This window comes from Choloepus didactylus, chromosome 2 (assembly GCF_015220235.1).
Source record: "Choloepus didactylus isolate mChoDid1 chromosome 2, mChoDid1.pri, whole genome shotgun sequence".
In the NCBI taxonomy this organism is placed as follows: domain Eukaryota; kingdom Metazoa; phylum Chordata; class Mammalia; order Pilosa; family Megalonychidae; genus Choloepus; species Choloepus didactylus.
This window is the reverse complement of record NC_051308.1, coordinates 207,281,112-208,211,236: the sequence shown is the minus strand read 5'-3', so window position 1 is coordinate 208,211,236 and position 930,125 is coordinate 207,281,112. Positions and strand designations below refer to the sequence as shown.

General features: G+C 45.9%; 3 protein-coding genes and 3 pseudogenes across 7 annotated transcripts; 3 read left to right on the top strand and 3 right to left on the bottom strand.

Annotated features, from left to right (window-relative positions):
• Window positions 1-134,082: 134,082 nt before the first annotated feature.
• FOXO6 (forkhead box O6) lies at window positions 134,083-155,116 on the top strand. The gene is made up of 2 exons (XM_037817483.1): window positions 134,083-134,953; window positions 152,975-155,116. The coding sequence occupies exons 1-2, from the start codon at window positions 134,540-134,542 to the stop codon at window positions 154,238-154,240; spliced, it is 1,680 nt and encodes a 559-aa protein (XP_037673411.1). The 5' UTR covers window positions 134,083-134,539; the 3' UTR covers window positions 154,241-155,116.
• A 95,558-nt stretch (window positions 155,117-250,674) lies between these two features.
• EDN2 (endothelin 2) lies at window positions 250,675-256,179 on the bottom strand. The gene is made up of 5 exons (XM_037817472.1): window positions 256,008-256,179; window positions 255,511-255,667; window positions 253,951-254,073; window positions 252,968-253,066; window positions 250,675-251,363 (listed from the first exon to the last, which is right to left on the bottom strand). Exons 1-5 carry the CDS (start codon window positions 256,069-256,071, stop codon window positions 251,270-251,272), a joined length of 537 nt encoding a protein of 178 aa, XP_037673400.1. The 5' UTR covers window positions 256,072-256,179; the 3' UTR covers window positions 250,675-251,269.
• A 21,703-nt stretch (window positions 256,180-277,882) lies between these two features.
• On the bottom strand, window positions 277,883-786,557 carry HIVEP3 (HIVEP zinc finger 3). Of its 5 annotated transcripts, none has more exons than XM_037827530.1 (9): window positions 786,460-786,557; window positions 678,025-678,135; window positions 388,618-388,816; window positions 338,154-343,737; window positions 334,131-334,276; window positions 296,454-296,629; window positions 289,958-290,044; window positions 283,698-284,608; window positions 277,883-282,603 (listed from the first exon to the last, which is right to left on the bottom strand). In XM_037827530.1, exons 4-9 carry the CDS (start codon window positions 343,209-343,211, stop codon window positions 281,842-281,844), a joined length of 7,140 nt encoding a protein of 2,379 aa, XP_037683458.1. In that variant the 5' UTR covers window positions 343,212-343,737; window positions 388,618-388,816; window positions 678,025-678,135; window positions 786,460-786,557; the 3' UTR covers window positions 277,883-281,841. The 5 variants fall into 5 exon arrangements, with proteins under 5 accessions (XP_037683458.1, XP_037683457.1, XP_037683460.1 ...); XM_037827529.1 differs by lacking the exon at window positions 786,460-786,557 and adding an exon at window positions 688,844-688,945; XM_037827532.1 differs by lacking the exons at window positions 678,025-678,135; window positions 786,460-786,557 and adding an exon at window positions 469,770-469,784.
• LOC119527476 lies at window positions 603,329-604,321 on the top strand (annotated as a pseudogene).
• Window positions 786,558-801,446: 14,889 nt separating the features above from the next.
• Window positions 801,447-801,503, bottom strand: LOC119528334 (annotated as a pseudogene).
• A 113,152-nt stretch (window positions 801,504-914,655) lies between these two features.
• On the top strand, window positions 914,656-929,680 carry LOC119514178 (annotated as a pseudogene).
• Window positions 929,681-930,125: the final 445 nt, after the last annotated feature.

Genomic DNA, 930,125 nt, shown 5'->3' with positions numbered 1-930,125 from the left:
CTATTTTAACAGAGAAAAAACGGAAGCTCAGAGAGGTGAAGTTACTTGTCCAAAGTCACCCAGCTAGCAAATGAGTGGCATTTCATCTCCAGCCTGGATGACTTCCAAGCCAGTACTCTGTCTGAGCAGGGAGTGGTCAGCTCTGTAAAGTTGGGTCAAAGGAGACATCCCAGAGTCAGACACATTCAAGTTGGCTCTTGAAAGAGTTTGCAAGGGAGAAGCTAATTCCAGGCAAAGGGAAGGAAGTGTGCAAAGGTACACAGGCATGATACCATATGGCTGGTAAATAATGAGCTGTGGCTGGGGTGTGGGAGACCTCTGGATAAGGTGATGATGATGCTGAAGTTAGAGAGGGAAAGGAAGCCAGAATATGGAAAGAGGCCCTTGTTTTCAAAGTGTGGTCCTGGGACCTCTGGGTGTCCCTGAGATTCTTTCAGAGGTCAGCTCAAAATTATTCTCATCATCATAATAAATATTATTTGCTATCTCATTCTCTCAGTGTACAGTGAAGTTTTTGATAGGATATAAAACATATGATACTGCAACAAGATTAAATGCAGAAACATTTTTTACAATCCAGCTGCCTTCTAAGTCAGATGTTAAAGAGATTTGCACTGTTGTAAAACACCACTCTTCTCATTAATTTTTTGTTTTAGAAAATACCATTATTTTTTCATTAAAAATATGTTTATGCTAACCTAATTGGTTTATGATTGCAATTTTAAAATGAATTAATAAATTTTAAATTTTTTATGTTTTAGTTTCTAGTTTGGTAAGCATCAATAAATATAAAAAGCTCTTCAAGGTCCTCAATAATTTTTGAGCTTGGAAAGGGGTCCTGAGACCAAAAGGTTTACAAATGCCTACTATAGGCAATAAGAAGCTGTTGAAGAATTTTAAGCAGGGAAATGACTTCTGCAGATGTGCATTTCAGAAAGAGCTTTCAAAACCCAAGCTAGATGCTTTATTGCTTTCAACAACTTGATGATATGGGAATGTGATTATCTCAATTTTATGGAGGAAAAAACTGAAACCAGAGAAGTTAAGGCTAACTCCATAGCTCATAATCAGTGATCGCATTCTATTGCCACTGCAGCTGGCCTTGGTGCTTCATCCCAGGACAATCCCTCAGACCCTTGCACAGAGAATGACAATCTGATGTAATTATTCTAATAAACTTGGATTATTTACCTTCTTGGTTTTAGAAGATTAGAAGCAAGTATAAAGGACAAAGACATAATGATATCAAGAGGAGTTGCAGCTGACAACCAGAAACTTTAAGAACCCATGAACCCCCAAAGCATAGCATTCTGGTGCCACTTATTAAGGAGGAATATAGTCCTTCAACCTTCAATAACCCAATAATGATGTTGGCTGATTGTTCTTTAAAATGCTGGATACAGTTGTTGAAAGGGATAAGCTCAAGGCATCAAGTTTGCCGCTCAAGCACCATATGAAGGACATTAAAATTTCTATGTGTGCCCTGATGGAAACTCTAATTTCTTGTAGCTGTAGACTTGAGATTTCTGAAAACCAGATACAGAGTCTCTGCGTGAGTGGCTGAATTACAACATAAACTGAATTCCCAATCTTGCAGGGTGTCTGCTGTTATAGTGAGGGCATTGATTGGGAAGGAATGGGATCCTAAAAATTGAACTAGGAATATATAGGCTGATAATGATGATGGTGGGGACGTTGAAACCCTAGATTCTGCTGAGTCTTTGCCAGATAAACCTGTAATGGTCTTCCCTGAGGAATCAGCTATCTGGCCTCCATCTGAAGAGATTAACCCTGCTCTGCTAGATAAACCTGCAACTGCCTCCCTTAAGCAAACAGACCTCACACCTCTGTTTGAAGAGATTAACCCTTTTTCACCAGAAGAAACTCTAATGGAATGCCCCGAAATCATTGACTGGGAAGACACTGCTAATTCCTCCCATTACCCACGCCTACCACCCCTCTTTTCTTCCAGACCTATAACTAGACTGAAGTCCCAACAGGCCTTGAAAGAGACAAAGTGTGACCAATGAGGAGGTCCACTACACTCCAAAAGAACTGCATGAGTTTTCCAATTTATATAGACACAAATCAGGGGATATATTTGGGAATGGATATTAAGGGTGTGTGATAATCGTGGAAGGAACATAAAGTTTTATCAGGCTGAATTTACTGATATGGGCACACTAAACAGAGATTCTGGATTCAGTGTTGAAGCTCGAGGGGTTACAAAGGGCTGTAACAGTTTGTTCAGGTGGTTGACTAAAACATGGACCAAAAAGTGGTCTACCTTGCCTGAAGTCAAAATGCCAGAACTGCCTGGTATGATGTAGATGAGGGGATCCAAAGGCTTAGAGAGATTGGAATGTTAGAGTGGATTTATCATGTAAGATCCGCTCACCCATCCTAAGTGTGTCCACCTTTCACCAGGACTGTGAGGTATAAATTGTGAGAGCAGCCCCATCATCCCTGAAGAGCTCTGTGATCACTCTTCTCTGCAGGTCAGATATTACTGTGAGAACTGCTGCCACTGAACTTGGATCCTTAAACACTGTGGGATGATTGGATCCCAGGTTGTCAAGATTCAAGTGGCAGCACTTAATTGCCAAAGATAAGGCAGGTATGGCTACCGTAATGGACAGCAGCGTCAAGGCAGTAATCAGAATAGTCTGACTTGCAGACACCTATGGCATTGACTAGTTGATCATGCGTTACTTAGAAGTGAAATAGATGGGCTACTAAATTCTTACTTGATCTGTATAAGCAGAAAAGTTCTAGGTAAAGTGAACAAAAGTCTGACGTGAGTCACAAAAACAGACTGATGGCCCCTCAATCAGTTTCCAGAATTGAGACATTTTACAGACCCAGAACTCCTTGAATGAATGGAAGGCCAGGTCTCCTTGGGGAAGGACGCTGCTACACTGCCAAAAATTTATACTGTTACTTATTCCATGCCTTCCCCAAAAAGACATATGGCCTTTTACCAAGATGATTGCATTGAGAAAAGGGGAATAATCAGACAAGTTGGGGATTATTAGACACTGGCTTGAAAACTGGCATTAATTTCAGGAGACCCAAAATGTCACTGTGGTCCACCCATCAAAATAGGGTCTTTTGGAGGTCAAGAGATCAATGGAGTTTTAGCTCAGGTCTTTCTCACAGTGGGCCCAGTGGGTCCCCAGACCAATTCTGTGGTTATTTCCCCAGTTCCAGAATGCATAATTGTAATAGACATGCTCAGCAACTGAAAGAATCCCCACATTAGTTCCCTGTCTTGTGGAGTGAGGGTTATTATGGTAGGAAAAGTCAAGTGGAAGCCACTAGAGCTGCCTCTACCTAACAAAATACTAAACCAAAAGTAACTCTGCATTCCTGGAGGATGCAGGGTTGGTGATTACCACCATATCCCCATTCAATTCTCCTATTTGGCCTGTGCAGGAAAAAGATGTGTCTTGGAGGATGACACTGGATTATCAGAAACTTAACCAGGTGGTGACTCCAATAGCAGCTGCTGTTCCAGAGGTGGTATCATTACTTGAGAAAATTGAAACATCCCCTGGTACCTATTTTGCAGCTATTGATCTAGCAAATGCTTTTTCCTGTTTAGAATGCCTTTTACCTGTTTGTAAATACCACCAGAAGCAGTTTGCTTTCAGCTGGTAAGGCCAGTAATATACCTTTACTTTCCTGCCTCAAGAGTATGTCAACTTTCCAGCCCTATGTGATAATATAGCCTGCAGGGGCCTTGATCATATCTCCCACAAGACATCACATTGGTCCATTATATTGTTGACATTATGCTGATTGGACCTAGTGAGCACAAAGTAGCAACTACTCTAGACTTATTGGTAAGGCATTTGCGTGTCAGAGGGTGGGAAATACATTCAACAAAAATTCAGCAGCCTTCCACCTTAGTGAAATTTCTAGGGGTCCAATGGTGTGGGACATGTTGCCATATCCTTTCTAAGGTGAAGGATAAGCTGTTGCATCTGATCCCTACTACATTCAAAAAAAAGAGGCCCAACATTTAAGTTGGCCTCTTTGGATTTTGGAGAGAGCATATTCCTCATTTGGGTGTGCTACTCCAACCCATTTACCAAGTGACCTAAAAGACTGCTAGTTTTTAGTGGGGACCAGAACAAGAGGAGGCTCTGCAACAGTTCCAGGCTGCTGTGCAAGCTACTCTGCCACTTGGGCCATATGACCAGCAGATCCAATGGTGCTGGAAGTGTCAGTGGTGAATAGGGATGCTGTCTGGAGCCTTTGGCAAGACCCTATAGGAGAATCACAGAGAAGATCCTCAGGTTTGGAAGAAAGCCCTGCCATCCTTTGCAGATTACTCTCCTTTTGAGAAACAGCTTTTAGCTTGCTAGTGGGCCTTAATAGAGACTGAACATTTAACCATTGGTTTCCAAGTTACAAGGAGATCAGACCTGCCCATCATAAATTGGATATTGTCTGACCATAAAGTTGGGTGTACACAACAACACTCCCTCATAAAATGAAAATGGTATGTACAAGATCAGGCTCCTCAGGTCTTGAAACACAAGTTAGGCGAGAAGCGGTCCAAATGCCCATGCCCCCTTGTCCTGCCGTGTTACCTTCTCTTTCCCAACCTGCAGCCAAGGCCTCTTGGGGAGTTCCCTATGATCAGTTGACTGAGAAAGAGAAAATTTGGGTCTAGTTTATAGATGGTTCTGCACAATACACAACTACCACCTGTTCCAGCTTGCTAAAGCTACTGTTATGCAAAATACCAGAAATTTATTGACTTTTATAAAGGGGATTTATTAGGTTACAAATAACCTATGTTCTAAGGCCATAAAAGTGTCCAAACTAAGGCATCAACAAGAGGATACCTTCACTGAAAGAAGGCCAATGGTGTCCAAAACACTTGTCGGCTGGAAAGCAACAAGGCTGGCATATGCTGGTCTTTTGCTTCCAGGTTGTGTTTCAAAATGGCTTTCTCAGAAATGTCTCTGGGCTTCTGTCTCTCTTAGCTTCTCTCAGCTCTCTGCTTGGTTCTCCTGGGGCATGTTTCTCTAAGCATCTGGGAGTCCTCTCTTAGCTTCTCTGGGGCAAACTCTGGGCTTCATCTCTTAGCATAGCATCTCCAAACATCTTTCTGTCTGTGGCTCCCAAGCATCTGGGTCTGTGTCGGCTCTTGGCTTCTCCTGGGGACAAACTCTGGATTACATTTCTTAGTTTCTCTCCAAAATGTCACTCTCAGCTTCTCTTAAGGACTACAGAATAGGCGGGGTCACATATCCATGGAAATGATCTAATCAAAAGGTCTTACCTACAGTTGGGTGGGTCACATCTCTATAGAAACAACCTAATCAAATGTCCCACCCTAATCAAAAGACTAATAAGTCTGCCTCCGCAAGATTGCATTAAAGAACATGGCTTTTGTGGGGGACATAATAGATCCAAACCAGCACACCATCCAAAAGTGGACGCCTGCAACACTCTAGTCCCTTTCTGGGATATCCTTGAAGGACAGTGGTGAAGGGAAATCATCCAAGTTGGTAGAATTTTGAGCAGTGCACTAGTTGTTCATTTTGCTTGGAAGGAGAAAAGCCTGGGGGTGCATTGGTATACTGATTCTTGTGGGCTATGGCCAGTGGTTTGGCTGGATGGTCAGGGACTTGGAAAGAACATGATTGGAAAATTGGCAGCAAAGAGTTCATGGGTAGACCTTTCTGGGTGAAAAGCTCATCCAGAATGCTCACCAGATGGTGACTTCCCCAGAATAGGATTTTAATAATCAAGTGGGTAGGATGACCCATTCTGTGGATACCAGTCAACATCTTTCCCCAGCCACTCCTGTCATTGCCCAATGGGCTCATGAACAAAGTGGTCATGGTGGTAGGGATGGAGGTTATGCATGGGCTCAGCAACGTGGACTTCCACTCACCAAGGCTGACCTGGCCACAGCCACTGCTGAGTGTCCCATCTGCCAGCAGCAGATACCAACACTCAGTCCCTGATATGCCACCATTCCCTGAGGTGATCCGCTTGCTACCTGATGGCAGGTTGATTTCATTGGACTCTTCCATCATGGAAATGGCAGCATTTTGTTCTAACTGGAATAGACACATACTCTGAATACAGATTTGCCTTCCATGCATGCAATGCTTCTGCCAAAACTACCATCCAGGGATGAATGCCTTATCCACCATCATATATTCAACACAGCATTTCTTCTGATTAAGGAACCCGCTTCACAGCAAATGAAGTGTGAGAATGGGTACATGCTCATGGAATTCACTTACTATGTTGTGTATCATCCTGAAGCAGCTGGATTGATAGAATGGTGGAATGGCCTTTTGAAGACTCAATTATGATAACAACTGGCTGACAATATCTTGCAGGGCGGGGCAATGTTCTCTAGGAGGCTGTATATGTTCTAAATCAGAACTCATTCTATGGTGCTGTTTCTCCCATAGCCAGCATTCATGGGTCTAGGAATCTAGGGGTAGAAATGGGAGTGCCTTACTATTATCCCTAGTGATCCACTAGAAAAATTTTTGCTTCCTATCCCTACAAACTAAAGCTCTGCTGGTCTACAGGTTTTAGTTCCAAAAGGAGGAGTGCTTCCACAAAGTTACATAACAATGATTCCATTGAACTGGAGGTTAAGACTGCCATCTGGCCACTTTGGACTCCTCGTTCCTCTGAATCAACAGGCAAAGGAGGGAATTACTATACTAGCTGGGGTGATTGATCCTGATAATCAGGGGGAAATAGGACTACTACACAGTTTGCTTGGAATACAGGAGGGCATCTCTTATTACAACCATGTCCTGTGATTAAAGTCAATGGAAAATTGCAACAACCCATTTCAGGCAGAACTACCAATGGCCCATGAACTTCAGGAAAGAAGGTTTGGATCACCCCACTATGTAAACAACCATGGCTAGCTGAGGTGCTTGCTAATGGTAAAGGGAAGAATAGGTAGTAGAAGGTAGTTTAAAAACTAGCCATGACTATGTGACCAGTTGCAGAAATGAGGATGAAATAGTTATGAGTATTTCTTCCTGGTTTTGTTATGAATATTTATATATATATATATATATAAAGCAAATATCTTTGTTTTCTTCCTTATCTTATCCCCTTATCTTATAAAAATAAGTTTATTAGCTTTGGGTCATAGTATTTAAGTTATAATATATCAAGTTTAAGAGTGAATATTACCCAAGGACTTGCATCTTCTTCTGGGAATAAGGTTAGAGCATTTCTGGTTGTACTTAGGACAGATGAATTATGTTAGGTGAAAGTATGACTGTTACTGTTTTATTTAGAGATTAAGTATGGCTTAAAGAGCTGTATATGGTTGCCAAGTTGACACCACATAGACTGCGATGGTTAAGTTACATGTCAACTTGGCTCAGTTATGGAGTCCTAACAAGCAAATCTGATTGTTACTGTGAGGCTATTTTCATGGATTTAAATCATTAGTCAGTTGATCCTATCCATGGCTGGTTACATGTACTATCAACAAAAGAGATTGCCTTCAGCAATGAGAGAAATCTTATCCAATCAGTTGAAGGCTTTAAAGGGAGAATTAATGATTTCAGCAGTCAGAAAGAATTTCTATCTCTGCTTCAGCTTGCCAGCTTCTCCTGGGGAATTAACTGAAACCTTCATCAGAATTCCTAACTTGCAGCCTGCCCTATGGAACTTGGACTTGCTGATCCCTATGGTTGTGTGAGCCAATTCATATAATAAATCTCTTAATATTTATATTACATAATATGTATATATAATATGTGCCAATTCATATAATAAATCTCTTAATATTTATATTATATAATATGTATATATATGTGTATATAATATATGTATCCTGTCCGTTCTGTTTCTCTGCTATACCCTAATATAGATTTATTCCTACATTTGCTGAAGAAGTCAAAAGTGTGCAAATTTTCTTTTGGATCTCTGCTTCTTTTTCGGAGCCAGCTCAAAACTTCTCTGACACTTCTCAGAATGAAGCTTGAGTGTGGAGAGTTGTAACTGTCGGTTAAGAACCCTGAGTGGGGTGTAGGGTGAGCAGAGGATGTGCCTGAGTGGAGGGGTGGAGGGGGTAGGTGTGGGGAGCAGAAGTTCGGTCTTTGTCAGGCTCTTGCCATTTCCTCTGCCTTGGATCTTCTCCTCAGTCTCTTCCTCTACATTCTGTGCCTCCTTGTGTCCCAATGCAAACACCATCTCCTCTAAGAAGCTCTTCTCCACCCTCTAAACCAACTTTGATCTCTTCCAACTCTGAGTTCCCCAGAGATCACCATCTGACACTTTCCAATGGCTTTATCACAGATATCTGTTTTAATCTATATCTTTTCTGAATCCTGCACACATTATATCCTTGGTTAATGTTTTAAGTTTAATAGAAATCAATTTGTCTTGAATACTCTGCTTAGAACTTGGAGAAACAGGGCCATGATGCTTGATCAACCTGACTAGCATTCCTGTAAACATGGTGGACAGATTGTAAATTATAATGTCTTTTTGCTCAGTTATGCCAGAGACAGATGAGACAGGAACTTAGAGTTCATCTAGTCCTTATTTTACTAGTGAGGCCAGAGAGGGGCAGTAACTTTTTCAAGGTCACACAGTGAACTAATGGGCAGAAATCATTTATGTACAGGGTTTACTACAGTCCTTAACGTGCGACAGGCACTAAATGATCCCATCTTGTCTTCCCAGACTCATATTCCTTCACTCCCCTTCTTGAACTTTAATCAAATACCAAACTGCTTGTACTTCTTCCCACATGTTGTTTCTTCCTCTTTGTTGTTTGAGGCTCTCCTCATACCTGAAACATTTTCTCCTCTTTCTTGTTTTTCCTCCCCACATTACCTGGTTAATTCTTACTCATCAATTAAGATCTCCTTCCCCAAGAAACTTCCTCTGAAAACTTTTCTCCATCCTCACCCCAAGAGGGGTTAAATGGCCCTTCTCTTGCTCTCCTAGTAGGCTGGCTTACCGTTTCCTCATGGCACTGACTAAGTCATGTGCCTATCATTTGATTATGAACCTGACCTTAGGTTCCAGGAGGTTGAAACTCTCTTATTACATCCTCAGCACCTCCCACTATGCCCTGAACACATCAGCAGATGTATGTGGAGTTAATGTGCACAGGGGGGCCTCTCAGTCCCAAACCACCAAGAGAGGTAGCCTCCTTAGTGTCTATCTTGAAAGTCAAGCACACTGGCTGCTCAGGTTCTGATGGTGAATACTTTGCAAAGAAGCGCTAAGCCCCAAACCTCATTGTTTATCCAAGAAGCTTCTTCTGCTCTTGCTCCTTTTGCAAAATATCAAATAAAAATAGTTGTGGGAAGCTATGTGGCTGAGAAATACCAGGCTCTGAGTTCCTCAATAGAGTATTTTTGCTAGCATGTTGGTCCTTCTAATCCAACCTGACTTTTCTCTGTGTTTGGTTTCATATCCTTTGAAAGATACTGATTCTTTTTTGTCCTCAGTTGTCCCTAAGTCTGTCACTAGGTAGTAACTGGGGGAAGAAAACACTTGGCATCAGTTGATATAAAAATGATCTAGAGGTGCTAACTGGTCACATGCTTCATTTGTGTCCTGGGATTTTGACTTTAAGCTAACTTATTCTCGAAGTGCCTTACAGATGTTTGTTGTCCTAATCTATAAAATGAGAGAATTAACATTTACCTCACCAGGTAAATGTCTGCCAGGTAGACAGACATTCCTGGCACATAGTAATAGCTAAAGAAATGTTATGTCTAAATCACAGTTGTAATCTTCTCACCTTGTTCTGCTGAGGTAAGACTTCCTCTGTTTAGGCATCATATTTTAAAAGAGGGTTGTTGATAAATTATCACCCAGAAGCAAATAACCAAGATGGTAATGAATCTGGAAATCAGATTTTATGAGAAACAGCTGAAGGAGCTAGGAATATTTAGCCTAGAGAAGAGGTAAGTAGGAGTAGGGTGGGATAGGGCAAGGCCTTTGAGAGATCATCAAATAATTGAAGGGCTATCATTTGGAAAAGGATTACCCTTAGTTCTATTCCAAAGTATTTATGGAAACATCTATTATGTGCCAGGAACCAGGCATGCAAAAATACATAAAATACAATCCCTGTCTTTGAGGATCTCAGACCGCAAAGGATCATCACAATGCAAAAGAGGTTATTACAGAAGTATGTACAATGTGCTGGGGAAAAGCAGAGAAGAGTTAACTCTGCTGGGAGAGATGGGTGAGGCTTCACCAAGGAGGTGAAATTTGAGTGGACGTTAAGGGGAAAGTAGGACAAGGGGCAGAGTAAGAGGGAAGGGCACTTGCTCTGAGCAAAAGCATGGCATGTGCTTAGGTAGAAAGTGTGCTCATGGGGGACCTAGGAGCGCTGGGAGAGTGGAGGGAAGTGAGCTTGCAAAGTCCACATGGGACCAGATTGTCAAGGGCCTTGGATATTAAGCTAAAAAGTATGGACTGTTTACCTTGAGTGGGGATTGAAGAGCCTTCAAAGGCATTTAAACAGGGGATTTTTATTTTGAAAGGAAAGCTCTAGCACAGTGTGCAGAAAAGGCAATACTGAAGAGAGAAGGCAGGAGGCAAAGGCATCTTGGCATATGGAAAGAGTAACCTATGGGCTCAAAGCTTCCACTTAATTTGGGTGATCCTGAGCACATTGTTTAAACTCTCTGAACTTTTTTTTTCATCTATAAATCGGGAAATAATGACATCTACTTTATAGAGATGTTTTAAGAATCAAATGAGGTAATATATCCAAGCATCTCACATGTGCCTGTTGCACAACTTATTAAGTATAAGTTAGCACCATTTCCTTCTTTCCCTTTCTTTTCATGGACAGATTAGAAAGAGAGACAGAGTTCTGCTTCATGAAACTTGGAATGAGTCAGGGCCAAGCAATGCAATAAATTCCCCTGGAGGAATGAACACATCACTGGATATGTTCAAGAAGGTTATTCCTCTGGTAGAAAGAGAGTTGAACCAGATAAACCTCTAAAATCCCTTTCTTGGTCTAAGATCCTATGATTCTGTCACCTCCAGGGCCCATGTACCAAGGAGATGGTCAAGAACCTGAGGTATGACACAATCTTTTAGCATTGGCCTTGTTGAAAGCAGCCAGTTAAACCCAAAGGAACCAAATATTCAATGAGCATCTATTACTGAAGTGTACAATTGAAAAGACGCTTTCTAAACATGTAACGATCCCAAAGGGAGTAACCGTAGTACAGGAGAAAGAACACTGGATATTCGCTTAGAGGCCTAGATATTCCAGTGTCAGAAATTAAAGATTTTACTGTATGGTTGTTATGGATTTGGCTTGTGTCCCCCAAAGAGACATGTTGAAGTCTTAACCTCTGGTCCTGTGATTGTAAACTTACTTATAAATAGGAACTTTGAAGACGTTATTAGTTAAGGCAAGAACAAACTGAATTAGGGTGAGCAGAGAAAATCTGGACAAAGTATGAGAGACAGAGTGAGTGAGAGAGCCATATGATGGAGGTGGAGATTGAGTTGTGCCACAAGCCAAGAGACATGAAGGATTGACCTCCACTGCCAGAACCCTTCAGACTCCAGAGAAAGCATGGCTCTTCTGACGCCTCGATTTGGACTTCTGGCTTCCAGACCCATGGGACAGTACACTTCTGTTGTTAAAGCCAACTAGTCTTTGTTACAGCAGCCCTGGCAAGCAAAGATGATGGTCTTGGACAGGTCATTCCCCATGCCTCGGCCTCACTTTCTCCATCCAGAAAATGTGGAGGTCAGATCTCTGAGGAGTCTTCTATTACTAACATTCTAGAATTCTGGGAGTTTAGATTATTAAGATCATGAGATTATGGATGTAAAAAACGTTAGCAGATTCCAAGGGTTCCCACAGCAACGATATCACACACAGGTTATACATATGTCACAATTTAACAGCATTGAACTCCATCTAAAATATATTTCAAAATGTGTCACATGCACTGGGAGTCAGTCTTACTTGACATTTTTCTTAGAATCAGAATTTTGGAATTCTGTGCATTTCAATTCTCGGCATTAATTTAGCTGCAAATTGGATTATTTCATATTTCTGGTTGAGAGAGAAGGCACTTTCTCCAGAATGGCAAAGAAATAAAAATGTCAGTCATTTGTCACAGGAGGAAGAGATTGTTTTATATCCACGTTAACTCCAGGGTCTTGACACTGCCTTTCCTGGGAGGAGACAAAAATGTAGACTAGCTGCTGGGACAGCCCTGCTTTTGTACATGCTGTTACCTGTGCCTGGAATGTTCTCCTGGCCAACTCCTTTGCCTTCTATGTTTTAAGCCTTCCCCCTTCTCTGTTTGATAGCACTAACCCCTCCATTCACTATGTACTTTATATAAACATCTGTTATTGCATCAATCATAGGGCATGTTAATCATTGCTTGCATGACTACTAATTCTCTGCCAGTGAGTAAGGAGCACAGCACTAACATTTGTTGAGCACCTGCAACATGCCAGCACATATACCATCTCTTTTCAACTTCACAGCGATGCTTGTGGAGTAGATATTGCTATCCCCTGTTTAGCTGAGGAAACTGAGGGTCAGAGAAGTTAAATAACTCGTTCAAGATCATATAGCTAGTAAGTAACCGAGTCTGAATTTGAGTCAGGTTTTTAATGGTTCCAGAGCCCATGTGATTTCTATCATTCATGCCCCCTTTCATGTCTTGTTCATCTCTGTAATCTGAACCCCTAGAAATAGGCCCAGACTCGGGTACACATCAATTATGATTGTTCAACTGTAGTCCAGTTCTGTCCAATCAATCACTAAAGATTTACTGAATGAAGCAAAGTGCTGGCAGAGCTACAAAGAACACTATAACTGGGTGGGGATCAAGCTAGCCTTTCCTTGACTTGCAATGAACTTCTGGAGACATCTGCTTTGACATAAATACTCTCATTGGCCTTGTTGGTGTCTCATCTCAGCAGGAGAGGCTGTGATCTTCTCTTGACAGGGCTGGAAGGCAGGACAGCCTTCTTTAAACCAAATTAGTTTCATGTCAGAAAGACATGTTTTAAGATCCCAGTGTCATATGAGATACAGACCTAATAAATAGCTATCACGCATATGAAAAGGGCTATATTCGAGTCTGTATAAGATGCTAAGAGAACACAATGGTGGGGGGGTGATTAAATCTGCCTACAGGAATTAAGGTAGCATTTGATCTGGGAATCAAAGGATAAGTAGTTTTGCTTGTCTGTCTGCTTGTTTTTTTTCTAGACATATAAAGAGAAGGATATTCCCAGAGGAAAATATGCACAGGAGAGAGAGACTGCCAGGAAGCAGCAAATAGTTCTCTGTGAGGGAACATGGGCTACCAGGAGGTGAGGCCAAAAAAGCTTGATTGGGCCAGACAGTCAATGGGCCTTGAATGTCATACCAAAGGATTTGGATTATTTTATGGTCATTCAAAGACATTCCAATGTTCACTGAACTCTAGCTTGAAAGTGTCACCTAAACTTCTGTCTTCTTGCCCCTAAGTCGTGACAATAAGCAGAGAGAAAAGCAATAGAGTAAGGTGGAAATTGGAGGTGAGAAGGTCTGGATTCTAGTTTCTGCTATATACTTATTGGTGACTGTATTAATCAGGGTTCTCTAGGAAAACAGAACTGACAGGAAATAAATACATACATATGTATATATTATGTAAATATTATGAGTTTTTTTTTTAAAGAATTGGCTCACATGACTGTGGGGATGGGCAAGTACAAATTCTGTAGGGCAGTTTGCAAAGCTGGGAACTCCCATGAAGGTTTTCAATGAATTTCCCAGGAGAACCTGGCTGGCTGAAGTAGAGATGGAAATTCTCCCTTCTGATTGCTAAAAACATCACTTCTCCTTTTAAGGCCTTCAATTGATTGGATGAGGCTTCTCTCATTGCTGACAGCCATCTCCTCAGTTGATTGTAGATGTAATCAGCCTTAGATGCAGTTAACTTACTGATGATTTAAATCCTTGAAATATCCTCACAGTAACAATCAGGCCAGTGCTTGCTTGACCAAACAATGGACACTATAATTTAGCCAAGATAACACATGAACTTAACCATCATATTCCACTCCTTGGCACCCATAAACCATACTTAATCTCTAAATAAATCTCTAAATAAAAACAGTAACAGTCATATTTTCACTTAATAGTAGTCAACTCTCCTGTAGACAATTGGAAACACACTAGCTTTCTCCAGAATAGGGTGCAAGTCTTGGGTAATATTTACTCTTAAACTTGATATCCTATAACTTAAATAGTGTAGCATGAAGTTAGTACAACTTACGTAAAATGATAAGGGGATAAGACAGGGAAGAAAACAAAGATTTTTGCTTTATGTATATATATAAACATACTCAAAACAAGGAAGAAATATTCATAACCATTGTAATTCTCACTTCTGTAACTAGTCACATGGTCATAGCTTCTAATTATAACTACCACCTTCTACTACCTATTCCATATTCCCTTTATCCTCAGCAAGCACCTCAGCTGGCCATGGTTCTTTGAATGCTTCTTTATTCCTGAAGTTTTTGGTCCATTGATAGTCCTTCCTGTAATGGGTTGTTGCAGTTTTCCATTGACTTTAATCACAGGGCATGGTAGTACTAAGAGATGCCCTAGGGGATCTCCTGTATTACAGTGAACTCTTCTTTAATCCCTTTGTGTATTAGCAGTCCTATTTCCCCTTGATAATCAGGATCAGTCACCCCTGTCGTACAGCCACTCCCTCCTTTTCCTATTGATTCAGAGGCGTGAAGAGTCCAAAGTGGCCGGATGGCAGTCTTAATTCCCATTCATTGAAATCACTGTTGTTTCTCCTGGTGGAAGCACTCCTCCTTTTGGAACTAAGACTTGTAGACCAGCAGAGCTTAAGGATGAAGGGACCTAAGTCTAGTAAATCACTAGGGGTAATAGTGAGTGGTGCCACTCCCATTTCCACTCCTTGATTCCTGGACTAGTGAGTCCTGGCTATGGGTAAAACAGCACCATATAGTGGACTCTCTCTGACTTAGACATGTATAGCCTCCCGGAGAACTATGCCCCAACCATTCCACTGTTCTATTAATCCAGCTGGCTCAGGATGATAAGAAACATGGTAAGACCAGTGAATTCCATGACCATGTGCCCATTTCCAAACTTCATTTTCTGTGAAGTGGGTTCCTTGATCAGAAGGCATGCTGCATGGAATACCATGACATGGATGAGATATTCTGCAAGACCACAAATGGTAGTTTTAGCAGAAACTTTGCATGTAGGAGAAGTCAAATCCATATTCAGAATGTGTCTATTCTAGTTAGAACAAAATGCTTCTCCTTCCAATGTAATCAACCTGCCACCAGGTAGTAAGCTGATAACCTCAGGAAATGGTGCCATATCAGGGACTGAGTGTTAGACTCTGCGTGCTCAGCAGTGGCTGTGACCAGGTCAGCCTTGGTGAGTGGAAGTCCATGTTGCTGAGCCCATGCATAACCTCCATCCCTGGCCACTTTTCTCATGAGACCATTGGGCATTGACAGGAGTGGCTGGGGAAAGAAATTGACTGGTATCCACAAAACGGGTCATCCTATCCACTTGATTATTGAAATCTTCCTCTGCTGAAGTCACCCTCTGGTGAGCATTCATATGGGATACAAATATCCTCATATTTTTTGCCCACTTAGAAGGTCTAGACACATACTTCTGCCCAAGATCTCTTTGTCACCAATTTTCCAATCATGTTCCTTCCAAGTCCCTGACCAGCCAGCCAAACCATGGTGACCCATGAATCAGTATATGAATGCATCTCTGGCCATTTCTCCTTCCAAGCAAAATGAACAAACAGGAATAGTGCTCAAAGTTCTGCCCCCGAGGGGATTTCACATCACTACTGTCCTTCAGGAATGTCCCAGAAAGGGGCTATAGGGCTACAACTGTCTACTTTCAGGTGGTACCTGTATATCTTGCAGAACCATCTGTAAATCAAGCCCATGTTTTCTCTTCCTCAGTCAATTGATCATAAGGAATTCCCCAAGATGCCATAGCTGTGGGCTGGAAAAGAGAAGGTAATATGGCAGGAGTAGGGGCCATGGGCATTTGTGCCACTTCTTCATGTAACCTACTTGTGCCTTCAGAGCCTACTTGAGCCCTATTTCATATATACCACTTCCATTTTATGATGGAGTGCTGCTGTGCACGCCCAACTTTATGGCTTGGCATGTCTGACAGCACACAGTTCATGATGGGCAACTCAGGTCTCATGGTAACTTAGTGACCCATGGATGAGTGTTCGGTCTCTGCTAAAGCCCAGTTGCAGGCCAAAATCTGTTTCTCTAAAGGAGAGTAGTTATCTGCAGAGGATGGCAGGGCTTTGCTCCAAAATCCTAAGGGTATTCTCTGTGACTATCCTTGTCCCAGTTTGCTAATGCTGCCATTATGCAAAATACCAGAAATGGATTGGCTTTTATAAAGGGGGTTTATTTGATTACAAATTCAGTCTGAAGGCCATGAAAATGTCCAAATTAAGGTATCAACACAAGTATACTTTCACTGAAGGAAGGCCAATGGTGTCCGGAAAACTGTTAGCTGGGAAGGCATGTAGCTGGCATCTGATTGCTCCCAGGTTGCGTTTTAAATGGTGTTCTCTAAAATGTCAGCTTCAGCTTTCAATGACCATCTTCAAAATGTCTTTCTAAACTGTGGCTCACAGTGAGCTCCTCCTGTCTGAGTTTTTATAGGGCTCCAGTAAACTAATCAAGACCCATGCTGAATGGCTGTGGCCACACCTCCATGGAAATGATCTATTCAGAATTATCACCTGCAGTTGAGTGGGTCATATCCCCATAGAAACATCCAATCAAAAGGTCATACCCTAATCAAAAAGACTAATCAATCTGCCCCCACAAGATTGCATCAAAGAACATGGCTTTTTCTGGGAGACATAATATTTACAAACCAGCACAATCCTATAGGGGTCTGTCAAAGGCTCCAGGCAGTGTCTCTATTTGCCACTGACACTTCCAGCACCATTGGATCTGCTGAATCATATGGCCCAAGTGGCAGAGCAGCTTGCACAGCAGCCTGGACCTGTTACAGAGCCTCCTCTTGTTCTAGTCCCCACTCAAAAGTAGAACATTTTTGGGTCACTCAGTAAATGGATCAGAGTAGTACACCCAAATGAGGAATATGTTATCTCCAAAATCCAAAGAGGCCAACTAGGTATTGTGCCTCTTTTTTGGTTGTAGGATGGGCCAGATGCAGTATCTTATCCTTCACCTTGGAAGGGATATCTCGACATGCCCCACACCACTGGACCTATAGAAATTTCACTTGAGGTGGAAGGCCCCTGTATTTTTCTTGAATTTATCTCCCATCCTCTGACATGTAAATGCCTTACCAATAAGTCTGGAGTAGTTGTTACTTCTTGCTCACTAGGTCCAATCAACATTAGGTCATCAATATAATGGACCAATGTTATATCTTTTGGGAGGGAGGGATGGCCATGGTACCAGTGGACTAGACTGTGACATAGGACTGGTGAGGTAGGACAGTGGAGGTTTATTGCTGACCTTGCCAACTGAAAGCAAACTGTTTCTGGTGGTCTTTACTAATGGAAATTGATTTAAAAAAATTTTTTTTAAAGCATTTGCTAGAGCAATAGTTGCATATCAGGTATGTGTTTATTTGCTCAAGCAATGATACCACACATGAAACAGCAGCTGCTATTGCAGTCACTACCTGGTTAAATTTATGGTAATCCACTGTCATCCTCCAAGATCCATCTATTTTCTACACAGGCCAAATGGGGATGTGGTGGGAATCACCACCCTTACATCTTCAAGTCCTCAGTGGTGGCATTATTCTCTGCAATTCTTCCAGGAATCCGGTATTGCTTTTGATTTACTATTTTACTAGGTAGGGGCAGTTCTAGTGGCTTCCACTTTGCTTTTCCTACCATAATAATCCTCATTCCACAAACTAAGAGCCAGTCTGGGGATTCTACCAGTTGCTGAGTAGTTTCTTCCAATTACGCATCCTAAAACTAGGGAAATAACAACAGAATGGATCTGCAGACCTCCTAGAACCACTGGAGATGGACCTCAGCTAAAACGCCATTGATCACCTGACCTCCACAAGCCCCTACTCTCACTCATGGACCATCGTGACTGTGCTGGTTTGAATGTATTATGTCCCCCAGAAAAAAACATATTCTTTGATGTAGTCTTGTGGGGCAGACGTTTTGGTGCTGATTAGATTTGCATGGAAATGTGCCCCACTCAACTGTAGGTGATAACTCTGATGGGATATTTCCATGGAGGCATGGCCCCACCTATTCAGGATGGGCCTTGATCAGTGGAGCCATATAAATGAGCTGACAGGCAGAGGAAACTCAGTGCAGCTGTGAGTGACATCTTGAAGAGGAGCTACAGCCAAGAGCGACACTTTGAAGAAAGCACAGGAGCTGCAGATGAGAGACAGTGTGAAGACAGCCGTTGAAAGCAGGCTCTTGCTCCAGAGAAGCTGCGAGAGGACAAATATCCCAAGTGCAACTAAGAGTGACATTTTTGAGGATCTGCAGCCTAGAGAGGAACGTCCTGAGAGAAAGCCATTTTGAAACCAGAACTTTGGAGCAGATGCCAGCCTTGTGCCTTCCCAGCTAACAGAGGTTTCCCGGACGCCATTGGCCATCCTCCAGTGAAGGTACCCGATTGCTGATGTGTTACCTTGGACACTTTATGGCCTTAAGACTGTAACTGTGTAACCAAATAAACCCACTTTTATAAAAACCAATCCATCTCTGGTGTTTTGCATTCTGGCAGCATTTACAAACTAGAACAGTGACATTTTGGGTCTCCTGGAATTAATGTCACTTTTATTTTTTTTTTTTCATTTTTATTGAGATTGTTCAGATACCATACAATTATCCAGAGATCCAAAGTGTACAATCACTTGCCCCTGGGTACCCTCATACAGCTGTGCATCCATCACACTTAATTTTTGTTCAATTTTTAGAAACTTTTCATTACTCCAGACAAGAAATAAAGTGAAAGATGAAAAAAGAAAAAAGAAAAGGAAACTCTAATCCTCCCCTATCCCTAACCAACCCCCCTCAATTGTTGACTCGTAGTATTGATATAGTACATTTGTTACTGTTTATGAAAAAAATGTTGAAATACTACTAACTGTAGTATATAGTTTGTAATAGGTATATAGTTCTTCCCTATATGCCCCTCTATTGTTAACTTCTAATTGTATTGTCATTCATTTGTTCTGGTTCATGGAAGCGATTTCTAGTGTTTGTACAGTTGACCATGGACATTGCCCACCATAGGGTTCAGTTTTATACATTCCCATCTTTTGACCTCCAACTTTCCTTCTGGTGACATATATGACTCTGAGCTTCCCCTTTCCACCTCATTCACACACCATTCGGCGCTGTTAGTTATTCTCACATCTTGCTACCAACACCCCTGTTCATTTCCAAACATTTAAGTTCATCCTAATTGAACATTCTGCTCATACTAAGCAACCACTCCCCATTCTTAAGCCTCATCCTGTATCTTGGTACCTTATATTTCATGTCTATGAGTTTACGTATTATAATTAATTCCTATCAGTGAGACCCTGCAATAATTGTTCTTATGTGTCTGGCTTATTTCACTCAGTATATTGCCCTCGAGGTTTTGTCATCAACCCATTTTTTTTTTTAATATGGTTTTGTTCACTCACCATACATTCCATCCCAAGTAAATAATCAATGGTTCTCTGCATGGTCATACATTTATGTGTTCACCACCTTCACCACTATCTATATAAGGGGATCTACATTTCTTCCACAAGGGAGGAGGGAGAATCAAAGAAGGTAGAGAGACAAAAGAAAGAGGAAAAAAAATGACAGCTAGGAAGCAGCAAAAGGAAAAATAACCTTAAATGAAAGTAGAATAAAGAATCAGACAACACCACCAATGTCAAGTGTCTAACATGCCTCCCCTATCCCCCCCCCTTATCTGCATTTACCTTGGTGTATCACCTTTGTTACATTAAAAGAAGCATAATACAATGATTCTATTAGTTACAGTCTCTAGTTTATGCTGATTGCATCCCTCCCCCAATGCCTCTCCATTTTTAACACCTTGCAAGGTTGACATTTGCTTGTTCTCCCTCGTAAAAGAACATATTTGTACATTTTATCACAATTGTTGAATACTCTAGATTTCACCAAGTTACACAGTCCCAGTCTTTATCTTTCCTCCTTTCTTGTGGTGTCTCACATGCTCCCCACCTTCCTCTCTAAACCGTATTCATAGTTACCTTTGTTCAGTGTACTTACATTGATGTGCTACCATCTCCCAAAATTGTGTTCCAAACCACGCACTCCTGTCTTCTATCACCCTGTAGTGCTCCCTTTAGTATTTCCTGTAGGGCAGGTGTCTTGTTCACAAAGTCTCTCATCATCTGTTTGTCAGAAAATATTTTGAGCTCTCCCTCATATCTGAAGGACAGTTTTGCTGGATATAGGATTCTTGGTTGGCAGTTTTTCTCTTTCACAATCTTAAATATATCACACCACTTCCTTCTTGCCTCCATGGTTTCTGCTGAGAGATCCGCACATAGTCTTCTTAAGCTTCCTTTGTATGTAATGGATCGCTTTTCTCTTGCTGCTTTCAGGATTCTCTCTTTGTCTTTGACATTTGATAATCCGATTATTAAGTGTCTTGGCGTAGGCCTATTCATATCTCTTCTGTTTGGAGTATGCTGTGCTTCTTGGATCTGTACTTTTATGTCTTTCATAAGAGATGGGAAATTTTCATTAATTATTTCCTCTATTATTGCTTCTGCCCCTGTTCTAGTTTGCTAATGCTGCAGAACGCAAAACACCAGAGATGGATAGGCTTTTATAAAACAGGGGTTTATTTTGCTACGCAGTTACAGTCTTAAGGCCTTAAAGTGTCCAAGGTAATTGGGTACCTTCACTGGAGGATGGCCAACGGTGTCCGGAAAACCTCTGCTAGCTAGGAAGGCAGCTGGCGTCTGCTCCAAAGCTCTGGCCTCAAAATGGCTTTCTCCCAGGACGTTCCTCTCTAGCAAGCTTGCTCCTCTTCAAAACATCACTCACAGCTGCACTCAGTGAGTTCCCTCTCTCTGAGTCAGCTCATTTATATGGCTCCACTGATCAAGGCCCACCCCGAATGGGCGGGGCCATGCCTCCATGGGAATATCTCATCAAAATCATCACCCACAGCTGGGTGGGGCACACTCCAAGCAAATCTAACCAGCATCAAAATGTCTGCCCCACAAGACTACAAAGACAATGGCATTTGGGGGACACAACACATTCAAACCGGCACAGCCCCCTTTCCCTTCTCTTCTCCTTCTGGGACACCAATAATATGTACATTATTGTACTTTGTTTCATCCTTGAGTTCCCGGAGACGTTGCTCATATTTTTTCATTCTTTTCTCCATCTGCTCCTTTGCGTGTAGGCTTTCAGGTGTTTTGTTCTCCAGTTCCTGAGTGTTTTCTTCTGCCTCTTGAGATCTGCTGTTGTATGTTTCCATTGTGTCTTTCATCTCTTGTGTTGTGCCTTTCATTTCCATAGAATTCTACTAGTTGTTTTTTTGAACTTTTGATTTCTGCCGTATATATGCCCAGTGTTTCCTTTACAGCCTCTATCTCTTTTGCAATATCTTCTCTAAACTTTTTGATTTGAATTAGCATTAGTTGTTTAAATTCCTGTATCTCAGTCGTTTGTTCCTTTGACTGGGCCATAACTTTGTTTTTCTTAGTGTAGGTTGTAATTTTCTGTTGTCTAGGCATGGTTTCCTTGGTTATCCAAATCAGGTTTTCCCAGACCAGAACAGGCTCAGGTCCCAGAGGGAAGAAATATTCAGTATCTTGTTTCCCTGCGGGTGTGTCTTAGAAAATTGCTGCACCCTTTGATGCCTCAGGTCACTGTGCTTTTCTGCCCAGCAGGTGATGCCTATTAGCCTATAATTCTTGACTGGTGTGAGGAGGTATGGCTGTGTTCCCCCAGGCTCTGGGGTCTGGTTCTGAATGGAAAGGGCCCCACCCCTTTCCTCCTAGAGAAGACAGAACCCCCAGGTGGAGGTCATTAGCATTTCTATGGTATTGCTTTCTGCTTGTGCTGTCTCCACCCTTCCCAGAGTCACAGCCCTGGAAACTGAATATGACTGGGGCTTTCTCCACTGAGCTGAAAAAGAAACAGATAGTGCCCTTCAGACCCAGTCCAAGGCAACCCTCCGGCTCTCCAAGGTCAGTCATCACCCAAAGCCTCTGTCTGCTTTTTGGGGATGCGTACCTGTAGTGAGCAGTTCACACTCGCTACTTAAAACCCCAGTTGGAGCTCAGCTGAGCTATATTCGCTTGCTGGGAGAGAGCTTCTCTCTGGCACCACGAGGCTTTGCAGCTCGGGCTATGGGGGAGGAGGTCTCACGACTTGGATCCGCAGGTTTTACTTACAGATTTTATACTGTGTTCTCGGGCATTCCTCCCAATTCAGGTTGGTGTATGATGAGTGGATGGTCTCGTTTGTCCCCCCACAGTTATACTGGATTATTTACTAGTTGTTTCTGGTTTTTTGTAGTTGTTCCAGGGGGACTACTTAGCTTCCACTCCTCTCTATGCCGCCATCTTGCCTTAATGTCACTTTTAAACTGGTGTCTAATAATTATCTGATCATTTCCTTTTCCCCAATGCACAGTTAGCCTGCTAAAATGCAGTAGGTCTCTTTGGGGGAAGGCTAGAAGGAAGATTAACAGTATAAATTCTTGTCAGTGTAACAGGATCCTTTCTCAAGGGGACCTGGCATTCCCCTCATTCAAGAGGCTCTGTGTCTTCAAATGCTTTCAAGTCTGGGAATTGATTAAGGGGCTGTGACTCTCTGTTTTTGTAATTCAAGTTAGACTTTCATTTACTTGACATAGAATTTTTCTTCTTACACACATCAAGTAAGAAATTTAGTAGACCACCTACCTATTTCACTTTTAGGCATCCTATGATTTACTAGCCAATGCCATAGGTTTCTGCAAGTCAGACTAATACTGCTTTGGCACCGCTGTCCATTATGGTAGCCACACGCACCTTGTCTTTGTAGATTAATTGCTGCCACTTGGCTTCTGACACTCCAGGATCCAATCATCCCCATTGTGTTTAAGCAGTTCAGTGGCAGCAGTTCCCACAGTAACATCTGACCTACAGAGAAGAGTAACCACAGAACTCTTCACAGATGAAGGAGTTAGTCTCACAAATTTATCCGCACAGTCCTGGTGACTGGTGTGTCCTGTGGACGTACTTGGGATGGGTGAGTGGGTCTTACATGATATTCCAATCTCTAGCATTCCAGTCTCTCTAAACCTTTGGATCCCCCCATCTACATCACACCAGGACAATTCTGGCACTTCAACTTCAGGCAATATAGGCCATCTTTTGGTCCATGCTTTAGTCAACCACCTGAACAAACTGTTACAGCCCTTTGTAACTCCTCGAACTTCAATGCTGAATCCAGAATCTCTGCTTAGTGTGCCCATATCAATAAATTCAGCCTGATACAACTTTGTTCCTTCCACCATTATTCCCCACCCTCAATATCCGTTCCCACATATATTCCTCTGTTTTCTGTCTATGTAAATTGGAAAAATCATGCAGTTCTTTTGGAGTATCATGCACCTCCTCATGGGTCACACTTTGCACCTCATCTTTTGGGGCCTGTTGAGACTTCAGTCTAGTTATAGGTCTGGAAGAAAGGAGGTGTGGAGGGGGGTCATGAAAATGATTAGAAGTATCTTACAAGCCGGCTAACTCAGGGCATTCCATTGCAGTTTCATCTGCTGAAATAGGATTAATCTCTTCAGGCAGAAGTGAAGGCTGTTTCCTCAGCGGAGGTGGTTACAGGTTTACTGGCACAGCAGGGTTAATCTCTTCAAGTGGAGGTTGAATGGCTATTCCTCCAGGCAGACTGGAGATTGGGTGGCTGATTCCTCAGGGCAGATCATGTCAGGTTTATCTGGCAGAGACTCAGTAGAATCTAGGGTTTAGAAGTCCCCACGATTATTTTATCAACCCATATGTCCCCATACTAATTTTCAGGATACCATTCCTTTCCAATCAGTGCCACAGCAGACACCCTGTAAGATTGGGAACTTAATTTATATTGTAATTCAGCCACTTGCACAATGAGACTCTGTCTGTTTTTCAGAAATCTCAAGTCTGTGGCTACATGAAATAAAATTTTCTTTCAAGGCAAACATAGAAACTTTCATGTCCTTCATGTGGTGCCTAAGTTGGGAATTTGAAGCCTTAAGCTCATCCCTTTCTTTTACAACTGTATCCAGAGTATTTAGAAACAACGAACCAACATCATTATACTTTTTAACTCCATAAAACTCTGAAGATATCAAAAACACTCACCCAGAGCTTTGTCTTTTATAAGCATTTGAGTAGTCATATACACTGGTGATATTTTGTGTATCATATTGCCGACTCATTCCATGGACTATCAGTGCCATCTTGATTGTTGTAAATAGACTCATTAGTGCTTTTGGATCTAATGAGGTTAGAGAACCAATTCCCCAAACCCCAGAACCAACTCAGAATCTCATCCTTAAGATTCTGTTTCTCAAAATCCATTCCTGGTACCAAAATTTGCATTAGTCAGGGTTCTCTAGGGAAACATAACTGACAGTTTACATACACACACATATATAAAATATATACACACACATATATAAAATATATATGGTGGAAATATGAGATTTTTTTTTATAGGACTTGGCTTACGCAACTGTGGGGATAGGCAAGTCCAAATTTTGTAGGACAGGTTACAAGTAGGGAACTCCAATGAAGGTTTTCAATGAATTCCCCGGAAGAAGCTGGCAGGCTAAAGTAGAGATGGAAATTCTTCCTTCTGACTGCCAAAAATCACCTCTTCTTTTAAGGCCTTCAACTGATTAGGTGAGACTTCTCTCATTGTTGAAGGCAACCTCCCCAGTGGATTGTAATCAGCTGTAGATGCAATCCACTTACTGATGATCTAAATCTATGAAATACCCTCACAGTAACAATCAGGCCAGTGCTTGCTTGACCAAACAACTGGACACCATCACTTGGCCAAGCTGCCACATGAACTTAACAATCATGTTGACCTTGAGTAATAAACTCAATCTCTCTAGGCTTCAATTTTCTCCTACATAAAGTGAAATGGTTAGGCATGATTTCTCAGAGCTCTACTATCCCCAAAGTCTGTGTCTACCAACTTCACAGGAAAATCCTTCACAAAGTTCATCTGAGCTCCTGTGGCAGACAGATCCTCCTCTTGAGTGTGAGTGGACCCCCGACTTTTAATGGATGGAATATAGCAAAGGTGATGGGATGGATGGAACGTAGGTGATTATGTGTGCGTTATTGCATGGTCGTGTTACATAAGATTATAGTGGCTCTCTTGCTGGAGTCTCCCTGTTGCTCTCTTGCAGCCTTTGAAGAAGAAGGCTGCCATGTTGCACGATGCCTATGTTGGGAAGCCCACATAGCTAGGAACTGGAGGCAGCCTCTAACCGAACGCCATGCAATGGAACGTCCTCACTCTGCAACTGCAAGGAACTGAATTCTGCCAACAACTTGAGTGAGCATGAGAGTGGATCCTTCCCCATTCAAGCCTCAGATGAGACAGCAGCCCTGGAGAACACCTTGATTGCAGCCCTGTGAGACCCAGACAGAGGACCCAACTCGGCTGGGCCCGGCCTTCTGACCATAGACCCTGTGGGAGAGTAAATGTGTGCTATTTTAAGTCTCTGGGTTTGTGGAATTCTGTTAAGCCTCAATAGATGACTAATATAGTTCCCTAGCCTAACACTTGAAACTCCTGACCCAAGCCCATGCCATCTGTCTGTGACTAATCCCAGAACTGTATCTTTGTGTATCTCTGTGTAGGTGGCTTTATCTGTCTATAGCCACATGTAAATCATACATTCCTGTTCAATAACAGACCTGTAGGGCACATACAGAGATGGGTGAGCCCAGAACCTGTTCTGAGGTGCCTAAAGCCAGTGAGGGTAACAATCCCATGATACTTGATTTGAGGCAGGCCCACTTGCAAAGCTGGGATGGCTGAGGAAATAAATGTGTATTTAGCATTATATAAATGAGTTTGCTTTCCTAGCATTTTCTCATTTGATTCTTACAAATCTCTAAGGTGGATGCTAGTTTTATAGAGGATCTGGCAACTTGCCTTATAACCCACATTTAGTATGTATCAGATCCAGGACTCTAACCCAGTTCTTCTGACTTTAAATCATTTGGATAAGTAGAAATTGGTTAGACCAAAAAATAACAATAATAATAATAATTTAAAAATAAAAAAAGAAGACGAAGAAGACATTATTGGGACAACAGAAAAATTAGAAAATGGACAGTATGCTTCATATCAATGTTAAATTTCTGGAACTTGATAGCTGTACTTAAGGTGGTTACATAGTGAGTGTCTCTGTTCTCAGGAAATGTACCTTCAAGTGTTAAGAGTTGGAGGCTCATGATATATACAACCTACTCTCAATGTTTGGATAATAGGCAGATAGAAAGAATGATACAATAAATGTTGTAAAATGCTAAAATTTGGTAAATCTGGATATCTGGGTGGAGCTATATTGGAGTTCTATGTATTGTTTTTGTATTATTTTTGCAACTTTCCTGTAAATTTAAAGATATTTCAAAATAAAAAGTTTTTTTTTATTTTTTTATTTTTGTTTTCGTTTTTTAAAAACGAATTGACTACACATTTCCTGTGTGTTAATAGGCTTACTGGGACTTCTCGTGGGCAGACTCACCTAGAAATCTCTAGAAGTCCACACGGGTGGAATTGTATCTGATTCCAATGTCCACACACCGAGAGCTCTCTGCCATCCCCTCATGTGTAAAGGAAAGAAGATAGAAGCAGAGCTGGGCCCGTCTTCAATAACCCTCGCTGAGCACACAATGAGCACTCAAGAAATTGAGGCTGAATTGCATTTTCTTTGGCTGAACTTTGCCTTATGTCTAAGGTGTCATTCAATATGACAGTGACGATATAGAACAGGGATACTCGAACTCAGGAACCAAAAGAATCATCTGAGGAGACCTACTGAAATGCAAAATCTAGGGTTCTACCTCCAGAGGTTCTGATTCACAGGTCTAGGGAACATTTCTAACAAACCCTTGAGATTATTCTGACACAAGTAAATCACAGATTGCACAGATTTCACTGGCAAAATCACAGCCAAGCCAAGATGAGGAACACTGCCTGTACTCAGAAAGGAGCCCTTTCTAAACATATCCCCACTAAGGTTTATAATTCTTTCCCTTTGGGGAGGGAGGAAACCAGTGGTGTGGTGGTAAATGTTTAACAACTGGTTTTCTGGGGGAAACCAAACAAATAGACGAATCTCTGATTTGAAGCATTTGACAAAATCTATGGCATAAATAGTCACACCATGGCTGATATCGAACTACCAACCGCATGTCACTGAACACTGAGCTGGAAGAGATGTGCTCCATCAGCTTGTGCAAGACAGTAGGAGCCAGCCCAGCAACCACTAGAGGGAGGGCAAAGTGGAGGGGGACTTGCATCCCTGGGCCCCAGTTTCCCCACTTATAAAATGAGAATTCACGACGAGCTTTGGATCACTGATAGATTATGCTTTACTCACAACTGATTATTAGGCTTTACCCAAGGGCTGTGGGATCAGAGGGGACTGCATAGAGCTGGCCTGGTTCCAAGGCCCTCAATTACAGGGGGATCCAGCAGGCCCAGCTCTGCTTTATTCTCTCTCTGTCTCCCTGAGCAGAGGGCAGAGGAGCTCACAGTTGGGAGCAAAAAGCAGGGGCTTGCAACTTGAAAGGTGAAATCACTGCCCTCCCCCCTACGTGGGATCAGACACCCAGGGAAGTGAATCTCCCTGGCAACGTGGAATATGACTCCCAGGGAGGAATGTAGACCTGGCACCGTGGGACGGAGAACATCTTCTTGACCAAAAGGGGGATGTGAAAGGAAATGAAATAAGCTTCAGTGGCAGAGAGATTCCAAAAGGAGCCGAGAGGTCACTCTGGTGGGCACTCTTATGCACACTTTAGACACCCCTTTTTAGGTTCTAAAGAATTGGGGTAGCTGGTGGTGGATACCTGAAACTATCAAACTACAACCCAGAACCCATGAATCTCGAAGACAGTTGTATAAAAATGTAGCTTATGAGGGGTGACAATGGGATTGGGAAAGCCATAAGGACCAAACACCACTTTGTCTAGTTTATGGATGGATGTGTAGAAAAGTAGGGGAAGGAAACAAACAGACAAAGGTACCCAGTGTTCTTTTTTACTTCAATTGCTCTTTTTCACTCTAATTATTATTCTTGTTATTTTTGTGTGTGTGCTAATGAAGGTGTCAGGGATTGATTTAGGTGATGAATGTACAACTATGTAATGGTACTGTAAACAATCGAAAGTACAATTTGTTTTGTATGACTGCGTGGTATGTGAATATATCTCAATAAAATGATGATTTAAAAAAAAAAAAAAAAAAAAAAAAAAAAAAAAAAAAAAAAAAAAAGCAGGGGCTTGGGAGTCAGTCCGAACACTTAACCAAACTTCTGTGTGCCTCAGTTTCCCAATCTGTAAACTGGGGGGGAAATAATACTGTACCTACCCCACAGAGAAGTTGTGAGGATTGAGTGAGACAAATCCCTGGCACGTAGTAAGATTTGCGTAAATATTAATCTCTCTTCTCCATTTCTTGTCCTGCCCGTGGGATAATTCCCCAAGTTTTATTAGAGTCTAGATAGAACAAGGGACCAATTTCATTCATAAGCAGAGTAGTAAGTCACCTATTCTGTGTAATTTGAGGGAAAGAACATACACCCCCTGTGCCAGTTTGAATTTATTGTGTCCCCCAAACGCCATTATCTCTGATGTAGTCTTGTGGGGCAGACGTTTTGGTGCTGATTAGATTTGCTTGGAATGTGCCCCACCCAGCTGTGGGTGATGACTCTGATGAGATATTCCCATGGAGGCATGGCCCCACCCATTTAGGGTGGGCCTTGATCAGTGGAGCCATATAAATGAGCTGACTCAAAGAGAAGGAGCTCATTGTGCAGCTGTGAGTGACGTTTTGAAGAGGAGCAAGCTTGCTAGAGAGGAACGTCCTGGGAGAAAGCCATTTTGAAACCAGAACTCTGGAGCAGACGCCAGCCTTGTGCCTTCCCAGCTAACAGAGGTTTTCCGGACGCCATTGGCCATCCTCCCGTGAAGGTACCCGATTACTGATGTGTTACCTTGGACGCTTTATGGCCTTAAGACTGTAACCGTGTAGCCAGATAAACCCCCTTTTTATAAAAGCCAATCCATCTCTGGTGTTTTGCATTCTGCAGCATTAGCAAACTAGAACACCCCCCAATATATGTATGTGTATGTGTGTATGTTTATATGTGTGTAGGTTTACATGTATGTAGGTTTATGTGTATTGTGTAGGTTTATGTGTGTGTGTGGAGGTTTATATGCATGTGTGTAGGTTTATGTGTGTATAGGTTTACATGTGTGTGTGTAGGTTTATGTGTGTGTGTGTGTAAGTTTACATGTGTGTATGTAGGTTTATATGTGTGTGTGTGTGTGTGTGTAGGCTTATATGCATGTGTGTAGGTTCACATGTGTGTAGGTTCACCTGTGTGTGTAGGTTCACATGTGTGTATGTAGGTTTACATGGGTGTGTGTAGGTTCACATGTGTTTGTGTGTGTGTAGGTTCACGTGTGTGTGTGTATCCTTCACTATTCTCTCATGGTGACTGAACTTTCACCATTTACACTGTTGTCAATTCCTCATAGCAGAAAAGACCACCAGGAACACACCTGTAGTCAACAAAGCCAGGTTTACTACCTGCTGCACCTGGGCTCCTCTGAAAGCCTGAGTTAGGAGGGGGCCTTATAAGATTTGGACTTGTCAGATGGTTTGTGGGGAAGAGTTCAAGGAAGTGGGGGTTTGTGCTGGGTTAGATGCTATGAGAAAGCAAAGGCAGGTATGTGATTAGATTTCTTAACAGTTTGTACCCAAGTCAGGGAAGAATAGAGTTGAACTTAGGCTGTAAATGGTAAAGAAGCCACTGTCACTTACGTTGACTGGGAGAGGGGATGTTTGGTCACTTTTGTGACTTTTCACAGTGTTCATGTGTGTGTATGTGTGTGTGTGTGTTCAGATGTGATTATGGAGTGGTATTTTCTTTTGTTTCCTTGCATCACAATTTTAGCAACCTTGTCTCCGTTTGGCAGGGGAACACCATGGCCCACCCGTGAGTGCCAGGCCAGCCAACAGCGACAGGGCTGCTGCTTTCTTTCTCATCTTACTCATTCACAAAAACATTTATTGTTGTCTTTTAGGCACGATCACACATTTTGTCTCATTTAATCCTCACAACAACTCTGTGAAGGAAAATTATCTCCACTTAGTGGTTGAGGAAACAGACTGAGAGATGAGTGACTTTCTCAAAATCTCCCAGTTTGTTTTTTTTTTTTAAAGGTAGAATGTGCACTCAAATGCAGGAACCCCCCCCCCCCCCGCCCCCCCCGGCTCCAAGTCTCGGGCTCTTTCTATTACGTTTCTCCACAAGGAGGGAGTCCCTAGGGACGCTGCCTTAGTTTGCAGGGCTGCTGTGACAAATGGCACACAGTGGGTTAGGCTTACGCAGGAATTTACTGTCTCACAGTTTTGGAGAGTAGAATCCAACATCAAGGTCCTGGCAGGGCTGTCTTTCTCCCATGGTCTGTAGCATTCCGGAGGCTCCCTGTCTTGGGGCCATCTCTCTCTCCTTGTGTTTGCTCCTCTGATTCCTGCTGACCTCTGGCTCCTACTGACCTTGTCTGAATTTCCTTTGCTTATAGGGATTCCAGTCATTGGATTAAGGGCCACCTTGATTCAGTTTGGCTTCATCTAAACAGGATCTTCATATTATATAACCATTAATAACCTCTTTGAAGGTCCTGTTTACAAATGCATTCACTCCCATAGGACTCAGGGTTAGGACTTGAACATGTCTTTTGTGCAGGACACGATCCAATCCCAACAGAGGCCAAGGACTACCCTACGTCCTCTCTTGCTAGGAAGAGATTGCTGTTTTGGGCAGGTCAGACCCACCCTGCCTGAGGCCTTGGCAACTCAAAGTGAATCCTTGGTGCACTGGGCTAGGCACGTGGTTGGCTTTCCTTCAGCACATGGTTTGTATAATTGAGAAAGCAGCCATCTGGGTTCTTATTCCCATACCTGCCAGTAACTCCTGATGTGACCTCAACAAGTCAGTGCCCCTCCTTGGGCCTCAGTGTCTTTGCCTAATGATCTAAGAGCCCATGAACTCAGGAAATCTACAAGTAAATATTTGTTGAAAGAATGAATGAATGGGTTTGTGCTGGTTTGGATGTATTATGTCCCCCAAAATGCCATGTTCTTTAATGCAGTCTTGTGGGGGCAGACGTATTATGTTGATTAGGTTGGAATCTTTGGATTAGGTTGTTTCCATAGAGATGTGACCCACCCAACTGTAGGTGATAACTCTGATTGGATAGTTTCCATGGAGGTATGGCCCCACCCATTCAGCATGGGTCTTACTTAAATCACTGGAGTACTTAAAAAGAGCCACACAGGCCCAGATGCCAGCTGCAGCCAAGAGAGAGGCTTTGAAGAATGCACAGGAGCTGAGGGTGGAGCTGGAACACAACCTGGGATCGGCAGATGCCAGCCACGTGCCTTCCCAGCCAACAGAGGTTTTCCAGATGCCATTGGCCTTCCTTGGGTGAAGGTGTACTTGTGTTGATGCCTTCATTGGGACGTTTTCATGGCCTTAAGACTGTAACTTTGTAACCAAATAAACCCCCTTTATAAAAGCCAATCCGTTTCTGGTGTTTTGCCTAACAGCAGCATTAGCAAACCGGAACAGGTTTCTAACCAGAAATGAATTTTCTGTCCAATCAGGTTTTATAGTCCGTATTTTGTTTCTTCTGTCTTTCTCCTCTTTCTGCTTTGGCTTGTTCCATTCTTTACCATCCTGTCTCTGATGCTCTCCCAGGCCTCCTTAGCCATTCCCAGAGCTCCCTTGTGCTCTCTTGGCCCAGTGGCCCAGCGGCAGGGCCAACATAGCTGCATCTCCCAGCAGCTCTGAGGCCAGCAGCTCAGGCCTCATTTTCAGCTGCTCCTGCCACAGTCTGTTGCCACTTCCAACAACCATTCCCAGCATTTGCCTCCAGAGGCTCTATCTCATCCCTGCCCAAACTCCCTGAGCCAGAAGTCCCTCAGTCAGGCCCCTAGTGGGGCTGGGCGCTGCCTAGGAAATGATCCAGTCCAACCTCCCCAGGCCCAGAAAAGAGGCACAATTTGCCCAGAGTCACACATACAGCAACCTAGCACAAGTGAAGAACAGAATCCAGGTATCTTGGTTTCTGGTGACACCTTTATCTTCTGGGAAAAACCAGTTTTAATTTGAATTTGAACATCAGGCATATTGATTCCACACACATTTGTTGACACCGTTTGCTATGCTAGGTCTTCCATGCCTGGTTCTGGAGACACAAAGAAGAATAAAACACTTTCTCTGCCTATAGAAAATTCCAGTCAAGTGTGGGAGACAAATAAGTAAAGAGATAATTGCATCACAGTGCTGGATAGCTAAGTAAACAAAATGCTGCAGGAGGATGTGGGGGGTAAGCAAATAACTTCCAGGGATGAGGAGAAGGTCATGATGTTTGAGTTGGGTTTTGAAGTATGGATAGGAGTTCACCAAGCAGAGAGAGAGAGAGAGTGGGTGTGGGGTAAAAGAACATTGCAGGCAGGGGTAACTCTTTAATTTGTAGGAAGGCACAGAGTCATTGAAGAGTGTGGCAGAAGTCTCCCAGTATGCAGCAGTGATGCAGGGAAAGAAAATTGCCCTGGATTAAGAAGGATTTAGATTCTGATTCCAACTCTGCCACAGAATCACTGGGTGCCTTTAAGCAGATCACTTAGTCTCTTTGTGTCTCAAGTACTTCTTCCTCTCTCTAGGAAGACACCCATAAGGCCTTACTTACACTGGCCATAGGGCTATTTAAATTAAAATTAATTAAAATTTAAAATTCAGTACCTCAGTCACCCCAGTCACATTTCAAGTCTTCAAAAGCTACTTGTAGTTAGCAGCTACCATACTGGACAGCACCAATACTGAATACTTCCATTATCTCAGAAAGTTCTACTGAACAGTGCTGCTCTAGAGATCTATGAGTCTAAGAGAGGAATGGATTTGTCCTATCTCATAGGAAGGTCTCCATCCTCCCCACCTACCTGTTCAGTACGAGATCCCAAAGAATAGGATGGAGAGGATGCACCATTCTGTTGCCCAGGTCTGCTTTCCACCCACACGATGACCTAAGAAAGGAAAGGGGTTCCTTTGTCCCTTTGTCAGTACACACTATTCTCTGATTTAGCAATGTGAAAAAATATAGTTCCTGACCCATAACTGGTGCCCTAATAAATGTTCAGGTAGTCCAATCCCCAGGTTTACAAATGAGGAAACTGAGGTTCTGAGTAGCCCAATTGACAACCTAGGTGTCTAAATTTCCAAGCTATCTTGAATGTTGGAATTTCTGTTGTAATAGTGGTGTGTGGGCCTCATTCTGTCTTATGCATTTCAGTTTTCATTTAAGTTGTAATCCAGGTGATCCTATGAGGAACCTTGAATGGCAGTCTATACGACCTTTAGTGTCCACCTTATCTGTGATTACATGTACCACTGTGTCACGGAGCTTGAAGGAATTAACTAATGGAAAATCTCATGTGTAATGCACAAGACCTTCATGTGACCTCACTCAGAAGGTTAACAAGATGAACAAAGTACTAGGATGAATTAACATTTTTAAAAAACAAACAAATTTATCACCTACTCTGTATAAAGCCCTGATTTAAGAGTGTTTCATAGATAACACAACAACCCTATGAGGCAGGGAGGTGAGCACTCTCACTGTACCCATTTTACAGACAGGGAATTGTAGGCCAGGATAAGCAACTTGCCCAAGGTCTCACAGCTGTTGAGTGGCAATCTGGAGCTCAGAGTTTGTGGTCTAAGAGTCCAGGCTCTTAACCTCCAACTCTACCTTTATAACTTCGCAGGTTTTGCATGTCAGGGCTTTGGTGAGCCTGGGAAGCCCTCGAGTCCAATCCCCTTCTTTTACCCATGGGAATCTGAGACCAGAGGGGCATTGGCTACCCACGGTCACTCAGCATGTCTATAGCAGAGCTTGAGCCTGAGTGTGGGCCTGTGGGCCTCTTGACCCCCGCTCAGAGTTCTCTTTGTGTCACTATTTTTAAAAGAGCCAAAACTCATAAATAAAATGGCCCAGTGCGCATCTTCTAGTCGGTGCCCAACTTTTGCTGGATGCTTTTGTGGGAAACACTTTCACAGGGAAAACCTAGACTCAAACCTCACCTCAGCTGCTCACTAGTGACCCTAGTGAGTCACTTTTTAGTCCCAGCTGCAATTTCTACAGATGAAGACTAAGGATATAATTGTCTTAAGGATGAAATGTTATGAGGTGACCTGGGAGGAGCCTTTCAGAGCCCCTAGCACAAAATAATCACTCAAGAAATAGGAGAGGATTCTGGATGTAGAGGCAGGACTGACAAACAAGGGAGGCTTGGTGGACAGCAGGACAACACTGACCCGCCGTGCTGGGGGGCCGGACAGTGATTGTGAGGATGTTAATGTGTCCCCACTTGGCAATGGAGCGCTTAACCTTGAAGTGATTCACCCAGGGGAAGGCTGGCCGGCAGGAACCCAGACTGGTCACGAGGTGGCGCTGGTGACCCACCAGGGACCTGAGAGAGCCCAGTTAGGTTTTCTGAAGTCACAGCCTGGAGCACAGGGCGACCAGCAGGTTCGCTCTGGTTGCTTGTGGGACACCGGCTAGGAGACTGACAGTCAGGGTGCTCTGCCCAGGAAAGAAGGATAAACGAGACTTTCTCACTCCCTACCGCATGCAGTCTTCACAGCCACCCTGTCGGGTATTATCTCGGTTTTACCCATAAGGCACTTTGACTCACGGAGATTATAGAAATAATCTCCCCAAGTGATACAACTATTAAGAAGTGGACCCAGGATTTGAATTCAGGCCCACTGACTCCAAAGTCCATGCTCTTCCCAGGAAAATATACTTCTTTCACCTAGTGGAATCACCGTTGACAGAGGCTGAACAGGTTATAATTGAGGGAATACCCGAAATGGAACACAGATTAAAATGGCTTCCTCCCCTGCTCCCTCTCTAGACCAGTTCCCCATCTATTTTTCACCTGGTCCATTGCAATAGCCTCCTAACCCAGTTCCCTGCTTCCATTCTTCCCCTAGGATCTGTTCTCCAGAGATCTTTTTAAAATGAAAACTACCTCACGTTATTCCTCAGCTCAGAACCTTCCAATGGCTTCCTAGCCCACTTAGAACAAAATTTGGACTTCTCACCATGACCTACAAGCCTTGGCGTGCTGGAAAATGTTTATCAACAGCTCTTGGGGATGGGGGCACAGATTTGTGGCATTTGCTAATTGTGGTTTACACTTCTCCTCCGTGGCTGATTTGAACCTGGAGTTAGGAAGGGATGCATACAGTCGGTGCTCTGGTCTGCACTGGCTGCAGCACTCTGCTGCGCTGAGGCCTCACAGCAGGATCTGGCCCCAGACTACTTCTCCAACCAAGTTTCTTACCCTCCTCTCCCGGCTCACTGCGCTCAATCACTGACCTTGTTTCTGGAATGTAACAAGACATATCTACTTCAGGACCTTGGCACTTGCTGTTCTCTCGGGAATGTTCTTCCCCAAGATGGTGCCATGATTTGCTGCATTACTTCAAATCTCTGCTCAAACAATTTGCCTGAGAAATACCATCCCTCCACCCTCCACGGCTTTTATCCCCTTACTCTGCTTGGTTTTTCTCTAATGGCATCAATCATCACCTGATAATAAATCATAGACTTATTTATACTTATATGTCTTGGTCACCATTTTATTCTCACCCTTAAGTTGGGCCTGGCTCACAGATGGCACTCAATAAATATTTGTTGAATTAGTAAATGAATAATTATCTTTCTGTTAAACATAATGACTTTACAGGGCTTTTATGCAATCTCTTTATCATTGAGATACTGTAGTTTCATTAGAACACATCTAGTTGTGACTTTTATTCTGTTCAGCATTAAGTATGCACTTTGACTCTGAGCTCTCATGCCTTTCTTTAATTCTGGGAAATTCTCAGCCATTATTCCTTTAATCTTGCTTCTCTTGCATTCCTTCTGTCCTCCTGGAACTCCTACGTAGCAGTCTGTCAATCTATACTTCACTTCTCTTACCTACTTGGGGCAGAGACTCCCAGATGTCCCCCAGTATCCATTCTCCCTTTTTTCCTTAGTAGTGGAGTCTCCAACCTCTAGTTAGGCACATGGCTGCTTGGGATCAAGAAGACACTTCTCAGAATTCCTTTCAGCTAGAGAAGGATTATAACTGAGGTCTGGACAAAGGTATAGAAGCATTAAGAGTCTTGTGGAGCTTCTTGGATCTGTCTTTAAAGGAAGAGAGTATGCTATTCTTTGACCTTTCTTCCTGCTATCTGGTAAATGCATGAAATGACTGGAGCTGGTACTGCCTTCTTCAACCATAAAGTGGAAGCCATATGCTGAGGTTGGCAGACAGCCAGATAGAAGGAACCCGGGTCCTGATGACTTTCTGAGTTTGCCCTATTAGCCTTAAACCTCCTAAAGTTGGACAACCCTGTAGAGTTAAATGAACTTGTATCTTGCTTAAGCCATGGTTATTTTTCTGTCTGTCTTTGGGTTTCCTAAAAGCAGACCCTGAGATAAGGATTTAGATGCAAGTAGTTTATTTGGAGGTGATCCAAGGAAGCACACTGAAGGAGTGTGGAAGTGAGAAAGGGAAGGGAGGAAAACCAAACAAGGATTTGATCATGACAGGTTACTGCTGTGGGTGACTGAGGGCCAATCCCACCATGGGAACTGGGAGAGACTATGGAAACAGGCTGCATAACTGTCCCACCAAGGGGCGGGGAAGCTGGGAAGCTTATCCACAAACTAAAGTCTCTTGCCGGTTGAGGGTCTTTTCTGGGGCTCATCCCCAGTACTCCGCCTGCCCCTTGTGCAAGCCAAGAAGGCTCCTGAGGCCAGGGGATACCCTTGGGCAGTCACAAGGTGCTGTCCTGTCCTCCCATACTGAGCCTGGTGGGCTGAGCACTGAGGGTGTCTGCAACCTGTCTGTTGCATTAGAACCTCCTCTAATTCTTATACCACCCTTTTCCGTAACTTCTCTTTATCTCTTTGCTTACCCTGGATGAATTCCCGAGTTCTCACTTCCAAAGAATTAATCCTATCTTTTACTGTGTCCAATCTAGATTTATTCTGTCTCCTCAGTTTATTTCAATAACCATGTTTCTCACATCCAGTTGTTCTGGATGGCTGTTGTTTCATTTCTGTCTGTTTTTTATTTGTAATCTATTATTCAGTTTATATGGATAGATGTTGTATTAGTCAGGGTTCTCTAGGGAAACAGAAACCAACAAGAGATAGCCATAAATATTATGAGATTTTATAAAAGTGTCTCACGCAACTGAGGGGATGCATGAGTCCAAATTCCATAGGGCAGGTTGCAAGCTGGCAACTCTGATGAAGGTTTTTGATGAATTCCCTGGGAGAAGCTGGCTGGCTGCAGTAAAGATGAAAGTTCTCTCTTCTGACTGCTGAAGTCATCACTTCTCCTTTTAAAGCTGTCAACCGACTGGGTTAAACGGCTTTCATTGCTGAAGACACCCTCCTTAGTTGATTGCAGATGTGTTTAGTCATAAACGCAATTAACTTACTGATGACTTAAGTCCATGAAATGTCCTTGCAGTAACAGTTAGGCCAGTGCTTGCTTGACCAGACTACTGGACACCATCACCTGGCCAAGTTGAAACATGAATCTAACCATTGTAGATGTTATTTCTGATTTTACTTGAAGATCCCAAACATTTATTTTGAAGTTGTTTTCAGATATTTCTATTATTTTTGTCTTGTCTGGAGTGAATTTATTTCCCCAATTATTGATTTTGTTGGCTGTCTTTGTTAGCATTAACTTTCCTTGTGCAGGTTTTGGAATCTTAGTTCGTAAGTTTTTCTTAAGTGGGATTAATTTTTCTCTATGTACTTAACCCTCTCTGCCTAGTGGTTTGATGGTGTCTCCCTGGACTCCTGGGACCTAATCCAGAGCCAGGTTTTATGCTGGTGGCTCAAGGCTCTCATCCTGTAACGGTGGTGGGAATTTTGCATGTCCAGTCCCTGACCTCACACGGGGCTCCTTTAGTTCCTCACACCCTGAGGGAGTCCAATTCCTGCCTATTTTACCTGCTCTAACCCCAGAGCCCCGCAGACCCCTATCTTCAACCCTGCTCAGTCCCTTGTGTTTCTGTTGCATGTCTGATCCATAAAGAGGCTTATCCAGGTTTTGAGCATAGCTATTACTGACTTTAATTTGTCTTTTGATATCTTTGCTATGAATTTGATGCATGAGGATGGGACTCAAAACATGAACTTCCAACACCATCCTGACTAGAAGTTTCTGGACCCTTTGAATCTCTCCAGGGGAGGCACTCTCTGCCTGTGGACAGGTCTCTGTCCTGCAGCCAGGCATGTAGATATGGGAAAATAAAGACTCTGCCTTCCTGGATGCTCCTGTTTTCTTCCCAAGAAGAAACATGCACGGGAGGACCCGAAGCGCCCCCTGAGTAAAGCATTTCGGTGCCTCGTGTCCACCCAGCCTTCCGGTTCATTGCGTCCAGACTCTCCCAAGTCATTCCATCACTGGGCTTCCTGCCAGCACTCCACCTCAAAGGTCTTCACTGATGTGGGGCTTTTGGTGTTCGCAGCCATATCTGCATTTCAACAAGGGACTCATAAAGATGTTTTTGTCTTTAAAATGTACAGGAATGGAATTCAAATGGCAGAATGACAGGCTGTGTGTGGGGTTGATTGGCTGGGTCACAGAGACATCACACCTGGCTGGCCGGGAGAGCTTTATGACGACAGGAGCTGTCCAACAAGGGAGTGGGCTGCTGTCACTGGGGGAACTCAAGCAGGGGACGGCTGACCCTCCACTGGGTGCCGGGTGGGGCCGTGAATGGAGGGGTCTTAAAGCAGGAGGGAGGATTCTGGGAGAAGCACAGGAGCTGGTGCCACACAAGCACTCCAGAAACTGGAAAGTGTCACTAATGTTGTGATTGCTCTAAGAATCTACACTGCTTCTCTGAAAACCAGCCCGATCCCCCATACTGATGTGTGGCCTCCAACCTGAGGGCACATCTTTCCCCTTCTGTGGGCTGCACCTGTGAATGAAATGTTTGGACCCAAACCTAGTGGTTTTCAGAGTCTCCAAGAGTAGACCTCAGAGGAGGGGTGATGCAGGAGCTTTCCCACTGTTCCCAAGAGCCCAGCATCCTCAGTCCCCTGCATGTCCCCCCAGCTGTGTGACCCATTCTGAACAGATGACCCCACCTGCCAGTATTACTGCACTTCAAAACTGCATGCTCCTTAGTGTTTTATAGTTACCATAGCAGGAAGATTTATCTTCACTTTTTACAATTTAAAAGTACTAATGGAATTACTACTTTTTATTTGTTTTAAAGCCATAGCATTTTTCTCCCAATACTACCACATTTTAAATGTATTTAACACTTACTCTAAAAGATAAATTTAACTTCAGAAAGGATCTTCTCTGAGAAAAAAAATGGATATTTTGTCCCTACTGTGGTGGGGCTCAAAAACTTTTATAGCATGATCAGTGGAATTTAAGGGATGCTCCTAAGGGCCCTTTCATGATAACCTCCCTTATGGGTCTTGGCAGGAGAAGGAAGTTTCCTTGCAGGCCAGTGCACCTGCCACAGCTAATGGGTGCTGTGAAAAAGGAAGGTACTTTATATCTATTGAGCATTGTGTGCTTTACAAGTGCTATTTAATTTAATCAGTGTAGCAGATCAAATGAGCCCAAAGAAGTGAAGTGATCTGCCCAAAGTAACACAGTAAGGAAGAGGCAGGTGAACTTTCCACTCAGCCATGCCCTTTCCAAATCCACCAGTTGGCTCTTGTCCAGTCTTTTATTCATAAGACTGATTTTTGCTTAAGTTAGCATTTCTTTGTGGATTATTAGCCTTTAGCTAATGACCTTTTGCCCTTACTATTTTAATTTTCATCTGTGTGGCACTCAACATATTTAGGATAAATTTTCTGATTATAAGAACAATCTGTGATTGGGCATGCTGGGGACCAAGATGGTGGTGTGAGATGCACCAGGGTGCTGCTTCCCCACAGAATCTTTGAACAATTACCAAAAACTGGTAGAGCCATCTTCCTCAAAACTCTGGAAAACAGTTAAGGGATTGCAATAATTGGATGAGTGCCAAATCAAGAAAATGAAGCTTTGAAAACAGTAGGAGATGCTCTCGGCTCCCTTGCTGGCCTTCACCCAATCCCTCCCTGGCCTGTTAAGGAGCTGGCCTGTGTTCCCATTATGGGTCTCTGGCCTTACTCTGGAGGGAGCAGAGGAACCGCTACGTGTATGCTGGGCTGCCTGTAGGTCAGTGCCAATCTATCGGGTTGCAGCCTGAAAGATTGAACCAGGAAACTCAGGTGGCAGTTTGAAAGACTGAACCAGGAAACATGTCTCTGGCTCCCCATCCCAGAACTCCCCTTCAGGGAGAAGCAGCTTTCAGACAGCTAAAGCAGTATGAAAATCAATTAAGTTGAAATGGCCTGGGCAAGGGATTGCTGGCTTTAAGATACACAACAGAGCACAGGGTGAGGGGGGTGTCTATTTTATATGGATTCCTGTCAACAGGGGAATTCCTAAGGCTGTGAGCAAGCACAAGCCCAGTACAAGATGCAGGCTCAGAAAAGACAGAGGGACCCTGCACTCACCTTACTTTTGTCTCAGGCTTATCTTGATAGGAAGGCTAAACTCTGAAGGAGAGCACCAGCCAAGGCAGAGCTAATTTGCAAAGACTGTGAAAGGTGTTTTTTATAACATTGGTTTGTTTTTGTTAGCTGCTGGCACTCAAGGAAATCTCTGTCATATCACTAACTGGACATAAATTTAAGACATAGACAGCTCAGGGACTTAATCTCAGAGTTAACGCATTAAAATATTAAATGTACAGTGTGAAACAAAATATTAGAGGACAAAGAAAGAAACAGGAAATGATGGCCCTTCCAAAGGAACAAGATTAAAATTCAGAAACCATCAATGAAAGAAATAAAACTTTAGACACAGTGGGCAAAAGCTTTTAAAAAAAATGATCCTCAATATGCTCAAGGAGATAAAATGAAACATGGATAAAACACTGAAGGATATAAGGAAAACAATAAATGAACAATATGAGAATATCAGTAAAGAGAGAAAAAGCTTAAAAAGGAACTGTGCCAGTTTGAATGTATTATATCCCCCAAAATGTCATTATCTTTGATGTAATCTTGTGTGGGCAGACATATTAGTGTTGATTAGATAGTAGTTCTTTGATCCATGGAGATGTGACCTACCCAACTGTGGGTAATAACTCTGACTGGATAATTTCCTTGGAGTGTGGCCCTGCCCATTCAGCATGGACCTTGATTAGTTCACTGGAGCCCTTTACATCTCAGACAGAAGGAGCAAGCTTGACACAGACAAGAGGGACACTTTGAAGAATGCACGGAAGCTGGGAGAGTAGCTGAGATGAGAGACAGTTTGAAGATGGCCATTGAAAGCAGACTCTTGCTCTGGAGAAGCTAAGAGAGGATGCCCCAAGAGCAATCGAGAGTGACATTTTGAAGAGGAGCTGTGGTTTAGAGAGGAGCGTCCTGGGAGAAAGCCATTTTGAAGCTAGAACTTGGAGCAGTTGCCAGCCACGTGCCTTTCCAGCTAACAGAGGTTTTCTGGATGCCATTGGCCATCCTTCAGTGAAGGTAGCCAATTGTTCATGTGTTACAATGGACAATTTATGGCCTTAAGACTGTAACTGTGCAACCAAGTAATTCCCTTTATAAAAGCCGATCAATTTCCTGGTGTTTTGCAAAAAGGCAGCATTGGCAAACTGGAACAGGAACCAAACAGAAATACTGGAGTTGAAGACCACAATACAAACAAAAAATTTCCTAGAGGGAGCTGGCAGAAGAAAGAATCAGTGAATTCAAAGACAAGAAAATTGAAATGATTCCAACTGAGGAGCAGAAGGAAAAATGAAGTAAGAAAGTGAACAGAGCCTAAAAGACCTGTGGGACCACCAAACAAGCACACAGTATACATATTATGGGAGTCCCAGAAGAAAGAAAGAGGCAAAGGAATATTCAAAGAAATAATGGCAGAAAACTTCCCAAATGTAATGAAAGTCATGAATATGCACATTCAAGAAGCCCAAGAAACCCCAAACAATAAAAATTTGAAGAGAACCATGCCCAGACACATAGTAGTCAAACTGAAATTTCAAGGACAAGGAGATAGTTCTGAAAGCTGCAAGAGAAGAGCAACATGTTATGTACAAGGGAACCCCCAAAAGATTAAGTGCTGATTTCTATCAGAAACAATGGAGGCAAGAAGGCAGTGGGGTGAATTATCTAAAATGTAGAAAGACAATAATTACCAACCAAGAATTTCATATCCAATGAGAATGTCTTTCAAAAAAGATAAAGAGAAACTAAGGGAGTTCATCACAACTAGACCTGGTGTACAAGCAATGTGAAAGGGAGTGCTACAGATTGAAAGGAAAGGACATCAGACACTGGATCTAAGAGGCATAAAGAAATAAAGACCTCCAGTAAAGGTAACCATTCTAGTGATTAAAAATGGCAGAACTATTGTATGGTATGTTTTGGTATGAAACTCCACTTTTTACTTCTTACATGTTCTCAAATGGAAAGGCCTAAACATAATGTTAAATCTATGGTTTTGGACACATAATGTATAAAGATATAATTTGTAACAAGTACAACAAAAAGGTGGGGAACAGGAGGGAAGGGAACAGTGTTTGTGTATGCTCTTGAAGTTAAGTTGGTATCAAATCAGTGGTGATTGTTACAGTTGGAGGATGTTAAACTTAAGCCCTATGGTAATCATAAAGAAAATACCTGAAAAATATATACAGAAGGAGATAAGAAGGGACTCAAAATCAATATGCAAATAGGCATTAACAGAAGAACTGAGGGATGAAAAATGTATAAGACTTACAAAACCAAATAGCAAAATGACAGATGAAAGTCCTGTATTATCAATAGTTTCTTTAAATGTAAATGGATAAAACTATCCAGTCAAAAGGCAGAGATTGGCAAAATGGATAAAAAAGCATGACCCAGCTATATGCTGTTTACAGGAGACTCACCTTTAGTTCAAAGAACATGTTAATTGAAAGTGAAAAGATGAAAAGAATATACCATGCAAATAGTAACACAAAGAGAGGTAGCTAAACTAATATAAGAGAAAATAGACTTTAAGTGAAAAACTGTTATGAGGGATAAAGTAGGTCACTATATACTGAAAAGAGGATCAATTCAACAAGAAGACATAACAATTATAAATATATGCGCACCTACTGGCAGATCCCAAAGTTACATGAAGCAAATATTGACAGATTTTCAGGGAGAAATAGATAATTCTACATTAATAGTAGGAAACTTCAATAAAATACTTTCAATAATGGTTAAAATATCTAGACAGAAGATTAATAAGGAAGTAGAATGCTAGAATGATACTGCAAACCAACTAGACCTAACAGACATATATAGAACACCTCACCTAATAGCAACAGAATACACAATCTTCTCTAGTGCATATGGGTTATTCTCTCAAGGATAGACCATACGTTAGGTCACAAAACAGGTTTCAATACATTTTTAAATATTGAAATCATACAGTGTATCTTTTCCAGTTAAATGGAATGAAGCTACCAATCAATGACAGAGGGAAAACAGGAAAATTCACAATATCTTCAAACTAACAACACATTCACACAATCAATGGGTCCAAAAAGAAATCACAAGGGAAATTAGGATACATCTTAAGGCAGATGAAAATGAAAACACAAACATACCCAGATTTACAGAATGCTGTAAAGGCAGTGCTGAGAGGGAAATTTATAGCTCTAACTCTAACCTCACAACTGGAAGATCCAGAAAAAGAAAAGGAAACTAAACCCAAAGCAAGCAGAAAGAAGGAACTAAAAAAATTAGAGCAAAGATAAATGAAATAGAGAATAAAGAAACTATAGAGAGAATTAAAAAAATCAAAAGTTGGTTCTTTGAAAAGGTCAAGAAAATTGACAAAGCTTTATATAAATTGACAAAGAAAAAAAAGAGTGAGGATGCACATAACTAAAATCAGAAATGAAAGGGGAACTTTACTACCGACCCAACAGAAATAACATTATAGGAGGATACTATGAACAACTCTATGCCAACAAATTAGATAACCTAGATGAAATGGATACATTCCTAGAAACACACAAACAACCTATGTTGACTCAAGAAGAAATATAAGATCTAAAAAGATCAATAACAAGTAAAGACATTGAATCAGTATTCAAAAACCTCCCAAAAAAGAAAAGCCTAGCACCAAATGGCTTCACTGGTGAATTTTACCAAACATTCCAAGAAGAATTAACACTAATCCTGCTCAAACTCTTCCCAAAAATTGAAGATGAGGGAACGCTCTCTAACTCATTCTATCAGGCCAACATCACCCTCATATCAAAGCCTGATAAAGATATCACAAGAAAAGAAAAGTACAGACCAATTTCTCCAATGAATATAGATGCAAAAATCCTCAAAAAATACTAACAAATTGAATCCAACTGCACTTTAATAGAATTAGACACCATGATCAAGTGGGATTTATCCCAGGTATGCAAGTGTTTCAGCATAAGAAAATCAATTAATGTAATACAGCACATTAACAAAACGAAGGGGAAAAACCACATGATCATCTCAGTTGATGCAGAAAAGGCATGTGACAAAATCCAGCTTGATAAAAACACTTAGAAAACTAGGAATAGAGGGAAAGTTTCTTAACATAATAAATGACACACATGAAAAAACTACAGCTATCATTATATTCAATAGTGAAAGACCAAAAGCTTCCCCTCTAAGGTCAGGCACAAGACAATGATGCCCACTGTCACTACTGTTTCTCAACATTGTACTGGAAGTTCTAGCCAGAGCAATTATATGAGAAAAATAAATAAAAGGCATCCAAATGGGAAAGGAGGAAGTAAAATTTACCTATATGCAGATGACAAGATCCTATTTATAGACAATCCTGAAAAATCCCCAACAAAGCTACTAGAGTTGATAAATTCAGCAAAGTGGCAAAGTACAAGATCCACACAAAAAAATAAGTAGTGTCTCTTATACTAGTAGTAAACCACCTGAAGATGAAATCAAGGGGAAGAGACCCATTTACAAGAGCAAATAAAAGAATCAAATACCTAAGAATAAACTTAACCAAGGATATAAAGGACTTGTATGGGAAACTACAAAACATTGCCAAAAGAAATCAAAGAAGATCTAAATAAATGGAAGGACATTCTGTGTTCATGATTGGAAGATTAAATATCTTTAAGATGTCAGTTTTAACCAAAGTGATTTACAGATTCAGTGCAATTGCAATCAAAATCCCAACAGTCTTTTTTTGAGAAATGAGAAATGCAATCATTAAATTTATGAGTGGTAAGGGACCCCAGATAACAAAAAACATCTTCAAAAAGAAGAACAAAGTTAGAGGACTCACACTTTCCAATATTAAAATGTACTACAAAACTACAGTAATCAAAATAGCATGGTATTTGCTCAAGGACAGACACATAGACCAGTGGAATTGCATTGAGAGTTTGGAAATAAAACCTCACATCTATGTCTAATCGATTTTTTCCATTTTTTTATTGAGATCTATTCACATACCATACAGTCATCCAAAGTGTACAATCAATTGTTCACAGTACCATCAAATAGTTGTGCATTCATCACCACAATTTCTGGAGATTTCCACTATTCCAAAAAAAAAGAAGAAGAAAAATAAAAATAGAAGTAAAAAAGAACATCGAAAACATCCCATACCTCCCACCCCACCCCCATTGTTCATTTAATTTTTGTCCCATTTTTCTACTCATCTGTCTATACACTGGATAAAGGGAATGTGAGCCACAGAGTTTTCTCAAACACATGGTTGTACTGTGTAGGCTACATAGTTATACAATCATCTTCAAGAATAAAGGCTACTGACTTGCAGTTCAACAGTTTCAGGTATTTCCTTTTAGCTATCCCAGTACACTAAAAACTACAAAGGGATATCTATATAACTCTAAATGATTTTCGATAAGGGGGCAAAGATCACTCAATTGGGAAAGAAAATCCTCTTCAACAAAAGGTGCTGGAAAAACTGGATATCCGCATGGAAAACAATGAAAGTGGAATGCTACATCACACCATATACAAAAATTAACTAAAAATGAATGAAAGACCTAAATATAAGAATCAGGAGTATAAAACACCTAGAAGGAAACATAAAGAAGCATCTTTAGGACCTTGTGTTAGGCAATGATTTCTTAGACTTTACACGGGAAGCATGAGCAACGAAATAAAAAAATAGATAAATGGGACTTCATCAAAATTATAAAAATTTTTGTGCATCAAAATACTTCATCATGAAGGTGAAAAAGACAACCCACTGAATGGGAGAAAATATTTGGAAAACATATCTGATAAGGATTTAATATTCAGAATGTATAAAGAAATCCTACAACTCAACAACAAAAAGACCAACAACCCAATTTTTAAAATGGGCAAAAGACTTGAATAGACATTTCTCCAAAAAAGATATACAAATGGCCATGAAAAGATGTTCAACATCATTAGCCATTAGGGAAATGCAAATCAAAGTCACAATAGATACCATTTCACACCCACTAGAATGGCCACTATACAAAAAGTGAAAAATAACAAGTATTGGAGAGGATGTAGAGTAACAGGAACACTTTGTTCATTGTACATGGGAATGTGAAATGATACAACTGCTGTGGAAAACAGTTTGATGGTTCCTCAGGTATAGAATATGACTCACTGATCCTACTTCCAGGTATATACCCAAAAGTATTGAAAGCAGGGACTCAAACAAATATTTGCACATTGATGTTCATAGTAGCATTATTCACAATTGCCAAAAGATAGAAGCAACCCAAGTGTCCATCAACAGACGAATGAATAAACAAAGTGTGGTATAGACTTACAAGGGAATGTCATTCAGCCTTAGAAAGGGATGAAGTTCTGACACATGTGACAACATGGATGAGCCTTAAAGACATTGTGTTAAGTGAAGTAAGACAGACACAAAGGACAAATATTATATGATATGAAATAATTAGAATAAGCAAATTCTTAAAGTCAGAAACTAGAATACAGGGTATTGGGGGAAGTTCATGCTTAACTGGTACAGAGTTTCTGTTTGGGGTGATGCAAAAGTTTTGATAATGGATGGTGGTGATGGTAGCACAACATTTGAATGTAATTAACACCACTGAATTACATATTTGAATGTGTTTAAAAGGGGAAATTTTAGGTTGTATACATGTTACTAGAATAATTTTTTTTAAAAAAAAAAAACAAAGCATAGGACTATACAACAGAAACTGTGAACCCTAATGTAAACTGTGGACTGTAGTTAATAGTGCAATTTTAATATTGTTCTTTCAATTGTGACAAATATACATACTAATGCAAATTGTTAATAATAGGGAAAACTGCGTATGTGAGGGGTGTATATAGGAACTCTGTATTTTCTGCATTTTTCTGTAAACTTGCAACTTCCCTAATAAAAATAAATAAAAATTAAATTACACATAAAAAATGTGATCTGCTTTTTGTTGTTGTTTACTTTTTATTCTGAAATAATTATAGATTCATAGGATGTTGCAAAAATAGTACAGAGAGGTACCATGACCCTTCACACAATTTCCCCTAATGGTTCCATATCAAAACCAGGAAACTGACATGGTTACCATGTGTGTATATAGTTGTGTCATTTTATCACATGTGTAGATTCATGTAACCACTGCTGCAGTCAAGATTCAGCATTATTCTGTCACCACAAAGATCTCCCTGGGTCCACCCCTCTATAGTCACAGCCATCCCCTTCTCTCCCACGTTCCTAAACCCTGGCAACCGGTAAGCTGTTCTCCATCTCTTCAATTTTGTCATTTTGTGACTGTTATGTAAATAGACCCGTATAGTATGTGACCTCTTGCGACTGGCTTTATTTCCTAAAGCATGAAGCCCTTGAGATCCATTCAAGTTGTTCCACGTATTAAAAATTAGTTACATTTTATTGTTAAGTAGCATTCCATGGATGATCAGTTTCTTAAAAACTTGGCAATACAGAAAATAAACAGAAAAATAAAGAAAAAGAAATCCCAAGTCCCCAGATTGGAGGGAAGGGGGGCTCCTGGTTTCCTTTCTGTTCGGACAAGGACTGGCTTAGGCCCTGGTTCTCTCTGGGGCTGACCCTCTGCAGACCCCATTGCAAATACAGAGAGAAGACCAGGCCCTTCGCCCCAGGCCCCACTGCTCCCTCTGTGCTCCCTCTTGGAGGCTCCCTCTGGCTGCTGCCGACTCTCTCTTTGCATCTATGCCTCTTTTTTTCTTTCCCCACTCTTTCTCCTAGCCCTGCGTGTCTCCATCTGTCTGTCTGAGTCAGGCTCTCTCTTTTTCTCAAACCACAAAATATGGCTAAATGCAATTTCCATTGAGTGCAAAATCTTGTGTCTGTGTTTCATTATTCTGTCTGGATTTGTACATGTTTTCAATTGCATAATTCCCCTCCTTCCTCATTTTCTCCCCAAGACTTTCTCCCACATAATACGAGCATTTGGGGGCCAGCTTTTGACAGTTCTGCCTTTGAATGCTGTGAAAAGTAGAGCGAGTGCCTCTTTCAGTCCTGCACCACCAGGGAAGCTTGGTTAGCAAGTTCCTTGGGGCTCCTGCAGAGCTTGGTCCCTTACACCAGTCCTGGGGGAGGGAGTGGCCTTTTACCAGCTCCCGAGAAAGCCAGAGCTTTGCAGGCAGCACTCACCTCGAAAGAGTTCAAAGACCATTCCGGTGGCTGCCTCAAGACCTTCATCCCCACTGATGCCACAGCATCTGGTCCAAACCCTCCTGTCTGCTTTTTCCAGGCCCTTGAACCTCTAAACCAACCCTATTCATTCATTTACTCTTTCTTTCATATACACCTGAGCAATATGGATTATTGCTCCCACAGCCAGTACAGTTTTAAAACAGGGTTGATAGAAAATAACTTAAATATCCAACATATATTTAAATAGTAAAATATATTGTGAGATGTCCTTTAGGATCAAATATTTCAAAGTCATTAAAATCACGATTTGGAGGCTTCAGAATGGAAAATATTCTTGACTTACGGTTAGGATCCTAATTACATAAAAATACATAGGCACGGAGAAATGGCTTAAAGACTCTAAGGTGTTAGTTCTTTTTTCTGGATTGTGGGATTATAGATGACTTTACATTTTTTTTCTTAATGTTCACAATAAGCATGTTTTATCTTTATAATCAGAAACAAATATGCATTATTAAAACCCAATGAACTCTGCTGAATGAAAAGTCATTTCTACAGCTCTTCACCCAAGTAGTGTTCCGAGGATGCAGCACCTCCCCTACTCCCAAATTTCCATAGGGAGGGCAGACCACTATCCAGGCACCTCTCGTTGAGCTCTGGCTCCTGCCAATGTGCTGGCTGGGTGGAAAGCCATACTCTGAATTGCAGCTGCGTGGCTGCCCTGTCCCTGCTCCTTGGCTGTGTTTTCAAATGGAGTTTGCAGAGTGGGCAGGTCTCTGCATCTGTGCACTGCGCTTCTGAAGCCAGGTCCTGCCCTGCTCTCCTGATGCAGTATCCTCAGCCCTCCGAGGCTATTGCGTCAGAGTAGAAGAGATGATCCCGCACCCCTGCCCCTGGCCCTGCACACCCAGCACACACCCTTCACACGAGAGCATTTTGACCCCTGCTGGGAACTAGAGGGGACACCTGCCTTCCAGACGGTATGCATACGCGTAGGACCCAGAGCTCCCCGGTTCCGACTCAGTTGCTGGAAGGAGCACAGGGTTCTGGAAGCCTCGACTCTGCCATTAGCTCCTGACTGAGAGAAGGGAACCAACCATCCCATTTGCTGTATGGAAAGTCACACACTGAGTCTGGGGCATATTTTTTTGACAGAGGGATTTTTGAGCTAGATCTGAGTGCCAGCGGCGGTCTGTGGCTCAGCTGCCTCAGTAATGATTGGGTGCTGGGATCTGCAGCTCATCTGCCTTGGTTCGAATCCCAGCTCCACCACCTTGGGCAAGTTTCTTTCCCTCTCCGTGCCTCAATTTCCTCATCTGAAAAGTGGAGTAACAATAGCACCTACTTCATAGGGTCCCTGTGAGGATTAAACGAGCTGCTGCATGTAAAGTCCTGAGAGCAGTGCCTGTTCCAAAGTAGCCCACAGTGAGTGTTAGCTATTATTCTCATTATTCTGCAATGTGTTCATGGGAAAGGGAAGGCAGGATATTCAACACTGGGGCTCTCCCAGCAAAGCCCAGATGTAAGTCTGTGTGATGAATGCCAAATGAGGATTACCAATAAAAAGCCCTGCCTCAAATCCATTCCTGAGCGAGGTGGAGTGTGAGGAATTACAGGCCCCCACCGTGAGCAGGAAAAGTGGGGGAGGGCCACACAGAAGGGCACAGCCTGCTCTTGGCTTTGAAGGGGGCTAGGCCAGGGAGGACAAGAGCAGTGGAGTACAGTGGAGGCCTGTTGTACAGGGGTCCATGGGTGGGGTTGCCACAGGGGATCTTTTGAGTCCATTCCTGGGGTGCCGGCCCTTTTACGGGTGGTCTCTCCTCACCACCACCCTGAAGGATGTGGAAACAAAGGCTGGGGTTGGGGAGGAGCTCAGGACCACGGCCCGGCCCGGGAGGGCTGGAGCCCAGATGGGAATCCCGGGCTGTGCAGTCCACAGGACACCTCTGCTCTGGCCTTCCCCAGAGCCATGGCCAGGTGGGGAACCCTGAGGCCTCAGAGGGGACCCCTAGCTGCAGGGAAGAGGGAGAGACTGAGGGAACCCCAGCGCCAGGTGTGCGAGAGACCCAGTGGGCCCCTGGGCGGCCATGTGGGAAAGAGCAGAAAGTAGGTCAGTCCTGCAGGAGACAGAGCAGGAAATTAATGAGTGCGAGGCTGGAGCTGGAGTAGTCACCTTCCAGGAGGACTTGGAAGGAAGGGACGCCGTCTCCTGGGGAGAGGTTGGGGGGTCAGAAGAGGGGCCCCGAGCAGGGTTGGGGAGGGAAGGTCTGGGCTAACTGCCCTCTCTCCTCGCCCTGGGCCTTGCAGGAGCATGGGTGGGCCAGGGTGGGGAAAGGGGAGAGTACAAGGTCTCGGGCCCTGCAGACCTCAGCCCTATGAGGGCAGGGACCGTTTGTTTTCTTTACCACTGGCTGATACTCGGACCCTCGGGCAGTGCTCCCAATGGGCTTTTCTGAGTGCCTTTTATGGGCCCCTTCCTACATGCACATAAATATTAGAGTCTATTTCATAATGGCATTGGTAGAAAGACAAATATATTAAGATGACATATTAAAGTATTTTCTTTGACCTGAAAGTTCACTTTTCCCCCTTCTGATTTTAGAAGCATTAAAACATTTTTGTGGGCCCCTAAAAGTACTGTGAGCCCAAGGTGCTGTGCCTGCTGCACCTGACGGCTGAGGAGGAATTTGCTTGGCTGCCGAGTCAGGGAAAGGCATCCGCAGGTAGAGGGAAGAGCACGTGCAATGACAGGGAGGGGTGAGGGTGCCGGCAAATCCTAGGAAAAGCAAATTGTCCCAAGGGGTGGGGCAGTAGGTGTCTGCAGAGTTTTGCAGGAGATGGAATAGAAAAAGTTGGGTGTAGGCGAGGACACACATGGCCTTGAACGCCTTGCTGAGGAGTTTAAACCACACCAGAGGTTCTGGAATGGAGTCGCCAGGTCTCTGGTGAGAAGGGCAGACTCCTGGACCTCAATTCCAGAGGCTCTGCCAGGAACAGTGACAGGTGCTTGCTAAAGTCCAGCTCTGCAGACTCCCCCTCACTGGCTAGGACGAGGCCGGAGTGGAGATGTGGGGAGCAGCAGTGAGAATCCTGTTGGCTCCCATGTTCTCCCCACAGTGCAATATGGAGCGCCTTTGGCTTCCCCTAGAACTGCTTCTCAAAAGACTTTTGATCCCTGAATAGGTGGGGCATGGGGTGGTTTGGTGAAAAGGCTGTGGGCTTTGGTAGGAGATGGATGTGGGCTCAAACCCCAGAGACACCACTGATGAGCTGTGAGCCTCAGCTTCTTTACCACTATAGGATGCAGCCCCTCCTCTGAGGGCTGTTGTGAGGATTGATCGGGATTATGCACAATGCTAGGACAGGACTGCAGGCACAGCAGGGTCTCCAGCAGGGGTAACAGTGTGAGATGCATTTGTTCCACCAGGGCTCTACCAGGTGCTGGAGCTTCTGGTGAGCACCGGGGATGGGCCAATGAGCACTGCAGAAGGAGCCCTGCTCTCAAGTTGCTGCTTCTTTAACCTGCATGTTTTCCTGGATCATCATCTTGTGCAGGCCCATTGCTCACTAGGACCATCCTCCCAGTTAGCCATGGTTTGGCCGAGGCCATGATAAACAGAGATTCTTAGGAAGTCATCCTCTCCCGCCAGGGCCTTGAAACTCAGGATGCTCGGACAGGAGCCAGCTGACCTGTCACCTTCAGTAGTAAGATTTCCTCACGTCTGCTCAGCACTTTTCTCATCCTGACACAAGTCCCTTGGGGGGCAGGTCAGGGACTGTGACTCGGCTTTCAGGTGGGGAAGGGAGGTGACCTGACTCAATCAAGGGCACGCAGAGTGAGTGCTGAGCTAAGACATGAACCCACATTGGTCTGATTCCAAAGCCCAGTGCCCCCTCGGCTGCATGGTGCTGCCTCTGAGAACAGGTGGGAGTTGGGGGCAGAGCTGGGGGACTGCGAACCTAAGGGAGATGTGGCACCACAGGCAAAGGTGACTCGAGTCCCCTTCTCCTGGGGACATCCTCTGACCCTCCAACCCAGTAGGCCCTGCCAATGAGAAGCCCGGTGAGATGTGCCGGGTCGCGTCAGGGATTTTAAATCATGGATCCCCAGGGCCCAGGTGGAGCCCAGGTTTTCTGCTCTGGCCTTCATCCGTTCAGTGGGCAAACACTTATGGCTGTCTACACTGGGCTCTGGCATGGAGTGCTCTTCCCACCATTGGAAGCTCATAGCCTGGGACAGGGTTTCTCCACTTGGGCACTGTGGACACGATGGATAATTCTTGAAGGAGGCAGGGGGGGGGCATGCATTGTAGGGTGTGTAGTAGCATCCCCAGCCTCTACCCACTAGATGCCAGGAACATCCCCCCAGTTGTGACAACCAAAAATGTCTCCAGATATTGCCAGATGTTCCTGGCAGGGGAGGGAGGAAACAAAATTGCCCCTTGTTGAGAACAACTGGTTTGGGGGAGACAGGCATATCAACCAGTTATATGGATATCATGTGCTGGGAGCTGTGATGTCATCAGTAAACATGGGAGCTGTGTGGGCACAGAAGAGGGGAGTGGGCAGGATAGAGGAGGCTTTTGGGGAACCGCACCTGGCAGCAGGAAGGCCACGGCTACACAGCACTTTCCCAGTGGGGTTGGGATTCCAACCCAGGATCCCTGTGCCCTGCTCCAAGGCTTCCTCTCAGATACCTCACTGGTTCTCTCCAAGCCCATCCACCCTCCTCGGGGCCCCAGGCAGGAGTGCCTTCTCTCCTGGGAAGCTGGCCATCCCGGGTTGAGCAGTCTGGCTTTCTCATGGTCTTGTCACAGAGTAGGTGCCCAGTAAGCTTTCATTCATGTTCGGCAAGGCTCTTCTCGTCCCCTGCGATAGCCCTCGGAAAGCTGACTGGGCGGCCACTTAAGGACTGCACTTATGCTAAGAACAATACTTCAGCTGAGTGCTTCTGTGTGAGTACTTCCAGGGCCCCCACTCCACGGAAGCCACAGTGTGGAAGGAAAAGCTCTGCAGCTTCTGAGCCTGCACACCGGCTTCTCCTGGCATTACCCCAACCAGCCGGGGAATCCAGACACAAGCCCTCCATTCTGCAGAGCCTCTGCTTCCTCATCCATAAGGTGGGCACAGCCACCCCCTCTGGTCTCCTCACAGTGTCCTGGGGATCATACTGAATATTTCATGGGAAAATATTTTATAAACGGAAAAGCTTATGTGTTCTTTATTTTTCAAGTTTTCGGGAGGTATTGGGGGTCAGTGTTCCTGCCTGTTCTTTCTTTTAAAAATTATGATTGTGAATAGTCATCCACACATTTAACAAATATTTATTAAGCCCTACTATGTGCCAAGTACTCAGCAGGGGACACATCAAGTGGGAGCCGGACAATAAACAAGGAAGCAAATTAGATAGAGGAGGTTAGATGGTGATAAATGCTAAAGGAGAAAAGAATTGTGTGGGGAATTGGAGTTGAAATTTTACCCAATTCTTAAAGGTGGTATTTGAGTAAAAACAGGCAGTGAAGGAGAAGTTTATGTAAATGTCATTCTAGGCGGAGGGGGCCACAAAGACCACCCTGGGGTGTTTCAGGACAGCAAGCAGGCCAGGGTGGGGGTGGTAGTGGAGAAGGGGTCAGTGAGGTCACGGAGGTGAGGGGAAGGCAGGTCCCACGTGGCCCTGAGGACTTTGGCTGTGGGAACTTCAGCTCTGACTGAGCTGGGCTGCCAGCGGGGGTTCTGAGTAGAGGAGTGACAGGATCAGGATCTGACTTACTTCTAACAGGATCATACTGGCAGCTGTGTGGAGAACAGACTTACTGAGACCAACCACATGTCAATTGTTTCATGCACTTTGTTGTCAAACCTCCCAAGAACCCAGTAAGAAAGCTAATTCTGCTGAGCAGGTGGTTCCGGGACTTCCTCAGCTGGGCTGGGCTGGGCTGGGATCCACGGCTAAGCCCTTGACAGAGCCAGGGCTTGAACCCCAGTCTCTCAGGTCCCAAGCCCTGATATTTCCACTGCGCCATCCAGCCCATTCCCATGGCCATACCCCATCCCACCCTAAATCGTTAGTGAAACAAGCAAAATAAGTTTCACAGCAAGTTAAGGTTATTTTTGCCCCACTAAAGAGTGGTTGTTGAAGACTTACTTATCTATTAACTGTCACTCCACCACAGAGATGCCCTTGGAATAGCAAAAGAAAAGAAAAGAAAAGAAAAAATTAGCTAGAATCAGGAGGCCTGAGTTCTTTTAGTGCGTACCTGGCTACATCGTTTCTGCTTGATCACCTCAGTTTCCCCTTTCTTAAAATCCCTGACCGGCCCTTCTCAAGGTGGCAGTGAGCACACACGAGACAGATGGGGATCAATCCGGTGGAGGAGTCAGCCCCAAGAACCAACCTTTCTCCTGTACCAAGCTGCAGGGGAGGCTGAGCGCCCCTAGGTGGCGCAGTGTTTCAAGGCTGAGTTCCCCGCAGCTGCCCCTGAACCAGGTAGGAAGATATGGGGGAGACTGAGGGTCAAAGATAGGAGTGGAAATGAATGAAGTGTGAGTTTGAAGTAAAATTCGTAGCCGGTGGCCCCCGCTGTTCCTCCAATGGGCAACGTGGGACCCTGGGGGTTGCAGCTCTCTGGACTGTGGGGTGAGGGCCAGGGGTGTATTCACTGCAATGTCCACTCTCTTTCAGACGAGGAGGCTGAAGGCCAGAGAAGAGCAGCTTTTCCCGCCACCCCGGGAGTCAGGGACGTAGCTGCTCTCCAGCTGGTCTCTCTGCTGATTAAATGCTCCCTGGTAGGAGGCACGTGGTGCCACCCCCTTGCTTTTGGTGCATTTCTCCTAAAGGGTGGCCTTCCCTCCTCCCAGTGTTTTTCCTGAACTTGCCCTCCTTCCCATGCCTCCACGGCTGCTCTCAGGACAGGCCGGGAGAGCAGTCATCTGCTCCTTATATAAAGGGCTGTTTTTCTGGGCAGTGGATGTGCACTGGCCAAGGGTCAGGAGACCTGGCTGGGGCACGTGGCTCTTCTCATTCTTATCTGCAAAGTGGAGGGAGGCGGGGGTGGGAGAGAAGGAGTGGGCTGGGTTGGGTATCGCCAAAGTCAGTTTCTAGTTTGGACATTCTGAGTTGCACTTGAAGCTCTACTTTTTGTCCATCAGGAAACAGGTGGGGACGGGGAAGGCTTCAGTTTTCTCATTAAAAAGAACCTGGGGTGGGGGGGGGCAGGTACTGGAAGATGTGTTGTTCTGGCTCTGACATTGCAGCTTGGCAAGGAGGGCCGAACCATCCCCTCTGAGCTGCCAACACAGGATGACCCACACCCCCCATCCCAGGAGGCCCGGAGCTGCTCTGCTTGGCCTCCAAAGAGGCTGCATGAAGTGGAAGTGCCAAGACTGGCCTCCTTCCGAGCTGGCTTCTGAGCCACCGGAGGAGAAGCTTTTCCTCCACCCTTGCAGAGCCGAAACCCATCTGCACATCCAGAGGGTGTTCCTTCCTGGGCTTGATTACTAACAGTCTGCCTCCTTGGCCAGACGAGCCTCTCAGTGACCTTGGGCTCTTTCCAAAATCAAATCCTCCTTCAAAGGAAGCAGGAGATTGGTCACCACTGAAGAAATTCGGAGAATGACAGCTGGAGGAAAGGGTCCAAGGGGAAGGGAAGAAAACACCCACTTACTGTCAGCGAGCCATGTGCTCGGCACTGTGTAGCACGGCCCCTTCCCACATATTAACTCGTTTAATCCCATCAACCACCAACGATGTACTATAATCCTATTTTCAGAGGAGGAACTGTCAAGGATCTGAGCTATTTCCCTCACAGTTGCACAGCCAGCGAGCGAATGGCAGAGCCAGGGTTTGAGCCGGGTCTCTGACTCCAGAGCTGCACCTCCCCACTCAGCCACACTGAGGCAGGGAGGGATGACAGTACACAGGTCAGCAAGCTGGGCTTCTGGCTCCTGCTTTGCCACTGAAGGGTTGTGACGACTAACACTGGATAGGCCTTTATACTTTCAAAGTGATAACTGTCCAGTATCTTATTTGATGCTCAGATTAGCTCATTGCACAGATGAAGAAACTGAGGCTCACATAAGTGACTTGCCCAGTTGGGGTCACACAGTGACTGCGCCGGCTTTGAACCAGGTCTTTTGACCACAGAGCCTGTGTGGTTCACAAATAAAGCTGATTCCTCAACAAGACAAGCCTCTTTTCTTGCATTCACTTTTCTAGTCTGTGAACATAATTAGTTTATTTAGATTACATTAGTAGGCAATCAGTAGTTCCCAGGCTTTTTATTTCCAACGAAATTGGGGGATCCATAGAGTTTGGCAACTTAAAATTTTTCCAAGTTAAAAACAAGAGAATATTTTCCCTTCAAAACATTAAGAGGATATAATCTCAGAGTAGTGGGGAGGGAAATAAAAGTAACCAAGGACAGCTAATTCCTCTTAGGAATTAGCTAAGCTGCGTTTAGCAGAACACCTTGATGAGCCATTGTGGTGGTACCAATAGCTGTCACAGCCTGGCCGGAGTGGGCCCGGAGGGAGATGGAACTAGAATAACTCTCTGCAAAGGAAAGGATTCGGAATTGAGGGCTCGGAAGGGTGAGCAAGCTAGTGAAGTGAAGAGGAGAGCCTGTAAGAAGTAGTCTCAAGACAGAGCAGGAGATTAGGGGCCCAGAGACAACCTGTGAATGTTCCCCAGGCGGGAGGCAGAGAATGACCAAAGGACCTTAAGAAGAGGAAGGCCCAGTGTCCGGTTTTGACTGGCAGGTGTCAGCTTCCCTGGTGTTAGCCATCCCCCTCCTTGGCCCTCCTTGCCCAGGTGGAATGTCAGAGCCAGAACAACACATCATCCAGTCCACTCCCCCAGGTTTTCATCTCCAAAGTGCCCTTCCACTCTGCAGGAACTCAATGACCGGAACCTTGGCAGTGCAGCTTCTTGGTTAGGCATCACGGGGGCTTGGAGGACTTGAGTTTCAGACCTCGTTTGACCAGTTAGAGGAAAGTTCCATGAGTTCTCTAAGCTTCAGTTTTCTTATCTACCAGATGGATATAATCTTCCTTACTTCAGAGGTTGATAAGAAGGAAAAGAGAGACCATGGACTTAGCACTGCACCTGGATTCAAGCCCTTAATAAATAGCTACTTAGCTGCCTATTAACCATGGCTTTTCAGATAGTCACAATTTTACAAAATCCAGTGCAGGATCAGACAAGAGTATAATCTGGAAGCAGAGGGAGTGGGTGGGGCATCAGATTTGACGGCTCTCCCCCACCCTCTTAGTCCTTCCTGCCTGCAGGGCTGAGTGCCGTCTATGCCTGAGGATTTGCTCCCTTGGAAATGAGAGTATCTGCTTCCAGGGCTGAGCCGAGAGGGCAGGGCTCCCACCAAGGACAGGCTGAGGGCTGGGAGAAGAGGGTGGGACACACAGAAGAGGAGGGGGTGACTAGGAGGAGATGTGAAGAGGAAGGAAAGGCGCTGCCAGAGACTGACAGTCAGCCACAGAAGCAGAGAATGTGTGTGTGTGTGTGGGGGGGCATGTGTGTGTGTTGGCACACGTGCATGAATAGGTGATCAAGTTTATGGGCACATGTGTGCATCAGGTAGCAGGTGCATATGGCGTATGTGCGTGGGAGCAGCTGCGTATGAATGAGTGCGTGAACCAGTCACCGTGTGAGCATGTCAGTGCATGACGCTGCACGTGAGCGGCTGGCAGCGCATGTGTGTGTACGAGTGTGAAAGAAGCTCATATGCACGTGAGCCTTGAGTAAGCTTGGGCGTGCTGGGCTAGAGTGTGGGGTTGACTTTGTAGCTCTCCGAGTGAGTGTGAGAAGAGGCGGCTTCTATCCTGTAAGAGTATCTGGGCAGGGCTCCGGCGAAAATTGTGCCCCTGACACATGGGATGCATAAAAGGAGGGCCCTTTTGCAGCCTCCTTTGGGAGCCCCTGACTCCCCACCCTACCTACACCAACTGTCTCCCCTCCTGGTAGGTATCAGCATGGCTAGCACCACTGTCCGATGCCTTTTTAGCAGCGGCTGCTGGCCTCAAGAGTGGGGTGGGGAGGAGAAAGGAAGGACTGGGAGCAGGGTGGGGGGGAATGACCGACGTCCTAGCCCCAACCCTTAGTGCTGCCAGGGAAACATCCTCTTCCCACCCACCCCCACCCCCATCACTGTGATTCCTGCTGTGAGGGAGAGAGGAGCCCTCCGTTTCCATGGCAACAGAGCAGCCCTGCTTCTCAGCCTGAGCCCAGGCTCCTCTGAGCCATGGAAGGAGTGGGAAGAAAGCCCCTCCTCAGCCTCCTCAGGCTGTTGAGACCCCTCCAGGTGCCCTCTACATATGCCCCGGACCCCAAATACCCACCTCGGTCCTCTGGAGCTTGTGACCCCACTGGGACTCTCGAAGTGCACACCCGCCCCCACCACCGCTCCCGGGGACTGGGGATCTATCTTGTTTGCAAAGGAAGGACCAGATCTGAGCATGAGCTCTGGAGACGGTAGGATGGGGTTGAATTCTGGTCTTTGCCTATAAAACGGTACTAACATCTCTACCTCTCAGGGTCCACGTGAGTAGCAAATAAAAAAGTGCTTGCGGAAGTACAGTGTAAATTTGGGGTGTGGGAGCGGAATGTGTGGTCCAGGCTCTCTCACACATCATTGGTGGAACGTAAACCAGCCCAGGCTCTTTGAAGAGGCAGCCTCCCTCCCACGACGCCCACTTCTACTTCTCCCTCCCATAGAAACACCCGGGCTCAGAGATGCACATACGAGAGTGTTCATCACAGGGTGCTCTCCCATGGTGAAATATCAGAAGCAGCTTCAATGTCCGTGAGCAGAGAAGTGGTTAAATAAATCATGGCACATCCATAGTCTTCCAGTGCTTACAAAGGAGAGTCTAGGTGTGCTGACATGGCGCAACTCCTAAGACGTACTGCTAAGTGGGAAACTCAAGTTGAAGAATAGGTAGCATCTGATCCCATCTACTAAACATTATTTTTAACATAAGAGCACACGTAAGGATGTGAATCCATGGAAGGGGCTGCCGTGGTCAGGCCTGAGGATTGGCAGTGGTTACTGTGAGGGGGAGTGGAATTGGGGAGGGGAGTGGTGAAGCAAACTTTGACATTTTCCTCTATATATCTCCGAACTGTTGGCCTATTTTATGGCAAATGCAGTCAAGATTATAGATAGTCATGTACCAAATCATAGATATATATAAACACTAATTTAAAAGTTACATGTCACTATTGCTATAGTTGAGGAGAAAACATACAGAAGCCAATCAGAGAACAGGACAAAAGAGTCCAGAATCCAGTTCCAGAGAAGTTCAGGGGAGAGGGGCAGGGAGGGGGGTGAGCTGGGTCTTAAGAGACGGGGAGCAGAGGGGAAGGCAGTCTGAGCATGGGTGGGAGCTCCAGGGAGCACAGCCCTGCAGCAGGGGAAGGAGCAGGGGATTTGGCATCCGATGACTAGGTTCTGATTCCCATCTTGGCCAGCCCTGATGCCGTGATCCTTGGTAAATCCATTATCAGTTTCCTCATTGTAAATCCAGCACGTAGATACACACCTCAATTAATTGTCATGAAGATTGTTTAACATCAGTATCCAGGAAACTGTAAAGTGTTGCGTAGATATGAGTTATGACTGTCCGTTTCTTCCAGGGTACAACAAGAAGACAGGTGTGGCTGTGTGCCACGTCTTGGGAAACCTGGTCAACCCTTGGCTAGTTTGGCCAGGTCAGGGCTCACACAAGGTGGGAGGAGATATGGACCCAGCATGCATTCCTAAGCAAGGAAAGGAAGGAAAGATCTCAAAATGACTGAAATCTTTATTTGGAATCCACACTATGCCAATCATGAGCTAGATATCTTAATGTGTTATTGAGTCTTCACAGGTACTTTGCAAGGTGAGTGTTATTGTGCCTAATTTACATGTGGGGAAACAAACTCAGAGAAATCCAATTCATTCTTTCATTTGGTAAACACTGATTGAACCACTCCCATGGCAGACACTGTTCTAGTTGCTGAGTGAGTGGAAAGTCCCTGCCCTCATGGAGCTTACGGTCCCATGGGAGAGATGGATAATAAAACAAATACAAGATGTAATGTCCAGTGGTGATGTGTGCTACGAAGAAAATAAGGCCAAGTAAGGAAATTGAGAGTGTCAGGCGGTGGTAGAACAGGTAGGTCACTCTCACTTTTTTAGAAATTATTATTATTAATTGTAATTTTTATTGAGTTAATTCACATGCAGTTGTAAGAAATAACACAGAGAGATCCCTTGTATACTTTGCCCAGTTTCCCACAATGGTAACATTTTCCAAAACTAGAGTATAAAATGACCATCAGGATATTGACATTGATACGAGCCACAGATCTTATCCAGATTTCCTGAGTTTTACTTACACTCCTTAGTGTGTGTGTAAAGTTCTATACGATTTTATCACCTGTGTAGGTTCACGTATACACAGGCAACATTTCCGTCACCACCAGGCTCCCTCTTTTATGTCCACACCCACTTTCCTCTCGCTCCCACACTCTCCCTGACTCCTTGCAACCACGATCTAGCCTCCATTTCTATAATTTTGTCCCTTCAAGAATGTTAGATGAATGGAGCCATACAATATGCAACCTTTTGGGATTGGCTTCTTTGTTTTTCATTTTGACTTTTGAGCAGGGAACCGAATGAAGCGGTCCCGTGACCATTCTGAGCAGAGGCAGTAGCCTGAGCAGAGGCCCTCGGTGGAGCCTTCTTGTAGTCAAGGGGCGGCAAGCAGGCAGGTGTGGCTGTGGTGCAGCAAGCAAAGAAGAGGGTGGGTGAAGCTGGAGAAAAGCGAGGGGCATGGGTGTATGGATTGCATGGGGCTTTGGAGGTCAAAGCAAGGACTAGGATTTAATTCTATATGTGTTGGGCAGCCCTTGGAGTGGTTTAACCAAGAAAGCAATGTGATCTAAGATTTATGTTTTAAACGGATCACTATGGCCACTGAACATAGAATAGACCGCAGAGGTATCAATTGGAGCAGAGGAGTTAATTAGGAAGCTATTGTATGAATCTAGATGAGAGGAGAAAGACGTCTTAGACCACAGTGGCAGCCGTGGAAGTGGTAAGCAGCAGTCAGATTTGAAATACATTTTAAAAAGAGAACCAACAGAGTCTGCTGTTGGATTGGATATGGGGTATGAGAGAAAGGGGAGGAGTAAAAGATGACTCTAAGACTTTGGGGCCTGAGCAACTAGGTAAATGTCGAGCCAATTACTGAGATGGGGGAAGATGCGGGAGGAGCAGGTTTGGGAAGAGATGGGTTTCATTTTAATTTTGAGATGCCTTTAGACATCTAAATGGAGACGTCAAGTAGGTAGTTGGATATATGAGATGGGAGTTCAGGGAAGGTCAGGACTGAAGATATAAATTGGGAAGTTGTCAGCATATAAGTGTTGTTCAGAGCTACGGGATGGGATGAGATCACCCAGAGAGAGAATATAGATGGAGGAGAGACGAGGTCCCTTGCTGCTTCAGCATATGCAGATCTAAAAGAGGAGAAAGACCCAGAAGATTTGCCTGGTATTGCCCTGGCAGAGGTTCTCCTTCTGTTGGGCTCCAAGCGGGGAGCCATTGAATAGAGCAGTGGTTCTCAGAATCATCCAGAAGGCTTGTTAGAACACAGGCTGCTGGGTCCATTCCCAGTAGGTCTGGGGAGGGGGCCTAAAAATTACATTTTCTAAAGTTGTCAGGTGATGCTGCTGCTGCTGGTCTGGAGACCACACTTTAAGGACCACTGGTCTGGGGGGAGGGAGGTAGAGTGTTGCAGCAAGAGCATAGGATTTGGACTCGGGTAGGCCTGGTTTTAAATCCAGGCTCTACCACTAACTTGCTGTGTGATCTTGGGCAAGACAGTGCCTGTTCCTGAGCCTCAGTGTCCATATCTGTAAAATGGGACCAACAATATCTATTATTCAGGGTTATTGTGAAAGTCACAAGTTCACATGTTCAGCTTCTGCATCAAGACTAGACCAGCTGGGGTTCAGGAAATGTGTTCTCTCTCCTCGGCGTAAGTGCTGGGGCAGACAGGAGTGGGCCTGGGACTCTGCCTACTCAATGGCTCTAGGTGGTCAGCACTTGGGGAGACTGACCTTCATTTTGATACCTCGCCCTGGATCTCCTGGAAAGAGGCTATGCACCGAGGGCCGCCTGACCCCTGGGCTCCTGCTGTCCTCTAAGCCCTTCTGCCCACCCACTTTTCCTCAATCTCCACTCTGCCAACAAAGGACCCTTCCTCGCCCACTTCTTGGAGAGTTCTTCTTGGCCCTTCATCTGCAGCTGTCTTCAGTGGCTGCTGCCTTCCCCCTCCCATCAGCTTGTCACTCAGCTCCCCAAAAAAGGGAGTTTGACCTGACAGCAAAAGTCTGTCCTGCATTCAGACAGCCAAGGGCATGGAGGCCAGGGACAGGGTCAGGCTGTCAATCCATGGCCCAGAGAAATGGTGGTAGTGCTGACCACCTAAGGTTAAACGGGGAGCACGAAAGAGCATGTGAGAAAGCACCAGATTTGTAGTAGGTATGTGATGCATGCTCATTTCTTTTCTTCCTTCTCTCTACTCTTTCCTCACCTCATGCCAAGGGCCTCCATCTCCCCTGGCTGCAGAACCAGCTCAGGCCCTGGATGCGCTGGGAGGCGGCTGTGTCTTCCTCTCCCCACTCTCCTGCCCCCGTGGCTATTTAATGCTGTTAACAATGGATTCATTAACTGGGATTAATCTCGTATACCAGCTCTCTATCCCCTTGGCTATTAATCACTCACTTCATTAACAGGACAGCATTAGCCAACCTGGGAGCTGAGACATGGCGCCCATACCAAGTACCTCTGTCTGCACCTTCTCAGCTGTCCTCCCCACTGGCCCGTCTCCTCGGAGCCCTCTGTTTCTGGCCCTGTTTCTGCCTCAGTTGGGCAGAGTGTGTGCATCTCTGTCCCCATGTTTCCCACTGTGGACTTGACTCTGACACCTTCTCAGTGCCTCTTTCTTTCTCCTCTCAATCCAGGGCCTAACGCAGAGTAGGTTCTCGTTGGAGGCTGGCTGAACAAAGTGCTGAGAGAGACAAGTAAGGAGATGCCAATTCCAGAAGGCTCATTTTTTAAAATTGCTTTTTCTGTTTACAGTGATAATATATGCTCACTGTAGAAAATCCAAACAAGAGAAAGAAAGAAGGGAGAAAATAAAAATTCCCTGAAATCCCCACCATCTCAAGATAATAACCTTTAGCGTTTTGGCGAGCATCCTTTCAGATCTTGAGTGATATATATATAATTTTACCTAAATGGGATCATACTATGCATGCTTTTTTGCAGCCTGCTTTTCCACTCAACAATATGTTGTCGAAATCTTTCCATATCAGTGAATATAAATATACATCATACTTTTTAATGGTTGCATAGCATTCTGTTTTATGAAGTAACATAATGGAGTCAACGGCTCTCCTATCGGTGGACATTTATGTTGTTCTCATTGTTCCACTGATACAGTCGACGTAGAGAGCAACATCTTTGTACATACGCCTCCATGCACTTGCCTAATTCATTCCTTAAGAGTCCCAGGAGTGGAATTTATAGGAAAAAGGACTTGCACAGTTAACAGTTTGGTACAGTACAGTGTAGTGGTTAAAATAGTGAACTCTGAAGCCAGATGCCTGGAATTCAAGACTATTTCTTGCCACTTCTTAGCAAAGTGACCTTGGGAAAGCTATGTAACCTCTCTGGGCTTTGTTTCCTCATCTGCAAAATGGGATAATCGAAGGAGTTACCTCATGGGATTGCTGTTGGATTAAATGATTAAAACATTACATGAAAAGTACTTAGAACAATGCCTGGTACGTAGAAGTGCCACGTGTAATGGCTACTGTTATGGGAACGGAAACATTGAAACTGCTTACACATCTCTCCCACAGCAGTGAGGGAGAGAGTCCCTCTGCTTACACCATTGCCAACGATACATACCCTTGTCAGTTTTTAAAAACCTTTGCCCACTTGACAGGTGACATTTGCTATCTCTTTTTTATTTGCGTCTCTTTGATTAGCATTGCACTGGAACATATTTTGAGTTCTTATTGAGCACCCACATTTCCTTTGTGAGTCGTCTGATCACATTCTTCACCTATTTTCTATTGGAGTAATTGTCTTTTTTGTTATTTGTGGGACCTCTTTTGTACATCAGAGATAGTGTCCCTAATGTTTTTCTACTTCATCCTGCCTTTCATTCTTAGTTATTTACTTTTGTCCTTCATAAGTATTTGATTTTTACGTAGCTAAGCTCTCAAGTTTTTCCTTTATAACTTTTGAATTTCATGTTATTCTTAGAGAAGCCTCTTTGCTTTTAAATAATACAGGTAGTCAACTTTGTTTAGTACTTGCGTGGTTTCACTTTTTTACTCTTTACGTCTTTTATTCCCTTTGAATTTATTTTTGGGTAAAGAGTGAAGCATGAATCCAGCTTTATTGTTTCCTAAATGGTAGGTGCACTTGTCCGGCATCTTTGTTTAGTCCATCTTCCCAGACTGAGGACCAGAGAGGGAACAAGGGTAAAGCAATAGTGTTCTAGTGGGTGCCCATAGGTCAAAAGAGCAGTTCTGAATAGGATCCCCCAGCCAGAGTCTGCTGGCAGCTGACTGCTGACTGCTGGGACACCCCTCTTCGCTGTGGTCCTGCCCCCCGTTAATGAGCAGAGGTGGGATGCTAGAGGGACAGAGCCAGACCCCATTATTAGCAGACCCCCTCCCAGAAGACTCAACATGCACAGGAGGGCCTGGTCCCCAGCTCTCCGCAGCTAAGAAGAAAATCCCTCCTTCTTGATTTGGAGTCAACAGCAAGCCGCTTGTAACATTGGATCTTTGTCAGCCTCCCCTATGCTGCCCTCATCATCCACTCCATCTCCACCAAAATATATAGCTACCCACCCCATCTTCTTCATCTGCACTGCCACTGTCCCAGCACTAAGCATTGGACCCAAGGCTGGCTCAGGGACCGCTCCTCAGGAAGGCAGCCCCACAGCCCCTGCAGTCTGTATGTATGTTTGGGGGCTGGGAAGGAGTAGGCAGGGTGATGGGGGCAGTAGCGTACAGGTTGTCTGTGCATGATGAAGCCTGGATTTTCACCGTCTGTGCCTACGTCCCAGGTTCAGGCTACTGGGGTCTGTTTTGCCAGCCTGTTTAAGGCAGTTGAGTTTGACTGTGCTCTAGGCACACAGAGGGGTTTGTCCTGGAATTCCTTGGACATGGGCTCAGCACAGGGGATCCTGGAAGATGGAGAGGCCATGGAAGCATCTTTGTGGTCCACTCTGCAGCCCTTCTCTGCCCTGTGCAACAGAGTCCTTGCCTGGCCTCCAATCCCCACCCCCATCCCTAGCTCATGGAGGCAGCTTGGCTCTGGGGCCAGGAGGATTTGAGCCAGCAATATTCCAGGCTGGGCAGTCACCCCGTGGGCACTGAGGGTGAGTTATGGTCCCAGAGCCCATGGAGCAGGCACAAATCACAAGGCTGTCGGGAACGGGGGAAACGCAATGCCTGCCCTCCTCCCCCAGCAGGATTGATGGCCCGGGTCCTGGGTCTGGGTTCAAGATGATTGGATTTTACGATGCTTCATCCCCCCAGCAGGCTCCTGTGAAAAGCGCAGCACCCAGGACCCCGCGTGTGTGAGGGTGTGGATGTGTTCATTATCACACACGACTCGCTGCGGCTATGCAGGACAGTGAGTTTCTGCATAACTCTCTGTCTGATTCTGATTATATTTTTGTGTGACTGTCAGGCCTCTGAATTTGGGGTGAGCTTTGTAGGAGTGTGAGTTTTGTATTCTGGGGCTGAGCATGGCTGTTCACGAGCGTGCATTTTTGTGGCACTGTGGGGTCCTCTGAGCTTTGTGGGTGGCTGTATGACAGTGTGCATGTGTCTGCTGGAGAATGAGTCGGGGTCTCGAGTTGGTGTTTCTGGATGGCTAATGAGGCTGCAAACCAAAAATGGGGAAATAAGAGGGTGGAAGGATGGTGTTGGGTGTGATGGGTTTGAGGTCCTGGTGGAACATCAAGTGGAGAAAACTGTCAGGAAAGCAGGTCTGGGGCTCAGAGAAGAACAAAGGGCAGGGAAGGCCTTGGCTCAGGCTGCCTCCCAAGTGCTTTCAGATGACGATGCTCAGCCTCTTATCAGGAGGATGTGGCATTTGGCTGGAACGAGGCAAACAGGCACACACACATGTCTGAAGACCAAAGGATACATGCTGTGTGAATCCCAGCTGGACAGAGTTCAGTGGGAAATTTCCGAGGGTGACTGGGATGGAATAAAATGTGCCCAGTGGTGAGAGTCAGGGGAAAATTCCTGGCAGAGGTGACTATTCAGTGGAATGCAGAGGCAAGAGGAGACTGTTCTGGCTTTAGAGGTGGAGGAGAGCAACAGATTCTCAGGCACTCAAGACTCAGGCAGGGACAACAAACCATTTTGTTGATAACAAGCTCCTAGAAAGCAGGGCCTGTTGTTCATTCATTGCAGCATTTCCAGCACCTGCTGCAGGAGATGGTGATCTGTAGGTTGAACTTACTTGAATTGAGCGGACTTGGAGTCAAAGTCTGAACCATTATAATGGGGGAGCGACCAGGTGGTTTACTGAAGGAGAACTTTGAAATCCACACAAGATGCTGGGTGAGGATTGATGGGAGGGGGCAACAGGTGTTAAGTGTCTGAAGGGGGTACCCAACTCCACCCAACTCCAACTGGGTTCACCTTCCCCATGCCATGCATGTTTCTTATCCAAACAGGACTCTGCACACTTGCTTCCTCCATGACCTAACTCCCAAGCTCTTGGTCCTAAACTACCATCTTGCAATCTCCTTCCTCTTTGCCTCCTGATCAGCCTAAGCCCTGCCTGACGTGGCTACAACCTTGCCAGACTCAACGTGTAGATCTACATCTGCCTATTCTTTTACTGAATGAGCCAGGGGCAGACAAAGGGTGGGCCTAGCTGAAGAACACCGAGGACTTGGGCAGAGTCTGTTTCTGTCAAGATATGAGGACATGGATGCAATGCACAGAAGCGACATGTTGTAGCGGAGGGATCCGGGGTTTCAGACATGGCCAAAAGTCTGAAGTGAGATTACTGGAGGCTAGAGGGAAAGAGGGCACTAAGATATGGTGCCATAACCAGAGCACCAACAAAGTGAGTTTCCTGACAGGTAAGGGGAGCACTGTGATGGGGAATCTCAGAGTACGTGATATACAGAGGTGCATATGGACAAGAGTCAGTCTCAGAGGCTCAGGCAGTGGGCAGTGGGGTCTTCAATCAGAAGTACAGGATACTTTTGGATAATAGAAACAGGAGTCCTCCAACTCAGTGGCCTTAAATGATAAGGAAATGCATTATCCACATATCAGAAAGTCCCTTTAGACAGGAAGGATAAATCCCTATTTGATTAATACAGCAGCTCAATGATATCATCAAGGATCCAGGTTTCTCACTATCTTTCTGTCTGCTATGCCATCCTGAGTGTGACGACTTTGTCCTCAGGATGTTTGCCTCATGATCCCAAAAGGGCTGCCTGCAATCCAGACGTCTTGTTCAGGTACCACTACATTATAGTGAAAGCCAAGAACATTCTCCTCTGGGTGTGTGTCTCTCTTTTTTTATTGAGATGAAATTCACATAACATAAAATTAGCCACTTTAAAGTGTATAATGCAGTGGCATTTAGTATATTCACAGAGCACCTCTATCTAGTTCCAAAATATTTTTACAACCCTAGAGCAGACACCATACTCATTAAGCTGTCACTCCCATTTTCCCTAGCCCCTGGCAACCACTAATCTGCTGTCTCTTATCAATTTACTTATTCTGAATATTTCATAAAAATGAAAGCATACAATATGTGACCTTTTGTGTCTGGCTTCTTTCACTTAGCGTAATGTTTTTGAGGCTCATCTAAAATTGTAGCATATATCAGTACTTCAATCCTTTTATGGCAGAATAATATTCTCTTGCATGGATATACCACATTTTGTTTCTCCATCCATCAGTTGGTGGACATTTGGGTTGTTTCCACCTTTTGGCTATTGTGAATTGTGCTGCCATGAGTGTTGGTGTGGGAATATTTGAGTACCTATTTTCAATTCTTTGGGGTATAACCCTAGAAGTGGAATTCCTGAGTTATATGATAATTCTATGTTTAAACTTTTTGAGGAACAACCAAACTGTTTTCCATAGGGGTTGTACTATTTTACATTCCTATTAGCAATGTATGAGGATTCCAATTTCCCCCAAATCTTTGCCAATACTTGCTATTTTCCTCTTTTTAAAAAAATTAGAGCCATCCCAATTGGTGTGAAAGGTATCCGATTGTGGTTTTGATTTGCATTTCCCTAATGACTAATGATGTTGAGCATCTTTTCATGGGCTTATTGACCATCTGTATATCTTCTTTGAAGAAATGGCTATCCAAGTCCTTTGCCCATTTTTAAAATAAGTTGCCTGTCTTGTTGAGTTGTAAAGGTTTTTATATATTTTGGACATATATATGGAGACATATATATATATATATCTATACATATGATTTGCAAATATAGTCTCCCATTCTATAGGTTGTCTTTTCAATTTCTTAGTAGTGGCTTTTGATGCACCGGGGTTTTTCATTTTCCTGGATGTCTCTTTAAGATAGAGGAAACCTTTCCCTGGCCCTCCACCTCCCCAGTCAGACTTCTCCTCACAAGCTGTGCCTAACCTGGTCATCGGTAGGGGGAGCAAGATCTCCAACACTGACTCATGCCGGTTAGGATCCTCTCCTGGGCCAGAGCTGGGGTCACTGCTCTGAGCATAGGTCCTGCAGAGGAAGGAAAAATTTTGAACACAACCAGACTCCTGTTTGGAGTGAGGCGGTGGATGTTGGGTGGGCAATGAACTGTCTCCGCTCCATCAGGCCTCCACCAGTGCCAGAGGGTGGTGGGTGCAAGACAAAGCTGAAAACAAGTTCACAAGCAAGAGCTCACATTAGGAGACTGAATCTAGGATCAGTTATTTGAGATTAGGCCTCGTGTCCCAATGGCAACATTAGATAGGTCGAAACACTAATCGAAAACGCATCGCTTTCTCTCCCTCAGTACTTCCCATGCTCACTTAAAATGCTTTAATCATTTCCTATGGACCAAAATCCCTCCAAAGGCCTGCAGGGCCCTACATGATCTGGCGTCTGCTTTTTAAGCCTCCTCTGGAGTTCTACTCTTTCTTCTTGCATACGCAGTGCTCTTTCCTGCCTCAGGACCTTTGCACTTGCTATTCCCCCAATCCTTGAAAAGCTCTTTGCCCTTTTAATCCCACCTCTTTCACTTCACTCTTAGGTTAGATCCCTCCCTTTGCTGTACATTCCCATAGTTTCCTACAGTCTCTTTGATGCTGATAGGGAACTTAACATTACTTGTTGTCTATTTATCCCATAGACTGAAGACACATGTCAAGTGTTTTACATTCCCAGCTGCTAAAACAAATACCACACAATGGGTTGGCTTAACAACAGTAGTTTATTGGCTCATGGATTCAGAGGCTAGAAGGCTTGCTTCCTCCTGGAGCTGGTATCTTCTGGCTGGCTGGCAATCTTTGGGGTTTCTTGGCTTCTGTGTCACAAGGCACTGCACATGGCGATATCATCTCCTTTTTCTTCTGAGTTCTGTTGACTTCTAGCTTCTGGCTGCTCCCCATGGCTTCTTTCTGTGCTCAATTTCCTCTGTGCATAAGGACTTCAGCCATTTTGGATTAAGGCCGACGCTCATTCAGTGGGGCACACCTTAACTGATAACATCTTCGAAGTCCCTATTTGCAAATGGGTTCCCACCCACAAGACCAGGGGTTGGGATCTGAACAGGCCTTTTGTGGAGACCTGATTCAATCCCCAACAGCAAGGAAATTGTTTATCTTACTGTACACTGTGCTTTCCTGGCTAGTGCTTGGATACAGTAGACATTTTTTTTTTAATTAGAAAAGTTGTATGTTTACAGAAAAATCATGCAGAAAATACATATTACCCATATTGCCTATGTTCCCATATTACCTATGGAGTTTTACCTATTATTGACACTTTGTTTTAGTGTGGTAACTTTGTTACAATTGATGAAACAATACTATTATAACTGTACTGTTAACTGCAGTCCATAGTTTACATTAGGGTTTACTGTTTTTGTTGTACAGTCCTGTTCCAGTTTGCTAATGCTGCCTTTTTTTCAAAATACCAGAAATGGATTGGCTTTTATACAGAGGGCTTATTTGGTTACACAGTTACAGTCTTAAGTGTCCAAGGTAAGGCCTCAACAACAGGGTACCTTCACTGAAGGATGGCTTTTGGCATCTGGAAAACCTTTGTTAGCTCAGAAGGCATGTGGCTAGTGTCTGATTGCTCCCAGGTTGCATTTCAAAATGGCATTCTCCAAAATGTAGCTCTTGGGGCATTTTGTCCTCTTAGCTGCAGCTCTTCTTCAAAATGTCACTCTCAGTTGCTCTCCAAAATGTCACTCATAGCTGCTCTGCGTCTGGGCCCATGTGGCACTTTTTAAAGTATTCCAGTGATCCAATAAAGACCTACCCTGAATGGGTGGGGCAACACCTCCATGGAAATAATCCAATGAAAGGTCTTGCCCACAGCTGATTGAGTCACATCTCCATGGAAACACTGAACCAATAGGTTCCAACTAATCAATACTAATACATCTGCCCCCAAAAGATTGCATTAAAGAATATGGCTTTTTCTGGGGGACATACTATATGCAAATCAGCACAGTCCTATGGGTTTTAAAAAAAATTTTATTCTAGTAATATACATACAACCTAAAATTTCCCCTTTTAGCCATATTCAAATATATAATTCAATGGTGTCAACTACATTCACCATGTTGTGCTACCATCACCACATCCATTACCAAAACTCTTCCATCATCCCAAACAGAATTAATTAAGCATTAATTCCCCATTCCCTATCCCCACCCTGGCCCCTGGTAATCTGTGTTTGTTTCTGACTGAGAATTTGCTTATTTTAATTATTTCATATAAGTGAGCTCTTAAAATTTTTGTCCTTTTGTGGCTTATTTCACCCAACATATCTTCAAGTTTCACCCATGTTGCTGCATGCATCAGAACTTCATTCTTTTTTATGGCTGGACAATATTCCTTGTATGTATACCCCCTTTTTTTTTTCCATTCATCAGTTGAGGGACACTTGGGTTGCTTCCGTCTTTTACACAGTAGACATATGATAAATATTTGTTGAATGAATGAATGAATCCCTGCAGCCAGGGGCAGGCTTAGTCCCAAGCTTTAGGCAGGACTGAGGGGCAGGAGAGTGATGAGGAACCAGGTCTCCTGGAAGCCCCTGGTGGTTTCTTAGCACAGAAGGGACATGGTCAGTAAGGCCCAGGGACAGTGAGGACACCCATGCACAGGAGGGCTAAGGAGGCCAGCCAGGACCCTGTGATCATCATCAAAGCACCAGGTTCTAGCCACAGGAAGCAGGGACTGGAGAATCAGTCAACTTTACAGAAACAAGATGGGCTGGGATGGTGAGTACTGGGGACAACAGCTTTGAGTGCTGGTGTCAGAGAACTGGTGCAAAATGAGGGTGAGGATGGCAGGGTTCCATTCAATTTGGCAGAGTGAGACTCTTCAGGTCTCCATCCCCCCAGAGAAGCTTTGAACAACCAGCAAGAACTGAAAGAAGCATCTTTCTCAAAGCTCCAGAAAACAGTTAAAGGACTGCAGTAACAGGATGGGCAGTGAGCACTGAATCAAGAAAAAGACCACTTACAGGACTTAGGAGCTCCTGGTGCCCTGGCTGGCCCCGCCTCCACCCTCACTGGCTCAGCACATAGCCAACCAGTACTCCTGGTACAGATCCCTGGTCGTGGTTCTGGAGGGAGCAGAGTGGATACTGGGAGCATGTATGTCTGGCCCAATCTGTTTGGTGGTGGTCCCATAACTTGCTCTGCATATAGAAGGAAGCTCACAGAACTCCCCTACAGAAAACTGTGGGTGAGCAGTCAAGTCGTGCTGTCTGGGGCAAGGGATTGCTGGCTGTAGGACACACAGTGCAGTGTGAAGGACTGTGAGGAAGCTGTTTCCTAGGGACAAGGGTACATTTGTATCCATGTAAACAGGGGCATTCCTGGGGCCCCATGTGCATGTCCAAGACAAGACACATGCACAGAAAGAATCAGGGAAGCCCTATGCTTTGGCCTGGAGCTATTCTCTAAACTCATTGTGTGGATAAGCCCTGATGGAGAGCATGCCCACAGGTCAATCTGCAAAAACTGGGAAGCAATTTTTCCTTCTTCATTTTTTCTTTTTTTTTTGTTATTTCCTGGCAATCAAGGAAAACTCTGTCACAACACTGGCTGGATAAAAGCTTAAGCAACAGATGCCTCAGACTAAATTCCAGTGATAACACATTAAAGTAGTAAAATGTCCAAATTTCAAACCTACAAAGAAACAGGAAGTGATGGCCCAGGCTGAAGATAAAGCATTAGAAACCATCAATGAGGAGGACCAAACCTGGGACATACCAGACAAAGGCTTTAAAAAAATGATCCTAAATATGCTCAAAGTGCTGAAGGAAAACATGGACAAAGAACTAAAGGAAATCAGGGAAAGGTTAGATGAACACAAAGAGAATATCAAAATAGAGATAGAAATTGTGAAAAGGAACCAAACAGAGCTGAAGACCATAGTAATAGAAATTAAAAATTCCCTAGAGGGGTTTAACTGCAGATTGGAACTGGCAGAAAAAAAGAACCAGGGAGCTTGAAGATAAGACTATTAAAACCATTCAGTCTGGGAACAGAAAGGAGAAAGAATGAAGAAAAGTGAACAAAGCCTGAGGAACCTATGAGATATCATCAAGCTTACCAATATATGCATTGTGGGAGTCTCAGGAGGAGAAGAAAGAGAAAAAGAGGCAGAGACAATATCCAAAGAAATAATTATTGAAAACTTCCCAAATTAACGAAAGACATGAAAATGTACATCCAAGATGCTCGATGAACTCCAAACAGGATTAATCCAAATAGACCCGGGCTGCAGCATATTATAATCAAACCTGCTAAATGCCAAAGATAAAGAGAATTCCAATAGCCACAAGAGAGAAGCAATGTGTCATGTCCAAGGGAGTTTCAATAAGACTGAGTGCTAATTTCTCATCAGAAACCATGGAGGCAAGAAGGCAGTGGGATGACACATTTAAAGTGCAGAAAGCAAAAAAATTACCTACCAAGAATTCTATATCTGGCAAAACTGTCTTTCAAAACTGAGGGACAGATTGAGTCCTTCCCAAATAAACAAAAGCTGAGGGATTTGTCACCACTAGACTGGCCCTACAGGAGATGCTAAAGAGAGTTCTGCAGGTTGAAAGGAAAAGACAGTAGACAATAGATTGAAACCGCATGAAGAAACAAAAATCTTTGGAGAGGTAATAACAAGGGTAAAGATAAATGCCTGTACTATTGTATTTTTGGTTTGTAACTCCATTTTTTACTCCCTACAGGATCTAAAAGGCAAATGTATAAAATGTAAATGCATGGTTTTGGACTGATATGTACAAATGTACATATGTACAAATATGTAATTTGTGACAAGAACTACATAAAGGTGGGGAACAGAGAGGTATAGAAACGTAGCTTTTGTATACTATTGAAGTTAAGTAAGTATCAAAGCAAATGAGATTGTTACACATTTAGGATGTTAAATTTAAGCCCCAAGGTAACAACAAAGAAAATATCACAGAATATGCAAGCTCACAGAGACAGAAACTACAGTACAGGTTGCCTGGGGTGGGGGCAGGGGGGATGACGAGTTAACGCATAATGAGAGTAGGGTTTGGGGAGACAGGGAAGTTTTAGTAATGGAAGGTGGTGAGATAGTACAACACTGTGAGGGTATTGCAATATTGTGAATGTGATTAACCCCACTGAATAGTGTGCTTGTGAGTGGTTGAGATGGGAAAGCTTATGTTGTATATATGTTTCTACAATTAAAAAAAAAAAGAAAGAACAACTAAAGAGACAATGATAATTAAATGCAATACATGATCCTGGATGAGATCTGGCAAGGGAGAAGATAAGGCTCAAAGGGACATTATTGGGACACAGGAAGAAACTGGAATATAGACTGTAAGTTTTATATCAATGTTAAATTCCTTGAACTTCATAACTGCACTTAAGGGGGTTACATAAGTGTATGACAGCATTAAGTGTTCAAGGAGCAAGATGTATACAGCCTACACTCAAGAGTTCAGAAAATGGATTGATAATAAATAGGTAGATAGATAAATAGATATAGTTGGCTAGATAGATAAATACAGATAGATAAAGGGATGGATTGATAGATCAATGTATAGATAGAATGATATGGAAATGTGGCAAAATGTTAAAATTGGTGGATCTGGGTGGGGTAGGGATATGTTGGAATTCTTTGTATGAGTTTTGTTTTATGTTTGAAAGTATTTCAAAATAAAAAGTTTTTTTTAAAAAAATGAGGATGGTAACAGTATCTATCTTACAGGGGTATTAGGAAGACTAAATGAGATGAGATGAGTAAATAACTGAGTCTAGTGTTTGTAGGTTCCCAGCAAATAATTAATATTTGACTTTGCCATTATCAACTTTTATGCCTAATGATTTATTGACCCCTGACCCCATCCCAAGCTGGCTCTGATTAGTCCTACTCTGGTGGTTTGAAGCTGTTATTTGCCCCAGAAAAGGCCATTTTCTTTTAATCCATTCCTGTGATTGTAGACCTGTTGTAGGTGAGACCTTTTGGTTAGGTTATTTCAATTGAGATGTGACCCACCACATTTAAGGTGGGTCTTAATCCTTTTACTGGAGTCCTTTTTGAGAGGATAAAAGACAGAAAAAGCCCAAAGAAGCTAAGAGTTGAAACCAAGAGATGCTCACAGAAAAAGCTCCAGAGAAGCTGAGAGGAAGCCACTGAAACCAGAAGCTAAAAGAAATGAAACCTGGGAGAGAAGGACCAGTAGATGACAGTCATGTGCCTTTCCATGTGACAGAGGTGTCCCAGATGCCAGCGGCCTTTCTTCAGAGAAGGTATCATCCTGTTAATGCCCAAATTGGGACATTTTCATGGCCTTTGAACTGTAAGTTTGTAAGCTAATAAATCCTTATTGTTAAAAGCCAGCCCATTTCTTTTCATATTACATTTCATCAGCTTCAGCAAACCAAAACACCTACTCTTTCTCATCCCACCAAGAACTCCCAGCATGCCATGCACCAGGGATGTGCTCTCTATAACACTTAACCTTCTTGAGCCTCTATTTCTTCCATTATATGGGAGCAATAATTCCTACCTCATTTAGCTGACATAAGGGTTAAATAAGACAACATATTTTAAGGTGCTTTAGAAACAGTAAATGACTGTGAACATGTAAGGAATTATTGTTTGTATTATTTTTTGGAGTTGGGCTCGTTCCTGGACCTGGCATCTGCTTTGACTTTCCCAGTTCCTGTTTCTTGCTCAGTCTCTGTTTTCTTGTAGCCACCCACTATTCTGGCACTGACAGTGTAAGGATAGAAGATGACTTCCAGGGAGTTTGAATGTAGCAGGAAAGGAATAGAATAACCAGCAGCCCTCTCCCTGGTTCCATGACTCAGGGAAGATCCCACCAACTTTCCAAGTCAGACAGACCCCAAACCTAGGCATTATCCATGCACCAGTTATCTATTGCAAAGCACTCCAAAACTTAGTGACATTAAATAATAATTTATTATTATCTCTCATGGTTCTGAGGGCTCACTGGACTCTGATGGGTCAAAGTCAGAGGACAACTGGGGCTAGAGTTATTTGAAGGCTTGATGGGACTAAACATTCCAGATGGCTTCTTTTACTCACTTGCCTTGTTCCTGAGTTGGAAGGGCTGGAACAGATGGGGACTGGCCAGACATCTCTCTCTGCTCAGCCTCTCTCCATGGCTACCTTGGGCTTTTCATAGCATGGTGATCTCAGCTTAGCTGGACTTTTTCATGGCAGCTGACTTCTCCCAGAGTGAGAATTCCAAGGGATCAAGCTGGGAGCTACATGCTTCTTCTGACCTGACCTAGGAAGTCATTTTTTTTTGCCACTTGTGTTGTGTTTTATTGCTTATCCAGGACAGCCCAGATTTGGTGTGGGAAGGGACTAAACAAGCACATGGATGCCGGAAGGTGTGGTTCATTGGGGAGCAATCTTCGGAGACAGCTAGCATGATCCTAGTTTAGTGGTTGGGACTCTGCTTTGTGTAACCCCCTCAAAGATCAAGGCTGGGAGGGGAGGGAGATGACAGTGAAGGAAATAGCCCTCCAACCCTCACTTCAGCCCAAAGACTTTCCAACTTTATTGAATATTTTGGACTTTTGCAAAGAATTTAATTCAACAGCATTAATCATTAGGGAAATATAAAATAAAACCACAATGAGATATCACCACATACCTATTAGAATGGTCAGAGTAATAATTTAAAAGAACCTGATAATACCAAGTGCTGAGGAGAATGAAACCAACTGGAACTTGGAAATATTACTGGTGGGACTGCAAAATGGTACAGCCACTTTGGAGAATGCTTTGGCAGTTTCTTATAAAGTTAAAATCATACACTTAACCATACAACTCAGCAATCTTCTCGGATATTTACCCAAGAAGAATGGAACCATATTATCTACACAAAGACCTATACACAAATGTCCCTAGCAGCTTTGTTCATAATATCCCCAAGCTGAAAAAAATTCAAATGTCTACCAACTGGTGAAAAGAATAAATTGACTCAATGGGACTACCGATACACACAACTATATGGATGAATCTCGAAAGCGTTATGCTGAGTTGGAGGCCCAGACATAAAGGGTTACATACTATATTCCATCATGACGATCTGCAAAAGGCAAAACTACAGTGTCAGAAAACAGATCCGCAGTTACGAGGGGCTGCCGGAGACGGGGACGGATTGACAGCAAAAGGCATAGGGAACGCTTGATTGTAGTGCTGGTTAAGCGACTATATCCACTTGTCAAAACTCATCACACTGTATACCTAAAAAGGGCCGAATTTTACTAAATATAAACCATATACTTCCGAAGCAAACAAATTTGAAAATCACTACCAGAGACCTCTTTTTCTCCCTCAGCTCCCTTCACATCTGACCAATCACCGAGCCCTTCCCGGAACTGCTTCCGGTTTCCATTGCACCTGCGCTCTAGACCAGTCGTCCACCCAGTCCCCGCACCTTCACACGCGCGGGTCCCTCTTCAGGGGATACTGTTCCCCATTCATTGCCTGAATAACTGATTTATACTTCAGGCTTCCAGTTAAATCTTATTTTCCCGAAGAAAGGATCACCCCTCTCCACCAATCTAAATGACCTTTTACTTGCATGTAACACATTGTGCTTTTAAGCCCCCTAAAGATAAAGGATGGGGAAAATGTCTGTTTTGTTCACCTTTCATACAGAATCAGCACTTAAGTTGTTGAGTGAATCAATAAAGGTGGGGACGATGTCCACATCTTCCTCTATACAGTTTTATATTACATGAATTTGTTTTGCACAAGGGTGCACTACTTTTTGCATTTTCATTTATTTGTAAGCTACTTGTTAAAATTCAAAAGATTCAAAAGGAAAAAGACTCATACACACACACACAGAGCTTTTAAAATAAAGATAAAGATCTGCCTTTCCCTACTGGTAGAGAGAAATCTCACTCATTCTTTTTTTTAAAAAATACTTTTAATTGGGAAATTTCCAAAATACACAAAATAGAATAGTTTAATGAACTTCTATATATGTCCATCACCCAACTTCAATAAACAAGATCATATTAAAGTCTCTTGCCATTATTCATTCTTTTTAATAGCTTTGTAATATTCCGGAGTATGGCTATACTGCTTAAAAAATTTTTTTATTGTGGTAACATATATACAACATTAATTTTCCCATCTTAACTTTTAAGTACACAATCCAGAGGCATTAATTACATTCACAATGTTATGCTACCTTCACCACCAGGCACTACCAAAACCTTTTCATGGTCCCAAACAGAACTCTGCACCCACTAAGCACCCCTCCTGGTGGCTATGTCATTTTTAAACATTATTTAAACATTTCTGGGCATTCAGGGATCCCTGCTCCCCAGTGTTTCCCTATTTTGAATGCTACATTATACATTGGCATGCCTGTTTGGGGATTTCTGAAGGATGGACTCCTAGAAATGGAACGGTTGGGAAAAAGGGCATGTGTATTTTAGATATAGACAATTTCTATCCTATTGCTTTACCAAAAATATTTATGCAAATACATATTGTTGTCACAGTGTGCCCACACCTTTACTGGATGACATCAATGTTGCTGTTTTCACCATGCATATGAAATGCTATTTCACTATCTTAATTTTCATTCCATGCGTTATTACTGATATGGCATATATAATTATTAGCTATGTGTACATCTTGTACCATAAATTCCTGGTTATATCCTTTGCCCATTTTTATGGGGCTATGTGTTTTTGTCTTATTGATTTGTAGGAACTCCTTATGTATGTATGATATGGAAATAATCAGTTTGAAAGTTATAAATAACTTTTGGGGTGATGGATAAATTCATTCTTGATTGTGGTGATGATTTCACAGGTGTATACTTATGTCAAAACTCATCAAATTGTACACTTTAAATATGTGCAGTTTATTGTATGTCAATCATGCCTCAATAAAGCTGTTTTTTAAAAAAGTTATATAATTTACAATACAAATATTTTCTCCCATTTCTGCTTTTACTTTAAACTTTATTTTTTTTTGTCACATAGAAGTTTTATATTTATATGTCAATTATTTATATTCTGGGGTTATTTTAGCTGTGTGAACTTAGGCAAGTTACCTAACCTCTCTGTTCCTCAGTTTTCTTATGTAAAACGAGGATAGGAGCACTTACTGCCTAGGGTTGTTATGAGGATTAAATTAATTAATACACATGAAAAGTTTCTTAGTATGGTACCCAGCATGGGACATTATACAATAAATTTTAACTACTACTGTTGTTTGGGATCTCACATCTTAATTAGGAAAACCTTATCCATCTCAATATTATAAGAATGGTCTTCTTTAATTTCTTCTAATACTTATATAGTTTTTAATGTTTAGATCTTTTAATCCATTTAAAAGTTACTCTTGTAGATGGTGTGAGGCAGGGCAAAAAATAAAAATTGTATTATTTTCCTAGGGCATAGACTGCTGTTCTGATGTGATTTATTGCATAATCCAACCCTTCTGCATTAATCTGAAATATCATCTGACTTAAATAGTATTTCTCATGTACCAAGGAGTCTGTTTCTGAACTCTAATTGGGTGCTTTGCTCTATATGTTTATTCCTATGCTAATATGCTCCACTATTAAATTGTAATAGCTTCTCTTCTACTCTAATTCTATCATATCCTGGTGATTTCAACATTCAGAAAGATAATTTTTTCAGTACTTTGGTCTCTTGGTTCCTTGACCTCCTCTTCTGCTATGGTCTGGTCCTTCACCCTACCTCATCCAACTCACTGCCATGCTGTTGCCATAGACTGATCGTGACCAACAACGCCGACCTCGTATCACTACCTCTAGTCTTTCCAGCTCCTCTTGTTTCTCTGCTCTAACAATTCTTCACCCCACTGGGACCTACAATCTATTGACCCTTCTATCTTTTCACTGCCCTTGCTTTCCACCTTACCCAGCTTGCATCACATGGTTCGGCATCATAACTCCCTCACACACTCTCTCAATTCCCTCGCCACTCACTCACTTCAACATACTCGCCTGGGCAACACTGAACCCTGACTAACTCTGGTTCTCCAGATGCTCCCTGATTTTCCCATGCAACTGAATGTGTCTGGAGAAAAACACAAGACAGGCTGATGGAACTCACTTTCAATCCATGGCCAGCAATCTCAAGTGGACTCTTGGCATTGCAGGTAAAGTGACTGTCCCGCATCCCTTCATTCTCCCACTTAACACCTCTCCAAAGACTTGAGCAGGCACTTCATGGAAGACAATATCCAAATGGACATTAAATGTATGAAAAGGTGCTCAACTTTATTAATCATCAGGGGAATGACAGTTAAAACCATGGCACACCCATCAGAATGACTAAAGTTAGGAAGAGTTATGACAGTACCAGATGTTGACAAGGATGTGCAACAAGGATCACCCTGCTGGTGGGAGTGTTAATTAGTACAACCACTTTGGAAAACTACTTTGCAATATCTACTAAAGCCAAACACCTTTGCCTGTGATCCCGCAATGCCATGCATAGTCTATACCAAATAGAAATGTGTTCAGCTGGGCACCATAAGACAGGTTCAAACATATTCATAGCAACATTAAATATGGTAGCCCAAGCAGTAAGCAATCCAAATACCCATTCATCAAGCACAGAATGGATAAACACATTATGTAATAGTCATACGAGGTATTTTAGTTTCCTAGGACTGCTGTAAAAAATTACCACAAACTGGGTGGCTTAAAACAACTGAAATTTACTCTCTCCAAAATCAAAGTGTCCGCAGGGCCATGTTCCCTCTGAAGGCTCTAGGGAAAAATCCTTTCTTGCCTCTTCCTAGTTTCTGGTGGTTGCTGGCAATTCTTGATGTTCCTTGGTGTTTCGGTTTGTTAAAGCTGCCAAAATGCAATATACTAGAAATGGATTGGCTTTTACAATGGGGGTTTATTAGTTCACAAATTTACAGTTCTAAAGACCATGAAAATGTCCCCATTAAGGCACCAAGAGGTGGCTACCATCCCGAGGAAAGGCCGATTGTACCCAGAGTTCCTCTGTCACATGGGCAGGCACATGGCCGTCATCTGCTAAACCTTCTCTATAGGGTGTAGCTTCTGGTTTCGGTGGCTTTCTCCAAAATGTCTCTGGGCTTCTGTCTTAGCTCCTCTTTTAGCTTCTCCTGGGGACAAACTCTGGATTACATCTTAGCTTCTCTCCAAAATGTCTCTCAGGTTCTCGAGCTCTCTCTCTCCATGAGCTCTCTTAAAGGACTCCAGTAAAGGATTGACCCACCTTATATGGACGGGTCACATCTCTATGGAAACAACCCAATCAGAAGGTCCTACTCACAATAGGTCTGTCCCCACAAAAGCGGATTAAAAGAACATAGTCTTTTATGGGGTACATAACAGATCCAAACGAGCACACTTGGCTTGTAGTTGCATCCTTCCAATTTCTGTCTCCATCTTCACACAGCCTTCTTCCCTCTGTGTGTGTTTTATTCTGTGTGTCCAAATCTCCCTCTCCTTTATCTTACAGAGACAGCAGTCATTGGATTAAGGACCCACTCTAATCCAGTATGACCTCATCTTAATGAGATCATATCTGCAAAGACCCTATTTCCAAATAAGGTGTAGGTACCAGGGGTAAGGACTCAAACACATCTTTTTGGGGGACACAATTTAACACATTATACACAGGAATACTATACCAATGAAAATGAAGGAACTGTTACCACATACAACTTCTCACAAATGATGCTGGGCAAAAGAAGTCATCGTGTATAATTTTACTATTTAAGTTTCAAAAGCAGGTAAAGCTAATTTATGGTTAGTTTAATGGGTACCTTTGAGGGGAAAGGAATGGGTAATGACTAGGAGGGGGCATAAAGAGGCTTCTGGAATGCTGGAAATATTCTCTTTCCTGATCTATGTAGTGGTCACACGGATGTGTGAACTTATGAAAGTTTATTGACTTGTACATGCATAAATTGTGCACCCTTTTTTACGTATGGTATACCTCAATAAAAAATTGTGATCTATGTGTGCATGCATGTGTATATATGTGGTGTATGTGTGTATAGTCCTCTTTTGACCCCACTTTCATTTCCAGTTACTATACTATTTCTCTTCTTCACTTTATAGCAAAACTCAAAAAAAAAAAATTGTTTACCATCTCCAAGTTTTTGTTCCCAATATTTTCCTGAAATTTGCTCACCAGTGTCTTCCATGTTGCAAAATCCAGCAGTCAATCTCACTGTACTTGACCTGCCAGCAGGGTTCCATACCTTTGGCCCTTCTCTCTGGCACACCTCCTTCACCTGGCTTCTAGGGCACTGCTCTTCAGATTCTCCTCCTGACTGTCCGGCCACTCTTCTCGGGCTCCTTTACCGGTTCCTCTTCATCTCCCTGAACTCTAAATGTCAGTAGGCCCCAGGGTTCAGTTCGTGGATCTCTTCATTTTCTATCTGTACCTACTCCATTGTCTATCAATGTCCATAGACTTCTCAGCGTTTTACCACCTACACATTAATGACTCCCAAATTGAAATCTGCGTCTTGGATAACTTTCCTGAGAGGCCTAGTAAATCCAACTACCAACCTGATGTATTCACTTGGATGTTTAACCCTCAAGTTAACAAACTCCTCATCTTCTCCCCTCCCCTCAAGTCTGCACCTTCTTAGTAAGCTACAACTCGATTCTTTCACTCACTCAGGTCAAATATCTTGTAGTAATCTTCGACCCCTCTCTTTGTCTTACTTCCTACATCCAATCTATAAGCAAGCCGTTTGGCTCTATCACTTCTCATCACCTCCAAAACTATTACTTTACAGCAAGCTACCTTCATTTCTCAGCTGGATCATTACATTAGTGCCCTAAGAGCTCTCCTTGTTTCTGCCCCTGCTTCCTCCTTTCAGCTAGGACCCAACCAGAAAAACAGGAACCACTCCAGGAAGGAATTTCATACTGGAAATTGGTTACGCAAGCGAAAGAAGAACTGAGAAGTCAAATGCGGGACAGTGAGGCGGCCCAGAGAGTACCAATGGCAGGAAGCCGAGGCCACCCCTAGGCTGTAGAGGTGTAGTGAAAAGGGGGTGTTGCCTGTACCTGGGGGTGGGTGCAGAGTTACCCTGGAAGGAGCTGGAACCAAAGTGGGCCTGTTGGACAGGAACTGGAGCCCCCGAGGAGAGGTAACCTCGGCCAGCGATGCCACCCACACTACAGAGAAGAGGGAACCAGAACTGGGCTTCTCCCTTCCTCCTCCGGTCCTCCGCTCTACCAGGGCCTCTAGCAACAGATCCTGCCAGATGGCAGATGATGCAGGATCCCTGGAAACAGCTGCGGGTCACTTCCCTGCGCTAGGGAGCAAAGCAGGGGACGGCGAGGAATGGATCCCAGACAAGCCAAGGGCCAGCTCACCCCCACCCCCACAGTCTATTCTTGCCCAGGACAGATCCAGGCCTTGTGTGGCCTAGAGCATACACAATTAGAGGGGCCCTCATTAAGAAAAAATGAAAAGATGCAAAGAACTAAATTAGGTATGAAAGTGAGTATTTAATCTGAACCAGAAAAGAAATCACTGCAAATTACAAAAATGTAAAAAGCTGATAGATACCATAAACACCTGACATAAACCAGCAAAACAACACAGTTTTTAAAATTAATTAATTGCCTGCAATACCTCAATATTACCTTTTTCCCCTATATTCTTTTGGTTTCATAGTCTTTGATCACCTCTTCATATGACAAGATTCTATAATAAAATGTTTTACAGAAAGAATACAAAGGTCTTCACTACCATGATTGATTATTTTATTATTATTACTATAAATAGTGTAGAATAGTTTCTTTGCCTTCCCAACTGGTTGGCAAAGTCAAGTCAATTTTTATAATTGTCAAATCTGGGAAATTGCTCTCAAGCTTTGTTCATATAGGAGCTGTAAGATTTCGGGGCCTTTCAAGTTTACTTGTGCAGTGACTAATGTTAAAATAATTCTGTGAGCTGACAACACTCAATTAACCAGTTCATCACTGACGGCTTCACATCACGATCCTGGGTAAGTTGGCACGGTGGGTGGGGAGAGGGTCCCTGGAAGCCATTCCTGCTGCAGGTCAGCTAGTAACATCTCACTCATACATGGAAAGAACCGTGAGCCACATAGGTATATCCCACTGGACTTGAACTAAATGTATCCCCAATCAATTTTTCCTAGTTGGATCCTCCAAAATGTCCACGGCCACTCTAGCACCAAGAGGAGGTGCTGTAGAAGAAAAAACAGGAAAGAGATCAGGCAGTCTTAACCAATTGTGGCTCAAAAATCCTTTTGCATATTTTACACAAGATATGAACATATTGCTGGGGCCATAGGAGGAATTCTGAAGTTTAAGCTTCATTGGCTTTATGGTCAATTCACCCGTCTTCCACTCAGCAGACAGAGTGGTCCTTTTAAAATGGAAGTGGAGTTCTGTGCCCCTTTGCTCTAAACTTTCAAAAGACTCCGTCTCAATCAGAGCCAAAGTCAAATTCCTTGTAATCACAGACAAGGCCTTGCGTGAGCTGGCCTCACCCTACCTGCCCCCCTTGACCCTGTCTCCTGGGCCTCTGGCTCCCACAGCTCAACCACACTGGGTTTTTGACTGTTCCTCTAGCATTTCCCTCTATCTGCAACTCTATTTGGTTTGTACCCTCACTTCCCTCAGGTCTTTGTTCAAATACGACCTTTTGTATTAGTTTCCTATTGCTGCTATACCAAATTACCACCAATGTAGTGGCTTAAAACACCACAAACTTTTTCTCTCACAGTTCTGGAGGTCAGAATTCTCAAATGGGTTGGCAGAGCTGCGTTGTTTCTGGGGGTTCTAGGAAGAATCCGTGTCCTTACTGTTTCCAGCTTCTAGAGGGTACCTGCATTCTTTGGCTCACAGCCACTTCTGCTTCTGCTTCGGACCTCTGCTTCTGTCCTTGCAGAGAAGAGTCCTTCTCTGACTCTGACTCTACTGTCTCCTGGTTTCCCTTACAAGGATCCTTGTGGTTATACCAGATAATCCAGGATAATCTCCCCCATCTCACAATCCTTAACTTCATCACGTCTGCAAAGTCCCATTTGCCAGGTAAGGTAACATATTCACAGGTTCTGGGGTCTAGGATATGCACACCTTTGGGGGACCATTATTCTGCCTTCCACACCTCCTCAGTAAGACCCTTTCTGACCTTCCCTTTAAAATGTGGGTCAGAGTGGGCTTGTCTTGTCCCCACTTTGAAAGTGCTCCCTGTGGTTCACTGTTATGTGTGATGTTGTTGCAGTAGAGACCTGCATTAGTCAGGGTTCAATCAGAGAAACAGAACCACTAGGTGGTATACATTAAGGGACTTATTGCAGGGAATTGATTTATGTCATTGTGAAGGCTGGCTAGGCAAGCCCAAAATCCATAGGGCAGGCCATCAGGAAGGGCAGACTGGAACTTGGGCATGAGCTAGAGGCTGCTTGTGCACAGTTGAGTCTTCTTCTGGGAAGTCTCAGTTCTGCTCTTAAAGCCTTTCAAATGATCGAATCAGACCCACCCAGATTATCTAGGATTACGACTTTAGGATTAAGGACTTTAATCCCACATCTATAAAATACCTTCTCAGCAACACCTAGATGAATGTTTTATTGAATAATTAGATATGGCCACCCAGCCAAGTTGACACATAAAACTGACCATCACAGGACTCTATCTAGTTAATGTAACTTTTTACAGATTTTTGTCATCTAAAGAGATGACCATTTAGCTTTCTTTCACCAGTGTACCACTCTAGTAAATTAATTAATAGAGTTTAGTTCATAATGTTGAAGTCTATGTTTGATTTTGGGGATGAAGCCTATTTGGTCATGATTTGTTAATCTTGTAATGCACAGCTAGATTAAATTTTCTACCATTTGGTATACGATTTTTACATCGATGTAATTGTGACTGGGTTATACTTTCTTGTGTGTGTTATCTTTGTTCAACTTTAGTATATCAGGGTTATTGGCTTCAGGTGAAAATGATGGAAACTCAAACTCAGCAGACTTAAGCGCTGGTTCAGAGAGCGGAAAGCTGTAGGTGAAAGGCATGTGTCAGGTATGGCTTCATTTGGGGCTCAAATGCTGAAGTCAGGGTTCATTTTCTCTCTGTCTCTTGGTTCTGCTTTCCCCTTGGGTCAGCTTTAGTCTCAGGCTCCACATGGCAGCCAAATGGCTGCTCCAAGGGCAACTTCTTACCAGAAGTCCTTACAACACTCTCTTGTGTCTCGTTGTCCTTAACGGAGTCACATGCCCGTTCTGAATCACTGGCAGTGGTTGGGAAAAAGCAAAGTTTGATGAGGCCTGTGGGTGCAGCCCTGGAACCAGGGTTGAGGGCTCCCCGCTGTGTCCCCTGAGAAAATCAGGGTGTGGTTACTAGAAGAATGAATGAACACTGGGAAGCAAAAAACAACAGATGCTCACTCTAGTTATGCTAGCCCAACAGAACGGGTTGGGAAGTTTTCCATCTTTCTTTCATGCTCTAAAACAGTTTAAATAACAGAAGCTATTTGTTCCTTGAAGGTCTGATGTAACTCACCCTTAAATCCATTCTGGGATTGATGCCATTTTTAGAAGTCAATCTCTGATGACCTGGTTTCTTCTATGGATCTTTGCATTTTTACCTCTTCTTGGGCCATCAAAGGAAAAAATAAATGAAAGAACTTGCATTTGGTTTTATTTATCAAGTCTACATTTGTTTCCCATTTCATCATTTTCTACTTTTATCTCTATTAATTCCTTCTTTCTATAGATTTTCTTTTCTGGTTTTCCTTTTCTTAGCTGCTTGGATTCAATTCTCTTTCCTGTTTTCCAGGAAATGTGTTCAAGGATATACATTTTTCTATAAATACTGCAATGGCCTTGACAATTGATTTCATTAATGGTGCTCTTAGTGTCATTCATTCATAAATAATCTGTGGTTTCAATTTTGAGTTTCTCTTTAATCCGAGACTTATGTAGAATGGTGTTTTTAAGTTTCCAAGTGGCTGGACTTTGTGTTGTTGTTGGGTTGTTTTGCTATCCTTTTTTTGTTGATTCTAGGTGAGAGAACATAGCCTATGTGATTTCTATATTTTGGAATTAAGATTTTACTTGCAGCAAATTTTAATGAATGGCAAATTTTTGTAAATATACCATAGATATTAAAAAAGAATGTGCAAATGCACATTCTCAGTTCATGAAATTTTCATAAATAAATCTCTTATATCAAACACCTAAATTATATTATTCAAATTCTCTTCTAACTTTATTTATTTTTGTTTACTTTATTAATTTCTGGAACAGCACATAAAAACCTTTAACTATCATTGGAAATTTGAAAATTTCTCCTTGTGGTTCTAAAAATACTTCTTTCTATATTTGACACTCTGTTGTTTAGCACATAAATTTACCTGATGGTTATCTTGTCTTGGAATACTGTACCTTTATAAATATAAAGTATTTTTCTTTGTTCCATGTAGTTCTTTTTATTTTGAATTCTATTTAATCTGATGTTAATATTTCTAGGACCTCATTTTCTCATTTTGTTAGCATATATTCCTTTTCCATTCTTTTATTTGTAATATTTTCTGTATTATTTTGGCTTACATGTGACACTTTAAAATAACCAAATTGTGTATGAACATGTGTATAGTTACGTATGTATGTATGTAATTGAGGGTCCCCCTCCCCACCCCCAGTTCTGAGAGCCTCTATATTTTAATAGGACAGTGTAACCCATTTACATATATTATGATTACTAATGTGTTTGAACTTCCTTCTGTTTTTTGTTTGATCATGTTTTCTTTATTCCTATCTTTTTCTCTATTTGTTGGCAAGTTACATGTATTATTTACATTTTTCTAGGGCCTTAAATTCTTAATAAATTTATTTAAATACTTTTTTCTTACAAGAGTATCTCAAACCTCTTCCTGCCTCCCATATTTTGTTGAAATTTTAGTTCCAAATTATTATTTTACTTCGTTCCTATACTTTTAAAATGAATAGTCCTTAGTAATTGTATGAAACTTAATGTATACATTACCATTTATTATTCAGACTCTTGGACATCTACTGGTTTCTTTTTACTGTTTAAAATGTCTTAATCCAGAGACACTCTTTCTTGAATTCCATATCTTTTTTTTTCAGAAGGGGTGAATGAGTGGTAAATTTTCCTTGTTCATGCTTATTTGAAAATATCTTTAGTTTGTGTAGAATTCCTGGTTCAAACTACCTGGAAGCACTGAGGATTTTGTCTTTATTTTGAAATTTAGAAATCTCACCAGGATGTGCATCTTTTTCAAGTTTTTGCTTAGCACTTGGTGGGTCATTTTATGGTCCAAGGACTCAGATCTTTCTCTACCTCTGAAAATATTTTTAATTAGTTTTTTTTTTAATTATTTCACTACCTTTAGTCTCTCTGTTATCTCAGTCTAGGATTTCCATAAGATAAATATTGGGTCTTGTGTTTTCTGATATTTTATATCTCTTTGTATGTTTGCCCTACCTTCTAGGGTATTTCCTATACTTTACAGATCATTAGTGTAGTCTTGAGCCACATCCATTCTATTACTCACTGTTTGTTTCTTCAAAAATCATAATTTTAATTTTCAAGACTTATTTCTTCTTTTTTGATTGCTTCTTTCCCACAGCAGTCTACTCTTATTTTATAAAAGCAAATTTCTTCTGGACCTCTCTGAGTATATAACCTAGAAGTCTTTGAAGGTTTTCCTACATTATCTTCATTTCCTCAGGGATGAGGGAATGGTTTTTCATCTTGTTCTTTCTTATACTCAAATATCAAAAATCTTATGCCTCAAATATCAAATGATCCTCAAAAATCTGATGGTCATTTCAGATTTATAAATTTAAAACGAGGTTGATTAATTTATTTAGGAGACGGGGTGATGTTCTTTCACAGCTGTGTGCACTTGCTTTCCCTTGCAAGGAGGGTATCTGTGAACAGTGCAAGTGGGAGAGTGGGTGGGGCTTGTTCACTGCAGGCTTCTCCTTAGGAAAAGTGAGGGGACAGTGCACAGGTAGAATGGGAGCCCTCATGATTGCCAAAGTAAGGAAGACTTTGTTCTGTGTGGAGCACTCTAATATATTTCACTCATGAGCAGGACTATCTTACTGTCTTTGCTTCCCCCTTCTCCCACTCCTCACATCCGTTTCAGAGATTCTTAACACCTTCATGATCCTCCTTCCTGTATCAGTTATCTATTGCTACCTAACAAAACACCCTGTGTTGGTTAGGCTCATGTGTCAGCTTGGCCAGGTGATGGTGCCCAGTTGTCTGGTCAAGCAAGCATTGGCCTATCTGTTGCTGCAAGGACATTTTCTAGACTTAAATCATCAGTACATTGATTGCATCTGTGACTGATTACACTTGCTAAGGGGAGTGTCTTCCACAACGAGAGACATTTGATCTAATCAGTGGAAGGCTTTTAAGGGGGAGGTGATAGCTTCAGCAGTTTGAAAAGAGAACCTTACTTTCTACTTTAGTCAGCCAGCCTCTCCTGGGGAATTCATTGAAGACCTTAGTTGGAGTGCTAGCTCGGAGTCTGCCCTATGGAATTTGGACTCAAGCATCCCCACAGTTGTGTGAGACACTTTTATAAAATCTTATATTTACAGATATCTCCTGTTGGTTCTGTTTCCCTAGAGAACCCTGACTAATATACACCCCAAAACTTAGTGTCTTAAAGCACCCATGATGTATTATTTGTCATGATTCTCTGGGTTCCTGGGCTCATTCTTCTGCTCCATATGGCATGGGTTGGGTTCACTCATGTAGCTTCACTTGCCTGGCAGCTGGGCTGCATTGGAAGGCTCAAGAAAGCTTCACTCACGTGTCTGGGACCTTGGCGTTGACTCTCAGATGGGACATCTATTTCTCCACCAGGTGACCTCTTTCTCCACATCATTTCTTATCCTCCAGAGCTTCTTTCTCTACGAAGATGGGATGGAATTCCTTACAGCATGGCAGCTGGGTTCCAAGAGGGAGCATTTCAAGAGGACAAGCCCCAGTGTGCAAGTAAACTTATCCAGCCTCTGCTAGTATCAGGTTCGCTAATATCCCATTGGCCAAAGCAATTACATTGCCAAGCTTAGAGTCCACGTGCCAGAGACTCCACAAGGAGTGAGAGGTGTGGTTCATTGGGGGCTGCCAATGTAGCAGTTTGTCACATGCCCTAAGGCAGGTCTTTCATTTTTGTTTAGAAAGCAGTCCAGCAGCCTTCAATACCAGGGACAAAAGTCACAGCCAGCTATTCTATATATGTTGGGAGACGAAGGGGCTGTCTAGCCCATTTGCTTATGTAGTAGTTCTTTACTGGATGGTTGCACCATGTCTTTCCTGCTCCTTGTACGTGGAGTTTCCCCAAAGTTCTGTTGGAAAGAATGGTTTACTCTCTTCAGCCAGTGCCTTCTGTGATAATTTAAACATTCTGGCTTTCTCCATAAATCTGATTCTGTCTACTCTTTACCTTCTGTAAAGACTTCAAATTTTTCTGGTCTACTGATGTCATAATTTCTAGTTTTCTTGGACTGATATAGATGTAGTCTTTTCACATATCTATCATTTCAATGAAATTTAATGACAGAAGGAAAAGAAATTTTATGTGCTTCATACACCCCTTGTTCCAGTTTGCTAATGCTGCCTTTATGCAAAATACCAGAAATGGATTCACTTATATAAAGGGGGTTTATTTGGTTACACCGTAACAGTCTTAAGGCCATAAAGTGTCCAAGGTAATGCGTCAATAATCGGGTACCTTCACTGGTGAATGGTCAGTGGTGTCTGGAAAACCTCTGTTAGCTGGGAAGGCACATGGCTGGTGTCTGCTCTGGAGTTCTGGTTTCAAAATGACTTTCTCCTGAGACGTTCCTCTCTAGGCTTCAGCTTCTCTCCAAAATGTTACTCTCAGTTGCTCTTGGGGTATTTGTCCTCTCTTAGCTTCTCCAGAGCAAAAGTCTGCTTTCAAAGGCTGTCTCCAAAATGTCTCCATAAGCTTCAGCTCCTCTCTCAGCTCCTGTGCATTCTTCAAAGTGTCCCTCTTGGCTGTAGCAAGCTTGCTCCTTCTGTCTGAGCTTATATAGGGCTCCAGTATACCAATCAAGGCCCACGCTGAATGGGTGTGGCCACACCTCCATGGAAATTATCCAATTAGAGTCATCACCCACAGTTGGGTGGGGCACATCTCCATGGAAACACTCAAAGAATCACAATCTAATCAACACTGATACTTCTGCCCACACAAGATTACATCAAAGATAATGGCGTTTTGGGGGACATAACACATTCAAACCAGCACAGGGGTTTATTTGGTTACAGAGTCATAGTCCTAAGGCCATAAAAGTGTCCAAACAAAGGCATCAACAGTAGGGTACTTTCACTGAAGAACACGGAGGGTATCCAGAAAACCTCTGTCATCTGGGAAGGCATGTGGCCGGTGTCTGCTCCAGGGTTCTGGTTTCAAAATGGCTTTCTCCCAGGATGTTCTTCTCTAGGATCTGGGGGTGTTCCCTTTGTTTCTCCCAAGCTAAATATGGACTAGCAAAAGTCTGCTTTCAGTGATGGTCTCCAAAATGTCTCTTGGCTGCCGCTAGTGTCTGGGCCTGTGTGGCTCTTTATTTTTTTTTTTTTTAATTAAATTCAGTTTTATTGAGATATGTTCACATACCATACAATCATCCATGGTGTACACTCAACTGTTCACAGTACCATCATACAGTTATGCATTTATCACCCCAATCTATTTTTGAACATTTTACTTACACCTGAAAGAATTTGAATAAGAATAAGAAATAAAAGTTAAAAAGAACACCCAAATCATCCCCCCCATACCACCATATTTTTCATTTAGTTTTTGTCCCCATTTTTCTACTCATCCATCCATACACTAGATAAAGGGAGTGCGGTCCACAAGGTTTTCACAATCACACAGTCACACAGTGTAAGCTACATTCTTATACAATTGTCTTCAAGAGTCCAGGCTACTGGGTTGGAGTTTGATAGTTTCAGTTATTTATTTCTAGCTATTCCAACACATTAAAACCTAAAAAGGGTTAACTAGAGTGCGTAAGAGTGTCCAACAGAGTGACCTCTTGACTCCATTTGGAATCTCTCAACCAGTGAAACTTGATTTCATTTCATTTCACATCCCCCTTTTGGTCAAGATGTTCTCAATCCCACAATGCCGGGTCCAGATTCATCTCCAGGAGTCATATCCTGTGTTGCCAGGGAGATTTACACCCCTGGGAGTCAGGTCCCACGTAGGGGGGAGGACAGTGAGTTCACCCGCCAAGTTGGCTTAGAGAGAGAGAGAGGGCCACATCTGAGCAACAAAGAGGTACTCAAGGGGAGACTCTTAGGCACACTTACAAGCAGGTTTAGTCTCTCCTTTGTAGTAATGAGATTCATAAGGGCAAGGCCCAAGATAGAAGGCTCAGCACACCAAACTGTCAGGCCTCAATGCTTGTGAGAACATCAGCAACAATCCAGGTGAGGAAGTTCAACACTTCTGCATTTTCCGCCAGCTCCTCAGGGGGGCCCTGCATATGTATTTTTATTCTCTGCCCAAATTACTTTGGGGTGTGTTGCTATGTCACTCTAACCTATACAAGCCTACCATATCTTACTTCCTATTCAAAGCTCCATGTAATTATGGTGTTTGAACAAACTGACTGTAGAAGTTATATTGTTTAGAAAATATAGATCCTGCACCAACTAAACACACGGAAGTTGAAGTTTTAAAACAGTCAGTTTTGACCTTTACCCTTTGGCCTGATTTGCCCTAGTTTTAACCAGATCTACTTCATTCATATCTCTAATTGAAATCTGGGCTCTTTTTCAGCTTTTTTTTTTTTGAAAGTTGCTGTATGCACTAATACTGACATTCATATCTGCCGAACTCTATTTCAGGTGTCACACAGATACCCAACGTTCCAGAGACTGATCAGGTTATACACAAAGGGATCAACATCTCAGAGTTTGGAGATATGTGTGGCTCTTTTTAAAGTACTCCAGTAAACTAACCTAGACACATGCTAAATAGGGGCCATACCTCCATGGAAATAATCTAATCAAAATTATCACCTACAGTTGGGTGAGTCACATCTCCATGGAAACAACCTAATCCAAATATCCCACAAGATTGGATTAAAACATGTCTTTTGAAGGGACATAATATATCCAAACAGGCACACCCTTCCTTGAATTACAAGAATAAGCAAAAAAATTAAAGGTATATTTAAAAAAAATGAGGAAAAGAAAATGGTGAGATTCCTCTCACTACAGGTGTGTGCTCACATGATAGGAATGCTGAAGCGAGGTGGTGGTTAGAGTAGGTGACATGTTTAGGTTTTGCCAGTTCTGAGATGCTGGGGATGCTGTAGCGTCAGCCCCCCCTCCCTCAGGAAATGCAGGCTGGTGGGGTTAAGCTGATCATTCTGATCCCAGCACCTGCCAGGAACTGAGACCATTGGAGCTGGCTTTTTTGGTCATCTAGCCCAGAATCCTCATTTTGGTTAAAGTGACAAGTCTTGGAGACGGGAACGAAGGCCACCCAGCAAAGCAGCCGCAGAGCCCGGGGTTGAACCTGGGCCTCCTGGCTCCAAATCCTGAGGCATTGCCATGCCACCCACTTTCCTGTGTCTGTCCCAGTCTGCACTTCCCAGCTCCCCTTGGAGGAGCCCAGCACCTCACCACCCCGAGAGGCCCCGGGCAATACCCTGCCTCAGGCTACCCAGAGATGAAGGATTTGCGGCTGGAGTTGCCCTGAATGAGACAGATGTCTGTCTGGTCCCTCCTCCTGAAAGGGATTATTTGAGCAGGAGATGACAGCCCTGTTTGGATCATAGATTCTCCTCCCTCCAGCACCCTCTCTCTCCCCTTCGGTTATCTATTTACCTATCTATTTACGTGAGCTTTTTTTTTTCCCTTTCCCAATGAATTACTTCTGCAAGGCAGTAAAATGTTATGTATTTGCAAGGCCCATAATCTTTAAAAGCCCGGTGATGCCAGCTCCAGACAGCAGCGAGCTCCCTCCAGTATGTTAATAGATAGTATTAGGGCAATAATGAAAACACTTGAGACAAGTAAGCTCCTATCAAAAGCTGAGTAATAGGGCTTCGCCGAGTGAATCACAATGCAGAAGAGATTAAGACGTCTGCTGTTGTGCAGTGTCTATTCAGACTAACAGCTGCTCCGTTTCTGATTAAAATGGGGTTGGGGAGACCTTTTCCAGCAAGTCCCCTTCTTATCCTACATCGCCCTCACCCTTCCCACCTCCACCTCCACGCACATTTTCACTTAGCCACAGCCATTCATGAACACACACACACTCACACGAACACAGAATAGAGTCACAAACACATGTAGCATCATTGCACACACACACACACGGCCACAGTCGCACACTCAGCCATCTCCCCTCAGCCACGTTCAGGCATGGCCCCAAACGTGCAGCACCCTCCTCGCACATGCAGACACGGTCACACATGTTACACAGCCACATTCGTACATCAGAGCACACACATGCACACACGATCACATCTTCACATGCAGGGCACAGTCACCCACGGAACCAGCCTCACACACACTCGCAGACTCAGCCAGTCTCACACGCGCATTAAATTACAGTCTGTCACAGACATAGACTCACGTGCATTAAATTGCAATCTGTCACAAATACGCTCTCACATACGGTCACAACCAGATACTCGGAGACAGCCTAACCAGAGTCACAAACGCACACACACCTGTCTGGTCATGTCCACACACAGCCCTACGAAGGCTTTTCTGCTGAGGGTTGCACTTGCACATTCATTTATGATCCCAGTTAGTCATATACACACAGACTGTCACAAACACTCCTACACACATGCAGCCATAGTCATAAATATTCACATGTGGTCACGTGTGGTCCAGTCACATGGGAAGTAATGCTTTTCCATACGGACAGCCATGGGCAGCCTTTTACACAGGCACAGAGCCAGTGTGCACGCCTGCAAACCCCTAGCCACCAATGTCCATGTAGGACAAATCACTAATATAACTGGACACACTGCCTCAGACACAAACGCTCACATCAGCGACACAGGCAGAGACACTTCCTGCACACCCCTCCAGAGAGTGATACAAGGTACAAAACTTGACTACAAGCCCCAATGTGGCCTCTGAGCCAGTTGAGCAGCCCCATGAGAAGGAAAGTCTTCAGGGGACAGGCATCAAGTTCTCCATTCTCCAATCCCTGAAAGGTGGTATCGTGAAAGGGAAAAAGGAATGTTCTCTGTGGAACCTAAGAGTAGAGAGGTCTGAGCTTGAGTGGAACTGCAGGTGTGGGCTTAGGAGAAACCAGAGCCATTTCAGAATAAGAATTTAAAAGGTAGTGAGTGCCCCATCAGTAGAGATGTGCAAGTGGAGGCTGACAGTCACTTGGCAAAGAGGAAGAGGAGGGACTCCTGCACTGAGAAGGTGAAGTTGATGCCCTAAAGATCCATCACTACCCTGAGGTTCTCCTCCCAGCTCCTGTCTCTATCTGTGACCCCCTTTTCCTACTCCAGCTCTCCAGTTAGGAGAAGCCATGGGTCCTGACCTTGTGCTTCTCTCCCTTTGCATGATGTCTCTTCCAAGCGCATCTTTAAGCTGATGATTCCAATCTCTTTTCTCTAAACCTCTGAGACCTTAACTCCAGGCTCAGGGGAAAATGCAGGCCTCAGTAACCTGGGGAATTATTTAGAGAATAAACCACCATCTTAAACCAAGCGATCTTGTAGGACCTTAAGAGACTGACTTAGATGTCTCCTGAATGGAAGGAAGCTGGGTCACGGAGCCGGGAGCCCCAGCTCTAGGTCTCTCCCAGGCAGCTGGTCCCGGGGCAGGCTGTGGGGTGGAAGGAGACTAGGGACTTCCTGCTCTAGGCTGTAAGTAGTGGCTATTACTTTCCCCCCAGCCTCGTCTCCTGGAGTGTCCATCTTGACCCTGAGGGTCATCTCCCTACTCCCTTTTCCCCAGCAGACCACTCCCTCACACCACATGCCTTTGCTCCTGCTCACTCCTCCATGCCTTCCCCTAGCCCCCATGCCAATATCTGCACTTGTCAAAAAGCCACCCACTCAGCAAGAATGCATGATATTCAGGAATCAGCCTCAGAACCCCTCGGCTAGAATCACTCCTTCTCCCTTCTGTGCTCCCACACCCCGGTGTTTTTCTCTGCTAGAACATGGACCATCTGCCTTTCATCCCAGGGGCTGGGTCAAGCAGAGTGGGCATGTTGCTCAAGGAGATGGGGCAGGAGGGGGCCAGAGCTGAGTGGAGAGGTCAAGTCGCTAGGAAAGAGAACGGGCTCCTTGTAGAGCAGAGCCAGGGCATTGTTGGGAAAATGAGTCTCAGGTGCAATTATGCTGAAAATATGGGGGCTGGGGATTGAGTCCAAAGCAGCTGGCTACAGTGGGGTCCATTGCCTGAGGTTGCCTGGAGTGGAGGGGCTTGTTATGTAGCCACAAAAGTCAGGATCCAGAGATACCCCATACAAAGGAAGCAGGACTGAGACAGGACTGGCATGGGAGCAGGGTCAGGACAAACCAAACGTACCTTAGATGCTGGCCAGGTGCTCTGTTGGGGACTGCAGCTCACCTTTATGGGCCTGTAGGTTTCCATAAAGAGTCAGTGTTTAAGTGACTCCAAGAGTCCTATCCAGACAATGAGGCCAAAAACAGGAGAGTCAAGAAATGAGATCAGAAGCCAGAGACCCAAAACCAAGATGGTCCAGAAGAGTCCTTCAAAGGTAAGGTAACTTTCGTTTCATGGGGTCCAGTAGGATCTGGATTCCAGGGCCTTGTCTGGGAGCTTCACAGAGTCACAAAAGGTGATCACTTACCACTCTCTATCTTGCACTGGGGTTTTCCATCCACTTGCTTCTCTCCCCATTGGACAGGGAGTTTCTCTAGGAAAGATCATGTTTCATGCCTTTGGGGTTCTCCCCTCCGTGCACAGAGCCTGGCATGCAATGCTTTCTCAGCAACTGGCTTTTGTGTCATTTGAATTCTGCCTCTGACTCTGCAAACTGTGATCTGGACTCAACCTTCAGGTTCTGCCTGACTCCCAGCTTCCAGAGCCCTCCTCTCCCCACAGCTTCAATGACCTGATTCAACTGCAGAGCCACCACCCACCCATCCACCCCCCCGCCCCCCAGTTCTGAGGACCAATCCTGCTGATCTGAGGCTGGAGGGGTTTAGGGGCTCCAACCTTTGGACGCTTGACCCTAAGTCTCCTTGACTGCTGCTGAACTGGCATTGCCTTGTTCTCATCCAGGCGGCCAGATCCTGCTTCTGTTGATGGAGTTTCAGCTTTATTCCCTGTTTATCCAGTCAACAAATACTTACTCCACATTGTCATTGGCCAATCTTTAATCTTTATCATACTTGAGCTGTCATCACCCTTAATGCAGCTGATCACTTCCTCCTCCTTAAAACAGTTTCTTCATTCAGCTCCTCCACTCCACTGGTACTCCACTGGCCTGGAAACTCCCCTTCCTGACTCCATCTCCGTCTCCATTGTTGGTTCCTTCTCATCTCCCCAACTTCTTAATGTCACTGTGCTCCAAGGTGCAGCCCTTGTACTCGCTCTCCTCTCTGTCTGCCCTTACTTCCCAAGGGATCTCCTCCGAGCTCATGGCTTGAGGCAGTATTTATATGCCAGTGGCTCTCAAATGTATTGCTTCAGCCTGGGCTTCTGCCCTGAATGCCAGACTTGCACATCCACCTGCTCGCTCAACATTTCCACTGGATGCCGGATGTCTTTTAGGCATGTTTCCACCTGGATGTCTATTAGGCATCTCAAACTTAAAATCAGCTCCTTATTTTACCCCCCCCATCTTCTCTCTCCTCAGCCACCTCCACCTTGATAAATGGTGACTCCCCAGATGTTAACTCTTTCACTTGCTCAGACCAAAGAACCACAGTCATCAATTCATCCTCAAACACAGTACAAGCCTCTACCATCTTTTGCCCAGATAACAGAAAAGGCCTCCTAACTGGGTTTCCTGCTTTTGTCTTTGCCCTCATCTCTGACCAGCCTCAGATTTGAGGCTCTGGCCGCTCTTGCCCAGTTCTGTCATGCCAGCCCTAGAGTGATGGCCTTGACACATCAGTGCCTCCGCCTTTCCCTTATGCCATCCCTGACCCCTTGTCCCCATAAGCCTGGATCCTGTTCCTACCATATTGGACCTCCTGATGGTGATGTCAGCTGAGATGCTATGCAGACAACTCTTCTGTCCCTGGCTACCTTGTGTCTTCTGTCTGTCCTCTGTCACTGCAGTCCCACCAGCATTTTTGTGCCCACACTTAACAGTCCTGAGCAAAGGAAGATCAGGCCTAAATCTAGTCCCTTTGGCCAATACCTTGGGACCAAGGGCCTGCCAGGAGCCCAAGGGCATAGGAATGGGGGGCACCAAGAGGTTGGAGCACTTATTTTGTGCTAGGCTCAGTATGAATAATTTCCCTTTTCTGTAGGTGAGGGAAAGGAGAAAAGAAAAGAGAAATCACTTGACCACAGCTACACAGCAAGTTGGGGAACCCAGGTCCCCTGACCCCAATGCTTTTGCTTCTTTCTCCCCCATGATCCCCTGGGTGCCTTTTTAGAGCTGGAAGGATCTTCAGAGATCAAGTCACCTTTCTCTTCACCCTCCCAACTTCCACTTCCCATTTGCAGAAGGAGGAACTGAAACCCCAAGATGGGAAGTGACTTTCCCAAGGTCACAGAGGGACTCAGTGACTAAGCAGAGGAGACCCCAGGTCTCTAGATTCTGCAGTCCCCCAGCGGACCCAGAGGCAAGAGGGGCACACACCCTAAGGCCAGACCCTCTCTCAACATGGCTCAGATCCCAACTCCCAAACTGAGGTCCACAGCCCTAAATAGAACAAGAAGTGCTGCCTCCCTTCCGAGGGAGGGGGAGACAGCTGCAGCAGTTGTGGCGGGCGGAGAGAAATTTCCCCTTTCTGGAGATTGGATCAGTCACTCTCAGAATTGATGGCAACGGCTTCATCACGAAGATCTAATGCTTTAATTATGTTGTGACATGACCTGACACGGGGGTGGCATTTGATGGATTCTCTGGTGTCATCAGCATGGCCCTGACATAGGAAAGTGGCAGAAGGCAGGGGGTGGGGGAAGAGAAAGGGCTCCCAGTGAGGGATGTGTCCTCCCAGGGCCCCCTCCACCTTCCCCTGCTCCCCCTCTTCCAGAGCAGTTCTTAGAGGCAGCGGGGACTCAAGAGAGGAGGGGGACAGGCTTCTGTGCAGGAGGGGGTTGATGGACTGGTTCCGGAGGGGTCCAGGATGAGTGTGCATACATGCTGTGTATGTGTACACATGCATGTGCCTAGATAGACAGGGGCATGTCCGAGCAGGCGAATGGATTCAGATCTATGCCATGAAAGCAACAGCTGAACTGTCTGGCCTGCAGAGAAGATCTGGGGGTGGACGGGTGGGCAGGGCACCCAATTGGTCTGCAAGTCTTGAGGCTGTCATGAGGCAGCAGAAGCAGGAATACTCATGAGGCCTGGGAGGGTAGAGCTGGGACCGTCAGAGGTAACCTCCAGGGAGCCAGGCTTGGCTCCACGTGGTGAGGGCTGCCTGGTGATGGCACGGGCAGCCCTCGGAGGCCATGAGCAACCTGTCACTGTACAGGGCTGATGGGGCTGAGGGGGAGAGATTCCGCCGTTGGTGGACACTGGAAGTTTATGACTAATGGCCCCCAGGGCTGTGATTCCATGGATCTGTGAGTGAGCTGCCTGCGCAGAGCTTTGCAGTGCCCTTGCTGTGACAAGAGTGAAAATGGAGCTGCTCCCTGCCGGCCCAAGCCCTTTGCCAGGATGCTGGCATTGGCAGCCCCTCCTCTGTTCGCTGTTCCCAAGCCCATCAGGGTCCAGGGAGGCCCCCTCCTGGTCTGGCCAAAGTGAGAGAAGATGCTGGAAGGGTCCTGTTGGTATGGACCTTGCTGGGGCCAGACACTGCACTAGTCCCTTCTCGTGCAGTGTCTCAAGAAGCCAGTCTGTGCCCACAGCTCTCACTGACTCTGATGTCCTCCCCTTTCCTCTGCTCCGCACAGCCTCTGCCAGCAGTGGTGGTCAGCAGCCCAGAGTGGGGGAAAAGCGCACCAGCAGGCATCTGGGGGCTGGGATCTGGTTCCAACTGTCTCCGTCGTCAGTCCTGGATTCTTGGGGAAATCAGAGCCAGAGACATAAGGGGCTAGAAGAGTCTTTCCAGCTCTGTTCAATACCATCCTCCTCCTTTTTCCACCCCACCCCACCCACATGGTGTAGAAGGGGAAACTGAGGCCCTGAGAGGAGGAGGGATGAGCCCAGGATCACCCAGCGGATTAGCACAGGAGCCAGAATTACAACCAGGCTCTGACTCCGGGTCAAGGCTTGACCGCATCTGTCCCAGGGATCAGAGCTGCTGAGGCCAGGCATGGTTAGGAAAGGCTTCCGGGGGAGCCCTGAGCTTCTGCTGGAAAGATGAGTTAAGGAAAGGCCTACCAGAAGGGAAACTCCCAAAGCCTTGGGGGTGTGTCACAGCCTGGAGAAAGCTTGGCTTGGGATATCCAGCCCTAAATCCACCCAGTCCCAGCCTCAGTAAAGGACGTAGAAGGCCTGACCCTGCTGTGACTTAGAGATGTTGAGGTGGGGAGAAAGCTGGGGCTAACCTTTGGCTCTTTCCTAAAATACCTTGCCTGTCTGGATGCTCAGAAAGGATGCTTGTGGAAGACTTGAGAACAAGAAGGACAGCACACGTGAACGTGCACAGAAGCATGTGTTCTCCCATGTCTCGGTGTGACTGCATATTCCATGTGACCATGGGGCCGTGAGATTCCTGGGTGTAGCTGTGTACCCCTGCTGGGGTGACCGTTACCCAGGGCTTAACTGCAACTGTGTATTGTTGGGTGTCTCTGTGTGAAGGTATCCCCAGGGGTAGCTCAATCTGTCCGGGCTGGTGTGGATGCCTGTTCCCATCTGAGTGTCCCTGGGTGTAGCCAGGTGTGCCAGCCTGAGTGTGTGTCTGGACATGGCTGTGTTTTTTAGTGAAGGTAGCTCCGGGCACAGCAATGGTTCCCCGCATAGCTGTGTGCCTTGGTGTAGCCACATTGGTGCAGAATTTAGGGGCCCTGCTTGAGATTGTCTCTGGGGTAGCTGTGTCCAGGTAACTCTGGGGCCTGGGCTCTGGGCTGCTGGGCTCTTTAGCAGGTGGCCCCACATCACAAGGGCGCACTGTGCAACTTCTTAAACCATCACTGCCAGTTGGTTTCCAATGTCTGGGCAGGGTACAGGTCCGTGGGCTGGAAACTGGGGCCCAGACCACCTCAGGCAGGCCCAGCCACCTCCTCCTCTCATTTTCTGCCCCAGGAAGAAGGAAAAGGATGTCATTAAAATCCTCTCTAGTAAGTCTTATGGGAAGAGCCCAGAGTTATCTCTTCCTACTGCCCCATTTGACCAATGGGGAAACTGAGGTTATGATGGGAAGTAACCTGGGTCAGATGCAAGGCCAAGATAGTATCCCATCCCTGAAATAAAGTTAAGGACACCAAATGCGCTGGGACAGAGCTAAGCGAACAAATACCAAAGTGCAGACCTCACTTTACAATTTCAGACACGGGCCTTAAAGTGTCCCACTGACTGACGGGTGGTGCTGCCTATTGGGAATGCCCTGGCCGTGGAGCTGAGTATGAGGTTCTGGTCCTGACTCCATCCCTTATGTGATATGTGATCCTGAGTCATGCATTGCCCTTCTCTGGACCTCATTTTCCCATCTGTCCACTGAGAGAATTGACCTGCTTTTCTTCAAGCCCCCTTTTTCCAGCTTCCAGGCGATGGGGGTCAGTGCAATATGGGGTGAGTGTGGCCCAGAGAGGAGAAGCAGTGTACTTGGGCTCACACTGTGAATTGGTGGCAGAGTCAGGATGAGAAGGAAGCCAAGCCTTTGACCCCTTGCCTTTGTCCCCTCGTTCCACCCCAGCAGTGGCTGCCATCCTCTCTCTGGGTCCAGAAGTGTCCAGAGTCTCATGGAAACAAACCCTTTGTCTTCCCCAAAGCCGTCCTGCCATCTCCTGAGGTCACCTGCTTCTCATGTCCATGCCAGACAGGACCCGTGCTGGGCACTGGCCTCTCCATTCCCTTATTTAGTCCAGTTTACAGGTGAGGAAACTGAGGCAAAATGATGTAGTGAAGAACTAATAATGAATATGGTTTTTTGAGCCTTCCCTGACTGAATGCAAGACCCTGCGCTGGGCACTCACTGAGGTGAGCAGAGGAGACCAGTCCAGCCTCCAAAATGTCTCCCCAAATAGTGCCAGGACCTGCACAGGATCTGCCAGCCTGATTTAGATGGCAATTTGCATACAATTTACCCAGAAAGCTGCACTGCAAAAAAATATAATTACTTTTTTTAATATTCTCGCTCTGATGTGAATGCTTACCGCCCAGTAATGAATTACTTGCTTAATGAAGATAAACCTGAATTGGAGATGCACTCCGGAGGGCTGCTGGAGCTGCCAACTTGATGCCATCGTTTGCAGCTGTTAATCTCTGAAACTGATGCCCTTGGTGGTGGGACCGTACATCGAGGGGGAAGTCTATGAGTTCCGTAGCCTTGGTGGAGTCACTTAGACACCCTGTGTCTCAGTTCCTCATCTATAACCAGGGTATTGGGATGGGGCAGAATCATAGAAACATGAGGATGGGATGGATCTTTATTCAAGAATGATTGCATATCTATGAGTCAGGTGAGGTCCAGAGAGGAGCTGTGATTTATTCAAAGACACACAGGAACCGAGGGGCTTCTGCACTGGAACTAGCAGCCACATCCTCACTCCCAGGTGCTGCACTTGGGTCCCTTCTCCTAAACAGCCTCTGAGTTGCCTTCCAGCTTCTGGTGATGGAAGATGGAGCCAGGCTGGAGTGGGACCTCGGTGTGGGTGGGTGTGGTCACTGGAAACTCTGTCCAGTCTTTTACCAGATGCTGGACATTTCTGGGGACCCATCAGAGCAGACTCAACACTAAACCCAGGTTAGGACTGTGGGGTCCAGGGCAAAATGTTCACAATTTAGTAAATAATTATTGATCATCATCTGTGACCAAGTACTGTTCTAGGCACTAGGGACACAGCCATGAGTAAGCTCAGCAAGGTCCCCAGCAGCACAGACCTGAAATGCTAGGAAGGCATGGACAGCACATGGAGATACTGAGTGAGTTAAACAAAAAGGATAATGTCCAAGAGCAAGAAATGCTATAAATATTTTTTAATGGGTAATATGATAGCGAGTAATTGAGGGGCCTATTTTGACAGGCTAAGAAGGTGGCATCTGGGCTGAAATCTAAATAACACTAAGGAGTCATCCCTATAAATATCAGGGAGGCGGCTCCAAGTGAGATCAGAGAGGGTGGTGGGAGTCGGGTCATAAAGCGCCTTCCCGTCTGTGGAAGAGAATTTTATTCTAAGTACAAGGCGGAGCCACTGGGGATTTTAATAAGGGGAGTAATATGATTTATTGACGTTTTAAAAGATTGTTCTATAAGAAGAAACAGAAAATCCAAATAGCTCTATATATTTTAAAGAAACTGAATTTATAAAGAAGACTCCTGCCACCCAGATGATTTCACTGGTGAATTCCACCAAATATTTAAGGAATAAATAATATCAAGCTTACTCTTTCAGCAAATTGAGGAGAAGGGAACATACCCCAATTCATTTCAGGAGCCCAACACAACCCTTTTTCTGATTATTTATTTCTGCACGACTAACTATCCCTAAACTTGGCTTCAAACAACAATTTTATTATTATATCTCATGATTCTGTGGCTCAGAAATTGGAACAGGTCACAGTGGAGATGGCTCATCTCTGCTCCCCCGTGTCTGGGGCCCAGTGACTCACATGTCTGGGGAATGTAACTTTTGGAAGCCAGCTGGGCATCTTTCTCTCCCCTCCACGTGGCCCTCGGCTGGCCTTGGATTCCTTACGGCCTGCTGGCCTCGGGGTACACGGCAGCTCAGGGCTCTGAGTGGAAGTATTTCGAGAAGCCCGGGAAGGGGCCGCAAAGCTTCTTATGGTCTAATCTCAGAAGTCCACTTCCACGGGTCAAGCTAGTCACTAAGACTAGCGCGGACTCAAAGAGAAGGAAGTTAGACTCAACCATTCGATGAGAGAGTGGCAGAGAATTTGTTTCCATCTTGAATCTGATGCCAAAACCTGACAAAAACATTGCAAGAGAAGAAAATGGTAGCTCGATATCTCTCATGAACAAAGATGAAAAATCCTTGACAGAACATTATCAAAGCAAGTCCAGCAATAAATAAAAAGGACAAAGCATTATTACTAAGTGGGATATATTCTAGGGATGCAAAGTTTAACATTCAAAAAAATGACCAATTTAATTCTCCATATTAACAGAATAAATGAGAAACCATTTGATCATCTTAATAGATGCAGAGAAAACATGTGACAAAATTCAACACTCATTCATGATATACACACTGGTGCCGCCCCTTACCCCCAACTCCGGAACTCTCAGCTCACTAAGAATAGAAGGGAATTTCCTCAGCCTGATAAAGGGCATCTATTGAAAACTTACAGCTATTGCTATCCTTAATGGTGAAAGAATGAATGCTTTTCTCTTAAGTTCAGGAATAAGGTAAAGATGCTTGCTCTCATCACTTTTATCCAATATTATACTGGAAGGCCTAACCAGTTCAATAATGCAAGGCAAGGAAATAAAAAAGTGTAAAGACAGATAAGGAAAAAATAAAACTGCCTTTATTTGAAGACAACATAATTGTTTATGTAGAAAATCCTGACGTCCTTAAAACAACTACCGGAACTAATAAGGCAATTGAACAAATTGGCAGGATGCGAGGTCAATATACAAAAGTCAGTAGTATTTCTGTATATTAGTGGCAAACAATTCAAAAATGAAATTTTAAAAAGTCATCTATTATAGCATGAGAAAACACAAAATACTTATAAATAAAATTACCCAAAGACATGGAAGACCTGTACAATGAAAAGTACAAAATATTGTTGAGATAAATTAAGGAAGACCTGTCTCAATGGACAGATAGACGATGTTCACAGTTTGTTTGGAAGAGTCAATATTGTTAAGATGTCCGTTATGCCTAAATTGATCTATGGATTCAAAGCAATCTCAATCAAAAAGCCCAGCAAGAACTTTTGTTGTTGAAACTGACAAGCTGATTCTAAAATTAACATGAAAATGTAAAAGAATTTGAATAGCCAGTACAATCTTGACAAAGGACAAAGTTGGAGAATTCACACTTCCTGGTTCCAAGACATAAAGCTACAGTAATCAAAATCATGTAGTATTGGTAGAAGGATAGACAAAAAGATCAGTGGAATTGAATAGCAGTTCAGAAGTAGACTCACCCACATCTGGTTAATTGATTTTTGGTAAACATGCTAAGGCAATCCAATGGGGAAAGGAAGTCTTTCAATAAAAGTGGCTGGAAAAACTCAATAGATACACAGGAAAACATGAACCTTAACCCCTACCTCACACCACACACAAAAATTAATTCACTACCTGAACATAAAACTGAAACTATGAAGTTTCTAGAAGAAAACGTAGGACAATATCTTCATGATCTTGGGATAAGCAAAGATTTATTGGATGAGACACAAGAAGCACTAACCACAGGCAATACATACATCTGACAAACACCTGGTGTTCAGAATATGTCATCAGCACCTTGATTAGGGTGCTGGTGACAGGGTGTATACACTTGTACATTTCATTGTAAGTACATTTTTCATGTCAATTAAAAACTGCATTTCTGACTGCTGAGTGAGTCGGGAAGGAGTAAAAGTAGAAGCTGCAAGACTGGTTCGGTTGTCCTTAGTGCAGTTTCTATGAGAGGTGATAGGAGCTTAGGCTAGGGGGAAAGTTGAGATGGAGGAAAATGAAGGTTTTGGGATATATTTTGGAGATAGAGGCAATGAGACTTGCTGATGGTTGTAGATGACGGGTGAGGGAAAGAGAAGAGTCCGGTGTGATTTGGGCTTGTGCAATTGGGTAATGATGGTGTCCTTCACTGAGATGAGAAAAATCGCTGGTTTGAAGCGAGGGGGATCAAGTCTCTGGTTTATGTTTATGAAGTTTGAGAGACCCATGAGGCCAGTCCGGGGAGGTGTCGTGGAGACAGTTGACTATGTGTGTTTGGAGTTCTGGGGAGACATCAGGACCAGAGATATAAGTTTTGGAGTCAGCAAATAGATGATGTTTAAAGCCACAGGACCGCATGGGTTCACCTAGCCAGGGAGGACAGATGGAAGAGAAAAGAGGGCCAAGAATTGTTTCCTAGGGTACTCTGACTTTCAGTGGGGAGAAAAAGGAGTGGAGTGTAGCACAGGAGCCAGGGAAAGAGAGGTAGGAGGACAACCAGGAGAGTGAGGTACCCTGAAAGGCATGGGAGTGGGGCAGGGGAGACCAGCGGACGTGGAGGGGGACTAAGCCCGGTGTCTTCTATGTGCTGGCACTCTCTTAGGAGTGTCACATGTGCTCCCTCAGAACAACACCGTGCCGTGGGTGTTGCTGTTCCCATTGCACGGATGGTAACACCAAGACCCAGATGGGGGTGACACACCCACATCATAGTACAGGAAGCAGAGAGCCTGGATTTGCAGTCAGACCTGTTTTGCAATTCTTTCCACCACCCCCATGCTGTTACCTTCTGCCGGTGCCTCCAGCAGGGGGTGCAGGATTGGGGGAGGGAACTACTTAACTATCCTCTCATCTGTAAAATATGCCCCTTTCAGGATTATGAGGATAATCCTTGTAATCCGGTGCTTAGCCAGGTGGGCCCTCGGTAAACAATGACGAGTGTTGCTCTGTGAGCATTGTACCACGGAGTCCAGGGGACAAGGAGCCCAAGCTGGGAAACAAGTGAGGGTGTGGGGTAGGCTTCTAGGAGGAGGGACAGGGGAGCTGAGGACTCAGCTGAGCCGTGATCAAGTTTCCACTGGCTCAGGGGGAAAACGATCAAACGAAGGACAATGTGATGGGTTTAATGTAAAGCTAAATGTGTTCAATGTAAAGGATTACTCTTTATTCTGGGATTATGTCCTTCTACTTTATTGCTATGAAAGCATCCTCTTTATAAAACAGTGGTGGAGAGAGGACGGTAGTTGCATTTTAAATATCCTCACTAATGAGATGAAAACTTGGCAACCTCTGTCATGCCCCAAACTTTCTTCTGAAGCTTTTAACTGGTTCAAAACTCAAGAATACGAGAGACCACGGACAGCTGTAGCAGAGAGGGTGCTCTCCACAGAGGAAAGTGCAAGGGCAAAGCCAAAGATGCAGAGAAAAGCTCCGTGTGCTCTGGAACTGCAGGTAAGTAGTAAGAGCAGCAAGAGCAGATGTTGGCTTAGGCTTCCAGTGGGTCTGAAGAAGGAACCAGGGGGTGAAGTCCTGGGTGCTGGCGGGTCACCCTGCTGAAGCCCTACTCTCGGCCTTGCAGGTGCCCAGCCTGGCAGGGGAACTCCCTCCCGGCTAACAAGCTCCCCAGGGCACGCCCATGACCGTGTGTGCCTGTGCATGTGTGTGTGTGTGCATCCTTGGAGGCCAGGGAAGGAGGCCAGGGGTGGGGAAGCATTAAAGACTGAAGGGTCTTTGCCCAAGATGTCTCAAAGGTAGAGGGAGACACACAGGATGAAAATAGAGGCTAGGAAAGACAGTATGGGGGAAAGGAAGGAAGACCCCAGGACTGTCTGAGTGTGGGGAGCAGTGTCTGCATGTCTGGCCTATGTATGTGTGTGTGTGTGTGTGTGTGTGTGTCCCTGCAGTCATGTGTGCCTGGGTGTGAGTACATGAGCATCCTGAATAGTGTGCCCCTGTCTCTAGGTTATCAGTGTGGGGGGAATATCTCTGCTGCAGTGTTGGGCTTTGGCCTGGGTTGTATGTCCAGTGCACCTTGGGGTGCTTTGTGTGCTGCTGCTGCGTGCTGGGAGGGGATAGGTGAGGTGGGTGGGAGGTCCTGCACTGTGCAACCCTGCGTGTGCCTGCACGTCCTTGGTCTGCGTCTGCTGAGCACGCTTATGTCTGTGCTGTGCGTGTCTATATACCGTGTAGGGAGCTCATGTTATGGGTGTGTTGGGGGTGTTGAGTGTGTGTCGGGGCTCAGAGCTCAGCCTCTCACCTCCCCTGATCTGATAATCCAGGCTGCAATTCCCATTTCTTTTCATGTTGTCTGTCTGTCCCAGGCCTGTCTGTCTCTGACTCTGACCAAGATCAGGGCTTTTGTACATGACACTTGGGGATGGAGATGGGGGGAGGACAAAAGTCCTTGAGCCCCTCCCCTACCACTCTCCCAGCCCCTCATGAGTCTGGGGACCCCTCATGCTCAGGGTCCTGGTTTGCCTTCAGCTGGGAGAGGCCTTGTAGGTTGGGGGCAGCCCTAACACCTTCCAAACCGCTGCTCCCAATGTGGTTTGGTCCTTGGATGCCTAGGTGTGCCTCTCCGCTCCACCCCTCCCCCATCTCTGCCTCCTTTTAGGGGCTTCTCTCAGACTCCAGCCCCCTCTTCCACCCTTCCCAGCAGCCTCAGGCCCATCCTCCAGGTCTTCTCCACATTCAGGCTTTTGGGAGGGGCCTGGAGTCCTGGGAGCAAGCGTGTCCCCACTGCCCTGCCCTTGCCACTTGGCTTCTTGTCCCATGCCCCAGGCCTTCCAGGGAAGGCTCAGCAGAGAGAAAAAAAATGGGGTATGTGTGGGAGGGCGAGTGTGGGTGTGAGTGGCGGGCTTCCTCTGAAGTGTGTGTCTGTAAGTGAGCAAATGGGTGTGCAGCGTCAGAGAGCCGGGGAAAGTGCCAATGTATGAGGCGTGTGCAGGACAGAGACAGACTCTGTGGGCAAGTGCATGGGTGGGGGGGGTGTGGTCACCGGTGTTGTGGAGTCACACCATTCACCAGGCAGGATGCTAAGGACTTCCGCAGATGGCCTCATTTAATAAGTGTGACAGTGCTTGGGGTGGGGGGAAATGGGATGGTGGTCAAGAGGCTGCTGCCCGGAAGATCCTGGCCGTGTCCCCTCACCCCATCCCAGACCGTGGGCCGGGGAGCAGCCTCTTAGAACTTCACGGGAGGAGGGAACAGGCCATCCCCCAGGTTCTTGCCCACCTCCCTGCCTCTCCCAGGACAGAGGACTCCTGTTTCCTTCCCCTGGGAGGGCTTAGTACCCACTCAGTCCCCCTTCCCTGGCAGAGGGTGAGGCTGACCCTGGGAGATGTCTGTACAGTGGATTGGGCTGGTGCTCACTCTGCAAATCGCACGTGGATGAAATGAGAACCCCCAGGCTCAATTTGAGCAGCCAAGGCCCAGCTCCCAGAAATGGAGGAAGTGATGGCTGGAGGGTCCCCCAGGTTACCCAGCATGTGGGAGCGGGTTCAGGGCTCCCGTGCCTCACCCACGGTGTCCACCCCTTGCTTTACCACACTCAAACTTATCACTGAGTTTTAGGTGAGTTAGTACCTGACTGAGGGTGCTTAGAAGTGAGGCCTGGGGTCCCTCATCTTCCAGGTAGTAACGATGCAGGGGCTTGCAGCAAGAATGCTATGGATTCCCGGAGGAAGAGTGAAGGGGAAGGAAGGAAAGAAGGGAGGGAGGGAGTGGGGAAGAAAGGGAGATCAGGGGCATGAAGAAAATCCCTCCTATGCACCAACTACTCGACGGGGGCAGAACAGTTACTCAGACACATTACAGAAGTTTCAGAGGACCCTGAGTGGTCACAGTGGGGAGGGCTTCCAGGAGGAGGCGGGCCTGGGCCCTGAAGCATGGAAAGACTGCTGTAGTGAGGGGCTGGGAGGAAGGGCTCCAGGCTGTGTCAAGTGTGCTTGGGGGTCAAGTGCAGGTCCAAAAGAGCACATCAGCTCCACTCCTTATATAATTGTAAGAGTAACAGGAGCTATTATTATTGGGCATTTTCAGAAAAATGCTGATATTATCACTTACTGAACATTTTTTGGAAAATACCATTTCACACATGAGGAAACTGAGGCTTACAAAGGCAAAGTCACTCACCCACACAGCAACAAGGCTGGTATTTGAACCCAGGTTTCTGCCTTCGAGTCTCGTGCATTGACCCACTTATGTTACATTGCCTCCCAAGTCTCACTCCCTCCTAAGACCCCGAAGTATGTGGAACCACCATATCCCTGGCACTCGGGCTCAAAATCTCAGGCATCATTCATGTCCCCTTCCACCACCCATCACTTCCAGGCCGGCACTAGATCCTAAGTGTCCTTCTCCTTTGGGCTGGAATCAGACAGATCTGGATTCAAATCCCAGCTCTATCACTTATCAGCTGTGTGACCTTGGGCAAGTCACTCAGCCTCTCTGTGTTTCAGTTTTCTGTATTGTACAGAAGGGAAGTGAACACACATATAGGATTGCTATGAGAATTCAACAAGTTGATGCATGTGATGCACTCAGCACAATGTCTGGCTGAATAGGCACTTGGGAAATGTGAGCTGTTTTTATTTCTACTGAATGACATGCCTCCCAAGATCAAAGCTGTCCTGCACAAGAAACTTGTCACTCCCTGCCTCACAACTTGAAGCCCAAGAAGGTGGAGCATCTTTCTTATTTAGGTCTTTGCTCATGTTTCCTGTCTTCCTGCCTGGGACACTGTCCACATTCTCTCCTCTCCTCCCCTGAAGACTCCCTACCCATCATCTAAAACTCAGCCAGGGCATCGCCGCTTCCAAGAAGGCTTCCTGGGTAGGCTTGCACCTCCTCTGGGTTCCCACAGCCCACCGTGCTGATTCCCATCATGGCACAGTCCACATCTAAAAATTGTCTTTTAATACACCTGTCTCCCCTGCTGGGGTGGATACCTGTTTTGATCTAGACTTCTCTCTTCTGATAATAGCATCTTCCTCACTTAGGAGAAACGTCACCCCCAGCGCCACTCCCGCCCCCCACTCCCTGAGCTCTGGTGGAGCATCAAATGACAGTACCTGCTTCTTGCCGTAAGGATGAGCATGTGACTCAAGCAGAGCCAACCGGAGTCCCTCCTGGAGATTTTTATCTATGGATGCTGGGTAGAAAATGCTTCTCTTCCCTCTGGGATCCAGGATGACGTGCACCTGGATCTTTCTGTGGCCGTGCTCCATTCTCCTACCACCATGAAGGAAGTTCATCTGCAGGGGACAGAACCTATACCCAGAAGAAGCACCTACTAAGGCCATGTCTTTATTTTAATATCACCACATATTTTTATTTTATTATTTACCCATTATTGTTTTGTATAAGCAACAAATTTAAATCATTCAAAAATCAAAATAATATACAAAACTGTGCAATAAGAAGGCTCGGTTTTATCCCTATTCCTGTCAACCCCCTGTAACCATATCCCACCAAATGGGTAATCACTTTAAAAAATTTCTTGAGGATTTCTTATGGAAACCATCAGGAGATGGTAAGAAATGTATTCTTATTTCTCCCTCTTTCTTAAAAGAAAACCAGAATACTATATATACTGTTCTGCACATTGTTTTCACTTGACAATATAGCCTGGAGTACTTTACAAAAAGTAGTTTGTGAACTTCCTCTTTTTTATTTACAGCTGCATAATATCCCATTGTGTAGATAAACTACACAGTTCCTAATAATGAGTACCAGAGTTATTTTCAATCTTTTGCTATTATAAACAATGTTGCAATGAAAAGGCTTTGCATACATCAGTTTATGTGCATATAAGGGTATCTGTAGACTTACCAATAAAAAGACAAATAACCCAATTGAAAAAATGAGCAAAGGATTTGAACAGACATTTCTTCAAAGAAGATATGCAAATGGCCAACAGACACATGAAAAGAAGCCCACCATTATTAGCCATTAGGGAAATGAAAATCAAAACCACAATGAGAGACCACTTCCTATCCATTAGGGTGGCTATAGTTTAAAAGACAGACAATAACAAATGTTGGTGAGGATGGAGAGAAATAGAAATTGGAACCCTGCTACATTGCTGATGGAAATGTGAAATGGTGCAGCCACTTTGGAAAACAGTTTAGAAATAACATCTTGGAAATGTTAAGCATGAGTTTTATATAACCCAGCAATTCCACTCCTAGGTATATACAAAAGAGAAAGGAAATCTTATGTCCACACAAAAACTTGTACCTGAATGTTCATAGCAGCATTATTTATAATAGCTTAAAAGTGGAAATAACTCAAATGTACATCAGCTGATGAATGTATAAATGTGTGATACATCCATACAATGGGATATTTTTCAGCAGTGCAAAGGAATGAAGTACTTACACATGCTGCAACATGGATGAGCTTGAATGTATTATGCTAAGTGAAAGAAGCCAATCACAAAAGACCACATATTTTATGATAACATATATTAAAAGTCTAGAATAGGCATATCTGTCCATTAGGCAGATCTGTGAAAGCAGGTTAGTGGTTGCCTAGGGCTGACTGGGGGTGGGGGTGGGGAGAAAGATGGGGAGTGACCGCTAAAGGGTATGGATTTTCTTAGCAGTATATGTAGTAGAAATTCCCAGAGATGAGAATCTTGGTTCACAAGGTAAATGCATTTTAAATTTTGGTAAATATTAACAAATTTGGCTCAAAGGGGATTATAAAATTTTTCCCTCCCATCAGGTGCAAGGCAGGTGTCTTATCTCCATTTTACATGAGGAAACTGAGGCATGGACAATCCAGGGTCACATAGTTAATAATACCCAAGCTATAACTGAAATCAGAACTGTTGGACTCCAGAACTTTTGCTCTGCTGCATCCTACTTATTTGGTACTTTTCCAACAATCATTAGATCTTTTCAGGCAAGAAAACAAACAAAAAAACAGCTTTTGGTTGCATTGATTTTCTCTGTCATTTTACTGTTTTCCATTTCATTGATTCCTGTTTTGATCTTTATAATTTCTTTTCCTCTGCTGATTTGGGTTTAATCACTCTTGTTTTTCTAGTTTTTAAGGTGGAAGTTGATGATGCTGATATGATATCTTTCTTCTTTTCTAATATGGGTGTTAAGTGCTATTAATTTCCCCCAAGTGCTGCTTTAGCGGCATCCCGCTAATTGTTTTATGTTGTGTTTTCATTTTAATTCAGTTCAAAATACTTTCTAATGTCCCATTTGATTTCTTCTTTGACCCATGGGTTATTTAGAAGTGTCTTATTTGGTCTCCAAATATTTGGGGATTTTCTAGATATATTTTTGTTATCAAATTCTAACTTAATTTCATTCTGGTTGGAGAACACACTTTGACTCATTTTAAATTTATTGAAACTTGTTTTATGACCAAGAATATAGTCTTTCTTGATAAATTTTTAATGTGCACTTAAAATGTATATTCTAGTGTTGTTGAGTGAAATGTTTTATAAATGTGAATTAGGTTATATTGGTTGATAGTATGGTTCATATACTATATCTGTGATAATTTTTTTGTCTATTTGTTCTATCAATTATTGAGAAAGGAAAATTGAAATATATCCAACTATACTTGTGAATTTGTCTATCTTTCATTGTAGTTCTGTCAGTTTTTCCTTAATGTATTTTTGAAGCTCTATTGTTAGCTGTATAAACATTTAAGATATCTATTTCTTCTGGATGCACTGAACCTCATTATCATTATAAAATTACTGCCTTTCTTAATATTCTTTGCTTGAAGTCTACTGTGCTTATATTAATATACTCATTCCAGAATTCTTTTGATTAATGTTAGCATGGTTTATCTTTATTCATTGCTTTACTTTAAACCTATTTGTGTCTTTATGTTTAAGATTCTTTTGTAGGTAATACATAAATGAATCATGCTTTGGATAAACAATCTGACAACCTCAGCCTTTTAATTGTGGTGTTTAGACCATTTATATTTAGTGTGATTATTGATAAGATTAGGTGTAAATCTACTTTGATGCTTTTTGTTTCCCTTTTATCCCATCTGTTCATTGTTCTCCTATCCCTTTTCCCTGCTTTTTTGTGCATGATTTCATTTTATCTCCTTTGGTGTCATTAGCTATAACTTTTATTTTAGTGTTTATAGTACACATCTTTAACTTATCCCAGTCTGCCTTTGAGTAATATTTACCACTTCACATATAGAATAGGACCCATACAATAATATGCTTCCATTTCCCCCTCCTGGCCTTTATGCTACTGTTGTCATATATATTACTTCCACATATGTTATAAATACCAGAATACATTGTTATAACTTTTGCTTTACCCAGTCAATTATCTTCAAAAGATATTTCAAAAATGGAGGAACAGTGTTTGATATTTACCCACCTAATTACCTTTTCCAGTGATTTTCATTCCTTTGTGTAGATCCAGATTTCCATCTGATACTATTTTTCTTCTACTTTGAGTACTTTCTTTAATGTTTCCTGTAGTACAGGAATGCTAGTGATGAATTCTTTCAGTATTTTATTTTGGAAAACATCTTTATTTCACCTTTGTTTATGAAAGATATTATCGCTGGGTATATAATTCTAGACAGTTTTAATAATTTTTTTATAAATTTATATTCTATATTTTGAAGATGTTGGCCCACTGTCTTCTGGCTTGAATTGTTCCAAAGAGAATTCTGCTGTCATTTTATCTTTGTTCCTTTGTATGTAATATTCTTTTTTTCTCTGGATACTTTTCAGATTTTCTCTTTATCACCAGTTTTAAGCAATTTTATTATGAGGTGTCTTGGTGAAGTTTTATTCATGTTTTTTATACTGGATGTTCATTGAGCTTTTTGAATATGTGGCTTATATTTATAGTTTTTATCAAATTTGGCAAAAAAGGCCATTATTTCTTCAAATATTTTTCTGTCTGCCCTTCGCCTCCTTTGGAGGCTCCAATACATGTATATTAGGCTGATCAAAGTTGTCCCACAGTTCACTGATGCTCTGTTCATTTATTTTGAATTGTTTTTTTCTGTTTCATTTTGGATAGTTTCTATTGCTACATCTTCAAATTTACTAATTGTTTTTTCTGTGTTGTCAAATCTGTTCTTAATACCATACAGCGTATTTTCTTGTCTCAGACATTGCATTTGTCATCTCTAGAAGTTCAGTTGGGGTTTTTTTTCCCCCAGCCTCTATGTAATACACTCAATCTTCCCTCTAGCCTCTTGAACATATGGAAAATAGTTACAATAATTGTTCTAATGTCCTTATCTACTAATTCTATCATCTGTGTCATTTTTGGGTCTGTTTCTATTGATTGATTTTCTCCTCATTGTGGTTGTATTTTCCTGCTTCTTTGCATGCCTGTTAGTTTTTGGTTGGATGCCACACCATGAATTTTGCTTTGCTCTGTGTGTGCTGTCTATTTTGGTATTCCTATAAACATTCTTGAACTTTCTTATGGGCTGAAACTTAATTATTTTAAGGCTTGGTTTATAGCTTTGTTAGGCAGGACCAGAGCAGCCTGTAGTTTAGGGCTGATTTTCACCACTACTAGTGCAATACCCTTCTGATGCCCCATGATGTACGAAATTTTCCGCTCTGGTTGGTGGGGACACAAACCATTCCAGATTCTGTGTGAGCTTCTGAGATAGTCTCCTTTACTCCTTTGGGCTGATTCTTTCCACAGCTTTGGGTAGTTTCCTCACATGCAAGTTCTACCCAATACTCATCTGAAGACTTGAGGAGAATCCTCTACAGATATTTGAAACTCTCTTTCCATGAAGCTTTCTCCCCTCCATTTCTGTGCCCTGTGAATTGTAATCACTTTAGCCTCTCAAGACTCCCAGCTCTGTCTCCTCAACTCAGGGAGACAGCTGGGCTCTGCCTGGGATCCTCTCCCTGTGCTGCAGCCTAGAAACTCTCCCCAGGCAGAAGCTGGCAATTGTAGGACTCACCTCATTAGCTTCTCTTCTCTCAGGGATTGCTGTTTTGTGCTGCCTGGTGTCCAATGTCTGAAAACTGTTGTTTCATATATTTTATCCAAGTTTTTCCATTGCTTCATGCCAGAGGGTAAATCCAGTTTCTGTTATTTCACTTTCCTAGAAGCCCCGTAACGACATTTTCACATTTAATTGAATGATTGTCTTGTACAGTAGACATGACTATCCCCTTTTATAGATTAGGAAAATTGAGGCTTGGAGATTAAGTTGTATAGTAGAGTTGAGAGACAGTATAATGTAACAGATAAAAAGATGGATTATTTTCTGGGTTTGACTCTCAGATTCCCCACTTATTAGCTGTATGGCCTTGGGCAAGTTACTTAACCTCTCTGTTTCCATTTCTTTGTGTTTAAGAATGGGGATAATAATAATAAATATTACCTTATAGGGTTGTTGTGAGTATTAAATGAGTTACTATATAACTGCATAATTACTATTAGAGTATTAGATGTTATTATTGGGGTAGAGTAGTTAAAAATCTAGAGTTGGGTGACAGGCAGGCCCACTCTAAATTCCAGCTCCCTCACTTACTTCCTGTGGAAACTTGGCCACGTGAATCAGTCACAGTTCAATCAGAGCAGCAGAACCAGTAGGAGATTCTAACCAGAAACAACAAAGAAAGAGAACTCTGGGAAACGTAGTTCAGCTGAGCCTGGTCGACACAGTACAAAGTCCCATGCCACACTACTTCACTGCTCTGAGAGTCCCTTTCCTCATCTGTGAGATGGGATAATAATATCCCTCCTTGGATTAAATGAGATAATGCACATGATGCACTTGACACTTTGGCTTAGGGTGGGGTTCAATAAATGGTTCCCACCATGGCTGCCCAGGATCCACAGCTAATAACTGGCAGAGGCGCACTCTGAGCCCACGGATGTTGTCTCCAAAGCCGGTTGCTCTTCCCACTGTACCGCCTTGCCTTCCCATGCCGGGCCTGGGAGGGTGGCAATGAGTAAGACAGTCCCTGCCCACAAGGATCCCGTGGTTCCGTGGGGGGCTAGCCAGGGCCACAAATAGACATAATATAAGGAGGGCAGTCACGGAGACCGGCTCTGAGCTGGATTCCCCCGTTTGCTGCACACTGCTGGACAGCTTACCTTCATGATCACATTTAGTCCTCACAATTAAAGAATGCGCTAGACATTGTGATTATCCTCATATTACAGATGAGGGGCCTGAGACCCAGAGAGATTAAATCACTTGCCCGAGGTCACAGAACAAGCAAGAAGAGGCAGAGACCCCAAGCCCCCGGAAGTGACTGGAATGCCAGTAGAAGCTGCAGCCTGGGGTCTGTCCTGGGGCAGCTTCTGGAAGGGGGGACTGCCCAGAGCTCAGAAGCCCAGGCTGGCTCCAGAGCCCCTCCCGGGCTTGCCCCTGCGCCCGTGTCTGCCCGTGGGCGGCGGGTGCGGTGGTGGCTGCAGTGCCGGTGGTGGTGGTGGCAGCGGCAGCAGGGAGACAGTCACACCTCGCTGTTTTGTAAACTGTTTCTCACAGCTTGTTTGTTCCGGGTTAGGGCTGGAGCGGCACCGTATGGAAGTGTGACTCATTGTTTAATGTGGCAGCTCATTAGCAGAGCTTGTTGCTGCCTCTGATTTCTCTGCTCTCGCTAATTGGAGAGCCCAGTGGGGCCCTGGCTTCCCATGAAGAGTGAGCCCAGCTGCCCAGGGCGCCGGCTGGCCCTTGCCCCTTCTGGCTCCCTGCGGAGGACACCCCATGCCAGTGGGCACTGGTATCAGCCAGACCGGGTTCAAATCCCAGCTCATCCTAGCTGTGTCACCTTGGGCAAGGCACTCCTCCTCTCTGAGCCTCAGTTTCTCTATCCACCTAATGGGGACAATAGTACCTATCTTATCAGGGTGGGTGAGGGGAATAATAACAAGATGTGTAAAGTTCCAGGCCAATGCCCAGGACGAAGTAGCTGCTCAATAAGCAGTTATTGTAGTGTCCCGACCTGAAGCAGTCACGGCACAAGGACATTTCCCACTGTAAGTAATCTAACAACATTTCTTCCTTGAATGCTTAACCCCACCTAAGGCACATCTAGTGACCCATGTCCCAGAAAAGGCGGCAGGGCCAGTTCTGGAAGCCTCTGGCCTTTGCTTGAGTGGGAGTCTGCTGTCCGGGATCACAGCTTTCCTCTTTGAGGCCACATAGAACACATCTGCTCTCTCTGCCCCAGGACTGGCCCTTGGTATTTGCAGACAGTGATCACATCCCCTCTGCGAGACTTCTCTCCAGGATCACGCCCAGTTTCTTCAATGTCCCCTTACCTGACATGGTTTAGGGGGCGCTGAGAACAGCCCCACTGGACCGAGATGTCAGTAGTGCCCCCTGGAGTTGTGCGATGCTTACGGCCCTCAAAGTCCCTTCCCCATCCTCCTCACTCTCTCTGGATATTCTTCTCTTTGCCAAGTTTCTTCTTGAAATGTGGGGTCTAGATTTCAATTCAGTCCTGCTCGGCACAAGGTAGGGCAGCCCTATCTTCTCCCATATTGGAGACCTGGTCTGTCTCAAAGCAATATAATATGAGCCACATAAGTAACTTTAAATTTTCTAATAGCCACCTTAATAAAAGTGAAAGGAAATAAGGAACATTAACTTAAAAATAAATTTTATTTAACCCAGTATATCCAAAATATTATCACTTCAGCATATAATCAATATAAAAATCAATATATGCATGAGATATTTTAAACTCTTTTTTTAAATACAAAAATCTTCTAAATTCAGTGTATATTTTACACTTGCAGCACATCTAATTTTGGACTAGCCACATTTCAAGTACTCGATAACCACATGTGGTTAGAAGCGACTGTGTGGGACAGTGCAGTTTAGACTCCCAAATTCTGTGAACGTGGTCTGCACTGGCTTTGGTGTTGTGGCTGACATATCACCCTGATACAGGAAGAAAGAATATTCTAGCACCTGAGGGGCAGGACCTCTGGCTGTTAGGAGATCTGGGTTTGAGTCTTGGTCCCATCACCAGCTCACTATATGTGACCTTGGACAACTCCCTGCTCCTCTCCAGGCCTCAGTTTCCTCATCTGAGAAATACGAGGTGACAGGAAGAGGGACGCACCTGCTCCATGCCAAGAACTCCAAGGGGCACTCTTCCCGCGTTCTCTTTTGTATTCCTTGGGAAAGCCCCATGGTGAGGAAACCCAGCTCAGAGAGATCTGACCCGAAAACCCTCTCCAGAGGCCTGTGGAGTCATCTACCTGGTGGGCTGCTTGCTCCTGCCTTCCTGGCCCCCACCGACCCCAGTGGGGCTCAGTGTCAGGCAAGCAGCCCCCAAGCCTAGCCCTGTCCTTGTGTGACTCCTCCCCTCCAACCACAGGCACAGGACAGGTGACTGGTGTTTGAAGGTGTGTTTGCAGGTGGCAGTCTGCGAGATGGAAACGCCTCCGTGGCTCCCATCATCTGGTCTGTCCCTCCAGAGCTGCCCCCACAGGGTGGGTGGTCGGTGGGTGGTCAGGAAGGCAAGCACTGGCCCCTCTCCTGTGCCTGTTCCTGCTGTGCCAGGCCATACTGGAGTAAAACCCAGAGGTCACAGGGCCCCAGGCTCCCTCCCTCCGTCTGCTTCCTCCCCAACTCCTCTTCCTGACCCCAGTCTCACATGGAGGGTGAGCCTGGAGCCCCAAATGCTTACCTTCCAGTCCCATAGCCATCACTCGTTACCTGCGGGACTTTGAGCTAACCACCGCTCTTCACTGCGCCTCAGTCTCTGTGTCTGGAAAAGGGGAGAATTCCGCCTTCCTTGTGAGGTTGGTGGGAATAGGGACCTAGATAGTGAATTGAGCGTGTCTCACCCGGCATCTGGAATCTATTAGCCTTTGAGTAAATGTTAAGTGTGACTGGGTCTTTACAAGTCATTTGAAGAACAACTTAACCCTACTCTCCTCAACCAAATGATGATTCTCCTGAACCTTAATGTGGAGCGAACACAGTCACTGATCCAACAGGCCTGGGTTAGGTTCTGGCTCTGGGGACTTGGGTGAGTCGCCTCATCTCCCCGAGCCCATTTTCTCAGCTGCAGGACAGCACTGAGCATACCTGCTGTTGTTGGATGATGATACCACAGGATTGTTGATGGATGATGATGCCACAACAACAGCAACAACAACAATAATAATATCAGACCTAAGGGTGGGGCCAGGGCCTGGCCTCACCACTACCCACCCTCGTGGACGGCTCTGGAGTGAGTCCAGGACGCTGGGCACATGAAGACGTTTCCTGCTAGTGGGCTGCCACCTGCAAACACACCCAAAACCCTGCCGTCACCTGTTACCTGTTGCTGTGGGTGTGGGGAATGGGGGTGGGATGGGTAGGAGGGTGTCACTGTGAGGAGGGGGCAAGCTTAGGGGTCCATGTGCCTGAAACTGGGTCCCCGTGTAACTCTGTGCAGGCAGCAGCTGCCTCCTGGGCAGGGTCTGGGTTTCGGCCGGGACAACCTGAGGATGAGAGATCTCAGAGCAAGGAGCTGGCCTGAGTGTTCCCAGAGCCAGCTGGACACCCATGGATGTCCCCAGGAGGAACAGCGGCTGCATGCTCAGCTCAGCTGGAGCACAGTCGAGTGAATTCCTGGATTTAGACTATCAAAAGAAACAAAAGGCAGGAAAGAACCAGTATTCATCAAGGGCCTACTCTGTGCCAGGTGCTTCATTACCACATCTTCACCTGTGAAATGGGTTGATGAAAAAATACTACCAACGTGTCAGGGTTCCGCAAGGATCAAGAGAGAGCCAGGAATCACCTAGCACGGAGGCTGCCCTCGGTAAGCCCTGGGTAAATGATAGCCAGTACTGTTATCAGACCTGGCTTCGCTGAGCCATCACAAGAAGCAGTGGAAGCATTGGTGGATGGGTTCGGTTTGAGGTGCCTGCTGGCCAACCAGGGAAGATGTCCACTCGGAAGGCAGTCCATACACAGTCTGGAGCTCTGGGAAGAGGTCTGGGCAGGAGATGTGAATTTGGGAGTTCTTGGCACAGTGGTGGTGGACCCATGGGAGAGGCTAAGATCCTGGCAGTGATGAGAGCGTGAAAAGAGCGGAGTTGCCAAAGAGGGATGCTGGAGGATGCTGCATGTCAGGGGTTGCTGAGCAAGGGCAGGCTGCAGAGGATTCTGGGGAGGAGCATCCAGCGAGCTAGGAAAGGTGGACTCATGAAAGCCAAGAGAAGAGAGTGGTTAAAGAAGTTGCTGGTAAACAGTTCAAATGTTACATGCCTGTCAGGAAAGCCAAGGCTTTAAAAGCATGTATTATTGCATCTGCTTTCTCAGACCTCTGCAGGTCAAAGAGTGGGGCAGCCGCTGCCCCCCGCTTGTGCACTACCAGCCCCAGCAAGAGGGAAGCCAACCCCAGAAGTGCACGCAAGAACTCCTGGTCAGTCAGGGGCCCTCAGAATGGAGGCCAAGGCCCTGGAGGAGGAGGAAGGGGAGTGGGAAGGAGCTGAACTTCTCTGCATGAGCCCCCGGCAACAGCCCCGAGCCTCAGCTTCCTCATCTGTGGAAAGGGGATAATATTCAAACTCTGTAACGAGGATTGTAAGAATCAGATGACATCTTTTTATACGATGCCTGATACGCACTGGACGCTCAACAAAGGTCGTGCTCACTGCTCTTTATTATAACATAAAAATGTATGTCCCTAATGATGATCCTGAATCATCAAGAAAAAAGTTAAATTCCGGTCAGTCTCCTCTTTTGGGGAGCACAGGGAAGGGTGTAGTAGCCTTTAGAAAGATTCAGATTAGAAGTCATGTCTGTATATTTATCAAAGATATGTCTGGGGTGCCCCAGCATGATGGCCAAGCTTCCCTCCAGCCCCAGAGAGCCCTTCCCAGAGACAGATGGTGGTGTGGGGCTCCGCTGGCCATGCAGAGGACAGCGGGGAGCCCGCCTGGCCAGGCTAGGAAGGCCCAGATGGCCGGGGGAACGGGAAGAAAGCAGCGGTGCACACAGTTACAGAGGAGCCTGGGCTGAGGGTTCCGTTTAGGAGAGAAGGTTAAATTGTTCTTAAAATGACTTGTGAAGACCCAGTTACAATGAACATTTACTCAAAGTACTGGGCAAGACATTTTCACATGTATTGTCTCAGTTCTTAGTCTTCATTCCCACCTTGGGAAGAATGTGGAATTCTCCCCTTTTTTGAGACCCAGAAACTGAGGCTCAGTCAACAGCAGTGGTTAGCTCAAAGTCCCATAGGTAATGGGTGATGACTAAGGGACTGGAAGGCAAGGCTTTGGGGCTCCAAGCTCATCCTCCAGGTGGAAGAGGAGTTGGGGAGGAAGCAGACGGAGGGAGGGAGCCTGGGGCCCTGTGACCTCTGGGTTTTACTCCAATATGTCCTGGCACAGCAGGAACAGGCACAGGAGGGGGGCCAGGGCTTGCCTTCCTGACCACCCACCCACTGACCACCCACTGTGTGGGGGCAGCTCTGGAGGGACAGACCAGATGATGGGAGCCACGGAGGCGTTTCCATCTAGCAGACTGCCACCTGCAAACACACCTTCAAACACCAGTCACCTGTCCTGTGCCTGTGGTTGGAGGGGAGGAGTCACACAAGGACAGGGCTAGGCTTGGGGGCTGCTTGCCCAACACTGAGCCCACTGGGATCCGTGGGGGCCAGGAAGACAGGTGCAAGCAGCCCACCTGCTATATGCCTGGGGTTTTATTCTAATATGTTCTGGTAGAGCAGGAACAGGCACAACCAACTTTTGTTTTTTTTGGTAAGGAAACTGAGGCTCAGAGAAATGTAGTAACTTGTTAGAGGTAACACAGCTGGAAAGTGGGGATGCTGGTGTTCCACTTGAATCTGTCTGACTCTTTGCCCTCTGCAGCACTCTACACCGTGGTTGCCAACGCCACCCCACCCTCCCCTTCTTGTCTCTTCTCCCTGCCATAGTCTGAGGTCCTTTAGGAGCCCAGGAGCCTGCTTTTCACAGGCAAAATAAACTTGGGCCCTTATATCTTACAACCCCTAATAGTGCCAGGCAAGTATTGTCGGGTATTTTTACAACAAATTAAAAATAATAAAAGAAAAAGGGAAGATTTGCTAGAATGACTGTCTTCAAGTAAACATTTTAATGGCTGAATGAGCCTCCCAAGAAGATTCTAGTTGGAAAGCCCAGGACTTGGTGAAAAGCAGTGCAGTAGCCTGAACTCTTTATGTCCATTTTCCCAGGACAGGCCTGATATGCACCAAAGGGTAGGAAGAGATGGAGTCTTATGGGTGGGCAGTGGGCAAGGTTCCAGGAGCCCAGGGGATCAGGGTTAGGTGAAGCGGCCTCCTGCAATGGGGGTGTGGGGTGTGCGTGTGATTGACGGCCCCTCTGGAGCCCAGGAGCCACCACAGCTGCCTGAGCCTCATCCCTGAGCTCTGGAGGAGAGGCTAGATGCGGAAGAGTGCGTCTATCAGCTCTGATAGGTGCAGGGAGCTGTGAATGGGAAGTCGGATTTGGTGAGTCTGTACAGGCTGGGGTGAAATCGTGACACACCCCAGAGTGATATGGGCTGAGAGTAAAACTGTATTTGCGGGATCCCCCGAGGAGCTGGGGAGAAATTTCCCCACCTGGGCTATTGCTGATTTGCCGGCAAACATCGAGGACTGCCAATTCAGTGGGCCTGAGCCCTCCATTTGGGGGTTTCCCTTGTAAGGCTTGTTGCTGCAAGGGAGAGGCTAAGCCCACTTATAATCGTGCCTAGGAGTCCCCCCCAGAGAGCCTCTCTGTTGCTCAGATGTGGCCCCCTCTCTCTCTCTAAGCCCACTCGGCAGGTGAACTCACTGCCTTCCTCCCTCCATGGGCCGTGACTCCCAGGGGTGTAAATCTCCCTGGCAATGCAGGATATGACTCCCAGGGATGAATCTGGACCCAGTATCGTGGGATTGAGAGGAACTTCTTGACCAAAAGAGGGAAGAGAGATGAAACAAAATAAGGTTCCTGTGGCTGAGAGATTTCGAATGGAGTCGAGAGGTCACTCTGGAGGGTGTTCTTATGCACTATATAGATATCACTTTTTAGTCTTTAGTGTGTTGGAATGGCTAGAGGGAAACACATGGAACTGTCAAACAGCAACCCAGTGACCTTGATTCTTGAAGACAAATGTATAACTATGTAGCTTGCACAGTGTGGCTGTGTGATTGTGAAAACCTTATGGCTCACACTCCCTTTATCCAGTGTATGGACAGATGAGTGGGAAGTTCCTCCCAGAACTTTTTATACATGTGCACACACACACATATACACAAATGCACATGCATATATAATGCACATGTATAGTGGTTACAGCAACGTCGTATTACGGCCATCTTTCTGGGTTTGCACATAGAGGTCTCCCTCATTCCTTTGAGGAGCTGCATACCTCTTCTCTGTGTGGTTGTGCCACAACATAATCTCCTGATGGCCTTCAGTGGTTTCCTATCACAGTTATGACTGTCACTTTTTGAGTGCCTGTCATGTGCATGTCACTGTAGGAGGCCCTTTATGTACATATCTTTATGAATATGTCACTTTTATTCTTGGATTCTTCATGCTTGGCATACAATAGGTGCTTAGGAAATCATCTGAAGACCCAGCTTGCAAAAGCTTCACCTTCGTGAGAGGGAAACGGATTCCCTTCCCCTGTCGCCTCCTGCCTCCCATTTGGGTCCTGGGCTGGGCCTGGGAGAGAGATGAGTAAGACAAAGGCCCCCGTGGTGGAGGAACTCACAAACTAGTGGGGTAGGCAGATGTGGGAGCAGATAATTACAGCAGAGTGAGGAGAACAAAGAAACACACCCAAGGAACAGGGGCGGAATGACTGCTAGACCCAAAGGAGTCCTGGGAGAGTCTCAGAGGAGGCGGCAGCTCAGCTGAGTTTCAAAGGCTATTGGGAGTTTGTCGGGCACGTGAGGGAGATGACTTGGTTCCATCCTTGCCCTACATGTGACTTCCCGCATCTGTGCTTCTTCCCTATTCATCATTTGTGCCATGCTCGCTTCCAAAAAGGGATTTGGGGTAGATCCTAACTTTTATAAAATGATACATACAATAGGACCATTAAGTAAGTAAAAGGAACAAGAGTTTTATAATGAAAAGGAAAGGAGAATGAACCATACACCTAAACTGAGATTAGTCACTGCCGCTGAAAACAGTAGGCAGAAAGGGCTGCACCAACTGCAGTGTGGGGACAAGGAGCCCATCCAGCCCCACCAGCAGAGCTCATGCCCCTCCCCTCTGCACTTGACCTTTGCTTTGTTTACTGTGTTTATGGGTCAGTTGTGTATTTGGCCCATCAGTGTTTTGAATTGACCCTTATAATTCTGGTTTATTCGTCTGACTAAATTGGATGGCGAGGTTGTGGAACCAGCAGTGTTGGAGAAGCTGCTATGGGCCTCTCCTTTACATCTACCCCACTCTGTGACATGCACAGAGGAGAAACTGAGGCTCAGAGGCATTAGGTGAAATGCCAGCAGGGCCAGCCTTGGGGCCCATATCTCCTGACCCCAGCACAGCAGGTGTCTGTGCAGGCAGCAGCTGCCTCCTGGGCAGGATCTGGGCTTCGGCTGGGACAGACCCGAGGATGAGAGATCTCAGAGCAAGGAGCTGGCCTGGGTGTTCACAGAGCCAGCTGGACACCCACAGATGTCCCCAGGAGGAACAGGGGCTGTGTGCGTAGCTAAGCTCGAGCACAGTCGATTGGACTTCTGAATTTAGACTACCAAAAGAAACAAAAGCCAGGGAAAGAACCAGCACTCATCAAGTGCCTATTCCGTGCCAGGCACTTCGTTACCACATCTTCTTCTGTGAAATGGGTTGACAATGAAATAATACAACCTATCAGGATTCCATAAGGATCAAGTGAGAACCATGGAATCACCTAGCATGGAGGCTGCACTTTGCTAGGTCTTGATAAATATTATTGTTAGAAGTTTACCATGATCATCATCATCATCATCATCATCATCATCCTCATCCTCACAACAACCCTGTGAAGTAGGTATTCTCAATGCCATCTGTGCCAGTTTGAATGTATTATGTCCCCCAAAACGTCATTATCTTTGATGTAATCTTGTGTGGGTAGACATATCAGTGTTGATTAGATCGTAATTCTTTGAGTGTTTCCATGGAGATGTGATCCACCCAACTATGGGTGATGACTCTGATTGGATAGTTTCCATTGAGGTGTGGCCCCACCCATTCAGCATGGGCTTTGATTAGTTTACTAGAGCACTATATAAGCTCAGACAGAAGGAGCAAGCTTACTACAGCCAAGAGGGACACTTTGAAGAATGCACAGGAGCTGAGAGAGGAGCTGCAGTTTACAGTGACATTTTTGAGACAGCCTTTGAAAGCAGACTTTTGCTCCGGAGAAGCTAAGAGAGGACAAACGCCCCAAGAGCAACTGAGAGTGACATTTTGGAGAGAAGCTGAAGCCTAGAGAGGAACGTCCTGGGAGAAAGCCATTTTGAAACCAGAACTCCGGAGCAGATGCCAGCCACGTGCCTTCCCAGCTAATGGAGGTTTTCCGGACACCACTTGCCATCCTCCAGTGAAGGTACCCAATTGTTGATGCATTACCTTGGACACCTTATGGCCTCAAGACTGTAACTGTGTATCCAAATAAACCCCCTTTTATAAAAGCCAATCCATTTCTGGTGTTTTGCATTCTGGCGGCATTAGCAAACTAGAACACCATCTTACAGCTAAGAAACCTGGGGCTCAAGGAGATGAAGTGATTTGCCCAAGTCAGAATTCTAACCCAGGCCCATTGGGCCCAATTCTCTCTCCATGTTAAGGGACAGGGACGAGGAGATAAAATGAAGATTTGTGACAAGCATGCAGAAGGCAGACAGGTTTGGGGTGGCAAGTGATTTGGCCCTTCTGTTAGTTTAGGGGGCCTCCAAATGGCAGCTGCAGAAGGACCATGGGTATAAATGCTGGCCTGGGCTTGGAACTGAGTTGTGACCACTGTGATGGGGACAAACTTGGGCCAGCTTTAGCACCCGGCAGAGTAGTAGACAAATGGATGCAAAACAGGCTGGGGGATGGGCCCAGGTGCCAAGTCATGGGGCAGGGGCAGGCCAGTGACTGGACAATCTCTTGCCACTCAGGTGATCGGAACTTAGGGTAGAATGACATGGTTCACATGGATGACATTTTTGGCTTTTCCTCACCTAGTCTAACCCAGGTTTTAAATTGAAATTGAGTCAAGAAGTTGGGGTGTTGGCAGAGTGTTTCATAGAACATTTTGGGGAGCAGATGGCACATCCCTGCTGCCCTGTCAGTCACCCTTGGCCTGGGCAGCCTGGGCCACCATCACCTGGCACTGCCCTTCTTGTGGGGCAGAAACCAGGTGAGAGAAAGCATCTGTGGTGGTGAAAGCCTCAGCTTTGGGGTGGGAAAACCCTGGCTCAGATCCTAACTCTGTGACCTCACACAGGAAATTCATTTCACTTCTCTGAGACTCCTCTTAGCCTTGGTTTCCCCATCTGCAAAACAGGAACAGTGCTGACAACTCCAGGATTAATGAGCAGCAGCCCTAGCAGGCATCTCGAACACTTGGCCTCCTCCCTCTTCTCCTTGCCACCTGGTCGCTCCAATGATCCTGACTCCCTGGGGACCACAGCCCCTCCAACAAGATTCCCCCTGCCATGGGGTCCTGACACAGAGGCTGAGGAGGTGACACTCACCAATCTCCTGGGGGACACAGGGTGAGGCTGGGCTTTGGGCCAGAGAAACACTCACAAGTCCTCGGAGGTTTCCAGAGCTCCTTCCCCACCACCCTCTCTGCTTCCATTCTCCTACCTGCTCTAGGGGGTAGGTGTTGCAATCTCCATTTGGCTGGTGGGGAAACTGAGGGCAGGTCTGGGACAACACAGCGAGTCCCTGAAGGGGCTGGCCCTTGCTGCCTCCCTCCACAGTCACCTGCTGTCCAGCATTGGGGCTGGGGCCGCCCAGGGCGAGAAGCAGCAAACCCAAGGTGCCCTATGGGTGGGGTCTGGGACCCCTCGCAGGCAGAGGCCTGCCACCTTAGGAAAGTCTGCTGCCTCCAGCAGGCCTCCTAGCGCACTAGGTACACCTGGTGAGAGAGGGCAGTTGGAAGAGCAAAGCTTCCCGTAGCAACCCCACTTTCTTTCCTTTGACTCTTTCTCCTCACATGTCCAGTCATGGTTGCTCTTTAGAGTTCTAAACTAATTTAACATTTTGCAAGGAAGTCTCAGGGCTGAGCAAAAATTAGCTTCCGATGGAACCTTAGAGACTGTCTGCTCCAGGACCCAACCCATTTGACTGATCAGAAAACGGAGCCCTCTGAAAGGAGAAGTGACTTTGCCAAGAGCAGAGCCAGTAGCAGAATGGAGGTCTCCTGACTTCCACCCTGATGTTCTGGTAGCATCCTTGGTTCAGAGAGATGACAGGCCCTGGGGTCAGGACAGTCCAGAGCAGAGGCCACAGGGCTAGGCAGGGCAGTGAGGTCATGGTGAGATGCTGGTTTTTATTCCGTCAGGCACTGCTGTCAAGTCCTCACTCCACCGTTTCCCTGCCATGACCCCGGGAGGTCACTTCACAGGGGAAGAAGTGAGGCCCAGGGAAGTCCCAAGCCAAACATAGCTTCTAATTTAAGGAGGCTGAGTTTGACCCTGCACCTGCCTGTCTCCAAATCCTACACCTTTTCCATTACGCCTCCTTCCTGTGTACAGTAAGAGGGGTGCTTTGCAGGTACTAGGGCCCCCAGGTGTGGTAATGCTGGTAATTTAGTATCAGGGCAAACCTGAGGCAGAAGAGAAGGATGAAGGGAACACACATTTGTTTGGCGTTTAACCTGTGCTCAGCACCTCACATGTGTGAGCCTGATCACCACCCCAAACAACCACACCACAAAGTACAGCCATCCTCATTTTACAGATGAGGAAACAGGCTCAGAGAAGGGAAGTGATTTGCTCCGAAGCTCATCTCCCCCCTCCTCCTGGATACTATTCAGGAGCAAATTCAGACTTCAGTTTGAGTCCTGATTACTGACTTCCCGTCTCTGAGTCTCACTTTCCTCATCCAGAAAATGGCAATAGTTGGGTCTGCCTCTCAGATGGTTGTGAGAATGAAATGAATTCATTCATTCATTCATCCATTCAAAAAATATTTATTGAATGCCTCCTCAGTGCCAGCACCTGCTCTAGACCCTGGGGACAAGATGGGCAAGTCTCTCACTCCTGACGAGCCAGGTTCTTCTCGATAACTAACTCCTGTCGGGTGCTCCGCAGGGGCTGGCACTTAGTAAGTGCTCAATAAAACACATGATGCTATGAACATGGGATTGAGTGGGACGAAGTGCAGAACAAGCCTGGCCTGCAAGAGGAGCTCCCTCAGGTGCTTCTTCTCTCCCACCATCTGTGGTGCTAAAGCTGTTTGGCCCAGGAGGAGACAAAGTCCTTAGGGCCCGGACCCCATGTCCTTGGGCACCCAGCAGTCACTGGTCCAAGTCAGCAGAACTCGGCCCCAGGCAGAACGGCCCTCTTCTCACGAGGGCCCTCCACTACTGCGCTGCACCCCACCCCACCCCCCCAGCCATGCCACCTCAGTTCAACCTCACCTGCTCCCTGACACTGTCCTTGGGCCAGGCCTAAACTGGCCCTGGAGGCTCTTCCAGCTGTCCTGAGGTCCCCTCTGGTTTCTGCAGACGCTCCCCTTTTCCTCCTCTGGAGGCCGTGTCTGGGCACCAGTCCCCACCCCCTTCCAGAGACATCCCCAGACATCACCCCTGTGCTATTCTTTTTTCCTGACAACCATGGCATCAAATGTCAACCAGGCTCTGCTCAGCACCAGGCAGGGGGCATGATATCTGTGGTTTAGGAGAGGGTCCTCTTCAGTCCCTCTACATGGGGCTAGGAATGTTTGCCCATGGTCTGGCTCTCCTCCCAACTCACCGTGTCTCCTCGAGCAAACCTCGTTCTTGCTATACCTGGGTTTCTCTGAGCCATCCAGGGAGGCGGCCCTGCCCTCACCCCTCACCAGGGTGGCATGAGGATTAGGGGACATAGGTGGAACCCTCCAGGCAAGTGGCAGTGGCCTTCCCTGAGAGGGTATACCCATAGGTGGGCTCTGAAAAGGGGTTCCTTGGGGGAGCAGAGTAGTGTCCATCAGGCCTCAGAGAACCCTGTCCTGCCCTCACTTGCCCTGAGTGAGCTGGGAGAGCTGGCACCGAGCGCTGGAGAAGCGGGGTTTGGTGGCGGCAGTGGCACAGCAGGGGCTATTCTGAGAGCTGGGAGGGGCTGGGGAGCTGAGACTGGAGGAGGGGAAGCAGCCCAGGAAGAGGCAGCCTTGTGGGCGGCTGTGGGGCGGGGGTGGTGGTGGTGGGTGCTCGACATTGGGAGGGGGGTGGTGGATGGAGATATGGTGGTGTGCACTGGGATCTTTTCAGGTGTACACATGCATACTGTGTGATAAGGGTGTGAGTGAGAGAGTGTGCGAGCACTGGAATGGGAGCGGGTTTAAGGGCCCGGGAAGGTGAGAAGGGAGAGGCTGGTTTGTGAGCAGGGATGAGTGTGGGAGGGGCAGGGAGGGTACATGGGAGCCTGAGAGTGTGCGTGGGGGAGAGGAGGCCAATGGTCTGTGTAAGGGGTTCACAAGTATAGGGGACTTGCGTAAGTGTGTATACGGGTGAGCTGGTGGGTGGGACATGAGTGTGAGAGCAGGTGGGGACTATGTGAGTTCAGAGAGCAGGCAGGGAAGCTGGGTAAGAAACAACACCATCAACAATAATAATGGATAGCATTTACTGAGCCCTGACTCTGGGCTTGGTGCTGACATGCATAATCTGATTTAATTCTCCCGCATTCTATGAAGGGACGGCTATTATGATACCCATTTATAGATGAGGAAGCAGTTAAGTCATTTGTCCATACTCTTAACACTATGTCATATGGCCTCGTAAAGAATGTGTGAGCAGGGTTGAGCAGGGCTCAGGCTACTAGTGAAAAAGAATGAATAGCAGAGTGTGCTTGTGGGTGTGAATTTTGGTGTGTGGTGGCGGTGGTGGGGTAAGGGCTGAGTGTGCCAGACTTGGGTCCCAGAGGAGAATTCTGAGGGCATCTCTGCCAACCTGGCTTCCCAGCCCTGTAGTGGCATCTCAAGGGTTCGAGCAGCCTGTGCCAGGGCCCCCAGCTAAGGACACCTCCTAACTCCGGCATGGCCCTCAGCAGGCTCCCGTCGCACAGCTCAGGCTGGGCCAGCGGCCAAGCTGGCAGGAGACTTGCCTGGTTTCCAGGGTATCTGAGGGGGCATCCCCCAGTGTGTGCTCCCCAGGCAGGGAAGGCATATGAGAAATGTGGGAGGGGGTCAGTCAGTGATTTCAGTCCCCTTGTGACTCTAAACAGAACCACATGGAGGGTGTGTGTGCGCAGCACATGGGTGTATATATGGGGAGGGGGGACAGCCAAGCGTTCCCATGCCCACCCCCTCTGTCAGGATGTAACACAGGCAGATGCTATGCCTGGATTCTGCAAGCTGGGCCTGCTCCCACCCTGGGGGGTGAGGAGGGGCCCTTCCAACTCCACCCCCAGCCTTACCCTCACCCTTTGCCCTACTCCTCGGGACCTAAGCTGGAAGGAAGGAATTCTTCCTGGGAAAGGAGGGCCATCTCCTGTGGGCAGTGCCCAGAAAACTCCGCACCTCCTGGCCTGCAAGTCTCAGTCTCCAGCCTCTCCAGGAGGGAGGTACTGGCTGGGTGAGAGGGTCGGGAGCTTGGGATTCTAGTCCTGGCTATGCCATCTGGGAAGATCACCTCCCCACTCTGGGCCTGTCTCCTCAATGGCCAAATAGAAATGTTGTGCTAAAGCCACACAAGGTGAGGCTGGCAGAGCAGCAAGTGGTCTGGGCAAGCAGAGAGCAGACACAACACTCCCAAGTGTTGGGAGTTGGGGGTTAGAGAAGGTGTCAGGGAAAAACTGACACGTGAGCTGAGCTTTGAAGAAAGGGAGAATCTCAGATGAAGGCCTTGGGGAAGGGAAATGGTGTTCGAGGCAGAGGGGACACCCTGAGCAGAGGCTGGGGTGGTAGCTGGAAGCCTCACCTAGCACACTGTGAGGTGAGGTCACAGGCTGCCTGACCTCTCAGCCAGCCTCCCCCTTCTGGGGCTGTGGGATGATCTGATTAACCTCTGACTCCTCCACCAGCCTAGGCAGAAGGGATTTCATCTGCCTCAGTCGCTTCTCTCTCTCTCTAGTGTCCCCTGAGTGCCCGGTTCATCAGAGGTGCTCAAGGAACACCTGACAAATGATGGAGAAGCACCCTCCCCAAACACCATGAACTTTGGGGCAAGGGCTTGTTCTAACAGCCCCTGCAAGGCCCTCCCAGGGACTCTAAAAGAGTGGTTCTTAAAGTGTGCATCACATGAGAACTTCTTAGAAATGCCAAGTCTCAGGCTCCAACCAAGACCTACTGAATCAGAATAGGGGCCCAGTGATCTGTTTTAACAAGCCCTCCAAGTGATTCTGCTGCGATGTAAACTTTGAGAACTGCTGCTCTAAAACTACGCCCACAGGCCCCATAAGAGCCTACAGAAAACCTGTTAGCATGGAAAAGTTAGAACTGTAGCAAAGCCTGGCCTAGAACCCAGCTATTCTTGACCCTTTCCCTCTCCCCAGCCCAGTCAAGGGCACAAAGAAGAGGGAAGTCGATCATCAGCCCCTTCGTCTTTCTGGAATGAAGACTTGGAAACGCCAACAGTTTAGAAGAAGGGGGAGGAGCATTCCTCCCGGGGATTGAAGGCGGGTCCAGTACTCTAAGCCCCGCCCCATTCTCGTTGCCCCGGGAAACCCCGGGTTGTAACAATAACCCGCTGACGCGCTTCTGGGCGGGATCCTGTCGAGTCCATGGGCGGGGCAGCCCTGCCGCGGACCAATGGAAGCTCTCGGGTCCCGCCCCTGCGTCCTCCCAAAGCGAGCGCCGACCAGGGGGCGGGGTCGGCGTCCACCGCTCCTCCCCTGCTCTGTAGGCGGCGCTGTTGCGCTCAGGGGCTGCGGGGGATTCGCTCAGAGCTGCGAGCTGCGAGCTGCGAGCTGCGCGTCCCCATCCCCAGCCTGCGGGCGGGATACCCCGGCAGGCAGAGGATTCCGCGGCCGCGGTCGTGCACGCCCCGCCCCCTCCTGCGCCGGGCCCGCCCCCTCCCCGTCCCCCGCCCATCCCGAGGTGCAGCCGGCGCTGAGCGCGGCGGGCGCGGGAGCTGGCGCTGGAGCCGGAGCGGCGGCGGCGGCATTCACGGGGCGGCGGCGGCGCGAGCTCCGGCACGGGCTCGGGCTCCGGCATGGTGCAATCCGGCCTTGTCCCGGGAGAGCGGGGCCCGCGCGCGGGGCCAGCGCCCGGGGAGCGGCGGCAGCGGTGGTGGCGGTGGTGGCTGCAGGCGCAGGCAGGCGGCAGGTGCTAGGAGCGGGGCTGGGCGAGGTGTGTGCCCGCTGGGCTCCGGGGCCGCCGCCCCCTCACTCCCTCTGTCTTTCCCTCCCTTCGTGCTCTCTAGCGCGTCCAACCCCCTGCCTCCGCGCTCCGGCCCATGGCGCCCCGCGGTTGAGCCGGCGCCGCCAGGGACCCCTCCCGCGGACCTCCCCGGGGCGCGCAGATCCCGGAGCCGCCCGCCCACCCTCCGCGGAGCCGCCCTCCCCTCCTTGCCGGAGCCGGGCGGGACCATGGCTGCGAAGCTGCGAGCGCATCAGGTGGACGTGGATCCGGACTTCGCGCCGCAGAGCCGGCCGCGCTCGTGTACCTGGCCCCTGCCGCATCCCGACTTGGCCGGCGACGAGGACGGAGCGCTGGGCGCAGGGGTGGCCGAGGGCGCCGAGGACTGCGGGCCGGAGCGCCGGGCGACAGCCCCGGCGATGGCCCCAGCGCCGCCGCTGGGCGCGGAGGTCGGACCTCTGCGGAAAGCGAAGAGCTCCCGGCGGAACGCGTGGGGGAACCTGTCCTACGCCGACCTCATCACCAAAGCCATTGAGAGCGCCCCGGACAAGCGGCTCACGCTCTCGCAGATCTACGACTGGATGGTCCGCTACGTGCCCTACTTCAAGGATAAAGGCGACAGCAACAGCTCGGCCGGCTGGAAGGTGGGGACGTCCGGCTGGGTGGGGTGGGGAGCTGGGAACTACGGTTGGGGCTTCTAGGGGGCTGCTATGTGCGCCTGGACGCGGGGCGAACCGTCGGGGGGTGGGGGCTCTGGGGTGTCCCCAAGGGTCATTGAGTGTGCGCCCAGGGCACAGGGCCGGCCGGCGGACGTGTGGAGGCGTGCTGGGAGCAGTTGTGTGCGTGCCCTGGATGCTGGGTGGGAGGTCTGGCAGGGCGACAAGGGATTGCCGCTTTGAGGCGCCCCCGAGGCACTCTGGTCAGGTAACGAGGCATTCTGGTCAGATAACACCTCCACCCCGTCTTGGGGCATGGCAGAGCAACCCATGCCCACCAGGCCCCTACCCCCCTGAGTTCGCTTTGTGTTACTCTTATTTTACCATGCCACTAGGGCACCCTCCTGAAAGAGCTGGAATAACGACTTGGGGCTGATGGCTGCTTTCTCTCCCACATCTCTCCCACTGCCCTTCCTGGAGCTGACCCCAGATGGGGGTTGCAACCCTGGGCCCACAGTTCTTATTGTGGTGCCAGTTCACCATAGGGCACCAGCCAACCTGAGGTGGGGGAACTGTCAGGTGACTTGGGAAGCTCTGAGTTCTCCTTTTACCTGGATCAGCATAAGTGGTGGTGGAGATGGTGACCCTCCCTGGTCTGAGGGCTGAGTGTGGAGGGCTGGGGCTCTGTCCTGACCCACCCCCAGGCTGCCTGTCTTCCACTTCCCTGGCTTTCCAAGCTCAGAAGCATTTGTGGGTGGGGGAGGGGGGGGAGCCCCCAGAGAGGCCTCAGTGTCAGCCACTGGGAAGGGGGGAGTTAGCTTGGGAGAGGGCATGGGCTTGACTGGATGGTAGCCTCTAGATCCAGCTCCTCCTCTGGCCATCTTACTGGCAAATAGGATAGTTAGTGTCTTGAGGGGAGAGGAGGTTGTGGCGGGGAGGGGGGGGGGTCTGCCTAAGGGGTGAGCTGTCAGGGAAGAGCTGACAGGGGGTGTGCTGTCAGGCTCCCTCTGGGGGAGGGGGCCTCTGTGAGGGAGGCATGCCTATAGGGAAGGAGGACTTGTGCCATGCAGTGGGAGCAGACAGGGGCAGAGGAGGGAGGTGTGCCAGTGGGAGGCACGAGGCTTGCGGACATGGACAGCTCTGTGCACTCCCAGTGGCTGTGGTGGAGGGGCCATGGTGTCTGACTTGGTTGCCCATGGCTCTCAGTCCTCCAGCTGGCAGTTTCTCTGTCTCCATGAGGGGCCCAGACTGGAGGAGGTGTCCCCTTCAGTTCAGCCCCCACCAGAACATTTATTCCTCCCATGCGTGCCCTGCCCTTGGGCTTTGCTCCCACCTTCTTCTCTGCTCCCTATGCCCTGTCCCACCTTCCACCTCTCCATGTAGAAATATTCCCTGTTCTCAGGGCACAAAGTTCCTTCCTCCAGGAAGCCTCCAACCCTCTTTGGCTAGTTTAGGAGTCCCCCTTCTCTTGCCCTCTCCCTGCCTGCCTTGGGTCTTAGTCATTTGTGTCCTGTCGCATTTCCCCGCCCTGCCCCCACCTTTGGAAGGCACTGGCAGTGTTGTAGCCATCTCTGCACCCACAGCACCCATCATAGAGCCCGGCATCAAGAAGCCACCAGGGCATGTCTGGTGAAAGGCGACTGAGGGACTTGCGCATTGGCTGTGGAGACAAGAAACGGAGGCTTGTGTTTTGTGGAGGATGCAGAGGGTGCTGAGGCAGGGGAGAGTCCTGTGGTCCAGTTTTAGGCCAAGAGGGCTTCCTGCAGGAGGTGGAGCTCCAGTTGGATTGGAGGGGACTGAGGAAGATGGAAGGATGGGACATGAGGCTGGAAGTGGGGAGAGGGCTGCAGGTCATCGAGGGTCTCGGGGCCAAGCTCTGTGCCAGGCGCTTTCACACATCTCCTTTCAAGCTCTCAGCAGCTTCTGAGGTGGGTTTACAGAGGAGGGCACTGAGTGGCGGAGTGAACTGCCCAAGGTCACATATCAGTAGTTGGGAAATCTGGACTTCAGTCTAGGTGTATCTCCCTCCAGGGCCCAGGCTCTCTCTTTAGCTGTCAAATGCCCCACAGAAGTGCCGGAATAGTGTCCTGCTGGCATCTGGGAGGGGGGGCACTGGCGGCTTTTGAAACAGGGGCAGATATAAATCTTAGCATGTGATTGGGATAATTGGTAATAACTCAGTCCCATGGGTTCATTTCTCAAACCGTGAGACTGAGGCCCATGAAGGGGATGGGACTGTGCCCAGGTCCTTGGTGAGTGGCACGCCCTGGTTGAGGGCCCAGCTCTCCTGCCTGCCCATTGGATGCAGCTTCTGCTGTACCATGCCGCTGGGGACACACTGGTTCTCCCCAAGCCTGGGCTCAGGAAGGAAGGAGCCCTGGGAGGCTTGGTCCTGGCCTAGGGCATTGGAGAGGGAGCCTGGATTCCTGACCTAGGCCCAGGCAGAGACCCCCCAGGCACTGGAGGAGGGCTGTTCAGAGGGGCCTCTGGTCTGCCCTATCCTGTCCCCTCAGTGGCTGTGCTCATCCTACCCCACCCCCACCCAGCTCCCCAGGGGCCCTCCTTCCCCTCTCATTCCTGGGGCTGCCCGCCTTGACTTCCATTCTCCCATCCCCAGTCAGCCCCTCCAGGGGCCTGGTGGAGGGGCCATCTTGACTCCCAGCCAACCTCAGGTCGACAGGGGCTGTGGCACACAGGTGCCGGGGCTGGGGCCAGGGCCCATTGTTCCTTCCTCCCTCCTTCCCCACACCAGGAGTGTTGCACTTGGATCCCTGGGGTGTGCCCAGCCCTGTGTTCGGTAGGGTGGGAGTCGGGGGGCAAAGGGGAAGGCACTGGACCTACCTCAAGGCTGTGTCATCCATCAGCCAGCTCCACACCCAGCCCTGGGTTTTATAGGCAGGAAGGGCTGGGGGTGAGGGTAGGGTTGGGGGCTGTGGGTTAGATCCCCTGGGAAGTCAGGGGAGTCCTCACAGAGGAGGTGGCATGTGATCTGGGCCTTCCTGGGGAGGGTTGAATTTGTGAGAAAGTCTTCTAGGGTGTTGACTGCATATGCAAAGGTGGGGAGGTGGAAATGTGCGTTTTGGATTGGGGGGGGGGGAGCAGTTTTGATGTGCCAGGCTGGAGCAAGAGCTTCCAGGGCTGGTGGGGAGGTGGCGTAGGAAGGGCGGAGGGGGCTGGATCAGGAGGAGAAAAAGTGCTTGGCCTTTGCCCTGTGGTCTGGGCTATGATGTGGGGAGGCCTTCAGGTGATGCTGTGAAGAGGAACTGGAGGAGGTAAGACCAAGGCGGGCTCAGGGCACCCAAACCAGAGAGGCTAAGAGGCTGGTAGTGCACCCCTCTGGGCAGGGCATCTCCAGGCCTAGGAAGAGGGCTTGGACAGGAGGTTTCCCTCTCTCTGCCGTGTCCCAGGAGTGTGGCTGGCTATCTGGGTGGGGCCTCCCACTGCCTCCCAGATGCTCCAGCCCCACCTTCCCTAGTCCCAGACTCTCCTCTGGGAAGCCTTCCAGGCTGCTCTGGGTCCTGGCGCTCCTTCCACTTAGTGCCTGTGGAGTTGTCCTGCCTGCTTTTGTGTTTCCTGGCTGCCAGCTCCACTGGGAGCTCCCAGGCCAGGCCTGAGCACCTCCCATTCCTGTCCCCAAGCCTGATCTTTGGGAGGAGTGCAGTGGATGAGGACTTCCTTCTCCCTCAGGAGCTGGAGCAGCCTGGCAGTTGAGGTGTGGAACCAGGAGGGGTGGTGCTACCCCCATCTGGCCCAGGCCCTGGCCCAGTAGGTCCCAGGTGGGGTGGGGAGTGGAAGAGAGGGGCTAGTCTGGCAGGCCAGGGGGGCCCTGCTGCAGCCCTGGCTGAGTGTCGGGTGGGAGCATAGGGGACTCTCCCTTCCTCCCCCCAGCCTGCTCCAGCAGGGCTCCCCTCCCCTCCTCCTTTGTCCTCCGGGGATCCCCAGCCCCAGGGGCTGGGGGGTGGCAGGAGGAGGCGGTGTGAGCCCGGGGCTGAGGGGTGTCCTCACCCCCCTCGCTGCACGAGCCGGGGGCTGGCAGCTGCCCGCCTCCTGGGCACGAGCCCGTGCCAGCCGCTCCTGGCACAGTTGCTGGCACGCCCGGCAGACTCCCACGGCCACCTGCTCACACCCACCCACGAGCGCTGGCGCGCTGCGGGCCCTTCCGGCTTCCCGGGCGTCCCGGCGCCCCTCCCTCGCTGCGTGCTCCGGCGCCCCCACCCCAGTCCTCAGATCCCGATGGATCCCCCTGGCTCCCAGCCGGCTTCGCGGCCCCGGCCCCCTCCCCCAACTCCCACCCCGCAACTTGGGGAGCTCCGGAGGCGGGGCTGCCGGGGGCCCCTTGGGCTAGCTGTGTCGCGGGGGAAGGGGGGCGGGCCAGGAGGCAGACAGACAGACCGACAGACAGGGTGAGGGCCCCGCCTGCCACCTGGCGCCGCTCCAGCGGGACGATGGCGGGCAGCGTCGTGCCAGGCGGTAATTGCAGACAGACTAATTTAAAGAGATGAGACGGTTATTTTTAACTCGCGTTAAGGTAATGAACGGCGCGGGTGTTTTGCGGGTTCGAAAGTTCAGCGCCCCCTCAGCCCCTACTTTCTGGGGTCGGGGGCCCCTTTTCTGCACGCCCTGAGCTCCAGCTTTAGGACTGACTAGACGGGGGAGGGGAGGTTGGCCAGGAGGGGGTTCCCACTTACCCAGAACCAGCTACTAGCCAGGTGCACGTCCCGAAAATCCTCACCATAGTCCTGCGAGGTGAGTCTTAGCAACCCTGTTTTGCAGGTGGGGAACCCGACTTGAGAGAGGAAGTGACTTGCCTTGCCCTGGGGTCATGTGCCCAGGAAGTGGCAGACCTGGGAATTAAACCCTCTTCTGACCCCAATGCTCAAGCTCTTCCTATGCCATTGGATAGGACTGAGTGAGAAGCTAGAGGAAGGGGCTTGTATATGGACTCGGAAAGGGTAGGAGCTTGTTCCTGGTAGCCCACCTTCTGTCTTTGAGTGGCAGCTGGCTATGGTACTATGTGGGACCCCATGGGCTGTGGAAGCCCCTTTGAGTTTTATGAGGGGTGAGGGGTGATCATGGATTGTGTATGTGGATATGAGCCTCTGAGATGTGGGTGTATCAGCTAGAACAAGGGGAGCCCCTTCTCACCTCACCATCTCCCCCACCCTGCAGCTGACTCACTGGCACTCCCTCCCTACTTCCAGCTTGTGTACCTTCCTCCCAACTTGGGGGCGGGTACCTGGGAAACAGGAGAGGGCTGGGCTGGCATACCTCCACTGGGACCCATCCCCTCCACCTCCAAATCAGAGTGGTCCCTAGGGGAACTGGGGAGTCATGGAACCCAGCACCCCCTTCCACACCTCCATCTGCAGCTCAAACCCCCTCGCACTGACTCCCAGTGACTGAGAGCTCACAACCTCTGGGATAGCCTATTCTATTGCTAGGCAGGTCTTCACGCTGTTAGAACTCGCTTCTTTTTCCAGAACAGTGGCCCATCACCCTGGAGCACTACTCAGGGTTGCCCACCTCTGCCCTTTGGAGTCAGCTGGAGCTGCGGGGTCAAGAGTGAGTAAGGAAGTGGCCAGAGCACTTGTCTGGAAACCTGATCAATGTGTGAGCAAAGCTCTCTCCCACTCTGTGTCCAGAGGGCTTAACTCACAGTCTCTATTCCTTTGGGGGCTGTGACTTACAAGACATCTGGTTCCATGAGCCACCAGGGTTCACTGGGACAGAGGACACACGGTACTGAGAGGACGTCTCACGGGTGGAAGTGGGGAAGTGCAGGTGTGGATGGAGTCGAATTTGGGACTTCTGCCTAGAGATGCCTGTCCTGCCCCTGGCGGTATCCAGGTGGCAGACACACTCTGGGCACAATGAAGGAAGTGTTCCTAGCAGTTCCAGCTGGTCCCCAAAATAGGCAGATGGGGGGAGCAGGGTGCTGGGTGGGCATTAGCTGGGGCTCTGGGGCCTGGTAGGGTGCTCAGGGGGGACAGCTGGATCTGGAGCACCCCCCTCCTCCTGGCACCCTGGTTTCCATGGAAACCAACTCCTGTTTGGGAGGGTTTGGCTGTTTGCTGCCTTTCCCCACCCCCCAACCCATATGTGGAGGTGGGAGGGGGGCCAGGTGGCGTGTGGGGGAGGGGCCTCCCACACCCTCCCCCCAAGGCTTCCACTTTGCAGAGAAACCTTTCTGGTCTCTAAGAGGGGTGCCTCTTGCGGGAAGGGAAACAAGAATTAACATCTAGGCCCTAGGCAGTCAGTTGAGCACTTCACATAAATTCTCTCATTTAATCCTCCCTGCGTCCTGCCAGGAATGTGTTAATAGCCCCATTTTGCAGTTGAGGAAATGGAGGATCAGAAAAATGAAGTCACTGGGCCCAGGTGGCCTAGCTGGCAGGATCTGGGCAGATCCTGGATTTAGATGCAGACCTGTTTCTACCATGTTTTACTATCTCCCAATGCCCGTGCTGTCCCAGCTCCACACACCAGCCAGCCCTTTGGCCCCAAGGCACTGTCCTGCTCCAGAACTCTCCAGAGCTCCTTCATTCTTCCAGGAGTCAGCCGAACCCAAACCTCTCTGTCTGGACCCCTGGGCCCTCCGCTGGCTCTATCCAGGTCCTGCCCTCCCTCCCACTTTCCCTCCCTGCTGCCTCTGATCTCAGGCTGCCTGCACAATCCCACCTTCACACCTGACACCCACACCCACTGCCATTGTCACACGCTCACCAAGGCCTGATCCCTCGGGACACCCTGCAGAATCTCGGTGATGCTCAGGTGGTTTGAACAAAGATCCACCTCCCAGATGATTCTGGAACTCAGTGTGTCCTCTCAAGAATTCCTGCCTTAGATCCTTAGTTGTTCTCCAGCCTAGCTTATTATCAGTCACCTAGAAGCTTTTAAATACAGGTTCCCAGGGCCCATCTCAGACCCCCATATCAGACTCTCAGCGGGTGGGCTCAGGAATCTGTATTTGGACAGGTATATCTGGTGATGGGTCAGATTCTGAACCGATGCATTAGATCATGGCTTTTCAGCCTCCTGGTTGTCATTCTTGTTCTCTGACTCCACCCAGGGTGCAACAGCTCCTTCTCCAAGCAGGCTGCCCACATCGAGCCCACTGCTTTCCTGCTCATCTGTTTTGGGTCCTCACAGAGATTCCACCCCCATGGGGTCAACTCCAAGGGACTGAGGCCCTACCCCCAACACATGCATCTCCCCCCACCCACTACCATGCTGTATAAGACATGGATGGAGAGAACGGAGCCAGCAGCCGGGCTGAGGTGCTTTGCCATTGGGAGCGTTTGGCCGCAGGAGGGAGGGAAAAAGTCAGTGTAAATACTCAGCAGGCCTCTGGAATGGAATGGTGAGGAGCATAAAACTCTGATAGCTCCCCATCTGGTAGAGGGGACAGGAGGAGCTTGTGTACGGCCCAGTGCTGTTCTTATAGGATCTAGTCCTGGGACCTTCCAGCCTCATCTCACACCTTCTGTCTTCTGACCCATGCTTTAGCCACACTGAACTGTTCCAGCTCAGGATTCACATTTCCATGTTCCATTACATACCTGTCTTCATTTAACCCTCACAGCAGCCCTGTGAAGCTGGTACTTTTATTATCCCCATTTTGCAGATGAGGAAATTAAGGCCAAGAGAAATAAAGTGACTTTCACAGTGTCCCTCTGTGAGGGACAGAAATGAAACCTCCCAGGGCTGACTCCACTGTAGCCCAGTGCTCTGGTCCAGCCTTTCCGAGCTCCCTGCCTTCCCTTGGAGTGCTATCCCACAGCTTCCAACCTGGGAAGTGGCCCAGGGGTCCCAGGCTCCTTTCCCTGCAGAGCTTCCTGAGGACAGGCCAACCAGCTTGATGTCCCCCTGATCTGCACGCTGACGGCAGCTGTCTCCACTTGCTTTCATCACTGGACACCTACTGTGTATGGCATGCAGTGCTGGTCAGAGAGGAGCCAAACTGAGGTAGCTGCAGGTCAAGTTTGGGAGATAAGATGAGGATGAGGATGCCCGATTCTCATTCAGGATGGAAACTGTTTGGGGTCATGAGGGAAGGCCAGGTAATAAGCTATGGTATTTCAGGTGGGGGAAACTCACAAAGACAGGAGGTCAGACCCTCAGGGCTCTTTGGGGAGTCCCTAGGGTCTGTGCTGGCCAGAGCCTGGCAGGAGTTGTGTCAGGGGAAATAAGCAGGAGCCTGATGGTGAGAAGCCTTGGATGCCAAGCCAAGGAGGTGGCACTCAAGCCATGGGGGATGGGGAGTAACATGAGCAGAAGGCTCACTCTAGGGTGGTGTGGAGGGTGGTCAGGAGGGAGAGACTGGCCTAGGTCCCCGGTGTGGGCCAGGTACTGGGGTCCAGGGGAGAAGATAAGCCTGAGATAGGGTAGAGGCCCAAAGAGTCTGGGATGCAAGGCCTGGCTCCCACCCTTCGTCCAGAGGTGCCTTGCAGCACCCTTTGGAGCTTTGAGAATCTCTGAGGTGGGGCAGGGTAATGTGGGTAGGGACTTGAGTCTTGGAGACCAACAGGAGGGGCAGACCCTGGCTCCACCACTCATCCCTGGGTGGCTTTGGACAATTGAGCCTCAGTTTCCTCCCCTACAAAATGGGATAATAACGGGACTTATGCCTGAGATTTGTTGTGGGGATTACAGAAGAAATGCATGTCAAGTCTCCAGGAAATCTTGTCAGGGATTATTACTGTTACCCGTTCTTCTGGGAAAGGAACCTCCCACGTGCCGTGTAGGGGATTCGGGGCCCTGAGCCCTGAGAGATGCTGAATTCTCTGTGTGTGTGTGGGGGGGGGGAGGGGGGTTGGTGGGGGTCATCCTTCTTCTCATGCCACCACCCTCCCCAGTCCTCGAGGTGTCAGACGTTCAGCATGTTCACGCTCCATCCCGCCCTTAGTTTGACCCACCGCTTTCCAGCCTATTAGAGCCTTTCCTTCCAACCACTTGTTAAACCACTTGTGCCCAGGGCCTTGGGAGGCAAGCGGGGCAGATTTTAGTCTCCCCGTTTTTGTTTTTCCACATGAAGGAAATGACTCGCTCAGGGTCACACTGGAACCCAGGGCTGCCTGCCTCCTTGCCACCCCCCCACCCGGCTGACTGGGTGATCTTGGGCAAAGCCCGATCCTCCCTGGCTCTGAGTCATTTCTAGAGATCCCAGTTCCCTCCTCCCAACGCTCTGGGAAGCCTCCTCCTCCCCCTCCTCCCCTCCCCCTGTCCTCAGCTGGCCTCGCCTCCTCTTGTAACCTGAGCGGAGGCCGTGGGGGAAGGGGCTTGCCCTCTGCCAGAGGCACCTGCCAGCTGAGCAGATGTGTGGGATGGAGGCCCCCAGGAGGGGATTGCAGACTCTTAGCCCGGTAAGGCCGGGGCTGGGGCAAGGCCACTCGGCTGCAACACACCCAACCCTCTGGCCTCTGCCCCTGGGGCTTACCCCAGCACTTGTTCATTTTTCTGTGGACATTCATGGCACTCCAACAGTGTCCTGCCAGGATCTCCAGGAGGTGACATGTGGCAGATGAGGGCTGGTGTGCCCCGGTCTGGGTGGGCTGCCCTGGGCTCCTGGAGTCCCTTGGCATGGGGACAGAGGGCCAAGGGCAGCCCCTGGGGACGAGGCCAATGTCTGTGCGGGTGGCCATGCCCCTGGGAGAGCAGATGGCTCTCTTGGCGCCGTGCCCACTCCTCTTCTCCCCCCCCAGGAGCCAGCCTGCAGGGCTGGGGCACAGCTGCTGGGCCCTCCCCAGAGTCTGGCCCAGGGCAGGGCCGGGTGAGGTCACTGCAGCTGCTCCCAGGGCCCGGGGCAGGGATGTGGGGAGGTGCTGCCTGCAGAGGGAGGGAGGGAGAGACAGACAGAGGGATCTGAAGGGCTTTGCACTTAGGGATCCCATTTAATCCTGGACAAGGGAGGGAGGGGTCTGTGGAGGGGCGGTTGAGCCAGTGTGGCTAGCCCTCGACTCCCACCCTGGGCCCACTCTGGATTCTCTGGTCAGGAGGAAAAGCCAAGGGCCCTAGGTACAGATTCATGTGCCACCACTTGGAGTTGCGTGTGAGCAAGTCAGATGGTCTCTTGGAAGCTTAGTTTGTCATCTGTAAAATGGGGATGATAAAACAGCTCAGAGGGTTGCTACAAAGATGTAACAAGATGATAATTACTGAATGCCCAGCACTGTGCCTGTTACATGGTACATGTTCAATAAATGGTAGTTCCTTCCTTTTACTTTGCAGAATTCTCTCAAGGAGCTAGACAGTGCTGAGGAAAAGCAGAGAAGATGACAGAAGCAACAGGAGCTGCAGGGAAACCAAGAGGGAGGCAGTCCAGGCAGGGCCTTGGTGGGGAGTAGGCAGGACTTAGAGCCCTGGCCGGAGGTTTTGCTGAACCGACACTGCCCAGAAATGCCAGGCCCGAGGGGTTCCCGGCTGCCAAGGGCTCCATCCTATGAGTTAAGAGTTCACAGACAGACACATACATGATTATACTACGGCTTGCAGTTAGATCTTTGGGGTAGCACTGAGGTAGGAGCAGCTGTGTATCTTTGAGGGTGCTGAGGGGGCCAGGAAGACACCGCAGAGCTGGCCTTGATGAAGGAGCAGGAACTTGTTGAGCAAAGAGAGGAGAAGGGCGAAGGAAACAGAGTGTGCAAAGGCACAGAGGTGTAAGACATCTGGGGTGGTTGGAGCCCAGGTGGGTGTAAGGTACGAGGGGTGATGAGGCTAGAGGGCATCAGTGGGCTCCTGAATGTCAGTTTAGAGCTGAACCTGAGCCCATGGGTGATGAGGTGCCATGGGCTTTTGAGCAGAACTGAGCTTGGACTTGAATTACTGGTTTTTCTGCTGCCCAGGCTAGATGTGTGGGCTCTGCCCTCTCTTGGGCGGGGATGAGGTGGGGTGGTGCCAGGTTCTGACCCTTGACCTGACACCTTACTCTGGATATTTGGTTCCTCCAGGTCCCTGGTTGTCTTACTTCTGTCCCACTGCTGACTCCTAGCCCACTCACCGTTGCCATCTGTGGCTCCCACCTGCCCCCACTGCCAGGAAGCTGGAAGCAAACACCCTAGCTTTGCCCCAGGTGGCAGGGCAGGTGACCCCACTGGGGAGTTAGTGACTCTGTCTGAGACAGGTATGCTCCGAAACAGAGGGGTTGAAAGTCTTGACATCTGGAATCTCATCCAGGTTCCATCCCTCCCCGTGGATGTGGAGATTGTTATGCCCTTTTATAGGGTAGGCCCAAGGTCACCTGATGAAATTGGGATTCCAACCCCTGCCCTTGCCATTCCTTCATGCAGGGAGGGAGAAAAGGAGGGAGAGAGAAATAAGAGGCAAGGAGAGGATCAGAGCTCTCACCACAGCCCTGCAGAGTGGCCTCTGCTCTGGGGAGGATGAAGGGAGGAGCTGGACTGTCATCTGGTAGGGGCAGGTGGGGACAGCTTCCCAAGGGAGGGAGGGACTGGGTCAGCGATGGAACCTGGACGGGCATCCACACCCAGCCTTGGGCTAGGAGGGGTGGATCCTGGACCCAGGACTGAACATGGGAGGGCCCTAGAGGCCACCCAGGTGCCAGGGAGGTCAGGAGGTGGCACGGGTTATTGGGGGAGTGGGGACAGCACAAGACTTTGGCCTCCTGTCTCTGATGAAAACCAAAAATCTCAGGCTTAAGAACAAGGCAGGGATTGTCACCAGGGTGGCAGCAGGGCAGAGTGGCCCCAGCCACCCTGGCATGGTGGGAAGAACCCCAGCTTTGGAATTCAACAGCCCTGGGATCCAGACCTGGCTTCACCCCTTCCCGGCTGCATGTCCTCGGGAAAGACATCAAACCCACCGGAGCCTCAGTTTCCCCCCTTCATAAAAGAGCAATACCTACTCGCAGGGTGGTTATCAGGATTAAAAGGAGAGATGTCTCTAAAGAATCTTGTAGTAGGTGGTGCCCTGCAGTATTGAGGCACATGCCGATGGTGTGCTGGAGATGGCTTGCACTGGCTCACGAGAGCCCACTGTGCACATTTCTTCCCAATTCTGCAGTCAGCGACATCATGCTGGCAGCTTGGAATCATCTACGGTGGGAGAATCTACACCATGGAAATCAGCAAGCGCTATGAATCGGGTGATATTTTATTTACCCCCTGCAGAGTTGGTTGATAAACATTTACCAGCAGATCACTGAATGTGCTCCAGAATGGGTAACCCCCCTCCCCACCCCAGGATCATAGAATAAGAAGATGGCACAGAGAGCATAGGAGCCCAAGTCCTTGATCCATCCTGTTGGCCCTCTGTAGCTCCAGTGGGGACCAAACAGGACATTGTGGAGCACTGGCTGGGCCATACAACCTAGAACTCAGAGTCCATGGGCCCGTGTGTGCCTGGGGAGACAGGACATCATCAGGCAGCTCTCTCTAGGGAGGGGACAGCGAGTGGTGGGATGGCCCTCTCTTCTCTTCACCCTCCCTCTCCTTACTAGCCCCATTCCCACCCCGCCAAGAGATTGGGTGGGCCCTGGCTGGAGAAGTAAGATTGGATGAGGTTGAGCTGTCAGAGAATGAGGCTGTTCCGGGAGGAGAAATGAGGTTGTACTAGAAGATAAACGAGGTGTACTGCCAGGGAACGAGGTAGTACTTGGAGGAAAGGTGAGGCTGCATTATGAGATAAATGAGGTTGTACTGTCAGGGAATGAAGTGTGCTTGTAGGAGAGATGACGTCCTGCTGGATCAGTCAGGTTGCACCGTCAGAGAACACAGCCACGCCACGGGAGGAAGGCGAGGCTCTGCCTTAAAGGATAAATGAGGGTGTCCTGCTGGATAAATGAGGGGGCCCGTCAGGTGAATGGAGTGCTGTTAGCAAATGAGGTTGTACTTCCTGGATAAATGGGACTGGTGTGCTGGATAAATGGGGTTGTGCCGTCAGATGAATGCATTACTGCTCGAGGGCAAAGGGTGTCCTGGGAATAGATGAGGGTGCCCTGCTGGAGGGATGAGCTGCTACTGCCGGCTGGATCAGACCCTGTCCTCGAGGGAGGCACTGTCAGCAGGGACGAGCCTATTCTGTCCCCGCTGGGAATCCTGGAGTCTTCTAGCCTCGGTGGTACAGGAAGTGAGAGGCCTTGGCCCCAGCAAAGCCAGCTTGGATGGGTAGCCCTAGGTTGCCCAAGTCTATGTAGGGAGCAGGGTGGGGGCTGAGGTTGGCAGCTGCGTTGTTCAGCCTGTAAGCCCTTCTTTTCCTCTCACTGAAGTCCTTTACTCCCCTCTGCGTTCCCTCTGTGGATCCGACTGTTCCTGATTTTCTCCACTTCACCGCCCGTCTCTCATTGGGTCCTGGGCTTCCCACCCAGTGTGGATAAGCCCCTGTTGTGAACCAGCCTCTCTGCCTAGTCCCATTTAATTCTCCCTGAAATACAGGATTTCCCACCTTTCCTGACGTCTTTCCTTCCTCCCTCCCTCCTTCCCTCTTTCCTTTCTTCCTCCCTTCCTCTCTCTCTTCCACTCACTCACTCATTCATTCAACAAACATTCATTAAGTGCCTAGTATGTACCAAACACATGGGAATACAGTAAGCCAAGTGAACAAAAATCCCTTCCCTCATGGAACTTATATTCTAACAGGAAGGAAGCCAGACAAATAAATCATAAAACACAGAAGATAAGTAAATTGTATATTAATTTAGAAAATGATCATTGCTTTAGAAAAATTTAGAGTAGGGTAAGGGAGCCAGGAAATGCCAGGGAAGAGGAGCAGTTTTAAAAAGAGTGGTCAGGATGGGCCTCATGGCAAAAGGGGACATCCGAACAAAGACTTGAAGGAGGTGGGAGATCCATGTGGGTATCCTCGAGATAAAGGCCCCCAGGTGGGGCTGGGCCTGGCAGGTGCGAGGGGGGCGGGTCTGGGGGCCTTGTGAGCTATGGCCAGGCCTTTGTTCTTTACTCTGGGGGAGACTGGGGTTCTGCACAGGATCGGATAAGACCCGAGTCATTCGAAAGGATCTCTCTGGCTGCTCCTTAGAGGACTGCAGGGAAGTCAGGATGGAAGCAAGAAGCCGATGGAGGAAATGGAGGGTGAAAGCATCTTGCCCCAGGTCCGTCCAGTTCATCAGTGTTAGAGCCTAAACTGGGATGTAGATGCAATACCAGAGTCAACGCACTTTCCCCTGGGTGGCGAGGCCCCAGGGGGCTAGCAGAGTTGGGTGGGATGTAACCCTCTGCCTCTCCACTCTGCCCACAGATGGTCCCCATGACACCCAAATCCAGGAGGTCCTACGTCCCCTGGGAACTTGCACCAGGACTGGATGTAGGTGTGGGGAGGCACGAGGCACCAGATGCCAGGCCCGGCTCTGGGCGCCAGGGGAGCCTGGGCATGCCGGGGCCGTGGCCGTGGTGGCAGGTTGCTAGGCGACCCTGAAAGGGAGCCCTGGATACTGCTGCCTGGCAGAGGCGTCTCCCTCCTCTGCCTCCCTCACCTCCTCCGTGGCCTCTGGGCGCTTGCCACTGCATCTTGGCTGAGAGCTCTGATTGGTTCCAGGTGCCTGGGCCCTGAGGACCCAGATGGGGCTGCAGGGCCTGGGCTACACTCAGGGGGCCCTGGTGCACAGCTGTTGCAGAGCCTGGCTCAGGCGACAGTGGCTTAGGTCCTCGCCCAGCTCTGACCCACTGCCCTGGCACCCTGCTAAGCCTCGACTTCCCCATCCACCCAGCCTACAAAATCCCTTGTCCAAGTGCCTTGGTTTCTATGAGGGGTGTGTGGGCAGGACTCCCCGCCCAACTCCACCCCTCTATCACGGCTCTTCTCTGACCTGTTTTACACCCAAGTTTCATATTAGATTCCATTTACAAAGAGAGTTCTACTACTTAAAAAAAAAGTTTGAAAATCCCTGGACTGGTTTATTTCCAGTATTTTCAGTGTCAAAATGAAAAGGCCCCCAGAGTCCAAGCGGCCCATCCCTATCTGTTTACTTGTAGGAAAACTGACCCAGAGTTGGGGGGAGGCGTGCCCCTAGTCAGGCTTGGGGACAGCAAAACAGCACCAGGCGGGGAGTTAGGAGGCCTGAGCTCACATCCCTTCTCTGCCACCAGGTCCTGGCTGACCTCAGCAAGTCTTTTTTTTTACCCTGGGTCAGGCCAGCTATGGCTCAAATTCCCAGGCTGGGCAGAGGGTAGAGGGGGTAGGTTGCAAAGCTTCATAGGCTTGGAGCATGTGTTCTTGGGTGGTAATCTAAAACATTACTTTTATATGCAGAAAATTTGGATATATTATGAAGTGCAATGCAAAATTCCTTTGAGTTTTAAAAAGGAAGCACGAGACTTGTAAGAAATTTCAGCCTTGCAACAATTGCCTACGACCATGCCCCCAGCCTTGCCATGCTGCCAGCTTCTGGGGATGGTTTCCATGGAAAGTTCGAAAAGCACTGGAGGACTGCCTTCCTAAGATTCTTTGGCAATTCTCTGACTCATTTCCTTCTCCCGGGGTGGAATGTGATGTCCTTTAGACTCAGAGTAACACCTACCTGAAATTAATACCTGGCTCAATCACTTAATAAGCTGTGTGACCTTGGCAACTTACTTAACCTCTCTCAGCCTCACCTCATTTGACAGGGATCCAATCCGTGCCCTGTATGGGGTTTGATATAATGATTACATGAGATAAGTGCTTCTGGTGCCTTGGGCTGAATAGGCAGGTACTGAGTAGGTGCTAGTATCTGGCAGTGTCTTTCCTCCTTCCCCTCCAGTGTTCAGAAGCAGGCTGGTACATGGTGACATTTACAAAAAGGTGTTGCCTGACTGACCTCCAGCCTGGGAGGCAGGGAGATGGAGCCTCCCAAAAGCTAGACAGTCCCATGGGGGAGGAAAACCCTTGAGGCCTCTGAGCACAGGTGTTGGGGAGGGGCTGGGGAGCCAGGTGCACAGTGGGGATGGGGGTATCTACTTGAGGGAAAACCATTCCCTCGGGCTCCAGCTCCCCGCCTCTCAGGACCCCAGAAGCCAGGTAGGGCGACTCTGGGAGGGGACTTCTAGCCTCAGGTGTTGCCTCTGAAGGCCAGAAAGTGCCAGAAACAGTGAGCCTGGGAGCCCGAAGACACAGGTCAGAGCTGGGGGTGAGGAGTGAGTGTGCCCTGAGCAGCAGAGGGGACTCCCCCAGTTGGAGATGGGTTGAAAAGGTGGAGGAGAAAGAATCTGCACAGAGTAGCAGTCACCAGTGTGCCTGGGTGACTAACCAGCTAAGAGCAAGTCCGTGAGCTGGGCAGACCTGGAGTGGTACGTGGCACCACTGCTGACCAGCTGTGGGATTCTGGGTAAGTTACATCACCCTCTGGGCCTCTGTTCCTGGGTATGAAATGGGGTGATGCCAATTTCACAAGAGTTGTTCGTGCCTAGCAAGTGACATCCAGGCATGATATTAACAAGATGGAGACTAGTAGGTCTGTTGAGTGATCTAAGAGGTGAGATCTTCTGGCCAGACCAAGGGATTCAACCAACGTTCATGAGCATCTGGCATGTTTACCAAACACCTCCACACACGTTATCTTATTTAATGATCCTACAGCCTGTGAGGTGGTTACTGAATATATCCCCATTTTTTGGAGCAGTTCCGCAAGGCTCAGGGAGATTGCGTAAATAGCCCATGGACACAAAGCTAGGTGGTTGACGAGCCAGCATCTGCCCAGCCCTTCTGATACCAAAGCCCATGGTATTTCCACTGCAGTACCTGAGCCAGGAGGTCAAGGCCGTTAGGTGACAGGTCCAGCAGACGTTCTACTCCAGGGTCCTGTGGTCAGCTAGGTGCATGGAGCTCTGGACTCCGCTGCTTTCTTAATGTCCCAAGGGCAGGCCTGGCAAAAGGAGGCAGTGACTTGGGGAGTGGGAGACTGGCCCAGCTAAAACAGATGAGAGGATCTGTGCAGGGGTGGCAAAGAGTAAGCTCAGGGAGGTACTGAGGGGCAGCAGAAAGGGCTGTGCAGCCTCAGGCAAGCCACCTCACCTCCGTGATCCTCGGTTTTCTTATCTGTCAATGGGGGTTATGCCACCTACTTTGTGGGGATCTTGTGATGGTTCCACCAGCTAAAGGAAAGGGTTTTGAGGATGGAGCTCCTCTGCAGCAGATGGGCCTGGAGGGAAAGGCAGACTGCAGGTCTAAGGGCAGGCTGGAGAGCTGGGCTGGCCCCAAGGTGGCCACTGAGCAGAGACGGGGTCTGAGGATGCCATGGCCAGTGGATGTCCTTTGAGGGGCTTGGTGGGAGCCAAGGCTTGTGTGCAGTTCACAGGAGCTTGAGGGGCTGGGGGGGGGGTTCTCTGAAGAGTCTCAGGCTTATACCCACCTTGGGGACCCCCAGTCTATGTCCTGCTTTCTCTGGGCAGGCTCTCCCAGCAAAGGGTTAACAGTCTGCTCTACCTGCAGTTGCATTTTAAAGACATGAAATTAAAGCAGGTAATTTATTCTCCCCACATACGAAAGAGCAATTAGTTCTAAACAGGGCTTAATCAGTCACCACGAGATTGATTTCTGGAGCCCTGGGTTTTCGGGCTCCTGGCACCATGCCAGGCTGGGGAGGGAGGGGTGGCTGACAGATGAGCCACAGCGGCATGAGCCCTTATATAATCTGCTGGAGGGCACTGGCAGCCTGGCCAGCCTGGGGAGGGGTTTGGCTGAGGAGGACAGAGGGTGTCCAGCTCCCCTGCTACAGGCCCCAGTGGTCTGCAGGGTTCAGCTTGGCCCATGGGGAAGGCTGGGCTCAGAGCTCCAGCCCTACTCTCTGGGAAGTGTCTCTTGGCGGTGGGGGTGCCGCGGTCCTGGGGTACAGAATGAGTATTCTGGGTTTGTCAAACCTGGTACTTACACCTGTTCCTTCTCTCTGCCCATGCCCCCCTTACCCCATTCACTCTTTCATCTTCCCTATTTCCTTCCCCATCCCCTTTCTGGGTCTTCTTTTCTCCATTTTTTCCCCTTCCCCTTTCTGTCCCTCCCTCCCTCTTTCCCCACGGCCTCCCTGCTTCCCACTACCCCCTTCCCTGTCCTTGCCTCCAACCGCAGAACTCCATCCGGCACAACCTGTCTCTGCACACCCGTTTCATCCGCGTGCAGAACGAGGGCACAGGCAAGAGCTCATGGTGGATGCTGAACCCCGAGGGCGGCAAGACAGGCAAGACCCCGCGGCGCAGGGCCGTGTCCATGGACAACGGGGCCAAGTTCCTGCGCATCAAAGGCAAGGCAAGCAAGAAGAAGCAGCTGCAGGCACCAGAGCGGAGCCCCGACGACAGCCCCCCGGGCGTGCCAGTCCCAGGGCCTGCGCCCGCTGCGGCCAAGTGGGCCGCTAGCCCAGCCTCACACGCTAGCGACGACTACGAGGCGTGGGCCGACTTTTGCGGCGGCGGGCGACCCCTGCTCGGGGAGGCGGCAGAGTTGGAGGACGACGAGGCCCTAGAGGCCCTGGCGCCTTCGTCGCCGCTTATGTACCCGAGCCCGGCGAGCGCGCTGTCGCCTGCGCTGGGTGCGCGCTGCCCCGGGGAGCTGCCCCGCCTGGCGGAGCTCGGAGGCCCAATGGGCCTGCACGGCGGCAGTGGCGCGGGGCTGCCCGAGGCCCTGCTGGACGGCGCGCAGGACGCTTATGGGCCGCGGGCCCGCGCCGGAGCGCCCGCCTACTTCGGCGGCTGCAAGGGCGGCGCCTACGGCGGGAGCGGGGGCTTCGGGCCACCAGCGCTGAGCGTGCTGCGCCGCCTGCCCATGCAGACCATCCAGGAGAACAAGCAGGCCAGCTTTGCGCCGGCCGCTGCACCCTTCCGCCCGGGAGCGTTACCCGCGCTGCTGCCGCCGCCGCCGCCCGCGCCGAGGCCCGGCCCGGTGCTGGGCGTCCCGGGGGAGCTGGCGCTGGCGGGCGCGGCCGCTGCCTACCCCGGCAAGGGGGCGACCCCGTACGCAACGCCGGCGCCCTCGCGCAGTGCCTTAGCCCACCCCATCAGCCTTATGACGCTGCCCGGCGAGGCGGGCGCAGCGGGCCTGGCACCGCCCGGCCACGCGGCCGCCTTCGGGGGCCCACCCGGCGGCCTCCTGCTGGACGCGCTGCCCGGGCCGTACGCGGCCGCAGCCGCCGGGCCGCTGGGCGCTGCTCCCGACCGCTTTCCGGCCGACCTGGACCTCGACATGTTCAGTGGGAGCCTCGAGTGCGACGTGGAGTCCATCATCCTCAACGACTTCATGGACAGTGACGAAATGGACTTCAACTTCGACTCGGCCCTGCCTCCGCCGCCGCCGGGCCTGGCCGGGGCTCCGCCCCCCAACCAGAGCTGGGTGCCAGGCTGAGGGTCGCCTCCCCACGCCCGTGGTGCCCCGGCCCCGCCCTCACGGGGCCTCTGTCTTCCCATCCCGATCCCCGGGTCCCCATCCCCGATTCCAGCCCCACAGCAGGATCTAGGAGGCAGCACAGCCCTGCTAGAGACATCCCTCAGCAGTTGACCGCCGAGGGAAGCGGTAGGGAGGGGCTGGGGCACCTCACCGTTCCCGCCCCAACTCCTCAGACCCGCTCCTCTTCCTCCTGGGGCAGGAAGCGCGGGAAAGGCGGCTGCGTACCGGGCTGGGTAGGAGCGGAGAAGAGCAACGTGGGCCGCCTGGTGTGGCCGCCGGTCGGAGAAGCGAACCAGGAGATGGGGCGGGGTGGCGTCTCCGAATCTTCGGTTTCCTTTGCTGGGCCCTCGCCCTGACGGACTGCCCACTCCAAATTCCCCTCTGATTCCCAACCGACACTGTTTCCCACCGGTCTTCACCTCGCTTATCTCAGGCCAGCAACTCTCCCGAAAACACAACTACTCACTGGCCACCCACCCTGAACAGCCCTTCTTTACCCCTAGTCCATCCTACCCCCACCCCGCCCCCCAGGTTCAGCCGCTCCCTCCCTCCGGACCTAGCTCTTGCCCTCCTCGTCGGAGTCAATCCCTCTTTCTTCCTCCTGTCACCCCAGTACTGTGTCAGCCTCTCCAGCGGGTTTCAGCTCCGGATCCACCCTACCTCCCGACACCCCCTTTTCCAAGCCAATCCTGACTCCTCTCTCCCATATTTATAAGTGTCCGGTCGGGGCGGGCGGTGGGCGCGGCGTCCCCGGCGCGTATCGTAGGCAGTGTACCGTGGCCGTGCCGTCAGCGTGTGCGTGTGTGCCGTGTCGAGGCCGTGTAGAGTGCATTGTACAGCATATTTTCATGAATAAAATTGTTTTAAATATTTCCCGCGCCTAGGGCTAGCAGGAGGAAGATGATTGGCAGGGATTGTGGGGGAGGGCGTCCCCGTGCCTGAGCCCCCAGTATGGCTTTGTGTCTGGGTTTCAGCCTTGCCTGATGCCTGTCTGCTCCGCACACATTGGTTAGGCACCTACTGCGTCTCAGAAGCTGGGGAGGTGCCTGTGTGGAGCTCTGCACCTGGAGCTGTGAACACGTGCAGGCAGGAAGTTTCCAGCCTGGGGAATTTCCGTCCTCCGAAGAGACTGGGAGAACAGGCACAGATATTTGTTGAGAACCAGGTAGTGCCAGGCCACGTGTTAGATACGATTTTTTGTTCCCATTGCACAGATGGGGGGAAAAAAAAACAGGGTCAGAGAGGGGAAAATGGCTCGGGAAGGCTGCCCGGGTAGTGGGAAAGAGAGGCAGGCCTTTGAAGGCTCACAGACTTGAATTTGATTTGAATTCATTCCCTGCAGTTTACCAGCTGTGTGCCCTTGGACAGGTTATTGAATCTCCATAGCTTTGCTCCCCTCCTTTGGACAACGGAATAGGAGCCCCATCTCCTAGATTCCATGTAAGGAGTAAATGAGAGGAGGTATGTGAAGTGTGCAGCACAGGTCCTGTACATACACATTCATTCATTGCCGTTCATTCAAGGAACATTCATGAGCACCTCCTGTGTGCCCGGTCTTGTGGCAGTCATTAGGGATGCCACAGACTCAATCTGTGCCCTCAAGGAACTTAGAGGCTCATGGGGTGGGTGGGCATAGATGAGTAAACGGGCGATTTCAGATCAGAGCTGTGATGAAAGAAGGAGCCCCGGGAGCTGCTGTGGGAGTGAATGATGGGGCAGCACCCATCCAGGCCTTGAAGAGACATTAGGGAAGGTGCCTGGAGGGGGCACTGTCTCAGCTAAGCCTTGAAGGATGAGTCGGTGTTGGGAAGGGGAGGGATTCAGCCATAGGAAATGGCATATTCAAAGACTCAGAGGCAAGCATGTGGGCTCCAGAACCAAAAGCAATTTAGGGTGGCTAAAGCTCAGAGATCAAAAGATTACTGATGGCAGGGAGGCGAGTGGATCAGGCGAGGAAGAGTGGGGAGGAAGACCAGTGAGTGAGTGAGTGCAGAGACCATGCCAGTGATGCTGGAGCACTGCTGGCAGTGGGGTTGGAGGAGCAGGTGAGTTCAGTATATTTTGGAGGAAGACTCGTTAGGACTTGGTTGTGGATTGGACGTGGAGGAGAGGGAGAGGGAAGAGTCAACTGATGCCTGTTTTCTGGCTTGGGCACCTGGGCAGACAGGGCCATTCCCTGAGACGAGGAAGGTCGAGTCAGGAGTAGCCCTGGGGAAGATGGTGTGCTCAGCTTCAGACAAGCTGGATTTGAGTTACAGCTGATGGGAACCCCTCAGGATGGGAGTGGGGCTGTGCTCAGTGGGCACCATGCATATACTGTATGAATGGTTTTCCCTGGATTAGGTGACATGGTGGCCTGGAGATGTCCAGCTGGATAGTGGGGTCAGAAGCCCAGGAGGACATGCGGGCTGGAGAGGGAGAACAGGAACACAGGTTGTCATGGAGGTGTTGGGAGTGGCTGGAGTTGGGGGAGGGGGTGAAGAATGGGAAGAGAAGGGGACCCTGTTCTGCTCTTATGAGCACTTTAGAGGTCTGGCACAAGAAGAGGAACCCACTGGCTCAGAAGGAGCAGTTGAAGGGAAGATGGAGTTTGGGAAAGAGCGTGGTCCTAGAAAGGAATGGCCAGGGTTTTCCAGTGCCCACTCTTGCCCTTACCTCCTGGAGCCTTACTTTCTTGGTCTGAAAGAGGGGTCAGTAGCACCTATCTCACAGATTTGTTTTGAGGAGCAAATAGGATTGGAATTATTTGCTGAGGTCACACTACTAGCAAGGAGCAGAGCCAGGGTTCTTGCCCCCTGACTGATGCCTCAATGGGCAGGCTCTTTCATGACCCCCACTACCTCTTGGGAGATGGCTGTGCTCATAGGCATGAAGGAGCATCCCTGAGCCAGCAGGGCCCACAGTTTCTTGGCTCAGAGCTGGGGGACTGAGACTTCACTGGAGGGTTGTGGTGGGTGTCCCAACTGGGTGGGGAGCACATAGAGGCTGACTGTCTCTCCCTGGAACAGATGCCCTGGCCTTACCCCATAACCAGACTCTGGGACAGCCCAGCTGGGTCTGGGCTCCACATGGGCTGATGGAGGGTGGGCCACTGGTGTGTGTGTGCGGGTCTGTGTGTGTCCATGTGGCCCCATATGCATCTGACTGAGTGGGCATGCATGCGTGTGTGTGTGTGTGTGTGTGTCTGTGTGCATGCTGGGAGATGGGGCAGGCTGGATATCTGCTGGGGTCTCCCTGTCCGAGTGTTCACATGTCTGTGTGTGGGGTGAGAATGACAGTATCCCTGTCTCCGAGTGTGTATACACGTGCATCTGGGGCTGTGGAGTCCATGCCCGTGCGTGTCGTTTTCCCTGTCTGCACATGTGTGCTCCATGCCTTCCTCTCTGGGTGTGTCTGCCTGTCTTGGCTCATGCCCCTCTCTCCGGATGCACCGGAGCTGGTGGTCCCCTGCCAGGAGCGTCCTCTGGATTGCTCTGCTTTTGGAGGGGAAGGGAGGTCTGCTCATGGCAGGGAGCAGTGAGTCCACCCCACTGACTGAGTTCTGCCCAGCTCGGTCCAGTGGTAATTCCAGAGACAGCTTCTGTCCTGCTGGGCCTGATCAGGAGAGAAGCGGGCAGCACCCCTGCAGCTGGGGGTCTGCAAGCTGCCCTTCACCGCCAGCCCTGGAGCCCAGCAGACGCACCCCCCTCCATGCCCACTCCCTGGGAGGCGTCTGACACATGATTTATTCATAAAAAGCCATTATTTGTGCCAAAGAAGAACCGAGCTGCTCGCTTTTTAAGTGCTGATAATGCTCTCAGCCTCCTCCCCTCTCCTCCCCTCTCCTCCTCTCTCCTTCCCTCCCATCTTCTCTCTCATCTCCTCTCACCTCTTTTGGACTTCCCATCCTCTCTCCTGCTCCCTTTTCTTTCCCCCTTCTCCTCCCATATTCCTCGCTCTTCCTTGATTTTTCTCCCTATATCTCCTCTTCTCCCTATTTCTTCATTCTTCTCTCCTCTCTCCTCCCCCACTCACCTCCCTGCTTCCTCTCTCTAGCCTATAATTCCGGGAGTGAGGCAGGATCAGGAGGGCTCAGATCCAATTGCCCGGATCAGGAAGGCCAACCCCAGGCCTGGAACCCAGGAGCCCACCCCTCCACACCTCAGCCTTTAACTCTTCAGGACCAGGGGTAGGTTGGGAGGAGTGAGAGCAGGCTGAGAAAGGTGGGGTGGGGGGTCTTTGGCAGCTGTCCCAACCAGCTCCCCCTCTGCAGAAGGGTGTGACACCAGCACCCCATTATTAGCACCAGTCTCCTAGACTTCCTAATAAACCTTCAATCTTAGTAAAAACAGTGGGCTTGTTATGCAAATGCAGCTTCAAGGCCAGTCCTCTAGGCTCCCTTTTCCCCCAGATTGCAGCCCCCCTGCCACATATAGAAATGTTAGAGCCACCATTAGTCATTATTTGACCCCCTGTCTCAGAGATAGGAGGCAGCCCCCAATGAGTCTGTTCACAAATGTAAAGATAGACATGGCCGTACACAAGGTTCTTAGAAGCAGACACTGCAGATCTCTGTGTACACACAGACTCAGCCAGGTCCCCTCCACATATGTGTGTGTGGCGTCATGCTTACCTGTGCACACATGAACACACACACATACCCAAAGAGCCATGCACACAGCCACACATACTCAAGCAGATGGAGAGCCGTTCCTCACCCCTTTCCGGAGCGTTCCTCCCCTGGGCACCTGCAGCTGGGCCTGAAACTCTTTCCCCATTTTGTCCACGCATAAGCCAGACACCTGTTCGTTTGCTCACTCATTCGTTCATTCCCTCCATCAGCTTTGCTTTTGCAACCCCTCTGTGCCAGGCCTTTTGCTGGGAACTGGGGTGGCAGAGATGAACGTGATTGGGCCAGAGGGAGGAGGGCTGCAGCAGAGGGGGCATTGCAGGCCCCCCTCCAGCCTTGGGCTGGGGGTTGGGGGCCCAGCAGGCGAGGGGTTAAGTCATTTGGCATCCGGAGCCAGAGCCATTAGGCCTCCTAATTATGAAATTATCGAGGTCCTCAGGTGACTGCTAATTTCACACACACTGTTCCTCTCACGGCTAATGAACGCCCGCAGAACCCACGCCTTGTCTTTCCTGCTGAACGGTGACCTGCAGTTAATGAGCTCAGGAAGGCAGACAGGCCGCCGGCTGGGTGGGTGGGGCGCCAGGCCTGAGGAGGGGGCCGCTCGCCTCTCCTGCCCCAACTGGCTCCCCTTGCTGGCTGCCAGCCCCAGCGAAGAGACTTCAGGGCCAAAGCCCAGCCCGCAGTTTCTGCAGGCCCAGGCTAGGCCAGGGGCTCCTGGGAGCAAGGGGAGGGACACAGGGTTGGGGAGAGCTTTGGGTCATAGGATCCTCCCAGGAGCCTGGGGGCAGGGATGAAATGTAAATGGTGGAACCTCAAGAGGTGGAGGGGGGTCCCGTCTGCTTGATTCTGGAATCATATTAAGGGCAGGGGAGTTGGGGGTGGATGACAGCTTAAGGGGGGGAGTTGGTGGTGGTGGGCTCAGTCATGCCCTGATGCTGGAGATGGCGATGACTTTGGATGATGGTGGAAATGTCAACTGGTGAGGTTGAGATGCTGCTGCTGCTGCTGCTGGTTGTGATTTTTATTAATTTTTTTTAAATTAAAAAGTAACAAAAAACATCCTGCAAAATATGAAGGAAAAGAAAAAAAGTAGCCGGGAATGGTTGTGATCCCAGGTGGGTGCACAGGGCAGGAGCCCAGGTCAAGAAGTCATCTTCCCTCAGGTGGGGACACAGTGGACCCCCCAGGCTGACCACCATAGGCTTGAAGGCCCTCTGACCTGCCTGGAAATGACTCTGCCCCTGGCCCATGCTTCACCAGCCGGGTCAATGCCAATTGAGTGGCCGGTGGAGAATGAGGGGTTTAAGGGAATGAGATTCATGGGCTGGGGTGCAAGGGGCCTCTGTTCTAGCATTTTTCTGCCTCATGGCCTTAAGCAAGCCCCTTTCCTTCTCTGAGCCTCAGCTTCTTGGTAAGTAAATGAGAGAATTAGACTAGACTGAGTTTTTCAATCTGTGTTTAAAGAAGGGACCAAGCTGGTCCCCTTGGGGGGTTGCCCACCCTCACCTGGTATCCCCCATCAGGGACCCTCCCCAGGAGGCAGACTCCCCAGACTGGGGGCAGGTAAAGAATACCCTTGGCTCACAGGTTTGTATATTTGTGATTGGGGTGCCCAAAGGTGCCCCTGACTCCATCCTCTTGAATCTTCAACTTCTCCCTCAGGAATAAGAGGGACATCCTAGCTTCTACCAGCCGGCATTGTAGGATGCATCCTCTGACAGTGAGTTCCTGCTCTGCCACCAGTTCACACTGCTTCTGCACCTTGGTTTCCCACCTGCCAAAGGTAGGTAATAAAAGTGTGAACTCACTTTGTCATCAAAGATCTCAGAGGTTGTAGCCATCACTATGTGACTCAAGACTGACCCAGGCCATTCCCACGGATGGTTCCTGTTTTTTCCCCAATCCTCTTACAGGCCACTAGCTCCATGTGGAGGTCAGGGAAAAGTGCCTGCACTGTGGGTGTGCCCAGGAAGGAGGGCGGGATAGGGAGGGTGGGGAAGATCTGCCCCACCAGCACAGTGGGACGTGCTCCTGCAACCTAGCACATTCCTGCTACTCCGTGTGTATTATTCCATTTGATCCACACACAATATGAGGTATATGCTTTTATTATCTCCATTTTATGATGAGAAAACTGCAGGTCAGAGAGGTCAACTGATGAGCCCAAAGTCACACAGCTAGAAAATGGCAGAGCTGGGCCTCGTGCTGTATACAAACACTCAAGACATGTATCCCCATGTACACATATACACCCGTACTGGAGAGCCACTCATCTCCACATCCTGCAGGCGTGCACACAAATGCACGTCTTCTCTCCCCACTGCATATACATACAAGTCCACACACCCACAGATGCAGTCAGATGTGTATATGTACCTTGTTAGCAGACTAGCAAAAATTTACAGGTTCATGCCTACAAGCAGATAGCCACACAAAACATACAAAGCACATGTGTGCATGCATAAACACATGTAAGCACCATGACATGCACACAGATAATCTCCTCAGAAAAGTGTGCAGACATAAAAGTATACCCCCCATGTGCATAGATGTTTAGTGTTCACCCATGCATATGCACTGACAAGCAAACACATAGATACACAAGAAATACCCACAAAGAAGCATTTATATGCACATGTCCATATACATATACCTGTACAGGCACATGTATGCGAAGCAAGGCCCATGAGTTCTCTCCCATGAGCACACAGGCATACACACACTGTGCACATGCACATAGGTGCACAGGCCCAGGCACCCTGGTTCGGTGAGGTGAGCAGCCTTCCTCTACAGTGGGTGTGATGGATGGACCTGCATCCTAAGTGACTATCAAAGTGTCGTGGTGTGTGAGGCGCAAACACCAATTAGTGGGGCCTTTGAAAGCATCGGCTCGTTAGAGGAGAAGCAGAACAGGCTGGAATTGGCATAAAACACGGAGCTATTTAACTATCACCGGCGGGGGTGTGTGAGCTGTGGAAAGGCCTTTGGGCAGATCTCCCCCCTCCGCTCTGCACTTGTTAGCGGAGAAGGACCCTCACAAGGGGCCTTGGCAGGCTGCTTTGATGCTCCTTGAAAGTGGGGGGTGGGGGGGCAGCCTCCTGCCAGTGCTGGGGTGGCATGGAGCGAGCGGGGGCTGCGCCAACTGGCGATCAATTTCATGCACATCGTAAACCTAAGTGCTTTCTGGAGAGTCAGGCAGATTGCACATAAAGTCCCCCTTCTGTCCCTAGCACACGGGTGGGCGGGTGAGGCAGAGGCTCCCCCTGGCAGACAGACCCCCACCAAGCTGCAGGAGACCTGAGTAACCTGGTCCCCCATAGGAGAGATCCGTGGGGACAAGGGAGTTCTCTCAGGTGGGCTGGCATTTCTGGGGTCAGCTGGAGAGGTGGACAGTGCACGAACCCTGGAGTCTGCCATACTCTGCTACCTGCTGGCTGAATGACTGTGGGCAGTCAGCTTCTCTGAGCCTTGGTTTCTTCATCTGTAAAATGGGTTAATATAAGAATCAAATAAGTTTATGTCTGTGGCACGATGTGTCACAGAACTCAAGGAACCTATGAGTACAAATGTGGTCACATTTACATTTATTGTTATCTAGGCCCCGAATCCCCACATGCTAACTGCAGGACCATGGACCCCTCCCCACAAATTATCATCTGTTTCTGAAAGGCTCCGGAGGGGGATCTCACAAGGGCCCACAATTCTGTCTTTCAGTCCTGGCACCCACCCTTTCCTCCATCCTCTTCCTGCCCAAGCTCCTGTTCTTGAACATCTGCTGCCCTTGAACGTGCTCAGAGAAGCTGCCCCACCATCCCTCCCATCATGAACAAGAGGTCAAGGAGGTGGCCTCTGGATGTTCCCCAAATCCCCTGCCCTCGGGCCACCCGGGCAGTTCTGGGCTCTGCATCAAGGCCAGGGTGGTGGGAGGGTGCTGTGCTCCTGCTCAGCTCTGTGCCTCTGCCATCAGGGCCCCAAGGAACTATGCTGGTGCAAATCGTCGCTCAAAGACACAAAATCAGTCCCTTCAGCTCCTGCTTCTAACCCTGGCCAGGGCCTGTACTGTGGAAGGGTTGAGAGCAATCCTGAGCCAAACTGGCCAGATTCAAATCCTGGCTTTGCTACTTATAAGTCACATGATATTGGGCAACTTATTTACCTTACCTCTGCCTCAGTTTTGTCATCTGTAGAATGGGGATGATGATGTCCACCTGAAAGGGCCCTTGTTCCGAGAAATAAATGAATAAATGTAAGTGAAGTGCCCAGAGCAGTGTCTACCACATCACAGCATGATGTGGATGTTTCCTAATATTAGGGGTTTTATTATAACCATTGGCCTGTTTCTCCTTGGCCCCTTTTCAGACCCCCAGTTCTTCCTCTTATAGCCACAAAACCAAAATCTCCATATTTGTCAAAACAGAAGTGGGAGTGGGGGATAGGACAAGGCTACCACAATTCACAACTCCAGGGGGAGACTTCCACATTATAATCTTTGTCAGTGCTCCCCCTAGAATTGTGCAGTACCCAACCTGAGCAGCTGGACATAGCTATCTCCTTTTCTCTCTGATAGCATGGAGCGTTGCCCAGCCAGAACATCTCATAGGCAGGCATTTCGCAATGAGCCTGGCATGCAGTAAGCACCCAGCAACTTTTGATGAGTCTAACTTTGCCAGGCCCAGTGCTGGACTTTACATAATTAATGCCCACATACAATCTGTCAGAAGTGGATGATTCTTATCAGTCTGCAATTGAGGAAGATAATGCTCAGAGAGGGTTGTATTAGTCAGGATAGGAGAAACTATGCTGTGTAACAAACAACCCCAAACGTCAGTGGATGAACACAGCAAAAGTTTATTGCTTGCTTATGCAAAGTCTGCTGGAGGTCCAGGCACCTCTCCAGAGCTGCTGTCCTTCATAGGTGACTCAGCTTTCCACATTGCTTTAATCTTGAGGATCTATCATCTCAAAAGGGCCTTCTTGGTTGCTGCAGCAAGTGGAAGGTCATGCACCAGCTCTTCTATACTTTGGTCAAGAAATGACTGTTTCACCTCTGCCTGAAGCTCATTGGCCAGGAGCAGTCATGTGGCTCACTTAGCAATCAGGGAGCTGGGAAATAAAGGGTTCTGGATACTCAGGAGGAAGGGTGGAGGTGACTCTGGTGCATGCCTAGGCATGGACCAGATAAGACGGGCTCTAGGAGCTTAGGGTGAGAGGAGGTCCTGTCACCTGGGGCAGAGAGGAGAGGCTTGCTGGAGAGGGGGCGAGATGGATTTAGACAGGCAGAGAGGAGGGAGAGAGCATTCCATGTGAGCACAGAGAGTGAGTAAATGCTTAGAACTAGAAAAGCAAGCAAAGCATAAGATGCCTCCAAGGAACAATGAGCAAGTCTGTCTAGGGAGGATGGAGAAAGAGAAATATTTCAGAGGTACAACTGATGAATCTTCAGTCGATCATTATCCCCTGTGTGAATGTGGTGGGGAGAAGGGGGCTCTGGTTTGACTCCTAGGTTTCTGGCTTGGGAAACTGGCTGATGAAGGTGCCAGGCACATTAGGGAGCCCAAGAGGAGGAGCAGCAGGGCGTGGGGTCAGAAGGAACACTTGACTTGGGCCAGGCTGGGTTTGAGATACCCGTGGAACATCTAGGGAGGGACCCAGGAAGCAGTGCAAAGTCAGGTACCAGGGCCAGGAGAAAGAGCTGGGCTGATGCTGAAGATGAGAGGGCTGTAGGCACACAGGTGGTTTCTGAAGCCTTGGGCAGGGGGGATGAAGCTGCTCAGGGGTCCTGGAAGGGAGAGTGGAGAAGGGGCCTGGGACAGAGCTCAGAGAGCAGTCCTGTGAGGCCAGGGCAGAGGAGGAGTCCATGAAGGTGCCAGGCAGAGGGGTGGGTAGAGTCATGCCAGGAGGAGTCGTGGAAGTAAGAGAGAGCCAAGAAGAAAAAAGTCAATGTTGCCTGACGCTGGCAGATCCAGGTGGTGCGTGACCATGAGATTTAGTAGCAAGAAGGTTGCTGATGACCTTGGTGAAGATGGTTGGATTGTTTTTAGGGCATGATGGACAACGAAGACAGACTGGAGCGAGCCAAGGAGCTCTACGCCATGAAGTATAGAGATGAAGTGTAGGTAGCTCTCCCAGGAGCTTCCTCTAGAGGGCAAGGAGAGGGATGGCCATGGGTGGAAGAGGTTCAGCAGCCAAGAGAGAGTATTTTTTTAAGCATTTTTTATTGTTATTTTCTAAGAGGGGAGAGACTTGAATGTGTCGACAGCTGATGGGAAGGAGCCAGGAAGGAGGGAGGTGTCGGGGGTTTAGGAGGAGGGGAGCACCTGATTCAGGGGATCCCTGAGGAGTGGGGGGCAGAGAGAGGAATCTAGGACTGGGGGGCAGGGGCAGCCTTGGAGAAGGAGACAGAGAATTATAAACTAGAGGCTGAGGCTAGAGGGCCCCAGGGAGACAGAGGGGGTGTATGTTGGGATGGAGTGAGGGAGTGGGTGTAAGACACAGAGAAAGAGAAGGGCTGGGGGGTAGAGGAACGGGACTGAAGACACAGGCAGAGAAAGAGGTGGAGAGGCACACGGAGAGATAATCAGAGAAACAGAGACTCCAAGGAGAGAGGGAGAGAGAAGAACAGAGGACTGAAAGTCTGGGCGAGGCCCACAAGACCGGACCCCTCAGGAGCGGGTCAGGGCCTGGGAGTGACCGTGGAAAGAATGTGTGGTTTCCTCAGGGAACCCTGACACAGCCCAGAGCTCGGATCCTCCCCCAAATCCGACTAGCGCCCAGCCCAGCGATGGCCCTGAGTGTCACCATGTTGGTGCCCAGGACCCCTGCTTCCTGTGGCCCAGGGGCTTGAGAAGCCCTTCCTCCATTCCAGGGCCACCAGCCACGCCCCGCAGAGCCGGGTCCTGGGCAGAGGGGGCCTGGTCATCACGGGGCAGCCCACCTCTGGGCACCTAATGGGCGTTTGGCCCTGAGTGTGGACAGGTCCTGAGGGAGTCTGGGGTTGCAGCCAGGCCTCTGCCCCACACCCTTCCCTGGCCCCAGCCCCAGGCCCAAATCGCCCCCCTGGGGCCTGGGCCACCCTGACATTCACCTAATTGTCTTCCCGCTTTGATGAGTGGCTCCGCGGAGGCGCCGCCACGGATCAAATTAAATGTGAGCGAAGCAGGCAGTCCCTGTGATGAGACGATGAGACTGGAAATAGCACATTTACTTAGCCCATCGTGGGGGCTGGAGACCCAGACCCAGAGAGGGAGACCCGGGGACACAGGGAGAGACTGAGGGAGTCAGAGACAGAGAGATGGGGGTGCAGGAGAGAGAGACACCACAGGGGCGCCATCCACCAACGCCCTGTCACTGTTGTGGAATGAAGGGTGGGGCCGGCAAGGGAGTCCAAGCAACACAGGCAGAGGCTCCTTCCTCTGCTGGGCAGGTATCCTCCCTGCCTGGCCCTGGAGCCCAAGATGCAGCTGAGCGCCCCTCCCACCCCAGACTCCCAGCTGGGTCTCCAAGCCGCTCCCCTCACCCCATCCCAGACCCCACAGCTGGGCTGCAGCTACTGCCCTCCGCAGGGCCCGTGGGTGTGGCCATGAGCTTCCCCTCAGTTCACTTGGGGACATCCTGGCCAGCCCCTCCTGGTGGTAAGAGAGGGTGCTGGCCTGGGGAGACAGTGTGTGAGTGTGTGTGATGTGTGTGCAAATGTGACAGTGAGAGTGTGACCACGGAGCCCATGGGGGGCTTTCTGCAGGTGTATTGGCTGTCACTAGACCCGAGCACTCAGAGGACATCAGTGAGCTGTGCCTTCCCTCTCCTCAATGTGGAGGTGGCCCAAGGGTCCTGGGGTGGCCCAGAGGCTCCCACCTGCGGGCGCCTGGTCTGTGTGTGTGACAAGCGAGGTGCTGGCTTCCGAGTCCGAGTGGCTTTGCCAACAGCCCCTCCCACCCTCGATAGCATGTTACCAGGTGCAAGGCATTGTCACAGCCTCAAAATACCTCTGCGCGGTAGCCATTGTCACTCTCCCCACTCTACAGGGGAGAAGGGTTAGGTTCTGAGAGGAAGGGGAAGTGGCCTGGCCAGCTAGAAGGAGACAGCCCAGACCTAAACCCAGGACTGTTGTCAAGCCCAGTCCTTCTCTGCTCTGTCTTCTGTCCATCTCTCTGGATCTCTGGGGCCCCTGACAAAGGCTGGGACTGGTGGGGCCAGAGGACTCACCATGGAGCTCTAGTACCTAGTGGGGTTTGATAGATACATATTCAGCCCTTCTTTCAGCTCTGTAAACCTTCCAGGAACACGGCCCCACCCCCCTTCAGCTTCGAGGATCTGAGCTGGGCACTTGGGGGGTTATTACCAACAGCTCCGGCGTTTGCTGAGCGCTGGTGTGTGCTGGGCATGGAGCCACGCCCTTTACATGTGCCTCATTGGACCCTCGCTGCAACCCTATGTGGTAGGTGCTGTCATCTCATTTGACAGATGTTGAAACTGAGTCTCACAGGGATCAGGGAGAGGCATTTTGTTAAGGGTTTGCACACAGACAGTTTGGGGTCAGTCCCTCTTTCTCCAAGACTCCCCTCCCTGTGACACAGCAACAGACCTAGATGTCCAGGGAGGCAGAAGTGTGCGGGAGGAGAGGCTTCCCATATGCAAGCATGTGCGCTTGCACGTCCATGCAGACGCGTGTGAGCAGGTGCACCCTGGCCGTGAGCTTGGTGCCAGGGACCCAGGATACGGGGAAATGTGGGACAGGTTACCCTGAGCCAGTCTCCATTAGATGCTTTCCCCACCTCATCTCATCGGCTCCTCGCAACTCTACTGCCTGGTGATTATTATTCCCCCATTTCCAGAATGAGCAAGCAGAGGCTCAAAAATGGGGTGATAGCAAGTTAGCATCAGAGCTGGTACCGGGACCCAAGGTTCTGATTCTGGACTCTTTCCAGCACTCCTAGGCCCAGCAGGGCCTGCCCTTTCCTTTCCCCTTCCCAGTGGCGCCGAGGGGGCCCCCAGGGGAACTAGGCCCGGGAAAGGGCCTGTTGGCTCCACTCAAAGCCCTTCCCCCTCACCCATGGGGTCCAGGGCAGCTTTTACTGGGAAAATAATTAGAAACCTAATTCTTATTTCTCCCACTCCGCTAATTGTCTGTGGACAATTTGATTGTAACAGTCGTCGCTGAAGCAGAAAAACCACCTTATTTCTGCCAGACATCCTCCCTGCAATTAACACCAGCAACTGCTTCAGACTCCTCTCACCTGCAGAGACCCAGGGCCCCTGAGGTGCCCTCACCTCTCTGCCACCAGCTCTGGCCAGGGCACGCCTGGGGATGAGGGCCCGGCTTGGGGGCTTGGGGCAGGAGTGGGTGTCCTGGTACCTACAGGGCAAGGTTGGCAGAGAGAGAGAGAGAGAGAGAATGCATATGAATATTTGAGCATTTGGGGAAGAGGAGGAGGATGGAAGGATGGAGATTCGGGAGCCAGACCCAAGGAGAGGCAGAGCTGAGGGGGCCTGACCCAGGGCAGTGAAAGATGGAGGGAGAAGGGAAGACAAAAGAAGAGAGAAAGGGCCCAATGGGGGCCCTGATGGAGGCGGCAGGAGCCAGGGCCTCCAGCCCAGACTGTCCCTCTGCTCAGGCAGGGACACCCCTTTTGTGAGACAAAACCAGACAGTGTGTTTAGTTGCTGGCTGCCGAGGGCTCCCCAGAGAGCCCAGCCCCCTGTGGGATGTGGCTGATTAAGAAAGGAGGGAGAGGGGAGGGGGACAGGAGGGTATGGGGGATGGTGAAGGGGATGGATCCAGGGACCCAGCAAGCCTGGGGAGGGGGACAGGACTGAGGAATGAGACAGCAGAAGCCGCACACTCAGGGAATGACCTGTTGATTGATCAGAGCCGTGATGCTCCCCTTTCCCACTGCCACCCTCCCCTCCCCAGGAGCACAGCCCCTCTCTGGGCCAGGTTCCCTTTCTTTCTACCCAGGTCTCCCCAGCTATCATCTTATCTCCCTGCTCTGGTCTCTCTCCAGACCCCCCATCTCGGGCCCTGCCCCACCCTGTCCCCATCTCTCCCTTCCTGGGACAGGGCTCTGGCAGCGGGTGGCTGTGGGAACCCCGATCCCACACTTGGGGTGCAGGCTGAAGCTTCCAGTGGTTCCCTTTGCCGTGGCTGAGGCCGGGCACAGGGGCCAGGAGGGAGGGCCTACTGGCCGGGTTGGCCCCAACCCGGGCGCTCTGGCCTGCTGCTCTCAGAGCCAGCCCAGGGCTTCCACCCCAGCACGGGTGCCTGTGGGGAGGCTCCCCAGGGCGCTCACTGCAGGGAGGCAGGGGGAGGCAGGGGGCGGCAGCCCAGCCTCACCTCCTGGGGTCCCTGAGCAGCCTCCTCTGCCCTCACCCCAGTGCTGCCAAGTGCCTGGCCAGGGCTCTGCGCCAGCCGGCTCCTCCTTGGCCGAGGGTCCAGGAGGGAGAGTGGGGGGCGGCCAGTGGAGGGCAGGCGGTGATGTGGGGGGGCCTGGGGCCGGCACAGGGGTGGGAGAGCCAGAGAAAGAGAAAGGCGAGCCTCATCCCAGAGCCTCTTCCGCCGCCCCTTCCCTCGGCGGGTTCTCAGCCCTCCCCACTACCCCCCTCCCAGGCTTGTCAGGGGAAGAGGGGGGTGCCGGGGGCTCCTGTCAGTCTGGAGCTGGAGAGCTCCCTGAGCTTCATTAACATGCAAATTAGCAAGTTCTGACTGGCTGTGGCAGCGGCGGGCAGCCACCCCTCCCCAGCCCCATGAGTGTGTGTGTGTGTGTGTGTGTGTGTGTGTGTTCTTGTGTGTGTCATCTGCAGCAGGGTTGGGAGAGGGGGGAGCAGCTCTCATTGCCCTGGACTCCACAGACACAGTGCATGTGTGTCTCACACACACACATTATACAGACATATCCACCCACACACATGATACACACGTGCATACAGAGATGTACATTCACGCACACACATACACATGCTGTGCACACCAGGCATACAGACACTCCTGGGTGCAGCCAGCCAGCCACATAGTTGTATAGTTTTAGGGACCACACTGTCACCCACAGACGCACAATCACACAAATGGCATCATGTACATGCACACATGACTTCACAAAGTTCCCTTCTCCCCTTGCAACCTCACAGTATTTCACACAGTTCCGCACAGGGACAGACCCACAAACACACCGGCACCCACACAGCCACACACATGCACTCGCAGCCCGGTCATTCACACAAAATCACACACACACGCTGCAGCTTGAAAGCCGTCTGTCCAGCTAGAGGTAAGCCCGGAGCAGAGGCTCCACACTGCCTTTCTGGTGCTGTGGGCTGAGGGGGCCCACCACAGGCCCAGGGGGGCACCCACCACCGCCTGGAATCCCGCCCACCCATATCTCCCTCCTTCCCTGGGCTCCGGGGTCTCACTCGGCCCCTCGAGGCTGATTCCTTTACTCTCTGGCCCCTGTGCAGGAACCCACCCTGCATCTCCTTCATCCAGCAGATGTGGGCTCAACTTCCAGTCATCACCTCCCCCGGGAAGCCTGCCCTGGTTCTCCCTGGCTGGATGTCCCTTGATAACGACCTCCATTATGCTAGATTGAAGTTGCCTGTTGCTGTGACTGCCTCCACCAGGATGTGAGCTCTAGGAGGACGGCGTCAGCCAGTCTTGTTTATTGCCCTGTCCCCAGTGCTCAGCTCACTCACTCCCTTACCCATCCACGCTGGTTTCCACGGCAGGGTGGAGCAGGAGCCGGCAGTGAGGAGAACACCAATAGCTAATATTTAAGTGGCCTTTGCCTTGTGCCAGGCCAGATATACAACAACCCTAGGAGAGAGTTTCTATTATGATTGCAATAATGCTACAGATGAGGAAACCAAGGCACAGAGAGGTTAAGGAGCCTGACCAAGGTCACCCAGCCTATAAGTGTCAGACAGAACTGGGATCTGAACCTGGCTGGCCAGCTCTGGAGCCTGTCCAGCCCTGCACATGCTCTTCCCCAGGACACCCGGCAGGAGCTCGGAGGGTCTGGGGCAGTCACAGGATGGGGAAGAGGGTGTGGGAAGCCCAGGTGGGGGGTGTGTGGTGCAGGGCAGCAGGAGAAGTTCCCTGTGACAAGGAAGGCGGGCTCTAGGCATCTCAGAGGACCCTCAGAAGAGGGGCTGTGCTCACTCACCACCTGTCAGGGAATCTCTGGGTCAGGGTTGGGGAGATCAAGCAGGGCACTCCCATTTTAAAGAGGGTTTGACTGAGGCCAAAGAAGTCCCAAGTCAAACTTTTGCTGAGCACTCTCATTCAGGTTATCTCCTTTAATCCTCACGGCAGCCAAGTGAGGTAGGCGCTCTATTAGCTCCATATTACAGGTGAGCAAAGTGAGGCTCAGCAGATGGGAGGCATGCCCGGGTCTGTGTGGTGGACGTCTGTGGCTCATTTTCAGGGCACCGTTTCTTCCCCTATGCTAACCCAGCATTCTGAATGGGAGCTGCCATCTCTCATAGACCCCAACCTCCTGGGCAATGCTGATTGGGTCAGAGATGGACACGTGGCTCGAACTGGGCCAATCAGAGCCCTGGCTTGGGACTTTTGACCCTGGAGTTTTCAGCATGAGGGAAGGGAAGGCTGCAAACACACTGAGGGGACGGGAGGGAGGTCTGGTAATAACCTGCCTGCCATAGGGCAGCTTGGGGCTGCCGCACCGCCTCAGCTTGCTGGGTGGTCTCCAGCTGGTTCCGTCTAGCTCCTCCTTGCTCAAGTCTCTCTCCCAACCCTCCGTCACCCCTCTGTCTCAACCAGGGGACTTACGAGTGTCCTGGGCAGTGAAAAGGGGCAGGATGGCACTGTGCCCGTTCCAGAAAGGTGCTGAGCCAAGTCTCGGGGCACAGACAGCCCCACTCCTGCTGGAGGACCCACGGGTAAATGGCCGGCTGCAGTCACTAAGTGGTAATCTCATACTGCCCAAGGCCAGGGCCCTTGTCTGCTTGTTCCCTGTGCCCAGGAGAGAAGTGCTTGGCATACGTGGAATGAATGAATGAAGGAAGGAGCTGACATCTGTCTCTGGCCCTGGCTGGGCACAGAGCTTGCTCACCAGCGTGGAGTGAGCATGGCCACACTTGGTTCCCATGTGGCTCCCTGGCTCTGGTAACCGCTGCTGCCTGTGGGCAGGGCTCGGTGGGTGGCCGTCTCTGCTGACCTGTCCTCTCTCACCCCTTTCACCACTCCTTTCTGTGAGGTCTTTTATCCAGTCTGGCATGTGGGGGTGTGCAGGTCTGTCAATGCAAGCTGCATCCTTTTTTTTTTTTTTTTTGTCTTAACTTCAAAGAGCATCTTTTGAACATAAAAGGCCAAGGGTATATCTCTTTTGTTTCTCTTGTTCTGCAGTGACCCCTCTCCCCTGATGCAGGGGTGACCCCCGGTGTCACCACATAGGGCCAAGCAGACTATGAATGAGTTTACAATGCAGTGGCCCAAGCCTGTAGCCCAGCTACCTGGGTGGTGGTGAAAGGGCCTTGGGAACAAGTGAAGCCCCCGACAACGGTCAATGGGAGAAAGAGTGGCCTGTTGATTCATTCAAGATGTCGTCAGGCCACCTTCATCCTTACCAACCAACATGTCAGCCAGTGAGCTGGGACTTGAACCCAGGGCTCCTGACAAACAACCAAGACATCCAGGCCCCCATAGTTTTCCTTTCTGAATTCTCCAGAGAGAATCCTAGCATTAACCATTCTCTTCTGAGTTTGGGAGTTGTCAGGGCTGACTGACCATGGCCTGAGGCTCCCTGCCCTGATCCCTGGGCACCTGCCTTTCCAGCCCCGGTGTGGGCCCCAAGGGGGGCTTCGTGTAACCCATTCCTCCCAGGGTTAAGGCCTCTCCCGTTCAGGCCTCTTTGAGCCACGAGAGGGCCCCGGCTCCCTGGAGGGAGATTAGAGGGCCAGGCCTGCCCTGTGGGCCAGAGCCCCTGACTATCCTTCCAGACTGACCTGAGTTCTGCCGAGGTGGAACAGAGGCACCCGGCTTCCTGGCTCCAATTCCTCGGCTTGGCAGCCACCACCGGCATTTGGCACCGACCAGGCAGGAAGGAGCACAGCAGCCAGCTTGGGGGCTCCAGGGGCAAGCAGGGCCTGCAAGCCAAGGCAGCCCTTCCCAGCCCTGGAAGCAAAGGGTTAACAGACTGGGGAAGGAGGGAGCGGCAGTCCTTTGGCTAAGCAGCCTTGTTAATTGATTCCCTCATTCCCATTTGTTCCTGCTAAAGAGAGACAGATGAGAGGGAGCCCGCCAGGCCCGTCTTGGCACCCGGCAGCTTGGCTGGGCACAGCTGTGCTCGTGGCTCTGGTGGCTCTGCAGGGGGAGGGGCTGGTCACAGTGGAGGTGAGGAGAGGGGGCGGCCCACAGCGCTTCTGAGAGCACAGATCTTTTCTTTCGCCTTGTGATACCGCTTTGATCTTTTGGCCTGGGCTGTCACTCCCTCCCCGCACCTCTAGTCTGGGAGCTGACACCGGGGACTCACAGAGAGGCCCTGCCAGCAGGAGACCCATGCCAGCTTTCTGCCTGGAGGAGGGTCAGCTGTGGCCTGTGCAGTCCAGACTGTGTCTTTATGAGGCAGGCTGAGGTCCATGGCACAAACCGGCATCGTCACCCTGGCACGGGCTCTGTCCGAATCCCCTGGCCCTGATCTGCTTGGGACTCAACTGTTTTAGCTGTTGCCACCTTGTTTTCTTCTCAGCCAATGGATGCTTTGGATTGTGCCGGGCGAGGGCTCTGCCGGGTTCCCCTCAGAAAATGGAGTTTGAATGTCACAGTGAGGTCAAGCATGGAGAACCCTGAATTCAAATCCTGGGTCTGTCACTTGCTAGCTGCATGATTAAAGCAAGATATTTTTACCTCTTAAAGTCTCAGTTTCCCAGGTGTGAGAGCATCTGTCTATGGTAGATTGCAAAAGGAGCCACGATTCTCCAACCTGTGGCAATATGACCTTGCAGCTTCTCCCATCAAAAAGTAGAGTCTAGTTTCCCCTCCCCCATGAGTCTGGGATGGCTTTGTGACTTACTTTGGCCAACAGAATGTGGCAGAAGTGACATCAGGCTGGTCTGAGCCTAAGCCTTGAAAGACCTTGCCCGCTTTTACTTGTCCTCTTGGAACCCTACACAGCTGCTGTGTGGACGGGCCTGGGCTCTCCTGCTGGATGGAGAGACACGTGGCTCAGTCACCCCCATTGCCCAGATGACAGCCAGCCAACCCCCAGAAGTAGAGCCACTTAACTGCCTGGCAGCTGACTGCAGTTGCGTGTGAGCTCAGCCAAGACCAGAAGGACAGCCCAGCCGAATTTCCAAACCATAGAATCATAAGCTTAATAAGTGCTTGTGCTTTTCAGCCATAAAAGTGGTGTGATTTGTTACACAGCAAAAGCTAACTGCTACATTATCTTGAATCGTTGTATGGATTAAATGACATAATGTAAGTACGGTTCCAGTAAGCTGAGTGCCCAGCACAGAGCAGGTGATCAGCAAGTAGAGCTTCAATTAATGTTGTCCAGGGTGATGTAATTGACCACAAACTAAAGACTCCTGCATCTGAACCCCTCCATACACCTCCTCTATAGTAGTAATGAAAATCATAATTAATATTACTGAGCACTTACCAAGTGCTCGCAGGCATTTTACAAGCCTTATCTCATATAATCTTCATTTGATCTCAGGAGAGAGGTGCTCTCAGTCACGTTATTTCATTTTACACATTCACCATTTAAAATCTGAACAAACTGGGGCTTGGAGACATGAAATCAGACTTGCCCAAGGTCACACAGGTTAGTGAGTGGCAGAGACCCTTCAACTCTTAAATGAGCAATTGGCTATTTCCTACCTTTGTTTGTCTGCTTTCCCAGGTCAGCTTCCATCTGCAGGTCCTATCCTGGCACCCCCAGTCCCTGGGGAAGGGTCTTTCTCAAACTTTTACCAGACATCACAATTAGGCTCAGTTACGTCTCCACTGAACACCTGAGAGCTCGGGCACTGCTCTTCTGGCCTCCCCCATACACAGGCAACAAACCGTCAGGAACCTCAGTTTTCCCTCAGCCTGCACAAGGATTTTCAGTCTCTGCTCTCACTGGATGCCTTTTGGGGCCAAGGACTTTTCTCTGGCTGCCCCTCCTGGGCCTCCAAATGCCAACTACTGTTTTTCAATCCTTTGTAAACCTTTCCTTTTCCTCCAGGTTCCCTTCCATGTCTCTGGTCAGGAATTCTGCTGACACCCGTGCTGTGTTAGGGACATTGGGGGCATTATCTGCTCAGCACCCTTCCCTTCCTGGGAACCATAGCCCTTCCCCAACCCTGCGGCCCAGTGGCCATAGTCTGAGCAGCCATGTTCCCAGAGAACCCCGCCTCTGGCCATAGGTGATTGGTCCAAGGGTGGCACATGATTCAAGCTCAGCCAATGAACGCTCTCCATGTTTTTGAACTGGAAATGAGAGTCAGCTTTCTTGACAGCTATAAAGATACAAACACAATTATGAGTGGATGTGGTCATGAATTTTTCTTATTTTATTTTTCCTGCTTTAGACTAATTTCACTGGTTTTGTATGCGAATATTTTTTAGAATGGTAAATCACTTTTTTAAATATAAGTGCTTCTTGGGTAGACTTTTCCCTCCTCACAAGCTATACATTTTCATATTTCTTCACATTTTTAGGCCAAAGATAGCCAAGCAAGCCCTACTGAAGAGAAAAATAAATAAAGAAAATGGGATTCTTCCTTTAAAACAAATCTGGAGCCGTCTGGGGAAGAAGCAGGGTCTGCAGTTGGGGTGCGTGAGCTGGCAGTGAAGAGGAGAGAGAGTGGAGGGGATCCTGCAGCACCTCCAACCCAGCCGCTCTCCCGGCCTTTCCTGTGGATTAGTTCCTTGGCTTCTGAGAGTCAACAAATCCCTCTTTGTGCCTATGGGAGCCTGAGTTGTGTTTCTGTCACTTACCACCCTGAGTTCTGACTGAAGACCCCGGCCATGTAGCCTCTGGACCCTCTTTCTGGAGGGGCTGGGGCAAGCCCCTTAGGGAAAGAGGAAGAGAAGGTGGCGTGCACCAAATGGTGGTCATTCCCCCCTTGGGAGCCCCCGGGGGTTTCAATCCCATCTTTACAGATGATTCACAGCCAATCAGAAAATGGCACCCCCAAAGGACCACACACTCAACCGGAGACCTCACCATCCACCCCAGGATCATTAAAGGATCCTGGAAATTCCAGCTCTCCAGATTATCTCGAATCTGACCCCTTCTCTCCATCTCCATGGCTGCTGCCCCTGTTCATGCCATCTCCATCTCAGCCCTGGAATTCTGCATCTGCCTCCAGACAATCCCCTCCCCACATGGTAGCAAAAGTGTCCTTAGCAGGGAAATGGAAATCAGATCACCTCGCCTCTTTACTTAAAGCTCCCATGGCTTTCCACTTCCCATTGCATTTTTGGTAGAAAATCATCAGGCTCCCGAGGCCACATCTGCCCTGCTGCAGCCATGGTGGACTTCCTCCTGCCCCCTGGAGAGTCCAGTTCTTTCTCATCAGGTAGAAACAATGAGCTGAACTAAAATGTCATCTCCTCAGGGAGTTCGTCCTGAGCATCCTTCCTAAAATGGGTCCTTGCCCCAGTTGCTCTGCACCCAAGTCCCTTGTTTGTATTATTCACAGCATATTGGGTTCTAGGGCTACCATAATAAAGTACCACAAACTGGGAGCTGTAAAGCAATAGTAATTTATGGGCTCGCGGTTCTGGAGGCCAGACATCCAAAATCAACACTCCAGCAGGGCCATGTGGGGAGAATCCTTCCCTGTCTCTTCTAACTTCTAGCGTTTTCCGGCAACTCTTGGTGTTCCTTGACTTGTAGCTCTTCAGTGTCTACCGCCTCCGTCTCCACACAGCTTTCTCTCATTATGTGTAAATGTCCACGTTTCCTTTTCTCGTAAAGACACCAGCTGTACTGGGTCTGGGCCCTCATCCTCCGGTTTGGCCCCATTTTACTCATCACATCTTCAAAGATCCCATTTCCAAATGAGGTTATGGGCACGAGAACCGGGGTTAGGACATGAGTGTATCTTTCGGTGAGACACAATTCAGTCGATAACGTACAGAATCATCACAACTGAGTGACTGCATTTGTCTTTCTGTGCACTTGTTTTGGGTCTGCCCCTTCCACTGGTATGTGAGCTCTGTGAGGACAGGAAACGGTCTGCCTCGTTCACTCCTGGCACTTGGCGCTAACACGGTGCTTGGTAAATAAATGGTTCGATAAATAGTTATGAAATGACTGAGTGGACTGTTCAATCCAGTAAGGGACGTAGTAGTATCCTCATTCTATGGAACAGAAAGTTGGGGCTGGCACAGAGCCAGCAAATGGCAGAATTGGGACTGAAGTTCAAGCTTGGGTGAGGACAGAGCCTTTGTGCTTTCCAAAATAGCCACTATGTGTGTCGCGTTTGAATTTACCAAGCAAGTCCGTCCATGCCCATTATTTTATTCCATCTCTACCACCCAGTCCATTCTCCCAATTTTATAAATGAGGAAATGGGGGTTTGAGAGGACTCAGGGCTGGTCCACGGAGCCCTGCCTCTGCTAGGGATTGCCAGAGCCTCCTGGGTTTCCGGGGCCCCTGAACCCGTCCTGGCAGGAGGGATTCAGCCTGCGCTCCTCCTGCCCAGCTGGGCTCCCTGCCCACGGGGGCACCACCTCCCTCCACCCCCGTGCAGGCCTCTCGCCTGTGTCTGTCATGTCAAGTTCAAGTGATTCATGTGGCAGCAGCTCATGGTCTGCCTGTCGGCACGTCAGCTAGCCTTGGTTACCATGACAACGGGATGCAAGGCACCAGGGCATCAGTGGGCTGTGGCTCTCGGAGGGGCAGTGCCACGGATGAGGGAGGGAGGCTGGTTTCTTCCTCCTGTGGGAAGCTTGGCAAGGGCTGGAGCCACCGGGGGCTGGGCGGCCCCTCCCCGTCTCTGTGCCTTGGCATTTCCTTCCTGCCATCTGTGCTGGGAGCTGGGGGAGGGGCTGAGTTCCATCCCTGGTGGGAAGGGGCTGGGAGCAGATGGGCAGGAGGAACAGCCCTTCCCAACTGGGATAGGCCCCCACTCCCAAGTTCTAAAAACTCTCTTCCAGCATCCCCTCCCCTGTCCCTCCGGCCACCTCTAGCTGCCTCCTCACCACAGCCCTCCTCTCCTTGGCACAAATGGAGAAGTTCAAACCCCCATTCAACCAGAAAACTGGTGTCTGGACTTGGAGGAGAACGCGGGGTGCTAATTTCCAGGGAGGGATCCTGAGGGAACTACCCTGCCACATTCTGGTGCTCAGCTAGGACCTTTACTCTTTCATCTCCATCACTCTTCTCAGCAACACTGTGGGCTCGGTATTATCACATCGATTTTACAGAGGGGAGAGCCGAGGTTCAGAAATGTGGGGTGACATGCCCCAAATCAGCCAGCTGGAAAGGGGTAGAACCAGGATTCAAACCAAGGTCCACCTGGCTCCCAACTCGGTTCTTGCCAGAACCCGGGCTGCAGCCCCAGAGTGGAAGGGATTCCTCCCTGCCCAGCCCCTCCGTCAGATCAGCTCATCCCTGCCAGAGGGTTGACAGCTGGGGGCTGAGCTTGGGGAAAGAACACTGGCCTGGGAGTCGGGACACCTGGGTTCGGGTCTTGGCTCTACAGCTGGCTGTGAGAACTTGGCAGGTCTCTGCCCTGTTCCCGGCCACAGCCCCTTTGTCCAAGACCCACCAGGAAGTTGGCATGAAGGTGCCTTTCAACAGCAGATGGGGCTGTTGTGGCCTGTCATAGGGAGAGGGTTGGGGCTGGGCCTGGGATGGGTGATAGGGATAGCATGTGGCCAAAGAAGGGGCCTGAGTTAGTAGGAGGAGCAGAGGCTCACTCTCATAACCGGACGTTCAAATGGGACTTCACCTATTTTGGAATTACTTCTGAGAGCAACGGGCACCAAGAACCTGCACACTCTAAATCAAGATGTAGCTGTCTTCAGGCCTTGCAAGGTGGGTGAACCCAAGCTGGTTCTGTGACCCCTGTCGCCCACTTCCACACTGCATAAAGGGAGGTAGGAGTGACAAGGGTGGGGCAGGGGGAGATGGGTAGTGAGGTTTCCTTTGTCCAAAGTGCTTGATGTGGGGAGAGCTGGGGTGTGCCCCCTCCTCCCACCTTAAGTTGGATGATGGGAGTCATGCTTCAGGAGAAACACTTGGAAGAGCTGACATGTGTCCCCTAGAATTCGGGTGGGCACAGTGGTGGAGGCCTGTCCCTCACTTGGAAAGAGTCTAGAAGGGGGCGGTGACTTGAAGCAGAGAGAAGGCTACAGGGGAGCATCCTCACTTCCTGTTGGCAAGCCCAGCTTCTCCTGGGGGTTGGAGTAACTGTAACAAGGCATACCTCTTGGAGTCTGAGTGGGGTGCACCCCCAGAAGCAGGAGCTGGGGGGTAGGGGGTGTCGTGAGCTATCAGCTGCCATCACCTTTGCCCATGTCAGGGAGATGCTGGTTGAAGGAACCTAGTGAGGGGGTCTCCAGGGGTCTCACAAGACTTGCTCCATTAGAAGAACTCTCAGCTCCAATCTTTCTGAAGGACAAAGCCCCTCCACCCCCATCTCAGGTTTCTTAGCATGGGTCTGGCCTGAATTAGAGAGGGAAAGGAAGAATCTTTAGATTGAATGGGGGAAAGAAGTTTTGACTAGACTAGATCAGGGTTTTGACTCATAAAAATGAGAACGGTGATGCCTGAAAGTGTTCAGAAAAGGTATGGCATCTGCCTCTGAGATGGTCCAGAGGTGGGGAAACACCAGAGCAAGGTCTGAAAGCCAGTGCTGAGAATCAAGTGTTTCTTTCTTTTGACCCTACCTGTTCTAGTCATTTCAGTAAACAGTTCCCTTTGGCTGGTGTCCCAAGGTGGGTGGTGATTTAATCCCACTGCAGGCTCCTTTTCTTCTCCCTGCCCCCATCCCCTCCCTGGCCTCAGCGTAAATTGGGAAGGGATTCCCAGGTGGTGGTTGCTCTCCCTGTCCTGTCCTCTGGCACCTGCAAGCCTCCTTCCCACCCTCCCCTCCTTTCTCCCACCAGCCCAGCCCCCGATGCAGGAGCCCAGAGCCCCTCATCTCAGCTGCTCCTCCAAGCCTGCTGTGCTCTGGGACTTCCCTCATTTATCTTCTCGCCCTACTCATTCTAAAGCTGATTTTGGGTTCTTGGAACTGAGTTCTTCACTGGAACCGGGGCAGGACTAGTTCCACTATCCTCAATTGCATCAATAAATCTATTGGTCTAACATCCTCTGTTACAGAAAAGGAAATTGAGGCTCAGGAAAGCAAGACTTGCCCAAGGTCATAAAACAACCCCTGGCAGAGACAACTCAGTATCTAGGCCTTCAATGACCTAGTCCTGGGCTGAAGGGAGGACGTGGTGCTCCAAGGAGATGCAGCTGAACAGGTTCATGGCCGGTCCCACTTGCCACTGCTCCCTGGCCTGCAAAAGCCCATCCAGAGGGATCAAAAAGGACAGAGGACTAGAAAGATCCCTTCTCATAGGACCCCAGGCCCAATTCTGATTGACAGAGGTATCAGTGCCCAGCAGCTACCCATTCCCCCTGACTGTTCTGCCCCCACACCTAGCCCTGAGATTCAGTGGGCCACTGAGACCCTCTAGAGCTGGCTGTCAGAACAGCTGCTGCCATGGGCATCTTCAGTTCCTACTACTGTAGATTCCAGCGAGGTGGGATTGAAAAAGTGTCGATTCTGAAGTTAGACCTAAGTTCAAGTGCTGTCTCTATTAATTAGTAGCTGTGTGTCCTTGGGCAAGTCACACTACCTCTCTGAGCCTCAGTTCTCTCATACATAAAAGAGAGCGATACACTGGGATTCAGTGTGAGAATAATGAGATCGTGTTTGGAAGCACGTCTCCCAGGTCTGGCCTGCCAGGCTGCTTCCCTTCCCAGCAGAGAGCCCCACTGCTTGAGTCGGACTTCTCCCTTGAACAATAGGGTCGACGTCCCGTGTGCTGGCCCCATTTGTGCTTCCCCTGACCACGCTGCAGGAAGCCCCCGAGTCACCCCATCTATTCTTAAACTTCTTTTTCTCCCTCCATCCACCATTTCCATCCTTTTATCCCCCTCCTCCCTTTTCAGAAATGACATAATTAGGGGGATTTAATGTTCTGCCGCTGAAATCTTCATTTTCTTGGGTAATTTCCACTATTTCATAAAGGAATAATTAATTGCATTGTCTTTAATCAATTGTTTTACAAATCCAGCAGCGGGAGGAATTCTCCCACCATCCCCGCAGCTGCTTTCCCCTCCTGGGTGAGGTGCCAGCTCATGCCAGTGAGAGAGCTTGACTGCCAGAGCTGGGGGCTGGGGAGGTGACGACTGCAGAGTAGGGGACCCACAGCGACCCAGCTCCCTGGGGGAGGGAGCATGGGTGGTTGGGAACACATCTGGCAGCTATGCCGGGAGGACCCACCATGGGGCAGGCCCAGGAAGGTGCTGTTCACCTGCGAGCTTGGGATGCCCACAGCAGGTCAGGTAGGGAGGATTGGTTCTGTGTGGCAAAGGTGGAAACAGGCTCAGAGAGGGTCACAGGATGGAGGTGGAGAGGGTACTTTGAATGAGGACCCTCCGGCTCTGGGACTCAAGAGAGAGAAGATGAGACCCAGAAAGGGAGGGACTGCCTAAGGCAGAGGTAGAAAGTGATGGTAATAACTGCTGATGCTTCTACAAGACTCACAAATTGCTGGGCCCTGTTCTAAGCACTTTAGCATTACAATAACCCTGGGAGGTGGGCACACAGATGAGGAAACTGAGGCCCAGAGAGGCTAAGTGGAATGCCCAAGGCCACACAGAGTAGAGTGGAGCTGGGCCTTGGTCTCAGGCATGCTGTCTCTAGAAGCTGTGTGTTTATCCACTAATGACACTAGCCTGAGACATCATCCCACCTCATTCAAGAAAGTCCACATCCTGCCCTGACTGACAAGTGACAATACGATGTGCTTCCTCTCTGAATGCACCCCCCCTGCCCCACCACTCGCTCCGGCTCAAGGCGCCAGCCCAATCTTTTCCTCTCACGTGCCTCAGAGCATTTGCTGCTGCTGTTCTCTCTGCCTTGTATGCTGTTCCTGCTGCATCGCCCCTGACCTCATTGACATCTCTGCTCAAATGTCAGCTCCTCAGAGGGACTCTCCCTGACTCCCTTACCTAAAATAGCACAGCCGTTCCCCATCTCCTTACACTCCTTTATTCATCCCAACCAGTGGTGGGCAGGAGTGCTCTCCACCAAACACTCCCTGTTCCCTGTACACTTGCTTGTGGGAAATGAGATGGAATAGATGTGTCCTGCTTCCCTCCCTGAGCAGGGGCTGGGGGCTTTGGGAGGGAGTATGCAGTTAGCCTTGCTCCCTTTCTGTGGCAGCTGGGGATGGAGTGTCCGTCAGCCTGGGTACCAGCTGAGGGCAGCGTAGAGCAGAGTGCCTGCTGGGCTCACACGCAGCGTGAGTGGGAAATAACTCTTGGGGGTCCTTTGCTGCAGCAGCATAACTCAGCCTGTTCTGAGAGCTGCATCACTGGATAGGCGGTTACTCATGTGTGTGTCTCTCTTGCTAGAATGTAAGCTCCTTGAGAACAGGGACTTGGTTGTGTTCACTGCTGGCATCCCCAGTGCCTGGTACATTGCCTGGTACATAGTGGGGGATCAGTGATGTTTGTTGAATGAATGAATGAAGATCATGTTCCCTTGGGCACCACTTTAGAATTTACTAAGTTCTAACCTATGTATTATTTTCTTTTATCTTCTCTATAGCCCCATGATGTAGAGAATATCCCCATTTTACAGATTCTGGAACTGACACCCGAAAGGGTTAGTTGAGTTGCTCCTTGAGATGCAGCCAGTTAATGGTGGAGAGGGGACTAGAGCCCACGTCCCTGAGTCCAGTGCATGCCATCCTTTCCCCATCCATTTGAACTACCCCTTCTCCCCTCCCCAGTGGAACTCTTCCCTTCCCATCTCAAGCCAGGCATTTTGCCTCTGCCTACAACTCCCATATCCGGAGCACAGCAGAGGATGCAAGGGCATTGCAAAGCCCCTGCCTTAAAGTGCTTGCCACACTTCCCACAGGAGAGGCACTCCCACGTCTCAGTCTGGAATCCTGACTCTTCCTTTCTATGTGGCTTCATCAAGCTTTGTTTTCCTTCCTTCGGGGGATCAAAAGTAACAAATTAGAAAGGTAATACTGGCATACTGGCCCAGCAACACTCCAAGATGGGAAGATCCCCCAACCTTGCAAAAGCTCAAAGGACACAGACATTGGGGCCATTTAGTGTGGGGCTAAGACGAGGGTTCTAGATCCTTCAGAAAAGGAGGGAGCATCACTATACTGTAGCCCAGATGTTAATTAAGTTTCATTCCATAGGCTGTTTAACACGGGCAGGTTACTTGATCTCTCAAGGCCTGAGGTCCCTCATCTATTGGTTGATCTCCAAGGATCCTTCTGAAAAGCTCTGCAACTGTGTTGACACAAATCATAGTGGATGAGAATAGGTGGGTCTTAACAAATTAGTAAGAGGTTCCTAGGCAAAGACAAGGAGGAATCTAGGTACAGAGAATAGTGTGGGCAAAGGCATGGGGTTGTGAAACTCCTGTGTTCAGAGAATTTCAGCCGATTCAGTATCAGTGGAACATTAGATTTGAGGCAATTTTGAGTAAAGCTAGAGATGAGGATGGAGAAGTAACGAAGCAGATGATAAAAGGCTTCAGTGCCAGCCTAAAGGATTTGGACCTTATCCTGTAGGCAACAGGGCAGCCATAGAAGGTTATTGAGCAGGTGAGCAATGTGGTAAGATCTATGTTTTAGAAAGCTCCCCCCTCTCCCTCAGCCAATGTGGAAGCTGGATTGGAGGTGGTGGTGGCAAGGATGGAGACAAGGAAACGAGGGAAGTGCTGCTGCAATAGGTGACAGTGGGGTGGCCTGAGCTAGGGCAGGGCACAAGGGCATGGCCAGGAGCAGGAGGATTCCAGAAGTATGCTGGAGATAAAATTGACCAGGTCTTCTCAGTGATTGGACACTGGGGATAAGGAAGGCGCTAAGGCGCACCCAGGATTCTGCCTTCGGTTCTGGAGGAAGTGGGTGGTACCGACTGAGTGTGGATTTGGAGACATGATAGAGGAGTCCTTTGTGGTGGGGTGAAAACAATGAGCCCCCACTGAGCTAAGCTGACTTCAACATGGAAGACATCAACACAGAGGCTCTTCTGAAAGGCCAATGGATCAGTCTATTGGGGGAGGCAAGAAGGGGTGGAAGCTGGGAAGTGTATTTGTTTTCTATTTCTGTGGAACAATTTACCCCCAAACCCATCAGCTTAAAACAGTAAACATTGATGAGCTCACACAGCTTCTGTGGCTCAGGAATCTGGGATTGACTTGCCGGATCATTCTGGCTCAGGGTCTTTCATGGGTCAAGATATTGGCCAGGGCTGGTCCTCTGGGGGCCTGACTGGGGCTGAAGGATTTGCGTCTGAGGTGGCACACTCACCGGCCCGGCCCGTCTGTGCTGGCTGCTGGCAGGCGGCCTCATTTCCTCTCTACAGGGCTGCTTGAGTGTCCTCACAAGATGGCTGCCGGCTTCCCCAGAGACCCAAGAGAAAGCAAGGAAGGAGCTACACTTTGTTTTAATGACATAGCCTTGGAAGTCACACTGACATTTTTGTGATATCCTATCCTTCACACAAGGCAGTCCTATTTGACGTGGGAGGGTTGTGAATTCCAGAAAGTGACAAGCGCTGAGGGCCTTCTTCCTCTGGAAGGAGAGAGAGCATCCTTTTCATTGCCTTGTTTTCTAGATGAGGAAGCCGAGGCTCACAGTGGGGCAGGGACTTGTCCAGGGCCACAGAGCAAGTTTGGGCCGGGGCCAGGGCTGGAAGCTGAGTCTACAGGGGCCTGGTTGCTGGGGAAGGGAGGCTTCTTTCCTGGAAGGCCTGGAGGGAGGAGGAGAGGCCCTCTGGAGGCAGATGGGAGGCACTTAGCACAGCAGGGAAGGGCAGGGGGGCTGCGAACCCCCCTGAGAGCCGGCCAAGTGGGGGAACCTCCCTCCCCAACCTGCCCCTGGTGGATGCACAATAAACAGGGCTGCTTCTGCCAGAGGAGGGCACGGACCCCTACCCTCTCCACTCCTTTCGTGCAGGGTACGAAATGCTTGCTCATCTCTCCACCCTTCGGTTATTCAACAGGGATTTACCAAAAACCTACGATGTGCCTGGAATCTCTACGGCCCATGTTGGACATACACAGACAAACGTGGTCCCTTGACCTCATGCATGAAGCTTGCAGTCTTGTGGGGGAGACCACAAGGGAGCAAATAAAGTCCTAAAGAAATACATAAACACACTGTGAAACATGCCTTGGAGGAACCCAGTTTAGGGATCAGGGAAGATTCTCTGAGGCTGTGACCTTTAGGTCTAGAACTGATGAGGTCAGGCAGGCAAAGAGTTTAGGGTGAGGGGAAGCGGAGAGAGCACCCCAGGTGGGGGGATCAGAGTATACAGAGTCTTCGAGGAGGGGCAAACCTTAGGGCTGATGAGAATTCAGGAGAGCCAGTGTGAGCTGAGCTCCGTGATTGGAGGGAGAGGGAAGGAGGGTGCCAGTGTGGAGAGAGAGGACAGGGGCAGACCTGGCAGGGCTTGGCCATTCTCATCCATCTGAGGGCCATGTGAAACGTGCCAGTGTGGCTCTGGAAAGGCAGCATGTGGGGAGCTGCTTTGTAGACTGGACTGTCACCAAGGTGGCCCTGAGCAAGACCCTGGACCCCAAAGGATGGGCTGGCAGCACTCGTGGAAGGCGAAGACAAGCTGGGTTAACCAGGAGGCCGCTGGTGGGAGCAGGAGACAAAGAAATGAGAAAGCCCAAGGAGTTTGGGCCCCCAGGAGCTGAGCAGAGCTCAGCAGGGAGGAGACTGAAACATTCCAGAATCCCAGGATTCTAGGTCTCCCCCAGGTAGGGGAGAGGACTGAGCTAAGCTAGCTCTGCCGCTGACCTGCTGTGTGACCTCAAGGAAGCCCCTTTCCCTCTCTGAGCCCCAGTTCCCTTGCCTGTCAAATTTGCATTAAAATACTACCTCGCAGGGAATTGTCAGGATCAAATTGGGTGATGGATAGGCAAGGCCTTTATTGACTGGATTTGGGGTCCATTGTTACCAAGGATCCCTGCCCAGGAAAAGGCCCCCTCCCTCTGCTGGGTAGGCACTGGCCTGGGAGCTCATTAGTCCAATGCTGTGGTGCCCCCAGGCCAGCTGAGAGCAGACAGGGGCTGCTGTGCCAGGGGGCCCTGGGGTTAAGTGGGAGCTAAGAGGATTAGAGGGTCCAGTGATCAGCTCCCATTCCCACTGCTGCCTCCAGCCGGGGCTGCCTGGCCACAGGCCTGCGGGGCCTCCAAGTAGGAGTCAGAGAGCAGCAGAGGCTGAGAGGGAAAGAGGGCAAGACGGAGTCACAGAGGGGGAAGGAGGAGCTCAGGAGCCAGGAAGATCCACCTGCTGGCCACACACACACACATGCGGACACAGGACACATGTACACAATCACACACATGCAGACATGCACACCCAAGCAACCTACACACACACACACACACGTGTACATGCACTTTACACGTATGTAAAAACATACTTGTTGACATAAGCACACCTGCAGACATGCAACACATGTGAACACGTGTGCACACTCAGCACGTGTGTACATATGCACAGCATAAGCACACATAAACATAAGTGCACTCATGCACACATGCATGCACATGCACACACGCCTGCTTATGCATGTAATACAAGTGCACAGCACGTACGCACACATGCACACAATAGGCCAGGCCACCTCCTCTGCCACCCCGCCGCGCTCTCCCACAGTCTCTCATGCACTGTCAGAGACCCAAGGCTCCCACAACCTCAGGCCTGAACCCACCTCCGACATCCCATAGCCACACATCAGTCACATGCTCAGCCCAGTGACAGGCACAGTGTCACATAGCCAGAGAATGCTTGAGCCGGGGTTTGAACTCATTTTAAGGCTGTGCCTGCATGGGGGCCAGGAGACAAAGTGGCATGAGGTGAAGCAAGGAGCTCCAGAGGGCCACAGCACCTGGGGAGAGGGAGCACGGATGATCTGGGTAGAAAGAGACATCTCACACCTGGCCCAGAATTGCCCGGACATATGCCTGGCCTGTGGTCTCCCCCAGTTGGCACCCCACACTGACCCCATCTGACATCCCATTTTGTTCTCTCTCCTTTCAGCTCCCTGGACCCAACTCCTGAGACCCAGACAGGGAGCTTCACGCCAAAGGCCCGGAGACCCAGGAAACGAATCTGGGAGGCTCCTGACCAGCCTGACTCGGTGCCTGGTGGAGGGAGGATGGAAAGGGGCCGGCCGTGGAGGACCTGCTGGGGAGCCTGGAGCAATGCTGACCATTCTCATCTCACTGAATTTTGAAGTGGAACGTTGAGGGGTCTGCAGGGTTCAGGGGACCCGGATGGGAGAAGGCTGCCCTTGACCACAGGTCTGTCTGTCTCCCACGTAGCTGTGGGCCTGGCTTGGAAGAGACCGAGGCCAAATGGCCCAGGCACAGCTGCCAACTGTAGTCCGCCTCCCCCCGACACTGCCTCAGCTGACCCCGCCAAGGCCCGAGGTGATGGGAAGATGGATGCAGGCTTGGAGCAGGGCTGGGGTAAGGGGCTTTGCACCGGACTCCTGGCCACAGGTGCTGGAGCCCCAGAATATCCTGAAGACACCAGGCCTGCCTGAGCTTTAGGGGTGGGGATGTTCTTAGATCTCCCCCAAGAGGCAGCTCCAGGGCAGGGTCTGCTAGGGGCGCCTGGCCAGCTGGGCAGCCGGAGATTTACAGCCGAGACCAGGATCCAGCCTGAAGGTGGCACAGGCTAAATGGAAGCACGGGCTCGAGGCTTCCTCACCTGGCGCCCAAGCCAGGCCCAGGAGCTGGGGTGGGTGGGGCATCCGGGAGGAGCCCTGGCCCACTCCCCCTCCCCAGGGGGGTCTCTGGGTTTTACAAGGCACTGAGGCCTGGAAGCTAAAAGCAAGAGCTCTGGAAATCTCCTGCCTGGGGCCAAGCAACAGCTCCACCATTCCTAACAGAGGGAGCTTGGGCAAAGGCTCAGCTCCGTGCCTCAGTTTCTTTACCTGTAAAGTGGGGATAATGGTTGTACTGTACCATAGGACCTTGGGAGGGTTCAGTTACTGGCTAAGGTGCCTGGACTAGTACCTGGGCAGCGAGTTGCTCTTGCCTGAGGCCCCACAGCTGAGCAGAGACTTGTGGGTGCAGCTCTGCTTGGGCCTGAGGTTTCTGCCTCCTCGTGTCCAGCTGAGTGCATGGGTGGGGGTGAGGGCGGTTCCGGGTAGCCCCTTCCCCAGAGGCTGCTCTGAATCAGACTTGGCCCAGCTCAGTGGCACAAAGGAGGCAGGCCAGGGCCAACTGGGGGGCTGAGGGATGGGCTCAGGGATGGAGCTCCCTGCCCCCAACTTCCACATCTTCATCTTCCCCAATGGCCCTGTGAAACAGGTACTGCTGTCATCCTTGTTTAAGGATGAGACCCTTGAGACTCAGAGCAGAGAAGGGACTTCCCTGGGTCACACACCCTGTAAAGGGCAGGTTGAAATTTGAATCAGGCCTCTCTGCAACCTGAAGCCAAGCCTGGGAGTTCAGTGTTTCTCAAGAGAACACCGGCCCTGTGGCCTGGGACAGGGCAGGGTGCCATGAGCTCCCGGCAAACGGCAGGCACTCACCAAGGGTGAATTCCCTCTGCCTTTACCTTCTCCTTGCTGCCCAGGCTGCACAGGGTCCTGTAGGATGCCAGGCCGAGGCCTGCCCGGGCTGGGTGGGGTGGCAGCAGTGGGAGGGCCAGGGTGAGCCCCAGGTGAGCCCCCAGCCCCACCCTGGAGGTGGCTCCAGAGACAGGCTGGGACCCTGTGGCCTCCTCTCCTAGCAACAAGGCCCTGGGGACCCTGTCTGTCTGCCTCAGGTGCCCCGGGGAGCCCTGCTCGACCGCCACCCCCAAGGGGTGGTGTCTGGATGGCAAGCCCTGCCAGGGGTGGGGAGGCGGGACAGAAGGGCGAGGGCGAAAGTCCCAGCTGGGGGCTGTGGGGGTGCCCCTTGCTCCAACCTGGGGTGAAGCTGCTGAGGGCCCCCACCTCTCCCTGCTTGCCAGCTCCCTTCCTTTCTGGATCAGAGTCTCATCTCTCTCTCTGAGCCTCCCTTCTCTCCCTTTCTCTTTTCCTACTACCGTCTGTCTTTTAATTCTGTCTCCCTTCCTTCTCTCTCTCTCCATTTTCCATCTCAGCTTCTTGAGGCTGCCTCTGTTCTCTCTCCTCTCGGTTCTCTCTTGCTTGCTCCCTGTTTTCTCTCAGGGTTCTGTCCCTCTGTCTTTCCTGTCCATGCTTCTCTCTGTGTCTCTCTCTATTCCATGCATTTTTCTTCTGTCTTTGCAATGTCTCTCCCACATCTCTCTTCTGTGCCGCTCTGTCTCCCCCACTGTTTTCTGACTGTCCCTCTCCATGCACACCCAGCTGCCTCTCCATCCCTCCATCCCTGACATCCCCTCGCCATCAGGCTTGCTTCTTTCCCAGTCCATCTCCCCACTGGCCCAGGAGCTTTGGGGTGTGTATGGGCACTGGCTCCCCAGCCCTGGTTGTGTGTGTGTGTGTGTGTGTGTGTGTGTATGTCACACCATGGGGTGCTCAGTGGGGCAGTCACTGAATGGGGAGACCAGAGTTCACCCTGTGACCTGCAGCTGGCTTCTCCCCCTCCCAGACCTCAGTTTCCCCATCTGTTGAATGGGGCTAATGGCCCAGGTGGGATGCTCCATGTGCCCCGTGGGCTGCTGTTTGTCACAGGCTGTGATAGAATGGGACTGCATGTCAGGCCTAGAGGGCATGGGGCATCTTCTGGAGAAGGGGCTGAACGGGTAGCCGGCTTTCCACCCTCCCTGCTGGCGGGTCTGTGGCTGGCACTGCCTCCCTCTTGTGACTGGCCTCGCCTGGGCAAGCTGAGTCAGGCCTTGGCGCACCTGGGTGGCTTTGGCTGCATGGTGGCGCCCTCTGGTGGCACTAGGTAGGCACCGCTGCCACACTCCATTCCCCCACCCCACCCCACCCACCTGGATGGACCCCTGGGTGGACTCCAGCGCCCTGCTGAGCCATGAACTCTGGGACACCGCTAGGAGCCAAGCTCCACTGAGCACTTGCTATGTGCCAAGTGCTCTTCCAACTGTTTACGTGCCTTGTCTCATTTGATCATCACCCTACCCTACGATTATCTCCATCCTACAGATGAGAAAACTGAGGCTCGGGCAGCCTGACTCCAGAGCTGGCACTCTTAACCACTGCTTCTAAAACACCTCCCACCAGCTGCCTACAATTCCCCCGCCAATGATGACTCATTCTCTGGGGTGATTTTTTTGTCTAAACAAATGTGTATTTACACATACTTTGGGCAGGAAACATCAGAGCCAAAGGACCCCATAGAATCCACCTAGGCTTTTACAGATAGGGAAACTGAGGCCCAGGTGGGTGTATGGTAGAGCTGATCTACCTTTCTTCTCAGCTCGGGTCCCGAGCTGGCTGTCAAGGAGCCCAGCGTCTGTGAGTCTGTGTTGAAACAGGGACGTGGGACACAGTATAACCAGTGCCGCCCTCTGGGATGCAAGAGGCCACAGGGGGTGGGGGCTGGGGGCATTCAGGCAGGACCTATGGAGACACTGGCAGACTCTAGAATTCCAGGAGGAGTTGAAAACTTCAAGGATTTGGGAGTGCTTGGGGATCTCTGGGCATCCTGTCTCTGGAAAGAACCCCTCTACTCCCAAAGTGGCAGGAGTCCAGCAAATCCACTGAGGACATGGATGTAGGACACCTGTTAAATACACAGGTGCCCAGGCCCTAGCTCTGGGAGATCTGAAAGGGTGCCCCCAAATATTTTACATTTTCACAAGTTCCCCAGGGGATCCTGACATTGTCAGGATGCAGACTAGTAGTTGGAAATCATAACTTGAGATTCTTTCCAACCCTTGCTTCTGTGATTCCAGAATCCTGAGATTCTCTGGGTTGGAAAAGTCATTTCAGCTCATGGCCCACCCTCTCTCTTCTTTGACAGCAGAGAAACCAAGTCCCAGAAAGGACAAGTGACCTGCCTGTGGCCTCACAGCCAGCTTGCAGCCAGAGCTGGAATTGGAACTGAGTCCGGGCTGCCAGGCCAGGCTCCCGGCCCCTGCGGGGCTGACTGTCATGCTTCAGGAATCCCAGCTGTCAACGGCTGCTGGAGAGGTGGGCGGGGCCTGCCGGCGAGTGCGCTGAGCCTGGCAGCCATGGGCGGGCCTCACCCGGGCCCCGCCCACCCTGCCGATGCCCCAGGTGTTCAGGATTGGTAGGAGGTCACCCGGGCTGTTGGCTGCTGGGGCTCAGGCCCACCTCGTGCCCCAGCAGCTCAGATTGGAGCCCCGTAGGGTGGGGGCTCTGCTGAACTACCCGCCGCGCCTCATTAGGATGCAGGTGGCACAGGCAGAGTCAGCAAGGCCACCAGAGAACAGAGTGCAGGGAGGGAGCCCACGGCCAGCCGGGGCACCCCCCAGGACCCCTTCTGGCTCCAGCTCTCTGACCAGGGAATTGCCTGCTCTTGGCCTCCCCCTGCCCTGGCACCCTCCCCACCAACCCTCCCTTCCCTTTCTTCTCCTCCTTCCCTTTTTGAACCCTCTCTCTTCCTTTCCCTGCCTTTGGGATGCCCGCAGGCCTACTACCCTTCCTCTTGACTCCTTTGGAGCCAGGCAGACTTGATTTGAACCCCGGCTCTGTGACCTTGGACAAATTGTCTAACCCTTCTGAGCATCAGTTCATTATCTGCAGTTATTGTCAGGGGTGGGCTGGGAGGCTCTTTAAAATGTCTAATGGGGGTTGAGTATTTACTCTGTGCCAGGCACTGTGCATGTTTTTACACGAGTTATTTCATTAATCTCCATAGACAGCTACCATCATCATCCCCACCTTACAGAGGAGAAAACTGAGGCATAGAGACAGGGCACAGGCCTGCTCCTGTTTGCTCAGCTCTTAAGTGCAGACCCAGGCTCTGGGGTTTCCAGATCTGTGCTCTTTGTCAGGCAGTTGGGGAATAGGGGAGTAGGGCAGTGCCACAGGTTGGGTGTGGTCTCACTGGGCAGGGGCACAACCAGGTATAGGAGTTACAATCCTAGTTTTGGAGCCAGGCCTCAGTCTTCTCATCTGTAAAATGGGGGAAGGGATGACCATCCCTGGGGGTGGTCATGATTAGTTAAAAGGGTGATGCCTTAGACAGAATCTAGCCTCCCACCCTCTTGCCCCTGCCCAGAGCATAAGTTTTTGGTGGACGTGGAACATGACTCTGCCTTATGGAGACAATTACTTACACAGCAAATGTTGGTGAATTTAACCCCTGTTTTTTCTGTGGCCACTATTACACGTCCCGAGATCTCTACCCAGCGGATGAAAATGGCTTCACACACAACTTTAAGTACCCCTCCCCCCACCCCCCGCAAGGACCTGAGTCTAGTTCTCCATGTGTAAGGCATGGTATCCCCTTCTACAGAAGAAGAAACAGAGGTTCCCAGTGGGGCCCAGGCTTGCCCCAAATCATGCAACCCAGGGGAAGCAGAAGCCCCTTCCCTCCTCATTCCACATGGCCTCCCTGCAGGGCCTTCTCGGTTCTTTGGAGGCAGGGCAAGGCTGGCTCTCTCCCCTCAGCAGAGGCCTGAATTAGCATTCCGAAGCGCACCCGCCCAAGTTGCCATTATGTGGTTGGGTAGATTCACATCTGTAGGGTCTAATTCACCCTAACTGACCCTGCAGGGAAGCTTCCAAACTCCTGGGTTTTTATGGCTTCTTAGAGTTTTATTTTTGCTTTGGAAAACTTGCATTTATGCCCAACTTGCAGGGTTATCAATCGATGCTGCTCTGGCTGATGTAGGACAAAACGGCTGGCGGGCTCCCCCACGTGGCCGGGCCCTGGGACTGGGCATCTCCCAACAACTCCATCCTACAAATGAGGCAACTGAGATGCAGGAAGGATCGTCGTGACAAATGGGTGCTGGCATTTATTGGGCACTTACCGTATGTTGTGCTCTGTGCCGTGTGTTTCATAAGCATTAAGTCAAATTGTCTGAGGTCTGACCCAAGCCCAGCTTGGCCAGAAATAGGAGGTTCAGGGCAGAGCCCATGCGTGCACTTTGGTTATGGTGAGTCTGAGGTTCTTGTGGGATATTCAGGAAAGAGAGAGCTTGGTTGAGCTTACCAGCTGGTCCACCTGGAGCAAGCTGGTCAGCCTCTCTGGGCCTCAGTGCCCCATCAGTAAAGTGGGTGTAATAGTACCTGACTTGTGTTGTTAGGATTCCATGAGTTATATGGGGGTGGGTCACCGATGTTTGGGAGGTGAGGAGATATGTGGGTTTCGGGCCTGGTGATGGTGGGTTTGGAGTCATCAGCACGTTAGAAGGAGCAAACACCCAAGAGAGGTGTGGAAGGAACTAGCAGGCCTGAGAGAGAGCCCCATTGTCCAGAGACCAGGGATGGGCAGAGGGGCCCTCTAGGGGAACGAGGGGCATCCAGAGAGGGGAGGAAGGCCAGCAGGGTGCAGGGTCACAGGGCCCAGAGCTGAGGCTGCAGGAAGGAGAGGGGCCTGCAGCCCCGTGGCCTCCTGCTATTGGGTCCAGGCAAGAACTGGAAAGCGCTCACTGGATGTGGCCACGAGCTTCTTAGTGACTCAGTTGGAAGAGCTTTGATGGAGCACGGGGTGGGCTGGGGTGGGCTGAGCCAGCGGGTAGCAGGCAAGGAGGAGGAGATGGGGTATAAAAGCAACTCTGCAAGAAGGATCTCAGGGAAGGGGGGAAGAAAGATGGCACCTGGGGGACTTGAGGATCAAAGGAGGGCTTTTAGAAGCTTGCTAACAAGAGGTAAGCATGTTTGTAGGTGGAGGGGAAGAAGGGAGGAGAGACGAGTGGGAAGATGGAGTCCAGGGCCCAGGGAGCAGACGGCTCCTCAGAAGAGGGTCGGCTGGTTTGTCCCAAGTTGGGGCTTTGGAGCATGGGGTGGGAGACTTGGGGTCCAGGCTGCACAGAAGAGCACCCGGGAGGAGGAGAAAGGGTGGTGCGAGGAGGTCAAAGAGCCTAGCTAGGGGAGGGAAAGCCAGGCCCCAGCGGCAAGAATGGAGGGTGGTGGGCAGAGAGGCTGACACTGGGTGGGAGGAAGTATCCGTGGCAGTCTGTCCTGGGTGAGAACGACACGTGCTGCGGGGCCTGGTGTGGAGGGCCTGGCCAAGGGGAGTAGGGGGAGAGAAGATTGTTGGTGATGAGGGGCCGCAGAACAGCCAGGCAGGGGTTTGGCTGCGTCATTGGGGTCCCGGGGACTCTAGGATGAAGGCAGGATGTGGGATGGTGAAATCAGGTCTCCAGGTCTTTGGGGAATGGGTATGAAGGGAGGGGAGGGCAGGCTGGGGTGGGGGGTGGGGGGAGGCAGCTGGCTGATGGAGGGAGGGAGGGGGCCCCAAAGTGGAGGAGGGATGTCTCAGCTTGTATGCTGGTGGGTCTTCCCATTTTTGAATTCTAGAGTCAGAACCTTGGGCTAATGATGGAATCGTGTTAGAATTCTTTATTCATGGGATCCCTGGCCCAGACCTCTGGAGAGGGCAGCTCCTCCCAGAGCAGCTCAGGGCAGGAAGCCCCCTTACAGGAGTTGTTTGACAGAGACACCACCTCTTGTCTAGTGTGGCCTTAAATTGGCCACTGCACCTTGATTTTCCCTCCTAATCTCTGGGATTATGCCCTCAAGCTCTTGGGAGAGTAGCCCATGCAGATCACTGTGCAGAGTGAGCCTCATTAGAGGCGAATTAAGATCTAAAGATCTTGGGACCACCCCTGGGGCCTGTGGGGCCTGCAGACACCTTCCTGCCAGCTTCTGCTCCCGTTGGCACAGGTGCTGCCACGGCGCCTTCCCACCGCCCTCCCAGGCTCCTCCAGGCCCACTCCTGGCAGCCACTGGTGGAGAGAGGCGGCTGCCTTGGCACAAGTCTAGGAGCCCCACAAAGTGCCCCAAGGAGGCTAGGAGGGGCAGGAGTGCCTCCCTTCCAGGGCAGAGGCTCTCAGGGGTGGCTGTCAGGTCCCCCAGGGGCACCCAGGCATGGACACAAGCACCAGGCTGGACTCTGGGCTGGCAGCACAGAGGGCAGCAGGCCCAGACCCAGCCGGTGCCCCGTGCCCCATGTCCGGCCTTGGGCTCTGTGCAGCCTCCAGGCTGTGACCTCCAGGGCCGGCCTAGTGGCTCAACACCTAGTGGGTGTTGCTGCTATAACGTCCACCCCTCACCCCCACAGACCCTCCAGAGGCAGCCAGGGGCACCCATCCAGAGAGAAGGGGCTGGAAAGCTGGTGGTGAGCCTTTGTGGCCTCACTCTGACCCCAGATGACCCCTAGATCACCCCTCCATGATGTCATGATGACGATGACCTGCTGCTCTGACCTGAGTCTGGCTTCAGCAGTAGTCAACGGGGACCCAGCTGGGGATGGCCTGGATATGACCCCCACCCAGTGAGCCTACCCCCATTCTCTCCCTGCCACACCTGGCCAGCTTCTCCCAACTCAGGTAGCTCCCGCTGGGTCCAGAATGAGAAGCCCTAGAGGGCCAGGTGTGCAGGCCCCAGAGGAGGGGAGTGTGCAGGTGATGACCAGCACACCCACAGGACCCTCTCCCAGATCCTTCTAAACCTCTCCGGGGTTGAGCTCCCTTCCCAAGTGCCCGATTGCTCAGGGTAAGGCCCACACCTCCCTGCATGGCTCCCGGGGCTGCTGGGTGAGACAGCCCCACCCCACGTGCTCCCCGGCCCGGCTGCTCTGGCCTCACTGTTGCTCCACCACCACCCAGCTTCCACTTCAGGGCTGCCACACATGTGGGGCGCCCTGCCTGGGACACCCTTCCTTCCTTCTGCTCTGCTTTTTCCTTGGAGATTCAGCTCAGGGGTTTCCTCTCCTTAGATCACCCCTGACACCCCCAGCTGGCTAGGGGCCCCTTCCTGGAGGGACTCCTCTGCACCTTTGCCCTCCTCCTTAGTGTGCGGTCTATGGGTTAGGCCTGGAGCTAACTTGCCTCTGCGATGAGAAACTGTGCCCGGGGCTGGGTCAGCTGCAGCTGCCTGAGGTCCTGGGGCCCTTCCTGGGGCCGCTTCTCCTCCAGGAAAACCAGTCTCCCCAGAGGAGTGGTATGGCGGGGAGATGCTCCTGCTACAGGCTGTGTGGCCTCTGGCAAGTTGCTTAACCTCTCTTATGCCTTATGGCTTCACCTGTAGTCAGAGGATAATGGCCCTTCACAGGTGTGTGTAAAGCGATGAAGTTAAGGTGTATAAAGCACTGAAAGTAAAGCTTGGCACATGCTAAGAGCTTTTTGTTACTTATGAGCATTATTACTTGGCGCTTTCCAGAGAAGGGCTCTGCTCTCTGTGGCCACAGGGTCCTGTAGGGGGCTGGGCAGGGCTTTTCAGCAGCCTGTACAGGGCGGACAGGTGGGGAGGGAGAGTGTGGGGGGAGGAATAACCCGATCCTCAGTTACCAGCCGTGTAACTGGGGCAAACTGCTGAGTCAGTCAGAGCTACTTTCTTTATAGGTAAACTACCTACTAATACTACATTCAACTTGCTCATTCATGTGTTTATTCAGCAAACATTTGCTGAAGTCAGACAGTGTTGCTGACAGATAAAAAGAGGTTAAGTGTGGGCAGGGGCCTTGCCAGGGGTGGGACCCCAGGGGCCACGGCCCCCGCGTGCCCACCCTAAGGTTCTGCCCAGCTCAGCCCGTCCCTTCCCAGGCGCTGAGCCCCACTCACAGGCCTCCGCGCCTGGGCTCCCTGCAGGGTGAAGCTCGGGCGCCCTCTCGTGGCTACGGCCCTCAGCACACTACCCTTTGCTGGGACCAGAAAAATCCCCCCAATCCTGGGTGGTCAGAGTGGAGGCAGTCCTGGGGTCCACTGCCTGCCCCCGCCCCCCCCCAGACTGCCTGAGGAACCTGAGGCCCTACAAGAGCTGCAACTTGTCCCAGGCCACACTGCAATTTGGGGGGTGGGGGGTGGGGGTGGCTGGCCTCTAGTCCCTAGCCTCGGGTCCTCATCTTTGGGGGGTGGGCCCTACCCATCCCCTCCCCTGCTAACCACTCTCCCAGAAGCTGCCTCTTCCTGGCAGGACACCCGGGGCAGCCTGGGCCAGCATGCCCGCTAGCTCGTGGGCAGGCCCTGGAAACCAACGGCTGGTGTGAGTGGGCGTTTGGAGGCACTGCCAGGCCTGGGCACTCACCAGCTTGCAGCCTGCACCCCCCACCCCAGGCGGCCCTTCCCAGAGGTTTCAGTGCCTCCTGGGCTCCCCTCTGCAGGGCCAGAGTGTCTCAGGCGCAGCTGCCCCCTTGGGGTGCTGTCTGATCTTGGCAGGTGCACACTCCCTCGGAGCCTCAGGCTCCTTCCCATTTTCCAGGGAAAACGGGTCTTGCTCTTTCTTCTTAGGCTCAGGCTAAGTCAGACTGTGCTGCTGGGCAGTGGGGGAAGTGGGGTTTGGGTAAAACTTCTGAGTGAAGATGGACCAACTTGGGGCTCCCTCTGACCCTTAGCCCATCTTGGGCACAGATGCTAGAGGGCGGTGCTGTGTGTATTTGTGTGTACTTCTCCATGTGACCACATCCCTGCATGCCCATCTACAGGGATTCATGCTTCATTCTTTCTTTCATGCATTCGTTCATTCATTCATCAAATGTGATGAGGCACTTATGCCAGGTCCTGTTAACTGAAAAGCTCACAGGTAGAGATGGATCAGAAAGGACAAATGTAGAAGGGGCTCTAAGGGGGGCCGCAGGATGCCAGAGGGCCAGCTGGACGGTCAGAGAAGGCTTGTGACATCCAAGGTGAGTGTTGAGAGGCAAGTGGGAGAGGCAAGTTAGCCAGGCATACCAGTACCATTCAGTGCAGACCTACTGCGCACCGGGCACCGAGCCAAAGCCGTCCATGGGTATCTCACTAAGTCCTCATGTCTGCAGGTCATTGGTGTCCTGTGTCTCACGAAAGAAAGGACTCAGAGAGGCGCAGTGACTGATCTGAGGGCACACGGTTCCCACATGGCCCACCCAAGATTCAGACCCAGATCTGGCTGACCCCTGAAGCTGTAGTTGACATTGTTTCTCGGGGTTCAGTGTGGTGGGCAGGCCAAGGCAGGGCGCCACAAAGGCTGGGTTATGGAGGGCAGTGGTGGGGGGGAGTGGGGTGGGGTGAGTGACCTGGTGAGATTTGAATTTTGGAAAGATCTCTCTTGACAGCTAAAGTGACATGTGTGTATGTGTGTGTGTTGGTGGCGAGAGCATGCAGAGCAGGGAAACTGGTGACCAGAGCTTGGTAGGAATCCAGAGGGGTGATGGTGGTGGCCTGGATTCTGGTGGGACAGAGAGCATTTAGGAAATGGATGGACTCAGAGGGTTTAGGAGGGGGCTTCAGCAAGGCTGGGTGGAGGCTGGATGCGGGGGGTGAGGATGAAGGAGGCGGCAGGGTCTGGCTTGGGAACCTCGGTGGTTGGGGGTGGGGGGGGTGAGCATTCTCTGAGATGGGAAAGTCAGGCTGGCGGAGGCAGTGAGTTCAGCCTTGCACTTGACACCCGGGGCAGAGCTCCTGCTCGCTGGGTGTTCTGTGTCCCCCTCTGAGCTGATGCATGCATATGTGCACCCATCCTCCCCCAGGGTGCCTGGCTGGTGGCTGATGGAGACTCAAGAAGGTCTGGGGGGCAGTGGCTGCTTCCCGTGTGGGCAGCCCTGGGGGCCATCCTACCAAACACCCAGCTCCCGTCAAGCTCCCTGAGGGGCATGGGCCCCAACTCTGGGGGTGGTGGTCTTGGCCTCCCAGAGTGGACAGATGCCCACCTCCCTCGGAGTCTAGACCTCATCCCGCCTATTCTCTTCTTCCAGCATTCAGTGCAGCCCTTTCCTGCAACCTGGAATTCCCACCTGATGTCTACCCTGGGTCCCTCTGGCTAGGTTGTAAGTTGCTGGCACCTCAATTTCTTCCACATGGGGAGAAGGCCAGGCGGGTCCCCTGCCGGCGTTTTGAGGGGACTCAGCTCTGTCTCCTCCCAGCTGGGAACACCCCTCTTTCAAGCCTCTTTAAGTATTCCCTCCCTTGTGAGCACTGCCGAGTGGGCCCCACCGTATTTGCTGGGTGATCTTGTGCTCCTTCTGGTCCCCTGAGTCTTGGTTTCCTTATCTGTCCAATGGGATTAGAGAAGCCCCACCTGGCAGAGCTGAGGTGGGGCAGGTCCCTAAATCAAGGGAGGGACACATTCTTCAGACTACGGGGGTGGGGGTCCCTCCTGTCATTGACCCTCCCTGCAGTGTGGGGGTGTGGGGGGGCTGTCAGAAGACTCTGTGGGCCCTTGCTTTGTGTGTGTGTGGGGGGCTTCCTGGCAGGCTGCCAGCAGCTCTTCCAGGCTAATTAAATTTTTTGAAGCAGCTGTGGAGGGTGGATTAACGAGCAATTGGCTGTGGAGCTATGATCAGTGCCAGTCCCGGCCCCCACCCTGGCGCCCGGCAGCTCCGGAAACGCCAGGAAGCCCAGGCCTCCCTCCTAGGGCTGGGCAGCCAGTGCCAGGATGGGCAATTGCCCTACACTGGGCACCTGCCTGGGCCAGGCCAGGGCCCGCTGTCCTGTCTCACTCTGTCCCACGTCCTGGAGCCCCTCCCACAGCCCACTCCCACCTCTAGGCAGGAAGGGGACAAGGGGTGGCCCTACTTACTGGGTCAAAGCTGAGGCTCACAGAGGGCAGGCTTGGAGCCCAGACTTCCCAGCAGCAGCAGGGACCCCAGGCTCCTCCCAGGCCACCCCAGCTCTTTGCTCTGGGGGACAGGCCAGGTTGGGTCCCCAGCATTCCTGTGCATCTTAAGCTGCAATAAAAATGCTGAGCACTTGGCCACAGCTGGCTTTGCTCCCAGAGGGAGTGGCTGGGATTCTTGTGCCCATTTAACAGATGACAAGGGGTGCCAGAACAGCCAGAGTCACACAGTGAGGTGGGGAGGAGTGGGAGGGTCTGGGAGCCCATCTCCTGCCTCCCCTGCAAACTGGGCCGTCAGCAAATGCCAGTTAGGCCTTCTGTTGGGCAGATGGGGACAGAGGGCCAGGTCAGTCTTGGAGGAATGGCTTCTGCCACCTCTCCAGTCCTCAGGTTCCCTTTCCATAAAATGAGAGTGAGGAGAATACCCATTTTGGAAGGTGGTTATGAGAAGTCACATAAAATAGCTGCCATGGAGGAAATGGTCCTTAAAGAGTATCACCTAGCAAATGTGTCCCTCATGTTTCAGGAACCTTCTTACACGCCTGCCTGCTTAGGTCTCCCTGTGGTCCTTGGCTGAGGCAGTTGAGGGGAGCCCCCTCGCCTCTGACTCTGGGGAAATGGAGGAGGGGCGGCTGCTGTGGCCAAGGCTGGGTGGGCTTGGGCAAGTCTCTGCTCCCTGGGGGAAGGGGACATTGGTAGGTGGCTGCTGTGATGTCAGGGCAGGTCCCACTCTGTGTCTAGCTTCTGGCAGGGGCTGGGGCCGAGGAGATGCCAGGGCTGGGGCATGTGTTGGGCAGGGGGCTCCTTGGGGAATTGTTGCCCCAGCCCACACCCACGTACGGGTACTTCTGGCATCTTCACAGCATCCCCCTGTGGGCACCCCCCACCACATGCATGCCCCACCCCCCCAGGGGCAACTGCCCACACCTGCCACACACGGATACCTACTGCCACGTGAATGCTCCCAGCCACATACGTCTTCACATTTGCACACGCACCAACACACACGTACCACACAGGCCCACACACATGCCCACAGCCACTCACACATCCACACAAGTGTGTCCACTTTACACATCCCTGTCAGCCTGTGTATGCCCACGCACCACCACGCCCCTCAGCCATGAGTGCACACGTGCATGGGTGTGCACACGCCCACTGCTGGTGTGCGGGAAGGGGGTGGGAGGGGGCGGCATGCTCACTGTGGGAGCTCTTTCACCCTGGGAGGGGCACCGGCAAATTGAACGCACAGTCACACTCCCGGCCCGCCCTTCCCCTCCCTTGTGGACTCCTGATCCCACCCCCGGCCTGCGCTGCCTTTTATCCTTACTGTCCCAGCTGTCTTCCTGGAGCACCGTCAGTGGTTAGTGGAGCACCACAGGGGGGCAGACAATTCCAGACACATCCTCTCCTTCGCTATACCTGAGGCAGCTTGGGAAGGTGGCTCCACCTCTGGAGCCAGCAAATTTATCAGCTATGTGATCTGGGGCAAGTGACAACCTCTCTGAGCCTCTGTTTCCCGTTTGTAATATGTGAGCAACAACAGTACCCACTTTGGGAAAAGAAAGAAGGAGGTTGTAGGTAATGCACACAGTAGGTGCTCACTGAATGTGCTTGGCACTCTGTCCTACCCCACAGAGAAGAAAGTGCAGCTCTGAGAGGTGAAGGGATAAGGCACTCCTGGCACACAGTAGGTGCTCAACACTGGTCCTTTCTCTTCGGTTCTTAGAAGCGGTAGACCTAGGACTCAAGCCCAGGCCTTCTGATTCTCTGTCCAGTGGTCTTGCCCCTACTTTGAGCTGCATTTAGGAAGCTTCTACTGGGACAGCCTCATCTTTCACCCTAGCAGCTGTCACAGGGCCTGTTACATAAGGGATCAATAAGTGGGCATATCATGAACTCGTCATTCCCTCCATGGAGAGGCAGAGGAGTAGAGCAGAGGAGTCTCCAGTCTCTCTCTGGATCTGAGTCTGAATCCTGGACTTACCCCCCTTTCTGAGGTATAACATTTTGGCCTCTGAACTGGAAGTAGGCAGCGTTGAGAAAGCTGATCCACTACAGCTCAAACCCAATTCTTGGTTTTCTCCAGAATTTAGTCTCCTTCTCCCAAATCTTTCTGCAGAAGTATAGACTCCCCCTCTCCACAACTTCCCCTTCATGATCTGCAGGAGAAAGGAAAATTACATAAAATGAGCATCTACTGTGTGCCTGGTGATTTCTAATAGCCCTGGGAGGCAGCAACCAGAGCTCGCATTTTACAGACGAGGAACTTGAGGTTCGGAGAGGCAGACACACTTGTCCAAGGACACACATCTGGGAATGATGAAATCGAGGATGGACCCCAGTGCTGGGCACCCCCAGGATCCCGGGGATGGGAATTGGAGTTCTGTGGAACTTGGTGCCCATGTGTTCTGTAGAGCCAGAAAGAGGCTTTGGCTTCTTGGAAGAAGAGACTGTATCACCCAGAGCTGCCCCGGAGGCCTAATTCACAGGGAGTGAGTTCCCCTTGGTGAGGACACCAACAACTTGCAAAGCAAGTCACCATGCAGCTCCCTGCAGTTTATAGTGCTGTTTGCCAGCCTCAATAGACCTATTTGCTTCCCAGCAACTTTGCGAGGCAGAAATCCTTCTCAGCCCCAGTTACCCATGCAGAAAGGAAGGCAGAGAAGTCAGAGGAAGGCTTTGGGACAGAGCGGGATAGGAAGCTAACATAGTCATTATAACAACATGCCGACTGCCTACAGTGATGTAGCCAACACTGGGCCAAGAGCGTTATGTGCATAATTTCATTTAACATTTGCAACAACCCTAGAAAAGTGGGTGGCATTATTATCTCCATTCTACAGGTGATAATAAGGAAACTAGCTCAGAGAGGTTAAGTAAGTTGCCCAAGGCCACACAGCTAGTCAGTGGCAGAGTTGGCCCAGTGATAAATCTCCAATCTCCAACTGAGGGGGCTGCTGCAAATAGGCAAGCAGGGCCAGGAGCCCATTTCCCCAGGGGCTCCTAGTCCTCTTTCCACGACGACTGGGGCAACACCCTATCCTCATGGTCCTTGAGCAGAGGGAAAATTCTCCCCAGGAATGTCCTCTAACCATTTCAAGGACAGAGAATGCGGCCCACTCCCAGGTGGAGGCTAGGAGAACAGCTGGCTGGGGGTGCTGGCTGGGGGTCCAGCCTGTGGCTGCCTCTGGCTTGCACGGGTGCAGGTTGACCCTTTAAAGAGGACCTTTGGATCTAAAGCCTTCATCTCTGTCCTCCAATCCGACCCGCCACCCCACCTCTGAAAAACGACCCTAAGGAAACATTTCAGAATTCGGGAAACACTTTTGGCACACAGGTATTGGTCGTCTGTTTATTTAGAACAGCAGAAAATGGAAGCACAGAGATTGCAACCACAGAGCAGCCTCTCAGCAGAGAAGGAACTTAGAATGAAAGGCAAATGCTCACAAAATCTTAAATGTACCAAGCAGGGGACAAGGGAGCACATTCTAAAGCACCCGGGGAAACAAAGGCATGAAAGCAAAGCACCAGAACGTGAAAAGCACTTGCGGTGAGATGGCGTTGTATAGTTTTTCTTTTGTTTTGTGTGCGTGTATTTTCCAAACTTTATTTAATGAGTATTAATTTTATGGGGGGGTTGGGGAGACACACACACACACAGAGTCCATCATTTTATGTAACTAAAACTGCTTATCAGGATGCAAACGAGAACCAAGCAAGTCGCCCTGGTGGGGGTGCAGCTTTTCCACCTGTCGGATCCTGCAGGGCAGAGAGCCATTTAATTTCCTAATGCTGCCCTTCTTGGAGGAACAGTGGACATCTTGGTGAAAAATGATGAGCCAGGGTTGCCAGAAATTCTTTCCAAAGCACTTGCAGCCTTACCTCAGGCTTGGCTGTGGGCGTCTTGGCAGTTCTCTCCATATGTGACTCTTCGTCGTTCTCTCCAGAGCGCAGAATTCTTTTTTCATTTTTTTTTCCATGGAAGCACAGTCCCACCTGCGGGAACTGTGGTGCAGGCTGGGAAAAGGTGAGCCATGTATGTGGCATTTTATTTGGCTGATGCCCGTGTTCATGTGAAGGCAACTCAGCTCCTCCCATGGGCTTGACCAGGGAATTTCATTATACTTTGTGCACCTCGGGTCTGGGAGCCCCTTCCAAGTCAGGCCACCTCCAACATCCTGTGTGTCTAGCAGAACCCAAAAGCCACAGAGACCAAGGAAGGAGCCCAGAGTAGCCCCTGGCCCCTGCTTCTGCCTCCCCAGGGCCTGTGCCTGGGTCTCTGGTGCCCTCAGATACTATTTCTCCCCAGCCGGGGTTGAGGCCGGGAGAGAAGAACGAGGGCATCAGAAAGACCTCTCAGGTGGGCTCCTGTAGCCCCAGCCCTGGATGGAGACCAGACTTCCGAGAAGTTAGAGGATCCTTCAGCAGTCATCTCCTGCCCTGGTTGTGGGAGCCAAGCCTGGAGACTCCCTGGAGAGGGAAGCCTGCAGAGGGGTGGGCAAGTGGAACTAAGAAGAACAGAGAAGCCCTGTGTCCACACTTACTTAACTCCTACTCCCATTTTAAGGAGGGGGGCGGAAACTGAGGCTCAGCATGGGAATTACCCAAGGTCATCTGATCTGCAGCAGAGCCAGGATTATTACCCAGGACGTTAGGCTTCCCAGGGAGAGGTCCAGGATGCTCAGAGAGAATTCCTCACCACTGGGAAGTATTTTTCTAGAGGCCCCTTTTGGTCCCGGGTGGACCCCTTGCAGAGAAGGAATCATTAATCTCTTCCAAGGTTGTGTGTGCTGGGAAGAGCACAGGCTCTGGAGAGTCTGACTTGTACTGTGGATCTTGGGCAAGACACTTAACTTCTCCAGACCTTTCCTTCTTTGTAGCCAGGGAACTAATACAAACCTCGACAGGGTTAGTTTAAAGCAGAGAGAATTTCCTTAGAAAGGGGAAAGAGAAATTTCACAAGTAATCACTAAAACTGCCCCTTATACCCTCCTAACAGGCCCAGGGTGCTCATTATGTAAGTGGGAACTTGAGGCTAAGTGGGTGGCAATGGCTACCCAAGATCACCAGACACTAAGTAGCAAAGCCTGGGTGTGAACCCAAGTCTCATTGGCTCCTCACTGAGAGCAGTGGCCTTCACCAGGGAGAGGGCACTGGAATGGGAGCCAGCCTGGCTTTGTCCTTGCCCACTCCTTGACCTTGAGCCTTTACCTTGCTGAGCCACAGTTCACCTTACCTGTGGCAATGGCAGGGCCTTGTGTGTGCACCTGGGGGGTCAAGCACCAGACCTGGCATCAGGAGGTTTCAACCCATGTTAGAGGGGGGCTGGGGGCTGGTGCCAGAAGGGACAGAGATGGCACAATGGGGGGCGGCACAATGACAGGCAGTGCCTGGCTTCACCTGGCTATCTGGTGCACCCCTATCCAGGACTGGGGGGCAGGACAAGTGTATCTTCTCAGACCCTGAAACCTCCATGCCTGATATAGAGCCTGGCTCGAGGCAGGTGCCTGATAAATGTTCACTGAGCAAGTGAAGCCAACCTGGAAGTGCCCAAGGCCCCCACCCCCATCCCTGGTACTTGCCTGGCTCCGTGTCCCTGCAGCCGCCCTCTTCCCACGGCTGGAAGTTTTCCTCCTGCTCTGAAGACTTGGTGCTGGCATAAGCTGGGTACCAGACCCAACTGCGTGGGAAGGTAAGGGGCCCTGGGTCAGTGGCTTGGGGGGGCGTGGACATCCAGCCAAGCTGGCCCTGACGTCTGAACTCCTGCTTTGTTTTTCCTGAAGGACTTCCTCCATTTATTGAGCACTTACTATGTGCTAGGCGCCGTGCCTCACCTGCATTATCTCATTCACGCCTCACAACCTGTGGGGGAAGGACTCTGGGCATCTCCATGATTCAGAGGTGGAAACTGCAACTCAGAGGGGAAAGGACTTGGCCAAGGTCACAGAGAGAGTAGCAGTTAGGATTCAAATCCGAGTCCGTCCTCCAGGACTCTGAAGCTTGTGCACAACGTCATTCTGGGTTCCATGTGCGGGGGTTGTGCACTGATGACCGGGTCTGGGGAGTGGATGCCCGTTCTCCTCCCTGCTCCAGGGTCTGTGCTTGCCTTGGTAACCTCCAGACCCATCTCAGGGCCGGGCAGTTTCCTGCTGGACCCCGGCCCAATTTCTATTGTGCCGGCGCCCCCTGCTGGTCTGGGCTACTCAGCCTTGGCCCTGGGCCCCTGGAGCCTCCCTCCCTCCCTCCAGATCTGCCTCCTCCTGGCTCTCCTCTGGGTGTGCCCAGCCCGACCTTCCCATCCCCCCACCCCACCCCCCAAGATCCAAGGATTCACAGCTTAGCTGCTCCAGGCTGGGTCCCAGCCACCCCGCGTTCCCGGATCACGTGATTCCCGTTCCCTCCCGGACCCAATGTGACCACATCCTAGCTGACTGCCCCTCCTCTCGCCCCTTTTCACCCCTCCCTGCAGGCCTGCCCTGAGGGGGTGCTGGGGGGAGGTGAGGAGGGGCCTGGAGGCGAGGCTGCCCCTGCGCACCGGGGGCTCTCCTTGGCCCCCTCCACCAGCAGCTCACTGAACCCTTTCCAGCCTTAAGACAGGGCAAGCTTGGATTTTGGAGCCCAACACTCCTGGGTTCCCTTCTTTACTCTGCTGCCACTAACTCACCGTGTGACTCTCTTTTCTCCTTCCCTCTGTCCCCTGAACTGTAAAATGGGGACAGCAGTAACCCCTTTCAGCTGCAAAGGGCTCGCCCGAGGACTTGGCACAAAATTGGGGTCAGTACGTGTCTGTGCAATGGATGGAGGGGACAGGGAATCAGTGGCCTTGACTGTGAGGACCACGGCTCCTGCTCACCTCCAGGCGGCCTTCCTGGCCTTTCCTAGCCAGGTAACAACTCCCCTGCAGGGTAACCCAGCTGAGGTTCCACCAGGGGCCCACCTGAGGCTGGTGAGCTTCCCGTGGCCTGAGCTGCATAAATAGTTCCTGGTCCGGTTTGCAACTCTGGGCCCAGCTCAGGCCTTGGGGCAGCTTAGAGCAGGAAAAGTGCAGGGAGTGCCTCACGAGTCCACAGATCAGGTTCCAGTTCTGGTTCTGCCGGGTCCTCACCTTGAACTCCAGGCAAAAGGTTTTGCATCATCTGAACCTCAATATCCTCTTCTGGAAAATGGGAGTGATTCAACCTGCCCTGTTAAAGGAGCTTGCAGAGCAGGTCTTGGGCACCTTAAACTCAGCATATCTCCCCCCATCTGCCCATCTGAGTGGCCGCCCCTGCTCTTGTCTCATGGCACAATCTAGGTGGGGGGTGAAGGAGTCAAGACCCCTCTCTCTCCCTCTTCCCCTACCCCAGCCTTCCCGCTCCTGGGACAGTCCCTCCTCACGCAACTCTGGTGTCTCCTTCTGCAGATCCCACAGTCACTCACTCTGTTCTACCCTGTCCTCCACACAGCAGCCAGTGAGCTTTACCAGACACAAGTGCTGCAACTTTCACCAAAAAATCCTGCAGGGCATCCCAGTGCTGGTAGGACAAAGACCAAATGCCTTGGCTAGAAGCAGCGTCTGGGCCTGTGACCTCCTCCACTGGTTCTCTGGCCACCTTCCCTCACTCTGAGTGCCAGCCATCTGGGACTTCTTTTCCTGGCCTTTGTGCATGCCATTCCCTGTGTCCAGAATGCTCCCCCCCACCCCACCTCATCTTCTAGCTGCTGCCCACCCACCCTCCAGACCTCAACCCAGGCACCGCAGCTTCACACATACCCTTCCCGGGCCCGGCTGGGTAAAGGGCCTCTGCAAAAGCTGCTGCCAGCCCGGGCCTCTCCTTGGGGCCCTTTTCTTGGTTTTTCATTGCATCTGTTTTCAGGGGATCTCATGAGGGTTCTCTGTCCCCATAGACTGCAGGTGCCCTGAGGGCGGGGCTGTGTCTGCCTGCCTGCCGTGGTATCCCCATCTGCAAGAAAGTAGATGCTCGATGAACATGGTCATGCCCTCCTCGAACCCCCTGTGGCCCTCAGTCCGCATCCTGGGTTTACGGATGCTGATGCCCAGGCTGATGGTAAATGAGCCCATGACGCAGGGGGCAGAACCTTAGTCTGAGGTTTGGGAGTCCTGAGTTCTAGTCCTGGTTCTTCTGTGTGACCCTGGGAAAATCACCTCCCTTCTCTGAGTCTATTTCCTCCCTAGGGGCTGTGTTATGAGAGGCCAGAGTGGTCCCTTCCCACGAGACTGGTTCAGGAAAACTTCCTGGAGGAGACAGGACCTGGGCAGGGCCTTGAGAGGGCTGAGTTGGGTGGAACAGCATGGGAAAGGGATTCCCGGGGGGAGGCACAGCGTGCAGGAAGCTGGGAACGGGCATGGCCTGTGGATCGTATGTATAGCTGGACTGGGTGTAGGGGGACAGAGCCTGGTGAGAAGGGAGCTTAAAGAGAAGGCAGGGTGGGGAGCAGGGGCTCGACGCCCACTCCCAAAGTCCTCTGGAGCCCCCAAATGAGTAGGACCTTAGTACCTTCCCTGAGAAGGGGTGGTCCAGCCTGAAAGCCCCTTACCAGCAGGGCCCCTTAATTACCCACCCACCTAGCACCTCTTGCTTCTGGCATGGGCTCATTTCCGGCTCTCCAGAGCCATGCTGTTGACAGCCCCTGTGGTCTGCCTATAACTGGCTCCCTCATCAGATGGCAAGAAGGACGCATCCTCTGGGAGAATCAGAGGCTCCTGCCTGACGCCCTCCATCGCCACCCGGGAACGCCAGGCCCCACCCAGGCCCCCTCCGCATCCCCCGAAGCTCTACCCAGTCTAGAGTCTTGCATCTGGCTCTGCCGTCTCTTGCCCCCTGGTGCCCCTGCCACCCCCCAGCTCCACACACTGCACCCCAAAGCTGGCTCTTTGGTGTGGCTTGGGGCTGAAGCACTGTCAGCCTTGTGCCAAGGTGAGAGCCTGGTTCCTGGGGTGAGGATGAGGGTGGGGGCAGGTATCCCAGGTGTGTGTGGGGGGGTGGGTGGAGAGGCTGGGGTGCACGTGCAGGCTGCAGCAGGCTGTGTTTGCAGAGCTAAGATTGGAATGGGCAGGAACTTGCTGCCAGAGACCACCAGAGTCCCTGAAACAGAGGGGTCTGGGGAGCAGGGGTCTCACTTGACAAACCCAGCCTGCCTAGGAGATCCGGCATCCAAGCAGAGGACAGAGATGAGGGTGGGTGAGACCAGCCAAGTGTGTATGTGGGCGTCCACTCTTCAACCCCGCTTGGACCCACCTCCCCCTGCTTCCCTACGTCCCTCCAAAATTCCAAAATTCCAAGTTCGTCCTCACTTGGGGCCTTTCGCACCTGCTTCTCCCTCTGCCTGGACCCCTTCTTTGCCCGGAACTTGCCATGACTGTGTCCTCGGGGCCTTCCCTGACCACCTTCCCCAACTCACACACATCTCATCACTCCGTTTTATTTTCTTTCTAGTGCTGTAGCTGTGTGAAGCGATTGTGTTCACTTGTTTGTTTATCTCCCCCACTAGATTATAAGTTCCGTAAGAGCAGGAACTGTGCGACTTGTTTGCAGTATCTCCCCAGGTGCTAGTCCAGTGCCTGATGCAGAGTCTCTGCTCAATAAATATTGGGGCCCCATGTTCTGGCCTGTAAGTCGAGATAATTTGTCTTTCCTCAATGCTGTTGCATATGCAAGTCTTTCTGCCTGAAATGCCCTTCCCCAGGTTTTCCCTGGAAAAATGGCTTCAACGCTCAGCTCAAACAGACAGGGAGAAAGTTGACCTGAGAGTTCTCCCACAAATGCAGTGGTAATAAAAAGACAAACCTCTTGTCAAGTCTGTGCATATTTCTGCTGCTAGGAAGTTTTTTACCTATCGAGTTACCTGCTGCATTATTAGAGAAGCACTATCGGAAAGCTCTTCCTTCTTTTCTGAGCGCTGGTGTGCTTCCTGAGCTCTGCAAAATCAGTCTCTGGGGAGAGGGGCGTGAAGGAGGTGGAAGGGTGGGGAGCAGAGATGGGGGAGCTGAGCAGACTCTGGTTGCGGCAGGAAGTTGGTAACTGTGGTTGCCCAATAATGGAGGAGGCCGACTCGGCAGGTGGTGAGCTCCCTGCCAGTGGAGGTACGTGCTTCCAACCGGCCCTCTCCCTGTCTCTTAGCTTCTGTCAGGAAGAAGTATACCCCTCCCCATGTCCCTCCCATGCAGGGTTCAGTAGATTGCCCAGAGCAAGTTTCTCTTTGGGTCTAACTTCAAAGTATCTTTCTGCCCCTGGTGTCAGGTTGGGGCAGATGACCCTCAGACAGTCGTGGCGCAGCTGCTCAGGGCTGACACTGGTGTGCTGGTGACAGAGGGGCTCTTCGGGGACACTGGGCAGCTCTCCCTGAGCTGAATCCAGAAGGATGAGGGGACATGGAACACACAAAGAGTAGGGGGAGAGAGAACAGGAAAGTGTGTCTCAGGCTGAGAGAGGGAAAGAGAGAGACAGGAGAGAGGCATATTTATTGCATGGATAGTTCTTTTTATCTGGGGTGTAACAACAACGACAATTGTTCAAGTTTGAGGGTGCACTATATGCTCAAGTCTCATTGAATCCCTCAACAGTCTTAATTTTACAGACAGGGAAACTGAGACCAGAGAGGGGAAAGGCCTGCTAGGGTCATAGCCTGTCAGCGCCCCTCCTGCCCAGCTCCTCCACGGACTGGACTTTTCGTTTGTTGTCTGGCCTATGTGAGGCTGGGGGTCTGACCCCAGCCCTTGCTATCCTTGCCCCCTGCCACCCTCCCCCACAAGCATGCACAGGAGGCTCATTTTCAGCAGCTGCTTATCAGTGGCGGCTGAGAGCCCCTGCGTGTCTAAGCTTGGAGGGACCTCATGGGTTCCTGGGCTGCCTCCTCGCTGCGCAGAGAAGGGAGGGCAGGGCTGGGACCAGCAGCCAGGCCTCTCAGCTGCTCACTGTGTCTGCTCTGTGGCCAGCCCAGGGCTGGACCCTTTATGCGTTCTCTCATTGAGGCTTCAACACAGCCTTAGTTTTCTTTTTTTTTTTAATTATTATTTTTTATTTTACTTGTTTATTTGTAGTTTTTATTTTAATTTTTTGTTTTTTCACCTCAGCCTTTGAAGGAGACATTGCTACCCTGTTTGACAGATGCAGAAACCAAGGCCCAGACAGAGTTTGCTCAGCTAGTGCCTGGCATACTACGGTGGTGGGACCTGAGCTGAGGTCTCTGACTCCTGAGCACCAGCACTTACATGTGCATGCCCCTTGACAGTTTATAAAGCACTTCTCAACTCCTTTAGCTCATTCATTCTTTCATCCAACGAATATCTGTTGGGCCCACAGTAATTTTTTTTTCATGCATTTTTCTAGGGAAACAGCATGAAGTCTTTGAGCTCATACAGCTTACAATCTGACGGAAGAACAGACGTTATTGGTATAATTCACAAGCAAATGTTTCATTGCACATTGAGCCATGACAGAAAGGATGCTGTGGGAGCACAGCACCTCAGCAAGGCTGGAAGTATGCCAGTGTCCCCATTTTCCAGATGGTGAAACTGAGGCCTAGAGAAGTTCAGTGATCTGCCCAAGACCACACAGCTGGGGCAAATCACGTGGTCGAGCTGGGACTCCAGCCTGGGGTCGGCCACTTCTAATTTAGTGCCGGTTCCACTACCCAACAAAACCCATAACAGAGAGCAACCACCACAAACTTCCCTTGCCTTCGGACTGCACGCGTGCACGCACACACAGTCTCTATGACAGAAAGAGTTACCTAAGGCTCAGGGTCGGTGCGGGATTATTTGTGGTGGAAAAGAGAAGCCAGCAGAGATAGCAGAGAGGCAGTTCCAAGTCCATTGTCCCTGTGGCAAGGTCTTCTTTTGTCACGTTGGGGTCTGCCTGCTTCTGCACAGATTCTGTGAACTCCCTGATGCTTGTCCAATACACTTACTTGCAGCCTGAGTTAACCAGAGTTTCTTTCTGCTGTTTGCGAACAACAACCCTGATTAGTACAGATATTGGTGCTGTAATTGGGGTGCGGGCTAAGAACCTCAGGGAATCATGGGAATCTGGTATTTGTTATTGGCCTAGTTAGGGTGAAGGCAGGGAAATAGCCAGCTAGTGTTAAGGGATGGGACCCAGACCCTCATGGCACCCAGTGCTGAAAGAGCTAATTAAAGTTTCCCACGTGGTCATCTAAAATGAAGCACCCATTGAGTGCAAGATTTCAAAAGCCTGAACAGCTGGTGCCATAGAACAGCAAAAAGGCAGGAAACCCCAAGTACTATGGGTTGGAATGTCTGTTTTTAATGGCCATGGATAGCTTAAAGAAAGAAAATAGCAAATATAATCTCTAGAGACTGAGCTCAACTCACGGACCAAAACTTGGGAACTTTCTGGGATGGGAAAAAGATCTTATCTGTTACAGAGACAAGGCTGAAACAGCCAAAAACCAGATACTTGGTTTGTTCTTGTGGGCTGCTGAATTACAACATGAGCAGAATTCATAACCTTTGCAGAGTTCTTACATAAATTTTAAGGAATTAATTCAGAAAAAGTGAGAATTGAGAGTCAGAATACAAGAGGATGTTAAGTACAGATTCAGACTCCCAAATCCATAAGCTCTCCCATCGTAACCAAAGCTGGCCCTTCTCCCTTGTTGGACGGGGCTGTTTCAGCCTTAGTTGAAGCCCGTGAAACTGCTTGCCTAGGGATTTATCTCACAAGGGGAAATCAACACTTCTCATCTTGCTTCCCGGCTCAGATGAGATCAGATTCCAGTATGTTCCCGGGGACCAATTATAAGGTCAAACCCTGGAGAAGGCTTACACCCTGAAAGGATTACCAGACCTTGCTAATTTATACTGACAAAATTCTGGGGAACACATGTGGGGATGAATTCTCAGAAGGAATATCATTTTAGATCTGGATGAATTTCCTGATGTTGATGAGTCTGTCTGGATTCAATGTTCAGGTTTGAGGAGTTGAGAGAAATTTATTGATATAAGAAATTCAGAAGAAAAACCAAAGTGTCCTGGCACCCCAAACTCTGACCTCTAAAGAGAAAAAACAGTCGTTGATGAGGGGAGTGCTGACCTTGAAAAAGCCTCCTCGTGGCTGCTCTCCGTGGACCAGGCCTGCTGGCAGAGGTTGCCATGGTGGAATGGACCCCTGGATTTTGGTGGGAAGAGGGGATCCTGGTGTGATGAAGCCATGTAGCAGCACTTAAAGGTCAGAGGTTAGGTGGGTGTCATGACCTTGAAAGGAGTGGAGCCTTCTGGTAATCTGAATGGTCCAAACTTCAGGATTTGTGTTTTTGTTTTTTTTTTTTGGAAATGGTTCATGATCATGGGTTTAAGCCCAAAAGAGATGGTTATCCCACTAAGATTCTATTTATTTATGTAGTAAAAAAAGTATATTCATGAATAGAAGATGACCCAAACCATTACGATAGAAAATTTTCAGACCCTTACCCAGTCAGTATGCACAACCAGAGGCCCTTCAATAAAGGGGGACTGGGTACACTTCAGGAAACACTATGCAACAATATCACTAGCTAATTCCTTGAAGCTTCTCTCAGTTTCCCACAAAGGAACCGGTGGCCATGTTCTAGGGTAATTGTGTATTGGCAAAGATCCAGGATCTTTTGAGTCTTGTTAGATACTAGCCCCAAACCTAATACTAGTTCCTAAAAATCCAGAGCACCCCTGAGATTTACCTATTAGAGTGGGGGTCTACGGGGATCAGATGATAAATGGAATGCTGATCTGAGTCTGCTCCGTGGAAGTAATTCCCCAGGTTCTAAGTGTATAGTTAAAACAGATGCCCTCAGGATTGGCAGATTTACTGCACTGGCTCCCTGACCCATGCAACAGTGACAGGCCAAATGAAAGCCACTCTAGTTTCAACTCAATCAAAATAATAAGTCAAGAGCAATAGCACATCTTTGGATGAATCACAGAGCTTAAAGCTACCATCAAAGACAGATGCAGAGGTGGTGATCCCCACTCCATTTAACTGTCGAGTCTAGCCAGAACATAAGACAGATGAGTCCTGAAAACTGAAAATGGATTAGTATAAATAATCAGGTGGTGATTTTGGTTACAGTTCCTCAACGTTCCAAATTTGATCTCATGACCGGAACAAATTAATGCAGACCTGACACAACGCAGAGAATATTTTCTTTCCTCTATTCTAGTAAACAGAGCACATCCAAAGTACTTTGGTTTCTCATGTCAGGGACAGCAGTATACCTTCCATCTTGCCTCAGGGCTGTGCCTCCTCTTCAATTCTGTGCTACACGTGGAAACTTGCTCATTTCATCATTCCAGAGGACATCACCCTGGTCCAGTACATTGATGACATCAGGCTGATAGGACCTGGAGATCATAAAATGTCAGGGATCTTGAAATACAAATGTGTTTTACATAAGGTGGGAGGTGGGGTGCAGAACAGCCCATGAAAATATGGCAGATCCAGTTAGTTTTCTGGGAACTAGTAATCTGTTCAAAATGAGGGCAAATTATTAAACTTTGTATCCACAAACACTAAGAAAGAGGTATACCACCTTCTGGGCTATTTTATATTTTATATACATTTGTATATACTGCTCCAACCTATTACCTGAGTGATCAAAAATGCCAAAGGAAGAGATGTTATTTGGTATAAAATCTATATTTTTTGTAGCATGCTATATAATTTAACTTGTATGGTCAGTTTATTCAAACACCGTAATAACATGCAACCTTGAATAGGGGGTGAGATCTGGTTGGTTTGTACAGGTTAGCTTGAAACCCCAATATATCCCAGAGTAATTTGGGCCGAGAATAAAAAGTATTTGCAAAGCCCCTTTGAGGCACTGGGGGAAAATGTGGAAATATTAAACTTCCCCACCTGGGGAATTCCTGATATTCTCACAAGAATTGGGGACTACCAGTTTAGTAGGCTGAGCCCTTGATCTTGGGGCTTGCCCTTCTGAAGCTTGTTACTGCAAAGGAGAGGCTAAGCTGACTTATAATTGTGCCTAAGAGTCACCCCCAGAGAACTCTTTTGTTGCTCAGATGTGGCGTCTCTCTCTAAGCCAACTCGGCAGGTGAACTCACTGCCCTCCCCTCTATGTGGTACATGACTCCCAGGGGTATAAATCTCCCTGGCAATGCAGGATATGACTCCCAGAGATGAGCCTGGGCCCTGCATCATAGGATCAAGAAAGACTTCTGGACCAAAACGGGGAAGAGAAATGAAACAAAAAAAAAATTTCAGTGGCTGGGAGATTTCAAATGGAGTTGAGAAGAGATCATTCTGGAGGTTATTCTTATACATTATATAGATAAAACCTTTTTAGTTTTTAGTTTATTAGAATAGCTAGAAGGAAATACCTGAGACTGCTGAACTGCAATCCAGTACCCTCGATTCTTGAAGACGATCATATAACTATATAGCTTATACGGTGTGACCATGTAATTGTGAAAGCCTTGTGGATCACACTCCCTTTATCCAGTGTATGGACAGATGAGTAGAAAAATGGGGACAAAAAGGAAATGAATAATGGGGGTGGGGAGAGAAGGAGTATGGGAGGTTTGGGGTATTCTTTTTTACTTTTATTTTTAGTCTTATTTTTGTTTTTTGGAGTAATGAAAATGTTCAAAAAATGAACTACATGATGATACTGTGTACAGTTGATTATACACTGTGGGTGATTATATGGTATATGAATATATCTCAGTAAAATTTCATTTTAAAATTGCTGCTGGCTTTGAATAGGGTCAGAGCTAGTTATGACTTTAAGCCACATTCTTATCTTAGCAATAGACTCAATGGTGCTTGAGGTGTCTGTGGCACATTGTGATGCTGTATGGAGCTTCTGGCAAGACCAGATAGGAGAATCACAGTAGCGGTCTCTCAGGGTTTGGAGCAAAGTCATGCCTTCCTTGGCAAATAACTATTTGCCTTTTGAGAAACAGTTCCTGGCTTGCCCCTTGGCACCGAGAGAGACTAAACACCTGACCAACAAATGCAGGGGCAATTATTTAATCCAAGATACCTGCCGTGTTATCTGATCCAGCCATTAAATAGAGCATGCCTATGACCACTGCTTCACCAAGTGGAAATGGTACAAATGGGCCTGGACCTGAGCAGGCCCTGAAAGCACAACTATGTTACATGGGCAGGTGGCTCACACTTCCAGCATGTTCTATCTTTCTCAATCTACATTTATTTTTTCATGGGGGTTCCCTATAACCAGCACAGCGAGGTGGAAAAATTCTCTGAGCTGGGTTTACAAATGACTCTGTATGACTTGCTGGCACCAGCTGGACATGGGATGCTATCAAATTATGGCCCCACTTAAAGGTATCTCAGAGGGAGAGAATGAGATTCTTCCAGTGGCTGTACTGTGAGTGGTATACCTTATTGTCTTTGTCTAGAAGAAGGGAAGTCTTAAATTATACAATGATTCATGGTGAGTAGCTAATGATTTGACCAGATGGGCAGGGACTCAGACTAGACAGGATTAAAGGATTGGTGAAAAGGAAGCTTGGGGAAGAGGCGTGAGATTGGACTCAGAATAGACTCAGAATCATAAGCATGTTTATGTCCTATGAGAGCGCTCAGCAAAGGCTCCTGAAGACCCTGGAAGGCTCTTAATGAACAGGTGGACAAGAGCACCAGCCCTGTGGATGTCAGTTAGTCTTTTTCCCCAACCACCACAGTGCTTGCTCAGCAAACAAAGTGGCCATGAATGTCACCTGGTGGTAGATAGATGACAGCTGACTCTTCATGTCCCTTTCATGGAAGAGGGTAGTGATTTGTCCTCCCTGGAATAGTCATTTATTCTGGATTTGGATTTGCTTGCCCTGCCTGCTGTAATTCTGCCACTAGCACCATCTGTAGACTCACTGAATGCTTTTCCACCATCATGGTATCCCATGCAATGTTACTTTAGACTAAGGAATTTATTTTATAGAATAAGAAGTGAGTCAATGGACTGAAGTCAATTGGATCCATTGGTCATACCAGGTACTCCATTTCCCAGAAGCAGCTGGAGTTATAGAATTATGGAATGACCTAATGAAGAACTTAGTTCTAGAGCCAGGTGGAAGAAAAAGAAAACACTACGTGGATGGATGCCATATACACTCTGAGTCTGCTACCTACATATGGTGCTATTCCTCCCACAGCTGGAGAACATGGCTAGGGGGTTTAGAAGTGTTAGAACCCAAAGAAGGAATGCTTCTACCCGAGGATGTCAGAATATTTACATTGCACTGGAAGTCGAGAATGACAGCTGGCCATTTATAACTCCTTATGCCACTGGGTGAACTAGCCAAAAAGGGGAGTTATGATTTGTGTGGGGTTATTGATCCTGACTATCAAGAGAAAATTGGCTTTCTGGTACTCAGTGGGAGCAGGGAGTAATAGAGTAATGGGGATGGAAACTGTCTGAGGCTGGAAGTTAACTGAAGACCACTCTAGCCCTAGATGGGCAGAACCTTCAAGATCTCAGGTCCATAGCAATGGCTGCTTGGGGATTCTTTCTGGGTGAAGGATCCTGGCTGGGGGAGAAAGACGTTAATAAATACCAACTCTGATCTCTCGATCAGCAGCGGAGGGGGCTTGTGTGGCATTTATCTGTACTTGCTCTTCCCCCCCCGTCATTTATATGTTAATATATTTTTTACCTAGTGCTTTTCAATCTGTAATACTCATACAAATCATCTTGTTAAAATACAGATTCTGAATCAGGAGGTCTGGGGAGAGGCCTGAGAGTCTGCATTTCTAAACAGTCTTTCCTGACCTCTTAACAAAAAGTCCTCCTCTCCAAGCCATTCTCTTCCTAATTACCCTGCCTCCCTTCCTTCATGGCAGTGATCATTATCTGTGATGATTCATTCATTTATTTATTCACTCGTTAATTGCCTGCTTCCTGCACTGCAAGTAAGTTGCATGACAGAAGAGACCTTGAGTTTCTTGTTCATTTCTATATTCCCAGCACCTAGGACAGCATGTATCACAGCGTTGGGACTCCATAAATGCATGCAACCACTTGCATTCCTGTGTATATCTAGAAACACACACATGCACATGTAAGGGTACACACACACGCATAGGCACACATGAGACACATTAGACATAATTAGAAACACACACACGAGTGAATATAGATTCATGTGAACAAATACACAACTACGTGATGCACATACATACCCACACATACAAAAACTCATATAAACACGTGCTTCCCCCAGGAAATTCAGGCATCAAAGCCCACAAAGCCCATGGTGACTTTACCCATCCGTGCAGGGACTGGCAAGGCCCTTCCTGGTTGCTTTCCAATCCCTGCAGGTGGTCAGAGTTTTCCCAACAAGGGCATAGAAAGAGCTCAGGGCTTGGATGCCCCCTGCCCCACTTTCCTCGCCAGAAGCAGCCCTGCTGAGCGTCCCCACTCTGGACCTGCGTTCGTGCTGCTGGATGTGGGACATGTCCTCCCTCCCAGCCGTCCGGAAGGCAGGGCCTGTGTCTCCTCCTCCCCAGTGCTGGCCCGGCACAGCATGGACACGCAGTAGGTTCTCAGTCTGCAGAGGGGAAGCCTGAGGCCAGAGGGGGGTGGCGTCTTGTCCACGAGGCTCACAAAGGCGCCAAGCACCAGCCGGGCTGTGGGTGACTGTTACTGTGGCTCGAGGCCCGGGGGCCTGCTCCTGCCTGCCCGAGCCCAGGCCCCTCACTAGAGGAAGGGGTTGTAGCTGCTGCCCAAACCCCAGTTTATTTTGTTTGCAATTATCTGGCCAGGAGGCCGAGAAGCTGCTAGGAGCAAGTTTCGGCAGACAGACCTACGTGTCTCCTATAGATGCTGTTCCTGATAATCCCCCAGGAAACCTTGCAGCCTCACCTCCTCCTTGGAAACAACCTTCTCAACTTGTCTGCTCTGGGTCCCTGAGTGGCCTCAATCCAGGCCCAGCAGTCTTCCTCTCCCCACTGCGGAGTCCTCTCCGTACCTGCCCAAGGGGTGGCCAGGTTCTCCTTGTACTACAGGGGCCGGGAACTCACCCCCCAAAGGAGCCCAGTTCCTTCCAACCACGGGGAGTCCTGCTTTGGTTTAGTGACTCCTCTTTTGGTCCCTCCCACCCTACCTGCTCCTTTTGCTCTAGAACAGCCACCCAGAGTTCATGAAACAGGGCGTGGGTCTTCCTGGAATCTCCTTAACACCTTCATGACCATTTCTAGATATTTGATTCCATCCAGACAGGACATACGTTCAAGTTCCCATTATTTAATCATTCATTCAAAAAATATTCATTGAGTTTCCACTATGTGTTCAATGCTGTGCTGAGCCCTGGGCAACAATGGTGAGCAGACAGGTGGTGGACTTGCCCGCGTGGAGCACACGGTCTCCCAAGAGAGACAGAACAAAGGTAATTTTAAACATATGAGTAAGAACTATTATAAGTTATGATAGATTATAAGACAGGAAGAAATATTGTCCTGATGTATATAAAATAATGGGGTGAAACCCACTGTTAGTTCTGTAAATCAGAGTTCTCTTTGAGGACGAGTTTAAGCTGGGATCCAAAGGATAATAAAGAGCCACCAAGCAAAGGGCAGGGGGAAGGGCATCCAGGCAGAGGGAACAGCCCTTGCAAAAGCTCTGAGGTGGGAAGCAGCTTGGGTATCATCTCTTTTCCTTCTCATTTGTCAGCATAATGTCCATTTCTCCTCCCCTACCCTGATTAGAAAGGGCCTCCCTGCCCTGCCCGGGGTGTACACAGAGCCCTACAGAGCGGTCATTAGTCCAGCAGCATAGCACCTGGTAAGAGATGACCCTTGCTTGGCTCTTAACCTTGCAAGGTACTGAAAAGAGAAGATTCTAATCTGTAGGTTCAACACTTACTAGCTATGTGAACATGTACATGATTTCTAACTTCTTGGCATCTCAATTTCCTCAAACATTTAATGGGCAAAATTGGTTGTGCCTTCCTTGAAGGGCTGTTGGGAGAAGCCAATGAAATAGTCAAACTCCATACACGTGTAACCAGAATCACCTACCTCACCAGCTTGGCAGTGTTAGTCATGAATCTCTTAATTTTCCAGTTATTTGCTCGATAACCACCTGGACAACTTAGTGGGACTCCAATACTTCCTGGTTGAAGCCACTTCCTTCCCTGTCCAAACCAATCCAGGAGGTTTCTCTGTTCACAGGAGAGAATCCTGCCTCCCATGTTGGCAGAGAGAAACAAGAGTTCCCATCTGCCCGTCAGTGTCACTGCTTCTGCTGCAACCACCTGGTGCCGCTGTTGAAGACACCTTTGTGTGGGCCTTTGTGGTGGCACCTGTGCTCTGTGATCTCCACGTGTTGGCTCCAAGGCTATGGCTTTCTTAGACTTGGCCTTTGGCCCCAAAGCACAACCCACCATGTCAGGCCAAGAAAGTCTTCTAGCCTCTTCCACATGCGAAACCAGAAGCAACCCTCCTTACCAATACCCCAGACTCTGACCTGAGCCAGGGCATTATTTCAGACCCTCCCTTCACTCACGGAGAGTTGGGTGGGTACTTGGTTTCTTTTCTAGACAATGGACTCTCCCACTCTATAAGAGATGAACATGGAGGAGGCTTGATCCCTAAGAAGAGACCAATGTCTCAGAGACCAGTTCTGCAAATGGAAGGAGGGTGAGCTGGGGCGTGAGAAGCCTTTGTCAGGTCACAATAAATCCCATCACACCCTTCTCCAGAACCACAGGAACCTTGCTGCTTTGTGTTTGTGGAGCGAAGAGGGACATGCCTCCTACTCCACTCCCTGGACAAGGAAGGGCTGCTCCAAGGCACACTTCTGTTTGTACTTCAGCAGAGAAATAGCTGGCAATTCCTCTTACCTCCCCAGCCCAAGCTGAACGCCTTCTTTCCAGGCATCTTCCCATTTCATCCTCACAACCCATCCTGTGAAGAAGGAGCTGTTGCAAGGATTGAAGGGAATGATGCATGATTTGGGCTGAGAAGACAGTGGCTGCTTCATAAATGATGGAGGCTACTATTGTTGCTATTCTCTGAATGCAGACTGGGTCCCCCCTCAGCACCCCAAACCATCTTAGGCCCCTCACTTAAAGATTGCTTGGGATCTGCTTTCCTGCTGCAATGCAAACTGCTCTCAAGGGGAGGAAAGAGCTGCCCTTTAATGCCTCCCTAAGCCAGTGGATGAAGCACTGCCCTCCCCCTCCAGTGTTCACCCTGACCCCTCCAGATGGGCCAACCAGGTGAGTCCAGCATAGGGAGAGGAAAGGGTAGCAGGGGAAGTGGCAGCAGGAAGGAGGGGCACAAGCAGGCCTTGCACCTGGCAGGCAGGTAGGCAGGTGGGGCCCCTGGGCTAAGGAGAAGGGAGAGCATCAGTGCCTTGCCTACCGGGCCCCAAGCTCCTCATCCCTGCTGGTTCTAGGCTATGTACACAGTCGGCCTGGCCACTGTCCCTGCCTCCCTGGAGGGGCAGCGAGCCAAGGCCATGACCCATCTTTAGCCATGCCACCCTCAGCGGGAGGAGACCCACCCATGAGCATTCAGCCTGCTGACGACAGGCCCGGCGTGACGATGTGGCATGAGCCTCCAAAGTTGAGCCCTTCAAATCAAAGTGGGTGACCATCTCTGAGTCCAGGGGATATGTGAGCAGCCTCCTTTCGGTTCTCTGAAAAATGCCATTCGTCAGAAGGGGTAGAGAGGAAAGCACTAATTTGCTGTTTGGCTCAGCCAAGTCGGCCACCTCCATAGGCCAAGACGTCCTCCCTGCAAAATGGCCTTTGAGTTTCCTTCTGGCTCTAACATTCAATGGTACACTAATAACAGCCAACCTTCCGAGCTCTTATCTAATTAAATCCTCTGGAGCTGTACTAATATTATCCCCCACTTTGGGGTAAACGAAACTGCAGAAAGGATAAGTGAAAGGCCCAAGGCCCCCAACTGGACTGTGGCAAAGCCCGGACTCGAACTCTTGACTCTGAGTGTGGAGTCCCACCCATGTGACCCCTCTGCTATGATATCCCTGCCCACCTTGCAGTGTTGAGATTACCTACCAAGCCAGGGCTGGTCCCGGGCTACACTTCTGCTGATGAGAATTGTTCCATCGTCCCTTGTTCTGGCTTTGTGCTCTGTGGCTTTAAGAAAACTTCTCCTCTCTTCCTGCTGTAGTTTCTGAAGAAACTGGCCAAGCTGGCTGGAATTGCCTGCCAAAAGGACTCCGTGTGAGAATGTCAAGCAGGCTCTTGTCTAAGAAGGAGATGTGTGTGTGTGGAGGGGAGGGGCCGGAGGGTAATTAGGGCAATCTCTCCTAGGGGGAACGTGCCTCCTTCTTGGGGCAAGATGGCAGGCCCATCTGTCAACAAGTCTTCCTCGTCTCCCTTCTCCCCGTTGGCCACCATGGGGGGTAGAGGGATGTCGGGAGCCCAGAGTGCCCTCCCAGGTCCGAGTGCTGTGTCGTGGGCACCCCATTTCTGCCCTCCCTCCCTGTCCCCCTCCACCCTCCATACCCTGGAGCTCAAATCCTGTTAGGAGAGATAAGATTTATATACTCGAAAGTGAAGGAACAATGAGATGCTTTGTGCCAAGTGTGTGGTCTGTCTACTCATTAATAAGCATTTATTGGGTCTTCTCTGGGCCAGGCACTGAGCTAGGCAGCGGGGTACAGAGCTGAAAGAGACAGAGCCTTCTTCTTCACACAGGCCTGCCGGGCTTGTGTCAACCAGCCAGGGCCAGGCTAGAGCAAAGGAGGCTCAAATGCTTCGTGGGAGCACGTAGTAGGTGCTCAGCACTGAGCTTAATACTGCTCTTGGATTTCCTTATTTAATCCTTAGAAAATTCTGTGAGGTGGGTATTAGTACTGCTTCCACATTACATGAGAGGAATCGGAGGCTTAGCAGAGGTTTGTAAAACTTGTCCACAGTCCGTTAGCTTCTACTCGATGGAGGTGGACATGCATCTGACCACCACAGCTTTCAAGCAGAGGCCTTTTGTGTGGAACTGAGGAGAGGGCAGGCTTCAGCCTGAGGGGGCCACGGAAGGCTTTTCAGAAGAAAGGGCCTGTGGGCTGGTCCTGAAGGAGGAGCAGGAGTTTGTCCTGGAGGGAGGTGGGCCAAGGGCCACGCGAGAGGAGAATGTCTGGGGCATAGGGGTGTGGCATGTTTGGGGGGTGGGAAGGGTTAGAGGGGGCAGGGGTGCCGTTTCTGTGGGTGCCCAGGGTGTCAGCTGGGGCTGGACTGTGAAGGACTCCAAGTGCCTGGCGATTTCATCCTGGGGACAGTGGGGGGCGCTTGGAGGGACAGTGAGTAGGGGCTCCCTCAGTCCAGAGGGGGCTGAGTTGTGTGGCCAGGGAGCGGCCTCAGCACCGAGGGTGGAGGGCTGGAGGTGGCGATTGTGGCTCCAAGAGCATGAAAGAGGGAGGACGGGGGATGGTCAGAGCAAAGGGGCGGAGGTGGGAGATGCCCCGGTCCAGCTGGGTGAGGGCATGCAAGGAGAGGGAGCATGGGAAACATAGGCATGGCCCTTGAGTTCTGAGCTGGAGCAGCCGGTGTGCTCTGCTCTGCGTGGACAGGGTGTGACCCCAGGCGGGGGGGCCCTGGGCTGCCATGTGCCAGCCAGTGCCGCTGTAGGAAGAGCAGGCAGAGGGCCCCTGGCCTGCCTGGAATTTCAAGTCCAGGAGCCGAGAGAGACATGAACCAAACAACCACGGGCACTCACAGAAAACTGCAAACAACTTAGCAGCTGATGGAAAGCCCAGGGAGTCTGGGGGGAAATGTGGGAAGTGGCCCTTGGCCTGATCCCTTAGGGATGGGGGTGGGTGGGGGGAGCAGGCGGGGAAGAGTATTCCAGGCAGAGGATATGGCCAGAGCAAAGCCTCAGAGGCAGGAGGAAATGTGGTTAATTGACTGAAAAGCAAGTAGGCCGGGGGCTGGAGCTCAAAGAGCCAGGGGGAGGATGGTACAAGATGCCAAACATTTGGGAGGTTTATTGAAGAACAGTCGGAAGATGGTGAAGAGTTTTAAAAAGGAAAATGACACAATATATGTGTTCTGGCTGCCGTAAGGAGATTGAGTTGCAGTAGGTAAGTGTGGCTGGGAGATCCAGTTAGGAGGCTGCTACAGACACCCCGGGGAGAGGTGGGAGTTCTGGATTCAGGTCAGAGGAGCAGAAGCCAGAAGGCACGAAGGGACTGTACAGACATTTGGAAGGTGGACTCAGCAGAACTGATTGGTGTGGAGGGGTTAGGAAGGGGCCGGCTTGAACGGTGGGGTGGGTGGTGGGGCCCTTTATGGAAACGGGGCTCTCGAGGGGAAGCAGGATTTAAGAGAGAGACTGATCAGTGTGAGGTGCCTAGGAAACACCCAAGAGGGGCTCAGAAGGCAGGTCTGGGATGGAAATGTGGATCCAAGAATCACTGACCGGAGATGGAAATTCAATCCATGGGAATGCCTCAGGAAAGAGCCTGGGAGGAGAAGAGGGCCTGGGTCTGAACGCTGATGCTTGGTTGCAGGAGGAGCTGACCAGGGAGACTGAGAAGTCGCTGGCAGGGTAGTGGGGAAAAACCTAGAAGGGGTGTCAGAAAACCCGTAGGATAGGGAGTCAGCAGGTGAAATGACGCAGAAGGATCAGGCGGTCGAGGACTAGGGGCGCTGCGTGCAATGGAGGCCCCTGGGGGCCCGAGCAAGAGCCTTTTGGTGGAGGGGGGAGGGGGGCAGACACGGCCTCATGGGTTGAGGAGTGGACGGTGGGACCTGGAGATCCCCTGCCGAGAGAGGGGCCTGAAGGAGGAGGAGAGGACCGCGGCCTCGTTAGAGGGGAAGAGAGCAGAAGGCTTGATTTGTTTGCTCCTTGGTTAATTGTAGGATGGGAGGAATTGGGCCTGTTTAAGGGCTGAGGGGAGGGAGCCATCAGGAGCGAGAGGTTCCAGTTTTATTTCACAGAGTAGACCCTTTTGTTCTTGAGGCTAAAAACAAAAACATCCAGCAGAACCCTGGGAGGAAAAGCATTTGGCTTGTTAGATAAGCAGGGAAAAGGCAAGCCAGCAATTGCCCTTTGGCTCCTCCCAAGAAGGTCAGAGAAAGGTCTCTTGGGGCTGGAGAAGGGAAGGGAGCCAGGGGGCTGCAGGGCAGTGGAGGGCTACAGCTGACGTTGACCAGGCAGAGGAGAGGGGCGCCATCTCCAAAGGCACACAGGAGTATCAAAGGGGGATGTTAAAAGTGAGAGCAGACAATAAAGGTTCTTATTAATAACAAAGCCAAGGTTTTCTCTCTGCATAATTTGGAACTACCCTATTTAAAGTTTGGTGTTTGAACTTGAACTTGACTCTTAGGGGTGGCATCCTATAGGGGAAGAGCTCTAGCTTGGGAGGCAGGAGAACTGCATTCAGTTCTAGCTCTGCCATTAAATGGCTTTAGGGACGTGAGCCTCAGTTTCCCTATATTCAAATTGGGGTGGAGGTGAGTGTTTCTGAGACTTTCAGGTGAAGTTGTGGCTTGGCAACCGTGCTTTCTGCTGGTGGCTGGGGGCTTAGGAAGTGTGTTTGCTGTGTGAGACTGCAAGATGTGACAGTGGCACTGAGGATGACGGTACTGATTCGAGCTCATGGAGGCCACCACTCTGATTGGGGCAGACGCACAAGTCGCCTGTCCTAGGAGAAAGACATGCCCCCTGGCCAGGCCCCTCATTTGATCTCAAGTCTGTGCAGGGGCAAGGACCAAACTGGGCCTGACAGGCCAGATCAGGACTGGGATGAGCAGGGTGGGTGGGGAAGGTGAGAGTCGGGGTGGGGGCAGAGAGGGAGCAGTGGGATGTGAGGTCAGAGGCCACATCGAGGAGGCTCTGAAGGACAAGTCAAGGATCTGAACTGAAGCCTGCAGACATGGGAGCCATGGAAGCTTGGGGAGGAAGTGTCAGTGAACCAGTAGCAGGACCCAAACCAGACAGGTGGAGATGAGGCTGGAGTCCAGCAACAAAGGAAGGCATCAGTAAATCCGGAGGGAATTTGGGGATGAGTTGGATTGGGGAAGGAACAGAAGGGCTGGCCTGAGGGAGGTATTGGCCTCCCCAAGTCTGAAGCTGGGCTGCCCACCGCCTTGGGAAGAGGAGGGAATCTGACCCGGCCAGCTCCAGCTCTGAGCCCATCAGAGAGATGGGTTGGGACGTGTCTCTGTGGGATTTTGTTGTCTGTTTGCAAACTGATCTCCTGCCTTTGGCTGCAGCTGGGAGCTTGCGAAAGCCCTAACCTGCCCTGTCTCAGCCTCACTGGGCCTCTCTGTCTCCTTGCCTCCTGGGAGGCTAAGGGTGGGGTGGGGGGTGGTCATCTGGCCTCCTTCCCCAACTTTGGGCCTCAGCACCAAGGACCATGTCTACCTCCCTGCCTCCTGTCCTCCAGGCTTGTCCTGGGCTCAGCCTCCCATGGGGCCCATGATGCCACATCGGAGTGTTCCCTGCAGCCAGCCCATCTATTCAGGAATCAAGGATTGGGCATCGCTGAGGCCCACCCTTAAACAAGCACGTTCATGTCCATTACCCACTTCATGCTCCTCCAAACTTGTGAGCTGGGCAGCTGAGCCAGAAGGCCAAGGCCCGGGCCCACAGCTGGTTGTAGAGGTTCTGCGTCAGGACTGGAGAGGGGACTGAGAGATTGGGCTCCTGGGTCCCAACCCTGGCTCTGACATCGTTCACTGTGGGACCCTGGATGAGTCCCTTCTCCCCTCTGGGGAGTGGGGCAGGATGAGGAAGGGGCCACAAATGAACTAGATCCTTTATTCAGCGAGCAAACAACCCTTGACCCCTTCTACATGCCCGGCCTGAGCTGGGGGCTGGGGCAGTGCGGGGAGACCCACCCTCAGACCACTGTGACCTTGGGAACCTGGCAGACTCAGTCACAGCCGCAGCTTCTAAAGGCCCAAATGGCTAATAAAGGGCATCCTTTCTGCCAGCCTGGGACTCCGGGAAAACATGAGGCCTCGAGACCCTCTCAAGGCCCTCTCGAGGCTCTTTTCTCTCCTCCCTACTCTCTCTCCCCACCCCCACTCCCCACCATCCCATAAAGATAACTCTCTTCTCCCCCAGCCTGGGTGATTTTTTCCTCTTTCATACTCCTCTAGCTCTTTACTGTGTAAATCAACTCAGTGGTAGAATCTCCCCCCTTTCAGCCTCTTTCTTTGTGCTATTCTGCTTCATCACCAAGGACCAGGCATCTCTTCAGAGGGCAGGCAGGAGTGGGAGAAACTGCAGGCCAAGGGGCAGACACCCCATGCCCCCAGCTGCAGGTGGAGGGACCCAGGGCGTGGCATTACCCCGAGGTGCCAGGTGCTGGGGGGGAGGGGTGGGGATTCTCGGCGACCTCCTGCTCTGAGCCTGGATTCCTCGCCAAAGGGCCTCCTGCCTTCCCTGAGCCCCAGGCCCAGCCCCACCCTCCCCATGCTCCCAGGCTCCCAGGCCAGCCCCCCAGACCAGCCTGTGATGAGGGAGCCCCAGACAGGGACTAGGGTCCTGAAAAGCAGAAAACTCAGACCTCAGGGTCCCTAACTCAGAACAGCAGAGAAGGAAAGAGCTTCTAGTGGGTGCCTCTGCCCTTCCCCCACTTCTAGGTGGGGAAACTGAGGCCCAGACAGGAGAGGCATGTGTCAGCTGACACTGGAAGCCAGTCCTCCCAACCCCAGAGCTTCTTTCCATAGTATAATGCTGTCTCAATGATATCATCAATTATTATTATTATTGTCTTTCTGGTTGTCATTGTCACCACTGCTTATGTGGTGACACTGTTATTGGACAGACACTCATTTGATCCTCCCTGCAACCACCATGTGAAATAGACACATCATTGCCCATTTTACAGAGGCTGAATGATCTGTCCAAGGTTTCCTAATCAGTAGGTGGCGGTGTTGCCAGTCAAACCCCAGTTCTCTTGCTCATCAGCTGTGTGGCCTTGTGGGAGTCACTTACCCTTTCTGGGTCTTAGCTTCCTTTCCTGTAGAACAGAGCCCCCCATTTTTACATCAGGGTGGCTGTGGACAGGCCTAACAGCACTGCTGGTGCCCCTGCACAAGCTGTGTGCCCTTAGCAAATCTCTCACCCTCTCTGAACTCTGAAGCCTTGGCTAGGAATGAGGAAAGCAACACCCCCTTCACAGTGTGGGTGTGGAGACTGTGAGAGAGTGTTCTGGCAAAGAGCTGGTGCTCAATAAACCACAACATATCTGAAGCTGCCTAATTTCTAAGGTGAGTAGGTTGCTTACATAACCACTGCCTGGGTTGGACACGGGGGTTGTGCCTGATTATCTGCCTTATTGTAAATAAAGCAAACATCTTTTTGGCTCTCTTAAGTCCCCAGGGGATTGATTGCTACATGGGTCAAAGGGCAAGGGCACTTTTGCAAGTCAGCAGCTTTCCTTCATGAGCAGGGCTCTGGAGTCAGGTAGACCGCTGTGTGACTCTCCATGGGGCCACTTCCTAGTCCGCGGCCTTGGGCAAGTGATTCACCATTCAGGTTGCTGCCCAAGACGAAGGGGGCACTTACAAGCTCTGGTCCGTCCCCAGTTAATGGGTAGGAAAACATTGTGTGAGGTGAGGAGCAGCCTGATCAAGGTCACAGTCGGTTTGCCGTTGGTGGCCCAGATATTTTTGGAGCCTGGCTCAGCCTCTCCTCCCGGAGGCCCTCCCAGATCCAAGCCAGGGCTGGAATTGAGATGAGGTGAAAGCTATGGTGACCCAAGACCTGTCTATCTAGGTAGCAGATGCGGATGCTGAGGGAGGTGAGGGAAAGGCGGGGGGGGAGCATTGGATGAAAGTTCCAGATGATTCCGCATCTAAATAAAGCCTGGCTGGCCCCTGGCCGTTCCCTCTCCCACCTCCACGCCTTGGCTCCTGCTGTTTCCTTCACCCAGAAGCTCTCCCTGCCACTCTGCCTTGGATCGCAGTGACTTCGGTGCATCACCTTCTCACCCATGGGGCTGTGAACTCGAGGACAGGGGCAGAGCCTCCTTCATCTCTTTCCCCAGGGCCCAGCACCCTTAAGGAATGTTGATTGAATGGAATGAACTTGGGGAATTTCAGAACTGGTCAGGACCAAACTTTTTATTTTCTAACAGGGAAATGGAAGTGCCAAAGGGGGGTGAACCCTGCTCAAGACCACGCAGTCTGTCCATTCATTTGTTTCTTGTGGGCCTACTAAGTGCTCAGCATGAGCTAAGTGCTTGGCCAGGAAGCCTTGAGGGTTGACAGAAGGAACACAGGACTGGGGATCAAAAGGCGCCAGCTCGAGTCGATTCACTGCCACTTGTTTGCTGGGACCTTGGACCTTTTATGGCCCCTCTGTGGACCTCACTTCTCCTACCTGTGAAATGGGCATGATAACCCTACCTACCTTCTGAGGCTGGAGTGAGGAGGGATTGAAGACACTGTGCCAGGGTTCTTGACAGATGTAACAGTGGCCACGGGCCCTGGCAGGGTGGGGGCTCCCAGGAGAGAGACAGCTGGGTCAAGTCTGGAGTCATTTCCCCTCTGAGCCTCAGTTCCTCCTCTATGAACTGTCACCTCTCTAGAGAGGCCTTCCCTGAGCACTTTATCCAAAGTGGCCTTCCCCTGCCTACACCCCATCCGTGTGTCCGTTTCTTCCATAGCCCTCATCACAAGTAGACTTTATATTGGTTTGTTTGATCATTTTTTATTCTGTATCATCCCCCTCCAGAATGTAAGCTCTACAAGGGCAGAGAGTTTTGTCTGTTTTGTTCCCTGCTGTACCCACAGGATCTAGCACAGTACTGGCACACAGTGGGCACTCAATACATGTTTGTTGAATCAAAGAATGGATGAATAAATGAAAGCAATGGAGTCGGCAATTCCAACCTCCCAAGGGCATTTGGAGATAAAAGGAGACAAGATTTTCATGCTCCCAGTCAGTGATGTTGGAGCTGCTGTGACAATCCTGGAGACAAATTTTGCAGCTGCCTCCTGGGAAGCTGGGAAAGAGGCTGTGGGCAGGAGAGCTCAGCAGCTCTCACAGTGGCAGCTTCCACTTCCTGGCTCGAGCTGGGCCCTCTAATTGCTCCCATCTCCTTGGCAGCCTCAGCCTCCATGTAACGAGTTTGCTCTAAGACAAAGGGCCTCTGTTGCTGGGATCTGCCTCCTGCCCATCCACTGCACAGCCGGACACACAGAGGTCCCTGATGCCAAACTCCACTTCTGTAACGAGGGAGCCCAAGTCTCCCAATAGGCAGGGGCACAGAGCAGAGTGGAAGAAGAATTTGCCCAGAAGTGTGAAGTTCTGGGTCCAAGTCCCAGCTCTCCCCCAACAGCAGGTGATGTAGGTGACCATGGAATGTCATGACAAGAGCATGGCTCCTGGAGCCAGACTGCCTGGCTGTGTGACCTTGGGCAGGTTGCATATCACATTAATTCTCAATTGCCTCATTTGTAATGCAGGAATAGATTATGTGAAATAAGGGTTGTAGAATATGCAACACAGCTCCTGGCAGGTATGAAGAGCTACTACAATCGTTGGGGACTGCCTTTTGATCCAGGGTCCTCAGTCTGTTCATCTGTTAAATCAGGGCTTTTCATCCTTAACACTATTGACATTTTGAACTGGAGAATTCTTTGGCCTGTGCATCATAGAATGTTTAGCAGCTTCCCTGGCCTCTACCCACCCAATTGCAAAGTTTCCTATCACATTCTGGAATTTGCTTCAGGAACCCCAAATGCTCCCCACCTCCCCACCCCCCGCCCATGGTCTGAATCATTATAGAACAACCCCTGACTGAAAAACACCCACCTACAAGTGCTCCCCTCCGCCCCCCTCCACCACCACTGAATAACTGCCCCAGACTTGGGGCCCCCAGTGCATCAGGCTGCAGGTGGTGAGTCTGAAGGCAGAAGTGATGATGGTGACTTCTTCGCGGAGAGATGCCAGCAGCTAAATTGTACAAAAACTGCACCAGAACTCAGCCCTGAGCACACTGGAAACTCCTTGAAATGTGCCCCATAGCATTCACCAGAAGTCTCCAGTTTCCTTAGAATACACAGGGCCACCTGCCCATTTCCCTTGCACCCCACTCTGCTCTGCATCCTATTATGGTCCCCACCCCAGACTCAACCAAGTCCCTCTCCTCAGCCCCTCCCTCTCCCTGAAGTTTCCTGAGCTCCCTGCATCCACCAGCCACTGTGCCTTCATTCATGCTGTCCTCTGCCCTGGGTGCCCTGTCTCCATTGTCCACCTCCTCCCAGCCCAGCTCAGAGACTGCCTACTTCTGAGGTTCTCCCAGATCACTCTCATCAGCACGGCTCTGCCCTGCCCCAGCCTCCAGAGCCAACCCTGAGCTCAGCGCCCTGCCAGAACACATGTCTGCCCAGCATGGCGTGGAGTTTATTTATGAGGCTGTCTGTCTGCCCCCAGTCCCGGGAGCCCCAGGGCATGGCCTGGTCTGATTCATTGCCCAGCGTGGGGTCTGGCCAGCATCAGGGAGCGTGTGCCGAGCAGCAGTGACGTGAGTTGGCTCTGGAAGGAGGCATCGTGAGGTCTGGTTGGCACGGCACATGGGCCCAGGGGTGTGGAGTGGTGGGCATTTGCCAGTGCCAGCTGCTGGAGAAGGCTGGGAACCCTTTTCACTCTCCCTCCTTCACAAGCTCACTCGGCCTTCCCTCCCTCCCTCCTTCCCTCTCAGTCACTGACTCATTCACTAGATAACTTCTTCTCTCACTCATTCATGCATCTGCTTGCTACTTCACAGACCCATTCACTGATGCAGGAGTGCATTCATTCATTCACTCCTTTATTCATTCACTCATTTCTTCACTTTCTCCTTTATTTATCCAACATGTATTTCTTTAGCTGTGATATTATACTTAGTTCTGCCCTCCTGAGAAGCCCGGAAGACCAAGAGATAAATTGGTGCCTGGCCCAGCTCGGAAGACTTTCTATTCAGGAGTGGCAGGAGGTGGGGGTAGAGCACAGAAATATCAACAAATAACTGAAGTACAGAGTGCAAGGAATATGCAATGTGATTGCAGAGCAATCTGGGCAGGCTTCACAGAGGAGGTGACATTTCAGCAGGGCCTTGGAGATTAAGAAATCACAGGTAAGGGCTGCAGAGGCTGGGCTTGGAGCTCAGGCTGGGGAAGGGGGGGAAGGAAGATGAGAAAGCTGGAGAAGAGACAAGTTACATAGGGCTTGGGGACTGCTTGGCTGGGTGACTGGTTGGGAAGAGGGTAGGGCAAGAAATGTGCCAATTCCTATCATTTATCCAGAAATGCCAATTCTTCAAATATATGTTCAATGCCTGCTATGTGCTGGGTAGTGTCTTAGGGGCTGGAGATACAAGAACCAGACAGACAAAGCCCTGCCCTCATAGAGCTGACGTTCAAGTATGGGGAGACAGACAACCAAAAACATGAATAAAATACGTAGTGCTGGATGGTGAGATGTGCTGTTAGGAGCCACAGAGCAGTGGATGGCATGCTGAGCAGTGTGCTCAGGGGCGGTCTCCTGGAGAAGCAGTAAGCAGTGCTCGCGAGCCGTGCCGGTGTCCAAGGTGAGGGGGTCCCAGCAGCTCTATCCAGCCTTACTTCATCCAGCTGAGCATGCCGCCTGCTTGTTGCAGGTGAGGATTGACGCCAGCATAACCTCATCCCTAGCCGGCCTGGGGCTGAGCACACAGCAGCTATGCAGCCTGGGGCAGCCCCCACCAGGACTCTACCAGCTGCCTGGGGCAGCGAACAGGGCCTTCATCTCTGAACTCAGGCACATTTGGCTTCCCTGGGGGCCAGGAAGCAGCACAGGGGTAACAGGGGCCCTGCATGCTTTGGGGCAGCTACTGCCCATCCAGGCAGATCTCAGGGTTGGATAAGGGGGTTCAGGGGGCCTTCAGGGTTCTGGGCATTCACGGAAGATGGGGTCTTCCAGTGGGAGCCCAGCCCTGCAGGGAGGCAGGTGAGCATGGGAAAAACAGGGTGAAAGAGGCAGCCCCGCCCCTCAGGCCTCGCCTTCCAGGTCCATCCCCACTCCCAAGCAGGGGCAGCAGGGGGAGTGTTGAGGTTCCCTATACTAGCCTTGCTGAGAGTGGAGATTCCTGAAGGTGTCCCATGTGGGGCCTTCTGGGGGTCCACACTGAAGCTTTACTTGATCCTGGAGCTAGAGGCTCTGGAGAGGGACACAGTCTGGGGACCAGGCTCAGGTACCATGTCCAGGGTGGGGAGAGAGGTCAGGAGGGGGTCAGCACTGGGATTTCTCCTGGGCAGGGGCAGAGGCTACTTCCACCAAGGGAATGTCCCAAGAAGTGGTCACTGGGACTTCTAATAATTTCGAAGCTCTTCTTCCAGATTTTTGTAGGAATGCTAGTGTAATATGAATAATTTCTTTGCAATCTAGTAATGGGCATTTTCTTTCATGCTTCCTTGTATGAGATTTTCCTCCTCTTCAGCCAGAAACATCCTTCTGTCTCTGGGAGAATTAATATGGCTAGACCAATACTATAAAGAAGAATAAAGGAAAATGTTCAGTTAGCCTTTGACTTCCAAAATAGGATCCCAAAGTCCATAGCAAGACAATAATCCTGAAAGATGGCTTTGTTGAGTGACATATCAGCTAGGATGCTTTGGGCTGCAAGTAACATTAAGTCCAATACAAACAGGCTTAGGCAACCAGATGTCCAGAGGTAGGTTAAGCTTCAGGGCTGGCTTATCCAGGAACTCTGGCCCCATTTCTTTGCATTTCCCTTGGCTTTGCCCTCCTCTAAAGGGTGGCTTCATCCATGGACTGGCTTCCCTCAGATTTGTCAAATATCTGGGTTATACATTTGCCAGCAGGGACTCAGAGGAAGGGAGAGAGTGTCTCTTCTGGTGGATCCTTCTGAAGAGCAAGGAAGTAATTTTCCCAGAAGCTCCCAGCAAGTCTTTCCTTGTATCTTGGCTTGCGTCACCTGCCCATTCCTGTGGCCAGGAGGTGTCTTCACTAGTCGAGCTTCCTGGACCAAAAGCCATGGCAAGCGTGGTGAGATCCCATTAAACTAGTCAGAGCTACCCCCAGAGCTGAGGTTGGGGTCAGTGTTCCCTGAAGCAAATGGATGATATGAGGGTGGGGTAGATTTTAGAATGAAAAGTTGTTTATTTTTAAGAAGGGAGAATGGGGAAATAGAAGGTGGGAAGAGGATCAACACCATCTACTGTATGAGAGAGATAAAGAAGATCTCTCTGTTCCCAAAGCTTTCCTGCAGATATCAAAAAAAAATCTCAGAGGACAGAACATGGAGTTTGACTTGAAGCTACAGGCTGAGAGAATTTAGGGTGTGGTGTAAGGGAAGTTCCTACCCAGCTTGGGAGGCAGTGGCAGTCCTTCGACTTAAGAGGAGCCACCAAGTAACTGGAGAAACAGATTTGGAAGAGGCAAGAGTGGGGTGAGCAGGCTGCTTGAGGGACACAGTGCTCAACCCTTCCCTCTGAGCCCCAACCTGGGGAGGGGTCCTGGAGAAGATAGAAACCCCAGGTGGAGGCTTCTGCCCCACTTCCCTTCTGGAATTCTCTGGGAAGCTTCCTCGAGGGATGCCCAGTCTATACCCACAGCAGAGTGGAAAGGGTGGCATGGGGTGTGCGTCATGTTTCCTAGGACTGCCATAACAAATTATGGCAGCAGGAATTACAACAGAAATTCATTCTCTCCTGATTCTGGGGGCCAGAAGTCTAAAATCGGGGTATCAGCAGTCTGCATTCCCTCCCAAGGCTCTAGAGGACAGGCAATCCATTCTTTGCCTCTTCCAGCTTCAGTGGGTTTACAGCATTCCGTGTGGCTGCATCACTCCAATCCCTTCCTCTGTCCTTTCACGGTCTTCTCCATTTCTCTGCCTTCTATTCTATGTCAAATCTTCCTCTCCCTTTCTCTCATAAGGATACTTGTCATTGGATTCAGGGTCCACCTGATAATCCAGGGTGATCTCACTTGAGATCCTTAATAATATCTACAGAGACCCCTTTTCCAAATCACATGCACAGATTTTGGGGGTTAGGATTTGAACATATCTTTTTGGGGGTTCACCCTTCTACCCACTACAGGGGGTTTAGGTAGACAGAAGGCCTGAGATGGTGCCCCCCAGTCCCACTTGCCTTTCGCGTGGTGATGCTCCAATTTCCCAGTACGCCAACGATGGGAAGGCACAGAAGGCCACTGAGAGCTCAGGTCTGTCTCTTGCTGGTCAGAACCCTGGACAGGTGCCCAATGACACTGAAAGCCCAGCCAGATCCTAGGGAAGTCTCTCCTGAGGAGGACCCTGGTCAGCCTGGCACCTCTGCAGCTGTCCTTGCTCAAATCAGAATAGGTCCTGGGTTCCACCTGCTGCAAAGGTGGCGGCAGCTAGGACAGAGGCTGAGGCTCGGAGACCAACAGAATGAGATACCCCAATGGGAGGAATACACAAGGCCTGGGGGACCCTTCCCTGATGCCATGAGGCCACGCAGCTTCCAGCTCCTAGATCCTGTCTTGGAAGACACTTGGGAGGCAGAAACGGCTCCGATACCGACCTGAAATTTACACCAACTGACTCTTCCCCCAAAAGAGATCATTTTCAACTGAAACGGATTAAGTTACATTTAATTAATAAGCTTATTTCTCTCCCTTTTCCCTCAGAGCTAACTGTATAAATGATAAGGCTGCTACACATGATAGGACTGCTAGGTTGTTGTTTTTTTTTTCCAGTGTGCTATGTTAATTTGAAAACTGCTTTTATTACTTCATATATTACAGACATATTTTTATGACAGTTCATTTTAGAGCTCCCTTACTTTAAAAAAGTTCACATACTATAATTTATTTAACCAGACCTCTATTGATGGCCATTTGGGTTGTTTGTTGAATTTAAGTGAATTAGCAAGTGAATCAGTTGAACAGTGTACAACAATGCCCATTCATGCTAGGGTTGCAAAAATGAAATCGTTTCTTTCCTTTCTCTCTGAATCTATATGACTCTGCCCCCAAATCTCAGCATGTGAAAAAGTAATGAAATGATAATGCAATTGTTGGTCAGTAAAATGGGCTGCAGCCCTTCCCAGCTTCCAGAGCACACAGCCCCTCCAGTGTGGGTAACACTCTGACCTCTTGAACAAGAACTGCTGGCAGCGTTCTCTCTCTTTCGCATTAGCCAATTGTTACTTGTCAAAGAAGGGTGGCAGGAGATGGAACTTTGCCTCAGTCCTGATAAGCTTCTGGTTGCAATGGCCCTTTAAAAGAAACTTCCTGCATATTTCAGAGTATCTCTGAGATATGAAGGTGCAGAAAGGGCTGGCTGTGCCCTCACCTTGTGTCATAATCAGAGCCCTTTAGTCTGCAAGTGACGGAAGCCTTGATCAAACATAAGCAGAGCGGGAAATGCGCTGGCTTGTGTAAATGGGAAGTCTTGGAGCTTCAGACGTGGCTGTATCCGGTTGCTTAATTGATGCCATTGGGGCTCTCTCTCTCCATCTCTCAGCTCTGCCTGCCTGTCTTTGTTTTCTTGGAAAATTTTCTCTATGTGACACAAAATGACCAGCAGCCCACAATTCCAGAGAAGGGAGGAGTTTCTGGAAGGCTCTAGCAACATTCCCAGGAAAGAGTCCTATAGTCCTGCTTTGGGTCTGGTGTTCATCCTTGAGTCGATCACTGTGCCTGGGAGACGGCTACTCTGGTTGGCCAGGTCTGACTCCAGAGTCCATCCGTCCTCCCCATTCCCTGACCCCCCACCCCTGCCCAGGTGCATGGGGAGGCTGCTCCACCTGAACCACCTGGATGGAGCAGGATCAGTGGGGGAGACACAGCTTTCCAAAGACAGGTGTGCTGGACTGCAAACAGGTGTCCACTCAGCCTGGCCTCTGTCCAGGTTACACCCCTGTCTGCAGAGAAGACGCTGGCTATTTGGATGCAGAATTGGATATGGTGGAACGCCAAGCAGATTAGCTATACAGAGCCTCCCGATCCTGCTCAGACCTGTCTTAGGTTCCCACTTCCCAGTCACCCCTCAGGCCCAAACAGTGGTGGTGGGACTTTGCCCAGTGCAGCCCACGCCCCTGGGCCCAGCCTTCCCCTGACCCTCAGACTTCATCATGCAAGCTCCGCAGACTGTGCAAACATAAATTCTTTAACGTACGAGAAGACCCCAGAGGAGACACACAGGTTGAACTCAGTTGCCATGAAGTTAAATGCTAAGTGGTCCCTTCTCAGCATTTCAGGACACCCTCTACCTTAGGTCAAAGTCCTTTGTCCAGGTTCAAAAGTTGATTGTGGTGATGAATGCACAACTATATGATGGCACTGTGAACAATTGATTGTACACTGTGGATGATTGTGTGGTATGTGAATACATCTCAGTAAAACTGAATTAAAAAGAAAAGTCCTTTGTCTAGGCTCATCCCCTTGGGTCAGTCCCTGACTCCCTTGCTATGGCTGGGCCTCAAGGGGAGACAGCAGCGTCTGCTGACCTGGGAACACTGGCCCCTTGGTCCTTGCTCTCTGTCCCAGAACCTCACCCTAGCTTGGAGCCTCTCTGCTGGGATTGGTTTCTGGGTCCCCTGGCTGCAGGAAGCGTTCTTGGATTTGGGGGTGCTTGCTGTGCCAGCTGTGGGATTGGGGACAGTCAGAGGAGCTGGACTGGGGACAGGCAGAAGACAGCATTCTGGGATGGTTTTAGGGATGTAGCCCGGCTCAGGCTTCTGAGCAGGTAAGCGGTGTTTGGGCACAGAAGGAAGAGCACCAGGCTGTTCTGGGGACAAGGAATAGATTGGGGTACCCTCTCCAGCAAGCTGCCCATCTGACCTTCATGGTGGCATGTCTGCTTGTCTCTCCTCAGCCTTGCGTCCCTCCCCATCCCTGGGTTGCTCACCAGGCTGGATAACACGGCTCCTACCTCGTGGCCTTTGTCCTCCATACCTTGGTCCATGCTGTTAGTGGGCAGGCCCTCTCCTGCTGGCCAGTCCACACCCGTCCTTCAAAATCCAGCTCCACCTGAGTATCGACTTAGCGAAAGTGAAAATCCAGCAGTCAGTAGCGTGTGAGATGCTGTAGCAGTGTGCTCCTTGTGTGGCTGGTGCCCACAGCGCTGCAGCCTGAGGGTTTCCCCCGGAGCCTGGGGTTAGCACCCTCCCCACCCCTAGAAAGCTCTTAACCCACAGCTGATGGGAGCCGCTGTATAAAAACCCCAGGTCCCTTGCTCCTTGGGTGGGTTAGCTCTGAGGGGTATTGTTTACATGGTTTCCCAGAGTCTCCCTGTGGGATTAAGCTCCAGATTCCAAAGGTTGCTTGATAACACACCCTTTGCTGCCCTGCTCCCCTTCTTTGTCTCACTTCCTTACTCCCCTTTAGGTATTTCCTAGGATCACCTGCCAAGTAAACTGCTTGCCTTCGAATCCGTATCTCAGGATCTATCCTAGGGGAAACCAAAACTGAGACAGGTGCTCCATTTCATTAGTCACAGGGAAATGCAAATTAAAACCACAATGTGATACCACTTTGCACTCATCAGAATGGCTGAAATGAAAAAAATTGACCACCTGAGTGTTGGTGAGGATACGACACATTGGAACTCTTATATTCAGTGATGGAAATATAAATTAGTAAAATCACTTTGGAAAACTTTTTCAGTATCTAACAAAGCTGAGGATACATTTATCCTATGGCCTAGCAGCTTTACTCTGAAGTATACATCCAACAGAAATATATATATATATATATATATATATATATATATATTCACCAAAAACCAAGTGCAAGAATGTTCAAAGCAGTGCTCTTCATAATAGCTCAAACTGGAAACAACCCAAACTACATCAACAGTGGTGATGGAATACTATACAGCAGCGAAAAAGGACACACTTCTGTTACATGCAATGATATGGGTGAATCTCAAAAATATAATGTTACACAAAAGCAGCCAGACATAAAAGAATGAATATTGTAAGATTAAATTTTATATTGAGTTCAGCATACTATTCATACAGAAAAGTGTACAAATCGCAAAGGCACAGCTTGATGAACTTTTACAAACTGCAAAGACTCATGTAGCTTGCACCTGGATCAAGAAACAAAGCACACCTATTACCCCATAATCAAACTCTCTGCTTCCCCAGGGGAAACCACCATCCTCACTTCTAACACCATAGCTTAGTTTTGCTTGTGTTAAAACTATATATAAATGGAATATTATGGTATATACTCTTTACTTTATATATTTTGTTTGTGAGATCATTCATATTGTTTTGTGTGGTTGTAGTTCAATGTATATATTTCTTCTACTAGTTCCTGGGCTTTTGGGTAGTCTTCAGTTTGGAGCAATTATAGATAGTGCTGATATGAAAATTATGGAACATAGTTAGGCATTTCTTCTGAGTATATAGCCAGAAGTGGAATTGCTGGTCCATTTTGTGTTTTGGTTTAATTTTGTACCTTCTACCTGTCTTTTCATGCCTACCCCTTCTGCAGTCCTGATCCCCCCCCTTTCAGGAAAGTCTCTGAAAACATGAAACATAAAACAAAACAGAATTGCATTCCCTCCACATCCAGGCACTCATCCTAAGAGAACACAGAAAGATTTCTTACAAAGATGCTCCAAGACTGATTACAAAGACTGTATTTATTTGTAGAGAAAGATCAGAGATAATCTAAGTGTCCAATAACAGGGGATAAGTTAAAAAAGAGATAGTACAGTCATGTTCTGGAATACTATGCAGTCATTTAAAATGATGTGATTGAAGACTCTTTGGGGATATGTTTAAAACAGTGTAAAACAGTATGGTCCAACAATTGCAAAAAAGCAACCATATGTGTATCTGTATATAATAAAAACAAAACAGATGCAAATATACTAGCCTATTAGGGATTATATCTGGGGGTGGGAACATGGGCAATTTCTTTGTACTTCTAAAAAAATTTTCTACAATTTCTATAGGGAACATGTATTATTTTATAATTAGAAAAAAGTACAAGAATATTTTAAATCTTCCAATGTCTTTCCATCACACAGAGAGTAAAATCCAAACTCCTTCTCCTGACTTGTGGGGCTGTAGTTGCTGCCAACCCTTCTCCCACCCTCATGGCTGTCTCTCTCATGCACCATATGCTTGCATGATCAGACCCTGTCTACCTCAGGTCCTTTGTGCTGGCTGCTCCCTCCTTTTGGAATACTCTCCCCACCCCATCCACTTCACCACTTTTGCATGGCTGGCTCCTTCTGATCCTTCAGAGCTCAAACCTCCTCAGAGAGGCCTTTTGACCACCCACTCTAAATTACCCTGCCCCCAGGCCCTGTCATCAGCCTTATTTTGGCTCTCTTGTTTCCTTGCTCGTTTATTTACTATTTGCCTAATATCTCTCTCTCCCCGCTAGAATGTGAATTCCCCGAGAGCAAAGCCCCTGGCCATGCTGCTCAGCAGTGTCTCCCCAGTGTCTCAGCATATGCTTAATGGATGTGTGTTGAATGGATGGAGGGTTGGGAGGGGTCAACACGGAGGGAGGGGAAAAGTGGAGGGAGGGAAGGAGGAAGGGAGAGAAGTGGTGCACAGAGAGCACTGGACTGAACTAAGCAAGCCTGGGTTTCCCTCCTGAGCCTCAGTTTCCCTGGTGGCTGCTACATGCCTGCTTACCCAGGTGCCATGAGGCTCCAAGAGCTTCTCAAGGGAGTATGATCTGGCCATGTCCCTTTAAACTCCTGGCTCAGCTCCCTGTCGCATTCCTGGCAGAGACCAAAGGTCTCCCAGAGCAGGGCTCATGGGCCAGCTGCAGGAATCGGGGCAGTGGGTGAACCCTGGGTCAGGGCTGGGCCAGCCAAGGCTGGGCCAAGGACGGCAAAGGCTGGAATGGACAGGTCACGACCCCGCCAGGGGGTGGCTGCAGAGGGGTCCAAGTGCCCCAGGTGGGGTCCAGACAGGGTATTTGATAAACTTTTCTGCAGAAGGGAGGGAAGCGAGGGTGTGGCCGTGGACACTGAGATAAACCACCCCTCTGGTTGGCTGTGCTCACACCCACGCCCTCTCTGCCCTCAGCTCACATGTGCACAGCCCTGCTCCTCGGGATTGCTCAGAATCCACTGAGCTGCAGCTGACCCTGACATTCTCGTGGCCTCTCTGAGATGGGTTCTTTTGGCTACTCAGGCACATACCTGCTGCCCCCCTGTCTTAGGTGGGGGTTCCCAGAAACAGCAGACCTGGGATTTGAGGGCAAAGTGTTTATTCGCCAGGTGATTCCAGGAGGTGCCACAAGGTATCTGGGAAAGTGAGCCGGGGAAGGGAGCCAGTGCAGGCGAGTTAATGAGCAATGGGTGGGCAACGGAGGCAGCCCCACTGAGACCCTCCAGGAGATGGTGCGGGACACCCCTCAAAGTTTTCCCACCCAAGGCGTGAGGAAGCCAGGGCATTTCTCCGGGCACTTTTAGCAGCTGTAGGGCAAAACCACCGCCTGCGGGACCCCCGGTGAGGAAGGTGGGTGGGATGCTACCAGAGGGAAGGAGCCTGGTGAGGGCTTGAGGGCACAGCCTTCCCCAGGCTGTTTCGATGTCGATACAATGGGAATAAAACTACTGCTTACCTCCAAGGCGTGTGGCCAGGCCCAAACACGATAAGGCCTGGAATGGCCTGGGGCGGTGCCCAGTACCCGGGCGGGGCTGATAAATGGTGCTTTCCCTTCCTTCCACCTGGGCAAGGATCAGGCTGACTCACCTGCTCTCGGGGCACCCAGCGACCTGCTGTCTGTACCAAACATTGCTGTTCACAGAGCACTTTCTCTCCCTCCCCCTCCCAAGTGGGCTCTGGGGACCCAGGAATGCCCCGACCCTGCCCTTGGCCCCTGGAGCTTACAGTCCAGTCAGGAAGACAGAAAAAGGTGTGGCCAAATGGTGACAGGTGAGTAGAAGTTTCTGGGTCGGAACAAGGGCATGGAGGCACTGCCTCGAGCTCACTCTCAGAGTGTGTGACAGCCTGGGGCTTGGAGAGAAATTGATCTCCAGGATCTCCTGGTGGTGAGCAGAGAGAGGTGGGCAGATGTCAGGGCTTGTATTTTGAGCTTCCTTGCAACAGAAGCCCCAGGTAGTTCTGATAACCCACCCGTGGTATAGATGTGGAAGTGGAGGCTGAGTCTCGTACAGGTGTCATCAGAGCAGGGGCTGGGCCTGCCGTGTCCTGATTCCCAGGCCAGGGCTCTGTCTGAAACACTCACTGCCCCGCCCCACCCAAGCAGGAGGTGGGGCTCCTGGGCCCAGGGCAATGCTCTCCCTGGGAATGGGGTGGCCTTCAGGGTGAGCAGCCTCGGAAACTGAGGCAGGTTCTCTCTCTCTGGCTCCTCTCCCCCTTTCTCTTTCTGACCCGGTACACACCCAGCACCACTTACCCAGATCTCGAACAGCTACCCGGAGGTTGGGGGTGGGAAATCCTCTGCTTCTCATGCTTTTCTTCAAATTCCATAGGAATTGTGCACCTATAATATACCCATATTTGTTTTAAAAATACATAGTGTTTATAATGACCTATTAGCTAAGATAATTAATTAGTTAAAATGATTGATTCTCCCCAAATCTACATGTCAATAACCAAGAAGTGCAGAGTTTATACAGTGACATAATCCCTCTGTTTGTTTCTCAGTGTGAGTAGGGGAGAGCGGGCCAGGCCAGGTGGGTGGGGCCCTGCGGGAGACGTCCTGGCTCCCAGGCCCCAGGCAGCATCTCCAGGGGTGTTCCATCCCTCCCCGGTGCAAATGCACACCTGCGTGTGCGCACATCTGCAGAGAGTCACAGTACAGTATTTCCATACACAGCTATGCCCATGTGCAAACTCAAGTACCTCTAGAGTTGCTTGTGAGTGCACACCCCCATTGCACACACACAATCTGCCTTTATGCACACTTCGTATACATATTCATACACATACTCAAACACACACCCGCGTGCATGCTCATGTCACTCATGTGCATCCAATCACCTGCATTGCATGTCCCATAGGTATACATGCATTCTCACGCATGCACACTTATGTAGGCACATGCACATGCACACATCTGCAGAGCCACAGCTCAGCAAGGATACACATTTCAGGGGTACCCACAGTCACACACACATGTCCGTGGTAACATACACAGGAACACTCAAGTGCGGGTTGTGTGTGAAGTCCCACTCCCTGAGACACAGACCCACAAGCACGTGGACATGCCACAGTGCCCCCAGTTGCACATCCAGGGGCACATTTTGCACATAGGCCTACACTTTAATGCACCTGAGCCAGGTGAGACTCCAGTGGGCGAAACTCAGCCTGCTGTGTCAGAGTCAGAGGGAGCAAGTCTCTGAGGAACCACCCCCAGATTCCTGGCCCCAAGTGGGGTAGGTGCGCTCCCTTCCTCTGCCCTCCCTGCCCCTCGCCTGCCCCCAGCCTGCCACCGCCCAGGAGGAGCTGTCCTCCCACCGTGGGAGTAATTAATCATCGTGGCATGTGGGGAAGCTCTGGAGGGATCAGATTCTGCATCAACTCCCTGAGAGGAATGTCCCCAGCCCAGCAGCCGATGCCAAGCTTGGAGCCCCGAGGGAACAATGGCCTGCCCAGATCCACCCAGCAAATCTGGTCAGAGGCAAGGCCAGGATCCAGCCTTCTGCAAAAGGCCAGTGTGGCCACAGGTGGACAGGGAACCAGGCTCCCCCTCTCTAAAATGCCTTCAGATTCAGATGCCTAAAGTGCACACGAACTCCAGAGATGATGCTGTCTTCAAAAGTCCTTCCCCAAAAGCACTTACTATGGGACAGTGGGGTCAGCTGAGGAAGAAAACTGGCCAGCCCCTCTTCTGTCCCCAACCTCCCTGGGGGGCCAAATCACAGGGGCCGGACCAAGACACTGAGGGCAAATGCCAGCTACCTAAGGACAGACCTGTGGCTGAACAGCATCCTGGATACGAGGACTGAACGGCCCTAGAGGGCCTCTCTGGACCACTGGGGGGGTGGGGAGGGGCATGGGTGGCTCTCTAGTCCCTGCGTCCTCTTCAACCAGGGTGGCAACAAGTTTCTCTTTCTCACATGTTTAATTCCATGCAAAGAAATGTTTTTCCCATCAGACCATCAAACAATTAGAGACCAACAAAACCCTGGTGCAGGAAGGCACGTGAGGAAAAGGGCACTGTCACCCATGGTGGTAAGAGTGCAAACAGGAACCATATTTCTGATGGGATATTTAAAATGTGTTTGTCCCTTGATCCAGCGAGTCCGCTTCTGACAATCTGTCCGGTAGTAATACTTAGACATGTGGATAGAGGTGGATAAGCAAGGTGTTTGCTGCAGAATTGTTTATGAAGACAATAAATGGAGGCCATCCAAATGGCATCAGTAGACGTGTGATTAAACAGACAAAGTCCTGTCTGTGCTGGAGAAGCTGTTAAAAATACGATGAAGGTGGATCCAGATTACTGGTCTGGAAAAGTGTCTGTGGTGCTGGGAAAGCTGATCGTAGAACTGTGAGACTCTGTTTCCATTTTGGGATTTAAATTGCCTCTAAAATTTAGATGCAAGACATATACCTGAATCCATAGAAAAAGGCTACATGCTACTATCTTTGGAGTAGGGAGGCAGGAAGGACCTTAATTTTTTTTATTATAGATACTCCTGTATTTTTTCCAAGGTTTTTAGCCACTACCTTTTGTTCATATACTGTATTGCCTTTATAATTTAGAAAAGAAAGTGTTAGGATTTTCACTCCCATTATTAATAGATGGATGCCAGAGGAGGCAGAGACCTGCCTCAAAACCCATGTCGGCCAGGGCTGGCCTGGCCTGGAGCTTGACTTTGACACCACCCAAGGACCCTTCCTCTGCTGCCCAGCGGCAGGGCTTTGGGGCCCCAGACAGGGGCCATGTGGGGATGGGTGGAGAACGGGGCTCTGGGCTGCAGGTTGTTGATGCTGAGCAGAGGGGCGGGGCCAGCTGGGTGAGGGGAGATGCCCTCGTTCCTGGGAGGATCACTTGCATGCTGAGATGGCAACTCCCCACCACTGGGGGTCCTGGCACTCCTGCCCTGGCTTGAGTCTCCTGGCTGTGCCAACTGCAGAGATGCTGCTTGAAGCGCCTCCTTTTGCTCGGAGCCCACTGGGTGCCGCTGCTGGTGCAGTTTGGTTGGTGTGCTGACTGGCTCTATCTCCCTTTGAGGAGGCAGTGTGGCTCAGTGGTGATGGCCATCCTCTCCGGAGCCAGACTCCTGGGGCAGAGCCCAGCACTGCTGTTCACTAGCTGAGCAACCTTGGATGAGTTGGTTAACCTCTCTGCGCCTCCGTCTCTTTATCTATTTGATGATACTAATAGCATCTCCTCATAGGGTCATTGAGGGTTCAGCTAAAGTGCTTAGACCAAATGTAGAAACCCAAGTGTCCATCAACAGGTGAAAGAGTAAACAAAATGTGGTATACTCATACAATGGAAAATTATTCAGCCATAAAAAGGGAATGAAGTACTGACACATGCTACAACATGGATGAAACTTGACGACATCATGCTCTGTGAAAGAAACCAGACACAAAAGGCCACACGTTGTACAACTCCATTTATATGAAATGTCCAGAAAAGGCAAATCCATAGAGACAGAAAGTAGACAAGTGCTTGCCAAGACTAGGAGATGGGGAGTGACTGCTTAATATGTTACAGGCTTTCTTTTTGGGGCGATGAAAATGTTCCGCAATTAGAGAATGGATATACTAAAATTTGTGAATATACTAAAAACCACTGAATTGTACACTTTTAAAGGATAAATTTTGTAGTATGTGGATTATATCTCAATTTAAAAATAGCAAAAAAAAAAGAGAGATTAAGAATGAATATAAAAATGTGTGTGTGTATACCACACAGTGTTATTTTATTTGTGGGAAATTGACCAAACTTATATATGCACCTATGGGGTAAAAAATGTATTATGGTACAGCCTTATGATGATATATTATATAGCTGCAAATAAAATCCTGTTTGGGAAAATTACAAAAATAAAAGTCAAGTGCTCACGATAGTGCCCGACACATATGAAGTACTGTTAGTGCCAGCTGTTACTAGTGAACCACGGAACAACCCTGTGAGGTCAGGACTCTCCTCCCCATTTGGCAGAAGAGGAGACTGAGGCTCAGAGAGGAGACCTGAGGGGGTGGCACTGCCCCCTTCTGATCTGCTACCAGGGCAGCTTTGAGCCTTGGCATCTGGCCAGGCTGGGTGCCCGTCCTGGCTCTGGCTCCCCGCCACTCTGTACCTCTGTTGTCTTATCTATGGAGTGGGAATAATAGGATGCTAGGGAGGATTCTCTGAGCATGTGCAGCCCAGGGTGAGGCCCAGCTGGTGGTGCCGTTACTGTGCCTTCATGGGGCCCAGGTGGCAGAACTGGGACCAAGCGGGTAGAGACCCCAGGAACACTTCCTGCAGCCTGTCCCGCCTGGAGGGGTGAGCCAGCACCCCTGGGGAACCCAGGAAAGGGCGAGTCAAGCAGAGGCCAGGTGTGTGTCCTTTCTCCCTGGGGGTCCTTTCTCTGCCTCCTTGGGGCCTCAGTGTCCCCCTCAGAGCCAGTCCAGCATGGTGGGTATGATGAACACACTCCTGGGGCCAGCTTCCCTACTGTTGCTTATTTTTTTTTTCTTGAAATTGAACCAGTTTAATAAGAATATTATTTTTCACCTGCTGTTGCCTTTTGATGGCATGACCTTGGGCAGGGAGGCTCACCTCTTTAAGCCTCAGTTTCCTTATCTGGAAAACAGAGATAATAGCAGTAGCCACCTCATGTGGGGATTAAAGAAGAGGTGAGTACAGTGTGCTTAGCACAGGGCCCAACACACTGGAATCCCTCAAGGCCCGTTGGCTGATATATTACTCTTAATGCTTTATGAGCCACTGAAGGGGGCTTGGGGACACGTGCGTGCCTGAGGCAGGGGGCTGGCCCCATGAGCCCCTGCCCCCTGGTGCAGTCCCCTCACTCCCTTCAGCTCCAAATGATCGACAGGCTGGGCCGGTGGCGTCCTGGCAGGCCTGTCCTGGCAGCTGCTCCCACAAGGCGAGGCCCGCTGAGCGGCAGCGAATTAATTAGGCCGCATTCTTCTTCCAAGGCTCCCGGCGGGCCTGCACACAGCCCCCTTCCGAGCCGCCGAGGGCTCTTGGCTCGGCTCCCCAGCAGGCCAAGGCGAGGCCCGACTCTGCTCCCCGCTCTGAGGGGCTGGGAGGGCCCTCCTGAGCTGGAAGCAATGGCTGGGGAGGGGCCCGAGGCCAGCTCCCGTCCTGGCTCTCCCCCATCGCTCAAGTTCAAATTCCTGGTCCTGACATTGGATGCCATTCCCAGCCTGGCCCCTGCCGATCGGGCCAGCTGCCTCTCCCTGGACTCCTCCTGTCCCGGGCGGACACCACGCACCATTCCCCATTCCCCCGCTTGTGACGCCAGCAGGTGCCACCCCCACTCCGCCCTCCTCTCGGACCCACCAGCTGGAAGGGCAGCTCACAGCATGTGCCCGCCCCTGTCACTTTACTCTGCCCGGGCCTGTCTTCCCTGCCAGCCTATCAGACTTGTGGACAGCAAGTGTGGTTTGATCCGGAGGTGTGGAGCACTGGTGGAGGGCATTTCGGGTGTGTGCACATTTCACTGGGAGACGTCTTCTGAGGCTGGTGTGTGTGTGTGTGTGTGTGTGTGTGTGTGTGTCACCTGCTGCAGGTCTCCCTGGCCTGTAGCCGACCCTCCCGTGCCAGGTGCTCAGGGCTTGATCTGGTTGGTGCTCAGGAGGGCCCTGCCCATTCCTGCCTGTCCCCATTTCCTGCCTTTCTCATGCCCACTCCTTCTTGTGCTCCTTTCAAGGCGTACAAGAGAGAATAGCTTCTTCCCTGCCACGAGCCTTCACTTATGCTGCTCCCTCTGCCCAGTACACTCTTCTTCTACCCCCTTCTTCACTTGAATGACTCTTCAGAGCTTGTCCTAGATGTCACCTCTTCCAGAAAGCCACCCTGGGCTGCTCATCCCCAGGGACTCCATCCCAGTGTGGATGTCCCCTCCCAGAAAGATAGGGTAACTTAGAAATTAAAAGTCCAAGGTTTAAATCCCAGCTCAGCCCTTACTGGCTGTGTGACCTTGAGCAAGTTATGTAACCCCTCTGTGCCTCAGTTTCTTCATACATAAAATGGGAACAACAAGGCTAAGACCTGCTGCATAATGTTGGTGTAAGGAATCAAGGAGTTAAAGTGTATAAAGTAGTTGGTAAGCACTCAATAAAGGTTAGCTATTATTTCTATCAGAGACTTTAACAGCCTGTTTGCTTGAACAGCTCTTCCACTGGCTGGTGAGGGCAGGGGCCATATCTGGCCTGTGCACAGGAATTGCTTAGAGATGCTTATTCATAATTGCCGAATGAATGGACGGCCACATTCCAATGGTTTACTGCCCTGATAGGCAAATGAGTTCTCTGAACTGAAAACCTGGTTTCTATCTCTAATCAGAGAGCGAGAGAAGGAGAGACGAGCTGATTCCTGAGGGTCCTTTCCTGGGGCATAATTGAGCCAGGGATGGGGGGCAAGGCAGGCCAGAGAGGGAAAGGGGTGGTCTCCAGCCTCACCATGCTACATGCACCTCCAGGCTGCGTGGGCCCAGGAGTCCTGTAAATCGGGGTCCTGTGCCCCCTTCTGCCCTTTCTTCTATCAAAAGGAATACAAAATGTAACTCAAGAAGCCTTGAAAAATATTTACTGAAAAGACAGAAAAAGGTGAGATTTTGTCCCACAAAACCCAGACAGACTTCCTAAAACGTAGACACCTTTGTTCCAGAAGCGGGCTCGGACCTCGGGTACATACAACCACCTGATCCTGCAAATTCCTCATCCCGTGAAGAGAGGAGGAGCAGGGCCAGACCCCTAATGTGCAGGGCCCCAGCCAGAGGCCACCAGTGTCCCCAGTGTCCCCCTGCCTTCCCCTGCTGCCTGGGCCTCCTCTCCTCCCCTTACCCAACCCCACTGCTTACTCATTTGGGTCACTGTGTCTGAATGCTGACCGGGGCCACTGGCAGTGAATGGCCTGCCTCCGCCAGGCCTCCGTCCCACCTGTGGTCCTGGGATTGCCTCCCTCTGACCTGGCCACTGGCTGTTTGCATCCCCTAGGAAGCCTATGGGGCTCCAAGGGGGCAGGACCATTTTGAATGGGCTGCAGGGCTGGCCCTATGTCACAGAGGTGCTCTGTGCCTGTGGGCTTTGGGTACCTGGCTGGGCAGACCCCGTTACACCCATCCTTGCCCTCTGGCTGCACCGTGGTTCCCTCAGAGCCGGCAGAGGCTTTGCTTCCCTGCCTCCTGTCTCCTCGTGCGCCCTGAGCACTGGTGGCATCTTCCCATAGCCCAGCTCTGACCCGGTCCCTCCCCTGCTTGCAGACCTTTCCTGGCTCCCTGTGGCCCACCAGAGAAAGGCCAGGCTCCTTCGCTTGGCCTTCGAGGCCTCTCCGGCTTCATCGCCCAAGGTTCTCCTGTCACCAGGCTCTGGCCCATGGGGTCTTCCGTGAGAACCTCTTGTGTCACCCCCACTTCTGTTCCTTCACCCTTCCTGTTCCCCCAGCCTGGAATTCGCCCCCTATTTTCTCTTTGAGACTTACTCATCACTCGAGGTTGTAGGAACACCACCTTTGTCCAGGAGACCTTCCCTGACCGACCCCCATCCCCGCCCTGCCGGCTGACCCCAATCTCTCCCCACCTTCAGCTCTGTCCCCTTTGTCCCACTCCCTACACTATCACCCTCGACCTGATGAACGGCCTCCGCCTCCTACTGGGCCCTGGGCTGAGCTCGGAACCGCGACTTACCCGCTTAATGCTCACACCAGCCCTGTGAGGTAGGGACTATTAATTTCCCACTTTATGGATGAAAAAGCTGAGGCTCAGAGGAGAATATCTGTCCAGCATCCCACTGCTGGCAGGGGTGGTCCATGAATTCCATCAGTCAATATCTATCACATACAGACGTATCATATGCTCTGGACCCAGAGTGCCTGGGGTGCCACCACTTACTCCCTGTGGACCTCAGGCACATCGCTTGCCTTCTCTGTGCATCAGTTTCCTCATCTATCAAATGGGAATAATGGAAGTACCTATGTCGTAAAGTTGATGTGAGCATGAAATGAGTTCATCTGCATAAAGTGCCAGCACACAGTGGGAGCTCAATACATGTCCACTGTTATTGTTATTCTTTCATGGGGGGTAGGGGGAGTTAGGGCCGGCTGCACGGGCAAGGCAGTATTAGAACAGGGCATCAAAAATTATTTCTCAGTCCACGAGTCACAACCTGCCTCTCCCAGTACGGCCCAGCCACGGGGAAAGGCCCAGTTGCCCTCAGGGGGATTTGTCGGGGTGGAGGCCATGGGCTCAGGTTGCTGCCCTGCTGTGGGTCCTCCAGGGACCCAGATGGGCTGTTTCTGGGGCCTTTGCAGGAGGGGCCACCCCAGTCCTGGGACTCTGGGCCGCTGCTGCCAGAGATGCATCGAACCCCACTCCAGCAGGCCCCATCCATGGCCCAAGGTGGGGGGCAAGGCCAACACCAGGCTGTGCCCTCCCTACCTCCAGTACTGATCATTGACCACCAGGGCTGCACACAGCCTCAGAATCCATCTGGCCCCAGCCCTCACTGGATAGATTTGCACCAGGCCCCATGGCCAAGCCCCTGGCAGGACAGGGGGGCAAGAACAGAAATGAGTCTCAGCACCCCCACATTCTCAACTCCTCCCAAACACGTCTTGGGAAAGGCTTGGACACAGGGTTCTGGATGGGTGGGAACGTAGGTTCTGGAATCCTGGACGTCAAAGCTGCAAATGACTGCCAGGCCTGTGACAGGCAAAGCTCAGAGAGGGCAAGTTAGCAGCCAGAGATGCCCAGCAAGGGTGGGGAATGGGACCCAGGGTCCAGCTACCCGCCCCAGGCCCTTTCTTTCCTTTCCTGTATCCCCCTAACTTCTAAGCGGCTCCTTTCTGAGAGGGGCTTCCCCACTCCTCCCTCAGCCAACATGAAATACCAGATACCATCTCATTATTTATTACAAATAAAGTTCGCAGTTAATAACTGAGAGTCTAAAAAATACATTAAAATAAATAATTGGACTTCTCATTGTTCTTATAGAAAATAAGTTATATACAGACAGATGAAGCACAGCAGACCCTTACCACTAGGAGTGTCCCAGGGACTTTGGGCAGGGAGAACCGGAGAGGACAGATGGCAGCCAGCCAGGACACCAGGCCTTGCGGAGGCCACGTCCAGCCCCCAGGGCTGGCTGAGGTGTGAGCGTCCACCTGCTGCACAGTGGCTCCCGATGGCCAGGAACACCCTTGGGGCTTGGCCTCCAGCTTCACGCACTCCCCAAGCAGTTCTTTCCAGCAGGGCTGTGGGCCAGGAGCCAGGAATCCGCTCTGAAGTCTGGGGGCTGAGGGTTTTCCTGGGCAGCGTGAGGGCACAGAGCTGCCTTGAGGGGTGCTCCCGCACCACGGCGAGGAGCCCAGAGCTTGCATCAATCCCTGCAAGAGGGTCCGACTTGCCGGGACCATGGTCCCATCCCCAGGAAACAGGTAGAGGGTCTTCCACAGGCCCAGGTGGCCGCTCTCCTCCCGTCTCCACATGGGCTTCCTTCCCAACGTTCCTCCAGTTCCCAGCACTATCTCTTCCTCCTCTTAGAGTGCGTGGGCCTGGGCTCCCTCGTCACCTCTTGCTGTCGCCTGGCAAAGTGCATCTTGGCTGCAGAAATATCCCTGGGAATCAAGAAAGGTCAACTTAGCATCTCAGGAGACATGGATTGTCCATGAGCTCCCTGTGTGGGGCAGGGGTAACGGGGACTGGAACCTTCGTCCTGACTCTGGGGTCATGCCTGCCCTGGGGTCGGATGGTGGCCTCTGCTGACCCAGGAAATGAAGTCTGCACCTGAAGGGCAGGCCAGACCAGGCCTGGATGCTTCCCTGCCACAGGGGCTTTGGCCAAGCTGATGCTCAACAGCATCCACTGGCTCAGAACAGCCCAGCAGATCTCCCATGACCTGCCTCCCCACCTCCATCCCTCAGCTTATGACTTGCCTTCCACTTCAGTCTCTATACCTTTCCCCTCACCCAAACTCCACTCATTAAAGTACCACCCATTCGTCACAGTCCAGCTCAAGGCTGCCCTTTCTGGCTGGCCCGGACAAAGTGGATCCTGGGCTGCCCTTTGAACTTGGCTGGGACTCGGGCTAGGACCCTTGCATCATCTGGGTGTCACCCACGTCCTGGCTGATAGAGTTCTAACCTGGGAACCTGCTGGCTCATTTCTGTTCCCAGCTCCAGGAACTTGGGCAAGTGTCTCAACCTCCCTAAGACCCTTTCTCAGTCTGTAAAATAAAAGCAGGCGACCTGCCTTAACTGGTGTGAGGGGTGGGGCTGCAAGGTCAGCGAGGCAAGCTCTTGGCATGCTATGAAGTGCCGTGCATTTGCACAGCCTTATCTTGATTTCTTTCATCCGAAGACAGTTTCTAAGTATATGCTGGGTCCGGACCATCCCACCTTTCTGCCTTTTCTTCTATTTTTCTGCATCACCTCAAAGATGGGAGCTGCTGAGGGGCAGGGCTGGGCCCTGGCACTCCCCAACCCAAGGAGCCATCAGTAATAGAAATAAAAATGGCCAACAGTTCAGAGCTGCCCCTGAGTGCCAGGCACTGCTTCATATACATCTACCCATTTAATCCTTGCAACCATTCCTGAGCTGGATAGCACCGCTGTTCCCATTTCGAAATTAGGAAACTGAAGCACAGAGAAGTTAAGTGGCATGTCCAAGGTCACAAAGCTTGCTTGTGGTAGGGCCGCTCAAATCAGACAGCGCTGGTTCCTGAGGCTGTCTGTTTCACCAATACATGACACAGCTAGATGCCAGGTTTCTGTTCTCGAGTTAGTCTGATTGACATGAATGTGTTCACAGACTTCTACTGTGTGCCAAGCCTCACACTGAGTCATGCTGAGGCCACCGGGAGGAGATCCAGTCTGGGGAAAGAGGGAGGCAGAAGACTGGGCAGCTCACCCCTCCAGACCCCGGCGGGTGGCAGGTGCTTGATTCAGACAGTCCGAATGAAGCCGTGATCTTTCCACAGTCATGAACCTTCAAACGCTCCTTACTCTCTAAGAAAGTCCACGGTAACCAAGAGAGCATAGTGATTAAAAGTGTAGACTCTGGATTCATTCAGCCTGATGCCACCGACTGCTGTGTGACCCTGGGCAAGGGGCTTTACCTCTCTGAGCCTCGGTTCTCTGGGCTTCCCAGTGGGAACCTAATCCTGCCACATGACAGGGGCCAGGCATACAGGCGGCGCTCAGTTGGTTTGGGCGCGCCTTACCTCAGCCGCTGGAGGAGCTCCCCTGGGGTGGCCCCTGCCTTGCCAGCCTGGAACGTGTCTGCAGGGGACCCGCTGCCAGGGACTGCCACAGCTTCAGCCCTGAATGAAAGATGTTAGAGCCTGAGTGAGGGGCTGTCCGGGGCCCCACAGCCACCTGGCTGCAGGCCCAGCCCAGCCCCCACCACACCCCCCATCCGCCCTCAGGAGCAGATCCATTTCCAACCCCGTGCACCTGGCATCCTTCCTTTCCCAGGTGGGGTGGGGATCGAGGAAAACTGAGCTACCGGGAATGTATTCTTAGCCTCAGAAAAAGGCAGGTGGGTGGCCAGCCTTCCCAGAATCTGGCCACCTGCACCCCAGTGAGGCCCTCTTCAGGGGAAACTGAGGCAGGGGTGGAGCCCCGGCTCGAGTACCAGAGGAGGAGTTTCTCATAAACCATCATAGGAACTGGAGCTCTGCTTTTCCCAAATGCTCCAAGCAGAGGAGGGAAGGAAAAAAGCTCCCCCCCCCTTTTACAGCTGGGAAAACTGAGGCCCAGGGCAGGTAAGGGGCTTGGCAAAGGATGCCGACAACTCTGTAAAAACTGTGGGATTGTGCCATGGCCTCCCAATTCCAGATGTTGTTTCTCCAAAGAGCAAGCTCCAAAGTCCCCTGGGCCTCAGATCAGAATCCAAATCCAGGTGGACTCGGTCAGACAGACCGAGGCTGAGATCCCAGCTTTTCTTCTGACTAGCGGTGTGGCCTGACAGGACATGTCCTGTTCTGTCTCTGGGCCTGAGCTGCCTCCACTGTCACCAGGGGAGAGTCCCTCCTGCCCAGGAGTGAGGGGCTCAGGGTGGACCGCCCAACGACCTGGGGCAGCCTGGGACCCTGCGCGTCCCCCACTTGGCTCCTCTGCTGGGTCTCCTGGATGACACGCTCCCCAGGGCAGATCCAGGCTAGAGCACCTGCCCCTGAGCCCTGCAGGCTGGGGGCCCACCTACCACAGCCTTCGATGGCAGAAGGTGGCACAGGCGGGGTCCCTGGCACTGTTGCACTCGCAGCGGCTTGGCAGGGAGCGGCGCCGGCGTCTTGGCGGGTTTCCCAGGCCGTAAGGAGCTGTCTGTCTGTGGGTGGGCAGCCAGCAAGGTAGTGGTGGAAGGTGGAGGGAGGGAGACAGAAAGAGAGAGAAAAGAGATTAGATAAACTATTACCGTGGGTAAGCAGCGACCATCCGCACTGCATGCTGCCACGGCCACCCAGGCCACCAGGATACTAGCCCCTGACCTCAGGAAGCCCTGCCACTGACAGCAAGGTCCTCCACAGGTGCTGGCAGCCCCGGACAAAACCCCTTCCTCCTGGGCTCCTGTCCCCCAGGTTCAGCTCAGACAGAGTTCCCAGCCTAGGGTAGAGGCAGGCTTTGGAAATTGTGGTCCCACCTCGGCTGGGATCTAGGGAGTTTCTCCAACCCCTCTCCCCTCCCTGACAGGACCTCAAGCTGATAGAGCCAGGCTGGTCCCCCTGGATTTCTATGAATGCCCGGGAGGAAGGGAGGAAACACCCCATGTCACAGCAGTGAGCACCCAGGCTCGCAGGGAAGCTGCCCATGCCAGTCACCCACTTGCTTGGAGAGGCAACCAACGTGCCTCGGGATTTTAGCTTTAAAATATTGTGTGGGGGTGGGGTTGGAGTGCGGTGTGCAGCGTCATCAGGTAGAATTGATTTCCGATTCAGAGTCTGCCCAAGGCAGACAGCGGGCAGGGCAGGGGACTTGTGGCCGCCAGCCCAGCACCTCGGGTCACAGAGCTAATTTTAGACAATGTGGTTGGAGCTGTAATGACAAGGAGGTCCACCCAGCACGCAGGGACTGGCAGGGTTCCCACCCTGAGCAAGTGTTTGGATGGGGATTAGCTCCACACACGCTTACGTGCTGGGCTTCTCTTGCCTTTTGCAATTTGGGGAAGGAAAAAAAAAAAACAAAAACACACACAGAAACTTCAACTTGAGGTATGCAGAGGCCCCGAGGCAGCCCGGGTGCCGGCAGAGCAGACAGCACTGAGCTCCCATCCTGGCTCCACCAGGTGACACAGGGCAGGCTCCTCATCTGTCATTTGGGGACAGTAGCTGCCTGCTGGGGCAGGTGGGGGGCTCAAGAGATGATGGTGCACGTGCAGTACTTGGCACAGGGCCTGTCTAAGTCAAGACTGAGCTGTCATTTATCACATCATTCTTGGAGGACAATGAGGAGGCAGCACGGCCACCCGAGTTGGAGCTCTGCCATCCATGGATCTCGGATGGAGTCTCCACCCTACCTTCCTGTGTGATCCTGGGGAAAGCACCTAACCTCTCTGAGTCTCAGTGCCCTGATCTGGAAAATGGGGTCAACACTTTCTAACCAGGCGATTGTGAAAATCCGCAGGTCGGCCCCCAAGTGCTGTCGGCTCCCAAGTGCTATCAGTCCAACACCCCCATTTGGAGTCCTAAGGAGAGCTGTACTGTGCCAGCGGCCCCCACCAGGGCTCCCATCCCTAGCAGCTCCCGCCTGGCTCCCCAAGGCAACTCACCCTGGAGTGTTCACCCAGATGATGTCTAGGTGGCAGAAGTAGACGCACTCCTTGTCCAGCCAGGAGCTGCAGGAGCAACGCCGAGGCCGCAGGTGGGTGCCTCGGGCATGGGGTAGGGGCACGGGCTGCTCCGGGGCTGCAGGGGCTTGGCCCTTCCCTGCGTGCACAGGAGGGTGAGAGAGGCGGAGAGGTGGGTCAGGGCCCCTGGGATGGCCCGCGGTAGGGGCGATGGGCCGTGCCCCTCCTCTTGCATAATCGAGGAAGTTGGCACTGTCTCTGCTCAGAAGCTCTGCTCCCGGGGGAAGCCCTGAGCAGCTGTGTGGGAAGGGCCAGCCGCTGCCCCGTGCCTGCTGCACCTCTGCACTGGGGAGCACAGCGCCACTGGGACCCTGCCCCTGTATGCCCCCAGCTGGCTGAGGGGTCACCGCAGCCCCGGGGAGAGACGCCGATGAACTGCCCCAGGGGCTGCAGCGGCGGGCGAGGTCAGGGCGGCTCACCTTCGTGCAGGGCCACGAGCAGGGCTAGGGCGACGGAGCACCAGGCGGTGGGCACAGCAACCATGGCGGCGGCGAGGCACGAGGCTGGCGTGGAGCAGGGAGCGCCTGTTGCCAGTGTCCTGCTGCCCAGCCGAGCCTGGAGCTCAGTGACTCGGTGCCCTGTGTGGCGCCTCTTATAATACCAGGCACCCCGCCCCGCCCCTGCGCGTCCAGCCCTGCCTCACTGCACCGGCGGGCTGCGAGCCAGGGACACCGCCTCCTCCCCAGGCGCCTGGCCCGCCCCGGCCTCCTTGGGGTGGGGTGGGGGTGGGGGGAGAAGTGGAGGGAGGCCCGGTTCCTCCCACAGCACTACGCACACCTCTGGGAATCCTGGCTTTCCTGCAGCTTCCAGGGGCCCCACGCAGCTCCACTGGACTCTCTCCAGTCACCCCCAAAGTACCCCAGGACCTCTCCCCATTCTCCCTGTGGTTGTTCTACAGGTCTTGCCCAGAGCTGAGAGTTCAGGGTGGGGAAGATCCCATGAGCAAAACCTTCCCCGCTCCTTGGAGAAGCCCCTGTGGGCCTGCCTGCCCACTGCCAACAGGGCTGGGGACGCCCCTTCTGTAGGGTGGGAGGTGAAAGGCTTGCTCAGTGCTGTGTGGCCTTGGGCGAGTCAGAGCCCTCTCTGGACTTGCTCCCCCAGTGAAGGACGCAGCTCACGCCTCTGACCAGCCTGGAGCTGCCTCATCATCTCCTTGCCCATGAACTGTCCCTTCCTTCCCCGGCCTAGGGCCTGGGGGCAGGAGTCCTCCTAGTCCCTTCTGGAAGCCATTCAGGCTCCCAGTCATGGCCAAGGACCTCCCTCCTGGGCCTCCGTTTCCTCGTGTGTAAAAGGAAGGCAATATAGGGGTGGGGATTCTTAACCTGTTTGCCTCATAGGCTCCCTTCAGACTGAAGAGTTGGCTTTAGTGACCTTTCCAGAAAGATGCCTGCGTGGGCACATGCACAAAGTGGTCTCCAGGCTTGGACACGACAGGATGTCTCGGTCCACCTCTGTGGCTACTTTCTGTAAAGACGGTGAGGGGGCGGGCTCCCTGGGGGCCGGCATTCTGCTCCCAGCCCCTCCGTTGGCCCAGAAGCCCCGCTGTGTGGGGGACAAGAGAGGGGTGCACCGGGTGCCGAGCTGAGCAGCTCTTGGAGCTGGCAGCTGCCTTCCGTCCCCGCCCGGGCTGGGCTCACAGTCCACCTCCCGCCTGGCATCTTCAGGGACCCTTCCTCCAGCCACAACAGGAAAAGCCCACTCATTCCTCTGCATCCCCAGCCTGTGGCCCTTACGCTTGCCTGAGTCACGATGTTCTCTGCCTTATCTCCCTGACAACCACGAGGACAGAACACCAGGGCATCCTCACACTCCAGCCAGCCCAGCACGCAGTAGGAGCCCTATGAATATTCTCTGAGGGAGGGGGAGTGGCTTCGAATTATAGAAATTAGGTCTGCAGGGACCAAGGCTGCCCAAGTTTTAGTTCCTATACTCAGCAGCTCTTTTGTCATTAGATATTTATGGGAGGCAAACAGATAACCACAGATAGGCAATTTTGCTTCTCCCTAGGGCATGCGCAGAGCATGCACGTGTGTGCACTTGCACGTGTGTGTATTCTGAGTTCCTGGCAAAGTCTGGCAAAAGCTAATGGAAGGGGATACCCGGTTGGCGTTGTCTTCCTTCCCCCAGGCTGGGCCAGGCTGCAGTGGAAGCAGGATCAAACATTTCCTGGATGCCCACTGTGTGCTCAGTGCACTGTCAACTCCTCCTCACCGCCACGCCACGAGGCAGCCCTTATCATCCGGGCATCAGCTCCGTGACGGCCCAAGAGGAAGGAGGAGCTCAGAGCGGAGCTGCCCCAGCCAAGGTCCTGCGGCAGGGGGACAGCAGAGCCAGCCTTAGAACCACAGTCTTGCTCTCAAGCAAACCACGGTGGCTCCCTACGCAGTGCTCGCTGCCCTCCCCTGCACTGCACCTCTCTAAGAATTCAGAAGAGTATTTCTGGAATGAGGTGAGCAATGCCCCCAGTCATTTCTATCAGCCTCCTAGAGAATATAAATGTGGAATCAAGCAGGGATGGGTGAGGGGGTGGTGGATGGAGAATTCAAACTACTGAACCATGAAGAGAAGAAAGAAGAAAAAGCAGGTCAGCGAGGAGCAGGAGGGGGTTGGGGTGGGGAGGAAAACCAACAGGGAGGCAGATAAAGGCAGGTAGAGAGAGAGAGGGAGAACAAGGAAGCTGCCCCTAGCGAGAAAGAAAGAATTCGGATTTGAGAAAGTAGAAGAGAAAGACCAGAGGGAGTGAGAGTGAAGGTTCTAAGGCGTCTAATCTTTACACAAATGCAAAATGCCTGCGCGGGACAATAGGGAACTAGAGGCTCCGAGTCTGGGAAACATAATAGAAGAATTAAATGGACCCGGAGACAGGATCACTCCCCGGTGTGAAAGGATGACGACGACAGGGCAAGGGCGGCTGGCCGGGCCCTGCAGGGTCAGCGCGGGAGCTGCAGCTTGTAGGGCTCCGGTTTCCCTCTCTCCTGCCCTCAGCTGGAGCTGGAGCAAACAGGGCTCCTGTGAAATGGAGAGGCCTGCCCCAGGAACCTGAGTGAGCCCAAGTCTTATGGGATGAAATCATTCCGGGAACAGCGCTACCCCACTGGCAAGAGTTGGTTTCCAGGTAGAGAAAATTAAGCTGAGTTAAAAATAGCCAGGGCCACCTGCCCCACCCCACTCCCCACTCCCCAGCTCTCTCAGCCTGTATGGTCCTCTGGGTCCTGACAGTCTTTTCCGCCCCTCCTGGCCACCCTGGCTGCACTGTCCCTGGGCCTTCCTCACGGGTTTGGCCGCACACCCCTTTCCCTCCTAAGGTGACCTGGCTGCAGGCCCCTCTGTCCCCACAGCTCTGACTTTCACCAACTGCCCCACCAGCTATTCTGCTGCACCCCCAACCCCGACAAGGCCCTGCTACCTGCCTGGATTTGTAAAGGCTGTGGAGAGAGGGGTAGGAATTCACCAAAGTTTCACATTGTCAGAATTTAGAGGGAATTGTTTTGCACACAAAATAAAGTGGCCCCCTAATGCTTAGTACCAGTCCAATCCAAGAAGGAGAGATTTGGGGGAGGCAAGACTGGCAGAAGAGGGCAGTTTTGGTGTATTTCTGGGTGAGAAACTGCTCTTCTAGAAATCCTTTCCAGTCTTCACCCCCAAGAGGTCCCAAGAGGAGGAGCAAGTTGTTCAAAACATGTGAGGGGCTGGGCATGTTCTTTTGGCCACTGAGCAAACCCTGCCCCTCCCTGCACACCAGGGAAGCTCTCCCAGGGGTCCAAGCTGAGCCTGAGGTCCTGGGTCCATTTGGGAGAGGCTTTCAGGAAGCCCCCATCAGGAAGGCTGGGGCACTGGGACAGGGCTAGGCCATCTCCCCATGTACCCCACAGCTCCCTCTAAGACCCAGGTACTAAGAGTAAAGAGGATCCCTCAGAGCCACTATCCAGCAGACGTGGACTTTGAGGATGGAGAGTGAATAGCAGTATGACCAAGTGACCAACAGGGCAGGGATGGGCTGCAGCAGGTGCCTGGGGTCACAGTCAAGGTCCTGGACCAGGAGACTTCAGCTGGGCTCTGCCCTTCGTGCCGTGCAGACTTGGGCAAATCCTATCCACTCCTTGACCTTAGTTTCCCACCTTCCCGCTGACGGCTGCAGACCCTCTCAGCTCTGACAGCCTATGATATTGAGAATCAGCCTGACCTGAGTTTTAAAAAAACAAAACCCAGATGTAAGCCCTGCAGACTTTGTGGCTGCCTCGCTCCTGCTCTCACCTCTGGAAAACCAGTCATTTCCCAGCCACCACCCGGCCCCACCAGGTTTCAGGACATTCTGTCTGCAGCCCTTATGGAAGGGACACGCGTCTTGACTGCAGGCACATTGCATGCAGGTGGCTTAGCAGAGTGTGCAGATGAGAAGAGGGGCTGGCCAGGGAGAGATGTCAGGAACCTGCAGGGAATGGGGGGCGACAGAGGGCTTGGCCCTGGAGCCCGCCTGGGCTGGGGGGCTTAGGGGCTGAGGGGCCTCAGACATTCCTGTCCCAGTTGTCACCAAAGCTGTGGGTAAGGGGCTGTCCTCATTCAGGCCTGGGCCCCTCAGCCTTAGGGCCTCTTTCTGGTGGGTGGCCTGGGCCTCGGCCATTGGCCACAACTCTCTCTGAGCCAGCAGGGCCTGCCGCCACCCACGCCACTGTCCCCTTGCTGGGTCCCTACAAGGGCAGCCTTGGGCCTCTGGACCAGCTCCCCACAGAGGACATCCCTTATAACTCTCCTCCTCCCTCCTCCTCAGCCCATTTGTTAAGATTTATATCTCCCACATAAACTGTACTTTTAAAGGAAGAATTCACGTGCCCTGCTTGTTACCGATCTAAGGATAATCAGGACAGTGTTGGCGAGGACCGGGAAACTGCTGGAACTTCAGCCGGGAGCAGATATTGTGCAGTCAGGGTACCCTTGTCAAGAGGCCACGTGAGTCTTGCTGGGCTGCTTGAAATAAGTCAGGGACTCGGTGTCGCAGGATGGAAATCTCTGGACTCCAAGTTTTTGAGTTACCCCCCAAATGGTAAGGAACTCATTCCCTACTTCGTCTTTTTGGGTTGTGGGGTACACAAACATTTATTGAGCACTTAATATTTTCCAAGCGCTGTGTTATTCTCTCAACTGTCACAACACAACTATGACGTAGGTACTGTAATTCCTCCCCATTCCATAAATGAGGAAACTGAGGCTCAGAGAGAGTAAATGACTTGCTCAATGTCAGATGGCCTTGAACCCAAAGTGCCTCCAATGTGCTGCCCATTACCAACTCCCATTCCTTTGAGGGCCCTTCCTGTAGCCACCATTCTCCAGGGACACCTCCTTCCTCTTACAAGGCAGAGAACCCTATGCAGCACGGGAGAGTGGGGAGCCCAGGAGCAGAGGTAGGTTCCTACCTGTGTCCATGAGGGACCTCAATCCCAAAACAAAAACAGCACACAGCCCATGTCTATGAGGCCAGTGGCTGAGGCATGGTAAGAGCTCTTAGGTGGGCATGGACTGTCCATTCTTATCTCACTGGCTCCTACAATAGACTACGCTCATAACTCTCACTTTACAGGTGAGGTCCTGAAGAAAGTGACTTTCTCAGGGTCACACAATGAGTAAGAGCCAGACCTAGAAATTTTTTCCATATACTCATCTGGTATGGGGCCAAAAGTCTGCAGCCAAGTCTATCCAATGATCCTCTCATCTATCCATCTCCCATCTGTCCATTCATAACCCATCCAGCTACCCACCCATCAGTCCAATCATCCATCCATCCATCCATTCATCCGTCCATCCTTCCACTCATCCTTCCATCCTTCTATCTGTCCTTCCTCCCATCTATCCATCCACCCATTATCTAACTTTCTATCATCCTTCTATCCATCCTTCTACCCAACCAATCTCCCATGCCTCATTTATCCTCCATGAGAGGAGGTTGGAGAGATTGGAAAGGTCAAATCTTGAGGGCTTTGAAAAGCACATTATGCTTGTCTTGGAGACATTATTTGGTTATCCCGGTGAGAGGTGAGTCTCCCCACTGAGATGATGAGCTCATTGAGACATGTTTTCTTCTGGAATCCCCATCCCAGGGCCTGGCTCAAGCCTGGCACATGGTCCATGCCAAATGTTAGAATGACAATGAATACAACAAGGTGACTTTTTCTGCCCAGCCCCTTTTCCTGCCTGATACTATCTTCAAAATGCTCTGATGATGAAGACTTATGATAATCTTTAAGAAAAAAATCAGAGAGGCAGTCAGAGATGGAAGGGCCCTTGGTCTCTACCCAGATGAGGAAACCGAGGTTTCCCTGCCTGGCCTGGATCCTAGAAACCTGGGATCCCTGGACTCTTTTCTCTCTGAGGCCTGGGCCCCTGCATTCAGAGGGGCTGGAACCCCACCTTCTCCTCCATCCCACCGTCACCACCAGCCAAGACATGCCACTGGTATTTTTTCAGAGTCACACCCACGCTGTTGCCTAGAACCCATGTTTTTAAAGGCGTGCCTGGTGCCCCACCAGAAGGCCGCCTTTCCCCTCTGGGAAGAGGTGAGCTACCAGGAGGCCGGGCCATGCCAGAGGACAGCACTTCATTCTAGAATTAAGTGTCAGCTAAAAATAAATGCCCCATGAGTGGATCATCAGGGTAGTTTGGTGCCCAGCAGGCAGGTGAAGTTTCCCACTGTGATTTCAGGCTGGACAGAGGTGTGTCTGGGATACCTCCTTGCCTAAAGGCCTTGGCCTTCCTGTCTAGCTCCTGGGAATCCTGAGCCATGAATGGCCCAGGAGCTGTATAACTGGGCTCTGGCGGGCAGGGTGGTCAAGAGCTGAAGCCGCTGTCTGGGGCGGGCTCAGGGTGTGGGGGTGAGTCAGGGGCCAGCCTCCCCCTGGAATCCCTAGGGCTTGACAGATCCAGCCACCAGCTTCAAAGCCCTGTGACTCAGGCCCAAATCCCTCACCCATCCCCTAAGGACAAGTGTCCAACACTGTGCCAAGCCAGACATAGTGCGGGGCGGGGGTTGACCAGCTTGGGGCCTGGCTCTGTTGCTCAGTAGCCACGTGACCCCAGAAACATCACGGTTTAACTTTCCTGAATGTCAGTTGCCACATCTGTCAAAGGCATCTAAGAAGAAAAATCCCACCTCTCAGCTGCTGGGAGGCTTTATGGGAGAGACAATGGAAGGCTTGGCCCGTGTCCTGGCACCAAGAGGGCCCCGATGGCCAGCTTTCCATCCTCCCTTCCTCACCTGGGCTGTGGAGTGTACATGGGCCTCATGGTGAGGACACTCTTCTGGAGAGGAGAGTGTGTGTGTTTGTGGGTGTGTGTGTGCGTGCATGTGACAGGGATACTGCCATCCTCATGCCACAGGCCAGAGACCCATGAGTGAGTGCCTCTTCCACTACCATGGACTGCACAGTTCCTCCAAGAGCTAGCAGCTCCCCTCACCCAAGCCATAATGCCATAGCATACAGGAAATGCGTTGAGATCTCGGAGGCTTCTGGGTCAAAGCCACCTTCCTATAAAACCAGGCTTCAGCTGGAAGTGTGCGGCTAGGACCTGGCCTAGCAGCAGGATTAAGCATCCTGCCAAGCCCAAGTGCCCACCCCTGTATCTGGCCCACTTGGCATCTTTCTACCTTCAACCCACCAGTGCCATCCTGGGTGCCCAAGGCTTTAGCCCACCAGGCCACAGTGCTTGCCACCCCCTGAAACCACTGCAGACTTTCTTGCATCCATGGCCCTGTGCAAGCTGGGGCCTCCCCCCGAATGCCACCCTCTTCTATTCTCTACTTGATTTATTCTGCCCATTCCTCAAGGCCTAGCCTACATGTTACCTGTCCCAGGAAGTCTTCCCAAGTCCATCCAAGACATGAGACATAAACTTGCTCTCAATGCCCATAAGGCTCTTGTTTATAGCCACCTCTGGCCAGGCTCTATCTTGCCTCTAAGACCAGGCCACCACTGGGGCTCAGATTATGGCTTCAGGCTGAGCTAGGTTTGTACCTGAGGTCCATCTCTCACTACATGTGCTCTTTCCTCCTTCAAGCTTCAAGCCCCAGTTTCCTTGTCTACAAAATGGGTATAACCATGGCAACAGGACCGGTGAAGATGAAAGGAGCAAGAGCTTACTTGGTGGTGGTCCTTATTATTATCGATTACACCTAATTTAATCTTTACAGCAATCACCTCTGAGGCACATCAACATGTCCATTTTGCAGATGGAACCTTATACTTAGAGAGGTTGGTGGCTTGACTAGTTATTAAGTGGTGGAGTTGGGGTTCAAACCCAGGTCTGTCGGACTCCAGGGCTGGTGCCATTTCTACTACCCCCTCCTGTCTTCCCCCATGTGACCTCCTCCATCCCCCTTTCCCACAGCCAGATTGCATACTCACCAAATCCATGCTGAGTTACTAATGGGAAAGTCAGTTAAGTTTGCCTCCTGGTGTCCATCCTTCCTCAAGTGCCCCCAACCCAGGCCCACCAGGTCCCCCTCAGCCCCAGGAGCTGGCCCCGGAGCATAACAGGGTAAAACACAGACAGACTTCAGGGCTGGTCGCAGCTCAGAGTGCTCTGTACTGAGTTCCAAGGAAAACACTGGTGGCAGGTGGAAACCTGTTGCTAAATGAGTTTGGGAAACTGGGTTTCCAGCAGGGCTTCCGAGAGCCTTCGGTGGGCAGTTGTGCTCTGGGAGTCTCCCGGGGGGCCCTCTCCGAGACTGGAAAATGAAGGTGCCTTGGGTCCAGGGAGGCGGCTCCCAGGTTGGGAAAAGGGGGACATAGAATTGCAGGCGTGGGTTCAGCTGCCCGCTGAGTGGCCGCAGTCAAGCACCTTCACCTGTCTGAGCGTTGGTGCCACCATCCACGAAACGGGGTGGCACTGTGGGTGCCCTGGAAACTGTGAGGTATGAGGACAGCTGTGCCCCAGAAAGACCTCTTCCGAGAGCCTTCTGGATTTCCCAGAAGTCTGGGGCTCGGCCTGCAGAGGGTGCTCCGGAGCTTCCATGCCCAGAAGCCTTGCCCTGACAGGACTTCCGCATCAGTGGAAGAGCTTGACCATCTACTCTCCATCTCATTATCCCCCAAACCTGGGCCTACTCTGCACCCAGCACTTCTAGAATTAATCACAGCTACCATTTACTGAGCCCTTACCAAAGGCCAGACAATGTGCAAAACACTTTACGGATATTATCACATTTCATCGTCATAGCAGGAGGGCACTCATTATTATTCTCCTTTTACAGATGAGGAACCTGAGGCTCAGAGAGGTGCAGTGGTTTGCTCAAGGTCACACAGCCACTGGATCTTAGCTCTGCCGGCCTCAGGGCCTGAGTCTTAACCACCATCCTGGCATATATGATGCCATGTAGAACCCTCACGGGATGCAGCTTATTATTATTATTATTATTACCCGTTTTTCAGATGGGGAAACTGAAAAGGTCACCCGCTAGCAAGGGAGAGCTGGCATTTGAACCCAGGGACAGTCTGAGCCCTTGGCCTGAGTGCTCAACCTCAATGCTGGATTTTCCTGTCAGGGGCAGAGAGTCTCACAGGCAGCTTCTGAGGGTGGATCTCAGGGCCTGAGTCTGAGAGCAGCAGGAAAACTCCCCCTATCCCTCAGCCTGGGCTCTGGGCTGTTAGCCTGGGGGAGAGGAGTAGCCTCTTTACGCACAGAGCAGTGTGCTGGGGTGATGAGGTGAGCGGTGACTCAGGGTGGGAGGCCCTGAGCTGGCGGGCCGGCAGTGGGGGCAGCTCAGGCCAGGCCGGGCTACCACTGGGGTTCCCTGGGAGGAGGAGGTTTGGGTAAGACAAGGGCTGAGTCACAACAGCGAGATGGGACAGGGAACTGGGATGGCCCGATGACCTCACACTTTCATCTGGGCCTGGCAAGGAGCCGCCGGCCCAGGCGGGCCTGGTGGGCCCATCCTGGTGGACAGGCCCGCCCCCTCCTCAGCTGCCCACAGCCATGGGGTGTCTGTGAGACCAGAGGGTCTCCCTTCAGGCTCCCAGAGGCCTAGTGTTGTTGGAACCCCCAAACACTGCCAGACTGGGGAGGCAGCTGGTACTGGGGACAGAGTGAGCGTGAATCTCACCCTACCATCTAGGTTGTGTGAACTGGGGCAAGCAATGCCAGCTCTTGGAGCTTTGGCTTCTCCTCCTTACTACGGATTCATGTGAGAATCCCACGAGCCAATGATTCCTGTCGAAGCTCTGGCACACTGCTGGAACTCGGGGAGCAGGAGGAGCAGGGGGCAGCCATCACCAGCCAGGAGCCCACCAGAGAACGGAGGGGCTACAACAGATCGGCCCGAACTCCCCTGGTTGCAGCTCTACCTTCACACACCAGTGTCCTGGCTATTGGCTGTGTGGCCTTGGATGAGGAAATAACAGCCCAGCATCTCAGGAGGAGATGCAGGATGGTACTGTGGGGTTTCTAGAAGTTACCACCACCTTCTTAGGCCAGGTATTGGGGAGAAGGAGAGCAGGACCACTTCCTCTGCCCCCCACCCCCCGCAACCATGCTTGCTGAGAAGACACCCCTGACAAACTTGTGAAATCACCGCCTGCCCCCAGCCCCCACCTCACCACTCCCCAAGGCTGGTACAGAGAGGGTGAGGGTTACCCAAGGCCACACAGCAGTCAGCCCAATGGATCCCCCATTCAAGGGGAGGGGCCTTTATCTCCCCAGATAAGAGGCCCTGAGTGGGCCTGGAAGGCCTCATGGCCTCAGATTTGGGTGAAGCCCAGGGGGTGGGTGGTGGGTGGGGGGAAGGGAGAGGCAGAGCTGGGCTGGCTCAGGCTGACCAGCAGAAAGCAACTACTTCTCCTGGTACCTCCTTGGCCTGAGTCAGCCAGGGGCTGTGGCGGCTTCTGAGTTCATTGCCTACCCACCCTCCAGCCACCCACCCTTGGAACCCAGGCCTCGGGCACAAGGGAGGGCCATAATAATGACCTGGTGATAATGACAGCCGTGTGGGGAGCTGTGCCCATGTGCCAAGCACTCTTCCTGCCTTCATTCATTTGAGCCTCTAAACAGCCCTGGGAAGCCGGCAGGGCAGAGCCTGGGAGAGAGGTTCAGAGAGGATGTGTAGAGTGCCCAAGGTCCCACAGCCAGGAAGAGGAAGAGACCATGTGCTGAACCCTGCTCTGTTGGTGGGCCGGGGTCGAGGTCTGTGGGTCCCAGTCCAGCTGGGGTTTGGGAGAGGGGCCCCAAAGGCATTGGTATTTGCTTGGGACAGGGAGCTGGGAGCAAGGAGGGCCTGCGAGCGAAGGCTCTCAGCCTAGGGACATGTGTGCTCTGTGTCTGCCTCTGTCCTGGCCAAAAGGGAGGGAAAGAGAAGGAGCTGCAGGGTCCAGAGAAGCAAGTGCTGTCTCTGCCTGGAGGGTCGGGAGGACTTCCTAGCAGAGGAGACCTTTGAACCAACCCCTGAAGGCTGAGAAAGCCTTCCAGGCAGAGGGAACAGCACAGGTAAAAGCCAGGAGGCCTGAAAGAGCACGGAGTATCCTGGCAGCTAGAGGATAAGGCTGGAGGGACTCAGTGGTGGACAGGAAGTTGGAAGCCAGCCCATAAGGGCCCTGAATGCCATGCTGAGGTGCTGACCTTCTCCTGAAGTCAAAGGAGAATCAGCAGGTGGGGGTGGGAGCAGGGGCCTCAAATGCTGTGGGCAGCCCAGGCCAGGTGGGTCTCAAACCAGCCCTGGCTGGCGATGGAGGGAAGGCTGTCAGAAGAGCCCCAGGCAGGTGACATCACAGCCTAAGGAAGCGCTGCCTCTCTGTTCCTACAGGTGAGAACAAGGGCACCCCAGGCCACCTCATTCCTGCAAACCCAGAGCAGGCACCTGACCTTGGCACCCCACAGCTCCAAAGAGCCCCACATTCTCTGAAAGCAGGCTGCAATGGGGAAAGAGGCCAGCCCTGGCAGAGGGATGCTGGGCATGGACCCTCCGACTGCCTCATTTTCCAGGCTCCTTGGGGTGCAGGCAGCTCAGCGCTCCCCAGTCTCCTGGCTGTCCTAAAGAGGAACATCCTAGTATAGGTCGGCCTGGCTGGGGACCCCAGACTTAGCCCGGCCCCTCTCTGGACTTTGGTGTGGTCCTGGGATGACCCCAGGCCGTTGAGGACCAAGGTTTGTTGAATCCTTTCTGCCTTTTTCCTCTTCCGCCTTACTTAGATGTTCACTTGTAATTTCCCCCAATAAGCCTGAAGGGTGCTTTCTGGCTGGCACCCACCTAAAGGGGAGGCTTAAAGAGGTGAAGTGGTGCATCCCGGGGGCTCCGCTTATCCGGTCTCAGCCACCAAGGCGAAGGGGGTGAGGGGTGCACCCCTGAGTGTCAGACATTGGGCTGCACACTGCCACCCAGGGGATGCCTGCAGATTCTGGAACCTCAGAACCCGGGTTCAAATCCTAGTTCTGCCACCTCTTGCTACATGACCTTAAGCAAGTCTGTGTGCGTGCCTCGGTGCCTCCATTTGCCTATCTGTAAAATGGAGATAATAATAAGTCCCTTCCTCACAGGGCTGGTCTGAAGCACAGAAGAGATAACCCACTCCCCCCTGGCACGCGGCGATGCCGGATCTCAGCTATCTTAATGCTTGCAAAAGCGGGATCACCTCCCCTTGGCTTTTGGGGAAACTGAGGCTGAGACAGCAATGCCTTTCGGCTGTGAGTCACTCCCTCAGCCCGCCCACCTGCGCTCTGCTCATCTGCCCTAGCCCCCACCCGTGGGCCCGCCGCCTGACCCTCCCCACCCATCGCGGGGGTCGGCCGGGAGCCCCTCCACTCTCCCTCTTCATGCCTGTTTTGGGAAATCCTCAGGCCGAAGCCCGGGGCCGATCGCCAGGCGGCCGCGGCGAGCGTGGAGCCGGTGAGCAAGAGACAGAGGCCGCGCTCGGCCCGCCCTCATCTCGCGACCAATTTTGGGCAAAGCGGCGGCGGCGGCGCGCTACGTGCCGGCCGTGAGTCAGCGCGCAGGAATGCGCAGGACGCTTTGTTCCTCGCTGTGCGGACGAACGTGCCGGGGCCGGGGCGGGGCGCGGGCGGGGCCTGACATCACCGCGCGGCCACGTGCGCCCCCCGCCGCGGCTGCCTGGGCCCGGCTGGTGGGGCACGGAGTCCCCTGGAGGACCCCGCTGGCCCAGCCGGAAGCCCGACCCCCTCCTCGAGCCTCAGTGGCTCTCGCTCTCCAGGGTCCTGGCGGCCCGAGTCCCCAGCGTGGGTCACGGAAATAACGCCCAGGAGGAGGAAGGCAGCTCCCTGCGAGGGCCGGGGGACCGACTGAGACCTGGCCCGGCCTTGGCAGGGCCCCAGGGCTGCCACGGGACCCTCTTTGGGGCTGGTGACCCGTCTCTACACCTGGGCTGCTATGTGAGAGGGCAGCCGGGCATGAAGTCCGCCTCCAAGCCCTGCCTTCAGCTTGCCCCAAGTCACCCCCTCCCTGGCCTGGGTCTGTCTGCCACAAGTGGGGTGACTCTGCTGTCTTGCTCTTCCCCAGAGTTTTGTGGGTAATAAGGTCTCAAGCTTAGAAGTGCTTTGGGAAAGGAGGGTAGGGTCCTTGAGAAGTCTTTGAAAACTACAGAGGGCAACATTGTGACCTTTTGTCACTTTTCTGGATCTTTCTAAATATGATGCCATCTAATGCTCAGAACAACCCACTGTGGTGGGCATTTCCACAAGGGCGCCCTGAGAGATGAAGCCATCTGCCCCAGCTCCCCCAGCTAGTACCTGGCAGAGTGGTTGGGAACCCGGGACAGTTTGACCGGGCCCTCCTTTTTCCAAAATGGTGCGGACCCTCCCTCCTGGGCTAGAGTGGCTGCTGGGTATGGCTGACGTGGCCGGTCCTGCAAGTGGAAAGTCCTGAGACTGCACTTTGGGCCGCTCTGAGGAGCAGTGGTGAGAATCCCTCCTGCCCTCTGGGGCCTTGGGCATGTCGTTTGCCACTTGGGTCCTTCTGTGACTGCACTTTCTTCACCTGGAGATCCCATTTTCACTTCCTCACTCCCTGGGCCCAGAAACTGAGTGTCTAAGGCTGTCAAGAGGACCCGGAGGGGGCAGGCAGCGGCCAGTGGGGCTGCAGGGAAGGGCCTCTGGATGGAATAGTTTCATGCACTCCCTCCCTTCCCGCTGCCTTCCTCCAAGAGCTCCCTGGCCCCAGGGCAGAGGACCCATAGTCCCACCCAGCAGACAGACAGGACTGGTTCCAGTGGGCCTGGAGGCTTTTACAGGAGGCCTCCTGCATCAGCCTGGGCCACAGGGACTCTGCAACTTCCTTGCCAACCTGGCCTCTGGCTTAGTCTACTCTGGAACTCTCTGGCTTCTGTCTTTCTTACGCTGTACACTCTCTAGGGGAAAAGAGGTGATGACCTCTCCCCACTCCAAGGCTGACCTTGCAGAAGCTTAGTTCCCACTTTCGAGCCCACCCTCTCTTGGTATTCCGACATGGCTCCCACCCAACCTCAGCTGTCAAAAGAGGCCCAAGCTGCCAGCTGGCTCTCAACCTGGCCTCTTCCCTGCGTGGTGATCTTACTGATAGGTAGCATGGCCGAAGCCTGGAGAAGGTTGATGCTGTAGGCCCCACCTGCCACCCTCCAAGGGCCTCTCTCCCAACTGATGTCAGAAGGCACTGCATTTGGGACCACCATCTGTGCCTTCCACCATCGATGTTTAGGCCTCGATTGCAAACCTCTCCACCAGCCTGTGAAATGCACACCTCAGTGGGAGACCTTATGGCTCCGCTTGGTGGGTAGATGCTGGCTCTGGAGTCAGATAGCACTGGGACCTCGGCAAGGCCACACCACCTCTCTGCATCTCAGAGTCCTCCTCTGCAGATGGAGAACAGGCTCCACTTTGTGAGCATTCAGGGAGTTAGGGGATGTGAACACCTTAGCACACAGAGGCTGCCAGCTGGCATGAATACCACTGTCACCCCCACTGGAAAACCTCAAGTGACTTCCACATCATCTCCATCATCTAACTCCCTTTGCCTTGAGTCAGTGACGGCAGTCCTCCTCCTGCAGATCTCTGTGGTCACAGATTCCTCGGGTTCCCCCGTGGGAAGGACTACCCTGTCTGGCCCTTCATAGCTCAGACCAGGCCACTGCAGCCCAGAAAGAGACAGGGCCCTGGCCTGGCCCACAGAGCAAGACTGGGAAGGAAGAACCCACCTGTGCCCCAGGTGGGGGCCAGTGGTCTCTGACCCCCTTTGGCCTCCAAGTCCCAGGAGGACACGGGGTGACAGGAGAGACTGGGGTGAACAAGTGTCTGCACGTGCCCCTCCTCTCTGCACAATTCCTGGCACCCGAGGGCCCCACCTCCGCCTGGCACGCCTGCCCGAATTCCTGCCCATGTGGTTTCCTCTCGGCCTCTCCCTCACGTCCGCTGGCAGAGCATCCCCAGATGTCTGCATTCCTCTGCCGTGAAGACCTTGGGGCCAGGCCTGGCTGGGACACCCCTGAGTGTGGGAGCGTGTGGTCTGGCCAGGATGTGCAGGGACGCACCTGCAGGCACCTGTCTCTCTGTGCCCAGAAATGGGTGTGCAGATGTGTGCATGGCTATACCCCCAAGTGTCTGCACCCCCGCGTGGACATGTGTGAGTGCCTGGAGGGGTATGTGGGGGGGGGATTGTGTAGGGGGAACATATGGCTCCCCAGGGGACCAATGGGCCAATGGGCAGGGACCTGCCCTCATGCCTGGATGGAGCTGTGCATGTCTCTCATACCTGAGGACCCTTGTCTTGTGAGGGTCATGGGCCAGTGGCTCAATATCCTCAGCCTGGGACTCAGCCTGTGGCCACCGTGAAGCTGGAGGAAGCAAGAGAAGGGGGTCGGGATGAGCCAGTTTGCTGGGCCGAGCTGGACACTGTCCATATATTCCCCTATTCAACCCTCCTCCCAGTCCCAGGAGGGAGTGAGCAGGGAGGGATGTGCTCTCCATTTGTGGTGCAAAGTGGACCAGTCACTTGCCCAAGGTCGCACAGCCTGTAAGTGGTGGAGCTGGGTTCAAATCCACGTCTGCCTGACTCTGTCAAGCAGGGCAGGGAGGTGGGGGAGCTGCTGCAAGGTCCACAGAATAGCAGAGACCTGCCCATTTCTGGGCCAGGTGTTCCCCTGCAAGGCGGGAGCCCCAAGCTGCTCTCCTGGGTCCCTTGTATCCCAGACCCCACTTTCTTCAGCTGGGTAATAATTAACATGCAGATAGCATTTGCTCTATGCCAGGCCCCACTGCAAGTGCTTTGCATGTAGTAACTCATTTAATCTCACCAATAGCTTAGGAGACAGAGGCTATTATCCCCATTTTCAAGATAAGGAAACTGATGCACAGATAGGTTAAGTAACTTGCCCAAAGTTGCACAGCTGACAAATGGCAAAGCTGGGATGTGAGCCCATGCATTCTGGCTCCAGGGTCTGTATGTATAACCCTCCACAAGCTGCTCCAGCTGACATCTCCTCAGGCAGGGGACCCGGCCTCACCCCCTTTCTGCTAGGTGGTCCCCAACTCCATCCTACATGCAGGCACAAGGAAGTTGAGGGCAGGATGCACCAGCCCCCTGCCTCACAGATGGGGAGACTGAGTCTGGATAGTGGAGTGCCTGGGACTGAAAAGGGGACTCCTAACCTCCAGCCCTGCTCTGGCTTTTCTGGCTCCTGGTTTGCTATGTGACTTCAGGCAAGTACCCTGCTCTTGCTGGGCCTCAGTTTCTGTCCCACCCCCAGAGGCTGCAGCATCCTAGGAAGGGCTGCCCTGGAGTTTCCAGGTGGGGAGTCCTGGGAGGAGGCGGGGCAGCCTGGCAGCGGGCACCATGTGGGCAGGCGGGTGAAGGTGAGGCTGGGCCAGGTTCAGAAGCAGGTTTTCCCAGGCTGCCTCTGAGTAATCCTGTGTCTATATTTATCTCCTTTCTTGGGTGAGCAAACAGAGCCTGATGCCAGCCGGGTTCGCCACCCCCCTTGCCGGCACGTTTCTCTCACCTGCCAGGTGGCCCTGGAGAGTACCACAGTCTTGGCCCCAGTTTCACTTGAACCACATAGGACAGACAAGGATGCTCGAACCCAGTGGCTTCCATGACTAATCTAATTGTCGGTGGTGGCTGGGGAATCTCCAAACCTGGTAGCTGTACACGTTGGCAGCTGTGACAACAGCCTGGGGAATGTTGGTGCACTGGGGGCCTGCGAAAGACCTACCCTGCCTTTTATTCTTCCACTGACACTTTGGTCTAAATGGCAACCCCTTTCAGGGTCTGAAATTCACAGAAGTGCAAGTCTACTTGGTGCAATAGTTTAGTGTTACAGGCATCTTGACCTTGGGCAAATAACCTCTTTGTTGACTCAGTTTTCCTGCCTGCAAAATGGGGCATTGGAAGTGTAATGGGGAGAAATGTGATGAAGGTGATAGATGGCAATGGCCTGCTGGGAGGGATCCCAACTACAGTGATGCTGGGCGCACACAAGATCCACAAGGGGACATATAGGGACATGGCTCTCACATGCATGCACATGCTTACAGGCACCCCTAATTCTGAGAGGTGCATGCAGTGCTAGATGCAAGATGTATTAGATAGGTTGCAACTGAGACCTGGGGGAGAGCCCAAAAGGGGTTGGGACCAGATACTAACTTTGCAGATGCCTTTCCCAGAGGTGGAGGGGGCAGGACAGGTGGCCAGTCAGGCTACACGGGTGATGGAGACAGAAGGGCCTTGTCAAGAGATGACTTAGCCTGGACCAGGCCCAGGATCCATGGGCGCTGACCCTAGCCTGGGTCCCTGCTGCTGGCCAGGCCCCTGCCCTGACTCTGGCCTCTACCCTGGCTGTGCCACCTCCCTGACCTTGGAGAGCCCTGGGCTTGGTGCACGTGCGCCGTGGCCCTGCCTGCTCCCAGGCTGGATTAGGCAGAGTCCGAGGACGTGCTGGGCGGGCAGGCCCAGGGGCGGGGTGGGTGCTGGCTCTGGGGCTGCCCTGTGCCGGCTTGGGACTGGGCCACAGCAAAGCCTTGTATGGCTCTGGCAGGGTAGCCCGGTCGGCGGCACCCATTGGATGAGCTGGCACTCCCAGCCGGGGCTGCCCGGGCTCCATGCCACGGTAACCAGAGCTGCCGGGAGCTGGTGGATTAGCATGTCGGCCTGCCCGCCTGCCTGCCCACCACCAGAGCTGCTCTTTTCCTTTCCTAAAAAGGCAGAGCCAGGTGGCTGGGGAGGAGAGACGGGCAGTTGAACTCAGGGCTTGGTTAGAGGGGCAGTGGGCGGGGTGGTGCAGGTGGCTCCACTGCAGATTCGGGAATCCTAGCCCTGGCCGTATGCCAGGCTCTTCCCGGCTCTGGACATCGGTTTTCTCATCTGTAGAAGGGGCGGTTGGCAGCTGGGTCTCCCTGAGGTGGTTGAGGTCTGGGTGGGATTGGGGGATGTCTCTGCTGGAGCTCCCCCTTGACTCAGGTTCCAGGGATGCTCAGTAGCAAAGAGGCCCAGATTCTCTTTCCATAGGAAGCTAACCATTTCCCAAATGTGGGGACCTGGTTTCAAATCTCGGCCCTGCCACTTACCACTTTGTGACCTTGGGTAAGTGTCAGTACCTCACTGAGCTGCAGTCTTCTTCCTCTCTAAAAGGAGATGAAGTGAGAAGTCCCCTCTCTCTAAAAGGTGAGAAGTCCCCTCCTTCCAGGGTCTCACGAGCGAATGCCCGTGACAAGCCCCATGCAGTGTCCCAGGCTGCACCCCTTCAGCTGCCCTCTGTCCTCCCCCCAACTCTTCCTCCTTCCTGCTTTTCTCTCCTTCCCAAGTTCCTCTCTGCTCCCTGACTGGCCTGGTCTTCGGAAGTCATCCTGCCTGCAGTGGCCTGTCCCTGGGAATCTCCAGGTCAGAGTATGGTCTCCAGGTTCTGAGCCCAGTGTGGACCCAGTCTTAGGAGTGAGGGCAGAACCCATCTTCTGCAGATGCAGACACCCTTGGATTGGAACCCAGATGGCTTGGTTGAGGCCTCAGCTGTGGTGGACACGGGCCAAAGCCCTCCTGCGGCTCTGGGTCAGACGTAGCTGGGGTCAGTGGCCCTGCCACTCACCCACGGTGTGATCTTGGGCTCTACCCTTCATCTATAAATAGGGGGTGTGCAGCTCTGTCCCTTCCCACTCCAAAAGGGAAAGTGCCTCATGAACTCTAGAGAGCAGCCAGAGGGGCCTTTTGGCCAGCAATGGCATGACTGACCAGTGGACCTTGGGTCCCATGGCCTGAGGCAGGGGTGACGGCTCCTTCCAAGTTCATGTGCACTTTGCAGGCTCTCAAGGGCTGGCACCAGCTCTGGTGTCTGCTGGTCGGTCCTGCTGCCTGCAGCCTACGGCACGGGGACTCAATGCCACTACCAGATGGCCCTGCCAAGAAGCCAGTTGGCTGCTGGAGAGAGGCCTAGCCCAGGCCTGCCCTGCCCCACCTGGTCCCTGGGGAAGAAGCTGAGCAGTCCCAGAGCAGGGAAGGGAGGGACTTGGAGGGTTCCCTGAGTCAGACGAGCACTCTGGTCTGCTTGAATGAGCGGTGTGCCTTCGGCTGCTAAGGACTCCTTTGGGCCTCTGTCCTCTCCCACTGGGCTACTGCAAGGACTTCAGCTAGGGTTTGTAAGATGCTGGACACGGGGCCTGGCAATACTATTGCACTTCTTCTCGGGCTCTTTGGGGCTCCGGCATGTGCCCTTTCCCACCGACCCAGGCTAAAACCTGGGCTCTCCGCAAAGACTTGCGCCCCAGGCAGCTCCCCTGGGGGCTCCGCATCCATCTATGTCCCATGATTCTGATGGCAGACGGCATTTTGCTCCCCAGAACTTCTTCCAGTCCATTATTTTTTTCTCCTCCAGTAGAAAGAGAGTATCTTTGAGGCCTACGCCGCAGGCCCTGTGCCCCTCTCCTTCCCCATGGCAGACAACTGTGCATCTCCTGGGCACTTCCAGTTCTGAGAAGTCCTGGCCTTGTGTGGTTGTCATTAGGGCTGTTTACAAATATTCCAGTTCTCTTCCATTAGTCAAGGCCATGTGGCTTGCTTTGGGCAATGCAATCTGAATGAAAGGGACGTGGTTGTTTACAGGTAGAAACATGTAAATGCTGGTGCAAGGGCCCACAGTACTTTCCTTTTCTATGCCTCTGTGGTCATGGTGGCATGGGGAGGGAGATCAGCCTGGGTCTCCGAGTGACGAGAATGGGTAGAAGTCCCCAATGACCCCCACTGGACGTGTAGCGAGAGTAAGAAATACACCTTTGTTGCATTTAGCCATTGAGTTTCTGGGGTTGCTTGTTTCTGCAGCATAACAGAACAGATACACCCTGGCTCATGACCCAGGTCTCCGCAAGCCTGCGGTTATCGGGGATGACCGCTGTGGCCACTGTACAGCCCACTCAGTACCCGGGGCCCTCGGTTCCCAGCCTCTTCAGCTCTGGTCGCGTTCTCTTCCACTGCACCCCAGCCACCCATGGTGGTTGGCACCATCTTCATCTGGAACTGTGTCACCTCTGGAATAAGGAGCTAAGAAGAACGGTCTTTTCTTCCCCGCTTTCATGCAACCCACCCAGGCACGTCACTGCTTCTTTCTCTGCATCAGCCACCCCTCTTTGCTTCCTCCCCAGCCTGTGGATTCGGCAGCCCAGAATCCACCCCTCCACTTGCCAATACCCTCAGCTCCTGTACCCCAATGTCCTTTTGACCCACAGCCTGGCAAAAGCACCTCCCTGGATGAATCTAACTGGCCACCTTCTCCACGCCCACCGCCTGGCTGCCGAGGGCTGCTGGAGAAAACCGTGCAGTTGTGCAGATGCACGGCAGCTGGCCCCCGGGGCCGTGCAGGCCGCCGTCCTTGTTCCCTGGTCAGCTCTGTCTCCTGCTGCCCACAGGGCTCATTCCAGCCTCCTCAAGTCCCTGCAGCCCCCTCATGCTGCAACTTCATCCTCCTGTCTCAGCAGGTGGCCTCCTTCTCTATTTGTCCAACCGGAAGGCCGTCAACCATCTGCCACCACACGGACACACCGGCTTCATCTGCACCTCTCCCCTTCCCCTTCTCTCGGGGCAAAACGGGAGGGATCTGCGTCTCCTCTCGACCAAGCCAGGCTTGATTCTCACTTCCCTTCCTCCATTTCCGGGCTCTACTCCATGATTATTTTCCTCCACCTCTCTCTCTCTGCTGGCTCCTGCCCATCAGCCCATCAAACCCCTCCAGCCTTCCTTTCCCGGACCCCATGCCCCTCTCCAGCGACTGCCCTGGTCCTCCTTGCCCTCCACCGGCCAGGACCCTAGGAAGGTACCCGCATCCGCCATGCCCACTGCCCTCTTCTCCTCACTCATCCACCACCACCATCTGCTTCTGCCGCTGCTCAGCACTCAGCAGCGTCTCCGTGTACCGGACACTGTGCTACGCCAGCTTCTCCCGGAATCAGCAACTGATCACCCACTTGGATGCTAAACCCGGCAGGCTTTCCCCGATTCTTACCTCTCAATATCTGGGCAGCATTTGACCATGACGGCCCCTCCTGGCTGTCCATCGACCTCTGTCTGCTCCTTCTCACAGCTTTCCTGCCCTCCTCCCGGCCCTTAGGAGTTTTCCAGGAAAGAGCTCCTGGATGACTCAGACTCCCTCTGGACTAGAGCTTTTCTTCTCTTCCGCCCCAGAAGCAATTATGGCCACTGTGATTGAGTAATTAATTACATCTTTATTTGTTTAATGACTGCCTCTCCTGTTAGAATGTAAGCTCTTCAAAGGCGAGACTTGTCTCTTGCTCACAGCTGTAGCTCAACAACTGGCCCATCGCTGGTGCTTAATAAATCATTGCTGAATACAAAAGACAGGGGCCTTTTATGCAAAAAGGTCTGTCTCTTTCACCCTTGTATCCCCAGCACCAAGGCCTGCTCATCACTCAAGCTCAGAAATGATTTGTTGTGGGCTTACAGTGTTCCAGGCTCCATTAGCCACTCTGCCTATACCACCTCACAACAGCCCTTATGGATATACAGATTATTACTCTCTACTTTACTGATTTGGGAATGGAGGCACAGAGAGGTTGGGTAACTTGCCCAAGGTCACACAGCCAGTAAATGTCCATGGCAGGATGTGAATCCAGGTCTCATCCCAAAACACATCGCAGAGTATCTGGTGCTTCCTTGCTAGGCCTGGAAGGGAGGGGCCACAGCATCCCGGGCTGTGTGACTGTGGCCTGATCACTTGCCCTCTCTGGGTCTGGTTCCTCCATAGTAAAATGAGGACTTGGGACGTCAGGTGTCCCTCCAGCTCTGACATTCTGCAACCCTCAAGAAAAACCATGAGCCAGGCAAGCAGGGCTATGTTGGGATTTTAAAATTTATTCCAATGTGCTGTTTTTTTTAAAAAATATCCTCAGGCTGAACACTCAGCCAGAGCTGTAATAAAGGCAATTATTATACTTGTAAAAACTTCTCATTCACAGTACAGATGTAATTTACAACAAAAGTCACACACATCAATACTGAGCATTTTTTTCCTTTTGTACGTCATACTCTGTGCTTTAGACCTGCATGGATTTTTGTTGATTATTATTAATTTTTTTTGCACTGATATATATCTTACCGACATTGCAAGATGCAAGTGTAGAAACTGGAGTTTAAATAAAATTACAGGCAAAACTACCCCATCCCAGTGTGGTTGCTGTACATATCTACAATACGGTTTTGGAATGTATTGCCATTTAAGAACATAGAAACTTTCCACAGACAATTTCACATACAGAATACATACACCTTTTAGAAAAAAAAGGCAAATATTTATCTTACAGAGAGTGCGTATCTTACATTTGCCTATATATTCTTTTCTTTTTCTTTTCTTTTTTTACACTAGAGTTAGTAAAGTGATTGTAAGTGCCGAAGCGGTTTTCTAATGGAAAGCAGACTGGGTTCACGACACAGAAGCAGGATTTGTGGAACAGGCCTTCAGAAACTTCCTCCCCACAGGTCAATAATGCAGAATAGCTCCAGGGATGGCTGCTCAGCCAGGACTTTTGCTTTAGGGAGGATCTCCCTGGAGAAAGGACTAGAGAGAAATCCAGTGCAGATATATTGCTTGTTCCTCTTCGAGAAGAATGGGGTGAGAGTGGAGCAGCGGCTAGAGGGATCTGGAAGCTAATTCTTTCAGACTTTTTCTGACAGAGGGAGGCAGAGGGACTTCCGGGTCTGGAAGTTGAAGATTTATGGAGACAAGCAGCTTGCTACTGTCAGATTCCTGGAGGAACTTTGTGGTTGTACCCAGAGTGGAAGCCGTGGGGTGGGTGGACAGGAAGGGGCAGTGGGGGGTGGGAAGGGTGCCTTCGGGAGGGGGGTAAGGAACAGGATATGAACCCTGGATAACCCCGAGTTTGCCAGTGGTTAGGGGTATCCAGGATGGTAGGCCCGGGGATGGGGTAGGGTGGGCAAGTAGCTTGGAATCCCCAACAGAAGGCGAGTTGGTAACTTCAGCAAGTTATTCCTCCTCTGCTACCAGCACCCAAGGACCAGAGCTAGCCTCTACCAAGGAATGGCCATTCTGCATCCTTGCACATTTTCAGCAGAGCACGTTAACAGGTATCCATGCCAACAAATTAGCACTGCTTTCTCCATTGCCTCCCTTGGCAGGGGCAATGCTGTCACAGACAAGATGGAAACATGGAAACAGTTGGGAGCAGGGCATGGGGGTCCAGGGCAGGTGGAGGGGTGAGAGCCTTTTTCCAAATTACGAAGTTGTGAGCTTGGGCTGGGGGTTCTGTGCTCAGCGGAGTGGGAATAGGGTCTGGCAGGGGGTGGTTAGAGCTGTGCCCAGTGACACACATCCCATACTGGTGGCATTGATTCCATCCCCCTGGGGCAGCAGCCTGTGGGCCAGATTCTGTCCCCATCATTCAGAAATGGGTCTCCAATGACTTCTGGTCTAGTTACCTTCCCTCTGCCTGTGCCCGATGTGCCTGAGCTACTGGTGGGGAGCCTCCCCTGCTGGCCACCCTGTCCCCTACCAGGTTCCCTGGGGCAGGATACCTTTGGTGGGTGGGCTGTCTGAGTATAGGGGTACTGAAGCCCAGGAGGGCTGGGGGCACAGGGGAGGAGGGGCATGGTCACCCCAAAAGTCAGGGTGCTAGCCCAGCAGAGCCCCTCATCTGCTGGGCTGGGACTGGAAGGACTTGCCCAGAAAAGTTTCAAAGCTGGGCTGAAGCAATGCCCCTTTATCTAGCGCCCAGCCCTCAGCCCTTGAAGTCTTGAGCAGCCCCACAGCTTAGGGCTGAAAGGCGGGGGGCAGGGGGTGAGGAAAGCCCAGGCCTGTGCTGGACCAGGACCCAGGTTCCTTTCTGCTTCCTCCCAGGCCCAAACGGTGTCCATAGGGTCAAAGCCAGTTGGCTGGCCTTCTCCCATGATGAGTGAGAGAGTCCAGGAATTCTGGAACATGGAGGACTCCCAATTTTCTGGCTCCAGGGAGGCCCTTCCCATTGTCCCCTTCTTGTCTTAGCTCTGAGCCAGGTCAGAGGAGAAGGAACAAGGTGGTCTGGCTGAAAGCTGGCCCTGTAGCTGGTCTGACCATCAGAAAGGGCCAAGCAGGGACAGGGCCTGAATGGGAGGGGGATGAAGAAATCACGGTCAAGCCCGGAGGGTGCACGGAAGCGTCTCAACCCTCCTCCTCCTGTGCCCATCTCAGCAACTTGAATATAAGGCTGGCCTGCGGGCCAAGGGCCGGGTGAGGAGCACCCTGCTCTGTAAGTGGGAGAGCGCCCTGCCTGGAAGGCCACAGATGTTGCCCCTCGCTGCGCCGCCTCCCCCTTCCCCTTGCAGAAATGAAAGAAAATCATTTCTGGAAGGTTGGAAGAAAACTCCTCTCTTCTAGGGTGGGGCAAAAATGTTGGAGTTCAGGTTCCATCTTTTCAACTTGGGATTTTAATTTTTGGTCATGTTATTTTTCTGACAAAGCAGCTTTTTTGTCACCCCAGGAAATGCAGTGCAGCTTCTTGAAGCTGGAGATGGGGAGGAGGAAGGAGGCACTGGCTTGCATGGATTGCTTTGGAGAAGAATTTAAATGACTTAGGACAATTCAAAAATACTGTGGGTAAAGAGAGGGTGGGGAAAGTATCAGACACTGTCGTCTCTAGATTCCTTATGCATCTTTAAAAGCGGTTTTGCCAACAAACAGGTCCAGACAGTTTCCCGCGTCACAGTTTTGGGTATTTCCTCCGGGCTGGTGGAGGACCAATGGTGGGGGGTGGGGGGCTGGGAGGGAACACCCCCTGCTACAAGGGTCCAGAGCTGTGCCCAAGCACTGGAAAAGCCCAACCACGAAGAAAATAGGGCCCCCTGCACCCCAGGGACCAAATGTGAAGCAAAACCCAAGCCGCGGCCTCAGAGCGGAGGGGCTGGGCCCTGTCACATCCGCCCTCTGGGGGGGTGTGAGGACAGGGAGGGCAGGCTGGGGGTGGGACCAGGAGAGCAGGGCCTAGGTCAGGTGCTCAGGAGCCAGGAGGTGGTTGGTCAGGGGCTCCTTTCCCAGCCCAGGGGGTAGGGGTGGGGGTGCAGAGGGGAGGTGCTGGGGGGTGTCCATGGGTCAACTGTCAGGTGGGCCAGGACTCAGACCCCCTGGCAGCCCTGGGGGATCCAGCTCCTACCTTACCTTCCACCTGTCCCTATTTTTTGTTATTCAAACCTGGGAAAAATGACCTATTTTCCTTTTCTTGGAAAAAAAAGTGCAAATGATGAAAAGGTGAGTTTTCTGGGCCTCACGGCCTGTGTTTGTGTCCCTCTGCCTTGGGCCACTAGTTGGGGTGGGATAAAGAGGCAATAAATAGGAACCATAAACATCTGTACATAGGAGCATTTGTGTTTACACTTAATTATATATTTTTAAAAGTTTCTTGTAATTTTCTCCCCCTCAGTGCAACCCCTCTCCCTCAGCAAATGGCCTCCTCTTGCCAAGACTTGGGGTGGAGGGTGGCTGCTGACGTCAGTTGCAGAGGGTGAGGTTCCACCTAAACCCCTTCCCCCAAAAAGCACAAAATATTCACAGCCTCAAACTCCTCGTGGGTTATTTTTTTTTTTTATGTGTGTGTGTGTGTTGTTTTGTTTCTTTTCAAGCAACGAAAGGTATAGAAAAGGCACAGGTAACTGCATACATGGAAAGATAACAGACGGGGGTCTGAGCAGAAGCTGCTTGGACAGATGGACAGATGGGAAAGGGAGCCCGTGAGAGCAAGATGATTCGAGGAAGTCGGCTGGAAACGTCTGTTGCCCCACACCGGGAGCCAGAAGCTGAAGCGGTCGGAGAAAGGCTAAGTGCTTGGGGTGCCCCTGTCCTCGGGCTGGTCTGGAGGTGCCCCCGGCCCTGTACTTCCTGAGGGCTTGGGGGAGCCCTGGCCGGTTCTGGGCTCCCCAGAAAGGTTCCTCCTCCGGGCTGGGAAGCGGGGAGAGGCCTCGGCCAGGCAGCCCACGGAGCTGCTGCGGTCCAGTGGCGGGGCCGGGGAGGCCCTGGGGCTGGCGAAAGCGCGCGGTGACTCCGCGCTCCAGGGCTGCTGGGCCCGGCGGCCCTGTGGAGGGGGCCAGGGCAAGGCCTCGGGCGGGGTGCAGGGGCTGTCCGTGGGCGTGGGCTCCCAGTCGGGAGGTCGGCCCCGGCCCCCGCTCGTCCTCTCCCTCTCCTTGGGGTAGTCCCTGCCCGCCAGCTCCGAGGAGAGTGTGAACTTGGAGACCTTAGCCACGGGGGACACGGAGGCGGACGAGCTCTCGGTGGGACTCCAGCGGCCTCGCTCCTGGGCCTCCCGGGCCCCTGTCAGGTCGCTGCCACCCCCTGAGAAGCCACTGACCCAGGCTCCGGGGGCCCCCGGCCGGGCCTGCACCATCTGGATCCCGCCGATGGGAATCAAAGGGCACGGGGGGCGGGTCAAGCCCTGGGAGTGCAGGGGCAGGTGGCTGAAGATGTTCTCCTCTGTCCGGGCTGGGCCGTGGCCATGGAGGTCATGGGCGGTGGGGCAGGGCCGGGAGCAGAAAGGATGAGCAGGGCCAGGTGAGCAGGATGGACTTCGGGGCTCGGCCTTCTGCTGGGGACAGAAAACAAGGCAAGGGAAGGCGAGGGTTACACACTGGGCACGTGGAGAAGCTGAGGCCCGCCGAGGGGTGGGCGTGTGCCCGAGATCCCAGGGCAAGGCAGGCAGTGCGGGGCCAGACTCCCTGCCCACGGTGCCGCCCGCCCCTGGCTGCTCTGAGAGGAGCAGGCCACCCCAAGCCCTATGGCGACCCTGGGCACACTCGGGCCACACGTCTGTCTCTGGGGGGTGCCCTGGGGCGGTGGTGCCCTGTCACGGGCCATCCATGAGCCCGGTCCTCTATCTCGGCTCTGCTGCCTCTCTGGTTCCTAACTGTCTGGATGTAGGCCCCCTTGAGGCCCTTGTTCCCCTCTCAGAACCAGGAATTTTAATGTTAACCCCCAAATTAAAAATCAAGGAGAGATTCCTTGATCGGTGCTTCTCAAGGGCTAGGATCTGAGTGATGGTGTTGGAGCCACTGGTGGTGAACGAGGGTGTTGGGTCATGAGGATGTGGGGACAGGAAGGGCGCTGGAGGGAAGAGGCAGGCTGACGCTGCTGGGGGTGGCGATACTGGCGGTGACGGGTGGTGGTGGAGCAGTGGTGGCGCTGGCCTGGCGACCATGCTAATGAACTGACAACGCTGCTCACAGCGCTGGGGATGGCAGCAGTGATGTTGGGGTGCAACGATGGCAGGGGTGGCAGTGATGTGCTGATGGCTTGACAGGGATGGCGTTTGTTGGCGGTGGTGTCTCTGAGGGTGCTGGTGACCGTCACGGTTGAGATGGTGATGGTTTTGGTTAAGCTCGGCCATCTGACCTTCTCTGCTGGGGCTGGGGTAGGGAGGGGAGCTGCACACTTATTTATAGCCACATCTGAGGCCACACCATTCGGAAGCAGTAGAACCTGGGCTGTCTGGCTAGAGAACCCATTCCCTGCTGCTTCTGAAGCTAAAGTAAAATAAGTGGTGTGAGGCCCCCAGCCCAGTGCCTGGGCAGATGTTTGCTACATTTTCACACTCTGCCAACTGGTAGGAGCTCCTGAAGGCCAGATGCCATCACCCCACCCCAGGGGAGAATGGGCCCCGTCGCCACAGTGGCAGGTACTCACCCACGGGGAGGTGTAGGTCTCAGGGCTTCTGCCCAGAAGCTTGTGAGGTAGAGGCGTGGGTGGGAAGAGAAGCCACGGGGCCAGTGCCGAGCCTGGGCCACGCTCGCCCGCCGAGGAGCTGCCCGGCCCCACCAAGGCCCACTTCCCTGGCAGCGCTGACCATGGTGGTGACTCGGCCTGACCCGGAGACCGTCTCCTGGTGGGCGAGTATCTGGGGGGGCCTGGGTCCGTGGAGCCCTCGTGTTCGAGGGGCAGATGCGCTCGTGGGGGCAGTTCTCTTTCCAAGGGGCGGGGGCTGAGAGGAGACAGCTCGAGTCTTGGAGACCCACAAGGGAGAGGGTCCATCTGGGTGCCAGGCGGGCTTGGGGCTGAGGCCTGGGGTTCTTGGGCCGGTGAATATCGCTGGGGGGACGAGTCGTTTTTGGTTAGTGATTGTTGGTGAGCAAGTGGTGGGTGGGTGCCCGCTTCTTTGCTTGGAGACCACGGCCTCCTCAGGGACATGGCCTTGGAGCTTGAGGCCCCTGTGTCCCTCTCTGTGGAGCCCGAAGGGACCGGTCCCAGCTGGGGGAGACACAGGATGCTCTGGCTGGATGTGGAGCAACCACCAGCTGCCAAGTGCTCAGCTTCTGAGACCGAGCTGCCCCGCACAGCCTGGCCACCAGGGGTGGCCCCCAGGGGCTGAGGACCCAGACCGGGCGAGGAGCCAGCCTGCAGCGGGGCTGGCGGACCAGGCACGGGTGCCTCCGAGGATGGTCCAGTCGGCTCGTCCTGGCTCTCCTCCTCGTCCTCGTCCTCATCTTCATCGAGGTCCGAGTCGGAGTCTGAGTCCTCCAGGTCTGAAAACTGGTGCTCCTCCACGGCCTCTGAGCCCTCTCGCCCCTCCGAGTCCTGGAACGGGTCGTCACTGGTTCCTGAGGGGCACACACAGGAGACACGGGGGTCACGGTTGGGCCCTGGGGCTACTCTGGCCCCACAGCAGCCCCTCACTATGTCCCAGTTTCCTCGACTGCAAACTGGGCCTAATCGCCATGGCCATGACGGGAGATTGTTGGGACAATCGAGTGACATACAGAGATGGGAACACTTTGTAAATGATAACAGGGAACAAGAATTACATTGTATCTCCTGCGTGCCAGGTGCAGTTCTAAGGGCTGCCTGTGTATTAATTCTTTCAGTCCTCACAATCCCTTGGAGGTCAGTATTATTCTCATCCCCATGTTACGGATGAAGAAACTGAGGTATAGAGAAATTAAGTAAATGACCAAGTAAGGGAAGTAGCAGGGCTGATAAGACAGCCTTTTTCTTTTCCATTAGTAGAGTTCAGTGAATTCAGAGTATTTTGTGGCTCCACCATGAGGCAAGTGATGCCACCTTGCTGGGCCTCGGTCTATTCCTTTGTCAAATGAAATGTGATAGTCTCACCTCTCAGGGTTTGCTAGGAGGAGCACACGGGGCTCCGGGAATTCTGATTGCTATTAACACGTTAGTGATCTATTATTCTGGGTCACACAGCAGCCACGCTGGCCAGGCCAGCAGCGTGGAGGCCCCGTTAGGCTAAACATACATCCACTGCTGTGGCCAGGCTGGGGCTAGCTGGTCCATTGGCATTTGGCAGCTGGCAGGACCTGGGCCCCTGCGGGTCTCCAGCTAAGCTGGCAACAGGTGGCAGAGGGGAGTGGGGCTCTGAAATACCAGCTTCCTGGTCCAGCCTCCCCTGGGGCTGCCCCAACCACCAGGTCACCTCTAACAAGTCACAGCTCTTGTGAGGAAGCTCTGCTAACGTCTGGCCCATGTGGCAGTTTCCTGGGTGGTTGGGACCTGCCAGCCCATCTCCAGGCTGAGCTGTTGTGAACCGTGTTTCTGGCCTGCAGAGTGAGGGCTGGTGACAAATGGGCTGAGGGGCTGGCCACTGCCACCCCCACTCCTTACCAAGAAAGCTGGACACACAGCTGACCCAGGCGCTGATGTGAGCAGGCTTCTAAACCCCATTGGGCCCAGCTGCTAGAAAGCCCAACATTTATTAAGAGAATTCATGACCTGATGAAAAGTGGGTATTCAGTAGGATGAAGGTCAAAAGCTATGGCGTGGACCTGGGGCTGGAAAGTGAAGGGCAGTTTGCAGGGGTAAGGGCAGGGCCTCCTGGCAGCTGGGAGCAGAATAATAGAGGGATTGGGATGGGGAGTCAGGACAAAAACCCCTGTGCATTTTCCCCCAGGCATTCACTTCCCTGGCCCAAGGCTGGGGGTGGGGGTGGAGGGGGTGGAGTGGGGGTGGGGTTATGGGTCCCTGGAGCTCATCTAGCCCCTCTCCCTAATTTACATATGGTGAAATCCAGGCACAGAGGAGGCAGATGCTTGCCCAAGATCACCCAGCAAGCTAGCGGCTGAGTCAGGACTAAAGTTTCCAACCTTTGCATTATCACACTGCCAGTTTAAAAACGACTTTGACACATCAAGAAGCAGGCAATGATCTCGCTTCGAATCCTGGCTCCACTACTTTCCTGCTATGTGATGCTGGATGACTTACTTAGTTCTCTCTGTGTTCAGTTTCCTCATCAGTAAAGTAGGGCTAATAGTACTATGTTATGTGGCATTTAGCACAGGCCTGACCCATGGTAAGTGCTCGATAAGCCTTAGTGATCATCTCGAGCTGCCACTGCTACGATCTCAGCGGGGAGGCATTGCAAGTATTTTGCAGATGGGCCTCAGAGGGGCAGCCTGCTAGTGAGTGAATGTTAGACCAAAAAGGAAGTCAAGCCAAGGGTCCCCTGCCCACAGGAGGGCTCACCAGATCTCCGCATTCCTCCACCCCCCTACCCCGCCTCAAGTCGCTGTCTGGCCAATGCTGGGATCACAGCTAAACTCAACAAAGCTGGCGGCTCCGAGTCCTGGGACCGGGAAGGTTGACGGCACCGGATCGCGGGGTGGGGGTGGGGGTGCTGCTGCGATCCCGCCACACGGTGGCGCCGGTGTTCGGCCTCATCACCACAAGGGCGGACCGCGGCGTTAGGAAGGAGTCGCTCCGTCCTTCCAAGCTGTCCTCCCACATCTCCACTTTGGGTCTAACAGACACGAACCCTTGATGCTCCCCCTCAAATTCTTCTCATTTTGGAAAATGGAAACCTTTCCGGTTTCTTAGGCCATAAGCCTCGGAGTCATCCCTGGCTCCTTTTTCTCTCATGTCCCTCCCCGCCTTAGGGTAGTTCTACAAAAACCTGCCGACTCTGATCCAGAGTCCCGCCACTTCTCGCCACCTCCGCCGATCCCGCCCCTCCAAACCAGCGTGCAGGCATCTGCCTGGATCGCCGCTTCCACCGCTGCCCCCTCCTGGCCGTTCTCCACACAGAGCCAGAGTCATCCTTTCAAAACAGTAAGTCTGAGGACGTCCCTGCTCTGCCCACCTCCCTCGGACCTTCAGGACCCGGTAGGATCTGACCTCCTCTCCCGCACTCAGCCCCTTCTCTCGGTGGCTCCAGCCCAGCCCTCCAAGCACGGGGCCTCCCGGGAATCCCGCCCCTGCTGTTCCCTGCACCTGCAGTGCTCCGACCCCAGGCACCACCTGGCTCCCCCACTCCTCGCTTCCTTCTGTTCATCTAACCCTCTCTAACATCCCCTCCTCACATGCCCCAGCCCCTCACTTGGTTTTCTGTCCTTTCATACATTTGCTCCATACTTACCACCCCTGCCATATTCCACATTTGTTCTTTACCCATTTCCCCTTCTAAAATGCAAACTTCCCGAGGGTAGGAGCCATGTTTTGTTCACTGCCCTATCTCCAGTACCTAGAAAAGAGCCCGGAACAGGGTTACTGCTCAGTAATTATTTCTGGAATGAATGCACTGAATTTCAACCTCACCAAAGGTGGGATGATCATCCTTATTTGCCCGGGGGGGGGGGCGGGGAATGAGGCTGGCAGAGACACAGGGACCTGGCCAGGGTCTCTCAGCAGGCTCTGGTATGGTGCCAGCTGGGAACTCCCGACTCACACCCAGGGGAGCTCTGGGTCAACTCAGGCTCCCCCAAGCATTAAGGTGGCATGGAGCCAGGGGTTTTGTGTGACCTTGAACACATAGCCCTTTTCCTCCACTTAAAATAGGGCAATGAAGCTTCTACCACCAGGAGGACTCAATGAGACAATGCGTGATGTGCAATCGTGAGAAGCATGTAGTCCCGCATCCTAGCTTTGGGGGCATAGCTTCAAGTTCCTTGTATTCTGTTCAACACAGGTGGTTTATGTCAGCTAAGACGAATTGCAGTTTGACTCCTCTTTTCTAAGACTGCAAATGCATTCCCAAATCAGAAAAACAATGACAGAATCACACATACACAGGCACACGAATGTGTGCCTTTGTCACACTGTAATTCCTGTCCTGACTTCACAACACCTGGTGAAATGTTTGCCAGATGCAGGGGGAATGCCTTCCACCTCCCCCAGCCTAGCCATCCACCTACCTGCCAAAGCCCCTCTGGCTCTTACCCAGATGCCGAGGCCCGCTGCCTTTGACTCATCTTACTCCCATCCCCTCTCTTCTCAAACACTGCCTCTAAGATGCTCCTCGGTGACAAGAGGACCGGGCTGGGGTGTGGGGATGGGATGGGGGCCCCCAGCTGTGGAAGGCGCAGTCTGCCCGAGGCCGAGTGTGCAGGTGTGAGTGTGAGTGGGGTGTCTGGGGCTGGCCCTGGCCAGGGGATGGGATCCCTGTCTTCTCCTCCCCACCCTGCGTTTTGGGGGTTGGCGCTTGCTGCCCTTGCTCCTCTGCCCTTGGGGTGTTTCCCTGTATCACCTGGGCTCAGAAGAAAAAGAACTCGGCAGTACGCAGGAGAGAACAGGGATTAAGAGTTGGCAGCATGGGTTCCAGGTCCCCTTTGTCACTTCCTGGCAGTGAGATCTCAGGGAGGTCATGTGTAAACAGGGACAGTGTCCCTGACTGCCTCACAGAGCTGTCGAGAGGGTCCTGAGGGATGGGGAAGCAGCACTGGGGCTGGGAGAGGGGCCTGTCAGCAGCTCTGTGGGAGTGGGAGGACCTCTGGGCCAGCCCTATGGGTCCACAAGGCAGGAGACCTCACTAAAGAAAGACCTGGTTTTAGGAGGGGGACAGGGGACGGAAGGGAATGAATGGGGGAGAGAGGGGCTGAGAAACCAGGATGCAGACAGTGGCAGCAACCTCTGACTTCCCACACAACATGGTGATGCACTGCACACCCACAGGGGGCTCTGCACACCCGTGCAGACACAGGGGCTCACCCTGAGGATTCTAAACACACACAGGAAGTAATACGCACCTTTGCACACATAGGTGGCTCACCCTGAGGGCTCTGAGCATCCTCAGGGGACTCTGCACATGTGTGCACACAAAGGTGACTCACCTGAAGGCTCTGCACACCCAGCCCTGCTCTTTCTAGAATGATCCCGAGACCTCGGTGAACAAGTTTTGCAGAATCCAAGACCCTGAAAGCCTTGTCTCACAAGTACAAGGAAACGGACACCCAGAAAGCCCCCAAAGCCCCCACAGTAAGCTGGACCCCATGTGATTTTCAGTCTTGGCTCTCTTGCCACCTCTTTGGCACCCAGCTCCCAGTCCCTGGAAATCACATGGCTGGGAAACAAGGAATGTGGTCTCCAGTCCCCACCTCTGCCTCCAATGAGCTGTGTGGTCTTGGTGGAGCTACCTGCCTCCCGAGCCGCAGCTCCCTCGTGCACCAGAGCTGCTGCGGGAGGTGCCACCTGACTGCTCCCAGTCAGGGGCAGAGCAGGAGCTCTGGAGAGGGCTAGGCTTCCAATTTCAGTTCTGCTTCTTTCTGAGCTGTGTGACCCTGGGTACGTCACTTAATCTCTCTGGCCTCATCTGTAAAATGGAGCTTATGTACCTCACAGGGTCAATGTAAGGAGATGCTGAGATAACTCATGGCACAGGTTCAGAACATGCCTGACACCCAGTGGGGTCCAATCAATATTGGCTCTAATTACTCACATATTAATTTAGTCCACACCCCCTGGGTTCCGGCCACTCCACCTGCAGGGCAGAGCGTAATGCACCAAGCTATAGCTGCACGGCCCATTCCACAAGTGCATGGGGAGTGGGGTGATCATTCTGTGAAAGTAACCTTTTTCATCGTCTCTGGAAAGAAGGATATGGAAGAGGGGGAAGAAGGGGCAAAGGAGGTGGAGCAGAGGCTAGGAGGAGAGAAAAGAAGGGTAGGAGGAGAGGGGAGAGGTGGAGGAAAGGAGGAGGAGGAGTGAGAGGATTGGCAACTTGTTACCTTCTTCGGCTTCCAGCTCCGCCAGCACCCCCGTCTCTTGGCACTTTTTGCTGTGGGCCTTTGACTTCATGTGCTTAGTCAGATTCCCTGGAAAGAAACGAGAACGGACTCAGGACTTGGGGCCAGGGCAGACCTGGGGCCTCACGGAGGCAGCACCTGGCTGGCGCTGGCAGGCGGTTGTTTCTCAGAGCAGTGGAGACCCCGCCTGCTGCAGGGGGTGAGCAGGGGCTGGGAATACCTCTGCCTTGTTGCTCAGGCTACGATGTGCAGCCATAGCCGCGATTCAAGGCGGGACATGGGAGCTGGGTTGGGTGGGCATGGGGCTGTGAGGGGCAGAGGGTATAATGAGGAAGTGAGATGCTGGTTAATAAACAAACATAAAAGAAATTAAAAGACAACTCAAGTGCAATAGGTTTATCCCTGCTTCTGATTGAACTCTGGGCCCAGGAGCTTGTGACACTCATTAGCTAGGACTGTTGGCTGTCCCAAGTGCGGGCATGCCATGGGGGCTCCCGGTAACCAACATAATGGTAGGTGCTGATACTTTTCTGCTGAGGATGCTTCTAGAGCAGCCCATAGGGCAGATAATTAGGGTTTGGGAAGAGGACCCAGGACAAAGTTACTATTAGGAATGGAGAAAGGGCAGAAGCTGAGGGAAGGGAAGTGTGGTGGACAGGGACGTGGGAGCCAGAAGGCTGGGGCCCGAGGCCTGGCTTCCTTAGAGAAACTGTGCCCCTTTGCTGGGCCTTGGTTTCCCCAGGCCTACATTCAGTGCAGACACAGGAGGTGGATGGTATAGAGAAGGCTGGGGCCAATGATCTGCCTGCAAAGCCCTCGGAGGGGGCACTGATGCTGCCCCAAGTCATCAGTCCATCCCGAAAGGCAGCTCTGTGGAATCAGGGGAGCAGTAACAATTGTGTGTTCCCCATGTGTGCACAGCACCTCCCAGGGCACAAAGCTCTGTGGGCAGGGGGCATCCGAGGAAGTGGAGGCAGAGCACGCCCAGGCTGCTCCCAGAAGAACACAGTCCTATGATGTGCTCACTGTGGCTCTAGGAATTGCTGTATTTCCTTATGGTTGTTCACATGATAAATCATAAATTCACAGAGTTCAGTGTTGTCTCAATCTTATTAATTAATAAGTTTGAGTGGATGGATGGAAGAATGGACAAATGTGAGGCTCCTGGACTGGATGCATAGAAAGATGGATGGATGGGTGGGTAGATGGATGGGTAAGTGGGTGAAAGTAAATATGGAGTGTAGAAAGAACAGGAAGAGGATGGACAGATGGATGAGAGAGTGGATGAGTGGATAAACTGATGGACAGAGAGCTGGGGAATAGATGAGCAGATAAAAAATAAATGGGAGGATGGATGGACAATGGGTCATTCAAGATGGGAGGATGGAAAAATGGATGAATGGGAGTATGGCTGGTTGGATGGACGAATGGATGCAGGCATATATAAATGTATGGGAGAACAGACAGGAGGGTAAGTGAATGGGAAGATGGATGGAAGGATGGATGAATGGGAGGACACATGGGAGAATGGGAGGGATATATAGGATGAATGAGAAAAGACACGGGAAGATATATAGATAGGAAGTCAAATAATCAGATGAGAGGATGGGAGGAATGGATAAACGGGAGGATGGATGGGTGAATGGGTAGAGAGCCCATGGATGAGCCAAGGGGTGATTTTTAATCATTCTGAGAATTTTAAGGATCCCTTAGGGTTTTGCTGAGAGGCTAAAAGCTGGCAGTCCCTGAAGTGTGCAGGTCAAGGGACGGAAGGGGAGCTGGATTCTTTCCTCTTTCCTACCCTTGTTCCTAGTGCATGACTCTATCCATCTCAACCCAGATTTTCCTCCTATAAGTGGAGGGAAACCTGGATCCTCTACTCCCAGCCAAAGGTGAGCAGAGCCATAGATTCCGAAGTCATCTTGGATCCAGAGGGTCCCCAGATGTCCACATCCAGCCTGGCAGACTCTGTCCTCACTGTCCTGAACAGGCAAAGCGTGAACAGGACAGTGAGGAGGTGGAAAAAGGCAGCTAGTATTGTCCATGAACCAGAGATACCAACTGTCCCCTAAAGTTCTGGGACCAGGCCCACCCTCCCTTGTCAACTCCAGGCCACAGAGGATGCTGAACACTGCTCATTCTGGCTGTATCACACATCACACACCCTCTACCCGGAATGGTTAGTTCTCTTTTCAACCAAGTTTGGTGCAAGTGCACAATGGGTACACAGTATCCATGTGGGACAGTGTTCTTCTCACCACAGAAGCAAAGTGTTGGACAGAACCCCAGAGACCAACTAATCCAACCCCAATCAGGCCCAGTTTTTTCCCTCCTCCTGATGCACTCTGGGGCCAGGTGGGGCCAGGTGCTGGTGGTGTCATCGGACAAGACTGTTGGCTGACTCAGGTGCTTAGATGCCACGGGAGGGCGCCAGTTAACCAAGTTGGTGAACCAAGTAGCCGAAAGCCACCCTGCTAGTTAGCACAAAGTCCATCTAGAACTGTCTAGAATCAGGACTCCAGGCCTTGCTTGCCCCGTACTCTGACAGAATGGATCAAGGATGGTTCGGGAGCTGGACAACCTTGGGCTTGAGTTTGGGCTCTACCTCTTGCTAGCTGTGTGCTCTAGGCAAGTTTCTAAACCTTCTGAGCCCCAGTTTCTGCCACTGTACAATAATACCTACCTCGCGGGGACGCTGGGAGGGTCTGATGAGATGATGCATGTAAGTGGCAGCAGAGTGTGCTGGTAGAGAGCAGACACCCCTCACAGGGTGCCTGCCTGCCAGCCTCTCCATGGGGCCTCCCCACCAATCACTTTCCCCAGCCCCTGTGGTCTCTGTGCCACACGCCATGCTGGTTGTGGAGGAGAGAGATGCTAAGATGATGCTCATGATGAAAATGACTTTACCCTTTCAATCTGGGCCTCAGGGAGCTCTCAGGAGCTCCCCAAAGGCCTGTTGCTCCTCTGCCCCACCCCTGGAGGCAGCAGGGTTGGGGAGTCTGAGGTGATTATGACTTGGCCTTGTCGGGGCTGCTGTGAGTTCCAGGAGCAGACCCTGGATGAGCAGCCCTGAGTTTTAGTCCTGGCTCCATCCGTGACCTCCTGCTCCAGGCTTGCTCCTCTGTGAAATGAAGGAGGCAAACCAAAAGGTTGCCGGCACCTTTTCCAGCCTGGAAATCCTTTCCCTGGCAAGGGGCAGAACCTCACCTTGTCAAGCCAAGTTCACAGCTTCTCACAGTCACCCCAGAGACTCACCAAAAGCCTGGCAGTCCCAGAATGAAGAAGGAAAGTCAAGCAGATGGAAAATGATGGGAATCTGGAAGAGAGACTGAGCCCCCTCAAGAGCATCTGCCAAGAACCTGTCTGCCTCGTTCAACTTTGACCAACTGCCGTCTCCCCCAATGCTGCCGGCCTTATGGACACAAGGCCTGCCCACAGCTGCCATCTCTATCCCCGGGGCGATCGGCACAAGGGTCTGTACACGGCACAGCCACCCCTCTGGCCTCTGGGAACCATCTGAGAAGAGAAAACAACAGGACATCCCGGCAGGCCTTTCCCAGTTCCACCCACTGAAACACTCCTCAGCTAACTCCCAGAGGCCTGAGCTGCCGCCATAGCGTCTGACACAGAGACGGAGACACAGACAAGCAGACAGAGACAGACAGAAAGGACTCCCCAGGCAAGGGTGCAGCCAGGTGATGGGAGGGCCACAAAGCCCCCCAGGCCCAGCCTCAGCTCTCAGGCAGCCTGGCTCAGGCCAGAGCTCAAGAGTGAGTACGAGGGGAGGGAGGAAGTAACAGCTGGCAGATGGGCAGACAGATCACCTGTGAGAGGAGGGTGGCCTGTGCTATCTGAGCTGGTGGCTGAAAGGGCTCACCACTCCAAGAAGACTCATGGTTCCAGAGAGAAATGAGGTGCTGCAGCATCCTGCCCCTTCCACTCCCTTGCCAACAGAGAGACAGCTAAGAGGAGGCTTTCACTAATTCAACCTACACCTGCCACCCATCCTCAACCCAACCCCTCTCTGCCAGCCACAGAGCTTGAGATTCCACTATTTTGGGTTCATTCACTGCTATGGCTCTTAAAGGCTTTTATCTTCTGGAAGCCCCTATGCACATTCAAGAAAGAGCTCAGCACACTCTTTGATCCCTGCTTAGAGCAGAGCCTCGTGGGACCGGCCTTCTGGACAACATGGGAAAGCCTTCACATGGGGCGCTGGGACTGTGTCATACCCCAGGGAACATGGAGGATGTTTAGTCCCTCTGCTCAGGTTACATACTCTGGACCCTGCAGGGCTCTGTCCTGGCACCATCAGATGCAGGGAAGGGACTGCAGAGAGCCTTGGTGTGGCTTCCGGTGAAGGAATCTTCTGGCAAATGGGTGTTCCCACCAGAGACCCAAGCCTCTTTCAGACCTGGTAAAATGGGCAAGGCAGATGGAATTGAGTGGGGACGCCTTGGGGGAGACTGCCTGGGCTGGGCACTCAGCCAGGATGGACTTTTCCAGTCTCACATGGCAGGGTGACGGCTCTCGGAGGCCGTGGGTGGCCTGGGGCTGTGTGCTGGGCACCAGCTGTGCCTCACGTATCCTCGACCCACAAGCTTGTCTGTCTGGGCTGGGAGGCTCTCTGAGGGCCTGGGCAACTTGTGACGAGAAAGGAACAGCACGGTCCCCTGGGCACACACTGGGAACAGGGCCAGCCTTTGTCATCCCCTCCAGAAAAGATGGAGAGCTGCTTGCAGAGAGGAAGACAATGGGGATTTTGACTAGGAGGCAGGAGGATGCTAGCTACAGCTCTACATCTTTTCTCTCAGAGTCACTTTCTTCATCTTCAAGGGGGCTTGTACAAGAGCTTTTCAGCCTTCAGAGATGACGACAGGGTTATTTAAATTGTCACTCAATTATTCCCACCTCTCTCTTCCACAAAGTCCTAAGACCAGAGGAAGTGAGGGTGGAGGGGACACCCGGGAAACAGAGCCATGACCTCATCTGACACATGCTGGGCCAAGCTGCCTTGCAGAGTTCCAGGGCTTGGGATGCTAGTGACGCATCCCTGGGAAGGTGTGAGGGCCCTTGGCCTCTCCATCTCTCCAGCCACCCTTTGTGACACCACTTATGTGACACCAAGAGAGGAGAGGATCAAGGAAAAGGAAGCAGGACTGTGGGTGTCTCCACCCAAACTAAAACCTTGGCAGGAAACTCTGAGCTCAACACGAGCAGGTTGGTGAGAAGACAGAAGAGGGCAAGGGGCCAGTTAACAGGGTCAGGAGATCAGAAATGGGAAAATGGTCAGAGAGGAGGCCACAGAGGCCGGGGATGTGACAAATTCACCCCCTAACCCAGCCCAGAGAAAATGGAAAGGGCCAGGCAGCACAAGGATGGGGGACTTCACTGGGGTCCTTCCCAAAGTGGCTACTCAACCTAACAACAGAAGGAAGGACAACGAGCGGCAAAGCAGAAGTTTGCCCTTGAGTTCCATCCACTGAGAAACCCATGTCTCCTGTGGGGCCTGCATGGAGGCTCCTGACTTGCTTAAAGAGAAGACAGGACCCTCGTCCCCAATCCATGATCCAGGAATCTGCAAAGCGCTAGAGGCTAAAGCCACCAGGATGCCAAGGGTACCGGGTCTCCCTTCTCAAGCACCTCATCAGCTTAGCTACCAAGAAGCAGGGAGCAAGCAGCAAATGTCTTCTCTGCCAGGCCTGCAGGAGCAGCCAATGGAATTAGCAGAGGGGGAAAGCTCAAGCCAAGGATCTCATGGGACTCAGCCTCATCGGTCCAAACCAGGGTCCTAGGTGGCTGCAGGGGCCAGGCCACTGCCACTTCCCATCACAACTTCTGGGACACATTCCCTCATGGCTGGGCCTTCTTCCTTCCACAGGTATTGCCAAAGCCTGTCCTGACACTGATGTGGGGCATGGCAGGGGCAGGAATGGCACGGCTGGCAGTCCAGAGGGGCAAGAAGGCCTGTGCCGGGAGCTGCAGAGAAGCCGGGCGGAGCAGGGGTATGGTCGGACTGGCGAGGTGGGTGGAGGCAGAGGCGGACGCTGGCATGAGGAGTGACGATGCGAGTGTGTTAAGTGGCTGGGAGTGGAATGGATTTCCAAATGTGAGAGTGGCAGTGATACATGTGGAGGCTGCAGTTCGTCCGATCAGTGGACAAACGGCTAAGGAGACATGCACAAGGAAGGGGTGAAGGAAAATGCAAAACCAGGACCTGGCTCAAGAGTGCTGCCAGGTGGGGCAGAAGCTCACAGGCGCAGCGGCTGTGCGTGGCATCTGAGAGGCTGGGTGGGAGCAGCCAGGGGACGCTGCGGCCCAGTCCGGAGCTGGCTGCTCTGCCACTGGGTGCCGAGTTGGGTAGGAACCCAGGCAGCAGGGTGCTCCAGGCCCCAGGCAAAGAGCTCTGTGCTGGGGCTCCCAGAGGGGAGCTCCCAGCAGTGGGCAGGGGCAGGCGCCCCAGCTGACTGTCTCTTACCTTTGGTTTTAAAAGCAAAGTGACAGTGCTTGCACACATAGGGCCGGACGTCAGTGTGGGTGCGGATGTGTTTCTTCAGCATGCTGGGCTTCTTGCAGCGAATTCCACACTCCTCACAAACATATTTCCCTCGGCCGCGGCCTCGCACATATACATACTCTTCGTTTGATTTGTACCTATGAGCAACAGGCGTCATGGTAAAGGAAAAAAAAAGGAGGAGAAGAGGCAGGTTCCCGCCTCGGCGGATGCACGCGCGTCCTGGCTTCATCCAGCCCTTGGCGGACATCGGGAGTGGAGGATGCGGAGCCAGAGAGAACCACGGACCCTGCGCCTGCCCTGTTCCCCCGTACAGGAAGGGCTGCCGCTTCCTTTCCCCTCAGAGGCAGCAGACATGGGTGCTTCCTGCCCGGGAGGGAGAAGCCCCAGATGCCCGGATAGCCTCCTTTCCAGAGCCAGTCGCTCTAGGCCAACAGTAACGCAAGGAAAATAACAACAACAACAGCTCTAGCAGCTTCCATTTACCAAGGGCTTCTCTGCTCTGTGCCGGGCACTTTGCCCAAACTAAGCCACAATAGCCTCATGAGGTGAGGATCGTAAGAACTGGAGGTTCAGAGAGGGCAAGAGACTTGCCCGAGAGCCCATGGCCAGAAATGACAGAACTGGGCCCAGAACCTGCCTGTCCCAAAGCCTGTCCACCGACCATGAGGGGCAAGAAGTGCTAAAACGGTCTGCCAGGAAGCCACCCAGACACTTGTGTGAGCAGAGACAACAGGAGATAATAGGACCACCATCATTTCCTGTCCTAGGGAGATGGGAAACCAGGAACCCTGTGCTTTCTCCTTCACCCCCTTCTCCAGCCAAGCCGGAAGCTCTTCAGGACCCAGACTTGCAGCTGCCTCAACTTTCATCGGCTTCTGGGGATCAGCAGGGATCAGAGCACAAAGTGCCAACAGCTCTCAGGGACCTCCTGGGGCAGCCATGCACCTGCTGGGCCTCCGTGCTGCCAAATTGGGATGCTCTTATTTCCACACTTAGAAGGAAACTCATGAGTCCCACGAGGCTCTGTGGGATCAGCATGCAGACTGTTTTGTTGGCTTAAGGCCCTCAACGTGTACGTCTCCAGATGGGGGTGGGGAGACTATGGTGGGCAACGGGGCCAAGGGAGGGAATCCTGGCAAACTTCCAGGAGAAGACGCTGTCTCACCCTCAGGGCCTTGGTGGGGTGGGCTGGCATGGGGGCTTGGGAGGGAGTCTGGCCCTTTGGCCTTTGGAGCAGACCCCAGAATGCCCAGCAGGAGCCCTGCTCATGCCCCTCCCTTGCATGGTGCACCAGGGAGGCAGGCACCAACTCATCCCTGCCCAAGGGGTCTGGCTGAATGCCAGGGGCGGCACAGAAGGGGAGGGCAGTGGCCGGGGGAGATAAGGAAGTGACAAGGGGCACTCGTCCTGCTCTGCTGGGGTCTTCAGGTTGCAGCTGAGGGGAGTCACAGGGTGGGCATGAAAGAGAGGACTTGAGGGAGCAAGCAACTGTCACCCCTCCCAGTGCCCTCCCCAGACACACACAGACCTATTGGACCAGAGCCTACAGGTACTAGCAGACCCTATTTTTTGCCACCTCCGATTTGGCTGACACCTCTCAGCGTCTAAGACTGCTTTGTCTTCACTTTTCAGACCCTGACCACCCCATCTGGGGCAACGCGTCATCTTGTGTTCAAGGGGAGAAACTGCAGGCCGTGGTGGCCGAGGAGAAAGGACCTGGCTTTGCTCTTATCCCACAGGAGATCTGCCTCCCACGGGACAGCGGTTCACCCCCATGTAGTAGGCTCCTCGGCCCCAAACCAGCTACCAACACCCATGTTTTAATTCCTATGCCCCTCTGTCCCACTGGAGACCCAGTCTCCGGGTGAAGACAGGCTGAGAAGGGGTGCTCTTTTCCCAGCCGGAAGACAGAAGAGAGAATGGTTCGGTCTCTCTGAGCTGGAGGCTCTGCCACCACCTGCACACCAGCTTCAACTGAGCGGGTCCGTGACTACCCCCAACCACCAACTACCTGGAATCCTTCCACATTTGCCTTCCCTCACCCTCACTGCTGCAGGGGGTGATGTGAGGTCACTCCCCACGCAGGCCCACGGCCACTCTGACTTTTACCACATCTTGCTTTGCTCTATGCTCAAGCCAATGCAGAAGCCAAGCACTAGGGTCCGCCTACCTCGGCTGCTCTCAGAGCCTTTCGTTTCTCCTCCATATCAAGCTTAAATGGCAAATGGTCTTCCCAAATGGAGAGAGAAAAAGGGAGAGAGAGAGAGAGAGAAGGAGAGAAGCACCTGTCCCTGCACACACTCACTGCATGAACACTTCGTGCTGACCGAGGTCTCCTTTGCACCTTCCCTCTCCTGGATTCCCAGGGGCCTGCAGCACTGCAGACAGACAGAAGTGCCATCTTTCTCCACCCAGCCCTTCCTGAAAGGCTGCCAGCTCTGGGGTGGAACCTTGCAGGTGTTGACAGCTGCAGGGAAATGCCTGATAAAGAGCCAGAGCAGGAAACCTGAAAGCCCCGGTGGGGCCCATGGGTGCTGCTGCCAAGGTCTGCTACCCACCCCACTCCTGCACCCGCGGCTGCCCTTTGGAGGCCTATGCCACAGGCTGCTCTTTACCCGGGGAAGAAGGGATCGATCACTGAGGCTGCCAGCCAGCCAGCCAGCGACAGGCCTGGGCCACCGCTAACTCACGGCTCCCAGGACTGGGAGAGATTTCTCTGAGCCCCACTGCTTGCCTGTCATCTGTTATCCTGATAAGCCAGGGGTGTCAACCAGTCTGGAAAAATAAGAAATTAAAAAAAAAAAAAAAAGACTTTTGGTTTTGTTCTTAAAGAAAAAGAGCTCTTTTTGTGGATTCCGGACTGTCTTAGCTGGAGGGACCTTGAGATCAGACAGCCTGATTGCCCCAGGCTAAGGCTGTGACCTGCCCAAGGTCACATAGCCAGAGGACTCTGGCAGAGCAGGGCTGGATCTCAGGTCTCCGGATTAGTGGCTGCAGCACCGGGGCTCTCAGACCCCAGCCTGGAAGCCCCTTTCTGTCCTGCTGCCTCGGGTTGGGAGCTGAGCGAGATGGCTGGGAGGGGTGCGAGATGCCTGGCTCCTCCTGTACAGCTCTGTTTTCATTCCTATGCTGCAGCCCTAGGACTCCTGGTCTCAGAGGAAAAGAAATAGATCCTCAAATTACCCCTTGCTTGGGAGGGTCCAGTTATCCTCATTTCACAGAGAAGGAAACTGACGGTCAGAGAGGCTGTCTTGCCCAAAGACACAAGGCAGTTAGAAAGTGGTGATGGTGGTCTGAGCACGACATGGTCTGATCTAGTTTGAGGTCCTCTCCTGCCTTGGCTGCTTCTCCTCCAGTCCCACTGCTGGTGCTGACTCTGGACAATAAGTACCAGGCCCCTTGGGTTGTGGCTCCAGATTCTTCTGAGGCATTTCTAATACCCTAGGAATTAAATGGCATCTCTGGCAAGATGATGGATGAGGCTATTGTTCCTGGACCCTAAATAAGACAAAGACCAGCAAAGAAGCTGCTCTGTATGGCAGTGAGCTCCCAGTCACTAGCACTTGACCCAACGGCTAGAGGAACAGCCTGGAAGACCCTGTGGCAGGCAGGGGGTTAATGATGATCATGTGCCTGTGAGAAGGTGCTTGACATGGATTAAGATTTATTCCTGTAACAACACTGTAAATGGAGATTTACTCCTCAGGACAGAGGACAAAAGAGAGGCTCAGGGAACTAGAGGGGGGTGGGCTGGCCACGCAATTGAGCAAAGCCAAGGAGATGAAAGAGGGGAGTGGTGGGTCCTGTGGTGACTGAGAAGGCAGGGCACAGTCCCTCTCTGCAGGGGGCTGTGGTTGCTCCCTCCAGCCAGCCACGTGCTGCATGGGATTGTCATATCTACCAGTTTTTCAAGGAAACCATAAATTGAAATTTAAAAAGAAAACTAATGCAATTAGCAAACCCTCATATAGCTCTTACTTGGTGCCAAGCACCATTTTAAAAACTTCTTAAACTCATTTAATCTGCACAGCAGCCCTATGAGACAGGGACTCTAAATCTTCCCTATTTACACAGTAGAAAATGGTGTCACAGAGAGGTTAAGTAACCTGCCCAAGGTCACACAGCCAGTAAGTTAACTGAGCCAGAGTTTGAACCCAGGTCCATCTGGCTACAAAGTCCATGTGCTCAACTGCAATGCAATTCTGACTAAGGTGTGAAATTGCCTATTAAAACACCACCACCACCACCACTGTATAAGCCAATGAAATATGAGGCGAGGCGGATCAGCCCAGAGCTCAAGTTGGTGTTGTGCAGCCAGTAGGACATCCAGCTAGTAGGAGCTGCCCGACCTGCAGGCCCATGACTTTTCTCTCCAGCATACTGCATTTTTCTCTTAAATGGGGGGATAAACCCAATGGCCTCCAAGTTACCTTCCTGGTCTGAGCTTCTATGAGGCTAGTCTGCATTTACATCATTGACTTGTCCATCTATTAATAATATTTTATTATAAAACCCTCAATTCCCCTACAAATTCAGATATTTTAGAGATTGCCAGATTTCTGACTTTATTATTATCTTGTTTCCAAATATGTTTTTCCCCCAGGAGAGTGCAGCTTGGATTTAATCATGCAGAGCAAGAGGCAGATGTGATGAGAAATGCACACGCTGTGGCTTTGAGGCCCGCTTTCATGGGCAGCCTGTGGAGCAAGGCGCAGGGTTGGTGCCCAGCGGTCACAGTGCCCTGGGAGTTCTGGCCACAGGCAACCAGCTGGCTTGGCTGCAGTGACATGCTGCTCCCTCACTGGAGCTCAAAAAGGAAGGGACGTCTATGGGAAGAGGAGCAAGTGCCAGGTGGTACAGCTACTGAGCTGTGAATCTGCTAAAAATACTCAGTTGCCAAGAGGTAGGAAACACACCCTTTGGGGGAAAATGAACTGGGGGAGCTGGGCTGTGGGTCACTGGGGAAGTTCACACAGGGTTCTGGACCCATCCCAGATTCTCCTTTTGTCAGGGTTCTGCAGGAATTAAATCACATCACAACACGCAGGGTGGGGGGGCATCTAATGCACCATCCAGGGACAGCCTGGCCATGCCAGGAATTCCACAGCATGCATGTAATACAGGCCCCGGCCCAGCTCTTGCCAGCAGAGTCTCTATTTTAAGCAGCGTTAACTGTAAGCAGGATTCTGTGTATTTACTCAACACCTCGGAGCCAGAAATTCAAAGCTAACCAAGACTCTGACCTTGATCTCCAGTGTGAATAACAGGTACTTAAAAGATCATAAAACAAGGAGAGAGAAACAGAAATACAGACAGTGTACAAAGTGCCATGAAAGAGCAGAGGAGGAGCCATGGGCTGGGTCTTTGGTGGCTTTTGCAGAAGAAATGCCTTTTCATCCGGGTCTTACTGGATGAGCAGGGTCTGAGCTGCTCATACTCAGGTTTTGTGAGCTCTGTCTGGGTGCAGTATTGAGGCGGGCCTGGAGGCTGGAGAGGGGCTGCTATGACCGTACAGAGCAGGGCAGAGGCGAGGGCAGAGGGAAAGAGCAGAAAATTCTAGAGCCTTCATGGGCTGTCAGACTGAGAGGGGGAGGTCAGACACCTTCTCTTACACCTTCCAGACGGAGCCGAGCCCCGGCCCGTTTTGCAGGCTTGCTACTGAGAAATGGCATTTGCACTATTTCCTTGATTGTACTTCGTGAGTTTTTCATGCTCGGACACGTCAGCTCCCAGCATCGGCTGCTGGGAAGAAAGCAGCAGCTCAGGGGTCTGACACCCAGCGCGGCTCCAAGAACAGGAAGTACCTTTATGCTAAAGAATTTGCGTAGATAAGCGCAGATGCTCTGGAGCGACTTTGCAATGACTGAGTGCAGATGCCTCAGAACCACCAAGCAAGCACCAAGCCCGGGCTGCAGCCAGGGCCCTGCTTCCGACCAGACCTGCGACGAGGGTGGGGAGCGAGACAGGAAGCCAGAAGCGGGGCCCCTCGTGTTCCGAGAAGTGAAACTGCCAGAGGAGCGGACCCGTTTAAACATGGCCACTGGGTGGAGTTGCTCCAGCCTTCAGCAGCCCCCCGGCTTTAGAACAGGGGCTTTCAAACTGTGCTCCGGATTCCTGGAGAGTGGGAGCTGAGCAGTGGGGTTCTGGGACCCTCCTCCCCAGCTCCATATTGAGCTGTTTTTCAGACTGGGCATCTGCATAAACTTAACTCTGTAAAAGACAGTTCTGTGAATTTAACACAATGGGGAAGTTACTGTTAGAGAGGATTTGTGCTGAAAGGTCCTTAAAGTGTCTGACTACCAGGGTGGGAGGGGCCTCCAGCATCCGTGGAGTTGGTCCTTTCCAGGGGTGTCTGGGCCACACCCTCTCACCTGTGCAAACACTTCTGGCACCCGGGGACTCAGTTTCCCAGGCAGCTCCTGCCCCGCTCTGGGCAGCTCTCCCACTATTGAGCTGAAATTATCAACCTGTGCTTCCCCCCAGAGTCTAAGTTCTGGTGGTCCCACTCCTCTTCCCAGGACAGGCCCCCCAAAACACTGCTCCACTAGGGGCCTCTCTCCTCCAAGCCCAACATTTCCATCTCTTCCAAACAATTCTGCATGACACAGATTTCTGATTCCTCCCGGTATGTCCACCCCCTCCTGGACCCCTCTAGGTTGTCCTTAAGGTGGGGCAGACTACAGCAGCCGGGGGCTTGCAGGGAGGCTGGACCCAGCCCAGCCTGAAGGAGGACCACAGTCTCCTCTCTCTCATGCTCTTCCAGCCCCACTTCCTCATTTCCCAGGCAGGAAACAGGCCGGGAACGGGGAACTGACCAGACCCTGGCTGGGACTCGGTGGTTGGTGCTCTGCACCACGCATTAGGCCAGAGCTGGGAGGGCCACGGGCCTCTCACCCCGAGCTCACAACTGCCAGCACTTGCTGTATGCCAGGCTCTATGCCAAGTCCTTACTATACAATGTCTGTTCTAATCTTTGTTAACATTCATGAATACGTGTCTTATTCCTTCCTGAAAAGCACCCTCTAAAGAAAGCCAACCAGGACTAGAGGTGCATTCTTTTATCGTGGAAAAAGATGTAGATCTCATTTGTTGAGTGCTTACGCTGGGGTAGGTGCTTTTTAAAAAGGATTATGTCATGGGAGCCTCGGCACAATCCCACAGGACAGCCCTGGGTGCGAGTAGCAGGAGATGAGGTTGGATGGCTGTCTTGAGGTTGGCTTGAGAAAAGCCGCGGGTTCCAGGCTCAAAAGCTCGGCCTGTATCGTGCAGGCCGTGAGGGCTGGGGAAAGTGTTCAGTCAGAGGTGGAGTTTGGGGAGCGGTGCTCTGGAGCCAGCCCTTTGGGGCTGCGTGGGGCTAGTTGGAATCTCAGTGGACACAGCACCCAACTGGTGCTCCAGGCACAAACAACCTGTAGGTGAGTGGGTTAGAAACCGGGAAGACTGCAGCTGGAGCTTAGGAGTGAGGTGACTTGTCTGTGGTCACAGAGCTACCAGATGCTGGAGCTGGGACCCGCCTGGCTCAATTCTGAGCAGCAGGGTGCAGATGTGGAGGATATGGGGGGCATGGAGTCAGGCTGCCCAGGTTCAACTCTGGCTTCTTTATTCCCACCAGCTGTGTTCCTGGGAAAGCAGTTGGCTCATGGAGGGGGTGGGGTGTGGGAGTGGGGGTGACCACCCAGAGCAGCTAGCGTTCGCTGTGGCTACTGTGGTGCAGTTTTATTACTGCACCTCCTAGCTATTATTCCAAGGCTGAGCCACCCCTTGCAACAACAGCCCTGTTCCTCAAAACCTCTCTATACAAAGGGGATTTCCCCACCCAAAGCCGGCTTTCAAGCTGTTTAAGGATGTCTGCTGCACGGCCTTTTGTGGGAGGAACACTCCTTTTTGTGAGCCCAATGGCTGTCCCTTGGGTGACTGGAGAGCCTTCTCTCCCTGTCCCCCAGAGCTGCTCCGAGTCAGGCCTTCTCAGCAGACAGCCCTGCCCTCGCCCAGGTCTCAGACATGCAACAGGACACCCACGTCCTTTAGTCTCCTTGCCTGTAAAATGGGGGTGTGTGTGTGTTTCCTAGATCAGTGTTGTTAATTTAAGAGATGCTAATAGATGCGAATCCACAAAAGGAGGTTTAAAACAATTCACAGAGGCAGAAAGCAGAATAGTGGTTACTAGGGATGATGGGAGGGGGGAATGGGGAGTTATTGTTCAGTGATCTTGAGTTTTGGTTTAGGATGATGAAAACAGTCTGCAAATAGATAGTGGTGAAAGTTACACAGTATTGTCAGTGTACCTAATGTCACAGAATTGTCCCCTTAAAATGGCTAAAATGATTTTTATGTTAGGTATATTTTATCACAATTAAAAGTAAACTAAAAAAATAAAAATAAATTAAAAAATAAAAGCTTGGGAATTGATGTTAGACAAGGTTAAATGGGTTCCTTTAAGATGGGAATTCTCAGAGCCTTTATTCTGTTGTTATGTGCTGTGACTCTTCAAGAGGGTAACACAATATAAAGCATTTTCCAAACTCATCTGACTGTGGATTGCCCCTTCCTTTTGATGGCAAATCTTTCATGACTACTGTTCCAGAAAACTCTGGGACACCCTCAGGAGGTCTGAGACCACATACTGCCTTTCCTCCTTGCATAGGCTTTTATTTCCTGCCTAGTAGGGATACAGCACCTCCTCCCCCCTTCTATAGTATAGCCCCCTGTGCTTCTCTGTGACAGCAATGATGAAAGTCTTCAGTAATGCCTATTGATGAGGATTTCCTGCTGGAGTGGGCAGCCTCGAGGGAAGTTCTGTTTACCCTGTAGCCTTGGGGCCAAGCACAGGGATCGCACAGGCCCCATGTACAGGAGAGGCTCACATCCTTCTAGAAACATGCATCTATGTATGCTAATGACATGCCTCAAGTGCCGTCCACTGGAGGTGTTCATCCACCTCCCAACACCTCCACGTGGGTGTCCTGAGGCCCCACACGCTCAGTGTGGCCAAAACCGAACTCCTGAGCTTCTGCACAAATCCCAGTTTCCTCAGAGAGCACTGGACTCGAGGAACGCACCAGCCTGAAACCCGAGTCCCCCTTGCTTCCCACAGGCTCATTCCCCTTCTCCCTCATTTTGCTCTCTGCCGTCAGCCCCACCCCTGGCCGGAGCCCCTCAGTCTTGATCTCTGCGGTGGCCTCCTAATTGGCCTCCCCACAGCCTCCCTTGCCCTCTCCTCACCCATCTCAGCACGGCAGCCAGAGCTGCTCTTAACCCGTCCTGCTGATCACGTTGTTCGCCTGCCTAAAGCCCTGGGATGGCTTTCTAGGGCCCTCAGAACCAAGGGCCTGGGAGGTAGCCTGGGCCCTGTCCCTGAGCCCCCTCCACTCCTCTTCTCTCCTCTCCCCTGCTCCCCCTCACCCTCCAGGCTCCAGCCATCTGGGTTTCCTTCAGGTCGCCAGCCTGGGATTGTTCTCCCTCCCTCCCCACCCTTTGGTTAAGTCCCAATCCTACAGTTTTGGCTTCCTTTCCTAGGGGCAGTGTAGCATAGCAGTAAAGAGGGTCGGGCTCAGGAACCAGAATTCCTGAGGCTGAAATCAGGCTCCATTCCTTATTAGCAGTATGACCTTGGGCAGGTCACTGAACCTCTTGTGCCTCAGTTTCTTCATCTATAAAATGGGCACAATGTCCTATTTCTTGATCTGGAGGTAACTGGGTGTAATCACACGTGCGTGTCTACTCTATCGTAGCTCATGGAGCTGTACATTATGATTTGGATTTTTTTTTGTATTATATGTTTCAATTAAAAACTTATTAAAATATTAGTATGCACTCACCAGGTTGTTGTGAGGTTAACTTAAATAGTATGTCATATGCTAAGAACAGGGCCTAGCATGTAGTAGGGGTTCAGTCAATATTCACTGTACCTAGGATTTTCCTTGGTAGCACTCATCAGTTAGATTTGTTCTTCGGTGGTGTAAGGAAAACCAACTGCCCCAGTTTGGATAGGCTGAGAAGCTTGGAGTGTCCCCAACACCCAACTTAAACGTGAAGTCAATGGTTTAGTGCTAAGACCTTGGTACAACCAGTTGGCCCTGCAATGTACGGACCAGCTGACAGAAGTCATGACGGAGGCTCTCCACCGCCTTCCTCCTCCCCAGGCGTGGCCAAGTGTGTGGAGGAATCCAAAACACGATGATGGGGATACAGACGCTGTTGGAAACTTTCCAAGACCACAGCCAAGGGAACTAAGAACCCCTCAGGATCCCCCGGATGATGACGACGAGGACCATGTCCATGCCTGTCAACCACTGCCCCCATTTCTCCTGATCAGAATCTTGTCCCCCCAAAAGGTCAATATTCTGATGAAGAAGTAGAAGAGGAGTAGCAAGGGAAGGGGAAGATGATGAGGATTACACGGGTGCAGATGAAGAAGAGGCTGAGGGTGAGGAGGGTTGTCCTATAACGGCAATATCGCAGGGAGGCAGAGGAAGGGGACAATGCTGAAGAACGAATTTCCACGATGAAGATGGAACTGCTGACTTGCAATGTGACACCTTTCAGCATCCAATCTTTGACACTGAATACACAGCTGAAGATTTGGCATCAGTTCCCCCTATGACCTATGAGCCATGTGACAGGGAGCTTGTACCATTCTTATACATCAGCTGTCCACACAAAAGTGCTTTTGAAATGGAAAACAGTTTTAGAAGAAATTCTGGTTTAAGAATACAGGGATTTGATGATTTGCAATTGGAAAACAAAAACAAATGAAAAAACAAGACTCCCCTGGTGAATGGTGGACTGGACCATGCAAGCTTTCCATGAACCAGTAGCCCTTCATCCACCCATCGCCTGAAATGCCTGACTGCTCCAATCTGGGGCCAAGTTCATGTCCAGAATGTGGGGCTTTAGGAGTCCTGGCACAGCCGCCTGCAGGAGGGGTGGGTGGATGATTTGAGCTTCTGCTGGCTGACCATGTCTCAACTTCCCTTCATTCAATGCTTTTCAAATTTGGACAGTTCTCAGGATGACAGAACATTTCTCAGAGAGGTTGGCAGGGTGAGGAATGTGGCCATTAGACCTGTATGGCCAGTGGGCTTATACATTAGACCAGACATGAGGGGTGTCACTGCTGGCTCAGCTACCCTTCAGAAATGCCATTTCTATGGAATCTTGTGTGGATGAAAAGATGTAATGACCAGTTAGTGGAGAACACTTCACCCGCTCCCAGGCACAGTGACCTAGCTGCTGGATATGAGAGTGAGAGGGAAGCTGCTACAGACGTGCATTTTCCAGAATCCCCAAATGTAAGTGAAGGGGAAATAGGGAAGCTGTTGACTTCTGTGAACCTCACTGACTGGGAACTGTACCTCATACAATGTCCAGTCTCCTGCCCAGTCTTTGTCACACTCTTGTCTCACCTTTTGGTGAGAGCTGGTTACCTTATTTTGGGAAGTGGATCATGTACCCCACAAAAGACATGTTCTACTTTTAACTCACAATCCTGTAGGTTCTCTGAAGATGTTATTAGCTAAGGCGCGGCCAAACTGAATCAGGAGGGCCTTAGTCTATATGACTGGAAGCCTTATAAAGAGAGGAAATGTGGATGAAGTCAGAGAAAGCCCAAAGTCAGTGAAAACCAGACGTAAGGACAGAGAGATTGCCATGTGACAGGAGGCGGAGATGCAAGCCAGGAACCCCAAGGATTGTGGCAAGCCAGCACCAGAAGGCTACAGACTTTGGGGAGAATGCGTTGCCAGTGCTGTGATTCTGGACATCTAGTCTCCCAAACTATGAGCCATCAATTCCTGTTGTTAAGCCAACCATTGTGTTTGGTATTTGTCATAGCAGCTCTGGCAAACTAAGACATCTTGCTTCTGTTACTCCAGTAACAAGTGCTCACCCTGGTGCTGCAAGCCACAAAAGATGTTTTAAGGTTTCTGACAGCCACAGGTGGGTCTTTATTTCCTGTTGGAGTATGAAGCAACATCTTTGCTCATCTTAAGTCACCTGCATGCTGAAGATGGAGAGGAAGGTGCTGATCTGACAGTGTTGTAGTTGATGACCCAACCCAACTATCCAGCCATCTTCTGCACTGGACAGGCAATGAAGAAACTGACCATTCAGACCTCTGGGGAATCCTTCAAAATCTCTAACTGATTACTTTAAATCCTGTCAACTGATGGATAGGATGATGGGGTGGTCAAGAGAGGGGTCCCAGTTCTCCCCTGGCTCCCTCTGAAGCCATCATACACATATATCTACTTGTTTCCACACTGGAGTGTCTGGTGAGACTTTGTGAAGGTTTTCTTGCCCATAACAAATTTAGAAACCACTGAACCAGATGATCTCTAACATTCCTAAAACTTTCCAGAAATCCCTATAATTGGGGAACCCTGGGAATTTCTGAGGGGAGGGCATGTCCATGACTGGTCTGCAAGAACGATGCTGGGGGCTGTGGAATAACATCATAGTTGGCTTCCTTGGAGCCCAGGGCATGGCTGGTTCACACCCTCTCTGCCGAGGCCAAGCCTCTGGAGCTCTGGTGAGATTATTTAATGCTCCAGATGGACAAGAAACAAGACTCAGGAGAAGCACTGGCCCTGGCACACAGGAAGGCCAGCTGGGATCCACGGTGTCCTCAGAGGTCAGCACACAGGATAGGCACAAAGACCTTGGCCTTGGGCAAGAGCCCAGGCCTTGGGCAAGTCCCTTCCCTCACTCAGTCCTTAGTTTCTGCCTCTGTAAAATGGGTCTCTTCCAGCTATTATGGAGTTGAATCAGGTTCAATCCTCCTTATTTTGCATATAAGGAAACTCAGCAAAAGTGAGTCAAGTGATATGTTCAGGGTCTCAGCAGGTCAGAAAGTTGAGTCAGATCTGGAGCTTAAAAGGCCTCCTGAATTCTCATTCACTGCTTTTTCTCCTGTGCTGTGTTATCTCTTGGTATCAACTCTGGGCACACAGTGCTGCTCCTGCAAAAACACCATTCCCCCATTCCACTTCTCAAGCCCCAACCAAGAAAAATGTTGCTTCCTCTAAGAAGTGCCTCTGACCCCATACCCCATCAGTTGAGGTGATGCTTCTTCCTCTGAAATCCCAAAAACCACGTGCCAAGGTGGTCACTGGTGGGTCCTTGCTGCCATGCTTCTGTATCCCTGATACCCATCTCTGGCCAGATCTGGGTGGGCTCAGGAAGCACTGACCACATTGTACCCTAGTAGGTGACAGGAGTAGTAAAAATCCTACAAACCCAAATATCTGTGATCCTTAAGCATTTGCAAAGCATCCTCCCAATCACACAACTTCATTTATTCCTTACTATAAATCTGCGAGGTGGCTAATATCTTTCCTATGAGGAAATCTTTTTCAGGTGAGGAAACAAAGGCTCAGAGAGGTTAAGTAACTTGCCCAAGGTCACACAGCCAGAAAGCAGCAGAGGAAGGAATACCAATCTCCCACTGCTCCTCTTGGGGTTAAATATCCTTCTGTCATGGCTGGAGGAGATGCTGCTGGTGGGAAGAATGTTCTTCAGAGTATGGAAAGGAAAATCTCCCCACTGCAAATCCCATTTGCTGCCATGAACCCCTGGGAAGCACTGTCATCATGCGTATCTACAAGCATTTACTGCGGCCTGCTCCGGGCCTGGCCCTGGAATATGGAGAGGCAGGAACAGGTTCCACCAGGGATTTGCCATGTAAGAGGCTGTTTGAAAGTCAGAAGAAACAGAAAGCAGAGGACCCCAGTTAATGGCAGTGGGGCATGGAGGACAGAACACAAGATTTGGAGCCAGACAGGGCTGAGTGTGAATCCCAGCTCTGCTCCTCACTCAGAGCGACTCTGGGCAAGTTCTTTTGCCTCTTTGAGCCTCAAATCCTTCATTTGTAAAATGGGTATACATATCTACATAGCAGGGGTTAGAAATTATATGTGTGAAGTACCTAGTTCAGGACTTAGGGCACAGTACCCTCAATAAACAATGGCTGATGGGGACGGAGGGAAGTAGGACCTGGGGGGCTGGCAGCAGGGTCAGGGCTGGGGGGCTGGAGAGGATGGGGCTCAGCCAGGGAGTGGGGGGAGGCGGGTGGGACTGAAGCATGCCTTCACATGGAGGGTGTCTCCCTTGGCCAGTTGCTGAGCTGCAACCGGGCTCCCATGGGGGACTGAAAGCAGAAAGCAGGAAGCATTCTTTTCAACAGGCTGAGAGCTCATGGAGAAGGGTTGTAGAGACTATAAAAGCAGCTCTCAAGAGGGTGTGACTATCCTCTCAGAACAGACACATCAAAATGGTTTTTAAGTAAGGAGACCCAGGCACTGGGGAGCCTGGTTTGCCCTCTGAGGCCTTGAGGCCTGGCAGGGTCAACGAGGAGGGCGAAACCTAGAGAGGGTGAGTGCCTTGCCCAAGGCCGCACAGCCATCGCCAGCAGAGCCAGGACTGGAAGCCAAGACGCCTGCCTCCTCAAGCGGGGCTGGTGCCAGTGGGCATGACCTTGCTGCAAATGCCCACACGCTCCCCACACACTTCCTGCACCAGGCCTCGTGCCCAGTAAAGAACTGAGTCAACACCCAGTGTCTCCAGAAAGCCTGAGGGCAATTCTCCAAGAGCTGGATGAAGTGTCACTTACAAATGCCGTTTAAAGCATGTGCAGTGCCTTTCAGAGCCACCGGTGGCAAGAAGCCCACCCTATGGCCAGCGTTAAGTCCAGATGAGCTGCAGATTCACTTCTAAAGGATGGAAGAGAACAGATCCTGCTAACGTGTATCACAGATCTACTCCAAGCTTGCTGAGCGTGACGGCAGAGACTGAAGTCTCTGTTAGTTTCCCAACTTCACAACAACCTTCAGCAGTAGAGCTGTTGATCACTATTCATGGACGGAGAAGCTGAGGTCAGACAGGCACCACGACTTGCCCTCAGCCACACAGCCAGAAAGGAGGCAACTGCTGCCACATCATGCCCCAGAGCATTCTGACTGGGTCCACAGCTGACATTTTAAAATTTACTAAGTTACATGTTTTAAACCATATATGGACTTTATGACATGTGTTTTGCCTGCCTGTGGGCTCTGAAGTTGGCCATCAGGTAAGCAGCTATTTGACACAAATAGAAAATATTAAATGTCAAGATGTGGTAAACTAATGGGTCCTGGGGGCAGTGGTGGGGTAGGGGGAGGTCAGGGAGGCCTCATGATCTGGGGGCACAGGCCCAGGCTTGGCAGGACAGGGAGGTTGTGGGCATTCGGAGACGGAGGGGAGGAGAGGGCCCTCCACATGGAGGGAACAGCACGGGCAAAGGCACGGAGGCAGAAAAGCCTGGGATGTATGGATGAAAAAGTTTGGAAGCAGCAGAGGGAGAAGCCTGGGGAGGTGGTCTGGGGCCCAATCATCCATAGGGGTGCCGTGGATGGAACTGGGAGCCAGAGAAGGTTCTTTGTGAGCCAGGCCTTGGGCCAACCTTATGGTGGAGTTGTAAGGGTACCAGGCTTCGGGGATTTATAAAAGAGCCAAAAATGTTGGAGCATTTATGTTTTTCAATCATTTTCATTTATTCATTCCCACTCTCCTGTCCCCAAAATGAGATGAACGATATGGCCTCTTCCATTTGCGGAAAAGGGACAGAGGTCCTTCCTCCACAGCCCACTGATACCTGTGACCCAATCCCAGGATCACAAGCCCCTCCTAGGTCTGCCCACCTCTCCTCTCTGGCTGCTCTCTCACTGCTTCCTTCCTTCCCCATTCCAGCTTCACCACCTGCTCCTTCAAGGTGCTAATACTCTGGCCAGCCTGCAGCCTTTGCCCTTGCTAATTCCATCTGGAATAATCCTACCCATTCCCAACCTCCCTGAGCCTTTGCTAACTGCCACTTCTCCTCAGACCTCAGCTCAAGTGCCATGTCCTTTCTGAGCCCTCCCTGGCCCTCCTGCTCAATGACCTCATGTGCAAAGCCATCAAGGAAGGGCCAAAATGGGAGCTGTGGGACTCATCATGCAAGCTAACATGTATTGAGCACTTACTGTGTACCAGCACTGTGCTGGGCCCTAGACATGCAGCCACTCTTTTTTTAATCCTCAAAACAACCCTATAGCTTGGTGACTATTATTCTCCCCACTTTGCTGATGAGCCAAGGGAGGCCCGGAGGACATAGGCAAGCAGGTGGTGGAGCATGTACTTAAACCCGGGTGGTCTGGCTCCAGAGCCAGGCTCCTGACCCCTGCCCCATCCTGCCTTTATCTAGCCTGGGGAATTGCCAGCTTCCCTCCAGGAACTCTCTAATTCCATCTCCATGTATCTGTGCTAGTTCCATGCTGCTCGGGGCTGCAGGTGTGTAAGTCCATTGTCTCATTCAATCCTCCCCTCACCTGGCAGCACCGATAGACACCCTCCAGATGAGGAGCCAACACGGATGGGCTGAGCACCTTGCTCCAAACCACACTGCCCACGAGGGCAGAGCCAGAGTCCAGGCCTAGTGAGTTTTCCATGAGATCACAGAAGATGATGCAGACCAGAGCGCCCAGTTCCAGCCATCTGCTGCCCCTCTCCCTGTTGTTGCTACGTCCCAGCATTCTGGAAGTGATCATCCCATGAACTGCAGGAAAGCCTGTGGTGACACTCCTGGGGAAACGCTCCCGGGTGGTGGGGGCTGTCTGAGGATCCACTGCAGGGATCCGTGCCTCCTGCGATCTGGGAGTCTCCGAGTGGTGGAAAGAGGAACTGGCAGTCAGAGGCATTCACGGTCCTGCAGCTCCTGGGGATGGTGGTCTGCATGAGGTGGGGGGCCACGGGAAGACACCCCCACTTCAGCCTCATCCTAAGTATACCCACAGTCATGAAATCTCAGGTTTCACAGTTTGTTGTATTTTCCTTACACACATTAAAATAAAACTGAAGTAAGAAACATTTATCCAAGTGCCACCTAACTTCGCCCCAGAGGTGTGCTTCACAGCCTCTGGGAGAATCTCCCGGATAACTGCCAACAAGCCCTATCACAAACCTTCTATTAACCAAGTCCAGGTGCCCAGGGGTCCAGGGAGGGAAGGAGACACGGGATGGACTCCTGAAAGGATGGAGCTGATTTCCTAAGCATGGTGTGCATGCACATGGGCACCTCTGCAGGTGACGTGGAGGCTTGAGTGGTGCCAGCAGAAGTGTGGACAGGGTGTTGACTGGGTAGTAGCACAGCGCTCGGGGCTTTATTCACACAACCACCCTGAGAGGTAGTGATTATTCCCCCCATTCTGCAGATGAGAAGACCGAGGTCCAGAGAATTTAAGCTATTGGACCAAAGCTTACAGGTAGGAAGTGACAGAGGCAGGACTGGGACATCCATCAAACCTCAAAGCCCCCTGGGTGGACTCTACTTGCTGCTTCTGCCCACCAGGGACAAAGGAGGTCAGCTGCAGGGGAAGTGGGGACTGGCAGGTACCGGGCGGAGCTCAGCTTCAGCAGGGACATAGGCAGGGTCTGTGAGCCTGGGGACTGAAAATTTAGGGGTGCTCAGGTCAGGAATCTGGGCTGGGGGTGGGGGTGGTTGGGAAGAGGCAAGGAAAAGGGCAGGAAGCGGGACGAGGCTTGGGGAGCACTGGGCCTGGAGTCCTGACCACCAGGGACAGGGAGCCAGCGGCCTTGGGAAGTGGGCCGGGCAGGGAGGGAGGCGCCTTGCCAAGTGCTCATGCGCCTGGCTGTGGGCTCTGTAATGGGTGGGGAGGGAGGGAGGCACAGCCAGGCCTACAGGTGGAAGCAAGCGGGTGCCCTGGCTGGACCAGGAGGACGGGAGTGGGATGTCGGGCAATTCCTGATGCAAAAACATGCTTCTGTGTTTCTCCCACACCTGAAACATCAGTAACTCCCATCGGCTCTACTTTCAAAACATATTCAGAATCTGACTCCTTTCACCACCTCCATGGTTACCACCCTGCTCCCAGCCACCACCGTGCCTTCCTTGGTTATGGGCACAGCCTCCTAAATGCTTCACCTTTGTCCCCTTCACTGTGTTCTCAACCCAGCAGTCACATGATCCTTTTAAAATGCAAGGCAGACCCTTCACTCTACTGCTCAAAACCTCCCCATCTCACTGAAAGCAAAGGCCCAAGTCCTCACAAGGGCTGCCAAGGCCCTGCGTGACCCACACACTCTCCACCACCCCTGCCGCCCATCGCACCTCCTCCCACGCCCCCACTCCCCCTGCTCCAGCCACCAGTTCCTTTGCTGTCCTTCAACCCCCAAGGCAGCTCTTGCCTTAGGGCCTTCCCACCCACAGCTCCCTCTGCCCCTGACACAGGTCCTCAAGCTGTCAGTGTGACTTGCTACCTCGTCTCCTCACCCTGGGGCTTTATACAAATGTCACCTGCTCAGTGAGGGCTTCCTTGCCCTAAATTGCAATACCTCTTCCCAAAACTCCACATCTCCCTTCTCTGCCTTATTCTTTCCCTTAGCACTTATCAGTAAGCATACTAGATATATTTACTGTCTACCTACTCCCACTGGAATTTAACCTCCGTACAGGAAAAACTTTTCATCTGCTTTGTTCATTGTAATACCCCCAAAGCCTAGAACAGTGACATTCAATAAACATCTAATTAATGAAAAAATAAACCATGCAAGGCATCTGCATCGTGTGCCGGGTGTTGGGCACCGAGACCCATCGGCCCAGGTCCCTGCCTCCAAGAGTGACAGCTGGGAGGAGGCAAGAGGACACAGTGATACATGGCAATGCGTTCTGACGACCAGGGCACGAGATCAGAGGAGCCCAGAAGTGGGAGGGCTGACGCTGGCAGAGGGGCTGGGTGTGGTGTGGAGAGGGGCCAGGGCAGCTTCCCAGAGCAGGAGGAAACTCCCCCGGGCCTGGCAGTGTTTGCCAGGTGGACAATGGGGCCCGGATACCTGGAGGGACCACACAGGTGACAGCACTGCAGGCGCTGCGGAAGGGAGACACAGGCGCTGGGAGCACTTCGGCCCGGCTGCCGCTTGTTAGGAGAGGGTGGGCTGGGGCCCAGGTACCTCGCCTCTCCTGAGCTGAAACGGGGGGACTTGCTTGAAGCAGTTACCCCAGGTTTGGTTTGGCCTCTGGGGGATGAGGACAGCAGGGGCACAGCGAGGTCAGGCATGACGAGAGCTAACCCTGAAAGGCTGACCCCCCTCCACCGACAGAATAAACCCCCTTAACAGTCACAGGAACCATGAAGTGGTACCATCGCCATCCCTGCTTTATAAAAGAAGTTGAGGTGACATGAAAAGGGGTGAGGAAGTTGCCTGAGACCCAGTTAGTGGCAGAGCTGGGATTTGAACCCAGAACGTCTGTTTCTTCCTTGGGCCTCTATTTCTTCCTATACTTAAGGAGAGGGGGTAGGATCCCCCACCCCCATGGGTACTCAGCAGGTGGGGGGCAGGCAGGGTGAGGAGAGCATGCCCGGGCCACTGTGAGGGCCAGGCCTGTCTGCAGAGCCTGCTGGAACCCCAACCACCTCCTTGCCTTCCAGCCTTCCTGCAGAGACCCAGAGCTTCCCTCTCATCCAGGTGTCTCACTGTTCCACTTTTAGAGGGAAGTGTGTGGAGGCTGTGCTGGCTCCTCCCACTAGCCCCAGCCCAACACCCGGAACCCACAGGAGCCCAGCTTGCTGCTTTCAGTGGGCTGTCCACGGCGGAGAGGGCACACCGGGCAGAGGAGGCCCAAGGAAGGGAGAAAGGTACCCCCTTTGGTGAGGTTTTGAGCAAGCAATGATGCCCCGTCCCTGCTGGACCCCAGGCAAAGCCCCACTCCCTTGGCAGCAGCCTTCCCTGAGCCTCAGGTAGGGGCCCGGACTTCAGGGGTCCATCCAGGACCGTTTGCCCCTAGAGGGGGAGGGAAGGGAGCCTGGACCAGTGAGGGGCATCCAAGGGACCATGCCCTGCCTTTTTCTGCAGCAACCAGACCCCATGGAGACCCTGCCGGAGTCCAGGCTGGGAACCTCCTCCTGGGTAGGGGATGCAGCCGGCTCAAGGTCAGGTCACTGCTGCCTTCTTCTAACCCTATGGGAACCCCTGGGTCACTTCTGAGCCCGGGGAACACTCCACCCCTGCCCACTTCCACCCATGACCCATCAAGCTGCTCCAACCCACAGGGCTCTTCCCTCTCCAACGCTGACCTCAGAGGAAGACACAAGACCCCGGCTGACCTCTTTGGAGCCGTCCTCCTCCTTGGAAGGGTTTTAGCACTCACTGCAATGTGTGAAAAAACAGGGGCAAGGGAGTGCCAACACCAGTAAGTTACAAACCACAGGGAAGTCACAGGGTTTTTAGAGTCTAGCCCTGAACTCTCAAGCTAAGCAGTCCCAGCAATTTCTGAGGGGAGGCTTGGGGTGATGAGGGTTTGGGGCAGCCCAACTGCTAGATCTGCTGATGCTCTGAAAGTCTACAGAAACACAGCTCTTCCTCTTTGCTAGGGGATGGCTCCCCTCCCTTCCCAGCCAGTCTGTGTCCACCCTGGACCCTGCTAGGGGAAATGAACTTTCCTCCCCAAACCCTAAAGATTTGGCCCCAGGCTCCGGGCTGAACAGCACTGATCTTGCAGACAAGCCTCCCTCATCCTCCAGGTCATTGCCAGCTGCCTCCATTCCCTGCCGCCTTCCCTGGGGAGCAGACTTGCCTGGAAGTCCCTGGAAGCCCTGTGCGGCCTTCTGGCTGGCTGCCCTCTGGCCTCAGTTTGCAAGACACACTTGCCAGCAGGTTAAAAGGCCTCGCTCAGAGCCTGGCTTCTCCCCCAGGCGCCTTAGGCTCGTTTTGGCTCCTGTGTCCTCCTTGTCTGCTGCCACCATGTCTCTGGGGGCCTGTCTGGCCTGCCTGCCCCACTCTGCCCATGAACCAAACGCAACCTGCCTTCTGCTGGCTGCAGTGCCCAGGCACATGCCTCCCCCAGTTCTCCAGCCTGCCTTTCTTTGGTCTGCAAGCCACCCGTGGTGACAGTGGACACCAGTCCACAGCCCAGACCCAGAATCCTGCTTTGGAGTTCAGGCGACTCTTTCTCCTTCGGGTTGCAGCAATGCCTTTAAACTTCCTGTTTTGGCCTTGGTCAACTCAACTCGTCCAGAAATCTGCCTGGCCGGCTCTGTCTCTTTTCATCTCTTTCCTCAATCCCTGGCTTCCCTGGTCCCTTTTCTTCTCAGCCTTACTGAGAGCCAGACCCCAACTGACCTCTTTGGGGCTCTCCTCCTCCTTGGAAGGGTTTGAACACTCACTGCGATGGGTGCACTCCATCATTAACATGCTATGTGAACGCCTCTGGGAGCCATTGCCTCACTGGCAAAGTGAGAAGTTTGGAGATGATTTCTAGGGGCTCTCTTTTTAATAACAGCAGAATTTTACTGAGAAATTATATGCCAAGCACTATAAGCACTTTACAGGTAGCCTCTTAATTAATCCTCTCAAAAATCCTTTGAGATTCAAACACTGTTATCATTTCCATCTTATAGACGAGGAAACTGAGGCACAGAGAAGTTGCATGACTTACTCAAGATCAGACATCCACTCTGATAGATTCCAACGCAGGCAGTCTGCTTGAGTTGAAACCCTTACACTCTACCACAAAGTGCGTGTAGAAGTATGAGAGGTTGGGGGATCCAAGGAATTGACCCTTTACTTGAAGAGGCAATCATGTAAGAATATTGATTATTCATGGCAGAAGAAGATGTAAGTTACTACATGCCAGGCACTGTGCCAAGTGCATTATATATGAACATTAATTCATCTCATCCTCAATAACTTTGTGAAACAGGTGCTAATATTATTCTCATTTTCCAGATGAGAAGACTGAGGCATAGAGGGGTTAAGCGACTTTCTAATTGGCGGTAGAGCCAGGATTTGATCCCAGGCCTGGCTCATGCCAAGGTCATTCTTTTATCACCATGCTCTACTGCTAAACCAAGATACATGCTACGTTCAGAGGGCAGGGAGCAAGAGACACCTCTAATCCATCCTGATTGGCAACAGGGTCAGAGATGGAGTGTGTCAGGCTCTAAACAAGTGTTTCTTAGGTATGATTCTATTTAACATTCGTGACAATCCCAGGGGGGGCCCCTCCACATCCAGAGTGGAGAGAGGCGCCCCAGAAGGACCAGTTAGCAGCACTGATGGCACGGAGATCGGCTTGTGCAGGGCAGCAGGGTAGGGCCAAGGTGTCAAGCAGCTGTGGGGTGGGACAGAGGGTGAGGTCCTGGAGGGGGTCAGTGCCTCCCAAGGATGGGCTTTCACCCTGTGGACAGCAGGGAGATGCTGATATTCATGGGGTTCCCCACCCACCACAGACCACAGCTGGGGACCCCTCCTACAAGAGACTTCAGACCCTGGGGGGAAAGTAACTTTCCCCTCACTTTCTCAGGTCTCTGGGGCAAGAAGACCCTCTGGAGACTTGGCATCCTATGGTGGTTTGGAGTTGTATGTACCCCAGAAAAACATGTTTTTAAACCTAACTCATTCCTGTGAGTGTGAACACTTGTCAGTAGGACCTTTTGATGAGGTTACTTCAGTTAAGATGTGGCTCACCTCAAGCAGGATGGGTCTTAATCCTATTGCTGGAGTCCTTTATAAGTGGAATGAAATTCAGACAGAGAGAAAGCCACAGAAGGACCAACCAGACACTGAACATCAACAAAACCCGGAAGAGAAGGGAGAGACCAGGAGGTGCCTCGATGTGCATTGCCATATGATGAACTAAGGACCAAGGACCGCTGGCAGCCGGCCCCAGAATGCCGCAGTCTTCGGGAAGAAACCACTGCCTTGATGATACCTTGATTTGGACTTCCTTTTAGCCTCAAAACCATGAGCAAATAAATTCCAATTATTTAAGCTGAACCACTCCATTGTATTTGCTTGAGCAGCCCAGGAAATTAAAACACATCCCCTTTGCCCTCCTCCTCCTCCTCCTCTTACCTGCGTGTGTTCAGGCAAGTCAAGACCCAACTCTGGGCTCCAGAAGGAAATAATTCCCAACCAATTCCTCACTCAGGTGAGGGCAAACTGCCACAGGCTCCTCCCCAGGTAGGGGCACCCTACAGATGAGCTTGGATCAGCACATCTGAACTCCAGAAAACACAAGCTTCTTAAACAGCCTGCACGCCTCCCTCTGCCTGGCCTTTTCCTGCAGACTCTCTCTGAGCAACATCTTCTCTCGGTATTCAGGCAGAGCTCAGCTGTTCCAGAGCTGAACCAGCTCACAGGCTGATAAGGGCTAGAAAGACCCTACATGTCACATAGCATGACAGTCAGCAACGGTTCCATCCAAACCACATGGCCAGTGTTTATTTTAGGGATGAGAAACTGAGGCTCACAAAAAGCAAAGTAACTGCTCAAGGTCATGGTGCTGGTAATGGCAAGATCAGCACTCAAACCCTAGTCCTCTCAGTCCAAAGCCCAAGCCCTTTTCCCACATTTACAAATGTAATTTCCCACAATTACAAATGAGGAATTGGAGTCCCAGAGAGGGAACATGATTTGCCTGAAGTCTCCCGATCCAGGGCTCACACCAAATTACAGCCCTCCTTGCAAGAGACCTCATTTCAAACAATGCCCAAAGATGGGAAAGACAAAAGTTTCCTGTGATTTTCAGCTAATAAAATTCAAGTGGACCGACTGCTCATCTCCATTATCAGACACTTGATCCGCCCAACAATTCATATGCCATTTTTCTTTTTTTTGTTTTCTTTTTTACTGTTCATGGATCAACCTAGCCAGTTGGATCTCCAACTTGTTCCCCTCTGATGTGTTGTCCACACCCAGTCAGCAAAGTCACCCCCTGGCTTACAGCCTTCAGCAGCTCTCTACAGCCCAGACAGAAGGACCACCTCATCCTGGAGAAAATCAGAATCATACTGGTGGAGGGAAGGGGAGAAGGAAGAAAGGAAGATGGCAGGAGGGAAAGACTGGTGAAGGAGGAAGGAAGCAGGGAAGGAAATGTCACTCTTGTTGAGCACTTCCTATATGCTGGCTTGGGAAAAACAAATCCGTATTATCTTACTATTTAGTTTTCACAAGGAGCCTGTAAAGTAGATACCATCACCCCTATTTTTAGATGAAGAAACTGAGGTTCAGAGAGTGAAGGGCTTGCCAAGTAATTGCTAGAGGCTGGGCTAGAATCAGACTCTTAGTCCAAAGCCAAAGTCTTTCCATTTTTAGAATTTCTAGCACACTGTCACTTTCCCATGTGCTCCTTTGAGAGGTTCAGGGTGGTGCCACAGGGACCCCTAGGGCCTATGAGGGAGGCTGGGGGGGGGGGGTCTGTGGAGGCCTGTGGGAGCCTGGAGGCAAGGCTGACAATGGAGACTTCCTTGAAGAGTTCTTTGGAAGAATGAGTTCCAGGGGAAAAAAAATAATTGGAAACCACCTAAAACTCTTTTATTAAAGATGGTGAGGGAAACATTCTTCCCTTTCTTTTCTTTCTTTTTTCTTTTATTTTTTTTGCACAATAAAGACACAAAGAAGAGGAGAATGGGAGAGAAATTGACAATAAAATTTTCCAAGCTGGAAAGGGAGGGATGGGTGGAAAAGACTCTGCAGAACCAACAAAATGGAATCCTAAGTCAGCAGTGGGGAAAGCTGAGAACCAACATGATTTACACCCCAGCAGTCCTCAAAGACTCAGGAGGTGGAAATGGGGAGGAACCAAAATGAGGACGACTAGGTGAAAGTCTAGTTAGAAGCAGTCAGACTCCCATCCCCTCCTCAGCTCCTGCAGTCCAGGAGACCCTTTCCTCATCCCAGCAAAAGCCTGGAGGTTTATTCTCTGTGAATGGTGAAAAGGGGGGCCTTGGAAAGAGTCCGCCAGGCAAGCTGAAGGCAGGGCAGAGCACCCATAAAGAAATGAGAGGGTGAAGTGAACGAATGTATGACATGGGATGCTGAGACACCCTCCCTCTCCCACCTATTTCCTCTACTTGGCTCCCAGAATATGGGGAGTGAGCCCCTCAACCCCCAGGCAGGAGGCTGGAAGAGTCCTCATGGGGAATCTGCCCAAGAAGAAGGACCTAAAGTCACGTGCCATTGAAGACCCACCAGGGAAAGAGCCCAAGATGGTCAGCGAGAGAGAAGCTCACTGCCAACGAGCCTCATGCTTACCCAGACCTTCCAATCATGTTTGAGCCTCCCACTCTGAAACAGAAGAAAACCCCAAAGGGCAATGGAAACTGAGAAAGAAGAACAAAACAAACATGGATAAAGGGACCTGAGGAAAACAAACCATGCAGAAAAGAAAACCAAACAAACAAACAAACAACCCAACTAACATTAATAGCCTCACAGAGAGATAAGACAGGCTACTAGTAAAAGGAACATTAAGGGGAAAAAAATGAGCTCTTTAAAATTAAAAATGTTACAACTGAAATGAAAAACTCAACAGAATGGCTGGAAGACAGATAGGGGGAAGTGCCCAGAAAGCAGAACAAAAGGCATAGCGATGGAAAATCTACAGAAAGGTATGAAAGTTAGAGGAAGAAGCCAGGTCCGGCCCTTGAATAACAGTTGTTCCAGAGAGAGAGGAGAGAAAAAACAGAAGAGAGGAAATCATTGAAGAAACAATTCAGGAAAAATTCTGAAAGCAGAAGTTCCTGAGTTGCCAGAGTGAAAGGGCCACTGAATGAGGAAAACTGACACATGCCAAGATCCATCGCTGTGAAAATTCACAACTTAGGGGCAAAGAGAAAGTCACAGAGAATGGCTGAGGAATCAGATTAGATTTGGAAGTTTTAATAGCAACCCAGGGGGCCAGAGGAAAATGGAGCAAGGCCTTCAAAACTCTAAAGGACAATAATTTCCACCCCAGGATTCTACACTTCAATCAACTGTGCAGGCAGAATAAAGATGTTTTGAACATTTTCAGACATGCAAAGTGTCAAAAAATTTGCCTCTCATGTACCCCTTCTCAAGACGCTACACAAGAATGTGCTCCATGAAAATGAGGAAGTAGAACAAAGAGAAGGAAGGCATAAGGCCCCAGAAACAGATCTAACTAGGAGGCAAAGAGAGAGCCCAGGACGGCAGGCAGCTGTACTCCAGGCAGCTCAGGACAGACTGCCTCAGCAAGAAGGAATTTACAGTCCCCTCAATAACTGGAGGGCATATTTTGGTGAGGTAAGAATCTGGGTGCTGAGTTAGTAATAAATATATAGAAAACTAAGAAAGTAAAAAGATAACACACAACTATTGTTCACAGCAAAAACAGAAAGATCAAACAGGAAAGAAAAGTAACACCTGTGGTGGTTTGAAGTTGTATGTAGCCCAGAAAAACATGTTCGTAAATCTAATCCATTCTTGCAGGTGTGCCCACTGTAAGTAGGACCTTTTGATGAGGTTACTTCTGTTAGACCAATCAGGATGGGTCTTCAGGATGGGTCTTAATCCTATCGCTGGAGTCCTTTATAAGCAGAATGAAATTCAGACAAAGAAGAACACAGAGGAATTGAGAAGGCAAATATCAACGAAACCCGGAAGAGGAGGGAGAAGACCAGGAGACGTTGCCGGGAATCACCGGCAGCCTGCCCCAGAATGCCACAGTCTTTCAGAAGAAAGCATGTGATGATGCTTTGATTTGGACTTTTTCCCAGCCTCAAACTGTGAGTGAATAAATTCACATTGTTTAACCCAACCCATTTCATGGTATTTGCTTGAGTAGCCCAGGCAGCTAAAACACCACAGTTATCATGTGACTCAGCTGTGACTTCTGTAGGACACAACTCCAATGAGAGGATCGGAGAATTAGGTGTGTGTGTGTGATGTTAAAGTGGAAAGACCTGTGGGTCAAAAGATACAGTTTAAAGCTGAGAGACCAAGTAGCAGCAACCCAAATACATTATTTGGCAATAGGGAGGTAAATATCAAGATAATCAGTCATAAGAAATGAGTTATTGCTTCTGGGGGAAAAAGGAAGGGTACTGCTGATTTCCATAACAAAACTTGTGGAAATATATGACATGTCAAATATTGTGCCCATGTAACTTTGATAAAAACATGAGCTGAGAGAAAGAAAGCACATATAGGAGAGCTCGAAGAGGTTCCTCCTCCTGCTGGAGAGAGAGGGAGAAGCCAGTTTCCTCCAGGGCACCTGGCCTGATTCCCCAGGATACTGTCCAGGCCCCAGAGGTCCCTGCAACCTGTGTCCACTGTGTGCTAGGGGTGAGGACGCCACTCTCCCCACCTTCTCCCTCAAGGCAGAGCCCCGTGTGGTGCTACATCCCTAACAAGAAACCAAAGGCAGCGACTGTGATGAAAAATGGCTTCTCCTTTAAATTTTAATAGGATGCAATTAGGTCTTCCCTTCTGGTCCTTAGGGCTGGGCAGGGCTCTGGCCCAGCACACTCCAGACACTCCGTCTGCCCGGCAATCAATATGTCTTTTTTCTATTCCATTTTGCTTTTCATGCTTTATTATTATTTTTTTTTTATTGCCCATGACTTGGGTTTCGTTGTGACATAATTGGCTTTGTCTAATGTCTGAAGTGAGTGTTCCCCAGGAAGTTAAGTACTCAGAAAAAGGATGCTAGGCCAGCACAGAAAGTCAACCTAACTAGACTATTTCATATCTGATATTTTATTTGGGGGATAATCTCAATGAAGGAATAATACTTCCAAGACTCTAAGTGGTTTCCTGGGAAGAGCAATTCCCTCTTCCTGTTTTCAAAACAGCCATCCACGAATCTACTGTTGAAGACCTTGAGCCTCACAGGTGGCTTGGAATGGTGAAAAGAGGTCTGGATTGGGGCGATCAGACGAGAGAACCCTTCCCCATTCCTACTCCCAAATCATCAATTCTGTCAGCATGGCAACCAGCATCTTTCTTTCCTCCTGTACTACAAGAGAATTGTTTCCTTCTCATCAGTGCTTTGGACCTTGCACATTCTCCAGGACTTTGCTCCTGCATGCTGCCCCTTCTCTCCCAGATGTCATCCATCATCCTTGCTTCTAAATCATTCTAGCAGCACACACATATGCACAAGGGTCTCTTGGGCTCAACAGCAACCTACACCATCCCTGACCCCCTCCAGCTACTACTACCTCTAGCTTCCCCACCTCAATCCACAGCCAGCTTCTTAGGACAAAAATTTACACCTGCTGTCTCCACTCTTCGTTGCAACCTATGCTATCTGGACTCCATCTCTTCCTGTGCCTTGAAACAGCTCCCATCAAGGTCACCAGTGACCTCCACATGGCCACATCCAATGGACACTTGCCTGTCCTTGCCTTCCTGAGCCTCTGAGCAGTACTTGGCACAGCTGACTGCTTCCTCCTTCTTGAACACTCTCTGCTCTTAGCTTCTAGGACCTCATATTTTGCAGGGTTTCCTTCTATTCCTCTGGCTATTCCTTTTCAAACTTTTGCAGCTTTCTCTCCACCTGCCCTTTAAATGTTGGTGCATCCCAGGACTCAGTCCTGGATGTCCTTTTCTTTTCTCTCTTCACTATCTCCCTGGTGGGTGAGCCCACCTAGTCCCCTAGCCCTAAATACTATCTATGAACTGACAACTCCAAAATGTGTATTTCCAGCTTAAGCCAGTCCTCTAAGTGCCAAGCTCATATATCCAATTGCCTCCCTGAACATCTTGACATGGATGAATGACTGGCATCTCAAAGTTAAGAAGTATCCCACAGTTTTGACCTCATTTCTCCAAACCTGGTTCTTATTCCCCTCTCCCATCCCTCCCCATCTTAGTAAATGACACCACTATCTAGCTGTCCATTAAGCCAAGAATTTGATAGTCATTCTTGTTTCCAACCTTTTCTCTCTCTTTCCCCAATTTATCGTAAGTCCTATAGCTCCATTCCTCATCTTCACTCCCCTTTCCCTTGTCTAAGCCACTGGATATATCACCTGAACCCTCCAATATTTTGTCCTTTCTTCCCCAAGTCCAGGTCACGTTCCCCACAAGAGATGGAGTAATAGGATTTGGCGGCATAAAGAGAAGGAGAACAAATCCTGTGTGGGCTGACGTGATGGTGGTTGGACAATTCACTCCCCACCCTACCAGGGCCATGCTCAGAGCTGCCATGTCTGCACTGCCAGGAGAGCCTGAGAATTAAAGAGAGATCAAGGCACTGAGTCTCAGGAAGAAGACAAGGCCCTGGCAGCCTGGAGTTACCCAGGGAGAAGAGCAGGCCACCCATCCAGAGCTGGGGGCCTGGGACTAATCCTCTCTGGCCTCTAGAACACAAAGATTCTGTTCAGAGCAGGCACTGGCCTGGGAGCTGGCAGCCCATGAGCCATCTCTTTTGGCATTACACATTTCATTTTTACATTTAACACTTGCAGGGCAGAATGGCCAGCAAGCAAGTGACCTTGGCTCCTGACTCCAGAAGCTCATCCATAACTGAGGCCACCTGACTTTACTCCCCCAGACCATGCCTGGAGTTTGGGTGATGAGTCTTTCCCAGCCTGGTGTGGTCCCAACTCTGAGTCCTTGCTCCTTCCTGAGACCCTGGGCCTTGATCCTGCTTTCAGGTTCTAAGAGCCATTGAGCCCAGGAACCTGCCCCCTCACCAAAGTCCGAGTCAATCCTGACCAGGTTAGAGGACAAGTCCTTCATTTAGTGAACATTCTTGATCACTGTGTGCAAGGCATTATTCTACAGACCCAGGAATACAGCAATGAACAAAACACATTCCTGTCCTCTCACAGAGCTTACATTCTGGTGGGGGAGACAAATAGAAACAAATAAACTAGCAAATGAGTAGAGAAATGTAAAGCAGAGAAAAGGGGGATAGGAAATGCCAGAGGAGGGTGTAATGTCATTCATTGTCTTAGTTTCCTAGTCCATAAAACAAATACCATACAATGGGTCGGCTTAATAACAGGGTTTTATTGGTTCATGGTTTCAGAGGCTAGAAGGCCTGTTTCCTCCGGTAGGTATCTTCTGGCTGGCCGGCAATCTTGGGTTCCTTGGCTATAATGTCACACGGCAATGCACATGGTGGTTTCTTCTCCTTTCTCTTCTGGTTTCTCTTCTCTTCTCTTCTGGTTTCTATTGACTTCTAGCTTCTGGCTGCTCCCCATGGCTTCTCCCTCTGTGTCCAATTTCCTTTGCTTATAAAGACTTCAGTATGGGCACACTTTAACTCATAACATCTTCAAAGTTCCTATTTACAAATGGGGTTCCCACCCACAGGAATGGATTAAGATGAAGAAGATATTTTTCTCGGGTACGTAATTCAATCCCCAACAGTAGTATTGGATAGTCTGGGAAGGCTGCCGTGACAGGGTGACTGAGGGAAGTGAGGGGCCATGGTACTCTCTGGAAGAGTGTTCTCAGCAAAGGCCCTCAGGAAGCAAAATGCCTGAGAAACAGTGAAGAGGCCACTGTGGCTGGAGCACAGGGAGCAAGGGGGAGGGGGGTGGGCACAAGGTCAGGCAAGAGCTGGGCCAGCTCATGCAGGGCTTTGCAGGCCCCGTGCAAGCCACGGAGAGTGCCGAGCGGATGGGGGACACGGTCTGCTGACATTTAGCAGGATCACGCTGGTGACTAGGTTGAGAATACACTGTAGTGGGAAAGACCGGAAGCAGGAGATTGGGCAGGAGGACACTGGGATGTTCTAGATGAGAGATAGTGGTGGCTTGGCCCAAGAGGTCAGAGAAAAATGGGCAGATTTTGGATATGGTCTCCAGGTTGAGTTGATGTGATTTGTTAATGGATGCAAGACAGGGAAGTTTTGGGCCTGAGTATTTGCAAAACATGAAGGTGCCTGGGCAGTGCAGAGTGTTCATCTTGCTTAACTGAATGAGTGACTTTTCTTCCCTCCTTCAAAAGCCCCTCCCCACTTAAATCTTTGGCCACTTAAAAGACTTCCAAAGAGACATTTAGCAAATGCGTGGAGATGTACAGTTTGTATGCCTATGTTGTATATTTCATAACCTCTACCCTTCAAACTTTTAGTATTATTTATTTTTCTTTTTGGTTTCTAGAGTGGCTTACCTAAGGACTTTCTACTTCATTTCTATCCAAAAGCCCCAGCTTCTCACTATTTAATTGGTATTAATTAGTTTGCTCCCCAATAACTATACCGAAGACATAATTCAACATAATCTTTAATCTTTTGCTGGGGTTTACAGCGAGATGGGAAGAGGCAGAGTAGACATATAGGCCAAAAAATATGTTACACTTCTGGGTTTTAAAGTCCAAGAAGAAATGGATGTGTGTAAAACTATGAGAAATTAACATAACCTCTACATTTAAAAAAATAAAACTATTCTTTCCAAGCTATTATTTCATGAAAATATATTACTCCAACATATACAGAAAGTTTTCAAAATAAAGACACACCATAAAACAACATGGGTTGAGTATCCTGCATGAACAATTAGACTTGAATAAAAATAAAGATAACTATGAGAAATGAAAACACCTTAAATAGAAAAGCTCGAATGTTAAAAACATAACCTACTGAATGAAATAAACTTTAAAAATAATTTCTTTAACAAAAGTCTAGAAATGTCCTTTGAGTCATGGTAGTTCCACAGTATCTGTGGTGTTTGTATGAAGGATGAACTCATTGGACGTCTAGGTAGACCGTCATGGAGACAGCTAGATACCCAACATAGAGGTCAGCGCAGAAGTCCACCTGGAGAGCTGAGTCTGGGAGTCATCAGCCTATAGATGTATACAGATCTGCACGATGGCAATAGGGCCACCTTGGGAATGAGTTTAGACCAAGAAGAGAGGAGGACCAGGGACTGGACCCCGGGGGCCCTAATATTTAGAGATGGGGGAGATGATGGGGAATCACCAAAGATGATGAGATGGTATAGCCAGCAAAGGAGGAGGAGTCAAGACAGATGGACAAAGTGTTCCAAGGAGGAGGGAGATCAACTGTGTCAAATACTACTGACAGATCGGGAAAGAATAGAAGTGACCACCGAATTCTGCAAGATGGAGATCACTGCTGACCATGCTAAGAGCAGCTTCTGAATGTGGTGAGGCCAAGGGCCTGCCTCTAATAGGTCTAAGAGAGGATAGGAGGAAAGACATACAGGTAAGCAAGTACAGACAACTCTGTATGAGTTTTTCTTTAAAGGAAAGCATAAATACCTGGTGATCTAGGCCCTTTGGTCAAAGGAGTGTTTTTTAAGGTGGGAAACCTTAAATTCAGATATGTTAATTTTGATGGTCCAGGAGAGAGGCAACAGCTGGAGTGATGGAGTAATTGAGAAAGGATGGGATCTGATGCTCTCCAAGAGCAACACAGATGATAAAGATGATATTTGTCTGCTCAGCAGCTGAATCCTGCAGCTGGCAGGGGCTGCTGTGGGCTCCTGCTGAAGGTCTAATAGGCTAGGAGGGCTGCCCTGGGCAACCCTGTGCTCATGAGTCATCCTACCCCACCCTCACTGCCCAGCCTACAGCTGGGTTTCTAGTTTACTGCTTTGCACTCTAGTTTTAAGTTGAAGTTGGGCTGCCTCTCTAAACCGAGCCACCCCTTGGATCCTGTCCTTGGCCCCTGCCCTTGGCCACCTCTCTGAGCAGCCCCCCATGCAAGCTGAGCCTGGTCTCCCTGGATCTCACCGCCTGAGGTTATCATTCCCTGCAGACCCAATGCACTGACTCCTCCCCACACTGGCTTGGGTGAGTTCCTGTCAATTCCAGTCTCTTCCTCTTCCATCCCAGCCCACGGAGCTGAGCTCCCAGCTTTCTGTGCAACAAGTGAACTCGAGTTAGGACAATATAGCCATTACCCTCAAGGAACAATATAATTTTGAATGTGTGAAAACATTCTTTAACAAAAGAGCCCTCTAAAACAAGCGGGGCAGATGCATGGGTGCTAGGTGAGAGACTCAACATGCTCGTGACGGGCACTCCCAGAAGGCTGCCTGGAAAATGCAGGATTTATTCAGATGTGGATGTGATGGGTAATGCAGAGAGGGGACTGTGTGCCAGGAAATTGATGCAATCAATATGGATGGATGCATAGTGTGTGCAATGCATCACCCTAGGACCCAAGTCAAGTGGAGACATGCAGGGAGACAGGAATGAATTTTAGCACCAGTGCTATGACAGAAGTAACACAAAGAACCACAGAGCGTGGAAGGACCTGGGAGGTTCATTAGGGGAGGGGAGCTGGGTACTGGCCTTTGGATGTGGGAAGGATTTGGCAGTGGGCTGGGCCTATCAGGCAGCAGAAGGTGAAATGCAATGGGAACTGGTCAGACAGTGGTGCCAGGATGGTCAGGCGAATTTAAAGTGGATCCTACAGGTAAGGCGGCCCATAGAAGGCTCTAGAGCAGAGGTGAGACACAGGCAGAACCAATGTTTTAAGATACTCAGTGGAACTAATAAGAAAGGCCAGGAGAGAGGAAGACCAGAGGAGAGGCAGAGAGAGTGAAAAGAGTCAACATCTGAGTCACTGACTACTTTGTATGGACAGCAGAATTTGGGGATGTATTGAAAGGGGGAGAATCAGGAGAGAAGAGGGCATCCAAGATGACACTAAGGCTTTGAGTGTGAAGGACTAAAGGATGGTGGCTGCTTCATCTGAAGTCTGGATGTGGAAGGAGGGGCTGTTGGTGGGGAGTGGGGAGGGCTTGGTTAGCAGAGGCTGAGTTTGAGGTGCCACAGGTCTCCCAGGCAAAGATGCCCAGCAGGCATCAGAAGTGAGGGTCTGGAGGTCAGGAGTGAGGTCCTAGCTGGAGACCCAGATACAGTATCCTTGGGCACAATGATGAGGTTTGAAACCAAGGGGATAGATGTCATCAGCAAGGGAGAAAGCTCAAGGCAAGAAAAAATGAATTCACCTGACCTGGTACATGAGTTGCCATCATCCAGGAATGGCCAATCAATCTGCCTTTCCTCTCTGCCTGTCGGCTTCTCACCTGTCCTCCCGGGCCTAGCCCCACCCTCTCTGGGAAGCCCTCCCTGCTGTGAGCTTCTCAGCCTGGGCCTTGTGCTGCCACCTGAACCAGTCCCCAAGCCTTTGGATCACTGATATATTCTGGCACAGGGCACTCATGAAGCACTGAGTAAATAAATCTTTTCTGATGGGTTGATTGATTGTTGAATTGGAGTCAAGAATAGTAAGGAGAACATTAATGATAAAATAACTCAAGAATGTTGGAATTACACAGCATCTACTCTTTTTTTGTCTGGCATACTGACTTATTATGAAATAGATCTATGTGTATCAGCACATATATATGTCAAAAACATTTGTTGAATAAAAATGACAAGTTGTAGACACCATGGTAAACTACTAGCGTAGTAGTTAGCACCATCTCAAGTATTTTTGATTCTCCCAGGCACAAGGTAGGATGATCACATTTCCCTGCTCCTTCAAAGTTAGGTGAAGCTACGTGATTTGCTCTGGCCAATGAAATGTGGGCAGCAGCTTTTGGATGGAAGCTTTATGAGCCAGTGCACAAGTCACCATCTTCCCTTCTTCCTCTCCTGGCCTACACTGGCTGGATCCTTCAGTGACTCCGATGAACTGGACCTCATAGCAGACCCTTGCTAAACACGTACTGGAGTGAAATCTAAACATTCAACGTGTCTTAAACAGGAAGAATATGAAGAATAAATGACCCTAAGGCAAAACCTCAGTGACTGCAGGTGGGTGTGCCTGAAGATATATTCAATGTTTCCAGGTGGGGGGCACCCTTGGCATTTTGAGCAAGACAAGCTGCGGCTGTATGGAAAGTTGGCATCCTTGGTACCATCCATGAAATGCCAGAGGTGCCCCAGTTATGTGACAACTCCAAACACCCTGAATTTCCAAACACCCCTGGGGATGACACCAGCCCCCAGAGGACCATGAATGTAGAAGGATCAGTAGAAGGGGGTGGGGAGACAGTAGGGGCCCAGGTGAGGCTGATGGGTGACACCACAGAAATTCCCTGTCAAATTGGATGCAACAAATGGAAAAGAGCAAGAAAATCCTGGAGGGAGAGTAAAGGGATGGATATAATAGCGATAAAATGCGCCAATTTCCTTTTGTCCAGCACGTGTGAACAGGGTCTCATGGGACCCTGTGCCAGTTTGAATGTATTATGTCCCCCCAAATGCCATTATCTTTGATGTAATCTTGTGTGGGAAGACATATCAGTGTGTTGATTAGATTGTAATTCTTTGAGTGTTTCTGAGGAGATGCGCCCCACCCAACTGTGGGTGATGACTCTGACTGGATAATTTTCGTGGAGGTGTTGGCCCACCTATTCAGGGTGGGTCTAAATTAAATCACTGGAGCCATATCAATGAGCTGACAAACAGAAGGAACTCAGCGCAGCTGAGAGTGACATTCTGAAGAGGAGCTACAGCCAAGAGGGACACTTCGAAGAAAGCACAGGAGCTGCAGATGAGAGACATTTTGAAGACGGCCGTTGAAAGCAGACTCTTCCTCCGGAGAAGCTAAGAGAGGACAAATACCCCAAGAGCAACTAAGAGTGACATTTTTGAGGAACTGCAGCCTAGAGAGGAACATCCTGGGAGAAAGCCATTTTGAAACCAGAACTTGGGAGCAGATGCCCCCCACGTGCCTTCCCAGCTAACAGAGGTTTTCTGCACACCATTGGCCATCCTCCAGTGAAGGTACACAACTGCTGATGCCTTACATTGGACACTTTGTGGTCTTAAGACTGTAACTGTGTAACCAAATAAACCCCCTTTTATAAAAGCCAATCCATTTTTGGTGTTTTGCATTCTGGCAGCGTTAGCAAACCAGAACAGACCCTCTGATAAAACCCCCATTTTACAGAGGAAGAAATTGGGGTCGTAGAGGTGGAAGGACTGCCTAAGGCTGAACACAGGCCAGTGCGAGAGTTACTCTAGAGTGGGGACGACAGATGTCAAAGAGAAGGGGGTTCAGGCACAGAGTGGGTGGAACCAAGTGTCAGGCTGGCTGGGCTGGTGTCATGGGGTGGGGAGGATGGCGGCTGAGGCCCAGGCTCCCTGAGAATGGTGGACCAGGAAGAGGACAGGACCTGTGTGGGAGGGGTGGAGGGGCTCGGCGGAACCTTTCACCCCTCCGTGGAGGGCAGACCACCTCGGCTCAGCCGTCCAGCAGACAGCCTGAGCTATCTATGAAGGAGAACAGGGCAGGCTCCTGCCGGCTGTCTTCCCAAGGCTCAGGTTTCCAGGGGAACAGGTGCCACAGAAAGCAGTGGAGGAGACAGAGGAGAGGGGAGGGGTCTGAAGGGTCTGATGCAGTGAGGAGGGAGAGGTTAGAGGAAGGAGCAGCCCCCTCCACCTGAGAGCCACAGGGATTCCACCCCCCTTGGCTGTAACTGGTGTGAGGATTTGGCTGCATGAGCATTCGCTAACCAGCAGGGTCTCCAGTCTCAGAGGAGAAGCGAACCCGACCTCCTGCACATACAGGATGCTGCAAAGGGGCAGGGTCCTTGCACATCAGCGAACTCAGCAGCCCGTCGGAGCCCACAGGCAGTTCTTGAAGCAAGAGGGAGGAAGAAAACTCGCTGTGACAAGAAGCACCAATGCTGCGCCGAAGTCTTTGTGTGGCCTTGGAAAGGACCCAAGGACATGAGAACACAAGGACACACGAGGGCGCTCTAACCAAGTACAGGAGGAAACGGTCTGTTCCCAAAGGAACAAGAGGCAGCATTGCCTCTTTGGTCCAGCGTTTCTCAACTGATGCTTCTTCTCTGGGGGAAAGTGTCCCCTCCTGGTCACTGGGACAGCTGACTCCCCATGTTTCCAAGTGCCCCTTCCCTAAGAGGCCCTGCTGGTCAGTGCCACCAGAGGCTGCAGATGGGTGGCCTTGGGGAGCTCAGCAGCCTCTGCTCCCCCGTGCCTCCCACTTTCATCCTGAGGGTTAGGGACCTGCAGTGTATGGAGAACTGGAGGCTCTAATGGCAGCCCAGAGCTGGCCTGTGCTCGTGGGGAAGGTCTCCTCAGGAGGGAGGTTTTCCTCCACACCCTCTCAGGGCTGTGTGGGATGAGGGCCACACCGATCACACCAGGGACACAGACACGGGACCCTGAGACAGACACTCGGATCCCAGGGAGCAAACACAGGGCCACATTGAACACAGCTTGCACAAAACTTCCACAAAGCGAGTCTGAAACAAGACACCCTTCTGGAGCTCAGAGTCCCCCAATCTGTAAGGTTCCCGAAGACAAGCAGCGACGATGGGTGAATAACCAGGGGTGATATTCCAAATGTCCAACCACTCATGGGCGTTCCAGGCGGAACGGAGGCCAGCACACCCAGCTGGCATGTGCTGTGGGCCGTGAGCCCTGCTGCTGGCCCCGGAGGCAGAGCCTGAACCCCACCACGGGAAACCAGGGACAGAGGCCTGGGAAAAGACATGCCAAGGTGGCCGCTTGGGCAACACAGAGGTGACATCATGGGGAACACACGGCAAGGCAAACAGCAGCCTGGAGAGGACCTGGGAGACTTGCCATCGACCCCAAGGCAGGGATGAGGAACAAGTCAGGGTCCCAGATGACTCCAGATCCTCAGTGAACATCCAGTGTCCCCCACTCCACAAGGAGCCCAGCGTTCTTACACACAGAGGCAGCCTGTGAGCCCCACGAAGGGGGCGTCTGCCTAAGGGCATCACCAGAACCACAGGGTGCCCTGTGGGCCTGGCCTTGCCGAGGAGACACTGGCCACCTCCGGACACGGCCAGTACTCCCTGTAGGCTGCTGGCCGGGGGCGAGCTGTTATTTCACAGGAAGCAGAAACTGAAAACCAAACGTGATTCTTACCCTCCTTCGAAGATTTTGATCCTCGCCGGCTCCCCTCTCTTGGAGGCGGGAGCGTCCTCCTCCGGCTCCCCTCGCTGCTCCTCTTCCTTCTCCACTCTAGCTGTATCTTTCTGGCCTTCCGGGGAAACCAGCGAAGGGAGGTGAACCTGGCCCACCGCAGGAAGGACAACAGCATCGCTGGTTAAATGTTTGTTGTCAATGCGACCGCAGTGCTAACGATTACACCTTACGTGGTACTGCACGCTTACACAGGTTAGCTCATTTCACCTTCACACCGCCCCGCGAAGAGGTGTGATTAACCCCACTTCACGGAAACAAGGACACGGATATCCAGAGAGCTGAAGTCCCTTATCCAAGGTCACACGGTTAGCCGGGGGCTCTGTCAGGGTCTTTCCAGTTGACCTACCCACACCGTACCCTCTTCGTCTTTTACACTACACTGGGGGCTCCTGCAGACAGGCCTTATCTTGGTCTCTTTGGTCACCTCAGCACCTGAAATAGGGCCTGTCTCAGAAGACTCTGCCTTTGGAGAGTAATGGTCCAATTTTCTTTTATGAATCAGAAAACTGAGGCCCAGAGGCTCCCAAGGTCCCCTGCTGCCAGGATCTGGCCTGGGTCCTGGTACCAGGCTGGTTCCAAAGGCTGGGAGCCAGGCTGAAGGTCCTGACCAATGGGAGTCCCAGCACCAAGGATGGAGGGGGTCGAGTCTGAGTTAGGCTGTTTCTGGGCAGGACTGATGACAGGGATGCAGCCAGGGTGTGTGGTTCTGAGCTGTCTGTCTATAGGAGCCCATTCTTTGCACAGAGCCATGGGCCTCTGTGGTGAGAGCTGGCCTTGACTGCCTGCCTCCTGGGCATCTTCCATCATCCCAACACATATCCTCTAGACCCTCACGATGATGGTGAGGGACCAGCAGTGCCGGGAGTGAGGTTCATATCCTACTTCCTGCCACTATCACTACAGCCACGAGAAACCGTATTGCTTCCAGACTGCGGGAAAGCAACCACCTCTCCTGGTGCTGCCTAAGAACCACAGCCCCCTCCCTGGCTGCCACACCTGTCCTTCAAGGATGGGGTGGGGCTGAGCAGAAAGGCACCTGGTTGGAGATCAGGGGATCTGAGTTCCAGCACAAGGCAGGCCACTGTGTACACGCTCCACCACATGGGTTATTCACCTCTTTGGGTCAGGGTCTGAGGGGGTGATTAGATGACCTTGAAGAGCAATTCCAGGGCCAGCATTCTATGACTCAGTGACCCCCAATGATCTCTTCAGAATTAGGGGTGGGGAGGGGAAGCAAAGCGAGGGTCTGGACTGCTGCTTTGCCAGATTTTCAGCAAAACCTCTGGATTTCCAGAGGACAACTGTTTCCACTCCCATCCCAGCCTGTGACCTGGGCAATCCATGGAATGGCCAATGGGCCTCCCACAGGCTGGCTGGATGACTTCTCCCCTGCAGCCAGCTGTGAGGTCTGGGCCAAGCTGGAGAAGGTTGGTTTTGGTGTCAACCAGCCACTTTACCAGGAAACACAGTGTTAGAATTGAGCAGGGACACCAACAATCCACTCTGGCTTTTAATCATAATCATAATTATAATTATATTCATAATCATAACCAGAGTATAGCTAAAAATTTACTGAGTGCCAATGTGCCAAGCACTGTTCTAAGCACATGTTGCATATTTCAGCTCATTTAATTACTGCCACAGCCCTAAGAGTTAAGTATTGTTATCATCCCAATTTTACAGAAGAGGAAACCAAGGCACAGAGAGGTTACATAACTGGCCTCAAGGTCATACAGCTAGTAAGTGGGGTAGTGCAGCTTGACACCTGGGCAACTTGGCACCAGAGTCTTGGTTCTTACTCTCTTTGCAATGGTGCTGTGTGGTTGTGAAAATGATCCCTGAAGAGATATAAAGGAAAGAGAAACCTGGGGAATGGAACTGGTTGCAAAGTGGACTCTTACACTTACACAGGAAAAAATATCTGTGACCAATCTCAGACATGATAGGGTGGCCCAGACCTGCAGGGAGATGGTGATGAAGAGCTTCAAAACAGAGAATGGAAGCTACAAGATGAGAAATATCAGCTCAGAGGTGAGAGAGAGAGAGAGAGAGAGAGAGAGAGGGAGAGAGAGATGTGATTAAAGAAAAGCATCAAGCTGTGAACAATGCAGTTATAATAACATACCGGGTTGGTGCACTTCTGGCGGGAAACACACCAGTGAATCAAACAGAATGTTCCAAGAAACAGTTTGAGAGTTTCAGATCATTTTAGGAAAGCAGCATTTCTAAACAAATGATCACCAAATGCATATTAACTCTTCCTTTTTCTTAAATGGCCTATTCAGTTTTCAGTCATTAGAAGAGAGAGGCAGTCCAGATCATCTGAAAGGACTTTTGGGTGAGAACTGGTTTTGAATCCAGGCTCTGCCACTGACTGTGTGGCCCTGTACTTTGGTTTCCTCATCCATGAAATGGTGATATTGCACCCTAACTTTCAAGGTGGTCATGAGGATTAAAGTTGTGCACAGCATGTACCCAAGAAGTTATAAGTATGGATATAATCACAATAGCATCTTGGGATTAACCATAGCCATTAAGAGACACTGGAGAGCAAGTCAGACATGATGTTTATGGCAAAAGTGGAAATATCATCTAGGAATGTCTGCAGATTGACCAAAACATTTAGTGAATAAATTTGGAAAACAGTTCTGTGCAAAATATCCAGCCACGCTAAGGACAAATTCAATGCACAAAATTCACTAGAGGATAAAAGAGGAGGTTATGAATGTATGGGAAGTTACAGAACACAGTTTTGCTCAATTATGTACAATATGAGTTTAGAGGATGATGCCTGATTTGATCAAAACATCTGGTCTGAAGACATACCCAATAGACATCTTTAAATTTGAAGTAATCTTTTAAGGTTTTCCTTCTTCAAATACTTTAAAGGAGAAAAACCGAAAGACTCTTTGGAGCCAGATAGATCTGGGTTCAAATTCGGGATTTGTTAATCTCTTGCCATATGACCTTGGTTTCTGACAGCCTCTGACCCTCAGTTACCTCATCTGTAGAAGGGAGATTGTACCAGCTACATCACAGATAGAGGCAAGCATTGACTGGATTGCAGGGCCCAGCACTGTGCCTGGCACAGTGCATCTGCTCAATAAACAAGACCAATTGTTAATCCACAAATGCCAAGTCAACATAACACATCTTGGCATGAATCCTTAGCTGGCCTTGTCAGGGTTGGAGGTGTCTTTTGTCTGAAACAAAGTTAGAATTAATGAATTTCAAACTTGCTGAGCTTATAAAGCAAGTAACTGACTCATTTTATAGTTTCTGATGCAGGCTCAGGTCAGAAGAAAGGAAGGAGTAAATATCAGTCCTTGCTGAGGGCCTGGTACTACCACACAGCACAGATGGGTCAAGCTGTGAGTAATAACATCACCTACTGGTAAAGAAGGATACTGCAACCCAGTTCTATTTGCTATCCTAAATACTCACAGCAAAGAAGGAAGGAATATTTCAGGAGTTGTTTATGTCAAATTCTAGAATCTCTGGAAATGGGAAGATTTTAACCGGTACTAGAGAACAGAAATAGCAGATATAGGGAAGAAGAAAGGCAGGAAAGGATGAACAGGACAGGAAAACCATATGATGAAAGAATGGCATAATGTTCAAATACTCAGTCAAGTTTTTCCAACTCAGTCTTCTGGATAATCACTTTCTTCCTCATGAAGATTGTATTTTTGATTTTATGAAAGAAGCAATGTAATAGAAAAGCAGAATCATTTGATAGCTAACTTTATTGAAAAGTGTCCATTCCAATGTTCTGAGAGACATACTGACAAAGAAACCCAATAAACATGTTTACTTGTAAGGTGATCAGTTACAGCTGCCAGAGAGGAAATTCGCCACCTCATTTGGCTCTAGTTTAACAAATGGGACTTCAGAAAAGTGACCTTAAAAGCTCAGCAAGGGCTTTAACAATTAGTGATGGAAAAAAGGCTGGACTTAACTTACCTCTGTCATGCGGGGCTTGTGGGAGCTGGATGGCACAAGCCTTCCTGCCTCAGGATGCGGAGCTGTGGCCATGGTGTATGTCTCTTTGCTCACCTTCTGCTTAGACCTCAGGAGGGACAAAGCAGCTTTAGTGGAAACCCCCGGAAGGTTGGGGTTGTACAAACTTATGCACCAACCAGCGTAAACAGAGGACCTCCTATCTGCATGCTGGATGTGATTTGGCTTAATGTAGTTTAAATAGCACCAACTGACATTAGTGGTCGTGTGGAGGCTGGGGAACTGCAGTACCTTCTTTGAGTCCGTACCTTCTTGTGACTTGGCTGGTCTGGGCGACGTTTCTGACAGAGGCAGCAAGCTGGAAGGCGTCTGTAGAGGGAGGTCAGGTTGTTCCTTGGAATCTTCTTTCTTCACACTTATTGCAGGTAACCCTCTTCGGTGAGGTTTGCCAGATGGCTGGGCATATTCTTTCAAAGTTTCTGAGCTTGGGGCTGTCACATGGGGCGATGTGGGGTGAGGAAGGGGAGGAATTTCCTTTGGGTCAGATGGATCTGAGGACAGGCTGGACAGTATTTCTAGCTCCCTCCTGCCCTGGCCCTGGCCTCCTAAGTGGGATTTCTCCGACCTCTTCCCATCTTCGATGCTTGTAAGCCCCACACTGCACGGTTTTACCAGCTCAAGTTTTTCATCTGCTTTGGAAGCCTCCTCTTCCTTCACCCTTTTTTGCTGTTGGGTTTCCATGGTAAGTTCAAGACTGCCAGCTGGTGAAAGGACACGTTTGCTTCCCCCCGCTGTTGATGAACTCCCCTCCAGGCTCAAGACACTCTCTGATGACAGGGGAGTGCCTTTTCTTTCCGGTAATGCCACAGGCACTCTCAGGTATGGAGTCGGGAAACCTCTGCTTTGTTCTTCACTTACCCCAGCCAGTCCAGGCCCAATTTCATACACATCTGCCCTACACACAGTCGTTCCTTTGGATGAGGGTTCCTCAAACTTGGGAAGAGCCACAGTTGCTGAGCTGCCTTGGGACTGGGTGACCAAGATCTGGGAGAGGGTGGTGTACATCGCACTCCCATAGGATGGCATGTTGGTCTGGATGCGGACAGGCACGACCAGGGACACCATAGTGTCTGGATAGGTGGGTAGGGCCAGTGGAGGGGCTGATGTGGGTGCTGCAGAGCTGGCTGGGGGGACCACAGGGGGCACCTGGATGTCACTGCTGTACTCTGTGCTGGGGGAGAGGCCAGCAGTTCCTGAAGCCAGCGGGGCCATGCTGGTTTTGATCTGGGACAGACGGCTGTCCACATCACTGGGGAGCTGAAGAGCAAACTGGGATTGCAGAGGCAGAAAAAACCCAGAAGAGAGTGCTGAGGAGGCAGGGTATGGCATGGGGAGAAATGAAGGGGGCTGCCGGAAGGGGATGTTGGCTGGGTGAGGCACAGGCTGGGGGAGGTGGAGCTGGCCTGGGTGCAGAACAGCAGGCTGGAGAGGAAGTGGTGGGGCTGGAAATAAGGAGGGAGGAAGAGGAGGCACAGAGTACGGTGAGTAGAGGAGGCTGGACATGGCCTGGGTAGAGAAGAATTCCGAAGACTGCCCTGGCTCATGCTGCAAGAGGTTCTGGAAGGAGAAAAGGGAGACAGGTGGGGGCAGATATGGTTTCTCATGCAGGGATTGCTGGGCAATGGGGTGGTGGAACACTTGCAGTGCTTCTGTGTAGGGTGGAGTAGATCCCAGTGGGGGCCTGTCCTGCACCTGGCTCTTGCCTCCTGGGTGCCCGCTGTGGGAGGTGGCCGTAGAGGAAAGCTGGGGCAACAAGCTTTTCTTAGAGGGCTGACTGGATGAGGGCTGTGGCTCCTCACCCTCATGTCTTCCCTTGGGGGTGGCCTCTGGCTCCATCTCGGGAGGTCTGCTCAGAGAGGCCTGTCTCACCAAGAAGCATTTTCTTCTCTCTGCTGGGGGTGCCGGGGCCGGTGGAGCCACGGCGGCCGGCACAGAAGGGCCTGTCAAGGACAAGCTGCCATAGTCGAATGATTTGCTGCGTGTTTCAGTCTTTGGGGAGGAATGGGACACGTTGGGGCTTTGCTCTGAGGCTGACCTCCGCATCTCTCGGGAGTGTGAGTGGTGGCTGGGGACGGTCAGCATGTGGGTGCCCAGAGGTTTGGGGCGCGTGTCGGACGAGGGCCCGGGGGCCTCGGCTTTTCCATGGTCTTCCCTCTCAAATGAGGCCGAACGGCTGGACTCGCTCAGGGAGATACTGCTCTCCTGGCTTGGGCTGCGAGTCAGAGACACGGTGGACTCAAAGCTAGACTCCCCCGACGACTGGGCCATCTCTGCCAGTCGCAGCCTCTTCTTCTTGGGTGGCAGCTTCTCGGCCGGGAGCTGGGCAAGAGTTTGGCTGCGCTGGGGCCACTGGAACTCCTCCGTCTTCTCGGGTTCTTTAGGGGGTGGCTCAGGCTCTGTGTCTGGCCGGTCGGGCTCCTCGGTCACCAGGATCTCTGGAACCTGTATGTTGGGCTGGCGGACCAACTTGGGCTGCAGGGAATGAGCTGAACGTCCGTGTGGGGCAGGAGGGGGTGATGAGAACTGGGCCAGAGACTTGTCTTCCCCTTCTAAGCCACTGGGCTGCTCTAGAGAGTCGGATTTCTCAAAGGAGCTGGTGTGCTGGATGACAGAGATTTCTTTGGACGTTGTTCTCCTCTCCTTCCCTGATTCAGAACTGGACCCTGGCTTGGGAGTCCTGGGCTGGAAGCTCATGGATCCCTCCAATGAGGGCATTGATTTGCTTGGTTCTGCTGGTGACTTGGTGGACTCCAGGGGAAGGTTCCGAGCAGCATCTGATGGCCCGGTGCTGCCAAACTGACTTTTTGCAGACTCAAAGGTAGGTGGCTCTTCCTCATCCCCGAGGCTTTTCTCTTTCCGCCTCTTTCTCAGTGGAGTAAGTTCCAAGGTGGTCCCCAGTTTATAATGCATCATCTGGGACCACGGCTCGTGCTCAGCCTGACTCTTTTTTGTTTCTGAAGGCATGTGAGCACCTGCAGAGACAGGCTTTGTGATCTGAAGCTCTGAGCAATAGTATTTCTTATGGGCTTCATAGTTATCCCTTTTCTTGTACCGAGCACCACATATGTTACATTCATAGATCACCCCTTTTATTTTCAAACCCTTCTTGGTCTTTTTGGTCAGTTCACTTTCCTTGGGTTCAGATTCTTCGGCAGGTTTGGAGGCTGCATCTTTGCTACTTGGTCCAGCCTCCTCGGCACTGTACTCCCCTCCCAAAGGCAGTTCAATGGCCGGCTGGCGTTTCAGCATCCGGGGGTGGGAGGTAAACACTTGACTGCGGCTCAGGGCATCGGGGTCGGTGATATGGTCGTCAAAGGAGTAGCTACCTCGGAAGGTGTGGTGGGGGGTACTGATAGTGCAGGCGGCAGAAGGCATTGAGTGGCTTCTCAGGAGAGGCACGGGAGGGGTGGTACTGGGGGGGTGCTGGAGGCTCAGCAGTGATTGTTCGGGCTTCATCTTCTCACTGTGGGATGACAGTGGCTCCCGGTAGAGGCTGGATTTGGGAGACTCCATGCTGCTGCGCCTCGACAGCGAGCTTCTCCTGGGCTTCACGCTGTCTATCTCGCTGGTGTCCACCACGGCCTCGTTGATGGTGATGAGCTTGGTGATGTGCTCGATGACCTGGGTCCGGGGTACGGACAAAGGCACCAGGCTGGGCTTGTCTTCGGTGGACAGGGGCAGAAGGGGCTGGGTCGAGGTGGCCGTCAGCATGGCGGTCCGTTGCCCAATCCGCCCACACTTGCCAAAGATGATCTCAGCATAGGACTTGGCATTGGTGTTTGGGGGACTGACCTGCTGCTCAGAGCTCTCGGAGCGGGAGAAGTACCCAGACTCAGTGCTCCCTTTGCTACCTGGGCTCAGAAACGACTGCTCGTCGATCACCTTTTTCCTCTCACTTAAGCGGAGGGCCAACTTCTGCTTTATTGTGTGGGTGTCTTCGGGTTTCTGGCTCAGGGGGTGCTCGGATGAGGGTTCTGCGAATGGAGTGGGGTCCTCGAGTGACTGGGATGTGCTGGACTGGGACAAGGAGCATCGCTCGTGGCTGGACCCGTGGCTCCCAGAGCTGTACAAACTGCTGGACAGGAGGGGGTGCTTAGGCCTGGGAGAGAGCTCTGCAGGGTGACTGGACATGGCCCCTGTCTCCTCCTCTGAATCCGTGCTTTCTCCCTCAGTGGGCTCCTCAAACTCTTCCCCAGGGATCCTCTCCACCTCCAGGCCTGGGGGATACATCTCACTGCCCATTCCCGAGGCCAGGCCTGCTTTGATGCGGTGGGCATGGGACTTCCTGTGCTTGTAGAGGTTACTCTTGGTTTTGAAGGAGAAGCCACAGGGACCGCAGGGGTAGGGCCTCTCGCCTGTGTGTGAGCGGATGTGTTTCTGGAGCACGCTGGGCTTGGCGCAGGGCCGGCTGCAGTACTGGCAGATGTACTTGCCCGGCTTCTGTGGTTTCTTCTCCTTCTTGTGTGCCTCTTCTGTGGGCTTCAAGGAGACCTGGGAGGGACGGGGCACAAAGACTTTGGGGATGCCAGGCAGGTCCTCAGGGGGGATGAGAGAAGCATGAGAAGGGAGGAGCTGGCCCTGAGGATGGAGCCCAGGGGTGACAAAGGAGCCTGATGGTCCAGGTCTCATGGGGTCGACCAGCTGCCAGGTGGACCCCTCCAGGAGATGCTCAGGTTTGCCGGGCGACATGAATGCTGGTGTCAGAGGGTGCTGTGGAAGCTGCGAAATGTGGACAGACGCTTCAATGGAGGACCTCTTTGGGGGCTTCTGTTGCTGGCCCGTTTTCTCCTGAGAGCCTTCCCGAAGAACCGATGAGGGGCCTGGGAAGGGCTGTGGGGCTCGGAGCTCTTGGAGGGGGCTTTCTTGGGTGGCAGCAGTGCCGCTGCTTGGATGTGGGGCACTGGATGAAACACTGGTCTGAATGGCCTCTCCTTTGGTCAGCCGCTTCCGGGGACTTCCTTCAGCCTTCTTGGTGCCCTTGGCACTTTGTTCAGGATCCATGACCTCCAGAGAAACTTCAGATGCTATTCAGGGAGGGTTGGGGCAGGCTGCATTTATGAATAATCCAAATGTCCCAAGGAGGCGCCTGACTTTGGCCACATTGGTCACGAGCTGCAGAAGCCCAAAGACAGCTTTGGGAGTTTTTTTTTTGCAAGTGTCACTGGCTGTGAGTAGACTCAGAGCAGGTCATCAGGGTCCAAACTATTCATATTGGTGAGGCATGCCCTCTACTTTGCAGACAGAAAATGCACCACGGCTTTCTGCCTGAATGTCTGTCTTGAATACGTCATGAAGGATGTCAATATTGCCATTGTATTATTCCACTTGGCAGTGGCAGGTGACCCCACGAGTCCCCTGTGTGCTATGTGAACTGTTGGAGGTTGGAGACGTCCGTGTCCACGGCCCAGTCATCCCTGGTCCTGGCAAAAGTGAAGCCACACTGGATGCTGAGGGTGGCTCCGTCCCAGCCTCTTCTCCCCTTTAGTCCCGTGTTGGCGATCAACAGCCACAGAGAAGTCAGGCTCTTCTACAGTGACAGGAGCAAAGGAACACACACAGACACACACACAAAAGAGAAGAGAGAGTTACTGCCATTCGCCCACAGCCTGGGCAACTCCGACTCAGTGTCAAACCTGGTTGACATCCCTAAAGGCTTCACCAGGGAGCTCAATGAGAAACCCATGGTCCCCAGCTCCACCTGCCCAGATGCCTCCAATCTTTTGCTCACCTGCTTTCAGAATGGCATTTGGGTGACTTGAATGTCAACTATGGCTCTGAGGACGGTGGCTGTCTGGAGCATCTGGAGCAGAAGGCCGGGGTGGGGGCAGGGGGTTCTAGGAACTACAGGGCAGTTAGAGGCAGGGGGTCCCAGTCTCTGCTCTGCAACTGACCCGAAGTGGGTGTGAGGCACTGTATGCCTCAACTGCCTAATCTATAAAATGGATAACAATTACTACCCTAATGGTGCCTGAGGGCTGCAGTGGAGTTCAATGAGATAATGGACGTAGATGACGCTCAGAAGATTAACAAGTCTATAGGACTGAAACAATTTTCTCTCAAATGGCAGGACCTCTCAGACACTGTGACATGCTTTGGAGGGGCAGGTGGTTTTGTCTACGAGCTAAAAATTATACTCTCTATGTTTACTTCCTTTGTGCGTTTCTTTTTCATCTCGGTTCTACCAAGGATTCAAGGTAACTTACGATAAAATCGTATTTATAAAATAGTGACAAACTATAATTAAATATAAGACAACTGTAAGCAAGAATAACAAATCAGAACAAAAGAAAATAAAAGTAAGGCAGGAAGTTAGAATTGGAGGGAGAAAAAGCCAATCATAAGGACCTAAAGTGTTTCTTAGCTCAACTATATATTTACATCTGCGCTTCCTGGCAGCTAAGGAGAAAAGGGGGATGTGGTCCATTACAGAGTCCTTACAGCCAGAGAGGAAGAAACATCTATGTTCCTTGAGGGAAGCAAAGGGTCTCTTGAGAACTCTCTCATGTGGTGTTTCCAACAGGGACAGTGAATGATGCAAGAGAAGGATATTTTCAATGACATCCCTCCAGCATATGAAGGGATTGTTTCTCGTTTGTTTGTTTTGTCAATGGAAGTTCAGGGAATTAATACCAAAACACAACTCAGCAAAGGCTGCTCTTTGAGAGGTCAAAGGTTTCCTCCTGAGAGGGTGGTCAAGGAACAACCCACAGGCAGAGAAGCCATGTTCCCAAAGGAGGCTGAGTGTAGGGGAGGCAGGGAGATGTCATTTCATCATATCACAGCCAACAGAGTGACCACAGAAGATATCATCCAAACTGGGACACTCTTGAGAGGGAAAGGGGGCACTACTAGTAATTATGGTGGAACAACATGAATAAACCAGCACTGGCCCAAGCAAACTGGGACACATGGTCACGCTTGCAATCAATAGTTACCCTGTGACCCAAACTAGGTACAAGCGCTAACTATCTCTGGGAGTCTTGTATAAATTTTTGCTCTTTCACCTTTACTATAAGGACTGAAATTATACCATGGACTTGAAGAAGGATTCTTAGAGACTGTTTATCTAGTCCAATCCCCTAGGACTGATGAAAGGATGGAGGCTTTGAAAGTTGAGGGCTGCAGCAACTTGTGCCTCCTGACCCCCAGGCCAGTGCTCACCCCCTTCCTCAATAACCTTTCTATGGCTTCTGGGCCACAAAGGGCAATGCAGCGTTTGGCTCCCTGGTCTATGGAAGCACTGTCTTGCCCCCAAAGGACGCTGCTGTATCCACAGCAAGTGAGTGGGACTGGGTATCTGGAGTGGGAAGAGCAAAGTAGGATTTTTGACTTATGTCGTAACCTTGATGTTGCTGCTGGAAAGGAGAAATGGGGAGCCTGGTGAAGGTGGTGAAGACCATCCCGGTGGCATTACCCAGGCCCTGCTTGTCCAAGCTACGCTGGGCAGGAGGGGTGGGACATCTGAGAATCAGATACCTTGGACATCCTCTGCAGTGCAGATGGAGAGCTAGTCTCTGTGCTTGTCTGGGACTCCCAGGCCTGGCTTCACCTCTGTGGGGGAGAGGCCCTTGGGTGCTGTGTATGGATAATTAAGGGCTGACTATACTTACTGTTTCTATTGACCCTTTCACGCAAGGATCTGAAAACCCCCAAATGCTACTTAGTGGTAGACTTTGCTTCTATGATGTATGCACAGGGCCCTGCGGCATGACTGGGTGGTGAAATTATGAGACTCAGGGGTAGTCATTTGGCTAGTGAGGGGCCTACATTGCTGAGTCCCACACTTCTCCCTTCAGTGAGCCACGAGGGTTTCCCAGGGGCAGGCAGGGAGGCACCCAGTGGCTGGGATTTGGTGCACTTCCCAGGGCCAGGTGGAAGGGACAGGGTGGAGGAGGGAGACAGTCAGGGGACTGTTGTGTCGGCAGGTGTCTCACTGAGCCAGCACTGCTTGTCTAGGGCTGGCATCCCACCTACACCTGTGAGCCCCAGGAACAAAAGGGCCCCCTGCCTGCACCCTCTGAGGGGAGAGCAACAAGGACACATCTGGTTGTCAGTTGTCCAGAGCAGAGAAGACGGGGGAGCCGGAAGGCCCACCCCTTTGTTCTACATACAGGGCATCTGAGTGACAGTGGGGAATGACCAGCCCAAGGCCACCCTGGTCCTTGGACTTCTGGGCCAGGGCTCTCTGCTACCCTGCTCGACCATGCCAGGTCTGAGGTTCTTAATACAAGGGGCAGTAGGAGAGGCAGCTGGGATCATGGGTGCAGAGATTAGGAGCAAACCTACAAGACCTGTTTCTAATCACCATGGCCAATGACTCTAAGAAAAGGACCCTTTTCTACCTTCTGTGGTTATGAGCATATGTGTGAAACTTCAATATAAAAGTGAAGTGGCAGAAAAAGACTCTTCTCCAGGGAACTGGTGATGGCACCTACAAAAGTCACCAGAGAAATGGGGTCAGAGCTGGAGAGTTTCCTAGATGGGTCCCAGGAGCTGGACTAACAGGGGCCTGAGCCTCCAGCCACAGGGAGGACAGTTGTCCTCTGTTGAGGACAGAATGACTGAGGTCCATGTGGGCTGCCACTGAGGCCACAGCCACAAGAGAGCCCTGGCTTAGCAATCAGCTTAGAATCATGGGGAGAACCTGAGCTTCATCATCCAATTGGTTTACATGTCTGACAACTCAGCTCCCACTTCCCAGAAGCTTCCATATGTTTGGCTGTTAGAACAGCTCAACAGGGAACACAGCTGGGACTGGAGTCATGAAGGCCTTGGGAGTGGGAAGGGATGGAGGAGCCAACAGGGCAAGGCGGCCTGAAGCCCTGATGCCAAAGACACCTGCATCCAAGGAGCCAGGACAGCATGGCTGTAGCCCAGAGTGGACACCCCAGAAGACTTTACCAGAATGTAAACAATTCTACCAGCCTGGCAGGAGGCCAGCTTGAATGCACTTTGTGTTGTAGACTGAGGGGCGAGGACCACCAGCCAAGTTAGACCAGGCTGAGTCAAAATGGGGATACAGGGCCTGATGCCCGGGGGCTTAAGTTAGGTCAATCTCCCCAGACTTACGGAGTTTAATAAAGTTTTACTCTGCTTGTAAACTAGTTACACACACACACACATACCCACACACACACCCCAACACACCAAAATCTGGTTAAAATTTTACTGACAGTAATAAAACATATTGATCTCAAAATGCCAGGAAAGCAAGACTTCCTCCTTCCTTCAATAACTGGGAACCCAGGACAAAAGCTCACAAAGGGAGTTAAGCAGTCAGTATTCTCACTTAACTAACCAACAGCAAAACCAATGGCCCTTCTAACAATCTGTGTGCCCTTCTGTTTGTATGTGAAATGGAGCAGAATTCCTAACCTGCAAAGAAAAGTAAAAGTGGCTATGGGCTCTGATGATAGTGAGATGGTCTAAGATGTGAGAATGCGGATTTGGAGACCACCAAGAAGAAGTGGTCAGAGAGTCATAGAAGGAAGTATGGACAAAGAGGGGGCCCAGACTGAGGGTGGACAGAGGCTCTGGCTGGGAACGGGGAACCTGGCAGAGATGGAAAATTTCTCCCACTAGCCATTCCCCTTGCTTCTTTCAGTAATAGAAGCCTCCCTGAGCTTTAGTTGCATCTATGGCCACCCAGCTATAGTTCCTAGACTCCTTTGCTGCCAGTTCTGGCCAACTTCTATATCATGCCCAGAAAAAAAAAAAAAAAAAAGCATTTGCCGTCCACTTGCCCATTTTCTTGGAAAGGATTGTGGTTGTGGTTGTGGTGAGCCAACCCTGACTACACAGATGAGGACATCACTCCAAGAAATGGTGGGACAAGAAGACCGGACAACCTGTGAAGCAAAGCCACCGACCTCCTGGACTGCCTACCAGTGTGAATTCTACCCAAGAGAGAAATAAATCTTCTTTCTTGTTAGGCCAGTTATTTGGTCCTTCTTGGAGCAGCTGAACAGATATGCTAATTCACACAGGGGATTAGAGAGTAATGGTGGCCCCTGGGAGGTTGAAGAGAGCTTGACACAAGCCCAGGCCTGGGGAAGCTGGGACACAGGGTCAAGTATCAATACAGACAGGGGTGTTAGGCCTGAAGGACAAGACGGGCACTTGCAGCAAAGCAAGAGTCCAGGCCCTAAACCCACACACAGAGCCTCAGAGCACAGGGATGCAGAAGGAAGCTTCTGGAGGCCGACAGCCTGCTTTTGAACCCTGGCTTACCCACCTCCTAACTGGAAATTCTTGGAACCTCTCTGAGCCTCAATCTCCCCATCTGTAACACGGGGGAAATAAAAGTACCAAGTGTGGATTAGATTGAGTTAATTCCTATAAAGGGTTTAGTGTGGACCCAGCATGCAGGAAACATTCAAGAAATAGCAGCCACCATTATTTTTAGGGCAAATATTTCTGTGTGAGGGGCTGTCATGCCTTGTGGAAAGAGCACTGGCCTGGGTTCTAACCTTGCCTCTGTTGCTTTTCGGCTTACAGATTGTCATGAGGATTGAATGAGGTTGTCATGTATGTAAAGTGGCATGCGGTAGGCACTTAATAAATAAGAGCAGAAGTTGAACCTGGAAGTCAAAGCAGAGCCTCCAAAGAAATTAACTTGATGCTGTACTACCCTACTATTGGCGTAGGCTAAGTTCCCCCACACAAGGGAGACGTTGGCTCCCAAGCTGGGCAGGGGGTTGGCCTACACAAGCGAGCCAGCCATGGAGACAGGAATATAGGCAGGAGCTGAGGTGGTTTCAGGCCTGGTGGATCTGTCCTTGTGGGACACTCTTCAGCTTGAATGCTTCATAACAACCCTAGACGAGATGCAACTCGTGTGGGTCAAAGCACTGCCACCCTTGTACGAGGCTTTCCCAGTCAATTGGTCCATGTCCCTGCCTCAGTGGCTGACACACTGGATGGCTCTCACTGAGGCTGGATATTTTGGAGCCTCCAATATACCTCTTGGTGACTGGGTTTTGGTGAAATAATGACTAGTCAGTGAGGCCCAAGGCAGAGCAGCTCTTTCCTGAAGGTCCTGAATTCTAGCTTCAGTTACTGCCGAATGGAAGAGTCACACAAGTGTAGTCCTCACCTTGAACTCACAGCACTTACGGACCGATTACCTCATTGGATTCTGAAAGGAAACTGAGGCCCAGGGAAGAAGCATGACTTGCCCAAGACAGCCAGGTGGAAAGTTTTCAGTTCAAATTGAGGAAAATTCCTGAGTCTGATTCTCTGTTTGGGGGTATTTCTCCTGAACAGCAGGTGCTGCCTGGCCCTGATTCAGCATCCCCTGGGGCCTGGCTTCACCCTCCGCAGGAACAGGCAGATCCAGGCTGCAGCAAGGACAGTGAGGGGGGTCCCTGGGGGAAGTGAGGAGGCTCTGTACTTGGGTCTCCTCACCAAGGCTGTGCTGCCTCCCAGGGCCCACTCCACCTTTGTCTGGGGTCTATGGGTTTCCTCCAGCAAAGGAAAAGCAAAGAGGCCTGAAGTCACTTTGGCTGCCCTGGAATACAGAAACCTGCTGCAGAGAGGCCTGGAACACAGCTGTGCTATGTGACCCTTGGCAAGTCACTTCCTTCTCTGGGCCTCAGTTTTCCCTCCTGTAAGATGAAGAGATGGGCTCAATAATCTCGAAGGTCACTTCCAGCTTTAGAAATTCTGGATTTAGGATTCTAAGACAAGGTAGAGGTGGGTAGACTGTGAAAAACATGGGTCAAGTTCCTGTTTCTCTCCAGCCAGTGGAATTATTGATCTTAAGCTGGGGAAGAATCCCACAGGGCAAATTAAGCCTCAAATCATGGTCAGGTCTTGGTCAAAGTGATTATATATCATGGGGTATGTGCTGATCTTCGTAAAATGCAAACCCCCAATGGGACTGGCTGATAGGTGAATTGGCAAGGTCTACCCCGGCCCCCCATGGTTCTGTTGGCTACTCCAGGGGGAGGGCTAGGGAAGGAAACTGTGCCAGCCTCGGCTACAGTTGCCAACGCCAAGCGACCCTGCAGATGATGAGGCACTGCCTTTCCCTCGGCCAGATGCTGGACTCACCTGCAGGATTCTGACCTCACAGAGGTCGGGGTCACCCACAGCCGCTGACCTATCAGCTACCAGGGGTGTTCCGGGCAGAGCAACCTGCCTCTGCCTGGGGATCTGTGTGCGTCCCTGCTCTCCAGAGCCGCCGCACAGAGCCCAGGCCTCCCGGACGTGGGACCCCTGGTCTGATCTGCCAACTCTCTCCCTGACTTTCATCCCCCCACCTACTCCCTACCATTTATCAATCTCCAAGTCTGGTTATTTCTGCCTCCTACATCTCCTCCGTGCACCATCCCAGGGACTTTGTCCAGACCTGTAGTTCCAAAGACTGCTACAGAACAGAAATGTTGGGTGCTTTCTCCTTCTTTAAAATTGTTTTTAATGAAAAGTTACTTGAAAGATTTTAAACCATTATAGAATTGCACTGCCCCCTACTCTCTCTCTCTGCATTCCCCAGTTCCCCAACTCCTCCTCCTCAAAGGAGCTACAGTTAGTTTTATATGTCCTTCCCGACACCCTAATGCATTTATGTAAATATGTGTGCATATACTGGGTTTTCTATATAAATGAAGAAAATATATCATACATCCCGATCAATGACTTTTGTTTTATTTTTTTAAACCTAAGTTGCATGGACATCTAGGTTCACCTTACTCTTTCTGGGGGCAGCAAAGAATTCCATTTTGGGTGTACTCTAAGCCATCCAGTCCCTTATTGATGGATATCAATAAGGGACTATTGTTTCTATTCCAAGAAATGCTACAAAGAAAATCCTTTGCATACTTGTTGGAGTATACCCACAGGATACAGTTCTTAAAGGGGAAATGCTTGGTCAGAGGGAATATTTCTTTAAGCTTCTGAATGGTACTAACAAATAGTTCTTTCATCAAAGGACCAATATACACTCCCACTAATAGTCTATAGGACTGTCTTCCCAAACCCCTGCCCACCTGGAATAAAGCCAATCTCTTTAATATTTACTAATATGAAAGGCAAAATGGGTGTATTAGTTTCCAATTACTGCTGTAACAAAGTACCATAAATTTTAATGGCTTAAAACAATACACACTTATTATCTGAAAGTTCTGGAAGTCAGAAGGCCAAATCACTGGGCTAAGATATCAAGGTATCAGCAGGGATACATTCCTTTCTGGAGGCTCTAGGGGAGAACCTGTTTCCTTGTCTTTTCCAGCTTCTAGAGGCTGACTGCATTCCTTGGTTTGTGGCCTCCTCCTCCATCTTCAAGCCAGCTACGGCTGACCACGTCCTTCTCTCATGGCATCACGCTGACACTCATGCACCCACCTCCCTCTTTCATTTATAAGGATTATGGCGATTACATTGGCTCCACGCAGATAATCCAGAATAATCTCCCCATCTCAAGATCCTTAGCTTAATTCACATCTGCAAAATCTCTTTTGCCATATAAGGTAACATACTCACAGGTTTGGGAAATTAGGACATAGACCTCTTTGGGGGGCATTCTTGTCCTACCACAACAGTATCTTATTTTAAAAAATCCAGATTTCTTGACCTCTAGTGAGGTACAGCATCTTTGCATAACTTACTACCCAATTACATTTATTCATCTGGGAATTCTAGTTCATATCCTTTGACTATGCTCCTATTGGATTATTTTCTTATTGATTTATATAAACTCTTTTTTGGGGGGTCATTAAGCATAAATATATATATATATATATATAAATATAATATAATATTTTCTCATTTATCTTTAACCTTGTAGTACAGAAAATTTTTGGTTCCATATGTTCAAATGTATCATCAGTCTTTCTCTTTATGACTTTTAGATTTCATGTCCAAGATTATCTTTTAAAATGTCATCCTATTTTCTTCCAACTCTTCTGCGATTTCTTTATTTTCCTCCCTCCCTGTCTCCTCCCTCCCCTTCCATTTCCATCTTGGTTCCATCTGGTATTTATTTTGGTGTAAAGAGTGAGGGAAAGATATAGCTTTATTTTTTCCAATGTAGTTAGCAAGTTGTCCTAACAACAATTATTAAATAGTCTATCCCCTCACCTGAAATGTTCTAGGGGTCTTCTAAAAGCAGAGATTCTAGCTCCATTCCAGAGCCACTGAAATAGAATCTCTAGGAATAGGGACCCAGAATCCATATTTTTACAAAATTCTCCAAGTACATCTGACATACACTTTCTTATCAATAGCCCAGCATTTCAGAAAACTGACAAAACTCCTTTCACTGCCTTCTGTCGTCTCCTTGCCTCTAGGTTCCCAACTTCCCCCTACTCAATCCTACCATTTACTGTGGAGAGAGACATCTCCAACTGCCAACTTCACTGGGGATTTCCTTTTGTCAAGAACTCTCCAATAGCACCCCATGGCAGAGAGTTTCAGCCGATGGCATTTCACTCCCAATCTAATCACCAGCCTCTTCTCTCCCCACCATACACTTACACTTTGCATCAACTCTGACCAACGTGCCCCCGAACTCTCTGCCTTTATACACTGTTTTCCTTGTGCATGGATTGCCTTCCTACCCCACTTTCCCAGCTTGCCCTTCATATCCTAGTTCAGATCATCCCTTTCTATCCTCCATCCCCGCTCCCTGCCCTGTGTCTTGCTCCAGGGCAGGGGACAGCATAGACAATGCACTGGTATGGCCCTGAGGGCTGTTAAAATACTAAAACGCTTTCATACCAGTTGGTATATAGGCATTTCCCCAAGTCTCCTCCCAGTGCTCCTACCCTCTTCTGGAACCCCTGTAGACATCCCTACAGTCCAGCAACCAAACAGTTAACATCTGGCCCTGCAAAGGTCTGATACGTCTGGAATGCCTTTCAGAGCAATTCTCCTTGAGAAACCAGCTGAGTGTGTACATGTGTGTGTGTGCGTGTGTGTGTGTGGTGGGGGGTTGAAGGGCTCCATCCTCTCTGGTTGTCTGCATTCCCTCCTCTCTTACTCAGGTTCATGCAGGCCTGGAGAAGGTTATCTCCCTTGGGAATACAGAGTGTTTCCTGTGAGCCCATTGGGGGACTGAGCCAGCTCCAGTGCTAGGGGTTCCCTGAACTGAGGAACAGGCTGAATAAGTCTGGAGACTAATTCCCAGAGGAGTCAGGAAAGCTTCTAGGAGGAAAAAGGTATATTTGAGTGGGCCTTGAGAAATGAGAAAAGTTGGTTAGGTTTGGAAGAAAGGGACTCTGGTCTAGGTGGAAGGTACAACTAATGCGAAGCAGAGGAAGCTGGAATGTGGTCAAAGGGAATGTTGAGTTTGCTACCTTGTCCTGGGCCAGGGCTTTGGGGCCCCCAGGCTCAGAGTGTCCAGGCAGTGGCCGCATCACATTGGGGGACATGCTGGGCATCTGGTGGAGTCTCCATCCATGCCCTCCTAGGCCCTAGAATGACAGGGAGAAGCAAAACAGATCTAACAGAGCTGAGGTCAGTGACTGACCCTCAGAAAGCAGGCAGAAGGCAGACTCTGTCCCATGGGGTAGGCAGGGGCACGCTGCTGGGCTAGACCTGACTCTTGGGGAAAACCCCCCACCCCACTGACCTGGACTCATTCATAGAAAACAGGCCCAACCTAGGATGAGATGGACCATCTGCAGTGGAGAAGGAGTTTTCCACTAATTCAGCAGGGCAAAGAGTGCTGCTTCCCTGGGAAGCCCAGCATGTCTGTGCTTGGGCCAGGCCTGTGACTTAACCATCAGCATCTTCCTCGCTAACTTGTCTCTCCCTGAACTGGGCAGGGGCTGGGCCTTATTCGTCTTTATAATCCCAGTGCCTTGCACAGGACTGAGGACTGAGTAAAACATTGAAGACATTTAGAAAGATACTCAAACACACACCTATCATGCACTAGAACTATGATGAACATGAACACATTGCTCCTCACAAATGCTCCCTTTTTGCAGATGAGGGAACTGAGGCTCAAAGAGGTGAAGCTAATTTCTTCGAATCATATAAGAAAGGGCAGAGCCAGCATCTGAACCCCAAGCACAGGCCAATGCCTGGGAAACCCCCCAGGGCCCTGACCTTGGTCAAACGGCCCAGATGGATTCCATCTTCCTTCACTGTGCCCCGGGGCCTCCAGGAAGTTCCCCCTGGTTAACGGCAGCCACCTCCCCTGGCACCAAAGTCTCGCCCTCATGTGCAAATCACCCTGTGTGGCTGTGTTAACCTCAGGGCTGTTTCTTGACAAATGCTTTCTTTACCCCCAACAGTGAGTGATGCGTTATTCACTGTGGTGGAGGCTCCCGAATCATTTCCCAGGGATGTCCGTGGTCTCCATGTTCCCACATTTCCTCTTTCTCCTTCCCAATCCCAAGACCCAGACAGGGCCTGGAATTTCTGTACACTGGTCAAAAAGCAAATTCTATTCATAGAAAAGAAAAAGTTAGGAATCCTGGGTGAGTTATACCTTGCTGGTGCCTGTCTTCCTGTTAGAGCCAAGGATTAATGCAGAACTGACATCACTAGCAACATCCCCATGGGAAGCAGGAGCACATTTCATAGTCAAGACCAGGCCAAGATGCAGCCAGAGCCCCACTCCGCCAGACTTGCAGAAGCTCAGGCTTACGCCTGATTATCTGTGGTTGTGATAACTCAAGCGAAGGTGGTTTAAACCTATGTCCTGTGTCTGAACCAAATAACTGAGCTCTTACTCTGTTGGGGCTGCAATTAGTGCATCACACAAATTAGCTCTTTTATTCCACACAATAACACTATCAGGCAGGTACTGTTATCATCCCCAGCTTACAGATGAGGAAACCAAGGCATGAAATCACACCACCAGTAAGTGGCAGAGCCGGAGCCTGAACCCAGGCCACCTGTGGTGGAGACCCTCAAGACAGCAGAGGCCACACAAACCTCGAAAGGACTCAGCTTAGATTCGAATCACAGTCCTAATACTTTGGGCCACCAAACACTGTTCCCAGCAGCCTTCATATCCATGATTTGGGCTGCACTTAAGAGCATTTATTTTTTTTTTAACCCAGAAAAGAATCTACAGTGGTTAAGTCTTGCTCGCCCTGAGACTAAAAATGAACTGAGATCAGGGACTGGAGCCTCTCATCAATGGCCTGGCGACACCCATGTGCTTGTGCTTTATTATCTACTAAGCTATCTATTGCTAAATTTCTGGGGATCTATTCATCTATCCGTCTTGCCATTTACTCATACCCGCTTTGATTAAAAGAGGATTAAAAGAGGATTCTGGACACCCATGAGAACCAGGTGAGCCTCAAATGGTCCTGGAAGTGCTTCTGGGTTAAAGAGCTTAAGGAAGAACAAATCCTGAAATGAGAGTCGGGCAGGGGCAGGCAGACTCATTTTCTGGCAACTGGGTTCTGACAGTCTCTCATCAATGCTGTCCAAGAAAGACATGATGGCATTTTGTTTCTATACACACAAGTGACATGGAGCAGAAGACACCTACCTTCCTATCCACACCTAACTATACCTGCTTCTACCTGCACTTCCCTACCTACAAATTTCCTAGGTAGTTTAGTTCTTTCTATCTACTATGAAGGGCAACATACAGAACACATTATCCCACATACACAGTAGAATAAACTATAGAATAAGGACAAATGACCAGAGAGACTAGGTAAAATATACAGTGTATTCCAACTGTGGATAGTGGCAAAAGTGGGGCCTGCCTGTGGTCTCCACCGTTCTTGCCCACATTGCAAGATGGACACAACTGTCCTAGTCATGATATAGCCGTTTTGATGATCACACTGAAATGCATTTCTCATTAATTCACTGAATCTGCAAGCATTAATTAGCTCTTTTCTATGCTACGCTACTATTATGAAAACAGACATAAATTATAGACCTTACATAAAACTAAGAAATCAAGACAGTGTGGGATAGACACAAGGAGAGAGAGAAAAATGAATACAGAATAAAGAACAGACCTCCACAAACACAGTCATCTGACTTCTGACCAGCTGTTACTACAGTTCAATGGGGAAATGATGGTCTTTTCAATGCATGTTACTGAAGCAATTGTATATCTATAAGGAAAAATGAATCTTGACTCCTACCTCACATTACACTCAAAAATTAATCTGTAATGATGACAGACCTAAGTATGAAAGATAAAACAATAAAGTTTCCAGAAAAAAACATAAGAAAATACTTTCATGCTTTGGAGTCAACAAAGATTTCTTCACAGTTCACAAAAAGCACTAACTATAAAAGAAAAGACTGATTATGTTAGTCCTCATTAAAATTTAAAACTTCCATTCATCAGAAGATACAAATAATAGAGTAAAAAGACAAACCACGGACTGGGAGCAGATATCTGCAACATATACTTGAGAAAGGACTCATATCCAGTGTATATAGAGAATTCCTACAAATCAGTAAGGAAAAGGTGGACAACCCAATAAAAAATGGCAGGGGATTTGAATAGGCATCAAAAAAAGAGATTATTCAAATGGTCAATAAGCATATGAAAAGGTGCTCAACAGCCTTACTCATTAGGGAAATAATTTTAAATTAAGTTTAATACACACCAAAACAACTAAAACCAAACAAAACAAACTGATCATACCAAGTGTTGGCAAAAATGTGGAACAACCGGAAGGAACTCTTGTACATTGTTAGCAGAAAGGTAAAGAGATACAGTCATTTGGAAAATTAATTGGCAGAATCTTCTAAAGCCAAACACACACCTACTCTGTGACCCATAAATTCCACTCCTAAGAATATATCCTACAGAAATACGTACGTATATCAGCCCCCAAACACAAGACCTTTCATTGCAGCTTTTTTCATAATTGAAAAAAAAAAAACAAAGAAAACAACAACAAAAAAACTGGAAATGACCCAAATGCCAACAACAAATGGAATGGATAAACCGTGGTACAGTTGTAAAAATGACTGCACAGTAATAAAAGAACAAAGTGCTGTTATAGACAACAATATGGATGAATCTCAAAGATGTAATAGTACACGAAAGACATCAGACTATATACTGTACTCTCTCCCCCAACTTTCTTCCACACCTTCTCACAACTTTTGATAATTATATAGTCTTGGTTGTTTTGACAGTTGCCTCAAAATCTTCAAATATATTTAAATGCCATTTCCTGGTTTGTCCACTTCAGACGGTACCTATTTATTTCCTGCCATGAACAGTGAAGAAATTCATACACATTCCCTTCTCTTCTCCTCCCTTCCCTGTCCACCTCCAAATTTTTGTTAGTTATATATTATTACTTTTACATTTCAAGGTACATAACATTTGCATTCTCTTCTATATTACAATTATATCTAAGCTATAGGTTAATTCTAAAAATTGAATTTAGTAAACATATGATTGTGAAAATATCATTCCTTAAGGAACCAATCAGTGTGACTGAACTGAGAAAAGGAAATGTAATCCCACATTAATGAAATGGTGTCACCTCTTCCATGAGTCAAGGACCAATCAATCTTCCTTCAATGTTTTTATGGCTTCCTTCATGTCTTCCTGAATTCTATGTCATCATCTTTTTTGGATTCCTTTTTTTTTTTTAATTGACAGAAATGACTCCAGGAAGTTTTTTGTTATTTTCTTTCAGAAGATATAGGTGTCTGAATGATAAACTTTCTGAACTCCTGCATATAAAAAAAAGTCTTTATTTTGCTTTCAAAGTTTGATGAGTATAGAATTCTTATTTCAAAATCACTGCCTTCCAGAATTTTTTAATCTTTTTTTAATTACAGTAGTTGTCGGTTTACAGAACAATCATTTACAAAATACAGTATTCCTGTATGCCACCCTACTATTAACACCTTGATTTGGTGTGGTGCATTTGTTATAATTGATGAAAAACATTTTATAATTAATTACAGTCCATGGTTTAACTTAGGTTTCACTGTGTTGTGCAGTTCAATGAATTTTTTAAAAAATTTTTATTGTAGTACCATATATACAAAAAATTTCCCTTTTAACAACATTCAAATATATAATTAAGTGCTGTTAATTATGTTCACAATGTTGTGCTACCTTCATCACCATCCACTACCAAAACTTTTCCATTGTCTCAAATAGAAACTCTGTACTTTTTAAGCCTTAACTACTATTCTCTACCTGCACCTTATTCCCTGATACCTACATTCTAGATTCTGACTCTGTGAGTTTGTTTATTCTATTTATTTCATATCAGTGAGATCATACAATTTTTATCTTTTGGTGTCTGGCTTATTTCACTCAAACATGGATGTCTTCAAGCTTCATCCATGTTGTTGCATGTACAGAACTTCATTCCTTTTTATGGCTGATTAACAATCCATCGTATGTATATACCACATTTTGTGTATCCATTTATTGGTTGATGGACACTTGGGTTGCTTCCACCTTTTGACAACTGTGAATAATGCCACTAAGAACATTTGTGTGCAGATACCTGTTTGAGTCCCTGCTTTCAATTCTTTGGGATATATGTCTAGAATGGGATTGCCAGGTCATATGGTAATTTGATACTTAACTTTCTGAGCAACTGCCAAACTATCTTCCACAGTGATTGCACCATATAACATTTCCACCAGCAAAGAATGAGTGTTCCTATTTCTCCACATCCTCTCCCATACTTGTAATTTTCCATTTTTTAAATAGTAGCCATTCTAGTGGGTGTGAAATGTTATCTCATTGTGATGACTGGTTCAATCACTTTACTGGGTCATTATGGTTTTGATTTGCATTTCCCTAATGGCTAGTGATGTTGAGCATCTTTTTATGTGCTTTTTTGTCCATTTGTGTATCTTCTTTGGAGAAACGTCTATTCAAGTCTTTTTGCCAATGTTTATCTTTCTGTTGTTGAGTTTAAGGATTTCATTACATATCTGGGATACTGAACCCTTATCAGTTATGTGGTTTCCAAATATTTTCTCCCATTGTGTAGCTTGTCATTTTACTTTCATGATAAAGCCTTTGAGATGCAAAAGTTTTTACTTGAGGGGGTTCCATGTATCTATTTTTTCTTTTGTTGCTTATGCTTTGGGTGTAAAGTCTAAGAAACCACTGCCTAACACAAGGTCTTGAAGATGTTTCCCTACATTATCTCCAGGAGTTTTAGAGTTCTGTTTTCTATCTTTAGGTCTTTAATCCATTTTGAATAGTTTTTCTACATGGTATGAGGTAAGGGTTCACCTTCATTCTTTTGCAAATGGAGATCCAGTTTTCTTTGCATCATTTGTTGACTATTCTTTCCCACTTGAGTGGTCTTTGATCCTCTGTCAAAAATCAGTTGGCCATAAATGTGAGGGTTGATTTCTGAGCCCCCAGTTCAATTCCATTCATTCATGTGTCTGTTCTTGTGCCAGTACCATGGTGTTTTGATTACTGTGACTTTGTAATAAGTTTTAAGATTGGGAAGTGTGAGTCCTCTAACTTTGTTCTTCTTTGCAAAATATCTTTGGCTACTTGGGGCCCTTACCTTTCCATATACATTTTATGGTTGGCTTCTCCATTTCTGCAAAGAAGGTTGTTGGAATTCTGATTGGGATTGCATTGAATCCATAAATTGCTTTGGGTAGAACTGACATCTTAACAATATTTAGTCTTCCAATCCATCAATATGTGTCCTTCCATTTATTGAGGTCTTCGTTGATTTCTTTTAGCAACATCTTGTAGTTTTCTGTGTACAAGTCCTTTACATTCCTTGGTTAGATTTATTCCTAGATTTGATTATTTCAGTTCCTATTGTAAATGGAATTTTCTTCTTGAATAGTTATCCTGATTGTTCATTACTAGATTACAGAATCACTACTAATTTTTGGGTGTTGTTCTTTTACCCTGCCATTTTGCTGAGTTTATGTATTAGATCTAGGAGCTTTATTGTGGATTTTTCTGAATTTTCAATATATAGGATCATGTCAGCTACAAATAGGGAAAGCTTTACTGCTTCCTTTCCAATTTGGATGCTTTTTGTTTCTTTTTCTTGCCTAATTGCTCTGGCTAGAACTTCCAGTACAATGTTGAATAACATGGTGACTGTGTGTATCCTTGTCTTGTTCCTGATCTTAGGGGGAAAGCTTTCAGTCTTTCACAATTAAGTATGACATTAGTTATATAGGTTTTTCATTTTTGCCCTTTATTGTGTTTAGGGAGTTTCCTTTTATTCCTAGTTTTCTAAGTGTTTTATCAAGAAGGGGTGCTGGATTTTGTCAAATGCCTTTTCTGTAACATTTGAGATGATCTTGTGGCTTTCTTCCCTTCATTCTGCTAATGCACTGTATTACGTTAACTAATTTCTTATGTTGAACCACCCTTGCCTGCCTGTGATAAATTCCTCTTGATCGTGGTGTATAATTCTTTTAACGTGCTGCAGGATTTTGTTGAGGATTTTTGTGTCTACATTCATAAGAAATATTGGTCTGTAATTTTCTTTTCTAGTGGTATCTTTTCCTGGCTTTGGTATGAGGGTGATTTTGGCCTCTAAGAATAAATTAGGGATTGTTCACTCCTCTTCACTTTTTTTGGAAGAGTTTGAGCAAGACTGTTGTTAATTCTTCTTGTAATGTTTGGTAGAAGCCCTATGAAGCCATATGGCCCTGGGCTTTTCTTTGTTGGTAAGTTTTTGATGACTGGTTCAATCACTTTACTAGGTATTAGTTTGTTGAGATCTTCTGTTTCTTCTTGAGTCGGTGTAGGTAATTTGCGCATTTCTAGGAATTTGTCCATTTCATCCAGGTTATTTAATTTGTTGGCATGGAGTTGTTCATAGTATCCTCTTACAGTTCTTTTTATTTCAGTGGGGTCAGCAGTATGTCCCCCTTTACATTTCTGATTTTAGTCATTTGTGTCTTCTCTTTTAACCTTTGTAAGTCTAGCTAAAGGTTTGTCAATTTGATCTTTTCAAAAAACCAACTTTTGGTTTTGTTGATTCTGTCCACTTCACGTTTCTTCACTCTAATCTTTGTTATTTCCCTTGGCTTTAGTTTGCTCTTTTTTACCTAGTTCTTCCAGTATCAAATCAGGATTACGATTTGAAATCTTTCTTTTTTAACATAAGCATTTAGTGCTATAAATTTCCCTATCAGCACTGCCTTTGCTGCATCCCATAAGTTTTGGTATGTTGTATTTTCATTTTCACTTGCCTCAAGATATTTCCTAATTTCCTTTGTGATTTCCTCTTTAACTCATTGGTTGTTTAAGAGTACGGTGTTTAATTTCCTCATATTTGTGAATTTTCCACTTCTTCCTCTGTCATTGATTTTTACCTTCATTCTATTTTGGTTAGAGAAGATACATTGTGTGATTTCAATATTTTTGAATTTATTGAGACTTATTTCATGACCAAACATACGGTCTATTCTGGAGAATGATACACGTGCACTCGAGAAGAACGTTTGTTCTGTTGTTGTTGGGTTAAGTGTTCTTTATACAGGTTAGGTCTAGTTGGTTTAGAGTATTGTTAAAATCTTGTATTTCCTTATTGATTTTTTGCCTAGATGTTCTATCCAGTATTGAAAGTGGTATATAAAAGTCTCCTACTGTTAATGTAGAACTATCATGTTCTTCACATCAATTTCTCCCTTCAAATCTGTCAGTTTTTGCTTTATATATTTTGGGGCTCTGCTATTAGATGCTGTGCCGGTTTGAGTGTATTGTGTCCCCCAAATGCCATTATCTTTGTGGTCTTGTGTGGGGCAGAAGTTTTGGTGCTGGTTAGATTTGCTTGGAGTGTGCCCCACCCAGCTGTGGGAGATAATTTTGATGAGATGTTCCCATGGAGGCGTGGCCCCGCCCATTCGGGGTGGGCCTTGATTGGTGGAGCTATATAAATGAGCTGACTCAAAGAGAGAAAAGAGAGTGCAGCTGGTAGTGATGTTTTGAAGAGAAGCAAGCTTGCTAGAAAGGAACGTCCTGGGAGAAAGCCGTTTTGAGGCCGAAGCTTTGGAGCAGATGCCAGCTGCCTTCCTAGCTAACAGAGGTTTTCCGGAGGCCATTGGCCATCCTCCGGTGAAGGTGCCCGGTTGCTGATGTGTTGCCTTGGACGCTTTGTGGCCTTAAGACTGTAACTGTGTAGCGAAATAAACCCCCATTTTATAAAAGCCTATCCATCTCTGGTGTTTTGCATTCTGCAGCATTAGGAAACTAAGACAGATGCATATGTATCTATAATTGTTATGTTTTCTTGTTGACTTTACCCCTTTGTCCTCTGTAACTGTTTTTGATGTTTTCTGGATTTTTATCCTCCTCTTTTGGATGACCAATCATTTCATGTTTCTTTGTTTGTCTTGTGATCTTTTGGTGCACACTGCACATTTTAATACTTTAAAATGTTTACTCTGGGATTCATTCCCTCAGATATTTGTTTCTTGATTTTCTATCCAGCTGATAATATGACCAAGATTTTCTTGAGTGTTAACCCTCTTATTAGGAAGGTCTGTCTAAGGTGAATGCAAAGTGCAGGGTTTTCCCTGTCTTTTCTAGGCCTGCGTCTAGTCCTGGGCTTGTGATTGCTAGTGGCCTTAGGAGTTCTCCTGTAGTCAGGAGTTTGAATACCCCCTCTACTTCCCAGATACAGACCTTCTCTCTCTCCTGGGTGTTCCACTGCTAGACTCAAAGCAGCTAAGCCTTTGCCTATCCATCTACCTCAATTGTTTCTTATACTGCTTTTGTTGTCTCAAGCTCCCTTTGCCTAGATGGCAAAATCTGGGAGTGGGACACACTGGAGATGAGTTACTCAAATCAGTCTTTCCCAGCTGGAACAAGGCCAGGGACCTACAAAGGGAGTGCCAGTAGTCTCCAAGCTGCACTGAAGAGGGGGAAGAGCAAGAGTCCAGGAAGTGCTTAGGCGCATCTTCCCACAGCTGCCCAAAGTGGCACTTTCTTGAACTGCTCAGCAAATGCAGCCCTTCAATTGTCCTCTGCAGCTCTGTGGAAGCATATTGTCTTTAAGTCTCCTCTGTTGCCTTTGCCCAGGGCAAGTTGGTACAATGGCCACCCTCAGAGTGGTCCCCAGAGATCCGAAGTAACTAATCATAAGCTGTCATCAGCAATCGGCCCATGCCTACCCTGGATATTGGGGAAGTGGATTTTTATGTCCCTTGATGGCCCCAGCAAGCTACAGCAGGGCCAGACCCCACTAATGCTAAGAGTGGGGGATGGGCAGAGAGAGCAATTAACTGTTATTTACTGTAATTTACCAGTATTTACTGCAATTTACCAGCCTCTTCCTCCCACTCTTCCCTGGATGCTGTACAGTGTTGTACTGGACTTTGGAGTTGTGAAATAGTTGATTCAGACAGTTCCTGCCTGAATAACAGTTGTTCTGGTGGAGGGACTGATTTCATGAGCTTCCTGCTGGGCCATCTTCCCACAATCCTCTCCTGTTCTCCAGAACTTCGAAAGCATTGCTCCACAGTCTTGGCATCTTGGATTTCTGATGAGAAATTCTGATGTAAGTTTTGATTCTTGTTACATCTCTCTGGAAGCTTTTTGTTTTTATCATTGATGTTCTGAAATCTCATTCGAATGTCACTAATTCTGTCTTAATTCAGAGTGCTCATTCAATTTTAAATCTGTGGGTGTTTCAACTCAGGAAGAATTTCTTTTGTTATATTTGATTATTTCTCCCCCTCCATTGTCAGTGGTCTGTGTTTCTACATCTCCTAGCTGATGGGGGCTGGATCTTAACTTTTTCTCTTTGACTTTTTTCTCTATATTCTGGGAGAGTTTCTTGGTTTTAACTTCCAGACCACCAACTTGGTCTTCATCCATATCCATTGCATCATTCAGTTCATCCACTGAATTTTTTTTCAAAAATCCAATTTTTATTTTCAATAATTCTTTCTTTTTCTCTGATTGCTCCATCTTCATAGCAACCCATTCCTTCTATTAAATGAAACAACCTCTTCATTATTACTCATGATACTAAGAATGACTTATTTTAGGATTCTTTTATATATGAACTGTTTCCTTTGGAGTGAGCTCCCCCTCTTTCTCATCATCCATAGAAAACCATACTATTGGTTTCCTTTAAGTTTTTGGTAATTCTGTTTGTCCATACAATTTAAGAAAAAGAGCTTATGTTGTAAAGTATATGTGTCAGGATATGGGCTCCTGATACTATAACAAGGACCCAAAAGTAACAGTGGCTTATATAAGACAGAAGTTTATTTCTCTCCTGTGTACCAGTTTGAGTGTCGGTAGCTCTGGGCTGATATGGTGGCTTCCATCCCCCATTATCATGTCCACAACCTAGTCAGCAGAAAAGAGAAAATGAAGGCAGGACTGGGAGTTGTACATACCGCTTCAATTCATACTAGATAGGGCCACACCTAGCTGCTAGGAAGGCCAGGAAATGTAATCTTCAGCTGGGTGGTCAAGTGCCCTGCTAAAATTTCCATCACTATAGAAGAAAGAAAACTGGTGAAATAGCTAACTGTATAGGGCTTCCTGTGAAGTTTTAGTCTATTTCTCCAATAGGTTATTCCTTGAATGTGATGGTAGAAGCTATGGGAAAGTTCTTTATAAAAGGGTTAAGCAGTAGGATAACAAGCTTCTGTGTAAGGATTGTGGACAAGAAGCTGGCCAGGGGATGCTAGCAAATGTTAAAAGAAGGGCTTTACTCCGTGGGTGGGCATAGTGGTATACTATACCCCTGGGCAGAGCCAGCAACACGTTCCTGCTCGCTCCCTGCCCCGCACTGAGTCTGCTGGGGAGGTTTGGAACTCCCTCAATTTGGCTGAGAGAGAGAGAGAGAGAGAGAGAGAGAGAGAGAGAGAGAGAGAGGCTGCCTGCCTCTTGATGTACAAAGTGGTGGGTGGGTGTGGGTGGGTGGGGCTGTCAAACTGAACTTGCTCTTCTGAAGAGTTCTAGAAGGGAGAACCCTGGCAGACCATTCCTGTTCTTTGTTTTATTGACTCTCAACTTGAACCATGCATGGTTTTTAATAGGACAGAAATTGTTCTGACCTCTGGGGTCATGAGCTGCAGTGTTTTCTGCTTTGATTTCTATGCTATGCAATCCTGTGGACTTTCTATCTTACTAAAATTTATCAACATTTCTGGTCCGCAGACACATCCTTTATTGTTTTCCAATATTATGATGATGTCATCCTTTTAAAAACAGCTTTCTATGCCATTGTCATTGTAACAATTCCTAAGGAAGAAGTGGAGGTGGACACTTATGCTCCAGCAGTTAGAAAATCTGTGAGTTCATGACCAGTTGGCAGAGAGGCCAATGCCCTTCACGGGATGGGGACACACCAGAAGGGAAGATGGGCCCTTCCTACTGAGGGGCATCATTTTATAACTAGTGGTCTCTACCTTGTGCAGCCGGCCCTAATGCTCCCAATGCTAGGCCCTTCAGGGGCAGCAGTCAATGACCTGACTGCCTGAGACGCCTACAGGCCACTGTCTGTACACCTGGTGGGTGGCTTTCATTCTCTCCCTGCCTCTGGGGAGAGCTTTTAGAGGTAGCTGATGAACCAACACTTGTATCGTGCCATGCACAGCTGCAGAGAGCCAATGCGCTGTCTACACTACACGTGCCAGGAGAAAGGAGCTTCATTCTATCGTCCAGAGGCAGTGCAAAGCCTATTTGCAATCCATAATCTCCTCCCCATCACTCCCCTTCTTAAAACCTTCAGGATCCCCACATATTTAGACTCCAAGGTGTGGCACTGAAGGTCCTTTCCAATGGGGTTCCTGCCGGCATCTCCAGCCTCGCTTCTCCCCCTTTCCCTCTCAACTCATGTGTTCCAGCAGAACGACGCTGTGGAATTCTCAGAAGACATGCTGTTTCCATCATCCAAAATGCCCTTTCCCTCACAGGTTCATGGCAAACTTCTCATTGTCCTTCAAACCAACCCCAGACATCGAATTCTCTAGCAGGCTTTTCATCATCCGCTCACATTCACTCAAACACCTCTGTACCCTAGACGTGTTGCTGCTATTACATGTCTTACACCACACTGTAGTTTATTTGTTTCCAGGCTTTTCTCCCCTAAGGAGCATGTCTCAATCATCATTATATCCCCAGCACCTTGCCCAGTTGGCAGGCACACAGATGGTGCTTAATAATTCATGTTTGTCAAAGGGTGGATGAGAACAGGGGGACAAGGCTGGTGGGTAGAGGGAGGAAAGTTCAGGTCAAACCCTAGAAATGGACCCTAAGAGAGGCCAGAGAAAGATGAAATAACTAATTTCTAAAAACCGAGATTTAGGACGGTGGGCTATCGTTCCTGAAAACCCATCACCAAAGGAACAGCTGCCTCCGGATGTGCCCCCAAGTGGCCCACTGACCTCCATGAGTTCAGCTCAGGAGAGGACTGCTTGGGCCGGTCCACTCTCACGCCAGCCTCCTCAACCCCACTCAGAGAGCTCAGTTTAATTCAACAAATACTTACTGGATTCTGACCACAGTTTCTCAGTTTAATTCAACAAATACTGAATTCTGACCACAATTTCTCGTCAGGAATTCCCACTTTGCATTCTGATCTGGGTCTTCCTTCTCTGACAACACTGGGCTTTAGAAGCACTTTAGGAATGCACTGAAACAGTTCTCAACCTTCTTAAACTTGGGCCCTGCACAAAGCTCTCTCACTCTATCCTAACCAAGCAAGAAGTTGTCTGGTGTGATTTTCCGAGGTTGCACTACAAAAAATAGGCTCGTCTAATGTACATGTCCCTTTCTTCCTCCAAACTAGGTGATTTTGAAAAATCAGCCCCAGCAGAAGGCCATGGGGTGAAGGTGTGGGGCAGGAGGGAGACCCCTTTGAAAATCACTGTTCTGTGTTTCCCAAAGCTCCAAGTACAGGTTGCTCGTCACCCAATGCATTCTGAACAAATGAATGAGTGAATAACTTAACGAATGAATAGACAAATGCTAAGTTGAATGAATTATAATGTACTCCAAATTCCTCCTTATAGAACAGGCTCAAGCAAAGTACAATCAATTCAAGAAAAAGGAAAATAAGCCAGAAGAAAGGATAAGTTGTACATTGATAACAGGACTAGTGGTTTAAGAAAGATGAATCAAACTTCTGTCAGTCCTTAATAATTATAAAAATAACAATAATAATACCTTACATTGGTTCAATTATTCATAGCTCACCAAAGGCTTTCATAGTCACCATCTCATTTAATTTTACTTAAGTTCTTTCTTGTAGAAACAATCTACTGTTTATGGTTCCATTTCCCCCCTTAGACTGTAAACACATCTGAACAGCTCATCACAATTGAAAAGTTTCTCAAACCAGCTGAGAAGGGCCTTAGCATCCTCATTTTGCAGACAAGGGCACAGCCGTTCAGTGAGGTTGGGTGACTCCACCAATCACCAAGCTGGAGAGCAGCCGGGTGGGATCCACGGCCCGGGCCTCTTGCTCTCAGCCTGATGCTTCTCGAGAATACCTTGCTTCCTGGGTCTGAGCCCAGCATCTGGCTCATTTCTATATTCCCACCCTGTCCTCAGCCCTGACAAATACTTTGTAGATGCGAAAACCGAATCCATGAAGGCCTCAAGCTGCTCTCCTAAGCGCCTCCCTCCAGTGCACTGTGATGCCAGTCCCCGCCTCCACCCCGCTCTCTGCAGCCGAGGAGGGCAGGGCTGGGACTTGGGGAGCTGAAATCCTGGTGCCTCTTCCCTCCACCCGGACCCTCAGAAGCCATGCCAGAGAAAGGGGGAATTGAAATTCACATTTCTTGTTTGTTGAGCAGAAATGCGGCAGCTGTGCTAGTTGCTGTCCCAGCCGGGTCAGGCAGGGTTAATGCAGCGCCTCCTCTCAGGAAGTGGCCCAGGGAGGCTCTGAGGCACCTGGGAAGGAGAACAACGGGAATGCCCTGGGGAGGACCCAGCGCAGGGCAGCAGGAGTGCTGGGCTGTGAGTCAGCCTCTGAGGCAAGCCACACGCCGGTTTCATCTCCCTGGATGCCAGGCAGGGCACAGCCCTGCTCCACTGCCTGCAGGGTCTCCCCATCCCTTCCCCCAAACTCCAAATCCTTCTCACATGCCATGTTCCTCTCCCAATGGGTTTCCCAATAGGTTCTGGCCCAAGCAAGTGGTATCTCTTTCCCTTTCTGCTCCAGGTCACTCACTCACCACTCCCCTCTATCTTGGCAACGACAGCTGCCAATTCTTGATTGCTCACTATGGGGTCCATGGAGGCTGGGCCTGTTTCATTTCATATTGGTTCTTCCACTGTATTTTTTCACATGTTCATCTCTCCAGCTACAGATTTTAGAGGTTAGGGACTGTGTTTTAATTATCTTCATGTCCTCTGTGCCTGACACATAATAGGTACTCATGGGTGTTTGTGAATGAATGATAGGTACTTGTGGGTGTTTGTGAATGAATGGAATGAAGTTTTAATTGTAAAAATCTTTAATAGATAAAAAAAATCAACCTAAATCCTTTCTGGAAAAGAGGGGTGTATTAATTTCTGGAACTATGGACTGTACTAATCAGTTAATGAATATAACTTTCTAAATTTTGAGAGTTGTCCATAAATGTCACTTTTGGAACCTGCTGTATTAGACAATGTCTAGTCATTTGCTTTTTTTTAAAAAAAATTAAGACATAATTCACACACATAAAATTCACCCTCTTAAAAAGTTACATTTCAGTGTAACTTCACCATTATCTAGTTCCAGAACATTTTCATCAACCCAAAAAAGAAACTGTTTTAGCAGTCACTCCTCATTGTCCCTCTCTCTATCCCACAGCAAACACTAATCTGCTTTCTGTATCTATGAATTTGCAGCATGTGGCCTTTTGTGTCTGGCTTCTTTCACTTAGCATAATGTTTTGTTGTCAATTGCTTTTAAAATATTGGTATTTCATGGTGTTTCTTGAAGCACACCGAGTGCCAGGAGTTTCTGGGGTCATAATGCCTGGGCAATCACACTGGTTGGAACCAGCCCCTGTGAGCCTTCAGGACAGCATGGAGTCCAGCAGCAGACACACAGGACTGGGCAGTGTGGGGGCGTCAGATGGGAAAGCGTAGTCACAGCCATAGCTATGGGCAGTGTGGGGCAGAAGCAGAACCAGAACGGTTAGGAACCAATTGTGGGCATGGGGAGTGCGCTTGGAAAGTTCCGGGAGCCTGGGACACCTGCAGTGCACTTGGGAGAGCCCCAGGGAGCAGCTCCTGTAAACCCGATTCTCCAGTGGAGAGGGAGAGGAGGCAAGGCCCTGGGTCCAAAGGGAGAGTCTCATTTCTGACATGGTCTTAAAGTTCAGCAGGGGGGTGCGGGTCCCCCAGGACTTGCTTGGTTCAGATCCAGGGGTGTAGAAACAGGCAGTGGCCATCTCACTTGCTTTTTCACTCTGTTTGTCTAACTTAGTCATCCTTTCATCAAGAAATCCCAACAGGCTGAGAAGAGCCAAGGGTGCTCACTCACGTGCCGTTTGTATACAAATCGACTGGTTAATTAATTAATTAATTCTCCTGGTTTATTCTGCAATTTTAACTTGCTTTATTCTACAGAGGGTCTGAGGCGGTTTATAAGAAATACATAAAATAAAATAGTAGCCTGAATTAAAATGGAAAAATAAACCTGGGGGAATGAAAAACATAAGGTCTAGACCAGAACAGGGAGAAGAATACGGATAAGTAGTCTAGAAGGTCCCACGTGGTGGTGATTTGGGGGCTTTGAATTCAGCTCATGGCTTCCTGGTAGTCAAAGGAAGAAGGACAATACAGTTAGTTGGACATTCTCAGGGTCCTGACAAACAGACCAGCTCCTCAGGAAAAGCAGAGCGATTCTTGGCATTTGGTTCTGAAAGGAATTTCTCTCTTCGTGTTTTGCAGCAGGGAGCCTGTCATTCAGTTTGTCCCCAAATACTCCAGGGCCTCTGACGTGCCAGCTCTGGGCTCAGCTGGCTCAGTTCCTCCGGAGCCTAAGAATGCAAGGGGGTCCCCTCCTTTAGGTCATTAGCTTTTGTTTGGGAAATGCTAGGCCACTGGGTGACCCCCATTATAGATTTTGCCAGAAATACATACCATCTGTACTGTTATTTACATAATATTTTAATTTAAATTGACTTGAATTTGACTTGTTTAAACATAGCCTCATCCTTAGCAATAGGAATCATGGGTGTAACTGCTAATGCTATGGTTTTATCGGATTAAACAAATTACTACTGAAAAAGAATTTTGTCCATGTTCCTCCTAACATGCTCTAGTAGTGTTTTATGTTGTGCACTTGGGAAATAAGCCCCCCACTGCTTATTATGGATGGTAAAGTGCCAGCCTTTCCCAGAGATGAGGGTTTTCCCAGCCATCTTCTCCATCTGATGGAGTGATGGGAGAAGTTCCCTGGGCAAACCCTGGTGCATGCTTCCCTATAGACCATATAATTGTATATCTAGGGAAGGCTCTTAGCATTCAGTTTTCAGTTCACATTTGACAGACGAGGACAATGAGGCCCAGGAAGGAGGAGGGACTTGCTCAGGATCATGAAACTAGTGACAGAACCGGGTGTCAAGACTCCCCACCATGGGCAGGTGAACATTTAGACATACCAAAGACTTGAGCTCCTTGACTCGCACCAGGAAGGAGTCTAACGGGAAAGAACCACCTGCAGTAAAGGATCTGCATCTTCCCCAACTCCAGTTCAAACCCCATGAGGACCATGTCTGCGTTATTCACCAGGGTAAGCCTGGGGCCCAGCAAGTGCTCAGGAAACAACTGCGGACTGTTAACACCAAGTTCAGGACTGTGTCACCTCTGCAAGGGAGGGAGGGAGCTGCAATTGTGGAGGCTAGGCAGGGGAGCAGGGGCTTCCACTGTATTTGCTGGAGTCTCGTTAAGCTGAGTAGTGGGCTCACCAAAGTTTGTTATGTTATTCTCTACAGTACTTTGGTTTAAATATTTAAAAAGTTTTAAATATATCTGTTGGAGACATGAATAAATCCAGGATTGCTTTAACTAGTGCGTTTTTTCTCTCTCAGTCCCATCTCAAATGATTCTGTCCAAAGTGGAAGAAATGGCTCTGATTTCCAGGACGGGTACTCCCCAGCTGGGAGTCTTCCCGGCCTGTCACTTCTCTCTCCACTTCCAAAGCCTGTGGCACTTGGGGACGAATTTGAGCATAACTGGTTGACTGGGGCCCTGTCCAGCTCAAACTGGGGCCTGGCATCATTGACGTGGTTCATACAAGCCTGGCCTGGGAGGATACTTGGAGACCCCCAGTGGAACTGTGGGGTGCCTCTGATGAGTGCTACATCAGGATAATGAATGTTTCCAAGAAACCAGCCTTCAACCAATGTCTTTGTTGCCCACCTACCAAGGGGTAAGTCTCAGCATATACATTTTGTAAAAAACAGAATGTCTTATTGTCAAATGTCAAGCTAAGACATACTTTGAGATTGCTAAAATGGACCCATGAAGTCTCAGAATCTCAGGGTTGGAAGAAACCTTCAAGGGTTCGACCCAAGCTCCCATACAAGACACAAAGCCTCCCCTAAGGGATGGCTTTCAGGTCACTCACTACCTGGAACAGCAAGCTCTCTCTCTCTCTTTTTTTTTTTACTTTTTTTACTTAGGGGGTGATGGAAAAAGGTATTTTTTTTTTTTTTTAATAAAAATGGAATCACCCTCGATGTGTAGAAAAGTAGGGGAAGCAAACAAACAGACAAAGGTACCTAGTGTTCTTTTTTACTTCAATTGCTCTTTTTCACTCTAATTATTATTCTTGTTATTTTTGTGTGTGTGCTAATGAAGGTGTCAGGGATTGATTTAGGTGATGAATGTACAACTATGTAATGGTACTGTAAACAATCGAAAGTACAATTTGTTTTGTATGACTGCGTGGTATGTGAATATATCTCAATAAAATGATGATTAAAAAAAAAAAAAATGGAATCACCCTATGTACATTTCTCTGCAACCTGCTTTTCTCATGGACAATCCTTCTAGGTCAAAGACTAACATTTTTTTGAGCAGTTAGCATAGACCAGGCACTGCTGTAAGCATCTCACAGGCATCAACTCAGTTATTCCTCCTAACAAGCCTAGAGGGCAGGCACTATTATAATCCCTACTTTACCAAAGAGGAGACTGAGGGTCAGAGAGGTCATGTAATATAACCTTTAAGTGGTGGGATCCCAATCTGAACCCTGGCAGTCTGTCTCCAGACCCTATGTCCCTAGCCACTGTACTGTACTGCCTTTCTAAACAGAGTAGGATCTGTCTCATTCTTTTAAACAGCTGAATGATGGGCCATGGTTAGGATATAACACCTTTTGAACTTTTGTTGAGTTTCCATATTGCTTCTAATTTTTTGTCACTACAATTTTGCAATAAACATCCTTTGTACACATATCTTTGCAGACTGGTGCTATTGTTCCATAGGCCGGATTCCCAGAACTGGGACCACTGGGTCAAAGGGTATGTGTGTTTTGGGTTGAAATCGCTATGGGGCCTATTGTTTGTGCATCTTCCTGATGATGAGACATGTGATTTTCACTTAGTGGTTTTGATTCTGTCCCAAAGACCATGCAGAACACTTCTGACCCTTTTCTCCAGGATAACCCTTGTGATGGTTGGGGACAGAGACTCTGCCTCTCAAGAATTCTCTTCCCCAGCTCTTTCAAATGTTCCTCTGACAACAAGGTTTCATGACCCCTAGGGCTGGTCTAGATCCGGGTGACCCAGCCTATGCCCCTTAATCCCCATTGAAAGACACCATGGAGAGGGAAGTGTCTTGTCTCATGTTAACAGTGAAGAACCAGGTAGGTAGAGAGCAGAGGTCTTATTCTCAGCTCTCCCATATCACATACCTGCCTTCCCAGGAAAGAGGCCCTTTGTAAGATATTAAAAACCAGCCTAATTCTAACCCCACAGAGTAAGAAAATGGTACTCATTCTTCAATCAGGGAAGATGCCAATACTTTTGGAGCTGGACAGACCTGGGAGCATCTTCTAGTTCAACGCCTTATTTGACAAAGGAGCCCTGGAGGGAAATGACCAACCCAAGATCACGCATTGGGTGGGTGGTGATGTTTTCCCAAGCAGGAGCAGGGGCACTGGGGAGCACGTTTCTCCCGCTCTCTTTGCCTCTGGTTCCTAGGAACCGTCTTACTAGAAAGGCGCAGTGTAAATATTTTGCTAAGCAGCCAAGAGAGGAAACTTACCCAGGCTGAGCTGCCCTGTGCTGGGCGCTGGCCACAGACACAATGCTCAATGAGGGCCATTATCTGGGAAGGGAAGGCTGTTTGTTCCGCTGCGGGACGGTGCCAGAGCCCGGAGCCACCAGGCTTGCCACTCTGGCTGCCACACAGTAGAGTATCCTTGCGCTCAGCAGACTCTGCGGTTATGCAATGCTGGGCCAGGAGGTTAACTCTCCCCGGACAGGAGCCAAGCCTTGTTCCTTCCTGCCTCAGCATGTCCATCTGAAAACGCTCAAAATTGAGGACCTCGGTATTTGCAGAAAAATGCTCTGGCCCTAAACCTGCTGGTTTCTTCCAAAGGGTGTAGCATTGGGATATTGGTGTGTCCCATCCCAGTAGCCCCTGGAACCGTCCTCCCAAACCCCTGTGCTCCTTCCAGCCACCGTGCCTCAGGCATTGCTCACAGGCATTGCTATTCTGCCTCCCCGCCTTTGCTCCAGCCGTTCCCTCCACCTGGCATGCCCCTTTCCCCCTTCTTTCTCTCTCAGTTGTCTGGTCTAAATCCTTCTTCTAAAGTTCAAGTTCCTCTCCACCACTTCAAAGTCTTCCCTGACCACCCCAGCTCCCAGTGAACTGAACTGAATGGTGAGTTTTCAAGCTGCAAGGATCTTGGAAAGTATTTATCCAATGCCTCATTTCCAGATGAAGAAACTGAGGCTCAGAGAGGTTGACTTGCCTAAAAGAGCAGAGTGAGTGGGTAGAAGTGTCAATAGGATTCCTCCTCTAAACTCCTTCTCTTACACCCCACATCCCATCTGGTGGCAAATGATATTAGCTTGGCCTTCAAGCTACATCCAGGAGCCGAACCCTGCCCACCGTCATCACAGCTACCACCCTGGTCTGTGCTGCACCCTCCCCCTGCTTGGGCAACAATGCCAGCCTCTTAGCTGGTCTTGCTTCTTCGTTGCAATCCCCATGTGGCAGCCAGGAAGAGCCTTTTGGAACATTCGTCAGACCAGGCCACTCCTTTGCTCTCATCAACAATGGCTTTCCGATAACCTGCCCACTCTCCTCCTACGTTTCCCCTCCAATGTCACCTTTCCTATTAGGGCTACCCTGACCACCTGATTTAAAAATCCCAACAACCTGTCAACCCCCCCAGCACCCTCTATTTCTTTCCTGATTGTCACCTTATCACATATTCTATATTTCACTGCTTTATATGTTTGTCTATTTTCCCCTACAGGAATGTAAACTCCAAAAGGGCAGGAATTTTTGTGTGCTTTGTCACCTATAACAGTGCCTGGCACCCTGTCTAGGAGGGGCTGGTTTTAAGGACTATCTGCTTCTTTGAGGATGGATGGTGATGGTGGTGGTGGTAGAGGTGCCGCCGTGGCATAGTCAGGGTGTTAGAGGGGGAAGGGGACGAGCTTGGTGGCTCATGCAGGGTCAATGGGAGGAGGAACTCTGAAGGCAGGAGGCCAGGTGGAGGCTGCCACAGATGCTATATTCTTAGGGGCTTAGGAAGGAAGTTTACAGACACCTGGGCCTTAGCACCCCACCCGAGGCAGAGGCTGGTCAGACTGGGCTGCCATGGGAACCCAGGTCACTCCCCAGATGGGCCACACTTTGCTTTTAGGCACCCTGAATTTACAAGTCCAGGATTCTGTATTTTATTTTAAAGCTCCCCAGATTTGGAGGCCTTGGCTGAGATCTTTTGCAAAGAGCTTTATTCCCAATAATAAATACCTGCTGAATGAATAGAAGAGAGAGATGGAAGGAAAGGGGAAGATACGCTAAGATAGGCAGAAGAGAGGATGATGGAGGTTCAGGGATAACAAAATGATCCCAAGAAAAGATGCCAAACAGAGCTCAAACCAAGACAGAATGGCAGGGCTTGTCCTGACAGGTGGGAACAGGCAGTTCTCGTTTTCACTCGCTCTCCCCACACCTGCAGCTACACTGGCTGTGAGCACAAATCTCAAGCAAACAGAAACTCGTGATTTCCATTTTATTTTGACAGACAGTCTTATTTACCCATGGCACAATTTATTTTAGGTTGGCTGGCTTTATTGTAAAGAGGAACCTGAACTAAGTTACCTAGGTGAAAGGCTACGCAAAAAAAATTTTTTTCCTTCTTCGTACATCCCTGCCCCCATCCTGATGCTGCTCTTGCGTCTCTGAGCACTTGTTCTCCAATTCTTTTACCTGAGCCTTTTCTTCCTCCTCCTATATATGTGTGCTCATTCCTCAAGCTTTGGTCCTGACCCCCCTACTCATCTCTCTCTGCCACTCTCTCTTTGGGCTCCTTAATGGCTTCCACACTACACACATCACCTGCCCTGCCCTGAGCTCTCTCCGATCTTGCATTTCAGCTGCTGCACATCTTGGCTTGGCTGCCCTGCTGGCCTCTTAAATTCATCCTTTCTCCCCCTCTGCCTCTGGTACTATCCTCCTCCTAAACCACCAGCCTGGCAACTTCAGAGGCACCTCTGAACCCTGCCACGCACCCATCCATCGCCCCTTATTTGTTCGGCAAGGACTGACTGAGCATGCTCGGTGCATTGCACTGCACTGGACTAGGGACACTCACCAAGCCTGCCCTCCTCCCTCTGCTGTACCTGTGCCCCACCCCCAGGCCCCGAGATTGTGAGAAGCCTGCTGCAGAACTAGTCAGTCCCAGATCTGCAAGGAATATGCAGTGCGACTTGCTGTTTTAGTTTCCTAGCTGCTAAAACAAATACCACACAACAGTTGGCTTAAATAACAGGAATTTATTGGCTCAGGTTTTGTGGCTCAGAGAAGTCCAAAACTGAGGCAATAGCATGGTGATACTTTCTCCCCAAAGACTGTGTGACATTCTGGGGCTGACTGCTGGTGATCCTTGGTCCTTGGCTTTTCTGTCACCTGGCAATGCATATAGCATCAAATACTTCATTCTCTTCTGGGTACCATTGATTTCCAGCTTCTGGCTGCTCCCCATGGTTTCTCATCCCATGCCAAATTTCCTCTGCTTAAAAGGACTTCAGCGATATTGGATTAAGGCCCACTCTCATTCAGTTTGGGGACACCTTAACTCATAACATCTTCAAAGATCCTACTTACAAGGGATTCACACCCACAGGACCAGGGGTTTTGACGTGAATATGTCTTTTGTGGGGGATATGATTCAATCCCCAACTGCCTACCCTGTGGACCCCCAAAAGACATTTTCTTCCCACATGCAAAACACATTCATTCCATCACAACATCCCCAAAGTCTTAAGCTATTTTAGAACAATGCTAAGTACAAAGTCTCATCAAAATCAGTTTTGGGTGTGGTCCATCCTGGGGCAAAACTCCTCTGTCTGATGGACCTATGAAACCCAGAAAACAAGTTATCTGCTTCCAGTATACAATGGAGGGTCAGGCATGGAATAAACATTCATCTTCCAAAAAGGAGAAACCGGAAAGAAAACAGGGTCCCAAACAGTTCCAAAACCCAGTTGGGCAAACTCTATTAGATTTCAAGGTCTGAGAGTCAGCTACGGATCAAAGTTTGTCCTCCAGGCCTGATGGAGTGGCAGCCCCTCTACTTCCAAGCCCTTGTGCAGCAGCCATGCTCTCCTGAACACTGGGGTGAAGGCCCCATCTTCTCTGCACGTTGGAATGGGGCCAGGCTCTTCACAAATGCTGGGGACTGGCCCCACTATCTCCAAGCACTGGAGTGGTGACACATTCCCTGAACAATGGGGCGCAAGGTCCACACTCCCCAGCCACTAGGGCAGATGGCTGCCCCCTCCAAGCGCAGGGGTGCACGTGCCCTTTCCTGGGTGGACCTGCTCTCTTGGCCTGAGGAGATCCTTTCAGTCCAGACCTTGGCTTCCCTGGTTCTGCCCTTGAAGTCATTCTTCAATTCATCCCTTCTTTGTCCCTTTCAGTCCAGACTGGCAGTGGTTTTGCTCATGCCAATTTTGCCAAAAGCTTGTTGGCTTTATGTGCATTTCAAGTGGTTCCAAACAGTCAGACAGTAGAACTTTCCACAGATCCTTCCTGGATAACTGCATTTCCAAACCTGACTTCCACGGAAGTGGCTAGCTGGATCCATGCTTGGCCACACCTTCTGTACCTGAGGGTTGTTCAGTTAAGCCCTCACATGGAGCCCTGTTCTCTGGGCTACTGGTCCTGGTCAGAGGACACTATCTGGACAGGCTCAGAATTTTCAAAATCATTAATTGCTAGTTCCTTTGTAAGCTGCAAGGAGAAGCCAGGATGTACCTTCCACACTTAACTTGGAAACCTCCTCTGCTAAGTATCCAACTTCATGCCTGTGCCAGTTTGAATGTATTATGTCCCCCCAAACACCATTATCTTTGATGTAATCTTGTGTGGGCAGACATTATCAGTGTTGATTAGATTGTAATTCTTTGAGTGTTTCTTTGGAATGCGCCCCACCCAGCTGTGGGTGATGACTCTGGATAATTTCCATGGAGGTGCTGCTCCGCCCATTTGGGGTGGGTCTAAGTTGATCAGTGGAGTCATATAAATGAGCTGACATAACAGAAGGAACTCAGTGCAGCTGTGAGTGACATTCTGAAGAGGAGCTACAGCCAAGAGGGACACTTTGAAGAAAGCACAGGAGCTGCAGATGAGAGACAGTTTGAAGACGGCTGTTGAAAGCAGACTCTTGCTCTGGAGAAGCTAAGAGAGGACAAATACTCCAAATACAACTAAGAGTGACATTTTTGAGGAACTGCAGCCTAGTGAGGAACATCCTGGGAGAAAGCCATTTTGAAACCAGAACTTTGGAGCAGACGCTAGCCATGTGCCTTCCCAGCTAACAGGTTTCCCGGACACCATTGGCCATCCTTCAGTGAAGGTACCTGACTGCTGATGTGTTACCTTGGACACTTTACAGCCTTAAGACTGTAACTGTGTAACCAAATAAACCCCCTTTTATAAAAGCTAATCCATCTCTGGTGTTTTGCATTCCAATAGCATTAGCAAACTAGAACAATGCCTTACAAGTTCCACTTTCAATCTGACATCAGAACACAATTTTGCCAAGTTCTCTGCTACTTTATAGCAAGGTTCACCTTTCCTCCAGTTTCTAATAACACATTATTTCCTTCTAAGTCCTCATCAGAGGAAACTTTAACATCCAAATTTCTACCAACAGTCTCTTGAAAGCAATCTAAACTTTTTCTATCAAGCACCTCACAATTCTTCCAGCCTCTACCCATTACTCAATTCCAAAGCCATTTCCATATTTTCAGGTATTTATCAGCAGCACCTCACTTTCTGGAACCAAAAACTCTAGTTTTCTAACTGTTGAAACAAATACCATACAATGCACTGGCTTAAACCATGGGAATTAATTGGCTCATAGTCCTGAGGCTAGGAGACGTCCAACATCGAGACCTCGGCAAGGCGATACTTCTTCTCAAAGACTGTGGCATTCTGGGGCTGGCTGCAACCATCCTTGGTCCTTGGCTTTTCCATCACATGGCAATGCACATGGCAGCATCTTCTCTTTGTCTTTCAAGTTCCACTGATTTCCAGTTTCTACTGCTCCTCGTTGCTTCTCTTTTGTGTCCAATTCCCTTTGCTTACAAGGATTTCAACCATATTGGATTTAAGCGTACACTCATTCAGTTTGGCAGCACCTTAACTAATAACATCTTCAAAAGGGTTCATACCCACAGGATCAGGGGTTGGGACCTGAACATGATGTCTTTTGTGGGGGACGTGATTCAACCCCAACACTTTGCCATGTCTGAGCTTGAGTGTTCTTATCTGCTGTTTGAGAGGATTATTCATTCCTGCCCCACCTCTCTCCAGCCTGATGAAGACTTATGATCATCATCCCCAGCCATGTTGCAGCCTTTTTCCTCTTACAGACCTTGGCCTTAACCCCCGTGGCCTTGTGGCCTCTAGCCTGGGACAGGGCCCTGGAATCTGCATTTTAAAGATACATTCCAGGTAATTCTGATGCAAGGGCAAGAAGGGGGTGTTGTGGACCTCACTTGGAGAAATTCTGGCTTGTGGGATAAAGTCCAAACTCCCTTACCAAGCACCCCATCACTGATCAGACCCTAGCCCCCCTTTCCAGGTGTGGGCGCCATCAGTCTTCCTCTGAGAAAGCCCTCAGCTGTAGTCAGGCCAGTCTGACCACTCACTGCCCCAAACCCAGAACCTAGGCTGCTCTTCTCTTGCCTTTGTCTTTCCCTCCCTCAACTCAAATGCTTTCTCCTTCCTCTCTAAAGCTCAGAGCTTGATACCCCCAGCACATGGATTGTCATTTCTTGCCTGGGTTGCTGGCTAACTTTTCACCAGCTCACGTCCCAGCTTCTTAACTAGACTTTCTAACCAAACTTTCTAACCAGACTGTGAGCTCCCTGCAGATCTTTGTGGTCAACTCAACACATGCTTATTCAGCCCCTACAAAACCTACATGGGCCTCCTACTGGGCACTGGGGTTACAGAGGAGGAAAGCAGAATACCTGCCTAGAAGGGCGCTCCCCTCCAAGGGGAGAGATGACACTTGCACACTTGATCGGAGTAGAAATAAAGATGGGGTGCCACAGAATCCCAGAGAAAGGGTTCCTAATGTCATGGGGAGAGGGGCAGCAGGGGGCAGGGAAGGAAAATCCAGAAAGAAGGAAAATCCAGAGAGAAGGAACAGCATGTGCAAAGGGGTAAAGTGTGAGGAGCACAGAACAGAAGGGGGGAGGGGGCAAAGGGATGGAGACCATGGGACGGGGGCTGGATTGGGAATGCTGAGCTAAAGGGCTGGGCTCCTCCTGTACGGGTGGGGTTGGCAAATCCAGCTTGCTGCCTCTTTTTATACATAAAGTGTTATTGGAATACAGCCACACCTATTTTTATGGCTGCTTTCGTGCTTCACCAGCACTGCTGAGTAGTTTGCAACAGAGACTGTATGGCCTGCAAAGCTTAAAATATTTACTGTCTTGTCCTTTACAGAGAAGTCTACCGATCCCTGCCATAGGCAGTGGGAAGTCATGGGCAGATTTTAAGCAGGGGAAAGCATTGTCAGATATGTGTTTCACCTTTCTATCACTCTGGGACAGTGGAACAGATAAGCCTGCAGGAAGGGAGAGTGGTTAAGAGGCTGGTACAACTGCCCAGGTGGGAGATGGATACCAACAACACTGCTTTATCTGGTAAGAAAATTACTGTGAGACTGCTATGTGCTCACCCCGGGCTAAGCCCTTTACATATATTCCCTTACTTAGTGTGAACAGCCACAGCGGGGAATAGGGAGTGTTGTTATTCCCAACACAGAGGAGGCACAGAGAGGTGAAGTAGCTTGCTTAAGGTCACACAGCATGGCCGAGCCAGGATGCAAACCCAGGTGGTCTAAACTTGAGCTGGGCTCTTCACTGAGCTGGGGGCCCTCAGTGCCAAGCTCAAGGTCTTTGGAGTAGAGCATATTTGCTTGTTGACAGATCCCTTTGAGCGGCCCTGAGAATTCACAGAACATGAGCCCTCTAAAGGAGAAAATCTACCCAGAGCTGAGCCAGGCAGGAAGTGGGAGGCAGGAGTGTGGCTATTTTGGAGAAGCGACATGAAAAACCACCAAACTTCCTACCTGTCCCGTTTTGCTCCCATCTGTCCATGGAAACAAGGCTGCCCCTCTCTTAGATAAAAAGGTGTTTTCCCCACACAGAAGCTCTGCCTCTGGTGGTAGGAGAGAGAACACTAAGCTTAGCACATTTTTGCTATTTTTAAAGGACTATATAAACAAACAGGGGTATATAAATAAGAAAAAAATGAGGTCATCCTTTTAAAATCTAAAAATGTTCTTTTTCTATGGGGTGAGCAGCAAAACCTCAGAAAGGATTGGTACTTTTTTATGCCCTTGGGGCCTTCTTTAGCCCACAGCCTCTTAGAGACACCAGGCCTGCCCCTCCCTTTGCTGCCCGCAATGAGGGGTCTCAGGTAGACCTGGGAGCTGCACGACTCCAGCTACCCCCTCCAGGGGCCATCTGCCCCCAGCCAGGTAACTCCCAAATGCTGCACCAGGCTCACAACACCCTCTTCCTGCACAAACCCTGGCTTGGCATTCTGACCCAGCTCAGAACTCCCACCATTGCTCTCCCTTCTCCCCTGCCCCACATCTTTATCTGCCAATGTGCCAGAAAGGCCATTGCATTTGTATGCCAAGTAGAAGCATTTGTATGTACCCTCCACCCTTTCTCTGCACGCATTTTTATCTTTGCCCATGTTCTTCTGGACCTCTTCTCCCAAGTTTATGGTTGGAAGTCATTAATGCAGTCCCAGAGAGCTGTTTTTAGGTCATCAACAAATGTTAGGTGGAATCTCAAGCTTTGGCAAAAGCTCACATGGCCTCTCTGTTTCCTGAGAACTTTTTCCACTACTGACTCCACTCACCTCCCCGTGACCCTCACCTGCCACTGACAGCATCCTCTTACTTCTCTCCTCCACCATCTTCCACTACTTCCTCCTCTGCTTCCCTAACCCCAGCTCTTAGCATCCTTGGCATCAGCTATACTTAAGCCACAATATTTGCTAAAGGGGTGGTTTTCAAATTGTGTTCTATGGAGGTGTCAGAGGTTCTTCAAACATTATATGAGAAATTTATTCTAAAAATAGTTTGACTATTATTAAAACCATCATGAAAAATGGACGTGCACATTCAAACGTGTTCTAGGGCACGTTGTAATACATTGAGTACAACCCACTGTGCTATAGGCTAATTTGGTTTGTTCAGACCTGGAGTTAGGTCTGGGTAGGTCTTGAACTTCTGTATTGAAATACGTCCTCAATTAGAAATACTGGAGTTCATTACTGGTCTTTTGTTGTTGCTGTTGCTGTTTTAGTTTACTCTTATGTAAAACTGAACAAGCAAGTATACTCCAAAACTCTCAAAAGGACAATGCATTACATGGATTATCACAAAAATATCATAAACAATTGTGGTGCTTCTTGTCTGACTCATGTTAGTGATAAGAAGGAATTCGAGCAGTTGTTTGATATTGTCAGTGATTCAAACCAGACTTTCCTTCTACTCCCCTCCAAATACCCAGATAACTATCAAAGACCATCCTTTGGTTGCAAAGCATGCTGTTAAAAATCTGTTGCCACTTACATCATCTTATTGATGTCATTTAGAATTTTCTTAATACAGCTCAACCAAGCCAAGCAATACAAAAACAAAACAGGAATATTGGATTTTGCAGCTAATAGAGCAACACAGTGGTCATCTAGAACAGAGGTCAAGGTCAGCAAACCTGGCAAAGGACCAAATAGTAAATATTTTTTTGTTTTGAGGGACAGATGGTCTCTTTTACAACTACTTAACTCAGCCATTACAGCAGGGAAGTGACCAGAGATAATATGTAAACAAATGGCATGGCTGTTTCAATAAAACTTTATTTACAAAAGAGGTAGCAGGGCTTCATTTGCCTAATCCTATTTTAAAATCTCAGGTTTCAATGTCCACCTGTACCAAGGCAGTGTCATTGTGCTATTTATTAGTGAACTTTGATAATAAATAAATGTTAATAATTTAAACTTAATTATTTAATATGTAATAATGTGTATTACTAAATGTGTATTAATGAACTACCACTTTAACCTGTTTTATATATTTGTTTTCCATGTAAGATTTCACTTTCAAAAATAGCTTCTAAGACTATAAAAGTTTGAAAGCTACTAGTACAGAGAGTTTGCTGTGGAGAAAATGCTTTCACATTCGTTTTCAAAATAGATTTGTCACTCATTCAGAAATTGCATTTATTCTGGTTGCGACTACATTTTTTATGGGGTTGATCCCATTCAAGACAGACTAAAAATTTCAAAGGTAGAAGGAGACCTGGAAGTTAACTAGTAACTGCCTACCTTCTGCAGCATTGCTAGGTTATCCCTACCCTGCCTGGATTTCTCTAGCACCATCAGAAGGGATATGTGCAACTCCCACGTTACTTGCTGGGCCAGTCTCCATCCATCTGCCCCCCTGCTCCACTCTCTGCTCCCCTCTCTGTCCCAGAGGCTGGCATTTAAGGCACAGAATACCTTGCTCTTGAGCTTCTGGTTGGCTTTGGCCAGTGGAAAGCACTGGCAGAATTTGGGAGGGTGGAGGAAAGCGATGTGGTAGGATTTATTTCTCCCACTCCCTCCCTGCTTGGCCATGGTTCTGACACTGGCTGCTTCCCTCAATAGCCACAGGAGCTGTGGGGCTACCCCTCTCCCAGGACTCCAGCTCTCACCAGCTCTGATGATGCCAGCCCCACCACCACACCTGCCACACAGGCCTAAGGGTGGTAATGGTTTCCTGCTGTTTCAGATCCATGAGACTTTTACCTCCCCTTGTTGGGTGCCTTAACCATGCCTTCACTACTTTAAATAGTTGCTTTAAAAAATCACTTTCATAAAACCCTTTTGAGAGTGTGCTTTGTTTCCTGCCTGGGTCCCAAATGATGATTGCTTAATAGGAAATCATTTGCCTGTTGCTCCTTTCTTTCCCCCTTTTCTAGAGCAACCCAGCTCCAGCTATGGAGATGAGGACCCTAGGGGAGGGCAGAACCACTCCATGGAAGGAAATGGGTCTCTGAATGAGCTTGTGGAACAGAACTGTCCACCAACTGCTCACTCCTGGACTCTGATGTGAGATGAAAATTAAATTCCATGTTATCTAAGTCACCATAGTTTGTGGGTCTTCTTGTTACAGTAGCGTGAGTCACACCCTAACTGATACCACCTAAAATTGCCACAGCTGTTTGCATAGCACTAGCCACTGCCAGCTTATGTCTTCAAAACATCAAGCCCTCAAGCCCTGTGCTTGATCAAATGATTTTTTTTTTTAACCAACTCAAGGTCTTTACATCTCATTCCTTCTGTCTAGTCTGGGCTGTGGAGAGCTTTCTAACCTGATTTTTGCCACCCCATGTGTCATCTTTCCCTCAGAGAACCCTACCTCTATCTCCCACCATGGTTGGCAAGCCCTGAGGACCGTGGCTCTGCTCTCCATGCTTCCCCTCCAGCCACCAAAGGGATGTGGCTTAGATGTGAATCTCGTGTTATTCCAGCCCTCTGCAAGTCCTGGATGGCTCTCCACTGCCCCCAGGACCTGGGGGACTTCAAGGTCTGTTCCCACCCTTCTCCAATCTAGTTTGTGGCCAGTCCCTCAGACTCACACTGCAACTTCCCACTTCAATCAAATGAGTGACTTGGAATTCCCTGAGTGTGCCATGAAGCTCACAGCTCCATGACTTTCCCTATCCTGTTCCCATTTCTTGGAATGCCCTTCCCAAAAAAATCCAGCTCAGAAGTCACCCCTTGCCTCACTGGTTTGCTGGAGCCAATTCATACTGGCTCACAAAAGGTACTTGTTAGCATCTCTTCTCAGATCTGTGTTCAGTGACATCATATTGGTAAATGAAATAGACCGTGGTAGGAACATTTACACCATGAGAAGTGGCAAGCACTCTCAAGAAGATTTTCCTGCCCCCAGAGAGTCAGTCATTAAACATTTACTGACAACCACTACCCTCTCCCACCTACCCGCACAGATAGTTAATCTCTCCCTTCAGAAACACCTCCTTTTCTTGACTCTGTACCTGTAGCTGCACTTGCCACATGGCACTTATGTCTGCCAATGTGCTCATATCCGTACTAGGCTGTGGGCACCCAGGAGCTGCACCTCACACAGAACCTGGCACAAAAAAGACATTGATCAGTGAAGGCGTGGATGAACTAACAAATGGAACTGTCCATTCTGGCTCAACTTCCTGACAGCTGGGTAACCCTGAGCATGTTTGCTAACTCTTCTGAGCTTCAATTCTCTCTCCTGTAAATAAACCTGAGAATAAAACACACATCAAACCTGGGTTGCACTTTTCCCTCTAAAGGCTGCTTAGGGTAGTGGTTACAAGCATGGACTCTGGTGCCTGGTTCAAATCCTGGCTCTGCTAGTTACAAACCATCTACCCTTGGCCAAGTTACAAACCATCTACCCTTGGCTTGTTGTAAGGATTAGGTGGATTCATACATGTAACACCCTTAGAGTAGAACTGAGTTTGTATTTGGTAAATGCTAGGGATTATAGACATTTATTTAGCCTGCGGTCAAATCTTCTCTTACTATTCCCCTGAAAACTCCCCCAGTCTGAGGCTAGTCTCCTCTGATGGCCTTCATTTCATGCCAATGTTGCCGCACACAGATATTCTACAACTTCCTCATTACAGACCTGCCTGGGAATCAGTGGGAAATAGGAGAGCTAGCTCCCCTTCCCAGCTCTGCTATTAGTTTGCAGTATGAGAAGAGAAAAGTTTAATGCTTCTCTCTGGGTCAGCTTCTTTTCCCACACATCAAGAGGGCTGAATTCAGATGACCTCAAAAGTCCAGTCTAGTGCACACAAGCCACGATTCTAGTCACTCCAACTCCTCCCATACTTGGGAGAGATGCAACTCTAGACTCTCCCCTCTCATCAGGCTCAGTTAAAGAAAGTTTTCATGCCTGGAAATTTGCTATTTGAGAAGGCAGTGCATTTGTAGGAAATACTTTGTTGTTTTGCCAAACCTGCTCTGATGCTCTTCTGGGCACCTGTAACTGATGCAGCCTCTCCAGGTCCATGATCTAGAGCTCAATTCTTTATGGTGGGTAAAAGGAAATAACAGACCCTTCTGAATCTTTTGCCCTAAAGATAAAGAGCCTCCTGGGAGAAGGGGAAATAGAGAGGGAGAGTAAGAGAAAGATGACTTTTATCAAGGACCTCCTATGTGAGAGGCTGTGCACAGGTGCTCATTTATGTGTGTCCTCTCACTGAAGAGCAGGACAACCCTCTGGCATACGTGTCATTATTGCAGATGAGAAAACTGAAGCTCAAGGGGGTTAGGGAAAGTTCCGGAGTCAGGCCTGGAAGCCAGACCTCCCTGACTGGCAAGTCGTCATTCCTCCTGTGACGGGGAACAAGCAACTTCCCAACAAACACCAGACACCCAGGGAGACCAGAGCCTTAGCTGGACCTCCCTCCCAACTCCTGGGACAGGGCAAATCACCGTCCCTCTTCAGTGGGTGGCCTCGTCTGGGGCTCTCTGGGGCCCAGGCCACTGAGGGCTATGACTCCAAGCCTCCTTGCCCTCAAATAATTCCAAACACAGCTGTCCCAAGCCCCATATAGTGTTAAATGGCCTTCCCACTCTCTTTAGCACAGGGGAGTCTGCAATACCCCTGAAGGGTGGCATGCTGCCAGCTCCTGCCTGGCACACCTGCCAGCCTGGAACCTGAGCCCTAACCTCACTCCAGTGTCATATATTCCAGCCCCATCCCTAAGGCCAGGGGAGGCTATGCCAACAATGGGCTGTGATCGCCTGAGCACTCCAGCACTGAGTCAGCCCCTATTAATCACAGATGCCTTTATTCCCCAGGGAGAGCAGGGGAAGGGGTGGGGGCCAGATTTCTTGCTGGAACTGACAGCTCATTTCTCTCCGGGCAAGTCCAATCCTCTGCAGATCCTGCCATGTAGCTGGCGGAACCCACATGGACAAAAAGAGGTTGGGAGTGAAGTAGGAGAGGGGTGAATGCCAGGTCTGGGGAGGATTCCCCTGCCTGCACCACCCATGACAGTTCCCCCAGCCCTCTGCCTGCACCCCTTAGAAGTTTCTGTTTCTGGTTAGTTGAAACATCTATTGCACACTCAGCTGTATAAATCCAGAGTCTGCTCTGAGACTGCTCTGGAGGAGATCCATAAACATCTAACTGACATGTGCAGAACGAAACAAAAACTAAATTCAAGCGCCAGGATGTGCCCCAGGATGCCAAGGAAGAGACCCATTCATTATAGTGCTATTGATTCCTATTAAAATGCAGACCCCTGGGGGAGGGGTCATGCTCCAAGCTGTTTCAGCCTTTCTTCAGGAGGAGGAGAAAGTGCTGAGTCTTTTGTACACCAAGTCTCTGCCCCTTACTAGCTGTGTGACTGTCTTTAAATTATGAACTTCTCTGTTCTCAGGTTCCTTATCTGTACTAAAGTTTGGCTGGGGGGACTGTGAAGGATTCAGTCCTGTCCATAAGTGTCAGTCCCCACGTGCAGCAAGTGTCAGTCCACTTCATGTCACCATGACTCTTTAGAACTCACTGGTACCAGATGACAGAGTACAGGGGGCAGGGTGACTGCATGAGTCAAAAGAAGGCTCATGTTTGGGGAGCCCTTGCTTTGTGCCTGGCAAGTTCTGGGGGCCCTATCTATCTTATCTATCCATCCATCCATCCATCTCTTCACAGCAACCCTTTGAGGTAGGTACCATTGCTAGTCCCATTTTATAAGTGAGAAAAATGAGGAACTTGCCTCCTAAGGTTACAAAACCAGTCAGTACCTGAGATGGGGTTTGAATCTGGGCAGATTCAGAGCCTATATTATTAAACCTACACCAAACTTCCCCACCTCAAAATGATGCTCAAATGCCCAGTTCTTTTTCTTTGGAATTCAGGGAATGATTCCCCCAGCTCCACTGCAGAAACCTGGTCAAGGCCTGGGGGGGTGGCAGAGCCCCAGCCACCCACCGTCCAGTCAGCTACAGTGATGGACAGTGAGAAAACTCTTGAATTCATCAGACTCAAAACACAGACTCCTGTGGCCTCACCTCTGAGAGTCTGGTTCAGATGGTATGGGGTGGGCTAGAAAGCTACTTTTTCTTTTTTCTGTTATCAGGCACCTTTCCCCCGCCCTGGGTGATTTCAATGCACTCCATCCACAACCAGACCAAACATCCAAGGACTGATTACTGACCTAGAGAGCTCCTGGCAATCTCATACATATTATTTCCAAACCAGTAAATTTCAATCTTGACTGTACATTAGAATTATCTGAAGGGCCAATAATAATAATAATAATAATACCAATTCGATCAGTATCTCTGGTGCTGGAACCCTGGTGTCTGAATTTTCAGAAGGTGATTCTAACGTGCAGCCAGAGCTGAGAACCACTACTCCAAGCCCCGAGCCCCTTCCCTTCTTCAATAGCAGGGAGTTCCTTGAAGAGATGCTGCTCTGTCTTTAATGCCTGCTCTACGTTGCTGGCAGTGGGTGGGGGTGCCAGGGACAGAATGGAATCTGAGGAATCGGGGGGACAGGACTGCAGTTCAGGCAGCAGCAGCATGGGGCAGAGCACTAGCGCTGACACTCAAACTGTACACTCCTGCACCCAACAGACCCAAGGACTTCCAGCATAGCTTTCACAGGGTCTCAAGAGAGGTCATCATCATCATCATCATCACCAGAATTTTAAGAGGAAGAACACAGACACGCTCATGCAGGAAAGACCAAAACAGCACCCCAGCAAGGATTTTTGGTGACAGCCTATTTTTTACCTGTGCTGAAGGCACCACTTTCGATGACCAAAACTAAAACGCTCTTCTCTCTGAAAACCAGCACTCATGTCCACTCCTGCCGTTGCTGCCCGTTCCTTACACGTTGCTCTTCCCTCTGGAGGGGAGAGCTTGCCTGGCCAGTATCTCTTAAGGCTTCTCCATGAACGAAGTCAAGACTTCTGGGTCTGTGCCTCCGATCCTGCAGGGGAGGGGGGAAAGCATGGTCAAAGTGGAGCCGGCACTCGTCAGCTGCTTCACACACAGAAAAATCCCTGCCTGATCCCAGGAGCCCAAGCTTCCAACCCCTCCCCAAGCTGCCTTTCTTGGTGTGGGCCCAGATCCTCATGCCCTCCTGGGGGAGACGGCTGGTGGCATGGGGCCCGGGTGCCTACCACGCTCTCCCTTGCACCCGACACTGAACTTGGCTGAGCCACTATTTCTTCCCCTGTGTGGTAGGCAGAATTCTAAGACAGCCCCAAGATTTCCTGTCCCCTTGGTGTATGCATCCTGCAAATTCCTCAGGACAGTGAATGTTATGATCAGGTTATGCTATGTGGCACAACTGACCTTCAAATAGGGAGATTATCTGGATGGGCCTGATGTAATTACATGAGCCTTTGGAAAAAGAGCTTCCTCTGGCTGCTGACAGATGAGGAAGTCAGAGAGAGATGAAACACACGAAAGATTGGACATACTGCTGCTGGCTTGAAGACGGAGGAAGCCACATGGAAAGGACCTGAGAGCTGCCTCAAGGAGCCGGGAACAACCCCTGGGTGACAACCAACAAGGGGGATCCTAGTCCTTCCACCACAAGGTACTGGATTCTGTCAACTACCTGAATGAGCCCAGAAGCAGATTTTCCCTTAGATCTCCAGACGAGAACTCAGTCTAGCTGATACCTTGATTTCAGCCCTGCGCAGAGAACCCAGCCACACCGAACCAGACTTCTGACCTCTAGAACTGTGAGCTAATAATGGGCATTGCTTTAAGCCACTAAGTTTGGGGTAAGTTGTTACATACCAATAGAAAACTAATACAGCCTGTAAAAACTATGGCTATGAGGGCATGGATGAGAACTAAGTGCATTAATAGGCATAAGAACACATTGTAGTCACCAAATCGCTAAACAAAACAGGACTTTCAGGCCAGGGGGGAGTCCTGGTTCCAGGCTCAACAAGGACTACTGAATGAAAGAGTGAGCACAGTTTTAATTAACCCACTTACAGGCTGTTGTAAGGACCAAATGACATACAGATGAAAGTGCTTCCTAAACTAGAAAGTCTGAGCTGTTTTTAGTCGAGGATGACATGACACGTCACCACCCACGCTGCTCTCTTTGCACTGGGCTCTGGTTTGTCCGCCCGTGGCCGTGTGGGGTAGTGGCTGAGAACAAGGCTTCTGGGGCTTCAAGTCCTGTCTCTTCCACTTATTACCTCTGTGGCTTTGGAAAGTTGCTGAGCCTGGTGATGCCTGAAAAATGGGGCTAATAATGGCAACTGTCTTCTAGGGTTTCAATGAGTCAGTCCACTTAAATGGCTCAGAACAATACCTGGCACATGGTATGAGTCGTACAACTGTCATGAATATTGTCCCAGACTGGAACCTGATAATCTAGGTCCAGAGTAAGCAGAACTGGAGCAGTGTCACTGTCCTTGTTTGGCGCATCATACTTCTTACCAAAAAGCCCTGGAACAGTGTTTTGGCAACCATATTGCATTGCTGATTCCTGTGGATTTTAGAGCAACTGAAGAAGCCCCTGTGCTGTCCCCTCCCCCACCACACCTGCTGCTGGTAAATCCGAACCCCAGGCAGCACATGGTGTGGCTGGCCTTGGCCGTGGCTCCAGTCTATTTTAATAAAAATGGCTGTCTTCTATTCCTCCCAGCGTAGAAACACCGGTTTCTTAGCACTTGCTATTCTACAAATATAATGCACAATTTCCCACTTCCAAGCCTCTGCTCATGCAGTTTCTACTGCTTGGAATGCTACCCTCCACCCCAACAACCAGTGGTGTTGGCCTAATCCTGCCCATCCTCCTTCAAGAGGCCCAACTAGCTCCTCCACAACTGGATGCAAGTTCTGCCTCCCCAGATGCCCCAGAGCACAGCTGCGGGCCTGTCCTAAGATAAATAACAGTGCCTGGTGTCAACAGGGATTCTACGAGTTGTAACGCCCTGCTAGACCACACACACCTGGGGAGGGTCAGTCTGACTCATCAGCCACCCTAGAGCCCGCCCTTGTGTCTCACAAGCCAGTGAAGAACGATTCTCTTTAGAACCTGGTTGTGTTGTTCATTTAGCAGTTATGCATTCACGGCCTATTTTGGGTCATTCCTAGTGGTAGGTGCCAAGGGCCACGTGCCACAGATAAAAGACAGCAAAGATTCAGTCCTCCTCTTCAAGGGGATCATATGAGTGGGGGGAGAGGGGCAAGGAATCAAAGAAATGCCTGACAGTGTTACAGGTTCTGAGTTACTACATGGTGAAGGCATAAAGAAAAGAGTGGTCAAATCAGATGCTGTTTGAGCATGGGGGTGGTGGGAAAAGGGGGGAGAGGAATGGAGGAGGGGTAGAGAGATGGTATTTTAAACTGAGGAGGCAGTTTTTAAGTAAAAACGGGACACCCCCAAATGTCCCACAGTGTTCATAAATTGCACACGGTCCCTGTGGCTGGGGGGCAGTGAGCGCGAAAGAAGTTAGAGCTGGGTAGGGGCAAGGCCATGGAGGATTTGATAGATGTAGCCTGGACTTGATCTTGCAAGCCGGGTGAGGTCACGGAATCGTTTTAATCAGTGAGGTAATGCAGTCCGGACGAGTGCGCTGAAGAGAGGAGGGCTTGGAAGGAGAGCGGCGCCGCGCTGCGCATGCGGAAGCGAAGCCCGCCTGGCTGGGCGCGGCTCCCGGCATCCTCAGCGGCACGTCCGCCCGCCGGGCCCATACACCTGCGAGCGGCTCACCGGGAGAATGTTACACACGCAGTCTGAGGTCCCAGACGCATCCGATCCCGTAGGTTTACCTCTTGCCCCCTCAAAGAAAAGGGGAGATGTACAAAGTAACAGATCCATGGTAGCACCAGCTGGCCAGAAACTGAGGAAAAGCAGATGAGTGGGAGTGACAGAAAATCTAATCAGAGCTAAGCTGACTTCGCCGAACACAGGCAGGGAAAGGACCACTTGCAAGAGGCAGCAGGAGCTGGGGCAAGGGCACGCTGGATGGAATTCCTGAAATCCACGGATGAAGAGTGAATCCTCCAGATTTCCAAAGATCCCCCACCCCTCATGCTGAGAACAGAAACCACCTACCCCCTACTCCTGCAGCTTACAGTCTTCATTAGCATAACTTCATTCCAGGAGACTATTGCTGGGCAAATGGGTTGATTGTTCATTACAGAAACTTCCCGAAGGATCCATCAACTCTTCAATCAATACAGTTAGATTCTTTGAACCCCTTGCCTCACCTCAAAAATCCTCACCACAGTTTCCACCAGTCCTGGACTACTGTGTTGTGAACCTCGTGCAATCTTAAATTCCTGCATTGAAAGACCTGTCTTAAAAGAAACTTCTAGTCCTCAACAAATGCTGACCCTACCTCCCTTCTCTGAGATACTGCCAAAGCTCTGTGGTGGTGTCCTCCCTTATGCAGGTGAACAATAAAATCAGCTTTGTTTTATCAACAGCTTGTGTTGCTGATATTTAGGGAGCTGGCATTTGACAGCCTCTACAGAAATTTTGAGAATCAAGTTGACATTGGACTCAATATCTGAATCATTAATGTTAGAAGGCAATGGAACAAAGACCAAAGAGCTCTGAGGACAAAGAGTTGAAACCCTGAGACCCTTTACTAAGCCAAGTCTCAAAGCAAAAGAGAGAAGTACTAAAATAGTATTCCAGTTGCCTATCTTTTCTTTAAAAAAATTACCCCAGCACACAGAAACTGTATCAGAATAAGTAATTCAAGAAAGGGCAAGATAGGATAAACAAGAAACTGGAGAACCATAAAACCAGTAAATTGTACAGTCAAATCTAAATAAATGTCAATAATGATGAAATGTGTTAATAACGATGGTCATGTTTTATTGGGGAATTGGATCCCATTTAATTCTTGACATTAATTGAGAAATATGGGTTCCTTTTTTTTTTTTTAATAAATATAAGGGTAACCATTTCTAGAAGGAAAATAAGATGTAGATCTTCTTAAACACACTGTGTATGGGGGGAGCAAAGAAAATTCAATCCAACAAGAACTAGGAAAGGAAACACCAAACAAGAAAGAAGAAAGGATAATAAATAGAAGACATAAGATGGCAAATGGAAGACCAAACATATGGGTGAATGCAATAATGTGAATATTTAAATTTACCCTATTTTTAGAAAAGAGACCAGGTTGAGTCTCTTATTTGGGAGTAACATACTTAAAACAAATAGACAAAGAAAGGTTGAAATCAAAGAAATGAGGAAAAAAAACATAGGTAAAATGCTAAAAAAGAAAAAAAAGAACACAGGAAAGTCAATGTTAACCTCGGACAAAATGCAGAAACATCAAATAGATAAAATGGGGCATTTTATATTGCTAAAAAGTCTATTTCTTCAAGAAGACACACAATTCATGAAACTTTACTCTCACTCTGAGTAAGAGAACCTCAAAATATATAGGAAATAATACATTCTTAGAATCACAAGAAGGTAAAAAAGGAACAGTAAAAGTCTTGAACACATTACTCAAAATTTGATGGTACAAGTTACCCCCCCCCCAGAAATATAAAGGATATTTAATATAGAGGTTAGAGATATAGTTAATATACTATTTATATATAGTCAAGAAAGAGAGAAAACACTTTTTTCCAAATGTCTTTGTAATAGACTGCAAGAAAATCTCAAATCCCAAAAGGTACAACTTATATAGACCACAGTCTCAGATCTCCAGCAACAGAGTTGGAAATTAACAAGTACCAAACAATAAAAATAAATAGGTAAGCTATGAACATGGCAACTCAAAACTATTTTTTAAAAAAGTAACTCGGATCAGAGAGGATAGCAAAACTGAAATTATAGAATAGTTGTAAGTGTACAACATTGAGAACCACGTTTCAAAATCTGTGGAATATGATCAAAGCTGCATTTCGATGAACATACAAACCCTAAATGCCTTTATTATAAGATGAAAAAAGATCAAAACTAAATGAATTAAGCATCTAAGCCAAGAAGCTGAAAAAGAATTAACCAAAATACCCTAGAAGAATGGATGAAGTTGAAAACAAAAATAACTGAATTAGAAAAAGACAGCAACCACACCAGAAGCAACATAAAGCTGCAAACTGGTTCTCTGAGAAGATTAACAAAATGGACAAACTTCTGGCAAGTCTGACCGGTAGCAAAGAGCAAAATTAAAATAAGTAGTAAGAAGGGGATGTGAACGTATATATGAAAAAATTTTTAAAACTTAGAATTCTACACGTAACTTTAGGAATTTGAAAACTGCAAATTTTCTAGAGAAAATTACAAATTGCAAAACTGACTAAACAGGAGGGAGAATGCTTAAACAGACCAATAACTATAGAAGAAACAGAAAAGGCTGTCAAAGATGGAATTCCAAATTAGTAGAGAAAGAATGGATTATTTAAATAAAAGAGCTAGGACAATTGGCTTGCTGCCTATTCATTCAATGGACATTTACTAAGTGCCTACTACGTGTTAAACTTTGTTCTAGGCATTCAGGATTTAGCAGTGAACGAAACAGAAAAGGTCCTTACAGAGCTGAAAGTCTAGCCAGGGAAGAAGGCCAATAAACAAACAAGTAGGCAAAAGAAAAGAAATAGTAGGGCAAACGGTGATAAGTGTCATGAAGAAAATTAAGCCACAAAGCAGGATATAGAGTAGGGGAAGGTGGAGAATATTTTTTTAAATAGGGTACTTGTACCATACACACACAAGAATGAATATGGATATCTTTAATAAACATGAAATATAAATAAATCCATAAAAAGTACCAGAACTATTAGAATATTTGTATAATTTAGTGTTGGGAAATGGCCTTCAAAGCACAAACCTTAGTGTGCTTAATGGAAAAGATTAATAAATTTGACTACATAAAAATATTAGGTGCTACATATAACAAAATGTCCCAAACAACCTGGTTAAGAAATAAATGACAGAATGCTTAAAATTATTTGCAACATACATAAAAAAGGGTTAATAACCATAATATGTAATAAGCAATCACAAAACAATAAGAAAATATAAATGCCAATAAATTGGAGAGAGGAAATGGACAGAACATAATTCAAGAAATAAAAATATCCAATAAAGATAGAAAAAGATGCTAGTCCTCATTAATGATTAAAGATATAGAAGTTAAAAGTCAATATCACTTTTCCCCGCTTGATTTGCAAAGACAAATTGATGGCCACCGTTAGTGTTGGAGAGGAGTATTCAAAAATGACTTCTCAAACACTGCTGGTAGGATATAGATTAGGGGAAGCTTCTTATACTATCTACCAAAATTGAGATTGACCTAGCAGCTTGACAAGTGTACACACACACACATGCACAAATACACACACATCTTCATGGACAAACATATACACAAATGCACACATACATTTTTAACAGTGAAGATGGAAACAACCTTACTTTTCATCAGCAGGGAATTGGTTTAATAAGTAAATGATGATAAATCTACCCAATGGAATAGTATAAGGCCAATAACTGTTCTTAATTAAAAATAAATATACACTCCTGCCAATAGTAGAGGTTCATTGTGACTTTATGAATTGGTACTTTGGCGCTTTGCATAGGTGATCTCCCTTTCTCCTCACAGCCCGCTGTACAGGAGGCACCCCCACCACCCCTATTTCTCACATGAGACTTAGAAAGGCTAAGAGACCTGACAGATGGTAAACCTCACTCTGGCTCCAGAGCCCTTAATACTTAATGCTTAACTGGAAACCTTCCAGTGTACAAACATTTCCTCTCAACCGGATGGTGTGAAAGAGCGGGAAAGAAAAATCACAGACACACACATATCTGTGTAGCTGTGCATTCTAGAAAGGACCTGGAGGATAACTGCCAAATGGTCAACATGCCCTGGGATGGGGTTTGGAACACGCATTTCCTTTTTTATACATTTCTATGCTGTTTCCATTATTTTCTTTTAACAATAAACATGTATCACTTTAATAATTTTAAAACCATAACTTTAAAATGATGTAAAAAATGTCTTCTATTTTGAATAGCAAAGGGTCCCCTGGGGGAAGAGGGGCCCACCTGCAAGGTGTTGCCCACCCTGGACAGGAAGGACCAGGGCCAGCTCCAAAGCATCTGGCCAGCCTAAAACCACAAGGAGGAAGGGGCATCCTCTCCCCCACCTCCCTCCCCATGGAAGCCTCACAGCACAGGCTCTCTGCTGGCAGGTGCAGGGTGCCCCACACCCGGCCTGGGTACAGGGGGCTGGCATCACTGCAGGGGAAGTTCACTCGATGAAGGGATAACACCCCACCCCGCCCCTGACACACACACACACTCAGATGCCTGGCAGGGGTCGGCCTACACAGCAGTTATGGTGATGCCTTGAGTGGGTCACAGCACAGCTGCTTTCCAAGGGCTGCTGAGGAAGCCAGTGGGGCCTTTGAGCAACTCCACTGGGCAGGATAAGGCTGGCCCGGAGGCCTCTGGCCCTCCCTAACACACACATGCCTGCCCCTTTATTGGGCACTGTGAATGGGACATGTGCAGACTGACAGGGCTGACACACGGGAAAGCTGAGTTCGATCTGTTTAAAGCAGGGAATTGTGGGGTGAATCTTTCTATTTGATTTCTGCTGTTGATCAATAAGAAAATACAAAAATCCAAGATATTGGGACACTATGACAGAATTACATGGAAGAATCTTGGTGGATCATGCTGGGATACTTGACAGTTGGGAGGGGAAACAGAAATACTGCATTGCCTCGTTTACTCAATGCCAGGATAAGCAGTGTGGCCCGATACAGAGACATTCAGCTCTAACATCAGAAGGAGCTGGGTTTGGACCCTGATTTTACCCATTAGCTGTGCAACCTCAACCAAATTACTAAACTTCTCTGAGCCCCATTTCCTTGTGAGTAAAAAGTGAAAAACATCACCTCTCCAGGTTTGCTGTGCGGAACAAATGGACTTGGTTCACAGGAGGCACTCAATAAATGTCCGTGCCCTTCTTCAATTATGATCAGAGAACTAATGGTCTCTGGTTCCTCTGTTTGTCAAGCTCTCCTTCTGGCTCCTGTTTTGGGGTTGGTGCTGTGAGGTTTCCAGCCTCCTTCCCTGTGGTCAGGTTTTGGGTACTCACTTTCCTTGCCTTCAGCAGCCCCTGCAACCCCTGCATCTGATTGTCCAGTTCTCATCTGCTGGGGCAGGGACTCCAGATGGGTAAGCTTACTGGAAATGCATCCAAAGGAAAAGTTACCAGGCGCTAAGCAAGGCTAGAGGTACTCACCTTTGCTTCCAGGGCATATGCTTTAATCTGCAAACAATGACACATGCATCTGGCAGCTCAGAGGCTGCTTCTGAATCCTTCCTAGTTCCTGGCTGTGTTCTGCAGACGTGAGGCTGCTCACTCACGGGGCAGCTGAACTTGTGGATTAGTGAGGTGTCCCAAACAAGGAGAATTGCAGAGAAAGGCAACAATACTCAGGGTCTTTGATATGGACAAGGCATGTTTTGAGAACACCTAGGAAATGTTTTTCCAGTCAAGGCAGGGTTTTAAAAATAGAGGATGGTGATGCATTTCCATTGTATTAAGGATAGAAAAGGAGGAACTTAAAGTGTAGGGTAATGGATTCCATTTAGTGATAGGCAGAAATATTCTGACCCACAAACTCTGGATTGGAATTAAAAGAAATATTCATGATTTTTAGGCCCTGCAGGCAAGGGGAAAGGAGAACTACATGGTGTGTGGAGGGCACCCAGTCTGATATTCTGTGAGAATAATGGAGCGGCAGGAGGAGGAGGTGCAGACAAAACCTGAGCAGCTGCACTTTGAGGTGGAGGTGAGAACTGCCAGGCCTCAGACAAGGGGTAGAGGAGCTGCTTCCTGCAGTGCCAGGCCACACCTTGTGGCTGTCCTTTCTTACCGGAAGTGCCCCAGAGCTGGGCTCTCCCCACAGGGGCACAGGGGCACAGAGAGGACATTTCTCCTCTCCAGGGCAACAACAAAAAAATGGACCGACCCACATTTGGGGTCCAGCTGCACCTCCCAGAGTGACCTTCAACATCATGCTCCCCACCACTGGGCTAGACTCCAAAGTGCCAAGGTGAAGAAGATCTGGTCCCTGCCCTGAGGGTGGTACAGATCTAGTAGGGAAGATGGGCTAGAAAATCAGTGATTTTCCCAAGGAGCTCCAAACTCAAGATGCTTCCCTCCAAGAAAGTCCATAGCATCTCCTCACTTTGCAGAGACACAAGCAGAGGTAGGGAACGACACCAACTGTGACTGGGTGCCTACCACAGGCCAATGCTGTCCCTATATTATCTCACCTCGCACTGAGGTTTGAGGCAGGCACCATCGTCACCATCTGACAGCGGAGGAAACCAAGGCTTAGGAAACCTAGAGAGAGATGGGCAAGGTTGCACAGCAGAAAGATAGCTGAGGCTCTGGAGTTAGATTAAACTGGACCCTAGTCTCTGTGGCTGTGTGGCCTCAGGCAAGTCATTTAGCATCGCCCAGGCTCAGTTTCCTGATCTCTAAAATGGAAGCAATAGCGCATATGCTGGGTCACTGTTAGAATTAAAAGAGATAATACAGAGTCATCTTTCCCAAAAATGACCTTCTCCTTCTTCCTCATTTAGTTACTTCTCATCTCTTAGCTTTCCTTATTAGTTACAATTATTTTGTCATCTAAAATGAGAAGACGCTAGAACCCAAAGCAGGACTGCTGCAACCTATTCATGAGGAAGGACACAAAAAAGAAAGGCTGGCCAAGACCCCTGGGAGGGCCCAGGATGGCATAACCTCAGCCACCGACCCAAAACGGCGCCCACAGAGACGACTGAAACACAGGATGTGTATTTTTGGAGGGAGAATTGCTTTCTGCCCCCTCACGGCTGCCTCCTTGGCTAAGGAGGGGAAGCCTGGTGACACAGGGCCCTCCCGCGACCCAGCCAAGCTTCAGTTGGAGATTCCATCTCACCCTGCCTCTCGCCCAGGGCTACCTTCACCCCCTCCCACCAGTTTGAAGTTTCAGTCAGACAGAAAAGGATGTGCCAAAAGAAGTTGTTTGCTACAGAGCCCACTTGGACTTTGTGGCTGTGTGACTAGTACCTTTTTCCATAGAAAGTTTCCATTGCATCAGTTATTTACATTGTCACCATCTATATGTAGGCTCTGGTTTCGAATCGGTGAACCAAATCAGGCCCTCTAGGGCCCTCTGCGATTTACAGGGGTGAGGAGAGCCTGTTTCCACCTCTGGGGGACCTGTGGCCCCGGTCAGTTCTCAGGGCCAGCCAGCCCACAATGTCCAAACCTGGCAGGGCCACCGTTAATCTCCTTAATCTGCTCACTCCCTGGGTGCATCCCTTTTTAGAGTGACATTTAAGAGCACAAACTCCCGGGTTCGAATTCTGTCTCCTCGACTTCCTAACCATGTGATGACCCTGGGCAAGTTATATATTTGGCATCTCTGAGCCTCAGTGAATTAATCTGTAAAATGGGAATGATAGTAGCATCTCCTGGCTGGGTTTTGGGGAGGGCTCAATCAGCTAATCCACATAAAGTGCTTAGAACAACGCCTGATCCAAGTCTCAAGAAATGTCAAAAACTGTGGGGTGAACTCTCTCTCGCCACTGTACTTGCTCAGATCCCCATGCCCATCCCCTCACCTGGACCAATCAACAATGGCGTCTGAATTGTCCTCCGGAGCTCATCCCCTCTGTAAGGCCAGATAAACAATCTTGATGCCCAGCTCACATCATGAACTCCCCGTCCCAAATCCTCTGTGGTTTTCCCATGAAGTCTGAACTCAGGATCTCCTTCACCTTCATAAATATGCCTGATTGCCTCAAACAAAAATGCTCCCTATAAGCCCCTGCTCTTGCCAAACTAACACACTCAAGAGTTTTCATGCTTCTGTGCATGAAATGGAATGCTCTTCTCCAGTTCACTGTGGCCAAATGCAGTCCACATCCGTCTCTCTGAGCCTAGCTCATCTGCCACCTCCTCCACGAAGCCCTCCATGAACCCACCCTCTCCAGCCAGAAATGGTCTCTCATTCAGGTCATTTACAGCATTTGGTCTTTTCATTGCTGCTTATCTTCTCTACCCCATATGTTAGGAATATTATACAATATAAATGCTTGCCAGCATCAGTCTAACCACACGTTCTTTGAAGACAGGATCTGGGCGTATATGATTCATCTCCGTTTCACTCACAGAGACTTCAATGTCATTGGTGACAATAAAATACTGATTGAGTGAATAAACACTGAGTTCTCTAAATTTACTACCCCTGGCTGATAGAGGAAAATATCTGTGGGTGTGTTGGTAACGATGAATCAACGGCCCAACAGCGTCCACACAGTCTTCTTGGTTCTCCTTGAGGGAATCAGCAGACTGGGTGTCAGCCAGGGACTGGGACCCCAAGGGGTCATATCTCCTACTCCTGCCCCCAAGGTTCCACTGCTGATCCTGCTCTCCTGAGTCACAGGTGAGCAGCCCACAGTCCAGAGCACCAGGCAGCCTGTCCAGGGTCAGATGTTGGACCTCAGCACAGGAGCCCTGCGAGAGGGCCAGGAGCCATCCTCGCTGCCCCACCTTGCACATGGCGCCAGAGCCTCAGTGAACTGAGGCCTCTCAGGCCCATTAGCTCCTCTCCACCCCACGGCCACCGTCTTGGCCGGGGCTCCATCATCTCTTGCCTGGATTGCCCACCTCCCCCTAGGTCTGGTGATCTCCCCTCACCCCCAGGGTCTACCCTCCATCCTGCAGAGAGAGGTATTTCTACATCACAGCTCTGATGATGCTCCTGGGCTCCTCAACCACTTCTGGCGCTTGCTGACTGCTATCAGGAATCCAAATCCCTTAGGGAGGTATTGGAGGCTCTTCTCCCTGTGGCCCTTGGGGCCCTCCCAGCCTTGTCTGTCTCCTGACACTCTCCTTCACCCATTGCCCCTCAACCACCTTGTGATATCTGGTCACAGAACCTTCTTCGTGGGCTACAAACCCTTAGTTCACATGGTCCCAGTCTCAGGAAGGTCTTCCCTCTGCTTTTCTGCTGGGCAAACTCCCACCCTTTAAAGCCAGCTTAACTTCCTCCTCCTGGGTAGCTCTAGCCACTTCTCTTCTCCCCCATTAGAGAACTCCCTTCTCTAATGCTCCTAACTGTCCATACAGAGCTTTACTAGCATAGCACGCTGTGATATTTAGCCTCCTGCATGTCTGTCTTCCTTGCCAGGCATCGATGCCTTAAAGGCAAGGACAACATGTATGGTCCATGCGCCCCCAGTGCTTGTTAGCATGGTGCTTGATATGGAGCAGGCCCTCGACAAAAGCACTTTGAATGAATGAATGAATGGCAATGAATTAATATACCACCACTGGCCTGCCTTCTAGGGCATTGCCCCTACCAACACTACCACATTCAGGAACTCACTTTCCAGGACCAAACAGCAGGCTCATTTGTTGAACTAGACCATAGGGTCTTCCTAGGGTACCTGCCATCTCCCGTGTGTGCTGCAAACAGCCTAAAACCTGCAGGGCAGGTGTTTGCCTTTGTGGTGGCAGCTGGACCTGGGCTCCTAGAGGTTGGCTGAGGCTTTGGGCAACCCCAGAAGAGGAATGTGGAGGACGTTCCACCTCAGGCCACCCTGTACCAAGATCTTCCATGTTATTGCCTGCCCTCCTGCCACCCCTGCTCACCTCTGACCCCTATATCCAAGGTTTGCCCACCTTCCTGTCCTCTTACTCCTTATCTGGGCCACCCCCTGTTTCCCTATCACTAACTATCATTCTTTAAACAGCTAACCTCACAGAACTATGGGGGCAGTATGTGAGGTGGGGGGTGAGGATGGGCAGGACCTGGGGTCGGACCCCAGCTCTGCCATTAACTGACCCAGTGACTGAGAACAAATCACATTCCCCTGTTGACTTCAGTTTCCCCTTCTGTCAAACCAAAAACCTGAACAAGCACATCTCTAAGGGCCTTTCTGCTCTAACATGCTAGGACTCTTGTGTCAAGAGATTCACTTATTTACCAGCCAGAATAATTCTTCCTACATAAAAACATAAAAACCCAGAGAGAACCACATGTCTTTCTCTGTTCCATCTGAAAGCCAGGATGGGTCTCTAACTCTGGGAATGTAAGTTAGATCCCATTTTGATCCCTGAAAGAATGTCCCCATTTGGTGGCAATTTCTAGATCCTTATAGAAGGATATAGAAGAAAAAAGACGTTTCTGTCTTTTTAAAAAATTTTAACAATTGGATGAACTAGATCTTTATCACTCCTATTTCACAGATGAAGCGAGGTGGGGCTTGCCCAAAGCTCCCCAGCAGGTGTGCGGGAGAAGTGAAACTGGCCCCCAGGATATTACACTGAGCTGCCTCAGGTGCTCTGTCCAGGTGCCGGCCTCACCCAACAGCCAAGCAGGATACAACACTCATCTCTCTATGTGTTTCCACGAGCCTTCTTCATGCATGTAGAAACACCCAGAAAGCTATGGTCCCCTGCTCACAGTCACACAGTGAGCTGATGGGAGGGTGCATACCTAACTCCTATAACCCAGGCTCCTTCAAGGCCCAGTATTCCAGAGAAGAGGCAATGCTGGAGAGGGGGATTTGGTCCAGATGCAGAGGCTTTATTTCTGAAGATTCTAGCTCCTCCAAGCCTTTGAACCTAATCCAGGGCACAGAAAGCTCTGTCCTCCAAGACACAGCAAAACCTCATTCCTCCTGGCCTCTCAGGCCCTGTTGGCTGCAGGACTCCTCCTCCATCAGATAGGGGCTGACTTCATGTGATCTGACCATTGAACAGGAAGGGAGAGAAGGAGAGGGCCTGGCACCTTGGAAGAAAAAGAACCCGGGCTGCAATTCTGGGCTGTTTTCCAGCTTGGCTCTCCCAGTTGGTGCCCATGGCCTTCTTCTGCTACTTAAAGGTTTCATGTCACATCGGTCCTGTCTTCCAAATTATACTGTAAACACCTTTATGGGAGGCCCCACAGTAGGAATTCTATACGCACTTGTGTAGTATACAACCTGCACAACCATTCACAACCCATGGCTTCTGACCTCTGTGGAGCATTTATCACCATTGTAATTAAATAATTGGCATAATTACTTATTCTGTCCACACAGAATCTAAATTCTTTGGCAGAGGCCAAGCCCAGTTTATCTTGTCCTCAAGCTATAGCCCAGCTCCTATTACAGTATTAACACAGAATAGACACTCAGTTATCATGTGTTGGATTAATAAACTTATTTGGCCACTCACTCATGCATTCACGTATTTGAAGAAAAATGGACCCAGCCTTGGAGTTGAAGGTGAGAGACCTGTGTTCTACTCCCAGCTCTACCTCTAATTCCTTTGGGGGTGCCCTTGGGTAAGGCATTTCTACTCTCTAGGCCTCGGTTTCCTTATCTATAAAAAGGAGCATGGGGTTCCCAGACCTCTAAGATTCTTTTCAGCTTTCCAGGCTGCACTTTCTGCCTTGCACTTGCCAGACCTGAGGGCAAGTACCTCCTTAAATTTTGCACCCTCAGTGCCCCACTTGCTTCACCCTAGTCCCAGTTCTGGTTTCCCTGTTTTCTCCAGGTTTCACCCAGGGCGAGGCATATGAAGAGTGCTCAGTAAAGCAAGGGGAGAAGGGTGTCCAGGCGGAGTGGATGACACATGCCACAGTGGGGAGAGGAGTCCTTACTCCTGGACTGTATCTCTGGGAGAGAAAAATAAGTGACGACGACGACACTCACTCCTGCACAGCTGTGTTTTCAAAGGGCTTTTATGTCCAGTCTTATGATGAGGAAGGAGGAAAATGATCTGCCCAAGATCAGAGTTACTAAGTACCAGAGGCAGTACCAAAACCCTGGGTTCAAGTCTAGACTTTCCCAGCACACGGCCAAAGCATGACTCCTCTGCACGTGGGCACAACTGACTTTGGCTGGCAGAATCCACTCATTCTACACATTTCCCTGGTGTGTGGCCTTATTCCTCTTCTCACACTGCTTTCACTTGGATGTACGTGTGTATGAGGAGTAGCATGCTGGCCGTTAAAACACAAACACCAACGCAAGGTTACAAGAGTAACAGATACCCCATGAGTGGCATAAATGAAGCACCAGAAGAAGATGAAGCCACTTAGAGGGGACTGGACAGGGGATCTGGAAGAATAGGAGGGCTGATGGAGGGAGATGGGGGTGGGGGCAGTGCAGGCTGAGGAGACAGTGTCTGCAGGAGACCCTGCTCAGAGTCTAGAGAGCCATGTGGTCACTGAGAGGCAGACAGGTCACTTCTCTACTTGTAGAGCCACCTGACCAGTGGGGACCCGTGCCGGAAAGGATCAGACTGGGAGAAAACAAAAGAACATGCTTACAACCTTCCTCCCCTTCTGGAGCCCTCCGAGGACCTCTCTCCATCGTGGTCTCAGCTTCCCTGCTGGACTGCATGTATTGGCTTCCTGAGACTGCTGTGACAGAAGTCCACAAATGGGGTGGCTGAAGACAACACACACTTATTATCTTACAGTTCTGAGGATCAGAAGTCCAAAATGGGTCTCGCTGAGCTAAAACCAAGAGGTTGGCATGGCTGTGTTCCTTCTGGAGGCTCTAGGGGAGCTCCTAGAGTGTGCCCACATTCCTCGGCTCACAGCCCCCTTCCCTCGTCAAAGCCAGCAGTGGGCAGCTGAGCCTTTCTCGTGTCGCACTGCTCTGACACTCACTCCCCTGCCTCCCTCTTCCACGTGTAAGGGCCCTTGCGATTACATAGCCCACCCAGATAATCTGGATAATCTCCTTATTTTAAGGTCAACTGATTAGCAACCTTAATTCCATGTGCTCCCATAATTCCTCTTTGCCACACAACATGACATGCTCACAGTTTCAGGGATTAGGATGTGGGCATCTTCGGGATGCCATGATTCTGACGACCACGCCATGTGAAATTCATCCCCTCCACACAGGAGAGCGGGCGGGTAAGGGGAGAGACAGACAGGCAGACACACGCTCACATCCCGCCACCTCCAGCAGCAGCAGCTTCCTGGCTGCCTGCTTAATATACAGCACCCTTGGAAAACACACGTTTCCACCCTGAACCTGGCACACGCAGTTTCCACAGTGACTGCAGAAGCAGGAGCCAAGCCAGAAATAACCCCACTGAGCTGGAAAACATCCCGGTGCTCCACTCGCCCTCACATACTCCGCTCTCCCTGTCATTGTGGCACCGTAGGCAGGGGAGGTTCCGGAGGGTTCTGAGTTGGAGGCCATTCCAGGGCTTGGTGAGGGCTTGGAGGACTTGGCTCCAGGTGGGGGAATGCGCGGGTGGGGGTGGGGCATGGCTCTGCCTGCAGGGCTGTAGCTGGGCTGGACCAGGCACTGGCCCCTCTGGGAGCTTGGAGGGACTTCTTCACCCTCGGCCTCACCACCTGTGAGCTGCAGGTCCTTACCCGGTTCTAAGCGCTACTTCTCTGACCTCTCGCTCTGATCTTGACACCTCCTGGGTTCTCTGGGATGCAACTGTGCTGTGCCCCAGGCCGGGGACCACAGAGGGAGGCTGCCAGAGGTCCATCCTCGGAAGCCCAGCTGGGCCTTCCGGGCCTGCTCTGCCTTCTGGGAAGCCCCCAGTTTAAAGCCCATCTCCTCCAAAAGCTCCCTTCACCTCCCAGGGAGTTTTCTTCCTAGAACAAGATCTCACCCTGTAGGGACTAAACAATTTGAAGAAATCTGTAGACCAACAAATGCCCAGGCCTCACCTTCCATGCCACTCCCTCATATGACACTGTGCCTCTATGGTCCTGGGAAACTGCCTCCAAGACTGTGGAGTTTCTCATGTTTTATATCCTGTTCTATTACAGGAAAACAAGAATTCACAGTTTTCAACCACCTTCTACACACTAGGCACCGTGCTAAGTATTTTACATGCACTAATTCATTTAATTCTCATGGTAACTTAATTATTGTCATCTCCATTTTTATAGATTAGAAACAGACTCAGAGAAGGGAAACGAGTTGCCCAAGGTCACACAACTAGAAAGCGGTAGAGCCCAGACAGGACCCTGTCGGCCGGACTCTGAAGTCTGAGGCTGCTAGTGACTGTGTCACATTAGGGGCTGAGGGGTAGCAGCCAGATGATAAATGCTAAATGAAATGTTTCCAACTTGCCTCCTAGGAAGCCCTGAGCACCTTAAGATGTCTCCAATTTTCTCTCTTTGTAGATATCAGGATTCAATGTAAAATTTTACTTGAGTTAAAAAAAAAAGTGGGGGGAGGGGTCCACTATTTAAAAAGTTTGGGAATGCTCAATTGCGACTACGGTTCATTAATTTTCTTTTGGTATGGTAAGAGTATATTGGAAGGAATGAAGTTATTTCAGGATATTTGTTTTTCCCATTGTTTTGCTTTGTTTTGTTTGGAAATGTTTTTTATTTGATAAATAAAGTAATTAAAAAAATAAATTAAAAAAGTTTAGAAGTCACTGACTATAGGCAACCCCCTCCCCCCATCACTGCACTGATGGCAAGATCAAGGTTCTGAGAGGGGCAGTGACTTTCCCAACAGCAAGGCCTCAGACCCCAACACCAGGGCACTCCACTCATTTTTTCCACTCCTTGAGGGAAAATCCATTTTGGCTTCCACTTGGTCCTTTGCATTGCTTGGTATAGAATTTAGAATCAGATGTGTGTGTGGGTCCCGGTTCCTGCTTTTACAGTGCTGCATCCTTGAAGGCTTGGCAGTTAAAACCCTCGGAGCCTCTATTTCCTTGTCTGTAAATAGGACCTGTGTGAAATTAACTAGAGAAGGCGCAGAAACATATTTTGTATCAGGGTTGTGAGCCATAAAAGCATGATCACGAACCACGGTGCTGGGCCCTCAGGGGCTGCACCCTGGGTGTGATGGAAAGAGCCTTACATTGAGAATTAAAAGCCCCATGTGGAGTTCGGCTCTGCTGCACACCACACGTGGCCTTGAGCCGCCCACTGGCTTCTTGAGTCTTACTCTTGGAGATAAAAATGTCTCCCATAAGGGGTTGGTATGAGTTTGAAATGAGATAACATGGTAATTCTGGAGACCTAAGAATCCCTTGGGCTGCTAGTTAAAAATACCAAATCCCAGGCCCCCCTTATCCTGCTGTCTGACTCTACAGATGTGGGGTTGAGCCCAGGAATCTGTATTTTTCCACCTCTCCTTGCCCCCACCATAATTCTACTGCAGGTAGTCAACAGACCACAGTTGGAGAAATCAGTCTAGTACACGCTCAATATGTTTGTTAAAAGGATGAATCCTTGAACATCTGTTGAGCTGCACATGGCTGCTGGGAGACAGGGGGCTGGAGGAAATAAGTAATTTTCTCCAAATACATTTCCTGTCAAGACCAAATGAGGGGAATCAGGTTGGGACTTCTAGGACTGGGAAGATGATGCAATAACAGCTTCCTTCTCCAAGGAGCAGAGCATGGCCTCTTCTCATTAGAAGGGCAGAGACCTGGCTGGGGAGGGTCATGCCTTACGGCTCAGGATGAGATGGGAGGGGCGCTCCACAGAGTCCCCTGGGAACCAGGTCCAGACCCCATGCTCTTCAGTGTCTTCACGAAGACAAGGAAGAAGGAACTGAAAATATGCTCACTAAATCTGCATCTGGCACTCAGTTTGGCAGAGTTGCCAAAATTCTGTAAGACTGGAATTAAATTAGCAAACTGGAAGTCAAATGATTTGAAGCAGACACGATGGAATTCATCAGGGCCAGGTGGAAGCCGGTGGGGGAAGGGAAGCAGGAAAGCCCCCATCCCCGGGGTGGGAAAGCTTGGCTGTGAAGGGAAACAGCAGAGAAACAAACTGAGCAGAACTGGCCCAGATGATAAGATTTTGCCCTCGGTGGTGGTAAAGACAGCCCCATTCGGTGAGGTGTTGAGGGGCTCCTTCCCACAGACAGGAGAGAGGCTGGGCAGCAGTCAGTAAGTGGATGGTGGCCCTTTCTAAGAGGGCCAGGGAGAAAGGACCCATGAGACTGGGCTACTAGAAAATGAGACAGGGTGAGTTTTCTAGACTGGGGGCCCTGTGAGGGCAGGCATAGGGTGGCATACATAGCCCTTATTTGTGTCGTCATGGCTGCAACTGTCATTGTCTGCTTATTGAGCTCTTAGTTTGGAAACAAAAACACTGAGGTGGACAGGATGGGAGGTGATGCAGAGTCTGGAGGAAGGAAGAGGGATAGAAGCACTTACTGAGCACTCACTAAGTATCAGGCACCGTGTTAGATATTTTGCAAGCATTATCTGTTTAATCTTTACAATAAGCCTGTATTATAGAGGTTATAATTCTTGTCTTCATTTTCTTAAGCACTTATTTATTTATTTATTTATCTATTTATTTATTTATTTTTGCTTAAACTTTTTTTAAGATATAGAAATATTTAAAATACAGAACATACAAGCCCTTCTTCACCCTTCTGAAGCCTACTCTGCAGAGGTAACTACCACTAAGTGCTCTTTGGGTATGTTCCCAGGCTGTTTCCATAAGCACAGAGACATATCATTGTTTAGCTTTTTTCTGTACAAAATAAATAAATAAATAAATAAATAATGGAACCATAGTAAACAAATCACACAGAAACCTTTTTTCAGTTAAGAATATGTTGTAAACATCTTCCCATGTCAGGATCTGTAGATTCACCTCCTTTTTAAATGGCCACAGTCTTCCAAGGTACGAATGCACCATAATTTACTTAAGCATTGTCACTGTTGGACAGGGAGGCCATTTCCAATTTTTCCCTATTTCCATGCTACGAGAGGAACACCCATGAATGTGTATCTTTGCACATATGTTTTTCTATAGCTGGGGAAATGCTGGACCAAATTAGGTATGTGCATATATAATTTTCATAGATACCACGTACGCTCCCAAGTCCCCTTGACCTTTGCTAGCACTAGATCTTCTTCTTTTTTTTTTTACATTTTTGTCAGTCTGATAGCCCAAAAAAGTCTCATTTTAATTCACAATTCTTTAGTTTTTGGTAACTATAGAGAAGTATTTATGGACCATTTTGCATCTGCGGGTTACCTGTTTATATCTTTTGCATATTTGTTTTTTAACCTGGCTGTTTTGTTTTGTTAGTTGCTAGAATTCTTTCCGTAAATAATAAGGATAGCTACCATGTAGTTTTCTATGCATTAAGCATGGTTCTAGGCTCCCCACAAGCTTTAAGGCATTGTATCAAAACCCTAAGAGCCAGGTGGTAACATCTGCCTCAGTGTACAGCTCAGAAAGGGGGGCTTGAAGACCTCAGGTAGCTTATAGTCAGATGCAGGACAGTGGATGAGCCAGTTACTTCATCCTCACATGATGTTTCTGAAGCCCCTTCTCCCCCATCTATCCCACACAGAAAAAAAATGATCCCTTAATTTTTCTCTCTTCTGTTATTTATGCTTTACTTTATTTGTGGAGTCTTTAAGAGAGTAATTGTTCTCAGATACTAGGTAAGGAAACTGAAGTTCAGTTTCTGGTGAGAAGCAATCATAAAATGGCACTGCACCCTGTACCTTGGCTGGGACACCTGACATGCCAGGGGACACATGTGGAGGAAAAAGGAGCAGAACTTAGGTCGGGGCAGGGTTTAGGCCAGGGGTAACAGCCAGGGAAGGAGGGAGCTGAGGCAGGGCTTTACACAGCAGGCCAGGCACTTCACAGGCTCTGCCCTGGGAGCATCAGGGAGTCGCTTAAGGTCCCGAGCAGGGAGTGGGGTGCAGATCAGCCTAGGCAAGAAAAATCATCAAACCAAAGAGGGTTTTCACCTCCCTGGGCATTACCACTAATGGGGCACATGGACAGGGAAGATGCCCACCCTTCCATGTCACATACACCCATATATATGGAAGTGCTGGGAGATCCCTCTTGCAAAAGCCACGTTTGACAAAGGCGGAGTTTTAGACTTCAGTGGGGTTATTTAGGGAAGTTCTTTTTTAGCTCCTAAAACATGAATGCCCCACGTGGGTTTCTGGGTTACAGACACACTACTGATTTGTCACAAGGGCTCGGTCACCCTCATTATCATGGCTTGTCTCAAAGAACACACACAATACTTGTCTCCCATGAACACAGCATGTGGCGGGGGGGGAGATTATTTGCATGCAATTTTTCTTCTGAGAAAAAAGAAATTAAGTTGACAAAATCGGAAAAATATGAGAAACTGACATGTTAAAACTATCATGAACAGACAAGCTTTAGAGTCACTATTAGCCTCCATTTAATTTTACTCAGCTTTGACCTCAGAAAACTTTAGTGTTTTCTAAAATGTTTGTCTATGTTTTTAATTTAGTCCAGTTATTCCCTAAATTAAAAAAAAAAAACAAAAACAAAGGTGGGGGGATCATTCAAGCTTGAGAAGCTACATATTATATCCACCTCTACACACACACACACACACACACACACACACTCAGGTTTTTTTGGAGATACCCACTGCACGTTTTCATATTAAAGGCTCTGAGAAGTCCTGCAGTATACAAGCCTTTAAACTTTCCCAAATGTACTTGGTTATAGGACTTTTTTTTTTTCTCCCTATAATGCTTCTTTACATCCCATGGCACTTATGTTTTGCAGAACACATCATGGGAAATGCCAGACTTCTTTATTTCACAAGATCAGAGCTTTAGAATAAAGAACTCATCTTGAAGTAGCTATCCTACTCTTTTCAATATTAAATGCTTTCTAATAGACCCAGGGTGATGGGTTCTTGTGCACAGGAGCATCTTTTGCCCCTCCCATAGTTCAGGGTGACACCAAATGTCTGCATGCCAAGTTGACATGTGGAGTGGCCACAAGCCCTCCGGAACACAGTCAGGAGGCCAGGCCCCCCAGGTAGGCTAAGCTGTGTCAACTGGCAGCTGCATGGGGAGCTTGGACCAATCACTTGGTCTAGGCTCAGTGGTTGTCAGCTAGAGGGTCCCCAGAGACTCACGCAAGCCAACTCACTTGTTTCGTGAAGGCAACATGGCAGGGCAGAGACCAAACCTCAGAATCCCTTGACCCCCCAGGTCTCTTTCCTTCATTCCATGAGACACCCCCCCAGGCCTAACTGTTTTCTACTGGAAAAGAAAACCAGGTTATCTCTCAAGACCTTCCCAGCTCTCAATTCTGTTCTCACTACCTCACACCAACTCCTTTGGGGCCGTGAGTCACTACAATTCATTAAGTCACATGATAGAGTTCTACAAATAAAACTAGTGTTCCATCTTGTCTGCTGTGGCATCAAGTGAAAATGAGTTGGTGAACTTTCGTCAAATGTAAAGGGCATATCTGGTATGGTCTGTCTTAAAATACAGGCTTTACGGCAACTGGGAATTCACTTTGGGTGGGGGGTTCCCAGAAGAGATACCTCCAAGAGAAATTCCTCCTCCAACGTGTTTATAGGCATTGGTTTATAATTTTGCTCCTCACACAGGCAACTCTATGTAGCAGGCTTGGGGTGAGGAGCAACAGCAGGGGTTCATTTACTTAATGATCCTTTATGACTTTCTGACTTTCCTAAGTAACCCTGAGGAAGCCAGCTAGTCGGAGTGTGTGCAGGTTTATTGTTTGTTTTTCATTTTCATTGTGCAGTAATTTTGGATTGACAGAAAAGTTGCAAAGTTAGAACAGAGAATTCCTGTAGTCCCTTCACCCAGCAACCCCTGATGTTAACATCTCACATAACCACAGTACATTTGTCAACGCTAAGAAATTAACATTGGTCTGTGACTATTAACTAACTGCAGACTTTATTCATATGTTTCCAATTTCTCCACTAATGCCCTATTTCTGTTCCAGGATCCAATCCAGGATCCCGCACTGCATTTAATCATCACGTCTCCCGAGTCTACGGATTTATTTATGTTTTCAAGAACTAGATACGTATCTCTACTGCATGCAAGGTGGGTTGCGGCTGCCCTGCAGGAACAGTGTCTGGGTGGCACCAGAGTCTGGGTTCGAGTGTCCATTCTGCCCCTTGCCGTGACATGGTCCTTGGCTTGTTGCTCTACTCTCTAGACCCCAGATTCCTTGTCTATCCCATGGAGAGTCTCCCTTGTAAGAGGGTTGAAGGAGACAGTGTATGTGGACAGGCATTTTGAAGTCTTCAGGCCCTACCCAGTCATTGGTCACTGTTATTATTCAGCGTAGCTGCAACAACTATCACAAAATAGACGAGGTATCCTGTGCCTAAAGCAGGACAGCCCAGAGTCGGAGCTGCCTGCTTGAGGTGGCCAGCTCAGCCAGAAAAAGAGGTTTCCAAAGCCCTTCTCTTCCCCATAAGGGGGAAAAATATCTCCTTAAATGACTCTATTCAAATCTATGCTTCCTTCAAGGCTCTACTCAAAAGTCACCTGATTAGCGAAACCTTCCCTGAGCAGCCTGCATTCTCTTATCTAATCCTTCCCCTGGGTGCTCCCTAACACCTCATTCGGCTTTATCTTTCTCCATGGTACTTAACCCCCTTTGACATGGTACCTACTTAGGGTCATGATCTGCCTACCTCCGCTGGCTCATAAGCTCCATGTGGGCGCTGGTTGTTGTCGGCTTTGCTCACTGCTATGTCTCAGTGCCCAGATGAGCGACTGGCCTCTTGCCTCCAACCTGGTAACCCAAAAGCAACGCTCTACACCCAAGCATACTACGGATCTCAAATGAGAGAAGAGCTATTTGGGAAACAGGTGGCTTGGAGCCTTTGGGGACTTCTTTAAGAAAAAAAGAACAATGCCCTTCTTTTAACTTAATTTAATGCTGCTAATGTTCCTTCCCCTGCCTCCTCTCCCATGAGTGGCTCTGACAATTAGAAACCACAGTCTCCTCCTTGTCCAGAGCCTGTCTGCTGGCCTCTCCGCATAATCAATCCCAAAAGAGCCCAGGCTAGAGAAAGCCGGTGAAATCCCCACTCCACTAATGTGTGCACTCACTCTGCACTTACACAGCTCAGGTCCACAGCCTTCTCAGAGCAGGAAGAAACCAATGGCCCTGCAGGTGAGGACACTGAGGTCCAGAGAGGGGAGGGAATGGCAAAGGACACACAGCGACTCAGTGGCAGATCCAGGAACAGAACTCAGGACTCTTGGCTCTGCACCCTGGGTCCTCAGTGGGCTGAAATTGCTGTCAGGGGCTCACATTTCACCACAAAGCATGGGCTTATTGATTTGAGCTCCAGGCTGGCTGCCTGCCCACACCTGACCATTCCTGGTACTTGATGAGCTTGGGCAGTGATGGGTCGAGATGACTCTCCAAAAGCAGCAATGTGCAGGAGAGCAGAGGCAAGAGCCAGACGGAAAATAAATGGGAAGCTGAATTTGTTGAGGGTCAGGTACTTTATATTATCATCTCACCTAACTCTCATAGTGCCCTGCAATGGTGTTAGAACCACATTTTATAAGTGAGAAAAAGGAAACAGTGAAATGAAACACTGCCCCAAATCACAAAGTGGCAGAGCCAGCATCAGAGATGAGTTCCTCCTGGTTCCAAAGCCCTAGTTCTCTCTGCCTGACCACTCAGTCAGTGACTCAGAAACCTAGAAGGGCACTCCAGGGAGTGGGGAACCCTAAAACAACAAAATACCCCTCCAGTGACATAGCCAGAATAATCCCATTCTAGAGACGGAAAACTGAGACTCGGAAAAGAAACCCAACTTGCCGGTGGCCACGTGCTAGTGGATGGTTGGATTTGCCAGACTGAGTTTCTGAGGACCCAGGCTCCCTCCTAGTGCTTGGCTCAGAGATGACAGGAAGGGCTCAATCCTCTGTTGATGAACAAATGAATGAAAGACAGAGCAAGGCTCAAAGTGTAACTTCCTCAGACTCCCACAAGTCGGGGGTTTATCCTCAGCCCCCAACTGCCCCACATGCTCACTGGTCTCAGGAAGACGAGGCTGAAATAGGTGAGGAGGCCCAGACTGAACCCACCACACACCTCCAAACCTCATTGCCCTCTCCCTGAGCCCACTGCCCCTTCAGAAGTGTGGAAAGTGAAGCTGACCCCGTCCCCATTCAGCCCTTAGCTCTCTCCCAGAGCCAGGGAGACGGGGGAGCTGGTAATTCCTTGGCCTGAGGATTGCTGTTTATAACATGCAGTGTTCCCTTCTCTCAAAATGCTGGTGTTTAGGGCAATTTTATTGACCTCTTTAGTAACAGCCAACTGACAAATATCACAGTTGTTTTTATTCTCACTGTTGATTTTTCATAACAATTGAAGATGTTTATTGCTTATTGTTCACCCACTACATACCAGACAGAAATGTCCAAGAAGACATCTGAAATAGGCAGTCTCCTGTCTCCTGTAATCCATACAGCCACCCGCAGCTAAGCAGGAGCATTCCCTATTACAGATGAGGAAGCCGAGGATTAGGAGATAGCTAGAAAGCAGGACACACACACTCAGGGCTTGGAGCTCCATCATTTGTACTCCTGCCATGTGGCTGCCGTGGGGATGGGCCTGGGGTGAGGAGGCTAGGGCCGCAGCCAAGGGCGGATGGAAACGACAGGCAGACGGGAGGCCTGTCAGACTTCCTGGGCATCCCGCTGGCTGGGCTTCTCATCCCAGGCCATGCATCTCACAGCCAGGCACTTTCTCTACATGCCCAAATGCGAGCCAGGCAGTCTGGGATGGAACTCAGAACTCTTCTGTGAAAAGCCCTCAGGTGATTGCAATGGGCATTGCTGGTTAAGAACCACTGCTCTTAATTCTCGGGAGATTTTCTCACATCTACACCCTCTTCTGGAAGACTCCAAAAACGTTTCTAAGGAAATTCATTCATTGGTTTACAAAGGATATCATGCTTCAGAACCCCTGCAACCTTATAGTTCTAGGATTCCCAGCAAAGCAACAATAATTCTGGTCATTCACAAATAGGGTGTGAAAGTTTGTCTTTATTAACCAGGGACATTATTCTCAAACAGTGGGATGTTTTTGAAAGGACTATGGAGCCCCAAATCCTAGCTCTGCCCTTTACCAACTGTGCAACCTTAGGCAAATGAATTCAACAAAATAATCATTAAAAGCTTACTACGTGCCCCTCAACCCTGGGCTGGGGTAACTGGGGACGCAGTAGTGGATTAAAGTCTTCTCTTAGCTCTGGGGTCCTCACCTGGCAAATGGGAGCCAACAGTCAGTAAGTGCCTACCTCACACCAGGCCCTTTGACAGGCACGTTCTCGCTTCCCGGCCAAGAGCCTCAGGAGGTAGGTTCTCATGTAATCCTCCTTTGCAGTTGAGGAAGAGGAGGCTCAGGGGAGGTAAAGTGGCTTGGATGAGCCCACAGCAGTGTGTGGCCATCGTCTGAGCTCTCCCCCCACCCTGAGCTTTTGGGTTGGGGATGTAGCATCCCCCACCCCCCACCTCCGGCAGATTATTCCACAGAGCCAACAGGAAAATAGGAGAGAGTGCTCTGTGGCCGATCAAGAACTGCACAGATGTATTACATCATGGTTATTAATAATGGAAGCATCACAACTAATTCACAATCACTCCAGATGGACCACCTGAATTGTCACAAACCTCCTGCAAACACAGCATCAAATTCTGTAATGGTAGAGTTGGGAGAAGCCTGAGAAGTCCAATCCTTTCCTCATTTACAGGGGTGGAGGACGGCCAAGATGGGGGGAGCAGCCCCTGTGACAGCAGAAGCTGTCCTTCCCTGCCTCCCCAACCCAAAAGCCCAGGACACTCCCAGTTTGGCTTTTTTGAACCCAGAAGATAATTAGGTCCTAGATAAGGCACCAGCAATTACTCCTTCAAAGGCCTGCTGACTGGGAATCTGCAGTGAATTCCACAGTCCCTCAGCCCAGCTCATTCCTGCCACAGGGCCTTTGTGTCTGCTGTTCTTCTGCCTGAAATATTTTTTCCCCCAAATTTTTGCACAGTTGTCACTTTGTCATTATTCAGGTCTAGAAAGAAATGTCAACTCTCAGAGAGGCCTCTCTGATCTCCGTCTTTAGCTTCCCCATTCCTCCCTGGCATTCGCCATCACACTGCCTTATGTGAGTTCCTTTATAGTGTGTACTGCTATTTAACATTATCCTGTTCATTACTTTTTATTATCTCTCTTCCCACTGGAATGCAAGCTCCATGAACAAAGGATTAAGTAGTTTTCACTGCTGCAATCCCTAGAACAATCCCTAGGACCCAGCAGGCACTCAGCAAACATGCTCCGAGAATCCTCCTTGATAGTGACCTGGGTCACAGCCATCCTCGCAGCCAGCAGACACTCACTCACTCACTCACTCATTCAATAAATCCTTGCCGAACCTCTCCTCTGAGCCAGGATTCCAATGAAACAAGTGAGACAAAGTCCTTTCCCTCGCAAAGCTCTAAGAGTTGATTAAAACAAACACGGTAGTCAAAGCCAGAGCTGTTGCAGTCCCTCCCACCATGTGGAACCAAACAGTAGCTGACAAGAAAATGGCAGAAATTGGGAAACCCTGAGGAAATGCAGCACCTGGCTCTGGAAGGGTTTCCTACCTGTTCGATATTCTCCATGGGGAGCTAGCGCCAGGCACTCCCACCAACTCTAGGGATGGGGGACAAGAAGACATGCCCCTTACGATGAGTGTCTTCTGGCTGTACAGGCCTAAAGGTTGGCAGGATGGATGTGTGTGAGAGAGAGCATGTAGAAGCAGGTGTGTAAATGTAAGAGCAGGTTTGTGTGTGTGTGAGTGTACAGGAGCTAGTTTGTGAGTGGGTGTATGTGTGTGAAAGTGTACAAGTGCACGTGGGGGGTGGGTAGGGGGAGATAGTTCTGGCGCTAGTCTGAGCTCTTCATCACAGGTTCCACAGCTGGTTGAACTTTACATGCTAACGTTCCAAAAGCAAATGGCACATAGCAAATACTCAATCATCATTTTAATTGGTTCTTCATTCAACAAGTCATTTAAACTTTTTATATTTTTCAATATATTCTGCAGGGTGTCCACATAAAGCAGCAAGATTGGTTCCAGAAGAGAATTCTCAACTTCTGGATGTTACTGACTGGGGTGACAGCACTGGATAGGGAGACTGAGTGCTGGCCCCTATTTTACCACTAGCTAGTGGGTGATCCTCAACCACTGTTTAGCTGTGTGATCTCAGACAAGCCATTTAACCTCTCTGGGCTTTTGCTTACTCTTCATTCAACTGGGCAGTAAGAACTTAGCTCTCAAAGTTTGTTTCCAACTCCATAACACCACTTGAGCTCTATCGGTAGTCCCTGGAGCGCGTTTCCTCGGAGAACAAACATATACGCTTGAAAAGGGCTCCTGGTTTGACAAAGTTAAACAGATTCCTTTACTGCAGGACTTCTCAGAGCCTTTAACTTCCCAATATGGATTGTGATTTAACAGAAAGGTAATAAAGCTTTCAGAATTTGCCAGACTTACATGAACAGGGAAACCTTTCTATGTGGAGCAGTTTTGAAAACTAACGCTCCATGGAACATACTTTGGGAAATCTGCTAGCAGGTACACAGAACATTTATTAATGCCTTTTTTTTTCTTCAAATGACAGACCAGAGACGGTGTTTAGTCTCTCTAAGTCACAGAGCAGAGCCATGTCAAATACAAGCCTAGAAATCATCCAAACCTCAGTAAATGGCATGTGCACATGGCTTTACATTTCCAAACATTTTTACTCACTTGATCTCTGACTACAGTCCTTAGGACCCTCATCTCCATTTTTCAAATGATAAAACGCAGCCTGAAAGGGATTAAGGAATCTGCCCAGGGCCACAGTGTGATGGACCCATAACTTGGCTCTATCAGTGTCTCCTACGTCCTTGATCAAACACTCAATAATTACATTATATACACATATATATTTTTTATAGATAAACAATTGTGGTCATGGTGAACAATGTCCCTTGCAAGATGCTGTGAGGCTGATGCTACCTGCACCTGTTCTGAAGTCACCCCCACTGGTGTCTGGAGCCCAGGCACCCAGCACTGGTTGGGGAGGTGTGGGAGAAGGTGCCAGGCGAAATACCCACAGAGCTGCTCTGTCAATACCCAGGCTGTGAGGCTCGGAGCAGCTCCCTGCACCACACCCTCCCTGACCATGCCAGGTACAACCTCCCTAGGCTTGTATCCCCTGTGCCAGGTGCCCTCTATTACTCTGCAAGGGGGGGGGGGGGCGGGGAGAAGCCAGAGCAGTGCTAGTTTAACTCACTCAGAATGAGCCGGAGGAGCCCAAGACTGGTCGGCTTTGACAGTCTGAAAGTGCCACCGCCTCCAGGGGGAAGCGTGACTGGGGCTGCCAAACCCATTCAGCAGTTCCCACCGAGTGTGCCTGAGCGGGTATGAGAGTATGAGGGGTGAGCGGCGTGGCGGGGTGAAGGTCTGCGCCGGGTACAGGAGGCTGGGTACGACAACGGCGAAGGAGGCTGTGCCAGGCACGAGTGTGCGAGAGAAGTGTGTGAACGCGGGAACGCTTGTGTCATCCTAAGTGACAGAAGTAGTGTCTGGGAAACGCAGGCGGAGAGCGTGTGCACCGGCCAACCCCAGGCTGCGATGGAATAGCCCCCCCACCCCCGCCCCCCGTGCACCAAGGGTCCGGGGAGTTGACGTCTAGGCGCTCCTGCACCGGCGCCCAGCCCTGTCCCACCGGCCTGGCGCCCGCCAGTCCCTCCCCTCCCGGCCCCAGCCAGGACTGCCAGCCCGCTCGGCGGTGCCCGCTCCAGGGGCTGCCAGGCCGCAGCGGGGAGGCGGCACGCGGAGCGCTCACTCCTTACCTGCCGGGCGGCGGCGGCTCCGCTCCTCCCGGCTGGGCTGCGCCGCGCTGGACTGGGCTGCGCTGGGCTGCGCGCCCGGCCTCCGCGCGGCTCGGCAGCGCCCGCTCGCTCGGCTCCTCCCGGCTCGGCTCCGCCCGGCGGTGCCCCGGGCGCTTGCTGGCGGCCCACGCGGCGCGGGGTGGGCGCGGGGCGGGCTTGCGGGCCGGCGCTGGCGGCGGGCGCGGCTCCCGGTCGCCCCGCGGCCGCTTGGAAGCTCCTTATTTGGGCAGTGATGTCAGGGGAAGTCGCAGAGGCCAGACCACCCACTTCTTTCCATTCACTCCCCAGAGTTTCCTGTCGTTGAGCCTGGGGGACCCCGCCGCTCGCCCCGGGCGCCTCTCCGACCCGCTCGGCCTCGACTTGCCCGGCTTCGCTGCCGGGCGCTGGGTCGTCTCTGTCAGCCCGGCTGAGAACCCTCCGCGGCGGGGGTCACGGTGGGACCGGGGTGCGGCGGCTGCGCGGCTGCCGGCGGGGGGGGGGGGTGCTCCTCGTCTGGGGAATCCCCGGCTCCCCGCGGTCGCGGGAGGGGGCTGCGCGGCGGCCTCTTCGGTGACAGGCCGTGCCACTCCGGGCGCCGCCCCTCTCTCCGCGCCCGCTCCGGCTCCCGCGCTGTCATTTCCTCCCCGGCCCTCCGGGGAGGGCAGTCAGGGAAGCCCCGGTCGCCGCCGCCGGACCCGCCGCTTGGCGCCCCGCCTCAACCGCACCCGGGACCGGCGGACGTCCATCGCCTTCCCCAAAGTGCTTGAACCCCGCCTTCCTCCCCAGGGCCAGCCCTGCTCCGGGAAGCCCGAGCATACCAAGGCGGGAATCCGCCTTAGAGCGCGCTGGGCGGGGCGGGCCTGCCCGGGGCCTCCCTGGGCTCTGGCCAACGGTGGGGGGTGGTACGGGGGCACCCGGGGCTTCCCAATGGCCTGACTTTACCAGAAGCTGCTGGATCCCAGGAGTCGGGGCCTGAGTCACAATGGTCTAAGCTCTGGCCAAGCCAGAACTCGCACTGGGGTAAGCCCCTAACCAGGCCCCCACCCTCTGCTTTCCCAGGGAAGGGAGGAGAAGCCAGACTGAGATCCCATCCTTATCTGTATTTTACAGATGCACACACTGAGGCCCCAAAGGTCAGGTGATTTGCCTGTGGTCACACTCTGCCACCGCAGAACCAGGGCTGACCCTGAGTTTGGCAGACTCCAGGCCTGGCCTGTGCTGTCAGGGAACAGCCTAAGGGGGAGATTATGGAGCCTGCTGCCAACGAGGACTAGAGTGACGGAAGCTATACCTAGGGTACAAAATTGAAGGAGTTACTCAGATCATGCAAGCGTGAGGACCCACAGGGTAACTAACCACTAAGCTGGCCAGGGCTTCCAGGAGGGCTCCTGCCTTCCCCTGGCTCCGAATCATGGCCTTGAATTCAACCTGCCTGCCTCAAGGAGTGGGTTTCTACTGAGCAGAGGCTGTCTGGGCCCAGGGCACAAGGCTAGTGGCCCTAGGGATTTCTGTGCCTTTTCCATACAACAGCTCTGAGCAGAGCCCCAAGCTCCCTCCACAGCCAAGTCAGATCAAACAGATCCCTTCCCAGACTGTGGGCTTTAATGGAGGGCACCTTGACTCCCTAAGGGGCTCCATACTCCTAGGTGCCGGGGTTGAGGCTGCCGAGGCTCTAGAGATTGCAGGGAGTGAAGGGAGGTTTTACTACAGCTGGGTGTGGGTCTGCACACTCCCATGCATGCCACTGCACACCCACTGACAATGCCAGTTGCCAGGCCTCCCAGCTGTTCTGTAGACCAACCCCCACCTCCACCCCCACCCCCAGTCTACCCTATCTTCTGTCAGCTCCCAGAACCCAATCTCAGTGGTAACTGGGGCATCTCTGCTCTGACAAAGCCCCAAAGGGAAGGGCCTTGCTCCCTGATCAGGCATGCAAGGAGCCACTGACCAGCTGCATTTCCTACCGCTCAGTCGGACTTGCCCTTTGCCAGCCTGCTCCATCTGTCCTGAGGGGGTGACTTTTTGCAATTCACACAGAGGTTCAAAGGAAGGCCTTGCCCCTGCCCCAGGCTGAGTGGCTCCTCCCCTTTGAGAGATGATCCTGCCCCAGAAAGCCTTCCTCACTTCCCAAAGGAATTAATCAACTTCCTGTGCTGTCACAGGCAGCTTGATAGACAACCACCACCCCAAACTGTACTCAGTTGCAGGGGTAGGGGGTGGGGGTCACCTCCCCCACCTCCAGATTGGGAACTGTAGGGCGCTTTCCATCTTGATCCTTTTCTCCTCCCAGGAATGATAACTACAAATGTTTGTCAAGTGAATGAATGAATCCTGGGAGGCAAATTCCAAAAGCAAACTGACCACAGGAATGGCAGGGAATGGCAGAATTATCCAACTCAGAGCCATGGCTGAGTTTCCCTGGCTGGGGGCTGGGTGGCTGGGATGGAAGGCGGGTTCTTAGTTAGACTGGACTGGATGTTCCAGAGGTTGGGCCAAGGCACCTTTCCTGGAATGGCTGCCTGCTGAGGCTCTCTCCTCGGACTGCTCCTTTGCTCCAACTTTCCATAGCCTAGGATTTCTCTCACCAACTCCTTTCTCTAGGCCAACTCCTCTGAAGCCCCCAGGCTGTCTAGGACAGCCCCACTCCAATCCTCAGACACACATTAAAAGGGAGAAAGAAAGGGATGAATGAAAGTGCAATTTTTCCAGCAACTTCACTGTGCCAGATGCAGTTATACTTGATTCCCCCTGAGCCCTCCAAAGGCCCTGCTTTTCATCTCTCAACCACACAGGCCCTGTCCCGCTGTGGCCATCCTCCAGGCTAGGAGTGTTGGCCTGGGAATTCTCACCTAGCTCCTCCCAGAACCAAAGTCACCTGGCCTCCACCTCCAGACTCAGCCATCACCCCAATTCTGATGGCAATTCCTACTTCAAACCAGGAGGTCTTGAGGGCTCAGGCCTCAGAGCTCCAGGCTGGTCACAGGGTGGGGGCAGGCAGTCCTGCCTTGAGGCTAGCTGCCTGAGTCCCAACTGCATCTTTCCCACCCTGCAGCTGGATGAACCCCAGCTCAGAAGGCAGGTGATGCCAGGTGCCAGTTCCTTCCTATCAGCCCCATCCCCTGCAGGTAACTGGGCCAACTCTTGAGAAATTCCCAGAGCTTCACCCTGGGGGCCTTCCCGCATTCCTTCATTCCTCAAACATGAATCAGGTACCTTCCCTGTGCTGGGAACATACAGCATACAGACCTGTATTCTAGGAGCTCCGTCACAGAATGGAAACTGATAGGTGAATAGATCATCCAATGCAGCCTAGTAAAGGCTACACAGCTGTTTGCCAAGCCTGGGGATCAGGGACTGGGGAAGGTACACAGCAAGTGGAGGGAGAAGTGAGGAAGATGAGAGTCATTTTACTTCTGGGGCTACAATTCGGTAAAACCATGGTCCAGGTGTCCCAGGCTGGAATGCTGAATGATTGTTTCCATGGAAACGTCACAGACTCACATACATTCACACACACAGGGCTTGGTTCTGCTGTAAAGCCAGCTGTAGAGACTTCACAGGCTAAAAGAGATTGAAGCCGAGGGTGGGGTTGGCATCTGATCTGCCATCTAGAAGACTGTCTCTCAGAAATTTCGTTTCCAGCTCCTAAAAACCAAATTAGAGATACACTTTTGGAACACACTATGGTGCTTGAGGAGCTGGGGCTGCTATACTGTTCTTGGGAGAGCTTTCAAGGTGGAGCTGAGCAACCTGCACCGGGGGCCCTCCAGGTTAGTTATTTATGTTTAAGTCTTATACTTAGTTGTGGATCATTGCCCAACTTATTCCCAACCCCTATGTCCCTTCTATCCCCCTGGCTGTAGATATAAGTCCCTGGATACCGATGCCTTGTGTTTTACTGTTTACTTGTGTGTGTGTGTGTGTGTGTGTGTGTGTGTGTGTGTGTGTGTGCATATGTTTGTGGTGGGAACTCTCTCCATGGATCCGTTGCACAAGAAGCTTCAGACCTTACTCCTAACCTAGGTAACCATTTCCCTTGTGTGACAGAGACCTGGAGACGCTTACAGTTTATGGAACTCACCTCCTGGGGTTCCAGCAGACTCAGGCCCAGCCTCTCTCCCCAGCCTGAGGACCATTTCCAGTTTCCTGACTCAGTCAGGCACTTACTTCATCCTTTGCCTTATGCTGTGGGTGACAGCACAGGACTCAGAGCCACACATCGTGGGTTCAGACCCCAGCTCCATGCTTAGTAGCTGTGTGACCTGGGGCATGTTACTGGGTGTTGCTGGTCTTGACTTCCTCATCTCACAGGGTTGCTGTGAAAACTTAACAAGATAGTGCCATAGAGCCCTTGATAGGGTACGCAGCACATAGTAAGTGCTCAATAAACTGCAGCAATTATTACTTTGTTCCCATATTGTGACTTCAGTATATTACCCCAGAATCTTCCCCCTCCTGTGCTGCTTATTTTCATTTATGGGGGCACACATCATTCCAAACCCGAAGCCACAATCCCTCTTCTATCTCTGCTGCTCCTGTCCAGGCTACCATCATCCCCCAGTTACAACAGCTTTCTCCCTGGTCTCCTTGCCCAGCCTCCCCCGCCAATCCATTCTCTACACAGGTAGAACTCGCTAAAACAAATTCAGCTGGGTCCCTCCCAGCTAAACCAATCCTGCCTGTTAGTGTCTTCAATAACGGAGCCTCAGTTCAAGTTCAAACCCCGCTTCTTCTGCACCATCCCATTCACCCTGTGCTCCCACCATACAGAATCTCTCACTGTTCCCGAACTTGCCAAGTTTTCCAGGCCAGCTCTGAGGCCACTTCCTTAGTAAAAACTTTCGCAGCCCCCCAGCTGGCTTTGGCTCTGTGAGCCCCCAGCATTGGCACAGACTGTCCTGGCTTGTGCCTCACCATGTGCAGTAGTTTATTCACGTATGTGCATCTCTGTGCATAACCATGTGTTAGCTTCAAGAACGACACAGGTGTTCAGAGCTGCCTAGACAAACCACTGCCCCTCCAGCCATCCAGGTCTAGTAAACAACTACATGAGGCCAGTTGGTCTCAAGCCCACTGGCTAATTTTCCCCAAACAGCAAAAGCATCCTCCCTTCCTACACTTCTGACTGAGAGTTTGGCCCAGCCTGAGCCTTTCTGGCTTTTCACCATGTTTCTGGGGACTCCCATAGGGCCCAGGGGACCCCAGGTGGGGAGGGCGGGGCTCTGGGTTCCAGGAAATCAGAAGATTAGTCAAGTCACACTCCCTTGGCAGCTGCAAGAACAGGTTTTCCCCAAGCCAAGGGAACAACTTGCAAGATCACCACCAACAATAAATTTACTGTGCACCAGGCCCTGAGCTCGCCGAGGGGAGGTGGAGCAGCAGAGCATCAACTTCTAAGGCTTGAATTAAGACAGATCTGGGTTCAGGTCTTTGCTCTGACACATCCTAGCTGCTCAGCAACCAGGAGTCTTAGTTTTCAGAGCTGTAAAATGGGGAGTTTAACACATCTCAGAGAAAAGTTTCAAAGACTAAATGAGAGTTGATGAAATTAAAGGCAATAATGCATTTTAAGTGTTAAGAACAGAAGCTGGCATGCTGTAGATGCTAAATAAAAGATGTCCTCCTTGCACTCCAGCTCTTTGGGAGATATTACGATGAATAAGATTTAGTCCTTGCCAATAGCTCATAAAATGAGGGAAGGGGGGAAATAAGGATTAAATCATACCCCATAAACATGAAGACAAGGTAAAGAGTAACAGGTAGGTATGACAAGGAAAAGAGTTCCAGGAACAGTACAAGGGAAAGGGAAATTCTGGGACAGCCTTGAAATCTTCTCCCCTCGTTTGACTTTCATTCAACCATGATTGATACCACCCCTGTGGCCAGCCCAGGGTGAGGGGCTGGGGTGGGAAAGGGTGGTGGAGGACAGGAAGGGATCCCACAGCAAGAGAAATGAGGCTCCTGCCTGCACTCTGGTTTCAGAGAGGCTTTGCACGCTTTGGAAAATAACTATGATGGAAGTGAATAAAAGAATTGAGTGACACAGAAGACACAGAAAGGGAAGGAAAGATGCATAAGGGAAGGGTGAGGGTTGGAGTGAAGGCTACTTTTAGGAGCTTTCATCCAGTAACAACAAAGGGGTCTAGAAATGCTCTTGTCCCACTTCCACCCTCAAGGCAGGAGGTGAGAACTCCGATCCCTCCATCCCTTGGCCTTGGGGACTCCCACATGGAATCCCGCCCAGGGAAGGGCCTGGCCCTGGGCAGACAGCTCATAGTCCCTAAACACGACATGAATTTTCATCCTCCATGCCTTTGCTAATGCTGCTCCTTCTACCTGGGATGCCTTTCCTTAGCCTCCTGTCCACCTGGGCCTCCATCCCTTCATCTCCCCCAACAACTCACCTGAACTACTTCACAAACTCCTCCTATAAGTTCCCCTTCAAATGTCATGTTTTCCTTATTTTTTTTCCTGACCAACCCCTACCCTCAGCAAAATTAAATACCCCCTTCCTCAATGCTCCCGTAACTTCCTTTGCATACACCATTGAAACATGTATCACATGATAGTAAAGTATTTATGTTTAACACCCCCACTAGGTTGGGAGAGCTCTGAGGGGTCTATGGCCAGCACCGAGGAAGGGCCCAGTAAACAGGGCGCCTGGGAAAGCTTTCTCCCCGAGCTGCCCATAGCTGTGCAGTATGGTGGCCTTTCTCTCTGCCTGGGAATGTAGATGAAGCCCCCATTGATCCCTTTAGGCACTTAACACCCATCAGCAGCCGCCAGCCTTCCAGCCTGAAAATAACCCCTCTGAGGGCTGTCTGCCTCCAGGCCTTCCTGCGAGTATTTTCCGCGGCTTTAGCCACCCCTGGCCCCAGACCTCTGACGGGGAGGATGAGCACCCATCACTGGCCTGGGGCAGCGGCTCCCTCTGGGAATCACTTAGAGAGGTGTGGGTTAGGGAAGCTTGGGAGCAGGGGCAATGTCTGCCCGGGCAGGCAGGAAGGGCTGGGAGCCTGGGGGAGGAAGGAAGGCGTGTGGGTTTGATGGCTGGACTGTCTGGGGTCTGGGCTGGGCAGTGAAGGGTCAACAGTTTGAAGATGGGAGGAAAGCTCAGGCATGAATTCCCTTGGAGCTCAGGAGGGCCCCAAAGTCTTTTCTTTGGAGCTCTGCTTCTCCAGGAAGTCTCTGACATAGGTGGGCATGTCCCACCTCCTCACATCTGGAGGAGCCCACTCATCTGGGAGTGCCTCTTGGCAAGATGGGCACTGGTGTCACTCCTCTGGGGACCCCTAGCACCCAGTAGGAGTCCAGCACCTAGTAGGTGCTCAACGATGCTGTGTGAACAACCGGATGCCTCACGCTTATTTGGGCAGCCCTTCAGAGGTTGGGGCACAACCACACCCATGCCCTCCTCTCACCTCCCAGGCTCTGTGAAAGGCAAGACAGGGACAGTCAGCCCCCCTGGTGAGCAGAGGCCCAGGGAGGCCAGAGGCAGTGCTGGCAGCAGTGCCCCCGTTTCCTGGACATGGGCTTCCTCTGGAGGAGCCGTGACCAGTGTCTAGCAAAGGCAGGTTGCCGCCCAGGCCCAGGTACCTATACCTCCTCTGACTTCATACAGTCTTTGGCACACGTTCTGTGGATACCCACTATGGGCCAGGGACTACAAGTTCTAGGGACTACAAGTCTATCAGTGAAAAAAATGGACAAATATCCCTGTCCCGTGGAGCTTATGTTCTAGAGGGAAGAGACAGACCATAAACAAGAAACATAAATAAGCGAATTATATATTGGGCGATATGGACTATGGATATAAAGGAGAACAGCGTAAGGAGGTCAGGAGTACAGGGGTGGGAGGTGAGTCACAAATCTAAATAGGGTAGTTAGAGTAAGCCTCATAGAGAAGGTGGCATGTGAGCAAACACTTGAAGCAGATGAGGAGGGAAGCCACGCAGGGATCCAGGGAAAGCCCTCACCGGCAAAGGGAGCGGCCCGTGCACAGGCCCTGCTGGGGGAGCCAGCCTGGCATATTCCGGAGGGTCCTGCAGACCACTGCAACAGCTGCAGCATTAGGCGAGATGAATGAGGGCTGTGATTGTGGGCTCGGCTCGCACAACAGACCTCCAACGGGTGCCACTCTTCCCAGAGCGCAGGGCCCAGCTTGGGCAGGCCATGAAAGGGCCAGACAATGCCTGCATGGAGGAGGGAATGGCAGAGAAACGAGAGGCGGGAAGAGATTTTCCTTGGTGACCATCTCCCTCGGCTGCAGCCTGACACCCCCGCTCCTTTATGTCACCCCCAAGGGCCTGTTTCCTTGCTGCCTGAATTTGGAGTCGGGCTCCAGACCTGCTTGGAAGCTAATGGGCTGGGTGATAGTGGACAGGTTGTTTAAACCTCCCAGGGGTCGTCCAGCGGAGAACCCAAGGGTTCTCCTGCCTGCACCTCTATAGTCCCCTCTCAGGGTGAAGCATGACGGGCAGGCCGTGGCGCCCTGGGCCCGCAGCTGGCTGTCATCCTGGCTCCACGGCCTCAGCAGGAAGGCAGGGCTCTGCTTTGCCTCCTCCACACACTGACAGATGTAAGAAGCGGATCAGCTCCGGCAGCCTAGATGAAGTCGCAGGCAGCAGCCTAATTTTAGATTGAGCATCTGCTCTCCGGTCCCAGAGACGTGGCTGTGTCTGGGATTCGCTCCGTCTGGAATTGTCAGTGAAACAAATCCTGTTCTGCAGGCACAGACGCTGGTGGTGTCCAGATCTGAGCTGGCCAACGGCCCCTGCAGTGGGAAGGTCCCTCTGGGAGCTGTACCACCCCTGACATCACCATGTCCCCCTAATGGTCTCTCACCTTCTGTATCAGGCCCATGACCCCTCCCACCCTCCTGGCCACCCTGGCCACTGGATCCTTGCCTGGACCCCCAATTCCCAGGGGCAATACCCTCCTTCATCCCTCTGGACTCAGCTTCTCTGTCCTGGTGCTGCTGTCTCAGAATCCTCAAGAACGATCTGCCCGTCTGTCTGGTGTGCTCAGCTCTGCCCCCGTGGATCATAAGGAAGGCTCCATTTGTGAAGGGCCAACTTTAATCTCTCAGTTAAGGGCTTTACACACATCATGTTACTTAATTCTCCCAACAACTTTCAAGGTGTTTATTATTTATCCCATCTCACAGGGGAGGAAAGGTGGGTTCGATGAGGTTAACTCACCCTTGGCCACATGGCCAGGAAGTGGTGAAGCTGGGGTACAGACCTGGCCTGTCTATTCTTCATTCTCCCACCAGGCTCCCCACAGCCAGCCCTGAGGCAGGACCCGAGCTGGTGTCTGTGGCAGAGGAATCAAGGCCTCTGGTCACTTTTTGGGGGGGAAGTGGGGAAACTGGAAGAGGAGGAGGCCTGGCCCAGGGCCCCCATCTTGATGCTCTTGAGAAAGAAGGAGTTAAAAGCTTATGTAAAGGGATTTGCAAATAGATCCTACAAAACAACATTTGGATGATTTAAATGTTAAGGAATCAGAACCATATGGATTAAATGTCCCTGGCGTTACGTATGGTTTTTTTAAAAATTAGAAGGAAGTATACTGGGAACACACACACATATAAAATATGTAAGGCCAAACCTCATTTTTAGCTTTGTGGACATGGAGTTATTTGAAAAATACGACACAGCATTCATCCGACTTCTCCCAGGCTGGCCTCCCCGCCCCCTCCCCAGCTTTGTCTTCTCCCCCACCAAGTGGGGCTGGGCTCCCTCCCCAGGGGCCCAGCGGAGAAAGACTTCCCAGAGCTGCAGGCCTGCTGCTCTAACCACAGGACAGAGTGCAGCTGGGTCAGGAACGGTGGGGTCTCTCAGATAGGTGGCCTCCGGTGGAAGGGGACAGTGGGAGAATTTGAGTTTCCTAAGAGGGCCCTTTAAGTACTTTAAAGAGTAGATGTTGAGTAGCTTGAGGGAGGCAGATGCTTTTCAGGCCTAACACTTATTGGTTCGTAAATTGCTTTTGCACCCCACTCATTTGTCCCAGCCACCTTGGGAGGAAGGGGTGTCACCACCCCCCACCCTTCACAGAAGGGGAAGCTGAGGCTCAGAGGGCTGGGTCTCTGCACAGCTAGCAGGCTGTGACCACACAGCCTCAGCTTTTCCCACCATACTTCATGGCGTAAAGCAGACCAAAAAAGTACGCATGTGTCCGCTTTCTTTAAATCTGAACGTTCACCAAAAAAAAAACAAAAACATAAAACAAAAAACAAACAAAAACAAAACAAAACAAAAAACAAATAAAAATGATTGGATTATCTCCTCAATGTAGAAGGTTTATGTATCTGGCAGGGTGTTTTGGGGACTCCCAATATACAAATAAATCAGGTTTGTTGCAGATGGCGTTGAGCATGGGCAAAGAGTGTGTAATTCTATTTGGGAAAATCCAGACTATTAGAAATTGCCTGGTCAAGCTCTGGCAGGAAAAAGAAAGGATGAGAACTGAGAGTTGCTCTGTGCCAGGTAGCATGTGGCATGCCAGGTACATGGCATCTCACTGAGCCCTTGTTCCTGCCTATACAGAAGGTGGAGATGGAAACAGCTCAGAGAGCTTAGGGGCTGTTCACGAGAGCACAGGGTTTCTAACGCCGGCTTCTCTGGCTCCAAAGCCAGTGCACTTTCCCTAAACCAGGTTGGCTGGGCCAACCTTCCCCAAAGGTGGCTGTGGCTCAGCCAGAAGCAGGGTTATCAGGGGAATTAAATGCAACACAGACATAAACCCAGGCCCTGCGCCAGGAGGGCTGGCGCCGAGTCTGTCTTGTGTGTCCATCTATCCCCAGTGTCTAGTCCGGTGCCCAACAATTGTTAAATGATCATTAAACAACTCGATGTTCGAAGAGGAAGGAGGCATCCGGGAACGGTTACTCTCTCCCTTCTCTCTGCTCTGCCCCTCACTCATGCCATAGCTTTGTGGACACAAATGAAGGCCATCCCACTGAAGCATTTGTCCTGGTGGCATTTCATCCTGTACCCTGGGACCCATACTTTTAGCCTGTCCAGAGCTCTCCGGGTTCTGATTTTGAGCCTGGGATATTTCCAGAGCACAGAAACTCTCAGGGCAGGAACTGGGGAAAAGAGGAAAAAAGGCCACAGGAATGGGGGCAGAGAGGGTGTGAGATGGCCTTGGCCTAGCTCCCAGCTCTGGAACTTCCTCCCTGTCCTGTGCCCAGGACCACTCCAAAGAATGGACATCAGATCTGACCACCGTGTTTCTTATAATGGCCCATTTACAAGTCTCCCTATGTCTAGTATCGCCCCACGCCTATGGGCCACAGGCCACCAGGAAAGTCCTCACATTGGAATCAGATTGTCATCTTTCAAATCAAGAACCTCTAATGAGTGCCTTTGCCTTCAGCCTTTCCCAACAAAAGAGTCCATGGTCAAACACGGTGGGAAGAAACTGCCTACTACACAGAGTTCTTAGAGATTCCCACTGTACATCTGCAGTTGAAAAACCCTCAGAAGGCTGGTCAAGAAAACAGCTCTTCTTTAACCCATGCTTACTGGAACAGAACAAGAACTTTCCCCTCCTCCCAGTACAGTCCCCATCCTCTGCACTCAATTTCCAGGCACACAGAATTCTTAGAATGCAAGCCACGTATAGCTGAGGAGACCTCTCTGAGGCATTCTCGTGGCTTCTGATTTACAGAACCCATCCTTCAGTGGGTGTCCCTGTCTCCAACCAGCACCCAGAGTTTAACCTGCACCCCCATGGGCCCAAGCTCGTCCTGCCTGAATCCTCTAGTGGCTTTCTACTGCTTTTAAGACAAAGATCAAATTCCTTTCCGTGGTCTCCAAGGCCTTTACTGGCCCTGCCCACCCCTCCTGCCTCATCTCCCCTTCAATCCGCTTGAGTCACAGGGGCCTTCTTCAGTTCCGCTTTGCCTCAAGGCCTTTGCACATGTGGTGTCCTTTGCTTGGACCACTCTTCCTGTACATTCCTCCTTATCTAGCTAACTCCTTTCCAACCTGCGGATTTCATCCTGAATGTCGTTTCCTTAGGGAAGCCCTCCCTGACCCCTTCCAACCAAACTGCGCCCTCAGTTATACACTCCCACAGTATATCTCTTTAGAGCCCATCAATTATCCACATTTGTGTCATCTTTTTTTTTTTGCATCTAATCTTTTGTCTGATGACTATGTCCCCTTAGTGAAATATAAGCTCCGTGATTAGGGGAATCTAACACAGTAGCTGGCCCCCAGTGGGCTCTTTGTGAATGCTGAGCTTTTTGATCAGAATCCTGGTCACACTGCAATGTTCTTACTGATGTGCTGTCTCCACTCGCAGCCTGCTGAGCCCTGGGAAGGCAAGGAGAGTGTACCGTTCATCCGTGAGTTCCCTGCACCTGGCTTAGGATGGGGTTCAAACTCAGCACTCAGTTAAAGCCTAGAGGAGGCTAAAGTGGGCAGGAGTTTTGGGTGAGTCAACAGAGAGTGGAATAAGGGATCAAGCTCTGCTGCTGAGAGCTTTGATACAGTTAATGTCACGGAGCCAAAGTGACACTGAAAGTCCTGGGGGCTGGGAACAGCTGGGGAAATGCCAATGAGTGCCACACATCACCCCCTCCCACCCCACCAGCTGTCAATCAGGTTTTCTCAGCGTCCCCAAGAGACCTGGGGTGGGGCCAGAGATGCCGGAAAGGTCACGGTCACCTTGATTTCCTCCTCCAGCAGGATGAGGTGGAAGAACAGGGGACTCAGACTGCAGACTCGATGGTCTCGGAAATTCATTGCGAGAACATAACAAGGGCACCGAATGCTTTTGAGCCTCAGTTTCCTCATCTGTGAGGTTGAAGGGATGAGTCGTTAGAAAATGACATGTCATATTAACATTGACTGAGCTTTTCACCCAATCCTAGGGTAATGGACAGCATTGCCTATTGTCTGTCAGGTATCCTCTCTTACTGCTCTTCAGGTAACAGTATCTCAGGGATCCAGACTCCCCAGCTCCAATCATGCTTCAGATGGGGCTGCTCATCACAGCACCCCACCACCCTGACCACAGCAGTGGGCAGGCCACCAGCTGTCCAGCCAGTCACAATAGCTCATGTGATCTGAGCCAATCAGTGCAGCTCCCTGGGATTTTTCACACTGTTACAGCTGGGAGGAAAGGATTCTTTTCTATTTGGGTCACTAGCTGGGATGGTGAAGGCCAGGAGCCACCAGGGACCCATGGCCCTTCTCTACTCCCTACAGGCACTTGGTGATGCTGTGTGGAGGGAGAAGCTCCAAGGCAGCAGATGAGACTGAGATCAATCCAAAAAAGAGCAAAGGTAAGAAGTGTAAGGAAAATAAGGGTCTGATAAGGGTCTGAGACCTGATTACAACACATCAGCTTCTGAATCTAACCATGCCTGAGGTCCAGCCACCCATGCATCCTAGTAAAATGAGACAACGGGACAAAACTCAAGCTCTCTCTCTCTGTCTCACTCTCAGTTTTCTTAAACCAGTTGGAATTAGGCAGCATCTGAAAGACTACTGCCCAATATATCCAAGTTGCAAAGTCATCCCACAGTACTAAATAAATAATCTCTGGAAGGGCAGTGGTAATGAAAATGAACATGCACAGAACCATGCCCTAGTCTAACATGCCTCATGTGTGTTATTATGTTTAATCCTTGTGACAAGCCTATGAGGTAATAGAGAAATATAATGGTGTGAGGGAAGACAAGGGACACTAGAACAGGAAATTAAAGACCTCAAAGCTTGTCTCCGCCACTCACCAGCTGTGCAATGTTCAACAGGTTTCTTAACTTCTCTGCGCTTACCTTCCCTTCTCTTTAAAATGAGGTAGTGATGGCTACCTCAAAGGCTGCCATGAGGGATGATGAGATAAAATAGATGCAAGAGACTAGCAGGGTTCCTAGCAGGGTTCCATTTATTAAAGAAAGCCTTAATAAATGTTAACTAAGCCTGTTAAATCTAAAAGGCTTTTCTAGAAAGATAGTTCTGTATGTCTTGTTTCTATGAATTAGTGTTGACCGTGGGTAAAAGAGGGGAGGAATGTGTGACTACCTCCCAGGAAAAGTTCAATATCGGGTTCATGTCCGCCGTTGGCTAGGCAACTGCGACTCTCCGGTGGAGTAAGGCTGACCGAGTGGGTCTGCTTCCCTGCTCTTCTGGCAGTCACGTGAGCCCACAGGGATGGCAGCTCCAGCTGAGCGGTGATGGGTCGCCAGGGCAAGGTGCCCCAGTTTACTGTTTCCAGATGGGCCTCTGTTGCTTCCAGATCCCCTGGACAGTGTTGAAAGGAAGGGCCAGGACTCTGCCAAAGCTGAACTTGAACCTGAGTCCCCACCTAATGGGTTGTTGGCTTTGCTGGGGTGAGGCGAGGGCAGGCCCCTCTGTGCTGGGCTCTCTGGAAAGCTGGACAGTGTGTGTTGCCTGCCAAAGAGCAATTCTGAAAACTGCTGCTCTGAATAATTATTTTGGTTCCATTTTGCAATGTGGCTGTGGGGGAGATTTCCATCGAGTGCGGTCTGCAAGGCGATTCTCATCCGTTGTTTACTCTCTGCAATCCCCACAGCCTGTTCCTGGCAGGCATCTGTGTCTGCTGCACTCCTGGGCCACTGGGACCTGGAGGCTCTGCTCCAGAGAGAGGCTGAGCAGCCCGGCCCCTTCGTTGGGGGCCTGATTGTGACAACCCATTAGGCAGCTGGCCACCAGACCCACAGGGCCTCCCCACACCCCAGCTCAACCTTGCCCTCCTTAGCCAGCCCTGGCCAAGGCTAATGCTGTTAGGAACCCCACTCCCACCAAGTGGGAGGAGACTGTAATTAGTCGAGCTGCTCTTGGCTAGGGGATCAGAATTCCTGCAGGACTGCAGAAGCTGCCTTGTCCATTTCCTCTTCCCAGGGGTTGCCTCCTGCTTCCACTCCTCTCTACGCACCGGCCTCTTGGCTGGAGCTGCAACCACACTGCAGGCAATATTCAGCCTGAGCAGGACCACTGTCTCCCACCTCTTGAGAGAGACCCATCCCCATGGTGCCTCCAGGTTACAGTGATGGAGACAATGGCCCTACCTCCTTGAGGCCAGGTGCCCAGTGCTGCCAAGGCTCCACATTCAGATTATACAGCCCCCAGCCAAGAGGCCAGACCCAATCTCAAAGAGGAGTTAGTTTGAGGTGGGGGCCTCAAGCATGCAGCCAAACAGGCTCACCCCAGATTTTCCAGGAGAGATGGATCAGGGGGAGCCAGGTCTGGTGATCAAGACAGAAACAGCAAAAAGAAACAGCCAAACATCCTGATGATGTTTCCAGGCTTGGAATTCTGTGCTTGCAGGATGGGACCCATGGTCAGAGAAGAAGCTGCCCCCTGGGGGTGGACCACAGGATCCTGGGCAACGGAAGCTCTTATCACAGATGGGCATTTAGAACATTAAAGACCCTTGTGGTGGTGGAGGCTGGACAAACTTTGTTTTTCCTCTCATTGTTTCTCACCTCCCCCAAGTCACTCCCCAAGTTCTTTAGTCTTGCTTCCAATTCTGTTGGATCCTAGAGTTTCTATGATGTAGGCCTTCTGGGACCCCGATTTTATGGGTGAGGGAGCTGAAGCTCCAGGAGGCTGAGGTTCATGGTCAGGGTTACAGAGCAGGGTGGGGCAGAATCGGGAGCTGTACTCTTTTGACCGAACCCAAGTCCAGGACACCACACCCGCTTCTGAACATAGCAAAAGCAGATCCCAGCTCTCCAACTGGGTGCCTGGAATTCTTTTGCCTTCCTGTACCTGCAATGGAAGCTGCTGGTCCCTCCCCACCCTCTGCTAGTGGCCCCGAGACCAGCTGCATGCAACGGGGTGTGGCTGAGACGACTGTCCTTGTCTTTGGAATGGAGGGCAGCTGAACAGCTCACAAGGCCCTGAAGTCTATGTGGCTCCACTGGCACCACGTGGATGAGGAGCCTCAGCCGTTCCCCCCCGAGCTCCAGCCTAGGCATGGGAGGATGTGGGCAACCCAGGTCCAGCCAGGGCTAGACTGTATTTCCTCACCATAAGCCATGTGCCCTGTGGGTGTCCTGGGCTTGCCTCTGCTCACCTGCCGTGGTTGTCTTCTAGTGTCTTTGTGGGGATGGGGTGTCTATCTGGGGCTCTGTCTCGAGCCAGTCCTTCTGCCGTAATCAGAACTTCAGGCCCAGCTGGCTTTGCTAAGGGTCTGCACCTGTCTGACCCCACAGCTGCTCCCTCCAAGGGCCAGGCCCTGTGCCCCTTACCCACCAGCATCTGAGTCTGGATCCTGCCATGAAGGGGAGATCAGCCAGGACTGCTGGGCCCCTTCTAAGAGACACTGGCTGTCACAGCCAAAGCACACACTGGTCCCCTGGGATGTCCACGCAGGCCCAGACAGCCAAGGCTATGACGCAGTCACTTCTCTGTGGGCCATCTTGGGGACCAAGTCAAAGACTGGGCCACTCTCCTCAAGCCAAGCTGCTGAGACCCCCAGACTGCATCAGTGTTGAGCATGTCCATGGTGACAAAGGGGTCACTCTGGCCTTGCCATACACTCTAATTCCCTTCTCCCTTCCAAACTCCAGCAGGCTAGCACCCAGACTGCCAAAAGGATGGGAAGGATTGGGGGCAGGAAGCTACCCCCAGGGATATGATTTACAGGGTCTCACTGCAGAGTCCAGCTCAGCCTGGCTCAGCCTATAGGCCCAAATCCATATTCCAAACTGTTTCTCCTTGGACTGACTGATGGACAGGCCTCCTGTCCCAGCCTGTGGAGAAGGATTGTCTTTTCTGCTGGTGCTGATGGTACACTCACACTTCTGCCCAGAAACTGCTCTGCACCACCTCATTCTCACGCTAGTTCCCCTACCCCCTGGAGGGCATCCCAAATTTTTTAAAGACAGTATGTGGAGTAGAAATCAAAAAGAAGGAACACTTCATAGACGTGTGCCTTTTATGGAAATAATCACAGCAACCAATAATTACACACTCACTGTGTCAAGCTCTAGGATAAGCATTTACCATGTATTTAAACCCCACAATAATAATCCCAGGAAGCAGCAATAATATTATTCCCACTTTACAGATGGGGAAGCTTGAGGCTTAGAGTCTGTTTTACTCTAAAGCCCTCATCATTTCCCAGAAGTCTAAAATGTGACATGCTCTCTTTCCAGCCAGCTGTCCTGGATGTGCCCAGCTTGCAGAAAGGGGCAGTTAGTTTATGCACCACAGAAGACAAGGCTCCCTGGCACCGTGTTCTTTCATTGTCACAATGCACACAACATGCGTCCTCTGGGCTGGTAGGTGCAGAGCTGGCCTGTGCTACCCCCTACAAACACACCAGCCTCCAGAGATCATCCTCTCAGGAAGAGCAGGTGCTCCAGCTGGCTGCAGGGACCTGAGGGTGGTAGGAGCCGGGAGAGAGACCGTGTGCCCAGCTGCATGTGAGTTCTCTTGCCATCACCTTGTGACAGGTGTGCCCTCCCCCCTGAAGTGGACTGTCTGCCCCTGCTGGGATGTTCCTTCTGACTACCTGCAGATCCCGATTCATTTGCAAATCAACTCGAAGCTCACCTCTGGGAATGGTGAAGCCCTGCTAAGACACAGCCCTCCCCATCAGATGCTCTCCCAGACGACAATTTCCCAGGCTATTACATAATCAAGGGAGCCCAGCCTCCATCAGCCAGGCCTTTAATTGGAAAGCTCTTTCCCAAGGGCCTCTGGGATATAACTCGTGCCAGCCCAGGCCCTGTCACCTCTCAGCTCCCTCTGTGGTCTTGCGCACACATGCGCACACACAAACTGTCACAGGCACACGTCCATTCCCTGGTGTGCAGGAGCAGCTGAGTCCGCATCTTTGGTCCACGCCATGGGCCACACCCAGCGGCTTACATGCTTTGTGCTCCATGGGAACTACACTGCCCTGATTGTTTCAGGAACCGTCGCCACTGGGAAGTCCTCTCCGACCACCTTGAGGGAAGGGACCAAGTCTGTTTGTCCCTGTGCCTCCAGACCTCGAATTGGCTCAGCCCTGAGTGGGCACCAGGATGTGTTGATGGAATGGGTTTGTGAATCCAGGAAAACAGCCCAGTGAATGTCTTAAGGTTAGCATCTTGGAAAGCTCTGCAAAAGCAGCCTTCCAGACTTCCCAGAAACATCACAAAATGTTAGCTTTAGAAAGACCTGAGAAGTAAATGCATGTTTCCAAGAGGAAACTGAAACCTGGCAGAGGACAGGTGGTCCCTAAGGGATGCAGAACCTGTTAGTGGCAGAGCCAAGGACTCAGCCCAAGCACCCCTAGCCTTCTCCGCTATCATGCTGCCTCTGAACCTCAGTAACAGGCTTCGGAAGAACACTCGGGTCAGCTCTGGGAAATTCATTTCCATCCCTTCCAATAGATGCTGATAGAGCATCCAGCACCCTCCACGCTCTAGACTTGGCCTAGGGACACAAATGCCACCAAGCCATAGTCCTGGTTGTCAAGAAGCTATGCAGACATGTACCTAAACAACTGCAAAGTAGGATGAAAAGGAAATCACAGAAACGTGTACAGAGTTCAGAGGTGTTCCGAGGGAGATGACAGAGGTCTGGGAGATGTCGTGGAGGAAGTGACATGCAGACTGGGTCTTGAATGAGACGGACAAAGTTGGAGATGGGAAAAGTGGGGAAGTGGTGGTCCAGATACAGAGAAATGTGCAAAGACACAAAAAAAATGAAATAATACAGCAAGATGGGGAACTACAGAAGCCAAGAGAAAAGGCCAAAACCCAAAGAAGAGGAGGGAACCTGCACTTTGAGGCTAGGGCAGTGGGCAAGGCCACATTAAGAAGGACCTTGAAAGCCACACTAAGTCAATTGGACTTCAGCTTGTAGGTGGAGAACCTTATAATTAGAGTCCATGTGCCCTATAACCCTCTTCCTCTGTAGTGTCACCACCCCAAGAGTGGTAGGAGGCACAAATGGATGCCATTGACACCCACTCTATTTTCTACACAGGCAATCCCCTGAGCCCTAAAACAAACTCTCCTTAACTCACTGGAACTCCTCTAAACCACTGACATCCTTGGATCTTAGAGCTGGAGCTGTCAAATGCTAAGAATTGACAATTGCAGAAATGATTTCATATTAACTTCAGAATATGGTGTCATTAGGGATAAGTCTTACAAGCAGGTTTGGAACTTTGCATTGCAAAAAAGCTCTTCTGGGGTATGAGTGAATGAAAGAGTGACTGCATGGCCCAGGGCTGGAAGTGTTCACGGTTGGAAGCTGGGAGAAGGCCCAAGTTGGCTGTGCATTGTTCTACAAGATTATACCTGCACCTGGAATAACAGGGCATCTATTAGAGACCCTCGCCAAAGTCCAGTACTCATTAAAAACTCAGGCAGACAGAACATAGGGGGCTGGGCAGAGGATGGCACTGAATGTCAAAGAATATTGCCTAAATTAGCGGAGGTTTAGGGCTTGAAGGCAGCCCTTCGTGGAGGCTGCCCCTCGAGGCCAGGCCCATTCCAGCCAGATGGAGGATCTGCCCCTCCACTGCCCTCCTGGTCCTATCACCTGTTGGTGACAATGAAGACCCTTGTAAGAACTCAGCAAGTTGCATGGGAGCACAGGGGTGTTTCTCTAGAGCCAGAGCAACTTAAATCCTAATTGGTTACTGGTCAAGTGGACGTTTGTTCTAAATTGTCTTCCAGGAAGCACTGCCTTCTGAAAAGCCCTTAACCTGACCTTGGAGACCTAGTACAAATGTGGAAACTGAGCCCTGGCAAGGGGAAGTGGCTGACCAAGGGTCATGCAGTGAGGGGGATTCGTGGCTCTCCATCTCACTGCCCTGACTTCCTGGAGGTGACTCAGCAAGACAGTCAGCGCGGGAAGGAAGTGGGAAAGGGAAGCCCAGCCTGCTAGATTCCAGGTCACCACTTTTTTAGTCCAAAGCCACCAACCACCTTGGCCATGCAGCTCTGCCCAATGCTCATGACCTCCCAGCCCTTCCTTCCCAAGGCCACAGCTGCTGACCATTTCCTCCAAGGTCAGGGTCGCTTGGCCTCTCCAGGGTCCCCCGGGGCTCCCTGCCTACACTCCCATGGCACTTCTCTCCTGCTGAGGCTGGGGAGGGGTCACCTCCTTAAACTTGGCAAGTGGCCAAGCCTGGGTGGGCCAAAGGTTCATAAATGAAATGAGATGAGGCCTTGCGCTTAATCACTAGGGCTCTGGAGCCAGTTTTCAGTTTTCATTACTATGAGCTATGGGTGCTTCAGTTAACCTCCCTGAAATTCAGTTTCCTTGATCCATAAAATGAGGAAAGAGAATCTACTTTGTAGGTTGCTTGGAGGATTAAATGAGACAATACACATAAAGCCTGCTACAACCTAAGCACTTAATTAACATTGGCTCTTGTCATCACTTACTTTGCTAGGTATGTTTGCAAGCATCATCCCATTTAATCCTCATGACAACCCTACAAATTAATATTGTTGTTCTCATTTAACTGATGAGAAACCAGAAGCGCATGGAGGAGAGGCTTCTTGCCAAGGGCACACATCTAATGACTGGTAGAGGCAGGATTTGAACCTGGCCCAGTCTGACTGCAGAGTCCAAGCACTTCCCATCAGCTACAGAACCTTCTCTTGCCACTACGTGATTGTGTACCAGCTTTGGCCCTGCCTGCTGCATACCTGTGTGGGCAGGGCCTGTCCCCTCTCCCTGGACTCTTGTCCTGGCTCTTCAACTTTCGGGGAGCAAGACTTGGAGTCTCTAAGCCTCAGTTGTCCCTTCTGTACAGTGGAAAATTGTAACCAGCCTTCTTTACAGAGGAACAAATGAGATGGTAGGTACGAAGCAGCTCTGCAAACCGCTATGTGCTTTTGAATACAAGGTGCTACTTCTGAACCCAAAACTACTATTGGGACTGGGATTGGTGCAGCCTGAAGCTCAGGGATCCAGGTGGACCAAGGCCTGCGGAAGCATCTGCCTCAGCCACCACAGGAAATGCCACAACCTCCCATAGTCCAGGGCCTTCCAAACACCGAGAGCAGCTCTCTGAGAGCAGAGAGTTGGTGGGGAGGTGTGGGGGTGGGGGTGGGAGTGTGTGGATGAGGGGGACATACAAGTCATTGCTTACTTGCCTGGGTTGTAACTTCCTTAAGGGAAAAGCCAGGCTCCCAGTACATACCTTGGATGGACGGTCGTCTACCACCCCCTCCAGTCCCACCAACCTCCCGATGGCTCACCAAGGGCACCACACTGCTTCGTCCAGGCCCTGCTCCAGCGCCTGAGGCCTCCCTGACTCCCGAGGTGGAAGAGACCATCCTCACGTCCCGCCTCATACATCATATTCCCAGTTTCTACCTTGAATCCTTTTTCGGAACAAGGCAAGGGATTGAATAAATAAATATACCAACGATTTTGCTTTCTGTCCATTTCTTTTGCTGGGTTGTAAGCTTCCTAAAGGCATGCTGTGTATTATTCATCTTTGTAATTCTCAATAGCCAGCACCGGGCACCTTGGGGGTTTGTAGTGTGGGCCTCTCTCCATCTGTGCAGTCAGTGCCTGCCTCGCTGTCTCCCATGCTCCCCATACTTCCGCAGGCTGGGTGAGTGTTAGAATGATGGGTCACAGTGGGAAAATGGGCGCAATGGTCTCTCCCACGAGCAAGCTAACTGGCTAATGCCTTTGGAGGTTGCCTCAAGTCATGGCTGTCCTGATGCCTTCTGGGCCCCTTTTTTCAAAGAGTGAAGTCACCGTTTAAAGAATCTCCAAAGAAGTGAGTTGATCGCAAGATACCTAATGGGGCAGAGGTGAGGAGTAGGAATAGATCAGAAGTCTGCTAAAGTTCTCTTCTCTTCTCCCTTACTTTGCTTCTGATGTGTTTACATGCCTGGCTGCTTCCAGGACATATCAAACATTGCCTGATCAGGATACAGTGTTTCTGTCTACTTTATTTACTGGGTCCATGCACAAACCCAGCCTCTTGTGTGACTCAAGAAACCCTGTACGAAGGCAGGGGTGGGGGTGGAAACAGAGAGCAGAAGTTTCTGAGACCCCAGAACCCCAGAAGTAATTCCAACTGATCTGAGTCTCTTGTTCTTATCTGTGAAAAGGAAGAATAAAACTTGTCTTGCAGAATTATTACAGGATCACATGAGATTATAGTATAAAAAAACAACTAGCCCAGAGCATGGTAAGAATTGATTCATTCATTGCACAAATGTTCATTTAGCTTCTACTGTTCTAGCATGGGGGAGACTTCAGTGAATAATATATAGACAATGGTGCATTAGATGGTAGTTAGTGCTATCAAGAAAAGCAAGTAGAACACAATATGGCAGTTCCTCAGAAAGTTAAATATAGAAGTATCGTATGACCCAGCAATTCCACTTCTAGGTATACACCCAAAGAAAGTGAAAGCAGGGTCTCAAACAGATACTTGCACACCAATGTTTATAGCAGCATTATTAGCAATAACCAAAAGGTGGAAACAACCCAAGCGTCCATCAACAAATGAATGGATAAACAAAATGTGGTACATTCATACAATGGAATATTATTTGGCCACAAGAAAGAATCATATTTGGAGACATGCTGCAACATGGAAGGACCTTAAAAACATGATGCTCAGCAAAATAAGCCAGGTACATAAAGATAAATATTGTATGATATCACTTATAAGAGATGACCAGAAATAGCAAATTTGCAGAGACAGAAAGCAGATCAGAGGTTAACAGGGGTAAAGAAGGGAGAGTCTTTGGGGAGGGGAACCCACATAGGTGTACTTAAATCTACAAGTTTAATAACTCATTACTCTGGAAATTTCAAAGGTACATTTTTTTTTTTTTACTTAAACTATAAACATTTATTATCTCACAGTTTCTGTGGGTCAAGGATTTGGGAATAGTTAGCTGGGCATAAACACATAAATAAAAAGAAAGCAAGCTGTCTAAACAGAACTTCTAGATCAAATACCTGGAAGAACTTTGATTCTATCCTCAGAACAACTAAGATGGGAGGGAAAAAGCCACCTCTCCAGCAACTCTTAGGGGATGGGTGAACGCCCATGGCAAGAACAAAATGTGCTGGTCTGAATGTATTATGTCTCCCAAAACGTCATTATCTTTGATGTAATCTTGTGTGGGCAGACATATTGGTGTTGATTAGATTGTAATTCTTTGAGTGTTTCCCTGGAGATGCACCCCACCCAACTGTGGGTGATGACTCTGATTGGATAATTTCCATGGAGGTGTTACCCTACCCACTCACGGTGGGTTTAAATTAAATCACTGGAGCCATATAAATGAGCTTACAAACAGAAGGAACTCAGTGCAGCTGAGAGTGATATTTTGAAGAGGAGCTACAGCCAAGAGGGACACTTTGAAGAACGCACAGAAGCTGAGAGAGTAGCTGCAGATGAGAGACAGTCTGAAGACGGCCATTGAAAGCAGACTCTTGCTCCAGAGAAGCTAAGAGAGGACAAACAGCCCAAGAGCAACTAAGAGTGACATTTTTGAGGAACTGCAGCCTAGAGAGGAATGTCCTGGGAGAAAGCCATTTTGAAACCAGAACTTGGGAACAGACACCAGCCACGTGCCTTCCCAGCTAACAGAGGTTTTCTGGACGCCATTGGCCATCCTCCAGTGAAGGTACCTGATTGTTGATGTGTTACCTTGGACACTTTATGGCCTTAAGACTGTAACTGTAACCAAATAACCCCCCCTTTTATAAAAGCCAATCCATCACTGGTGTTTTGCATCCTGGCAGCATTAGCAAACTAGAACACAAACATTACAATAGTATTTTAAATCATAAAATTTAACAGCAGTGACAAAAAAAAGAAAGAGAAGCAAAACAGGGAAATGGGAGAGAGAGTGGGGGTGGTGGCAGTAGGAGATGTAGCAAATGCAAACAGGGGCCAGAGAAGCCTTCACTAAGAAGGGGATATATAAGTAAAGACCCAAAGGAAGGGAGGGCCTGGGCAATGTTCCTATGTTTCCCAGCAGAGGAAACAGTAGTGCAAAGGCCCTGAGGTCAGAGTGTGGGAAACAATATGGCGGCCAGAGAAAATGGGGTCTGAGAAGTCATTGGTAGCCACATCACCAGGGCTGTGAAAGCAACTGTAAAACCCAGGGCCTCTACTCAGAGACAGGAAGCCACTAGAGGCTTTCCAGCCAGCGGTTGATAAATAATTTGACTTTTGTTGCTGCTCAATAAACTTTAGCCTTCCCTTCCCTTCAAAGCCTTATTCAATACCTAGACCTCCACAACTCCAGCCCATATGTTCTTTCCTTTTTCATGTTTCTTCCAGCTTTCTGATACACCCACACTAGGAGGGCCTTCTGGTGTGTCTGTGCCAAGCACAGACTGGAAAGGAGCCTCCCAGAGAGGCTGTGGTGGGAAGAGAGGGAAGCGGAGCGGTGTCTTAGGTTGGGGTCCTGCTCCCTCCCTGGTGGGTCCGGCTCACCTGTGGTGTGAGCACACTGTGGGTGTTAGTGGTGCTGGGGACATGGGCAGAGGCCCTGGTGCTGTCTCCTCCTCTGAGACAGCTCAGTGCAGAACTGGGAATTTCACTTGGCATTCCCTCCCCCTACTTGTCTCCCGAAAGGTGAAACTGTTTGTTTTAAGATAAAACAAGTCCCATCTCCATCCATGGTTCTTAATCTTTTTTGGGTCACATGCTCCTCTGAGTATCTGCTGAAAGCTGTGAGCTATTGCCTCAAAAATATCCACAGGACACACACTCACGTCTTTATAATTTCACAGCTTTCACAGATCCCCCGAAAACTCAGTGAAGAAACTGTTATCTATGCCAATGATTCCCCAATCTCTAGCTCCAGCTGAATGAATGAATGAATGAATGAATGAAGAAATGGACAAATGAAGAATAAAGAGGCTGCATGCAGATGGAGGAACGACAGAGGAGGAACTGGACAGACGGATGCACCTGCCTCGGGGCACCAGGATTCCTGCTGGTGCCTCCTGAAGCCTGTGAAGAAGGCAACTGGGATGTAACGTGGTCAGGCCTCATTTGAAGGGCCTCCTCTCCATGGCCAAAGCTCCCATCCATTGCTCTCTTTCAACCCCTTTGAGTGACTGTCTTTCTAAAAGCTATCACACTTTCCTGCCTTTTCAGGGTTCCCTGAACAAGATAGGACCTTTGACTCTGGGGCAACAACATGAATATAAATTCAGCCACATAAAAGCCAGGAATCTCTTTTTCTTTTGTCATTTAGCTGAGCCGGCTGAAGTCCAGGGCCCCTTACAGCAGTCCCTGCCCATCTCAGGGCTCCTGCTGTGTCCCAGGTATCCTGCCTCCCCATTCATCTTATTTTTCTATTTCATCTCGTGAGAAGATTGAAAGAACTTTTAGCTCATTCTTATAGTCACACCTCTCACTGTTAAGTTTTTAACATAATCCTGTTCACTTCCAATCACTGAAGGGAAACCTTCAGACATGATAGGTGGTGAGGGAGGAGCTATGCCCAAACATGTCCCGGCCCCACAGTGCTCTTCAGATAGAGTGGAGCTGTGCCAGTTTGCATGTATTATGTCCCCCCAAATGCCATGTTCTTTAACGCAATCTCGTGGGGGCAGACTTATTAGTGTTGATTAGGTTGGAACCTACTGATTGAGCGTTTCCATGGAGATGTGACTCAGTCAACTGTGGGCAAGACCTTTGATTGGGTAATTTCCACAGAGGTGTTACCCCACCTATTCAGGGTGGGTCTTAATTAAGTCACTGGAGCCATATAAAAGAGCTGACAAACAGAAGGAACTCAGAGCAGCTGCAGCCAAGAGAGACACTTTGAAGAACTCACAGGAGCTGAGAGAGGAGCTGGAACACAACCTGGGATCAGCAGACACCAGCCATGTGCCTTCCCAGCTAACAGAGGTTTTCCAGATGCCATTGGCCTTTCTTCATTGCAGGTATACTTGTGTTGATACCTTCATTTGGACAATTTTCTTGACCTTCAGACTGTAACTTTGTAACCAAATAAACCCCCTTTATAAAAGCCAATCCATTTCTGGTGTTTTGCATGATGGCAGCATTAGCAAACCAGAACAGGAGCCTCCAGGGCCCCAGGGATGCAGCTCCTGATGCCTCTCCAGCCTTATCTGATCACTTTCCCCCTCCTCAGCCCCCACACTCCAGCCACCCTGAGCTGAGAGTTCCCCAAGGGCCCTGCTGTTGCCACCTCAGTAGGTTTGCATGTGTTGATTCTGTCTGGAACAGACATCCACCTGCTCACCTTACAAGAAAGCTCGCATCTCCCAAACCTCACCTCCCAACCTCCCCCAGAGACTGTTTCCTTCCTTTGTGAACCCTGTGTCCCCACCTCAACTACAGCACTTACTACGTTGTACTTCTAACTTCTTATTTTGAATCTTTTTTGGGGGAACAAAGTAAGAGTTTAAAAATACTTAGAATTATTTATTTAGGTGTTCATTTCATGGGCTGTGTTTCCCTAGCAAACAGCGCAGGGCACGTATTGAGGTTTCAGAACCTACTTGTTGATAAAAGTTTCCTTGGTAGGGTTCTTCTCTCTTGGCCCTTACTGTGGTAACCCTTCCTCCCTGCTGCAGGGTCTTCCCTCCCTCTGCTCTCCTTGCCCTTCCTGTCTAATCTGCTGGGAACCTGTTTGAGGTGTGTGTAAACTATGAGGAAATGGGCACTGAGGGACTCTTTCAGGAACAAGTGAACTGACGTATGTGTTTGGCGGTGGTACCTCAAGGTAGGGCTGCCCTGGTGCCCTCGTGCTTTCTGGGATCTGGGTGGGTGAGGTCACGGGATGGGAAACTTCCTCTGCCAAGTTGTCATAGTAACCATGACTTTCAATTTCATGCCAGAGCGTCCCTGAGAGGCAAGACCCACCAAGGGGTGGGGGCGGAGTGGTAGGAATCCATCAGAAGCTCCGGACCTTGTCCTCCCTTACCCCTTCCTTGGCTCCCTACTGGTGTACATGCTCCAGGTAGATGCTGTTATGTGTGGACATCTGAGTAGAAACTGCTTAAAATAGCCACCCAATTTATTTCAGGGAGCAGCTGAATATGCATGAAGCTATTTTAGAAGAGATGTCCTTGGCCCAGCCAATCCAAATGCCATTCTTTCCCTTGGAAGCGCCAAGAGAAACTGAATGGGGCCTTTCTTAGTCTTTCCCGCTGGGCCGGGGACTTTCGTGAGCCGCAAAAGCAACACCCCGGCTGGTGCTGGCCTTGCAGCCTTGTCAACTCTGCCTCCTGAGTCTGTGGTCACAGATGCTCCTGGCCAGACTGCCCAGCCTTTCAGAGTCCTCTGATGCCTTGGCAGCCTTCAGTAAATGTGCTACCACCCAGTCTGCCTTGGGTGTCAGGGTCTTAGAGTCTTAAGGATTTCCATTTCTTCATTTATTCATTCAATATACTTTTTTTGATAGATAACATTTGTAGGATTGTACTGGGTGCTGGGAACACAAACTCATCAGAGCAGAGAGGAGAAACAGGCCAGTAGAGAGAATGGCCAGAGGCCTCCAAATTAGAGGCGAGGACTGGGGTGCTGGGAGATCAGGGGAAGGAGCCCTTGTTCTGCCTGATGGCTTGAGAAAGAAGACGGCTTTTGAGCTGAGCTTTGGGGGATGAGTAGACGGTCCATGAAGTTTGGGGAAGAATGGTAGGCTCAAGGAGAGGGGGTGGTTGAGTTTGGCTAGGTCTGGGATGGCTTGGTAAGGGTGAATCTGAGAGGAAGCAAGAAGCGAAGGGGAGCCAGGCTGAGCAGGGCCTTGTGTGCTTGGTTAGTGACAGCCCCCTACCCCTTCCATGAGCTCACAGCACTTGTTGCACCCCAGTCTAGACTGGAAGTGCCTTGGGGTCAGGGGCCTGGTCAGATCCTCCTGGGCAGCTCCACTGTCCAGTGCAGGCTAGGCACCAAGCAGGCATGCACAGAAGGCTGGTTGAAAGCATGGACTCTGGAGCCACACTGCCTGGGTTCAAATCTGGGCTCTGTCTCTTACAAGCCATGACCTTGGGCAAGTTATCTGACCTCTCTTTGCCTCAGTTTTCTCCTCTGTAAAGTGGGGATAATAACTGTACCAATCATACAGAGCTTTTAATGAGAGGTATGTGAATGAACATATTTAAAGGGCTTGCAAGTCTGGCATGTAGCAGGAACTCTGTAAATGTGTTAGATGTTTTTATTATTCCAAAGAGTTTGGGTTTTATCTTGATAATGGAATGCCATCAGTGACAAGCTTCTCTTTCTAAAATAAAATTATACATGTTCACTGTAAAAAGTTAAAGCAGTATAAGGAAAAAGGAAAAATATCACCTTCAATCCTGACTCTCAGGTAATAACCAATAATATGACCATCCTTTTAGATTTTTTTCTAGAAATACAGATGCATACTTTTATGTAACTGGGAATGTACTCACCATCCTCTTTCGACACCAGCTTTTAATGTACATTAATATGTCAAAGGCATCTTTCCACATCCATAAATACAGGTCTTTAGTTGGCTGCACCCCTATGTGAATCCCTTCAATTATTTAATCAATGGTTCCCTATTGATGGACATTTGGGTTGTTTCTCATTCATTATTATAAATAATGCTATGATGAACACCCTTATTGGGAAAAATAAAATAATAAAATCACTAACATGTATTCAGCATTTACTATGGGCCCAGGCCTCTGCTAAAAGTTTTGTAAGTATTATTTATTTCAGCTTACAACACACTTATGAAGGTGGCACTACATTATGCCCCCACTTTGCAAATGAAGAGTTTGATGCTTCCAGATGTGAAGTCATTTTTCCAGGGTCACGTAGCTTAAAACCAGGTTCCTCTAACCTTTGATTCCACACTCTTAACCAGTGTGCTCTGCCATCTTCTTACACATAGAACGGTGGGTACAGTTTGATTGTGTCCTTAGAGTATCTGCTTTGAAGTGGACTACTGAGATGAAGGGCATGCAAATTTCAAAATATGGGTACATACTGTTGAATCTCCCCTGCAGAAAATGTGTATCAACTCACAATCCACTAATAGTGCTTGAGTACACCTGTTTCCCATTCTTCATCTCCCCAAGTATCCTCATTCTTTGAAATAAGCCAAAAAAGTACATCTTGATTCTTTTGACTGCCGCTGATTACCCTTCAAATGTTTATTATCCCCTGTATTCATCTTTTGTGAATTGCTTGTTCATATCCTCTGACTATTTTTCTACTGGGAATATGTCTTTATCTACTTCATTTATAAGAGCTCCTTGTATAATAGTGCTATTAAACCTGTCTCCATCATACACATGTTGGAAATACTTTTCTTAGTTTGTTATCATCCTTTAACCTTGATTATTGTGGGGAGTTTTTGTTTGTTTGTTTGTTTTTTGCCCATGGGTTTTTAAATTATTGTCTTTCATGATTTTTGCATTTGGTTTCATACTTAAGAAGGCATTCTCCCATCTCAAGATGACAAAAATATCCTCTCATTGTTTTATTTCTAGTATGGTTATGGTTTCATGTTTTTGTTACCTGGAATTTATTTTGGTACAAGGACTGAGGTATGAATCTAGTTTTATTCTCTGTATGTGTTTTTTCCACAAATAGTTCGCCGGTTGTCTTTATAACAGGCAAGGAATCATCAGTCTTTTCATTTCTAATTCTAAATATCATGCTTTCATATAATAAATTCCCATGTACAATTAATTATACCTACTTCTGGGCTCTCTGTTCCATTCCATCGAGCCACAGGTCTATTCCTCTACCGACACAGTTTTTTTCTAGGCTATTTGTCCATGTTTATTTTTAAGCGGTGTTTTATAATAATTTTATGTAAAAATTTTGTTGGGATTTTGATTAGGATTTCACTACATTTACAGACCAATTCATAAAACCTTCTTAGGTTTATTTTTGGATATTTTATAACTTATTTCTTTGGAGAACAGGGCCTTTTTCCTTTATGCTTTCTAACAGGCTCATTTTGGTACCAACTTCTTCATGGAACCTTTTCCAACCAACCCTGCAGGAAGTGTTCACCCACTGCCCCAACTCTGTGTCTTTCCCATGTCACTTCTTGCCTTTTCACTTTGAATAACAATTGTTGGTTAGACTGTGGGCTCCACGAAGGTCCCTGTTTGGCCTGTTCGTGTATCTCCTGCCACACCTGGCAGGTGGTCAAGGCCCTGGAGATAGTTGTAGAATGAATGAATGAGTGAACAAATGAAAGACAGCCTCCTGGAAATTTGACTGTGAAGTGAAATATATCTACCAGGAAATGGGCTTTCATTAGAAAACAAGATATTTGTCCTTGGCTAAATCCCCAGTGCTTCTCCCCCAGCGATCACCCCTGACCCCCACCAAATAGCCCAGGCATTTCTCAAGGAGGCTCCCAGAGCTGATGGCCCCCCAGATGAAGGAACACAGGCATTTACCGTGTCCACCTCTGGGCTAGACATTTTGAAAGCATTTTCCCATAAAATACAACCCTGAAAGGCTGGTATCACTAATCACTGGTCTCATGTTACAGATGACACCGAGGCTCAGGGAGCTGGAGCCCTTCACTAAGAAGTGGAAGGACTGGTTGGAGCCAAGGCTGTGGGCCTCCCAAGGCCTTGTGTCTTCAAACAATGGCATCCAGATTCCAAGGCCCCGGAGGCTGAGGGACTATAGGGAGAGGAGCCCCATATGGAGATGTTGACCAGGACCATATACCCTGCTCCAGGGCCTCACCAAGCCAAGAGAATTCCCAGAAAACTTAAGTCTTCCCCCAGAGCAGCATGTGATGCCTATGAATTGTTCCTGAAGAGCACTGGACTTGTGTCAAAGGAGCCACTGTCAGGGTAGGAAACCTACAACACAGGCCGTATTGTCACCATGGGCCTGGGGAAATGGATCACAGGTGGAGTTGGAAGACTTGTCTTGGGAGGGTGGCAGGTATGCCCTCCGTCTTCCTCCTCCCAGCCTGCCCCATATCATTGCTTCTGGACCTGCCCTGCAGTTCCCTTCCAGGAGTCCAGCCAAGCAGCCACCTCCTTATTGGGCTTGCAGCTGCTGGGCAAGCCTCGGCCTATTTCTAAGCCTGGATTCAAGCTCAGGTTTCTTAGGAAGGACATGGATGGGGGCCAATAGATTTATTGGGTTTGACACGGTGTCTGGCCCAGTGAAGGCCCTAGGGACATGGAGTTGGGTAACACCTGGGGCTCCTGTCTTGTGGAGCTCCATTCTAGTCAAAAGACAACTTGTAAAGAAACTTCCCCACCCCTATATAAGTGTCACACCAGAGATATCTAAGTGCCGCGAGAACCCAGAGAGGGGTGAGTCAGCAGGTTGTGTGCTGTCACAGTGGGGACATGAGGGACGTGAGCTTGATGTTGGGGGAAAACGGGAGACTCTTTTGGAGCCAGAGTCTTCCATGACTAGACTTGTGCTTTAGAAATAGGTCAACTTGTTATATTTATTTTCAATAAACATGTATGATTTTTAAGGTGAAAATTAAAGTGTTTCCATTTTTGAAAAGCAATAGCAAACATAAGGAAACAGAACAGAGGAATATGAACTTGGGGAGCCCCTTACCCATATGGCTCTGATGAACAGAAAGAGCTTGGACTTGGAGAGAGAGCAAGAACCACGTTCACAGTCAATCCCTGCCACCAACTTGCTGTGTGACCTCGAGCAATTTACTTCCCCATTTCAACCTCAGTTCCCCTGTCTGTAAAATAGGAATACTGCCACGTAATACATACAGCTGTCATGAGGTCAAAATGAGATATAAAAGGACACTGATGTTCACAGTGGCATTATTCATAATTACCAAAAGATGGAAGCAACCCAAGTGCCCATCAACCGATGACTGGATAAATAAAATGTGGTATACACACACAGTAAAATATTATTCAGCTGCAAAAAGGAACGAAGTTCTGATACATGCAACAACATGGATGAACCTTGAAGACATCATGTTGAGTGAAATAAGCCAGACACAAAGGACAAATATTGTATGAACTCACTGATATGAAATAATTAGAATAAACAAACTCATGGAGTCAGAATCTAGAATATAGGTTACTAAGGGAAGGGATGGGGTGGCAACAGGGAGTTAAGGCTTAAAATGTACATAGTTTCTATTTGCGACGATGGAAAATTTGAGTAATGGGTGGTGGTGACGGCAGCACAACATTGTGAACATAATTGCTGAATTATATATTTGAATGAGGTTAAAAGGGGGACATTTTAGGATGTATATATGTTACTAGAATAAAAATTCTTTTAAAAATCAATGGAACTGCACAAAACAAACAGCGAACCCTAAGTTAAACCATGGACTATAGTTAATAGTGCAATTATAAATTTGTGCTTCTCATCAATTGTAACCAATGAACCACACCAATGCCAGGTGTTAATAGGGTGGTATATGGGAATCCTGTATTTTATGTACTATTATTCTGCAAAACCACAACTCCCCTAACAAAAAAAAACAGTGAAAAAAAGGACATTGTACCTTGTACATAACTGACAAATATAAAGCTTTAAGTGAAGCTCTAGAAGGCTCTTTCACACACCTGAGGACATTTCAGACACCCTTAAGCCTCGCTGCAAACACCACCACCCGGCAATTTCTCAGGAAGTCTCTCTCAGCTGTTCCAGCTCAAATCAAAGCCTGTCCTGTACAAACACGGCCCCGTCCAGAGAAGCAATTGCCCGTGTGTTTGGCGGGCCACCTGCCCGCCAGGTCCGCCTGCTGGGCCGTGAACGTCAACAACGGCCCCTTCCTGGTGGAAGAAGGAACAGGGAGCCGGCTTGTTCTCCGAGAGCAGAGCGCTGGCGGGCGACGAGGAACATTTTGAGGTGGGACGCTGCTTCCTACACTGTTGGCAGCTGTCTACATAAGGCGTCCATTATGTGCGGACCCCGAGGCCAGTGGGCCCAGCTGGAGGAGCTAAGCTAAAATTAGTGTGAAATGTGCACCCGCCAGAGACACGGAATATTCGAGGGTCAGATGCCCCCAGCCGCCCACGCAGGAGTGGGGGAGAGGGGCTCCAAGCAGCTGCAGCAGCTGCTCCTCCACTTCCCCACCCAGAGGCCTGGCTAAATACCCCACATAGCCCAGCTCCAGTTACCAGATAGAGTGCAGATGATACCAAATATACATACTTTTAAAAATCAGTGTATGTGCATGGAAAAAGATGGGAGAGGAATTCATTAAATATCCCAGAGCCATCTCAGACACAAATGTGACTTTTCTTTTCCTGCATTTTCCCAACTTTTCTCAATAAATATGTATTATTTTTGTAATCAGAAGAAAATGCAATAAATGGTACTGTAAATTGTATAATTATATTCAGTACAATTTAATATATACATTAAATTTATAAAGATGATTAAATTATGTCTACTTATAGGCATTTAATGTACATGTATATATATAAATGTGTTTACATATATTTGGTCCCGTGGTATTGGCAGCTTTAAACCCTAGAATGTTAACGCTGGCTGTGCATACTCCCAGCCCTCATTTTATGGAGGAAACTGAGGCCCCAGAAGCAAAGCAGGAAGCTGAGAACCTACTTTTCACCAATCCTGGTGCTCTAATGGAGTTTCCCCATACTTTACTCCATTTAATTCTGTAACTTTTATTCCTCCTTTACGGAGATGGAAACTGAGGTACAGAGAAGTGAATTGACTCACCCAAAGGGCACCCAGCTAGGCTAAAGCCCAACCCCAGCTTTCCATCCTCAGCCCAGTGAGCTTGACTAAAAGAAGGGTCTTTGAAAATCTGTTCCCTGAAGGCTTAACCATTCAAAAAGCAACCATGTGCGGGAGCAAGTTTTGAATTGCCTTTCCTGAGCCGCTCCTGGGTGGGCCACACCCTCCTCGCCTCTGGGAGCTTGTGATCTTGTCAGATCTGACCGTGGAAGACTTTGAGGGCACAAGGCTGAGGAAAGCAGGTGCAAACAGTGATGAGGAGACACAAAGGGCACTGTGGCCTTCCCTCCCTGAGGTGGGCCAGGGTGGCTGGGGAAAGCTTGCAGGGGAAGGTGGGCAGGTGCCAGGTCTCTGGAATGGGGAGGGCAAGCCATTCAGTCTCTCCTTCTCTGGGATCCACCTGCCCTTCATGTCATGTGCCAGGCTCCTGACCCTGGCAATGCTCGGTGGCAATCCCAGGGGCTCTGGCCTGCCTGGAGTGGTCATCTCTTTTAGGGCTCAATTCACTCATGCATTTGTGCATCCTTGTTCTTGAACAAATTTTTGAGTGCCCACTATGTGCTAGAGCAAGACAGACATGGTTCTGACCCTGTTGGTGCCTATTGTGCTTCCACAGAGGCTAGGCAGGGTCATTAGGACATGGATTTTGGGGTCAGACTGCCTGGGTTACAACCTGTGTGTGCTTAGGCCAGTTACTCAGCCTCTCTGAGCCTCAGTTCTCCTCATCTGTAAAGGAGGACAATAGCATCTACTTGATAGAGTTGTTATGAGGCTGGAGTGTTAAATACAGAGAAAGCTCCTAGAACAGAGCGTGGCACATAGTAAGGGCTTAGTAATTGTTAGTGATTTTAATTATTCTTATCACTTAGTCTGGTTCCAAGATTCCTTAGGATGCCCCCCTGCCCCTGCCTCTGGCTACGTTAGCTGCTCCCTCCTCTACGGTCCCACCCTCCACTGGAGCAGCTGTGACCCTGCAGCACGCGCTCCGAGGGCCATCAGCCTCCCTCTCTGTACTGTGGGGCAGGGACTGAGTTTTATTCATCTCTACTCCAGCTCCTAGCACAAATGCAGTAACATCTCCAGGACTAGTTCAGAGTTCGCAGGTACCATGTGCTCTCAACCCCTCAAGCCTAAGAAGCTTCCCGTTGCCTTGGCAATAGAGGTTGTGTATCTGGCCTCATCACAGAGTTCATCAATGTTCCTCTGAAAATGTGGGGCCCAACCCTGGATATGACCCTCCAGATGGCATCTGAGCTGACAAGGAGGATGGGTACTAAGCTTCCTTGAATGCTTTTCTGGATGCTTCTCCTGAACCACCAGTTAAGTAATCATAAATCCCAGCTACTGATATGCTGGACCTACTATCCTCCCACCCCTGCTTCCAACACACCGGTTTCCCACGTCTATGCCTGTGCACCTGCCAGTCCCTCTGCCTGGAATGCCCCCTCCTTCCCTTCGTGCACTCCTCCCGATCTGACAAATTCCTACTGACCTTCCCAGGGCCAGCTCACAGGTACTCCCCTCCACAATGCTTTTCCCAATCACAGCTCCCTGCAGAATTTATCGCTCCCTCTCTCCTGCACTTCTGTTTCTTGCATATGCTTCTGCTGCTACCTTTTATCACACTGCATTGCCATTCCTTTGTTTACGTGTCCCTCCTGGAGAAGGGACCGTCTTATTCCCGCCCGTTCCACCAGTGTCCACCTGTTCCCAGAACAATGAGGGTGTCAGGAAAATTCTGTTAAATTGAATTTCTCAAAGAAAAGTCAAGTGAATTGCCCTGGCTTCCTGCTAGGGCATGGGTGCTAACTGCTCATGCCACCCTTTGAACCACAAACTCGCAGGTGTTTCTAGGCCACCGCTCGCTGCACGATAGGAATGTGAGTTGGCAGAGGAGCACGGGATGTCAGTGGCTTCCATAGGACAGTGTGGCAGGTCTCCCCCATGGGCTACTGCATTTGATTCTGGCGCCACCGTAGAAGGAGGCATTTTAGAGATGAAGACCCTGAGTTGCAGACCAGTTAGAGGTTCTCCCCAGAGTGCCAGGGCAGGGCTGGAGTCCCGCTTTCTCAGCTCCAGAGCCTGCTCTTTCTACCACCCCTTGAGACAACAAATGTGGGAGTGTTCTGAGTTCTGCCAAGAGAGGAAACTGTAAAACTATAAAATTGCCAAGTATTTCCCACCACAAGGAAAATGACTCGAGGGCAGGAGCCACCTTGTTATTATTTGGTGGGGAGGAAAGGGGCCTTACTAACAACACCGGCTCCTTACAGGGTCGCTCCCATGGGGGCGGTGGCCTATTGTTCCGCAGGGGCAGCAGGAGAGGTGGAGAGCCGGGAAGGGGGCAGGAGGAAGCGGTGTGCGATGGGAGGCCAAGCAGCCCCGCTCCTGGCAGGCAGGACCCCAGATCTGCTGTGGAATCTCTGCATCTTGGGAGGCGGGAAGGACTGCAGCGAGGTCTCTGAGCTGTGAGCCTCCCAGGCCACAGATGCTTCAGCAAGGGGTGTTCTGCCTGCAGTGCAGCTCCAGTAGGTTCTAAGGAGAGGACCTCCAACAGAGTGCACGGCCTCTGTCCCCTGCCCTCTCTCAGCAGCACAGAGCTGACCATCTCCCTTCCCTGACCTTATAGGATTCAGTCCGGGCTCCTTGGCCTGGTATTCAAAGTCCTGCCTCATTTCTACCTACTCCTTTTCTTGTGCCCTATGCCCCAGGCACTCTGCCTTTGCACTTGCTGCCTGTCAGCCTAAGAAAGCCCTTCTTCTATACCTGGTGAGCTTCTATTCATCCCTCAAAGGCCAGTTCAAATGGCACCTGCCAAGTTACATCTTCCCTGAACCATCTCCATATCTGAAACCGACAGAAGAGACTCTTCTTGCCTTCACAGGTTTTGATGTACTGTGGATATTTGTCCATCCCTCTCCTCCATCAGACTGGAAGTTACTGATTTAGAGCAATGCCATGCTTTATTCATGTCTGAGCACAGAGAATAGGGCACTGCAGACAACAAAATATGCTCAGATGGTCAGGTCTCGCCTCAGTTTTCCTACCCAGAATTTTGCTCCCAAGGACTTCTACATCTCACTCTGGAAATGATCAAGACCCTGTTCTTACCTTCAAGGGATGTAGTGTGGTGGGGGAGAGACCTTGGAAACCAATGATTAAACCCTGGGAGGGGCAAGCAATGGGGACATATAAGCAAGAAAGAGGTACTATGTGGCAGGAGGACCCAGAGAAAGAGCACCCTGACCCAGCTACAGCTGGCTGAGTGAGTGGTCAGGGGAGACTCCCCAGAGAAGGACACCTGGGAGCCAAGACCTAAGGCCCACAGTTTCCCACTGGTCCAGAGAGAAGGGCAGAGAGAGGACCCAAAGGAAGAATGTGGGTGAAAGCAAGGAAGTGTGGAACTCTGCTCCATTCAGCAACCTTGCAGGACTGAAGGCAGGGTGTGAGTGGGGGTGTGTGTGGGGTGGGTGGGGTGCAAGTGTGTGTGTATGTGTGTGTGTTGGAGGGAAGCAGGTGGTAGAGATGGATCTGGTGAGGGCAGAGCTGGGGCACAGAGGACCCTTCCAGGTCCAGTCCCACCTGCCTTTAGCTTCCTGCTAGTCCTCGGCCTCCTGGACACCCAAGTTCCCAGCATCCTTTGCTGCTGAGCCGACCAAGCAATGTCATGGGCCTCAGGAGCCTCCTGGGCCAGGTCTCCAGGCTGAGGAGGCAGGGGTGGACAGACACTCTCAGGCCCACCCTCGGACTGCCTGGAGACAGGATGGCCCTCCTCCCAGGGAGGCTTCTGGGCCCCTGAGGAGGCACTGAGCCTGGCCAGACTCAGGAAAGGGCATGGAGGCAGGTCTGGAACAGGGTGTTGGCTCCCTCTGAGCTCACTGCTCCTGTCCATGCTAGCGGGTCTCACCTGAGCTGTGAAGTCTGAGAGTGTTCTGGCTTTGGGGGTAGCCTCCCGGGTGCCCGACAGCTCAAAATGCTAGACAAATGGCCCACTGACGGCTCTCCAGGCATCCTCTCCTTCCGGCCTGCCCTGCACTCCCTCCTGTTCTACCTAGGCCTTACTGTTGGAATAACCTGGTCTCTGACCTTGCTTTGCTCCTCACCAAGCTTGATCTTCACACTCCACGTTGTGTGGTAGGTGCTGCCTGAGCTCTTAGCTTGAGACTGGCAGCCTCTAGTGATCCTGGGGTGCTGCCCAGGAGAGAGCAGGCCTGGGGCTGGTGACTGTCAGTGTCTGGGTTTGACTTCAAAATAGCCCCTTCCCCAAATGCACACACACACACACACACACACACACACACACACACACACACACACACACACACACACACGGCACTCACACACACACACACGGCACTCACACAGCCCAGCCCAGGCACTCCATGGAGCAACCAAGCAGGGGACTGAGTACAGTCCGGGGGATATGGCATACAGCTGCAGTGCTTTCCCCCACCTCCACTCCCCACCCCATCCCATGACCTTTGCCAGAACTTGGAACCTTGGCTTGAGGCCTGCCCACTTCACTGAGCCCCACTCCCTCACTTTGAAGACAAGGAAACAGAGCCCCAGAAAGGAAGGTGCATGCTGGAGATTTTCCTGAGCAGTAAAGGCAGAGATGGGGTTGGAATCACTTTCCTGGCTTCCCTCCCAGGGCTCTCCCTCCACGTATGCTGCCGCCTGCAGAAATGCCAGCTGCGGGACGCTAGACATTTGGGTGCCTTTTTCCTGAAATATCGGGATAATGTGGGGCTCTGTCCTGCCCAAGGCTGAGGCCATCCCTACCTACTTTCTGGCCGTGCAACACAGCCCAGGGGCCTTTGGGATGTGCCCAGACTGCTCCCTGTTCTGTGGTGTGGGAGAGAGATGGGGGAAGTTTACCTGCTAAAAGCCAGCCGTGTTCTCATGGCAGAGATGTGCCAGAGATTTCTAAGAGCTTGGAGGACTGTGCTGGAAGGAGGCTTGTGAGAAGTAGAGAACGTGAGAATATTATACCACTGCCATCTGTCAACTTTCATTTGAGTTGGAAAATGCATCCAAAAATGGTGAGGACAGCCTTTCTGAGAGCAGCCTGTCAGCCAAGTCCTAGCTACCACCCCTTCCCCAACAAGGTCATCAAAGGTCAAGATCAGGGGCCCGGGGATGGAACCAGTGCCCATAACCCATTCACAGAGCTGGAAGCCACCAACCTCTGCTGAATCCCAGGCCTTCAATTACTGCTCTCGGACTGAGAAAATCTCACTTCCCAGCACCCCTTCGTGAAAGCACCCCCTCCTGGGCTCTCTGAACCCTGTTCATCATCATTCATTCATTCTTTCATCATTCATTCACTTATGCATATCACAGCCATTAGAGGAAGGCTTTCAGACTTCCTGAAATCACTGAGTATGACAGCTCAGGTCTGGTAAGAAAGTTACCTGTAGACTCAGGACACATGCCACAGGCTTCCAATCTCCAGATGGTTTCCTCCCTCCTCTGAGCAAGCTCTCTGTGCCAGACACTGGCAAAGCATTTTAAAAAAGGCTGTGCAGGATGGCACGGTGCTTCCCAGCCATTTCAGCACAAGGACCCCTTTCTATGAGAAAATATTTCTCAAAACTCCTACCCATGGTAACGGTACACTTAGTATCTTCTTGTTTGTAAAATAAACAAACCACAACAGGAAAGTTACAATGAACATAATAATGCTTTTCAATTAACTTGTATTTTAGTAATCACAGCACCACCACCGTATATTGAATACTCATTCCAGACAAGTTCTTTGTGCCTCCTGGGCTTAAGGCTTTGATTCCTTGGAGATCCAATTATTCAGTATTCACTCAACAAATACTTACGGCGCTTTTCTGGGCTGCTTGGCCCCATGGCACACAGGTTAGGGATCCTGAAAGCGTGGGAAGAACAGGGCTGTGCAGTGAGGCTGCTCAAGTTCACCTGGGCTGTGGGCCGTCAGGTGGGCCGCTCAGCCCTGCTCCAGCTCAGTGATGGAGGTGATAATGTTGACATTGGCAAGTGGTTGTGGGGATTAAAGGAGATTGTAGAAAGCACCCAGGTCAGGACCTGACCCAAAGCAGAAGCCCAATGAATGGGTGCCAGAGGATTACAAGCATCATCACCATTATCAAAGACACCATCATCACCATCATCAACTTTCTCTCCATCATCACCATCACCATCATCAGACACATCATCAGCACCACCCTCATCCTGCACCCCTTCTCTTTCTGACCCCTGAGAGGCCTATCCCCACATCTCTTAGAATGCACGGTAGCTTCTATCTTGTAATAGAATTGTTTATATCCACACCTCTCTCAGGTTCATGCCCAGCTCCGCAGCTTCAGAGCTGTGTGAATTTGGATAAGTTAACTGGTCTGAATCTGCCTCCTCCTATGTAAAATGGGGGTCAAAGTTTCAGTAATTCATGTAATTTTGTAATGACTAAATGAAATAATGTATATAAAAACTGAGCACAATATCTAGCATATGGCAAGTGCAGGTTATTGCTGTTTATTGTTGTTATTATTATTATTATAACCATTTCCCCTCCTAGCCTGTGAGCCCGAGGGCATAAACCATTCCAAATTCATCTCTGTCTCCCTCAAAGCCCGGCACAAGGCCTGTCTCAGCACAGACATTAATAAATGGTTGCTAAGGCAGTCTTGGAGGCTTGCACAAAATCAGATGCAAAACAACTCAAGGGACAGGAGTGGGGGACGTGGCCAGGGATGGAGAGCCTTGCTGGGACCCGGCAAGGCCCTAGCAGATCTCCTGAAGGGAGCCACTCACCACCCAGGGAGCCAACCTGAGGCCTGCTAGGAGCATTCATTCATTCACTCATCAAACTGACATCAAATTTTCCCTTCAGTCCAATAACAAATGCTTGCCCAGTGCTTTTTTTTTTTTTTTTTTTTCCTATTTTGAAATCTCTTTTCCATCTGGTACCTCATTTAGTCTCTGCAAAAATCCTTGGAAGCAGATAGAATAGGTACTGACAATCCGCTTTGTAAATAAAGAAATGGAGGCTCAGAGAGGTAGCCAGCTGTGCCAAAGGGTGCACAGCAGTCAAGGCCATGGTGGAAAGTGAACTGAGGTCCTGTTTGCAACCTTGACTCCTTCCCACTGGCCCTGTGATGTCAAGCACTTAAACAATCCAGGATCATTCATTCTCACTGTCTAGTTTGCTTCTCAGCAAACAAAGCTGAGTTAAATTAATTTTGGTGTTACTGTAACTGCCTTTTGGAAAAGAAAGACTGTAAGTTCCATGAGGGTGGGGACTATGAGAGGCAGGAGACTGTGGGGGCAGTTAAATACACGGGTTCTGATCCCAGACTGCCTGAATTCAAATACTGGTTCTGACATTTGTTGGTCATGGGGCCTTGGGAAAATCACCTATCCCCTCTGTGTCTCAATTTCTTCACCCAGAAAGAAAGGATAAGAATAATATCTATCTATGGGGTTGTGGTGAGGATTAAGTGAGTTAATGCATGTAAAGAATAGTACCTGGCCCATAGCAAGGGCTGGTTGTAATTATTATTCGTGACACATGCCCTGCACTTGGCACAGGCTTGGCACATGAAAGACCCTTAGTAAGCATTTGTTGGATGGATGAATGGATGAAATAAAGAGGTAAATGCCTATACTTCAAGTATAGATGAGCAAGGCAAAAGGGTAGCTGGAGCTCCAGCCCCAAGGAATCCAGGGTCCGCTGTTCCTTTCTCACAGCCAAGTCCAGGAGGGAGGAGATTTGTCATTTCAGGACTCAAAACCCTTCTTCTTTCTCCAAGCTGTTTCATATCCATGGAGGGGCAGTTAATATGGCCAGTGATTAAGACACTTTAATTCAAATCCTCACTCTTTCATTCTGTTGCTCACTGGCTGTATGTTTAACCTCCCTGTACCTGCCTCAGTTTCTTCATCTGTAAAATGGGGATGCGTGTATTTACCTTGGAAAGGATGTTGGGTGGAGTAAATACCATATGGAGGAGATAAAGCTTCCTGCACCTGGCCTGGCCCAGGTGATAGCGACAATGAACCTAACAAGGTCTCCCATGGCTTACCCTGAGGAAACTCACCCTCTGGGCTAGGACTGTGCTAAGTGTTGCTTCCACCACACCCTCCCTCTACCAGGGACACAGCTTGTTAGGGTGGCCTGAGCTCCACCCTCCAGGCCAAAAGGGTGCTGTCACAAAAGGCAAATTCTCTCTCTGGCCCCAGCACAGATGGAACTCCACAAAGACAATGCAGCTGCTTGGGAAATGGCCCCCTGGGAAGGGCGTTCTCCAGAGAATCCACTTGGAGAATTCCTCCCAAATGCCAGTGCCAGTAACTAACAGCCGGTGTGCAGCTGCCTTTGAGTCAGTCCCAGTTCCGGCAGCGGCTGCAGAACCCTCCTATGCTCAGTTTTCCTGGCCAAGACCCTGAGGCTGGCAGACCATCCTGCTTATGGGAAGGAACGAACATCTACTGAGCCAGAAACTTTACATTCCTTGTCTCATTTGATTTTCACAATGAGCCTGCAGCAGGCACCCTGATCTTGCCACGCACCAGCTGTGAGACTGGACAAATTATTTAGCTGCCCTGTGCCTCAGTTTCCTCATCTGTGAGTACACCGTAGATATCCTCATTCATTTGATCCATTTTGCAGAGAAAGGAGCTAAGCCATGGAGAGGGAAGAGCACTGTCCAAGATCATACAACCAACAAGTGACAACCCTGGAGCTACTGGGCTTCAAGTTTCCATTCATTCATTCATTCATTTGCCCATCAATTATTTATGCACTGGGTAATGGGTCCATACTCTATCCCTCTTTTCTGTCAGTCTTAATATCTATGTCCTATCATTTCTCAGACCCTAGCATTCAAGTCAATCAACTTTAAAAAGACACATGGAGCCTTTCACATGTGCCAGCCACTGTGCAAGGCACTGGTAAAAAGGATGATGTTGAATTGCCTGTGCAGTTGAATTTAATATCCCCTTTACAGATAACAAAAGGGGCAATTCAAGGAGATGAAACAATTTGAGCAAATGCATCCAGATGGAGAAATAACAGAGCCTAGGTGGTAGCCTGGATCTGTCTGACCCCGAAACCCATTTCCTCCCCTTCCCACCACGTTGCTCCCAGCTCCGCAGAGTGCTCTCATCTCTCCTCCCCGGCCTGGCCCACATGAGGTCCGTGTCCACCCCTCACAGGCCATTGCCCATCAGAGAAGGAAGCCGTCAGCCTTGCTGGCCAGAGCCACCTGGACCCCCAGAAAGCTGCTCCTTCCTGGCTCTACCCATTCCATGAACTTGACCCCTGGATGACAGATCTATAAAAACCAGAACTATTTGCTTATACCTTGCCTACTTCCAGAAAGGACACAAGGAAGAATAAAGGATAAAAGTGCAGACCAAGGTTCAAAACATTGGACAAAAGCAAAATCCAGATGCAAAGGAGCAGGGGAGGCTAGAAGTCAATGTTTTGACGGACAATGACCAGTGTCCACAGGGTTTGGGAAATGGACAATCTGACAGCACTGCTGATAGAGTACAATTTGGCGGAATGCTTTTAGAAGGCAGTTTCACAGCATGTATCAAGAACTTTGCCTCGCAAGTATCCATACTTTTGGGCATAGTCATCCCAATTCCCAGGATATATTCTAAGGGGAAAACTTTTCTGAGAAAATTCCATGCAACATTATTTACACTACCGAAACACCAAAAACTGAAAGCAAATCTAAGTGCTAACATCTGGAAATGGCTAATACACCTTTGAAAAGTAGGGTACATGTACACCAGGGGTTGACAAACTAAGGCTGGCAGGGCAATTGTGATCCACGGCCAGTTTTTGTAAATACAGTTTTATGGGCCACATCCATTCATTTACATATTATCTACGGCTTCTATTGCATGACAATGGCAAAGCTGAGTAGTTGGAACAGAGACCATTTGGCCCGAGAAGCCTAAAAATATTTACTACCAGGCCACTTTCAGAAAAAGCTTACAGACCACTAATCTACATGATGGAATATTATGTGACTATTAAGAATGATGTGATAACATAAAACATTTTCAATATCAGGTAGAGAAAAGCAAGTTACAAAGCTATGTATACATATATATACATTCATTTAAAAAAAAAGACAAACAAAAACACATGAAAACCAGACATTAAAAAAACCCGGTAAGAAACAGATGAAAATACTAAATTTTTTTGAGAGTAGAAGTGCAGTGGATTGTTTTTTGTTTTTGTTTTTTATAGGTGTCTTTATTTTCTAATTCTTAAGAAATACACAAGCATTTCATAATGGAAAACATAAACATGTTTTAAAGAAAGATGCCTACCTGAATATCTTAGCTCTGGGCATCCTGGTAGCCAAGACAAAGAGTAAAACAAGATGGAGTAAAACAAGATAGAGTTCAGGGCAACCAGGCCAACTATAGCCCCTGCCAGTTCAAGGGGATTAATGAGAGTCTGGCTGCCTTGGCCAAGTTAGGCTCATTGGAGGGACACTGCTAGAATGGAGCAGGGGAGGTAGGGACTTACAGAGACTTTAGGTCATGAAGCAATTGTCATCAGGAGCTGAGAGAGCCGAGTGAGTTTCTAAGCCAATCTGAGTCCAACAGTGTGCAAGTGATCCTAGTGCCTGGGAGTATAGCCCCGCTCAAGGCCAAAGGGACAGCAGCTGGACCAACTCTCCTCCCTCCATCTTGTTCTTCATGCATTAGCCAGGAGACTGGGTGTTCCCTCCTGCTGCATTTCTCATCTGCACACTCTGCTCCTTCAGACCTCCTAACTCCCCCTTTTCTAACACTGAACATATTCCAGAAACAGTCCCTAGAGGTCATCTTCAGGTTGGAAAGATCCTAGGAGGTCATCTTGTCTACCACCTTCATGTGACCAAAAGGGCAACAGAGGCAGGGGGAAGAGCAGGGACATGCTATTAACCTGCTGTGCGACTGTGGGCAGTCAACATAATCTCCAAGGTCATGCCAGCCCTGACAGTCCATGGTTCTGCTTCAAAAAACGGTAAATTAATTCTTCAGAGCCACATGGAATGGCCTTTGACACAAAGTCCCAAGACAGGGTCTGACTCTCCTCCCCCGCACCCCTCTTCTTCTGAAAGCTGGGCTCCCGGCACTCACATGCAAGCTCAGTCCTGCCCTTGCTCGCGGACCCATTCTCCCTCTAACAATAAGGGAGCATCTAAGGGGCATCCAGTTCAGACTTTCTTGCCCCAATATTGTGACTGTTTCTAGAAATTGTGCCCCATATGCCTTGTTCCAAACCCCAGCACCCACCTTGTTCCTTGGTCCTGGTTCACCACACTCCATACCCCAAGCCGCAATGCCTGGGACTGTGCAGCAGTGGAAATGACATGATGGACAGCAGCTAAGAGCTAAATGCCAGGTACGCCTTGAAGCATTTTACACGGATTACTTTATTGAATCCCAAACAGTGCAAACAGGTAGTTGCTATAATTACTCCCATTTTATAGACAAGGAAGCTGAAGCCCAGAGAAATTAAGCAGCTCGCCAAAGCTAATGAGTGACAGTGCCTGGGGGCTCCCCTGACAACCCTATGTCAACCTGTTTCTCTCTGGGCTCTGCTGCTGTGGGTCTGGCACTTCCACTGCCAACCCCAGGGCTGGCCATCCAGTGCCTGCCATGCCTCAGTGGCAAGGCTGGTCTCAAGTTCCTGGCATCTGTCTTTGCTCCCCCTGCCCCCCAGCACTTCAGGCTTCTGTCCTGATGGTGATGCCACATCCTCAGGACCAGAAGGAACAGGCAGGGTGTGGGGAGGCCAAGCCAAGGCAGAAGACCAGAAATCAAGCCTGGCTGTTGGCAAACGTCGACCCCATGACAGCATCTATGAGGTGGGCTCCTGTCCCTGCTCCCTCACTGGCAGCTGCTGGGCTATAGCTTCAGGGGCGGATGCCAGCCAACTCATTCACCATCCAGGGGACAGTGGCACAGTGGGAAAGGTTTGGGGTTTGGGACCAGAATCTCCTGCATTAAAATCCTAGCTCTGCCCCTGAGAAGCTCTCTGATCTTAAGGCTTCTCCACAGGGCAGGGGGGCTGCTCTGAGCCTCAGACTCCCCAGCTATAAAAGAGGGCTAGTAAGATCCATGTTACCAGCCTCTGCAATGACTATGTGAAACACCTCATCAAGTGCCTGGCTCTCAGGGAAGGTCACTTCCCTTTCGTCCCCTTTACTCAACAGCTCCTGCTGCACCTGGTTGCTGACTGTCTCCTGATGTCGGAGACAAGCTCTCGGAGCCGAGTAGCCGGGGCTGGTGTGACCAGTGCCAATGATGCCCACCACGTGGGCTGGCAGGGACTGGAGCACACTTGGCACACTGGAGATAAATACAGGGTCCAGGCACCTGATTCCAAACAACAGGCTATTCTGGGGATGTAATTGCTCATCAAGGGGAAGGCAGGCTCTGGGCAGTGACCAACCCTGGAGGGTCTGGACAAGTGTCAGAGCAGCAAACAGTGGAGCAAACACACCAAGGTGCACGTGCAGAGCCACCAGCCAACGGGTTATGAAACCCAGAATATCCCCGAGGGAGGGTGCTTAAAAAGCCTCTAGGGGGATCAGCAACTCAGGGTAAAAATGGGGAAACGGAGGCTCAGGGATGGGAGTGCTTTTATTCACTGCTCCAATCAAGGTGCCTCCAGCACCAATTCGAGGCCAGGTTCTGTGCCGGGCCCTGGGGACCTCACAGTGTGTGGAGGAGACAGATGTGACACATGCAGTTGCAGTGTCTTGTGACAAGTGCAGGGGGAAGCACAGATAGGGGCTGTGGGAGCATGGAGGAGGCTCATCCTTAATGATGTGACTCATTCATTCAGTAAATATGCACTCAGTGCTTATGTGTGTCGGGCACTATTCAGGTGCTAGAAACGCAGCCATGAACAAAGCCCAGTCCCTGCCTGTGTGGGGTTTACATTTCATGGGGAGAAAGGCAACAACAGATGAATGAAGAGGTGTAAGTGCAAGAAAGCGGATGGTGCCCCCCACCCCATCCCATAACTGGTCTGTGTTTTAGGTAGATGGTCAGGATTGATGCTAATGATGACAAATTAACTTTAGCACATGAGGTAGATGGGATGATGAGTGCTCTGCCCCTGTAAGTGACGAGGGGAAACCAAGGCCCTAAGAAGACCTGGCTCAGGGGTCATGGAGAACCAGCAACAGAGCCAGGTGCTGCCCCAGTTCTGTTGCACAGGTCCGAACTGATCCCCTGCACATCACACAAGCTCCTCTCCCCACTGCACCATCCCTACTTCCATCTTCCCCAGGGGAAAAAGCAGCACCAGGTGTCTCTGCCAGGCTGGGTGCCAGAGCCAGGCCCCTTCAGCCATCGCCTCCCGGCTTGCCACTCACCCACACTGGCATCGGGCCACAGAGACTGATTGCCAGAGCCTTGGTCGTTCAGACCCAGCAGGCTTGCTCCTGCCCTTCTCCAGCCTCCACCGACGTGGGAACTTTGGTGTCAGACACATGCTCCCTACACTTCTGAGCTGTGTGACCTTGACAAGTTCGGCAGAGCATCTGTCAAAACTGGATTAAATAGAGGATGGTGTTAAATGCCCACAAGAGCCTGTGGCCCCCGGAGGGCTGGACAAGCACAGGACACCTTCCCTCCTTCCATGGCCTCCTCCCACCCCACGTCTGGCCCCCTGGCCTGCAGCATCGTTCCCAAAGCTCTCGCAGCCACCCCGAGAGCACTCGTTTTCTTTCCCCTTGTCTGCTGTTGGGCCTGAGCAAGACCGCCAGCTCCCCAAGAGCAGCTGCGGGCTCCTACATGTCACCCCACCCACGTGGGGCTCAGCCAGAGAGGCACACTCAGTTGCTGCTCAATAAATGTTCCCCGATGCAGCTTCCAGCCAGGAAAGTTGAACTCAAAGAGTAATGGGGAAGGTAGAGCTCTGGATTGAGTCAGCTTCTTTACCAGCTGAATGACACTGGGCATTGTAAATGGGGATGGTAATTGGTGCTCAAGGATCTGCAAAATTACATGGTGGTTTTAATATTATTGTTTCCTTTTGGAATCATAGGTTGAGATAAGAGTTTATTCAATTTGTAACCTGGTACTTCAATCCTTCCCACAGCTTCCTGCCCAAGGATGTCCTGTCACTAGGTGAACTCTCCAATGACAGGGAACTCACTACCTGCTGGCAGCCAAGGCCCTGTTTTGACTGCTTCTGAGCATTAGAAATTATCTTATTTGTTGCTTTAAACCTGCCTTGCTGAGCTCTGGAATGCAGAGAAAGGAGTGGGTGAGGGGCTGGGAGAGGTGCAAGAAGATGGTGAGAGCAAAGAGCACCTGGTAAATATGCCCCTGTCACTGGAGCAGAGAGCTCTACTCCACAGGCCAACAGCTCTCCTTCCCAGATGAGCTCCCACTAATGGTGCCTTCTCTGCTCCTCGCTTCAACCAGCTCAGCCCTTCCAGAAGACACCCTGCACGGCTGCCTCCTGCCTAGGGCTGCTCAGCAGCCGGGCTGCGGGGGCCTGGGTTCTTGAGCCCTGATGTATGATTTATGACTCTGATGAGCTCACCAGCTCAGGGAGGGAGGGTGATCCGAGGGGAGGCCGGAGGAAGGCTGGTTATGGATTTTAACCCTATGATGTTACTGGCTGGGAATTTAACATCAATAATTCAAGACGGCAGGGGGAGGGAGTGAGAAAAAGGAGAAAGAGAGAGGGCGGTAAGGATGGAGGCAAAGGGAGAAAAAAAGGAAGGAATGGAGGAGGGGAAGAAGAAAGGAAAATAAGCAAAATGCATTTACTGGGTGCTTCACATGTGCCACCAGGCGGGCACCTTCACCTCTTGGCTCACTTAGGCCTCACTGCAGTCTGTGAGGCAGACACTGTCACCACCATTGACTGGATAAGACTGAGGCTTTGAGAAGAAAAGCAAAGGTTTCCAGGGCACAAAGGGGTTTGAATGCAGGTCATCTGATTCCAGAACTCAGGGTCTTTCTAGCTTCGCTCTGGGCGCGTAGCCAGCTCAAGGAACAGAGAGGGTCCCCACCAGCCTCAGAACACCCAGTCCCCAGCTCTATGGGGAGCTGTTTCTCACCCTGGGGACTGCCGTGTGGTGAGATGAGTTTAAAGGGCTTTACCCCTGGGAGAGAAACCAGACATTGGCCTTCTGGACAGCACCAGAACTTTGTTGCTGGAGCTGAAAAAATTAACTGCTATATTTAAAAGCATTGTTCGGTTGCTATGGCAACAGAGGGGCTAAGAATAATGTAAAAAGAAGATGATATGCCAGGTTGTCACTGGCAACCCAATTTTAAGGGTGTGTGTATGTGTTTTAAAAGTGGGGGGAGAGGTGGTGAGGTTCAAACTGCCCTCCCCAGCCCCCTCTGGCACCATCTGGCCCAGCCTAGCGACATCGTCCAAGACACAACCAGGCCTGGGATCTCACTGGGATCGAGGGGAGACGCTGTATCCTGGCCCTGAGTCTATAGATAAAGATGGCTCTCCATTCCCTAACTGCTGTCCCCTCCTGACAGCCCCCCACCACCCAGGCAGCTTCTCTCAGCTGCAGAACCCCAGCCGGAGGCAACTCTCAAACAGATGGCCCCAAAATAGCATCTTCTCTCAAACTGGGAGCTTTCAGCCAGCCTGGCAGACACTCCAGGGACCACCAGGGAAAGCAGAAGGTCAGGAGAGAAGAGCAGGAGACGGATTTATTGATCCTCAGTCCGGATGTCAGGGCTGGTAGGCGGCGTGGGGCAGACCTGGCCACAGGGCGGCCGCCACTCTCTGAGGGGTCCTGGAGGGAAACACCGGGTCTGACCTGGGCCTGAAGCTTGGGCCTGGGTGACTGGAGGGGACCCATGGTGGGCCTGAGGAGGGAAGGGAAGGTGGAGGAGACCCGTGGCCCATGGGATGCCAGCCAGCAGCTTGTTAGGGCTGAGATGGCAGCACCCATAGCAGATACAGGAAGAACCCGGTGGCAACAAAGACAAACAAACAAAAGCCCAAAGCAGTTTTGGAAACAGGCCTGTTATCTTAACCCCTGTCACTGCTGTGTGATAGGGAGGGAAGCTTTGAAATCAGTCGGGCCAGATGGGTCCCCATCCCAGATCGCTCACCTGGTGCTGTGTGACCCTGAGTAGGGCCCTGAGCATCTCTGGGCCTCCATCCTACCACCTGGAATATGACAATGACTCTCAGGACCTCAGGACTGAGGTAGGGCTTCAATAAACTCAAGTCTGTAAAGTGTCAGACCTGGCACAACGGATACACTCAATTACAGCACCATCCATGCAGAGAAGCCTTGACTTCAGCACTTGCCCACATCAGGCTGATACTGAAGGTCATGGATGCACTTGCACAAATAAACAAGGGATGAGATGCAGCTGGGAGGTGCCAAACTCCAGAGATGGGCAGCAAGGGGCCCCAAAGTAGCTGAATGCATGTGGAGGGGTCAGGGAATTCTGAAGGAAGAGGTGACATTTGAGCCAGATCATGGAGAATGAGGACGAGAGGGAGAGGGAAAGGAATTCCAGGCAGAGAGAATAACTTGAGCAAAGGAGGGGAGGTGGGAAAACACATGGAGGGTCTGAGAGCAGGTGACAGGTTGCTAGGTCAGAACCTGCCAGCAAGGAGGGGTCACTGGACCAGAGAAATGATCAGATCTGTGTTCCAGAAAGATCTCCATGAGGCTCTGTAGGAAAGGTGAATGGACCAGGTGAACTTGGAGGCAGGGAGGCCTGTGGGAAGGTTAATGCAAGAATCCAGGATAGAGGTAGAGGGGCTCTCTCTCCACCCCTGTCTAATCAGGCTTCCTATAGGCTGGGGGCACCCACCATGCCCAGAAGTAGCTACATCTTGATTCCAAGCATCCCCTAGAAGTGAGCAAGTCCAGGAGCGCTGGAGAGGCCCAGACACAGGAGATGCTTCATGGATGGGTACAGTCAAGGAAGGCTTCCTGGAAGAGGAGCAGTGGGGGGACATTCTGGGCAGATGGCATGGCACCAGTAAAGCTTGGAGAGGGGACTGGTCATGGCACACTGGGGAAATGGTGTGTGGACCCTGCTGCAGCTGAGTGTTCCTGCAGCAGAGTTAGGAGGAAGAGGGTTGGAGACTGGGCAGGGCCAGGACATGGAGGGCCAGGAATTCCAGGCTGAGGGGCTGCATTCTCCTGTGAACTGTGAAGAGCTGCAGGGGAGCCGAGAGGGACAGGATGGGGAGAGGTGAGCCAAGCAGTTTTAGGAAGTCAGGGGGGGGCAGATGTTCAAGGCCTCCCCCTGCTCCCTCACTCGCAGGCTCATGGTGCTGGCTGCTGGAGGAGGCAGGGCTGGGGGCCAGGCAGTCACTGGGTCCACACATATTGATGGAGTGAGTGCCTACTGAGTACCAGGCTCTGGCTGGGTGGGGCCCTGGCTACAGCAGGGCATACCCAGACAGAAGCATCAGTCTTGCTGGTGAAGATCAGAGAACACGGGGCTCACAGGACTCCAGGACCCTAGAACCTGTGGTCATGATCTTGGAATCCCAGAATCAAAATGATGGAATCTTAGCATCAGAGAACTCAGAATCACACACACACAACTTCTCAGGCTAGGAACAATTGGCAGAGCCCTTCCACAGCATCTGGTCCATTTTAGAGATGAAGTCTCACCTGTGGCTGCTGGCGGCAGGCTCCAGGTCCCTAGGCCAGTGGGATGTTTGCAGGCAGTGGGGCTGAGCATGGGCTTTGGGGCCAGACAACTGGGTGTGGATCTGCACTCCCTGGTTGCTGGGTCCTGGAATCTTTCCGAGCTTCAGTCTCCTCATCTGTAAAATGGTACAGATGTGGTACCCACTCACCCGGTGGTTATGAGGACTAAAGTAATACAAGTAAAGTACTTAGCATGGTAAGTCATCCCAAATGTCTGCTGTTGTTGTAATTAATAGTGACATTTCATGGAACTTGTATCTGTCCTTGTAGGTGACAGTGATTGGACCCTGCTGGGATCTCAACAGCTGATCCACCTCGGTCACAGGCCTAGTGTCCCCCAAGAGGGTCTGGCCGGGTGTGTTAGATGACGGGGAATAAGGGTTATTTCACTATCACCTTGAAACAGAAACATGGTGTGCTCAGCCTGGCAGGAATCCTCTCCCTGCCCTCTTCTATCCTCCTCTCCCCAATCCTCCCCTCTCTTCTCTGTCTCTCTCTCTTACACACACACACACACACACACACACACACACACACACACACATGGGCATGAGCTGAGCTGCAGCTATGGCCATAAGTCCTTGACCCAGCCAAGGTAGTGGGGGTTGAGGTGTGGGTGTAACCCTCCCCTCCCCCTTGGCTGGGCTAAAGCAAGACTTAATGGGACCAGCGCCTACCCATATGACGGAGGGCAAGACCCCACTCCTGCCCTCACAGAGCCCTTGGCCAAGTGGGCCTGATAAGAAACACACTTGGTGAGAAACAAAGGCCAGACAGCTGCAATGGAAGGCCCTGAGTGTGCTGCAGCGGCTAACTACAAAGTCTGCACAAAGGGCCACCAGGCAACCTAGAGGGCTTCCTGGAGAAGGAGGAGCTTTGAAGGATGCAAAGGATTTGGCCAAAGAGACTTCATTGCTGAGTACGTAAACAGCGTTCTAAGTGGAAAACAAAACAAAACCAAAAACGGTGAAAGCCAAGGCTCCGATGTTGGAGCGTTTAGGGTGTAGGACAACAGTGAGATTCCATTTAAGCTAGAAGTGAGACGGGTCAGGGAGGTAGAGCAAGAAGTCCTTTTGCTCCCAATTTTCCTCTTACCTTAAACAAATAGTAATTTCATTTATATGACTTAGTCACCTAACAAAACTTGAGACAGCCAAAAAGAGTCATTTTTCCTTCCTGTGCCTCAATTTTCCCATTTCCCTAATGGGTGTACCCCTGACATGGGAGGGAGACTGCCCCCGAGCTGACGTTCCTGACCAATGGGCAGTCATGAGTCAGTCTACACTGCCCAGTGAGGCCTGTGCATGTTGCCAACTTCCCCATCCCCACCACCAAGTCTTAGTCTCACCTGATAGCCGCAGTAACAGAGAGGGGTCGCTGAGTGACCAGACTTGGGAGAGAGAAGTCCAGCTATGACACACAGAGCCCTTCCCTCAGTGTTGCCTCAACCTCACACGACTGGTGTCCCCACCAACACTGGGGGAACCAAGCCTTGAAGAGGTTTGGTGTGTTGTCTGAGTCCTATGCCTGGTTAAGTACTGCATGACCGCATGACTCCAGACCCCCCAACCCTCACCCCACCCAAGTCTGTCTCTTGTCCTAAGTTGCACAGGCCAAGAATAGAAGCTGAGAGGGGAAGTGATTTCTTCCCAGTCACACAAGAACTCAGGGCTTGGAGGGTGGCTGGGACCCAGCCTCTGAGACAGTAGACCCTGGCTCTGGTTTCAACCAAGTGTACCTTCCTATTCCTCCCCTGCCTCCCTCCAACACCCTTGCAAACCTCCATCTATGGCCCAGACACTGAACAGTCTTCAGAGGAGCCAGGGAACTCCAAAATCAGTAAGCTGAACCTGATGAATTCCTGATGCCACTGCTGAGCAGGCCCCTGGGGTTGCTCCCCCAGGCCCCAGACATCAACTCTTGAAGGAACTAAAGAAGAAGAAGAAGGGAGATGTTGTAGTTTTCTCCACTGGGATGTCCCACAAATGGGATAGTTTATTCACAGGATTATTCCATCTGGACACACCTAGAACAGCTAGAAAAAAACATGTTCGTCCAGTCCTGGCTCATCCAGTTCAAGCACTGAATATCCTCCATTATTATTCCACCCTTTCAAAGCCTGTTATACGCAATTCCTATGCGAGATGTAGAGGGAGCTGCAGGCAGCACTGAACCAGGCTCTGATGTCACGAAGCTCAGAAGCTGGGACAAAAAACGCAGGTAGGCACACAGGTAAATTAAAAATGCTGATAGCAAATATTTATATAATCCTTTTCCAGTGCCAGGCACAGTTCTAGGTTTTTACCTACATGAACTCATTTAACACTTTCAACAATACCATGAGGGAAGTACCATTATATGGTCTACTATACAGGTGGAGAAACTGAGGCAAGGGGCATTGTGTAACTTAGCCACCATCACTCTGTTCACAGGAGCAGCACTGGGAATGGCGCCCAGGCAGTTGGCACCTGAGTCCGTGCTCCTGCCCCTACGTTATGCTGGCCCTTGGAGCAGAGATGTGTCCTCTGACAGAGGTGTTTTTGGATAGCATGGAGGTTGGTGTGCTTACCTTGATCAGTTGAAAGGGGGAAATGGAAGTTTTCCATGCCTGAACTGAGCTCTCAACGATAAAGAAACCCCATCGCTTCCGAAGACGAATGAAGCCAGCAGTGAACGTGCCAAGGGCCACCTGTGCCCCAGCAACCCCTACCTTCCCCACCCTGACCCAGGTCACTTTCTCTCTCCTGTAAGCTCCCGGGGCTCCCGGCTTGTTCCTCCTTTGCAGTGTGGACCACAGTGTGCCAGGCACCAGCTACAGGCTTCTCTGACCCTCCCTCTAGGGACAGAGCCCTTGTCTCACTCCCCATCACCACTCTGACATCTCCAGCTCCTAGCACAGGCCTGGTATGTGGCTCGTGCTTGTGAAATATTTGTTGAGTTGACATGGATTTTCTACAGATGTCACGGCTGGCCCTGACAGGACCATGAGATTGGTGAAAAGACTTTGGCCTTCTCTTTCTTTTTCTCTCCTTCCCTCCTTCCCTTCCTTACTCCTTTCTTTTCTTCCTTCCACTTCCAGTGGGTATTTACTGAGTTTCCACTACATGTAGTAGCTGGGATACAGCAGGAAATAAAACACAATCTCTATTCTCCAGGAACTCACAGTCTAGTGAGGAGACAGACAAGCAAAAGCACAATTGCAATGTGACAAGTCCTGGCATAGGATGAGTCCCAGGGGGCTGAGAGAATTTCAGCCTTAGCTGGGGTGGGAACAGTCAAGGGAGGCTTCCCGGAAGTGGCACGTAAATTGAGATCTGAATATTAAGGAAGAATTAGCCCAAGTGTATGTGTGTGTGTCTGTGTGTGCTCATGCACATGTGTGTGTTGTGTGTATGTGTGCATGCAGGATAAAGGGAGGGAGGTTAAGCCTAAAGCTTTCTAGGAAGAGGAAATCACATGTGCAAGTGCCTGGAGGCAAGGGAACTGCACCACATTCCAGGATGGCTGCAGCGCAGAGCTGGAGAGGGAAGGGGAAAAGTGCTGAGACCACATTCCAAGGGACTTTGCAAGTCACTCTAAAGGAATTTGGCATTTAACCCTGGAGGACACAGGATTTCATGCAGGAGGATGATGTGGACAGATTTACGTTTTAGAAACATCAACCTGGTGAATTATGGAGAATAGACCGGAGAGGGTGCAGTGTCGTGGTGGCAGTTAGAAGCAGCTATAGTACTCAGTTAAGACAAGACCGTTAGTGGGCGTGGGGGCGGGGGGCAGAAGGGGACACATCAGACAGATTTTGAGTCAATAGGACCTGATTGCCTTGGATGGGGGTGTGCGTTAAAGATGAAGACTGAGTATGGGGCCTCCCATCCCTTTCTGGGACCCTGCCTCTCTTCTGCCACCATCTTCAGCCTCACACCATCTCTGTAACTGGAAGTCATGAAATTCTTGAGGGAACTCCAAGAAATATTGAACTTCTGTTTCCATCACTTGAACTAGGAACGATTTTGCTAGCAGAAAATGCACCTGCACCATGAAACCATAACCATACACACTTCCCACCATAAAAATATGCTGAAAAACTCAGCAGAATTGGCTGATTCTGCTATTTCTCATTAATATTTGTTTGCTACTCGTACATTTCATTTTATTGCTTGTGAACACTCATTTGCAGTCAAGCAGTAGCAGGTGCCAAGAGCCTAAGAGAATCCAATGTGAGAAAAAAACACAAAATTGAGATAATTATAAGTAATAATTTTGCTATTTACTGCAAATTGGGAAGAGACAGATATCAATTTAGTTTAGCAGTGGAGCATCTCAGGCACAGCCTTCAAAGCACGCGGTGAAGCAACCCTATAGGTTTCTGCTGGTTGAGGTTGGAAAGAATCGATTAACTAGCTCATGCCAAGAAATAAATGACCAACAGAGTATTTCAACCCCTTCTGGAGATACTAGCAGCTTGGTTTTAGAGAAAGAGAGTAAGTAGGTTTTTTCCAATTTCCTTCAAAAGTCATCACCTGCTTGTATACCCAGAGAATATAGCCTTTAGTTTCTCCTGGGACCACAAAAGCCTCAGGGGCAGCCTAAATATGAATCTTCCTCCCCAGATCACCAAGGAATGACTTCAGGGGGCTTTAACAGCCCCCTCTACCACCATCTGCTGTTGCCGGTCGAAGTCACTCCAGATAAGGAAACACAACATCTAGGTAAAAAGTGAGCTTACTCTGCGAGTGCAGTTTCAAGATAATCTCTCACCCCAACCTCTGCTTGTTTCTACCCCCACCAAAATGCTCCTCCTTTTAGAAGAACTGGAAAGTCTGGTTCCTCTCGGGAGAAGGGGGCTGGCCTTCATATATACTGCCTAGGACCACATGGACAATTGGATGTGCTTTTGTTCCTGAGCTACTATTGCTGCCAACTAAAAGTGAATAGAAATGCTCACCACAGAACACCATCCTGCAGATGGAAAAATTGAGGCCCAGAGAACAGAGACTCGCCCTGGATCACACATTCAGGAGGCCCCTGTATATCCTTCTGACCTTCTGAGACATAAGATGACTGCTCTGAGCTGATGTTACGGTCTGGGAGCAAGACATGGGTGAGGGGGAGCAAAGGCAGGACAGTGGATATGAAGCATTAAGGCATCCACTGTCGTGTAAAGAATTTGGACATCTGAGCTCCAGTCCCAGCTCACACATGCCCTGTGCAAACCTGAGCAAGTTACTTAACCTCTCTAGTTTCAGGTGGCAAATCTGTACAAAGTATCTCCTCTGTCCTGGAGTCAAAAGTGGGGACACAGGATCATCTCCAAGGCTTTCTCTGGTTTTAACCAATTCCAGTCTTTGATTATGGGGATGTCTAACAGGTGATAAAGAAACAGAAGAAATGACTGTTTTTATCTGTATTAGAGAGATGCATTAATTTTTCTGATGATCATTCAATTTTGTTTTATTCTACTTTTAAAGACCAAGCATCTATGAGGACAAGGGAGAGATGGTTGGATTTGTGAGTTCTAAGTGGAGATGCAGACACCTGCCTGCCTTGAGGTTGCCAGTTGAGGCTATAAGCTCCGTTCTAGGTGGGACACTCTGTTCCTTTGTCAAGAGTGGCCCCAGGCCCAGACCAGCTGCTTCAAAAACTCAGGCTGGGCTGGGAGTCAGAATGGGGCCCGACAGAAGCTAAGTGGGTCCTCACACCAAGAAAAGGGAGAGCACGGTCATCTTCCACCTGCCCCTTTACAATGCTGATCTACCAAGCCTTTCCTATCCAAAATCACAGACCAACCCAAAGAAAGGGTGGGCCAGCTGTTTCCCCAGTTTACAGAGGAGGAAACTGAGGTTCAGGGAAGTTAGGTGATTTTCCCAAAGTCCCACGGCAAGGGAATGAGAAAGGCAGAACTGAAACCCCAGGCTTGACCCCTTCTACCAGACTGTGGAACCATCTCTGCATGAAACAGCAGATGCTAAGCAGGATGTGAAAGAGCATCCCCAGACCAAGGATGCTTCAAGAGAGCAGAAATGCAGCCGTGGGGTCTCTAACCTGGTGCCACCTATGGGATTGGTGCCTCCCTTTCCCTGCTATGAGCTTCTCCCAGTCACAGAGACAAGATGACGGTTCCTTACAAGGAGAAGCTGTCGAGACACAAGAGGGCAGAGGCATCTCTTTTTGCTGAGGCCCAGAAGAGATGCCGGATTTTCGCAGTGCGTATGGACCTGCCTGATGCAGCAGCAAAGGGAAAACTGAGACTCTCTCTGAGCTGTCCAAAGCCCACACTATTGTCTGCCACTGATGGCACCTGCTCCTTCCAAGAAGGACGGCGGCAGCCTGGATGAAAGGCCCAGATACACTCGACCAATACATAAAGCCAAGAAGCCAGAATCCACAGGGAATTGCACAGGAAGTGGGGGTCAGCAGTTCCCTTCCCATTCCCCCAATAGCTCCCCAAAGACAGGTAAGATAGGTGCTACTGGAGCTCCATTATGGGTTCAGCAACCTTGGAAGACAGGTGTTTTGTCCTCAACTTAGGAGGAGACAGTGTCTTAAAGAGACTAGGTAACCTGTCTTGGGCTTATTTTAAGACCTGGCTCTGTAAATTTTGGACACCTTGCCCACCTTATATCAAACATATAGACATGCACTCATATCACTATACTGAATATAATTTTTTGCTCAAAAAGTATGAATTTTAAAAATAATTCACTCTTGAAATTATCTGTTGTAATTTGTAGGATTAACTATTGATACGGATTTCTCCAGCAATCACTAGCTATAATCAGGAATCTTTGCAAGACAAAGCACTCTAATCTCCAAATGGAGCACTGATATTTTACCAAAAAGAAAAAAATCAAGCAATTAATAAATCTTGACTACATTAACTGAACATTAAATTTCAATTAATAGTTTTCAAATTTTTGAATGCAAACTTTTTCTTTGCATGTCTCAAACATTTTTGTAAGCCCTTGAGAAGCTCATGAGCCCACAGGGTCTCCTGGGTAACTGGACCCGCTCAGCTGGTGGGAGGGTGGGTGGGATCCCAACAGTTGCTGATTCCAAAACCAGGACTCTCTCCTCCATTGTCAGTGGCCTCCAGGAGACAAGGCCACTTTCTCCAAGCTGCAAGAAAGAAATTGCCAAATAGAATCCAGCAGATGACACAACTTAGAAGAGGTCAGGGAATGATGTCCTTTGAGCAACTGTTGAAGACTTTTTGGAAGTTTGGTGTTGAACAAGTACAATGGCAATAGGTGACATTTGTCAGTGTTTACAACATGTAAACACATTGTACATCAGCTCATATCAGCCTACAGTTGCCTCCTTTTGGGGATGAGGAAACTGGAGCTCAGAGTGCTTAGGAAACTCCCAATGTCACACAGATAGCAAGTGGCCAAGCCAGGATTTGAACTGGGGGAGTCAGGCTCCAGAGTGCAGGATCATAACCACTCTGCCCTACTACCTCGCAGGCTGGAACAGCAGGATCTGGGAAGTCTAGAGAGGCCTGATTGCAATATTCAGACATCTGGAACAATGGGGAGAAGAGACAAGTCCTTTGGGGATGGCCAAAGATAGAGGGTGAAAGCAAAGGCAGGCAGGTCTCAGTTGCCTAGAAAGAACTTTCCAGCGATCAGAGATCTTTAGCAGTGGAGCGGGCTGCCTTGGACAGTACTGAGCCCCTTGCCATTGACAGTCTGCTAGAAAATGCTGGAGGTCTCTGTGCTAGGGATGGTAGAGGGACTCCCCACTCTGGGGAGAGGCCAGAGGCCTCTTATTACTCTAGGGGGCATAACTGATCATCTCCTCCTTTCTCAGACCCAACTCCATGCTGGCTCAGTACAGGGGGCACAGATGGCAATTTCTGCCTCTGGCCAGACGTGGGGCCCAGTGAAACTGTCTTGGACAGGAGACGATTACAGGAGTTGGAGACTGAACTCAGAGACAGGTCCTGGAGACACCAGAACTGACGCACTTGTTATAGTTCAGTTATTATTTGCAGAAGTCATGTTCCATCAGGTCACGGTGAACACTGAATTCAAAACCCTGGGCCATTGCTCTTAGGGGAAATACAGGGTTAGAGTCACAAGAGCCTCTGGTCACAAAATTTTCATCAGCTAATCAATGCACAACCTTGTTTCATGTGTGTTTCTGTTTAAAGACACCTTATTTAATATATATTGCTGATTCATTAACACTGAACTCATGGCCAGCAGCATTCTAACTCGTGCCTGAATGACGCTCACCTAACGCATGCATTTTCTCTGTTAAGCACATCATGGCCTTGTTGTGCACCAGACAGCACCTCAGCACTATGTTTGGGGACCATTTTAAACAGCAAAATTAACAGCAACAAGTACAAAAATGTAAAAAACACGGCACTAAGTATAGCACAAAAAGGACACTTCTTTACAGTATGAGAGCTGAAACAAGAAGGCAGGGTGTCACCTTGTTTGACCTCAGCTGGGAACGTGCTTGTCAGGTGACTCAAGTTCTTCGCCACGCTACTCATGTCTGCAAATGACTGTGAGAATGCTGATTTGAGAGCTACAAGTAAGTTTTAGCGAGTGGGCGAATTTGCAAATACGGAAGCCACGAATAGGGAGGACTGACTGTATTTCAGCTTTCCGTGTGCAGTCTCATTTTCTCCTCGTGCCCTCGGAGGATGAGAGTCCTATTCCTGTTTCACAGACAAGACGGCGGCCAAGAGGGCGAAGTCGATTGCCCCAGGCCACACGGAGAGCCTGGGGACTGTCACCGTGGCTCCTGGGGGGACCTGAGCGCTGCCTCTGCTTTCCGCCCCTGACCCGGCCAGTGGGCTGCTGGGGATCCCAGGGCAGGGGCAGGGACTCAGGGCTGAACACAAAGGTCAGGGGTGCGGGCGGAGTGGGGGAGACACTGACAGACGGAAGTGAAAGTGGCTTTGATAAAAAGGAACGAGGGAAGAAAAGCAGAAACTAAAACAAGTGACAAAGAAAACGAGAGTGTCCAGAGGAAGTGGCCGAGGGGCGCGGCGCCGCCGGAGGAATCCCCCGCAGACCGGTGTTTCCTCTCGGCTCCCGGGGCTGACGCCGGCGAGGGACCAGCTGACCACTGCGCCGTCACCCCGGGTCAGGGACGGCCCGCGCAGCTTTGGCAAAGGAGGCTCCGCCCTGCCAGCCAGGGGAGGAGGAGCACCGGACGCGGAGCCTGAAGCCCCGGGCTGGAGTCCCGTCGGCCACTTCCTCTGGGTGGTTCAGAGACGTTTACTAGACCTTGCTGGGCCTTGATTTCCTCTCTATAAGGTGGGGATAACCAACCTTGAGCCCGCAACATGGCTGGAAGGCGTCCAGAGGCACAGCCCCATGCTGGGTAAATGGCACCCGGCAGGCCCTGGCCAGTGCCTAACAGGTGTGCCTTGGGGGTGAAGGAAGGCCCTGTGCCCAGAGCTGCAGGATGCATGTCCGGGATTCCTGGGGGAGCGGGAGAGGAAGTATCCACTGTCTTAGTCCTTGAACACGTATTTATCCTACACCTACTATGCTTTTTAGACCCTAGGAATAAAAGGCTGACCAAGGCCCAGTCATATTCCCAATTATGAGCTCTGCACACAGACTCCCAGCTCCTTATCCTAGCTTTCTCACTTGGTAGCTATGTGACCCCAGGCAAGTGACTTGGCCTCTCTGAGCCCCTTCCCTATCTGTACCTCCTAGTGTTGTGAGGATTAAATGAGGCCATGTGTGTAAAGCTCTCAGAACAGAGCCAGGCACACATTCACCAGCCTCAGTCCAGCACACACCCAGCCTTGCCAGGATGGGGATACTCTACTGGAGCATGACCAGGTAGTAATGACAGATGACACAAAGGGCTGGGGAGACACAGTGTCGGGCAGGGATGTAGGGCTGGCCCTGCCAAGTCATCAGGAACAAGCAAGAGTCTGTAAAATGGAAAAGGGCAAGAGGCAAAGGATAGTCCAAAGGGAACAGCATGACAAACGGCTGGAGGCAGGGCAGAGGGGGAAGTGTTTGGGAGCAGCAGGTGATGGATGAGGCCAGGCTTGTCCTTGTAGGTGGCGAGCTTTCTAAGTCCCCCTGAAGCTTTCAAACAGGCCCTGGAAGTGATGCAGGAATGCCACTAGGGATGCTGTTGCCAGCCCTGGACTGCAGGGCTGGCTTCTAGGGCTGGCTTCTCCAGCCACACCTGTGCTGGGGCTGTGACTGCCTCCACATGGACCTGGAGAATTCCCTGAGGGGTAGGCATGGCTCTCTGAGTTGGTCTGGCTTGGCAATCCGGGTCTCGAGTGAGGGCAGCTGCTGCAGTGATGGTGTCACAAGGCACAGTCTGGCTCACGGGGAGGGCAGAAGGGGGTTTCTCTGACAGGCATTTGCTCAGTGCCAAGGACCTTGTTTGCATAGAGGGTAGCTGCTGCTCAGAGACCATAACCCCTGCCCACGGCCTCCATGTGGCAGCAGTCTCGTTCTCAGTCATGGCCCCCCACGCTGACTGGGGGTTACCCAGGCTGCCCCGGCCATGTGGTACCCCCACAGCCATCCAGAAACAGCCAGAAATCAGACCACCAGCTTCATCATCCTCAGGGCTACTGCTCACTTGCCCAAGCCTCAGTGTTTCCATCTGTAAAGTGGGGACAATAACCATACACCCCGGGATGGTGGGGGGAATGAAATGAGATCTTGAAGGGAACGTATTTCCTGGTGAGCTCAGCACACAGAAGGTGATCAGGAATTGGCAGCCCTCTTCCCTTCCTTGCCCATCTACTTCCTACATTGCATCTGAAGGAGCAGGCAGACCTGGGACCACTTTTATCCCTCACGTCAGCTGTGTGACTTCAGGCAACTCACCCAACTCTCTCTACAGTAGCTTACTTATTTGCAAAATGAGGAATAATCCAAGCTAGCATTGGCTTTCAGGAAAAAGGAGGCACTTGGCAAAGCTTGCCCTCACTGCCCCATCCTCTCATTCCACCTCCATGTACCATGTACTTCCCAGGACTCTGAACCCCACCTTCCTAAACTTGCTCATAGAAAAGGACCTGATACTAGTCATTTACCTTTTAGTCTGAATGAGCTCCCAGGGACTTTAGATCTGGAAAGTTCTTAGAGGAACTCTAATATACTCTCTCCCAACCTCCCATCCATCTTACAAAAGGAGAAAGTGAGGTGAAGAGAGGGAGAAGGGCCCTGACTGAGGTCACCAGCTTGTAAGAACGAACCGGGGCTGGGCTTGAGACCAAGGCCTCCTGATCCAATCTGTGGTCCTTGGCAGCTCACGATCACTGTTTCCACTCCCTGGGTTATTTCAATTTAACTACAGGCCACCCAGCCTAATCTCTAATTCCGCACTGAAAGGTGCAAGGCACTGGGAGAGCAGAAAAGAAAAAAAGGTGTGCTTTTGCTCTCCACGTGTAATCACATGTACATGAACTTCCAGCCTCCCTTTCACCCACCACCCTTCCTGAGCTTCACACCACCTGGGGAGGGAGGGCGGCAGAGGGCTGGGCAGGGATTATTGTGACTATTTTCCAGATGAGGGCCCTAAGGCTGAGAGAGGGGAAGTGACCAGTCTAAGGTCCTGTAACCAGTCAGAGCCCCTCAGGAGAAGAGGTAGGTCCCCTCCTGCTCAGAATTCCCCTCTCTCCACTTGGGGGAGGCTTTGTCTAAGGCCTCAGGAGCTCAGAAGTTTTAGTTCAAGGAGGACTCAGCACTGAGGGAGCACCAGGAGCCTGGGCTCTACCCTACCTTGCCGTGACCTTGGGCAGGCTGCTTCCTGAGTCTCCTCCCCTGCAGAACAGATGAGCTGATGCCTCAGCCTGCCCCCCCGCCACACACACCCTTGGATGGGCCAGGACCATACAGTTCCAGTGTCCCTGGCATCGGTGCTGCTGGCTCCACCCTGCTCTAAAAGCCTTGCCCAGAGAGCCAGCTCTCCGCAAAGGCACTCCCTCCTGGGGGCAGAGCCAGGCCTGATGATGCTAGGACAGACCTGGGGCAGGGGACACGCTGGGCCACCAGGAGGCTGCAGTGAATGCTGCAAACGAATGCACCAGGGATGTCAGGGTATAATCCATTTGAATGGCTTTCTCATGCTCTCTGCCTGTTAATAATGCATGGGCAGCCAGTGCAGGGCCCATCGCAGGCCCAGGTGGCATTAGGAGGCCTCTAATGGTCCTGATTATCCGGGGAAGGCTCCCAAGTGGGATGCGGGCGGTATGCGTGGGAATCCAGGATTCCGGGCACTCAGACCCCACAGGTGGGAGGTTGGGAGAGGGGGCTGGGGAGGGCGGGTAAGAGGACAGCTTCTATAAATCAGAGCACCATTCAGGGGATCCAATGGGGTGAGCTGAGGCTTCCTGCAGGGGGCTGGGGTGTGTTCAAGAAAAGAAGCAAGGACCCAACCACCATAGAGAGGTTCCAAAGAAAGTAGGGAGTTCTATAAACTCAGGACGGAAAGGAACCCTGTTAAAATCTTCCCTCTGTAGCATCTCTGCTCAGTAGCTCTGTAGTGAGTACTTGTACACCTCTAGAGACACAGTGTTCACTACCTCCTAGAAAAGCATGTTCCTTCTTCGAACAGGTTTGACTGCTAGAAAACAGATGCAATTGTCTACAACGGTCAAGAGAAAAAGTATTGATTGAATGAGTAGGGTGGATAAAGGGGCCAATGTGTGAGCCAGAGGTCCTGGGTTCTAATACTGAAGATTCTCCTTGTCCTCAAGCAACTCCAGGCTGCCAGCCTGGCCAGCTTTCACAGTCCACCATGGTGGTAAAACCCTGCCAACCCCCTGAGCCCCCTCCAGGGCCCTGGTGAGCCTCTGTGAACCCTGCAGCTCCATACTTAGCAGTCAGGAAAATCAGCCCACACGGTAGATGCCTGTGGTGACCAGACTCCAAGATGCCTCCCAATGGTTCATTCACATCTCTCCCAGACCGAATGGAGCTGACCTGTGTCACCTGTAGGACAGTGTAGAAATGACGAGTGTGACTTTCCAGGCTAAGTAGAAACAAGACAATGCAGCTTCCTCCATGCTCTTTAACGGATCCCTCTCTCTGGAGCTGGGGGGGTGAAGTGGCAGCTGCCATACCACGAGGACACTTGAGCAGCCTGTAGAGATGCCCCCATTGGGAGGAACTGAAGCCCCCTGCCAACAGCCAGCATTGCCAGGCACGGGAGCGGGCGCCTTGGAAGCAGACCTTCCAGCCCCAGTCGAGACTTGGGATGACCACAGCCCTGGCCAACTTGTTGGCTGCAACCTCATGCACACCTCAAGCCAGAACTGCCCAGCTAAGTCACTTCTGCATTCCTGACTCTCAAAATTGCCTAAGATTTTTAGCTGATTTTTAGGGGGTAATTAATTACAAGCAGTAGATTAAAAAAATCATACTCAGTAAATATTGGTCAGACCAGTGAACGACTCTAACGGCCAAGAGCATTTCTCTGCCTAAAGGCCCAGGACTGAGCCGGGCACTCTGAGGGTGCAGGTGGGATATAGAAGAAACATCAGAGGCAGTCCTGGTCCTCTAGCAGGCCCAAGGCTTGAGGCAGAGCCCAAAGGCAATAAACAGCAGGAGTGATGGGAGAATTTTGGATAGGGCTGAACTATGCGGAGGAGATGAGGATGGATTTCAGAGAGTGGGGACTGGATGCCAGGGCAGGACTTGAACTGGGCCATAGAAAACAGGGAGGACTGGGAGAGGAAATGTTTACCCAGTGGCTCTTACTTTGGCTGTGGTTTCCTCAGCAGTACCCCCTGAGATAGGTGCTATTATCATCCTTATTCTGTGGCTACAGAAACTGAGCTTAAGCAATGTGCCCAAGGTCACAGAAGGATCTGGGGTTTGAACCAGGGAGCAGAATACTAGCAGAGGGCAGTGTTAAAGAGGCTTAAGGGGACAAAGCCCCCAGCAATGGGAGAGAGGAAATAAGGGGGTCAGGGAGGGCAGGCGAAGGGAAAGCAAGGTAAAGGCAGCTCAGAGCGGCGCACGAGGGAAGGGATGACAGGAGTGGGGGACTAACAGGTTTGTTCCCAAGCTCACCCTCACCTCCCAGCCTGAGCCCTACTTGTCTGCCAGGATGCCCTCCGTGTTGCATGGGCGGACCAATTCCCTTACAGATCTCTGCTCATTCCCTGTCACACAGGATTTGGACCATGAAGCTTACTCTTCCTTTGGCTTCTTTCTTTGGATCTCCAGAACCAGGTTCTCCTGCTCAGGCCTGTCTGCCCATTAACAGAACTCTCAAGCCCTGCAAATTACACTGTCCAGAGACCTGACTTTCCCAGAAAGCCACTGCTGGAGTTCAGTGGAGCCTGGGGTGTGCAGGAGGATACTGGACACCCAGGCTTCCAGCCCACACAGAAGGCAAGAGCTCCTCCAGGCTGCCTAGTCCCCAGGGTCTGGTTCACCTGTGTCCCCAGGACCCAGCCCTGGATCTGGTCAAGGGCAGGTGCTCAACATGTGTTCACGGAATGAACAAAATGGCAGAAGCAAAGCTGTATCCTACAAACACAGAGCAGCAGAGCTTATTGGGAATCCACATGGAGGAAATGTCACAGCATTGAATTTTCATGTCAGTCCCTGATAATCCAGACCTTTTCTGTCATAACCATCAGGGACTGCTGCATTGGGACAACTGGCCATAAGTGGCTGTGTCCACCAAGTGGTGGAATGGGGGTGGCGGGAGAGGATGAGAACACAAGTAGAGGAAGAGCAAGGGATGGGGATGTCCTTGGATTCTGAAACCCAACTTCTGACAGTCAACTGTCTAACTCCCAGGTGCTAAGTGGTAATTACTGTAAAAAGCAAAGAGCCTGGCTGTATAAAATGGAGATTCTGCTCAAGGCCTTACCCTGTCTTGCCAGGCCTCACAACCCCTTTCACATCCTAGCTCTCAGGAAGGGCCCTCAGAGCCCCATCCAGCCCTTCCCTGTACTCAAGAGGAAACTAAGGCCCAGTCAGGGGCAAAGACCCTCAAAGGTCACTGAGAGTTGGTGGCGGAGTCAGAACTGGAAGCCGGGACTCCTATCTCCTACTTAGTCACTCACCTAACATGGACTGTGCTGGCCCTGGGGGCCCAAGATGCCTCGGCCTCAGCCTCCACCCTGGGAGACAAGCCTGTCCCTGGGAGTTTGGAAACTGTGGGATAAGTAACTTGGGAGGGGTGGGCACTGCTAGGCAGAGGGGTTGGGAAGGCTTCACCAGAAGGGAAGCTTAAGCTGCCACCGGAAGGACTGGTAGAACACGGCCAGACGGGGAGGTGGCAGTTATTCTCAGTAGAGGACATAGAAATGGCCAAGGCTTGGGGCAGGTCTCCCTGGCTGCTCACTCCGCCCCGTACCACCTCTCTGCACCCTCTCAACATCCTACATTGGACACCAGGCTAGTCCTCCTCCTAGGCCACACCTTTGCCCCTGAGGCCTCAGTCCCTCGTTTCCCCACTTTCTCTTGACCCTCGGCCCCCTCTCCACCACCTGGCACAGGGCATCTGGCTCTCAGTGGCTGCAGAATTCACATCCCCACCCACTCTCCAAGCTCACATACTTCACTCTCTGGCCTATGTTCCTTCCTGCCTTGCAGCTACAAAAGGTATGGTTTTGCCACTGTTGCCTCCCAGCTCTGTTCTCTGGGCCCCAGATTCCACTGCAGCTACCCCTCGCCTCCCCCTCAGCCCCCACCTCCCCTGCCATGCCCTTTCCAGACAGTGAGCAGAGGCTGTACCAATTGGCCTGGCATGCCCGCTGGTCTCCCATGCAGTGGTGAGGGGGAGGCATCCTTGGCCTCAGAGACAATGAGTTGGAATCGAGGCTGCACACCTTATACAAGCCAGTTAACCTCTATGAGCTTCGGTTTTTGCATTTGAAAAATGAAGGCGATGCTACCTCCCTCACAGGTGGTGTTAACGAGCTGGCTGGCATGCACATGGCACAGTGTTTGGCCCAGAGAAGGTGAACGATAAACATTTGTTTGGTCAATGTACAAAGAGAAGGGTATTGGCAAGTGTATCCATCCATCCCCTCCTGTGTTCAGGTCCCAGCCCAGTGCTGGACAGTGGGTGGGCACTAATCTGATGACTGATTACTTGTTGCCACTGGAAGGTGGTAAGCAGGGGAGTTATGGGCCGTATCTGTGATTGTGAAAGAGCCCTCATGCCCCCAGAGTGGAAGGCAGTCTGGGAAGGAGGCTGCAGAAGCCGGGAGACTAGGAAGGAGGCAGCCGCCAGTCTCCAAAGGAGGGAGGTGCAGGCCTCATGGAGGCCGGCAGGTGGGGTCAGCAACAGGAAGTCTTAGGAACAGAGTCAATGGCCCCTCACCCCCCTGGATTAGGAGGAGGGTTGAGGGCAGGGAGAGAATAGAGAAAACAGGTCCCTGATGTGGGTGCCTGGGTAGCTGCTGATGCCACCGGGTGAGGTCTGGAATGCAGAAGAAAAAGCCACTTTAGCGCAGGAGGCTGTGGCAGTAAGAGATGAAATGATGCATTTGGTTTTGGGGGTGTTGAGAGGGGTGCTCACAGAGCCTTCAGGGTGGGTTGTATCCCCAATGTACCCCTTCTCCAGTGTGAAGACATTGCCCCACCCCTTGCTCTCATAGCAACAAGGACATTAGTGAATAGCTTGCTAGGACTATGAGCTCTTCCAAGCACTTTTTGTGCTTTAACACATTTAAACCTCCAACAACCCTTTGCGGTAGGTAATATTATTATCTTCACTTTACAGATGTGAATTCTGGGGCCCAGAGGGTCAGGTCATTTGTCCGACAAGTTTCCAATGAAGCAGACACTGGAGTCGGTTGCAAAAAACTTCTATGAGGAACCTATTGAACGGGAAACTTCTGTGTATTTATAAACACCCGCGACAGTGTCTGGAACATGGTAATGATCCGTCAATGTTTGCTCTGATGGTGACGATGGTGAGAAAGATGACGGTGGCCAAGGAGGAGGAGGATGGTGATGAGGATTCATGTCTATGGTTTAACCCAATCCATTTGACCACGTCAGGAGGAAAGCATTCGTGTTGCCCTAACTATGAGGAAATCGAACCACAGTGATGTAGCAGGTCATGCCCACCAGCTTCGGCCCAGGCTTGCTCGCTCTCTAAAATAGGAGCCTCAGGCCAGGCCCTCCCTGCACCCCTCCCCCACATTTTCAATCTCCTGTCCCTCTGCCTTTTCTCCCCAAGGGGCTGGCATGCTGGGGCTCTCTTTCCAGCCCCGTAATTGGGGACCCAGCCACTGTCAGAGACTTAAACCCATCTCCCCTTCCTTCTCCGGCGACACAAGGCGAGCTCCGTGACAGGCGGCTGAAGGAAGTCTGCGCCTCTCCCCAGCCACCCACATGCCATCTAAATTCACCGTCAGACAAAGCCATCTCTTTGTCTTGGCGCCTCCCTCCCTCCCTGCCATTCATGCACGCGGAGATTTCATTTCCAGTAAGTGGAGACTGGAGAGAGAAGAAAGCAAGCAGGAGAGGGTGAAAACAAAAAAAATAGATAGGAGGGGGGGAAAAACAAGACAACAGCACTGAATCAGGTCCAAGACTTTGCCCCACTGTCAAAGTGACAACTCGTTCAAAACTGATGTGTAGGCTGTGTGGGGAGACGGCCGCCTCGGAAGAGCCCCCGTTTCTGTGTTCAATGAGGCAGCATCCACGGCCGGGGCCCACACTGGGTGCCCAGGAGCCAATGGTTACCACTTTGGCCCTCCGCTCTCCCACCTAGGAAGCAATCAGAGTCTTCCAAGGTTCTGAGCCCACCCTGCTTAGAAGCAAGGGGTGCCCACACTGAGCGCCTCCACAGCAGTGGTTCCAGGGAAATGGAAAAGAGTCCACCATCCAGTTTCCAGCTGGGTCCCCCACAGTGTTCAACGCACCTCTCCCTGCTGCAGAACCTTGGAAAGTGCCTCCCTGTGGATGAGATAACAGGCCAAGGGCAAATGCTCAGGCCCCTGCACGGATCTGATGAGCCAAGAAAGGGTGGGGTTCCAGAGACAGCAAGGCTCCCTGGCTTTGGAGAAAGGGAAGGAGGCTCACTGCCCACCCAGCTCCTTCTCACCCAGGGAAATAGGGCTCTCCAGGTAACACTGTGTTGTTTACACAAGGGTCTTGAGAGAACTAGCCTCTCTGGGCCTTGGCTTTCTCATCTGTGAAATCAGGGGGCTGAACTACATGCCACCCTTCCTTGCCCCAAGTATCTTGTGAGCATTTACTAAAGGCAGAGGCAGTGCTCAGATCTAGCAAACACCCAGTGAGTCCCAGACCCTGCACTGGACGCCAGGGTGGAAGACAGGGAGATGACCATGTAGGTGGTCTAAAGGAGGAAACAGACTGAAAGCAGTGGTCCACACCCTTGAGAAGGGTGTGATAACTGCTGGGACAGAGGCATGAGACTTCGAGGGAAGTGTGGCAGGACCAGCAGGAGGCCCGGCTCTTTCTCCTCACAGAGGGTGGACATGGCTGGCCGAGCGAGGCCCTCTGCCCTTCCCAGTGACGATTCCTCCTGGCCCCAGCTGCCCTCCCTTCTCAGACCCTGGCACCCCCCAACACCACCCAGCCTCCAGGCACCAGCCACAAACCTAGTGCAGCTTTCTATACCCCTTCCTTTATCAGGTGGGAAACACGGCCCCTCCTTCCCAGCTCACCAGTGGGGAGCACAGATGTTGGGATCAGAGTGGTCTGGGTTCCCAGCCCAGCCGTGCCACTCACGAGCTCTGTAGGCACAGGCAAGCTGCCCGGTTTCCTCATCTGCAGAGTGGGGTGATGAGCAACAACTGGCAGAGTTGTCTGGAGGATGAGCCAAGGCAATATCTGCAGGGCGGTGCCGAGCACGGAGCCGTGGCCCACATTCCCACAGTTCCCGCTGACTGCGATGCCTTCCCGCAGCCCCACTTTTCTTCACTGACTCCGCCATCCCTCCTATCTCAGATGAGACCCATACTTCTTCCATAAAGGGTTCCTGACTCTCCAAGACTGGGCTAGATGCATCAACGTGTCCCCAAAAGGCCAGGAACATAACCCTGTTGTTGGACTTCTCGTCCTGGGCTCCAATGGTCCCTGGACTCATTTGTCCCCCACTAGCCTCTGAGCACCTTAAAACAAGTCTCGTTTGAAGCACCTCATCTGCTCCTTAGAAGAAACGGAGGCTCAGAAAGGTTAAATGACATATTTTTGGGAAAGGGAGCTTTTCATGGGAAATGGCTCTCCAGTTGGTGAGGCTCCGTGGCCCTCAGATATAAGTAGAGTCTTTAACCTGTGTTGGCACAGCCCACACGCCAGGCCCCGGGCTGGAACCTTTCCTTCCCCTGCTCTCTGTGTGTCACTGTAATTCTGTGAAGAAGAAGAAGGATCTGGACCCATGCCCAGGCTCACCAAGGACCAGTGCTCAGGTGTGGGATTGGCCCAAGGCCACCGATGGTAACAACTGAAACCCAAACCTGGCTTTGGCCACCTGCTGGGAGTTCAGGGCCCTCTCTCACCTTGCTGGGCCTGGGCCCAGGTCAGGTACTGCCAATGGAAGGGACGTCCCATTTGGAGCAGGCCTGCTCCAGGCCTTTGTCCCCAGGAAAAACAGGCCAGGAAGAGCAAGTGCTGCTGGAGGATGTGGGAGCAGGGCCTTCCAACATTGCTATGGCATCCCCCAAGACATGCAAACACACTGCACAGGCCTCACAGACTTCGGCCAAGCCCTCAGACTGTGCAGAAATCGCAGGCACTTTGTTGGACCAGCCCCTGGGAACCACTAACATCCCAGGTTTCTCAAGCCAGGTGGGGGTCCTAGGCATTGTGCCAGGGGTAGGTACATGGTGTATTGTCTCACAGCATCAATTATACCTGGAGTATTGGAGAGAAAACTATTTTTTTTTAATTTTAAAACAAAATGTAATGTTTAAGAAGAAATGCAAAACTTCAAAGAAATTGATTTACCCTCTGCCATGGAAAGGTTTGAGAAGTCCTGAGCTAGCTGAACCCTCTCACAAATAAGAGAAAGAAACTGGAGCCCTGAGGTGTCTGGCAACTTGCTCCGGGTCATGGAGCCCCCCGGCTCACAGCTCCTGGCCTGGGCCCTGGTGGACACTCACCAACACGCCCAGGCTGAGAGCAGCAGCTCTGCCTTCTAATGGCCCCGAGTCCAGTCCAGGCTCCACCACTCACTGACTGCACTGCCCTGGGTTGGTTAAATCTCTTTTCTGAGCCTTAGTTTCCTCATTAGTAAAGTGGGGTAATGATTATGGCAGAACGTGAGCCGATGCTGCAGGGACTTGTAGGCGCGCTATGAATGCCCAGCGTCCCTGCCCGCCCCCATCCCTCAGAACAGGGTTAAGAAACCATGATCAGAAAATGCCCACATCAGCACGGAGGTCCCTGCAGAGGTGGGTTCCAGAGTCTTTTCTCCATTTGTAACGAACCACAGCACTGTTAGACCACAACATTTCATGAAGTTCCCCAAATAGATCATCCCTATGATGAAACTCTGCTTGGAATAAGCTCATGGCTACCCAAAGCCCGAAATCCCTCTGCCGCCCATCGCTCCTCATAGAGGAAACAGAAATGCCTGAAAACAGAACCCAAATCAATGCCCCAACTTGCGGCCGCAAAGTGTGGCACTGCCCAAGGAGCCAGCACCGCCCCTACCTCCGCGCAGCCTCCACCGGCTGGGGCTTTCCGGGCAGACTGGAGTAGGATTTCGACATGCCGAGCTGGAGGTCACATGCACAGAGCAGCCGGTGGCCAAAGGGGAACTCCAGGAAGCTGAGCTGTTTCAGAGAAGTCCTTGGAGCTGGGCGCACTTGGGCAGGCACCGAGTGAGGTCAGCGAAGTGCCGCTGTCTTAGGACAGGTGGCGGCCACCAGCCTGACTTGCCCAGGGAGTGAGGCCAGTCTCAGAGGGCCACTCCCGCCAGGAGCAGAGGCAACAGACAGCACCAGCGAAAGTGACGCCACTGTCCTAGTTCGAGTGACTGCTACTGAACTCTGGGCATCCATAACTTTCCTTTCAGATGAGGACAACTCCCATCATCTGCCTCTCTAGGAAGGAAGTCTGGGCTTCTCGAGACCTACCCCCATCCAAGCAACCCCACCCAAATCCAACTAATGTTTATAAAACATTTCTCAACCACTGACTCCTGAGTGCTCACACATGACCCTGGAGAGGCAGACAGGAGAATTACAGATGAGAAAAACTAAGGCCCTCCAGGGGTAAGAGCTGGGGCCAAGCCTCAAGCCCAGGCTCCCAGCACACCACCCCGGCTTGTTTCAGGAGAGAGAGCACCAGCCACAGCATCATGGCAGCAATGCCGTGTTTTCACATGACAGCAACTCAAATGTTTCCAAAGTGCTTTCCCCAATATACAGCCCTTTACCATCCACAACCATGGTGCAAGTGGGAAATTGCCTATTCCCAATTTAGAGATGAGAAGATAGGATCAGAGGGGTAAAGGAGCTTGCTAAAGTCACACAGTCAAGAAGTGGTGGATTCAGGACTCAAATCTAGGTTCTTCAATTCCAAGCCCTGTACTCTGTCCACAGAACCATGCCACTGGCTAGTAGGTGGGATGAAGAAGTGGGCACTGGTGACAGAGGGCTCCCCCTTCCTCCCGTGCTCCTGGGCTCCAAGGCCCTGAGTCTCTTTTCTTTGATGACTGCTCTGCCTCCAAAACCATCGAGAAAGCAACTGTCTGCATCACAAGGTCTGCTCAGGCTCCTTGGCCTCCCTGCAGCCCTGCTATTGTCCCTCACACCTTGTGAACATGTGGCAGTTCAGAGAAGGGGAACCTACCTGGGTAAGCTCAGTCATGTTCTGGAATGGCAGTGCCCACTCCTCTCTCCACCCTTGGCAGGGCAAGTCCACGACAGCATTTTGGGTGCAAAGAGTGAGGAAGATGGCAAAAACTAACATGTACCAAGAGCCTGGCTCTGAACAAGGCCTTCTTTTGATTTATTTGTTCATACTGCAAATGTTTAATAAGCACCCCCATTGCTCAGGCGCTGGGCTAGGGACTCCCACATTTCCACATTTCCCTTCATTCTTTCCTACAACCAGCACACGGGGAGCCCTGGCTCAATGCCCACCGCCACAGCAGATGCTGAGGAGGCAGAGAGGTAGGCAAAAGGAGACCGGAGCACTGCACTGCACTGTGACCCCAGGCAGACCTCGTGCTCTTACTGGATCTTGGGCTCCCCATCTCTGAGACTTATGAAGGGCTCACTTTCAGTGCCCATGAAGCAACCTTCAGGTGGGCAGAAGCACACCCGGTGAGGGCAGCCAGGCCCACAGTGGGGCAGAAGAAGCAGGGCACTGGCTGGGAGTGAGGGCTCGGTCCCCCTGTGCCCTGAGCCCTCAGTCCCCCCATGCCCTGCCATAGGGTGGAGCTTTCTTCTCCTCTCATCAGACCCAGCCAGAGAGGGTAAGAGGGGAAGAAGGGTGGCTGTTCCCTGGGCTCTCACCATGTGCTGGCCCCAGACAAGAGTTTTCACATGTTATCTTGTCTAATTGTTGAGACAACTCAGCGAGGTAAAGACTGGGGCTCAGAGAGGGAAAGTGACTTGCCCCAGACCACACAGCTAGGGCAGAGAGCAGCTGCCAGATCTGTTTGACTTCGAAGAAAGAAGGCAAGCCACCTCTTCCCCTTCCTTCTTCCTTGTCCTGCCAGCATCGCCGCCTCGTCTCCCTCCTCCTCCCCTGAGCTAAAACGTGTTAGACAGTCACAGAGAGGAGCACCGGAACGACAAGAGTCAGGGGAAGGGGCACCCGCCTACTCCCCCGCCCCTGCGTTCTCCCAGCACCGTCTGGGCCTGAGCTGTCTTTCCATGGTAAGGGCTTGCTCTCCCACCGTCCTGACCTATCCCCACGCTCCCACCCGCCCCTGCCGCAGTGACTAAGGGCCCTGTTGCTGACTAAGCTGCCCTCTCTGGGCTCCACAACGGAAACAACCCGGGGTCCTTCCTCTTTAATCCTCACCCCCGTCTCTTCGTCCTGGGGCCTCTCGCCAGGCCTTGCATTGCACAGAGAGATAACCCACAACACAGGGGAGTCCCTGAGGCTGCAGCCACGTGGATCTGCAGCCTAAAGAATGTTGCCCTATTTGTTTCTCTCTGAGCTGTCGGGGGATTAGTTGGGAGTGTGGTGACAATCTGGTTTTGATTTCCAGCTCAGCCACCAACTGTGTGACCTCGGGCACGTTGCTGCACCTATCTGAGCAACCTAAACTGCCTGAATTACGAAGTGCATAAAACTAAAAGCCACAATGTCTGTAGAATGCCAGACACAGAGCAGGTGTGCCGCAAGTCTTAGCTCTTCCCTTCAACTGTCCAAGATGAACTCAGAGGACTGAGGGCCAGGGCATCTGTTTATGTTGTTCTGCCAAGAAAAATGATAGGAAATGCTCTCCAGTTCTTGATTTGTGGCAAGATAAACAAAAGCTTTTTTAGAATTGATCTACTTGTAATTTAGCCCTTAATTCTATACCATCATGAATTAGTCTCTGAATATATCCAGTTTCCATAACCAGAAGTTCCATGTGGGGCTGGTACCAAATCTTATCTGTCCATCCATCTGTTCTCCATCCATCCATCCATCCATCTGTCTGTCCATATATCCATCTATTCTTCCATCTGTCTTTTCAACCATCAATTATTCCACCCAGTCATCCATCTATCCATCCATTCATCCATCCATTCACCCAACATTAACTGAATATCCATCTGTCTATCCATCTATCCGTCCATCAATGTCTGTCCATTCATCCAGTCTCCCATCTGTCTGTCTGACCATCCATCTATCCATCCACACATCCATCCATCCATCCTGCCACCATCCATCCATTTGCCCAACATTTATTGAATGTCTACCATATGCCAGTCACAGCAGGGCTCTGAACGAAAAAGACACGATGTGAAACTTCAAAAACTTACACATTCCCCAATGCTTTTGGCTCAGACACACACCACAGGTGGTGAAAGACCACTCTTCCATTGGTTGGATATGGAGAGAAAGAGGGCTGCCTCCGTGTCTAGTGTCTGGCTTGCTTAACATGGCCTTCCTCTGTTCCACTTGCAAGTCCCCTGACGAGTGACTTTCACATGAATAAGTATTCCTAATGAGCAGGATATTCCCTATAAGGGCAGAGGTTTCACTAAAGAACACATCGCTGAAGCACACACACACATTCACCCATACACACACCCACATACACACTTGCCATTGGATGGCGTGACCAGAATGCCTGGAGGCAAGCACTGTGAGGGGCTATACAGCTCACCTTCTCATTACTCTCTCTTCTCTCCCCCTTGGGTCAGCACAATGCTTTACACATAGGAAACCTCTCAGCCTTCAGCTTGTCTCCCACTATCATATCACCTTGATTTATTTCAGCAAAGCACCCCTCACTGCTGCAATTTACAGCTTTGGTATTTATCTGAGAGGCAGTGTGATGGAGTGGTCAAGAGTTCGGTCTCTGAAGCCAGGCTCCCAGGGTTCAAATCCATTGCTCTGACCTTTGACTTTGTATAAGCTGCTGAACATCTCTTTGCCTCAGTTTCACTATCTGTAAAATGGGGATCAATAACAGAACTGATTTCATGTGGTTGTTAAGAGGATTAAATGAGAGTGTATTGTTTCTAATGGGGTACAATACCATGTCCTGCAGTGCCATTTTAAACTGCAAGTGGGTATTTTGGGGTCCCAGTTGACTGAGGTGGGGCATGAGGAAGAGTGCCACTGACAGCAAGGGGCAGGAGCCAGAGATGCTAAATCTTGCAACATGCCACACATCCTGCCCAACAAAGGACTGTGCCTCAAAATGCCAGCTGTACCCCCACTGAGAAACTCTTTGAAAAGTGCTTCAAAAGGGCCTGGCACATGGTCGATACCCACCAAATGTGCTCTGTGACTTGTTTACTGCCCTCCCCTCCCCCTCCCCCATGTAAGCTCCATAAGAGCAGGAAATGACCTTGTCTGTCTCGTTCAGTGCTGCTAATTCTCCAGCACCTAGGACATGGCCTGGAAAATGAATGAAGGAATGAATGAACAAATGAATGATGGGACATGCTCAGTGATCGGTGAGTGGCTGTTTGGTGAAACATGCCAGTTCCAGTCATAAGTGTGTGCTGAGTAGCTCCAATCCACAGGACAAGGGGAGATGGCTGAGGAGCAGCTGCTCCTCTCTGAACATCCACTCCCACCAATCCTTCAAAGCCTCCTGCATGCCTCAGTCTCCCAGAAGCCTCCCCTGAGTCTTCTGGAGATGACCCCTGGGGGCTGGTCATCTGTCCTTCACTGGTGAACACTGTCTGACTCATAAAGACTTCCCTCTTCCACCTTTCCAGAATGTGGGTAGGATCCACCATGCTTCCTTCTCTGCTCCTGGCACAGGGAACCTGGTGCTGAGTGGGGCTCAGCAGATATCTGAGTGGTTGCATTTTTCTCCTCTTCCTTGCACCCATGCAAATAGGCACTGTCAAAAAAGTGTGGGCAAACCTGATCAGCATTGTGCTTAGGGAACAGAAGGGGAAGGGGCAAGGGGGGCAGGGGCTGAAGGCTCTGAGCAAAAGAGGATTAACCAAAAGACTCCATTTCAACCCTTGTCAAACATCCTGCCATCCTGGATCACTTTTCCTCCCTGGTAGCATGGAGAATCCTTCCCTAATGCCTGGAGCACAGAGGGCAGCCAGCTTTTTGAAATGTATGTCGCCAAACCTTCACTAAGCATCTTCTGTGTACAGGGGAAGAGTTAAATCAAACCAGGCCCCTGATGCTGGAGGTTCACAATCTTTGGGGAAACAGACATGTACCAAGTAAGGCCATCATTGGGGTATACTGGGTCAGACAGGATGTAGAAGCTTTAGGAGATTGTCAGAGAGGACTGAGTTCCTGACATGCCTTAGAAGCTATGTTTTGGAGTTAAACGTCTAATAGAAGCTTATGTTCTTGAATTTAGCTCTTTTTTTTTTTTTTTTTTTTTTTTTTTTTTTTTTTTTTTGCTTTGTTTTGTGCTTGGTTTTTATTTTTATTTTATTTTATTTTTTTGCTTTTCTGCTCATTAGTGGTATTGGGTATTGAAACATGTCCCCAACAAGAGGCATGTTCAGGTCACAACCTTTGGTGCTATGGGTTGAATCATTTGTAAACAGGCCCTTCAAAGATGTTATGAGTTAAGGTGCACCCAAACCAAACGAAGGGCCTTACTTCAATATGGTTGAAGTCCTTATAAGTAAGGAAATGGGATAGAGAAGAGGGAAGCCACAGGGAGCAGCCAGGAGCTGGAGGTCAACGGAACTCAGAGGAGAAAGGAGAAGATGTTGCCATGAGCATTCCCATACGACAGAAAAGTCAAGGAACCCCAGAGACAGCCAGCCAGCCGACCCCAGCAGAAAGAAAGCCTCCTAGCCTCTGAAAACATGAGCCAATAAATTTCTCTTGTTAATCCACCTTCTTGTATGGTATTTGTTTTAGCAGCCGGGAAATGAAAATACCTAGTAAGACTCTGGTCAAGCATGGTTTTAAAGGGTGCATTTGGTTAAGGAGTGAGAAGACTGTGCTCTCATGGAGCTAAATTCCCACATATACATCCCTAACCCATCTGGTGCTGCCAGATGCTGTGAGAGAAACCCAGCTTTGTTCGAGAATAGCAGGGGTGGAGGAGGCGGGGTGGAGGGGGACGGACGGCCAGGGAAGACCTCACTGATCATTTGCCATGTGAGTTGAGGCCTAAAGGAAGTGAAGGAGCCAGATGTATGGATATGGGGAAAAGAGCCAGTTTCATGAATCGTGGTTCTGGAAGATGCTTCATGGCCAAAAAGTTCTTCCTTAAGTCTAACGTAATTCTATCATGTGTCAATACAGCCCCTTTCTTCACCCCATTGAAGAGAGGGAGCACAGAGGGCCCACCTCCTGGATACCACCAAGGTGAAGTTCTCAAACTTTCCACCGAAGAAACCCTAAGGGGGCAGAACACTGAAAGGTCCAGGGACATTGACCGAAGCAGTCCCCACAAGCACAAAATGTCTTTAATTTTGTGTTTTAACATCCATGCACATATAAAATCCTACTCTGCAGTCTTTCCATGCATAAATATGCACGTGTATAGCCATGTGATGAGATATGCATGTGCCCAATTCAGCTGAAGCTGGGCCAAGTCTATGCTGTGCTTCCACTGGCCTCTGGCCCTGGGGACACAGACACCAGCATTCAAGAAGCTCAGGGCAAAGGAAATGCCTGGACTGGGGTTCTAATCAGGATCTGGGATAGACACACCACACGTCTGTCCTTGAACAAAGGAACTGCTACAGCTCTTGGTTCCACCTTTCCTGGTAGCTCACGTCCCTGAAGACTGTGGTGGAGAGCAGGACAATGTGCATCAATAGAAGCCTGGGATTGGGGGTGTGGGGACATGGAGAGAACATTCTGGCCAGAGGCTCTCTCTTATCCACTGAAGGAAACACAACAACCCCCCGAGAAGGAGGATGGGAAATGGCTTCACCAGCCTCCCAGCCAGGACTTGAAAACCACCAATAGCGTCTAGAAGATCTGGTGCCCGGCATGGTGCTTGGCACATGGCAATCCTCAATAAATATTTATTGAATGAATGAATGCTGAATGAATGGCTTAATCACAAACAACTAATGGAGGACCTCTGGCTTAGATCATTCTAAGGTCCTTTTGGGCCCTAAAATGGCAATTTGAGGAGGCTACACAACTCTTCCGTTCCCACACCAATAACTTGATGGACTGCCTGCTGGCCCCATGCTTCCCCTCTGTGCCTAATGCAGTAAAAAGAGCCATAGATTATAAACCACTAATGTATTTAGACAGAAAATCTTCCAGACAAACAACAATGATAATGGCTACCAAATGCCTGGGCCCCTACTAGTCCCTCACATTGATTGCCCGTTCACTCCTCACGCCAACTTTCTATCACCCCATATTCAGATCAGGAACCTGAGGCTTCCCAAAGTCACAGGGGTGCCGAGGAAATGGGGCCCAGGACTGTGCTCTGAAGCTCTCGCTTTTTCTTCTGCATGTGGCCATCTGGGGAAAGGGCTATTAGCTCCCCATCCTGTTCCAAACTCCTTGTCCCGCTCCTCCTGCTAAGAAAAGGGCAAGGGACTTGGTGTTATTTATCCCCCTGGGCATGGGAAAGCGATGCATGGAGGTGCAGGGTCCCGGCTGGACAGTGGTGGGCTCCTGATTTAGGGTGTCTGTCCCTAGGTTGCCAGGACCTACGAAGCGTCTTGTGTGGGGAGCCTTATCCATGGGGTGATGGCACCAGCAAATCAACCCCACCAGGTCTGTAGCGAGCACTTCCCAGGCCCCCTCAACATTTCCTGACATGCCAGCCTGACCTCGGTGGACAGCACTGCATCTTAGCTGCTGGACCATGCTCTGCCTGTGTGCACAGAGGGCCGGACGGCCTGGGAATTAACGTCCCCCCATCCCAGGGCCAGCTGGTAACTACTGGCTTTTGGATGAGAGGTATGATGTGCTGCTCCCTTGCCCCTTGGCCAGGATAACTCGGAGGTATTTGTTCAGTGCCATTTTCCAGAGTCCCCAAGAGGATTGCACTTCAGTCATCTACTGTGGCCACCAGCTTGACAACACACCCTCTACCCTGTTGTACTCTCTCCTCTCCTCCCTGTGTTCTGTGCATTTCTGGGGAGCCCAAACTAAGACAAGATCCCAGTGACTGTGGCCTGGAGGATATGGAGAGGATAGGGAGAGAGACAGGAATGGAGCCAACGTGCAGAGAGAAGACAAGATGCACTCCAGACCATGTGGGGCCCAAGAGCTGCTTGGTGTCTCAGTTTCCTAGCACTGCTGTAACAAAGTACCACCAACCCGTGGCTTACAGTCACAAAATTTATTGTCTCACAGTTTCAGAGGCCAGAAGTCCAAACTCAGGGTGTCATGGAGGCCCGTTGACACTCAGGGTGTCAGCCATGCTGGCCATGCTTCAATCCAAGTCTGTAGGGAAGAGACTGTTCCATGCCTCTTCTAGCTTCTGGTGGCTTCCTGGCAAGATCTCTCCTCTTTCTCTGTCTCTCTGTGTCCAATTTCCTGCTCTTTTACAGACACCAGTCATATTGGGTTAGGGCTCACCCCAATACAGTTTGGCCTCATTTTAACAAATAACAAATCCAGAGATCCTATTTCCAAATAGGATCACATTCACAGGACCGGGGGTTAGGACTTGGACTTAGGATTTTGTGGCACACAATTCAATCCATAACAGGTGGTTCTGGTGCTGCCCGGTGCCAACTCTCGTCCACTATTTCATCACTCTACAGGCCTCTAATCACCCCTGCCCCCAGCTTCTGCTGTGCTGTAGATGAGTCTCTGTTTCTGAATAGTATCCCTTGCCTGGGCTGACCCACAGAAAGCCAGGCAGGGCCAGCTTACAACCAGGCTGTGGAGAGCCATGGGGGAGCCCGGGGGAGCCACGGCTGGAAGGGCTGCCCAGGGCCAGGGAGTACGCTCATCACAGGGTGCTGTCACCTCTCGACCCTCCAAAATGAGCACTCTGGCTCCCATTTTGTAGATGAGGAAACAGACGAGTCCAGCCTGTAAGAGGCAGCAACAGGATGTGAACTCAAGCCTGTCTGATTTAAAGGTCAAACACTTGCCACAGAAAGAAGGAAGAAAGGAGGGAAAGATAATAGGTCAAACAGAAATATACAGTCCTCAGGGTTAGGAAGAAGGGAGGCGAGGGAGGGGAGAAAGGAGAAGACGAAAGGGGGAAGCACCTCTGCAGCTCCTGGGGCTGCCAGCCCTGCTTCTTGGGAACCCAGGACCAAAGAAGGGGAGGAGACACTGGACCGGGGCAGGCACTGGACCCTGAGGACACACTGGGCCATGCGGACCCCAGAGGCACTGCGACAGGGCGCCCCCAGCTCCCGGACCTGACTCCGCCAGCTCTGACCCTCTCCCACCATGGCGGCAGTGACCCAGGACCTAGCCTGGCAGCTGACCACTCCAAAGCCACCGGCAACTTCCACCCACATTTCTGGCAGGACGATGAGGAAAGGAGAAAGAATCTTTTTTTTCCTTCTGATTATAAAAATAGCATCTACCGTGAAAATTTCAGAAAGTACAGAGAGAAAATGAAAATTACTCATAATATTAGCCCCAAAATTGCCCCAAAACTGCCACTGTTCCCATGTGGGTGCTCTTCCTGCTAGACCCTTTTCTATGCACAAATGCAGTTTGGTTTCAGTTTTTACATCTACTAGATGTACTGCTTTTTTCATTTATCCATACATTGTCAGTGCCTTTCTGAGCCACTGAATGTGCACCAATGTCACCATTTTTAATGGCTGCATAGTATTGTGCTGTGTGGATCCATCACATTTAATAGAAATAATCCCCTAATGACAGACAGACTGGTATGGGTTGAATTGCATCACCCTGAGAAGCATAGTTGCAAGTCCTCATCCCCAGTGCCTGTGAAGATGGCTTTATTTGGAAACAGGGTCTTTGCAGATGAGATCAAGTTACGACAGGTCACGCTGGGGGGAGTAGGCCCCAGTCCAATATGAGTGGTGTTCCTACACGAGGGTGAGAGGAGATACTGAGGCAGACACGGGCAGAAGCCACGCGAAGGCGAACGCAGGTACCGGAGTAAAGCAGCTACAGGCCACAATAAGGGCAGCTCACATTTATCGAGCACTCATTACAAGACAGGTACTGTTCCAAGTGCTATAGTTATATTAATCTTCACGCCAACTCTATGGTGTTGATGCTGTTCCCATCATCGTTATACAAAGGTGACACTAAGCTCAGAGAGGTCACACAGCTGACCTTGCAGGTGACATTGCTGGGATCTGAACCCAGCAGCCTCCTCCTGAGCCAGGGCTATTAGTCAGAATGCCCCGCTCCCTCTGCCAACTACCACCCACCAGCTGTGTCCCCTGTGCAGCTTAGTTAGCCTCTGCAAGACTTAGTTTGCTCCTCTGTGCTAAGAGGATAATGCTAGTCTCTCACCCGGCTGCTGAGGGATGTAAGTGGACGGACATACACGGGGACATCGGACACACTGCTCAGCACTCCACAGGGCCCACGGTGGGCTGGTTCCTCTCTCCTGAGAGAGGCAGAGCCAGGGTCAGTAAAGGAGGTCCAGCTGCTCCCAAAGGAAGCTGGATGCTCACATCAGTCAGCACAGACTTGCCCTTCTCTTTTCCACTCAGATTAGAGACAGAACAACAGGCCTTGATTTTCAGGCCCAAGAGGGACTTCTTCCAACTCTCCAACAAATTCCTGACAGAAAATGTTCACCACCTGGAAGGTGTGGGTTAAAATGAGGCTTGGCTGGAATGTGTGATTTCAGACCTGGCACTCCCAGTAGAACAGACCAGCACCCTGGCATCGCCGGCTGCCTCCCAGCCCTCTCTCTGAGGCCCTCTCACTTCCCCCAGGGTGGTTCAGCAAAGGCAAAAGGAGGGATTCCTGACTCAAAGGTTCTCGCTGGGCTTCAGGGGCTCTCTGTAAGCTCTGAAACTTCGAAACTTTATGACTAATTACGTGTTTTGTGTGTGTGAGAGAGGGAGAGGGAGATGGGGGAGGGGAGGGGGAGGGGGGAATGAATGAATGAATGAACGAACAGATAAAAATATTTCTAGGGACAAGGCCCATAACTTCGACATAGTCTCCCTGAGGTTTGGATTTTCCCCAAGGAATGGCATTACAGAAACCAGTCCTGCTGGGATGGCAGGGCTCACCTCTGTCCCCTACAGCCGCATTGGCCATCTGATCTAGGACAAGGCCTCTCACCCCTCTGGCCCCCGTTTCCCCATCGGCAAAATGAAGAAGGTGCACTTGTGATTGGCTTTCAGCCTGTGCTCTATGGAGCTCCCAGAGGGCCCCAGGGAATACTGGTGGCACGAGGGCGAGCGGGGCTCAGGGCCCATCTCCCTCCAACCAGTGCAGCTCCAGCTTTCATAGAACCTGCGTAAGATGCTACTTGAATACAGGCCCAAAATAAAACAAAACCCTGGCTCAGATGATTCCTCAGTCCCTTCTGGCTCGTGAAGTCTCACCTTTGATCAGCTCAGAACCAGTTGCTCTGGTTCTTTAATTCCTACAGGTGGTCCAGCCTCGTGGTGAAGAGCCAGATGCCAGGGTGAAATACTGGTTCTTCCATTTCTGAAGTGACACGACTGTAAGCATCTTCCTACACCCTCTAGCCTGCTTCCTCAACTCTAAACTGTACATAACAGAAGTACCTACCTCAGAGGGCCATGGTGAGGATTGAACACATTAATAAATCTAAAACACCTCAGCAGATACACAGCAAGCGCTTATATGTGTTAACAGCTATTTTTTGTCACAGCTTCTAGCTTGAGGCCTCAAATGGGAAAGTTAATAAGTGGCAGCTGAATAAACGAGGGAGTGAAGGAATGAATTTCCATAGTCTAGAATTCCTTTAATTGAATCTCTGTGTAAGCACCTCCCAAAGCATAAGGCCAGCTTAAGTGTGCACACCTATCGCCTGGGAACATTGTTAAAATGCAGATTCTGTTCAGCAGGCCTGGGGTGGGTGAAGTCTCCGAATTTTTAACAAGTTCCCAGGTGAGGCCAGGGCATGGACCACGCTTGGAGTAGCCATACTTTGGTCCGTCTGCTACTGGTCACATTCTTCAGCTTGCAGGCTTTCCACCTGCAGTTAGCAAACCACTCAGAACCCTGGAAAACATCCGTACCTCATGTGGAATCATGCCCAGAGCACCCTCGTGCAGGGTTCTCAGGAACTGGCATGGGAGTCGGTGTGAAACCCTGAGTTTATGTCCAGGCTCAACCCGCATGATCTTGGGCAAGTCCCTTAGCCTCTCCGGGGCTCAGTCCCCTCATTTGTAAAGTGAGAACAGTAACACTCTCCATGCCCAGCTTACAGATCCGCTGTAAGGATAAAACGGGATCAGAGATGGGACCCTCCAGGGGTGAGGGGCCATGATTACCAGGCAGGCTTCATTTCCAAGTTCTCGTTTGCACCCCTTGAATTCTTTCTCAGAGGGAAACTAACACGCATTGTGTTTTGCATAATGGTATGTAAGGGGAGAGAGAGGAAGTCAAGCCTGCTAAATTTAGCAAGTGCTTACGCCCCCTCACCTAGGGCTCAGCCCACGCATTTCACCATGAGTAGGTGCCTTTCTATATTTAACTTCTGCATGCACCTTCCACTTGTACTCTGACACTGAAAACCCCAGGAGGATGTGGTGAGGATGGAAGGGAAGTTCAAAAAATGTGAGCAGGGGCTGACATCATGTGAGGCACCATCTGTACCTTCAGGTGTGTGTTCTTCAGGGAAGACACCGGAAAGCTTTCTTCAACTTCTCCCCCTTTCCTCCTCTTGGCCAGAGACCATGCTGCCCCGCAATAGCCGATGCCTTTGAGACAGTGGCACTGAGTGGAGAGTAAGCAGACCACTGGGCAGTCTAGAAGAACTAGAAGAAGTCACAGCAGGTCAGAAGTTTTCAAATGTGCCAGGCACGGTGCTAGGCCCATCCACAAATGTCACATTTGATCCACACCAAAACCTCCTATGATTGGTATCATTGTCATTCTCCAGGTGAGCAAGTAGAGACCAAAAGAGATAAAGGGAGTTGCCCACAGCTGGTGATGGGTGGAGAACCCAGGTCAGTTTCCTGTCTATGCTCTGAATCCATACTGTGCTTGACTTCTCAACTTGACCTCCTCTCCAGGAGGCTCTTGGGAGGCTATGGAATCAAATCTCACCTATGCCATCATTCAGGGGTCTTGAGTTAGCTACTTCCCTTCTCAGGGTCTCAATGTCCTCATCTGTAAGACAAACCCACTGGGCTGGTTTTCTGTTTCATTTCTGAATGTCTTTTTGATGACACCAGAATCTGATGCCAGAGTTGGTGACAAAGAATCAGGCGGTCAGTCAAGTCTCCAACTCTCAACCACAAGGTGACCTCTACCCCATGCGCATCTTCTGGTCAGCACACATGGATTTGGTAGCCATCACAGGTGGAGACCACTTAATCACCCACTAGTTCTTCGGGGGAACTTGAATGGAAGCCTCTATGCTGAGCAGTTCCACAGGCACTGGGGAGAGTGAAATGAATGGTGGTCCCTGCACCAGGATATCCAGCCAATAGGGGAGCAAGACCAGGGAAGGGATCTGGTCCCCACGATGTGGTCAATGCAGCGATGGAGATCGCAGGGGCCCAGAGGCTGAAGGGGATGGGGAAGAGAACAAGTGGGAGAGAGACAAAACGGGCATCAATACTCAGGGCCAGTAGTTCTCAAAGTGTGGTTGACCTGAAGCATCAACATGCTGGGAACCTATTAAAAATGCAAATTCTTGGGCCCCATTCCAGACCTATTGAATCAGCAATCTGTGTTTCAACAACTCCTCCAGGTGATTCACTGGTCTAGGGCAGGCCCGCGGAAGAACTCAAAACTCAAAAACTGTCAGCTTCATAGATCCTGTTCTGAGCTTGGCTAGGAAAAGTAATAATTCGGGAAAGTGGTTTAGGAAGAAAAATCTCTCTATTTCTGCCACTGGATGGCCCAAGTGCTCTCCTTACAATGTGAGGACTCCTGTACATGCCACACCTGGACACACAGCCCGTCTCAGCAGGGATCTGCTGCTGACATCTTTGGGCTCTGCTCTCGGCTTTTATCAAAAATGCTTACAAAGAAAATGCCACAAGAAGACCTTCTCTGAATTGTAAAATGGTTGTTTTCTATTAAGTTACGCAAAGTTCCTTCCATAAAAACTCACAAGAGAATACAGTGGCAAGTAACAACTTGGCAAAGACTTTCTAAAAATAATAAAATCCATTGTCACTGAATATAGAGGGGAAAAGACAGTCACACACTTCTTTAAGCATGTAAATTCATACTACCTTTCTGGAGAAATAACTGTCAAAAGGTATTAAAAGTGTACATCCCTTGGACCTAGCAATTCAATTTTAGAAATTACTCCTAAGGAAATAATCATGACTGTGAATGAACAGTTCACTTTAAGGGAATTTATGTTAGAATCATTTGTTACAAAAATTGGAAACAACCTAAATGATTAAAATAAGGGGTTGATTCCCAGGTAGCTATCATTCATTCATTTATCCATTCATTCATCAGATATTTGTTAAATAGTTAATATGTGCCAGGCAGAGTCTTAGATGCAAGTGGTACAGCAGTAAGTAAATAATGGAGGGAAGGGACAACCAGTCAACAAATAAGCAAGTATAACATACATACTATGTCAGTTGTTGACTGGTGCTATGAGGGAACAAAGGGGGTTCTGGGATGGGGGGGTTGTTCCAATTTGGAATAGGGCAAAGGTGAAGGAGTGAGCTACACTGATATCTGGTTAAGGCATTTCAGACAGAAGGAAACAGCAAACGAGACCAGAGCACACAGCACCCTGGGCGAGTCTGAGGAAGAACAAGGAGGCCACTGTGGATAATGCAGATGACGGATCAGAGTCTGGGGGACATGGGGACCAAGGCCACGCAGGACCTTGCAGGCCATTCAGGAACTTAGGCTTTTCCCCTGGGCGAGAAGGGAGAGTTTTGCTCAGAGGAGGGGCAGAGTCTGATCATGCTTTAATCTCATCCCTCTGGCTTCTGAGTTGAGAACAGAATCAAGGGCACAAGTGCAGAAGTAGGGACCCTGTTAGGAGTCCATTGCAATAATCCTTGCCAGAGATGGTAGTGGCACAATCCGGGTTGTTAACAATGGAGGTGGGAGTGGTCATCTTTTGACCATTTTTTGAAGGTGTATTTGGGCCTGGTGCCTTTGAGGATGACCAGCTTTTCTGCAGAGGGATGCTTACTTGGAGGTGAGCCTGCATAGCTGACTGAATGGATGACGTCATCTCCAGAAACCCAGGTGAACAAGAGCAAGCAAAGCAAGGGATGTGCAATGCCTTCAGAGGGGAAAAAAACAAAGTAAAAGATGCCACACAAACCTGTATGCTTCCTCTGTTGGAAATTTATGAAATTTTAAATGTGAAACTTCATACCACGAGGATACTAAACTTTTATAGTCCAGATCTGGGGCACTGGCTGCCTGCATAGAGTCAAAGGGTGATGACAGGCAAGCAAAGAAATGCAAATTAAAATAAGGATGTGACATAATTTTTCAGTTATCAGATAGGCAAAGATTTAAAAAGAATGATAATATCCAGTGCTGGTGTGGGTGTATGGAAACAGCACTCCCATGCAATGTGAGCGGAAGCTTAAGTCAGTAGCACCTTTTGAGGAGAGTTTGGCAATATGCTATGAAAAGCCTTTAAAAAGTACATGCCAAAGGAACTAGAATAGTGTAAACAATTTGGAAAAAGAAAAGTGAGAAGAATCACTCTCTGATTTTAAGACTTACATAGTCACAGTAATTAAAACTACCTGGTATTGGCAGAGGATTAGATATATAGATCCATGGAACAGAGTAGAGAACCCAGAAATAGGTCCACATAAGTATGGTAAGCTGATTGTTTTTCTTTATTAGAGAAGTTGTGGGTTTACAAAACAATCATGCATAAAATACAGGGATCCCATATACCACCCTATTATTAACACATTGCATTGGTGTGGTACATTTGTTACAGTTGATAGCACATTTTAATAATCGTACTATTAAGCATAGTCCAGGGTTTAACGTAACTTAGGGTTCACTGTGTAGTGAAGTTCTATGGATTTTTTTTTTAATTTTTATTCTGTTACTGTATATACAATCTAATATTACCCCTTTTAATCACATTCAGATACATATTTCAGTGCTGTTAATTGCAATCACAGTGTTGTGCTACCATCACTACTGTCCATTAACAAAACATTTCCATCATTCTAAATAGGACCTGTACATTTTAAGCCTTAATTTCCCATTCCCTATCCCTACCCCATCCCGTGGTAACCTATAGTCTAGATTCTGACTCTTCAGCTGATTTTTGATGAATTTTACAAAAGCAATTCAATGTGGGAAGAATAGTCTTTTCAATAAATGCTGTGGGAGCAATTGGCTATTCACAGGCAAACAATAAACCTCCACCTAAACCTCACACTTAACACAAAAATTAGCTCAAAACAGAGCACAGATTTACACATAAAATGTAAAACTATAAAATCTTTAGAAGAAAACATAACAGAACATTTTGGGGATCAAGAACTTGAAGAGTTTTTAGATATGACACCAAGGCACAGTCCATAAAAGAAAAAAAAAATCACCAAACTGGACTTCATCAAAACTAAAAACTTTTGCTCTCCAAAGACCTTGCTAAGAGAATGAAAAGACAAGCTATAGACTGGGAGAAAATACTTGCAGACCACATATCTGACAAAGGACTCTATAAAGAACTCTTGAAACTCAACAACAACAAAATAACCCCCCAAACAATCCAGTTAGAAAATGGGTAAAAGATATGAACAAACATTTCACTGAACTGGATATAAGGATGGCAAATAAGCACACAAAAAAATGTTCAATGTCATCAACAATTAGGGAAATGCAAATTAAAACCACAATGAGATAGCACTACGTCCCTATTAAAACAGCTAAAATAAAAACATAGTGACAAGAAAAAATGCTGGCAAGGATGTGGAGAAACTGGATCACTCATGCATTACTGGTGGGAATGTAAAATGGTACAAACACACTGGACAATAGCTTGGCAGTTTCTTAGAAAATTAACCATACACTTACTGTACAACCTGTCAATCACACTCCTGGGTATTTATCTCAGAGAAATGCAAACTTATGACCACATAAAAACCTATATACAAATGTTCATAGAAGTCTTATTTATAAAAGTCAAAAACTGGAAACGACCAAAAAATCCTACAACAGGTGAATAAACTCTGGTACAACCGTACTTAGGAAGAAAAAGGGACTATTGATTCATGCAACGAGTTGGGTGGATATCAAGGGCATTATGCTGAGTAAAGAAAGTCAATATCAAAAGTTCACATCAAGTATGACTGAAAAGTGTAACATCCCTGAATGACCAAATTGTAGAAATGGAGAACATATTAGTGGTTGCCATAAGTTAGAAATAGTCAGAGGGAGGGGAAGTGGGTGTGGAAGCATGAAAGAGGTCTTCAGGAGTGATGGAATATTTCTGCATCTCAATTTTGATGGTGGTTACATGAATCTACACATGATAAAATGACAAAGAACAAAAGACACATGATACCAATGTCAATTTCCTGGTTGTAATATTGTTCTATAGTTATATAAGATGCAGCCACTGGGGAAAACTGGGTGAAGGGCACACAGGGCCTCTCTGTGCTATCTTTTACAACTTCCTATGACTCTATCATTATTTCAAAATAAAAAGTTTTTATAAAAAGGATTTATCATGAGAACAGGAAAAAAAGGTGCATGCCCTTTGACACCAAAATTCTACTTTTAGGAATTTATCCTAAGGTAATACCAAAAAGTCCTCAGAGATTAATAGATAAAGATGATCATTTCAAAGCTGCTTATAATAGTGAAAAATTAGAACTAAGTTTTATAAGCCCATAATTAGTTAAAGACATTAAGTAAATGTATTCAGTAGAATCCTATACAATCATTAAAACGATGATGTAGATCCACATTTATTGATATGGAAAGAAATTCACAATATACTGCTAAAAGGAAAAGATCACTTAGAAGTAGCACATGATTTTTTTTTAATATTTATACAAATGTATAGACTGTAAGCTCCATGAGGGCAGACCTTCTTGTCTGTGTTACTCACTTGGGTAGCCCTAGCTCCTCGAACAGTGCCTAGCACAGAGTAGGCACTCAATAAATATTTGTCAAATGAAAACAATGTACATGCATATACATACATAGATACACACACATATATATATTCACAGGAAAAAGTTTAGAAAATACAATAAGATATTAATAAAGGTTATCCTGCAGTAGAGGACTTTGGGTTGACAGATTACATCCCCTTCAGTTTATTTGTGTTTTCTACTTTTTATTAATAATCATGTATTGTTTATGGGCTATAGGTTTTAAATGTAAGTAAACAATTGCAAAGTGAGGAATGTTGTGGGGAGCCCTGCAGCCTGAACTGGGCAAAGCTGGGGTTGATACAGCTGGACCACACGAAACCAAGGCCCACCCCTCCCCACCTTCTCTCCTCCTCTCTCTAGGCTTCCCTGCTGGGACCCTTTCTTCTCACATGGGCACATGTGGCACAACCTGACCCCTGGAGTACTCCTTCCTCTAGGAATGAGCAGCCTTTAGTAATAATTTCTGCACGTTCATCTCTCCTGCTAGAACATGAGCTCCTGGGAGTGCTGACGTGTGACCGGCTTGTTCTTTTTGTGCATCTTCTCCAGGGCATATCACAGAGCCCATTATATAGAAGGTAATCAATAAATGCTTATTGATTAAATAAATGAAAGAAAGAATTCCTTTCAGCTGGGGCATTGGCTCCTGGGGCTGATCATGGATGGGGTGCCTGGGACTTGTGGGTCTCCTCTCCCACAGCTGGACCTGGAACATGCCAGAATTCTCCCCGAGTGCCTCCCTCCAGTTCTGCAGTCTTGCAGTCTGGCAAACAGCCTTGTCCAAGCTTCAGGAACCAGTAGGGAGCAGAGCAGAGCAGTGACAGGGACCAGCCACCTAGGCCCCCCCAACCTTCCCCTGCCTGCTTGCAGCTCAGCTCAGAAGATGGTGAAGGGCAGGCATGGATCCTCCTCCCATGGCCTACAACTCTGCCCCATCTGCCTCCCCACTTCACCTCTCCTCTCAACTGTAGGCCATGCTCAGCTCCCTTCTCTTTGCTGGAAATAAAGGATGTTCTGGGAGGAAGTGTACAGTACATGGCCAGACATAGAGGCACAGAGGTCTGCCACTCTGGCTACAGAAGTGGTATGACAGGGGCTGCACTAAGCTGAGTGAGAACCAGGTTACAGTGTGTGTCTGTGTGTACATGTGTGTGCGCATATGTGTGTGTGTGTGTGTATGGGGGCTGGCTGGAGCCTTTAATGGAGGCTGCTTCCCCTTCCCAGACCTCAGCTCAGTGTGCAAGACACAGCCTGGTCTGGGTACCTGGGTCTTCAGGCCTGTGGGGAGAGGGGGACAGGAGGATTGGGGTGCAGGGCTTCCTGACAGTGTGAACACTAACACGCCAACCAGATACCACGTGCAGAGAAGTGCTCACATTAGCTATTGACACAGTCACCTTGGGCAAGTTCCTTCCCTTGGGCTTTAGTTTCCTAGCAGTCAAATAACAGGGGTGTCAGAGACCCTCTCTTTCACATTGTGTTAGCATCTTTGCCAAGAGCCGCCTGTGTTGGGTGAGATGCACACTCCAGGGGACAACACTGCTGACAGCTGCTCCACGGCCCTGAGGCCTCTGATCCCGAGGATGTGGGCTGGTGTCTGAAGACAGCCTGGGATCCCAGGGCAGCCACCCTGCCCAGCTGCTGTCCCCAGAGGTCCCCAGAACCCTTGCCCAACCACCATGCTTGATCTGGTTTGCTGGGCCCTTTCCAAGCTGGCGGGCAGCAGCAGCCATCCCAAGAGCTCCCGCTCTACCATTCCCAGCTAGATGCCCTCAGCTCTGTGAACAGCCCCAACTTTACTGTCCCCTTGCAGCCCACACATCCTTTTATCATTAGACTGACCAGTGATCTCCAAAATGTGGCATACACACAGTTCTTGGATATGGGAAGAAAACACCAGAGCTTCTATTTCTGTTTACTTATATCACATCCTTCTGTAAATTTCTATTTTTGTGTGTCTTAGAATGTACAAGATATATTAGTACAATGGTTCAATTTATAAATAAATAAAATATGTATATGTTGGGATGTGTTCTCAAAAAATGAGAGGAGTATGCAATGAAGAAAGTTTGGAAACCATCTCAGGGGGGGTAAGATACAGCCATTGATAATTATAACTCAATTCTGGGTGACAAATGTTATAATAAAGGTTACATACTCTGGACGTTCAGGAAAGGATGTGATCACTACCAAGAGAAGTGAGAAGCAGCATCAGGGAAGGCTTCATGGAAGAGGTGGCTTTGGGGCTGGGTCTTAAAGCACAGGATGTGGCCACGTGGCCATGGCAGAAAGCCACCCCCCCACCCCGCCCCCCACCCCAGCAGAGGACACTGCCTGGGCAAAGGCTCAGAGGTCAGAAAGCACTCAGCAGGCACTGGGGGCCCAGAGCCTTGGTCTGGGTTATATATGGGAAAATCAGTAGGAGATGAGGCGGGAAGAGTGGGCTGAGGACAAATGATAGAGCGGGAGCTCTGAATACTGAGCAGGGAATGGACACGAAATGAGGAAAACAATGGAGAGCCAATGGAGGTTTCTGAGCAGGGAAGAGGCATGACCTGACTAGGTTTTGGGAACTGTCATCTGGAAGGGGAGTGTAAGATCGGTTGGAGTGGGCAGAACTGGAGGAGACTGATAACCAGTGGGAAAGGTGGAAGGTGATAGCCATAGCTCAGGCAAGACAGCCTGAACTAAACCAGAAGACGGGAGAAAGAAAGGAAGGAGGCAGGTGTAAGAACCACTATAGAAGCATATTTGAGTGAATGCTCTAAATGACTGGACAAGGTGGGGGGAAACTGAGGGCAGAAGGAGCAGAGATCAACTCAGACTTGAATGTCAAGTGAGCACAGGACATGACAGCAGATGGCGTTATTGTTGAAAGAAAATTCAGGAGAAATATTGCCTTGGTTGTTGTTTCAGTTTGTTAATGCTGCCGTTATGCAAAGTACCAGAAATAGATTGGCTTTTATATAGGGGGTTTATTTGGTTACAAATTTACAGTCCTAAGGCCACAAAAGTGTCCAGACTGAGGCATCAACAAGATGATACCTTCACTGAAAAATGGCCAATGGCATCCAGAACACCTCTGTCAGCTGGAAAGGCATGTGGCTGACATCTGCTGTTCCTTTGTTCCTGGGATGTGTTTCAAAAGCTTAGCATCTCCAAATGTCCTTCTGTCTACATCTCCTAGCATCAAAAAGCATCTTGGTCTCTCCCAAAGTCTCTCTCAGCTGCTCTGAGCTCCTTCTGTTTGCCAGCTCTTCATAGGACTCCAGTGATTAAATTAAGACCACCATGAATTGGTGGGGTCCATATCTCCATGGCAATAATTTAATCAAATGGTTTGCCCAACAAGATTGGATTAAAAGATCATGGCTTTGTGGGAGACATGATATATCCAAACTGGCACAGTTGTCTAGAAATGCTAACTAGAAGGTCTGGGTTGCTAGACTGGTTGTATAAAGGAGGTAAATTCTCCAAGGGCTAAAACTTTTTGTCTGAACTTCTTTGATGGAAATAGGTCTTCATCTTCATTCTACAAATATTCTTTGCATGTGTGCCTCCTCTGGGAAAGGCACAGAGCAGGCACTGAGGCTGTAGAGAGGAACAAGAAATGCTCCTGTCCTCAGGGGCTCCCAGTTGAGTGGAGAGATGGCCACAATCTATAGTCTAAGGGGCTCTAACAGAAGTAATTACAAATGCTCCAGAGGCTGTCACAGAGGTGATGCTTTACACGTGTCCCTGGCTCAGCAGACAGGAGTCTTCTTCTGACAGCAATCCCAATGTTTCTTCATGACTCAGGGTCATCATAATCATAGGTGTAGGTGGAATATGACAGTGGCTGAATCTGTATGTGTACCTGGGTGCCTATGGCCTTGATTTTTTGGATAACTCCACATCATCAGTGTATTTCTTACCCTCTGCCAAGCAAACCAAACTCAGAATGTACACTGCCATGGCTCTTGGATTTTGCAAACCTGTCTATTTTTACCCCCGAGTTTCTTTGACATCCCTTTGTTTATTTCTGGATGTAGGGAGTTGCTAGAAATTGGGGGGTGGGGGTGGGGTGTGTTCATTCCAGGCTTCTGAGTACTGGATAACCATGACTGAACATTTCAACTTATTTTAATTTATTCTCTTTTTCTTCCCCACCCCACCAGCCTTGTTTCTTTTTCAGGCTTCCTCATCTCCCCAGTCATTTATAATCCCCTTTTCCCTCAGTCTATGAAATTGGTCCTTTCTTACCCTTGAGTTCTTCTTCTGCTATAAGGTCTCCCCAGTGAGAGGGGTCTCCAGGATCTAACCCATGGTTCATTTGACGTTGCTTAACTCTGACATGTCCTGAAATCTGGCATGGTGGAAACAGCACAAGCCTTCAAGTCAGTCCAAAACCACACTGCCCCACCCCTACCAGCTGAGTGTCCTTGAGCAGCTCTCTGAACCTAAGAGCCCTGAAGAATGTCTGGTTCTTTATCCCATTCTTTGTTTTGGAGTTAACATTTAGCATCAATTAATTTTATATTTTGAGTCTCAAGTACTATATTGGTAGATTTAAGGCAAGACGCAAACTGAAATTGGACTTTTAGCCCTAAAACACAGTGAGGCTCTCAGACCACCCTATGTAAAATTGGAACCCCACCCCTTCCAGTCCCCCTTCCCTGCTTTCCCAACAGCATCTCCCCCCATAGGACATATTTTGTTTTGTGTATTGACAATTTCTCTCATTAGAATGCAAGCTTCATGAAGGTAGAGAGTTTTGTCTATTTGTTCGCTGCTATATCTTCAGCGCCTTGAACAGTTCCGTTTGCATAGTAGACCTCTGATAAACATTTACTGATGGATGAATAAAAGATGGTTGTCATGGGGCTGTTTGGAAATTCAATGAGATCACATCTGTAGGGTGCCTGGCACATACTGGGTGTTCAAGAACATCAATCCCCTCCCTCTTTCCCTCCTTCAGCTTGATGGTTTTCAGTGTCCAGATGTCACAGGATGTGGCATGTGGGCAGCAAGAAGCTCATGTTATGGCATTTCTTCCGCTGGTAGGGGTGGGGGTGGAGAAGTGTCTTGTCTGGGGTTGCCTTCTCCTTCTTTCTCCCTGGCTTGTCTCTCTGAGCTGACCCTGACCCACAGTGACTGAAGTATACATCCTGGACTGACAACAGCCTGCCCTCCCTTGCCCTGCCTGCTCCTCTAAGGGGCCCCTCGGCCAGGTCCAGGTGAGCCCAGGGCCTGAGCAATCCTGACCGAGGCAGGCCTGGTCTGCATTCACCAGCTTTAGCCTCACTAGGAGCTAAGACCTAGAAAGATGCTATCTGAAGAGGGGGTTCGTGCAGGCCTAGAGTTAATTCAGTGGTTCTCAATTGGATATTATTTTGCTCCCCTCTACCCCACCTAGGGACATTTGACAATATCTGGAGATATTTTGGTTTTCACGTTTAGGGGCTGCCACCAGCATCTAGTGGGTAGAGGCTGAGGATGCACGAAACATCTTAAAATGCCCAGTACAGCCCCCCTCACCCCCAACAAAGAATTACCTGGCCCAAAATGTCACTAGCCCTGAGGTTGAGGTCTACACGGCTCTCACGCAAGCTCTGTGGACTTCCAGACTTTCCATCCTGACACCCTCATCTCATCAAGTACTTTGGTATCCTCATGCACCCTCATCCATCTCCTGCTGACAGTCCTTCCTCCAGACCCCAAATTCCCTTCAAGACGTTCTACTCGGTTACACCACGTTCTACTGAACTAGGAGCAAAGCTCTGTGCTGCATGTTGAAGAGGACACAGAAATAAAGCAGACAAGTTCTTCTACCCCTCAAGAAGTTCTGGTTTCATGGGGAGAGTGAATGTTTAACAAAGGGATTACAGTAAAGTGGGCTGCTGGCCTCAAAGGATACACATGGGCCTGTGTGCCTGGAAGCCCCCAGAGGAGATGACACTTTACATTGGTCCCCAACCTGTGTAAAATGAGGAGTGTGGGCCCTGCCAGGTCTGCTGCTCAAGGATTCCATGGTCCTCCCGTATCCTGTGAATGGTTCTTGTCTCTCTTCCTTCTCTTACAGAATCCCACCCTTCCCCTTGGCTCTGTCCTAGGACCTGTGGACTCTTGAGCTTTCATTTCTGCTGTGCTTCCCAGAGCTGAAGGAATCGTCCTTCCAAACACCTTAAACGAAGCACACTGCCTGACTCCACTCCTTCCTCACTTCATTCTTTCATTCATTCAGTCAACATACATTCATGGAGTTCTCACTGTGTGTCAGGAGCCCAAGAGCAGCCAGAATCACAGATTTCCCAGCTAGCAGGATTTGTCTACCCTTAGTGTGGGGCTCTTTCCACTAAACTGTTTGTCAGGCTGAGTTTGCTCAGGATTCATTATTGCCTCATTCTTCTTAGCTCAGGCTCTGTTCCTTATCACAATCTTTCACCCCCATGAGGGCATTCTAAGTAGAAGATAGCAAGCATCATTCATTCTTACTTTATAGGTGGAAAAACTGAGGTCAAAAGACTAAAAAATTGCCTCCCAGGCCTGGCTCTTAGCCATGTTACTCTTTTTCACTTCAAGCTCACCCTGCCTGATATAGACCTCCTTTGGAGATCAGTTATCCATTCTAACAATCAGTATATTTGCAGAACTATAAAAATGTCAGTGCCGGAATTGATCTCGGCAGTCAAGGCATCCAACTCCCATTTACAGATCATTGTTAATCATCTTCCCTTCTTGCTAAGTGAAAGCTCCCTTCTTAGGGATAAGAGGAACTACTCTTGAGGGGCCAGGAGGAAACCCACCCATCCAGAAAAAGGAACTGTCTTCTCCTATAAGCTGAAGAGGGGCTCTTTCTGGGAGTTGGCAGAGAGGAAGCCAAGTTTTTGGAAGCTGAGTTTTTTGTATTTTCTTTTTTGTTTTGCCTGCACTGGTCCAAATTTAGTTTAAATATTTCACTGGAAGTCTAAAATCCATCCTGTTGGCTTTGCTGGACCTGACCAGAGAGGTCCCGGTGAAATCTGATCTCTGAGCTCAGGGCTCCTCCTCAGGGCCTGGCGCCAACGGTGTGGTCAGGCATCCAGAGGTCTCCCCGAGAAGCTCCTCATTCCAGCCTTACAGGAAAGTGTGTCCTTGTGATGTTACAAAGTCTTTTTGGTCGCATGTCCATTCTGCCCAAGAAGCACTTGGTCACAGTGTTGCAAGGCAAGCCTGTTCTGATCAATATCTCTCAGTATCATGGCCCCCAAGTGGCTGAAAATTGCAAGAATCATTTGTCAGTCCCTGAAAAGAGTCTAAAAAGCTAGGCCACAAGAATCAGCCTTTACATTTGGAAAGTATATTCTCACTCCCCAACGCACATGCATCTCCTCGGTTCATTTGGTCAACCCCATGAGGTGGGCAGTGTCTCAGGGTTTCTGTTCAATTGAAAAAGGGGTCTTGTAATATTCAATCAGAAAGCAACTTTATTCTTATCACCCACTATCCTGTTAAATGTGTCCTGAAGAGCTAGCTATTCTCTGACCTTTGGAAGAGATCTAGGGCACATCCCTTGACTTTTCTGGTAACTCTTGGGTAATTAGAAGTCTTCTAGGAACAGGGTTCTTTGGAGAAATGGCTGATTCTAGGGCTGGGGCACTGAAAACACTAGATGAGCCTGAAGCATCTTGCAGTGCTAGAAAGTATGAAAATGTTCTCCCTTCCCTCCCCCCCAAAAAAAACAGAAAAGAAAAGAAGGAAGGGAGGGAGGGGGGAAGGAAGGTGGAGAGAGATAGAGAGGACGGAGCATGTCAAAAGGATACAGAAGCCAACCTGAAAGAGCTCCCGATAGCCAAAGCTGGGACACTTTGATGACACAATAAATAAGGATAGTATTGTATTACAACTCAAAGAATAAAGTAAATATCATGAGTTCATACTGATATAAACAACATGTTGAATAAATAAATAAATGGAGAAGGGATAACTCTTCCTTACAGAAGAACTACAAATAAGAAGTATAAAAGGAATGAGGAAAACAGAAAATCATTGTTAGAACACCGAAGAAATAATTGCTGCAGGCAATTTGATGAATGCTAAAAATAGTGGGTAAAACTTTAAGAAGAAACAGGATATTTGCATAGCCTCAAAGTATCTCCCCCAAATATTTTTAAATTACTGTGGTGGTTTCAACATATGTCCAAAAATTACTTGCTACTCCTCCCTCCAGGAGGTGAAGCTTAATCTTCTCCCCTTGAGTGTGGGTTGGATGACATGACTTGCTTCTAATTAAGAGAGTACAGAGAGGGGAAATAATAATTTCATAGTGGAGAAACCTGGCAGACACTACCTTAATCAAGTGACCAAGGTTAACATAGCAAGTAATGTTACACTGATACGAATTATCCCCTGGGACAATGTGATGTGATTTTTCCCTCAAATCCATCATCACAGTCTAATCATTAGAAAGCATTAGCAAACCCAAATTGAACCAAACTCCACTTTGTCTAGTTTATGGATGGATGTGTAGAAAAGTAGGGGAAGCAAACAAACAGACAAAGGTACCCAGTGTTCTTTTTTACTTCAATTGCTCTTTTTCACTCTAATTATTATTCTTGTTATTTTTGTGTGTGTGCTAATGAAGGTGTCAGGGATTGATTTAGGTGATGAATGTACAACTATGTAATGGTACTGTAAACAATCGAAAGTACAATTTGTTTTGTATGACTGCGTGGTATGTGAATATATCTCAATAAAATGATGATTAAAAAAAAAAGTTAATTACAAAAAAAAAAAAAAAAAAAAAAAAAACCCAAATTGAGGGAAATTTTACAAAATGCCAGATGACCAGGCCTCAAAAGTGCAAAATCAAAGACAAAGAAAGACCGAGAAACAATCACAGAATGGGGGAGACTAAGGAGATATGACAAATGACAACTAAATGCAATATGGGATCCTGTATTGGATCCTGGAACAGAAAAAGCACATTAGTGGAAAAACTGGAGAAATCAGAATAAAGTCTGTAGTTTACTAATGGTATTGTACCAATGTTAATTTGTTAGTTTTAACAAACATACCATGGTTATGTGAGTGTTAGGGCAGGCTGGGGTAGGGTATTCTGGAACTCTCTAGGGTGATATCATTCCTAAGGGGGCAAAAATTGATTTTAGGGTGGTAAGAATATCTTAGATATTACAATGGTTTGTGACCTCTTAAAGGGCTATAGTGTGTAAACAAATATGCAGCATATCTGTAGTATTAAAATTTCATTGGGGGAGCAATTAGAAATAAATATCTAAAAAGGTTCTGGGGGTAGGGGGACAATAACAGGGAAAAAAGGTACTATCTTTGCAATTTTCTGTAGATATAAGATTATCTCAAAATTTAAAAAATTAAAGAATGTTTCTAATAGTTGGTCTTGAAAGCCTTACAAGTATACACACACACACACACACAGAGACAAGATCCTCTGGTCACCTGTACCCATAAAACAGTTTGAGTTAAGTAATTAATAAGGCCAACCTGGAATAATAATAGAAGAAAAATAAACTTCAACAAAATTAAAACTTCTCCCCTCTAGCTCAGGCCTGTTTCAAGCCATGGATGATGGGAAAGCAGTTTTGGTTGCCATCTTCTTGTTTCCCTGCTCAGTGTGTCTATCCCTCCTTGATGGGCTGCCTCTGGCTCCTTCACAGTTTTGGCAGAAGATGGCTGAAGAGGTAAAGAACCAAGAAGGGTAGTGTTTGATCCTTCCTGGAGCTGAAGGTGCTTCTTTCTGGGCTTGGCAGTATTTAAAGCTGACTCTTCTTCTCTAGGGGCTTGACCGTGCTTCTTCGCAATGCCCACCCATCACCAGGAGCCTCATCCTGCAGTCTGCCGCCATGAGTGATGCTATCCCAGGCAGGCCACAGGCGACCCCCAGTTCTCAGCGGTCCAGTTCCACACTGTGCTCCCTGTTGGAGTCCCATCACTCCTGTAGGCAGTACTCTTGGGGGAAGCCACTACAAATAACTCCAGGCTTGTGCATTCCCTCTCTGCCAATGTCTGGACCCCAGGAAATCCACACCTGGGCATGAACAAGGAAACATTTAGCTCCATTTGCCCTTGGCATCCTCCGTCTTTTAATTATGAGGGGAATCCTGCTGACAGGAGGGTGAGAGATGGGATGAACCTGGGTCCTTATGCCTTGTTGGGCCATAAATCAACCAACCTGAAAGGCTGCTCTACTTCCTACTGGGTGACAGCGTATATTTCTATATGTTTAAACCAGTTCAAGGTGGTCTTTCTGTTACTTGCAGCCAAACGCATCACAGCTCTTGAAGCTAATCCCATGATGTGCAGGAGAGGTGGAAGGGAAAAAAAACAATGAACAATGGAAAATAAAAGAATAAAGAAGGAGGGGGATGACAGCCAGCAGAAGTGAAATACATCAGAAATGACAGTGAAGAAAGGGTAGGAACAGTGATGGGAATGATTTCAGTAAACCAATACAGAAACCAGTGACAACAGAGAATAAAAATAATATTTATCTGAGTACTTACTATGTACCAGGAACTGCTGTGAACACTTTATAGGCATTGCTTACTTGCCTCATAGATCGGTGCATTTTATGGAGTTGACAGGAAACAGAGGTTCATATAATCAGTAATCATTGGAGTTGGGTCAGAAACTCCGGCTATAGTACGATCAGGTTCAGAAGTAGATTCATTAAACACCTATTATTAGGCCAGATGCTGGGCTGGGTACTTCACTCACATTACCCCATCTCATCCAGCTTTGTAAGGTAGTGACTGTTTCCCCCCAGATAAAGAAACTGGGACACCTAAGGATAAAGTGACTTGCTAGGTGACTGATGGAGGTAAGCCCAGAACCCATATCTCACGATTCCTAGTTTAACACTCCTTCCACTTAGCAAGCTATCTCTCCTCATCTGCAGGGACATGAATAGAGATATAACACAGGGCTGACCTGCAGCTTGAATGAACTGGAACGACTACTCTGGTGGTTAAAATACTGAAACACTTCTGCACCACTTGGTCACCAACCACAGCTCTGAGCATCCTCAAACATTGCCCCGGCACAATCCAGCATCTAAAGGGGTACCCACGGTCCCCAGGATGCTGCTCTGGTGCTCTGGCTTTGACCAGTTGTTACAGACTTTAAATGGTGTCCCTGACCATCATACATTTCTTTGGTGCTTTGTTCTTTCCTAACCACTCCCATAGTCATTACCTCCTCTGAGGTGCTGATGAGAAAGCTGAGGCCCAATGAAGGCAAAAGCTGTCCAAGATTTCATAGCTAGAAAATGGTTGAGCCCGGCCCAAGCCTAAGTCCTTTGACTCTCGGTCAAGCTCTTTCTCCATTATATGGCCTTTGGTCACTTAAGTAGAAAATTTTACACAATATAGAGATCAATATTTAAGCTAGATTAAATGAGCAAAATATCACAGATCAGGGATGAGTCATTGTGAAAGATTTATTAGTGAAAGACAAAATCAATTGTAAAGATTCAGTAGGCCTGGAATTTAACCAAAAGGCAAAGAGCTCATTAAAGAAAAAGGTGATTGTGGCAGATTAAATTAATATTCCCAATTATTTGCTCCCTCCTTACAATTGGATTCTACATTCCCAACCCCCTCCCATTGTCATGTGACCTGCTTGAGTATCCTAGGAGCATCTGTTTCTGCCTCCTTGGCTTTGGGCTTTGTGACATGATTCCCCATGAGATGAGAGGAGATTGCTGGGTCTGAGCAGTAGCCTTTCATACAATTGTGAGGTTCAGCTTGGCTACTCTTGAGCCTACCTTTTGCAACAAGAGAATAACATGTCTCAGGGTTGGGTCCCAGAAGAGGAACCATATGGAGCCCTTCAGAACCCAGAGATGGCACAGTTCTCATGTAAACTGAGTGAAAAATAAATGTTTATTGTTGTACATCATTAATACATTGGGGATGTTTGTCACTGTAGCATAAGCTGACTAATACATTGAGAGAAACAAACACTTTGAACATTAGGAGAATAAAATTGAATTGAGTTTTACACTAAAGGTCTATAACTTCTAATTGAATATCATTTTGTGGGAGAGAATTTAGGCACATAACAAGCCCTCAGTAGATATTTTGATTTGCTAGAAATACTTTTATATAAACTTTTTCCAAAAGACATGTAATCAATAAGACATGGTCCATACAAATCTCAGGGGGTTCTTTGTAGATTATTCAGAAATAGAAAAGAAATCACATCTTGCCCAATAAAAGTCAGTACTAATTCAGTTCAAAAAGTGATTAAATAATACATTTTAGAGTAAGAAGGGATCTTAGGAGCACAGCACATGACAGATCATTGGGAATTTTCACAGGTATCTTTAACTACTATTTTAGCATCACATCACATTCTGTTTTCTAGTGTTGAAGCATGAATGCCTTGAAACAATCTCTTTCTCTTTCTCTCTCTCCCCCCTCCCCCTCTCCTCCTCTCCTTCTCCCTCTCCCTCCCTCCTTCCCTCTATCCATCATTATCCATCCACCCAGCCAGCCAGCCATCATTTCAGTGGCACATATAAAACTGAGGCAAAACAGAGTCACTTAAAAGGAGCTTGAGACATTATGTTAATCTTAGCAGAGTTGTTGGCTTCAGAATCTAAATGAAACTCTCAAGTCAGCAAAAACAGCCTGGTATGTCTTCTTTCAGATGACCTCAAGATGCTATGAGGATGATGAAAGGTCTTGATAGTTGAGCTTCTGAGATGGAGATTGTATGATTTTATGATTTCACTGTGTCACAAAATAAGCTGCTTTGCTGCTGACATCAACCCATCAAAAAGGTCAACTACTCTTTACTATGCAGGCAACCCAAAGTCCCAGGGTTCTACCTGCTCAGCGATGCAAAGTTCCCTAGAACCGCCCCAGGAGTTAAATGCCCCAGCACCCATTTATATGCTTTCACTGTCAGTGATGAATAGATCAGTGAAGATCTAGAACAACGGGAAATCTACAAACATTTTCACTTCCTACAACTGAACAATAATGGTAAAGGAATGAACCTCCTGGCATTTAAACAAAGCCCTCAGTCAGGATGTAGACAAAAGCAAATAGTCTTCCCCAGCAGGCTCTGCTCACGGGGACCACAATAGGAAATCAAAGGCAAGAAACCTTTGTTCTTATCATCAAGAAATGATGTTCTTATCATTGATGCATGGGGCCCTGAACTTAATCACCTGCCATGTGTCCATGGAGGAAAATCAAACTGCCTTTCCTGGAGACAGGCTCTGAATTCAGCTGCACAGACATCTCCTGGGCATGTCCTTTGTGTCCAGGACCCATGGACCTTGTCCACACTGAGACTGTTTAGAGAGCAATGGTGTGTGTGCATGGGGGACAGGGTCAGGATGACTGGGTCATGAGGATTCTCCTTCCACTGCTTGTTCCTAGGTCCATCTTTGGTTCTGTCTGCCTGCCCATATATGAAAGGTGGCTCTGTCCATAAGCAGGTAAAGAAGATGAGGCTGCAGATGAATTAGTGACACCCATTCAGGTTGGTGCTAGCTATTGGAGTCCCCCCTTCACTTTACCCAGACTTCTTTGTTTCATGACAGGATTCAGGGTTAGGAGCATGAGACTGCGGCTTTTGTCTGAGTTCAGTAAAAACAGTGTTTCCCTCTTTGTTTCTGACTTTTTTGTTCATTTTGGAGAGCTTCAGAGAAGGGAGTTTCAGAAGCAAGCACTCACTCTACCTTCTTTCTAGAACCGCTTTCAGCTGCTTTAAAATATTTAATGACCAGCTGCTCTCTCTCCCTTCCTTTCTCCCTCTTCCTTATCCCAGACCTGCATCGTGAATGTATTGGGAGGTAGACACAGAACGTTCGTTGTTCTTCATCTCTGAGGACACTGAGGGGCAGGGAGGTTAAGGGGCCTGCCCGGGCCACACAGATATTGAGCAGCAGCACTGGGACTCCAGCCCAGGGCTCCAACTCCCAGTTCAGGGTGTCTTCCCCTGTGTTTCTCCCTGAGTGGGCAGGAGGGCTGCAGGAGCAAAGAGGCCCCAGCTCAGGCTGGGCAGCCTGCCAGCCTTGGTGCAGAGGCCCATCTGGGGCTCTCCCGGCAGCTCTCCTCGGCCAGCAAACAGGAAGCTCCAAATGCTGGGCTGTAGCCCAGAGGGAAAGGAAAGGGGCTTCTCTATGCTTCTGATTGTCCCCATGACTGCCCAGGAACAAAGCAAGGCCTCAGCGCTGCCTCCTGCCACCAGTCTCCGCCCAGCTGTTCTGGCCTCGTGGTCCCAGCTCTTTGGCCTGCCTGCAGGAACACCAGGCATTTGTCAGTTTTCAGAATGGTGGCCATGTGCTGAGGGCTCTCTCCGCCCCCCCGGGGTCCAGGCTGAGAGGGGCAGGCTACAGACCCTCTTTCAAATCCCCAAACCCATCGCACAGTGAAGCCAAATCCCTAGTCCATGATATTTCACTATGTCATAACCTAATACTTCACTGGTGAAGTTTATACCCTTTCCTGGTCCCAATTAAGTTAATATGACAGACAAAAGTTCAAATGTGTTTACTTTACACTATTGCAGAGGAAAGAACTGAGGGGTAAAGGCCAAGTCAGCTCCATTATTAGACCTCACCAAATCTCAACATTGTCACCGGCAATTGGGAACAGCAATTGCTAACTATAAAAGCCAACATCCGCCGTGGGCTTCTCTGTGTTAGACACCACATGGACCGCGCATTCAATCCTCACAACAATCCACCCTGCCCAGCTCCCTGCCCCCTGTGAAGATACCAGATGACGGACAGGGAATCACCCCAAACAGCAATGTGCACCCTGGCTACCGCATGTGTCGTGCAGGGCTCAGGTGAACCTACCATGTCACACATTCAACAAATCCCTTTGTTCAACAGGTAGAACGAACAGAGAGAACCAAAGCAGGGAGACAAAAAGACTTGGTGGCAGAGACTCAGAGTTCCAAAGCAGGGGTAAGGGAACTGACCACCAGCACACTCTGTGTAGACAACACACGGAGGAGAGAGTCAGGGTGGCCATGTGGGTGGGGGCTGGGCCGGATCACAGCCACAGGTCTGGCTGCATCAAGGCCATCACCCAGCTGCCAAGAGGAGGGCATGTGCCAAAGGGAGAATCAGGTGCTGAAAGCCAGCACCAAGGGGGAGCAGCAGTCCAGGAAATGCCAGGAAGACTTAGCTGAATACAGCCAAGTCAGACCTGAGCCAGGCGATGGCTAAGCCAGGAGCAGGGCAGGGGGCAGGGGCAGTTCTGAGACTGAGTTGTGAGTTGGTTGTGCAGCTTATTCTGTTCCACGTCCGTCTTAATGTGGCTATGGCCAGGGACCACCTCCGACCACTCCAGGCCAAAGCCGGCCCCTCCGACTTCCCTGGAAGAAGCTCTGGGGGAAGGATAGGGTGGGTTCTTCCCCCAGGACAGCACAGAGCTCAAAGCAGATCAGAGAGTAGAAGCAGATGCAGAAAGGACCTGGAAATGAATGCCACCTGACCTGAGGAAGGTCCACCCGATTCTGTCTGGGGCTCAGGAGTCTGAGCAGCCCAGATCAGCAACCAGGTCAATTCTGCACGTGTTCATCTAGCAGCTTCTCACAAGCCAGGAGGAGCGCTGGGTTAAGTCAGGCAAGGAAGGTAGCATGGGGCCGATTCCTGAGACAAAACCAGGAGCACTCTCCCCCGAGACCACACAAGACAAGCGTCTCAGCAAGGAAAGAATGCCGGCTGACTGAGCTCCACTGACATTTGAATGAAGATCAGGAATAACAAAAACTGAGAATTTTAATTAATTTTAATTAATTCTTGCTTCCCCATTGTTCGTAATTTTGTTAACATCTCTGGATCTCCCAGTGGTGACTGGCAGTAAAATCTCTTAAAACAAAAAAGGGTTGTGTAGCAGGTGGAGAAATTTCATTTGGCTTTACAGCTGGCCTGAGGAAGGAGAGGAACCGGCTGCATGCATTTGGGTAAATGAGGACTTTGCTTTCCTTTTCCATAAACTCAGAGCTTGGACTAGACCCGGCCTAAGGAGCCCTGACACTGTCCAGGTGAAGAGGCTGGGGAAGTGATCATCAGGGAGGCATATCGCGCTGTCCAAGTTAGAAACCCCAGTCACTCTCCACTCCTCCCTCCTCTCATTCCACGCTAAACCAAAATGTCATTTCTTAATTAGCTCCATACCCAGCTCAATAAATGGTTGTTAAAATGAAACACACCCACCACATCCAAGTGGCTTCCGGGTTTTGTCTGTTCTACGTCCTGAATAACTGCATGTTTTCCATTCAGCAGCCTTCATTCAGACTCCCTTTATTTCAAAGGCTGCGATCTCCAGCCTCCTTGCTGCTGTCTTTCTCACTCTAAGGCCATCTTTCACACCGCCACAGAATGATCTCTTCCACCTCTTAAAACTCCTTAAAGTTTCCCTAAAGCTTATCAGTGGTTCCCAGGGTCAATGGCCTATGGAAGGGTGTGCTAGCCCTTCTTGATGGGCCCCTGCTTCTGCCCTCCAGCCCCGTCTCGCCTGCTCTCCAACGGCCTCCTTGCCTGAAGCCAGCCCCACTACTTGCAGATTAGAAAGGAACCAAGAGTTTTCTTACTTCTGAAACATTTGCACATGTTGGCCTTCGACTGTAATGCCCTTCTGTCACTTGTCATCCTTCATGACTGCAGTTCTGTTGTCACCTCCTCCGAGCAGCCTTCCTGCTCTGACATCTCTGGGTTGAGCTAAGCACCTCCCCAGCCCCCGTTCCGCACAGACCTCTATCGCAGCTCTCCTCCTGTGCTGCAAGTACCGCCAGTCTCCCTCCCCTAACTCAGGCGCCAAGAAGGTCCTGTGCATCTGAATCTCCCCAGTATCAAGAACAGTATAAGCACAAAGAGGAGCTCAATGACTATTGAATGGATGAATGAACGAATGAGGAGTTAATCATGAGAACTCTTTGGAGACTTTGGAAGGAATTTAAGAGATTAAATAATCAGGTCAGAACCAAAGAGTCTGGAGGTTGGGTTGGGACAAGGGTGGCCTCCCTCTCCATCTGTCACTCCCCTTTGGACCAGCAGAAGATCTTCACAGTGCACCTGAGCCGTGGTTTTCAAGCCTGGACCTCCCAAGCCAAATTGAAACTTTGGTGTTGCAGCTGAATCTTAATCAGCATTTGTCTTCAGGGGCCCTGTCTAGTTCTCCTGGGAGTCCAATATAGAATAACAGGAAAGAAGCATGGGAGAAAAAAGTTAAGCCCTCTGGCTGAGACTGCCATGGGCTAGATTTTTGTTGGGAGTGAGTGCTGGGGACAGGAAGAGCAGTGAGAAGCCAGTGTAGGGAGGCAGAAAGGATCCATTCCATATTCATTCCCCAAGTGAGCCACACACTTCGGAAGCAACGCATTAAAGAGATGAATCATACGCTGAGTCAAAGAGAGGAGGTTGCCGGGTTGTAAATCAGAGAGTAGCTTTTATTTGTCAGAATGCTACAATAAATAACATCGCCATGTGCCACTTAACAAAAGGAGAGTGGGAGGGAGAGAAGCCGGGCAATGTGGGCCGGGAGGGGCTCGCAGAGTGGCATGTGAGGAGGTGGGGGGCAGTCTTGCAGCTACCGGGTGCTTTTGGGACACTCTCTCCAGTCACCGGGATACTTCATGCTCCCTAACACATATACATGCATGCACACACACAGGATTATCTCTCTCCCAGCTTCCTGAGAGCACTGGGTCTTGAGAAAAACATGAAAACAGCTGGAGATGGAGGAGACGTTCAGGGCCCTCTACTTCCCCATTTTATTAGTACAGCAGGCAGCCTTGCTGGAGATGATACTTTTGGGTGTTTTCTTCAGAAGGAAGCTGACAGAAAGCCCCCAGAGCCCCTCTTAGAATGGGGGGAAAGGAAAGGTCCCCAGAATCGATGCAGGTCACTGTTGCTGGAGTGGTCAGGGCAGGGTAAATGGTCATGCCCAGAATCAAGGAAGGAAGCTCTTCCCAAAGGAGTACAGGGCAGGACATGAAACTCACTTTCTGGGGAAGGATATAAAGTCAGGCCCTTTGGGTTTCTAGAGCTTAAAAATAAAATGCTGCCTAGCCTTGCAGGGATCAGGCTGGGGGTGAAGGTTGGGGATTCTGGGTCCACAGAGGGGCAGACAGACATGTGGCCTAATGGGGCCACATTGCCCCAGGCAACCCGTAGCCTGTGGAGGCAGCTGAGCTTCCAGAGAGCACTGTTCCCAAGGCAAAGCCGAGGACCCTGCCCTTCCACGACCCTCCCTACCTCGTGGGCTGCTACTGAAAAGGGGGCTCCAGGCCCAAGGGCTGCATTGTCCAGTGTGGAAGCCACTAGCCACATTTGGCCACTGAAATGTGGCTGGTCCAAATTGAGATTTTCTCTAAAGGTAAAGGAATAACTGGATTTAAAAGAGTACAAAAAAAGAATGTAAAATACCTTACTAATTTTTTATATTGATTATATGGTGAAATGATAATATTTTGGATATAACATGCTAAGTAAAATATATTATTAAAATTAATTTCTTTTTACTGTTCGAAATGTGGCTTCCAGAAATTTAGAAGAATACATGTGGTTGACATTTGCGGTTCACATTCTGTGCTGCTCGACAGGAATCCTTGGACTCCGAACAGGGAGGGCCACTGTTCCTAACTTGCTGCTCTTATCCCTAGGTGGGTAGGAAGCTTAACCTTATGCACTCTGGAGATGTTCTGGGGTACAGCAGATGCACCCCAAACTGTGGGGGGCTGGGACAGGCAAACCGGTTACACAAATAATGGACAAAAGCTCTGAGAGCTTCAATGACTTGCTCCAGCAAATTAATGACAAGAGCTCAGCTAGAATCAAGTTCATAAATTCTACTGTATTCTTCTTACTGACACATCACAGTTTACATAGAAAACGTTCTTTTGGAATTATTAGTCATTCTAGTGAGGGTGCCCCAAACAAGTTTCTTATTAGAGTGTAAATTTTTACATTTTTTTGTTTCTTTCTAGCAGGTAATTTAATAATCTCTATCCAAACCCTGGAGCCAAAATAAAACTGGACCTGAATGCCTGTCTTGGCAGGGTGACACATCCAAAAGAAACACACCTAGTTCCTCAAAGTTTTAAAAAATACTGTTGATTCTTGACTGAGGTCTCCTGAGAAGGCAGCAAAGGGAAATTACCTTCCACAAGTCACAGCCAAGCTTCCAAAACACCTTTAGACATCACTCTCTCTTCTACAAGTACCACTCCACAGGGCAGCTGCTCAAATCACTCTCCCCCTCCTCAAACTTGCCCCAACTTCCTTCTTCCATTCTCTCCCCTTTTTGGCCAAGCTCTTCTAAGCCCCCTCTCCCTCTGGGATCTCTTCTCTTCTTTCCAGACCTCCAGGCCCCTCTGTATACGGATCAGTTCAGCGTTTCTCGACTGCTTTCAGTTCTCTCTGCCTCTCACCTGCACGAAAGCACAAGAGGACTAAAACTGGCTAAGCAGGCAAGGAACGGGGTGTGTGTGTATGTCACATTCAGAATTTTACATACGTTGAGCAAGTAATTCCACTTCTAGGAATCTAGAATAGATCAACAGATCAATAGAGCAACAGATGTAAACTCTTTATACAAAGATGTTTATCATTTATAATATCGAAATGTTGGAAACAACCTCAACCATGGAGTAGTAGTTAAATAAACTGTGAACATCTATAAATCGAAATATTAGGAGGACACTAAAACTTTTGCTTTTGAAAAATATTTATTGACATGGAAATTGCCCATGATAACATTAAATGGAGGGAAAAACAGAATATAAAGTAGTAAACAATTTTGTTTTAATTTATATATGTACTCAGAAGAATGCTTCTCTGGGGCCAACTACTTCCAGCTTTTTGCAGCCTTCTTGGTTCAGTAAGAACCCAGGAGAAGGCAACTGAATAGCATGAAGTCAAGAGACTTTTTTGAGGGAGTATCAAGGTGTCACCTCCTTTTGCTTGTCGTGTGTTGATGAAATGGAGGTCACATGGAATCCAGGGGCCCAGCCCAGCCCCAAACTGCCCAGGGTTTCCTATCAGCATCCAGGAGGAGCTGGGAGAGAGCATCTGGCTTCAGGCCAAGACACATCTCTTTTGCTATAGACATCAGAGGGTTCTACTCCCAGAACTGGGGAGGCATCAAACCCGATTTTGCAGATGCGAACATTACTTAGAAGGAGATACACGGTGGAAGGGGAGCTTGCTTCGAAGGCTGACCTAGGATTGAGGACAGGTGCAGGTGCCAAATGTTGCCCTCACTAAGCCCCAAGCATTCAAGTGTAAAATTACGTTGCCAACACCTACCTCATGAGGGTGTTGGGAGATTTAAAGAGGAAAGCAGACAGCACGGGAGGGGCAGCGAGAGCTTGCCGGGCAGCCCAAGTGTGGATCTTGGCTCAGCCCTCACCACCTGTGGCCGGGGCAGGTTACCTGGCCTCACAGTGCCTCAGTTTCCTCAGCTAGAAAATGGAGCAATAATGGTACTTAGAGTTTTGCTGAGTAGATTAGTATTTAGTATTAGTATTTCCAGTAGATGAAAACTATGTCAAAAACATCTGGCACACACTAGGTACTCAGTAAATGAGAGTCCCATCTCTCCCCCCTTCCCCTTCTAATCTCCCTGAAGGACTTTTCTGACCCCATCCTCTGCTCAGGGCCTGCTCTCCCTTCTCAGCCCAGCCTTCAGGCTGCTAATTTAAAATCCTCTTTAATCCCTATTTTACATGCCCGTCCATTTCTAGTTGGCTGCTTTTACTCTAGACCAGGAGTTTGCAAACTATAGCTCAAGGGCCAAATTCCACCTGTCACCTATCTTTGTAAATAAATTTTATTGGAACACAGCTGAGCTCTTTCATTTACGCATGGTCCATGGCTGTTCCGGCACTAGGATGGCAGAGCAGAGTGGTTGTGACAGAGACTTTATGGCCACAAAGCCTAAAGCATTTACTTACCTGGTCCTTCTTTACAGAAACAGTTTGCAAACCCCTGCTCTAAATCAACATTGTGCAATGGAAATGTAAGCACTTAGGTAATCTTCTAGTAGCCCCATTAAAAAAGGAAAGAGAAAAGGTGAAGTTAATTTTAATAATATATGTCATTTAACTTAATCAATACATCCAAAACATTTTCATTTTATCAAGTAATCAATATAAAAAGTTATTAATGAGCTACAAAACAACAATATGGGAAATGTAGTCCTAAAACAGTAACGTTGTGTTTAATGGGAAATTATTTCACACTGCTTTAGTTTTAAAATTGAGATAAATTAAAATTAAAAATGCAGGTCCTTGGGCACAATAACTGCATTTCAAGTAGCTCCCATATGGGACAGAATAGATCTGGACTATAATCCCCTCCCCTCATAAACTTATACCTCCCCCATCCCCTGCCAGACCAGCTTTTCTGTGGCTCCATTCATATGGGAGGTAATTTACAAACCAGGAGGGAAGAATTTTTGGTGAGGAACAGGGCAGAGGAGGTAGTGGGAGAAATGAGTAAGGAGAGAGAGAGATGTCCCAGGTCCCCTGGCCCATCTGGAGCCCCTGTGGAGAGAGACAGCAGAGAAAGAAGCTGAGGGGGCTCCTCAAGGGGGGCTCTGTATGACGTAGGGTCCAAGCAGAGCTGATTTGGGGATCAGGTGAAAATGACGAAATGTCAACCCTCCCCTCCTCCCTTCCCGGGCCCCTCTGTCCACAGTCCAGACGGCTCAGGTGTGGAGGAACAGAGGCCCTGAGGCCATCCAAATGGAATCCCTGGTAAGGTGTGGCCACTAGTGCTCACCTGACAGGTGGTAGCCAGAGTGAAGCTCCTTGGGACAGCTGCAGGAGTGGCAGAGGTGCATAAGGGGGAGCCAGAGCAGACAGGGTGGAAGTGAGTGGATGCCCATGGCAAGACCACAGCTAATGGGGAGGGGGGGCGGTGTTTGCAGGCATGTGTGAGACCCCTTTGAGAGTTCCTGAAAATTACCAGGAGATGATTTGGGCTGCATCCAGATGAACAGAGACTCAGAGAGGCAAAGGTCTGCCCCAGGCCAGCAGCCAGTAACCCGTAGCCGAAGATGTAGCCCTGGTCAGTGCCAGAGGCCCACTGCAGAGAAGGTTGCAATGGCCTGAGCTGTGCAAGGGAATGGCCGGGCTGCTCCACTCCCCAACTCCTAGCTAGGATCAAAGCACAATGGATCCTTGGTGTGCAATGCTTTCTGGGGCCTGACCAAATGCATATGTCACAGGGCAGCACAGGTTAATCATGAGGCATCCTGCTAGCAATGGAGCCCTGCAGTCCAGCTAACGAGTGTCCTGGGCACACAGTTTTCTCCATACTGTTCTTCAACCAGTGGGCAAAATTTGGAAAAAGCTGGGAATGCTGTGAATCATTCTGCTAGAAATGAATGCCTAATGGAATACAGAAAACTCTAAATAAGTGGATATGAACTTGCCCAAGGAAAGGAGAGCCACGTCAGCCAGCTGCACCATTCTCCTCAGTCTCAACTTGTTTGTCAACTGAACCCGCCTTCTTTCCTCAGAATCAGAATCCCACACCCCCTGCCAACCCGTTTCTTCTCCTGTGAGTGGTCCCTCCCAGCTCCAGGGAGCTGCCTTGCCTCCCTGCTCCCAGCCCTCCCTTCACTCCCCTCACCCCCTCCCAGTGACCGTGGCAAGGACACTCCTCAGGCCCCTTCCCCTGCCCTGGGCCGGGGTCATGCCGGCTAGCACACCTCACCATGGCAGCTGCAGAATCCCCAGTCACCTCTTCTGCAGCTGCGGGATTCATCACAGAATTGCCAGGACTTGCCCTGAGTGTCCCAAAGTCGGCAGTAGTGCCAGCTGGGTCACAAGATTGTTTTAAGTGGATCTAGCTGTATGGTCCTGGGCATGCTGTGTAATCTCTCTGGGCTTCAGTTTCCCCATCTGCAAAATGGGGAAAATAAAGGACCTGCCTCATAAAGTTACTGCGAAGGTGAAATAAGTTTCTGAATGTACAGTGCTCAGGAAAGTGCTCAGTACACGGTAAGTTAAACACTCATTAGCTATTATTATTGATATGCTGACAAACTATAGCATTGTGTTGGTAGTTATGAGTTTATTTTAATGTGAATCAGAGAAAAAATATAATCAAATCAAATCAGGTGAGTTTCTTTTTTTCCTTCCTCCAAGCCCCTGATTGTACAAACCTTATTGTTTAGGTCAAAGCTGAGTATAAGCAAACAAACAGAATTAAAACAATTTTAAAATATTTAAATATTTAAAGAAGAATTTAAGTAATAGTATAGGTGCTGGGTTATTGTGGTGGGAATTGGGAAGGTGGCCAACAACAGAGCATTTGGGAAAAATCGATCTAGACTGAACCTTCCAGTTCACTGAGTAAGGAACTAAACAGGAAGTAAGCGGCTGGGACGTTAGTCACCAGTGGAATCAGATCTTTGGCCTCTCACCCCCCAGCCCATATTCTGTCCTCCTAGTCATGCTGTCTCCATAAATGACTCATCAAGGCTTCATATGAATAAGTACATGGGGAAGAAGCTCATGAATACGTGACTTGTCACCAGAGAGAATCACCCATGACGTCCAGGTCAAATCCCATGCCAGATGAGACAAAATAACCCTGGGGAGTGTAAGTCTGCCTCAGGGTCAGACTCGACTGGTGGAACTGACTTCCTTTGGCTCTGCCACTTCCTAACCGTGTGACCTTGTGTGTTCATATCTGCAAAAAGAGATAATAAGAGGCAAGCCTGGCACATAGTAGGTGCTCAGTAAAAGTGGGTTTCTTTTTGTCCTTCCTCCAAGAGCAAGAACAAGCACCCCCTGCCAGAGAGAAGACCTGTTGGCTATGGGAGAATCCACAGTTAGGAAACCCTCTGTCTTAGAGTTCACATCACTCCCCAACCACAAAATCTTCAGTGGCTCCCTGTTGTTCCCCTTGGCAAGTCTCTAGGCTTGGCCTGCGTTTGGTGGCTCACAATGTGGCCACTTCCCACCAAGCCAACTTCATTTCCCTGATCCCCAACCCCATCCTCCATCCAGGACGTCTCATTCCCCCACGCTGCCCCATGAACAAGACACACCCACTCTGACCCCTGACCCCTATTCTTTCCCCACACCAGGCTTCAGAAAACTCAGATTCGATTAACCATCCCCCTTTCCCCCAAAAGTCCCTCCATGAGTCACCCTTTCCTGTAGAATAAAGTCCAATTCCCTATCACAGCCTTCAGGGCCCCTCATGGTCTGACCCATCCTACCTCTCAGAATCATCCTTAACCCCTTCCCATCAGACAGACACACACGCACACACACACAGTCTACACACAAGCCAGCCAGCCCACTTACTACTCCCCCAATAGCTCACACCGCCATGCCTTTGCCCCTACTCTTCCTTGTCCCTATAATGCACTACTCCCTTTCTTTGCTGGGCAAATTCCTTCTGGCCTTTTAACACCTTACTGAACTGGTGCTCCACTAAGGAGACTCATTGAAAGGGATACAGATGGCTGCATGGCCCTTCCGCCTTTTTCCTGTTCCTTTACATAAAATGGATGTGATGGCTGGTGCTCCAGTGACTATCTTGGAACACAAGGCGGTCTTCATGGTGAAGCCATGCTCTGTGCATGGAGAGGCAGAAAGAGAAGGAGCCCAGGACACTGCTGATATTGTGGAGCTGCCATATACCAGTCCTAGGCTGGCTAACTTTGGTTCTTTTGTGAGAAAGGAAAATAAACCCTTATGTGATTAAGCCAGTTACTTTAGTTTGCATGCGCATGTGTGTGCGTATGTGGGGGGGGGGGTTATTGTTATATGCAGAGATTCAAATCCTATCCAATATAACCAGCATATAAGCCATTTCCTGATTTGGCTCATACTCACATCTCCAGCCACTCATTTCCTCTCCCCACCCCCAAACCTCATGCTTCAAACCTACTAATTTATTTATGGTTCCCTCAATGCACCATGTATCTCTCAGGTATTGTACCCTCTGCCCTCTCCTCCATGCTCCTCCTCTGACCACCTGGAACAACTGCTCAGTTTTCCAGACCCAGCTCGAGGGACACCTCCATGAAGCTTTCCAGACACACCAAATACCCCCACCAGGCAGAAGTAACCACTCCTTCTGCTCTGTGTGTCCCAAATGTCCATTGTGTGGAGCTGCTAACCTGTCATGCTTTACTATCAGTCCACGGCTCCCAGGTCCTGGGTTGCTTCAGGCAGGAGCTATGTCATTCATCTTTGTCTCTGGCATCTAGCCCAGGCCCTGGCAACACTGGGTATAAATGAAGTTATTCAAGGAACATTGGAAACTGAGGCAGTAGCTTCATCTTCTTGGGCCAGGGAGGCTGGCCGAGGAGGCAGATCATGTCCTCAGGAGAGGATGGGGGCTCAAGCAGGTCAACAGGGCCTGCTCTCAGGCACACTGTACCCCAGGAGGCCCCAGGAACTGCCTATTGAGTGGCTGAATGAATGTGTAACTCAGTCCTCCTTCCAGCTTCCCTGGTGCTCACAGAAACCCTCCTCGGGGGCTCTGACTTCCACCAGGCTTGGCCCTGTCCATCACCATCTGCCCCTCTCCAGTTCCCTTCCCCTGCCATACTGAGGAGACACTTGTGCCCCAAGGCAGGAGGCTCTCTAAGCCAAGGGAGAGACACCCAGTCGCTGCCATCCTGAAACCGCCCTCCCAGCACCCACAGACTGCGAGGCGCATGGAAGCAGCTGCTGCGAGGAAAAGAGCGGGAGGAGACGGAAACGAGGAGAGCGGGCAGGAGCTGGCCTAGCTGGGGCCTTCCTTCCCGCAGCACCTTGGCTTAAAGAGAAAGGCCATCTCTTATGGTGATTAAAGCTCACCAAGGAAGTCCCCTCCAGCTTCATCGCATACACTGAGAAGCGTCTGACAGAAAATAGAGAAAAGTGGGGAGAACGACTAGAACTGTACAGTGAAATGAAAAGTAACTCATGGTAGCTGTGTTTGAATGTGTTTCTTGACTCTCCCGGAGCACTGCAAGGAGAGAAGCTGTGTCCTTGGAGGTCAGGGAGATGAGTAGAGGGCAGAGGAGGAGGCTCAGGGAAACCTGGGCTCTGCCTCTCCAGATGTGGCTGAATGGCTGGACTGTTGCCCCCGGAAGCTAATGGTGGGTGGAAAGTAAAGGAGGAGGATTTCAGTTCAACCTAAGGAAGAACTTCCCAAACATCAGAAATGCCCAAACTAGAGTGGGCTGTCCTGGGATGTTCTGCCGTGAGTACCTCGAAGTCACTGGACGTGCCCAGAAATGTGTCCCCATGGGGACCTCAAGTTCTGGCCCCTTGGGACCTGCCACCTTCTGAGGCTTCCCAGGGCGTCTGCACGATCCGCTCCCCAATGGCCAATAGCTCCTGACACCTTGGCCTGCTTGCTGGCCTTCGTCTGCCTCATCAGGGAGGCTCCCTGTCTGCAGAGTGGCCCTCCTAGGGGCTCGAGCATGATGCTTTGACTGCTTTAAAGGTCCTTCTCGTAATCTGGCTCACTACACTCCTCTGCCCATTTCCTGTATGTCAGCGTCCTATGACTGGTGTATGAAAGTTCCTGTGGATCATGCCCAGGGGACAGAGAGGCTGACCTGCTGGGGGCACCATTAGGGCAAATGGAGGGGGCAGTGATGAGCTGTGGAAGGACAGCCAGGGCAGGGAGGCTCAAGTGTCCACTTGCATTTCTGGTCATAAGCGTTCATTAATTCATTCATTAAAAAATATAAATTGAGCACCTACTATGTGCTAGGCACAATTCCAGACATAAAAAAAAGGGAAAAACAAAGGTGATCAGATAAAACTGGGGGAAACTGAGTTTGCTGAAATGGAATGGGTTTCTATCACTGTGACTCCCCCAGAGGGGGTTTTAGCATATAGGGCTTTTGAGTAAGAAACAATAGAGTCAAAAATTTAGAAAACAGAGAAAGCAAAAAGAAAAAAAAGTAAAAATCACTTGTAATCCCACCACTCCCAAATTACTCTTATAAAGATTTTGGAGTTTGCCCTTTTAATCTTTTTATATTCAGTTATAAACTTTCTCCTATATTTACCTTTCTGTATATGCCTTCTTTTCTCACTTATTATATCAGAAATATCTTTTCATGTCATTAAACAATATTCTACAATACCATTTTTATTTGCTACATGTTACGTGACTGTATAGATGTACTAGAACTTACAGAACCACATTCTGCTATATTTGAATTGTTTCTAGTTTTTCACTATCGCAAACAATGTTGTGAAGAGCATCCTTCTAGGTAATATTTTTCCACATCTGTGATTATTTTATTAGTATAAATTCCTGAAAGGGGAACTTATGAAAGTGTACAACTATTTGGTACACAAATTTCCTCTGGAAATTTGCCTCAACTTATTCTCTTACCAGGAGTCGTTTACAGTGCTCGGGTCCCTGTACTCTGCCCAACACTATGAGTATTAGCTTTTATATTAAAAAAAAAAAGTTTGCCAATTCCACTGGTAAAAACACCATCTCATTATTTTAACTTGCATTTATTATTATTATTCATGAAATAGAACATTTTCATGTTTATTGGGCTTCTGTATTTCTTTTGGGGATTGCCTATTTAAGCTGGGGAAGAATTTTAACTTTTAATTTTGAGATAATATTAGATTTACAGAAAAACTGTGAAGACAATACAGAGTTCTCATATCCGCTCCACCCAGGTTCCCTAATGTTAACACCTTACATAAATATGGTGCATTAATCAAAACTAAGAAATCGACTTACGTACAATACTGTTAACTAAACTGCAGACTTATTTGGATTTCACCAGTTTTTTTCACCGATGTCCTCCCTTTTCCTGTTTCAGGAACCAGTCCAAGGTTCCACATTGTACTTAGCTATCGCACCTCTTAGCCTCCTCTGATCTGTGACAGCTTCTTGACATTTCCTTGTCTTTCATGACCATGATACTTTTGAAGCACACTGGCCAGGTATTTCGTAAAATGTCCCTCAATTTGGGCTTCTCTAATGGTTTCTCATGATAGTTATGGATTTGGGCAAAGAATGACCCAGAGGTGAATTCTCCTCCTTGTATCTTATCAAGGGGTGCATGGGATCCACATGGCTTATCCCTTGGTTAAGGGGGTGTCTGCTGGGTTTCTCCACTGTGAAGTGACTATTCTTCCCTTTCCACTCTATTCTTTGGAAGTGAGTCACTAAGTCCAACTTACACACAAGGGGAAAGGATTTAAGCTCCACCTGCTGAAGGGGGAGTAGCTACATACATTACCTGGGCTTCTTCTATAAGGAAGATTTGTCCCATCTTCCCCATTCATTCATTTGATCAATCCTTGCTTTATAACAGTATGGACTCATGGATTCTTGGGTTATAATCTGACACTGTCACTATTCATTTGGTCATTCAAACCGTCCCAGCTTTGGCTGTCACGGGCTCTTTCAGGTTGGCTCCTGTGTCCTTTAGACACGCCCCCATTTTCTTTTTTAGCACTTCCTCACTTTCCGGAACTACAACGTGCTTCAGGCTCATCTTGTATTTTCTGTGCCTCAGCCCTAGAATCAGCCATTTCTCCAAGGAGCCCTGGTTCCTTTTATTGGAAAATGACATTTGGAAACAGAGAATTGGGCTAGGAAACGTGTGGGCACTAACTCACGCATGTATGCACATCTATATTTCTCTATCTGTACATATATTAAAAGAACCTGAGTTCAAACTGATATCTCTGACTTGAACCCAGTACCACAGAGTTCATTCTAGTCTTCCTGAGGGGAAAATATTTTAACCCCCTAAAGCACTTCTGAATACTCTCTGTAGTTTCCATTTCCCACCTCATTCTTCTCCATGAGCAAATATCAATCAGAGAGAGCGCTGGTCTTCCTGATTGACCCCACTGTCACCTGCAGGAACCACAGAGCAACCCAGGAGAACCCCAACCTGGGCTGCAGGGGCCTGGGAAAAGCGGCAGAGGACAGAGAACAGGCCAAGGCAGCCCTGCCCAGGGGTCAAATCCCAGCTCCACCACCCACTTTGCCTCCTGACAAATTCATTTCCTGTAAAATTATGGATTAAACTGCATGATGTGTAAGGTCTGGTATATTATGATTCACCGAAAGCACTACATCAATGTTATTTGAGTGACTGAGTGACAGTGGGTTAAGAAGGGGGATTGGGAGACACTGTGGCCTCTTCCTAGTTCAGATCCATGATCCATCGTGGACCATCTTGGGAGGGTGATTTAACCTCTCCAGACCTCAGCAGTTTGTTTTTTCTTCTTGGTACTTTTTCTGAATTTTATGCTATTTTGTACTTAATAAAAGAAAACAATTATGTTTTTAAAAAACACAACAGCATATACCAACCTCTTCCCTAAAAGTTACATAACTAAGTGCTTCGTAGGCTTGCACTGCGGCCCAAGTGTGCTCAAATGGGTAAAAACACATACAGTGAGTGCCTGGCATACCATAGATACTCCGTAGGTCTTGCTTTCTTTCCTCTTTCCTTTCTCTCTCTCACTGATCACTCCAGAAGCTACATTGTGAAACAGGTGAAAAAAAGTCTTCCTCTTCATTTTCCTCCTTGTGTGGGCAGGGATGGCGGAACCAAAATAAATCTCTGCCACCTGAGTCCCTTTCTTTGCAACCCAGAGTCCTCCCACCCAGTGGCCTCCTGTTGTGGTGATCTCTTTGTAGGAACATTCTCTGGAGGTGCACGGAGACCCCACTCACCAAGGCGAAATGCATCCCAGACCCTCATGAGGCCTGAGCTGAGGCTCCAGGCTCCTCTTGCTCAGTTTTAAGCCCGGCCCGGCGATGGCACTCTCCCCTTCGTCCTCATGATCTGTACTGCACACACTTAGAGCTCAGGGTCTGGAGCCTCCCAGCCAGCAAAGCCAAGCCAAGCACCCCAAGCTCCAGGCTATCAGTCTCCAGCACAGCGGTCCCGGCTTAAATTCTGTTTCTCTGGCCAAGATGAATTCCTCTGGGAAACTTTTCCCTCCCCCTCCTCTGAAAAGAGGGAAGAAAGGGGATTATTTAAATCATATGCTTCTTTTCATTTAATAAAAATTAAAGAGAACTTCCCAGAAGGAGGAGGGAAGAAATTTTGGGCTTCTAGAACCTCAAGAATGCAGAGATGTTCAATTATGGCAGCAAAGTTCACGAGTCTGGGAAAACTTACTATTTTCAGCAAAAGTCAAAGGGAATTGAGGGATTGTTGTGAAAACAAGTGTAGAAAAGGGGTCAGATGTTTGAGTTGGTTAAAAACAATTAGTATTTTGTCAGAGAACTCACTTCTCACATGAATGGCATTCCTTTCTGCCCATGCCCTCTTCAAAGAAATAAGGTGCTTTACTCTTGTAACATCCTGTAGGGCTGGGTTACATCTGCTTTGGGGTTGGTATGGAGAAATTCCACCCTTTCTAACCCCACAGACAGAGAACATTTAGCAAACCCTACCTGGAGCACCACTTCAGCCTCCCTATTGGTTTCCTGGCCTAAATTTCTTTAATGCAGGACTTCTCAGAGCCTTTAATACCCTAATGATCTTCTAAGAGAAGAAAACATAACAATATTCACAATTTCCCAAACTTATTTGGTCATGGAACCCTTTATTCGAGGGACATATATTAATATGTCTCAGGCCACTAGAGTTCCAGACACCCAGTTTGGAAAACCCTGGCCTATAGGATTCAATCTCAACTCCTCAGTAGGCACTCAAGGCCTTCCATTGCCTAGCTTCTGCCTCCCTTACCAGATTCATTTTCTGCTTCCCTCCCTTACTTTCCCCAGCCTGCACACTTGAACTGTCTGTGGCTCCCTAAACAGGTTGTCTTATTTCAAGCTTCAGTGCCTTTGCATATGCTGTTCCCTCACTCTGGAATACCTTTCCCTATTGTCCCCCAGGATCAACCAACTCTGTTAAATGTCTCCAGTCCCTTTAGGCGGACACAGATGCACCAGCCTTGATATTCTTGTAGTGCCTGGCCTGTGCCTGTTAACCTTTCCCTGGACTATAAATGCGTGGTTCTAGCCCAGGATTCTTGTTCAATCGTGGCCTAATTCTTCAGCTTCCCACCAATTCCAAGAGAACCCATTTCCCTTTAATATATTTCTTCTTCTTTTTATAAAGTTAGCAAGAATTTGTTTCTGTTGCTTATGATCAAAAAACCCTAACAACTAAAACAAGGAAGAAGAGTAAAAACATTTGTAGTCCAAGAAACACATTTGTAAATGACAAAAACATTCAGGTCTGTTGTCTTAGAGGGAAGCAATGCTCAGAAGACTCCAGAAAAAAGTTCAGCATGACTTGAGTAGTGCTAAGGAATCGTACACCATCATAACTGGGATCCTGAGAAAGCTCTTTGGGAAATGCAGAGGCTCTACACCTGTAAGGGGTTGCTCATGCTAATCAAGAGGGTGGGTGCCCACCTTCCTTAGAACCTGCTATCACCAGCTTCAGTCTGCAAACAGCCTCTTCCTGAGCTTTGGGGCTGGCAGGGACCAGAGCATCAATCTCTGGCCTCCTTGAACATGCCAAATTCAGAATGCTTCCTTACATTTCACAAAGATTTCCAAAAGAAAGATTTTACCTTCCAAAGCAAATAAAGATGGGTTTAGCAGAACATTGCTAAATAGCCCCCGGACCATTTCAACATGACTTTGCCACTCCTTTTGTCAAGGATTGGAGTTTTTTTCCCCTCCCCTTGAATGTGGCTGGCCTTGATTTTTGCCTTAGCCCAAAGAATGCAGTGCTAGTTCTGGCTTAGACCTTAAGAGGCCTGAAAGCTTCCATTTTCACATTCTCAGAACCCTGAGACCACTATGCTGTGGAAGATGACCTACTGGAAGACGAGAGCCCACTCATAGGGGAACCGAGGTGCTCCAGCCAAGAGCCAGCACCAAGACCCAGGCATGTGACTGAGGCTCTACAGACCTCCCAGGACAGCCCAGCCACCCGCTGAATGCAGCTGCACGAGTGCACCCTGCCAAGATCACCAGAGAACCAACAAGCCAGAATTGTGAGGAATAATAAGACATCGTTTTAAGTGACTAAGTTTTGGGGTGGTTTTTTAAACAACAATAGATAACTGAAACGGAAAGGAAAGCCCAAAACCCAGCAGGGAGCTCAAATGCAGCCAGCCATGAGGACTTGGGAGAGAAAATGCAGAAGCAAGGCTGGTGCTGCTTTCACAAAATCTGCAATGTACCTGGAGTACCAGGAACCCAAGCCACGAGGTGCCTCCTATCCGGAGAGATGACAGGCCCAGAGGGACAGGGTGGGCTTCAGCTGCGAGTGTGCCCTTTCCATCCTTCCCATGAGGTCCCAGCCAGGACCTACCCTGAGACAAAGGAAAGAATTAACTACCTACCTACTAACCTAACGACTGTCCCTCTCTTCCTTCTACAGTATCAGTCCCTGCACCATGACTGTGGGGAGGACAAACTAAAAATTATACTTAATGCTATCTCCATGCTCAAGGAGTTTATAATTAGTGAGTAGAGTTAACTGAAGTCACAAAGAACTTAAGGCACAAAGAACAATGAAGGCAGGTCAGGAGAGAGGCAGTGTAACCAGGGGCCTATTAGGGCTTGGAGGAAGGAGAAGATGTGAAGCTCCTTGGTAGAGGGCCAGGTGTTCTGAGCACTAAGAAAGAGAGGTCTTCAGCAGGAAGAAATGGGGCAAGGATATCATCAAAGGAAGAGAGAATAGGAAGGAGGTAGCAAAGTACTGAGCACTGTCAGAAAGCAAAAGCCCACATCCCCTCCCCAGGAAATTATTCCCCTCAATCTGGTCTCCCTCCCCTACTCTTGAAAGCCCACCCAGGTGATACCATGTCGGCCTGTGGGTCTTCACCTCCCTCTATTATCCTGTTCTCAGAGCTTGGCTGAATAAACCTGGAAAACAATACTTGAGAAGAGCTGGAGAAGAGCTGTTAAGACTGATGGGTGCTCCTGGGTGGTGACTCCAGCCTTGGGAGTTTACAGACTCCTGCAAGAAATTAGTGATACTTTTAGCATCTGTTGATTGAAAAAATATACACATTAAAATAGGTGTCAGTTCCCCTAACAATAGTTTCTTCAGGGTTCCAGGAGCAGGTGAAATTCACTGTCAGAGAGAATAATCATCAAATAAAACAAACCTACAGTTTTAGAAGAACCTTCATTGTTATAACCCAAAAAGACAATGGGAGAATTTTAGGTTCTGGAATGGGTATGTGAAGGAGCAATGGGGGAAGACAGAACCCTAAGACCCAGAGGTCCAGCTTGGACATCACTGTCCAGCTTCTCTGAGAAAGAGGCAATATTTCTGGATGTAAACCCAAATGGCTGGCTGGGCTGGGCTTTCGTAGCTCCAAGTTCAAACTCTGTCAGATGCCAGCCTGGTGTCATTTCCCTGCCAGTTTAGAAAGCCTCTAAGGCAGTTTGGAAGATTAGCGGCAGTTAGAAACCACTAATTAGCTAAGTTTCTGATTTTGCTACTAACTAGCTCTGCAAGCTTTTGCCTTTTTGAGCGTCAATAAAAAGGTGATAAGGGTGGGGGAGCAGGGAGAGGAATGTTGAAGGCACCATCAAAAAGCCAAAATTCTGAGCAAATAACCTTAGTCAACTTACTATTTCTGAGCCTTTGTCTCATCTTCTGTAAAATGGGGATATTATATAAGCATTAAATGAGAAAAGAGCTGTAAAAATGGCAACCACATAGTAAGTACTGATTATGTGAGTTTTTCTCTCTTCCTCCTTCACGTCCTTCCAAAGATAGATGGCTCTTTTGTCCAAGTCCCTAATTGCTCCGAGCCTCTACTTTGTTCCTGGAGTGTGAAAAATCCCGTTTGTGACATGAAGCTAGTCTTGCCAGAGGGGTGCACTGCAAAGCTGAGTGTGGTGACTCAAACATGCTTGGGTGTCCCAGGAAGTAGCTGGCAGGGTGCCCCTACTCCTTGCCCCTGGCAATCCTGGTTCCTCTTTGGTCCCTGCATAGAAAGGAACTGGCCCAAGGCAGAAGGACAGGCCTCTGTTGGTGAGGCCTGCCTCCCTTCGTGCCAGGCCAGAGCCATGGCAGGCACAGACAGAGACAGCCATCCATTTTGCAACAAACAGGAAACCAGTTCACCAGCCTCAAAAATAGAACAGACAAAAAACCCCAAAATACAAGGCTCTGATGGCAGGGCAGCTCAGGTTTCTCAGATTGCTTCCTTACAGCCGAAAGAGACAGAGAGAGAGAGAGAGGGAGGGAGAGGGAGGGAGAGAGAGAAAGGAGGAGTAAGAGGAGGAGGGGAGGGAGGGAGAGAGAGAGAATTTTCTTCGTGCAAGATAAAGTCTTATGATGTCTTTATAAAGGTGATCAGTCTCTGGGAGCCAAGACCAGGAGGCAGCTCAGCCAATCAGGCTTCTGGCACTGCTGAGGCCCCAAGCACCTCAGTCTCCAACCTAGCTACAGATGGTTCCAACCACAAGCCCTGGCCCCTGTCTTGTCCTAACCATTAAATAAGGCTGGCCCCGCAGCTCTGCCAAATGGGTCTCCCACACCCTAGCATTGCCCTTCCTGGACCCCAGCCCCTCATGCACTGCCAATCACCCCACTGATCCCTTCCATGGTACCCAGAGGCCCCAGTGAGTTGCCCCACCCAAGACCCATGCCAATAATAAGCCTACAGAAGTACCCTCCACTGAACCCCTGATAAAGACACAGAGGTGGGCCCCTAGGACTTGGCTGGTCCGTCTGCCAGATGTACTGTTCTTTGCCTGGTGCACTCCCCTCAGAAGCAATCACATGAGAATTTCATGGTTATTGCAGTGCTGCTGCCAAGGAGGCTGCCCTCTACATCACAGTGTCCCCTTGTTGAGGGGCCAGTTGAAAGCTGTACATATCCTGGGCTCCTGCTTTATTTTTATTCTATGGGCACGAGGACTAGGAACTGTCAACCTGATCATGTTTCCTTTTTCCTTTCCTAAGAAACTTAACACCAAATTTGTTAATCACCTCCAGCAGTTTTATGCCCTAACCTGTCCAGGGCTTTATATTAGTTTCTTTCATTTATTTTCCTTGTGCCTGATTTCCTCATTAACTTTTATTTTATCCTCATGTAGAAAGTCTGCACCATTTCAAATTTTATTTGGAATAAGGTAGGGTATACACAAGTGAGCCAGCAACTCCTATTTACTCCATAAAACCGATTTCAATTGCCCCCATCTCTGATTCTCTTTGACCCCTCCCTGCAGGGAAGGCACATGGCTGGCATCTGCTGGTCCTTCTCTCCTGGGTTCTGGTTTCAATGGCTCTCTCCAAAATGTCTCTGGGCTCCTGTGTGCATTTTTCTCTCTCTTATCCTCATAAAGGACCCCAGTAAAGGGATTAAGACCCACCCTGAATGGGCTGGATCACATCTCAATTGAACAAAAGGTCCCACCCATAATAGGCCTGCCCCCAGACCTGGGTGATTCCCTCCCAGGTGGTCCTCTGTTTGTGCCTTCCTGGATTAGCACTCATCCACAGTTCCGTATGTCTGTTTTCATGACTCTCTCTCCCCACTATTAGAATAGAAGGTCCTTGGGTGAGCGGGGAACGTTCATTGAGTGCTCACCCTCTGCCAGGCTTTGTACCCAGTGCTTCAAATACATCAGCTTGTTTAATCCTCAAGACCACCCTGCCAGGTATGCATGACCTTCCCAATTTACAACTGAAGAAACTGAGGCTCAGCAATGCACAGTGCCTTATCCGAGGCCACATGCTAATGAGTGACAGAATTGGCTCCAAACCCTGGTGTCCTAACCCGAGTCTTGGGTTCCCCTCCCTAAGGTGACTCAAGATATGAAGAAGAGCCTTTGCATGAAAGGAAGGAAGAGAGAAAATAAAAAAGAGAAAAGGAAATTAGGTCTCCTTAGAGTATCAAATAATTTACCATATACATCAAACCCATCTGTACCACTGATGCATTTAAAATATTGCCTGATTTATAAAACTCCACTCTCTTTCTTCAACTAACTAAAAAAACGTACAAGCATTTAATTGCAATTCCCTCATGGTTAGCCTCTGTGCTAGTGTGGAGCTGTTATGTACCCCACGAAAGGTCATGTTCTTTTAATTCATCCCTGTGCGGGCAGACCTATTATGGGTGGGACCTTTTGTTCAATTGAAGTGTGATCCAGCCCATTCAGGGTGGGTCTTAATCCCTTTACTGGGGTCCTTTATGAGGATAAGAGAGAGAAAAATGCACACAGGAGCCCAGAGACATTTTGGAGAGAGCCATTGAAACCAGAACCCAGGAGAGAAGGACCAGCAGATGCCAGCCACGTGCCTTCCCATGTGACAGAGGAACCCGGATGCCAGCAGCCTTTCCTCAGAGAAGGTATTTGCCTCTTGATGCCTTAATTTGGACATTTTCTTGGCCTTAGAATTCTAACTTGTAACTTAATAAATCCCTATTGTTAAAAGCCAATCCATTTTCTGCAATATTGCATTTCAGCAGCTTTAGCAAACTGAAACAGCCTCCAATAGTCTGGTGAGAGAAAATAAATTAGAGAACTTAACTCTTCACATCCATGAATGTTTTAGACAACCCCTACCCCACACACATTTTGAAATTCTGGGAGGTGGTTACAGAGTAAAATGGAATTAGATAAGTGCTAATTCTGAAAGAAGCTCCCTGAAGAAAGCAAGGCCAACTTTCCTGGTGAGTAAGTGCACATAAAACCATGGGGCCATTCATGCCCCAGTCTAATAGTGTCCAGACAAAAAAATACATAAAAGCAATTTAAATATTTAATGCTTCAATAGGGAACCTAATTGGCCAAATACCTTCAAATTAAAACGCCTGCTGGATATATACCAGCACACTTCCATCCAACTAGAGAGACGGAATGACAGTGGGCTTAAAAGTCGGTCCAAATCCTGTTTCTGCCACTTACGGGCTGTCTGACCTTGGGCAAGTACTGTAACATCTCTCTATCCCTCAGTTAACACACCTGAACCATGGGGATGAGAACAGGACCACCTCCTAGTGCTGCAGTGAGGATAGGTCTGGCCTGGGGGAATGCTCAATAAATCACTACCTCCCAGGCAGGAGTGGCCATAAGCAAGAGATGGAATCTTCCTTCCGGACCTTGTGCTCCTTCAACTTAAACTGAGAGGAAGAGTTGGGGAAATAAGAGAACAGGACCTAAGATGTGAGTAGGAGGGAAAGAAAAGGGCTTTCACCTATTCCTCAAGAGCCCCAATATATATCATCATCTGTTTGAGAATCTGACCTGTTTCTCTCTTAGGACACTTTATATTTTGTGTTCTGGTTGCATTCTGTGTATGTGTGTGTGTGCGCGTGTGTGTGCGCATGTGCCTCTGCCCTGTAAAGCTGTGAGCGCCTCTAGGTGCTATGCCTGGTTCACCCAACAGCCCCCCACCATCTGGCATGTGGTTGGGATCAGTAAGTGTTTGTTAAGTGAATACATGAGAGTAGCAGCAGAGGCTCTCTCAGTGCTGACAGCATGGTCTGGCAGAGTTCAAAGACTCTGGACCCTCATAGCTATGGGGAGGCTCTGAAGTCAGAGAGGACCGATAAGGAATTCCAGCTTCAGCCACCCATCAGCCAGGTGACCTGGAGTCAATTATTTATTCTTTCTGAGCCTCCATTTACTCATAAATTTGAGTACAAAACATCACCCAGCAGGGTAAAGATCTAGCCCCATGTCTGGTATAAAGCAGGCCCCTAACACATTTGGTCTGGTCTGTGTCCCATTGTCCTTATCCCCATCTGTAGGAACCTGGACCAAACTGGTCATTACTCAGGAGGGGAAACCATGAGTGGCTGGTGCCACCTGTCTCAGTCGAGATTCCCAGACTCCAGGTGGCAGAGTGGGCTTCAGGCATAGCTGTTAACAAGACTCCCAATCTCCAAGCCTTGACACGACAGGACCTCCCAGCCTTCAAATCAGCCCACTCTCCACCTTGTCCATCTTCTGCTCTGGCTGCTAGTCACTTCTCTGAAATACCAATCTAAGCCTGCCACTCTCTGCTTCATCCAACAGGAGCCACTGGATGAAACCCAAGGTGCTTCCTGACTGGACCTTGCCTACCCCTGCTCCTTCCATCTGAACAACTTCATAGACCCAGCCAACCTGTCTCCCTCCTGCCTGGCTTTGCCTGGGCTGTTCCCTCTCCCTGACATGCTTCTCCATGCTGTCTCCCTTGGTCTCCCCAGTGAACAACTCTCCACTCAAGATTCAGCTCAAATGTTACCCCTTCTTGGCACCCCTCTCTAACCACCATCCACATCATTTTGAACCCACTTCTACTCCCCGTGCCCCTCTACCAGTGCATCTTACACACATCTGTCTTCAGTAGCATGTTTCACCTTACACTGCTGATACTGATTCATTTATCTGCCTCCTTTAGTCACTGAGCTTTGTGACTAAAGCCTTGTTCTTCTCTGGGTCCCCAGCTCCTAGCATAAAGCCTGGTACATAGTAGGTACCTCCAAAATATCGGTTCTATTTGTACTCCCAGCCAGATAAGGCCTCTAGAGCCTGCCCCTTCCTCCCTTCCCGAAGATGTCAGAGACTCTGGCTGCTCCCCTTTCTTCTCCTACCCAATACCCTTTCTCGCCCATTAAGACTCCTCTCTGCCTAGGTCAACCGTCAGCCTTCATACTCACCCAGAGTGACTGACCTGACCATGCAGAGAGGGACAGATGAACTAAAGATTTCCTCAGCATTGTCTATGTGCCCATCCCTCCACCCCTTTCCAAGAGAATGGTTTTAAGATGCTTTGGGGGCTCAATGGCCTGGGATTGAGCCTCTGCTACACTACTTACCTTCTTTTAAACCTTGGGCAAATAACCCCAGGAGCCTCAGTTACCTAACGTGTAAAGTAGGGTAAGAGTTGTACCTGTCTCACAAGGTTGTAATGAGACTGTGAAGTGCCATCCCAGCACTTGCCCATAGCCAGGGGTCATGAGGGGTGGGCAGCTGTTGTCATAGCTTCATTAAGAGTAAAAGCTGAGCAGGAAGGGGCACCTCTGTGCTTTCCCTCTGGGTATTTCACTGAGGGAGATGTGCCAGGGCAGGGCAAAGATGAAGCCAGCAGGACCTCTCAGGCTTGATTCAGTCTCCAGAGGGAAGGGACATCTCAGGAGGACCCTGGTGGGGTAGAAGTCTCCCAGCTCAACACCTTCCCTCATTACCCAAGAAAGGTTCAGCCCAACAGGACCCAAACTATGATGTGCTTGCCACCCCTACCCCCACAACTCCCAGGGGGACAGGATGAGTCATCATTAGGTCACTCGGTCAATAAGTGAGCAACTGGGGCTGCCAGGACTCAATTTCCTCTTCCTCCCAACCCATCCCACCCCCCTCCAGTTCTCCTCCCACTCACTACCCCCACTTTCCTGTGCTCTGATGTGGGAGGAATATTGCCCGTTGACATGTTTCAAAATTAAAACTTGAGCACATTTAGTTCTCCTGTGGTAAAGCATGGCTGAGTCAAGCAAAGAACACAGCTCCCAGAACCCTCCATCCTGCAGCTTCAGGGCCAGCTCACCCCTACTCCTCACCCCAGTATTTAATGACCCTGGGATCATTAAACTATCTGCCAGCCCTGGGCTAGACAAGAAAATATAAAAAGGGGAGGGGAGAAGGGAGGGGAAGGCAAACATACATTTACTCCCATCACGTGTTAGATCCCAAGAACTCAAGGGAGGAGTGAGAAGAAGGGAGATCAGAAATCAGCATATATTAACCTCTCTGAGGTGCTTGGCCCCTTGCTAGGTACAGGGGCACAGAGGTGGAGAGAGACGGAGGAAAGAAACCTTCACACAGACTCAATTATGGGCAAGACACCCAATCTCTACAGTAAGACTGCAAGGTGGTTATTCTCATGTATAAAGATGAGAGATAAGAGGGCAGGAATGGGAGGTGATTTTCCCAGTGTCTCACCTCCAGCAAGTTGTGAGCCAGAATGCAAATACAGGTCTGCCTGTCTCCATCACAGCTGATGACAGAGGCACACTTGAAAGCAAATCACTGTAGCACAATGTGAAAAGGGTTAACATTGTCCAGTAAAAAATGCCTTGGGAGTCAAAAGAATTGCTGATTAACCCTGTCTGGGGGAGGAGGAATGCAGGAAGCTTTCACGATGGTGGTGATGTACAGCCTGGGACTCGAATGGTGTGTATGTAGGAATAAGTCAGGAAGTCAAGGGGTCGAATAGCAGGAGTAAAGGCATGGAGATATCCAGCATGTTGGGGTGGGGTGGGGATCACAGAGCCACAAGGCTCCAGCCATGGGTGACTGTGGGGTTGCAGAATAGGCATCCAACGGTCCTTTGTCTCTTCCATATAACTCAGACCCCAGGAGTCACTTCTATTCCCAGATAATTAGATTTATAACATGATAATAACATTGAATACTTACAGGCATTTACTATGTACTAGGTACAGCCCTAAGCACTTTACAAATATTGCCCCATTTAATTCTCAGCAACCCCACGATGTAAGTACTGTTATTATCCCCACTTTATGCAAAGAAACTAGGCCCAAAGAGGCTAAGCAACCTGTCCAAGGCATACACGCTACTAGGAAATAGTAGGGCTGGGGTACAAACCGCAGCAGGCACCTCTAGAGTGTGTGCTCTCCAAACCACTCTTCTTTGCTGCCTCTGTAGTCAATAAAACGCCTTCCCCGCTCCCTAACTCATTTGGCTCTGCCAGGCTGACCCTCTCGACTCAGCTCCAGGTGCCTCTCCTGCAGGGCTGTGGCTTGTCCTCCCTCTGGGTGTCCCATTGCACCTACCCTGGAGTGGCTCAGGGGCTGCCTTGGTAAAGGAATTTGACTGACGCGTGATGACCTACAGATTCCAGTGGGAGAAAGCCCTGGTCGCTGTCCAGTTCAGGCTCGGAACCAACAATTTGTTGGCTTAATCAGGCAGATGCAGAAAGGTGTTGTCACAGTGGTGAGGTTTCTATTCCAGGCGGCTGGGCCATAATTAAATGTCCTGACCTGCCTACCTCCAATTACTGCAAAAGAGCTGTTTTCTCAGGCCTGTTAACTACCAATTATAGAAACTTCCAGTGAAATTCCAAATCACTTAGTAAAGGTCACTTCCTTTATTTATTTCTTGGATTTGGGAGTAGAAATGGGATGGAATTATTACCCAAATTACAAGTGACATCCATTGTTTAAAAAAGGTTTATCCAAATAGGCAATATGGAGCAAGCTGCGCAGTCCATATTCCTTTTAAGTCATTGTTATAAGGCTCCCGTTTATGGGAGTCTACTATGTGCCAGGCATTACTACAGGGGCTTCACGTACATTATATGAATTAATTCCTCCAACAAACCAGAGCAATACACATTCTTATTTCCATTTTGTTAGAGGAATAAACCGAGGGTCAAAAAAGTAATGTAACCTTGCCAAGGTCACACAGCTGACCTCAAGGATTCAGGATATATAGCCAGATCTGTCTGCCTCTGAATGCCAGCCCTCATTAGAGTAGGTGGTCTCAAGCAAAGAGACATTATTTGGGGTTTAGAACAGGGCTGGTTATGAGCTGTGCAAGGGGATCTGAGAAGTCCTAAAATATCCCCTTGCCCTGGCCCATCCCTGAGGGCTCGGGTGAGGCCTGGGTTTCTTTCTGCTCCCTTGCAGCCTCTGGGATGGTCACCAAGTTATGGCAAAAACACTCCACCATGGATGACTTGGACAGCTTTTTACATTGACAAGAGACACTTGGAACTGTTTGAGAACAGTGAAGATCTGCAACAGAAAGGGCTGGTGGCAGAGACACGGTCCACATGCCACCACTCACCACGATGCACGCGGCAGCCATCCCTAATCAACCGTGTCCCTCCTACTGAACTCAGCCGCAGCCTCAGTCTCCTTCCCAATACAGGCTTGTCTCCTCCAATGTACTGAACTGGCCCAGCAGAAGAAAAACATTCCCTCTCTCTTAGTCTTATGGTGACCATATTCCTTACATGCAAAATTCAGATGTATGTTTTGGCTGAAGACTAGTTTCCTGATTTATGAATTATATTATTTTTACAAAAATATAAAATCAGCTCATACTCAAACATTTAAGAAAACACTTCTAAGAAACAGAATCAAAGTGCTTACAATCAGAATTGTCCCTGAAAATCTAGGGCATATGGTTACTATAGTTGACCATGGGTGCCTCCCTTAGGTCTGCACAGAGAAGACACTCAATAAATACATGGGGAACAAATGAATAGGAGGAAGATGAGATGGAATAAAAGAGGAAACGGAGGGACCCTGAGGGTAAACTCAGTTGACATCACATGTTACCAGAGTTCAGACCCGGCTGGGGACTTTCCTGAAACCATGAATTAATTTTTAAAAGGTGCCATGTTCCAGAAGAGAAATACCCAAACAATATGCCAGTCTGATGGGAAAGAGCAGTGTACATGCACATACCAGAAGCATATGGGTGCATTGTTCCAAATCGCAGTCAGGTTTTATATCAAACTTCATCAGGCTCCAGTATTCAGGGCCAGAAGCCAACCAGGAACATTTCAAAGCCAGGCCCCCTTTTGTGTCTCAGAGTCCCGTGGTCCCCATCAAAAACTGGATTGATTGGTTAATTGGAGAAATTTGCATATCCATGAGACAGCAAAACTGCTACTCAGCTTGTCCCAGTTCTTGGGTTCTGACTCCCGGCAGCAATAACCTTTTCAATTTCTTATTTCAAATAACCAAGGCACCTCCACAAAAGCAAAACTCCACAACCACCTTTGTGACAGAGCCTACTAGTTTACTCTAGGATCGGTACAATGACCTCTCCTGGGTATCAGGAGGACTCCATCCAGGGGGAATGCAGATACCAAATCTCTAACCTGTGACCATTTGCTCCTCATCGGCCATCGCCCCCTCCCTGGGACTCCACCTACAAGGAGAAGCACCAGCCTTTGCAATCGATGCCCACAGCAGGTAGTGGCTGATGCCACGCGAATCCCCTCCCCTCAGCGGGCTTCGGCCTCAGGCTGAACAAGTTGCCTGGGCTCAGCCTCTTGGAGTCCTTGGAGCTCTCCAAGGTACTGACCCTCATTCCAGGCTGGGTTTCTAAAAACAGTGGTGAGCAGTGATTATTCAGTTATACATATACACACAAATATATACACATACCACACAGATGACTACATTCTTTAAAAAAGAATTAATTTAAAAAATTTAGTTCCATTGTTATACTATGTGTATCTCATAGAAAAAAAAGAGACACTTTGAGAAGCAGCTTTCTAACTTTCTACCCCCTATTTCTATAGTGAGTCTTTCGGGGAGCCAGGAGGCCTATGTGGTCCTTGGATCAGACATTTGCCTATAATGGTTGCAAAGACTTCAAGTTCATCAAGTTCTCAATCCCCTGGATCTTGCCTCTCCTATATGTTGTCCTTGTACACCTCTCAATCCCTCTCTATCAACTCCAGATTCTTAAAATGCTCCCTTTTCAGCCATTCAGGGCAGTATAATTGTTTATTGACCTGTTTTCCTTTCCTGCTGGTCTAAGTCCTCCAAAGGCTAGATCCTTCTTTGAACTTGCTGCAGGGGTCCTCAATTAGTGTTTACTGCCTAGTGGTGAGATAATAAGTAACCTCTGGCTGGGACCCCATCTCTGATGTCCTTGGCTTGCCCACTTCTCGCTGGCCCACTTCTGACTGCCAGCCAGCCTCCTGATGGTGGGGACGGTGGCCTGCACTGGCCTTCCACTCAGCATGGGCATCACTGGAAACTTCAGGAGCATTGTGTGTGTTTATTTTGTGTGTGTGCATTTACTGTTTTCCTTAGAAGAGTCTGGTAGTGACTCTGAGTTATATTTTCCACCTTACCCCCCCAAAAAATAACAACAATGGATGGTTCCTTGAACACAATTAGGCACTATTCTAAGTATTTACATGCATTTTCCTTATTAACCAACAAGTCTACAAGGAAGGTGCTGGCATTATCCCCTTTTTACAGACACTGAAGCAGACACAGATTATGTGACTCACCCAAGGTCACCTGCTGGTCAGTGAGAGACCCAGAACACAGGCTGGGTCCTCCTAAGTCCCCTGCTCTTTTTTTTTTTTTTTAATATTCATTTTATTGAGATATATTCATCCTTCCCATGATGCTGGGTCTACGTTCCTCCCCAGCAGTCATATTCCACGTTGCCAGGGAGATTCACTCCCCTGGGTGTCTGATCCCACGTAGGGGGGAGGGCTGTGATTTCACCTGCCAAGTTGGCTTAGCTAGAGTGAGAGGGCCGCATATGAGCAACAAAGAGGCATTTGGGAGGAGGCTCTTAAGCACAATTATAGGGAGGCCTAGCCTCTCCTTTGTAGCAACAGTCTTCCCAAGGGCAAGTCCTGTGGTAGAGGGCTCAGCCCATCAAACCACCAGTCCCCTATGTCTGTGAGCACATTAAGGCCCCTGCTGTTAGCACTGTGCTGTTCCAACTGAGCTAAGAGAGACAGAGCACTATGGGATGATGGCAAAAATCAGGAGAAGTTTGTGAAGAAGGAGTTTGGAGGCAGAAATTTAGGAAAAAAAGATGAGTCCTCCTTTTAGGGACATAGTAAATTCCTTAGAAAGGGGTAATGCTCAGAAAATAGCAGCTATTATAGACATGAAGACAGGCCCTTATCTAATTCCAAAATGTCATGTAATTTAGATCTGGCAAAATCTCCTTATTTTAAAGATGAGCAAGGAGATGCCCAAATGCCCAAGTTACAAAGAAGAGCTGCCCAGAGGCACCACTTTAAAAAGACAGCTAGGTATTCAGTCAAACTATCTTTACAATGTTATAAAGAACCCCCAAGATGATAGTTTAATAAGCAAAACAATCCATGTCATTAAACTATTTGCTGTCTTAAGACATAAATAGTAGTACACACTACAAGAGTTTGTAGAACTGCCAAATCACAACCATCTATCCTCAAGGGGGAGCCAGAGTCAGCCCTTGTCTTTAAATAAGGGCCATTTCCACACAAACTTACAAAAGAAACGCAAAAGTGAAACTTTCTCGGCTTGAAATGGGCAGGTGTTGTATAAGATGTCATGGATTTGGAATAAATAGAGGATAAGTCTGGCTGGGAAAATGTCCAAATTATAGACAATATTCAGCAGCTTTCTTTCATCCCATCTGTAATGGTTGACCACATCTGTATTATTCCCATGTGGACACCTCATTTTAAGAGCCATAGTGACAATTGCATCCAGGGAAGGGACATTAGCAAATACCAAGACTGCTGGGAGAACCTGCGGCCGCTCAGTCCAGAAAAGACAGGCCACTGGGCTGAGATTCCACCTCTCAAACATTTTCTCCATCTGTGAAATGGAAGGGGTCTCATCTCCCTTGGAGACAGATGAGAAAAAGCAGTAGAGAATCTCTGCTCTACAAAGACAGCCCACTATAGCATTAAGCGGGGGCCCAGTCCTCCTTTGGTGCACAAAGAGCGGAGAAGTATTTTGTACCTGGATAAACCCAGTCATGCTTACATGCACCTGTGCTCTGTGGGACCTTAGAGACTCTTAGAGAAACCTTAATTCTCTCCAGCTCCTAGTCCGATTTAGAGATGAGGACTCTGAGGTTCACGATTCCACAGGCTAGTAAGAAATAGAAGTGGGACTTGAACTCAGTCATCCAGCCCTCCCCTCCCCCATCTCGCAGCACTCTTTACATTGGGTCTAAAGTGTTTGATGTGCTACCCTTTGACGCATTTCCTGTCTTTCTGGTGACCCCAAGGCAGTACTGGCATGGCAGCCTGAAGAGTTATTCACACATCTGTTAGGCAAACACCACCAGCTGGTCTCCTCCCAAACACGCTAGGCCAGATCCAGCCACACTGAGGGAGACTGGAAGACTATGACCCCACTTGCTCTCTTCCAGTTGTCTCTTTCTAGCCATTATCAGAAGTGCAAGTTTTCTCCCCAGGACCACGTTGAATAGAAATTGCTGTAGACATCGCCTCTCTGCCACTGGCCGTAGGGAACACATCTTCTAGGCCAAAGTAGAAGCCTTAGAGTCACAGAGCCATCAAGTAGGAAGGGCCATAAGAAGTCAAGAAGTCACCTCTGAGCCAGTGCATGCCAGCCAATTAAATAATTCTAACACACAAGAGACCACTAACGTAGAGAAGTTGAGGGACCTACCCCGTGCTACAAAACACTTTCCATTTAATTCCAGGTCAAAGTAGCAGAGCCTAAATGCTGGATCTTTCACAGCCAGCCTCTCACACAAAAGGCATGTCTACAAAGTACCCATGACAGTGTAAGACCCACAGTCCCAGCAAAACATCTCGTGGAGGAGATAGCATGTTCTTCCCCAACTATTCAGCATGGAGGCCTGGGCCTCCTAAGGGATGTTCTGGGGCTCCAGTGACTACCTGCTGCTATCCACAGCAGCCCACAACACAGCTCTTTCTAAAATCTCAGCCCCCTGCCCGCCCCGTACAGAGCCTAACCTCCAATGGCAGGGACTTTATTTCTGGAAGTTCTTGACCTTCAGTGCTGTTAGTTCTGCTGTTTGAGAGAAATCCTAAGAAGACACTGAATAATCAGAGCCAAGAAGATGGATACTCTTTATTTTGGCATGGATGAAATTCAAGCCCCAATATGTCATGTCTGTGACGTCTGTGGCAAGCTGGCTTCTGACCACAGAGGTTGGAGAAGTGTGAGCATTACTCAGTCAGCACTAAACAGACATTTATATGGCATGACTTCTTGCCCACATGGCCAGGGCTGGAGTGCAGAGCTGCAAGGAGGATGAATGACATGATGATAGCCTCTGTCCTCTCCCCATCCTGCATCAAACTTTTATTTCACACATAATGTATTTATTATCTCAGTCTATCCTCACAAACATCATAGTGGTTAGTGTACTCCCATTTCACAGAGAAGGAAATGTAGGCCCAGAAGGGTTAAGGGAATTACCTACCATCACACAGCTAAGAAGATGCAGAACCAGAACTTGAACTCAGATCTTCCTTCTCCAAGGCCAGTGCCTCTTATCCTCATTACAGCCATGGAGCTTATATAACTTGGGTGATATATTTTTTTCAAACTATGTTTCACAGTCAAGATTTGGCCTAAAATATGCTTCACTCAATCTCCAGTGCCTTCCACAGCAAGCCAATCTTATTATTAATTTCCCACCACTCCCTATGGCACCCTCAACCAGAAGCTCTAGTATGCATTAATGTGTTTCAGTTCCAGAAATACTTATTGTACCGGTTTATATATATTATGTCCCCCAGAAAAAGCCATGTTCTTTGATGCAATCTTGCGGCGACAGACATATTAGTGGGGATTAAGTTCAAACATATGGATTAGGGTGTTTCTGTGGAGATGCACCCCACCAAACTGTGGGTGATGACTCTGATTGGATAATTTTCGTGGAGGTGTTGGCCCACCCATTCAGGGTGGGTCTAAATTAAATCACTGGAGCCATATCAATGAGCTGACAAACAGAAGGAACTCAGTGCAGCTGCGAGTGACATTTTGAAGAGGAGCTACAGCCAAGAGGGACACTTTGAAGAACACACAGGAACTGAGAAAGGAGCTGCAGATGAGAGACAGTTTAAAGACAGCTGTTGAAAGCAGAGTTTTGCTCTGGAGAAGGTAAGAGAGGAAAAACGCCCCAAGGGCAACTAAGAGTGACATTTTTGAGGAACTGCAGCCTAGAGAGGAATGTCCTGGGAGAAAGCCATTTTGAAAGCAGAACTTTGGAGCAGATGCCAACCACATGCCTTCCCAGCTAACAGAGGTTTTCTGGACACCATTGGCCATCCTCCAGTAAAGGTACCCGATTGTTGATGTGTTACCTTGGACACTTTATGGCCTTAAGACTGTGACTGTGTAACCAAATAAACCCCCTTTATAAAAGCCAATCCATTTCTGGTGCTTTGCATTCTGGCAGCATTAGCAAACTAGAACATGTATGTTTCAATTCCATAGGCATTTTAGATACCAAATAAGTTAGTTTTCCCATTTTGAAATGGAGGGTTGCTTCTTCTTTCAGTAGATCTATTTAATCAATTTGCTCATTGATTCAAAAGCATTTATTGAGTATGTAATGATATAATACACTGCTCTGAGTTCTGGGTATACAGCCATGATCAGGACACATAAAGCCCTGCTAAGATAGAACTTATATCCTAGTGGAGAAGACAGAAACAAACAAGTAAACAAATAATTTCAGGTAATAAGTGCTATGAAGAAAAAAACAACAGGTTGACTTGGGGGCAAAAAGAGGTGACATTTGACCTGATACCTAAACAGTGAGAAGAAGGCAGCCACATAAAGATCAAGAGGAAGAAGGTCTAGGCCAAAGGAACAATAGGTGCTAAGACCCTGGGGTGGGAAGGACCTTGGCCAGTGTTAATGGACTGAGAACGCTCAAGGGAAAGCAGTGGAAGGTGAGGTAGGCCAATTCACGCAAGGCCTTGTAGACCAAGGGAAGGCATTTGGATCTTATTCTAGGTACGTATGGAATGTGACTCTAAAATTTAGAAGTAAAATTTCCTTCAGAAGTTAACCACTAAAACCCCACAGACCATTGATGTAAATTAGTCCCCTGTTGGTACTTACAGTGAGTACCCAAAGACTGTGGAGCACCCCAGACTAATCAAAGGTGGTCGTGGAAGCAGGGACAGAAATACTAAGTGCACACCTCTCAATTGTGTTACACCTTGTTTGGAGAAAGATGAGAACAGAAGGGTTATTGGCTCAGAAGTACACGTTAAAAACGCCACGTAGAGAGGCAAATACTGGCAGTGCCTATTCAAGTGCTGTCAAGAGAAGGGAGGTTTTGAGAAAATGTTCATGCCCAATGGAAGAACTGCTCCAAGCTTTCTTAGCTGAGAAGCATTCTTAAGACCATTAATTCCCCATGGGCTGATTTCTCATTTACTAAGCATCCTTCATTTATGTTGCTTTTCTATAGGAAGAGAATGTACTGATCCTGTTTATAAAGGAATAATTTGGCATTCTGGGTTAAACATATGAAGACGTCACTAAGAATTTGGGTAATACCAATCCACTTTGGAGTCAGATTCTCCTCTTTAAACCCAGACAAAATCAATGCTATGACCTGAAGGCTGAGGACCAGTCCGCAGACCCCCATAAATTCATCAAGGTGAAGTTCACCTGAGGGGTTGCAGCTGACGAGCAAAGCCACTTGCTCTTCTCTCATTACATGCCTTCCTGAAACTACAAGCATTTTCTCATTCTAGAATTCTGGTAAACTAAAATGACTGACCCCTGGCCTCAAGCTGATTACACTTGGGCTGATAAAACTACAAATGACAAATTAGAGATCGATGGTGATCGGTGTGTTATCAAGGGATAATTGGTGCAAAGGCTGCTGACAGCTTTTCTTGGACAAGGAGAGATCCATCAGAACAGACAAGTGGGCCCTGAGAGATAAGGGTTTTCATTTATCAAGCCTAAGAATGAGTATTATCATGTAGCTCACGTGGTCCTGACCTTCAAACATGAAGAGTCACGCTTTTACGTTTCTATGTAAGTGAACATACTTCTTTACCACGGCTAATGTGATGATCAGATATCATTTTATGGGTCACTAAAATGATCTACATTTACGTGAAAGCTGTTTTTTTTTTTACATAGTAGTACCAATTTTAATAGCCAAGTCGGCAATCCCTTGATACTGTACCCTACTTCCCATATTTGAGACATGGGGGTAGAGATGGCCATCTTTAAGTTCACTCTCCAGCGTAGCATTTTTCCCACTAGTCTAGCTCCTATCCCAGCACACAGCACTGTGCATTGTGAGAGGAATTTTACAGATGCAGCTTTTCTACCGAGGGAGGGGGAATCTATATTTATTGAGTATTTACTAAGGACTAGGTTCTAGTATAATTTAGTTTAATTCTGGTGGCATTTAATTCTTAGAACAACCCTGTAAGATGGGTATTCATATCTCCCTTACACAGATAAGGATATTAAGGGTCAAAAACATGAAGTAATTTGTCCACCCGTCTCACAACTAGAAAGTGTCAGAACTGGAATGTGAACCCAGGTCAGCCTAACTCCCAAATTCCTAATCTTTTTCCACTCCAGCCTCTCAGGAGCTCCCATTCTCAGGCACAAAACACACATAAACATAACAAGGAAGAAAAGTTAATCCCAACATTTAACAGAAATCCTGGTCTTATGCAACTTTTCCCTCGTGGCATAATCGGGGTGGAGTACAAGGAAGGCAGCCACAGGAGTTGGCCACCCAAGCCCAGACATTTTTCTTATTTCAGAACCAACCCAGAAGGAAAATTTCTACCTAATAACAACTAATAACATCCACCTCTGCAGCACATCATAAGATGTGTTTTCATGTGCAGTCTTCCAACAGCCACATGAGAAAGACAGAGTAGAAACGTATATCCTAACCATGCCAACCTACTCCATCTTGCCATGCCCTTGCCCTGTAGAAGCACATCCATTTCTATCCTTCCAGATTTGGCTCAATTATCAACTCCTGTAAGAGGTCTTCACCGACCAGCTCCATCCCCATTTACACCAAATTAATCATCTCTCCTAAGCACATCTTTCTCACACTCACCGCACTGTATGCATCTGATAGATTATACGCCTGCCCTCTACAAAACTGTGAGCAAATTAAGGACGGGGATTATGTCATTTGCTGTTGATTTGTTGGTGCTCACCACAGCACTTATCAAAGAGCAGGCATTTATTGAATGCTACTTAATGAATCCACTGCTGGCAGAGTGTGCTGGTTTGGAACTATTACGTACCCCAGAAAATGCTATGTTCTTTTAATTCATTCTTTTGGGTGCAGACCTATTGTTGGGTGGGGACTTTTGATTAGGTTGTTTCCATGGAGATGTAACCCAGCCCATTCAGGCTGGGTCTGAATCCTTTACTGGAGTCCTTTAAGACAGTTCACAGAGAGAAGAGCTTAGAAAGAAAATGGCCCCGGGAGAAGCAAGAAGGACCCACAGAAACAGAGAGCCATTTTGAAACGAGGGCCCAGGAGAGAAGGACCAGCAGACGTCACCCTGTGCCTTTGCATGTGACAGAGGAAGCCTGGATGCCCGCAGCCTTTCCTCACAGAAGGTATCTTCCTATTGATGCCTTAATTTGGACATTTTCATAGCCTTAGAACTGTAAATTTGTTAACTAATAAAACCCCATGGAAAAAGCTAACCCATTTCTGGTATGTTGCATTCTGGCAGCTTTAGCACTAAAACACTGAAAAACATTTTATTGCCACTGCTGATTAATGGCAAAGCTGAGATTATGTCCAGGCCTCAGACCACATTTTTAGCCATGAAGAATGGTCATAGCAGTAGCTGGGTCAGGACAAATGTGATGGAAACATCAGAGGGACAATAATTCTGGATGGCGGAAAGTGGTGCTGGAGAAAGGAGGCTGGATCAGAGGAATTGTAATGAAGTCCAATACAGCAGGGAATAAAGGATGGGGTAGACATAGGGCAGGATTTGGCAGAAAACAGGGCAGAAGTGAGTCAGGGGTAAATTACCTAAGGTTCCTTATGTGGGATGCTGGAGAAATGAGGACACTGCCCGCTGAGAAGTCAAGGCTGAGCAGGTAACATGGAGAGACAGGAGAAACTTTGCAATATTCAGCTTGGGTTGTCAGTGGGCTCCTCAGGTCTCCAAAAGGACCTGAGGTTCAATGCTCCATTTAGGCAGATGCTTAGCATCTGATAATTAAAACAAGGATGGTGATAGTTATCCCATGCTAAGGGAAATGAGAGCTCTCAGCATCTCCAGAAAAGGCCTTTTAAAAATCGTGCATCCTTATCCCTTAAGCATCAACTTGGATTCTGCAGCCCTAGCACAATCCTTGCTAGTACAGTTTCTGGGGCTGCACTTCACCTTCTTTTCCAAATACCCAAATGCTGCCTTGACTGAGAGGGGAGCGTCCACCTTTGGATAAGTGAGAGGATGGGCTCTGGAAGGAGACTGGCCTAGGTTTCAGTCCTGATTCTGCACTTTAGGGCTGAAGGGCCAATCCCACTGGCCAAAGGACACCAGAGCAAAGTTACAGACACATGTCTATAAAAACAAGTTATCTATAACATAACATGACTAAGTCTATACTCAAGAAGATATGTGATGTCTAAGCACAACAGGAGTTCAATTTCTAGAATACACAAGGAACTCCTAAGAACCAATCAGAAAAGAACAGGAAACAAAATAGAAAAATGGCAAAGCATATGCACAGGCAACATACGGAAAGGGAAATCCAAATGGATAACAGTGCATTAAGAGACTCCCAAATTTACTAGTAATCAGAAAAACACCAAAATTTTTAAAAATGAGATACCATTAATCCCCTCACATTGTAATTATTGATAATAGCTGTACTGATGAGTATGTAGGGAAATGGAAATCTTCATGCACCCCTTGTGGGAGTGTACATGAGTGAAGCCATTCTAGAAAACAATCTTGCAGTACTTAGTTTAAATAAGTATTTATCTTCCTTGTTATCCAGAAAGTTCATTCCCAGGTATAAATCCCAGAGAAATGTTCACACCGTTCAGTAAGGGATCATTTATGAAGATATTCATTGGTGCTTCTCATAGTGGGGAATGGGAGGGAACTAAGTGTCCAAGGCTAGGGAAAAGGATAAGGATGCACATCACTGGAATACCATGCAGCAGTCAGAAGCAATGAGCCAGGTGGACAATCACATGGAGACATCTTAACACATAATATTGTACGAGAAAAGAACACAGCTAGTGGTAGATAACATTATTACCTTTCACATCTAGGTATTCACATCTAGCATACTAGCTGATGTACTGTGGGTAGTTAATAAATATTAAGTTCTCGTTTCCTTGAACATTCCCAGCTCTCCCGCTTCTTTTGCACCCCTCCTCTACCCCCTCCATACAGAACCCCTCTACTTCCTTACAGATCTAGTCTAGATCTCACCATGGTGAGCTTTTCAATGTCTCCAGGGTAGTTTAAATATTCTTGCCTAAAGGTGAAGGAGATGTGTTAAGTGATTCTGGGGCAAACTTAAGTCTAGAAAAATGAGTTTTAAAATTCAGAACCAATGAAATCTTATCCTGAAATTCCAGGGCCTTGTGAAAGAAAGAGTGTGGAGCTGATGGGCCAGAACTATTATTACCTCCATTTTATAGATGAGGAAACAGAAGCACAAAGAAAATTTAAATAACTTACCCTAAGGTACTCACTAATAAATTGTAGAACAGGTATTAAAACTCAGGCAGCTAGAATGCAGAGCGCACATTCTGGTTTTGTTTTCTGTTTGTGTGTGTGTGATGAAATCTTTCAAATATAAAGAAATGTACAGAGACTAATAAAAACAACACATTGTGCCCATCTCCCAGCTCTATCCAGTCCTTTTCCATTTAACCAAAGAGCAATTTCATTCTGAATAGTGTTTATTTGTTCCTTCTGTCATTTATCCCCTCCTTAGTCTGTCTTGCTAAAGGATTCTTTATCTTTTGTTTTCTGATTAGTTGCTCTTCTCTATTGTTTATTTCCTATTTTATTAATTTTCATTCTGATTTTTAACATTTTCTTTCTTCTACTTTTTTGTTCTTTTTCTTGAATTGAATTTTTAGTCTTTTTTATTTTCAAATATAAATATTTACAGCTATACAGTTTCCTCCCAGAATTGCTTTTAGCCATTTTCCACTAGTTTTGAAATGGTGTATTTTCATTATCATTCGATCCAAATATATAATTTCCACTAGGATTTCTTCTTTGATTCATTAATTATTTAGAAGAATCTTTTAGCTCTAACATATACAGGGTTGCCTATCTTTTAATTATTGATTTGTGATTTAATTGCTTTGTGGTTAGAGATACGAATGCCATTGATTTTTCTGTTTTAATTGAAGTTTTCTAGATCCTTTTTTGTAAATGTACATGTGTGATTGAAAAGAATAGGTACTCTTGGCATATGCAGCACCAAGATGGTGATGTAAGATGCTCAGGGTGATGTTCTTCCACAGAATCTTTGAACAACTGGCAAAAACTGGCAAAAACTGGCAGAGACATTTTCCTCAAAACACCAGAAAAAGGTTAAACTAGGCAAGTGCTGAATAAAGAAAATGCAGCTTTAAAAATGGTAGGAGAAACTCATGGTTTCTCTGGCCCCTCCATCACGTCCTCTCTGATACGGTGTGGCACTGGCCCATGCCCTCATTGTGGGTCCTTGGCCCTGTTCTAAAGGGAGCAGAGCAACCCATATGCGAATATTGGGGTGCCTGTATGTAGGTGCCAATCCATCAGGTGGCAGCCTGAAATAATGAACCAGGAAAGCCTGGCTTGCCCTCTCAGAACTTGCCCCGAAGGCAGAAGTAGTTGCGGGTAGCTAAATCCGTGTGAGAAACAATTAAGTCAAAGCAGGCTGGGGCAAAGGATTACCATCTTTAAGAATATAACAGAGCACTGGGTGGAGGGTAGGGGTATGAGGGTCTATTTTATAAAGAGTAGAGGGAACATTCTGAATGCTGCAAATGGGGGAATTCCTAAGGCCACAAGTAAGCACAAACCCAGGACAAGAAGCAGGTTCAGAAAAAACAGAGAGGACCCTTCACTTCGCATTTGCCACAGGCTGATCTTCTTGCTAGCAGTTATCTCTGAAGGAAAGCACTAGCCAATACAGAACTAATTATCAAAGACTGTTATAGGTGTTTTATGCATTGGTTTGTTTGTTTCTGTTAGCTTCTGGCACTCAAGGAAATCTCTGTCTTATCACTAGCTAGATACAAACTTAAAGAATAGAAAGCTCAGGGACTAAATCTCAGAATTAACATTTTAAAATATCAAAATGTACAGTGTGAAACAAAAGATTAAAAGACAAAAAAAGAAACAGGAAATGATGGCACATCAAAGAGAACAAGATAAAAATCTAGAAAGTATCAATGAAGAAGACCCAAATGTGTACTTACTTTTCAATACATTCAAGGAGATAAAGGAAAACATGGAGAAAGAACCAAAGCATACCAGGAAAACAATGAACAGTTTGAGAATCTCAATAAAGAGAGAGAAATCAATCAAATAAACCAAACAGAAATACTGGAGTTGAAAAGCATAACTGAAATGAAAAATTCCCTAGAGGGAAACAGACTGGAGCTGCAGAAGAAAGAATCAGTGAACTCAAAGGCAAGAAAATTGAAATGATTCAGGATGAGGAGTAGAAAGGAAAAAGAATGAAAACTAGTGAACAGAGCCTAAGAGACCTGTGGGACACCATCAAGTGTACCAATATAAGCATTCTGGGAGACCCAGAAGGAGAAGAAAGAGAGAAAGGGAAAAGAAGGAATATTTAAAGAAATAATGGCAGTAAACTTCCCAAATTGAATGAAAGATATGAATATACACATTCAAGAATCCCAACAAAACACAAACAGGATAAACTTGAAGAGAAACAAATATAAAAGCACAGTAGTCAAACTGTTGAATGCAAAGGACAAGGAAAGAGTACTGAAAGCAGCAATGGGAAAGCAACACATTTGTACAAGGCAGCGCCAATAAGATTAAGTGCTGATTTCTCATCAAAAACCATCGATGTAAGAAGGCAGCAGGAAGAAATATTTAAAGTGCTGAAAGAAAACAATTGCCAACCAAGAATTTTATATTCAGTGGGACTGTCTTTTAAAAATGACAGACGAGCAACCAAAGAACAAATAGACAAATGGGATCTCCTCAAAATTAAACACTTTTGTACATCAAAGGACTTTGTCAGAAAAGTAAAAAGGCAACCTACACAATGGGAGTTGATATTTGGAAACCACATATCAGATAAGGGTTTAATATCCCGAATATATAAAGGAATCCTGCATCTCAATAACAGAAGGACAAACAATCCAATTTAAAAATGGGCAAAAGACATGAACAGACATTTTTCTGAAGAGGAAATACAAATGGCTCAAAAGCATATGAAAAAATGCTCAACTTCACTGGCTATTAAGGAAATGCAAATCAAAACCACAATGAGATATCATCTCACACCTACCAGAATGGCCATTATCCAAAAAACAGAAAATGACAAGTGCTGGAGAGGATGTGGAGAAAGAGGCACACTTACTCATTGTTGGTGGGAATGTAGAATGGTGCAACCACTCTGGAAGACAGTATGGAGGTTCCTCAGGAAGCTAAATATAGATTTGCCATATGACCCAGCTATTCCATTGCTGGGTATATACTCAGAGGAACTGAAACTTAAGACACAAACAGACATTTGTAAACCAATGTTTATTGCAGCATTATTCACAATTGCTAAGAGATGGAAACAGCCCAAATGTCCATCAAAGGACGAGTGGATAAACAAACTGTGGTATATACACATGATGGAATATTATGCAGCTGTAAGACAGAACAAAGACATGGATTATGTAATAATGTGGATGAACCTTGAGGACATTATGTTGAGTGAAGTTAACCAGAAACAAAAGGACAGATTCTGTATGGTCTCACTAATATGAACAGACATTAATGAACAAACTTTGGGAGTTAAAAGTTGACAACACAGGCGACCAGGAGATAGAAAGAGGGCAGAGATCAGCCATTTGATGCTGAAGGACTACAGAATGTTTAGGATTGATTGCATAGATCCAGAAATAGATAGCATAATACTGTGTGATGGTAGCACGGTATTGTAAGTACACTGAACAAAGATGTCTGTGAGTAAAGCTGAAAGAGGTGGGATAGGAGAATGTATGACACCAGAGGTAAAGATAGATGATAAAGACTGGGACTGTATAACTTGGCAGAAACTGGAGTGGCCAATGACTGTTACTAAATACACAAATATAAAAATGTTTTTGCATGTGGGAAAGCAAATGAATGTCAACCATGTAGAAATTTGAAAAAGGGATGGTATTCAGGAAAAAACATAATCAAAGCAAACTGGAGTCTATGGTCAACAGTAACATTGTAATATACCTCCATTAAATGTAACAAAGGCAATATGCCAATGCTAAATGTATATGAGAGGGGGATATAGGGGAGTAATACGGGATTCTTGGTAGTGGTGTTATTTGCTGTCCTTAGCAAATGTTATTGTATGACATAACATACAATAAACATGTTATTGTATGACATGTTATTTTTCTTTTTATCATTTTTTCTTATTGCTAAAAAAAAAAACAATTTTTCTTGTAGTAATCAGTATGTTTAAGTGCTGATTGTGGTGATAAATGTACAACTTTATGATGATACCATGAACAACTGATTGTACACTGTGGATAAATGTATGGTATGTGAATATAACTCTATAATTGTAGGAAAATATATATATAGGAGTAAAAGTGTTGGAAAAAACATGGTGAGAGGGATGATGCCTCACCAATATGGACTAACTACAATGTGTAAACTCAGAATTGAATCTTAGAACATAGCCTAACGTGAACACAATAATTGTAATAGTCCCTAGATTGTAAGCTCTTACAGCAGGTAACTCTATCCCTGAATTGTAAGGCCTATCTCTAAACTTTGAGATGCTGATCCCCTAGTGTATAACCTGATTGGTCTCTGGAACAATGCATATCTCTGAGACACCTGAAACTCAGAGCTAGAGCTCGGCAGATATGAATGTCAGTATTAGTGCATACAGCCACTGTCAAAAAAAACAAAAAAGCTGAAAAAGAGCCCAGACTTCAATTAGTGATATGAATGAAGCAGGTCTGGTTAAGACCAGGGCAAGCCAGGCCAAAGGATAAAGGTTGAAACTGATTGTGTTTTAAAACTTCAACTTTCATATGAGACCAAGGGAATAGATATCTATTTGGTACAGGATCTAAATTTTCTAAATGGTACAACTCTACAGTCGATTTGTTCAAACACCACAATTGCATGGAACTTTGAATAGGAAGTGAGATACGGTAGGTTAGTATAGGCTGGAGTGAAATAGTGACACATCCTAGAGTAATTTGGGCAGATAATAAAAAATATATTTACAGCCTCTCCCTCCCCAGCCCCGAGGATCTGGGGAAAGGTGTGGATGTGTTGGACATCCTCACCTGGACTGGTGTTGATGTTGTCACAAACATTGGGACTGGCGGTTTGATGTGCTGAGCCCTCGAGCATGGGACTTGCCCTTATGAAGCTCAGAAGCTCATTACCACAAAGAAGAGTCTAAAGTTGTACGTAATGGTGCCTAAGAGTCTCCCCCTGAGTACCTCTTTGTTGCTCAGATGTGGCCCTCTCTCTCTCTAACTGAGCCATCTTGACAGGTGAACTCGCTGTCCTCCTCCCTACATGGGACCTGACCCCAGGGGTGTAAATCTCCTTGGCAACACAGAGTATGATCCCGGGGATGAATGTGGACCTGGCATCGTGGGACTGAGAGTATCTTCTTGACCAAAGGGGGGATGCAAAATGAGACAAAATAGTTTCAGTGGCTGAGAGATTCCAAATGGAGTCGAGAGGTCACTCTGGTGGACATTCTTATGCACTATATAGATAACACCTCTTAGGCTTTAATGTATTGGAATAGCTAGAAGTAAATACCTGAAACTACCAAACTCCAACCCAGCAGTCTGGACTCCTGAAGATAATTATGTAATAATGTAGATTACAAGGGGTGACAGTGTGATTGTGAAGACCTTGTGGATCACACCCTCTTTATCTAGTGTATGGATGAGTGGAGGAATGGGGATAAAAACTAAAGGACAAATGGGGTGGGATGGGGGGATGATTTGGGTGTTCTTTTTTCCCTTTTATTTTTTATTCTTGTTCTGGTTCTTTCTGATGTAAGGAAAATGTTCAGAGATAGATTGTGGTGATGAACGCATAACTATGTTATCATACTGTGGACAGTGGATTGTATATCATGGATGATTGTATGGTGTGTGAATGTATTTCAGTAAAACTGAATTTAATAAAAAAAATTGATTGTGGTGATGAATGCACAATTATATAACGGTACTGTGAACAATTGATTGTACACTTTGAATGACTGTAGAGTATGTGAATAAAACAGAATTTTAAATAAAACCTCAAACAAAGAAAAGACCAGGACAGATGGCTTCTCTGGTGAATTGTACCAAGCATTCCAAGAAAAATTAACACCAATCCTGATCAAACTCTCTCAAAAAACTGAACAAGAGGGAACACTTTATCACGTATTTTATGAGGTCGACATCACACTAATACCAAAGCCAGATAAAGATACCACAAGAAAAGAAAATTATAGACTGTTCTAGTTTGCTAATGCTGTGGAATGCAAAACACCAGAGATGGATTGGCTTTTATAAAAAGGGGGTTTATTTGGCTATACAGTTACAGTCTTAAGGCCATAAAGTGTCCAAGGTAACACATCAGCAATCGGGTACCTTCACTGGAGGATGGCCAATGGCGTCCGGAAAACCTCTGTTAGCTGGGAAGGCATGTGGCTGGCATCTGCTCCAAAGTTCTGGTTTCAAAATGGCTTTCTCCCAGGATGTTCCTCTCTAGCAAGCTTGCTCCTCTTCAAAACGTCACTTACAGCTGCACTGAGTTCCTTCTCTTTGAGTCAGCTCATTTATATGGCTCCACCGGTCAAGGCCCACCCTGAATGGGTGGGGCCACGCCTCCATGGAAATATCCCATCAATTATTGTCTACAGTTGGGTGGGGCGCATCTCATGCAAACAACCTAATCCAAACGTTCTAACTTAATCCCCACTATTATGTCTGCCCCACAAGATTGCATCAAAGAATATGGCTTTTTCTGGGGGACATAATACATTCAAACTGGCACATAGACCAACATCCATTATGACTATAGATACAAAAAGCCTCACCAAAATACAAGCAAACCAAATCCAACAGCACATTAAAAAAATTATACACCATAACCAAGTGGGATTTATTCTAGATGTGCAAGGGTGGTTCAATATAAGAAAATCAATTAATGTAACACACCACATAAATAGAAAGAATAGGGGAAAACACATGATCATCTCAATTGAAACAGAAAAGGCATTTTGACAAAATCTAGCACTCTTTGATAAAAACACTTAGGAAACTAGGAATAGAAAGAGACTTCTTCAACATGATAAAGAGAATAGATGAAATACCCTCAGCTTACATCATACGCAACAGCAAAAGGCTGAAAGCTTTCCCCCTCTTTTACTTTCATGGCTGATGAAGCAAATACCATGTAATGGGTTGGCTTAAACAATGAGAATTTATTGCCTCACAGTTTTGATGTTAGAAGTCCAAAATCAAGATGTCTTGAAGACCATGCTCTCTCCCAGAAGACTGTGGCATTCTGGGGCTGGCTGCCAGCAATCCTTGGTCCTTGGCCTTTCTGTTACATGGCAATGCACATGGCAGTCTCTACTGGTTTCTCTTTTCTCTTCTGAATTCTGTTGACTTCCAGCTTCTGCCTGCTCCCTGTGGCTTGCTTTATCTCTTTCTCTGTGGCCTTCCCTTTAAGGCCTGTAGTAACAGGATTAAAACCCATCCTGCTTCAGTTGGGCCACATCTTAACTGAAGTTACCTCATCAAAAGGTCCTATTTAAAAGGGTTCACACCTACAGAAACAGATTAAGTTTAAGAACATGTTTTTTCCTGAGTGCATAGTTACCACATCCCCTAAGATTAGGAACAAAACAAGGACGTCCACTGTCACCTCAGTCATTCAGTAATGTACTGGAAGTTCTAGCCAGAGCAGTTAGGCTAGAAAAAGATAAAAAAGGCACCTAAATTAGAAAGCAAGAAGTAAAACTTTCCCTATTTCCAGATAACCTGATCAAATATACAAAAAACCCTTAAAAATCCACAACAAAGCTAATAGCACTAATAAAAGAATCCAATAAAGTGGCAAGGCACATGATCAACATGCAAAAATCAGTAGTGTGTCTATACACTAGCAATGAACAATCTGAAGAGAAAATCAATTTTTAAAAACTCCATTTACAATAATCACTAAAAGAATAAAATATCTAGGAGTAAATTTAACCAAGGATGTAAAGAACTTGCACATATAAAACTACAAAACATTGCTGAAAGAAATTAAAGAAGACCTAAATAAATTGAAGGACATTCTTGGTTCATGTATTGAAAGACTAAATATTGTTAGGATGTCAATTCTACCCAAAGCAATTTACAGATTCAATACAATCTGGCCCCCTACCTCACACCATATTCAAAAATTAACTCAAAATGGATCAAAGACCTAAATATAAGAATCAAAACTATACAAATCCTAGAAGATAATGTAGGGACGCATCTTCAGTACCTTGTGTTAAGAAATAGTTTCTTAGACATTATACCAAAATCACAAGTAAGAAAAGAAAAAATAGATAAATAGGACTTCATCAAAGTTAAAAACCTTTGCACATCAAAGGACTTCTTCACAAAAGTAAAATGAAAATCTACAGAATGGGAGAAAATATTTGGAAACTATATGTCTGATAAGGGTTCATTAGCAAGAATATGTAAAGAAATTCTACAGCTCAACAACAACATGACAAAAAACTCAATTAAAAAATGCACAAAAGGCTTGACTAGACATTTCTCCAAAGAAGATATACAAATGGCAAACAAGCACATGAAAAGATGCTCAGTATCATTAGCCATTAGGGAAATAGAAACAAAAACCATGATGAGAAACTATTTCACACCCACTAGAATGGCTACTATTTTTTAAAAAATGAATAGTAACAAGTGTTGGACAGGATGTGTAGAAATAGGAACACCTGTTCCTTGTTGGTGGGAATGTAAAATGGTGCAGCTGCTGTGGAAAACAGTTTGGTGGTTCCTGAAAAAGTTAAGTAAAAAAATTAACATATGACCTGGCAACCCTACTTCTAGGTAAAATACCCAAAAGAATTGAAAGCAGGACTCAAACAGGTATTTGCACACTGATGGTATCATTCAACATTGACAAAAGATTTTAGCAATCCAAGTGTCCATGAACAGATGAATAGATAAACAAAATGTGGTATATGCATACAATGGAATTTTATTCAGTCATAAAATGATGTGAAGTTATGATACAAGCAACAACTTGAATTAAACTTGAAGACATCATGTTGAACAAAATAAGCCAGAAACAAAAGGTCAAATACTATACGATCTCAGTGATATAAAATAATTAGAATAAGCAAATCCACAGATTCGAGAAGTAGAATACAAGTTACCTCGGGCCAGGATGGAGGTAGGGAATGGGGAATTACTGCTTAATTGGTTTCTGTTTGGGGTGAAGGAAAAATTTTGGCAATAGATGGTGGTGATGGTAGCACAACCTTGTGAATGTAATTAACACCACTAAATTATATATTTGAATGTGGTTAGAAGAGGAAATTTTAGGTGGAATATATATTATTAGAATATTTTTTAAAAACCAGGATTGTACAACAGAAACAGTGAACCCTAATGTAAACTAGGGACTATAGTTAATAGTATAATTATAATAATATTGCTTCACCAATTGTAACATACTTACTACATTAAGGCAAAGTGTTAATAATAGGAAAAACTATGTATGTTGGCGGGGGTGCATGTGGGAACTCGGTATTTTCTCCATGATTTTTCTGTAAACCTACAACTTCTCTAATAAATTTTGTTTTAAAGGAATATGCTCTCTTTAATTGTTACAGCAGGATTTTGTAGAAATCCTTTAGCTCATAGGTCAGGAAAGTTTCTATAAAGGCTTAAAGAGTAAATATTTTGGGTTTTGCTGGCCATATAGTCTTTGTCATATAGTCTCTGTCACAGCTACTCAACTCTGCTTTTGTAGTACAAAAGCAGTCATGGCCAATAGTAAATGAATGAATGAATGAATGAATGAATGAATGTAGCTGTGTCCCAATAAAGCTTTGTTTACACAAACAAGAGATGGGCTGAAGTTAGCCCGCAGTCCATAATTTGCCTTCTGCTGAGGTCAACTTGTTAACTGTGTTATTGAAATATTCTCTATCTCTTAAAATCTTTTTGTCTGATTGATCCATCAGTTATGTAGAGAGTTATATTTAAATTTCTCTTTATGAAAAGGAATCTGTCCATTCCTCCTTGTCATTCTGCAAATTTGATGTATTATGAACTTATGTTATTAAGTACAAACAAGGTCAGAACTGCAATAGCTTCATGTATCCTTTTATCACTATGCACTGACCTTTTTCATTCCCTGGGTGACCACAGGCTCCAGTTTGCCTGGCATAGTCCTACTTAATATATTTTGCCCTCACAGGTCTTATTATCAGCTCCCCTTTTAACTTTGAAAAGAGTCCTCATGTATACAACAGATTACATGGTCATTTATTTTATTCCTTAACAATACTTTTTGTTTACAGGCTATTCTCTGATAATAATATAATAATACGGCTTTCTTTTGGTAGTATTTGGTAAATAGCCATCCATTTAAATTCAAACTTTTTAAATATTTATTTTATATTTACTTGCCCCATGAATTTTCTACTCTTTTTCAGAGAACAGACAATCCTGTGGTCACTTTAAGTCACACTACAAAATATATACTTAAAAATTAGGCCTGTCTGGTTCTAGATATCAATCCGTTTACGTCAGTTCCATTATGTATTTTGTTCACTGCTGAATCTACCCAGTTTTGACCAATTCCAGCCACAGAGTATGCACTCAATAAACATTTATTGCATGCACAAACACTTGAGTCTTCATTTCAAGCCATCTTCTATGCTCAGATAGACAGAGGGCAAGTGTTTTCTCCCTCCCTAGCTAGGGCTGTATTTTCTCTGTGATTTTTCCATAAACCTACAACTTCTCTAATAATGTTTTTTTAAAAAAAGAATATGCTCTCTTTAATTTTTAGAGCAGGATTTTGTGTAATTCCTTTAGGTCATAGGCCAGGAAACTTTCTATAAGGGCCCAAAGAGTAAATAGTGGGAAATTGGTCGTCAGGGAAGGGGGACATGGTCAGCTTCTTTTTTCCTTTCACCCTTTCATCCCCAGTTTACTAAGCAGGCTTCAGGCCCCTGAAGGGTTGCAGAACTGAGAGGGAGGTGGAAGCTGTGCAGTAACTGACTGATAATGCTGCAGGCAGGCTTTCCACTCTCTGGGCCCGGCAGAAGTTAAAACTGCCTCCAGCTTCAGGGTGGGCCCTTCTAGGTGCAAATCCCTCGAAACAGAGGAAAGATTCTATCCCTCTGATTGCCTGACTCCCTCAGCCCCTGGTCCTCCAGAGCGCCACATAGCAGGGGTTCGCCCTTTCTTCTCAGTCTAGCTCAGGCTCCCTTCTGACCTTCTCTCTGCCTGGTCTACCATGAAAATTATCGTGCCACCTCTGCCTTGCTGTACTGGGGACATATGTACTTCCCAAACACTGTCCTCTACTCTTGCTGCCTGCCAGAGGTCACTTTATCTCTTCAGGCCTGCGTCAGAGCATGATACCTCCCAGCTGCAGGAAATAAAGCCAAGTCCTCTGTGTAGTCCAAAGAGGTCCGCCCTCCCACCCCAGCACCACACACTGTAAGTGGAACTGAGAGGTTAGACCCACGCACCTCTCTATCCTTAGGGGATTGGACTTCAGGGACTCGCCAAAAAACCTCCTCCCAATATCTCCTCTTCAAAATTCTCACCCAGATCCCTTTTTACATACTGGATCTGGCTGATGAGTCTCAAAGTCATGGAAATGGTTTTCAAATACTTTCCTTGTGAATTCTGCATTTTGATCTAGCACCTTATTTTGAAAGTGGCCTATAATTATATCTTGGTGACTCAGTCAAAACTTCAATTTAGCATTCTGTTTTAATTGTACATCCGAATACTTCTTCATATTCCTTAACCTTAACATTTTTAAATGTACATTTAAAGTTTGAAGTTAGTTCTATTATTATGCTGAATATTGCCAGAACTTTAGAATGTTTAAATGCCATAAAAACCCTCTTTCATCCTAAAATGATCGTTGTTCAATAGTTCTACCTGGTTTTCATATCTTAAAATCTGTCACTCTCACTGTTTCAAGTAGTGAATGCTTATTAATATTCATTCACATGTTTACCAGTTGCCTAGCTCATTGTTTTCCTTTCTTCATTGCCTCTGGGTTCAACTTCTTTATTCCTGAAGATTATTCTGTGGTTTTCTTTATTTTTGTTCTTATTCTTGAATGACAAGTTGGCTAGGTATAAATTCTATGTCAGCAGTTAACTTGTTCTCATTGATTTAAAGTATACTGATATGGAGGGGCATCTATTGTTGTGATGTCTGTGTCTATGTAATCATTTTTCCTTTGCAGATAATGTTTTCTCTCTAGCTATTTTTGAGATCTCTCTTTGTCTTTGGTATCCTGCAGCTTCAACACAATATGCATGTGTATTAGTCAGGGTTCTCTAGGGAAACAGAATCAATGAGAGGTGTCTCTGACTATCAAATTGTAAAAGTGACTCACACAACTGTGGGTATGCATGAGTCCAAATTCTGTAGAGCAGTCAGCAAACTGTCAACTCCAAGGAAGATGTCCATTGAACAACTCAGGAAACGAACCGGCAACTTTGACGAACTCCTCAGGAAATGAACTGGGATCTTTGACGAATGTGTTCGATGAATTCCTCAGGAAACGAACCAGCAACTTCGATGTACTCCTCAGGAAATGCTTCACTGGGCAGCCGAAGAAGAAGTAAAGGTCCTCTATCTGTCTTGCTTATAAGTCTTCAAATGATTAATTGGATTAAATCCAGCCAATTGCATTCTCTCATTGTGGAAGGCACGCCTTTGGTGAGTCATCAGTCACAGCTGCAGTCAATTGACTGATGATTTAATAAACCAGCCTGTTGGTTTATTAACCAGCCACAAACGTCCTCACAGCAATTGTTAGGCCAGTGTTTGCTTGACCAGACAGCTGAGTATTGTCACCTGGCCAAGTTGACACATGAACCTAACCATCACAGCATGGTATGTCTTCTTTTTTTTTTTTAACAGATGCAGAACTCTTAGCTCTATTCATCAGCCTGCTGAACTGTTCCTTTTTCAGAGACATAGATACTGTCCAAATATTGTCTTATTTGCTGATTTTTAGCTGTTGTGGCTTCCTGAATCAAAGCAGCTAAATTTGATGCAAGTTCAATGTCATTTCCTTCAGGAATTAATTCATCTTTCTGGGCTTGAGATACTTTACAAGCAATACCTGGCCTCATCTGAACCCTGGAGATGTATTTTTCACCCAAGAAATTTCAGATTTCAACCAGAGACCCACTCTCCTGAATAACGACTTCAATAGAGAAGTGAGCATATGCAGACCTCATATTGTAAAAGAAGCCTTGTGTTATGCCCTTGATACTGTTCTGAGCCTAACTACAGATAGTGCAAACTGTAGCCAGCTCCTTTCTATTTCCCCACCATTGGTCATGTCAAAGCTCCTTCTTTTTCTTCCCAAGAAGTCTGATTTTAAATTGATGTGACTGAAGTCCCTCCTCAGGGTTTCTCTGGGACCCTTCACAATAACAGTGTGTCCCTTCAGTATCATGTCAACATTTTCTGGAATATCGACAGTCTGGTTGCTGAAAATGGTCTTCTTGCAGTAGATGTGGCAAAGAGCTGCATAGTATAGCCTTAATTTCATGTATTCTGGTTGGGGATTATCATGATTCCTCCATCTACAGATTCATGTCTTCAATTACTAAAAATTCTCACCCATTATTATTTGTATATTGCTTATTATCCCTTCTCTCAAGTCTCTCCTTTTGGAATTCTTTTCAGACATATCCTGATCAGTCTCCTTTCTTTCATATGTTCATTCCTGTGTACTACATTTTTGGCATTTTCCTTAGTTCCACCTTCTAGTTTACTAATTTTTTTTGCTTCTGTGTCTAACAAGATGTTTAACCAATCCACTGATTTTTTTTCATTTTTTTATCTTCATTTTATTGAGATATATTCACATACCACGCAGTCATACAAAACAAATTGCACTTTCGATTGTTCACAGTACCATTACATAGTTGTACATTCATCACCTAAATCAATCCCTGACACCTTCATTAGCACACACACAAAAATAACTAGAATAATTAGAGGGAAAAAGAGCAATTGAAGTAAAAAAGAACACTGGGTACCTTTGTCTGTTTGTTTCCTTCCCCTATTTTTCTACTCATCCATCCATAAACTAGACAAAGTGGAGTGTGGTCCTTATGGCTTTCCCAATCCCATTGTCACCCCTCATAAGCTACATTTTTATACAACTGTCTTCGAGATTCATGGGTTCTGGGTTGTAGTTTGATAGTTTCAGGTATCCATCACCAGCTACCCCAATTCTTTAGAACCTAAAAAGGGTTGTCTGAAGTGTGCATAAGAGTGCCCACCAGAGTGACCTCTCGGCTCCCCCTGGAATCTCTCTGCCACTGAAGCTTATTTCATTTCCTTTCACATCCCCCTTTTGGTCAAGAAGATGTTCTCTGTCCCACGATGCCAGGTCTACATTCCTCCCCGGGAGTCATATTCCACGTTGCCAGGGAGATTCACTCCCCTGGGTGTCTGATCCCACGTAGGGGGGAGGGCAGTGATTTCACCTTTCAAGTTGGCTTAGCCAGAGACAGAGGGCCACATCTGAGCAACAAAGAGGCATTCAGGAGGAGGCTCTTAGGCACAATTATAGGGAGGCCTAGCCTCTCCTTTGCAGCAACCGTCTTCCCAAGGGTAAAACCTGTGGTAGAGGGCTCAACCCATCAAACCACCACTCCCCTATGTCTGTGGTCATGTTAGCAACCATCGAGGTGGGGTAGGCCAATACCCCTGCATTCTCCACAGGCTCCTCAAGGGGGCACTACATACTTTTTTCCTTGTTTTTCTTTTTTTTTTTTTAACTTTCCTTTCTTTTTTAAATCAACTGTATGAAAACAAAAAATTAAAAAAAAAAAACAACATACAATAAAAGAACATTTCAAAGAGACCATAACAAGGGAGTAAGAAAAAGACAACTAACTTAAGATAACTGCTTAACTTCCAACCTGTTCCTACTTTACCCCAAGAAAGTTACCTAATATAGCAACATTTCTGTGAACTTGTTCCTACTATATCCATCAGAAATTAACAGACCATAGTCATTCCTGGGCATCCCCAGAACATTAAATAGCTTACCTGTTCTTCTTGGATTATTGTTCCCCCTTCCTTAATTGCTCTCTCTTGCTAGTTCCCCTACATTCTACATTATAAACCATCTGTTTCACATTTTTCAAAGTTCACATTAGTGGTAGCATATAATATTTCTCTTTTTGTGCCTGGCTTATTTCGCTCAGCATTATGTCTTCAAGGTTCATCCATGTTGTCATGTGTTTCACGAGGTCGTTCCTTCTTACTGCCGTGTAGTATTCCATCGTGTGTATATACCACATTTTATTTATCCACTCATCTGTTGAAGGACATTTGGGTTGTTTCCATCTCTTAGCAATTGTGAATAATGCTGCTATGAACATTGGCGTGCAGATATCTGTTCATGTCACTGCTTTCCGACCTTCCGCGTATATACCGAGAAGTGCAATCGCTGGATCGAATGATAACTCTATATCTAGTTTTCTAAGGAACTGCCAGACTGACTTCCAGAGTGGCTGAACCATTATACAGTCCCACCAACAATGAATAAGAGTTCCAATTTCTCCACATCCCCTCCAGCATTTGTAGTTTCCTGTTTGTTTAATGGCAGCCATTCTAATTGGTGTGACATGGTATCTCATTGTGGTCTTAATTTGCATCTCTCTAATAGCTAGTGAAGCTGAACATTTTTTCATGTGTTTCTTGGCCATTTGTATTTCCTCTTCAGAGAACTGTCCTTTCATATCTTTTGCCCATTTTATAATTGGGCTGTCTGTACTATTGTCATTGAGTTGTAGGATTTCTTTATACATGCAAGATATCAGTCTTTTGTCAGATACATGGTTTCCAAAAATTTTTTCCCATTGAGTTGGCTGCCTCTTTACCTTTTTGAGAAATTCCTTTGAGGTGCAGAAACTTCTAAGCTTGAGGAGTTCCCATTTATCTATTTTTTCTTTTTGTTGCTTGTGCTTTGGGTGTAAAGTCTAGGAAGTGGCCGCCTAATACAAGGTCTTGAAGATGTTTTCCTACATTATCTTCCAGGAGTTTTATGGTACTTTCTTTTATATTGAGATCTTTCATCCATTTTGAGTTAATTTTTGTGTAGGGGGTGAGGTAGGGGTCCTCTTTCATTCTTTTGGATATGGATATCCAACTCTCCCAGCCCCATTTGTTGAAAAGACCATTATGACTCAGTTCACTGACTTTGGGGGCCTTATCAAAGATCAGTCGGCCATAGATCTGAGGGTCTATCTCTGAATTCTCAATTCGATTCCATTGATCTATATGTCTATCTTTGTGCCAGTACCATGCTGTTTTGGCAACTGTGGCTTTATAATAAGCTTCAAAGTCAGGGAGTGTAAGTCCTCCCACTTGGTTTTTCTTTTTTAGAGTGTCTTTAGCAATTTGAGGCATCTTCCCTTTCCAAATAAATTTGATAACTAGCTTTTCCAAGTCTGCAAAGTAGGTTGTTGGAATTTTGATTGGGATTGCACTGAATCTGTAGATGAGTTTGGGTAGAATTGACATCTTAATGACATTTAGTCTTCCTATCCATGAACATGGAATATTTTTCCATCTTTTAAGGTCCCCTTCTATTTCTTTTAGTAGAGTTATGTAGTTTTCTTTGTATAGGTCTTTTACATCTTTGGTTAAGTTTATTCCTAGGTACTTGATTTTTTTAGTTGCTATTGCAAATGCTATCTTTTTCTTGAGTGTCTCTTCAGTTTGTTAATTTCTAGCATATAGAGACATTACTGACTTATGTGCATTAATCTTGTATCCCGCTGCTTTGCTAAATTTGTTTATTAGCTCTAGTAGCTGTATCGTCGATTTCTCAGGGTTTTCTAGATATAAGATCATATCATCTGCAAACAATGACAGTTTTACTTCTTCTTTTCCAATTTGGATGCCTTTTATTTCTTTGTCTTGCCGGATTGCCCTGGCTAGCACTTCCAGCACAATGTTGAATAACAGTGGTGACAGCGGGCATCCTTGTCTTGTTCCTGATCTTAGAGGGAAGGCTTTCAGTCTCTCACCATTGAGTACTATGCTGGCTGTGGGTTTTTCATATATGCTCTTTATCATGTTGAGGAAGTTTCCTTCAATTCCTACCTTTTGAAGTGTTTTTATCAAAAACGGATGTTGGATTTGTCAAATGCTTTTTCAGCATCTATTGAGATGATCAATTGATTTTTCCCTTTTGACTTGTTAATGTGTTGTAATACATTGATTGATTTTCTTATGTTGAACCATCCTTGCATGCCTGGAATGAACCCCACTTGGTCATGGTGTATGATTTTTTTAATGTGTCTTTGGATTTGATTTGCAAGTATTTTGTTGAGGATTTATGCATCTATATTCATTAGGGAGATTGGCCGGTAGTTTTCCTTTTTTGTAGCATCTTTGCCTGGTTTTGGTATTAGATTGATGTTAGCTTCATAAAATGAGTTAGGTAGTGTTCCATTTTTTTCAATGTTTTGAAAGAGTTTGAGTAAGATTGGTGTCAGTTCTTTCTGGAAAGTTTGGTAGAATTCCCCTGTGAAGCCATCTGGCCCTGGGCATTTATTTGTGGGAAGATTTTTGATGACTGATTGGATCTCTTTGCTTGTGATGGGTTGGTTGAGGTCTTCTGTTTCTTCTCTGGTCAGTCTAGGTTGTTCATATGTTTCCAGGAAATTGTCCATTTCCTCTACATTATCCAGTTTGTTGCCATACAGTTGTTCATAGTATCCTCTTATAATTTTTTTAATTTCTTCAGGATCTGCAGTTATGTCACCTTTTTCATTCATTATTTTGTTTATATGGGTCTTCTCTCTTTTTGATTTTGTCAGTCTAGCTAGGGGGTTGTCAATCTTGTTGATCTTCTCAAAGAACCAACTTTTGGTGATATTTATCCTCTCTATTGTTTTTTTGTTCTCTATGTCATTTATTTCTTCTTTAATCCTTGTTATTTCTTTTCTTCTACTTGGTTTAGGATTGGTTTGCTGTTCATTTTCTAGCTTCTTCAGTTGATCCATTAGTTCTTTGATTTTGGCTCTTTCTTCCTTTTTCATATATATGCGTTTAGTGCTATAAATTTCCCCCTCAGCACTGCTTTTGCTGCATCCCATAGGTTTTGGTATGTTGTGTTCTCATTTTCATTCGTCTCTATATATTTAGCAATTTCTCTTGCTATTTCTTCGTTAACCCACTGATTGTTTAGGAGTGTGTTGTTTAACCTCCAGGTATTTGTGAATTTTCTAAGTCTCTGATGGTTATTGACTTCTAATTGTATTCCACTGTGGTCAGAGAATGTGCTTTGAATAATTTCAATCTTTTTAAATTTATTGAGGCTTGTTTTATGTCCCAGCATATGATCTATTCTGGAGAAAGTTCCATGAGCACTAGAAAAGTACGTGTATCCTGGTGATTTGGGATGTAATGTCCTGTATATGTCTGTTAAATCTAATTCATTTATCAGATTGTTTAGGTTTTCAATTTCCTTATTGGTCTTCTGTCTGGTTGATCTATCTATAGGAGAGAGTGATGTGTTGAAGTCTCCCACAATTATTGTGGAAACATCAATTGCTTCCTTTAGTTTTGCCAGTGCTTCCCTCATGTATTTTGTGGCACCTTGATTGGGTGCATAGACATTTACGATTGTTATTTCTTCTTGTTGAATTGCCCCTTTTATTAGTATGTAGTGGCCTTCTTTGTCTCTCAAAACATCCCTGCATTTAAAGTCTATTTTATCTGAGATTAATATTGCTACACCTGCTTTCTTTTGGCTGTAGCTTGCATGAAATATTTTTTTCCATCCTTTCACTTTCAGTTTCTTTCTGTCCCTGTGTCTAAGATGAGTCTCTTGTATGCAACATATTGATGGTACATTTTTTTTGATCCATTCTGAGAATCTGTATCTTTTAATTGGGGAGTTTAATCCATTTACATTCAACGTTATAACCGTGAAGGCATTTCTTGAATCAGCCATCTTACCCTTTGGTTTATGTTTGTCATATTTTTCCCCTCTGTCTATTAATATCCTTTATTGTACCCATACCGACTCTCTTTAGTACTGAACCTTTCTCCAAGTCTCTCTGTCCTTTCTTTGTTTCTCTGTCTGTAGGGCTCCCTTTAGTATCTCCAGTAGGGCAGGTCTCTTGTTAGCAAATTCTGTCAGCATTTGTTTGTCTGTGAAAAATTTAAGCTCTCCCTCAAATTTGAAGGAGAGCTTTGGTGGATAAAGTATTCTTGGCTGGAAATTTTTCTCACTCAGAATTTTAAATATATCGTGCCACTGCCTTCTCGCCTCCATGGTGGCTGCTGAGTAGTCACTACTTAGTCTTATGCTGTTTCCTTTGTATGTGCTGAATTGCTTTTCTCTTGCTGCTTTCAGAACTTGCTCCTTCTCTTCTGTGTTTGACAGTGTGATCAGAATATGTCTCAGAGTGGGTTTATTTGGATTTATTCTATTTGGAGTTCGCTGAGCATTTATGATTTGTGTATTTATGTTGTTTAGAAGATTTGGGAAGTTTTCGCCAACAATTTCTTTGAATACTCTTCCTAGACCTTTACCCTTTTCTTCCCCTTCTGGGACACCAATGAGTCTTATATTTGGACGTTTCATATTATCTATCATATCCCTGAGGTCCATTTCGATTTTTTCAATTTTTTTCCCCATTCTTTCTTTTATGCTTTCATTTTCCATTCTGTCATCTTCCAGGTCACTGATTTGTTGTTCAACTTCCTCTAGTCTTGTACTATGAGTGTCCAGAATCTTTTTAATTTGGTCAACAATTTCTTTAATTTCCATAAGATCATCCATTTTTTTTATTTAGTCTTGCAATGTCTTCTTTCTGCTCTTCTAGGGTCTTCTTGATATCCTTTGTATCCCGTACTAAGGTCTCATTGTTCATCTTTAGTTCTTGAGTAGCTGCTCTAGGTGCTGTGTCTCTTCTGATCTTTTGATTTGGGTGCTTGGGCTTGGGTTATCCATATCGTCTGGTTTTTTCATATCCTTTATAATTTTCTGTTGTTTTTGGCCTCTTGGCATTTGCTGAACTTGATAGAGTTCTTTTAGGATTTGTAGACCAATTGAAGTCCTTATCTCTAATTTATCAGATCTACAGCTTCGTGGAGTACACTTTCTCTAACTAACCAGCAGGTGGCGTCCACGAACCACCTGTTCTCCACAAGCCAGTTCCCCCCTGTTTTGCCTTTGTGGTGAGTGGGGGAGTGAGTCTTGTGGGGTCCAATTGGTGTACCAAGCTTGCGTGTGTAGTTGATGTTGCCTGCCCTGTATATGGGGCGTGTTTCTGGGCTGTCAGGGAGGGGGGGTGGCTCTAACAATCAAATCTCCCTGGTGATCCTAGAGTTTTAAATCTGCTGCAATAGTCTAATCCTTCAGTTCAGTCCTGCCACAGTTTGTCTCTGCCACTGACCCACAAGTCCCTGGTATTGGCGTATGGCTGCTGAGACTTGCAAGTGGGCCCCTCTTCCAGGCTGTGCACCCCGGGTCCTCTGTTGAGGGATGACTGTGCTATGTCACAGGTGAGTGCCATCCCCCCAGGGCAGTTCTGGGCTGCTGGGCTGTGTAGGGAGGCTCACAGTCTGCTGAAGTGATGACTGAATGGGGCTTTGTTAATTCACACTGCTCCACCTTCTCAACTCTGGGACAATCAGCTGAGGTTGCAGGGAAGGCTAATGTCCACGCCCAGTTTTGTGGTGTGTGCCTGTTATTTGAAGCGCTTCCGTCACACTGGGTTGTCTGGGGCAGCTCTGGGCTATGGGGCTGGTGATGGGCAGGAGTGTTTCCTATCCACCAGGATGATGGCTGTGAGTGGACACCCCCTTTTTCTTGGGAAGTTGTGGTGTTTAGTGAATTTTCTCAGCCACTGGATTATTGCCTTTTGTCTCAGAGCTCTCTTAGTTCTGCTCTTGTCTTGACCTGCCCAAATTGCAAGTCTTTGAAGCTTTCTGTATTGGGCTTCTTAGAGTAATTGTTTTAGAAAAAGAAAAAAAGGATTAAAAAAAAGGGCCGTCCTCAGAGATCTAATGGGCTATTGAAATGCTAAGAGACAAAGCAATTAGGGCCATTAAGGAAAGGTCCACAGGGCAGAGAGATCAGCTTTTCTTCGGGATTTGCATATGAGCCTCAGGGCCTGAGCTCTGCCCTTCCCCTTTCTATGTTCACCAGAACTCCAAAAATCCTCTGCTTTTCGTTTGGAGTTTTTCGTGTTGTTTTTTTCTATGCCTGTCTCCTCTCTGGCTGGGCTGGCTGCTCTGAGATTCTCTGGTGTCTGGTCTCAGTCTATCTATGGTTGGAGTTTGGATCAGTAGAATGAGTTTCTGATAAGGGCTGCCACTGCAGTTCTCCCTTCTCCTTCCCGGAGCTGACAGCCCCTCCTCCCACGGGACTGAGCCTGGCAGGGAGGGGTGCGGGTTCCCTGGCCACAAAAACTTACAGATTTCGCTGATCTCAGCAGTTCCACGTTTTAATGAGTGTTGTATGAAGTATGCCCAAAGTCAGATTGCTCTGTGGTGTCCAGTCCACGCAGTTGCTGGCTTTCTACCTACTTTCCTGGAGGAGTAACTAAAACATACAGCTCACCAGTCCGCCATCTTGCCCCACCTCCTCTCCACTGATTTTTAAAATTAATAATAGTTCCCAATACAAAATCACTGGCTGGGCTTCTGGTATAGCTGACTAAGTTATTATCGGATTGACCCTTCTGCAGATAACAAGTGTAAATTCTGGAAAAAATACAAAAAACAATTACCAAAAGTCATTGGAGGGAGACAGAAAAAGATGGCAGCATAGAGAGGAGTAGAAGCTAGTCTGTCCCCCTGGAACAACTAGTAAACAATGAGGAACAACTAGTATATAATCTGGAATAACTGTGGGGGGACAAATGTGACTGTCCACTCATCATACACCAACCTGAATTGGGAGGCATGCTCAAGATCACATCATAAAATCTGTAAGTAAAAACTGCGGATCCAAACAGGGAGCCCCCTCTCCCCACAGCCCGAACTGCAAAGCCTCACTGTGCTAGAGAGCAGCACCCTCCAAGCAAGCGAATATAGCTCAGCTGAGCTCCAACTGGAGTTTTAATTAACAAAGTGGACTGCTCACTACAAGCTATGAATCCTCAACAAGTAGACAGAGGCTTTTGGTAACAACTGACCTTGGAGAGCTGGAGGGTAGCCGTGGACTGGCCCTGAAGGGGGCTTTCTGTCCCTGTTTCAGCTCAGTGGAGAAAGCCTCAGCTGTTTTCAGTTCCCAGTGCTCAGACCCAGACAAGGATGGAGATAGCACAGGCAGAGAAACTATTCAAATGCTATGACCTCTCCCTAGGGGGTGTATTTTCCCTAAGAGGAAAGAGGTGGCACCCAGCTCTACTACCCACCTTCCATTCAGAACCAGAACCCAGAGCCTGGGGGAAAACAGCCATGAGCCACACCTCCTTATACCAATCTGGAGCTATAGGCTGACAGGCACCACCTGCTGGGCGGAAAAGCACAGTGATTTGAGGCCTCATAGGGTGTACCAATCTTCTAAGACACCCTCAGGAAAACCAGATACTATTCTCTCCTTCCAAGATCTGAGCCTGTTCTGGACTTGGAAAACCTGATTGGGGTAACCAAAGAAACCAGATGCCTAGACAATAGAAAACTACAACCTACACTAACAAAAATGAAGTTATGGCCCAGTCAAAGGAAAAAACTTACACTTCAACTGAGATACAGGAATTTAAACAACTAATATTAAATCAATTCAAAAAGTTTAGGGAGGATATGGCAAAAGAGATGAAGCATATAATGAAAACACTGGGTGTACGTGCGGTAGAAATTGAAAGCTCAAAAAAACAACTAGTAGAATCTATGGAAATGAAAGGCACAACACAAGAGATGAAAGACACAATGGAGACATACAACAGCAGATCTCAAGAGGCAGAAGAAAACACTCAGGAACTGGAGAACAAGGCACCTGAAAACCTACACACAAAAGAACAGATAGAGAAAAGAATGGAAAAATATGAGCAACGTCACCAGGAACTTAAGAACAAAATGAAATGTGGGAATGTATGTATCATTGGTGTCCCAGAAGGAGAAGAGACGGGAAAAGGAGCAGAAGCAATAATAGAGGAAATAATCAATGAAAATTTCCCATCTCTTATGAAAGATGTAAAATTAAGTATCTAAGAAGTTCAGCATACTCCAAACAGAATAGATCTGAATAGGCCTATGCCAAGACACTTAAAAATCAGATTATCAAATGTCATAGATAGAGAATCCTGAAAGCAGCAAGAGAAAAGCAATCCATCACATACAAAGGAAGCTTGATAAGACTATGTGCGGATTTCTCAATAGAAACCACGGAGGCAAGAAGGAAGTGGGGTAATATATTTAAGATACTGAAAGAGAAAAACCACGAACCAAGAATCCTATATCTGGCAAAACTGCCTTTCAAATATGAGGGAGAACTTAAAATATTCTCTGACAAACAGACAATGACAGAGTTTGTGAACAAGATATCTGCTCTACAGGAAACCCTAAAGGAAGCATTGCAGACAGGAAAAGATAGGAGAGAGGTTTGGAAAACAATTTTGGGAGATAGTAGCACAGCAATGTAAGTACACTGAATAAAGATGACTGTGAGCATGGTTGAAAGAGGAAGGTTAGGACTATGTGGGACACCAGAACAAAAGATGAAAGATAAAGACAGGGACTGTATAACTCAGTGAAACCTAGGGTGCTCTACAATTGTAATAAAAGGTACAAATATGTTTTTACATGAGGAGGAACAAATTAACGTCAACATTGCAAGATGTTAAAAACAGGGTGGGATTGGGGGGAAAATACAATCAAAGCAAACTAGAGTCTATAATTAACAGAAACATTGCATTATGCTTCCTTTAATGTAACAAAGGCAATATACCAAAGCTAAATGTGTATGGGCGGGGGGTGACATAGGGGAAGGGTATGGGACTCCTGGCATTGGGATATTGTCTGACTCTTTATTCTACTTTAGTTTAATGCTATCTTTCCTTTTGTTGCTTTTTAGCTGTCATGTTGTTTTTTTCTCTCTGTCTTTCTTTTGTCCCTCTACCTTCTTTGACTCTTCCTCCTTCTTTGTGGAAGAAACGGAGATGTCCTTTGTGCTGGTTTGAATGTATTATGTCCCCCAAAACGCTGTTATCTTTGACGTAATCTTCTGTAGGCAGACATATCAGTGTTGATTAGATTGCAATTATTTGAGGGTTTCCGTGGAGATGCGCCCCACCCAACTGTGGAAGATGACTCTGATCGGATAATTTCCATGGAGATGTTACCCCACCCATTCAGGGTGGGTCTAAATTAAATCACTGGAGTCATATAAATGAGCTGAGAAACAGAAGGAACTCAGTGCAGCTGAGAGTAACATTTTGAAGAGGAGCTACAGCCAAAAGGGACACTTTGAAGAATACACTGAAACTGAGAGAGGAGTTTCAGCTTACAGAGACATTTTGGAGATGGCCTTTGAAAGCAGACTTCTGCTCTGGAGAAGCTAAGAGAGGGAAATGCCCCAAGAGCAATTAAGAGTGACATTTTTGAGGAGCTGAGGCCTAGAGAGGAACATCCTGGGAGAAAGCCATTTTGAAACCAGAACTTGGAGCAGACGCTGGCCACGTGACTTCCCAGCTAACAGAGGTTTTCCAGACACCATTGGCCATCCTCCAGTGAAGGTACCCAATGGCTGATGTGTTATCTTGGATGCTTTATGGCCTTAAGACTGTAACTGTGTAACCAAATAAACCCCCTTTTATAAAGGACAATCCATTTCTGGTGTTTTGCATTCTGGCAGCATTAGCAAACTAGAACATCCTTATATAGTTAGTGGCAATGGTGCTGAATACATAAATATGTGACTCTACAGGGAGCCAACAATTGTTTACTTAGGACAGAATGTATGGTGTATGAACAAAACCGTCTTAAAAAAAAAATGGGTTCATGAAGAAACTTTGATGGCACTATATTGAGTGAAATAAGACAGACACATGAGGACAGATATTGCAGGGTCTCACTGATATGAACTAATTATAATATGTAAACTCATAGACATGAAATATAAGTTACCAGGATATAGAATGAGGCTAACGAATAGGGAGCGGTTGCTTATTATGAGTAGAATATTCAACTAGGGTGAACGCAAACGTTTGGAAATGGACAGAGGTGATGGTAGCACATTGTGAGAATAACTAACAGTGCTGAATGGTATGTGAAGGTGGTGGAAAGGGTAAGCTCAGAGTCATGTACGTCACCAGAAGGAAAGTTTGAGGTTAAAAGATGGGAACGTATAAAACAGTGAATCTTGTGGTGGACAACATCTGTGATTAACTACAAATATTAGAAATCTCTCTCATGAACTAGAACAAATGTATGACACTATAACTAGAAGTTAATAATAGAAGGGCATATAGGGAAAAAATATACCTATTGCAAACTATATACTACAGTTAGTAGTATTTTAACATTCTTTCATCAACAGTAACAAATATACTATACCAAAACTATGAATCAGTAATGGAGGGGGGGTGGTTAGGGGTATGGGAGGATTTCAGTTTCCTTTTTTTGTTTTTATGTCCTTTCTGGAGTAATGAAAATGTTCTAAAAATTGAAAAAAAATTAATTGTGGTAATGGATGCACAGACGTACAATGGTACCATGGACAACTGATTGTACACTTTGGATCTTTGGATAGTTGTATGGTATGTGAACAATCTCAATAAAAAAAAAGAACACGGCCTTTTCTGGGGTATATAACAGCTTCAAACCAGCACAGAGGGGTATATGAAAAAATGTACCTATTGCAAACTATGGACTAGAGTTAACAGTAATATCTTAATATGCTTTCCTCAACAGTAACAAATGTACTACACCAATACCATGGGTCAATAATAGGGAGTTTATTTTTAATTTTTATTTCTTTTCTGGAGTAATGAAAATGTTCTAAAATTGATCATGGTGGTGTATGCACAGCTATGTGATGACACTGTGAGCAACTGGTTGTATACTTTGGATGGTTTTTATGGAGTGTGAATATATCGCAATAAAATGACGTTAAAGAAAAAAAGTCATTGGAGAGTAAAATCCAAAAGGAGACAGATTCTGAAGGGGAGTTGATGCTTGGGAAAAGGGAACTTCATGGGGTGAGTTGCCCATTTTTTGTACCTTTAAACTAAGGGAAAGCCATGGCTGGTATTTCATGGGGTAGCTAAAAATCTAATAGTGGCAACCACAGGAATGGGGGGAGATCTCAAAAAAGAGAGAGACTGAACTGGAGGCACAATACTCTCTATGATCCCTGAACATGCATGTGCATGTGCAGATCAGACTCCAAGAAGCCTTGCCAAGGACAAAAGAAATGGATCAATATTTGAATTGCTACCAAAGATACTGAGTTTTCAGTTTAATATCCAACCAAATTAATTTCTTGCTAAAACAAACAAACCAACACTTTTTTTTTTCAGGAATATTAAAAAATCCAGAGTTTTCACCGTATAACATTTACAATGTCCAGGATTCTTGTCATATTTGTCCAAAATTACTTGATACATGAAGACAGGAAAATATGACCCATTCTCAAGAGAAAAGACAATCAAAAGAGATCAACACTGATGCAGATGTTGGAATTTGAGACAAAAATTTTAAAGCAGCAATGACAACTCAGTGATGTAAAGGAAAATATGTTCACAATGAATGAGAAGATAGGTAACAGCAGCAGAGAAACATGAATTATAAAAGGGGACTCAAATGGAAATTCTAGAAGTGTAAAACACAATATATGAAATGATAATACACTGGATAGGCTTAACAATATAATGGAGATGACAAAGGAAAGAAATAATGAACTCAAAGATAAATCAACAGAAATTATCCAACCTGAAGAACAGAGAGAAAAATATTTTTTGAAAAATGAACAGGTCCCCAGGGCCCAGTGAAACAATATCAAAAGTTTTAACATACATGTATTTGGGGTCTAGGAAAGATAGAAGAGAAAGAACAGAGATATAAAAATATTTAAAGAAATAATGGCTAAAAATCCCCAAATTTTGTAAAGGTCATAAATTATACTCAGAAATATCAATAAATGCTGGCAGGTTAAAGTATTTAAAAACACTATGTATAGGCACATCAGAGAAAAACTACTGAAAACCAAAGAAAAAGAAAATTTCTCAAAAGTCATAAAAAATGGCACATCACCTACAGAGGATCAAATTATCATTGACATCATTAAAAACAATGATGATCACAAGACAATGGAACATCATCTTTAAAATGCTGAAAGAAAAAAAAATGTAAACTCAGACCTCTGTATCTAGTGAAAACATTCTTCAGGAATGAAGGTAGCTCCAGAACATCATGCTAAGTGAAAGAAGCCAGACAACAGAAATCACATATTGTATGATTCAGTTTATATGAAATGTCCAGAAAAAGCAAATTTATACACACAGAAAGTAGATTAGTGTTGCCTGGAGCTAAGGATAGGAACAGATATTAACTGCAAATGAGAAAGAAGGAAGTTATTAGGGGGACGAACTGTTCTAAAACTGATTTATGATAATGGTTGTACCTTTTGGTAAAGTTACTAAAAATCATTGAATTGTAGACTTGCAATGGGTGAATTTCATGATATGTAAAACATGCCTCAATAAAGTTGTTTTACAAAAAGAATGAAAGTGAAATAAAGAAATATTCAAATAAGGAAAACTGGCAATTCATCACTGGTTTTCATTTCTCTCTTGGTTTGGTGGACCTGAGGATTTCTTGGGAGCCTAGCTATGCATTTAAGTTCATCTGTTAAATTTCAGACAGCATGTTAAGAGTTTACAGCAAAAGGATTTTCAGGCATTCTAACCCCCCACATGGCTAGAAACAGCAGCCTGAGCCCAGGCTCTTAACCACTACACAAAACTGTTTCCTCCTCTTCTCAACAACTTCCAACTGTTCACAAACCCTTTACCTTCTTGACCCTTTTAGCTTTCCAATATTACCCATCAGTGTCTTCATGAAACCCAAAATTGGACTATTCATATTAGTCCAACTTATTTTCCTATGGCGACACTTTTTAAAGTTTTTATTTTGAAATAATTATAGCATCATAAGAAGTTGCAGAGATAATAAAGAGAGGTCCCATTTACCTTTCACCCGGTTCCCCCCAGTGGCTACTTCTCATGTAAACTATAGCACAACATCAAAACCAGAAATTGATATTTGATGTTAGTAGAATGTGTGTGTATAGTTTTAGGTCATTTCATCACATGTGTAGATTCATGTAAACAACATCACAATCAAGATACAGAGCTATCCCATCATCACAAAGATCTGCCCTGTGTGACCCCTTTATAGTCACACCCCACACCACCCCTACCAAATAGGGACACTTTCAATAATGAAAGGGGGTGCTAGTAACAATTATGCTGGAGCAAAAGCATAAACTGGAACTGTCTCAGGCAGACCAAGACGTAATGTATGGTCACCCTAACCACCTAATCATTCTCCTTGTATACAGTGTGTGTGTGTGTGTGTGTGTGTGTGTGTGTGTGTGTGTGTGTGTGTGTTACAATTTTCATTCCATTCACACTACAGGATAATCCAGTTTGGAAATATTTTTGAAATAATTATTTGATAGTTTATTGAAAAATGAAGTTTTGTAAAGTTGGTTGTGAAGTAAGTTCTGAGAAAATAAATCCTAACTGACTTCAGTTTTAAAATGGGAGCCACATCCCTCTGACAACAGATTTGATTCTGATCATAGAATCCCCTTGCATGTGCTTCACTCTTCTACTGATTTATACTGACTCCCAGATAGTCCCAGATCCATTTAGCTTATCCTTTATCTGCTTGGCTGGTATTATTAATGTGAAATTTTGCCCTACATCTGAAGAATGTTAGATTAGTAAGTGTTCTTGTCTAAATCTCCCAACCAGCTTTCAGCAAAACGGTGAACTTGACTATCTTATGCCCTAAATTGGCAAACATTTGCTGAGCATCTAATAAGAAGAGCCAATGCTTATACAGCATTTACCATGGATTAGCATTGTTCTAAGTCCTTTGAGGTATGTTCTATTATTATTCCCATTTTACAAATTGGGAAACCGAGGTACAGAGATGTGAAGTTACTTGCCCCAGGTCACATACCTAGTAACTAGTAAAGCTGGAATTCAAACCTAAGCAATCTAGCTCCAGAGTCTGACCTCAACCATTATCCTACACTATTAACACTAAACCTAATCTTACCCAACAGACTGAAATGGATTTGATGCTCCTGACCAATCCTTTCTCATCATGGCTCCTCCCTGCACTGCATTCTTCGTGTTGATTCTGATTAGCAAGATTACAAAATCAAGAATCAAGCAGATTTCCCAGAAAAGGCATTTCAGTGGCTCCTGAGTCCTTGCATGTTTGACAATGATTTTCTGTTGCTTTTACAAGAGAATGACAACTTGTCTGGATGTAGAATTCTTGGGGCTTTTCCCTCTGCCCTCAAAGGTCTAAGACCAGTCCAGCTGTTTCCTTGCTCAGGTGAACTATCTTCTTTTGCATGGACTCTTAATTAACCGTTGAAGTTCAGGACCTTTCCCTTCTCTTATTTTCCTCTAGTCAATGCCTGTTTGCTTTTGAGATTTCAGCTTAAAGTCACTTCCTTAAAAGGCATTCCCTGACCTGGAGAATTGACTAACTGCCCCCCAAGCCCTCCCCACAATGGGCAGAGTACCCTGCCCATCTCCTTTTATAATACTCAGTGGTTACTGTAATTTTGCATTTTATATCAGTCTTCCCCAGCAATTGTGAGCTTTATGAGGACAGATTCTAATTCCAAATTGGATTTTGTTGTTTTGGGGGGGTACCTTCAGTCCCTCACACAGTGTCTGAATACAAAATAAATATCTGAACTGAACTGAGCTTCTCATTCTCTATTATTTTTCCTGAAAATTGATGATTCCTTAATTTCTGATAGGTTTTCCTCTAAGGTGTTTTAATAGTTTTTCCTTTCCATTTGTTCTGTTGTCTACTTGAAGATCACCAACTGTAGTACACGGTATCTCCCTTGTCTCTTCTCCATAACTATAAATGTTGTTCACCTTGTTTGTCTTTTTCCCTTTTCCTTTGCACTCCATGTTATTTTTCCAAGCCTTCTCTCTGTATCACTAATTTTTTGCAGTGATAGTTCTATTCCTTGCTATTTCCAATGGGTTCTAAGTTCTGCAGTGGTATTATTAGCAACCATTTCTTGCTTTAATTGTGCCAGTTCCCTTTTCATCTCACTGTTTTCTTCACGTTTGTTCTTTTGTTTCATAAAGTCTACTTTCTCACCAGTTCTGTTATAGTAGAAAAGCAATTGACTAGGAAAAGTATTTCCTGTTTCCTGGAGTAAATGTTTTCCAAAATTGGCTCCTTCTTTGTCTTTCTTTTTTGCCATGTTTGTGTCCTTCTCTTTGGGAAAGAGAGAGAGCAGAGAGGGGAAGAGAATTTTTGCACAGGTTTCACATCTTTTTTCCTGTTTCCTCATCTTTGGCTCAGATCAATTCTACCTAGGCCTGTTATTTCCCAAATAATGAGTGGATTGTCTTTAGGCCCCAGCCTCCCTGTTTCCTGGGCACTCTTGAATCCTTCCCTTAGAACAGGAGTCAGAGCGAAGGGAGTCCATGATTTGTTTAGTCCTTCGGCTGCCTGAGATAGATGGGAAGGAGGAGGGGGCAGAGTCTTGGGCAGCCTCAGTCCATATTCTAGTCCCTGGGTGCTTACTCTCTTTCATTTTGCTCACAGTTCTGTACCAGGAAATTCCCTTGGTCAAGTGAACATGCTGTCTATGACTTCAGGGCAAGCTGGCCATTTTGATGTAAAGGTCCTCCTTCAGTAGTTATTTACTGCTGTCTAACACACTATTTGAAAATGCAGTGCCTTAAAACAACCATTTTATTGCTCCCACCTCTGCAGGTCAGGAATTAATTCACGGCTCAGTGGGAACAGCCAGTCTCTGCTCCATGTGGTGTGACTGCAGCAGCTCCGCTGGGGCTGGAGGACCCAAGAGGGCCTCACATATAGGCTATCAGCTGGGGCACCCAGGGTCTCTTCTACATGTCCTCCCGCTTTCCATGTGATCTCTCATCCTCCAGCTTCATCCAGGTAGCCTGGATTTCCTTACCTTGAAGTTGGGTTCTCAGGGAACAAAAATGGAAGCTGCCAAGTCTCAAGAGGCCTAGTTCTGGCACTGGCACATGTTGCTTCCACACATCCTATGGGACAAAGCAATACATGAGGTCAGCCCAGATTCAAGGGGACCCCATTTCTTGATGGGAGGAGCAGCATGGGCACAGAGGGATGGGAGGAATTGTTGATGATCATCTTGCAGACAAACTCCTGCTGTCCATTTTTGCAGCTCATATTTCTCATTAATTTCTTGGAAGTTATTTCCTGTCCCTTCCATGGGTACAAAGGAAGAAAAGCGGTGTGGTGTGGTGAAAGGTGCATTTGGCCTAGGTCTCAGGATGCTATTACCTGTCGTGGGGGAAAGGGGTAGCTCCAAGGGGGCTGTTCTGTATTTTCCCTGGGCCCAGCTACACCACCAGAGTCCATGAACTGGAAGATATCAGTGTGGTTTCTCAAAATCTGCCCTTAGTTTGAATCACACAAAACTGCTTTACCCGAAAGGGGAGCTCTCTATCAACTCCAAGCATCTGCCCGCAGTTTGGTCTGCATTGCTCTGAATGTGGAAGATGCCTATTAATGTCTGTAAAACGTGGTCGGGACTTTTCCTAGTTTAAGAGTTCATGTTCTATTCTTTGCTATTTTTACTTCGAGTATTTTTGTCCAGTTCATATTTCCCCAAAGACTGCATAATCCACTTTAATCTCTTCACAAGAGCTCAGAGATGTGGGTATCACAATCCCCATTTCACAGATGAAGAAAACGAGGCTCGCTCTCAGCGTCTTGATGGAGGTCATAACAGTGAGTGACAGACTGGAACACAGGTCATCTGCTCCAAAGCCCATGCTCCGTCTTACATGTCACGACGCCTTCTGTACATCTCCAGGAACTTGTAGTTTGGGAAGGAAGGCAGAGGCCCAGGCTTCTCCAGCTGGAGGCTCGTTGTTCCTCGCTTTGCTTTCCATTTCATTCTATGCTCTTCTTCAGCACAGACCGACCCAGTGTAGTGACCTCGGGGGATGGAGAGGAATTCTGCCTGGGCTGCACATTCCTTCCCAGCATTTGGGGAGGGCAACACAGAAATCCAATTAACATTGAGTGTGTAGGTGGGTGGGGAGAGAGTGGCTTTTGTCTTTCCTTCTGGTGTCTCTGGTAGTACATGAGACTTCATTTCTAGATCCCGGATCATTCCAGGAGGGCGCTAAGACACCACCAAACTTGCTTCAGTAACACACAGGCCACTGAAACCAAATATTTTAAAAATCCATTTCTCTCTTGGCACACAAAAGTCTGGTTGCTTGGTATTTCAAAGTATGCAGCAGAAGCAAGGAAACCGGTTGGAAGACTCTAACAACAGACAAAAGCTGTAGTAAAAACTACCATTGTATAGTACTTGTCAGAGTTCAGAGTCCTTTCAAACCCATCTAGTTTTATCTTCATGTCACTAGTCAATGGAGTGAGTACTTGAGCATTATTTTCCCCCACATCATAAGTGAGGAAATGAAGACACAGAGAATGTAACAGACTACCCAAGGAAATGCCAAGAGTCCAAGCCAGGACTTCTTATTCTGAATTCCACTTTCTTTCCTTCTCAAAAAGCTCTATAACCCTGGGGATGATTAACTCACATGAATGAGAATCAGAGTTAACATTTACTTGTGATCAACAGATACCAGGCCCTGTTCTAAGTGCTTTACATGTATTAACTCATTTAATCCTCATTACTTTAACCTGACCTCCAGAGACCCCTTAGTCCCTTGTGCTCTACCTCCCTGCAGCCCAAGACAGGTGATGGACCATGATGTGAACAACCTGCACAACGGGATGTGGCCACCTTGCTGGGCTATGCCACTGCTACTCCTAGCCCTGGTGTGGGGCTGATTTGAGGCCCCCTCTCTGACAAGTGGAACTGTGTCCTTTCTATTCCAGAATCCATGAGCCATCTTCACATTCTATTATTCATTAATCAGAATTCCATAAAAGGCCTGTTTTGCTTCTGCAGTTTGCTTCCCCAGGTCACTTCACAAAGGCAAGAGACTGAGAACGGTCCTGCCCCTGGAGAGGCTGAGTAAGGAACTTAGGGACTCCAGGAGACAGAAGGTGCTAAACAGAGTGCTTGATCTTGGCTTGGTAGCAGCATTTATTCAGGAATTCAGGTATGCTTGTGTTAGTGTCTTATGCCCTAGGCTTCTAAGGAATGTGTAATTACAATCTGGTTCATCTCATAAAATAATTAGCCTGAGCTTTAGAGAAGATAAAGAGAGAAGGGCACGAGGCATTGGGCCAGGGACTTGACTATTCGTGTACACAAACCTATCCAGTACTTGGGAAACCTCTGTCAAGGTCATACTGTTACCTACATTCCACGGAGGAGGAAATGTAACCTCAGAAACTGCTCATCCTTCAAAACCCCAGCTCAGGGGTGTAAAGTGATACAACGTTTTTGTTTGGCAATAAATATCAGCAGACTTTTATTCCCTTTAATCCAGTATTATACTCATAGGAATTTATTCAAATAAAACAATCAGAGATGAAATATTTATTCAATTAATTCAAATGAAATAATCAAAAGATATGAGAGCGATGCTTAATGCAACCTAATTGATAATAGCAAAAAAAAAATAATAATTAACATCTAAATGGCCACTGAGGAAAGGGTTAAATAAATTATGGTAGATCCAAATAACAGAATCTCCAGCCACTAATAATCATATTTTCAAAAAAATTGTAAGTGATATGAGAAAATGGTCATATGTTAAGAGAAAAACAAAAGAATTGAAAACTGCAAATAAAGTAAAAATCATTTATTGTTCTATGTGCATATACACATAGAAAAGAGACTGGAAGAAAATACACTAAAATATTCATAGTGGTTGTCCTAGGTGCTGGGAGAAGCGGTGGGTTTTATTTTCTTCTTCATACATGTGTATCTTTTTCAAATATTCTAGAATGAACATGGTTTACTTTAATAATCAGGGAGAAAAGTTATTGACTTCAAAACCTGCCAGGCAATAGTGGACTGGGATCACAGTGATTGAGCACCTCCAGACACATGGTCCCAAGGTGGACACATTAACTCATTTAATCAGCAGTGGAGGAATTGCCATCTCCATTTTACAAGTGAAGAAAGTGAACCTCAAGAGGTGCAGGGCACGCATAGTCCACATTAGGCTGTTTGACTCCAAAGCCCCAGCTCCCGTCCTCTACCTGAAGCTCTTTCTGACCTCTCTTGTAGGTGGGACGGCCAGGCCGCCCCAAGCTCAGGTGGCCCTAACAATACAGTTCAGGCAGTTCTTCCCGGATCAACTAGAGTACCCGAGCCTGGACGGCTGGAGGGGGCTTCCTGGTCCCACCACCCAGCAACATTCAAGTTACGCTTTCCGGTACTCTCCAAGAGCACTTTACTAGATGCCCTCACTGGCATCAACTAAAACCAGTTCACAAGCTGATTTATATTCTGTCAGTTTCCATTCCTCATTCTTATGGGCTGACTCTGACACCTCTTCTCTGCTGCTGTTTGCTACCTTCACCTATTCACCTGCAAATTAATGCTCCTCTTATGCCTGAATCTAGATTAGTTGGTTTCTACATTGTTTTGAAGTACCCTAGAGGGTTCCAGTTTGGATGCCTGAAGCACTGCTGGGGAGTAGGGGTTGCTTAGGGATGGAAAGGGCAGGATCGGGCCCACTTTACCCTCCCCCATCCCCACAACTGCAGCTCTGTTTCCACATTGCCCAGATGGGTGAATACCGGGCTCTCGTTTGAAGAAGGGATCTGAGGCTATAGATGGGTTGGATGATGTGGAGCTAGATCATTAAAAAATATGTTAAATAATCCAGTAATTAAATTATTCCTGTAGCACCAAATCACAGTGCAGGATGTAAGGAAGGTTCTTTTCAAGGCTGCACTTGCATCTCATTCTTCTGCACATCTAACTGACTCTAATTCACTGGGTGATTTCAGCAGGGCCTGCCTTTCCCACAGGCCTACTGGGAAATGGAGGTGGGGGGTGGGTAGGATAGGGAGAGAGAGGAGGTAAGGGGAAAGGAGGTGGGAGGGAGAGAGGAAAGGTTTAAGATAAAGGTAGAGGAGAGGAGAGACATGGTCCCAGCTGTTGTTACCTTAGGCAAGGAAGGAAGCCACAGGCATTGGGACTCCTAGGACGGCTCTTGGCATCTTTAAGACTGACATCAAAGAGCACCTTTCAGAAGCATCTGTTATTTTATTTCATTTCCCAACAAGTCACGGTATCTCTGGCTTCCCTGCCTTTGTAACTGATATTTCCTCTGCCTGGAAAGCCCTTCCTGTACTTATTCATCCTGCAAACTCCACAAACCTCATTTTCAACCCTCCTGACCCCCTCTGGGTGCCACAGGCAGTACAGGGGCTCCTGGGATGATACCCAAACCATAGTTGAAGTGGTCATGGTCCTGAGCTAACCAGATGCTCCTCTGCTTATCTTTCTCCTGTCTGACTCCTGTCTGCTTTCTCCCCACTGCACCTCCAGTCCCAGCTTTAGTGTGGACACCTGGCAGTAAGTCTTTCTCATGGAGTCAGGCAGCCCTGAATCTGAGTCTGGGCTCAGTCTCTCAGTAGCTGCGGGACCTTGGAAAGTTACTTAACCTCCCAGAGCCTCAATTCCATGACCTGTAAAATGGGCAGGTTGAATGTCTCCCCCAGATTCATGTCTACCTGGAACATATGAATGGACCTTATTTGGAAATAGGATCTTTGCAGATGTAATAAGCTAATTTGAAGTCATACTGGATTAGGGTGGGTCTTAAATGCAATATGGTGGATGTCTTTAAAAGAATAAGGAAATTTGGACACAGAGACACAGACACACAGGGAGAGCACCATGTGACAACAGAGGCAGAGATTGAAGTGATGTGTATACAAGCCAAGGAATTCCAAGGATTGCCAGCAGGCATCAGAAGCTGGGAAGAGACAAGGAAGTTTAATAGTTTACAAATTGATTTCACGTGCATTAATTGCTCTGCGTTAGAAAATCCAGGGAGTTTATCTCCACCTCCCCTCTCTGTCTCCACTCTAGCCCTGTTATTTGTCTCAGGTCCTGCAAATGGCTGGGATAAATCCAGATCATTTGCCATTAGACAGGCAAAACAGAAACCTCCAAGCATAAGAAGACATTGCTTCTATTACTTTTCAAAATAATTCTCAAAGATGCAGAATTAAAGGGAAAACACTACTTTAACATATCATAAAACTATCCAGGGCAGAATATAATCCAGCACATGCAAATTGATTTTTTTACAAAACTATTAAATATATTCATATACATTTACCAATGGTCAGAAGGAAATTTGAGAGGTCCAAATAATTTCAGATTTGTTAATTAGCCTTATGTTCCTAATTGGAAAAAAAAGACTCAAAAATCCTTCAAGGACCCCCATGTTGAAGCTTCCTACTATCAGATCCCAAAAAGCCAATTTCCATAATGTGTGGGTTCAATAAGTTAAAAGAAACAAAATGCTTGGAACTGTGGTTCTCAAAGTGGGGTCCTTTGGGACCACCATATTTTGTTCTTGACACTGATTTATAGCTCCACATTAGCAAGAAACTTAGAGGTCATCCAGTCCAGCTTCCCACACAATGCAAAGGCCACATGGGAGGGTTGGTTTTTGAGGCCGTTAGTCAACTGATCGACTATATTTGAGGCCCAATGTCTTAGAGAAAGAAGAAGAGAGGGTAAAAATCTAACTTGTGAGTATGGCATTATCTCCATCTTAGAGACAAGGAAATGATGCTTGGAGAGGTTAAGGATTTAGTACAGAGCACAAAGTATGAACAGAAGTACGGCGAACCCAGTCTTGACTCCACATCCCTGACTCCAAAGTATGTGCCCTTTCTGCTGCCTCCAAAATATTGTAATTACCATTAATGAAAAGAGCAGCAGGACCCTGAGGCCCAGCAAAGAGTTGGGCATGGTTCCAGAGCCAACCCTGAGCACTGCCGGCTTCAAGCATCACAGAGAGCACAGTGCCTGCCCCGAAGCCACAGTGCTAAGGTGCACTTGACAGTGGCTTCACTGGGTCCCTCACATCAGCAGGTGGCATGCAGCTCACCCGGACAATGCCTGAACACAGGGTGGCCATGGAGGAAAACCCAAGAGCTAATGTTCATTAGAGCAAAGGAAACCTGTCTGAGAAGATGCCACTGAGTCTGCTCATCGTGCAGGCATATCCCAGTTTGTGAAACAGCAGAGCCACAAGCCCCAAACAGGGAAACAGCAGCAGGAGAGCGAAGCAGAACTGGGCCTTGGACTCGGACTCCGCCACTGCCAGGACATTATGCAACCCCAGAAGCGACCCTGCTTTCCAAGGTCTGCTTTCCTGTCTGTAAGGAGTGTGGGAAGGAAGCCCCCGGCACAGTCCCAGAATGAATAAGGTCCTGAGGCTGGAAGGGGCCCTGCCCAGAGCCTTTCTTGTTCTACCTAGGGTCAACCTCTCCCTGCTCAGTTCTCTGCAGGGGCCAGAATAAGTGATCCCAGCTTGTGTGCTGGAACTATGGAAGGCTCAAAGAAAATGGAAATACATAAAGAACAACTGATTTTGAAAATATTAACTTATTCCTAGAGAGTTGGAAGAAAAATTTCATTTCTGCTCCTCCAGGATTAGCTTCAGAAGGACTGACAAAGAAAATCAATGGTAATGTCAGAGTTGGCAGATGCAGAGAGCAAAGAACAGAGACTAGCTGGCCCTGTTTCCTCATTTAATCCTCCTCATATATGGGTGGGGAAGAATCCAGCAGGCTGGCTGCTGGCTGCTGGCTGTCTGGGAGCCCCATCAGCTTTTCAGATCCTGCCAGAGCCTTTCTTGTTCTACCTAGGGTCAACTTCTCCTTGCTCAGTTCTCTGAAGAGACGTGGCATCTTCACTGAGACCCCACTGCCCTGCTCTGCTGGGCCTGAGGTCTGAGGGGACAGCTGTCTCAGGAGGGATGTGCACTAGCCCCTCCCCAGGGGGCCTAGTCATTTCTGCTGTTCTTTTGTGGGCCCCATCTGACTGTTCCTTGCCCTTTAAAACACAGGGACCCAAATGCAACTTCTTTCAAAACCCAGAACATTCTCTGACACAACAAGTATTCAGTAAATGGTGGCTGTGACTGGCAATGACAGTGTAAAGGGTCTGACTCGGGCAGAACATTAAGGAAGAGAAAACAACCCAGTCCTTATAGCACAAGACTGAGACATGGGGACTTCTTCACAGAGGCATGATTAGAATTCTAGTGAAAAAGTTCATTGATTCATTCATTCAATAAATATCTAGTGAACATCTACTGTGTGCTGGCACTAGGTAAGAATTCAGCAATGGGCAAAACAGACACAAATCTCTGCCCTCATGGAGCTTACATTCTAGTAGAAGAGGTGGACAAACAAAAACATAAAATAGTATCAGGTAGAGAATAAAGAGTGTTAGGGAATGCTATCGGAGCTGGGATCACTGCAAACAGAGGGAACAGCAAGTATGAAGGCCCCGAGGCAGGAACTGGTGAGCATTAAGCACGCCAGTGGTGTGGAGAGCAACGACCAGGGAGGTGGGGTGGGGAGTGAAGTTGGAGCAGCAGATAGAGGTTGGAACACCCTGGTCTTGACAAGGACTCTAGATTTTATTCTAAGCAGCATGAGAAGCTATGAAGGATTCTGAGATCAGCAGTGATGCCGTGTGATTTACATGATTTGAGGCCAGAATAAGTGATCCCAGCTTCTGTGCTGGAAATATAGAAAACTCAAAGAAAATGGAAATACATAAAGAACAACTTATTTTGAAAATATTAACTTATTCCTAGAGAGTTGGAAGAAAAAGTTCATTTCTGCTCCTCCAGAGTTAGCTTCAGAAGGACTGACAAAGAAAATCAATGGTAATGTCAGAGTTGGCAGATGCAGAGAGCAAAGAAAGAAGATCACCGAGATATCCCTTAGGGCAGCAGTTCTCTGTTTCGGTCAATGGTCTCTCTCCTTGGGCAGTGGACTCTCTCCTCTGGGGTGATCCTGATTCAGAAGCTCTGAAATAGGGCCCAGGAAAGGGTACTTTAACAAACAGCTTCCAAATGGACCAATGCACTGCTCCGGGGCTGGACTTAAGAAGAAGCACTAAAGAAAAAGTTAACTCCAAGACACTAGAGATAATTACGCAAATAAAGGATCGTTTTTTTTCTGTTCCTCACTCTTTCACCAAAAGAAGCTGTTAACCTAACCTGCTGTGTTTGTTGCTTCTTCACGTGACACTTGTCTTTATAAATTGCACAATTTTTGTGCACAGGACAGTCCATGAACCAGTAAGCTCACAAACCCTGGCGCCTACCCTGTCCTTGTGGACCACAACTGGCTCTTGGAGCCTGAGCTGCTGGGCTTTTATGTCACAATGCTCTTGCCATCACTAGGCCAAGAATATATGCACAAACCAAAGACAATGACCTGCAGAAGAGATGTCAAGGGCTCCAGCTACCTGAGCCCAGCCTGGCCTGAGCCCTCTGCCTGAGATGGACCAGCTGATCTAAGCAAAACCATCCCATTGAGGTATTTGGAGTGTGAGACCCAGAAAGTGAAGGAGGAAGCAGGAGAGGCTGCAAGAGTATAGAGGACAGGCAGAGAGCAAAGCTGGGTCAGGACCATCGGGAAGTCGCCAGCAGGGAGATGCTGTGGTCATGAGAGCTGCTGATGCCTCTGGAATGATGGAGCTCAAGATGAGCTTCTCCAGGGTGCCAGCTGGGCAGCTGCCAGAACAGTTTCCTGGACCTCCTCACCTCCCCAGTATCCTTACAATTAACCCCATTAGTAAGATAATCTGAGCAAGTTCTCTGTCCCTTATAGTAAGAAAGAGCCTAAGAACCCAGAGCAGTGAAACTGATAACATGGACTGATTCCCACCCCACCCAAAACTCCCTGGGTCTCAGCTCAGTCCTCATTTACTTATATGGTGGCCCCCAGAAGGAAATTCACAAGAGTCAAAAAGAGTGTGACCAGTCCAAAGGAGTTAGCTGTGGTGGTAGGATGTGACTGGCAAACCTAGGAGTCATACTGACTTTATTTCTTTCCATCCCACCCATGTCTAAACCACCAGTAAATCCCTGCTGGCTCTATTTCCTAAGTATATCCCAAATCCAATGACTTTTTCCATTTCCACTGCCAAAGCCCTAGTCAAGCCACCATGATCTCACCTAGACTACTGCAACAGCAGAGCATGGTCTCCCTTTTTTCTACTCCTGCACCTTGAAAATCCATCTCTATACAGCCTGCTTAGAATTCTCTTCCCCATACATCCGCAGGGCTTCATCCTCATCATTAAGGTCCTCTCTCAAATGTCACCTCCTCAGAGAAGTCTTTCCTGACCATTCTAGCAAAAGCAGCCTTCAGTTACTCAATCACACTTTGCTCTTTGATCTTCTTCATAACACCTGTCAGTGCACGGCATTGCCTTATTCACTTGTGTTTTTCGTGTTTATTGCCTGTCTCCCATTCTAAAATCTGAGAATTACAGACAGGGACACTGCCACTGAATCCCCAGCCTTGGAGGGTGACTGACACCCAGTAGGTGCTCAATAGACAGCTGTCGCCAGCCTGAATGACTCATTCCGCATCCTACCACCTCTGGGGATTCTGACTGGAGTCAGGACTGTCTCCTGCATTTCTTCCACTGTGGCAGCTGTCACATGCTGGAGGGGGGGACTTCCACTCTTGGCCCTGCAGAGGCCAAGGCCAAGCCTAAATATATTCAATGCAGATATTTTGATACATCTTTGATTGACAATGGTCAAGCTTTTCCTTTCAGAACATGAAATGAATCAGAATTCTGTCCCTTCAACACAGATGTCCCATGAACTCCTTGCTGTCTTTTCACAATTTCAGACCCCACAACATTGGTTGTAGTGTCAGCCCCAGATCTGGCCTCCTCTTCCCTCCTCAAGTCACACTGTATTGCTTTGCTATTAAATGGCACTCTGACTTTTTAGGACCCTCTGTCCTGGATATTTGGCAATTATCACCATCTGCCCAGAGAGACAGCATCTCATTGTGCAAAAGAGCACAGGTTTCGAATCCTGCTTTCACTCCTCTGAGACTCAGTTTCTTCAACTATGAAATGGGGTCAGAAATACCAACCCTGCCAAGCCATGGAGATCAGATGACACAGTGCAGCGAAGGACTTTGTCCTGTACCTGGCACGTAGTGGGAACTCGATATGTGGTGGCTGGGAGGGGTAACCACACAAAACTTAGTATCACCTACAAATCTCAGCCAGCCTGGAAAACAGAAACAGTAGCAGAACAGAACACCATTTCCTGATGTGATTAAAGACAGAAATGGTATGTGATCCTAGAGCAGAAATCCCAGTTTACTCATAGCAGGTGACAACTAGACTAAATTATCTTCTCTCAAACAGGGTGCCAGGGATTTAGACAGTGCCCAGTAATGGATCTTCAGAAATCTGCTGATCAAGAATATTCATCAAACCACTTGCTGTGTGACCTTGTCAAGTTGCTCTACCTCTCTGGGCCTACATTTCTTGGTCTGCCACAGTGGGGAGCTAGCCTTGACCTGTGGTTCCTTTACTCTGTGTTTCAGGGCCCACAAAGGAGGGCAAAGTGGAGCCCTAGAAAGATGTCTGGCCTCCTCCTCCCTGCCACTTCCAACTTAAAGGAGCCCCCTTGTTATTAACATTGTTATTGGTTCTACACGCTAAGAATTCAAATGGTCACCAGCCCCATCTCTAGGTAAGCTACCACCATGGCAAAGAGGCAGACCTATTCACCTGTTCAGGCCACACGAGGCCCCTGGTTGATTTTGCCTTCGTCAGCATCACACCTTATGGCTATTTCTTAATCAGTGTTTGCAAAGATGGTAAACCTATGCTATGCCAGAGAGGTACAGGAGACTGGATTGGAGCATTTTTGGGTCATAAGAGTGCTGTTTAGGGTGCAACAATGAATAATAATTTCACCAAAGCAGATCCTCAGTAGCTGTGGCATTCACAGCCAAAGTGTGGGAAGCTGTCTCGGGAGATGAATTGATGACCCTGGCTCATAAACACATGGTCAAATCTGTGGATTTCACTCAGGATAGTAATTGTTTGTTACACTATGTGACTTAAACCAGAAGGAAGCAGACCTAAGGAAATTAGTGGTCACGCCTCTAGTACAAAAAAGGCTCTATGGTGTAGTGACAATAAACAGATTCTATCAGGTGATGATAAAACCGTCTGCCTTGGGACTTTAGTGAAATCTCTAAATTCCAATATCTGTTAGTATTATGGAACATATTCCTGAGGGAGAGATTTTGGTAATAACTTACAAACAATCTATTGCTTTTCACAGTGCAGTAATTTGGGAGCCGATTAAATCCTTTGAAACTCCTACAACCATCAATTCTGCATTTCTTCATTCTGAGAAACAATTTCTTATTGCAGATGGTGAAGATTTTAAACATTATAAGTATGATTGTAATAGGGGAGAATTAGAATCCTACAAAGGACACTTTGGCCCTGTTTACTGTCCCAGTGGGGAACTCTATTCCATTGGTCCTGCAGGTGGAACACTGAGACTATGGCAAACTGGGGCAGGAAAAACACACGACCTTTGGAAATGTGTGCTTCCAAAAGACAGTGGTGAGCTGGCAAACCCAAAGATCAGTCTTCCAGAGACAAGAGAAGAGAAGTCAGAAGAAACTGCTTTGGAGAATTCAGATTCCATCTATAGTTCTACCCCTGAAGTTAAGGCCTGAGCATCTGGCATATGCCACGGATAGTAGAAACTTACGGACTAAAACTAGCAAGCATCAGCCTTCCAGAGCTACTCTCTGCTTAAGAAATGGGGAACATGCATTAGCTCCATTGTCAGAACTAACTAACTTGGTGTTTCCCATAAGCGAAAACCCAAGAGTGTCAGGAGAAGACGGGTGGGGTAAGGCTCTTGTAGCACGACCAGCCCACTGTCTTTTGGAATGAATATGTGCAAGCCAACATCCACTTTCTCTTGTTACAATTAGATTTCTGGTAGCTGTTTATGCTATTATGGATAAAAAAAATACAGTGACTTATTTTTCTGACTTTTCCCTTAAAGCTGAAAGCCTTATTTGCTTTAGTCATAAAGAAGAGGGAATACATGATAATGTAACTGGTTTGCTTTTTCTTTCATTGCACACTGCTTCTAAACATCTAATTGTTTTTAGTTATCTAAATCAAATGCCTCTAAAGCAGAAAATGTTTTAAAAAGGAGTTCAAATGATTTTTGCTTTGAAGAAGAGGCTCTGGTGGTTTAGGAACTATTGAGCCCATTGGTCTCGATGATGGCTGAGGTTCCCTTCAGCTCTAAAGGCCTGGGACCCAGAGAGCTTGGTCTCAGGTTCTGGGCAGAGATGGGAGCCTCTGCAGCAGAAACAGGTCCCAGATGGTACACACCTCCTCCAGGAAGCCTTCTCTGTCCCTGCAGAAGAGAGTAGGGTCTCCCATGGGCACTCCCAGGGCACCCTCCTTCCTAACTGCCCCAAAGGAGGATTCTAGAGGATGGAACCACAGGCTGGAGCAAGATCACCATGGCAGCGGAGCATTGGGAATCCACTGTGTAGGTGAAGACCCATGAGGGAGGGTGCAAGGGAGAATGGAGCACCAGGCGGATGCACAGTCTGCCTAAGGGGCCCACCTGGGGTGCAGCAACCAAGAGTGACTCCCAGGACAGCTGACTTTGCCATACAACAGTTACAGCAGAGGATTTTGTGTGATTTCCTTTTCCTAATCAAGAAAGGAAACAGAAAAACGTCTGCCTTGCTCAGCTTTGAAAACACCTGGCAACCATCTGGATGCAAATGATCCTGCCCAAACTTTGAAAGACTCGCAGCCTTTTCCTCATTTCAGTCTTGGGAAGGTGCAGAGCTGCGCTGTCCAGGATACTAGCCACTAGACGTGTGACTACTTAAATGAATCAAAATGAAATAAAATTTAAAATCCAATTCCTCATTCACTCTAGCCCCATCTCAAATGCTCAAGAGCCACATGTGGCTAACAGTTACCATATGGGACAGCTACAGAACGTTTCGATCAGCGCAGAAAGTTCTATCAGACAGTACTGTCTAGAACTATTTGGGGAACCCACGCCTGGGTCTCTCCGCCCCTCCTCCTAGTAATCGCTTCCCCACAGTGCTGGAGTCTCCTTCCCTTTTTCCTCACAGGCCCCATCCAGATCCACCCTCGAGCTCATACAACTCTCTCCTTGTCTCCCTCTCTCTCAGCCACCCCAGACCACTGGACCCTTCAGATGGTCACCTCTGGGCAGTGCCACCCACAGTCTCATTCAGATCCCAGGTGGCTCCAGCCAGCCAGTCACTGAACAAGATAACAGGGACAGAAGCTTGGCACTGGCAGGAGAGGAGTGAGCACTCTGGGCTGGTGGGATTGCCCAGGAAAGAGCCAGGTGGAGCCTGCAAATTCCACAACTTTCTCTTTTGAACTCTAAAACAGTATCAGAAGGGTTCCCAGAAAGCAACGAGCCCCAGGCGATCCAGCCAGTGGTTAAATAAACAGTGGGGCCTGAGAGCTTACTTTATTAACTTGCTAAATCAAAGGGCTGTTAAAATCCCTGTCCGGTAATAAAACGCAGGAAGGAGCTGAATCACCCACCTATTAGTGGCGGTGTTGGCGCAGTTAATGGATATGGCCCGACTGGGCCCATGTGGAACAACAAAGCCCGCCTGTGCTTTCCACCTACACTCCCTACCACGCCTTCCGCCCATCCCCATGCCCGCACCACACACCTGCCCACACAGAGCTGTCTTCTGATGAAGGTTTCGTCAAAATCTCTCTGTGGTGGCTTGCTTTTTCAAATACACCCAGAATTTTCCCTCTCAAGTACACCCCCATGCAACTCCTCCAGGACCCCACCCTGACGCCAAATGAAAAGCAACAGATCAAATGTCCAGAACTCCAGGGTTTATTGAATCAATTCTTTAAAGCAGCAGCTAGTGCTGAGTTTTTACAATGCATTGTAAGCAGGTGCAGAGCCCACAGAGCCAAATGCTACGCAGCACTGATAAAAGGAAGGCTGGGCTGGCATCCCCAGGGAGGGTCGGGCCCCCCACCGACCACACAGAGTTGGGAATTCTCTGTGGCCCTTTTCCCTGTTCTTTGGGGCACCTCCTGCTGCTTTAAAACTGTTCCTCCTGCAACCCATGGGAAGACGAGCCCCAAATCACTGCCTTCCTGTGGACCAGTGGTACCACCCTGAACAAGTCATTGAACTCTCTGGGCCTCAGTTTCCTCACACATAAACCCTGGCTTCAATGGGACAGTCTAGTGAGGCAACTATCTAAAGTGCTTAAGAGTTGCCTACAGGTAAGCGCTCCATTAATGTTCCTTGTCATGATAATGATGAACAATGTGCCTAGCATATAGTAAGCACTCAATATCTACTAAGCACTGTTATTATTTCTGAAGTAACATCTAGAATAACCAGGCTCCAGGTACAGTAAAAGTCATTATCAAAAAAAGCAAATCATAACAGATTTAACTTTACCACCATCCAAATTACTTCCCTCAGAATATTCTAAGGACACTCAAGAAAGTCTGAGTTGGAATCCCCCCCCCTGCCCCCACCTATCCAACTAGTGCTAAAAGTAGGATCCAGAAAGGATCCACAAAGTCATGCAGAGCCAGGGTTTGGCAATTCATTCCCCACTGCCCCATTACTGGCCCCTCGTAAAGACGATTTGATTTATCATTGCACTAGGACTGAACTCTTTGATCAGGAGATTTTTTTCCATTATGCTCCATTACTCTCAGCCTCATTTGCAAGCAGCCTCTCGGGCTTCATCTGCATCCATCAGGAAGTCTTGGTGGGAAAAGCTCCATGTGCATCTGCGATGATATAATCCTTGCCTCTGAAAGCTCAGTCCCACTGAGAATCCTGAAGAAGGAACCCAGCATGAGTTCACCCTCCTTCCCAAGAGGAAAGAGCAGAAAGGAAGAAAAAGGAGAGAGGCATTCTTTCTTGTCCTGGCCTGTGATGGTGAAGTTCCGTTTCCTTTGCATCTCAGGCCGGCCCACTGGGTGGCCATTCTGGCCCCACCCTTCCGGCTAGACGTCAGGAAGCACTAAGGCCAGCAACCCGTGACTACATCGACGGCTAGGATCTGTCCACCTGCACTGACCTGGGGTGACCTCAAGATCCAATGTCTGCAGCTTTCCAGAAAAGGCTACGGCTTTTTGTTTCAATTTAAGGCTTTTCTTACACTCAAAAGCCAGTTCTCCTGGAAATTGTCACTATAAGGACAGGAAGAAAGGACACAGGCATTCAGATACACAAGTCAGTCTGAGGGATGCCTCTACTTCCCAGAGCAAAGATCCGACAAAACATTAAGAATGGGCACACACAATATGCAGCACATCCCCAAATTTCATGGCATATGTGCCTTTCCAGATGACTGCATGGGTACACTCCATAACACATTGTTAAAGTGATAATTAGCGATAGACTTGTTATGAATATTCCAAATAAAATTTCTCTCCACAAGAGTTGATGGAGACAAAGGGCATCACACAGAATGTAAGAAATAGAGGGAATTTTGTATTAAAAATTTTAAAAGGCATTGGGAAAAGAGCATAAATCAGAAGCTGATTTAAACAAACTGAAAATCTCAGAATCTATTTTCAACGGAAGGTACACAGGCATGCCTATTTCTTCCATAATGCTGATGGGACGCGATACTTCCATAAATTCTAGTTAGGGAATAGAAACTCAATTCTTGCACCTACTTTTCTGTTGCCCTGTTTAACTGCAACCAAAAAGGCAAAAGATGGGCAGTTAAGAAAATGCAGAAGAAACATGAGGCAAACACAAGAAAGTAACTAGAACCCCTTTTAAGAGAGACAGAGGAAAGACTTCTGCTTATGTTTAATGTTTTTCCCTCTAAATGAAATTGCCGAATGCCCCAGTTCTGTCCCCCAAACCTTTTACACACATTCTGATTTTTAAATTCACAGTGATTCTGCTCCACGTGGAACAAGGGTGATGCCTGTGCCGCATTCCCTTTCCTCCCTCCTTCCTCCTCCAAGGCAGACGAAAGAATCCAGGCTTCCAAAGTGATGACAGTAAAGAGGGGAAGGAGCTTCCGAATCCAAAAAGGGGGAAAAAAAGGAGACCCCACTATGGCGACCTCCACTGCAGACTGAGATTCGGTTCAACCAAGGGGCATAGAGAAGAACAACCCTTTATGGGTTCAGAGGGAGCAACATACGAAAGGCAATAAAAGAGAGGAATGCAATGAACACTGTTATCATCAGGGATTTCAGACTTACTTGGAAGGAATATTTTATTTTAAGGGTGGAGCTGAGCTCTTCTAGTCCAAGAGGGAAAACCAGGTGTGACTGTTACCAGGTTAGCAACCACAGAGCCCTCTGCCGGCAGAAGCCCCCTTCCTCATGGGGTCACTAGCCTATGTGCCCACCTGACGCCACTTCACACCTTAACTGCTCCTGTGGTCACAGAGCCTGAGAACTGCAGTGTTGGGGACATCCCTAAAGCCATCTGAATACAACCCCTTCATTTTCTAAATGAGGAAACTGAGGACCAGGGAGGCTGAATAATGTGCCCAATTCAAAAAGCCCGAAAACAAGCAACAGGGTTGATTAAAAATCTAGGACTAGAGCCACAGTCTTGCTTATTCTGATGATGCTGCCTACCTCCTCTCCTTGTTGGGACTAAATTAATATCCAAACCACAGAATTTACCTTGGAAGGAGTAAATTTAAACAACGTTAGAGAAAGGAAAAACCTACATCTAGTATAGAAAAAATTCAGCACCGTAGAACACACCCGCCTGACCTGGGCTCCTTCCAGACCTGAGAGAGGTCAATCACGGCGCGGAGGTCACCAAGAGCACCCTAGGGGCAGTTGGGGGCTGGCAGGCTCTGGGCCCCATACCTGTGCCACAGGGCCTTTTCACTGCTTCTTCTCTCTGCCAGCACTCCTTCCCTGGACATCCACAGGGCTCGCTTTACCACGTCCTCCATGTCTGTGCTCACATTCACCTTCTCAATGAAGCATACCCTGTTTGCTTCAAAATTGTCCCGACACTCCCCATCTCCCACAAGTTACTTAATTTTTCTATAGCACTTATCACAATCTTATATACTATGTAATTTACTAATTTTTCTGTTTATTGTCTACCATCTTCTATTTTTCAACAATATCTAGAACAAGGAATTTTGTCTTTTGATTCACTCCTGCATCCCCTGGGCCTAGAGTAGTGTGTGGCACATTACAGTTGTTTGAGAAATACTGGTTGGATGGATGAATGAATGAATGAATGAATGAGTGAGTGAGTGATTTTTTCCTATCCTTCTCTTTCCTTCCCTGTCTCTCTCGGCAATAGCAACAACCACCTACCCAACTGCTACACACACACACAGCTTTCTGCCCTTTTCTCTTCTCCTCCATCTGTACCCCAGGCCTGCCACTAGGATCAAAAAGGAGAGCTTAGGCTCAACCGGCAACATTCAGAGGTAACTACATTGACAAGCCCTCCATTAAAACTCATATTTTGTATACATATTTGATTTTGTCTGCACAAAAGAACTCTGGAAGGATGCACAAGAAACTGATACCACTGCATATCTCCAGGGAACTGGACAGCCGGGGCATATAGACTTTTCACTTTATATGCTTCCGTACTATTTGAATTTTGAACTGTGTGAATGGAATCAACTATTAAACATGTTTAATTAAAAAATAACAACTGGAAAAAAATAACAACTGGAAAAACAAACTCACAATATTCACATATTCCTCAGCTCTTATCCTCAGCACATCTTAATACAAATTTTTCAGGGTGAGGGTCAATAAAATGCTACTAATCCTGAGTTAGGATGGTGAAATAGGGTGACAGTTCTTTTCTCTAGTTCCCAAATTTCCTGAAATGTAATTGTTACTTTTATAATTAAATATTTGAAAAAGTTTACCATCAAGCAGAAGGATATGAATTAATGCAAATTTCCCTACATACATAAAACATTGAGATTTTGTTTCAATTCATGAATCCTTTTACCTTTAATTTTATTTCCATCTGGATTTTACACTTAACAGATTTCAGAGTAAGTTGTAGAAGAGGGTGCCAGGATCTCTGGAGGTGCAAATGAAAGACACAGGCAGTGCCTTCAAGGAGCTTGTATCCAGTGAGGGTGACCACAAGAAAGCAAATCTCACAGTCTAAAGGGCATAATCTAAAATGTTAGCTGTGATTAACAGGCCAGTGGAGTATGCATGATTTTTGCATTTTTTCTTTGGGATTTTCAGAATATTCCAAATTTCCTGCCTTGAAACATATTACTGAACTTATATTTTTCCTCTTACTGTACTATGAGTAAATATTTATTATTAGTTATTATGGATTGAATCATGTCCCCCATAAAGATACATGATGTGAACCTATTTGTAAATAGGATCTTTGAAGACATTATTTAAAATAAGGCCAAACTGAATCAGGGCAGGCCTTAATTCATTATGGCTGGAGTCTTTATAAACAGAAGAAACTGAGACATAGTGAGTAGGAAACAGATGGAGATACATTCAGCCATGTGATGGAGGTAGAGATTGAGTTATGGATTGCTGGCAAGCCTCCACCAGAGTGCTACATAGAGACTTCAGAGAAAGCATGGCCCTGCCAACACCTTGATTTTGGACTTCTAGCCTCCAAAACTGTGAGACAATAAATTCCTATTGTTTAACCCAACTAGTATATGGTACTTTGTCACAGCAGTCCTGGCAAATTAAGACCTTCATCTTTGCCCTTCTCTAGACTATGATCTTCCTAAGAATAGAGTCCTTATTTAATTCATCTTTGTATTCTCAGCCTCCAACTTGGCAACTTGTAACAGTAGCTGCACCATAAAAAGTTCAATGAATGAATTAATGACTAATTCTTAACATTCAACAAATTGCTAAATATGCCTATATAACAAACCCCTTCCTCATTCACCTGCTTATCTCATCTGTCATTCATAGATATGCTCTGTTTGGGGCACTGAAAAGGAAACCAGAGCTACCCAAGTGCAGACATAAAAAGGCATCTAAGAAATGACATGTGTGGACTTCCCAATGGTCCAGTTTCTAATGTATTTGGGCACCAAGAAGTTGATGCTGGCTCCATACTTGGAGATATTGGCAATCTTCGCTAAGTGCTTTTTGATTCCCCTTTTGGGGATTTATCTTATGGAAATAACTGAATGAAGGCTCAACTAGAACCATGTTCATTAGTGTCATCTAAAATAGAGAAAAGTTGGAGAGAATCTAACATCAAACCATATGAGATTAGGTAAATAAACTGGGGTATATCTATATAATTGATGTGCTGGTTTGAATCTATAATGTACTTCAGAGAAGCCATGGTCTTTTAATAAAATCTTGTGGGGCCAGACCTATTATGAGTAGGATCTTTTGATTAGGTTGTTTCCATGGAGATGTGACCCCACCCTTCAATGTGGGCCTTAATTAGTTTACTGGAGTCCTTAAGAGAGCTCATGGAGAGAGCTCAGGGGAGAAGCTGAAAGAGATATTTTGTCAGAGAAGCCAAGAAATGTAATCAGAGTTTGCCCCCAGGAGAAGCAAGCAAGAACCCACAGGAGCTGAGACAGAAGCCCAGGGACATTTTGGAGGAAGTCACTGAAACCAGAAGCTAAACCTGGGAGAGAAGGTTCAGCAGAGCCAGCCATGTGCCTTCCCATGAAACAGAGGAACCCTGGATGCCATCAGCCCTTCCTCAGAGAAAGTATTTATCTCCCTCTTGATGCCTTAATTTGGACAATGGTCTTAGAACTGTAAATTTGCAACATAATAAATCCTTGTTGAGAAAGCCAATCCCTTTCTGGTATATTGCATTTTAGCAGCTTTAGCAAACCGGAACAATTGAGTACTTTTACATAACAATTACTGTAGAAATGAGCTTCTTCATATAGAAAGCTGTTCATAAGTCAGTAAATGATAAAGTGTTTTATCAAAGAATATATATGCTATTGTGACATTAAATATATACATATCATATGCCTAGAAAGGGATCTGGAAGTTTCATCTCAATGGATATCTTTGGAGTAAGCAGGATTTTGGGGTGTTTTTTTTTCCCTTCTTTTTCTGATGATTTTTGTAACAAGCACCCATGCTTTGCAATAAAGAAAAATAACAAAGTTACTTTTAATTGAAAAAGAAGAGAAAAACTATCCTGGATTAGGATAGACACTAACAAGGCAGGATTAAGAGTTATGAGTCAGAACAAGGTAGAACACTGAGAAGAGAGTTGACCTCCTTTAAAGCTACTTTCTTCCAGTTATGGAGCCATGCTCTAGTCGCCTCCAAATTTACAATGATGTCAGTTCTACCAAACCACACTTTCTCTCATACATCCAATGAAAGCACACCCACCACAAGCATCGCCCTCCCCAAGTTGGGGGGGCAGTCACTGCTGTGCAAATCTTACCTCACACAGGGTAGGGGAGGGGAAGAAAGGCACAAAAAGTGGATCAGGAGATACACTGACCAGGCAAGGTAGCATCTTTCAGAGGTGGACCCCCTTCCACAAATGAAACAGGTGAGATATGAACTTGTCAATTTCTGGGTACAAGACTGTCAAGTGGTGCTTCTAGGCTAAAGGGACACACTTTCAGATAAGAAAGTTCAGTCCAACACTTGGAAGGAGAAAAATTTATCATTTTCCCATAGGGAAGGTTAACCAGTACCACCACAGCCATAACAAGAATAGCAAGTTTAAAGGTGGATAGGAGATGTTCAGGGTTCCGTGAGGAATGGCATTCAGGCATGATGGAATCCAACGGGGGAGGGCAAGTGTCTTCTCACAATATCCATTGGCAAAACTGGCAGTAATTCAACAGACAATTTTCTTGGTGTTACTCTGAAAGCTTTTGGACACGTGTTGCTTCTTTAGACATGTGTTGCTCTGGCCCTTGTTCCAGCTTTTGCAGTTGCAAGGTGGGAAAGACCCCAACATGTTGTCCTCCGTTTAGTGGGTCCTGGGGTGGATTGGTCGAGAACTGATGTGGATGGCTCTTCAGTGCGGGCATCTGTGAACAGGGAGAGGGCTTATCACAATGGACTCTACTATTCTCCTGTTTCCATCATATCAATAATGGGCAGAAATGAGATAAAGAGGATGGAGTGGGTGGTGGGTATGCTACAACAGGAAACATGAGGAGGGAAGCAGTGCAAGCGAGTGACCAGAGTGGAAAGTCAATGGAATGGCAGGAGAAAGGAAGGGATGGAATGACATTGTCCTAGATGAAAGAATACTAAAAGAGGGGGAGAAGGTGAGAGCAGAAAGGCAAGGACATCTTGGGCTGACGTGCTCACATTCCTCTCCATGCCCTTGTCACCTCCTGCTGTGCCCATCTGCTTCCCCTTCTTTGGCTTCTGGCCCAGTGGGGACCATCCCAGCCCTACCTCCCATACCCTACCTAATTCTAATCCTGCCCTCCCCTAAACCCTACCAGAGAAATAAACTTACTTTTGCCCCTGTTGGGCCTGAATGCCTCCGGCTCCAATTCTCTCCTTGGAGCTCCTGTTGTTGACAGCCTCTGGCACAGTCTTGGAATTTGGTGCTTTCAGAATCTCCTTTCCTCCCATTCTTCAGGGAAGTTTCAGGACATTTCATCCCCTGACTGGACAAGACCCAGCAGGAGTGGGCAACAGGGCTAAATCCAGGACACAAGACTGAGGGACAGGAAAGGGACACATGGGACAGTCCTGGGTGATCTGGGCCATCTGGTCACCTCACTCTAGTTCTCTGAGAGGAAACCAAAGTGGATTAGCATTCTAAGGTCAGCATAAAGCAAGATACCCAGATTACTTTTTATTTGGGACCCAATACCTTTCATCCCCACTGATCTTTATGACACAGGTACAATCAGATCTATCTACCAAGACTTATAAACTCAGGTCACTTAAAAAAAGTGTGAAGCTAACCATAATCACAAATTGCTCTCAAGTTGCCTCCAAGAAAGCAAATCATGCAGAGCCTAGAGTCAAATTTCCTCTAGGATGAGCTGTCCTCCAAGCAGGGGCTTGACTAGAGTAATGGATTGGGATGTGATGCCAATCAAAAAAGTTTGGGCTCAATCCCAGCATGGGCCAGGAGCTCTCCTTTTCCTTTATAGCCACAGGACTGTTTGCCAAGCCAAGTTGGATAACTTTCTCACAAATGAAACCATTTGCTGTGGCCATGATCATGAGTAGCATGTAAGAATCCATCACTGGTGGCCCCAAATCATAATGCACATATTCTCCACTGGTGGTTTTCAAACTGTAGTGTGCATCAAAATCACCTGGAAGGTTTCATAAAACACAAATCTGATTCAGTAGATCTGGGATGGGGAGGCTGAAAATCTGTGTTTCTAACAAGTTCCCATAGGCTGCTGCTGATCCAAGGCCAACACTTTGAGAACTGCTAATCTACATGAAGAAAGTTCAAGAGTAGCACCTATCTTGTATTAAGGAACCACTACCATTACTGATGATTCACTTTCACTTAGCACTCTAACCCCACCTAAAGCAGAGGCCCAGAGAATGCTGCAACACAAAGAAAACTATCTATTGATAAATGCATTCATTTTAAAACATAAGAATAAGAGTGCTTTTGAGTTACTTTTGAGTTACTCTACTGTATAGAAACAGTAGGTTTTCTATACATATCTGTTTAATGAATATATTGAAGAATTAAAGAACCTAAGACATGTTTTATTCTTTCTTTGAGTAAGTTACTTAACATCTCTTAACTTACTTTAATTACTTTAATAAATATTTTCACCATCTCCTTTTACAGATAAGGAAACTGAGGCTTAGAGAGATTTAAATGATAGTCAATAACAGATAGTCAATAACAGAAACTAACTCGGCAGCACTGTTCTCAAAATCATAAATACTATGTTTTAGGAAACTTCCTAACTTTTGCCATCATTGGAGTTACAAGGGTCAAGAGTTTCTACATTAGGTGAATTTAGGCTTCTCTTTCCTACCCTCCATGCTGAAGCACTCATTCCATGCCATGGTCATTTCTTATTAAGGCTATGGTAGAAGCAGTTCCTGGTCCTCCAAGTTCAACTGTGAGCCTGCTATCTGGAACTGAGAACTCATTTGCTCGTAGAAATTCTATGCACATACAGGGTGCCAAGATATCTCCTCCCGGTAGGCACAATGTGGGTGAACCACAGTGATGACAACACATGGAATTGAACCACCACAAGGATTATGGTTTCTTTAAAAATTCACTCCAAGTTTCAACTTGGACCTTTGCCCTTGCTGTTCCCTCTTCCTGGAAAACTGCTGGTCCCAGTTTTCTAAAGATGGGCTCCTTCTTGTCACTCATGTCTTAGTTTATGTTTTTCCTTCTTAACCACCTAATCCAAGTAGCTCTCCCTCCCACCTCCTGCCAGTTACTCTCTTTCCCATCACCTGTCTCTGTTTTCTTTATAGCCCGTCACTGTCTAAAAGCATTTGTTTATTTGCTTATTTACCTGCTTATTTCCACCTGGCACTAGGTTGTGAGCTCCAAGAGGGCAGGTACCTTTGTCTTGTCACCACTACAAAAACTCCAGCACCTAGAACAGTGCCTAGCACACAGTAGGTTTTCTATACATATCTGTTTAATGAATATGTAGAAGAATTAAAGAACCTAAGACATCAGGAAGACCTTCCTCCAATATGGTTCCTAAGTTGGAATTTAAGTCTTTCCTTCCAATTTCCCTCCTTTTCAATAGTAGAAATTGGACTCCTTGAGCTTCAACAGGATGTAGAGGGAGAAAATGTACCCCCAGGCTGGCATTCTCAATGACAGGAGAAAACAGGAAGTTCAGGGATTGGGGGTGGCGTTGAGTCACTTCCCAGCTATGATGTCCTTTCCCGTAGAAAGGATACTGGTGAGTCAGATCTACCTGGATATAGGATTTGGGAGGCAACAAGGTTAGTGGAATGGTGAGATATTTTTGAGTCAAAAGATTTGGGTTCAAACCCTACACAAATCATTTAAATCTCTCTAAGCCTCAGTTTCCTTATCTGTAAAAGGAGATGGTGAAAATATCCAGGGCATAGGGTATTTGTAGGACTAAGGTTAACAGCTATGGAAACTTCCTGTAAATAGCAAAAGGCTATAACTTGCTATCAACTGACTGTTAATAATAACACCATTTGGTCTGTGGTGGGTGGGGGGGATCCACATAGGTGGAAGTTTCTCAGGGCATGCATCTCATCCCAGTCCTGTCTGCTGCCTCTCTTTGTTCTACCCAGTACCCCCAGGCTCCGAGCTACTGTGTGAAAATCCCTAGCCCATTGGGAGCAGCCGTGGGGTGATGGCACCTGCCACTCAGAGCAGCCGTGGAGCTGCTGATAGTGTGGCCAGCAGGAGACCCAGGAGAAGACTGCTGTGGGAAGCCGCAGAGGAGCATGAATCAACTGGCAGTGCAAGTGAACTAGGGCATGTGGTAAAAAACAAGCTGAGATCCCTCTGTTCTGGCCAAAATTCTCTAAATAACCCAGAATTCCTAAAAGACAGGGACTTCAAAGAAGCCAGTTTCCCTCTTTTTGATTATTTGTGCAAACTGGTCCTGGCTTCTTGATGAATAAGGTCTATACACCCAAGGGTGGAGTTTAGGCTCCTTGCCTTTCCCCAGGTCTCCGTTACCAAATAGAGTAGACTGGAGTAACCAATTTCCCATTAAGTAAATGCTAATGCTCCAGGCAAAGAGGTTGTTGGCCATAAAGTGCCTTCACGTAACAGATGTCACCCTTGCCTACCCAGTCACTCCCAAGTTGTTTCCACTTTTTCCTAATGATAACCTCTATGACAAGTGTGCATACAAAGAGTAACTTCTCATCCCATCTGCCAATGGTTCAACTGATGCCAGGAACTAGCTACTACAACTAAGCCCACTTTTTAATACAGAACCGATCTAGGTCCTCAGGGAAGACAAAGCCCAGCAGCCAGTTCCTGCCATTGAGGAGCAAGCAGTCTAGTCAGGGGACATAGAATTCATCACAACACCACGAGCTGCTGTGTTTTGGAGCTCCTTGCCAGAAAAGAAAACAACATAGGGGGTGGGGGAGTGGGACAGGGCATGTGGGCAATAAAGTGAAGGTGCTGGATTAGGTCATCTTCAGTGACTGAGTGTGAAATGCTGTATTAATTGAGGTCGCTGGATGGATCACGGGCGAGTTCTTTGACTTGGCAATGTTGTTAGGGTGTGATCTGCACTGGTGGTTGATTGAATGAGGAACGCTACAGGAAGGCATCATGCATCAAGGGGCTTAAAGAATGGAAGGAGTTCAACATCTAGAAACAGAGAGGAAGGGAATTTCAGGCTGAGGGGAAAGAATGACGAAAAGGAAAAGTGAAGGTTGAGCTTAGGGAAAAGCCAGGACATGGGTGTGGAAGACAATAAGCATAGCAGCTTTAGGTCGTTAGGTTTGAGATGCCCATAAACTATCCCAGGTGATAGTTCAGACTCGCTACCCCTCAGCAGACAGCCCTGGGCTGACCGTGCTGGCTCGAGCAATTCTAGCCTGGAAATGATAATGAATGTGTGAGTGTGCAGAGGGAGAAGACCAAAGGAACTCCCTTTCAAGGGATGAAGAAAGGTGCCAGAGAGTTAGGGGGAAACCAGGAAACCGTGGAGCCTTATACACCCTGTCCTCACTGGGCCTATGCCCAGGGCCCACCTATTGCCCTCTGAGGAGGGAACCAGACTTGCCTTGTCAGCTCTGGGCTGGGCTGGGGAGAAACAGCAGGATGCTGTTACTCCAAGCAAATCCTGGCAGAGGGAGGGCAGCAGGGACCTGCTCCAGGGCCACCCAGGTGGCTGGGGCAGGCCTTGGAGGAGGGGCATCTAAGTTGCTGATTGTAAAGCCTGGTTCCAAACCTACCTTCTCCATGAAGTTCCTGACCCCTCACATCAAAATCACTTTGTCCCACCTCATGCTCCCAAAGTACATTGTTCTCAAAGCATTTTTCACATACTAAAATTATCTATGGCCCTGACTATCTCCCCCACTGAAACATAAAATCCCTGAGATTAGGGACTGTAACAGAGATCACAAATTCAAATGCTCATGGGGCCACACAGGTAACATAATCGGGTGAAGGGTCTCATTTATAGCCCCTGGATGGTAACTGTCTTGGTGTTGGCAAGACAATAGGGAATTAAACAGGAGGTGTGGTGACCCAGAGGGGACTGCCTTACCTAAAGGAGAACCATACCATGTGGGAACATGGCCAGTATGGCCAAAACTTCAGATTTTCCAAGAGAAGCCAGGCAACTGTGTTCTTACATAAAATTTCCCCATCTTTATATGGCAGCAGCAAATACAAATTTAAGACTCCATATTGTGAGTCCAATAAAATGCATCTGTGGGCCAGAACCAGTCCGTGTGCCACCAGTTTGCAACGTCCAGATGTACCATTTATTTCTGCACTGTCAGTGCCTGGCACATGCTTAAATAAATGCTCGTTGAGTGAATACCAAATGAAAGAATGAATGAATAGAAAAGAAGGAGCAGATGGGTGGAAGAGGGGAAACAGGAAGGATGCCCAAGTGTCAAGATGCCAAGCGGCAGGTCAGGTGACCTCAAGGTGACCCCACCGCCAAGCGGTCAGTGTGAACATCATCATGGCCTTGCTTGTTGGCTAAGTGTGGTGTGGGGGATGGCTGAAAAACTGTAGGCCTGTGAAGTGAGAGTCTGCAGCCAGCTTCTCAGAAGATATTTCAATAAGAAGCTCTTGCTGAAGCAAAAACACAGACACTGCAAACAAGCTGTGTGTGTACTCACTTGAACACGGTGTAAGGAGGCTGGAGGCTCAGTGAACCATGGATTCCACACTCCCCCAAAGGTCCACCTGGGGTCACATGTCACAGATGTGTTGAGGGAGGAAAGGAAGGACCATATGGCAATTTGGAGGGTGCAGAGGGGAAAAGAAAAACGTCATCCAGCCAAAATTCTCCCTGTCCTTAGCCAGAAATGCCTTCTCTGATGCCTCGTTGACTGCTCTGAAGCCTTGGGGAGGGCAAGAGCAAGGCTGGCATGGAGCCAACCCTCAGCCTCCAGCTCACTACTGGGAGTGGTGTGCAAGCGGCCCATGAGAAACGCCTGGGGTTGCAAAAGAAAAGTTATTTCAGGTTCAACTGAATTATAATTTATTTTTTCTAACTGATCGTTACTGTTGCCGACTCTATAAATAACCACCTAAGGAGTCTGCTTTTTTGCTCCCAAATCCTCAAAAAGCATTGCCAGGTTCTCTGTGGTTTCTGGCCTGCCAACCACATAGCACATTTCTTTTCTGTGAAGCCCTTCAGGGATTCCTTCTGCAGTACATGCCAAGGAATCTGCTGAGTTCTGCCCAACTCGGTCCTCCCCTTACTGATCAAATTCATCTCCCCCAAACAGGCCACCCAGCCCTCCCTCCCCGACTCCAGGAGAGGCCCGGCCTGGGACACAGGTGGTTCCCAGGCCAAGGGCTGGCTTCCCTCTGTTTACTCTGCTTCAATACAACTGCAACACTTCACTCTCAGAAGACAAGAGTTATTTGTACTATAGAAAGCCAGATGCAGCATCGTTAGAGGTTAAGCTTGGAGAGGAAAAGAGGGTTAGCCTGATAGTATCACTGGTAAAATATCAAAGGTCAATACAGCCCCAGGAAGGATGGCTGTGGTTTACAAGAAATCAATTTAATTTATTTAAAGAATATATTTAAGTTCAACTCAGTTTAATGAAGTACAAAAAGAAAAACCATGTTCTTGACTGTGTTCTGAAGGGTGTGTGTTTAGGTCCTTTCTAAATGACATGGAGTTTTCACTTTAAGCAGAAGAAGGAAACTGATATTCAGAAACTCACTATGTACCAAGCACTCTCCTAGGCTCTTACTGTTCATTATTTTGTTGCATCTTCACATCAGCTTGCCTCTGAGTAGGCATAATTATGCCTATTTTGTAGATGAAGGACAAGAGAGGGGACTTGCTCAAAGTCACTCAGAAAGAAAGAGGCAAGAGTGAGATTCACACCCACATTCTCCAGACTCCAAAGCCCAAGTCCTTTCCACTGTTATGCCCAACTGCCTCTCTAGCTAGAAGACTCGGAGTTGAAAGACAGGTTTGTTTTTTCAGTTTTTCAGATTAATTTTTCAGCTAAGAAAGCATGGATAACTTGGATACCTAACGAAAGTTCATTAACAGCTGTTTGAACTCTTTGGACATCAACCTCTCCAACTCATTAAATGTAGAATTTTAAGTGCTCTCTCTTTCATCATTTATCAGGACAACAGTTATAAAGTTAAGTTGCTTTAATGATCTAAAAACAAAAACTGATTTTTAGATACTTTAAAAACATTAACAATATAATATTAACAAAAGAATAAAAAATTTGTTTTAACAATCATTCAACCCTCCAAAGCAGGTCAGGTCACCCTCTCTACATGCTTCCATAGTGCCCTGGGCACGTCCTGTTGGTAAGACATTCTACATTGGAATGGCCTGTTCCCTCATCTGTCTCCCTTTCTAGGATAGGCATCCCCAAATATTTCCAATCATGCACCCTAGCAGTAAACATTTGAATACATCCTACCATATACGTATATTGGTTTACTTATAACTTACATATATGTCCTTCCTGCCATTCACAACAATAGAAGAAAGATACAGAGGTATGTTTCTGTCTGTCTTACTCATTTTTTTCCTTCCCCACAATGGCTCATCTCATCTTCCACGGCCTCCAGTGTGCCCACTCCACACTCGAGGCTCCCGTATCCATCATCCTTTACTTATTCTCCCAACCCCCATCTCCAGGGGCACCTACCATGTGCTGGGCACTGTGCTAGGCACTGGGGCTACATATGAACAACATGGACAAGGATCATATTTTCCATTATACTAGCCAGTAGGTGAAATGGTGTGAAATGGTGTGAGATGGTGAACAGGTGCCACAGAGAAATAAAACAAGGTGGTGTGATAGAAAGGGACAGAGAATGATTGTGGGGGGAAGAGGCAAGTCACACTGGATCAGGAGCTCGGTCAGCGCCTCTGTGAGCTACATGAGGAGGAGGCTGCCATGCAAAGGTTTCGTGGGAGAGTGAGTGTGCTCTGGGCAGGAAAACTGTCAGACTGCAAGGGCCCCTAGGCAGGAAAGAAGGCCAGTGTGGTTGAGCTGTAATGAGTCTGTAGGAGGAGAGGCTGAGAGGCAGGGGTTAGGAGCTCAGGCCGGGAGTTCCTACTGGGCAGGAATCTTGGCCCCACTACTCAGTGGCTGGGTAAACTCGGTGCGGTGGTTTGACACTGTACGTACCCCCAGAAAATCCATTCCTGTGGGTAAGAACCCATTGTAAGCAGGGCCTGTTGATGAGGTTACTTCAGTTAAGGTGTGTATGGCCCAATCAGGATGGGTCTTAATTCTCTTACTGGAGTCCTTTGTGAGCAGAATATATTCAGACATGAAAGAGTAAAAGCCACAGGAAGTAAGAAGCTGAAATCAAGGAATCTGGAAGAGAAAGGAGAGACCAGGAGACACCACCATGTGCCTTGCCATGTGACAGAGAAGCCAAGGATTGCCGGCAGCTAGCCCCAGAACTCCACTTCAGGGCAGATGCAGGGAGAAAGCATTGCCTTGATGTCTTGACTCAGACTTTCTTTCAGCCTCAAAACTGCAAGCTAATAAATTCCCATTACTTAAGCCAACCCATTTCATGATATTTGCTTAAGCAGTCCAGGAAATTAAAACACTCAGTGACTATTGTTGTATGCTGTCCAGGATTATTAATGGAGACATATAAAGACTTTAAGGAGTAAATATATGAAACAGCAATCAGAAGAATGCAAGGAGCACATTAAGCATTGAGAAATGGTAGCTGCCTTGGTATCTGTTTACCTGTTTATCACTGGTCTCCCCCATGGCATGGAGGCTCCAGATAAGCAAGGCTCAGCCAGTTTTCTACCTGCTGAATCAGAAGGGGCCTACATGAAGAGTTTAATGAAAATTTGGTAAATGAATGGCTTTAAAAAGCCAGTAAAGTTTACAGAAAATCAGATTTTGGCTGAATACAAAAGATTGGTTTTTTTAGCCAAAGTTTTTGTAATTATAAAAGTAATGCACATTCATGTGTATTCTGTGAGTCTTACCTACTTTAAACAAAAATGAGATCATATGCTACATACTACTCAGTACATATTTCTATTCTCATGTGTCTGTTAGGAGAGGCAGTAAGCATGCCAGTTTAGATTGCAGGCTCTGGAGAGACTGCCTGGGTTCACATCCTGCCTCCACCACTGATCACCTATATAATCTTAGTGCAGTTTTTCAACCTCTTTATGGCTCAGTTGCTTTATCTGCAAAATTGCTAAAATGTAGACCTACCTCACAAGAATATTGTGATGATTGATTTAATTCATGTAAAAGGCTAAAAGCAATGCTTGATACATAAGAATACTCAATAAATGAGATGTTTAAATGTCATTAGTGTTCTTCTAAACATGGTTTTAATGGCTATTAAGATGCGGCATCACTGATTTAACCAATCCTCTAATTTTAGAAAGCTAGGTTATGTCTCATATTTTATTATAAACATCACCACAAGGAATATCCTCATAGCTAAACCACACAAACATGATTATTTCCTTAAAATAAAGCACAATGACATTGCTGAATCAAAGGGCATAAAGATTTTTAAGGCTTTTAATACATATTGCCAAATACTTCTCCAAAAACAGATGTGAACCCATTTCCTCAAACCTCATCAACAATGAACACTAACCTTTTAAAAACTCCTTGCCAATTTGTTAGATGAAATGATGGCATCTCATTGTTTTAATTTGCCTTTAACCACTGAGGATGTTCAACAGCTTTTCATTGGTATGACCTCTCTTGTGAATTGTCTATTCATGTTTAAAAAGGAAGTCCATTTTGATCATTAGAGGCAACAGAATAAGCTGCCTCAAAGTGTGCACCCTATCACTTAGAAGGGTCAAGCAGGGTCAGACGGCCATACATCAGGACATTCGGCATCTCTTTGCTTTGTGGAAAGACGAATTAGATGCGCTCTAAGGTCCCTTCTGAAGCCAGAATTATTTAACTTTGGTTCAGACCAGCAAAGGCAGTTAAGAAACCTGACAAATAGAAGCTCTGCAAATCAACAGCTGGACTTGTAAGACCCCCTATCGCAGTGGACCCCAAGGTCATTCCATACCTAAACATCTCCCATGAGCCTCTGCGCAAGGCCACTCAAGTTGTATCAGAAAGACAGACAAGTCAACATGGCATGACTTTGCCTCCAGTAGATGAGAACATGGCATAGTGGGCAATTCCTTAAATCACCCACTTGACAAGATGGAAAATGTCCTAGGGCCACAGATAAGAAACACCTTCACAATCAAAGTGCTAGTGTAGGACAAAGACTTCCAAGGTGTGGGCAGTGGCCTAATTATCTCAAGCAACATTTACATAATTTTCTTCCTTGCTTTGCATTTAGCTTCAGTACAAAAAAGTAATTTCACATATAACATACCCCTTACTCCACTCCCCCACAAGTACTTACACAGCAATTTTCTCCTGAGCTGGTCAAAACCCTGCTAGGACTTGGAGAATTCCACTGTATTTGTAGTAAGCAGACACCTGGATCCAGATTTGTCAGCTGTCTACTTTTAGAGACTAAATGATTCTTGGATTAGAAATGGATCTGAATGGATCTGACTCCTTCAGCGAGAATTTTGCAGTGTTTTCAAAGGACATTCTACATTTTCATTAAGGGGGTTTTTTTCCCCTAAAATCTCCCCGATTCGAGCTGTCACATTGGAGTTTCATGCTGGTTTGGCCCCACAGGCATGACAGCAGTTGGAAACAGAACGCTCTTAAATTAATACTATAAGGAAAAAGTCATTTGTGGAGTGAGGATCCTGGTGAACTTTCCTATGGGCACACCCATAGCAAATAAACCTGAAAAGCAGCAGAGCAGTTAAATTGGCAGGCAAAATAAAGCCAAAAGAAGAACATCTTTCAGGAGGAAGGTGGAATCAGATTGAGGCAAAGCCCGGACTAGGTTCTTGGCAACACGAGTGAAACCCCAAACCAAGAGGGAGGAGATTCCTTCTTGCCAGCACCTTAGCACACTCTTCAGGTGGGAGTAGGGGCTGAGTTATGCAGAACCTGTAGGTCTGCATGTGACCTTCAGTTTTGGGCAGATGGGTTTAATGACCCCAAAGAAAACTCCTATTCCATTCTCAACCTGGGGCCATGTTATTCCTGAATATGCAAAACCACTTTATAGCTTGCCTGAGTGATACACTTTATTCCCTCCAAAAGAATCTGTAGAGGCCTGTGAGCATGCTGCAATGGCATGAGAACTGGGGTTGGCAAAAAAGAAGTGCAACCTTGGCAGGTGATCTCACTGCCCTCCCCAGGGGTGTAAATCTCCCTGGCAACGCGGGATATGACTCCTGGGGATGAATCTGGACCCGGCATCGTGGGATTCAGAACATCTTCCTGACCAAAAGTGGGATGCGAAATGAAGTGAAATAAAGCTTCAGTGGCTGAGAGATTTCAAATGGAGTTGAGAGGTCACCCTGGTGGGCACTCTTACGCACTATATAGATAACACTTTTTAGGTTTTAATGTATTGGAATAGCTAGAAGTAAATACCTGAAACTATCAAACTCCAACCCAGTAGCCTTGACCCTTGAAGATGATTGTGTAACAATGTAAATTACAAGGGGTGACAGTGTGATTGTGAAAACCTTGTGGATCCCACTCCCTTTATCCAGTGTATGGATGGATGAGTAGAAAAATGGGGACAAAAACTAAATGAAAAATAGAGTGGGATGGGGGGATGATTTGGTTGTTCTTTTTAATTTTATTTTTTATTCTTATTCTGATTCTTTCTGGTGTAAGGAAAATGTTCAAAAATAGATTGGGGTGATGAATGCACAACTGTGTGATGGAACTGTGAACAGTTGATTGTACACCATGGATGACTGTATTGTATGTGACTATATCTCAATGAAACTGAATTTTTTTAAAAAAGTGCAAGACCTAGTTGTTCTGCTCTAAGGCCTTACAATTCAATCATGGAGATGATAGTCACAAAGGTGGGTGGCAACAGCCAAAAGCTGGTGTACTAAAGAAAGTGAGTCTTGAGTTTAACCTTGAATTTAACCTTAAGGGTGGAAAAAAATTAGGCAGGGGAAGAGGGTGACTGAGAGACTGAGAGCAGCATGAGAAAAGCTTGCAGTCCAGCACATGCTGCTGGCATTCCTGTCCTGGAAGGAAGATTTGTGTGGAGAGGCAGAGACAAGAGCGTTTGATAGGGAGGAAGGAGGCCAGATTTCCGAGAAGACTGAATTCCACACAGAGAAGTCTGGGCTTTATCCAATAAGCAGTAGGGAGCAGTTGGAGACTTGTGAACAGCAGATTAACATAATTAAAGGAGAATCGTAAAGGCATTAGCTTTTTGTGAAGATGCAGACTAAACTAGAGGTGATGAGAACACTAGAAAGCCTGCATAATAGCCTGGGCTGCCAGTGATAAGGGTTGTATCAACGTGTTGACAACAGGAGAGAAAGAAACAGATCTTGAAGATACCACAAAGCAAATATCCAAGGGGCTTGGGCACAAATTTGATAAGGGAAACTAAGAATGAGTCAAAGGTAATTCTGAATTTTGAAACTTGGTGACAGTGAGAATGGAGGTGGCATTGTCAGACGTAAGGAAGCACATTGGAGCTGAGAGGGTAAGAAGTGATGAGTTCAGATTTGGACAGTTAAAAGCAGTTTTGAAAGGGCTTAAAAGGGCCAAAGCATTCAAAACGCAGACATCACCTGGAAACAGAAAGCCGCAGATGACGCTTCTTAATTTTTGCTCAAAGGAAATTAACAACATAGCTCAAGTTTTATCCAACAACAAGACAACAGTCTGTCCAAACAAATAATTAGTGTGAATTCTGCATATGCCTTGTGCCTTGACTTCTCTTGATCCCCCCAACACTTCATCAGACTATAGGTTGAGACCATCCATAGAGAATAGGGATAGGAATACTCAGAAATCCAGAATTCTAATCCTTTCTTCTACTGAAATACCATAGGACTTAACTGTCTTCACACTGGTGCACATGCTTATAGTTCTAAGTACTAAGTTATTTATTTCTTTGCCCTTCCCCTATGTCCTTCCTCTTTCCCTCCACTTCATCAGAACCACCTCTCTCCACCCTGTCCTCCCAACCATTAGTAACACCCTGACATGCATCCTGAGTCTTTCTCCATCACACTCTTGTGTGACTCTCAACATTTCTCTCTCTTTTGGATTTTGTCTCCCATTTCTTTAGAAATGCTGGGAGTCTAGGAGAGGAACTACCATTTCAACAGGATAGTGGAGCACAGATATCAACATAAGAAAGGCAGGTTGTTGTGAAAAGAACAATGAAGGGCAAATCAGGAGACAGATTGTAGGAGTCAAGCAAGGGAATCAGATAAGATCCTTGAAGACAGGGGATCTCATGACTCCCCAGCTTTGCTGATGTGGACACAAGTTTTCTCCCTCTACAGTTACAGATTGGAGATAAGCAGGTTCCCTTTCAGAGAGGTAACTCCAAATGCACAAGTGCAGTGCTCACAGCTGCAGTTACTCTGAATGACAGCAGGAGGGAAACAAACAACGACTGCAAAAAAAAAAAAAAAAAAAAAAAAAAAAAAAAAAAACACATAACACTTAAGGTGGAATGGACATGAACAGTGTGAAATGTACACCTCCTCCAGTTCCTGGAAAACAAGGATGAGTCAAACAGAAGCTTAATTTTGCAGGCATTCCTCCTCCACTTGTCACATATTCCCAGACAGAGAATCATCATCTGTCCACATGTCACCCAGCACCTAAAGCTACCAGCTACTGCACATTGTAAATTAGGCTGAAGGATCCTATCTGCTTCTGCTGGGGAACTTAAGATAAACTGGGCAAAGGTGGGGATGAACCCAGGGTCATGAAGGCAGGTGAGTATGGTGGAAAAAGCAGAGAAGGTAGGCAAAAGGATGGCTTAGTTAGTGAGGCTCTGGACAGGAGTCAAGTATCCCCAAATCTGTTCAGCCTGGAATCAACAGTTATTTCCAGTTTCCTAGACAACACTACCTAAACTAAGTAGAAATGCAACTCCATCTAAATAATGCAGGTCCTGGGAAAAGCACAAAAGAGAAAAGGCAGCACTGTGGCACAGGGGACATATGTTGCCATGTGCCATTTCAGGGAGTAGGGACAACCAGGAAAATGAGGGTCTTCCCAAAAGGAAGCTGAAATCTCATTTAGGCACTGTGCTTTCAGTAAGTTTGCATTTGCAATCAAGGGAATTACTCTAATTCTGGTTCTCTGATGGGAATATAGGTTACACAAATGATACTTCATCAAAACTGATCTAACAATATGCTTAGGATCTGTCATTTCACTGTATACAAACTAAACCCCAATAATTCTTACTCTCCCTAATTAACTGGTTGTGTGACCTTGGACAAGTCATTTAACTTTTGTAGTCCTGGGTTACTCATCATCAAGTTGAAACTAAGAAGCTGGCCTCTAAGGTTCTCACAGGCTCTAAAATCTACAATTGTAAGAGCTGATTGTGGTAGGAAAAGGCAGTACATCCAGATTAAGAGGGGCCACAATCTTTGATAGAAGCTAAGAAGAATCACTGAATGTGATTAGTTGTCTGCAGAAAATTCCTTTCAGATTACTAATCCTGAAACCAGGTTTGGTGAGAGATGAAGATACCATCCTTTGCATCAAAAGGAAGTTGCAGACTATCACTCACTTCATAGTTTTGCCACATCTGTGTCTTGCCCTCCCCTACAGATTCTCGAAACTCTTCCACTTGAGATCCCTCCATGACCTCAAGATTGTGGCAGGCCCTTTTCTTCCCTTCCTTCCAAACTCCCTTTGTGTTTGTGACATGCTGGTCAGGTAACAGGAGCAGAATAATTGATGGGAGAGAAGGGAAGGGGAGAAGCAATTCACACTTGAATGTGTCCAGAGAGAGCTGGATGGCTGCAAAGAGGAAGTCAGAGCCAAATGTTCAGCTCCCTCATCACCCTTCTGATGGATAAGAAAATGGAGATCCAGAAAAGTCAGGTGACTTCTCACCAACATTTCTAAAGCTCCAAAAAGAACAGAAAATTGAAGCCACCTATGGCTGTCTTCAAACTGATCGCATAGAGGGGCGTGTGCCTGCTTGCCCCTTAAATAGGTTTCTTAAGGGGAACTTCAGGACAGAGGAGGGCTGGACCTATCATAAACAGGTGCTGAACCAAATCCAGGTGGATGACCTGGCTCACCTGTTTCTCTTCTCAGAGGTGCTTTGAGACTGGAGCAATTGCTTCTGTCAGGATGGAAAGGAATTCACAGAGGTCTTGATAGCAACCACCCAGTGACACAGCCAAGTGGTAGCTGACTCATGGAAAAATTGTGGATAACAAAGACTATCAAAGGAGCATCAGGTCCAGACTGCAAATTGCTTTAGCAGCTAAAATAGGCATCAAGATAGAGCAACTCACTCTAATCCAAGGGTTTATGCTTCAGTGCTCGCTGCCTCTGACTCTTACCCTTGACCCAGCCCATTCAACAGTATTTTGCTAAGAAGACTCCCCTCACAGAGCAATTTAATCTGGGTCCCCAAAGAAGTTTTGCAGAGATTAATGAAAGCACTGTGCTTCCTGCCAGTTTTTGAACCTGGTACAGTGAAATAGCCAAAGGGAAGTGACTTGTCATAAGGTACACAAACTTTCCCAACTTTGAACTTGACCCTGTTCAGGATTAACTCAAGCATCTTTTCAGTATAGATACTTAGCATCCATTGTTTTAAATCTACTCTCTCCATGGCAGCCAATGAAATTAAAACCTTTGCTCATATGATGCCATCTTTTAGTCAGACATAACAACACTTGGGGCCAAGCAAAGATTAGGGACAATATGGGGCCAGGGTTAAAGGGACACAGAGGAGACCTGTTACTACCAAGGGGCACCACTGATGATTTAGACCCACCTGGCAGCCCTCCCACCAAGTGTCCTCTGCCTGCAAGCAGGTCTCACAGACATGCAGCTAGCATCTGTCATCTGACCCTTCCCTCTTAGGATGCTGAGAGGATGCCCTGGGGAGCTGCCCCAGCCTGAACTGCAGGGATAAGAGAGACGTGGACAGCACCCTCTGGTCTTGGTGATGTCTATTCCCATCGTCCTTAAAGAAGGTCAAATCTGGCTGCCATGTCCCATTAGAAGTGATCTGGGGAAATTATATGATGTGCACTCTGGAGCAATGAGAATTATTTTGAAGTCAAGTAAGAAATGACCAGAGAACTCTAGATTTGAGTTCAGTTTGTCAATTATTAGGTGGGAGTAGAATCAGGTTTAATTAATTTGCAGGACTTTACTTCTGCTATGTTATAAGCAAAGGTCTTAAAAATTAAATTTTACAGCTATAGCAAGAAGGAAGAGCAAGAGCAGAGGCAGCAGCTTTAAACATGGGCTACTTCCCAAGGTTATCACCGTTTGTCCATTGCAGACAAAAGGCAAGACCAACAGCTTCAGGATTTGGCAGAAAAACATAACACGGAGATCTGAGCTCACAAATAGGCCCAAATGAGTTGACAAGTAAACTAACAAGGCTTTTATGGTAGAAAAAGAACATCAAAATCTGAGCCCTTCTGTGCCTTCTCCCCACCCCCCTTCTATGACAACAGCTGGCATCTCAGCAAGTCAGAGAGAAGAGAGAGAACTTACCCACAGAGTGAACTGTACCCTACAAGGCAGAGCCAAGCCTGAATCTCCAGTAACTGTCAGTCCCACTTGCACCAGCAGTTCTCAAGGGGTGAGATGCAGATCCCTCGGTCTATGGGCTCTAGAGTGAGGGGGTGGGGGCCAGGAAACCACTGTTGCCACTGTTTCTATTGGTGATAGAAGCACATGGTCAAGACCCTGCCCTCCTTCAGCTGGAACTGGGAGCCAAAGAGGTTGAGCTGACCTGAAGCTCAGGGTCAACCTCAGTCCAGGTTACACCTGCACCGACTCCCAGGCCTCTGTAATGCAGGCCATTCTGCATGGCAGGTGACTTGCTACTGTGCAACCAGGGCTCACGGGGAACTTGGCTGCTCCCTGTGGGATTTACTGGTTCTGGGCCCAGGACCAGCCTGGCTTGCCTGGGGTAGAAGGTCAAGCAGGTTCAAGAAGATAACACCCTCCATTCTTTCTCTTAACCCCTTCCTCTCCTTTCTCTTTCCCGACTACCTTCTCTTCTCCAAGTAGGCCTTCTCTGGATCAGTTTATCTGATCGCAGATGCTCACAGCTGTGCTGTATTTCTCCCCAAGGAGCACATCTCCTCCCAAGGGAACACTAGTTGGTTTCTTCCCCCACAAAATCACCCCTTTACAGGCAGCAGAACCAGAGCACGGAGATTCCCTGAGATGTTAAAGGTCATTTACAGATCACTCAAAAGGCTGGGATAAGACTCCACATGTCCTGACAATGCAGGTCCTGCTTTAAACCTTAACTGTTTCTCAGCATGCTCAATGTCATGACACCCATGACAGGAAAGAGCAACTTCTGAGTATTTCCGACACAACAGGCAAAATCATCGTCTTTAAAGTTTGCAAAATCTTTTACTCCATCATCCCCCAGGATCCTAGCAGCCACCGTGACAGAGAGCCAGGGCAGTTGTTTTCAGTCATTCGATCTTTAAATGGCTATTGAGTACCTCCTCCCTCTTGGGGAGGGTCTCCAGGGAGACTGCTATTCTGCAGTGGGCACTTTGGGTGCAGGGCCACCCTGTGTCCACCCAGCATTCTCATGGACATGGGGTAGATGGAACGTCCTTGTCCCGGCCCTGGTTTCTCCCAAGTCAGTGCCCGCCTACAACAGGGGTTGCAAACTTTTTCTGTAAATGGCCAGACAGTAAAAGTAAATATTCTAGGCTTCACAGGTCATATAGTGTCTCTGTTGCATTTTGTTCTTTGATTTTTTCTTATAACCCTTAAAAAAATGACCCATCCTTAGCTCCAACAGCTGTACAAAAACAGACAGCAGGCTGGATTTGGCTCACAGGCAGGCCACAGTCTGCGGAACCCTGGCCTCTAAGAAGAAGCCACAACGTTTTTTCTTGGTCTCCACCAAACAGCCCCTCTCTACCTTCCCTCCCTGACCTGACTCCTCCCAACCCCTCCCTGCCCGCACAAGGATTCCCCCAGACTCTGCTCCAGCTGCGCTGTGCCCCTGTGCCCCAGGGTGGCCTCTCTTGCCACATTTCATTCAAAAAACACACCACACACATCATAAGTGCTTCTGTCTCCCTCCTGCCAACCCTGAGATGCACATGGCCCAGCCCTCACCATGAGGTCTTTCTTGTCTGACCATACTCATCTCCCAGCTATGGGGGCACTGATTGCTAAATGGCTTAACTAAGGTTCTTCCTACTCTGCCTCCTCTGTGAGTTCAGGCCAGGTAGACCAGGGGTAGGGCAAATTCTGTCGGTTCTATCTCAAAGGATAGCCAGGATCCAATCACTTCCCACTCCCTCCACTGCTGCCCTCCAGCCCACCCCACTTCTCACCTGGACCACTGCCACAGCCTACAACCTGGATTCCCTGCTGCCATCTTTGCCCTTCCCCCTCTCCCTTGCCCAGAGATCCCGGAGCTTCCCGTCTCATTCAGAGTAAAAGCAGATGTCTTCCAACAGTAAAAACAAACCCATCAAGGAGGCCCTTCCACTGTTCCGCTGGCCCCCTAGGTGCTGACCACCTGTCTGTCCTCACCTCCCACCTCTTTCCCCTGGCTAATGCCACTCTAGCCTCACTGGCCTCCTTCCTTACCCTGCTTTCTTTTTCCCCTTAGCTCTGATTGCCACCAATAATTTATGTATTTTTTGTATTTTCTTTTTTTGTTTTGTTTCTCTGTTATTCTCACTGGCATATATGCTCCATCAGGATACAAGCTTTGATTTCTTCAATGTTGCATCTCCAGAGCAGCGCGCCTGGTGCAGAGTAGCGGCTCCACAAACACTTGTGGGATGCTTGGGGATAGGATGCCTGGCTGATGGGCGAGGGATGGCAGCAAGGCCACCACACTAGTATCCGCCTGCACTGGATCCCTTTACACAAATAAGTGCCCTGCTCTTAAGCCCCCTCAACAACCAGACAGACAGACTGTAAAAACAGTGAAAACAAGCACACCCATGGAAAGAGCAGTCTCAAATTTTTTTATATTCAATCCTCAAGCATCCATGACACACTCAGGTTTCAGCTGAACTAACCAATTGCATCCAAGAGAAAAAACAACAAATGATTGCTTTAAGGATTAGAATACACTGTTGCATGGTTTTTCCAAGCTCACCACAGCCACACAGGTAAGAGCAGAGCCAGGAAAGGAAAATCATGGGATTTAAACATCTGGATTTAAATCCAATTGCTTCCATTCTAGGCTTCAGCTTTCTCATCTCTTAAATGGGGATAATAAGCACAATGACCAGGCACAGTAAGTGCTCAATTAACAGTGATTTCCTCTTCTTTGTAAACAAGGGAGCTAAAGTTCAGAATGTTAAGTGATTTGCCTGACATCAGACGTTCTGTCCCACAGCAAAGCTGGGCTTTAAGTGAAAGGTTTTTGTTGGTGTATTTTTTCCCTAGCACCCAGCCTTCTTCCTGTTCATGTTACATGTTACACACTGCTAATAGCCCATGGTATGAAAGCAAGTGTTTGCCCTCCCACCCACCTGCATGTTGAGGATTTCTGGCATGAGGCCATTCTGGACTAATACTCGTTACTAAAAATAACTTAAAGTGGGCGTGTCACCTCAAGACACTGAGAAACCTGAGTATTACAAGGGATCAAAAAGCTAAGAGAATTCATCTGCTCTGAATGCTAATTGTCCCTAAGATAAGAAAACCGAAGACGACTGCTTGCTTTTCACGAAAGAAACAGAAACCACACTCGGTGGAGTAGAGCACACCAACTGGTAAATGGCTTAGCCTGGGTTCTTCCTGCTATGCCTCCAACGCAGGTACAAGGCAAGTCCAAGGCCGGCACCAAGGACATAGCAGAGACTGACGAAGCCCCATGCAAGATCTGATGCCAAAGTCCAAAACCCACGTTCAACCCAAGTGCTTCTACAGAATGGATTATTCTTTCCATATGCAAGTATTTTTCTTTATGGTGCACATGTATTTAAAAATTCTATCTATAAAGTAAGTTTTTGTATAATGAAAGCTCTTTTTCCATTAGTTTTTACCATCAAGTTGGAAATGTGTCTTTCTTAGAGAAAAAATAAATGACTCCAGATATTATAAACATGTAAATTATTATTATTAGGTAATACTTTAGTGGACAGAAAATGAGAGGACAGACTAAACAATGTCTAAACAGATTTGAAAAGAAGTAGCACATGAGTGTGTGTGACTGCAAGAGGAAAAAGTCTTCCCCAGAAGCGAGTGCTGAGGACAAGGATGTGTAGTTAGTTACCATGCAATTGCCGACATTCCAAACTTAGTATTCCCACTACGCCAAGAAGAGAGAGTGCTGAAGTGATGACAACCACATTTGCCATTCCTTTTCCCCACCTGTCCCCACCCCACCATCCTCACCTGGCTGACTCCTATTCATGACTCAGATCTTAGCCAAAATATCACATACCCAAATAGGCCTCCCACATTAGCCTGGGTAATTCATTCATTCAATGACTTATTCACTCAGCAGATGATTATTGAGCTCCTACTATGGATCAGGTCCTCCTCATCACCCTCCCTTTTCAGCTTCATAATTAAATAATTACATGCACAATATCTGATTTACTATCCATCTCCCCCACAACACTGTCAGTTCCATGGGACAGAGACCATATCTGGTTTGTTAATCCAGAACACTGGAACATAGTGAGCATTCTATAAATATGTGTTGAATGAATGTATACATGAGTGAACCAAAACCCCCAAAAGCTTCATTCATATTCCAAAATTCCAATGTGCACCTATTGTCTAGCAAGTTCCCTTGTCCTCTTCGCAGTTAATCTCTGCTCCCACCTTCCTCTCTCTGGAGAATCGCCACTGTTCTGATTCTCCACCCCCTTACCCCCACATAGATTAGTTTTTCCTATTCTACATGAGTAGGATTCCATTGTAGGGGTGTCCTGCAAGTTGCTTAACCTTTCTCCAGTTGATGGCTATTTGGGTCACTTCCAGTTTTGGACTATGTGCCAGTTTGTTATGGACCCCAGAAGAGCTATGATCTTTTAATCCAGTCTTGTTGGGTGGAACTGTTGATTGAGTGTTTCCATGGAGATGGAAGCATTAGCAAACCGGAACAGACTATTACGGATAAAATTGTTATGAGCATCCATGTAAAAGTCTTTTTGTTGACATAAGTGTTCATTTCTCTTGGGTAAAGACCCAGGAGTAGAATTGCTATGTATGTTCCATTTTATAAGTAAATGCCAAACTTAACCTGATCCATAGAAATCATCAAAATATTTCCTCGTAAAGTACTTACAGAGAGATTTTAAAAATAAAAAAAAGAAACCAGACGTTCCTGCTTGCTAGAGGTGCCTTTATGCAAAATACCAGAAATGGATTGGCTTTTATAAAGGGGATTTATTAGATTACAAATTTATAGTTCTAATGCATAAAAGCGTCTAAAGTAAGGCATCAACAAGAGGATACCTTCACTGAAGGAAGGCCAATGGCATCCAGAACACCTCGGTCAGCTGGAAAGAGGTGTCTGCCAGTCCTTTGCTCCTGGATTGCATTTCAAAATGGCTTTCTCCAAAATGTCTTTGGGCTTCTGTCTTTGCTCCTCTCTCTCAGCCCCTGTGGGCCCTTGTTCCTTTCTCCCAGGGCGTTTCTCTCTAAGCATCTGGGAGTCCTCTCTTAGCTTCTCCAGAGCAAGAGCCTGCTTTCAATGGCCATCTTCAAAATGTCTCTCATCTGCAGCTCCTGTGCTTTCTTCAAAGTGTCCCTCTTGGCTGTAGCTCCTCTTCAAAATATCACACATAGCTGCACTAAGTTCCTTCTGTCCGTCAGCTCATTTATATGGCTCCAGTGACTCAACTTAGACCCACCACGAATGGGCAGAGCAACACCTCCATGGAAATTATCCAATCAGCATCATCACCCACAGCTGGGTGGGGCACATTCCAAAGAAACACTCAAAGAATTACAATCTAATCAACACTGACAACATCTGCCCACACAAGATTACATCAAAGATAATGGTGTTTGGGGGACACAATATATTCAAACTGGCACACTGACTAAACCATTGCTCCTAAGGGAAATACATGGCTAGGGTCCTGTGAGCCTCTGGTCACATTTTAGTCAACCAATTAATATGTCACCTTGTTTCATGTCTGTTTCTGTTTAAAGAGACCTTATTTAAAACATATTGTTGATTCATTAATACTGAACTCACAGCCAATGGCACTATAACCCATGCCCAAATGAAGCTTATCTAACATGTATTTTCTCCATAAAGCCCATCACAGCTGTCTTGTTTAGGAATACTAGACAGCACTTCAGCATTACACTCAGAGGCCATTTAAAACAATGAAATAATAATTTAAAAATAGCATAACAATACAAAAATGTAGCACTAAATATACTGCGAGAAGGACACTCATTTACAGTATGAGCTGAAACAAGAAGGCAGAGCATCACCTTGTTTGACCTCAGCAGGGAGCATGTGTGTCAGGCGACTGTGAAAACACCACAAATAAATTTTAGTGAGTAGACAAATTCAAAAATACAGAATCTGTGAATAATGAGGATCTACTGTGCTTGTACTACCACCTACCTAAATTACTTCGGAGGCATTCATTCTTTTATACAAGATAACTTCCCGATACACTAAGTTGAAATTAGATATATTTAGATTTTCTATATTCTCACTGACTTATGTTTTTCACATGGGCTTTATCTTGGTTTCTGAGGAATAATAACCTCCCCTTAAAAATTCTTCCAGAACTTATCACCTTCAGAAAGGAAAAAAGGAGGAGACAAGGACAAAGAGAAGGAAGGGGATTATAATTCCTTGAAGACAGTGAATCACAGGGCTTTAAGCTTTGAAAGAAATTTAGGAAACAGAACTCTGCAAAAGAGATAAAGAGATCAAACTGGGGGTCCAAGGCAAATGAGAAACTTTGGAATGTGAAGATGCTCCTCAGAGCTACTGGCTCAGGAAGCCTCCTATTCACCTTATCCTGGGGTCAGGAACCAGTTGCAGACCACCCTTCCAACTCCTTTCCCTTCTCCTATACCCACCACTGACTCTGTCCAGAGAACACTGTCATGGAGATGGCTCCAGACAGGATCGGCCCAGCCAGCGCAGCCCTCTGCCACCCACTTGGGCATATAATGACTCCTGTGTGCCACAGACATCCCTCTCCATTTGAGGAAACTTCCGCCCCTTTGCTTCATTTAAATCGTTCTTTCTTGGCTTAGAAAATGATCTGAAATCATAGTTAATGGGCCTTAAAGTTTATCACTGAAATAAACAGATAGCAAAAGTGCCTATTTGCATTTTTCATTCTCTTATTCATGGGATTTTTAAAAAAGCTGCCAAGAGAGGGAAGAGAAAAAGCATCGACTTGCTGGGATTTCGCCTGGGATGTGCATCTAGAAGGCAAAATAAAGGCATGAAGACTGCTCCCTGATTTCCTTTCATTTAGAGAATTCTGCTTGAGTTAGGCTTTTCTGGACGGAATATAAACCCGTAAAGAGAAAAGTCTTTCTCTTCCTTGCCCTGGTTTATCTGCCACCTGAGGCCTCAGGGACTATGGTATTCGAGAACCACGGGCATTCACAGAGACACAGACTTGAGGTGTGCTTGTACTAGCAAGGCAGCTGTCAGATGCTTTCCTGCACACACAAAAGGCCAAAAGCAAATTCGCTATCACCTCCCTTGCTGTTCCTCTCTGTCTCTGTGCCTGGGCGTGGAGGGGTGTGTGTGTGAAGAATTGGCTTATAGAAGACTCGAGAAATTCCATGGTGAAAAACACTCAGTAAGCCCTCAATAGAACCACATAAGAAAACACCTGGAAGGAACTATGGAGGTCTTTTAGTCCATTTGTTGATTTTACGGATGGGAAAAAACAGGCACTGAGGGATTCAGTCAGAGGCTCCCAGTCCATGAGGAAAGAAAAGCTCTCAATTCTCCTCTCCAGCCAAACCTTTTCCTCTCCGTTGTCCCATCTCAGTAAACAGAACTGCCATCCATGTAGTTGTTCAAATAAAAATCTTGGGAATCGTCTAGATGCTGACCGTGCTCAGTTTCCCACAGACCCTACTTCTACCCCTCCCCACCCTGCTCTCCGCCCTGAGGGCTGACCTGGAAGGACCAGATCAATGGGCAACCCTTGGTATCTGGTTCGCAGCCAGGGGGGCAGCCGGCAGGAGATCACAGGGAGCTCAGTGAATTCATTCCCCGCCTCTCCCTGCAAGGCCCTCTGGCCTGGCTCTGGCCCTGGACTGAAGGACACTGCTCCCCCTCAAAGCAGTTCTCAAGGGCTCTAATTCCTCAGCCCTTCTGGCCTAGGGGTGGTTCCAGCTCCACCGCTATAGGCCCAGGTTACTGCACTGCTCCTTGGGGTGCCCTAACCAATGCCTTTGTCAACAGTCCCTCCTGAATTGTCCTAACTTGGGAATGCTGGACCTGTGCAGACCCTGACTGGGACCAGCATGGACTCCTCCTTCTACCCAGCCTTATCTCTGCCTGGATGGTTGCAATAGTCTCCTGACTGGGCTCCCAGTGACTTCCCTTCTGGCTCCCTTCATCCAAGTCCCCTCAGCTGCATACTGCATTATCTCATTAAATGTAAATCAGTTCACAGTGCTCCCCGGCTCAAAATCTCTCAATGGCTTCTCAGTGCATCCCTAGGAAAATCACCCGGTTCAGAGAGCTGGACCAGACTGAGCCCTTGTCTCTGCAGCCCTCTCTTGGGTCTCCTCTGCCCGGCCCTGAGCTTCACTCTACACTCAGTACCACTGGCCCCCGCCCTTCCTCAGAGACGGGTGCTCCCCTGTCTCTGAGATGCCACATGGGCTGGTCCCCCTGCCTGGCATTTCCGCTGTCTCCCCACCTGGCAGGCCTCAGTTTCTACACCACTGCCACAGAGAGGCCTTCCTTAGCCATGTGCCCCCACCCCCGGCTATTGACTGGTTTTATTTGCTATCCTTGCACTATGTTCATTTTCTTCCATGCACTTATCACATTTGTAATTATGTAATTTTATAGTTTACTTTTTTAATGACTGTCTCCCCCACTGAAAGGTGGGTTCCATGAAAGTAGGAATAGGACAGTTTTGTCCTTCATTGTAAACCCCATACCTATCACACAGCAGGTACTCAGGATACATTCGCCAAATAAACGAATGGATAAATGTTGCAATAAGGTTGATAACTTTCCTTTTTTAGGGAGAATTGTTCTTTAATATGAGTTTGTGTCCTTCTTGCTTTGTTGTGGGGGTGCACAGGCGGCCGGGGATGGTGGTTGGTTAATATGGTCCTTTCTTCCATGAAAAGATAGTAAGAGTAAATGGTAGTTGTCTTCATTTTTAAACGACAACCAACTATATTTCGTTCTCCGAAATATTTTTGAAATTTTATGAGTCTACGATATCCTAATGTTCAGGAATCACCAGATTCAGTGATGTTTCAAGGGTCACAATGTTAGGCCCTAGAGAGGTGAACAGAGTGGAACGAAGAAGCAGATTCTTGAGTAAGGCTCCGGGGTCTGGGTTCAAATCTCAGTTCTGCTACGTGTTAGCTGTAAAATGCTAAGCAAACTACTTAACCTTTCTGTGCCTCCGTTTCCTTATGTGTAAAATAAGGATAATAGGACCTAACCGAGGACTTTTGTGAGAATTCAGTGAATACTTTAAAGTTCCTAAAACAGTACCTGGGAGACAGAAATCACACAACAAATGTTAATGCCATTATTATTATTACACGGTCTCTTAAATCACTGACCAGAACTCTTTTCCCTTTAAAATGTTATTCCCCGATTAGAATTTGGCCACCCCAACTGTCAGGCCAAAATTCAGCACCTGGAAAACTATCCGAATCTAGACAACCAAGTTTTCTGGATAGCTAAGCATCAACCCTCTTAAAACCTATCTGTTTCAGATAAACATGTTTCTAAAATATGATATGTTCTTTAGTCCTTAACTAGTTTTGGTGAGAGGAGTATCACTATGGAAATGTATGGTGCTATGCAGCAGGGAAACACCACCAACTCGAGGCCCCGCAGACCTGGGCTCAAACCTCCGCTCTGCTCTGTTCCTTTCCCACGACACTACACCTCCAAGCTCCCGCTTCTTTATCTCGACTGAGGCTCTAATGAGTCAAGTGAATACACACCACTAGCTCCTAAAACTGTTCTACTTTTTCTTTGTTGGGTAATAATACCAGGTCTCCAGGCAGGATTCTCCCTTCCCTGTGGTCTGTCAAGCACTCACGCCCCTCCCCAGAACGTCAGATGAACACATCAGGAGGGACCCCCTGCCAGGCCTCGTGGGCAGAGGGAATTCCTTCCCAGCGGCGTGTTCACATGACTGGCAGGGCCAGGGCACCCCCGGGCTGCTTTCACTGGGCTTTGCTCAGCCAGGAGGCCGGACAGGCTTTGGAAGCTGTGATTTTTCTGAGTCCAGGCTTGGACAAAGACACCATTCTTCCTCAGAGCCTTTCACACCCAATTCAAATAATTTTAACTGACTTCTCTTTCCCTTCAACAGAAGGCCATTGGAAGATGCAAAAATCCATATTTGCGAAAGAATTCGAGCATTCTACTTGAGTAGTCAAGTCCACTGAACTCTGCTCTATCCCAGGTGTATCCGCACTTTCTGAGGTTCAGAACCGCTCTCTCCCACCCCGACCATCCCACACACCAAACATAGCCCTGCAACTCTGATATGCAAATCATCAATCTCAGGAAAGATTGAACTAAAAGTTCTATGGGTTATATAGTCAATGGTTCATGTTAAAGGGGACCCATGTTAAATAATATAGTTAAGTATAAAACATGGGGAAATAGATGAGATTCTTTTTATCTGCCTAATGTTGTTCATTACCTAGTACCAATCAGTGCCTTTTATAACTAGAGTCAGCAAAAGTAACAGATTCCTAGTCTAGTCTTGGACTATATTGCTAGATAAAATAAAAGCAAGTATATATTAAAGATAGGAAACAAAACTGGATTCAGAAATAATGTTATGTTTGAGATTTAAAGAAATATACATACATATATAATTTGATAACTTCCACAAAGCCTAATTTCATTTGTAAAATACACCAGGGAATCCTAGCAAGTTTCTGTGGAACAATGCAACTAGAAGTAGGTTTTTTTAATTAATTGCATATCTAACAATCCACAAATATGAATTAAGCACCATGACTTGGCGCTGTGGAGGATTTAGGTCTCTGCCCCCACAGAGCAAGCAATTTGCAAAATTTTGCCGTTAAGAGACACGAAAACGATGGTCCTAGCTACCAATTTTAAGGTTGTTCTGTTCTGCAGGGGTTCATCTTCATCGTCTCCAAAAGTGTATCAGGGTCCTGCTGTGCTTCAATGGAACCAAACTCCTAAAACTTGGAGAGAAATAATTTCACAAGGAAAAAATGAGCGAGATTATCTCCAAATAATCACTTCATTCGCATAACCACTTTGCAGGTGATAAAATATAGACAGATGGCATGCAGGGTGGAGGGGTGGGAAAGGGAAACACACCAACCCCACACACCTAAACACACACACACATATGATCCAATTCCACAAGCAGAGGGGAGAACAGAACTAGAATAAGCCCAATATAGCCACAAAAGACCCCCTCCGTCCTTCCCTCCCTCCCTCCCCCTCTTCCTTCCCTCCTTCCTTATTTTCTAGTCCATCAATGAGGCCAGGTGATAGCAGAACCCATCATACTTACCTTGCCCCAGAAATCAAGGGGCAGTTTGTGAGAGAGACTTGACACTTCTGAGGCTAGGAATGTCTCCATCAGCACTTGCCCCTTTTCTAAACTTAATTCATCCTAGATTTGTAATCCATACATAAACCAGACACCAAAGCATTTCCTGAACCCTTTCTGGAAATCCAGAGATGACTAATGCCTGGCCCCTGCCTGTCCTTGAGGAGTTGAGAGCACTCTGGAACTAATCTGGGATCACAGTTTACTTGCATGATCTGTTCCATTGATGGGAAGTTATCTGGAGGAGGCTTCCCGTTCAGCAGTTATCTCCTACTTGGAAGGTGACCTCTCCCAACCAGACAGGAAATGTGATGTGCCACAGGAATCCTATGTGTCCCCTTCTCAACTTTCAGCAGATCTGAAGTAAGATACTCCAGCCCTGTGAGGGCTGGTTTCCCCTCACGATCCCCTGGAGCATAGCGCCCAGCGTTCCACTGTGTATGATACCTTGGAGCTGTTTGGTTTCATACTTCTTTTCCTCCCCTCTTCCTGAAAATACCATGAGTCTCTTAATTGAAGTAAATTAAAAACAATTCTGCTTTAAGACATTCTGGAACACTTCACAGCATGCTGTAAATTAAAAAGGAACACCCTGGTCTAGAGATTGCTGCCTCTCAGGCAAACCTCCCTTCATTCTCAGGACTCTAGAGAACGGTCCCCTTCCCTCTCCCCAGCCTACCTCTCCCTGTTTCGACCATGGTTTCCCCTACGTGGAAAAATACCTCCTATTGACTGCACACACTTCAGATGAAGGATTTTCACACTGTGAAATCTCTGCTTCTGTTTCCTCTTCTAGCATCTTGTGTTTGAAGGACATCAGACCTTTTATTCATGTTTTAGAAGAATAAGAGAGGTTCATGGCCCAAGTACTTACTTGGGAAAAAAGAAAAGCTAATAACAACAGCAAATTCTCATACAGCCCTGATTTGTGTGCCAGATACAGTTCTAAGTGCATTATATATATTGGCTATGAAACCTCACAACAGCCCTACAATGTAGGTATTATCGGTGTTCCCATTTGCAGATAATGAAAGTGAGGCCCCAGGAAGTTAATGAACTTGCTCATGGTCACACAATTAGTGGTAGGGCTGGGGTTTGAACCTAGGAAGGAAGTACAACTCCTGACTGCTGCTCACCAAGAAGGGAATGCTACCAGCACGACGACAAAGGCACTTCTGTCCATCCGTAAGGATAGCATTCATGGTGAATACACAACAAGTACCTTAGGTCAATGACATTTACCTACATTTACTTAGTCGACATCTACACATCACCTGCAGGAAGAGAGGGGTATGCTTGGGTGATGTCTTAGTTTGCCAGAGCTGCTAAGACAAATACCACACAACGTGTTGGCTTAACAGGAATTTGGAAGGCTAGAAGTCCAAAATCAAGGCATTGTCAAGGCCATGCTTTCTCTCCAAAGTACATAGTGTTCTAGTGCTGACTTGCTGCAATTCTTGGGGTTCCTTGGCTTTCATCTCTGCCTCCTGTCACATGGCGGTCTCTCTCCTGTGCCTGCTCTTCTGGTTTCCACTGACTGCTGGCTTCTTCCCATGGTCTTCTCTCTTCTCTGGCTTCCAGTTTCTTCTCTTTATAAGGGCTCCAGTAACATGGACTAGGACCCAACCTGATTCAGTCAGCCATACCTTACCAATAACAGCGTCTTCAAAAGGTTCTGTTTACAAATAAATTCACACCCACAAGAATGTGGATTAAGATTAACATGCCGTTTGATGGAGTACATAATTCAATCTATAGACATTCCACAGATGAGGAGGAGAAGAGACTTCTGCCCTTGAGAGACCCATTTTAAATTTTTAAAAGCACCAAACAGACCAAGCCCCAGATTTCAAGATCAGTTTTCAAGGTCTCTAGACATGAGGCAGTCATCTGAAAAGGGAAACACGACAGAAGAGTCTGACCTCTGTGTGGCCTTCCTGCTGTCCCTGGGCTGCTTTCAGACTTGATAGTGAACAGGAAAGCAGAGAAAACCCATCCAAGGATCCAGGTATCAATACCAATAGTCCTTAGAAAGTTGTGAAAGCAGAAGATGTCACACTCTCTAATGCTAAGACAAGGCATTAATCTAAACTTACTGATAACCCAAACTAAGATATAAAAGGCAAATAATTATTTCTAGAAATTCTAAAATAGAACTTGGGGACTTGCCTTATTATATTAGCCTAACTTCCTACAAGTACTGAATCACAGCATTCCACAATGTTAAGTTCCCCAAACTCAAGGTCTCTTTGGAGAAAGGTGTTGACAGGAGCAGAGGCCCAGACACATAGAGGACATTCATTATGATGGTGATGACGATGATGACAATGATGACAGGGAAAAGAATGGCAAAGATGATCATGAGAGCAAGTATTTGTGGAACATCTAATATGGTTCAAGGATTGTGCTGAGCACTTTTCATGCATTATCATTTTAAAAAATCTTCACAACAACCAAAAGAGGCAGATACCATCACAACACCCATTTTAAAGACACAGAATCAGATGAGAGAGGCCAAGTACCTGGGGCAAGGAGCCACGGGTGGTAAGTGTTGGGGTCACAATATGAACCTAGGCCTACCGAACTCCACAATTTCATATTTGTATCCAATGCTCTATTGTCTATTCCCACAAGAAAGCTCTGGAAACAGTGTGATAATTACTCAATTTTCTAGTAAAATACATATGCGATCAGTTCCAAAATGTCCATGGTCCCCTTTCCTGACTTAATAAGTATAGTACATTAAATATAAATCTAGTTTTGCTTTATTAATAGATACATTTGGGAATAGCTCCCAGCTATTTGCCATAATGATCAATTCTTAATATAGAGTATTGGAGATATAGGTACAGGAATTGAGGATGACCATGTACTAAGCCAGGGCATGCTCTGAAAGTTGAATCTTGAAAAATAAGATCAAAGAAAATTGTTTTATTATTTGCCTTTGCCTTATTAAACTTCAGTCAAAATTATTTTGGTTGATAAGTATATTGTTTCACTGTAGTGAGGTGTGCCCAATGGACGCTCATGATATGTTCAGAACATAAGAGAGTTACTGAGAAACAGGAAGGGGAGCAAATTAAAAGTTAAAAACATAACAAAACCCAGAATAAAAACTAAAATGACCAGCCCCTTAATCCTAAGGGAAGTCCAGTTTCTCATAAGGGGCAGTCAGTGTATTTTTATCTTGTGGCTTAATGTTTTTGCAGACACATTAAATCATAAAAATCCAAGAAACCATATCTCACCCCCAAACCACACAATGTATTTTAAGGAATGTGTCCCTTTTCTAAGAAACTGCTTGATTTGCAGGAAGTGGCAAAGTGGCAGGTGTGTTCTCATGATCGGCCAAAGAAACCAAACAAACGTTCCACTAGGCAGCCCTGTTTCTCTCAGATAAACAGCTGCCTCCTGCATTAAGGGGGAAAAGGAGCCAGAGGACTGTCCCTGTGTTTGGCTGGCACTTCCGTTGTTCTGTTTAAATTGAAAAGGAAGATGGCAGCCTGTGACTGTGCTGGCCTCACTCTGCCAACAGGCCAATCCCAGTCCCTGCGCCAAAGGGTAGGAGTTTCAAAATCCCATCTCTGGACAAAGGCCTTGGCAGATCTTCTATCCTCCAGGTAGCTATGAAAAAACACTGAAGATGGAGAAACTAGGAGTTGCTGAGAAAACAGAATTCACATTCTAAAGAAAATAATAATAAAATAAGAGTCCATTACACAATTAACAGCCAGGCTGCTGGGGATGTCCCTCTTCACCTGCTCCCAAGGCAGCCTGTACCTTTCCACTCATATCACTTAACATGTTGCAAACAATTGCCTGCCTGTCTGTATCCAAAGTGGCTTGTAAACTCCTGAAAGTCATGAACTATCTGTCCTGGGTACATAATAAGACCCAATAAATGATGGTTACTATTGTTACAGTGTGTGCTCATGAAATATCTGTTGAATAAATCTGCACATGGAACAGAGGAAGAAATGACGGAACTACTTTTCATTTGGAAAGTCTCTTGCTAAAATAAATGCTTGGGGTGGTAGTTCAGTAGCTTGGATAGGATTCTCCATTTCGAAATTTTGGTTTGTTGCATTGTAAGCAGGGTTAAATACAGCAAATTTTTCAAAATACCAAAAAGAGGCAGAGCTGAGTTGGCTTAACTGAAGTTCCCGATTAAAATAAGGGACCATACCCTAGGAGACGGGAGCTAGCTGGCTGCTTAGGGGTCTTATTCAGAGGTTAAAGCAAAGTCCTAAAGGAGAGGGCCTGAGGGACACCACTCCAGGGGTTCCCTAGCCACAGAGACAACGGTGGGCATAGGCAGAGCAACATCTGTTGGACAGCTGTGTTCAGACGAGCTAGAAGCTTTAAGTACTGACTAGGATGGGCCAGGAGCTCCTGGGTCAGGCTGGGCCAGCTCCACAGTAGTCCTGACAGTAAACTGCACCTTGCAGTGAAGGAGCTGTGATGAAAACGACCTAGGCAGACATCAGACTACAGCACGGTAAGTGTGCTGTGTCCTTCCCTACTGGCTATTATTCTCTCTCATGCAGCCTGTCTCTCAGGCAGCCAAAATGTAAAATAGGGTAGGCAACTAATGTTTACTGACCTGCTGCTATGGATCACCTGACTTACATCCTCCCATGTAATGCCTATGAGGTTGGTGACATCATTTACATTACACAAATGACAGAAACAAGGCTGAGAACTGTAACTCACCTACAATCCCAGACCAGAATTTTAAACTTGAGCTTACTTCTCCAGGGCCAAAGGAGAACCTCTGACCCCCACAATCTCAAGCCAACCCTTCCATGCAAATCTGATGGGGGACAGAATTTGACAGCAAGTTGCTGCTGGCACAGCCTGCTCTTTTGAGAGCTCTGCAGGTTATTTCCCACAAGTAACAGCCTGTTGTTTCTCTGCCTGTCCCACAGCTACATCCATCTGTCTGCCTGCCCTCAGGAAGGAGCCTTCTGAAACAGGCACAACTTGGCCATATAGGCCTCAGTGATGTTTCCAACACCAAGACATAATCGAGTTTCAGCTAAATCTGCTGGATGTTCAGTTCTTCTGCCTGCTCTCAGCTAGGCCTCTCCTGACACACTGATTAACCCAGCTCCAAAGAAATGTTTCTCAAAGAGTGATCCTAGGGTCACCTGGGATGTTTGTGGAAGTGGCAGATTCCTGGCCCAGGCCAGGCCCCCTGAGTCAGAATCTCTGGAAATGGGGCCTGGCAACCTGCACTTCTAAGTTTCCTGAATGAATATGGGAGACCGTCTGCAACTAGTAACCCCTGGGGAAGACAGGGGCTCCCGAACCCCTCCCCTACAAACACCTCCCACCCACCCCCAACTCCAAAATTATAATAGTACATACTTAAAGTAGAAACTTTCATGGAAAAACTGAAAAGAATTAAGAAAAATTTTAGGTGACCTATTATTCTACCATGTAGAAAGAAGCACTGCTAACATCTTGGATTAATTCATTCCCAAATTTCTCTATGCAATGAGACACAGATATGGTTTTCCTGTTTTAAAAATGGCATTACACAAGGCTGACCTTTTAGAGGTCTGCTTCACTTGCTTAGCAGAGCACTAACACATGCCACCCTGCCACCAGGAAGGATGAGCGGGCATTCCTACAGTGCCATCAACGTGCAGTTCTCTGTTGCTGCTACTGACCATCCTGGGATTATAGGCGAATGTTGCTGATGCAGAAGGAGGATGGACAACTAGAATCAGACATTAAGGGTTTGAAAACTCGTATTTCTGCTGAAACTGCCCATCTCCCCATTCTGGAGGCTGGATCAAATATTCAAATTTGAAAAATCCTAAAAGGTTAGCTTTGGGAGGAATTTTAAGGGTTATCAGGCCCCATTTCCTCACTTGACAATGAGGAGAGCAGAATCCAGAGAGATCTACCGTCTGCTGGAGTTTCACAGTGTGTGACAGGAGGACCAGGATCAAAAGCCAGGACATGTCACCAAGCCCAGGGTCCTCCGGGCCCACTGTCCTCTGCCCTGACCTCTGCTCACCAGTCCCCCACGCCCCATCCACCCACCTCGCTTGGCAAAAGGCGGCAGCCAGACAGGACAGGCCCACTGGGGATCAGGGTCTCAGCATACTTTTCAAATTTAAAGGATCTCTCACTGCCATTACCACAGCTTCTGGCCAAAAAATGAATTTTCAGATCAAAGGTATTCAGGTCTGGCTGTGGAGTTGTGTTGAGGAGTGTCCTGGACACAGCTGCTGGAATTCCAAAGGCAGCAGTTACCCACACTGCTAGTGGAACAGTCCTTCAGTACAGAGGGGAGGGCTCTGAACCAGCTGAGAAGCATCTTCCAAGCTCATACTGGTTAAGAATCTTTTCCAGCCTTAAAATGATAATTCTGGCAAAGTCCCCTGGGAATATATCACGTGGGAAAGTCACACACAGCAGGACTTGGTTGAAGAAAAATTATCAAATTCTGCCCACTCAAAAATTCCCTGGGGCATCCTCACAAGTGTGAGCTTGATCTCAGTTTCTGGCTCTCCACCCCCCTTTCTGGTTTGGGTTAGGGCTCCCCTAGGACTGCTCAGCTGTCTGGGGGACACTGGGAATTCAAAGCAAGCCACTGTACTTGAAGCAAGAGCTAGCAAAATGAATTTTGTCATTTATTCATTCAGTTTGCAACCTTCTGAGCACCTCTTCTCCAGGCACAATACAATGCTAATAGGCTTTCAAATGTAGCTCATTTAAAATCCATAAGAACTTTAAGAAATAGGTTTTATTCTTCCCAATTTAAAGATGAAGACCCTGAGGCTCAGAGCAGTGAACAGAGGCAGATTTGCTGTGAAGCTAATGAAGAAAGCTTCAAGGCCATGCTGGCATGAGGGCCTTTCAAGGCCCTAGGAATGTACTTGTAGAATCATATGATTTTGTGAAATTTGCCAAAGTAAGGTAATGCTAACTGTGACTGGTTAAGAGCACAGTCTCTTGCCACTCTGCATCTCCACCTATTACGATTTCCCTCCTGTTGAGTGACACTGCAGAGGCTACAGCATTTTGGAATCCAGCTAGAAGGAAGTTGAGGATAAACTTAGTCTGGGGTTACGGGATACATGTCTGTGGTTCACAGTCACTTTAATGTAGAGTCCAGGTATTGCTCTCTGACTCCATAGAGGAATGGTTTTCAGGAATATGCCTACCTGGGGAGATTCATCCGTACTGAGACACAAAGGTGCAACACCTGGCACCTGAAATATGTGGGTACTGGAGGAAAAAAGAGAATTGAAATCTACAGGGCCAGAAGCTAGTCTGTGGAAAATCCTTCCAGTCATCAGACATGGGGAATGGTAAGAGGAGAATTTAATTCTCACTGAGGCCTACTCAGGAAGGGAAGTTTTCTCCTGTCAGGAATATATTCTACAATACAATGAATACAGCTATAAATACCAGACATTATGTTTTCCTTTTTGGAGGGAAATATGCAAAACAGAATTCATAAAAAATGCTGCATTGCAGGGCTCAAACCTCTAGCAGTAAAACCAAAGGGGGATGTTTGGATATGAAGTCATGTTTTATGCACTGTAACTATCAATAATAAAAAGATTATCAGCTATGATAGACAAAAAACTTGGGAGATTTTGTGACGTTTGTGATACATGTCACCTCTTTAAAACTTATATTGGTAGTGATTTTTTTTCTCATTCTAAGTAAATATTCATTATTGTACTTAATCTTGTATTTGTGATTTTATATTCTTTTTCTTAAAAAGAGTTCCCCTAAACTGCAAAAGCTTCAAGCCCTTCAAAATCTCAATCCATCCCCGGGGGTGAAGTGTTTCGGTTTGCTAAAGCTGCCAACGTGCAATATACCAGCAATGGACTGGCAATGGTTAGAAGTTACAATAAGGCCATGAAAAATGTCCAAATTAAGACATCAACAAGAAGATATCTTATCTGAGAAAAGTCTGCTGGCATCCAGGGTTCCTCTGTCACATGGGAAGGCACATGTCCAGCATCTGCTGATCCGTCTCTCCTGGGTTCCTCTGTCTCTTGGGAAGGCTCATGGTTGGAATCTGCTTGTCCTCTCCTGGGTTTAGCTTCTGTTTTCAGTAGCTTTCTCTCTGAGCATCTGTGGGTCCATTCTTAGCATCTCTGGGTATTTCTCTCTCTGTCCTGTGGAGGCTTTTCTCTGGATTTCATCTTTTTAGCTTCTCTGAGCTCTCTGAGTTTCATCCGTCTTTTATCCTCCCATAAAGGACTCCAGCAAGGGGATTAAGACCCACCTTGAATGGGCTGGGTCACATCTCCATGGAAACAACCTAATCAAAAAGTCCCACCCACAATAGGTATTCACTCACAAGAATAGATTAAAGGAACATGGCTTTTCTGGGGTACGTAACAGCTCCAAACCCATGAAGTAACTTCCCCAGTCAGGAAACGCCGTGCCCAGGACTGTAAGACTTCATACTCCAAGGGTGGGATTCCCTCTACCTCACCACATCTGTGCCCAGTCAGCACTCAGCCTGGGACACGAGGGGCAGGATGCTAGTGGAATAGTTTGAAGGGTGATGGATTAACAAACAAGGCTTTCAGTCACCGCATTAACCTGTGTAATGAGGTGAGAGGCTTCTGAAGACCTGAGTATACTACCTGACAAAACTTGACTCTGCTGGAACCAAGGGCCCAGATTAAGAACAATTTATCCCAAATCCCTCTCACAACATAATCGAGCCTGATTTAATTCTTTCAGGTGCCACATTCTCTAGACTTGCACTGTCCAAAATGGTAGCCATTGGCCACATGGGGCTATTTAAACTTAATTAAAATGAAATAAAATTTTAAATCCAGTCCCTTACCTGCACTATTCACATTTAAAGGGCTCAATAGCCACATGTGGCCAGTGGTTGCTGTACTGGACAGCACAGATAGAGAACACTTCTATCATCACAAAATTTCTATTGTTCAGCTCAGCTTATTTTCTTAATATCTTATTAGATATTTACAAAATATCTAAACCCTTCTATGACAGCTTTTCCAGGTGAGTGTGGCAAACATGTAGGAGAGGGGAAGCAGTAGGAGGAAGGAAGCCCTACCCAGAGAGGAAAGCAGAGTGGAGCAGCCCAGCTGTAGAGAAGGGCTAGCAGAGAACTAGAGAGGAAATCAGAACCCAGCCCAGACTGAGGTGTGAACCCTTATGGAGAATAAGGCCTTCATCTGACACATGAGCAAAGAGAATAATTCAAATCACACATGAGAAAGAGTCAAGAGTAGAAAATATTAGGTCTAAAAGCAAAGGCCAGAACCAAGGTTATCTCTACACACACACACACACACACACACACACACACACACACTCCTTGTTCATACACTTTTGCGTGTACTTTGCATTCCAGATCTTTGCTGGGGAATCTTCATGACAGTCTTGCACAGCTGGAATATCAATAGTCATGAATTGTGGAATTACTGGCAGCAGCAATATCGCCCACTTCCTTGGGCCTCTTCTGCTACTGCCACATCCCATCCCACAAAGAGCTGCAGCCAATTCCAGACAAATGCAGAGTTCTGAAAGGCAGCCTCCCATCCTCCTGGGGCTGAAGAGACATCTTGCCAACTCTCCCACTAGGCCTCATCCAGGGAACAAAACCTGCACCTGACCCCAAACAAGCACCTAGCTCTCCCCTATTCTGAAGTTAAAGGGCAGCTTGAGGGCCTCCCTCCCACCTCGTGGGCTGCCAAGGGTACAATTTCAGTATACGCTAGAGGAAGGCGGTCTAGCAGAGTGGGAGACAACATATTTTCCAAACATTTCAGTATGTATGGATGGAGAAGGTGGGAAGCCTTGGGGAGAGGGCAACAAACTGACCTCTCCAGAGCTCCCAACAGGAATGACTCATTACTATGGTGACGCTGCTACAGTTATGCCTCCCCCTCCCCCCACCCCTACCCCCCACTTTGGACAGGGCCTTCACATCCACTTTATATTCATTACCCCCCTTTATCCACAAGAGTCCTGCTTCACACTATACCAACAAAGAAACAGGCCTAGAAAAGATAGTTAACAGCTAATATTACTTCAACCGTAATAACACTGCCCTATCTACCCATCCATCCAATGAACAACTCTTAAGAGGTGGCTTATGTAGTGGGTAAGAGTACAGATTCTAGAGCAGACTTCCTGGGTTCAAATCCTGCTTTTGCCAATTACCAGCTATGTGGTGCTGGGCATGTTACTTAATCACCCTGTGCCTCTGTTTCCTTGTTGGAACTGCTGTGTGCATTAAATAAATGTACACATGAAAAGTACTCAGAACTGGACCTGGCACCTCACATGTTAGCTGCCATGTTCCAGGCACTGGAGAGATAAAGACAAACACAGTCCCTGTCCTCAAGAAACTTACAGAGAGCCAGAAGAGTGAACAAGTGCTAGAGTAGAAAAGATGTTTGGAGCACAACAAAGGGATTCCAAAGCCAGAAAAGGCTGATTCCTGGGCAAAGTGATGTCTAGGTTGAGTTTTGAAGACCCTGGAACAGGCACTTTTATGGGCCTTTGCACACAGTTTCTCATTTAATGCTCACCATCAACCCTGAGAAGTAGGCCTTGGCCCACTTTACAAGTGAGGAGCCAGAGGCTCAGAGAAGTTAAGGAATACCCCCACTATCACCCGGTTGGGAAGTGGTGGAGCAGGGATTCAAGCCCACATGTGTTTGATTCCCTAACCCTTATTCTGAGTCTGGTCAAGGTATGGGCCAGCAGGACAGCTGCCTGGAGGACAGTTCTCTAAGGGGCTCTACGGCACCACCAAGGGAAGGAGAAACATGGGGCCAGCTAGCTTGGGTCTTTGGGCAGCTTCCTTACCCAACGGGCAAAACGTCAGCTGGTTCAGCTTGGGCTCAAGAAGACCAAGCCTTCAACTAGAAATAAACACTCCATACACTGACCTCTCTTGATCCCCACTAAATGATTACTGGACAGCATTTAAAGAGGTTTAAATCATTAGCCTGTCTGGGAGGCCTACCAGTTTCCAAAAAGTCCTGCTCCCCCCTTACTAGCACCTCCCCACCACCCCTGACACCAGCAGGAAGCTAGGAACACGACTGATGCAGACCCACTCTTAGCCCAGAGGCTGCATGCTCCCCCAGATGTCACTACCCTTCTCATCTACCCTTCTACCTTCTTCACTACCCTTCACTACCCTTCTCATCACTGAGCAGGAAGGGCTGCCCCTGCTGTAGGCTCAACCTGGTTCTTTTCCAGGAAGCTTGTCTGGTGTATGATTTATGTGAACAAACTTGCTGGCCTTCCCCTCAGACCCTGGGCTAACGGGAAAAAGAATTCCAGTAAATGTGCAGGATGGCAGAGAAAACCGAGGAAACACTAGGCAAGCCATACACTAAAGCCCCAAAATATGTCTCCCAACTCTGGGTTTCACATCTATTTCTAATCCCAGAAGAGAGTTTGCATCCAAGTGTAGGCATTTAGTGTTTTAATTAAATGTTGTTAAAACAAAAACTCATTTCCCTTTAACTGTGCTTCCCAACCATAAAATGGTGGCGTCACAGGGCCAGAACGAATGATGGTGCCTGCTACCACGCCAAGGGCCAAGCAATGCCATGGGGTTGCCCTCTCCTGCTCAAGGTGTCAAGTCTACTTGGGTCCACTGAGCCGGAAGATCCCTGCAGGCTAGTCACCAGTGAATCCCAGCACAGCACCTGACTGGGACTCAGCAAATATTAGTTGAATGAATGAGGTGCCCTTCAATTAGTGGGGGGAAACCCCTGCTCACAGTCTCTCCAGACGTTCTTGATACTTTGCTTTTTCACTGTTCTTAGCGTCCGTTTGGACTGGTTTAGACAGCAAGCTCACTCAAGAGGCAGCCCTCAAGAGATCAAGGGTTAATTGTGTTTACTGATGAATTGTCTTCTTCCAAAATAAACCCTACAATCACCACTTCCCTTGGCCTAATTTTATTGCATGTAAAAGGAGATGGCCTTCCAATGGAAAAAGGGAGGGAGTCAAACTCACAAAAAAAAGTGTTTGTGAGAGATTCTAATATGAAGGGCACATCCACTCCTGTCAGCACTAGTGAACTTCCTGTTTCCCAATCTTACATCAATACTTGGCAATTAACACGAGGGCAAATATCACTTTTAGATGAACAGGAATACAGCATATTGGGGAAATAGCTTACACCAAGGCAAAGGAAAACCAGGATCTGAACCAGAGCTAAACATTTTGGACACCCAAGTTCTGAATACCAATATATAAATGTTAACCTACAAAAACAAATATTCAAATAAGTCCAAGCATGGCTCTCCTTAAATGGGTCCAAACACTAGAATTTTATCTCTCAAGAAAATTTATATTTCCCCCCACCCCCCACCCCTCATGCCCTAAGAACAACACAAGCTGTTAACCCTGCAAGTCTTCCAAGAATCTGGTCAGATACACCAAGTGGCTGGTCAACGTATTTCACAGTGGGGTGCAGAGCGGAACCTGCAGCTGGATGCCAAGAAAGCAGCCGCTCTGCTCAAACCACACGTCTGCCTTGACACTCTGAACTGCAGCCCATCACTGCCACAGATTAAAGTTTGTGGAACTGAAAGAGAATGAGGGGAAGGGTAGAAGGGGGAGAGAAAGACCCAGAAATAAGGGGAATAAGTACTCAGTGAGGTGGCATCATGAAACGGCAGGGACAAAGCTGCTGACCCATCCTGCCCTGAGACCGTTCACACTCTGACTCCAATTAAACCAACCAGCTGTGCTTCCAAGGAAAGCCTGTGTGGGGTCAGTCTGGCTGCATAGACACTGCCTCTGTCAGTCTTGGAGAGAAACTCAAAACCCAGCCACACAGCTTGGCCTGCCTTATAGTCTGGTGAAAATGCACCCAGCCCAAAAGGAAGAAAAGGAAACAGCTCAGAAATGCTGCTGAGAAGCTGCTGTCCTGTGCCTGGAGGCAGAGGCTTCTCAGCTGCAGTGTGTGCGAACACCAGCCACATTGGTCCTGGCCCTCTCTGGCTGCCGGTCCATAAAGGAAAAACGGGATAACTGGGAATTGGGCTCTTAAGCCTGCACTGAGAAATGTGACTGCTGTTAATCTCTTCCCAGTTGTTAAACCCTCTAGGCCAGTGGTTCTCAACTGCAGTGATTTTACCCCCCCCAGGGGACACTTGGCAATATTTGGAGACATTTTGGATTGTCACAACTGGACAGTAGATAGAGGCCGAGGATGCTGCTAAGCATCCTACATTGCACAGGACAGACGCCCACACCAAAGAAATATCCAGTCCAAAATATCAATAATGCTAAGGTTGATAAGCCCAGCTCTATAGCCAGATGGTGCTGGGTTGAAAGCCCAACTCCACTAGTTACCAGTTCAGGCGCCTTGTACAAGTCATGTCACATCTTAGAGCCCAAGGTTCCTTATGTTTACAAATTTTTTTGTAAAGTAAAAAAAACTTAGGTAGCAGTTTGAATAGCAGGCACTTTTCAAAGCACTGGGCACATATTAACTCATTTAATCTTCCTAACTACCCTATGCTACAGATACTATCCTTATTCCCATTTTACACATGGAAAAACTGAGGTGCCAATAAGTCAACTACATTGCCCAAGATCACACAGCTAGTAGGTAAGTAAAGGGATCAGGTTTTACATCTGGCAGTCTGGCATCACAGCCCATGCTATTATATTATATTATATTACACTATATTATATTATATTATATTATATTATATTATCTCATAGAGCTGCCTAATAGATTAAAGCTTACATTTATTATCTAATTTAGCCCCTCATATAAAGGTACATAGCAAATATGCCTTCCCATCCCTCATTCGGCATTAACCCTGTATTGTTTATATTAATCCTGAATATTGAAACCAAAGGATCATGCCACCTGCTTTTCCTAATTCCAACACCCAGAGAATGACAAGCATTCACACATTTCCACACCCAAGACATGTAGCAACACCAAAATATTTATCCAGAAATACAAAATGAGCTCTAATGAGGTTGACATTAATATGCACCAACACAATGTTTTCAAACATTACAGCTCAACCACAATGGCTACTGCTTCAGGACAAGACAATTTCGAGCTCGTGCTTTCACAGGGCTTACTGAGAATGACATCCTGAACTTGCTCTCTGTTGTATACCAATTCTAAAGGCTACCTTGGTACTCTGCGTGTTGGCTTTGGAAGGTCCCAAGTGTTACTTACCCAGAAATAAATTTTAAAATATTGTCCACATTTAACAGAAAACCAGGCCTTACTAAGCAATCTGAAAAACATACTCTTAGAAGGATGCTGAGAGCTTCCTTGCTGGCTCTTTTGCAGAAGCAGAAACTAACCCTGCAACAGAGAGTCGAGAAAAAAAAACCCACAACAGGTTTTCATGTGGTTGGGTCTGTAAGCATAAGCAAGTAAGCAATTAGCCAAGTCAAACATTTAAAAACTTGATACTTTTCTGAAAGGACAGACAGTCTTAAACAATATGTGTGGAAAAGAGGCCCATGAACTGATACAGTGCAGCCTCTGAAGCACAGGGCAGCCCCTTGGATAGAACCGCCCCCCTCCCTGGGCTCTCTTGTCCCCCACCTCTAGGTAAGCCAAGGGAAGGATGCTTGTGAGAACCCCCCTCTTTCTCCTCTGGACCCCAGTTTCCTCCCATCTCTCATAATATCCCTGCACCTCATTTCTCCCCGTGCTTACCCCATGCAGTCTCTTACCCTTCATTCTATCCCCTTTATTAGCACGTTTCTACACTGGACTATTCAGACCCAGAGGGTCCACTGGTTATATTCAACATTTCAAATGGCCCAACATTTACCAGCGGCAAAGGTGTCACGTGAAGCAAAAACCAGGGCAGGACTGTTGGCGACCCTGTGTGCTAACGCTGGCCAGCAAGGGCCCATCAGAAGTGTTGATTGCCAGAAAGGCACATTTCTGATTCAGTAAATGTAAGGACATACCCAAAAAAAGCCTTAAATATAATTTGCTTGGAGCTCTAACCAGATGAGAAGTGGAGAGAGTAACAAAACAGTGCCTGGTGGTTTAGAAACAGGGCTGGGGCTGCTGTCCTTTCCCACTGACAAGTTGAAATTGACTTGGGATGATGGTGGTGCCTGCCAGCTTGAGTGTGGGAGCTGGTTTTCCCCAAGACCCTCAGAAGCCCCTTGAAAAGCAAGGTGGGGAGAGCCCAAGGGAAGGCTGTTCTGGCTCAAGTGGGAAGGAAAGGAAAGGCAAGACTGGGGAGGGCACTCAGGGTGTGAGGAAGTTGGACTGTGGGGACAGGGAGTGGCTGTGACCGTCTTCCAGGAACATGGTAGGTGCTTGATAAACATCTATTTGGTTTATAGCAGGAGAGTGAGAATATGGTACATAAAAATGGAAATGGGGGGGGGGGCAGAAGAGGCAAGACTGTGTTTGGATGAAATTAAAAAAGACAGACAAGAAAGGCGAGGTGGAACCTTTCTCACTGTACAGAGCCTTAGAAAACTGTCCATTACTGTGGAATGACTTTTCTAGAAGAAAGAAGAGTAACAGACAAAATTCCAAAAGAAAGACCATGCATAGGTCAAAATGTACCTGACACACCCAGAAAGCACCCTCAGTTATGGAAATAATCTACAGCACACCACTAATCATGGCACTGCCTCAATGAATATTAATTGAATGCAATATATTATATATTAAGTGACTAACATATTGTGATATATTGGCAATGTGGGGAGATGGAAGGACAGCTTGCTCTGGAGCCAGGCTTCCTGGGCACAAATCCCAGCTCTGCCACTTACTAGCTGTGTGACCTCTGCCAAATCACTTAACTTCTCTATGCAGTGGTTTAACCCCTCTGTGAAATGGGGATTAAAATCAATGCCTGCCTCAAAGTGAACACTCAATTAAAGTTAGCATTTATTTTTTAAAATCCTCAGGATTAATACTGATGACTGAAAGACCTGGGGCATCAACCAGCTTATGAACATTCCTTTTCTTCATAAGTTAGCACTGAATTTTCTTGTCCTTCCTTAATCACAGTGGGCTTCACTTATGGCCACAGACAGAGTCCTTCCTGTCTGTTTTATGTGGAAACAACTGTGTTTCTCAGATCTGCATTTTGCCAAAACCAAAATTTTTGTCAGGTCTGTGAGGACCATCTCATTTTGAAGGCTCCTGGGTCCCCCTCAAAAAGTGGGGCCCTTTAATTAAAGCCTGGTCCCATGTCTCAAAGGGACCCAACACATCATCTTCAGGAAGAGGTTGTCTCCACCATAACAGAGGATTCTGACAGCATTCGTGAGGAGCCAACCTCCCAGGACAGCAAGTTTGTGGTGAGGCCTGTACTTTTAGGGAAGTATGATTCTTTGAATGAGCTACTTCTTCTTTGCTTGGAGTAAAAGGACAGAAAGGAAGAAAGGGCAGAAAGAGAAAGGGAAGGGCTGGGTGCAGGACAGAGCCTAAGAGCTTGTCACCACCAGGGACATCATTTTGCTCTCATATGGCCCCCACACTCTATATTAAAAGGCAGTCTTTGAACCTCCCAGCAACCAGGGGACAGAAAATATCAGTTACATATGTTTGTGTTTACTTGTTTCCTTCTTGGTGCACTTTGGAATGAATGAAAAACAAATTCACGCTCTCTTTATCTGACACAAGAAAAATTGGTTTCCATTAAGCCAATGTTGATAGAGGCAAAGCCAACATGGCAGAAGGAAAGAACTTTCTTCCCTGGCAGTCTTCCTCTGAATTGGGGATGGGAGGAGAGAAAGGAAGGAAGGAAGTGATTTAGAGCCCCACACAAAACAACTGCTGACATCACCATCATCAAAAAGCACCATTGTGCACTGGTCTGTAAGCAGTGCTTTCCAACAGCCCTAGATAAAGGTTTGTAATTCTCATCTGCAAGGGTTCCTTCCGTTCTCCCCTACATCATTTTTCTGGCTCAGATGAGGGTCCTCAGGGCTCAGCTGTGCCTTCAGGTCAGCCTCGCCACATGTAAGAAGAGGACGCATGTACACTTATGCACACACATACTCACATCCCTACACACTGCAGATGCAGGGGAGACAGAATGTTCCTCTCCAAGAATTTACAAAGGCACCTACTGGATTGCCATTAACAGGAGCAACACAGAGTCATATCTACGTCTGAGTTTCTGAAGGTAGCGGTGTCTCCATAGGTAGGAAGAGAGAAAATGAAGCTTCCTTCCAGCTGAAGCAAACAGACTTTTCTCACTGGAGTGTTTTAAGAATTGATTGTTTTGGAGAAATAACATAAAATCTGAGAGCTATGTTCCCAGGCTAGAGGACCAGTTCTACTTATTCAGCAAGCATAAAAACCACTGCTTAATTAATAAACCAACTGCTCCCTCTTTGCAAAGAGAATTCTTGGGAAGAGCAGTACAACCCCAAGGGCTGGCATCCTTACAATCCTGTCTTGCACAAAATGCTTAAGATGAACACAGAGCTACTTCCATTTTGGAATGTTTCCTTATAATCTCAATGAAAAAATAAAAATCAAAACAAAATTCAAACTCTGTCTCTCTTCCACAATCTCTTGAATTATATCAGTTTGTTTTTTAATGAAGTGTAAGGTTCAGGGAACATATCCGTTTACTGATTGTTCCTGTTCCTGAAGAAAGCCTCTCCTTCTACCACATAACTGCTTCAACCAGAGTTTTTCCCCCTATGACAGGGTTTGCACATCTCTAGGTGTTTTTAGTGCTCCTTTGTTGGTCTCCAAGGATGCCCATGAAGAGTGGGCTATCTCCCTAAAAAAATTAATGTTGACGCTCCACCTAATGACTTTTGCGGGAAAGGAAACAAATACTTGTCACATATCTATTATACATCATTTACTCTGCCATGACTTTAATACACATTATAGAGTCTGATATTTAATGAGATTCACATTCATTTTGTCATTTAGCTCTCTCAGTAATTCTATGAAGTACGATTAGTATCCCCATTTTACAGATGAGGAAACTGAGTGTGCCAGTTTGGATGTGTTATGTCCCCCCAAATGTTACTATCTTTGATGCAATCTTACGGGGGTAGATGTATTGGTGTTGATTAGGTTGAAACCTTGTGATTGAGTGTTTCCATGGAGAAGTTATCCACCCAACTGAGAGTGACACCTTTGATTAGGGTGTGACCTCTTGATTGAATGTTTCCATGGAGGTGTGGCTCTACCCATTCAGCATGGATGATTATTGGATCACTGGAATACTTTAAAAAGAGCCACATGGGCCCAGACACTGCTGCAACTAAGAGAGGAATGTCCTGGGAGAAAGCCATTTTGAAACCAGAACTCCAGAGCAGATGCCAAGCCACATTCCTTCCCAGCTAACAGAGGTTTGCCGGACACCATTGGCCATCCTCCAGTGAAGGTACCTTATTGTTGATGCGTTACCTTGGACATTTTATGGCCTTAAGACTGTAACTGTGTAACCAAATAAACCCCCTTTTACAAAAGCCAATCCATTTCTGGTGTTTTGCATTCCAGCAGCATTAGCAAACCAGAACACTGAGGCTCTCAGAATAATCTACCTAAGGTCCCGTAAGTGGCAGGTCTAGACATCCTAACCTGTCTACAAATCTCTGTTATTTTCCCTGCACCAAAAAATGCTTCTAGACTGCCCTCTTCTCCCCTGTCAGAAGAACCTTGGAGTTCTGGTGAGGCTGAATCTTGTCAGAAGCATTTCTAGGTTACCTTTGAATTATGACACTCTGTTAAGGAGATTTATTGGAAGCACAGGCTTCATAAGACACATGAAGAAAAAGAATACAAGATCAGAAAGCCTACTCTGCACCAGGCTAAATAGAGTGACCTGCTTCAGGACAGACCACCTTTGGTCAGGGCGTCCCCTCCAGCAGTTCAAGACGTGCCTGCCCAACTTTGCCTCTTTGGTCTCAGTTTTCTCACCTTTAAAGTAGGTACAATAATGTCTGATCCAACAGAGCTTCTGTTAGGATTTAATGTGATAAGAATCCTAACACATCTAACCAAGTGTCTGGCACACAGATGGTCAGGAAATGATGGTTATTGCTACAATTACTTGGTGCACCTCCAAGAGTTACGTGGTAAAGGAGGTGGGGGCAGAGGAGTAGTCTGCCTCTGCAGGGAAGAGTATTTTATCATCAGCATTTTTTAGAATTGCCAGAGCATGGTAGAGTAAAAAGACAACAGACTTTTAGTTGGTTTTGTTATCATTTTTAAGTTTTCTACAAACAATATTGCCTTAATAATCCCCTTATTGGTTGCACCTGGGATGGTTTGATTTCACCACCACCACCCATGCACAGCCCAGATGTCTACAACTTTCCTAAAGAAAGGGAAATACAGGCAGCAGTGATACCCATCCCTCATTCCCGTGGTGATCACAAGACTTCAGGGAAAAAGAAAGCAGCTCATTCACAAATAAATATGGGCTTGGCCACAGAAGGCCTCCCTGAAAAGCCTTCCAGGGAAAAGGAAAAGCATGTGAAAAGCCTAAAGCTGGAAAAGATCAGCATTTTAGGAAGAGCTGAAAGCGGCCCCTTGCATACGAAGGATTAGGAGAAAGGGACGTGGCTTGAGACTTCACTGGATAAGTGGGCCGAGGTCGATCTTCTAGGGCAATGCAGGTGTTAAGGATTCTTGGTTATCCTTAGTTCAGTGAGAAGCCACCGGCATGTTCAGGGATGGTACAAAGAACAGAATGAAGGGACAACCCAGGATGCAGGGAACAAGTTAGCATCCCTTTGCAGCAGTCAAGTGATGGTGGAATGGACAAGATGATGGAGTCAAACACAGTACTAAGAAAGAGTAATCAATGGGACTTAGTGATGTGTCAGCTGGTGGAGAGGAGGGGATAAAGTCCCAGTTTTTGGTTTAAGAAGCTGAGGGGAGAGCAGTGCCCCTTTCTGAGACAGGAGATATCTGAAGAGGAGAGACACAAAGGCTGGGGCAGAGTCTGGGTGGGGTCTGGGTAGGAGGGATGCAAGAAGATGTTGAGTAGAGTTTTGCACATGTTGTGTTACCCAAGTGGAGATGTTGACAAGATAGTTGTATTTACAGTCAGGTGCCCCAAAGAGCAGTCCAGGAGGGATTAATGGAAACAGAAATTATAGGAAGTGATGTGTTCTCCAGGGGAGAGATACATAGCAAGAAGAGAAATCCTCAGACTGAGAGTTCTGGGGAACTCCCACACTTAATTGCAAGTAGAGAGGGTGGAAGAGGCAGCAAAATAGACTGTGAAGGAGTAGCCAGAGAAGGAAGAAGAAAACTAGGAGAGGGTGGTGCCTCAGAAGCCAGGGGAAGAAAAGAAGATTTAGAGTTTTAATTAAGCTTAATAAAATGCTGCTCAGATATTGAGGAAGATGAAGACTGGAAAATGCCATTAGCATTTATGGAAATGCAGGTCAATGATGTTCTTAATAGGACTGGGTAGCATGGTGTGCTCGGAAACCAGAGTGCAAGGGTTGAAGAGGGAGTAGGAGGTGAGATAAATGCACATATTTCAGGTAGCTACCCCCACACATTATCCTTTATCACATTACTTAGCTTATTTCCTTCATAACCATTATCTTAACTTATAATTATCTTGCTTATTTATTTACTTGCTTATTGTCTGCTTCCCTTCCTAGAAATGTAAGGCCTGTTAGAGCAAGGACCTTATCTGTTACCTAGTAGAATGCTTGGCACAAAGGAAGGACTGAAGAAATACCTGATGACTGCTGAATGAATGAAACAGAAACAGAGAGAACAGACAAGTTTGGCTGCTAAGTAGGGACAGAGGGAACTGGACACTGGGTGGGCTCTAAGCAGGAGCTACTCATGGGAATAAGCCAGTGCTAAGGGCAAGAGGGATGGGTTAGTGCTCCCAAGAAAGTCAATTCAGGTTTAGGGCTGGACAACTGTAATACGAAAGCTTAAAAGAGAGAATTAGAGGTATTACCTGGTCTAAAGGACATCCAACCCATGCTGGATGTGCCACATGCCCTTGTCTTAGGTCATTCCCCTGAGTAGCAGACCTGAGATGAGGATTCTTTTTCAAGAGTGTCACTGAGGGACTCAGTAAGGGAGTGGGGAAAGCAGGACAGAGAGGGGCGTGATCTCAGACGCAGTCCCAGCCTCAGGCTGATCCCCAGGGAGACCTCTGGAGTGTAAACTGCACTTCCTCCTAGAGTTTCCCCCCTCAAGGCATGGTAACTGGGCTTTCATATTCCTGTAAAAGTTAACACTGACTACTGATTTCTCCAAGGAAGCATAAACTACCAGACACTCCAGCTCTCTTTGCAAGAGGGCAGACATTTGAAGAATGCGACAGAGACAAGCCTTTAGAAGCAAAGGCCACAGAAGCTGGGTGGGGGGGGGCACAAAGAACGGGTCAAAGTGATTCCAGTGTGTCTGCACAGAACACCAATAAAGTTTCCTACTAATGCAGGACAGAGTTCTGTATGGATTATGCTGGAAGAGCCCCCTAAACCAACAATTATATTCCAGAGGTCTGAGGAGTGTGGGGACAGTTATCATTTAGAATAACATCTGTTCCAGAAAATAATCCTTCACAGGAAGACATTAAGGTTCCCAAAGTGAAAAGAAGTTTTCTTCTCGGAAAATTATAAAGATGTGAATTTAGCACAGCTACCAAAACTGAATGTGATATGCAAATATTAAAAAAAAAAAGTACTTAGAGTATCTAGAAATACTTAAAAGTCAAGAAATAGAAAAGTGAATAACCTGAATTACATTTCTGGCACAAGCTTTTCATTATCATGGTATTGTGATATTGTGGAAGCCTCAGAAATAAAATCAGGTGAAATAAAAAGAAATAAACCAACCAACATTTACTGAACATCTGCTCTAAATTCAGTTCTGTGCCAAAATGGTGAAACAGAGAATTGTCTCCTACACTAGAAGTTTATTGTCAGGCTGGGGTCCACAGCGGACAGTGTGGTATGATGGCTAAATTAAGCCCCAAGGTCAAATTGTTTGGCCTTATGCTAATCTCTGACCCCAGATTCTCCGTGTCTCAGTTTCCCCATCTGAAAAACATAGATAACAATAGTACTTACTTCACAGCGGTCCTGGGAGAACTAAATGAGATAATTTGTATAAGGCCCTTGGAACTCAGCCTGATGCACACAGTCAGCACTCAGCCAGTTAGTCCCATTGCTGCTGTTGTTACTGGAGGTAAGGCCTGGAAAAGACCGTTACTTACCTGACTTGACTTCTATCCTGCTCTCCTCAGAAAGGACCAAAGACATTTATGCCTGGCTATGGGGGGCAGGGAGGGAGGCAGGGGACCACATTAGAAAAGAAATCAAGAAACATACATCCTTGCTTTCTTGGACCCAGATGGGACCAAGCTAAGCATGCACCATGAGTTAAAGGACAGACGGCCTTCTCCTCTGCTGAGCTGGCCAGGAGCCAAGCCAGCAGCTTTCTGCTCTGGGAGCCTTACAGACCTTGAACACACACATGCTCAGACTCTTAAAGTGTACTGGGTCAGCAAGGGATCACCGGGAAAGCCATCAGCATTTTTCAATCTCTACTGACCATTTTCTACACAGCACCCAAGAGCCAGTGCTGTCAGTTTTCTGATCAGCATGCAGAACGGGGGCCTGAGCCCAAGTGGTGCAGACATACAGGTAGGCATTCCCATCCTGCCCCACCACTCACCAATGTGTGGCCTTGAGCCAGTGACTTTCACCTCGTAAGACTCAACTCCCTGTCTATAAAGCAGCTCCCGACCTTGGCTGCACATGAAAATTACTGGGGGTGTTTTAAAAAACCCAAATGCCCAGACCTCACCTCAGACCAATAAAACCAGAATTTCCTAGATGGGACCCCTAGATGGGACCTACTGCTATAAGGGGAAATGATCACCTTCTACTCATAGGAATATACTTACATGATATTACCCATGGAAAAGGTTTAGCACCATGCCTTGCAGAGTGCTCCGTGAAAGGCAGCTATCAGGTTGTACCACTCAGAGTTCTTAGACTCTAGAAATATTCCCCACAGACCCATGGAGGATTGTACTTTGGAAGCTTCATTCTGTTCATGAGACACTTCTGCTCAGAAGCCTTAATTTGGTGAATATAAAGGGTAAATCTCACATTTAGATTTCTCTCGTTCCTTTGATCACTCTGGTCTTGAATTACCTTACTCTTAAAGAGGGGAAAAGGGTCAGATCCTGAAAGTGTTTCTCTTTCTGGATGAGGGGCTGTGAGGCTAAAGCCTCATTTCTAATTATACACTCAAGGGCCTCATATTTCCCACTCTAATAGGAAAGCTGCCTTCCAAAGGGAACCTTAGTCCTTGGCTTGGAAAGGTGGCAGGCTTCAGGGATGGACATCAATGACCTTGGCTACTATGGAAGGTGCACTGACAATTACATCTTTGATAGAGTTGTAGTAAAAATATTCCTGGGCCCATGTCTCCCCCTTGACACATCTCTAATCAACATAGGGGTTAGAATCCTGGCACACACGAAGTTTCATGCAATCTGGGGTGCAAGGATTTAAGTGTGTAGGAAGGGCCTTTCCAGGCCTTGTTTCCTAAGTGGCTGATGTGACTAGACCCAGAATCAAGAGAGGAACTGGGACAAACAAGCAGGCTGGATCGTTTGCAGCTTGTATGTTCTTCAAAGAGTAATAAACACCCAGAAGAACAGACATAGAACTCCAATTCATGCAATAAAGGGGACAGCAAGTATCCTAACTAGAAGAAGAGCTAGAGGCTGATGAGGGGAAAATAGTGCTGGCCACTGAGTATAAGGCAGTGTTTAATGTCTAATGGATATTTGGATGCCAGGATATCAGGGCACAACAGAGCAGGGAAGGGAGACTGTTCCAGGCCCATCATGAAACACTAAAAGGAGACTTCACTAAATGCATGCAGATCCTACTATTCTTTCTTATCAAGTCATTTAACAACATAGTATTTGCTATGGGTCAGGTGTGTGTATATGTGTGTGTGTATGTGTGTGTGTGTGTGTGTGTTTTATAACATATTATCCAAATTTTGTATGTGAGGAAACTGAGGCTCCAAGGTTAAATAACTTGTCCGTCACAGTTAGTATATGACAGAGTTGAGATTTGAACCCCTGGCAGTCTTGCTCCAAATTGTTTCTAGTCTAGTGAGGGTGTCAAACCAGTCAACAGATAATTAGAAAACATTGTCTAAGTTACATACTATGGACTAAGCATAGGTCATGGTGTCCAAAATTCCACCATTATCCGACGCTCACTCATAAGAAGGGAAACAGAAGTAGCCACCTAGTGACAGGCTGATAAGCACAAAGACATAAAATGGGTATTCCAATCACTGGAGAGAAAAGAAAAAGAGAGACTTGACCAGGTATTTGCCCAAGAGAAATGAAAGCATATGTCCACACAAAAACCTGTATGTGAATGTTCACGGAAACTATCTGCAATAGCCAAAAAATTGGAAACAACCCAAATCTCCATTAGCAGGTGAATGAATAAACAAATTATGACATACGCATACAGTGGAATAGCACTCAGCAATAAAAAGAACAAACTGCTGATACACATGACATGGATGAATCTCAAAAGCATTATGCTAAGTGAAAGAAGGCAGAAACAAAAAAATGTATTTATTATATGATTCCATCTATATGACACTCTAGAAAAGACAAAACTCTAGTGTCAGAAAACAAATTGTTGTTTCCTGGGGATAAGGGCAGAGAGGGAAAATTGACTGAAAACGGGCACAGAGAAACTTTTAGGGGATGATTATATTCTATATTTTGATGGTGGTAGTGACTAATGAGTATAGACATGGCAAAACTCATTTAGTTGTATATTAAAATCAGGTATATTTTATCATATTTAAATTATACTCAATTTTTAAAAAGACATTGAAATGAGAGTTGATGTCATGCAGTTCCACCTAAGATGTGCCAAGCCCTGAAGCTAGAAATGACAGTTGCATATGTTTTGCTTCCTTTGCTTCTTTTTTTATTTTCTCTTTCCTTTTTTGTCTTCCCTCCTTTCCTCCCTTCCTTCTTTCTTCCTTCTTCTCTTCTTATCTCTCCTTAACTCCCTTTCCAACCAAGTTTAGATGATAGGCCCCTGAACTCGAGCATTTCCAGCGCTGCCATTACAAATTAGTGGAAATGGCCAGAGATCTGGGCAGGCTGCTTCTCAGCCTACTCCAGGGAGGCAAACGTTCTGAAAAGCAGGCCAGTGACCCACAGAGAAGGCTGGCTAGCCTGTAAGGCTCCTTCATTAGGCCCCTCTGTAGCTTCTGTCTCTCACGTAGAATGAATGCATACATTAGATGACAAAGAGGAAGTACCTTCCCAAGAATTACTTGGTCTTGGGAGGGAGGGAGGTCATTTGTCTCTATCCAAGAAACATTACTGTTTCCTCATGACCCTGAAACATCTGCGGATGGGGGTAGGGGCAAGGTGCTACAGCAGAAGAGAAAGGTAGGTAGAGAGACCAGGAGAAGCAAGCACCATACTGCTCTAAGGTAGCAACAAATGAGGTCTCATCATTTTAAACCCTGGGAAGGATGGAGACAAGGAAGGTACCCTTTACCCAACCAGTTCCCACATGGCATTCTAACTGGATGAGAAGTGAACAGAGAGGCTAACGTGGCAGGGAGCAGGGGGAGGATGGGCAGCAGGAATGGGGACAGAACATGAGATGGGCACAGTTCCCTCTTCCGGGCCTGCAGGATGCCCATGGCAGCCGGAACGTCCATCTGCTACACCCCACCACTCAAAGGAACAGGAGGGGACAATGGTGACCCAACTACCCCTTGCTCAGGAGCCACATGAGGAGGTGAGCAGCAGGGCCCATCTTCCTGGGAGAAATCCACATTAGAGTCATCAAAACTCTTCCCAGACAAACCCTTCATAGCAACAGAGAATTATAAAGTCCCCCAGCCAAGGGGCATGGAAGTTGAGTTCAGCCAAATGCAACTCAACCACATGGGCAGTGGGAGGGGTTCTGAGGATGCCAGCTGCCATCAAAGTCCTGTCTGCTGGCAGCTGAGAGAGCCAGTCTTGGAGAAGTGGATGCTTGCAGTATTTTTTCCCAAAAGATAATTGGTCCCTAGATAGTAAGGCCTATAATTCTATAAGAAACTAAAAATGAAGAGATAAGGGCAGCATGAAGGTAGAATTCTAGCCCAAGGCAGGAAAAAAATAAGCATCCATAAGAGAAAAGGTGGTAATTCTGAGCATCTAGTTCTTAGTAAGTGAAAGAGGAAAGAGACAGTCCCTATCCCCAATTCACTCTGTTCCAGGCTTGGAAAAAGCTGCATCCAGGAAAAATGCCCTGCCAGAGGAGGACAGCCAATGTCTAGAATTGAAAATCAACTGAAAATCCATCAGCTCTCCCAAATTACCAACAAAGAAGAATTAATTCCTTAGTCAGATGTGCTTCTACATTTAAAGGCTAAACAACCTGTCATCTGCTCAGTATCACTCACTTCTACTCTATTAAGATTTTTATTGGCAGGTTTAAAACATCCATACCCTACATACTACCACCAATTCCTTCTATCTTAGCCTGGAAAGAATCTGTATGAGTTCCATTACTAAGAATATACCACCACAGCTACTGAAAAAATCATGAAACAGACTGACCACTGTAATAAATATGTGTGGATATATACATATCCTGCCAATAGACTCAGCACGGTCTTTCATCGTTAACAAGTGCTAAGGCTTATTATGATATTAAAGAAAACCCTGTAGATTTTTATTTCTGGCAGTATGTAGACTAGGTACATGGATGACCCTACTGAAAACAAGTAAGATACAGTAGATACAATAGAAAAACAACTTTAAATAAGTGATGAGCTGGAAGATTAGTAAAAAATATTCAGAGGGCAGAAATGAAGTAAAAGCTGGAAGCCAGAGTGAGAGGTAAATCCTGCAGCCAGTTTTCAGCTTGAGGACATTTGCCAAACAGAGTAATCTTGAACCTCATCTTTTATGCCTCACAGCTTGAGGCGACAGGGTGAGAATTTCCCATAACTAATGAAAGACACTATCACATGGATCTAGTAAGTCCATTGAATACCAAGCAGGATAAATAAAAAGACATATATACTTAGATACACTTTCTTGAAACTGTAGAACCCCAAAGAGAATTTTTTTTTAAAAATTTAAAAATACAAATTATTCTCAAATACAAGACTGACAGTAGATTTCAGAGGCAATAATGAGAAGCAGAAGACATGTGAACAATACTTTCATTGTGCTGAAGAAAAAATAATGGTCAACCTAGGATTCTACCCAGCAAAAATATCTCTCAAGAACAAGAGAAAACTTGTATCTTTTCAAACAAACAAAAAACAGAGAGGTTGTCACAAGCAGACCATTGCTAAAGGAAATTCTAAAGGATAGACTTCAGGATCTATCAAAAAAATATTAAACAAAACAAAGTTGGTAGAGCTATATGAACACCAGTCAGAATAGACTTCAAGACTAAAAGAATTACTAGAGAAATAAGACTAAAGAAATTACTAGAGAACCTTCATTATAAAAGATTCAGTTCACCAGGAAGATAAAAAAAATATTCTAAACTTGTATGTATCTTATGACAAAGGCTCAAAATACATAAAACAAAATCTGACAGAACCACAAGAGAAATAGGGAACTCCACAATCATAGTGGGAAATTTTAGTGCATTTCTCTCAGTAACTGATTGATCAAGCAGACAAAAATCAGTAAAGACATAAAAGATTTGAACAACACAATTAAGAAGCTTGATCTAATGGATTTACATAGAGCACTGCATCCAACATGGTAAAGCATATAGAATATTATGAAAATTGACCGTATACTAAGCCTTACAATAAGTCTCACAAGTTTAAAAGGTTGGCTATAATACAAACAACATTTGCCAACCATGATGCAAGTAAGTTAAAAATCAAAAACAAAATGGTAACAACATAAACAAAAAAAAACAAAAACTCAGAGGTTTGGAAATTAAGAAATACAGGTATAAATAATTATTGAGTCAAAGAATAAATCACAATGGAAATTATAAAATGCTCAGAACCAAATGACATAAAAATATTACATATCAAAAATATGTAATGCACATTAAAGTGGTACTTACAGGGAAATGTATAGCCTAAAATGCTCATATTAGAAAAAAAGCCTGAAAATTAATAAGCCAAACATATAATTTAGGAAATTAAGAAATAACAGCTGATTAAATCTAAATAAGTTAGAAGGGAGAAAATAAGAAAAATTAGTATAGAAATTAACAAACTAGAAAAGAAATGAACAATAGAGAGGATCATAAAGTCAACATTTGATTCTTTAAAAGATTAATAACATTGACAAAACTGAAAAGACTGTTCATACACTTACAGAAGGCACAAATAGTATTGCAAATGAAAAGGGGACATAACCACAGATGTTCCAGAACTTAAAAAGACAAAAGCATATTATAAATAACTTCATGCAAAAAATTTTGAAAACTCAAAACAAAATGGACAAATACTTAGAAAAATCTAACCAAAACTGACTCAAGAAAAAAAAATTAAAACAATAACATCTCACTAACTATCAAATAAATTGAAACAGAGGTTAAAAATCTTCAGGGAATAAATAATTCCAGCCTTACACAATTCTTTTCCAAAACAGATAAAGAGGTAACCTCCTACAATCCATTTCACAAGTCTACCATACCCTTAGTATTCAATCCTGGCAAGGACAATATGAGAATTGAAAATTACAGTCTAATGCACTTATGAATATAGATGAAAATATTCTAAACAAAATATTAGTAAAATAAATCTAGGAATATAGAAAAAAATGAATCATCATAAACAAGTCAGGTTTATACTATGAGAGTCATATTAATTTACCACTGAAAAATCAGTTAACTAGACATTAGACAATTAAATAAAAAACATATAAGTCCTCTCAATAAATGCACATAAAGTATTTTAAAATTTCCATGAATGACTAAATAAAACCCTCTTTGCAAACTACAGAAGAAGGGTACTTCCTTATCCTGAGAAAGTATATCAAACCCATAGAGAAAATTATTCTCAAGAGAAAATGTTGAACATGGAAAACAAAACTTTAAAACTTTTAGAAGACAATATAAGAGGTCATTTTATGACCTTCCCATAGGGAAGGATGCCTTTAAAAAGACACAAAAATTTCAATGATAAAGGAAAGAGTAACAAATTTCATTACATTAAAATTAGAAATTTCTGCCTCTCCAAAGACACTAAAAAAGAGACTGAAAAACACCACAAGTAAACAGGGGATTTGCAACACTGAGAAATGATTAGTCTCCAGCATATATAAAGAACTCCTTCAAATAAATATTAAAAATGGACACTACCCAATTTTTAAATAAAGCAATGGGAACAATTACACACCACAGCTGGGTATAAAAAAGTGGTTAAACACATTGGAAATCAACATGCGTTTTGCATTATTCTATTAGTGTTGAAGATGCTCAAAGACTGTGACCAGTAACTCTACTTCTGTTTATATCCCCTACATGCTCACCAGGGCACATGAACAAGAAAGTTCAGAGCAGATTTATAATAGCAAAACAAACAAACAAACAAACAAATCTAGAAATAACTTCGGTGTTCATTAATAATAGAGTAGATATATTAATTGCAACTTATTCATTCAATGAAATATTGTGTTCAGCAAAATGAAAAAAGTTCAGCTATATTCAACAACATGAATGAATCCAGAAGCAAAACATTTAACAACCAGCTGGCAAAGACACTAACCAATCAGAAGGGCCCCTAGCCATAGTGCTAGATCTGGGTCTCAAGACACCCAGGCCAGGAAGGTGGGGCAGGGGAAGACTTGAAGAAATTTCATAGAGACACTGGGTGGTGGGGGGCAGGCCTCGGGAAAGTATCAATTGACCAACCAATATGGAAATATTTCAGTTTTATCAGTAAGTGCTGCTTTACTGGTATACATGGACTAAACATGAGCTAAGAACAAAGGAATATAAGCAGAGTGACAACGTTTATACAAAGTTCACAAACATGTACAACTAAACAATATATTGTTTGGGATACAAATATAAGGAAGGGAATGGGTAAGAAAATAAGAAAAACATGGGGAAAAGACGTTCTCCAGAAAATGGTTAACCCTGAGAAGGGAGGGGATGGAATGAGATGGAGACTTCAAAGGTAAAAGTAACATTAGTTTTCTTAAATTGAATGGTGAGTACCTGAGCATTGGTTGTATTGTTACCCTTTATACTTTTACATATAGTTTATAAACATTCTTTTGTATCTAGTGGATATTTTACTAACATTATTTTTAAAAAGAAGGTCATAAAGATTTTTTAAGAAAAAATCCTCCCATCAAATTGAGGTTCCTGCCAAATCTTTTCTAATTGCTGGGCAAAGATGATCACAGCTCTTAAACCCTCTTAAAATTCTAAGTACTGCTCTGCAAATCACTCCAGAATCATTCTTTGCAAATCTCTCTCCACTGAGGTACACCAACTTCTAGAGTGCATTCTGCTCAGCCTCCTTTATTTAATTTAATCAAAATCACTGTGATTTTTTTAATCTCCTAGAGTTTTCTCAAATTTTGAAATCTTGAAATAGAAGACACAGAGCAAATGACTACATTCTGTTTCCCTTGCCTAGATTTCAATGGCAATGCTGTCATTTAAATATTTTTACCATACACTTTAGCCATGTGATGCCCCAATTCCCCTCATCAAGATTTGCTGATAGTCGGGGGAAGTTTCTAAGGGTGTATTACATGTATATTGGGGCCAGGAAAGGGGGTAGATTCAGACTGGGGGTGGGGGTACTTGCACACAATATGCGATTTCTTTTTAGAAACCAGAAAATTGCTTGGCATTTGTAGATTCAACTTTTATTTCTTCAATTATTTATAAACAACCCCTAACAGTCATGACACATGGCAATTTGTCCTTCCTCTAAAGGACAAATGTGAACTGTGTGGTGCAAAGCCAGAGCACAAGATCATGGCATTTAGCTAGAAAGGGAGCCATGTCAACCACCCAGCATCCAATCCCAACATGCCATTGGGTTAAGAGAAACTCTCCGTAAGTGAGAGAAACTTCTATTTCCTTGAATGCAAATTGAAAAGGCAAATGATTGGCCTGTAAATAGCACAGGAACATCTCCTTTCTGGATTGAAATAAGATTCAGAAGGAAGACAAGAGCCTATGCAAATATTTCTGCAAATCTGGGGAGAAGCCAAGGGCTTGGGATCTATCCATTGAGAAAGGGTCCACTATACTGAATCCTGATTCAACAGGTTTCAAAATTCTCCTTCTATTGAAATTATATCAGCGCATTTTTATCAGAGCTCCTCTGATCTTAAGATAGATTTAGCATCGAATTCTGAGCCTAGAAGTTGACTAAACAGACTAACTTTGTGATGGAGACTTAGCAGAGCACATCATGTATTTAAGGTATGCTTTTATTTTTTTCATCTCTTTTTACTTTTCTGTTTATCAGCTTTTTCTTTGGATCCCAGTCATGTATACCAGTTCCTGTTTTTAAAAAGGTTACCCTGACTCCCAATTCAAGGGACCATGGCTTCTCAGAGAGTTCTCCAAGATTCCTGAGACTAACTGCCCTATGCTTCTCCAAGGCTTCACTCCCCAAATCTCAGGTGCATTCTCAGTCCATTCCCACAACATATCTAGATGTAAAGCACCACCCTTCTCTCTCCACAAGAATTCCAGCCATACCTGGTGTGATGGTTAGGTTCATGTGTCAACTTGGCCAGGTGATGGTACCCAGATGTCTGGTCAAGCAAGCACTGGCCTAACCATTACTGCAAGGACATCTGTGGCTGGGTAACAAACCAGAAGGCTGGTTTATTAAATCATCAGTCAATTGGATGCAGCTGTGACTGATTACATCAAAGAATCATGTGCCTTCCACAATGAGAGAATGCAATCAGCTTAATTTAATCCAATCAGTTGAATACTTTTAAGTGAGACAGATAGAGGACCTTCATTTCTTCTTCAGCTGACCAGTGAAACATTTCCTGAGGAGTTCATCAAAGTTGCCAATTCGTTGCCCGAGGAGTTCATTGAACATCTTCATTGGAGTTGCCCGTCTGCTGCCTGCTCTACAGAATTTGGACTCATGCACACCCACAGTTGACTGAGACACTTCAACAGATCTTATATTTATAGATATCTCTTGTTGATTCTGTTTCCCTAGAGAACCCTAACTAATACACCTGGTATTTTGTGATGCTCAGTAATGAAGAGAGAATTCACATAATTCATGCTCACTCATAACTTCCAGCCCTGGCTGTACTGCCCCAAGCAGAAAAGCCTAAATGTGACCCTCCCAACAGGACAGCCTCAGGAGGGTGCAGTCAGTTACTACCACCAGCCCCCACTTCCTCTCCTTCCACCCTTCCTGGGATTTCAGGAAATATCATTTTCTCCATCTTACCTCAGTAACCCTTTGATTAACCCCATGGATCCTCTGGACAGTTCTGTGCATTGCTCATCCTATTCAATGACCTGTTGTTGACAGTTTCTTTTAGCAAGTTCAAGAATTTCTTCAAATAAGCAACCAAAACACTGAAGTTATACGCATCTAGAAATTGAGCAATACTTTTCCATTATTTTTAATTAGGTCTTCACAATTTCCAAATATGCACTGAATTTTTTAATGCCCCTTAAAAATTTCAGCTTTCATTTCCCTCTACTCTTGTCTTTCCTGTTTCCTTTGTTTGGGAGCAAATTATAACTGAGCAAAACAGCAGAGCTTAGCACTGTTCAAGTAACAGACATCTTTCCAGTTTTGAGCATATTGTCTGAATTGAATAAGCACCATTGCTTAGCTTGAAGATGTTGCCATGACATCTTGAACTCATTTTTCTGACAGAACAGTAAACTGGTAATGGTGAGTGCACATTTCTTACACTGATGTAAGAAACAGATGGTATCAGAGTTAACCTCTCCTGCTCTGGTCCTTTCTATCATTGGGTCTCTTCTAACGCTAGCATTAACGTCACCAAGTTGGAGGGCTCTAAGTGTGTCTTCCTGTCACAACAAGGCAGGTTAAGATTCCTAGCTTTCCTTCTTAATATTTTCTGTAGCATCAAATGCTAGAGCATAAGCACTACTATTAAGAGCACAATAGTTCCCTGCCAAATTCAACAAAAGATCATAAAGTTTTCAATTAATTTCAACAGGAGGGCTTTACAGTTGTAATATAATTTTGATCAGTACCTCCTGGCTGTCCAGGAACCTCTGTGGTTCTGTTATTCTGGATAGCTGCAGTTTTTCCTTTAAGTATCATGCTAAAAACTCATTTGGGGTGTATTGCAAATTCTCATGCCTTCTTAAATTGGACACACACATTAAAAACTTACATTAAATAGTACTAAGATGTTATGCTTTGGATTCTTGTGTTTGATCTAATTTTAATTTTTAAAATTTTTCTATTTTTTGCACTGCTATTACCTCTTACTGATGCTTGATAAAAGAACTTTAACAATATTTGTAGAGTATTTTTTTTATCAATCTCTTCCCATTTGCTAGGTGTATTTAACAAACCCATAACCAAGGATAGCAGAACTTTACGTAAATGAAAAGTTCTAAAAGAGGGACTGAAAATTTCTCTGATGATCCAAATATATGCACTGTAGCTCAGGGACTTATTACATCTCTGTTGACTTACGTCTTAGGTCCTAACTAGATAAGTGAAATTGTGTAAACATGAGTTACAGATTGCTGTGCCCTAATACCCATCAGCTACAGACCATATGTTACTTTTCAGCCTATCTCACTTTGTTCTCAAGATATTTCTGTGGGCTTTGAAAGGCTATGATGGTTAGTCCCACTTTACAGATGAAGAACAGATTGGTCAAGGGCTTTGGCCAAGTCTGGCAAGCAATGTCAGTGTTGCAGGTGCCTGTTGAGGTAGCCAGTGTTTTTTGCCCTGCCTGCCCAGTACATCTGTAGACTTGTAAACATGCTTTAGTTCCTCAGAGAATGGGATGAAGAACAGCATGTCAGGGCTTCCTCAATGGGCAGCATGGAGGGCAGAAAAGAACCTGAAAGACATCAGGGAACACACCACACAAGAAGGAAGAGACAAAGTAAAAGCCATCAGTTGCCACACTGCTTTTTTAACATTATCTTCCATCAAGTCCAGCCCTGAAATCTGCCGGTACTTAAGACTAAATGTATCTTCTTGCCTGTATCTTTCAGCCACTAAATGCCTCAGTGGTGGACTTGGCAAGGCACCAAAGGCCACACACACTTCTCCACTTCTCCTTAGACGGAAGCTGCCACTAAAATACAATGGGGAGAGACAGTTCAACAATAGTGCCAGTTGAACACATCTTGATCCACTTCCACAGAGTACACATTAGTAGCTGGCCCTTAAAAGCAAAGCTACTGAGGTGTCAAGGGCAAAAAAAACAATCTTAGCCTTCAGAGGCCAGACTTTACCACCCAATTAACATGTCTGCCCAGCAGCCCTAGGCTGTGGCACTAAGGGGTGTGACAGGAGGGCCTCTGTGCTAACAATTCTGCATCCTGTGGATGCCTCAACTAAACAGAGTGGCAAGGAAAGAGAGAGAGCTGTCACACATGCCCTCCCCTTCTCCCTGCAGATATCTTGGTGGGAAACTGTTCTCCCACCTTGTAAAAACTCCCACAATATTTTCATGCACATATACAAAGGGCCTCCTGTCACCATAAGTCATCACAGCTTAAAAGAGCATATGTCAAACTGATTAGCCAACATCTGATGTCTGCTCTTCAGCCCTGCACTATAGCAAAACCCCACAGCAAAACTGAAACCCAGACACACAGAAACTCTTCCCACACCTGGACTGCTCAGCAGGAAGCATGAAGAACAACCGGGACCTAAAGCAGGAGGTCATACTGGATTCAGGATTTTCATTCCAGGTTGAGTTAGGAACCTGGGGGCCCTGCAGGGGCCAAGAGGCGTGAAATTATCAAATGAAAGTTCAGACTTTCACTTCAGGATGTGGGAGGGTCATTGGATCAATACCAACCCAAAGCCAGTACCACACTCTTTTCAGTGAAACACTTGTTCTTTGCCCCTGTGTTCTTCACATCCAAACTGTTCAAATTTTTCCTCCTATTCCCAACACTCTCCCTCCTCCCCAGGACACACATAATTACATGAACACATCTTAAACAACTGCAGGACCCAAACTTCTCCATTCTGGGGGAGCACAGAGGACTGGGAAATGGTGAGGAGCTGCTTGGGCACATGTGCCAATTATTAGCTGGGGTTTACATAATCACACAAACAAGGTCTGGAGAATATTCTGGAGTTCAGCACACACCGCCTTCTCTGCCCCACCCCCACCCCATCCCACCCCATCAGTACCCAGAACACATGCCAGCTTTAACAAAACTGAAGACTTCCACATGCCTGGAGGAGGACCCTGGCTGCAGCAGTTACCAATACCTGCTGCCAAAAAATCAGTGTGCGGCAGAAAGAGGACCAAGGTGCTGCTGACCCAGGGGCCAGATCCCCACAGACCATCCTGCCTGCAACCGCTGCCTGTAAAGTTCAAGGCGTCCTGGTCTGCAAGTGCACCAAACCAGCCGCCTTACACTCAAGCAACGCCTGTCTCCACAGTTCTCTCTACCAATTCAGCGGTCCAAGTCTACTTGTGTTAAGGTCATCCACCACACTCAGGATCCTTCGGACTGCTCCTACGATCTGATCAGGGGTCATTCTGCATCATCAGAGCACCTCATTTTAAAAGATGGTAAATGTGTGTCATAACTTGAAGGGTCACCTGCTTTACTAGGTAAGGCAAGAATCCCCGACTGGATAGGAGTTTGGAATTTCTTTGGGGGTGGAGGTGGGCAAGAGAGTGATTTTACTGTAGGCACATTTTAGGACGCTAGGATTAAGGGGGAGAAGGAAAGCTCTCCCTTCTGTCTTGGCACCCAGCATCATACGAATCTCCTCCTCAACCAACCAGGCAACAGATACGACTCTAGCTCGCCGGAACAATTCCCAAACAGCAGCCAGGGCAGCAGAAGAAAATGCAGGTGCTGCCAGGACGCAATGCATTTGCCCAGCAGCTGAGGCTCATTAGAGAGCCGCGTCGACAGCGCGCGAGTGAGAAGCGGAGTCGGCCGCTGCGAGAGCGCGGCGCGCACAGGGTTACAGCCCCGCCGCCGCCGGTGATTGACGCGGCGGAGGTGACTTGAGGCGCGCGGCGCTTCCCCATCACCAGGCCGAGCGGGGAGCTCAGCCGACCGCGGGGACCCGGGCACTGCAAGGCCGCCCGTCCCGGCCGGCCCCGCCGAGCAGATCGGCACCCTCTGCAACCTGACACCTTGCCTAAGGAAGGCAACAACAAAATGGAATCGCACTTCGCTATTCCAAGTCCCCGTGTTGACAGCCGACAAAAAATAAAAAATAAAAAAAGCAATAAATAAAGCGAAAGGGATCCATCCGCCGAATAACAATCCAGAGTCCCTACCTTCTGCTTTGGGATGGCAAACTGGTCCTGTGTTCTCTGACCCACGGTTCCAGACCCTTCTTCATGAATTATTCCGGTCAGTCAGGATTTTGTGCATTTTTTCATTAACACCTGTTTCAAGTAAGGGGTAGAGACCGTATTGAAAGAATTTTCCTTAAAAAATAACCTGTGTATACATATGTCCGTGCAGGTGGGCATGCGTGCTTGTACACACACACATGCACACTGAATACACATGTAGACTGAAGCACCAAACTAGGCAGTTGGATAATGGGAGAGTCGGTTGGTTGTGAGCATGCTCGCGCCGGGAACAGATCCACCCTCTGTTATTCCCCTGAATAAATATAAATCACGATCAGAAACCCAAACAGAAGCATCCCTCTTGAATTCCTGCTGCTGAAAAGCACGAAATAAATTCAGCCTGCAGACACAGAATCTAATCAGCAGCTGTTTTCCGAATCCAGAGCTAACCCAGCCATACCTCCCTTGTCTGTTCCACTGTGAGCCCAGGCCCTTCTTGAATGGGGTTTTAACCTTTTAAAGATACAGTACACCAATTATCACTTCTGAATAGCTACCTCTCCGTGCCTAAAACACAGGGCAGGCTTGCAGGCAGTGATAATGATTTTATTTATTGGTGCCTGTAAAAATATGATACATATAATCAAGACAGAATGCAAGGCATAAAGCTAGGCACACATTTATTGCAGTGATGAGATTTTCAGTGACTAATCAGCATGTTATGTAAACACTAGGATCCTTTATTTCTGAATACACATCCATGGGGCAAGACAATGCAGGGGCCTCTTGTCAACACAGGGTGTCACCCCCTCATCAGCCCCTAGCTGCTGATAAAGGACCGGGAAGCCTGCAGAAAGGCAGAAGGAAGTGTGGATCCCTGCCACCTCAGTTAACACCCCTTGCCACATCCGGCCATCCAGTCTCAGGTATCATGTCTTCAAATCACAGAATTTGGTTCTGGCACTACTGCTAAACAATAATATAATATAGAACCAGATCTTGTTCCAAAATAAATTTTTTTTTCCCAACCAGAATCAAAACCACCACCAGAGCCTTTAGAGTCTTTAAGATTCAGATTAGGCCCTTCTTCAAGATTTTGTTTACAAGAAGGGTGTTTTGTTTTGTTTTTTAACTTTTTTTTTAAGGGTTAGGTAAGCATGTAGAAAAATGGGATGGGGGTGGAGGTAAACAACCTACAGCCCAAATTATAAAAGAAAAAAATATATTCCCCAGGTACTTGAGCCACCCAGATGATGTTTATTCCAGTTTTGTTTTGGCTTTTAAAGAGGGAGAACTGAGAAGAAACAAAAACTCCTAACCTTCATTATGTTTGAAAGGAAAGAAATGCCTTTTACAGTTTCTTTTTCACCATAGGAACCACAGAGCTTCAGAATGGTGCTGCCTGTTTCCAAGCAGCAGCAGCTTACCTGAGGAGCGACACTAGCATCCCTACTGCCACTCCCTGGCAAGCTTCTCTGGCCCCAGCAACACAGCCCATTCCTTCCCTCGCCTAGGCCTGTCAGGCAAACCACTGAAACCAAGGGATGCACTGTCACCCTCCTGGTTCACCCAGGCACTGCCGCCTCCCCACCTTCACACACACACACACACACACACCACTCTTTCTCCCTTCCCTCCCTGCTTCCAGGGCTGTTTAGCAGAAAATTACCATATTTCATGTGTCATTGCTCTAGCTAGCTGGGCCTGTCACTGATTGGCTGGGCACTGGCTGCCGGAAATGTCACCAGCCACACAGCTTTGGAGCTGGCTCTCCCGTGGCCACCACAGACCTGAGCCCAGGAGACTCTGTGACAAGACGCAGACCCACCACAGCGAGCCTGTCCCCCCTCTCCCTGCCTCCCGCCCCCAGGCCTTTTCCCTGCTTTCCTCTCACTACCCAGCCCTGGGGGAGGGGCTGCAAGGAGAGGATGTGGAGAGTCTCCAACTACCCTCATACCTAGAGCTACCTCCATCTGCAGTAAGAGAAGGAGTTGCCAAAATTCCTATTCTTTCCGGCATATTTGAGAAGAAACTCAAGATATCTCCATTCGAATTTAAAGATTTGGAGACAGTGTTCCTGACAAAAACATACCCTCCTCACACTAAAAAGTATATATAGCAGTAATGCTGTGACAACAAGATTTTTTTACCTGTGGGAGTTTGTCTTTTGCTGTTTATTCCCCATCTAATCTAACATCATGTGCACTGAAGCCTAATCATGATTATCGCAAGGCTGGCAGGGAATCTGGAAGGCGACTTGGTCCATCCCCTTCTGCTTACACAGAACAGCTCTTAGCATTCCAGACAACTCACCAAAAAAGGGGGGCTGCATAACATGACTTTGCAGTATAGTATGATGCCACACAACTTTTTAAGACTTACACAGTCTTTGTAGTGACTAGCCTGAATCACTTTGGCTGTAATTTAAGTATGTTCCCTCTTGCCATACCTTCAGCAGGTTTAATGTGACTCACCATTTAAGTTTAAGATTCTAAGTCTCACCTCATTCCATGCTCCTGACAGAATTAAGCCTCATCCCCCTGTTCCTTTTTCTAATAGCTATTTCTCAGCTCTTTAATTTTGCTGCTTTATTCTTTAGACTTCAAAGAAATGTAATAGACTCCAGAAGCAGCTGAGACTGTAAGGTCATTTGTTCCAACTTTCCTATGATGCTTCAATCTACTTTACTATGTCCACATTGGGACGCTGAGTTTCAGGAATGGTAAATTGGACTCACACATTTTACCCCCCTCCCACTCTTCCACCAAAAAGCATTGACTGGACCAAAACATCAGTGGCAACATTGGGAACCAGGGAAAGGGGCCATCCATTCAGCAGGCATTTTGAAGAATACAGAGAAGATAAGAAGTAGATGTGATGGGAGGAAAAGCTGATTAGTGCTGATAGGCTCCAGAAGAAGACCCTATAAAATCTCAAGCTCAGGACATCAAGAATTGGACAAGGATTGTGGGGCGTTGGTTCAGAAGCAAATTAAAAGACATTAGGAACTAGGACAGTTTTTCCACCAGAATGGCTGGACAAAGAAATTGTTCTACAGCTTCTTTGGAAAATGGGAGGTTTGTTCCAAAAATGGGTAGAAGGCAGAGGCAAAATAGGGACAGGACTCCAGCTCACTTTGGGATGCCACAAAAAAACAGATGAGGAAAAAGAAATTTAAATGAGCAGATAAAACATAAAACAGAGAGGTCAAGAATATCCAATATTAGACAAACAGTAGTTCCAGAAGGAGACAACAGAGTTAATGAAGGGCAGAGGCAATAATCAAGGAAATAATAGAAGAACATTTCCTTGAGCAGAAGAAAGACTTTAAGGCCTTACAACAAACAGGTCTATTGAATGCTAGGCAGCAGGATTACTAAAAGAGTACATAATTCTAGATGTAGCCTGATACTCCAAGAACAAAGAGAAACAACTACAAGCTTTCTGCCAGGGGAGAAAAATCAGGCTGCTTAAAAGGAAAGAAAATTAGACTGATATCATATTTATCTGTAATACCATGCTAAAAGACAATGGCATAATTTTTATAGAATTCTAAGGGAAAATTATTGTAACCCATTAATTCTACCCAAGAATTCTACCAGCAGCCAAACTATAATTTCTCTCATATGTGACGACAAAAGAAAAGTATGTTCAAAGACACAGAAATTATATCACCCAAATACCCTTTATTTTAAAAAAAGATTATTAAAAGTGAAAATATAATCCAGAGTAATTAAATTTGTTAAAAATAAGTTTTGAAAGATAGCTATAATGTATGTGTGTGTGTGTGTATGTGTATATACATATATAGATATAGATATAGATATTTAAACTTCCCTCTGATTTTAACAAATGGAGAGGGACAAGTAAAATCACTTGAATTATAGAAATAGGGTGTAGGATCATTTTGGCAGGCAGACAATTCCATCTATCTTCTCTCCTTCCCAAGGTCACATTAAAATAATAATGAAACAAAGCACAAGTAGCGAAAGAAAAAAATAGATGAATGGAATCTCCTCAAAATTAAACACTTTTGTACATCAAAGGACTTTGTCAGAAAAGTAAAAAGGCAGCCTATGCAATGGGAGACAATATTTGGAAGCCACATATCAGATAAGGGTTTAATCCGGAATATATAAAGAGATCCTACAATTCAACAACAGAAAGACAAACAATCCAATTAAAAAATGGGCAAAAGACATGGATAGACACTTTTCTGAAGAGGAAATACTAATGACTCAAAAACATATGAAAAGATGCTCAATTTCACTGGCCACTAGGGAAATGCAAATCAAAACCACAATGAGATATCAACTCACATCTACCAGAATGGCCATTATATAAAACAGAAAATTACAACTGCTGGAGAGGATGTGGAGAAAGAGGCACACTTTTTCACTGTCGGTGGAAATGTAGAATGGTGCAGCCACTCTGGAAGGCAGTGTGGCAGTTCCTCAGGAAGCTAAGAATAGAATTGCCATATAATCCAGCAATTCCATTACTCGGTATATACTCGGAGGAACAGAAAGCTAAGACACAAATGGACATTTGTAAACCAATATTTATAGCAGCATTATTCATGATTGCCAAGAGATGGAAACAGCCCAAGTGTCCATCAACAGACAAGTGGATAAACAAACTGTGGTATATACACACAAAGGAATATTATGCAGCTGTAAGACAGAACAAAGTCAAGGAACATATAATAATGTGGATGAAGCTTGGGGACATTATGTTGAGCAAAATTAGCCAGAAACAAAAGGACAAATACTGTATGGTCTCACTAATATGAACTAACATTAATGAACAAACTTTGAGAGTCAAAAGGTGAGAACACAGGTTATCAGGAGATAGAAAAAGCGTAGAGATCAGGCATTTGATGCTGAAGGAGTATAGAATATTCAACAGGATTGATTGTATAGATCCAGAAATGGATAGCATAAGACTGTGTGATGGTAGCACAATAGTGTGTAAGTACACTGAACAAAGTTGTCTGTGAGTAAAGCTGAAAGAGGAGTGCTAGGGGGAAGTATGACACCAGAAGGAAAGAGACAATAAAGACGAGGACTGTATAACTTAGTGAAACCTACAGTGATCAATGATGGTAACTAAATTTACAAATATAAAAATATTGTTACATGTGGGAGAACAAATGAATGTCAACCTTGCAGGGTGTTAAAAAAAGGATGGCACTGGGGAAAAATATGATCAAAGCAAACTGGAGTCTGTAGTTAACAGTAACATTGTAATATGCTTCCATTAAATGTAACAAAGGCAATATACCAAAGCTAAATGTCTTTGAGAGGGGGATAAAAGGGAGGGGTATGGAATTCTTCGTAGTGGTGTTGTTGTGTGACCTTATTATTATACTGTATTATACGGTATTTTAATTTTTTTATCTTTTTTATTATTCTTAAAAAAATTTTTTTTGAAGTAATGCATATGTTAAGTGTTGACTGTGGTGATGAATGCACAACTACATGATGATACTGTGAACAACTGATTGTACAGTGTGGATGATTGTAAGGCATGTGAATATATCCCTATAAAATTGCAGGGAAAAATATAAAGAGAGGGATATAAGTGCTGGGGAAAACATGGAGAGAGGGATGTACCTATTTGCTGTTGGTGGGGAAGTAGAATGGTGTAGCCTATCTGGAGGACACTGTGATGGTTCCACAAGAAGCTAAGCATGTGGGTGCCACATGGTCCTGCAACCCATTATGGGCTATATACTTGGAAGATCTGAGAGCAGGTATACGAATGGACATTTGCACACTGGTGTTTATGGCAGCAGGATTCACGATTTGCAATGGATGGAGGTGGCCTAAGGGTACATCGACTGATGAACATAATGATGAATTATGGTGTATGCATACAATAGAGTATTGAGCAGCTGCAAGAAGGAATGAAGCTGTGACATATGCAACTAGGTGAATGGATCTTGAGGACAGCATTTTGAGTGAAGTACACCAGAAACAAAAAGACAAACATTATAATGCCTCACTAATATAGACTAACTATAATGTGTAAACTCTGAGAATTGAATCTTAGAGCAGAGCTTATCAGGGGAATGCTTATTATAATGGTCCCTAGACTGTAAGCTCTTACAGCTGTCACATCTATTCCTGAGTTGTAATGGTTTTCTCTAAATTTTGAGATGCTGAGCTCTTTGTGTATAACCTGGTTGGTCTCTGGAACTTTGGGTATCTGTGTGACATCTGAAACAGAGTTAGAATGAGGCAGCTATGAATGTCAGTATTACCTCATACAGCAACTGTTTAAAAAGCTGAAAAAGAGTTCAGACATCAATTAGATATATGAATGAAGCAGATCTGGTTAGGACCAAAACAAATCAGGCCAAAGGGTAAAGGATGATATTGACTGTGTTTTAAAACTTTAACTTCTGTGTGAGACCAAGGGAAGAGATGTTTATTTGGTGCAGGGTCTATATTTTCTGCAGCAAACTAAATAATTTAACCTGTATGGTCAGTTTATTCAAACACCATAATTACATGGAACTTTGAACAGGAAGTGAGATCTGGTAGGTTTGTACAGGTTAGTGTGAAATGCTGATAAATCACAAAGTAATTTGGGCAGAGAATGAGGATATATTTGCAAAGCCCCCCCTGGGGAACTGGGGGAAAATGCAGAAATGTTGGACTTCCCCACCGGGGTTGTTACTGGTGTTCTCACAAACGTTGAGGACTGACAGTTTGGTAGGATGAGCCCCCAATCTTGGAGCATGATTTTGTGAAGCTTGTTACTATAAAGAAGAGGCTAAGCTACTTATAATTGTGCCTTAGAGTCTCTGCCAGAGGACCTCCTTGTTGCCCAGATGTGACCCTCTCTCTCTCTCTAAGCCCATGCAGCAGGTGAATTCACTGTCTGCCCCCCTATGTGGGTCATGACACCTAGGGGTATAAATCTCCCTGACAATGTGGGACATGACTCCTGAGGATGAGCCTGGAGCTGGTATTACGGGATTGAGAAAATCTTCTTGACCAAAAGGGGGAAGTGAAACAAAATAAAGTTTCAGTGACTGAGAGATTTCAAATGGAGTCGAGAAGTCACTCTGGAGGGCATTCTTATGCTCTATATAGATATCCCTTTTTAGTTTTTAGTGTATTGGAATAGCTAGAAGGAAATACCTGAAACTCTCAAAGTGCAACCCAGTAGCCTTCATTCTTGAAGACAACTGCATAACTATGTAGCTTACTGTGTGTGACTCTGTGATTGTGAAAACCTTGTGGCTCACACTCCCTTTGTCCAGTGTATGGACGGATGAGTAGAAAAACAGGGACAAAAACTAAATGAAAAATAGGGGGGATGGTGGAAGATGGAATGTTTTGTGTGTTTTTTTTTTTTTTTTTTTTTTTGAAGTAAGGAAAATGTTCAAAAGTTGATTCTGGTGATGAATACACAACTATATGATGGTACTGTGAACAGTTGATTGTACACTGTGGATGACTGTAGGGTATGTGAATATATCTCAATAAAAGTGTATTAAAAATAATCATAATGAAAGAATGTTTTAAGTTGAAACATGACAAAAAAACAATAGATAAGACATTAGCGAAGAAAATTGGAAAAGAAGAATGGAGGGGGACCTAGTTTATCAACTATAAAAATATATTTTAATGCTACTATAAATAAATCATATAGCACAATTGCAGAAACCTACAAAATGGGTTGATGGAACTGAATGGAGCTACAAAGCAGATTCAGATATATTATTGTGTGTGATAGGTAAGGATAAAAGCTGAATTTAAAATCAGTAGGGGAAAATATGTATTATTCAATAAATAGTACTTGATTGTGGCTATTTGCAAAAATTCAAAAAAAATTGTTTTATTTCTTACTCACAACTTATACAAAATATATTCCATTTTTTAAAAATACTACCAGGTTAACTAGATGTTATGATTGATTGATAAATGCCAGAATGCTCTAAAAAATTTTCTTCAAATAGTGGAAAGAAAAAAAACATGGCTCTCCAGTCTATGCTTAAATATCATTGTAGTAGGCTAAATAATGACCCCAAACACTTCTACTTCCTAACCTGTGGAACCTGTGAAAATTAGCATTATGGGAAAGGAGTGACTATTACCTTTTCTGGCAAAAGATATAATTAAGTTAAGATTTGAGATGGGGAGATTATCCTGGGTTATCCAGGTAGGCCTGAAATGCAGTCTCAAGTACCCTTCTAAGAGGGAGGAAGAGGAAGATACCAGAAGAGGAGAAGGTAATGTGATCACAGATGCAGAGTTGGAGTGATACAGCCACAAACCAAAGAATGCTGGCAGCCACTGGAAGCTGGAAGAGACAAGGAACAGATTGTCCCCTAGAACCTCTGGAGAGAACATGACCTGCCGACACCTTGACCTCAGCCCACTGAAACTTGTTTTGGACTTCTGGCCACCAAAACTGTAAAAGAATAAATGTGTGTTGTTTTAAGCCGCCTAGTTTGTGGAAACTTGTTACAGCAGCCATAGGAAACTAATACAACCACATAATGAGAAATATAGTACTTCCTTAGGGATTATAATCATTATTATTATCAACAACAATACTCACTATGTGTCTAATAATAAGTGCTAAATTAATTACATATCTAATCTCATTTAATTTGGATACAAGTAGAGAGTAGAGAGTTATTGTGGCTCCACAGCTTAGCGTTGTGTCCTTGGGAAAGTTATATTCAACCTTTTGAGCTTCTTTTCTCATCTGTAAAATAGAGGTGAGGATGTTCTTACCTGATTCTTAAGGATAAATTGAGACTATCTACATAAAGTGCTGAAAACACACTATGTATGTGTTCAATAATGACTGTACATGATAACTAACAATGAGAAAGTTCTTTCTTATGCCATGCTGTGGTCTGTCTCCAAGAGCTTCTCCTCACTGATACTATTCTTCCCTTTGGATAAATACAACACAAACATCTCCCCTAACCACATGACTGTCCAAATATCTGAAGTCAAAGATCACATAATCTTGATCCTAGCTTCTCCAGGCTAAACTAACCAATGCCTTTAATCATTGCTCTTAGGAATCCATCTGAAGTCCTTTCTCCATCCTGGTCACCTTTCCTGAATATATTTTTGCATCTCTTAAGATGTAACCCACAGAATCATCAACACTATCTTTGTTTTAGAACAAGAATTGGCGAACTATGACCTGCAGCACAGCATTTTATATACAGCCTGTAAGCTAGAATAGCTTTTATATTTTTAAAGGATTGTAAAACAACAACAACAACAACGATTATATGTGGCTGACAAAGTCTAAAATATTTGCTATTTGGCCCTTTTCAGAAAAAGTTTACCAACTTTCGTTATAGAAAATACTATTAATATAATGTAATATTGTTCAAGAATTTTGCAAACCAATTACATTATTGTACCATACTGACTTAAATGAAAGGCAAGCTAATTGTTCCATCGATATCCATTCTTCCCAACCCTTCTTACCTTGTAATATAAGTTTTAGCTAGGAATATGGCTATCCAGTTAAAGACTAACTTTCCCAGCTTCCCTTGTAAGAAAGTGTGGCCAGGAGGCTAAATTCTAGCTAATAGGATATAAGCAGATGTACCATGTAATTCCCCAGTCATGCCCTTAATGGGAAGGATCATGCCCTCCTCTTCCCTTTCCCCTTTTCCATTGGCTGGAATGTAGACCTGGTAGTCATGTGAATAAACGGTGGCAGAGCAACAAGATAGAAAGATCCTGGGTTCCTGAAACTGTCATTTTACCCTGTAAATCTTATTCTTCAGCCTGTGAGAGGGAAATAAACTTCAGGTTATTTAAGCCATTATTATTTTAGGTCTTTGTGACAGCAACTGAATCTGTGTCCTAGCCAATACAACTGTCAGTTTAAACTCCCAAGTATTTTTTATCATTGAGGCTGCTAATCTATACACTTCCCCACCTGCACTCACACAGTTAATTTCACAACACTTTACATTTAGCCCTATTAAGTTTCACATTGTTATAATTATCCATCATTTCAACCTGACATCTGGGACCCAATTCTGTCATCCCAAGTAGCTCCTATCCTTTATAATTTCATATAATTCTTTAGCAGGCACTTGAGTTGTAGCACTCAAACTAAATACAGGGCTTATAAAAAATACATGGTCGGTATTAAGCATAATGTAATGGAGAGTATTGTGACCTCAGTTAGTGGGGAAGGTAACTAACACGTCAAACTAAGGTCCAAATGAAGAAGAAAGAGGAAAGATGGAAACTGGTAGTTATGAAAAGCTTATTACGTTCCAGGCACTGTTCTGGGAACTTCCTTATAGTTATCTTATTTATTAAGTAAATATTTTATTCACTCATTCATTTGCTTTAAAAATAGTAATTTCAATTATTTGAAACAATGACGACAAATACCTCCTTTTGGGGCAGAAAACCATTATCCATAAACACTGATGAAAACATAGGCCATGCAAACTGCTCTTTGCCTAAGTCCATGTGCACCTACCCTCTCTTTGCTGTTTTGCCAGCATTCCTTGCAAGGCTTAGAGACATTCCAAAAATGTAACTCTAGAATTGAAACAACCATTTCTAGGACATTGGATAATGTTGTCAGAAACCTCTAAGTTGGACCATTATGAGGCAGAGGAGAGAAGTACATGTTTGCCTTCCGCAGAGTAGAATGGCAGGACAGTGGGCAGCTCTGAGTAGTGTCAGATCATCTGGGTTCAAATACTGTGGGACCTTGAGCCAATTACTTAATCCTTCCCTGACTCAGTTTCTTTATCTATAAAACAGAGATATGTTATCCTTACCACAACTATCTAAGGCAGATTTTCCTTCTATTTTGCAGATGATGAACATGAGGCTTATGTTCCTTGTCCAAAGGCAAACCATCCAGTAAAAGTCAGCATGAGGTTTCCATTCTAGGTCCATCTGATTCCCAGCCTCATGATCCTTCCTCCTCCAAAGACAGAGAAGAAAAATATCATGAGTAAAGGAGAAAATAAGTGACCAAGTCATACCAAAATGAGTGCCTTGCCTCCAGAGGAAAGGTCCGATGACTCTTAATGCAAGGCTCAAAATGAGTGCCAGATGAGGCTAGTGGAGGTTTTCTTCTAACTTCTTAGGGAAGCTTTCATTGGTCGGGGTGGAACAATCACCACTGTCTTAAAACAACAAAGAGATGGTTCAAGTCCCACTCCCTTCTTACAATCATTCAGCCTGTTTGTTTCTAATATAGAAAAAATCAGCCAAGGCCAATGTGTGTCCTTTTTGCTTCTGGTTACCTAAAAGTAAATAATTTGGCATCTAAAGACACACATACACACCAAACAAAACTTTAAAGCATTGGAAACTGTTCTAGTTTGCTAATGCTGCTGGAATGCAAAGCACCAGAAATGGATTGGCTTTTATAAAAGGGGGTTTATTTGGTTACACAGTTACAGTCTTAAGGCCATAAAGTGTCCAAGGTAACACATCAGCAATCCGATACCTTCACTGGAAGATGGCCAGTGGCGTCCAGAAAACCTCTGTTAGCTGGGAAGGCACATGGCTGACATCTGCTCCCAAGTTCTGGTTTCAAAATGGCTTTCTCCCAGGATGTTCCTCTCTAGGCAGCAGTTCCTCAAAAATGTCACTCTTAGTTGCTCTTGGGGCATAAGTCCTCTCTTAGCTTCTCTGGAGCAATAGTCTGCTTTCAACGGCCATCTTCAAACTGTCTCTCATCTGCAGCTCCTGTGCTTCCTTCAAAGTGTCTGTCTTGGCTGTAGCTTCTTTTCAAAATGTCGCTCACAGCTGCACTGCACTGAGTTCCTTCTGTTTGCCAGCTCATCTATATGGCTCCACTGATCAAGGCCCACCCTGAATGGGTAGGGCCACACCTCCATGGAAATTGTCTAATCAGAATTATCACCTACAGTTGGGTGGGGCGTATTTCCATGCAAACAACTTAATCCAAACGTTCCAACTTAATCCCCACTAATATGTCTGCCCCACAAGATCGCATCAAATAATATGGCTTTTTCTGGGGGACATAATGCATTCAAACCAGCACAGAAACCTTCCTTCTTCCCCCTTTATACATAAATATGAGGTGATCCATCAGGGACCATGGCAGACCGTGAATGTCAACAAGAGGTACATATTCTCCAACGGGAGTATTTTTATGATTGGAAAAAATCCCTGACCCTGTTAAGAAACAGTGCCTAAAGTGGAATGGTCAAAAATTTAAGAAGAGAAAAAGGAATATTAAGAGAAATTAAGAAAATATGTAATTAAAGTCCCTTGAAGCCTATGGATCCTAATTGAAGTTGCATATCAGAATCCCTAAAGAGCTTGGAAAATTAGAAGTGCTTCCAAGTTTCTAGAGGAGAGTCTTAGGCATATGTAGATTGTTAAAGTTCCACAGGTAATTCTGACAATCCTAGCTAAGAATGACAGCCAGTTGCAGCTTTAGAAAGCTATGGTCCTTTAAAATTTTACCAGGTTTGAGTACCTACCAGACAGGTATGATACAGAGATATTCAAAGAGATGGAGTCTAAACTCACTTCTATAGATTTAAGAAGCAACTATTCCAATGTATTAAAAGTATAACATGAACAAAATTGTCTAAACTCAGAACAAGAAAGGAATTGAAAGGTACAGAGATAGCGGTTCTCTAGTATGCCAGAAAGTTGGAGGCAGAGATTGTGCCTACCTCTGATTCCTGGGGTCTGCTTCTGCTTTTTCTCTCAGGTAAGAATGTGGCTTTGCCATGCTGAGTTTGGGTTCAAGAACCAGGAGGATCTGATCTTGGTAAGAATTCCCTTCCAAGAAGGCATTAAGCCAACTGATTGGTGTAGCAAGAAATGAGCTTCTCAAATCTGGCAATACCCTACTTTGGCAGCCAACAACATGACAGTCACATGTCCCCAGTGGGTACTCTGGGCGCCAGCCAATCCTGTGCTGAAAGACCACATGGCTCCTGTGCTGCAAGGCCACCTGGCTTCTGGCCAATTTGTGTATCCTGGCTAAATAAACTCGGTGGGTGGGGAGTGAGGGCAGGGCTGGTGGTGGTATGCTTCTCTAGAACAACCCATAGCCAACATGAAACGGCTGCAAAGGAACACAGGGGAAAAACAAAAAAGAGGAATCTTTAAAGAGGAAATCTAAAGAACTATAGGAGGAGGATTCAAAATTTTGGTCCGACTGGACAGGAGCTATGACTAGTAAAGACCATGAACAAACACCACAAATTAAATGTAATTTGTTACATTCACTTGGGGTCAAAAACTCACATGCCCACAGGGGCCAGGCAAATAACATAAATGTATGAAGCAGCATGGTACAGGCAAAGGAGAATGGGAGCAATCATGCTTTCCTGAAAATTCAGTTTAAAAAAAAAAAAAAAAAAAAAAAAAAAACCTGTGTTGGCTAAAAACAGTTGGAATCTGCACGTCAGATGCCAGTTTAAAAACCGCCCCCACCCCACCCCCTACCACCAATGGTCATAGTAAAAAAAAAAGGAGAAGGGCTTTTTCAAGGCTTAACAAAAAGCAGTATTAAAAAAAAAGATTTTAAGGTTTTCAACATTTCCAAAACCAAGTTGAGAGAGGATAAAAAGCCAAAGTAAAATATAGCAAGTCCTTAAAGCCAGATGTCCTCATATGAGATGGGTCAGATGACCCTATCACAGTAATTCTCAAATTATAGTTTAAAGAGCACAGTGGGTCACAAGCATACCCAGGTCATTGAAAGATACTCTTTTACAAATCTCATTTACAGTCTAAAGGTGTCCATACTATCCCCTTGCAGCACAAAGGATTACTTTACTTCCTTCCTACTTACTTTTCTTTCTTTTATTTTGAAATAATTTTAGACCTACAGAAGAGTTACAAAGATTGTACAAAGAGTTCCCATATACCCTTCTACCAGCTTCCCATAGTGTTCACATCTGACATAACCATAATACAATTAACAAGGAAATTATTATTAGAACAATACTATTAACTAAACTAAGACTTTTTCTTGAATTTCACCAGTTTTCCCACTAATGTTCTTTTTCACTTCCAGAATTAAATCCAGGATCCTCTTAACTTTAGTTGTCATGTCTTAATGGTCTCCTCTGATCTGTGGCAACTCCTCAGTCCTTCTGTGTTTTTTATGACCTGGATATTTTTGAAGAGTACTGGTCAATAGACTATTCCTCAATTTGGGATTGTCTAATGTTCCTCATGGCTGAAATGAGGCTATGGATTTTGGGGAAGAATAACACAAAAGTGAAGACCCCTCCATCTTGGTGCATCAAATTAGGGTGGGGGGAGAGCATGATGTCACCATGTCTTATTACAAGCAATGTTAACCTTGATCCCTTAGTTAAACTGGTGCCTGCCAGGTTTCTCCACTATTTCTTTCTTTGTACTTGATAAATATTGGGGAGTAGGAGGAGGTGAAAGATACTTTGAGACTATGCAAATGTCTTGTTTCTCCTTAAACTTTCACTCATTAATTTTAGCATTCATAGATGATCTGTCTGTAGCAGTTATGACGGTGGTGATTTTCTATTTCCCTCATTCCTCTATATTTATTAATTGAAACTCTTCTATAAGGAAGAGGTATCTTTCTCTCCATTTATTTATCTATTCAATTTTTATTTTTATCAACATGGACTCATGTATACTTATTTTGTTCTTTTGAGTTATAATCCAATATACCTCAATTTATTTTTTGGCTTGAATTTATTCCAGCTTGGCCATTGAGAGCTCTTTCAGGTTGGCTCCTCTATGTGACATACTTCTAGTTTCTTATAGCACTTCTTACTTTCTGGCACCAGAAGATGTTCCCTGTATATTCTCTGCCCCAACCTTGGAATCAACTACTTTTCGAGGGAGTCTTGGTTCTTTTTACCAGATAATGGCATTTAGAAACCAAGATCTGGGTACTGGGTATGTTCACTACTTCTGAGGTGTCACTACTTCTAGGCCATCTCCGTAGACTGAGCTAGGAAATACATGTATGTATACCAAACCATGGATACACACATATCTATATTTCTGTATCTATCATCTATCTGTCTATATTAAAATAAACATGAATTAATACTGATACCTCTGACTCCAATCCACAGAGTTCATTCAAGTACTCTCTTTTGCTTATTGGTAACTTTTTTCTCAGAGAAATCTATCTAGAAACCTAGAAACCTACCTAGATACCAATATAGTAGGAGCATATTAGAAGGAATATAATTATTTTAGGATATTTGTTTTTCCTATTCCTTTGTTTTGTTTTGTTTGAAATGTTTTTTTTTTAATTTTTTGATAATACCGTTTTTTAAAAAAATAAAAAAGAAACCTAGTTCTCATTATCTCTAGTATATTTACTTATTTAGTAATTCCTAGTACACATGTAAAATAATTTCAGAATTAACACACACTCTAATGAGAAACAAATTTATCATGTAGAGTACAATGTCCACGTATAATTCTTTCTGTTCTTAGCTTTACAGTATCCAGTCAAGCATGCTTTCCAAAGTTACTTAGGTCAGCAACTTTCTTCTCCATCCTCTTCAGTGATGTCATACATTTGTAATAGTTGGGCTTACCTGTTACAGTCTAATTCACATCTTAGTTCCTCCAAGATCCTGGTTGATTTTGTTTTTAATTTGCACACAACAAAATTAACACTTTATGAATTTTGACAGATACATAGAGTCTTGTATCCACTAGCACCATACCACACAGAACAGTCCCATCACCTCCAAAATTCCCTTATGTTGCACCTTTGTAGTCAACCTCTATATCCATCCCCAATTCCTGGCAACCATTCATGCATTTTCCATCCTTAAAATTTTGCCTTTTGCAGTATGTCATATAAATAGAATAATAAATATGAATCTGTTGGAATATGGCTTCTTTCACTCAGCAAAATAGATTTGAGAGTCATCCATGATGTTGAAATTATCAATATTTATTCCTTTTTATGGCTAAGTAGTATTCCCTTGTATAGATATAGTACAGTTTGTTTATCTATTCACCTGTTGAAGGACATGTGGGTTGTTTCCAGTTTGGGTGATTATGTATTAAGCTACTATAAACATTCATGTACAGATTTTTGAGCAAACATTAAGTGTTCAATTCACTTGGATAAATATCAAAAGTGGAACTGTTGGCTTGTATGATAAGTATGTTTAACTTTGTACAAAACAGCTAAACTATTTTCAAAGAAGTCATACATTTTACATTTCCAACAAGAATGTGGGAGAGTTCCAGTAGCTCTGTATCCCTGTCAGCACTTCGTATTGTCAGATTTTTATTTGTTTTTAATTTTAGCCATTCTAATAAGCATATAATGATAGCTCGTTGTGGTTTTGTTTTGCATTTTCCCTAAGTATTAATGATGTTGAAGTGTTTTTCATATGCTTATTTTCATCTGTTATCTTCTTTGGTAAAATGTCTGTTCAAACCTTTTGCCCATGTTTTATTGAGTTATCTTTTTACTGAATTTGGAGAGTTCTTTATACATTCTGCATGCAATTTCTTTATCACACATGTCTCAGTCTGTGGCTTGCCTTTTCATTCCCTTAAGGTTGTTTTTCACAGAGCAAAACTTAAATTTTGATAAAGTCCAATTTATTAACTTTTCTTTTATGAGTTGTGCTTTCAATGTTTTATCTAAAAATGTTTTAATCAAAGGTCACAAAGATTTTCTCCTAAGTTTTCTTCCAGATGTTTTATAGTTGTACATTTTACAGTCAGGTCTATGATCCTGGTCATTTTTGTTTAAGATGTGAGGTATATGTCGAGGTTCCTTTTTTGCATTGGGACATCCAGTTGCACCAACACTATTTGTTGAAAAGACTATCCTTTCTTAATTAAATTGCCTTTACACCATTGTCAAATATCAACTCATTGTATTTGTGTGGCTCTACTTCCGAGTTTTGAGTCTGTCCCATTGATTTATGTATCTATCACTTTGCCAATACTACACTGCCTTGATTTTGTAGGTTTACAGCAAGCCTTGAAATTGTTCATTGTTTGTACATAGAAATATAATTGACTTTGTATCCTGCAAATTTACTAAATTTCTTCTTTTTTAGTTTTCTTTGACAATTCTAATTCCTTTTCCTTTCCATATAAATTTAAGAATCAGCTTGTCTAAATCTATTAATGAGCTTTCTAGACTTTTCATTGGACGTGCAATAAATCTATAAATCAAACTGGGGAAATTGGTATCTTAATACTATTGAGTCTTCCAATCCATGACCACAGAATATTTCTTCATTTATTTTGGTCTTCCTTGATGTCTTTCATCAGTTTTCTACTTTTCAGCATGCGTATCCTATACATATACTGTTATATTTTATACTTAAGCATTTCATATTTTGGTACTACTGTAAAGGGTATTGTACTCTAAATTTCAAATTCCACCTGTTCATTGTGTGTATATAGAAATATAATTGACTTTGTATCCTGCAAATTTACTAAAGTCTCATTAATCCTATGAGGCTTTTGTATATTATTTTGGATTTCTACATAGAAAAATCATGTAAATTGTGAATAGACAACTTTATTTCTTCTGTAATCTTATATGCATTTTACTTCTTTTTTTTTTTTTACTTACTATACTTTCTAGAACTTCCAGTATGGTGCTGATTAGGAATGATGAGAGAGAACATCCTTGCTGTGTTCCTGATCTTAGGAAGAAAGCATTTATTCTTTCACCACTAAGTATATTGTTGGCCATAGGTTTTTTTGCACATGACATTTATGAGGTTAAGGAAGTATCCTACTACTCCTAGTTTTAATCATTATTGGATGATGAATTTTGTCATGTGATTTTTGCTAATATATTGAGATGATCATTTGGTTTTACTTCCTTGGTCTGTTATATGATAAATAACACTGACTGTCAAAAGTTCTACTAGCTTTGAATTCCAGGGATGAACCCCACTTAGTCATGTATTTTATGCACACACACACAATTACACATTCACTGCTAGATGCAATTTACTAACATTTTGTTGGGCATTTTTTTTTGAGAAGTTATGGGTTTATAGAAAGATCATGCAGAAAATACACACTTCTCATATACCTGACCCCATTTTCAATATTTTGCATTACTTTGTTAACTTTGTTACAATTGATGGGAAAATATTATTATACTTATATTGTTGACAAAGTCCATAGTTTACATTAGGTCACACTGTTTGTGACCTATGGCTGTTTGTTTCTTTGTTTGTTTTAATTTTTGGTCTAGGAACATAAACACCACTGAAAATTTTCCCTTTAAACATATCAGTGTTGTAACATGTATCAGAACTTCACTCTTTTTCCTGCTGAATCATATTCCATTGTATGTATATACCACATTTTGTTTATCCATTCATCTGTTGATGAAAACACGGGTTGATTCTATCATTTGGCAATTGGGAATAATGCCACTAAGAATATCAGTGTACAAATACCTGTTAAAATCCCGGCTTTCAATTCTTTGGCGTATATACCTAGTAGAGGGATTGACAGGTCATGTGGTGATTTCTATACTTAAGTTTCTGAGGAACCACCAAAACTGTTTTCCACAGTGGCTACACCATTTTACATTCCCACCAAAAATAGACAAGTGTTCTAGTTCTCCACATCCTCTCCAACACTTGTTATTTTCCATTTTTTAAATAATAGCCATTCTAGTGGGTGTGAGATGGTATTTCCTAGTGGTTTTGATCTGCATTTCCCTAATGGCTAATGATGTGAAACATCTTTTCATGTGCTTTTTGGCCATTTGTGTATCTTCTTTGTAGAAATGTCTATTAAAGTCATTTACCCATTTTTAATTGCACTGTTTGTCTTTTTGTTGTTGAATTGCAGTTTTCTTTATAAATTCTGGATATTAAACCTTTACCGGATATGCAATTTCCAAATATTTTCTCCCATTGAGTAGTTTGTCTCTTTATTTTCATGATGAAGTTCTTTGATATACAAAAGATTTTAATTTTGTTGAGGTTCCATTTAACTATTTTTTTTCTTTTGTTGTTTGTGCTTTGGGTATAAAGTCTAAGAAACTACAGCTCAACAAAAGGTCCTAAAGATGTTTCCCTACATTTTTTCTAGGAATTTTATACTCCTGGTTCTTATACTTAGATTTTAGATCCATTTTAAGTTGATTTTTGAATATGCTGTGAAGTACGGGTCCACCTTCATTATTTTGCATTTAAACATCCAGTTTTCCCTGCACCATTTGTTGAAGAGACTATTCATTCTCAATTGAGTGGACATGGCACCCTTGTCAAAAATTAGTTGGCCATTCATGTGAGGGTTGATTTCTGAACTCTCAGTTAGATTCCATTGGTCTATATTGTTCTTATGCCAGTACAACACTGTTTTGATTACTGTGGCTTTGTAATAAGTTTTAAGAAATGTGAGTCCTTCATATTCATTCTTCTTTTTAAAATTTCTTTTGCTATTTGGAGTCCCTAATCTTTCCATATAAGTATAATGACTTTGTTTTCCGTTTCTGCAAAGAAGGCTGTTGGAATTTTAATTGGGAGTCACTGAATCTGTAAACCACTTTGGTATAATTGGCATTTGACAATATTTAGTCTTCTGATGAATGAGCATGGAATGTCCTTCCATTTATTTAGGTCTTCTTTGATTTCTAGCAATGTTTTGTAGTTTTCCATGAAAAAGTCATTTACATCCTTGGTTAAATTTATTCTCAGATACTTGATTCTATTAGTTGTTACTTTAAGTGTAGTCTTTTTTTTCTTGATTTCCTCTTCATATTGTTCACTATTAGTGTATAGAAACACTACTGATTTGGGAGTGTTGATCTTGTACAGTACCACTTTGCTGAATCCGTTTATTAGCTCTAGGAGCTTTGTTTTAGATTTTTCCAGATTTTCTCTATAAGAGATCATGTTGTCTGGAAATAGGGAAAGTTTTATTCCTTCCTTTCCAATGTGGGTGTCTTTTATCTCTTTCTCTTGCCTAATTGCTCTGGCTAGAACTTCCAGTACAATGCTGAATGACAGTGGTGACAGTGAGCATCCTTGTCTTGTTCCTGATCTTAGAGGGAAAGCGTTCCATCTTTCTCCATTGAGTATGATGTTACCTGTGAGTTTTTCATATGTGCATTTTATAGTGTTGAGAAAGTTTCCTTCTATTACTCATTTTCTAGGTGTTTTATTTATCAAGAAATGGTGTTAAATGTCTTTTCTGTATTGATGGAGATGATCATGGGTTTTTTTTTTTCCTTTGTTCTGTTAATGTTGTGTATTACATTAATTGGCTGTCTTATACTGAATCATCCTTGCATGCTTAGGAAAAATCCCACTTGATCATGATGTATAATTCTTTTAATGTGCTGTTGGATTCGGTTTGCTAGTATTATACTAAGGATTTTTGCATTATACGCATAAGGGATATTAGTCTGAATTGTCTTTTCTTGTGACATCTTTACCTGTATTTGGTATTAGAGTGATACTGGCTTCATAGAAAATGAGTTGGAAAGAGTTCCCTCCTCATCAATTTTTTGACAAAATTTGAGCAGTACTGCTCTTAATTCCTCTTGGAATGTTTGGCAAAATTCACCAGTGAAACCATCTAGACCTAACCTGAGAGTTTTTTTAAATTACTAATTCATTCTCTACTTGTTATTGGTCTGTTGAGATCTTCTATTTCTTCTAGAGTCAGTATAGGTAGTTTGTGTGTTTCTAGTAATTTGTCCATTTCTTCTTAGTTATCTAATGTGTTGGCATATCCTTGTTTAAACTATCCTCTTATAATTCTTTTTAGTTCTATGGGGTTGGTAGTAATGTCCCCCTTTTCATTTCTGATTTCAGTTATTTGTCTTCATCTTTTTTCCTTGTCAGTCTAGCTAACGGTTTGTTGATTTTCAAAGAACCAACTTTTGGTTTTGCCAATTCTCTCTGTTGCTATTTTATTTCTATTTCATTTATATCTGCTCTAATCTTTGTTATTTTCTTCCTTCTGCTCATGTTGGATTTAATGTGCTCTTCTTTTTCTGGGTCCTCCAATCATGAGGTTAGGTCTCTAATTTGGGATCTTGCTTCTATTTTAATGTAAGCATTTAAAGCTATAAATTTCCCTATCAGCACTGCCTTTGAAGTATCCCATAAATTTTCATATTTTGTGCTTTCATTTTCATTCACCTCAAGCTATTTATTAATCTATCTTGTAATTTTTTCTTTGACTCATTGGCTGTTTAAGAGTGTGTAGTTTAATTTCCACATATTTGTGATTTTTCCAGTGCTCCCTCTGTTACTGGTTATTAGCTTCATTGCACTGTTGTTGGAGAAGAAACATTGTATGATTTTGATATTTTTAAATTTATTGAGACTTGTTTTGTGACCTAACATATGATCTATCCTGGAGAATGATCTATGTGCACTAGAAAGAATGTGTACTCAGCTGCTGTTTGGTGAAGTGTTCTATATATGTCTGCTATGTCAACTCAGTTCAGAGTATCATTCAAGCTTCTATTTTCTTAATTGATCTCCTCTCTAGATGTTTTATTATTATTGAAAGTGGTATACTGAAGTCTCCTACTATTGAAGTCAAACTATCTATTTCTCTCTTCAAATCTGTCAATATTTTCTTCATATATGTTGAGGCTCTGTCATTAGGTACAAATATATTTATAATTGCTGTGTCTTCTTTTTGAACTGAACCCTTTATCTTTGTCCCTTGTAACTGGTTTTGACTTGAAGTCTATTTTATCTGATATTAACGTAGCTACCTACCTCTCTTCTGTTTACTATTTGTATGGTATATTTTTTCCATCCTTTCACTTTCATCCTATCAGTGTCTTTGAATTTAAGGTAAGTGTCTTGTAAGCAGCATAAAGTTGGGTCATGCATTTTTATTCATTCTGCCAGTCTCTGCCTTTTGAAGGGAAAGTTTAATACATTTACAGTTAAAGTAACCACTGATAATGCAGGACATTTGTCTGCCATTTTGCTACATGGTCTTTGTCAGTCTTACATCTTCTTGTTCCTCAATTCTTCCATTATTGGCTTCTTCCATATTTATTTGATTTTTGTATTGTACTATTTTGAGTCCCTTCTCATGTCCTTCTGTATGTATTTTTCATATATTTGCTTTGTAGTTATCATGTGGCTAAAATTTAATTTCCTAAATCTATAATAATTGTGTTTTATTTGATACCAACTTAACTTCAATAACATAAATGTACACTGTTCCTAATCCCCTCTCCCCCCTCACCATTTTGTTGTATGTGTTACAAATTATATCTTTATATACTGAATTTCCCAAACCATAGATTATCATTACTATTTATGCATTTGCATTTTTGAACAAGAAAGAAGTAAAAAGTGGAGTTACATACCAAAAAACACAATACAATAGTACTGTCAGTTATGGTTACCCATATGGATACCTTTACTGTTTCCATATGGGTAACCATAAACATCAGGTCTTTATTTCTTTCTGCCACTTTGATCCATTGCCTGATGTCCTTTCTTTTATGTCTGGAGGACTCCATTTAGCATTGCCTGTAGAGGAGGTCTAGTGGTGACAAATTCCCCTAGTTTTTGTTTATCTGGGAATGTCTTAATCCCTCTCTCATTTTTGAAGGACTGTCCTACTGGATATAAAATTATTGGGTGGAAATTGTTTTCTTTCAGCACATTAAGTATTCCATCCCACTGCCTTCTTGACTCCAAGATTTTTGGTGAAAAATTGGTACTTAATCTTATGGAGACTCCCTTGTACATAACACATTACTTTTCTCTTGCAGCTTTCAGAACTCTCTTCTATCCTTTACATTTGACAGTTTGAAAACTATGTGTCTGAATATATTTCTCTTCACATTTATCCTGTTTGGAGCTCATTGGGCTTCTTGGATGTGCATATTCACATCTTTTGTTAAGTTTGGGAAGTTTTCTACCACTATTTCTTTGAAGATTCTTTCTGCCCCTTTCTCTCTTTCTTCTCCTCTGAGACTCCCATAATATGTGTAGTGGTAGACTTGATGGTGTCCCACAGGTTTCTTAGGCTATTTTTGCTTTTTCTAATTCTTTTTTCTTTCTGCTCCTCAGTCTAATTCATTTCAATTGCCTTGTCTTTGAGTTCACTGATTATTTCTTCAGTCAGTTCCAATATGGTTTTGAAACCCTCCAGAGAATTTTTCATTTCAGTTATTATGGTCTTAACTCCAGTATTTCTGTTAGGTTCCCTTTTAAAATTTCTATTTCATTACTGAGATTCTCATATTGTTCATTCATAGTTTTCCTGATATCCATTAGTTCTTTCTCTGTATTTTCCTTCATTTCCTTGACCATATTTAATATATTTTTTAAAAGTTTTTACACAGTTTGTCCACAGTCTGGAACTTTAGCCTCTTCCTTTGGATGGGTGATCATTTACTGTTTCTTTCTTTGTCTTGGATTCTTTTGTTGCACACTGTACATTTAATATACTAAAATGTTAAGTCTGCAATTAGTCCCTGAACTGTTTCTTGAGTTTCTATCCAGGTCATGTTACAACAAAGATCTCCTTGAGTGCCAGAAGCTAACACAACCAAACAAACCAATGCAGAAATCAACTTTCACAGACTTTGCAACTTGGCTTTGCAGCCAGTGCTCTTCCTCAGAGTTCAGCCATCCTATCAAGATTAGCTCAAGGCAAATGCAAAGTGCAGGGTCCTCCCTCTCTTTTCTGAGCCTATGTCTTGTCCTGGGCTTGTGCTTGCTAGTGACCTTAGGAGTTCCCTGTTTACAGGAATTTGAATGCCCCTTCTACTCCCTATGAAATAGACTTTCTTCCTCTTCTGTGTGCTCTGTTATAGGACTTAAATCAGGTAGTGCTTTGCCCCAGACTGATTTAATTGGTTCTTACACTGCTTTCACTGTCCCAAGCTGCTTTTGCCTGGAGAGCATATTCTGGTGGGGGTGGGGCAAGCACAAGAAGAGTTTCCTAGGTTTTCCCAGTTGGAAAAGGCCGGGGACCTACAATGGGAACACAGGCTGACTCCACGCTGTGCTGAGACAGAATGGGGAAGAGGCTAACAAGGGCACCAGGGGCTTCTCCTATGGCTTTTGAAGTTGTGTTTTCTTGATTCAGTACTTGCTCAGTTAATGCAGCCCTTTAACTGTTTTTTGTAGTTTTGAGGAAGGGTACTATCTTTAAGACTTTAAGACTCCTCTGCAACTTTTGCCCTAGTGGGCTTGGAACAGTGGCAGCCCTCAGTGTCAAGTTGCCAGCAATCTTAAGTAGCTGATCAAAAGCAGTTACCAGCAATTTGACCACACACTCCTGAATCTTGAGGAACTAGGCTTTTATATCCCACCCTGACACCATCAAGCTGCACCAGGAGCTGGGCTGCAGACAGCACTGCTGCCTGCCACAAGGCTGGGGTATGAAGAATGGTAGCCACTGCATGGAGATTGAAACTCTCCAGTATTTACTGTAATTTACCAGCCTCTTCTTTCTGCTCTTCTCTGGATGCTGCACAATGTTCTACTAGACTCTAGGGTTTCAAAATAGTTGAATCTGACAGTTTTTGCCATTTTAATAGTTGTTCAGTGGAGGGATTGATTCCTGGATCTTCCTACACAACCATCTTCCCATAATCTTCTCAGGATTTTTGAATCTATGATTATGAGGGATATTGGTCTGTATTTCCTCTTCTTATAATGTCTGCCTAGTTTTGTTATTAGAGAAATGCTGGCCTCATAAAACAAGTTTGAAAGTGTTCATCACTCCTTTTTTATTTTTGTGAAGAGATTAAATAGAATTGGTATTACTATTTCCTTAAACATTTTGTAGAATTGGGTGGATACTTATATTACTGATTGGAGATCTTTCTCTTTTCTAATATAAGCATTTAATGCTATAATTTTCCCTTTAATCAGCCTATAGCTTCAACTCAAAATTTTAGATATGTTGTATTTTCCTTTTCATTCAGTTCAAGATTTTTTTAATTCTCTTAAGACTCCCTGTTTGACATACAGGTTATTTAGATTATGTTGTTTGATTTCCTAATATTTGAGGACTTTACAGCTATCTTTCTGTTATTGATTCCTAGTTTAATTCCATTACAAAAAAATACTATCTCTGCTATTTCTATTCTTTTAAAGTTGTTACGATTTATTTTATGGCACAGAATATATTGTTTTCCATGTGCATTTGAGAAGGATGTGTTGTTGAGTGTTCTGTAAATGTCAGTTAGGTCAAATAGGTTGATAGTGTTCTTCAGATCATCTATATCCTTACTGATTTTCTTCCTAGTTGTTCTATAAGTTATTGAGAATATAGTGTTCAAGTCCCCAACTATAATTGTGAAGTTATTTGTTTCACTTTTCAATTCTTTTAGTTTTTGAGTCATGTATTTTGAAGCTCTGTTGTTAGGTATATCCACATTTTGGATGGTTATTTCTTCTTGGAGAACTGAACCATTTAAAATTATGTAATGTCTCTTATTTTACATAATTTTAAAGATGTTCTGATGCCTATTTTATCCGATATTAATATAGCAACACCAGCTTTACTGTGGTTAGTGTTTGCATAGCATACTTTTACTATCCTCTTACTTTAACCTATCTGTCTTTATAGTTCAAATGGGTTTCTCATAGACTGTGTATTGTTGGATCCTGCTTTTTTATCCAAATCTGACACTCTGTCATTTAACTGATGTGTTTAGACCATTAACATTTAATGTGATGTTATATGGTTGAATTAAAATCTACTATCTTGCTAGCTGGTTAGATGTTTTTTGTTCCATCTGTTCTTACTCTCTTTTTTTCCTGACTTCTTTTGTTAGCTTGGTTGTGGGCGGGGGGCATGGTAGGATGTTTTCTGTTGTTCTGAATAAGCCTCCATCTTGGGCATGAACTGTATCACCAAGTCTTGGAGGCATGGTCTTCTCAGTGATCCTCCCTCTCCCCTGGGTTACTTTTGAATCCAGCATGCATTTCTGTTGTTTCTCTAGGAGTCAAGAATGTTTTCCTGTTCCCTTGCACCAGAAGCAATGGGATTTCACTAGTACCCTAAGGGTGAAAGTGTTTGTCCCCTACACACACACACACACACACACACACACACACACACCCCACAAATTAAGGCTTTTGTCCCATAGGGGAAATAGGAAAGAAGGGTATGTGGAGTTTACTGCCCCTCCCACAGCAGTGCCCCACAAGGGAGACTCTCTAGATTCTCCCAGTCATTTCTGTGAGCTCATGACGGGGTTCATGGAGAAAAGATCTGCAAGTGTGTACCCCAGCCCCCATATTTGAAACCTCTATGGGCTTCACCCACTTTTGCCACTGTGCAGTCAGTCAGCATCCACCATCCTAGCTAAACTCATCCCAGCTACTTCTTGCCCAGGTAAGTCAGTGTTCATTTTTTGTTTCTCCCTGCAGATACCTGTCTCTTCCTAGATTCTGAATCTGCTGGTTTCCCAGTGACTTCGGTACTTCAGTGGGTTCAGGAAAAGCTTTGAAGTTGTAAATTTGGGGACAGTGCTCTTTCCAGCTCTCTATATCTTCAAGTAGAAACCAGAACCCTACTTCTTTTAATGAAGTGTCTGTAACTTTCACAATAGCAAGCAGAAGATATTACAGGTTGCCAGGGTAATCAATGTCCTCTTGAAAACTTCCCTAAGAGGCTTTATGAATGACAAATGTCTCAGAAACACCTCAATCCATTGCTTTTTGAGAAATGTAAGGTATAGAAAAAAATCCCATAGGAGTTAAGTAAAAGACAGAAAATGTACCTATTTTTAAAAAATGGAGGCAGAACCTGTGAAAATTATGGAAAGCACCTATCTGTCTGCAATTGCCTGACAAGGAACATGATACTATACTAAACATCATGTATAGCTAAAAAGAAAATAATTCTATAAGATTTCTAGCCTATTTAAGTCACTATTAGAATCCTTCATACACATCGTTATTTACCGAGAAACCTGACAAATTACTCAAGATTAGGCCAATGACAAAAAATAAAATACTTATATTTTATTATTTATTAAATTTTTCTCCAAAGGTAAGGTAAATCTTGCCATTAACCATTAACTACCCAATATATTATTATTATAATTATTATTAACAATGCTGATGAATCAATTGCCATTTATTGATCACTTAGTACAAGCCAGAGACTGTTAGCTCATTACAAACATTTTTTTTTTTTATTTCATCCTTACAACTCCCCAATGAAAGAACTGGAACTTGGAGGTATTAAGAAACTCGTCTGGTGCTAGAACCAGAATTCAACTCCAGGTCAGACACAAAAGTCCTTACTTTTAATTTCTGAGTTAGAAGGCCCCAAGAATAATGTTAATTAAGATTTCATGTAGCCCATTGAGCATTTCCATTCTGTCATTTACAATGCTGGAAAAGGTCCACCCTTACATAAGAACACAAAAGCAACAGAAAAGCTTTATTGGCTGAGACCAGTTGTCCAACCAGAAGAACATTTAGTTTCAGAATGGCAACAAGGAATCATTTGTTGAAAGAGCATGACAAATGACCTTTATGAGGCTCATTTGTAAAGAGGGCATAACCGTATTCCATGCTATCCAAATCTCTCTCTCTTTGTATGTATTTGTGTGTATGTGTGTGCTCACGTGAATATACCAAATATTCTTTTTTTCCCTATAATACTGCATTATAACTCTATTATCTAGTGATATATTTACAGTTTTCTTAACATTAAAAAAAAATTTTAAACACAATAACTCTTTAGAATAAAGAGGTCTCCAAAATATCTCCCATCTCTAATGAGGTAGTATAATGTGACATTGTAAGGTTATCTTAGACAACTAGAATATAGCAACCAGCATAGAAAAAAGTTAAAAAGACAATAATGCAAATGGCCACTACAAAATCTTCAGCTAGAAGAATCAAGCCACACTCAACCATATTTTACCTACCCCAACCAAGCCAGTGAAAAATAAGACAGCAGATTAAATAGGAAAGACAGTAACAGGCAATGGCAATCACCAGCAAACTAAAGAATAAGAGTGTTACAAAGAGCAAAGAGAAGAAGTCACTGAGGGAAATTTGGTTCAAAGTTACATGAAAATCACCCTGTATAACCCCAGAGACACTGCCAGATCTCTGAATTATAATACAAAACAATAACTAATGCTTTACTACCTTTTATAAGCCAAGATATACATAGAAAATGAATCTACTTAGATTACACATTGGAGAATATGGCCAGAGGCAAATGATCTAGGGGCTTGTGCTGCCCAAAGCCCCATCCAGCTTCCCTTGGAACTACAGGAGTGGAGATCATATTTCAGCATGCCTGTAGCCCATGTACAACACATCAGTAGGCTGATGCCCACAAAGTAGAAAGCGCTGCAATAACTGGTGTTCACAATAATGATCTTGTGTCAACAAGAAATTCAGTTATGTTTGGTCTATTCTACTTAAGAAGATGGGGAAATATATAATGCATCAGAGTATTTTCATCAAAAGTGGTTAAATGTTAAAATATTTTGATGCTTCAAAGTAAGCTTCAGTTACTAGAAAAATAAGCTCTTGGTACATCTAATTCCTTGAGATTTCATTATTTCCTTCTCAGTTCATTATTCTGCCTTTTATTGAACTTAAAAGTGTTTCTGTCAAATAGTCCTATTATTTCAAGATTTTTTAACAGTCTGAATTAAACTTATCAATGCTGATCATGGATTTAAAGCATTAGCTTGAGTGACCCTATGGTGCAATACTGGGATACTTCTGGAGGTAAAGAGGGGTGCTACTAATGATTACACAAAAACAACAGGCCTAAGCCAGAACTCTCCTGGGCAAACCAAGATATATGTACACCCTAGAATTAGATCATTCCCCCAGTGGCTCTTGACCATTTTAGAGCAAAGAAACCTAAGATAATTTTCATATTCAAAAATAAAAATAGGAGTGGCATCACCAAGGTCACAGAGTGAGATGCTCCAGGGATCTATCCCCCACATTCTTTAAACAACACACAAAAACTGGCAGGATCATCTTTCTCAGGGCTACAGGAAACAGCTAAAGTTTGCAATAATTGGGCAGGTGCCAAATCAAGAAAAAGACTACTTAAACCTCATGATGCCATGCTGTCCCTTCTCCTACCCCCTCCCAAGCTCAGTGCAGATCCAGCCCTTGCTCTCAGTGTGGGTCCCTGGTCCTGGTTCCAGAGGGAAAAGAGCAGCCCTTATGCACATATTGGGGTGCATGTATGTAGGTAACAATATTTCTAGTGGAAGCCTAAAGGGCTGAACCAGGACACTTATCTCTGACTCACCATCTCAGAATTTGCACTATAAGCAGAAGTGGCTTTCTGGGCAACAAAATCAAAGTAATAAATAATCAAATTGCAATGGCCTGTGGAAAAGGACTACTAACCTTAAGACACAATAGTGCCTGGACCAGGAAGAAATCCTATTCCTAAGAGGAAGAGAGAAGAATTCCTAAGGCCAGAAGTACATGTCTGGGATGAGATGCATGCTCAAAAAGACCACAGACAACCCAGTGGTTTCACCTCAGGCTGCTCTTCAGGTTCATTGTTAGGATGGATAAACTCTGAAGGAGAGCACCAGGAAACACAAAGTCAATCCACAAAGACTGTAAAAGGTATTGTTTCTGTTTTGTTTTACTTTGCTTTTGTCCTTGTCTGCTATTTTGCTTTGCTTTGTGCTTCCATTTTGTTAATTCCTAGCATTCAAGGAAATCTCTGTCATAACACTAGCTACATAAAAGCTTAAAGAATAGACACCTTGGGCAGTACATTCCAAAATGATCACATTAAAATATAAAAATGTCCATTGTGGGGCAAACGGCAGCATATAGAGGAGTGGAACTTAGTTAGTACCCTGGAACAATTAATGAACAACCAGGAACAACTAGTAAATAATTTGGAATAACTGTTGGGGGACAACCATGACTGTCCACACATCGTACACCAGCCTGGATTGGGAGGAATGCCTGAGATTGCAGCATAAAATCTGTAAGTAAAAACTGCAGAACCATGCAGGGAGCCCCCTCACCCGATGGCAAGCTGAGCTGCAAGACCTTGCTGTGGTAGAGAGCAGCATTCTCTGAGATAGCTCAGCCGAGCTCCAACTGGGGTTTTCATTAACAAATGTGGACTGCTGAATACAAGCTACAAACCCCCCAAAAGCAGACAGAGGGTTTTAGTGATGACTGACCTTAAAGAACCAGAAGACTCATCTGTCCCGGGAAGAGGAGCCCAGAGACCAGGTGTTATCTCTGGCTGATGAGTGAAACTGGAAAGCCATGTACATGACAGAAAGGGGCCTTTCTGTCTCTTTTTCTCTCTTGCAATCTGAGGGGCTCAGAGGAGAGAGCCTCAGCCATTTTCAGTCTGTAACCCTCTGACCCAGACAGGGTGGAGATAACAGAGTCAGAGAGACAAAGGAGCTATTCAAATGCAGATGATAACTCCCTAGGGGGTGTATCTTCCCTAAGAGTAAGGAGGTGAGGCCCAGCTTTCCCTTCAGGACCAGACCCCAGAGCCTGGGGGAAAACAACCAAAACAGAAACTGAAGGGACCACATCTTACACCAGTCGGGAATGACAGGCTGACATGTGCCACCTGCTGGGCAGGTTAGGAAAAGCATAGTGACTGGAGACTTCACAGGAAAGTCTGTCATTCTTCTAAGATACACCCTGAATATAACCCCATTCTGAGACCTGAACCTATTCTGGTCTGGGAAAATCTGACTGGGATAACCAAGGAAACCAGATGCCTAGACAACAGAAAACTACAATCTATAACAGGAAAAAAGAATATATGGACCAGTCAAAGGAACAAACTTACACCTCAATCAAGATACAATTGAGATACTGTTTCACTTTAATGAAACAATCTATTAAAGATCTTCAAATACATATGCTAAATCAAATCAAAATCCAAATCAAAGAGTTCAGGGAAGATATAACAAAAAAGACGAAAGCTATAAAGAAAACACTGGGTGAACATAAGCTAGAAATCGAAAGTTTAAAAAAACAACTGGCAGAATCTATGAAATGGAAGGCACAACACAAGAGATGAAAAACACAAAGGAGATGCACAACAGCAGATCCAAGAGGCAAAAGAAAACACTCAGGAACTGGAGAACAAGACATCTGAAATCCTACACACAAAAGAACATATAGGGGAAAGAATGGAAAAATATGAAAATATGAGCAACATCTCAGGGAATTGAATGACATGAAATGCATGAATGTATGTGTCATGGTTTTCCCAGAGGGAGAAGAGAAAGGAAAAGGGACAGAAGCAATAATAGAGGAAATAATCAATGAAAATTTCCCATCTCTTATGAAAGACATAAAATTACAGATCCAAGAAGTGCAGCGCACCCCAAACAGAATAGATCTGAATAGACCTATGACAAGAAACTTAATAATAAGATTATCAAACATCAAAGACAAAGAGAGACTCCTGAACACAGCAAAAGAAAAGTGATCCATCACATACAAAGGAAGCCTGATAAAACTATGTGTGGATTTCTCAGTGAAACCATGGAGGCAAGAAGGAAGTGGTGTGATATATTTAAAATATTGAAAGAGAAAAACTGCCAACCAAGAATCCTATATGCAGCAAAGCTGTCCTTCAAATATGAGGGAAAGTTTAAAATATTCTCTGAAAAATAACAAGAGAGTTTGTGAATAAGATACCTGCGCTACAGGAGATACTAAAGGGAGCACTACAGACAGATAGGAAAAGACAGGAGTGAGAGGTTTGGAACACAATTTTGGGTGATGGTAGCACAGCAATGTAAGTACACTGAACTAAGATGACTGTGAGTATGGTTGAAAGAGAAAGGTTAGGAGCATGTGGGACACCAAAAGGAAAGAGGAAAGATAAAGACTGTGAAACCTAGAGTGCTCAACAATTGTGATAAAATGCACAAATATGTTTTTATATGAGGGAGAACAAATGAATGTCAACCTTGTAAGGTGTTTAAAATAGGGTGCTATTAGGGAAAAAATACTATCAATGCAAACTATAGACTATAATTAACAGAAGCATTGCATTATGCTTCCTTTAATGTAACAAAGGCAATATATCAAGGTTAAATACCTATAAGAGGGGGACATAAGGGAGGAGTATGGGACACTTGGCATTGGTGATGCTGCCTGACTCTTTTATTCTACTTTAGTTTAATTCTATATTTCCTTTTGTTGCTTTTTAGCTGTCATTTTTTTTCTTTCTTTTTCTTTTTCTTTTTCTATTGTCTCTCTACCTTCTTTGACTCTTCCTCCTTCTTTGTGGAAGAAATGGAGATGTCCTTATATAGATGGTGGTGAATACATAAATATATAACTATACAGGGAACCATTGATTGTTACTTAGGACAGAAAGTATGGTGGGTGAACAAAACCATCTTTAAAACAAAACAGATCGATGAAGAAGACTTGAGGGCACTACATTGAGTGAAATAAAGCAGACACATAAGGACAAATATAGCATGGTCTCACTGATATGAACTAATTATAATATGTAAACTCATAGGCATGAAATATAAGTAACCAAGATATATAACAAGGCTAAAGAATGGGGAGTGGTTGCTTATTATGAGCTGATGTTCAACTAGGTTGAACTTAAAGTGTTTGGAAATGGACAGAGGTGATGGTAGCACGTTATTGTTAGAATAATTAACAGTGCTGAATGGTATGTGAAGGTGGTGGAAAGGGGATGCTTAGAGTCATGTATGTCACCAGAAGGAAAGTTGGAGGTTAAAAAATGGGAATGTATAAATCAGTGAATCTCGTGGTGGACAAATATTAGAAATTTCTTTCATGAACTAGAACAAATGTATGACACTGTAACTAGAAGTTAATAATAGATGGGTATATAGGGGAAAAATATACCTATTGCAAACTATGTATACAGTTAGCAATATTTTAGCATTCTTTCATCAATAGTAACAAATGTACTATACCAATACTGTGAGTCAATAATGGAGGGGGGTGGTTAGGGGTATGGGAGAATTTGAGTTTTCTTTTTTCATCTTTATTTCTTTTCTGGAGTAATGAAAATGTTCTAAAAATTGAAAAAAAATTATAACGGTGGTGATGGGTGCACAGCTGTATGATGGTACCATGGGCAATTGATTGTGCAGTTTGGATCTTTGGATAATTGCATGGTATGTGAACAGTCTCAATAAAATTAAATTTTTAAAAAAGTGTCCATTGTGCAACAAAAGATTACAAGGCATACAAAGAAACAGGAGCAATATAAAAATAAAAAACCATCAACAAAGAACACCAATCTTTGGACATACAAAATTTTTTAATTTTCTTAAATATGCAAAGAACCAGGATATCAGTAAAATTATAAAGAATAAAATGAGAATTTCAGTGAAGATATAGCAAAAGGAACCAAACAGAAACACTGGAGGTGGAGGCCACAATAACTGAGATACAAAATTCCCTAGATAGGTTCAATAGCAGATTGGAATTGGCAAAAGAAAGAATAGGTGAACTTGAGGATAAGACAATTAAAATGATTAAGTTTGTGGGTCAAGAAGAAAAAAGAATGAAGAAAAGCAAACACAGCGTAAGGGACCTGCAGGATACCAACAAGAATACCATTATATGCACTATGGGAGTTCCAAAAGGAGAAGACAGAGAGAAAGGGGAAGAAAGAATATTCAAAGAAATAATGAATGAAATATTCCCAAACTTAATGAAATACATGAATACGCACATCCAAGATGCTCAACAAACTCCTAACAGGATAAACTCAAAGACAGCCACACCCAAATAAATTATAATCAAACTATCAAATGCCAAAGATGAGAGAATCCTGAAAGCTGCAACAGAGAAGAAACAAGTCGTAAAAAAGGGAGCCTCAATAAAATTAAGTGTTGATTTCTCATTAGAAATCATGGAGGCAAGAAGGCAATAGGATGAATATTTAAAGTGCTGAGAGAAAAAACTGCCAACCAAGATTTCTATATCTGGCAAAATCATCTTTCTTAAATGAAGGAGAAATTCAGAAATTCCCAGAAAAACAAAAGGTGAGGTAGTAACCACAAGACCAGCACTACAAGAAATGATAAAGGGAGTTCTTCAGGATTAAAGGAAAGTAACTAGACAGTAGGTCAAAGGTGCATAAAGAAATAAAGATCTCTGGTATAGGTAACTACATAGGTAAATATAAATGACATCACTTTTGTATTTTAGGTCTGTAACTCCACTTTTTACTTCTTACAGAATCTAAAATGCAAATGCATAAAAAGCTATATAATTCTATGGTTTTGGACACACAATGTATAAAGATATAATTTATTACAAGAACAACATAAAAGTGGGAGGAATGGAGGTATATAGGCCCATAATTTGTGTATGCTACCAAAGTTAAGGTGATATAATGGTGGCCAGAAAGCAATGGGAGGACATATTTTAAATGCTGAAAGAAAAAAATTGGTATCCCAGAATAATATATCTGACAAACCTGTCCTTTAAGCAGGACGGCAAAATTAAGACATTTCCAGACAAAAACTTCATTACCACTATATCTGACTTACAGGAAATGCTAAAGGGAGTCCTTCAAGTTGAAAGGAAAGGACACTAGACAGTAAATCAAAGTTTAACGAAAAAGACCTCCAGTGTAGGTAACAATATGGGTAAATATAAATGCTAGTATTATTGCATTTTTCATTTGTAATACTGTCTTGTACTTATTACATGGATTAAAATTTAAATGCATAAAAAACAAGCATAAACCTTTGTTATGGCACACACAAGGCTTAAAGATATAATTTATGACAAGAACAACATAAAAGGGAGGAATGGAGGGATATAGGTAGAGAGTATATGTAGGCAATTGAAGTCAAGTTGGAATCAATATGTGCTAAATTTAATTAATAGATTTAGGATGATAAATGTAATCCCCATAAAGAAAACATCTTAAAAATCTACACAAAAGGAAAGGCGAAGTGATTCAAAATGCCTCTTTATAAAAGACCATCTAAACTATCAGAAGGCAGTAACAAAGAAAAGGAGACGCAAAAAAGGTATAACACTTACAAACAATTAGCAAAATGGTAGAAATAAATCTTGCCTTATCAGTAATTATCTTAAATATAAATGAATTTAAATCTCTTGTCAAATAGCAGAGATTGGCAGATAGGATAAAGAAACATGACCCAACTATATGTTGCTCCAGGATGCCAATTTTAGATCCATTGATTCAAACAGGTTGAAACTGAAAGGATGGAAAAAGTATTTCTTGCAAATAATAACCAAAAGAGAGCTGGCATGACTGTATGAATATCATGCAAATAGACTTTAAGTCAAGAGAAAAAGAAAATTATATATTGATTACAGGGTCAGTTCAACAAGAAGATTTAACAATTATAAAGATATATGCACCTAACAACAAGTACCAAAATACATGAAGCAAACACTGGCAGACAGGAATGGAGAAATAGACAGTTCTACAATAATGGATGGAGAGTTCAATATACCACTTTCACACTGGATAGAATATCTAGACAAAAGATTTAAAAAAAAAAAAAAAGAAAGAAAGAAAAGAAAAGAAATGATCTGACCAAGATTATAAACCAACTAGATCTAACAGACATATACAGTACACATCACCCAAAAATGGCAGAATACACATTCTCTTCAAGTGCAGATGGACAATACCCCAGACAGACCATATGTTAGAGCAAAAGAGAAGTCTAACTACAAAGTAAGCTCTCTGACCACAAAATGGAAAGAAGCTAGAAGTTAATAACAGAAGGAAAACTGGAAAATTTACAAATACGTGGAAATTAAACAGCACACTCCTAAACAACCAACAGGTTAAAGAAGAAATTACAAGGAAAATTAGAAATGAATGACAATGATGAGACGACATACTAAAACTTATGGGATACAGTGAAGGCAGTACTCAGAGTGAATTTTATAGCTATGAGTGTTTGTATTAAAAAAGAAGAAAGATCTCAAATAAACAACCTAACTTGACATCTTAAAGAACTAGAAAAACAGGAGCAAAGTAACCCCAAAAAGCAGAAGAAAGGATATAATTAAGATTAAAGCAGAGATAAATGAAATAGAGAATAGAACAATTGAGAGGTAAAAAGAACCAAAAAAAAGTTGGTTCTTTGAAAAAATCAATAAAATTGACAAAGTTTTAAAGACTGACAAAGAAAAACAGATAAAAGACAGAAATAACTAAAATTGGAAAGTGGTATCACTGCTGACCTAACAGAAATAAAAAGGATTATAAAAGAATACTATGAACAAGTGTAGGCCAAGAAAACAGATAAGGCAGAAGAAATGGAATCATTCCTAGAAATATATCAATTTCCCAAATTGATTCAAGAAGAAATAGAAACCATCAACAAACCTATAACAAGTACTGGGATTGAAACAATAATCAAAAGCTTCCACCAAAGAAAAGCCCAGGACCAGATAACTTCACTGGTGAATTTTACCAAATGTCTAAAGAAGAATTAATATCAATCCTCCTCAAACTCTTCCATAGAATTCAGGAGGAGGGAACAATTCCTAACTTCTGCTATGAGTCCATCATTACTCTGATACCAAAGCCTGGTACAGACACCACAAGGAAATAAAATTACAGGCCGAGTTCCCTTATGACTTTTGAGGCAAGAATCCTTAATAAGACACTAGTAAACCAAATCCAACAGCATATTTAAAATACTATATGCTGTGACTAAGCAAGATTTATCCCATGAATGCAAGAGTGATTCAACATATGAAAAACTATCTAGGAATAAATTTAACAAAGAATATAAAAGACATATATTGAGAACTATAAAATACTTCCGGAGAGAGGCGGGGCAAGATGGTGGAGTGGTGAGGTGTATGTTTTAGTTACTCCTCCAAGGAAGCAGGTAGAAAGCCAGGTACTGCGTGGACCGGACACCGCAGAGCAATTTGACTTTAGGCATGCTTCATACAACACTCATGAACATGTGGAACTGCTAAGGTCAGCGAAATCTGTACGTTTTCGTGGCCAGGGGACCTGCGCCCATCCCTGCCAGGCTCAGTTCCGTGGGATGAGGGGCCGTCAGCACTGGGAACTAGGAGGGAGAACTGCAGTTGCAGCTCTTATCAGAAACTCATTCTACTGATCCAAACTCCAATCATAGGTAGACTGAGACCAGAAACTGGAGAATCTGGGAGCAGCCAGCCCGGCAGAGAGGGAATAGGGATAGCAAAAACAGCAAGAAAAAACCCCAAAAATAAAAGTGGAGGCTTTTTGGAGTTCTGGGGAACATAGAAAGGGAAAGGGCAGAGCTCAGGCAGAGTCAGGCTCATATGCAAATCCAGAAGAAAAACCGGTTTCTCTGCCTCCTGGACCTTTCCTTAATGGCCCTAACTGCTTTGTCTTTTAGCATTTCAATAACCCATTAGATCTGCAAGGAGGGCCTTTTATTATTTTTTTTATCTTTTTATCTTTTTCTAAAACAATTACTCTAAGAAGCCGGATACTGAAAGTCTCAAAGACTTGCAATTTGGTCAGGTCAAGACAAGAGCAGAACTAAGAGAGCTCTGAGATAAAAAGCAATAAGTCCAGTGGCTGAAAAAATTCACTAAACACCACAAATTCTCAAGAAAAGGGGGGCATCGTCTCACAGCCATCATCCTGGTGGACAGGGAACACTCCTGCCCATCATCAGCCCTATAGCCTAGAGCTGCCCCAGACAACCCAGTATGATGGAAGTGCTTCCAATAACACACACACACACACACCACAAAATCGGGCGTGGACATTAGCCTTCCCTGCACCCACAGCTGGTTGTCCCAGAGTTGGGAAGGTGGAGCAGTGTGAATTAACACACACAATTCAGCCATCCTTTCAGCAGACTGGGAGCCTCCCTACACAGCCCTGCAGCCCAGAACCACCCTGGGGAGACGGCACTCACCTGTGACATAGTACAGTCATCCCTCAACAGAGGACCTGGGGGTGCACGGCCTGGAAGAGGGACCCACTTGCGAGTCTCAGGGGCCATACACCAATACCAAAGACTTGTGGGTCAGAGGCAGAGACAAACTGTGGCAGGATTGAACTGAAGGATTAGACTATTGCAGCAGCTTTAAATTTCCAGGAACACCAGGGAGATTTGATTGATAGAGCTGTCCCCGCTCCCTGACTGCCCAGACACATGCCCGATACACAGGGCGGGCAATACCAACTACACACACAAGCTTGGTAGACCAATTGGACCTCACAAGACTCACTCCCCCACTCATCACAAAGACAAAGTGGGGGAGAACTGGCTTGAGGGGAACAGGTGGCTTGTGGACGCCACCTGCTGGTTAGTTAGAGAAAGTGTACTCCACGAAGCTGTAGATCTGACAAATTAGAGATAAGGATTTTAATCAGTCTACAAATCCTAAAAGAACCCTATCAAGTTAAGCAAATGCCAAGAGGCCAAAAACAACAGAAAATTTTAAAGCATATTAAAAAACCAGACAATACGGATAACCCAAGCCCAAGCACTGAAATCAAAAGATCAGAGGAGACACAGTACTGGAGCAATTAATCAAAGAACTAAAGATGAATGATGAGACCATGGCACAGGATATAAAGGACATGAAGAAAAGCATGGCACAGGATATAAAGGACATCAAGAAGACCCCAGAAGAGCATAAAGAAGAAACTGCAAGAGTAAATAAAAAAATAGATGATCTTATGGAAATTAAAGAAACTGTTGACCAAGTTAAAAAGATTCTGGATACTCATAGTACAAGACTAGAGGAAGCTGAACAACAAATCAGTGACCTGGAAGATGACAGACAGAAAATGAAAGAACAAAAGAAAGAATGGGGAAAAAAATTGAAAGAATCGAAATGGACCCCAGGGATATGATAGATAATATAAAACGTCCGAATATAAGACTCATTGGTGTTCCAGAAGGGGAAGAGAAGGGTAAAGGTCTAGGAATAATTCAAAGAAATTGTTGGGGAAAACTTCCCAAATCCTCTAAACACCATAAATACACAAATCATAAATGCCCAGCGAACTCCAAATAGAATAAATCCAAATAAACCCTCTCTGAGATATATTCTGATCACACTGTCAAATACAGAAGAGAAGGAGCAAGTTCTGAAAGCAGCAGGAGAAAAGCAATTCACCACATACAAAGGAAACAGCATGAGAATAAATAGTGATTACTCAGCAGCCACCATGGAGGCAAGAAGGCAGTGGCATGACATATTTAAAATTCTGAGTGAGAAAAATTTCTAACCAAGACTACTTTATCCAGCAAAGCTCTCCTTCAAATTTGAGGGAGAGCTTAAATTTTTCAACAAATGCTGAGAGAATATGCTAACAAGAGACCTGCCCTACTGGAGGTACTAAAGGGAGCCCTACAGACAGAGAAACAAAGAAAGGAGAGAGAGACATGGAGAAAGGTTCAGTACTAAAGAGATTCAGTATGGATATATTAAAGGATATTAATAGAGAGAGGGAAAAAATATATATCACAAACGTAAACCAAAGGATAAGATGGCTGATTCAAGAAATGGCTTCATGATTATAATGTTGAATGCAAATGGATTAAACTCCCCAATTAAAAGATATAGATTCACAGAATGGATAAAAAAAAATGAACCATCAATATGTTGCATACAAGAGACTCATCTTAGACACAGGGACATAAAGAAATTGAAAGTGAAAGGATGGAAAAAAAATATTTCACGCAAGCTACAGCCAAAAAAAAGCAGGTATAGCAATATTAATCTCAGATACAATAGACTTTAAATGCAGGGATGTTTTGAGAGACAAAGAAGGCCACTACATACTAAAAAAAAGGGCAATTCAACAAGAAGAAATAACAATCATAAATGTTTATGCACCAAATCATGGTGCCACAAAATATATGAGACAAACACTGGCAAAACTAAAGGATGCAATGGATGTCTGCAAAATAATTGTGGGAGACTTCAACACATCACTCTCTTCTATAGATAGATCAACAAGACAGAAGACCAATAAGGAAACTGAAAACTTAAACAATCTGACAAATGAATTTGATTTAACAGCCATATGTAGATCATCATATCCCAAATCACCAGGATACACATTCTTCTCTAGTGCTCACGGAACTTTCTCCAGAATAGATCATATGCTGGGACACAAAACAAGCCTCAATAAATTTAAAAAGATTGAAATTATTGAAAGCACATTCTCTGACCACAGTGGAATACAATTAGAAGTCAATAACCATCAGAGACTTAGAAAATTCACAAATACCTGGAGGTTAAACAACATGCTCCTAAACAATCAGTGGGTTAAAGAAGAAATAGCAAGAGAAGTTGCTAAATATATAGAGACGAAACAAAATGAGAACACAACATACCAAAACCTATGGGATGCAACAAAAGCAGTACTGAGGGGAAAATTTATAGCACTAAACGCATATATTAAAAAGGAAGAAAGAGCCAAAATCAAAGAACTAATGGATCAACTGAAGAAGCTAGAAAATGAACAGCAAACCAATCCTAAACCAAGCAGAAGAAAAGAAATAACAAGGATTAAAGCAGAAATAAATGACCTAGAGAACAAAAAAAAAACAGAGTATAAATAATACCAAAAGTTGGTTCTTTGAGGAGATCAACAAGATTGACAAGCCCCTAGCTAGACTGACAAAATCAAAAAGAGAGAAGACTCATATAAACAAAATAATGAATGAGAAAGGTGACATTACTGCAGATCCCAAAGAAATTTAAAAAATTATAAGAGGATACTATGAACAACTGTATGGCAACAAACTGGATAATGTAGAGGAAATGGACAATTTCCTGCAACATATGAAAAACCTAGACTGACTAGAGAAGAAACAGACGACCTCAACCAACCAATCACAACCAAAGAGATCCAATCAATCATCAAAAATCTTCCCACAAATAAATGCCCAGGGCCAGATGCCTTCACAGGGGAATTCTACCAAACTTTCCAAAAAGAACTGACACCAATCTTACTTAAACTCTTTCAAAACATTGAAGAAAATGGAACACTACCTAACTCATTTTATGAAGCTAACATCAATCTAATACCAAAACCAGGCAAAGATGCTACAAAAAGGAAAACTACCAGCCAATCTCCCTAATGAATATAGATACAAAAATTCTCAACAAAATACTTGCAAATCGAATCCAAAGACACAATAAAAAAATCATACAGCATGACCAAGTGGGTTCATTCCAGGCATGCAAGGATGGTTCAACATAAGAAAATCAATCAATGTATTACAACACATTAACAAATCAAAAGAGAAAAATCACATCATCTCAATAGATGCTGAAAAAGCATTTGACAAAATCCAACATCCGTTTTTGATAAAAACACTTCAAAAGGTAGGAATTGAAGGAAACTTCCTCAATATGATAAAGAGCATATCTGAAAAACCCACAGCCAACATAGTACTCAATGGTGAGAGACTGAAAGCCTTCCCTCTAAGATCAGGAACAAGACAAGGATGCCCGCTATCACCACTGTTATTCAACATTGTGCTGGAAGTGCTAGCCAGGGCATTCCGGCAAGACAAAGAAATAAAAGGCATCCAAATTGGAAAGGAAGAAGTAAAACTGTCATTGTTTGCAGATGATATGATGTTATATCTGGAAAACCCTGAGAAAGCGACAATATAGCTACTAGAGCTAATAAACAAATTTAGCAAAGTAGCGGGATACAAGATTAATGCACATAAGTCAGTAATGTTTCTATATGCTAGAAATGAACAAACTGAAGAGACACTCAAGAAAAAGATACCATTTTCAATAGCAACTAAAAAAATCAAGTACCTAGGAATAAACTTAACCAAAGATGTAAAAGACCTATACAAAGAAAACTACATAACTCTACTAAAAGAAATAGAAGGGGACCTTAAAAGATGGAAAAATATTGCATGTTCATGGATAGGAAGGCTAAACGTCATTAAGATGTCAATTCTACCCAAACTCATCTACAGATTCAATGCAATTCCAATCAAAATTCCAACAATCTACTTTATAGACTTGGAAAAGCTAGTAATCAAATTTACTTGGAAAGGGAACATGCCTCGAATTGCTAAAGACACTCTAACAAAGAAAAATGAAGTGGGAGGACTTACACTCCCTGACTTTGAAATTTATAAAGCCACAGTAGCCAAAACAGCATGGTACTGGCACAAAGATAGACATATTGATCAATGGAATTGAATTGAGAATTTGGAGATAAACCCCTAGATCTATGGCCGACTGATCTTTGATAAGGCCCCCAAAGTCACTGAACTGGGCCATAACAGTCTTTTCAACAAATGGGGCTGGGACAGTTGGATATCCATACGCAAAAGAATGAAAGAGGATCCCTACCTCACACCCTACACAAGAATTAACTCAAAATGGATCAAACAGCTCAATATAAAAGACAGTACCATAAAACTCCTAGAAGATAATGTAGGGCAACATCTTCAAGACCTTGCATTAGGCAGCCACTTCCTAGACTTTACACCCAAAGCACAAGCAACAACAGAAAAAATAGATAAATGGGAACTCCTCAAGCTTAGAAGTTTCTGTACCTCAAAGGAATTTCTCAAAAAGGTAAAGAGGCAGCCAACTCAATGGGAAAAAATTTTCGGAAACCATGTATCTGACAAAAGACTGATATCTTGCATATATAAAGAAATCCTACAACTCAATGATGATAGTACAGACAGCCCAATTATAAAATGGGCAAAAGATATGAAAAGACAGTTCTCTGAAGAGGAAATACAAATGGCCAAGAAACACATGAAAAAATGTTCAGCTTCACTAGCTATTAGAGAGATGCAAATTAAGACCACAATGAGATACCTTCTCACACCGATTAGAATGGCTGCCATTAAACAAACAGGAAACTACAAATGCTGGAGAGGATGTAGAGAAATTGGAACTCTTATTCATTGTTGGTGGGACTGTAAATGGTTCAGTCACTCTGGAAGTCAGTCTGGCACTTCCTTAGAAAACTAGATATAGGTTACCCTTCCATCCAGCGATTGCACTTCTCGCTATATGTCTGGAAGATCGGAAAGCAGTGACACGAACAGATATCTGCAAGCCAATGTTCATAGCAGCATTATTCATAATTGCCAAGAGATGGAAACAACCCAAATGTCCTTCAACAGATGAGTGGATAAATAAAATGTGGTATATACACACGGTGGAATACTTCGAGGCAGTAAGAAATAACGATGTCATGAAACATATGACAACATGGATGAACCTTGAAGACATAATGCTGAGCAAAATAAGCCAGGCACAAAAAGAGAAATATTATATACTACCACTAATGTGAACTTCGAAAAATGTAAAACAAATGGTTTGTAATGTAGAATGTAGGGGAATTAGCGATAGAGAGCTATTAAGGAAGGGGGAAAGATAATCCAATAAGAACAGATAAGCTATCATGGGTAAATTTAACGTTCTGGGAATGCCCAGGAATGACTATGGTCTGTTAATTGCTGATGGGTATAGTAGGAACAAGTTCACAGAAATGTTGCTGTATTCGGCTACTTTCTTGGGGTAGAGTAGGCACATGTTGGAAGTAAAGTAGTTAGGTTAGTTGTCTTTTTCTTACTCCTTTGTTATGGTCCCTTGTTACATTCTTTTATTGTATGTTTTTTTAAATTTTTTTTATTTTTTATACAGTTGATTTTAAAAAAGTGTTGATTAAAAAAAAAAAACAAGGAAAAAAATACACAGATCCCCCTTGAGGAGCTGGTGGAGAATGCAGGGGTATTGGCCTGCCCCACCTTGATGGTTGCTGATGTGCTCACAGACATAGGGGACTGGTGGTTTGATGGGTTGACCCTCTATCACAGGACTTGCCCTTGGGAAAACTGTTGCCACAAAGGAGAGGTTAGGCCTCCCTATAATTGTGCCTAAGAGCCTCCTCCCAAATGCCTCTTTGTTGCTCAGATGTGGCCCTCTCTCTCTACCTAAGCCAACTTAGTGGGTGAAATCACTGCCCTCCCCCCTATGTGGGATCTGACACCCAGGGGAGTGAATCTCCCTGGCAACGTGGAATGTGACTCCCGGGGAGGAATGTAGACCCGGCATCGTGGGATGGAGAGTATCTTCTTGACCAAAAGGGGAAAATGAAAGGAAATGAAATAAGTTTCATTGGCAGAGAGATTCCAAAAGGAGCCGAGAGGTCACTCTGGTAGGCACTGTTATGCACAATATAGACAACCCCTTTTAGGTTCTAATGAATTGGGGTAGCTGGTGGTAGATACCTGAAACTATCAAACTACAACCCAAAACCCAAGAATCTTGAAGACGATTGTATAAGAGTGTAGCTTATGACGGGTGACAGTGGGATTGGGAAAGCCATAAGGACCACACTCCCCTTTGTCTAGTTTATGGGTGGATGAGTAGAAAAATGGGGGAAGGAAACAAACAAACAAACAAAGGCACCAAGTGTTCTTTTTTACTTTAATTGCTCTTTTTCACTTTAATTATTATTCTTGTTATTTTTGTGTGTGTGGTAATGAATGTGTCAGGGATTGATTTTGGTGATGAATGCACAGCTATGTAATGGTACTGTGAACAATCGGATGTACAATTTGTTTTGTATGACTGCATGATATGTGAATATATCTCAATAAAATGAATATTAAAAAAAAATACTTCTGAAACAAATTAAATACCTAAATAAATGGCAAGACATTTCATGTTCATGGATTGGAAGAGCTGAATATGCCAATATTATCCAAAACAGAATACAAAGTCAATGCAATCCCTATTAAAATCCTAGAAGCCTTTTTTTAAGAAATGGGAAAGTGATCTTGAAATTTATATGGAACTGCAAGGGGCCCCCAATAGACAAAAAGATCTTGAAAAAGAAAAACAGTGTTGAGGAATCACACTTTCCAATTTCAAATTGTACTACAGAACAACAGCAATCAAAACAGTGTGGCACTGGCACAAAGACAGGAAAATAGTTCAGTAGAACAGAATTAAAAGGCCAGACATTGACCCACACATCTACAGCCAAATGATTTTTGACAAGGGTGTTAATTACATGCAGTGGGGAAAGAATAGTCTCTTCCACAAATTGTGTTTGAAAACTGGATAGCCACATGCAGAAGAATACAGTTATCAGAACCCTACCTCACACCAAATACAAAAATCAATTCAAAATGGATTTGGAGGGCTAAAATTAAAAATCTTTTAGAGGAGAAGATACAGGAAAATTTTCATGACCTGTGATATAGCAATGGATTCTTAGGTTTGACACCAAAAGCACACGCAATAAAACAATAGATACATTTTATTTCATCAAAATTAAAAATTTCTGTGCATCAAAAGAAATTATCAAGAAAGTGAAGACAATATATGGAAGGTGACATCATCAATATGGTGATGTAAGGCATCTCCTAGAAAAGAATCAACAAATAAAAAGAAAATTCCACTTGATTAGAACTCTGGTGGTCAACAGAACTGGAGAAGGACTCCACAAAGGCTGAATAGAAGAAACAGAAAAATAATCTCCAAGATCAGTTAGGGGATTTTCTTTCCAGACCTGCCAGTCCAGACCCCTCCCCATCACTCAGTCCGGCGCAGCTTGAGAATCACACAGAAGCAGCAGGGTCTCGTTCCCTCCTGCTGCAGATGTAGACTGTAGAGCCACTCACAGCAGCAAGTTAGAACCCCATATCCAGGCACAAGACCCAAGTCCACAGGGACCCCGGGTGGAAAACAAGCCACTGAGGAGTGCCACATACAAAAGGGACCCCCTCGGGGGGGGGGGAGACCCCAGAAGAACTGTTAGAAAGAGGTGCACACACTCAGTCCAGTCTGTTCAGTGAACCACCTAAATGCAAACAGACTTTTCTGGATTAATCCACCTTTCTCAGGTGATCCCATCTGGGTTCCAGAGGTGGGATACCCTAACGAAAAAAGAAATTGGAGGCAGAAAAGCCTCACAGAAAAAAAAAGGGGGAAAAATAAAGCACTGAGTGAGGGAGTGAAGTTAAACAAATCATAGGAGCTACAGAGAAAATTCTGCCCAAAGACAGAGCAGATCAGGATTTCCAGAGAAGGGATAAAGGAAATAAAGCTCTCTCCTGGAGGTGAAACAATTGCATGAAAAAGTGCAATCTAAAAAAATGAACCTCATATCCAGGGCAAGAAACATATGAGGAAGAGCTAAGAAAATCTGAACAGTTAAACACAAGCTACTCTAAGAGTCCACAATAAGTTGGACCAAAAACCAAAGAAAACTCTTAACACAAAGCCAACCTAGACAAGAGGGAGAAACTGACCTTCAGAGTTGACACAACAAAATATTATATGCCCAGACATCAGCAAAAAATAACAACCCATACTAAGAAACAGGAAGATATGGCTCAGTCAAGGGAACAAATTAAAACTTCAGAAAAGACACAGAACCTGGAAAAAATAATCAAAGAAGTTCAAACAAATATCATAAGTCAATTCAAGGAAATGAAGGAAAAGACAGATATAGAACTAAAGGATATTCAGAAGACAATGCATGAGCATAAAGAAGTATCTTAAAGTTTGTAAAGAAAAATAACAGAAATTATGGGGGTGAAAGGCATAATAATGGAGAAGAAAAATATGCTAAAGGCATTCAACAGATTTGAACAGGCAGGAGAAAGAATCAGTGAACTAGAAGAGAAGACAATCAAAATCATAAGGAAGAAAGATAGAGAATAGAAAAAATTGAGCAGTGTCTCAGGGATCTGAGTGACGGCATGAAATGTCCAAACTTACATGTCATGAGAGACCCAGAAGTAGAAGAAAAGGGAAAGTAGGCAGAAAGAATATTGAGGAAATAATGGCTGAAAATTTCTCAACTCTTATGAAAGACATAAATATACACGTCCAAGAAGCATAACATTCTCCGAACAGAATAAATCATAACAGACCTACTTCAAGACACATACTAATCAGAATGTCACATGCCAAAGATAAAGAGAGAATTCTGAAAGCAGCAAGAGAAAAGCAATTCGGCATGTACACGAGATCTTCAGTAAGACTAAGTGCCAATTTCCCATCAGAAACATGGGAACAAGAAGGCAGTGGTACAACATATTTAAGGTACTGAAAAAGAAAAACTGGCAGCACAAACTTTCTATCTGGCAAAACTGTCCTTCAAAAATGAGGGAAAGAGGAGCTAAGATGGCAGCATAGAGAGGAGTGGAAGACTGTTAGTCCCCCCCCGGAACAATTCATAAATGACCAAAAAACTAGTAAATAACCCGGAATAACTGTGGGGAGACAAACATGACTGTCCACTCATCTTCCACCAACCTGAATTGGGAGGAATGCCCGAGATCACAGCATAAAATCTGTAAGTAAAATGGTGGACCCGCGCCGAGACCTGAGAGCCGAGAGCCCCTCCCTCATGGAAGCCTCACAGTGCTAGGGAGCAGCACTCTCCAAACAAGCTAGGGTACCTCAGCCCATCCCCAACTGGGGTTTTAATGTTAACTGCTCAATACAGACAGCGAATCCTCAACAAGCAGACAGAGGCTTTTGGTGACAACTGACCTTGGGAGAGTCGGGGGACATATCTGTCTCAGGATGGGGAGCCCAGAGGAATGGGTGCTCTCTCTGGCTGACGGGTGAACCTGGGAGGTTTTCTGTCCCTTTCTCTCTCTGTGGAGAAAACCTCAGTCATTTTCAGCCCACAGCGCTTTGCAGTAAAGACAGCCTCAGCCATTTTAAAATCAAAACACTTTGATCAGCACAGTCAGAGAAACAAAGAACTTATTGATATTCAGATGACCTCTCTGGAGGGGGCATAGCTTCCCAAGAGGAAAGGGAGGGGCCCAGCTCTACTGCCCGCCTACCTTTCCGGAACCAGATCCCAAAGCCTAGGGGAGGAGAGCCACAGACCATACCCTTTTACACAGGTGGTGACAGACTGACAGGTGCACCTGCCGGGCAGAAAAGCACAGGTGTATCACTCCTCTGAGAAAAACCATCAGGGAAACCAGATACTGAATATTTCCTCCTTCTGTGACCTGAGCCTGTTCTCGTCTGGGAAAACCTGATTCAGGTGGCCTAGGAGGTCAGATGCCTAAACAACAGAAAACTACAATCTACACCAAGAAAAACGAAGCTATGGCCCAGTCAAAGGAACAAACGTACACTTCAACTGAGATACAGGAATTTAAACAACTAATGCTAAATCAATTCAAAAATTTTAGAGAATATTTCGCAAAAGAGATAGAGGCGGTAAAGAAAACACTGGACATACATAAGGCAGAAATTGAAATTCAAAAAAACAACTAGTAGAACCTATGGAAATGAAAGGCACAACACAAGGGAATAAAGACACAATGGAAACATACAACAGCAGATCTCAAGAGGCAGAAGAAAACACTCAAGAACTGGAGAACAAAACACCTGAAAGCCTACAGGCAAAGGAGCAGATGGAGAAATGAATGAAAAAATATGAGCAACGTCTCTGGAAACTTAAAGATGAAACAAAGTACAAGAACGTACGTATCATTGGTGTCCCAGAAGAAGAAGAGAAGTGAAAAGGGGCAGAAGCAATAATAGAGGAAATAATCAATGAAAATTTCCCACCTCTTATGAAAGACATAAAATTACAGATCCAAGAAGCGCAGCGTACTCCAAACAGAAGAGATATGAATAGGCCTATGCCAAGACACATAATAATCAGATTATCAAATGTCAAAGACAAAGAGAGAACCCTGAAAGCAGCAACAGAAAAGCAATCCATCACATACAAAGGAAGCTTAATAAGACTATGTGCACATCTCTCAGCAGAAACCATGGAGGCAAGAAGGAAGTGGTGTGATATATTTAAGATACTGAAAGAGAAAAACCACCAACCAAGAATCCTATATCCAGTAAAGCTATCCTTCAAATATGAGGGAGAGCTCAAAATATTTTCTGACAAACAGACAATGAGAGACTTTGTGAACAACACACCTGCCCTACAGGAACTACTAAAGGGAGCACTACAGAGTGACAGGAGAAGACAGGAGTGCGTGGTTTGGAACACAATTTTGGGAGACAGGAGCACAGCAATGTAAGTACACTGAACAAAGATAACTATGAATATGGTTGAGAGAGGAAGGTTGGGAGCATGTGAGACACCAGAAGAAAGGAGGAAAGATAAAGACTGGGACTGTGTAACTTGGTGAAATCTAGAATGTTCAACAATTGTGATAAAATGCACAAATATGTTCTTTTATGAGGGAGAACAAGCAAATGTCAACCTTGCAAGGTGTTAAAAATGGGGAGGCATTGGGGTAGGGATGCAATCAATGTAAACTAGAGACTGTAACTAACAGAATCATTGTATTATGCTTCCTTTAATGTAACAAAAGGCGATATATCAAGGTAAATGCAAATAAGAGGGGGGATAGGGGAGACATGTTAGACATTTGACATTGGTGATGTTGTCTGACTCTTTACTCTACTTTGATTTAAGGTTACTTTTCCTTTTGCTACTTCCTAGCTGTCATTTTTTTCCTCTTTCTTTTGCCTTTCTACCTTCTTTGACTCTCCCTCCTGCATTGTGGAAGAAATGTAGATGGCCTTATATAGATAGTGGTGAAGGTGGTGAACACATAAATATGTGACCATACAGAGAACCATTGATTGTTTACTTAGGATGGAATGTATGGTGTGTGAACAAAACCATTAAAAAAAAAATGGGTTGATGACAAAACCTCAAGGGCAATATACTGAGTGAAATAAGCCAGACACATAAGGACAAATATTGCAGGGTCTCACTGATAGAACTACTTATAATATGTAAACTCACAGACATGAAATATAAGGTACCAAGATATAGGACAAGGCTTAAGAATGGGGAGTGGTTGCTTAGTATGAGCAGAATGTTCAACTAGGATGAACTTAAATGTTTGGAAACGAACAGAGGTGTCGGTAGCAAGATGTGAGAATAACTGACAGTGCCGAATGGCGCGTGAATGAGGTGGAAAGGGGAAGCTCAGAGTCATAGATGTCACCAGAAGGAAAGCTGGAGGTCAAAAGATGGGAATGTATAAAACTGAATCCTATGGTGGGCAGTGTCCATGATTAACTGTACAAATATTAGAAAACTCTTCCATGAACCAGAACAAATGTATGACAATACAACTAGAAGTTAATAATAGAGGAGGATATAGGGAAGAAATATATACCTATTGCAAACTATATACTACAGTTAGTAGTATTTCAACTTTCTTTCATAAACAGTAACAAATGTACTATACCAACCCTACGAGTCAACAATTGAGGGGGCTTGGTTAGGGATATGGGAGGATTCGACTTTCTTTTTTTTTCTTCTTCTTCTTTTTTCATCTTTCACTTTATTTCTCATCTGGAGTAATGAAAAGGTTCTAAAAATTGAACAAAAATTAAGTGCAGCGATGGATGCACAGCTGTATGAGGGTACCAGGGGCAAATGATTGTACACTTTGGATCTTTGGATAATTGTATGGTATCTGAACAATCCCAATAAAAATTAAAAAAAAAAAAAAATAAGGGAAAGTTTAAAATATTCACAGATAAACAGAAACTGAGGGAGTTCATCAACCAAAGACCTGCCCTACAAGAATTACTAAAGGGAGATCCACAGGCTGAAAGGAAAAGACAGAAGTGAGTGGCTTGGAAAACTGTGAAGGAATGAAGATCTTCAGCAAAGGTAATTAAAAAGGTAAATGTAAAATTCAATAGTACTGTATCCTCAGTATACAACTCTATTCTTTAATTCCTGTACAAGTTAGAATACAACTGAGCAAGAAAAAGGCATCTTTCCTGATAATGGACAGATAGAATATAAAGAGGTAATGTGGGACAAAAACAACATAAAGAAGGGAAACAGAAGAATATGGGAGCAGAGAAAGTGTATGCTATTGAAGCTAAATTGGTGTCTTTCCAAATTTGTAGTTTACAGGTGTAAGTTGTGCAATGCAAACCCCAAGATAACTACAAAGAAAGTATTTTTAAAATACACAGAAACAAAAAATGCAAAAGGGATCAGTCAGATCATCACAAAAGATTAACTATACAGAAAAAGAGATTACAATAAAGGAAAAGAGAGACCAAAAAAATACAACATATAAAAACCAAAGGACAAAATGCCTGAAGTTCTGTCTTTACAGTAACAACACTTAATATTAATGAATTAAACTTCCCAATCAAGAAACACAGATTGTGAAAATGGATAAAAAGTCATGATCCAAGAAGAGACTCACCTTAGACCCAAAGACACATATAGATTGAAAGTGAACAAATGGAAAAAGATATTCCATACAAATAATAAGCAAAAAAGAGCTAGGGTAGCTATACTAACATTGGACAAAATAGACTTTAAGTCAAAAGTTGTTACAAGAGACAAAGAAGTACACTACATATTAATAAAAGGGTCAATCCACCAAGAAGAAATAACAATCTTAAATATTTATGCACCTAACCACAGTGCCCAAAACCCATGAGACAAACATTAGCAAAATTAAAGAGAGAAATAGACACTTCTACAATAATAGTTGGGGACTTCAATACGCCACTCTCATCAATAGATAGAACATCTAAACAGAAGATCAATAAAGAAACAGAGAACTTGAATAATATGATAAATAAACTAGACCTAACAGACATATACAGAACATTGCACCCCAAAACAGCAGGATATACATTCTTCTCAGATGCACATAGATCATTCTCCAGGATAGACCACATGTTGGGTCACAAGACAAATCTCAATACATTTAAAAACATTGAAATTATACAAAGCATCTTCTCTGATCACAATGGAATGCAGCGGAAATCAATAACAGGCAGAGAGCTGGAAAATCCACAAATATATGGAAATTAAATAATGTACTTTTAAATAATCAGTGGGTCAAAGAAGGGAAATCAGTAAATATCTCGAGATGAATGAAAACAAGACATAACATATCAAAACTTATAGGATGTACCAAAAGGAGTTCTGAGAGGAAAAAACATAGCTCTAAATGCTTAAATTTTAAAAGAAGAAAGATCTAAAATCGAAGACATAGCTGCACACCCAGAGAAAACAGGAAAAGAAGAGAAAACCAAACCCAAAGCAAGCAGAAAAAAAATAAAAATCGGAGCAGAAATAAATGAAATAGGGAATAATAAAACAATATAGGGTATTATCAAAACCAAAAGTTTGTCCTTTGAAAATATCAATAAAATTGACAAACTCTTAGCTAGACTTATAAAGTAAAAAAGAGAGAGAAAATGCAAATAAATAAAATCAGAAACGAGAGGGGGGACATTACTTCTGACTCCACAGGAAAAAAAGAATCCTAAGAGGATACTGTGAACCACTGGATGTCAACAAATTACACAACCTAGATAAAATGGAGAAATTCCTAGAAACACATGAAAAACCTACACTGACTCTAGAAGATAAAGAAGATTGCAAAAGACCAATAACAAGTAAAGATTTAATCAGTCATCAAAAACTTGCCAAAAAAGAAAAGCCCAGGACCAGATGGCCTCATAGGTGAATTCTACCAAACATTCCAAGAAGTAACATCAATCCTGCTCAAAATCTTCCAAAAAACTGAACAAGTAGGAACACTACCTAACTCATTCCACAAAACCAACATCACGCTAATACCAAAGCCAGAAAAAATAAAACTCACGTGTGCTTTATCCCAGGTTTGCCAGGGAGGTTCAACATAAGAAAATCCAATTAAGGTAATAAACCACATTAACAAAACAAGGAGAGAAAATCACACAATCATTTCAATTGATGTGGAAAAGGCATTTGACAAAATGCAGCATCCTTTCTTGACAAAAACACTTAGAAAGATAGGTATAGAAGGAAACTTCATCAACATGATAAAGAGCATATATGAAAACCCACAGCTAAAACCATACTTAATGGTGAAAGACTGAAAGCTTTCCCTCTACGATCAGGAATAAGACAAGGATGTCCACTATCACCACTGTTACTGAACATTGTACTGGAAGGTCAAGCCAGAGTAATTAGGTAAGAAAAAGAAATAAAAGGCATCCAAATTGGAAAGGAAGAAGTGAAAACTTTCCCTATTTGCAAATGGATGATCCTATGTAGAGAAAATCCTGAATAATTCACAACAAATCTACTAGTGCTAAGAAATAATTCCAGCAAAGTGACGGGATACAAGATCAACACACAAAAATCATTAAACTAGTAATGAACATACTGAAGAAGAAATCAAGAAAAAAACTCCATTTACAAAAGCAACTAAAATACAACACATTTTATTGTGCTTTACAGATACTGCGTTTTTTTTGACAAATTGAAAATTTCTGGCAATCCTGGTCAAGCAAGTCTTTCAGTTCCATTTTTCCAAAAGCATGTGCTCATTTTATGTCTCTGTCACAGTTTAATTAAGGTATATACATTGCCTTTTTAGCCATAATGCTATTACACCCTTAACAGATTACAGTACAGTGTAAACATAACTTTTGTATGCACAGGAAACCAAAAAAATTCATGTAGCTCACTTTATTTCCTTTATTGCTGTGGCCTGGAACCAAATTCACAATATCTCCAAGGTGTACGTATCTGGGAATAAATCTAACCAAGGATGTAAACCAGTTTATACACAGAAAACTGCAAAATATTGCTAAAAGAAATCAAAGAAGACTTAATTAAATGGATGAACATTAAGTGTTCATGGTTTGGAAGACTAAATATTGTTAAGATGGCAATTCTACCCAAAGCGATTTACAGATTAAATGCAAACCTAATCAAAATTCCAACAGCCTTCTTTTAAGAAATGGAAAAGCAAACCATTAAAAAAGGATCTAAGATGGTGGCACAGAGAGTTAGTCCACCTGGAACAACTAATAAACAACCAGGAACAACTAGTAAATAATCTCCATAACTGTGGAAGGACAAACGTGACTGTCCTCTTATGATACACCAACCTGAATTGAGAGGAATGCCAAAGATTGCAGCATAAAATCTGTAAGTAAAAACTGTGGATCCAAGCCGGAAGCCCCTTCCCCCCACAGCCCGAGCTGCAAAGCCTTGTGGTGCTAAAGAGAAGCTCTCTCCCAGCAAGTGAATATAGCTCAGCTGAGCTCCAACTGGGGTCTTAATTAACAAGTGTGGACTACTTGCTATGAGCTACAAATCCCCAACAAGCAGACAGAGGCTTTGGGTGATGACTGACTTTGGAGAGCCAGAGAGTGGCCATGGACTGGCCCTGAAGGGGGCTTTCTGTCCCTTTTTCAGCTCAGTGAAGAAAGCCTCAGCCATTTTCAGTTCCCAGTGCTCTGACCCAGAAAGGGTGGAGACAGCACAGGCAGTCTTCAAATGCTAATGACCTCTCCCAAGGGGGGTTATCTTCCCTAAGAGGAAAGGGGTGGGGCCCAGCTTTACTACCAACTTCCATTCAGAACCAGACCCCAGAGCCTGGGGGAAAACAGCCACGGGCCATACCTCCTTACACCAGTCTGGAGCTACAGGCTGACAGGCGCCACCTGCTAGGTGGAAAAGCACAGTGACCTGAGGCATCACACGGTGTACCAATTTTCTAAGACACCCTCAGGGAAACCAGATACTGAATATTTCTTCCTCTGGGACCTGATCCCGTTTTGGTCTAGGAAAACCTGATTGGGGTAACCAAGGAAACCAGATGCCTAGACAACAGAAAACTACACCCTACACTAAGAAAAATGAAGTGATGGCCCAAAGGAACAAACTTACACTTCAACTGAGATACAGGAATTTAAAAAACTAATACTAAATCAATTCAAAAAGTTTAGGGAAGATATGGTGAAAAGAGATGAACCGTATATGAATACACTGGGTGTACATAAGGTAGAAATCAAAAGTTTGAAAAACCAGCTGGCAGAATCTATGGAAATGAAAGGCACAACACAAGAGATGAAAGACACAATGGAAACATACAACAGAGATCTCAGGAGACAGAAGAAAACACTCAGGAACTGGAGAACAAGGCACCTGAAAGCCTACACACAAAAGAACAGATAGAGAAAAGAATGGAAAAATATGGCCAATGTCTCCGAGAACTTAAGGATAAAATGAAAAGCAAGAATGTATGTGTCATTCGTGACCCAGAAGGAGAAGAGAAGGGAAAAGGGCAGAAGCAATAATAAAGGAAATAATCAATGAAAATTTCCCATCTCTTATGAAAGACATAAAATTACAGATCCAATTAAGTGCAGCGTACCCCAAACAGAATAGATCTGAATAGACCTATGCCAAGACACTTAATAATCAGATTATCAAACATCAAAGATAAAGAGAGAATCCTGAAAGCAGCAAGAGAAAAGTGATTCATCACATACAAAAGAAGCTTGATAAGACTATATGCGGATTTCTCAATAGAAACCATGGAGGCAAGAAGGAAGTGGGGTGATATATTTAAGATATTGAAAGAGAAAAACCACAAACCAAGAATCCTATATCTGGCAAAACTATCCTTCAAATATGAGGGAGAGCTTAAAATATTCTCTGACAGACAGACAATGACAGAGTTTATGAACAAGATACCTGCTCTACAAGAAACACTAAAGGAAGCACTGCAGACAGAAAGGAAAAGACAGGAGTGAGAGTTTTGGAAAACAATTTTGGGAGATAGTAGCACAGCAATGTAAGTACACTGAACAAAGATGACTGTGAGTATAATTCAAAGAGGAAGGTTGGGACCATGTGGGACACCAGAACAAAAGACAAAGGATAAAGACTGGGACTGTGTAACTCGGGGAAACCTAGGGTGCTCAACAATTGTAATAAAAGGTACAAATATGTTTTTACATGAGGAGGAACAAATGAATGTCAACATTGCAAGGTGTTAAAAATAGAGTGGGATTGGGGGTAAAATACAATCAATGCAAACTAGAGACTGTAATTAACAGAAACATTGTATTATGCTTCCTTTAATATAACAAAGGCAATAATATACCAAAGCTCAATGCACATGGGGGGTGGGGAATAGGGGAAGGGTATGGGACTCCTGGCATTGGTGATGTTGTCTGACTATTCTACTTTAGGTTAGTGCTGTCTTTCCTTTTGTTGCTTTCTAGCTGTCAAATTTTGTTTTTTGTTTTGTTCTGTTTTTTGTTTATTCTATCTCTCTTTCTCTTTTCTTTTTCTTTTGTCTCTCTGCCTTCTTTGACTCTTCCTCCGTCTTTGTGGAACAAATGGAGATGTCCTTATATAGATAGTGACAATGTGCTAAATACATAAATACATGACTATATAGGGAAGCAATGATTGTTTACTTGGGATGGAATGTATGGTGTGTGAACAAACCCATATTAAAAGAAATGGGTTGATGAAGAAACCTTGAGGGCACTATATTGAGTGAAATAAGACAGACACATACAGGCAAATATTGTAGGGTCTCACTGATTCAAACTAATTATAATATGTAAACTCATAGACATGAAATATAAGTTACCAGGATATACAATGAGGCTACAGAATGGGAAGTAGTTGCTTATTATGAGCAGAATGTTCAACTAGGGTGAACTTAAATGTTTGGAAATGGACAGGGCAATGGTAGCATGTTGTGAGAATAACTAACAGTGCTGAAAGGTGTGTGAAGGTGGTGGAAAGGGTAAGCTCAGAGTCATGTATGTAACCAGAAGGAAAGTTGGAGGATAAAAGATGGGAATGTATGAAACAAGTGAATCTTGTGGTGGACAATGTCTGTGATTAACTGTACAAATATTAGAAATCTCTCTCAGGAACTAGAACAAATGTATGACACTATAACTAGAAGTTAATAATAGAAAGGCATATAGGAAAAAAATACATACCTACTGCAAACTATATCCTACAGTTAGTAGTATTTTAACATTCTTTCATCAACAGTAACAAATGTACTATACCAAAACTATGAATCGATAATGGAGGGGGGCATAGTAAGGGGTATGGGAGGATTTGAGTTTCCTTCTTTTGTCTTTGTTTCTTTTCTGGAGAAATGAAAATGTTCTAAAAATTGAAAAAAAATTTAATTGTGTTGAAGGATGCACAGCTGTTGATGGTACCATGGGCAATTGATTGTACACATTAGATCTTTGGATAGTTGTATGGTATGTGAACAATCTCAATAAAACAATATATATATATATATATATATATATATATATATATATATATATATATATATATATAAAAGCCAATCATTAAATTTATATGGAGGGAGAAACTAAGATGGCGGCTAGGTGAGACAGGGCGAAAGAACACCACCATGAAAAACACTAAATAAAAGCCAGAAAGTGACCCAGAATACCGGTTACAGCGATGTGCCAGCTGGACGAGTTCTGCTAGTTCCACAGGAGCTGTATACTTGGTGAAACCAGGAGTCTGCATTCTGAAACGAGTGAGTAAGCTGACTGAAAGACCAGCAGCCACGCGGCATTGTGGGGAAGTCAGGGCTTGGTGTTTGGAGACAGACTGGCTCTTTTTTTCAAAAAAAAAAAAAGGGAAAAACCCAGGAGTGGCTGCAGTTGCAGGAGTGGGAACCATGCAGTAAAACACAGCAAGAGAGGGCTGGGCCAGCCTCTCGGTGTCTGGCCTGGAGGATAGTCCACTGCAGACACCCTCGGGACCAGGGGAATGGAGGGGGGAGCCGGAAGCAAAAAGAAAGCCCGCGGCTCACAGCTGGCTCCCCGGAGGGCTGGATAAACTCCTGCCCAGGGCTGTGCCCACAGCCCAGAGCCCCGCCAGTTGTCCTGGAGCTGGGAAGGAGGAACTGTGCGACGAGGCAAGGGTCGAGACGCCCCATTCAGCCATCTTTGCTTCAGGCTGAGAGCACCACTGCATGGCCCGGTGGCCCGGGGCTTCCCTTGAGGGACGGCACGCACTGGTGACGTAGCACAGCATTCCCTCAGCTGAGCTCCTGGAGGATCATGGCTGGGAGGGGAGACCCACTCGGAGAACCCAGGGACGCTACACCAAGTCCGGTGGTTTGTGGGACAGTGAGAGAGAGAGTCTGGGGCTGAACTGAAATGAAGGCTGAGACTCTTGCGGCAGCCTGGAATCTCCGGGAACCTGGGGGATTTGAATATTAAAGCTGCCCTTCCTCCCTGGCCACCCGTACACACGCCTCACATTCAGGGCGGACGGCTCCAGCAACACACCCAAACTGAGTTCTCCAACTGAACCCCACAAGAATCATTTCCCCACACACTGCGGGAACAAGGTTGAGAACTGACTTGAGGGGTATAGGTGACTCACACATGCCATCTTCTGGTTAGTTAGAGAAAGTGTACATCACCAAACTGTGTTTCTGAAAAGTTAGATTGATATCCTGTTTTTTTACAACTTGAAAGAACACTATCAAGCAAAACAAATGCCAAGAGGCCAAAAACAACAGAAAATCTTAATGCATATGATAAAACCAGAAGATATGGAGAATCCAACTCCAAACACACAAATCAAGATATCAGAAGAGACTCAGTACTTGGCAGAATTAATCAAAGAACTACAATCGAGGAATGAAAACAAAGCAAAGGATTTAAAGGACATCAAGAAGACCATGGCCCAGGATATAAGTGACATAAAGAAGACCCTAGAAGAGCATAAAGAAGACATTGCAAGAGTAAATAAAAAAAATAGAAGATCTTCTGGAAATAAAAGAAACTGTTGGCCAAATTAAAAAGACTCTGGATATTCACAATACAAGATTAGAGGAAGCTGAACAACGTCCCGGTGTCCTAGAAGTCCACAGAACAGAAAATGAAAGAACAAAAGAAAGAATGGAGAAAAAAATCGAAAAAATCGAAATGGAATTCAGGGATACGATAGATAAAATGAAACGTCCAAATTTAAGACTCATTGGTGTCCCAGAAGGGGAAGAGAAGGGTAAAGGTCTAGAAAGAGTATTCAAAGAGATTGTTGGGGAAACCTTGCTCAACCTTATACACAATATAAATACACAAAGCATAAATGCCCAGTGAACTCCAAATAGAATAAATCCAAATAAACCCACTCCGAGACACATTCTGATCAGACTCTCAAATACTGAAGAAAAGGAGCAAGTTCTGAAAGCAGCAAGAGAAAAGCAATTCACCACATACAAAGGAAACAACATAAGACTAAGTTGTGACTATTCAGCGGCCACCATGGAGGCAAGAAGGCAGTGGAATGACATGTTTAAAATTCTGAGAGAGAAAAATTTCCAACCAAGAATACTTTATCCAGCAAAACTCTCCTTCAAATTTGAGGGAGAGCTTAAATTTTTCACAAACAAATGCTGAGAGACTTTGCCAATAAATGACCTGCCCTACTTCAGATTCTAAAGGGAGCCCTACCAACAAAGAAACAAAGAAAGGAGAAAGAGAGAGAGAGAATTTTAACACACATATATAGTACCTTACATCCCAAATCACCAGGACACTCATTTTTCTCTAGTGATCACAAATCTTTCTCCAGAAGGGACCATAAGCTGGGACATAACACAAGCCTCCAGAAATTTAAAAAAAAAAAAAAAAAAAAACTTGAATATACTCAAAGCACATTCTCCAAACACAATGGAATACAAATAGAAGTCAATAATTTTTGAATTGTAACTCCAGTATTTACTTCCTACATGATATAAAATACACAAACTGTAATGACAAATCAGTGGTTTTGAACTCAAGGTAAAATATGTAATTTTAGACAACTATGTAAAGGTGGGGGAACGGAGGAGTATAGGAACATAGTTTATGTGTCCTATTGAAATGAAGGTGGTATCAAAGAAAAACAAGATTGTTATGGATTTAAGTGGTTAATTTTTTGTGTCCTTTTTTTTATCATATTTCTTTTATTGTAGAATATAATATATATATGTAAATGTGATAACTTTCCCAGTACAATTCAACAAGTAGTTAGAGAGCAAATTTCAAAGAATATTGTAGGTTACAGTTCCAGTTTCAGTTATTTCTATATTATCAAATATACATAAAAAAGGTAGTATCTTTCAAAGTGTGATTTAATTAGTAGATATATAGAAATTTCCAAAGTTATTATGTACATATACTTTTAATTACATTATGTATAATTTTGTTTTAAGGAGATTAAATAAATTAACTTAAAAGGGCAATACGTCCAGGTTTAACTTTTAGGGAAATCATAAAGTTAGGAATCTCAGAAAGCTATTCATTGGTGATTACGGAATGGTGCCAGTTAATTAGCCAAGTTTAATTCTGAAACCAAGAAAATGAAATATAATTTGGCTTTGATTTCACTTAAAACTAACATTGCTTTTTTTTTTTTTGAGATATATTCACATACCACGCAGTCATACAAAACAAATTGTACATTCGACTGTTCACAGTACCATTACATAGATGTACACTCATCACCTAAATCAATCCCTGACACCTTCATTAGCACACACACAAAAATAATAAGAATAATAATTAAAGTGAAAAAGAGCAATTAAAGTAAAAAAGAACACTGGGTGCCTTTGTCTGTCTGTCAGTTTGTTTGTTTCCTTCCCCTATTTTTCTACTCATCCATCCATAAACTAGACAAAGGGAAGTGTGGTCCTTATAGCTTTCCCAATCACATTGTCACCCCTCATAAGTTACATTTTTATACAATTGTCTTCGAGATTTATGGGTTCTGGCTTGTAGTTTGACAGTTTCAGGTATCCACCACCAGCTACCCCAATTCATTAGAACCTAAAAAGGGTTGTCTAAATTGTGCATAAGAGTGCCCACCAGAGTGACCTCTCGGCTCCCCCTGGAATCTCTCTGCCACTGAAGCTTATTTCATTTCCTTTCACATCCCCCTTTTGGTCAAGAAGATGTTCTCGAATCCACAATGCCAGGTCAACATTCCACCCTGGGAGTCTTATTCCACGTTGCCAGGGAGATTCACTCCCCTGGGTGTCTGATCCCACGTAGGGGGGAGGGCAGTGATTTCACCTTTCAAGTTGGCTTAGGTAGAGAGAGAGAGGGCCACATCTGAGCAACAAAGAGGCATTCGGGAGGAGGCTCTTAGGCACAATTATAGGGAGGCCTAGCTTCTCCTTTGCAGCAACAGTCTTACCAAGGGTAAATCCTGTGGTAGAGGGCTCAACCCATCAAACCACCAGTCCCCTATGTCTGTGGTCATGTTAGCAACCATCGAGGTGGGGTAGGCCAATACCCCTGCATTCTCCACATTCTCCTCAAGTGGGCTCTACATATTTTTTTTCCTTGTTTCTTTTTAACTTTTTTTTTTAAATCAACTGTATGAAAAACAAAAAATAAAAAATAACAATTAAAAAAAACATACAATAAAAGAACATTCAAAGAGACCATAACAAAGGAGTAAGAAAAAGACAACTAACCTAAGATAACTACTTTACTTCCAATATGTTCCTATTCTACCCCAAGAAAGTTACTTAATATGGCAACATTTCTGTGAACTTGTTCCTACTATACCCATCAGAAATTAACAGACCATAGTCATTCCTGGGTATTCCCAGAACGTTAAATTTACCCACAATAGCTTCTCTGTTATTCTTGGATCATTGTTCCCCCTTCCTTAATTGCTCTCTATTGCTAGTTCCACTACATTCTACATTATAAACCATTTGTTTTACATTTTTCAAAGTTCACATTAGTGGTAGCATATATTTGTCTTTTTGTGCCTGGCTTATTTTGCTCAGCATTATGTCTTCAAGGTTCATCCATGTTTCATATGTTTCACAACATCATTCCTTCTTACTGCCGTGTAGCATTCCATCATGTGTATATACCACATTTTCTTTATCCACTCATCTGTTGAAGGACATTTGGGTTGTTTCCATCTCTTGGCAATTGTGAATAATGCTGCTATGAACATTGGCGTGCAGATACCTGTTCGTGTCACTGCTTTCCGATCTTCCGGGTATATACTGAGAAGTGCAATCGCTGGATCGAATGGTAACTCCATATCTAGTTTTCTAAGGAAGTGCCAGACTGACTTCCAGAGTGGCTGAACCATTATACAGTCCCACCAACAATGAATAAGAGTTCCAATTTCTCCACATCCCCTCCAGCATTTGTAGTTTCCTGTTTGTTTAATGGCAGCCATTCTAATTGGTGTGAGATGGTATCTCATTGTGGTCTTAATTTGCATCTCTCTAATAGCTAGTGAAGCTGAACATTTTTTCATGTGTTTCTTGGCCATTTGTATTTCCTCTTTAGAGAACTGTCTTTTCATATCTTTTGCCCATTTTATAATTGGGCTGTCTGTACTATCATCATTGAGTTGTAGGATTTCTTTATATATGCAAGATATCAGTCTTTTGTCAGACACATGGTTTCCGAAAATTTTTTCCCATTGAGTTGGCTGCCTCTTTACCTTTTTGAGAAATTCCTTTGAGGTGCAGAAACTTCTAAGCTTGAGGAGTTCCCATTTATCTATTTTTTCTGTTGTTGCTTGTGCTTTGGGTGTAAAGTCTAGGAAGTGGCCGCCTAATACAAGGTCTTGAAGATGTTTTCCTACATTATCTTCTAGGAGTTTTATGGTACTTTCTTTTATATTCAGATCTTTGGTCCATTTTGAGTTAATTTTTGTGTAGGGTGTGAGGTAGCGGTCCTCTTTCATTCTTTTGGATTTGGATATCCAACTCTCCCAGCACCATTTGTTGAAAAGACCATTATGACCCAGTTCAGTGACTTTGGGGGACTTATCAAAGATCAGTCGGCCATAGATCTGGGGGTCTATCTCTGAATTCTCAATTCGATTCCATTGATCTATATGTCTACCTTTGTGCCAGTACCATGCTGTTTTGGCAACTGTGGCTTTATAATAAGCTTCAAAGTCAGGGAGTGTAAGTCCTCCCACTTAGTTTTTCTTTTTTAGAGTGTCTTTAGCAACTCGAGGATCTTCTCTTTCCAAATAAATTTGATAACTAGCTTTTCCAAGTCTGCAAAGTAGGTTTTTGGAATTTTGATTGGGATTGCATTGAATCTGTAGATGAGTTTGGGTAGAATTGACATCTTAATGACGTTTAGCCTTCCTATCCATGAACATGCAATATTTTTCCATCTTTTAAGGTCCCCCTCTATTTCTTTTAGTAGAGTTATGTAGTTTTCTTTGTATAGGTCTTTTACATCTTTGGTTAAGTTTATTCCTAGGTACTTGATTTTTTTAGTTGCTATTGAAAATGGTATCTTTTTCTTGAATGTCTCTTCAGTTTGTTCATTTCTAGCATATAGAAACATTACTGACTTATGTGCATTAATCTTGTATCCCGCTACTTTGCTAAATTTGTTTATTAGCTCTAGTAGCTGTATTGTCGCTTTCTCAGGGTTTTCCAGATATAACATCATATCATCTGCAAACAATGACAGTTTTACTTCTTCTTTCCCAATTTGGATGCCTTTTATTTCTTTGTCTTGCCGGAATGCCCTGGCTAGCACTTCCAGCACAATGTTGAATAACAGTGGTGATAGCGGGCATCCTTGTCTTGTTCCTGATCTTAGAGGGAAGGCTTTCAGTCTCTCACCATTGAGTACTATGTTGGCTGTGGGTTTTTCAGATATGCTCTTTATCATATTTAGGAAGTTTCCTTTAATTCCTACCTTTTGAAGTGTTTTTATCAAAAACGGATGTTGGAATTTGTCGAATGCTATTTCAGCATCTAATGAGATGATCATTTGATTTTTCCCTTTCCAGTTGTTAATGTGTTGTAATATATTGATTAATTTTCTTATGTTGAACCATCCTTGCATGCCTGGAATGAACCCACTTGGTCATGGTGTATGATTTTTTTAATGTGTCTTTGGATTCGATTTGCAAGTATTTTGTTGAGGATTTTTGCATCTATATTCATTAGGGAGACTGGCCAGTAGTTTTCCTTTTTTGTAGCATCTTTGCCTGGTTTTGGTATTAGATTGATGTTAGCTTCATAAAATGAGTTTGGTAGTATTCCATTTTCTTCAATGTTTTGAAAGAGTTTAAGTAAGATTGGTGTCAGTTCTTTTTGGAAAATTTGGTAGAATTCCCCTGTGAAGCCATCTGGCCCTGGGCATTTATTTGTGGGAAGATTTTTGATGACTGATTGGATCTCTTTGCTTGTGATGGGTTGGTTGAGATCTTGTATTTCTTCTGTGGTCAGTCTAGGTTGTTCATATGTTTCCAGGAAATTGTACATTTCCTCTACATTATCCAGTTTGTTGCCATACAGTTGTTCATAGTATCCTCTTATAATTTTTTTTAATTTCTTCGGGATCTGCAGTTATGTCACCTTTTTCATTCATTATTTTGTTTATATGGGTCTTCTCTCCTTTTGATTTTGTCAGTCTAGCTAGGAGCTTGTCAATCTTATTGATCTTCTCAGAGAACCAACTTTTGGTGACATTTATCCTCTCTATTGTTTTTTTGTTCTCTATGTCATTTATTTCTGCTTTAATCCTTGTTATTTCTTTTCTTCTACTTGGTTTAGGATTGGTTTGCTGTTCATTTTCTAGCTTCTTCAGTTGATCCATTAGTTCTTTGATTTTGGCTCTTTCTTCCTTTTTAATATATGTGTTTAGAGCTACAAATTTCCCCCTCAGTACTGCTTTTGCTGCATCCCATAGGTTTTGGTATATTGTGTTCTCATTTTCTTTCATCTCTATATATTTAGCAATTTCTCTTGCTATTTCCTCTTTAACCCACTGATTGTTTAGGAGCGTGTTGTTTAACCTCCAGGTATTTGTGAATTTTCTAAGTCTCTGATGGTTGTTGACTTCTAATTGTATTCCATTGCGGTCAGAGAATGTGCTTTGAATAATTTCAATCTTTTTAAATTTATTGAGCCTTGTTTTATGCCCCAGCATATGATCTATTCTGGAGAAAGTTCCATGAGCACTAGAGAAGAATGTGCATCCTGGTGATTTGGGATGTAATGTTCTATATATGTCTGTTAAATCTAATTCATTTATCAGATTGTTTAGGTTTTCAATTTCCTTATTGGTCTTCTGTCTGGTTGATCTATCTATAGGAGAGAGTGATGTGTTGAAGTCTCCCACAATTATTGTGGAAACATCAATTGCTTCCCTTAGTTTTGCCATTCTTTCTCTCATGTATTTTGTGGCACCTTGAATGGGTGCATAAACATTTATGATTGTTATTTCTTCTTGTTGAATTGCCCCTTTTACTAGTATGTAGTGGCCTTCTTTGTCTCTCAAAACATCCCTGCATTTAAAGTTTATTTTATCTGAGATTAATATTGCTATATCTGCTTTCTTTTGGCTGTAGCTTGCATGAAATATTTTTTTCCATCCTTTCACTTTCAATTTCTTTGTGTCCCTGTGTCTAAGATGAGTCTCTTGTATGCAACATATTGATGGTTCATTTTTTTACTCCATTCTGCGAATCTATATCTTTTAATTGGGGAGTTTAATCCATTTACATTCAGCATTATAACCATGAAGGCATTTCTTGAATCAGCCATCTTATCCTTCGGTTTATGTTTGTCATATACATTTTTCCCCCTCTCTATTAATATCTTTTAATGTACCCATAACAAATCTCTTTAGTACTGAACCTTTCTCCAAGTCTCTCTGTCCTTTCTTTGTTTCTCTGTCTGTAGGGCTCCCTTTAGTATCTCCAGTAGGGCAGGTCTCTTGTTACCAAATTCTTTCAGCATTTGTTTGTCTGTGAAAATTTTAAGCTCTCCCTCAAATTTGAAGGAGAGCTTTGCTGGATAAAATATTCTTGGTTGGAAATTTTTCTCACTCACAATTTTAAATATATTGTGCCACTGCCTTGTCGCCTCTATGGTGGCTGCTGAGTAGTCACTACTTAGTCTTATGCTGTTTCCTTTGTATGTGGTGAATTGCTTTTCTCTTGCTGCTTTCAGAACTTGCTCTTTCTCTTCCGTGTTTGACAGTGTGATCAGAATATGTCTTGGAGAGGGTTTCTTTGGATTTATTCTATTTGGAGTTTGCTGGGCATTTATGATTTGTGTATTTATGGTGTTTAGAAGATTTGGGAAGTTTTCCCCAACAATTTCTTTGAATACTCTTCCTAGACCTTTACCCTTTTCTTCCCCTTCTGGAACACCAATGAGTCTTATATTAGGACGTTTTATGTTACCTATCATATCCCTGAGGTCCATTTTGATTTTTTTGATTTTTTTCCCCATTCTTTCTTTTGTGCTTTCATTTTCCCTTCTGTCATCTTCCAGGTCATGGATTCATTGTTCAACTTCCTCTAGTCTTGTACTATGAGTGTCCAGAATCTTTTTAATTTGGTCAACAGTTTCTTTAATTTCCATAAGATCATCCATTTTTTTATTTAGTCTTGCAATGTCTTCTTTATGCTCTTCTAGGGTCTTCTTTATGTCCTTTATGTCCTGTCCCATGCTCTCGTTGTTTGATTTTAGGTCTTTGATTAATTGCGCCAAATACTTTGTCTCCTCTGATCTTTTGATTTGGGTGCTTGGGCTTGTGTTATCCATATCGTCTGGTTTTTTCATATGCTTTGTAATTTTCTGTTGTTTTTGGTCTCTTGGCGTTTGCTCAAATCGATAGGGTTCTTTTAGGATTTGTAGACCAACTGAAGTCTTTATCTCTAATTTATCAGATCTACAGCTTCGTGGAGTACACTTTCTCTAACCAGCAGGTGGCGTCCATGAGCCACCTGTTCTCCACAAGCCAGTTCTCCCCTGCTATGCCTTTGTGGTGAGTGGGGGAGTGAGTCTTGTGGGGTCCAATTGGTGTACCAAGCTTGCGTGTGTAGTTGGTGTTGCCTGCCCTGTATATGGGGTGTGTGTCTGGGCGGTCAGGGAGGGGTGGTGGCTCTAACAATCAAATCTCTCTGGTGTTCCTGGAGTTTTAAAGCTGCTGCAATAGTTTAATCCTTCAGTTCAGTCCTGCCACAGTTTGTCTCTGCCACTGACCTACAAGTCCTTCGTAGTGGCGTATGGCCCCTGAGACTTGCGAGTGGGTCCCTCTTCCAGGCCGTGCACCCCCTGGTCCTCTGTTGAGGGCTGACTGTACTACGTCACAGGTGAGTGCCATCCCCCCAGGGCAGTTCTTGGCTGCTGGGCTGTGTAGGGAGGCTCCCAGTCTGCTGAAATGATGGCTGAATGGGGCTTTGTTAAGTTACACTGCTCCACCTTCCCAACTCTGGGACAACCAGCTGAGGATGCAGGGAAGGCTAATGTCCATGCCCAGTTTTGTGGTGTGTGCGTGTTATTTGAAGCGCTTCTGTCACACTCGGTTGTCTGGGGCAGCTCTGGGCTATGGGCCTGGCGATGGCCAGCAGTGTTTCCTGTCCACCAGGATGATGGCTGTGAGCGGACACCCCCCTTTTCTTGGGAAGTTGTGGTGTTTAGTGAATTTTCTCAGCCACTGGATTATTGCCTTTTGTCTCAGAGCTCTCTTAGTTCTGCTCTTGTCTTGACCTGCCCAAATTGCAAGTCTTTGAGGCTTTCTGTATTGGGCTTCTTAGAGTAATTGTTTTAGAAACAGGAAAAAAAAAAAAAAAAAGCCCTCCTGGCAGATATAATGGGTTATTGAAATGCTAAGAGACCAAGCAATTAGGGCCATTAATGAAAGATCCAGAGGTCAGAGAGATCAGTTTTTCTTCAGGATTTGCATATGTGCCTCAGGGCCTGAGCTCTGCCCTTCCCCTTTCTATGTTCACCAGAAGTCCAAAAAGCCTCTGCTTTTATTTTGGAGTTTTTATTGCTGTTTTTTGCTATGCCTATCTCCTCTCTGCTGGGCTGGCTGCTCTCAGATTCTCTGGTGTCTGGTCTCAGTCTATCTATGGTTGGAGTTTGTATCAGTAGAATGAGTTTCCGATAAGAGCTGCCACTGCAGTTCTCCCTTCTCCTTCCCAGCGCTAACGGCCCCTCATCCCATGGGACTGAGCCTGGCAGGGAGGGACATGGGTCCCCTGGCCACAAAAACTTACAGATTTCGCTGATCTCAGCAGTTCGACGTGTTCATGAGTATTGTATGAAGTATGCCCAAAGTCAAATTGCTCTGCGGTGTCCAGTCCACACAGTTTCTGGCTTTCTACCTACATTCCTGGAGGAGTAACTAAAGCATACAGCTCACCCAAGAGCTTAATTTTAAGCACCACAGTAAACACAAAGAAATTATTAGAGAATATAACCATAGAGATGAAAAGTAGAGTATGGGTTAAGAGAAATGAGGGAAGGGGCAATGGGGAGTTAAGAAATGAGTGGAGGATTGCTGTTTGAGGTGAAGGGAAATTTCTAGTAATGGATGGTGGGAAAGAGCATTACAACATTCTAAATGTGATTAATCCCACTAATGGAAGGCTAGGGAGGGGGTGGAATGGGAAGATTTAGGCTGTATATATATTTACACAATTGGAAAAAAAAAAAAAAAGACAGTCTAAATAGATGACAATTGAATGCCAAGGATGAACCTGGATGGGATTGGAGGATGGAGGACAGGAGGCTCAAAAGGTCACAGCTGAGACATAAAGAAAAGGAAACATAGAATGTAAGCTTTGTATCATTGTTGAATCTCTTGTACTTCTTTGCTGCGCTTAATGGGATTGCATAAAAGAATGTTCTTATTCATGGGAAGTGTATATGTGAATTACAGTGTTTGTTCAAGGGTGTGAGTAGCTAGCTCTCATATGTTCAGAAGACAGAGCAATAGATGATGGGTGACAGGGAGGGAGGGAAAGAAATAGCGATGTGACAGCATGTTAAAGTTGGTGGATTGGGCTATCGGGGGAGGGGGGTCAGGGTATGATGGAATTCTGTGTATGGGGTTAGTATTGTTTTTGCAATTGTTCCTATAACTTTGAATTTATTTCAAAAGAAAAAAAAAAGAAAAAAATTTTATATGGAAAGGTTAGGAGCCCCAAATAGCCAAAGCCATTTTTAAAAGAAGAATGAAGTTGAAGGACTCACACTTCCTGATCTTAAAACTTATTACAAAGCAAAGTTGAAGGACTCACACTTCCTGACCTTAAAACTTATTACAAAGGAACAGTAATCAAAACAGTGTGGTACTGGTGCAAGGATGGGCAAATAGACCAAGAAAATCTAACTGAGAGTTCAGAAATCAACCCTCATATTTATGGCCAACTGATCTTTGACAAGGTTGCCAAATCCACTCAGCTGAGAAAGGATAGTCACTTCAACAAACAGTGCAGAGAAAACTGGATGTTCATAAGCTAAAGAATGAAGGTGGACCCCTACTTCACAGCATATTCAAAAACCAACTCAAAATGGATCAAAGACCTAAATATAAGAACAAGAACTATAAAACTCATAGGCAAAAACCTTGGGAAGCATCTTATGGACCTATGTTAGGTAATGGTTTCTTAGACTTTACACCCAAAGCATGACAAAAAGAGAAAAAAAATAGATAAATGGGACTGCAACAAAATTAAGACTTTTTGCTTCAAAGGATTTTATCATGAAAGTAAAACAACAGTCTATACAATGGATAAAATATTTCAAAATCACATATCCAATAAGGGCTTAATATCCACAATACATAAAGAAATCCAACAACTCAACAACAAAAAGACAAACAACCCAAATTAAAAATGGGTAAAAGATTTGAATAGACATTTCTCCAAAGAAGATATACAAATGGCAAAACAAAGCACATGAAAATATGCTCAACATCATTAGCCATTAGGGAAATGCAAATCAAAACCATGAGATGCCATCTCACACCTACTAAACGGCTACTATTAAAAAATCAAAAATTACAAATGTTGGATAGGATGTTTATTGTTGTTGGGATGCAGCCACTGTGAAAGACAGTTTGTTGGTTCCTCAGAAAGTTAAGCATAGAATTACCGTTCTCATTTGCTAATGCTGCCGGAATGCAAAACAACAGAGATAGATTGGCTTTTATAAAAGGAGGTTTATTTGGTTACATAGTTACAGTCTTAAGGCCAGAAAATGTCCAAGGTAACACATCAGCAATCAGGTACCTTCACTGGAGGGTGGCCAATGGTGTCCGGAAAACCTCTGTTAGCTGGGAAGGCACGTGGCTGGCATCTGCTCCAAAGCTCTGGTTTCAAAATGGCTTTCTCCCAGGATGTTCCTCTCTAGGCTGCAGTTCACTCTTAGTTGCTCTTGGGGCGTTTTTCTTCTCCTGTGCATTCTTCAAAGTGTCCCTCTTGGCCATAGCAGCTTGCTCCTTCTGTCTGATCTTATATAGTGCTCCAGTAATTTAATTCAGACCCACCCTAAATGGGCAGGCCAACACCCCCATGGAAATTATCCAATCAGAGTCATCACCCACAGTTGGGTGGGGTGCATCTCCATGGAAACACTCAAAGAATTACAATCTAATTAACATTGATAGGTCTGCCCACACAAGACTACATCAAAGATAATGGTGTTTGGGGGAATATAATACATTCAAACTGGCACAATTACCATATGACCCAGCAATCCTGTTTCTAGATAAATACCCAAAAGAATTGAAAGCAGGGACTCTAACAGATATTTTCCCACTGATGTTCATGGCAGTTTTATTCATAATTGTCAACAGATGGAATCAACCCAAGTGTTCATCAACCAATGAATGGATACACAAAATGTGTTATATACACACAATGTAATATTATTTAGCCATAAAAAGGAATGAAGTTCTGATACATGCAACAACATGGATGAACCATGAAGATATCGTGTGGAGTAAAATAAGTCAGATACAAAAGGACAAACATTGTATGATCTCATTGATATGAAACCAGAACAAGTAAATTCAGAGTTGGAAACTAGAATATAGGTTACCAGCGGTTGGAAAAAGAGTAGGTAATGGGGAGTTAAGGGAGTTAATGCTTAAATTGTATAAAGTTTCTATTTGGGGTTATAGAAAGTTTTGGTAATAGATCGTGGTGATGGTAGCACAACATTTGAAAGTAATTAACAGCACTGAGTTATATAATTGAATGTAGTTAAAAAGGAAATTTTAGATTGAATATATGTTACTAGAACACAAATTTTTAAAAATCCACAGAACTGTACAACACAGTGAACCCTAATGTAAATGATGGACTATAGTTGACAGGACAATTATAACAGTGTTCTTTCATCAATTCTAACAAATCTACCACACTAAAGCAAGGTGTTAATAATACCGTAATATATGGGAACTCTGTATTTTCTGCATGATTTTTCTGTAAACCTACAATTTCTCTAATTAAAAAAAAAAAAAATGCAAACCGCTTTTTTAGTGAATTCCAGGTGCCTGTGCATGGAAGGGATGAGAAGAGCTGTAGAGAAGCCGTGGTGCTGTCCACAAGGCAGGTGCTGACGAGCCTCCGCAAAGGTGGGAGAGACACAAGCGTTCAGTCATTTTTCTTCATTTTCTCGTTGATCTTTCTTCTTTCCTCCCTTTCTTAAGTTTCCACACCTCCTCCCTCTTTTGGAAGGACTGGGAAATTCTATATATGGAGGGAAAAGGTACAGAACCCTACATTACTGTCTTCTGTCTTCTTCTCATTCTAACAAATGGTTTCCATTAAGGTTTACCAGAGAATTTTTCTTAACAGAATCAGGCAAACACTAGAAAAGCAAACATCAGGATCACAGAACTGGCAGCCATCTATTTTATTATAAAAATAAAGAGATTTTATAGCTGGAAAAGACCTTAGAGATAATTAAATCCAAACTTCTTGTTTTAGAGCTGAGAAAACCAAACAAAGCACAAGCCTTATCCAAGGCCACCCAGCTGATAAGTGGTAGCAAACTGTAATAAATGTCTTCAGACTACAACTCATTCTTTATTTCCCATTATTCAATTCCCCTTATTAATAATTTTTATCATTGATAAGTTGATCCCATTACTGATAATTTTACTTTGATCTGAGGCACATGGCCTAACCTACAGCATCAATATTTTCATTTAGAAGTATTAATAAAAATGATTTTTGAGCCATATATAAAAGGGGATGATATACTCATCTCAATGAAATACACTTTATGTTTATTCATAACAGTATTTTTATTATCAATAATAAGTCACTAAATATTCTACCACACTTTCCAAATATCCTGACATCTTTTGCCTCTTATATTATTTCTACTTCTAATAAAATATATCATTGAAATTAATCTTTAAAAACATTGATAATTCAGTATATTTTTAAGTGGTAGTAGTCATGGTTCTATATCTGGAACCTTCAGATTGCCACTATTCAATTAGTTAATCCAAGAAACTGAGTGTCTGTTAGGGGCCCAACAATGTTCCAGACATCCTTCTTACTGATGTGTCTTCTTCAAGGTAAAACTGTTTCCAGTTTTACTTTTCAATAATCCTGGTGTTTATTCATTTGTTTATTTCATTCAATAAATTTTATTTCTATTATTCACAAGGCACTATGCTAGGCACTGTTGGGAGTAAAGCAGATGCAGAACCAACTCTGAGAGCATAGAATCAAAAAAAAGAAAGGAAAGTATGTGCATTAAGAACTATACTATATGGCCTAAGAGAGTGATCACGAACTCAAATGCCCAAGAGACCAAGCAGACAATGTAAATGCATAAAACAAATTGAGTGTAAGGCCACAGGGAATGGGAGAGATATGAGGATATGTATGAATGTTCCCTCTAAAAGAATTTTACTTTTTTTTTTTTTGAGAGAGCAAGAGTGGAGAAAGAAAGGAGGGAGGATGTGGAGGGGGGAGAACAAGGAGAGAAGAATATGAAGATGAAGGAGAAAAGAAAGAAGGGGATAAAGATGGAGTAGAAAGGAAGAAGGAACTGCAGTGGAAAAGGGGGGGGGGGGGAGGAAGTGATGATAAAAGAGAGGGGTTGGAGAAGGAAGGAAAAAAGAGAGAGTGACAGCCAAGCCTTTTAGAAGTTCCAACACTGAGAAGTCACCTAGGGGACATCAAGTAGAGAGAGACCAATGTGGTAGGAGTAAAAGTAGAGCAGCATGTTGTCCCAAATGCCATAAGAGATAAATGTTTGGAGATGGTCAACTGTGTCAAACTTCAGTGAAAGTATCTATTGGATTTGACTGCAATGAGGTCACTGGTAGGTAATCTTGCCAAGAGCTGTTACAGCAGAGTGATAGGGTCAGAGGCCAGCCTGAAGTGTAATGAAAAGTGGATGGGCAGGCAGAGAAATAGAGACATGGTGTGAAGACAACTCTTTCTGGAAGTTTTACTGTGAAGACAAGCAAAAAAATGGGTGGGGGTATAGAGGGATAAGCAGTCAAGGAAGGGGTATTTTTTTCAAAAGTCAGTTGATATATCTCCTGGAATGATCCAGGAGAGAGGGAGCCACTGATAGAGGGAGATGACCAAAAGAGCCAAATCCTGGAGAAGGGGAATAGAATCCCGGGCATACATAGAAAGAGTGGTCTTTAATATAAGAAGGGACACTTCTTCTATTGCACCTACAGAGAAAGAAAAGATGAGTGTAAATTTAAATTTGTGTTGGAAATATGAGGGAGTTCCCATCTGGTGGCTTCTATTTTCTACATAAAATAGAGGAGGACTCATTTGAGAAAAAGTAGGAAGGGCAAGTGGGAGATTTGCAGAGAGGGGAGAAGGTATAATGTAGTCACCTTCCTTGGGAATGAGAAAGCAATTTCACCAGGGAAGCATGGTAAGAAGTGTTGAGTTCCCAGTTATGAGTTTTTATTACAAGCTTAAGGTGCAACCAGTTAACTCTGTTGTGTAATTTTCTCCAGCAAAGTTCAGCTGCTAAAATGGGCATGGAGAAGGCTAATGATTTGGCTTTTCAATTGTGCCTGGATCAAAAATACATTTTCTTGCCCCTCAACATTTCCAGTCTTGACAACTTCATATAATCTCATAGCTTCGACCACCATCTTTTTGTGGATGTCATGACCTCTTTCTTAGCTCCAAAGACAAAAGAGACACATCCACACATTCCCATGAGAAACTCAAAAATTAAATTGCCCCCTATTTTGCTTTTCTTTGGTCTTTTTATCCTTTGACTCCTCTCACTCTCTCACTGTCCTTCACATTTAATAAGTTAAGAGTCACTGGTTTATCCCTCAAATATTAATAGCTTCTGTCCATGCAAATTAGACTGACATCAAGATACCATTTCTCCTTTATTAAATACACAAGAACCCCAAAATTTGATAACACATTCTGCTGGCAAGAATTTGAAGAAACAGACATTCACATACATTGCTAAAAAGAATGGAAAATGGTGTAACTCCCGTGGAGTGTTTCTGATAATATACAGCAAAATTGCTCATGCCTTGTCCCTTTGACCCAGGAATCCCATTACTAAGAACCTATTCCAAAGATATATTGGCAAAATAGAAAATGATACACGCACAAGGCTATTCACTGAAGCACAATTTATAATAGCAAATGACTGGAAACAACACCCAAATATCCATCAATAGGAGACTGGTTGAATAAATTTTGATACACCCATAAAATGGAGTATTATGGAACCACAGAAAGGAATGAGGAAAATCTCTATACACTGATATGAAACAATTTCCATGAAACTGCAAGATGCAGAAGAGTGTATACAGTATGCCACTTTTTGAATAAAACAGAGGAGAAAGAGTATTACATATATATATATATATACACACACACATATATATATATATATATATATATTTGTTTATATGTTAAAAAAGAAAAAAATGGAAAGTTAAACCAAAGACTAACAAAAAGGGCTCAACTAGAGGAGAAAGGAAAGAACAGTGGCAAAGGGATAGGGATGGAAGCTAGGTCTCTCTGAATATACCATGTTTTAAGGTTTTAACTTTGAAAGCATGTAAATGTTTTACATAAATAAAAATAGGCTTAAATTAAAAACAAAAACAAAAACAAAGTAATCCATAAATATCAAAACAATCTTAAATCTTCACTGTCTTCCCACTACATATCCACTGAGTCCAAACTCCCCAGCCTGGATTCAATGCTGTCTTTGGTCTTGCCCCAGCCAAACAGACACATCTCACTTCCTGATGCTCTCCTACTTACAAATATACTATTAAAATTATCTGAGTACCCAGTTTATTTCCCCAACTACAGCAAACACCTCTTGAAGGTAGACTCTACCTCTGATCCATTCTGGACACCTACAATGTTCAATCTCTAGAGTTACCACCACATACATTGGTGACTATTCTGGCATTTGAAAATTATTGACTAGAGTCTACATTTATTCTGAAGAATTCAAGGAAGCCAGAGTTCCTTGATGATATTAAAAATATCTGGTTAAAGGTTGACTTTCTAGTTACAAAGCAAAGACAATGAGCCATAGGAACTCCTTTAATGCTGACTCCTTTTAATAATGCGACAAAGTGTCAACCAAGGCCATCCTCTCCAGGGCCATTAAGGATCACCTAGGGAAGAGAGAGACTTGACATTTTGCTTAGAACATGGCACGTTTTCCCCACAAGAGCACTTCTAACAGTAACACTCTACCTGGGGACAAGTATTCCCCTGGGCTTCGTCTAACCAAGAGTTACACATACATTATTAATTTTAAAAGTGTTTCTAAGAGTATAGTGGTTGCTCCTGGTCATGGTTTGCCTTGACATTGATCCAAAATTGCATTGGAGCTTCCCAGTGTTCCAGCCCATCCATGCTCTACCCATCCCACCTTCCCAGAGGAAAAATTGTTACATTGTGAGCTACTGCTGAGATTGAGAAAGCACATAGGAAGAATTTGCCTTTGACTCCATTTTAAAACTACATCTTAAATTCTTTGAGTTGCTAATATAGCCAATACCCTTATTAGTCCACATAAGTAAAAATGATGCTTTCTTAACAAGGAAATATATTCTCTTTAAAACATGTAATAATCTGGCCAGAAATTGAAGGCATATTTTGTTAGCCAGTCACCATTTTAACCATATTTGAAATTTATGGGAGGAAAAGAGGAAAAATCATTAGACTCCAATCCTCAAATTATAATCCCCTATTTTCTGCTCCAAATTGCTTTGGAAACCCCCACATTTCTAAAATATGGCTTTACTTCTCTCTTGCTATTTACAGAGTACAGAGAAACACATTAACATCCTTGACCATAAAGACACTTAAATGCTGGAAGGAGAAGGTTACTGAAATGCCCTTCTAAGAATTATTTAAAATGTGTATACCAAGTTTAAACTTCCAGCTATTATGAAGTAGTTTGTGTAAGGTTAACCCATCAGCTAAAGCATATTTATAAAATTTAGAAAAAATACCAGCCTTCCACACACACAAACAAATGTAAGCCAGCTGCTTGAAGGCATGGGAGAACAACCAAGGCAGTAAGCACTGGAGGGGCCAAGATTCCAGAGAGAAGAAAAACCTACTAAAAGGAGCCCTCTGGCCAGGACCTCTTCTTCCCTCAAGATATTAGTTAATTTACAATGCAGAGCATAGAGGCCAAATAGAAGTCAGAAGCCTAGAGACTGTGGAAGTCTCAGCGAGTGGGAGACAAAAACTGGGATTCAAAACTACCAAGGCAGCTAGAACTAGAGGACCCAATATTCCAGAGAAAAGGGAACCAGAGAAAAGTCAGCCTGACATTCAGCAAACAATTTACTCTCAAGGCATTTGCAACTCCTAAATTGTGCATGAGCAGGCACCCTCCAAGAAATCAAACAGAAAGCAGATGCTAAGAGACTGAAAGTTAATAATGAAGATTTTGGCTCTCTCATGGTCACGTAGAGACAAAAAAGTTGGAGTTTGAGGGCCACTGAGGAGGAGGGGCTTAACAAACACTAGGCTTTCAACTGAAACTCTGGAAGAGCCACAATCTAGGAGTAAGAACAAACCGGAAATAGACCATTCTCAATTGGATTAAGGTGATGTCCCATACTTAGTCTTCAAAAAGAAAATGAGATCCTTACTAAAAGAAGACAACATCATCCAGAGGCCCTAAAATTTTCATACATAATGTCTAGCATTTAATAAAACATACTAAGCATGCCAGGAAACAGAACCAAATGACTGAAAGCCAAGAAAAAAACAGACAACAGAAACAGAACTACATTTAATTCAGATATTTAAACAGATACTTCACAAAAGAGAGACTGCCTAACGGCCAATAAGCATATTAAAAAGAACTCAATATCGTTAGCCATCAGGGAAATTCAAATTAAATCCACAATGAAATAACAGTAGAAACCCTCCAGAATGGTTAAAAAAAAATAAAAATGTTAAGTGTTGGTGAGGAAATGGAGCAAACTGAACTGTAAAATGGTATAATCACTGGAAAACTGTTACGCAGCAATAACAAAAGCTAAATATACATATATTCTATGACCCAGTAATTCTTTTCATTCATATATATATACAACGAAATGAGTGTTTGTCTATTAAAAGAAAACAGTCATTTAAAATAGCCCCAAATCGCAAGCAACCCAAACATCCACCAATAGTAGAAGGGTATTTTCTACTCTATCATATTCATCCAACACAATATGAGACAATGAAAATGAACAAACTTCACCCATGCAATGCATGAAGACGAAGCTCACAAACATAACATTGACCCCCCCAAAAAAAAAGAAAAAGCCAGATTAAAAGAGAACATGCTGTATGATTCCATTTACCTACAGGTAAAATTAGCCTTTAGTGGTATAACCCAGAATAGTGGTTATATTTGACGGGGTAGGCAGGTAATGACTGAGAGAGGGCATGAGGGAGACTTGTGGCATGCTAGCAGTGTTCTATTCTTATATGGGGTGGGGATTAGAGAAGTGAGTTTATTTTGTGAAAATTCTACAAGCTATACCCTTGCGATTTGTGCATTTTGATGAATATATGATATACTTAAACAAAAATTAACAAAAACATGTAGCTAGAAAGAAATCTATTTTGGCAACTTGACAATGGGGGCAGAGGGAACCTGGACTGGAAGATTCTGAGGACAACATTCAAACGTGATTCACTTGCCCTTCCATAAAGCAGCAGCTCTTCTTCAGGTCTGTCTTCCCATACCCTCTCTAGTTCATCTATCTTTTACCCTCAATTTATCTTTTGCAGTTAAGTGCCTACATTTGTTATATTGATTTAACCCCAAAGTCAACAAACTCGATATCAAACTCTTCATCATCTCTTGTTTCTCCTTTCAGAAATCGTCTTCTAATCCATGCCTTCTTCTTCAGTCACATTGCTTTCATCTGTTCTTTCTTTCATTTGTCCATTCATTCACTGACCCAGTGTGTGCTTGTGAAGTGCCCAGTGCCTCCTAGACCCTATGAGATGGGCTTGGGATCAGAGGAGGCAAGTCAGAGGTAGCCCCTGCCAAACAAGGTCCTTAACTTTCACCTGGACTCCCTCATTCACCTCCTGCATGGTCTCACCAACAAAACTTTCTTTCCCACTTCACTTCACCCTTCTGTCCAAACTGCCACCAGTCCACAACTTTCTTCTCCAAAAGGGTGTGTGGGTGTGTGTGTGGGTGTGTGCACATCTTGTATATATAAAGTACATACACATTATTTTAAATAAGCAAGACAAATATATTAAAGAAAACCTGGAAAATATATCAAAGAATAAAAAGGATAAAAGAAAAAGACCCTATTATTCATCTTTCTAAACCTCAAAGATTTTTAATAATGTGATTTACTTTATACATTTTTATGATGACTCTTTTACAATGAATAGTGTACAAGTCTGATCATCTCTTTCTCTTCTTATAAGGCATCAATTTAATTCACTGCCTGTAAGACAAAACTCCGTCTCATGATCACTCAACCCGAGGCCCTTCACAGGCCAGGTCCATCTGTCTAACTCCTCTCTCGGCACTCTGCCCACTCCACACTGGACACTTCTGCCCACAGCCCTGCTCTTGGTCATGGGCCATGGATGCCAGGTCTTCTATGCCTTTGTCTCTGCTCACACTGTTCTCTATGCCCACAATGCTCTCCCCCCACTTCTTTACTCTCAAAAACTCTTTCAAGACCAGGTTCAAATTTCACTTCTGCTAGACCCTACTTAGGTGACAATTGCCACAATGTGTTATAATTATGTGGGAAGCAACAGAGCTTTTAATGCTGACTCTGAGTCAGACTGCCTGGGCTCAAGTCAGATCTTTGAATTGCTGGCTGACCTTGCGCCAGGTATTTAACCTGTCTCTGCCTCAGTCTGATGTGTAGAAGGACGAAATGCTAGAATTCCCCTCGGAGTGTTTCTATGAGGATTAAGTGAGATGACCCAATAAAGCATATTGCCAGGTACATAATGCATGCTCAGAACATTTTGTTTATTATAATTGTTACATGTCTAGCTCTTTCCCCTAAACTGCACATCACACAGGAGGGATTTTCTTATTTAACTTTGCACCCTCACCCCATACTCAGGTTAAAGTAAGTGCTTTATAAATGTTTAAGGGATAAACTAACTACTTCCCAAATCTTTTCGAAATATTCTCTTACTATACATACTTTCATAGAAGAAAAGGAAAAGGAAAAGGAGGAGGAGGAGAAGGAGAAGGAAAGAAAGAAGACAAAAGAGAAGAGTAGAAGGAGGAGAAGGAGGAGGAGGTAGAACAACAATCACTACGATGAATTGCCACTACTGATATGGTTTTAGTCCTTGTGTTCCTGGAGAAGAGACATTAATTATGGTGCCCCAGCCTGTCACAGCTCCTTTTGATGCTAACTTTTTGGAACCCAGGACTATGTTGGCCTTGAACTTGGCACAAAGGTCAACATTCCATTCTGGCTTCCAGAGTCAGGTAGTTAAGTTGTGTAGCTGAGACTCTACCCAGAGAGGGGACCCTGCAGATGGAGGACCACCCAGATAACAAGTCTATAGGGACTGCCCTGTGACCACCCAGGATGCACATCTGGGGTGGGAGAATGTGCCCCAGGCATCCTCACACAGGGTGCTATCTCATCCTCAGATTCCCCAGGACAGATGCAGCACTGGATGTGCAGGATAGCTAAAGGTTCCCTTGCAGCCAAAGTGTCTTGGCAAGACCTGTTTTTACTGACTCCAGATATACTGGCTGCTGCTTCTCTTCTCGAGTCAGTGACAAATCCCCAAGAACTCATTAGCAGTTTCAAGCACACATAAAAGTACAGAAAGCCATTCTTTTGCTGACTGGGGAAGGTACATACATTTTTAACTGATTATTAAGAAATAAATGCCAACCTTTGCAGAAAAACAGATTTCTCTCCCTAAACTCTGTCTCTGATTAAATGACAAGGAGACCTTCAGAGACTTCACCTAGACACTGGCCTGGTAGACTCACTCTGGCCTGTTGGGGCCGGCTCCACCCCAACAGCTGTTTTCAAGGGCAGATCACTCATCACAAGAGGCCCCAAGTCTTTGAGCAGGGGGTCATGGCCCTTATGAATCAAAACCCACAGGGAGAACACACACCTGCCTGGTGGCTGGCAGCATCACTGACTTGCAGATTTTTGCAAAGCCATTAAACCATGGACTTAGAAGTCAGTCAGGCCTGAGTTTGAACTCCAGCTCAACCACGGACTAGCTATGTAGCCTAGGACAAGTTGCTTCATCTCTCTAGGTCTGGCTTTCATTTGTGAAATGGGAATAATAATAGTATCTACCCCTCAGGGCTGTGATAAGAATTAAACAGATCCCACACATAAAGGACCCCACATGGCATTTGGTTCACAAGTTGTACTCAGTAAATGATCTCTATTGTTACTCATCTTTAGGAATCATTATCTCAGCTTCCAGATTTTTTTCTCTAATGTTTCTACTAGGAGAGAAAATTGAAACTGAGGGTAGTGAGGCTGAATTGAAAATTATAGTATTAGCTACCCTTTAGGGGCATTCCTATGTGCCATTTACATGTTTTATCTCAGTTAATCCTCCAACAACACAACAGCCAGGCTCTACTAGGTACTACTATTAATCCCCTCTGTACAGAGAGGGGTACAGAGACCCAAAGAAATAAAGTAACTTGCTCAGATGCCTTGCTCCTCATCCTTAAGCTACTGATCTACATAATAAGAGCTTGGAGAGGGGCTGGAAGGAATGAAAGAAATAGCTTGGTGGGCTGGGGTGGGGGTGGGGTTGGAAATTTTGATGAGGAAAAAACACTGTGAGTTATGAATTGGTTCCCTTTAATGTTCCTTCAGGGACCCAAGTTAAGACTGGAATTCCTGTTTAATTAGCAGCTCCATAGTCATTTCGAGACCACCTAAGTTCAGAGGGCACAGTTAAGTAGGAGGGAAGCACTTTCACTGGAATTGTAAGCTGGTCTCCAGCAACAGTGAAAGCTGCATGAAGGTGGCAACTTGCAATGCAGGGCCAATTCTGCAAGGGGAGAAGTGCCAACCAAGGCCTCCAGACACTCAGCTACACTTAACCACAGCAATCCACCCCCAGGTTTCTCCCAGAGCACAGATCCTTTTTGTTCCTTCATTTTTTTTCCCCTCTCTTTTAATGAACATGTGACTCAGAGGTTTAATGAGTTACCAGGAGAAGTTAACCAGAAGGGAAGCCCATTGAGTAAACTCATAATTAAAACAGTGAATGGACAGCGGAATACAATCATTGTGGGAGATGAGGAACACACAGGAATGACTCAGGGGTTAGGCAGGTTAGAAAAGGGCCTCAGGGACTTAAAGCATTTCTTGTGAAAATCTGGAATTTGAAGGAAAATTCTGGAGCCCTTCTATAATCAGAAGGGACAGAGAGGCCGCCTGGGACCTCTCCTTTTCTTCCCCCAGTGATGCAGACTGGTAGCCCCAAGTCACTTCCAACAGAATTTAAACAGCAGCAAAGGCTGAATTCACCAGGGGAGTCATTAACTCTACAAGGCTCTAATGTCAGTGACTTCCCTGGGGTAGGTAAGTTTCTTGCAGGAAACGAGAACAGTTGGGATAAAGTGAAAAGCAAAGGCAGCATCACACTGGACTTGTGCTACTTAGCCCAAACCCAGAAATATTTTGTATCTGCCAAGGACTGGCTGGGGTGACAGACTAAGGACAAGTCTGCACACGCTGCCTTTTAGGAGAGGGCTGCTGTAGCTAACAGAAAGTTCACACTCAAACCTGCAGCCAGTTATCTGCTTTTTGTATGGTTAAAATTAGAAATGAAACAGTCCAGGGGGCTGCTTAGAAATGCAGAGTGATCCTAACCAAGAGATATAAGAATCCCTATGTCAGGGTTTCTGTAAAACAACAGCCACAGAAAACACATTCTGCCTCCATAACGACAGAATTCAAAGCAGCCATGCTAATGGACAGGGGATACAAATTAATCCCAAATATTAGGTGATCTAAATATTATGACTTATTGCCTTATTCCCATATAAGTGTGCTTCATGCTTGAAGAAGGCCAAGGCTATCCCATCTTTCTTCCTAGAATATAGAAGCAATTATATGTGGCAATGTAGAGGAACAGATACAACTTAAATGTATTTCCACTAATGGAAATATAAAGAGGTGGGAGCCTACAAGTTATTCACGGAGTTTGAAATTTATTTTTAATTTTTGTTTGAATATAAGCTTGTACAGTTTTGAACAGCACTGGAAACAGATTATTGAAGCTACAACATGAACCCTGGAGGGAAGGGAATTGGAAGAAGTGCCTGCTTTGGATCTTGTTCATTTACATGAATTCTCCAAACTCCTCCCTCCAAGCTCAGGGTGGAAAAAGAGTGAATCACTTGGGTGGTCTAAAAGGTCTTGTAAGAGGTGGAGAAGAAAAATTTTCTTTTAGTCAAAATTGTATGTTCATGATGTAAAAGAAATATACATACATACACACATTTGGAAGGGAAATGAATATATATGAAATTATGTTAGTATGAAAGGATTCAGTGATTTATTTTTCATCTGTACTTAATAACTAAGGGCAAATATTTATGTCTTTACCAAACTTTTTAAAAACCTACCTCCCACTAGTCTGTAAGCCACTATAAACAAAAGTTAAGAGAACGGTCCTGTATCCCATGAAAACTTACAGTTTTGCCAGAAAAAAAATCTTTATGCAAATAGTTAAAAGTTCATTTTATCAAATAAAGTGGAATAAAATCCAAAATTGTTGCTATTTTAATCTTGATCCAAGTCCTAAACAGTCATTAATTCCCTAGTCATTGTTAAACAAGTCGGTATTAGTTTCTCTTCAATACTTGTCAATAAACATAAACATATTTAGCATGATCCCAGTGTGACACAGTGGAAGAGAAGGTGGGCTCTAGAACCAAAACACTTAGGGTCAAATCCTGGCTCCCCCATAACTTGCTAAGGCTAGTAAATTAATCTCTCTGGGCCAATCATGTCCTTAATGCTTGTTGGAGACTGAATCATGTCTCTCACAAAAGGCATGTTCAGGTCCCAACCCCTGGTCCTGTGGGTGTGGACCCATCTGTAAATAGGACCTTTGAGGTTGTTATTAGTTAAGGTGCACCCAAATTGAGTGAGAGTGGACCTCAATCCAGCATGGCTTAGAGTGGAGCTCAATCCATAAGGAATCCAATTCCTTATGAGCAAAGGAAATCGGGCACAAAAAGAGAAACCACAAGAGATGCAAGAAGCTGGCAGTTAACAGAACCAGGAAGAGAACAAAGACGCTGCCACATGCATTCCCATGTGACAGAAAACCAAAGAACCCCAAAGACTTCCAGCCAGCCAGAAGATACCAACCACAGGAGGAAAAAGCCTTCTAGCCTCTGAATCCAAGGGCCAATAACTTCCTGTTGTTAAGCCAACCTACTGTATTATATTTGTTGTAGCAGCTAGGAAACTAAAACAATGCTCTAATAAATCAAAAATCACCTGGGAAAATTTCACGATCCAAGGACAAACTGGGCAGAATAAAGAAAAAGAAAAGTTCAAAATGCAATAATCCCTCTTGCCTAGACTGGACACAGAAAAAAAAAAATCAGAACTCTAGCCGAGGATGATGATTTCAGAAAGGTTTGTACATAGTCCAGATCTATTCTTAGCTAAGGGCTAAGATGAATACCTAAAGGTTATAATGCAGTCCAAAACTCCTCCCAGATTTAGTCCAACTGTCAGTCTGAATCACTCACTGAATCAGGGTACGACACAGCCTGGCACCAGCTCCTGTCCTTGAACAATACAGTTACCTGAGTCAGAGCCCATTTGAAAAGCTAAAGCTGATCTACATCTGGCATTTCAAGGGCAAGCCAATTCACCCACATGCAGTAAACCACAGGTGAGGTTTTTTTTCGGTTTATAGATATCCTGGAAACAGGTCTGGAAGCATAGAAAAGTCAACACAGTGCACAGAAATGGCACACATAAAATCCTGAACCACCACTTATTAGCTCTGAGATCTTGAAAAAAAATTTTAACCTCTCTGGACCTAAAATTTCTCATCCATAAAATGGGCGACATACAAGACTGCCAGTTTGCAGTGTGGGCCAGAGCAAGAAAATGCTGCCACAGGTCCAGGCTGCAACACAAGCAGCTCTGCCATTTGGACCATATGACCAGCCATATCCCAAGGGAGTAAAGGTAGTGCTGATAAAGATGCTTTGTGGCACTTCGGGCATGCTGAGAGTTGCCGCAAAGACCACTAGGATTCTGAAGCAAGGCCATGCCATCTGCAGTAGAGGACTATATACTCCTGGTTGTTAATGGGCCCTGGTGGAAACTGAACACATGATCGTGGCACATCAAGTGACCATATGGGCAGAATTGCAAATCTTGAGCTAAGTACTGTCACACCCAGCAAGTCATAAGGTCAGGAGGGTCCAGCAACAATCCATCACAAGATGGAAGTAGTGCATACTGTATTGTGCATGAGCAGGGCCAAGGGCACAAGTAAACTGTATGAACAGATGGCCAGATCCCTCTTCCATATCACTTACCACCGTTATACCAGCTCCTCTCTCTCAGATCACAGCTATGGCCTCTCCTGGGGGGTGGGGGTGGGGGTGGGAATCTCTATGACTGACTGATAGAAAAGGAAAAGCCCCCAGGTTTGGTTCACAATTAGGTCAGCTTGCTTGGTTGATGTGAGTCAAAAATGGACTACTACTGCACTATGGCCCCTGAAAGATAGCGGTGAGGGGGAACCTCCCAATGCGCAAAGTTTCGGTAAGCACACCGGCTCATCCACTTTGTGTGAAGAGAAAAGTGGCCCAAGGTAAAGAGATATATTGACTCACAGGCAGTAGTAAAAGGCTTGGCTGGTAGGTCAGGGGCTTGGGTGGAACAAGATTGGAAAATGGGGGACAAGGAGGTCTGTAAAAGATGATGTCGATGGACCTCTGAGAGAGGATGCAAAGTATGAGAAGCTTTGTACTACATACTAATATCCACAAGCAAGTACTAAACACCAACTGGACAGGAGATTTCAGCCAGCCTGTCCCTGGCCATCCCAGTTCTTGTGCAATGGACTCATAGTTAGAGTAGCCATGGTGTCAAGGACAGAGGGTGCACATGGGCCCAAAAGCATGGGCTCCCACTCTCCAAGGCTGATCTAGTACTGCTGCTGCTGGAGTTCATCCTGCCAGCCACAAAGGCCAATGCTGAGCCAATGCTGAGCCCCTGATATGGTAGCCTCCTTAAAAGAGACCAGTGCTACTTGGCAACAGGAAGATTTCCTTCCACACTGAAAAGGGAAATACTTTATCCTGATTATGATTGAGAAATATTCCAGGTATGGATTTATCTTTCCTGCCTGTAGGCCTCAGGCACCATCACTATCCAAGAAGTCACAAAGTGCTACTGCTGAAATACTGTATTACTGCATAAATTCACTTCAGATGAGGAGAGATCCACCTTACAGCAAATAAAATGTAGCAGTGATCACTGACCTTGTGATCCTCTGGCCCTACTACTTACACCGCACCATTTAGAAACTGCTGGCTTGATGGAGAATTGGGCCAACCTCTTGAAAGCACAGCTGTGGTGCCAGCTTGGACGTAACAGCCCTCAGAGGTGAGGCACTGTCCCTCACTTTAAATCAAGGCCGTTATATACACTGGGAATTAAAAGAGGTAGGGAGGGTGAAGAGTAGGAAAGGCCCCACTCACTATCGCTCCTAGTGTCAACTGGGAATTTGTGCTTCGTATACTCAATACTTTAGGCTCTGTGGCTCTAGATATGCTTCCAACATGAGGCAGAGTTTTTAATAAAACCTTTGGGGTTCTGGAAGAGAAAGGAGAGGACATTGCTTTGTGACATGGCCAAGGAACCCCAAGAATCACTGGGAGTCAGCACCAGAATGCTACAAATTTGAAGAGAAAGCATTGCCTTGCTGATGCTTCAATTTTGGACTTTTCTTAGCCTCAAAGCCATGAGCCAATAAATTCCTGTTGTTTAAGCCAACCCATTGTGTGGTATTTGTCATAGCAGCCTAGCAAACTAAGACACCGATCTAGACTGGGTTGTCCCTAGGTTTCAAGTTTTGTTCAGGTCTGCTCCACATGCCTCTCACTTTTCTTGTACCAGTGGCGTGTACCCAAGACATGTCCTCATGGTGACAACAGAAGTACAAGATTCAAATCCCATTGACCAAAACAACTGAGGGAACAAAGTTCAACATCAGTGGTGTCCTGGTTATTATTTCCATGGAACAAATTGCCCAAAAACTTAGTGAATTAAAACAGTAACAATTATTTTATTGTCTCTTTTGCCTCTTCTGGGTCCTCCATGTGGCTTTCTCTCTCTATGTCCGAATTTCTTCTGCTTCTAAAGGACTCCATTAATCAGGAATAAGGCCAACTCCCATTCAGTTGGGTCACACCTTAACTAAAATAACATCTTCAAGAGATCCTCTTTACAGTGGGTTCACATCCACAGGAATGTGGATTAAGATTAAGAACAAGTCTAAATTAGGGTACATAATTTGATCTATTCAACAACCAAACTTCAACCAAAGTGACTTGCAGATGCATGAATGAAAAATAAATGCTTATTATTGCATGCCACTGAGAGTTTGTCAGGTTTTTTGCTTTTTGTTTTGTTAAGCAGCATTATGGCAATAACTGTCTGATATAAGAGGAAATATGAAAGCAAGAAAAAGCATTCCTTTTCCCAAGAATATGTCATAATTTGTAATTAAGGGAGCTTTATGATTATTATCAATAAAAATAAAATAGAAGCATTTTCCAATAACATCTCTATCCTGAAAATTCAATATCCCTCTCCTTTCTTTGCAATTAAGCCCAATTAGTAATACTGGTCCCTTTTCTGAGGCCCTAAAATACAAATGACAAAAGATCTCATGGGCTTCCAAAGAATGAAATGCTATCAAATGCCTTGAGTTCCTCAAAACCAAGACAATAGAGAAATATAAAATGCTCCCAGCAACAATTAGCTAGAATTAGAGGCACCATAAGACCCAAATTAATTTACTAGTCCCTTAAGATAAAAGATCATGGAATCCCATCAAAAGAGGGAAGAGATAGTGCTCATTCCAAGTAGTATATTAGGGTTATAAATTAAAAAGCATCAAGAGATTCATTTAAACCAGGAATATATGAAAATAAGCTTCAGTCCAAAAGAGGGAAGGACAATAAATATTTGTCCATAGGAGCTCAGGTTCAAACTAAGGAGCCATGCAAAACAGAGAAGGAGCCAGGGCCCAGTTCTCCAGATCAAGCCAAACTTCAAACCTGGGCTTAAGAGAAAAAACAAACAAAAAAACAAAACAACAACAACAACAACAAAACGCTGGGGCTCCTCCAGGGTCAGTTTTAGCCAAAAGTGTTCGGTTTATCTGGAATTCATGATCTAAATGAATGACTCTAAATGAATCATAGCATATAAAGAATAATTATTACCCAGTGATTTTCTAAAATGGAATATGAGTTAAATGGGAAAAGTAAATTTCATCCCAAATTACTCCACAATTCATATTTTGATTTTAACGTAAATCTTGCAACACACTTGTCATTTGTGAAAACTGTATTTATTAGGTACCCCACCCTCCACCCCCAGGGCTTCATTGCTATAGAAACCACAAGCATTGAGTATATGAAAGTTATTATGCATCTTTCTCTACAAAAAGTTGGACAAGATAAAATACTAGAACTCTTATCCAACTTTGAGTGGCTCTGGGAATACTGACTTGAATTTACATTCAAACTCACCTCCTCACACTAACCAGAGTGTCAAATGTATTGAGAATACAGGCATACCTTGTTTTATTGTGCTTCACTTTACTGTGCTTCACAGATATTGCATTTTCTACAAATTGAAGGTTTGTGGCAACTTTGCATCAAGCAAGTCAATCAGCACCATTTTTCCAACAGCATGTTTTCACTTTGCGCCTGTGTATCACATTCAAACTTTTTCATTATCATTTTATCTGTTATGATGATCTGTAATCAGTGAGTTTTGATGTTACTATTTAATTGTTTTGGGGTGCCACAAACTGCACCATATATGATGGCGAACATAAATGATAAATGTTGTGTGTGTTCTGACTGCTCTACCAATTGCCCATTTCCCCATCTCTCTTCCTCTTTGGCCCCCCTATTTCCTGAGACACAACAATATTGAAACTAGACCAATTAATAACCCTACTGTTCAAGTGAAAGGAAGAGTCACACGCTTCTCACTTAAAAGCTAGCAATGATTAAGCTTAGTGAGGAAGGCATGGTGAAAGCCAAGAGAGGCCAAAAGCTAGGCCTCTGTACCAGTTAGCCAAGTTGTGAATGCAAAGGAAAAGTTCTTAAAAGAAATTGAAAGTGCTACTCCAGTGAATACACGAATGGTAAGAAAGCAAAACTGAATGACAGTACATATGTTTACATCATGGTTTACTGAATATTTCAAGTCCACTGGTGAGACCTACTCTTCTCAAAATATTACTGCTCATTGATAATGTGCCTGGTCCCAAGAGTTCTAATGGAAATGTACAATAAGATTAATGCTGTTTTCATGCCTGCTAATACCACATCCATTCTGCAGCCCATGGATCAAGGAGTTATTTCAACTTTCAAGTCTTATCATTTAAGAAACACATTCTATAAGGCTATAGCTGCCATAAATAGTGATTCCTCTGGTGGGTCTGGGCAAAGTAAACTGAAGACCTTCTGAAAAGGATTCACCATTCTAGATGCCACAAAGAACATTTCTGATGCATGGGAGGAAGCAAAAATATCAGCATCAACCGGCCTTTGGAAGAAGTTGATTCCAACCCTTATGGATGACTTTGAGGGGTTCACGACTTCAGTGGAGGAAGTAATTGCATATGCAGTAGAAATAGTAAGGGAACTACAATTAGAAGTGGAGCTTGAAGATGTGATAGAATTGCTCACTCACGATAAAACTTCAACAGATAAGGAGTTGCTTCTTATGGATGAGCAAAGAAAGTGGCTTCTTAAGATGGAAACTACTCCTGGTGAAGATATTGTAAACATTGTTGAAATGGCAACTAAGTATTTAGAATATTACATACATTCAGTTGATAAAGAAGTGGGCAAGACTTAGGAAGACTGGTTGCAATTTTGAAAAACAGTTCTACTGTGGATAAAATGTTATCAAACAGGATCGCATGCTACAGAGAAATCTTTCACGAAAGGAAGAGTCAATCAATGTGGCAAACCTCCTTGTTGTCTTATTTTAAGAAATTGCCACAGTCACCCCAACCTTCAGAAACCACCACCCTGATCAGTCAGAAGCCATCAACATAGAAGCAAGACCCTCCACCAGCAAAAAGATTATGACACGCTAAAGGCTCAGATGATAGTCAGCATTTTTTAGCAACAAAGCATTTTTTAACTATTAGCAACAATATTTTTAATTAAGGTTTGTACATTGATTTTTTTAGACATAATGCTATTACACACTTAATAGACTCCAGTATAGTGTAAACATAATTTTTATATTCACTAGAAAGCCAAAAACTTCATGTGATTCATTTTATTGCAATATTCACTTTATTATAGTGCTCTGGAACCAAACCCATAATATCTCTGAGGTATGCCTGTATCTAAGCCTCTTAGAAAGACAGTGATTAAAATTTTCTAAGAGAAGGGTTTTGCCTCACTCAAACTAAGCGTATTATCACTATCACCTTAGACTTTGAGGAGAGGCACAAAACCCATTGGTACAGTTTGTCAACAGTAGCACTATTGACATTTTGAGCTGGATAATTCTTCATTGTGGGGGGCTGTTCTGTGCATTGTAGGATGTTTATTTAGCAGCCTGCCTAGCACTTACCAACTAGATGCCAATAGCACCCTCCTCCCCAAGCTGTGAAAACAAAAAATGTCTCCAAACATTGCCAAATGTCTCCTGGGGGAGTGGCAGAGGCAGAAACATCCTCAGTTGAGAACCATTGCATTGGTGTGGGCTGGTCATTCTTAAATTCTCTTCTCAAGGATGAAAAGGAAGGAAAAATTCTTTGGGATATAAGGGGATAACCATGAGACAAGGTTATATTATGACACTAGTTCTCAATTTTTTTTTCCAGTGGCAGATTCAAGTTCACAAGCATGGTACTCCCACGGACATACTCAGATTCTGATAACACGACTATGGGCTATGCGCAAAACTCCACCACTTTATTCTGACTTAAGAAAGAATATTCAGCTCTAAGTAAGTGAAAGTAATATGACCAAGGAAAAAAACATGACTCTAATTTAATTTTTTTAAATATTAGAAATTAATTTGAAAACATCACTTTACTAGTTGTAGTAAATTATTTGTGATGCAATCACAACTGATCCAATGCACCAATGTTCAAAACACAACAGTAAAAACTGCCATATTATAGCTGTTTTGTATTGTGACACTGAGAAATTATAAATAGACCTTATAGAAGTTATGAATTTGGACATTAATTTGGAATCAATAAAAATTTATACAAAGGCTATTATTGATCTTAACAGGCTTTGAAGAAGGGACCAAAGAAGAGATGGTCAAACTACTAATGGCTCCCCACCTCCTACAGGGCAGAAATCAAACTCCTTAGCAGAGCAGAGCAGACCCCTTACAATCTAGCCCATCTTTCCTGACTCACCCTTCCCAAGTCACACCACACCTGCCCTGTGCCATACAGAGTCAATCCAGTGCTTCCCAACTTCTTCATGGCAAGGCACACCCAAAAAAAATAATATCTGAGTGTACGTAGGGGTATAGAGGCAAAGCTGTGACTGAAAACAATTGGTCTGTTGCTCCAGGCCCTCCTCCATGCCTGGCAGCCAGAGACTACAAGGATCAATAAATTGTCAAACCTATACCTATACAAGGCACACCCAGGGCACCACAGCACACTACTTGGTTGACAACCGCTGGTCTAATCCATCCTGATGCTTCTTGCCTTTGTTTTCACCAAGTTTACCTCTCCTCCCCCTTCCAAAGTGCTATTTATCCTTCCAAACCAGATCAATTACCATTTCTTTTGTGATGTCTTTCCCACCTCCCCGCTGCTATATTCCCATTACACCCAGTATTGACACCTATGATCCAGCTCTTACCACACTGGCCTGCCCCACCTAGAATGTGATCTTCTGGAGTCCAGGGGCTGCTAGGAACCAACTGGGTCTACACTCATTCAGATATTTATGTTAGAGGCAAGGCATCAGACCAGGGTGATGGAAGACAGGAAGAGTCCCTGCCCTCCTGGAGCTCCAGTCCAGAGGGGGGAAATGGGCATTAAACAGCCATTCACATGGTTAATTATTTAACTAGTGGTGGCACATGTTTCAAAAGGGAAGTATAGGCTTCAATGAGCACATATAATGAGTGGTTCTGATTTATTATGAGAGTCAGGGAAGGAGTGCCTTGAAGGGGTGGCAACTAACAGATAAGCTCTGAAGAACAAACAGGAATTAATTAGGTGAAAGGGAAATGTGTGTAAAAGGAGCATTCTATGTTCCAAACCAAGCATTCTGGTTCCTGGCATCTTTGTATCCACAGGACCTGGCCCAGGCAGATCCTAAATAAATATTTAATTAAATTTTAAAAAAGTTTTCAGTATCTTTAAGCACTTTGTCTCTAATAGGGTTCTTCCAAATAATTATTATTCCTTTTAGAAATCCTTTTCAATAATTTAACTTTAAAAATATTTATTGAAACATTATTATATGCAAGACTCCAAGTGCTCAGGGCAAAAAGATGAACAAGAATTTTCTGGGTGAAGAAGACAGAAGAAAGTGCTTCAAGCAAAGTAGAGAACACAAGAAAACTCATGGAGGCAAGAGAGCACATAGTCTGGAAATAGCATGGAATTTAGTTCCAAAGAAATATGCCACCTTGGTAAGGAACAAAGAGACTGGGTGTGCATTAGTTATCTATTACCAAATAAGAAATTACCCCCAAACTCAACAACACACATTTATTATTTCACATTCATGAACAGCTTCAGGGTCTCTCACAAGGCTGCACTCAAGGTATATGCTGAGGCCACAGTCATCTCAAAGTTCAACTGCTTTCAAGATCACTCAGTGTTTGTTGGCACTCACAGGTCACTGGCAGGATTTAATTCCTCTTAGACCTCAGTTCCTTGCTGCTGTTGGCCAGGGGTCACCCTCAGTTCCTTGCCTCTCTAGCTGGCAGGTGACTTTATCAAAGGCAGCAAGAGAAAAGGTAGCAAGACAAAAGTTAGAGTTTTGTAGCCTAACCATGGAAGTGATATCCCATCCCTTTCGCCACGTTCTATTCATTAGGTCCAGTGCCCACAAGGAATCACAGGTGGCAGAGATCACTGGGGGCCATCTTCAAAGTCTATCTAGCACAGTGCTCTACCATGTAGAGTTGTGAAGGCTAGTGAAAGGATGCTACCTGTATTTCAATAGGTAATGGAGTGCCACCGAAGGGTTTAGGGTATAAGAGTGACATGTTCAGTGCTGCTCTATGAAAAGACTATTTTGATTGAGTATACAATACTGTGTAGGATGGACTGGGAACAAAGAGTGTATTTAGAGTCAGGGAGATCACTTAGGAGGCCAGTTCTCTAGTCCAGGCCACTTTTACGGAAGACCTAAAGTGGGGTGCTAACAGCAAAAGCACAATAACAAAAACTTGTATCATGTTTTATAAGTTATGATGTATTTTTAACATACATCACATATTATAAATATAAGAACCCCATGAGATAAACAAGCCAACTACTGTGTTCATTTCAAAGATAAGGAAATTCAGGACTAGAAATTAAGTGACTTGTCTTACCATCCTAACATTGAAAAGAAGGGGGCATTTCTAATAGGCCAGAGTGCAAAGGAAGAATCTGATGATATTTGTACACTGACAGGCTGTGGGGATGTGGGGGGAGGGGAAAAGGATTTGTCAAACAAAGCTTCAAGTCTTCTAACAAGGATGAATAGGAAGGTAGTGGTTCACAAAAGTCAGCAAGCAGGAACAAGCATCAGTGTTGACGGAAGACGAAGGATAACAGAACTAGGGGTTTGGGGGACCAGTGAGACAACCAGGTAGACCAACTGGCATCCATCAGAAAAGCCAGCCTGGTGTTGAGAGATGTACACATAGAAACAGCAGTTGAAGCCATGGGAATGAATAAAATTGTTAAGAAAGAGAAAGAAGAGAAGGCAGAGGACAAAACCACAGGGAACTTCAACTTCAAGAGAAGTAAGAGTAGGAAATAGAGGAGGCAGCATAAGAGCCAAAGTGGAAAAATCAGGGAAAGAATCAAGAGGCCACAACTCAACAAATCCTGAAAAAGAATATTCGAAGAAATAAAGTGGCTGCCAGCATCAAATGCTGTAGAGAAGCCTAGAAGACAACAACTGCAAAGAAGGTCATTGAAAAAGGTCACCAAGCCACTTGAGGTAATTTCAGTGGAAAGAAGTAGAAACTAACCTATGAGGGTTAACAGGTAGGACTGCATGCAAGTTGGAGGGGCAGACAGAGAATACGAGTACCTTCAAAGGAACAAGGCAGTAAAGGCAAGAGGTGACCTGGAGCAGCAGCTCAAGAAGATGAGAGAAAACTTCCTTAGACTGGAAGAGACCTGAATATGTTTGCAGCAAATGGGGATGGAAGTGGGGGATTGGAAAGAAGTCAAAGGTGCAAGGGGAAAAAAGGGTACTATCTATTCATTGTATAAGATTCCCAAAGGGTTCCACAAACATATTGGCAGGAGTTTAGAACTGAAAGGGGTGAGTAGAAGTCATCTGGTTTACCTCCTACTTCCTGACTCTTTGGTCTCCACTACTGGCTCTTCTTACGAGCATTAATTTCCCTTCCCTTCCTTTCTCTTTCTTTCCTTTCCCTTCCCCCCTCCCTTCCATTCCCTTCTCTTCCTTTTCCTTTCCTTCACATTCTAATGCTCACTCTAAGTGATCTCATCCATTCCTGTGGTTTCAGGGTGCTGCTATGCCTGGCTGAAGCTCACTCATCCAGCCTCACAAGCATCCATAACCCCCACACAACCCATACATATACAAACTGTATCCTGTAGCCATTCTAAACATTTTCATTCTTCAAACGTGTGAAGGTCACCCTCTCTGGCCCTTGGGATGTTCTGCAAGCTGTGCCCTCTGCTTGGAATACTCCTCATACCACTCTTACCATGATCAGTTTCTTCCCATTCTTCAGATCTGTTTAGATGTAACCTCCTCCAGGAAGCCTTCCTGATTCCTCCACCATGTAACCCCACAGGCAAATCCATTTGTAAATAGTATCTTTGAATGTGATAAGTTAAGTCAGGGTGCAGACACATTTGTGAATAGGATCTTGGAAAATCCTATTCGGATATGGCCAAATTGAATCATGGTTGGCTTTGACCATTTTACTGGAGGCCTTATAAAAAAAGAAAATTCAGATGCCATCAGAGAAGCCAAAAGTCAGTGGAAATGCAAGGAACAGACACAAGGAGAGGCAAATCACCAAATGAAGGAGGAACAGATGCAACCCAAGGAACCCAAGGATTGCGGGAAGCCAGCACCAAATGCTACAGACTTTGGGGAGAAAGTATGGACTGTCAAGACCTTGATGTTGGACTTCTAGTCTTCAAAATCATGAGACAACGAATGCTTACTGTTTAAGCCAACCAATTGTTTGGTATTTATCATAGCAGCTCTGGTAAACTAAGATGGTGACACATATGGACCTTCAGTAAATATTGTTTGGATGAATTTGAATATTGTTTGAAGAATTTGTCCTTAAATTCATCTAGTGACACTCACCACACATGCAGTGAGTCTGGTTCAAATTATAAATTTTCTTAGAAGAACTACTGATTTATAAAAATTTTATAGCTCCTTCAGCTGGTCTCAGTTACAATGCATAGAGCTATAAGAACATTACAAGTGAATTCTACTGCCGGTTGTTGCTAGAAAAGAAAGCATAATGTCAATTTTCCTTTCAGAGTACATTTCTTTAGACCAAGCGAATCAAGATTCAAGGCAGAGATTTCTCTAATCAGTGATACATGGACCAGAAGTGCTGCTTGTCTTACTAGGGAACATATAAAGAGATTCTATAATGACAAATGTCCATCGAGAGGCATGCTTCCGAAGAGCGGATCCATCAGGGAGTTGAGGAACTGGCAAGGCATGTTCAAAGACCAAATGCCCTAGGTTGGGCTTGCAAAGGGGCAAAGTATCCATAGAGTAATTCAGAGTGGAAGTGCACCCAGTCAGCACTCACATAAGGGAAAATAATTCCCATGTCAGAATTTGAACAGCATGTACTAAGCAGAAAAAGATATTTCAAGACCAGTGAATTCATTCACCTGATTGATTTTTCTCTTTGATCTGCCTTTAATGTCAACCACGCTCACCTCCGCATCTGTGAGTACAGCTATGACCCACTGAGATAAGTTGAAAAGAAATGGGATGATCATTTTTGTCTATTCCACGTGGTAATTGAAAGTTTACCACTATTCTTGCAACACCTTCCATCTGAAGCTCTCCTAAACATTTTTACAGCATAATTCATTAATCCCTCACTTCTCTCTAAAGCACAATTATTCTCCCTCCCAAGGTGGAGTCATCAAGGCTCAGAAAGGATGAACAATTGGCTCAGGTGCAGGCATTCAGCGACAGCAACCCAACTCAGAGCTCCCAATTTGTAACCCAACTGGCTGGACTAGCTCATTCCAGAGGGCTACCCCAAAACAGGCAACTAAAGGCTCACAAAACTTCCAGTCTGTTCTAATTCTGCCACCCAGAATTCACACCTGGGAAGTCACTATCACTTTCCTTGCTTCCTAATTTACATAATATGTCATTTCCATCTTACACTATCTTAAATGTAAGCATGTTATAAAAATTTACGGTACAGTATTTATTTACAAGCTTATTCTTGGAAATTCCAATTCAGAATATATCTAAAGTTATTTCTCATAATAATTCAAAACGACAGTCTTCAATATATCTCCAAAGTTACAACTTTAAAATCCTTGGAGTACTTGCAACTACCTGTCTACAACCAAAGGAGAAAGGAAGTAGGTGAGCTGAGTAATGGGAAGAGGAGTTGGGGCTTATGGAGTATGTTTTGCTGGGGTGGGTGGACTAAGGCGGAAACAGAGAAAGAAAAAGACAAGGTAAAAACGAATATTGGCAGGGAGTTCAGGGCATGACTTGGCAAGGATGGTGTAGAAGAGACAGATGAGAATTGTTACCTTCTGGGCTCCCCCAAACTCCACAATCCAGAGGCCACACCTGGTTCTTCCCTGTGTGAGCCACCACCTGCTGCTCCCACCAACTGAGAGAGCATAGACACACACACACCCACACCCAGGAGAGGGATGTGACTCCTTGTGGCCACCTGCCTGTCTTCCTTCCTCTCTTAGCACCAGGAGGTCCCAGCCTGCCAGCATCCAGGGGAGGGAGCAGGTGCAGGCATGGAGGCAACCCCCAGTACTGTCACCCCTGCAGCTCCCAGGATGACTGATGCTTGCGCCTGTTCATGAAAGGAGACGCAAGTTCAAGAAATGTCAGGCAGTCACACCAGCAATACCAAATTCATTAATCATAACATTTGCAAATAAAGTAGACGTTCCAGGTAAAATAATATATTCACTGAGAACCTGCAATATACAAGGACTATGCCGTGGGGGTACTAGATGCTGTGAGACATAAAGCATGAGTGACAAATTCTACGTTTCCTCCTGCCACCCAAGGGCAAAATAGGGAAACTTCCCTGTAGCGTCTGTCTCATTATTTGATTCCTCCAGCAATCCTGCTTTCTTTGACCCCATTCAGAGCAGAACTTCTCACGTGGATGCTTCAGCCCTGCAGTTAAATTTTAGAAGCATGGGGAGATTTGGGGTTAAGAACAACCTCACACAGTTTCATGCTGTATGGTCAAGTAAAAAAAATTAATCATATCACCAATAGGCAAGGACTCTCGAATAAAAGAACTGAACAGTTCTTCCTAGAAACTGTCTGTTAGTACTTTTATTGCTATTTTTTCCCATTTAAGACTCTAGTCTACATCTTTAGTATCTGGTCAAAACAGGGTGTCACTGGCACTTCCCTAATTTGGCAGGTGCCTAAACCTTTCAACAAGGCCTTAAGGAATCTCAAGCTTTATGGAGCCCCACCCTGAGAAAAATGACTGCCTCCAATCAGCACAGTGGTTTCCTAAAATGGGAATTCTCAACCTACATTCATTCATTCAATAAATATATATTGAGCATCTACTGGGTGGCAGGCACTCTTCTGGTTACTAAGGATACAGCAATAAAGAAAAGAAAACCTTTGGGAGGCAGCATGGGAATCCTGTTAAAGTGCAATTTTAGAATCTCCTGCTGGAGACAGAGTTTGGAAACGTCCCTGTGTAGAGTCTAGTATGGACATCACGTGTCTTCTTCCCAGTACCCTTACTACCCAAGAAACACTGCACCAGACTGAAATGTTGAGGATGGGGACCATGTCTTCCTCATCTTTTAAGATATAGAATCTGGAATGCAGACGCATCCTCTCTTCCCTGTAACATGGACACGGCTCCCTAGCAATTCCTACCTTCTATACCTGTGGTTCCAAAGTGTGGCACTAGAACCAGCAGCACCAGCAGCACCTGGGAACTCATTAGAAACAAAATTTCTCAGGCATCAGCCCTGAGAATCATAAATTCTGGGGATGCAGCCTGAGCCCTCCATGTAATTTTAAGGCTGACTAAAGTTTGAGAACCTCTGTTCTACACTCTCAGGCATTCATTCACCCTGACCCACAGATTGACTCTCACAGCTTGGCTCCCACTGTTCTCCTCCCCAGCCCTTGTCATAATAACAGCAATCAATTATTGCATGCCTTCTGTGTGCCAGGCTCTGGGCTAGGCTCTCTACACAATGTTTCTTAAGACTCTCAGTACCCATAAGATTGATAAAATCATCCCCCGTTTACCAAAGAGGAAATCGAAGTTCAAAGAAGCATATTCATTTGCTCAAAGTCAACACAGTTAGTAACAGGATCACAATTCAAACTTAGGTCTGCTTAATACCAAAGGTCAAACTGCACACCTTTTGCTAGGCCTTTCAATATCCCATTCTCTCTTCCTTTTACTGTCAGTCGCTCTATTTTTTTTCCTCCCTAGGCCCTGGCACTACACAACAATTAGCTCCTACCTGGCATATCGGGAATCGGCTCACCTGAGCCCTTTGTAATCTTTCCAACGATGAGCAATATGTGCATTTTGAAAGCAACACACTGATTTCTCTACACTCAGAAACTTCCACTTACTTTTGAACATGAGTATTTCCTTCCTAGCTGCATGGTTCATTGTGTACATTTTAGGAAAATGGGATAGTATTCCCATCTTTATAGAAGAAAAAGTATCTTCTATCTTTTAGGGTAGTGAGAATACGTATGCTATGAAATTATATTTTCTATAGCCATTTTAGACTTGCATTTGGGGAGCAGAAATATCATAGATGCAAAAGATGCTCAACAAACCTGGCTGAAGGCATGAATCTGAAATTCAGTGAAGGTAAGACTCTCAGAATGTGTCTGTTCTAAAGCAACCTTTAAAAATCAAGGGGAAGTATTGGGCAAGATTTGGAGAAACAGGAACCCTCTTACGTTCTGGTAGTAATGTAAGATGGTGCAGCACTTGGGAAAACAATTTGGCAGTTTCCTAAAAACTTAAACATAAAATTACCATATGACCCAGCAATTCCTCTCCTAAGAATCTACTCAATAGAAATGAAAATGTGTCCACATGAAGATTTGTATATAAATGCCCACAGCAGCATTATTCCTGACAGCCAAAAAGTGGAAACAACCTAAATATCTATCAACTGGTGAATGGCTAAACAAAATTTGTTATACCCACACAATGGAATACTATTCAGCAATAAAAAGGAACAAGCTACTGATATATGCTGCAACATGGATGACCTTCAAAAACATTATGCTAAATGAAAGCCAGATGCAAAATAAAATACTGCATATTATATGATTCTATTTATATGAAATTCCCATAAAACGCACATCTATAGAGACAGATTAGTAGTTGCCTGGGGCTAGAGGTGAGACAGAGATTAACTACAATTGGCACAAAGGATCATTCTTTAGTGATAAAAATGATCTAAAACTGAATTGTGGTGATGGTTGTACAACTTTGAAATCATTGAATTGTACACTTAAAATGTGTGATTTTTTTTTCCTTTATTAGAGAAGTTGTGGGTTTACAGAAAAATCATGCATAAAATACAAGTTTCCCATATACCACCCTATTATTAAGACCTTGCATTGGTGTGGAACATTTGTAACAATTGATAATAGCACATTTTTATAATTGTGTTCTTAACTATAGTCCATGGTTTAACTTAGGGTTCACTGTGTATTTCAATGTATTTTTTTTTATTCCATTACCATATATACATCCTAACATCTCCCCTCTTAACCACATGCAGATATATATTTCAGTGCTGTTAATGACGTGCACACTGTTGTGCTACCATCACCACCATCCATTACCAAAACATTTCCATTGTTCTAAATAGGAACTAAATGGGTGAGGTTTATGGCATGCAAACTATAACATAAAGCCATTAAAAAGGGAGGGGAGAAAGACTGAAACCACTTGAGGTCCACAGGCTTGAGCTGTTGTGATTTGATACAACTAAGGCTTATTAACCTTGACACACCTGTAAGCCATGAGAAATAGCAAATGCTCACATTGTTTTTCTTTTTATTTAATTTTATTTTTAAATTAATCTTATTTAAAAATTTCCAAATTGTACAAACACTCTATATCCCCAAGCAATAAGTCCTCCTTCTCCCATCCTCATTTCTTGGTGACCTCTAATCTCCTTTTTGTCTCTATGAATCTGCTATTTCTAGATGGCTCATATAAGTGGAGTCATACAGTATTTGTCTTTGTGCGCCTTGCTTATTTCACGCAGCATAATGTTTTCAAGATTCATCCGTGTGGCAGCACACCTCAGCAGTCCATTCCTCCTCACGGTCGAGTAATATTCCATCGCATGCATATACCACATTTGGGTATCCATTCCTCTGTTGATGGACACTCAGTTGTTTCCACCCTTTGGCTATTGTGAATAATGCTGCGATGACTACCGGTGTGCAAGTCTCTGTGTGAGTCCCTGATTTCCATTCCTTTGGGTGTATACCTAAGGGAAATTGCTGGGTCATATGGTATCACACTGTTTTCTTCTTTGATAAATGCCTTGAAAGACAACCCCAAGGGAACAATTCCGCCGGAACAGAGGTTCTGCTGTTGAGCAAAATCTCCCTGCAGAATGTAGGCAGGGACTGGCCTGCCGGTATCCACTGCCAGCAGAAAAGAAAACCAGGACACGCAGTGCCTGGCAGGAATAAGGTGAGAATCGCCGTGTGGCTGCGCAAGTCTGAGAGAAACCTTGGTCAGAAACACACTCAGGATCCACTCTTCTGTGAGAAGAGGAGAGACCAGTGGGCACCATTTCGGGTGGAGGATTGGCTGTGTGTCAAACCCAGCCTTCCACGTTCTGCTGAACTGGAGCCTGAAGACCCAACAGCTAACTCTGCTCTACAATTTACCAGTTGTGTGACCTCCCACAAATTATGTCACCACTGAGGTGCCTCCTCTCCACCCCATCTCCTCAGAAGAAAACCGGAGATTTTATCTGCTACAAAAAGTTGTCTGAGGATTAATAAAAGAAGTATGCAAAACACCAAGCACACAGTCTTTCAATCCATGTAACTGTAATGATCATCACCTATAATGTAAAGAATTATTCACTTTCTACATACTCTGAAAGGTAAGGAAGGAGAAAGGAAAAATAAGAAAGTATTCCACTTCATATTATAATATTATAATGAAGAACCAGTGTCCAGGAACTGTGAGAGAACTAAGCATTTACACAGAAAGCTGGGTACACTACTCAAGTTACTACCATGATGTTTTTTGCAAAGATAAGATGTGTCAATTACTCTGGGGACAAGAAATTACACTTTACAAAGATTTCATTCTCATGCCATTGTTCCAGTTAGGGTAAAGCCTGTTTGTTGCATGTGGCTAGATAACATGGAAAACAATTTGTATTTCTTGTTCAGAGAGTACACCTATCTCCATTGGCTTTGCACAGCCCCTAGTTAGATAACCCAAACCTGTTGGAATTATAGCAGTACATCATCCAGTCTCCACAGAATGTTCAGGTACTTCAATCACTTGCCAAATTCCCTGAAGGGAACAAAGGGCATGGCTGCTGAAACAAAAGGGTCGGTGCCCCAGAAAAACTGCTGCCAAGGAGTTAGTTCTACCCAAAATGTAAAAGAAGGGAGGGGAAAGCACTGCCAGGGTGAGTCATTACAAGTAAAAAAATGTTAACTTCCAAAAATGAGGGATGAAAGGATAAAGGGCCAGGAGTACATTTTCCCCACTTGTAAAATATACTTCAAAGACTGCACTTCCAAAACCCATTTCCTTACTGTGGTGCTTTTTAAGATTTCCTGGTTTGCTTGTTTTTAATTAAAGGCAAACACACAGCATTGGAACTGGAGCCGTATACATCACTCATGTCAAAGGAGCTGGAAAGGTCAGAATGTACTTGGGTACCAACCATTACCAAAGTTTTAGGAATGGAAATACAGAAGTGAATTCAAAGATAAAATCCTTGTCCTTACATATTTCTTCTTCCTTACAAACAAAAGCAGTTTAATGGCTCTAGTGGAAGTTAAGTCCCTCTTTCATCTTCCCCTTGCCTACTGCAGCATCCAAAGCCCCTGAAAAACATGAAAGCCAGCCCAAGTTTATTTTAATAAATAGCTACAACCAGAGAAAAAATCAGCATAGTTTTGAGAATAAATCTGATGTATCTCGACCTTCGAGGAGAAGAATTTATTTAGTGCTTTAGATTTGTATCGGGTATGACTACCCACCATGAAACTCGGAAACTATAATTTATGTATCCAGTGAATGCAAAATTAACAGGTCAGTGCAACTGTCAGCTTGGGGGAATTTAACAAACGTAGTTCCACAAGGGTCACTTCTTGCCCAGCACTATTGAACATTTTCATTAATTATCTGCTGACAGAGTAGGTGATACTTAATAGAATTAAAGGTGTGTGTGATTAAATCTACCAATTAAAAAAATCTGATACAAACAGATCTTGGCAAGTTGGAAGAAAGGGAGGGACCATTTGGATATTCAGGGGTCTGCCTGGTACAAAGTAGGTGCCCAATAAATGTTGGTTGAACAATAAATGCAAATAAAACAAAAGACAAGCATGAGTGATTCCCTAAAGGTAGAGAAGGATAACCATTAGCAGTTTTCATCAATGCTTATAATGAATTGAAACCCCATTGTAAAATCACTTTATAACAATGCAACATGACCCATCAAAGCACAAAGACGTACTGATAATGCACACAAATCAAATTTAACAATAGCAAACATTATGAAGTGGGGAACACAAACATGGTATACACTTTATTACCCTTTTCCTTAAATGCAAACTTGCATCATTTTTTCCCATGTAATGTGAGTGAGAAGGAAGGAAAGGGATGGAAGAATAACCACTAAAGATTAATTGTCTTAGAAGATAACAGCAACAGCAAACAAAGGTACAGCTGGGTGGAGAAAAAAGAAAAACAGCCACACACAACTCAAAGCCCTGGAACCACAAGTAACATACTCCAAAGCAGCTGGCTCACCACAAAGCAGGACAATACACCAAAGTTAGAAAGATGTACTAAGATATTAGATCCCTCTTTCCCTGAGCTGAGGGGCTCCTGGATATTTGGCTTGGCTTGGTTTTTATTAGAGAGAGAAAAAAGAAAGTTTCCTGATGCTAGCCACCCTACCAAATGGCCTACCTGCATCAGACAGTAGAAAGACATAACAAAAATTACAAAGTCTCATATTCAAAAGAGAGGATCTGAGCAGTACCCAGATAAACAAATACTATTTTTTGACCAAATATAAGAAGCAGAAAATAAATAAGGTCTTTCAACAACAACAACAAAAATGCTAGGAAGAATTAACAATGGTTTTGTTCTCTTAAGGAAATTTTAAAGAAGTATGACCTCTATGGGAAAAAAAGGAGACCAAACCTGCCTTATCAAAGTTGACATGATAAGTTATCATGGAGCATTTTATATGGTAAAAAGTGCTATGAACAAAATAATGTGGGATAGGAATATCAGCAGTACTTTACAGGGATATTATTCTATATAAAGTGATCAGGGAAGGTCCCACTAATAAGCTGACACCTAAGCAGATACCTGAAGAGAGTTAAGAAGTGATCCAGGAGGACAACTGGGGAAACAAAAGGCCACCCTTGCAATAATTTACTGCCTAAATTTACTTCACCTTTGTGGGAAGCAAAACATCAACCTATAAATTTAATTTTAAAATGGTACCATGCCAGGAATGACCCTTGGCACCTGGCAGAAGCAAAAAAGAAAAATCTTCCTTGAAAAAGGGAACTTCAAGGGCCTCAAAGAATTTCCCATAAACTATTTTTCAAGGACAACAAGCAGCTCACAGAGAAAAATTACCCAAGCATTCTAGAAAACAATGTATCATAATCAGACACAATATCAGCAGAAGCAGATAAGCAAAAACTAGAGACACTGGAATATGAAATTATAAAACAACCATGCTTGCTCTGTTTCAATAAATAAAGTAGAAACCTGAAGATATCTGCAGGGAACAAGAATCTAAAAAGGAGTATCACTGGTTTGAAAAATAATCAAACAGAACATCCAGAAATTTTTTTTAAAAAAGAAAAGAAAAGATCAAAGCTAGGTTTAACAATAGACTAAGCATTGTTGAAGAGAGAATTAGTGAACTGGAGGACAGGTTCAAAGAAATTACCCAAAATATTACAAAGAAAAACCATAACAGAAAAAACACAAAAGAGAAATTAAGAGGCAAAGATGATAAGGTCCAACATACCTTAATTCAGAGTACCAGAAAGAGAAGAGTAGGGGTAGAAGCAGTATTTTAAGAGATAATGACTGAGAATTTTCAAAAACAAATGAAAGACACTAATCACAAGTTCAAAAAGCCCAAGCACAATAAAATGAAAAGAAATTTACCCATAAACATGTCACAATGAAAGTACATAAAACTAAGACAACATCTTAAAAGCAGCCAGAGAAAAAAAGACAGATTATCTTCAAAGGAATGCATGACAGCTATCTTCTCAACAGCAACAATGAAGGCTGAAGACAATGAAATGAAAGCTTCAAAACATAAAAATTTCCAGTATATAATTATATCTTCAGTGAAAATATCTTTCAAGAATAGGAGCAAAATAAAGTTAATTTCAAACAAAAATTGAGACAATTTGCTACCAGCAGGTACTCACTAAAAGAAATTCTAAAGGATGCTCTTCAGGAGGAAGAAAGATGATCCCACATGAAAGACCTGTGATACAAGAAGGAATAAAAAGCAGAGAACACAGCAAATATGTGGGTAAATCTAAATTAAGATTATTTGTACAAGACAATGACAAAAATGCCTTGTGCATAATTTTTAGAAGATAGAATTATGACAAACATGTAAACAGGAGGGAGGTAAACGGAGTCAAATACAAAGTGTCATTGTATCATCCATGAGGGGTGTAAGGATATGAACTTTAGACTCTGATGAGGGAAAAATTCATGTTGTAACTCTGGGGTAACCATGAAAAGAATATAAATAGAATGCATAAATTCAGAATCAGTAAAGAGACAAATAGAATGAGGTGAAATAACCAAAATGGTAAGCAAGAAAGGAAAGAAAACAAAACATAGAATAGACAGAATAAATAGCAACCCAAATAAGAGATTTAAACACAAATAGATCAGAGATAACGTTAAATGTGAATGAACTAAGTGTTCCAGTTAAAAGTCAGATTGTCAGACTAATAATAAAATCCATCTGTATGCCATTTGCAAAAGACTCATCTAAAATATAAGAATATAGAAAGTCAGAAACTAAACAGATGGAAAAAATACATAATGCAAATATGTACTAAAATAATATTTTCATTAAGGTACCAAGGGCTTTGCCCTGGGCAAAAAAAAGGATGGAGATGGGCTAAATGAAGGATCAAGAGGGAGTAACATGGGCAAGATTACAGCAATATATGCTGAAAAGAATAACCCAGTAGAAAAGACAAAACTGATGATGCAGAAAGTATGCAAGTGCAGGAACAAGGTTCTTGAGTAGGCAAGAGGGGCTGTGATCTAGCACGCAATTGGAGAGCCTGCCCAGTTCATCCAGCATCACAGGTAGCAGGTGTGGGTACAGATGCCCGTGTGATGTGATGGTGCTGGCATGGGGAAGTACTCTTCTTCTGATTGTTTCTATGTTCTTGAAAAATGGGAAACAAGGTCATCACCTGAGAGTGAGGACAAAAAGGACATGTTGGAAATGCGTGGAGAGAGAAGAAAGTGAGAAACAGTCAAATGCCAAGGCTCCATCAACATTTGCCGTGTGAGTGAATGGGACAGTTAATGGATGGGTAAACGTCATAGAAGTGACAGCAACAAGAGTCCACCTGAAGTCAGTCGTTAGAAATTTAAAATAGCTGCATGTTTTTCTCTAACTGTGTCCTTTTGGCCTCATGACCATGAGCAGACAAGCCTAGGCACAAAACCACATGCAAAGGATAGCGGAGTAGAAGCACGGCAATCTTGTTAGGCCACTAAACCCACCCTCCCTGGGCTTCATCTCCATCTTGGCTTCTTCTAAGTGGTCAACATCTCCATGCTTTCAGCCACTGGTAGCTGTGGTGTCTATTGCTTGCTGCTAAGAGCACCCTAATTCACAGAGCTGTGACTGAGTATCCCAACTGCAGGGTCTCGACAAAAAGGTCCTATGGAAAGAGTGCCAAAGGATTTGTGGCCACATTTTAAAACTGCCACAACACTTTTCCCGCTGTGGCTACTTCCATATCATCTATCCAGGAAGAAGTTCCACTCCCATTCTTGATTCAGCCAGTGTAATAAGTCCACAGACATGTGAGAGAAGGCCAAAGATTAATAAATCTCTTTAGACACAGTTGAAATCAGGCAAATCCCACTTGCTATTTATTCCTAAGTGAAAATTAGACTTGAACTGTGCAAGCTGTAGATTATGTAAGTTTGTCAGGAATGCATGCCTTGCATAAACTGCCAACACCCTGTACTTGTTTTAATTCTGTGAGGATCCAAAACATAATATAACAAGAAGAACGAAAGCAGAGGAGATGCGAAAATTACATCCAACTTTTAGCTAAGGATTAAAGAATCACCAAATGATTAACTTCCCTCAAAATACGAGTTTCTCATGCTGTTTGAATTGAAGGAATGTTTTTTTCTGTTGAAATCAAGCATTATTAGTAAACAGCAGTTGTGAGAACGCGAAGTGGCTAAATTGTAGGCTTTGTTGGAAACAGCCCTGAATAGAACATATTAGCATAAATTGTATTTTTTATGGTTAAGCTGCGGTGTTAAATATCAAACTGTGCTTAACGATTGCTCTCCATATACAGACTAAATTAAGCTACCTGTTATATCAATTTAGTAAATTTTCAAAACGGGAGAAGTCAGCAATTTAAATGTATGTGTTTGTAAAACATCCTGAGGTACCCTGGCTTAACGTCAATGAACAAAACACCCCTTAGAGTGTTTAAAGCCTGTCTATTTAAAAGGATTTTAGCAAGGGGGTAAATACAAGATTAATTTTAAAAGGGAAATCAACATACTATAAAATGAACAACTTAATACATTTCATGCCCCCAAAAAAGAAGTTTGTATTATATCTTGATTTTCTCTAAATTAAATACTGTTTTAAATAATTTTGCCTCACCACTGTCATATTATTCAGGAAACTGAACACAGAATTTTTCCCAGTTAAACTGACAATCACTATTTGTTTTCCTCTACCTTTGGCCCTGGATATTTGGCAAATTTTATTAAATGAAGAGGAAAAGTTAAGCAAAGTATACATTCTCATGACTTCAGGGTTTTTTTCCCTAAATTTTGTATATTCTTGGAGAATACTGAGCATATCAGACAGATCTCTTTTCCTTAAATCTGTAATGAACATTCGTACACTACCTAGCAGATATTTAATATCCTGGGAGGAAGTAATTTGTGTATGTCTCAGTTGTGTCAAATGTAAAATTAAGCATCCATATTAGATTGTGTTGGATACCAAAATCAATTGTTGAAAATAGATCATAAATCCTTATTTGATGTCTGACCATTTAAAACTGACCATTTGAAATAATTTGAAATAATCAAGCATTAGTTAACAAATGGTTTGCTTATATCTTTTTCTATATCACAAGAAGATTGTTAGTAAACAAAATGAGCTGTCATTAGCACTTCCCTCATTCAATTTTGCCACTTTTATTTTGTTCCCATCTACATAATATGAAATCATTTTAATTCTTTGTAATACTTTTTCTAATTACAAAAGGAACACATGCTCATTGTAGAAAATTTAGAAAATATAAGCAAACCAAATGAAAAAAGCAAAAATACTCCAAAATAATTTATTTTACAACTTCCAAATTAGATCCCAATTCTCACTCCTTAAACCAAAAAGTCTGAGGGAACGACATTCCAAAGAGAGGGAATACAAGTGAAGGCACAGAGTTGAGAAAGCCAGTGAGGATGGTAGTGATCAAGTCACAGAAGAATGCCTCAGTAACCCATTCATCAATCATCAAGAGAATCAAATGGGCAGCAAATTGATCCATTCTTTTTCAACTTTTTCTTACGTGGACACATCAGGGCATTCCAGAAAATCTAGCATCATAAAATGTTTCTAGACTATACTAATCAGGATTGTTTCTACTTCAGTTGACAGAAACCCAAGTCAAACTAGCTCAAGCAAAAAAATGGGAATTTATGGATTCAGTTGAGAAGCTTAATGTGTAGATGGTTCAGGTAAGGCTGGATCCAGGTGCTCAAATCAGGTGCTCATGTCTCTGTCTCTCTTTCTCTACTCTGCTTGTATCTGATACTCTTTGAATGTTAGCCTCAATCTTTCCTGCTATACAGTCTCTTTCTCTACCACAGGAGAGAGAGCTTCTGGCAGCCCAAAGCCAGCATCCTTAAATTTGCTAATCTAAACAAAGAGGGCAGTCTACCCCCCTAGAGCCCCAGGGAGGCATATTTGTGGACCAGATTGGACAAATACCCATCCCTAAGCCAATCCCTGTGGCTGGAGGGATATAGTACTATGGTTGGCCCAGCCTAGGTCATATGTCCACTTGTGAGGGCAGGAGGAGGTACAAGGCTCTTTAAAGGACAGCCCACCCATGATCACATGAGGTAAGGGAGCAGCTTCCCAAAGGAAGAGGAGGAGGCAAACAGCTGTAACTATCACAGTTTACCTCCCAGATCTCTGAAGGTAATTCTTCCATCTCAACACAGGGGGTACATCATCACAACCCCACAGACAGCCACCAAGGAAGGACTGCAGGTGGATGACAGTTCTCCTGCAATATATGATGATGATCAGTTGTTATAGATTGAATCATGTTTCTTCCACAAATACATGTTCAAGTCCTAACCCTCAGTCCTGTGAATGTGAACTCATTTGTAAACAGGACTTTCAAAGATCCTGTTAGTTAAGATGAGATCAAACTGAATCAGGGTGGGCCCTAATCCAATATGACTGGAGTCCTTATAAAGCAAAGGACATTTGACACAGTGGGAGGAGACAGTAGGAGACAGACAGGGAGAGAGATGGCCATGTGATGGAGGCAGACACTGAGTTATGGTTTGCCACCAAGCCACCACCAGAACCCTACAGACTTCAGAGACAGCACGCTTCTGCTGACACCTTGATTGTGGACTTCTAGCCTCCAAAACTCTGAAATTCCTATTGTTTAAGCCAACCAGTCTGTGGTAATTTGTTACAGCAGCCCTGGCAAACTAAGACAGTGGTACACTAAAGAAACGTTCCAGCTGGCACCTAAAAGACCCTCCAGATAGTAAAAGATTTTCACCCTTTCAAAAGGAAAAGCTGTCACTGAATTCTAAAATAGAGAATCAGAGGATCCAATCACTTGCCACTGCCACCCCCAAGTATAAGAGTCACTTGGTTCAGCTCTTGTGTCTTGTGTTAGCATTTTTGAAATCTGGTCATTTTAAATCAGATCATAAATGGAGCAAGCTTTCATATGGCACTTAGGATGTGCTGGGCACTGTTCTAAGTGCTTTATATTCAGCAGTTCTTGCAACAACCCCACAAAATAGGACCTCTTATTATTTCCATTTTATAGATGAGGAAGGCCAAACTGAATCAGGATGGGCCCTAATCCAATATGACTGGAGTCCTTATAAAGCCAAAAGCTTCCTCATCTATAAAAGAGAGGAGGGAGGAGATCACACCCACAGATATAGCTGGAATTGAATTCCAGCAGTCTAGTTCCAAAGTCTGTGCTCTTAACCCCAAGGCCAGAAACTCTGTGCCTCCACTCAAGATAAATCATAAGGTATGGTGAGCAAAGGAACAGAAAAAAAGTGACAGCAATGAACACGACATTGAAACAAAGAAATCTGCAACAGAATAAACAAGCAGATGTCATAAAATAATCTAGTCACTGAACTGTCAGCTCAGAAGCACGAACCTGTCAGCATAGCCCCAACACTGTGTAGGGAACAGGGACACGGTGTCTAGAGAGGGTATGAGCAATCTGGTTCGTGGAGAAGTTTGACTTCCCAGGTTAAAAACTCACCATACTCTACTGGTGTGCCAGTTTGGATATATTATGTCTCCCCAAAGGCCATATGCTTTAATGCAATCTTGTGGGGGCCGACTGATTAATCTTTCTGATTAGGTGCAACCTCTTGATTGAATGTTTCCATGGAGATTTGACCCCACCCATTCAGGGTAGGGCTTGATTAGTTTACTGGAGTCCTTTAAAGGCAGCTCACACACAGAGCAGCTGAGAGAGACTTCTGGAGAGACACTTGCTGACAGTTTGAGGAGCTAGCCCAGAGTTTTTTCCAGAGAACCTAGGAGAGGACAAAATGCCCCAGAGAGCAGCTGAGAGAGACTTTTGGAGAGACTGAGATGCTTGGAGATGCAGACAGAAGGACATTTGGAGATGCTAAGCTAAGAGAAATCCAGAGACATTTTGGAGAAAGCTATTTCTGAAATGCAACCTGGGAGCAAAGGAACAGCAGAAGCCAGTCATGTGTCTTCCCAGCTGACAGGTGTTCTAGATGCCATCACCATTCTTCAGCAGAGGTATCTTCTTGTTTATGCCTTAGTTTGGACACCTTTATGGTCTTAGGACTGTAAATTTGTAACCAAATAAACCCCCTTTATAAAAGCCAATACATTTCTGGTATTTTGCATAATGGCAGCATTAACAAACCAGAACAACTAGTATGAAAATACCCTCTCCCTTTCCACAGATGCTGGGTCCACAAGGCAGATTGGTGTCTGGGGATAACCTTTCTATACAACACCCAATGCAGTATCTGGCACATTGTCATGCTCAATAAGTGTTTGTTCAATTTCAAAACATCTATGGCCATCTTTTCTTAGGAGAGTCACAAGGGCTGCAAGAGAGGTTTGGTGATTAAGTATTTACCGAGCGCCTATTATGTGCCAGGCACTGAGGTCACAGCAACAACAAGACAGACACAGCCAGTCCCTCACTATGCTTTCTACCTAGCCCTGACTTGTCCCACACATTAGTCACAGTTAAGTCAGAAATTTTAGTGTCTTTTACAAGCAGACCTTATGTGGAGAGTATATACCAATAAAGGCATACTGGTTGGCAAAATATAGAAATACTTCTGTAGTGGTTGGTAAATAGCCACTGCCTAAGTCTCTTGAGCATTCCACCACTGCCCCAGCTTCCCTGGGCCCTCTCCAAAGAGCCCCAGAACTACCCCAGAGTCCATCACCTAGAGGTGTAACCCTGGCCCAGCAGGGGCCCTACAAGACCCTAATCCAGCACTGGGGCCTGTGTCCCTTCTGATTGGTGGAGGCCTATGCTTCTGCACATAAGCACTGAAAACAGCCAAATTGCAAAAGGTGTCCTCCCTGTTTAAACATGCCTTAAACTCACACTTTTCTGCTTGACTGCCAGTACTCTTTAGAAGCATTAGGTCTAGGAAGGAAGGAAGGGAGGGAGAAAAAGAAAAGCATCAGGCACATAATGCGACAATCAGCAACTGTCTGGGCACGGCCTGTTGACGCAGGGAACCTCAAGCCAAGGCAGTACCAAATTACCTCCTCCTCCCCTGCCACCCACTGCAGCTCCAATCAACAGACACCTTCAGAACACAGCCTCAGTGAGACAGACCCAGATGGCCCCACAGTAAAGGTAACAAGAGGGGCCTTGTCACCTCCCCCGGCATCTCACAGGCCCAGCCTCCTGCAGCTGTGTCAGCCATGAAGGAGTGACAGACAGCACCAGGCCAGGAAGTTTCACTCTTCTGCCCATGTGACAGCCTCACTTGCTGGAAAATCCCTCTACCTGCCCAGGTGCCAGGAAAGACTGGCCTGAGAGATAATCTGTGCAAGCAGACTCAGAGGCAGGCAGTTCTCCGTTAAGCACTGTGCACCTAGAGCAGTGATTCTCAACTCTGGCTATATTTAAGAATCATCTGGGGTGCTTTTAAATATAGGTTCCCAGACCCCAATCAATTAAATCAGCATTTTCAGGGGTGGAGCCTGGGCACCAAGTGATTCTAATGTGCCACCATCATTGACCACTGATCCAGTGGGGCCTGCTATGGATTAGGGGGCTCCAGATCCCATGAACCACCTCCACGGCCGGGTCAGACATACCCTAAGGGTTTTAAGAGGAGCAAGGCAGCTGCTACTCTCCTACATTCAAGTCTGCAGCCCAGATGTCATCTCAGCTCTAGGTTCCCCCACTCAACTGTCCATGTGAGCAAACAGCAGATTGAGCAGACTGAGTGGTGAGAGGTATCCCCCTTTCACCAGGGGCAAGGTCCAGAGGATAAAGGCTTCTGGCACTTCGCCTACCCATGCTTGGCAGGCAGTGAGGATGAGAAAGACTTACTCAAATCCTAATATGATATTGCAAATTTTGATAGCATCATTCAATATTGCCTTCCAAAGATTTCTGATTGGTTTTTGTTTTGTAACTACAAAGCTAATTTTTAAAAAAAATATTAGGGATCTATCTATATAGAAATTAAAATTTAAAAGCTGGCTTCTGAAAAGAATATCATAGAAATGAAAAACAAAACAAAAAAAACATACTATAAATAAGTCCTTGTTGTTTCCTGGGCCTGTTTGTGAAGGACCCTGTCCTTGATTCACCAAAAGGGTCCTCATCCACACACACACTAATGCCAGTCAAGCTAGAAAGGAGGGCAGTGGAGACGAAAGATAAACTGCTTTGGGAAACAAGTCCTTCAGGCACTCCTTCCTGGCACAGAACCCAAAATTTTGCCCTTCCCAGGAGGCAGCCGGATTGGCAGAGAACCAGGCCATTGAACTCAAGAACCTCCAAAGGTCTCCTTTATAAAGAAGGATCACATTCCCCATTTTGCTGACAAAGAAACTAAGGTGTGGGGAGGTAACAGGACAAATTCAATGGGAAATGCCTTTTTAGAGAAAAAAAAAATTTACTCTCATCATCTTGAGAGTAAAGAAGAAAACTTCAGACATGCCTTTGGGTAGGATATCGGCTTCAGATTTTACCTCAACTAAGCTGCTGTTAAGTGTATAGTTTCTTGTCTCACGAATCCTGCCACCAAAAAAAGGAACAAATCAATGTGAGTGTCTCAGGTTAAGTACTAAATCCAGGTGGAGTGACAAGGCATTTCCCGTTGTGGGTCACCCTCCAAACTGCCACTGCCGAGAAAGGCAAGGAGGACACAGGCCTCTGTGCCAGATCTCCCAGCAAATCCTCCTTCTCAGAGAAGGACAGCAGCTGGGTGACTGAGCAGTCCCAGGCATAAGGGAGGAGGAAAGAGGAGAAGAAAATGAACCAAGGAAACAAATCAGAGAGCTAAGAAATCAGAAGCACGAACCAAGGAAACAAATCAGAGAGCTAAGAAATCAGAAGCACATGAGTTCAAAGCAGGCTGAGTCCAGAAGGGCCTTCTAGGCCTATAAATGTAGCAAAGAAGTAATGGGGGGCTCAAGAGTTTGGTTTCTCAGTTCAAACCAAAATCAGCCTCCTCCAAATAAAAACAGGATCTAAGTAGATTTGCATGTCCAGTGTGTCTAGAAACAAGGAAAAGCTTTATTTTCATAACTTTCACTTATCAGCATCTTTTAGAAAACTTAATATTTAATACGTAATTTGGGCAAGCTGCAACATCTTTGGGTCTCAACTGCCTCATTAGTAAAAACGGGACTAAAGTACCTGAAAAGCAAAGGGCTGGAAGGGCCCTTAAGCTCCCCAATGTTCAATTATATGAACTATTGAGGAATACAAGTTATTTATGTAAAAAATATGTGCCTAAACAAGCTATCAGTAAAGTATACTTTAAAAACACTTCAGAAATCACTATTAGAGAAATTCCATTGTCTACGGAGTAGTAGTTCTCAAAGCCTGATTCCAAAGCAAATCATTAGCATCACCTGGGAACTTGTTAAAAATGCAAATTCTCAGGGCCCTCCCTGACCTACTGAATCAGAAACTCTGGGGGTGGAGCCCAGACACCTGTTTTTCAACAAGTCCTTCAGGTGAACCTGATATGCTGCAATGGTGACTCATTTGTATTTGTTTCAAATATTGGATTTATCTGCAGGAATATCTGTCACATGGTTCTAGAGCCTTTACTTTGAAATGTCAGTATCTGTTTCAGAGAGAACTGAAAACTCCAACTGGCCTCCTCTCTGTTCTAACACCCCCACCTCAGGGCCTTCGCCCTGGCTATTCACCCTGTCTGAAACACTGTCCCCCAACCCGTACAGGACTTCGCTCAAACATCACCTTCTCAGTGAGGCCTACCCTGCACCCCTGACTCCCCTTACCCCTGCTTTATTTTTTCCAAAGTTTTTATCTCCTTCTAAAGCACTATATAATTTACTTAAAATAATATATAGCTATATAGTGTTTTCTGTACGTCTCCCCCCACTAGAAAGTAAATTTCACTGAAAGCAGTCTGTTTTGTCTTTAAGAGTGCCTGGAATAGTCTCTCTCCACCACAATGGAGAGAGAGAGAGATTTTAAAGTGTGACCAACTGTATGTGCATGTGGCACTTCATTCCAAAAGCACATGCCCTCAAGTGATCATGATGTAGAAGATATGAACCTGCTGTTCTCTTCACCAGGCTCAGTTACAGCAGTTCTCTCCAAGTATAAGCACTTCACCACTACAAGCAGGATTCTGGGGATTGAGACACTTTTTTTTTGGTAGAACATGGCCCATATACACAAGCCAAGTATTTCATCTAGTGCCTAGCCAAAGAGCAGCAACTGAGCTTATAAAGACCAGCTTTCTTAAGCTTATTGAGAGATAGCAACATTTCCAGCACTGCAGGTAAATAGTGTATATTCTTTCTGATGGGAAATTTGAGGGACTTTTGAGGGCAATACTGACTTTCTACATCTCTAGAACTTCACCCTCGCATACAGGGCAAGCTTGCTTACAGAGGAGAGTTCTACTGAGGAAACGACATCTGCACGATGGGGACGCTTCTGATCAGAGCAGAGGGCCAGGAGGTTACCGGGTGGCAGGCAGGAAGGCGGCAGCAAGGAGGGCAGGAGCCATGCAGCTTTTTAGTTCTTCCAAAGGTTCCTCCGTAACTAATATGCTCACATCTCTATTTCTTGATTTATTCATTATAAACACTATTTGTTAACTCCCACTGTGGGAGACTTACCTATATTTGCCTCTACTTTGCTTCCTTCTCTCCAAATATGGCCAAAGTTGATAATCTTACATTCTATTATGTAATTATAATTATGTTTTCCATGCTTCATATTTAAGTCAATTCTCAAACATTAAAAACTAGTAAATTACATTGAAAATATTATGATTAATAGTGCAGGACCATGAATTGTGATTGCACCTAAAGAAGGAAATGTGGTTCTCTGTCATGAAGTCTGTGCCACTTGAGAAGAAAGTTTCAAGAGCAAAGAGCAAATGGCTCTCTATTTCTTCTCTTCCTCAGTTGCTGAGAACCAAGACTATTTTGGTTTGCTTCATATTTAGACTATAACTTTCTTGTATGCTTTATATTTTCCCCAGTGTTTCTATTAAGAAAAAAAAAAAGAAAAGGTACATACATCAGCATCAGTTTGTTAGAAGTTCTTAACTATACAGGTTGTGTAATGGAATCCACTATTTTCTTGAAGACATTCTTGGCTTCTTATTCTGTTACCAGTCAGCTCCACAGCTGTTATACTGGGATTTCTTTTCTTTGCCCTACTTGCTGTTATTAGCATGGTTTCTTGGATCCAATATTTTCATTTCTTGATCACTTATATCGTTTGGCTGAAGAATATCCTTCAGTAATTTTTACTTTTTGGAAAGGCTAAATGGGCAGTAAACTTCCTGAGTCCTTGCATTCTGAAAAAGTGTTTATTTTACTCTTACATTTAATTGATCACATGGCTGGTAGAGCAGATACCACCAGCTTTTACCAGACCCATCATTCCCCACCCCCATACTTCTCATAATAGCATCTGATTTTGTACAGGTATTCTCCTCATCCGTGTGCTCACAGGGGTTTGCTCCTGACTGATCTAATTCATTATCCTTCCAGTATTGGCTTAGGAACAAGCATGGGATATGATTTGGTCAATAAAACATGAAGGAAGGTCTGATGGGGCTTCTGAATAAGAGATATTCCCAGCTTCCTTCTGGATGAGGTGACTGGAACTTCTCTGGACATCTTGTCACTAGAGTGGAACCAACAAGCTAAGGATAGCACAGCAGGAACCTTGATTATTACTCAGCATTACTGAGCTGGTGAATTTATCAATCCTGGACATGCCTTACCTCTGAATTTCATATAATGTGAGATAATAATACATTTTCTTCTTGTTTAAGCCACTACAGCATTGGTTTTCTGTTCCTTGCAGCCAAAAGTGTCCTAATTAATACAGAATCTAATTAATATAGAATCTTGGGTTTATCTTCTCTTAGAACTTTGAAAGCATTTGTGGTAAGCTGTATTATATATCCCAACTGAGTCACGTTCTAAATCTTAATCCACATCCTTGTGTGATCCCATTGCAAAGAGGCCCTCTTGAAGAGGTTGTTTTTAAGATATGGCCCAACCAAATGAAAGGGGGTCTTAATCCAGACTACTGAAAGCGTCATAAAGAGAAAGCCTCAGGGAGGTGCTGGAAGCAAGATGTCAGCAGGAATCCACAAGAGAATCTACATCACCATGTGATGGGAAAACCAAGGAAACCCAAGGATTGCCAGCAAGCCAGCACCAGAATGCTACTGACCCCAGGGGGAAGCAAGCCTTCTAACCTCCAAAACTGTGAGACAATAAATTCCCATTGTTTAAGCCAAACCATCATGTGATATTTGTCATAGTAGCATGGAAAAGTAAGACATTATTCCATTGTCTACTAGCACCCACTGTTGATGATAAGTAATATGTAAACCTATTTCTCATTTCTTCATAAATAATCTTCTTTTTTCTCTTGTTGAGAGGTTTTATGCCTAGACTGTTGACATTTCATCAGAATATGTATGGGTTTGAATCTTTCCTCATTTGTCCTACTTGGCACTGAGTGGAGCCCATATAAATGAAGAATTTGATTCATTCCTTAGTTCAGAGAAATTTTACTCTTATTTCTTTGAATATTTCCTTTGTATCTATTAAACAGATATTGGACCTTCTCAAACTATCTCTATTGTCTTTTTACATATCTCTTATACTCACCATTTTTTGGTATTAGACTCTGAAAGATTTTCTCAATTTAATCTTCCTGTTCACACATGTGGAATTTATCAGCACCATTTCTGTAATTCAGAAATTTTACTGTATTTTTAAAAATTTCAACAACCACATTTTTAATTTCTGAGACTTCTTTCGTGTCTTCTAACTACATCATTTTCATGGTAGCATGTTATTTTTTATCTCTGTGAAAATCTCTATTACTTTTATTATCTCCATATACTCTGAGATGACTTGTTTCTTTATCTTGATCTTTCTCTTTTATGTTTTTGATTTCCCTCAGACATCTGGTGGTCCTTAGTTGATTACTGATGAAGGACTTTGTAAATTAATATAGGTAGCTCATGTGGGTTTCCTTTGCAATTAGGGAAGTCTTTTTGCTCTGAACGTGAGGGCAGATCATAGCCTTTGTGGGGAGAGGTCCTTCTCTTTGGTATATATGGATAGGGTACAGGCAAGTAGATTTGAAACCCTACAAATGCCAAAGTAGAGTAGGACACTTAAATGCATTTACCTCTGAGCCTCAGATGACTCTCCATTTTTACTCTCTGGCTCTACCTCAGGCTTTCTTTTTTATTTTATGGGTATACCTCCAAGTGTGACTCTGCCTTGCTTCCTAGTCCCAATTCTAAATCTTGGGCTCTCTCTCCACAAATCTTTCACAAGTTTAGAAAACAATTATTGGAATTCAAGCTACTCTATACACATGCAAGAAAGGAATGAACTGCCTAGCCCGTATGTTCTGAGGGCATCTCTCCAGTTAACCACCCAGACTCCTTCCCCAAAGCTCACTCTTACTCTCTCTATGTGGCAATTCTTGGAGTCTATCTGAAGAAAGTGTCCCACTTCCAATATAATCTCCCATTTGAGTTCTAGGTTGTGGTGTCCTACTGCGTATTACAACCTTGAAATAACAGAATGCAAATCTATGTAATTTCCACCTTCCAGAAATTTGACAAAATCTCTTGTCTACCCACAAAACTCCCTCTTGTTTTCAGAGCTGTTATGGATTTGATTATTTCTACATATCTTTACTGTCATTTCAGTGAGTTCTAGGAAGACAAGGTAGGCAAATGAATATTCTGAGTCTGTCAACTTGAACCAGAATCCTTAATATATTTCTATTAACACAAACTTTCCCTGCCATTTTTGAAAATGTAAGGAGTTTCAGAGCATCTAGGAAAACCCTGAAATTGTATGACAAATGTGATATGAATGTGCATGTGTGGATTTTTCTAGGGAAAGCAGTCATAGCTTTCATAAAATTCTCAAGTGGTTTGCAACCCAAAACAGGTTAGGAAACTAAGGGGGAAATGAATAAGACAAACAATTGTCATTGGTTCAAGTGAAAACCATATGATAGGGATGGTAATGGGTTAGAAGTAAAAATTGATAAACTGGCTAAAATTTCTAAAGTCTAGACTAAAATGTATAAAGTCCAGTTCATTTTCTCTCTAACCAGATGTTCCAGTTTACCAAAGCTGCCGTTATACAAAGTACCAAAAATGGATAGGCTTTTATAAAGGGGATTTATTAGGTTATAAATTTATAGATCTAAAGCCATAAGAGTATCCAAACTAAGGCATCAACAAGAGGATACCTTCACTGAAGGAAGGCCAATGGCATCAGAACACTTCTGTCAGCTGGGAAGGCACATGGCAAGCATCTGCTGGTCCTTTGCTCCCAGTTTGCATTTCAAAATGGCTGTCTCCAAAATGTCTCTGGGCTTCTGTTTCTCTTAGCTTCTCTCAGCTTTCTTCTGGGTTCTCCTGGGGTGTTTCTCTCTAAGCATCTGGGAGTCCTCTCTTAGCTTCTCCAGGGCAACTCTGGGCTTCATCTCTTGGCTTAGCGTCTCCAAACATCCTTCTGTCTGCATATCCCTGCGTCTCCAAGCGTCTGGGTTTGTATCGGTTCTTAGCTTCTCCTGGGAGCAAACTCTGGATTACATACTGTAGCTTCTCTCCAAAATGTCTCTCTCAGCTTCTCTGAGCTCCTTCTCTCTGGAGCTCTCTTAAAGAACTCCACTTAACTAATCAAGGCCCACCCTGAATGGGTGGGTTCACACCTCCATAGAAATAATCTAATCAAAAGTTCTCACCTACAGTTGGGTGGGTCACATCTGCATGGAAACGTTCAATCAAAAGGTTCTATCCAATAAGTTTGGATTAAAATATCATGGCTCTTCTGAAGTCCATAACATATTCAAATAGCACACTGGAATTAATTTCTGATTTGACCCCCTATTCCCTCCAAAGTCATAAATATAATCTAGGTTATTTCCAGGTAAACTCAGTCACTTCTGGGTAAAATTAAACATTTTAAGCTCAAACTTGGTCAAGTCAAGATATCACACCACTATCACCCTTTATGCCAAGACTATAAAATATGACTCAGGTATTTGGGGACTTGGTGCTTGAATAATGGTAATCCTGGCCTGGCCTCCATTATACTTGCCTTCCTCCCACCTTGTCTTTAGTCATTAGCCTCTATTCCCACCAAATCCTCCACTGATGTCCATGGACTTCATGCTGACCACCAAGCATTAGGTCCAGAGGGGTCACGCTGAATTTTTTTATCTCAATCACAGGCTCTTTCGGATTTGTGGCTTGCTTGCTCTCAGTCTCTCCACGCTTCCCTGCTACTTCAAAACTATCTTAAAGTGCAGGAGTTTTGGACACTCTCCTTTGCTACTCTCTAGTCTCTGCCCTTGTGTACTTTTGATGGTGCTGTACCATGCTGACACAAGAACATCTTTACAAGGTTTCACCCTGGGCAACAGTGGAAATGGGATGTGAAGTAGGCATGTTCCTGCTCTGGATTTGCCTCACTCCACCATCAAAGCTCATCCCACTGCAAAGAGGTGGGACACTGGATATCTTTAAATGAACCCACTAGAACATAAGCATTAGCACATCTCCTCTGATCCTTCCCTGTCTTTAGCTTAGGTTATCTTTAGCTAGTTTATACAACCAGGTTCCTTTGCTCTTCATCCGCTCTGTCATATTTTATTAATTTTAAAGTGTACATTTCCTTACATGTAGCCAGCTCTTAAACTGGGATGTGCCTCCAAATTGGTGACATCTTAGATTTCATGAAATATATTTCCAATCTTTTGTTTATGGCATAACTCTATATCTTGATTCCTTCAAAGATTTGCTTTTGATGTTCAAACTCCAACTCTTACAAATCAAAAAGTCTTGTTTGTCTCTGCTATGAATTTTTAAAATATATATAATTTAAAATCTCAATAGGAGCCTTGATGGTTTCTTTATCTTTATATTCCTGTTACAACAATCCAAATGCCCCCAGGCAATAAATGAATAACAGAATAAGGGGAAAGACGTGGGGAAAACTTTAAGGGATGGAGAGGAGAAAATCTTCTATTAATATTTCAAAATTTTGTCTGAGTTCATTAAATCAGCCCAGGATGCCAAATTCACTAGGTCAAACCTGTAGCAGACTATAACTTTCAGGGAATGCTTTAAGTGCTGCTCAAAATTCTCTACTGAATTATCTCCTAACAGCAGAGGAGAGGAAAGACACCACAGGAATTTTGAAAACATAACTCAAAGCAGCTAACCTAAGAAGCAAGAAATTTTTACATTGCTGGCATAATCTTGAAATACCATGTGAATTTTATTTTGCCCTCCATAATACTCCTCCACCCATATGTGACAATAACTTTTATGAAGAACAAAAATTCAAAACAATTCTCCCCCAAAATTTCAAGTGGTATCCAGAAAGATGTGCCCAGTTAATCCTCTGATTTCATACGCCCCTGGCATAATGCCCCGTATATGAGAAGCACTGCTTTCAGTGAAGGAAACAGGAAGTTTCACAGATAAAGGGATTTTGTTTGTTTCCATCAGAGAGGGATCTTCATTCTGGCACTGCCAGGAAGCCAGTCCTTTTCCACCCAAAGGAAAGCATTTCCTGAAGAGTAGATACATGTTCCTTCCCAGCTGGTGGAGAGTCTGAGAGGTGGAAAGAAAAAGGCTTACTACAAAACAACAACAGAGTTGCACTTGAGCAAGGATGCTCACCTCACAAGGAAAGAAAGGGACCAAGTGCAAATGGTGAGAGTTCAGGCAGGAGAAGAAAAACAGTCCCTGCACAGAGCAAGGAAATTAGCAAAGTATGCAAAGCATGAGCAGAAAGGCAAAAAGGAAGAGGCAGAGAAAGGGAGAAAGGGAATGAATTGATTAGGTTTTATAGCAAAGGCCAGCAAAGTCTGTAATAATAGTGGGAGAACAGAGGACAGGGCCATTTGTAGGTGCTTGTGAGTCCCACTACCAAAGGTCAACCAAAAACACCCATATCCTGAGCTTCAAGGAGAACCTATAACTGCTACAAAGGAACAGCTTCCTATAGAGTATGCTTAGAGAAGCCATTCTGTCCTCTCATTTCCATGAGCTTGTTTTGTCATGACATCAACTCAAGTGAAGTTTCTAGGCCCTGGGAGAGCTGAAATTCCTAGGTAATTTCCAAAATTAACTTGAAATTCTCTGAATCAATGATAAATTTAGGTCTGAAAATTACTTAACCAACTCTTGAATTAATGCAAGTCAGTAATAAGCATGTTCCCTCAAATTGATTACATTAAAAAAGATTGTTGGCTTTCTATTTGCATTTCTTGGGTTAGTTAGCATTAGCTTTGAGTGAGTTCTGGGCAAGGTTCCTGAGTAGTTATGTCCAGAAAGTCCCTATGTGCTTCTTTCATCTGCCCCTACTCTACTCATCTAAAGATGCAACTCAAAACACATCTGTGACTGCCAGGCCTGCACTCTGCCCTGCATGCTGCTGGTGACAAGAAGCTCCACAAAGAGCAAAGCTGGAGAAAGTGAGACCGCTTCCATATAGCATAATTAAAGAAATCCCTGAGGCTCATGGGCCAATCAAATCAAACCTAAACAACACTACCACCAAAGCAAAGAAATAAACCCGAATCTCTTCTCTTCTCCTTATAATGGGGACAATTCTCAGTTCTCAAACTCAGGTAAGGAATACAACTTTACTTTTTTCTAGCACTTTAATTTATATTTAAATCCTCCATTTGCATAGACTTAATTCCAGGCAATTCAGGGTTTTTCCTCCAGCCCCATCTCCCCAGAGTTAAGACTAAATCTCAGGGCCTCTCACAGTGTGTACCGAGGCCCCAGTGGCAGAGTCACCTGGTCCTCAGTTACCCCCTCCCCCCCCCTCCACCCACACCTCCTCTTTCCCCTAGAAAAGGAAGTTTCTTTGTTTCAGTGGTGGTGCTGGTTGGGTTTTGAAGTATGTGGCCTTGAGCCACTGGGATCTCCTAGGCTTGGACTGCTATAACTCAGAATGCTCCCAACCACAAGGCCTCCTCAGCTGCTCTCTAAGGCAACTTCCAAGACTTCCTTGCCCTTTCCAGAATCATGTTCCATGCCCCAGGCCATCATACCTGATCTGCTTCAACAGGACATAAAGCCATTACTAATTTAATGCTCCACAGCGTGCTAGGGATGGGCACCAGGAATCATACCACCCCTCTGGGTTTTGCCTAAATAGGTTCTTAATTTAAGCCATTCTAGTAGATATATAAAGATAGCTCATTGTGGTTTTAATTTGCATTTACCTGAGAACAAGTGAAATGGAGTACCTTCTAATATATTTATTGACCATTTGACTATCCTCTTGTATGAAGTGTTCAAGTTTTGGGCCATTTTTCTATTGGGTTATCTGCCTTTCTCTGTCTATTTATTTGTAGTTCTTAATAATAGCTTTCCCTATTCTGTGGTTTGCCCTTTCATTCTAATGGTATCTTTTCATCATCGGAAGTTCTTGATTTTAATTTAATCTAGTTCATCACCATTTTCCTTTATAGTTAGTGCATTTGTATCTTAAGAAATGTTTGCCTATTCTAAAGTTACACAAATATTCTCTTAAGTTTTCTTCTAAGAGCTTTATTTAGACTAACAATACAGCTGAAATTGATTTTTGTGAATGGCTGAGGAAGAGATCAAGGATCATTTTTTTTTTCCATATGGTTACTAAATTGACCCTGCACCACTTATTGAAAAGACATCCCTCAACTGCATTTCAGTGTCATCTTTGCTATAAATCAGGTGACCATATATGTTGTAATCAGGCGATTAGCTGGGTCTCTTTCTAGACTCTCTAATCAGGTGCATTGGGCCATTTATCTATTCTAGCTCCAAAAACACAGTTTTAACTTCTATAGCTCTACAATAAGTCTCCATACCTGGTACTGTAAGTTATCCCTTCTTTGTTTTAATTCTTCACAATTGTCTTGATAACTCTTGGCCGTTTTCTTTTCCATACAAGGTTTGTTGATGTCTATTTAAAATCCTGCTGGAATTTTGAATGGTTTTTCACTGAACTGAGAGAATCAATTTGGGGAAAACTGACATCTTTACAATATTTAGTCAACCAGAATATGAACACTATATATCCCTATATCCCTCCATCTACTTAAGACTTTTTTTTACTTCTCTCAATAATGTCGTCTTTTTTTTTTTTTAGGGTTTTCCAGCTGAAGCCAGAAGCTAGACAAATTCTAAAAGAGCTGTAACAATAATGTCTTCTTGGTTTCAGTATAGAGATCTCGTGTATCTTTATTACATTTATTCCTAAGAATTTGAATGTTTTTGATGCTATATAAATGGTATCATTTTTAGGAGAGGCGGGGCAAGATGGCGGAGTGGTGACGAGCAAAATTTCATCTCTCCTGTAGAGCAGCTGGCAATTACCCAAGAACTATATGAAACAGTGTTTTTGGGGTCTCCAGTAACCAGTCACACATTGGACACAAGTTTGGAATTGGAGGAAAAGCTGAGATTGCAGCGAACATTGTAAGTTCCCCGGACCAGGGATCTGGTGCCCCTCCCCACCCAGACCTCACAGACTGTCTTGCTGCCGGCTCCCTGAAAGGGGGGAAAAAAAAAACCAAAAAACAGCAATCTGCTGAGGGCAAGAAGGGAGGCTCAACCCAGCCTCAACTGCAGAATTAATTAACAAATTAATTAACTAACTTTGGGAGCTGGGGTGCTAAAGAAGGGCTGGGCTCCAAGAAGTGGGGGCACGTAAAAGCGGGCACCCATTCCCAGACTCCAAAAAAGCCATTTTTTTTTTTTCCCTTACATTTTGTCCCTTCTGGCTTCTCACTGATCCCTTATCTTTTTGCATTTCAATAGCCCCCGGCAGGGGTGGAACTGAAGGGGTTGGAGAGTAATTATCAGACAATAGCCCAAAGCATATCTTTAAATGCTCTATTCTGACACTGACAAAACTTCCAGGCTGGGGAAAGACTTTTAAAAGAGACTCTTTTTTTTTTTCCTTTTTTCTTTTTCTTGATTTCTTTTCTACTTTTTTTTTTTTTTTTTTTTTTTTTTAAATCTAAAAGTAATATATGTGGTTATTTTCTATCGGAAAGCCCAGGTTGAGGGACTAGGCTGGGCTTGAGGGGAGACAGAGTACCCACAGTGTCTTTGAATTCCATATTCACTACTGAAGGCCTCCAGCCCCGTCTTTAATTGGCAACTCAGGCTGACCAAGGAATCTACCTGGAGAGGCCCCAAAGAGGAGAGAGGAGAAGGGAATAGTGCCCCTGAGAGACAACTGGAGTTCTGAGGATTGGGAGAGTGGAGGGAGGCCCAGCTCAACTGGCAGTCCTCCTGGGAATTCAGACCCCAGGGGCTGGAATTCAGATTCCAGCTTCAGTCAGCCACGCCCCTGAGAGAACTAAAGTCTCCACACCTCCTTACACTGGTGGGGGAGCTGCGGGCTGGCCAGCGCCACCTGCTGGACAGGAGAGGAAAAGCACCAATTCTAAAGGCCTCATAGGAGGGTCTCATTCTCAGGAAAACTCCATACCCTCCCAATGAGACCTGGGCCTCACTAGACTGGGAAAATCTGACTAGGGTCAACCATATCTGAGGAGACCCACTAACAAAAAGGTTACATAGAGGCAGAGCAAGAAACAGAAAAAACAAGAGGGGAAAAATTCTGATCAACTAAATAGAACCTAAGTTAGAGGTCTAGAATAAGTTGAACTGAATAACAGAGGCCAGAAAACAAAGCCAACCAACAAGAAAACCACTAGGTAAAAGACAGAAAACAAGCTCCAAAATAAACTAATCAAGAGAATCAGAAGCCTAGACAACTTAAGATAACAAGCTATACCAGGAAACACGAAAACATGGACCAGCCAAAGGAACAAACTAATAGCTCAGCTGAGACACAGGAGTGGAGGCAATTAATGCTAAATAAATTTGATGAAATGAAGGAAGATATAGCAAAGAGCTGAAGGATATAAAGAAGACACTGGCTGACCATAAAGAAGAATTCATAAACTTAAAAAAACAAATGGCAGAACTCATGGGAATGAAGGCCACAATGGAGGAGATGAAAAACACAATGGAGGGACACAACAGTAGATTTGAGCAGGCAGAAGAAAGGATCAGTGAACTGGAAGACAGGTCATTCGAATTCATACACACAAAAGAACAGATGGTGAAAAAAATGGAAAAATATGAGCAGGGTCTTAGGGAGCTGAGTGACAACATGAAACGCACAAATATATGTGTTATGGGTATCCCAGAAGGAGAAGAGAGGGGAAAAGGGGCAGAAAGAGTAATAGAAGACATATTCACTGAAAATTTCCCAACTCTTATAAAAGACAGAAAATTAGAGATTCAAGAAGTACAACGTACCCCAAATAGAATAGATCCCAATAGACCTACTCCAAGACACTTACTGGTCAGATTGTCCAATGTCAAAGACAAAGAGAGGATTTTGAAAGCAGCAAGAGAAAAGCAATCCATCACATACAAGGGAAAGTCAATAAGACTATGTACAGATTTCTCTGCAGAAACCATGGAGGCAAGAAGACAGTGGCATGATATATTTAAGACACTGAAAGAGAAAAACTGCCAACCAAGAATTCTATATCCAGCAAAACTTTCCTTCAAAAATGAGGGAGAGATTAAAACATTTTCAGACAAACAGACACTGAGAGAGTTTGTGAATAAGAGACCGGCACTACAAGAAATACTAAAGGGAGTGCTACAGGCTGATAGGAAAAGACAGGAGAGAGAGAGTTGGAGAAGAGTGCAGAAATGAAGATTATCAGGAAAGGTAAAAGGAGAGGAAAAAATAAGATATGACGTATAAATTCCAAAAAACAAAATGGCAGTAGAAAGTACTGCCCTTACAGTAATAACACTAAATGTAAATGGATTAAACTCCCCAATAAAACGACACAGACTGGCAGAATGGATTAAAAAACAGGACCCATCTATATGCTGTCTACAAGAAACTCACTTTAGACACAAGGACAAACATAGACTGAAAGTGAAAGGTTGGAAAAAGATATTTCATGCAAACAACAACCAGAAAAAAGCGGGAGTAGCTATATTAATATCAGACAAGTTAGACTTCAAAAGCGAAACAAGTAAAAGAGACAAAGAAGGACACTATATATTAATAAAAGGGTCAATTCATCAAGAAAACATAACAGTCATAAATATTTATGCACCAAACCAGAATGCCCCAAAATTCATGAGGCAAACACTGCGATCACTGAAAGGAGAAATAGATACCTCTACAATAATAGTTGGAGACTTCAATACACCACTCTCATCAATGGATAGAACATCTAGACAGAGGATCACTAAAGAAACAGAGATGTTGAATTGTATGATAAATGAACTAGACTTGACAGACATTTATAGAACACTACATCCAACAACAGCAGGATACACTTTTTTCTCAAGTGCTCATGGAACATTCTCTAGGATAGACCACATGTTGGGTCACAAAGCAAGTCTCAACAAATTTAAAAATATTGATATTATACAAAACACTTTCTCAGACCACAGTGGAATGAAGTTGGAAATAAATAAAAGGCAGAAGGTCATAAAATTCACAAACATACGGAGGCTAAACAACACCCTCTTAGAAAACCAGTGGGTAAAGGAAGAAATTACAAGAGAAATTAGTAAATACCTTGAGGCAAATGACAATGAAAACACAACTTATCAAAACTTATGGGATGCAGCAAAGGCGGTGCTGAGAGGGAAATTTATTGCCCTAAATGCCTATATTAAAAGAGAGGAGAGAGCAAAAATTGAAGAGTTAACTGCTCACCTGGAGAAATTAGAGAAAGAACAGCAAACTAACCCCAAAGCAAGCAGAAGGGAAGAAATAACAAAGATTAGAGCAGAAATAAATGCAATTGAGAACAGGAAAACAATAGAGAGAATCAACAAAACCAGAAGTTGGTTCTTTGAGAAAATCAATAAAATCGATGGACCACTGGCTAGGCTAACAAAAAAAAAGAGAGCAGATGCAAATAAATGCAATCAGAAATGGGAAAGGAAATATAACTACCGACCCTGCAGAAATTAAGGAGATAATCAGAAGATACTATGAGCAACTATATGCTAATAAACTAGACAACTTAGATGAAATGGACAACTTCCTAGAAAAGCATAAACAACCAACATTAACTCAAGAAGAAACAGATGACCTCAACAAACCAATCACAAGTAAAGAGATTGAGTCAGTCATCAAAAAGCTCCCAAAAAGGTAAAGCTCAGGACCAGATGGTTTCACATGTGAATTCTACCAAGCATTCAAGAACGAATTAGTACCAATCCTGCTCAATCTCTTCAAAAAAATTGAAGAAGAGGGAAAGCTACCTAACTCTTTCTATGAAGCCATCATCACCCTAATACCAAAACCAGGCAAAGATACTACAAAAAAAGAAAATTATAGACCAATTTCTTTAATGAACATACACGCAAAAATCCTCAACAAAATACTCGCAAATCGAATCCAGCAGCACATTAAAAGAATTATACACCATGACCAGGTGGGATTTATTCCAGGTATGCAAGGCTGGTTCAACACAAGAAAATCAATTAATGTAATACACCACATCAAAAAATCAAAGCAGAAGAACCACATGATCATCTCGATTGATGCAGAAAAGGCATTTGACAAAATTCAACATCCTTTCCTGATGAAAACACTTCAAAGGATAGGAATAGAAGGGAACTTTTTCAATATGATAAAGGCAATATATGAAAAACCCACAGCTAACATCACACTCAATGGGGAGAGACTGAAAGCTTTTCCTCTAAGATCAGGAACAAGACAGGGATGCCCACTATCACCATTGCTATTCAACATTGTGCTGGAAGTTCTAGCTAGAGCAATTAGGCAAGAAAAAGAAATAAAAGGCATCCAAATTGGAGAGGAAGAAGTTAAACTTTCACTATTTGCAGATGACATGATTCTATATGTAGGAAATCCAGAAAAATCTACAGCAAAGCTACTAGAACTAGTCAATGAATACAGCAAAGTAGCAGGCTACAAGATCAACACACAAAAATCTGTAGTGTTCCTATACACAAGTAATGTGCAACAAGAGGAGGAAATCAAGAAAAAAATCCCATTTACAATAGCAACCAAAAGAATCAAGTATTTAGGAATAAACTTAACCAAGGACACAAAAGACCTTTACATAGAAAACTATAAGAAACTGCTAAAAGAAATTGAACAAGACCTGAAAAAATGGAAGAACAGACCATGTTCATGGATTGGAAGACTAAATATAGTTAAGATGGCAATTTTACCTAAACTGACTTACAGATTCAATGCAATACCAATTCAAATCCCAACAACTTACTTTACAGAAATAGAAAAACCAATAACTAAATTTATTTGGAAGGGTAAGGTGCCCCGAATAGCCAAAAATGTCTTGAGAAAGAGGAGTGAAGTGGGAGGTCTCACACTACCTGACTTTGAAGCATATTACAAAGCTACAGTGCTCAAAACAGCATGGTACTGGCATAAGGACAGATATACTGATCAATGGAATCGAATTGAGTGTTCAGAAGTAGACCCTCACATCCATGGACAACTGATCTTTGATAAGGCAGTGAAGCCGAAGCAACTGGGAAAGAGCAGCCTGTTCAATAAATGGTGTTTGGAGAACTGGATATCCATTTCCAAAAGAATGAAAGAGGATGTCCATCTCACACCTTATACCAAAATTAACTCAAAGTGGATCAAAGACCTAAACATTAGCACCAAGACCATAAAACTCTTAGAAGAAAATGTAGGGCAATATCTTAAAGATCTTGTGAAAGGAGGTGGTTTCTTAGACCTCACACCCAAGGCACGAGCAACCAAAGAACAAATAGACAAATGGGATCTCCTCAAAATTAAACACTTTTGTACATCAAAGGACTTTGTCAGAAAAGTCAAAAGGCAACCTACACAATGGGAGTTGATATTTGGAAACCACATATCAGATAAGGGTTTAATATCCCGAATATATAAAGGAATCCTGCATCTCAATAACAGAAAGACAAACAATCCAATTAAAAAATGGGCAAAAGACATGAACAGACATTTTTCTGAAGAGGAAATACAAATGGCTCAAAAGCATATGAAAAAATGCTCAACTTCACTGGCTATTAAGGAAATGCAAATCAAAACCACAATGAGATATCATCTCACACCTACCAGAATGGCCATTATCCAAAAAACAGACAATGACAAGTGCTGGAGAGGATGTGGAGAAAGAGGCACACTTACTCATTGTTGGTGGGAATGTAGAATGGTGCAACCACTCTGGAAGACAGTATGGAGGTTCCTCAGGAAGCTAAATATAGATTTGCCATATGACCCAGCTATTCCATTGCTGGGTATATACTCAGAGGAACTGAAACTTAAGACACAAACAGACATTTGTAAACCAATGTTTATTGCAGCATTATTCACAATTGCCAAGAGATGGAAACAGCCCAAATGTCCATCAAAGGACGAGTGGATAAACAAACTGTGGTATATACACATGATGGAATATTATGCAGTTGTAAGACAGAACAAAGACATGGATCATGTAATAATGTGGATGAACCTTGAGGACATTATGTTGAGTGAAGTTAGCCAGAAACAAAAGGACAGATTCTGTATGGTCTCACTAACATGAACAGACATTAATGAACAAACTTTGGGAGTTAAAAGCTGACAACACAGGCGACCAGGAGATAGAAAGAGGGCAGAGATCAGCCATTTGATGCTGAAGGACTACAGAATGTTTAGGATTGATTGCATAGATCCAGAAATAGATAGCATAATACTGTGTGATGGTAGCATGGTATTGTAAGTACACTGAACAAAGATGTCTGTGAGTAAAGCTGAAAGAGGTGGGATAGGAGAATGTATGACACCAGAGGCAAAGATAGATGATAAAGACTGGGACTGTATAACATGGCAAAAACTGGAGTGGCCAATGACTGTTACTAAATATACAAATATAAAAATATTTTTGCATGTGGGAAAGCAAATGAATGTCAACCATGTAGAAATTTGAAAAAGGGATGGTATTCAGGAAAAAACATAATCAAAGCGAACTGGAGTCTATGGTCAACAGTAACATTGCAATATACCTCCATTAAATGTAACAAAGGCAATACGCCAATGCTAAATGTATATGAGAAGGGGATATAGGGGAGTAATATGGGATTCTTGGTAGTGGTGTTATTTGCTGTCCTTAGTAGTATATTGTATTGTATGACATGTTATTTTTCTTTTTATCATTTTTTCTTATTGCTAAAAAAAAAACAAAAACAATTTTTCTTGTAGTAATCAGTATGTTCAAGTGCTGATTGTGGTGATAAATGTACAACTTTATGATGATACCATGAACAACTGATTGTACACTGTGGATAAATGTATGGTATGTGAATATAACTCTATAAAATTGTAGGAAAATATATATATAGGAGTAAAAGTGTTGGAGAAAACATGGTGAGAGGGATGATGCCTCACCAATATGGACTAACTACAATGTGTAAACTCAGAATTGAATCTTAGAACATAGCCTAACGTGGACACAATAATTGTAATAGTCCCTAGATTGTAAGCTCTTACAGCAGTTAACTCTATCCCTGAATTGTAAGGCCTATCTCTAAACTTTGAGATGCTGATCCCCTAGCGTATGTTGTCACAAACATTGGGACTGGCGGTTTGATGTGCTGAGCCCTCGAGCATGGGACTTGCCCTTATGAAGCTCATTACCACAAAGGAGAGTCTAAAGTTGTATGTAATGGTGCCTAAGAGTCTCCCCCTGAGTACCTCTTTGTTGCTCAGATGTGGCCCTCTCTCTCTCTCTAACTGAGCCATCTCAACAGGTGAACTCGCTGCCCTCCCCCCTACGTGGGACCCGACTCCCAGGGGTGTAAATCTCCCTGGCAACACGGAGTACGACTCCCGGGGATGAATGTGGACCTGGCATCGTGGGACTGAGAGTATCTTCTTGACCAAAAGGGGGATGCAAAATGAGACGAAATAGTTTCAGTGGCTGAGAGATTCCAAATGGAGTCGAGAGGTCACTCTGGTGGACATTCTTATGCACTATATAGATAACACCTCTTAGGCTTTAATGTATTGGAATAGCTAGAAGTAAATACCTGAAACTACCAAATTCCAACCCAGCAGTCTGGACTCCTGAAGACAATTATATAATAATGTAGATTACAAGGGGTGACAGTGTGATTGTGAAGACCTTGTGGATCACACCCCCTTTAGCTAGTGTATGGATGAGTGGAGGAATGGGGATAAAAACTAAAGGACAAATGGGGTGGGATGGGGGGATGATTTGGGTGTTTTTTTTCACTTTTATTTTTTATTCTTGTTCTGGTCCTTTCTGATGTAAGGAAAATGTTCAGAGATAGATTGTGGTGATGAACGCATAACTATGTTATCATACTGTGGACAGTGGATTGTATATCATGGATGATTCTATGGTGTGTGAATGTATTTCAATAAAACTGAATTTAATTAAAAAAAAACAAAAACAAAAAAAAAATTGGTATCATTTTAAACTTCTTTTTTTTTGTTGATGATGTTGCTAGTATCCAGAAGTACAACTGATTTGTATGTATTGACTTTGTATCCAGCAACCTTGCTAAATTTACTTGTAATTCTAATAGATTCTTTTGCATTTTCTACAAAAATTCTTTTGGATTGTCTACCTACACAGTCATGTTGCCTCCCAGTAATGACAGTTTTATTTCTTACTTTCCAATACATATGCCTTTATCTCTTTCTCTGGCCTTACTGCATTATCTGGGACTTCTAGGTGCGATGTCAAATAGAACTAGTGATAGCAGGCATCTTTTCCTCTTTCCCTAACTCCAGGAGAAGGCTTTCAACATTTTCCCTTATGAGATCTCATTTGCTTTAAGTTATTTGTAGATACTCTATCAGATGTTGAGGAATTTCCTTTGTTGAGTGAGACTTTTTTTATATCATGAATCAATATTGAATTTTATCAAATCCTATATTCTGCATCTATTGAGATAATCATGTGATTTTTCTCTTTTATTCTATTATTGTGGGGAATTACCTTGATTTATTTTCAATTGTTAAACCACCCTTGCATTCCTGAAACATATCCCACTTTATCTTCATGTATTATCCTTTTTTGTTCATCACTGAATTCATTTTTATTATATTTTATTTAGAAATTTTTCATCTTTATCAATGAGAGAGTTTGGCCTTTAATTTTCTTTTCTTGTAATGTCCTTGTCAGATTTTGGTATCAAGGTGTTCTTGAGACTAAGCTGAGGATTGTTACTTCTTTTACTATTCTCTGAAAGAATGTATACAATTGATGATGTTACTTTCTTTAAATGTTTGGAAAACTTCACAGGATTTGTGGGGGACCATCTGGGCCAAGAGTTTACCTGTTTGTTTGGTTGGGTGGGGGTACTTTCACAATGGATTTAATTCTTTATTCATATTTTCTATTTCTTCTTGCATTAATATTGGTATGTCTGGTTTTTTTTTTTCAAGGAATTGTCAACTATGTTGGCATAAAATTGTTCATTATATCCTCTTTTAAGGATCTATCTTCCCCCAAATGGCTAACTAGTTTTCTCATCACCATTCAAATAATAAACCTCTTACAAATGTGATTATGCTATCTCTACCATATATGAATTTCATTTAATCAATCATTCAACAAATATTTATTGAGCTCAAACTATGATCCAAGCATTATTCCAGTGTTGGGAATACAGTATTAAATAAGACAACATTCCTGCTTCGTGGAGCTTATGGTTAGTGGTAAGAAATAGACAAAAAGCAAGTTAGAAACAAGTGTTCGGAAGAATAAAGTAGCGTAACAATTTGGGATTGTATTCTAAATTTGATGGGAAGACCTTGGTTTTGAACAAGCAAGTGGCATAATCTGGTATATGTTCTAAAAGAATGTTCTAACTATGTGTGTGAAATAGATGGTAAGAGGACAAATTGGGAAGTAGAGATAGCAGTTAGAAGGCCACTGCAATAATCCATACAAGAGATGATGTTAGCTTGGACGATGGTGGGAACAGTGGAGGTGAGGAGAAATGATCAAATCCAGGCTGTATTTTGACGGTAGAGTCAACAGGACTTGCTGGTGGCCTAAATATGGAAATTACAGGAACTAGAAGAATCAAGGATAACTCCTAAGCCTGAGCAACTGGGTGGATGGTGAGGCCATTTTGCTGTGCTGACCATACTGGGAAAAAAGCAAGTTTGGAATAGGGGAGGTTGGGAATCAGGAGTTTGGTATTAGGACATGTTAAATTTCAGATTCTCTTCGACATCCAAGTGGTAAATCTGAGTTGGTAACTGAATATGTGATTGTAAATCTCAGGAGAATGTTGAAGGCTGGATACATAAATTTAGGAGTCACACGCTAATAGATGTTTAATCCACAGGATGGATAAGTTCATCTAGGAATGAAGAGGTCCAAAGCCTGAACTCTAAGAACTCCAACTTTAGAAGTTGGGAAGAGAAGATCCATAGCAAAGAAGACTGAGAGGTAGCAAATGAAGTGAAATTCCCATATGTATGTGGGTCTATTTCTGAATTATCTGCTCTATTCTTCTGATCTTTCTGTTTGTTCTTGAATCTGTTTTGACTTTTCCATTTTCAAAAGGCAGACAACCCAACTCAAACAGGCTTAAACAATGAAAGAAAAAGCAGGTATGGCTTAAATGCTATCATCTGGATGCAGTAGCTCTCCATTTCTCTGCTAAGCTCTCCACCATAGTAGCTTCATTCTCAGTTCCGTGTACTAACAAGCTGGCTGGGGTCCCATGAACAGAATGACTGCTGCTGGGCAGCAAACCCCTCTGCCAATACCAAGTCACTTTAATCGCTTTACCTATGGATACACGTTCATAACTAGTAAGGCTTTTATGCTTACATCACTACTATTCTTTCTCAGAATTTTTCTGGCTACTCTTTCATATTTATTCTTAGAAAATATATACTTTTAATTTGTCTCTCTCCACTCTGGTCAGATTGGCCTGTTCCCCAAAGCACCTCAAATTTTTCCTGCCTACAAAACATACTTCATACACATCCCTCCCCTGGAATATTTTCTTTCTTTCTCTCTTCCTATCCATAAATTTATTCTCCTTCAATATGTAGATGAACTCTTTCCTCCTCCATGACATTTAATCCCATTTGGAAGTGTTATCTCCCTCCTCCTATGTATTTCTGTTGCATAAACACACTTAAAACATGGTCCACATTAATCATATATTTTTTTGTGTTTGTCACAATATCCCAACTAGAGTGTAAATTCCTTCAGGAATAGAATCTTGTTTCATACTTCTATACATTCTTCTTAACAATCTGTCCATCCTCAACTCATAGTTCATATAAGGAATAAATATTTTTCAACAATTGACTGATTAAGCCACCACCTCTACTTCTCCCTTTTTTCTCCATGAAATGAACAGAAACAGAAGAAAGAACAATAAAGAAATAATGTTTGAGGTTTTTAGGTGAATTTTGCTCTGTATGTAAGGAGCCATCATTTGGGAATGGTTATGAGTTCTTAGAGTATAGTACTCCGAGTGCTGGAGCTTTGGTTTTAGGCATGGTACAAGGTGCTGGGCTACAGAGATGAGTAAAATGGACATGGTCCCTTTTACACATGTCTTTTTACATGAAGGTTACATATTTCTTTTCCAGTGCTGTAACCTATTATTCCGCTCTTTTCTTGGTGTTTATGATTAACAGAAATTCTTAATTTTAGTGCAGTCCATTTTATCAACACTTTCTTAAGATTAGTGGATGATATTCTCTCATATTATCATTCAAAATTTTTATGATATTTCCTTTCTATTTAAGTGTTTTAATCCTCTTAAAATTGATTTTTGTGTTAAGTGGTAGTCAAATTACATTTTTCCATGTGCATATCCATTGGTCCCAGGGCCATTATGGAAAAGTTCACCCTTAATCTGCAGTGCTACCTTTGAATGTATGCAGAGATTTGTCTCTCTATTTTGTTATGTTGGACTATTTATTTATGTTTGAATCAACACTATGCTGTCTTTAGGACTATAGCTTTATAATAAGACTTGCTATAAATAGAGCAAGTTCTCTAACCTAGTTCTTTTTTTTTTTTTTTTTTTAATGTCTTAGCCATTCTCCCACTCTGACTGTGGATATTTCTATTCCTCCCTGTAGTTATGTCATTTTTAAAAATATATTATGCCTTGTTATTAAGTGTACACAAATTTCAAAATGTAATATTTCATGGTGAAAAGAACTTTTTATCTTTATTAATGCTTTTAATCATCAAGTCTCCTATATCTGATATTTTTCTTATTATTTGATGGTATAAATTTTTCCATCCTTTTACTTTCATTCTTTCTGTAGCTTTATGTTGTAGATGTGTCTTCCTCAATCAGTTGGGATGTTTTATGTACTCTGTTTCTATTCTTTGGGAGATTATTCCAAAAACAACAACAAACAATGTTAACTCATTCTAAGAATAATCACTATGTTTACTGATGTCTCAGGTACAAGAGCCTCAGAATTCTCTTGATTCCTTTTACTTCCTTTCTTAATTTATATGCTACTGTCTTATTTTAAATTCTATATACTTTAACCCATAAGATCTTAGAAGTTTGTTTTATATTTCAATGTTCACTTACATTTATATTTGTCTTCACCTTCTTTATTTTAATCCTTTAAATCTTATTGTATCTAAGCTTTTTCTATTTTGGATCACTGTCCTTCTACCTAAAGCATATTTATTAAGATTTCCTTTAATGAGGCATACCCACTAAAGTGGTGGCAAACTCTCTATGTTCTTTATATGAAAACGTATTTATTTTTCTCTCATTCTTGAAAGATATTTCCTCTGTGCACAGAATTCTAGATTGTCAGCTGTAACAGCTGCAAATATCCTTCCACTCTCTTCTGGCTTCCATTGTTTGAACTGAGAAATACGCAAGTGACCCTTTTCAAGGTAATTTGTCATTTTTTGTTTAGTTACTTTCAGGATTTTCTCTTTGCTTTTGGTGCTCCACTTATGAATTTTTTGCTTCAAATCTTTCATCAATTCTAGAAAATCTCAGTCATTATCTCCTCAAATAATTGCTTCTCCCTCATTCTCTCTTTTCCCTTCTTTTTGAACTCCAATTAAATATATGTTAGACCTTCTCACTCTATCCTCCACATCTCTTAACCTCCCCTCTATATTTTCTGTCTTCTTTGTCACCCTGTGCAGCATTCTGGATAATTTCTTATGATTTATCATCCAAAGCACTTATCTCTCTTTGATTTGTCTAATATGCTAATAAACCATTCAATTTTTAAATTTCAGTTACTGTATTTTTATTTCCAGAAGTTCTGTTTGGCATTTTTTCAAATCTGCCAAGCCACTTTTGTTTCCCATTCCCCACAGATATTTACAAGCTTGCTTTTATTTTTATAAACATAATAGCATATCTTTTATTTGTCTCTGATAAATATAATATATGAAGAACTTGTGAATCTGGTGTATTTTTTTCCTATCAGTTGTTTTGATAATCTGCTCATCATGATTTGTTCCCACATGTGCTTTGTTTTTTATCATTGTGTGGTTTTCATTGGCCCTAGAAAATTAGGAGGAAGGTGCCTCCCTCCAGGAAAGACTGACCTTTGATTATGTGAGGTGTCTGTGAGCACTACCATCTGGAACTACCTTAAACTACCTCAAACTAAGTACATGGCTTGAGTTTTTCTGAAATAAAGGTACTATCAAACCATACTCAAAATCAGTGTAAAGGCTGGCCAGTGACCACACTTACTTTTCCTTTTTGCACCCTCTCTGCACAGTACCAGAGCAATTTTGCCTGTTTTCCTTCAGAAGTGGGAAGGCATGGTTTTACTTCTGGCTTACCATTATCCTTAGTAGTTCCAGCTTTATATGAAGATGATCTCCTATGACACTCTCTACCTTGAGCAAGCCATGGGCTTTGACTTCTAACATCTTTTTTCTGCAAAACAGCCAAAACTAAAGTCTATATTTATTAAGATCAACAAATGTTCTCAGAACAAAAACAACTTAGGTATTCTAGAGTTTTGCACATCTCTCTAGGTTCCCACTTGCCCACAGATTTTTCATTTGATAGGTCCTTTTTATCTGGTCAGTTCTTTAGCACTTTTGAAGAAATTTTAATAGATACACTTTCCATCATTTTGTATTTTCAGTGGTAACTTTGGTCTAAATAACCTAGCCTACCATTATCAGAAACAGAAGTCTACCATTTCCTTTCTTTATTATCATTGAGTGAGCTGTGTTTCCCTGGCCAGCTACAGCATTTGCATAAAGTTCCTGTTGGCAGAGGATACAGAGGCAAAACCAGAATACTCTTTCAGATAAGATGTTTCAGAACCCAAAGTCTCCCTTATTCCCTGCTACCACATGGACAGAAGACTTCCCACAAATATGGCTTTCTTTCATTTGCTTCTCAGAACCAAACTATGTCAGCAGGGCTTCTTCTACTAGCTAAACACCCAGTTCCCACACAATTGCTATGAACCAATAATCTAGCTTTTTCCCTTCAGGGTATAACTTTCACCTTAAAAAATATGACTTCTCTGGTACTAAGACCTACTGCTGCTGGGCCCTCTTGCCGTCTCTATGTCTCTATTCACTTCCTCCTACACAGCTTCCTGACTCGCCTGTCTTAAGGTAGTCTTTACTCATATTCTAAAGTCTATGGACTACATCTCTCTCCTACTTTTGCTGGAAATAGTTTGCAAGGTTTTTGTGTTATTGTTGTTGTTGTTGTTTCATCTTCTTTGCTGCTTTTGAATGCTTTCCAGAAAGAGAAGGGAAGTGCAGCAATGTTTATACTCAAAGGCTGGCATCATCTTTATTCCTCTCTTTCTCCCACATCCAACATCCAATTTATCAGCAGATCCTGCCAGCTCTACCTTCAAAATATATTCAGAACTTGTCCACATCTTGCCACCTCCACCTCTATGCTAAACTAAGCCATTGTATTTTACCTGGACTATTGCACTACTTCCTAATTAGTCTCCCTCCTTTCACCTTAGCCCCCCTGTACAGTCCATTCTCCATACAGTATTTACATTTTTAAGACATAAGCCAGATCGTGTCACCTGTGCTCAAATTTTCCAGTGGCCTCCCATCTCACTCAGAATAGAATCAAAGTACTTAACAAAGCAGTGAGGCCCTACATTCCCTCACCTCTCTCCCCACCTCATTCCCTAAATTCCAGCCAAGCAATTTAAGAATACTCCCACCTCAGGGTTTTGTACTTGCTTAACCCTCTGCCAGGAATGCCCTGTCCCTAAGTCTTCATGGCTCACTCCTCCTCAGCCCATTCAGGTCTCTGCTCAATGATCACTTCATCAAGAGGCCTTCCTTGACCAACCTCTCTAGCACAGCAACACTACCCCACACACTCACCCTCTGTCTCCTTTCCCAGCCTTATTTTTTTTCTTACCACATATCTCCATCTAAGATATTTTATAATTATTTTCCTTTTATGTTTGTAGTCGTTTGTTTCCCTCATCAAAATACAAGCCCATGAGAACAGAGCCTTTGTCTGGTTTTGTTGTACATAAAGTGCCTGGCATTATAGTGAGCACTCAATGAGCATCACTGAATGATGCTATGGATACAGAGGAGTCCAACTGCAGAAAGTACAGAAGTAGAAAATCACCAGGCATCTCCCTTTTCTCTCTGGTGCCATGTGGTCTCTCACCTTTCTGCCAGTGGACTTCTTTGCTCACTCATCCACTTTTCCAAGGTCGCCATTTTCAGCCTGAGTCTGTAAGTCCTTCCTGCCAGATTCCCCTTCTCAGCTAACTGATTCAGTGTCCATATCCCAAATCTGATTAGTCTGCCTTGGTCCAGGAGCCCATCCAGGGTCCAATTAGCTGTTGCTGGAGAGTGGAGGGATTATCTGTATTTGTTCACATGCCAAGTAGAGCTCACCGCCTTTTACATACCCCCACCCCCAACGTCTCTCTACAAATGGAAAAATGTTCAGGATCTTTCATTTAAATACAAAACAGCAACAACAAAAAAATACAACACAAAACATATCCTTGACATGGGCAGAGAGAATGTACAAAACTGCTATAAAGGTATCTATAACTCAAATACCTACAGAGTCCCGACAGGTAATATAAATGAGTGAAGAGGACACGGTGGATAATATGGCAAACCAGAGAGTCTATGCCATATCCAAAGATGGCAGCCGCTGTAACTAATTATTGTCAAACAGGAATGTGGGCCCAGTGCATGCCAGCTCTTCAGATGGTTTAAGAGAAGCCAGAAATCTGTATTTTAGCATGAAACTTCCCACTTTTAAAATAATGACTACTAATCCAATTTTTAAAAAATAAAACACTGTCCAGACCAAATGAAACACATCCGCTGACCAAATTTGGTTCAGCATTACCAGTGTGCAACTTCTGTTTTATACAGTCAGCTCAGAAATAGGACCCAGGTAATTTATCACACTCAAAAACAATGTTTCCCACGGGATTCAATGTGAATATTCCATTAGAGTAACCAGAACTCTCAGTCCCCCTTCATAGTACCTCCCACCTCTTCTCTACCAATCCTAGTACAAATGCCAAAAAATGTTTAATGGTGAAAGGCAGAAGACTTGGGGGAAAGAATCTGGGCTTTGAAAGCAATAGACCTGGGTTGAACCTAATGCTACCTCCTAGCATTCCATAACCTCTCCAAAGCCATTTCCTCACCTTGCAAAATGGGAATACTAATTCCTACCTAGAAGGCTTCTAAGGAATAGAGTTAGCATTAGTAAAGCACCAGGCACATAATAGAGGCAGAGAGTAAATAATAACTATCATTAACAGACTAGGAACCACCCTCCCCATTAAAAGGCCTGATACCTGAAAATCTACAATTGTGGTACAGTGTTCATAAGCTAATGCCACTGAGACCTCTTTGTGGAATAAGAAAGTAAAATGCATTTAATAAACAACGTAAGGATGGGAAATACAGCTCTGCAGGGGTGCACGTCTTCAAACTAATGTAGATACTTGTGAACCTAGTCCAGAATGTCTAAGTTTGTAAAAACCAGCACTAATTAAAAATAATAGGCACCAATTACCTGAGTATTTAAGAATTCTCTCAACTTTTGAAGCTTTTTTGTGTATGCATATTGCAACACAACACTGAATCAAGTAAATACATGCCAATTCTCCAATGGCCTTAAAAAAAAAATTTAATACTGAGGCACAGGGAGACACAACTGGGAAGAGAAAGCCCTATTTGCAAAGTACAAACTGCAATGCTGTCCCCTGTTTGGTGTAGACTGCTCGTGGCTGAAACAGGAGAGTCCTACATCCACTGACAAATGCAGGGGAAACAACTGCTGCAAAAGGGAATTTCAGAACTATGCACAATAATGCCCCACTCCCCCAACCCCCAGCCCCATGATTTCCAGGAAGGAGTCACTCAGTGAAAATTCATCAGGTCTGAAGGACAGGGACACACAGAACACTTAGCTTGACACCACCCAAGGCATATGTGGATGATCATAAAACAGGAAAGGGACCACCCTAAAAGGAAACACACAAACGACGTTACCTCCAGGAACCGAGAAGACCCTCTACTGCTGGGGCCAGAAACACTTTTCAACCACTAAAGAAATCTAAGAAGGCACCTCTACCTGTGAGGTTTAAAAAGAAAGAAATTTGTCTTTGATCACCTGTCCTTTCCCACCAAGAAGAGCTGAGCTCACCCATTCCAGATTTGTCTGGGCCTATTCCTATTGCTTGGCCCCAGCAGCTCTTATAATCATGCATGGCTATTATCAGTTTTCCTCTCCGGAGCCCAAGCACCAGAACATCACTTATCTCCTTGCCTGCCAAGGCTCTCCTAGTAGGCAGGCAACCAGTAATTATTTATGCTATTTTCTAAATTAAAAAAAAAAGAGGGGTCTAAGATGGGTAGAGTATAGATCAAGATCAGCCATGACTGACAACTGTTGAAGCTGGGCATTGGGTAAACAGAGGTCCATTATGCTATTTTCTCAATTTTTTTATATGTTTAAAATTTTCCATAATAATTTTTTTTTTTTAAATGGAGAGAAGGGGAGGACACAATATAAACCTAAAAACAAAACCAAGAGTTCTTCACTTTCAACTCTGTGTCTGGACACAAAAATCTGGGGAGTGCCTGGACTCTCAAATCAACAGCCCAAAGGGCTCATGTCCTTCTGGAGTAGAGATTGTATCTTCTAAGCACTATACTCAGTGTCCTCAACAAAATAACCTTTTAAAAATTCCCTAGAACTTTTCAAAATTATCCTGGCAGGACCCAGCTTCCCTTCTTGGCCTATAAACCCTTCTGCCTCCACAAATTACCCCTACAGCCTCATCCCACTCAAAGGGCCTTTACTTCCTGTTCTAAACTACTGTATTGAGCAATCCAGTTATAGAAATAGCTCCTGGGTAGCAGACAAAGGCCTGCATTCCAGCAGCTTTTTTAGTTGGTTCTCCCTCCTGGATTTCAGATGGAAGGGTCCTATAGTTGTCATTTCTAAGAGGTCAAGAAACACTTTACATTTTCTTTTGTATACTCATCTCTTTAACCTGAATTTGCTCCTATAAGAATTTTTTTTTTAATTAATCTAAAACTCAGTTTTAACTTTAATACTATTAACATTTAGGGCTAGATAATTTTTTTGGGGGGGGGGGGGGTTGGGTGGACTGTCCTATGCATTGAAGGATATTTAACAGCATCTCTCATCTCTACCCACTAAATAAATGCACACCCTTCTCCCAGTTGTGACAACTAAAAATGTTTCCAGACATTGCCAAATGTTTCCTGGGGAGGAAAAATTGTCCCCAGTTGAGAAATGCTGGTCTGAAAGATATTGAAAAACCAAGACCAATACTGTCCTGGCAAAAAATTGGAATTATAGTTTATATCCACATACACTATTAGACAATGTATTTTGACTTACAAATTTGTAAATATGAAGATTTAAGAAATGTTGCATCCTATGCCAGAAGCATATAAAGTAACAAGAGAAAAATGAACTTACAAAACTCACAACCATTATTTCTCTGTCTTTGTGGTTTTCTGTATAAAATCTAACGTTTCCTCAAAATTATCCTGTTTTCCAGTCAATTTGGTAAGCAAAACATTTTCCCCCAAGCCCTCTTCAGAGTGGCAGACAATCCGTGTTTAAATTGGAAAAAAAAAAAACTTCCAGTGACTTTCTCAGCCATTGTAATGCATTCCCCATGAAGCGTGTTGGATTGCCAGCAGAGATTTAACAGTTACCACTAGAGAACAGAATCCTCCGAAAGAACATGCCCCAACAAAATCAGAACAAAAGCATCACCAATGTGTCCCCCTGGTAAAATAGTTCCACCTGAGCCCCTTCTCTGCCTAACCATGTGAAGGCAGCATCATTTCACATGCAAAATGTTCCATTACCAAAGCTCTCTAGCCCCAACTCTACCTGGAAGATTTGGAAATGGAAAGATACTCTAGCTTAGACTACACCTCACTCCCACCCCCTTCATCTCTGTGGTGGGAATAACACCGGTTTCCCAACTTAACCCAGAAGCACAACAGGAGGTCAAACAAGCCAGCGTAAGAGGCTGCAACACCCATGGGGAAATACTGTGATTTTTCTTCATTGAGTGGAGGGAATTTCCCACTATATTTAAATGGTATCCTCCCTTCTTGAGAAGAAACAAAATCCGTTTTCGGGTATGCAGAAGCCTTGCATTAGTCACAGTCCATTATTATACAGCTTTGAGGGATATACATACAAAACTATCTCTGCTCCCCACCCCACCAGACACCCCAGCTCCACTCAGTGGTTTCCCCAAGCCCCAGGGGACACGTGGACTTTTCTTTCTCCCTAACGCTTGTGGACAGGCAGTCGCTGGGTGCAGCAGAAGTTGCTGTCTTCTGTGGTTTATTCCTTCCTCTACAATCCCATCCCCCCACTCCCCGCCTGTTTGATTTTTTTATCACCTCAATCCCAGATTCTGGTCAAGTCCACCTAACTGGTCTCCCAGGTTTAGCTTTTGCCCTCCAATCCATGTTTTACATCAATGATGGATTAATCTTTCAAAAGCACAAGCCAGAATGGCTCAGAATCCTTCTGCAGTTTCCCATTCCCTACCACTGGATACAAATCCAGCTTCTTTGGCGTCTGAATTTCTGAAACACATCAAATGTTTGACCCTGGAGAAATCCAAGCAGAGGCTCAATGAGCACTGAGTGGGAACAGTGCATACAGGTGGGGGGATTTATCCACTGGACAGATGGTGGAGGGAAAAGGGGAGGAAGGTAGTAAACTAAATGACTTTTTAAAGTTTCCTTCCAACTCAGAATTTCCATGATCCTGGGAATTTCTTGGCCTGTCATTCAGGTCCTGCCAACATCTGACCCTGAGACTCTTGCAAAGTGATACTGAACTGTCCCCACAAAATGCTCCTTACAAAGTCCTGCCTTTATGCACATAGCTTCCCCACTTCTATAGGATGACTTCCTTTCTGGTCATCTTTTTTTTTTTATTTATTTATTTTCATTTCAAAAGTTACAAAATAAAACAATACTGAAGCACTTAAGGTAAAGTCTCTCACCCATTCATTCCCCCTAGGTAACCCCTGGTAGCAGTAGAGTATATGTCCTACTAGTTCTTTTCCATCACACACACACACACACACACACACACACACACACACACACAGCGCACCACCACCACCACACCACACACCACTCATTTGACACCTGAGCTTATACTGTGCTTTAGGGGGTAGAATATTTAATTCTTATACACATTGTCTTAAATCTCCAGCTTCCCTGGGATGTTAAGGTTAGGTCATCTGCTTCAACTGCTATTATTCCACCAGTGAGGAAGTGGAATGCAGGCAGATTAGGTATCTTGCTCAAAATCACAGATTAGCTGGCGACCGAATTAAGACCAGAAATGAACTCCTTACCCAGTGCCTGTTACTACACTGTAAAGCACTCTTCTTGCCCCCATCCTCTGTGCAGAATATAACATTGTACACACAGCAGGTAGAAATAAATATGTGTCGAAAGAAGAATCTGCAGGGGCTTAACACGGTGGTTAAGGACTTAGATTCTGAGTTCAGGCTACTTAGGTTAGAATCTGGCTGTCATTTTACCTAATAGTGTGATCTGGGTCAAGCAAGTGAGCCCCAATTTCATCATCTGAAACATGGGGATAACAATAGTACCATCCTTATAGGATTGTTATGAGGATTGGACAACTTAATACCTGTAAACCACTCAGAACAGTGCTTGGTATATATATATATGCTAATAAGAATATGCTATCACTATCATCATCATAGCCCTAATATAACCCCCAAATACAAACAATGTCTTCCTTTTAAATATTTAAGGTGGAAAATCAAAACCAAATCTTGTTAGCTCTGAACCTTGTCCAAAAAGAAATCAGAATGGAGGAAACTCATATTTTTTAGTCCAAAAAATATTTAAGTGACATAGTAACTAAAACCATCACGACAGGGAGGAATGACCTCATAAAGACTTCACGGATCAAAAGCAGTATAATACCTACTGCACTAAGGAATAATAATAATAAAAAAAAAACTTAACAGCCTCTAGCAGTAATTATCTAAGGAAAGTGGGCTGCCAATCTATTAGAGAATCGTTTTTGCCATGATAATATTTCCAGTAAATTGCTGCTTCTATACTAAAAGAACTGGATTGCAGAACTGGCATACTAATAGGAAGATTATTATAGAAACACTATTAAAATGAACTAGATATTATTAAAGATTCAACACTACAACAGCGCCTGATTACAAGAGATTTCAAGATGTATTGCTTAATGGGCAGAGAAAAGTGCTAATTAAGCCCACTCTAGAGAATGTCCCTCCGCAGGCCTGTAAACCACAGGTACCAAGAGGACTAGGGACTAAACAAGGACCTAGTAATGCCAACCAAAGTTGAATACAGTCCTATTGGGAAGAAGGGGAGAAAACAGGGACAGCTGAGGTTTTCTGTACAGATGTCACCTAATAAACCAGACAAATACCCAAACTTATTCAAAGCTCAGGTTCTTCCTTAAATGCTTCATCATAGCCTCCTTTGCCTTACGTGGGAAAAATCAAATAACCTGCCATAAATCAGCGACCCTCAATAACAGCACAAGCAGGGAGAGGCAGAGAAAATCTTGTCCGTATCACCAAACCCTTCTCAAGCAACCAGAAGACACGGAATGGTTCTCGCTGCAGCTCCTTGGTCCAAGCATCCCTCACCACAAGCACAGCCTAAAGCTCTCAGCGGTTCTTACCGAGTTGCTATACTGAAAGCATTAGCTTTGCGTTTCAGGATCTGTTTTGCTTTCCCACCTTATTAGTTAAGTAATCAGGGATGGCAAAGCACCTTACAAATAAAGTGTCAGGGAAATACTACGTAAATTCACCTACCCGGTCTAAATGTCAAGGCTAAATTAAGAAAGGGGGTTAAGAGCAAGAGACTGAGCTCTCCCCAAATTGCTGCAATCCAGGGCTCGCTAACGTGGAAGCTGAGAAACCCGTGTGACCTGCAGCAGCCTCCGGCCCCAGAGCAGAGCTCTCGGCAGGACTTCTGGAAGGGAAACCTGGACCAGGGCCACGGCAGGCACAGGGAAGCGCTGCTCGCGAGGCGCATCCTCGCCGCTCAACCTCCATCTCCCCGCATCTCTCCGATGTCAACAAACCCGGAGCACAAAGTGAAACTTTCCTGGCCCCCGCTGTGGCGCTGGGTCTGTGCCCTCTGCTCGGGAGCGTGTCGTGGGGACAAGTGGGGGGCCGGAGATGCGGACGGAACCCCCAGCCTCAGCCCCAGTGATTGTGTAACCGGCCCGGGGGGGGGGCACTCAGGACCAGTTCCCCACGCCGGGGATGCAGAGGCGCGGCCTGGGGACCCCGGCGTCAGGCGCAGCGCCGGGAGGAGTGGGGGTGGGGATGGGGAGGACTATCGTCCCGCCCCCCGGGACCGCCCCCGGGCGGGAAGGGGAGCGGCGGCTTTGACACAGCCCGGAGGGGGCGCCCGCGCAGCGGACCAATCCCCCGGCGGGGGACGCGAGTACTCGGCAGCTGCGGCCGGCCTTACCTGCGCGCAGGGCCGGCACGGCGGGAGGCGGCTCGGGATGCCAGGGCGGCGGGAGGCGGGAGGCAAGGCTAGCAGCCACCGGGGCCACAGCATGTGAGGAACCGCGGCGGCGGCGGCGACGGCGGCGGCGGGAGCGGGACTGACAGCCCCAGGCCCCGCCTCCAGGCCCCGGGCCCCGCCCCCTCAGCGGCCGCGCGGCTAGCCCGCCTCCTCCGCCCACCGCCGGGGTCAAACTCGGTCCACCGACCCGAAGGGCGGGGACGCTCCCTTCCGATTGGCCTGGGAGGCACCCGCCCCGCCCACTCTCCTCCCCCTCCTTGGCAGAAAAGCGGCGCGTGCGCGGAGGTTGCGGAGGGTACAGGGTTACGCAGAGCGCTGGCGTTCTTGGTTCTGGTCGGCAGGTACCGACGCAGCCTTCTTATCAACGGACCGTGAGAACCCTGGCTGACCTGAGCAACAAGGAAGGAGCAAAACTCAGAATTCACGGTGGATTGTCCTTAATAACCTATGAAAGGATCTACGGGAGAAAACTAAACCCGAATGAGCCCGGCTCTAGGGAGATCTAACCCCTATGAACTGCAACAGAAAACGAGCAAGCCAGCTTCAACTCAGCTACTGCTCTCGGCCCGGGCTCCGACGGGTCTGGGGGTGCTTTATTCACGGGCTGGATTCTCTCCTTGTCAGCAAGTGTGGTATTTATACAGAGGGGCTAGTCTAAGTTGTAAAGCGATGTTAGAGGCGTCAGGGAAAGTGAGTGATGCTGAAGAAAGTGGCCCTTCTCCAGCGACTCCCGCCTCTCAGCATCACTGTATGCTCTGTATCTTCCACCTCTCCCTCCGCACTGTCTCCATACCTCTGGCCTGTAAACGGGATCAAGTCTCTCCCGTTAGAAATCAAATAACACCTTGATTGTACACGTTGGATGGATTGTATGATCCGTGAATACATCTCAGTAAAACTGTTGGAAGAAAAGAAAAATAAGATGCAATGCCATTCTTAGACACATACCCAAAAGAATTGAAAACATGTCTACACAACATCTTGTACAGCAATGTTCATAGCAGCAGTATTCATTATAGCCAAAAAATAGAAACCCGAATGTCTATCGCACAGTGGAATATTACTGAGCCATAAAAAAGGAATGGATTTCTGTTACATGCTGAAAACATTTGCTAACTGAAAGAAGCCAGACACAAAAGTTCACATATTGTGTGCTTCCATTGCTATGAAGTACCCAGAATAGGTAAATCCATGGATACAGAAAGTAGATAAGTGGTTGCCAGGGATTGAGAGAATGGGGGAATGGGGAATGGGAAATTAGTGTTAATGGGTATGGGGTTTCTTTTGGGGGTGATGACAATGTTCTGGAATTAGTGGTGATGACTGCACATACTAAATATACTAAAACCACTGAAGTGTACATCTGAAAAGGGCAAATTTTATATGTGAATTCTATCTCAATTTAAAAAACACAAATGACCCAAAAAACCAAACTCCCTTGATGCTGTACTCTTTCCAACTTCTCATCCAGGATTCTTGCATGGGTAGCCCACACTTTTTTATCCCCACTGCTTCATCTCCCTCTTACACATTAGCTCCTTAGAAAGTGGCTTCTGCCCACACCAGTGCTCAAATCTCCTGTCTCCTGAAACTAGCCAATCGCCTTTCAATGAGTCTGCACATTTCTGGTTCTCCTCCTCTTCTCGGTTCTTTCTGTCTTTGTGGTCTTCTCTGCCTTGGCAAGCCTATTTGAAGTGTTGATGTTCCCTGTGGCTCCTTCCAGAATCCTTCCTAGGTTATATAGTCCATGCCCATAAGTTCAGTTACTGTGTTTCAAACTCTAACATCCACCGGATGTCACAAACTTGGTGTGTCATAAGCAATTTGTCAATGCCCCTCCTCCTCATCTATTATGCATATTAGGTACTGGGAGTCATCCTTGGTTCTGCCCACTTTCTTCTACTAGAGTCAACCACCAAGTTTTATCTTCTAAATGCTCTAAATTCCACAGTCTCTTTTCTAGCCATGCTAATATAATCCTAGTTCACACCCCATCATCTTTTTGCCTTTTGTCCTCATTCAAATATAGCTTCCAAACAGCTTTTGGAGTGGACACATATTGCTTTAGCCGACATAGCTGGCATTCCTGTTTCTTACGATAGCAAGACCCTGATTTTGCTTTAGGAACCTGCCTCTCTCCCATGAGATATGTCTTGGTGAAACTTCCAATCAGGATGCTGACTTTACCTGGCCGAGAGAATGGGTGTACCCCCAAGATGGGGCAATAACATGTCCTTCATCTGGAATTTGAATCTTAAGCAGAACAACATAAAGACTGGAGACAGCTGGTTCTGAGTCTTCCCAATGGAGAAGACCATCAGTCAATTCCTGCTATTTCTTTCCTGGGAGTTCCTTTCAGAGCCTGGATTCTTCAGCTTTTCCTTCAGTTTTCTGAATGATCCCTTATGTCTCCAGTACATTTCTTTATTATTACTATTATTATTATTTGTAAGTTAACCAGAGTTGCCAGCAACTATAGAATCTGATACAGAAACATGCCTAAGGCATGAACCATGTGTTTCCCTTTAGAGGCAACCCATCACCCATAGGATAGACTCCAAGCTCTGTAGCAGAGGCCCCAAGACCCTTAATGTCACGGCTCCTGCCTACCTCTCCATCATCCTCTCCCCACTCCCTTCCTTGCCCTTACATTTCCGCTCTTCTGACTTACTTGGGGTTTCATGTAAACTCTTAGTGAGGTTTTGTGCTTCAGGGTTCCTGAGTCCGCTTTATGTAGAATACAGTTCCCTGCTCTCACCCAGCCAACCTTCAATCATCTTTTAAGAGTCCTTATCCTTCAGAAAGCCTTCCCTGGCTACTCTCTGTTCCTGACATTCTGCTGTCCTCTGTGTTCTCAAACCACTCTATTCTTCCACTGATTATTGCACTTTACTGTCATGCCATTTTTACTTATCTGTTAAAATAACTGTCTCTCCCACTAGACTGGGTGTTCCTTGAGAACTGTACCTTACTTATCTGCATCCCCAGCATTCAGCACAGCACCTGGCATGAGACAGGTACTCAGAACCCTTTCTTTCTTCTGTTTTCCTCTGTAATCTGGGATAAGAGAGAAGGATCTCAGTAAGGGACTTAAGAAGTATTTTTCCCAGAAAGATAAAAAATGAAAACCCAGACTTGAGGCATTCCACATCGGTTGCCCAAAAACTTTATTTCAATTCTACAAAACATTCCATAAGATTGCTAAAACCTTTGTAAGCCTGAAGGAGACCTATTTAAATAATGTATTTCTCATTCTCTAAAAACCACTGTTTCTCCTGAAACCCTTTACTGCTTAATTAGATGCAAAATTAAGTAACTCAGACAGTTGTCTTCATTATTGTGACTAAATGGCATGATGTCTCTTTGTCCATATTGTTAATCATAATTGAAGAATAAACAGAACATAACAAGAAAATTCAGTTTCATTTGGATGTCTGTTGCAAAAGACATACTAACTTAAGTAGAATTATATAACCATCCATATGCAGATGTTGAGTGGGGAAAGCTGGGTTCCAGTCCCAGCATGCCATGACCAGCTGCTTGACCTTGGATAAGTCACTGTCCTTGGACACTTGCTATCTGCCTTCCCAGTATCCTTTCCTCCATTCTCCCAGATTGCCAAAATTTCTTTGGGAAACCACTTTTTCCCCATTCTAACTTACGTACTCTTGCCCTTGTTAACCTGACCCCAGACTCCAGCAGTTGGACCTGATTGACTCAAAGTAATCATTCTATTCCATCCCCCTGGCCACAGTAATTAGTTCAAGGGCAGACATGAAACCTAGTCAGGGCAATGATATTTTAGAAGACAACTGCAAAGTCCTCTGATAAAGAAAAGTTTCCTCCCCCTGCTGTCACTCCCATCAATTATGTAAGGTCTGGAATTAATGCAGTCCTAGGCAGCCCTAAGTATAGAGACTAGACTTCCAGGCAGTTGAGGAGTACAGAGGAAGGCAGAATGGGAACATGGAAAGGAACAAGAGCCTCAGTTACACTGTTGAGCAGCTAGGTCAAGCCACATTTGAAGCTGATATACCTCCACACTTTTCAGTTCTATGAACAATAAGTTCCCTTTGTTGCTAGAGTTTAATTTTCTGTCTATAACATAAATAGTCCTAAGGATAACATATTCTCTCTGGGCCTCCATTTCCTCATAAATAAAATAAAGGTAATATGGATAATCTCTAAGGGTTCTGCCAATTCTCATGTCCTATGAGTCTCTGAGGGGTAAATTCACTAATAAAAATTAAGCACATTATCATTACCAATAAGCACAAATGAAAATCAGACTCTCTAGTTTAACCCAACAGAGGAAGATAGCTAAGACTAGAAATGAAAATGAAAATCTTTAATCTTCGGTTTATACCAGGGGCTAAATTGATCCACTCCCTCCTATGCTTTAGCCACTTGTTCTTACACTCTGAGAATCGTTTAGAAGAGAGGAGAATCTAGGAAGGAAGCATATAAAGCGGCCCTACCTCAGAAGACTTTGGATTCAATGACAGGTCCCATTTTTGCTGGTGCTGCCCCATGGCCTTGGAGCCCTTGCTCGGATTCTGACCTCTTCTATGTAAACGCTTTGACCTGGATTTGACCTGAGCACTCCGCTCTACCTTCTCTCTCTCCCCCAGATCTGACCCCTGAATCATATATTTAATTTGCCAGTATCCCCTCATGTCTGCTTTCCCAACACTGACCACCTTCAATCAATTGGAAGTGGTGATAAATTAGGCAGGCACCTCCAGAGCACAGACTCATTTATTTGTAACAATAGGGCCTAGAGGAAGGAGACCAGGGCAGGATGGTTATTTGGATGGGAAAGTCACTTAATAAAAGAGATTAAGTACCTTGGAAGCCTGAAGGGTTGAGCAAATTGCTTGATACACTGCACTAGCGATTACATGTGAAAGGTTTCATGTACCTGCCTTCCTGGATATGCAACCCTTTAAAATAATGCATTTGGACATGCAATTGTAATCAACATCTTGATCTGAAAAAGCATTGCCTACCTCCCTGTCAGATATTGCGTTGGGACACAGGGAACATATCTGGAGGCACTGGGAACTTCAGGAAGAGGTGATATGGAAAGAGTCTGGGCAGGTTAGCAAAAGATTAAGCTCTGATTCCTAAGATTATCAGTTGGTTGCTTTTCTGGGAATGGTTGGAAACTAGGAGGGGGCTGCTGGCTAGGTTTGCCCTTTGTTCTGTCTTTAAAAGATCCATGGAAAAAGACACATCTTTAGCACAGTTTTGATTGATTTATTTAGCATCTTATGACCAGATAATCTTTGCCAGGAACTGTGCTGGGTATGCAGAGATAATTCAGCCAATGTTCCTAGTCTTCAGAAACTCAGGAATTGGTGAAGGGAAATGGACACTCTATCAGTCAGGACCCATCAGGAAATAGAGCTCATCCCATAGAGCTGAAATGGAGAGACTTCACCCACTATGGGGGTGTGAGTAAGATGTTGAGGCACCCAGATACCAGCAATAGCAGGAAACTGTTACTATCCCTAAGAATGAAGAGACAAACAGAGGAACAGGAGAGCTGGAACCATGGAGGAGGGCCTGTCCAGCAGGAGCTGTAGTCAGAGAGGGATTCAGCTTCTGCCAGAGATGTTGCTTCAAAGCAGGGGCAGTGGGGAAAAAGTACCTTGATCTCTCTTACCTCCTGCTCTCCAGTCCCCTGCACGTGCTGAATCCAACAGAAAACCCTCCAGCAAGGGAGTGCAGATGATGCAGCTACAGAGGGGAAAGAATATGGCCGAGAAGGGTGGAGAAGGATGTGGCCAAGCAAACAAGGAATAATAAGTGCAGTTCACCCTGTTTGGCATCCAGCTTCCATTTTTGCCCTTCATTTAAGGAGGAATATCTCACCAAAACACAGGAAGGCACAAGTTTCATAGGCCACAGTGTTAGTACTGGGTGATGTCATTTCAAGTGTATTCCAACCTGGAACTTAAATTTTGAGGTTAGCTACTACCAATATTCTTTATATATAAAGTAGCAGGGATAGAGAAGGTGAGAAAAAATAATCAATTAATGAAAGCATCAATTAATGAAAAGAATCAATGGCTGCTATACAGTCCCCCTTCTGCAGCTGATCATAAGGCCAAAGTTGGTCATCATGGCTTCCCTCTTTCTTCACCCATTTTATATTTTCCTAACCTCAGCTGGTAGGGAGACCCACACCTTGATCCTCAAATAACTTATCCCTTACTAGTCCTCTCTCCATTGGGTTGCCAGTATCCCACCGAACCTTATTATTAGATGCAGATGTTCTGAGAAGAGGCTCTGTGAATCCCCTGCAATCCAAACAGTCTCCCTGCCCCCATTATATATCAGGAACCCAATTTCCCCTTGATAGCCAATACAGTGATCCCCTTCTCTGCCTATGAGTTCAATGGCATGAGGAGTCCCAAAATGGCTAGATACATGCTCAGCATCCAATTCATCAAGACTGTGTTGCTGGTGGAAGCTTTCCTGTCTTAGGAATTAACATCCCCAAGCCTGTCAAGCCTTCATTCTATTAATCAGATTATTAGGTGTAATAGTTAGAAGGGCCACTCGTAACTCTACCCTTTGATTCCTAGCCCATATATTCTTGCTATAAAAGAGACAATGCCAGATATTGGCTGCTAGTTTAAAGCATATACTGCATCCTGAAAGTGAACTCAAACCTTGCATGGTGTTATATCCCAGCTGGTCTGCTGAGCCTTCCCTATAGAAACCTTAGAAGCTGTGTGTTGAAGATGACAGAGATGCTGTCAGTCTTTATCAGTGAATATGGAACAAAGCTGCTCACCAATCTGAAACACACATGTTGGAATTGTTATGTGTGAGAGAAATATATTTCTGTATTCTTCAAGCCACTTTATTTGGGGGTCTCTGTTACATTTCTTTTTAACATTACCCTAACTAAAATAGCAACCTTGGCTGCTAGCACAGCCCCTTAACTTGTGATCCTTCCGATTAGGTGCTTGGAGTCTAGATTGAGGTAGAAGGTATAGAGAAAGGAGAGCCTCTGACAATCTGGGCTCAAGCATACCTAATTGCTGTGCATTCCCCACCAGGCACCCCTGTTCCTTAAGAAACCACCCTATACCTTAATTTCAGGCACTGCCCTTTCTCAGACATTCTTCCTCTCTTGTGGAGGGGAGACTATGGGGAAGAGGGAATACTCAGAGGCCGGTAAGACTGCTTATACCTCTTTTAAATTGCTCCCTGAACCATCCAGGTCCAAACCTGTCTTTATACAACTCACCACGCCCAACCAGCACTAGTGTGGCACTGCTGCTTCTCTACCCTGAAAAGACGAAAAGAAGAAATGATCTGCCCAAACCAAAGTGAAAGCAAGAGAAAGAATTCAACTCAACTAAAAAGCTTTCCCCTAGCCTATCCCCCGTCCCCTACCCAGCCCTCTTGCACTCTGTATTACTGATCATACAGAGAAACCTGACTACTTTCTGTCTCCCCAGGAGGTTCTCAATGTTTTTCTGATGTTTTTTTGGATCCATCACCCTCCCTTTCCCTTCTGAGGCATCATCAGGGAAGAGTTTGAGTAACCAATGCTAGTTCCCTGTCCTGTGCTGAGACGATGAGAGAGATCATGGAGAGCCTGTGGTAGGGGGAAGTGAAGGAGGAGAAGGAGGAGGAGGAAGAGGAGGAAGAGGAGGAGGAGGAGGAGAAGGAGGAGGATGAGAAGGAGGAGCAGCAAAGCAGTTGGATTTTATTCTATTTGGAATGGGAAGACACTTGAGGATGATATGGGATGAATCTACAGTGATGGAAATAAACAGAGCCATATAAGAATCATTTGACCTCAAAGTCCTTCTTAAAGCATCTGTTCTCTCCAGCATGGAAAAGGAATGGAGATGTGAAGGAGAGTGAGAAAGAGAGAGAGACAGCAGGCAGAGTAGAGGATGCTGACCCCAGAAGGAGGAGAAGGGCAAGCATCTGGGTTTTACACCTTCTGGTTTTTCCTGATTGTCATGGTTTATTTGTTGTTTTTGTTTGTTTGGTTGTTTTCCATCACCCAGCATCCTACCACCTTCCCATATGGGGAGAATCCAGTTGGGGGAAATCCCCCTTTGTAAATCTTGGTTTTAAGTAGAGACCTTCCTTCAACTCCACAAACAAATGGAGGCCAGAGATTTTTCTCTCCATGCCTGCACTCCACCTGCTGTCAGACATCTGATCTAGGCTCAGCTAATGGGATTCTCCTTCTAGAACTGTGAATTATGAAGAATGATGCAAAGATACAGAGACAGGTGAGAGATTATGATGGTTCATTTTGTGTGTCAAGTTGCCTAGGTTATAGTGTTCGGTTGTTTGGTCAAATACTGGTCTAGTGGTTTCTGTGGAGGTATCTCATAGATGAAATTAGCATCTACAGTTGACTTTAAGTTAAGGAGATTACCCTCCATAAGTGGGTGGGCCTCACCCAAGCACTTGGAGGTCTTAACAGCAAGAACTGGGGGGTCTGGAAGTCAGAAAAATGTCTGCCTCAACACTTCAACATCACCTTTACCAGCATTTCCAGTCTGTGGCCTGCCCTATAGAATTTGGACTTGCCGGCCTCCAATCATGTGAACCAAGTACTTATAATAAATATCTTTAAACACATACACACACTTCCTATTGGTTCAGTTTCTCTGAAGAACTCTGACTACTGATAGAGAGATCATTCGCAACAGGCCTGCCACCAAGACGAAGTCCACTGGCAGCAGCATTGTATAGAGTCCAGAGGCCCTGGCATTCAATGTCCAGTGGCAGCTATGCCTGGCAGCATCTTCACCAGACTGACCCTTAGTGGTGACCTTGGCTGTGGTAGCTGCTCCCTGACCTCTTGTGGTTATTTGCAGAGCCTGGTTCTCCAGCCTCCCTTCAATTCTCAAGCTCCCTGATATCCTTCCAATAGATTCCTTGACTGCTCAAGTTAGCCAGAGCTTGTTTCTGTTACCTGTAGCAGGGTAACCTGGCACATTAACATAGTCTCACCACCTCCATTCAAAACCATAAAGGTGGTGCATTCCAATTAAATGTTCATGGCTCCTTGCAAAACTGAACTACTGTCTGCACCCTGATTCTTCTGAGCATGTGCATTTCACTTTAAACAGTACATGTGAAAACAAAATGCAATTTCCATGTGCTGAGTTACTGTAACTATGCAGATGGGCTAAAAGAGCACTGCTCTAGCATTTAGAAGACCAGGCCATGGCTAGTTGCGAAACCTTGAACAAGTCAGTTTCTTATCTATTCAGGCTGGGATGAACCGTGAGCCCTTTTCCAGTGCTTCAGGTTTTGTGATTCAGGAAAGACAAAGGAATAATTTATATTAGCACCATGACTAGAAAACAAACTATTCTCTCTCACAAAAAGCCTCCATCTATTTCACTGCCGTACATCTAAGATAACCTCACTTGTCAGTCTTTACTTCATTTATTAATAATATACAGCCTGTAGACGAGAAACAAAAATTAACACCAGCCTCATCTTCCCTTGGGATACATTATCTAAAACAACAACAATGGTAATAATAGCTCACACTTGGATAGCACTTAACGTGTGCCAGACACCGTTCTAAGAGCTTTACATGTATTAGCTAATTCAATCCTTGCAACATCTCCATGAGGCAAGTGCTATTATTATTACCACTTTACAGATGAGGAAACAGAGGCACAGACTGGGTACCTTGTCCAAGATTACACGGATAGTAGGTGACAGAATTTGCATTCAAACTCAGACTATATGGCTTCAGAATCCATGCTTTTAACAGCACTCTGTATTGCCAAATGCTGCATTGCTGTATATCATCATCAAATAAATAAAATCAATCTACCATCAGTTTTACAGATGAAAAGATGGTAGGTAGGTGAATAGAGCTGTCATTTCTTTCATCCACTCCACTGCATTCAATGTAAGTTGCAAATGAACATTATAGAGCAGTGGTGCCAAATTCATGGTATTGGACAGCATCTAGACCTAGCCCTCTCTTCGCCTCCATAAAGGCTGCATATAATCTTAATCATCCCGGAGAAAATGTGTCCACAATTTAATACTTCCACAGAGAATATAACAAAGGAATCCCACACTTCCTCCAAGGGCTGGAACCACTATTTAAGGACATCGCATCACGAGGAAGTTCTGCCCTTGTCCTCTTTCACAAATGAAAGCCTTCAACTTTTACGTTGACTTTGAGGGAGGGAGGGATTTGAAAAAAGTTAGTCAACATTTACTCAATGATGATCCTTCATGCCAAGTGCCCTGACTGCCAAGACCTGACTGTGTGTAGCCTTGAGCAGATGATTAATACTTCTCCTGAGCAGTCTCTTCTCTGGCATTCAATCCCTCAACAATTGATGGCACCTGTTTGGTGGCTGATGCTGAGTTGAGTCCTGAAAGCAGGGAGGGTTGGAGGGCAAGTGGTCCTCAGCCTATAAGGAAGTACTCACCAAAATGAGGCATTTCAAAATGCAATGTTCACTCCCGCAGGACCCTGCTATCACATGTGACCTGTGGAGGCTGGGGTGGGGTGGGTGGATTTGGGAGACGTCTTTGGAAAAATTTCTTCTCATCTTCTTTATCTTCTCCACATACACCACCACTGCCCGCTGCCACCCAAAGTTCTCTAACTTTTGGACAACCATTGAAGTTGGTGATCTCAAGGCCACTGTGGGCTCTGAAATGCTGTGGGACACTTAATATATTTTTGAATTCAATGTTTATTGAGGACCTACTCTGTGCTAAATGCTAGAGATAAGGAGGTAAATAAGACCTGGGTACATTCAGTCTCTGTCCCTCAAAAGCCCTCAACTGGATGAGACATATGGACAAACAGACCAACAGTATCAATAAAACAGTATCAATAAAATCAGTAAAACAAACCAACAGTATCAATAAGGTGGAGCCTGGGATGCAGGGAGGCACAGGAGAGCATTTTATAAATTGAATGTCCCTCTGATTACAATTCAACCTTCTCTTCTCGAGAATAAGTGATTCCTTTGTCTTCTTTAAAGTTTCCATTTCCTGACAATCAAACACAACAATATAATGAACATCTGACAGATTCTAAACCTTTCCTTCTGGTTTCAGGTGCAAAGTGTATTCTCCATGCTTCCTTATGCCAGTCCCAACCCCTGTGTGCTAACACTTCTCTGCGGAAAGGCCATTTTAATGAGGATCTTGGTTCAGGCATCAGCTATAGAAGAACGTTAATGTTCATGATTGGTATTTGTAAAATCCTTTATTTCAATCCTTTCTTTCTGTTGAGGGGAGAATCTTAAAATGGCCAGAAATTCCCAATTCCTCTTTATTCCATCCAGGCATCTATTTTCAGGGTATTTTCTCTTTGGCTTCCATTGTTTAGTCAGGTTTGGCAAAGAAAGTTAGCTCTGCTCCTGTCCAAGTGTTAAATGGATGCTCATGTGTCTCTTTGCCACATTGGTATAATTAATTTTATTGCAAATAGGATTTTTCTTTCTTCCCCTTTGCATGCAAATGTGGTACCCTTTCAGTGTTTGCATAATAGCAGTGATTCTTTCATTTGTACAAAAGGACATGCATTTTTTTGGCAGATAGATGGAGCTTTGATGGAGAGATTATTACATTTCCAAAAGCAAAGAGAATAAATCAGAATTTAGCCAGACGCTGACTAAACACCCCCTTCCCCCAACTGCACTGATCATGAGCCAAGCCTCTAACATGCCAGTTTTCTCCCAAAGAATAAACCATACAGAACAGCAGGGTCTCCTTGCTGGCCATTCTCCATTAAGCCCTTTCCATGGATCCATTCCCTGCCTTTCTCTGCCCTGCCCTGTGCACTGCATCACCTGGGTTCCCTTGCCCTCTGTCTTCTGTTGGGTTTGGCCAGTGGAAGTCATCAGCCTAAGAATGGAGGGTGGGAGAAGAGAGGCTGGAGTATTTATTCCTCTGTTCCCTGCCTTGCCATGGGTCTGGCTGTGGCTATGCTCCTCCTAGACACAGCACCTGTCCAGAAGCCCCTCTGCAAAAGTTCCAGCCCTCACTGTACTGTGGTGATCCCCTTCCTTCTCCTTGTTGCCTCAGGCTAGTCCCTGGGAGCCTCACTACCCACTTGTTGGTTAACCCTGCCTGCATCTTCGTAAATACTTCTTTCCATTAAACCCTTTTCAATGTGCCATCTCTTTCCTTCTGGGATACTGAGAGAACCACCATATTCCTAAGGCTTTGCTTAGCTCTCTGAGTTCCACCTCACCACCACCCCCCAAAATTCCATTGCATAGGAGGATCTATGTGTCGCCACTGAGTTTTCAGAAATTCCCTTAAAGCAGAAGAGGTGTTTTCTCTAGGCATGTTCAGATTCACTGTCACCCTGTCACCTTCTTCTGGTCACAGGCCCCTGATTTTCCATGAAGAGCCACCTCTTCATGTCTCTTGTACATGTGGATCATGGAGGCTATTCACACCCTCAGCTCCAGGTAGCATTTGAGACCCAGGCTCGGCCGCTCAGAGGACCCCTTCCCCCAGGACACAGAGATTGGCTCAGGGATGGGCATGTGATCTAAGCCAAGCCAATGAACAACAACTGAGTGAACTTCTGGGACTTTTGTTGGAACAGCTAGGGAAAAAGTACTTTCTTTCCTCTGAGATTGCTGAGGATATAAACTGAAGCTTTGGCAGCCATCTGCCACGAGGGACAGAGCCTGCCTGAGAGCTGAACAATCACAGAGTAAGCAGAGCCAAGAAATGAAGAGAGAAAAACTGGTCACATCATTCAGGGCCTGGAGCAAGCCTTGCAGTTACATAAGCAAAAAATAAATAAATTAATTAATTAAAACAAACAAACAAATAAATAATAATAATTTGCTTAAGGTGGTTTCTGTCACTTGCAACTGAAAAAATCCTATTACACTGCCCATGAAAGCTCTTCATGAACTAGGAAACATCATGGCCTGGGTAAGGGGGAGGAAGAGAAGAAAACAGAATTTTTATTTCTGGAACATCTATTGTGTGCTCTAGAATATAATACATAAAAATGTAGGTTAGTTTATTTAATTCTCAAAATAACTTTGCTCAGATAAGTTGAGGATCTTGCCAGAGGAGCCATGCAATTAGCAAATGGCAGAGTGAAGTTCAAACCAAGGACAGTCTGCTGGCAGAGTTATACTCTCGTCACTCTGATGTGTTGCTTTTGTCATCATGATCTTCATCCTCCTCCTCTTCTTTATTATCATCCATCATCTTCAGGAAGCTCACTGAGGTTCTGGACCACAGGACAAGCAGCTGAGTTTCCCAGACTCCAGAAAATGTGACCCTGAAACATGAGTTTGCAAATAAGTATAACACAAAGTAGAGAATGGTAAGTACCAAGAAAGAGGAGCAGATGCCATGTAGGAGAGGATTTCTTGCATTTGAGAGACTGGAAGAATCTGGAACTTTAGAGATGGCAGAAGGGGATCCAAAGAGGAAAGAGTACAAGCAAAAAGGCATCAATATAAGGAATCTCAGATCATTAAAAGATTCCGTTTGCAAATTTACCAACAAATGTAGTTCTCCAAGGTTCTCTAGCTGGCTGCCTTCTCTATTTTCTCTTGATGCTCTTCTTGCCAATAAAAGACCAGAATGCTGATGACTCAGTTCTTCCCTTACCACAATGCTTGGCACAGACCCCCCAAGCGTCTGGCACAGAGGGGATTGCTATTCAGCTTGCTAATGTGGATATACCAGCTCCTCAATGGAGCTCACTTTGAAAGAACAAGGAACAGTGAATCAGTGACCATGCTGGCTGGTGTTAAAAGTGAACCTGTAAGACTCAGAATGTGTCCTTAGAGTCCCAGGGTGACTAGGCTCATATCCAACTCTCAAAAAAAGAGGCGTCACGCGTTCTAACATTGACGCTTGTTCCAAATTGGTGTGAATTCAGCCCTGGGGTCACAGCCCTTTATCTGTCTTCAGCAGCAACCCTGCTCTTGACCTCTCCTTTCCCCTATTTGTCTCATTACTCTGTGAATAGTGACAAGCTTTCACACATGCATCAGTGCCTTGTTTTAGCACACTTCCTTACTCCATCAACAAAAGGTGCTGCACTGATGCTAAACCAGGCAGACAGATCAACCCCCTCAGTCAGTCCATCTGCCAAGTAAAATACACCAAAAAAACCCACAGTGCACTATTTTTAAAAGCAGTTAAATAAGGTGCCTTTAAAGTTGAGTCCCCTGGGATTGTACTGAGTCCCTAGGCTCTTGGTTTTATGAGCCCCAGGGACTGGTAGGTTAGCTTTAATTGTTTAACTGGGCCATTTAAGCCACTGAGCCCTTGTCTAATAGGACAATATTTATAGGCATTGCATCATCGCATAGTTGAACTTTTCTTCTCAGACTGAGATCATCCTTTAGTTTGTTGGGATTTCTTTTTAACTCAGGGGGGAAGAAATGAACTGTATCTTCATTAATAGAAACTACTGAGATAAACAGAGGAGTAGAATGATACTGAGATGTTAACTTTTCACTTGCATGAGAGGCAGTAACTTGATATTCTCTCCTGGCAAGATTTTGATTCATAGTTATGGAAAATTTGAAGGTGATGTTTTTACCACTCGAGGCTGGAACAAATTTGATTAAAATCACTTAGTCCGGAAAATTCAATTTAATCAAATTTTCTTCATGAAACACATTATTGTGGTTTGATATAACTTGTTCATGTGGTGGAGATTGATGTGGTTTTCATTATTTGGACTACACATGATATATTGTAAAAGAATAAGTTTATTTTGCTGGGGTTTTTCTTCAGATTAATTTTCTAGCTATGTCATAACCTCATGATTTGGTTGTTTTATTTATCAAAAAAATTGACACATATACTAACAATTTAATCATAATGATAGCAAAGGCCAAAATTTATTGGGCCCTTTACCAGGTGCCAAGTGCTGTGTATAAGCACTTTGGATGTATCATGTCATTTAATCCTCAAACAATCCTATTAGTTTCTATTATTACTCCCACTTTAAAGATGAGGAAAATGCGACTTACAAGGTTGTGTAACCTCCCCAAAGTCATACAGCTACCAATCAGAGGAGCTAAGTCTTAAAGCCAGGGCTCAGTGATTCCCAAGCCTCTTAGCTGTTATGTTAGACTGAATTCCATCAACAAATGGATTGTGTGCTTTTTCCATAAAGTTCTGCAGCTGAATAGTGGAGTTTCTGAGATGGTTTTGATACGGGAGGTGCCAAGCTACATGAAGAGCAGAGAAATTGTCGTCAAAAACAACAGAAGTTTACATTGCTTTATTTTCACTAAAACAATAAAAATGCTTGTAAGTTTTGAACTTTTTTCTTCTATAATAAATAAAAGTAAAATTATTTTAATAAAAAATATTACTTTTAAGTACAGTTATATAGGTATGATATGTAGCTCTCAGAAACTAAAATTAAATGGGTTTACAGAATATAACATTTTACAATGCAAATTGGACTTCCAGTCAAGATGAAGCATCAAAGATAGATGCTTTGATCCACCCCCTTTTCTCCAAACACATTGCAACAACTGATAAAATATAAGAAGGGGGGGGTGGATAAACATCTCCGTTGACCAGAACTAAAAATGAATTACAAAGTGCTGAGTGAGTTTGAAGACACAGGTCTGTTGCATTCCAGATCTGCAAGCACACAGTTGTAGTTTGAATTTTTGCTCCTACCTTGTAATAGGAACTAAAAGTGCTCGGTGCACAATGGTGGACCAGAACCAGGCTCATGGCTTGAAGAGAGGGACTGTGTTGGGGATCCTCCCTCTACAGAAAGGAGTCTATTAAAAAATGCAATTATCAACTCACTTCCTGGGACTACAGTTTTACAGGAAAAACTTGGCTTAAGAAAGCAGGGCATAGTTACAACTTCCTGGTCTGCTACCGTATTACTGGTTCCTGATAGCCTCCAAATAGCTGCAGAACAAATTTCACCTGGTTCTGCACTGGTGGTCTGGGGGATGGTGAGAAGGAGGCAATTGCTAATGCCTAAAACTACAAGACAAATAGAAAGAGAGAAATAAAGCATTCGTGCATATGTGCACATGCACACACACACATGCATATAGATCACAGTCAAACTGTGGCTGCCATAACAGATGAAGAAATCTAATACTTAAGAAAGCCTACAACTTGAAACATGCCTAGAAATAACATTAATTTTATGAAAGTCTTACAAAGACTTTAAAATAACCATGTCTAGAATGTTCAAAGACATAAATCAAAGCATCACGTCCATTAATAAGGAATAAAAAGTTATGAAATACAATATACAGATAAATTAAACAAATTTAGGTGGTATTAATAAAATTAAATACATATTGGAACTAAAAAATATGGTTACTAAAATTTAAAACTCAAAAGACAAGATAAACTCTAGATTAGATCCAAACAGAATAGTAAATTGGAAAAGAGTTATGAGACATACACACAGAACTTGGATCACAGTGACAATGTTTTTTTTAATATAGTCATCAACAGATATGGAAGATACATTGAGAAGCTCCAACATGTATCTGGTAGATGTTCCAAAAGAAGAGGTTAGAAGGAATGAGGGAAAAGCAATATTTGAAGATATTAGAGTGGAGAATTTTCATAATTGTAGAAGACAAATGTCCTTTGATGGAAAGAACACTCTGGCAGAACATGACATGTCACAGAAAGAGTGCAGATCATTGCAGATGAGAAAAAACTCCTGAAAGCTACCAGGGGCAAAAGACGTAGTACCCGGAAAGAACCATTAGGCTGACAGCAGACTTAGTTTCAACAATAATTGTGGCCAGAAGACAAGGTTGTAATACCCTTTAAATGCTAAAGGAAATAACCATCACCCTAGAATTTTATGTCCTGCTAAATCATTATTTAAGAATGAGGGCAAGAAAAAGACATTTTCAGAAACATGGCAACAAACATCAGATTGTCAAAAATTAAAAATTTTGATAACAGCAAGTTTGTGGACTACTTATAACCTGCAAGAACTCCCATACACTGTTTATGGAATATAAATTGGTAAAGCCACCATGGAGAACAATTTGACCTTATCCAGTAAAGTTGAACATTAGCAATCCTGTGACAGTGATTCCACCCCTAAACACCCTACAGAAATGCTCACACATGTGTGCAAGGAGACAAGAATGTTCATTGCAGCATTGTTTGTGAAAGCATAAAATATTGGAACCAACCTAAATGCCTACAAACAAGAGAAAGGTTAAGTAAATGGTGGCATGTTCATTCAGGTAAATAGATTAACTAAAGCTACATGTGTCCATGTGCAAAAGCAAGCTAGAGAATGATGTATTCAGGATAACATTGGAAATAAGTGTGAAAACCTACAAATTATCTATATATTATTTATGGGATACATACAAATTTAGCAATAATATAAAATATACATGGGAATATTAAACCCAATTCATGATATTGATTATCTCCAAAGAGGGTTATGGGAAATAGGATAAAGAAGAAGCTCACAAAGGGCTTCAACTCAATCTTTAAATTTTTAAAAATCATAAGCAAAATGGATAAATATTAGGTTTTGACAGAACTGAGTGCTGGGTTCACAGGTGTTTGTTGTTACTCTCCATATGTTTCTGTATGTTTGACATAGTTCATTATAATTTCATCATCACAGTTAACTCTGTCTTCCACTTTCTGTTTATTTGCAGATTGTGCTATTGCTTTGGCTGAATTTGTTCTGAATTTAAAAATTGAAAAACCTAAACAAAATCGACAAAATCTTTCTTGTATTATCTGTTCCTAAATATTCTCTGTCTTCAAAAGAGGCTGTTGCTATGAAAACCTGCATTGCTTCTTCATTTGTGTCACTTGAATCCAGAAAACTCCCACACTTTCACAAATGAGACTTTCTTTATAATCTTATCAGAAGTATATTTTCCTAACTGATTCTTTTTAAAAAGCATAGAAGCAATATAGAAACCTTATGGAAAATTTGAGAAATAGAATTTTTAATCACTCAAAATCCTCCTCTTCCCCAATCTTGTTGTCAACTGTTAGCATTTGAATCCATTCTCACTAACCTTTTATTCTTGTGTATATTTTAATGCAGCTGTAACCGAATTGCACACGTAATCCTGTAGCCTGCGTTACTCTGTTGTCAATATTGTTACACAGTCTTCCTAACCTTCCTTTATAATGGCTACGTAATAGTTCTTCAAATCTTTCTATGATTACTTATTTAATCTTTCTCCTGTTTTGGGATGCTTAAGTTGTCTTCCATTTCTTGCTAATATAAATAAAGCCATGGCAAAACATATCTTGTTTATTTTGAATTACCTCGGAACTGGGAATTCCAGGTTAAAAGGCACAAATCTTTTGACAAATTGCTTTCTCAAAATGATGTTGCTGTTTCCAATGCTATGGCAGTGTTTGACAGCACTGAAACAGCTTGTTCTAGTCCTGGCTTCCAGTTTGAATTCTGTAGCAGTAACCACCAAATCCCAGCGATGACTTTTTTCTTAGAAAGTTGACCTTAGTTACAATCCTTGAGACTATTGCAAGAAGGCAAGCTGAGAAGTGCTGTTTTGACCTATCTATAAAATTTTCTAAGAGATGATATGAGACAAAGGTATCTCAAAAGCTAGGCATACAATTAGAAATAACTCTTACTTCATGGTCATAGCCTCGATCTTGCACATCTTAAATTAAAACTCTTTTCAGAATTTTGGGGGCAAGGGGAAACATTTTATTTTTAATCCAAATTATAAACAGACTTCTTGAAAGTTTAGTTTTTAAAAACACTCTGCTGGGGGCTCCTGTATCTTTCCTTAAGTATAAGAGGAACATATTGAGAAATACCAAAATATGAGAAATTGAATACAAATAAAGATAATGAAAGCTCAATCTGTTCTCAGGGTGATTAATTAAACAAAATTTTATAAAAATCAGAACACATTTTGTTTTTTCTCCCAAAATAGGTTAACTGGGGCATATTTTGGAAGTATTTAAGTGGTGAAAAACTTGTAGGGACATGTGTACAAGGATGTTCTTTGTAGTGCTGAAGCAAGAAACTCATAACAGTGAAAGCCTGTCATTGGGGAATAGTTGAATAAACGTTATTGCATGCTATGGAATATGAAGCCACCATTTAAACATGAGCTGCATCTCTGCCTGCTTTGTTGGAGGGATTTCCATGCAGTGCTGCTAAGTGGGGAAAACAAGATGTAGAGAAGATTATATAATAAAATCAATAAAAGTAAAAATAGTATGTGTGTTTATATCATTGTATATGATTATGCCATTAACATGGGTTCCCTATGGGTAGGAGGAAGGAGGAGAAAGTTGCAGGACAGATGGGAGAAGGGCAAGAAAAAACAGAAAGGATTCCATTCCTAGTGATAACTTTGGCAAGTACAGAATTTTTTTAAATCTACAAATGGGCAGTAAATGAAGCAAGGAGATACGACACTCAAACAGGATGAGAGAAGAACGGTGCAGAGCTGCCCCAAGCAACTCCCTTGGTCATATGGTTAAGTGGGACTGACGTCAGATCCCACTTTAAATTATTTTATTATATATCCTATATATTTAGTTTAATTTAATTGCATGTGAATGTAGTAAACAGCAGAGCATTCTTATTTAAAGTCAATAAATAAAATCTTGTAAGATAAAATTAGACTGACCAAACAATACTATTCGAAACACATCACACCCATTTTACTTACCACTTCAAAATGTACTGGATAAGACAACCACATTTTCTCTTAAATTACATTAGAAAATACAGCTTAAGCCCAAACAGTGCATTCAAGATTCTTGAAGCACTAGCTTTGATCCTAATTTCTTTCTCTGACTTGGTTAAGTATTAGAAGGCCTCTGTATAAGAATTTGATTGTGTGTATATCAGCAAGTTCCTGAGTATATTGTGTGGATTTACCTAAATTAAAAGGTAGCTAATCCCTCTCCGTGGGATTAGTCTTATTACTCTGACTTACTTTTCCACCCATTCTCATCTCTCATTTTCTCGCTGTTCCCCAGGTGTCCTTCAAGACTCAGCTTAGATGTCTTTCGCTTCCTGGACATTGCTCTATTGCCACCACCCTCTTCCCTCTCTCCCAGTCATCCCCTAGCCCTCATCGAACCTGGTCAGGCGTCTCTTTGGTGATCCCACAGTCCCCTTCCCACCCTCCCTCCATGTATAACCCTCCATCCTAGCACCTGCCATGCCGTATTTCAATTTCCTGTTCATGCTTCTGTTTTACCCCAATAGACTGTGAGTTCCTAGAAAGCGGGGATGAGATCTTAGCCATTATTGGATTCCCAGTGTCTCAGCTGTATTTATTAGATGAATTAATAATTAAATTCTGTATTCCTTATAAAATGTTTCAAAGGCACTTGCCCAGCCCCTCCAGCCCATGTTGCCCAACACACTTTCACGCTGCACTTTGAGGGAACAAGATCACCTCTTTCAAAGGCATCCAGGCACCGTAAAGGCATTGCTACCACTGATGCCACCCAGGCACTGCGACTGCTCAGAAAGCAGTGTGAGGACTGAGTGGTCTTCTGGGGAAAGGATCTGCTGTGCTATTTTTATTAAATTGAGGACTAATGTTCCCAGGGCAACGATTAATGAGGGCCTAGAATGCTCTCATAAAATTCCCACCTAAAATAAACACTTTTAGGGAATTGGCCTAGCTCCCGACACCTCTCTCCCTTGTCTCTCCGAACTGCCCCTGAATCCCAGGGTAGGCTGCTGACAGCTGTGTGTGTGCCATGTGATTCTGTGTATGTGGTTGGACCAGGGGTGAGCACCTGTCTCTGGGACAATCCTCTCTGTGTGGGACCAAGAAACTCAGCAAATTAGTCTCTGTCTAAGGCTGAAAGTTGGAAGCCATATTTTCTCCTGTGATTGGAAGAAACAAAAAAAGTTTGTCTTCAGTGATAAAGTGATGAAGTGAAACAGAACCTTGGCTGATGTCCAGCCCCTCGTTCCAGTTCTTCCTGATCTTCCTAAGGAGGCTGTACCCGCTCTGGGGTTCCATGAGACATACCTGTATTTCATAAGGACCCCTTTCCAGGCTAAGTTCACCCAAGTAGATTTGTGTGGCTCGCAAGCAAAGGAGTCCTACTGAAATTACCAGTCCAAGAAGGGAAAGAACAGGTTTCCAGAGGGCCTGAATGAACTGGGCAGGAGCTGAATACACAACCATCCTCATGCTTTCTTCCTTGAGCAACCAACCCCACAGGGAAGGGAGAGGAAGAAATGAGTGGCTAGACCTTCCCTGATATCTTAGCATCACAGTACAAACATTATATATATCCCTTAACCTCATCATGCTTCAGTTTTTTCCACCTGTGCCACAACGATAATGTTTGCTGAACCTTCTCTGCATAAATGATACGAGGCTTAAGTAATAAATGTTCGCTATGCATGTTGAATTTCTCAGATTAAAAAAAAAAAGGCAAATAATACCCAGTAGAAATTTACCACTCAGGGAGATATATTTTTCCATTGACACCCATTCTGAGAACTTGGAATGCTCAGTTACATACCTTACCCAAATCTAAATTTAAAATCTGGAACTATTAATGTGACCCGTTGACCTACAATTTCCTCACATGTGAAATCCATATTTGATACTTGCAATAAATTCTGAATTACCCACAAAAATATTATTTTACAAAATGAATTTGTGAAATTTAGTTTTCTTGAGACTTTGTTTCAGGCAGAATCATTGACCCCCTCTCTGGCAAATGCTAGCTGCAGCTTCTTTTCTTCTTCCAAACGAAGTAGGAAAACGTGCAAAAGCTTCAGCTCTAAGAGAACAGAGTAGCATGGGGTATGAACAGCTCGCAAGCAAGATAAGCCTACAACAGTTCATGGAAAAATGGCTGTTCTACAGTTACACCACTTAAGAGTCTAAGAATTAACCAGGAGAACGCTTGGAAGACTTGAAAAGAGAAAGATTAGCAAAAGCAGTCACCATGAAGTTAATGGGCTTAAACTTCAAGGCCCCTTCACCTGCGTAAATTCCTGTGACAACTGGGAGATGCTGGGAGTTGTAGAGGGCTCCAAAAAGAAAGGGTATTCTAGGTGGTAATCAGGAGTCATTTGCAGGTATTTATGGTCAATTGCCTAAAAAACTCTCACAAGTACAAGTCTTGGAGCTCCTGGATCCAGTTACTTTTTGTGATTTTGCTTTTCTTTCTAAGAAATACTTTTGTGCTTCACTTAGTCTTTGTAGTCATTTTTTCCTAAAGAGAGCATACTAAATTAAAGAAACCTTAGGCACTACAAATTCTGGATGTGCACTAATGAGGACTAACCCTCAACAAAATTGTAAAGTCCTTGTTCCACCCCTTCCACAGTTACTCTTTCCCAACCCCTTATCCTCAGCTCCCTCTCCAGTCATATCCCATAGGCTTAATTTGCCCTTTCCACTTCTCCCCATGAAAACTCATCTGTCCTGTCCTGTCCTGATGTCTGGGGTCACAGGACCCCACTTTTCCAAGGTGAAACTACTTATCTAATAAATTAGGGTTCTGCTGAGTTGTTACAGCCCGGAAAAGGGTTGGGATAATGGGTTAGTAGGAAACCCCTAAAAATATAGAGCCATCCCCAATTAATGACCTTTACTTGAATTAAAGAAAAAAGTCTTTATTGTTTATTTCATATTACAAAAGTGGCCCATTTAATTGAGAAATTTTAGAAAATACAGAGAAGGCCAAAGAAGGTTATAAAAATGAAGCTATAAGAAAAAAAAACACCAGTAATTCCATTTTCCCTTATTAATCCCTATTAGTATGTTGTATGTCCTTCTGGACTATTTTTTTTCTAAGTATATATGGATATATAATGTACTAGTTCTTAAAAAATGTAATAAGAGTATAATAATATTTTGAAGCCTAACTTTTTTACTTAAAATCTGCTGTAAACATTTTTCCCTATCATTAAATACTTGTATATAAGATCATTTTAAATGGTCGCATAACATTCTGTTACATCACAGGTTGGTAAGTTTTTCTATAAAGGTCCAGGTAGTCAATATTTTCAGCAAGCGATATGCTCCCTGCACAACTCAGCTCTACAATTATAGTGCAAAAGCAACCACAGATAATACATAATTGAATGAATGTAGTATGGACAATAAAATTAGAATTTTATATAATTTTCATGTGCTATTAGTTATTATTTTCTTTTGTTTGTTCAACTATTTAAAACTTTAAAAACCATCCTTAGCTCACAGGTGGTATAAAAGCAGGCTGATTGTTACATTTGGCCTGTGGGTCAGTGTTTGCCCTCATTACCACTGCATTACATGGATATGCCATAATTTTTTTGTACCCTAAATTTTTTGTTTTTAACCTATCACCTATGTGATGCATATAAATTGTTTCCATTTTTCCTAGAATACACAACATGACCACCTTGTAATATTTGGGCCCACTGGCAGTTATTAAAGGTTGGATCTCTAATGATGGATTTTCATATGAGAATTTAGTAGATTGGTGGCTCAGAGGACTTTTTGACAACTACCTACTTCATCTTGGAGTATAGTTGAAACTGGTGCTTACCAATACTAAACCTTATTTTCCCCTGCTTAAGAAAAATGTACAGTGACATGAAGCACAAAGTTATCAACTCATTTGCTTCCCTACACCCAGTGTTGCCCACACATATAACTCTTTGGACATGGGAGAATCCATGTGGCAAGAAGCCCAGCATGAGCTCAGAAATGTCTCAGACTTTTTCATGATACCAGACTAAGACCATCAGTGTAAAAACAGGTGGTGTATGCCCACTATTTGCAGAACACAGGACTGGGAATTAAAAAGCAAATGGAAGAAGCGGAGAGCATCTGCAAAAGATTAAACTGTGTCAACTGAAGACTAGCATGTTTAGGATCAACCCTGTTTGAGAACAACTAGGAAATCTTGGGAGCATATTTTTTAAAAATAAGAGTGCTGCTAGGAAAGCAGTGACTGACAGGACAAAGATACAAATAAAAGAGAAGCCCAGAGATGTATGTCTAATGTTTGGCTCCACTTTTCTTCTTGAGGTTGTGTGATTTGAAACTGGCTGAGAAACCAAGAAGTGGAGAAGAAAGCAGCAACTGAGACACTTAGAAATTGAGCAAAGCTTTGGTTAGTCTCATTTGTGTGGAAGGACAAAAATTGAAGTTCAGAATTTGTTAAGGATGGGCATCCCTGGTAAATATCCCAAGCTTTCTTTTGGGATCATGAAGAGCTCCAGAGATAAACCTGAAGTAGAAATAGATGAACTTCAGGAGGACTGACACACACCTTTTAATCAGTACATTCATTGATTGTATTAAGTGATCTGCTCTAACATTCTGCTTTCCAGAAGCAGAATTACATCTTCTGAGTAGGAAGAGAATAGCATCCAGAGCCTCCATTGCCTTTTGATTTTTCATATGCAATGTCCAGTATTTAATAAAAAAACCAGTCATACAAAAAGACATGAATTAACTAAAAATTCAAGAAAAAAAATAGACAATAAACAGTAGGAATAGATCCATAGCTATCCAGATATTGATGTTATTATACATGGATTTAAAATACAAGTAGTTGATATGTTCAGGAAATTAAACGACAAGGTAGAGAATTTTGGCAGAAAACAGAAAAGCATAAAAAAGAATAAAATGGAAATTTAGAACTGAAAAATAAAATAGCTGAAAATAAGAAATATATTAACAGTTTTAACAGAAGCATATAAACAGCTAAAGAGGGAATTAGTGAAATAAAATAAAGGGCAGAAAAAAATATCCAGTCCAAAGAATGGAAACAAAGGATGGTGTTCTGGTTTGCTAGTGCTACCATTATGCAAAATACCAGAAATGGATTGGCTTTTATAAAGGGGATTTATTAGGTTACAAAGTTACAGTTGTAAGGTCATGAAAATGTCCAAATTAAGGAATCAACAAGATGATACCTTCACTGAAGAACAGCTTATGGTGTCCAGAATACCTCCATCAGCTGGGAAGGCATGTGACTGGCATCTGCTGGTCCCAGGTTGTGTTTCAGCTCCTCTCTCTCAGCTCCTGTCTGTCCTTGCTTCTTTCTCCCAGGGCATTTGTCTTTAAGCATCTGGGGGTCCTCTCCTAGCTTCTGTGGGGCAAACTCTGGGCTTCATCTCTTAGCTTAGCATCTCCAAATGTCCTTCTGTCCACATCTCCAAATATCTCCAAGCATCAACAGGCATTTGTGTTGACTCTTGAATTCTCTTAAGTAATCCAGTGAACCAATCAAGACCCACCCTGAATGGCTGGGGCCATACTTCCATGGAAATAATTTAATCAAAGGTATCTCTCACAGTTGGATAAGTCACATCTCTGTGGAAATGCTTAGTCAAGAGGTTCTACCCAACAAGATTGGGTTAAAAGATCATAACTTTTGTGGGGGACAAAATATATCCAAACCAGCACAGATGGGAAAATGCAGAGAAAAGTATAAAAAAGAAATATAGGATATGGTGAAAAGTTCTAAACAATGGGAATCCATAAGGAGAGAGGAAATGGTAGGGGGCAGAGGTAGCATGTGAAGAGACAATGGATAAGAAGTTTGCAAAAATTAAAAAAGACATCAAGCCACACATTAAAGAATTTCTATAAACCCCAAGCAGGATTTTAAAAAACAACAACATGTAAGTATTTAACAGTAAAACTCCAAAAAATTACCCACCTTTATCAAGATGGCAAAGTGAGAAACTCAGGGCTCTACCCCCTGCCACAGAGAAGCTTTGAACAACCAAAACACAGTCTCTACACATTTCAAGGAATTGATATAATGCACAGTATGTTCTATAACCACAGTGAAGTTAAACTAGTGTTAAATAACAAAAAGATAACTAGAAAAATCCCCATGTTTGGACACTAATAAATGTATTTCTACATAGCCCATATAACTAGGAAGTAATCATCATAAAAATTAGAAAATATTTTAACTGAATGATAATGGAAAATGCATATTAAAACTAGTGAATGTAGCTAAGGTAATATGTTGGAGGACATTTCTAGTCTTAAATGTATATAGTAGAAAAGAAGGAAGATAGAAAATCAGTTATCAAAGAAGTTAGGAAAAGCAGATCAAACTAAACCCAAAGAAAATAGAAAAAGGAAATAATACAGAATAAAAATTAATGAAATAAACTTTTCCCCTAGGTGTTTGTTGTAAACAATCAGCAGAAACTGTTTAACATCACAGCTGCAGGGAGTACGGATAATAGTTGGAACAAACAAAAAGCTGACCAAAAAACTTGAAAGAAAAAAACTGGAAAATAAGTTGTTCATACACAGTTTCATATTTTTTGCCTTTACCCCTTTTATCTACTATAAGATTTAAAACACAACAGCATAAATTAATAATTATGAAAATGTATTGAGGGGCCAAAAATGTGTAAACTTGTAATTTGTTTAAAATCAAAATTGTTAGTATTAATCCAAACTATTTTTAAAAAAAAATTAAGATGTTAATTGTAATCCACAGAAAAACCACTAAGAAAACAACTAAAAAAAATAAAAAAAGCACTAAAATGGCACATTATAAAATGTATGTTTAAAACAAAAGAAGGCAGTAATGGAGGAAAAGAAGAACAAAAAGACGTAAGATATAGAGAAAATGCATGGCCAAATGGCATATGCAAATCCCATATTATCAGTAAGTATACTAAATGATAATGGACTAAACACTCCAATCAAAAAGGCAGAGATCGGCAGAATGAATTAAAAGCACATGATCCACTGGCTAAGACTAGGGCAAATTGGGCCAAAGGGTGAAGGTTGAAACTGTGTGTTAAAATTTCAACTTCCATATGAGACCAAGGGAAGAGAAGTTTATTTGGTGCAGGTTCTCTATTTTCTAAACAGTATAACTTCCACAGTCAGTTTGTTCAAACATGACAATTACATGGAACTTTGAATAGGAAGTGAGATATGGTACATTTGTATAGGTTAGAGTGAAATACTGACACATCCCAAAGTAATTTGGGCAGAGAAAAAAAATATATATGCAGGGCCCCCTGAGGAGCTGGGGGAAAATGCAGAAGTGTTGGACTTCCTCACCCGGACTGTTGCTGATGTTCTCACAAACACTGAGGACTGCAGTTTGATGTGCTGAGCTCTCTATTGTGGTGCTTGCCCTTATGAAGCTCTCACTGCAAAGGAGAGGCTAAACCTGCATATAATTTTGCCTAAGAGTCTCCCCCTGAGTACCTCTGTTGCTCAGATGTGGCCCTCTCTCTCTAAGTCACCTTGGCAAGTGAACTTACTGCCCTCCCTGCTACATGGGACCTGACTCCCAGGGGTGTAAATCTCCCTGGCAATGCAGGATATGACTCCCGGAGATGAATCTGGACCAAGCATCACGGGATTGAGAACATTTTCTTGACCAAAAAATGGTATGCAAAATGAAATGAAATAAAGTTTCAGTGGCTGAGAGATTCCAAATGGAGTCAAGAGGTCAATCTGGTGGGCATTCTTACGCACTATATAGATAATACTTTTTAGGTTTTAATGTATTTGAATAGCTAGAAGTAAATACCTGAAACTATCAAACTCCAACCCAGTAGCCTGGACTCTTGAAGACAATTGTATAACAACAGCTTACAAGGGGTGACAGTGTAATTGTGAAAACCTTGTGGATCACACTCCCTTTATCTAGTGTATGTATGGATGAGTAGAAACATGGGGACAAAAATTAAATGAAAAATAGGGTGGGATGGGGGTGATTTGGGTGTTCTTTTTTACTTTTATTTTGTATTCTTATTCTGATTCTTTCTGATATAAGGAAAATGTTCAAAAATAGATTGGGGTGATGAATGCATAAGTATATGATGGTGCTGTGAACAGTTGATTGCACACCATGGATGACTGTATGATATGTGAATATATTTCAAAAAAACCTGAATTTAATTAAAAAAAAACAATCAAGATCCAACTATATGCTTTCTACAAGAGACACACTTTAGTTTAAAAGGCACTATAGGTTGAAAGTAACAAGATGGATAAAGGATCTACCATGCAAACAGTCACCAAAAAAGAGCTGGAGTGGCTGTACTAATAATAGACAAAATAGACTTTAGATAAATATTTGTTACTGGAAACAAAGATGAACATTTTATGATGATAAAATTTCAGCCCAATATTAAAAATAGCTGGACTTGAGGGGAAGGTGGCAGAGTAGAGAGCTCCAGGATGCTGTCCTTCCACCAAAGCAACCATTAAACAGATAGAAACTGTCTGCAACAACTATTACACTATCAAATGCAAAGGACAAGGATAGAGTTCTGAAAGTTGCAAGAAAAAAAGCAATGTGTTATGTACAAAGAGGTCCCAATTAGATTAAGTGTTGATTTCTCATCAGAAACCATGGAGATAAGAAGGCAGTGGGCTGAAATAAACTTAAAGTGCTGAAGGAAAACAATGGCCAGCCAAGAATTTTATATCCGATGAGACTCTCTTTCAAAAATGAGAGAGATTAAGACATTCTCAGATAAACAAAAGCCAGGGGAGTTCATCACCTCTAGAATGACACTACAAGCAATGCTAAAGGGAGCTCTTCAGACAGAAAGGGAATAACCCTAGGCAGTGATTCAAAGCAGCCTGAAGAAATAAAGACCCGCAGTAAAGGTAGCTATTTGGATAATTATAAATGCCAGTATAATTTTATTATATTTTTTGGTATATAACTACACTTCTTACTTCTACAGGTCCTAAAAGGCAAATGAAAAAAAGTATGATAAATCTAGGTTTTTGGACATACAATGTAAAAAGATACAAGTGGCAACAAATATTTTAAGAATGGTTGGGGGACAAAGAGGTAAAGGAAAAGTATATGTACATGCTATTGAAGTTAAGTTGGCATCAAACCAAATATGATTGTTATCTATGTAGGATGTTAAATTTTAACTCCATGGTAACCACAAGCAAAATAGATGAAAAATATATCCAGATAGAAGTAAGAGAGCACACAATATGGAACAACACTGAAAAAAGCAAATAAATATAAAAATAGGCTATAATAGAAGTGAGGGGCAAAAAAGGTATAAGGCTTACAAAGGCTAAATAGCAAAATGGCAAAGTCCTATATTATCAATAGCAACTTTAAATGTAAATGAATTATACTCTACACTCAAAAGGCAGAGATTGGCAGAATGTAAAAAAGCATGACCCTACTATATGCTGCCTGCAAGACATTCACCTTCAAGTCAGAGATACAAGTAGGTTGAGGATGAAAGGATGGAAAAACATACGCTGCAAGTAGTAACCTAAAGAGAACTGGGGTGGCTATATGAATATTGGATAAAACAGACTTTAATTAAAAAACAGTTATGAGGGACAAAGATGGTCCTTACAAAACGATTGTTCCAGTTTGCTAAAGCCACCATTATGCAAAATACCAGAAATGGATTGGCTTTTATAAAGGGGGTTTATTTGGTTACAAAGTTACAGTCTTAAGGTCATAAAATGTCCAAGGTAAGGCATCAATAATAGGGTACCTTCACTGAAGGATGGCCATTGGTGTCCAGAAAACCTGTTAGCTCAGAAGGCATGTGGCTGGTGTCTACTTTCTCCCAGTTTGCATATCAAAATGGCATTCCCCAAAATGTTGCTCTTCAAGCATTTTGTCCTCTCTTAGCTGCAGCTCCTCTTCAAAATGTTACTTGCAATTGCTCTGAGATCCTTCTGTCTGTGAACTCCTTTTCAGAACTCCAGTTGTCCAATTAACACCCACCCTGAATGGGTGGCGTAACACCTCCATGGAAATTATCCAATCAAAGTTCTTGCCCATAGTTGATTGCGTCACATCTCCATGGAAATAATCAGTTCCACCGTAATCAACACTAATATGTCTGCCCCCACAAGATTGCATCAAAGATAATGGTGTTTTGGGGAACATAATACATCCAAACTGGCACAATGATAAAGGTTACAATTCAGCAGGAAGATGTAATAATTATAAACGTATATGCACCTAACAACAGAGCCCCAAAATATATGAAGAAAATGCTGACAGATCTGAAGGGAGAAATTGACAGTTCTACATTAACAGCAGGAGACTTTAGCACATCACTCTCAATAATGGATTGAACATCTAGTGAAGATCAATAAAGAAGTATAAGACTTGAATGATACACTAAACCAACTAGAACTAACAGATATATATAGAACACACCACCCAATGAAAACAGAGTATACAATCCTCTTGAGTGCACATGGATCACTCTCCAGGATAGCCCAAATGTTGGGTCACAGAACAAGTCTCAATAAATACAAAAATATTGAATCTTCTCTGACCAAAACAGAATGAAGCTAGAAATAAATAACAGATGGAGAAAGGGAAAATTAAAAAAAATACAGAAATTAAACAACATACTCCTAAACAACCAATGGATTAAAGAGGAAATCAAAATGGAAATTATTAAACATCTTGACGTGAGTGAAAATGAAAATACAACATATCAAAACTTATGGGATGCCATGAAGGCAGTGCTGACAAGAAACTTTATAGCTCTATGTTTACAATAAAAAAGAAGAAGGGCTTCAAATCAGAGACCTAACCTCAAAATTGGAAGAACTAGAAAAAAGAAGAGCAAACTAACCCCAAAGCAAGCAGAAGGATGGGAATAATAAAGATTACAGTGGAGATAAATGAAATAGAAAACAAAAATACAATAGAATCAACAAAACCAAAAGTTGGCTTTTTGAAAGATCAATAAAGTTGACAAACCTTTAACTAGACTGACAAAGAAAAAAAGGAGGAGGGTACAAATAACAAAAATCAGAAATGAAAAGGGGAAAATTACTACCAACAATGCTGAAATAAAAGAATTATAAAGGGATACTATGAACAACTGTATGCCAATATATTAGATAACCTAATGAAATGGACAAATTCTTAGAAACATACAACCTACTTGCATTGACTCACAAAGAAATAGAAGATCGCAACAAACTAATTACTAGTAAAGAGATTGAATCATTCATCAAAACCTCCCAACAAAAAAAGCTCAGGACCAGATGGCTTTACAGAGAAATTTTTCCAAACATTCCAAGAAGACTTACTTCCAATCCTGCTCAAACTCTTCCAAAAAACTAAAGAGGAGGGAAATCCCTAACTCATTCTACAAGGCCAACATCATCTTCATACCAAAGCTGGAAAAAGATACCACAAGAAAACAAAACTACAAACCAATATCTCTTATGGATATAGATGCAAAAATTATCAACAAAATATTAGCAAACTGAATCAAACAGCATATTAAAAGAATTATACACCATGACCAATTGGAATTTATTCCTGTATGCAAGGTTGGTTCAACATAAAAAAAATCAGTTAATGTAATACACTACATTAACAGAATGAAGGAAAGACCACATGATCATCTCAACTGATGCAGAAAAGGCATTTGACAAAATACAGCACCCTTTCTTGTTAAAACACTCACAACACTAGGAATAGAAGCAAATCTCCTCAACATGATAAAGGGCATATATGAAAATTAGTCCACAGCTAACATCCTACTTAATGGTAAATGACTGAAAGCTTTCCCTCTGAGACCAGAAACAAAACAAGGATGTCCACTGTCACCATTGTTATTCAACAATGAACTGGCAGTTCTAGTCAGAGAAATTAGGCAAGAGAAAGAAAAAATGCACCCAAATTGAAACGGAAGAAGCAAAACTTTCCCTATTTCCAGATAATATGATCCTATAAAGAGAAAATCCTGAAATATCCTCAACAAAGCTCCTAGAGATAATAAATGAAGTCATCTAAGTGGCAGGGTACAAGATCAATGCCCCCAAATCAGTGGTGTTTCTATACACAAGCCATGAATAATCAGAAGAAATCAAGGAAAAAAGTCTATTCAACAATAGTAACTAAAATAATCAAATGTCTAGGAATAAATCTAAGGAAGGATCTAAGGATGTACACATAGAAAACTAAAAAACATTGCTAAAAGAAATTAAAGAAGATCTAAATAAATGGAAGAATATTCCACGTTCCTGGATTGGAAGACTAAATAGCATTAAGATGTCAATACTACCCAAAGCAATTTATAGATTCAATGCTGTCCCAATCAAAATCCCAACAGCCTTCTTTGCATAAATAGGAAAGCCAATCATTAAAAATATATGTAAGGGTAAGGGGCCCCAAACAGTTAAAGCCATCTTGAAAAAAGATGAAGTTGGAGGACTCACACATCCCAATCTTAAAGCTTATTACAGAGCCACAGTAATCAAAACAGCATGGGGGCAGCATAGACAGGAGTGGAATCTAGTTAGTGCCCTGGAGGAACTACTGAACAACCAGGAACAACTAGTACATACTCTGGAATGACTGCTGGTGGACAACTGTTACTGTTTCCATGGAGACGTGACCCACCCAACTGTGAGTGACACCTTTGATTAGAGTGTGACCTCTTGATTGAATGTTTCCATGGAAATGCAGCCCTCCCCATTCAGGGTGGGTCTTGATTAGTCCACTGGAGTCCTATAAAAAGAGCTCATAAACAGAGGGACCTCAGAGCAACTGAGAGTGACATTTTGAAGAGGAGCTGCAACTAAGACAGGACAAAACAACCCAAGAGCAACATTTTGGAGAACGCCATTTTGAAACACAACCTGGGAACAAGCAATGCCAGGCACGTGCCTTCCCAGCTAACAGAGGTTTTCCAGATGCCAATGGCCTTTCTCCAGTGAAGGTACCCTATTGCTGATGCCTTACCTTGGACACTTTTTGGCCTTAAGACTGTAATTGTGTAACCAAATAAACAGTCTTTATAAAAGCCAATCCATTTCTGGTATTTTGCATAATGGAAGCATTAGCAAACCAGAACAGCCTTCAACTGATTGAATGAGAATTCTCCCATTATTGATGAGTCTCCTTTGTTGATTGTACATGTAATCAGCCATAGATGCAATCAACTTTCTGATTTTAAATTCATTAAAAATCTTCACAGTAACAATCAGACCAGTGCTTTTGTGACCAAACAACTGAACACCAGAATCTAGCCAAGTTGACATATGAACTTAACCATCACATATACAAAATATGTTCCCTGAACTACAGAAAGTAGAAATCAATAACAGCAGGATATTTGGGAAGTGCACAAATACATGGAAATTAAATGACACACTCTTAAATAACCAATGGACCAAAGAAGAAATTACAAGGAAAGTTAGAAAATTCTTTGAGATAAATGGAAACAAAAACACAATAATAAAACTTATACGATGCAGTTGAAGCAGAGCTTTGAGGGAAATTTATAGTTGTAAACACCTATATTAAAAAAGAAGAATGTCTCAAATCTAACTTAAACTTCCATCTTAAAAGTGAATTTAAAAAGATCAAGCTAAACCCAAAGCAAGCAGAAGGAAACAAATAATAAAGTTTGAGCAAGTATAAATAAAATGGAGAAGAGAAAAAAGTCAAGAAAATCAAGCAAAAGGAGGTAAATAAATTTAGAGCAGCTATAGACAAAATAGAAAATAGAAAAACAATAGAGAAAACAATGAAACCAAAAGTTGGTTCTTTGAAAATATCAACAAAATTGACAAATACTTAGCTGGTCTGAGCAAGAGAAAAAAAAGAATTCTCAAGTTACTAATATCCCCTAAAGAAAAAAAAAAAAACATCCTGTATTTGAATCCCATCTTGGTGACTTACTAGCTTGAGGAATAAAAAATAGTACCTGCTTTTCAGGTTTGTTTCAAGGATAAGAGATAATATATGTGAACACCAAGCACAGAAATATGCACCTTGTACAATAATTGCATTTTTGCTAAAAAGCAAAAGCAGAAACAAACAAACAAGCAAAGCACACTCTTTCTAAACCTTGGATTCAGCCTTGATTTAGTAGTTAACTCATTATCAGCAAGGTGGGGAAACCATGCCAGAGCTTAGAGCCATGAAAATAGAAGACAGGAAGGAATTTGGTGCCATCTGGCCAATGTTTCAAACAAAGCAGAACCCCTCTGCAAGGTCCACCTCAGGGACCACTGGCTTCCATTCTTCCCATCACAGAAAACTCACCCCTTCATGATGCAGTCTGCTCAGCTTTGTTACTATTCATTAATTCATTCCATGAGTATTTATGGATTGCATGGTATGTGCCAGACACTGTGCCGGGTGTTGAAGATGCAATGATGAAAAGGCAGCTACCTTCCCTGACCTCTTGTCACTTGGGGCCTAATGGGGTTAAGAGTTCTAATGTTTAGGAAGTCCTTTATGTAATGATATGTTGCACAAGCAGGACTCTTGGTGAATCACCATAAATTAACTGCATTTTTATCTCCCACTGTTCCTTCAGGTACTTCCTTGAATTTTCTGGTCACTTCTGGGTAATTCAAGGTCTTCCTTTCAGTAATTAAATTGTCCAATATCATGTAATTTTCAACCCTTCCAAATTCATTTAAATTACTGCTACTCACTTCCCCTCTGCTGAGCTCAGACGTTGCCAGGTAGAAAGCCCCAATCAGGCTCTTTTCTTTCTTCCTCACCTTCTTCACCACTAGCTAGCTGCTAATATTGACCCCTCCCTACCGCCAAAGTCTGAAGTGAATTGGAGAGAGGAGGGTAAGAAGTGTCAGGACAGTTTCATATTTAATGGACACAGCATATGCTGGCTTTGGGCTCTCTGGGTCTGTCAGGTTTTTAAAGCTGACCCTTCCTTTTATAGGCATTTCTGTGGTTTCTTCATGGATGGCCACCCACCCATCACTGAGGGACTCTCATCTGTCATTCCCTTGGCCAACCATCCCTAGTGTGCATTTGCCCCTCCAGCCAGTCCTTTCAGTGGCTTCTTGTGTTCATGGCCCAAAGTTGATCTATGCACGTCTTCATTTGCCAGGAATGCTATGACAAATACCACACACTGGTTGCCTAACAACAGTAATTTATTATCTTACTGTTTCAGAGACTAGAAGTCCAAAAATCAAGGTGTCATCAAGGCCAGACTTTCTCCCCAAAGTCTGTAGTGTTCTGATGTGGACTTGCCACAGTCCTTGGAGATTCTTGGCTTGCATCTTTGCCTTCTGTCACATGGTGATCTCTCTCTCCTTGTGTGTACTCTTTTGGTTTACACAGACTTCTGACTTCTTCCTGTAGCTTTTTCTGATTAAGTTCATCCAGACTTCCTCTCTTATAAGGCTTCCAGTCATACAGATTAAGACCCACCCTGATTCAATTTAGCCACATCTTAAATAATAATAACATTTTCAAAAGACCCTGTTTACAAATGGATTCATACCTGTAGGAGTACAATTTAAGATTAAGAACATTCCATTATGGGAGACACAATTCAATCCCCAATAATGCAAAACACTCAAACATCTCCTGTCCTGATCATCTGAGAGTATAGGACCCTCCAGTGTATTCACCCCTCCCTATTCATCCAGTGACAGCTGGACAGCCTCATCCTTTGTCTTTGGATTTCTCAGATGGGAGTGGAAGTCAGAGCCCAGTCCACTGATGCCCAACCAAACTTCTTGATTTAAGGAAAATGGAGAATCACTTCCAACAGAAGCATATTAAGGTGGAGGGGTGGTAGAAGCAGTCTGTCCCAGGTACAGGTAAAAAGTGGGTGCTGTGACTATAGAGAATTAAAAAATCATAATAAAACCAATTAGAGGATGGAAGAAGATGGCAGCATAGAAAGGAGTGGAAGTTAGTTAGACCCCCTGGAGCAACTAATAAACAACCAGGAACAACTAGTAAATGATCTGGAATAACTGCTGGGGGACAAGCATGACTGTCCACCCATCATGCACCAATGTGGATTGGGAAGAATGCCTGAGATTGCAGCATGGAATCTGTGAGTAGAAACTGTGGATCTGAGCTGAGAGCCCCCTTCCCCATGGCAGCCTCGCTGTGACAGAGAGCAGCACTTTCTGAAAAAGCAAATATACCTCATTCCAGCTCCAACTGGAGTTTTAATTGGCAAACGTGGACTGATCAATGCAAGCTGCAAATCTCAACAAGCAGATAGAGGCTTTTACTGATGACTCACCTTGAAGAGCCAGGGGACTTCTCTGTCTCAGGAGGGGGAGCAGAGGACCAGGTGCTATCACTGCCCAATAGGTAAAACTAGGAGGCATGGACTGATGCTAAAAGGGGGCTTTCTGTCCCTTTTTCTGTCTCTCAACCTGAGCAGCTCATTGGAGAAAGCCTCAGCCATTTTCAGATCACAGTGCTCTGCAGTTAAGAAAGCCTCAGCCATTTACAGCTCACATTGCTCTGACCCAGACAAGGGAGGAGATAGCAGAGTCAGAGAGACAAAGAATATATTTATATGCAAATGAAAACTCCCTAGGGGCCGTATCTTCCCTATAGGAAATAGGTGGTGCCCAGATCTACTACTCACTTTCCATTCAGAATCAGACCCCAGAGCATGGGGGAAAACAGCTATGGGCCACACCTCCTTACACCAGTCGGGAGTGACAGGCTAACAGGTGTCAACTGCTGGGCAGAAAAGCACAGTGGCTTGAGGCCACACAGGGTGTGTCAATCCTCTAACACATGCCCTCAGGGAAAATAGATACTGAATATTTATTCCTTCTGGGACCTGAGCCTGTTCTGGTCTGGGAAAACCTGATTGAGGTAACCAAGGAAACCAGATGCCTAGACAACAGAAAACTACAACCTACACTAAGAAAAATGAAGTTATGGCCCTGCCAAAGGAACAAACTTACACTTCAACTGAGATACAGGAATTGAAACAACTAATGCTAAATCAATTCAAAAAGTTTAGGGAAAATACGGCAAAAGAGATGAAGGCTATAAAGAAAACACTGTGTGTACATAAGGTAGAAATTGAAAGTAAGAAAACAACTGGCAGAATCTATGGAAATGAAAGGCACAGCACAAGAGATGAAAGGCACAATGGAAACATACAAAAGCAAATCTGAAGAGGCAGAAGAAAACATTCAGGAGCTGGAGAACAAGACACCTGAAACCCTACACCCAAAAGAACAGATAGGGAAAGGAATGGAAAAATATGAGCAACATCTCAGGGAATAGAATGACAACAATAAATGCAAGAATGTACATGTCATGGGTGTCCTAGAAAGAGAAGAGAAGGGAAAGGGGGCAGAAGCAATAATAAAGGAAATAATCAATGAAAATTTCCCATCTATGAAAGACATAAAATTATAGATCCAAGAAGCACAGTACACCCCAAACAGAATAGATCTGAAGAGGTCTATGCCAAGACACTTAATCAGATTATCAAATGTCAAAGACAAAGAGAGAATCCTGAAAGCAGAAATAGAAAAACAATCCATCACATACAAAGGAAGCTTGATAAGACAATGTGTGGATTTCTCAGTAGAAACCATGGAGGCAAGAAGGAAGTGCTGTGATATATTTAAGATACTGAAAGAGAAAAACCAACAACCAAGAATCCTCTATCCAGCAAAACTGTCCTTCAAATATGAGGGAGAATTTAAAATATTCTCTGACAAACAGACAGTGAAAGAGTTTGTGAACAAGATACCTGCTCTACAGGAAATACTAAAGGGAGCACTACAGACAGATAGGAAAAGACAGGAGTGAGAGGTTTGGAGCACAATTTTGAGTGATGGTAGCACAGCAATCTAAGTGCACTGAACAAAGATAACTATGAATATGGTTGAAAGAGGAAGGTTAGGAGCATGTGGGACACCAGAAGGAATGAGGAAAGATAAAGACTGGGACTGTATAACTCAGTGAAACCTAGAGTGTTCAACAATTGTGATAAAATGTACAAATATGTTTTTTCATGAAGGAGAACAAATGAATGTCAACCTTGCAAGGTGTTAAAAATAGGGAGGTATTGGGGGAAAAATATGATCAATGCAAACTATAGACTATAATTAACAGAAACATTGTAATAGTCTCCCTTTAATGTAACAAAGGCAATATACCAAGGCTAAATGCATACAAGAGGGGGGCATAAGGGAGGGGTATGGGACTTGGCATTGGTAATGTTGTCTGACTATTCTACCTTATTTTAATGTTATCTTACCTTTTGTTGCTTCATAGCTGTCATTTTTCTCTCTTTCTTTTTTCTTTTTCTTTTTCTTTTGTCTATCTACCTTCTTTGACTGTTCCTCCTGCTTAGTGGAAGAAATGGAGATGTCCTTATATAGGTAGTGGTGATGGTGGTGAATACATAAATATGTGACTATTCAGGGAACCATCAATTGTTTACTTAGGACAGAATGTATGGTGTGTGAACAAAAGAACAGAACTGTCTTAAAAATGGGTTGATGAAGAAATCTTGAGGGCACTTTATTGAGTGAAATAAGTCAGACACATAAAGACAAATATTGCAGGACCTCGCTGATATGAACTAATTATAATATGTAAACTCATAGACATGAAATATAAGTTACCAGGGTATAGAATGAGGCTAAAGAATGGGGAGTGTTTGCTTATTATGAGCAGAATGTTCAACTAGGTTGAGCTTAAATGTTTGGAAATGAACAGAGGTGATGGTAACACATTGTGAGAATAACTAACAGTGCTGTATGGTGCATGAATGGGGTGGAAAGGGGAAGCTCAGAGTCGTGTATGTCACCAGAAGGAAAGTTGGAGGCTAAAAGATAGGAATATACACAACAGTGAACCTTGTGGTGGGCAATGTCTGTGATTAACTGTACAAGTAGTAGAAATTTCTTTCAGGAACCAGAACAAATGTATGACACTATAACTAGAAGTTAGTAATAGAGGGGCATATAGGGAAAAAAATACCTACTGCAAACTATATACTATAGTTAGTAGTATTTTAACACTCTTTCATCAACAAATCTATTATACCAGTACTATGAGTCAACAATGGAGGGTGGGGTGGTTAGGGATACGGGAGGATTTGAGTTGCCTTTTTTGTCTTTATTTCTTTTCTGGAGTAATGAAAATGTTCTAAAATTAAAAAAAAAATAATTGTGATAGTGGATGCACAGCTCTATGATGGTACCAGGGGCAACTGATTGTACACTTTGGATCTTTGGATAATTGTATGGCATGTGAACAATAACAGTAAAAAAAATGCAAAAAAAAAAAAAACCAAAAAATACTAAAAGTTGACCTAATTTTTATTACCAAAATGCTCTGGTAATAGTGAACAATGTCTGCTACATAATCCAGCTCCTTGTTGAGGCAAACCATTCCCACCCCCACCCCCTTGGTACACCACTGCCCACACCTTTCCTCTTGGTGCAGCACATCTGCAGCTCCCTCTAAAAATCCTCTCAACAAATGGTGGCACAGTATAGCCTTTTAGTACCCTTGATGTGGATAGGAGCACTAAGAGTCATAGAGTCAGATTTTTTATATCACCTTTGAAACTGAACATATTGGACTGCCCCTTCACTGTGAAATGTATCTGGGAGCATCCCTTTAAACTTCCCATCAAGCTTGTATATGCCTTCCTGTAACTCCTACCCACAATCTGAAGATGACAATACTTCTTGGGGGCAGGAAAGAATTCAAATAATTAAGAGGCATGAATTCCAGGGAGATGGCAGATTAGGAGAGACAGAGCAAAATTCTCCTCCACGTACAACACTAGATAAAGGACAGAAAGCACTCCAGAACAGCAGTTCCAAAGTTCCACTGGCCAGGCAGGGACTTCTACACCACATAGTAAGTACATAGCTGGAGAAGTCAAGAGACTGCATTTAAGACTGGTGAGTGTTCAGCCCAGAACACCACTGGAGAATGGGTGGTTGGAGCCAGCTGATGAGTGCAGAGGGGAGCAGCCTTCCATGCCCCATGCACCTTCCTCAGTACTTGGCTAGGGTGATAGCCCTTTGCAGACCTGCAGCCAAGAGTCCCCATGCCAGGGAATGGTGGTTTGAGCACACAAACAAGGGCAGAATTGGGCAGCTTTCCACACCCCATGCAGCCATCTCAGCAGTTGGCTGGGGAGATAACCCTTCACAGCCCTGTGGCTGCTAATCTGGGGACTGGCCACTGAGCATGGAGTGAGCAGCTTTTTAAGCCCTATCTCTGCAGTTGGCTGGGGAGATGACCCTTCACAGCCCTGCAGCTGAGAGCTCCCTTGAGGGAATTCAGGATTCATCAGACTTGTGACAACATCCACTCTTCCTCCATGGAAGCCTGCAGTATACACAATGCCAGGGACTCGTGGGCACATGGCAGATAGGGACTGTGGGGCATTTGAGCTGGAAGGTGAGAAATGCAGCTCTGCAGCCCCAGAGCACTCCACCCACAGGCCTGGAAATGGCCAGGACCACTGTATCCTGGAGTGTACTCCCTGCCAAACTGTGCAAGGCATGCCCTGCACCCACAGGGCTGACAGTCCCCAGTGCACATGGAAAATTGGTGCACTGATTGGATTTCCACATGGTTTGGACCCCCACTCAGTGCACAGACAAAGTTGGAGGACAACTGGCTTGAGGGTAAGAGGTGATTCAAGAGTGCTACCTGCTGGTAGGACAGGGAAGGTGCACTCAAAAAAGCTGTAGCTCTGCCAAATTATGGATAAATGTTCAAATAATTCTGCATATCCTAAAAGAGCTGTTTCAAGGTAAGCAAATGCCAAGAGGTCAAAAACAACAGAAAATTATAAAGCATATGAAGAAACCAGAATATACAGACAATCCAAATGACCAAATTAAAAAGCCAGAGGAGGCACAGAACTTGGAGCAATTAATCAAAGAAATACACACAAACATCAATGTCATGGCTAAGGATATAAAGGATGTCAAGAAGACCCTAGAAGAGCAAAAAGAAGAATTTTCAAGAATAAATTTTAAAAAGTGGATCTTAAGGAAATAAAAGATACTGTTGATCAAATTAAAAGTATTCCTGAGACACATAACAGCAGATTTGAAGAGGCAGAGGAAAGAATTAGCAAACTCAAGGACAGGGTGATGGAATATGAAAGCACAAAAGAATGAATGGTGAAAAAAATTGAAAAATTTGAAATGGATCTCAGGGAAATGATGGACAACATGAAGTACACAAATATAAGAATCATTGCTAATCCAGACGATAAAGAGAAGAATAAAGGGCTAAGAGGAGTATTTGAAGACATTGTTGGGGGAAAACTTCCCAATCCTTCTAAATGATGTAAATATGTAAATCAAAGATGCACAATAAACTCTGAATAAAATAAATCCAAATAAACACACTCAGAAACATATTCTGATCAGACTGTCAAATGCTGAAGAGAAGGAAAAATTCTGAAAGCAGCAAGAGAGAAGCAATTCACCATATTCAAGGGAAACAACATAAGACTAAGCACTGACTACTCAGCGGGCACCATGGAACTGAGAAGGCAGTGGTGTGACATATTTAAAATTCTGAAAGAGAAAAATTGCCAGCCAAGAGTTCTTTATCCAGCAAAGCTCTCCTTCAAATTGAATAAGAACTTAAAATTTTCACAGACAAACAAATACTGAGAGAATTTGTTAACAAGAAATACTAAAGGGAGCTCTACCAGCTGAGAAAAAAAGACAGGAGAGAGAGGCCTAGAGAAGGGCACAGAACTGAAGAGTATTAGAAAGGGTAATTTAAAGGCAATAAAAAGAGAAAGAAAATATAGATCTGACAACTAAAAGCCAAAGGATATGATGGCTGATTCAAGAACTGCCTTCACAGTAATAGCATTGAATGTGAATGGATTAAACTTCCCAATTAAAAGATACAGATTGATAGAATGGATTTAAAAATATGAACCATCAATATGCTGTTTACAAGAGACTCATCTTAGACAATGACACAAAGAGATTGAAAGTGAAAGGATGGAAAAAGTATTCCATGCATGCTAAAGCCAAAAGAAAGCAGGGGTAGCAATACTAATTTCAGATTACATAGACTTTAAATGCCAGAATGTCATAAGAGACAAAGAAGGACACTAAATACTAATAAAAGGGACAATTCAACAAGAACATACAATAATCATAAATGTTTATGTACCCAATCAAGGTGCTCCAAAATACATGAGACAAACATTGGCAAAACTGAAGGAAGCAATAAATGTTTCCACAGGAATTGTGGGAGACTTAAATACACCACTCTTCCCTATAGATAGATCAACCAGACAGAGGAACAATAAAGAAATTGAGAACCTAAACAATGGGATAAATGATTTAGTCTTAACAGACATATATAGAGCATTACATCCCAAATTACCAGGCTATACATTCTTGTCTAGTGCTTACGGAACTTTCTCCAGGATAGGTCATGTGCTGGGGCATAAAACAAGCCTCAATAAATTTAAGATGATTGAAATTATTCAAAGAACATTCTCTGACCACAATGGAATGCAACTAGAAGTCAATAACCATCAAAGATCTAGAACATTCACAAATATCTGGATGTTAAACAACACACTCCTAAGTAATCATGGGTCAAAGAAGAAATTGCAGGAGAAATTGCTAAATATCTAGAGATGAATGAAAACAAGAACACAACATATCAAAACTTAGGGGGTGCAACAAAGGTGGTGTTGAGGGGGAAATTTATAGCTCTAAATGTATACATCAAACAGGAAGAAGGAGAGGATGGGGCAAGATAGCAGAGTGGTAAGGCTTGGAATTTAGTCTCTCCTCTAGGGCAGCTGGTAATTACCCAGGAACTGTATGAAGCAGTGTTTATGGAGTCTCCAGTGACCAGTCACAATTCATATACAAGTTTGGAATGACAGGAAAAGCTGAGGTCACAGCGAACTTTGTTTAAGTTCCCCCAACCAGGGATCTGGCACCCCTCCCTTCCCAGACCCCATGGACTGTCTTGCAGCAAGCTCCCTGAAAGGAAAAAAAAACACAATGATCTGCTGAGGGCAAGAAGGGGGGCTCAACACAGCCTCAACTACAGAATTAATTAGCAAATTAATTAACTAATTTTGGGGGCTGGGGGTGCTAGAGAAGGGCTGGGCTCCTATAAGGGGGGACACATAAAAGTGGGCACCAACTCTCTGGCTCCATAAATGATTTCTTTTTTCCTACATTTTATCCCTTCTCCTTTCTCACTGACTCCTTATCTTTTTACACTTCAATAGCCTCTGGCAAGGGCAGAATTAAAGCTATTGGAGAGTAATTATCCAGATAATAGCCCAAAGTGCATCTTTAAATACTCTATTCTGACACTGACAAAACTTTCAGGCTGGGGAAAGATTTTTAAAAAGGATTTCTTTTTTTTCCTCTTCTTTCTTTTAATTTAAAACTAACATATGTGGTTATTTTCTATCCAACAAGTTGAAGGTCAAGGCTAGTCTTAGAGAGAGACAGAACACCCAGAACTTCTTTGAATTTCAGATTCACTTCTGAAGAAAGTCTCCACCCCAGTCTTTGGCAACTCAGGCTGACCAAGGAATTAAGCTGGAGCTGCCCCAAAGAGGAGAGAGAAGGGAATAGTGCCCCTGGGAGACAGCTGGATTTCCTAGGATTGGGAGAGTGGAGGGAAGTCCAACTCAATTGGCAGCCCTCTTCCTGGGAACTCAGACCCCAGGGGTTGGAATTCAGATTCCAGCTTCCGTCAGCCATACCCCTGACAGGCTCAGGGTCTGCAGAGGATTAAAGGCACTTCACCTCCTTACACTGGTGGGGGAACTGTGGGCTGGCAAGTGCCACCTGCTGGACAGGATAGAAAAAGCACCAAGTCTAGAGGCCTCAAAGGAGGGTCTCTTTTTCAGGGAAACTCTATATCCTCCTCATGAGACCTGGGCCTCTCTAGACTGGGAAAACCTGACTGGTGTTGAATATATCTGAGAAGATCCTCTCACAAAAAGGTTACATAGAGGCAGGGAAAGAAACATAAAAACAAGAGGTAAAAAATTCTGGTCAACTAAATAGAACCTAAGTTACAGGTCTAGAATAAGTTGAACTGAACAACAAAGGTTAGAGAACAAAACCAACCAGCAAGAAACCCCAAGGTAAAAGAGTGGAAACAAGCTCCAGAAAAAACTGATCAAGAAAATCAGATGCCTAGACAACTTAAGATAACTAGCCATACTAGGAAACATGAAAATATGGATCAGCCAAAGGAACAAACTAATGGTTCAACCAAGATACAGGAGTTGAGGCAACTAATGCTACATCAATTCAATGAGCTGAGGGAAGATATGACAAAAGAGATGAAGGATATAAAGAAGACACTGCATGACCATAAAAAAGAATTCACAAACTTGAAAAAACAAATGCCAGAATTTATGGGAATGAAGGACACAATGGAGGAGATGAAAAACACAATGGAGGGACACAACAATAGATTTGAATAGGCAGAATAAAGGATCAGTGAACTGGAAGACAAGACTTTGAATTCATACACACAAAAGAACAGATGGTGAAAAAATGGAAAAATATGAGCAGGGTCTTAGGGAAGTGAGTGACAACATGAAGCACACCAATATATGTGCTATGGGTATCCCAGAAGAAGAGTGGGGAAAGGCGGCAGAAGCAATAATAGAAGAAATATTCGCTGAAAATTTTCCAACTCTTATGAAACACAGAAAATTACAGATTCAAGAAGTACAACATACCCCAAACAGAACAGATACCAATAGAACTACTCCAAGACACTTACTGATCAGATTGTCCAATGTCAGAGACAAAAAGAGAATACTGAAAGCAGCAATAGAAAAGCAATTCATCCAATACAAGAGAAGCTCCATAAGACTATGTACAGATTTCCCTGCAGAAACCATGGAGTTGAGAAGACTGTGGCATGATATATTTAAGATACTGAAAGAGAAAAACTTCCAACCAAGTATTCTATATCTGGCAAAACTGTCCTTCAAAAAAAAATATTTCCAGACAAAAACACTGAGAAAGTTTGTAAATAAGAGACCAGTGCTACAAGAAATACTAAAGAGAGAGCTACAGGCTGATAGGAAAAGACAGGAGAGAAAGGGTTGGAGAAGAGTGTAGAAATGAAGATTATCAGGAAAGGTAAAAAGAGAGAGAGGAAAAAATAAGATATGACATATAAAATCCAAAAAGACAAAGTGGTAGAAGAACATACTGCCCTTACAGTAATAACACTAAATGTTAATGGATTAAACTCCCCAATAAAAAGACACAGACTGGCAGAATGGATTAAAAACAGGACCCATCTATATGCTGTCTACAAGAAACTCACTTTAGACACAAGGACAAAAATAGACTGAGAGTGAAAGGTTGGAAAAAGATATTTCATGCAAACAACAACCAGAAAAAAGTAGAAGTAGCTATATTAATATTAGACAAATTAGGCTTCAAAAGTAAAACAATTTAGAGACAAAGGAGGACACTATATATTAATAAAAGGGTCAATTCATCAAGAAAACATAACAATCATAAATATTTATACACCAAGCCAGAGTGCCCCAAAATTCATGAGGCAAACACTAAGAACACTGCAAGGAGAAGTAGATATTTCTACAATAATAGTTGGAGACCAATACACCACTCTCATCAATGGATAGAACATCTAGACAAAGGATCAACAAGGAAATGGAGATGCTGAATTCTATGATAAATGAACTAGACTTGAAAGACATTTATAGAACACTATACCCAACAACAGCAGGATACACTTTTTTCTCAATGCTCATGGAACATTCTCTAGGATGGACCACATGTTGGGTCACAAAGCAAGTCTCAACAAATTTGAAAATATTGACACTATACAAAGCACTTTCTCAGATGATAATGGAATGAAGTTGGAAATAAATAACAGGCAGAAGGTTGTAAAATTCACAAATATATGGAGGCTAAACAGCACCCTCTTAGAAAACCAGTAGATAGAGGAAGAAATTACAAGAGAAATTAGTAAATACCTTGAGGCAAATGACAATGAAAACACAGCATATCAAAACTATGGGATGCAGCAGAGGCAGTGCTGAAGGGGAAATTTATTTCACTAAATGCCTATATTGAAAGAGAAGAGAGAGCAAAAATTGGGAATTAACTGTTCACTTGGAGGAACTAGAGAAAGAACAGCAAACTAATCCCAAAGCAAACTGAAGGGAAGAAATAACAAAAATTAGGGCAGAAATAAATGAAATTGAGAACAGGAAAACAATAGAGAGAATCAACAAAACCAGAAGTTGGTTCTTTGAGAAAATCAATTAAAGGAGAGAGAGAGAGAAAGAGAGAGAGAGAGAGAGAGAGAGAGAGAGAGAGAGAGAGAGGGAGAGAGAGAGAGAGAGAGAGAATGCAAATAAATACAACCAAAAATGGGAAAGAAGACATAACTACTGACCCTGCAGAATAAAGGAGATAATGAGAAGATACTATGAGCAACTATCTGCTAAAAAACTAGACAACTTAGATGAAATGGACAACTTCCTAGAAAAGCATAAACAACCAACATTGACCCAAGAAGAAATAAATGACCTCAATAAACCAATCACAAGTAAAGAGATTGAGTCAGTCATTAAAAAGCTCCCAAAAAAGAAAATCCCAGGATCAGATGGCTTCACATTTGAATTCTACCAAGCATTCAAGAAAGAATTAGTACCAATCCTGTTCAAAAACTTCAAAAAAAATTGAAGAAGAGGGAAAGCTACCTACCTAATTCTATGAAGCCAACATCACCCTAATACCAAAATCAGACAAAGATACTACAAACAAAGAAAATTTTAGACCAATCTCCTTAATGAATATAGATGCAAAAATCCTCAAAAAAAAAAAATACTTGCAAATTGAATCCAGCAGCACATTAAAAGAATTATACACCACAAACAGGTGGTATGTATTCCAGTTATGCAAGGCTGGTTCAACACAAGAAAATCAATTAATGTAATACACCACATTAATAAATCAAAGTGGAAGAACCACATGATCATCTCAATCAATGCAGAAAAGGCATTTGACAAAATTCAACATCCATTCTTGATGAAAACACTTCAAAGGACAGGAATAGAAGGGAATTTTCTCAATATGATAAAGGCAATATGTGAAAAACCCACAGCTAACATCATACTCAATGGGGAAAGACTGAAAACATTCCCTCCAAGATCAGGGATGCCCACTGTCACCATTGTTATTCAACATTCTGCTGGAAATTCTGGCTAGAGCAATTAGGCAAGAAAAGGAAACAAAAGGCATCCAAATTGGAGAGGAAGAAGTAAAATTTTCACTGTTTGCAGATGACATGATTGCATATGTAGAAAATCCAGAAAAATCTACAGCAAAGCTACAAGAACTAGTCAATGAATACAGCAAAGTTCCAGGCTAAAAAATCAACATGCAAAAATCTATAGTGTTCCTATACACAAGTAATGTGCAACAAGAGGAGGAAATCAAGGAAAAAATTCCACTTGCAATAGCAACAAAAAGAATCTAGTATTTAGGAATACACATAACCAAGGCTACAAAGGACCTTTACACAGAAAACTACAAGAAACTGCTAAAAGAAATCAAACAGGACCTAAAAAATGGAAGAATATACCATGTTCATGGATTGGAAAATTAAATATAGTTAAGATGGCAATTTTACCTTAACTGATTTATAGATTCAATGCAATACCAATTAAAATCCCAACAACTTACTTTGCAGAAATAGAAAAACCAATAGTCAGATTTATTTGGAAGGGCAAGGTGCCCTGAATAGCCAAAAATATCTTGAGAAAGAGGTACAAAGTGGGAGGTCTCACACTACCTGACTTTGAAACATATTACAAAGCTACAGTGCTCAAAACAGCATGGTACTGGCATAAAGATAGATACACCAACCAATGGAATCGAATTGAGTGTTCAGAAATAGACCCTTGCATCTATGGACAATTGATCTTTGATAAGGCAGTCAAGCAAAAGCAACTGGGACACAACAGCCTCTTCAATAAATGGTGTTTGGAGAAATGGATATCCATTTCCAAAAGAATGATAGAGGACTCCTATCTCACACGTTATACAAAAATTAATTTGAAATGGATCAAAGACCTAAACATTAGCACTAAGACCATAAGACTCTTAGAAGAAAATATAGGGCAATATCTTAAAGATCTTGTGATAGGAGGTAGTTTCCTAGACCTCACACCCAAGGCATGAGCAGCCAAAGAACAAATAGACAAATTGGATCCCCTCAAAATTAAACACTTTTGTACATCAAAGGACTTTGTTAGAAAAGTAAAAAGGCAGCCTATGTAATGGGAGATGATATTTGGAAACCACATACCAGATAAGGGTTTAATATCCTGAATATATAAAAGGATCCTACATCAGACACCCAGGGGAGTGAATCTCCCTGGCAACGTGGAATATGACTCCCAGGGAGGAATGTAGACCCGGCATCGTGGGACGGAGAACATCTTCTTGACCAAAAGGGGGATGTGAAAGGAAATGAAATAAGCTTCAGTGGCAGAGAGATTCCAAAACGAGCCGAGAGATCACTCTGGTGGGCACTCTTACGCACACTTTAGACAACCCTTTTTAGGTTCTAAAGAATTGGGGTAGCTGGTGGTGGATACCTGAAACTATCAAACTACAACCCAGAACCCATGAATCTCGAAGACAGTTGTATAAAAATGTAGCTTATGAGGGGTGACAATGGGATTGGGAAAGCCATAAGGACCAAACTCCACTTTGTCTAGTTTATGGATGGATGGGTAGAAAAGTAGGGGAAGGAAACAAACAGACAAAGGTACCCAGTGTTCTTTTTTACTTCAATTGCTCTTTTTCACTCTAATTATTATTCTTGTTATTTTTGTGTGTGTGCTAATGAAGGTGTCAGGGATTGATTTAGGTGATGAATGTACAACTATGTAATGGTACTGTAAACAATCGAAAGTACAATTTGTTTTGTATGACTGCGTGGTATGTGAATGTATCTCAATAAAATGATGATTAAAAAAAAAAAGGATCCTACAACTCAACAACAGAAAGACACAGTTCAATCTAAAAACGGGCAAAAGACATGATGGACAGACTCTTTTCTGAAGAGGAAATACACAGGACTCAAAAATATATGAAAAAATGCTCAACTTCACTGGCCTTTAGGGAAATGCAACCCAAAACCACAATGAGATATCATCTCACACCTACCAGAATGGCCTTTATCAAAAAAAAAAACAGAAAATTACAAGTGCTGGAGAGGATGTGGAGTAAGAACCACACTTTTTCATTGTTGGTGGGAATGTAGAATGGTGCAATCACTCTGGAAGACAGTGTGGAGGTTCCTCCGGAAGCTAAGTATAGACTTGCCATATAACCCAGCTATTCCACTGTTAGGTATATACTCAAAGGAACTGAAAGTTAAGTCACAAGTGGACATTTGTAATAATATTCAATGTAATAATATTGTGGCATTATTCGCAATTGCCAAGAGATGGAAACAGCCCAAATTTCCATCAATGGATGAGTGGATAAACAAACTGTATATACACATGGTGGAATATTACACAGCTGTAAGAGAGAACAAAGACATGGAACATATAATAACGTGGATGAACCTTGAGGACATTATGTTGAATGAAGTTAGCCAGAAACAAAAGGACAAATACTGTATGGTCCACTAATATGAACTAACATTAATGAGCAAACTTTGAGAGTTAAAAGATGATAACAGGCTACCAGGAGATAGAAAGAGGGTAGAGATCAGGCATTTGATGCTGAAGGACTACAGAGTGTTCAGCAAGATTGATTGTACAGATCCAGAAATAGATAGCATAATATTGTGTGATTGTAACACAAAATTGTAAGTATACTGAACAAATATTTCTGTGGGTAAAGCTGAAAGAGGTGGGATAGGGAATGTATGACATCAGAGGTAAACATAGATGATAAAGACTGAGACTGTATAGCTTAGCAGAATCTGGTATGTGAATACATCTCTATAAAATTTTAGGAAAAAATATAAATAAGGGTAAAAGTGCTGGAGAAAACATGGAGAGAGGGATGTACCTAATCACTGTTGATGAGGAGAGAGAATGGTGTTGCCTTTCTGGAGGTCAGTGTGGTGGTTCCACAAGAAGCTAAATATGTGGGGGCCATAAAGTCCTGCAACCTCATTATGGGGTATGTATTCGGAAGATCTGAGAGCAGAGACATGAATGAGCATTTGCACATTGGTGTTTATGGAGGCAGTATTCACGATTTGCAATGGATGGAGATGGACTAAGGTTACATCGACTGAGGAACAAAATGGTGAACTGTGGTGTGTGCATACAATGGAATATTGAGCAATGAGAAGGAGTGAAGCTGTGAGACATGCAACAAGGTGAATGGATCCTGTAGACAGCATTTTGAGTGAAGTATGCCAGAAACAAAGGCAAACACTACAATGCCTCACCAATATGGACTAACGACAATGTGTAAACTCAGGATTGATTCTTAGAGCACAGACTAACAGGGGAATGATTATTGTAATGGTCCCTAGGTTGCAAGCTCTTACAGCAGTTGAATATATTTCTGAATTGTAATGGCCGTCTCCAAACTCTGAGATGCTGATCCCTTTGCATGTAACCTGATTGGTCTCTGGAACATTGGATATCTGTGTGGAACCTGAAACTCAGAGCTCAGCAGATATGAATGTCAGTATTAATGCATACAGCAACTGTTAAAAATAAAAAGCTGAAAAAGAGTCCAGACTTCAATTGGAGATATGAATGAAGCAGATGTGGTTAGGACTAGGGCAAATCAGGCCAAAGGGTATAGGTTGAAACTGATTGTGTGTTAAAACTTCAACTTCCATGTGAGACCAAGGGAAGAGATGTTCATTTGGTGCAGGATCTATATTTTCTAAACAGTATAACTTCTACAGTCAGTTTGTTCAAACACCATAATTACATGGAACTTTGAATAGGAAGTAAGATATGGTACATTTGTATAGGTTAGAGTGAAATAGCAACACATCCCAAAGTAATTTGGATGGAGACTAAAAACATATATGCAGGACCCCCCTGAGGAGCTGGAGGAAAATGCAGATGTGTTGGGCTTCCTGACCTGGATTGTTGCTGATGTTCTCACAAACATTGAGGACTGATAGCTTGGTAGGTTGAGCCCTCTATCTTGGAGCTTGCCCTTATGAAGCTTGTTACTGCAAAGGAGAGGCTAAACCTGCTTATAATTGTGCCTAAGATTCTCCTCGAGTGCCTTTTTGTTGCTCAGATGTGGCCCTCTCTCTCTAACTAAGCCACCTCAGCAGGTTAACTCACTGCCCTCCCCCCTACGTGGGACCTGACTCCCAGGGGTGTAAATCTCCCTGGCAATGCAGGATATGACTCCCGGGGATGAATCTGGACCCAGTATCGTGGGATTGAGAACATCTTCTTGACCAAAAGGAGGATGCAAAATGAAATGAAATAAAGTTTCAGTGGCTGAGATATTTCAAATGGAGTCAAGAGGTCACTCTGGTGGTGGGCATTCTTATGCACTATATAGATAATACTTTTTAGGTTTTAATGTATTTGAATAGCTAGAAGTAAATACCTGGAACTATCAAACTCCAACCCAGTAGCCTTGACTCCTAAAGATGATTATATAATAATGTAGCTTACAAGGGGTGACAGTGTGATTGTGAAAACCTTGTGGGTCACACTCCCTTTATCCAGTGTATGGATGAATGAGTAGAAAAATGGGGACAAAAACTAAATGAAAAATAGGGTGGGATGGGGGGTGATTTGGGTGTTCATTTTTACTTTCATTTTTTATTCTTATTCTGATTCTTTCTAGTGTAAGGAAAATGTTAAAAAATAGATTGGGGTGATGAATGCATAACAATATAATGGTACTGTGAACAGTTGATTGTACACCATGGATGATCGTATGGTATGTGAATATATCTCAATAAAACTGAATTTAATTTAAAAAAAAGGGAACAAAGGGAATATGGTAATATAAACAGCTACTGAAAACTCTCCAGAGATTCAACAACAAAAAAGGACAAGTCTGAATTGTTTGATACACTGGTGGAGGATATAGACTGGAGAAGGACCCTGCAGATGCCAAATTAAAGAAAGAGAAGAAATATCAGGTAGGGCCAGCCAGTCCTCTCTCCTTCCCCTCACACAGTCTGCATGTGGAAATAGCACAGAAACAGCAGATGGGAACCCTCCCACCAGGGACACAGATTTTAAAATCTCTCACAGCAGTGGGACACACACCCACTGCTTGAAGACCCAGGGGCAGGGGAGGACAATTCAAGGCCCAGGTCAGGGACGGATAAAGAGATGGAGAAAACATGGACAGAGACTGCCTATCCAGCCCTGGTTCTGAAAAACAATCCCCCACCCATAAGGGAAGCACCTGGCGGCCATTTCCCTGCCTTGGGGACAGCTGGAATACTGTGTCAGCTGAGGGAGTACTCTGTCACAGATGTAACCCCATATTGAGCCAGATTTTGGCCAGCAAAGTGAGGGCATAGGAATCCTGCAGTTTCAGCCACCTGTGTAGATGCAGCCTGTGTTTGGAGGCAAAGCAGCATCTGAGGATGATTAAGTTACCCAACATCACCCATCTGCTGGACAGTCCAGAAAGTGCAAGAACCCCAGACTCGTTACTAGGACCACAGGAGCTGGTCTACATGCCCTGTATAGAAACCCAGCCCAGTTTTAGCTGAGAAATACCATCAACCCAACTGTCAAAGCAGGGCTCTAAAATGAACCTAGGTCTTGCTAACCAGCAGAAAACAGAACACCACTGGAAGCCAGCATATCTATATTACCATAAACAGTGAACTTACTGGGGTTCCCAGTACCTACCTGCCATCCCTGTGGCAGGCCATGGTGGATGCCTGATTTGGAGGAAGACTGGGGAGCAGAGCCAATCTGACAACTGGCCAGTGAGAGAAATAAAGAAACAAAGAGATCAAAGAAAACTGACAAGAAAACACAAGGCAAAAGAGAGAAAACATGAATGAGCCTGGCCCTGGCAGCGAGGGATTGAAAATGCTTACTTAACCAGAAGAAGGAAAAAGAAAGGTAACAGCTGAGATCACAGTGGCTGAGAGATACTAAATAGATCAAGAGGCTATCCTAGAGGTTTCTCTTATGCAAGCTCCAGCTAGACATCCCTAATGGCCACAGTATGCCATGTCCTTACCAAAAGTAGTCCCCAAATACCTAGGTCCCTACCTGAGATTCTATAAAAGATTCACTAAGTTTTATCTCTCAGAAACTAAATCCACCAGAGTGTTCCTAAGCCAGACAAGTCCTAAAACCCCAAGGCAACAGCCTCTTTAAGAACAACAACCAGAGGCAGCCCCCTTTGCCATCCTGTAAACACCCCCTTTCAATATGAATAAGTTAAGGTGTTCGCTGCCTAGACACCCTGAAGAAGGAAAAAGAGATTGAGAGGAAGGGGTAGCAGCAAACAAGACAAGATTTAACAAAGGTCTATGGATATTTGAAACTTTATATAAATATATATTTTTTTTAGCTGCTGGGGTGTTGGAATAGCTGGAAGGAGGTAAATGATATGGTGGAAATGTAAACTACAACGTTCTTTGAAATCTGCTCTATATCTACTCATTGAATTGTGCTTTGAAAGTCTTCACCTTTCTGTTTATACCCTATATTTCATAATAAGAAAAGAACTGAAATTGTGGAACTGTAACCCATAACAATTTTTGAAATTACCTATATAACTTTGTTGAGCTGTACCTCAAAAGTTAACATCTTTCTATATGTATGTTATATTTTACAATAATGGAAATAGCTGAAGTTGTGGAACTGTGACCCATGACATTCTTTGAAATTTGCTCTGTAACTACTTGTTAAATTGTACTTTGAAAGTCATCATTGTTATGTATATTTGTTAAATTTCACAATAAAAATGCATTAAAAAATAGTTAAGAGGCAAAGCACTTGGCTCACAGTTTGGTACACAGCAGGTGCTCAGTAAGTGCTAATTTCCTCTTCCAATCCCTGCTTGTAGGAACTTGTGACCTCTGTTTAGGTCTCACCCAGAGTCTCACCAGTCTACCCACCCACCTGCCCCCACCACAGAAGGTACTTCCATTCTTTTCCACCTATGTAAACATACCTACCCTTTTCTTTGGTTAAAAAATTCATAAAACCAAGAGTGTTCTTGTAGAAACTTGGAAAATATTGACAAAAATAAAGAGATAAAGTTAGTTTTTTACATAGAGATAAATGCTATTAATAACTTTTTAGGGTATGACTTTCCTATATATTTCTATGCATTACCTATCATTTATATATGTATCTACGTACCTATCTCTCTCTATAGCTATAGATTATATAGCTATATATATAAGGAAATATAGATATATGCACACACATACTTCATTGTGATCATACTGCGTATAAAATTTTATTTTCTGTTCTTTTCACTTAACCTCTTAGCTCCTTCTTAAGGGCTTCCCTCCACTGCTTCATTGTTGTTTGTTCTCCCCTCCCCCTCCCCCAAACTCCTGCAGCATTTTGAGATATCCCAAACTTTTGGCACTTTGTTGCATTTTTCACAATCCTTCATCTTTTTAAAAAAGAGATTAAATAACTGCATCAAAAGCATGTTTTCCCCAACATCTGCAAAAGTGATGCATGCTCATAAAGAAATTAAAATGTTAAAGATATACATAAAGTGAAAAGTAAAAACTTTTCCATCCACCTCTGCCAATTCCATGCCCTGGAATTACCTTGGTTAACAGTGTAGAGAGCTTTCTTTCATATTTTTCTATATATATTCAAGCATATATTGAAATATATTAATTATAATTTTTTCACAAAATGAATCCTTTCTATATTTCTATGGAACCTTTCATACTTTCCCTTTTACTTAAGAAAATGGCTTGGACAAATTCTATGTCAGTACCTGTTGATCTACTTTATTCTTTTCAATGGCTACATAATATGCAATCATATAGACACATCGTATTTTTAAAAATTTACTCCCTCTTGATGGATATTGGGGGAATTATCAGTTATTTTGCTGTCACTGACCATGTTTCAGTAAAGATCCTCACAGATAAATATTTAAGCATGTTGTACTTCTGTAGAATAAATTTTTAGAAGTATGCACATTTTAAAGAATGATAGATACTGCTAAATTACCCTCTAAGAAACTTCTACCAATTTTCACTCCTGTCAGCACTATATGAGGGTGCCAGTTTCCCCACAACCTTGCCAATATTGGATGAAATCACTCTTAAATTATAGTCACTCTAATTGGTGGTGTTGTTCTATTATTGTTGTTGTTAAGTTCAGTGGTGGGACAGAGACTGCTAGTTCTCCTTCAATATTCAATTTCCCCTTCTTCCATACCAATACAATTTTTAGCTATTTTATTTTCTGGTCTTTTTAGTACAACCCCCAAACTCATGTCCTGACTTTGGAAAGACATGCATGGCCACCTAATTAAAGGGACCTTCCCCAGAATTCCTTGCAGCTGACTGTGTGTAGCCACATGACCAAGATCAAAGCCATGTATGTGGCTAGATGTAATTGTAAGAGAAATAGCTGTTTTCCACATCGTGCTCTTAAACGGAAAAGGCATTCCCTCCCCTTCTCCCTGTGCTAGACCATTGGATGCAGTGGTAGAAATTGGACCTGCCATCTTGGACCATGAGATAGAATTCTAGTGTTAAGGATGTCAGAGCTACAAGATCTCAGATCTCCAACATCCCAGTATCCTCATCCTGGCTCTGGACCATTTACCTATATTTTTGCATGAGAAAGAAAAAAAAAAAAACTCTGATTTGTTTAAGCCATTGTATTTTGTGGTCTCTTTAGTACAACTCCCAAACTCGTGTCCTGACTTTGGGAAGACTCTTTTTAAAATGCACTTACCACTTACATTGATCTTTTCCTCCAGAAGCCCTGCCAGACTTTTTTTCCCAAAAAGTTTTAAGTTCCTTGAGAGCAGGACCTTATCTTACTAGATGTTTAGTGGTGATTACAAGCCTTCTGCCAGTATGCTGGCCACTCACAGGCAATGGGGGCTGGAGATTAGAGAAGCTACCTTTACATATTCTAAGCACTCCTATGGATGACTTTTTCCCCAGACGCTGTCCAGCACTGCACCAAGACCAAAGAGGAAGTAGAAAACTGTATCCAAAACGTGCAGCACAGCAATCATTGTATTTTATGCATTCTAAAAAATGCATAAATAATATGCATAAAATATGGAGCTACATATTTTTTAAAAGTTAGGGATTCAATTGACTATGAACACCAATAGAACAAATCTCTTGTCATCTCCTTTTGGACACTTATATGGCTCCTAAATAAGGTGGCAGGGGATGGGCAGACCACAAGGGAACAGACAATTTACATGTTGACACAGTAAAACATTTGTAAGATGATTCTCCTAACGTTTGGGTCTATTCAGCTCCCAGACTAACCAGCTGTGAGAGTGGGAATCCAAAGAATCTGAGAAAAGTAGCTTGGAACCTTCTGAAGTCCAGGTAGTTCTAAGTCACAGCTCTTGATGACAAATGCTGAGATGGAATATTGTTCAGGGTAAATTGAAAAAAAGGTATTTTCCTAAAGTCTCAGAGGAAAACTCCACTCTGTCACTTTTCACGTGAGAAAACTGAGAACGAGAGGGGCCAGGTGATTTTCCAGAGCTGCACAGTTCTGATGTGGTGGGGTGAGGCATAGGGTTGAGCCCACCTGTGTCCCAGTCCACTGCCTCTCCCGTGACCTCATGTTGCCACAGCTTGAGGCACAAGCCACCAAAATAAATGCATTATCTCTAGCGCATCTGTGTTTCTTAGTAAGGGAGACTATAAAGACTGCCCTATGCCTTTTAGCGTTTCCTGAAATCCTAATACATTTTGGTGAAATTATTTGTAACAAAGCCCTTAGGTTCTATTATGGCAGTCATTTAAATATCACACATTTCAATTCCTGTTGATTGTACATTACACGCCTACATAGAATAAAGAATGCACACTAATTAGAAGAAAAATTGGCAAAGAACTGATGATGGATACATTGAGATTATGTAACATTGCATCAAAAGCATGGAAGTGAATACACAAAGGTTAAGGGGGAAGCCACTTGGAAATCACATGTACCCAGCAGTGAGCCAGTAAATGTGTAACAACAGACCGGGGATAAGGGGAGTCTGGTTTGTACCATTTTCCAATTACTGTGGTGTAAATGCTCCCACATGATTAATTTGAAGCTAGTAACATCCCTGTGTGGAAAAAGATGGGAAGGATGTGCACAGTCATCTTTCACAAGTCAGCTCCAGCACACCATTGGATGTGACACAGTTTGTGCTTTCTTATTATTTCATATATTGAATGCTTGCTATAAGCCAGGCGCTGTGCTAGATGCTGGGGACACAATAGGAGATTTGGTCCTTATCTTCTCAGGTTCATAGTCTACTGGGGAGACAGACATTTAATCAAAAAAGTGTGAAAACATATAAAATTGAAACAGTGATAAATATTAAGGAGGGGAGATACACGGTGCTAAGACATCATGGAAATGGTAGATGGGCATAGCTGCTTCCCTGAGTAAGTGATAACTGGGCTGAGATCTGAAGGAAGCCATGGAGTATCATCATGCAGAGGGAAGAGAAGTTAGCAAGCCAGAAGCCAGAGCATGTGCAACGATCCTGTCATCTGTCACAAGGAATTATCAAGATATGATCATCTTTGTCATTTTCATTTCTATGTTTCCTTCCTTACTTGTAATGGTGTGAAAATCAGTCAAGGCATCCTGGTTGCCACAAAACACAAGGAGAAATAATCAATGCTCAGCTTTTCAATTTCTCAAAATAGGCTTCTGTGTTGAACCCCATATCAAAAAAAAGATGAATCTGAAAGCCAAAGCTTAGAATTTGCAGCTGTTGAGTTTGGGGTTGGCAGGGGTGTGTGGAGAAGAAAGTGTCTTGAGACTCCAAAAGGAGAGGATGTAGATGTTATGCTTTAGGTGGAATGGAGTTGGGAAGATAACAGCATTGCCTCTCACCAGCACCAAGGGGCACTGTAGAAGACAAGCCAATGCCTGTGGTCCATCATCAAATCTTCCCTGCTGAGGGGCCACGTGAACAGTGCTGCCACCAACGGAGAAGACCTTTCATTGACAGTTGCCTCCAGGTCACCCATGATGGACAAGAAAACTGACACCCTCCTGGACCCCAGAATTGTGCTGATATCATTGGAACTGCCTCTTAGTCAACAACCCAGGACAGTCATACACTTCCAATCATAGGGTGATGTTCCTGATACCTAGAGGGGCAGTGGGAGGTGTAGAAGGAAGAGCCCTTAACTGCACCGAGGTGGGACTGGGAAATGGAAAAACCTGCCCAGATGCACTTATTTGAGAAACAGAGAAATGGACAGTGTGGCTGAAGCATGTTGCAAGCTGAGGATAGAAGGGTAGGAGTCACATCATAGGATTTTGTGGACCCTACTAAAGAATATACCTTTAGTTAAAAGCAACAGGCCGTTTGTGTGTTTTAAGCAGAGGGGAGACAGGAGTTGCTGTGAGAAAATAATTTAGAATGGGAGTACTTGCTATTAGGCTGGGTGATATGTCTTTTCCTCACGCTTTCTCTCTCGTTTACTCTGCCTGTTATGTTCCAGATTCCTGCTGAGTCTTCTGAACCCCTTCACTCTCCCGCCCTCAGGTTGATCCTGGGGTCGTGATCCTCTTCTCACTGGAAAACAATTTTTAATACACATTGTTGGTAAGATTGTCAGGAAATGGATGCTGTCCACATGTTGGTGAAAATAAAAATAGGTACGGCATTCTGGAGGGCATTTAATAGAAATGTGTCTGAATGAAACAACCTAAATGTCCATCAATAGGGAATTAGTTAAATAAAGTATAGCACATGAGGTACATATGTATATGGAATATTATCTAACAGTTAGAATGTCATTGCACCATTTATTGACATGAACACTTCCCAAGAGAGACTGAAATGCAAAGAGCAGGTTACAACAAAATATGACATATGAGTCCATGTGTGTGTGTAGTCAGAGCAAAAAATTCTGGAGGTTATTTCAAATTGATTATAGCAGATCTCTTCAGAGTGACAATTATGGGGAACTTTCACTTCTCACAGAATATACTTTTCTCTAATATTTGAATTGATAAAATGACAATTTATAACATTTTAAGACAAAAAAAGCAATAAAAAAATTTTAAGGCAATTTTGGGAATGGAATGAAAGGGAAGCCCTGGCAAATGGCTGAGGGGCTGCTGAAGAGGGTGACCAAAAGGGCGAGACAGCTGGGCTTTCTTTTTCCTCTGACCCTCAACCAGTCCTCCTCTCCGGACCTTGGTTTCCTACTGTAAAAGGCTGCAGGCAAATATAAGTCATATGGGAAAAGCTCAGACCTGTGATCAAATCCTGATACTTCCATTTACCAGATGAGCGACACTGAGTGACTGACTAACCTTCTTTAAACCTGTTTTCCCATACGTGAAAGGGGGTCAGCCCAGCCCCCTCCAGGGCGGTCACAAAGACCAGTGGGGCTCTGTCCCTTCCTGGAGTAGGGTGGGTGCTTAGACGTAATTGGTTTACCACATCCGCTGTGATCGTGAAAGCTTTTCCAGCTCCGAGGTTCAGTCACCTTGCCTTAAAGGGTGACCTCAGGTCAAACATTCCACGGCTGTAGAAACTTTAACTTATTACAGTGTACTCAAGCTACAAAAATATTTTATGCTACTATATGCTCAGCATCAGGAATTCAAATGAAATATTAATTTCATGATTCCTCCCTTGAAATAATTTCCAATATAGCAGAGCACTTGAAGCAGGGAGGAAGAACTCTTATTTCATCAACTTAAAATTAAAAGAGTATTTCTTGTCAGCCTTTTTATCTCATAAAAATGTGATTCTTTTTTATTATATAAGGTCTTGTCAAAAAGGAACAATGACTTTATCAAACAGCAAAAACAACTTTAAAAATTCTTAATGTAAGCAAACTGATCTAAAATAACTACAATTCAAAGCATTCTTACATTTCACCAAAGCTAATTAAGCACAGCTAACTTCATTCATTCATTCATTCAATAGGTATTTTATTGTAATGTTGAGTGCCTACTATGTGCCTAAGCTTACCTTCTAGCAGGGATGGGGGCTGTGGGGAACAGATAAACAAATAATGCAGGAAAGGACGATGGGAAGAATCAGAAGGTGACAGCTCTAATTGTAAATACAGGAGTCAGGGAAAGCTTCAATGAAATAATAAGCCTGGAAATGTGAGGGAACAAGTCATGCAGGAACAGCAGGTGCAAAGGCCCTGTGGTGGGAGTGAGACTGGCATATTGAAGAAATAGTCAGGAAGCAAGCCAGCATGGGCAGAGCAGAGGAACAAGGAGGACAGCAGTAGAAATTAATCAGAAAGGTTAAGTCCCGAGGTGGATCATGCCTGGCATGTTCAAAACACAGAAGGGAGGCCAGGGGTGTTGGAGCAGAGGAGAGCAGGACAAGCGGTAGATGAAGTCGGACAGTGACAAGGACCGACCTGTGCAGGGTTGCAGAGGCTACTGTAAGGAAGGGAGATGGTACCACTGGAGGGCAGAGGAGTGACAGGATCTGAGTTAGGATTATAACCAGATCACCCTGGCTTCTCTGTTAGGAGATCGGGTAAGAGGCTCGCTCAAGAATGCCCCAGAGAGACAGCAGAGGTCAGATCAGAGAGGGAGCCAGGGAAGTGATAAGTGGTCAGATTCTGGATATGCTTTGATGGTAGAGACAACAGGATTTATTAAAGGGTTAGATGTGGGGTGTCAGCGAAAATGAGGGGACAAGAGGGAGTCCAAGGTTTGGTTTTGTTCTGTTTTTGTTAGAGAGGCGGAATTACGGAATTTATTTTCTTTTTTCAGAGAATGTATTTGTGATTGCTACATTGCTTCTAGAATACAAAATATGTTTTCCTTAAAGCAAACCTGTTCCCCCCAGGGTAGAGATGGTGCTTCTGTAACCCCTGTGCTTGGAGTGGCACCCAATGCGTGGCGGACACTCAGATGCTGTGGAATCAATGTGTTGAACCCCTTGAGATGGGCTACACATTCTGCCTGGAAAAGAAGAGTATATTTGATAGTTTACATCTGAGATGTGAATAGACATCAAAGTGGAAACATTAAGAAGGAAATTGGACATGAAACACAGTCCGGGGCAGAGGTCTGGACAAGAGATTAGACTTGGGACTTGTTAGGGTATAGATGGCACTGAAACCTCCATTAAGTGAGATCACCAACTGAGTGGGTAAAGAAAGGAGAGAATCTCCGAGGACTGGGCTCTGGGGCACCCCAAATTTGGTTCGCAGATGTGGACATACCAGTGGAGGAGACTGAGGAAGCAGGGCTAGTGAGAGATTAGGAGATTATGGAGTCCTAGAAGCCAAGGGGAAAAGTGTTTCAAGAGAAGGGTGAGATCAACTGTGCCAAATCCTGCTAAAAGGTCAAGTAGGATGTAAGAGCCTCCTCCCGAATGCCTCTTTGTTGCTCAGATGTGGCCCTGTCTCTCTAGCTAAGCCAACTTGAAAGATGAAATCACTGCACTCCCCCCTACGTGGGATCAGACACCCAGGGGAGTAAATCTCCCTGGCAACATGGAATACGACTCCCGGGGAAGGATGTAGACCTGGCATCGTGGGACGGAGAACATCTTCTTGACCAAAAGGGGGATGTGAAAGGAAATGAAATAAGCTTCAGTGGCAGAGAGATTCCAAAAGGAGCCGAGAGGTCACTCTGGTGGGCACTCTTATGCACACTTTAGACAACCCTTTTTAGGTTCTAAAGAATTGGGGTAGCTGGTGGTGGATACCTGCAACTATCAAACTACAACCCAGAACCCATGAATCTCGAAGACAGTTGTATAAAAATGTAGCTTATGAGGGGTGACAATGGGATTGGGAAAGCCATAAGGACCACACTCCACTTTGTCTAGTTTATGGATGGATGAGTAGAAAAATAGGGGGAGGAAACAAACAGACAAAGGTACCCAGTGTTCTTTTTTACTTCAATTGCTCTTTTTCACTCTAATTATTATTCTTGTTATTTTTGTGTGTGTGCTAATGAAGGTGTCAGGGATTGATTTGGGTGATGAATCGAAAAGTATGATATGTTTTGTATGACTGCGTGGTATGTGAATATATCTCAATAAAATGAAGATTAAAAAAAAAAAAGGTCAAGTAGGATGAACACTGAGCTCTAACCTTTGGAATTGGTGATGTGGAGGTTATTGACAACATTGGCTATAGCCCTGTCATTGAAGGAATGAGGGCAAAAGCCTGATTGGAGCAGGTTCAAGAGATATTGGGAGAAGAGAAAGTGGAGACAATATGTGAACACAACTCTTTCAGAAGTTCTACTATAAAGGGGAGCAAACAAGGAGAAATTTCTGCATATTTATTGATGGTGGAAAAGATGGAGTAGGAAAAATTGATGAAAGATACAGGAGAGAAGGGAGATAAACAAAGGTGCCAGGAGTGTTTAAATAGGTGAGAGGGGCTGGGCTCTAGTGCACTCACAAGCATTACCCACAGATGGGAGCACAAACTCTTCATCCAGGGCACAGATGTGGGAGATGGCTGGTGGTGATGCTGGGAGGTCACGGAAGTTCTCTTCCAGTGATTTCTGTTTTCTCTGAGAGAGAGCGCTCAGTCAGGGAGCAGGTGCTGTGGTTTGAGGACAGAGGAAGTGTTATGAAAGAGGAGAGTGGAGAAGGAATGGACTAGGGAAAAATCTCTAACTGAAATTAGGGAACAGTGGCCTTAGTAAAAATTCCAACAAAATAATTTGCAAAAAGAATGGCAGAAAAAGGGTAAAGGACAATACTGACTGTGTTTTAAAACTTCAACTTCCGTGTGAGACCAAGGGAAGAGATGTTTAGTTGGTGCAGGATCTATATTGTCTGAACAGTTTAACTTGTACAGTCAGTTTGTTCAAACACCATAATTACATGGAACTTTGAGTAGGAAGTGAGACCTGTTAGGTTTGTATAGGTTAATGTGAAATAGTGACATATCCCACAGTAATTTGGGCAGAGAATAAAAATATATATGGCCCCCCCCCCCCCGAGGAGCTGGGGGAAGATGCAGAGATGTTGGATTTCTCACCTGGATTGTTGCTGATGTTCTCATAAACATTGAGGACTGGCGGTTTGGTGTGCCGAGCCCTCTGTCTCTGGACTTGCTCTTAGGAAGCTCATTACTACAAAGGAGAGGCTAAACCTGCTTGTAGTTTTTTCTGAGGGTCTCCCCCTGAGTGCCTCTTTGTTGCTCAGATGTGGCCCTCTCTCTCTAGGTAACCCAACTCGGCAGGTGAACTCACCACCCTCCCCCCTACATGGGCTCTGACTCCCAGGAGTGTAAATCTGTCAATGCAGGATATGACTTCCAAGGACAAATCTGGACCCAACATTGTGGGATTGAAAACATCTTATTGACCGAAAGGGGGATGTGAAATGAAACAAAATAAAGTTTCAGTGGCTGAGAGATTCTAATGGAGTCAAGAGGTCACTCTGGTGGGCATTCTTACACACTATATAAATAACCCTTTTTATGTTTTAATGCATTGGGATAGCTAAAAGTAAATACCTGAAACTATCAAACTGCAACCCAGTAGCCTTGACTCTTGAAGACAATTGTATGGCAATGTAGCTTACAAGGGGTGGCAGTGTGATTGTGAAAGCCTTGTGGATCGCACTCCCTTTAACCACTGTATGAATGGATGAGTAGAAAAATGGGGACAAAAACTGGGTGAAAATAGGGTGGGGTAGATGATTTGGGTGTTCTTTTTTTCTTTTTATTTTTTATTCTTATTCTGATTCTTTCTGGTATAAGGAAAATGTTCAAAAATAGATTGGGGTGATGAATGCACAACTATACGATGGTGCTGTGAACAGTTGATTGTACACCATGGATGACTGTATGGTATGTGAATATACATAGATAAAACCAAATTTTAAAAAAGAGTGGCAGAATTGGAAAGGGCAAAGGATGAATGTACTCACACTCTCTTGGTCAGAGAATAAGGCCATAGTGTGATCCTTGTGGACCAAAGTGGATTTCATCTGATTCACTGAGTACATAAAATTTGGATATGTATTGAGAAATCATTAATAATGCCAAGTGCTTTAAATTATCTAGCTCATTTAATCTTAACAAAACCCATTAAGGAGTACCAATTTTTATCATCACCAAGTACAGAATAATAAGTAATGTGCCTTAAGTCCTACAGATGTAAGTGGTAGAGCTGGGATTCGAACTCCAGAGTCCCTGCTCCTAAACCCTCCACCAATCTGCCAGTTGGAATCTGCTAAGAGAATACTTGCAACTGATGCCAGAAGTTGAGTGTTGATACAAGCAAGGGTATAGTCAGCAGAACTTACTGGTAGGATGGTCTCCATGTGGACAAAGCTCAGTGATCCACCAGGGATACTCAGCACTTACTTATCAAAGGCTAAATGGAGAGAATAAAAGCATGCAGTCTCTTTAGAACAATAGCTTAGCAAACTCCTAGAACCAACTCTCATTGGAGTTAAACATTTAGTGAAGTATGTGTTAAGCAACATCCCCCTCCCTCAATATATCTGGGCAATAATTGACCCCATAGGAGATTTCTGAAGGAGGTCTCTACTCCCATGTCATCTTTGAAGTTGTGTCTCAGCTCTAGCAAAAATACACAAATGGAGAAATCCAACCACAAAAACTAAATTCCTTCTTTAATCAGTGTTTGAATGACAGAGAACAGAGCCATCAGCAAGACACACTTCTAGGGGACACCATTTACCAGGACACTCTGTAAATGATACCTTCTGGCTGTGGGTACATAATCATCAAAAGTCTAAAAGCTGTCACTTGTACTTCTTAATGAAAGGCTATGGTAAAAATACTTTTTGCCATTTGAGGTGATTTTCATGAAGAAATACATAATCCAGGAATATAACTGCACACAGCCTTATCCTGAGTTTTCAAAAGCAAAGCACACCTGTTTAGAAACATAAAATATAAAGAAAAATGTGAAGGAAAAACTTGCTCAGGGAACTTTTGTACATGGAAAGGAACACTCACCACTCCCTGAACTTTGTTTATTTTCTTCCTCTCAGTCACACACAACTTACAAAAAATACAAATCACTACTTTCGGATTTATCAAATTATGTTTCTGATACTAACTTATTTAATCAGTCTTCAGAGTGTATAAGCTCATAACTCTCATAATATCAGATTTTCTTAAATACTTCAAATACTCCCCCAAATAAGTGTTTAAAATCTGATTTTTATTATTATATTAAAACCATTTACCAAAGTACTAATACCATTGATTAAAATGTATTTCTTAACTAGCTTTATTCTTATCTTTTTTACTTATTCTTTTTATCATTTTTCCCCTTTTCTGGGGTTACCCTCCTAGAGTTGTAGTATTTTCACCAGGTATTATATCTATACATATTCTGTCTAATACAGTAGCCACTAGCTACATATGGCTATTTAAATTTAAATTAATCAACACTAAATAGAGTTAAAAATTCAATTTCTACTAGCCAAATTTCAAGTACTCAATAGCTACATATTGAACAGGGCAGATATAGAACATTTCCACCATTGCAGACAGTTCTTCCGGATAGAGCTTTTCTATACCTTCCTTGGGTTGCAGCCTTCTTATTAGACTCAAAAGAAGAAACCCATGCTGTCTCAGAGGAGCCAAATTTACCAGTTTTGAAGTGTCAACCTGTTAGTTCTTGGTTGAGACACAGGACAAAGTAGCACAGTCAAAAGAGATTCAAACCCAAGCCCCTAGTCATTGGCCTGAGCTTCTTTTATATTAGAATTTCACTCATTACATCGATGAGACTCATAACCCCTCTCATTTCATGTAAAAATTAGGTTTTCACATTTGGCATCCTTCCCAGATATGATACACTCTTTAAGTTTCACGTGTTCAGAATTCCCTAATTAATTAACTGTTGCCGTGACCTGTCAACCTGCTAGTATGATTGAAAATGTAAGTGTGCCTTGTCAGAATCTCATTATGTTAGCAAGAACATCTAGGTGAAAGATAGAGTCTGTGTGGTTATTTCTCCTCTTTGGGAGACTTGACTAACTTAATATCTTAGATCTTGCCTTGTTCCTACTGTTCAGAAGATCACTGATGAAGAATTACTGTTGACCCCTTATCTATTCAGTTATTTTGATTGACCCTTGGTTTCAAATAGTCCTTCCTGTTCTTGGTAACTTTCTTATTTTCTCCAAGATTCTTGGCTGGTTCACATATTTTTGTGTTTGTTCTTTCTTGCTTACCCAGATCAAAAAACTAAATACATTTGTTTCATAATCTAACGTGTTTTAAAAAACATTAAAAAAATACTTTCAATATTAAGATTCTTATGCTTATTTAAAGCAAAGAAAATTAGGAATATCCTGTGAGTGGTATCCCTTCTTTTGTATAACAACTACTTGTTTACATTTTGTCTTGGCTTTTCTCTTTTCAGTATTACTATAAATCCATAGTTTTCCGAAATCTTTCTAATTTTTCCTAGTTCTTTCAGTAGAAAATGATTCTAAAAACAAAATCTGGTTGCCAGATTGAGATTCTTGATAGATAAAAATTGTTGCTGTTACTGTTTGGCCACTTTTATTAACAGAGCTAGAAAAGATATTTCTTTTTATGGCCATAAGTTCACACTGACATTTTTTTCAACTGAACATTCATTTGCTGCACTTTTACTTTCAAATTAGTGTGATGTTTCACTTACCACTAAGGCACACTAACAAAATTCAACAAAACAAATGTAAGTTATCTCTCAGAAGGTCATTTTTCATCATTCAGACCATTTGATACAATTTGTAGAAGGAAAGAGAATTCTTTCATCCAACATTTCTGTTTCCATTATGGTAGGCAAGGTAATTTGGACTATCCCTTTTGTTATAAACAACTGAAAGAAAGAAGTGAAATATTTTTTTAGATTTCTTAAAAGCCTTGAAGACCTAATGAGAAAAATAAAGAACTTCCAGGCCAAAACGAAAAGAAAAGCAAGAACCCAGAGAAATAAGTGAAGCACTGAAGTTACTGTTGCTCAACTTTTTCAAATCCTGGGAAATTTTAACCTCAGTTTTAACAGCTTTGATGGCAGGAAGTCAGAAATAAAAGCTGATCAGTGAAACCACACTGCAGGAAATTCTACAGACTGTATTGCCTAATAGGAGACCCTCTACCTACCTGGCAGGGCTCCCAAAGGGCTACTTCTTCAAGGTGAGAATGAACCAAAATTAAAATGCCTGATGCACTGGCAGCCCTAATTCACATCAACTAAGTGATGCAATAAAAAATCAGCTATCATTTTAATTAAATTTGATCCAGACTATAGCACTCTTAGACACTTGAAAAGAGACACACAAATCTCTTAGGAGAAAGACATCTCCATCCTAGGCCGGAGGTCAGCAAACGATAGCCCACAAGGCAAATCTGGCCCATGGCCTGCTTTTGTCAGACCCATGAGCTAAAAATAGTTCATGCATTTCTAAAGAGTTGTCAGGCGGGGGTAGGGGTGGGGTGGGGAGGAGAAACAGCCGCTGCAGCAGCTTAAGGAGAAAGAGAAAAAGAAGGGGAAGTGACAGATACTGCATGTGGCCTGAAAACTCTAAAATGTTTGTTATATGCTCCTTTACAGAAAAAGTTTGCCAGCTCCTGTCCAGACCTTCACGTTAGAATAAATGTTCATAGATAAACAAGCAGATAAAGAATCAACGTACCAAGAGCAAAATCAGCAGACCCCATAGACAACAGAATGAGACCCCAAAAGACCTCTCAAATTAGAATTATCATACTCTAAGATAGCAAGTAAAAGCAGAGTTTATAAAATATAGGTGGGGAAGAGGAAACTATGAAGAGTGATTTAAAAGATTTGAAAAAGAAACAAAAAGAACTTTTGAAAAATAAAATATAAAATAACTGAAATTAACACCTCAACAAGTGGGTTTAGATACATTGAGATTTGTTGAAATGAGAATTAGTGAATTAGAAGATAAGTCAGAAAAAGGTATCCAGAATGCAACATGGAGAGAAAAAAGGGTAGAATATGCATAAAAATAGGTTAAAAGATATAGAGTGCACAGTGAAAAAGTCTAATATATGTTTAATGTTTCCTGTTCCAGAAAGAGAAGGAAGAGAGAGAATGGATCAGAGAAATGTTTCAAGAGGCAACGGTTGATACTTTTCCACAACTGATTAATAAATATCAATCCACAGATTTAAGAAGCCAAGCTGATAGCTGATATCTGAACATCATCAATAAAAACCAGAAGAATTAAAATGCCTTTCAAGAATTAGGGCAAAATACCTCTCTCTCTAGCTAAGCCAACTTGACAGGTGAAATCACTGCAGTCTCCCCTACATGGGATCAGACACCCAAGGGAGTGAATCTCCCTGGCAACGTGGAATATGACTCCCAGGGAGGAATCCAGACCCGGCATTGTGGGATGGAGAACATCTTCTTGACCAAAAGGGGGATGTGAAAGGAAATGAAATAAGCTTCAGTGGCAGAGAGATTCCAAAAGGAGCTGAGAGGTCACTCTGGTGGGCACTCTTATGCACAATATAAACATCCCTTTTTAGGTTCTAGTGAATTGGAGTAGCTAGCAGTAAATATCTGAAACTATCAAACTACAACCCAGAACCCATGAATCTTGAAGATGATTGTATAAAAATGTAGCTTATGAGGGGTAACAATGTGATTGGGAAAGCCATATGGACCACACTCCCCTTTGTCTAGTTTATGGATGGATGAGTAGAAAAATGGGGGAAGGAAAACAAACAAACAAATAAAGGCACCCAGTGTTCTTTTTTACTTTAATTTCTCTTTTTCACTTTAATTTTTATTCTTGTTACTTTTGTGTGTGTGGTAATGTGTGTGTGGTAATGAAGGTGTCAGGGATTGATTTCGGTTATGAATGCACAACTATGTAACGGTACTGTGAACAATTGAATGTACACTTTGTTTTGTATGACTGCCTGGTATGTGACTATATCTCAATAAAATGAATTAAAAAAAAAAGAATTAGGGCAAAACAAAGACATCTTCAAATATTCCAAAACTGAGTGAATTTTCTACCAGTGAACTCACACTAAAGGAAATTTTATGTTGCCCTGAAAGCAGAAGAAAAGTGATCCCAGTTGAATAATCTAAGACATAAGAAGGAATGATGAAACTGGCAATACCAAGTGTTGGAGAAAAGGAGGTGCAGCTGGAACTCTCATACATTGCTAGTGGGAACATAAAATGGTACAACTACATTGGAAAATAGTTTTCTACTTTATTATAAAGTTAAATATACACTTACCATACAACCCAGTAATGCCACTGCTAGTTATTTACCCAAAATAATTGCAAACATATGTCCACAAAAATATTTGTGACCAAATGTTATAGCAGTTTTAGTCATAATAGCCAGAAAATGGAAACAACAAAATCCATCACAAATGTCCATATTCTGGAAAATGGATAAATAAACCAAGGTACATCCATACAAGGAGATACTACTCAGCAATAAAAACTAATAAATTACTGATACATGTGACAAAAAGAATGTATCTTTAAAACATGCTACACAAAAGAAGACAGACACAAAAAAGTATATGTCATTTGTTCTGGTTTACTAATGCTGCCATTTTGCAAAATACCAGAAATGGATTGGCTTTTATAAAGGGGTTTTATTTGGTTACAAATTTACAGTTCTACAGCCATAAAAGTGTCCGAACCAAGGCATAAACATAAGTATATCTTCACTGGAAAAAGGCCATTGGTGTCTGGAAAACCTCTGCTAGCTCGGAAGGCACATGGCTGGCATCTGCTTACTCCCAGGTTGTATTTCAAAATGGCTTTCTCCCAGGATGTTTCTCTCTTGGTGTCTGGGGGTATTCTCTTAGTTTCTTCCAGGCAAACTCTGGACTAGAAAAAGTCTACTTTCAACGGCCATCTCCAAAATGTCTGCCTCAGCTGCAGCTGCTCTGAGGTCCTTCTGCTTATGACCTTTGGTAGGGTTCTAGTAAGCTAATCAAGACCCATGCTGAACAGGTGGGGCCACACCTCCATGGAAATAACCTAATCAAAGGTATTACTCACAGTTGGCTGGGTCACATCTCCATGGAAACAGCTTAATCCAAAGATTCCAACCTAATCAACACTAATACATCTGCTCCTGCAAGATTGCATCAAAGAACATGGCATTTTGGGGGACATAATACACCCAAACAGGCACAACATTCTATTACATTGAGATGAAAGTCTAGAAAAGGCAAAACTAATCAATAGGAATAGAAAGTATATCAGTGGTGCCTGAGGCCAGGGTTGAAAGGAGACTGACTGCAAAGGGCAGGAAGGATATTTGGAGGTGATGGAAATGTTCTATATCTTAATTGGAGTGGTGGCTTCATGGTGTAAATATTTATCAAACCCATCAAACTGTATACTTAAAATGTGTACATTTTACTGTGATAAACTATACAGCAATAAAGATTTTTATCTCTCACATCACCTTTAACTCATTTTTAAGTTGTCTCATTTATAGTTTTCAATGTAGAGAACTTGCACATATTGGTTCAATTTATTTATAAGTGTCTGAATGCTATTGTGAATGTTATTTTTTTCATGTAGAGTCACCATCTCAGAACTTGCCCTGTGCATAAGAGTGGCTCATAGGGCTGCTAGAATGCTGTAGGAGAATGGTTATACTGTATCTATCTGGGGCAAGGAACTGTCAGCTTTAGGACATACAGTGCAGCCCCCACAAGCAGAAGAAAATATTATTTCCTAGGGGAAAATAGATATTCAATTTCATGTAAATACGGGAATTCCTAGGGTCATGCCCATATGCCCAGGACAAGATGCATGCTCAGAAAAGCCTGGAGAGGACCTATGCTGCCACCTAGGGCTGTTCTTTAGACTCATTTATACCCCTCTGAAAGGCAGCACTCACACAAGCTAATCTGCAGAGACTAGGAAAGGTTTTCTTTTTTCTTTTCTTTTCTTTTCTTTTTGCTTTTTATTTTGTTAGCTCTTGACATTCAGGAAATATCTGTCATAACTTTAGCTGGATACAAGCATAAGGAACAGTCACTTCAGTTACTAAATTCCATAGTAATTCATTATTACTATACCAGTACCATAAGAAATGGTAAAAAGGAGTTTTTCAGGTTGAAAGGAAAGGACATTAGGCAATAATCAAAGCTGTATGAAGAAATAAAGATCTCCAGTAAAGGTAATATGGTTGTTTGAGACTGTATGTAGCCAAAAAAACATGTTCTTAAATTTAATCCATTTCTGTAGGTGTGGAAAAAAAAGGTAGAAACTTTTTTAAAATTCAATTTTATTGAGATATATTCACATACCATATAACCCATCTGAAGTATACAATCAATGGCTCACACTATCATCATATATTTATGTATTCATCACCACAATTTTAGAACATTTTCATTACTCAAAAATAAAAAAATAAAGATAAAAATGAAAAAGAACACCCAAAAACATCCCATCCCCCTTATCCCCCCTATTATTTATGTATTTTTCTTTATTTTATCACTCATCTGCCCATACACTGGATAAAGAGACTGTCAGTCAGTCACAAGTTTTTCACAATCACATAGTCACACAATAAAAGCTATGTAGTTATACAATCATCATCATGAATCAAATCTGCTGGATTAAAGTTTGATTCAGTTGCTTCCTTCTAGCTATTCCAATACACTAGAAACCAAAGAGGAATGCCTATATAATGCATAAGAATAACCTCTAGAATGACCTCTCAACTCTACTTGAAATCTCTTAGCCACTGAAACTTTACTTTGTTTCATTTCTCTTCCCCCTTTTGGTCAAGAAGGCATTATCAATCCCGTGATGCCAGGGCCAGGCTTATCCCTGGGAGTCATTTGTTCTGGGAAGTATAAGTATACCCCCTGGGAAGTATAAGTCTCCCTGGCAATGAAGAGGGGAGGGCAGTGAGTTTACCTGTAGAGTTGGCTTAGAGAGACAGGGGGGCCACATCTGAACAACAAAAAAGGTTTTCTGGGGGTGACTCTTAGGCATAATTGTAAGTAGGCTTAGCTTCTCCTATGCAGAAATAAGTTTCATAAGGGCAAGCCTCAAGATTGAGGGCTTGATTTATTAAATTGGTAGTCCCTAATGCTTGCGAGAATATCAGGAATTCCCCAGGTTGGGAAGTTTCATATTTCCACATTTCCCCCCAATCCATCAGGCTGACTTTGCAAATACTTTTACGTTTTCTGCCTAAAATACAGGTTTAATAAAATGAAATTATCTGCCTAATAATATTACATTAACCTATACAGAATTACAAGATCTCATTTCTTATTTTAAGTTCCATGTAATTATGTTGTTTAAATAAACTGAGCTTACAGGTTAAATCAGATAGTGTGCTACAGAGAATATAAATTTTGTACCAGATAAACATGTCTTAAATCACAGTTAAAACCCAGGAATAGATGTGACTGCTATAAGAGTTTACTATCTAGGAAGCTTTACAATAAGCTTTATTGAACATTCTGTACCCCTGCATTGTCAATTGCCCAATCTCTGCCGACATTCTATCCCGTGATAACCTATGCCATTGAATTCATTTCTCAGCATTTACTCACTACAGTTAGTTTATATTAGTGAAGGCTTACAATATTTGTCCTTTCTTTTCTGGTTTATTTCAATCAATGTAATGTCCTCAAAGTTCATTCACATAGTTGCATGCCTCACAACTTCTTTCCTTCTTGCAGCCACTCAATATTATACACCAGAGTTTGCCCTTCTGTTCACCCATCAATGTACCCTTAGGCCACATTCATCCATTGCAAGTCATGAATACTGCCACCATAAACACCGGTGTGCAAATGCCTATTCATGTCCCGGCTTTCAGTTCTTCCAAGTATATACCAAATAACAGGGTTGCAGGATCATATGTTCACCCTATTCTTAGCCTCCTGTGGAACCATCACACTGCCCTCCAGAGGGACTGCACATTCTGTAAGTAGGACCTTTTGATGAGGCTACTTCAGCTAAAGTGTGAACCACCTTGTTCAAGATGGGTCTTAATCCTATTACTGGACCACTTAATAAGAAAATGAAATTCAGGCAGAGAGAGAGATACCCATGGAAGCAAGAAGCTGAAATCAATGAAACCTGGAAGAGAAGGGAGAGACCAGGAGATGCTTCCATGTGCCTTGCCATGTGGCAGAGGAGCTAAGGATCATTGGCAGCTGGTTTTTGGGAAGAAAGCATCACCTTGATGATGCCTTGATTTGTATGTTTTCTCAACCTGAAAACTGTAAGCTAATACATTTCCATTGTTTAAGCCAACTATTTCATGGTATTTGCTGGAGCAGCCTTGGAAACTAAAACAGGTAACTACATAGGTGAATATAAATATCTGTACTATTGTATTTTGGTTTGTAATACCACTTTTTACTTCTTATAGGATCTAAAATGCAAATTCATGTCATATGGATAAAGACCTAATTTGTTACAAGAAAAACATAAAAGTGGGGTATGGTGGTGCATAGAGCATAGTTTCATATGCCAGTGAAGTTAAATTGTTAACAAATCAAACAAGACTGTTATACATTAAGATATTAAATTTAAGTTCCATAGTAAACTCAAAGAAAATATCAGAAAAATAACCTCAGGAGGAAGTGAGAAGGATTCTAAAAGATTTACTACAAATGATAAAATAAATACAGTAAGAGGCAATATGGAAGAATCGAAGGACAAAAATGGTGGACTTAAAACAGTTAAGATTTATTTTAAAAAAATAACAAAATGGCAGAAGTCCTGCATTATCAGTAGTTACTTTAAATATAAATGGGTTAAATAATCCAGTCAAAAGGCAGAGATTGACAGAATGGTTAAACAGTATGACCCAACTATATGCTGTTTAAAAGAAACTGACTATACATTCTGACACAAATAGGTTTAAAAGTGAAAGGATGGATGGCGGCATAGAGAGGAGAGGAAGCTAAGTAGTCCCCCGGAACAACTACAAAAAACCAGAAACAACTAGTAAATAATCCAGAATAACTGCGGGGGGACAAACAAGACCATCCACTCATCATACACCAACCTGAATTGGGAGGAATGCCTGAGAACACAGCATAAAATCTGTAAGTAAAACCTGCGGATCCAAGTTGTGAGACCCCCACCCCCATAGCACGAGCTGCAAAGCATCATGGTGCCAGAGAGAAGCTCTCTCCCAGCAAATGAATATAGCTCAGCTGAGCTCCAACTGAGGTTTTAAGTAGCGAGTGTGAACTGCTCACTACAGGTACGCATCCCCAAAAAACACACAGAGGCTTTGGGTGACAACTGACCTTGGAGAGCCGGAGGGTCGCCTTGGACTGGGTCTGAAGGGGACTATCTGTTTCTTTTTTGGCTCAGTGGAGAAAGCCCCAGTCATATTCAGTTTCCAGGGCTGTGACTCAGGGAAGGGTGGAGAAGCACAAGCAGAGAGCAAGACCATTGAAATGCTAATGACCTCCACCTGGGGAGTCTGTCTTCTCTAGGAGGAAAGGGGTGGGGCCCTTTCCATTCAGAACCAGACCCCAGAGCCTGGGGGAACACGGCCATACCTCCTCACACCACTCAAGAATTATAGGCTAACAGGCATCACCTGCTGGTCAGAAAAGCACAGTGACCTGAGGCATCAAAGGGTGGAGCAATTTTCTAAGACACACCCACAGGGAAACCAGATACTGAATATTTCTTCCTTCTGGGATCTGAGCCTGTTCTGGTCTGGGAAAACCTGATTTGGATAACCAAGGAAACCATGCCTAGACAACAGAAAATTACAACCTACACTAAGAAAAACAAAGTCATGGCCCAGTCAAAGGAACAAGAGTGACTGTGTGATTGTGAAAACCACCACAAGAAAGGAGGAAAGATAATGACTGAGACTGTGTAACTTGGTGAAATCTAGAGTATTCAACAATTGCGATAAAATGTACAAATACGTTCTTTTATGAGGGAGAACAAGCAAATGTCAACCTTGCAAGGTGTTAAAAATGGGGAGGCATTGGGGGAGGGATGCAATCAGCATAAACTAGAGACTGTAACTAATAGAATCATTGTATTATGCTTCCTTTAATGTAACAAAGGTGATATACCAAGGTGAATGCAGATAAGAAGGGGGGATAGGGGAGGCATGTTAGACACTTGACATTGGTGGTATTGTGTGATTCTTTATTCTACTTTGATTTAAGGTTATTTTTCCTTTTGTTGCTTCCTAGCTGTCATTTTTTTTCCCTCTTTCTTTTGCCTCTCTACCTTCTTTGACTCTCCCTCCTGCCTTGTAGAAGAAATGTAGATGTTCTTATATAGATAGTGGTGAAGGTGGTGAATACATAAATGTATGACCATGCAGAAAACCATCGATTATTTACTTGGGATGGAATGTATGGTGAATGAACAAAACCATATTAAAAAAAAATGGGTTGATGACAAAACCTCGAGGGCAATATACTGAGTGAAATAAGCCAGACACATTAGGAAAATCATTGCAAGGTCTCACTGATAGGAACTAATTATAATATGTAAACTCATATAAGGTACCAAGATATAGGACAAGGCTTAAGAATGGGGAGTGGTTGCTTAGTATGAGCAGAATGTTCAATTAGGATGAACTTAAATGTTTGGAAATGAACAGGGGTGTTGGTAGCAAGATGTAAGAATAACTAACAGCACCAAATGGTGTGTGAATGAGGTGGAAAGGGGAAGCTCAGAGTCATGTATGTCACCAGAAGGAAAGTTGGAGATCAAAAGATGGGAATGTATAAAACTGAATCCTATGGTGGGCAATGTCCATGATCAACTGTACAAATACTAGAAATCGTTTCCATGAACCAGAACAAATGTATGACAATACAATTAGAAGTTAATAATAGAGGGGCATACAGGGAAGAACTATATACCTTTTACAAACTATATACTACAGTTAGTAGTATTTCAACATTTTTTCATAAACAGTAACAAATGTACTATATCAATACTACGAGTCAACAATTGAGGGGGGTTGGTTAGGGATAGGGGAGGATTAGAGTTTCCTTTTCTTTTTTTCTTTTTTCATCTTTCACTTTATTTCTTGTCTGGAGTAATGAAAAGTTTCTAAAAATTGAACAAAAATTAAGTGTGATGGATGCACAGCTGTATGAGGGTACCCAGGGGCAAGTGATTGTACACTTTGGATCTTTGGATAATTGTATGGTATCTGAACAATCTCAATAAAAATGAAAAAAAAAAAAAAGAAAGCATGAAGGGAAAAGCAAGAACCACCAGCAACCTGAAAAAAAAAAAAAAAAAAAAAAAAGAAGGAAAAATATAGAGGCTTTTAGAGACAACTGACCTTAAAGAGCCAGTAAACACCTGTGCCGCAGGAAATGGAACCAAGAAGACCAGGTGCTCTCTCTGACCGAAGGGCAAAACTGGGGGCTGTGGACTGGCTCTTAAAGGGGGCTTTCTTTCCCTTTTTCTCTATCTCAACCTGAGTGGTTAAGTAGAGAGAGCTGCAGCCATTTTCAGTTTGCAGTGCTCTGACTCAGACAGAGGTGGAGATAAAAGAGTCAGAGAAACGAAAGAGTAATTCAAATGCAGAAGTTATTTCTACAGGGAGTATCTTCCCTAAGAGGAAGGAGGTGGGGCCGAGTTCTAGTGCTGGCCCTCCCTTCAGAACTCAGATCCCAGGGCCTGGGGGGAAACAATCAAACCAGAAACAACCTAAGCTGAGAACTAAAGGGGCCATATCTCCTTATACCAGTCGGAAGCAACAGGCTGACAGGAACCACCTGTGGGGCAGGTTAAAGAAAGCATGGTAGCTAAAGGTCTCACAGGAAAGTCTGTCAATATTCTAAGATACACCCTCAGGGAAACTTGAAACTGAATATAACCCCATTCTGAGGCCTGAATGTATTCTGCTCTGGGAAAATCTCATTGGGGTAACAAAGAAAACCAGATGTCTAGACAACAGAAAGCTATAAAATACACTAGGAAAAATGAAGATATGGCCCAGTCAAAGGAATAAACTTACACCTCAATTAAGATACAGTTGAGATATTGTTTCACTTTAATGAAACAATCAATTAAAGATTTTCAAAGAAATGTGATAAATCAATTCAAAAACTTAATCAGTGAGTTCAGGGAAGATATGGCAAAGGAGATGAAGAATATAAAGAAAACACTGGGTGAATATAAGGTAGAAATCAAAAGTTTGCAAAAAAAACTGGCAGAAGCTATGGAAATGAAAGGCACAACACAAGAGAAGAAAAACACAATGGAGAATACAATAGCAGATCTCCAGAGGCAGAAGAAAATACTCATGAACTAGAGAATAAGACACCTGAAATCCTACACACAAAAGAACAGATAGGGAAAAGAGTGGAAAAATACGAGCAACATCTCAGGGTATTGAAAGACAGCATGAAGTATATGAATGTATGTGTCATGGGTGTCCCAGAAGGAAAAGAGAAGGGAAAAAGGGCAGAAGCAATAACAGAGGAAATAATCAATGAAAATTTCCCATCTCTTATGAAAGATTACAGATCCAAGAAGCGCAGCATACCCCAAACAGAATAGATCTGAATAGACCTACAGTTAATAATCAGACTATCAAATATCAAAGACAAAGAGAGAATCCTGAAAGCAGCAAGAGAAAAACGATTCATCACATACAAAGAAACTTGATAAGACTATGTATGGATTTTTCAGTAGAAAGCATGGAGGAAAGAAGGAAGTGATGTGATATATTTAAGATACTGAAAGAGAAAAACCACCAACCAGGAATCCTATATCTGGCAAAACTGTCCTTCAAATATGAAGGAGAGTTTAAAATATTCTCTGACAAATAGAAAATGAGAGAGTTTGTGAACAAGATACCTGGTCTACAGGAAACACTGAAGGGAGCACTACAGACAGAAAGGAAAAGACAGGAGGGAGAGGCTTGGAACACAATTTTAAGTGATGGTAGCACAACAATGTAATTACACTGAACAAAGATGACTGTGAGTATGGTTGAAAGAGGAAGGTTAGGAGCATGTGGGACACCAGAAGGAAAGAGGAAAGATAAAGACTGGGACTGTATAACTCAGTGAAACCTACAGTGCTCAACAATTGTGATAAAATGTACAAATATTTTTTACATGAGGGAGAACAAATGAATGTCAACCTTGCAAGGTGTTAAAAATGGGGTGATATTGGGGGAAAAATACAATCAATGCAAACTAGAGACTATAGTTAACAGAAAAAAAAAACAATGTGGTACTGGCACAAGGACAGATATATATACCAATGGAATATGATTGAGAGTTTGGAAACATTCCACACATCTATAGACAATTGATTTTTAACAAAGGTATCATGTCCACTTGATGCTGAGAAAAATGGATATCCATAGACAAAAGAATGAAATTGAATCCTTATTGCACACCATATACAAATATTAATTCAAAATAGGTCAATGACCTAAATGTAAGAACTAATACTATGAAAGTCTTTCAAGAAAATATAGGGAAATACCTTCAGGACCTTGGAGTAGGCTATGGATTTTTGGATTTTACATCAAAAGCACTAGCAACAAAAGAAAAAATATAGACCAAATGAACTTTATTAAAATTTAAAACTTTTGTGCATGAAAGGACATCATGAAGAAAGCAAGAAGACAACCTACAGAATGGAAGAAAACTTTGAAAACCATGTGTGCTGGTTTGAATGTATTGTGTCCCCTAAATGCCATTGTCTTTGTAGTTTTGTGGGGCAAGCGTTTTGGTGCTGGTTGGATTTGCTTGGAGTGTGCCCCACCCAGCTGTGGGTAATGATTCTGATGAGATGTTCCCATGGAGGCATGGCCCCACCCTTTCAGGGTGGGCCTTGATTGGTGGAGCTATATAAATGAGCTGACTCAGAGAGAGGGAACTGAGTGCAGCTGGCAGTGATGTTTTGAAGAGGAGCAAGCTTGCTAGAGAGGAATGTCCTGGGAGAAAGCTGTTTTGAGGCCAGAGCTTTGGAGCAGACGCCAGTTGCCTTCCTAGCTAACAGAGGTTTTCCGGACGCCATTGGCCATCTTCTGGTGAAGGTACCCGATTGCTGAGGTGTTACCTTGGACACTTTGTGGCCTTAAGACTGTAACTGTGCAGTGAAATAAACCCCCATTTTATAACAGCCTATCCATCTCTGGTGTTTTGCATTCTGCAGCATTAGCAAACTAGAACAGATTTTGGTACCAGAGAAGTGGGGTGCTTTTGCTGCTGAGTTTGCAAATACCAAACATGTTGGAACGGCTTTTTAAACGGATAAGGGGAAGATTCTGGAAGAATTGTGAGGAGCTTGATAGAAAAGGCCAAAACTGCTTTAAAGAGACTGTTTATGGAAATACAGAGTCTAAAGATACTTCTGATGAGGCCTTGAACAGAAATGATGAATGTGTTGTTGTGAACTGGAAGGAAGGTGATCCTTGTTTTAAAGTGGCAGAGAATTTGGCAAAATTGAGTCCTGGTGTCAGATGGAAGGAAGAATTTGAAAGCGACAACCTGGAATACTTAGCTGAGGAGATCTCCAGACTACATGTGGAGGACGTACCCTGGCTTCTCCTTGCAGCTTATAGTAAAATGCGAGTGGAAAGAGATAAACTTAGAACTGAACTCTTGGGTTCAAAGAAACCAGAAGCTGATGGCTTGGAAAATTACAAGCTTCCAGGGGGTGAAATCCCTGAAGCTATAGCCCAACATGAGGATGTAACCAAACACGGAACCCAGCCGCCATTTCAGTACAAGCCAAGATTGGAAAAGGAGTTAAGCAGAAAAGATTTGTGGAAAGTCCTATTGTCTGATGGCTTTGACCCCTGTGAGCTTCACGGAAAGCCAACAGAATTTTTGCGAGATCTTTACAGACAGAGCCGTTGCCGGTCTGGACTGGAGGAGACAGACAAGGAAAAAATTAAAGGAAAAATCTCTTCAAAGACAGAGCCATGGAGGTTGAGGTCTGGAGTCAGGAGGTCTCGGGCTGGGAGAACGGAGCAGCCCACATGCGTGGAAAGGGTGAGTTTGCCCTGGAGGTCAAGGGCAGGCTTTCCGCCTCAATGCTCTGGAAGAGTTTTGCCATCTGAGGTCCCAAAGAGGGCGGAGCACATTCCCAGGGAATTGGGGAGAGCCTGGCTGCCACCACACTGTTCTGAAGGGGTTGAGCGTGTGCCCCGGAGATGGAAGGGAATCCAGGAGCTGCCCCGAGGTTTGAGGAGGGTGGGGCCAAGAAGGTGGTCTCCCCAATGTGTGGATATGTTGGAGCACTCACCCAAGCATTTGGAGAGATAACAACTGCCAAAAAGGCCCTTGGGAAGGGTTAGACTCCCGCTCTCTCAAGCCCCAAGGATGCAACATTGTTCTGTAAATGACTCTCGGACTTTGAAATCTAATGGAGTTTGTCCTGTGGGTTTTAGGAACTGTTTTGGTCCTGTTAACCCTGTTTTTCTTACTGTTTCTCCTTATGGCAATGGAAATGTTTATCCTATGAATGTCTGTCCTTTGTATATTGGGAGCACATGACTTGTTCTAAGTTCACAGATCCACAGCTAAAGGAAAATTATGCCTTAGAACTGGCCATGCCTATAATTGATTTTGATGGGATTTTGTACTTGACTATTGTTACTGAAATGATTTAAGTTTTTGTGATATTGTGATGGAATGAATGTATTTTGTATTTGGAAAGATAATGTCATTTTGGGGTCCAGGGGGTGGAATGTGCCAGTTTGAATGTATTGTGTCCCCCAAATGCCATTGTCTTTGTAGTTTTGTGGGGCAAGCGTTTTGGTGATGGTTGGATTTGCTTGGAGTGTGCCCCACCCAGCTGTGGGTAATGATTTTGATGAGATGTTCCCATGGAGGCGTGGCCCCGCCCTTTCAGGGTGGGCCTTGATCGGTGGAGCTATATAAATGAGCTGACTCAGAGAGAGGGAACTGAGTGCAGCTGGCAGTGATGTTTTGAAGAGGAGCAAGCTTGCTAGAGAGGAATGTCCTGGGAGAAAGCCGTTTTGAGGCCAGAGCTTTGGAGCAGACGCCAGTTGCCTTCCTAGCTAACAGAGGTTTTCCGGATGCCATTGGCCATCTTCCGGTGAAGGTACCCGATTGCTGAGGTGTTACCTTGGACTCTTTGTGGCCTTAAGACTGTAACTGTGCAGTGAAATAAACCCCCATTTTATAACAGCCTATCCATCTCTGGTGTTTTGCATTCTGCAGCATTAGCAACCTAAGACACCATGTAGCCATTAAGAGTTTAATATCCAAAATGTTTAAAGAACTCCTACAAACTCAACAACAAAAAGACCAAAACCTCAATTAGAAAATATGACAAGGATTTAAATGGACATTTCTCCAAAGAAGATATTCAAATGGCCAATAAGTATATGAAAAGATGTTCAACATCATTAGCTATTAAAGAAAGGCAAATTAAAACCACAATGAGATAACACTTCACATCCACTAGGATAGCTATTATTAAAGAATCTGCAAATAACAAGTGTTGACAAATTAGCAGAGAAACAGGAACCCTCAAACATTGTTGGTGGGAATTTAAATTTGTGCAACAACTGTGGAAAACAGTTTGGTGATTCCTCAAAAAGTTAAACATAGAATTACTATATGACCCAGCAATTCCACTCCCAAGTATATACTCAAAAGAACTAAAAGCAGGGACTTGACAGATATTTGTACATGAGTATTCATCGCAGCATGTTCACAATGGCCAAAAGGTGGAAGCAACTCAACTGTCCAACAACAGATAAATGCATAAACAAAATGTGGTATATCTACAATGGAACATTATACAGGCTTAAAAAGAAATGAAGTGCTGGTACATGCTACAGCATGGTGAATCTTGAAGACATCATGTTGAGTGAAATAAGCCAGACATGAAAGGAAAAACAGTGCTTGATTTCTCTTATATGAAATACTTAGAATAAGCGAAGACAGAATGCAGAATAGTGGTTACCAGGGGTGGTAAGGGGAAGGGGATTGGGGAGTTATTACTAAATGAATACGAGTTTGGGTTTGGGATGATGAAAATAGTGCAAATTTACACAGTATTATCAGTGTACTTAATGCCAAAGGATTATCCACTTAAAATGGTTAAAATGATTTTTGCTTGTACATTTGACCACAATTTAAAACAAATAAAATAAATTTTAAATATTTTACAGCAGGCAAAGGACTTGAGTAGACATTTCTCCAAAGAAGATACAAAAATGGCCAATAAGCACATGAAAGATGTTCAACGTCATTAGCTACCAGGGAAATGCAAATCAAAACCACAATGAGTTCCACCTCACACCCCTAGAATTGCTAATTTTTTTCAATGGGAAATAGCAAATGCTGACAGGGATGCAGAGGAATTCTGTCGGTGGGAATGCAGAATGGTGTAGCCACTGTGGAAAACAGTTTGTCTATTCCTCAAAAATGTAAACATAGAATTATAATATTACCTGGTAATACCACTTTTACATATATATCCCAAAGAATTGAAAGCAGAGACACAAACATATTTGTATACCAATGCTTATAGCATCATTATTTACAATAGCCAAGAAGAGAAAACAACCCAAATGGCTATCAACAGATTGGATAAACAAAATGCAGTATTTACAAATAATGGAATGTTATTTGCCATAAAAGGGATGAAGTTCTTATATATGCTACAACTGGATGAACCTTGAAAACATCATGTTGATTGGAATAAGCCAGATACATAAGGACAGATATTGTATGATGCCACTCATATGAAATAACTAGAATATGCAAATCTGTATTTACAGAAGTTAGAGTGCAGTTTACCAGGGATGGGTGGGGCAGAGGAGTAAGAATTAATACATAATGGGTACAGAGTTTCTGTTTGGAGTAATGGAAAAGTTTTGGTAATGGATGGTGGTAAGGGTAGCACAAGACTTTGAATGTGATTTATATCACTGAATGGTTGGCTTGGGAGTCGCTGAGATGGGAGGATTCATGTTGTCTTTATGTTGCCACAATCTAAGAAAAGAGAGAGAGACTAGAGACAACTTTAATGAAATGTAATACATAATCTGGACTAGATCTTGTAATGGAAGAGAAAATGCCCTAATGGATATTATTTGAACATCTGAAACAATCAGAATCTAGAATGAATGCTTTATATCAGTGTTAAATTTCTTATACTTGATAACTATACTTAACGTGATTATGGTAGTGAAAATCTCTGTTCTTAGGAAATATACATGGAAGTACTAAATACTAAAGGAGCATGGTGTATGCAACCTACTCTGAAATATTTATAAGATAGATGACAGATGACAGAAATTTTATAGATCATTAGACAGATATAGATACAAAGGGAGTAAGAGAGAGAGAATGATGCCACAAATGTGACAAAATGTTAAATGTTGGTAAATCTGGGTGTTCTAGTTTGCTAATGCTGCAGAATGCAAAACACCAGAGATGGATTGGCTTTTATAAAAAGGGGGTTTATTTGGCTATACAGTTATAATCTTAAGGCCATAAAGTATCCAAAGTAACACATCAGTAATCGGGTACCTTCACTGGAGGATGGCCAATGGCGTCCGGAAAACGTCTGTTAGCTGGGAAGGCACGTGGCTGGCGTCTGCTCCAAAGTTCTGGTTTCAAAATGGCTTTCTCCCAGGACATTCCTCTCCAGCAAGCTTGCTCTTCTTCAAAACATCACTCACAGCTACACTCCGTTCAGTCTCTTTGAGTCAGCATGTTTTACATGGCTCCACTGATCAAGGCCCACCCTGAATGGGTGGGGTCACACCTCCGTGGGAGTATCCCACCAAAGTCACCACCCACAGCTGGGTGGGGCACATTCCAAGCAAATCTAACCAGCACCAAAAGGTCTGTCCCACAAGACCACAAAGATAATGGCATTTGGGGGACACAATACATTCAAACTGGCACACTGGGCTTTTAGGTAGAGGATATATTGGAGTCTCTGTAATGATTTTGTATTATTTTTGCAACTTTCCTGTAAGTTTGAAATTATTTCATAATAAGAGCTTAAAAAGAAAACAGAAATCAAGGATGTAAAACATGGATACAGTGAAGAGATGTTCCAGGAGGACATGAGAACAAGTCTAGATTAGGGCAGGAGGACAGGAAGGAGTTCTCTAGGGAAACATTTCCCTTGATACAAAATCTGATATTATAAATAGTTTAGAAAGAGAATAAAAGAACAAGAAAGACAATATAAAAACTGAAATTCAATTGAGAAAATGAAAATCATAGTATAATACTTGGCCATGCAGGAAGCAAGGTCTTGGTCATTATAATGTAAACAGTTTGTTGATCCTTAATTTCTAGACTCAACCTAGAGCTAAAGCAGGTATAACAGAGTTATAGAACTTGACATCATTGAACTTGACAATACAAATGTCAAAGTATATTAATGGCAGAACTGGGGGTATGAAAGAGGGAATGAGAATCGTTTGATTCTCCACCTACAGAGAGGAGACTCAGATGATGCTGCCTATATTTGACAGAGCAATAAAGAAAGGCATGGCCCTCCCCCATGGATTCCGTATCTTCTCAGCCTAGTTTCCCACCCTCCTCACAGTGCTTCCTCTCTGCTCCCCTCACACTGGTTAACGCCTCAGAACACCCAGACTGCCTCCTGGTGACGGTCGTTGCGCAAGTTCGTCTTTCTGACTGGACTGTTCTTTGATCATTTAACAACCCTCATTCCCCAGATCTCACTTCAAGCATCACTTCCTCAGGGAAACCTTCCACTAGTCCCAAAACTAGATGGGTTCTCCTGCTGAGCACTCTTATAGCACACTGCACCTTCTTTTCCATTGCGCTGATCAAATTGGCAGTTTATGTACTCTTTATGTGTGTATCAATCATCTTTGCCACCATAATGCTGCATAATGACAACCACCAAACCTAAGTGACGTACAGCAATAAATACTTGTTCTCAGAAGTCTCTGTACACACAGAATTGACAGACTGATTCTTTGACTAAAACTTCACTGTTTAATATGGTAATAGCTAGACTCATGGGGATACGAAATGTGACTAGTGCAAGTGGAGATGTGCTGTGAGTATAAAATCCCCACCAGATTTTGAAGACTTACTATAAATCATTAATGATTTTGATATTGATTGCCTATTGAAATGATAATATTTTGGATATATTGTGTTAAATAAAATATTAAAATTAAAAAAAGAAGGCTATCGTTCCATTGGATAGTTCTGCCAATCTGAACAGGGCTCATGCACCCATTGTAGTCACCTGCAGATAGACAAGGCAGCTTTACTGATCTTAGCTAGGCCCCGTCTCATGCCTGGGTCTTGGCTGAGATAATCGCTCATTCTCCAGCAGGATAACCCAGAATTTTTCTCAGAACCAGCATTCCAAGAGAATGATCTGGAAGGCCTCTGGAGGTCTGGGCTCAGAACTGGCACACATCACTTTTGCCACTTCTACTGGCCAAAGCAAGTGGCAAGGCTAGCCCAGAGTCAAGGAGTGGGAAATAGAATTCACCTGTCACAGCATGGGCATGGATCCAGGGAAGAATAGAGAATTGGCCATTCTTGCACTCAACATAATTGATTTGTTGGATCAATGTCTGCCTTCTCCAGAGCCTGTAATGCACCATAAGAGCAGGAATCATGCTTGGTTTGTTCATCATTTTATCCTCAATGCTAGCACAAGTGCCTGTCAAATAGTAGTTACTCAATAACCATTTTTAAACCCGTGTGTGATAATTCTAATGTTGGAGCTTCCATGGATATGTTTCTATAGTCTGTTTTTTTCTGAAGGATGTCAGTCAGATTGACATGCTTACTCATATGCCTGGTTTGCTTTGATCTGGTTTCAGATTTGTATTAGAAAATTGTTTATAGACATAACTTGAGGCTTCATATGATATTATTTTCCATTAGAAAAGATTTGTGTTTGTCTTTCCATGTGCCTGGGGAGAAATAGCAATCCAGGACCATCTTAACCCAGTTGCAGGAATTAAGATTTTCCCGGCCACCAAGATGACTCAATTCTGGGCTGCAGTCTGGGTTGCAGCCTGGGCAAGGGCTGGTTTAGCTCTCAGATACTTTTAAGCAGACTCTTTTAAAATACCATGTCCATCTTTCCTCATTGTCCTCAATGAGGGTTGGCCCTCTATTACTAGAGATAAAAATTCTCCCTCAGTAAATATTTGTTTAATGAGACATTAAATAAATCTAATGGTCTCCATCCTTGGCTTTTTGCAATATTTAATATTATGGGAGGAATTAAAACTTTGCAATTTTCAAAGATGCCTGCAGCTGTTTCTGCATTCTAGGGGTGGCAGCAAAACTCATCTTTGGAAAAAGATTGTTCTTTTGTTCGGGAAGATTCTTTAATGAGCCTGTTAGGTGTGCAAAGATGAGGCTGAGAAATTCGTCTGGAGGGAGAGGTCCCAACCATGAAGTGATAACTGCACAGACAGAAAATGTAAAATGGTTGTCTTCCTGGGGTGCAGATGTTGTGATGATGCAAACTAGATTTTTGCTGTCTTGGGTGGAGGACAGTGGAGATGTGCCCCACCTCCCACCCCTCAGGATGGGGAGGAAAAGAGGACCTGGGAGAGGAGGCTTCTACAGGAGGGTTTAGCAGACTCTGCATTAGGAAGGAGCTTCAGACTCCGTGTAAGAAGGCACAGCTATTCCTGAGCTGTAATCTCTCTGTGTTGCAGTCAAGCCTCTGCTCCTTTGTTGTCCCTGTAGCTTGGTGTTTGTGCTACTGAAGAGAACTATGGATGGCTGGAGTCCGCAACTGGGACAGCATAGTCAGGAAAATGTGGCCATCACCATGCCATCCCCTCCTCTGAGCCAGCACTGCTGAGCATGTAGCAGCACCCCGATGGAGGAAGACAGTCTCCACATTCTAGCAGCCCAGAGCAGCATTTTAGAGCTGGTGGCCGCAAGTGGTATACAAGCTACAAGCGCCAGCCATTGGCGATGACTGTGACCCCACCCCCTTAATCCTGGTCATTTAATTTCTCATAAAGCTCTTAGATCTTTTGTCTCCTGTTCATTGCCCAGATCCTTCAGGCCTCACCAGGTCTGGCTTAGGTGATTGCTGAAGCCAACCTCCAGATTCTTTTGCTTCTAGTTCATCATTGCTGCGGAACCATGGTGATTTTTTCAAAACACAGATCTAATTGCAAGCTCTCCTTTGCAGAACACTTCTATGCCTACAGGGTAAAGTCTCAACTCTGGCAGATGGCATACAAAGCCCTTCACCATCCAGTCCTAACATACACATCAGATCTTGTCTATTATCACTTCCTCCATCCCTATGTCATGTGCTCCTGGTATATGGTGACAGAGTGCACTGGTGAAAAGCACAAACTCTGGGTCCAGATTGCTAGGTTTTGAATCCAAACTCTACCACTAACAATCACTGTGATCATGGGCTAATGATACAACCGTCTCAGTTTCATCATCTGTTCATAGGATTATTGTGAGGATTAAGTGAGCTGATAGATCTAAATCCTAAGAACAGTGTCTGATGATGGTGCTACATAGTGTTTGCTAGTATTATCATCACTACTATTATTCCATAAACATTCCTACTTCTATTGCTCTATGCTTATCCCTCTCAACCACTCCCAACCCAAAGTCCTTCCCATCTGATGTGCCTGAAAAATTCTTGTTCATCTTTTAAAGCTCCTGTCACATCCTCCATGAAGACTTTTCTGATCCTTAATGCCACCCCATCCCACCCATTCCCTCAAGAGCAGCTGGCATTCACTTCTCATTTGGGATCACTGTTCTCTGTTCATACATCCATTGTCTATCAAGTGATGGGCTCCCATCTTAGTATCTCTGTATCCCCAGTGCCTGGCACACAGAGGATGTGCAATAAATATTTCTTGCATGAATGTCCATTTCTCATTTTAGATTTCAGGGTCTCCAAAATAGGACTATGTCTCAATCTTCTCTGTATTCCTCAGTTCCTAAACCAACACATTAAATTTCAGCTGCTGCCCCTGCCTGTTACCTGTTACAGCTCTTCCTTTGTGCCAATCACAATACTGTTTTCTCAATAGCTTGTAGCCATAGGCAGAAAATTCATAGTGTTTGGAGGATTGACATGAGGAGGAAATAGGCAGCTTTCTTTCTGCCCCAATTCCCACAGAACCTCAATAGGCATATGATATATTCAAATAGGGTCTAGGTTAGTAAGAGTCTGGAGGATTTGATGGGGGCATGGAAACAGAGCCAAATGGTTTTTGGCAGCAGAACATTTCATTGCAAATAAGACATTCACTTAAATAGAAGATAAAACAAAACAGCATACAACTCTACAACTTTGAATGTTTGGTATTACATTATATATTGTAGTTAAAATACTGTATATAATCTCAACAGCATGGTCAAGGATATCTGTTTCTAATACACATTCTTGTTCCTATTGGAACTAAGGAAAGAGACAAGTCCAGCAAACATTAAAAATATTAATTGCTTTGTCCTGCCAAATGGCCTGACTCTGGTGCTAAATCCACCCCCACCCACCCCCCGTCAGCCATCAGCAAGTTTGTGGAATGCTCTCTAGCCCACCCACTCTGCAGCAGACAGTGTTAACCAACATTGATCTGTGTTTTCTATCACCTGAGATTCAGAGAGCTGGTTACCCCATTTTGTTCATTTTTTAATCAATAGCTCAATATTTCAAATACCTCTTACCTGCATAGGAACTGAATAGGAGAGCACTAGGGGTGGGGGGTGGGGTTTGAAATATCCTTTGTTAGAGAGAATCAGGAACTGAAAGAGGGCTGCCCACAGGAGTCTGAGAGGGGATAGTATTTTGGGGTGGCCACTTCAGTCCCCTATTGGGGACAATTTTGTCTGAGCACCAGCTCCAACGTCGGTTCTTAGTAAGTGAGATCTCAGGATCCCAGAGCATGTCTAATGCGGTAGCTTAGAGTTATGTGCCCTAGAAAATATGTTCTTAATCTTAATCCATTCCTGTGAGTGGGCACCCATTGTAAAAAGGACTTTTTGTGAGGTTACTTTAGTTAAGGTGTGGCCCAGCTGAATCAGGATGGGTCTTAATCCTATTACTGGAGGCCTTAAAGAGAAGGCTACAGAGAGAGAAGCCACGGGGAGCAGCTGGAAGCCAGAAGTCAACAGAGCCTGGAAGGGAAAGAAGAAGATACTGCCATGTGCATTACCATGTGATGGAAAAACCAAAGACCAAGATCACTGGCAGCCAACCCCAGCATGCCACAGTCTGCATGGAGAAAGCATCGCCTTGCTGACATCACATTATTGACTTCTCCTAGCCTGAGGCAATAAATTCCCATTGTTCAAGCCAACCCATTGTATGGAATTTGTTTTAGCTGCTCGGAAACTAATGCACCCAAGAACAAAAATGTATTTATTTACTGGGGGAGCTATTTCTTTCCAGTCACTGCCATGGCTCCTCAGAGGTTCTGGATGCAAGCTTCACGGAACAGAAGATGACTCACCTAAAGTTGCTTTCAGCCTGAATTGGGGAAATATTTTAAGGTCCTCTCACCCTTTAGTACCAGGAGTATAAACTCTTAGGGCCACTTTTGTATGAATGTTACACTTCAATAAGAGCAGAAAATCATTTGAAAGTCTTAATTCTGACCCCACTGCCACCCCATTTTCTTATTGTCACTTTTGCCAGGTCACCCTTTCTGCAACATATTGTTCCTGTCCATTCACGCACAGTTATCACACCTCAATCTAATTGATTCATTTAAATGGTGGCCAGTTGATTTCACTTTCCCAGTGAAGAAACCTCTGTGGGCAAGTCTTTGTTCCCTGCAGATACCAGCAACAGCCTGTTGAAGAGGCTGGTAATGGATATATGTCCATATAGACACTTAAATGTCAAGAATGTATCTCAGCTCTAAGGCCTTCTGTGGTTTCTGAGTGCTGCCTGCAAATGCAGCCACAAAGTTTAATGGCTTTCTCATCTCCTCTCTTAATTGGGCATCCTGTCTTTCATAATGTTGCTGCCAAGAGCTACTAGGCAATAAAACGCCAAGCAGATAGTTTATTCTAAGTAATGATTTTTTTTGTGGTAATGATCTTTCAAGTTATTCATTCATTACATACCCACTAAATGCTATCACTGTAGTTTTATACTAAGGATAAAACCATAAACAAGAAATGCCCCCTGCTTCATAGAATTAATCTGGTAGGCTAAATAGACACTGAATGAGGAATTACAGGTATAATGAGGGTTATGAAAAAGAAAGTCTGGAGTTCTTTGTAAGCATATAAAGGAAGGTGATAATTTAGTCCAGTGATGTCTGGGGCCAGGGAAGCCTTCCTGAAGTTTCTAAGTTGTCCAAGCAAAGACTGGGGTATATGGGACCAGATGAAGCTGCTCTCAGACCCACCTTCCTACTGTTCTGTGACCAAGACATGATGGAGCAGCACCAGGCCAAATATAAGACTCTTCCGAGTGTCTCAAGTCCCTGCAGAGTATGTCTAGAAAAGCAGGGCAACCGCCCCATTGTACCTGAAGTCCCCCCAAAACCACGTGGAGGGCTGCTACTCCCCGGCTCTGGTTCAGCTGTATCTGGCTCCTGCTCTTCCTGGCTGCACTGGGTCTCAGACCTGGGGAGTGAGGGCAGCCCACGTGCCGGGCTCATCTGGGCGACGCCGGCAGGACTGGCTGCAACGTTGGGGCCATGACACCAGCGTCAAGGTCTTCAACAGTCTCACCCGAAGGAAAGTCCCTTTAATAGTGGGCAATGCAGAAGCTGCCTCCTGGTACAGCTGTGGACCAACTGTGTGTGATCATGCACACCTTGGCCATGATTGCTCATGTGTTAGATTTGATACAGTTCAAAGGATCCTAACCAAGGTTTTTGGATGCAACTTAGTGATGGTGATGGGAATTACAGATGTGGATAATAAAATAATCAAAACAGCCAATGAGATGAATATGCCACCCACATCTCTTGCCAGACTCTATGAAGAAGATATTAAATAAGATATGGCAGCCTTGAAGCTTCTTCCGCCCACAGTGTACTTGAGGGTAACTGAAAATATTCCTCAGATAACTTCTCTCATTGAAGGAATAATTGCTAATGGGCATGCTTGTGTGATGGTGAAAGGCAATGTCTACTTTGATCTGGAGTCTAGAGGAGACAAGCATGGTAGACTAGTTGGTGTGGCCCCGCTCTGGTTGAAGAGCCAGCTGATTCTGACAGACGACATGCCAGTGATTTTGCCCTATGGAAGGCAGATAACCCCAGGAGATTTTTTGGGCATCTCCTTGGGGAAATGGAAGACCTGGCTGGCATACTGAATGTTCTACCATATCAAGGAAAGTGTTTGTTGAGGGGCACAGAGCATCACCAGAAAGGAGTCCACCCTCACGCCAGACCCAGCAGCTTGAGTACTCAGGAGAGCAGAACCTCCCTTTGGTACACAGAATTCTTGGGCACTGCCATGGACAGATGACTATTTGATGACCTTATTTTTATCTAGTGTGTCAATCAACAGACCGACTCCCTGTGCCTCCCCTATATCTTTACCACCAGTCCCCAACCCCATCTAGTGCCCTCCATCAGTTTTCAGTTTTCTGACTCTTGAATCTTCAACCTATCCCTTTCCACCACCTCTTTCCTCTCAGGCAACAAGTATTCATGAGACTTTTCTGTATTAGAAAATCTCGAGTCAAACAAAGATCCTGCTTTATGATCCTGGATTCCCCTCTAGCTACCATCTTATTTGTCTTCTTCACTCAGTAAAGCTTCTTAGAAAAGTATTCTCTGCTCACCGTCTGCGCGTCCTTCTCGCCACTTGACACTGTCATCTGCTTTCATTCCCACTCATCACCACTGAACCTGCTCTCCCTAAGGTCACCAGTGACCTCACAGCCAGTGTCCAGTCAAGGGACACTTCTCAATCCTGCACAGTCCCTGTGTTAGACCTAACACCTTCTGCTTCTGCAAGCTCTTCTCCTCAGCTTCTGTGGAACAATTTTCTTCTGCTTTCCTCCATCTTATATAAGCCTTCTCCATCTCCTTTGTGATCTTCTCTTTAGAGTGTCAGTTGCATATTGTCACTTCCTGTGGTTCTGTCCCTGGACAAATTCCCCCTTTCCTTTATAGGTTCCTCCTGTGTTATCCCTCTTCTTTTCCTGGTTTTAACTGCCACATTTATACCTGGCTGATCCTCTAACTTGTGAGTCCAGTTGCCTGTTAGGCAGAGGCAACTGGATGCTGCAAAGGTACCTCAAAGTCAATATCTCTAAGCTAAATATCAATTTTATTTGGAAGGGTAAGGGGCCTCGAATAGTTAGAAACATCTTGAAAAAGAAGAATGAAATGGGAGATATCACACTTCTTGACTTTAAAGTATGTTATAAAGCTATAGTAGTCAAAAAACCATGGTAATGGCATAAAGATAGACATACTGATCAATGAAATTGAATTGAGAGTTTGGAAATAGACCCTCAGATCTATGGTCAATTGATTTTTGATAAGGCTCCCAAGCCTACTACACTAGGACAGAACAGTCTCTCCCAATAAATAGTGTTGGGAGAACTGGATATATATAACCAAAAGAAGGAAAGAGGATCTCTGTCTCACACCCTATTAAAAATTAACTCAAAATGGATCAAAGACCTGAATATAAGAACCAGAATCATAAAACTCCTAGAAGAAAATATAGGGAAACATCTTGAAGATCTAGGATAGGTGGTAGTTTCTTAGACTTTACACCCAAAGCACAACAATGGGAAAAAAAAAAAAAAAGATAAATGGAAGCTCCTCAAAATTGAATACTTCAATGCTTCAAAGGACTTTGCCAAAAGGGTGAAAAAGTAACCGACTCAGTAGGAGAAAATAGTTGGAAACCACATATCTGATAAGGGTTTGATATCCAGCATATATAAAGAAATCTTATAACTCAACAATAAAAGGACAACCCAATTAAAAAATGGGCAAGGGATATGAATAGACATTTCTCCAAAGAGGAAATACAGATGGCTAAGAGGCACATGAGAAAATGCTCAGCTTCACTAGCTGTTAGGGAAATGCAAATCAAAACCACAATGAGATAACATCTTGCACCTACTAGAATGGCACTATTAAACAAACAGTCAACTATAAGCGTTGGAAAGGATGTGGAGAAATTGGAACTCTTATTCACTGCTGGTGGGAATGTAAAATGGGACAGCCACCATGGAGGACAGTTTGGCAGTTCTTCAGGAAGCTAAGTATAGAGTTTCCTTCAACCCAGCAATCCCACTATTCGGGATATGACTGGAAGATCTGAAAGCAGGGATGTGAACAGAGATCTGCACACTGATATTCATAGCGGCATTACTCACAGTTGCCAAAGGATGGAAACAACCCAAGTGTCCATCAACAGAAGAGAAGATAAACAAAATATGATATATACGTATGACGGAACATTATTCAGCGGTAAGAAGGAATGAAGTCCTGAAGCTCATGACAACATGGATGAAACTTGAGGACATTATGTTCAGTGATAAAAGTCAGACACAAAAGGACAAATATTGTATGAGCTCACTGATATGAACTAATTATTATATGTAAACTCATAGACGTAAAATATAGAATATAGGTTACCAGGATGTAGAATGAAGCTAAAGAATGGGAGCAGTTGCTTAATATGTGCAGATTGTTTAACTAGGGTGAACTTAAATGTTTGGAAATAGAGGTGATGGTAGCACATTATTGTGAGAATAATTAACAGTGCTGAATGGAGTCACATGAGGAAAAATGAAGGAATTGAAACAACTAATTATTAATCAAACAAATCTCCTAAATCAATCCAAAAATCAAATCAATGAGCTGAGGGAAGATATGGCAAAAGAGATGAAGGATATAAAGAAGACATTAGGCAAACATAAGGAAGAACTCAAAAGGTTTTAAAAACAATTTGCAGAACTTATGGGAATGAAAAGCCTGTATGCTGAATGGTGTGTGAGTGTGGTGGAGGAGGGAAGTTTAGAGTCATATATGTCACCAGAAGGAAAGCTGGAGGTTAAAACACGGGAATGTAAAACGTAGTGAATCTTGTGGACAGTGTCCGAGATTAACTGTACAAATACACAAAAATTTCTTTAATGAACTAGAGCAGATGTATGACACTATTATGAAGAGTTAATAATAGAGGAGTATATGGGAAAAAAATGTGCCCATAGCAAACTATGGACTATAGTTAACCATAATATTTTAATACTCTTTCATCAACAGTAACAAATGTACCATACCAACACTGTGGGTCAATAATATGGGAGGATAAGGGGTATGGGAGGATTAGGGTTTTCATTTTTATTTTTATTTCTTTCCTGGAGTAATGAAAATGTTCTAAATTTGATCATGGGGCTGTATGCACAACCATGTGATGATACTGTGAGTCAGTGATTGTGTACTTCAGATGGTTTCTATGCCATGTGAATATTTTTCAAAAGAATTTCATTCAAAAAAAAAAACCTATGCCATGTGAATATTTTTCAAAAGAATTTCATTCAAAAAAAAAAAAAACCATGTGGGCAGTTGGGAGTTCAAAACTTCCCTTTTGATATACCTGGTCCTTCTTACTCTATAGTAAGTCCACCAAGCTTTGGATGTCCATATGTAAAAATTCAGCCTTGAGTATTCCAGGAAAATGCCTCCTCTCCCTAAAGTCTGCCTTTGTAGACTAGGGTTGACAAATGTTTTTCTATAAAGGTGTAGAAAGTAAATATTTTAGGCTTAATGGGCCATGCAGTCTCTGTCCCAACTGCTCAACCGTGCCACTATAGTGCAAAAGCAGCTATAGGAAACACACATAAACAAATGAGCATGGCTGTGTGCCAATAAAACTTTATTCACAAAAACAGGCACCATATTTGACCCAATAATTTGCCATAGTTTGCCAACTCCTGTTTTAGATTATCATCTTTCTATGGATGTAGAAAGTCTAGTTTAAACTCAGGGCTAGCAAAGATTTCCTTGTTATAGATGGTACCCTCCCTCCTCTTCTCTGGGGCAATAAGATTGGTCTCTGAGCCCAGCTTTAAAGGCTGCAAAAAGGAGTGATAACCCATTTACTCAGAAGGGAAAATACTTTTGGAGATGTTCTTGTTTGCTAATGCTGCCAGAATGCAAAATACCAGAGATGGATTAGCTTCTATAAAAAGGGTTTATTTGGTTACAAAGTTACAGTCTTAAAGCCATAAAGTGTCCAAGGTAAAGCATCAACACAGGGTACCTTCAGTGAAGGATGGCCGATAGTGTCTGAAAAACCTCTGTTAGGTGGGAAGGCACGTGGCTGGCATCTGCTTGCTCCCAGGTTGCATTTCAAAATGGTGTTCTCCAAAATGTCAGTGTCAGCTTCCAATGGCCATCTTCAAAATGTGTTTCTTAGCTACAGCTAGCCATGAGCTCCTTCTGTCTGAACTTTTATAGGGCTCCAGTGAACAAATCAAGGCCCATGCTGAATGAGTGGGGCCACACCTCTGTGGAAATTATCTGATCAGAGCTATTACCTACAGTTGGATGGGTCCCATTTCCATGGAAAAACCTAATCCAAAGTTTCCAATTTAATCCACACTAGTACGCCGGCCCCCACAAGACTGAATTAAAGAGTATGGCTTTTTCTGGGGGATATAATATATACAAACTGAGGTAGGAGGTTTTCCTAAACATTATCCTGCAACATATTAAAGCCTGAAAAAAAAAGTATTTATGGCATATAAAATAAAATCCTATCTGACTTTACTTGTCATAAAAGCTGGGACAGTTTGCAACTGGTCTCTCCACTTCTATTCTTGCCTCCTTTTGACCTATCCTCCAGTCTCCTGGAAGTTCTTTTAAAAACACGAATCTGATTGCTTCACTCTCCTTCTTAAAGCCTTTCGATGGCTCCCTATCACTCTCAGGACAAAGGCTCTTCCAGACAGTGGAGTTCTTATCCAACAGCTGTTCCCCACCTGCTCTTGCCACCGGAGTCCAATGTGCCGATGTGCCCAGCCCTGGGGGATGAATCACAGCTGTTCTAAGCCAATATGGCAATCCTATGCCCGTGATTCGTCTGGGGGTGGACCTGTGACTCCAATTCTGGTCAATAAAGCATAAAGAGATGTCTGCTGGGGACTTTGGGGAAAGTTCTGTGAGTACAGGGCATGCACGGAGAAGGTTTGTTCTCAGTCCCTTTCTGCTGGGGAAACTGTCATATATAGAGAGAGGAGATGCTTGTAACTGCAGCAGCACACTGATTCTTATCAACCCTTGGCTATAACTTAGAATCCAGTTGATTCAGCGTCCCTTAGGATCCCTGAAGGATCAGGTGCCCATGGTCTATCCTGGGTGAGCAAAGTTTCTAAGAAAGCCTGGGCCAAATTCCGTTCTTGTTTGTTTGGGGAGCAGGAAGATGAATGCATGAGTCCAGGTCTCCCTGGCCGTGGCTGACCGGAGCCCCTCTGCCCCTCCTGCTGGTGTAAGAAACAGGAACATTATCCTCCCCAAAGCTGTCCACTGACGGCAGGTCAGGCTATTGGCTGAGCACTAATATGAAACCTCTGGTTGAATTAACATGCAGAGCTGCAGAAGTACTTGTTTTATTTACCCAGTTCAGCACCCAGATGGCTTTTCAAGATTTCAAGCTCTTGTGTATACATGTCACACCGCCAAAGTTGCTATAAACCCTTGGGCAATTTGCAACATATCCTAGACCAGTCTTGGCTCCCAGTGGTCACCCTTCGAGGAGGCACTGCTGGGTTCTTGGAATGTGGTCAAAGAACTTAACAATCAAGGACTTTTCCAAATATGTGCATAAAGTTGTGAAAGCTATGCCTTATCCCTGCCTTGTCTCAGCAGCCTATGGCACTCCTAAGTGAAAGAGCCAAGGGAATCTTATTTTTCTTTTTCTTCCTGCACCTCTTTAGCCTGGCTTTAAAAGGAAGCAATATTGGGAGAAGCTGTAAGGAATCCCACTGTTAGAAAGGAGTTGGAATCGAGGGCTCCCTGTGAACCTCTCTGCCCCCATCTCTTTCCTGTGTGCTCTCCAGAACCCCCTGGCACAGAAGGCAAGAAGCCCAGCCTGGCTAGGCTTCCTTCCCTGGAGAGGAGAAGTCTGATGGAAAACAAAAACATATTAAAAAAAACAAATCTTTTCAACACATATTTGTATATGTGCCCAGAACAAGGACAGCCAAGGTTTCCAGGATCAAGAAGTCTGCCCCCTCGGGAACTTAATATCACATGACACTGAGTGGTTACTTATGTGTGAGATGCTACTCTAAGTGCTTTTCAGTATTAATTCATCTAATCAGCATAACAACCCCATGAAGTAGAAGCTGGTATCACCATCATCCCCATTTTACAGATGTGAAAACTGAGGCCCTGGGAGTGTAAGTTATTTGCTCAAGGTTACAAGGTTATTAAGTGACAGAACTGGGACTTGGACTCCAGAGTCTGGTTCCAGAGCCTTTCATGACCTGTCCGTGGGGAGACGAAACATCAAAGACAAGAATGTGCTTTTCAAAATGCAAATCCAATCATGTCACACACAGCCTAAAATCCCTTCCACGGTTTCCCATTGCTTTTAGGATGGAGACAAACTTATTCAAGCTCCCAAAGCCCTGTGTGGTCTGGCCCCTGCCAACCTCCCTGGCCTCGTCCCCTACACTCCACCCTGCTGACCTCTGTCTGGATCTCAGACATGCCATACTCCCTCCACCCCTGCAGTTTGGACCTGGTTGGTTCCTCTGAATTTCCTCTTCCTCCTTCAGATCTTTGCTCAAGCATCACTCCCTAAGGTGAGCCTTTGCTGACCCCTGACTACTGACACTTGCCCACCACCAGTCCATTATCGGCCAGACTATTTCCCTTGTCAGGATATTATTTGATTTGGTGATTGTTTGATTAGCATTTGTACCTTCTCTACATCAAGCACTATCAATAGAAATATATGTGAGCCATATATGTTCATTTTCAATTTTCTCATAGCCATATCTTAAAAAGTGAAAAGGAACAGGTGAACTTAATTTTAATAATATATTTTATTTAACCCAATATATCCAAAATATTCTCATTTCAACATGTAATCAATATGAAAATTATTGAGGTGTTTTACACTATGTGTCATACTAATTCATCAAAATCCAGTGTTATTTTATACTTACTGTTTATCTTGATTTGAACTAGCCACACTTCAGGTGCTCAACAGCCACATGTGGCTATAGCTACCATATTAGACAGTGCAGGTCTAGTCCACTCTCCTGCATCAGGGAGGTCGTGCAGCCGTTCCACAGACGATGTACCTGAAGTCCAAAGTGGATAAACTAGTGCTTCTCAACCAGGGATGATTTTACCCCCCAGGGAACATTTGGCAATAGCTGGAGACAGTCTTGATTGTCATGACTGGGGGGATGCTACTGGCAACTAGTAGAGGCCAAGGAGCCTTCTAACCAATACACAAGACATCCCTTCACAGTAAATAATTATTTGGCCAAAAAGGTTAATAGTGCCAAGGGTTAGAAGAGCTTGTCAAAGACTCACCCATGCATTCATTCACTTATTCATGCCTGCCCTGCTTCCTGGGGCCCATTCTTTCCATGGTCCACACTGTCAGCTGTGCAGGTTGGAGACTAACAACCCTCGTTAATGCTGAACCTGCCTTTATCCATGAGTCCAGCAGACAGTTCTGGTCTGCCAAGCCAGGAGGGGAGGGAATTCCACATCTGGCTCCTGGAGTGGGGAGTGAGCCAAGTGGCACTTGCCTTGGATTGTATCTTCCCCCTTCGTCACACTCTCCCCGTCCACACACACACCGAGAGGCTTAGAGGGTGGGGATCCAGTAGTTATTTCCTTCGCAAACCATTTCTGAGCATCATTAAAAATCTTCAGTTGAGTTTGTGAAAGGAGGAAAAGTGCATCAGACCGTGAACAAACACATTGTTACCCTAACCCTGTCTGCTGAGCTTGCCTCAAAGTAGACGAGCTGGAATATCAATGAGACAGCTCGACTTCCCCAGCAGAGCTTGAAAATGACAAACACACACTGGGGCAGAGAAAACACCAAAACACCGAGGGTGTCACCCTCTGAGACTCCTGTTCCCTCCTTTCACCCCATGCTGGGGAGGCTGGCACACAGTTATCCTTTGACTCCCTCCCATCTTTTTAGAAGGAAGTTTAAGGAACTTGCTTTCTGAAAGGGCCAGAACAGCACATTTCAATGAAAACTGGGTTGATATTTGAAGGGACTTCTTCAGCTCCCCAAGCCCGTCCTGCCTGTCCCCTGAGCAGTCACCCCCTAACCCCAAGCCCATGCCCTTTCGGGTAATATTTGCTTGCACAGGTTCAGCCCAGTTCCCAAGAAAACAAAGTAAAATACCTAGTACAGGACCTGGTCTGTATTAGATTTAACTTTGTAAAATGTTTTTTAATAGGCAGCGACCTAGAGGGAGCCTGAGTGAGTTTAACTATCCAGGACCCCTTAAAGCTCCCAAACCCTGCTCTTCACACATGGATTTGTCTGTTTCAGTTCTACTGAGGTATAATTGACATACGAAATCTGAACACACTTAAAATATACCATTTGATACGTTTTTACAAATGTACGCACCCATGAAATGTCAGCACAATCAAGGTGGTGAACACAGTGAATGTATCCTTCACCCCAAAAATTCCTTAACCCCTTTGTAACCCCAGCTCAACCCCCTTCCCAGGCAACCACTGATCTGCTGTCACTCTGGAATAGTTTGCAATTTATATGATTTTATATAAATGGAATCATAGATAAACTCATTTTTTGGGTATCATTTCTTTCACTTTTTCACTCAGTATAATTATTTGGAGAGTCATTCACGTTGTTGCATGTTACTTTTTTATTGATGATTGGTGTTTCAATGTACGGATATACCAAAAATTGTTTATGCATTCACCTGATGGGTTATTACAAACAAAGTTGCTGTGAATGATCATGCACAAGTCTTTGTGTGGACATAGGCTTTCATTTCTCTTGGATAAATACCTAGGAGTCGAATGGCTGGATCCTAAAGTAGAGGTCTGTTCTAGTCTGCTAATGCTGCCATTACGCAAAACACCAGAAATGGATTGGCTTTTATAAAGGGGGTTTATTTGGTTACACAGTTATAGTCTTAAGGCCATAAAGTATCCAAGGTAAGGCATCTACAATAGGGTACCTTCACTGAAGGATGGCTGATGACATCCGAAAACCTCTGTGGCTGGCCCCTGCTTGCTCCCAGTTTGCATTTCAAAATGGCATTCTCTAAAATGTCTGTGTCAGCTTCCAACAGCCATCTTCAAAATGTGTCTCTCAGCTGCAGCTTCTCTGTCAGCTCCTGTGCGTTCTTTAAATTGTCCCTCTTGGCTGTAGCAAGCCTGGTCCTTCTGTCTGAGCTTATATAGTGCTCTAGTAAACTAATTAAGGCCCAAGCTAAATGGGCAGGGCCACACCTCCATGGAAACTATCCAATCAGAGTCATCACCCACATTTGGGTGGGTCAAATCTCCATGGAAACACTCAATCAAAGAATTACAATCTAATCAACGCTAATATGTCTGCCCACACAAGATAGCATCAAAGATAATGGTGTTTTGGGGGACATAATACATTCAAACTGGCCCAAGTTCTATTTAACTTTTTAAGAAATTGCTGACCTGTTTTCTGAAGTGTTTGTATCATTTTAAGTTCCTACCAGCAATGTTATAAGAATTCCAGTTGTTTTGCATGCTTGCCAATACTGGATGTAGTCCTTCTTTTTAATTTTAGCCATTCTAGTGGGTGTGTAGTGATATCTTGTTGTGGTTTTAATTTGCATTTATACCATGACAATCAACGTTGAAAATTTTTTCATGTGCTTATTTGCCACCTATATATCTTCTTTGTTATAACATCTGTTCAAATCTTTTGCAAATTTTTTTAATTGGGTTGTTTCCTTTCTTATTAGTGCCTTTTGAGAGTTCCTTATATAGTCTGGCTGCAAGTCCTTTATCAAATAGGTGATTTGCAAATATTTTCTCCCAATCTGTTGTTGGTCTCTTCATTCTCTATCAGTGTCTTTTAAAGAACAAGAGTCCTTAATTTTTAATTAAAAAAAAATTCACCTTATTGTGAGGTGTTTTCCCAGATATTGGGGTATCATTAGGCCTGATATGTCCAATATTGACTAAGAACGAGTTCTCTCATTCAAACCAATCTACCCCTTGTTGAACAGCCTGCTGCCATTTGAGCCTCCAAAGAGACTTCCAGAAACACTGCTTTGTGTTTAGGTTTCCTCATCTGTAAAATGGAGATAATAATAAGATCTACTTCATAGAATTGATGTAGGAATTAAATTCATTGATATCAATTAAGCTTCTAAAACAGTGCCTGGCAATTAGCAAGCACTGCAGAAGCATTATTACCTCATGCTAAGTATTTCCATGCAGGTTAGATATACTACCTTGGGGCAAAATACTGGATAGTCCATTTCTTGAAATACATTTGTTAGGCGCTTTCTCTAAGCCAGTCCTGGGCTAAATGCTTTACCTCATTCACCCATTGGAACAACCCAAAGAAGGAGGTGAGGCCATTACCCCCATTTTACATACAAAGAAACTGAGACCCAGCACGGTTAGGGAGTAACTGGTCTAGAATTGGAACTGAGATCTGTCTGGCCCCACCTGGGCTATGAGCCATCACTCACTGCTTCCCTTCCCAAGAAGGACCACTTGTCAATGAATATGGTCAGCCAGTCCTAAAGTCTCGTGGGTGCTCTATCTCCAGGTCTTGCTTGTCCATTCATCCAAGTACAGAACTGCAGACCTACTATGGGACCTTGTTTCAAATGGGGGGAACCTTCTCCTGCATGGATACCCCCAGTAAGCTTGGCTCTGCTCAAAAGCATAAACTTGGCACAGTTCAAAGGCCTCTTGGATACCAGTCAGGCATAGGCATAGACTCTTCAGAACAGAGTGGAGCTTTGGGGGTCACTCACATCAGCTTTTTGCTCAACACAAAACTCACCTTGACCACACTTGACTCAGTTCAGGGTGAGAGGGAGCCCCGGCCTCACTAGGCAGCCTGGTCCACTTCCACAGCTGCACCTGCTAGAATATCCTTCTTGCCTCCCTGTAACTTCCTGACACACAGCAGGCACTCCAAAAATATTTTTTCAAATATTACGCTGTCATGGCTTAGGTTTTCTAGGACAGTGTCTCCCAAGCCTTTTCAATGTGACACCTGTGAACCCACCAGGACATACATTACCTGTCTCAAAAATGTGGTCTAGAGTTAGAGAGATCTAGTTTGGGATCCTGGCTTTATCAGTTACTAGGCATGTGACCTTGGGCAAATGAATCCCTCAGAGCCTCCGTTTCTTTTTTCTCTAAAGTGGGAATGAGTCACCTTACAGAGGTGTTATGAGGACTAAATAAGTGTATACATGTAAACCACTGAAAACTCTGCCCCTGCTGAGAGTTGATAAGCTGGTGAAGATTTCCAGCAAGGTCATAATATCCCGACTTTCTGCCAATTATTCTTCCAAATCATGGTATAGACAGGAACTAGGACAACTGGGAATTATATATATCAACAATATGCTGAATTTAAAAATAAACAGTTCAGAACATATTTGAATTAATACTACCCCTTCAGATGTGCCCTCTTGGAATAGTCAACAATATTTGAAAATTTTGGAGTCACTGCTGATTCTTGTGCTGCTTTCTTCAGGAAGCCCCAATGGAGGCAAATTTTCAGCCTTTGAGGAAGCAAGAGGGGGGATCAAGCTGGGGGCCCAGGTGGAGCTCAAATATGCCATAAGAGTATTTTCTCTGATTATTGTTTCCAACCCAGATTTGAGCACTGGAAACATTGCTAGAATATGTGGAATAGGAGACAACTTTGGAGTAAAATAGTTATTTCAATATATAAATTCTGATCTCTTTTCTCCATTACTATTTGCATGACTTTTTTGGATTCATTCATTCAAAATCATTTATTGAACACATTCTTTTTGTCATTGTGTTGGGCAAAAACAAAATAAATAAAATTTAGTCTCAGCCCTTGGATAATAGTAGCTTATCCTTCATAGCCTTCACCATGTGCAAGGCTCGTGTTATGGACTTTATGTATATTAACTCATTTATTCCTCAGAGCAGCCCTATGAGATGGGTACCCTCCTATCCTCCATTTTATAGAAGGGGAAACTGAGGCAGTGAGGCATTAAGAACTTTGCGTTTCTTGAAGCTGATAAGAAATAGAGCCAGGATTTGGACCCAAGCAGACTTGCTGCACAGTCCATACCATCTTATTACATGGCCACTCAGAGCCTGAGCCAGAGAGGAAGGTTGAGAGGGAGATGAACAGACAACTGGACAATGTATTTGGAGGAGAAGTGGGTGCCTAATATATCCTGGCAAGCTCAAAGGTGTTCTGTTGAAATAGCTTGGTAACACTGTTCTAGAAAATGTCACCTATACCACCTCATTCCTTCAAGAAGTAGTACAGGTCTGGGCTAGACAGTAGGGACACAACACGAGTACACAAGACATGGTGTCTGCCCTCACAATGGGGAAAATATACCTTGGGCAAATAATCTCAAAGTCACTGAGGAGCTGCAGAGGGCTTTGGGACCATCTTATTGGGAGACCAATCTCCTCTGGGAATTAAGGTAAACTTGCTGGAAGGAAGGAAGTTTTGACTGAGAGTTAGCTATGCTTTGTGTATGCTTGGTGGTAGTGGTGGTGGAGTACAGAAAATAAGTCCTAGGCAGAGGGAAGAGCATAAGATAAGGTCATGGTGTTAGAGACTGCCTGGGGCATTCGAGGAATTGAGAGAAATCCAATGCAACTAGTGTGTATAAAGAGAAGGGAGAGACATGTTGGATGGAGCTGGAGAGGTATCTAGTGGCCAGACTTTTCTGGATCCTTCATCCTGAAGCAATGGGGGAGACATAGAAGTAGTGGAGTTTTTTAATTAGGGTAAATTAAACTGCTAATACAAATCAATTCCAAATTGAGTTCAAAAAATTGGTTCAATCACAATAGAAATTTATCTCTCACTCATATAACAGTTTAAGGCAGTAGACCACTGCTTCTGTCATCTATTGCCCTAATGCTGCCTAACAACCACCAAACTTCAGGGTGCACAACAATAAGCAATTATGGCTCAGGTATCTGGGGTCAGACAGGGCTCAGCTGCATAGCTCTCCTAATCTTGCTGGGCTCACTCACACGTTTTGAGTTGCCGGGTGAAGCTTGGTCTAGGCTGGCCTTGGCTGCACAACTGGGGTGACCTGGCTTGCTCCATGTCTCTCATTCTCCACAAGACCAGTCAGGAATGTTCTTATGGAGATGGCAGAGGTGCAAGCAAACAACCAGAAATATGCAAGTTTCTTGAAACTTAGGCTTGGAACTGGCATGCCATCAGTTCTGCCTCAGTTTAATGCCCAAGGTCACATGACAAGATGATTCGTACAGGGAGGTGTGCGAAATGGGATCGTGAGTGCACTCCATCTACTGTGGCCCCCATCCTCAATGTGTTGATTCAGGGACCTGACTCCTTCCATCTAGTGACTCTGCCCAAACCACCCCCCACCCCCCCATCCGCCCACCCACCCCCAGCCTTGTCAGTATGTGAAACCAACCAGCAAAAGGGAAAAACAAGTACGGATTAAGCACACTGACCCTTACATGCCTTTGTTTACAAGTAGTATGCATCACTTTCCGTTACATTCCAATCATGAAAACTATTCACGTGGCCAAGCCTAGCTGCAAGTCCCTGTTTTCCAGCTATGGCTATAGAGTGTTTAAGGGGAGAGAGGACTTTGATGCCCAACTAGCCATTTCTGCCACAGGGAGTCACCCACCATTGTGCTACTCAAATCCCTGAGGGGATGAGGATCAGAGTAAAAACTTTCTGCATTGTAGCCCTGCCCCAGAAAATAATGAAGGCAAACCCTCTACGCTTATTTGACTCACTCAGTTAGACATGGCAATGGGGCATATGTGCTTGGACATTAGTCTATGGGGTGGGGAGGGGGGCTGCAAAGATGCTAGTCTTCACAAATTCTGATGCAGCAGTGGCAGATCAGGAGAGAGACTGGCCACACTGCATTGTCTCTGGGCTCCTTTTACCCTCCTGGAGCCGCACCCAAGCACCTGTGGGGCTTATGTGAGGGTTTCCCTTCTGCCATGCAGTCTCTCTGCTCCCAAAGAACTGCAGAGAACCTGCCATGCATGTGCTGGGGACGTCTAGCCAGCAATCGGTGGCTGGGCTCAGCCACACGGGGGAGGAGGAATCCCTGCATCCGCTGCCCCTGCCTCCCTCCCAGTGCGATGCCCCCAGGAGCGTGCGCTCCGGAAAGCAGCAGGTTGGCTTGCCGAGCAGCTCTGCAGAAAGCCGAGACATGAGCTGAATGCCAATGATCCCCCCACCCCGTGAGGAGGGGGACGCATTTACAGCAAATTCTGCTTACAGTTGAGATTCAATATTTGGAAGGGATAATCCTGAAATAAGAGATTGCCTGATTTCTCTCCCAAATCTGTGAATGGTTCATTAGCTCCTATTTGACATTTGATGGTTAAGTCTGATTGGCTTTATTGTGGAGTTGGACTCTAAGAAGTCCCCACGACAGAGCAATCAAGTTTCACAATGATCCCCAACTGCAAATCTTAAAACATAAATGGCAGCTGTGTCTTGGACACCAATCCTGCGAATGCTTTGGGGAATTTGTATTTCACCCCCACACACACACACTTCATGAAACACAACCCGGCTTGGCAAAAGGGGTCCCTGACTCAGCAGTTAGGATTTCCTCAGGGGTTTAGCCTGGATGCTGCAAACAAACAAAAAACCCCAAA

Coding starts and splice junctions, on each gene's coding strand:
- FOXO6 (XM_037817483.1), top strand. CDS start 134,540: ATGGCTGCGAAGCTGCGAGCGCATCAGGTGGACGTGGATCCGGACTTC. Junction 134,954..152,974: donor ACAGCTCGGCCGGCTGGAAG/GTGGGGACGTCC, acceptor CTCCAACCGCAG/AACTCCATCCGGCACAACCT.
- EDN2 (XM_037817472.1), bottom strand. CDS start 256,071: ATGGTTGCTGTGCCCACCGCCTGGTGCTCCGTCGCCCTAGCCCTGCTC. Junction 254,074..255,510: donor ATCTGGGTGAACACTCCAGG/GTGAGTTGCCTT, acceptor GCCCACCCACAG/ACAGACAGCTCCTTACGGCC. Junction 253,067..253,950: donor TTCTGCCATCGAAGGCTGTG/GTAGGTGGGCCC, acceptor TCTTTCATTCAG/GGCTGAAGCTGTGGCAGTCC.
- HIVEP3 (XM_037827530.1), bottom strand. CDS start 343,211: ATGGATCCTGAACAAAGTGCCAAGGGCACCAAGAAGGCTGAAGGAAGT. Junction 296,630..334,130: donor ATCAAAATCTTCGAAGGAGG/GTAAGAATCACG, acceptor TGTTGCTCATAG/GTACAAATCAAACGAAGAGT. Junction 282,604..283,697: donor AGACCTACACCTCCCCGTGG/GTGAGTACCTGC, acceptor TTCTGTCCCCAG/CAGAAGGCCGAGCCCCGAAG.